General features: G+C 49.8%; 25 protein-coding genes, 4 long non-coding RNA genes and 10 other non-coding genes across 76 annotated transcripts; 20 read left to right on the top strand and 19 right to left on the bottom strand.

Moving 5' to 3' along the window:
- The first annotated feature begins 2,563 nt into the window (after positions 1-2,563).
- On the top strand, positions 2,564-6,461 carry LOC102091607 (KLF transcription factor 17). Its single transcript, XM_065071613.1, has 3 exons — positions 2,564-3,066; positions 3,330-4,293; positions 5,101-6,461. Exons 1-3 carry the CDS (start codon positions 2,974-2,976, stop codon positions 5,274-5,276), a joined length of 1,233 nt encoding a protein of 410 aa, XP_064927685.1. The 5' UTR covers positions 2,564-2,973; the 3' UTR covers positions 5,277-6,461.
- Positions 6,462-12,624: 6,163 nt separating this feature from the next.
- DMAP1 (DNA methyltransferase 1 associated protein 1) lies at positions 12,625-42,663 on the top strand. 2 transcript variants are annotated; one of them, XM_065071612.1, is made up of 10 exons: positions 12,625-13,079; positions 13,416-13,572; positions 16,275-16,366; positions 16,972-17,167; positions 21,486-21,644; positions 22,758-22,925; positions 23,895-24,080; positions 26,963-27,034; positions 39,094-39,166; positions 41,268-42,663. In XM_065071612.1, the coding sequence occupies exons 2-10, from the start codon at positions 13,471-13,473 to the stop codon at positions 41,612-41,614; spliced, it is 1,395 nt and encodes a 464-aa protein (XP_064927684.1). In that variant the 5' UTR covers positions 12,625-13,079; positions 13,416-13,470; the 3' UTR covers positions 41,615-42,663. The 2 variants fall into 2 exon arrangements, with proteins under 2 accessions (XP_064927684.1, XP_021141334.1); XM_021285659.2 differs by lacking the exon at positions 12,625-13,079 and adding an exon at positions 13,100-13,227.
- Positions 42,664-46,809: 4,146 nt separating this feature from the next.
- Positions 46,810-181,777, bottom strand: ERI3 (ERI1 exoribonuclease family member 3). Of its 4 annotated transcripts, XM_065071619.1 has the most exons (8): positions 181,622-181,777; positions 171,951-172,225; positions 157,174-157,290; positions 150,032-150,091; positions 147,810-147,901; positions 127,291-127,363; positions 83,812-83,911; positions 46,810-48,433 (listed from the first exon to the last, which is right to left on the bottom strand). In XM_065071619.1, the coding sequence occupies exons 2-8, from the start codon at positions 172,200-172,202 to the stop codon at positions 48,351-48,353; spliced, it is 777 nt and encodes a 258-aa protein (XP_064927691.1). In that variant the 5' UTR covers positions 172,203-172,225; positions 181,622-181,777; the 3' UTR covers positions 46,810-48,350. The 4 variants fall into 4 exon arrangements, with proteins under 4 accessions (XP_064927691.1, XP_064927690.1, XP_064927688.1 ...); XM_065071618.1 differs by lacking the exon at positions 83,812-83,911 and having other exon boundaries at positions 181,622-181,755; XM_065071616.1 differs by lacking the exons at positions 46,810-48,433; positions 83,812-83,911 and adding an exon at positions 105,200-110,431 and having other exon boundaries at positions 181,622-181,755.
- Positions 133,840-147,802, bottom strand: LOC135580083 (uncharacterized). The gene is made up of 2 exons (XR_010474221.1): positions 138,796-147,802; positions 133,840-138,378 (listed from the first exon to the last, which is right to left on the bottom strand). It is a non-coding gene; the product is annotated as an uncharacterized LOC135580083 (long non-coding RNA).
- Positions 181,778-204,859: 23,082 nt separating the features above from the next.
- RNF220 (ring finger protein 220) lies at positions 204,860-429,909 on the top strand. Of its 7 annotated transcripts, none has more exons than XM_065071560.1 (16): positions 204,868-205,034; positions 210,429-211,169; positions 296,206-296,280; positions 343,737-343,866; positions 358,312-358,357; positions 367,168-367,263; positions 371,823-371,865; positions 379,883-380,004; positions 381,024-381,156; positions 398,104-398,200; positions 399,219-399,305; positions 401,047-401,102; positions 402,810-402,888; positions 416,809-416,917; positions 418,036-418,110; positions 427,002-429,909. In XM_065071560.1, exons 2-16 carry the CDS (start codon positions 210,545-210,547, stop codon positions 427,071-427,073), a joined length of 1,845 nt encoding a protein of 614 aa, XP_064927632.1. In that variant the 5' UTR covers positions 204,868-205,034; positions 210,429-210,544; the 3' UTR covers positions 427,074-429,909. The 7 variants fall into 7 exon arrangements, with proteins under 7 accessions (XP_064927637.1, XP_064927632.1, XP_064927634.1 ...); XM_065071562.1 differs by having other exon boundaries at positions 204,869-205,034; positions 379,883-379,926; XM_065071563.1 differs by lacking the exon at positions 296,206-296,280 and having other exon boundaries at positions 204,870-205,034; positions 379,883-379,926.
- LOC135580079 (uncharacterized) lies at positions 369,144-371,920 on the bottom strand. The gene is made up of 2 exons (XR_010474215.1): positions 371,780-371,920; positions 369,144-369,603 (listed from the first exon to the last, which is right to left on the bottom strand). It is a non-coding gene; the product is annotated as an uncharacterized LOC135580079 (long non-coding RNA).
- A 5,602-nt stretch (positions 429,910-435,511) lies between the features above and the next one.
- On the bottom strand, positions 435,512-439,788 carry TMEM53 (transmembrane protein 53). 4 transcript variants are annotated; one of them, XM_065071578.1, is made up of 3 exons: positions 439,755-439,788; positions 438,972-439,069; positions 435,512-437,286 (listed from the first exon to the last, which is right to left on the bottom strand). In XM_065071578.1, the coding sequence occupies exon 3, from the start codon at positions 437,248-437,250 to the stop codon at positions 436,624-436,626; it is 627 nt and encodes a 208-aa protein (XP_064927650.1). In that variant the 5' UTR covers positions 437,251-437,286; positions 438,972-439,069; positions 439,755-439,788; the 3' UTR covers positions 435,512-436,623. The 4 variants fall into 4 exon arrangements, with proteins under 4 accessions (XP_064927650.1, XP_064927648.1, XP_064927646.1 ...); XM_065071576.1 differs by having other exon boundaries at positions 439,750-439,784; XM_065071574.1 differs by having other exon boundaries at positions 439,672-439,781.
- ARMH1 (armadillo like helical domain containing 1) lies at positions 439,321-458,068 on the top strand. Of its 7 annotated transcripts, none has more exons than XM_065071569.1 (13): positions 439,321-439,455; positions 440,893-440,992; positions 443,275-443,492; positions 443,878-443,946; positions 444,466-444,632; positions 445,535-445,731; positions 445,878-445,962; positions 448,480-448,602; positions 449,142-449,214; positions 450,176-450,305; positions 451,152-451,229; positions 451,998-452,103; positions 456,089-457,589. In XM_065071569.1, the coding sequence occupies exons 3-13, from the start codon at positions 443,287-443,289 to the stop codon at positions 456,100-456,102; spliced, it is 1,248 nt and encodes a 415-aa protein (XP_064927641.1). In that variant the 5' UTR covers positions 439,321-439,455; positions 440,893-440,992; positions 443,275-443,286; the 3' UTR covers positions 456,103-457,589. The 7 variants fall into 7 exon arrangements, with proteins under 7 accessions (XP_064927641.1, XP_013227669.1, XP_021141326.1 ...); XM_013372215.3 differs by lacking the exon at positions 439,321-439,455 and adding an exon at positions 439,893-440,026 and having other exon boundaries at positions 456,089-458,068; XM_065071570.1 differs by lacking the exon at positions 439,321-439,455 and adding an exon at positions 440,528-440,659.
- On the top strand, positions 446,361-446,475 carry LOC135580155 (U5 spliceosomal RNA). Its single transcript, XR_010474435.1, has one exon. It is a non-coding gene; the product is annotated as a U5 spliceosomal RNA (small nuclear RNA).
- LOC135580176 (U5 spliceosomal RNA) lies at positions 447,502-447,616 on the top strand. Its single transcript, XR_010474456.1, has one exon. It is a non-coding gene; the product is annotated as a U5 spliceosomal RNA (small nuclear RNA).
- Positions 448,158-448,273, top strand: LOC135580179 (U5 spliceosomal RNA). Its single transcript, XR_010474459.1, has one exon. It is a non-coding gene; the product is annotated as a U5 spliceosomal RNA (small nuclear RNA).
- Positions 452,848-471,285, bottom strand: KIF2C (kinesin family member 2C). 2 transcript variants are annotated; one of them, XM_065071555.1, is made up of 22 exons: positions 471,094-471,285; positions 470,839-470,933; positions 469,531-469,635; positions 469,252-469,300; positions 467,508-467,555; positions 466,545-466,664; positions 465,704-465,808; positions 465,244-465,344; positions 464,882-464,977; positions 463,667-463,721; positions 463,418-463,580; positions 463,051-463,141; positions 461,365-461,428; positions 460,160-460,251; positions 459,782-459,924; positions 458,113-458,317; positions 457,570-457,680; positions 457,010-457,077; positions 455,376-455,478; positions 455,182-455,298; positions 454,694-454,820; positions 452,848-453,370 (listed from the first exon to the last, which is right to left on the bottom strand). In XM_065071555.1, exons 1-22 carry the CDS (start codon positions 471,155-471,157, stop codon positions 453,294-453,296), a joined length of 2,199 nt encoding a protein of 732 aa, XP_064927627.1. In that variant the 5' UTR covers positions 471,158-471,285; the 3' UTR covers positions 452,848-453,293. The 2 variants fall into 2 exon arrangements, with proteins under 2 accessions (XP_064927627.1, XP_064927628.1); XM_065071556.1 differs by lacking the exon at positions 467,508-467,555.
- An 863-nt stretch (positions 471,286-472,148) lies between these two features.
- LOC135580166 (U5 spliceosomal RNA) lies at positions 472,149-472,263 on the bottom strand. Its single transcript, XR_010474446.1, has one exon. It is a non-coding gene; the product is annotated as a U5 spliceosomal RNA (small nuclear RNA).
- A 776-nt stretch (positions 472,264-473,039) lies between these two features.
- Positions 473,040-473,154, bottom strand: LOC135580178 (U5 spliceosomal RNA). The gene has a single exon (XR_010474458.1). It is a non-coding gene; the product is annotated as a U5 spliceosomal RNA (small nuclear RNA).
- A 1,305-nt stretch (positions 473,155-474,459) lies between these two features.
- Positions 474,460-479,551, top strand: RPS8 (ribosomal protein S8). Its single transcript, XM_065071580.1, has 6 exons — positions 474,460-474,598; positions 475,432-475,538; positions 475,916-476,015; positions 477,389-477,564; positions 478,541-478,670; positions 479,393-479,551. The coding sequence occupies exons 1-6, from the start codon at positions 474,595-474,597 to the stop codon at positions 479,500-479,502; spliced, it is 627 nt and encodes a 208-aa protein (XP_064927652.1). The 5' UTR covers positions 474,460-474,594; the 3' UTR covers positions 479,503-479,551.
- Positions 475,281-475,365, top strand: LOC135580161 (small nucleolar RNA SNORD55/SNORD39). The gene has a single exon (XR_010474441.1). It is a non-coding gene; the product is annotated as a small nucleolar RNA SNORD55/SNORD39 (small nucleolar RNA).
- On the top strand, positions 475,721-475,824 carry LOC135580164 (small nucleolar RNA SNORD46). Its single transcript, XR_010474444.1, has one exon. It is a non-coding gene; the product is annotated as a small nucleolar RNA SNORD46 (small nucleolar RNA).
- On the top strand, positions 477,830-477,902 carry LOC135580162 (small nucleolar RNA SNORD38). Its single transcript, XR_010474442.1, has one exon. It is a non-coding gene; the product is annotated as a small nucleolar RNA SNORD38 (small nucleolar RNA).
- LOC135580163 (small nucleolar RNA SNORD38) lies at positions 479,109-479,180 on the top strand. Its single transcript, XR_010474443.1, has one exon. It is a non-coding gene; the product is annotated as a small nucleolar RNA SNORD38 (small nucleolar RNA).
- Positions 479,552-480,171: 620 nt separating the features above from the next.
- On the top strand, positions 480,172-480,302 carry LOC135580175 (small nucleolar RNA SNORA35). Its single transcript, XR_010474455.1, has one exon. It is a non-coding gene; the product is annotated as a small nucleolar RNA SNORA35 (small nucleolar RNA).
- A 2,396-nt stretch (positions 480,303-482,698) lies between these two features.
- BEST4 (bestrophin 4) lies at positions 482,699-486,869 on the bottom strand. Its single transcript, XM_005501134.3, has 9 exons — positions 486,607-486,869; positions 486,201-486,295; positions 485,450-485,683; positions 484,988-485,142; positions 484,822-484,899; positions 484,374-484,526; positions 484,022-484,102; positions 483,428-483,582; positions 482,699-483,116 (listed from the first exon to the last, which is right to left on the bottom strand). The coding sequence occupies exons 1-9, from the start codon at positions 486,756-486,758 to the stop codon at positions 482,699-482,701; spliced, it is 1,521 nt and encodes a 506-aa protein (XP_005501191.2). The 5' UTR covers positions 486,759-486,869.
- A 1,519-nt stretch (positions 486,870-488,388) lies between these two features.
- LOC110357782 (leucine-rich repeat-containing protein 24) lies at positions 488,389-491,408 on the bottom strand. 2 transcript variants are annotated; one of them, XM_065071567.1, is made up of 2 exons: positions 490,685-490,836; positions 488,389-490,412 (listed from the first exon to the last, which is right to left on the bottom strand). In XM_065071567.1, exons 1-2 carry the CDS (start codon positions 490,701-490,703, stop codon positions 489,196-489,198), a joined length of 1,236 nt encoding a protein of 411 aa, XP_064927639.1. In that variant the 5' UTR covers positions 490,704-490,836; the 3' UTR covers positions 488,389-489,195. The 2 variants fall into 2 exon arrangements, with proteins under 2 accessions (XP_064927639.1, XP_021141319.2); XM_021285644.2 differs by lacking the exon at positions 490,685-490,836 and adding an exon at positions 491,229-491,408 and having other exon boundaries at positions 488,959-490,412.
- A 3,787-nt stretch (positions 491,409-495,195) lies between these two features.
- On the top strand, positions 495,196-502,547 carry PLK3 (polo like kinase 3). 2 transcript variants are annotated; one of them, XM_065071557.1, is made up of 15 exons: positions 495,196-495,452; positions 496,242-496,349; positions 496,437-496,553; positions 496,995-497,124; positions 497,212-497,299; positions 497,854-497,949; positions 498,652-498,847; positions 499,103-499,229; positions 499,648-499,757; positions 499,837-499,954; positions 500,038-500,142; positions 500,345-500,507; positions 500,634-500,763; positions 501,001-501,111; positions 501,485-502,547. In XM_065071557.1, the coding sequence occupies exons 1-15, from the start codon at positions 495,294-495,296 to the stop codon at positions 501,677-501,679; spliced, it is 1,953 nt and encodes a 650-aa protein (XP_064927629.1). In that variant the 5' UTR covers positions 495,196-495,293; the 3' UTR covers positions 501,680-502,547. The 2 variants fall into 2 exon arrangements, with proteins under 2 accessions (XP_064927629.1, XP_064927630.1); XM_065071558.1 differs by having other exon boundaries at positions 495,197-495,452; positions 500,059-500,142.
- Positions 502,548-503,228: 681 nt separating this feature from the next.
- Positions 503,229-504,443, bottom strand: DYNLT4 (dynein light chain Tctex-type 4). The gene is made up of 2 exons (XM_065071579.1): positions 504,315-504,443; positions 503,229-504,046 (listed from the first exon to the last, which is right to left on the bottom strand). The coding sequence occupies exon 2, from the start codon at positions 504,035-504,037 to the stop codon at positions 503,369-503,371; it is 669 nt and encodes a 222-aa protein (XP_064927651.1). The 5' UTR covers positions 504,038-504,046; positions 504,315-504,443; the 3' UTR covers positions 503,229-503,368.
- A 1,359-nt stretch (positions 504,444-505,802) lies between these two features.
- On the top strand, positions 505,803-519,352 carry BTBD19 (BTB domain containing 19). The gene is made up of 8 exons (XM_005501131.3): positions 505,803-506,077; positions 508,008-508,245; positions 508,650-508,703; positions 510,242-510,301; positions 518,058-518,126; positions 518,439-518,570; positions 518,791-518,916; positions 519,037-519,352. Exons 1-8 carry the CDS (start codon positions 505,887-505,889, stop codon positions 519,169-519,171), a joined length of 1,005 nt encoding a protein of 334 aa, XP_005501188.2. The 5' UTR covers positions 505,803-505,886; the 3' UTR covers positions 519,172-519,352.
- A 537-nt stretch (positions 519,353-519,889) lies between these two features.
- On the bottom strand, positions 519,890-541,833 carry PTCH2 (patched 2). 3 transcript variants are annotated; one of them, XM_065071552.1, is made up of 24 exons: positions 541,626-541,827; positions 541,115-541,307; positions 530,872-531,061; positions 530,678-530,747; positions 530,342-530,433; positions 528,281-528,476; positions 528,052-528,173; positions 527,609-527,756; positions 527,245-527,376; positions 527,010-527,165; positions 526,787-526,879; positions 526,577-526,702; positions 526,379-526,497; positions 525,858-526,263; positions 525,463-525,775; positions 525,056-525,198; positions 524,785-524,965; positions 523,979-524,262; positions 523,252-523,389; positions 522,961-523,103; positions 522,591-522,690; positions 521,953-522,198; positions 521,408-521,812; positions 519,890-521,297 (listed from the first exon to the last, which is right to left on the bottom strand). In XM_065071552.1, exons 1-23 carry the CDS (start codon positions 541,695-541,697, stop codon positions 521,408-521,410), a joined length of 4,068 nt encoding a protein of 1,355 aa, XP_064927624.1. In that variant the 5' UTR covers positions 541,698-541,827; the 3' UTR covers positions 519,890-521,297. The 3 variants fall into 3 exon arrangements, with proteins under 3 accessions (XP_064927624.1, XP_064927625.1, XP_064927626.1); XM_065071553.1 differs by lacking the exon at positions 527,010-527,165 and having other exon boundaries at positions 521,077-521,297; XM_065071554.1 differs by lacking the exons at positions 519,890-521,297; positions 521,408-521,812; positions 521,953-522,198; ... (11 more) ...; positions 527,010-527,165; positions 527,245-527,376 and having other exon boundaries at positions 527,615-527,799; positions 541,626-541,833.
- A 9,189-nt stretch (positions 541,834-551,022) lies between these two features.
- On the bottom strand, positions 551,023-554,046 carry LOC135580078 (uncharacterized). Its single transcript, XR_010474214.1, has 2 exons — positions 552,814-554,046; positions 551,023-552,422 (listed from the first exon to the last, which is right to left on the bottom strand). It is a non-coding gene; the product is annotated as an uncharacterized LOC135580078 (long non-coding RNA).
- A 1,133-nt stretch (positions 554,047-555,179) lies between these two features.
- On the bottom strand, positions 555,180-653,154 carry EIF2B3 (eukaryotic translation initiation factor 2B subunit gamma). The gene is made up of 12 exons (XM_005501029.3): positions 652,965-653,154; positions 652,602-652,750; positions 650,293-650,432; positions 632,083-632,242; positions 626,422-626,533; positions 602,834-602,923; positions 585,617-585,747; positions 584,845-585,038; positions 580,661-580,738; positions 579,798-579,946; positions 566,766-566,869; positions 555,180-555,391 (listed from the first exon to the last, which is right to left on the bottom strand). Exons 2-12 carry the CDS (start codon positions 652,747-652,749, stop codon positions 555,339-555,341), a joined length of 1,359 nt encoding a protein of 452 aa, XP_005501086.1. The 5' UTR covers position 652,750; positions 652,965-653,154; the 3' UTR covers positions 555,180-555,338.
- A 415-nt stretch (positions 653,155-653,569) lies between these two features.
- Positions 653,570-663,313, bottom strand: LOC102089616 (E3 ubiquitin-protein ligase HECTD3-like). The gene is made up of 21 exons (XM_065071549.1): positions 662,815-663,313; positions 662,563-662,723; positions 661,907-661,999; positions 661,346-661,481; positions 660,929-661,044; positions 660,009-660,122; positions 658,848-658,930; positions 658,053-658,218; positions 657,389-657,470; positions 656,927-657,109; positions 656,782-656,831; positions 656,597-656,661; positions 656,222-656,325; positions 655,853-655,972; positions 655,635-655,724; positions 655,336-655,542; positions 654,950-655,079; positions 654,413-654,487; positions 654,062-654,143; positions 653,919-653,990; positions 653,570-653,746 (listed from the first exon to the last, which is right to left on the bottom strand). The coding sequence occupies exons 1-21, from the start codon at positions 663,136-663,138 to the stop codon at positions 653,662-653,664; spliced, it is 2,538 nt and encodes an 845-aa protein (XP_064927621.1). The 5' UTR covers positions 663,139-663,313; the 3' UTR covers positions 653,570-653,661.
- Positions 663,314-667,089: 3,776 nt separating this feature from the next.
- HECTD3 (HECT domain E3 ubiquitin protein ligase 3) lies at positions 667,090-677,159 on the bottom strand. 2 transcript variants are annotated; one of them, XM_065071546.1, is made up of 21 exons: positions 676,815-677,159; positions 676,561-676,721; positions 676,063-676,155; positions 675,654-675,789; positions 675,080-675,195; positions 674,676-674,789; positions 674,246-674,328; positions 673,719-673,884; positions 673,159-673,240; positions 672,065-672,247; positions 671,329-671,381; positions 670,934-670,998; positions 670,396-670,499; positions 669,951-670,070; positions 669,513-669,602; positions 668,946-669,152; positions 668,429-668,558; positions 668,060-668,134; positions 667,745-667,826; positions 667,552-667,623; positions 667,090-667,297 (listed from the first exon to the last, which is right to left on the bottom strand). In XM_065071546.1, exons 1-21 carry the CDS (start codon positions 677,136-677,138, stop codon positions 667,213-667,215), a joined length of 2,541 nt encoding a protein of 846 aa, XP_064927618.1. In that variant the 5' UTR covers positions 677,139-677,159; the 3' UTR covers positions 667,090-667,212. The 2 variants fall into 2 exon arrangements, with proteins under 2 accessions (XP_064927618.1, XP_013227650.2); XM_013372196.3 differs by having other exon boundaries at positions 676,561-677,159.
- A 108-nt stretch (positions 677,160-677,267) lies between these two features.
- UROD (uroporphyrinogen decarboxylase) lies at positions 677,268-680,784 on the top strand. 3 transcript variants are annotated; one of them, XM_005501028.4, is made up of 10 exons: positions 677,268-677,506; positions 678,248-678,360; positions 678,442-678,521; positions 678,709-678,771; positions 678,869-679,066; positions 679,307-679,468; positions 679,603-679,740; positions 679,885-679,985; positions 680,251-680,317; positions 680,506-680,784. In XM_005501028.4, exons 1-10 carry the CDS (start codon positions 677,268-677,270, stop codon positions 680,668-680,670), a joined length of 1,326 nt encoding a protein of 441 aa, XP_005501085.3. In that variant the 3' UTR covers positions 680,671-680,784. The 3 variants fall into 3 exon arrangements, with proteins under 3 accessions (XP_005501085.3, XP_064927619.1, XP_064927620.1); XM_065071547.1 differs by having other exon boundaries at positions 680,176-680,317; XM_065071548.1 differs by having other exon boundaries at positions 677,463-677,506; positions 678,131-678,360; positions 680,176-680,317.
- Positions 680,785-682,683: 1,899 nt separating this feature from the next.
- Positions 682,684-779,700, bottom strand: ZSWIM5 (zinc finger SWIM-type containing 5). The gene is made up of 14 exons (XM_065071545.1): positions 779,015-779,700; positions 711,911-712,267; positions 703,234-703,382; positions 702,434-702,584; positions 697,567-697,746; positions 695,102-695,278; positions 692,595-692,741; positions 691,506-691,643; positions 690,709-690,969; positions 690,163-690,298; positions 687,362-687,519; positions 684,936-685,099; positions 684,566-684,647; positions 682,684-684,219 (listed from the first exon to the last, which is right to left on the bottom strand). The coding sequence occupies exons 1-14, from the start codon at positions 779,679-779,681 to the stop codon at positions 683,357-683,359; spliced, it is 3,630 nt and encodes a 1,209-aa protein (XP_064927617.1). The 5' UTR covers positions 779,682-779,700; the 3' UTR covers positions 682,684-683,356.
- Positions 779,701-789,857: 10,157 nt separating this feature from the next.
- On the bottom strand, positions 789,858-793,153 carry LOC102086960 (selenoprotein Pb). Its single transcript, XM_065071542.1, is given in 6 exon segments — positions 789,858-790,669; positions 790,671-790,880; positions 791,527-791,662; positions 791,796-792,008; positions 792,115-792,344; positions 793,124-793,153. Coding segments are annotated over 5 exon segments (810 nt in total). The 5' UTR covers positions 792,330-792,344; positions 793,124-793,153; the 3' UTR covers positions 789,858-790,633.
- A 1,426-nt stretch (positions 793,154-794,579) lies between these two features.
- Positions 794,580-797,491, top strand: HPDL (4-hydroxyphenylpyruvate dioxygenase like). The gene is made up of 2 exons (XM_065071541.1): positions 794,580-794,735; positions 795,821-797,491. The coding sequence occupies exon 2, from the start codon at positions 795,832-795,834 to the stop codon at positions 797,014-797,016; it is 1,185 nt and encodes a 394-aa protein (XP_064927613.1). The 5' UTR covers positions 794,580-794,735; positions 795,821-795,831; the 3' UTR covers positions 797,017-797,491.
- Positions 797,492-798,031: 540 nt separating this feature from the next.
- MUTYH (mutY DNA glycosylase) lies at positions 798,032-804,664 on the bottom strand. Of its 10 annotated transcripts, none has more exons than XM_065071537.1 (17): positions 803,635-804,137; positions 803,288-803,421; positions 803,010-803,178; positions 802,510-802,549; positions 802,158-802,231; positions 801,981-802,022; positions 801,722-801,904; positions 801,518-801,631; positions 800,784-800,881; positions 800,355-800,499; positions 800,029-800,104; positions 799,769-799,954; positions 799,419-799,564; positions 799,058-799,210; positions 798,701-798,919; positions 798,478-798,624; positions 798,032-798,389 (listed from the first exon to the last, which is right to left on the bottom strand). In XM_065071537.1, the coding sequence occupies exons 3-16, from the start codon at positions 803,148-803,150 to the stop codon at positions 798,520-798,522; spliced, it is 1,722 nt and encodes a 573-aa protein (XP_064927609.1). In that variant the 5' UTR covers positions 803,151-803,178; positions 803,288-803,421; positions 803,635-804,137; the 3' UTR covers positions 798,032-798,389; positions 798,478-798,519. The 10 variants fall into 10 exon arrangements, with proteins under 10 accessions (XP_064927609.1, XP_064927607.1, XP_064927612.1 ...); XM_065071535.1 differs by having other exon boundaries at positions 803,642-804,137; XM_065071540.1 differs by having other exon boundaries at positions 798,869-798,919; positions 801,833-801,904; positions 803,642-804,105.
- On the top strand, positions 804,146-810,061 carry TOE1 (target of EGR1, exonuclease). Its single transcript, XM_065071544.1, has 7 exons — positions 804,146-804,372; positions 804,444-804,484; positions 804,631-804,727; positions 804,901-805,059; positions 805,371-805,630; positions 806,999-807,170; positions 808,063-810,061. Exons 1-7 carry the CDS (start codon positions 804,265-804,267, stop codon positions 808,852-808,854), a joined length of 1,629 nt encoding a protein of 542 aa, XP_064927616.1. The 5' UTR covers positions 804,146-804,264; the 3' UTR covers positions 808,855-810,061.
- A 135-nt stretch (positions 810,062-810,196) lies between these two features.
- TESK2 (testis associated actin remodelling kinase 2) lies at positions 810,197-879,592 on the bottom strand. Of its 2 annotated transcripts, none has more exons than XM_065071530.1 (11): positions 879,384-879,592; positions 871,144-871,447; positions 853,855-853,976; positions 848,046-848,094; positions 833,370-833,516; positions 824,414-824,496; positions 822,780-822,855; positions 821,098-821,181; positions 819,916-820,002; positions 817,205-817,340; positions 810,197-815,037 (listed from the first exon to the last, which is right to left on the bottom strand). In XM_065071530.1, the coding sequence occupies exons 2-11, from the start codon at positions 871,363-871,365 to the stop codon at positions 814,025-814,027; spliced, it is 2,019 nt and encodes a 672-aa protein (XP_064927602.1). In that variant the 5' UTR covers positions 871,366-871,447; positions 879,384-879,592; the 3' UTR covers positions 810,197-814,024. The 2 variants fall into 2 exon arrangements, with proteins under 2 accessions (XP_064927602.1, XP_021141307.1); XM_021285632.2 differs by lacking the exon at positions 879,384-879,592 and adding an exon at positions 857,380-857,483 and having other exon boundaries at positions 871,144-871,343.
- A 104-nt stretch (positions 879,593-879,696) lies between these two features.
- LOC135580077 (uncharacterized) lies at positions 879,697-881,141 on the top strand. Its single transcript, XR_010474213.1, has 2 exons — positions 879,697-880,366; positions 880,905-881,141. It is a non-coding gene; the product is annotated as an uncharacterized LOC135580077 (long non-coding RNA).
- Positions 881,142-888,286: 7,145 nt separating this feature from the next.
- Positions 888,287-903,766, top strand: LOC102086464 (mucin-2). The gene is made up of 5 exons (XM_065071521.1): positions 888,287-888,672; positions 898,553-899,023; positions 900,103-900,432; positions 900,597-900,763; positions 901,573-903,766. Exons 1-5 carry the CDS (start codon positions 888,606-888,608, stop codon positions 901,615-901,617), a joined length of 1,080 nt encoding a protein of 359 aa, XP_064927593.1. The 5' UTR covers positions 888,287-888,605; the 3' UTR covers positions 901,618-903,766.
- Positions 903,767-914,101: the final 10,335 nt, after the last annotated feature.

The raw sequence follows: 914,101 nt of genomic DNA, 5'->3' as shown, positions 1-914,101 counted from the left end.
CAGCCTGGCGTGTCCTGCTACATGGGTCCCCAAGGTACCTCCTCACGGTGCAGAGCTTTTGGCGCTTGGGTTTTGCCTCCCACCAAAGCTCTCTGGGCTATGATACTGTGGACAGTGTTAGAGGGGTTCCGCGGTTCCCACTGGAGATGGGGTGGATGTGCCCTAGATGAGGGGTCCTTGGGTTTGCTCCAGGCTCCCCACTCCAGCTGACGGAGTGTGGGAGGAAACACACTGCTGGTATTTTTCAGTCCCTGGTGAGTTGTGGAGTAGCCCCTGGGTCTCCTGGAGGTTCTGCCAGGCAATCTGGGCACTGACACTGTCTCCAGCAGTGCTGTGGGGCGTTGCACCCCTGCCTGTCCCCTGGGTGCTGCAGCAGCAGGCAGGGAGGAGACCAGGCTGGGGAGGCCAGGCTGGGTATGGCAGGAGAGTGGGGACGTCGCAGCCCTTCCTACCCTCTGTTTGCTCTCTTGCTGGGTTGCCGTTTGATCTCCTGGCATGACAGTGACTTTACAGCCTGCAGTAGTGTCACGGGAGATAATCCACGTTTCCTAAGTGGGCTTCTGTCAACAGTGGGCTGTGTGCGCACTCCCTGCTCCTGTTCATCTCCCTCTTGGCTTGGAGGAGGCTCCTGCTGGGGCAGGTCACCCGTGCTGTGGCCAAGGGGCTGACAGGGACCCCCCCGTGCCCACCCCATAGCTCAGAGAGGACAAATCCTTCCCGCATCCCCCTCTCCGGCTCCCTGTGAGGTCAATGCTGGCAGTCCTTGTGTTAGTGCGGTGCCTGGCGTGGTGTGGCACCCCTCCACGCCGGCCCTCCCACCACAGCATCAGTAATAAGAGTTTCCTGGGGAATATACCACATTTGCAAGAAATACTGGCTGCAAAAATGAACCTGATCTGCTGGCAATGCCTCTCTTAAAATAAACTAGCGTCACATGCGTACAGACACCAAAAATGCCTGGAAAAGGGGAAAACCAAGTGGAATTAGTGCTTGTCTCCTGTGGCATCTGCTCTCACTTATTTACAAAAGTTTGGGGCAGGAACCGCCTTGCTATTAATTATTATTTTGCCAAGAAACAAATAATGGAATTAAGCAGTGACTTAAATAAGCTACTCTGGGGACCAGGCTAAGAGAGATCTCAGGTGATGCCCGCATGCTTCTTGACTTTGCCACTTTGGAGGTGACTTTTTCCAAGGAAGGACTTTGCAGCCTGTGTGTTTTGACCTGCTGAGTGGAATTTATAAACGTGCTCCCTCACCGGCAGCCGGGCACGCGGGCCCCAGGCAGCGACCCAGCGTGTGCTCTGGAAACCAGGGCAGGGATTCTTGGTAAAAGAGGGAAGATTTGAATCGTTGTTGTTCCACTGGATTACTGAAATAATTTATTGCAATGCTCCACCCTTATAATTAAAGTGCGGTGATGAAAGCAACTGGTAGAGTAGCTTTGGATCCACAAGTAGCATGTGTGTGTGTGTATGCGTGCGTACCTCACCTTTGGTGTTTATATTTGGTTGGTTTTTTTTGGGTTTTTGGTTTTTTTTAAATCGACTCCTTACTTCTGAATAGCACAGGCAGCAGCCCCAGTTCTTAGAAAGGTATCTGGGGATGGAAAGCCCCAGAAAGCAGGGAGACAGGCTCCAGGAGATAAGGGCCATTGCTTCTTGACAAGCGCAACAGTAACAGGGCCATTCCCGGTACTGGCTGGATAGGGGCCAAGCAGAGAAGGTCTCTCTGTGTGCCGGACAGGGCAGAAGAGAGCCCCCAGGGAGGCCTACCCAGTGCCCTGGGTCTCAGTGTCACGTCCCAACTTGCCCACACAGAGAAGGGTATCTGAGTGTCTGTGGCAAGGTGGGACATTCCCGTCACTCTGTGTTCTCTGCCGTGGGAAGCCCTGGGGCAGATGCCACTGTCCCATGGGCTCCGCGGGGTGGGTAGAGTCAGCCAGTGAGCCGTGTCCCCCACAGCAGGACATTTGAGGACTTGGCCACAGTGCTGGCCCCCAGGCAGGGCAGGCAAACGTCCCACAGGGTCTGTGGGACAAGATGAAGCGATGCAGGCAGGCTGCCAGCCCCCCAGCAGGGTCTGCTGGGCAGTTATCTCTGGTCCACACGCACCCTGCGTGCGGCCAGATGGGAGCTGGTGTGCTCTGGGCTGCTGATTGCCTCACCAACAGCACCGCACAGGAGGACGCGGCCTCATGGGCGCCATTACGTGAAGTGAGCCCTACGGGGGTACCAGGGCTCAGTCACGCCGGCCCAGCCCCCGGCTCACGTGGGCACCCATTTCGATGGCACTTTTGCTCGCTGACACACTCCATGTCCCCCATGGTGATCACTGTGTCTGGCTCACTGGCTGACATGCTCTCAGCTGTAACCCCACACTAGACCTCCCTGGCACACTCCCACTTGCATTCATGCATGCTGGTGTGCAACACGGCCATTGCCCCAACCCCACTAGGGGCGGGGTTCTAGGGAACCCCCAGCTCTTGTATCTACAACTCCCTGACTTGCTTGCAGTGTGGGCCAAGGTGTTGGGGCACCACTGCCCCACTCATGTTGTGGGAACAGGCAGCAGGGACCCCAGGCTTTGCGATCCACAGGCGCACACTTGCTCCTTCTCCTGCCGTGGGGCAGGGCGGGAGTGGACCTACGCAACCCACGGTCGCAGCGTGGGGCAGGACGCGGGACCCCAGCCACGATCCCCCGGCCGAAGGAGCAACGTCGGAGCGGGGCGGCCGCGGACACACGCCCGCCGGGGCAGCCCCACGAGAGGGGGCGTGGCTCGGGCGATCGGAGAGCCAATAGAAAGCGACGGCGGTGAATATCAATGTCAGCCGGGCCAATAGGGGCGCAGCCATGCTGTTAACAGCTTAGGGGCGCGGGGCGGCGCAGAGTAGCGCTGCCGCCGCGGGGAGCGGAGCGGTGCCGGGCTCCGCGCTCCCCCAGCCCGCCCCGGTTCCCCCGCCCGGGCCGCCATGGCGGCGGCCGTGGACGAGAGCACCCTACCTTCCATCTCCACCTTCGCCAACCTGATGCCGCTGGAGGAGCGGCCCGCCGATATGCTCCATGTAAGCACCGGGCACCAGGGAGGGGGCGGCAAGGGGGTTACGCGGCAGGGCGTCCCGGGCTGAGGCTCAGCCTGACTGGTGAGGGCGGCCCTCCTCCCGCCGTCGGAAGGCGCTTCGGGGGCGGTGCAGCCCGAGCGGTGCCGACCCGTCGGACGGGTTGGGGGAAGCCGCCGCCCCGAGCGGGAGGCGCGGAGCGCGGTGCCCGAGCGGCGGGCGCCGCCGCAGCCGTCGTCCCGCCGGTCCTGACGCCCCTCTTCCCGCAGAGGATGCTGCAGCAGGACGGCGCCGCCACTGTCAAGCGGGAGGAGGACGACTTGGGCAAGTTCGTGGACTTAGACTTCATCCTGGCACACACCAGCAGCGGCGGGCAGGGGCCGCCCGGTCCCAACTATCCCCTACCCGAGACGCCCGAGAGCTGCGGCACCACGTATGACAGCGACGGCTCCTACCCCACACCGGGCAAGTTCCCGGCGCCTTACCCCGAGGGCCAGGGCCACAGCTACGTGGCCGAGCTGCTCACCCCGGACCTGCCCGGCCACTGCGACCTGCAGCGAAGGGAGTACACGGAGCTGAGGGTGCCCGGCGGCCCCCCGCCCCACCACCCACCCCTGCACCCGGCACTGGCCCGGCCGATGCCTCTGGACCCCGCGCAGCCCTTCGGGCACCGCATCAAGAAGGAGCAGCCAGAGGAACGCGCCTGCATGCTGGGGCTGCCTGCCGCCGAGTACCTGGGGCCGGGCGGCAGCGAGCACAAGCCACGTGTGGCGCCGGGTCCCGGGCCGGGACCAATGCCGGGGCCACCGCTGCCCTACCCGGGTTTCACCCATGGCCGCCTGGGCCCCCCCGAGGAGCCGCTGCCAGGCACCGACCCCCACCTCCTGCCTGAGCTGCCACCGCACTACCCTGTGGCCTCACACCGCTACGCGCCCCACTTCGCTCCCCCGCAGCCGCCGCCGCAGTTTCATGGACACTTCAGTGTTTTCAGGGAGCCCCTGAAGGGGCCGGGGCCGGGCCCGGCGGGGTTGCCTGGGCTGCTGGTCACGCCGCCCAACTCCCCTGTGCTGGAGTATTTCCCGGCCGGGGCTCCCCCCGAGGACTGCAAGCCAAAGCGGGGCCGCCGCTCGTGGGCGCGCAAGCGGACGGCCACGCACAACTGTGAATACCCGGGCTGCGGCAAGACCTACACCAAGAGCTCCCACCTCAAGGCGCACATGCGGACCCACACGGGTAAGGGTGCGCCGCAGGCGGGTGGGCGGCCACGCTGGGGGGATGCGCGAAGGGTCCCGGGCAGGGGGAACTGGGGCACCCGGTGAGACCCGCGAGCCCTCTCCGGTGTGGTTCCTGAGGGTGTGAAAAGGCACCGGGAGCACACGGCGAAGACCTCCGTGGTCAGTCTGGGGGTGCACGGAGGGTCTTCGGGAGGGTGCTACCCAGAGAGACCCTGGAGTCGGCACGGGGCCGGACGGAGAGGTCCTGTATGGGGCAGGGTGCAAGGGGCGGGATATCTTCGGGAGTGCTCAAAAGGACCCCCGTGGTGGGGCCAGGTGGTGGCACACTGGGACCAGGGCGCATAACGAGACTACACCCCTGGGCCCAGGGATGCCTCAAGAGGCAGGGCCTTGGGAGGGGACAAATGGAGCAGGGAGACAGACTGGAGGTGTATGGTGAGACCCTGTGACAGAGCTGGAATGGGGAACATCGTGTGGTCCCACAGTAGGGACAGGCAGGGGAGCATCCGCAGTTTGAAGTGGGGTAGGGGCTGCTATGGGGCAGCTGTGTCCAGAGGACAGGCCCAATGCAGGCCACATGGGACAGGAGAGCACAGGGGAAAGGACAGGAAGATGGGGGATAAAACGAAGGGTGGGTTCAGGCAAAGGTGTGCAGGGGATGGGTACACAGTGGGGCCCCCTTCTAAGGGTGGCAGGCAGGGGTGCCCACATGAAAAGGTGGGAGTGCTGGACAGGGGAGCACAGGATTGAAGGCATAGCAAGGATGGGGACCTACAAGCCCACTGACACCCCCTCTCCTCTGCAGGTGAGAAGCCCTACCACTGCACCTGGGAAGGCTGTGGCTGGAAATTTGCCCGCTCTGATGAGCTGACCCGCCACTACCGCAAGCACACAGGGCACCGGCCCTTCCAGTGCCACCTCTGCGAGCGGGCTTTCTCCCGTTCCGACCACCTTGCCCTCCACATGAAGCGGCACATGTGAGCGGCAGACCATGGCCGGACTCAGTGTCCCTGGAGCCAGCTCACGGTGTAAATAGCATCAGGCTAAGGACGGCACTGGGGAGCAGCCCGGCTGCCCAGCCTTCTCTGCTTGTAGTTGATAACTAGTTTTCTCCTCCTGCCCCTGCTGTGAGAGCTGGGCTCAGCCGAGTGGTGAAGAAGGGCTGCTGTGGGGTGTAGATGGGGAGCAAAGCTGCAAGAAGTGTCTCCCAGGCACCACCACTCCGCTCCCCACACCTGGAGGGTCCCCCCCAGCCAGGTAGCTGGCAGTGGGGCAAAGCTGGTGCAGCAGGTGTCTGTCCCCAGAGCTCCTGCTTTTTTTTGGCATCAGCTTAAAACATACCTCCCCATCATCTTGGCACCCCCATGGCTCCAGGGACTGTAGTAGCTGGTTTTGGTCAGTGACCTGCAGCCACTGGGTGCATGGGTCATGGTCTTGGGAAGTGGGTTGCTGGTCTTCTTGGTTGTGGCCGTCAGAACAAACTTTCGGACCCAGAAGTCCAGGCTGGATGGGGCAAGAGTGGGACCTGACTGTGGCTGGTGGCTATAAAGGTTTGCAGGGTTGGCAGCACAGTGTCGCCTTGTACAGGGAGTGGGGATGTGCCCGTCACCAGCTTATGACCTTGCTGGTCAGTCTTGTCCTGGTCAGTCCCACAGTTTTCTGCTCGGGAGCCTAAAATGGCTCTCCTGGCTCTCATCTGCTTTCATTTGTCCTGTTCTTTCCCTCAGGATGACACCAGGTACTGCTGCAGCTGCCTTCCCCATGCTGCTTTTTTAAATTTAGTGTATAAAGGACAGTGAGTCCAGCTATGAATGCCCAGGTCTCTGCTATACTTGAAACTTTTGTGGAGGGGAAAAAAAAAAAGAGAAAACAAAAGAAAATGAGTCTTTTTATGTGCAGCTTCTGCAAAGCAAGTTGTAAATTAAACAAAGCAGTAATATATAATGTTTCTTTTTTTTAATATATTTTTTTTCTTCCAGCTGGGAACATAGATGAGTCTCGGCTTTGGGAAGTGCACTGTTCCCGTCTGTGTATATTGTTAATTAACATTTCTCTGCTTGGGCACGTTAGGTCTCTCGCACTCTGAAATGTTACTTTTCTTTATATGCAAACTGTTGAAATATTGTGATCTGCTGTATAATAAATAAACAAGATGTAAACATGAAAGAGCCAGGAGAGTTTACTTTAAAGCTTTCTTCTAGGAGGAGAGGGTGAGGCTGGGCTTGCTTGTCAGTAAATATTTACATCAATGTTCATTTCTGCTTAAGTTAGCTGCGGAGGATCGATGGGGAACGCCCAAGCCTCGGCATCTGAGCAGCATCTCCTGTGCAACAGCTCTTGAGTCACCCCACTTCCCTGTGCCTCAGTTTCCCTAATCTGCAGATGGGGCAATTGCGGCACTGGGATGGTGTGACTGGTCCTGCGGTGAGTCACTGCGGAGGAGAATGGCAGCCGAAACCATACTGGGAGCCTCGCTGGTCCCGTCTTCCTGAGTGGTCCCTTTCTGTTGTGCCCTGCAGTGGGAGCTCTGTGGCACCAGCCTTGCGGTCACAACCGGGAGGTTGGTGGCAGCCAGCTGGCCACGTGTGATGTCCCCGCTGTCTTCCTGGGGGTGGCCCAGCAGCTTGGTGGGGTTCAGGTGCTGAGGTTTCCCTGCGTTAATAGCTGGTGACTCAGCACAAGCGTGCTGGCAGGTCCCGAGCTCAGCAAGCAGGTCTGGCTCCATCCCTCCCTCCCACGGCTGATTACCTGTGATGCACGCATCCCTCTGAAGGCTGAGGCTTGTCCAGACCTGACACCGTGCTGGCAGTGCAGGGAGCATGCTGTACTATGTGCGCTGCCCTGACCCAGGGTGGTGGTGGCTTCCTCCTGTGCTTGCTGCCGCAACCCCAGGCGGCCGGCCAGGGCTGGGGGTTGCCCTGGGGTTCCTTGCCCTGCAAGCGGAAACGTAGCTGTGCTGTGAACATGGGCTGGGCAGGGCTGGTCCCACTCATTCCTGGTGTCCTGCTTGCAGCTGTGCAGTCAAGCTGGAAAAAGAGACAGGAATGGCAGAGTGGGACTGATGTATCCCTGAGGGGTGGCTGGTGTTTTGGGGCCAAGTTGAGTGCTCTGGGGCCAACACCTAACCTTGGGGTCTGCCCTGAGTGGGTATGAAAGTGTGAGTGTCTCCAGGCAGGGTGACAGCAGTTTGGGATGTCATGTCTTGCCTGTGGGCTCAGGCATGGGACCATGGCACTGTGTCCACAGGTGTCACAGATCCACCAGGCTCAGTCACTTGTCCTTTCCACAGCCACCTCCACCCTCCACTTGCCCCACTTTTTGAGAGGTGCCTGTGTGGGGGTGGCTGTGCTGGGACACAAGTGACCTGTGATGGGGGTACCACGGTGTCTTGGTCCTGGGACCTTCAGTACCCAAAGGTGACATTCTGATGCCAGTGTCGTGGCCGAAGCAAAACTGCTGCCTCTTCCCCAGAGACTTGTTCAAAACGTCCCATGGAGGGAGAGGGAAAGGTGTGGGCTGTTTGAATTAGCGATGAGTCAGGCTGGCAAAGCCAGATGGGGAGAGAGTGCGTGCCTGCGTGTTTGTGTGCGTATAAGTAATCTTTGGCTTTGTGTTTTTATTATGATTATTATTTTTATTTCCAGGGGAACGATGAATTTCTCCAACCATCCTGTCCCACTGGAAAGGCTGGCTCTGCTGTCCTGTCCTCCCTAAGCATCCTGGGAGCCAGTGTGCCGGTCCGCGGCTGTTTTGAGGTTCGGCTCTGAGATCAGAGCACAAACCAGTTCTTCCTCACCTTTCATCATCGCTGTGCTAGGGCGGGAGCGAGGCCCAGCTCTGGCTGCTGCTGCCTTACATGGAGGAGAGTGCAGGGAAAGGCACTTTGGCTCTTTCTCCGGGCAGAGCTGCTCCAGGTTCATGCCCCTGGGCTCAGGGCAAGGTGCTCCTTCAGGCATCTGATGGGGCACGGCAGTCTCAGGGACCAGCACGGTTGGGAACCTTGCCTGAGCGAGGAGTGGCTGTAGTGGAAATGGCAATTACACTTAATTTGTTGTTAATAAAAACACCCTCTTCCAATTGCCAGATACACTCTCTGTTGGAGAACACCATCCCGTCCCCAGCAAAACCTGCCCTGCAAAGTGAAGAGGGCAGCAGGAAAACACCCTCAGCAGCACTGAGGAAGGCAGGGCTGGGGCACAATCCCTGCCTGGGGGATTGTGCCCATGGTTGGCTGGAAAGTACTTTGCCCTGGCCTGACAGGGACCCAAAACACACCAGTCAACCATGTGGGACTCCCTTTTGCAGGAGGGCATGCTCTGGAGAAGCCAGGCTGGTGCCTGAAGAGCTGATTTCCCCATGTACGACCTCTGGGTCTATGGCTGGTCCAGCCTGGGGCAGGTCCCCATGTCCTGGATCACACTCTGGGCTGCCGCAAGGATGGTGCGGAGGGAAAGCTGGCTGGCAGAACAATGCAGACCCCACTCCAGGTCACATACCTCCACCAGCCTGGCCTCCCTTTACCCCGTTGGTCACCTCCTAGCAAAAAGGCCCCTGGGAGCTGTGGTGATGGACGATGCAGAGGTTCCTAAGCCCTCCCTTCAAACCTTATTGTGCAGCCCCTTGTCTTTGGGGTGCAGCCAAACTGGCACAGCGGAGAGACAAGCGGGAAAGGGAAGGAGCGAGGCATGGAGAAACAGCTCCCAGCAGAGAGGTGAGTCACGGCCACAGCGTGGCCTTGCACCCTGTAGTAACCTGCCAGCAGGAGCAGCGCCCTGGGGGTTTCATGGCTGGAGAGGGTGGCAAAGAACAGCCCAGGTGGGTTCCTGTCCTATGGGGATGACCCAGCTCATGGGGATCCCCCAGCTCATGGGGATCCCCCATGCTGCAGCCCACAGGACTGCCCCAGGGACGCAGGGCTGTGGGGAGAAGGGGAGGTTGCAGGTCTGGGAGGGCTCCTTGCCCAGAGTTGACCCTGGGGTTGCTGTGGTCCATGTGAACAGCAGAGAGCTGGAGATGGAACACAGGTACTGGAGGTGGGATGGAGGATCTAGGGGTGCTTGGAGGGGCTGACACAGACCTTTCCTTGCTGCAATGTGAGGTGGGAGCTTGGCTCCCCTGGGCCAAGGTGTCCCTGCTGAAGGATGCTCTCAGGGCTGGTGTCCCCTCTTCCAGTGGGACAGTGGAAAGTGTTCCATCCCTGACATGGGGAGAAGGTCCATCAGGCAGCCCCCACATCAGCATTACGTGGGGTGGGCCAGGCACCATGATAACGGGGCTGTGGCTGTGGTTGTCACCGCACCCTTAGGAAACATTTGGCTTCAGGCACCTGAACCCATGGGGAAGCGATAACTCCCCGGCTCGCTTGCCCTGCCGGGACCCACACCTGGCGCTATCATGCCTTAGTCACACACCGAGAGTTTTTCCACTGCTGGGCCCCAGATAACCTCCTCCCACCCCACTGGCCACAGTGTTTGCACTTGTCCTCCTCCGCTGGTGCCAGGCTGGGAGACACGCACACCTTGAGCCCTGGGCTGGAGGCACGCACACCTCTGGCCTGGGGCCACCTTCGGCCATGCCTGGCAGCCGGGGCATGGGGAAAGGGCACAAGTAGCATCGTTCTCCCAGGACTCTGGGTCGTGCGGGCTGCTGGCTGGGAGGGGACTAGTGGTGCCCTCCTGCCAGGCTAAATGTGGGGGGACTTCCCTCCCTTAGCTGATGAGTGGCAGTGAGGTCACCCAGGCTTGGTATCCTGTGCGCACAGGATAGCAGGAGGTGGGTGATGGGGTTGCAGTGGCAGGACAGTGATGCTGGCTGTGTTCCTGACCACTGCCAAAGTCATAGGGCACAGGAGCTCTGAGCCCTCTGCCATTGCTGGCTTTTCCCAACCCACTGCATCCCCTGGGCTCTCTCTGTGCCCAGGAAGACAAGACCCCCATGCTCTGGGGAGGTGACAGACCTGGGCACATGTCCCCATGCAGGACTCCCAAGGATGGACCAGGTGTGTGCAGGCTGACCAAAGACTCCAGCCGTGCCCCTTTGCTCTTTGAAGGCTGTGCAAGCTTCAGGATGCAGGGTCTGCTGCCCAGAAACAATATGCCTTGGGTGCCTTTGAAGGCAGTGCTAATTGCTGTGCTGCTGATCATGTTAGCAGAAGCACCCAGCTAATGTGTTTGGATTTCAGGTCCATACAGCTCCTGGTGGGACACAGCCCCACAGTGACACCCATGCTCAGAGGTGTGGGGGAGGTGGGCTGTGAATAATGAAGCTCAGCTGCCCACAATCTCCACCTTTCATGAGGTTAAAAAGCTGCTAACCTGGGAAGAGGGACTCAAAACATTCCACCGGCTTGGTTTGTTGAAGATGAGCTGATCACCCTGCACTGGAGCATGCCTTGGGCTGAGTCCTGCTGGGAGTTTGGGTTGAGCAAGTCAGACCTAAAAGCAGGGGATATCAAAACTCAAGGACACCAAATGGCCATCTGTCTCTGGATTTTATTTCAAGACTGGTTGTGCTTTCTGTAAGCGCTGGTTATCAACGTGAACAGGCTGTGAATGACCTACCAGTGAGGGGCGAAGAGTGAGGTCCTCTTTGGTCTTACAAAGCTCTCCCTGGAGCAGCAGTGCCAGGCAGGCAAAGCAGAGGTGACAGTGTCAGCAACGGCAGAAGGTGGCAGTGCTGGGAAAGCCCTGTCTCCCTCTACAGACCCACCTTGGGGAAGCATGGACAACACCTCTGGGCCAGCATGGCAAGGGAGGAAGGGAAGATGCTACAAAATATGAGAACTGGCCAAATGTGCTCATGAGGATAGGGCTTGGGTGGACATGGCAGAGCTGACAGCAAACAGACAGGACAGGAGAAACATGGGGACCGGCTCTGTCCTTGTGGGAGGATGGTAAAAGCCATTCCTGGCAGTGTGGGAAGGGACAGAAAAAGGGTTACATGGTTCCTGGGAACAACAGATGACACTCCAAGGATGTTACCAGCCCCTGTTGGGGCACACTGGCTCTGGCTGGGTCCTGCTACAGAGGTGACATGCTGGTCGGTGCAGAATGGTGGTAACTGGAGCACAACCTGGCTGGTGCTGAGGGGCTGTGTGCCAGAGCCATCCCCAGCACAGTGAGCTTCAGCTCATCTTGGGGCTGCTGCACAGAAGAGATCCCTTTGGGGCACCCCTCTCCCAGACTATGTGAGGTGGCTGGCACATCCCCATGGATCTCTGTGCTGAAACCTTCTGCTTCAGACAAGCCTCCACCAGGCAGGCTTGCTCCTGCCCCGTTGCAGTGGGAAGGTGGTTTCTCCAGGTCCCTCCTGGCCCCACACCGCTGTTTCCCCTCCCTTCCCCATTCCCACCTCTCTTTCCTCCTCCAGGGAAGAGGAAACAGGGGAGTCCTATTATTAAACCTTTCGCTCCTGGCCGCCGTGGCCTCAGGTAAGCTCTGCGGCTGTGGAGTGCTTCAGGAGGGTTTCCTTGCCAAGCGTGAAGGCGAGAGGTGTACACTTTGTAAAACGAAGCCAGGACGGGCAGCCCAAACGTGCCCCATGGTGCGGCGCCCGCCTGGCCGGTGGCCAGCTGGCACGGCTCGCTCGCTGCCGGCGGGAGAGGGTGCGACAGACAGAGCGAGCGCCTCGGCACCCAGCGAGGAGATGGGAAAACTCACGAGTTCTGCGAGGGTCTGGCCCCGAGACCATGGGCACAGCAGGGCACGGCCACTGAGCTGCCCTACGGCACCGTGCCATGGGGTGGGGGCAGCCCGCCTTCCCCAGCCCTGCCCCGCAGCCCCGGTGTCCCCGGCTGAGTGCAGCGACCCGCCACCAAGGCCCCAGTGAAGAGAAGCTGCCAAATTAATGTGTACTGTATTTAAGTTATGAAAGACATACTTGTCATTAACCAATTGATGTGAGACAAATGCTTTCCGACCACCTGCAAAATGAGGGGATATTTTTCAAGTTTTAGGTCCTTCTGCATGACAAGCGGGAGACAGAAGATTAAGTTACACATTGTTCAGAAGCAGAGAGCTTAGTTTATATTTAACTAATAGTTAATAGATGTATTTTAAGTAAGAAACTAAACAATTACAATTAACATTATTTCTTAGTATAGATGTATGGCAAAATTTTCAAAAATGGTAATGCATATGTAATAATTATGTGAATATAAGCAACGCAAGAGCATCCAGTCTTTGGAGCGCTTACAGAGGATGATCCCCAGTGCTCCCCAGCACTGATAAAGTAAATGACACTTAACAGTATAATTGCTGTTAAGTTTATTTCTCCATTTCACCAGGGGAATGGGAATCCCCAGCTCGTTGCTCCGGATAACCGGGGGAGCGAGTCTGGGAGCACCCTGGGAGGCTGCGGGTGCCCTGCAGCCCCCCACTCCCGCACACGACCCCCGGCTGAGCTGCGGGGGTGTCCCGGGCCAGGCTCGGAGACATCCGTCGAGCCCAGGCCGGCTACGGCTGTGCTGCCACCTCCTGGTGCGGGAGCGAGTTCCGCCTGCAGCGGGCTCTTCGCCCGGCGTGGGGAAGGATGTACGGCGGCCTCGGGCGGGTCTGGATGCCGCTGCAGGGGACGTAACTCCGGCGGCGCCGGTCCCGGGACAGCCGAGACCTGCTGGGAGTGGGGCGCGAACCGGTGACTCGCCATCCGCATCCCCGCTCATCCCGCGGTGTGACCCCCAAAGGGCTCCGGGCGCTTCCGGGCGCCTCTCGGCGGGAGCGGAAGTGGCGCTGCCCGGGCCGCTGTGGTGGCCGCACCGTCCCGGTGGCTGCGGAGCCGGCGCGGGTGAGTGGGCGCGGGAGCGGCTGGACGCGGGGCTGCGGGGTCCCCGCGGCGACACCTCGTCCCGACCGTCCTCCTGCGGGATTCCCGGGACCTCGCCGTGGGTCTGCGGGCCGCGGGCTTCGCCTGGGTGGCCCCCGGGACCGGCCGGGTACAAGGCCCCGTTGTTGGGCCTGAGGGGGGGGCGGTTTGTGGTGTGTGTGTATATGTCGGTATACGTGTGTGTATCCGTGTATGTATGTCCATATACGCGTGTGTATGTACACATGCGTGTTTGCGTGTGTACGGGACAGCCCCCGCGGGACGTGCACGTTAACCCCGGCCCCTGTTTCCCCCCAGAGCTGGAGGGGACGGACGGGTCGGCGGCGGGCGAGGCCCTTGGGCAGGCGGAGAGATGGCGACGGGGGCAGACGTGCGGGACATCCTGGAGCTCGGCGGCGTGGAGTCGGAGAACACAGGCACCATCAACAAAAAGGATATCATCAACTCGGATAAGGTGAACTGCCATGCCCTAAGGGGCCGCTGCTTGTTTTCGAAGCATTGACTGACCTTACGTGTGGTGTTTGGGGTGAATATTGGAAAAATGATGGAATAAAACATGTTCATACGTTGGTTTATTTTGGGGCTTCCTGGAGGGCCCCACTCCCGGGCTCCTGATGTTCTTAGTTAACTGTGCTGTGGCATGTGGGATGATATTTAAGCTGCAGCTGTGCAAGTGGTGTCCTGGTGAACTAGGCCTGGTCCCAGGACATTTTCAGCTATCTGTAAAAATTTCTGTTTTGTGGAGTAAGAAAGAAGTGTGTTTATCATAATGTGACATAGTCCTGGTTTAGAATGAAAAAAAGTTTTGTGACTTGTTTGAACAGTAGGATGTTTTCAAATCATGAGAGCGAGTAGTGCCTGTGTGGGGAAGGTGTGTGCCTGGGCTTTGGGAGAACTGGAACTGTTTCCTGTGGAATGCGGGCAAGCTATGTTAAGGATATATGCCGTCACATGCTATGTTCTGTGTGGTAATATGCTACAGTATGTTGTTGGCTTTTATATTTTAAATTTGGGCTATGTCTTGGCTTTCCCATGCTTTGCAAGATGTTGGGAAGGTCAATTCACAAGTAGTTATGAGATGAGGAGTTGCTTGGAAATGAGGTGGGGGAGCTGAAGTCCCCAGGAGCATGCCAGTACAAAGATGGTCTGATTTGAAGTAAAACCTGTGTGTTGTTTTTTCACAAAAGACCAACACACAACCACCCCATCTCTGAAAGTACTTCCTGAGTGTCTTGGCTTGCCTCCACTGGTGTGTTTGTCTCTGAAGAGAAGCGCTGTGGTTTCATGACTGCCTTGCTAGAGACAGAACACACAGTACAACTGGTGTAATGAGAAACTGATGTGCTTCGGTGATTCAAAGGTTGAAATGTTAAAATCGCAGTTTTTCAGCTGTGTTGCTGGGTAGTGTGGCTGGTGAGCAGCCTGTTGCCTGGATTCAGCCTGTGACTTTGTGCTGCCAAGTGTTTGGAGTTGCAAGTTCCTTGGTTTAGATGCGTTTGTCTGTTAGCTGGCAGAGACCTGAAGGAGAACTGGTGGCTGGCTGTTTCTCTTTTGCAGCAGAGAATAATATGGGTTTCTCATCAAATTTACCTGTCTAATGGAAAGAGAGAATAAGGGGTGGTGGAGTAAGAGGTTTAGGGAGGAGTGTAGGAGGCCGCTTGCAGCCGTGAGTGAAACGTTCTGGATGTCTACAAAGTACAGAGATGAAATGAAACCAAAGGTTTGCATGGAGAGAGCAAAATTGCTAATAACAGTAGAACACTTGCTCAGGAAATAGATCTGTTCTCAATTAGAAAAGGAACAGATTGATGTCTTTAAATCACAAGAGAACCATGAAGTACTTTCCAGTCCATTAGTGACTGAGAATATTAAAATAAAAATTACTGGGCATAAAAGCATTTAATTCAGCAGGACCAAGTAATTTGTTCTCAACTCCTAAAAGAGCTGTCTGCTGTGATCTCTGACCTGCTGATATTAACTTTTAATAAATCGGAGAACTTTGGGGGAATTCCAGAAGCGTGTGTTCAAACAGGGTGTGTGGTGACCTGGGGGTAACTGCCTTGCTTGGCCTTACGTTGCTCCTGGGCAAAGTGGTGGACACACCAGGAGAAAGGTGTTTGATTAGGAGTGAAAAAGTGCTAATGTAATGGATGTCTGTCGCAAAGTTTTATGGAAAGTAGTTGTAGTCCAAACTGATTTTTTTTTTTAATGGGGTTTTGAATTTGCTTGCTAAAGTTGACGGTATAGATTTAGCGCAATTTATGACACAGTGTTAGTTTTACTGCTGCAAAATATTAGGATTTAAAAGTTGGTAGTGATATGGTAAACAAGTACTTAAAAGTAGTGACATGGCTAGTAGTTACAAAAATGGTACAGTTACAAATGCTCTGGACTACTCAGTAAGCTTGGCCCACTTAAACAAAGCTTCCTTGTTAATGTGGCTGTTCCTGTATTTACCTGAACCCAAAGCCGATTACTTTATAAACTTGTATATGTGATATGAGGTGGAACATGTCTTAGAAACCACCAGTTCTGACAGGGGTGTAGGGACCAGATTGCATTGTCTGCACTGAATTCCTACTATGGAGAAACTATGTAAAAAGAAATTATTTCCTGCATAAATGGGAGAGCAGAGGCAGGAATGAGGGTTTGCTTCTGTATGTCCTCAAGTGGTTTTGACATGAGGCTACTGCAAGGGCTTGATCACAACTGGTAAAAACTGAAGTTGCTGCAGAACAAAGTGACAAAAACTAAGAGAGGGTGGGAAGACATTTCTTACTATCTTCTCGAAAAGGTAAAGAATCACTTAATTAACCACATTAATATCTTCACTTGAGGACAGTGCTTACTTAGTAAAAAAAGGCTTAGTGGCCTTAGGCCCCTGAAAACTACAGCCAGATGTTCGTTCGGCTTGGAATTGAAGTGTGTGTTATCAGCAACAGCAAGTGTCTGAGTACTGGGGAGTGCTATCACTGAGAGTGGGCACGTTTTGTCTGTCTGTGTCTTCCACCAGGAACAGGCACTTTTTCTTAGAGAAATTCAAGGTGTCTAAAACCAGATAAAAGTGAAAACCATCACGGGGCGCCAGATTATGTAGTTTAATGGTCCCTCAGGGACTGCTACTTCTGAATCTAAAATGCAATTCTTTTGTTTCAGAAAAAATCCAAGAAGTCTTCAGAGACGTTGACATTTAAGAGACCGGAAGGAATGCACCGAGAAGTTTATGCGCTTCTCTACTCTGACAAAAAGTAAGAGCTTGTGGTCATCTGTGCAGGTTGCGGGGGAGCCTGGGCTTTTGGTGGCAAGGCAGCATCCTCTGGAAACCATGGGCAGTCTCGCTTCCCAGGTTGATTCCCCTTTGTGTTTGGCCCGTGCTTGTGCCTTTCCCTCTTAGACACTCATGGACAGTGTCTATCTTCTCTCTTTTAAATTTGAGGGGTTTGCTCTGTGCAGGATGTGAATGAGGTACAGGGACAACAGTCTAGTGCACACAAGGCAGTGTTCTTACCCTTCTGTATGTAATTCTCTTTTAATCGCAATGGGGAATAGCACCTGCTTTTATTTCTGCTGCAGCCTGTAGTTAGCTTGTTATGGACTGTACCCTTGCTCCCTTGTCTCCTGCATAGTTTGCTTTCCAGATGGTTCTATTCAAACCCATCCATGCTGTGTATTCTGTCCTCTGATGTGGGAAGGATTACACTCTGGGAAGTGCAAAGCCTGCAATAAACCTTAAACTCAGTTTTTTCCACCCTAAACATTGTGGAGACAGATCCCACTCTGAGTCTGAAATCTCTTTGGGTTTGTGCTGGGCTCCTTCTTGCTTCTTGTCAGCTGGTGCTTTTCTCTGTCTCAGGGATGCACCTCCGCTGCTGCCAAGTGATACAACTCAGGGTTATCGAACAGTCAAAGCAAAACTGGGGTCCAAGAAAGTCCGGCCTTGGAAGTGGATGCCCTTCACCAACCCAGCGAGAAAAGATGGAGCGATGTTCTACCATTGGAGGAGAGCAGCAGAGGAAGGGAAGGACTACCCTTTTGCCAGGTTCAATAAAGTAAGTGGGAGCACTTTCAAACAAAAGTGTGTAAATTGCAGCTGGAAATATCCTTTGGTCAGCTTCTTGAATGTCCAGACAGGAAGTCAATTCTTTCAGCAAGTGAAGGCTGATTTAGATTTGGCAATTGCATTTTAAATTGCAGCGCGGCCTGTAGCCATGTGGTGACAGACTGTGATGTTCTCCAAGTCATTCAGGCTAAGTGGGCTCACTCAGTTTGCAGTCAGAGCTTCCTGGAGCTTCCTGTGTTTCAGATCTGCAGTCACTGATTTGGTAAGGAGGCACTCTCCCATCTAATTCCATTCCTAACAACATCCCCCCCCTGATTACAGGCTCTGGGTAGTAAAAGATACTCTATTCTTGATGAGACGTTAAGTCATAAGTCTTGTTATTTTGCCCAACATGAGAGAAATTGCTTGAGCTTCGTGGCCAAAAAGCTGTCTTGCAGCCTCTTGGCCAGATTCCAGAACAGATGCTGAATTGCGTTGCATTCCCTCTGAAACTGCTGCTGTGGTATCAGTGTGTTGCAGTACCCTGTTCTTTGCGTCTTTTATTAAATTGTCACAATGTGTTGTTGTAATCTCCTGTCTTTTGTCCCAGATGTGTCTGCTTTGAGTGATTGGGACTTTCATGTGTATGCACAAAGAAAACTACATCAGGATTTATATTTTGAAGTTAGGACTGCCAGAGTTAGGAAAGGAGAGAGTTAGGGTGCCTCCATAATGTAACTTCCTTCATGATGCAAATCTGAAGGGGAAAAAGACCTGTGTGTGCTAACACGATTCCACAAAAGCTCTGCTTGTGTGTAAGTGTATACAACGTCTTAAGTTTGTAATCCACAGAGCATCAGCTCTAACAAAGCCTGGCTTCCTGCAGAGTTAAGTGGTTGGTTGACCTTATATGTTAGAAGGCTCAAGCTCTGACTGATGCTTTTCCTCTTGCTGGGACATTGGTAAGAGCCTCCTGTGGTATCTCCTCTCTGATGTCTGGGGTGGAAGTCTGAAGCGTGACTCATTCAAAGCACCTACCTCTCTGTCTGAGTGAACCTTTGGGAGTGTAATTGTCTCTAAGACTTTACTGCTGTTACAGTTTTTGGCTGAGTTCAGCTGAGTTTATCAGAGGGGACCACACATGGGTTGTAATTATATGATTCTTCTTTCCTTAACTTTATCATGTACTGTGAATTGACAGACAGAAGAGCCTTCAGCAAGGCTGCAACCTTTAGATTAGTGGTGCAGAGTGCTGCCATCTGCACATGTACGATGACGTAATATTAGGAGTAAGTTGTTACCCTTGTGGATCTGTGGTTGAGAGGCTAGTTTTGCACCGATGAGTAGTTTTGCAGATATTTGCTATGTCAGAGGAATTTTATTTACTTTTCCAGACTCTTCTGAGGCTTCCTTCTCACATACTTGATACCTCTACCCGAATCCCTTACTCCCATTGGCACAAGTCCATTTTCATGTGGTTTGTCCTGCTGGTTACTGGAGCTCTTTAACCTGTCTCCCGCATCACTGCCCGGTTGCTTTGCCTTTTCCCTCTGCTCCCAGTCTCCCCCACAAATCCCTCCTCTTTGTGAAATCCAAAATGTAAACTTTGATTTAACAGTGTACACTGAGCCTTGATCCCCGGTGTGAAATAGGAATATAAAAGCAGCTTCACTGGTGTCAGAGCAAAAGTCTGTCTCAGCTCATGTTCTGTTTCTGGCTACCATTAGCAAAGGCTTAGAGAAAGAGCATCAGAACGGGGCAAATATAGATAATTTTTTCTTAGTTTCTGCTGGCCTTTGACTTAAGGATTTCTTAACTTGGAATTTGCGTTTAATAATTCTTGCTGGGTACGTTCAGGGCAGAAAGCTGTTTCGTGAATATCCCAGTGAGTTGTGCGGGTTCATTTTGTATGGTGTGCAAATGTGCTTTCTTCTGTTCATTGTCAGCTGTTGCTTTGGTGTTTCATGTGGTGCCTCTGAGATCTTGTGTTACATGATGTAGTAAATTGTCCTTGCTATGTACTGTGTTTTCCATAATTTGACATACATCTGCCCTTCCACGCCCTGTGTCACCCTTGTTCTCAAATATCCTTTATTTTGAAATGGGTGGACTAGGGATTTGTATTTCACTTACAGAAGCATCGCCCATTTGTACACTGGCTGTGTGTCTTTTTTTTTTCCCTCATCATTTTTAATCTTTAGTTTGTCTTTTCACCAGTGCTGGACATTGTACTGATATTTTCACAGAACTGTTTTATGTCTCCAGAATCTTTCCTGAGCAGTTTCATCTAATTTAATACCCATCACTGTGTGAGTTTGTAGAATGAGATATAGGACTGAAAGGGGTTTTCTGGGCTGTTGAATCATTCTCTTGGTTCTTTCAGATCCTGAAGCAGCCAGTCCCTTTCATAAACTGATCAAGTTGCTTTTGAAAAGCACTTGGATTTTCCTGCCCCTGTGCTTCCTTGGAAAGCTGTTCCAGGCTGTCTCTGCTCCGTTTCTCATTTCCAGGTTAAATTTTCCATGTTAAATTGGCATTTATGTGCAAGCCAATTTCTTTGTCCTTATTTCAGTTGTTCTTTTCTTCCTTTGGTTATTCCTTTCATTCCACCTAGCATACTTGAAGCTTGCAGTCAGATTCCCTTTCAGACTTCCTTTGCCAGGCTCCTTTTTTTTCCAATCTGCTGTGGGAAGACAAGCTCCCCACCCCATTACTCATCCTTGTTGCTCTTCTCTGTACTTGTTCCATTTCAGTTCATCTTTCCTGAACATGGGTCAGTAGAGTTATAGTTGGCATCCCCAGCGAGGTCTTGTGGTGCAGCTGAAACCCTGCCAGTTTCTGCTGGAAATCCCTCTCTGGGGGTCATATTTGCATTTTCTGGGCTGTGTTGTACTTGAACTTATAGCCACCCCATGGTGGCTCAGGCTTCCCATCTGATGAATTCTCACCTTGTCATTTCTCAGCAGTTTGCACCTGAGCAGCCATGAAAGCAGCTGAGGAAGTGTTTGGGGGAGTGCTCTTTGCTCTTGTCTCATTCTGTTCTCTGACATGACATCTGCCGCCTTCCCTTCCATCCTCTGCAGAGGGCCCTGTTGGCTCTTTTTATATATGTAAGCTACTCTAGATTTTTTAAAATTTTTTTGTGCCCTACATAGGGCATCGTTACGGTGCCTGATAGGCTGGTGCTTCTGGTGGAAGTGGTACTTAAAGGTTGAGGTGCAGTATGTCCCCAGGAGATACGCTTCACCTTTATGCTTCTTTATCTCAGTGATGGACAAAAGGCAGGAGACCTAAAGAGGCTCTGGTTTGGAGGCTCAGAAACGCTCCTCTGGTCTGTATGGCGTTTATGAGAATTACATTTCTGGAGGATGTATAGGTGCTGAAGCACGTGTGCTGCTTACACACGCACCGTTTTCCTGTGGAGGCAGGACCTTCTCAGGCTGAGCAAATTTCAGTAGTGAAAGGGTGTAAAGGAGGAAAGCACGGGCTTGTTTGCACTTTTGCTTTACCATGTGCTAGGACTTCCCCTAATACAGTAAGTATTTTTACTTTTTCTTTAGTATTCATGTGACACTCACGTCCTGATCAGAGCCCTTGCAGAGCAATTCCAAACTGGGGACAGTGGAGTGAGTTTGGCCTTTTAGGCACCTGCAACAGTCTGAGAGTTGGACTGTCATGTGGGTCTCTGGCTCTGCTGGAGAAAGGGTGGATGAGGAAGGGAGGGACAAAGTTGTTTGCCAAGTTTGTGACCCTCAGTTATACAGCAGCCAGCCTTTCAGATCTTCACAGCAGTGTCTGCAGCAAACATGAAACAGCTGGGTTGTGTATCAAAGCAGGAGGTGTGCTAAAGGCTTCTTGCCTTTCCTGTTCATCCTGTATAAGAGATCATGTCCCAGTCCAAGTAAAGAGTTGACTGTCAGAGCAGTTTATGTCAACTTACAGGTGCTGCTGCATGGGAGGAATGCAGGGAGGTTGTCAGAACCTTGCTTTCACTATCAAGTCAGCTTGATGATTTTGAAACCTATTGTCAGGATCTACGTTGTTGACCTCTGTGTCAGCCACCTGAAATAGGTTTCAGCCTCCCAGGCGGTAGTTCCTGGGAGGCTCCCCAGAATGTCATGTCTGTGGCCCTAAGACCACATGTTGCTCCTTATCAAGTCCTTTACCTGCTCTGCTGTTTCTGCCAGGACCCATTGCTCAGGGTCCTGGCAGCTGCCTCTTGCCAGTGCGCTGCTCTTGTTCTTGGCTCAAGTATCTCAGCCCCTACCAGCTGGCACTGAGAAGGACGATGCTGCAAGAGCTACTGTGTTTTTCTTGTCTCTACATAGACAGTGCAGGTGCCTGTCTACTCGGAGCAGGAGTACCAGATGTATCTGCATGATGATGCGTGGACCAAAGCTGAGACAGACCACCTCTTTGACCTGGCTCGGCGTTTTGATCTGCGCTTTGTGGTGATTCATGACCGCTATGATCACCAGCAGTTCAAGGTGAGTCCCAGAGGCCAAGGTGCTGCTAGCAACCTGCTGCTATGGCATGTGCAGGGCTTGCTGTGCTGCAAATACCTAATTACCCTTTATATCAACTTAATTAGGGAAAAATAATGAATTATTGGCAGCAAGGACTATTGAATTTCCAGCACAGGGCATTGCTGCTCGCTTTGTTTGTAATTAAATCCACTGTGACTTGTGCTTATTCCCTGTTGTGTTTTATTAGAAAGTTAGGTTTGTCCCTGCCAGGAGAATAACTTGTTTCTCAAAGATAAGGCAGCTGGGGAGTTTGTTTAGCTGAGCATGATGGGCCTTGGGAGGAAGATCTCTTAATGGTCCCTGGGGATACAGATTTTTCCCTAATGCTGCTCCTGACTTGTCATCTGACCTGGTGCAGGTTTCTGTCCTTTCTGCTGGGAAGCAGGGACCATCAGTGGTCTGAAGATGTGACCCTGATGTCGTGATCTTAAATCTCCTGTAACTGCTGGTTCCGTGCCTCCTGGTGAAACAGGGGAGTGATGTGACTCCTACAGAACATCTCCAAATGCTGGGGGTTTTTGTTGCCCTCTGAAAGGCTCATGTGAAGAGCCTGTAGCAAAGTGGAATAACAGGAGTCTGCCCAGCTGGGCAGCCCAAACACCTTTGGTGCTTGGAGTGAGGGAACACAGCTCAGACTGTGTGTAACAATGGGCAGTTGATACCTTCTTGGTTGTGGCTTGAATAGCCATTGTCTGGAGCAGCTCAGAGGATATCTCCAGTACATTTGTCACAGTTTCCTGTTCACAGTTTTTTTTCCTCTCAAGACAACTCTCCTTGTATCCTTTTATCTGGGAGTGCTTCTTCTCTGCTGTATTGTCTGTACCCTCGCTGTAATGTTGGACCCTCTGGTGGGTGTGTTTAAAGCAGTAGCTATGAACCCATGGCAGTTAATTGATGCAGTTCACTGAGAGACTCCCACTTCCCTTTGGTTCTACTGGGACTGGCAAGGCTCCTCCTAAGCACTGTGTCTTATACACAACCTGACATCCTTCAGCCAGTGTTCCTTAGGTGGCTACTGCATGAGATTTTGCTTGGTTCTTTCATAATGTTGCTCTCCTGTAATGTCTTCTGCAGAAAAGATCAGTGGAGGACCTGAAGGAACGATATTACCACATCTGTGCCAAACTGGCTAACATTCGTGCTGCTCCGGGCACAGACCTGAAAATCCCAGTCTTCGATGCTGGCCATGAGAGGCGAAGGAAGGAACAACTGGAAAGGCTGTACAACAGGACACCAGAGCAGGTAACCTGGGCAAGAGAGCATCACTGCTCCAAAATATCTGTGGTAAGCTGAATCAGTAGGTGGATGAAATAGGCCAGAGGGTGGGAAAGAGAAGCACTGGCTAAGAGAAGAGCAACACTTAAGTACTGCTTTTGTTGTTGAGTTCACGTCCTTTTAAGGGATACAGAAGGACAATAACTGAGAAATCTGGCTCTACAGGAGGGAGGGCGAGTTGAGCAGTTATGGTCTCTGGCAACTGCCAACACCTTCTCTGTGACACTGTACTAGTCCTCTGAATAAAAACTAATTCTCAAGATCAGTGTCCTTATGGGTCCTTGAGACTCACGGGAAGTTAATTATTTCCTTAAGAGTAAAAATCTTGCCAGAGAACATCAAAGACTGTAAATCTGTATGTTTAGTTCTCCTTCTCTTTGTTGAAGCTGTGTGATGGTCCCAGGGGTTAGTGGTTAAGGAACTGTGGTCCCCAAAGGCTGGGGGAGAGCATCCTTTTCTCTGAGTAGTTCCCTCTAATGACAAGTTCACACATGTAATGACACTGCTTGTCCTTCCCACATTGACACGTGTGCTGATACCAGGCATAGCTGCTCTAGGTTCTATATGCTGTGTCTGGGGAGGGGAGCCAGTTTTTCACAGCACTGCATTTGCAACTACAGTCTATTTGGACTTTTTTACCTGTCTGTGCTCTTGACTCCCTTGTCTGAAGGAGGGATTGATCACTTGTGGATGCTGCTGAAGGGTTGTTGTCACACAGTAATTGCCAGTTTGTAGACTGGCCTTGCCATGGATGCAGGATAAGGCTGTGGAAGATAACGGGCTCCACAAATCCAAGTGCTCTGCAGGATATTAGGCAGGGGAGCTTCACGGCATTCCCAGGGTGGCCCAGGGCAGAGCTGATATCAGTAGATGGCCCCCTTGCCTTGCTAGGCCTCCACTGATGCTCTGATTGCCTTTCCGTGCTCTGGTCTGCAGGTGGCAGAAGAAGAATACCTCATCCAGGAGCTCCGCAAAATTGAAACCAGGAAGAAAGAGAGAGAAAAGAGAACCCAAGACCTGCAGAAACTCATCACAGCTGCTGACACCACCACTGAGCAGAGACGTGCGGAGCGCAAGGCTCCCAAGAAGAAACTGCCACAGAAAAAGGAGACAGAGAAGCCTGTAAAGATTTCCCTTTTTTACCCCCCCGCTTTGTGCTCTGGCTCCGCGTTTCCTTCAACAATCCTAGTGGGATCAGGCTCTCAGCTTTTCTGAGGGGAGTGGCTGCTGGCTGCCTTCTGGCAGATGCATTTTTGGTTAAGTCTTTGGGAAGGCAGAATGGTCTAAGGCAGCGATTGTCAGAGGCCTCTGGTGTGCTCTCTATCTCTCTCCCATTTGAAAAATACTGGTTTAAGTCCTGTTTCCCTTTCCATTCCCGAGAAATGGGATGAAATGGTACCAGCCATTCATGCGTCATGGCAGGGAGAAGCATCTGTCTCTCTGCTTCTCCCAAGTGTATTCTGCTACTGCTGTGCAGGGTTGTGCCATGAAACTGTTGTCTTTCAACTGCCTTCTTTTTCTAGTCCAGGTTTCCCTTTCCTTCCCCACTCCTGGGTTTCAGGAGTGTCTCCCAGGCTCAGTAGATGCCCCTCTCCTGATGCTCAGCCGTGATCAGAGCAGCCCTGCTGGGGGAAATCCTGTGTTCTGGAGCTTATTGCTTCGTATTTCTCCCTGAGCCAGGCTAAAGTCTAAGGAGCCCAGAACACAGGTTTCAATTCACATTTGACGTTACCTAAATGTCCCTTTCTGGAAAGAAGGCAGCATGGACTGAACTAAATTCAGCACCTTCAGTAGGAAATGACTGTTACAAAATCTCAGATATTTGCAGTGAGTTCCTGAGAATTCCTGTACCTCCACCTTGTGAAAAGAGAGCATTTGTGTCATTTTCCTCCAAAAGGGTCTTTGCAGAGAGGGGAGAGAGGCAGTGAATGCTAGACAATAATTGCTAGATGAAGTGTACCTACTGGCCACCACTTCCTTAAAATGCTTTTTAAAAAGACATATTATTCCTACTCCTAATGAATATAGTATCACTGGACACCATTCCCATGAGGGTTGATCTAGTAAAGCTCACCCGTGGCTGGCATATCTCCCTCTAAAGAAAGCAACTTGGCGGTGGTGTTGGTAGAGAAAAAAAGGGTGGTGATGGAGAATAGGGCTGGAAAAATGCTGAGGATGCCAAGGTGAGGGGGTCCAGCCCTGAATATTGCCCATGGGCTGGTGCCTGTCTGCAGGCACCTAGTGGATAGGCATGCCAGGGTGGGCAGAGAAGCAGTTTCTGTTGTTGCACTAGCATCGTTTCAACCATGACAGAGTCCATTAGGAGTCAATTACCAACTATAGCTGGGAAATGTTAAGAAAAAAATTGCATTTTAACTAAGAATTTGAATCGGGAGCTGCATCAGCATCATTTCAACAAAGGAAAATCATTTACCAAAGAGTCAATTGAGGTTGAAGCGTTTACAGCATGTACAGGCACGCAAGGCAAAAGAACCCATTTAATTGCTTATGCGCTGAGTGCAGGCAGAGTTGTCTTGGCTAAGCCAACGATGCTGATTTACCCTCTCTGCTTGAGTCAGAGTGTTCAGCAACAGGCTGGGGGGCAGAGTTTGAGGAGTCTGAAAGCAGCCTTCATCCAGAGGAAGCAGAGAGGATTGTTTTTTGATTGCAGCCTTCTTTGTCTCTAATAATCCAAGCAGGGAGGCTACATCCTACCAAAGATCAAAGTGAGCCTTACGAGTTCATGAGCCCTGTTGTTAGGTAGAGAATACTTTTTCTACCATGGTCATGTTTAAAAATCTCTTTCTGGGGCCTCTATTTATTGGACTGACCATAGATAACTGGAAAAAAATATCTTAATGCCTGGCCTGGCAGAGTGGTTTGCAAGGTGCCACCTCAAGACCAAGACATAGGGAGAGCTGATAGAGATGTGAGAGTCATTGGCAGGGAACTTGAGGAGTTGAGTCACTGTCCTTCAGCATCTCTTATGATCTTGGGGCAGCCCTGGTTGTCTCAGCCTTTTCTGGAACAAAGGGGAAGCTGTCGAGCCTCTCTGCAGAGAAATGAGGGAGCCGCAAGGTGAATGATGCCTACAAAGAAATCGTGAGATTTGAAGTGACTCTTCCTTTTGGAAAAGTGTGACTGAGCCTATGTTTTGCAGCGATTGTGGCTATTCGTGGATTGAAACATGACTGTCGCTGGCCCATTCAGAGGACCCCACACCATTCAGTGTGTGGGGCCCTACACATAGGCTGGTTTAATCATTTAGAAGTATGCGCACCTTGTGTGTTGCTCAGCAGCAGAGATTTTAAAGGGATTTCATTTAGATTTTTCCATTTTGTTGAAATGCAACTAAATGCTCTATTATTTAGCAGCAGCATTAGTAGTCTGCCTTCTTGTATTACTATGTTTAAAATGTGAAGTAGGAAGAAAGAAAACTTGTCTAACAATTGGACAAATGGCAAAACCTCTATAAACAGCAGGCCTCCTTGGAGGGGCTGAGTCCTTACATCCTCATTAGTGGGCTCATATCTGTATAGATCAGAGGTTTCTCACCTCATTCCTTAGAGGACTTGCAGTCAAAAGCCAAGATTTGGGGAGATTCTGGCCTGTTTTGATCAGTGAAATGGGCACGAGTTGCGTAAGGATATTATTGTGCAAATATGCATATGTTAGTATAAGGAATACCATTTAGGATTGGGGTTTGTGCTTATGTGGATGGATGTAAGGCTCTTTGTAGAGCAGTACATGAAACCAACCAAGCAAAAATGCTTGAGCTCTCCAAAGATGCCTTGAACTGCAGTATTTTCCTCAGTGAATTGCTTGGGATTTTCCCACTGAATCCCATTGCTTGGGATTTTCCTCTTGCCTCAGCTCTGACATGTGGCTGTGGCAGGTGGTTCTCGGTCATAGGAAACAGTGTTTCCCCTTCAGATAGTGTCTATATGAAATCTTGTGTTCCTTGTGTTTCCTGCATCAACACATCCTGTTTCGATCTCTTTCAGGCTGTTCCTGAGACTGCTGGCATCAAGTTTCCTGACTTCAAGTCTGCAGGTGTCACGCTGCGAAGCCAGAGGGTAGGCTGTTGTCCTGGTCCCTTGGGACCTCTGTTAATGTCTCTCAGCCTGCCTGTCTGTCTCCTCCTCTGTTCTCCTTTTATAGCTAAAGAAAGTCAAGTTCTTGCCTCTAAAATAAGAAAGGAATTCCATAAATGTGAAGACTCAGAAACTTGGAATGCTGGTTCTGTGAAAGCCTTGCAGGGGCACCTGGACGTGCTGGTGTTTGTTACTGGCGTGCCTGCTCTGCTGTTAGACACATGTGATGGGCCCAAATGGAGCTGTCTAGTCCAAACAGAGCATGCAGCCAAATGTAATGGGCCTTGTAGAGCATGTGTGTAAAGAGATGAGAGGTGCTTTTAAGAACTCGATGTTCAGTTTGTGACTTTGAAAAAAGAAGAGACACATAAATGCGTACAATTTTGAGCTTTCCTATTTCCCTTATCTTCAGAAAATATTTTGGGGAAAGGCCTCTTTGATCATTCTGCTGCACAGATATCCCTGAGAAAAGAATTTTCTTGCTGTTTCATCAGCAAAACTTGATGCCTGTCTCTTAGCGACAGGTTTTGGGATACTGGGTAAGTTAAACCTGCCTGGCAGACTGAATGTTTTCAGAAGGGTTTTGGTAGCAAAATCCTGTTTACCCAGTACAAGTGCCTTTATTTTTTTTAATTTTGTTTTTACCTAGCCAAATAAAATAATCCTTAGTTGCTTTATTGTAGCAAGGGTGAGGAAGTAGGTTCCTTGCCTGGCACCCTCGCTTGGCATGGTAATTTTCTAGGTCACTTTTAAAGACTGTTTTATGGGATGTTCTTTTGATGTCACAATAGTTTCAGGTCTTGCTGGGAACACCCTGGGACTCTAAACAGAAACGGGTTTGGGATCATGGTGCTTTGATGTATGGATGCATGTGCACTTTTGGGGTGGTGTGCCTCAGCAAGGTCACTGCTGGGGACCCCTTTAGTGTACAAGTGCCACCATCTGCAGGCTACCTGTGTGAGTGGGGGCTACAGCCCTGAGGAAGACTAAAATCCCAGCAAGTGACAGGCAAGATTGCAGGGCATGTGTTGAGATTTATGGAGACGTGGCAGATGTGTTCTCCAGTACCAAGATAAATAGAGTAATTTATGGAGATTGATTGGGATTTTGAAAACTAATAAGTGATGGTTGATCTTTTCTGTTTTTTTTCACCCCCCTGGAAACGAAGCTGAGCAATAACCTGTCAGTGACAGAACCATCTGGCAAAACCAGCAGCCTTTTTGTGTGCCATGCAGGCAATTCAAATCACAGCCTTCGTCAAAATAGGTGCTTCATGCTTCTCCCTGTTCTCTTTAATGCTCGTAAAATGCAGTGATAAGCTAAGGCATGGCAGTCTGATTCAGCAACTTTCAGCCTGCAGTATCCATGCTCCTGGATGACCTAGAGCAACTTTCTGTGCTCTGCTTGAAATTTTTAAGGACTTAATGCTGTTATTAGAAGTACTAATGGTTTGCAACTTGAAAAAGATTGCAAATGACTGATCTAGGCGAAAAAACAACACTGTGTTGCTTGGAAATGTGAAACTGCCTCAAATCCAGCAAAATTAATTCATTTGTGGCTTTTAGTCTGTCACCCGGCTTCCTTATTCAAGTCTTCCTTGTTTTTAAAACTGGAGCTAAGATAGTGACTTGCTTCACATATGGGTGATTGGCAGAATTAATTACATGAGGTCAATACAGGCCTTTTGAACTGGTAAGAGATACTGAAGGGCTAAATGGTATGGAGTTGACAATCCATGCTAATCCAAATTATTCTACTTGTGGGGTTTTTGTGGCAAACCCTCTACAGTGGTGTGGAATCGCCAAGGGTGGGAGCTGACTGGAACTCAGCGAGGAACTGGTATGCTGTGCTGGAAACTTGTACTCTGGCAACATCCAGTGTAAGATGTTTTGCCCTGAGCAAATTGGAAAATGATTTCTGAAGGCTTGTGACATCTTGCAGCAAGTTCTTTTGCCTGAGGACCTAAAGGGTTCCTCACCTAGAGGCTTCTATTGTCCTCTTTTATTCTGTACTTTGCTACCACACTTTACGCCTTCATAATTCAGCAAAGTTGGATTTTTGCACTGAGATCAGGGACTCAACCTCTGTCACGTGTGAAAAATGTACCGTATCATCCCCAGGATAATAGCACTTACTCTTTGATTAGAGATTATTTTTTTTCCTGAGGAATTACAATTAGTCTGAAAACTTGAGTTAATTTATAGAAATGAGTCCTTGAAGAAAAAGTTAGTTCCCAGTAGTTTTTATGACAATAGCTCTGGTTTTTCAAACTCCCCCTTTTGTTAGAGCTTACAGAACCTTATGCCCAGGCTGAATTTGAAGACCTTTTTCCCCACCCTAGGATTAATGGTCACTTACAGCCATTATTCTTCATAACCAAAAGTTTCTCCTTCAGCAGACGCTGAAGAGTAATCTTCTCCAGCAAGTTCCACAGGCTGCCTTCTATCACAATGGCTTCAGTCTCCCATTGTTCTCCATGGGGCCGTGCCACAGCCAGAGGCCGCAGCCCCTGTGCCCTTGCTCTGCAGGGATTTCCCCTCTGCCTCCTGACAGCACAGGCTGCAGGTTTCTCTGAGGCAGGAGGAAGATGAGCATTGTGAAAAGCTTCGTCTTAATTCGAGGCAGTGTGTTGCCTCCGTGCCGCTGAGAACAGGTGGCAGATGTTTTGGAAGGGGGTAAGCCTTTCGTGAGTTTCTCGAAAAGGAATTTTAGACCTTTGCTGTTAGTTAAACAGTGTTATGAAAATAACACCAGAATGTATTATTAATCCTAAGTGTTACTTCTAGAAAACCTCCTGTTATACCAGGTCTGCTCAGCTGGGAGGACAGACAGCCAAGGAGCCAGAGGAAATGAGAGATGAGTAGGGAATTTGTACAGGGAAAGGGGAGGAAGGGACTAAAGGGAAAGCAGGGAGCTATGAGGAAGGAAAGCTTTATTGAGGACCTGCCTGAAGGAAAGGAAAATAGGAGCTGTTGAACTTGAATCTTTTCCAGAACTTAGACAAACCAACACTAACCACATGTTTGTGATCTAGGCATCATGTTGCTTCTGTAGGGCAGAGCTGAGTTTGTTTTGAATTCATTGCAGTGTTTCTGTACCGTGTCATGTTCAGCTTTTAATTTTAACCTTTGACTTTGTTGTGTTCAGAGCACTTTACTTGGGCGCACCTTAACACCTCTTCAGTGTCTTTTAAGTTGCTCATCTACTCCCTCAGCCTTATCTGCAAATTCTAAGTTATGATTTCATTAAAGCTGTTGATTTTCTGCAACAGTGCCTTTAAGAAGGAAGGTGATGGATAGAAAAGGGTGGATGTTTGTCCCCCCTGCTGCATGTTGAGGTATAAGTCTGTGTCCTTGCTCTGTTGTCATGGGTTTGGAAACAAAGGAACTGGAAGAGAATTGAGTGAAGTCTTACCTGGTAACAAAGCAAAACTTCAGGATGAAAAGGAGTTTGTAGAGATCTCAATCTGCAAAAGGGACTGAGGGATGCTCCAGCTCAGCCTTTTGGAGCCAGTCACCTCCCCTCAGAAGAGGCTTCCAGCCAGCAGCCTGACTCCATCTGCTAACTGGGATCTGATGGACAATTTGCCAGTCAGACCAATTAAAAAAGAAATAGCGGAAGGAAAATTACAAGTACAGCTTTACTACCCATTGATTCAAATATTCACACTCACCAGCTCTTAAATATTTACTAGCCTGCTGAGCATTTTTTTAGCACTGATTAATGAGTAAGAATTTACTGTGATTGTGGGGGGAATGTGTGTGTGTGAGTTCTCTTCATTTGTTTTTTTTTCTTGGAGTAGGAACTGAGTGCTTTCTCCAGCTCCAAGGTGAGTGATGCTTCTAGAGGAAGATGGGCCTGTACATATCTGTTTAGACATATTTATTCTCCATATTTGGTCTGACCCACAATTAAATGGCCAAGCACGCCGCCTGTTTACTCTGCATCGGAGGCTGTTGGCTCCGTTCCTTCACTGTCATTAATGCAAACCCAGACCTCATCGGCTGTGAACACGTGAAACATCTGTCTGTCCTCCCGTGATCAATACTGTCCCTTCAGAGGTTCAGCTTTAGAAGGAGTTCCATAAAATATCAGTTATTTTTATTTGGATTTGATAAATTTAATTACTTGGAGCAATTAATAATTTATTTGCCTTGTATTGATTGCACTTCAAAGCATCCTGACATAAATCTGATGGAGATCAGCACACTCTTATTAGGAAGGAAAGTTTATGTTTCCAGATCTGAACATTCCATGGATTAGTTAGCTGAGATGAGCTTGTTGCTACTACTGGTAATTTTTCGTTAGTGAAGTTGCATGTTTTGCATTGTACAAGAGAGTGGGCGAGAGTCATTTCCGTGGGGAGCCTGAGGGAGGTGTGGAAGGGAAGTAGTAGTCTCTGTGAATGGAAGTTATGAACAAATGATGCAGGCTGGATCAAATTCATGCTGTGGCATTGCCATCTATTTGTTGTTACATGCCCTTTAATTAGGTCAGAGAGACTGCTGGTGCATTTCCTAATCAAACTCCTGCTTGTAAAGAATGAAATAAGACAAAAATATTGGAGTGTTTTTTTTAAAGGGAACAGTGAAGGATACAAAATCTTCAATGAACTGGACAGGGTGAATCTAACTCTTCCTCTGTTCTCATTCTTAGCTAAACTGACAAGCAGTTAATGTTACATTGCTGAAAGAAATGTATCCGTCACCCTTTTCATGGAGCTCTTTCGTGTGGGAGAGCATCTGGACCAAAGCCTTAGCAGGCTCTTGGGTATAAAGTAGCACTCTGGGTACAGTAATGGGGTCTTTTAAAATGAGTTGTAGTTCTGGAAAGGACACTCCATGTTGCTGTTTCTGTTGAATCATCCGGTAGCAAATAGCGTCTGTGCAGTATGAGGCTTTGGGGACCTTTGTCTGCCAGTCCTGGGCTGATTCAAGCAGCTTTTACTACCCATATCTGCTTGTAGTGACAGAGTCTTAGGTGTCATTCATCAGGTAATCTGGTTGTGTGTAACTTGTGCAGAGCACCATGTATATTACTTTTTTCTTTCATTAGCATAACCAACGTAATCCTCGGAGTGTAATTAGTCACTGTGGAGTTTTTTTTGTATTTAAGCGTGGTTTCAGTTCAATTTGAAAAGCAACATCAATTCAAGACTGTCTTCATGTTTTGCTGCAGTTTCTTGGGTTTGTGTCTGGCCTGGAAGTTTATAGAATGTTTTTGTAGTATGTGAAGCTGTCCTCAGAGTTCCCCTTCCTGTGGCTGATCTCAGGGCCCCCCCGTGACCATCACACGCTCTTTTGTGCTCGTCTTGTTCCAGTCGGATGCAGCTCAGGGGCTGCAGCCGTCTCTGTTTCCTGCAGCCGCCACTACAGGTCTCCCCTTGGTTTCCACACCTGCGGTGAGAGGCAGGGGTAGAATTATCTGGGCATCTGCAGATCTCCTGAAGCAAGTTTCTGTAGTGTCATCCTGGTAATGTGTTTTTAACATAAAGCACCCTCCAGTAAAAATGTCCTGTGCAGTCCGTCCTTCTGCACTGTGTATTTTACTGTTTTTCCCCTACACAAACACTTCCCATAGTCCTTTTGCATTTGTTTCATGGGTTTGCACTGTATTTTAAGCAAGATGGATTTAAGGGCATGGAAACTCAGGCTTGGTAAGTGGCAGATAATACTTTGCTTGCCAGAAGATGATCATCTTCTAAATGACTTGCAGTCCTGGCAAGGTGTGAATTCCTCTTGTCTTCTCAGGTGTTTTGTTCCTTGTCACAAGCTGCACGTCAAATTGGGAGAAAGCCGACTCTTTCCAGGGTATTAACCATCGTTTGTGTGGATTCCAAGTCGTTCTCATTTTAGGCCACTTGTGCATGGTCAAAGCAATCTCTCCCCACTTCCTGGGGGGAGAGAGTGGGAGAGTGGAAAAACAATGAAGACCTTGTTATCTGCACTGGTGAAAAGCTCATCATGCTGAGATATTGATGCTCCAGGACGCTGGATTCTTTAGGAAGTGTCTCTTAGCTTTACCCCTTGAATCAGTGCTAGAGATGCATAACGAGGCATTAGTGTTTATAGGACCAGTGAACTGCTCCTTTGCCATATGCCCGAGTGTGCTGTGCTTCTTCAGGATCTGCTGGCCTCCCTCATCCTTGGTAAAGCTTTCACTAGGTATATTCCTCTAACAAGTAAAACTGGTTTAATGTACTAGAAGGATTCAAGTAGAGAATTTATATTTTTGCACAATTGATATGGGAATTTGAGGGGTATGTCGAACTTCAGTAAAACAAAACCGAAATAACAATTTATATAAGGTAATATAGAAATGTTTTATTCTTAAAATTGTTTTATTTAGCATTAAGCATCATTGATGGAGCAAGTTGATGGTCACCCGACAACCCAAAGGGGTTGCTGTGTGTTTAATGTATTACGTGGTGTAGTAGGTATGGCATAGTAGGATGAGGCTTTAGTTTTATCTGTTCTAAATCTCAGTCTGGCAGACCAGCAGGCACTGGCGTAAGACATGGGATCTATGGCTGTAGGGAGAAGCATATATGTTAATTGATGCAGAGAATACTTGTGCAGTTTCAAACTCTTCTAACTTTTGCACATGTCCATGCAATTACCCATCTACCTTTCATTGTAGAACTTTAGTTCTGAGCAGTTAAGTACTTCAAGTTTCCGGAAATGCACATGTTCGTATATGAAATTGAATTTCTCTGTTGGGGCTTTTTCCAGAGCTCTAAGGCTAAAGTACTTAATATGGTTCTTTCCTTCCTTGAGTCTTACAACTGTGCAGAAGTGGAAGATCTCTGCTCCTGCAGAGCAGAGCCATGCAGCTGGGGAAAGGTCGACCTTCTTATCCCACCTTAAGCCAGAAAATGCAAAAGACATTATTCATCTGAAACTTTAGCGCTCCTTCCCGGAAACCCACTAAGCAATTCAGTACTAAAGATTTCCATGAAGAAAGTGCCTAATGAGAAAGTTTTCTTGCTGCTGAAGTCCACAAAGAGATGGTTTTCAATGTCAGTGAGCTGTGTATTATAACGCTGAACAACAAAACCAATGCCAGTGTGTAAAACCACAGTTTATAGTTGTACAAACACAGGTCAGATGTGTGGAGCTTTTAGGATTGACTGTTTTGAGACGGTCACATTGTTTAGGGTTGGGGAAGGGTGAGTTTAAGGAAAGGATTGTCTCAAAATTGAATTAAAATGAAGTGCAGCATCAGGGAGGGTACATGTGAAATATCCGGTTAACCATTGATTGATTTAAGAAACCTTGTATTTTGGTGAGAGACCAAACGAAAGGTTTCAGCATGAAAGTGGGAGGTTTTTTTAATGTGAGCATCAGAAGTGGAACATTTGTAAGAAAGCGATACGTTGAGAGCAGGACATTTAGGATGACCACATAGATATAATCACATGTGGGACCTGGCTGAATCTGTCTTTGTAGATCCTCGAGACCTCTGCCGTTCCCAGTGCAGGTCCCCATGGCAATCTCAACCTGCCAGGTGGTGATGCTAATAACAGGGGACTATATTCCAAGCTCTGCTATGACTTCATTACTCCACCAAAATATACTCAAATACATTTACAACTATGCTTAAAAGTATTAGCATAAATCATGAAAACAGAATGGCACACAAAAATAAACGAACCAAGTCTGTTTGGGGAGGCTTTATCTTCAGTTATTTCTCATCATGTTTGTTCATTTAATGAATTTTGCCAATTAGCAATTAATTTGCAGTAGGTCTCCTAGTCATTAGTGTGAATTAGCAAGGCTTTGTTGGCAGAATGTCTTGAACATTAAATACGAATCCTGTATCATTCAAAACCTCAAGGGTGCTCCGTGGTGAGACTGTCTATAGGAATTGAATGTCTCGGGGCCACCTCCAGTCTCTCAGCCCCTGCCCTGACAGGTGGGTGCTCTCTTTATCTATCTAAGCTTCACGGCCCAATTCCTGAGCAATGCCCTCCTATTTGAGGGGAGAGCAGACGGGGTTGGTACCAGTGTACCCCATGCCCAGAGAGGCCGTGTGTCCCAGGATCAGGCAGGGCTCTTCTCTCCATAGGTGGGCTCTGGCATTGTGGCTTTGTGGTGTTGATTCACACAATTTCCTGTGGCTCTTTATTTATTTTTCTCTTGGTACAAGCAGTTCGTGTGTTTAATGCAGGTTGTTTATAGCAAGGACAAAGGATTACAGTCCTTAAATCAAAAGCGACGTTGGTGTAATTATAAGCGCAGGCTGGTGTTGCGAAGAGGGCTGTAGGGAGAGGCTGTCAAAGGAGAAGAGCATCCAAAATATAGTAACCTCAAAAATCCCAGCTAATCAGTTTTCTGACTGCAGCAATCTGTTTCCCAGGTATTATTATTATATGGGGACTTTAAAGATAATAAATAACAATAATAGTCTAGTATAAGGAAGGAAAGAAAAGGGCAAATGCCATTCACCTCAGAAGCTGTGGTTGCTTACTGGAGTTCTCCAAGGAACATAATTTTCCTCAGCCCCTGCGGAGGACTCGATCTGTGACAACACTGAGAACATCCCAGGAGCCATGGTGCAAGCAACGAGATTGCCCTGAGTGGTGTTTTCATTAATGCAGAGATACAGCCTGCAGAAACCTCGCATCCCAGCACACACGCATCTTGGGCCAGAGATGTGCTGTAGGCTGAGACCTCTGGTCCCTGTGGACTGTGTTGTAGCTCAGGAATGAGGACAGGTGATACACTTCCAGCACTCTGGTGTGTTTCTGGATGTCTGCTTAAAAAGACCAAAACAAGGGCTTGCTGAAGTAAGCTTGGGCTTATCGGGGCTGTACAGGGCATGAAGGCTTCTCTCCTGCAACAAGACAGCCCAGCTAACGGACCCTGGCTAACAGATTATCAGCAGCATTTGAGTAATAGACTGCTCATTTAGTTTTAATACATTTTGCATAGAGAGCAATCAGCCTTCATCAGTCTTAGAGATGAATTGGCTTAGCCAGCTAAATTCTAAAGATATTAGTCCGACAGCAGCCACATAAATCATAACATTTTCTTAATGATGGTAAAATTAAAATATACTCTTGCTTTGAGAAACCAATGAAGCCTTCTTGTTTGCAGGCCAGATCCTCCTGCTTGAATTAAAAGGAAGCTTAATTGATGTGTTTTTAAACTAAACTCACAGCCCCACTCCTCCTGAGCATCTCTAGTGTTCTTTTCTTTGAAGTTGAATTAATTTGTCCTGCCTTTCCCTGCTCCATCCTCTAATCTTCAGGAGTGTCAGTGAAGACCTTGGCTCAGTGTTCATTGACCGGACTCCTGCGGGATGTGAGCAGGACACATACAACGTCACAGTTGAAGGCTTTTCCAGATTAATCGTTTGTGTTGCCAATATTTCCTTCAGCTAGTGGAAGCCTCCCAGGAGAAAAGCTATCACTAGTGCTCTTTTTGGATCCCCTGGGTCAGGTTGGTTTCTTGGAAATCCTCCCTGGTAGTCCTCTTGGTCCTTTGCTGGAGTCTTAATTGTGGTGGCAATATCTAACAAAAGGACCAGGTGCTTCTTAGCATATACTGTGAAAGGCCTGTTTCCCTGGCATGCTCTGCAGCATCTGTTCTCTGGTTTCTTAGCTGAAACGATGTGGTGGAGAAGGTGGGCTTTCCCAGCATGGGGGTGGTGGAGCTCCTGATGGGACACATGCAGCCATAGCTGAGTTAAGGGTGGTGCTTTCACCATTTGTATATGTACGTGCAGTGCTTCTGCCTTCAAAGGAATTAAGAAGTTCCAGGTGGTGTCTCTTCTTGTCATTTTGGTGTTGGGGCAGTGGACACTGTGGAAAAGATGGGCCTAATTTGGGAGACTTACGTTGGACTGTCTGTTTTGGGGAATTTCAGCCTGTGGCTTATGGTAGGTAAGGTGACCATGGGACCTTTTTGGTGAACTCACCTCAGAGACCAGTATCTAGTGGAGTGCCTCAGGGGTCAGTGCTGGGGCCAATATTATTCAATATATTCATTAACGATTTGGACGAGGGAATAGAGTGTACTATCAGCAAGTTTGCTGATGACACTAAGCTGGGAGGGGTGGCTGACACGCCAGAAGGCTGTGCTGCCATCCAGAGACCTGGACAGGCTGGAGAGTTGGGCGGGGAATAACCTGATGAAATTTAACAAGGGCAAGTGTAGAGTCCTGCATCTGGGCAGGAACAACCCCAGGTTCCAGTATAGGTTGGGAAATTACATATTAGAGAGCAGTGTAGGGGAAAGGGACCTGGGGGTCCTGGTGGACAACAGGATGACCATGAGCCAGCACTGTGCCCTTGTGGCCAGGAAGACCAATGGCATCCTGGGGTGTATTAGAAGGGGGGTGGCTAGTAGATCGAGAGAGGTCCTCCTTCCCCTCTACTCCGCCCTGGTGAGACCACATCTGGAATATTGTGTTCAGTTCTGGGCCCCTCAGTTCCAGAAGGACAGGGAACTGCTGGAGAGAGTCCAGCGTAGGGCAACCAAGATGATTAAGGGAGTGGAGCACCTCCCTTATGAAGAAAGGCTGAGGGAGCTGGGTCTCTTTAGTTTGGAGAAGAGGAGACTAAGGGGGGACCTTATTAATGTTTATAAATATATAAAGGGTGAGTGCCATGAGGATGGAGCCAGGCTCTTCTCGGTGGCAAACAATGATAGGACAAGGGGTAATGGGATCAAGCTGGAACACAAGAGGTTCCGCTTAAATTTGAGAAAAAACTTCTTCCCGGTGAGGGTGCCAGAGCCTGGCCCAGGCTGCCCAGGGAGGTTGTGGAGTCTCCTTCTCTGCAGACATTCAAAACCCGCCTGGATGTTCCTGTGCGACCTCACCTGGGCGTTCCTGCTCCAGCAGGGGGATTGGACTGGATGATCTTTTGAGGTCCCTTCCAATCCCAAACATACTGTGATACTGTGATACCAGTTTTAAGGTGGAGTAAAGAGTGGCTTTGTCTTCAGGTGATTCTCAGCCCAGTGTTGCTATCTCATGGTTGGTTTGGCCAAGGTTGGGGCCACTGGTCAGTTGGTGGCATGCAGGACGGCTGCAAGATGCTCTGGCCTCTTGGCTATTCGGTGGTCTGCTGGGCAGCTTGGGCTGGTGATGGTGATCCCTGGGTGGAGGTGTGAGCTCACCTTCCCAGGGCTGGACACAGAGGGACAGCCATAACTGTGTTTCACACTGAGGTATTGAGAATTATCTCTTTCCTGGTCTGTCTGCTGGCATTGCTGAGGAAGGAAAGCGCTTTCATTTGTTCTTGGATATATCCACAGGGCTCGGAAACCTGTTCTCCCTGCCATATTGTGCCAGCTGCGTTTGTGCTGCTTGTAATCTAATAAACGCTTGGTCTGAGCAGCTAGCACTCCTGCTAGAGCCCAAATGAATGCAGAGGAAGGACCCTGCTAAGTGTATGCATTCTTTCTCTCCTGGCCAGCCCCGATTCCCTTTCATAGCTCACATCTGATGCTTCCTCTCTCACCTAGCCCCTTAGCTCCGATGTAAATGTGTGTTCACACTTCCGCCAGTCAAGTAACTGTGCTCTCTCTGTCTCTCCCCTTTGTTATAAAGCCTGCTCTGTAAATGAATCCCACAGGTCTGGGGCTCAGCAGGTAAAAGGAGAAGTGAGTCTGTTAGCGCATGAGTCTAATCAGGCCAGCTAAAGCGAATAAAGTAGGGCAGCATTGCACATTAGCCGCTGTGTAAATGAGCCCTTTGATGGGCTGGGCACCGCAGGAGAGGGTTTGAAGCCAAGAAGAACTTTTGTTGTTAATTCAGTGACACATGGAAACTGTAAAACAGCGTGTCTTGCACACACACGAGAGAGAAAATAAAAGCCCTCACGACCGGGCTTTTCAATACCTGCCCTCGGACCTAGTCTGAAAACTTTCAGCCCCTGTCTCCCTCTCTTACCACTTGATTTTCCTTTCTCTCCCTTTCTTTTTTTGTTCCCCCTGCACTATAAAAAGAAAAGCTCTCTTGCCTTTTGAACTAGACGCCTGTGAGTGAGGGCTATCTCTGAGCTGTGTGGCTCTGTTACCTTTGTGTTCCAGATGAAACTGCCAAGCTCGGTGGGACAGAAGAAGATTAAAGCCCTGGAGCAGATGCTGATGGAACTCGGAGTAGGTGAGTAAAGGGGGCACGCGAGAGAGAAAGAGACACACAGAGCTAGCCTTTGTTCTCAAGATGGGCTATTTTTTCCCCTAGTAATACAGCCAGTTTCTTGAATAACAGTATGTGAATGGTTTTTAAAATATTTTATGTGTTTAAAAAAAAAAAAAGAAAAGAGAGAGGGTAAAAGCCAGAACAAGATGCACAGGGTTTTTTTTTCTTTCCTCCCAGTAGAAAAATGGTTTAAAAGAACCTTTGTTTCTCTCTTGTTTGGGCCTTTTTAACCATCAAGAGAGGCAGCACAGTATTAGGAAGGCAAATCTCAGCCTTGCCGGGAGAGGTACTTCTAAGTGTGTTAGTGACCACGGCACGTGCATTGTTCGGGGCTGCCCTGTCTTGCTTTCAAGCTTCGTTTCCTCTTAATTTACTGCGCACGGTGGCAAGTCCAAAATGCGTCTGGGACTGTTCATCCCCGCTTTATAGGTTGCATGCTGTGTGAAAATCTGGAGCATCTCTGCTGAAAGGCGAGTAAACACACATCCCTCACTCTTGAACTCCAGTGTCTTAGCAGCAGAGAGAAGGGTTCACTTACCACATACAGTACCCACTCACAGCTAGAGGGGAAGAAGTGCAGCCCGTGGCTAGCTGCTGCCCTCCATGCAGCGGGTACAATTTGCAGGTACTACAAGTCCCAGCGTGCAGTGCCCCTTGATTAGACACCTGATGGTCCCTCTTCCCCCCACTGGGGCTGAGGGGATTTAAAAAAAAAAAGAAGAAAAAAATAGCATTGTTGCTGATTTACAAGAGATTATTGAGCTTGGTCCCAGCACTGGTTTCTGTTAACTCTTGTTAGTGTTTTCGGCTGACAGGTTTATGGCTTGATATGTTGTCTCGGAGACTGTGTGCAGTTCTGAAGGCCTCCTGTGGCTAGTGAAAGCAGCTCAACCAGGGTGGTTTCCTCCTTCTGCTTAAAAACTAAGGGAGTTACTGTCTGTGCTTGCTAGGGAACCCACGGGGAAGGATGTGAGTGCTTCTTAGAGCTCACTTTTCGCAAGGATAAGGAGGGGTTCTTGACTCCCCACTCCTGCCTTACAAAATACCTCGAGGCCTTCATGGTGCTCCAACCCTGCTGTGCCTTGGAGTGCAGAAGCACCCCAGGGCTTTGTGTGGGTGAACACAGTGCTAGCAGGAAGGGGTCATCTGGGCAGCCCTGTGGAGAGGGGACCGCTGCTGTATATTGGGATAAACGTGCAGAACTTCATCCTTTTCTTCTCCAGAACGTGCAGCTCTTCCTGGCTCTGTGTGCACATGTGATGGGCTGCAGCAGAATGGGAAGGTGATCTGCCAGCCCTTGCTACAAGCAGTTCAGGTCTGCATTAAAACATGTCTGTAACACTGCAGCAGGGTAACTCTCTGCCTCAGTCCTACCCTGGGAGGAGCAACAGCAGAGGCAAGGGAGCTCAGCCTGCCCACCGCTTGTTGGTGAAGGTGTAGGGGACAGTGGGACCTCTTATATCCTCTGCAGCAGTGTGTGAGGACTTGTTCACAAGGCTGAGCTCTCTTTTTTAGGATGTGGTTGATCCCCAGGGTGTGCCTGGGGATCAGCTGAGGTCGCTTTCCCCTCTGTGCATCCCCTGGCACAGCTGAGCTGAACTGCCTGATAAAAGCTGCCCGTCTCCACACCGTGGCATCCCCGACGCCTCAGACATACTGTCCCCGGTAGCGGCACAGACCTTTACTTTCTAAAATGTATAATGTATTGCAGGATATTGAGAACACCTTGTTTGTCAACGACAGAGGCAATACGTTAATCTGGACTTGAGTAATGTCCTGGTCTTGAGTAGTCTGGTCTGATCTGCATCTTCCATTATCCTTCACTTGCCAAGTCCTGGACTTTGCAGGTTCACCCTTAGTCCTTGGCCAGAGCCCAAGGGGACAGCCTGGAAATTCAGGTCTCTGACCCTTAGGGATGGTGGTTGCTAATGAACCATGTGATGGGAGTGAGGGTCCCGGTGCACCTTTGTGGGAGTGAACTGGGCAGCCAGGACCTTTCGAGGGATCTTCTGTTGTGGAGTTGCAGGCCTGGGTGTTTAACAGCACACCTTTTTCTCCCTAGATCTCAACCCTATGCCCACGGAGGAGATCGTGCAGATGTTCAATGAGCTGCGGAGTGACCTGGTGCTGCTGTATGAGCTGAAGCAAGCCTTTGCTAACTGCGAGTACGAGCTGCAGATGTTACGGCACCGCTACGAGGCCCTGGCCAAAGCTGGTAGTATTGGCCCTCTCAGTGCAGAAGGCGCCCATCCAGATGGCCAGGCAGGGCTCGGCATCGAGGAGAGCAAGGGAGATGCCAAGGACCAGATCATTGATGTAGTAGGAGCACCACTGACCCCCAACTCGGTGAGAAGGAAGGTTGTGGGGGCAGAACAGGGAGCGCTCAGGTCTCCGACGCAGATGCCCTGACAAGCGCTGGGGATGCTGCCCTGCTCTCCCTCCAGGTGTGCGCGTCCAAGGGAGCACAGCATGCCTGTTCCCCCCAGGACCCAGTGCTGCTCTCTGGGCTCGTCTCCTGTGCTGGACAGTGTTCTTGGTGCTATAGGTGGGGTCAGCAGGGCTTTCTATATTCTGCATGCAGGCAGACAGCTTGATGTGGGGTGCCACCGTGGACCAAAGCAGCAAGGCTTTAGGTGATGAGAGCTTGCACGAGGGCAGCAAGAGTGATGCCAGTACAGCTGTGGGCCTGAGGCATTTTCATCTAGACACAGCCCCATAAGGGGTGCTCAGCAGAGGGAAGCAAGTGGGGAAGGCAGTCTTGAGATGATGAGCCATGAGCTGCCCAAGTCCTTGGAGTCAAGCAGTAGCCCTGCCTGGAGCAGGAGGCTTGGGGAGGAGAGAGGTGTTTGAAGAGCAAAGAGGCGTTCTTATTCCCTACTTCCAGTGCTGAGAAAGGAAAGCCAGACCTGGGATTCTCCCACTGCGAGCCTGTGACAATGTCCTGTGCATGTACCTCTGGGATGCGAATCACCAGCCTCTCCTCCCTGCCTGTCTGAGGGCTGGCCGCCCAGCCCCTCACCCCTGCCTCAGGGCCCAGGGTGTGCCTGGGGATCAGCTGAGGTCGCTTTCCCCTCTGTGCATCCCCTGGCACAGCTGAGCTGAACTGCCTGATAAAAGCTGCCCGTCTCCACACCGTGGCATCCCCGACGCCTCAGACATACTGTCCCCGGTAGCGGCACAGACCTTTACTTTCTAAAATGTATAATGTATTGCAGGATATTGAGAACACCTTGTTTGTCAACGACAGAGGCAATACGTTAATCTGGACTTGAGTAATGTCCTATTTGATTGTGACAATATGGAGTCCTAAGGAAGTGTTTTACTGAGACAGGTTCATGTTTGCAAAGGAGTCTTCTGATGTTTTTTTTTCCCCTACTGCATTCAATCTGAAATCTTCCCCCCTCCCTGCGGTCCAGAATGTCCTTGTTTGCCAACTTTTTGGGCTGATTCACAACACACTTGCTGTGCCTTGAGACTTTGCTTGTTGGGAAGGTGGGAGGGGTGGTGGTGGCCACGGCTGCAGGAGGAGGGAGCCCATGTGTGTGTTCCTGACCACATTGTTCCTCAGTGCTACCTCTTGGAATTGGAAACAAAGGGGTGGGCCCAGGCAGCACAGAAAGGGTTAAACTGACCTGGTCTCTGACATATTTGAAAGAAATATAATCAAGTTAATTCACTGCAAGGCAAATTCAGTACCTAAAGGGCCCCCATGTTAAATACAGCACTGACCTTTACCGGCTGATTACACAAAGACGACACAATTAGATTAGTCCAAGACAAAAGGTCAAGCACATTCACACTGTGGCCATTTTATGCTACCTTTCGAGTGGGGGAAATATTACATCCCCGCTGGAAGGGTATCTTGGAGAGGAGGGGAATGGAGCTGTTGTACCACGTTCTGCCTGGCTCAGGTATGTTTGGAGAGTTGGGCAGGCTCTGGCACTGTGCTTGCCCTGAACCATTCCTGTGGTCCTGGGCACTGTGGCGGTGGGAGAGACCAGCAGCCTGTGGCCCACAACCAGCTTTTTGAAGGCTGGGCTGTGCCGGGTGGAGGTTGTGTGCTGGGGATGCTCCCTGCCCTGCCCAGGGCTGGCAGGAGCAGCTCTGGTGCCTCTCACTCAGCCTCATGGCAAGAGTTGGCTTCTGGAAGCTCAGCGGGCTGGGGTCAGCCCTGAGAAGGGAGGTGGCTGGGCCACCTGCTGGCTGTTTGCCAAGTGGGGTGCGTGCGTGTGTCCGCACCCTGCACAGCGAAGACCCTGAGACGTTCCAGGCCCCGGTACGTGGGGACAGCGTGGGAGGCAGTGGGCCCAGGACACGGGGCTGAGAAGGCAGCCTGCCTGTGCAAGCACAGCGCTTTTCCCCCGTGTTAGAATTTCGGTAGCGCAAACAAGCAGCCCTCTGCAGCCACACACAAGAGCAGCGGTGCCTTTCCTCCCTCTCCTCCTGCAGCCCTGGCCATGGGCACTTGACGGTGACACCTTGTCCTTCCCCTCGCTTCAGTGGCTTAACCCTGCCACGCCAGCCTTGAGCTCCCTATTGCAAGTGTGTGCTTTGCCACTGGGCTGCTGGGAGTCCTTGGGGGAGTCATTTAATCTCCCTGCTTCAAATTCCTCTGAGTTGGACAATCCCTTTGTGCTGTCTAGCACTGCGCATCCATGGCACTCCACGTGTTGGATTAGGCCTGGATTAGTTCAGCCTCCAGACCAGCTGCTCCCCTGAAGCCAGATTTGTTTCCCTGGAGGGAAGTGTTTTGCTCCAGATGTTGGAGGGAGTGAGTGGCAAAGCCAGGAATAAAACTTGGAGTCCTGACTCCTGAGCCCTGCCTGGCATGCCTGGTTTTCTTTCCAGGGACTGGCATGAATGTGCAAAGGCGCACCAGGGTCCTGAGATACTGATTGTGGCAACAGCGGGCTGACACTGGCCCTGTGGCCAGCGCTGGGGACAGGGGGCACCTCAGCGGGGTGTTGTAGCCAGGTTAGGAGTGATGCCTGTCGCTCTGGGCAGCGGGAGGCCCAGCCCTGTGCTGCTCTGCTGTGTCCAGAGCGTCCCTCCTGCCCCGGCTGCCTGGCCGTCCGCTCCCGGGGGCTGCGGCGCCCCTCGCTGACCACTGAAGCCAAGCCAGGATCCCCCCGGTGCCGTCTGCCGCTGACCCCGGTGGGGACTTTACTCGGGGCCTTCGGGAGGTGAAAGGTGACCCGAACTCAGAACAAATTAGTTCCAAGCAGAAGTTCAGCCAGTTACTCCAGATTGGATCCTTTGATTTCCGCAACTCAGACTCCACTCAGTGATCTGTAATGAGTGACTCTCAGAAATCCTCACATTGCAGCACTTTGTTCCTGAGCTCACAAGTCAGCCCATTAATGGGTAAAGGAAAGGACCTTGAGTCTAAGAAGTCTCGGGTTCAGAGTCAGAATTATTTGACTTTTAAGCTTCCTTTATCTGAACTCCTGCTGACTTCTTGTTTTCTGAGCCTGTTTGAAAGCTAGAAGTTACATTGTTAAGATCAAACATTCTCTCTTTCCAGATGGAGTTACAATATCTGTCTTTTATATATATTTTAATATATATAGTGTATATATACCAGGGTGTATATATATTCCTCTCTCTTTTTTTTTAATTGTTCTTTCCATTAAAAGGAACTAGACTCGTAGGCTCTTGTAAATTATAATGTAAAACATTTTTTTTAACCAGACAGTTCCCAATTTTGCCCAAGGCAACTGGAATAGCTGCGCCACAGAAGGCAATAGGAAGGTGATTAATATGAATTTGTGACATATTTGAAAGATGGGTCTTTTGCCATATAAAGATTATCAAACACATGTGCTCTTCCCCATTAATTCCGTAGCTCTCCCAGGAAAGCCACAAAGCCCAGCTCCTTTGTTTCCAGAGTGGGGTTTTGTTTTTTTAAATGTACCTTTCGGTCCCCTTGATTACCATGTATTTGATTTTTTTATAGGGCATCTGTTCACGCTGCTGTGTGGGTTCTCTGGCCCTTTTATTTCCCCGTTAATCGGATCCCACGAAGGCAGCCGTGCCAGGGCCTCTGACAAAATCCGTGTGTGTGTTGTATTTAACTTTTAGCCATGCAAATTCCATGCTGTGTTTGCCGTCCGCCCGGTGCCCAGCGGGACCAGGGGCCGCCTTCCTGCCGGGGGAGGCAGCGGGGAGTCCCACCCTGCCGTGGCAGCACAGCCTGTGCGGAGGGGCAGGGACGCGCAGGCCTGGCTCATTTTGGGCCGGGGGACAGCTGGACTGCAGTCGCTGTGCCTGTGCAGCATGCGCTGCAGCGGCGGCCTCCGTCCCGCCCGCGGCACCTTGTGCGAAGCGGAGCCCATCTCGCCCCGTGCAGCGGGACCCCAGGGCTTTGGCACCACGTGTCCCTGCGGCACCCGGCACACGGGGTGGCTGGTGGCTCTGGTTGCTTGGGCCACCCGGCATGCAGAGCCCGGCTTTGGGTGCTGAACCGGCCAGAGTGCAGCGCCTGGCACTGATTCTCACTGCAGTGCAGCGATATTGCAAAGGACACATTCCATCTGGTGCAAATGGCCTCGTCTTTCCTAGGCTGGATTCAGCCTTGAAGTCTTGTCTGTGAAGGGTGAGGCTCGCCAGAGGCCTCCCACCTCAGGTGTGTCTGTGCCGGGGATGGCACCCTGGGTTCATGCACCGTCCACTGTGGGCACAGGTGGCCCCGGCTGCGTGTCCTGCGCTGGGCTGCTGCCCCCTGCCCACCCCGTGTCCCCTCCGCGCTGCCCTTCAAGTGTAACCAGCGATCGATCCGCCATGACGGCGTCCTCCGAGTCACGTTCTCGCCTGCAGGAGTAAAGGGCAAAGGCCAAGTTCTTAGTTTTCATAGAAAACTAATTAGACGACTCCATCGAAAATAGGTCAATAAAGCTGATCAGGGGCTGCACAGAGGGAACCATTAAAACCCCCTTGACCTTTGCTTGGAGCAAGTGGGCTGGGGCTGCCCCTTCCTTCCTGGAGCTGCCCACCCCATGCCAGTGGGACAGCTGTGTCCCTGTCACCCAGCCGCACCACAGTGCTGGGCATGGACCCTTGGGTGCCTGGACATGGTGGCCCTTCCTTTATGGCTCCTGCGCATCACGGTGTAGCACCCGTGCTGGCTCTGCTGCCCAGGGCAGAGCCAGGCTGGCTCCAGACCGTGGTGGAGATGCTCTAAGTGCAGGTACAGCGTGCCAGGCTGCAGGGCAGGGTGACAGATGCCAGTGGGATGTGGTGGTGGCTGTCACCCTGCACAGGGCTGAAGGCTGCGCTGGGGCACACCTGTGCATACAGCCCAGCTGGGACAAACTGGTGGCATCCTTGGGGCAGGGCCGTCCCGGGGCACAAGCAAACCTGAGGTGGTGACGAGACTGCTGAGCCCACCCACCGTGCCCATGGTGGAGAGCGGAGCAGTGCTCCCAGCAGCAGGGAACCCAGACAGGGCCAGAAAGCTTGCCTTTTGGGGAGCATGGACATGCTGGGGTGCCATACCCCAGCGAGAGCAGCCCTGCTGGTGGGGCACCCTGCTTCCATGTGCCCAGGCAGCACACGCGCGCCTCTGCCCCTGTACACACTCGCACATGCATGGGCACAGCCCGGGCTCCTTTACCCCCAAACTTTATTCATGTGGCACATTTACAGCAAGGATTGGAATAACTAGACAATGAAAATGCTGGGTTTGCATTATCGGTTGGTTTAACTGGAACACCACACACCATGCAGTCATGTACCGCCAAGTTCAGTGCCTGTATTGCCCTTCTGGCTGCCGTCACCGGCTTCGCTCCAGGCCATGCATGCACGGGCCCGGGGCTGCAGCCTCCCTGCAGGTCAGCGCCCGGACAAGGGCTCCATTCAGCAGGGCCCCAGGGCTGGGTGATACCTGGGGGATGTGTGCCCTCAGCCTGCCCCACGGCTGCCCCCCAACTGCCCTGTCCGGCCGGGAGCCCACCCAGCCGGAGGGGATGTGCTCGGCAACTCTCTCAGGCAACAAGCCAGCTGCTGCTGAGCGTCCGCGGGGACCTGCGAGGGGCACGGCAGGACCGTGGGCACCCGGGGGGGCTGAGCCTCAGCTCGGGAACCGAGGGAGGCTGGATAGGGTGGGAGGGGAGCGGGGTCAAGGGTCTGGGGCAATTTGCAGCTCCCCTGCTCGGGTACCTGTGGGCTGGGGGCCAGCGCACACTGGCACGTCCACCGCCGGCAATGGACGCGGCGCTGCGGCGGGACTGGCCCCGGTGGAGCTGGAATCGGTTGTTGGGGCCAGGGCAGTGCCGGGCTTCCCACCCAGCCCCGCAAGAGGCACGAGCAGACGGGACGGGGATGGGAACGGGGCTCCGCACAGACACTGTCACCTCCCTCCTGCCGCCCGCCCGCCGGGCCCCTGCCCCACTGAAGGGAGCCCTCCGGGGCCCCGCAGCCCGCGGTGGGGCTGCCAGGGGCTCTGCAGCGGAGAATACAGGCACTTCACCTTGAACATAAAGAGACGGAATCGCGTTTGTCACATACAGGAGTCAGAGAGGGGTTAGTGTTGACTCAAAAAGGGGAAAAGGCGCTCGGGGGAGAGGCGGGAGGGCTGGCGGGGAGGGCGAGGGGCCGTCTCGACACTGCTGAGCCTGCACCGGGCACACGCCGGCCTCGCCGCAACAGCCGTGGAGGCCTGAAAACATAAAACCAGAGAAAAGAAAGAAGGGCAGGCGGGGATGGCCCATGCCAGGGAGGAGATGGGGGATGCTCTGGCTACAGGGCGGGAGAGGGAGGACGGGGCGGGATGTGGAGGGAGGGACGGAAATGGGGAGCCAAAGAAAAAAAAGAACAAACTACGAGTCTAAAATGTGGTGCAAGCGCCCTACACGGCTGTCCGCTAGCATGGCATAATGTCCGGAGCAGCCCAGAGAGGGAGTCACATCAGGTCTACACAGATTTGCCTTCCCATATATACAACCTCTACTGGAGTTAACAGCTGAAATTGAGATTTTTGTTTCTTTTTTTGTTTCTTTTTTTTTTTTTTTTTTTTTTTTTTTACTTTTTTTTTTTTTTGTGTCGGTTCCTCTGGCCTCGGTTGCCGTTTTATTTTAATGCTGGAGCCCGTCCTCCCCGCCTCGCCGGCGCCGGGCACATGCAGCCCTTGCCTGGCTTGCCTTGGGGATCAAAAAGGTTTGGAGGTCTGCTTGAAGATGAAGCCTCTATGGGCCAGTGTCTTCATGATGTTGGCGATGTTCTTACAGTCGTCTGCGGAGAGAGCACAGAGGCGCTGGGTTAGAGCTGTGATCCAAGTAGAAGCTGCCGGATTAAGCCCCAAGCCCCACGCCGGGGCTGTGCCCGGAGCTGCAGGGGTCCCCCGCGTCCCCTATGGGGACGCGGGGGACCCCTGCAGCTCCGGGCACAGCCCATGCGTCCCCAGCAGTCCACACACTGTGTGCTACCTGTCTCTCTCTGCTTGCCACTTTGTTTTTGGCTTGTCCCCATCCTTCCAGAGCCAGCCCTCGGTGCTGCCCCGCTCTCACTGGCCCCAGGCTACCCAGTGACTAGTGGCCAGGTCACCAAATGCAGCCATTCCCAGTGTGCGGCCACCAGGACCGGCCAGCGGTTGCCACAGTGAGCGCTGGTGGGGCGGTGAGCGAGGGAGGGGGAAATGGCTCCGTCTGCTGTTATTTACCTGGGACTAAACACAGGCACCGTTTGCTAAAATAGAAGCCGGGCTTAAATTGATTCCTGGTGTCTATATTTCATGTTGAAAATTGGCTTGTAAATCCATGTTTTGATCTATGAGGGCCGTCTCCTTAAGAAAAAGCAAGAGTAAATGTGTAATTTCTCCCTTGACAGCACACGGCGCAGAGGCGATCCTTCTTCCCGCTCCCCTCCGTTTCGGGACAGCTCCACTCGTTCCGATTACCACTCTTTCTTCCTCGCCCCACGCCTTGATGTCTCCATTTCATTACCGCCCGCCCATTTATCAAGCTGTTACCGTAAGGGTGACTTTGCCCACTTGCGTGTGGCAGCGGGGCCCGGCTGACACGGGGAGAGGGTGCCCCGGGAGGGGGGGGCGCAGGCAGGGCCCCCCTCTCCTCACCGCCGCTGGATGGATGTTGTGGTGGAGGGAAGGCTGCATCATTACTGATGTGTAAATGATAAAGAAGCCTCCACATCCATCTCCCAACTGTAAATCCAGGGAGTGCTTTATAATCAAGCTACAGCGATAATAATGTGAAATTAGGTCTCTCTATCAACGGGAGGAGGCCTTTTAATCACGGCTTAAAGGGTGCAAACGCTGTTTATCATAATTGAACTGTATCCGGGCTAATTGTGGCCATATTTCACTGTCTAGGAGACAGCAGGCTGCCTGCTGACAGTGCCGCGTGCCGGATTGAGGGCCCCGCGCGGACGGGCAGCGCTGCCAGCGCCGGCCCGCTGGGATGGACGGGCTGCCCTGCTGCTCCCGGCCGCACCGCTGACCCGACGCTGTGGCCTGTCCCCCACGGCAGGCTGGCGGTACAGGGGCTTCCCCTGCGCGGCTCCCCTGGGCCGGCAGCGGGAGAGGTAACATCCCCACCAGAGCCACGCGCCTCCTGAGTGTCCCCCAGCTGCTCTCACGGCACCCCTTGGCCTCGCTGGCGTGCCAGGGGCATGGGGACAGCCCGGTGAGGAGAGGTGTCCCCAGCCCCACCGGCTGGCGTGGGGGTGAAGACAAGCGCGTCTCTGTGCCTCTGTCCCCTCTGCCGGCCCAGGTGGCACCAATGGCTCCGGAAGGGCCCCGAAGGTGACTAGTGTCCTGCTCAACCAAGCCACAGTGCCAGCTCCTGCTGCCACTGGTTCCCGTTCAGGCGAGCCCCTCCCTGTCCTTATGGCCCCGCGCGCTATCTGTGTGTGTCCCCTCCCATCCAGCTTCCAGCAGGACCTAATGGGGAAACAGTGGCTCAAACGCTGGGAAAATCAAGGTGGGGGGAGCGCAACTGTCTGTGGCCAAAGCACCCCCACCCACAGCCAACCCTGGCCTGGCCCCCCAGAAAAGTAACAGCAAAGTCAATCCTGGCCCCTGAGCTGCATCAGGCAGGTGGGCAGCTTGGGTTTGCAAGCGTCACAGGACACAGCCCCGGCCGCTGCCCTTCGCTGCTCGCAGGCATCCCGCTGCGCACCCCCCTGCCCGCAGCGCCGACAGCCGGGCCTTGGCTATCGCTCCGTGTTGCTGAAAGGGGGACTGTGCAGAGACCTGGGGAGCAGCCAAACTGGCAGCAACACCCCACAGCACCTCCGGGGACCCCAGAGCTGGTCCCTGGGGAGACCCTCTGGGACCAGCGGCTGCTTCCCAAATCCCCGCCCCCCCTCCCCAGAGCCCAGATGTGCTCTCACACCAGGTGCCGGCGCTGGGAGCAGCTCTGGTCCCCGGTGTCAGTGCCACCCACATGCCCGTGTTGGCATCACCGTCCTCGCTGTCCCAAACAATGCCACAGCCCCCTGGCAGCGGGAGCGCCAAGCTCGTTATAAGTCATTTAGTGAGACTTATTCCAAATCAACACTAAGGTAAACACGCTTATTATAATTATCCATGTAAAAAAAAAATCAACAACAGCAGAACAACTTTCTAATATGCAATTACAGCCATCTATTGATTTTACAATGTAATCCGCTCCGATTGATTTAATAACACAATTATAGGCTGGCTCTCGGGATATTAGAGTGGGAGATTTTCATAAACTCCGAAGCAAAAAACTAAGCGGCTTTTAAAACAACACAGTCAGATGGCTGTTTGGGGAATTATTAGCAATATGAAATCCTCTAAATCTGGCCGTCGTTACCTTGTGAAAGGAATTTCTATTACAAAAATGGCAATTGACAGCCTAAGAGAGCGCAAACGGGATTGCTTTGCTGCTCTTTCAGCGCTTAATCCATCGCAAAGGTGACCACGGGGTGGGGGTGAGGAGGGTCTGAGGCAGGTGGGGGGCACGGGCGGCCCTGCCCACCTTGCAGCCCCTGGCTGTCCCGGGGGGCACGTGGCTGTGTCAGGGCTGCCCCCGCACTCAGCCTGGCACCCCCTGGCCTTGTCCCGTCAGGGTGACCCTGCCCGTGGCCACGGAGGCTGGCGGGGTGCAGGGCCCCACTGTCCCCGCTTGCCCAAGCCCTGGACACCTCCAGGGGCTGCCCAGGTGTCCACCCACGTCCCCAAGCCCCGCCGGGGGACATGTGGCCGGGGTGAAGGTGGCTCCGCTGGTGCCGCACAGGCGCACGCACCCGCTCGCCTCGCGCTCGCTCCCTCAATGTATTCCCGACTTTATGGGCACATTTTTCTTGTCAAGCTGACAGGGTTGCTAAGTGGATTTCTCCCTGATATGCGGACGGATTATCACATTACTCCAATGTCCTACACAAACATATTACTTTATATTCAATAGCCCTAATGAATATAAACTGCTTTTTCTTTTTTGGGGATGGGGGGTAATCTATAGATTTTTAATGAGGGCACTATTAACTCCCTCCTCTTTAAAACAGACTTAGGTGCAGCCTCTGAGTAGAAAATCAATGGTGTTATTGTAGGAATATTGTATATTGATATTGTAATAATAAGATGCAATTGATTTAGGGGTGTTGTGCGGTGTGTGTGAAAGGGTCAGCCTGGGGTTATCCTGCCTCCTGCACACGGAGCGGTAGCTCTGTCCTGCCTCCTGCCCCTCGCCTTGTCCCGCCGCTTCCCAGCATCGCGGCAGCCCCGGGACGGCCGGAGTTGCTGGCCCCAGGGTGGCCGAGGCCCTCCTTGGCCAGGCTGCCATTGCAGCAGGGGTGAAGTGCCACCCCAGCCTCCCCTCACCCTGGCTGGCTTAGTCCTGCTGGGTTTTAACCCTTCCACCTGGTATTTCAGTGCTACCCGCTGCAACATCGCGCTGCCTCGACACCCACGTCCTGGTCCTCTCCGCGTCTTGCCAAGCTCTCGGCCGTGGTGACAGCCAGGGACGGCACACACACAGGGCAGCAGGACCTGTCTTTAATTCGAGCAGGCTGTTCAGCATCCCTGGCTGCCCTTGTCCTTGGGTGGCACAGTGCCACCACGCTCCTGTGCCAGGACGGAGGCAGAACCCCCCAGCCTGTGGCACTGGGCTCACCGCCCAGCACGTGCCCTCACTCCGGCTGCTGTGAACCCAGGACAAGCACAAGGATTTTTGGAGGCTATGCCGCAAGAACAGGTTGCCAGGAGAAGTGATACTCGCTCCAGGGAGCATCACCTCCACACTCCCTGAGACAACAGAGAGAAGGGAAGGGGCTGTGTCCCCACACGTGACGCCCTGTGGCATCCCCCCTGCACCCCATGGGACCAGCCCACCCGGTCGCCACCACCACAGAGCCGGGAGGGCCAAGCGTGGCCACCACCGCCGTGTGCTGGGCCAAGACTTCTGCGGAACGAGGAGGGAGCGTCTCAATCCCAGTGGCTGCCTGGGCAGCCTGCGGGTGGCTGGGGGGGCGCAGGGCCCCCCTCAGTGTGGTCATTTGGTGGCAGCCCCGCCGCACCTGTGCTACGGCCGGGAAGACGGATCACCCCCAGCCCGAGCTGAGCAGGTCCATATTTAAACTGTCCCCATGCTTTATGGGCTGTACAAGAACTGATGCTCGGGCGACGAGGGGCCATTTGTCAATGTTCTAATGGCAGATTACTGTTAATGAATAATACCACTGCTGCCTTTGTATAACAGCTCCCTGCAAAGCAGAAACGGGGCCGCCCGGCCACTGCCACCCTCCATCTCCCAGCTGCTGACGCCAGGTGACAGTAGGTGGCCTTGTGACCAGCAGGAGCCATATGGTCCCCCCACAGCCCAGCACTGCTCCTGCTGTCCCTGGCAATTGCAAATGGGAGCACTGGGTGCTGTGTCCTCCCCATCAGGCTGTACTGCGCTCCATGAGCGGGCACATCCCCAGGAGGGGACAACTATTGGGGGCAAGGGCTGGCAGTGCTGGCCTGGCACGTGGAACCAGGCTCTTGCAGCCCCTCGCCCTGTCCGTGCCGGAGTGGGGTGGGAGCTGTGGCTGGTCTGCGTCCGTCCCCACCATGACATGCTAGGCAAGGTGGGGACACCAGGATGCCCGGCTGCAGCGATGACAAGGACACAGTAGAGCCCAGAGCTCCAAGCCCAAAGGGTCCGTGGGGACACCAAGGACAGTTCCACCAGGCTGCTCGGAAATGAATGGCCTCATAATCCGGCACGGGGCGAGGGGCTCCGTGTGCCCCACACAGCCAGCAGGTATATTAGGTGGAGCTGACAGTGACGTGCGGAATATTAAGAATAACTTACCTCATTATCTGCAATTACGTTACTGCCACACACCTCATTTCTTCACAAAGAAAAGAAAATTAGTTTTATATTGACTTCATCCCAGTGCCTTCCCTGCCCGCCCCACCACAGAGCACCCGCATCGGCCCTGACGAGGGTCTGAAGACAATTAATACTTGTCCTTCCCAACCTGTTGCTGTCCCTGTCCCAGGGGGATGGGATGCTCGTCCCACCCCCCTGCACACCGGGTCAGTGAGGCCTCCAAGTCCAGCTCGCCCTGGCAGGGATGCTGGAGCAGGGAGCGCCTGTCTGTGGTTCCCAGGCCTGCGGGGAGGTGACACTGCCTGGTGTCCCCGGGAAGCAGCCAGGCAGACGAGTGCAGCAGAGGGGACCCATCCCGGCATTCAACCTGATGCCCTGGACACCTGCTGTGTCCCACCCGGGCTGGCCACTGTCACCTCATGGGTGACAGATGCTCCCTCCCGTCCTCCGCACTGGGAACCGCTCTTCTCATCACGCCCGCCACCTGTCCCCCTGCCAGAGCTGAGCGTCTGGGGACACAGCACCGCAAGACACCCAGCTGCTGAGACACCGCCAGCCTCGCAGGCTGCCCGATGGGCTGGCACAGGCGGTGTCACGCAGGGGGACCCCGAGACGCGGGGCACCCCGGCTGGAGGGGATGGCAGCTGTGGCTGAGCTGTCCTGCGCCATCCCCAACAGCTCCTGGAGCCCACGAGCCCGAAGGATGTGACATTGCTTGGACCGAGGGTGGCACAGGGTATAAAGAGCTGGCTTGTCCACCAGCCCCCGTGACCGTCCCCGCGCATCCAGCATCCTCGCAGGCCGGCAGCATCCCTGGGCAAACAAAGCGAGGGCGGCCGTCGCCCCGCTCCCAGCTGCGGCCGCTCGCTGGCTGGGAGGGGAGCGGCGTGCGTGGCAACACAGGGAAAAAAGCCAATTTCATCTTTATTAGAAGGAAATTTCTCTTTTAGTAATAAGCACACTTCAAATAATTAGCGTGTTTTACGTAATAATGAAATTATGGAAATGCAGGCCACTTATTCAAACAAGTCACCATTACCATATTTTTAAATATTAGACTTAATTAGAGTTTATCACTTCAGAGAAGTACGAGGAGTGGAGATTTTTTTTCCTTTACAAAAAAAATCCTCATAAAGTGTTTATTAAGAGCGGGTAAGAAGGGGATAATGATCTGTTTGGAAATTAAGGCAATCAAACATTTAATGCTCTGCACTCCTGTAGGCAAAAGCATTCAAATGAGTCAATTATACATCCATTATCCAGGCACGATTAAACAAGGCAGGATGGGGAATTTGTCCTCCGCATCATGGATTGTCGTGAGGACTTATGTCCACTTAAAGGCAGCTAATAAAACACTAAACTTTGGGAAAAAGCAGAAGGGAGGACGGAGAACAGGGAAACGGAGGGAAGAAGTGGCAGGTCAGTGGGGCCGCAGAGGGGTGAGGGTGGGAGGGGGCTAAGGATGGAGCTGTGTCTGCATTCCAGCCCTTCATAAATCAAAGTAATTAAGTTAACATGAAAATCAACTTCACCATCCCGTTAAATTACAGCATTTGCATATTAGGACTCAAATGAAGTAGGTAGCAGGAGAAGGGGGTGGGAGGAGAGGACAGAGTAGGGGGGGAGGTCAGGGGAGGAGGATGGAGGGGACCGTGCACCAAAAAGGGAACCATTTATTACGGTGAATAACTAATTTCAGAATTTATAGCGCTGGATTTTCGTTCCCGTGCCATTTATATTACAGAAGGAAATTAAGGGGCGGGCAGGAGGCTGGCTGGACATCTTTCTGCGTTATTGCTTGTCTGCCATTTGCAAATCATTATTAATTGTGGCCCGTGTCGCTGGTGCAGCAGGGCAGGGTGCCTGGACAGCCGGAGCAGACACACATATCTCTTCATCAGGACCCCAGCCGCTAGCCCTGGAGAGCCAATTACCCCTCCCTGATTGGTATCAGATAAGGAGGGAATTTTTACAAATTAGGGAATAAATAGAATTTCCACACGTGGAGCAGGGAGAGCTTGAGAGGCAGTAATGAAAAACGATACATCACCATCAGCCAGACAACCCTATTCATACGCCGATGCATTACGCTCACTACTCATAATCCCGCCGGGTGACAGACAGCCGCCGAGCCGGAGGGAGCGCATCCCGCTGGCCACCCGCTCCCCAGCTCGGCCTCCCAACACCACCGCCCTTATGGCTGCCCAGGGAGCTGCGTCTGCCCTCGGCCAGTGCTGCGGAACAGCCTCTGCCACGCTCGGCATCGCTCCGTCCTGGGGGGACACACCTCCTGGCGGGGTGACACCGCGCAGGAGCCGCCCCTGCTCTGCTGCCCGCAGGAAGAGCCCAGCAGGACGAGCCACCAAACTCGGCCATGAGTTTGGTGGTTAAAGTTGGCAGTCGGGCGCCCATCTGCCTCTGGCCTCACTCTCGCATCCCTGTGGGTAAAGCACATCTTCCCCCAAACTATCCAGCCCAAACTGTGCCCGCAAGAAGACTCGCCCTTCCCTTGGTGGCTCATGGCAGTATCCTCTTATTACAAGATCTCCACTTAATTTCTGGCAAGGAGGATTTGCCTTTTTGTACTATTCAGCCCCCAAATCAGCCCCGTGTCTCTCTGCTCTGCTGCTTGGCTGGCCCTGGGCCCCCCGCACCAGCAGGGTCCCTGTGTCACCATGTGAGTGGTGCGCGGGCTCGGGGACAGGGAAGGTGGTGCCAGCTCTGAGGAAGGACGGTCTCCTGTCCAGTTCTGCTCAATCAGGAACCGGGGCACCCCTGTTGCCCCACGAGCTGGCTGAGCAGGCAGCTCCAAACCAGCCCTCACCCAGGGCAGATCCAAGAGCCGCCAGCTGGTGTGTCTCCCAAGCCAAAACATCCACTTTCAGCTCCCCATGGCCGCACCGTCCTTTGCCCCAGGCTGTGACAGAGACGGATGGCCCTGGGGACACAGCTGGCACCCAGCTCACGGTGGCCTGGCATGTGGCTGGCCTTGGAAAGAGCAAATCCTGGAAGCTCGGGGACCCCGCTGACATTCCGGGAGCGCAGTTTGCGCTGTACTCCCCAGCGTCGGAGCCACGCGCCTCCGCACCCGTAATTAGCTCTCCCTTATGACAAGCACGTCACTAAACAAAATGCTCGGCAGGAGATCAATCTCGCCTGTAAGTCACGCAGCCTTTAATTTATTCAGCATACAATGTCGCTCCACCGCTGGCTTCCTGTAATTTATACCGTACACTGTCGTGTATTATTTAACTCGTCCGAGTGTTTTACAGCTCGCCTGAAAGTCGCTGTGCAAAATAAAGTCAGGGCTGGGGCACTGGCGAGGTGCAGGGAGGATACAGGCTGCCCCTTCACTCCAGGGCTGGCACAGGACCCCACGGCCTGGCTTGGGGACAAGGTGACGGTCACAAGTTCCTGCAGAACTTGCAGAATGTGGTGGGATGGCTCCTTCCTGGCCTCTCCAGCAGGACACGCACCAGCAGCGGCCAGGCCCTGAGAGCAGGAGGGAGGTCCTACCCCAAAACTGGGCTAAGGACTGGGGCTAGACTGGGCTAAGGACTTGGGCTAGACTGGGCTGATGGCTGGGGCTAGACTGGGCTGATGGCTGGTGCCACCGCTCCGAGCAGCTTGCCTAGAGCTTGTCTTTGGCCGTGCAGCTGGATGGAAACAGTTGATGTAGAGCTGGATATCCTCCGCAGGGAAGGTTAAAACCTCTGTTCAGTGTAAAGTTGCCATATCTAAGCACTTATGATCATGATATTTATGGCTAGTTTATTCCAGGCTGTTAAAGGCAGCAGTAGTTATCCACAGATAAAGGGAATTCAGCTCCCCTGATGCCTTTTCTCCCCGCGGCGCGGGCATGCGTGGCCAGAGCCGGGTGGTTGTGCTGTGTCACTCACCCGACGGTCCCTGCCAGGGCCAGCACTGGGGTTGGGCACGTGGATGCCCCGCATGGCAGGGACGATGGCCCTGGTTCTGCAGGGACAGGCACGGGAGATGCTGTCTCCCTGCCCCTGACTGATGCCACTGCCTGACAGGAGGTCCGGAGGCTGCAGGGAGCAATTTGTTCTGCCTTCTCGCTGGTCCTCAGCACTGGTGCAAGGTGTCCCTGCCCCCTATACCCCCTCCGCATGCTGCTGGGCCTCTGCATCCCCTGCCCTATTTTGGGTAGAAGGCCAAACTGCTGCCGGGTTTTGCAGGGCATTTTGAGGGCCACAAGCCTCCACCACCACACGGCTGTTGGCTCTGCTCCATGTCCAGCTCCTGACACCCAGTCCCACCACTGGGATTGGGACCCTCATTAGGGAGAAATTTCAAGGGAGAAATAAGAGAGTTTATAAAGCTGAGTTTCTCCTGCCTGTGAGTGACATGAGATGTCAGAGAAAGGAAATAAAAGGCAAGGAAGCAATTCCAGTGCTGTCAAGAGTGTGTGGCGAGTCCTAATGGAAAGTTCTCCTGCTCTTTAAAGCTTGGTCAGATGGCCTAGTTATTGCTTTAAAAGGACCCAGAATCAAACCATGGCGCCGCACTCGAAGCCTTCAAATAAAGCGAGCTGTGTTTCTGCGGGTCCAGCGAGGCAGAGGCAGGCGATTACACAGAGAAGGGCAGGTCTCTTTATCTTGGAGGGAGACCTACCTATTTTTAAACATTAGCTCCAAATCAGCAGCTCACCTCTTTGTCTCACACAAACCCTCTCTCGCCTTCTGGAGGAGAGATCAAACGCCAGCCCTACTACCATTGTTTCTCTCCCAGCGAGATGGATGCGGGACTGTAATCTTCCCACAAAGCCGCACACTTCAAAGGCATCAAAAGTGCTTATTAAAAGTCCTAGGAAACTAATTTAATAACATCCCAAAGGGCTGGAAAAATCAGCGCCAGCAGCTCAAAATATAACCTGGTGAGGGAGACTGGCCCCTGTCCATGGGCAGCTGCACATGGGGCTGCGGCGCTTCGGCATGGAGACCCAGCTCCCGAGTAGGAGCATGGGGAACCCTGCCCAATGGCACCACCAGGACTGTGTCCCCACCAAGGGCTCTGCTTGACTGGAAGGCACCCTTGCACGGTGGGGATAGAGTCTGTCTGTCCACCCTGGTTGCGTGGCTTGGTCTTACTGAGCTGGAGAGCCCTGCATCATCCCAGAGGCAGCTTTTCACACTCTCCTCTGAAACACGAAAAGCACCGGGCGGCCTTTGCCATCCATCTCGGTGGCTGCTGGAGGGGCGGCTTTGTGCAACGCTCACCCCGACTGCGGGGCTGGAGGGGCTGACACGAGGCAGACACACACCAGGGCGCTGCACGGTGTGCACACGCATGTCAGCCAGACCTACAAAATCATGTCAGAGAGACCCATGTGCCGTGTGTGAGACAGACACGCACGTCACCCGTGGGGACGGGCTGACACACGTGCCTTCCCGCTAACGCATACCTGCAGAGGGCACATGCTCAGAGCCGGAGCAGCACGAGGGCTGCGCTCCCCTGCGTCCCCCACACGTGGTCCTTGCTCCCAGCCCACGTCGGGTGACACATGGGACCCCAGAGCTCATGCCGTGTGAACGGTGCAGGCTCCTGTGGAATGGGGCAGAGGATGGAAATTAACGCTCCAGCCTCCGTCTCATCCTGCCCATTAGCGGGGCTGTTTTACTCCGGATCATTAAATATGTATATCTTATTACACGCCTTGTTACAGTATTGAGCTCTATTGACTGATAATAAATTCCAAGCATCATCCTGGTCATAAATTTATCTGGAGATGATGAAGACTCAATAATCTAGTCATGCAGATAATATGATAGGGCCTTAAAAAAGATCATTACATTATATGTCAAAATTAAAAGTGAAATACACTTTATTAACACTGTTTCCACACTCGGGGCCATTACTTGTTATATCCCCTCCTGCCCTCCCGCCGCCCCGCACACTGTCCCTTGGGTGAGCCCCGGAAAGCGAGACGAGGCAGAGCTGCCACAGCCCTACCCTGGCGGGAGCCTGGCAGAGGGACATGGCGGGGTGGCAGGTGGCACAGACGGTCCCACCGGGATGTTCCAGCTTGACCCCAAGGATGCAGGGCCCTGCGTTGCACAGCACCACTGTCCTGCCCATGGGGCAATGGCCTCTGAACACCTCCAGGTGTCACAAGAAGCTGTGGACAGCCCTCAGCAGGCCCTGACTGTCCATTAGGAGGAAGGGCAGCCTTGTCCCCAGCCTCCAGAAGGAAAAAGTGACAGCTTCAGGTCTCCTGAGAAAGCTGTCTTCCTGTCGGGGTTAACCCAACAGCTCCCACCCAGCAGCACCCCTCCCCCAGGTTCCGGCACACTGTGGAGCCAAGATTGGGGTCACTGCTCATGCCTGGACACGCTGTGGTGTGGCACAGACAGCTGGGGGGCAGAAATTGGGATGTGGGTATCCTCTCTGAGAGAGAAGCGCTCCCAGCAGGCTGCCGGTGCCAGCCTCCCAGAGCTGCCCCTCGGCAAGGCGGTGAGGGCCCAGCACTCCTGGCCACCCTCCCCGGGGACCCGGGCTTGTCCCCCTCCTCTGAAGCCATTCCTGTCCTTTAACAAGAAGGTCACAGCCATTTAAACTCCTCTGATGAGGGCAGGTGCCTTGTGCCCACCTGCCTGGCAGGGCCAGCCTGGCCATGCTCCTGCCTGCGGATCAATGGCACGTGGCAAGTTTGAAGTGTTCCCCCGGCCCCCCTTCCCTCTGCCACCTTCCTCTCCTGACACGCAAGGTGACGAGTGCCGGGTGGCCCGCGGATCGATGCCGCGACACGGATCGGCTGCCGGGAAAAACCAATCGTGGATCAGATGGAAACCGACTTCTTCTTGTATCTGCCCAGCTCTCGCCGGGATAGATTGGCTGGAGAAATCCGATGGCAAGAGGAGACAAAGGGGGAGGCAACGGGGAGAGAAGGAAAGGGCTGATAATGCTCCTGCTGCGGCCACTCTAATCTGTGACAGCCCGAGGATTTGCTGAAAACCATTATCACATTGCTCTCCCTTCTCTTGTCCCTGATAAAGCTCCGGCTAATCTGTTTGTTGCAGGTATCGAACGAATGCGTTTAGCGAAACCAGGAGAGTGTTTGTGCCTCCCTGCCCTAGGAGAATTTTTTCCCTGTACCTCTGGCCTTGCTGGGAGGCAAATGGGGAGCAGGGAGGGCAGGCATGGTTTTGGGTGCAGCCCTGCTGTGGGTGCCTATGCTGTAGGCAGAGCTGCCATGCCTGGCATGGGGGAAGCATCTCCGCCAACTGCTCTTTGTGAGTTTTGGGGAGCTTTTCTCTAGATACTGCATTTCATCTTCATAACGCAACAGGCGGAGGGTGGCGAGCAAAGCCCTGGGGCCAGCGGGCGATGCCGCAGTGGCCTGGAACATCCCAGCGCTCCCAGCCACGCTTCCCCAGCTGAGACAGGGGACACGGGGGTCTGTGCCGCAGGAATGGCTCCTGGGACCCCCGTCCATCAGAGCCTGGTTCGTGCCTGCCTGTCCCAGTGCTGACCTCGACCCTCCCCTTGCAAGAGGCTCTTTCTCCCGGGAGGAGAAATAATTCAGTGGCTGTGAAAGCCCAGACCCGGGGCTCCTGCAGCCGCCTGTTACAAACAGTTCTAGTGGAACATTAATTATAGTAATTTAGCTGTGGAACACTAACTGCAGCCAGTGCAATAGCATTCAGTACATTAGTGGCTATAACCCACTCCTTAAAAAAGACATTTGGCTACTGACAGCTGATAAAATGAGTTGTGAAGCATAACCAAAGGGAAAAAAAAAATCAGAAGCATGCTGGGAGCGAGCCGTGGGGCGGTGGGGAGGGGGGCAGCACCCCACGGGGGGCAAGGGGTCACAGGTGGGGGGGCAGGAGGTGGTGGGGGACCCCAGTGGGCATGCTCCTCTCCATCTCACCGCACACAGGCCGGTGGGCTCCCCGTGCCGCGGGCAGGGCTCGGCAAGGCGGGGGCCACGGGCCGCGTCTCGGCAGTATGTCAAACAGAAGGACATTTCCTTCTATCTCCCAGTCGCCGCCCCAGGGCACAATCCACCTACATTCAATCTTTACTCCACTACACATGTTTCCTTTCCAGCCTCGGATTATTTTTTATCATCAAATTACCGTGGCGATAAGATGGAGTAGATGTGATAGCGAGCAGAGCACCCACCCGCCCCTCTCCCCCCCCCGCCCAGCATCCCTCCTCCCTCCATCACCCACAGCCTCCTGGCTCTGAGCAGGCGGGGATTTATCCAAATGTCAGGGGGTGAGGAGAGACCCCCTGGCAGCTGGATTCGCTGGCTGGGACCAAACCGCAGCTGGCAGCAGCTGCCACACGGCCCAGGTGCCCACCAAGCTGGCCAGAAAACTTCTGGGGTGCCCTGACGTGGCGTGGGACCCCACTGGCAGCCATGCCGCGGCACAGCCGGAGCCCAGCACTGCTCCCCACTGCAGCACCCTGGCTCCCCCACGGCACCTGATGCGCCAGCCCAGCACCAGAGGTGTGACACCCCGGTGACAGCGGCAAGGACACAGGAAGCCCTGGAACAGAGATGTGCGGTGACAAGCCTGAGCAGCGCTGCCAGGCCCCGCTGTGATGAATCCTCCCCATCTCCTTGTTTACTCCAGTCTGCAACAAATGAGCCCCTGCCTGTCCGGGGATAGCTCATCCAGAGGAATGCTCTTTCAGGCCTCTCCCTCTAATCCCTATTAATTTAAATAATGCTCGGCCACTCTTCTCAAACTATTTATTATTTATCAGGTTTGTTTATTTGTAGCTAACAGGTAGCGCTCAGCATGCGTCCCCGGCACGGGGACAGGGGCCGTTCATCACAGCGGCTCCCCCGCCATCCACTATCCGTCAATTACCCCTGCTTCCTTTAATTAGTAATGAGGACTAATATCTCTGCCTGGGATGGTGGCTGGAGCGGAACTTCCCTCCGGTGGCATTCGAGCAGCACAAGGAAGGGAATGAAAAATAAATCCCTGCACCAGGCTGCTGCTGCTCCCAGATGAGCGGGGGTGCCTGCCAGCCCCCAAGCACCCCTTCCCAGGGGGGGCTGCTCCCCAGCAGCTCCCCAAGAGGCCCTGTACACCAGAGGCTGCTACTCCACAGGGCAGGGGATGTGATTCCAGCCGGGTCCTGATCCATGGGTGCCCTTTCCTGCTCAGCAGTGCCATCCCAAATCATGGGGGATTCCCCGCCGAGCTCCAGCTGCTGAGCTCTACACAGGTATTGGCAAGAGGAAGCCTAAATTAAATGCCCATTAGAGCCTCTGGCCTCACCTGGCGCTCCTGGGGAGCTCTGTATCAGAACATGCCATCCAGAGGCAGCCTAATAGTGAAGGCAGCACATGATATAAATGGAGCCCCTTTGATTTATTGACTGGGAGAAGTTTTTACACGATAGCCCATTAAGACGGACGGCTCTGTTTACAGCCAGGCCATCTAGCTATAGGGACCCTGAACTGGATGGTGTGTTTTGCTATTGCTCTTCAGGCAGACATCTCATTAAGGGGAACAGCATATGGAGCTCTCTGGATCTATACTTCACGAGTCCTGAGGGAGGCTTTTACCATTTTTAATAAGCGGGCAAGGTTAGCAAACCTGCAACGTGATGACCTCCCCTCCCCGTGCGATGGATCTCCCTGAAACACAGAGAGCTGGACTCACCGGGTGTGCACGGGACTCCATAAATCACCTCCCTGCTGTCAGCTGGGGAAACTGGCCATTGAGGAGGCAAGGGGGGTCCGGGCCAGGCAATGCCACTTTGTGAAATGGGGCGGCAGCACACGGGTGGCTCGGCCAGCAAAGGTGCTTTAAGGAGAGAGCGTTAACACGATAGCCGCAGTGCAGGAAATGAAACCCTCAGCTGGCTGTCGAGGGGGGATTATTCCATATTCAGTAACACGGGTGTTTAGGAGAACAAGTAATCTCTGGCAAAGACCTTTGACTCTTCTCCCATCTGATAAAGCCTACAGGCAAGCTGGCCCCTGCGGGACCTGCCGGAGCTGGATGCCGTGGGCTGGGGCTGCCGGGGCCGGACGGCAGGAGGAGGACAGGGAGGCGGGCATGTGGGGTGATCTGCTGAGGGATGGGGTGAATGTGCTGCAAACAGCTCACCCAGGACATCTTTCCAAAGCAAGAGGTTTGTGCCAGGCTTGGGTGCCCCTGCTGAGGCACCACTCACAGCCCCTGGTACAGCAGCACAGACAGACGGACTCAAGGCAGCGGGTAACACAAGCCTATGTGCAGAGCTCCCACCATCTCCTCCCAGACCCCGTACATGGCTGGGCACCCACTCACTCTCCGAAAACGGCAGTCTGGCTCTGACCCGTCAGCCAGCCCTTAAATGCCTGTTCTTCACTCCTGCTCTACCAGCTAAGCACTATAAGCATCACCAATCACTGGCATTTAACTTACACATCTAAAATCCACACCATGTAAACAACTGCCAGAAAAGCAGGAGACTGAAAATGCAGTTGTCTCCTTTCAAGAAGTCTGCCTGGCTCTGGCTGGGAAAGAAGGAAGAGAAGGACAAACAGACAGACACGGAGGCATATTTGGGTCTCTTTCCAGCAATTTTCTCACAAACAGTCTGAGCATCTTTGAAATGAAATTTTGTAGGCGATTAGCTCACAATGTGAACTTAATTGCTTTTGGTATTTAAAAAACCCCATTAAATTAAATGGCCGAGATATTGAGGTTTAAGCAATGGCTGCTTCCCATGCACAGTAACTACCAGCCTCATTACTGGGACGCCAATTCCAGCGGCGGAAGGCGCAGCAGACCCGTGCGACGTGACCGGTGCGGCTCGAGCGCTCCCTCCCAGCTCCCTGCCCGCGGCATCAGCAGCAGCAGCAGCGAGACGACGGCTCAGAGCACGGCTGGCACGGAGCGGCAGCCCAACAATGTCCTGAGCTCCTGTTTGCCCAAAGCACCCTTCTTGGACCAGACAAACAGACCTGGGCATCTGAAAGCCAAGGGAATATTGGCTTGATGCGAGAGGTCGGAGTGAGACAGTCCCACACTGCAGGGCACCAGATCACGGGGGTGACCTCCACCGAGTCGCTTTGGTCCCAGTTCCTCGGGGATCCCATGGCACTCACACTACCCACACCTGGAGAGCTCCCACAGGTGACTATGAAGTGATATGAGCTCAGCTGGAACCATTTATCCCCAGGGACAGCCCCAAAGCTGGCACCTTGCACCTCTTCATGTCAGTGATGTGCAGAGGAACTCTCCTCGCTACAGAGCTGGCAGCACTGCCCCGCTTTGCATTTAGCAATGTAATACAATAGAGCGGCCAAAGGTAGTGCTTTCACCTTACTTTACTTGTTTGTTTAAATTATTTACACTCCTCAGATGCAAGATTGCTCTCCAAAAGGAGCATCCTTTCGGCTGCTGCAGCTTTAAAATGACTTGCATCCATCACTCAATCGCTTTCAGGTCAAACACGCGCTCCCGACTTAATGACCACATTTCCGCAGCAACAAATCTGTCACTGCTGTTTGTTTAAAGCCAACAATCTGTAGGAGCACTGTGTGCAAGGATTGAATTAACTCAGCATCTGAATGACTGCAGTGCCAGATCATTCAAATTGCACCTTCCCTAAGATCTTCCAGCAATGTTAATTAACGTTCCTTGGGTGATGTGCAACATGCTGCAGTGCACAGGACTGCCAGAAAGAGCAAAGCCTGATCCCCACAGGCCCAGGGCCACAGGAACCAGGATCCCAGCTACCTCAGAGCCAGGAGCTCGTGGGGGGAATCTGTGTTGGGGGAAAAAAGGGGCTGGTGGGTCCCCTGTGCTCTGACACAACCTACCCTGATTTTCCCCACAGTTTAGCGATTCAGCTGAGATATTCCATGCTGGATGTCTGACTCACGCTGAGCTTTTTTCCCAGAAAATTCCAGCCCGAACTCTTAAATACAATGGCATCAACAAGAATGAAAAAAATGTCTCTATTTTCCTTGAATTCCAGCTACTTCTTGTTTGGGTTTGTTTTATTTTGTGCATGCCCAGATGTTTTGGAACAAAGCCTTCAAGTCTGTTGGGAAGGCAATTTTTGTGGCCAGAGGGTGTTTTGGATTTCCCATCGGAATCTTGCCAACTTTGGGCAAAGCCAGCCCTGTCTGTGGCCCTGGGCGGCCACACGTGTGCTGACCCCAGCCCTGGGCCAGTCCCCTGCTCCCAGCTGCTGCAACCCCCCAGCACCCGCTCCAGGCACCTGCGTGGGGAGCCAGGACCTGACTCTCTGGGCGCCAAATGACTTCCCCAGGAAGAGAGAGGGAGGAAACTGCTTCATTGGAACACCTGGGCCAGCAAGAGCTGGAGTCAGGGGGCAGGTGAAGCAGGAGGAAACAGTGATGGGGAGCTGGTGGGGCTGGTGGTGAGGGGAGCTGAGATGACACCAGATAAATAGGGGAAGGGACCGGGACAAGGAAATGAGGACAAAGAGCTGGGATGGGGATGGAAAGACTGAGCCTGGCCGGCAGTGCAGGGAAGGAAGGAGGAAATGGGATTAAATCCAACTCCCAAACCACTTAAGTCTCCTACTGCCATCCACAGCCCCTGGCTACTCCAGCCCTTGCCCACCAGAAACATCCTTGGCTCAATGTCCTCACCTCAGGCCCCCAGCCATGGTGCCTGTTTGGCTGGGTCAGCTGCAGCATTCACATCTCCATGGAGCAGAACTGGGGTCTGCTGGGGGGTCCTAACCTGAAGAGCTGGAGCCCTCCCCCAGCCTCCCCTCAGCCCGTTGCAGTTAATTGGGGTTCCGCTCTAATCTCTACCCACCATTGATTTCAATTCAGCTCCAATTTTCTTCTTTGACCTTCTCTCCTCCAGACTCTGCTCGCAAACAGAACACAAATCCTCAAATAGCCCCTTAGTTTTTCCCTGCAATATTCCAGAGTGCCCCAGTCCCAGGCTGGGGAAGGTGATGTCTGATGCCTGTTTGAGCTCATGCACAGAGACAGACACACAGACACCCTCCTGGGGCACACTGAGTCCAGCTCCAGCATGGAGAGGGAAGCAGTGATGCTCTGACACCATGCACACCACCACAAGAGAAAAGCACAACAAACGGACTTCCAAAGGGTTTCCTCCAGGACAGCTGCCTTTTTTCTAGGAGGGGGCCAAGGGGGCATGCAGTGTGCGCCTGACTGTGCCCAGGTCTCAGCTGCTGGATCTGCATCCAGCACCCATCCTGCTGGAGGGATCTTCTTCTGCCCAGATTAAAACTGGTCCTTCTATGCTGAGCCCAAGCCCTGTGTGGGCTGGGATGCTCCAAAGGCAAGTAGAAGGAGATGAGGTGGCCATGAGCTAGGGGAAGATCTCTCCTCCTCTGTGTCCCTGGGCCATGCATTGGGCACAGAGACCAGGAGCACCTCCTCCCAGCTCCCCGATGCCCCTGGTGCTCTGTGCCGTGATCTGGAAGGCGAGCCAGCCACTCAGAAGTGGTTAAAATCAGGTTGCAGTGTGCTGGCGCAGACAAGCAGGGGAGGAGAGGGCCCTAGACAGTGCCCGGGATTTGTCCCCTGGGCAGAGACACTGCCAACACCGCAGGGAAGGGGGGAAGAGCTGTCAGGGAGCAATGGGACAGGAAAGGCATTGTCCCGTAATACCCATCCCCCTTCCTGGTACCCTGAAATGGGTGGGGAACCTCCACCAAGGTTCCTTTTTCAAGAAAGCATGGATGCCAGAATTTCAGCCCTCCCGGGGCCCTTCTTTTCCTGGCAGCAATTCACTATGCAAAGAGGCTGGATATTTATAATTATGCTCAAAGTGGCCACTTTGAAAATCTATATGTCTCTAGGCTCCCTGTACATCATAATGTCAAGTCTGTGAATGGAGGCATCCATCAGAGGGCTCACATCACAGACCTCGGAGCTGTGATAAACACTCAGGAAATGCTCGCTGAACCCTGTGTCCCACTGCTGCCTTCTGGGGAAGAGACTTGGTCTTTGGGGAGTGCCCCCATGGGGACTCCTCCAGGAGGGATGCTCGTGAGATCAGAGATGGGGATGGGAGCAGAGTCTGGGTTCCTCTAGCCAGAGCCTTCCCTGCTGACCTTTGCTGTCCCCCAGGAAGGGGGGGCTTTCCTCCAGGTGAGGCCATCCAAGCCATCACCCCGTTTCCATGCCCTGCAAAAAGGCAGCTTCCACCTCTTGGTACCTGGGAAAGCCCAAGGGTTGGGAGATTGGTGAGCTCCAGGGACAGGGTACACTCCTCAAATGCCAGCTCCACTCTTGGCCATCAAATCCCCATCTCTTGGCCTCACCGATCCCAGGATGTCCTGAGTCTGACTGAGAAAGACCAGTCTAGGGACAGAGTGGGGGGTCTCAGCACCCATTCCCAGCAGGGAAACCGATGCAGGGGGGCTGAAGTCTCTTCTCCAGGACAGCAAACATCAGAGCTGATCCTGAAGCCATGTTCCAGCTTGCTGCCCCACCAAGTCCGCAGGGAGTTTCTACCACATCCCTCCCAGAGTGGGGACACAAAGTCCCCCCTTTGCATCACCCCCTTGAGAAGCGGGGCGGGCGCCCCGGCAGTGAGATGCCCACGGGAGACGGGAAACGCCGCTCTCTGCCGACAGCCTGGCGAGAGGACACGCAGGCTTCGCTAACGCTTTGCCCAGGCTGTTCTTAAAAATTTATTACTCCGTTGCAACATGAAAAATAAGACAGAGAAGTAATCATTAGTATAACTATAACTCCCCGTGCAATAGTCCCACTTGTAAATTGAGATTTATGATTGCAGCTGCCGATATTTTAGAGGCTGGTGCAGGCGGCGGTGGCACTACAGCCCAGATATGCGCTGCCCCGCCGCAGTTACAGTTTATCACAATCTGCAGAGATTATTGCAATGAATAATACACAACAGGCTGGCAGTGAAGAACTATTCCCGATCAAACGCTTCTGTAAACAACTGAATAAATAATATTGCTCAGCCCCTCTTTAGAGCCCTCGGAGGCCCAGGGAATCTCTCATTACTCAGCAGGAGCAGCAGTGGGGGGCTCGGAGATGCCACGAGGGAGGGATGTGGTGACTCTGGGCAGGTGCTGGACATCCCAGGCACTGGCATTTCCCATGCAGACAGCTCATCCTGCCATTTTTTGGCAGAAAAGGAGGCTGAGACACAGGAAAGACCTGCTCATGCTCCTGCAGCTCCATGTCCAGGGCTGCTACCGCTAGGAACAACCAATTTGGATAGACAGATGCGAGCCCAGACAGACAGTATTGCTGTTCTCTCTTCTGCTTGGCAAGGCTTTTGCTTGCTCCTGATATTACCAGGGTGAGTTGGCAGCAGGTAAAGAGCAGGTTAGGGGGCAGCCTGGCCTGCAGGCAGCCAGTCCCCATCCATGGCAAGGATAGGGCAGCTGAGGTTGAGCACACCGGGAGCGGGGTTGGTCCACACGCTTCCTGAAATGTCAGTAAATAATGCAACGTGACCAGGCTCGTGCGCCAGCAGCTGTAGAAATGGCATTTGTCACACAGCTCGGAAGGATAAAGTTCAGCTCCACCATGCCCCAGGTTCCCCAGTTGCAGCGAGCTCCGGCTCAGCCGCCTCACTGGGCTGCAGAGACCCCTGCCTGGGGGTGGGTATGGGGATTCACCCCTTCCCCAGCACCCACCACACAGAGGTGTTTTATTTACTCTCCAAACATCTATGCTCAAAATACAGTGAAGCAAGAAGGGACCTGAAAGGAGTTAATGGAGGGTTATAATCCTCCTCGGGCTACAAACCAGCCCTGCAGCGGCTCTCTGGTGTTTCAGAGCCTTTGCAATGAGCTTTCCATGGAGTGGGTGCCCATGTGCCACTGCCCAGACGCCCAAAAGCCAAGGCCATCCTACCTGCTCCAGGAGCAGCTCCCAGGGCTGTGCCCAGCTCCCAGGGCTCTACCCACATCTGGGTACCTGGGGAAGGACGAGAGAAGCAAAGCAGGAAAGTTTGCGCCCCTGCGTTGGCTGCTCTACGGCGCCTGTATGTGTGCAGGAATCAGCTCCAATTAATTCCCCCTCAGCTCGGCCCGCCTGCTTCATTACCTCCCCTTGATGAGAACCATCAGTGGGGCCTGTATGATTTTGCTAATTAGCCTCACTTCGTTTATCATTTCCATTTTCTCCCAGAGACGCTCGGCTTGCTGGGCGACAGCTTCATCTCCCGCTGAAACAATGCGGCCCCTTCTGTGCCTGTCTCACTTAGCGCTGTCACCACAGCCATTATGAAATTGGGGTTTCATTTACACACTAATTAAACATTACAGCTTGTTCACAATTACAACATGGGGATGAGGAGGTAACTAATTACTTAAGAAATGAGCTAACATTTATCTCCGATTCCTCTCCCCCAGCCCGCTGCCCTCCTCTCCAATCAAGATTAGAAATTGTTGTTTGACGGCGCAGCCCAGCAGGCCCCTGCCCGCTGCCACACGTGCCCTTCGGGGGGCTGTACCAAGACCCTGGCCCAGGAACAATCCATCAACCCCTAATTGCAGCTGGGATGACGGGGGACCATGGTGGTGGGGTGTGGTGCTGTGCCAAACGTGCAGTACAGGGACGAGTCAGGATTCCAGGGACACATCTGTCCCCACTGATGCGGCATCCCTTGGGCAGCCCAGCCATGGTGGCAGCAGGGACCGAGGGCATCACGGGCCCTGCACCTACTGGGCTCTGGCCCATCGGGTGAACACCTGGCTCTGCACAGGCCGGGGATGCCAGCACACCCTGCATGTCCCTGCTGATGGGCAACTCATCCTGGAAAGACATTTTCAGACTCACTGCAGCACGGGCAGCACATGGAGGGTGAAGGAAGGCTGCACCCAGAGCTACAGATGGGTTAGAGGACAGGGCAGTGGAGACGAGTGACAGCAACCAAGATTGTCGTGGGATGGATGAGAGGATACATGGTCGCCTGCAAGGCAGAAGCTGGCTGGTGGGGGAGAGAGGTCTGAGAGGCTGGGGACGCTGCTGCGGTGCTGGGCACTGGTGTGGTGCCTGGACACTGACACTGCTGCGGTGCTGGGCACTGGTGTGGTGCCTGGACACTGACACTGCTGCGGTGCTGGGCACTGGTGTGGCGCCTGGACACTGACACTGCTGCGGTGCTGGGCACTGGTGTGGCGCCTGGACACTGACACTGCTGCGGTGCTGGGCACTGGTGTGGTGCCTGGACACTGACACTGCTGCGGTGCTGGGCACTGGTGTGGTGCCTGGACACTGACACTGCTGCGGTGCTGGGCACTGGTGTGGTGACTGGACACTGACACTGCTGCGGTGCTGGGCACTGGTGTGGTGACTGGACACTGACACTGCTGCGGTGCTGGGCACTGGTGTGGTGCCTGGACACTGACACTGCTGTGGTGCTGGGCACTGGTGTGGTGCCTGGACACTGACACTGCTGCGGTGCTGGGCACTGGTGTGGTGCCTGGACACTGACACTGCTGCGGTGCTGGGCACTGGTGTGGTGACTGGACACTGACACTGCTGCGGTGCTGGGCACTGGTGTGGTGACTGGACACTGACACTGCTGTGGTGCTGGGCACTGGTGCGGCGCCTGGACACTCCCGCAGGCTCTGGGAAAAGGCAGTGCCACCGCAGGGCTTTTCAAACACAAGAGACTCCTCCATAAACAGCCCTAAGCACTGGAAACGCTCTCGGAAAAAAATACCTAGTTCAGCACCAGGCAATTAAGGTTCTTTTGCAACTCTTAACCTGCGATTCTGAGACAAAGAATTCGGCCTTGGCATAATTTGAACTGCTAATTGCTTTCCTGATCCGAAGTCAGAGAACTGAGCCGAAGCATAGGCACAAAAAAAATCACCTTCCTTGTCTGGGAGAAAATTCAGAGCCGCACTCCGGGGGGAAGGGGATGCTCTCCTCTTCCAAGCAGCTTAAAAAATAATGATCAGGAAACAGTTAAGCAAAAGGGGGGTGAACTGATGGTTTAAAAAAAAAAAAACTCACACCACTTTATAATAATAGTAACAACTCATTCCCATAGTTTTTATCCTTCCTGTCTTTAGCCCACAAAAAAAAAAAGAAACCCTGAGCTAAACTACTGACACTGGCTGGGAGCTTAGAACTGCCGCATCAAACAGAGCCCTTGAATCTCCTGAACATAATTGTGCTGCCCTCTAACCTCAACCTTCAATCAGTGCAGTGTAACTATCTCATTTTAGCCTACAGGACACACCCCTCTGCTAACTAGCAGCCATATTCTTCTCATTAGGAGACTGCTCTGGATGGGAGCGCAGAGGCAAAGCTGTTGCCTCTCTTTTCTGCTTCCTCTCTGCCTCTCTTGGCTGTTATACATGTACTTCTGGAGGGGGAGAGCACTAGCAGAGGGCTTTGTGGGTACTGGAGATGGCCCCGCTGCCAAGCCCTGAGTCCCCTGGGCATGCAAATAAAGCCAAATCGCCGGTTCTTGGTCAAAACCACACAGGCAGGACACACACAGTACCCGTCCCTGGTGCACTGTGCTCTGGGCCGCTGGTCCCGGGCAGCTGCAGCTGGTGACTGGAGTGGGTTTCTGAGCACGATGCTGCTGCTGTGCGCTCTGCAGAACCAGGGGCTGCGTGCTGCCCGCCACGGGCTCACCCCACACACAGAGCCCCCAGGAAGGGTCCCGGGGTGGCAGTGCAGGGGCACGGGTCCCCTGCTCACTGGGGACAATATTCAAGAAGCCATTGGAAAACGCCCTCAGACACATGGTGTGAATTTTGGGGTTGTCCTTTGCAGGGACAGCAGTTGGACTCCATGATCCTTGTGGGTCCTTTCCAACTCAGGGCATCCTATGACTCCATGGCATGCATGCCCAGGCCCCCTGCACATTACATGTCTACATGTAATTAACAGCAAGGCTAACTACAGCAGGAAAACTTAGCCAGGGCTGCTGGGTGTTCTCCATCATTGCGGGGTTTTGCATTGCGTCACCAGGTAGGGGTTTTTCCATGGTTAAAGACTGGGGGGAACAAGGTGGGATGCTCCTGCAGTCCACCCAGCTCAACAGCCCAGGCCCATGATTGCGCTGCATCTCTGGTCCACTACCTGGCCAAAAACAGATCAGAGCTCTCAAGCCCCTGCTTCATGCCTTCCCCTCAGAGACCTCTGAGCACGCAGGGCAGACAAGTCAGACCACGGCACTGGACACAGCAGCTCAGTCCCAGACATGTGGACCAGTGGGATCACCACTGGCAATGACCATGACCCTCTCCTCCTGCCTCCCATCCTGGTCCTGCACACGGGCAGCACCCAGTTCAGGGCCCAGGCTGCTCAGAGCTGCTCAGGCTCTCGCTGGGTTTGAAGAACCCACCCTCCAAGCTGGAGCAGGATTGCTCAGGACTCTCGGGGACAGAGGGAACACAACCGGAGCTTGGGCAGTTAATGGCACAGTCGGGATCAGCCTGTGCAGTGGCAGCTGCGGCTTTGGGAAGAACCTCATGCTATGGAGGACAAAAAGGAGAGCAGATCCCCTCTGATCCCACTGCAGACCCACAAAGCGAGCGAGGCCACGCTGGAAAAGGGCAGCAGTCTGGCTGGCGCAGCCCTCCCTTCCAGCCAGAGCCCCTTGTCCTGGGCTTTCAACACATTAGCAACTTGGGAGCCGGGGAATTACACCGATCTGTGTAAGGACAGGGAAAAAAAGCACCGAACAGATTTTTGATGGTTCATTGCCCATCTTCCCCACCCAGCAGCATCTTCCCCATCCAGGCCTCATCCCTGCATCCTCCGCTGAGTTATACCAGCTATTAACACACTCCAAGTTCATTATCTTAAACAGGCCACTCAGGACGCAGGGCAGCGATCCTTAAACCAATTAACGCGATCCTTTGATTTCAGGGGAGAACACAGAGGGGACTGTCAGTGTGACGAGGCGGGAGTTACGGGTCAGAGCCCCTCAGCGCTGAGGTGCCCTCAGCTCTGAACACGAGGTGGAGGCCGGCGGGCGGCTGCCAGACCCGGCTTCTGTCAGAGCCCTTCCCCACAGCCGCAGTTCTTCCTGGGCACTGGGGCGAGTGAAGGAAAGCAGCACCATGATGCTTAATGGGGCTCTGGATGCCAAAAGAGCGCCTGTCACGCCGTGCCTGGGTCGGGGCTGTCAGGAGGAGGGTGGTACCACGCTGCAGGGACGGCCATGGCACTGGTGATGCTCGGCCTGAGGCCCACGGACATCCTGGGGAGCCAAGGGCAGCATCACCCCACAGTCCAACACTTTCTTTCTTTCTTTGCTTGGCTGTTTTTTAAAGCAGAAGTTCTCTCTTAGCGAAGTCTTTCAGGGGAGGTGGAGAGAGAGTAGGAAGCCAAAGAGAATCGTCTTGCTAGTCAAAGCCTTTAACAACTATTTTTAATATCAGGCAGAGGAGCAGGATTTTGAAATGAAACAGCCGGTGCCTCTTTGATGGGCGAGCTACAGATCTTGAAACAAGGTCCATTCCCTCCTCCTTCACTAACTAACAGCCATATTTCTCTCATTAAAGACAATCTGGCCGTATTTTCAAACTTCTTAACAAGGCGATCACCGTAATTTGAGATTTCTATTATCCATGCTCCTATTACAGCAGTCTTTTAAGCAGCTAGCTTTTTTTTTGCTTTCTTTCCCTGACTTTATCTCTCCCCTCAAACTGCCATCAGTGGTAATGACGTGCAGGAAACAAGAGCGCCAAGAACCATCTCTTTTTTTCCCCCTTCTTTTTGGTGCTAGGTTGTGTGGGGCCAGCAATAAGAAATAAAATAAAAAGAGAAATGAAGTTTGGTTATCTCTTATCTGGAGTTTGGTTTTTAATCCGCCCAGAAGCACAAATGAAGCCAATGCGGTACCTTATCTCCCCCGCCGATCACGGACCCCCTCCCCAAAGACCCCCATGTCTCTCCCCTTCCCAAAGGCACCCAGCCACAGCCCCCTCCCTGCCCCATTAGTCCTTCACTGGGCTCTGCCAGATGGATGCAATTTGCATAATATCACCGGCGGAGGCTGGCAGATCAACCGGGGTCAGGCTCTGACATCTCCAGCACAGTCTATCTCCAAGTGCTAATTTGGACTGCATTGATCTCTCTTTCTGATTTCTTTGTCATTTACGTCTGCAACGGTTTGACAGGAGATACAGAGACAGACAAGGGGGGAAAAGAAAGAGGGGGGGGAAGAAGAGGAGAGAAACAAAGATTGTAGTTACAGATGTCTTTAAGGGAAAAAACAGATTAATCCAAGGACTCCTCTGAGGGTCGCAGCTTTGAAACATCCTAATTATCCTATTCTTATGAATTCCTGTACAGACTTAGAGGGGGGTCTTGTCAGGGAACTCGGGGGAATGCAAACTTGTTAAATTGCGGTGGAGTCTCTCCTGCTGGCTGCTACCCCTTCCCCTCCTGCACCTTGCCATCGTTTCTCATTAGGTGAAGCAGGGCAGCTGTAAACCCGGCATCCCTCACTGACACGGCCTTCCCTCCACACCTCTGCCACCACTCTCGTTAAAGGCCGCGCTTCAGTAAAACTTGGGCAGAAGCCTCTCCTCCTTGCAGAGGGGACCACGGTGCTCACAGCCACCAGCCCTGCACTGCCCAGGGAGCTGGGACAACGTGGGTGCCCGACCCCTGGGGACAAAGGCAAACCTGAGAGGGACAGCAGCATCCTTGTGGTCCCCAGGGATGCAGGTGCAGAAGGGCAGGTTTGAGAACACATTGCTGTTGCAGGACAGCATGATGTTACAAGACACCTTCTACCGGAGTTTGCTGTACAGTAGGGCAGGCAATTCGTGCTCTCAATTAAGATGATTATGTTCATTAACAGGAAACTCTTCCCATCCTCACAGGTCAGGGAAGATGCACTACCATTTAGCCTCATCTGGGACGCATCGCAGAGACACCAAGGCACCAAAAGAATCCATGGGGAAATCAAAATGTCACTCGGTGTTTTACGTCACTACTTTCTACAAAAAAAGCTCTCTAGAAAGTTAATGTTCTTCTAAGGCCTCTCACGTAACACGTGTCTCACTGTGTGTGAGGATGCCTCATGGTGCATGGGAAGCGCTGCTTGTTAGAAGGGCTGGAGAGCAAGTGCTAGCAAAGATGTTTTACCTGCACAGCACAACAGTGCAAGGGTTGTTTCAACAGTGTGGGGGGGAATATTTTGCAAGACTCAGTGACAGGACATATATCCAACAGTGGGATGGGTCCAAGGCAGTGCAAGAGTCTCTATAGTACAGATTAGTTCACGTCTGCATGATCCTGGGTTTGGGAATGGCCGATTGGTAAGATGGAGCACACATAATAGATTCACAGAACCGTTTATGTTGGAAAAGACCTTTAAGATCGTTGAGTCAAACTGTTAACCTAATACGGCCAACTCCACCACTAAATCATGTCCCCAAGAGCCACATCTACATGTTTTTTAAACACCTCCAGGGATGGTGACTCAAGCACTTCCCTGGGCAGCCTGTTCCAATGCCTGACAACTCTTTCTGCAAAGGAATTTTTCCTAATATCCAACCTAAACCTCTCCTGGTGCAACTTGAAGCCATTTCCTCTTGTCTCATCACTTGTTACCTGGGAAAAGAGATTGACACCCACCTCACTACAACCTCCTTTCAGGTAGTTGTAGACAGCGACAGTCTCCCCTCAGGCTCCTTTTCTCCAGGCTAAACAGCCCCAGTTCCCTCAGCTGCTCCTCATAAGACGTGTTCTCCAGACCCCTCACCAGCTTCGTTGACCTTCTCTGAACTCCCTCCAGCACCTCAATGTCTTTCCTGTAGTGAGGAGCCCAAAACTGAACATAAGATTTGAGATGGAACCTCACCAGTGCCCAGTACAGGGGAATGGTCACTGCCCTGGTCCTGCTGGCCACACTATTCCTGATACAAGCCAGGATGCTGGTGGCCTTTTTGGCCACCCTGGCACATGGTGCTGTCACCAGCACCCCCAGACCCTTTTCTGTCTGGCAGCTTTCAAGCCACTCTTCCCCGAGCCTGTAGTGCTGCCTGGGGCTGTTGTGACTCAAGTGCAGCACCCAGCACTTGGCCTTGTTGAACCTCATACAGTTTGCCTTGGCCCAACAATCCTGCTGGTCCAGATCCTTCAGTATGGCCCTCCTACCCTCAAGCAGATCAATGCTCCCACTCAACTTGGTGTCATCTGCAAACTTACTGAGGGTGCGCTGATCCCCTGGTCCAGATCTGCTCTTCTTCCCAAGAGAGACAGTCTAAAAGCAGAAGCCAGTGGAAGGGCGCTATGGCAGCAGCTATGCTGAAGGTCTGCTCCAGGACAATGCCAGTGGTGTCCTTCTGGGGAACAGCCACGTCTGGTGCTTGAGATGCACCTACCCCAATCTGCAGCTGGGTCCCCCAGGCACCGCGGCACTGCGAACGGCAGACAATCCAAAATCCTTCTTAAACCTTCAGCCTGCCACTGGTGCTGCAAACACCCCAACCAAATGGGCACCACCGCTGCCTGCCCTGGGGCTGGGAGGAGCACAAGCAGCACCTTGACTTCTCTCAGGCAGCCAAAGCTCTGCAGCGCATCTCACCCCCCCCACCAAAGGCCACTCTCTTTGGGGACCAGGAGCCCTCAGGCGAGGGGCAAGGTGTGAGGAACCCATCACACCCCTGGGATGGAGCAGGGTCGGGTGGGCGCGCGTGTCCCCACCCCAGTGGGTGCACAACCGACTTTCGGCAGGGTAGGACGGAGGGGTGAGTGCAGTCAACACAAACACTCAATCATCCTTCCTTTCTTTCTTCTGTGCCTCTTTTGTTAACTGCAGGAAACAGCTGAAAGACCTTGAGTTTCCCATTGTAGCATGTATGGGAACAGAGCTGCAGTGATCAGAACATACCCCCCGCTGCTCCTGGGGAAAAAGGGAGAGCAGAATCCTTTCTAAAAAGGGTTTACGATTAGAAGAGTGTTCTGTCACTCTGGCGCGCAGTAATCCACTGCGCCACCAAGTCCCTTCAGAGAGATGTCGAAAACTTAAATGACTGAAAGCAAAAGAGCCCTGGCTCAGGTTCCCAGGCAGCCAGACATCCTAATTATCTTTAGATCCACTCCCACATGGAGGGGAGAGAGCATACAAGAGTGAAAAAAAAAAAAAAAGGGGAAAAGAAAAGAAAAAGAAAGAGGAAAAAAAAGACTGTCACATTGCTTTTTTCTTTTTTTAAAAGCTCGTCTCCGCTCACTGCTTTTCCAGCTGTGACACCTCTCACGGTAGTTAATTAGAATCATGTCACCACGTTAATGTGCTCTGACTGGACTCTGACAGACGCGTGTCCTCTAACCGGCCACCCCTTCCTCCCCACCCCTCCTCAGGATGCACGGCCCGTACTTGTGACAGCACCCCTTGTCCCCTGCCTGCTGCCCTGTCCCCGCGTTCCGGGGTGCCCGGAGTGGCTGGTCGGTCCCTGCACCCTCCTCCCTGGGTGCCGGGACACGCTGCCTGGCCGCGACACCCGGCACGCAGCCATTCCACCTGTTCTGGATCCGCCTGACCTTTACAAGTGCTAATTCAAAATGACACTGCTCATTTGATGACATTTCTGTTCATTTTTACTTAAGTCTCTTTTAATTATTTAACTTGGAGACTTTCCCCTTCTGCCTTGGGCTGGGTCCGCTGTGTGCGGGGCAATGGCCCCGAGGCAGCCCTGTGCTCTGCTCTTGCTCTTGGCATCCCTTGGCAAAAAGACAGTGCGGTGCAAATGGCACTGTCCCCAGGCACAGCACCAGCTGGGTGCCACCGCTGCTGAGAAACGAAGAGCCAAAGAAGAACGGGGTGTGCCAGCTCTGGGTGAGTGCAGGGTCCCTCTCCAAGGCTTCTCCCGTTCCCTGGGAGGGCTGGGGAGGGTGAGACTGGCTCTGCCAGTCAGGGCCACTTGGGATCAGATAAAAAGTGGTCAAAAAAACGAAAGGGAGTTTCACAGAACGCTGTCACTGTCCCCTTGTTACCCCTTCCCCACTGCAGAGGAGGCAGGGGGACACCAAGGGTGACCACGGATCACACAGGTGCTGGGGGCTGCAGGCTTCCCTGCACCCCTGGGACAGCCAGCGAAACGAAAAAGGGGAAAGGGAAAACAGGCAAGAATGAGAGGAGGCTGAAATAAAGCCAGCAAGCTGCCAGAACCACAGGCTTCCAGGACCACAAGTTCCCTGCACTTTATAGGGCAAGGCGAAGCCTCATCAGCCCCTGCTGAGCTCCCGGGGGGAGAGCTGTGCTGACAGCCAAAGGCGCCTGTGACGGCGGGTGGCCTGTCCCCTGCCACCACGCTCGGCGAGCGCGGCCCTCGCCGCCCTCTCCTCAATGTCAGCGCGGAGAGCAGCCCGGGACCGAGCAGGCAGAGCGGTGCGGGGAGGGGACGGCTCCGGCGGGCAGGAGTCACCCCCGGCAGGCGCTGGCCCGGCTCCCCGCCGCGGTGGCAGCTCGCGGTAGTTAATTAGAATCGTGTCACTAAGTAAATGCGCTCTGACTGGACTCTGACAGCCGCTCACCTATGACACTGGGGGCCACGAGACAATCCACATCAAACTACTGCAGTGTGACCCTTTTAACACAAAGAGTAAACTCACTGCACATCGAGTTGAAGCTCATTAAAACTGTCTACTCTGCGAGCATCCCATTAACCTCGCTGTTAAAAAACACGCAATTCCTCTTCTTCTTTCCGAGGCCTAATTAATGCTCTGGATCAGGAACAATATCACATCCTAACCTTCCAAGATTTCCAATCAGTAAATGAAAAGCGGGAGATGGGGCTGGGAAGGCAGGGTGGCTTGCGGGGCTGCTCACCGCATGGGCCGCTGACCTGCCCATAGGGCTGGTCCATGGGGGAGCACAGCACAGGGACCACGGGCATGGGGGTGACGGTGAACCCGCGTTAGGAGGCTCACGGGATTACACCAGCTGGGGTAAAACAGCCCAGCAAGGGCATCGTGTTGAGACGGGCACTAATACAGGACCAGATCTGCTGGTCGCCTGGGATGGGTGCTGCGGGTTCGTTAGCAAGAGGCACAGCAGCCTGGCTGCCCTCTTCCCCCGAAACAGAAACAAACAAACAAACAAGGCATTGAGAACAAAACTGAAAAGCATAATAATCTGCGTGCTAAAGTCTAAACTTTAAAGAATCAATTAAATTCAATTAGATTAAAAAAAGACCAGTAGCAAGGGGTAACATGATGTTTTCAAGACAGTGAATGCACTGGAGGTGGAAGGAGAGATGACAAACCACAAACTAACTTTCCCAGCAGCAGCTACTTCTGCAGATTTGGAACCTTCTTCCTTTTTTCAGTGTATTTTCAGTTCTATAACTGGCTCGTTCAGAGCTGAGAAACAAAAAAGGACTAAAAACCAGAAGGTGTGCCTTTTATCTTTTCCTTAATCAGGGAAACAAACAAACCAACAAACTACCCTGGGAGAGCATGAGATGTGCTAATTCTAAAACCTTGAAAGGTGGTTTCAAGAAACGCTCCTTCAACTCACCCATTGCTTCTTGCTTTGGCTTCATGCACCAGGTGTTTTCAACTAAAAGCTATTCTGAAATTTCGTTTCCCTTCTGTATTGAGTATATGCAGTGCAAACAGGATTTTACTAATAAAAACTATTCAAATTACTGCTGCGGTAGTTTAGCATGGCTTTCTGATTTTCATCCAACAGCATCACAACTCAAACAATGAGTAACAATTTCATCACCACCTCCTTAATAACAAATAGTTATCCACCTTTTTTTCTAATGTAACAAATATCTAAAAACTAAGACTAAAGGCATATTATATTACATAACGGATCAAAATAAATGTAGCAAATACAGGACATTCAGTGAATAAAAGAATAACCAGATTTAATAATTGGGTGGTGGTAGGGAAAGCTGCACTTAGTAAATAGGTACTGATCAGTAAAACTTGACCTTTTTCAGGGAAACCGATGAAAACAAAACAAAACAAGAAATGCAAAAGATAGAAAAAAATCAATTACTGGATCCAGGTGCCCTGCTGCCGCATCTAAATCACAACTAAAGCCTGGGATTTTAATCCTTCTGATTTACATCAGTTTCTGAGACTCAGTGGAGAGACCCCAATGCAAGAACACGGCTCTGCTGGCGTGGAGCCTGTGAGCACCGGGCTTTGTGCGACAGAGACAAGACCCCATTACAAGCTGCAGCTCTCTTTTGGAAAGCAGCACCTCAAACATGTATTTTAACAACTGCAACGTGCACAAGTCCGTTAGATGAGTAACTTCTTGGCAAGACTCAACTTCATTTTGTTGAGGGCCAAGAAAACGCCACACAAAAAGAAGTTCTTCACTCCAAGATCCTACAGCCCCTGCTAGAGCTGACGCACATTTAATGCATGTTTGAGGAGAGATGGAAGACGCAGAAGAAAGTCCTCTCTGGTCCTCAGAGCCACATTCAGCACAGAGGGAATCCTTAGAGCTGAAATACCAACCCAAGGAAAGGAAGGAAGGAAGGAAGGGAGGAAAGAAGGGAGGAAGGGACAAAAGAAGGGAGGGAGGGAGTGGGGAGGAAGAAAGGAAGGAAGGAAGGAAGGAAGGAAGGAAGGAAGGAAGGAAGGAAGGAAGGAAGAATGAGGTTTCTCTCCCCCTTTGCACCCATCCCATCTTCCATGGATTTCCTGTACCCTCATTCTCTGGAACAGGACTTTCCTACCTCCTTATTCTGCCTGGCACTTCTCAGCAAGCTGAAATACTGACATTTCCCCTTTTCCTTCACCTTTCCCCTCCCAAGAAAACTGCACCAGACCTGCACCTGTCCCACCCCAAGGCAGCTGTATTTCAGTGTATGCAAAGACATTTTGGTGTGTTCAATGACACGAAACACTTTTCTAAGCCCTCGACAAGACGTGCAGCTCACTTGCTCGTGAGTAGAAACCAGATGAAAGCTAGAACGCGAGCCCTGTTCGGCAGCTTGCTGCTGGGTATGACCCGCTGTATGTCACGGGGATGTGGTTTGAGACACCACTGTGCTCTGAGAAAGGTGAAGTTCCCATCCAGATTTTGGCCTCGGCCGTGCAGGGTGTCGAGTGCCCTGAACTCCCTGGATTTTGAACAAGACAAAGGAAAGGATGAAGCATGGAGCGGAACTGGTCCCAGAGCATGTCAAGTGCAGGGATTTGGAGCAGATATCTGCTGAGCCAGTGAATCAGAGAGTGATTTGAAAACAAAGCAATACACAACCAATCAGGCGAGACAGCAAAATTCCTTGCAAATTGTTTGCAAAAACAAGGGGCCATCCACTGCAATTTTTCTGTCAGATTTGAAGGGAAATATCCATGCTGCACGTCCCTGCATAAGCAAGCAGAGGTTTCACAGGACTGTGTGAAACACCCTGGAGTGCTCCCCACGCTGTCGGGATAGGGGCCGTGCGGAGGCTCTGCTGCACAGCACGGTGCTTGTGAAACCCCTGTGGCTGGTGAACGTGTTGCCTTTGGTTTGCAGACTTTTGGACATCAGCAACCCACAACGGCCATGAAAATCAGAGGCTGACCCTGGTTACACCCACCTCAGGCTCCTTTCGGCAGGGAGGGAAGGGGAGGGGAGGGCAGCACCGGGCAGGGAAAGGGGTGGCTTCTCTCAGCCCTGGAGCAAGAGTAGTCGAGAGCATGAAGAAGGAGAGTGGTGAAGACTGCTCAGGTCACAGTGTGACCATCAGCAATTGTCCCAGTCCCAGTGGCTGATCTAGGAGGGGACAAGGCTGTATAGGAACGACACCTGCTCCAGGATGAGACAGCAGAGCTGGACCGAAGGACGCCAGTCCAGCCTATCTCTGCAGTGAGAAGCCCCTCCTTGGCCCCTGGCCTGAGGACCTCTTGGGCTTTCACTAGAGCCAACGCTTGATCCATGATTAGGACCTGAAAAGCCAGCAGGCTGGGAAATGAAGAGGCCAGGAGTCCATGAGGGTGGTGCCCTGACAAAATGCCAGGCAAGGCATGTTTCCAGACACCAGCATCGCCCGGGGCCTTCTCCCAGGAGGGAGAAATGGAGAAGCATTTGGCAGAAATGAAGTAGCTAAATTCTCCTAAAGGACTGGACCGGGAAGGGATGTGAACAGCATCTCTCTGAACTCCATCAGGCAGAGACACCTGTGCATAAACAAAATGAGGGAAGACGAGGCAAAACCCAACCCTGTATCCCCCAGGAGACCCTAGGAAAGCCCCAGGTCCCCAGAGCAGAACACACACACACAACTCCTGCAGTCCCCGCTCCCTCCCCGTGATCCTCTCAACATAGCACACAAGCAAGGCAAATCTGCTCCCAGGCAAGGAAGCAAATTTTAATGCTACCTCTGTCAATAATGCAACCAGATCCATAGTTCAAAAGGAGCTTGCTAATTAAAAGCTGGTGAGCTTTAAATAATTCATCTCCTTAACTTGGATTGATTGGAGAGTTTAATGGTTAAAGTCTTGAAACGATATTAAACAGCTTCCTCAAGGCCCAGGTAGCTGGTGACTTTTCCAAGTAAATCTTACCTCCTTTCAAACTTTAATGCTCACAAGTCACCATGGATGAAGGGCTGGGAGTCAGAGGGAACACCTGACTACTGGTCTCCAAGAGATGATCCAGCGCCCCACACAGACACACGACAGGCAAGAGAGATGCAGCCCTGAGTTACAGCCCTGCCTACAGCCCAGTAAACCTGAGCTGCTGCTCCAGTTCTGTGCCCCCAGCCTTAAGCAGCAGGCAGATACATGGCCTCAGTGTCCCGGGCCAGGTCTCCATCCTTGTATCACTTTGATCCCTGGTGTGGAGGAGCTAAGCGAAACACGAAGCTCTGCCACTGTGCATGGTAGTCTCAGGTGTTTATCTTCGGGCAGGCTGAGGGACCATGAAACTCATCACACATGTGAGCAAAGGGGATGACGATCCAATTCTCCAGATGGAGCCACACATCTTCACCCTGCAGCGTATCTCCAGACAGTGTCCGAGGCCTACTTTCCAAGGGCCAATGCAGCATCCAGAGCAGCTGGAGGACTGGCCTGACAGGGAGAACATCCCACCCAGCCCAGGGACCCCTGCCCTGCACTCCAGGCACTGCACAAGCCTTGGTGCTGCCCACATCCACCCCCAGCCCGAGTGCTGCCAGAGTGACCAAAGGGAGGAGCGGTTCCGCAGCCAGAGGGATGGGCAGGTGTATTTGGCACACTGGGATGTGCCAAGAACAGAGAGCTCATCCCAAGTCCCCACCCTGCCCTGACACATCTTCGTCCCTTCCACCAGCCAGAGGCCCCGCAGCCCTTTGGCAGGCTCTTGGCTCCCCAGCCTGGACCAGCTCTCGGAGCTGAGGCATGTCCCAGCGGCCTGGAGCACAGCCGTGGGGACAGGAAAGGCGCGGGGCGGCATCACTCACCTATCCCGCTGTGAGGCCTCCCTATGTGCTGTAGGTTCAGTCCTTTGTTCATGTCTAAGAGCCCGTTCTTTGGCCAACTCCCCATGGCAAAGCTGTATGCCTGGAAGAGAGAAGCAGAGGGTCAGAGCAGTTGCACAGCCCACGCGCAGACATTTTTTGGGGGAGAACCTCGTTGCCAGCTGTGCTTGCCTAGGCCTGGCTGCTCCCAGGGCTGGCGTGGGTCTGCGTTCGCTGTGTTCAGTGTGGACGTGGGCATCGCTCTCACAGCAGTTCTGGAGTCTCCCGCACAAAGCACCCTCACCCTGGTCTGTCCCACCTGATGCTTCTCAGAGAAGAGATGACAAGGGCCTGTCCCCAAACCCTGTACAGGTGACAACCCTCATGGGGTTTGCAGGGCACCGTGCCAGATTGGCATCACCTGAGGCCACCTTCGCCATGCTGGAGCAAGCGGGGAGCTGCGAGTTCCTCCCACTTGTTCCTGGGTTGCTCCAACATCATCCCCCCATTCCTGCTTCACCAAGGATGGAGTTGGCAGCACAAGTAAAGGGAATTTGGAAAGGAGTGCCAGTGACCAGGATGGCCAGGTCAGAAGCCCCCTTGCTGTCCAACAAGCACAGTTCTCCCAGCCTTCCCTCTCCTGTCCATCCAGTTGCCTCAGGGCTCTCCATCACTGGGAGAAACCCCACTGGGAGCCAGCACTGCCCGCCCCACCGCACAGAGCCCGCAGCCTGGCCGGAGGGGGCTGCTCCATCCCTGCCGCGTCCCCGGGCAGGGCTCCCAGCAAGAGCGAGGCAGCCGGCAACCCCAGCGGCACAAAAACCCACCAGACAACGCAAACGTGAAAGCAGCCAGGCCCCCATGTCACACGCACGGCTGTAATTACAGCCTGACAGCCACGTATCTTCTTTATCTTGAGGAATTAAGCTCAGCGCCGCATTGTGAGCAGTAAGAAGGGCGCGTGGGCTTAGCGTCGCTCATGCTGGCGCTATCTCTGCTGCCGTGAGGGCCATTGTCCCCAGATGAGATCAGGTCAATCCAGCAGCCCCTATCTCCCTCCTGCAGCGGGGATCATCGCTAACCGCGGCCACGGCGCGGCAGGGCACTGCCGACTCCCTCCGCAGGCTGCAAACGCCGGGGGAGATGCTTTCTGCAGTGGGAAATGGGTTGAATAGGGTGAGGGGAGCTTAGCGGTCCCCCTGCCACCCCACCACCCCCCGCCTGTCACCAGGACCTGCTGCTGGTCCCTCTGCCCCTGCTACCTGCTGCTCTGCCCAGCGTGGGCAGGATTGGCCCCCACCACTGGCATCCCCCTGGGAGCAACGGGGCTTCGGGGAGTTAATTTATTACTGGCCTACGCAACCATTCATGCTGCTTTGTTACTCCTGCCTTAGCAAAACAGAGGGCTCCACAGATAATTAATAGACAGCATTGCTAATCCTGTTGGGAGATGATTAGCAATTAAAACTCCTAATTAAGTCTATGCATAATTCACTGAACTTACACTTTGTGTACACAACGTTTCCTTTGCCTTCAACAAACATGCTCTGGGATCTCTATGGCCATGGCTGGGACACAGGCTGGCCAGCTGCGGGGCAGGGGGGAACTGGGGAGTTGGGGTGCAGGATGGGACCCCCCCACCCACCTGCTGGGTGGCTCTGGGGGATGGCGGCAGCAGCTCTGCATGTGGCTCCCTCTCCTGGACTCCGTCCCAAAGAGCAAGCCCAGGTGCACCACAGGAAGGTCCCCAAGCTCAGCACCAGCTGATCCAGGCCTGGTGTCAACGGCAGCGGGGGGCAACCCTGGGGAAGGGGTGTCCCCGCACACTTTGAGGGAGAACGCGAAGGATGGGGAGGGAGCAGGGCTGTCCCCGCACCGGAGCAAGGCAGGGTCTGAACTTCCACATCACAGGCTGCCTTCCCAGCCCTGACACATCCCTCGGATCCCAGACAGGAGCGATGGAGGGAGCACGGGGGAGGCTGGGAGGATCCCGGGAAAGCCCCGGGGGCAGCTCTGGAAAGCTCCTGGCAGCTGGGCACCAGTGCCAACCCCGCCTGCCCCCCCAGCCCCACAGCAGCAGCAGCGGTCAGTGTGTGCCCTGGCTCTGGGATCAGTACTGGGCCCATCTCTACATCACGTTTTGCTTTCCTAACCAAGGTCATTCAGAACAGCAGCAATACCTGAGCAAACTAGCTAAGCAGCCGGGGTGGAAGCTGGCCTGACCACTGAAGGTCAAGTGTGCACTTATGCATATTCAAAGCTGCCTGCTGGATCGATCGGGTTTTAATTGTTTTTCCTGGGGTTTTGGAAGGAAGTGCCAGGGGCATTGATCAGTCCCAGACGAGGCCGCTCACACTTGGGGGCTGGCAGGGACCGTCACTTTGCTGCATGCAGCGGGAAATGCAGGCAGAGGTGATGGCAGGGCAGGGGAGAGGCCAGGCAGCCCGCACGGGAGGAGGAGCCATTGCTGGGCTGCATTGGAAAACAAAGTTTTTCAATTAAAATTGGCAATTCTGAGCCGCCTGCCGGCAGCAGCCACGCAATCAAGAGCGAGGAGCTTTGCTGTTTAATATTTAAAGACAACGTTTAATCTTTAAACAGGAAAGTTCTTCTTCTGACTGTTAAAGCGAGGCGAGAAGTGCTGGAGGCTCCCCAGTGCAGGGCTCCCCAGCCCGCCGGGGTGGCTGTGGCCCCCAGATCACCACAGCCGCTGGGAAACTGGTGCCAACGCAGCCATCAGTAAACTGGTGCCATCGCAGCCACCAGCAAACCGGTGCCATCGCAGCCGCCGGCAAACCGGTGCCATCGCAGCCACGCTTCTGCTGGCCACTCCATCACTCCAGCCCCGCACGGCTACTGGCAGTGGCATAGATCCCTGCCCCTTCAGTGCTTATCCCTACAGCAAACCGTGACAAAGTCTGAGATGCCACTGTTTTGCTCACAAGCTGATGGATTTAAAAAAATGCCATAAAAGCCTTTTTGCCAGGAATCATGTTGATTTGTCCCTCCCTCTGCTTCAGTCGTGGTGTTGCAGGGACCGGGTTGCTCCCATCTAGGTCAGACACCAAAGCAGGGCCAGGACCCCTGGCATTTTATCTGCCTCTTAATTGATAAAAAACGCAGGCATCTTTTTAAAAAGCTATTTTAGAATGGTTTTGGTCAAAATTCTGATTTAGAAACAAACTCAATGCCTCTGATCTGCTAAAAAAAAAAAACTCAAACGAAGTTTGCAGAATAATTTTGAAGCAGCTTGAACACAATTATATCCATTCAAACCAGCTCTTAGAAAGGTCTCCCTTTTCTCCTGATTTTGTTTGTAATTCTATGAAGGCTACATTTACCTCCCTGCCAATGCTGCTCTGAAGTCAGATGATTATTAATTATATTTATTTACTTATACAATCCCATAGGCATACGCAGCAGTTCACAGGCAAATACTGCCCTGGGTCCCTGATGCAGGGATCTCGAATCAAAGGTAAGCAGAGGCTCCCGTGATAAATGCGAGCTAATGGCAGCAGATTGGGAACACACTGTGTTTCCATGCACAGAGCCAGCACCACAGATAATCCACACTCTTGTTAAAGGTGCCAGTATGAGGGGTCGGTCCTTAGGTAACCTGTACTTCACATAACCTGCAGAAAATGCAAAAAATAGAAGCGGGGAGCTACTAGGTGATAAGACAGTGTCCAGCAGCTTGGGGCAGGGAGATGCTGCGTGCGCAGAATTACAGCATTCGGGGCTGGCTTTATGATAGAGCAAAGAGTCTGAGATCATTCTCCTGTTGCACCGGGTCACAAATTTCCTGGTGGCCACGATGCATCTGTCTCAGTTTGTGAAGAGCCTTGAAACAAGAGCTCCATGGACCACTTTTAGGAGCACTGGGGCTCAAAGACGGTCCTCTCGGCTGAGACAGGAGCATACGGAGGGCACACCAGCGAGGCTGGGCAGGGCCATGGTGCTGTGTGCAGGGCAAGAAGGCGGGTAGCACCGAGTTTGCCCCATCTGCCCTTGCTGCAATCCCAGTGCAAACCAGCCCCTGCCCGGCAAAGGGGCCGGAGAGCTGGTAGTGCCAACACAGCCGGGTCCTGATGCTCTGCTCCCTGGAGCTCGTTTGGGCTACATACCGCGGTTTATCAGCAGCACAGCTGCAGAGAAGATGTTCCAGGGGGTCAGAAAATTCCCAGAACTAGAACTTGTCAAGCTGATGTATTGATCTAAGTGGACTGAATAATGCTTCATCATTTATTTATGGGGAAGTGCCCGGCACACTTCACAAAAAACAGTGTTTGGCAGTCACATTAAGGCAAGATTTAACATCCCCCATCATGTAAACAGGGCACCTGCACAGAGGCCAGGACACTCACTCCCACGGGGAGCCCCACAAATCCCTCCCACACGCACAGGGAGGGATGGGGCTGGTCCTCACCGAGCTGCTGGAGCTCTGCTAGGACAAGGTGACAACAACAACAGCGCCAGCCCCATCCTTCCCGAACATGCCGATGCTGTGACCTGCTCGGCTGGTCCCCAGCCCCTCTGCCCTCCACCAAAGCCGCTGGCGTTGCACCATAAGCAGGGCTCAGCACTCTGCAACAGCACACGCGTGTCCACAAACCACGGCAGCAAGAACTGCCAGGACCGGCACAGAGCCTCCCCCTGCCCTGCCCAGCCCGGCAACACTGTCGTTTTTCATGTCCCATCACGAGGTTTTAAATGTTTCACCTGCTAATTGTAATTTTAATATTAATACGGACACTTTCAGGCAAGGAAAAAATACTTCCTTTTTGAAAAAATCCTTCCAGGAGCAAAGGGGCTCAGTGGTTTGAGAAGATGCTGAAGAGTGGGTACTAAGGAATTAAAACAAATGGTGTTTTTTTCCTGAAAGTTTTCATTAAGAATTTAAAAAAAACATGCCTGAGAAAAACATGTTTTAAAACGGATAGAAAGAGATCCAAGGGATCTCCCCGCCTGCCCTTGGCTTTGGCAAGCGGGCTGTTCTCCCCCAGGCTCAGGCTGGGCATGGGAGCTGCCCATCGGAGCCAACCCCCCTGGCATTTCTGCAATGGAAAAATTACTGCGACAGCAAAGGCATCTTTCTCCTCCGGTCATACCAGCTGTGCACCACGTCCACCCAAAATAAGTGCTTCCCTCTAACGCCCCTCATCCTGTTGCTGCCATGATGGGGTGTCAATGTTTTGTATTATTTTGTATGGTGGGAAGTAAAAAAAAAAGAGGTCATGCCTACCAGCAATTTTAAACACAGCTTAAAATGTTTTCAGTGCCACACTGTAAGGTTTTGGGGCTGTGGGTGCCTTTGAGGCCAGTCCCACATGGCACCCAGGACACCGAGGACTCCAGCGTGGTCCCTTGACATCCTGTTTTAATTGCACATCACCTGAATCCCACCTCGAGGATGGCATGTGGAATGTTTCTTGCCGGGATTTCTCGCCATGCAGACTTTCTGGCACAACACAAGGCAAATCTAATGGCAAGCAAGGCTCGACCCCACCACCAAACCATTTAGCAGCGAGGCTGCTGGATCGGGGCTGAATGCAATTAAAGAAGAGGCAGGTAATGAATAAGCGGCTTGCCAAGCCCTGGCTGGCAGCGGTGGGGCTGCAGGGGAGGGATGGAGGAGGAAAGCTGGTCCAGCAGGACGGAGACACGGAGCCCAGGACGGCTCAGCGCCGGCGGTGCTGGATCCTGCCACCCCGCAGGCTGGCGGGAGGCAGGAGCTAAACCCAGGTGTAACGTGTCCCTTTTAAGCAGTTTAGTCAGAAGTGCTGCCGCATTCACGGCTTTTCAAGTATTTTTAAATCACTTACAAAGGCAGGATTAAACGATCAGGAATTCCATTTAATAGGACAAATAAAGAAATAACAATCTACTCCATCAGCCCTGCAAAAGGCAGGTTTGATTTAAGAAAAAAAATTAAAAAATAAGTATAAAAGAGGGAGAGAGAAAAGGAAAGGAGTGGGGAAAAAAAAGGGATAATGTGTGTTTACTCAAGCAAAGAAAAAAATATTTAAGTGATGTAGGGGAGAAGATTGCGGTAACTAGTGAAGAATAACATCGTCTGCTTTGCTGTCAAATCACACAAGAATTTCAGTAATAGATTCTCATTCTGACACTCAATTCAATTCGAAGGTGATCCTGCTTTATCCCAACACATCAAATATTAAACACTCGTATTAGCCAGGGTGCCGTCGCCTTTCCCGGCTTAGACGCGGCAGGAAGCTTTTCCCCCCTACTTTCTCTCACTTGCCATAATATTCTCAATGTTATCTAAACATGCCTTCATACACTGGGGTTCCTTATCAATCCCATTTGGGGAGGGAGGGGGGGGTGTACTTAAAACGGTATTAGTTTGGGGGGCTTTTATTATTATTATTTCCAAAGCTTTTCAATTTTGTGTGGAAAAAGCTTAGAAAAAAAAAGGCGGAGGGAGGGGAGGCGGCGAGAGAGGGAGCGCAGGAGCGAGAGAAAGTCTAAGAAAGGGAAAAGCAGCCAGCAGCTCTTGTTTGACTGATGCCTTTCAACAAGGGCAGTCTAGCTTGTCAAAGCCTGGGCTCGAGATGAATTGGCATATCTATTCAGCCTGCCTCTGGATGTCATGCAATACAGTTTCATATTCCCAGATAAGGCATGATAAGCAATTGCTGCCCTGACACCAACTCCATCCATCCCTGCCTTTCTGTCCACACGTATTACAGATCTCTGCTGCGCCGCTAATAAGAAGCATTTAATTTCTACAAACACAGTGGCAAGAGGGGCCCTCCAGACTGACCAGACACAGCATTAACACTGTTCACTTTTAATTACTTTTTATCGGTGCACCGAGCTCCCCAAACACTCCTGAGTGGCACCAAGTGCACAAAAACTTCAGCCTAACGTGGCACCCACCAAAGCCTCGGTTTAAACAATCTGTGCTATTAATTAAGGGGTGGAGGTGACAAGAGTAGAGGGTGTTTGTCCTCTGCCAAGCAAATCAGCAGTGCCACCAAGCAGGAGGTGGTTTGGCTGGGATTTGGACATGGGAGGATGCAGGAGAAGATGTGAGCGATGCTCTTTCCCAGAGACCGTCCCTCTCTGGAGCACAAATCCCACAAGAGCTGCTGGGGGAAGAAAGGGGCTGACACATCGAATGTGGGGACACTACGAATGGGTCTGCCCCACTCAGGTGGAAAGAAGTGCTGCCCTCGGAAATTCCTGCCATTGCCAGCACCCTGAAGTCGGAGGACGGGATCTGGATGCAATCCTGCCACATTACCAAAAAGGTGCTGAGACCCTGCCTGGTGCTCTGCCCTCTTCATGCAATGCCATGTGAAGGTTCTTCAGAGTACCAAGCCACCTTCTCACACGTCCTGGACAAGCAGGGAGCCCTCAGCACATGAGCCACCTTCCCAGCCCCAGCTGGCTTTGCCAAGCTGCCTTTGCCCAGCCAGTGTCCACCTCGGCCCATCTGTAAAGCTGGTTGTTAAAACACCCACAAGCAGTAAATTAAACACACAAAAATGTGAATGGTCTGGTTTTGGAAAGGTAAGATGTGGAGGACACAGCATAACTGTATGTGCTTTCTCCTTATTAAAAAAAGCAGCCCATGCCATCAGAGCTCTGTCCATAGGAGTACTGCAAAAGGGAAACTGAGGCACGCAGTGATCTCAAGCCTGGCCCTTCTTCCCACCCAAACACGTCTGAGCAGCCCCAGCCTGCCCAGGTCCCAGCAATAACCCCACTCAGCCATAGCCGTGCAAATGTGCTGTAAAAACTCCTCTTAACTTCAGGAAGGGCAGGATGGACCCTGCAGCCACCAAGAGCCCTTCTCTGGGGTGCATTTGGACACTGTGACCCCGCTGGGCAGCGGGGAGGTGGCCCGGCCACTGGGGAGGGTTCACACGAGCCCTGGCTTAGGCTGCAACAGGAACACGCCAGTGTGTCTGGCTCTGGAGTGTCAAAGTGCCAAGCGGTTTAGGCTTCACATTTCCCTGTGTTTGAACAAGAACAGTCTCTGCCTTGCTCCCAGGCTAGGGATTATCCTGGATAAAATGTTCTCGACTGCTGTGTGCTCTGCGGCTGGCGGTACACTGGGTTAATGCTGTGGAGACCTGGGTCCAAGCCCTGGGTTTGGTCACAAGCAGAACAAAGCTACAGGTCTGGGCCCCTGGAGGGCTGAGAAATAGAGCTGGAGCGTGCACAGGGCAGCGCTGGCCCGGGAGAGGGGACAAGCAGAGCCATAAAGTGCATAAAGCAGCTCAAAGATGGGGGCTGCTGGCAGGATTGGGGGTCTGGGTTTGGGGTCAGGCAGACGAGCAGAGCACTGCAGGGGTGGGAGCAAAGACAAGAGGCTGGAGGACACATGCCCAGTGCCTTTCCCAGTCTGGGACAAGTGGCCCTGCCCTCGCCTCAGCTGCAGGTCACATCTGTTTGAACAGGGCTGCCTTCTCATCGTGTCCTGGCATTTCTGGCTGCATCACGGGGCAACCGAGACCCAGGCTGGGTTACGGTGATGTCTGCAAGCAGTTCCCAACACAGAGGTACACAAGCTGCTCCTGATTAGTGCCTCAAAGGCAGACACACACAGAGACATGGCAGACAGCTACCAGGGAGTACCTGCATGTGACTGACTTACCCGTCCAGCCCTGGGAAGGATGGGCTTATGTCCTGTGGTGCTGTCCCCCAGGGACAGACCCTGCGGGGCCAAGTGAAGCAGGATTTCCCCAGCACAGCACCATGGCGGGCAGAGCGGGACAGTTGGGTATGACACCAAGGAAAACCCACAATCATACTTCACGGATGATTAACTGCAACCACGGTTGCCTTGCCACACAGACAAGAATGGACCAGTTCAATTTTGGCTGCTCCCGTGGAAACTGGAGGTTCAGGGGGAAGAGGAAGATGCTTCCAACCATGCTGGAAAACAGGCAAATGTTGGCACCACCCCAAAATCAGACCTACCATCAGCGCTTGGATACATGAGGACAGAAAACAGCACGATGGCCCCAGCAGATGTGCTGCAGAGCTGAGTCACTGAGGTTGCAGTGAGGTGGGTGCATCTCCCCCTCCTTGGGTTTAGCTGGAGATTAACAACCACCAAAGAGAGCTGTGGCTTTGCTGTGTTACACCACAAACTGGTAACGGTATCCACTGATCACCACCTTCTTCTCTTTCCAGGGCCACGAACAACGGCTGCGATGCTCAGATGCGTCCCACAGTCCCCCGAACCCACACTCCTTTAATCCAACCCCATGCCTTTCCCAAGCAAAAACCAGCGCTGGGCTCACTGTCAAAACCTTCAAGCCCTTCGGAAGGGGGTATTTTCCCCCCTCGATTTCTATTTTTACACACGCACACGTTTGCCGCTCCCTCGCTCGCTGTTTAATTTCCGTGTGAGAGGGAAGCAGGTGCCCGTGCTCCCGTGAGCTCTCCCTTCTCTAGGTTTTTTTTCCCTTCTTGGATCCTGCCCCATTAGTTTAGTGCCCAGCCATCTGCGACGTCTCCTGTAATGCTGTCCCCCTTGTGTACCAGGGAGCTTTTCCATTAGCGCCTTTAATATTCTGACACCTTAGCACAGGCTGCTATTACATTCAAACACTGATCGCCCTGTGAAATTACATCGCAGGGCTTGCTAAAATGGAATTGTGTATAATCAGGCTCCTCCATGCACTGTCAGTCCCATCACAAATACAACGTAAAGCAGGCTTATGGATGGGCTTAGCAGCTGCTACAAGTGTATTTTTTTTTAATAGATGAAGTATCCCTTATTTAAAGCATTTCCTTAAGTAAAAAAAAAAGCCAACAGTGAAAGACAAATCAACAGCTGCTACACTATGTTAACCATACCGCCGGTTTCTTAAAAACATGTTATTTACTAAGGTAGCTATCTGTTTATCTATAACTATATCAAACAGAGAAAGAGGATGAGATAAAGATAGTTAAACAGACAGCCGAGGAGATATCTGCCACTGGGAAATAATAGCTAAATAAAAAGTACCATTATTTACTCCAGAGAGGGGAGGAGGGAGAGCCGGCGCTTTGCTCCCCCGGCCAGCCTGCCCGCGCCCCAGCTCCAGCCCACCGATAAATCTGGGGGAAAACCAGCTCAGGACCCAAGTACCGCATCTCTGCATGGAGGCTGCGAGGGGGGGAAAGCGAGAGAGGGCAGGGGAGCCACGCTGGGAGCGGCTAAAATTAAGGCAAAATTGGCCATAGCAGAGGGTCAGGGTGTGTTCCGCAGGGGAGGCTTGTTTCTGCGTGGCTGGCACACACAGGACCAACTCCCTGGCTGGTTTGTTTTAATGCCAGCTAAGGAAGTGATGGATTAGGACAACGGTATTTCAGGGGGATGCAGGAAGCAGCAGGGACACAGAGGATGTGGCAGAGAAACGAGCTCCCGAGCTTCTGGGCTTGGAGTTCAAAATGCTGCCTCTTACCATGCCCTAAAGGTTATTCTGTCTGTCTGCTGTGAGATGCGACGGCACGTTGCCTGAAGGGAGATTTCCAGAGGCGCTGTGACCCTTCCGCTATCTCCTCCGAGAAGCCTCTGCAGGAATGATGAGATTGTAGCTCATTTCCACACACCTTGAAAGAGCCGGGTGGATCAAACGTGCTGGAAGCAGCAGCAGCAAATCCCCGGGACTCATCCTCCACCCCTGTCAGGGAACGTGCTCTCGCTGTAGCTGGCTGGAAAACCACATCCACCCCACCAAAAACATCAATGCTCTGACATTGCCTTTCATCCTAAACCAGGATGGAACAGCCAAAATATTGTCTTGTTTCACTGTGTGGGAGCAGTTCTGCTTGGGAAGCACAAAGTAAAACCCAGTGACAGGGCTGCTGCCCTTTGGAAAGGAGCAATCCATTCCTGTGTGAAACACTGATGTGACATTTTGACTTCAGTTTTTCCAGTGCAAAACAAAGCCATTTGTCCAGAGCAGACACACCGTTCCTTTGCACCACACACGGCAGGTCTCAGCACACGGTGCTCTGGACATTTTTGGAATGGGTAAGTTTGGTGACAGTTCGGCTGCTGTGCACAAACACACCAGAAAGGGGGAGCATGGGACCATGGAGGGCAGAGACCCACAGACAGGTTATAAAGAGAAAAGTGTAGGGAAGGTGCTGTACGACCACATGCCTGTTCACATTGCAAGTGCAAGACAAGGCAATTCGACCCTCTGGTTTTCACTGCTTGGTGTTGTCAAGGTTAGGAGCTTGCAAGGCGGCAGCAAGGGAGGGGTGCTGGGCAACCAGCAGCTTCACATCTCGGTTTCACAATCTGTTCCTAAAACTCAGGTCCTGAGGGATGGGAAAGAAATCAAAAGAATGATCCTCTAGGACCATCTCAACACTTCTATGCACTTGACTGCATGTCTTACCAGATAGATCTCTGCTCACATCATACAACTTCTTCCACACTCTCATGTCCACCATGCCTTCCCAGGACAGCCACATAACCTTCTCCAAAACTCACCTCTGGCACGTTGCAGAGAAACTGGCCCATATAGGACAGACCAGAGGGGCATGGATACATATGCCCCGCTCCCTCTTACCTCCTCCTCCCAGACAGCAGATTCTCAGGAGAAAAACTCAGTATTTCATATTTGGCACAGCACCAACCCAGTGGAGCTGTGAGGGCCTCTGAGTGTTACTGCTCTGCAAGAATCAAATAAAACGGTTTCTCAGCACTCCCAGAAGATGCAAAGCCGCTCAGTGGAGAGGCAGCTGGAAGAGCAAGAGAAAGGCAAGAGAATACAATGTACGAGGCATCAGGGAAAAGATCAATAAAGATTAGGAGGGCAGCAGCCATGTCCCTTGCCCGCATCGGAGGCTCTCATGGCTGCAGTGAGGGAACACCGAGGAAAGTTAACAAGGAGCTGCTGCGCCGGTGCCTGGGGATGATACCTGTCTAATCAAAGGGAGAGTTTACACTGGATCATCTAAGCAGCAGATCTTCCTCATGATTGTTGACTCAGGTCAGGGTTAAGACTGAGGAGGTTAAAGCTCTAAGAGCTCTGATGGATGCAAACACCAGGCAAGCAGGCGATGCACGTGTGCCAGCCAGCGCAGCGTGCCAGGGCAGCAGGCAGCTAAACTGAGGCTCCCTAATTTCGATGGAAGAGCAAACAGAAGGAGATGGTCCAAGGGGCCAGGCAGCACCTCATGAAAGAATGGATTTGGAGAGAGGTCAGGAAAGCAGAGAATATGGGGACCTGAGAGGAGGACATGGGAAGGTCCTGAGGAGAGGTCATTGAAGGAGGTGTGAGGCATGAACTGCAGCAGCTATGGCCAGGCAGGAGCTGGGTGCAGAACTGGCTACCTGGAATGGGAAGAGGGGACCAGCACTGTGTTATGGCGCTGAGACGGTCACAGGAGATCATGACATGGATGACAGAAAATTAAGGACCTCAACTCATGTCTCCCAGAGCAGTGAAAGGTACCTCCATGGCTCTTTGGTGCCACCAGGCTTACTGACCACCAGCCAGGCTGGGCTCCTGCAAAGACACAGGCAGCGACCACCCTCTCAGCCAGGATCTCCTTACCGGGCAAGCTGGGACACTCCGGCTATGGCTTTTAGCTGTGCCTGCAGTTCTGCCTGTAGCAAGGCACTGGGGAGGGCTGTGACACCCGGCCAGACAGGTGCCTTTGGGCCCCACTCCCTGTAGAAGGAGCTGTCATTGTCCCAGCTCTGGCTACAGCTGATGGAAACAAGAAAAGCAAGTGAGAAGAAAAGTCCCCCTGTGGGGAGCCGGTCTGCAGCACAGGGCTGAGATGTGACAAGGAGGTTCAGGGGCTGTGTAGAAAGTGCTTGGCCCTGGACTGCCTGGCTTTTCTGGCCACAGAGCCGTACCAGGCAGCCCCACTGCCACCTCCTGCCAACGCGCCAGCAAAGAGCGAGCGGCTGGTGTGGAGCAACGTGTCCCAATGAGCTCTCCATTGATCTAATTAGATCTCCACGGGGAAGACTGAAGCTGGAGAAACAACAGGACTGCCTCGTTGACCAGACACTCAACCTTTCCTGCCTGCAGCATTTTATTTTTCAGATTTTTAACTTGCAGTACCTTTTTTGTCTGGCTGAGCAACACCTGCCCTGCTTTGAGTGCCACCGCAGCTCCTCACCACCAAAGAACAATTATGTCTGCACACAAACAGGCGTTCAGCAACCGCGCACCGCATCCGAGCTCTCTGCTCCTGTGCTGGGGAACAGCTGCTGGGGTTGCAAATCAGAGGCATAAGGAGAGAGACAAGGAGCACCAGGACGCAGAGCTGATCGGGAGGACATGGCAGAGCGCACCAGGTCCCTCTCACTCCCCCCCGAGTGACAGCAAGCTGAGCGAGCGTGCCTGCCCTCCCCGCTGCCACCCCAGAGAGCTGGGAAACCGGCTTCAAACCCGCCCGCTCCTTGTAATGGGAGTCAGTCAGCGTGTGTGTTACGCTTGAGTTGATGGCTGGTGTTAAATTCAATGCCTTGAGTATTGATTTCCTTGCACATCCCGGACTTTGTTAAAGGGTTAGCCGTGAACCGAGATCAAAGGGAGGTTAACTCGTTTCTCATAAGTGGTAAAGCAGACCTCTAGCAAAACCGGGCGCCGGGCCTCCTCCACAGAGGATGCTCCGTGCATGTTGTTAGCTACCCCAGTCGCCTTGAAAGCCAGATAAAGCCACAAAGCTTCCTCAAAGAAGGGAGATAAAATGATCCCAACAACTTCCCACGGACCTCCAAGCTATTACGAGTGCACAATGGGGATGGGCAGTGTGGGCCAGTGTGCTCCTCCTCCCGGACCCGTCCTGTACCACGGGGAGCTGCTCCCTCGCTCGGCCATGGGAAAAGAGGGGAAAGGAAGTCTTTACCAGCTGCACCCCAAAGAGGCTGCCCCAAGGGGCTAGAGAGAGGAGAAGAGCCCTCCCCAGGAAGACCAGGGGAGGGAGAGGAGGACGGCACAGGGCCCTGAAGCACCGTCCAGCAGGGACATGGCACCTCCTCACCATGGCCAGGTGGAGAGGACACCTTCGCTTGAGCCAACACAGCCACATCAACCTGCATGGCACCCGCTTGCTCTGGTTTACTTCACTCCCTTCTTGGCCTTCCCTGCCCCACACAAGGTAATTTTGGCACCAAGATCAGCCGGTTTTGCCAAGGCAGTAAGAGTTAAGTGCAGAAATAACATGACACTAACAGTGTTTTAGCTTTATCTTTGTAATTTTTAAGGGATGGAGGCAGGGAAAGAGGTGTAGGAGACAATGTGGAATTGTTATCACTAGTATTAATGAATGCCCAGAGGCACCGAGCAAGAAACATCCATTTCAGATGAACATCTGTCAACAATAAGAGGTAAAATTTCAAAAGTAGCTAAGGTACTTTGGAGCCTGGATTGCACCAACTTCCCGGGAGGCTTGAGCACTCAAGTAATTTCTAACAACAGCACCCTTGGCCCCTAAGTCTTGTCACCAGCGCTATTTCTAAACCCCTCTCCTCTACCCCAGGAATTCCTGACAGCACAGTCCAGTTTTCCATCAGCCATGTTGTCCTTCACCCAGATTCAGCTGGTTTCAATGGCACTGTGCCTTTTGCTTTGGGGTGACACCATGATCAGTCCCTACCTCTCAGGAGCCACACAGCTTCAGCTGCAGAAAATGCAGCACGCTCTGCCCTCCCACCGCTAAAAAACCCAACCCAAAGCAACCCAGCAATGCTGACGGTGTAATTCCCCACATCCCACAGCATCTGTAGGGAATAAAGTCCCACCACAGCCCATCCTGGGGGCAAAACCCTCAGTGGGAGCTTTATTCCTGAGCACCTACAGTCACATCTGACTATGCGGTACCCCCTAGGGTGCTAAACAGGGACCCCCCACCCCTTCTCCCCTCTCCCAAACTCCTGCCACCCAGCATTCCCCCAGCTGCCAATTTGTTTTTAAGTGAAAGGTTTATACCAAAGTGCTTGGGGAATATCTGCTCAGTGCCCAGCATACCAAGTGCTGAAGATTTCACTTAAACTCTCAGCATCTGTGTATCTCAACTAAATTAAGCTATTTGCTATAAAAGAGCACAATGACAGTAATGGAATAATAACAGCATTAATAAAACACAACAATCCTCAAATGAGAAAGCAGACGCATCAGCTAGCTTCAACCAAGAGAAGAAGGCTATTTTAAAATCACACACAAAAACCATCTGGGGGTGGAGAAAACCAACAAAAGCTCTGAAACTCAGAGGTCAGACTGAAATTATGTTTTTAACCTCAAAAGAAAGATGCTTGCCAGAGCCTTCCCAGCCAGAGCGCTCCCACACTAGCTGCAAATGAATTTCTACAGCTCCCAGCAAAACAAGGGTTTGTAAAGGGAATGCCGCCGGCTCCACAGAAGGGGCGTGGGAGCACTTCTAGGAGGGAGGACACAGAATGGAAATCCTGACACAGAATGAGCCCTCAAGCCTCAGCCAGGTTTGTAACCCAGCTCCGGGGACAGACGCGCAGGAGCGGGCGGTGATGCCGTGCCGAACGCGTGAACACCAAGTGAGTAACACAGGGCCAGATGCTGGCGCGTCATTATGCAAACATCCAGATGTCTCCAGCTCACCATGCTGCCATTCCCCTCTTCGTTGGAAAAGTTGCCTTCATTCCATCCACAAATTCTTCCTTCTTCGTTTTGGATGAGGTTGAGATTAAACACAGCACCTTCAGTTTTAAAGTCACCTACACACTGTTCCACAGGGATAAAATAACCCTGGGGACCTGCAGTAGGGTTGGGGACAGGTGTACCCAAGTCCTAATCACAGTTCTGGGAGGTCAGATCCCCTTGCTGATCCTCTTTACAGGAGGAGCCTTAGCACCTGACGACCATCAGAGCAATCAATGCACATTAAGCACATCATGCTGTATCTCTGAGATCTTGCCACAGCCCCATCCTGCCCAAGACAACACCCCAAACTATCACTTGCTTTGGGGGGACATGGGAAGGTGGGTGGCAGCTTCCCTGGAAGGGGGAGAGATGGACAAAAAAAGAGTTCTTTTTGTTCACCAGCAGCTTCTTCTTCACCACCACAATGGGAAAGACCAGGAGGAGGTTTATGCCAGCAGCAGCTGGGGACTTTGTGCTTCACCTGCTGGCACATTTTGATAGCTCAAGCCTTGCCCCAGCCCCATGGGCAGAGAGCAGAGTCCCTCTCCTGGCCGGGCTCGGTTCGGCCTCTGCAGAGGGTACACGAGCGCTGCTCCTCTCCTGCCCCAGCTGCCCAGAGCCCACGTGGGGATCCTCCCCAGGATAACCCGGCAGACACAGATGTCCCCTCTTCTGACTGACATGGAAGGGAACACGACCCGGGTCACAGTGCAGGCAAGCTCACCGCTGCCGCCCTGCCCGCTGGGGCATGGCCAAACACAGGCAGTGGAGCGGGTCCTGACTCCAAAAATCAGGTGGGAGCAGCTGGCTAGTGTTCCACCAGCACAACGGGTACCATCTTGGGTCCACCTGCCTTTTAAAAGGGGGCCAAGAGGGGCTGGCAGGTCAGTAGTATAGTGTCCATAGTGCCCAGGCGCATGTTCTGCAAGATGGCTGGAAGCCTCCTGGGTACCGGTCCATAACACAAGTCCTCCTGCTCATCCCCCGAGCAGACAGTTTCAACTTGGCTGAACTGTCTCCTCCAGATGATCCACAAGGCAGCACCCCCCATTTACACCTTTCTGAATTCCTATGGATAAAAAGTCAAAGCAGCAGTTGGCTCAGACTTAAACACGCTGCAAGTTTCTTTGTTTTTGTTACAATTTACAATTCTGATGCCTTTTTTTCTTTTTTTAGCCATTTCTGCTCTGTCTCCCAGAGGTGCTGCTGTGATTGAATGAAACACGACCCCAGGCTCCAATAAGTGTATTTCAATTACATCTGTCACCGTGTAACAATGTAATGATATATCATGTGATATTAAATCCATGGTAATCATATCAGCGATTTTTTTAATAGTGCACTAATCACATTATTACATCTCAATAATTAACAACAGAAGGCCTAAAAACCTGGAAACAAAGCATAAAGCTCTGAGGGTCCCCAGCTTCTGCCCAGGAGAGGCCCAGAGGAGAGCAGGATAGTGAGGTGCTGCCAGGGCACAACAAGTAACAAGGGCACGGAAGTTTTGAACAAGCAGTGTTGTGCAGAACAGCTGGGTAAGACCAGGTTCTTTCCCAGTCCCAGCCTAAAGGAGGAGTATTTTGGAGCTGGGAATAGACACTTGCTACATCCCATCTTGCCCAGCACGGCTCCCTTCTCCTCTGCTGCTCCTGCACTGCCACCTTTCCTCCAGAAAACCAACCCCTCTGCTCTGGAAAGCCCCAGAAAAGCCCCACTGCAGAGGGAAGGATGGTGTCTGGAGAAGAGAGGACCAATCCTACCAACACATCCTTAGCAGGCTGCTGGAAGAATGACATTCTTTTGCTTCTCCCCTTGCACCAGCTAGAGATGGAGCTAAGGGAGCAACCCACCTCATGGAGACGCTGTGAGGCTTGAAGTCACTCTGATTCTGGCAGCAAAACCAATCTGTCAGGTTAAAACTGAAAACCACTGGGAATCCTTTGGAGGGACAAGAGTCCTCTGGGCCGCTGCCTCTGCTCCAAGCTCTCACCCATATGCCTGGAGCAAACTGGGGATGGACTCCAACGCACTGACATATACACCTACCTATGTGGAAGGGAGTCACCCACTTTTGTGCAAGCAGGCTGCTCCCCCCAGCTCCCAGCTGTATTTGATTCCTCATGGGATGAGGATGAAGCCGGCGCAGGGGCCGGGAGCTGTGGGCAGCAGTGGCTGGTGCAGAGTGCTGGGGCGTGGGGAGTCCCACGCCGCCGCGTCCCCGGCTGTGACAGCGCTTTCTTTCTTCAGCCTGGTCAATCTAGCAGTTTCCACATCACAAGCTGATCTGAAGAGAGCCTCATTACCTTGCCTTAAAGTTCCAGCCAAGCACTTAGCTCTTAAAGACAGGATTTAAGAAATATTTGACTGATCATTTCTCTCTTCATTTAGTTTGGCTGCTCTGAACCAGTTCAACCTGTGAAGTTGAAATAGCGAGAACGGGAGGAGATGTGTGTGTGGGCAGTCACACCGCAGTCCGCACACACCGTCCCAGCTCCCCCGACAGCTTTTCGCAAAGGGCCAGATCCTGGCTCAGTCTGGTCCACACAGCCTCTCCTGCGCCAGGAGTGCCCATGGGCATTTCCCAACACCAAAGGGGAGCCACCCATTCCTTTCCCCAGCGGGACAGGCATTTAGGGTGATCAATAACACCCTGGCATCCAGACAGCATCTTTATGTATGCTTGGAAGTGCCAAGTGCAGCATCCCAGACCTGGGAGCAAGGGATGGAGACAGAGATGAGCCTGCCAGGATTGACGGCACCATCATCCTCATATCTTCAACCAACCTGGACAGGACATTCCTGTGTCCTTCACCTCCCTGCATGCCCTCCTCCTGCTCCACTGTCCCTGGAGCTGTGGCACAGCCTGGCTGTGCTGCCTGCCCTCCTGCTCCCGCCCAGCACAGGTGCTCCCTGACACGCTCTCCCCTACCCGCACTGCCCTGCTCCCCGTCTGGGACCACAGCCTGCAGATGGGCCGTGGAGAGGCCTTGGGGAGACAAGGAGGCTCCCAGGGCCAAACGGGAGTTGCCGCAGCAAGCAGACTCTGCTAGTCATTTCGGGGTGATCCTGCTGAGGGGCAGGCAGAATGGACAGACGGACGCCTCGTTGGCCAAGACAGTGCAGCTGGACTTTCCCTCCTTCCCCCATCTCTTCCTTCTTTTTTTTTTTTCTTTTAATTTTGTCTCAGAAGCCATGATCCTTTAAAGATGTGCACGTCTCATTAGCTCTACCTTGACAATCATTACCGTTCCTGCAAAGGCAGGAGGAGAGCTCAGCCCGAGCGTGGGGGAGTCCATTACCTTGTAGTTAAAGGGACATTGACAACTCTGGGCTGCCTGTGGTCTGACTCCCCCATCGAAGCAGGGTGCCTCCTGGACACCGCCGTTCTCCCTCCTGTGCGGAGCAACAATCCCCTGCTCAATGCGGGTGAGACGCAAACCTTGTCGCGGCAGGTGGCCCAGACACCCAGTGCTCCCTGGCTGGGCTGCAGGACCGAGTCCATGACCACAGCCCCTGGGTGAGGAGCACTGAAGCACACAAACCTTCCCAACACGTTGCACGTGGCCTTCAAGAAACACACCTCACTCCAGCAAATGCATGTTCCCAGGCTGGACCACAAGATCCAAACCTAGCCACAGTAACAAGCAGCGAGCCCAAAATGTCCACAGCAGAAGCCATAGCACGGGCTGGGGGAAGCACCACCATGAGGGCCGCAGGACAAGGGCACAGCCTCCATGTATGGAAGCCCAGTGGCACGACAGCAACAGGGCAGGGAGCTCATGAACCAGCTCCAAAGGGCTACAACTACAGGTTTGATTCCAGCTTTCCTGGCTCTGTAGGGTGCGGTATGAACCACCACACACCCAAAGGATGAGGAAGGGTTCAAGTGGGTAAGCGTGGAGTGGGGCGACCCCAGGAAGGGACCCTACTTGCTACAGGTGCTTGTTCAGACAGCCCTGCTCTGCCCCATAGCTGGAGTCTGTTGCTCTGCCTGGCTGTCCCTAGAGCCTGCTTTGCCCCTTCAAGCTTGATAACAGGGGACCTGACTCATGTTAAGCAAGGGCAGGAGATTTCAGGGTAAAGACCCTAAAGCGACTTTCAGCTAAACACCCCCTGCCTTGTTCCAGCCCCAGGGGGCTTTGGAGCCCGGTGCAATCCTCAGGAGGCAAACGCAGGAGGGTGCAGCCCTACAGAGATGATCCTGCTTCCTTGTGCCTTCTAGGACGGGATCCCTGCCACAGCCACACTAACTCCCCGCTGCCCCCCGCAAAGCCACAGCAGGAGACAATAACGCGTGGCCGCGGCTCCGAGGAAGGATCCTACCTCCACACGAGGCTGTCCAAGAACTTGACAGGACTCTGTTTGAAAAAGATGTTGAAAGAAATGATCTCTTTAAGTGCGATGGGAGATATTTGTCTCTGATTTACCCTTGGCTTTTTGCTCTGGTTCAGGTAGGAGCGGTGTGGGATGGCTGGCAGATCTGAGAGCATGGCACGCCCCAGCGGGCAGAGCGAGCAGTGCGGAGGAAGGCGCCAGTCAGTTTGGAGTGCTCCCCATTTATCAAACTCACGCAGCCCGCCAGCAGAGCGAGTCTTTCTATCATTACAGCTCTCAAAATCCGATTCATACCACTAATCCTGCCTTCATTCTCCCAGATTAATAACATCTCTTTCAACCTTCACAGTGTGATAAATAGACAAAGAGAGAACAAAAGGAGAAACAGAAGTGAGAGAAAGAGCCAGAGCAACTCCACATAATAAAGAGAACCAAGAAAGGGGAAAGGAAAAAAAAAGGGAACAGAAAAGGGAAAGAAAGGAGCCGGCACACTTGACTCTGCCATTTACTTTAGCAGATTCTCCCCAAGAGCTCCCTGCGATCTTTAAAGAATGTAAAACATTGCTCAAAGGAAAGGCTCGTTAGCAACCCTGACCAGACCAGGTTTGCTGGAAATCTTTTCACTTCCAGCCTCTGCTCAGGTCAGTGCAGAAAATGAGTTTGTTGGTTTCTCGTCCTGTTCCTCCTCAGATTCCTGCAGCGGCAAAGCCTCCAGCACACACTGGCTCTTTCCTTTACTTGCACCAGCTTCTCAGAGGGGCACGGGGGATCTCGGCCAGTGTCTGCTCCAGGGGTGCCCCAGCAGCTCAGCAAGCCCCAGACATGCTGCCAGAGCAGCAGCTCCCTCGGGCTGGCACAGCAAGGGCTGCCCCAGAAGCCAGGATCAGGCATTGGGCTTGAGATGGGGATGAAGACCAAAACCATGACAGCAGCAGAGCAGATGTGGGGCCCCACGCCATCGGCCTGGCTGGAGGGCACCCAGGGGGCTGGGGGACAGGGGAAGCCTGCATGGACACAGCGGGGGTGTCACAAGCCCCGGCTCCCTGGGCTGCACCTCTGTCCACTGTCTTGTCCCCTGGCAGGGAGCTCCCATCCCTTCCCACGCCGCACAGCCTGCACCCACATTTGGGCCACCCAAGTCCTGCTGGTGACCATGGAGACTGGAGCTCCCCTGTAAGCTCGTGGAGCCCAGCCGTGACTGCTCCAAGCAAGGGGGTGGCAGCCACAGGCACCCCCTCCCAAGCACGCCTCTGCTTCCGTTTGTTTGGGAATAACTGAGCCCTAGAGGAAGCCAAGACCCCAGAAATCCAGCCCTGTGGGCTCTGGCACATGTGGATGGAGACGTTTAGCCATTTCCCACCCTCAGCCTTCACAGGAGCTGCACTGCTCAGCTTTCTCACTCTGCCACACTGTATTGAACACTCCATGCAATCTCCGAGTTATTTTAATAATTAAATGTTTATTGGCACATTTTTCCCATACTGCTTCCAGACTTGCCTGATTTTCTTTCCAGCGAGTGACTTCCCTTGGTTCAGTCCTTCCCTAGGATGCACAGCAGCAAAACGTTTCCTCTGCTCCCCCCACAACCAGCACCCCCACAGCCCATCCCCGTGGACTCCCGGCAGGTGCTGGGCACACGGAATAACCCCATGCCAAACCCAGATGAATGGCTGGGGCAGAGCGCTGGATTTCTGGCCAGGATGATGCTTTATTCTGGCTCTGTATTCACAGCCCCTGTGCAGAGGCTGGGCTAGGTTGTGGTTTTTTCTCTCTTCTTTTACACTGTTCCATATTACTCCAGGCTTTGAAGTACAGAGAAAAGCAACACTCAATGTGGTGTTTTCTTTTTTTTTTTAAAGCTACCTTTATCATAGCAAATCTTTTCCTTCTCCGCTGTGTCGCTGGAGATAGATATCAAGCAAAAAGAAAGTCTCTTCTTCTAACAATGGATTTCCCTTCCCTTCTGAACTTCAAATAGAAAACTCTTATCTACAGCCACAGTTGACCAGAAGAAGAAAAGAAAAGAAAACAGACATATGAACTGAACCCAGGCTCTCTTTCTATTTACTCAAAAAGGCTGTGCTGGGTTCTTCACGCAGCGATGCTCTGAACATGTTTATAGCACGTATTTACTCACTTCACTCGCTGTCCCCCCACCACAGAAACCCACGTCCAGAACAACTCTCCCCTGGTCCATGTACCTTCCGCCGTCTTTCCTTTGCTTGGCAGGCTCCACGCACCTGGGCCATCCAGCACAACAAAGCCTACACCTAGAGCTGGGGACAGCAAGAGCTCTTCCAACCCAGCTAAAAGTAACAGCAGCGATACCCCCAGCTCACAGAAAGCATCGCTTCTGTATAATGCAAGTTCTTCAAGTGGCAGGATGGATCACAGGTCAGACCTTGCTGGTTGTACTCGCACAAGATGGCTCGAACAGCTCTGAGACCAGCTGCTTCAGCCACCCATGACCTCCCCACACGCACACCCAAGGCAGCACCCGTGTACCAGCCAGCTCCTCTGTGTGTTCTAACAGCCCATCTTCTGGCCTTTGATGGAGCCGTGCCAAGGAGAAACATACAGAACCATGAAACTTCTCTCGCCCACTTCAGCCCCCTCCTGCTCGGGCTTTCCTCCTCTCCAGCTCCCCGATCTCTGCAGAGACACAGCCAAGTGCCAGCTGGGCTGAACACCCACCTCCTGACACTTGATGAGGTCCAGCTGCTGCCAAACCACCCTCAGCCCCCGCCCAGCCAACAGAAATGAAATTGTGAGCGCTGTGCTTAGCACGTGGTGTTTCTCCCAAAGTCATAGTGCCAGGATCAACATGCACACAGCAAGAAATCCAGAGAGGCAGCTGCTACTGCCTTCCCCACCTCCCAGTGCATCCTGCCGGGTGATGTGTGTTTCTTGAACCATTCTCGCTTTCAGCCATGACAGACATAGTCACACAAGCCTTGGGAAACCTGGATTTATGACCATGGAGCACCTCCTGGCCACATTCCTCCTTATCCTCTCAAACCCACCTTGAGTTCAAGCACAAATGAGGCAGCCAGACAGACAAACCATCCTCCCCACCACTTGTGACACCATGGGCTCTGCCACCAGAGACAGACACAGCTACCGCCATGTGTTCTCCCCCAGCCGAAGCGACTCTTGCTGCTGGAACTGGAGCCAGAGTCCCAAATCAACCAGGGCTGGAAACTTTCCAGATCATTTTCCATTAGAAATAAGAAGCTTCCTTAATCAAAAGCCAACTCTCATTCTCATTCAGAGAATTTGGAGCGCCAGGCCAAAGGGAGGATGAACTCCCACCTGAGACGTGGCCAGGAATCCTCTGCAGTCACGCGTGGGCACAACGTGCAAGTCCGAGCTCCGCTCCACTCAGACCAGACACAGTTTTGGTAACTCTGCCTGGTTCCGCAGCAGCCCCCAGCCAGGAGAGCCCAGCCTGCAGCCCCAGCTGGCCAGCAGGCTCTCCTGCAGTCCCACAGATCCTTCCAAGGAGCAGCATCATTCCCTTCATGTTAAACCGCACAAAAGCCCCCAGCGCTCTTCCCCCGGGGCAGTCCCAGTGTTGCAGAAGGTTCCTCGCTGTTAAGCTACAATGGGAAGATCCATCAGACAAAGCACCTTCTCTTCAAGCTGTCTGATGACAGATGTTCAGCCAACAGAGCGGTGGGATTGGCGGAGCACCGCAGAAGCGCTTTATAATTCCTGCTCCTCTCCTCCTTTCTCAGCATCTCCTGGGAGAGACATGATGATGGACGGTGACATAACTGATCAAGGTAATGTAAGTAATGACAGCTGACGTGATTCCTGGAACGTGCAGGCGCTGCTGGCCCGTGTGTTTTGCCGACTGCGGGCGGCACTGCCAGAGCTCGTGGAGGGAGAGGAGACCAGAGCATGGAGGCCTGGCTGGGGAACAGGGGAGGAAGAGCCCCAACATTCAGAGGCTGTTTCCAAACTGGCTGCAAATAACTCATTACATCAGCCTGCAGACTGAGCAGGAGCCAAGGGGAGGTGGGGAACACCTGTCTCATGCAGCAAACCCCTCCCGGGCTGGGCCTGCCCCAAACCTGGACACCACCGTATCTCTGGTGTCACCTTGGGCTGTAGTGTCCCCATTCCTTAGGAAGTGGCTTGCTGGGGCCTCATCCTCGATTTTCAGCAAAGCTTTTACTGCTGTGGCCCTGCCCCTGCTCCCTCCCACCATCACTGACTATCTGGAAATGGCAGCAATAAGTCAATAACCCAGAGCTCACCTCCCTGTGTGGCTGGCGCACAAGCAGCACCACAACGTCCGAACCCAAGGCAGTGGGGTGCAGCCACCCCAGGTTGCACACATGAGGCTCATGGAAGGAAAACACCGTGCAAGCTCATAGCTGCAGTCCTTTTTCAGAGCCTCGAAATTAGCAGGCAAATTTAACATGCAGAGAAGCGACCGATTAATAACCCAGCATTGACTTAAGAAGACATTGAATAATACATAGTGCTTGTACACGAAAGGGGAAAAAGTCAAGTCCTTCTGCTTGTCAAGTGTATCCGCCTTCCAAGCACCAACACTCGAGGAGAAGCCTCGCTGCCAGCAGCCACGGCTTTAAGCAGCTCTTCAGAAATGCCTTTTGCTAAGATGAATGGCAAAACTTCGTGCCAAGTTAGACAGGCATTTGAAGAGGTCCAAGTACAGTGTTGTTTTAAATGTAATTAGCACTGCCTGTTAATAAAGTCCCTTTAAACCTGCCAAGCAGAAGATGACGCTGAGCATTTGTAGCCCACAATGATGAGCCGTGCAGAAGCCCCATGTTGGCTAAGCTGATGGGTGAGAGGGGGTCTCCCCATGAGGCTGCCCCAGCTTCTCCTCCACCCTGTCTGCACTGCGATCCTCCCAGCAGCTCGGGCATGTCAAGGAAACATCAGACCCAAACAGAAAACAGACTGGCAGAAGCTCAACTGCAGGTGCTGGGCTCCACTGCACGATGATGGCAGCAGATGAAGCTATGAACAGACTGTTCCCTTCCACAGCTTGATTTCGGCTTCTGTTGTTAATGTTGGCTTTGGTGTGAGACACTGAGCAGCGGTATCAGCATCCCTGTGTGGTGCTGTCTACTTTGCTAAACGATGATGGCAGAAGAAAAATTTGCTCCCTTTTGGGAACATTCCAAACCAGAACTAGCAGAAAAATGGTGTTTACCTTGACAACAGCCACTGGTTTTGTATGGGGGCTACATACACCATGCCCATTGTGAGAGAGGGGTGGAGTACTGCAGAGCACGAGGGATTTGTGTATCATCAGTGAAATACTGTGAATCTCAAATGCTTTAATTTTTAAGATGGGGGAAAAACCTGAACAGCACCCCAGGCAGAGGCTCCCAACAGCCAGTCATCCTGACTCTCGCGGCTGAGTGACCCTCACAAAGATGCTGTGCGGACTTAATGCCTGAAAAGCAAATTGAAAATGGAAAGACTCACAAACAAGCCTTGTCGCTGAAGCTCAGGAACAGGAGACACGAGACTTAATTTCTATTCCGATCTCTGATATGGACTCACAGGAAAATCTTCTAACTCATCCGTGCCTCAGTATCCCCAGAATAATATCTGTTAGGCGTTATGAGCCTAGATTCATTCATGTCTTTAGAGAACTTTAGCATCTATAAGATCAAAGGACCATCACTACGGAGAGCATGAGCCATGTAAGACGTAAGGTCAGAAGGCATTTAAAAAAGCAAAACACAAGGGAAAACATTTGAGCAGGAAACAGGATTTGTCTTCCTCAGATGTAAACGAGCGCCAGCTAGAAGCAGAGCTCCAAATATATGAATTTTAGAAGCAAAAAGTGTTGCTACAAAGGGGACCAATAAAAAAATGCGATAAACAGACACAATTCTGATTTCACAGACACAAGTCTGATTTCCAGAGCAATAAGAGCAGAAACAGAGCCCAAAGAAAAGATCCGTATTAGCAACCAAATCCAATCATTCCCATAATAAAGAAGAGACATACGGACTGGTGCAGAACTGTTTCCAGAGAGAAGTTTGTCTCTCCCAATCCTTTCACATCCTGCAGTGGCTCAATGGAAGAATACTTAAGAAGTTGCAAGTTTGGTCATAATGTGTAAAGAGCCCCTGAAATGCAACATCATTTACTCTTCTGTGGTATTGCTCAGCAGAGCTAATAAATCTTGCATGAGCAGAGCTGATTCTAATTTTCTAATATGAAAAGGCATTTGGATTGAGAGAGAGGGGAAGATAAAAGTGATTGAATCTCCAATAGCCCAGCGTCAGTGACAAGAAACATCCTGCTACGGACCCCAAGGAAGAATGGCTCCCCCTCCTCCCCGAACCACCGGCACACTCACCCGCTCGCATATCCAATTCTCCCTGCTTTCTGCTCGCCACGTCTCAGTCTCCCCTATTGACAGGACGTGGTTTTAAACACAGTTACACAAGTTATCATTTCTGCCTTTTGATCAATCTGAATTTTCAGGACAATTACCCTCTTAATCAATGATTGCTATCAGCAGCCCCTTGGATTCTTCACCAAGGCAGTCGTGCCGCCGGGGCAGACGGCGTGTGCATATGCAATGAAGCTGCGGGGAGGCGCAAGTCCATCTTCCCCTGACGTAGTCGTCGGCTGAAAGGGTGGAGAGCTGTGAAGGCCACTTCAAGGAACACCTGACGTAAAAAATAAGTGGAGGGAATTAAAAGGGACGTTGTGCGAGGTACCTGTGGCACAGACGGGCTGGGGGGACCAGGGATCTGCCGAAAATATCACGAAGTTAAAAAATAAACCAACTAAAACAACAGATTTACCATCAAAACCATATATTTAAGGGCTATCTACAGCCAGCATTAATCGCTCCTAATGAAACTAATACAGTCCGTTTCCAATTAGCGAGTGAAACTGTTAGAAGAAGGAAGGGCGGAAAGGCAGCTTTTAACGACCTCTAAAGATGTGGTGTTTGGATTTGGGGTTTTCTGTATTTTTTTTTTCCATCAGAAATTATTTAATATCACCAAAACGCCTCTAGCGTTTACACACACAAAGCAAGCCTCCCGCCGCTCTTCCCTGCCGGGAGTATGTGTTTCAGTAATTGATGTTTGCACAGAACCTCAGCTCTTGGAGGACACGGCTCCTCCGAGGCAACTCTCACCACCACAGAAACAGGGCCCCAGATATTCAGATGTCACCTGAAAGCCCAAAGCAGCCAAAGCCCAATTGCAGGGGCCGTAGGTTGGCTGGGGAATGAGGCTTAGCACCCCTGCCCTTGCAAGACATGCAGGGCCACCTTACGGGCTTCCCCTGGGCACTGGACTCCTTGATACATCATTCTATCCAAAAAAATAGCTCGGCCGGACACAGGCACCCTTGTGTCTCTCTGAACAGCTCCTGCAGGCAGAGATGCTGTGTCTCCTCCCAGGACTGGAGCTCTCAGCGCCCCGCAGCTCTCAGGTGCTCAGAGGCTTTGGGACCTGGATGGCAAGAGGGAAATGCTGCTGGAAAGCAGTGTGTGGTGGCACTGAGTGGTGGCTTCACCATCTTGACCAGCAGATCGGGCTGGCTGGAAGCAGCAGAGGCGGCGCCAGGTGAGGCTGGGGGCCCAGCTGCCTCCGCAGGCTGCTGGCTGGAGGAGCGCTCCGAAAGCACAGTATTTCACCAGCTATTTTACATGGAGAATTGCCGATCAACGATATCCCCACTGTGTACTCCAGAGCAATAAAAATAAAAAAAACCCACAAGAAGAATTCTTTAGGCGGGTAATGGGCATTTTATTCCTTTTTATGACACTAAACATAGGCAGCTGGCATAATTACACCACAATAAAGGCATAATGTGCACCTAGCAGAACAAACTCATACTTTTTATAATTAGGCAGAGCAAACACAGTCTGGGATTCAGTCACACAGCTCCACTGTCTCCTGGATTTGCCAGACCCCTTGTCACCGCAGCACATCGGCCCCATTCCCACAGCTGGATTCAGCTGGATCCATGGGGAAGGCTGAGCAAGCAGAGCATCACCAGAGCTCTCCTGCACCAAAGGAATGGCCACGCAGCTCCACTGGTTAGAGCAGATCAAGAGCAGGGTACAAGGCACGGAGGTGCACGATGGGTCCGTGTTCAGCTCCTGAGGGGCAGCCGGAGGACGTCAGTCACCTCCCGATCGGCACTGACTGACCCCACAGGCAAGGCTGCAGCAGAACCAACTCCACGTGGCCAAATCATACTTGGTACGGCACACAGAGGCATGGCGACACCCCTATATAGCAAGGACCTTGGCCAAATGCAGTTGGTGGGACAATATCCAGAGGGAAGTTGGTCTCTTTGCCAAGAAGCAAGGACAGAAGAGAATGTCCCAGGGAGGCTGAAAGACCCTCACCTACAGAAAGGGCCAGCTTGGACCAGCTGGAGGCTAGCAATTAGCTCTTTGCAGGCTCCCATTAGTCCTGGTGGTCCTGCTAACCTGCAGACTTGCATCCTCCAAAACACACCAGCAGGCAGCAAGCGTGCTCCTGCAGGCACCCAGCAGGACAGCGCCTGCCCGAGCGAGGAGCACAGCCAAGGCGGAGATCCTAAATGATCTCTAAAATATTAACAGCATCAATCAGAGCCAGGCTGACAGAGGTTACAACACTGGGAGAGTGCAGAGAGTTGGCTTTTCTGTAGCTGGCACAAAACCATACGTTAAATACCCAGAGTTTGTTTAAAAAACCGTCTGCAGGACGCATGCAGGAGCAGCGCTGGCAGAGTGGTGCAACTGAGGTTTCATTTCCAGGCCACTGAAACTTGCTGGGGACGCTGACCACTGCACACAGAAGACAGAATGGCCCAGCTACACTCCGTCCTACACAGCTTAATGGAAGTTGCCGGCTTTAAGGTATATTGAGTGCAACGCAGACAAGCATCCTGGCTCAAAGAACATTGAGGGAGATGGAGTTGATCCATCAGCTATGAATGAGACCTGCATATTCATCTGTGGATAGGATGCCCAAGAAAACAACAAACAACATCATTATGGGCCTTTTCAACATGAGACTCAACACAAGGAAGGGAAGATGCATGTTGTCAGCAAATATAAGCATCTTGCCTTCATACCTACTGACACCCAGAAGGGGACTGCTGAGAACTGCTGAGCAAGTTTGGGAGGGCTACAGTGCAGCAATTCAGTTTGCTCGGGAGCTCTGATGGCCCATAGAGCTGGCACAACACTCATGTCAGAGCATCCATGGAGAAGACGGTCCTGGTCTGCAGGAGATAGTGCCCCGGCAACTGGGAGGACCAGCCACTCTGAGAGAGCCCCTGGCTGGGTTCATGTTTTGGGGTGACCAGAGCCTCCCTCCCCAGCAGGCCACAGGATAGGAGAAGTTTACACCCAAATGAGGGCAAAAAATGGGCTGTTTCTTAAAGAAAAGCAGACTTTCCAGGCAGTTCTTAGCAAGCCACTGTGATAGATCCAACCCATGGACTGCAGGCAAAGACCTCGACCAAGATAATGTGCAGGTGGAGAGTAAGAGGCAGGATGGAGCCTGAAGTGCTGTGCCAACATGGAGAAAGGGCGGCAGGAGACTTTTAATCCCAGCCCTGGAATCAACTTGCTTAGTAGCCCTGGGGTTCTGAGGGATTTAATTAATTAATTTAGTGAGTGTGAAGCACTGTAAGTTATTAATATGCAAATTGCACTACAGTATCTCCCATATCCCAGTTCTGCATCTCTTGCCGCTTTACAATGAGCCCATGAGAAGCAAAAGCCAAGCCATGGTATATCTCTGTGTAACAGGGCAGAGGCTGCACCCACACACTTTACAGCCAGGAGAGCAGCAGCAAAGTCTCATCCCTTTCAGCACAATAGTGCAACACACTCAGCACAGGGCACCCGGAACACCTCATACAAGGAAAGCTCTTTCCACTTACTGGCAAGCCAGTTGCTCCCATAAACCAGCCTGCTGCTGCTGGTGGAGGTGGCAGGCAATCACTCTCCCTCTTGTAGCCATGCCGGCATGGTAGGACAACGAGGACTAAACCACTTAATGTTTTAATCCCCAAGGCTAGAAAAATCTGATTAACCCCTCATCCCTCCCCAGAGAACTCCACAGGTCCCTTTTCATGCTCCTGTGTGGAGCTCCTGTCTTTTAAATGAAGGGGACACGGCTCCTTTCCCAGGAACCAGGCAGGTGTGCTGGTACCCACACAAAGCTCCAGCAGGAAGGCTGGGATGCAGGGATGCTCTGCCCCTCGGGACTCTGGGACAGTCCATCTTTCACACGTTGCACCTTCACCTCCCAGCTCCTCCTGGCCGGGAATGCAGCACACATTGCAGGATTATTGTAAAACGCGCCTTGCCTCTAATCCCTTCTCCTCTTGCCGTGCTCTGGTATTGACTGCGGGGAGTTGTGTCAGGCCCAGGGTCAGACTTGCCTCTCGCAATACCGGGGCATGCAGAAGGCTCCAGACTCTGAATGACCACAATACGTGTGGGACGGGATAACACAGGCTGCCCCACACCTTCACATAAGCAGCCATATGAGATCAGAGACCCCCCAGCTTCTGCCAACAGCACCAGTGTCCCACAGGCACAGCCGCAGTCCTGCGTGGGGCTGAAACGCCAGATCTGCGCCAGACAGATCCGCTTGCTGGGGGATCGAGGGCCTCATTCTGACCATCCTTACAGTTTCCCTGGTTTGCTCCAGGGCTGCCATGCCAAGTGCATGTTACATGGTAACCCTGGATGCAAGCGTGTGGCACACGAGCCGTGCTGCAGTCATACTGTACACACTGTTACCCCCAGCTACAGCAAACACCCCGCTGACAGGTCCCCGTCACACTATGACCAGCCATGCAGCAACTCCCTGCCTGTCCGGACCCCATCGTGGGGACCATGAGGCCACTTCAGCCTCCATAACCTTGACATCGCAGAAAGATTTCTTATCAAAAGCACAAGTTGCTTACGTTCCATTGTGGCTTATATTGCTTGCTTTCGAATGTTCTTTCTAAAACTTTGACATCCACAGCCCATAAACAGGTGGGACGAGGAGAGCCAGCATGGCTCCCTCCTCAACCTGCAAGCAGCAACCAGACTCATGGTGTAAAGGTCTGAGCAGGATGTTTAACCTCAGCAGCAGCACATACACAGCCAGATGGGAGCCAGGAGGCTCCTTGGTGCAGGGGACAGATGTTCGAATCCCCCAGCAAGGGGGGTGCAGGCACAGTGAGGTGCAGCCGAGCAATATGGCACTCGGCAGGGAGAGCAGCAGGCAGGGGCTGAGCAGCTGCCTCTGCGCCTTTCACCTGCAGGCTACGGCGATGTGTGTGTGGAAGAACCACGAATTAATGTAACAAGGTGGATGGATGATGGCAGAGCGATGGATGTGGTCTACCTTGACTTCAGTAAAGCCTTTGACACAGTCTCCCACAGCATCCTCACAGATCAGTTGAGGAGGTGTGGTCTGGACAATAGAGTAGTGAGGTGGGTTGCAAACTGGCTTAAGGAGAGAAGCCAGAGAGTGGTAGTCAATGGTGCGGAGTCTAGCTGGAGGCCAGTATCTAGTGGAGTGCCTCAGGGGTCAGTACTGGGGCCAATATTATTCAATATATTCATTAACGATTTAGACGAGGGAATAGAGTGCACTATCAGCAAGTTTGCTGATGACACTAAGCTGGGAGGGGTGGCTGACACTGGAAGCTGTGCTGCCATCAGAGACCTGGACAGGCTGGAGAGTTGGGCGGGGAATAACCTGATGAAATTTAACAAGGGAAAGTGTAGAGTCCTGCATCTGGGCAGGAACAACCCCAGGTTCCAGTATAGGTTGGGAAATTACATATTAGAGAGCAGTGTAGGGGAAAGGGACCTGGGGTTCCTGGTGGACAACAGGATGACCATGAGCCAGCACTGGGCCCTTGTGGCCAGGAAGGCCAATGGCATCCTGGGGTGCATTAGAAGGGGGGTGGCTAGTAGATCGAGAGAGGTTCTCCTTCCCCTCTACTCCGCCCTGGTGAGACCACATCTGGAATATTGTGTCCAGTTCTGGGCCCCTCAGTTCCAGAAGGACAGGGAACTGCTGGAGAGGGTCCAGCGTAGGGCAACCAAGATGATTAAGGGAGTGGAGCATCTCCCTTATGAAGAAAGGCTGAGGGAGCTGGGGCTCTTTAGTTTGGAGAAGAGGAGACTAAGGGGGGACCTCATTAATGTTTATAAGTATATAAAGGGTGAGTACCACGAGGATGGTGCCAGGCTCTTCTCAGTGGCAAACAATGATAGGACAAGGGGTAATGGGATCAAGCTGGAACACAAGAGGTTCCGCTTAAATTTGAGAAAAAACTTCTCCTCAGTGAGGGTGCCAGAGCCTGGCCCAGGCTGCCCAGGGGGGTTGTGGAGTCTCCTTCTCTGCAGACATTCAAAACCCGCCTGGACATGTTCCTGTGCGACCTCACCTGGGCGTTCCTGCTCCATGGGGGGATTGGACTAGATGATCTTTTGAGGTCCCTTCCAATCCCAAATATACTGTGATACTGTGATACTGTGAATGCCAACCTGCCTCCAACCACTTGCACAGACAAGGGTGCTTTCAGTAAAGAAACTATTGCAGTGCACTCAGCAAACCGCTGCTCACAATCCCATCTAGAAGACAAAGCTTTTGCACTAGTTAAAAAAAGCACAAAAGTGATAAATTCTACTCTCTGCTTCATCCAGTATCTGCAGGCTGTGTGGGGCCAAGTAAGATAATTGTGTTCCTCAGTTTCTCTTGAACCACCACCACCTTTCTGTCTTATTTCAGAGCACTCTGTACCACACGTGGCACCAGGAGTTGCTGGAGCCCGAAGGCACGGCCAAATAACAAAAGCTGCCTTGAGATTTCCCTGGTACAAACATCCTGATCTGACAGAACCAGGAGAGGACCAGAGACCGTACGTGGCACCCAAGGCAACGGCCCCTTCTTTCCCTGCTCGGGTACTCCGAGTTTCAGTGGTGCGTCCCAGGGAAAGCACGACAGCCTGTGTCCAAGTGCAAGGGCACAAAGGTGTCACAGCACACAGGCTATGACTATTAAAACCTCAAGAGCTTTCTTCATGCACAGAGCCTGTTCACTGATCTCCTTGCAGCAGGTAAGGACATGACCAACAGCTGTCCACCACAACCTCACAGAATAAACTTTTCCCTTTCTCTGAGCACTTTTATTCCTCCAAAACCAATTTCTGCTTAGTCTTGTCTAAGCTAATATGGCAGAACCCTCAGTCTTCCTCTGGAGGTCACATCTTCCAGCTTCTTCTGTTCCCTTTTGGGCTTTCTCCATCTGTGCCAGGCTCTCCCCAAGTGCAACATGCAAAACTCCTTTTCTCCAAAGGCTAAAACAAAGCTCCAAAGTGCCCTATTTAGGAAAATAGCTGAGATTTTAACATGCGCCTACTGCAATTATAATATGTATTAGCAAAAGAGTGTTAAGACAACCCCTGATGGTAAAGAAGTTAATCTGTGTGTGAGATGCCATGAGATGAACACATGCTAAAACACATACAGGATAGATACAGAAAGGAAGGACAGAAGGATGAAAGCTCCAGGAAGCGTTTGCTGTTACTAGAAACAAAATACTGATGGGTTGCCTTTGTAACGGAGCAGCTCTAAATGCTTTCGACATTGTCAGAATTGTCTTTACCCACCCAGCATGATCTAAACAGCAGAGAGTGAGGAATGGGCTGCATGTGCCCAGCCCAGAGCTTTCCGCTTGGCTTGAGTTTGCTCTTTCACACAGGTGTGGATTTCACGGCCAAAAGGAGTTACTAAACTAATCTGATATTTTGCAAGCCATGAAACTTAGCTACTTTCTGGTGAACCAAGAGCTTACATTAACCCTCTGAGGGGTCACAACTTTCCTGTCTGCTCCCAGAACAGTTCATACAGATGCATGCTCCACAGCAAGTTGTTCCTGTGCTTTTAGGATGCAATGAAAAAAACCCCACCAACGAAAGACAAAGGAGAGGAAAACACACAAAACCATTTGATTTAGGTGAACATGGACACTGCTCATTTCTGCCCTTCTGGGATGGGCATGTGTTATCGCTCAAGTCATCCAAAACCAGTGAAGCCTCCAGGCTACATCTAGAGCCCCTGTCAGCTGTAGCAAGACCAGCTCCTGAGACTGCAAGAAAAGGAAATAAAATGCGAGGCTGGGATCATTACTTTGAAACTATAAGCTCATGCCACTGAGCCAAAGCCTGTTATATCGACATGGGTCTGTGTCACCCCAGCAGCAGAGATCACTCTCCATCTCCGCTGGCTCGGCTCCCCTCCTCCCGGCACAGCTCGCAGCAGAGCGCCCCGCAACGCTCTGCCCAGTCTAACTACAGAAAAACTCCCAACGCTCTGCCCAGTCTAACTACAGAAAAACTCCCAACGCTCTGCCCAGTTTAACTACAGAAAAACTCCCAACGCTCTGCCCAGTTTAACTACAGAAAAACTCCCAACGCTCTGCCCAGTCTAACTACAGAAAAACTCCCAACGCTTCGCCCAGCAGGTTAAAGTTATAGGGCTGAGCTACTGCAGAGCAAGAAGTACCCTGCTGACTGCTCCACCACGCTTGGAAGCTGCCGGCAAAGCACAAAGCACCACTTGCGGAGGAGCAAATAGAAAAACCAAGTTTTCTTCCCTGGGGCAGGGAGCCCAGAGTGGGGTGTTGCTTCTTAAAGCCTCGAGTATTTAAAAGGCTTCTTTTGTTTTATGAGAAAGTGGATGCCCAAACCAACGCAATGGTTACTCTGCATTACGTGAGCATCCTACCTTGGCACACATTGCAAATCCACCACATCAACAACCCCTGGGTCCATCTGGCTATAAATTCTAGGGAAACTGAGGCAAAGAAGTCTGATGCACCAACCCATCCCGTATCACCTTCTGATGAGTCTGGGAGGAGAAAAGGGAAAAGTGCCAAGAACTTGCAGACTCTCACCCTCTCTTTCCAGCACAATCCCCCTGTATGTTGGTTTTCTTTGTAAAAGTGTTTTTACTCAGCATTCCTTGTTAGATAAGAAAGGGAGGACAGGTCCCTGTGCATCGGGACAGAGAGGGCTGCTCCTCTAAGGCCTCTCCTGGATGCCCTTTCCATTTGAGATGACTATCCTCGACTGTCTCCTTGTCTTCCTCCCTTTGATTTAAGAGTTCCTCTCCTGGCCCTGACAGTAAGGTATTTCTGTCCCACAGATTATAACTCACTCTGGGCTATTATTCAACTCCCAAGCCCTGGCCCTGCTGCATTTAGTCCAAACATAATATCCTTCATGCATATATTATCTGTCTCCCTATTATCTGGAATCATTTCGGAATTAAATTTCAGTCCTGCAATATTGGCTTGAAGAGCGGCTCGCTTTATGGGCTAGTCAAAGGTTAGAATACCAATCAAAATAACACTGCCGATGCAGAGAGACATTTTAATATTCCAAAACCCGGTAATTGTAAAAGGACATAATATTTTTTCCCTGATTACCCCAAAGGCAACACATGTTAACAAGGCGAGGGAGAGAGTGAAAGAAATTTCAGAGTTCAGACAGCTGCACGACAGATTTAAAGGAGAAGCGGTGGACGGCTGCCACGCTGCAGCCCCGGAGCAGAGGGCTCCCTGCCGCGCCAGCAGCGCCACGCTCCCCGGGACCCGTCCCCTCCGTCCCCAACCTCCTGGCGTTTGTGCCACCCACGCTCCCCCCGGTCACGACGGAGCCTTCGCGGGTGCTCTCAGCGCAGCGGAACGGAGCAGCCAGAGCTACGCTGAGACCAAGACTCGAAGATTATCACAGCAGAAGAAACCGCTGCGATCGGCTGGCCCGACCTGCACAGGACACGAGGCTTCCCCAAATTAATTCCTGTTTGAAGCAGAGCTGATCTTTTTAGGAAAAAAAAACCTTCCCTCCCGAGCTGGCGAATCTACCATAGTTGTTCCAATGGTCAATCACCCCCACGATTGCAGGTAAAAACCTGCATGTGATCTACCTTGCTTTGGTTTCCAGGCACTGGAACTGCTTCTGCTTTTGGCTGCTAAGCTGAAGAAACTTCTCGCCATGTTTTGGATCTCCCTTTAGGTACCTGAGGAGCACATCTGAGCCTCCCTTACCCTTCTCGCTGGTACTCTAAATGGCTCACAGGCTCTTCACTGCATGGCAGAGTGTTCCCATGGGTCTTGCAGTTCTCCTCCAGTGTTTCCAGAATCCTTTCTGATGCAGAGACAGGACCCAGCATCCCATACCAGCCAAGCCAGTCCCAAGGAAAGAGATGATCCAGCCCCTCTGCTCCTACTCACCACTGTCCATTTACAAATCCACCTCCTGGATGCAGTATCAGCACACTTTATCAAATATTATTGTTATGTTTTCTTTCACTGATAAAAGTGTTAAATACAAGAGGTCTGAGAAATAGATCTCTGTGGGACCCCACTATGAAGACATGCACTCCATGATGATTATCCATTTACAATTAAATGCTAGGAGCTGTCAGTTTGCTCGTTCTTAATCAATGTAATGTGTGCCATGTTGATTTTGTATCACTCTTGTTTCTTAATCAAAATGTCATAAGGTACCAAGTCAAATGCCTTCCAGAAGTATATTACATTGACATGGTTACCTTTATCAACCAAACATGTAGTCTCATAAAAAAAATATCAAGTTAGTTTGAAAAAGATCTAGTTTCCATAAATCCACATTGATTGGCATTATATTACCCTCTTTTCATTCTTTATTAATCAACTATGATATCTGGCTTTTCATTACTTTGCTCAGAATTAATGTCAAGCTGATAGGGCTATAATTACTTCATCGGTCATCCCATTTGCCCTTCTAAATTACTGGTACAACATTAGCTTTCTTCCAGTCCTCTAGAACTTGCCCCTGTTCAAAGACTTATTAACAGTCCAGAGCTTCACATGAGCTCTTTTAAAACTCCTGTCAACCAGCTGTGCCAAGTGCCAACCAAAAGCCACCACTTAACTTTATCAGAAAATTGTGTTGTAACAGCAAACCTCTCCCTAAGCCATAGGGCATCCTCTGCCTTTCTGTAAACACAGAGCAAAGTATTTATTAAACACAGCCAATTTTGCTGTTATAAGCAATTCCTTCCAACTATGAATCAATGCCATGGCATAGACACTTTTCTTTCCTAATCGTCATGGAAAAGACACTCTTACTCCCCTTAACCCTGGAGTCACGCTGCTCCCTGTGTTTCCCTTCACAGCCTCTCCCATTCCTGCCTTCTGATAGACTTCCCAAAGCCAAGAGCTCTGCAGCTGGGGTGAGGAGCCCCAGAAAGCCCAGCTCCCACTGAAGGAAGGGGAGACAGGGTCTCAGAGCACCCACCCATGCTGCAAACCAGCAAAGCACTGAGCACTGTGGGTATATGAGCAGCTCTTCCCAGTTGAGTGCCAACATCTTCATGTGCTTGATGCTTTGGCCATGAAGCACTCTGCCTGAGCACTCCTCCTCTGTCATTTCTAACCTTACTGGGCATTTTATATTCCTTATAGCCAGTAACTCAATAAGCAGGCAATAGGTAACAATCACAGTAAGTCCTCAAGAAGTTAGACCTCATGAAAGCAACTTCCAGGCATATGGGCCAAAAATAAACCATTTCTCAGTCACACCACTTCAACATTCTTAATCCTAAGCACTCAAGACACTTGAGCACCAAGCGTCTGGGAAGCACTCGGAGCTCCTCCTCCCACCTCAAAGGCAGAAGGAATTGCTAAAGCAGAGGAAAGACAAAAAGCTGTTAGCAAATCTTTGTTTGTTTAAGATGTGTTTATTTCTAGTTGCCAAATATTAACAAAAACATCCTATTACATGCTTCCTCTGTCAGATTTCACAATGTGAGTAGGTGACCTTAAAACATTTGTGCACGTGTATTAACAGTTTTTTTTTTCCAACTACCAGTATCTAGAGATCAATAAAGGCTGGGCCTGGCAAAGTCTGGCTTTGTGCTCAGCCATGGCACCTCCAGCATGGCCACGCTGGGCTCCCCAAGGCTCTGCCAGCTCCAGTTCATGATGCCCAGAGAAGGAAAGGTGCATTCCTCCACACACATCACTGAACCCTTGCCTTTCACAAAAACTCTCCTGGACTTCAGGTGGAGGCCAAAGTAGGACCAGTTTTCTGTCGCTTCTAAAGCAAGCACTGTATCTAAAGACATCAAAAGAAATCAAAGATGGTCTATCACACCAGGGTAAGTTGGGGAACGACCTATTAGAGAGCAGCGTAGGGGAAAGGGACCTGGGGGTCCTGGGGACAGCAGGGTGACCATGAGCCAGCACTGGGCCCTTGCGGCCAGGAAGGCCAATGGTACCTGGGGTGGGTTAGAAGGGGGGTGGTCAGTAGGTCAGAGAGGTTCTCCTGCCCCTCTGCTCTGCCCTGGGGAGACCACACCTGGAATATTGTGTCCAGCTGTGGCCCCTCAGTTCCAGCAGGACAGGGAACTGCTGGAGAGAGTCCAGCGCAGCCACCAAGATGCTGAAGGGAGTGGAGCATCTCCCGTGTGAGGAAAGGCTGAGGGAGCTGGGGCTCTGGAGCTGGACAAGAGGAGACTGAGGGGGGACTCATTCATGTTTACAGATATATAAAGGGTGAGTGTCAGGAGGATGGAGCCAGGCTCTTCTCGGTGACAACCAATGGTAGGACAAGGGGTAATGGGTTCAAACTGGAACACAAAAGGTTCCACTTAAACTTGAGAAGAAACTTCTCCTCAGTGAGGGTGACAGAGCCTGGCCCAGGCTGCCCAGGGAGGTTGTGGAGTCTCCTTCTGTGCAGACATTCCAACCCGCCTGGACACCTTCCTGTGTAACCTCATCTGGGTGTTCCTGCTCCATGGGGGGATTGCACTGCATGAGCTTTCCAGGTCCCTTCCAACCCCTGACAGTCTGGGATTCTGTGTGATTCTGAGAGCTGTCCTGAGAAAGGGGATACTCTGCGATGGGTATGAAGATAGTCTTTAAAAAAAATAATTGAAAAACAAGGAATAAAACAAACCCTTAGGGGATACATAAACCACTCATCTTTTAATCGCATAACACCCAGAGAAGAAATGGAAGACCAGGATAGTGTATACCGTATTAAAAATAGCTTCCGCAACCCAATTCTAGAGTCACAAAGCCCGCCAGTGCCTTTGTGCCAGCCCTCCAACAAGTTACACTGTGCTGGAAGAGACACAATTAAGCGAGAATATGACAGAGGCCTCAAGTCAAAAATAACACAAGGGAGAAGAGCTGGAAACACTTATTTGCACTTTCATGCAACGCAAGACCCAGGCCCAAGAAAATAATCCGATTGTAGGTTTAAAAAAACCAAAAGGACCTGCATCTTCACACAATATATGAGCAATCAGAGTATAATTAATGCATAATTAAATAGCAAAACTCATTGCTGCAGCATGCTGTAGAAACCAAAAGCATGAGCAGACTCAGAAAAGGACGTACAAGTTTCTGGTAGAAATATGTGGTAAAAACAGTGGGTAATAGATGCACTGGTCTGGAGGCAGCTGCCAACTCTCAATCCTTGAGGGGATAACTTCTGGGAACCAGAAAAAGCTGACTTGACTCACATCCTCCTTGTTATACCTGCAAGCACCAGCTACCAACCTCTGGCACTGGGGTGATCTGAGTTCGATCTCTGGTCTGGCCATTCTGACACTCTGATCATCCTTCTAATGTTTTTCTTGCCCAAGCTAATTGTAAGAAAATCTAGTGTAACTCCTTCTTCTATCTCCTCCCTCCACCAAACCACTCTCCTTCCATGGCGTGCTCCTGCTGCCCACCAGCTTTCCCATTCCCTGCTCCCAGCCAGCCTGCGATGGCAGGTACCGTGTCCTCAGCCCGACACAGCGCTGGCTCCATCCCCACGGGGTGAGGATCCATCACGGGACCGACCGTGCCGCTAGTTCACATGGAACCTGGAACGACAAACCACAGAGGTCCCTGAAAGAGCAAACGGAGCTCAAACAAGAGCTGATCCTTGTGTTAAAATTAGTGTCAATGCATTTATCCAGGCTACCTGAGGATACTCTTGGGGCAGCAGATCAGCTGTAGCTTGTTAGCTGCAGCAGTTTCCCTTTTCACATAAATCTTGACACACAGTCTCCTGCATGCTGCTTGTATTACTCCACTGGTGCCCCCCTCTACTGGCATGAAGCACTCTCTGCTATTTCCATCCTGTGCATCCAGCGATGCAGCTCAGGTTCTGCACCTCAGTCCTAATCCATGGGGCCTCTGCGGATTGACGTGACAGGTACATAAGGAAAACTGGCAGATGGGATGGTGGCTCTCTATCGAGATGGTTTAGGGGGATATCTGAAATGTTGCAGCATTCAAAGAAAGCCTCCTCTGCTTTCTGCTCCCCTCCCACAAGGCTGAGCTAATCGAAGTGAAGAACATGATAAACTCTCTGCCCCGAGTCAGCTCTATGCTGACAGTTCACTAGAGATACAAGATCGCTCAGTGACATTAAAAATGTCAGCAAACACCGATCAGGCTTGACGGAAGGGATGCATTAACAGGCTGGAGGGGCATAGGGCAAGGTAAAACTTCAGCAAATGCGGTCAAGTGCACAGGCAGCTTTTCTCCTTTTGTCCTCCACAGAAGGCTTTTTCACAGATCCCCAAACCCTGTGGCCACCATTGCAGCGGTCAGGTGTGGAGCTCAGCGCCACATGCAGGGCCAGATCAATCCAGAAATATTCCCTGCGGTGACACAAGCCTGGCAGCTAGCATGGGGCTGATTCCCCCCTTCAGCTTGTCCAAGAGGCAAGCCTTGGATACTCTGAAAGAAGCCTGGAGGCACAGGGTGCTCACCTCAACTGCTGCTGCAGAACAGCAGTGACAAGGGAAGGAGTTTATTGGAGAAGGAACCCTGGGAAAGACCATCTCACCACCTTGGAAAGAGGGACTGCTGAGCTCTGGAGCATCCTGCACCTTGGCAGAGGGAGCGCTGACAAGGATTGCTTCTTCAGATGATTCAAAATAAAGAGGAGCTGAAGCCGTGTGCTCATGGGCAGAGGGATCCTGGAAGATATTTTGCTGCTACTGCACTACTCACAAGTACACAAACAGGTCTGCTGCAGGTACACATCTTTCCATACGTAACCTCGCTCCTGTACTTGCAGCAGCAGTTCCCTCACTCCGTAGGGTCCTCTCGGTATCACTGCTCGCAAGCAGAGACCCAGAGGACAGATCGCAGATGCAGGTGGGGCCATCCTGGAGGAAACTGCTCTCAGTCACACATGCCATTTACACTCACATGAACTGTTTTCTTGACATCTGAAACATCCAAGTCTCTGCATTATCCACGACCTAGAAATTTAGTAGTTTCACACCACCACCCCCAACACCTTCACTTCATGGATGTGGTCAGAGGCAGATTCAGCCTAGGACATACTTTTAAGTCAGGAATGTGCCAGAGTGAGTGGAAAAGGGGCCATCTGAGCTATGCAGGGAAGAGCAGGGGGGCTAGACATTTGTCCATCCTGATTTGTCCCACACTGGGAGCTCACTCAAAAAAGACTGAGGTCTCACTGGGTCCAGCTGCTTGGCCAGAATTATTTATCTAAGCTGGAAATCATCTCTCGTGAAAACACGCAGGTGGCTCCCACACAAGAATGACTAGAGAGTGAGGCAGTGAGTGGCATGGAAAGATCTTCACCCTGCGGTGAGAGCAAGCCCCAGGGAAGACAGCTGTGCAGCCACAGGACAGGAGAGGTCCCTGCTCTCCTCTTCAACCTGGCTCACTTCCCAGAGGGACACAGGGACCCCGGAGCCAGCCTGCACGTCATAGGGCATCAGATATTGAAGAGTCAGAGAAACTGCAGATTTTTAAGGCATTAGAGGGGTTGGAAGAAGGTGAACATTTCTCCCACATGTCCCCTCCCCATGTGATCTGAGGAAGACCAGAGCCTTGCTTTCTGAGTAACACCTGTAGAAGAGGACAACCCCAACCCATGTGCCCCCATCCCACATGCTCAGACTCCAGCCCCTTCAGAGAGCTGGGCAGGGGAACACTCCACTGCACCAGCTTCCCTCCTCCTCCTCCCGCCTTCAGCTCTGTGCTTGGTGCTCCACGGATTCTCTCCAGCCCTCAGCTTTGTATCACAGTATTTGCTGAAACCCAATACACGATTGCCCACCTTGAAGAACAGCCACTTGCCTGGATGTCCAGGTTACGATGAATCCCAGCTCCTAACATGCTAATTTCAGGAGGCTCAAACTACGGGAAAGAGCCATAAGTCATTCATCCTGAGGACCAGAGGAGCACAGCTGGACCAACCTACTTCTTAGCAAACATCACAGAACACAGTGATTTGTTTTTTTAAAATATTATTATTCTGCAGCCATCAACCTGCTGGTTATGTAGCTGCTATCCATTCACCGGAAGTTTAGTGAACTTCAAACGGCGATCATTAATGGTCACTGAACTGCAGAATGCCCCAATGTGCTTTCAGATTTCATTTACCAAGGACCAGCAATCAGCCAAAAGATTTGCTCTGACAGCAGGGAAATACAAGACCCTTTGACAAGTTCAGCCGGGAATGTGCTGCCAGCATCCCTTGTTAAGTTCATGTTCTACCCTATTTGACGGAACAGATCATGCAAATTGTCCTTCTGCGGCTGCTCAGCCTGTCACTCATTCTTCCATTTAAAACAATAAATAAAAGAACAAAAGAAAAGCCCACAAGTACAACGAGCTGTTTACAAGCAAATTCCACTTACTGAGACCCCTAATTATCAGGAAAAGGTACAGAAATCCAAATACAACATTAAATTGGTTGGGGGAAGGGAATCTTACTCATCCAAAGGTTTAACCAGGAGGGCCACCTCAGTTTCTCATGTGCACAGACCCCAACCTCCCCCCTCACTCTGCTACTGCTCGTAATCACACTTGTTCTTTTCTTCCCACTTTGATTTGTGGCTTATGGCATCACCACATTCTCCTGTGCCAGGAGACCCTGTGGATGCACAGCAAGGTCTATAACCAGTCAGAGAAGCTGTGAAGCAACACCAGGTGCCACACAGTGAAGTCCGAGACATTTTGTTCTGCAAAGTGACCACCGGTCTCTTAGGCAGACATGCTGTTGAGACACCTCCCCTTCCTCACAACACAAAGGGAAATGCTGATTTTTATAATGGAATATTTCCACATTTATCAACCAGAAGTTGAGCTGAAGGGAACTGAGCTCCTAGAAGCCTTATATGGCTGTAAAACAAAACAGAGTCAGCAACACTGGGACCAACACAACCTTTGCTGTAGAGCAGCCTCACAGTGTCCCAATATTATGCAGAGACACCGCACTGTGCCCGCCACAATGGGATTCTCCCCAGCTGCAAAACGCATCCCATCAAGTACAGTAAGACTCTATTAGAGGAGATACAATAGGGAGCAGGAGGACTCGCTCAGCCCAGCTTCTGAGAAAATAACTCATTTCAATGCAAAACAGCAGTAGTTATTAGACACCTCCTTAAAGAGGAAAGGAGAAGGACAAGGGAGGGGGAGAGAGGGAGACGGGGACCATGGCAGTTTGCAGAAAGTACCTTTTTCAGATTAATCCACTGTTTGAAGTAATCAGCAACCGGCAACCCTAAGTACTGGCATTGTCCTGGTAACCTGTAAGAGAGAAGAGAGAGCAGGTTTGATTCAATCAGTGTCCTGACAACACAAACTCTGTTTTCTTAAGTGCATTTAGTTCTGAGATGGAAGAGGCCCTCAAGTCTGCTGTAACATGCTGCACATCAGAAAGACTGTAGCTCTTGGCAAAAAAATCTCTCAGAAGAGCAGAGCTTAGCTGAAGACTTGTATACATCCAGCCACACTCAGGCTGAACATTTGGAACGGGAGCTCTGTGTAAATGCAGCACACAGCTCTTCTCCACAGTGCCTAACACACGCAAACATGACAGGAGCATCCAGGCTGTCCTTGGCTAAATGAACTCATCACAAATCCCTGCAAAACCATCCTGCTCAGCCAGCAGCTTACAGGGCAGACAGAAGGACTGACAACTCACTTGTCATGCCCTGGTGCTTTTCCACTTGGCCTTCATGGTTAAAACACCAAGTGAGATGTGAGGGAGGGAAGGAAGCACCGATGCGCTCATTTTTGGGGGTTGTAGTGCTGCAGGACCAACGTTTGAGGGCTAAGAAAGGAGAGGCTGCTTTCCAAGCAGGTGCCTGGGAGAAGAGAGCAGTCACAACTCTGAAGACACAAGGTGCTGCATCTGTCTCATCCCGGGTTTGAGCACAGGCAGCCAGAGCTGTGAGCAGCGTATTTAACCTCTCCCTGCCCACAGCAAGCAGGGTTCACAAAACAAAACCACACCAGGAAGGGAGGTGGATGGCCTGAAGAGACAGCAGGACCCCAGCATCTGGAAAGCTGTTTCTCCCACGCTGTGCTGGCCCCGGTGTGTTGAAAGGGGAGCTACGATGGGCTCCTCTCTGTCAGCAGAAGGGGAAGGCTGAGTCGCGAAGCCGTGCGGCTCCAGCCGAGCCTGCGCAGGGAGATGAGTTATGTGAGTTTTCCCCGGCCGGTTTGATCTGATCAAGAGTAATTGATGGATCTTGTTCATTCACGTCCTGCTGAGCACGCCTGGGGCACTGGTCACAGGATCTTTAACTGAAGCAAAGGAACATCCCAAATAAATATGTCAACTAAATAAATGACTAAATTAGAGCTATTTGTGCATGTTAAACGCCACAACTCCAGAAATCAGCTTTTGCAAATGGAGGTGGGTGGCAAATTTCACAACTTCCTCAGGCCCTTGGGGGCTACTGGGGGAGGTTGTAGGGGAGGAGGGAAGAGCTGTGAGTGCCAGCATCAGCTGCTCAAACATCCCAACACAGACCATGTCCAGGGCAACGTCTTCTCCCACTCTCCATACAGGACAGAGTGAATAATCCAGACTGGACTTCAGACTCAGGCCTGAAATTCAGGAATAAACTCTGGTCAGATGTGGATACAGGCCAGGTACATCGCCTTGAGCTGGGGTGCGCCATCAGCACCCCATGTAGCAGTGGAGTGCTCAGTCCAGCTCCAAACCCTCTGGTGAACAGGGCAGCATCCCTTCAGACCTACAAGCGGATTTGTGAGCCCTGCTTAGGCCGAGAAAGGAAGAGACTCTCTGTGCCAAAACCAAATGCCTGGTCCTGAAAAGATTTAGGAGCAATAATTTAAGTCATACAAACACATTTGAATAAGGGTGTCCAGAGGAATCTCTTTGAAAGTAGGAAGCCTGTCAAAAGCACAAGCTTGCGAGCAGCGAGGCTGCGGCGATTTGCAGGGTAAGCAATGTGACTTGACAGCGCGGTCTCATCTCTGGGCACGGCTCATCTGATGCGAGCACCATCGCGCCGAAATGAAGCACCTGGAGTCACTCCTCGCAATTGCACAGCCGTCACATAAATAGCAGCCTAGTCCATGCATTTTACAGCCATTACACATATGTCCATGACATCCTGCAGTTAAACAGACCCCACCAACCCCAACCAGCATGCTAAGAAAGCTCTTTATCCAGGAAAACTGCTTTCTTCTGGTGCCCGAATCAAAAAAATCACAAGAAACATCTAAACTAAATCATCGGTCTGATACAGACACGTGATCAGCTCGACCTCTCTTTGGCTGCTCACATTTGGCTAGAAAGGATGATGACAGCAGTTTGCAAAAGGCATGTTACTAAAAGCTGGGTTTCTTCTCCCTGCCCAAGAGGTTTTCATTAGTACAGGTCTCAGCATAGCTCCAGTGAGAAGAATAATTATCACCTCACCTAACATTTGGATAAGGCCCAGGAGAAGCGAATGCAGCATCATTCTTGTTAGCCACAGGAATTGACAGCTAACCACCCAGTGCAATGAATGACATCTAAAGCGTTTCCATCCCTGTGGGATCAAAAGGTCCAGCAAACTGGACAGTCTGGTTCTACTTCCACTTCGAGACTGATGGCAGTGTGCCCTGGGCGCTGGACAGTGGGTCTTTAATTGGGGAAAATAAATGCTCCAAATAAATATGTCAACTAAATAAATGACCCATTTTTGCACACAAGGAACAACCCCAGAAGCTGCCTGTGAAGCCGTGTGACCTAAGGACATTCCCCCTCCCCCTCTGTGCTTCTGCTCCCCTCATTTCACGTTAGCACCAGAGACACTTCACCAGGTTTTCCAGGCACTAGAAGACCTATGCTCATGCTGTAACAAGGGTAGGCTGTCAGCAGCACGGTCCAAAGCAGCAGTCTACTCACTGAGCTGGAAGATGCATGTCTGGTGGCTCCAGACCAGCAGGGATACAGCCACCCAATGTCCTTCCCTCTGCTGAAGGACTGTCCTATGGGTCTGGTCCAGTCTGGGCTTCCAGCATTCCCAGCACAGGGAACGAGGGGCTCTCACTGCACAGAAACCAGGTCCCCAGGTAGCTATGGGAAGGAAAACACCCCTGGAGTTGTCTTTTCCCCAACTCCAAGCTTGTCACCTGCAGTAGTCCCTTGGTGACCAGACAGGACTTCTTCCAGCACCTTCTCCAGGCTGGGGTGTGCAAGGCACACCTGCAGCTTTCCTGGGGAACAGAAGTGCCAGGGCCTGTAAGGAAGCATCTCCATTTACCAGGGTCACCATTCATTTGAGCAGCTCATTTGGTAAACACGTTCTTATGCTCAGTATGGCTCCCTTGCTCTCACAAAATTCAGCCTTGATCATTGGGGCAGCTTTGTTTGAGGATTGGGATTTTGTTTGAGCTTGGGATTTGGCCCTCCCTCAGGTGAAGGAGAAGAGAAATGATGGTGCATTTCACTGTATTCAACATCCCATGATCCTTCCAGCTTTTGAACAAGGTCTCGCTGCCTCCCCAAACACTGAAGCTCCTAGTCCTTGCAGGCTGTCAAAACCACCTCCTCAGCCAAACATCACAGCTTCAAGTGTGACCACACTCGACAAAGAGAAACTTGAAAATGGCTGTGGGATTTTCCAGCCTTCGATGCAGCTCTGGTAAAGTCTGTCCTTCCAGCAGCAGGGATGTGAGCACACAAACTCGACCCGCTCTCAAAACACAGGTCCCCTTGGCACAGAAGAGCAAGTGACAGCAGGCAGCTCACTCTCCTCTGACGGGCAAGCAAGTCCACGTCCTCCTTGGACTGTGGTCAGCGGTGGCAGCTCTGCACCATTTTCAGAGAGCTCCATCACGCCAGGCTCTGATTTCCAGCCGGCCCAACTCCTCCACTTTGCAGGGTAAATGGGGCCTGGAGATGAAGGCGATGTAAATGGGAGATGAGGTGACATGGCTGCATTTCTCCCGTTGAAGCCGTCTCTCTCCAAGGCAGCAAGAAGCGCACAGCTCGGCGGTGATAAACGGCCTTGCTTTAGTTATCACTTTCCTTAAGTTAAGGAGAGCAGCCTAGTGATGGATGGGCTGGAATTCGGTTATCAGGGAAGGCTGTCAGCCAGAGTTGCCTATCTCCACACACATTTAGCAGGGCGTCATTATGCGATGGCATGGAGTTAAAATATGGCCAAGGGTATTGAAAGAAAAAGAACAGGATTAAAAAAAAAAAAAAAAGGCAAATTGAGCAACAATAAAAGAGCACGAGGCAAGAACGTTATCGTACTAGTGACACCTTTTATCTCAGTCTGGTTAGCTAGAGCAGGGCACAAATTGGTCCTTCCTCCACTATTGTATCCTCTTGTACAAACACAGGCAGATAAAATGTGTCACCAGTGCGATAGCATATCAATTTAACCCTAATTATCTAGGGGGTCAAACTAAGAAATAGGGGTTTCTCCTTTCAACAGGTTCCTCCATCTCTGCTCGGAGCCACCACATTAATATGGCAGGGGGAGGGGCAGCCGTAATTGATTTCTGTCACTCAGGTGGTCCTGGCATATAAAAAATTAATGCTTGATTCTCCCAACTAATCAAAGCTGGTTAATGTCCATCTGCTTCTGGGTTCAGGATGTCAGAAGACAAAGAAATTGGGCCACTTTCTACACACTGGGTGTATTGATATTGAGGCAGTTAAAAGAACAAGCCCCTCAATGGGAAAGATAAAGGGACATTAAATCTTGTTTTTTATAGACCTGGTCTCAGCCCTGGAGACCTTGAGTTGTAAGAGATGCAGAACATTTTAATTGTGTCCTGGCCAACCCCACTGCACCGGGCTGCAAACGAGAGGGCAGGCAGGCGGCTGCCCTGGAAATCCCTTGCTGGAGGAGGGCTGGAAAGCTGTTTGGATCCTGCAGCGCACAACAGCGACAAGGTGAGAGCCAAAGAGAGGAGCTGTCACACCACCTCAGCCTTGCACCCTAGTTCAAAGCCAGGCTGGTCAAGACGCGGCTCTGGATCACGCGGAGCAGAGCTGCTGCTCTGTTTTGATGTAGGGTGGGGTGTCTGCCAGGCAAAGAGGAAAGCTCAGGTGCCCTTTCCTAAGAGAGAAAACCCGTGAGGGAATAACATCCTGTGCTAAGGCGCCCGAAATACTTCAACAAAGAAGCAGCACCATGTGAGCAAAGCCACATCTGTCTGTACCAAAACTCGCGTGAGCTGGAGCCAAGCTAGAAATTTGAAGCAGTTTAGGTAAACCCATGCCCTCCCAAAGAGGCAGCCTTAGGTTGACCCAAACTTGGTTGAAACAGTATGTATCAGTGGCTTGGGGACATGAAGGGCTGAGACCCTGCTCCAAAGTGCTGGGGCTGCAGGAGCATCCCACAGAGGGGCAGAAAGCCTGTCTGGGCTCTGCAAAAACCACTGCGCCAGGCCAGGAGGCTCTGGCACCCCGCTCACACGATCCTCAGCTCCATAGACCAGCCAAGGGGCCAGAGGAGCCTGCCTGCCCCTGCTTCCTACAGGATGAACCCTTGCTGGGTGAGTGCATCCCACTCTCACCCAGCACACCCATGGCACTGTCACTCTCTGCCCCCGTCACTGCAGGCCAAACCATCCCAGCATGGCTGTCCTTAAAATTCACAAGTAATAGGTGTGGAAAGACAATACACTTGGAGAGGGTCTGAAAAGCCCTTGGGCTTTCACAGAAACCCTGAGACAGGTCCCATCTCCCTCCCTCTTCGCCTGCCTTCCACCCTCTCAGTTCTCTCAACCACCTCCAAACTTGTCACAGTGCAACAAGCCTACAAGCTGCACATCAGCTTTAAATATCAGCATGCGTGAAGCAGGGACATGAGAGCAGGGGAGAGGGAACAGACAGAGCAAGCCTCCATCGCCTGTCAGGAAACACTAATGAATTTCAACACCAGCAGCCATTGCCTCAGACGGGCTGGTGAGAGGAGGAGACAGAGTTACAGCAAGGAGCCTTTGCAGAACAGCCTGCCTTTTTTTCAAAGCCCCCTCTGTTAATAAATGTCACCGCTGAGCGGGCTGTAGCAGTTCTAGAACTGGCATGGGGTGGGTTGGGGGAGAGACAGGCGACTGACAGTGCTCACGATGCCTGGGCAGCACAGCCTTTTCTTCTGTTGCATCCCGAGGCAGAAGCCAGGCAAAGGAAGCAGGCAGGACACTGCTGTTAGCATGAAGCTGTCTTCCATCAAGCCCCAGTACCCACATAAAAACCTCCACAAGGAGCCACCAGTGCAACTCCAACACATCCAGTCCTGTTCACTGGGACAGATGGAGGCTGTACACGGAACGGTCTTTGGCATGGGCAGAGGGACACCGAGACGTCCGGCCACGCTGCCCGTGTTCTCGGCAGCAGCAAAGGGTTACAGAGCAGTCTGTCCCTTTGCTAACACAGATGCATTCCCGAGGCGGCGCAGGAAGAAGCATCCAACACAGGGCACCGCACGGCAACCGCACCGATGCACAACGTGAAGGTCAATGCAAGTCTTCTTTACAAATGTCAACCTGTCATCTCTGGATATTAATGAGGGCTGACCAGCAGCTAAAATGCATCCATGCTCCATTAGTAATAAGAGAGACACGATGCAGGAGAAGAGCACACACCATGGCGTGTAGAGGCACCAGTGGGTGTGCAGGGCCCGGGGAGGTGTGCTGATGCACGAGATAACCAGGGCCATTCCGGCTGCCCAGGAAGGGAAACAGTTGCCGCACAAACCCCTTCACTGGAGTGTGTGTTATCTTTTTCCATCAATCTTTAATTGGATTAGTGTAATGAGGCCAAAAAACCCGGGCTAAGCAGCGAGGCTAATACCTGGCACTTTCAGACCTCCTTTTTCTATGATGCTCTTTCTGGACAGTGCTGCCTTCTCTCTCCACCAGGCACATTCCTGCCCAGGAAGCTTAAAAGGCAATCTGCAAGCCTTAACGTTTGGGACTCACAGCAGCACTGGCTGAAATGCATGAACACCCATCACATGTTAACAGCCAGATCCCTCTTCTCTAAATTTTTGCTGGGTACTAAGAAATTTGGGAGAACCTCAACACTCATGCTTCCCAAGCAGCCAGCCTGCACATGGAAAAGGCTGTTACCCCAAACTGCAACCAGAGCAATGTGTACACTAGGAAAATAATTCTGCCACAAAACGCACACAGGGCAAGTGGCTCATCGTGACTTGCTCGTCTTGCAAAGCCCCGTGTGCCTTCCACTGCCATCAACCTTAATGAAACATGAAGGCATTTAACACCATGCGAGATCTGGCCCTTTTACGGGTATCTGTCTGTGCGTCAGCGAGATGCTGGCAGAGATGCTATCTCAACATTAAAAGCAAGGCTGTAACACAGCAGGTATGCAGCCTCCAACAGAAGATGTTCATCAGCAATTGCACACACATGATGCTACAATAAATCCATGTGCTACTGCTTAACAGCTTCTCTTAAAAAGATTCATAGCTCTATTTACTGAGCCTGATTCTGCTGCTATGCATGTGGGAGTAAATCTGGAGTAACTCTACCTGGAGTTAGTAATTAGCTAGTGCGAGCAGGATCAGAACTGAGCCTTTTGATTTTTAAATAGCTAGTTAATTACCATGCAGGAAACCAGAGCTTGCTGGCTCCACGGTTCAGCTGAGGTTAGGAGTGCAGCAAGCACAAGTTTTGCACTCATCCATACTGAGTCCTCCAGACCAGCAGAAGGGTAGAGCAAATGCTCTTTCTCACCAGCCCTTCCAGACAGGGAGGATGACTGGGTAGACTTCCCTTTGACATCAGAAGTGCATGACACTGCTCCCAAGGAAAGAGAAACTCAGTCTCCAAGGCTGAGGTGCCCCCCCCAGCCTTGGCAACCTGGCACTACAATAAAAACCCTTAAAACCAGATTTCTACATACAAGATTGTTATGACAGTCCATCTGCTTCCTAAATATGACATTATACAGCATCTTATGAATAGGAGTGTACAAAATTAGACACTGTGTACATCTACCACACAGGCACGTTCTCACCCAACGTGACCACATGAACTTCTAATCTGTCATTAGGAAAATCTCTTCACTGTGCAGGTGATAAAGCACTGGAACAGACTGGTGGGGGTGTTTCCTCCCCTGGAGACATTCAGACTCATCTGGAGAAGATCCTGAGCAACCTGATCTGAGTTTGAAGTTCGTTCTGTTTTAAGCAGGGGGCTGGATTAGAGATCTCTATTTACATATTTCTGTGATTCACGCTGCAGCAGAGCTTGGTTATACAGAACATGTCCTTTCTCCATCTATATGGTCTCTTACGAAGTTTTGCATACAGACACTAATTTTGTAATTGCCTTGTCCTTTGCATATTAGAAAGCATCCAGACTCCTGCTGCAGAATACTGTAACTACACACTGAGAGAGGGAATGTACCTGATGCAATGGATGCATCCACAACACTTCATGTCTAAGCTCCCTCAAAACCAAAACACATACAAAATCTAAGCTAAAATTAAACGCGCTCCTCTTCCCACCGTACAATTCCCATTGCAGAAGTATTTCTCCCCAGGAGACCAGAGCATGCAAGATCTAGAACTAGGTGCTGCTCTAGAACTAAGATATGTATGTCCCAGTCCTTCCTCAGACCTGCTGTAAGACAGGCAGGAGGAAACCTTGGCTATGCTGTGCTTTGCCTGTCCAGACCATTTAGCGTATAAACTCTTCAGGACAAGGGCTTCACTGCTATGAGTCATAAACTGCTTAGTGCCTAATGGTAAAGCCTATAGACGTTTAACATAATACAATCATGTCACTTAAAGGCCATTAGTCTCCAGTCTAAACAGCACTTTTCCAGTCACAAAGGGGACCTGCCAACTCAGGAAAGCAGGATAAGTAAGGGACGTGGGTGGCCGGTCGGGTCACTGGACTGGCAGACACCCGACGTGAAGCCCCAAGCAGGACAGAGCCCAGCAAAATGGCATGGGGAAAAGCCATGGCAGCTCTAGCAGTCAAAGAGCTTTATCTTTTGGGCTTTATTGAACTGCTTGAATTGGCTGAAAGTCCCTGCCTGCCAAGTGAAAAACCTCTCCACCTCCAGCCACAGCTGTACCGCTTGCGAAGTGGAACAGCAGCCCCCCAACCACACAGAGGGCCTCCAGCCTTCTGTATCACCTCTCTTCTCACCCACTGAAGCAGATCACTTATCTGCAAGAAAATATACTGTTCTCTCTTGTGACACTGTTTGAATCCCTCTTCTTTCTGTCTCTGCCCTCCTCTGGCACCACATCATCCAGGTCTACCCTCTCTTGACTGACTTCTGTGATTGCCTCTTCTTCCCTCTCCCCACTAAAGGGAAAAAAAAAATCCTGTAAGGAGCCAGTGGGATGGGGTAAACCCCCTCCCCATCCCCTCTGATGATACACAACCCAAAATTACATGTACAACAGTTCCCTGGGCTCCCAGCACAGCCTCCAGGCTGGCAGCAGTGGGGAGCCTGGCATGTCTTCTAACAGCGTCTGAGCACAGGTTTCTGTGTCGTTCCAAATTCCACCTGCTCAAGGGGAAAAAAGTTTGTCTTTTCCTTGGGGGGACGAGACCGCTCCCCACCTCCAAGCACAAGCTGCCATTAGTATTTATTCGCCAGAGAGAAGGAGCAACGAATCCTCCAGAGCAAAGGACAAGTGCAGCAATTAGGATGCAGGGGCTGCGGGAGCTGTTTAACAGCACGACCCGGAGGTCAGTGCCGCCGACTCCCAGCCCTGCATAAATATTGCATGAGCTGGGGAGAGGGGCTGTTGCAGCCACCCTCAGCGCCAGCCCTTCCCCCTCTGTGGCCACTCTGTGTCTAGCTAGATATGCCAGCAACATTATTTACAGATGTGACAGTTGGGAAAATCACTTGAGTAAGTAGGGGAATGGGAAAGAGGGCTGCTCGGTGCAGCGGGCACCTGGGAGTGGGCTCCCACCCGCCCCCTCTGCTGCCCCTTGCAGGGCACTGCTCCGCTCAGGCCATTGCCAGACAGCACAGCCCGTTCTCAAAGCGGAGGATGAAATACCACCACGAACAAGGAGGGGAGGCCATGAGCTCCCCTCCCAAAGGTTGCCCAGGGGTTTCACTATCAACGCTGCTGAAGGACACTTGAGCCAGCAGCTGCTTTCCGGCTTCCTATCAGTATCTCTGCTAGACCACCCCTTTGGAAGGAGCTTTATAGCAATATAATGAGAGGCTTTATAAAGAGCTTCCCCTCAGACTCTGCCTGTGTAGCTCTGCAGAAGGGTCCCTACTCTGACGCAGCCACAGTGGCCTCATCCCTTTGTTTGGTACCAACCACCTTCTTTACCCATGACCTGTCCACTGCTCTCTGATCATCTTCAGCTGCAGCTACAGCCACGCTGATCAGCACCATCCCTACTGCATCCTGGAAGGACCTCTTGTTCCTCTGCCCATTTTTTTGCTGGGGATGCCAGTCAACTGCTTGTTTACTCTACACAAATACAAACTTACTTTTGGGTTCACTGATACTGGGAGGCTCCTGAGGACAAGGACACAGGCCACCCTTCAACTGCACCAGTAGCCCATGAATTCCTATGGGCACACAGCTCCCAACTTTACTGCCAAGGGCAGCACACAGGGCTGTAAGATAAGAAATACACCGTGGATGTGCTTCTGCCAATGATACCCCTCCAGAAACCCCTCTGTTGCTCTGTGGCTGGTTGCTGAATCCAGGGAAGGTAGAAGCATGGTCTTAACCATTCTCGGCTTTCCTGAACTCAGTGTGCAATTAATGGGCTTAATTATTGATGGCAGAGGCAGGGAAGGGAGGAAAGACAGAAAAATCCAACGAGAAGGGAATGATGTGGGGGTGGCAGGCGCCAAAGGTCTCCGAAGATCTTCCCGCAGCCTAGCGCAGAGAAAGAGCCCCTAGCCGCTCCGCCGCTCCCACGGCCCTGCTCTAATGCTCCCTGACATGCCTCTGAAGACAGCGAGCTGTTTGCAGTCACCACCGTGATTTGTTAGTAATTATTTTCACAGTGTCACATTGCTGTCACTCTCTTAACAAAGAGACAGGCAGCCTGAGGCTGCCTGCGAGAAAGAACCAGCAGAGAAAAGGAATTGTCAGGCACCCAGGGATCCTCTTTGCTTTCCAGGTTTCACAACCAGAGTCCTTACCAGCTTCTGAAGAAACTTATGAGGAGAAGTGGCAAGTCAGAATCATCTCCCATCCTGGTCACAGCAAGAGGAATTAATTACTTAGCCCCCTCCTACTTTCGCCTTACCTGTAAATCCAGTGCAAAACCCAGGTCCTTAGAGCCCCTTAAGCCAGCGATTTGCTTCAGGCCTGCAGCAAACGCAAAAAAAACTTTGGCAGTTGATGACTTTCAGTGCTCTCCTTGCAAGCTCCAATTTCTTTTCACATGGTCTTGCCATTAGACTGCATTTCCCAAGCATGGCAATCCCAATGACAAAACCCTGCCTAAGCCTATCACCCTGGCACACATTAACCCTCCGGACTGGACACGTGTGCTCTCACTGCACCAGTCTCATTAATTCCAACATGCTCTTGTGCTTCATGTGGCAGTAACAGTTCACTTGGCAATGCCAGGGGACCCAGGATCTTCCTCACACCTGAATTACACAACCTAATGGCTTGGTGTCTCTGTTTTCTCATATGCAGCGCGGTGACTTCACAAGAACCTCCCCTTGAACCACCTCCCATCCATCCATCCATCCATCTATCCGTCCATCCATCTCATACCTGCTGTGCAACCGCAGCCACCCATCCTTTAACTGACTCATCAGTCCAAGGTAATCACTCCTTTTCCAGTAAGCGTGGAGCTTGCTTGGGCCCCCAAGGGATGGAAGCTATTTTGGTATCTGAAGTGTCACACAATATAAGGATATAGAGATGAAAGACTGAGACACCTGGCCAGCCAGCCCTTAAAGCACTCTTGATCTCTACACAGAACGCAAGTGGACTTCCTCCAGAGCAATTCAAAGTTTGAATTACTCCCAGCAGAAGCCTTCCTTCCCTGCACACTTACTGACGGCGTGCAAGGGTCAGTCCTGCAGCCACGGGGAGACTTAGGTATGAATTGACCCTCTTAGCACAGAGAGAGTTTGGAAATATTAAGCCTCACAGTCTAAGCAAAAGCCGCCTGCAATTAACTGCATGGAAGAGCACTGACTCAGAGGGCAGCTCCTTTTCAGGGGTCCTTTTAATAACCAAGAAATGGCACATACATGCTGTGAAGAATTAGGATCACCATTGGGAAGCTAAATGGTCCATAAAATGTAACAGCTCCCTTCAGAGCTGGGAGCACAGCGAGCAGGAGGAGAGGTCTTGGCAACCTCCCGCCAGCCTCCTCCCTCCGCTGGGTTTGCAGGGGACAGGGGTGACTCCAGGCAGGGACAAGGAGCTGCACGCAGTCGGTGCCCAGGCACCGCTGGCATGCTGGTCGGATGGTCAGACCTGAGAGCTGGCTCAACACTCCGATGGAAAAACTGAAGCAGGGAAATTCAAGATGACCAAGAGGCACCTATGGTAAAATGGCAAACGAAGAGTGTCCCAGAGCTGGGCAAAGGGAAGGAGCAAGCCCTGCTCAAATAGAGGCAGACAAAGCTAGTGGGACCAGATGTTTAACGTCCTTGTTGGTGACATGGACAGTGGGACGGAGAGCAACCTCAGCAAGTTTGCCAATGACACCAAGCTGTGTGGTGCAGCTGACATGCTGGAGAAACGGGATGCCATCCAGAGGGACCTTGACAGGCTTGAGCGGTGGGGCCGTGAAAACCTCCTGAAGTTCAACAAGGCCAAGTGCAAGGTCCTGCAAGTGGGCCAGGGCAATCCCAAGCACAAATACAGGCTGGGCAGAGAATGGATTGAGAGCAGCCCTGAGGAGAAGGACTTGGGGGTGTCAGTTGCTGAGGAGCTCAACATGACAAGGCAATGTGCACTTGTGGCTCAGAAAGCCAACTGTGTCCTGGGCTGCACCAAAAGAAGTGTGACCAGCAGGTCAAGGGAGGTGATTCTCCCCCTTTACTATGCTCTCATGAGATCCCACCTGCAGAACTGCATCCAGCCCTGGGGCCCCCACCATAAGAAGGACATGGACCTGTTGGAGAGGGTCCAGAGGAGGACCATAAAGATGACCAGAGGTCTGGTGCACCTCTCCTATGAATATAGGTTGAGAGAGTTGTGGGGGTTGCTAAGCCTGGAGAAGACTCCAGGAAGACCTTATAACAGCCTTCCAGTACCTAAAGGGGACCTACAGGAAAGATGGAGCTGGAGCAGGACTTTTTACAAGAGCACCCAGTAATAGGATAAAGGGTAATGGCGCTAAACTGAAAGAGGGTAAATTTAGATTAGATGTAATTAACAAATTCTTCACCACAAGGGTGGTGAGGTGCTGAAACAGGCTACCCAGAGAAGCTGTGGATGCCACATCCCTGGAAGTGTTCAAGGCCATACCAGATGGAGCTCTGAGCAAGCTGGTCTGGTGGAAGGTGTCCCTGCCCATGGCAGGGGGTTGGAACTAGATAAATCTTTAAGGTCCCTTCCAACCCATGATTCTTTGACCAAAGCAGGACAAAGTTCTGCGTAGCATGACCTGCCTGCACACAGCCCTGCCAGCACAAGGCACTGCTTCCTCAGTCTTCTTCCCCCAACTCCTCTGTTCTGCTCTTTCTTCTAGTACCACCTCCATGTGCCTCACATCTTTGCTAACACCTTGTCCAGAGCAATCTCTGAGCACACACCACCATCTCTGTGGTGCCAGGCTGAGGGCAGCACCCTGGCCAAACACACACGGAAAGGTGACTCGGATGTGGAACAGATTCAACTTGAAAAGTTAATCTGCAGCTGCAGCATCCTCCCGAGAGACCTGCACACACCCAGACATCCATTCCTCAGGATGACGAGACTTGCTGGACAAGGCACGTGAGAATATGCTGGAGGGAAAATACCAGGGATGACCTCAAGATGGCCCAGTAGGTCTTTGCCAGCCAGGAGCTTCAGAAGGAAAGGGACTGATCCCATCCAGGAAGATGGCTCCCAACAGAAAACGAACACGCAAACAAAATAAAATGCTTTCAAGTAAGCTACCGACTTCCACAAGGCTTGAACAGAGCAAGTGAAAGGGGCAGGAGGCTGCTCCCCGGCTGGCAGTACTCTTCAAGCAGAGGTCTCTCAGCAGAGCAGCCACAGGAGCGTCACTCCCAGCCAAGCCACTGGGAAGGAGCACTGGGACCAACACACAACTGCTTCGCTTCAGCTGGGAAGTAAGAAGAGTCAAGATCCAAAATGAGACAGCTGACATTTTAGCCCCATCAAGGAAAACTAGTGCTGTCTAATGCTAGAAAACTTAAGCTTTTTGCAGTAATAAAGAAAATTCACACTTGCGAAGCTAATCCTATTTTTCACACATGCCACAGACAACAAAATTCAGATGGCAAAAAGCCCTCTGGTGGTTTATCCTTTGTAGTCCCCAAGCCAACCAGCTTCTCAGTTCCCCAGGGCACGTGGTAACCACGATGCCAAGTTGCTGTTAGGGGTCTCTCTTACACAGGCAGAGGCCAGGGTGTGCTTTATACCAAATACCCATTACAGAGCCATTGATTTTGAAACCTTTTTGCCTGAATTTGCTATCAATGCTAGACACAGAATTCACCTTAGAAATGCCTACTGCAGAGGGAATTATGGCTCCTTACTGCATGAGCAGATGACACCAAGACCAACAGCTTGTATTCAGTTCAGTGTGACTGTTTCCAAATGTAGCTCGAGTTACGTCACTCCGGGATGGAAAAATCCACGTACTCCATTTATTACCCCATCCCAACAGCTCAGTGCTGGAAATAAAGCACTTGATGTAATGCCTGTCTCATTCCCCCCTACACTGTAATTGTATTCCAAATTTCTCCCCCATCTTTCAGGCTGCTTCCAACTTCTTTGGCCCTAATTCCCAGGCAGCAGAGCCCGTGGTCCCCAGAGCACCTCAAGCATCACAGCTCAATAAATCTGTGGCCACTGCAGCCTTGACTACGACAAATGTCTTTGCTATGACATGCCAAGCAAGTAGCAGACCTGAAGGTGACTGTCCATTGCATGATGATCCCCGTGGAAAGATTTCATGTCCAAAGCTCAACCCAAAGGCATTCCCAGAGTCACACATCTCGGACAACATAACGTGCAGAAGCGCATGCAACCAATAGATCTCAAACAAAGGCAAGAACAGAAGAAGGATAACAAAAGTCAAGTGCGCTACATTCATTTTAAATAAGCATGTTCAGAGGGGAATCTTAAAAAACAAAGTTTATTTTGCGTAAGTGGCATCATTTCCTTTAAAAACAAAAAGCTGGACTGCGGGGCTGCAGAAGTGAATGGGGTCAGTGCTACTCCCGGTAAGTGCTAAAGAAGAGCATGCTCACAAGGCTGCCTCGCTTAGCTCCGGCAAAGCACTTTAGGATGTAATTACATGAACAACTCCATCAGCAAAGCTGACTTGAAAGGTTCCTGACCCTGGATACTCAGTCCCGTTCCTGCGCTGTAGTTCACACCACCCTCTTCCTTCAGCCAGTGTAAACGTGAAGAGATACACCATAGGCTTGGTCAGCAAAACGCTCCCCACTCAAAGCAACAACAAGCTAATCCAAAGACCTTAGTCGGAAAGGAATTGTTTTTTTGTTGTTGTTGGTTTGTTTGAGGTTTTTTTGTTTTGTTTGTTTGTTATTTTAAAACACAGATTACTATGTTATCTTTCCATTACCAGCTCTTTCTTGTTACTCTCAAAGGCACCCTCTGAACATAACTTACCTCCTGCCACCCAACCATCCCACCCGGCGCCTTCTCCCGCCTCTCCCCACAGCTACCCAAGAGGTCCCACTCACTCCATTCAGGCAGAGATTACCAACCCCCTCCTGGTCCTGTGACAAAGAACAGCATGCACAAGGGACACTAACACCATCAATCCTTCTTCATTTATGACCCAAGGCTGATCTCAAGCCAAATCTCCAGGAAAGACCAACCCATAGCCACACTTGGAGATGGTGTGAGAAAGCAAGCATCCTCCCAGCCTGTGTAACGTGCAAAGAAAGAATTAAAACAGTAAGATAAAATTAAGCAATGGTATCATTTACTGCTCGGAATTTACTAATATGCAACCTAGGAAGAGCACGAAGGGCTATAAACATTTCAAGACACTTCACTGTGTTTTATCACTATATTAGAGAGTACTTGCCTTTTAACACTTATTTGAGAAAATAAAAAACTTCTGAGCAGTATTTTCCTGTAAAGACATAAATTAGCACATTCTGATCAGCCACAGCAAGTGCAGTACAAGCATCTTCAGATGTGTCAGAGGTATACAGACCAAAGCCTACATGCATTTTTAACTATGCTCAATTCATTTGCAGAATGATTCAAAACTGGAAGGAGAAGGATTAACTGATGCTCTTGACGTTAAGGTGCAGGTCTAAGAGATGCAGCACATGTGGTTTCAGCTCCTTTCCCTGCCTCTGCCTGTACCTGCACGGCCACAGGCACATCACTTAACCCCACCGTACCTCAGCTCTGTAGCTATGAACACGCAGTAAAAATGCTTCTTCAGTTGCCACGTTTAATTCACATTGTGCTTAAGAACAGGCAAACCGGTTCCACACACGGATGGAGGCAATTTGACATTTCAGAGGAGATAAACCACACTAAAGAGCTCACATTACAGGGGCTCAACCCTGGCAGACACCGAGTACCCTCTTTTCCACCACAACTGCCTCCTGCCGTCAGCAGCTCCCGCAGCCCATCAGAGCACATTCCCCTCACCACCCAACGCCGCATCAATGCAATCTGCTTAATCACCAGTGACAGTTCCATCCTAGGTGCAAGACGAGGTCCAAGCACTAAAGCAGACCACACCAGGTGTCTGAATTTGGCCCCAGAGCTGTTAAACTTGGAGGATAAGCTCCTTGCAACAGGCTAAAGGAATCCTCCCGCTGAGCACTCAGCGGCCCGAGGACCGTGTGCCTAACGAGGCTGTATCCCCACTCGTATTTTAGCTTGGCAGGTCTGGTGTTCCTTTCATCTTTTGCTTCAGGTAGCTCTCTTTAATTAATAACGTTTCTGTGTCGACACAGGGAACTTTCCACCCAGAATGAATGGCCCTCTCTCATTAGAACCACGACTTGTCATGATGTATTCAAGAGCAGGAGTGTGATTCATTCCCTTGTCTGGGAACGAGGGGTGTTGCTGGGGGGTGCGGGGGGAGAAGAATCTCTGTAATGAGTGACTGATATTTGCTGAAGTTGTCGGCTTGAACTGCCTTGTCAGGACAAGCCTTCAGAAAGGTGATGTTCTTACTCAAGAGGTTTTCCTCATTAAAGAAATTGCATCTTAACAAGAGGGAAGGGGAGGGGTGGCAGGAGAGAGCTGCTGTCTCCCCGACTCCAGCCTGGTTCACACACACCGAATGCTGAAAGCTGGTTGATCCAAGCGCAGCCAGCAGAAAATCAGCACTCCATTTCTGAGCCCTTTCACACAATGGTCTCTCTTCGGCAGCAACCAAACCCTCCACAGGGACTCTCCTGATGGTGCACCACACCCACGACAAAGCCTTTGGTGGCATGGCCAAAGAGCTTGACTCATCCTGAACCATAAGCCCTTGTCACATGCCTGGTGTCCTCTTCTGGGTACCCAGCTCCTCGTGACTCGTGCTCCCTGTTGTCAAAGGGAAGCCAGACAAACAGCTCTGAGAGCTTCTGAGGAAACTAGTTCAAGCCAAATCAAGTCTGCAGCCACAGAGTGTCTTGTTCCCTGAAGATTCCTGAGCCAAGAAGACGCTTCACACGTGCTTTAGCAGCTGAGCTTCCACCTTGAATCCTGCAGACTCAGGTAATGCTAGACACCATCAGCAGAGAGCAGTACCTTGAAAACTGCTGGCCCCCTGGTGCTTTTCTCTGAGCTAGGAGTGCTACACGCATTGTAGGTCTTGGCTTTGACAGGGCTATTTGCTCATCTTGTCCCGACATACACCACCAGTCTTGTAGATTCCTTCTCTTTGTTCCAGCCACTACCCCCATCCAGCTTGTTCACCCGCTGTGCCTCCCAGTGCCCTGGCAATTACAAGTGGAACCCGCTGGAAATGCCCACAGTAGACAGGCTTTTCCAGAAGACACCATGCCTCACCTCTTCAACAGCACATGCAGACAGAAGCCAAACTAAATGCCCAGGCCAACGCTGGCAAAGCCAGAAATAAGGCTGCATGGTTTCCCATCAACAGCTGAGCTAAAGACAACAGAGGACAGGAACACCAAACCACGTGGGACACCGGGTAAGAGGATCACAGCTTGCTTCACGAGCAGCTCTGCAAGCAGCTGTCATTACTAAGGAAGCTGAGAAAAGGAGCAGCAGAGTTAGGAATGGACCTGCCCCAAAAGCACTGCACTCACCTCATTGTCCTGAATCCCTCTGGAACCCAGTGGGGTTTTTTACCGCACAATGATGCTACTAGGACACTCCTCCAAACCTGGGCAAGCAGGACCACCTCCCTTCACAGTGGCCCAGTGCCTCCCGTTCCCAGCTTGTGATCTCACCAGCTACACCACAAGCCTTGTAGGGAAGCACGGAGCGATTCCCTGGAATACCTCCTAGATGTTCCACATCTCTGGGGGTCTGTCTTCCTGTCTGAGCAGCCCTGTTTCAGCTCTCTGCCTTTAAAAAGAGATGCTCAGTTCTGCTTTGCTAAACCCTATTTGGCAATGTGTCTAAACACACGCAAACTTAATTAGTTCAGGAGGGAGACTCGGCATTTGTGGTGACGGATAAAAGTAATGGGAAATGAGACAAGTCAGAGCTGGCAGGGAGTCCTCACTCAAGCCTCATTCACTGGCATGGCGCTAATCAGATGTGACGCTACACGCTGCTGCACCCACCCAGCAACGGAGCGGCGTGATGCGCTACTCACCGAGTGGCTGCAGCCAGACTCCCGCTATCCGTGTGGCTGGAAACACGACATGTATTTTCTGCTTTGCCCTGGAGATGCTTCGAGATTGAATTCTGAAGTTAATGGTTTAAAAAAATTTTTTAAAAGGAAGAAGGAGAAATGAACCACTCAGTGCAACCTCATGGCCAGGAGTGGAGTCTTCTTTTCCAGCTGACTAGTGAGGCACAATCCATGCGAGAGACCACTGCAAATGGTGAATTGAGTATCTCTGCTCCAGAACTGCTGCTGAGCTAGCTCACTTCACAGCCCCTATGGCTCACCAAAAATGGAGCTCATCTTTACCTCTATTTGCCCACTGTACAGCTCTGAAGCAAAAAAACAAACAAAAAACCATCCAGAAGGTTGTCCACTCCACACAGACACCAGGTTAGGATGTCATTATCTGGGAACCTCGTTATCTGCACAGATCTGCAGAGATAACTCTATTATCCGCACAGATAACTCTGCTCCTCACAACCATCACCAGAAGCAGTAAGCTGCACTCTCAGAACAGCAATACAGGAGTAAAGAACTGAGAAAAGAGAACAGATGAGAAACTGAAGTTTAGCACACCCCTGCAGCTGTCTTTGTGCTGATCTCTAATGAAAGTTTAAACCTGATATATAAAGAAAAATAAGCCTCACTCTTAATTTAAACCAGTAACACAGGAACCGGTAATACATACCAGCTCTGGCCATAGCCCCAGCAGAGAGCCAGATTTTGACTCAAACGCTCGCATACTACACTCCTGTCTGGAGCATGGCAAATTTCTCATCTCCACTAGCACTTGTGCTTCTGCTTTGGTCCTCATTTCTCAGTGTCTCACTAATCACACCAAGAAGAGGCAAGGAGCTGCCACTCTACAAAGACCACCCTGCAGGGAATAGCTGGTGCTGACTGCTCGCAGGCTGTGTGCAGTTTATTTAGGCTTCCGACTTGGGGAAACCAATGTCACATGGAAAACCAAGTAACACTACTAACGAGTTGCGGATGTCAGTTTAACGTTGCATGTGTCAAGCCCACGCTTTACCGATGTGATAACAACAAGTCTTTACCCAGTGGTAAAGCTGAAAGCTGGAGCAGTATTACAGGAATCAAAGTAAACTCAGCACAATATGACATGGATCTGCAAACAACTTATAGATTACACTAATCTAATTCTTAGACATTTAACTCAGGTTTTTTTAAATAACATGTCCACATTGGTGGTTTAGCTATTTTCATAACAAAATACTCCCACACACTGACACTTGCAGATCCCACCTGGTACTCTCCAAATACAGTCACCCAGCTGATAAAGACGACCTTAATGAAAAGAACACTGATGAAGCACGCCAGACTTGGCTTGTACTCTCTTTCAATGACTTCTCTGTGATTCACATCCAGTTGCTTTGCCAAGATGACAGAGAGAAAGCCTTGCATGCAAAAGTCAGGTAAGGACCGTTGCTTAATTCGGGTGCACAGAAACAAAGTTCCATGTATGCACTCAGAAATATCCATCCCTTTGGAAAGTATACCGGATAAAAGGGAAAACATCACAAAGCTCCAGTTTAAACCTCTCTTGGGGTTCTGAAAGGATTAATTTGCTACAGGGAACATCCTAGGCAGTGATCTCGTACTATGCGCAGCACCTACCTGTCTTCTTAAACAACCCTCCACTCTCGATTACGCACAGCAAACGATTTCCCTAAGAAACAAAGACTAGGGACAGTCAGAGACTTGTAAGGACAAAGACATACACACTACAGGCAAGCATGGAGCAATAAAGCCCAGAAAAATCTCCCTCCCCTTCCATACTCACATCACTTTCAAATCCCAGTCTCCGCAGGTCACAAAAATCGACTTGACGCTGGGATCTAAGAGGCCTTCCTTCGCCATCCACTCGTCAACCCTCTGAAAGGAAGGCAAGAAAAGGGGATGAGTTTTACAGAGACAGGCCGAGCCACAACAGTTAAACTCAGATAAGCTGCTTGCAATCAAGAGAGAAGAAAATTGTGATCTTATCCACCCTCTCCCTCTCTCTCTTCTCTCTTTGCTTGCCATCTCAACAACAGCACGTTTGGACCTTTGAAGATTTCTGATAGGAGACATCAGGCAACCAGAGCAGAGATGATGTTATCAGACACCGCAGCAGCTCTGCTCGTGGAGGGATGGAAGTTGTGCAGCGTTACCAGGACCATACAACTGTGCCGTCACCTGGCATTCCACCTCCGCTTTTCCTTTCCCTGTACCAAATGGACTCACAGCGAGTGTAACTTTCCTCACATGCTCCAGTTCACACAGCTCCATGGAATGTGGGAGAAATGGAAGGGCTGGGCACACACAGGCACTGTGCAGCAGTAACGACCAAAGCCACATGTCCCCTTCCTCTCTAGGCTGGGTCTCTTTGCTCCTTATAGCTCTGAGAAGGTGCTTGTTCAGGGTACAGTGGATTTAAGCGAATCCACTGTTCCTGATCAACTTCCCAAATGGACAGACGTTCTGCATCCAATTCAGAAATGGGACACGTTAACCTGAAGGATGCACATCCACCTCAGGGATTGACCAGAAGGAACTAACCTAGACTAAAACCCTTGCATAGACATTTGTTCCAGTTAGAACCAGCAAAGGACATGCCTAAAATCTTCTGGTGGCAGATGACAGGCAATCAGCTGCTATTATGCAGCCTTACTAGCAACATTTCCAGTCCCTCAGTAAGAAAAAATCCCTCCTCTTTTACCTTGCTCCACACCTTCAGTTCCTGAATACACTAGCATGCTCCAGAAGCTGCCTGACCTGAATCTCATTTTAACCTGGAAACATGCTGCTGTATGAATGCCTTCTCAGTCCAGATTAAAAAAAAGTCTACAGAAATGTTTCCACACTCTAAGAAGCTCCCACAGAAACAGAATGATCCATTTTCTGTAAAACTCCTGCAGTAATGCATGTTCACCCACCCGGGCAAGGCGGGTTCTCCCTCCTGGGGAAGCAGGCACAGGGACACGCACGGCTGCTACGCGCTCGGAGAGCACCAGGCAGAGCTGGGGGTTTGCACGGATGCAAGATGTCACCTTCACAGAGCACTGTCTTCAGCCTCGTGTCACCGCCACAACCTCTCTGGCAGAGGATGGCGCTTCTTTCTGCAACCGATAGTCCAACAGCCCTCTGGAGTAAAACTCCCCCCAGGCAGCACCCAGCCCCTCGGCCTACCCGGAGCTCCCAGCCAGCCCCGCACGGGCCTGCCCGAGCGAGGGACAGCGGTGGTATAACCTTTCTAAACGCCCTGATGCGCCCATGAAATGCTGTCTCCACGGAGGATTTTAAAGCCTCTAATTTGATTTCCTCAGATAAGCAATTGTTGCAATTATTCTGATTAGGAACAATTAGGTAACACAGCAGTGGAAATCCTGACAGAGGCAATGCATCGAACACCAACCTGCAGCCTGAGCAGGCTCTGCTTGAGGAGGTTTCCTTCACTATTTGACTACCAACAAAAGCTATTGATGGAGAAATACTTCCAAGCTAATTAAGCCCTAAATGCTGTAGGAATTCAACATTAAGCAGATGGCATTATTAGGGCTAAATCTGCATTTGCACATCCTCCAGATTAGATTTTAGAGGCATTTTCTTTCTATACTACATGTATTATTGAGCATTTAAATAGGTAGAAAAAATTAATTTAATAAAGTGCTGAGGGAGGGGAAAGAAAACGACGGCAGAAGCTCCTGGAGCAGTGGTCTCGAGCAATGTCTTGGTGCTTTAAAACTGGTTCAAGCAAGAATCGCCTCTTCCCCTATCTACTGGCAGGAGTTTGGATATCTTGTCAGCACCCTTGACATGAACAGCTGGAGATGACAGATCAATGGTTCAATACTCGCGGCAGCGTGTCACCAACGTGACAGCAAATGTTATTCTAATGAAGCTGTAATCATAGTCAAATTACGCGGTTCGATTCTCAGCAAGGGGAGGGCGCAAGGAAAGAGATGAAGAGGTGACGACAGGATCAGAGGTCAGAGTTTGGGAACTAAAGGTTACTCTGCTTACCTCAAGCACTTGCTGGAGGCTCGGCTGCCCATCCACCATGCCTTGAATAATCCCAGTCAGCTGAAACGAGAGACAAACAGAAAGCAGGCGTCAGAGCAGCACTTAAAAGATCATTAGAGAGGTCTCCTCTTCTGTCCATCTCGCTGTGACCAAAACATGCTCCTGTGACCCACACGGACATTGCTGAGGAACCAGCCACAGCAGAGTGACCCTGGCAGCTCCCCATGGGCAAGGGCACAGCTTCATCCCCAACACAGAAATGCAGGGGGGCTCCTACCCCCACTGTAAAACAGCAAACTCTCAGCAGAGAAGGATCCACTTGGGGAGCAGTGGTGCCCTCTGCTTCATGTGCTGTCACAATGTCCAAAATGCTGCCCTTGCTCAGCATGCACTTCACCAGTTTTGGTGTTGCCATGACTCACGCAGGCAGCGGTAACTACTGGGGTCTCTGGTTGTCCCCCTGCTATTGAGGTGACATCAAAACTGCACAGCGTTACATTAAGAGAACAGACCACTATGGGTAAGTGAGACTCAGAGCGGAGCCAGCCACCCTCCACATGCATGTTTTCCCATAGCCCACCGCAGCATCCATCTGCATTTCCAAACCGTATTTAAATCACCTGAATGAAATCTGAAGAAAACCACTTTCTTCCATCACCCTGGTCTACTCTGTTTTTCAGAAGGTTCTTTAGGAACAGGTCCTGCCAACAGATAGTCCTACTGACTGTACTGACTGCTGGCGTGTTCAAAGCTAGACACACACATAAAAAGACGCGGTCTCATGGGCCTCTGCCTGTGTCTGCCCAGGATGGCTCAAGGCACATGGAAAATAGATAATTTTTCTGTCTGCCTTCCAACTGACAAAACTGTCTTTTAACATATTGAATATTGGAGGTCAGCCGCTTGCCATCAACGCACCCAAGTAATTAAAAAAATCATTATTAAAACAAGTGCATGCTGCAGGATTTCACTTCGTATGGCACTCCCCTGAAGCCACGCATCTCACACGTTTTCATAAAACAAAGGTCAAACACAGCCCAGGAGCAAGTCCTGCTCCCTGCACAGGCACCCAGGCCCCCATAGCCACAGTGTTGTGCGAGTTGGTCCGAAGATGGAGCAGTATTTGCCTGAAGATCACCATCAAGAACTTAAGAGAACTGAGGCTTTGACAGAAAGAACGTGTGGACAATGATTTGGAGAGAGGCCCGAGGAGAAGCATTGTGTTGTACTGTTTTCTCCGATACGGGGGGCTGCTGCTAAAAGTGGCTGCTGTGTGGACTTTGCTTGCTGCTTCAGCTAAAACCAGCCCCAGCCTCCTGAAGGTTATTGTTATGAGGGTCTCTTCGACATAGGGACAATAGCTGCCATCCAGAAGATGTGTTCTCACCTGCAGTCTCAGCTACACGTGTCCCTCACCTGCTCCCCCAAACAATGGCCAATGAAAAGGAGCATGACCAGAAGCTCGCCAAGGGTCCTGAGATCACCCAATGGACCAGAGAAAGACCCCTGAATGCTGGACACGTAAGCGTTGGCAAAAGAAAGCGTGAATCTTTGGAGCCTGTGCAGTACGAGCCTGGGTTGCAAAATCAAGGCGGAGACTGGCCTGAAACAATGGGAGCAAGGGGGGGGTGAAGAAGCATAAAAGATGAGACCAGAATGGACACCGTTGAAGATCTTCCCACCAGAGGCTCCCAAACCATGACGGAGGACCAGCAGGACTCCACGGGACCCAGAGACCAGAGGGAGCTTCTGGAACTGGACCGGTGATAAATGCAACCTCATTTGTCATCTTTACCTTTACTTTTCCCCGTTTCTTTCCCCTTTCCTTTTCTTACTCTCTCTATCGCGTGCGGCTTTACGGGCAAATAAAGTAACACTGCTTGATTGAATTATAACCCCTTGGCATTTTGGTCACCTTAATTTTGCGCTCTGAGATCAAGGTAAAAGAACCATCACGAGTCCATCGCCGAATGGACCGTGACAAGTGTCCAGCTGAGAGGTGCTGGCAGCCCCCCCACCAAGCAGGAGTAACTCAGCCTGCTCATAAAACATAAGCCCTCCCACCAATTTATTAAATGTGTGGCAACTGAAAGAAACTCAATGGTTTCCACCTCTCTGTTTCTTTGGCTGCTTGGCTCATAGCACTGAACACGGAGGAAGGGGAAAAAAAGAGATTAAACTCCAATTAAACTGTAATTACATTTAATGAATACCAAATACCTGACTCACTGAATAAGCTGTAAGTGGAAAGATTATTTTCTCATGGTGACTTCCATGGAATGGTAATATATACCTTTTAGGGAAAGCATTTTAATTTTAAGAATGCAGAGTTCCTCTAGGTGGGTTTCTTAAGTTCATCAAGCTATTATGAGGTGGAATTTTAAGGAAGTGGAGGAACACAGACACTCTTTTATATTCCAGAAACTGTTTTTATATTAATCTGTATTTTAATTGGGTAACAGCTGCTACCTACAGACTTCCCATACTCTGACAGGCAAACAGATTTGAGAGATTAACACACTGCTCTTTAGAGCCATTTTTAAAGCTCACAGGCCTGGTCTTTTGCTTTTCTTGCCATCCTTCTCTCCATGCATTCACCTGGCAGAGGTGGACAGCTCACCTACCGCAAAGTGCTGGCTCTGCCTCTCAGGGGGCAGCTCAAATCAAACCTCTGGACGTGGCTGACAGATGGAAAGGATCATAGAATCATAGAATGGTTTGGGTTGGAAGGGACCTCCAAAGCTCATCCAGTCCAACCCTCTGCCATGAGCAGGGACATCTTCACCAGCTCAGGCTGCTCAGAGCCCTGTCCAGCCTGGCCTGGGATGTCTCCAGGGATGGGACATCTACCACCTCTCTGGCCAACCTGGGCCAGTGTTTCACCACCCTCATTATAAAAAAATTCTTCCTTATATTTAGTCTGAATCTCACCTCTTTTACTTTAAAACCATTATCCCTCATTCTGTTGCAACAGGCCTTGCTGAAAATTCTTATAAGCTCCCTTTAGGTTTTGAAAGGCTGTGATAAGGTCTCCCCAGAGCCTTCAGTTCTCCAGGCTGAACAACCCCGACCTCAGCCTGTCCTCACAGGAGAGGTGTTCCATCCCTCTGAGCATCTTGGTGGCCATTGGAGGACAGGATGAAATGGTCTCATCCACACAATTCCCATCAGGAGGAGGGAGGGACAGGAAGGTGGACACAGAGGTCCCAAAGAATCACTGCTTGATATTGCCCAAGAATCATTCCCTCCTTCCCTGGTAGGTGAAGCAAAATTACCAACCTATCCGCAGATGAACACATGGCCAAGCACACATGTGCACAAGATTCAAGCTGCAGAAATCACACACAGAAATATGAAGGGATATACCTGCTCCATGAGTATATTTCAATATAGGTCAGAGAGAGCTCAAAAGGGACTGGATTTCTACTCTCCCACCCTTTCTGTTATCAGTTACATCCATCTGTAACACCCAACCTAATGCATTGGGTGTCTGCAGCATCATCTGGTCTTGCAGCTTTGATAAAAGTATAAAAACATAAAACTGCACAATTGTAAAGTTTCACTGGCGATCCCAAGAAGCACATGGTACTTGGGAACATAAACAAGCTATAAGGCATTTATCTTTTTGTATTTTTATTGTCTGTTCCTTCAGGGGAAAAAAAAAAATCAATAAAAATTAATCATAAAAATAGAGCAAAGTACCATGAAAAAGCCTGTATAAGCACCTTCTGCATAACGGGAACCTTCACTCAGGCTCCTGGCATGAACTTGCTTGGGCATCAGATAAACTACTCACACCTTCCCAAAGGGTGTGATGAGCTTTATATACCTAACGACTGCTTTTAACCACTTGTGAGCATCTTCCACCTTCTCTGTCTAAAAGTTCAGTGCAGCCCTCATCGTAACCAACCCTACGACCTGTTGTCTTACAGAAGCAGGTCAAGAGAAAGGGAACTGGATGAGGTTAAAGACGCTCCTGGCCACTGGTGTGGGGAGTCAGAGGGACCTCCTGTAGCCAGGGGAGAGCACAGACACACCAAAAGCCAAGGGATGCCTTCAGAGTGACCACGAGCTCTCCTTTGCAGACACTCTTCCCGTGTTGTGTTTTCTTCTTCAAGAAGAAAGGAGGATGCGAGAGACCCCAATAATCCTCTCACACACAGTCTGTACCAAGCAGTCCTATTGCTTCCCAGCAAAGGCAGCAAGTGGAGGGGAAAAGGAAAAGCAACAGCACAGCAGCCAGGTCCTGTGTAATGTCAACACCACTGCCTTTCCTACAGAGTTTATCTGGGAAACCATCGTATTTCTACTCCAAGACAGTGTGCTGATTACCTAAGCACTTGTCTCTGGTGTACAATCTGATAATCAGGCCTGGTCTTTCTTTGTAGACAAAGAGGCCAATAAATCTCACCCTTGGTAAGCAGAGCTGCCTAGAGAAAGCCCTTTACTGGCATTTAGCAAAATGGGTATTTTTCTGAAAACATAAACCAGCTGAAAGTCAATGGCAAATGGTGGAGCTGTGCAGGCTGTGGACACGCAGCATGCCCTGGCTGCGTCCCTGGGGTCCCCGAGGGAAGCTGCACCAGTGGCGTGGGGCTGTTCCCCCACGCCGGCCCAGAAGGAGCCACCGACCCCACAGGTCTCTACGTAGCCACTACAACCTCTGCAAAAAAACAGCTGCAAATAGGAAAGAATATGTTTGCAACTGTTTAGTAAGGTACTCAGTATAACCAGCTCACCTGTGGCTCTTAGCGCTGGGTTTCAAAGCCCCAAATACAGGGCCCAGATACAAGCCATTACCCCTCCAGCACAATCGCGCTCCCTGGACCTCACAACCTCAGGTTGTGGAGTCTCCTTCCCTGGAGACATTCAAAACCCACCTGGACATGTTCCTGTGTGACCTCACCCAGGCGTTCCTGCTCCAGCAGGGGGATTGGACTAGATGATCTTTTGAGGTCCCTTCCAATCCCAAACATACTGTGATACTGTGATACCTCACAGCAGCCCCAGCAACACCCTGGGGGACCCCCGAGCTGTGAGACACACTGTGCACCCAGCAGCACAGCTACAGTGGGGGCTGCCCAGGGCTTCCAGGCTACAAGTAAAACCAGCTCCCTACTCCACACTGTTAATTACAGAGAACTTGCCAGACCTGGTGAGTTGGACCATTTTGTGCCACCAATACACACTGGTGGGGCTTCTGCGATCATTTTGCCTGCTGGCCTCAGCACTGCCCATTTTTATCCAACTCTGGCCACAAGACATCAGGCCAGAGTCAGCGGCAGAATCTGCAGCACAACACTGCAGCCAGGACACCCACGCCTGTCCTGGGGACTCCTGTAAATGCACGTCCAGCACACACACATGGCCTCACTTGCTGCAGGGCTCCAGGCACAAGACATGGACCTGCAGTGACACAAAGAGCTGCTCCAGGCTCCCGAGAGCAAGAGAAGGCAGAGACACCAGCAGCGTGGTGAGGGCGCATTAGATGGGCTGGATGTCTCTGTCACAAGGTTGGTGTCCAGAGAAGCTCTCGATGTCCTCAGGCTGCGGTGGACTGGAGGTTCCATTCAGCTGGGACAGCCACACAAACTCTGGAGCGACACCAGAGCTGCAGCCTTCAGCAGCGGAGGGAAGGACACAACAGAGAAATTTCCAGAAAAAGGAATTCTGGTGGGAGTTAATAAGTGAGGCTACTTCTCTCTAGCATTTAGATCACATGCAAAACGGACATTTTGGGCTCTACTCTAGAAGATGATGTTGCTGTTAGCAAAGATCAGGTACAAGCTGTGAGATTTATCACGTTTGTACAAGCACATATCCAGTCAGCCTCATGGGGATAAGGACAGCCAAAGTAGTTGTCCAGCCTTCTAGTATTAAGATTGCAAAACCATTTCCATTATAGCCCTCTGTTTTCACACATTTATGGCTTTCTGAAAGCCCCTCTCCTGGGAATAATGTTTTCTGTTCTTAGTCTTTTTTTTTCCCTGAAGTTTACATAAAATACCTTCAGCTGGTTTTTCGTTACAAGAGAATAAAAAAAAAAAAAAAAAGAAGTATTTGTTTTTACAATGTGGAAATATAGAAGGGGCTGGTCGGTCCTGGAGGGGACTCCACCTAACACAGAGGAGTCACTTTTCATCACATCAGTACCCATGGGACAAGCACTTTGAAGACCCAAGCCTGTAGCCACAGAGGTCAGGGAAAACCCACCATGGTGCTGATGATCCTGGATGAAACCAGGACAGAATAAAGGACTTGGGTACCTTGATTCTCCATATCCAGTTGCTTCAGTCACTAAGATGGGCAATATTAAAATAGTAGAATAACAGGAAAAAAGCCCAAAGCAAAAGGAGCTTAGAAACTGTTTCAATGGCTACAACAGGGAGGAAGAATGCACTTGCAGAAACAGTCAACCTTGTGTTCAATGAAGAAAACAGAATTAAAAACAAGCAAACAAACAACAAATAAACACAAAACAACAACCAAAAAACCCCCACAACCTCTGCCTCCCTATTTTGAACTATCAGGGATCGCATTTACCACCTTCATCCTCCCACCTGCAGCTGGAGAAATGCGGGCACAGCTTGAGAGCAGCTGTCCTCGGCAACGAGAGTAACCAAGTAACAAGAGGCCACTTCTCCAGCAATCATTTCAAGTGCCCCGCAAGCACGACATCAAAAAGAAAGTCTTAAAAATACAGATGTGAGTTACCCCACCGCTCTGAAGGACCCATCAAACCCCAATGGGCGAGTCATTTAGAGCCTCTGAACCATGCAGCAGTATAACACTTTTTCCTTTGGACCGCGGTCTCTCTGACCTTCCCCACCAAAGAGCACCATGGCAAAATCATACAGAGGCTACAGGATTTTGAGCATCAGCTAATGTAAGTGTTTTTATTTTGTGGTCACCCAGGAAGACATTGGTTACTTGCAAATGCAACTGATCGTAGTTAGCAGATCATAGATATTTATGAATCTAAACTGAGGTCTTCAAACGCTACTGCAATGACAAAAAATGACTCCCCTGGCATGACGTGCTGCCTTGCAGCCGCAGTGTGAAGAGGTGAACCCGACCCCTAGTGCAATGGAAACTGCTTCCCAAGGAGACTCTTGGAGCACCAGGGAACCTTTGCACTTTACCTCTGTACAGAAGGGCGTAAGCTGGGGATGCACCACAGGCTGAACATACATGTGAAAGGTGGATTCGATCTCCATCGTCCTGCCATTCAGCTTCAGGATAGGGAATTCGATGATTTCCTGAATAGGGCAAAAAGAAAAGCAGCTGTTCATTTGAAACAAACAAAAAATGAAGCTGGAAATGATCCCGCCTAGCAAGCTGGCTGTAAAAAGAGCAGCCTGACAGTCCCAAACAAAACCAAGTCTGACATGAAGCTCTGCACTAGGAGGGAGAAAGCGGTGTCGGAGCACAGAGCACATCCAATGCCACCGAGGAGGATGGCGCAGATGCTCACCGCGGTTGGGATGGGTTGCAGGGACATCCCTGTGCTCAGCGCCGCAACCACACACCTCGCTGCCCAAGCCCAGCCTAAGGAGTGTGATCTGGCACCACCATGTGCCAACACCACCCAGGGAACACAGAGACACCCTTGCAACAGGCTCACGTCTGTTTTAGCAGGGACACCCCAGGGGCTGTGCCCTCCCCAAAACCAGTCCCATGCTCTCCAGCTTGCTGTCCTTTCAGAGGACAACACCAGACACACCACAGGAGCTACTGCATGGAGCACCTGCTTCCCAGGAGAAGCTGAGGAGCACGGCTCTTCTCCAGAGCCACCAGGGAAGCCACCTCCTCAATCCATCCTTATGGGATGTGGCACCGGAGAAAGCCCTGCTTAATTTTCCTCTTTGTAGCCAATTTATGCTGATAGGGAAATAAAAATGTTCCTTCGTCAGAAGAATGTTCAATTATTTGAATAATCAGCAATCAAAAATTTACATGGACCTGTTAATAAAAAGTTTAAACAAATCCAGTTGCGATGGATTTCTCAATTATTAAAAAATATACATGAAATTAAAAAAGACGACCACTGAATAAAAGCGATAAAATCCTTTGTGTTCCCCCCCTCCTTCTCCCCTCCTTCCAGTTTAATGTAAGAGGAGAAGTGACAATTTGTTTGGTGTCTTTAAAGAATAATTTGTCTATGTTATTTAATAGAGATGCATGGCACCAAGGTTCTGGAGTGCAAATGAGCCCGCTGAGTGATATCCATGCAACAAGCCTCTCAAATCACTTCTGGAGAGAAACAGAGAGAGGGAGAGAGAATAAAAAAAATATTGCTTTTTAATATTCAAAAACAGTTTGCAAAATTTAATCAAAGCAGAGCAAAAGCTAACATTTTTACCACTTTGACATTTTTATTAGCGCTTTCATAAATTTTTAAAACATGAATGGAATTAGTTTAACAACAACCAAAAAAAAAAAAACTGCCTGAAAACATCTGGAAGAGACAAATAAGAAATAATAAAAAAAATAAAAAATCCAACTCCTGCGAGTAAAATTAGCATGTGGAAAATGCAGCCGCTGCGGAGGAACTAACACAGCTTTTGGACCCCGGCTGCAAACCCCACGACCTGCAGGCAGAAATTATCGTGAGGTCATATATATGAGCTGATGACATCACCAGCCCAGCGGGCAGAGGGAGGGCAAGAAGCTGGGTGGGTAAATGGAAACAACAAATGATTTAAATAAGCAGGACAAACACCCCATCGCGGTGGACAGAGCCCCTGGCCACAGCAGAGCAGCTCCCCGAGCAGCAGGCAAGCAGCCCGGCCCTGGGCATGCGGGGAGCACGTGTCGCTGGGATGGAAAGTTAAAGGAAAAAGAAGTGTTAACAGTCCTGGAGGGCCCAGGTGCAAACACCGAGCAGTCAAGCTGCAGAATACACAGGGCTTAACCATTTCCCCACGATCGGCTGTGCCGCGCTCGGTTCGGGCTGTGCAGGCGGAGGCAGAGATGGTTGGGCACATCCTTCCCCACCGCTGTGACATCCCACTGGGAGTCAGCAGGTTTCCCCAGGGAAAGAAATTAAACTCCACCCGTGGGCTGGAAAGGGAGGAAGACAGTGGCAAAACACCTGAGCATCCATCACCCAGAATGCGTCTTGTGCTAGAGCCAAACTCACCGGCCTCAGCCACCCAGGAAGACCCATAGAAACGTGAGAAACTCAGAGTATGGAACACTGGACACAGCTGATCTTCCCTCAAAAGGGCTACCCCAGACAGGCTCCAAGTGCTGCAAGTTTCTGTTCAGAAGGAAAATAGACTGCAAAGTTTGAAGCCAATAGACAGGATGTCGTAACAGAGCCAGGCTTAACCCCTGGATAGCACCACCCATCCTTCAAACCAGACTGGGGCAGCTCGTTACCCCCCAGGTCTGCAGCCCACCCAGGGGGTGACCGTGGAGGTGGACAAGCCCACGGTGGGGCAAGACGAGTGTTCCCCTTCCTGGAGAGGGACACGTGCTGGCTGGATATCACAGCAGGGCTGTGTTGAAACATGGAGATGGGTCCTAAGGGACCACGAACATCCTCAGGGGCCATCAAGTGGCTGGATGCAAAGCGAGACTGAAAGACAGCCCTGCCGCTGATCTGATACACAAAGGCGTCCCTTGCCTTCCAGAACCAAAGGCAAAAAGCACTTCCAGGAGGGCTGGATTAAGGCAGACAGAGGAAATAAAAAGCTGTACTAAAAAAATGTGGAAAATTTAACAATATCCAGAATTACCGCAGGTCTGTGGGAAGCGCATGGCCAGGAGCAGGGGTGGAACCCCAGGAGTGACTTGAGCATCTCAGGAGAAAGCGCAACCGCTCCTTTGGGCTTATTTGGTCAGTTTTTGAAGCAAGTGCTAAAGGACCCTTCCTAAAAGGCTGTTTATCTGCATGCTTCCTATAGCGGAGATTTTTCCAGTCTCTGGCAGTGTTTGCTCCACTGGTATCTAAGGCAACAGATACCAGCCCCATGAAATCAGCCCCACTCCTCACTAACGACGTTAGCCAGTCCTGCAATGAAATTTAACCTGTGACACCGCTGTACTTTTCATTTAAACTTTCATTTGGAGAGAAGCAGTGTTTGGAGACCCTGCAGTTTGTCCTGCTAATAAAGACAAGTGTTGGGACCTTTAAAGGTGCCATTCATCTTTTGCCTTTATTAAATTCAATTTTCTTAAGCCCATGATACATCATGAAATTAAGAGTTGACATTCCTGCAGAAATAAAAATATCTATCAAACATAAACAGAAAGGGGAGGGTGGAAAAAAAAAAAAGAGGCCTCTATTATGAAGAATTTATGGCTTAAAGTTGATCTGTTTCCACTTTTTTTTTCTTTTTACAAGCATATGGTTTGTTTTAGATATCCAAAATGTTATTACAGATCTAGAATTTCATTAGTAATTATTATGAAATGGTGAGCACTTAGACACACACACGCGGCCCCCCAGCAGCCGGTGACGCAGGAAGGCAGCCGGGCGCTCTCTCACGTTTCACAGCAGCCTGGTGAGCTCCACGCGCTCAGCTCCATCTCCACCACCAAGGACCTTCACTGCTTCTCCCCAGGTGGGAAAGGTGGAGGAGAGCAGCGCAAGGGAACTAAAACGGGAGGTTCACTGATACTTCCTTTCTTTTATCAGTCTGATCATCTGTAAATACAACCTTGAGATCCTCGCACCTTTCCAGCCACGTTCCAACTTCAGCGGTGGCTTGTGCCAGCAACACCTGGGGCTTCTAAGTCTCCTCTTGGTTTGTTTTTGGTTTTCTTTTTTCCCACCACATAGCTTTTCCTTATAGCACAACCAGAAGTTATGGATGTGCTGAAACAATGCTGTGGGTATCCAGAGGCTGCAACTAGCCACAAGCCACCAGAAGAACAAATCACAGAATCACAGAATGTCAGGGATTGGAAGGGACCTGGAAAGCTCATCCAGTGCAATCCCCCCATGGAGCAGGAACACCCAGATGAGGTTACACAGGAAGGTGTCCAGGTGGGTTGCAATGTCTGCACAGAAGGAGACTCCACAACCCCCTGGGCAGCCTGGGCCAGGCTCTGCCACCCTCACCATGAAGAAATTTCTTCTCAAGTTTAAGTGGAACCTTTTGTGTTCCAGTTTGTACCCATTACCCCTTGTCCTACCATTGGTTGTCACTGAGAAGAGCCTGGCTACATCCTCCTGACACTCCCCCTTTCCATATTGATCCCCATGAATGAGTCACCCCTCAGTCTCTTGTCCAGCTCCAGAGCCCCAGCTCCCTCAGCCTTTCCTCACACGGGAGATGCTCCACTCCCTTCAGCATCTTGGTGGCTGCGCTGGACTCTCTCCAGCAGTTCCCTGTCCTGCTGGAACTGAGGGGCCACAACTGGACACAATATTCCAGGTGTGGTCTCCCCAGGGCAGAGTAGAGGGGCAGGAGAACCTCTCTGACCTACTGACCACCCCCTTCTAACCCACCCCAGGTACCATTGGCTTCCTGGCCACAAGGGCCCAGTGCTGGCTCATGGTCACCCTGCTGTCCCCAGGACCCCCAGGTCCCTTTCCCCTACACTGCTCTATGTACCCATTTGAATTTTGCAAGCACTACAATTAGGTATTTTATTTAGCACTGCAAAGTAACTTGAAATGAAATCCAGGATTCGACCCATCAGAAATAAGCAAGCACCTTTTTATTTTCCTTTCATTGTCATGAAAAGTTGAACATGTTTTCTGTTGAGAAAATTCTGCACGTGGCTCCCAATTACAGGCATTTGCATTTATATTGTTGGAACACAGAGCTTCTAAAATCAATATTAACACGCTTAAAGAAAAAGACATCGGCACCCTGTCCCTCCCCTCAGCTGCGCCCCCAAACACAGGAACAATAGGAACCTAGAGAGCCGGCGGCTTGTACATATCTATTACCAGGTCCACCCTCTTTACAACAATCTTGCATTTATGATTTCACAGCGTTCCAAGCAAATCTGGGTGACTGCTTGCTCAGATTTTTTTGCCTTAATAAATAAAAATGTCCTCCCTCAAAAAAAAATACGAATATCGCAGGTGCAAACCTCCCATGCACTGAGCAGTGTCAGGAGGCTGCGGGGTAACTGCAGAATGGTTAGGGCCTTCCTTTTTAAGAGGGATTTGAAAAATTCATGAGGGCATGCGAAAGCAGCGCTATAAACCCAGCTTTTCCCTACCCAACCATCCTAAACAAAACTGCCCTTCCTTTAACTCCCAAGCAGGGATGCACAAATTCAGCCGGTCTTGATCCTCCGGCTAATAAAAGAAATGAATGAGCACACAACTATAGTCACTAAATAATATCCCGTGACAGACAAATCTTCTGGAGTTCAAAGAAAGCATCTGAAATTACACTAATTCCCACAGAGGAATCTTTTTGCTTATCCTGTTGGATCTAGGGAGCACTAACATCATTAGACGAAAAGAACACAGTGGCCAGCAAGAACTTCCCAGCTCTCAAAAACCTTTTAATCCACACACAAAGTGGACAGGGCACACTTGAGGACACTGATTTATGTATTTGAAGAAGCCTTTTCAGTTCAAAAACTACCAGAGAATAATTTATCCCTTATGCCCACCCCCATGTGAAGAAGTTTAATAAACACAAGAATAAAAGATGCCCATAAAGATCAGAGCTGACTGTTCAAAACGCAATAAACACAAGCAAAGGCCGTTGAGAGAAAGGGATTTTTTCTGATGAGGAAAAACATAAAACTTCCTACCAAAACACTCCTTTACACCTTCAAGAAAGGTACAGGCAGAGGAGGCAAAGGAGTGTCCATGGGGGGACGCAGCCTCAGCTCCAGCTCGTTTTGTTCAGGGATGCTTTTTTCCCCTCTCTTTTAAAGAAAAAAAACCCAACAAAACACTTTATGCACAAGGAGCTTATTTCTTAAACAAACACTCGTGTTTTTGATTTACACCACAGGCTGCTCCTAAATAATTTATGGCGGGTTAAATTTATTGCACAGCCCTGGCCGGCTGCAAATTCGAATTGCCAAATAATTAGATTTTAGGGCAATGCTTATAAATTATCCGCCGATTTGTCCGGACTTGTTTGTCAGTTGCTTTGTGCTTCGGGTCATCTTTGGCATTTCGCTGTTTGTGTTTTAATTGCTGATTTACACTTTGACAGATGAGAGTTGATGCCTCCAAGATCGGGGAGGGGGCGGGGGGTTGAAGAGCAGGAAGAATCAGAGCTTTTAAAGCCTTGTGATTTTCCTTTTTTTCCAAGGCAATTAAAATGGAAAAGGGACATAGTAAGGACAGCACTAGCCTAACAGATCTGCCTCCCCAGCTTCCATCCTCAGCCTTAATTATTATTGTAACTAAAGCCATTTCCAAGTGAGCAGCCTTGCACCGGCCCTCGGGGCAGGGGGGGAATGACCTCATAGGTCTTTTCCCCACTTCTAAATTTGTATTAAACTAACCAAACCAAGTACCATAAAGGCAACGCCTCTGCAGTGGGGGATAGCAGGACTTGAGCTGAATCGGGGCTATGCGGAGGTTCCAAGGGACCTACCTGCACACACAATCAGGACCCTCTCAGTGCTTCTGTCCCAGGTAAGTTACTCTGTGTACTGATTAACTCTGTCAAAAGGTCCTTGGGAAAGCACCTGACCCCCAAATTTATTTTTCCACCTCATATGTAGTACACACCCAACAATTTAATGCATTTAAACAACTGTTATATCCCAGAAAAGAGCGAAGGGAAATACACATCAAAATCAAACCACAAGAGAACTGGCGGGGATATGGAAAGATCATGAAACACTGACATAAGACGATGTAAAGATAAATTCTGCTGCCTGATCATTGAATAGCCAAGGTTTCTTCCTCTCGCTTCTCCTAGGTGAGCCTCACTGCCTGCCCCCAACACTCAGGCAACTGGAGCCCAATGTCAAAGCCTGGATTTCCTCAGAGATGAATTCTGAGTCGCATTCCAGGTTCTACACTGGCATCAAACCTGGCTCCTGTTTTCAGGTGCTTCCTTACAACTGCGAGGGTGAGGGACCATTTCTCTTTCTTTAATAGAAGCTGAAATTCCCATCTAATCACATGCCTCCAGGAGCCTGAGCTTTAAGAGAGACATCTAGTCCTTGCACCTGCCTGAGGGCAGCATCACCTCCCCCTAAATCATTTCTGACTTTGTCTAGGCTGTTTTTACAGACTCCAATAAGAGAGACTCACGCGCTCCCCAGGCACTCTATCCTCCCGTTTCATTAGTCTTATCATTGGAAAGTTTTTCCTAATGTCTAATCAGAATTTCCCTTGCTGTTGTTTAAATTCATGACTGCCCACAGCAGACACAAGCCAGAACATTGCCTTTCTTAATTTTGTAACAGAAGACCTCATCATACATACCTTTCTCTTCACTGCAATGAACACAACCCCAATGCCATCCAACCTGCGCTCACAGTTGTGTTTTGCAGACCCCTGGTTACACTCACTGTTTCTCTTTTGGATGCTCTTGAAATGGTCTCACGTTTGGTTTGGTCTATATTTTTGAAGTATGGATTTTAAAGCAAAACACTTCCCAAGCTGAGATCTCTTCTTACGGGGCCAAGAAAAGTAGGATCCACATGTCTTGCAAACGACATTTTCCCCCTAAACTTACCACTGTGGTCTTTCATAGCTGTCATTGTACTTGAAATCTCAACAGCTGGCTCACAACCCTTGTCCCGCCATCCTGAACAAAACTTTTGGTAGTGTTTTGCTCTCAGGCTGGTTCCTGCCTCTCAACATCAGCATCAGCTCACCTACCAAACCCCACAAAGCTATTTTGATCTTTCCAGCAGCATCCAGACATCACGAATAAGGCAGAACCTCTCTCCTCTTTCCACACCTGGAATGAGAAATATAGACCAACAGACGTCAACATTTCCACTTGTTTCTTCAAACACTACTAACACATAGTTATGCACTCCCAAAATCTCCACTGACAGAGCCAACAACACCAATTAAGGTTGACTCTTTGGGGAAGTTTTGTATTCACACCAGGTTACACACACATTCCCAAATATTACCTTTCTATTCCAAAATGACAACTGCACTATATTCTCTTTCACATCCATGCATTTCTACAGCGAGCAACCAGCCTGTGCAGTCCCCATTACAGAATTATCAAATCATTTCAAGACCCAACCTCTTCACCTGATATTGAGCAGCACAAACGATCAATGTTCCCAGCACTAAAACATCTGGGCTGGGTAGAAAGGGCACCTTAGTGCATGTAAATGAACAGCCAGGGTTTTACACACATCACAACTAGCTGCTGGTGACAACGCATTTCTGCTTGTCAGAGAAGAACTAAATAACGTAACGAAGAGCTATTTTGCCAGCTAACAAGTGCACAGACCAACAAAGACAATAGAGGGATGGTTGTCTGGCCAGCTTGGCACGAAGAGGAAGAAAAGCGTGAGACTTAGACAAGTCCTGTGCCCTTCTCACCAAGAAAGCTGAGCTGCACTTTCTTTCATGAGGAAGGTTTTGTTCAAAAGCAGGAAAAGATGACCCTAATGCAGCAAAGACCATTTTCCAGGAACAACGGCACTGAAAAGCAGTGTCCCGTGCGGCACTAAATAGATGCCACACCATGGAAGCATACTGCCTGTTTGTAACACATCATGCTGGGAGGGATGGAAAATACCCCCTGTGCCTCATAGGCTGTGAAACAGCAGCCAGCACGGACCGATTGCCGGTGACCACAGGGCCACACACACGGGCAGAGAACGTATAAACCTGTGACACGTTCCCTTCGCTTCAGAAATGCACGTGGTGTGAACATTTCCAACAGCACACGTTACCCTCATGAGCGGCTTTACGGAGAGGAGAAGAAACCTTTAAATACAATACAGTGGACTTGCACATTCCTGAGCCAGCCTGGATCTCTTCTTTTCAGGGTGATTGCCGCTCAACTGCTTTCTGCTGTAACAACAAGTCTACTTAACTTTGCAACTTGTCACCTAAACGATGTGTAATGTTTGTTCAGCTAAGGATACAGCGTTCAAACAGCGCAGGTGGGGAATCGCACGCCGGGACGCATAACTGATGTGGGGTCTCCGCACACTGCAAGGGAAAGGGCAATGAGACTGATTGCTTTAAAGTAGTCATCTCATCAGGCTGTCAATAACCAGCCAAAAGCTGAGCAGGTTGGGTCAGGTTAGAACTGCAGCAATTGGCCACCTGGGTGCCTTGGTATTTTAGGCTTGTTGCTATAATAATGCTGGGTTTATACCTTTAAATAAGAACTTGCTTTGAATCTTTTTTGCATACATCAGACAACTTGCCTGGTGGTCTTGTTGTGCTCTCCAGGAGATTTGGGTTCAGTAACTGTTGATGTTCTCTAGCTCGTCAGGTTTTAAATAAATACCGCTAATTCTGTTGCCTGAAGCCATAACCCGCCCTGTCAGATTCACATGGGTCACAGCAAATTGTCCCCATTTAATGGGAGAACAAGGGAGGTCTCCAAGGCAAAATGATCGCCAGGGGGAACACAGATTTTGGGGGTTACCCTGCACCTGGTGTCTCAGACCCTGCAGAAGCCTCTCTGAAACACTGATCTTCTCTCTACATCCTTTTTCAAACAAAGACGCTCTTCTCCATATCGGTCAAAATAAGATTTCACATCAGTCCAACAGAATTGCAACAAAGCACACAATACACAGAAATTACGATTAGAAAAGAACAGCATCTCTTTAATTTCGGATGCACCATGTACAATGTTGAGCTATGGATATTCATGTGCTCTTTGTGACATTTTTAACTGTTCAGAAGAACTAGCTACAAGGCCTCAAAAAGTTGTGGGGTTTATTTTTTCAAAAGATTGTTCAAAAACTTAACAAGAACAGAAAAACCCACCTGAAACAGCTTTTGGATGAAATATATCCTGCCAATCTAAGAATTCAAAGCATTCCAACATAAGAATGGCATAACAACCACCATAATTGGCAGAGATGATTTTTTATTTTACTTATTTTAGTAAAAATTAATTTAAAATACTTTAAGTGACAGTTTTGTGTGTATTTTTAACAGCATTCCTCTAGAAACAACACTGGAAGAAGCTGAACTGAGAACTAGGTATTTAAAACGACACCCAAGCCTAAGCTGCATGAAGACAGGTAATTGCAGATTAATATTCCACTGTTACACTTTTGCACAAGAGCACAGAGTTAAAGTTGCCATGGGAAACAAGCCTGAATTTCTTCACTTTTCAGCAGTACACGATCATCCTTAATAAAGGTTTTGGCAGGTGATTTCTAATGCACTGAGCTTAACAGCCACACAAAAACTGCGCAAGAAAGCTGCTACACGGGGATGTCTAGATAGAATAGGCAGGCACAGGCACATGTCCATTATCCATCTCTGGGTAGGATTGTGACAATCTCCACTACTTCGCAAGCCACCTTTATGTGTTCCCATCCTGGCCTTCAGCTAGAATTGCCTTGATACGCTGCGCGCCGCTTGAAGAGCATTGAAGGCAGCTGCTTCCCAGCACACCGCGGTCCCTCCGTAACCTCCTCCCACAGCACGTTTGTGATTTTGGGGACATATTCCTCCTAACAAGTCCTCTGAGCCCGGGCTACAGCTCCCAAGGCGGCTTCCCTATCTCCTTTCTACTCACCCTGAGCAAAGAGCTCGGCATCTGTTGCTACACCCTAAACTGGGTGGAAATCAACATCCATTCCCATTACGAGGTCAGTCTATAAATCACAGCAGCTCAGGAGCAGGGACACATCATTCAGCTGTCCCTGCCATGGGAACGAGACCACAGGTAGAGCAGCAGGGGCGGCGATGGGCAGCGATCACCGCAGCATCCAACTGCACCTGCCCGCCCCATCAGCCCCAACCGCAAGACAAAGGTCAAGGCAAAGTGCCTTCAACGCTCTTTTACACCAGCACTCACGGAAACACAAGCTGAACCCAATTTAACCGTGTTGTGCATTTATACTTCGTGTTGTCTTACAGAACGGCTGGTCCCAACTTGTGAACATGCTTTTTTGCCAATCAGGAAGTGTACTACGATCATCCAGATTTGTTTATACACTTAAATTAGTAACTGAACATATGCTTATTCATAGTCTCAGCGTTTACGTTTTTATGTTGAAATGATTAAGTTCTGTATTTATTATGTATATATTATTGTTTATTTGATAGAAATTATAACTAAATATTCCCCTAAAATAACAATCAAAACTCACGCTACACTAACTTGAAATATGTAGGATACACTAAAGAAAAATATCAAGATATTTTTGTATTTAAAATGTGCTGTTTAAGAGAACAAGGTAAATATTGTCCGTAAACATTTGATTCTTCTGCCTCTGGTCACAACCCTCATCAGCAATTAGCAGATCCGAACATTTCCAAACTCTCTGTAAGAGAAAGGTATGAAGAGGCAAATTTCTAATTCCCAACTGATTTATCAAATCTGAGTGAATCTGAGACACTGAACTCAACTACCTGGAAAAAATGAAATGGAAAAAAGCAGCTTCACCATTCCCAAAAGCTCATTTAGCAACTCAGCACCTCCGAGGTCCAGCTCCTTGTGCCAGGTCAGGGGTCCAATACTCTTTTATACTTTTAGGCAGCAAACACACAAAGTTTGAATTTTATTTCATCTTTGAACAGATCTGATTTCTACCTTCAGATTTTTTACATTAAAAAAAACATGATTGGTTTTCATCCACGCTGCAGTAGTTGAAGACAAGATACTTGGCTTGCGGACCGAAAGAGGCACACCCGCTCATTGCATTAATAAAATACGGTTACAGGCAGCTGCAGATCTGAGCCTGGGGAGCTCCTTAACACAGTCACTGAAAGCACTGACCACCATAAACACTGGTGAATACAAGGACAAAGGGACAAAAGAGCAAGACTCCCACTTATTAATGCATCTCCTCTTGTGTAGCTAAAGCACTATATATACCCAGCTCTACAGGCTGATAGCGTATAAAAGCAGCAGGCACTTAAAAACTCTTAGCAGACAGTAAAGGCAAAAAAAGTCAGAGTTAGAGCTGAAAAATGAAGCACACCACCACTGCCGTCGTCCGAGGTCCCCCAACCAAATGACAGCTCCCACCTGACCCCAACTGGGCTTTGGATCAAATCCCAAATGCACAAGGTAAGCTTTAAAGAGATGCTAGGGGACGGCCATAAACATCTCTTACTGCCAACCTCTACTGACCTTCGGCTGGCTAAAACACTGCACGACACAGACTGTGCCTCTATTCTTTCAGGTTTTTCTAACTATCCATCCAGAGCAATGCGGTTAAACCCCACACCTTTTTTTCTCTCTGGGATGATCTTATTACCCATAAATATACCCACAAAAACCAGAAGCTAAGCTGCTTCTTTTTATGCATATAAACACGCACTTTGATTTAGGGGTATTTCTGCTGAAAGCCATCAGGTCTGCAAGGATGCTGCCGTTTCTCTGCGGGTATAGGGCAGGGAACGCGAAGAAGTCCCTGTGCCCGACCCAGAAGTGGTGAAGCAAAGAGCAGCAGCCACATGCCGTTTGGCCAGTGGTCCTGGCCACTGGAGCCACGATGCAGCCAGCTTCCCAGGGGGACACCACTGTCCTTGACACCCCTCAGTTCCCATTGCAGAGGCCACACCACAAGACCTCGGAGGGAGATCAGGCAGTGTGAAAGAGAATGGAAATGCAGGAGTCTTCAGGGCTCACAAGCGAGTGTGAAGGACTTCCCCTGCAGAAGAGCATGAGTAAATGGGAGTGGGAGCAGATATAGCAGTCGCTTTAGTGTAGAAGACAGTTCTTTCATCAGTTCCTGGTAAGAAGCTGGAATATTTTGAAGAGCAGTTAGTGAGAAATGTGAAGTGTGCTGCACAGTGGCAAGTGCACTCTGCAAGGCTTTTAGGCTGATCTGGCTAAATTTACAGCTATGCCTGGATCACAGCTTAGCTCTGTATATGCAGCCTCCTCATTAAATAGCAATGCATTTGAATTTCATTGTATCTAGACTTCTATTTCGCAGGTACTAAAACAAAAGCAGAAAAAAAGTTTAGGATCACAGTGAAGATCACCACCCGACCATTCTTAGCTCCCAGGTCTGCCCTCAGACCAACCCTCCAAATCCTGTCTGGCACTGCTCCAGTGAAAGATCCTGCCACTAAAACCTTGCACAAAGCATTGCTGAAATACAGGTCACAGTTTGCTCACCATGACACGCAGCCCAGCAGTGAAGAGGACAAAAGCCATGCTGGTCAGCAAAAAGGCAAGATGTAGGCAGAGGCATCAACTAAAGTCTTATTTTATAAAGTTGCCTGATTCCGGCAGGCACCTTCAGCCTTTCCAGTTACCTGACTCCCATGCAGCAAAAGCCGTGCCTTTATTTGTCAAATTAATCTGTTTGTGAGGACGAAGGACTGACAGCCCTTTCCACACATGATATGATGCAGACAGGCACTGAACACAGCAGACTGGAAAAACAACACTGAAGAACATCCCCACCTTAAAGGTGCTATCTCACCGACAAAATATATAGCAGATCTGCATTGGCCCAGACCATTACTTTCCCTGGCAAGGACTTGGGGACAAAGCTCCTTGAAACAGTAGTAATCATATTCCACTCATGCTCCTTTTTACTGCCAGCTGTAAACTAGCTCCACATGCATCATGGTTTTGCATCAAAATGTGCACAGACCAAACCCATATCCAAAGGGACAAGGTAGATCCAATTTACAGCTTTGACAGGTCTGTGCACCCGAGGCGGAGCGTGCGAGAAATAGCCTGACATCTCACTTGGAGAGCAGTTAAGACCCGGCCAGCAGAACTGGATGCAGAGCCACAACCGCCTCCCACAAACACCCAGCAAAAGGGCAGGGAATTTGCTGTCCATTTCTCAGGAAACATGAGACACAGGCGGCCCTCGCCAAGGCGCTACCAGGGAGGAGAGGAGTCAGGTTTGATCCCAACCTGCAGCATCCCTTTGGCAGGACAAGCCCAAAGGAAATCACAGCTACACAGGGAAATGAACACATTGTTATCGAGTCTCTTCAGTAAAGAGGTACCACACTGAAAACCACTTAGCCTCTAGTATATTCCAAACAAAGCAAACAGAAGTTATTCTGACCTAATGTGTGTATTACTGGCAACACCAGTGAGAGGCCAATTCCTTGTTAGAGGATGGTAAGAATTCTGAGTTCAATACAGAGCCTCAGAAATTGTCTGTTCATTACCAACCCAATATTGGTCTCTTTCTTTTTAGCATGTTTTTTCTAATTTTAATGGAAAAACGAGGTTCATCCTCCTGACAACTGAAAAGATATTTACTAACATCCTCTGTGCTACTGTGAAGAACTGTCTGGATCTCTGTACATCTCAAGCAGCAGGCCACTGCAAAAATCTTTGAAGCTGAAATGCTCATATTTCATCACACTCCAGAGTGAACACTCAGGCAAGATAACTTCAGCAAGATCAGGTAGCTCCAAACTACTGTTCTTCCCTACTTCAAAACACCATTATGTTGGACATATTCATATAATCAAAGCTATTATTTTCCTAAAGCTGTTTGCTACCAACAGTCTTTTTCCTTGCAGAATCAAACAAGGCTGCCACAGGTACTTTACTAGTGCAGGTTCCCAGCCAAAAATTTTTTAGACCCTCTCCATCTCAGGCAGATGACAGGCATAGATGACTTAAATAAGTTTTCGGTAATATATTAATTGTCACTTCCTTGGTGGAAATCAGGCTCCTTCCTTCCATTCCCACCGAACAATCCTGGCATTGCTTCCAAGAGCAGGTGACTGGCAAGAGCCCTGGAGAGCAATGGAAAGGAGGTGGTACAAACCAGAGAAAATGAGTGAGCCAGTACCGTGTTTTTTCCTTCCACCTCACAACAGCAGTGGCACATTGCAAGTGGATAATTAACAGGATTGACTATTTACCTGAGGATGAATCTGTGGTTTATCACATGTAGCCTCAAAATCCAGCACTAAGAAGTAGTGATATCTCTGTGGAGGGAAGGATGACATTGCTGCCATGGAAGCTCCAAAGCCGTGGGACGCCAGTTTCCTGCTTACGATGGAGCTGTACCCTTTGAGAACACCAGGCGGGAGGAGGGAGCACACAGCTTGTCTTGCCCTTGGAAGTAAGTTTTGGGGAAACCTTGCTGCTCCAGTATGGAGGCGTGCTATCATTGAACATCCAGAGGCATCTGAAACTGAAGACAGACTCACGTTACTCATGCACACATACATCTCTGCTACCATCTCCTCACTGTCCTCTTCTGACAGGGATTTTCTCTGTGCTTCCCGGTCGAAGTTCCAGCATCGCGAACCTGAAATAACACTGTAACCTGCTCTAAGCACGACAGATGACATTTGGACTGAGCTCAAAGCATTCAGAATCACAGGCAACTGGAAAATAACCTCTGCAAATAGCTCTAAATTAAGAAATGTGAGACACACGACAGTCACGGCTCCAGGCACCAGATCACATCCCCCTGCTGAACCTCATCAAAGCAGAACACAACACAAACCACTTAAAACGGAGAAAATCTGATCTGAACCCCATCGAAATTTCTGAGTAGGCTTTTTGTCAATGCAACTTCTGATACATGGTAAGAATTAAATACAGCAATACACATACCAATATTATAACCTAGCCAAACAGCTTGGCCCTGAAACACCTGTTAGTCACACCGGAACTGCCCATTTCCATTACAAATGTACACGCCTGGTGGCTGGAAGGCTCCTCTGCAAGGAAGTTCTCATTTGCTCTGTGTACAAGGTTTCTCAGAGATGTGCCTCTAGTGCTACACTCAATTTCTTACTCCAGGTATTTCTCAGAAGAGGATATTGGCTCAACAAACCCACACATGAACTGCAGGGACTGCAAAATGCAAGCAGGGCTCTACAGGTTACAGTCTACCTCCCAAAGAAATACCTCACCCAGCTGTCACCCTCTGATACCTCTATTTAGCAAATGATATTTAATGAATTACATAATCCATGTGAGACTATCTGGATTTCCCCCCTACCCAGGTGGGGCAGCCTTGGAGCTGCTCACAGACACACAGTTCTTGGTTTGAGTTCAAGCCAAACTCATGGAGGTGCTACACAGCTGGGTACAGTGACTGATGGCAGAAAACAGGCAAATCACAACAAGCCAGCGTGATGATTACCCCCTCTAACTGTGTGTGTCTGTATGTATGTATATAAAAATATATACACACACCTCGCTACATAGACATGGAGATTTAAATCCATTCCCACAGCTGGTCCCACTGTTTGTGGCTCCAGGTAAGAGCTCCATCGCACCACCCGCCAGGTTCCTGAGCCCGGCACCCTGTGCTTGCTTTTCGCTCCACCGGGAAGGACGGGGAGCATCCGCCACAGGACATGGAGCCGAAACGGGCGAGACGTGGGGCTCGCCACCTGCGAACAAAGCTGCTGTTTGCACAAAAGACAGCGTTTGCTCTCCCCCATCCGTTAGTCCGGCAGGTAAATAATGCACGTGCCAAAACACACACTTAATGAGGTAAATAATATGCCTTGAATAACAGCTAAATCTGTATTTACCTGCGAGACCAGAGAAACTCGGTAGGACCAGATTAGGAGATAATTGCAGCTGAGGAGGTTGTGTGCTTCGGGTAAACACGCGTTTGGTAACCTTCCCTTCCCAAGGTTTTGAGTGAAAGGCAAAAATCAAAGGAGTTGAGATATTTATGATGGAGCCAGTGCCCATGCTGCCAATTCTGTGGCATAAATGCATCCCCACTTTATGGCTTTCACGTTTTGGGGAGCTGCTCACTTTATTAAAGCAGCATGCCAGGCAGCAGGTACTTGGAAAACTGAAAACTCAAGTTACAAAACCATAACAAAGAGCTCAACATTGTGTTTATCCTAAAGGGGCTCAGCTCTACCTATTGCTTTTCCACCTACAGCTTTTACTGTCATTAACAAACACATTACAGCCAAATATAAGTTAGTTATATTCAATTCTAACCTGCCCCAGATAAGAGAGATTTAAGGTATGTGTGCTTTAAATCTTCAAGCTACTGGCTATGAATCTAAAGGCCTGTCACAACAAATATAATATCTCCAAATAAAGCAGCTTTTAAGTTAGTTGTGATAAAACCTGGTCTTTAGCCTGCCGCATAAAGTATAATACACAGTTGGCGTGGGGGAGGTTTCAACCCCTATATCAAGTGCAGGCAATAAAACATACATTATCCATCCACACACAGCAAGTACTTCTCTAATGTATCTTAACTGGCAAGACGAGGGCATCAGACATGAACCCCAGGAGTCCTCAGGCTGTGCCGATGTCCCCGAGTCACTGAGCCCACGCGGCAAAGTTCAAGCGTTCACCTCGACAGGAGTCGGGCACGTCCCCGCGCCAGAGCCCAGCAGGGCTGTGCCACACAGATACCGTGGGACAGCAGCAAACGGCCAACATCTGGTGCCTGCCCACACTGACAGCTTCTGCGGGTGGTCCATGTCTAACAAGAGGACCAGGGTCCCACCCTGAGCACAGCCTCCCTCCCCACCACAGTTAGAGCTCCGAACAAAGGGGCGCGCGTGGGGCGTTACGTGCCAATTCCTCTACACAGACGGCATACAAATAAGAGCAACCCCACTGCAAACTCTGCACCTCCAGCCAAATTAAGTTTTAACTCCATGTTTACCCAGCCACTGCTCTAGGTGCCCTGGGAAGACCTTGCATCATCTTCTTTGGCAAGGTCAGAGTGCCTCGGAGCACAAGATAGCTGGTGAGCAAACACACTTCATTAGAAGTCATGCAGAGCATTTATAACAGCTATGACAATGCAAAGCACTAGTAATTATCCCATATTTTTTTCCAACAGACAACAATGCAAGCAACGCAGCTTCAAAAATTAGAAACCTGGCTCTACCCATATAAAACCACATGTTCAGTAATTCCATTTCCAAACCTACATAAAACACCACATATATGTTTCTTATGCACACAGGGTCAGATTATAATCTCAGACAGTGCAAGCTGTCACATCTGGCATTCAACCCTACTAGGTTAATACTTCATATCACAGAGCTCCAATTCATTACACAGATACGTATGAAACGTAATGGGACCATGAACTGAGGCCGGACCTCAGGAATGATTTTGACAGATTGTACACAGACCTAGGAAACCGTGACAGCACTTTACATTTGCAACACCCAATAACATGGGAAACAGCCACGTGTGTTGGGTTTCAGCTAGAAGATAAAGTTCATGTTACATGCTGTATAACAGCACGTACCACACGTGACATCAGCTATAATCAGCAGCTTTAAAAAATTATTAATAAAAACCTCTGGATATCAGCTGCGGGGAGGAGGAGAAGTTCAGGCTGACCATGGCTCTTGCTTATTAGTGGCCCCAGCACATGATGCTAAAGCTTGACAGTTTGATGGCCAGCAAGCACAGAAAGGCAGGAGAAAGGCAAGTGCCAGCAGTAGCCATCAGCTTGCCAGGGGCTCCACAGAACATGGAGCAGAGGATCCGCACCAGCGGCTGCCGGCTCCAGGCTTCCCACCGGGAAACCCGCTTTGGGACAACCAGGAGCAGCAAAGAACAGGATGGGAACTCCTGCCCCGTGAAGGACACCCATGAGAAAAGCCAGCAAGGCATTGCCAGTGCTCTCCCCCACCTGCAGGACATCCCCAAAACCACATACAGAATGTGTACCATGCAAGGGGCGGAGAATTCAAATTCATCAATGGAGAGAAAAATTAGCCTATGAACTTGAGCTTAATGAGGTCTTTGCACATTAACAATATTTACTTTTTACAACCACATCTGATTAAAAATCACCTGGCAGCAAAAGGCACAAATTTAGCAGCTTGCCTTTAACACAAAAACATTTGTCTTCACTGCCCAGCTTGATAAACTGATGCAGGAAAGACAACACCTAAATTCAGGTTGGAGGGGCAACCCAAGGAATTATATACTTTATGAGGGCCTCCATTTACATGTTAAACTACTTTGTGTTATTGAAGTATGGCCTTCCATTGTATTAAAAAATAAACAAACAAGCCCCACTAAAGGGCAAACTAAAATTAAAAAATAAAAGCAAGCTTTGGGAGTCATCTGCTTCAGTTTCTGCCCTGTGCAAAGCCTGGGTAGGGGCAGCTGTGACTCCTGGCCTCCGACGGACAACTGAACTCAAGGCTAGAGGGACCAAAACCAATCCAAAATGTAAGTCAGGTTTGTCTTATTTTATTAAATTATAGTGGCTTGCTTTATTAAGTTATAAATATAAAGAGTAAAAAGATAGGGTAATAAAAATGCTTTCTGTAGAACAAAATGGCATACATTTAGCAACACCTGGAACAGAGTATAACAAAACGCAAGACTTCCACTTTGGTAGCTGTTCAAATACATACTCAGAGGTCAAATGTGAGCCCATATTTCAGTTGTGTGAAGATATAACTGAAGAACAATAGAGATAACTCCATTTTTTTTTAAATCAACCTTAACCTAAACCCAAATATTTCATTAGACAAACTACAATCCAAAAATGACGGCACCTGGCTAGATCACAAGGCAGGAAACAAGAGACTATGAACAAAACCAGCTTATCAACTGGCACCATCCAAACTTACAAGAAAAAATAATACATAAAGTAAAACAAACAACAAAACACAAAGCTTTTAGAACTGTTTTAATAATGTAACATGATTTTAGACAGGTAAACTTGCTTCTTTAATTTGTTAAACTCGCAGTATCATCCCTTGAACATGAATCCAGTGCACTGGCATGGTTGTACTCCCTTCACTATTGGCTGGGTTTCTCTGTGGCTCTGCTAGACAACCAAGACTGTTTCGGAAAATCTGTAACATAACTTCCCCAAAGTTTTGCCACAGGATGCCTATATGCTGTCCCATCACTACTCAGCCCAGACACAACTTAGCATCAATCATTTGGTTTTTACAGCACTCCGCAATCACACCCAGCCTCTTCCCACTACAGACGAAGAGGACCCTGTTCTCGAGAACTTACAGTCTAAAATTAGGTACAATACAACAAGTGAGGGTAACAGCAGAGGCGAATGAGGGTTACAGGGACAAAGTCAGGCATCTGCTCATCCAGGAGGTACCTGCATCTCAGGAGTTCAATTTAAAAACATAATTCACTCTGTACAGGCATTATAGAAGAGATAAGTGAACATGAAAAGGGTTCACTAAAGGATGTAGGGCACTCAGGTTAAGGAAGGTCTCTCCCACTTCTTGAGCTCATTCTTCCTGCTGCATTCCTTGGCTGATGTGTCAAAGGCACCAGATATGTCAGCTACGTCAAGAGCACCAGAATCTCTTCCATTGTGACATCACAGACATGACAGCTTGTGAGATCACAATGAGCAAGGCCGAAGGCACTGATTACTTAGTGAAGCACTTGCTGGGGCTCTCGCACCCTACGGGACTGGAAACAAACACATCTCAGTTCACTTGACAACACAGTGAAACCCGCATGAGACACCACAGCAGCAGGATGCAAACTCATCCAAACACACCACCCAGAAACCATCCCAGAGACACACAGTACAATTCCACTCCAATCTTATTAGGCCGCCTCCACCATACAACCCACTTTAGTCAGCTCCTTGACTGGTCTCCTAAGACAGGCTTTGCTGTGTATTTTTAAACCTTCTCCAAGAGTAACTGCGTAGAGGCAAACGGGTCTAAGCTGGAGTCTGAGGAAGTTCCAGGCAGCAAAGGGACTGGTCACTTAGAAGAAACATAGAAGGAAATAAAAACTAAAACAAACAAGCAACAACAGAGATGCATATAGCAAGGGACTGGAAAGCCGCAGTGGAAGAGTAGATTTGGTATCAAGGAAAAGAACAGTTGCAGAGGATCAGACCAAGAACCCTCTAGGTCCAGTCTCCTGCCTCTGTGTGGGAGCCATAAGAAAATGCACCAGGATGAAGCCAAAAGGAGGCAGGTCTGTCCTTCCCTGTCAGTCCTACTCTCCTGCTGATTACCTTACACCAACTCCTGAGCTTCTCTGGCTTCTTACACCAGCTCCTGAGCTTCTCTGTGAGCCGATTCAGCCACAGGAACCTACAAAAGGGCTAATGCAGCCAGAATAAAACCCAATTAAAACAAGATAGTTTCCTGCTGGTTTAGTGAGACTAATCAGCTCAGGGCCAGGCTGGAGGAGTGCCAAAGCTCAGAGGAAGGGACAGGCCCACAGGGGCAGGAGGGAGATGAGCCTCTGGCAGCTGTTGGCTGGCTCAGCCACTCACCAAACCACGAACTCCAACCAGGGCACACACACTTGGGATGGCACTTTGCAAGAAATGGAGAAGGTATCTTGGCTCTAGCAGCATAAACACATAAAACTTGACATCAGAAAGCCCATCAGACCATCCAGTCTGAACCTCATGTAATGCTGGCCATAAAGTTTCCACTCCATTACTCCTGAATTGAGCCCAAAGGCTTGAACATCTTTCAGAAAAGCTTCTGGCCTTGGATTGCAGCATCAAGTATGGAGATTCCCCTCTGCCTTGAGATAGCTTGTTCCAATGGTCAATCCATTTGCTGTCAAAAAATAACGCATCTTAGTTTTCGTTCAAACTTCCCCAGCCTTGATCTTTGGAGCGAGTTCTGAAATATATGGCATTTCAGTGCCTTCAATCCACAGCGGAGCCCCTGGTGCCAGGACTAAAGAGATTTGTAGCTACTACACTTCTAGTCAGTAAAAGCTACTACTGCATATTGGCCTAATTTAGTGGAAAGGAGACATAGCAGGCCACCCTTTGTTTAATGGAATCTAGCATGCATAATTACTCAATTTTCATACACATGAACGCCACAGTTGTTCAAACCACTTATACAGCTGCACACCTTCATTATCTGAAAAACCAAGTTGAAAGTTAACACCTGAGAGTTCAAAAATGAACCTCAGTCTGGATTCAGCGAGACAACACTTGCATTGCTCAATACACTGTTCACTTTTGATCATCACAAACGAATTCTAGATGTGTTAAAGGCAGTACTCTGCCAAAACTCTGTCTTGGTAGACAGGCAAATGCTCCAAGCAGGGTTGCAGCTACCATGGGCATTATTCCCACACAACCCAGTCTCGATGAGACCAGAAAACCAGCCAGGGAAGATGTTGAATCTAATATTCAACCACAGAAAAAATAGCAACTGCAACAAACACAGCTGAAATTAAAAAAAAGTTTAAAAAGGGAGTGAAGTATCTTTACTTGCATAATGTATCTGGAGAGAATACAACTTCTCAGCTGGCATTTGGCCAGCACAGGTAACTTCTTTCAGGGGAGACAAAAGTTGCCAAATGGTATTTAGCAGCAACAGCCAGCACCTCTACTCTAGGTTATGCTTCGAGAGCCACAGCTTGTCCTCTTCTCCCCTCCCTCCCCTGCTTGCCATTACACCATGCTGGTATATTAGCTCAGCACTACCAGAGCAAAACACCGGGAACCTCTGGGACAATAATCTCCAGCATTAACACGTGCTTCAGATGCAAGGACAGGCTTGTGACAAATGCATAGCTGCTTAATAGCCCTTCAGCTTTCTCCTGTGAGCTCAGCCACAGCGGCTGGTCCTACACCATGTACCTGAACTTCTCCAGAACCGCGCTCTACAGTCTCATTGCCCTGTACTGGAGGTGGCTACAGGATCCAAAATAAAGGGGCAGAGTCAAGTGCAAAAGCTTCACACATTTAAGTTTCTTCCAGAATTCCATTTCCAAAATTTAAGAGAAGGAAAGAAGAAATAAATTAAAAAAGCGAAGGCTTCCCAAAGTTAACAGAGCCAAAACAAGATAAGCACCAAAACAACTGTAATTTGGCCTCCTAAAGGAATCAAACTTGAATATCTCTCAACTGCAGAGCAGAAACTTTAGGTCATATCAGTGTATATTCAATCCAAGGATATATTTATTTAGCATCAAACACACAAGCTTTTTTTTTAATGCTTTAATGAGTTTCTTCTTTTGGATTTTGGTAACACTGAAATCTATCTGGCTATACACAGCAACTTTTTTAATAAAAACAAACACACACAAACCAATTCATGTAGAGCAACCCGAAGTTTTAGAGGAACAAGAACCACTCGTTGAAACAAGACAAGCATTTAGTCCACACTCTGAATTAACACGAAAATTCAGCTGCAAAGGCCAGAATTCAGTACTGGAAAAAGGAAACAAAAATACCTGAAAGTTCCCAAGTCCACACACTGAAGAGTAACCAATCAGACTTATAACATATTCCTTAAGATCATTCATTCTTGGAAATAAAAGTTCAAACACCAACTTTAACATCAAGTGCTAAGAGATGCTACAATGTTGCGAAGAGCACCTACAGCATCAAATAAATTCAAATTAGCATTAAAAAAAAATATTAAGATCCTCAAACAACTGTCTAACAGCATCTGAGGGGACAAGTGCCTTTGAGATGTACCTGCCTGGAGCCCCGTGTACCTCACCTTTCCCACGGCACAGCGCAAGCATCAACCTATGAAAAACCTTGCTGGTCCCTTGCATCGCAGATGAAAGAATATTAAGAGTTCAGTGTAAGCAACAGCTGTCAATCCACCCATTTCTGAAACCAAGAGCTCAATAAGGAAAAGAGATGAGTAAAGGAGAAAAACAAATCTCAGACTTAGCAAACAGGACCAGCAATGACCATGTAAATCCACCAGACACGGGACTTGTAAGAGACAGAACATCAGCCATAAATGACAACACCTTTTCATACATCTCAGTTTAGAAGAAACACCTGTAACAGCACAGCAGCAAGAACAGAGCAAGAGAAGAAATTCCTACTGCCAGTCAGGAAACAAACAGATCCCGCACTTCTAAGCCTTCACAAGTTTACTTCAGTCTCAAGGTCTGAGACAGGTGATCAAGTCAATCTCACAGAAAGAAAAACAGGAAAAGAATAAATCAAAACTCCTACTCCCCCATCACCTCCAGCTGTGAACCTCCACATCCCAAACGGAATATGAAAAATCCCCGTTGCTGCGGCCCCTGCTCCTTGGTAGGTGTTTTTTCCTTTCCTCAAGTCTTAACAGCAACCGATCCCGCCCCGGCTGGGACCTGGGAAACCGCTGCCACCGCCACCCTCAAGACTCCCACCCAGGCAGAGCCCGGGAGCGGAGGGCCCGGCGGCCCCGGGCTCCAGCTGAGAGGAGCGGGGGCTCGGTGTGGAGCGGACGAGGCGCCGCCAGCCCGCCCGCCGCCCCTCATCCTCTCCTGGGGCCAGGGCCGCCCCCCGGCCCCAGCGGCCTCCCCACACCCCCGCCCCGCCCCGGCCCGCAGCCCGGCTCACGGCCGCACCGCCCCGGCCGCGGGCCGCCGCAGACCCCGCCGCCGCGAGGGGGGGCCAAGCCGCGGCCCCCCCTCCGGGCCCGGCATCCACCCCCCGCCCCGGGCCAGAGCGGCCCCACGCCTCCGCCAGGCCTGCCGGGCCCCCGCGCCGACCGGGCCCCGCCGCGGCCGTGCCGCCGCCCGCTGCCCCGCAGCGCCGCGTCCCCCCCCGCGGCAGGGGCCGCCCCGGCCCGGCCCTGCCCCCCCGCCCCGCACACACTCCGCACCACGAGTCCCCAACACCGCCACTCACCTCCGCGCACTCTGACCCTCGACCCCGCTCTGAGCGGCAGCGCCGCCGGCCAACCACAGCGCCTTTTGCCGCCGCCGGAGGCGGGGCTTCCTCCCCGCCGCGCCCCCTCGCGCGGGCGCACGCCGCACGCTGCGGCGCGGGGCACGTTGGGGCTTGTAGTTCGGCGCCGCCGCCCCGCCCCCTCGCCCGGCCCCGCCGCGTGGCCGCGCATCGACGGCCCCGCCGCCGGCGGTTGAGCTTCGGGAGAGCCCCAGCGGGGGCCGCTCCGGGCGTGCACACCGGACACCCCTCCCCCCAACCCGCTCGCCTGGTCGTGCCCCCCAGGGCCACCCCTTACCCCCATGTGTCCCCCAGCACCGCCTCCCCCTGTGTCCCGGGGTGCCCCTCTCTGTGCTCAGCCCCGGCGTCGCCGGCCTCCAGCAGAGCCAGCGGCGGCTGTGAGTGGGATGTCGTGGGCTTCCCGTTGGCTGCAGTGACACCAACCACATCCCCTGCGCCAAAGCAGCACTGCCCGTGGGCACAGGACTCACGGTGACCCTCTGCAGGGCCTCCCCCCGTGCCACCGCTGCCCACGGCCCCGCTGCGCTGCGTCCTGGACCGGGTTAATGCTCCTGGCACTGATAATTCCATGTTAGTCTGAGCAGTGCCCAGGCAGGGCTGCACCGGTAACCACAGCTGGTGTGGCCAGCGTTTCATCCCTCCATTCGACTTGGGTTGAGCCAAAGTCACATCCCTCAGCAAGCCTGGGGCCGTCTCTCCTCTCCATTGCTTGGGCATCAGTCATCAGTTGCCAGTTTCATGTTCGTGGAGCTCTCTGATCCTAAACCTGTGTCTGGACCTTGCACAGTCCTTGCTAGACACCCCTAAGCTGTGGCATCTCCTCCCCACGCAGGCGGCTGGCACCCTCACCGAGGACACTCACATCTCACCCGAAATGATACTGAATTTTTACCCTACAGCCCCATCCATAACCTTTGGAAAGTGCTGCTGCAACGGCAAGCACGCAAGCTGGGGCCGTTCCCTGCTTTGTTTCCTTCCTCACCCCCACGTTAACTCACACCTCCACATTTCAAGCCAATAGCTCCTTTGCACCATTCCTGATACTCCACACATGCATGAAGAGCAAAGTCTGAGTCACCAATTCACACAAATAGGACTTGGAAGGATCCCAGAGGGCACCTCACAGGCAGGAGCTGTCCTACCTCTCTGTCACCTTGCTGTCCTCTTCAAATCCTCTGCTCAGCCTTTCTCTGGCTCCATGCTTTCAAATATTGGACCAAGGCAAGCACCAGGGTGCAGAGATCACTGCTGCTCCACGCAAGGTGGACTGCTCACACTTTCCTGGCTGCCTGGACAGATCTGCCTGGTGCTCCTGCTTTTAATTGTGTTGCCAACTTCAGGCTGAATTCATCTTTTTGCTGTGTTTGTATCAAGCCCTGACCTTGGGAGGCCTGAATCATGAAAGTAGCATGTCAGTACTATAAAAATACCAACAGCAAACCATTTAATAATAGAAAGACTTCCCTTAAGCCCTCTTGGATTTGGCATCTCTCAGCTTCCCACCCACATAAACAAGGATAATGTGAAGTTTTACTTCTAAGCTTAGCTGTATCGCTGTGATTTGTCAAGCCTTTGGTGACTGATGTATGGTTTGCAAGGAGCCCAGGAGAGTGAATTGAGGGCCTTTGCACTGTGGTGTTCCTTGAGAAATCTCCCCCGCCCCTCCCTATCAGGGATGGAAACTGGCTGAGACATGCTTGAAATTAAGCTACAACACCGAAGCTTGAAATTTAGGGCTTGCATCCTGCCTGTGTTTCTAGGAGGATGAGAGAGGAGGCCTTTTCATTGCTGACCTCTGCATCTAGCAGTAAAAAGTAAAATCTTTCTCAGTCTAGACAAACAATGAATGGTTTATAGACATGCACGTGTCCTTTTTTCATCAGCCAAGCCTCTTGCTGTTCCCTAGGTTTGTCAGGCAGCACAGCAGGCAGAAGATTTCCTCCTGCCTGTTTTTTCTAGGAGGGGAACCCCTTTCCCCAGCTGAGCACCTGCAATAACCAGAGGTCACATCCTGGCTTCTACCAGCCTCGGTGACCCTTTGAGATCCATACAAGTTGTCCTCCAAAGACTGGGACAATGTGAATGCCTTCAGCAACTGCGCTTTCAAAGGGGTCTTTTTTTCTAGCACAGCTATCAGCTGCCAGGGAAGGCACCCAAAGCATTTTCCGGAAAGCCATGTTTTATTAAATACTGTCACTGTTTCTGTAGTATTCATATCTGAGCCTGTCTTATGTGAGTGTGCATGTCTCATATGAACACTGCAGGCCACTGAAAATGTCACCTACAGATTAAACAGGCTCACTCCGGGGTTCTCGAACAGTGAATGAGGGTGATCAATAGTTTTCCTGTAGCCTCCCCATCAGTGCACATGGCCCCTGTAGCATCCTCGCTGGGAACAGGTCCCCTCCCCAAGGGACTCGGTGGCAGAGCTTGGAAGTGCAAAGGTGGACAGTGGTCATGGGGCCCTGGGCAAACGTCGTGGTTTAACCCCAGGTAGAAATCAAAACCACAATAGCCACTTGCTCACTCCCTCTTACCCCCTGCCCCACCCCCCCAAAAGGGAAGAGAATCAAAAGGGAAGGGAGAAACTCGCAGATGGAGATAAAACCAGTTTAATAAAATAACAAAATAGTACTAATGTACTAATACGTATAAAATGGAAATAGAATATGAAATAAAAGCTACTCAATGCAATTCCTCACAAACTCTATCCACGCTGAGCAGCCAGTCCCAGGAAGAGAAAGAGCACCCTGGTCCCAAACAGCCAATCCCAGAGAGAGAGAAACAAAGCCAAAATAGCAGAAAGGCCCAGAGGCCAACTGCAGAATGGCAAAAGGCTGAACTGAAATAAACTCCTGGACAGAACTCAGCCGAAATGGAGCAAACTGGAACAGGTCCCACCATCAGCTGAACCCACCTCTCCTTCAATACAAAGCATGATGCTCATGGCACGGAATATTCTCATTGATCAACCTGGATGTCAGTCAAGGTCTGTCCCATCCATGCCCCCCGTCAGCTGCCCCTCACCTGCAGACAGACAGCCCAGACAACAGCCCAGACAACAGCTAAGATAACAGTAATTTCTTACATCCTCTTTGTTTCAACTCAAAACCACTGGAAACTTACTTGGAGAAAAACATTAATTCTGTCCTGGAATGTTATCTTCTTGTTCTCAAACTAAATCCAAGCAACAACCATGCTAGCTGCAAAAGAAGCTTCTAACTGCATGAAGAAAATTAACTGACTTTCGGTGAACCAGCACAGCAAGCAATGCTGAGAAACTGGGTCATGCATATGGGGAAAAGTGGCCAAAAGGACTGATAGTTGCTGATCAGAGTCACCTTATTTATTCCTGGTAGCACAGCCCGTGCCAGTCCCACCAACCCATTCATTGCCTTAGGACTGACAGAATCAGCCTTCTGTTAGTCCAAGAGCAAGTGTGTTAGAGGAGCAGCTTTGGTCTCTTTAATTGCTTGTCCTACTTTAGAGATTTTGGGATGGCTAGAAGCAGCCCAGATGAAACAGGGTCCACACTGGGGTGGTGTCTGGGCTGTCCTGGTTTACACAAAGGACTATCTTTGTACACGGGTTAGAAAAGGCAGCTTACAGCTCTGCCCCCCATTCCTACAGCTGTATCTCCTATACTGCTGCCAGCAAATGCAACAGCCTGATCTACAGTTACCTGTAAGTTTTATTTGGTTTAAGACCCCAAAAGTTTCTTAACAAAGCATCATTTCATCCAGAACAGATGTGCGGCCACCTCTTGGCTGGCAGATGAACAGGGCTTTATGAGAAGGCAGCAAACCAATGGGGCAAGACAAGGCAGAAAATACAGAATAACCCCCCCACAACCTCATGTGGCAGCTCCAGGGGATCCTCTGCGTGAATAAAGGGCTGAGCCCATCCTAGTCTGAGGTGAAGCACCAGGTTGCTGCCTGCTGCTGGTTCAGCACAGAGGAGGAAGGTCCCACCAAGTGCCTCCCCAGCCCAGCTCCCACTGCCTCCTTCCCAAGTGCCGCTGGAGCACAGCTCCTTTGAAAGCAATGGGATCCAACATGATTACAGCACAAAGAAACATCGCCTAATTTTAAAGGCGACTCCTTTAGTTCCGTTCGGCTGCTTATGCTGAATGCAACTTTTAAATGTCTTATAATACACATGACAAGTAGTCTTGTATCACTGTTTTCTACTTAACAAGTTAATAACGTGCCAACCCAAATCCTTCAGTTACTAATGCCACCGGTGGGACTCATTAACCAACGCGAACACATATTTAAGGGAATACTAATATTCACAATGTACTTTTTTATATTCATGTTGTCATTCTTGAAACCACCGCTCAGTTCATGTATTCTGCTGAAACATTTGTTTGCAGAGGATTTCTCTCTCCATTTTCCTCTAAACACATACACCATCGCTGGGGTATCATTCTGGTGAATGATATTAATGACAGCTTGTCATCATGGAAAGCTATTCCTAGCTGTCAATTAAAGGGTGTTTTGAAAGAAAGCAGCTCATTCAACCCCAGTGGGAACAAGTGTGTCTCATTGTTTGGCAGTGACCCCCTTGATGAATTTGGGAGCAGCAGCAACAGCAGCTCTGTGGGGTCAGGAGGTTTGCAGATGCAGCACAGGGCTCTTGGGTGACAACAACAGGAGATTTTAAAGGTGCTGATGTCCTTCGCAAAGGAAAGACAGAAGAGGATTTCAGATCCTAAAAGCAATCCACATGCAGCAGTATAGGCCAGGAAAGGGGTCCCAGGGATACTGAGCTGTTCCCCTCCATCTCGTAATATAATTTCATGTCCAACATCCAAGTAAATTTATCAACCTGCACTTTCAAATATATTTGTTTGCTTGCCTATGCTAACCCAAGTAGAAGGCTTTTTCAGGTCTTCTCTGCCTGGTAGATGGGAAACTTCCTCTAATTCCCAGATAAAATGAAGTTATAGCTAGATTACACTAATTTACTCTGTCAAAATGATTATTTGCTTTAACTCGTGCGTTTTGTTTTCCTCCCCGATGTATCTCACAACCCAGTCATCTTTGTCATCTTCGTTTTGCCGGACTAAACAGACTATTTTATGCTTGTGTCTCCTCACCATGTTGGCTTTCCATTTCCCACACCATCTTAGCAGACCTCCTCTGCACCTGCTCCAATTTCAATTAATTTCCTTGAGCATGAGCATCCAGACTGGTATGTGGTATTCCTGAGCTGGGCTCCAAGGCATTGTACAATATTTGTCACTTGACCCTATGAATATCACTCATATAAACATGATTTCTATATTTCTCCCCTCAACAGGGTGGTCCACTTTCAGGGCTTTCTTGTTCCTTTTATTTTCTTAAGCACTCCTTGCACAGTAATAAAAATGTACAGACTCAGTGGGGATCTGTTTTAACTTCAAATGTGCTGATTCAGTTCAAAAACCATTAATTCAGCCGGAATCAGGGCCATGGGGTGGAAATCCTTTTCCAGTTAAAACAGAGGTGAGGGGGACAGCCTTTGGCAGGCTAGGAAATAAAGTGCATTAGAAAAACATAGCAGGACATCAGAAAGTGGCTATTGACTGGGCTATATTAACAGAGGGCCAGGCAGTCTTGGACTCTGAAATGGATGGAACATTTCTGTAGAAAATCCGTTGGAGTCTGGATTTGGGCAAAGCTCTGGGGTTTGGTTTATGGAAGCGTTACATTTCTCTAGCCTGTGCTTTGCTGTTTTAGACACGATGGTCTCTGCTGGATCTCACATTGACTGAACATGCAAAGCACTGTACTAAGCTGGCCAGACAGGCTGGTGCTGCCTCCAAAAAGAGATCACCAACTATTCAAGGGCACAAGAGAATGCAGTGAAATGCAAAGCAAACACAAGCAGAACTGTGTCGTTTGGGCTGCACATCACCACGGTTCCCCTCTGCATGGGGCTGTGACCACCCCAGGCTCACTGTGCTTGGCACTGGATGTCAAACTACCAACGTAGGTGCTTCAGAAAGCAGGGGCACACCTGGGGAGGTGGCTTGGGTAAGGAAAAGTGCCCAGTGAATCCAGCTTTTGCCCTTTACCCCCACTTTCTATGTGGGATGAGCAGAAAAGCCACCTATGTCTGTCAAGAAGGCATCAGCACTGAAGCACAAAATAAAATGACCCCGCAGCCGAGCATTTCAACAAGATGTTTGAGTGAAGAAAAACGTAGGCTGAGCATCAGGAGGAATTTCCTGAGGCTATGATGCATTAAACTGCGGGATCACCTCCCGAGAGGAGCGGTGGGAACCATGTAACCAGCCACTTACAGCACCATAAAATGTCCCGCTGGTGCCAACCCGATTCTGGTTCAAGGCAGCCGCACTGAATCATCGACCATGTCTTTTCCAACTCTCGCTCCCAAAAATCAGACCCAAGAAGTACAAAGAAAGGAGGACAAACAGTGATGTCAATTTGCTAAGGAAATACAACCTTTTTTAAAATATGACTGTATGTCATAAAACCCTTGTGCTCACGCTGTATACTTCATCTTGATATTCCAATGCCATCCACAAAAATTTCAAGCTTAACCCTCACAGTTTATATTGTCACTATAAATGCCGGTAAAAAAATACTGTACAGTTGGGTGCAGTTTATTCTTTATATTTTAATGGCTATAGCAAAACTCCATTGCTAACTAGTAAAAAAAAAAATTAAAAAAAATAAAAAGTTGAATGTGTTTTACAGCTATGTCGTCATGGGAAAGCTGTATTTCAAAGTGAGGGCATCAACAGCAGTGAAATGGGACATTTTAAACATTTTTAATGGGACGTTAATAAAAAACACTTTGCCAAAAATCTCTTTGCCAGTATTTTAGCTAATGGGGTTGCAGTGTATAAGGGAAGGGGTCTGACGCCTGCACAGGCCACCCAATACTGAGCCGCTGCTCAAGTGTCTTGAACTCTACGTGTAAATGGAAAAAACATCTAAAATTAAACGTTTCTCCTGCAGGAACAAGTTGCTGATAAAGCAAATCCTCCCAGAGGACAAGCACACCTGCTGGAAGGTAGAGAGACGTTTTTATGTGTGGGATTTTAACTTGAGATAAAATACTTTTCACGGGCAGTCATATGGAAGACAGCTGGCCAAAAATAATAATAAAGGAATTTAGGTCCCTTGGGAAATTCCGAGGTTTCAAAAAATATGATTTTTGACCTAAGCTGGGACAAAAAGTTTAGCTCTGTGATTCTTTTCATTTAATGACATATTCTCAAATAAAAATAGTGTATTTCTTTTCACTCTACCACTTTGACATTTCTTTTATTATTGCATAATTCTAGAAGTCCAAACCATCCATTACACCACGCTGTTACGTTTCCTTATACCATACATTACATCGACAGGCAAAACCTCCACCCTTAAAATTCCTATTAAAGCAGCTAAATTTCTTCATGAAACTGGATATCAGAAACAACAAGGATCCCTGGCCCAAGCCTGGAAGGGATGACGCGATTAGACTACTGCTTCTCAAGCGTGCTTTTAAAAGATGGACATCACAGAATCACAGAATCAACTGGGTTGGAAAAGACCTCAGAGATCATCCAGTCCAACCCTTGGTCCAACTCCAGTCCATTGACTAGATCATGGCACTAAGTGCCGTGTCCAATCTCAGTTTAAAAACCTCCAGGGCCGGTGAGTCCAGCACCTCCCTGGGCAGCCATTCCAATGCCTGACCACTCTCTCTGCAAATAATTGCTTTCTAATCTCCAGCCTAAATTTCCCCTGGCAGAGTTGAAGCCCATGCCCCCTTGTCCTATTGCTGACTGCCTGGGGGAAGAGACCAATCCCCACCTGGCTAGAACTTCCCTTCAGGTAGTTATAGAGAGTGCTGAGCTCACCTCTAAGCCTCCTTTTCTCCAGACTAAACAAGCCCAGCTCCCTCAGCCTCTCCCCATAGGTCTTGTGTTCCAGTCCCTTCACCAGTCGTGTTGCTCTTCTCTGGACCCGCTCCAGCACTTCAATCTCTTTCCTGACCTGAGGGGCCCAGAACTGAACACAATACTCCAGGTGTGGCCTCACCAATGCAGAGCACAGGGGAAGGATCACTGCCCTTGTCCTGCTGACCACGCTAGTTTTGATACAGGACAGGACACCATTGGCCTTCTTGGCCACCTGGGCACACTGTTGGCTCATGTTGAGCTTCCTGTCCATTAGTCCCCCCAGGTCCCTTTCTGCCTGACTGCTCTCCAGCCACTCTGTGCCCAGCCTGGAGCACTGCAGGGGGTTGTTGTGACCAAAGTGCAGGACCCAGCACTTGGCCTTGTTGAACTTCATCCCATTGTGATTGGCCCATTTTTCCAGTCTATGCAGATCCCTCTGCAGAGCCCTCCTGCCTTCCAGCAGGTCGACTCTCCCTCCCAACTTGGTGTCATCAGCAAATTTGCTGATGATGGCCTCAATCCCCTCATCTAAATCATCAATAAAGATGTTAAACAGGACTGGACATAAGGGACTAGAGCAGCCAGGGAGAATAGAAGAGCCCAGCACAACCCAAACAAGCCCAGTGATTATGATTGTTGAAGAAACCAGACCGAGCTCCTAGGCTGAAGGATGGCAGGAAAATGGTCTGGCATGAGCACATTGTCACTGGTGGTTTGATTCTTGCTGTGGGCAGAGAAACGAAACCTTGTAAAGGAAAAATATTGTACCTGGAGAGCACCACCCCCTCAGCTCAGCAGACCCCATGTTTTTGGCCGAGCACTTGGGTATAAACACATAAAACAGGAGTAAAACAATACTGTTAGAAGGAAATGAGGAAAAAAACCCCATATGAACATTTTGGCTGATTTCTCAGCAAAAGCTTGGATGATGTTGATACATCCTGGGAAGTGTTTCCAGTTACTCAAATCAATGTTTTCTGGTAGAAAACTTGTCTGCTGGAAAAATTTTACCTGCTCTACCATGAAATCTCTTATGTTCATTATCGAGTTGTACTCAACTGTGATGCTCAGCGCTATACAAAACTTCCTAGATCCAAAAATCCTCTAAACTGCCTTGCAGAAAGTAAATAATGACTTGGCTAGCACTAGCCACTGCTGCTTCGAGAGTCCAGAGTTTAGAGTTTTTCCTAAATCCCCAACCAAAGCAGCTCTTTCCCCAAACTTAAGGTCTGTCCTTTCTCTCCAGAAACATACACCTCTAAAGGACAGCTAAATTCCCTGGAGGGTGGTGTGTAAGGGTTTCTCCCTGGTGTGAGGGGCTGAGAGTCAGACCCGTGCTCTCACATACCTTCTGTCTACACTGCTTTAATTTCCCCATCATCTCCCCTTCTGTTTATTCTATTTTCTACCTCTTTGTCTTTCCTCTCCAGTGTTTGGAGACCCTCTTTCCTTTTCCAGCCTCTCTCCCCTTCTCATCATTTCCTCCAGCTCACTCCTTGCTTCCTTTCTTTCTTCTTTCCTTCCTTCTCAGCTCTCTCCGTGGAGTTTCTATTCTCTCTTCCCTCCTCCTTCTCTTCCACCAGGACTTCCCCTTCTGTCACCAGAGGCACCTCATCTGCCAGGAGTAGGGAGAAGAAGGATGTGCCATGTCCAAACAAGCCCAAAACACAGACATTACACTTGCCTGGGTACCAGCTGCAGCTCCTGCATCTCCTGCTGCTTTCAGTCCGCAGGTCCCAGCTGTGTGGATGGCCATGTAGGGATGGGACCACATAAGGGGTCCTAGGAGGCAATGCAGAGGGGTCCAAAGGCTGGAGACCTTGGCCTCCACACTTGCAAGTGCCCTTTGAAACCCAAAAGAAAGAACCTGCAGGAGCAAGCAGTGGATCCTCACCCAGATCTACTGAAGCAGCTGAGCTTTGAAATATCAAAACTTCTTTCCTCCACCAGATTTTCTCTACTTACATTGGCTGCCATCAAAAAGCACAGCTGAGACCACCAAAATTCATCACACCTGGAGGCAGAGACACCTCCTCCAGCTGCAGAGGCCGGTGTAGTAATGTGCTACCTTATCTCTAGTGCCACTGACTTCCGTCTATTTAATTTTCCCTTTGATTTTAATATAGATTTATTGAAAACAACAGTTATCAAAACAAACTGCGCTGGCAAATTGGTGTTCGTCTGTAGCTGTACAAGCACCTATAAAGCTGCCAGCGTATGAAATAAATGGTGCTATATGGGAGGTCAGTTATTGCAATAGGAGTTCCCCAAGGATTTGCACTGGGCAGTTTAATATTTTTCTTATTACCCTCTTTTCTTTTCTACTATTTATGCCTCTCTGTTTAAATCTAAAACATACAGCCATCTGCCAAGACAAGCGTCTCTGATAAGATAATCTCTGGTAAACCTTTTCATGAGTGGGCTTCCCTCACAGTACTGGCAAATACTGATGTGTCGTGTTCAAAGGGCAGGCAAATGGGGACAGGGAGGCCAAGTTTTCTTCCCAAAAGGCTTCACCACCTAGGCCAGCTTTTTTCCCCCCCTGCTCCTGAAAGGGTTTGTCTTTACCTCATGGTCCTTGTTAAAAAAAAAAAGACTGATTGAAACCCTGCTTCTTGCCATGTTATTTGACCTCCATTCAAATTCCGTGGCAGTAACCCACCTTGCACAAATTGTACCTGGTGTCTGTGGGCTCCTCCCTACACACGGTGCTAAGAAAAATCAAATCCAATCACAGTCTAAACCCGTTCATCAGAAGAGATAAAAGGGCTTCTGTACCGATCTCCACATCAGGAGAACACAAATCAAATAACATAACTGTCAAATGAGGAGACGAGGTGTTTAAATGCCTATAGAAATAGGAACTCTAATTACGGAAACATCTATAATGTAACTAATATTATTTACATTACAGCGATGCTAATCCAGATGAGGGTTAATGTCCCTGCTCCTAAAACATTACAGTTTAAATAGACAAGAGCCAGTGAGGGGCTGGAGGGGAGCATCAGCATTCTCGTGTCTGCTGGAAGATGAGGGATGGAGGCGAACTGCTCATGATAGGAGAGGATGAAAGTGAGCCAAAATGTGCCATAATGAAGATGAGTTTAGATGCAGCCAGAGAGAGCAAGCGACTTGCTCAGCCTCACACAAGCTGCCTGGGGGGGTGGTGGAAAATGAATAGAAACCATGGATGGCTTATATGAGTCTCTTACTCAGAAAAACATTACTCGGCAGCAGGGATAGTGCTTGGATCTCACTGAGTCATGGGCGGTTGTGCACTGCGCTCCCCAAACACCCACTTTACTGGGAATGGGATCCTACTGCCACTTCTCAAAGCCAGGCTGGTTGGTTTTCAGAGCTGTCTGCTCTGGGTGGACCTTTGTCTCCGTGTGAGAGGCACCAGCCATCATTTGGGGGCTCCAGGGAACAAGGCATCTTGCTTTGGTTGACAGAGAAAGGGTCGAGCTGATGGAGACCAAGCAAAGCCCTCCATCCTCCAGGCCTTCAGACTAATTCACTGCTGTTGTGGTTTAACTCCAGTTGGCAACTAGGAATGTGCAGTCTCTTGCTCACCCCCTCCCAGGTGGGATGGGAGAGAGAATCTAAAGGGGAGAAAGGAAAAAAGCTTGTGGGCTGAGATAAGAACAGTTTAACAGGATGGCTGAGGAAGATAAACTAATAACAATAATAGAAAAGTATATAAAACAAGTGATGCACAACACAATTTCTCACTCCCGGCGACACCAATAGCCCATATTTGCCCTGCAGCCAACTCCAGTTTATATACTGAGCATGACACCATATGGTCACAATAGCCCTTTGGCGAGCTTGGGTCAGCTGTTCTGGCTTTGCTGTTCTCAGCTTCTTGTGCACCTGCAGCCTTCTTGCTGAAAGTCCTTAACTTTCTATAAACATTGCTTGGCAACAAACAAAACATCAGAATATCATCAACATTCTTCTCACAATAAATCGAAAACACAGCTACTAGGAAGAAAATTAACTCTATTCCAGCCCAAGCCAGGACAACTGCTCAGCTCATCAACATGCAGGCAACCCATCCCATGCTCGAAATTGAACCTTCTGGCCTTAAAGTCTACTGGCTGGAGGACCTCACCAGCTTCCCCAGGCCAAAAGCCCCCTCCTCCTTCTATCTGTACAAACTGGGGAAAAACATTAAATGTAAGTGCTTTGTCCTTTGTCCACTGTGTTCTCCAGCTTAGGTGGATCTCCCTCAACTTCTCAAAGTACTGGCGAGAGGACATATCCTCCTTCTTCTCCGTCATGTCCCTTCCCACACTCCTCTCAGTGCAAAATCTCAACACTTGCAGCTACTGGCCCTTTAGAGACCATTTGAGGTCCTTCCTGTCTGGCAAAGCTACCTTAATGCAACCTGGGGTTGGCTGTGACCTGTTCAGATCATATTCCATTTGATGTGAATTGCTGAAGTGGAGACAGAAAGAGCAAGTATGATCTTCTACAGATAAAGCTACCAAAATATCAAATACAGCTCTGATCTCTTCTAAAGGGGTCTCAAGAATTTCCCAGACCCTTCAGAATCTTGCTGTAAAGAATAACAGTCCCACACACCTAAAATGAGACTGAAATCTTCTGTGTTTGAACAGGAAGGATCCACACAATTTGGCACTGGAAGCAGCAGATTTTCCAAGGCTCCAGTAACAGTTCAGCACAAAAGGGAAAGCCAGCAGACGAGAAGCAGAGCATTAACAAGTCTGAATGACACGTGCAGCCAGATTGTCTGCTTCGCTGACAATTGATGCCTTCCCCATTACTGGGAAAATATTGTAAGCGTGCTTTCATAGCGCTCTGCAGCTTATTGCTACAAATAGCCAGTGTTTCTTGTCATGGCTTATGGCTTTTGTGAGCTGGTGTAAAATGGCTTGCTGCTTCCATGCCTGAGTTTGCTGGTGGAGACAGCCGATGCACATCCAGAGCCTGCCTCCCCAAGCATCTTGTGTGCTTTGGGATTCTGCAAAGTAGTAACTGTATTATAAATACAACTCTGGCCCAGCTAAAGAGACAGATCTTCGCTAGAGAACCTCAGTGTGACGTCTTACTGTTGAGGATCAAATATGAAACAGTGGGGAGGGATGTCCCACAAAAAAGATCATTTGAACTTATGCAGGAGAGTGCAAAGATCTTCACAGATGCTCCGGTAAATGGCACTATTGGAGAGCCCAAGGCTGAGGTATTTAAGTTATACAATTTATTCTCACTATCTCAGTGATGTTGGAAGAAGAGCAAGTGGTACGGAGGGCAAGACCAGCGGTAGGAGCCCCTGTGCAGTGGGAAGGTGCAGCTGAGCATCCCTTGGCAGCCTTGGACAGGCAGCAGAGAGCTGAAGGGCTGGATTCCATCAGACAAGGACTGGTGGCAATTCTCTCAGTTAAGGATCTGCTACAAAAATGGTTGATAAACAGAGTCCTAGAGCACTCCCTTTTTTCCTGTTAATATTCCTTCTTCACTCTCACTCTCTGTTTCTTTTTCTTCCACTCCTGAAGCAGCTCATAAGGAAAGACAAGCAGTTTGCCTCTCCTCACAGTGGAGATGTGACGCAAGCCTGTGGTTTCACGTCTTCACATCCCTCTTACATCCTCCACTTAAGGTTAGAAGCACCCTGTAAGGAAAACAGCTGTGGTGGGTAGGCAGAGCAGGGGATATGGGGAGAGGAAGGAACAAGAAGAATTGGAGGCTGATGCCGAGCATCACTGTGAATCATAGCAATTTCCTCTGATTCTGTTTTATCATTGGGGGTGGGAATGTAAAAGATGCAGAACCTGTGTGAACAAGGTCAAATTAAATCACATTTCCAAGCTGGGGAAATTACTTTTGCCTGCAGCAAGAGGGGTGCACAACACAAATGAAGGAGGGGATGTTCGTGCCACCAGGCAGGCTGTATCCAGCTAATGCAAGACAGAGGGAATTTATAATTAGCCCACTGAAATATATCCCTGCAGGATTTGGGGAGGGGGAGGGGGTGTCACACCAATTGAACATGTAAGAGAAAGACCAACTGAGATCTGATTTCAAACCTCTTCCTCCTTATGGAAGACAGCTCATCCTTATTTCAATGAACATGTGTTTGTGTCTAATGAGAGGTCATTACTCAATGGGCCCAGCAACCCGCGGACTCTGAAGACATAAGAGAGAGACCCTGAACATCTCCAGGACAATTCAAATCTGACTCATCTTCAAGAACATCAATCGGATAAAGACCCAGATGCTACTGAAGCTCAAGATTTTCTACAGAAGCACAGAAATTGTCAGGTCTGTTTAACATCTCTTGATCAAATCCTGTGACTGTTTCTCACTGACAAAGCATAAGGGTGGGAGAACAATGCTGTGCGGAGGTGGCTTGATGGACCGATAGAAGGATGGAGGGATGGAAAGGAGTCTCCTGAAAACCAGTTGAAGAACACATGACTGGAAGAAGTGGCATGTCACATACTTCACATACAACAGGGAAAAATTAATACAGGAATTAATCACTAGCTATGCATGATGCATTGCAGGCACGTGGGGATCAGTGTGTTCGCCTTATCTCATTGTCTCAGTGCCAACAAAGGAAAGTGGCTGAGATGAAGTGTGCAGGTGATGACTCTCAACTCTGAAATGCCTAATCTGGGGTGTTGTCATTGAGTTTTTGAATCCCAAGTATCCCTCACTCCCTTTGATTTTGACTAGAGTCAAAAACACAGGAGTCTGCTCACCTAATCCGTGTCTTGTCCCTGCTGGTAGTGGCATTACCAGAAGGCACAGCAAACATGCAAGAAACGTTGCAAGGGGAAACCACACCAGCAGGACAAGCCATTCCCTGGGCTGGTTTCCTCTTCAAGCCAGCTACTGGTCTACCCTGTAGTGAAAGGGTTTATGCCCCTTTCAAGATGTATAATTTTTATTTGCTGATAAAATTCAAGCTATTCTTGCTATCTGCAGAAGCACTCTATCATTTTGTGATTCTGCCTTACTGATCCCTTGGGGGGTTGAGGTCTACAGGAAAACTGCAAATGTGATGAGATGCTCCTCCAACAACAGAGGCAGGCAACTGAAGGGTTGGGAGATGTGGGGCACTGGGACTGGGTGATGGGATATGGGGCATTGGGCCTCTATGGCTTAAAAAGCTAGCTAAAGATAAAGCTGGGCCGAGATAAAAACACTTTGAGTGTATCCGTTTCTGAACGGGCTTGCATCTGACATAAAGCCAGCTTGTTGCATATATTTGTCTGTTTTAAATAATTTACTGCTAGAGCAATGTAAGCTGCATTAAAGGACAAGAGAGGAGCAAGAAAAAGGAATGGGAAATGCAGGTGAGAAATGACTCGTGAAAAAGACTGGTAGAAAGAAGATGTGTTTCTTGGAGGAAGATGGGTAATTTCCCAGGAGGGAAATGGTTAGAACCAGGCACAAAGTCCTGGAGTCTATTTCAGTATGAAACCCAAAATTACCCGAAGTTCTAAGAGGAGACTGTGAAAACGGTCTCTGAAACCAGGGTTTCTAATTAAGCTAAAGAAGAGCTGGAGCTTGGTAGCACATCACCCTCTTGGAAAGGGAAGGGAAAATCTTGAGGAGGAGTGAGGCTTGGATAGGTCTATAGTAGCACCCTCCCCAGTGTGTATGTCAGAGGCTGAAATCTCTGCTGGGGCAGCAGATGTGCTGGGGCTGAGCAGAAGGCAGGACGGGCAGGGGTAGGGACAGGCTCTCCTTGTGCCCTGGCTCTGCTGGAGCCATACTGCTGTGGGATCGGGACAAGGGACTTCAGCATGGAAGTCCTTGTCCTGACCCAAACCCCCAAGTAGGGACCAATGAGGCAGAAATCCCCGCTCCCCTGCCCTGGTGCAGGAGGGGTTTACTTTGCTGGGGGGGAGGTTTTGCACAGAGACTTCTGCAAAGGTCAGGGGGGATGGAGAAATGAAAGACGTTTCACTCTGCTGTTGTCTGAGCAGAGGCTGGTTTGTTATTGCAGCCTGGATTTTCTCCCCTTCAGATTTAACATCAAACTCCTATTAAACAGACAGATCAGTCTAAGGAAAGAAAGTATTTATTTATTTGGTTATTATTTTGTTGTTGTTGGGAGGAATACCATCTAGTTGGCATGACAACGGTGCTATGGGCCACCATAAACACTGGATCATTAGCACCAGTGTGTTGGGCTATTACATAGGCCTGGCCATCAGCACGGCTAAGGTGTGTGGGTTTATGGTGCAATCCCATTCGTATCGCAGCATGGGAATTATCACAGCAGTCACAGTATTGAGCACTGCAGCTGATGTCGAGGTCCAGCCTCACGCAGGACTAACTGCGTTGGCATAAAGCATTTTGCCTTGAAAGAAGGTGGGTACAAAGTATAGGCTTGTCTTAAGTCACCTATAGTATGTGAACTGGCTAATATCTAAAGCAGTTCCTGGACTGGACCACGTTGTAATATTCAGCATTTCAAACTCCTCAACAGCATCCCTCTGTGTTATGTAGTATCATGAGAAAATGCGTGTGCATATAAGGCACCAGTATATATTCTCATAAGAACAGCCAGTTCCTATTACTACAGATGTGCAAGGTGCTCAGCGTGGCGCTGAATTAGATCTGCAATCTGTACACTCCTGGGAAAGAGCAACTTGTCTTTCTTTTTACTCTAAAGCCCGATTTCAGCTTATATATCTGTAGCAGATATTAATAACAATCATGCTGCACTTGGCTGCTGTAAACTCTGACTGATGAGAGCAGCCCTAACTCACACGAGTTTCCAATTGATTTTATCCCATGTTAAGCTCTAACTAATCACACCAGAGAGCTGCCTTAGAAGCTCACTAGATCTGTCCTGCTCAGGTTTGCTTGCCTGGCTAAAAGATGAGAGTTGTTTCCAGTTCCCCATCTAATTGGGGTTCCCCACTGAACTGGGACCCCCGTGTCTCAGGTAGGTGCAGCCCCATGTCCTTCCAAGCTTTGCCCCTGCACCAGGCTGCACAGCCCCAAAAGCAAACCCAACACGTTCCTGCAGGTGCAGTCACAGCAAACACCAGGAAAGAAATAAGAAGAGCAGAGAGTCGCTCACACTGTGCAATTTCCATGGGCCAAAGCAGGAGCCACCGTTTGGAGCTGCTCTCGGACATGGCTCCAGTTTTACCCAGCTTCTGAGACACAGTTCAGCAGCTTTGCCTTAGTTTTACTTGATCCCATTAATGACAAAAATGACAATCACATATGCTTTGCCTTTATAGCTATTTCACGCTTTGACATGATCCCAGGCAAGTTACCTATGCTGTCAGCGTGATGGATGGTGCACAGAAGGGGGGTTGGACAGGTGTAGCTCTTGTCACAGGGAAATATTTTTCCACACCATTAGCCTGTGGAACTCATAGCAACAGGATATTGTTCAGAGAGGGATTCAAAAAAGCCCTGAAAAAAGAGTAGATGCTTGTACAGAAAATAAGTGTCCAGTGCTGTAACAGCAAATACGAGAAATAATCGATAGGAAAGGATGTTGCATGCTGCACATGCTTAAGTCACACAGCTATGGCTACTGGAGTTTTGGAGAGAACTTTTCTCAGGAGTGTCCCACAAGTGCCCCATTCAGAATCACGTAGGTTGGAAAAGACCTTAAAGATCATGTAGTCCAATTTAGGGCTCTGGGTGTCATATTCTAAGTCTGTGGGTCAGACCTCGGCTTTGGAAATGATAATATGGCTGATGTTCACCTGCTAGCAGTGTTCCTGAAATGGTTGATATAGCTACTTGTCAATCGTCTGCCGCCTGGTCTGCAACTTCTTTGTTGGAGAAGGAATTTTCCAAGAGGAAGGTCCTATAGGAAATAGTTCCGCAGGACAATGGTTTATAAAGAACACACACTTGCAAAATCCAGTTCATGGTCTCCACTCTGCTGCATAAATTTGGTGATAAGCAAGATTTAAAAGTATAGTGGCATCTTGCAGCATGTCCTGAGATGCAGAGCCAGGAAGTTCTGCTTGCTCTCCTGTGCTACTCAGCAGACTTTGGAAGAGATCTATGTCTTGGGGATAATGAAAATGGGACATGTTTATCTGTGGGACATAGAAAATTTTTCTAGGCTGAAGGAAATGTTCTCACTACTAGTCTTATGAGTCAACAAGTCATTTAAAGGGCTCTTTTCTCATTCCGAGAGGACTAGTCACTGAGAGTATGCCAGCTCTAAATTGCAAACTTCTGGCAGATAGCATGATTTCACCCCTGCCTCTGCCAGATCCTTCCTCTGCAAGAGAAAGGGGACTGGCAGAGGGTGGTTACAGATGGCTCTGAAGGTGAAGGGATCCATATTAGCTCTTCTGAGCTATGGGAAAATTGTTACACCAATCACTAGAGTAAAGCCCAGATCAGCTGCTAAGACCAGAATAATGCTCCCAAACGCATAGATCAATCTTTAGCTCAGGTGTCCTTCCTAACAGCACGAGAGAGTGAGACGTGGCTGACCATAGAGGCCTCAAGCTCCTGTCCTCCTGGAGTGTAGCCACCAACATAAACCAGGGCCATGGCTCTGATAAAACCAGGGGACAAAAACATTTGGACTGCAGGGGCTATTGTCACTGGCAGCACTTCCCAGCATCTTCTCCTGGGAGGGGAGGAGTGTCCCCTGTCCCGGCTGTGAGGGCAGGTGCTGGTGGCACGCCGCTGGGACACGCTGGCTCCAGCCAGCAGAGGGCATGGAGATGACACAGCCCAGCCGCCACCCACCCCTCTCTGGAAGCGAGAGTCGCCTTGAAGCCTAATTGCGACTAAAAGTTTATTGTTAATTAATGAATGAATCAACCATTCTCACCTCCTCCATTCATATTGCAGATGAAAGGCTGCGAGGGATGACCTGGGACTAGCGAAAGTGATGGTACCAGTGTCTTCACGATGTGGTTCCATACCTGGCAGGGTTTTGTCACTTTCTCTGGGTGGTGCTTTTCAGGGGACACACAGTGTCACAGCAGGGCAGTTCCCAACAAATGCAGCCACTGGCACAGCATCCCAGTGTGCTGCCAGCACACATGTGATGCCGTTTTGCCTCCCGCTTTCTGTAGCTGCTGCTATAATTTGTCGTATTTCTCAACCTTATTTTATAAAATAGCAGCTAGAGGACATGATGATGAGCGAGGGGTATCTTGCTTTAAGAACTGTGCGCTGGTATTGGAAGAACCCAGCAAGCTGACAAAGGCACTATTATTGGCAGAAATTACACATACACTTGACTTTATGTATTAATGGTAATCCCATTGAAATCTGTATGCATAAAGTGCATCTAATCAACTCTGTAGGTTCAGGATTGTATATATTAATTTAATTTAGACTTCGATATTTAAACCAGTATTTGCAATGAGAAGGTACAGCACTGCGATAGCCCATAACAATCTCAAATTTTGTTTTAATACTAAGAAATAAAAAGAAAAGAAATGGAGGTGTGGAGGTGTCCCCTATAACTCTTAGAGATGAGCAATATAAGCAATGCACACAAAGTTAAATCAGATGTGCAAAGTTATTTTAGGGTCCAAATTATACACGGAGGATATATTTTAGTGGAAATTTTTCCTGTGGGCCTCTGTGCATATCACAGCTCCACAGTGGCAGAGGAGTCCATGTTTATGGATCCATTTTCAGGATCAAAACCCTGATTAGTAATACAGATTAATGGTAATTACAAATATAAATAACTTGAGTGTATCTTCTCATTTTCCTCTGAAGACATTGCTCACAGAAGCTAGCTAAATGCCAGACTTGTTCCCTGAATCCAAACTGTATTAAGTTCTTGTGTAATGGTGCAGTAACATAAAGTTAAATAAAGCTGCATAGTTTTTTTTCAAGCCTCCAAACACGGAGCTTGATTCTCAGCTGGTATAAATTGGACACTGGTGCGGCATTTAGATCCTTTTTTTCCATATTAAGGAACTGAAAAAGTAAAAAAAAGCCAAGTTTTTTGGCTAAGAACAAAATAAAGAAGTTTATATTCGAGGGATTGTTTTTCATGCTGTTCTAAGTATTGACAATATGGCTTTATAATAAAAGCACCTTTTTTAAGACTAGAATTCTGTAATTCTGTTCACAAGCTGAATGTTTTCCTCAAGCTCCCTGGGTGACGAGGGTTGGTTTTTAATGTGGCTTCCTGGAGTGTATCAAAACTCCGATGTTATTTAAAATCTGCCTCATCTCTGCAAACCTACAGAATATTTACCTAAGTCCTCGGCTTAGTAAGTCCTAAGTCCTGCCAGTGTGCAGCGTGCTGCAGGTTGACTGCCTTGGAATGTGTGTGGTGCCAATTAAATCAGTGTCCCCACACAAATCAGCAGGACTTGTGTGTTGGGGCACATCTGTATGTGCAGCCTGGGGGGCAGCTCGTTTCCAAAGAAGTGTTAGAAATGATCAACCCCTCCAAAAATCACAACTTCAGTTAATCAAGGGCCAACTGCAAGATGTTATTCAGGAGCAGAATATATGCACAGTAATGTTTGCTGACAATTGTGAGAGACTTTTACCTGGAATATCTAAACGCCAGGTTTTATATGAAATAGAAAAGGGGCTCAGGAGTCTGAGCCCACGTTTGCCATCGTGCCGCGGCTGATCCAGGGGAGAAGGCAGCGCTCGCTGCCTGCCCTGCCAGCCTCCTCACTCGCGCGCACGGTGTGCAGCACAGCGGCCGCGGAGCAGATGCTTTGAAGGAGAAGCATCTTTTTGTTGAGTATCATCAGCCTCCATATGGCTGAGCCGCAGGTCAGAGCAGGAAACAGAGCTACTGATGGTTCTGTAAAGAAAGGATGTGAAGTTCCTTCTCCCAGGTGCTTTCCTGAGCTTGGGAGCTTGGAATACCACGATTTTTCATGTTGAAATTGAAGTGTGAAAATAAGAAAGCATGTTTGTTTGTTTGGTTTTTTCTAAATTTATTATAATTTCCAAAGAATTTGCTATTCATGAGGCATACAAGCACTCTAACTGCATATAACCTGCCTCTTAAATGTTGTAGAAAGGATGGGTGAGCTTCAGCCCTGCAGAGAAGCAAACTATTATGGTCTGCATGGTACACCCAGTTAAAGCCTGGGGCCGCGTTTCTTCCTATGGCTGTGGACATTTTTATAGGAGTTGGCACATTCAGCGATCCTGTGGAGTAACAAGCAAAACCAGCCTATATACTTCAGTGATGAGTCACTGCTTACACAAAAGTTGTTGGATGACACAAGCATGTAATCCCTTTCTCTTACTCTCACACACACATAGGATGTAGCCCAAGTGGTTGATGATGCTGACGGGGAGGACTCCTTTTCCCACATTATGTTGTATAGCCCAGTTATATTTTGCCAGTACACAGTTAGATAAGAACTAACAAATGCTTCCCAAATTCTAATTTTAAGAGCAACCTGAAATTATTTAGGACTTGAAGAAAAATCAAAACACTTCCCTCCTGGGTGAAATAAATAAGTCTCTTGGATCAGTCCCTCGTGTACTTCGCAAGAAACAATGAGACAAGCGGTTCATTTGAGCCTCCGTCTAATAATGGCTGTTCCAGTTCCTACGACTGGCACTTTGTACTTGGGACAATCGTGGGGCTGGCAGGGGGTCACCTGCAGCCGGGGTGGAGTGCGTGTGGGGGAAAGGTTTGTGCAGAGCTGTGTCGTGCATCCAGGAAACATTAAACAAGCAGTGTGTGTGCTGTGTGTTCATGCTGCAGATGGAGAAACACCAGGAGTGTGAAGTCTTTACTTTTCTCCCTGGCTCTGCTGCAGATGTCCAAGATGAATTTCGGGATGTCTTTAGATCTGCCCATCCATGGGCACTACTGAATGCCAAGACATGCAGTAGGGTGTGTGTAGGGAAGGCTACATGTTCCGAGGGGTGCCGGCTGCCCCAGGGAGGCTGTCGGGGTACGGGGCTGCTCCGGGGGGTTGCTGCCACCGGAGGGACACTGCAGCGTCCCACCACAATTTGGGAGACACCTGCACAGTGGAAAATATGACTGGTGCCAGGAACTAACGGCGGGTGGGCGACGCCAGTGCGGAGGGGCTGGAGGGAAGCGACGCCCCTGGAGGGGAGCAGCCCCCCGACGCCCCATTTGGGCAACTCCGGAGGCTGTGCCTGGCGACCGGCCGGCGGGTGGGCGCCCGGTCCTGGACTGCATTTCCCATACTGCCCGAGTGCCCTAATGTATGCAGTGCTCAGCCTGGCTCCGTGTGCGAGTGTGTGTGTCTGTGTGTGTGTGTGTGTGTGTGTGTGTGCAGCCGGGAGTCCCTCAGAGAGTGGAGGCTCATTCACTGATGAGAGCCGGCACTGAGAGGCAGCACTGCTCCTTCCCTCGCACCCCCGGCGCCTCCCGCTCTGCTACATGCGAGCCGCGGCCGCGCAGCGGGGCCAGCACGCCCGGGACTCCCCCGCACGCCGCCAGCTCAGCGCAGCGCCCGCCGGCAGCCCCACCGTGAGTACCGGCCACCGGGGCCGCCCGGCCACCCGCAAACTTTGCAGGGCAAGTTTCTCCCCCCCAACACCTCCACCCCAACCCCCCCACCCCCGCGCCCTTTCCCCTTTCCCTCTTCTCCCTCCCCAGCTCCGGGGAAGCCGGGCGGCTCGGCGGCGGCGGGGAGCCGCTCCGGCCGCGGGGAGGGCCGGGTGGGTGGGGATCGGCATGGTAATGCCGAGGGGAAAGGCAGATAAAAGGGCCCCCCCCGCCCCCTCGGCGAGCCCCGAGCTGCCCGGATCCTCCCCCCCGGTGGCTTTCCGGAGGGGACCGGTAGCCACCAGGGGGGATCAGGTGCCGGGGGCCGCCGCGGCAGCCCGGCGGGGGACGGCGCACGGCGGGGGGGACACGGCCGGACCCAGAGACCGGCACAGATCCCTCGCTCCGAAACAGCTATTATTTTTTTACACTTTTTTTTTTTAAATCCCCCTTATTTTTTCGGTGGGGCAGCCCGGCTCGTTATTTCCTCGCTTCCCTCCGCTGCGCCCAGGACCTCACTCTCCCTGCGGTCGCTCTGGGCAGCGACAATTTCATTTCCCAACGGCTGCAAAACAAAAACTTTTTTCCAAAGGAAATAAGCAGATCCACGCACCCACCCACCCAGGGTTTGTTTTGGTTTGTTTTGTTTTCTCTCTCTTTTTTTCTTCTCGAATACACAAACTAAGCCTTTTTATTTTGCAATAAAAGTATCTGCAAAAAAAACCCCGCCAGGGTTTCTGTGCGCTCAAGAAACACTGATCAGCCAGTAATTTTATTTACTCCGAAGCTTTCATTTTTGCGATCGTGCAGTCCCCGTGTGAACTTTAGTTTTAAGCCGTAACAAAAATGCGTGATTCCCGCTCGAAGACTGAATGATTTTTTTAAACGCACGTTGTTAAGTCGCCACTTAGCTTAATTTTGGATGAGGCTGAAGTTTGTCCAACATCCTCGCCCCTCCTCGGGTCCTTCATCCTTAAAAGATTGCCGCCCTTGCCCCCGACTGCTCTCAGGTAGGAACCAAATGCCTGGATCTCACATGCGGTGTTGTTCTGATTTTATTATTGCAGAAAAAGCAAAGGTAGAGAGGCGGTTTAAATTGTCAGCGTTATTCAACGAATGAGCTAAAATTACGCCACATGTGAATTGCGTAGCTTGGAAAGCCAGAAGAGGTGAAAGGAATTATCCCTGTTTTCACTTTAGGTCCTTTAGAAAACTTTCTGGATCATCCAGCGATGCGATCGAGAAATAGCAGGATTTTCTTTCTTTTAACCAACAACCCCAGCTCTAGACCAGGGAAGTCTGTAAATAGGTTGGAAGCATGGAAAATAATTCTTCACCTTCAGATCTAAATACATAAAAAACCATCTGGTTGACCACAATGAAATCATTAGGAACTGTCTACTTAAAGAGTTGTATTGAATGCTTATCCTTCCACACAGGAAATGTGTATGGTAAGTGATTGTTGCAATAAATCCAAACAACTCTGGTCATCCTCGCGTTTGATCATCTTTGTGACTCGGGGGGTTAAGGAGGAAGAAAAACTGGGGGAGAAAAGCCGAACTTAACGGGTTGTACGGACCGGACCGCCGGAGCCCCCGCCCGCCGCCCTCGCCGGGAGTGAATAATTCCCGCGGAGGCAGGAGCGGGGCAGCCCCGGCTGCGCCCCGATCGCCGCTTCCCGGCGGGGCGTGCGGGGCCGGACCCAGCCGAGCCGAGCCCGCAGACCCGACCCGCCGGGCCGCCAAACACCTGTTTAATTTGCCGGCGGGGAGCGCGGAGCGGCGAGGCTTGGCGGCTTCGGTAGGCTCTAGCCCGGGGCTCGCCCCCTTCTCATTTTATTTTATTTGGGTTTATTTAACACCCTCCGGGCGGTGGGGGAGAAACCAGGAGCGGGAGGTAAACGGCGTGGCCAGCGGGTACCAGCCCGGGTGGCTTCTTCCCGCTCCGAGGCGGGCGCTGCCGGAGGGGAGCGGGGCCGGTGCCCGGGGCCGGGGCGCGCCCGCTGTCCCCTGGCGCGGGGCTTCTCCCCGGGCGACGCCGCCGGCGATTTTCGCTCGGATTTCGCCAAGTTGGGAGCGGGGCCGAGGGGCGCAGACCGGGTAGCGAACCCCTTGGTAGGTCGTGCGGGTTTTTTTCTTCTTCTTTCTTTTTGTGTTTTTTTTTTTTTTTTTTTCCTTCTTTTTCTTTTTTCCTCTGCTAAATCCCCGGCGCCTCCTCCCTGCCCGCAGCCCTCCACGGGGAGCACCCTCTCCTCCCGGGGGCTTACCCCCCTATTTTTTCTCAAAACAATTGGGTTTTTTTTTTGGAAGAAGTTTGCAGCAAAACAAAAGCGGGGGCGCGGTGGGGGCGAGGGGGCAGAAGCCGGGTTGCCCTGCCCGGCGGAGCCGCCCGGGACCGGGATCCGCCGCTCCGGCTGGGTCCGCCGCTCCGGCTGGCCCCGCCGCCGGCTCCGGGACCGGGGTCCGCCGCTCCGCTGGCCCCGCCGCCCGCTCCTCCAACTCCCCGCTCTCCTATTTCCTACTTTTTTCTTTCATTTTTCCCTTAAACCGGTTTTCAGAGCAGCTGCCCGGGTGTGCGGCTGCACTTGGCATATTTCACACGTTGGAAAAAAAAATTAACTGTTTTTCCTTTGTATCTTAATCCAGTGATGAGAGCTCTCCTTTGTTGGCTTTCGAGCTTGCATTTGTTTTATTTATTATAAGGAAATCCAGTTTGGTTCAAATGTATAATCCATTTGAGCACTTAAATCCCCAAACAGCTGGCATTATTTTGTTTTATAATCTTTGGCTTTTCTGCGCGGAGCATATTTCTAAATTCCTACTTGACATTTATGGGGAAAAAACTTTTTAATGTAAATGGATATTGTGATTTTTTTCCCGGGTCTTTCCTAATTTACATGCATCATCAATTTTCCTGGGTTTCCTGTTGTTTTAAACTCCCCCCCCCTCCCCAGCTTGTTAATTATTTTTTTTCCCCAAGAAAACTTTGTTTCTGGAGGGAGAAAAATGTTAATTTGCCCCATTATTTTAATCTCTGGCATTTGGAAATGGTTGAGAGACCACAAAAATGCAACCTGTTGTAGAAACCAGAGTGGTGTGTTTTATATATTTTAATCGATAGCAGAGAGGTGCTTTAGTAATAGGAACTCTGAGTAACGTTTTAGTAAAAGATTTGCAGATCTGGTGGCTGCGTATGGGGTGTGCATGTGCTCGCATATGTGTGTGTTTCTTAGGCTGATTAGCAAGTGGGGTTCACATTTATAATCAGTGGTCACTGCTGTTTTCTCCACTTGCTGGGTGTTTGGTGCCTGCTCAACCCAGCTCTGTCATGGCTTCTACTTTTACCAGACTTTCCTCTTTACTAATTCAGCTCAGTGCTACAACCCTCGTAAGCAGAGGAACCAAAACTGAGGCAGAGATAACTGATTACAACTTGTTCCTTGGTGCGAGGTATTTTTTTTTATGGTTCAGAGCTAAAGGCTGTTGATTCAATTCGTCTTGCTCGTGGCGTGTTTAGCCTTGTTATTAGTAACATACACGATTACACAGGCAATTTGTGTACACTAAACCAGGGTAGCTCTAAAAAACGATATCTATGCATATAGGTAGCCACGAAAACACAAATAATAAAAACAGACTTTGTTTTCAGTCTGTCCATCTAACCTTTGTACTTGGTAGACAGTTTATGTAGCTTCATAGATTGATCTCCACTCCCCCTCCCTCTACTCCTTGTTTAGTTAATTCAACAAAGACTTTTTGCAATCTGTTTGGAGTTTGTCTGGTGCCGTGGAAAAGTAGCTGCTGATTTATTTGGTTGCTTTTCGATTTCTGTCTCTAGCCCGTCTTTTCTCCTCCTTTCAGCGGGGATGTCAGCTGTTATTACTTCCTATTGATCCCTTTGCAAAGTGAGAAGTGAACTAAAATTAATGTCAATTCCACTGCTCGGATCAATAGCTGGAGTTATTTTAATCTGGATTTGCGCGAGGTGCTAAATTAAAAAAAATCAGCATAGAGGCAGAAAAGTAGCAGCTCCTCAGTCCGCCTGTGCCCACCGCCTTCCCGGCACCCAAATGTGTCCTCCAGATGATTACCCTGCAATCCATATTTTTTTAATTAAGAAGGCCAGTTAGTTTTCTTATTTTTGGGTTCTGTATTTAAACCTATGACATTTTGACATTGGGAGTGTATTAACGATAGATTTTCATAATGACTGGTGTGCTGCAGTCCAATCTGTCCGTGTTGCTGGGGGTGGGAGGCGCTGGGCAAGAAGGGAGCAAGAGAGAACGAAAAAGGAAGTGGGAGCTGAAAAAGCATTAAATTTGGCTGGCTGAGATATTGTAATGTGTTGATTTATTCCCAGCGTAATGAAGTTTGCAAACGAATGAGCGGCCGTAGTGATTCACAGTATCCTACAGGAGTGTCAAGTGTTGCGGCCAGATTACTAATTTATGAAAGACATTTAACGTAATGGGGTGACAGCACAAGTAAAAATAGAAGAGGAGACAGAGGTGGTTGCCTTTTTTTTTATATTCCCTGGAAATCCATGTTTTCCCACGATTGCTCAGTTTCGCGTCCATCTTAATGATTGTTTGTTTCTGAGAATGGCGACTTTTTTGCATGCATCTCTTTAGATGCATAATCATATATGTGCGTGTGTGTATATATATATATATATAATATATTTACATGGTTGCATAAGCCCCAGCAACTCCAAATTTGCCAGTGGGTGCAGTTTCCTGACCTCCAGTTTCTCATATGCAGCTGCAGAGCGGGTGCACCCAGGATTGCGGCGGTGACCAGGGTGCCCTTGGCATCCCTCGCTCTCCCCCTCACCCTCTGCAGTGAGAACTTGACGGGAAAGTTATTTAAAATTTGGAAGAGAGCAAATCTGTTAATGCGAGATACATAATCTGGTAATTCAGCAATGATGTCTGTAAGGATGGGTGCCAAATGAGGAAGCAGAGAGATGATGTCCACTCATCTTGACAATTAATAACAGTCAGTGGAGTGGCTGGGTACAGGATGGGAGAGAGGAAATGTTATCACTGAACTGCATTAAAGCCACAGACTGGATTTCATACACTTTGTTAACCTAGGCTCCCTCATTCATGGAGTACAAAAGGCACTCCATTAGGGAGACACTCTCACTAAGTTTTATTTGAGATGTTTGACCCTCTGGATTTAAGAGGCACAATTTGTAACAGCTTTTTATTATTATATGATTTTTCTGGCCCTTTGAGCTCCAGCGGCTAGTATATTGTTTCAAAGTTATAGTCCTTGTATTTTAAGCTGGGTTGTGGGGCCTGAATGGCAGGCGACGGAAGCTTAAAAGAAAAGACATGAGATTGATTGGGGGAGAAAATAACAACAAAAAGCCGCAGCAAACTGGGGGAGACACAGAAAGGAGCGTTTTCCCTTCTGTCACCCCGGGAGGGGTTTGCTGTGTGGCTGCAGCCAACCTGGGAGGCTCAGCAAGATGCCAGGCAGAAATTTTGTTAACATTTCCCTCTAAATGTTAATGGCACATTCAGCGCAGTTTACAAATCTACTTAAGAGTGAGTGCATTAGGAACTAAAATTACTGATCCATTCTCTCTTGTCCCCGACCCGAAAGGCAGACGCTCGTGGAGATCAGATGGCAGAAGCACCCATTATGATTTTAAATATCGCCAGAGACGCCAGGCATTTTCCTGGGGAAATCTCCTCTCTTTTGGCTAACAGGGAGTGTGTGTGCACGCGTGGGTGCTTGTGTATTACAAACACACACCCGTACACAGTCACATTCCTACATTCCTACATTCCAATGGTGTGTGTATATATATGTGTATGATGGTATCAAGTACTGTGTCTGCAAGTACTACTCATATATACTCGGAGAGTGAGAGAAAATACGTGTCTGCTATGTAAGTCTTAAGCATAGTGTACAGTATAAACATGAACTCTGACTTATCTGGTAACTACGTGCAACGGGTATTTTTATGCTGGTTCCACATGCACACACCCCCCCAGGCAAATTAGTGGTGTGTGTATGTGTGGGCATTCTTAAGTTTATTGCAATTATATGTATGTGCCTCTTTTGCCATATAAAATTCCAATTATAATTTGGACCTACTATCTTAATTTGAGACTGAACCTTGTTTATTAGTGGGTTATTAAATCTGCATGTTATTATGTTTGGTCTGCCTTTCATTCATCTGCACTGGATGATAACCCTTTAACCTGGAGGGCCAGAGCCGATTCCACTAGTGTGTGAAGTTGTCTATTGATTTTCTTGAATGAGAACGGTGGCGCGTTGCCGGCCCGTGGGTTGTAACACATGTGGCCACCTTGATGCTGGAGCGTCCTGGGGAGAGGAGAGCAGAAAACTGACCATTTGTGTCTTCTTTTCTTTTCTGTTTCCTTGCAGTGTTCAGAGAGTGATGATGCTCCAGTAATTTTCCCTGCTCCATTCCCAGGCATCGCTTTGCTTTCCTTCCAGGGAAGATTGTTCCGCTTGTGATCCTGCTGAGGAAAGAGACTCCGATGGACTTACACCGGGCAGCGTTCAAGATGGAGAACTCACCCTACCTCCCCAACCCGCTGGCCTCCCCAGCACTGATGGTTCTCGCCTCCACCGCCGAAGCCAGCCGTGATGCTTCCATCCCCTGCCAGCAGCCGAGGCCTTTTGGGGTCCCTGTGTCAGCAGACAAGGACGTGCATATTCCCTTTACCAATGGCTCATATACTTTTGCCTCCATGTATCACCGGCAAGGTGGAGTGCCGGGCGCATTTGCAAACCGTGACTTTCCTCCGTCCTTGCTTCACCTCCACCCCCAGTTTGCACCCCCCAACCTGGACTGCACCCCAATCAGTATGTTGAACCACAGCGGCGTTGGGGCTTTCCGCCCTTTTGCATCTACTGAAGACCGGGAGAGCTACCAGTCAGCCTTTACACCGGCCAAGCGCCTGAAAAACTGCCATGACACTGACTCACCCCATCTGCGCTTCTCGGACGCTGATGGGAAGGAGTACGAGTTTGGCACGCAGCTCCCCTCCAGCTCCCCCGGCTCCCTCAAGGTTGACGACACAGGGAAGAAGATCTTTGCTGTTTCTGGCCTCATTTCTGACCGGGAGACATCATCCAGTCCTGAAGACCGAAGTGACAGATGTAAGTACCTCCGTCGACTTGTTGGTTCTTTAGTTGCGCCTGGTTGAGATACTCAACAGGTGATTGTCCCGCAGTGCTGCGGTTCTAGCTGAAGGCGGAGGAAAACCAGCCTTTCCTGCCTGCCCAGCTCAGCCACCCTGTGTTGCCTTGTCTCTTCTCAATAGACACTGACAGATTTTGAGGTGATGTGCTCTTGAAGGCAGCTTGTCATCCAGCACACAGCTGGAGACAATGTTGACCATGCAGAAAGCCGTCTGTGCCCCAGTGCGAGGCCATAGGTTCTGGCACATATATGTGTGTAAACAGGGGTGCAGCTGGAGTGTGTAGCCAGAAACTTTCCCAGAGCTCACAGCAAACATGCACCCCCTGCTTCTTCAGGTATTTTGTTCTGACCTTTTCTTCATGCACACTGTTCTTCCAGCAAATGCATCACTGTCAGGATTTGTGCCGCAGGTTTTGACAAAAGAAGCGTTTCCTCTGGTTAAATTATGAGTATTTCTGGCCACCGATCTCCCTCCTCAAGACATAAACCCGAATCTTTTATTACAATTCAATAAGCTGTTGCACCATGTGCTTTCTCTGAGCGTTTCCCCCTTTTGGTACCTGTTGAAAGGTGATGTGCCCTTTCGCAGCTTGGTGGTTGGACTGAAGGAAACCAGTCCACGTGCTCATGACTGTAACTCCCTGCTCCTCCATCACCGTGTCCCTTGTGGTGTTGCCCACAAAGAGGGGCAGAGCTGTTCTTTGGGAAGGGCAGCCTGCCAGGTTTGCTGGGCTGGGAGTTGAGCCACGATGGGGAGCGATTTGGGGGTGGCAGAGAGTGGTACCCTGAAGAAGGGCACTAACTTATGGTTAGAGTTTTCCTGTAAACCCAGATGCGTGGAACAAGTAGCGAGTGGTTTGCTTTTCACGGGAGCTCCTTTGTTCCGTTGAATTTTCTTCCTAGAAAGTAATTCTATTATTGTTGTTGTTATTATTATTACTACATTTTTTTGCAATGAAAACCTGCTGCACCGCTCATTCCTCTCCCTTTCAGACGTGATTTTTCTTCTCCCCTTTATGATGCCGACGAGAGTAATAGAGACATTGTGGCTCTCTCTCCCCTGTCGGCGCTGCTTCCTCAGGCTGTCTCCTTGAATTAGGCACTGTGCTAACTTACCGGCGCTAAAAGGCATCTGCCTAAACCCAGCGTACCTTTTCAATAAAAGTCGTCATAAAATCAACCTGCCTGTAAATCCATCGCTCTTTGGTTTTGAAATATGCTGCAAGTGCATCTTTTATGCTGGCATTCATGAGGGTAGGACGATTCCCGCTGAAGGCAGAAGCCGTGTATTCCTTGCACTACAAACGCGATCTCTTATCTGTCTCCCCCCTCTCCTTCTGATCCACCCCCGACCGTGCTACTTTTTGTGCCGCAAGCTCCTTTCATTGTTCAGCATCTCCTCTCCCTCCTTTTGGATCTGTAGGGGAAGCAGATTTAGGTGGGAGTACGTATGGATGTGTATGTGTGTAAGCTGGTAATATAATTATCCTGAGGGGGAGGCAGGTGAGATGACAAGGCTGAGAGACATCTTTGTCGATGCTCTTTCTCTTATCGATGTAACCTGGCTGTGGAAATGAAGCTTGCTCTAAAGAATATTCCAGGAGATAGCGGCGGAGAAGCAGGTCCGCTACCTAAATTAATTTAGAGCGTGTCAGCTGCTGTGGATCTCAGTAGCAAAATCCTGTCAGATACCCCATTTAAAGAAGCAAATCTGTTAAATGAATTAGACCACATGGAGCGCAGCTGCAGACAGACAGACACACACATCCACATCCACCGCCGTGCCTTGCCTTTGCCGCCAGCGTGTGCGGACCTGGGTCCTCTCCTTGGGAGCAATGTGGCTTTGCACAGCCCGTGTGAGAGGCGGGGATGGTGACACCCGGTGACACCCGGTGACACCCGGTGACACCTGGCTCCCGGCGCTGTGGCAGGGGACTTCTGGGCAAAGGAAGCAGAATAAAAACTTGCAGGCAGCTTTGAAAACTTGGGCAGAAGTGGAAGGTGTTTTGTTTTGTTGCTTTTCTTACCCGTGTTGTTTAATGTCTTTAAGATGCTTTGCTGCGTGGTAGAGCCGAGCAAACGCAACAGCCCTGGTATTTCATGGACATTAAAATTCTTCTGTAACTACCAGGACAGTGTGCACTAAATATGCCCGTTGGCTCTGTATCATGTTCCCATCACATATAGATACTGCACCATGGAAACTTCGCTCCATTAACACGGCAAGTTTATTTGGTGTGTGCATACGCACGTATGGGTGTGTTTGCTGGAGGCCGAGAGAGCGAGCGCCGGAGCTTTTTAAAGGATCCTGATGATCTGTGGTGTTGACCATCAGAAAATAAAAACTTCCGCAACGAGGAATTTGAGATATCACAGTTTGCAGATATAATCGTGATCCTGTCTTGCACTGACATTTGCATACAAATTTTTGGAGTTTCTAAATAGATGCATACTTTGGGTATATAGATGCATACTTTGGGGGGTGGTTGTCTCTGACAAGTTTTATGGATTCCTTGTGTAATTGTTATATATAACCCTTTGTAAAATCTGCCTGCTTGTCCTCCTGATGGAGAATCTGTTGCAGGTAGGTGGCTGTAGCTTCTAGGCAAAGAGCTAATAAGGCTTTTCTACAACTGTGAGCAAAAATGGTACCATTTTCTTAGATCAGCAATACCTTCACATGTCTAACAAGTGCTTTTTGGATTTGCAGAGCTCAGTCCTTTGGTTGTATTTTGCAGATTCCTGAAAGGGTTTGTGTTACGTGGAAAGTGAATTACTGTGATTTCTCTGCATATTCTTCTGTACCGCCACACATGAACCATTTTTGAAGGGCTCATTAAAATGTTTGTTTTACCCGGTTTCTTAAATGCTGATTTTCTAGGATTATTTTTTTTTTTAAGGTAATTCGATGCACTGGGTTTTAATATTCTTGAAAAAATAGATTTATGCTTGAGACACTTTGCAGCAAAATGAGAATCTAAGAAGGCATTTTAGTCTCAGGGAGTGTTTGGAAGTTGCTCTATTTAGTCATGTGTGTTATGGGAGCAAAGTCTTATCCTCTTTTCACCAGTGGAGGGTATTTGCAAAATTTAGTACAATTATTTGGAATGTGTGCTGGTTAGCACCCGGCTCTGTAAGACATGTATTTGTGCAGTAGAGATTTCTGTCTTTTGGGTAAACGGTTCCTTAGTTATAAAGCAGGGTGCTGTTTTCCAGCAGTACATGTTCTTGTATATTCTGGGAAGGGAGAACATCACTTTTGGGGTGCATCTGGGTGGGATTCTGCTCCTTGTTACTCAGGAAATTGGGCTGAGATGTCTGCTTTTGGCCAAGTTGTCTTGCTACGAAATGCAGGTCCTCAGGAGATCTGGAATGATGGAGTGTACAGGGAGAAGCAGACGTAATGTGTGCTGAATGGGCCCGTCCTCTACGGTGCTTACTGAGAAAAATAATGCCATTTGTTAGAGTTTAGGGGCTTCTTGTAAAGCACGTGTTAAAGATGCTGGGAGACATATTTTATGGGTTTCCTTTAATAAGCATACAATAGCTGAGATTCCTAGAAGGAGTGGAAATAAATGGCATGTTCCTTTCTGCAAAAGAGATCTATAGCCCTCTTTTAAAATCAGGAAAAAAAAAAACCCTCTGGTTTTGTTCTTTGCTTCTAATAAATTCTCTCCCAGTGGCCTTCTGTACCCAGTCACCGCGGCATCGCTTTCCCACAAAGTGACATGCAGAGGTCTATGACAAAGCTGGGATCTCTTGGCAAAGAGCTCGTCCTTGGCAGAGGGGACACCTCTGCTGTCCCTGCGAGGCCGCCCGTGTCCCCAGCCTCCCTCGTCCACAGATGATGGTTTCCTGTGGCTGCTCGGTCTTCATCATGTGTTGTCTGTGGCTTCTTGCGGCGCACAGCTTGATGTGTCAAGGTGACCTTCTACATCCTGACCTCTGCCTCTTCCGGCCTCAGTTTCCCTGTTGCTGCTGGTGGCTGTCACCCAGCTCCTGGGGATGAGCGATGGAGTTGGTGAGCACGCTGCAGTCCTCGCTCATCTCTTGGGACCGGTGGGTACAGAGAAGGTGGTTGTATTAACACTATTTTGATTATTATTTTTTATAATCATATTTAACCTTGGTTATCTGGACACAGTCAGTTTGTCCTGCAACCAGTTTCTCCCCTGCAAGAGAGTGTACACCGAGCTAGTGTGCTCTTTGTTCCACTCTAGGCTTTTAAAGAGCGTCTCTAGCATGGGGTTAGTTTTCCTTTTGAAACAACTGGTTCATTATTGGTCAAATGTAAATCGCACTTCAGGTGATGAGCATCAGGGCTATCTTGACCACAGCTTGAATTGCTGAATAATGTAGAGCTTTGGAAATCAGACCAAGGACTGTCTTTACAGACACCCCCTCCACCAGACATGTATGTTGGGCTTTGTGTTTATGAGCTGGGACCTATGTAGAGACCTTTGTGTGGGCACGTGTACTTGTACTGGTGGGGAAGAAGGTTTTTCTTCTGATATTTTGTGGCAGAACAATGGGTTGGAGGGGGAATGCACACGTACACGCACGCACACATCCATTGCTCACGACTTTTCCTGCCGGGGTGCACCACTTCCGAGGCCAGTAAAATTTGGGGTCTAATGTGAAGTGATGCGTTGTCGCTAATAATAATCAGCTGTGACCATGGGAAATTGCAAACTTAACATTGCTTATGAAATAAATCAAGTGGAACGTTTGCTTTCCGTCGTGTGGTGCTCTGCGTGATGTAGGAGTAGTGAAGGAGCAACAGTGGATTTTCTGAAGGGGTGGGCAGGCAGATGGGCAATAGCAGAGATGGGGGACATCCATCCATCCCTCTCACACCACCGAAAACACATCGTCCTTGTGGGGAGAGATGCACTGCATGGAGGGAGGTCTTGGAGTACGCAGCAATCGCCTCCTTTTTCTACTGTTTTGGCAACAACCTTCCTGCTCCCTCTGCAAACTGTTGCCGAGACTCCTTTCCGTGCTGTTCGGCTTAATTGTCTTGCCGGGATAAAGAAATGTTTGAACAGTTAAAGTGGGGAAGGGCTGGATGGGAGCAGCCCCTGCCGGCTGCGGGGCCATCTGGCCTGCCTTGGATCTGCCGGTCTCCAGTTTATATTTCTCTTTCTGTTATTTGGGGCTATCTGGCGCATTCGGAATACCTAATCACCATGGTGAGAGGAGGGACGGGGCTGCCTCCCCCGCCTCGCCACCCCCTCGGCCTCCCCTTCCCATCAATTGTCATGCAGAGCCCGGCCGGGCGGCTGTTCTGCATTTGCTGTCCTCGCCGGGCGCTCGGCAGAAGGATGGCTTGTAATTGATCGTTTCAGGGGGAGGGCTGGGGCTGTTTTCTCCTCCAAAATGTTCCCCCGTGCCGCCGCTGCTATCCGACCAGCTTTCACATCATCTCAGCCGTGCCAGCGATGTCGCATCCCCTTTATCGTCCTTTTTGGACTCCATGGGAGCTGGCGTCAGGGCTCATCCTCGGAGCAGCGAGCATCACCTAAATGTCACATTTATCCATCACCTGCTGGAGAGATAGGCACTGGCACTGTAAATATTTATCACTCCTCTTTTACCCTGTGTGTCTGAACGCTGGCATGAGCGTATTTATTGTACAATTGCAGGGCAAACTCCCCATCTAGCTCAGTATTTCCCATCAAAACCACAGTCCCCAAACCACTGGCCAAAGCTTGCTTTTCGAGAAGGATTTAATCACATTAAATCTTCGGCCCCATCGATCAGACTTGACTGCTGTCACAAAATCGCAGCAGGAGAAGAGAAGGCAGACTTGGTGGCTGCTGTGCGGGGCTGGGGAGCGGGAATCCTGACCTCAGGCACGGCTCGGAGTCGCGATTTCCCCATTCCCAACAGGGGAACAGCGATACCTCCCTCCCGGCGGCGTGTGCCGCTTTGATATCTTCTGACAGAAGACACCAGGCAAGGGCAAAGTATTAGTATTATTAATATAGTACAGTTAGTAGAATATTATGAACTATTATAAATCATTACCGCTAAACTGCAGTTATTAAAGGAAATGACCAAAGTGCACTTTGCGAGCCAGGATCTCTGACAGTTAAAACATTGTTTTATTATTTTACTTGCTAACTTGCAAAATTCAAGAGCTAGCAACAGTTTCCTGGTTGATCGGTGGCGATTGCGTAAGGAACTGGGAGAAGCAGGGGGAAAGGGGGGCACGTTTCAGGAGGGACAGAATAAGCATCAGTGCCTTCGTGATTTCTTTTTCTCTTTCTCCGATAATTTGAAGGTCTCAAAGGAAAGTGACATACTCAGGCATAGGCCTAATCCTGCTCTGTAGGAGTTACAGTGATCAAGGCAACAAGATCTCAGAGTTTCTGGAATTCCCCTTTGGAAAAAAGAAAAGTGAAGGTGTTTGTGAATTGTTGCTGGTTGTTATTTGCTTGGTATCATTTAGACAAGACCCATTAAACGCCAGCAGCAGATTCATTTTTCCCTCTTTGTTTGCCTTCCAAGGAGCAGAAAACAGACATAATTATATTTTACATGAGACTGTAAGATTTCCTCTCATCTCTTCTTTTTTTTTTTCTGGCTAATATCTGCAGCTATAAAATAAATTCCATTTGTGCATACATGGTGTTAGACTGAGGTAAATAACTGTCATCTAAAATCTGTCTAACCTTAATCTGCATCAGGAGCACTATAGAGAACTGTACCCATTTGTATCATATTAAGCTTTATTTTTATTATGGATTTCTAATGCAAATTCATAGTGGGGGCAAAGTTGTTTTCTTTTAATACCTTATTCCAAGAAAAGCAGCCATCGAAAGTAAATTGTGATTATTTTGATCCTGCGGTTCATGTCACTGTTGGTCTTCGATCATGTCATTTGGCTTGATAGCCTATGAATTTTTCACCTCTCTTCTCCAGGATGGAATTGTAGATTTGGGGACTTCTGAGAACATTTTTCAGCTATGCAAAGCAACTGAAATTCTTCAGGAATAGTGGATTTATATTTTGGAAATTTAACGTGAGAACAGATTCCTATGCGGTGTCATCTGAAAAAGGACATGAGTATTTTTTGTAGACCTACACATGTAATCTATGTACGTGTCTTTCTCCCCTTTTATGCAACCTCGCTGTTTTCCCACATGGCTCTGCTGGCCTGAGCGATCTCTGTGTATATAAACTCTCAGGTTACAGATATTCGACGCAAACTCATCATCCTGAATTCAGTTCTCTTAACATCTTAGTGCTGAAGTTATTCTCCTTTTGCTGCTAGAGCATTTGTTGGCCAGGTTGATCCTTCTCTGCGACCCAGCCCTCAAATCAGTGAAGGTGCTGAAGAAGTGCTGTGGATTTTGGAACTGTGTCTGTCTTCTTTGTCTTGTCTTTTAAAAAAACTTATAGTGGTTGCGATAAGCTGGGTGTTCTTTAGCCTTCGCTTTCTCCTCTCCTTCAACCATTTGCTGGCGTCTTGAATTGCAGCAGCACCCTGAGCAACAGAAAAGGGGAAAAAGCAATGTCAGGAAGGAGTGAGGCAAAGAGAGATTTATTGTCTTAAATGTGGGTAACATGGGGAGGGAGGTGACAGTGAAACTTCCCTTTGAGTTCAGGTGTGGGACACTTCCATGGTATTTTTTTGTCACTTGGGACATTGCTTCTAATCGGTATTGTTTTTAAATCTTCCTTTTTTGGTAGCCTGAGACAGAGATTTTCTTTCTCACCAAATTGCAGAGCAAGAATGTGTTTTGTACTTTTTCTTGTGAATACCAGGCTGTCCTGCAATGGGAAAAGGAAGGCACTAAATGTCTCTGGATACCCCTAAAAGGAAAAGCTGGAAACTGTGTCCTTGCTTTCTCCCAGCAGCACCGATTCCTGGTAACGGGCTCTCACCAGAATAACAACGTCAAGTTTTTAATTTGGTATGAAAACTGTGGTATAAAAACTAAACCAGAAAGTGCTGGGGCGTCAGTCTGCAGGTGAGCGGTGTGGCGCTGGGTAGAGACTTGCCCAATGCAATCCAGAATGAAAAGTGAAACTCAGGGGGCTGCCCTGATGACTGATTTCTTTCTACTGGGATTTTCGATACTTTGTTTCAAATTAAGATACCGTTAATTAAACGTGACTCAGCCTTTTCATCTGATTTTGATATTGTTTCACTGCGCTTTAAGGAACAACTTGGAAAGCCATTTATTATGTGAAATTCTCTATCCTGTAACATCCCTTGCTATAAGAAGGCATAGGATAATAATTCCTCATCGCAGAGAGCCTGCATTGGCTGTTTTGCCAGGATGGGAAAAGACCTGGTACCAGATTACCGCTCTGCTTTCTCCTCCATCCTTGCTTGCAATATTGAAGATTTCTTTAGGAGTTTTCTGTCCCGGTCCTCTCTGGGGGAAGACTCCACAAAATTCCCTTCTGGGAACCCCTGTCCGAGCCCCCACGCTGCAGCAGAGGTGATACGGGGTGTTTGTGAGTGAGTGGGGATAAAGAGCATCCAGGGTGCTGCACCTCAGGCTGGGTGAGTGAAAGCCTTATTGGGGTGGCCTGGCCATGCCACAGCAGAGCCACCCCACACCCAGGCCAACCTTTGGCCATAGGGAACCTAGAGGTTCTCTAGAGGGAACCTCATCTTGTTGCTGTTTGCAGTGTGGGTGATCCTTCAAGGCCCCGACAGCTGTGGATGGGTGAAAAGTGCCATCCTGGGTGCCAGGGCAGGTCAGAGGGATCCATGCAAAACACTACAGCAATGCACTTCCTTCTCTTGTTTATTCTCCTCCTTGTGAACCAGTTTCACTTCTCATTGCCAGCGCAATGTTGGAGGTGAGCCTCCAGCAAAGTTCTCAGCCAGGGTGACAGCCTTTTTCTCCTGAGCTCTTGCCTTCACCCTCCCCATGAAGGCAGTTCGACCTCTGGCCTTGTTTTATACTGGGGAGATGAAGGAGCAATCAGTGACCTGGGTAACCCTGCCTGGAGCGTGAGCAGAGGAACTTAACGGTCACAATCAAAAAGTTGCCAGTGTAAGTGGATTCATACATCAGGAGGTGCCCCTTCCACAGGAGAAGAGGAGAACAAGCAGCTAAACTAGGCAGTTTCTTTTTCTTCGCCCTCAGTTTTGCCCTTTGCTCAGTGCACAGCCCTGGACAGGACTGCTGGCACTTGCCACCATCTCTGCTGCTCCCTCCTTTCTGCATATTGGGGTTCATGCACAAAAATGTTGTTCTCAGAGTGTTCCTGGTTACATGGTGATCAGCAGTCTGCCTTTGCTCAAGATCGGGGGCTAATATGCTCAGGGAAGCTGTGTTGAAGGTGCCTGGAGATTCAACAGAGGGGGAAGCAGGGAGTCTGCAAACCAGAAATTAAATATCAACGAGAGATCTTTGAGAGAGTGTGAAGTAGAAAAGTGCTACAAGTTATTTCTGTTTTAATTTGACCAGTGTGGTGTGTCCAGTCCCGTCTTGGGTCCAGGACTGAAATAAGTATGATGATACTTGGATCAGGACTGGGATATACTGGAAAAAGTGAGCCATGAAAGTTTGTAGTTCTGTGTCTCCGTTAACCAGAAATAACGTTCCCACCATCTCATTATTTTCCCTCTTAAAATGAAAACAACACGTTAACTGTGGAAAAGGATTGTGCTAGAGCACGACAGAGCTGGGCAGAGAGAACTTGAATTGGCCTCGCTCGCATGTAACTTGGATACCATGGATGTTGTAGTCTGGGGAAGCTGTATTTAGTGTGGTCCGGATCAGGCCCCAGGTTTTTATGGCCTTAAACTGAAAAAAAAGCCTCACTTTTGGTCATCTCTTCAGGAACACTGTGAGCACCCAAGTCTGCCCTCGGGCACGTGCATCTCCCACCTGGGCGCCCACCCCATTAAGCGGGCATGCGCTGGCGAAGGCTGGGAAGGTTACAATGTCAATGAGAAACATCTGGGTCTGTGTTCTCCCAGATGTTGCCAGTTGTGTCTGGGTTGTTAGCTGCACCTGGGCAAAGAAGAAAAGGAAATCCCCGGGTGGTGTGATGGATTTTGCAGAGCCTGGGAGGAGAAGGCACTTAGACACCACTTGCTGATAGTCCCTCTGCTATGTACTCAGGTGGCTCACTGGCGTTTGGGTGATCCAGGACATACGTTTTTTGCACCTAAGGAAATGTGTCATGAACTTGTCACATACTGATACTTTTATTGCTCATTTCTAGCTTGACTGGTGTGGAGGTATTGAAGATGAAGGGTATGTTTATTGGCAGAGCAGAGGGTGCCTCCTCCTTGCAGCCACATGGAGCAGGAAAAGAAAAGGGCTGCCTGGGCAGAGCCTTGAGCGTAGGTTGTGCTTGTGCTGTGGACTCTATTGACTTTGGATAAGCAGAGCCATTCTTCATTGCCCATCTTTAAAGCCCGTGTTACAATATTCTTGTAGCACAGCTCTACACTGAGGGTGGTTGTGTTCATGTTTTGAAGGTGCTGCAGTCCTAGAGCAGTGGTTACAACCATGGTACCTGGATGGTTACACCAGGATTGACACAGTTGCGTGTGGGGAGTGATGGTGGCTTGTTTAATAAACATTATAATTGGGATTTATTCTGAAGAAACAGCTGCCAGATTTTTTTTTGTATGTGTGTGTGTGAAACATGGATGAACAGCTGAAAGCAGTGGCTGGGAAATACACAGAAAGAAATGGGGGGAAAAAAATTTGGAGTAAAGTAGATAAAAGTGAGAGATAAAAGAAATAATGCAGGGAAGGATGAGTAATCGACATTCTTGGAGTCATAGCGCAGGCTCTGGCTTCCTTCCTGAGCAGTAAAATAAAATTAAAAAAAAAAAGGTCTTTAGAACAACAAAACTCTGGACGCGCTGGTTTCCTTCCTGACAGGCCCAGCCTCGGTGGTGTTTCGATGAGTCCTCATTGGCAACCAGGGCTGATCTAAAGGCCAAAGGCAGAAAGACTGGGGGGAAGGGAGAGGGATTTAACTCTTTGAGCTCTGCTGGAAGACCAGAGATCTTCTGCTTTGTATGGGTTGCTTTGGCATCACTGGAGCATGAACGATGTTCTTTGCGGCTCAGGGTCTGAGGGTTGATGGGTGCATCTATCTGTCTGGGAGCATGGTCATAGTCAGGGTTCGTGTTAAAAACCAAAAGCAAGTGTTTTTAATCCTTATGGATAAAACTCCTTGGACTTGACATGGTGTGGCATGAAGCAACACCATGGATGAGCAACACACGAGTGGACCGGCTGATACGCCGCTGTTGCTGTGTCAGAGATGCTGATTTTACTCATAGCATCCAGTTTATAGCTCGGTGCTGCTCCAGCGTCTTTCACCAGCCTGTGTCCCATCTGAGAAGGAGCTGCTGGGTGCACGAGAGCCTGTTGTGCCCCAGAAGAATCTGGGCAGCTTGGAAGGAGCCAGGAACACAGGACAGGAGGCTGTGTGTGTGCTAGACAGGTTGAATGGTTTGGGCAAAGCTTGTTTTGCAGCTAACTCTCTGAGGCTCGCCGCTCTCCGCAGGGTTCCCCTCTCTGAAAGGTCGAAGCTACTTCTTAATTCTCAGCAGCTGACAAAATATTTATTTTCAGGTACTTAAAATATTATAATTTGAAGTGGAGTCCAGAGCCCTGGCTGGAGCTGAGCTTTTGTACTAACAGCTTCAGTGAAATGCCTTTTTCCTCCTACAACTTGCCAACAAATGCTTGGAAAATAATTGTGGGACAGTCATCCCTTTAGTGAGCAGATCAAGAAGATTTGAGACTTGCCAGAGACTTTCAAAGGACAGGCCAAAGGTTCAAGTTGTTGCCAGTTCTATTTGTCTTAGCCTTTATACTTACTTTTGTGTCATTAATTTCACCAAATGTCTGTGGGTAAAAGGCACCCAGCGGGCTGCTGCTTTCGCTGAGCTCTCAGGGTGTACTTGGACACCTCTCAGGAAATAAACCCACCTTTTTGTCTAGGGAGAGAGATTAAACCTGCCACAGCTGCAGCAGAAAGAGGCTTAACCACCAGCAAGCTTGTGATAACCTGACATGGAGACAGCTGCCCCAGGGAGCAGTACCCGGGAGCTGCTGGTGTCCTTTCTGCAGCCCTTTTCAAGCGGGTTTTGCAGGGAGATACACGTATGAATAATGCTCCCTCAGTGGTACGGTACTTGTCGGACCTGTAGAGACCTACAGAAATAAGGTGCCACACTTGAATTTTGTGGAAGGCACTGAAATGAGGGCTCAGCAAGAAGGAGAAGTGAGAGCAGAGGCTGGACTGAGGGGACCCCATCTCCCCGAGTTCTGTTCTTTGCCCTGCTCTTGGGTCCTCAGGATAATAATGGATTTCGGGGGATGCTGATTTTTCTGTTGATTTTGGTAGGCAAGGCATCTCTGAGCTGTTTGCAAGGGCTGCCCTTGCTAGAGGAAAACTCTGTTGGCACTGTCCCCTCCTGGGGGCTGTGCAGCAAAAAAAAGCAGGGAGGAGGCTGTTCTCTGAGCAGGATCCCTGCAGACAGAGATTCCCTGCCCTGTTCTTGTGCCACAAACCTCTTTTCTTGGTGCTCCCATCACCGCCTGCATCCTGACAGCTGCTTTCCTACCCTTTCTGCCCCAGTGCAGCCGGCCAAGCACATTAATTCTTCGGCAGAAGTGTTGTAATAATTAGGCAGCTCGTCGGAGGGTTTAGCAGTACTTAACCAGATGTGAAAAGACTCGTCCCGTGGTCCCCGCTCTCTCGCTGGGCTCCCGCCAGCTGCCTTTTCCCGCCTGCTCAGGTTGCCTAGAAAGGGCTGTAGGAGATCTCCCTGCTGCCCTGGCTCCTCTGGCCTCTCTTCTTATGCTAAACACTCATTTGTAAAGGAGAAGGAGGGAGGGTGGAAATCCTTGGGCTGTTTGGGAGAAGAGCAGCAAAGAATTAAAAGCAGACACCTGCAGTGCTCTGGCTTGAGACCTCCACCATTAACTCTTCCCAGGGCAACATCCCCTGGGCTTGTGGCCCATCTTTTGGTGCCTGGCAGGGCTGCATGATGGGATGCGAGGGCTGAAGGTGCTACCCAAGGCTTTTGATGGCTCCTTGTTACACATAATCTTCACCAAGTTACACATATATATATAAAATATGTTATTTATATCTCCATCTTCCCTGCCTCAGTTTCCCCCCCTGAGGGGACAATGCTGTTTCCCTGTCCACCGTGCTGTATAAGCGTTTATACACAAGGCAGTATTATTATCACTAACGCGGTTATAAAAACAGGTTGTAGTAAACTGTATTGTCTGCCTAATCCATATTAATGGAAAAAACTATTGGAGACAGGATATTGGCCTGGACGGCCCTTGGACTGAGTCATTCTGACAATTCTTACATTTCTATGGTAAAGTTTTATAAATACACACTGGCACCATATATTATGTTTTAAAAAAATCTTTGTACAACCTATAGGTTTATGGTTATAGAGAGAAAAGAGGTATTAAATCAGCAAGACCAAGGGAGCAGACAAGATATAAAAATGATACTGTATTATGCTAGAACTTATTGAAAATCCCAACGCATCTTTTTTGTGTAAATTGCAAATTCTTTCCTGTGTTCTGAATTTGTTTCTTAATGTGTGTCACGTACCAGAACAGTAGCATGGACACAGTTGCAAATATGGAGAGTGTTTTATTGTGAGTATTATACTGCATAGCGGAGTAGGGATGTTGAATATTGCAGTCAGTTCTATACAGCTGTAAATGGGCGCTACCCGCTGTTCTGTATACAGCGAGCTGCATATTTATTAGTAAATACCAGTCTAGGTAAAATAAAAATAAAACGGGAGCTTGTATTAAAGACTTCACTGTTTAAAACTAGTTTGTGCAAAGCTCCTGGGATCCCAGTGCAGGGAGCAGACCTGCCTTTTCCAGCATTAAGTCTTTTCCAGCTGATTTTTCTAGTTCTATGAATTTGAAAAGCCTCTGCTGAACTCCCCGGCTCATCAGTTTGTGGATTAATTCATCCGTGTTCCCAAGCAGGGTAAAGATTGGGTTTGAGACTGGAGAAATCGCAGGTCATCTCCTTGCCTGGTGTAGCTCCAGCTGAATGTATCAGAGCAGCTCTGATGGGTGAAATACCCAGGATGTGCGGTTCAGGGGGACACGCGAGGGCACGTACATCACACGCGTGTGCACAGAACACGCGGAGCTGCCGGCGCTCGGTGCCCGCAGCAGGAAGGCCGGGTTGCAGGCAGAAAGCAAACCCCGTGTTTTCAGGGGTGTTTGCAGGCTTTCCGACTGACAGACACGTCTCCGGAGATAAAGGCATCAGGGCAGAGCGTGGACTCCAAAATGAGCAATGGCTTCTGAAATACCCGAGTGTTTAACCTAGAGGGAGCTCTCTTACATGAAGAGTGAGCCTATTGGCGCAGCTTGCCTGAACAGCTTTCAGCGTTTGTATCTTTAGCAAACTTCTGCTTCCTGCATCCTTGCACTTCTGGGTCCCACATCGCCCTGTGCTGATGTACGGAGGGTTGGAGAAATCCCATGGTTAACTTCTGCACTCCCGGCTCTGCAGGGGCCACAGCAGGAGCCTCACTCAGTTTCCAGAGGTTGCTCCTTGTGGAGGTTGATGGAGATTACTTCCCCTGGTCCACAGACACATCTGGCTCTGACCCAGTGTGAGTCCTTCAAAGCCCATGGGTCCTGCTCCTGGTGGGTGCGGGAGCTCACCCTGGGGCTGGAGCAGAGCCCTGGCTCCTGGGGACTCCAGGACAGCCGGTCTCTGGATGCTGCAGAGGTGTGAACAATCTGACAGTGAAGCTCGTAGCCTTGTGTACCTCCTGCAGCAGGGCAGAGGGGATGTAGCTCTCCAGAGGCAGCAGTGGTAGCTCTGCACCTTCAGGCCACCCACTGATTTAACAGAGTGAAAGAGAAACTTGCTGAAGTGTTGGGGCAGAGGTCTTAGAGACCTGGTGGTGGCTGAGATGTCATTTAAAAGGGGGAATGAATTAAAGGAGGACTGAGCAATTCTTTCCTGGGTCCAGAAAGCTCCTATCTGGGAACAGCGGGCCCAAAGGAACAGTTTGATGGTGCTGGGGTCAAGCTGGAGGGATTGAGAGCAGTGATGCTGCCCTGTTATCCCACCCCATCCCACCCCACCCCATCCCACCCCATCCCACCCCATCCCACCCCATCCCACCCCATCCCACCCCACCCCATCCCATCCCCTGGCAGTCCAGCTCTCTGTGGCAGCTGTGTTTGCCCCTGCAAGTGGCAGGAGGGTGGCACTCTCTCTACCAGGGGGGCAATGGTGTCTTAGCTGGGGGGTTTCTCTCTCCAGGGCAGCTTCCCTGCTGTTTGCACTGTGCTGGTCCCGGGTGAAAAGAGAACCACCCCAAAAAGCAGAAAGGGGAGGTTTGTCCGGCCTGGATGTACCTGCGGGGAGCACAGCCGGGAGAAGCTGGGAGCTGAAATCCAGCCTGCCAGCCAGAGCAGGCTCTCCCAGTCACAGTCCAGACTTCTCTTGGGGCCTTCCTAAACTGCTTGGCACAGTCTGTGTCTGTCTGTCTATCTGTCTTCCTTCACATTCTAAGAGGCGTAACAATCCGGGGATGGAGGGGACTCCTCTCTCTTAAGCAGTTTATTTTACTAAGCTGGGCAGAGGGCTGGGGTGCAGGAGGAGGGCAGGGGTCCCTTGTGCTTGTCGAGCGCCGTGGTACCATCCGTGGCTTGGCTCCTTGCATGAGCATCCTTGGAGCACAAGGGAGGTGCCATGCAGGGGTGTCGCTGGCACCGGTGTCCCCAACCACTGCTCCTTGGACACTTCTCTGCTCTCTAGGCAAGGGCTGGATGTTGCTTAACTAACTTTTTGTCTCACTCGTGCCCCTGTTGACCTATCCTGCCCCTCCCCAGCTCTGTGGACCTACCGACTAACAGCCTGAAAGGAGGGCAAGGAAGCCTAGGAGCAGAAATCAGAAAGGCCAGAGTTTCCACAGGGGAAAGCAGAGAGATGGTGGTGAAGTCCCTCCAGAGAGCTTTTATAGCGGAGTTCATGGAGAGCTGAATTCAACCTTTCAAACATTTTGACCCTGGCACGCAGGGTTGGGGTGACCCTTCTGTAGCCCCGCTGTCTGGCAGTTGGGCTGCTTTAAAAGAGGGCTGCAGAGGGGCAAAGCCGGGAGAGAAGTTAAGGACAGATGGAGTAGGACAGCCCATGTTTTCCTGTGGGTGTTTGTCTTTTTGTTGGTTTTTTTGTTGTCGAACAGAAGGAGTTTAGGGAAGGAAAGGGCATGTGTGAGGGTAAGGAGCTGAATGGGGAAAGTGGTTAGAGGCAAGAAATGGAGAACTAAAGCACCTTTTTCATTATTTTTTAAAGAAAGGCTTTGTGCTAACTTTTTGTGTCTTCAGTTTGTAGTGCGGTCTGTGCGTTTTCTGGAGACGGCAAGAAGAATTGTGAGCAGTGGAGGCAGGAGAAGTTACTTTGATTCAAACTCTCAGTTTGGTTTGAAAAATGTAAGAGGAAAATAGGTGGGATTGGAATAAGCACTTTTCCTGGGGACAGCTTCTCTTTGTGTTTCAGACGATGCCTGTTACTTCCCCCATCTCACTGCCCTTGCTTTGCTAGCAAATTGTACCTGAGCTTTCATGCTTCCCTTTTCCAAGCTGGCACAAGTTGATCCTGGGAAGCAGACAACAACAAGGATCTCTCCCCTGGACTTCTAATGAGGTTAGGGGATGCTGCGAGAGAGACAGCGGGATGAGTACACACACCCGGCTTTGGGGTCTCAACAAACATTTCCGCACACTAATAGTGCCCGGGACCCCGCATCCCGTTCCTGTCTTTGAGAGGAGGAAGCTGCACTGTTGGGTACAACCCTCATGAAATTCAACTCCGTGAGGGCTTGTCCAAGTGTGGTTAGAAAAAACAGCCTGTTACTCTAATGGTTAGCTGTAAAGAAGTCTGTTAGCTCTAGGAAGCAATGAGAGAGCTCCAAGCACTGTCCTTCAGGGCTGCTTCCCAAATACTACAGTGGCAGACCAGTCCGTGCAAATCCTAAAGTAGCAGCTATTAAGTGTAAACTTTTGCAGCAAGGGGTCTACCCAAGATGCCCAAATTGTGCATTTAAAGGTGATGCCAGCGTTGTTTTGATGCCTGCCCTGTGGCTGTGGATGCAGGCTGGGTTGTGATTGTTGACTGAACTGCATTATCTCGAGGTCAGTCATTCTGTGTGCTGGATGAAGAAGTATTGCATGGGAGGAGCTGGTGCAAGGAGAGCCCTGCTTCCCCAGCTCTGCTGCAGCTCAGGCTGCTGCTCGGTGAGGAGGATCCCAGCTCTGCCCTCCTCCGTGGCTCAGCAGCCCAGAGTGCAACCACCATCCAGATTGTCTCTGCTGATCATGGAGGGACTGTAGTGCCATGGTGTTGCGCACACAGGCAACACAGTGAAATGCCCGTGGTAGGGACTGTGGAGGTCCCCATGCAGCAGAAATGCTGCATCTCCTCTTCCTCTCTCCCTTGTGCTCTGAAGTTCATGGCCCAGAAGATACCTGCTGTTTGAGAGTCTGGCCAGAGCAGCCTTTTTAATTCTACATCCAGGTTTCTTGAGAGCAAGTTCCCTGTGAGTCTCTGCTCTTTGCCCAACTCAAACAGCCCTCCTTGTGTGTTTGACCTTATACAGAAAGTTAGTTTTCCTTTTATGAGCCCCCAGGGGAGACAGGTGGCTCCCTGGGAGCAGAGCAGGTCCTGCATCCCATGCATGATGGTGCGGAGACAGCTTTAGGGAGCGCTAGTTTCTCATCAGTAATTCCCACCAGTCATCAGCTGCTTGGAGTGAAATGCTTTCACTCCTGAGGAATTCCTGGGAATCTGAAAGGGTTAAAAACTCCCTGGCACTTCTGAGTTGTACCTTGCACGATCTTCCTCTTTTCCTTACCCCTTCCCCTCATTCACCAGTCAAGAGAGAGCATTAGTCCAAGGTGCTGCAGGTATACAAAACCAGGCTGATTTATGTTAAATGAATTCGCAGTGCTCCGTGTTGTCACCAGTGACTGTCTCACTGCTCATGACACGGGGATGAGAAACAAACTGCTCTTCTGTCCCATGAGACACAGCCTTTATACCTAAAGATATTAACAGTGCAGAGAAAACCAGGAGCTGCAGCCTGCGGGGAAAATGGAAAGGACTTAATACCCATAGCTTGCAAAACACGAGCAGCTCAGAACATCGGTGGCAGGTGCTGGAGGTGGAGGGAATGTCTGTAAGAAATGGGAGCAGGGATGAAAGGCCTGGGGCTTGGGGGACATCGCTGTTGCAGCTTAAGACTGTTTTCAGAAGCAATCCTGGACCTTTTGTGGCTCAAATGTAATCTGCAGAGTCCTACACATATCTGCTGTGTGTCCCTAATAAAACCGTACTCCCAAAATGAGTAGGGGTTGGTAAGCGTGTCCCGAATGCACTGAGAAAGACAATTACGAGAAGAAAAGCTGTCTTCTCCCGGTGGCCTGGCACAGGTGATGGTGTGGCCGCGGGTGCAGGAGAGGCTGCAGGGGGCTTGTCCCCAGGTGACATGTCTGGGCTGTGGGTGACACAGTGGCTGGTGTGAGCAGTGAAACCCAACCGGGCCATGTCCAGCGGGGAGAGGAGGACCAGGGTTCAGGCATCCCTGGCAAATGGACTTCAGAAAGGCCTCCCTTTCTTTACGTAGATGTGTTTTCAGCTCTCAACTCAACTGTAAATTGAAAAGATCCTTGCCTGGTAAGTCAGGAGAGATGTGACTTTGGCTTGCGAACTTTGGGCTTGATTTAAAGGAGGGCAGCACTTCAAAAATAAATCCTTCTTCTCTTGCTTCCCTAAGATACATCCAGGTAGGGTGTGCTCAATGCTTCTTTAATGCTCCCGTTTAAAGAGATAATTTTGTCCAAAGCCAACCTTCTGTAGGAGCCTATAATTAGCAATTAAAGCATAAAAAATATTTCCATCAAGTGACTCCTAAATAAATGCTTGTCACTGCTGATCAGAGTTGGTTTATTTCCATGTGTGTTTTCCTTCCTTCTTTTTTTGTATAACTTACAGCCTTGTAAATGCTCAGCAGCTGTTAATATGATTCTGTCGATACGTTTACCATGGTGATTTGGCTATATTTGGCGAGCGTGTGAAGAAATCACTCACTGGTTAGAAGGAGGAAAGACAAGCTGTCGATATCAAGGGAGAAATGCTAATAACCCCGGTGACAAATCGTTCCGGGGAATCTCAAAGGGTTAAAGAAAAAGAGCAGCAGCACTTCCCGGAGAGAGGGGCCTTGGCGAGCGAAGGTGACTCATCAGGAGCTGCAGACACCAGCTGTCATCTCCAGCTCCTCCTGTGCTTAATCACTTCACTTTTCTAAAGAAATATTTTGTTCTAATTCAAACAGACCTGGGACTGTTTGTTTTTTATGAATTATTTACTGGTGAGGAGAACCTCTTGAGGTATCCATCTTCACTCAGAAATAAGTGGACTCGGAGCCTGCTGTAGCACTTTAAAGTGCACAGTCTCCTCTGTGATGAGCCTTTATATTGGTTTTTAACACCAACTTAAATCCAGAATAAAGCCCAGAAAGTCAGCTCCGGTGCTTGGATCCATATTGGAGGGAATGCATGTAGACTTTGGCCTCATCTAGTTGCTCTTTGAAGGACATCTCTGCTCATCAGTGTGGGGTGGAGATGCTCCAGCTGATCCTGTGACTGCCACCAGTTGTCCAGCATGGAGGTGGAGATGTGTCCCCACACCTCACATGCTCCTGGGTGTATTCCCGTAGCAAGCACACACTCATCATGCACAAAGCAAGCGCATGAAGGGGCCTGTGTGTGTGCCACTGACCCCTGCTTTGGGCATTGAGACCCTCCAGCTCCAGGTGATGTTTCTGCTACTTCATAAACCCTCGACCATATTCCACCTGGCAGTTCTTGGCTTCTGCTCTTTGTACATTTATAGTTCTTCCAGGGCCAACAGGAGCTCATATGATATTTTGCAGTCCCAAAAGGTCTGATCTAGCAGCCGTGGAAGTAAATAGATGGAAAAATTTGCACTGACTGGACTGGGCATCAGATTAGTCCCTAAATGTTAGTTGATCTGCTTTGGGGTTATGACAGACAAATATTGCCCCAAGATTACTGCTATAGGAATAATCGATCTGGCTGTCTTGGATATGTCTAGGCTGCCTGTCATCACTGTAATATCTAAGTGAGTGTTACCTCCCAGGAAGACTGTGCCTGACCAAATAAGTTGCCTTTCCTTTGTGTGGTCTGGGACCAGAGAGTGCAGTTTTCAGCGTATTTAAGATCATTTCTATTTGGCACTTATCTGCTCCACAGGATATTGCTACTTGACTGCCATGTCCTTATTGAGTTCTACTTATATTTCATTTATATTTATTTTTTAATTTATTTTTTAACTAACTAAATAACATGGTCCGTAAATAGATGCCTTGGTCCTCAAAACAATTTAGACAGACAAAGTGCCTTGAGTGTGATTTAGCTTGAGTGATGTAAGTCGTGTGCTTATACAAGCTTCGAAATGACAGGAAAGATAATCCCATCAGGCAGTCTGTAAAACCAAACAAGCCGCGAGAAGGGTTTTCTTCTATACAATTACACTTAGAGACACAGGATGAGAAAGAAGGGGATTCAGGACCTCGGGAGGCTGAAAGAGGCAGGTGATTCCATCCTAGACACTTATTTGCACTAAGGTCCCTTCATGCAAGCCACCACAGCCTGTGCAAGCTGGAAGGAGATGGGCACAGCCTCCTGGAAAGCAGCTCTGGTGCCCCCTCAGCACGGTTTGGCCAAAGGGCTTTGCACCGATGCCGGCTGCAGGCACCGGTGTGTTCAAGCTGCTGGGAATGGGACAGGAGCGAGCCGTGTCCTGCAGCCTTTTCTGCATCCCTCGGCTTACGTGCCATATTTTAGGGGCATATTTAAGCCTCATCTCAGGGCTGCTCTGTGTGAACCAGAATCCCGCAGCCTGCCAGCTGCCCCTCAGCAAAAGAGACAAAGGTGCCTGAAAGTCTCCTTTGTGCCTCATTTCTGCTCGGAGAATGGGAAGATCCCCTGGAAAATAGGACGCATGAAAGTCAGCAACATACTTGCTTTTAATTCCTCACTTTTTAATTTTTCCTTGCAGAAGACCCTTTTAGCAACACTTTTTGACACCCAAACCTCTTTTTCCTACCTCCTCCTCTTCTTTCCAGCCCACAGAATCTGCCGTATTCCCTCACTGCTCCCCTCCTGGTGCAAAGATAAGACATTTGGGGTAAGAAGTCAGCAGTGTATTCATTAGAGATACGTAAGTTAGCAGAATTGAGGACTTCTTTGGGATTTTTCCCACTTAGTATGAACTCTGGGATTCCGCTGTTTACAAAGCAGCGGCTGGTGTAGAGCACAAGGTACAACAACTGAGGTTTGCTTATGAGCCAGTTTCTTGCCTTTTTTCATGTGTGAAAAGTTCCTGACTCCGTGTTGATTTTCTTGAGATCATGTTTATTTAAATCAGGATAATAATCTTCCAAATATACCCTAAAATTATATAGCCATATAAATCCTGTCATAATATATTCAGTAAAACTGTCAGGTGATCATTCTTAATGTAAAATGAGACCTTTTCATTTTCATCCAGTCAGTTAGCACTAAATTAACTCCTTGGAACAGGCTCAGAGTCATTCGTTTGAGTAAATACCCCAGTTATTTATTGAATATACAGCATTGGTGTCTGTCTCGGGGCTGGGAGCGAGGTGGTCCTGTCGTTATCCCAGCTCCAACACCGGTCAGTCAGGATGCTTGAAAACTTCAGTAACACCCACACAAACATTTGTTTTGTTCTTAATCTCGGTGCAGCCATGAGCTGAGTCCCAATGACACGTTCAAGCCATGGGCCCAGCTGCAAGCAGGACTCCTGATCCGCTGCCCCAGCAGCAGCCCGGGAGCAGGAATTGTCCCACATTGGCTCGAACACTTGGGGACATGGGCAGGAACCATGTCCTGGCGTGCAGCTGAGGGTGCTCTGCAGGTGGGAGAGCTCTGACCTGCTGGACTGGCTTTGTCCTCCTTGGTCATCTCACCTCAGAGCACCATGTCTTAGAATCACAGAACAGTTTGAGTTGGAAGGGACCTTCAAAGGTCATCTTGTCCAACTCCCCCGCAATAGCAGAGTCTTCTAAACCTCCAGTCAGGAACACCAGTTCTGGGTACAGCAGGACCTCTGTCTCCTCCTCTGGGGATGGAAAGGTGTGGTGACAGCAGGTGTGGCAGAGGTTTGCTGTGGTGTTCACCATGCATGGCTGTTTGGAAGAGGCATTCAGACTCGAGTCCCAGAAGGACTATCACTGAGATAAAGACCCTCAAAGAGCTTCAGCCCTTCAGTAGGGTGAGTTGGTGGAGCACCTGGTCTGTCACAGCCTCCTCTCTATCCCCGGGGCCCCTCCTTTAGTCCTCTTCATTCCTCCTCTGGCTGCCAGCCCAGCGGGGAGCTTGAGTGTTCAGAAGATGACTGTCCCAGAGCCTGCCACAAAACATGATGGAAATTGAAACTGCCTCTGGGAGATTCCCTGGAGGGCTCAGATATCAGCACACACTATTTAAATGGTCAGTCCCATGATGGAGGGAGAGGTGAACTTCTTCCCCTGCATCCCTGAGAGGACGGTGAAAGTGCCTCCAGAGATGCTCTGGCATCCAGCCCGCAGCCTGGGAAGCTCAGATTGAGCCAGGGTCAGGGGAACATCTTCCTGCTCCTGGACCTAAAGACAGAGCCTTGCTTGCAGCCCTGCATTCAGCTTGCCAAACACAAAAGCTAAATAAAAACAAATGAATCAATGAATCAAATCCTGACTGTCCGGAACCGGGCTGCAAGGAGACACACTCATCCTGCTCTTCTGGGAGATCAAATTCACTACACAGATCAAAGAAGGAAGAGGAAAAGCTCTTCAAAAGTCAGGAAACAAAATTGCCTTGGCCTTCCTTTAAAGAAGGAAAGTTACTGGACCACAGCCTAAAAGAACCAGAAGAGAAAGCATCAAAGGGAAGCTCTTAGTCACATGTGGCTCTATGAAAGGTGAGGTCTGCGAGGTACTAGATGTCCAGTTTGAACTGACAAACTTCAGCTCCCAAAGAGCAGCCTCTCATCGCGCCTATAGGAGCTCTGCATCCCCCTCCTCTAGAAAAAAATGAGATTAGAGTAAGGGAAAAAAGAAATAAAAAGGCTCGCCAGGTTTATTCATAAATTCCTTATAGTCCTGTAGAAAATGGAGGGTTGTTCCCTTTCTATTTCTTTTTCTTAATGCTCATTTCAGTGATGAGGGTGGTCAGATCAGCCTCTCCTTAGGAGGATGGAAAAGAAATTCACCCTCATTTGAGGATAACATGTCAAGTGGGCATTGCAGGTTGAGCAGGAGGAAGACGTGGCAACTGTAAGTAAAGCAAGAAGCTCAGAGCTTAAACTGAAACCCTTCTGTCAGCTCTTGTTTTCTAGCATGGGGGTGACAAAGCAACGCAACAGGCTGTCTAGGGAGTGGGGAGCACTGATAGGTTGTAGGAGCAAATTAACCAGAATTATTTCAGGAATGTGTTAAATTTAGCTGTTTGTGCTTCTGGACAGAAAGAAGCAGATAACCTCTCGTTCACCCTTCCACTTCTGTGTGATTCTGTGATTCTCCAGGTATCAGGTTCCCACTGCTGTACAGACACAAGGTGTGGAGCTTTGGTTGCTTGCCTAGAAATGCACTCCAGTTTCTGTGGAAGCTCAGTACTGAGGTCATCTCTTGGGTAGGGAGATGATATAATAAAGAGGCACAGCAGGTTAAAGTGCAGGATCAGCAGCTGACAGCAAAAGTGGTTCCATGGTCAAATGGAAGAAGGGAGAAAGCAGTTCCCTCCATAGAAGAAAAGGAAAGAAGATGCAAAGGGGAAAGACGTGAACAAAAATTGTGCAGGGATGGGAAGCAGGGAGTGTAGCTAGAGAGATGGTCCTTAACTCTTTCAAGCCTAGGAGCTGCAGGAGTCCAGTGACTCCAGCTGCCTAGTGGGGTCACCTGTCCAGAGGACTCAACACCAAAGCCGTGGTGTGGCTGCCCATGGAGGATCAGCTGTCCATAGGTACCCAGGTCTCAGCAGAGAGGATGCCAGGGCTCAGTACAGTGGAATGCTGAAGCCTATTATCTCTGTTTTCTTAGTCTGGCTGACCCAGGGCGATTTTGATGCCTAACTGGGATTTCATGTAGTTTGTTTTAGTTTAGTACGACATTGTTTAGTGTTTAAAGGTTACCCGGGTTACAAATTTTACTGTTGTATTGATTGACTGGTCTTTTCTGTCTTGTTGCTGAAGATGAGAAGGAATTGAGAAAAATGCTCTCGATTCCCCCACCAAACTGGACTACTCTTCCTCACAGATGGCTGGCAGTTTCTTTCCAGCATCTTTGCCTGCTACCATCTTGCTGTGTGCAAACAGACACACACTGCACAGGCTTCTTCCAGCATTGTATGATATGCTTGAAACTCGCATTTGCCCATTGCTTTATGTTTCTGCCAGTGCAACTTCTGCTTATGGATTTGTGCAGCAAGGTTTTTTAAAAGTGAGCAATAACCAGCGTGATTCTTTTGAGCAAGGTGTTTGTTGTGGGAAAGCAGGTCCAAGACCACAGGAGGATGCTCTGCTTTACTGTAGCCCAAGTATGGCCATGCCAGCACCACTTCTGCTGCAGAGAGCAGAGCCGGGAGCAAATTTGTTAGTAGGTAGATGAGGTATGTTCATCCACTGAAAGGTGGTGTTTTAGTGATTGTGGTGATAAACAGCACTGTAACGGTGTCATATGGGCACCTCTACCCCTGTGCTGTAAGGTGCTGCTCAAGTAACTGTGCTGCAGAGCATGTCCCAATGGGAGCTGGTTTGGGGGCACGCAGTCCCTCCGGAGGTCCTGGTCCAAGGAGGCAGGTGGGCAGTAGGCATGAAGTTCTGCCTCTCGTCTTGCACTCTGTCCACAGAGCGCTGGAAAGCACAAATTCTGTTGAGACTTAAGTTATAATTTAAGGCTGTGAACATGTGCTCTGCTGGCGGCTATAAAGATTCAAATCATAAAGTTTTACAGTGGAACGGTTTCTGTAAAAGCATCGTTAGAAAGGGGGAATCGTGCCTTAAATTCTTATGACTTATGGGGCTGCCTGGTTTCTTCTGGTTTTAGTGGTGCTTGGCGTGACACTGGGTGGGGTCCCAAACTTCCCTTTCCATTTAAAGTCAGATCTTTCTTCCCCAGGGCCCTGCTGTTCCCGTGCCTTGAGGACTGGAGATGGTGTTGTTTTCTGTGCCCACCCCATCCACAGGCAGGTTTTGGGACCCCTAATGTGTGCAGAGCTTTTGGCCTGTTGGACTAGCAGGGAGAAAGATGATCTGGTGTGTGGCGCATAGTCATGGTGTGGAACCTGGGGAGCTCAGGCTGAGGTACAAGTATCTCGAGCATGTCGTTGAGCCCAACCAAATCATCCATGTAGGGTTAGGGTTGGCTTAGTCAGCCTGAGGCCTGTGAGGCTGTTGAATATCCTTCCAAAGGATGGACTAGCTTCCTCGTTCTTTCAGACTTTGAAACCAAACTTGCCTTTGTCATATTCTGTAACACCAGTTAGTGTCCAAAAGGAAGCACCACCACAGGTTGCTTCAAGTTTTTGCACCATGCAGGGTGCTGTTCTCCATCTGTTGGTGCTGTTCTCCATCTGTAATGTCCTTGCTCTGGTGGCATTGGAGGAGAGATCCAATTGCTTTCCAAAAGCCAGGACTTCCAGGTCTGGGCCTGGGAAGCAGTCTGACACAGATAGTGAAAATCTGCAGCTGCGGCGTGAAAGGCGAATGAATTAAAACATAATATGAATAATACAGTCAATACAGCAGCCATGAGTTGTTTATTTTTATGTTAAATTCAATGCATTTTTGTCGCCCTCATATTTTGAGTGATCAATAGGCCAAAGATTTTCATATTAACAATACTCAGCTGCATTGTAGAAGCGCAGGGAAGTGGGAGGTTTTGGCAGCTGGATAGACACGTAAGGTTTTTGTCACCTCTTTGGGACACATGGAGAGCAGTTTGAGTTTATGAATAAGCATCATAGATACACATATTTGCTGATAGATCAGCAGTGAAACTGTTAACAGTATTCCCATTTCAGTGGTTATCTCCAGCTCCCAGAATTAGCACCCCACTGGGGTGAGTGAGGCACAGCAGACCCCACCATGCAGGTATAGCAAGATCTTTACGGGGGTGGAACACACCGCTGGTGTGATTACACTTGGTTTCATCTTTCAGTTTTATTTATAAATTAAAGCAGAGGAACTTAATTAAAATTAAGATTGGTGGTGCAGGTGGTGCCTGTGCAATATTTAGGGCTGTGACCTGGGATGGAGGGCTGTGTTCTGCTGAGCGCTGCAGCTGGGCCACCATTGTGGTGCTCGCCTGGGTGAAACTAGGGGGGAATTTAGCTCAGCTGTAAGTCGTCTGGGTTTGAAATGGGGGACTTTTGTAGTCCTGAGTCTTGGGGTTTGATGTGATTCTGGCAAAGAGTTCTAACAGGACGTGGGGAGACAGGCACTTCCCAGGCTTCATCTGCAAAATGGAGGAGCAGACAGTTAGCTGAGGTGGTGTCCTACGGATGGAAAGAAGGCATTTAATCTGTTCCACTGGTGGTGGAAGTCACTTCCCAGCCTCGGCTGGCAGCTGGCAATATTGCCTTTAAAGCTGAGTGTCATGGGATTAGATTGAGTCCTGTGGCATTATGGCCAAGTCTTGTTCTGCTTTTGAATCCTCCCTTTGCCGAGCCCATAGATCAGCTCGGCCCGGGCTGCGCGGCGGCAGCAACCCGGCATTATTGAACCTGTCCTCCTCGCTCTCCCGGGCAGTCACACGTGCGTCTGGCCAGATTTGCAGGACTCAGCAACGGACAGCCCGGGCCTCACTTACTCAGAGGAGCAGATCGATAACAGAGGCGGGTGATAGATGAGAAGAGTTAGGGATGGATAATCTGCTGAATTTACATGACCCAGGGTGGTCCAGGGAAGGCTGCGGCTTTGCTGGGAGACTTTCAATAGGAGACAGAAGTTGCCTTAGTTTCCAGCTGCTGACTGCATTTTAAAAAACATTGCAGGGTCTGTTTGGGTGGGTGGAGGAAGCTGCCAATTGTGAGCAGAAAATAAAAAGCGGCATGTCCGCTGCCTGCCTTCAGGGCTGCATTCCCCCGGCTGCGGGAAAGGGAATGCGCCGTGCCATCCACCCATCTGCCTGCGCCGGCAGGTCCGTGTCACGGTGGAGACGCAGGGGAGAAGGAAACACTGGCAGGATGGGCAGGATATACCTGGAGATATTGTATAGATATGTGTTCGGTATAGATGTTAAATCGGCTGGGCTGGCTTGGTAAGAGGCAGAGTGTTTCAGTCCAAAAGCCTCTGTATTTCCAGGATGTTGTTAGCAAACACAGAATAAAAACAAACATCAGCAGGTAGAAAAGAAAAGCAAAAAGCAGCACTTCTAAATAACAATAATAATAATAATAATAATAATAATAATAATAATAATAATAATAATAATAAAGATTCCTGCTTTCCAGTCCTGTTGATGCTTGAGTGTGGAGTTCTAGGGTTTAATCCTATAAGATGTTGCTAAATGCCTTCTGCCATGAGAACAGAGCATATGCCAGCAGCCAGCTTTTGGGGAGGAAACTTCCCTTGAATTGCGGCTGCCCTGTAACTGTTTACAGTGGTGTCTTCCTTTTGTCTTCTTTCGTTTGATCTTTCACAGAAGCATCTGGTCTGGCCTTTGCTGGAGACACCACACTGGGCTGGAAGGGACCACAGGTCACTTCTTCTGCCCACAAGTGACAGCTCTGGTGCCCATAAAACTATAACCTTCCTGCTGGCTGGAGTGTGCTGCTGACAGACCGACACACTTTGATTTAAGTGGTTTAGCTTCTTCTATAAGGTGTCTATGTAATTTGATCTCAGATTTGGGTTTTGGTAAGAAACAATGTTTGTAAAACCTGAAAAGAAGAAAACCACAAACAGTAATTTGAAATAAATATGTACACCAGTCCTTTAAAAACCAACCTTCCTCCTTCCCTTTCGTCCATTCATCTTGGAGCTCAGGCATTGCAGCATTCAGCCCAAAACTTTGAAAGATAAGGCACGACAGAGCGACTAGAAGCAAAAGGGAGGACAGAAAGCTGTTTTCAATACGCAGACTGATAAAAGCACCCAATAGTAGAAAGGAAAATAGGTTTTCATGTTTCTCCCCAGTGCAACAATCACAGAAGTTTCTTTAAAAATATATAGAAATGTTATTTTTTAAAAAAATACGTATATTTTAATCAAAGCATGTTTCTTTATTATTTTACTGCATTAGACCTGGATCCTACAGTTAGATCCATTCTGGATGCAGCTGATTGAGAATCATTTTACTCCCTCTGGTTCGAGGAGTCCTTTACTGTCTGTAGAGTCTTTTCCTCTGCACATCCAGCTGCAGTGTTGATGTCATGGGATGAAATGGTCGTCTTCTGCTTGAAGATGCCTGTCCACAGCTGGAGCAAGTATTGTGGCATCTGGGACCTTCTTTGGGGAGCAGTGCTGGAAAAAAGGCAGGACACTGAGAGCTGCCTTGTGCATCAGTGCATGGGGCTGACGTGGATGTAAAATCGGTCATCACCTTTGTTTCTGTTTGCTGTTTCGTGGGATATTGTAAGTAATCAGCAACAGACCGTGGCTAAGGAGGGGTGGATTTCATGCCAAAGATCGTACGCTGCCAGGGGCTCTGACAGAGCGGGCATCAGAGAGATTTCACACCGAGCAGAAATTGCTGTTCTAATGTAAAAAGACTAAAGGGACCGATTTTAAGGGTTTTTCCCCTTTCTTTCCTTCCTTCCTCACCCCACTATGGCTCAAGGCTGGTGCTGCAGCAAACCCATGTTGCATTGGTGCTGGGGCAGCTCTCCTCTAACAATCCAGCTGTGTCAAAGTTTATTGCAAGGCGACAATACACCCTGCCGTTTTCTGGCATGAGAGAGAAAGATGCAGTGCACTCAAGTTGCCGTCTTAAAGAGGAATGTCCTCGGCAGGCAGGTGTGTAACAGTGAGGTCTGGTGGAAGGAGCCCAGAAGAAAGCTTGTGGGGAGACCAGGACTGAGCAGAGGCGCTGTTTGACCCCCATAAGGCAGAGGAGCACAGTTTGCTGGGTCCCAGGCTCAGCCTCAAGTTGGTTTTTCTACTGGACAATGGGCTGTTGAAAGCAGAGTAGTTTTGGAAAGGCAAAAACTATGTTTCAGACATAGCAGTGAAGGAGAGATGCTTTCACATATCTCCTTGTTCTCTATGCGTGTAATGTACATATACATCGGCATAGCAGTATACAAGCACAGCATGTGTGTCTTCCATAAAAATCACAGGCATGCACATATCCAGACACACGTACACGCACCTAAGCTGGGGCCTTTGTGCATTTGTGTTTATTGAATGGGCTTAATACAGGGCAAAGTTCCCTTTGCTTTTCACTTCCTGACATTTCAGGGAGAAATATGTCCTGATGTAGCCTCAGAAAAATAAGTGAGTGGTAACTTAAAGGAAAAAAAAAAAGCCAAAAAAGCCCAATGAACCAAAAAACCAACCACCCAGGATTGCTCCAGTTAAGGAATTAGCCTGCCTAGCCTCCGCAATAAAGCTCCTCTCCCTGTCAGTCCTGTGGCACCCTCCCTGCTCTGCGTTTTAATTCCAGCCTCTAATCTCAGGCGCTCCTGTGATAAATTAATTGTAATGATAGAGGCCCCAGTTACGAGGTCTGCACCGTTTGCTTGTAATCTGAGAGACAGGTTTAGGGCCTGCTTTATTTAAGATGCGAGGGTAATTACATGGGAGTTAGCATATGCAGGCAGGGAGATATGATTCATTCTCCCAGCGACGGCCATGACACAGCTGTTTGTCGGATAAAATAGAGGAACCGTGTTGTTACAAAATGTTCCCCTTATTATACCTCATTAAAAACAAGGCTGCGATAAGTCAGACCTGGCAATGAATAAAATGTATTGCCCCCTGTAAAAGCTGATAGGAGAGAAAGAGGGTCTTCCAAGCAGCCTCAGGTCATTTATTTATTTTTTGTTCTCTTTCACGCTCCTTTTTCTTTCTTTCCCTCTGCTTTTCTGCCTTGCACTGGCTGCTGGAGAGAAGAAAAGGAATGTTTTCTCTTGCTTTCTCTTCTTTCTGCCTTTCTTTGAACCTGCCTGTGCCCTCCCCTTGTGGGAGCAATCTCAGATAAGGCAGAGTCGGGCCAACGGCAATTAGCAAAGCCTCTTGCGGGGAACAAAAGAGGAGATTTGTTCCCATCGGCCTAACACGAGTTGTGGCTCTTCACCTTGCCTCAATGCAACAGGCTGAGAGGGACGGAAAGTTCCCCCTCCAGCCCTGGGGACAGGGCTTTCCCAACCAGGTTATTAAAAAAATATTTTTAAAAATTCAAAATAATATGAAAATGTTTTTTTTCTTTTTTTTCATTCTTTTTAAATAACCCGAGAAGCCTGATTCTCTCCCCTTTTTCATCTGTAGCAAACCAGCCAAAGTTTAAACAACAAAGCCAAAAAGTGGGGGAGAAGGCCACAAGTGACTTCTGAGAGCCCCGTCAGGGTGAGATGTATAGAAAGGGTCTCTCTGAACCGGCGTGCTGGAGCGGATGCGTAAATCCGTCACCTCTGAGAGTGCTGGGGTGCGGGGGTTCAAAGGATGGCTTTCACTCTTTCACCAGCGGTTTTCTCTTTGCTCACACTTTGAGCTGTCAGATTCTGGGCTGCAAGCACTCCTGCTTATTTATTTATTATTTTGCCACCATAAGGATACAATGGTGACTTTTAAAAACATTTATTTTATTATTTCAGTGAAGACAGAGTAGTTCTAAAGTAGTAGGAGCACTAAGAGGTCTTGCCCGCGTTGGAGGGCTGTCATTTGGGTGAGAGGCACCAACCAACTTGAGCAAAGCTCAAGGCAGACAGCTGTGGCCTTTTGGAGCTGTTTGTATGGGCTGCATTAAACCAAATGACGTGTGTCTTGGTTTTTCTAACTTCTTTTTTTTTAGCTCTGATCAATACGTTCAGCTGCCTCTTCTCAGACCATTTGCTTCTCTCTTGCGTATGTTGCTCTTTTCTTCCCACAATAGCTGAGATGAATGAATAAGGCTGATTGATAGATTGGCTAGTTTAGTTTTAACTTAAGCTATTGAGGGAGATTTATAAAAGCATCATAATTTCTCTCTGAATGGATATTTAAGTTATAAACACTGTAACGTTTGACTAACAAGATATCGAGCTGTATTTGATTTAAAAACTAGATACAATATCTTCAAATTAACTTTTTGAAGTACGAGACACAGCAAATTAGTCACTTTTTAGGTTTGTTCCTTTGGGAATAGGTCCTGTTTGTAAAAATGCATATCTGTTTTGCATCCAAAACACCCGATTTTTGGAAGGGTAGGTCATTGCTTACCTGGGTTCTTGGCCTCAGTGCTGTACCCAGGTGCTGTGCTGCCTCTTGGCTGGTGGTGGCTCATAGCAGTGGGCTCGGGAGTGATGGTGACAGCAGAAGGCAGTGCAGCACCATGGGGTATCACCACGCTATTAAACCAATCAGTGACTTACCCTGATAGAGCCGGTGTCCTGGGCAAAAAAGATCAGATCCCAGGGTGTCCTATTGCTGCTGATGGCTCGCCCCGTGCCAGCCGGCAGAGGCACAGGTAATGCCAGCTCGTGCCTCTGTCTGGTGGTAGTATTTTAGTGGAAAAAGTGATTTCTGGGTTAGGGGCAGTATCAGCTCATGGCTGTTGTGGTGGTACTTGGTGTTGGGGACCTGCTGAGCTTCACAAACTTGTTCTACCTGTGGGCTGATCAGCGCTGTGCACTTATGAAGAGCCTGTACTGCTCACATCTTCTTGCTCCAAGGACACAGGGTGTCAGGATGAGGACAAAGTATCCCAGAGAGATGTGCCCTCAGGCAAGAGTTTACAGCATTGCCGTGGATGGCAACCGTACTGCAAGTGTCAGGGTGACCAGGGCATTGTGAAGGCTGGTGTTGGAAGGCTGGGGAGAAGTCGAGTGCGACACAGGCAGACCTTGCACAGTTTTTCCCCAATCTCTGGGTTAATCACACTTCCCCAGACTGGCTTGCTTGTCCCCTCACCTCCTCTTCCCACTTCTGTATTGATCCCCTGCACCAATTCTCCTTTCTGAGTAGATCTTGTTTACACAGATGTAATGAAGTATCTTATTTCCAAATAAAATCCAAAACAAGCAGGAGTAATGGTTCGCAGATTCAACCACTCCCACACTGGTAATTTACTAAAATTAAAACTTAATTAAGCCAGGCTCACTTACAGGTTTTGCATAATTTAGTAGTCTGTCTTGGATAGCCACAGAGCTGTACAGGCAGGCAGCTGAGTCGGGAGCTGGGTCTGTCATCCAGCTCTGGAGTCAGGGCTGTTGTTTGGCCTTTTGTACACCTACTTCTTTTCACTTATAAGATCTCAGAGCAGTTTGGAGGACTGAGCTGGAATCACTGCCTCCCTTTTACTAAAGGGGAACGTGAGGCCCAGAGAAAAGCATCCACTGTCCAGGCTGGTGCTGTGAGTAGCAGAGGGGAAACTGATGTCTGCTCTTCCTCATCCCTGTCAACGCATCACATCAGCCATTCTCAAGATTCTAAAAAATGGCTTATCACACAGGAGTGGCATCTGGACTAGGATATGTCTCTGCTGAGGGATACAGCTTGCATTTTAAGGTCACATTTTGGGGGAGTATGTCACTTTTGAGCGCAGGACCACTTAGCATCACTTAAGGACAACAGCTTGGGAGTGTGTGCAGCCAGGTCACGGTGATGGTACCTGTGTGACTTGCTGTTAGGACTAGAAGGGCTCCTCTGCGGGAGAGCATGGAGCAGGGAGGGAAGAGAGGCAGCAGGAGCTGTATCGAAGGGAGAATGGAAAGGCTCGAGGTGTCGCAATAGAGCAGCAGCAGAGGTGCTGGGGAGTATGTAGGAGCAAAGTCCAAATCGATGTGCTGCTGTCAGTGTGTGTTAGACCGTACCACCTCCCCTTCCCTAGAGATGCCCTGTGAGAGCCTGCTGTTGGACTGGGAAGAAATCTTTGTACCCACAGTTATGTGGTCTCTTTTCTTTATTCCTTAAAGGAAGGGGACAAGTTTTATCACGGGATCCTCTGCTGCTTCTGAGAAAGCTTTGGAGAGACTTGGCAGCAGAAATTCCAAGCCCTCTTTGTGCTCCTGTCAAATAGCATCGATAGAAGCACCGTTATGGGAGGTTACTCCAGAAAAGCTGGTGGCTAATGTCTAAAACCCATGTCTTAGTGCAGTTTTGCTGTTCTACTGGGTGCAGGTACCCAGCTGCATCAGGCACACTTAAGCAGCCCTGCAGAGGAGTTTAGGCATTAGAGCCTGTATCTGATCTATCTCAGTTGTCCTGCTGGCCACATGGGGACAGCTGATGGGGACTGCCCAGATGGGTCAGCACCATGAGGCTTTGAAGCCCAACAGGGCTGTAGGAGCGTTGTGTCCTTTCTGAAACCTCTGAGACATGCTGCCTTAGCTGCAAGGGATGGATGAGTTAGTGGAGTTGGCTTCCTGCACAACCAGGTGTGAGTGGAGCTTACAGAGAAGACATCTCTCTCTGTAAGGGGAATACAGAATTAGGGAGGCTGCTTGAGAGTGAAACAGGGAGCAACCATTTAGCTGAAGATGTGCAGAGGGGAGCTCACCTCCAAGGGAGGACCCTGAAATGTCTCACTCAAAGGGAAGGGAGCTGCAGGACTCAATGTGTGGACCATCGGCACTGAATGGGACACTGGTATGGAGGGGAGGGACATCAGCTAGTGGCGAGGTTAAGGATCACCCAGAAGATGCCGGCTCAGGAGAAGGGGAGATAGCAACAAAAGCGGGGGGGTGGGATGTAAAACCAAAGGCCAGCCCTCCCCTCCCCCTCACCCCATAGAAACCCACGGGGGGCTAGAGAGGCAGGTGAGTAAATCACGCCGGCCAGCTCCATCACTGCCGGGCTCGTCTTTGTGCACCGCACAAAGGCCGGGAGTGTTTTATTTTTGGTGCGTGCGGGTGTGTTTTGGCGCGCAGGGCCCCCCGGCGGAGAGCGGGGAGCGGGGCCCCCCCAGCGCTGGGTGCCCCTTGTCGCTGGCCCGAACCCGCCCTGGCCAGACAATGCGGAGGGTGGGCTGGGGGAGGCTTTTGTCTCCCTGTTTTATACACTCTCTTTTCAAGGTGGGGAGGAGGGAGAGGGGCTGAAAAAGTTTTTGAATTTCAATCAGGTTTGGCTTTGAAAGCCTTTGGCTTTTGTTGCGGGGAGAGGAGGGGAGGTTTACATTTCAGCTGAGCCTGGTGGATGGGCGCTGGGGAGGCAAGGGAGGGGCGGGCAGTCGCTTTAATGACATCAGTTTGGCTTTAGGGCTAGGCATCCAAAAAAAAAGTGTCATCCCAGAGCCTGCTTATTTGTCAGGCACATGGAGAGGGTGTCGCGGAGGGACGGTGCTGAGGCTGCTTTCTCCGTAGCTGCGAGACAGGCATGTCCATCTGAAGTGCGGGGTGTGGAACACAAGGCTGCTTGAATGGCTTGTCCCCGTGAAGCACCGGCCACCCTCCGCCTAGCTTGTCCCCCCCCACCTCGGTGGCAGCTTTGACTTGCGTAAGCTGGTGAAGAATGGACCCACCCATGCCTAGAAATCCGCCTCCTCCCTCCCTTCCCACCCCTTCTCCCCTTTTCTGAGAGGTGTAATGGAGCAGATCTTACAGGGAGCAGCTGCCTCTGCTCCCATGCCTGCCTGCCCCCTGCTCTGCTTTATAACCTCGGGGTGAAAGGGGAGCATAGGGTGCCTGGTGCCCCCCAAGATGCAGGGCTCAATGGGGTGCCATGCAATTTCCAGTCTCGCAGCACTGTGACGGGGTGAGGGCAGCACACTGAGACCTCCATGAGCTGATCAATCTCTCCTTGCACCCTGTTCACCCCTTTCCCGGCACAGAGGATCACCCTCTCTGCATGGCCAGGCTTGGCCAGGGAGAGGTCTGGGGGAGAGGAGCATCACTCATTCCAGCTTGTCACCACCTGCAGCAATGTGTCATTTCTGCATGTGGTGATGCTGTGTGCTCGTGTCCCCCATCTGCCCGGTGGTAGGGAGGACCTGTACCAGCTTCCGTGGTTGTATCAGATGGTGCAGATGTCCCTCTTTTGTGTGTTTGACTCTCCCATTCAGCTGCAGAAGAGCTTATTTTCCTTTGTTTAGAGTAGACTTAAGAGAAACACAAACCTGCACTTCCAAGAGCCGATCTTAGCTCTCCTAATACGGGCCATCCAGATGCACACCTCTGATATTAAAAATCAAGCTCTGCTTTCTTCTCCTGGTTGCTGCAGTTCTGTGGGGGACAAATGTGGAGTAAAAGATGTGGAAGAGCTCATGGAAAGAGAAGGAATACGGTTTCACATTATTATTTTCTATTTTTGAGAGAAATCCTGAATTCTAGATCATAGGTCCAATTCTCAGGTCATAGAAAGAGTGAGACATTCCTGGTTTTAAGAAAAGAAACCAAACAGCCTTTGAGTTTAGATCAGAAACATTTTATGTCCCCGAAGCGTGTGTGCTGCCAGACCAATGTGCCCTTGGCAGTGAAGTAAGTTCTATCTCTTGTGCCTCCTTCAGAAGCAGAAGAGCAATGGGATAAGGGGGTGATAGAAGCACATCTTGGCTCTCATAGACAGAGATGTCTCCTATTCTAAAAATATAAAGAACCCATCTCTGCTCCTCAAAAATCAGAAGATCCAAAGCTTCAGTCCTGCTTCAGGGGCAACACGTTTTCCCAAGCCTTATTTCAGTATAAGCTGGGAGGAATTTCCACAACAAAAAGAATGGTTTGAAATGAGCCTCACTGCATCCTGAATTTTTCTTTTAAAGCTGGGCTTTTAATAAACAAATATGGGCAGCCAAATGAAAGCCCAGCAGGCAAGATCCCAGGAGAGCTCACCAGCAACGTGCCAGCGGCTGTGCGAGGGTACAGTCGGCCCAGGGCGAGGTGTCCTTCCATCTTTCCATGTTGTGTTTGTACATTTCTAAGAATACTTCCACTTTGCCCCTGGACAGTTCTTACTAAGTAAAAACAGGCAATATAAATCTTACTTCTTAGAGTATTCTTGTCATATGCCCTTTCTACCTGGTGTGGAGTTTTGTCTTTAAAACAGTATCAAAATTTATACTGATTGCCTTGAGAGATATAAAGCGGCTTCTCAGAGGCGCTGTGTTGCTCGGTGCAGAATGACATGATCGAATTTTTCATGCTTTCAGTCTCTGATGCAAGCCCAGCACCTTCAGCTGGTGTCTGGTATGGAGGTGTCCATGTTTACTGTGTCCATACTGAGCTGTAAGGGTCTGGTTTAGAAATCAGTCAGAAGAAAGTGTTGGTGGACAGGGAAGACCTGCCAACCTTTTCAGGAACTTTACTGAAACTCAAGGACATGCCTGCAAAGAAAGCAGTCTGCTTCTGCGTTGGGCAGATGTTGGTGGCAGCTGCAAGTGCTTTGGATCCCTGACCACGAGGAACTTTGGAAACGGCCCAGGGTTCTGGGGAAGATAGCGTACAGTGCCCTGCTTTCCATCTGTGTATCCATCACCACCTGTAGAACCAGGAGGTAGAGGGTAGGAGCCACTGGAGCACTGTAGAGCGAGTCAGTCCCCAGGGGGGTTGGCACAAGGGTGGTGTGGCTGTGTGGCTGTGTGGGGTGAAGGAGGTGCCTGCACCAGCCCAGGCTGCTGATGGTGGGCAGGTTGGCACGGCCAAACCCACTCACACCCACAGCATGACCTGTGTTGCTCAGAAAAAGGAGATTATTAAGAGAGGGAGGGGTTCAAAAGAGCAACAGGTTAGGGGAAAGCAGCTAGACCTTGAAAACAGAGATGGTGAGATGTTTGTGTGTGAAGCAACTCACTAGACCTTTGAGGGGAGATGCTGCTTCCTGATGGGGCTGTGTGGTCGTGTTGCTGAGAGGTGGAGGTCAAGGAGGATAAATTCTCTTTTTTGTACATTGACCTGGACCATGGACATAGGAGCTCCTCCCACGGCCCGTATTTACATTAGTATTTGATTTTTGTCTATTTACGTCTCAATTTGAGAGTGATGGGAGTGGATGTCTCCTCACAGGGGACTCACCTCTAGCCACACTTACACCCTGCGAGGCTGCAGAAGTTCCTGGTGCCAGCAGCATTATTATGCCAGTATTTATGCCAGCACAGCAGAGGCCACAAGCTGGCCCTGCCACCCTCCTTCTTCTCGTAGGAACCTTTTTGCTTTGTGGCTTGCCCGTAAGTCCCATGCAACTCCCTTTTGCTTTTCTCTTCTTTGAAAAAAAAACAACCCACAATCTAATTTTTACTCTCTGATGGATTCCAGGACCCGAGGTGCCACTTCAAAATAAAAATGCATCCTCCCTTCCCCAGGTCCTCTGCCTCCTGCAGCGCAGGTTAAGCCAGTGCCAGCTCTGGTCCCGGGAGATTCCCTGCAACCCCCACTTGCCTCGCTCCATCGCCGGCAGCTTTTTCATTATTTATTTAATGTCTTGTACCGTAAATAATGGTGACTTTATGGTTATTAGGAACGGGTTAAGGTACATGCGGGCAGCACCAGGCTGCCTTCAAAAGGAACAGGCCCGGCATAAAATGTTGCGATAATTGCTTTACTGCTGAGTGCTTGGTCTTTATTTTGTGTCCGATTTGTCTCTTAAGCCAGCGTAACATTCTCCCCGCTGCAGGAGAATGCAGAGAGCAAATTGAAGGTCTGAGCGTGAACAATGCAACATGGTGCACTGCTGGGTTTTTCTTTTCTTTCCTCTTTCTTCGTTCCTCTCTCGACCTCCCTCCAGTCATCTCTGCTCCCCCTCCCCCTACAGCCTCCTCTCCCTCTCGGCCGCTCGGGCTCTTCCACCTCTTGGCACCCTGTTTATGGCAGGTGAGATGGGAGGCGGGAAGCCGGCAGGTCTTCAGAAGCAAAGATAAAAAAATATAACGGTGGAAAGTACCTTCTTATAGGAAGCCAGGCATGTCCTCCAGCCTGAAATCCCAAGCACATGTCCCAACCCAAGAATAACGGTGACTTTTCTGTGGCACTAATGATACCTGCGCAGGCAGCAGCTGAGGATGCTCGTGGGTGCCCACACCTGCCAACAGCTGCCCGCACCCTGCATGTGCCGAGGAGGAGGGAGCAGGGAGCAGGTCCTGGAGGCAGGTGTGCTTTTAAAACACAGCTCCCAAGGTGCCAGGGCCTGGGGAATGTTTGTGTCGTCCCGCTGTACATGATAATTACCTTGTTAGGAGTAATTAAACATGGATTTGTGATCCTTCTAAGGTGGAGATTCCCTTTCCCTCCTCTTAATCATGAAAGGCAGCTGCAGTTGCACTGCAAACAATGGGAACATCCCGGAGCAGGGCAGCTGTGCTGGGTGCATCAGTCATCCCGGGGCCCTGGTGGTTGACCCGGCTCTTTTTGCACCTGTACACTCCTCCCCAGTGCGAAACCATCTGAATTGCTTGTTTCTGAGATTTATTTTCAGCAGAGGAAGGGAAGCCAAGTGCCAGCCGGGCTCCCACGTGGCACCGCAAGTCTGCACTGGGCTGCTCCTGTGACCTTGACAAAGCTGTTCAGTTTTCCCCAACCTCAGTTATCTGGGCTGTGAAATGGCACCGTTGCCCCCAAATCTGTCTGATTATGAGTCTCCATTTAGTAACTATCCAGAAAATGCTATACCAGAGGGACAGAGATCTGCTATAGAGCCTCCTGTCTCCCCTCTGTCTAGAGGCAGTGGAAACAAGGGTTGTAGTTTCTCATCTAATCTCTGGTTGTAGAAAAATCATTGCTTATTGACATGACTTTGTGGACTCCTCTGGAGTGCCCAGGCCTCCTTCATGTTGGAGAAACCTTGTCTGGTTGTAAAGTCAGAAGTTTCCTGGTCATGCAGTGTGTGCTGGGATGGGGTGGCTGGGATCTGGCCTGGTGCAGAGCAAGGTGAGCAGCCCTTTCTCTGTGCCCTGCTAGCAGTACTGGAGCCAAGGCAATATGTGTTTTACTAGGAGGAAACGGAGAAAGGGGGTTTGATTGTAAAGGAGTCCACAGCCTTCTCATGGATGCCTGGCCAGAAGTCTTCAGAATCTCTCTCATTTGAGATCAGACTTGTCTGGTTTGGCCTTTCTATATCTTATCTACCTGGTGTGGAAAATGCAACCAAAGATATCTCCCAGATGCATGTCATCTTTGAAAAAGCTTAGGTTTGATTTTTCCTCAGGAGTTAAGATTTGGCTGTTACCCCAAGCACAACAGCTACCTGCTGAGAAGTTGGTATGTGCAAAAATTCAACTTTTTGCTTTGCCCCCTGTTCCCACCTTAGCTAGAGATACGCTGCTTATCAGGAATTAAAAATGAGAGAGTTTTACTTTCCCTGGGCCTCTGGAAAATAGCTTGATTAGCAGAGCAAATTATTACACAAAAGAAGGTTTCATTTTTTTCTTTGCAAGGATCCAGTAGTTATTTCAATCAGAAAGTGCTAATCATCAATTTAAGCTTAAGAATCAATGGGTTGTAGCCGTGGCAAAAGCCAAATCAATGCTGAAAATCTGACCCATGGATAGGTTTGGTCCCCTTTCTCACACTCCCCACCTGCCTCCCTTCCCCCTCCCCTTGTCCCCTAGAGCAGCGACCGAGTAATTAATAAGGCATAAGGGAAAATATGAATGAATTGGGCTGAGTGAGAGAAGGACAAGCAGGAGGAAGGATTTGCTCTGTGTATCTGAACAGCTTTAATTAGCTGTTTCTTAGTCTCTTTGGTTTGGTGGCTTGTTAGGGTAATCCAGTTAAAGAGGCTGCCTTTCATCTCCCTTAGACTTTTCTCAGCAGAGAGGGCCGGGTGAGCTGCGCTGGAGCACGGGGTGGTGAGGGCGGGTGGAAGCCGAGGCCACCCCGAACCCCAGATGCGATTGTTCCTACAGGGCTGCCGCCTTGAAAAACAACTAAAACAACCCAACTCCGGTGCAGCCCTCTAGCTAGCCACGAAAGTCAGCGGTAAAATGGCCAATGTGCTTCTCTGGGCTTAATGTGTCCTGTTTTCTGACCCCGAAACGTTTTCTTTATGAAAGGATCAAGTTGGGAGCATTGTCCCAGCGCCTTGAAAAGAGCTGCACAGAATGCTCTTTTGTGTTAAGTTGCCTTTTTTTTTTTGAGCCACTGCCTGCTGTGTTTTTTTCCTCCCCCTCCCTTCTGCATGATGGGGGGAGAGGCTGGGACGGACAGTGATACAGACAGAGACTGTCTTGATGAACCATCTGTGCCACAGTGTAATCCAGTGGAGCTGAAAAATTAAACAGCATTTTCAATTAACTTTCTCTCTCTGGCTCTTTTTTCTTCTTCTTCGTCTTCTTGGGGACAAGTTTTATTTTAACCCCTTGGAAGCCGCTGGGACGGGGAGGATATTGGATGCAGGGGCAGTGTGGGCAGGGCACGTGTAAAAACACACACCTGGAATCAGGGCAGTGTCCATGGAGCCCAGTGTCCTGTCTCGGGTAGGACATGCTGGCTGACTCGGGAGATGGTTCAGAAAGGCACATTATTTTTGAATAAATGAGCCACAGGGGAACTTTTTCTTCCTCAGTGGAAAGAGTATGTACTTCTTTAAATGATGACAATGGCAGGTTCTGTTTACTCTTGTTGATATAACCTAGGATGTTTTCATTATACTGTTTAAGTGCTTGCTTTCCTCTCAGCGCTATCTTGTGGCAAGGTGTCCCAGGGGTTAACTCTGCTTTGTCTATAACTATTGCATCTTATCAATTATAAGGGTTTTTTTGCCATTCATCTTGACTTCTGCATTTAATTTCCTTCCTCCTCTACCCACGTAAAGGTGTAGTAGGTGTTATTTTATTAAAATGACTTCTATTCTACTCCCTGTTTTGTATATGTCCTTTGTGACCATTTTTATTTGTCCTACATAAGTTATTTTCATTTTCTTTGGGAAAAAGGTTGCTCCTGGCCTGGGATGGTGGCTGTGGTTTGCATGGACACCCCCGTCTGCAGCAGAGGTCTGGGGGCCAGTGTGGGACACAGTGTCCCTGCTGCTGGTGACTGATGCACGCGTGTGTCTCCCCCGTTGTGGTTACTGCGTCTTTGGGGGAGAATCCTACCTCTTCCCATTGATGACTCCAGCTGTCCCAGGTGCTCACTTTTGACCTCCTCTGTGAGAGGCATTTTAGAAAGGCCAAAAAACTTGCTGGCCAGTTGTCGAGCTGAGGCGCTCGGACAATTCCCACAGAGAAGAGAGTGTTTGCCTTGGCAGGAGGCTCCCTGTGTGGGGTGTGTTAAATCATGGCCCTCTGAATGCAGTCTGGAATCCTGGAACAGTTTCCAGTGGTGCGCCTGATACTGAAGCGGGGCTTTGCTCACCTGTAATCCTCACAGCCATCCTACAGCCTCTTTGACAAACATTAGCAATGTTTTGCCCTCCAGCCCTGTGGCTTAGCGGTTGCAATAATCCTCATCCTATTTTGCTCTTACAAGGTACTTTCACAGCTATAGGACTCCCAGTACTTCACAGGGGAGATAAACCTTGTTAGTACTTTATTTTGAAGGAAAATCAAGCATGAGAAATCAAAGGCAGTCACTAAAGCTATCACCAGGTGACCAGCATCATGGCTTAGTCTGGTCCCTGAGCTGCAAATCCAGGCTGCTCCCTGTTTCTGGTGGGGTCAAGCTGCTGGTGTTGAGGAGGACATCCAGCCCTGCCCTTCTCACATCCCTTCGCTTCTTGTCTCCCCTGGGTCTGGGAACCTGAATTCTCTTAATCCGTGTCCTGTGCACACACACAGACAGAGGCACCCAGGCTCTTGCTCCTTCAGCTCATCTCTCACCTCCTCTCTCAAGCAATTCAGCAACTTTCCTGAGTCCTCCCAGCTCCACACCTTCCTCCTCAGTAAGTTTTCTTCTTCCACCCTTGCAGTACAGCAGCAGCAACTTTTCCCCAGCAGTGACCTCAGGGAAAGACCCACAAGGATGTCCCCATGCTTGTTTTCCCTCCCGGTGCTTGTACAGGGCATACAGAGCTGGTAGAGAGGTGGGTGCAGAGCCTGGACCCAGTTTTTGTCCTTGGCTGTTGAATATTCCGGGTTGCCATCCACAGCCGTGTAGGAGGAGGGAAGACTTCTGCTTCCCATCTGAGCAAATTCAGGTGGTCCCTGGACCCCGGCTGCTCTGTCCCACTCTCTAGAAGCTGGGACAAGGGGGCAGTGGGTGACAGCAAAGCTGTGGCTTCACTGCAGCCTTTGCATCTCTGCTTCTGACCCATTTCTCACAGCTGGGTAAGGCCAGGGTAAGCAAAAAAAATGTCCCCCCTGAGCCAGTGTCCCCAATCTGCTGACTTCTGCAGCCAGGATGGGAGGTCACTGGAGCGTGTGGGTCCCTCCAAGCCCCCCACTGCAGCTGGAGGGTGTCATTCTGGGGATGTGCAAGCTAGCAGACAAGCAGGGACAGTTGCCGCTGGCAGCAGCACCCCGGTGCCCACTTGCCCTGCGTTCACCATGAGCCCTCCCCAGCCTGCAGCTCCCCAGGGAGAGCAGCCCATGGGCCTCCCCGTTCATACGGGCAGCCTCCCAGTTACCAGGGGCTGCTGCTGGCATGACAGGGGGGAAGAATACTCAGCAAATTGCTTTGCTGCACATCTTAAAGCAGCCCTTGATTTGATTTAAACAAAAACAAAAGGGGGCTTGGTGGAAAGCGGGGCGATTGGCGGGCGCAGGCCCTCTCCTGTGTCTTGCACACACAGGCTCGCATAAGTGACAGCTCAGTGGGCCGCTGTTGAGCGCTTTCATTGCGCTGGCTCAGCCTTTTGCTGGGGAAAGCCAAAGTGTCTGTCACTGTGTCCCCCCCTGGCCTCCCCACGCCTTTCTTTTGCTATTCCTTTTCTTTCCCTCCCCCTGGCTGCAGAGGAATGGGCGAGACCTTTGCATTCAAAGGGAGGATGGTTCTGTGAGGTCTCGCTGAGGGTGGAAATCGCTTTAGCAGAGATGATGTTTCTTTGTTTAGGGGCAAATTGTGCCCCTTCTCTGTGGCTTCAGAGTTGCCAGATGCTGTAATCTGCAGGGGGTCCCTGGAGAGGGGTGCGGGAGCCACGAGGGGATTCTAGTTTGGGAGGAGAACTGCTGGTTTTAGTGCTTCTCAATGGGAGGGAGGGATACAAGGGGGAACAGAGAAAGGTTTGGAAGATTTGTGGTTGGTGTCTGGGGAACTGCATGTGAGCAAGGGCACAGGGAAGAAGTGCAGCTGGGCGGAAAGGACATGTGCTCCTTCCTCACATCTAGAGGCTGTGAGCGCCATGTAGTTGCTGAGCAGTGGCTCTCCCTGGATGCTTTGGTCTGAGTTTCTGCTGTTAATTGATACTGCGTCGGGTTCCCATGGTGCTTCCACCTCCAGCCTGGACCAAAATGGAGCCCTAGGACTGAATTAACTGGCACCGAGGGAGACTGGGTATTGAATTTCAGTGTCTCCAGTTATTCATTTTATTGGAGCTGTTCTGACCATATCCAGCTCTCAGAGCAGGCTGGAGTAGATCCATTCCTTGGCTTTCACATGAACCATTCACAAAAAATCAAGGTAGTGGGATCGAGAAAGAGCAGTGAAGAGCATCAAGGAAGACACAGGGTGCTTGAACATGTGGCAATGGGCGCGATGGAGCAGAGCCTTTTGCTGCTGTGCCTGGAACTGGCAGCATTGTACCTGGGCCCTGAGTGTCCTGTGGACAAATGCAGACTCTGCACTCCCACTCCCAACATCCCAAGGAGAAACAGGACCTCAGAGCACCACCAGAGCTTATGAGGACATACCCAGTACCCCTCTTCTGATGTCCACTTATATGGTTATGGCCAGCTGTGGCCAAATGCGTTTGGGATGAGACATTCCCCTCAGCTCCTGGTCCAGGGCTGCTCCTGCTTTGACAAGAGAGCAGTTCCCTCAAGTGCCTGTCCCTCACCACCCTCCATGAGCTGACACCCTTGCTGAGCTTGCTCCCAGATATATTCATTGGTGGGTCTTGTGGGCTCTTATTCCTGAAGAGCATGACCATCTCAGACCCCCACATCTGCCTGTCCTTCCTGGGCACGATCCTGCAGTCTCTGTCTTGACAGCAGCAGATGTCAGGTCCATGTGTGTCAAAGAACGCTCTCATATCACTTCCAGGCTTGATGCCAGTTCTTCGGGTGGAGAGGGTGATTGGTATTTGGAAATGGACAGCATGGTTGCTTTAGCAGCAGATTTCTGTAATCCGTGGCATGAGCAACCTGATGCGTAACACGAATTTTGGCGTATGTGCCACTCACAACAGTCATTCTCCATTTCTCTATTTGCAGTGGCAGGGTCAGGCTTACCACAGGTCTGCTTTGGCAGAGGAGAATGGAAACAAATATCTCCCCAGTGAGGGATAAGGAGAGCGACTCGTTTGGGTGATCCCACAGAGTCCTGCCAGCCCTGGTTTCATACGCCTTGGCTGTGCTGAATACTTTCTCTGGGTCCTTTTGGCAACCTCACAGTTAAAAACTTTACCAGTTTCTTTCTCTCTCTTTTTCCCTTCCTTCCTTTTCAGAGTTGACAGGGGCAAAATAAAGGCTTTATTTTTTTTTAAACAATTTTGTTCCTTCTGGGAGTGATGGAGCGAGAGTGAGTGAAGATTATAGCTCTGTGTGCCGAAGACCTTCATAATGGGGGGAGAAGCAGTGACATAATGGGAACCTAATGGCAGTAATTGGCCCTGGTTTTGACAGGGCCTATATCACGGCTCAGGAAAAAAAGAGATGTTTAAAGTAAAAATTTACACAAAATTATACGGTTTGGGGGGTGAAAACGGCTGTTTGGTTTTTATCTCTCGTTTTTTCCCATTCCTCTGAGGACACTACCTCGCACTGTGTTTGTGTCTGTGTGTGTTTTCACGTCCATCACTTAATCAAAGTCAGAATGCGGATCCCTGAGCAAGAGACCCCTCTGCACGATGCCCAGGTTTTTAAAGCTCTGGGTCAAATGCTGAAAGCCAGCGGTGCTGAAATTTCCTTCAGGAGAGGTGGGATGTGGGGACCCCACTGGGATCTCTCCAAGGCTCGGCTGTGCCAAGGCTGGTGGCACAGAAAAGTGAGGAGCACGATGGGGCGCAGAAGCCAGAGCAGCAGAGAGGGGCTGTGGACAGGGGTATCTGTTTCTCCCTGCCGTCCACACCATCAAGCGAGATCCCTTCTATCTTTCTCCATCTCTCTTTGTTGGGGCTGTAAGAGCCCGTGCATGCAGAGGACAGTGAAGGGATGTATGTCCAGCAAGCCAGGGAAAGGGCATCACAGTGTCTGCAGGCTGCCCTGCTGTCCCCTTAGCCCTCAGCACACAGCCTTTCCTTTAACATTAGCTCCAGAGGGCAGAGGTCCGCAATATCTCACCCATCATCGAACTGTATGAACTTCCTTCCTTAAACATAGCCACAGGTCCCTCAGCCTTACTCAGCTCCTTGGTCATTGCCCATCACCTTGTCCTGCTGCACTCCAGATCATCTCTGCCCCTCTGTACCACTGTGGTCCCAGAGGACGACTGGGACCTGTGTTGAAGAAACAACACAGCCACGTCACCACCAGCCAGAGTAAAACACTAGTTTGTGCTCTGATTCCATCGCAGGCATGGATCACACTGCACATTTTGTGTTGCCATATTACAGTGCAAACTGAGGGCCAGCCCTACTGTCACCCAGGTCTTCCCTGCTGCTGCAGCTTCCCTTGCATGTTTTCTTGCTCAATACGTATTAGTCAGCTTGTTTTCCCTTGGAATAGTGGTGTGTGCTAATGAAATCACTCCAGGACTGCATTCTGAAGGCCCTTAGTCAGAAAGCGGCCACTGGCTTGGAGGTGTGACTGCACATAGGAGCTTGGAAGTGTGGCACCATGAACATTTGTATGTGTCTGTGTGATTTTATATACACTGCTTGGGACAGAGTCTCAAACTTCTATAAGACCCCACAGGAGCCCTCAAAAAGTGTGTGCATACTGTGCTGTAAGCGTGCTTATCACACGTGTGGTTGTGACAGCTCAATGACAAATTGCATCACTGCAATTTGGATCACAAAGCTGTTCTAGAAGATACTTAGATGTTTCTAGTGTGCTCTGAGTTACAAATTCCTCTGTCTTCAAGCTGTGTTTAGCAGAAAGGGCTGCTGGCCTTATAGAAGAAATGCTGTTGAATTGGGATGTATGTCCACGTTTATTGGTAGAAAAGGTCCTTATTCTTTCACTCTCCTAGTGCTAGGACCTTTAAGTGTGTCTAGTAAATAAGCTCAAGTGTCACCATGCTCATCACCAGGTAGAAGCTGGGCAATACTCTTCAAGGACCGACCCCAATAGTGCAGCTTGGATGCAGTTTGTACATTTATCTGATGAGAATGGTCAGAGGGGGCTCGGACAGATGTCTTGACCCCATTCTGACCAAACCAAACCGAGTAGATTTGCAGTAGTACAGTTTGAAAGAAACTAGGAGCTTAAAGCGAAAGTGAAAATGCCTGAGGGCTGTTGTTACACCTCTGTGTTAAGGGATCAATAGTCATTTGGACCAGATTGAGCAGAGAAACGACTAATCTCAGAAAGCGCATGTGTAGCTGTGTTGGAAGCAGTGTGCTGTGGTCTGTGAGGGTAACCTGGGCTCACTGGGCAGTTTGCAGAGCCAGGTGGCCCATCCTGGTGTCATGTTTTAGGAACAAGTAAGCGTATCTCTCCTTTAAGCCATGAGCAGTTGTCTGTTCTTCTATCTAGGCAGTTGAGAGTCATGACACAGAAGCTTCGTGCTTGTCCACCAAGCCCGCACGGATCACCTGCTGCTGTAGTCTGCCTGGAGAAGGCCTTTCCTAGGTCTCTGCTTCTTCAGCTGTCTCACCCCCTCACATCTCCCGGGGTGACAGAGAATATGCCTAAATCCAGTTTAGAGACGGGAACGCAAAGTCCTAACGCCTGTGTTGCTGGCTGGCCGTGGGGAAGGGAAATCCTTTTAACACTAAAGGCTGAGCACAGCCGTAACTCTTCTGTGCTTGCTTTGCTTTACTCTGGGGTGCCTCTCGGCCCAGCCTGCTGTCAAGCTCGTGTGTGTGTGTGAATGTGTGTGCACGCACCTGACTGACCTTAAACAAGTGTGCAAAACTCGTTTGCCTTCCCAGCTCAAAGGCAGCAGAGCTGCTGGGGACCTTGGGGGCAAGGGGAAGGCAACATCTGTTCAAAACCAAACAGTGCCTCCTGCTAAATGGCCTAGAAAGCTCCTGCGAGCAGGGTCCTGAGTGGCGACTCCAACGCTGGGAATGTTTTGTCTGGAGGAGCTGGGATCAGAGGTGGGTGTCTGTGGGGGCTCCCACATCCTGCGAATGAGCCACATCTGGGGAAGTCGTTTGGCTGGTGCTGATGATTCCCCAAGCGCTCTTGGCTTTAATGACTCGTGATGCCGCAAGAAGTGGCCCTGTAATGGCCATTCCATGCTTGGCCAAGGGGCGCGTGCTCTGCCCCCACACCAGCGTGTTTTCTCATTCCCACCAGGGACCAGCACCTTCCGCTCTCCAGCTGCCTCAGACAGGGCCACCTGGAGACTCCAGCACCCTTGGGAAGGGTCTGGGGGATTTGCAGGTTGCAGTAAGGTGTGCTGCTGGTTGTTATCCAAATGTTTGAACTCGCTCTGCTGTACCCATCACCAGTACTGGGCCAGTGTGAATTGTCCCAGCGTGAGGTGGATTCAGTGGTGCTGGCTAAGCTGTGCTGTGGATACAGACCCAGGAGTGTACATCAGAGCATGGCCCTGCTGCTTGTAATGGGAAGGAGAAGTGGAGCATCCTGACCCTGGAGCAACAGTCCTGTCTCTGTTGCTACCTGGAAGCTGGATTTTCAGTGAGGATGCTATGTTGCACTGCCTATAGGACGGGTGGCCAAGCCCCAGGATACCAGCACTGGGCTTGTCTGCTGTGACTTGTGTAGGACCAAGTACTACCCTCAAGAGCACCCCCAAGCATGGCCCTGTGCTCACAACCTTTCTTACTATGCAGCTGAGAGGCAGTGATGGCATTTGTCATCCTCGTTCCTGTCAGACCAGCACAGATCTCCATTCAGAAAGGTCCCTATTTTGGACCTTGCACCCATCTCACAGCTTGTGAAGACCTGGGCCATCCTGTCAGCCCAGCATCTGGTGAAGCCTGCCTCATTCCATTTTCAGCTCCATTCAGAAAGGTGAATTGACATGGGACTTGTTCTGGGAAGTGAACTAGTGATCTGTTTAATCCAGCTCCTTCTTTGCAATGGTGAATGGAGCTCAGTACTCCAGCAACAGTTTAAGTACTCTGCAGTTGTCAATGTGGGGTGCCAGCCCTTGTCCCACTCACTAATAGACTTTGGTTTAAGTTCCCTGGCTACATGACAAATCTAAGGCAAAGTTTCCTTGACTGAAAGTTGCCTCCTGTTGACTTGGTGGTGTCAAGTAGCCATGGGGCTCGTGTGGCTTTTCTACAGTCCCAGCACCATCATTAATCCTCCATGGGAGGGTTTTGGTGAGCCTCAACCTAGTTTCTGGTGGCACGTGTGCATGGTGCCAGGAATTCTGCTTTCCCTGCTCTTGTCAGCCTTGGCCCAGAAGCTGAAGCCTGTGAGGGGCTGAGGAGAATGAAGCTGGCACCATGCATAGCGTGCATCCTGGCTCTCCTGCAGCCTCTGAAACTGCTGCCGGCCCCACCATGGCCCCACATGGGCTCCCAATGGGCTGACCCTGCCACACTGCTGCGGTCTCAACCCCAGAGAGCAAAGTGCCACGGCTGGGCACCTGCAAGTCACTTCGTGTGCAGACACAGTGTTCTCCAGGCTCCAGCTCTGGTGAAGGGTGACAGAGAGACAGGGTCATTGCCTGGTGGCTCCTCCAGTGCCTCCATGGACTTTCTCCTTGGTTGTGCTGGTTTGAGGGTCTGCTGCAGCTTGCTCCCACCCTCGCTGTCTCAACAGCATCCAGATCTGACTGTTTCTGGACAGCAGACCTGAAAGTGTTGACCGTCCCCCTCTTTCTCCCCTTGTGCCCCTGCTGTAGGTCCTCTTCCTTTGGTGGGTTTGCTTGGTGCTTTCCTGTTTCCCACCCAGACCTTGGTGGAAGATTCATTTTCACGCCACACCAAACTCAAAGCCCATGACACCAACAGCAATGAGATTCACGTATGGATTCGGGCTACTCGCAGGGTCCGGTTCCTGCTCAGCTCCGGATCGTGGCATCCGGTACCCCATCCCGGTGGGAGCAGGGAATTCCGCCCCCCCATCTGTCCTGCCCTGCAAGCCCTCATAAAGCCGCAGGTGTGGGATGTTTGTTATTTAGTCTACAGCCTGGTATGTGACAGTTTCTTTTCTACTCCGAGTGGTTTCAGATAATTAGTACATTACGATTCCCCCACCTTGAGTGGGGGAGTGAGGAGGGGGCAGCCCACCCTCAGACTACTTGTAATTTCACATCCTGTGTTTTATGGACCCGAACTGTTCGGGGCGGGGAGCTGGATGGGGGGGATGAGAGAGCAAACAGCGAGTCCTTCCCCCACCTTCACCACCAACCAAACCCTGCGGTTGTTAGGGCAGCCAAACGTCATTTTGCAGAGATGCAACCAACTTAATTCAGAAATGTTTGTTTGTGCCTTCAAGCCCCCCTCCCTTTTTTTTTCCTTTTAAGGCTTGAATGCCTTAAAAAGGGAAGAATGAAAAACAAGATGCTCTTTCTCCCAGCCTGTCCATGCTCCCCTCTCTCCCTTTTTATTACACGCTTATCGCTTCTTTCCCTCCTGCTTTTGAAATTGATTTCCTTTCCTTTCTCCCCTATTCAGGGCCTAAACGCTGAATGTTCGATATTTCATTTGAGGCCGCTAATCGCATTACCACCCTTGACGTTTTACAGATATCATATTATGGGCGCAAATTTGGCAAATTATTAGCGTTGTAATGTATAGCTTGTCAAAGGTATTTAAGACACTAAGAGCCCTGGGCTTATCGGGGTTAGCAGAGAGCTCTCGTTGAGCTTTTGAAATGCAGAGAGCCGGTTATAAAACACACTGTGACTCTCTTTTCAGCTTGTAAAAAAGAGAGTGAGAGAGAGAGAAAGGAGGGGGAAAAATATCATCCGTCTATCAGGGGCTTCCAGGGCTGATAACAAGCAAAATTCTTCTCACTGGAAATGTGAGAAGCTTTTAAAACATTTCACAAGCTGTCTGGGAAAGAGGAAAAAATCTTTATTGAAAGGATGTAGCAATCTTTTTACTGAGGTCTATTTATCTCCCAGGAACAAGCTGTAAGTAGGAGTTCCCCTCCTGGTGACCAGAGTTTGGGGAGGGAAAGCAGGGTCCTCCAGTGCTCCTGCACCATCTCCTGCAGTGACTTCTCCTGGCCCAAAGTGGGATGCTGGTGGCTGGAAATGGGTCCCAGCAGCCCTCCTTCATCCCGCTTGGCTGGGATGCTCGTTGCCGTGTCCCATCAGGAGAGAAGCCCCTTCCTTGCTGCCCCAGTGCAGCTGGCAGAGCAGGACAGAACCAGTGCTGGCATTTGCTCCATGACCCTCTCCCAAGGGGGGGTGTTTCCTCTCTGATCAGTTTATTAAGATGGTTTTAAGTCCCTTTAAAGCCCTGTGGGGGATTTGTGCTTTTCCTCGGTGTTGAGAAGTGAGTGTGTGTGTTTCCCCATCTCTTTTCAGACCGAGGGAGGAGGGGACATGGCAGCTCTGGGTCACATTTTGCTCCCAATATTGTGATGCTAACAAGCTGCGGAGTTCGTCAAGGCGAAGTGAGGCTCTGGCAGGACTGGGGAGGGGGTAACGGGGTTGGCGTGATTCACTCCCCGCTGGCAGCAGAATGGATATCATGCGTCTTATTACAGAGTTAGACAGACAGAGCCCCACCACTGAGAGCTGTCAGTCCTGCCTCCGCTTGACAAAAACAAGCCATAAATAAGCAAATGCTTCACAGCAAGGGGGCTTGTGTGTGTGCGAAAGGGAGGGAGAATGGCTGTGTGTGAAATACGCATGGGGGGACTGCATTTGTAACCCCTGTTTGTAAGGGGGAAAATGGGTGGGATTTATGCTGCTGGGTCTCTACAGAAGAGAACGTGTGTCTTCCTAGTGCCTTGCTTAAGTGTTTGGAAACACAAACTTGTGTTCACCAGGCAGTGCACATCTGGGTGTAAGCATGCCAGCACGGGGGTGTATGCAAGCGCATTCACAGCAGTTTGTGTTTGTGAGGCTGCATCAGCAGGAGAAGTAGTTGTGGGGGTTTGTCCTGCAAAGCTCTTTCACTGGGAGGACACAGGGAGATGCTGAGACTGGTAGAAGCTTTAAAAGTACCTGTTGCATGTGCATGTGGGCCTGCCTGTGATGGGAAGATGTAAAGTGGCAGGTTCAGGGAGGTGTCACACTTTCCTGAGCACAGAGCGTCTCAGAATAGAGCTGAGCACGAAGATGAGTTGTGCACAGCCATGGCTGAAGTGACTGTCACACTAAGCAAGCTCTGCCAGCACCTGTGAAGACAGGAGGACTTGCAGCACTCAAGGGTAGGGAGCGTGTCTTGTTTGGGGCAGGAAGGATCCATGGTTGTGTCACAGCTTTTCTGAGAGAATGTCAGTGAAGGAACCTGAGCCTGTGCTCCCACATGTGCTCTGGGAAGGTTGTGGCGTGGATATGTCACCCGTGGATATGTTCCTCCTGGGCTGAAGCAGCGGTCAGCACATGGTGTCCTGTCTCTGCTGATGGGTGCAGGAGGTTTTCCTGGCAGCCCCATCCAGCCCCTTCCGCTGCGGGTGCTCAGCCTTCCATATCCTCCCAGCAGCTTTCAGCCTTTTCTCATTTTGTGGAGCCCTGGGGGTTTTCCAGCAGAGGTGTAGAGCCCACATGCAGAGCAGTATTTGATCCTCAGTTTGCTTTTCTTGTTCAGCATTCCTGGATAGCTAAGAAGTAAACCATGGACCCTCAGGGGCCACAGACCATGGGCTGCAAATCATTGCACTCACGTCTGTCGAAGAGTTTTGTAACTGCCCGTTGAAGGGCAGGGGATGGTGTCTAGTTAGAGCAGTGAATCACCTGGTTTTCATGATTGTCTCTGCAATACAGAGCTGCTCGGCACCTCCGTGCCATGCAGCAAGTTTTGGGACAGTGCTAAGGGCTGGAAGGGCTGTAACATTAACCACAGTGCAGGCAGCAGCACGGAGACCCGAGAGGTGATGGGCACTGCAGTTTTTCAGTGCTTGCAGGCTCCCAAAGCAGTGGTGGGGAGGAGAAGATGCAGCAGGATTTGGGGAAGGACTCTGGGTTGGGTTTGGCTCTTCTGAGGAATACTGTGGGCAAACATGCCAGGCAAGCCCTTTCCATGTCAAATGGAGCTACTTTTCCCTCTTGTATGGCTGGTCATGTTCCTCCTAACTCAGAAGAAGACAGTAGAAAAAAGGCACTGCCCTGTTCTCGATTGGTTTCCACTGGGTTGAAGTCCATCCTTAGGGCTTTGGTCCCACTTCCGTAATGGGCAGAAGTTTGTTTGATTTGAGCGGGGACGCCCAGGCTCCCTTCCTCTCTCAGCCTCCTAAGGATGCAGCATTCACCCTCTCTCTCACATGAAATGGCGCATCGGTAAGTGCTACTTAAGAAAACACATGTTCTCCCCCTTGAAAGCAGCCCCCCCACTCCCCCCTCACACCAACACCTTTCTTTATTCGACCCAAACCTCACCAAGGGGAATTTGCAACAACTGCGGTGATAAATCCGCCCGCAGATAATTGGCAAGAAAACAACACTTGTGCAGTATATAACGTTTTATGGTTGTTTCATGTACTTTATTATAATACTAATGAGCAGTTATATATCAGGAGCTAACTGCACGCCGGATTAGCTTGTTAGCATGATATGAAACGGCAGAGCAAATAGTCCAGTCCCCCTCACCCGCGCGCCCTCCCCCTACCTCTCGTTCCCATTTGCACTGAGTAATTAGTATGCAAATTAGACCCCGGGACCACACAAGTTCTAGTATATTACAAGGGCTTTATTATGCTCTTGTGAGTAGATGATGGAAGCGACCCATGACAGTGTTTATCTCACTACCTCTCTCTCTTTTTCTCTCTCACATACATTGGCAGAGAGTAAACACACACTGAGCTGGGCCCTGTACCATTATGACTCCCTGAAGATGCCACCAGCTTGCCTTTATCCCGACGACCAGAGTTAAGAGCCTCCTCTGGAAACACCATAACAATGATGTTAATAATAATAATAACCCTGATGATGATGGTGATGTTAAGAGCAGCCTTGGCTCTGGCAGTCATGGTGATGATTACAGGAGTAAGGAGAAGGCTCAGAGTGAGCCAGAATGAGCTCTTTGTCACCTGGGTTGAGCTGCAGAGGAATGAGGACTGGCCCTGGTTTCCAGCCCTGTAGGAATATTCTGCTTTCTTGTAGCACAGGATTACGGTGTGTTAACTGCTCTTGGTCTCCGATGCTCAGAGTGAAGCATCTTCAAAGTCTTTGATGATTTCCAAGGCACTGAGAGAGAATCTCAGCTGAAGTTTGCTTCTGTGTTCCTTTCCTCTTCTGTTTCCTGTGTATCATAATTTGTGTCCCACTTTCTCTTATTCATTTTATTTCTCATTGAGGTGGTCCCTGTCTTCCGACTGTGTATCTGATGGTGTACAGACCTCTCTGAATATAAGCACTTTTCACTAAAATTAGACTGTAAGACATTAGCAGCATGCCCTGTCTCTCCTGCCAGCAATACGCAGATGTGTACTGAGGCACTGACTGAAGTCAGTCTCCATGGTCCATTGGTTCACTGCTGGGATGGTGAACATGGTGCCATGGGGATGTATTCCTGCCCACAGCAGCTGAACCCACCATCTTAGGTGCCCAGTACTCTCTTGAGCTATTAGTAATCATTTCTGGTTGTCATAACCAAGGCTAATGCCAATCAGGTCACCCAGGTGACCTGGGTCTCATTCCCACCCCTGACCCAGCCTGCTCTCTTCTCTCCAGGTCTGAGATCTTCTCACTTAGTTGGGGTTGCCCTTTGGGTTGAAGCAATGAGTACTGAAGAGCTAGTAGGAGTGAAGGACTGAAAGGGATCTCAATGAAACCTCATCCCCACTGCGTGGGCTCTTGTGGCATGCAGTCACCTCCACAAGCGTGTTGAGCTCCATCTCAGAAACAGCAGTTTTTTGCCCAGAGGCTTTCCATTAGAAAGTGCTGTCTGTGGAACTCTTTGGCTTTGACCAAAATAAGATGTTCAGGTTGAGGAGGGAGTGGGGGGCAAGTTCTCTGTAGAAATTCAACCTCCTGCAGTTACCATAACGTTTCTGGTGGTGTCTGAGACTTTGTGGAACTTCAGGGGAAGCCAGCTGATGGGTCTGGGGTGTGGGCAGAGAGACCTGCATGGTGGCGCCTGCGGCGCAGGGCAAGCGTGGCAGGCATTGAGTGTTAGACCATCTTTAGGGAGCTGCCTTTTGCCAGTCTTCCTTGCCTTTGCTGCCAGTGTTCACTTTGGTTTGTTCCCATTTGCATCTGGCTTTTTCTCACCCTGAGAGCTGCCTGTCCTCAATGTTTGCTGCTCTGGAGGACAAAGAGAAAGGGAAAAACAGAGGGATGGTTTGCTTTTAGGGGAGATGTCTTCTCAGGGTTTAATCATGAAGAACTTTTTGCAAAAGGAGAGAGATCCTGAAATCCCAGAGCACAAAAAAAATTGGCTGCATTCGTCCTGAGCATAAGCGAGGGGCGGGGGGGTGGAAATCTGTAGAGGCGGCAGTTTTTGTAAAGCGCTGAAGTGCCCCACACATCACGCCCTGACAGGCCCTGATGTTAGCTCCCGGAATGGATCACAGGAGACTCATTAGAAAAAACAAATATTATCACACGCTGAAATGATTTATGGAGAAAAATGAAAAATTTTGTGTTGTTGCGTCCTCGCTCTCCCGCTCTCCTCTGCTTTCGCTCAGGGAAGTTATTTATGGCAGCGGGCCCTTAACAAGAGAAAGGCGAAGCGCCGAGCCGCTCGCTCCTGCAAACTGCCTGCATTTGATTTTTATTAGCAAGTTAAAACTTCCTTCTTTTCACCTCCCCCCTTCCCCTCGCGCGCCTTTATTATCCTGGACTAACTGAAATGCATTTTAATGCCTACTACTTGTGCTTTTAATAGTGATCCTATCGCCACCCCAGCAGCAAATAAAGTGACATTGACAGGGGGAGGAAGGCCTGACAGACAGCTGGGCAGACAGGAAGGAGTTACAGGCCCTCGTGTGCTCCCTCCTCGTCTGCTCGGCGCCGCTACCTTCCCAGTAACCCGAGAGGCGTTTTATTGTCAGAAGAGCAAATGCACACGAAACCCAGTCGCCGATGTATTTGCGGCCCCGATGCATTTACAGCCCCGGCAGCGCCGCCTGTGAGGCCGAGAGCGGGCAGTGCCCTGGGCCCGTGGGCTGGTGTCCCTGCCGAGGTTTCGGTGCAGCTTCCCCCAGGCTTCACAAGCGTCCCTGGGCAGGAGGCTCCATACCCCCAGCTCCACTGCCCAGGGGTTGCACAGCCCTACATCTTCCCAAGCAAGGCGGCTCGCCATGGCCTGGGTGGGAGGATAAAGCAGGGACTGATGCTTTTCCCCTCCAGGATGCAGCCTGGCCTCCTCTGAGGGAATTTTTCCTCACCTTGACCCGGCTGCACCCAGTGGAATAACCCTGGAGGGGCAGACCTGGGTAGTGCCCCCAGCCTGGGTGCTGGTGCAGGCACCACCCTGGTGCCACCATCCTCTCCGCTCGGTTGCTAAGTGTCCCCGTGGCCGCGGCTACTATGCCAGGACTGGGGCTACCCTGAATCTCTCTGTGTGGCTGGACAGCCCCTTTCTCCCCCTGACCAAGCATCCTTGAAGCGGCACGATAAGCTTTCCGGAGCGATGGTTATCGGCTGGCCTTTCCCTTCGCTCCCTCTTTGTGCAGGGTTTTCCACAGGAGTCTGGACCCAGGGACCTCCCAGCCCTGGCCGGCTGCCTCCCCGACAGTGGCCGGGGCTTTCAAGGGAGCGGGGAGCCCTGCAGGGGTTAATGCCCGCTGACACCTGCAGCTCCTCCACGGGGTGCTGCTGGCCGGAGGGGAGGCGTGCTGGGGGGGATCGTTGGTGGCGTTATTATGAAGAGCTCAGCAGGCCTGGGGCCTTCCATTGTCCGAGTGGCAAATAAATAAATAGAAGAAAGCAAGTCTTCCCTTTGGCTCGGCAACGGGAGGTTAACAGCTGGACATGACATGACAAATTGGGCGTTTTTTTTCCTGCGGGGGCGGTCCCAGCAGCTCAGTGTGAGGGGGAGCGATGGGGGAGAGGGCTGATGGAGGGGAGGGAGGGAGAAAGCAGCCGGGCAAGGGTCCCATCGGCTTGCAGAGGGGCTTTGACCCAGGCTGGCTGTCTCCCTCCCCACCAAGCTGAGTCCCCAGGATATGTTTTCTAACATATCGGTGGGGATTATTCCCCAGGAGGTAATCCACAATGCTGAAACATTCACCCTAACCCCACGCACCTGATTCCCATGCCAGCAGGTCCCCACAGCCAGCCCCCATGTTGTGTCCCCCCCGGCACAACTCCGCTCCAAAATCAGGCAGCACGGTGCTTTTTAACGGCCAATAAAACCCGGAATTCTCCAGCAGGAAAAGCAAGGAAATTAATCAGATCGTGGATCTGCTGTGAATTATGCGCTCACCTCCCATCTGCCCATTCAGCCGCCTCACCTTCCCCTCCCTGCCTGAAGCCCCTTTGGCTTGCTGCAGGAGGGAGCCTTTATGGCTATGCCTGGAGCTCTTGCCATTTGTCGTGGGCTTAATAGAAAATGTGTTAAACATACAGGAAATGACCCAAATGTTACCAATGGGTCTAGTTTGCTTGATTTGTTTCTCTTTTTTTGGGGGGGTGGCAGAGGGTAGTTGGTTTTGTTTGGAAATTGTGGGATGTAATGGCAGCCAGCCTGATCCCCATGACAGTCCTTCATGCACGTCTCTGCTCGAATGGTACCATTGACTGGACATGCTGATGGTGGCAGTGATGCTGGTCACACTGAATATCAGCCTCAACGCTTTTGTGAGCTGGGTTTTTTTCTAGGCTTCTCCCCAGGCCTTTCCACCAAACCCTGCCTACCTCCATGCTGAATGGCTGCCCCATTGCACGTTCCCTGCTGGGGTCCCTGGCCCCTTCCCTGCACTTTGCTGCCTGCTCCCGGTCCCAGCAAGTGGGCACCTTGAGCCAGGCCTGCCCCCACAGCTTTATTCCCAGCCTTGTGCCTCCCAGTATCTGCCAGGGTCTTGGTGCACCGAGGACGGACTGTTGCAGCTCTTTGGAGAGCCTCCATGTGCAAGCACTGTGCAGTCCAGAACTGCTCTGCAGCCCTTTCTATACAGTCTCTCTTTGCAATATGTTGACTTGCTGAAGGCTTTGGGTGGGCTGGAGTTTGCTACATATAGCCTGTGAAAGCCCAGTGTGGTTCAGGCACCTGATGCCGCTGAGATTCAGGTTTCAGAGTTCCTCTCATCACACAGATGTGGCTGGGGAAGAGCTGCTTGCTCTCTCCCACCTCACCTGATGTGTCTGGGACCAAAGGAAGGTTCTCTAAAGCAGCAGGCATGACTCAGGCTACCCAGCAGGTATGGCTAGGCTGTTTTTTTCTGTGTGGTGGACACCAGTGGAGCCATCGCCATGACTGTGGTGTGGACAGGCTCAAGGGAGTTGGAGCCATGGTGGGTGGTCAGGAGGGAGACTCTATAAACCCCATCAATCTCCTCCTCTGGCTCCCATACATCTGCTTGCAGAGGGAGGCGGAGGCAATAACCTGGCTATCCGCTCACGATGGACGCTTTGGGAGGTGGAAGGGGGAGGAAGGGGGGAAACGCCAACCCCGATCCCTTGGCAACTGGAGGCTGAAATATTAACTGGAAGAATGTACCCAAGACTTGGCCCCCACACTGGCCTGCTCCTGGGGGGGTGCAGGGAAGGGGCAGCCTGTTTGCACAGCCCAAGTGTCAACTAATTAATAGGACTTTATAGCAACATTTCCAGGGCAGCTGGCCCAGAAGCGGAGGGGAAGCGCCCTACATTTCCTGAATCCCAGCCGTGACCCAGTGCTCTTCTCTGCATCTTGGAGGGTCAGTAGATGCTTTGATTTGCCCTGGGGTCTGTGTGGCTGAAGCAGCCTCATCTGGTCACTGCATCGCTCCTGCCTGCACTGCCACCATGTAAAGGGGTGCCCATGGGTTTTTCTGGCACCCTCTTTGTTGTGTAGACACACTTCTCCTCCCAGAGTGTTGAAGTGCCTGTTGAATGACCCAGGTGTATGAACCTGACAATGTGTGTCCTACAGCAGTTCCCTGAGTGCCCATGCTCAGTGAAGGAGCAGCACGTTTCACATCCTGCTCTCTGTCCTCCAAGGTGCAGGTGTGGATGACTCCATTCCAGCCCATAATTTCTCATGTTATCTCAAATAACAAGAAAAGATGCTTCCTGAGGAGTGAATACCCTCCCAACAGTCTGTCTGCTGGATGGTCCCCTTGGAGCACGTGTGCTGCTTCCTCTTGTGTTGACATCAGCTCTGTAGACACCAGTGAGAGGTCTTGCTTATACATCTCTCCCGACACACAGCACGTTCCTTGTGGTCAGCTCCCCTCCTGTGCTTCACCTGGTCATGGCGGGGGGATCTTGTAGAGGCAGCCAGGATGGAGCTGTCCTGGGGCAGGGAATGGCACAAGCTGGGGGAGCACCCTTGGGTAGGGGACAGCCCAGCAGACCCCACCACAGAGAGCAGAGCTGGAGACCCCTGCTCCTAGCATCCCTGAATTTAGGGCCTACCTGACTGTGATCTTTGAGCAAACCAATAAATGAAGTGTAATAACCAAAACGGTGATTGTTTTCCTCACAGTAGCTGTGGAAATCTCTCCCAGGGGAGCACAGAGCTGCCAGCCTCGGGTGTTAGATCACAATCCCACTAACCTTCCTGTCCCCTGGGCAACAGTTTACTGCTGCTGCCCTCAGAGCTAGGCTCTATTTATTATATATACTGGGCTCTGTGTGTGGCGGTGTGTTCGTAAAGCCTGATTGAGCTGTAAGGAAAAGTGCACTCAGGGGGAAGGAGGAGACAAAATGCCTGATTTGGCCTGACCTAAATACAGGCTTATAACCTCTGTGGTGCTGCCAGAGGTTTTGAGGCGATCATCAGACGCAGCCCCAGCCACACAAAGGTGTTCCTTGATAGCCATCTTCTGCCGGGGACCGCAGTTGTCCTGTCCTTGTAACCACCCCTGAGGAGCCCAAAAGACTTCAGGAGTGCAGCAGGACCTGAGCAGCTCTCTGAGCTGGTGTCTTGCCCTTTGCCTGGATCTGCAAAGTCGAGCTTGAAGTCCATGCAGGTGCAGCTGGGAGCAGCCAGCAGATGGGACCTCAGCACAGCTGGGGGTGGTGAATCTGGAGCCTGCAAGGTGTTTTAGCCATCGGATGCTAACGAAGCATTTTGGGTTTGTTTGAGATGACACTTACATGTAGCCTGGACCAAAATCATCTGCAGGTGTTTGCCTTCAGATGACGGATGGACAGTCAGGTCATGGTGAAGAGGACAGTGCTCTGATCTCATGCTGGTGCAAGTCTTTGGCGCTGGGCTTGAAAAATGCAGTCAGGGTGTCAGAGATTAGCCATGCTGTCCAACATCCCTTTCATGAGCTGGAGACCTTTACAGTTACTGTGCTGCAGGGAGAGGATCCGCATCTGTCTGCAGAGGGGGTTGACTGGTTGTATGGACAAAACCTTGGCTGAAGGAGGAAGAGGGGTTTCTTCTGAGCAGCTGTACTGGCTCTTGTGTATATCTGTGCATAAGTATACACAAACCTGCCCAGCAGCGCTCAGCGGTGTGTCATAAGTCTTCCATTGCTCAACACTGGGAGCAAATCTTCTGAACTGGTATCAGTGGCCATCTGGTACAGACGGCTATCAGTAATGGCACAGCTGCTGCTCAATGCAGCGAGTAGTCATGGGGCCCAGTAGAGCCTTGGCCGGACATTCCCATTTCACTTCGCTTAGTTTAGTTGGTTTGATACAAGTGCGAACTGAGGCTGTGATAGAACAGGACAAGAGACAAGATAGATCGGGTCACATCATCTCCTGGGGGAAGGCACGGCCCAGGAAAGCCCCAAAGGACAAGCAAAACACCATCCCCAGCCCCCAAACCCCACTGTGAGTGGAACACTGGCTGTAAATACCTCCAGGCTCTGAAAGCAGCTGTCCTCAGATCAGGGCTTGGTGCTTCAGACTATCTTCAGACCATCTTCAGACCTAAATCCCAAAGCCACCCTCTTGGTATGGGCGGCAGTGGGGATGCACCCCAGCAGATGATGCCCTGCACACAGCCCGTCTGGCCATCATTTTTGCTGTGATGTCTGCGCTAGGTGAGAGCCCAGTACAGATTGATATGGGAGCTGGCAGACTGGGAATGGCAAGGCTGCCCCAGCCACTCAAGAAGTGGTACAGCACACACATAATTACTCTTTGTTGGGGTAACAGAGGGCTATAAGATCTTTCATTTTCCAGGAATCTGCCCCCACCCCCTACTTTTAGCTTTCCTATATAATATTCCATGCTGTAGCCTATAAATGCTGCTCTGAGCCCACAGCCTGATTGAATTTGGAAGCCTTTGTTTACAGATGTCTGGCTGTACAGGGGTATTTATTGAATTTTCCATGAAATGTTGCTCCTCTAATGCTGTAAAGCACAAGCTGCCCACATCAGAGGAGCTGCGTGTTAACGGATCGGGTTACTCAAAGATGCATTGCTCTCCCTCGCCATCCTTTCCCCTGCCAGAGGAGGAAGGTGGACGGTGGAGTCCACACACAGCCGGGCTTTCCAGGGGACTTTGCCCTGGAGAAGGGAAGGACCGATTGTCCTGCACCCTGGGGCTGGAAGGTGTGTTTGGTCCTGCAAGGCAGCAGCTCCATCCACATGCGATGCAGCCCAGCCACTGCTGGGGCCAGAGCAACTCGCTGCGGGTCACAGCAGCAGCCAGGTCTGCTGGTGGGACTGGATGTGGGTCTGACTTTGGGCTGTTATAATACTGCACTGGTTATCAGTGGCTCAGAAGAGACCTTGATGGCAGGTGTATGTCCTCAGGGCTTTTTTTTGCCTTCTTTTGAGGCTTGCGATGTTGGGGTACTCTCTCAATAGTGGATAATTTCGTGAGATGTGCCTTCAGTCACTGTGTAACCAGGGTCCATCTTTTCTTGTTCATCTCATCTGCTGGTGCCCCACAAGCAGAAGAATGCTGTCAGCAAAAGAAACAGGATTTTCTTCCTGGGAGATCTTTATGGAGCCCCTTGGAGCATCCTCTGACCTCAGTGTGTCATTTTTAACCTCTGTCTTGAGGGGGAAATGAGGTAGAGCCTGGTCTGTGGAGGATGTATCCGGGACCTGCCGTTCTTGCAGTGGTATCTGGAGGAATGTGTCTTCCTTCCTCATGGGGGAAAGTACAAAACCATCTTGCAAAACTCTGGGTCAGGAGCCCCAGGATCTCTGATGTAAAATAAATGATTCTCGGGAGAGAGCATGTGTTCACCATGTTAGAAAAACAAGCCCCCTGCAAACAGCACATACCAAACTCTGCCTGGAGGAAGGGACTTCAAGGGTGGACGGAGGGAGCAGTCCGAGCATCAGAGCACAGCCTGCCCCCCTCTCCCAGGCTGGATCTTCACACTGGTCCGAGGAGGAGGCAGGAGGGATGGGGGCTTGTTTTCTCAGATTTGATTGGTTTATTTATCCTTGGTCCAGGCTCCCATCTGGTCCAACTTCAAACACGGGCTGCCACAAAGTGTGGAAGCCACCAAGAGAGATTCTGCAAACAACGGTTGTGCAAAGTATATAAATATTTCGGGACATAAAAATGACTGTGTCTGAGGAGGGATCAATTCAGGCTGGGATGGAGGGTTCTCTGTCCTGCTTGAGATAAGTCCTGGAGCGTGGAAGTAGAAATATGTGCTTATCTAGAGTTACACGTGCATGTGCAAGGGCAGAACCAGGCCTGCTGAGTGCCGCTACTGCCAGAGGCTGCAAGGCAAGGAGAGGACAATGGGAAAGTCTGTCTGTCTGCTTCTGGTTTAATAGCATACAAAAATGTCTGTTGATTTGGGGGCCAGAATTGGATCTGGGGTTTGTAGTCCAGCATGGTCTGTCTTATAAGAGACCTTCAAAACATAGCAGCTGCATTTGAAAAGTTTGGTGCAAGTGCTGGATGTGAACTTTTAATTGAAGATAGAGGGAAAATGCGGTTCTGTTAGTGATGGCCTTTTGTGCTGCTTGAACAGCAACAAGTGCCTGGGCCGGTTTCCTTGTGCATCCTGGACTGATGCAGCCAGTGGCTTCAGAAGTGGCTGATGGATTGTAGATCAGATCAGCTCACAGATTACAGTTTGGATGGCATCCCTTCAGGGAAAAAGGCAGCAGCTGGCATTATGCCTGGCCTAAGGCAGTGTCTGTGTTGTTGATGCAGAAGAGGATGTGAAGGCCACTTGGAGGAATTTGTAGTCGATGCTGTAATGGAGGGAACTGCAAATACCACTGAGGGCAAAGAAATAGTCACGGTAGAAGGACAATGCATGCTTGGTGGGGGACACTCATGTTTGGGAACAGCAGGTAACGTTCCCAGATGTGCTTCTCAGTATTCACATAATGGCCTTGCTTGTGTGAAGCAATATGTAGTGCTGGCTGGATGAGGAGAGGGACAAGAAGGACACAGCCACCTCTATGGGCTCATTGCTGTCTTTGGAAACATTTTTGGGGGCTGGGTCTTATGTGGTTCACCAGGAGTGTGCCAGCCATGCTCTGTGCTGCAGCTCCCACAGGACTCAGCTGCCGATTGACCTCTGACCACAGGGACTGGAGCCAAACCACATGGGAGAGATCCCACCCGGCTAATTGTTGTCAGATCAGGCAATGAAGAACCCAAAAGCAGGTATTTCTTGAGTTGGGTCCCGTTCAGTCTTAAGCCCATGGGGACAGCGCACTTCCAGATCAATGGTTTTCAGTCTGGGTGGTTTATGTTCCCAGGATTCAGAGGTTTTAACCTCCAGTTTTGAGTATCTCTTAGCATCAGCACACCCAGATACACTGTAGGCAGCAGCATACATTTGTCCCTCTCTCAAAGGGAGCCAGGTACTCTTGGCAGCGTGTGGTAGGACCTGACTGCTAACCATGGACAGAAATGACCTCATGGTTGAGTGCTGTCCCTTCTTCTGCTATGGAGCTGCCTAGTTTGTGTCCCCTGCCTTGCTTCAAGAGGAACACAGCAGCCAGTGCCTGGTGGCATGGACTCAGCCAAGGGAACAAAATCTGCTCTACTCGGGCTTGGTTTCTATTACAGTCTGCATCAGGCAAGAGTCGGCAACAAGACAAAGCCAGCAGATTCCTTAGGAGCAGAGACGGGGTGCTGAGGTTCTCCCTTTGCCTCTTTCCCCTTTGGCAGGGACCAGGATCAGCCCCATGTGATGGCCAAACCCCACTGTCCTGCGGCAGAGGGCTGCCCCTCCAGCAGCCACAGCTCTCCTGCCCCACAGACACTGCTGGCTTCCCACACCGAGCCTCCCCAAAACTGGGTGTTAACTTGGAGGGCAGGGGGGAAGCCCTGGGGAAGTTCACTGGGAAGATCTCAGGGTTGAACTCAGCAGTCTGGGATGGAAAGTATCTAAAAACTGTCCTGGCCATGCAAAGCCCAGCCTGAGCCCTGGCCCAAGCTCCAGCAGCCGCTCTCTGCAGCAGCCCTCAGTTAAACCTGATCCCTTGCTTTAAGGGCCTGCCTGGCACTTAGTGAAGACCATAAATAGCGATTTATAAACGATCTTCACGCCGGTTCCTCTGCCGTTGCTCAGACATCAAAGTCTATAATTCACGCCCTCCCGCGTCCTGAGCCTTGCAAAACCAGAGCCTTTGATGTGAGCCTCCCCCTTCACTACCTGCCTGGCTGGGCTGTGGGCATGTGCGCCGCTTGCAGCAAGGCGCCAGGCCGCTCTGCGAGGCATTTTATAAGGTGTCTGCTGTCATTCAGCCTGTTCCTGAGCCTGTTATTCCCTTTGGCGGGGCTGTGTGGGACGGCTGCGAAACAATGAGAACGGACCAGGGGGAGCTTGCTGGGGGCAGCATCCAGAAAGCACCTGGTCTCTCCTTCCTCCCTTCCCCCCAGCACCTGCAAATTAATGGAAACTTCTCCTTCCAGTAGTGCCGCCTGTGCTGTTTAACAAGTCCAACTGCGTGCTCTGAGGGCTAAAAACCAGCCTTGCTTCTCAGGGTGGAGATGGCTGTCAAGACCCTTGTACCAGCCCTGCTGCTTTTAGGGCAGGGGCAAATGCTGGTGCAAGAGCTTTGTGGTGCAAAGGGGCCATGATTATGTTTAAGGTGAGGCTAAGAAGGAGTTCCTGGCTCTGCAAGCAGGGAGTCTCTGAAACAGTCTCCCAAGAGGGAACAAGGGGAAAGAAAATGCCCAGTTAGTTGTAAGATGAAGCTGGATCCGTTATAGGAGGTGGTGCTGGTGGCGGCCCCTCGGGGCTCCTCCACATGCCTGAGCTCACCACAAGCTACTCCTGGTTTGCAGCTATCCTCGAGGTGGACTCTGCAGTCCCACTGGCCTCTCTAGCCATTGTGCGACAGAGTTCAGCCTTGTCCTTTTTGTGAGTGAAGGTTCACAAAGGCTCACATGTACTGAGCTGCATGTGTCTCATGGACACCAAAAGTGCATGTGAGAGATAAAAGCTAGAGTTCTGCTGACGTCATTTTTTCATAGTTAAAACTTTGGTATTGTCTGAACATATGTATCTGTCCATGACCAGTGTAAATTCTCTGGTATTTTTAGTTTCTCTATATTATCTACTGCTTAAGTATAATTTGTAACAGAATCATTTGAATGGAAAGTCAAAAGCTGGAGACTGGACTTTTTACAAAGGCTTGGAGTGATAGGATAAGGTGTAATGGTTTTAAACTGAAAGAAGGATTTAGATTAGATATAAGGCAGAAATTCTTCACCATGAGGGTGTCGAGGTACCGGAACAGACAGCCCAGAGAAGCTGTAGATGCCCCATCCCTGGAAATATTCAAGGCCAGCTGGGATGGGGCTTTGAGCAACCTGGTCTAGTGGAAGGTGTCCTGGTGTCCCTGCCCATGGCAGGGGGTTGGAACTAGATCATCTTTAAGGTCCCTTCCAACCCAAACCATTCTATGGTTCTACGATTTTCTGTAAGATGGACAGTTTTCTTTTCCTCATACATATAAAACCGCAAAATGAAGGCTCCATGCTGTGATCGCACTGAGGTCTGGGGGAGCTGCTCAGGACAGGTGTCTTCACCAGCTTGGCAATCTCTTCCTCTTTCTTCTGCCTCTTTTTGCCTCTGTTTTTTAGCCCCTGGGGCTATGGAGAGTACTTTCAAGATATGAAACCAGTGCAGGCTCTGGGGAAGGCACACAGACCCCAGGTCACATCCCTCTTAAACCGAATGATCGCTCAAACACAACACACTTGACTGTGGTACCGAAGCACTGTGAGAAGCGACATAGAGAGGGGTATGGGACTGTACCCCTGCTCACCTTCATCTCTGCCAGTTCAGCCCCTCGTTTCCCACACGATGGCCTGCAGGGTCAGGGCGCCAGAGCTGGATATAAGTCACATGTAAAGCACAAATTAAACTCTGTCCATAAAAAAGCTGTCTGGTGTGGTGTGAAATACTGTGTCTTACAAGCCAGACGTTGCAAAGTTGATAGAGGCATTTGGGGTGTTGGGAGGATTTCAATGTATTTTGCAGCTGGGATGGTTGTGGATTTATTTATTTTATTCTATTTTAAGAGAATGTCTGTAGAAATGTATTGAGATAGTCTCACATGTGCTACAGGCTGGCAAGTGGAAGAAGGGGCATGAATCATGTCACTCGGCTCTGTATTTAATCATATCAAACTGGTTTGGTTCTCCAACAAGTCAACATATATTATCTGTGTAAAAAAGGCATTTTACAGGGCTGAGAGTCTAAATATCATTTATAAATATTTAATTCTACAAGTGATCTTTGCAAAAGAAAGATAGCTCTTCATTATCATACCTGTGTCTATTGAAATATCACCATTATTTATCATCCACTGTTGGTGCAGTGTCCCGCTTGGGACGGGAGGAGTTATTTTGCACTAGAGGCCACTGCAGGGCTGGCCCCATCTTTCTTCTCACTCAAGTCACCGTATGAAATGGGAGACATGGCCCTGGTGTGGATTCCCCAGCCCGATCCCCAACCATGCAGGAGGGTCACACCACAGAGCTGCTTGGGGACTCCTCGCTTAAGATTGAAGGAGCCTCATGCCACCAGCCTCCTTCTTAGCCTAAGCAACCAGAGCTGCCGAAATCCTGTTGGAGACCGTTTGTGGAGCCAATCTTGCTGTGAAAGTACCCTTATGATTACCAAAGTGAGCCATTCAAAGCAGTGTCTGTGCCACTGATACTGTCCCCGTCCCCATCCCTGTGGCTTTCTGCCTCTTTAATCTCTCTGACATTCAGCCCAGCTTTGCCCTGCTCTGTTTTGACTCCTGACAAGCCTTTCAATTTGCTCTCCTCTCTGAAGAGCTGAGAAGCCATTGATAGCTCTCCCCCTGAATTATTGAACCTCGGCATCAGGTTTCGAGCCCCGGGGAGCAGCCCCACACTCGCAGGGCTCTGAGACCTGCCATTGATCGGCAGGGCTCAGGTTCAGCCTGATGCTGGCACACACCTGTCCCCAGGCATCCATGGCTCCCTGTGTGCTTGCTTCTTGCTCTGCCATGGGAGGAGAACCCCATCTTTTAGGGCCACGGCTCAAGGGGTGGCATGCCGCCCCTACAGTGTGCATCCCACACCATTGTCCTCCCTGTATTTGACAGGGATGGGAGGAGCAGGAGCCATGAGTCCCTCCTGTAAAACTGAGGTAGCAGAGCTGTGCAAAGCACCAAGATCTTCTGTTGGAGCATAAGGCAGGGAAGGGGCAAAGAATTATTCTGCTTAGGGAGCGGTAACCTCTGACTTTGCTCTTCTTGGAGAGACAAACCTCCCTGGAGAAGACACAGTGACAGGGAGTATCTCACTCAAACCCTGCTGCCATCTTGCTCTGACTAGCGAGGACTTTCCTCTTGTCACTGCCCCACAGGCTGATCGGAAAACAGATACCCATTCACACAACAAATACCCTTCATGTTTTCATACACTGTTGTGAATTGTTTTCTAAAGGCCGTGGGAATGTGTCTTGACAGGCTACAGAAAACCCATAGCATTTTTCACTGTGTTTTCAAGAGGAACATTTTTCATCCTCCTTTTTCAGTGTCATCCTTACAGCCACCACACTGTGAAAGGGAGCGAGTATCCCTCACACACCATCCTGTGTCACCGTGCGTGTCCCCTGGCACTTCTGGGCAGTGCTGATTACCCAGGGGATGGCAGATAATTTCTCCATCCCTCCCTTACCCACTTAGGGCATTTTTAGCCGCAGGCCGCTCCGTGGTCCTTCTCTCAGAGGCTGGCAGAACGCAGGGGCATGGCAGGAGCCAGCCTGGGAGCCAGAGTGCAAATGCATTTCAGTAGTGGGGGGAAGAGGAAGGGCAAGTGTGGATTTTATTAAGTGATAACACATCTTCAAATCAGATTATGGAAAATTTTCGGGGGCACCATGTCATTGATTGGCTGGGCCAGAGTTGGCGAGGCTGTGTGAGAACATGTCAGAGCATGTGCAATCGGATCCCTGCCATTAACCTGATCAATAGCCACCGCGTGGGGGGAGTGGACCGGAGTGTGGACAAAACTGCATAAATATATACGCGAGAGCCAAGAAATCACATTACAGCCAAAGAATCCGAGCACAACATGGGTAACCCTTTCACCCCAGCACCCAGAGCAGGGGGAGCATTAACCCTTTCAGGGCAGCCCTCTGGCACTGGATCAGGGATGACCAGGTTGTGGCTTGGCATAGCGATCGGAAGCAGTGGTGCTTCTCATGCCCAGCCTGCTGGAACCAGATGTGTTTCTTTGGCTGCGAGAGATCCGATGGCACGTGCTCTCATGAGCATGAGATGTGATTGGCCACTGGGAGCACAAGGAGTATATGCAGAGTGTCCCTTCAGCAGTGTCCCCACCACACTTTGCAATGTGGTGCTTGTGGCACACCATGTGGGTGGGCTAGCGTTGGACATAGCACCTGTGTGATGCACAGGTAGAAGGAACTGGCAGAGGGCTGGAGAGCCACAGCAGAGCTGAGCCAAGTCCAGCCTGCAGGCCAGGTCTTCCTCCATCAAATCTCCACCATTTATTTGCTGTGCAGCCTGAGACTGGAAGCTGCAGACCTCTCTTCTGCACCGTCACATCCAGCACCCCCAGGTGCCTGCAAGCAGGCAGAGCTGGGGGCACCCAGTTTGTGGCAGCCTGAGGCCAGTGCGGGAGATGCAGGAAAGGAGAATGAACACTTCCAGTGGAACTGAGAGCAAAACTGGGGTGGGGGTTGTCTGAAACAGAGAGAGGCAGAAAGCTAACATCAAAGAGAGAAATAACACATTTGCGGAATCTTCTTCTCTGTTTCTTACAATCCTAAGAACTTGTAGGAATATGGGACCTTGTTGTCCTCTGAACCCATCTCTTTTACATCTCACATTTGGAATTTCTGGCCTAAAATATATGTTAGAGAAGCTCAAATCTCACTGCAGGAGCCTTCCCACTCTCACCTGCCACGCGATCCAGAGCCCCAGGATTTCTTGTCTCTCTCCACCAAGCCCCGCTTATCACATTTCCAGGCCCTCCCCAGCTGTGCCTGCCTTACCAGTCCTGTTTTGACACTTCTAATTAGCAGACATTTAACACCTTGTTTTGCTTGGACTCTGCCTTCAGCCAGACAACACACTGATGGCCTTTGACTTCTCCCCTGACCCCGGCTAACCTGGCAGCACAGAGCTCTTGGCATCTCTCTGAACACATCCTGTCCAATTTCCTCCTGCTGCCCTCTGGCCCTCGCTCCCCACGGCCCTCCCCAGCCCTGCCGGGGCGAAGGCACGACGAGATGCGGCACGCAGCCTTTCCCTTTGTAAGCGCTTTCCTGAGCGTGATTTAAAGCACTGAAGCAAGAAGTGGGGGGGGGGAAAGAAGACCTGTAATAAAGTCAGCACTCTGCTTATTAAGGGGAAAAGGCTGTGCTTTACTTATACTAACATTAATTAGATAGATATATAGGGAGCAAAGAGGCCTCTAGGAGATTTATGCAGAGGCCCTGAAGATGGATGTGAGGACTGACAGACAGACAGCAGCTCCCATAGAGTGCCAGGAAAAGGGTACCTGGGAAGCAGGGATGGGAAGCATGAGAGTCTTGGTGCGTGCTTCAGTGCAGCAAGTATGAGGGCAAATGGGGGTGTTGGGACCTGCCAAAAACACCTGGGGGTACTGGAAAGCTGGAAGGAGATGCAGATGGGGAGTGGGAGGTTTCAGAGAGCATCTTCCAAGAGGAGCATGTCTCCCTCTCCTGTTCCTCTCTGCGGTACAATCAGGCAGGTGTAGTGGCAGCCAAGGTCTTTAAGGCAATAGTTTGTCTTTCATGCTCTGGACCCCTGTGGTCACCTGAATGCCATTTTCAAATTGAGGAGACACTCAAAGCTGTTTATTTTCACTATGAGACTTTTCTTCCTCCATTCCCTTCCTTGCTGCATTAATCAAATATTTTCCTACTGCTCCCAGCACCAGACAGACAGCAGAGCAGAAAACTCATCATACTTTTTCATTATCACACTACAGAAGGATACTTTGTTAGCATCTGATCATAGCACATCCCTCCTTCTCCGTGCATTATGCCAAGGCAGGAGAGCAGTCCCTGCCCAGCTGCCCCAGCCCACAGCCGCACACAGTGGGGCATAACGTTGTGTATGCCACTAACGCAACAGGAGAGGTGACTGTCGTCTTGATCCTTCTGGGCCCGCCCTGGTGGCCACCTGGACCATACTTTCTTTTTTGTATTTCTGTGTGAGGGGGTGACCATAACCTGTGGAACCAGCAGGGATTGCTGAGCCAATGCCTTGCATGTGCTCCATGCCTTTCACCACCCTCCCTCCTTCCTCATCTGTCCCCCTGGGGACACTGCTGACTGGTCCTTTGCCACCAATACTTTAGCAAGGACAAGTCTGGAAGTGCCCTGTGATACCTTAGCAACTGCTGAACTTTCTGCTTCACCAAGGCAGTTGGTGTCCTTGGGCTTTCTTCTCTCTCTTCTAAGCACTTCTTTCACCTTCAAGGGCAAGACCTGACTTAAGCAGGAAGGGAAGCTTGACTGTGTGTCCTTGCAGCCTCGGTGGAGAGACCTCACTCATCCTTGCTCATCCAAGGACTGCCAGGTGCCCGCATGCTGCTGAGAGACTTCCCCAGCCTGGAGAGCTGGCTGTCTCATTAAATCTCTGTTCTCATCCGCTTTGCACAGGAGGAGCTTCCATGCAGGGAAGAGCCCAGGGCTGCTTGTGGGGGCTGCAACGGAGGTGGGAGTTCAGCTGAGGTCTCTTTGATCCGAAGTCTCGTGCTTCACCACAAGCCTGCCCTGCTCTGGGGTTAGGGCTTGTAAAAGGGTTGTGGCTGCTGCTGACAAGTGGAAGCTGAAGGCTCTGGGGTTTTTATTTGCCTTTGCTCCAACAGGCGCCTGCCAATGTCTGTGGGCTATGTCAGGGCCACTTGTCACCCTGTCTTCACTTTCTGATTTTGACTTCTCCATCCTGCCCAGGCGGTGCCCCCTCCCCTCTTTCCTCCACCCTGGGTTAAATATAGCAGCTAACTTTGGTGGTGATTAGTAATAAAATTTTAACAAGCATCCATATGAACGTCTTTCTGTCACTTTTATGAGGCCATTTACAGCAGGGAGATATAAGAGCACCTTAAATCTCCCCCTAACAGAAGGGGTCACGTCAGAAGGGTGTGAAGCAGAAGGTCCAGCGTCACCTGCCTGGTGCTGCTGTAGGTGCTCCTGGTCCCCACGATGGGACAGGTGACCCCATCTTTGTGCAGATGCTACTGGCTTGGCCAGCTGTTTTCCGGACAACTGGGTGACAAAGCAGAGGGGACGCTGTGGGCTGCCGGTGCCGCAGGTGCTGCCTGTCTGCAGAGGAGCATGGCACAGGGATGGGGCTGGAGCTGGGGCTGCGCATGGTGGCAGGAGGTCAGCTCAGGTCCCATGGCAGGGCAGCTGCCTCAGTGCTAAGGCATTGCACTCAGACAAATACACTCTGTTAGGAAAAAGTGTTCACATCATCCATTTTCCATCCACCTCCCAAGCGTGCTAACTGCAAAACAGGGAATGGTTCCCATTGCTTTTCCCAAGCCTAAATTTGGGGGCTGACGATACCCTGACACTATCTACCTTATTTAAGAAAGGCTTGTAAAAGCCATACACCCTTCCCTGTTTCCAACATGTTTGGCTGCACACCAAGGGCAGGGTCTGCTCCTGTGTCCAATGGTGCAGATCTCCCCTGTCTTCAACCCACCCCACCCGGTGTAACTGGGAACACGACTGAGTCCCTGGTCAGCAATATATATGTGTGAGCAGCCAAAGGGATCCTTTCCAGGAGTATGGTAGAAGGAATAAGCCTTTGTGTTTCCTGTGTAGTTACATGTCCCAGCTCTGCTCCTGTCTCTCAGCTTAATTTGTCAGCAGTGATATTGGAAAACTTTCTGCCTCTGGTTTCGTTCAGCATGGGCACTTTATCAGGTGAGGACAAGTCCCAGGTCCGGCCACGCTCTGTGCTGACCGCCATGGACAAGCACAGTTTCTGGAGCACTGATTACAGCCAGCAAAGTCAGTCTGTGAGACTGTACAGGATTTTGCCAGGTGATGTTTCACAGTGCAAAGGTGAGAGCTCTTCCTGCCCCGGGTCAGAGGCAGCAGCAAACTCTGGCACCTACTGATGGTCCCATGCACCCAGAGGAGGGGACCAGGGACGGGAAGAGGTGCAGTCCCTTCCCCAGGGTCACACTTTGGGTTGATGGCAAGGCCCAAAATAGAGCCCCTCTGTCCTGACAGCTGCCAAACCACAAGACTTCACAACTGCTCTGTGACACCCCTTTCGTGTGGGCGCTTGGCTTTCTGTGCCAGGAGCACGGATCAAACACAGTTTCACCACGTATTTTAATATTAAGACAAACCCCAAGACTTGTGGTCTGAGTTTTGGGCAGGAGTTTAGGTTGGTTCCTTTTTCTAGTTTTGTTTCTTCAAAAAAAGGAAACACACCTTTGAAAAGTGAAATCAGAAAATAAGGAAGAAAAATGTGTCCAAAATGAGGACTTGTTCATCGTGAGCACTGCCTGATCCCTAGAAGAGAAATGTGCTGCTTCTACATAAGCAATACAAGCTTTGCAGAGTTAATTTTACATAACTGATATATAACTAATATAAAATAGTTATGTAAACATACATAACTAGTTTTCTAACCTCATATACACTATCCATGCACTAACTATGCAAGGCAGGTATAAATATCACCCATGTGAAGGCAAGGGAGCACATGTGGCAGGGAGCAGACACCTTGCTCTAGGTCTAGAGCTGGGACTGTAATCACTGTTGCAAACCTGCTCCTTTTGAAGAGGCAAGACAGAGCTGTCAGCATCCAGCAACCTGGCAGAGCGGGCAGCAGGGGTGCTCAAACTCCTTTCAGTAAAACTATCTAGTCTGGCCAACGATAAAAGAGGGAAAGATTGGTATAGATGATTTTGATTTTCCGGTGAGGAGAGCAGAAGTTGTTGGCTAAGTCAGACTGGTTTTGCTCAGAAAAGGTGACTTTGAAAATTCAATTCTCAAGTCTTTTAGGATACGCTAGCTCTCTGGTTTTGTCTAAGCAGGAAAGTGATTCTGCATTGTTGCTGTTTCCTATGAAAAGCAAGGCTGTGTGAGTCAGCAGCCCGAGCAGACAGCGTCTCAAGGACTGCTCCCTGTGTCACTCTCAGGCTGTGGAATGAAGCAGAGGCAGAGCCCAGGACAGCTGCTGACAGCTGTGGGTGACAAGAGGTGGTCGCTGCTGCTGAGCCAAGATGATGCTGGCACGACGTGTGCTTGTTGGCAGCAGAGGGATGACCCTCTTGCTCCCACGCCGCTCTGTTGAGTTTCACTTGGAGCCCGGGCTGCCTCTCAGCTGGTATTTGGGTGTTTTTCCTGATGGTTTCCCCGGGTCAGATGAGACATCTGTATCCCTGGGAGCAGGAGGCACCCAATGCACTCTCTGCATCGCTTCATGTTACTGCTGAGGGAACCTTGGTACCCCAGATGAGGTCAGTGAGCAGGGATGTCCCACACATCCCTGGTGCCATAAATGACCTTCTCCATCCTCCACACACATACTTGCTGCTGTTCCATGGCCACATGTTCACCATGCATGTCAATGCAGTCATTGATAATGATTGGGATCCTGGGATCACCAAAGTGACCTGCTTGCAGAGGTGAGTTGCCTGACCTTGCAGAAGAAGGCAACTGGAGGCTGCTGGAAGGACGGGATGCAGGGGACGGTGCTGAGGGAAAGCGAGCGTGGAGCAGAGGGCAGGCGCTGGCAGTCCCCGTGGCAGTGGAATATAGGGGGAGCCCTGCTATGTGGGGTTAGAGCCTGCTCCGGCAGGAGGTCAAAAAGGCAAAGTTTCTTGGGAGGTGAATTATCAGTGGGAGCAATATCGGCAGGTCAAGCACATCGGTGCTGGGGTAATACAGTTAAGGTGCAAAGCCTTGGAGGGAGCCCGGCCGAGGAGCACAGCATTAAAGCAATGAGCCCAGCTTAATCTGCCCCAAGTGAGGGCAGTGGGGTCTTTAATATTGTGTCAGGCTCGCAGGCCCTTGTTGGCGGGTTATTCTTCACGGCAGCTAATGCCACTGGGCTAACTGAATTAGCCCCTCCTTCCGCGGGGTGAGCGTGGGGTTGCCGGGAGGGCGATCGTGCCTCGCAGCTGCAGGGAGAGCAAGTGATGGCCTGAAAATTCAATCAGGTGAGGAGCTGCCGCCATCCCCAAAGGACAGGGAGCAGCCGGGTTGGGGAGGAGAGCCCGGGACGGGGATGCCGGTGACTGGCTCCATGCTGTCCCTGGGCAGGGTGCCCTCCGGGGACTGCTCCTTGCTCTGGATGGCACCAAGTGCTGCCCTGCAGCCTGCAGCTCTGCATCCATCAGTGCTCCGGCATTGCCTGCATGGAGAGCCCATCTGTACCTCCGTGCTCATTTCCAGCTTGCTCACTGCTGGGTGCGGTGTTCCCTCACACAGCCACAGGGAATCACAGAACAGGGACAGGCTGGGACATGCAAAGTGTCTCCAGTGGAGCTGGGTGTCACCAGGGTCCAGCCTCCAACTCACTTGCAGCATTTGTGTTTGACTGGAGATTATTTTTTGCCAGCAAGAGACAGCCTGTCCCAAGGAATTGGCAAGTGGGTCTTTTTCCTGGCTTTGCTGTTGGGATGAGCTGCTCCCTTAACAAGTCACCAAGTGATTGCACTGTCCCCTTTGTAAAGCCCTGAGGGATGAGCAGGCAAGGAAGGCAGCTAGGGGTCTGGGTACAGGAATGGCTCACCACTCCCAGGAGCTATTTTCTGTCCTTTCAGTTAAGGAAAAACAAAAATTGGAGCCTTGCAGATGTTTGCTTGTTGACCTCCAAACCTGCCACTGCTTTTTTCTTTCCCATCCTCAGCAATTGCTGTATCCTTCACATCTAATTAAAAGTACACTCCCGGTGAATTATGCAGCACATCCTGAGTGGACAACTGTGTCCATGCCCACCGCTGCCTGGATGGTGCCAAATCCAGATGGGCTCATCTCTGTGCTGGGGCCCAGGGCAGCCCGTACCCGGGTGGTGGCACTTTGTCAGACCCAAGGGCAGGAGTGGCTGCAGGGCCCACAGAGGATGCTGTGGTCTCTGGGGCCCGGGGGGCAGACCCACAGCACAGGCTGCTCCCCTCTGTGGGGCACAGCCCGCCTCGCCCTGCCACACCAGCCCTTTCCCTGGCTGAAGCCACCGTCCCTTCGCTTCAGGGCTGATGCAGTTCCCTTTCCTTTCCCAGATGCCCCTTTGATCTTCAAACCTGTCCCATCTTCCTCCCCCCCCAGCCCCGCTTTCCTCACATGTTATAAATGGAGGCTTTGGCTGCCTTTAAATAGTCATATCTATCAGACAAGCTCATGTCAGCCATAAATTCTACAGTAATGATGATTTTCTAAGTGGGTCGACTAGAGCTATTTCCGCTTCAGCCTCAAGTTACTGCACATGTCCCCCCTCCAGGGGCCAGCAGCCTCATTTGTTGTCCCCCTAATTGTCATTTCTCCTGTGCACACTGGGGCAGAAGCTGGAAAGAAAACTGGCCCTGCCACTGGCCCCAGGCTGGGGCTCCTCTCTGCCCCCATGGGTCCTCCCTGGTCTTTCCACCTGGGAAGGGGCTTCACAGGAGGGGAGAGGGCTGGGGGCGGGGGGACACGGCACTAGCTGCCTGTAATGCAGGCAGGAGGAATAGCCGCAGAAGCCCACCATATGGATGCCCTTACTTCTCGCCACTCTCCCTCCCTTCCCCAGCTGCACGAATTAGGCCCCGACGTGTGAAAGCTGTAATTGCAGGTAATCCCCCCGCACTGCGCGTGGTTTGAATTTGGCAGGGCAGGAATGTGGAAGGGAGAAGGGGAATTACTGCCCAGACGTGCTGCAGGGCCAACATCTGCACGAGTCATCAGTTCACATCTGGCCACAGCAGCCTGTGTTTTTAGCCCTGCCAGTCACTTTTTAGCCCATTGGGTCTGCCTCATGCTCCCCCTAAGGGCAGGGCATGGACATCCTGGCACTAGGAACCTTATGCTGAGAGAGAAATTAACTCCCTTCACCTGATATTGCTGCTCACACTGGGGTGGTCAGACAGACTTGCTGTGCTTTAGTTTTTCCATTTGTAAAATAGATTGGGGCTGCCAGGACCACATTCTAAGGTACCTATCACTAGCTCCTCTGGAGAGGAGTGTGAGTGTGGCACCCTCTTCCAGGTTTGCCTGAGGCTGACACTGCTTTGCAGCATCCCCCAGTGAGATGCTGGAGCAAAGGAGCTGATTTCTGCTTCCATGTGCAGTTTGGATTGGTGAGTTTGGTCCCTGCCTACTTTTTGTTTCACCAAGCATGGTCCCAGAGCCACCAAACCCTGCAGATATCCTGCCTTAAGGTTCAGACCTGCAAGGCTGAGCACTTCTCCGTTCAGAGCCCCCCACGCAAAGCGAGGGATTTCATATTTGCAGAATCAGGTCTTTGCAGAGAGAAGCAAGGCAGGACGGGCAAAGAGAGACTCGTGTGCTGTCAGCACCAGAGGGTCTTTGTTGCCTTCTGGTGTCGTGAACCTTGGTCAATCTGCTTGCACTGGATAGGGATGGAAAGTCTCCATCACACAGACAAGATGTACTCTTGGTAATTCCTTGCATTTCCCTGCTGTGGCTGGCAAGCTGGTCCTGCACCCGGGGGAGGCTTCTGGGACCCAGGAGGCAGAAGAAAGAGCTGGGGAGACAGGAGAGCTCAGATCATGGAGAGGGGTTGCGGTTTTGGTGAGGGAGGCTGTTCAATCCAATACATGTTTTCTGTGGCTGGGCTCGATCTGATTTGCCAGCAAGAGGGTGGGACAAGAATCAGGGATGTTAGACAAACAGACAGGCAAGTGGTTGAAGATCCACCCTCTGCCGAGCTCTGGGATGAGGGCTGGCCCCAGGGAGCACTCAGGCAGCGCCGCGTCCCTGGGGCAGCAAACCCTGCTCTGTCCCCTTGATGGAAAAGACCTGCCAGAGCTTCTCGCCCCGACTCTTTGCCTCTGAGGTTTCTTTGGGAATGTGCATGGTCAGGGTGTAAATCCTTGCTGCCAGTGAACTGCCCTGTGCTGGGGAGGGGATGCTGGGGGGACTTTAACCAGCAGGCATTGGTGTTATGTCTCCTCCCAGTGAGCACACATCCCCTGTAAGAAGCCTGCTTGGGGCTGACTCAAGAGCAAAAGCATCTTCTGTTCAGTCCTTACACCCCTTCCTGCTCTCCCAGCCCCGGGAAAGCAGCCTGACCTTGCTCAGCAAGAAGGCAGACGCAGCCTCCTCCCCAGGCTTCCCAGATACCCCCCCCCGGCTTTCCGAGGGCAGTGCAGGTGTCAGAGACATTGTCTCTTTGGAAATTAATTTTCCTGTCGATTTCCTTATTTCTCTTAATTGATGAGGGGCAAGTCTTCGGCGTGTTGCCAGCGGCACCAGCCACAGCCTCCTGTAGGTATCCGTGGAGCCAAAAGCACTAGCACCGAGGGCTGGGGAGTGTAATGAACTCTCAGAGGGCTCGTTGCAGCTCAGCCCGTGCTCTAGATTAGCTGAGGAATCATCTGGCCCAGCTATTAACTGTCCCATTTAACATCATAAATTATTAACCTAATTTTGAGGAGGGTCGGTGACGGATCGCACTGATTTTGTTGGCTTTTCTGCAGCCTCTCGCGCAGCCTGACGGTGCGGGGTGAGCCATGGGGAGAGCCTGGGGGTCAGTGCCTCCAGAGAAGGAGAGAGACGGGGCAGCACAGCCTATCTGCCAGCAAAAAGGACCAGTTCTGCTTCCTCTTCCAGCCCAGTGAGAGCCCGAGCAGGGGGGATCCTCCAGTGGAAATGGGGGATGTAGGGGCTGCCCCTGGGGAAGCTCAAAGCCCCCCGCTCCCCAACACATCTGCACCCGTGTGCACGGGTGTCTGAGAGCTTCACTCTGTGCTGGGTACCAGCATGTCCTGCCCACCCTTGGTGCGAGTCATCACCAGAGGTGCCTTTTAGCTTGTTTAAGCATCTCTCAGGATGCTCTTTGGTTTGTACAGCAAAGGCCTGGCATAAGGAGGTTTTTCTTCCTACACTTGTTGTAGACTAGAGCTCATTCAAAAAAGTTGCCTTTCTTGGAAAAAGTTTTAAATAAAATAGGAGGAGGAAGTAGATTCTTTGGTATAAAAGTTTTAAACCATTCGGAGGTTTTTTTCAGCTGACTGAAGCGTAATGAAAATTTAAGGGATACCATATTTTCTTTCCCCTTTATCTTTCTTTAAGAAGAGAGATGTGTGCAAGAAGGAGGGGCCCAGAACTGCACTCAAACCAGAATTCTTTTTAATTGAGTGGAAAAATTTTGAAGCCATTTGGTCTGTTGAAAAGAAACAAACATGAAAACCTGAAGGAGGGCAAGCTCTGAAATCCTTGTAAAACGCCTCTTTCATTCTGGCGTCACAAAAAGGACTTTTTGTTTCCCCACTAGCAGCTGTGCTGCTCGGTGCTGCCTGTCTGTGGTGTGCAAACGCGTGGTCCCAGGCCGTGTCCCACAAAGGGGTGGCATTTGGGACCCAGTGTAGCCCCCAGACCTGCTCCCTTTGGTGTGTGAGGTTTAGGGGCTGTAGAACCAAGCCTTGCGTTTTCCTGGATGGAGGTGCTTGGGGTCAGGGTCAGCAGGCTGGTACAAAAGACCCCCAAACCCAACACAAGCACAAAGAAGTGGTTTTGGTTGTGGTGAGGCCATGGAAAGGTGTCAGAGTCTACATTAAATTGGCAAGAGCCTGTACCACTAACCTGCTCATCCCTGAGTACCCTCCTACCAACCAAAAGTGCTTATAGTGTGGATACTGTCCCCGCTTTCCCTTAGAGCAGGAGTGTCCAATATAAATGTGACTACTCCTGCATTTATACAGTCTTAAAATTACATTTGGCCCTTTGAAGGCAATCGCGAGGCTGATATGGCCCCCGTGAAAATGAGTTCGACCCCCCAGCTTTTAGAGAGTGAAATCAGGAGTCCTGAATTTGCAGACCAACAGCATCACTGCTCTCGTACTCGCCTTGCACGATGCAAGGCTTTACACACGTGAGGAATAGAGAGGACGTGAGGAATAGAGAGGGCGCGAGGAAACTGCCTTCTCCAGGGGCCTGAGCCTCGCCGTGCACACACAGGACGGATGCCCAGCACACAGATGTAAAATACAGCGCCCTGCAATAAAACATGCACTGCTAGTCTATATATTTTGCAATCCCTTTAGAGATTTTTTTTTCCTTTAAACCCCTCACCCCAGCTCCCTCCCTATTCTCCCCCCAAAAAATTATTATAAAGAATTATTGCCATTAGTACGTCTTTCCCAGTGAAAGGAGAAAATCGCCTCATTCATAATTTATACCCTCAATTACTATTAATAAAGAAATATTTCAGCAGAAAATCGCCTGGGAAAATTACACGTAACATTGCATTAACATTCTATTTGAACATTTTCATCACATTTGTTATAGAGTTAATAAGAGGGATATGCTCCCCTGACTTCTTCATGAAATTATGGGCTGCCTATGATAGTTTAATCTTTTAGACTTTATATAATATATTCACTTTACTAATTGAGCTATCCAAGGAGCAGTTAGGGATGTTCTTAAACGTGGAAGACAAAGTAATCAGGGCCGTGACTTCCTGACGAGAAGATCTTCTTCCGGAGATGAGGAGCCGCACATGTGAGGAGCGCACACGTACGTGGTTGTGCGCAGATGTGCCGCTCCATTAGCCCTTCCCTGAACGTCCTGCTGCTCTTGGGAGTGAACCTGAATGAAGGCTGGAGAGGAATTTTGGACTGGCGAAATATTCCCCAAAAGCTCCATTTATATTTCAGAGTGAAAAGGGGTCTGCTGAACACAAGCAAGCTGTTATTTCAGGAATAAGAAATGCCCTGCACAGGGGGTTCTCAGGAACAGTACTTTGTATTTTGAGATTTTAGGCTCAAATTCACCCCCCACCCACAATCATGCACAGACCATCTCCAAAACTCCGGAGAGAGAGCTGGGCTGGGGTGGACAACCCCTCTTCTGTTCTCCCTGGAACTTCTGCGTCACCAGGTAGAGCAATCAGGGGCAAGTGGTGCAGAAAGGTGTTCCCCCCCACAAGGTGAAAACAAACCTGAAATCAGGCCAGAGGCTCAAAATGTGGTAGGTGTGAGCAGTGAGGCATGAGGAGGCTTTTTGGAAGAGGGGCACCGTTCTGGTGCACCATGGAGGTGACACCAAGGGCATCGCTCTGGACAGTTTGCTTGTCTCCAAAAAACTTGAGCAACAAGAAAGCCTTGATAGCTCTGTCTTGTTCCTTCACCCACAGCCAGGGACCTCGCACAGCAACTGGGGCCTTGGTCCAAACTCAGTCTTGTATCCTTCCTTGTACAGAGGCAGTGCTGAACCCCTGATCAGGTTTGGGATCTGAACCCAGACCAGGGTCTGTCTGTGAGATCCTCCTCCCCTCTCCATGTGTACACAAAATGTCCCTTACCATGGAATGTGATCCAGAGCTCTTGGTTTCAAGCAGGAGGCTCCTCAAGGTGGCAGGCAGCGTTTTGGGCCAGGACCATGTGGAAGAGGGCTGCAACATCAGCGTGTCAGGAGGTTGCACATTCATTAAGCCTAAGTACATGCAGCTGTGAGCAGGTGCAAAGAGGGATCCATCACTGCTGAGCAATGGCCCTGCCACTGGAGATGGTGGTGAATCTCTGTGAGCTGCTGCTGACGGAGACTGAGGGAACACAGGACCAGCTGCTTTGTTTCACATCCACAGGGTGCTGGTGTCCCCTCTGCAGCCACTGAGACCGGGCACGAGGTAAGACTCAGGCTCATGGGTGGGGACCTGCAGGCACCTCTGAAACCACTTTTGTGATTGCCAGCCTCTGCAAACCGGTGGCTAATGCCAACAGCAAGCCAGAGGGTGAATGGAAAGCTTTCATGTGTTGGGATTCATTAGCTGGGACTCATTAAGCAACAAACAAGAGCCTGGATATTGCAAACTGAGTTCTGCTGAGTGCAGCTCCTGTGAGTGAGCCAGTCTGGGACCACAGGAGACCCTTGTGTTGTGGGGTGGCCAGGTGAGACCGCATGGCTCGCTGGGAAACCATGGCTGATGCATCCCACCAGAGATGGGAATTGGTGCAGGAAGAGTGCGAGGGGAGTGCTGGCAGTGCTGCCACATCCCCAGCCTTTTAAAGTATATTCACACCACCGCTGGGCCTAGCGAGCCTCAAGAGCCCTCGTGTGACATCCATTTGTGTCACTGGGAAGAGGAGGCTGAGCTCCTGACAGCTCTGTCCTCCCAGCCTCTGTGAGCCCATCAGGGGGGCAAGGGGAGGTACGTGACAACCTGATCCCATGGCCCTCCACTGCAATGCGAGGTGCAGGGAGCAAAGCACCACGTGTGGTTGCATGAGACGTGCGGCTCCATTCATGCCTTTGAGTGTGGGTGTCCCAGGCTGGTTTCTCATGGGGTGCACTACGCCCTCATGGCTGATGCTTTGTCCACCACTTTCAAGCCTTGCTGAGCAAGCAGCAGCCCAGGCAAACCCACATCTCCCTGTAGCCTCCCAGATGGACAGGAGGCCACAAGCTGCCCTTAGTGTAAACACATGAGGAGTGCAAGGTATTGGGCATCTTTCCAGGGACCACAGAGGTGGCCTGGGCACAGCAGAGGCCAAGGAAGGTGAGGCATGGACTGTCCACCCTGGGGATGGCCACTGCCTGGTCCTGGGCAGGATGGACCACATTGTAAACAGGGCTCCAGCTGGGATAAATTTAGCTCGTTGGTGTTGCAGCCCCAGCGCGGCGGGACACTGTGTCAGGGCATTGTCGGGAGGAGACAGAGAGAAAGAAGCTGAATAAACAAACACAGCTTGTCCTTTTTTTTTTTTTTTTTTTTTTGTCCCAGCGTTGTTATTTCAGCCGGACAATTGCCCTGCAGATTGAGGGAACAGGCTGGAGTTCAAGTGAATTTGGCTTCCAGCTCAACCCTTTCTACATTGTGTTTTCACATGGGAATGTATCCTGGCATATAGGGGGGCATGTCTATACCCATGGATGCTCCACACACATCTCTGGGCTGGCCCATAGGGATACAGGATGCTGTGGAGGCCGGGTGAGGCTGAGTAACTTGGAGCTGGCTGTCATGTAGGACTTTGCTTTCTCCACATGCACAGCCTGGAATAACATGAGTGGGCATCCAGGAGCACATGTGCAAGGTGATCTGTGCTCTGTATGCACCTGCACCTGCCTCCATGGGCAGGCGCAGCCCTGGAGCTGTCCCTCACGGCAGAGGGGACACTGTAGAGGTGAAAGTCTTTGCAGGATGTTAGAAATGGAGATCAGGACTCTGATGCTATTTTTCCCTAGTTCTGTCATGGAGTTTGGACAAGTCCTAATTCCCTGACAAAATCATTCATGATCTTGGGAGCAAAGGGCATGGTTCATCTCTGTCAGTCCTGCTCTGCGAGGACCTAAGTCTTTCCTAAAGGCTGTGTTTAGAAGCAGTCTAATTTTCATGTCTCAATTTTATTTTTCTCACATCTCTCTCTGACACACACATACACACACTTCTATTGGAAAAACGATTTTAATACCCATGGCACATTGTCCTGGTGTGATATAAAATCCAATGACATGTGGCATTTGGAAAAGGTCACTTCCCGCATCAGGATTCATTATCTTACCTCTGCATGGGAAGCCACAGGGTTGCCCCCACCTCCATGGACCCCTTGCCCCCTCCCCAGCTGTGGTGGGCAAGCAGGGCAAGGGGATGAGGCACTGGGTGGCTGTGTTGGGGACTTGGGCAGTGTCAGGGCAGTCCCTACAGTGAGGGTGCTTGTTTCTCACATTGATGTCCCTGCCCTTCCCAGTGCCTTTATTATCCCACCTGCTGTAGGGCAAGAGAAGTTCCAGGGATGTGCTGCTGGGCAGACTTGGGCTGCAAAGCCGGCTCTGCTAGATGCAGAGGGCTTAGGCGGTTTTCCCCTGCTTCCCCCTGCTTCTGCTCCCTCTCTGTTCCCTTTCAAGCAGGAGCTGGCTCTTGTGGTGCCCTTGGTCTGACTGTTGCAGAAGGGAGACACTCCCCTTCCCTGTTTCAGTTGTTCAGTTTTTTGTCTGGGTTGGTTGGGAAGTGCCCTTCTGTGTTAGTGTTCACCACCACCTAGACAGAACTGAGAAAAGAAAGTGCAGAGGATGTGCAAAGCCCAGCTCCTTGCAAGTTTCCCCACCAGACCTGGGCTCTCTGACTGCCACACACTCGGTGCCCCCAGCCCCTGGAGCACACCAGCAGCCCCCAGAAGGCTGGGTGCAGAAGCACTAGGGGGGCTCTGCCCTGTTTCTGCCCACACAGGGCAGCATCCTGGGCTAGAAAAGTGTCCCTGGTGCATGTTGCAGGTAAGGGACAGCAGGTCGGGAGCAGGGGATGCTCACAGCAGGGCAGGAGTGACAAGCTGTCCTGGGGCACGTGCATGCTTTTTCCTTTCCTTGGACTTGTTTCTGCTCAGGCTTCCCCAGAACCATCTTTGTTCAAGTATGTCCACCTCCCCACGGTGTTTCCAGCCCAACATGGAGCTATCCTCTGGAAGGGCAGGAGGGCACAGTAAGGACAAACCTGCTGTGAGGCTGCTCAGAGGTCCTCGGGGGACACAGTCCCTCGTGGGGTAGAGCATGGGCTGTCCCCCACCGAGTTGTCCCATGGTCAGGGGACTGGGAGCCAGGACTGCTTGGCCACAAACTACCTTGGGGCACTTTGGGCAAAATATAACCCGGTTCCCCACCCGCAGGGTATGAGGAGGTGAAAGTGGGTGCACGGGGCAGACAGGGGGCTCGGGGCTGTTGGAAGGGCAGGAGGTGGGGGGCAGGAGCAGAAGCAGGAACAGTTGTTCCTGGGGAGAGGAGGATTGTTTTTCAGCAGGGAGTGGGATTTGATGCCTGCTGAAGATGACTTCTCGGAGTGCTGAGGGTGATGGTGAGTGTAGGCCCTTCCTACCATATAAACACCCATGAGTTATGGGTACCTCAGCCTCTAATTATGCAGTCAGCCCCAAATAGGCTGTGTCTAACGAGGCTGACAGACTAATATCTCAAGAGCCCTTAATGCGTTATCATCTCTTGCTGTATGACCTCATATTTATAACTGCTCTGGTGGGAGGTTGAGAAATGTCCTTCTTGTCCCCCAGTTCCCTCCCCAACTTTCCCCCCCCTGGAGCAGCAGCTCTTCAGCCTCATCTGTTAGGATCAGGAGGAGAGAAGCGACTTCTCTCCATCCATCATGAGCGGAGTTCGCGCTATTAGATGATTTAAGACATTTTTTATAATATTTGGAAGAGGCTTTGAAATGTCTCTCAAACAGTGTGATTAATGCCCGCTTAACCCTCGCCTGGCCGGGATGGCGGGGGGGGTGGGGAGGCGGGTGCATCCTGGGGCAACATCTTGGTGGGGTCCCAGCCGTTGGGCACCCCGAGTCCTGACAAGGTGTGATTCATGAGCGCGGGGCACCTGCAGGAAGCTCCGGCCTCCAGGCAGTTCCTAACGCACCGGGGACTCGGTGGTTTCTGAGGCTGCAACGGCCGGGGCAGGAGGAAGCGCTGCCCACCCCCTCCCCAGCGCTCACACAAGAGGCCCCAGGGCTGTGCCCCTTCGGGTCCGCAAGCCAGACAATCCCACACCAATGCTGTGGGTTTCAAGAGTGGGCAGGGAAAGGGGGTGAGCAGCCTGTGCCCATTCCCGGCTGTCCTGAGCTGGTGAGCTGTTTGCTGTCCCCATTTCCCCTTTTTCCTCTGCCTCTCCATATGGTTCACTCTCAGAGGCAAGTCTCCCCGAAAAAAAAAAAAAAAGAATTACAGGTATCTAGATGATCTGGTAGGAACCACCTTTAGGATGTTGCATCCTTGTTCAGAGTTTTCCATAAAGACCCATGGGGTTGGTGCACATGTTCACGCTAAAAGTCATGCTGGTGTTACCTTGGCCAGTACGTGCCAAAGGCCAAATTGCTGATGTTCGCTGCCTTTGGTTCTCGTGGGGGAGTGGAGATTTGGCCTCGGCTGGGGGAAGGATGCCCGCCTCCTTTGATCACAGGCGCAATGTTTCATAATCTCAATTTCTTGTCAATTGATTGCCAGATAGAAGCGACAACCAAAGAGGGCCCCAGGCGTCTGCAACTGCCACTCATCGTATGATTTTAACTCTCCCCCTCTGTAAGTTTGCATTATTTTCTTCTTGTTGTTGTTGTTATCTAAAGAAACCTCTCCTTTCTCTCCCTTCAAAAAGCCTCCTAGAAATCCCAATGCCCTTGTCAATTTGGTAGTCAATGTACAAATAGCTGAGAGGGGTTAATGCATGATTAATAGGTGTTTTATTAAAATGGTTAATCTGTCATTACAGAGTCCAAAAGATCAATAGATTTCTTATAATCATAGCTTAAAATCATCTTTAGCACCACTGCTTAGGGGCTTAAGACCCCAGGCAAGATGCTTAGGGGACTTGGGAGTCTCCTGTTAACTCCTTCTAAGCCTTCTGCCGTCTGAAGTGTGACCCAAGGTCTCCCGCAGCCGGAGAAAATCCAACGCAGGGCTGCATGTAATGTTACGCTTGCCATCCGCCTTGTTATTTATGGGTATTAAAATTGTCACACCTGAGCGACAGAAAAGGGAAATGGAAAGAGGGAGAAACTGGGAATGCAGCTGGATAAATGCTCTTTGTTATGACCGTCGGCAGTGCCCGAGCGGAGCGAGGCGGGGGCACGGCTGGGCTGTCTCTGAGCCGTTAGTGCCGTCACGAAGCAGTGAGTGTTGGCCAAGCATCGGGGCTGAAGCCATGTGCCTGGTGTGGGGCAGGGTGTCGGTGGCCAGGGAGGACCATCCCATGTCACCTGAGTCACATCTGTGTCCTCAGCCCCAGAGGCTGCTTTGCTGGCAGCTGTCTGACGTTGGGTCTGGTTGACCCAACCCTTTGGGGTGCCTGGTCCAAGCTACTTTTCGATAACTCTGGCGATACTGTGACAAATCACAGAGACACTGAACTGCCAACCCCCGGCACAAGGTCTCTACAGGAGGAGGTGCTGTTTAGACAGGCTGACACGGGAGTGGCTGAGCCAGCACAGGCAAGGGGAGAGCAGCCCTTCTCTGCCCCAACCACCCTGCAGCATCCTCTCCTCCACAGATCCCGAGGTCATGAAGGGGTCTGTGGTAGAGCCTGGCACCAGTGAGTAATCCCTGAGCGAGTTTGGCTGTGGACCTTGCTGGGCCATCCACGCAATGGAGACCCAGACCTGCTGCTCGGTGAGTGGAGCAGATGTTGGTGTGCTGGAACCAGCCCTTCTCACCTGAAGCCTGTCCCTGTGCCTTCATTTCTCCCTCCCAAAGACACATGTGTGTGGGATGGGCAGACTTTCCTGCAGCCCCCAGCACCACAAGCCCACCCAAGGTTGGAGACACTTGCCTGGAGGCTGGCTGGAATAACTCCTGCCTGATGAAAAGTCCCATCTCTGCCCCATCCAGGCGGTGGGTACGTGCCCTGTGTGGGGGTCCCAACCTGCCAGGAAGGTATCACTGCCTTCACCTCCCACCCCCACCAGAGCTCAGCATGGGGCTGGGAGGAGATTTTCCAGACTCCCTGGGTCCAGCTCTCTCCATCCTTGCCTCATTGCATATTTCTGGGCCATTATGTTCGACAGGGAGAATTTGTTTTTGTCCAGAGCAGATCCCCGGACAGTCTCAAGCCTCTAAGGATTTATCATCCTGAGCTTTTGTTTGTGGGTCTCCAGGACCCCCTGCCCCACAGCCGAACCCAGATGCTTCTCTGTCTCCTCCACAGAGCCTGCTGCCCCCCAGGAGCACTGACCCCTCTCTCCCTGCAATGATGCCCAGCCGTGCAGACTTTCCGGTCACACACATGCCTGCAAAGGCCACTGCTGGGGGCAGGATGCTGCGGTCACAGTGTCCGGGGACATGTCCCACCTACTGGGAAGGTGATAACTGTGGCTGCTTCTGGCTTTGCTCCCCAGGGCTGCCCAGAGAGGTGGCCCAGTGCAGGACAAGCTGGGCTGCCAGCACAGAAACCCCCTGGGATCCTTTGGTAACATTCAGTCTGTCCCAGAGCTGGTGGCAGGGGAGCCTGAGCTTGCCCCCTTACAGCCCCCACATTGCATCCCTGCTTCCAGCCCTGCTCCATGGCAGCTGAGCAGTTGGGAGGGTCAGGCAGAAACATGGTGTGAGCCCTGGCTTGTCTTGAAGGTCATCACCGATGTCCCCTGTGACTAAATAAAGCTGAAACAGCAATGGCTGCCTGTGCTGAGTGACAGCGGGGTGACATCGGAGGTGGCATGGGTGCCAGCGCTGCTGGCTGCGCTCCATTTAAGCAGATGTTCAGCTGCCTTGTGGTTGTGGTGGTGAGAATTGGGGGTCACTCTCAACAGGTTCAGGTCTATCAGGACAGAGCTCTTGGTTGGCATTGCAACTGGGATTACATTTCCAAATAGCCATTGCTGCTGCATCAGATGGCCGCCCCACTTGTCACCAGCCCCCTGCTCACTCTCCTCCTGTCTCAGAAGCCACCATGTCAGTGACAAAAAGCTGCTCTGGAGGCCAGTGGCGCGTGATGGAAAAGGAAAGGGGTGCAGGGCTGCTCCACCAAAGCGCCGCCCTGCAGCCCCGTCCCCTCCCTGGCCACCCACATTCCTCTGCAGCAGCGCCAGGAAGGGGGGACCAACCTTTGGCACGTTTATTGACACTCCCTGAGTTCATACTGCGGCTCTACAATCTTTTCCTGAGATTATTAAGAATTAATTGATCACTTTTATATTCCCCCCGATACCCAGTGCTGCTTCGCGCCAGGCGGCAGGAGGACGGAAGGGAGACAGGAGGAGGGCGGGGTGTGTGTAAAAAACACACTGATAAATGTTAATTACTCTTTTACAGCCCTTGTCAAATTCCAAAGCAAGTCATAAATTCATTAAACTCTAACGGATTAAGTACATGCAGCTTATTTAGTCACCATAAACAAGATCATTTGGATGTTGATTTTCCCCTTTTTATTGCTGCAGCAGAAAAAGGGAAAAAATCAGATGAGGGAAGCAGTTGGTGGTTACTATGGAGTCAGAAAAGTTTATTTCATATACGATTTTCTTGCTCCTTGGCAGCGCTCTATAGTACATCAGTCCTCAGGTTGTGCCTGGGCAGCATCTTGCCAAGGAACGTGGCATGTCCAAGAGCCATGTCTGTGCCCCAGGTGGCTGAGTGTTCATGTACAGCCCTGGGATGGAGGGGCCATGCTGCACAAAAGGTTTCCATGCCCTTTCCTTGGCCCAAGGCTGCCTTCTTAGTGCTGAGGCTCTTAAAGACCCAAGCAAGGTCTGGGTAAGCAGAGATGAGGTGCTCAAAGACATTTCAGTGGTGGTTTTGGGCTGGGCTGACTGCACTCCATTATGCCGGGAGGTCTCCAAGGGTAGATCGTCTCCAGCAAGGCTCAATCTAGCCCATGGGATGCAGGGGTCTGCTCTCAGCCGTGCTGCAAGGGGTTGTGCAGGAGGAGTCCACATAAAAGCAGCTCTGCTCATTCTGGGATGTTTCAGCCCACTGAAGTGCTGTCCTCGAGGTGCTGACTGTGCCCAAGAGAGTAGGACGTGTCCCCAGCCAAGCTAGGCCACAAGGGAGAGGAGGCAGGGAAGGGATGCTGCGCTGGCAGGGAGGGACAGGGCACCTTCAGCTGCTCTGAACATGGTGACATAGCCCAGGGTCTGCCAACCCGCTCAGCAAGCTTGCCATCCGCTACTTGCATGTGTTAATAATGCAGACTGACCTCCCGAGCTGCGGGAGCAGGGGAAGGAAAATGAGAGGAGGGTCAGGGAGATTAATTAATACTCAGGGCTCTAATTATGAGTTTCTTCAACACTGGGCTTCTAATGAGGAACAGGTGCTGAGGCAGCCTTGAGTCTCGCTGCCCCTCAGCTGGCCCTGCTGAGACATCTCCTGCCTCCTTGCAGGGGTGGTTTTACTGGGAGAGGGATGGAAATTAGCCCCCAGCCACCAGTATCTCCTGCAGCTCTGGAGCTCTGAGCTGTGTGGCCAAGAAGTTTCCGTGCTGCTGTGCAACCCCGTCCGTGCCTTGGGCTGAGCACCAGAGACCTGCTGCCAACCCCAGCACACGCTTTGGTCCAGCATGGGACAGGGACAGGAGGTGGCTTGGGGGACCAGAGGACCTTGATGGGTATCACAGCTTTGCCTCTGTGTAGTGTTTTCCCCAGGTCCAGCATTGGCAGGAGCCCTGACATTGTGGATGCTGGGGAGCCATCTCCAGCTGAGTGGTCCATGGTCAGCAGTGCAGGCCCAGGGATGCTGGCCCTGGGGCACGGCTGTGCTCCTTCAGCATCTCCCAGCCTCCGATGAGGCTGTGCTCATCAGGAGCTGCAGGCAGCATGCGCTGCAGGCAGCAGAGGGAACTCTAAACACCTCTCTGGAAGCTCACTCGCTGGCTTCTGCCAGAAAAATTTAGGGCTTTTCCTTCGGAGTCCTCAGCAGCACTTCATCTAAAGGAGGTGGCCTGGGCGCTGGCAGCGTGACTGCCCTTCTGCAGCCTCATCTGAGCCCATCTCTGCAATGGGCACAGCCCAGGAGAGGCTGAGCTGTGGGTACGTATGTGTCACCCTGCCCCTGCTCCTCTCTGCTTTTGGGGGGGCAGAGGGGGAGGGAGTTGCTGCTGAAGGTCTCAAATAGGACCGCAATAGGGTGCCAGCCTCCAGAGCTCCATTCCCAACAAATATTTCCCTCCCTAAAGCTTCACCATTTTCCTTGCGGTGAGCACACAGTGCACTGGTAAGTGTCAGCAGAAGCATCGCTGCCCACCAGATCCTTCCGTGATTCCCGCTGTGCAGAGGTGCCCTCTGGAGATCTCCCCGGGCTTCTGATCATGGAGAGGGGATCCAATCACGGACAGGGCATCCAGGGGTTAACGGAAGGAGTGTGTCCATACTGAGCAGTAGCTAACAGCCACTAGCTAATAACTTTATGGCTTCAAAGCAGGGCATTTATCATGCTGAAGTTTGTTTATGCACTGGTTATATGGCGCATTATACCAGCGGTGTGTTTGGCTGATAAATTCTCCGTGACAAGCGAGGCTACCAATGGGGACTCACGGAGTCCAAAAGACCAGTAGCTTTTTCCTGAACTGTGCTTTCTGAGATAAGGATGTTTTTTCCCTCTTTTGTTTTATAAGGAGGAAAGAAAAAAAATTGACAACCTGTAAACATTAAAAAAAAAAAAGAGGGAGATTTTTTTTCTGGGTAAGTTGCCTGAAGCCACAGTCCCCACTGGGGACAGTGGAGAAGGTCCTGGTGAGGACCAGGCGGGCTGTGTGTGAACACCTCCGTACTGGCAAGTGATGCATGTGGGCCCGTAATGGGAGACCTGTGCATATGCTGATTGGGCACTGACAGCTCTGGATGTTCCCAGGAATAATGTACCTCAGCCTCAACTGCCTTCAGGGAGGGTATTTTTCGGGTAGAAGTGTTAGAAGGCACTCTGGCAACCCTCTAGTTCTGTCCCACATTTCTAAAATGAGCCATAATAGTAGCATTCCTTACTGTTTCGATATTGTGTGTGTGTGTGATTTGTTCCTGAGTGCAGCACAGCTGCTACGTTCACCTGTACCCTCTCACTGCTGGGTTAAATTGCTTTAATCCTGCTAATAATAATGACCTTCACATTTCTGGCTTGCTCTATCACAGCAGCCAAGCCCACTTCGCAAACATTAACAAGCTCAGCCTCCCGACTCCGTGCAAACACAATGGGTCAGGATTATTTTTCCTGCTGCGGTGGTGGGGAAACTGAGGCATAGAGCAAAGAGCTGGTTGGTCTGAGCCTATCCATAGTGGCACTCTTTGCTTTAACCATTAGACCTCACCCAGTTCCCGTTTGGACCAGTGTAGGCTTTCTTAGGTCTCACTTGTGAAGCAAGACCTGGGACCACCTGGCTGGTGGGACACCTATAAGAAAGATGGGGGCAGACTTTTTAGCAGGGCCTGTTATGATAGGACAAGGGGTGATGGTTTTAAACTAAAGGAGGGAGATTCAGGCCAGACATGAGGAAGAAGTTTTTGCAAAGAGGGTGGTGAAACACTGGCCCAGGTTGCCCAGGGACGTGGTAGATGTCCCATCCCTGGAGACATCCCAGGCCAGGCTGGACGGGGCTCTGAGCACCCTGAGCTGGTGAAGATGTCCCTGCTCATGGCAGAGAGTTGGACTAGATGAGCTTTGGAGGTCCCTTCCAACTCAAACTATTCTATGATTCTGAGCAGCAGGGCAGACCCTGATGCTGAGACCTACCTCCTCAGTGTCCTCTATGAGGTTCATGTGGGAGCAGCCTTTGCTCCTGCTAAAGATTAGTACCCATGCTGCAGGATGCTGGTGGGGTGCTGCGATGTGCCAGCTCAGCCTGGTCCCTTCCCCCTGGGTCCATGTCCTCCGTCTTGCTGCAATAAGCAGAAAGCCTCCATCTGTGGTTTGGTCCTCGAGGGTGAGTGCCCAGCCAGCGGGTGTGTGGGCGCATACCTCCCTTGCATGCAAACTTGTTGTGTTATGTGCATCCATGGGTGCTCCCCGGGGAGCACATCTCAGTGCATTTACCTGTGCACACCCCAGTGTGCACATACGGGTGTGCACCAACACAGAATCATTAGGACACTGTGTGCACCTCTGTGTGCTGCGTTAGGATCCGTGCACAACTGCCCACCCATGTGGGCATCCCCAGCCGTGTTGCAGTCCCGGCCTGCACATCTCTGGCTACGTACCTGTTGAATCCCCATCTGCGTACCTGTGCCAGTGTGCGCGGCCCTGGCTGCGGATCCGCATCGGTGGCTGCGTGCAGTGGCCCCTGCAGGCTGTAAATACTGCCAGTGTGGCGGGGAGGTTGAGCGGTTTATGGCTCAAGGTCAGGCCCATGAATCATAAAAAGGTGTCGGAAGGAGCATTAACTCCTAGCCTTCGCTTGGTCTCTGTGTGGTTTCAGGCGGGGCCCCGGAGGCAGTGATTAAAGGGTGCACCTTCCCCTTTCAGTTTTACGGTAAAAGGAAAGCAGTAAATTAGAAGCCCACAGGCTGGGGCAGGCCAGGTCCCGCCAGCACAACAGCTACACAAGTACCTGCCGTGCGCCCTGAGACCCCACTTGCCATCTTTGCAACCCCCTGCCCATTCTGCATCCCCCTGCCCGTTCTGCACCCCCCACCGGCTCTGCACCCCCACCAGCATGGCCCCTACACAGACCCTTCCCACAGCAGCCCCTTCCCGAGGGGCAGGTCCAGCCGTGTGCCGGGCAGTGGCTGCACTCACAATGGGTACATCCCTCCATCCTTGCTTGGCTCACGGTTTGGGACAGCCAGGGGTGCTTGGCCCCTCTTGCCCCACGGAGCAGCAGCACCTCTTGCTCTGCACCTTTTTACAACTCCAGCTATAATTAACTCAAGTAATATAATTTTTTTGATCCAGATATATATAATTGGCGTCTAACGCCCCTGTTTTCTTGTGAATTGTCAGGACTATTAAGAGCTGAGTCTTGATTGAAGAGGTGAAGCAGATGTTTCTGCTGTCAAGGTTGGAGTGCTGGGGCAGAGGCAGAAAGCTCCAATAGGGATCTGGTCCCTGCCCCACATTGGACCTAAGGACAGGGAGCTGGGGCTGCGGAGAGCTGGGGTGACATCCAGCACTGCAAGGCTGACCCTGGCCCAGCTCTGCCATGGCAGGGAGGCTGCTTACAGGATCCTGCTCTTTCCTACTGCTCAGCTATAGGTAGTCTCCAGCACAGCAGCTTCAGGGCAAGCACTCAGTTTGTGGGGCATTGCTGAAGGTTTCATCCCACCAGTGTGCGCTTCAAACCCACCACCTCCTGAAGAAGGACTTTCAGGGATGGAGGTGGGAATGTACCCAGCCTGGCTGCAGTGTCATCCTCCTGATCCTGACTCAGCCGGCAGCTGCCTTGGAATCCCTGGTTTGTCCCTCCTGCCAGGCTGGTGACCAGGACATGGGACATGTGTGATAACAGCTTCCCCGAGCTGCTGCTGCTGCCGCCGGCCCTGACCAGGTGCTATGTGAAGGGCTGGGCGTGTTTGGCCATTGCCAGGCTGATTCCCTCCCGGTCACCCTCCGGACCTGCCCGCTGGACCTGGGGGCTGCAGGTCAGGCTGCCACCACCTGCCTGGTACCTGCAATAGCAGGAGTCCGGGGGCAGGCCAGGAGCTGGAGCACATCTGCCCTGGGGACACTGCACATCTGTCCAGGTACTGCAGCCCTCCAGACCCCTGTCAGGCAGCAGGGAGGCTGGGGCTGGGCTGAATGAAAAGCCCAAGCATATGCTGTGCCCCTGTCCTTGGGCTGGGTTGAGCGTTATATGTCTCTGAGAAGGGGAGAGAGGGAGGGAGACCATCAGCTTGCCAGGAGGGAAAATACTTCTCCTTGCCCTAAAAAAAAGTGCTTTTTCCCCCTGGGGAACGACATTGCAGAGCCCTGGAATTGACGGGCCTGCCAGAGCTGATGGATGGTGCTGGAGGAGGGAGCGAAGCGGGTCAGCAGAGCAGAAACCAGCAGGCACAAAGAGAGAGCATCCCTGCTAAGCAAGGCAGGCGGTGACACCCTGTGCCGGGGCTGAGCCCACAACAGCCCCCTCTCTGTTGGGCTGGAGAGTCGGCACAGCTGGGGTACCTGGGGTGCCATCCTGCGATGCCCCCGGGAGCACTCCAACTGCACCCACCAACAAGAAGGTCCTTTCTTCGTCTCTGCACAAGCCCTGATTGTTCAGATGCTTTCCCTGCCACTGCCTTGTGCTTCTGCTCTGTCCAGAGACAGTTCTGGGAGGAAAGGGAGGACTGGCAACATCTGCACAGCCAGAGCTGCTGGGTCTTCAAGGTTTCTGAAGGGGCTGAGGCTCCTTAGGCATCTCCAGGCCAGGACATCTGAGTCCTCTCAGCAGCTCTGCTGTGCGAGCCCACAACCTGCCTGTGCCTCAGTTTCCCCACCAGCAGCAGAGGTTCCGCTCTGCCTTTCCAGGTGTGCTGCAAAGCATGGGTGTGTGCATTTGAGCCAAGGCACCCCGAGATCTAGGGAACTGCGGTTCCAACTGCGCAGGGCAGCCCCAGTGCAGGCAGTTGTGCTGTCAGCTCCTCTGCACAGCATCCTGCTGTCCATCCTGGAGCTGAGAGGGGCAAAACTGAAAGGGGGAAGCCTGGGCTAGTGTGGGTCTCTGAGGACTGCTCCAAGCAGAGACCTGGCTGTGTTTTGAGACTGGTGGGAGGAACTGGATATTTGTAAATGGTGGAGGCAGTGGCTGCAGGGAGAGACTGGGCAGCTGTGCAAAAGCAGCCCTAACCTCACCGAAACTTGTGTGCAGACTGCTTCCTCATGAGAGACGCCCAGACAGCCTCCTGGCAGAGAGGTGACAGCAGCTTGCAGTGACACCAGGGGGATGCTGGCTGTTGTGGTGTGAGCTGGGCTCACAGACACCCACTCCAGCCTAGGAACCTCAGGCTCTGCCTGCAGGAAGTGTCTCCTTCCCAAGTCACTGTCCCCACCAGGCACATGCAGGAGGGCAGGAGCTGTCCCCATCAGCCATGGCTGGGAGGGTTGGATCTGTGGGGAAGTGGTTGGAGCGGAGGCAGGCTGTGCTGAGCTGTAGACAGTGGCAGCTCTTTGGAGGCCTGGAGTAAAACAAGGGTGCAGTGACCACCAGATCCAGGACTGCAGGCTGCTCCCTATCTCTCTTGTGGGATCAGCAGCCTGGGGACACGGAGCACGTGGTAGAAAGGAGCCCAGACGTCCTTGCTCCCGTTTGTACTCCATCTGCAGTGGAAGGATACTCCTGAAGCTTCTAGGCTGGAGGGATGTATCTCCAGAGGGATCTGAACCCCAAACTGTTGTCTTTGTTCTCCTACAAGCCCTGCTGCCGAGTCCCGCTGCAGTGCTGGCTGCTGCTCCAGCAGCTGCGAGGAGAAGTGCGGGGAAGGGGCTCAGCTTCAGATCGATGCTGAGCACTGTGATAAGAATCTCTTATCACCCTTGTCATTGTAATGGCTGGGACTGACATGCTGGGCTGAGTAAGGGCCAGATTTCTGCACAGCCGGAGGTGAGGAGGAGACGGGGCACAGCAGGGAGGCAGCAGTGGCTCTGGGATGGTGTCCCAGCACTTCCAGCACCTGCTTGCTCTCTACAGTGATAATCAGAACCAGCTCTCCCTTCCCTTCCCAGCCTTGGGGCTGCTCCATCTCGTTCCCCAGCTCCTGACAAGGAAGAGGAGGTCCCGGAGGCAGGAGTGAAATGCAGTGAAGTAACGGGTCCTGCAGACCCAGACCATGCCTGGGGGTGATGGGCATACACAGAAGAGCAGCCCAGAGGGATGGGCATTGCCAAGAGGGTCCAGGAGTGAGAGGAAAAACTGGGTAGCGCCTGATCCCACCTCTGCAGATATCTTCAGCCACTTCCCACTGCCCCCGGGCCAGCTCAGTCCCAGCGCTTTGCAGGGGTGCAGCACAGGGACAGGACAGGCACACAGGAGCCAACAGAGCAGACAGGGATCCAAGGAGGGTTCCAGGCCTTTGGGAATTCCCTCTGTTTCCATTACTATCCAAAAGCAGCTTTTCCAATGGGTAAGGAAAAGGGATCCAGTAAGCTTACGTGTTCTGGGCAGTATTAGACTGGACAGTGGCAGCATTGAGTGCCCTCATCTGTAACAGCTCCTCCAGAGCCCTGCAGCATCCTCTGCCTTTAAACCCTCATTCTTCTCCCCTATGTTTTATTAACAACTGTTGATTGGGATTCCAAGATCATCCAGCCATGCAGAGACACAGATAAAATCTTAAGGTTGCTGCAGTCTCCTGCATCTCTGGACCCACCAATCTCTCTATCTACAATCTCTCTCCTGCTAAGCTTTCCTGTGGCAGACAAGCCCAAGAAGGTTAAACGGGGTCCTGTAGCAAGGCCACTGCTTCAATAACCATGTGGCTGGGGGATGTGTTAGCTTTCTGCCCTCTCCCCCATTCCCCTTTGCTGCGGCTGTGTGGGATGTCCTGCTGCCCTATGGCCCTGGTGCACCACAGAGCTGGGGTCTTGCACAGCAAGGGCTTTATCAGACCAACAGTTGTTCTCCTGGAGAGGATGACTCTGAAGCTACATGCTGTTTTTTCCCCATCATGGACCAGACCCAGGTTTCATCGCTACTCCCAGCTTGGTGGCCAGGGAGCCAGTGGGCAGGGGTACTGGTGCAGTGCCATGCAACCCCCCACTCCAGAGAGGCACCTTGGGACTCACCTGTTTAATTCCGGGAGCAGCACTGTCAGGTTGAGAGAAATTGGCCCTGCCGGAGGATTTATTAATTTCTCCTTCCCTCTGCCTCCTGCCGGGGGCTGCGCGAAGATCCCGCGCCACACAGTCATCTCACTAAAGCCAAGGGGGGCTTAGCACTTAAATGGTTTTCACGCTGCTGTGGAGTTTAGTGCTTGTCAACAAGTCCGAGGTCTTGCCAAAGAGCCTTGAAAAACAGAGCAGCGGGTGTCAGTGCTGGGAAAGGGGGGAGCACATACACCAGGTCTCCAAACAGCACCGCGCACATGGAAACATCTCATACCCAGCTCTGTGTATCCCCTCCAGTGGAGAGACAAATTTGGCTGTCTCACACTCCAGCAAGAGGTATATTTGGCCAAGACCTAAGTTTAAACCTCATGGAAATACCTTCATTAAGCCTCACTAATGTGAAAAAGTAGAGCTCACCCATGTTTTTTAAGCTTTTGTGGGCTCTTGCAGAAATACACATATGCTGCAAATGTATTTTGTGCTCCATATTCATCAGGCCACTTTTACTGCTGGGTTGAGCCCAAAGCTGGTGGGGCTGAGTGCTGTTGCAGTAACGTTCTGGCTCTGCAGATGGGGATAGCAGAGCTCAGAAACCAAACCCAGCTCCAGATGCCACTTCAAAAGCTTGCCCTGCCTGGGGAGGTTGAGGAAGGCACCCTCACCTTCTCCTCCACCCTAGCCTGCCCCCATGAGACCTTAAACTCCTCTTCTTTACTTTTGAGGAGCTGAATTTACCAGGGATTTAATTTGCTGGAATAGTTCAGCTCAGGCTCTGGGACACAGATCTGGCACAGTGCGGAGCTGCAAGATACGCTGCAAGGATGAGCCAGCAGCGCTGAGGTCTGGAGGTCACTCATGCTGTGGTTCCCCGAGAAGCCACCCCACGCCTTGGTGGCAGCGTGGGGGGGCAGGAGGCACGCATGACAGGGGATGCTGCCCCCACCCTGGGCATGCTGCAGCAATAGCAGCCCCCAAGACACCTGCTCCCGTGGGATCTGCTGCTGCCGGTGGGTCACCTGAGTCAAGTGTTTGAGCAGAATTCAGAGGAGAGCTGGGTAGTTTTATGGGCAGTAATAGTATTTACAGTCCTGCTGGCTGGGGCACTGATCCAGAGGGAAAGGAGCCCCCTCCTCAGCAAAAACTGGATTGCAACACTAGCCCGTCTCCAGCTTTCCCAAGGGCAAGACTGGCCCATCCTTTTTTTGAAGCATCCTTGGTTGAGCAATGCCCCTTGAAACCATGGGTCAGTCCCACAGCACAGCCAGCATTCCTGTGCTGGTGATGTCCTCACCTGGTGTAAACTCACACTTCTCCTTGGATTAAGCCCTTCATCTTCACGAGAAGTGCCAGAAATGGCCTTTCTTCACCCTACTCCTTGGCATTGTCCTGCTATCTGCACTAACCACCTTTCTTGGCAGCTCCTCTGCCCGATGGGCAGGGATGGCAGGCAGCCCTGTGCACAACCCCACATTGTTTTCCCATCACCTGCCACAAGCCCCATATGCTTTCATTTAGTCAACATAGGGGAAAGCTGTAAAACATATGTCTGCTTCTCAAGGAGAGAGAAAAGAAAAACGACTCCAGCAGTCTGGTCCAGTTAATGGTTTGAGCTCTTGACTCCACTGTTGGCTTTGCAGGGACTTTGTTCCACGTTCTGTGTTAGCCAGACCCCTTTTCTAGCTGGCCCAAGGTGTGCCTATGGGGGGAAGGATGCCCCCAGCAGCTTGTGGAGCATGGTGGGGCTGTGCTGCCCCCCGAGAGCAGGCAGGCAGGAGCACTTTCCACCCCATCCTCTGTGGGCTCCTCCCAGCACAGCTCCCCATCCATCCCATACATTTACCTAACGCTAATGAGACGTATTGATTGGAATGATGGGATTTGTAAAGGTCGCAGGGTTAAAGTACATAAAACCAGCCTTTCTGGAGCTGCAATATCAGGGCCGATGGGTCTGGTGGGAGAGATTAAAGGCCTCGTGCTGCAAGAATGGAGAGAGCTGACAGCAATTACATTTCAGATGTGTGCATAGTTATAACCCTCACCTCCGCAAGACAGGCAACCACATCCCCACTACTGCAGAGCAGGTCTCCAACCCCCCTGCCTGCTTTTCAAAAGCAGGATTTCAATAGAGCAAATCAGGAAATGCAAGCATGAGAGAAAGGGGGTAAGAGAGAGGCTGGTGATCCCTTTGGAGAGGTGGTGCCCAGCCCCATCCTTGCAGCTGGGCTTGAGCCCCTGTTTTGGGATTCCTAGCTGAGCTGTTATAGCATCACTGAGCTAAAATCACTGGTGGAATCTAAACTCTAAAACCACTGTGGTATCTTTTGTTAGAGCAGGACTCCCACTACTGGTAATGAGCTGGCAGGTCATTAGAGCTCTGTCTGTCCCCTGGAAAGGATCTTCTTTCCTCAGCAGTTCACGCTTGAGGAGACCAGATCCCCAGAACCACAAATGCACTTGGCTGGAGGTTTGGCCCAGGTCAGGTCTTGCCATAGGAGGGAAATGGATCGGAACATCACTACATCACTTTTTCTAGAGGCATTTCTCAGCCACATCTGTGGACAGCTGGGAGCTCAGTCCCCTGCGCTCCACTCTGATGTCTGCTGGAGCTATCTCACTGCATCATCCCTCCTTGCAGTCCCTTCTCTGCACTGTGGTCCTAAACAGAGAAGAGCAAGCACAGCCAGGACAGTTGTGCCACCTGAATGTTATGTGCTTTTAACACCATGTGCTCCTGCACCAGTTCTGAGGTGCAGGGGAATAAATGTGTGTCTTGGTGGTTTTCCTGAGTCTCCAGAGAGAACAAGTAGACAGAGATACCAGCTAGGCTGAGAGATGCACTCATTTTAAGAAATTATTAGTGTCAACAATATCACTACACACAGAAACAGCTAAATTAGCTTCATGGCAAAGTCCTGTTAGCCCAGGCTTAAAGCTCAGCTCCAGCCACAAGGAAGCCTGGCACAAGCGCTTTTTAGCCCCAGCTCATCTTGACTTCACATCAACCACTGTGGCAGAATTAACACCAGAGATACATGGGACACAGGAAACCCAGTAGGGGCTGCCCTTCCCCCGGGGTGAACCCCAGGGTGGAACCCAGCAGGGAAAAGGAGCTGTTTGCCAAGCAAAGGAAGAGGGACATCGCGCACCTGTAACTGTCCCAGGCTTAGAGCCTTTCTGTGGTGACAAGGCAGGGCTTAGAACACAACATGAAGTGCTCACAATCTTAACAGCCCCTGCAGAGCAGTTGTGTGCAGGGACTTTCACCTGCTGCCCATCCACACATGCAGGAGCTTTAAATCCTCCCCAGAGCCCCATCAAAGAGGCTGTACTGGGAAGCAGAAGCATCCCCAGCACTGCAGCTCAATCTCAGACACCCACCCAGGCAGCTCAGTCTTTATTTATCCCTCCCGTGCACTCCCTTTCCCTCTCTCATATGGTAATGAGTGGTTTGCACTGGGAACTAAATGAAGTTGATTGCCCACTGGTGTCTGCCATTAGTGGTAATTAGTTAAAACATCAGAGTATAAACAGTAAATTGGCTCTAATAATTAATACTAGCACTCAAGCATATGAGAGACACAGAGACTGGGAGAGAAGCAGTGGTAAGCTTGTAAAATCAGCTGGGGCTGCTTTAATTAAAAAAGAAGGAATGTAAGTAACACAGTATTGGAAAAAGGACAAAAGCCATCAGGATCTTGCTTGTTAGGAGTGCAGTCGTGTCTCCCCTGGAGCACAGCAGGGCACAGGGCTCGCCTGGAGCCTCAGGTACCCGCCACGGTGAGATGCAGAGGCTGCTGCATCCCCCAGGTGCTGGGACACCACTGATGTGATGGGATTTAGCCTTGTCCCTAGTGTCCCAGGGTGACAGGGAGGACTGCAACACATGGATCTGCTGCTGCAGATGTGAGGTGAGATGGGCAGATGGGTGGGATAATCCCACGGGATTTCTCGGTGTTGATCTGCTCAGATGGAAGGGGCTGCCTCATTTGGCTGCTCCCTGCTTAATACCCGCACCATCTTCTCTCTTCTCCAGTGGCAAGCTCGACCTGAGGTGTCCTTTGGAAAGAAGGAGCCAGAAAGTGGTGGGTGGGTAGTGCTGGGGAAGGGTGGGCTTACTCTTAGAATAACAGTTTTTCTGCAGGTTTTGCCAGCCTGTATCCTTCCCCTTCTTCCAGCCACCTTCTTTCTCTCCATGCACCTTCTCCCAGCCAGCAGCTGCAGGGTGTTCCCATAGCCCTGCCTCAGCAGAAAGCCCCCTGCCCACTGAGTGCCTTGCATGCACACTTCTCCTTCAAAATAATAATAAAATACAGTGTAAAGCAGTGATACTGTTGGTGCTGGGGTGGCTCTGAGCAGCCCAGGCTCCCAGTGACGAGACACAGGATGTCTCTCCCCATAAAGGCACAGCCCTGGGCTCAGGCAGAGGTGGCAGAGAGGTGGCGTTGGGGAGGCAGGGGATGCTGCATGTATATCACTATTAATCATCCCTGCGTACGTTAACCATGCTAATGTCGTAAGTGACAATAGCCCATCTCAGCTCATGATTTAGGGTCTGTGAACGGAAGCTGGGCTCCTGGGACTAAATGCGTGAATCCTCCGCTGGTACTAAACCTTCTAATAAATCTAACGCACACCAAAAAGCCCTGGGCACTAAATCCCAGAATCCGGTAATTGAAACCCTTGCAGCTCTCAGAAAAAAAGGTATCCAGTGAGTGGAAGTGAGTGTATGTTTTTACAGAATATATATCCTATCCACACCTGATTATCTCCAGCAGAGACAAAGGAAACCTGGTGCCTCCTCGTAAAGCACCTCGTTCCACAGACTTTAAATAATACCTTTGCAAACAAGACCCAAGCAGCCCTGTGCTGCTCTGCAGACCTGAGTGGGCAGGGGCGAGGAGCCTCAGCCCCTGGCTGCATCCCACTGCTGCCCCAGCTGTGGGCAAATGCCATCAGGGCCGTGTTGGTCCATCCATCTGCTGCCATGGGGGTGGCAATCTGGCACACTTGGGTACCAGCCTGGCCTGGCTCATGTGTGCCTTTGCAGCAGAGTATTAATGACAGCAGAGAAGCATCCCTGAGCTGTCCCTGCCCTATGAGTGGCAGGGACAGAGGATGGGCAGGATGTGCCCATGGGGCTCAGCATCCCAGCTGATGTGGGGCGCTGTAAGACAGGGGAAGGTGTTTCCCCACCAACTGGGTCTTCAGTGCAGGGTGCAGCCGGACAAGCAGAAGCTTGTATGTGGGGCTGGTCCCCACCTCCCAGGGCAGGCGTTTGCAGGAACAAATATGTTTGTGTTGTGGCAGTGAAGGAGTCAGCATCCTTCCCACAGCTTGTGTGCTTCTGGTAGCCAGTGCTGAGGCTGTTTATTGCATTGTTTACTTGCAAAAAGCTCACGTTCCTGTTTTATTCCGCTTTTAATCTCTGTTACAGACCACTCTGTAATGCTTTGGCAGGGGACTTAATAAATATAGTCATTTGGATAATGAATGGTGATGATACAGGCGAGCTTGAGGGAGGTTGCAGAGGAGAGATGCTGCGCAGGGCACCTGGCTGCTGTTGGGAGGCAGGAGGCTCATGCCCTGCCTGCAGTCGCCCCTCCACAAGGTCCCGCAGCCTCGGCTGTGGCTGGGACACAGGGGCTGCCCAGCTCTGTCCCGGTTCAGCATCCTTTGTTGTGTTAAGACGGCTGGGACAAGTCTCTGGTGGGGATCCAGGCAGACCCCCAGTGTCCTACCTGGTGGTGACCACGAGCATGTCACCTGCCAGGACCAGGGTTTGCCCTGTGTCCCTGTACCCTGGGGACCTGGGAGTGTCCCAGGCATGCCGCAGCACTTCTGCACGACGGCTTCCAGCAGGAGATTGCTCAGAAATGAAACTGGGATTTTTTTATGCCCTCTTTCCCTACCTTTCCCTTAATGGCTGCCTAACTGTCCCTCTATGTGACCACGGATCACCCTCGCAGCCCCTCTTGCTGTTTCTCACCCCCCAGAGCCCTGCATCCCTACCACCACACCATGTGCGTGCCAGCACACTGGCACAGCCATTTTCGGGTGATGCGGTGCCAGGCTGCAAGTGAGCAAGGATGGATGCCCAGTACAGGCACCGTCCCACATCTCCCATCCCATCCTGGACCACTGGGACCATCCCCCTGGGGACAACTGTGGGATTTCCATCGCCTTTCCCCTTCCTCCCCCCCAAACCTGGGGAGAGCCTCAGCACCCTCATTTCTCAGGTCACCGCTTGGCTAATGGTCTATTAATTTGTTCAGTTGTCCCCTGTGAGGCAAACTCAATTTCTGCCTGAGATTCCTCCCCGACTGTCGACACAGTGATGGATAGGACGAGCGGCTGTCACCGCCGTCCCCAGCGCCCGCTCGGCACACCGGGCACCCGTGCCGGGCCTCTGCCTGCACGTCGGCGCGGCTCCGGTGGGGCCAATCCTCTGCCTCTTGCCCAAGGATCTGTCTCTGGCAATGAAAAATGACAGAAATATTTAAGGACAAATAAGGTTTACAAACCCAATTTAAAATTATTACGGGAGGCCCCGGCTGCAGATGGGCCCAAGCTGATTCGCGGCGGCAATCAAATCGAATTTCCTTATCGTTGTATTATTTTAGGGCGTTATCTGGCCCCATAATGCAGTTATAAATTCAATTTCATCTGTGAGCGTTCATTGTTTACTGTCGCCTGTTTGCCGGGGAAAATGTAAACACTTCACAGCCCTCGGCTGCAAAATTAATTTCTGGCAGAAAAAGGGAAAGGGGGGAAAAAAGTGGAGGGTGCCAAAAAGAAATAAGGAGAGAAAACAAGGTGATGGCAAGAGCACTGCTGGGCCGGCCAGGACCGCGGCACCAGGACCGCGGCACCAGCCGCGCTGCTTGTGCTGGTCACTTGCCCAGGCTGGTGCTGTGCATGGGACAGCACTGGATGGGGACGTGTGGGGACAGGCGGGGATGGGTACCCGGGTGGCATCGGCGGCTCTGACCTCTCCTGCCCAATGCCACGTTTCTCTCCCTGTGCAAAAGGAGGAAAAAAAACCCAACAAAAACCAAAAAACACAGTGACCTGCTGGGGCTGCCAAGGGAAAGTTGAAGGTCTCCCATTAATTCCAGACTAAAAATGACAAATTCATCTTCTACGACAATTAAATGAAGTCAGTAATTGATGCTAATTGATCTTCAGCCGAGAGGGCTCTTACTGCTTTGCCGCGCTCTCCCCAGCGCTCTGGTGCTTTCTCCCCTTTCCCGCTCCTCCTCCCCACAGCCCCCTGGTCACAGGGACGTCCCCAGGGCCCCGATGTCCCCCGAGCCTGCCCAGCCCCACCAGCCCCACGGATCTTCTTGGAGTTTGCATTTCTTGGTTTTTTGGAGGCAGGTACCAGGCCTGGCTGTGTTAGCGACAAAGGATTTATAGCCTACAGCTGTGTAGGTTTCCACTTAATTTTTATAAGCCTAGCATAAGAGCCAGCAGGGGGTAAAGCACACTTGGATTTTCTCTACTTAAAATATTACAATGTTAGCACTTTTGCTTGAGCCCTGAAAAGGAGGCGGTGGGGGGGCTGGATGCGTGTATATGTTTGGAGGGGTTTTTTGGTGGTGTTTCTTTTCTTTTTGCCTTTTTTTTTTTTTCCTTTTCTTTTTTATGAGAGCCCTTTAATCTCAAGCCAATATGTCAAAATCAAATTAAGCCTTGGAAGGGGAGCGGGCTCAGCGTGCCAAGCTCACTCGCTGGGTTGTAAATGTACAATTGTTTCTGGGAGCTGTTATTAAAGTGAGGTGACTGCTGCCCATTAAGGGACCCTGACGTCACGTCCTCCAGCCGCGCTCGGGGAGCAGCACCAAGAGGAGGGGGACGCTGCTCAGCCATGGGGAGGGGACAGACCCAACGGTGTCCCCTGGGCCATAGTGGAGGGAGGGTGACACCAGCTCTGGTGTGGATGGGCTGCATGGTGGCCGCAGCAAAGGAAGCCCTGGGGACCCTTGTGGACCCCCGAGGACTCATGGGGACATGGCTTGTATTTCTGCACAGAAGGGCAGGTTGAGACACATCTGAGGCGGTGGGTTTGGGGCTTGCAGTAGCGTTTGGGGTTTGGAGAGGCTGCTCAGCCAGGACTTCCCTGGCCCTTCTGGAGAAGTAAAAAGGGGAAATAATGTTGGTTGCGGGTTTATTGTTTGAGGGTTTTTTTCAGTTTTCTGATGAAAAAATCCACGTTTGCTTTGGTTAAGAAGCCCATTTCTTGCCCAAGCAAAACCCTTTTAGCGGTGCGGTGGGGCCATCTGAGAGGTGTCCTGCAGAGCCCCTGCAAGGTGTGGGACAGCATCGGTGACTTTGGGAAGCCAGCGCTCTTTTTCAGTTCATGGTAGAGAGGACAAGCCTTGTCCCTAGGGGTTACTGAAGCCCTCTCATGCAGCGGCAGGATTTGGGGTGCTCTGCTGTGGGGGTATGCTCTGCAGGGACTCATGCAAGGGTCTTACTGTGAAGAGATGCTGCCGTTAGCACTGTGATGAGTGTTTTAAATGCACATTGCTGCTGAGCTTCACTGCAAGCAAATAACAGCAATGACAACACTGTGAAGTATCACCACCATTCCTCACTCAAGACAATTTATATTCGTCTATAATTCTGATATCTAACATTATATTTAGACTGTGCAGGTCTTCAAGGTGGTCACTTACCACCTTTTGATTCATGCAGTGGAACTGAAATGGGTTGGAGAAGCATGGGAGCTGTGTTGGTACACTGAGGTCTGCTCACTGACCTCTCCCATCCCATCCAACTTCAGCTCCTACAGACACTGAAGCAGGTGGTCCCTGCTCCATATCCCTAAATCCCTGATTTCAGTGCATTGAGACGGGCAGCCTGTTGGGACCCATCTGGGATGTGATGTGATGTTACCATGAACGCTGGGGAAGGACCCGGCATGAAGACAGCGAGGAGACCTCACGTCCTCCTCTTGGCCATGCCGTGCTGGGCAGAGAGAGACAAACTATCAGCTCGGGTAATTAGCCCTGGTGAGAAGCAGTGCTAATGAGACGGAGCATAGCATTGCGCTAACGGGGCTGTCGTGCTTCCCGGACAGGAGATGTGAGCTCTGTGCAGCACTGGGCTGTCCTGAGTGGATGTCCCACCTCATTTGGAGCTTGCTGAGAGACATCCAGCAGGATGCTGTGACGGGGTGTCAGACCCATGGACAGGCAGCCCCCGGCGTCCCCACGGATGTAGGCAGCAGGTCTCAGTGTCGGCCGGGCGCTCATGGCAGGCTGCTTTCACCCATCTTGCTGGGTCATTGCTGGGAAGCAACAGCACGGTTAGTTCTGTTCTCTGGCCTTTATGGGTCCCACTAAATCCTGTGTAATATACTGTAAATAAAATTTATAGCTGAAATCGGTGGTTTACAGGGGCAAAGCAAAGTCCAGCTGCAGAGCTACAAACAAATGCGATGTATGCAAAGGGGAGACGGCACCGGTCCCTCCTGCCGAGCCCCAATCCATTTCTTGGGCGTGTTTTGCTGGGTCTTAGGGATAGCATAGCTTACACCAGCTGGCTCTGGACATGCTCATCACCCGCACATGGTGCCTGGCTCCCAGCATCTCCTCCCTGTAAGCATTTGAGACTCAAAGTCAATTGCAAAGTGAAAATAAATTGCTTTCCTCAAGTCACACAGGGAACCAGTGGTGAAGGCAGAGGTAGTTGTCACACATGGGGAAACTGAGGCAAGAGGGTACATGCTTCAGCACCATGTAACAAGGCTCTGCCTGAGCCAGGAGGAAGACTGGGAGCCCTGTGTCACCTTCCTTATGTCTCTGCTGTTGATGCCTGACACGGCGTGCAGGGACTAGACCCTGTGCACAGAGCCATGGAAACCCCAGTTTGTCAGAGGCCCCCAAAATGCCCCCCTCACCCCTTATCCCAGGACTCCACCGCTGGAGCGGCCGGTGGGCAGAGCTGCGCCTGCGGGATTGCTCCGGGTTGCTCAGCGATTCCCATACGCGCTGTGCTCGCTGTTTTCCGGGAACCCAGCGGCCTGAGCAGAGATAAATAAGTGATACAGACATCTCTGCGCTAAACACACATGACGCGCTCCCTCTCGCTCCCCCCCTCACCACACACACAGTTCTATTAATCCTGACAAATTATGACGTACAGACGTGTAATGCAAACTGATTCATCATACATTCAAATCTGCTGTGCGGGAGCAGCGGGAGGGCAGAGGCAGACAAGTGTATTACACGGATAATGTATTTGACGTATTAATAAAACCAGCCGCATTGCTCAATCTGGAGGGGGGGGGGGGATGCCGATACATCATGACAGATCACATATTGATGGAATCCAGATGTTGGGAATCATAGTCTTGGGGCCTTTCTTGTATTGACTAAAGGTAAAAAATGCAGGCTGTCAGCACATTAAATCTCTGCTCCGCTCATGGAGGCGGGGGGGGTGATTATTTATTTCTGGAGGATGAGGAAGCTGCTCCCATGGTCTCCCATCCCATCAGCCCACCTGCAAGGGAGGGTCAGAGAAAGAGGTTTGAACCCTCCTGCTATTTGGTTGCCGATCAACTGCAATGATCAGCTGGAGCACATGTTAATAGGGTCCCATCAGCTTGAAATCCTGGTCTCAACCCCTCAGCTGATGTAAATCAGCATCAAAGTGATCCCCATTGAGCACCTGGCCTCTGTTTTTTAGCCAGTGAAGCAGTTAAAGCAATTCCTTTGGCTTTACCATGGATGCTGCTGCTTTCTGTGTTTGCTCCTTTTGGACAGTAATGCAGCTCAGCTCTGTCTCCTTTTTTGTCATTGTTCTGCACCAGTCGTCAGCGTTTTGTGTGAATGCTGCAGGTAAATGGGAATGTTACATATATACTTATATGAATGTGTATCTGTAACATATTTTTAGTATTTTTCAGCAAAAGAGATTTGGTTACTCTTGCTTTCATGGGTAAGGGCCAATAGCAACTTCAACTTTGATTTTACCTTACCAGGTCCTTTTAAAATGAAAGCCTCTTTTTTTCTGGTCTGTTTGGATTGAATGCTTTTTGAGGGCTGCTTGCATTCTTGGAGCCTGATTGACTTTGGCTTGTGTGTGACAAGGCATTTTGCACACACTAACATTATTTCTTGGGTGTGCAACAAGGGTACACAAATATATGAACATACTGGCTTGGCATTGTGCTACTCACCTTTCCCTTGAGCATCTTCTTGTTACAGTGGGTTTAACCTACTGCTCAGTGCACAGCGAGATGATGTGACACTGAGAAGATGATAGAGTTTTATGCTAACACCTTTTCCAGGGTTATTGCCATCCTGGAGAAAGTGTTGTGCTCTGTATTTTTGGGCCCTGCCCCTGCAATCTTGCGTTACCTGTAGAGGAGAGGGACCAGGAGGTGGTTGGGACACAGATAGTCGTTGCCTGGGAGGCCAGGGCAGCTCAAAGGAGTGGTGTGGGATTTCTGCAGAGAGAAAGGAATGCTTGAGCACTAGGAAGAGTTTAAATGGCCAAGGCACAGTTTCCTTGGATTCAGACCACTGAAACTGATATATAGGAGCCTGTATAACTACATGCTCAGACAGAGAGAAAAAAAACCCCTCTCTATAGGAACTATAGAACAAGACACATACATATAACTCTATATAACATAGACCTATTATATAGAACTAATATAGAGGAGCCTATAGAACTATTTGTATGTCATTTTTTCCTTCTATCAGAATGGACCAAAAAGCAGGAATTTAGGGAAATATAAAAGCAGACAGTGACATCTTGGTGTTTCCCCAGTGGGTGCATGCCATGGGTCTGTGCCCGGTGGAGGGGGTTGCTGAGAGGTCTTTGGTGGATAGACGTGCAGATCACAGAATGTCAGGGGCTGGAAGGGCCCTGGAAAGCTCATCCAGTGCAATCCCCCCATGGAGCAGGAACACCCAGATGAGGTTACACAGGAAGGTGTCCAGGCGGGTTGGAATGTCTGCACAGAAGGAGACTCCACAACCCCCCTGGGCAGCCTGGGCCAGGCTCTGCCACCCTCACCGGGAACAAGTTTCTTCTAAAATTCAAGTGGAACCTTTTGTGTTCCAGTTTGAACCCATTACCCCTTGTCCTACCATTGGTTGTCACCGAGAACAGCCTGGCTCCATCCTCCTGACACTCACCCTTTATATATTTGCAAACATTAATGAGGCCATCCTGGCATCTCGTCTGCTGCAGAGCATTCCTGAAATCCTCTGCTCTTAGGGAGGGTAGCCCAAACTGGAACTATGCTGAGTAATTAGCCTCAATGAGCCTTCCAGAATACATCCTGAGCATCCCCGACTGGCTGGCAGAGGGGCAGGGATTAGCACACAGTGGGTTTGCCAAGTGGGAGCAATCCTGCCCTATGCTCTGGGGCCAGGGCAACATTGCCATCCCTCTGCAGGTCTGCAGTCTCACAAGAGATGTGATTGAACAGGGAGCCAGCGCTGCCCATTGATGACCGCAGTCCTACTCGCCATCCCAAGGGTGAGCAAGACCCGTCCGGCCCCAGCTTTGAGCGTGCACAGCGGTGCTGCTGCCCTCGGGCACGGCCAGGGCACGGGGCTGGTGGCCGGGGGGAGACTCTGTCCCTTGCTCGGCCACCAGCTCCCTCTCGAGCTGTGGGTGACCTGTGCCATGCAGGGCTTTCAAAAGTGAGGCCACAAGTTCCTCAGAGTCCCAAAGTGCTTTTAAAACTCCTTCTTTAACCTCTGGAAGCTTGTTCCTTGCATGTGAAATGGAGACAATAAACAGCTGGGATGAAAGGGCAGCTTTTCTCTGCTAAGATAAAGGGGTTTGCTCTTTACCTGGGACTCATTTGGTACAAGTGGACGGGTCTGGAGGCTGGACTGCTGGCAGGGAGAGCACACCAGCCCTGGAAAGTAGCAAGGTCGTTTTTCAAGTTGGAGAAAAGCGGCTTAGAGGAAATATAAATTGCACTGAGTGAGCAGGACTTGAAAGCAGGGAGGGCTCCTCAGATGGGGAGCCAGAGAAAATGATGGAGGGAACGTAAGAATGACAAAGCATGTCGTTCCAGTGGAGTGCAAGACGATTTGCTTTAGCTCATTAAATACCGCAATAAAATATTAATAGTTATTGTCCCTCTATTTTTTGTAATTATCCTTGCAAAGAAGGATCTGCTGCAAGTCACTAATGTATTCCCAGCAGCGGGTTGCTTTTTAATATGGCGATGGCAGTCAGGGGTGAGGAGGCGGGAGTGGAATGAAAGCGTTTATGTGTGGCCAGAAAATAGTTGTATGATCAGGGTCATTAAGGAACCAGCGCTGTCTACAGACGGAGAGACATGAGGAGGGGAAGGGGAGGCTGTGGGGAGAGGAAGAGGGTGCAGGTCAACCCAGGAGCACTCCAGAAGGGGTAAGATTTGAGGACAGACTGGTGTCTGCATCCCACCTAACCCTAAGGAAGAAATTCCTGCTGTGGCTGCCCAGCCCGATGCTCCTGGGTGTTTGCTGGTGAACGTGGTGATTTCCCCATCTGGTCACTCTCACGTGGCTATGAAAGGCCTTAGAAGTGCCAAGATCCTGCTGCAAGTGCTCTGGAGATGGCCCAGACACATGGGAAGTGGACCTCAGGGTGCTGTGTGTTGTGCCGGGAAGGTCCCATCTGTCACAGCTCTCTGCTCATTAGCTGCGCTGCTGCCTTCCAGTTCCCCCATTCCTGTGCCTGTCCCACCTGGCTTTCCTGTGGTCAGTGCCATAGCTTGTGCTGTCACCTACGGGTTCCTCTGTGCAGCCTTTGAAGCTCTGGAAGCTCTCCAGGGATTCTCTTTCTCCTCCTGCTGAGGTGCACCTGGATCCAAAGAGGCTGTCACCCTTCCCTTAGCATCACTGCTGTGCCCCTCTGCCATGGCCTCTGGGCTGCAGAGGGTGGGTGAGGGGCTTCTATCAGTACCTGCTGCTGCAGTGCCGAGGCTCAGCAAGCCTGGTCCTCTCCACATGGCCAGAAGGGCTGGAGGTGTGATGGCGTGCCACCTCACAGCCTTGTCCTTTTCACGCCATGCTCCTGCCAGCTCTTCTTGGACCTCAGCATCTCTCAAGTGGTCAAAGAATCCCTTCCCAGGAGTTTCACCTGAATGGGCACACTGTGAGGCAGTCCCTGGGGTGGCTGAGGACCCAGATGATAACTGGTGGGCCAGACACCATCTTCCTGGCCAAGAAGTACCACACTAGATCCAGGGATTTGTCCCAGGAGAAGTTGCAGGGAAGCATCAGTCTCTTCCCATTCCGCTGCCATCTCAGGCTGTTCCCTCCTCCTGCTGCATCCCCAGCTCAGGAGCAGGGATGTGCCTGCCAGCTCCTGTCTGAAACCAACAGGGGGTCACTGGCACACAGCTGGAATGTGGCACCACCCTGGAGCAAGCAATGCAGATGTTGTGGCCATGACAGGTTCTGGCAGAAAGCTTAAAAAAGTGAGGTGGGATGTCTCCTGCCAGCAGCAAAGATCACCTCTAAGGCTTGAAGCTTTTGTAGCAGCATCAACATCCCATTCCCTGTGTTCAAGCCAGGTGAGATCTTACTCTCTTTCCTCCAGCTGTGTTTTCCTGCTACTTCAGCAAAGTGGCATGCACAGAGGTATTTTGCTGAGCTTGGGCAAAGCTACCAGCTTAAATGTGGCATTTGTGGGGGAGCCAGAGCTTTTGCAGCCTGGGGCAGCCCATGGTAGGTGAGCAAAGATTGAGCCCCAGCAAAGCACTCCTGGCACTTGAGACCAACCTTGCGATCACCACGATGTGGCTGGAAAAAGCTTGGCCAGATAGGACAGAAAACACTGCTGGCAGAGGAGGAGAGAGCAGGGATCCCACAGGGATCCTTTCCCCCAGGCAGGGAAAGCCCAGGAATGCAGGTGCTGGTGGCAGCAGCAGCGGGGCCGTGCCATGAGCCCACCTCAGGCAGCAAAGTCTGTCCTGGTGATCTGTCTGTCCGTCCAGGCGGCCCAGGGGCAGGGGCAGCCGTGTCTGTGATGCTGCCTGCTGTGGCAGTGCTGCTCGGGCTTCCCACGCCGGAGGGGGGACGGGGGCTCCGGCCCCGTTCAGATCCCATCAGCCGGCCCTTGGAAGAGAAACGGTGCTGACAGGTATCTAAGCGAGGCAGAATTAAGGGAAATGATAATAAATGTAGATGGTCAGGCGGAGGAATGAAATGATCCATCTTTTGCATGTTAGTCAAGAGGTGCTCGCAGGCTTCCCCCCGCCCTGCTCCCATTCAATCAGGGCCTGTCAGACCTCCAGCAGGCTGGCATTTTTGTGAAGAATCTCTCGGCTAAAAATTGTTGTCATTCCTATTTCCTTGTTATCAGTCGGCGGCACCTCGGCGGAGCCCGGAGATTAACGCAGAATCGCCGGGCGAGCATCCATTCCCGAGGAGCCCTATCCATTACGCCGAGCTCGGTGGGTCCCTCCCGCCTCACCTCCCACATTCATCATCTTTAACGCTGACAGCCCGGCACAGGCCTTTCAAATTTATCTCGCCGCGTCCCGGGCAGGCTCTATCCGTCAAACTGCGTGAGAGGAGCGAGCGGAGCACCGTCTCCTCTCTCCTGTTTGTCGGGGAGGGAGAGGGGGGGAACAACCTGCCCGTGTGAGGGACTCGGTAAAAGATTGGTCCGAGATACACAATTAATCATGGCTCGCATCAATTTGCTTGATTTACTCCCCGGAGGGAGAAGGGGCGTAAACACGGCGTGTGCAGAGGCAGTGTGGAAACATAATGTGTCTGTCTATAGGAAAAACATTAACACATCATCCCCGTTGTGGGTGATTGATGGGGGAACAGGAGAGGGACAGCCCGCAGCTGGCAGGGTGACAGAGAGCCAGGAGCTTGCCAGAGAGACGGACCCAATGGAGATGAACCTCAGGGGCCACCAGTCAGGGCAGGTGGCACCTGGCACGTCCAGCCTGCCCTGTGCTTCTCTCCCGGTGCTGTCCCCAAGCTGTCAGCCCGGTCCCAGCACCTTCCCTTGTACCGCGACCCCCTGGGTGGGAAGGGAGGTGGGAAGGGAGCTGCCAGTTGTGCAAGGCAGGAGCTTCAGGGTATGGATGTATGAAATGTCGCATCCTCAGGGTGATGCAGAATCCAAAGCAAAACTGCTTTTGCACATAAAAATTTCCAAGGCATATTTCATGTTTGCCAACTTGTCCGTCCTAAATGTTTGGCAGCGCAGCTTGCTCTGCCTTGCCTTCCCTCAATTCCTCCTTAAATAACTCTTGCTGCCTGTCCCTGGAAGTGGGTGTGTTTCAGGATGAGATCCAAATGTGCGGAACGTGCTTGTGAAGCCCTGTGGTAGCCTTCGAGGAAGGACACGCCGTAGCAATGAAAGATGCTGTTATTATTAGATCCCAAGCACTGGGTTGTGCCATCCCTTGATGGCTCTGGTGGAGAGAAGAGGCTGACTTTTATGGAGAAAGTTACTGCTGTATTTACAATCCAAACCTCCTCGTAACCAGCCACAGGGTGGAGGAGGAAATGCGGAGAGAGTGTGTGATGATTTAATGTGTCCTTCTCGCGTGCCTTTCAGCTAAGGAGTCTCCCCCCTCCTTCAACCCTCACTCGGCTGCGCTCTGGCTCAATGATAGCACCCACATGGACAAGGGGAGCAGCAGGAGAGGTTTAACATAGGTCAAAACAGGGGAGCAGGAACCTGGGGACCTATATCCCAGACCTGCATCTTCCTTGGTAAAGTCTTCATGGAAATAAATGACCTTGCTGGGCCAAGCACAGCGTTTCCCACTAGCCTTTGGAGAGGTGATGGTGTTTGGAAGGGGAGATGGGGACTTGTGAGACCTCACTGCCACCAGCAGGGACACCTGCACCTGATATTTGTAGGGAATAACTTAGCTGATAGGCGTAGCTCAGTGTGAGGGTTGTGTGGGATGAGCCCATTTCCACATATATATTTCTTAACACATCCAAGGCTGGGTTTAAAAGCTGGTCTAACAGCTTTTTCACTGCCTCCCTGTGTGGGGTTTACTTTACCTGCACCCCAGTGTTTCCACCTGGGATGAAGGGACACTAACACAGGGAAATCCACCATCCATGGAGCACTGGACAGTGCTTTGTAAGCCAGAAATGCATGAGACAGATGTCATCTGCCTTAAATGAAACCTGCGGTGGTGCGGGCATGATTTGAGCATCCAAACAGACTGTTCACTAGTTGCCCTCCTGTTCACAGGTGCTTGGGTCCTCTGTCTGTCCGTCTGGCCAGCTATCAGTGTAGTGCTTCAGACTGCTCTTGTTTCTAATTCATAGAGTATGAATTAAACGCTTGAGAATTAGCACCGCAGCTGGGGGTTGCTCCCATCCCCAGGAAAACCCCTGACCCCTCTCTGTGCTGTGCAGCATCACCGGCCCCCGCACACCCGACACCCCCAGCCCTTCACCCTCCTTGGGGCAGATCCTGTCCCTCCAGCACCCAGGCTGAGCTCAGCCAGGTCCATGACCCACAATTTCGGGGTTGCTTGAGGTTTAAATTTATCAGTTTAGCTTAGTTTTGTGCTCCGCTGATTTAGTTGTGTCTTAAGAGGGTTTTTTGTTTCATTTTATCTTGTGGAAATTACCCATAATCTTGTAGTGCCTGTTTAATATATATATATATATATATGTATGTATATGCTGGATTTTACAGCCCGTTTTTATCACCTTTTTATTATCTCGGGTCAAAAGCTTTACTGGGTTGCATTCAGGGAATTATGCAAACTAAGAGAAAATACCATAGCAAAACTATAGATTTTCTCATTAAACTCTGCTTGGACATGTAGTTATTGTAGTAAAACTCTAGTAACTATTACAGGCCCTAATATAAAATTATAGTTTGACACCTCAGCGGGATTGGCCTTGCACTGTGGTTAAATTAACCCTTTCTGTCCCTTGCCTGGTCAGAATAAAGGCTTTTACTTCCCTCCAGCAAGCATTTGGAGAAGCAGTGATGCTCAAGCGAGGAAGGATCCTGCAGGTAGATAAAGTCCAGCAAGGAAGTAGGAGTTTGATGGAGTTTGCAGCCTCCTTTGTCACCCCAGAAATTGCTTCGTTCCCACCATTCAAGGATTGTGCACTTCTCCCGGCTTTGTGTGCAGTGGATTTAAGGAGCCAGAAGCATATTCAGTGACTTAATTATCTCAGACCTGATTTTCTTCTCGATTACACTCGCGTAAATCTGAAGCGATTCCATTCAAGTGGATGGTGTTAGTCCACCCTTGTAAAAAATAAAGTCGGACAAAATATCATCCATGCACTTTAGCAAATTCCCACATCTCTCCCAGTAACTCTGCAGTGATTGAGGGAGGTTTTTGGGAACTGCTGGTGCAGTGACAGGAGCTGTGTCTAAAACAACTTGGATGGTCCAACGGAGATGGAGACTATTTCCTTCTGATTGTCTGATTAACATTTAAAGCCATGTTGATAATAACCTGGAGTAGCGTGACAGTTCAGCAACTTCATTCGAGGGAAACACTTAATCATATTTATTATGTAAACACAGCTTGCCATGCCCCCATTAAATTATTAATAGTACCATTAACATATTTACATATAAATCTTATAGCAATTGATGGAAACGACATCAAGAACCTTGCGTTAGCTCCCTTTTTATAATGGGTTCTGTCTTGCAAATACCCATTTATTAAAGAGACAAAATATTAATTTTTTGTTAAATGTTCATGTCAAAAATGTCACCTTTGCAGTTTTGCAAATTGCCATTTATGCAAAACCTACTGACTTGGTATTTTCCTGTCTTAAAAAATGGCCTGTTTAAAAATATTGCTTCAAGAGGAGCAATTAGGGAGAATCAGAGTAAAGATATTTCAGTGATGTGGGGTTTTTTAATTTTCATTAGTGATCAGGTTGGTAAGCACAAATACTGGAGGGGTTTTTCCATCACCTCACCTGTGGAGGAGCCCTAAAATGTGCCCAATCCTGCTGCCTGGGGGTTAACCTCTGAAAACATGCAGTTTGCTGGGCACCAAGCACCCAGTGACTCCCCTCTTTTTTTCTGTATTTTCCATGAAAATAAGTGAGGTCTCCTTCAAACAGAATCCCAGAATGTCAGGGGTTGGAAGGGACCTGGAAAGCTCACCCAGTGCAATCCCCCCATGGAGCAGGAACACCCAGATGAGGTTACACAGGAAGGTGTCCAGGCGGGTTGGAATGTCTGCACAGAAGGAGACTCCACAACACCCCTGGGCAGCCTGGGCCAGTGTCTCTCATCCTCTCTCTTCAGAACACGAGTGGGAAACTGAGGGAAATAGGTGGCACCATGGGAGAAGGAGAAAGGTAGGGAGTATGAAGGCAGGATTTACCAGATAGGATAAAGAAAACAGAATGGAAGGTAGGTTAGTTGGTCTTCTGTTTCTCCTCCAAATTCTGTGTATTTTCTAACCAGCCCATCCCTGTGACCTCAGTAATGTTTACAGATATCTAAAGGGTGAGTCTCAGGAGGATGTAGCCAGGCTCTTCTTGGTGACAACCAATGGTAGGACAAGGGGTAATGGGTACAAACTGGAACACAAGAGGTTCCGCTTAAATTTGAGAAGAAACTTGTTCCCAGTGAGGGTGGCAGAGCCTGGCCCAGGCTGCCCAGGGGGGTTGTGGAGTCTCCTTCTGTGCAGACATTCCAACCCGCCTGGACACCTTCCTGTGTAACCTCATCTGGGTGTTCCTGCTCCATGGGGGGATTGCACTGGATGAGCTTTCCAGGTCCCTTCCAATCCCAAACATTCTGTGATTAATAGTCCTAAATAGGCTGTATACTGTAATTCCTTAATACCTTCCAGATAGCAGTATCCCCAGGTAATTCAGTCTCAGAACTGCCAGTTTTCACAAGTTTATCATAAGACTCTCAGGATCTTTTTCTTTCCTCCTTAAAGCTTCAGTCTCTGTAATCAAGTGGTGATACAAGAATCTCAGGTTTTTTTTAAATAAATAGCAAAGGCGTGTTTCAGTCCCTGCGGTCAGGGCAGAATGCTTGAATATGTGCTGTGAACAGGGTCCTTAAAGTCTGGAGACCAGAAGGCAGAGAAGATGATGATCACAGGGTTGTGGAGTTGCAGAATAATTTAGGTTGAAACGCAGGTCATCCTACACTTGATTTCTGATGCATCTTATAGTTAAATGGCAGTTTTCATTAGAATTTTTAGTAATAAAGTTAATAAAATGTAGCTCATAGTTTTGTGTGAGCTGTGTATACTATACATCTCCATATTGTGAAGGATAAATCTCTGCTGGAAGCCTGGCAGCCCCTTGCCCCTCCGGCACACCCAGAGATGTGGCAGATGTCCCACACCAGCATCTCCAAGCTGAGAAGAGGGGAGGAAAACCAGTTCACTGGGAAGGAGCCATAAGTGCCTGAACTGGGATCCACTGGGAAGCCAGCACGGGGCTCCTGTTCCAGCTCCACTTAGAACGCACGACCTCAGCAAGTCGTGTCTACCTCCCACACCCCCCTTCTTCCCACCCCAATATAGGGGTGAATGTGATATTTTCATTTCCAGAGAAGTATTTAAGAATTAGACCTTGTTATGATAATGCAGAAGCTGGGGAAAGACAGAGGAGGCATTACACAGGATTTTTTCCCTTTCTCAATTAAATTAATGTTCTCCTAACCCATCGTGCCCAGCCCTCATGTGTGCTGTTACAATTGTCTCTAAAAACTCTGTCTGATTTTTCAAGCAATTTCTCATGAAACAGGCACTTTCAGAAAAATCATAAGAAAGCAATCGTTTCAAATTGGTCATTTGGGACTCAAATTACTAATCTAATACATTTTTTATTGAGGGTTCCTGAAAGGTTCCATAAAACACAGTCTCTGAAGCTGCCCAAACTTGCCAGCCTCCCAGTTTGACAAATCGAACCCAACAATCCGCTTTGCAGCTCAGGTTTAGGGCTTGCGAAGCCGCCACTGAAATAGTGGAATTTATATTTCTCCATCAATAGTGCCTATCTTGTCAGATTTTTAAATTCCCTGGGGTGTTATGCTGACTTTTTTTCCCTGTGCTGGATTTTTGCTGCAATATTGGGGATATCTGGGGGGGGGTTGACTTGAAATCTGTTGCTGATCATCAGCTCTGGCACTGCAGGGAGGAGCGAGCGGGAGGACAGAAGTTGAGTCAGGCAAGGACATGGGGAGCCAGAGACTGAATTTTGTATTATTTATACTCTATTTAGTATTTCTATTATTATTTTGTTGTATTATTTATAATATTTATGTTTTTCTTGAGGCTGTGCTTAGATGGGGCCCCTATAGCAGCAAAGCACTGTGCACAGTCCCAGTCCCATTGAGCTTGAGGGCTGAACAGAGAAGGGACCCAAAATACAGGGCAGACAAGGAATTTTGATCCTCTTGGTAGAAATGAGGGCTCAAAGCATAGGAAAGTGAGTGGGACCAAACAGGCAGTCTCTGGCCCAAAGTCCATGTGTCATGTCATGGCCGCAAGACCATACTCACCTCTTTGCAGCAGTATTTTGGGAAGCAGGGATAGTGCTGACCCACTTCCCAGTGCCCACTCATGGTTACGAAGCATCAGCCTCCCCACGCACAAGGCATTAATCAAATACATGTTATTCATTATTTTGGCAGATGCTGAGGGCTGGCTGAGTGCCGCCTTGAGGTAGGACCAAAAAAACTGCGCCTTTCTGATCAGGTTTAATAAAACCCAAACTACAACTCCATGGGTTGACAGCCAGCTCCTTCCTGATGCTGGAGAGGCAGCGCCCAGCAAGGAAAATCAAGCAGTGTGAGGCCAACGCTTGCCAAGAGCCCGACCAAAATTGCTTTTTCCCTTTAATATCTGGTGGCGATTTTTCTTTTGCGAGATCTGCTGGTCAGGAACGAAGCAGAAATGTGGTTTTGGGGAGGATTTTTCTAGCAGTGCCTACTTCTTAGTCCAGCCAGCCCTAGAGGCTGGAGGGGAGAGGGAAGGAGTGGGGCAGACTGAGAGAGAGGCATGAAAGTTTGGGAAGGCGAGGGGTACATCTGCCTGCAGCTCAGCACCCTCTATATGGCTCACAGAGCAGAGATGGGTCTGGTGCAGAACTGACGCTCTCGACTTGGTCCTGGTGTCCTCTGGCTGTGCGGCTCCTCGGGGCTGAGGCGGCCGGCTGTGTGCTGACATGTTCCTCTCTAACGCCCCTGATGGGGCCTGTTCCTGTTTATTGGGTTAGCGTTTAGTTTTCTGCTGCCGTTATGGTTTTGCTATGGGGATAACGCTCAACATGTAGTCAAAAAGTAGACCTGGAGTAGTTTTCAAGCCAAACACAGCCAGTTTAGACAACAACTGGGGCTGCACTGCAGGGGGGAGCCATTCTCAGCCATGGTGCCCACACAGGGGTGATGGGGATGGGCTGGAGGAGCTCTGGTCCACAGCTCCCATGCAGTTTTACACCCTCATGCAGGCAGGGTTGCACAGCTTCCTGCCCATCCACGGCCCTACGAGCAGACTGGAGTTTATTATTGTGCTGTTTCTTTAAAAAAATATATATATCCATTTATTAAAATTAATAAGCAATGTGACATTTCAGAGAAAAACTCTCTTCCCATTTCAAAGAAAACTTCTAAGACAAACTCCAGACTGAAGTAGATTCAAAGGGGACAATTTATAAACCAAGCAGAAAGGAAGGTGAAGCAAGAGCTACCCTTTAATCTTGGCTGCGGCTGCACCATCAGCATCTCCCGCCAGTGCTGCCCAGGCTGGGGTGATGGAGCCAGTTCATCCTGGCTCCACCAGCACCACGTCTGGCATAGCTGCACCCCTTACAGGGGATACAGGTATTTTTATTCCAGATGGGGAAACCAATGTACAGGAATGAGCTCCCAGCTGTGTGTTTCTTTTTGCCCTGCTCAACCTTTTTTTAGGCACTTGTGAGCTGCTAGACGCTCACATGTGTCCATCAGAGGGGCTGCATGACCCACAGGGATGCATTTTCCAAACTCAGTCCTGTCTTTTCTCTGTGGATCGGCATATTCGACTGCACAGAGCGGGTCACCCCCACCAAAAGCTGTGAGAGACCAGCCTGCTCTGCCTCTGTCCCTGTTGGCTAGGAAAGCCACCAGCACTGGTCCCTCGCAGAGGGATGGAGAGGTGTCAGGCCACCATTTCAGCACAAAGTCCCTGCACAGAGACGCATGGGACCCACAGCAGGTTGGGGACATCACTCCTCGCTCTGCTGAGCTGCAGGTGTAGCTCTGCCAAGCCCCAGGTCCTCCCTGCCTCCCTTCCTTGAACTCCCTCCAGCCGCTCGATGGCTTCATGGGGCGCGTGTGCTATTTCTCCTCTTTGCTCTCATACACCCGTCCCCAGGCGGGGCCGTTCCCCCTCCCTCAGCTGTGTGCCATGGCCACCTGCCACGGGACAGCCGCCCCAGGACAGTGTCTGATGAGCTGTTTGCTTTAGCAGGAGGGAAGCGCAGCCACGGTGCGGAGCCGCGGGCGGCCGTGACGGCACGTCTCCCGGCCCGCCGTGCGACAGACTTGGATGCCGAGAGGCGCAGAGGTGCCAAGTGCTGATCTGGCTTTAGCGCCGTTGAAGTCCGTGAAGTTTGGATTTACACCCGTGGAGGCGGGATGGGAATTTAGCCTGAGGTCTCAGTGCTGTTGTAAAGCTGAAGGAGCCTTCAGACCCACCACCAGGCCTTTAATTGGGGTGGGGGGTGTGGTGGAGGAGAGGAGGGGTGAGGCTTGGCGTAAAGGGAAGGCAGCCCTGGTCTTCTTGGCCTTCTGGAGAAAAAGCGATGGCTGCAGCAACTGTGGCCATCGTGGGAGGGAATAGCGAAGGTCTGGGCACATCAGGACCCAGAAAGAGCGAGAAACCAGGACTTTCAATCCCTTCCCCACACTCCTCCACATCCCCTTCATGTAGCAAAGGCACATTTCCTTGTGCATCAGCCAAGGCACCCTGGGGCATGGGGACAAGGGTGTCCCTGTCCCCAGAAGCTGTGCCTGCGCATGTCAGGACCATGTGTGAAATACCAGATCGCAGCAGCAGATGAATAGGCTGAAGCATCAGGATGTGTCCCCGCGGTGTGCTGAGCATCCCTCTCTGGGGAGGGGAGGCTCTCAGGGCAGATTTCACCTTGTGCGAAGGGGTCAGCGAAAGACTCGTGTGCCACTTAAATCCCACTTAAGCACTCTGCACTGGGGGGAAATTAACTCTCTCCACAGAATAAGCCATCAAGAAAAACTGATGTAAAAATCTACGCTGGGCCACAGCCGAGCCACACTTCTATTAGCAAGTAAAAAAATATTTCCCATCCTTAGAGTTAAATGAGCCAATAGTTCAATCACGGAGTGAAAAGTGGCAATAGAGACGGGGATGCTGAGTGCTCAGGTATTGGCAATCTATGCAAGGAATTACAACAAGCAGGACTCGCCTGTTTGCCGTGTTTAGGAGCAGTGTTATTCAACAACCTATTTGCAAATGCCATCTTCCAAAGCCCTTCTTTCCCCCTCGTTAAAGTTGCAGTGATAATAGGGTGATTACAGTGCAATAAGCTAAATGAAATCCATTAGTGGGCATCACGGCCGTTTTTAGATCTAAAAAAAATATATCAAAGCTGTTTAAGTTTACTTATTATGCACATTAAAGGCAGGCAACCGGGTTTGATCACAGACAGCACCACCCTGCCCGCCTCCTGTCCCTGCATCTTGTCCCCCCTCTATTCATTAGTGGTCACAGCTGTGCAGTTGGCCAATTACTTGGGAATAATAAGTACATTTTGCAGTAAATTAAATATTAATTAGACCTTGGCAGGTTGTTTTGTTTTTTTCTTTTCTATTTCTTACTTCTCTCCCTCCACCTGAAAATGGCAAAAGGGATGTGACACTGTCATCACCTGTGTTGGCATGTGGGTGACAGCGGGGAGGCTCTCCTCCGGCCCTGTGCTCCGTCTCCTTCACGGTGGCTTATAGCGAGGTCTTCCCCGCTCTTCCTAGAGTGTTTGGTGCTGCTGGGCCAGGATCTGTGAACCCATCCCCAGCGCTGACATTACCTCCTTCTTTACCCTTTTCTGGTTCATAAGTGGCAGACTCCAGGCAGGGTCCTCTGGTCAAGGACTCCAGGGACAGAGTGACCTGGTCTGGCTTTGCCTGGTCCCATGGAAGTCACACCACCTTGAACAAGCGCAGACCCTGGGGAAAAAGCCATGCAAATGGTGTTCAGGTGAAGTCGAGACCAGATCCCAAGTGAGGATCAGCTGGGAAGTGCAGTTCCTCAAGCTAAGCAAGGTGGGCTAGTTTTGATGTTGCTGACATATTAGCATATGTTAAGGTTTAAAGAATGAACACAGTGGAAAGGAAAAGTGGATGAAAAGAGCAGCTAAGCTCTGTATGGGAGGGATGAGAGCCTGGCGTGGAGGGAACGCCTGTCCTTGCTCTGGAGCTCCCCAGGAGCACTGCAGAGCCTGGCACGGGAGCCCCTGGGAGCCCTCGGCAGTCAGGGCGGAAGGGGAAGATGCTCTGGTTGCTCACCCATTCCCTGCCAGCTAATTCTGGCTGGAGCTGGTGTCCTCATCACCTGGGCTTTGCCTTCCTGGGGTGCAGCATCACCTTCGCTCCATACAGCCACACATGAGCCTGGAAACAAGGAGATGGGAGTCTCAGCATCCCACCCACCACCTGTCCTTCCTCCCTGGCACTGATGTTGGTGTGAGAGAGGACAGAGTTTTCTATGCTCTCTGTTCTTGCTAACCTGTTACCAAGAGTATCTAGGGCAGGAGTGAGCTACATTAGCAAAGCCAGAGTAATCTGTGCATGTCAGCAGATCCCAAGGTAAAAGGCTCAACTTGTCTAGCTCTTGGATTTATACTTTACTAACAGCTCTGCAGGCTGCCTTGTGATGCACCATGCACCAGTTTGCCCCTGGGTGCTCTTGAGTGCAATTAAGTTGTTTTGATTTTCTTAAATGTAGTTTGACAGTATGCAGGTTAGGTTTGTATTTTATTTACAGCTTTTACTTAGGGACCAATAAAACCCCAGCTGGCTAATGTGAGATCTAAAACTTGTATCTCACTCTTTGCCTTGGATATCTTTTCTATGGTAAACTATTTATTTGCGTTTCATCTTGTACAAGCTCCTCTTTCCATGCTGAGAAGCTGAGAGCTCCAGGGGCTCTTTGAAGACTATTTGCTATAGGATAGCAACTGGAATTCTCTTTAAACATCCGCGCCTGCTTTGTCCTACAGCTGGCCCCTTGGTGTCAACACGCAGTTTTGTGCAAGTTTCCTGTGCAAAGCTAACATTTGCACGCTCCCCTGGCAATTGCGCTTCCAGATTCCTCTTGTTCAAGCATATCCCATCGTTTATTCTTGCAAGCGTGAGCAGCAGTTACTCCATGTGCCAAATTAAAGGCGGCATCAAGGCCTCTTTAAAAAGGAAGATTTGGCCAGGTTATGAATTACCACTGTGCTGCTCGGGTAGGAGGAACGTGCTGCGTGACCTGGGTGGCTGATCAAAATGGTCGGTGTGTGGATTGCAAGTACTTGGCCCCCCTTATCTCTGAGCCTTCAGGTTCTCATCACACAGTTAAAATGCCACAAACTCTTCTTGGAAAAGGTTATTTGACGGCAGGATGAGGCACACACATGCAAAATCCCAGTGCATTTCAATGTCATGCGGTCAGACATCTCCACCTCTGAGCATCCCTTGGACATTGACCCTGGTGTGCCAGCGGAGCACGTGTGAAGGGTGAGGTGGCATCAGGCTAGCGACACAAATCACGCTAAAAATGCCAAATAGCTGCGTTTACATGCATTCGCAACCCAAGGGTCGTGCTCTTGCCATAAAAAGGAAGATGAACCCCAGCGAGATGGGAGCGATGTTCCTGAGGATGCCTCTGGGAGGGAAAGATCAAGAACTGATGCTTGTAATGGCCTTGGCTGCTAAAACAGTCAAAATAATAATGGAGTGGGGAGGATGCTGGAGGGGCCAGATGCAGCCCAGGGAGACGTGTGATGGGTGCCCGTCATGTGCCGGTGTGCCTGCCCGGTGACACGCTGGTGTGCCCATTCTCCCTGGGATGCCACAGGCCGTCAGTGTGCATATCCAAGCATCCAGCCCCCTTTTAAATCCCAGCAGAGACTTCTGTTCTGTGGGTGGAAACAGCCAGGACAAGCTCTAGGAAAACAGAGAAGTGAAAATGTTTTCTTTCACTCTCTCTGTTTTCCATTCTGCCCTTCCTTCGCCATCTCATGGCTCTCTAAATTCACAGGAGCTCTTCCTCAAGGTGAAATGAAGGCTCCAGGCTGCGTTTGGTGGTGCTGGCGGGGGGGGTGAGGGTCAGGGAGGGTTAAGCAGGGAGGGGGCAGTGCAACAAGGCGGCCTGATCTAGTGATTAAACAAAGGGATTCAGCCAACATGTGTAAAATTAAGTGATCAAGAGTTGATTACAGAGTGCATTGATTGTGTACTGATGGATTAAACAGAGTCGTGCTCGGGATGCGATTTTCCGAGCTGGGCACGGAGAGCGCAGGCAATCGACGTGTTGGCCAGAAGGACCCGCTTCTCCCAAGCCCTGGCTTTTATACATTCTCCGGATAAATCTGCAGAGAGGCCCGTGGAATTATAATCGATTATCCATTTCTCAAAGTCACTTAAGGGCCCTGAGCTACAAGCTAAAGTGCCGGTGCTGCGAAGAGGCATTGGGTATGCGCCGGCATGTGCAGGTGCTGGCGCGAGGGGAAAATGTGGCAATGACCCTGCGTGCTGCAAGCTGATGAATCTATTTTCTTGTAGGAAATAGTTTTGACAGTTCAATATCTGTGTTTTCGATATGTGCCCCACACACCCCCAAGGGAGGAGAGCAGAGGAGCCGCAAAGTGGGGGGAGGGAGTGGGTGGGAGGCAGGGAAAGACTCTACCCCATCACCCCTTCAAATTATAGGTGTATCAGTATATCACCAACTTAACAGGCTGCCCTCCAAGTCAAGGGCATGGAGCAGCGTGGCTGCCTGCGAGCAGCTGCTGTGGGTGCAGAATGGGGCTGGAGCCCCTCTCAGGGTGCCTCGCTGGGTTGAGGGGGGACCCACAGCAAGACCCCAGCCTGCTGGCAGTGGGGTGGTCCCCAGGATCTTGTTTCACTGCCACTGGTGAAGGCAGAGACCTGTTTCCAGGCTGATCCTGTTTCTCAGGATGCATTCAGACCCTTCACCAAGGACCCAGAGGAGCAGAAGGATGGGGGTCAGACCCCAAAAGTGCCTGGGACATCAGACTCCAGCTCTCTTATGAGCTCCCAGCCAGACACAGGGATGTTACTGTGAAACACTTACCTTCTCCAGTTCCCACTGCCATTATTTTTTGGCAGCTAAAGAAGGTATTTTGCGCCAGGTCTTCCCATCCCAAGAGCTGATGCATAGCATGGATAATCAAGGCACACTTTGGCAATGCAGCTGTACAGCTCCTCCTCTTCACCCTCTCCCACCCTGCCAGCAGGAACCCCAGCTGGTGGGACTGGTACAGCAAGGTCAAAACCCGACCCTTGTAACAGCAAATGGCCAGAAGCCTGTCAGTGAATGTCACCCAACTGCCACACCTGGGTGCATAGCCCCAGGCATGCTGGGTGGCTGAGGAAGAGGAGGGATGGTGATGAGGCAGAGCTGTTCCCTGCACCCAGTCCAGCCATGGCTACACACACGGTGTCAGCAGCAAGAGAGCGCAGGAGCGTTTCTGCTGTGCTATGTTCACTGAAGCCAGGGACCCCACTGATGCTTGGAAGACCCACCTGCTCGCCAGGACTTGTGTGTTTTGGAGATGAGGCGGTGGGTTGGAGGAGGCTCCACTTTCACTGCCAGGGCAGAGGATGGATGGCAGCAGGAAGGTCCAGCTCTGTGGTCCTGAGCTTGCCCAGACTTACACCAGCACATGTCAGAGAAGCGGGAGCAGAGAAGGAACCATCTGCCTCTGTCCATGGTCCCCACTGTCCAGGTTTGGTCCATCTCCAGCGCAGGGCAGGTCACGGCCGGGCACCGATGTGCTATCCCAGGGGAAGCTGGCATGGGCAGCCTGCCAGGCCACGAGCCACCAGGGAGGAGGACAGGGACAGGGATGGGGGAAGCGCAACCCCTTGGCTTGCTCCCAGCATTTCTCCATTTTTATCTTGTGAAGCCCAGGGAGGGGTTTCTGCTCCACTTTGTGGAGCCACGTTGAGTCCCAGAGCAGCACTGTGGGGAGACGGGACTGCAACCTGTCCCAGCGCTCCTCGTCCCCTCTCCTTTCCAGGTCCCTGTCACAGTCTCCCTTTCCAGCTCTCCTGCTGGCCTATGTCCCTCTCATCGAGGATTCATTGTCTTGTCAGCCTCTAGTTAGCCAGCATGCGTGCGAATCATAAATTACCCCACCCGGGCCTCTGCTATGCTTCAGCACAGACAAAAAAATTGCACTCCATCACCGTGTCTCCCGGCTTTTAGTGGTATTGATCAATGCTGCTCCTTTCCCGCCCCCCCCGCTTTTCATTTTAACCGAGCCGGTTAAGTGCAGTATCTTATTTTGTGCTGGGACAAATGAAAAGAATATTAGCAAGGGCTGAAATATATCTCTTTTTTATCTCTCTGCTACTTTTTTATTGAATCTTTCTGAGTAGGTGGCTTTCCGCAGGATGACAGCCTCATGACAGGCTCCTCATTAGAGCCGAGACAGTAATTGTGATGCATTTCCCTGCGCGGCCTTTTCACTTCTCCCCCCCTCTCCTGCCTTTCCTCCTCTCTCCTTTTCCCCTGATTTGTAAAGTGATTGGATGTACAGACTCACTCCGTTTCTTAAATTATTGCCCAGCTCAATCCGTCTTCCTCTGCCCCACGCCGGGCAGCCATGATCCCCACAGATGGAGACCTGGGGCCAGGATCGCGAGCGGTGGGTTTGGAAGCTTGGAGGGGCTGCTGGGCTGCCAGCTCCCATCAGGAACGTGGTGCCAGGCCCAAAGGGATGTGTGACAGCTTTTGAAAAGCCCAGGGTGCTGCTTGAACACGTATGTTTACCAAGCAACCCATCAGACCACCCCAGCTGCCACTAGCTGCGTGGCAGCAGCCCTGTGTTGGTTTACACCACTTCTCAAGTATCCAGCTTGCCCAGGTAGGCAGCCACAAGAACAACTCTTTTCTTTGGATAGAAATTAATTTTTTAACAAGCTTTCCCGCCTCAGATCCCACCGTAGTTTTTAGCCTCAGGAGAAGCAGGTGTATTTGCTAAGCTGCTTGGCAGCTGGGCACCCACCCTGGGAGCAGTGGTGGGGATCAGGCCCTTGGTAGGGATGTGGGGGGCTGAGTTTGGCTCTTCACTTTATCCCAGTTTGGTCATGAGGTTGTAAAGGTCCTTTGGTCCATCTGTGCCTCTGTGTGTTTTATACACCTCAGCTGTGTAAAACCAGCTGTCACCCACCCCCGTGCTCCTCTCTGTTGGGTTCAAGGCAGGAATGGCCCCATGCTGTGTTCAGCACAATTTGAGTCCAGTTTTTGCTGGTGCCTCACAACAGCTTTGTGCTGTGACACAGGAGGGGAGAAGTGACTCCAAAGCCTTTTCCTACATGAAAAGGCCCTTTTCAAGACCTCTGTTCCCTCACTGCTTGCATAGACCTCCAAAACACATATGTTCCAGTGAAGGACAGGTCTGCTTGACACAGGGTGATTCCTCAGTGATCTGGATGTGCTCGCTGCACTGTGGGGTGTTTGCAGAGTTAGGTTGTGCTGTGGATGTGGTTTCGGCCAGATGTTGGACCCAGCTGGCATCTGGCTCTTCCCTGCCCTGTGCAGGGCAAGTGCAGGAGGGGCCAGAATCCAGGGTGCATGGCCCCAGATAAGCAAGCCGAGGTCTGCATCCCACACAGCCAGATCTGCATGCCGCATAGCCCAGGTCTGCATCCCGCACAGCCAGGCAGGAGCCTGAGGGAGGGGAAGGGCCTGCTGGAAGGAGTGGGACATGCCCCAATCTCAGGTCATCACCCCATGCAGGTTTTTGGGGGCCACGTACCTTTTGGCCTCAGATAAAACCAGCAAGATCCAAGGCAGTGCCCGGCAGGCAGGATGCAGCTCCACTGGGAGCACCCCAGGAGACGGGAGAGCAATGAGCAATGTTATTCCTGTTCCATCACTTTATTACCAAATACTTTTTTGCCCCTGCTGTTATTCTGGGGTGCTCTGCACTGATATATGAACCATCTCTGTCTTCCTCTCCCCACTGTTGTCATCCTCCCCCAGCATCCCCTTGGCTGCCACTTACTGTCAGGCTCTGCGAGCCTCATCGGCTGCGGTGCGGGCTCGCCGGGAAAAGAGCAAGCATTTGGCTATTTCCAAGCTAATATGGGGCTTTCTTTGAATTATTGTTTTTTGAGCTGGAAGGAGCGGAGGCTTGTCACACGAGATATCTGCTATCAGTACACAAATAACAGCAAGCCCATCATTGAATGGAAAATAATCGCCGCGGAAACTGAGTTGCGGGGGAGCCGGGAGGGATTATTACAGGCGCTGGCACTGGCGATGCTGTCAAGGAGCCTGTGTCAGCACTTCCATTACCACCCACCTGGTTTCAGCGCAGCCCCCGAAGTGGCGCGCGGGGCCGCGGGGCCCCAGCATGGGGTCATTTCTATTCAGAAGAGTTTCAGATCAACTGGCTTTGATAGGGTTTAAATGATGGAGTGTTTAAGAGGAAGAGAGAGGAAATAGGAGGGTGAGATGGAAGGAGGCATCTCAGAGGAGGAGGAGTTTGGTACTCAGACAAGTGGAAAACAGTTTGAGATAGAAGGAATCAGGAGTTGGGAGAGAAGAGCTGGTCCTCCTGTGGCAAGTTTCAGATGGCCACGAGGAACGACGGCATGGAGAGAAGATGCCCCAAAACCCAGACGGATGCCCTGAGGTCTGCCTGGCGAAGGGGTGTTAGGCAAGGGCAAGTGCAACCCCAGTGGGGAACATGTCCCCATCAGTGCTCCCTGCCCGCTGCCACCGCCTGTGCCACCTGCAGGAGGCACTTGGCTGTGCAGTAAGCTATCAGTGGAGCTCAGCAATTGAATTATGAACAATTTATTCCATACATTTGGCAGCTTACTGAGCTCCTGGGCAGAGCAAGCCCTCACACCTTGTAAACTTCGCTCTTTCAGAGTGACTTGGGAGCATCTCTTACTCTGTGCTGCGTAGTGACAAGGTGCTGTATACGTCATGGCTGCTGGCAGGTTGGGTCCCTTTTATCCCACTTAAATACTGTCCAAAACAGCATTTCATATTCTCCTTGTGAGGGGAAAACTTTCCCTTCCAAGTGACCCAGTCCTGACCTGCAAACACCTCGCAGTGCTGTCAGCCCCCCGTGCCAGGGCACAGAGGTGGGGTGGGAGCGGGGATGGCTTCATCCCCTCACATCTGTTCAGTGCCACATTCACATCCCTGGTACCTGAGCCCAGAGCGTAGCTCCCGTTAGCAACTGCTTCTTGGCAAATTAGGCCGGACTCAGGAGAATTATGTTGGATCCGTATCTGTGTAACTGAGGGCAGGACCTGGCCCCTCAATCCCCATCAGGACCAGGAGGTTTCAGTTCGGTCCCCGCCTGGGCTGGGATCTGTTTGCAAACACCCTCTGATGGAGCCCGTGGACACATTCCTCCACGCAGGAGTGTGTCTGCGCATCGAGCCCTCTGCTTTCAGAGCAGGAAATATTCGGTTTCAACACTTGGAATTAAACATTTCCACAGAGCCCAGGAGACCATGCAAACAGCGGGAGCACAGAGGCTCTGCCTTTTCATCTCTCTGGCACTGGCGAGCAGGGGGTCGGCAGCGGTGAAAGCACGGCAGAGCTGCGGAGGGTAAACACTGGAGCTGAGCCTACCGAGTAACCAGAGAGTGAAGGGGAGAGAGAGGGGCAAAGAAAACAAAAACACAGCTGCCAAAAAAACAAAAGCCTGAAAAGAGCTATTCAGGGTCTCCCAGGAGCAGGTTTGGCACAGGGCAGGGATGGAAGAGCAGGGAGCAGTCGCTGCTGGGGCAGGCACAGGTCCAGCCTGCTTAGAGTTTGGACCCTTTGTTTTATCCTGGGCAAATCAATACCCTCTGCTGGGTAAGCACCTACACCCCAATGCAGTCCAGCTGGACCCCGCTGCAGTCCAGCCACACACACAGTGTGCCATCCTTTGCTTTTTCATGGGTACCAGGATGCCTCTGCTCCAGAGGGGAGAGGTGGGATGTACGCAGCTCCCTGCACCTTTGCATTCACAACTGGCACCTGAGGACTCGTGATGCCCATCCTCTACTTCCCTGTGACCCAGCATCCCACACCACAGAGCCCAGCGTGAGACACCACAGCGTGGGCGTGTGCTGGGCTCTGGGGCACACAGCAGATGTGTCCACCTCTGATTTGGGGAGACATATCCCTCCAGCAGCCTCGGTGGCACTGCAGGCATGCAGCGGGGTTCGCAGACCTGGGGAGGTTTGCGTAGGTGTCCTGCTGGCACAGGAGATGATCCCTCCCTTCCACTTGTCATTCGTGCTTAGCCCCACTCCTGCAAAAGTACAGTTGTCACCCCCTTGGGCCAGGAGCTGGGGTTCCTTCTGTCTCCAGCTTTGCAATCTGCACACTGGGGACTTGGCTGCATGTCTGGGTCTCTGTTCTCCTGCTCCTCTGGAAGCCCTCGCTTCGGTGTGAGCACCAACCTCCCACACTTACTGGAACCAGGGGATCTTCCCCTGCTGTCGCAGGAATGCGGGGTGACAGCTGTCACATCCTTCCTTGGCATGACTTCATCGTTGGTGTAGCTGCTGGGTAAGGCCACTGCTGCTCATTTCTGCTGCTGGCCTGGGATGTGGTCGGGAGTGGCCACAGAAGGCTCCTTCCCACAGCCCAAGATCCCTCTCTATTGCCCCAGCTGTTGAAATGCAAAGTCACCTCTGCTTAAGGACAAGCACCCCACGGAATAACCCTGAAGAGCATGCAGGGAGCAAGGACCTGGGCATGCAGGAGCTTAAAAAAACATCAGCTGGGTGCAACAGAGCTGGTCCCCAGGAAGGACAGCAACTGCACCTCCTGGTCCGAGGCTGCTGCGGTCCAGCGTTCTCCATCACCTCCCCCTGCAAACAGATACCCCTGGCCTCCCTGGAGAGTATCACCCCAGGGATGCTCAGCCTTCAGTTCACCCTCCAGTGCTGTCGAGAGCATCCCTGTCCCACCAGCCCAAGCCGTGGGTGGCAGGCAGGGGGGACCCGCAGGCCCCACAGCAGTGGCCTGTGCTGGGAGCAGGGAAGCGGCGCGGTAGGGCGGAGGGCAGCCTGTTTACCCGTCCATCTGCACACCCCACAGCAGGGATCCAGCAGGATTTCCCGTCCACTCAAAGGCTGCCTGTTTATTTTAGGAGGGAGACGCAGACAGCTCCATTGTTTTGCTGCGAAGTTGGGGTTATAAATAGCAGGTGGTCGGGGACGCTCCTGGGCTATTTTGGGCCCCCGCTACACAAAAGTGGAAAAGCTCCAAGAGGAAGGTGGAATTACTGAAATTCCGACCTTTCCCGCAAGGGTCAGTAGGAGCTGGTTGTTTGGGTTTGGGTTGGGTTCTGGGCATTATTTAAACATGAGGTAAGGAGGAGAGAGGAGGATGTTCCCAGTTGCATGAGCTGCTTGCTGTATCCTCCTCTCTGCCAGGAAAGACTGGGCAGCAGGCATGGGGAGCCGAGGTGCCTGGGGGGCTGTTGGGAGCAGCTCAAGTCCAGAGGAGAGACTGGCTGGGTTTTCCTTCTGGCTCTGCAAATGGAAGAGTTCCCAGTGGATGGAGAAGCTGGGGAGACAGGAGATGCCCCATAGCACTGGCCTGCTCTGACTTGCCCCCCATGCCTCAGTTTCCCCCATCTCCTATAGGGAGGCTGAAGAAAAAGGCAGGCAGTGACCCGGGGACAGCCCTGCTCATGCCAGGCACATACACTGTGTCCTGCTGGAAGGCAACGATGAGCCAAGGTGACTCTTAAACTTATTTCAGACCTTTCCTCTCGTTAAATGCCTGTGCCAGGCGGTTATACAGTGAACAGCAGGGACCCAGTAAAGCCACTCACACCAGTGTTTGATACTTTGAGAAGGTCTATTCCTTTAATGGGTATTCATTTAACTGGGCTCTGCCATCATTAGGAGTCATAAAATGGCACCTTTTGGCTCCCAATTGGAAGGCCACAGCGCACGCAGCCCCCTTGTATCCAGCACTGGCTGCTTTATTGTGCATAACTGCCTCCCACTCAAATTTAACCAATTTGATCCATGTCTAATACATAAATAAATAATCCAGCAGGAGGGTTCACGTTAGATGACAACAGGCAGCTATAAAGCATGTTTCTCCCCGCCACAGCCATCTGAGCCGGGCTCCGCACGCCCTCTCATGAGCAGAGCTGCTAATACAGCTGGGAGAGGGGGGCCTGGAGACCCGTGCACTCCTCTGTTTTATTGAAACTTCATTGTTTGCTTTAGAGTTTTATTTTATGTTAAATAGACGCTGTATATTCCTTACAGAGGGGGCAATAAAGTTTCCAGGCTGGAGGAAATTGGCTTTGGAGCAGGGAGTGAACCAGAGAGATGTGACTGGGTAGTGGAACAGCGGGGAAGATTTGGGGTGAGGAGGGTGTGAGGCAGGGCCCCACTTCCAGGGTGGCCCCAGGGGCTCAGCCCAGCTGGGGATCGGGGACTGCAGGCACCCCCAAATCTCGCCCAGGGATGATGCAGTCCCAGAGGACTCGTGGTGAGGAAAATGTGGGGTCCGGAGCTGTCGGTGGTGCAGGGAGTGCAAGGGGACAGGATGGGGACAGGATGAGCAGTCCCCGGTCACCAGCAGGGTGGCCCTGCCAAGCATCCAGAGCTGCTCCCTGCCCTCCTCATCCCAGCACTGTGGTGTCTCCTCTCCTACCAACCATTGTGTGCCCACGGAGAATTGCTCTGCCCTTTGGGGAGGGCCATCCTGACCCACCTAACTTCAGGAATGCCAAGAAGGATAAAGAAAGCTCTTAATTTACTGGTTTTAATTAATAGGAACAGGTAGTGCTGTGTCATCCGTCTGCCCTGAGTCACAGCGCCTGCACTACAAACTGGGGAACCCAAGGTTGCGCAGGGTCACTCCTCATGTGGCTGTTGCTGCTCTCCCTGTACGATGGGAGGTCCCCTGGCCAGGGCTGGGATGCTGTCATGATAGTTGCTGACCCACTGCAGAACAGAGCAGTCCCTGCCCCAAGGAACATGGGATGGGGAGAGAAAAGGGTCTATACCAGGAGAAAATGCCCTGGTTTCAGACCTCAGCTAGGACAGGGAGCAGGGCAGAGTACAGGAGGTGCTGGTGGCAGCTGATCAAAGCTAAAGCTTTCTCCCCTCTTTTCCTTCCACAGGCAAAAAGAAAGCGACTTTGTTTGACAGCCAGGCTCCAATCTGCCCCATCTGCCAGGTTCTCCTTCGCCCCGGGGAGTTGCAGGAGCACATGGAGCAGGAGCTGGAGAAGCTCACCCAGCTGAACATCAGGTAAGCAGCTCCCTGGAGTCCACCAGCATCCCCAGTTAGCCAGCTGAGGCACCTGCAGATGGCAGAGGAGATGCTGGTACCCACAGCTACCAGATATGAGAGATCTAGTACTAGTAAGCAAGGCAGAAACGTTTCCCTGGGGATCACCGCAATGGTAAAGCCAGGCAGAGATGCCACCCAGCAGGCACAGACACTCCTTTCCCTGGGAACATGTGTTTGGGTGAGCAACATTCCCATTGCTCATGTCCCATGATGGAGCAGCAACGGTGTGCACTGCCCCTCAGTTGCCTTCAGCTCCCTTCTGCTTTCCCCAGCACAGAAAAGTCACCTGTTTAAAAAAAATTAATAATAATTGCATTTTAACTGCTAGCAGTTATTTAGGAAATGGCTGCAGCCAAGAGTTGGCAGATCCCTGCCCCTGCCTTAATAAAACTCAGCAGCCTTGGAAAAGAGCGTGTTTATTTCAATTATTAATGAATTCCCCGGTCATTAAAAGGTGAGGAAAGGAATCACGCTGCCGACTAGAAGCAAAGTTACGTCACCAGGTGGTAGGAGAGGAGGGAGAGCGCGTGTGTCGGTGTGGGTGTGTGTGCCAGGGCAAGGGGTGACCAGGGCTGTGCATAGTGCAGAGGATGCAGAATCCATCCCTGTCCAGTGTGGATCTGCTTTGCAACTGAGCAATAGCTGATGCAGATGAAGGGAGAGGGAGAGAGCTTTAACTAGAGAAACAGAGACCTCCCAGATGGGTCCCAGTGGGCTGAGATCTCCCAAATTTGGCACCTGCAGCCTCAGGCTGAGACCCACATCCCCCTCGCGTTGCAGAGGAAGATGGAGAAGGGGGGGCGAGCAGGGAACAGGCAGCCCATTTATCCCCCACGACACCCAGTCCCCTTGCGAGTGTAATTTATGGTGTAATTTGGGCTGCATCCAACTTAATAAAGGGCCACTGCAAATTAGTGAACAGGTTTAAATGAACAGAAGCAATTAGTGCTCGGAGGAGCCCATCAAAGAAGTTGGGCCAATATCAGAGCGAAACTGAAACCGCAAGCCAGGAGCGGAGGCTGGCTGGCGCGAGGCGGTGATGGGAAGGTGGCGTTTAATGGGAAAGGAAAGGAAACCCTAAATCATAAAGTGTGACAAGGGCCATTGTGGGCCAGCTGACAAATGAAAAAGAATGGCATTATTCCTTTAAATAACAGCAGCAGTTAGAGAGGAGACAGCTCTCCCTGGCTTGCCCTCGCTTCCCTGGCCCGCTCCGCTCGGCCACGCAGACGGCGAAGAAGAATCAGAGGTCTTTATTAATTATTAAATAACGACTCCCTCCGTAGCGTGATAGATAACGTTCAATCTAGTCGATGGATTCAGGCGATGGAGGATAATCTGTAACACAGCAGCTCTGCACAGGGATGGTCTCTCCCAGCCTTGGAGGGGAGCGACACAGGGGCCAGCAGGCAGCAGCAGGCAGGGCAGGCAGCAATGGCAGGCAGCAATGGCAGGCAGCGGGACGTGAGCGTGTTGAGCTCCTGTGCACTGCCCAGCTCCAGCGGGGTGGCTCGGTCTAGCGGGTGGCCCCTTCTCCCATTCCCCCACCTTTCCCGCCTGGGGGAGCCGGGAGCAAGAACACATCAACAAGAGGAGAGAGAAACTAATAATGATCTCAAATAACCCAATAAACATAAAAATAAAATGTAGGCCTATAAACGTGACGGGCACCGGCCACCCTGGCCTCTCCCTGCCAATACCGACTCGTTACCGAAATGGCTGAGCAGCTGTTACTTATCAGTCTGATGGGGAGAAGCGAAGCAGGGGGCTGCTTTCCAGGGGCCTTTTTTTTTTTTTAATTTAAAGAGGATGCAGCCAATCGTGGCTTGTGCTGTTAAGTTTTAATAAACCTTAATGATTTGCAACAAAAGCATAAATTTCCAACGCTCGGGGTTAGGAAGGCAGATCCCCTCCTTCCCGCTGAGCCTGCAGCACCGGAGACTTGGTGGGCACTGCATCAGCTCCCACCGCAGCACTGGGCTCCCCGTGTGCCGGGATATCCCCCACGGGACCACAGCTGCAGGGCCATGTGGTGGGGTGAGCCTGCCCAGATGCTGCCGTAGGGTCAGATCCAGAGGAGGGGAGAGGCTGGTGGAGAAGCAAGGTAGAGGGGTTGCCCCGCACCATCGCCTCTGATGGGTGTTGAGTGCTCACATGGGCTTTTGGGCATCACCAGAGCTCGGCAGTGCTTGGAAGGAGGGCAGGGGAAGGGAAGGAGGAAAACAGATTCCTCCAGGTGACCGCCGGAGCTTTTTGAGGCTGAGATATGAGGGAGCTGTAGGAGCCAGCTGGATGCTGCTGCACATGATCCCTGCTCTCCAGGAACCTGGGGTTGCATCCTACCCACACCAGTGCATCCCCTCACTCATCTGGCGTGGATGGGGTTTGCTCCCCCAGTGATAGCTCTTCTCCCCCATGGCCAGTGCCAGTGTGACTGTCCTGGCCCCAGGGCAAGGACATCTCAAGGTCTATCCAGCTGCAGCATCACAGAGCGAGGGCAGGAGGAGACATGCTGAGTTGCGGGGCAGCACCCACCCGTGCCAAGGGGCTGTGTGTGTCCAAGGGATGGACACCAGCCACTGGACTGGTGAAGAACATCACTCAGGAGGATCCAACCCTAGTGCAGGGTCAAGCTTTTCCTTGAAAAAGCAGATTTGAGTGGGAATGCGGGACCTGAGTTTCTAGCTCTGCTGCCTTCTTGGTGCCTCCGGTCTCCCAAAGCACAGGGAGAGACCGGCCCGTGTGCGTCCCATGGCTCCTCCACCCCGCACGGGTCCGGCTGAGCCCTGCGCACAGCTCTGCACGGCAGGACAAGGCTCTCTGAATGCAAATTTCATTTCTGAGCCACTGGCGCTGTTTCAAGAGCCGGCAGCCTCCGAGCCCTTCTCGGTGTTACATATGTAACAGCCTCATTGAACTTGACATGTCAAATTCAGGCCATTTGTGCAAAATCTCCCTTTAATAATACCGTTTCATTTCGCTCAAATGAGACTTGAATGCATGTAAAATGGAAAAGGATATTTAAGCGCTAACATTAGGCAGATGTCTTGCCAGAGGCCGATTGAATATATGAGATTTTGAAGTGCTTAACACGTTTTCGGTGCTCCCTTTTAGAATATGTCACCTGGCTTTCTTTTTTCTCCCTGTCCTTTCTTTTTTTCCCCCCACCTCTTTAAGTGAAGGGTATAAATTGAAAGAAAACAAAACTACAAGCTTTGGCTTTATGGGGTTTAACTCTTGCCAGGCAAGACTGTTGGTATTCCTCCTCCAAAGAGAAATTACCTAGGAGCTCCCCTTGGCAGAGCACAAGCACAAAGCAGCGGAGAGCGGGAGGTGGGCGAGCGGCAGCCCCGTGGCGCGGTACAGGGGGATTCTCTCCCTGTGCTGCATGTACAGCTCAGGGAGCAAAAGGTGCTGATCCCCAGATGAGCAGCAAAGTGCCACCAAGGTAAAAATAACAAATAATAACAGCGACCCTCTGTGTACACCAATGCCCTGTTCCCCTAGCCAGGCTGGTCCTTGCAGAATACATGAATATTCTTGGCTTGTGTGCATGAAGCTAATCCATGCGCTAGATGCAAGTCTTCCGTTCTCACTCGATTTATATTCACCTGTTTTACACCTCATCCGTGTTACACACTTGCAATAAAGCACATTGAAACGTGAGGCTCTTTCTGGAGTTATCAACGGCCCCAGCTCCAAGCTTCAGCTGGTGCTTCGGCTGCAGGCACATTTTGGGGAGTACAGGCAGGCACAACGTTCGAGAGCAGCACCCATGGGTGTCCCTCAGGATAGGCACACACACACATCCCCGTGGGCATATGAGCGCATTGCTGCGTATGTCACTGCAGGTAGATACTGTAAGCAGAGGTGGTGGCACACCGGGGGGACCCTTAAACCCTGTCTGCTGCTCCCCAGGCAGTGATCGAAGAGGACAACCTGCTGAAAGGGGATAACGGGGGAGGCTGGGTGGAAAAGGGGCAAGTTGGGGGCTGTAGTTTCAGTTTGATGTGGGAGGAAAGATGAATTTAGGGACAAAAGAGGGGGAAAGGAGGCAGTGGGAGCTGTGGAACGCACCTCAGCTGATGGTCCCCCATGGGTCCGTGGTGCTTTCTGAGCCTTTGGCTGGTGTTTGGGGAAGAGGTATTTATTGGCCATTTAAAAAACCTTAGGAAGTCACATTATAAATATCACATTGCTGAGTCAAGCACTTGAAGGTTGGGAAATGTGCCTTTTAAGATGCTCTGTTCTTGAAAATGCAGTGCTCTTTTTAAAATCTTTATTTGGCAGAGGGTGTTTTTATTTCCCTGTGTGACAGCGAGCAGATTATTCCCTGCTTTACCAGCCCAAACCTATGCTTCACAGCTGTGATTTCACCTCCCCAAAAGGATGAGGTGTATCATTAGAGCTGGGGAATGGTCCAGAGGGTGGAGAAGTGAATTGCACCATACCCTTTTGCAGCTAAAGGATGGTGTGAGCTCAGATAGGACTATCTCAGCTCTTTCCCCTTGTTTAAATGGGTTTCTAAGCTTAGCAGATGTAGCCAGCAGTACCCTCGTGCCATGTTGTGATACTGCCCGTGCTACGGGGCTGGGGACAGTGGTGCAACCGCTGCCTGGGGTGCTCGGCAGGTGCCTCTGGGAATGGATGCGTTTGGGTGGGTGGATGGGGGTAACGCTGCTCTCACAGTGCCCCATGGCTGTGCAAACTCTTCCCTTTTTGATTTCTCTTCCTTTCTTTATTCTGCATTGAATACTTGTGTCTTAAAGCTCATGCCCACCTGTCGGCTGTTCCCAGCCTGGGATAGCAACTCTCATTGCTCCTTACCACCATGCCAGGGGCACAGGGAGCCATACCTGCACACCCAGTATCTCAGGAGCTCCTGATTCCCCACAGTGACCTTTCTGGTGTGTCTGGGAATAATTTCTCTTCTGATTGTCTGAGTACGAAGCATTTCCCGGAACACAGAGGGCACTGGGGTCTCTCACCTTGGTGCAAATGCAAAGTGCTGCAGGCTGTTTTCCGGTGACCTCAGAGATGCTGTCACAAAGAGGGAACCGAATAGTGCCAGGGCAGAGCAAGATGCAGTGGGAAGGCCTGTTTCAAAGCAGGTTAAATACCCAGATGGGGTATCTAGCCTGTCTCTTGGAACTAGCTTAGTTTCATGTCAGAGTAAAGGAGCAAACCATGGGACTAGAGCAGCTCCCAGTGCACCTCTGCCCAGGCTTAAATCTTCCTCCGGTGTCCCTCGGAACCTTCCTCTCCCTCATTTGCCCATGTGCTCTTTTCCTCTCACTCTTTTTAATCCTCGCTCCCTTGGCAGCTGAGGTGGAAGCAGAAAGTGCTGCCTCAGTTCCTGGCACCACATTGAGCATCCTCACCCTGCTGGGTGGGGCTTCAGCTCAAGGTTTCTTTATGCAGAGAGGCACGGTGGTAGCTCTCCTTGGGGGACAGAGGCAGCTCTGGGCCTGGTGGGATAAGAAATAAGGAGGAAGCTGGCAGAATAGCTAAAACATGAAGGTTTTGGGACCCTGGGAGATGACCTGGTCATTCCAGCCAGGGTCAGTGTCCTTGAGGGAAGTCTCCAGCCATCTGGAGACACATTCTGGATTTCACGTCCTTTCACAGGTTGTTTTCCCCGTGTTTTGTGGTCTTTCTGATAAAGTCATCCCATGCTAACCCCTCGGAGTCTGCAACAGAGACTCCTGCTGATGGATGAGGAGAGAAGCCACCATCCTGTGGTCCATGCACACCCAAATTATAGCTGCTTTCTGTGTTACTCCTGGTCAGGATAAGGACCCAGAGCAAGTTATGAGACGTAGCTCAGACCCCTCTCCTGCTCAGGGAGCCCTGTGTTTAAATACAGCTGCTCCTCACACTGCCCCAGGCAAGGGTTTGCTTCATTTCAGTGGGATCTGCTGAGCATTGTGTTGTCCCAAGGGGCCCTTGGAGAAGACCTTCCCAGCACAAGCAGCTGCTCTGGGAAGGGCGAGCAGCCGCAGCAGGATAAATAGAGTGTGTAAAACCCAAATTAGCTCTGTTGTCATGTGTCACATCAGGGTCACGGCTCTCGCCTCAGGTCTCCTCGATTTATGCCTGAAGACTTTAACTTGATGGCCAGGTACTTCCCCAGACTTCTTGTGCAGCAAACACTGCGGGTCCCCCAGCCTCTGAATGGGTGAGATTAGAGATGTTTCTGAGCAAGGAGGGTTTCTTTTTCAAAGATCCATCAAAATACATGCTGATTCCTTTCCTTGCATGCAGTAGACATCTGAGAGCGCTCCAGAGAGGGCAAGGAGCACAGGCCAACAAGTGAGCTTGCAGCTGGGGAAGAGCAGGCATTGCAACCTCCTGCTCCTCAACTTCTCTCCTTTTTCTTCCTTCTTTTTCCTTCTTCTTTTTCCACCTTCTTTTCCTTTCTTCCCTTTCTCCCCCTCTCCTTCCCCCTCCCTCCTTCTCTCCCCACCCCCCGGTATCAAGGCGACATCTCCAAGCCAAGTACTTTTAATTTCGCCCGTGGCCCTTGCTGACACGGTGGATATGCACAGCAAGTTAAATTCCCGCCTGATCAATAAAGCAGAAGCAGTGTGTCCGACTGGTCGATATTTTTTTATCTGTCTTCAGCCCAGTCCTGCTGATGACAGCCCCCTGCGCTTCAGCAAAGGCACTCAAGGGCATCGGGCTTTGGCAACACAGCTCTTTTTTTATTTAAATTCAAAAAAAAGCCCCAGATGCCTACAAAAAAAAAAAAAGAAAAGAAGTTCACGGAGTTTGGCCTTTGCTTAATAACATTTTATGATTTATCTTAATTTTTAATTGAAAAAAATTTGCGAATTAATTGATTTCTGGGACTTGCCAATTAACATTGTAATTGGGTGCATGATAAATTTCGAGGGAGCATCATTTTTCTCCCTCTCCTCCTTGTCACTGAGAAGGGGAATCGCGAGGGCAGCTGCTTCCTACCCGTACGGCCCCCGCTCCTTCCCGAGGTGCCGCTGCCCTCCTCCCCCCTTGCCACTGTATCTTAAAGAAGGAACAAGAAAGCTAATAAAGTCGTGTTATTAGAGTCTTGCCAGAGGTGACCCCTCAAGGCATAAATCCAGGCTGGGGAGATGGTGGGGACAGGTAATCCTAAGTGCCTGATGGTGCTTTGCGAGGTGGGACTGGGTACGTGCCCTGCAGCACCATCTCCCCAGGCCATGGGGAGGGCAGCCAACACACTCAGGGTCCTGGGGGCTCTCCCAGAGGGTGCTGGCACCCCTAAGGTGTTCAACAGAGCAGTTCACTACCTGTGATGTCTCCCCAATGCTCTCCCCAGGTGCAAGTCCTGACATGCATGAGCCTCCAAGCCCAGATGCTCCAAGGGGAGACCCAACCCCAGCACTGAGGTCCTAATCCCAAACACCCAGGGTTTGCACCACAGCCAACGTCCTCCAGCAAAACCAGGCTGCTGGGGCAGGGCTGGTGCTTGAGAGCTGCTGCTTTGCTCTGGGGGCTGGAGCACCATGGGGGGGTCATTCACATCTTGCTCTGCTCTACCCTGAGCCCCCTGGGCAATGGTTTCTGTCCCACAGCAGCAGCAGGGCATCCTATGCCACCCCATGGCAGAGGGGTTCTGCATGACTCTGTGGTCAGGGGTTTCTGGATTCAAGGCACAGACACATCTCCAGGTGTGTGGGAAGCGGCATCACCTGAAGCTTATTCCAGCAGTGTGATTTCTGGCAGATTTAAATTAAACACACTCCACCACCAGAGAAATCCACCTGTAAGTGTCAGCTTTTCGGTGACACCTGAACAGGGCCACCTGCCACTCTGGGGCAGCTAACAGGGTCACATCCCCGCATGGGGTGTGGAGAAGCAGGAGAGATGGCTGCTGCCAAAATGAGGAGTGATGAAACCACATTGTGCTGGGGCAGGGAGAGAAAACAAGCCACACCTGGGAGGGCTGGGTTGGAGAGTGGAAATACCAAGTAAATTAAAGAGTGCCTGGTGTCTCTAGTGCTTCTCCTACTCAGTTCACCTGCTTATGTGGGCCACCTCATGGCAGCCAGTTGGGGTGTCCCATGGATCATGTAAAGCCCATGAGCCTGGAGGGGCTTTGCTGTGCATTCTGCAGCCCCTGCTACACCTCAGTGTGTGCAGGGGATGAAGAATGCCAGCCTGGGAGAAGGGTCCCAGGCTTCCTCAGCAGAGCCGTGGATGTCTCCACTGGCCAGGACACCAGAAAGGCCAGGAGCAGCCCAGCTCCATGTCTGTCAATGGCAGGGAACCATGGGGGACAGAGGGAAATTTATGAGGAAAGGAGTCTGTTTATTATCTAGCAAATGTGGTGCTGCTGATACCGTGGATTTATCCTCTTTCATCCCCCCTCTGATTTGTGTCCCTGCCCCTCGCTGTGGCAGATTAATCACAGACAGAAATGGAAGAGAGACCCTCCAGCTTCCTCCCATGCACTCAGGTGGTGGGAACGGCAGCAGCCTGGACCCTTCATCCACGGCTTCTCCAGCAGAGATAGCACCAGCCGTGCAGCTGCCTATCCTGCTTAGAGACGCCCGGTTCCTCTCCTCCTGTGGCAGACCCCAGGGCAGGCAGAGCAGCTGGGTGCTGCCTGTAATCCATGAATGAGAGCTCTTCTCAGGGGTCAGACTTCCAGGGTAGCACAGCAGGTGAGAAAAGTTGTGGGTCGTGTATCCCCTCGCTCATGCAATGCCTTGAAAACGCTGTGAATGCTCCTTGAAGTCCCTTTGCACCCGTGGTACCCGACAGCCCATTCCCTGACTCCAGGTCTGGGGTTTGGGACCTCAGAAGGCAAAACCCTCCTCTGCCACAACTGCGGGAGCCCTGGGAAGGGATGCATGGAAACCCAAGGGTGAGAAATAAATCTTCGGTCAGTTATTTGCCCTTAAGCAATGCATGCCTTCTACAGAACCTCTTCTGAACTGCCACGTGAGCTGGGAATAATTAAACAGTCATTACAGCCACTGTAGCAAAGAGCCCCCCAGATCAATCTCATGCATGACCTTTCCCTCCGACTTTCCTCTTTATTTTTTCAGCCACCTTCTTCTCAAATAGTGAGAGAGAAATGAAACAACTCATCCACCCCAGCCTCCTGCTTCTCCCTCAACATGTGGACCATCGCATCCTCATCCAGACATCTGTCACCTGCTCTGAGTGGGGCTCCTGGCAGGGACTTGGGGCACCAGAGCTGATAAAGAAAAATCCACTGGGGAGAAAGAGCCAGGGGTGCACATAGGACAGAGCAAATAGACTGTAGGTGCAGAGCATTTCTAGTCCTGATTCCAGCATCTTTGTCAATTTTTAGCACCACTGAGCCTTTTTCCCCTTCATGGGATGCAGGAGGTCTTCTAAGCAGCACTTGGAGCAGGTGCTGCTAGTGGAACCACAGCACGCTAAAAACCCCAGGGTGCATCCCCTGCTGACACGGATCATGCTCGTCCACACCAGGGGCTGTCACCTCAGCTAGGTGAGGATCTGGCTTCATGTAGCTTAAGAAAAAAACAGAAATCAAACTCCCATTTCCTTATTTAGGCTTTAAGTGACACTTCCACTTATTTAAACCGGCATTCACAAAAATCCAATTCTCTCTCTACCCAGCGACTGCTTATTTACGGCTGGTGGTCCCATCCGCACAGCCCTGCGGGTGGCTTCTGCTGGGGCTCCCATCCCAGGGCTGTGTGTTTGTGTGTTTGAGCTGCAAGTCCTGCAGCTGAAAATAAATTGTTTCTACTGGTATTTTTTATAAGAAATACATCAGTTAGCCCCAGCCTGTAGAAACCTTTTGGCTTTGTGGGATCTCATGCGGGAACTGCATGTGCTCTGGCTGGTGCCTGTTAAATCCAGATTGCTGCTGAGCTGGAGGACAGCACAGCAGTAGCCCTCTTACCACCTCCTTAAACCTCTTCTGACTGCAATGTCGTTAAGGGATGAGCACAAACAACTGTATCTGCCCAAGCTCAAGGAACTACTTCTCTTGCAGTTGTTATTAATTAGGTGAGGCGAGTGTGGCTGGGGCCAGAAGCCATGCCAAGTACTGAGCTCAGCCTTTCCTTGATGGATGCTCTTCATAAGCCCTGACTTGCTCTGAGTGGGGGAATCTGCAGAAATCTGTTTTGAACATGTTTGAGGAACCCACGTGGCTGTGGTGGGCTGAAGCACATCATTGGGGCTGTTTCTGGCCCTACTGCTGCTGCACTGAGACTTCAGGTAAATCCCATCACTGCTCTGTGGCCAAATTTCCCCTCTAAGTGCATCTCTCTCCTTTGGTCTCTTTGTGCTGGCAAACACTCAAACTGCAGCTACAGTTACAGCAGAGCTTCCTAAGCCTTGCTCCAGGGTGCTGTGGCGATGCCCTGATGCTTGCAGGGTCAGTGCATGTGCTATGGTAAATGTGGAGGAGGAGAATTCCTGCCCTGCTCCCCTGGGGCAGCTGCCTGGCAGCAAGAGTCCTGCCTGCTTCTGCTGGGCTCTGGGCAGGGCTTCTGCTTGGCTTTGGCACCCAGAAAATGTCTCTTTTCTTTTGGAGGAAAGCTGAGATTCCTGCAGTGGCTTGCAAGAGCAAAGGCTTAAAGGAAAGGGAGAAGTACCACCTTGCCAGTGGTAAAACACAATCAGATCACTTGTCCCACATCTCATGCCTTGGGTTCTTCACATGGGAGGCAGCAGCTTCTGTCCATGAGGATGATAAGGGACCATTCTCTGCATATTGCATTTTCTTTCCTTTGTATGACAAGAACACCCCAAAAAGCAAGATCATAACAAAACAACAACAAAATCTGAAGGTTATTGTGTGTGACAGCAACGTGGCAGAGGTAGAGAAACCGCAAGGCTGTGAGTAAAGGGGGCACACGTTCCATGTGCTGAGCTGCCCTTTGGGATATCACAGCCCAAGCGCTGGGTCTGAACAGCCCCTCGAGGCTCGCCCAGGGATAACGAGGGGATTCCCTGTTAGATCTGGGGATGCTCCTAACCAAATCCCTGCCTAGCCTTAATACACACCTGCATATCTGTGGTGTAGTCTGTGTCTTGCTTTCATTGTGGCTGAGAGTTAATGTTCCTCTTAAAGCTGATTTGCCCTAATATAGAGGAGCACTGGGTCCCCAGCAAGCGCCCTGGGGCACGTGGGGACCTGGCCATGCAGCTCCCATTAGTGTCAACAGGTGACATGGCTGCAGAGGCCTCCAGCAGCACCAGGGCTGGGACCGTATTTTGTCCCTGCAGACATGCAGGGCACTCGAGCACGTGGGGATGCACGAATGCACAGCCAGAACTGGTGCCACAGCCCTGAGAAAGGGAACCAGCGTGGAAACAGCCTTGTATCACTTGGAAATGCAAACCCATCGGGAGAGAGAGAAGGAGGCTGCCCAAATTGCTGGGTCTTTCCAGGGCGTTTCTTGTCTCATTTGGTACTTTTGGGGAGGTTGCCTAAAAGGGAAAGAAGTTATTTTGCTGTAATGAACTAGATAAACAATTCCCCAAATAGATTAAAACTAACTGTAACTTATAAAAGCGGGTAGTAATTATATTTTATTAGCTAGCAAAACACCATTTTTTTATTTCGTAGGATAATTCTGTGTAAATCACCTTAATTAGAAGTGTCAGACGAGCCCGTGAATATTGTACTTAGTAACTAATTTCCTATGTACAGGTTATAATTTAAAACACATGGATCACTCGCGGAGTGGAAATATGCTAGCCATGAAATAATGTGGGGAGTGTTGGGGTTATTACTATGTAAATGTGTAATCATTTCAGACCACTACAGCCTGGCTGGGTGATTAAAGAGAATCCCAAGGTCTCCAAAGATTGTGCTCTCCGCAAGGGCCTAGAGCGAAAAAACTTTAAAAGGCACCGAAAAGTGTTTGAACTTTAAAGGTCTTGATTTCCCTTTTACCATTTTTAATTTGTCTGCAGTGTTTATGGAGGGGAAGGTTTCTCTTTGCTGACGGCCTTTCAATTCTCAGCCTGATTCCAGCATCCTTAAGAGCCGTGGGGGGCTGCAGCCGCTGCAATTTGGGGGATTGTTTAGTGGGGTGGAGGAAAGCACCCTTAAATGGCAGAGTCTTGGGACACGGGCAACAAGGGCTTGTGCCCACTCCAGACCCATCTTTGGAAATAAATAAAACCAAATTGCAAACTCTTATTAGCAATAGATTGGGGTTAAATTGCAAGGAGGGGGGTGGTTCTTAATAATCCTGCAAATGAAGAATAAAATAACTTGGCAGAGTTTGTCTAATGCAGTTCCCTTCCCCATCAGCCCCAATAGCAGAGGGCTTGGCCTTTTGGTTGACCAGAGACTCTCATCCTGAAAAATGCAGTTTCCTGGTGCTAACACCATTTTTGGGAGGAATTAATGAGATTCTTCCTCTTTCCCTCAAAAAGGAATAATTTTAAACACCTTTAACAAGAAAAGGGAGGAAATTAGTTTGTTTATATGATTGTTTGGGGTTTTTTTAACTTGGTGTGTGGATTATAAAGGAAAAAAAACACATTGTTTCACCCTTTGAGTGACTGAGAAATTCAAGGTAGTGCTGGAGGTGGTGGGGGGGTGAAAATCCTTCCATCGCGTGTGTTCGGGCGCAGGCAGGAGCTGGTGCCAGGGCTGCGTCTCTGGGGGAGCAGGGACTGACTCTGCTCCCCTCCATCTCGCGAGAGCTGGGGGTGCAGAGCCAGGCGATGGGGCATGTGGGCATCCTGCACCCCCAGGGAAGCACCCAGCAGCGCATCCCAGTGGGGACGGGGGGCTGCGAGGGAGACGATGTCCCAGCCCCTTGATCCGTGATTCTCCAGTAACTGCAGCCACTTGCTCCAGGAGCAGAGCTGTGGCATTCAGGGTGACATGATGGCGATGGACATCTGCATGTTGGCCCCCATTTTGGGGTGGGAGGCAAGGGTGGTGGCACTAGAAGAGGAGGGAGGCCATAGCCCCAGGAGAAAACACCTTCCTCCATCCCTGCTCATTTCATAACACCCAGCCATCTGCCAAATCAAGGCAGATTAAAGCCAGCCAAATTCAATTTCTCCCCGCTGCCACTGCAGCTCGGCATCTGGGGCTAAAGTGTCCCCGACAAAGCGAACATGACAGGCACATTGCTTTTTTGTCACATCTAGTACCGTGTTGATCTTCTAAAAGTCTCATAAAAATTTATTGATGTCTCCCATATTGCTGTGATTGAGAAGAAAGGAGCGCGGGTGTGCGGAGCCGGGCGCGCGCGCGCGGGCGGGTGTGCGTGTGTATATTAATGTTTCTGAAGTAGATCTGATTTGATATGTCTTGTTCTATTGTCAGCATCTGTTTAGCGAGGCTTTTTAATACTTTCTGGCTGCCGATCACTCATCCTTAGCCTGGGATGCAGGCTTGCATACAAATTTTGTTATTAAACACAATTCTATTCCCCCCGCCCTTCCCCAACCTCCGCCTCCCCCCGCTAACCTCCCCCCTCCACCCACCCATCCATCATCTCCCCGGGGCGATGGGGAGCCGGGAGCCAGCCGCCCCACCGCCATGCACTTACAAGCACAGGCACTGGGCTTGGCAACATATTTCAAGAGCCTTTTGCCTGCTGCAGGTGCTTTGCATTGACAAATCGAATCATGGGGAAATAATTTATTTCCTAATGCTGTTTGCAGCATGTTAGCAGGAGAATTTACATGAGAGAGATTACTTTAATAACCAAAAAATTACAGTGCAGGCCTCCCCGCCATGTCGGCTTTGATATGTAATTGTTTCAAGTTTAACCTGTCTGGAGGGGGGAAGGTGTTATTAAATCTATAGCATCTCCCGCTGGCGAGGGCAGGCGAGGAGGAGCGCCGTGGCAGGGACCTCTTTCCCTTCTAAATGGGGAACAAGCTGAATTAACAAATCACTCCAGCCTCCGGCAGAGCCGCTGCCTCCACAGCGTGGCTGGAGCTGAGTGAGGGGATCTTCTTCCCCTTGCTCTTACACCACTTTAATCTCCTTCTTTTTCCTCACCTCCTTTTTTTTTTTTCTATTGTGCCTGACCCTATGCAGGGCTCGCCACCTCCGCTCCCCTGTCCCTGGCTTTTTTCCCCGTGTCCCTGCACCCTTGGTCCCTGCTTTTCCCAGGGCTGGGAGGGGAGCTGTGCAGGCTCCTGAGCAGGGGGAGATTTGGGATTTGACTCTGCATTGTGTGTCTGGATTTGGGAGCTTCCACTCTTAAGACCATTCTATTCCAACTGGAGAAACCGCTGGCCCTGCCCTCCTTTCCATGCCCCTCCAGTCAGGGCGAGGAGGTTCTTGTTAGTTGGGGAAGGGGGAGCCATGCACTTTGCTATTTGACCTCCGTGAGATCCCTCAAAGCACTCCCCCTCTTGCCCACCACAGAGGTTTTGTGACTCTGACCCCATTCTCTTCTCTCTTGGCAGCAAGAGCTCCATCCTGAAGGATGCCATGGCAGCAGGCACCCCCAAGGTAAGTGGGCACAACTCGGCACGCTATCCCCCCGCGAAAGGGATGCTACTCACACCCCCTCGCCTTCCCAGCCCACTCTCTGTCCTGCTACTCAGTGTCCCCCAGGAAGGTGACGGTGCTTTGGGGGAAGCTGCTGCTCCCATGCACCTGCAGAGCTGTAGCGGTCAAGTCCCCACACAGAGCTCTCTCCTTCCCTGTGCAGCCAAAGGATGGCAGAGCTGAAGGACCTGGCGGGCTCTGGGACTCCAGATTGTGTCTAATGACAGCTAATGAGAGCTGATCACATGCAGGCTGAGCTCAGTCTGGGAAATCAGGTGCGGGAGTTCCTGGAGCCAGAGCCATATGCCACTCTTGGAAGAGGGGAATGGAACTGTCTCAGGGGGAGTGAAGCACACCCAAGGAGGAGCCCAAATCACTAAAAGACCCCACCTCAGTCACACCCCCCTTCCCAGGACCCACCTCCCGTCCCCTTGACTCAGAATGCAAAAATCCATCACGGCATCACTGCAAGGGTCATTATTTACTCATTAGTATTACTGTTAGCTGGACAGAAGGACCAGAGCTTGGGCAGGTAAGTGGGTGGCAGGGAACACCCAGCTGTGCAGCTGGCCATTGCACCTCCCAAATAAACCCCAAATTTTCCCAAACCCTCCAAGGGAAGATAAAGATCGCAGCAGTACTCTGTAGTGCACCACACCTTTGGCATTCCCATGGTCTGTGTAACTATCTCTGTCTCCTGTGCCCTGTCCTGGGGGGAGAGGGGAGACCTGGCTACTTCTCCCATGAAAAACAAGCAGAGCGGAAAGCAATCTCCAAACCCACCCACCCATCACTGAAAATCCACAGCTGCCATGGTATGTCTCGAAGGAGCTGGAAAGGGCACTCACAAAATGAAAGCAGCTGAACTCTGCAAGCTTCCTCTTCCCTCCTCATCAGGTCTGAGTGTAGATAACTCAACAGTCCCAAACACAACGCCTGTGAGGGAGAAGGATGGCTAGGAAGACAGATTAGGTCTTTGGAGGGAAACGCCGCAAAGTGACTGACAGAGACCAGATAAAGAAGAAGGTCCATCTCACGGCAGGGCCCGGCTTTTGAAGTTTCCATTGACAAAGAATCCCATTTGCCTTGAGCGAGGGGATTAAACTGGGACTGGAGCGTCATTCTCTGTAAAAGAGATCAATCGTCCCCTGTCACCACATGGATCTTTTCCCTTTGCCCGTCACATCTGGGGCTAAGAACATTAACTTCAAGAAGCCAGGAGAGCAGGGAGGGAGAGGGTGAAATCAGGAAATCTTTCATTCCCTTCTCAGAGAGCTTGAAAGCCTCTCAGCCCAGGAGGATTTGTTATTTCTAGGTGGCTTTTGCTGGGAGACAAGTCCTGTGTGGCACAGGAAGGCACAGCACTGTCACCTTCACCTGAGCTTGGTATTAAAGGCCCCTTTGTAACCAGGTGGGACTGAGGAAGAGGGTGGTAGGGAGATGAAGGCTGCTTTTTCCCTTTGTGTCCACAGAGTGTTTGCAACGTGGGGTGGGAACAACAGCATTTCCTGGCTGGTTCTTCTCTTGGTGCCAACAAAAGGTCCAGCAGCTCAGCAGTGGGAGAAAGGGGCTGCACCTCCCCATCCCCTGGCAGCACAGGCAATGGCTGGTTCCACTCAGAGACATGGGAACTGAGGTGGTGTGCAGCCTGGACATGTTACTTTTGTGGTTACCAGTGACTTCAATACAACTTTAGGACTCATTTAGGACTCTTGCATATAGTATCATTACCATTGCTGCTTCTGTGCTGGCCTGAGGCTCCTCCTGGGGTGCAGCTGGGACAGGGGATTTAACCCACCCATGCACTTTCTCCTGGCTCTGCTCCCATCCCTTCCCCACTGTTACCCTGGCAAACATCTCTCCTGGCAATAAAAGCCCAGATGTAAACGCATGTTCCATGCTTGCCGTTTTCCTGCCCCTGAAGAGCTGTCACTCACTGCACTGGGTCAATTTTCATGGCGATATGTCAAAGAAAATCCAATCACTCAACATGGGATGTGATGAATGCAGGATTATTGTATCAGGTTCTTCTATTATTGGAGCCGATGTAGGCAATGATGGCCAAGCAACATCTGTGAGCTGGGGGGCTCAGATCAACACGTCTTCTGGGTGCCTGGAGTCCCTCCCTGCAAAGGCAGATTGGGGGGCAGCACTGAGCCCCAAACAGCCCCGCAGCATTCCAGATCCTCATCTGCTTTCCATGAGAGACCAAGCCAGATCAATCCTGCCATGCCAGTGCGGACAAGCCACTTGGAAAATCAGCTGACAAACCTGCATGGTGAGCCTCAGGATGAGACTTCTATCCAACCCTGACTGACACTTACTTAGGAAAGCTGGTGACAGTAAGCTGGGCTCGGGCAGCCTCTGGCCATTCTGGCATCATTCCATGTTTCATGCTCTTCCCTTACCCTTCCCCTCTTGCCTTGACTGCCTCTTGCGAGGAGTTGTGCAGGAATGGAGCACACATTGAGTTGAACCCATATTGTTGAGGTGCATGAGAAGCCTAAGTCAGACCGTTCCTGTTCTTCCTTAAACAGCCAGCAGTAATTCTGAGAGTTGGCGTCCTCCAGTCCTCCCAGCTACCTAAGAGCACTTCTTTGCCACGGCCTGTCTGGCCCGTGGCTCTTCTTCCATGGGCTATCATCTAGGTGGGATATCATCTCTGCCCAGAGAGATCTCAGCCCCTAACTTTCAGGATATTAGCTTCAGATTGTTACCTGTCACCTAATGGCATCTGCTGAATTTTCTTATATCCTTTCTGAAAGTGCTGGTACTGACCGCTGAAGGGAAGAGGCTGGGCTCTGTGCAGCATCCCAGCTCTTGTGCTGGGTTTGACACCCCTTTTCCACTGCTGCTTCCTGATACACGACTGACAATTGCCTTTCCCACTAACGATCCAGTGCGTGCAGACAAACCCTTGAAGTGAATGGCCAGGAACAAAATCCATCTCCCGCGCCCAGCAGATGCTCATGGCAGGTTTGTTTAGGGGTGCACCCAGCTCCTCGGAGGGTGCCCACGGGCAGATGGCCAGCACACTGCTCCGAGACCTCCGGTGGAGCTGGGAACCGAGCCACAGTGCTGGAGCCCTTCAATTCCCCCACCCACTCCCATGCTTTTACAGCTTCACCAAGCAGTTTAGGAGAGAATTACAGCACCTAGAGGGAAATTTGACCACTAAAACCCTCCAAGGAAAAAGAGCTTTGAAGCAAGCAAGCTTTGGAGCCTTAAACCTTGACAGAATGTCTGTATTAAGCCCTTTCCAGCTGCCTGGCTCGAGATGAAATTTCTAGCGCAATCATTTAACGTCTCCATATTGTGCCTGGTGGTAGGAACAGGGGATGGGTGTTAGGGCCCTGGGGTTGTATCTCCTTCTCCTGTGTCACTGACTCACTCCAAGGCTTGGAGAAGTCACTCACCATATCTGTGCCCCCTCCCTCTGTAGCTCTGATTTACAAGGAAAGATTAAAAAAGCTAAATCTGAGCATTGTGGCAAAGCTGGGGACATGAGAACAGCCCACAGATATGTGAAGGAGGGGAAATCACCTAGGATGAGTATTGGCTGCCCATGTTTCCCACCAGTTTGGGGTGATGAATACCAGAACCCCTCCAAGAAAATCTCTGCCAAGTTTTATTCCATAAAATAAATTACCCCATGAACAAACAAAGCCCCTCACTCCCCTTGGGCCAAACAGCTGTGCCCTCCCATTAGTTCGGGGGAAACCGCTGTGTTCGGCAGGCAGAGGGGAGAGGGACGTGGTCCCAGAGGGGAGCTGGGCAGGCTGGCAGAGCCCAGCAGACCTTTGCCAGACCTCTTTCCTCCTCCATCCCCAGTGTGCCAATGGGCAGTTCTGGAAGAGGGCTCTTTCCCCATTGTGTAGCTGATGTCTCACTCAAGAGGACCCAGAGCTTGATTGCAATCCCAGGTGTGACCGTAACATACACAGAAATAAATCACTAGCTCACATTTCTGTAAGCTTATTCTACTTGCGGACCACTGGAATCTTTCAGCAAAGGCCAGAAGCTGCCGATACCATTATTTCTGTTCACCATTCACACCCTTCTCACATTTAAGCTTTTCATCCCCAGCTCCATCCCACCTTTATCTCTGCCAGCTAAAAGCCACCAGATAATTTTACCTCTAACTTTCCCAGGAGCAAATGTGGACCCACCAAAAGCTTCTAGGAAACTCAGCTCTAATAGTAGCATCTTTGTGTCAGGGATCCTCCATCAATAACATAAAAAATGGCTAGTAGAGGTAAGGGGGGAAATCACAGCAAGGCCTGGTATCACTCATTGCTTTCGGGTTACAGTTCCCAAGTGATAACAGCTATTAGCAACACTTTGACGGCTTCCCTACCGTGGAGGGGAGGGCAGGAGACAGAAAACATGTCAAGCCATCACCTCCATGTTAAGTGATAAGTACCTATTTAGACGGCAGAGTTAAAGCTGAATGCATCAAGCAGGGAACACTTTGTGCCAAAATAAAAAAAAAAAAAAAATAAAAAAAAATTAAAAGGCTATATAGATACATAAAAAGCAGGGTTAGGGTATTTGTTCTGCTGACAGCAGCTGTGATGGATTGTTTAAGAAAAATAGACTCCCTGTGTTTTTCCAGGGCTATCAGAAAGCAGGAGCCCAGCACTTTAATACTGTCAAATGACTGGCCTTGAGAGGCAGCAGCATGTCAGCAGCAGCGGCTGGGCAGTCCCCACGCTGACACCTGCCCTGGCTGCTGGCAAGCGGCAGCGCTCGGGGCCAGGGGCGGCATGTGCCGGCAATTTCCAACCATTTCCTCGGGCCGGCAGCTGCACCCTGACCACCGTCCCCTCCACTCGCTCTGCCCCAGGTCCTGCTGGAGCGCCCTGTGGGTTGGGAGCCAGCGGTGTTTTGGCATGTGTGCCCTTGCGGCATCGCCTCAGAGCTGCCCGTGGCCCCTCTGCCCAAGCAGGGAGGAGCAGGTCCAGAGCGCGATGCATGGGGATGGCAGTTGCTGGCACACGGGCTGCGCGATGCACATTTCATTCATGCCAAACTTGCCTGTGTATTTATATACATAAACTATATGTTGTTCCTAATTGCAACAAGGCTGCTGAAACATTTGCAGATGCTGCAACCCAGCACTGCAAAATTGCACACTCCGTGGAGGGTGTCGGGAGCTCCCAAGGTGTGAACCTTGCAGCAAGAGCAAGGTTGCATGGCCTCTGCTTCCTCTGGTGCTGCATCCCCAGGGAGAGCTCAGATCCACGGACACAGGAGGGAGAAGCCATACACCCAGACATGCCTTTTCCCCTGCGCTATAAGGGGTGGGAAGGAAACACCAAGCGGGGCCATGGCTGCCCGACACGGCAGGAGGGGCAGGAGGAAGGAGAGAGTACAGGGCTCGGGCAAGATTGATGGCCTCGTTGCCATTAAGAAAAAAATTAGCCGGTGGCGGCTATCATATTAAAGGGTGAAGAAGCCGTGAATTATTTTCTTAAAGATCTTATCACTTACAATGATAATTTTACCTTCCAAAAGGCCACTTTTAATGAGGCAAGCCAGGCAAAAAGTCATGATTTAATGCCAGATTTTTTTTTTCCAAACACATTTTACTGCTTTTTTGTCCATGTTTAAAAAGCGCCGGTGACCTTTTTTTATTTAGCTTGCCCCAGGTGTAATGCTCAGGCTGATCCTCTCAGGGTTTATAACCTCCGCAGAGAGTGCCTTTACCCAATGGAGAGATGATTTAAAGGGGAGGGAGAAATATGAGGCTGCATGGCTGCTCACACAAGGCCCTTGCTCCGTCTTTAACGCTGGGAGCTGTGGTTTGCCAGGGATGGGTGGACCAGGGAAGGAGGAGGTTGGTTTTACCCTGATAGCCCGAGTCAGATGCACCCTGAAAGGAAACTGGGCTGAACGGCCACCCAGGCAGGGATGAGCTGGCTGGTGGCCTTTCCCCAGGAGGAAAAGGGACATCTCAGCACAAAGGCTTGTTCCCACCATGCCAAAGCGGCTGACTCACAAGTTATGAAGCATCTCCACACAGCCATACATCACACCTGTCTGCACACAGAGCACCCAGTGCCATGTTTTTGGGGTGGGAAGCCAGAATTTGGGTCTGCCCTGCAGTGTGGGCATGCAGGAGGGCTGGGAGGGCATGTGTGAAGCTGCCTTTTCCCTGCACAGCCATGCTGAGAGAGGGATGTGGATCCCACTGCTGTCCCTTCCCCACTTGGCGGGACCCAGGTGGGAGTGAGCGGTGTGGATACAGGGGGCAGCAGCAACTCAGCTTGGCACGCTGTGGCCAGGCATCCTCACCATTTAGCCATTGGAAAGCAGCCCCAACACAATGATTTAAGAAAAAGAGGCCAAAATCAGGATGGCAGAGAGGCTGGCCTAATGTAGAAATGGAAGTCACCCTGATGGCAAGTGCTTTTCCTAATCCCGCAGCCCCTGAGCCCGCACCCCCGGCTGCCCCCACGCCTGCCTGACCGGCAAAGTGTGGCACGGCGCATGGGAATGAGAAAAACAAATGAAGTCAAGTTTCCTAAGAGTGAAGGGGAAGTGTGACTTGGCATCTCTAACGCTGTGTTTAACATGCCGGCAAGGTATTTAGAATTGAAGTGCTTGCACACAATTTAAAAATAGACAGTTTATTAATCTAAACTGCAAGTGTATGTAGAAGAGGCCTCGAGATTGACATCTTTGGGATTAGTTTAGCCCTGCGTTTTTCCAGAGGTCATCGCCATGGTGCTCAGGAGGTTTGTGGAATAAATGGGGCCGGCGTTCTTCCCGGGACCACACGCTAAAAACTAATACATAACATTTAATTTACTGTCTCCATAGCTAGCCCAACCATTTTTCACATAATAATATTGGATTAGAGCTACCAGAAGCTGAGGGGGGAGCTGGAGGCGGGGAGGGTTTGTCTGTCTGTCGCCAAGGAATGGGGAGATGGGTATTTTTTCCCCTTCTCTAGAATACATTGGAAGACAAGACGGATTTAACTCTCCCAGCTCCAGGGTGCTTGGCTTGTTAGAGGAGGAGAGGGGTATTATCACTGCTGCAGTCAGGGCTGTTGTTCTGAGTCCCCTAAAGGCTTTGAGCCCCCACCCCTATGTTTTACAGGACACGTTCAATCTTGCTTCTTCAAAAATGGTCCTTGTTCTGCCTTTAAAAAATTAACTAAACAACAGCAGTAGCTCAGCCTGCACTGTGCTTCACCTTGTTATCAGAGGGCTTCTCTAGAAATAAATGGGCTGCTCAACAAAACCCATCACCAGTTGAGTTCAGCCAACACGTGAGGCAGGAGAGCCCCTCTGGGAAGCAGAGACCGGTTTCTTGGGGCAGCCATTGCTGGGTACCCCAGCCCAATGGCTCCCACCGGCCCACCCAGCACCCAGCATCCCCATCGGGCTGAGCTGATGAGCCTGCCAACCCCGAGACGCGGCCAGCACAGCCCCTGGCATAGGCAGACAGGACCATGCCTGGGGAGATAACTGTGCACCCCAGCAGGTAACTCCCCGTGAGCCCTTTTGGGACATCACACCTCTGCCTGGCCAATACAGCTGTGCTTAAGGTAGAGACTTGCAGTGCAGACAAGGATGTGGGTCTTGCCTTCACAGCAGGGCTGGCAGCTCATGCCTGTGGGGTCGAACCCAGCATCCCAAATCCTCCTCCCTCTGTGCACACACCCACCGCGCTGCTGTGCTGTTTTCACTGGGAGAGCTGTCCAAGCCCGGGGGATCGCATCCTGCTGACTGACCCGATTTGTATGCTGAGTCATTTTTCCACTTGCTCATATCTTTCCAAAAAATGCACATTTTTTTCACGTTTCATTTCAGCCCAGAGGCAAATGTTTCTGGAATACTTGCCTTTCTCCAAGGTATTACGCTTTTTAATAATGTTGTCACCACACTTGACCTGTCCAATTCAGATGATATCTACACTTCCCTTCGCAAACATACACATCTCCAAGCACTCATTTATTGTCAGATCTTGCCAGCTGATTCTCAGAAACAAACATCTGGAGAGCTGCCTTCCCAGCGTACATTTTTTACAATGTATTGGGCTATATTTAGCCTAGTTTAGCTAATTTATATTTTAAATTTGAATTTAAAATTGCATTTTTCCCTTAAACTCTTCTAATAATAAAGTTCACTTGTAACTCAGTGTACATTTTTTAGATGCTGTTGAGCTCCCACAGTAATTTTCCCGCTAGAGTTCACTCTGTGTAGAATTTAGACTTACCTACTATTGACTTGAAGTTTATCAGTGATTTCTTAGGTCTCAAATATCACTGATCTTTTTAACCTTCTAAAAGGCCCTTTTTTTTTCTGTGCTGCTTATTAAAATAAATAGCATCATTACAGAAGCAAGAGGCAGTTGCGATGCAAAGGTGCCGAGAGCTTTAGTGCAGCTTACAAAGCTCTTTGAGAGATTTAGTGGCACATAGGAGGGTGGATGAGGACACGGTAGCACTGCTGCACATCACGACACCTTCGCTTCACCATGTGAATTCCTGCTGTGATCCTCACGCATCATTTCCAGCAAGGACCGATTCTGTCTCCATCCGCCAGACCTGGGGATAAAGTGACCATCCCTTTGTTGCCTGATGCATTTGCACTTTGCCAAACCCTCCAGCCCAGTCCCATTGTGGGGCAGGGTCCCATGGGAAGTGCAGAGCCAGCCCCACCACCCGGCAGACACTCTCTGTGGCTCTGAGCACCGCTGAACAAGGGGGCAGAGAGCTCGACAACGCTCACAGCATGAATTTCTCCTTTCTCTTGCAGTCAATTTTGTTGTCTGCCTCGATCAAGCGGGAAGGAGATTCTCCGACGGCATCACCCCACTCCTCAGATGACATCCATCACTCGGACAGATACCAGGTAAGCAGGTGGATGCCGCCACTGGTCTCAGCCTCAGGCAGGCGGCCAGCTCACCCCAGTGCCCACAGCTCTCAGTGTGTGAGAGCCCAGCTCCGCGCTGCACCCCACAGCCCCAGCTCCTCTTTCCACAGCACGGGGACACAAGCACTTGGTCCCTCAGACAGCTACAAAGCCAGCTTTTTGTCTGCAGAGTCCTCCCAGCTCCTGCTTTAAACAACAGCAGTGCAAAGCTGCTTTAAATCTTTGTAGAGGTTTCTGTTGCGTTGTATTCATATTCTCAGTCGTTGCCATAGTTATGTTTGTCATTACTTACCCCATGCCACCGGCAAACTTTCAAAGAGGTTTTTTTTAAAAAACAGTGAATTATGTCAGCCTGCAGCAGGCCAAAATTCTCAATTTCACTGGTGTGCTGCTGCCCAGCAAACTGACTTGTGACTCGCACCCAAAACAGAAATGGCTTTGGACCATCCACAGCCACGCCAGCCTGTTTTATAAAACACCCTCTGGCTGTACCAGCGTGGCATGTGCCCATCACCCTGTGTCCTGCAGTGCTCTGCAGCGATAGCCGGTGCCCAGGGTCAGGTCTGCATTGGCCACTTGTGTGTGCCAGGTCTGTGGTTGGATGCACAGAGGGAGAGGCCGGTGACCAGCACTGGGATCTGACCAAGCAGCCTCAAATAAATCATGTGTTAGTGGTCCAATTTGTAGCAAATTTGTGTGTTTGTTGCCCATTATTCTCTGTTTTGCCCTATTTATTCGTTATATTATCAAATACGGGCCAGATCCTCCGTTGTTTGCTACATATTCCCATGTAGCCTTCAGTTATAACTTGGTGTCACGTCACAGTCACTTTACTCTTTTATGAACGATGAGACTTGGTGCAAAGTAAGTGAAGCAAAACCCTGCAGAAGATACAGAAATGCCCGATTCAGGTAATCTCGCTGTCTTTCCTGCCTGTTTATTAAGGCTAATAAATAAATCATGTTCTTTCTGAAAGGGAATGCAGAAGACTTTTGCCATGGCCCCCTTTGTTGGAGAACACCCCTCCCTTCTCACTCCTCCAGACTTCAGTCTCTGTGAAATTGGAGGTCCCTTGCAGTCCTTCTTCTTATAAATTTTTATTATGTCATACTTGAGGACAAATATTCTCAGCAGAAGCCCCCTCTATGTGCTGAGTCTAGCTAGTCTCTAATGTGTTTTAAGTTTGTGAGTGGATTTTATGGAGGGTTGCAGCCCTTAATGCAAATGTGTAATGGGAGTTGTAAGTCTGCACTGCAGGGAGAAAAGACCTTTGGGGCCTGATTTTCATTTACGCTTGTGCTGGCTGTGTTATGCTGCTCTAGCAGCGTAAAGAGACCTCAGAGTGGGTGCCAGCGTTGTGTAAAGCCTCAGTGTATCCTTAATAAAGCCACAATATGAGGGAAAATTCAGTCTTCCTGGCTCACCAAGCGAAATGCTCAGGAAGCAGAGCAGAAACTCTCATGGAGGTGACTTTAAGGGCTGCAAAATTTAGCTTTCCATATGCAGAGGTGTGCTGGAATTATTGATGTCCCTTGTGTTATTTGTGATCTAATCGTGAGTATACACTGTGTTGGTAACATGCTAGAACGTGAGTTATTGGCAGAATTCTGTGGCTTGGTTTTCTTAGTCCTCATGCTTATTTACCATGGGGATCTTTAGGGAAGAAGGAGATTTATGAATCAGAGGGCTGCAGCCTTGCAGAGCGCTGGGGCTGTTTGCATTGCTCCCTGCGCTGAGAGGGACCCTCAGCAGAGGCAACGGGGTAACTCCAGGACGTGGGGAGGGGGATCCCTTTGCCTCCCCTCTGCCAAGCCCGGTTGACGGAGCTTCCTACATAGCCACTGATCAGACTGAGGCGGTGGTGTTAAGCACCATTCTTTATTTTATCAGCACTGGGGAACACTGGAAATCATCCTCCATAAGTGCTCCAAAGACTGGATGCTCTTGCGTTGCTTATATTCACATAATTATTACATATGCATTACAATTTTTGAAAATTTTGACATACATCTATACTAAGAAATAATTCATGATGTTAGCTATAATTGTTTAATTTCTTACAATACACCTATTAATTATTAGTTAAATATAAACTAAGCACTCTGCTTCTAAACAATGTTATTACTCAATCTTCTGTGTCCCTCTTGCCATGCAGAAGGATCTAAGACTTGAAAAATATCCCCTCGTTTTGCAGGTGGTCAGACAGCATTTATCTCATGTCAGTGGCAGCTGGTGTAGTGCAGGAACTTGTGATCTGGTCAGTGGTGGGTGCTCCTCTTAGATACAGTGTGTTCTGTCAGCTGCTGCTTTTCCTGCGCTCTGAGTAAAAATAAAACCCTTTTAGTTAGATTTAGATACAACCCTGAATGCCCTGAGGAAAAATCAACAGCAAATTATAAGTCATTCACTGTACTGCAAAGATAACATCTCAGGCTTAGAGGGAGACTACCTTGTGTGGCTCAACTGAGCCGACGGAATATTTGCGACCAAATAACGTGTGGAGTCAGTGTAAGTGAGAGTCTAAAATCCTCGTCCAGGGAAGGCTCAGCTCCCTGCCCTGAGCTCGGTGCTGAACAGGCCTCCTGGAGGGCAGCTTAATTAATTAGAAGGGTAAAACCAACAATCAGCAGCTTTGATTTTGTAAGTCAGCACATGTATGAAAATACAGCTGCGTTTCAGCCTGAGCGCCCGGGTTTTTTGGAGCGCAGGAAGGAGAAGAGGGGGAACGGGCTGGTCAGGGGGCTGGAGGCAGCTTGGGGGGCTCCACAGTGGGGCTGGGGCCTCTGGGCCCCTATTGGACACGTGCCTTTGGGGTCCTAATTTGCCAAGTGCCCTAGGGCCCTAGAGGCCCCCAGAATCCCAGAATGTCAGGGGTTGGAAGGGACCTGGAAAGCTCATCCAGTGCAATCCCCCCATGGAGCAGGAACACCCAGATGAGGTTACACAGGAAGGTGTCCAGGCGGGTTGGAATGTCTGCACAGAAGGAGACTCCACAACCCCCCTGGGCAGCCTGGGCCAGGCTCTGCCACCCTCACTGAGAAGAAGTTTCTTCTCAAATTTAAGTGGAACATCTTGTGTTTCAGTTTGAGCCCATTACCCCTTGTCCTATCATTGGTTGTCACCGAGAAGAGCCTGGCTACATCCTCCTGACACTCATCCTTCATATATTTGTAAACATTAATGAGATCACCGCTCAGTCTCCTCCTCTCCAGCTCCAGAGCCCCAGCTCCCTCAGCCTTTCCTCACACGGGAGATGCTCCACTCCCTTCAGCATCTTGGTGGCTGCGCTGGACTCTCTCCAGCAGTTCCCTGTCCTGCTGGAACTGAGGGGCCACAACTGGACACAATATTCCAGGTGTGGTCTCCCCAGGGCAGAGCAGAGGGGCAGGAGAACCTCTCTGACCTACTGACCACCCCCTTCTAACCCACCCCAGGTACCATTGGCCTTCCTGGCCACAAGGGCCCAGTGCTGGCTCATGGTCACCCTGCTGTCCCCAGGACCCCCAGGTCCCTTTCCCCTACACTGCTCTCCAACAGGTCATTCCCCAACTTATACTGGAACCTGGGTTGTTCCTGCCCAGATACAAGACTCTACACTTGCCCTTGTTATATTTCATTACATTTTCCCCGTCCAGCTCTCCAGCCTGTCCAGGTCTCTGATGGCAGCACAGCTTCCAGTGTCAGCCACTCCTCCCAGCTCGGTGTCACCAGCAAACTTGTGACAGTCACTCTATTCCCTCGTCCAAATCATTTATGAATATATTGAATAATGCTAATTGGGCAAGGAAAGTTGGGGAGCGGGTGCCCCGATTTGTGATTGGCCGGCACCTCTGCATTACAGTTGGGCCCAGGGCCCTGATTGGCTAGTGCTGTCGGGCCTAAAGAATGCCAAATCCCTATTGGGCAGCATAACTTGGATTTTGGTAGCTTCTGGGTAATGATTGGCCACCTGCCCCTGGTGTCCAGTTTCCCCTGGGCTCTGATTGGTCCTGGGCCTTCGGGTTTCTGGTTTCTCATTGGCGCTTCTGTTCCCCCTACTCTCTGATTGGCCAGATGGCTCAGTGCTCCAGCCGCTCCTGGGCTCTGATTGGCCGGGACTCGCTGGGCCCTGCTGCCGCCTGTCGGTTGCCATGGGAACTTCCTCCTCGCGCGCCTTTCCCCGCCGGTTTCCTGGCGAACTTTCACCCGCTCGGCGGCGGGTCACATGACCGGGGCCAACATGGCGGCGGCCGCTGGGGGCTGATCGGCGGCGCCTGCCGGGCCGCGCCGTATCCGCCCGCATCCCGGGCCGCGCGGGGGGGTCCGCCCCGGGACCCGCCGCCCCGCTGCCCCCCGCGGCTATGCAGAGCGGCAGGAGGGGGCCCGGCGGCGGGGGCCGGGAAGAGGTGGGTGCTGGGCGGGGGGGGGGGCCGGTGCGTTGTCCCGGTGATGCGCGGGGCGGGCCGTGCGGGGCCTTGTTTACTGGGGAAGGGGGCGAGTTGTTTACACCGCTCACCTGCCGGCCCTGACACTTCTCCGCTCTTGTCTCCCCTCTGCAGACCTTCCTGCGGGTGCGAGCGAACCGGCAGACACGGCTGAACGGTGAGTGCGGCCGCGGGCAGCCCCGCCCCGCCGGGCCTCGCTTCCTGCGCCCGGGAAACTTCCCGGAGTTGGGCCGAGTTCTGTGAACCGCCCCCCCCCACGTCCACAGGCCGGGACCCGCGACCAGCCCCCCCGGGGCCTCGTCTTTAGCGCGGGGTGAACCCCCCGCGCTCCCCTCCCGCTGCCGGGGGGGGCGGTTGTGGCCCCTGGGCTCCCCCCACCCGGTTTGTAAGTAGGCCCCCAATCCCGTGTTTTCAACCCTGGGCCGCTGCGCTTCCAAAGTCTCATGTGGCACAATCTTGCAGTAAACTTTTAAACCAGCAGTCCGAGCGTTCGCACGTCTGACGTCACGTGTTGTTTGGGTTCGGTTTGTTTTCCTCTCAGCCCCGCAGATGCTGGCGTGTTGATTTTATTCTTGTATTTCTAACAACACATAAGCAAGTATTTCTAGTGAAATGCGGCTTGGTATTTAAAAAGCAAATAGATCAGAGGCCGCTTTATTTCAGAGAGAGAAAGTCCCATCTCTGTTTGTAAATCAGAAAAAAAAAAAGCTGAAAGTTGCTTTTTTTTTTTTTAGCTCAAGCTGAAGAAGTTGAAACTCTTTTCCCAAACTTCAGAAAAGTCAGAACTTGCTATTTAAGTACTAACAGTATTCTGTTATCTGGTTTTGTATTGCTAAAGCTCGTCTAGTATGTGCCATTTAGTGAAAATTTAGTTGTTCAGGCTATCAGACTTGTTAATTTTGAGTTTCCTGCTACGATAGTTGAAGATAACACCAGCGACATCGTGCTGATGCAATTTATTTAGAAGAAGATAAAGATACTATAACAAAATAGCAAAGTCTTTAGAGTGTACTGATATCAAAATAGTTTAATTGAAGTGCTACATGTTTAGCATAGCCTTAAGCAAATGGAAGCATTACTAAGTTTCTGACCCAGTAACTTGAAGTTGTACATAACTGAATTCAGAGCTAGCTTGGAGATTTTTCAATATCAACCCCGAGGCCCATAAACCTGTGGTGACCTCTTGGAAGTCTGTTAAGTCGCACAACAAAGAGATGAGTTGCTTCGCGTCAGTTCCAGGTAACTGCTGGCAGGTGTGTTTGCGCTCACGTCTGTGCTCCGGTATGAGTGCAGGGAGCCGCCAGCGCTGGCAGATGAGCCCTTTTCCTGACACGCAGGCTTCAGGGGGCTGAAATGCTCTGAGGTGTTGCTCTGCAGTGACTTCTTGTGTGTGTGTATGTGACAGAGGTCTCTGGAGTCAGTGGTGTCAAACTGTTTCTTTATCATGTTTTAATAGCTGGGGCTAAGCTCCCACCTTCTCTCTTTTTTCAGGCCAACAATGTGCAGTTTTAAATAAATTTTAAATAAATTTTAAATTTTAAATAAATAATTTTTAAGAGGTTTGAGCCAGTCTTGTGGGGCTCTTGGGCTCCTTCGGTATGAATGGAAGTTCTGGATGGCAGCGTGCTCTGCTGAACTGGCTCACTAGTGCTTTATGCGTTTGGCTTGAGCCCGACGAGGGCTGCAGCACGGTCTGTGTAGGCTGTGATCTAGGAAATCCTCCTGGCCCCTGTTTTTGGATGTTTTTGTGAGCCTGGGCTCATCATCTAAAGGAAGGCTGCTACTTTTGTACAGTGTTTGCGTTGTTTTTGCCGAACCTTTGACTCATTTTGTATATACCTTTTGGGGTACAGTGAGCAGAACTAACAGCCATATTCCAAAAATGAGGATTTTTGGTTCATTTATGTAATGCCCTTATAACGCTGATATTTCCTGTCCATTCTGCTGTACACCCTAACAATAGTAGGTCCAGACGTTGGGGAGCTGGATGCAGAAACACCAGCTGAAATGCTTTGGCTTTGCATCACAAGGTCAAACCAGATCAGAACTGGTTCCTTCTGACCTTAGCTTTTTATGACTCTGATTCCTGCTGTTCCCAGAACAAACCTGTAGTGATGCCTGGTTCAGTCCTGCGCTGTTAGATTAGTGTCCAGACGGATGGTTGGGTAGGTTATATATTACTCCTTTCTATGCATGTGACTTTATATTCCTGACCACTGAACTCACCCTGCTTTCTTATTTCCTTCTCCACATTTGTTTGCAGTAAAATAACTTTGTGGTATTCGTAAGCTTTGCCACATTATTATTAAACGGTTATTTAAGCAGTGTTGTTCCAGATGGAGAACACTTGCGTGCTTTGGGGAAAAAATGCTTATTTGTCTATATCTTTTGTTTTAATGAGCTTCTAATCAATCACACAACTTTATACCTTGCTCTGTGAGAATGGTTTCCTTATTGCCTTTAGTTTAAATTGACAGAAATTATTATACGTAGGACTTGTCCAAAGTCATCTGGCTTTTTGCTTCATGCTCTTATTCACACACTGAAGAAAATTAAGATGTAGAAAATGCAGTCTATCTGTCAAAGAAAAATCTATTTCATTTGTTTTTATTATATTTTAAGTGTACTTCTCCATATCATTGTAACCAGTTTATCTTGGTATCTCCGTCAAGCTTCTTACCAGCCGAGTTCCAGAATCACATCTGAAAACTCCTCCCATAAAAAGAGGCCCACGATGTTTGTGCTTTTCCCTCACAGCCCCTGACTCAGATCTCAGCTGCCCAGATTTTTTGTGCCCGAGTCCTGTCAGATCTCCTTGATGTGTTCCACCCTGTCGCGGTCACTTGGGAAGGTGCAACAAGAGCCAAGGAAAGAGAACATAGAGAGGGAGATGTATTCTGAGAGCTGCTGTTGGCCTGGCTGCAGCACGATTAGGTCCTGATAGTTACACAGTTCACAGATACCTGACAGTCCAGAATTTTAATTCCTTAAGTCAAACCTTTGACTTAAATTGAGCTGTAAGAAAGGTGAATGCATTTGCAAGCTTTGGAGCAGGAGATTAATGTTCTGCCTGTTAGACTCGGTTGGGTGTTTGTATCAGAACTTCCCTGTTAGCCTCAGCGAGTTAATCCCACACCTCTCACCTGTGCTAAATCCACTTTGTGGGGGTTGTGTCCTTGTGAACCCTGGAGTACGAGGTGCCGATTCCCGTTGAATCCATGTGATAAATAAGGCATTTCTCCCATTTGCTTTATTTTCAGTGTTGCCAAACTGGAAACTTTAAGCCACCCTCTAAATTGATGCTTATGGAGTTTAGCAGCGCGGAGCAGGTTAGGTAGTCATTCAAAATTAGAGGCACAAAGTTACAGGTTAGTGTATCAGAACATGGATTCAGCAGGTTAAGTGTGTGCCAGCCTTGGAGAGCAGTGTCGTATTGAAGGTTGTTGAAAATCATCAGTGGGGAAGTTTGGCCACGCAAATGTGAAAGCCCCACTGAGACCCTTCTGTGAATTTGGCCCTTAATGTTCTCACTCAGGCAGATGAGCAGCAAATTGTACGTAAGCTCTGAAACAGATTCATTCTTGACCATCTGTTTTCTTGCTTTATCTTGTTCTTGAGATGGCTGTTTGTGCTCTGCCATGCTTTGTTCCCTTGGATCAGATGCTCTTGGATAAGAAGCTTTTTGTGATAGGTCTAACAAAGCATAACCACTCCTCAAGACTCCTCTGGTAGATTGGCAGAGAGCAGGTGTTGACTCTTGTGCATGAATATCTTTGCAAACACCTCTAAATTTGAATAAAAACTGGCATTCTCCGTACAGCTGTAAAGCAGGTCCTTACAAAGCTCCTGTGCGCCTGCCTGAGAAGCTGATTCCTGTATCACTGGTGACTATAAACCTCCTCTCTGGGCAGACCTCCGTGGAGGTGGTCACTGTGCAGTCTGTTGTTGAACCACCACCAGTATGTTGTGTGCTTTTGTAGCTGATGGGTGGGGGAGGAATAAAGCTAGATGAATTTCACTGGAAAGAAGACAAAAATGCTTCCACTTAATTTGATTGGCCTGCCATTGCAGGAGCTGCTAATGATGTCTGCATGGGACTCTGGGGACCACTCAAACTGGTGGAGGGAATCATAAGAGATATTGCTAGTAACTTAATCATCTCCTTTGATGCTGCGGTAGAGGCTTGTGTAGTGTCCAGTGCTAGATGCTATGTAAGAGCACTTCTGAGGTGATTAGCGCCCTGTCCTGAAGGTGAATTTTTGCTTGGGGAGGGGAGTACCAGTGAAAACTAAAACCCATTAGCTTTTCTCTCAGGAAGTTTTGCTGGGCTAGAGAATAATATGATCTTTAGGCATTAATATGGCTTAGCCTTGATGGGAAGGGCCCTTTGTGAGAAAAATCGTCAATCTCTTCTGCCTGTAAGGCAGCGGTGTCTGTGGACAGGGGTGGGCTGGCGCCTTCTCTCTGTGCCCGTGGAGGGGCAGGGGCCAGTGCACCCTCAGCAGCAGAGGCTTTGTCAAGTGCAGTTTGGCTTCTCCTCTAGTGCAAGCAGCTTCTCACCTTGCATAGTCCCGAAAGACCCGATATTGGGAAAGCAAAGAGCAGCTCTCTTAGCCAGCACGGCTCCTAAGTTAAGTCAGAGACCATAACTGAGACCCTGGCCCTTGCAGAGGGTCCCAGTTCTTGCTCATGTCCACGTGCTGCTTTCTCGTTTGTGTGCTGTGGCCACTGAAACTCCCAGGGTGCCCGATGGTTTCGTGTTGCCCGAGGGAGAACATGCATATGTAGCAGGAACAGTATGTAGGGTAATGTACATCTGTTAAAAGTGAGGCCTCAAGGGTGCCGGAAGCCCTCTGATGGCCTAATAATAATTATTAATGCTAATAAAAATTAGTAACCTCCTCACCTCCTGGCTGAAGGCTGGAATAATAACTACAGTGTCTTTGTTCAATCATATATAAGAATGGGTCAGTCTTGTGCAAAAACCTCCTTTCCCAAGCTCCATCCTGTTCTTGCATCCAGTCCTCTGCTGGCTGCAGTTTTATTTTCCTGAATTACAAGAGGGAATGGCTGCGTTTTCCCTCTCCATGCTCCTGCGACAGGAGCAAAGGGGAGAGAGGGATTAGTGAGCTAATTAGAAATGATCGCATCTATCAACACTAATTAACAATCCTGTGGTCTCACTCGCCTGTTCTTTTGAGCTGCTCCCCTTCGGGACAGCTCCACAATCACCCCCTGCCTTTGGGGCCGCTCCGTCCCTTCCGCGCTGATTGGAAGTGATGGCCGGGCTGCGTGTCCTGTCGTGCGGGGACAGCGCTGCTCGGGATGGGCTTTCCAGGCTGCAGCGTTCCCTTTCTGTTCCTGCTGTCACCAGGAGCACCTTAGGCCTCCGTGGGCACAACACTGCCGCTGCTAATGACCACAGAATGAAAATGGCAGGGGGATTTGTTTTCAACACCTCTTTCCTCCAGTGGCTTTTTCACTTGTGGCACTGGAAGTTAAAGGGCTGTGTCTCTGCGGAGCTGAGTGAGCCGAGAGGGGGCCTGTCTGCTGAGCCTTGTGTGGAGCTGGAGCAGAGCAAAGTTCTGGTCCCAGCTCTGCAGTAACATTTCAACAGTAGAGCAGGTGCTTGTTCTGGCAAAAGAGTCCCAAGAATTTATCAGTGCAAGACCTAAAACGAGTTGTCTTATTTTTATCCATATTACAGTGCATGGACTGGAGTATAGCAGTAAAAAAGTTAAAAATACTAATAAACTTGCCAAGCAGGCTGACTTAGCTGAACTGATTTGCCACAGGGAGTCCTGCCAGAATAATTAAACTGCTCCTTCTCTACATTTCCCTGTTTAAAAACAAGATGAGGGGAGGGAAAGATGTGTCTGCAATCAGGATAGAGAAAGCTTTGTTCCTGTGTGTTTCTCTGGTCAGGTAAGCGTTTGCTGGAGAATGCTCAAGTCATGTCTGATTCCAGCCTTCCCCCATACTTTGTGCTGGCTCTGCAGAGCTACTGAGGCACGGAAAGAGCATCCTGAACTTATGCGAAGGAGCCATACTGAGGGATATAGATGTTCACTAAACCTGAACTTCAGAAGAATCTCATGCACTGAAGTACAAACCAGAAAGAGCATGGCTTAACTCCTGACCGCTTCTGGTAACAGGGCTGGATGATGTTGAAGAGGCAGGAGATGTTTGGGATTCAGAAAGGGGAGAGGAAACACAGAGGACATTTTGGGGGGTCACTGTTTTATTTAAAAGTGGAACATAATTAATCTGGGTGCAGTGACATTAGCAATAACACTTCACGATGTTTGCTTCTGTGTTGACTGTAAGTCAAGTGGTTTACCTTCTGGAGTAGAAGCCTGAAGTGTGGGTAAAAATAACAGATTTAAGCAGACAAATTAGAAAGGAAACTATTAAAATAGACCACCAGCAATACTGAAGTACCTGAAGTGTACGGAGAGGCGGGTGAGCTGTGGAGCTGTCAGTGTGGTGTACCCAACACGAGAGATTGTGGAGCTTCACCAGATGAAATCCTGACGAATGATGAAAGTGCTGTGTGTTTACTCGAGAGTCTCTGTTGTTCGAAGGGCCAGGTATCGAAAACACTCTTATTTTAGTCGCAGGTTGCTGTCTCTTGCTCTAGGAATGTCACATTTGCAGGATCCTTTTCATGATGTAGGAGTGAAGATTGATTTTGCGGGGAATTTTCCCACAAATCTGTCTCATTCAATGAGGAAAAGCAATGCCCAGAGAATAATTTGAAGCCTTCTTAATCCTGGAGTATCATATAGTGTAGGGGATGACACATACCCCTAATTCTGGATTATGGGAACGTATATCTTAACCCAGAGAGTCCTGAGTCTGGAGAAGCCAACAAGAAAGGGTCTTTCAGGTCTATGTTGGTGTATTCAGCTGAAACTTTATAATTCGCTTGGTGATATGTGTGCACTAAATTGTGCACTGTAGAAAACAATTGACAGCAACTTTCCCATACCCTGGTCCTTCTCTTTGTGGCATTCCAGCAGCTTGCTCTGGCTCCTTGGCTGCGGGGAGCTCTTGATCCCACAGGATTCAGGCACGAAGGCTTTCGGAATGTGCTGCAGTGCTCACAATGTCAGTAACGATTTCTGGCTAACGCGGCTTTTTGGTGGTGTCATCTCTCATTATCACATAGGCTTTCCTTGGGCTCTTCCTTGTCTCTCATTCAGAATTTTGACCTTCCTTATTAATTAAACAGCAACTATCCTGCAGCCAGTGATTGAGTTATTCAGTAATACCTGCCTAAAGCCATCATAATAAAGGACAGAAATTCTTTTTAATGCAAATCATTTGGTTCCAGATGTTTTGATCACATTAAACGATGGCTCAAATTAACCAGAGATTGGATTAAGCAACAGGCTACGTTGGCTGCTTTTTCTAATCATGATGATTCCCAACATGTTTGTTCCCTGGAGTGTGCCTTCAAGAACGCTGTGTGCCCCCCGTTTTCCTTACGTGAAAATAGTGAAATAAAAATAACGGAGCAAGCCTGAAGCTCTCTAGCATAGGTGCTGCGTTTTTCACAGCAAACATCTTTCCTCTCCACAAATGTTACTTGCTACTCGAATGCTGCTCTAACTGGTTCATGATGTCCTGGGAAGGAATTATTCGGTGTGTACAGAAGACACTGTGGTCCTGGAAGTGACTGTTACGTACCTTGTCCAAGGCTTTTTAGGCGCGACATCGTCCTTCTACAGTCAGAGTTCCTGTAGAAGAAATAGATGTGCTAGTGAATAGGTCTTGGACTTAGAAGGCAAAATCTAGAACTGGATTCAGTGGCTTTATCACTCAACTTTGAAAACAGTTTCAAGCTTCCAAAAGAAAGTATTTAACCATTTGAATAATTTGCCTGGGGATGTGCAGCAGATATTCCTTCCCCTAGTTATTAAATTGTGAGTAATTGCCTTTCTGAAATCAGGGTGTACTTAGCCACAGGTTACACATTTAATCTGGAAAGTTACAGTCTCTGTACTGCTCACAGAGGTAAGAACAGGGACTTGTAACAGGATTTTCCGGTGCGAAATCTTACCATTTTTGTCAAGGGTTTATTATTTGGAGCTGAGCAAATAGAGAAAAGAGTGGGTCTACAAACTTGACATGTCTTCCTTTTTTTTTCTTTCCCCGGTTTCTCCATGCAGCTCGGATTGGAAAAATGAAACGGAGGAAGCAAGACGAAGGGCAGGTATGTCCCCTCTGCAGCCGACCTCTGTCAGGATCCGAGGAGGAGATGAGTAGGCATGTGGAACAATGCCTTGCAAAGGTAGAGGCGCAGCAGGATCACCAGCTGCCATTCCCTTCTCCCTCTTCCCAGCTTTGTCTGCAGTTGACCTAACATGGGGCAAAAACTAACATTGCTGAGCTTGTAGGCAACGCTAACTGTCTCCCTACGATCTGTAGTCACTTCTCTTTGTCTTGGAAGATGGATTCCTCTGGGTTTTTCTCCTGTGTTCCATTAGTAACTTTTTTACTTCATGCACTCTTTTGCTGTTACTGAAGTCTAAGTTGCAGGCTGTAAACATAGAGCTGTTGGAGATTAGGAAGCCTTGTGTAAGACTTCATGCTTCCTGTGTAGCACAGCAAGAAGAATTCTTTCTGATCTCCGCCTTTGACGTTACAATTATTTTTGTTGGGTTCTTTTGTAACAGACTGGCATTTGTAAATGTTGCATGAGCATCTTACTCCAGGAAGCGCATTTGAGCAGAACCATTCTCTTGCTGTTCATCCCAAAGACAGCGAAGAGGAAGGAGGAACAAGCCCTAGGGGAGGGAGAGAGTTGTGTCATAGGGCTTTCTGTGCTTGTTTCTCAGGAAAAACCCACAGTAGAGGTGATGATAACAAATCTTGTTGCCTCAAGAAGTGCATGGTGTAAAGAGAGGTGTCTTTTGGTCAGTGCTCCCTAAAAAAAAGTGTGCTCTAGGAGAACATTCCTGACAGGGATACAAGGCATCTGTGGTTTACATGATAGGGGAATTGCACGTTGAAGTGCAGACCAGCATTGCTACAGGAAGCAGAGCTTAGATTTCCATGTGTAATAATAATAATAATAATAATGAGCCTTGCAACTTGTTTTGATCTTAAGGTTGTCAAGTTTTTCCAACACCCATTTACTTCTCGATTTAGATCCCTGGGAACAGGGGTGGGGGTAGATGCTGCTGTCCTCTCTGTACTTAGCTGTCCTGGGAACGGTCCAGCTTTTCCTCTCTATCCTCCCCCGAGTTATTAGCCTCAAAGAGCTATTTCATGCAACTCAACACTCTGCCCCTGCTTTACCCTGTGCAGAGAGAAGGTTCATGCATGACTGAGGATGACTCTGTGGACATCGAGAACGAGAATGGCAACCGCTTTGAAGAGTACGAATGGTGCGGGCAGAAGAGGATACGGGCTACTACTCTCCTGGAGGGAGGATTTCGAGGTGCGCCAGTGATTTGGGTACCCTTGTAAATCATTCTGCAGTGGAAGTTGATCATAGTCTATCTTTAAAGGGAGGGACCTAGAGATTTGTCTTTCACAAAGGCTGGGATGGACTTTCAGCCTTTGCTAGAATGTAAAGTGATTTCAGATTCTGTCTCTTGAATGATGAGAGTCAGAATTTGTGCAAATCTTGAACAAAGGTGTAGTGTTATTTCTCGCTCGAGAAATGTGGCTGAAGAGGGAGTGAGTCAGAATGGGGAGCTCATTTGGGGAAAATAGCTGCTTATACGTTACACATAGTAAGAAATACATGGAAATATGCGAAGAGAGGGAAATAGAAATGAAATTGTAAAAATTACCAGCCTGGAGTGACGAAAGCTGGTGTATCAGCCTCTGGTGATGTATTGAAGGTGACAGCAAGTCGCTTTAGCACCTGCATAAAATATTAAAGGGCCAGTTGTGCATTTATCACTCCATCCCTTTTAAGGTTGATAAATGAGAATCCAGGAACCTGCTCTGCACCTGCAGCACTGCAAGCCCTTAGGGCTTCCAGACAAACACATTTTATTTTTCCTCCTTCTTTTGCTCCTTTCTCAGTGACGGGGAAATCGGTTACTGAGGAGAGAGTGAGTTATGGCAAAATTTGACCTCTCGTGAGCCTTATTGGTGAATGTAATTTTAGCTAGAAAGCTGGCCCCTTTCTCACACTCAGCCCTTTGGCCTCGAAGAGGAGGATTTACTAAACTGTTCGTTGGCATGAACCTCTGGCACTAAGGAGAGTCTCTCGCAAGCAATCCACGTAGCGCATGCCTAGTCAGAGGAGTAATGCTGGCTCCCTCTGTTCAATAAAGAGGATGGGATGCGATCTCTTCCTATATCAGCTTGGATTTTAATTTAAAATATCTCAAGGGGAAAGGCTACTATGTAAGGGAGTTGGACTTAAAAGCCAGCCATGTGCTCACTGACAGCCTGGCATTCCTGATCCGCTCTTACCTTCCTCTGAAATTAAATTGCAGCTAGGTTGTAGCGGAGCAGGTGATCAGGAGCAAAGAGGTGAAGGAGCAACTTCTTTGGGTTTTAAAGACCACCTAGTGAGGCTCACACTGTTATCTCCTGTGTCTGCAGTCTTGCCTACCTTAACTCTTTTTGTACCCACGTGCAAATTGAGTCTGTACATGATTCCAGGTAGAGGTCTGATGAGACCATGCAGGGCCTTAGGCTATTGTTTACGTGGTGTAGTTACTACAATCCATAGTGGGGAAGCCTGGGACGTCTGTGTGCCTCTGTCGTTGTCACTGCTAGTCCTGATGAGAAAAAGCTGCTCAGCTGATTTCTGCCCCTTTTTTTGTGCATGCATAATTTCACAGAATCACAGAATCGACTGGGTTGGAAAAGACCTCAGAGATCATCCAGTCCAACCCTTGGTCCAACTCCAGTCCATTGACTAGATCATGGCACTAAGTGCCATGTCCAATCTCAGTTTAAAAACCTCCAGGGCCGGTGAGTCCAGCACCTCCCTGGGCAGCCATTCCAATGCCTGACCACTCTCTCTGTAAAGAATTGCTTTCTAATCTCCAGCCTCAATTTCCCCTGGCAGAGTTGAAGCCCATGGCCCCTTGTCCTATTGCTGACTGCCTGGGGGAAGAGCCCAATCCCCACCTGGCTAGAACTTCCCTTCAGGTAGTTCTAGAGAGTGCTGAGCTCACCTCTAAGCCTCCTCTTCTCCAGACTAAACAAGCCCAGCTCCCTCAGCCTCTCCCCATAGGGCTTGTGTTCAAGTCCATTCCCCAGTCTTGTTGCTCTTCTCTGGACCCGCTCCAGCACTTCAATCTCTTTCCTGAACTGAGGGGCCCACCAAACACCTGAGTTTGCGGACAGCACAACCTTCTCCTTCCTTTGGTGTGGACATTGTGCCGTCTCCACCTGGCTGACATTCCTGGTTGGTTTTGAGTTAACTCACTGACGTGTGGTCTGAGCCTCTCATGCTGCTTTAGTCTTGTGGAGACTGTATTTTGAATGAGGCTTCAGGGGGACAAAATGTATGTAATTGATCTGATAAGGTTGTGTAAATGCAAAGTACTCCTTGTTGCATTTTTTTTTCTTAAGAAATTTTCAAATGTGTTAGTTTGTGTTATGTAAATGAACTGCTTTCCTTCATCAGAGGTTAGACAGATTCTAGCAACAGTCAGGGCTTTGACATCTGATATTAGGCTGCACAGGCATGGACAGTTTCTTCTGTGTTTCTTATTTAGAAATAGCTATGCTTCCATCAGGAATTTCAGGGTCCTTCTTTCCTTTTTGAGACCTTCCTGACACCTTCAGGAGTGTTCAGTTGCATGAACAGATCCAGCAAAGGAACACAAGACTAGGAGAACAGTAGAGCCCAACCAGATGCAGTTCTAAAACTTGCCATAATTACCCTGATGGGAAGGCTTTTGAATTAGGCTGCACCCTGTGTGGTGCTGCATGAAAGGTGTCTGTGCTCACAAGCACAGGAACCTCCCTGTAGCATCTCTAGTGAGGAGCATCCTCTGCAGCTTTTGGTGACAGAGCCACTGCTGAAGTGACTCCACCTGGCACATGCGTTTCTCCCTGGAGCACACATCTGCTGGCAGCTGGATTCAGCAGCTGCCATGCTCCTGTGGAGAGGTGTCCCCTTCCATAAAAGAGATAAACTTTTTGCCACCAACTTTATACCTAGTGTTTTGAGATGACCAGATAAATCTGCCTGCTCTGTGCAAGAAGTTTCTGTGGAATTTGGGAAGCCAGAGCAAAGGTGGAATGATATCCCATGGTTGGCTGATTGTATTTCTTTTTAAGCAAGTTAGGCTTTTTCATGCTCCCTTTTGTGGTTCTTGTCTGTGGCTGCTGGCACTCGGAGGTCTCCATCGGTCAGACCTGCTCTGTGCACTCTCAGGTAACCTCATGGTGACTGTCTTTTCCCTCTTTCTGCCAGTGTTGGCTCTTGCCTTGTTTTAGGGACAGAATTCTTAATTTACAGCCCTGAAGCACAGCATAACGTTGTGGAGATGCTTTCTAATGCTTAAAGCTGCTTTGTCTGGAGTTGGCAAGGCCCTCATTAACCCCCGTCACCCGAGGCTTTGTGTTTGGCTCTGTTCCCTTTGCTGAGAAGTAGCAGCGATGTGGAAATCGAAGGCCTTTTATAATGCCAGACAGCCTTTGCCAGGCTACAGGGATGTCACCAGTGTCTAAAGAGATGACATGGGGAGATACATAAAACCGGAGGGGAAAATAGATGTCTGTATGTCTCATTAATTTTGGTTTTAATGGTGTGTTGCTTTGAGGAGATGTCACAGGCAGGTGAAGGGGGAGCAGGACGCTGTGGCCAGCGTGTATTGCATGAGTCCGTCAGACCATTGGGCAGCATTACAGAAGTGGCTCAAACTTAACACAGGTCCCGACTGCTTCTTTTTATCATTTTGGGTTAATGGACCAAGTTCATATCACTCTCAAGCTGAGGAAATTCTTTGCTAATTCTATGACGGATCCCGCCAGGTTCTCAGGTGGGAGGAGGCTGGGAGATCTTGGGCTTTTTCTTCTTGAAAACAGAAAGGTCAGAGAAATGAACAGCCCAGCTCAGGTTTTCTGGAAGGTGGTCTAATACTTGGGAGCTGTCACAGGCTGAAACACTCACCTGTGTCGTCCCTAGGATGAAGCTTTCTTGCTTCCACAGCGCTGTGGGAACGACTTGCTCCTCTCATCTGTCTTAGGTGGAAGTTTTTGTCTTTTGTGTTGGTGCTGCAGCTGCAAACCCCTATTCGGGTCTAGTGCGGCAGAGCCAAAACACACCTTGGCCACCACAGCTTGGCATACTTGATGCAGCAGGTGGAAAGAACAGGAGATGGCAGCAAGTAGGAGTGTGACATCACTGAGAAGTGCTGGCATCAGTATGTTGTCTCTGAAGCTATTGGGTCTGGTGAAGGCATTCAGTTGGGAATTATTTGGTACTTCCAGGTGTCCTCCTGGCTTCTTAAAGCATCATTTGCTATCATGTCATTTGCTTTTCCAAAATTGGAGGAATGCAGGGTGTAAATGAAGATTATCAGCAGTTATTAATATATAGGATTTGGAATAACTTTGTTTCAGCAGAGGTCCTGCTTGAAGTAGGGGTTTTTAGCAGGAGAGCTCTTGCTTTTCTTTGGGATGGGTGCAGAAGGTTACCAACATGAAATACCAAGCACTGTTTAAATCAAGCTTGTGCTTCCAAGTGAAAAGCTGTACAGATGTAATAATCAAATATTTCCCTATCTCAGAACAGTGTCACAAGACTCTAATTTCTCTAAAAATACCTGAACATTCGGTAACCTTCTATCCCCACATCTCTGGATCATCCCTTTCTGAAGTTCTTTGTTACAGGGGCTTATTTCGTGCCGTCTTTGTCTAATGAATTTCTGTGTTTAGGAAGCCAACAAGGCTTCACAAGTGAAAGCATCAAGTGGCTCCCTGTCTGATGGTTTGGTTTTGTTTTTTTCACCACTCAGCGTATCTGTAGCAATTCTTCTGTTCCCTCTCCAGAATGGATGCGCGTTACCCTCGGTGTTTACACTGTAAGGTTATCCCTTTAAAGAATTCCTGAGGGAAGTTCAAAAGGGTTTTTTTTCTTTGAAAGATTCAGTGACTCTTTTTGTGTGTGTGTCTCTTACTTGAAAGAAGGGAAAGGGAGGGGGAGAGTGAAAAAAAGTGCTTTATCTGAAAAGAATCGCATCAGCTTCGCACTGATAGAAGCCGCTGTCATCTCTTAAACGGCTTAGCACAGTCAAAAGGCAAGAGGACTTAAAACAGTGTCTTACACAGGGATCGATGGGTGGAACACATAACTCGTAACTGAAAAAAAAAAAGCAGCATAGGGGGAGAGATAACGGTAATGATTGCATTGAGGGAAGCTTGAGGGAGGCTTGTTCTTTGTAACACAGCTTCAAAGGTGTCTGGACCGGTGCCTAAGCAAACTGTCCTGTGAAGTCGCTGCCTCTGTAGGTCTAGGGAAGGCGGGGGGGTGCCGCTCGCACCCTTCTGTTTCTTAGCAGATGGGACAAAGATTAGTAAATGCCAGGTTGGCGGCTCCCTTCTGCTGCCTCACGTTTGAGGAGAGGTTTTTGTCACTTCATCTCTCGCAGTCTGTTTTGGGAAGGTGGCTTGTCCAGGAGAGGGGAAGGGGGCGAGCAGCTGATGGGGCGGTTGGGGAGATGGGGCGCGGGGACGGGATGTCAGTTTATCGATCGCGCCTCGGTCAGGAGAGCTGCAGGCGCAGTGCTCTGAGCACGAGCGGCAGCGTGCTTAATGTGATTGAAAGGCAGTTAAAATGGCGGTGACCTTTTCAGGGGGAATTAGATTGCCTGCCAAGAGTGGTTAGAGGGAGTGATAACGCCAGCTTGAGGAAGCTGTCCAGTCTGCTTCAAAGAGAGAGAGAGACGGAGACAGGGAAAGCAAGCTAGCAGCAAGTACCATTTAAAGCATGAACCGCGCGATCTGATAGAACAGAGATTGCTGTCCTCTTTAGATATGAAAGAATTGAAGAATTGTAGTTTAGTTCTTCCACCCGCCCCGTCTTCTTCTCCCTTCCGGCTCCCCCACCAAAAAGCCTTCCTCCAGGCACAGTAGCAAGCTGGTCACCAGTGCTCTTCTGGGCTTCTTTTACTTCTGCAGATCAGTTGCATCAAAAATAACACAGAAGAGAGAAAGACTTTGAAAATGTTAAAATGGTAGGCAGGGCATTTTCAGGAAAAGATACTTTCTGAGAAAGATCGACATGACAAGGATCTGTCTGATAGATTGCAAAGAAGGAGATCACTGAACTCCGAAGTTTCTCTTTATTTCTCCATGCTGCCCTCCTCCCAGGCCAGCAAAGGGCCTGTATCCATTCGTTAGTGTCTTATCAAGGGAAAAGAACAGTACAACTTAGCATGTGCATAGGGGGACTTGGTAAAGCCTTATGAGCTGTAACAAACTACAGTTATCCTTGGGTGCCCATTTGCATTGGATCTCATGTCATGTACAATTAATGCAGCTGCCTGGAAAGTGAGACTATATTCAAATGACTGAAAGTTTCCAGCAGCTGGCTGCAGTCCCACTGTCGGCTTTCTGTCTCTGCAGAATCAAGATATGCTTCAGTTGGAGCAGCAGATCTTGTAGGCCAGCCTTTGTCTAGCATGGGTCAGTTGCCCAAGAAAGAATCACACACAGAATCACAGAATGTCAGGGATTGGAAGGGCCCTGGAAAGCTCATCCAGTGCAATCCCCCCATGGAGCAGGAACACCCAGATGAGGTTACACAGGAAGGTGTCCAGGCGGGTTGGAATGTCTGCACAGGAGACTCCACAACCCCCCTGGGCAGCCTGGGCCAGGCTCTGCCACCCTCACTGGGAAGAAGTTTCTTCTCAAATTTAAGTGGAACCTCCTGTGTTCCAATTTGAACCCATTACCCCTTGTCCTATCATTGGTTGTCACTGAGAAGAGCCTGGCTCCATCCTCCTGACACTCACCCTTTATATATCTGTAAACATGAATGAGTCACCCCTCAGTCTCCTCTTGTCCAGCTCCAGAGCCCCAGCTCCCTCAGCCTTTCCTCACACGGGAGATGCTCCACTCCCTTCAGCATCTTTGTTGCCCTGCGCTGGACTCTCTCCAGCAGTTCCCTGTCCTGCTGGAACTGAGGGGCCACAACTGAAGCATTGGGGCAATAGCTGTGTGCTCCTCCAATTTGTTCTGCTTCTCAATACATAAAACATTAGAAACATTCTGTCAAATGAGAAGTCCTGTCTTCAAAATCTACGTAGATCCTTTTCAGTTCTCCTGCCTCAGCAGCAGGTGTTTGTGTGCACAGTGACTTTGCTCGTGCCTGGTAACTGCCTGGCTTAAAGCTCCAAACAGAGGAGGAAAACTCAGTTGTGCTTCTCAGTGCAATTTCACAATCAAAGTCTACAACAAAACTCCGCAAAATCTGCGTTTGACATGTATGTGGAAACTGAAGCATGGAGAAGCATCTTCTCTAATGTTACAAAGATGTTAGGAAAGCTGGAGACAGAGCTTAAAAGTCTTGCTCTAGAATCTCACCCAGAAGCCAGCTGTGGCCTCTTTCAGATAAAATATAGTGAGACATACAGGAAAGCTTCAAGAGGCAAGGAAACTTTCCATTTTTCCACACCAGTATGTTCAGGCTGGGCTGCATTTAAGATCAGACTAGTAAGAGGGTATAAAATGACCTACTCAAATTTAGCAAAAGAATTTGACCTGAACAGTAAAAGTGTGATTTCTTCTAAGAGACTGTGTGGGAAATAGAAGATGTTGCTGGCATATTCAGGCCTTTTGGAAGAATGGTCTAGTAACTAGAATCATCTTCCCCGTTTCTGCGTAGAAGAGTCAGAATTCATTCATTTGTCTTACCCTGGCAGGCTAAAGCAAACTTCAGCTTGGATGCAACACCAGTATGTGGTAAGAGTATAGGGAATCTGTGCCATAATGAAATTCTTAATCTTCCTCCCGCTTAGCAAGAGCTCAGTTCAGTGCCTTTCTCTGCCACATCCAGTGTCAGCGTCCCTCGTTGCCAAGTCTCTAGGGTGAGTGCATCTATACCTCTGAGCATCCTTCCCAGCCTCTCCATTGTGGTATTTTAGCCTTCCTGTATTTGGTTTGCTACCTTCAGCTGGTCACTCATACCTGCTGTAAGCTTCCAAGTGGGCGAGATGCATACATCTCATGTTTCGCAAGTGCTTGTTCTGTGCCTTATTCCCCCTTTAGAGGGCTGCTGCATCCCAGAGCACTCGTATGCCTTACCTCAGCTCTTGTGTAAAACAGTGGTAATCCTGGTAATTCCTCCGTCGCTGAAGGATGATGCTTTGTACTGGTCTGGTGGAGCAGCCCAGCCACTCCTTAATGCTCGCACCTCTCTCCTTTGAGAGCAAGTCCTTGTCCGTAAGGTAATACTTGACCTAAAAATGCCAGCAGATCTGTTTACATAGTGGTGTATACAATAATCAGATGGGCTGTACCTGACGATTTCTCCAGAGTTTGTGTCCACTTGTAGAGTTTGAGGGATTGTGTGGCTAAAAAATGTCTCTTGGGTATTGTGCTGTATATTAATATCAGAATTTGACTTTAGTGAGCAGGAAAAGCAGATGAGAATAGTATGAGATTTAAAAAGAAAACAATTCAGAATTCCTACCTTACATACAAAAGCCAGCATGACCCACCATGTAACTGATGCTCAATATCATCTGTGTTTAAAGTCATATAATGCTTCAAGAAACAGAGTTTTCTTCATTTTGGAACACAAAGCAATCAATGGGACTCAGCAAAGTCAAAAACACTTTAACTGAAAAAAATAAATTGGTGCTTATAGCTGTGAAAAGTCATGATTGTTGGTAAGTACATTTTTGTTAACTTGAACACATGCAAAAATGTAAGAAGCTAATTTTTGTGCTCAAACTGCCAGAACGCATTAGCTGAAAGGAGCACAATCAACTAAACCTTGCTGTTTGATTTACTTAATGCCGACAGCTACTCTCACCAGGAAAAGATTTTCTGTGGGAAGAAGGGGAATTCTCTCCGTTTGACAGTATCATGTGTTGTACTTGGAGGAGGAGAAGGGATCTCTTGTCACCCAGCAACAGAGGAAGGAGGAAAAGAAATTAATTAAAAAGCAAACAGAAAAAGCAGCTGTAACAGCGTGAAAATTGGCAGGGGGAGTACGGGAGCAGGTAGAGCACCTGAAACTGCTCAATTTTTTAAAATTGACTGGGTTTCAAGTTGACAGCATCCCTTTAAACTTCAATTTTCCTACATCTCAGACATGCAGCGTAAGATCTTCCACTCCCGTCTGCTGCACTTGCTTAGCTGCTCTCCGCAATGTATTCTTCTAGTACCCTGTCTGCTTTGGGTTTGAAAGTCCCACGCTTTAAGACAGTCATTTTAGTTCCTCAAATATCTTCAGTTTTGCTAGAACTGCAACATACTACTTGGACACTCAGGTCAAACTCCAGCCTTAAGCACCTGAGAGTTGAGTGACATGATTTTAATAGCATTTTAGAATACAGTTGTTAAGTCAGGGGCAGTGAGGTTTTTTCTAAAGGAAAAGGGAACGCGGGTCTCAATGGCTCTAAACAGCTCCTGTCTCTGCGTGTCGTCTCTTACACTCGGCGGTGAAACGCGTTATCGAGTAGTGCCCGGAAAGTGGCTAACTGCGTTTGACACACGCCAACTCCCTGCCTCCACACTGGATAATTGCATTGTCAACTGTTCAGCAAAGTGGCAGGTGACACTGCAGCCGGATTGATTGTCCTCGTATGGAGGCTCCCAGGACTGTCAGCCACCCAATCGATAGAGTTTACACAAGACACCGTGACTGCATCTGTAACTAATTTCAGTTTGAACCTCGCAAGATGCGGCTGTCCCTGTTGCCTGGGCTCTCTTCTTCTTTGCTTGCATCTTTTCCCCGGACGAGGAAGTTGCTTTCCTGCTGAAAGCCCAGCTTTATTTCTTGTTTTGGAGCTGGAAGTGAAGAAATCAATGATGTGTTTTGTGGTTTCAGAGTTGAGGGCATTACAGCACATGGCTAACTAGCAGCTCCAGTTTTTCAATCAATAGGCTGATCAATTGATTAAATTAGCACTGATTTTTCTTTCTTCTTTGCAGCCTAGAAAAGAATTAGTTTGGGGGGGAAGAACATATGGGTTTGGCCCATGAAATGTAGCCCTTGGTTTTTCCAGTCCTTGGCTGCCTTTCTCCCACAAATACAATCTCTGGTTCATCATTATTTAAAGCAAACTGCATCGAGCGCTGTTGCTGGCGGTGGCCGGCTGTGCGCAGGGGTGTCACTCTCAGCTGTTCCCCAGCCTTGCTGCTTCATGCTCGGCTGCCTTAGAAAAGTCATCCTCCAAGCTCTGCTGTGCTGCTTTATTATTGGCAAAGTTGCGACATTCCTGTGATCCCTGTCAGTGGTGCTTATTGATCCGGTGATGTGAATCTGCTTAGTGATTCAAGATTACTTTAATTCTCCCTCTTCCTTTTTTTGTTTGTTTCCACCCTCTCCCCAGGGGAACAAAAGCTTTCAGATCCACCTTTCCCTGACTGTGGAAAACGAGCCGTAGCTGCAAAGCCCGTGGCTGTTGCTGCTGCTTTTGTACTTCAGCTCTGGGTTTTGAAGAGCAGCCTTTGAGACAGATGTGAGACTGTTTACCCCTTAGTGCACCACACCGGCCTGAGGTTCTGGGATGTGCAAACAGCCACACCACATCAGACCTTTGGTCCAAGCGTGGTTTATTTTCCCTTTGCAGCCACAATCTGCAGCTGGTGTGTAACAGGGAGGCGTAAAAGAAGTCTCTGGAATACTCTTCGTTGCCACGAGGGGTGGGGAAGCATCTTCCCTGAGCCTTGCGGCAGCTGGCTCTTATCCTGTAGAGCGGAGCTCGCCCGCCCTTTGTTCAGCACGCTGCTGTGAAATGATGTTAATGGTCGTAAAATTATATGACCCTTTCTTTAAAGGCAGCTGTTCCTCTGATCTGTTAGCAAAGATCGCAGTGAGCGTCCGAGACGCTGGTAAGCAGTCAGCGCTCTGGCAGCCCATTTGTGCCTCCATGGGAGCTAATAGGCAGCATCAGATGGATGCGTCTGCTATTTCAGGTGCGCGCTGTAATGACACAGTTGGGTGTCAGTTTTCCAGGTAAATCACTGTTTTTCTTGAAATGGATCTGGCTCCAGAGAAATGAAACCCTCATCCTGCAAGCGGCTTTTCATGGCCTCTGAACGTCATTTTTCCAGCAACAGGCTGGGAAAGTCACCAGAATAACTATTCTATATCCGTTTGTGCTAGGAAGAAATGGAGACAATCCCACTATCCAAAAATATGGCTGGGGAAGTGTTATGGATCTGCAGAAAGACCGCTGTTCAGGATGGCTTCATCTCTGCCTTCCTCCTGTTCTCAAGAATCTCTGATGGCTTTCTCTCTCTTTCCAACTGCCTTTTAAAATCAAATGGTATCTGTGCCATCTCGTCCCCTTAGTACTAGTTTGGGTACTTCAGCAGCTGATGAAATAAACCCAGTTTAGAGCCATTCTCAGGAAGTGTGTGTGAGGCCTGGCCGTGTGTCTGCATAAACTACTTTTATTGCCTTCGTTGTTTTTACTCTCCAAGAAGCCAACGAGTGACATTTCGTTAAGAAAATAGAGTGAATGTGCTGGAAAGGGAGGCTGTGCAGAAGGGGGTTACTGCAAGCAGTGTAATTAGCAAAGGCTACAGTTTTGGAGATTTACAGGAGGCTTTTCTTCTTTCCTGAATGCGTGTAGATTACCTGCAGGCAGAATGAATGCCTCTTCCCAGCCAAAACAGGCCCCAGTATTGCTGCGTGCCATGGAGATAGATTTGGATTTAGATTTAGACCCACTTACCGAACTTGCACAAAATTCTGGATTTCTAGAGTATTTCTGATATAGATTTGATGTACCCCCACCTTCCTTGGGGGTCAAGCAGCAGAAACACTAGTTATACAGATGAGTTTTATCCTCTGCATGAGCAGCATCTCGTAGCTGCATTCATAATAAGTATGCTAATAATACTGGCATAATAAATACATATCAATATATAACACATAAAACGTAATTAACATATATAATAGTACTAACATCTTAGTTTTGTTCTTCAGTCTTACTTGGAGTGATAATTAAATGTATACAGAACAGCTGTCCCCTAAAACTGAGTTATCTGCCTAGATAGTAGTTGAGGAGGAGAGATGGGGCACAGCGGGTCTGTGTTTTCCTGCCTGTGCTGATGAAATTTGGCTGTGGTTGGTTGGGTCTGCCCTGGTTCGCTTGTCTGACCTGCCTGTTCCTGAGACTGGTGGCCGTGTGAGCAGGAGCCAGCTCTGCTGCAGCACCTGAACCAGCATATGTTGTGACTTTGACCATCTGCCACTGAGCGTGATGGAGAAGAGGAGGGACTTGGATGCGAGGCCCTTTTATCTGTTCTGTGAATCTGCTGATATATCATGTTAATGACTCTCGATCTTAGCTTGAACCACTGTTCGCTTGAGAGGTGTTGAGATGACCGGTCACCGGGGGATTGCACAAAGCAAGTGAGATTTAAGAAGCAGCGCAGAGGTCAGAGAGGATGCTTAGGCATAGGGGTCGGCTTAGGAGAAACCCAAGTTATAGAATGAGGGTGAAAAATGTTTCAGATTTGTCTCCAGCCATTATCAGTAGGCACACGGAAGAACGTGGGAGGTGTTTTCCCATCTTTTTCAAGCTCAGCTGATTCCTGCAGCCTGGCAGTGGCCAGGAGGCATGATTCTTTCCTGCTTTTCAGAGCTCTGCCTTGCTGTTTCAGAAACATTGCTGCTTCTGTAGAGTACCTAAATTTTTCAGAAACTAGCTTGAATTGGTGCTCAGGCAGGCTGCTCCGAGGCCAGCCCAAGGAAAGCTGTGTACAGAGTGCTGGAGGGTGGCGGGCGCTCTAGGTAAGTGATCTTGATAGGTACACTCTGATTGATGGGGAAGTTTGTCTCCCAAACTGTCACAGGGTTTATAGAGGTGCCACTCAATACCAGTGCTGGAATTGCTTGTCAGAGCACCTGGCTACAAGAGCAATGGGGATTGGAGACAGAGCTGTAACTTTGTTTTTTCTCTGCTTAATGGCCCCAGCATCTGACCTGCCTGCTCACTCCTGTTTGTCTGGACCTTAAGGAGGCAGCTGGGATTAAGACTGTCAGAGAATTGTTCTGCTTTAGCGCCGGGAGGCTAATTGTATCATGACAAGTAGTTGCCTCCTACCAAATGCACAGTGAGAGCAAAAAATTCTTCAACAATGAAAAGGAAAGACATAGAAGAGTCTGTATTTTGGTTTGTTTTTTTATCTGAAAGCAGCATTTTCAAATTCACATGTGGTATTATGTTCTTCAGGCCTTAGGTGACTCTCCTTGTAGGACTCACAGCTGCTCCTGTGAATAACAGTCTCAGGATTGTGAACTCCTAGGTCAGAGTCACAACTTAACACTCCCTCGTCAGATTTCCCTTGATTAACACGTTGGGCTAAAGTTCTGGTCCTGAGCATTGACCTCTGGGTGGTGGCATTGGCGCAAGAGCTCCGCTCCAGGCAGCGTTGCTGACGGCCGTGAATTACTGCGCGACCTTCAGAAGCCAAACCGTGCTGGAGGAACCCTTCCCCATTCCCAGCGCCTGCTATTGCATTGCACATCGCCCAAGTGTAGTGGAGGTGGTCTTCTGGAAGCTCCCGTTCTCCTCTAGCATGTCCAAATCAACATCGTCACAAAGGTCATTTTATTCTGCTCAATGCCCTCTGTGCTCCATTTCATATTTTCCTTGCTCCTGGATGGCAGCGTACGCTGCTGACAGGAGCTGGAAGTTGTGAGCCCTCTTCACACTTGGGCTGAGTTAGTGAGAAGCAGGTGTGATCCTATCAGGCCTTCCTTGCATTTAGTGGTCCTCTTAATCCATTTATAACAGCACTTGTCCAGAAATCTGGTTTGAATGAGCCTGAGATGAATGAATAATGTCAAGCAGTTCAGACGTCAAATATTTGAACAGCTGCGTGGGTGTTTTCACTGGCTTTGTGCACAGAAGCAACCTCAGGAAGTTAGACAAGGAAGGTCAGGTCGAAATTGTGGCACCAAACCTCGGCCTGCCGGAGCCGGCCTCAAAATCCAGCCCTGCTGCAGATGAAAGGGCGCTGGGATGCTGGTGCCTCCACAGGTGATGCTGGGCCGAGCCTAGCGTCCTGTTCTTTTGTGTTCTCTTGCATGCAGTGGCAGTACGGTGGGATCTACAGACCTTTTCATTCACATCGGAAACATATGTTGTGGTTTTTATTTTTCTCTTTTTTTTTTTTTTTTTCTTTAAAGCAGCCTCTGAAGTCCTAAAACTGATAGCGCAGCTTATATTCAGCATCTTTCCTGGGTACACGGAGGTTACTTCAGCATACAGTTTCTGAATCCTCCTATTTTTTTACCATTTTGCAATGGATTGCACTTGGTCATGTTCCAAAAACAAACAAGAAAAACCCACTGAAATCCATATTTGGTGAAAATCTGAGAGCTGGATCACCTTATTACAGTGTCCTTTAGGCCCTGGCCTGGGAGTCCTTGTTTGATCAGAAAAGAACATTTGCCCTTCTCCTGCCCCTCATCTTAACCTATGAACCTCTCTGCTGTGCCCTCCCCTCTGACTGACATGCTGTATCAGATCATCCCAGTGTGTATCCATCATCCTAATACACAATGTCCGAACGCTTCCTCTGTACCCTCCCTGTGTAGGGGGATAGTACTCTGTTGGGAATGCACTGGTTCCTGTTATAGAGCTCGATTCAGCAAAACATCTGCGGAGTATTTTCCTTACAGACTTACAAGGGATTTTCTTAAGTACAAAGGTTTTGAGAGCAAGGACAGCAGGATTCTGAAGTCAAGGTGACTTAATATTTGTAAATTGTATCACAGTAAGCAGATCTTCTTTCCTTAAGCTCTAACCATAAACCTGGAAACAAAATTGATGGAAAGGTGCATGTTTGCTGTGTGCTTGGCATCCCTGCAGAGAGAGGGATGCATGGAGCAGTCCCACTTGCATTGACTCTTTCGGACACTTTCAGCCCCCCCCCCCCAGGCACTAGCTCCCAGTATTCATTGTCTGGCTAACATTCACATCACCTCTGGGACTGCCCAAGTCATAGTTCCAGCTTTGCATGATTTGTGTTTCCCGCAGCTACAAGAAAAATGAAGACCTGTGTGTCCAAAGTTTATGGCCTTTGAGAAGTGATGGGCTAAAGCAATGCCAGGTGCAGGGGATGGTGTTACTGCAGGTTAAATGCCAAACTTGTAAATTACCCGCCCTGTTGCCCGCTGTGACTTCTAAGGCAGCTTTGAAAGACTATCCAGCTTCTTTGACAGGTCTCTCTTACTCCTCTAAATCTTCTCCCAAACGTTGTGATGAACTGAAGGTTTCAAGATTTACTAGGGGAGCCATTGCAGCAAGAGAAGGCAGCTCGTGACATGTGTACAGCCAGTACGTGGGACACTTTTTAAGGGGTCTGCTGGAAGAGGGCCGCCCCGGTGACACCCCAGAGCTGACCCACGAGCAAGGAGGGCTCCTGCGGTACCTGCTGCGGGCGGTGCGTGCTGCATTGTCGATGCTGGTTTTGTTACCTCTGCTGAAAATTAAGGCTGGCAATTACTTTGAAGTAAAAGGTAGTTTACGCTTGTAGGGAAAGGTTAGTCTTAAAATCGTTGTCATGCTACGGTTATCACTCGTTAAGGACCTTCTTTATATTCAGGGAAGAGAAATATCAAATCCATATAAACAAATTTTATTAGGGGTTTAATGAATCAGCGAGACCATCGGTTTCTAGAGAGCGACAGTAAAGAACTGTGTCTGCATGGTGTCCTTGGAAATGAGACCACCTTGCCCCGGTCTCTGCATGGATGCAGAGTGGTAGAAATACAGCTCACTCCTCTGGTCTGGGAAAGGGCAAGTTTGCTGCTGACAGCACAAGCTTGTGAGAGCCCAGTGGGATGAGCAGACTGAGGCATCTGCAGCACTAAAGGGCTACCCTCACGCTTGGGAATGTCCTTGTTCTTCAGACGTGCACCTCCTATTCACTGCTTCTACATTAATTTTAACTCATCCTCTGCGCGTAGAACTGCGTTCACAGTGCGGAAATGTCCCACTTTGGGGGCATTTGTGCAAAGTCAAGACTACCTCTGCCTGACTCGTTCAGTGTTTGCCAGTGGGATGCGCTCCCTGGTGTGGCCGCTTTGGTCACCAGCCACCTGGATGTGCGAGGTCCGTTGGGCTGCAGCAGCAGGTACCCTCGGTGAGCCAGGTGTCCATGTCTGCTGTCTGGAGAGTGGGATGATGCCAAGTGAAAACACCTACTGGAGGCAGCCAGAGTGAGCTGATTTGTATCTATGTGGCCTGTGTCTCCAAACAGCTTAGATCTGCTGCAGAATTGAACACAACCGATCTTGCACCACCCTAAGATTCAAGAGATCTTTGCTTAATTTCCAGTCTTGTGGGAGAGAGCGTGTCCAGTGTTAGATCACGTAAAGGGTATATGTCTTCCCTAGTTTCCGGTAATAAATCTTAGGCAGCAAATACCATGTTAAGGTTCATCTTTGCCTGCATGCAGATTTGGTTACGTTCAGCAGTAACACAGTCAACAAAATGCTTAAGAACCAAAATAAATGTATGTATTATTAGAAAGTGGTTCAGTCTCGGCTGTAACTGTTCACTGTCTCTTCCTGCTGGAACTGGGACTGGGCTTGTGCCTGATCCACCTTTGTTGGAAGCACATGACTCTTGTCGGCTTGTACTGGAGTTTGCTTAGAGAAGTAATGCTTGCCTATGGCTATTAGTGACTGTGGAGCCTCACCTTTTCCTAGAAAGAGGTTTGCTTTTCTTGCACGTTTTGTATTGTAAAAAGCTAAGCCATGACTAAATGCATTTAGGGAAAAAACAAAGGACATTTCTAATTGTATTTCAGCCTTTGCCTGCCCTGTGTTCCTGAAGTAAGGACTAATTCAGAATGTTCCCGGGGCCTTCCCTTGCCTGCTACTAATGTAGTTTAAAGGTGTTAACCACTTTTGTGAAAAATTAGTCCTCTCTATTTTGCCTCAGGTTTTTTTGCTGTCTTTGAGAGACGCTTGCAGTGCTTTCAAGTTTCAAATAACTGGTGTGGAGAGCAAAAGTTCAAGAATGTTTCATTTTTAGTGTTGAGGGGCATTTCAGAGCATAAAATCCAGCATCCATTTGTGTGAGTGTTTCCTGTGCAGTCTGCAGAAAATTGCCCTTGTGTAGTCTTTAGAGATGGTACCTTTTATGAGGCTGTTAAGAGTAAAGAACAGCCTGTAGACTGGTGCTGTCCCACCATCCTTTAGAAATCTCCACCGCTTTGTCTCCTATTCAGACACTTATCCACATGTTTTATTTTCTTCCAGGTTCTGGGTTTATCATGTGCAGCGGCAAGGAGAATCCAGACAGTGACGCTGACCTGGATGTGGATGGGGACGACACACTCGAATACGGGAAACCACAGTATCGTTTTTGAAAGGCTGTGACTGAGAGGGAGCGTTGGAGTTACATCTTCAGCTGGCTTTCTTATAGCGCTGTCCTGGGCGGTGGTGGATAATCTGTGTCCAGCCCTACTGGAAATGGCACCGTTTCACCAGTTCCCATGTTACGTGAACTAGGAGGGATTTTCAGTTGCTGCCTTTGAGAACCTTCTGTTGATGCAGCACTACTTCAGACCTGATGGGTGAAGTCTGTAGGAGACATTGCAGGAGAGCAAAGTTAGTGTTTATTTACTCTGTTTCCAAAGCAATCTCCTGTCTCCATCCAGGTTTCTTCCATATGGATGGCTTTTCCTGTTTCATGGGTAGGAATTGAGTTTATTTTCTGCAAGACACTCCTTTGTTTTCAGGCAGCAAACATTTCAAGCATTATCCACCTGCCACTCTGAGAGACTGAATGTTTTTCCTTTCATTAGACAGTTAATGGGTAGAACTATCGTTTAGGGCAGTTGTTGAGAACATCTGGGGCTGGGAGCGAGGCTCTTTGGACACAGCTGTGGGCAGACTGCTGCCCCGCAGCAGCTGTGCAGCTGTCAGGGAGGAATTCCTGCCGGGGTATTAGGCAGACATTGACTTGGGTGCAATGGGGGGGAATAGAGACCTATAGAATTAGATTTTATTGAAATCTGTACCAGCCTTTAAGACTGAAAGCCCAGCCGTTAGTTGGAAAAAGATCTCTGTACTTCAAACAGAAACAGCAGAATTGTGCAGGTAAGGCTTGCAGAGCTTGAGGAGCTGGTTTTCCCCTTCGAAGAGGCTGTGGCATCATGTTGCTATCAGAAGACTTTTCTGTTTCTTTCCATCTAAAACAAAACTCAAGTCCAGGATTTAAAAGTGAGGCCCTCCATGGATACCAGCCCCTCTTTTGAGGTGTTTCCAGGTAGAATGAATTTGTTCTGTATCCCAGATAGTGTCTCAGCCATCTCAAAAGCCTTTCCACTGTCTGCAGCAAGGCTGTACGTTCCTTAACCCCATGTGCTCAGGTACACAGAGGCAGACGTTATCCCTTGCACTGGGGAAGAGCCAGGTGAAGCCAAAGAGAGGGAGGCGCTCCGAGGTGCTGTTTTAAAGTAAGTACTGTGCCTTTCTAATTTGCTTTCATTACTTCTGGGGAATCTCAATTTGTGGAAGACACCTGTTCACTTCAGCGCAAGGGTCACAATGAGAGAGACTTACAAAGAAGTGGAGTGTGATGGGTGGGTCTCCATTTCTACCCGTCCAGCCTCATAAAACCTCCCTGCGCGCTCTCCTTCCCCTCACCGCCCCACCGCCCAGCCAGTGCCGTCCTTTCCCTGAACAGCGCTGGACAGAAGGTGAATTCTGGTGATGGGGAAACTGTGCTATACTAAGGCCTTTTGCATCATCTTGCTTCATGATGAAACGCGGCCTCTTAATAGCAGTATAACATGATGCCATCCAAATCTTGCTCAGCACACTAGGATTCTGACACCTGCGATGTGATTTCATTGCATGCCGTTACATGTTGTGGGGTACACAAACTAATCCTTCTGCCTTTGGCTCTGGGGCTGGCACAGGTCAGGGCAGGATGCGTGCTCTGCCCACATGCATATGTGGAGAATGCAGGCAGACAGCGTTCAGGGCACTTGGGGAAGCATTTCAGGCAAATAAAATGAGTCTTAACAGGAAACTAGGATTGCTTTCTAAGCCCTCTGCCCTGCATAAAACAGGGCTTAAATTACCCCTCTATCTCTTTCACTGGGTGATCCTGTGAGGTCAAGGTTGAAATGATTGATAGAGCAGTGAAATGAAGTTTTCTTACTGCTTAGCCTGTCACAAACACTAGTTCAAAATTAGGTTCCACTCCATAGAAAAGTGGCATTTGCCACACTGGATCCAAACCATTGGTCTGTTCAGTGTTTTGCTAACCGTGCTAGTCCATAGGCAAGGCCTCAAAGATGCTGAAGCTCCTTCACAGCCAGGAGAGCAGTGCTGTAACAGGAAGATATCAGGATCTCCTTTATCAGTGGCTGTGTCCACTTGGTGCTTGGTGAGACAACTGAGGACCTGAGGCCAGGAGACCCAGTTCCTTCATGTGGCTGCACCTAACACACTGTTTTGCTTTTTGGGTGAGGTCCTTGCCTGTCTCCTAGACTAGTTTACCCATCTCTAAAACAGGAGAGGTGATGTTGCTTGTAAAAGCACTCTGAAATTCTGGCAAGTTGCTGTAGAAATGCAGTAGGGTAGCTGATGCTGTGAGCTTGCGTTACCTTTTCAGTGCAACTGTCTTAACACCTAGAGCTAAAATGTTCTACAGTCAGAGGTGTGCAGCCTGCTCAGAAGGTTCCTTTCTCTCACAGGCTCTGTTACTGGCTTGCAAGTGAATGGACAAGGTTAGGGGTTGTCTGTATTTCAATGCTGCTGTTCTTCAAATGGGAAGATGGAAAAGATGGGGCTTAGGAAGGTGTAAAGTTACTCTTAAAAGCAGAAGCTGTTGCAACAGAGAGGATTTCTGTTCACCAGCAAGGTTTCAGTCTTTGAAATTGTGTATTCCAAAATGAGCCTTAGGTCACAGGTGCTGTTTGAATCCCAAACCTTCACTCGGTACCGCAGCCGCCATGTGATCCAGCAGAGCTCACAGCTGGAAGAGCAGATTGGCAGAACACTGGTGCAGATGTGGACTGGCTCAAAATCACCTCCTGCAGCCCGCCAACTGCTCACATTTGGTGCCTAGACTGATGTATAGAATTATTGAGAAAGAGGCGGTGGGTGGATTGGTGGGAGGAAGAGCTTCTGCTGAGCAGCAAAACTTTCCACATTCAACCTTTAGCATTCTGCTTTCTTCTCTTCTAGTGGTGGCACACCCAGCACTCGAATAACACCGGAGTTTTCCAAATGGGCAAGTGATGGTGAGTGTCAAACATGTAAATTATTAATTTGTTTGCGACAGGAGGGCAGATAGATAGATTCCATATTTTCTAATTGCCAGTAATGAGGCAAATGATTGTTACAAGTGCTCTTGCACAGTACCAGCAGATACACATGCACATAGTATCGCACTATCTTTTGAAACTTTACAGCACAGTTCACTGTAGTCAGTGGTATCTGGGGGAGTTTCCAAAAATGCAACCTTAACTGGTATGGTGAGAAGAGAGAGGGGTTGGATTGACTTGCTGTCATGCCACTAAAAGACAAAGTGCTGTATCACAGAGGGAGCCATCAGAGCTTGACTATGCAATGGTGGGTTTCACCTGCTGGTGGTTTAAACTACCTAGGCACCTCTTGCCTTTGGGTTTTGTTTTCCCCCCAGCCGATAAGATTTTCCCTTCTTTAAAAGGGTGTGCTAGAGACTTTTACCATGGTCTGCTGGGTAGGTCTTATCCTTGTTGGCCTCTGTATGGCAAGAAAGTCCTGCAGCTCTGAAACCTGCACCTTTTGAATGGGAACTCTAGGATCTGTCCTACTTCATGACCTGCAGCTGAGACTCTAGAGCAAACAAGTGAATGTGAAATCACACCTTTTCATCCATTATTTGAAAGCTCATAGCAATAATGGGGGTTGGGGGCTGTTAAACCCATTCGACTGCTGTTGTTTTTATTTAATGCCAGCAGCACTGGAAGTGTAAGCAACAACCTAGTGGAAATATGAGAATAATAGAACCTGACGCTTTCCAGCTGTACATGCCAAATCCGTTTCCATAGCTGGGCAGTGCTGCCGCAGCTCCCTTAGGAAGGGAACTGAAGCTCAGCGACCTGAAGAGATGTGTCCCAATGATTTTGTTCCCTGTTCTGTTACTGTAATGCTTTGGGCATTTGAAAGCACCTACAAGACATTACTCCCTTCCAGTGGGAGGGGGGGTGGGCAGAACCAGTTTTGCCAAGGGCATGATGATTAAATGGAGAACATAGGATATCTATCGCATGCGTTTTCTTCTGTGGGATAGGCAATCACATTTATTTCCTGTGATGTCAGAGCGCTTGCTTGTAGGTGCGTTCAGGTTCAGTACCTACAGCCACAGAGGGGACAAGGGAGCAGCCCTGGTGGCACTTGCTGTGAGCAGTTTTATTCATACCTGAGCCGTGATGCTGAACCTACAGCCCAGGAGTGGCCCTAGGACAGTTATCTGGCTCATCTCTGACTGGTACCTCACATCCCCTCCAGTGCCGAGAGGAGCCATGGGAGAGCTGTGAGCAGACTGTTCTGTCGTACCTAGTTACTGCCTTATATTTTTCTCCCTGTCTGTGCCTGAGAGGTCTCAGAAAAAGGGAGAAACTGAGAGCAGGGTCTGGGCTCAGTGGGTTTGCTCCAGATCCGCCTTTCTAGAAGTGCACTATGGCAAGGCAGCTGCATCAAACCTTTCTGAATTGAACAACGGGAACATCTGCAAGGGTCAGTCAGTATCTTTAGCCCCAAATAATAGAAGCGTGCTGTACAGAGAGAGGGCCTCCCTGCCAGACAGGGACATGTATTAATAGCATTGATCCCTTTTCTCTCTTTCCGAGAAATGACATGAAAATGACTCATCATGGTCCTCTGCTTCACTAACTGTAACTCGCTCAGACGATTTCATTGCAGCGATCAAATGTTCTCTTACTAATTCGTTCTTCCCTCAACAGAAATGCCCTCAACAAGTAACGGTGAAAGCAGTAAACAGGAGACCATGCAGAAGACCTGCAAGAACAGTGACATTGAAAAGTGAGTGTTAAGTGGATAGCTTTTGTTTTCCTTGTTTTTGGAACCGTAGTGTCCCGTCTGGCCTTCCCAGGAGCAGTGTTAGTCTTAGGGTAGGCATATTTGAAGCTTTTACCACTAAGAAAGGAAGCCGTGCTCCAGCGTGAAGCCTGGGCTTGGACCTAATGATGTCCTGACTCGCTGTGTCCACAGAGGGCCTGTGCGGAGTTCTCCCGCAGGTATCTGTATGGGCAGGTACTCAGTGACAAGGAACTAAGAGCATCTTCCAAGTGGCCTCTCCACTCCAAATTACCTTATTTTAAAATACATAAGTAAATATATCTATACTTTCCACCGTATTCTAGGTTTTAAACAGATGGAACTTACATTTTGGGAATTAGGTCCATTGATAGTTGGGGATGGAGAAAAAATCTGGTGGTAGCGTTAAGCTGACTTTATGGAAAGTTATTTTTAGTGTAGTTTGTTCTCTTCCTGCCCCTGGTCCTGACCTGAGAGGTGGTGTCCCAGGCACATTTTTGGATCTCCTGACAGATTGGACTGGCTGGCAAAGCGTATGTTTGCAGTCAGGGTTAACTGAGGAAACTCGTGACTGCAGAGGAAACTTTAACCCCGATCTGCAGTCTCGGTACTTTCCTTTTTACAAGGCTTTTCATTGGCCTGTCCCAAACGTGGGCTGGCTGCTGTTCGGTGCTTCTCAGTGAGCAGAATTTGACCAAGGACCACTGAGTTTGGGAGCTCGCACAGCAGTGCAGGAGCAGCTTTGTCCTTAGAGTGAGCCAACTGTTACATGCTGTCTTGGTAGCAAGGACTCGTCCCTTCTGCCCTAATCTGTCAGCCTCCGTCTCAGCCACTGCTTGGTTTCCCTTTGGGCCTCCTGCCTGTCAGCCAAGCAGCCCTCGCCCTCCCAGATCCACTCCTATTGAAAATCTTTAAACTGCAGGAGCTGAAAGGATTTGACATTTTCCAGAACACTTGAGCTCAAGTGATAAAATTGACATAGCTTTTAATAATCTGATCAAAGAGGCTTTAGGTAGCACCTTTTGAAGGATCCCAGAATCCTTTCCAAACAACGCTTGTGCTAACGCCGCTATGAAGTGGGGGGAGCATGCATGTGTGTGTGTGCATGTGCGTGTATACGCACACACACCTTGCTCTGCTGCGCTTAAACTTCCGTTCTACAAAAGGCATGAAAAGTCAGCAAAACCTGATAGAAATTATGGGAAAAGCCTTAAGTGTCTTGCTGAGTCTTTCCAATAATGCTGATTTTTTGAAAGTAGCAGGGAGAGTTTTTTATTTCAGGTGCTTTATTTCACCAAGGTTCAGAAAGCAAGATGGTTTCAAGTGGAGAATTCCTTGCTGCTTTTTTTTTTTTCATCTCCTTTCGTTTGAGATTTGTGTGTGATAAATAGTTTCTGTCCTGCCATTTAAGGAGTCTGAATGCTCTGTGTGCTTGTCTGTGTAGAGGGATTCTGTTAAATTAATTGATAACAGGGATCAGAGCTAGAAGCCTACAGGAAAGGAGGGGGAAGGGTTTCACACTGTCTGGCTGCTTCCCACTCCACCGCTGAGCCATGATATATGGCGACCCAGCCCAACAGGCTAAATTGATTCATCTCTAGTTCCTGTTTCTTAATCTGAAGCTAAATTGGTTTCATTTTTCTTGGTTTGGGCGGCGCTTATAGGAAGTTTTTGGCAGCATCACTTTATTCCATTGTTTGTAACTTTAATTTTTACCTTTAAATCTGAGCGCTATTGATTGACATGTTAAACCCTGTGTAGCGTCTGATTAGCATTTTTTCAAGTGTCCAGAAGCACATGGCTTACCACCTGTGTCAGCCGCGCTCTCCGTTTAGAGCAGCAGCTAATAGAGTTAGCAGTGATCCGCGTATTGATCCTTCTCTCCTAAGAATGACGTTCCTTCACTCTCCCCTTGTCCAAAAATAAGCCTAGGCAAGGGGAGCGGTGTGATTTTGTTTGTTTTTTAATCCGTTAATACAGTACAGCAAGCAGTCCACTTTTTGGCACACAGCTGAAGGTGTTTGCTTGAGGGGGTTAATTTAATCTAACGTAGGGTTTTGTGGAAGAGTCTCTTGCGTGTAGAATGACTGGGTGGGCTTTGGGGTGAGTCTGTGTTTGTCGCCAGCTCCTTATGCTGTGTTGGAACTTCAAATGGGAGCCACAGGTAATGAGAGACATGGTGCTGGTCCCACCTCCCCTTCCCAGCACTGCGGGTGTCTCAGCCCTGCTGAGCTTGTCTAATCTCAACAAACGAGGTGTCACCCTGGGGTGCTGGGGGCTCATGAGGAGAGGTGAAGGAGCGTTGCACTGGCTGAGCTGCTGGACACCCCAGCCATCACGAAAGCAGAGCTCAACCAGCGGATGCTGCTTTACCTTGACTCCAGGTGCAGCTTTGCTTGGAGAGAGCAGCCGGTCCGTGATTGCCCAGGCATCTTCCCCAACTCCTCTGTCAACGTGGTGCTCTCAGCCAAAGCACCGTCACACACAGAAAATGTCAGAAAGCGTCTTCTCCGCAAAAAGTCTTCCTCCCCGCTCCCTCCCAAGATGCTGCCTGCGAGGGTCTGGTGCCATTTTGAAACTGAGGTTCCCCGGGGTTAAAAGCCAGCATCTTAATTCAGAGTGCCAATGTTCAATTTTGCTTTCTGCCACCAGACTAGATTGCAGGCCAGCGAGAGAGTCTGGGTTAGTGGCCCACTGGGTCACCTCCCATTTGTTTTCCTCAATTTTGTGTTGTCATAAATTCATTCCAGCCCGTTGTGGTTGATCAGTTTATCTCCGCCGGGGCAGGGAGCGCTGCGAGCATGATATATGGCACAGAGCATTGTAGCCAGCCTCTCCATGAATCACTCCAGCTGTTTGGTGTCAGCCCCAAAGCAAACAGGACCCAGCCGCTGAGCGTTGACTACGATGAGCTCAGTATGGGAAGAGACATGACGTATGAATGTTTATTTAATAATTCTCTAATATTTCCAGCGGAGTGTGGCTGCGCCTTTTGGGGGGGCGAAAGGCGGGGGGAGGTTGAAGAGGGAAACTCTAATCTGTTGGGGTGGGTCATAAATCAGGCAGACAACATCATTAATCAGGGATGGGACAGAAGTGGAAGGAGGTGGGACCGGAGCTGCCATCCTCGGTGGGAAGGGGGCTGTGCTCTTTTTTTTCGTAAAACAAATCTCGTTTCTGATTCCGCTTGGCCCCTGCCGCGCTGCCCGCATAATAGCAAACCCGGACAAGTGAGTACGCTACCTCTGCTATAAACCTTGCGATACAAGCCTGCCAAGCATTAAATCCCTTTATAATTATCTTCTTTATATAACACTTCATGCTCATCATGCTTCATTGGATGAGATGCTTGTTGGGTTAAAAAGAGGGTTTTAGAGACAAAAAGCAATTGTATTTGTCTTATTTTTCTCCTCTTTCCTCCCCTTCCCTCCCACCTCACCTCTTTCCAATCCAGTTGTTCCGAAAGCATCAGCTCCAGAGGGGCTCTGGCGCGGTAGCACAGGAGGGAGCATCAGTTAAAATGAAATAAAGTTTAGGTTGGGGTCCTTGTGCACAGTCAAGTGTATGAGAGCGGCCGGGGGGGTCTCGGTGTCTGTCGCAGGGACCCTCCTCCCGGGCAGACAGGTCAAGACAGGAGCAGAGCGTGTGTGAAGCCAGAGGATTAGCAGAGGCCTGAAAGGGAAGGAGCCACACTTAAGCTGGTGTGTCGGAGGGAAGCAGAAGCTGTTGTGAATTCACACCAGAGGATAAGCGCTCCCCAGCCCTTCTCCAGGGCGTCACATCATTAACAGGCTTTGGTGGGAGATGCGAATGTCGTATCGCAAAGACAGAATTAAAAAATTATCTTGAGTCATAAATGAACTAACCCTTTGTGCTCTGCCAAGGGAGTATGATGTGCCTGGTGGGTCCGGTCCTAGATCAGCCCGTGAAAACTTGAGAAGGAAGCTGAACTGAAGTGTGGGATTGTCAAAGCCAGGCTGAGAAAGTGCTTCTGGGCTGAATGCTGCTTGTGTCCAGATCTCTTGTCTTTATTAGGTTTTAGTCCTTCCTTTCAGTAATTCAGTAGTATGTAATATGTGCTTGGTATATGTGTCGTAGTTCGATGTTGGAAGGGTACATGGATAGTGGCTCCATTTCTTCATGACGTGAGACTTTGGCTTCATCCTCCGCGTTGTGGCGGCGCAGAGCAGCCTGCTGGGCTGCGGTTCTTTATTCTGCTCCCCCTTGCAACTGTACCGTAGAAATCGCGCGTGCCAGCGATGGTCTCAGACGTTATTATCACCGCGCCAGCTGAAATCGTATCAGCGTCGTGGTTCATCCCAGGCTGGCCGTTAACGCAGCTCGGCGAGGCGGGCGGGCTGTACAGGCTCAGACCCGCGGGAGACGGAATCCCTGCAGCTGTGTCCAGAGGTTTGGTCTAATTCTCATGCCTTGGGGCAGTTTTCTATGGATATATATTTGACATCTTCATATGGGAAGGGACTCTTTTGTCTGTTGAACCTGTGATGTTTTAGAGCTGACGTGGCTGCCAGTTTCAGGGGCATTAGCATCCCTGTCCCGTAACTGGTGAAAACCTCAGGAAGGACTTTTATTCCTGTGTTAGGGGCACAGTTTAGGCATCTTACCCTTTGTGTCTCTTCGCCTGCCCCTTCTTTTCTTTCCTTTTTTTTTCTTTTCTTTTTTTTTTTCTTAGTTTCAGAAATGCTGTTAACTTTAATTTGTAGAGTTGCTTCCTGGGAGTGAAAAATCGATGGGGGGCTATCGCAGTGTGAAATTCGACTGTCACTATTGAGCTATAGAGTTAGCAAGATGTCTTAGAAGGTAAAAAATAAATCGTGGCCCAGCAAGTGCTCAGCTGTGCTATTTCAAAGGGGATATGAGGCTGATGGTCCGTTAGAGGGTACTTCAGTTAGATGGATGATGATTCCCTGTGAAATATTGGAGTTATTCCATAGGTAAAAGAAACTTTAGCTTGTAAAACACCAATAGCTGCCTTCTAGCAGACGAATTCTGCCCTTAGATTTGTGAGCGGCTTGTCAGAGTGAGGACTCGTCCCTGAAATTAGCCTGTTGTGTTTAACAATGTCTCTGGTGGAGCATTGTAGATCCTGCTGTGTTCCTTCTGAAAGTATTTTGAGGATGTGACTGTTTATTCACATCCTTACCCATGCTGCAAGAATTAAGAGGCAGGGACTGATTTATATATATATTTTTTTTTAATAGGAAATGTTGGTTACGGTGCCCAGATACTCTAAAGAGAAAAGTAACAATTATTTTTACATAGGCTGCGTTCCCTGCTTGGGTGGAAATGTGCCTTTGAAGAGCAGAAGAGGGCTCATGTTGTGCCCCATCGGCTGCTGTCGTGTGTCGGTGGAAGGGCAGCCCTGGCTGCACACGCTGCTGGGAAGGGGCTACTGCTTCCTTTGGTACTTTTTGACATCTGTGGCAGGACTCACCAAGTGTTTGTGCTGTGCCAGCTGCTCTGTGACAACAGGATTATTGTAATTACAGCTCTTGGTAGTTTATGCATTTCTTAGGCTGTAGTTAGTAAGTATAAATATGAAGTATTATCAAAAAGAAGACCCAGTTGGTACTACTTCTCATTAACTTGTGCCTGAGACAACTGTAGAGTCTGTCATTATTTCTGCAATACCGCTGACGGGAGCTTCCTTCTGCAAGGAGGAGTTTTAAGCCACGTCTGGTTGGAGCTTGGTAAAGATTTCCCAAAGAACTTAATGACAGAAGGATTTGTTTTGCTCTCATATCTCCTCTGCCTCTGTGACACAGAACCCAGTGCTGCCTTTACAGCAGTGGTGCAATAGCAAGTAATGTAATTAATGTGGCTTAATATCCATGTTGATTTTTTGCCCTCACTTCAGCAACGATGCTGGTCCTAACCTTATTTGCTCTCCACCACTGCAAGCCCTTCATCCTATTTCTCCATTAACTTCTCCTTTCTTCCTTCTTGGTGGTTCCCATCCTCAAGAAGCTGCTGTTCCCCACTCAGTTGCATAAGCGTTCCCGCTTTTCCCTTGGATAGCCGGCTCATGACCTCGGCATTGCTGGTTTCCTCTTCCAGCTCTGGGGCCACAGTTGGTTATGTGATACAAATGTGCCGTGGCCTCCTTTAATAGCCTCATGTTTCTTTTTGAAGGCATGATTACCTTAAATGATGCTAATTCTGATCCTTTCTTTCCCCGTAAAGGAAACAGCGACTCTGTAAAAGTTGTAGGGCGCAGCAGCAGTTGTAGGAAGCTGTCTGGAGGATGCGTTATCCTGCTGCCCTTGGGTGCCTCCAATCAGCGGTCATGAATGGGAGATCTGGAAAGCAGATCACCTCCATGGTAAAGCCCTTAAAAGGCTGCAGATGAATCCAAATGCTGCTGTAGTAACATAGATATTTCCTGTTTATTTCGGCTGTTTGGATGCGCGCCATGGGAGTAGAAGGCATTTCATTGTGCACAGAGGCTGGCCGCAAGACTCAGCTGCGTGTCCAATCTTCTGAACACCTTTCAACCCTAGGAATTTGCTATTCCTTTTTCACTTCAGGGATATTTTATAATTTTGTGCCCTGCTCATCCAACCAAAGCTACCAATAATCCCAGACCACCTTCAGGCCACAGTTAAGATGACGCGTTACAGCTGCCATAAGTCTTCCAGTAGAAAAATATACCTGCCCAGCTATACGTGGAGCTTGGTCATAATCCAAACGTGTTTACTCGTGGATGGAGGCACGTTTTGGTAGGTTGGAACCTCTGAGCCGTGTGCCTCAGCAGAGAGAGGAGCTACATTTTCCATTTACACTGCCTGCCTTTTGTGACCCCGGCTTGTATTAAGGTAGAGACCATGATGCACCTTCACAGATCTGTTAGGAATACAACTGGGCTCACCACACATTTGAAAAGTGGCCTGAGATATTAACACATTATATGTGCAGTTATTTCTATTTAGGAACTTTGCTTAGAGAATAATTTTCTAACTCAGTGCTGCCTCAACAAATCCTTGATGCAGCAAAACACTCTTCCGTAGCGTGGCTTTTTGCTTTATCGCCAAAGCTGCTCCTCCGGTAAAGCAGTGGGATTGCATTTATATTCTCTTTGGTACAGGGGACATAGTCTCTAAATCTAAATCAGAATGACCCACACATTCTTTCTCCCAGCTTTCATGTCGAACCATAATTGCTCAAATGGCACATTTAGAATTTTGGCGCAAGCTCAGACATTCACTCGCCGCCTTTTTAAATCAGTCCCAGTGGCAAGCGGATGCTGCGTCGCCCTACAAATGCATCTAAACACGCTGACTCCGAGGCTCCTTCCATTCTGAACGATCAGCGGTGCCATCTGTCTCTGTTTTGATTGGGGCTGGGCACATGTGTCCCAGCGAAACATGGGCCAAAAAAAAGAGAGAGAGAAAGAGCCGGTGCCTGAATTTACTTCCCGCTTCTGTAAAGACATTGTTGGGTTCTGTGTTATGGAGGCGGAGGAGATAGGAAAGCATAATGAATTCTTCTGTCATTAAATTCTTTGGGGAATCTCTACCCAAGTCCCTACTAAATGCGGCTTAAAATGCTTTCTTGCAGCGGTAAGCTCCCCTCAGTGCTATTGCAACGGTGCATGCAAGTGTAAGAGAAATAATTCCTCTGTGGGCAAAAAAAAAAAGAGACAACATTTTTGGTTTGCATCAAGATGAAATTAGTCAGCAGCAAACTCTGAATTTGGCAAGCAGATGCTGGTATTAACAAGTTGTGCAAGCAAGTATAAAATAGAGGCGCTCATGACTGAGAGAGCCTCGGCGTCGGGTGTGTGTGCCCTTGCATGCACCCCGCTCCAAATTCACAACTTAGAACACGGAAATTAGAATGAGGAACATTGCATTATTCATAACTTGGCAACCAGAAGCCAGGGCACTTTGCCAAAATAAACTATTCTCTATAATTACAGGTGAAGCAACATTCTTTAATATCTTACAATACAAAAACATACATTAATCAAGGAAAGAGGGCTTTTTTTTTTTTCCTAGAGGACAATAAATTAGCATCCTTGCCAATTTCCTCAATACATGTGACAATGTTTTACAGGATTATAAGTCAGCCTTTCTAAAGGAGGTTAGTCTAAAAACAAATAAACCCAATAAATGAGATTTTTAGCTAAATAAAGGGGAAGCCAGCTCCTAAAACACTGACGTGTTTTTAGCACTGATGTGCTTTTAGCACTGGTGTTCGCACAGACCGAGAGTCTAAGCTTCACTTGGTGCGTTTTGACACGGCTTTGCTGGGCAGTTTCTGCTGCTGGTTGAAATCTTACTTATCAGTTTAAGTGTTTTGCTTGTTAGTAGCAAGCTTTTTTTCAGCTTTATGTTATATTCTTGCACTCCAGTGAGCACAAAAGGCATTTGTATCTGTATATCTCCTACTAACTTCAGTGCTGCTCGTCTGCCAAAGTATTATTAACTATAGCCCTTGATGCAGGTGATGCTTGGCTAAATTGAATGAGGAGGCGGATTCTTTCACCAGGTTGAAAACAAAAGAAATTCTTGTCCCAGAAGACTTAGGGTTGGTTTGAGGGTTTGAAACTCGGATAGCAAGGGAGTTGTGTTGGAGACAACGAGAGCCGAGACAGCCCCGTCGTGTTGTGCCGCTCCACAGCACTGCCGGTGTCACAGCGGCTACACACAGCGCGTTACGGGCTAATAAAACACGATCTCTACTCTGAAAAAGTTGCCCTCTCACCCAAACGTAAATTGGCTATGAGAGATGGCTCGCAATTAAATCATTGTGCACTGATTTTGGGATCGTTTTCTCAAGTCTTAAAGATTCGCATCCCACAAAGCGAGGACCGCAGGAGGCTTCCTCTTCAGCGTGGTAGTGGTTATGGTGATTGTCGTTTGCGGCCATGGTTGGGTATAGCCAGGAGCAATTTCTCTGCTCCTGGAATCTTACTTTAGCTTGATTCTGCCTTCAAAACATCGACCAGTCTGTTTCTAATATTTATGATATGTAAGCTGCTGGTGACCTGACCTGTGCCCCGCTGCAGGGAAATGGCATGTATGTTCTGCTGGGATCGGGTTCTCCGCCTCGGACAAGGGAAGATAAAGGCTTTGTTTAAAAATAAAGACATCACTCTTGGGTTTGTCAGTGGTACTGTACGTTTTCCCCTTTGCCACTCGGTGTTTACAGGCATACAAAACCAAAAATAAATGTATGAGGAAGAGAGAAGGTCAGAATATCAAGTGTTAAAAGTAGCCCATGAAATTTTATTGGTGGTGCATTTAATCAGTGCTAAGCGTTTTTTACAAGGTACACACAAACAGCAGAATTGTAAAGATTTATGGAATGCTGTGTACAGTGTGGCCATTTATGAAGAAAGGAGAATTTATATCCAGTTGAAATAAACCGAAGGGAAATGTTTTATGGAGACTCCTCAACAATGGGGTACATCAAGTGAGATCTGGGTAAAGGGGAGGGTGGAGCATTCGCAGAGACTCACTGATCTTTGACGTGTTTTTCTGCTTCTTCAGCAGCCAACGCTTTGCATCTTCCCGTGGCTCTCAAGCAGGCAGGATGCTGGATGCAGTGATGCTGTGCTGCTTTGTTTTTTTCTGTACAATGGGAAAGAAACACAAGCGAACAGCTGGTACTGGTGTCTCTGGTACGAGGCTCTCGCTCTTGGGCTTGTTCTGTTCCAACAGTTTCTCGAGCAGCCCTTAATATCCAGCTGGGAAGGGTTAACTGAAGCCAATCGCTTTGACATCAGCGGTTTTTTTTGTTTCCTTTTTGGTCCAGTATTTTGTTGATGATAAAGCACAGACTTAGTCAATTGAGAGATTCCAGAGCTGCAGAATCAGAGATAATTTAATTAACAGAATTGCTTGTGATTGCCCACTGGGACAGCGGGTAGGAATTGCTCGATTTAATTTGGAGAAACAAAGATCACACGCATGCTAATGTTTGACAAATAACCAGTGTTTGGGTTAAAGTTTTTTTGCAAAGAGGGGGGCAGCCGCTTCCCAGGGGAGATTTCCCAGGAGGTGACTCCGGAGTAACAGCTCAAAGCTACAGATAGGTCCTTTTTCCTCTTCCATGGTATTTTTTTGCCTTTCCTCTAGCCTATTATCTGAACAAAGCAAGGATTTGCTCAGGGATAGAAAGTTTGTTCCTATTTTCAGTGCTCAGAGGAAAACGCTATGAACAGTAGAAAAACGTGCGTTAAGCACCGGGGCTGAAAACCCTCCCGTGCTGTCTGCCCGGTCTCATGGACCTGCACCCTGGTACCAGCATCCTCAGCCGTGACTGCCCGGTTGTTGACGAGTTAACCACAAAGCCCAGAGAGAAGCACAGGACCCGCCGTCCTCCACGAGGAGCCCTCCTTTGCTCTTGTATAAACGTTCTTGCTCAGGCTTTGCTGTTTGGGGTGATGTAGGTCCACAGCGAGCAGAGCATTGATGTGCCCTCTTTGGGGGGACCATTCAAGTGTTGGTGAGGCCGCTCATACCCATGTGGCCGGGGAAGCGCCAGCACTGGAGCTCAAGGCATTGCTCGTGGTGTGCTCAGCAGATCCCTCTGAAGGCTGATAAATTAGTATCCAGACACATCAAACCCAAGCGCTGAGGTGCAAAAGTGCTAAAAGAGCCCCTCACTATCCAGCATGAGGTCTAGGGTGAGCAGGGCTATGGAAACCAATTCCTTCTTCCCTGTAATTCCCTCTGCCTCCCTTGGCAGGGCAGCCTTGCACAGCCTCACTGTGTCCGTGGAGTTTGGCTTTCCGACCCCCCGCTCCACCCCAGCGCTCCCTGTGAAAACACGGCCCAGGCGGCTCCAGCTGTGTCCGGGCAAGCGCACACGGGGTGTGCACGCAAGAGGGAAGCCTGAGGGAGTTCCCAAGATTGCTGCTGCAGGAAGAGTCGCTCCTAAGTGATGCTTATCTTTAGGATACAAGCAGTAGGTTGACGGTAAAATGTCACTAAATGGAATGGCATGTGTCCCAAGTGTGCTGGCCACCACGGGAGCCAGACACATGGGAAGTGACTCTCGTCTTTATTCCATCCCTGGAGGTAGTTCCAGCTTCCTTTATTTACTAATGTTCTCCCTATTTCCCTTGACTTCATTTCCTTCGGCTTTTCGGAAGCAACCATGCAATTATCGCTCACTTTGGGTTGACCCTTGGCCACCACGTCCCTGGTTGCTGCTGTTCCGGGAGGCTTTCCTGAACTCTCAAGTGCAAAATACTCACTTGTGGCCAAAATTGCTCTCATGTGAGGTAGAAGCTGTGTCCTTGGCACTGTACCGTGTGTCAGGGTTTGTCCTGAGAGCACGTCTGGTGAGGAGAACATGGAATTTAAAGTCTGTCTCAGCTGATCTTTGATCAGCGCTGGGAGATGCTGCAGTGGCTAAAGCTCCCTCTCTTACCAATGCACCCCAGTCTTGTTAATAAATGTATATTTAACAATGTCTGGAGCATATGAAGTGATAATAACTAAATCAATACCTCCCACATTGATTGTCCAGGATCCCTACAGCGTGACGCACGCAGCGGTGCGGTAATTTTCCAGCTAACTAGCACCCTGATCTACAGCCCTCCTATTGATTGGCCATTGTATCAGGCAGCCTCTGAGCGTTATTGCTTATACCTCTATTCAGCCTCCTTTTCTGATTCATTCGTTTATTACTGGACAGGTGCGATTATCTCAGAGACTTTCCGAAATTGGCCGATGGGGGTCAGCCATTTAGACTTCTATAAACAAGCCATTTTCTATCTCCTCTGCTTGTTGTAGTGGCAAATTTTTCCTTCTCAAGCCTTGACTGTTATTGGGCTGAGACTGGGGATGAATCTGCCTTTGCTTGGATCTCCTCAAGGATTTCACTTTTCCTTGCTGAGTCGCTTGCCCTTCAGAGGAGGACTGATAGCTCCATGGATAGTAATGGAAGAATTTAGCAAGAGGTGGGGTTCTGCTTGCCACTGGCTTTGGGCGGGAGCCACACTCGCTGCCTTTACACCTCCAGTGCCCTTATGTGTGCAGGAAGGAGAAACGGATTCCAGAAAGTCAAGGTCCAGCGTCATCTCCTTGATGGGCCAGACTGGAAGGGAAACAATTTTCTCATCCCGTAATAATCTTCAAGCTATAAATAAATAATTCTGTTTCTTCCTTGGACAAAACTAACACCTTTCTAGACTGTCTTTGAAAACAGTAGCAACTCTTCCTTGAGGGTAAGAACCCAAGCTGGGATACGGTAATAATTTATACCAGTGAGTAGGAACAAGTGGGTGTTTCACAGTGGGGAGCACCGTCTCCTACTGAAGCTCTTTCATTTTGCTCCAAAGAATCTTTATTGATGCCAAGTCTTGAATCCACAGTGTCCCTGTCCCCAGGCAGTCCTCACCCACTAAGCTAACATGGGACATGTGTATTTCTTTGCCTTTTTTTTCAGTTTTAAAGTTGTTACCACTTCCTAGTAACTGTCATTTGCAATGAATCCCCTCTGATGAAGGTCTCTCCGCCGTTAGCTCGTGCAGAGAGTGTCTGATCTGCACAAAGGTAGGAGTGAAGTTGGAGGAGCTTTATAACACCGGTACTTAACCATATGCGCTCCTGCAGCTCCAGTTTCTTCTGAAGTGTCATAATCACTCAAGATCTTTTTGACTGGCTCTGTTTCCGGAGCCTTGGGGAAAGGCAGCAGAATCACCTCGTGGGAGATACCGCAAGTCCCTCCCTGCGTGCTGGTGACAAGTGACTAATGAACAAAAGAGCGAGTGTGTGCGTGCAGCGGGAGTGCTGAGATTGCAGCTCACTTTATGGCTTGTGGTAATTTCCACCAGGCCCACGGTTTAGCCACCTGTTGATAAATCGTCCTCTAAAAAGGTAGAACACGTAGGTGCCACGGCGGGTTATGTTGTGATTGATGCAGCTTCTGGTGACGAGGTGCTCTTCAGGTTCTGAGCTGGAGTCTGCTTAGACAGGCCTGAAATTCACTGACATACATGAAAATTGCTGGCTTGTTTGGGGTTTTTTTTGCAAGAATGAAAGCCTTAATGCAATACTCTAAACCTTTTCCGGAGGATGCTTGAGGGCCCCTCCCTGTGTCTGCACTGTGTAGAAATTGGATTTTGCAGCATGCTGGGGTGACATATCCTTGTCTATAATGCTCCCTGCATCTCATTGGCGAAGCGTTGCTGTCTGCCCTTGCTTTTGGGTTGGCAAGTTGCTCGTTTCACGAGCCTCACAGAACCATGAAAACACACTTGCCTGCCCTCAGCACAGCGCCTCTGTGACAAAAGAGATAATGCTGCCCATCAAAAATGACCCTAGGAAATGGGAAAGCAGAGATTGTAAAGCTGCTTTTATAGCCACCCTCTTGGCACAGTGTCTGTTGCTTTTGGTTTCTCCTTGCTTTCAGTATTAGAAGCCAACAAGCCAAGGGTTTCTTTAATGTAAAAGCATTGTGTTGATCCTGTGTAATGAGCTGCTTTTGTGTTTCACAAGGTTAATGGCCAGCAAAGGCCATTCTCCAAGGGGAAGAACAGCTCCTGTTGCCCACAGAAAGTTATCTCGCTGGCTTTAGAGCAACGTACAGAACCTTTTCCGAAGCAGTTGGTCCTAAGGAACCTCTTAAGGGAAATAAAGAAAGAGAGAGAAAGCAAAAACCAAACAAATCTGTTATTTAAATGCCCGTGTCTTGCAGAAACCTGCTCTGTATTAAGTTGGCGACTCCAGCCCCGTTGTATTCTGTCGTGGTGTGTTTAGTAGGATACTAAATGCTGGGCTTTTCAGGAACTCCTCTTCGCCACAAGTTGGATGTTTTAGTTCAAATGCTGCCATTTCCCGTGTGGCACCTGTTGCGGGATCGTTTTTTCCCTGAAGTCTTAGCAATCTTGTGTGCTCAGTGATGCTCACTCTCCATCATCTTTTGCAGAATTACAGAAGACTCTGCAGTGACAACATTTGAAGCATTAAAGGCTCGTGTCCGTGAGTTAGAAAGGCAGCTTTCCCGTGGGGACCGCTATAAATGTCTCATTTGCATGGTGAGTAGCATTCCACTTGTGGTAATGAATCAGAAATGCTTTGGTGTCTTTGCTGAGGAGGGGAGAAGCTTTTCTTCTTTTGGGGCTGGAGTCGGGGAACTCTTCTTTGTCCCTATACACCAATTAGCCTTCCAGAAACCTACTAGGTTTTTTAGCAGTTGAAATTTCTGCATGCATTACATCGTTGCACTGATATTTGTAGCTGTTCAACTGTATCAGGCAAGGTAGCCCCAATTTTGGAAGACTTTCTGCTTTCCTATAGAAAACTCCCAGATACCAGCATCCTCTTCTTGCATCTGTGGATTTATGTACATAGGAAGGAGCAGACTCTGTGACCCACTGTATGGTTTGGGAACAGGAATGTTGCCTGAGCATTTAGAAGTTGTGGATGTCCTGCTTGCTCAGTGGTGATGCTGTGGCCTCCGTAAGGAAGGGCAGCAGCTCCCTCTGATGGTCTGAGCCTGCAAAGTGTTGCATCTCCGGTTAGGTTTTTATTCTACTGATAGCAGGAGAAAACTCTGCTTAGCAGAGGCTTCTTCTGCAACTTCAGCTGATGCACGATGCTCTCACCGCTTGGAGGTGTGGGAGTGCAGTGCCCGTCTCTCATCTCACAGAAGGGCCGACAGCTTGCTGCTGATTTCCAGAGGTTTATTAGCAATGATAGAAAATACTCAAGAGAAGGCACGTCTGCTGAAATAGCAGCAGCATTCTTGGTCTGTAGTTAAGCTGTTCCTGCAGAGCTAAGAGTAGTGATAAGGGTTAATCTTACCCTCTCACTGGTTTTTGTATGATGCGGTGACCATTCTGATGAGGATAATGGCAGGTGGCCACAACAACTTCAGATGCTCTTGCGATAACTGTGCTGAGCCAGGTCACCACTTGAGTGGATTATGGGCTTCCAACAGGAACCCTGGGAAGCCAGAAAAATGGACTGCAGGAGGCTTTCTGCCTCTACTGCGCTAACATTACAAAAATACAAACTTAAATATTATACAAACTTATTTTTTGCAATACAAAATACAAGACAGTGTTACAAAGAAAGGCATTGTGATGGGGTTGGGAGCAAACGATCCGTAGATCCCTGCTGTGGAAATAACCTGTGTGCTTCTTCTCCTCAGGACTCCTACACAATGCCCCTGACTTCCATTCAGTGCTGGCACGTGCACTGTGAAGAATGCTGGCTGCGGACTCTGGTGAGGCTCTTGGCTCCTTTCTTCTTGACTTAACAGACTTTTGACTTAACAGACAAGTATCCTCTGGGATACTTGATTTAAATCACCACGGGGAAACTTGCTTTTTGCTTTCTTTTAAACAATCTGAGTGTTGTGCATGCAGACTTCCCAAGCCTTGCTGTTTAACACCCCACTCCAACATTGACTTGAGTGAGTTTCATTTGAGTGACTCAAGTGCAGTGTTGTCCCTTGCTTGCTCTGCTGCTACTGGGGGGACAGACGTTGCTTGTGTAAGAGCCAGGGACAACCTTGCCTTACAGTAATTTCCTGTGGGGCATCCATGCAGAGAGGTAAAGCTGTGAGAATGGAGGCCAAATCCCCTGAGTTTTCATGGAATGAGTGGCTTCTGAGAAACCTAATATTGCCCTGAAGCAAAGGGAATCATCTCCAGGATAGATGATATGGAAAGGAGCTTTTATGAATATGAATCTATATTTTTCAGATTATTTGAAATAGCACTGAGCAGTTTTCAAGCGTATGCCATTCTGTTCGGAAGATTGGGGACTACCTTGAATATTGAATAGGTGAACCCAGTGCAGTAGTAATTTATACATGTATTAAAGGACATTGGGTTAAAATTTAATGTGTTATTAAATGAACTGTTTTCCTTGCCTTTGTTAAAACTGTGGGCTTTATAATCAGCCTTTAATGTCCCCTGTGCAGCTGATTTTCAAGCTTTCATTTTGCTCACTTTGCGGAGTGAAAAATAGTCAGTTGTGCTTTCTAGTTCTCCTGTTAGCAAGATGATACCGTGTTGGGTTGCAAAAAATGTAAGGGAATGCCACTCCTAAAATCTGTTCCTGTAAGGCATTACAAAATCTACTTGAACACGTTGTGTGCTTGGAATTACGATGAAGCCAATCGTGCTCCTTTAAATCCTGCCTTTTAAAAGTCTTGTCCAAGAAAAGTTACCAGGACGGTGAAGTGCCTGTGGGCTTGAGTACTAATAGCAACTCAATAACTTGACTATCCCTTGGGCTGTATTTTATAGCTCTTCAGCTACACCCCGTCACTCTTTAGGTTATACAAGCTTTTGTAAACATTTTAGCAGCGTGTTATAAAAGACACATATGTGGGTACGTAGCTGTGAGGTGTTTGGATGAATGTGTGCTCTGCCACCTTTGCTAAGTGAAGAGTAATTTTGTCCTTCAGCGGTGCTGCAGGCAGAGGATGAAACACTAATTTCTTTATCATTATTTTTAATCCGAAGTCTTTGGCTTCTCCCCAGCAGCCTCAAGTTGTCTTGTAAACCTGTGGCATCGATTTCAGACTGTTCTTAGGCTCAGCAGCAACTTGGTTTGACTTCAGTCAGGCCCCTTTGTTTCATGTACAGCGGTCACGGCTGCTCGTGAGAAGTGGGAAACCCCACTCCGGGTGCTCAGGGGTTGGCGTTTACCCTTGCAGAGCGGGACGCTTCTCCCCACTCAATATCCACGAGGAACTGGGGATGGAGCTGGCCATGTGCTGGCACACAGCTCTTCTGCCGACCAGGCAGGCGGGGTGTGAGTGGTCCAGCAAGACATCATGTTAGGACTTGGCACTTGCACAGGGGAAGCAATTAATAAATGGCTACTCATGTGTTCCCCAGTCCTAGCCTCTCCCTGCAGCCCCCAATTTATTAAACCAGGCCTTTTCACAAGGCATGCTTGCACTCCCTCTCCCGTCTCAAAAAAAATCTCCCAGCCTGCGTTCGCATGTTTCTAATGTAACCATTAAAATGTAGCCCGAAGACAGCAATAAAAACCCTGGAACGCCTTGGTGCTTTTGTGTCTTGATCAAAGTCAATGTGTGTAATCTCGTTAAGACTGCCCTCCTTCCCCCCTCCTTTTTTATGAATTTAATGGCATACAGCAGCTGGGCTCAGTGTTTAATGCTCACCAACCTGCATTGTTCTAATTAAGGTATCTCCTTTTATTTCGGGCACAAAAGAGACTCTTGTTTTTTTTTAACAAGCGAGGAGCTGTGGGATAGTGTGTGTAATAATCGCCGCCGTTGCCTTGCCCGGGTCCGGAGCTGGCTCCCGGCGGGGCGGGAGGAGGGAGCCCGCGCGTGTAGCACACATGGAAAGACTCGGCTTGGGGAGAGGGGCAACATTTTTCTTCTGTTGTGCAATAAACAATTTGTTGGAGTTAACAGGAGTTGGGGCGGGTGCGTTGTGTCGGGCTTCCGGCCCCTTTTGAACGTTCTGGAGATCTGCCATCCCTGCTGGTGAGAAGTCCCCTTTCTCCCGTGTGTCTGTGGTTTGTATGCTCAGCCCAGATCTAATATTGAATTAGAGTCTGAGAGAGAGAGAGGGGGGACCGTGCATTGAGCAGGGCCCTGGAACTGTGCGGTTCTAAACCTCTGCAGGGTGTTGAAGACGGGGTGAAATTGGATGCTCACGTCTGCCTATGGACCAGAGGAGGTGAAGTATTTCTTAAAAGGTTTAAGGTTTAGACATTTTCTAGCATATGCTACAATTATCTGAGCATTGCTAGTACCCTGTGACTTCAGTGTTTTCTAGGGCACTGATGGGGTTTGGATCTTTAAAGTGCTCAGGCTTTCTGAAAATATAATTTTTGGACTTTTGGCTCTTGATGTGCAATTACAAACTATGACTGTTCTGTTGCTAAGAGAGAGAAGACATTTTTAACCACCAATTCTACAAATGGCTGCTGGACTCTCTGGCTTAGGTATTGCTGTACTGGAGCCCAGGGCATTGAGCCAGCTCCAAGTTCTGGGGATGAAACATCCACCGGAGCAGATTCCACCTCTGTCTGCTGTCGCTGTATTGAACTAATGTGAAGGAAAGACTGGGGTCACAGAAGGGACACTGGAGATGGTTTAAGAGAACCGAGATCGTGGTGCTCACTGAGTTAGCCAGTGCTTCAGCTCCAACAGAAGCTGCTTGCTTAGATGGTCCTTTACCATCCCTGGTGGTCCTTCGCCACTCTTGGAGGTTTGTGGGAGCAGGTTTGATGTGTGTCCATCAGCAGGAATTCAGATTGAGGTGATCTTGCTGGGGAAATAGGTCGATGAGTTCTAGACATCCCTCAGAGCTGCGGTGCCGTGATCTCCCAAACCTTGGGATCCATCCTTACAAAGTAAATGACGTTAAAAGCCAAGTCAGGTGTGTGTTGCCAGTGGATGGAGCTGTTGGTGGGTGCAGGAATGCAGGGGCTGAAACAGGACGGGTTTATTTGAGCAGGTGCAGTTTGCTGAGTGTCCCCCATCACCTGTACAGCCAGATCCAGCATTTCCTATGTGTATTTGCTGACCCCAGGCTTGTACTTGCCTGTCTTGGTCTTATTTAAAAATGACAATTGCAAGAGCAGGGAAAAAAATCACTTTTAAAAAGCCTTCTTCATCACAGAAAATGCTCCAAGGGAATCCATTGATAGATATGTATGCTCTGCAGTTGACACATTTATATCTGTGGCGTCACTTTCTCTAGGCTATAATACTGTATATCCCATGCTGACTGGAATATTTTGGTAAGAAACAGTGCAGATACAGGGCAATCCTTCTGGGTGCTTCCAGCAACATAGGAACCTCCTGAGTCAGCAGCTCCATGGAGGGAACTGCTGGAGAGGGTCCAGCGTAGGGCAACCAAGATGATTAAGGGAGTGGAGCACCTCCCTTGTGAAGAAAGGCTGAGGGAGCTGGGGCTCTTTAGTTTGGAGAAGAGGAGACTAAGGGGAACCTCATTAATGTTTATAAATATATAAAGGGTGAGTGCCATGAGGATGGAGCCAGGCTCTTCTCGGTGGCAAACAATGATAGGACAAGGGGTAATGGGATCAAGCTGGAACACAAGAGGTTCTGCTTAAATTTGAGAAAAAACTTCTTCCCGGTGAGGGTGACAGACACCGGCCCAGGCTGCCCATTGGGGTTGTGGAGTCTCCTTCTCTGGAGACATTCCAACCCATCTGGACATGTTCCTGTGCAACCTCACTTAGGTGTTCCTGCTCCAGCGGGGGGATTGGACTAGATGATCTTTTGAGGTCCATTCCAATCCCAAACATACTGTGATACTGTGATGCTGAACTTTGTCCTTCGTAATATTCCAATCTGCCATGAGGTTGTCCAGTTGTGTCATTACCATATTTCACTTTTGGCCTCCAACAGCCTGTGGTGGTGAGCTCCCCCTCTGAGGAGGTGCTGTGGGAAAGGATGCTCTCCCCATTGCGTTAACCCCATTGCCTGGAGGTTCCCCACAACTGCAGTGGTGAGCAGCTGCTGCTCTGGGGATCAGCGTTGGCAGAGTTCTCCCGAGTTCTCCCGAGTTGCCACTTCGTGTGCAGGCGTGAGGAAAAGGGGCTCTCATCTGGTTTGAGAATTAGATCTTGGAGAGAAGCTGGTTCTTGGTTTGGGTCCCTCCTGTCACCTCTCTGCCTTGGCTTTCCTTCCTATAAAACAGGGAAGTTTGAGCCCAGGTTTGACGGTATCTCCGTGTAGGCAAAGTTGTTCTGTGTGTGTGTGTCTCTTTATTCTCTGACCCTGGCGGCTTATTCTGCTTGGAAATTACCCATTTTTAGACCCATGGGACAGCAGGAAGTGCCTAAATCCTTCCTTTTGAGTTTTCTTGCTTTAGCCAATTTATAGCAGACGTCACGCTATTTTTTTTTAAGAGGAAACTTTAAGACAAAATACCCCAATCCTTCCTGGCACCATGCGAGCCCTAACGACTTCTCAACATCTCAGCTCTTGTTAATGTCTTTTTCAAACTGCTACCCCGAGTGATTAGCCTGTATTGTGGATCAATCACTTGCCAAATTTTAATTAAGAAAGGAGGAGAAAAAATAAACTCCATCCTGGTTCCAGCCCCTTCTTTTTTTGCTTTCTAACAGCCCCGGAGCAAACTTCTTGCAGCAGAGTTTTATAAACCCCTCAAAACTGGGGTTTATGATGGAAAAGCTGAGGTGGCCTTTACTCTAGCACACGCGGCTATAACACATCAAGGCTTTTCCATGGAGCTATGATGAAAGGAGCAAAAGGACCTGGAAAAAAAAGAAAGAAAGAAATGGCTGACAGGTGGGACTTATTATTCCACAGCATTTTTATTTCAAGGGAAAAGTTTAGTAACCCCAGCTGGCAGGTGAGCAGTGGGGGAGCAGATGCTTTTTCATTGTGCCTGTGCCAACATGTGTGTGTGTACAAGCTTATGCGCCTCTCGACAAGAGAGGAGAGCTTAAATGCTAGTGCCAATAAATGTTGCACACCTACACCGAAAAGTCAGATGTAAGGAACAAGACGCTGGGGAATTTCAGTCTAAAAAGAAAAAAAATCAGGACTGTGGAGGATGACAGTTTTATTAAAAAATAAAAATAAATAATTTTTTAAAAAGGCTTCCCCAAGGGTCCAAAGTCATTATTTTTGCTTGAACTGTTCAATACCAAGAACAGGTAATAGGGAGACCCAGAGACCTGGTGTGCCACGTGCCAGGAGGCTGTTGTTCCGCCCTGCAGAGCTCTAGATGAGCTGCCCTTCCCTCCTGCAGCTGAAGCAGCATCCACCACTGCCCTCAGTCCATCTTTTTTGCACAAAATGGGTCAAGCTCCACGTGGCTGGGTTCTGCCTTCTTGGCATGGTTGAAAACTTGGCCCCGGCTGCCCACGTGCAGCTCTCAGCCTTAGGTGGGGAGAGTGATTCCCCCAAAAGCCACCATTGTGTGGTACAGAAAGCAGATCTCTGGGACGGAGACCTGGGGTCTGGCAGGATAAATCCACCCATCTTCCCTTTCCCTGTGGTGTGAAGGAATTGCGAACCCGACCTTGCTTTGCCACTGAAGAAGGGGACAAAGCTGCAGTGGGTTTCATCAGGCTTGTTCTGCCATCCTGTGGGCTGAGCGCAGGGGACTCGTGCTTACAGTGAGCACCTACGCGGCCTTTGGAGAGACCTGGGCAGAGCGGCTTCCCAGGAACGTGTCCTTCCAAAATTAACCAGGTTGAGCTGCCCAGTCTTGGCTAGCAAAGTTGCCCTTGCTGAGGGTCACGCACATCTGCCCGCAGCTGTCTCAGTCCGCCTCCAAATCCCAGAATAGAGCACGAGATGCAAGGGAGTAAGATGGCAGCAGCTGAGGTTTGCTTTTAGCAGAAATGAACTCAGGGGAGTTCAGTGCTCCTCCCCCCCCACGTACAGCCAAATGTCTCCAGCCTCAGCAGAGCTAAAGGAAAGGAACTGCTGAAATGCTGTTCGGCATTGCACAGGAGCACTGAGGAACAGGGGGACATGGGTTTACGTGGCAGCAAGCGTTGTACTTCATCTTTCACCGCAGGCTGAGGCGTTTGATGGGTCGGGGGACTGGTCTTGTAGAAGGTCGTTCTCCCTGATCCCTTGTCCAGAGAGGCAGAAGCTCCAGCTGCTTGTTTGGATGCTTTCCTGCCACTTGCTGTGCCTCGCTTGGGAAGGAGAGCATGGGCACAGATGTGTACAGCAGTCACATCTGGAATGCCTGAAGTCCCCAGGCACACTTCTGCTTGTCAGGGCGCACAGGAGAGCTCCAAGGGGCAGCTGCCAGCTGCTGCTCCTTTAACAACATACTGCGAATTAATTCCTCAGCACCTCCCTGCCGCTCCCCTGGGACCCTCCAGCTACAAAGACGATGCCAAGAGGCCAACCAGATGCAACAGGTGCCTCTTAGGACTGTGGAGATGCAGGACTGAGCAGGCGCTCGGCTGAAACAGACTGTTGCATGGCATTTGCGTCGAAATTAGCAAGCCCCCCCTTAGCAGCGCTGCTATGTAGCCCAGCCCACGATGGCTTTAGAGGTGGCAGAAAGGACAGATATTTAGATTTTTCTCTCCTACAGGTTGTAGCTGCTGCAGGAAGTTTTTACTGGGACATACAGAGTTAAAGCTTGAGCTTTTCTAATGCTGTAGACCCAAAGCTCTGGTCTTGAGCACCAGTGAAGAGGCGTGTTTTATCAACAGGCTCTGCTGAAGTCCACTGCAGTCAGTTTTCGATTTCATCAGGGTTTTACGCGTTTCTTTCCAGTTGTGGTTTGTGGTTGCTCTTCCCAGAATCCAGTATGCCAGGTCCACTCTGTGAAGATCGGTGCACGGGGCTGCCCGATGCAGTGCACAGGCACAGAGAGATGGTCCCTGCCCCGAAAACCTAAACAGGCACGGTAGTTAGTGTGGGGATAAAATGGGTCCTGAGCAGCTAGAAGGACGTGCCCACAGGCATCGGTACCAGAACTAGAGCCACCATCCAGACCACCAGTGGTCTGTCCCACTACCAGTGTGTCACTCACCCTGAGCGTGAGGTCCAAGGTGTCTTGGGTGTCTGTGATGTGTTTCGTTCAACTCTAGTTCAGCGGGACTTTGTGTGTGGCTGGTTTAGATCTCAGGTGCAAGCTCCCGCGGTTTCTCAGCCACTCGCAGCACGGGGTATCAAATGGGAGCCTGGTTGCTCACAAGTCCAAAGCTCGGGGAGCAGCAAATGTGCAGAGTCCATGTCTGCCAGCAATAATGTGCACGGGGAGCAGGGAGGGGCTGGTTTGAAGCTGATCTGCACGGGTTTTCAGTAGTACGCAAGACTGCAGAGCAGACATGACCTGCGGCTCTTTGGAGTGACATCCCCGTGAATTGCACCCGTGTACATTTTCTGTACCTGAGACACTCTGCTCCAGATTCTCCTTAGTCCAGGAGCTTCCAGGGGAGAAAGCCCTTGTCCTCCTCACCTTGTGACAGGTGTTGTCACAGAGCAGGAAGGACCCTTCCTAAGGACGCTTGCCTTTTGTAAGCAGCGGTGCCGGCTCCTCTGCTAGGGATGTCCCCAGATGCAGGTAGCAGTGTGGCAGGTCACTGTCCTGCCCTGTCGCTCAGTCCGCGTCCTGCCAGCTGCCCTGCTTGTGCTGCAGGTACTGAAACAAGCCCTGCGGAGGGAGAGCGGCCTCAGTCCTGCCAGCCAGCCCCACGCAAGCCGGCAGGCTCCCACGTGGCACGTTGCATCTCTGACAGCAGCGAGCAAAACTCGGGGTGCTCGGACAGAGCCTGTGCTCAGTTCTGTGCAGCGGGAGCTCGTGTTGAGTCTGCGGTCGGTGTCGAAAGCCAGGGCATCCCAATTTCCTACGCTGCTGCTGCTGTTAGACAGGAGGCTGCCTCGGAGCAGAGACATCTTTCTGTCATTTTTCCCATCAACTGACTGTCACATCTGCCAATCTAATGATGACCGGCTTAGGCTGACCCCGATTCTGAGGCTTATTAACACCCTCTTGCTGTCAGGCTCGGTGACAGATGGCACATCAGCCCTTGTTTTATTTCATGTTCTGTTCATGTTGGCCACCCTTTACCTCTCCCCAGTTCACAGTTTACCAGTTTCCGCTCACATTGGCAGAACAGACTCGGCTCTGCATCTTTGGGAGCTCAGGACGGGGGTTCCTTCATTCCAGCAGCCCTGGGGCTTTCATGGGATGTCCGAGGCCATCCCGCATCCTGCTGCCCTGAAAGGGACGGTCCAACCCACCATGAACCAGTTCAGTCAGCTGAAAACTGCGCTGGTTCTGGTGGGGCCGCTGTTGTGCCTGCACGGTGACCTGACCTGCATGCTTGCAGGCGGCTATGAGGCGCTGATCTTTTATTAGGGTCCTACAGAGGAGAGACGTAGGGCTAGAGACAGCCTGTCATCGCTTCTTGGAGATGTTACAGCGTGTGGGTATGAAGGGCCTTTAGTTCACGCTGCCTTTCCAGCGCAACGATGGAAGCAGCAGCACAATAATTGCTGAAGCAGCCCTTGTATCTTGAAAAATACACAAATACACGCTGATTTTTTTTTTTTTCAAAGTATTTAAGCCCTTTTCTCCCCTCAACCCCCTTTCTTTAATGCCTTCTTCGCTCTCTCACGCTGTCCGTCTCATCTGCTGGTTGCAGGGTGCCAAGAAGCTCTGTCCTCAGTGTAACACCATCACATCTCCCGGAGACCTTCGGCGCATCTACTTATGAAGGACCCAGCAGGAGGGCAGGACCCGGGTACTCGGCTCAGCTCATCACACCAAGGGGGAGAAGAACGACGGCAACAAAAAGCAAACAAACAAAGACGTTTTAAAATGTAAAGGAAAAACCAACAAAGCAGAGACTCCAGATATGGACTCGAGGATACAGGAGCGATGGGGGAGCCGCGGCTCCCAGGTCCCGCGCGTTGAGACCTCGTTCAGCAGCTGCAGCGGGCAAAACCAAACCCTTTGTTGTGAAGCCCCCTTTTTTAAAACCAGTATTCCCCATCCAGCCATTCCCTGGAGCTGGCTTAGCATCGCGATGGCTCGCGAGCCCTCCTTTGGACTGTGTTGTTGACCACTCTGCTCCCAGGAGACTGGGGAAGGGACCCTTGACAGGAAGATGTTAAATAACCTGTAACTTGTGTTCTTTGTTCAGCTTTTTGGGTTTGTTTTTATTTGTTTCGGTTTGGTTTTCGGGTTGGTTCTGTTTTGGTTTTTTGTGGTGTTCTAGTGAGAAAAAAGGTTTAAACTAAAAAAAAAAACCATACCCAGGCAGAAATGAAGCACATGTAATATAGATTATATATGTTTACAATGTTGTGTATAAATGGGATAGACTCAAACATTACATACTAATAAGTTTCCCTTTCTTTTTTTTGGGTTGTATTTTTTTTAAAGAAGAAAAAAAAATGAGCAGAGAACATTAAACCCATATTTTTCTTGGTTCAGCAAAGTTTTGGCATTAAAGTCATTAGTTTAAAAAAAGTATATATATACATATATATAATATAAATGGTTTAATGTTCTGTGGTGTATATTTCCTCATTCAGATATGAAGTTAACAGCTTTTAGTAATGGCTGTAGCATTGCCCATAACTTACAGAACTTATGGGGAGTAGAGGAGGTGGATTTTTGTCATTAGTTGTAGCTAATGGGGCTATTTATAATAGAATCGTTATCCCTGGAAAGACACGGCTTTTAACTCCTCGCCAGGGGGACCAGGCGGGGCGGGGGGATCTGCCGCAGCCCCCTTTGCCTCTCCCAGCTGGGGAAGGGGCAATCGGTGCGGAGCTGGAGGGCGGCAGCTGGACGGAGTTGCTGTCAGCCCAGCTCGAGGGACCGGCTGGGCCCCTCCTGCTTCCTCCAAAGGCGCAGCCCCTGCCTTGCTTTGCTTTGCCTTGCTTTGCTTTGCTTTGCTTTGCTTTGCTTTCCTCCCTCCAGGCAGCAGTTGCTGGCCGAGGACACCTGAGCTGCTCCCGCTGCGGGCCGGGTGGCAGGAAGCAGCGGCACAGGGAGCAATGGCAGGGGACGGCGTGTCCCTGCTGGTGGCTTTGCCCGGTTGGGCTCGGATGGTTCCCTGTGCCAGCCCTGCCCTGCGCTGGCTTCCCGGAGCCCACGCTTTGCAAAAGGGGTTTTGGCGCTAGGGCAGAGCCAGCCAGCCCTGTGTCGTCCCCACAGCCACCCCCAGGGATGCCCGCAGGATGCGGTGAGCGGAGATGCTTCTATCCAGAGCCAGAGGTTCCCCGCTGCCCCAGCTTCTTCCACGCGGTCCCTCATGCTTGTCTCTGTCTTCTATATCCTCAGTCTTAACCAAAGCTGCCATCTGGCCTGTTTTTTTTATTGTTTGTTTATTTTCAGGACCCAAGAAACAAATGCTGATCCATTTCCCAAGGTGAGCGCGCACCCCATGTCCTGAGTTCTCCAAGCCCCAAACTGTGCAGCCCTGCCCCAGCTCCCCAAAACCAGAGAACAGGGAGATGGGGAAGCTCATCTCCTCTTGTTCCCACAGGGTCATTCCAGGCAGATCCCACCTCACAGCACAACGCGGCTGGGGCATTTTAAGACAATCTGGAAACAGCAGTGGATGAGGGGTTTGGAGCTGGGACTCCAGCAACCCTGGGTTGCTGGGGCGTCACTGGAGAGGGCAGGGCTGGGGCGGCAGGATGCCTCAGGAGTGACAGTCCCACCACCACCTCTCTGCCCTGAGCTTGATGCTGTTTTGCAGCAAGCAGCTGCTGCCCTTGGCGTCTCTGGTGATTTCAGAGGGATCCCACTGCGCCTAAACAAACATCGAAGGAGCTGTATTTCGTAAACATGTCGGAAAAAGGCAGCAATTCTTACCTGTGAGTTTCCTGGGTCTCCAAGTTCTCAGCAGCGTGGTGCCCTCTGACAGGGGAGAGCTGCACCCCCCTGCTCGGGCCACATCCCTGCAGAGCTCCTGGGGACCAGAGGAAGCTGAGGCGCCCCAGGAGGGTCCTGTCTCCCCAGGGATGGGAAGGGGCTGCAGCAATGGGCTGTCAGCGCTGGGTCTCCCTGCGGCCGGGCACCGCCGGGGCAGGGGAAGGGCCGCACGTAGAGCTTGGCGCTGGGTTTGGAAAGGGGGAGAACTGGGAGGCGGTGGGGGGGACATGGCTGGGCCGCCTGGGTGTCAGCTCTGGGATCTCAGTGGATTTGGAGAGGGTGCAGCGGGCGGCTCTGAGATGCAGCCAGGAGGGGGAGCGGGCAGGACCCCCCACCCCAGCCCTTCCTTGGAAATAGGCCCAGGAGGGAGCCGGGTTTCTGGTGGGTGTTGTGGACCAGCCACGTGCTCTGTTTACCTGTGTGTAAAACGATATGTAACTACTCATTGGTTCTTTGTTTTGGGGTTTATGTTCCGTTTAGTTTAATTGTAAAGCCATCCCCTGTTTTCAAGGCGGAGGCTGCAGGGGGAAGGCTGGGGAGAGAGGCATCCCGGGCTGTAACACACATCTGGCGCTTCCCCTCCTCTGTAACGAGTTTAAATGATTTAAAAAAGAAAAAAAAGGGAAAAAAAAAAAGGAAAAAAAAAAGGAAAAAAAATAGAACTCTTGAAGTTACCTATCTTTGCCCAAAGAATCCCAGTTGCACAAAGCGATATTCCGGTGTGTCAATGATTGTGTGTCGGTGTATATTATACAAAGAGGTACTTGTCACTCCCGTTTGTAAACTACATTTGACATTAATTAAACAAGTATAAATCTTCTTGGGTGCTTCCTGCCTTTCTGTGTTTCCCTTCACAGGCGAGAGGCAGCAGAGAGACACCCCGCCCCCCAATAAGCCTGGATGTTGGTAGTGTCCCAAAGGGGAGCCCTGGTCCTATTTGGGGTGCAGGGACAGATGCAGGGATGCAATAATGCATCTCTGCCCCGCCGTGGATGGGGTCCCGCAACTTGTCCCCCGCACTTAGAGCCAGGAGGGCAGGGCAAAGGGCACATCTCAGGGGTCCCCCCCCCGATAATGAAGTCTCATCAGCTGCATTAGTTGGGGCAGGAGGCGCCCAGCCCCAACAGATCTATACGTCCTGCATTAGGGACAACCGGCACGGTGTAGGGTTACCCCCGACAGCAGTGACCAGGAGGCCGCTGGGGCGGGGGGGTGGAGGTCGGGTTCCCCCCGGCATGGGGCTGGCGCCGACGCTTTTGGTTTACAAATATTTTGCAGACGAGTTGATGGGGTGTATTCAAACCCCTCCCCATGCTGCATCCCCTGGGGATGGGGTGCTGGAGGCCCCTTGGGCTGATGGAGAAGGGGGGCACTGGGATGTCAGGGACCTGTTTCCATCTGTGGTGGGAAGAGGGCTGGATTTGGGCCCTTCTTTGGCTGGCAAGGAACTGTAGGGCATCTCAGGCACTTGCCAGTCCGCTTTCAGCCCAAAGGAGGCCTGAGGCCAGGGTGAGGGGCAAGAACCATCCCACTCTCCCCCTCCGCCCGCCCTGCAGCAGGCTGCTAATATTTTATTTAAAATATCTTTAGGAAGCGGAGGGCTGTGATGTATCGGATGTATTGAGAAAATGCTAATGTGTAATAGCGTGTGTCAGGGGCCTCGTTCATCACCCCGCGCCGCCTTCTGGGGGATCCATATCTAATTAACAGTAATGAATGAGGGAGCCCACCTAATGACAGCCCGCCAGTTTGTTATGGAAATGAGGCAATCCCATTAGGCAAAACACTTAATTAAACAAACTGCTCGGAGTGGAGGCTGAAGCAAGATGGGCCCAGGCCCTTTGGGGTACTAGGGCCCCTGATACCCGTCTGCCCACACGCCAGGTGGGGGGCACAGGGGCTGCTGCAGCCCCACAGAGCCAGGAACCCGTGGTCAACTCCAGCTGGGGGAGCCAAGAGGGACCCACTGGGGGGTCTGGGCTGGGGAGGGGGCAGCAGAGCAGTTCTCATCCCCATCTCGTCCCCCCAGCACATCGATGGGTGCAAGGCGGCAGAGGCCAAACACAGATTTCCAATCAAATGCGTGTACTTGGCTCCTGCTCTATTGACACTGAAGCAAGAAGGGCTCAAGGTTAATTCCTTATCAATACCCTATTGTCAGCTCATTCATCACCCGGGGAGGGCAAGGGCTGCCCAAGCTCTCCCCGCCCCAGCCCCCATGAGTTTGGGAGGGTGACCAAAGGATGCTGTGCACCCCTCTGCCCGCCCCAGCCCTCTCCAGGCAGCCTTTCTCCAGCCAGGAGATGGGATGGTATGCAGCCATGTGAGGATGGGAACCCAAGTTCAAAGGGAAGGGGATGGTGGGATGCTGGGCAGGCAGAGCGAGCAGCTGCCCAGTGAGCCCCTGCCTCCCGTGCCCAGGGCTGGATGGAGCTGTGCATATGGCTGTTGAGGGGTGCCCGAGGAAAGCAGGTACATTGGGGGGCCCAAATAGTGGCTGTGGCCGCTGGCTGTGCTATCCCCTTTCCTAACTGCCCCCCCAAGCCCCAGCCCTGTGCGCCAGGTGGTGCTGCCAGCCTTTCCGGAGAGCAGCACCAAGTTCAGCTCCCTCCCCAGGGCTGGGGAGCTACAAAAGAACCCAAGAGAGCTCCACAGACCTAATTCACCAGGGTTTCCAGCAGTTTGACCGTGGTCTGTCCAACTACAATATTGCACAGAGTCGCTTAAAAAATCAACAGCCCACTCTGGGTGATGGAGGGGAAGTGGTACGACCTGCCCTGCCAATGCAGGGCGGGCAGTAAAGCTATTCCTGCCATTAGATTTTCAGTTTCAGCATCCAAAGCTGAGAAATAGGATCTAGTATGACTTCCAGGGGCAGGCAGCTCTAAGGCTAGACGTTGTTCCATATTAACTCACCATTTCTTTTTCTTGGCCCTGCAGTTTCTTCTTGCCGGTCTTCTTCCTCTCCTCAAGAAGAGGCTTTTTGCAGGAGATGCTCTCAGACACGCCGAAGCGCTGAGCTGCACTGCTGGGTTCTCCTCCAGCATCTGCCGCTGCTCTCTCCACGCAGGAAAGCGGGGACCTGCTGCCATCTCGTGGAGTCCCGCTCCCTCCCGGGTCACAGCGTCCCAGCTGCCCGGCCACCGCTGCCCCCCGGAGCCTGGCACAGCCACCCACTGCCACTTCCACCTCCACCACCTCCGCAGGGCGACGGATACCAGCCTTACGCCTCCCCACTTCTATTTTTAGGAAGCAGAACATGGGCCTGGGTTGCTCATTTCCATTTCAAGCCATCCGCACTTTTCCATTAGTGGCAGAGCCTCGCACATATGCCTGTGACTTCCCACCACGCACAAAGATGCGACACAATTTGCTGTCCCAACACACAAAAGGCAACAGCAGACTTGGTTTAAAACACCTTTACTAGGTGCAGACACAGTTTAGGCTTCACCCAGGGGCTTGGTTTCACTTACTCATGCTCCAAAACACAACCCCTGGCTGGGCTGGATGGTGCCCTTGGGCTGCCCAGGTCCCCACCGCGGTGTCTCGCAGCGCTGCAGGGCATCAGGGCTGCACGGGCACCGTCCCACCCACCGCCCGCCAGCAGCAGCCCAGCACCCCCAGCGCAGCACACGACCACCCTGACCACCAACCAAACCCTTCCTGCAACACCACTGCTGGCTGGGGAGAGAAGGGAGTGATTAAGGGAGTGGAGCATCTCCCGTGTGAGGAAAGGCTGAGGGAGCTGGGGCTCTGCAGCTGGACAAGAGGAGACTGAGGGGGGACTCATTCATGTTTACAGATATATAAAGGGTGTCAGGAGGATGGAGCCAGGCTCTTCTCGGTGACAACCCATGATAGGACAAGGGGTAATGGGTACAAACTGGAACACAAGAGGTTTCACTTAAATTTGAGAAGAAACTTCTTCATGGTGAGGGTGGCAGAGCCTGGCCCAGGCTGCCCAGGGGGGTTGTGGAGTCTCCTTCTCTGCAGACATTCCAACCCGCCTGGACACCTTCCTGTGTAACCTCATCTGGGTGTTCCTGCTCCATGGGGGGATTGCACTGGGTGAGCTTTCCAGGGCCCCTCCAACCCCTGACATGCTGTGATTCTGTGAAGGCAGCACAGGGCGGCACGGCAGCAGCCAGCTCCCCCGCAGGAAACACTCACAAACAGTTCTTGTTGCTGAGGGAGGGTTAATTTGTGCTCTTGCAAAATGAGCCTAGCTGGGAGCACGCAATGGCCGCAGCTGGTCCCTGGGCACCCTCCTCTCCCTCAGCCGGTGGGTTTCACCCACAGGGGCTGGACTGTAGGAAAACGAGCTCCGGGCTCCCCCAGCAGAGATCGCTGGTGCCACATCCCACTCCCTGCCCATGAGATGAGCAGAGATGCTGCATTTCTCCTCTCAAAGACTGGATCTGCAATACCCCTCCTGCAGCCCGCCTCAGAGATTTACTTGGATTTGCCATGATATCCCAACCTTTGGCTTTCGGTGTTCAGGCTGAAGCTCTTTAGGAACACGGGCTGCACCAAACTGTGACAGTTTAGCAAGGATTAAGGGTTTGAGGCAGGGTTTTTTTTAAATCCAGTAGTGCTTGGATCAGTTCTTGGCTGTGTGCCTTCAGGCTCCAAGTTATTAACCTGCTGTTTCAAATAACAAGCACTAGAAATAAAGAGGGCAGAAAGGGGCAGGAGGGAGGGTAAGCATACATGCTGTATAGGAAAAAAGAGGGCAATGTATCACATGATATAATAATCATCATTAAAACTTGCTGTGACATGGAAAACAAAACTTACCCAGAAGATGGGTGCTGATGACTGTAAATCACTGGCTTTCTCAAGGTCCTCGCTGCTCTTAGAGCAGCATGTACACCAATCAGCCCTGAATTTCAAGTCAGTTTTGCAGCAGTGGAAATGCCCATGAGCTGGTTCCTGCTTGCAAAGCCCAGGGCAATGCGGAGCCCCAGCAGCCACGGGGACTGCGCTGGGGCAGCAGCAATCCCGTGGTGGGGAGGTGGATGGGGATTGAGGGTGTAGCTGACACCTGTGAGGTTCTTCCCGGAGGGAGCTTTGCTGTCCCATTGCACAGGGACATCAGGTTTAGCTCCAGCTCCTGCCAGCAACACTTCACAACAGCCCGAGTCCTTAAACACAAGTCCAGCACCCAGGGCAATAAACAGGAACAGCAGATTCCCAGCCCAGCACAACTGTATTAATTCAGAGGTGAGCATTATGGAGTGCTTAACTGTTCTGTAAACACCAAACCTGCAGAAACCAGCATGAGGGCAAGTGCTAGTTAAATAACCTTTATCACCGCTGCTGCCTATGAGTTTTTGCAGTGCCACAAACAGGCTGGATGCTCAGAAGACACAGCCCAGCTCCCCAGGAAGGCGAACAGATCGCAGGTCAGGAGATACAGCACTGACAGCACAAACCAGGAGCCTGCTTTAAAAAGCTGGCAGATCTCTGATGGGATTGCTGGGGACAGGGGACTCTGCCTGGATTTCACAGGTTCAACCCCTAGGAACAAGAGTTTCTCCATGAAAAGCAGCAGGCTGGTGGGTACCTTACCGCAGGGAACCCTCACAGCTCATCTGCACAACAGAAGCTGAAACTGAGATCACACCTACAGAAGACTGGACCCCGAGCAATGAGGCCTCCTGCGCCTGGAACCAGGTTTCACTTTAAAAATGAACACAAACAAGGCCATCAGCCCCGTTTCTGTTAAGTCTCACCTATCCCATATACCTCACCCTTTAAAAGAACGCCCAATGTTGGGCAATTCTTTGCTTTAAATAAGCGTTGCCACGCCAGCCTGCTAAAAACAGTTGTTCAGCCACTGACCACAACGCACCTTGTGCTGCCATTTCTGGTTCTCATTTTAAACTCACGAATTATTGCAGTGCTTCCCAAGAGACCCCTCTCTCTCTCTGCATTTCAAATCAGAACAGCAAGTGCTTTGTAATTGTGGGTGACAGCACCCCAGGGGCGGGCGAGGCGAGCACAGCAGCCCACAAAACATCTGTCAAAATCTGACTTTTGTGTTCCTGCCTCTCAAGGGCACCTCCACGTTCCAACAGACCCACAGGTCTCCAGAGCCGGTTCCTGGGAATCTGTGGCTGGGAATGTAGTTGGCTAATCCTATCCATCACATTATTAATTAGCTTGCAATGCTGTGGCATGGCATAAACAAGTCATTAGCACGCTCTCCTTTGTCTCCATCCCCACTTCTCCCCAAATAAACAAGACCAAACATAGCTGAAGTGCAGTGCAACAAGCTACTTTTTCACTAGGTGGAGGGAATTAATTTCTTGTATTACTAGTACATGCTGCATGGACAGCAGAGACCAATCATCTAAAGAGAACATTATGGGGAAAAATGTTGAATTTCATAGCCATTTGTGGGTTGGAGGTGATTTCAGAAATACCCGGTATAAATCATAGCTCCAAGAGACAGTTTCATTTTTCTCTGCAGGTCCACCTTGCTATTTCTGGGGTCTTTCAGGTTACAGCTGTGCCAGTTTCCCTGCATTTCCAGAAGCACAATATCGGCTGCTCAAAGACACACGATAATAAAAGAGCAGTTCTCCAAGAAAACAAAACTACTTGGGAGAACACACAAAAGACTGGAAGGAAGAGAAACAAAACACAAGACACATTCAAAAAGGTTAAGTTAAATCCTCTGGTTGAAGAGCACAACAGTTACTACAAACATTTGAGCTCCCGCTAAGTATCACAGCTTTGACTGCTCAGTCTCAGCTCTTTAATGGAACCAGATGACAACCTGGTCATACTGCCCGGCACAAGCCTTTTCCAGGTCTTACATTCAGCTTCTGGGCCTGATCTCCAAACGAGGAGAATAACAAGAGCTGGCATGCACCGAGAGAAGAGAAAAGTCCTGCAGAGCGGCTTCTGTTTGCTCACTGCAAGATAAAAGAAACAGCAGAGAGGAAAACAACAAAGACATTGAAGAGCTGTATTGTAAAATCAGTACACGGCAACAGAACACACATATTGGACATCAGGGACAAAGAGACAACGTGAAAAACAGAGAACACCACGAGACAGGAAGAAACAACACTCGAGGTGAAATTCTGGTCTGTGACACCTTGGTACAGCACATCATCAGCTTCAAGCATGCCACATTTCACCTTCAGTACTTTAAATTAATAATTAATCCATATCTACTTTCTGCTATGACATGGCTGGCCCAAAGGCCAGCCTGGAGGATTTCAGACTTGCAGGTGGCAAAATAAAAAAACACTTTAAAAAAAGCTAAGAAGTCTCCGCTTTCCTCCTTCCAAAGACACAAAGGAGGTGATTTTTCCCATATGAGCTGAGCAAAGCAGATGCAAACACTGGAGGTCATTACGCCGCTAATGAGGTGAGGCCCTGAGACAGTCAGAGAGGAAAGTTGTACAGAGGTTGCGGTAATAGGTGGGATACGCCCGCATGTGGCTGACGTGAGCTGAATCCAAGAAGTCTACGGCTTTCACAGAGACCCCGAGCTGCTGCCGCGTGTCTGCCATGTGCTTCACGTCACTGGCCTTGATGATGGCGTCAGCTTGGGAATAGAGGTAAAGCTCGGGCCACCGCGAGGGCGCATTCAGCAGGGCATCGTAGTGGCTCTCGTGGATGAAGCTGGTCAACGGGTACAGCAGGATCCGCAGCAGCACAGCTGTAGTAGCAAAAGCAAGTAAGAGGAAATACTTGAGGAACACATTTGTGGACACCAAGACAGTTGCCAAAGCACGAAGGGCTCCTATCAAGTTTCTTCTGCCAGGGGCACTATCAAAAACGGCGCCCGCTACTTTGAGGTTCTTGAAAGGCTTGTCAGTGTGGAGCATCTCAGTGATGTAACGGTACAGCATGAAACCACCATTGCTAAAAACGTGAAAAAGAACCGGTCTGTTTTCAATCTTGTAGTCAAAGACCAGCTCCAGGAGCCGCTTGGCTTGTGTCTGGAGGGATCTGATGCCAAAGGTCTCAGAGAAGAATATCATCCTCCATGGAGCCGTGTAGCGGATGACGGTGCACCCCTAAGAACAGAAAGAGACCCCACACACATTTAGGCTGTGCTGTAAATTACACAGAGTGGGCAAGTATCGGTACAGAGAACATGAAAATTTGGGACAGGCTTTCAACAGAAACCACAGGGCCAGGAGAAACTCTTTAGTGTCGGTAGCAAGGTATGATTAACATAATCCTATTCATACCAATAACAGTACACGGTATTATGAAAAGTTTCTGCAGCAGCGGAGGGCCTGGATTTGATGATGCTTGAGATCCTTTCAAATCCTGTACTAACTGGCACATTCCACTGGGGCATTGCCACCCACACTTTTATGAGCGTTAATCTTCTTCCAGGAAGATAAAACCATCATCCCTGATTCACGAACCTTCCATATCCATCATTTTGGTGAGACAGTCCTGCTCTGGCACACATCTGGTCCATGACATCAAAACAAAGGTAACAAGGAGGAGGAACTTCTCCATGTTCCTGGCCCATGCTCGTTTGCAGCTGTCTCCAAGACTCACCCACAAACAGCACTGACATGATTTTCACAGGTGTTTCTGAACCTCTCTAGCCACATCAATGAAGAGTACTGGTTTAGAAATTCAGAACACCTGAACAACTGCCTCTACAGTTAAGGCCTTACATTTAGGTGTAAATTGGAAAACAGGTTCTCAGATGATATCTGCCTTCTAAATAAAGCAGACGGAACTACATTTATAAATGTGGCTGTAGCCACTTCCTCATTAGGGAGCTAACAAACCCCTTTCTCTCCTTCCCCATTCCTACCATCTTTCTGACAGGAAAGTATTTTTCACGAAAGCTGGCACGCTGCCACGTAATGTGCTCCTCATCTGACCAGCAGCATCTCTTAGTCACAACAGTCACTTAACAATTCTTCCCTAAACCAAGCCAATTCATGACTCTTGCACTGGATTAGACATTAAGAATAGACTTGTTAATGTACAGACTTTGCTACCTATAGATGAAACAGATTTGGATAAATACAAGATCCTCGTATGCTGACCAAAAACAAGTCTCCTGTTTCACTGGGTCGCAATACCACAAGCTGGGGTTATTCAAGTGAAAAAACAGATATCATAACTTAGAGAAGAAGGAATTGGACAGGCCTTTCTAGTTCAAAGACAAGGCGTTGCTAATGAGGAGGTGTGACTACCATAGGATGCCTGTTCCATGGACAGAATAAAATGAATTTGGATTACAACATTCAGATGAGTCGTGTTCACAGGAGAGGAAAGCCAAAGGAACGACGGATGCTGACGTGCTCTGTCATTCCCAGCCTGGCCTTGCCAAGCCTGTGCTATGGCCTCTTAGAGAGCAGTAAACACATAATCTTTCCTCACAGGTTTACCTGTCTGGCAACCTAAGACAGTTCATGTCATTCATGAATAATCTCACAGCTTTAAAAGCCTTAAAATACTCCAGAGACTCACACAATGGCAGCGAGTTTCTTCAAAGAAGTATTTTTGTCTCAGCTGCACGCACAAGGATGACATCAGCAACTGTTAGATAATGCTGGCTGGGCTCCAAGGGACAAGGAGCTTTCAATGACAAGAGAACTTGCCACTCACTCCCAATGATTCCTCGGACCAAAAGATGCTTTAGAACGATTTCACCAACATGCAAAAAGGAGGCAGATTCTCAGAGCGCTCTATGACAGCGTCATTAAAATATAAATAAGCTACTCACCTTCTGACTGTAAATTGCACTGTATTTGGCCAGGTATTTGTCCTTGCAGCCTGCCCAACCTAGAAGGATCACCACAGGCTCTCTCTCTGTACTGCTTTCTGAAACAAATCACAAGTTTTAAAATAATTGTCCTCCAGTCTACCAGAATCAGAACACATGGCAACTTGCCTGGTTAATAACGATTAAGGGCAATGATGAGGCGTGTATCAGCTTAATATCCCAGTGACCTCTGAACACCAGCTTAATGTCCCAGTGAGCTCTGAGCACCGCCTGGTCCCAGTTTCGCAAGGTGGGCGTGCTCAGTAGGACAGCAGTTTCAGTTCCCACAGCTGCCCAGCTCTCCGCTGACGGGCAGCCAGCGCTGTGCGGATCACCCGGGGACACCGGCTCCTCCTCACCCCTCCCGGGAGCTGGGGAGGCATCGGAGACTCCTGCCTCCCTCCAGGACAGAGGGGAAAGAGAAGTGTCCTCCAGGAACCACCTGGTACGGCACAAGTGTCTGCACGGCTCCCTGCCCCCGGTCCCGAGGCCAAGCCCCTGTCCCCCACCCTCCGGGGTCCCCCAGGCCCGGTCTCTCTCTCTCTCTCTCTCCCCCTCTCCACCCTCAGGGCTCCCTCAGTCTCTCCTGTCACCGGGGTCCTCCAAACCCAGTTCCACCTCCCCGCCACCCTCGGGCCCCCCAGAGCCGCTGGCCCCGCACCACAGGCCGCCCCCGGCGCCAGCTCCACCGCCGCCTCCAGCCCCCGGGCCCCCATCGCCGCGCACTCCCGCCTCACACCCCACCGGCGCTTCCGCTCTCCCCACCGGAAGCTCCGCCCCGCTGCACCTCTCATAGCCAATGAGAAGGAAAAGCGCGCACCCTCCTCGCTCTCCGTCTCCTTCCCGCCACGCCTCCCGCTTCCTTAGCAACGCGCCCGGAGCACCGGTGTCGGGCTGTTCGCCCCGCCCACTGGTGGTGAAAACTGGCCCATTGGGCCAGGGGTGTAAAGGCGGGTGGCGATTGGTTCTTCTGAGGTGTCCCTCAATCTGCGGGGTATCCGCCCCCTCGGGGAGAGGTGAGAGGGAGTGGGGCTGAGGCGGGCGCTGCTGTGGGGGATTGTAGGGCCCGCGGGGGTCGGAGTGAGGAGAATTGTAGGGCCTGGAGTGGGGGTCGCAGTCAGAGGGGCTGAGGGGGCTTGTTGGTCCCGAGGTGGGTGTTTGGGTCAGGGGGTGCAGACATGGGGGCTAGGGAGGGCATGGGGGTCAGGGACTGTGTGAAGGACTGTGTGGCCTGGGGTGGGTTTTGGGGGGTGGGAGAGCACAGGGCCTGTGGCTGGACTGGATCAGGCCTGGTGGGATGGTTGGGCCTTGGGCAGGGAATGTTGAGGCTGCAGGGGGCTGTGGGGGTTAGGGTGGATGTAGGGGGCAGTGCAGGGCCCAGCTGGGGGCGAGTCGGGCACAGGGTTTGGGGTTGTGGCGGTGGTTGACAGTGGTGCTGGGGTTGGGAGGTAGGACGTGTTAGGTGAGAGAGGGGCCAGTGGAACTGGGGGTTGGTAGGGGCCGGGTAGAAGACGTGGGGTACACTGGGCTGTGAGGAGGGTTGTGGGAGACTTGGGGTATGCCAGGAAAGGGTGAAACCTGCTGGGTAAACAGAAGCCCTGAAGTTTTCTCTGAGGCTGGGCACGGCCTTGATGTTGCAAGATGCAAAGGTAACGCCAAATCACCGTCACACTGTCCTTCCATGAGCTCAAGGCCATCAGTCCCTGGCACCTCACATTTGGGCTGACCCAGCACCAGCCTGCCTTTTGGTCTCAATCTGATGACTTAGCAGCACTCTGGATGTAAAGGACCACTGAATTGCCAGAGCCAGTTCCTAAATTACTTGTGTTTCTATTGGCAGGAAAAAAGCACTGCCCTGACCCAGTCTTGTTTCGATTATTAGGTCCAGTGGAGTGGCGTGGCAGCCCAGTGCTGTTGAGAGCAGAGTTTGAAGCCAACAAACAGGAGTTATGTGCTGATGTTAGCAGTGGCAAACGACTCAGGCAAGTAATTTAACTTCCCTGTGTCTGTATGTTCCCATATGTAAAATGGTCATAATAAAAATATTCATGTACATTTTCAGGTAGTTTGCAATGTCAGTTTAAAGACTACTATGTCAGCAGATGCTGTTATTATAGCAGCAGGGACAGACATCACTTTATCCTCAGAAGCCTCATGCGATCATTGTTTCAAAGCCTTCTTTTTTTTTGCCATTGATTCATAGGCAAGCCCTTTGTATCACTAAAATCCTCACGTCCAGAGGCTGGTGCTAGTATTTCTGAACAGCGGAGTGTTACTGCAGCTTTATAATAAAAATAGATAGCATTACACCAGCAGCATCTCAAACATAAATATGGAAACATTAATTTAGAATCAATTTTGGGATGTTTCAGACTGTAAAGTTCTTTTAACTAGATCTCTGCTGAGGACAGAGGAGCACTTTATGGGACTGTAAATTTCATGCAAACAGTCTCTGTGAAATACAGATTCCCCCTACACACTAGCTGTTCTCTCAGTATCAATCATATGCCTTGCAAGTAATGTTTCACAAATATTCTGTAAATCACAGGAAAATGCTCGCAATAATGTGAAATATGACTTTCACTTGACTGTTTCACCAGAGGCCCCTAACAGGCCATTCTCCTGTCAGCACTAACATTTGTTATGGTTAATAACATTTTCAATCACAACTATTTTGGGAAAATGGATTTATTTTAAACCTGCTTCCCTGCTAAGGAGATCCTGAAAACGCCCTGCCAAGGACACAGACTCCTTACAGAGCACAGACCGTTAATTCCCAAATGAAATTTCATCTCAATTCTCAAACATTGTTTCTTAGCCCGCTTTTTGAATACTTTGTTTGTTTTCAGTCACCGAGGTGCACCTTCACCTGTTGGTCATTGTTTTCAGTCTAGTTCAGATACTAGCAACAGAAAGTTACATTTGAGCATGTATCTTGGGGGTACTCTGTACCTGATTTGGAAATTTGCTCCAGATTCTTGGAGAAAAGGCTTAAGAACTTTCTAGATAGGAAATTGGTAATTTTGGCAACTTGTATTGCATTGAAAGAAACTTCTTATTCTGAAACCCAAAGATTTTGTATAATTTTAACTTTTTTTTAATTCTCTTAAATCGCACTTTAAATAAACTGCAAAATGGTGGTTTTCTTATGGAAGAAGTCCAAGAACTATACTAGACAAGGCGTGAATTCCTTTCTTATCCTCAGGCGTGTTGTAACAAGTTAGGGGAAGACAACGCAGCTGTGTTAATGCAGCTGTCTGTGACCTGGTCCCTCTTTCTGCACCTGTGTATGTGCACAGACACTGACATTTAACTGCCACGCTCCTCAAGATTGGTCAGTATCTTTAAACCAAACTCACACATTTCAGTGGAATTCTCATCTACCTGAATGGAGAGCTTAGACCTCTGACATTTCATCCCCCTGCTAAGTGCACCTTCACATTTGTAAAGCTGGAATAGGGATATCATACTGAGCCAAAAGTGTGCCAAAGATATTTGGCAAAATATTGCTTTATTTAACACCTGTGTGAAGGGATAGGAGGAGATGCAGGCAGGGGATGTTTCTGGAGCTTCTGTCTTCTTGCCTACATTTCCTATCATTTCAGGTTTTCTTAGATTGTCTAAAAACATGCCATAGAAATTACATAAGAAAAAAACAGAGCAAATGACCATCATGCCAAAGGGTCCCAAAGCGCTTTCCCACTGCTGAGGCCAAGCACATCATCCTGGAGTGGATGTGGGCCCAATCCAAGTGATTGTCGCTGCATCACGTGAGGCAGGGCAGGCTGCACTGCTGTGTTAACAGGCACTTACAGTCCCCTTGACCCTGTCACTCCCCATAAATCCATACCAATTTGTGCTCTCATTTTACCCTATTTATTCTCTGGCAGGTCAGATATGAGATGCAGTGTTCATATCATGAGACTAGTGAGAAACCAAGACTGGGGAAATGGGTAACATCAAAATGACTTTATTAACAGACCAGAGAAGAGAGCTCCTGTGGTGAAGCCACCTGCTCTGGAAAATAATATCAAGTCTGTTGCAGATTCATTGTGCAGCTTCAGACATACCAGGAACTCTCCTTTTGCATTAGTTCTCCTATCTATGAAATAAATATAAAGGAAAATTAGATTAAATGAATGGCTAGTAAGTGGTTTAGTATTATTTGCCAAAGATTTAAAATGTGATTTTGGTGGTAATTCTTTAGTAAAAACTTTTTCTATCTTCAAAGCCCTTTTTTAACTTCTTTCTCACTTTTTTCTAGGCTCAATACACCATGACGTCTGTTAATGAGCAGGAAGCCATCAGGAAGCTCATGGTTTTCTTGCAGGAATGGGATAGTGCCCACAAAGTTGCTCGAAGCCAAATCCTGGACAACTTCATTAAAAGCAATGACAAGAAGACAGAACCAGACCTGGAGCTGGAGTTCTCCCAGGGAGCCAGCTTGTTTCTGGCTCGCCTAACAGTGTGGCTCAGGATGACGTATCTATTTCCTTGGACAGCTGGAGGTGGCCTGTGGTAGTGGGATGGAGAGGAAGGGAAAGTTCTCTACCACAAATTTGCTTAAAGAATAAGCTTCTGTATGGAAACATCTATATCCAGCTGTGTTCTTCAAGGTGTTTTGTTTTGTTTTTAAATGGCTATCTAAAGATAGAACTGAAGGGAGTGTCATGTCACCTTTCTCTCAGGGACCCAGAATTAGTGTTTTTTCTCATATTGGGATAAGCGTGCTGTCTCTGCATGCCTATGAGAGGAAGGTCCATGCTCTCTCACAGAGCAAGTACTCACTTCAGACCACCACGTTGCCAAAGGCAGCCTGGGGGACACAACAGTGGTCAGTAAATCTCTCCTTAGCCTTGTCAAACAGCTACACATACAGCACATGCCTCAGCAAGCTGCTCAGGTCCATTGGCATCTTCCTATCTGCTGCAGGCGGGTGAGTATCCACTGTCACTGTGTGAGAGGTGCTGTGGGGAAAGCACATGAGGGTGAGGGGGTGAAGAGATGAAGAAAATAACAGGTCCTTGGCTATCTTTTGGGAGGGCTGTGTAAGCACTCCGGGCAAGGCAGACCCCAGTGAGGCCTGTGATAGCAATTTCAAATGCTCTCAAAACCAAATCCACTGCTTGTGCATTTCTCCATAGCCACTGTGTCACTGGCACAATGTGGAAGGAGCGTGGTGAGAGCCTGGGTGCGCAGACGCGGCTTTCTGTGCCTGTGGATCAATATCTGAAATGAGCACAGGAGCTGGTCATCTACTGGCAGCAAATTGGGCTGCTGGTGGGCACCTGCCTCTCTGCCCCAGGCTGCGCTGCTTCGTCTTCACTACCTGGGCTCCAGCCACCCACTGCTGCAAGGTAGGAGGTGACAGTTCCTGGGAGCACGGCATGCTGACAAAGGAAGATGGGCTCCAAGGCAGGTGACACTTTTGGCTTTGTTCCCCCTATCCTTGCAGATGCAGATACCTTATGGAATTTCTGCAGATGGGCGGTCTCTTGGTTCTCCTGGAAATACTAGGGCTGAACCACCCGAGTGAAGAGGACAAAAGAGAGTCTGTAAAGCTGCTGCAGCTGATAGCGGACCTTGGCAGGATGTACAAGGAGCTCATTTGCGAAAACTACGGTAGGCAGCGTGTCTATCCGTGCTTTTTCCTAGATGAGGTGAGAATGTTCTCCCTGACCTCTGCCCCCCCCGGGCTCCTTGCCACACTGAGTCACTCCCTTCCCTCCACTTGCTGGATGGCAGAATGCCACAGCGTTTGCCTGGATGGAAGGAGTTCAGTCTCCATTATTGTTGAGCGGTTGCATTTCATCTCCTCAGTTTTTAATGAGCTCGCTTTCTTTACAGTTATTTCTTTTGATGCAATATTGCTGTCCTGCTGGTTGCAACTGCTCCAGTTAAACCACAAAATAGTTTCCATTCTTCCCTGCAGCATTCACCTGCTGCAAACTTTCCCAGACTTCCCCTCTGGCAGTGGGAAGGTTTTGTGGCTTGTGTGTTTTTAAAGAGCATTACAATTTTTTTTCTTGTTCGTTGGGAGTTTTTTGTTTGGTTGTTTTTGGTCGGTTGGTAGGTTTGGTTTAATTGGTTTGTTTGGTTGGTTTGGTTTGGTTTTTCTCCTGTGCAGTGGAAACCAAACCTTGCTGTTCTGTAGTTCAGGTTATGTTGTGAGAAGCTACAGGGTGACACCTGCCTCACAGCTCCTCCAAGGGAGATGAAGCGGCAGGATCAGCAGGGGGATCCTTAGCAGCACGGTCGGCATCCCAGTGCCAGATCCTCTGCTTGTGTAGAAGCCCAAAGAAGGGCCTTGGCAACCTACTGCAGCTGAGAATTTTGCCAGCTGGTTTCCAGTTAGTCTTGTGGCTCCTGACAAGGACAAATAATGTTTTTCCTGGCTTCTGTTCTTCAAACCGTGCTTCAAGTGGTACATGTTGCTGGATTCTCTTGGGGTGTCAGTGAAATAGCTGAGATGGGTGACCCAGACTCGTCCATGTGAGTGACTTGGCATCTCTTTCTCTGCACAGGAGTGCAATCCCTTGCCAAGTTTTTAGCTACTTCCAACTCAGCAGAGGCTCAAAAAGAAGTGCAGGTTCTGCTGGACTGTTTGGGGCACGAGAATCCCAAGTACCAGAACCAAGTCTGCAAAGGCCTCATTGCTGTGTTGCCGTGTGCCTCCCCTGGAGCCCAGCAACTGGCTCTGCAGACACTTGGGAACATGCAGGTGGGTAGTGGGCCTCGCCAGGGGTGAAAGACAGCTTCTGTTTCTGGCCTTTCTGCCCTGGCAGGAGAGGGGACAGTCTCCTTGGTGTTGGGTGCCTGGAATACAGTGTGAAGGCTGTCCCCGTCACTCTGCCCTTTTCCCCCCAGGATGTGGTGGGAGAGGCGCCCACAGTCCTTGTGGAGCCCGTGCTGGGAGTGCTGCGCTCGGTGCACCCGGAGGTCCAGTGTGCAGGTAGGATTCAGGTTGCAACCCTGGGCAGTGGCCGAAGGGCTCCGCGGGCGGCCGTACCAGGGGGTGGCCGCCGGCAAACCTGGGCAAGTGTGGCAGGAACGTGTGGAAGAGCCTTGGGGACTGAATGCTGGGGACTGGGAGAGTCATTAGCATGAGGTCATTAGCATTCCTCTTATTTGCATACCCAGAGTGCACTGCGAACCAGCGGCCAGCCCCAGTGGCGGTGTCCGCCGCCGCAGCTCTCGCGGGGCCGCTCGGTTCGGCCGCGGCGCCGTGCCCGTGTGCGCTGCCGGGGACGCCGGTCCGGGTGGCGGGTACCGGGCGAGAGCGGCGGGGGTCGCCGTGCGCTAAGGGGGGTCAGCCGGGGGCGGGGAACTGTGCGGGGAGGAGTGGAAGTCATACTCTGGTTTCTCTTCAGATCGTATAAATCTTTCGCCTTTTACTAAAGATTTCCGTGGAGAGGAACAAGTACGAGTGTTGATTAATTTTTTGAGGCTCCATTTCGGTGGAGCTATCCTTTCATTGGTTAAAAATAGAACTGAATGCGACCTAGTGAAAAATACAAAGTGTTTCAGTGCTTTTTCGCTATAAAAAGCACACAGAGCCTTAGGAGCACTGTTTAGAGGAGGGATAAGGAATCTACGGACAAACGGTCCCCGACTCTCGTGCGCACGGCGGAGCGGGGCCCGGCCCCCGCTTTCCGCATCGCCGATCCGGTGCTCGGGCCTCTCCGGAGCGTCCACCCCCCCCGGGGACGGCGGCTGCATTACCATTGTCTGCTCAAGAGGTGAGCGAGGCTTCGTACAGCCTCTTCACCCCGCCCAGGCGATGCAGCGGGGCCGCTGCCTGCCCCGCCAGCGCTTCGGGCTCCGGAAGAAGCCGTCAGCCGGGGACCTACCCCGGCAACGACAAGCCCGCCACCGCAGCCCTGGCCCCGGCGCTCCAGTCCCCCCCGGGCCGCCGCTCCAGTGGTGTTGTCGCCGCAGGGCTCATGGGCGGTCCCCGTCGTTACCGCGCAGGGCTCAGCGCCATGCGCGGGGCCCGGCTGCCTCCCGCCTCCGTCCGTTCGTAGTGGCGGTGCAGGCGTACCGCGGTCTCTCCCGAAGCCGATCTTCCGCTTCTGCGCGGCGCTGGGTGACAACCTGAGCCGAGCGCCTTGCGGTCCTCGCACGCTTCCGCTCGCTGCCCCAGGCCACGCCCAGCCGCCGTCCCCGCCTCTCGCTCCGGCCCGTGCGGCCCCGCCCGGCGCTGCGTCCCCTCCCGCCGGGGGCGGGGCGGGCCAGGCCGTCTCCATAACTTATCCCGTCAGCAGGGTTCTCATCAGCATACCCAGGATGCAGTGCGGGACAGCGGGGTGCTGGCCCCGGTAAACCGTGCCGCCCCGGGCCTGCGTGCCCGCTGGGCTCGGGTCGAACCGCGGGTGTCGGTAGCCGCGACAAGCCGATGTCGGGCTGGGCTGGCACGGGTAGGCCTGCGGGTCGCCGTGTCCTATGTAGCAGCAGCCGAGGGTGGGTAGCTGTGCGGGGAGAGGAGCCGGGTATACTCTGGTTTCTCTTCAGATCGTATAAATCTTTCGCCTTTTACTAAAGATTTCCGTGGAGAGGAACAAGTACGAGTGTCGATTAATTTTTTGAGGCTCCATTTCGGTGGAGCTATCCCTTCATTGGTTAAAAAATAGACTTGAAAAACAGAGAACTGTAGCAAGTGCAGACTTGCGGTTCTGGTCACGGTGTAGTGTTGAAAAGGAAAAGCGGAGGGTCGCCCGTGCTCCAGATTTGGGGTCAGAGGCGATCCTTTGGGAAACAAGGTTTGGGGTTAGCAACGGCAGCGGAGGCCGCTCTCAGGTACCGCCGCCGCCTCATTAGCGTGCGTTCATTAGCGTGCGTTCATTAGCGTGCGTTCATTAGCGTGCGTTCATTAGCGTGCGTTCATTAGCGTGCGTTCATTAGCGTGCGTTCGTTACCGGCCGGCTGTTTTGCATACCCAGGGTGCACCGCGGCAGCACGGCACCGCCACGGCTCCGCTTTCCGCCGCCGCGGCCGCAACCGGAGGCGGGTCCGAGCTATTGGGCTCTGTGGAGCTCGTTCCCCGCGGCGGGGCTGGGCCGGGGGCGGCGTAGCCGGGAGGGCTGGGTTCTGTCGCCGTGACTGCGGGGCGTGGGGCGGGCGGGCGGTGTGATGGGAGTGAAGAGACACGTACTCCGGTTTCTCTTCAGATCGCATAAATCTTTCGCCTTTTACTAAAGATTTCCGTGGAGAGGAACAAGCACGAGTGTCGATTAATTTTTTTGAGGCTCCATTTCAGTGGAGCTACTTTTTCATTTGTCAAAAACAGAATGGTGTTCGCATAGTTAATAACACTGCTGCGTGTGGACTGGTCACACTTCGGGGTGACTGCTGGCGTCTCTTGCCTGTGGGGCTCTCCTGGTGACAGGCATGTGCTTAAGTCCCTGCTTTTCTCCACAAACGCATCCAAAGCGTGATCCCCGGTGCTGACAGCAGCTCTCTTCTCCTCCAGCCATCCAGCTGCTGAAGACCCTCATGGCCCACAAGATCCGGACCGCCCTGCTAGAAGGCCTGGTTGCATTGCTGACGCCACCCAGGCAGGAAGCATTTGCCGGCTGCATTGACACTGACAAAGGTAAAAGAGTTGACCAAGAATACACAGCAGGCCTGCAAGGGCAACCAGGGGGTGTTTCTCCCAAGGTCCCCCATCTCCTGCAGGGCTCAGCCATCGTGCTGATTTGCAAGGGAGGAGGTGCAGGGGGCTGCCCCTTGAGGCGAGGGGCACAGCAGCAAGAGCTGCCCTGGTCAAGGCAGTGCTTACTTGCAGCACTAATGCTGGTGTGCATGTCTCCAGAGACCCGCCGAGATCTGCTGTCTGCTGTGTGATGACGATGAACAGTCCCAGCCCCAGGTGCTTCCTCCCTGACTTAGCACAGCAGGCTGCAGTGGCCCATGCTCTGTGAGCTGTGCCTGCGCTGCTGTGAGCATCATTCATACAGGTTGTTGCACTGTACTATGTACAATACATAGCCACAGGATTTCCCTAAGGTGTATTTCCCGAAAAAAACAGCATCCTCCTTTTATGCTAACAGTGTAACTCCACCTCCACTCCCTTCTTACATCTTAGAAGTGTTTCAAAGCATCATTCTCACTTTCCTCATTTTCCAAATGCAGACCCCACCTCTCTTTGCCCGAGGAAACCCGTGCTGGTGTATATTCAGCAGGCAGCTGCTGCAAAAGCCGTTGGGTAAGAAACTCTGGAGCAAAATGCACAGGAGCATAAAAGAGGCCTTAGAGTACAGTGGCTTCTTTTGGGTAGGAAAGGACTGGGATGTGTTCCTCCCAGGGACTGTTCACCCACCCACCTCTGGCACTGCTCTCTGGCTGGGCACTCCAGCTCTGGTGAGTATCCAGTACTCGGCTGTGCAGAGATGGGATGTGTTCAAGAACGAGGCAGGGTCTCTGCCTTGCAGATCACAGTGCTCAGACCTCAGACAACTGACACTGGAGCTGGCTTGAAGTTTTATTTACAGGGAGCTGTGGAATCCCGTCTGCTCTGGCCCTGCGTGCTGTCACAGTGTCCCCTTTATGGCTGGGCCTGGGAGCAGTGTTTGTGACCTGCCATAGTGCAGGGCTGAAGGGTGCTGTGTTGTTCAAGGCCACTGTGTTCTCCACACAAGGAGCCACAGCAAGCAGTGAAACACCCTTGTTTAACATAAGCCACCCAACAGGAGAGTCTAGTGCCTATAATTGACTGCAGAATCCTTAATTAAATGCAGCCATTTGTGCTAGTATGAATTTCCTGCAGTGTCCACAAGATAGTGCTATGAGAACACTTTTCCTGCAAAAGCAGCCGACAGAACACCCTTGGTGGGTAAGGAGCCATACTGGAGTGTCTTCCTCACGGAAGTAATGGTGGTAAAGTCCTGGGTTCTTTATGATCATACGAGAACCTTGCTAGACTTCAACACACACCAGGAAGGTCCTGGTAATCATTAATCAATTGTTTATCAGCAAGCCCACTTGTTAAATAATTGCTAATCCATACACAACCAAACATTTATTGTTTAAGATTCTTCTGTCTGTCGGTGCCACTAGGGCAGGAACACATCATTTTCTACTGGGGTCGCACCGAGAGGCCCATCCTCAATTTGATTTGAGCTTCTTTCCCCATGCAGAGTAGGGACTGATCACCTATCTCATTGCAGTGAATTAGCCAAGGAGTCAGCAGAAGTTGCTAATGAGCTGATCCAGCTGCGAGTGGTACATGGCCTGATGGTTGCTGCAGGAAACCTGGACCATATGGCCAGCCAGAGACATGCCAGCATCTCCCTGCAGGTGAGTATGGTGGTACATGGAGGTGGACATTGTAGCACAGGGTCTGCTCCCAAAGCACCTGAGCAGAAAGGCTCCCTACACTGTGGGGATTTTGCTAAACACAGCACACACAGGCTTATTCACAAGAGCAGGAGCGACACTTCTTTCTGGAAAGATCTGTCTTTTTCCCCTGTCTGCCTCCCTCCTGCCACCCACCACGAATATATTCCTGGGAAGCCAATGTTGGCCCTCACACCTCTATTCTAGCCCCAGACTTGCTGTGAGCAGCAAGCACGGACAGAGCTAAGGGGCTAACCAAGACAATTTGCGTGGAGCAAGACACTAGCACAGAATTATAAACAGGCTATTTGTCCTGCTGGTGCTGGGTAAAGCATTTTGGCCTGTGTCAGCACAGCTCTGCCTATATAATAGCCATAGGGAAGTACCATGCTGTCAGTAGAGTGATGTCCAAGAACCAGGCTGCTCAGGGGCAAAAATGGTTTACAAATGTACCTAGTAATGCAGAGGGTCAGGGCCCACTTCCTGAGAGCAGGCACCAACCACAGAGCAGGTGAACTCCCTGGCAACTACTGCACTGAAACACCCTCCCTCCTCTTGTCAATGGAAGTGGGAACTGGTGCTATGGGAGGGCAGGGAGGAGCAAGGTAAGGTTTGAGCAGAGACCCACAAGTTCCTTCGCTGTGTTCATGAAGTGCCACCAGTAGCACCAGTGTGCAAAGAGGTGGCCCAGCGACTTACTGGTGAGTGACACAGGTTATCTAGAGCCACACCATCCACGCAGCTCTACCCTATAGATGCACACTCACACACCTTCTCCCTTGACACCAACTCTCTGTTCTGTTGCAGTATTTTGTCCACACATTTCCCTTTGTGGAGGAGGGTGTGAAGAAGGCACTAGGACACACACTGTTCCAGCAGTTTATGGTAAACATGCCTCCCTTATGGGGTTTAAGTGGCCCTAGGACCTTGGACTGTTTTGCAGGGCTGTAGGGACAGGATTTCTCTTCACAAGAAATCCAGTCTTGGATGAGAGCCCAGAAATAAACCAAGCCACCCTTTGGGAAGTGTTCACCTTCGGTCTCAGTGTTCAGGAATATAATTGCTCTGACTTGACCCTGAGACAGCACAAGGAGAGACTTCAGACTACTGCTTCTTCTGAGACAGAGGGAACTTGCTGTCGGAAGTGTGACCTCAAGGGTCAGTGAGGCAAGAAGTGACTTGAGCTCCTCCAAACCCAGTCCCTCCTTACTCTAGCTCCTGGGGTAGACATACAGCATAGTGAGCAATGTTGAGTCCAGGAAGAGGAGGTGGAACAACCAAGGGGTAATATTTTGTTCTTTGTACCCAGGCCCACCCTTACTCACCCCAAGACACCACTGGGCAAGGCTGGATAATCCAAGTGGATCCCCATCTGAAGTGGAGCAGGAGTGCCTTGCTTTAGTCCAAACTCAATAAGGCATAACAGACCTTTTATTTACATGTGCCATCTTAATGCAACAGAGGCAGAGCTCAGGTACAAGTCAGCTTTAACAGTTCAGAGGCCCTTAAAATGCTCAGCCCTACACTGCTTCCAGTATCTAAACTGCTCAGGGGGAGGATCCTGTCTGGGTTGAAGCATTCCTTCCCTAGCTGCTTGTCAGTGATGCTTTTCCACATCCCACTAACACCATAACTCCTTTATTGCCTTTTCAGGACAGTGCTGAGACCTGGTACACAAAAATAAATCCATTCCAGGCTAAGGAACTGGCCTGCAATACAGTAGACATCCCTGGAGACATGACAAGGATGCAGCCCACAGGTGGGTGCAGACCCAAGGGTGCAGTCACTAAATTACACCATTTCATACCTTGTTTTCAGGGGTAAAAGGCAGTTCAGAAAGCAGGAGAGCAAGGCAGGGGGGTTGGGTAGGGAAAGAGGGAGTAATGGTAGAAAGATCCCTTTGTAATCTGGTGTTTATATAGCTGCATCCTGTGCTGCTGGACCCCGAGCTTGCAGGGCTGTTTTATCCTTTCAGAGATAAACCTTGGGGGAAGCTGAATAAACAGGAAACAGAGGGCAGCAGCACATGCCTCTTCCCAGAGGACAGGTTGTGTGGGGCCACTTAGACCCAGGCTGCACACAACAGCCATGGCAGCACCTTGCTGCATCTCAGCTAGTGTCAGCTTTGCCCTTCTGCCCTCAAATACAGATTGCAGTTGTCTCTGAACATGTGTATTTTGTATGGCATGTTAGCTATGGAAAATATGTGGAAAAGGAAGCAAAGTAAGATCCTGGGGCTGTCTTTTCCAGTGGTACAAGGGAGTCTCACTTGATGCCATAAGAACTGGGCCATTCACTACACGCTCAGCTGCAGGACAAGTACCCTCAAACCTAGCTTCCCCTTGCTAGGCAAGTTCTACCCAGCAGGATCTCAAAATTAAGAGAAAATTTATTGAATTATTTTAAACATTATAATAAACTTCATTGAAGAAATCAGCCTCTCTCTATAACACCAGTCAGTCCAAAAATCAACAAGAAATATATTTTATAAGATAGAAGATAATTAAATCCAGGAACATTTATTTATCAAGCAAACTTCTTAAAATACTGATTTTTTCCAAGTACATATAGCCCATTTTCTTTCTGGAAAAGCCAGACTTGGAACAGTTTTGCAATACTTCAAGCACATCTTGAAAAGTTATATATACACTAGAAAAACTATACAAATAAGTAATTCTAGTAGAAGAGACCATTGCCACTAGCAAAGGTCCAGATGCTAGACACATCTGGCAGACTCTCTGCACCCCCCTCCCCAAGCCTTGCAGGGGATGTTTCTAGCACTGAGTTCCCTGATACCAGGCCATGAAGAGAGGCAGGCTGCTCTGTTCACTGCCCTCAGGCACACATGACACACCAACATTCTACCACATTTAAAACAGGATTTACACAAACCACCAAACATGCAAGACATACAGAAGTCTGCTTGTGAACCAGGTTTTGCTGTATTTACTAAGGCCTCTGCCGGCTCATCTGCTTGCTGGCTTGCTCCTCCAGTTGCATGGCAGCCACCAGGGCATCAAAAGTTTCTGTAAAGCAAGACAGGAGTGATAAGGACTGACCTGGAAGCAGAATTCCCCAGCCCAGCTGTTCTCTCAGCAGGGGCCACAAATGGAAGTGAACTAAGCAAGAACTGCTCAGCCAACATCAAATTCTGCCTGGTCCCACAAAGTTCTTCAGCTGTACCTGTTCATTTTTGCTTCACAGTTTCAAGCCTGCAGTTTGCAGTTCAAACTAGATGCCACTCATCCAAGCACCACACAGGGCCAGGTTTCCCCAGCCTATAAGGCATAGAGGGTAGTGGGACATTCACTCTTGTTGCCTTGTCACCGCTTCCCCCGTGGTGAATGGAGGGGAAAAAGCTCTTGGGCTGCATTTGAGATAGGACAGTCAGGGGTATTTAAAAGAATTTCACTACTTCTTCAGGTTAACAGTTCACTTTGATGCCACAATTTTCAGCCTCACTTTGAAAAAAATTAAAAGATAATTTAAAAAAAAAAATGCAAAACACACCTCTCACAGCCCTGTTTTTGAGGCAAAGACCATGCTAACTGTAATGGCTCAAGTGGCATTGAAGCAGTGCTGAAAAGTAGCAGTCAGCAGTGTAGCTTCACCTGGCCTAGTCAGGCAATCTGCATACCCAACACTGTTGCCATGTCTCAGCCAAGTTCCTTGTATCTGCCTTGCTGCCTCTCTACCACTGCTCAACCAGCACGGCCCAAAGGCAGGCAGTGCTCAGGAAAAGGCAGCTGACATCCTCCTGCAAAGAGCTGCAAAGTCTCCACACTGGGTCAGAACTGAACAGCTGGAGGGAATCTGTTACATGTTTTGTAATGCCCTATGCTAAGGCAAAGGCACACCAAATGCAGGTGCTGGCAGACACGGCATCTCAGTCTATGCCCGGCAAATGCTTTTTATGAAGTAGATGGGTATGGATATCCATGAAAAACAGGAGTGGAAACAGCAGACATACCCCTAGGAATCCCTACAACATGGCATTTGGATGTATTTCTCAAATTCTGGTTTTTAGCCAAGGCAAAAGGTAAACGATATAACAAAGTAGCCAAACAGATTTCAGCTCATCTGTTCTCAGTGGATACTACATTCTGCTCAAGGGAAGGCAGTTTTTTATAGCAGTGGAAGTTACTAGCCAAAATTTTACTTTGGAAAGTACAGACAATAGGACATTTCAGATCTGTCCCTATGATCACTTAGGAAAGTGATCTGAATTGTAAGCTATACAGCTTTTTTTTGAGCACTGGGTGCTCAAACCCCCACACGTATGCTGGTATTACTGTCAGGTCTTAGAGAAAACATTAGTGACAGTGCTAGTCAGACAGGCACTAACCTACCTTTGACACTGAGGAAGTTTCTTGAACCCTCCTCTAAAAAGTACTTAGTTCTGCTCACAAAGGTCTCAAGATTGTAGTCTGGTTGCTCCGTGATTCCCAAGAGGTAGTCAAGTTCAGTTACTGTTCTCTATAATTAGAAGGGTAACAGTAGTGAGAAATTCCTTTCTGGAAAATAAATTTCTTTCTTCAAAGCTGTCACATCAATCAAGGTAGCTGAGCTTCTACAGACCAGTACCAGCCAGTGCTCATTAGCAGCAAGTAGAGGTTGCTGGCTCAAGGGGAAGGGGGACCAGCTTGCCACAAGCACTTAAATGCCCCAGTTCAACCAGTTGGGCTGGAACCACAGGAAAAAGCAGTGAGGAAGTAGTACCACTGTAGAACATCTTGCATTCCAGCCCACAGCCTACCCAGCAGCACTTGGCTCAGACAAACAAGCTGCTATCAACATGTAGAAGGCAGCTTGTGCTGGACTTGCCTCTTCCACATACCTGTCTCATTTCTCTAAGCTGTTCCACAATCTTCTCCTCCCGTTCACTAATTTGAGTCATAGCCTCACGATAATTGAACAAGTGGGGAGAGATATCTTCCTCCTCATCCTTGGAGAGCTGCAAGAAATAGCCCAAGTAAGAACAGCAACTCATTCCCAGCTTCAAGATCTGTTCAGCCCACTGCACACACGTACACTGTATTGAAGACCTGAGCCTTCTCCACTCATCCCTGTTTCCTCGATCTCCATCTGATTCTGTGTTTCTCCACCTCCATTATGAGGGCTGAGCTCTTTCACTCTGCAACAAGAAGATTTGTTACTCAGACTCTTCTTCTAGTACTTTCTGGACCATAGCATCACAAAGCAGCTATGGCAATCAGTGCTCAGCAAGAAACATTTGGTTGCACTTTAAAAAGTTGCACATGATCACCCTAGAGTGCTGTGGGTGGGAAAGCTGAGAGGTATTTGTCTCCATGCCCAATTTAGGACCTCTCTGGAGAGATAAGTTCAAGTATACAATGCTAATTGCCAGCAACACCTTTCACAGAAGATATCTTCCACATTTCAGCTTAGTCTGTCATGACCAACTAAGAGAAATTAGTATAGAAAGAAAAGGAATAAGCTTGATTTTTTTTTCCAGAGACCCATTGTGCCAAAACAGGTCTATAATAAGGATAAAAGTCATGGCTGATGACATGTCGCTAGAGTTAGATGTCAGACACCAGCTGGGCATTTAATTCCTGTTACCAGTGTCAGCTTCATATTTACAGTGTTTCAGCCTAATACCCCCTTTCTTATAGCTTGAACTTGCATTGTGCACTGGCTAAGAACCCAGTGGGCCCAACTCAAGACTAGAATCTTACTGAACCACACTAAGTCAGATGTTGTGCTTTGTCCTGTACTTTCAGGTGAGCAGGAGTGACCTTCCACCAGAACTCGAAAAAGCAACTTCAATCTAGAACCAAATCTCAGAATCTGTCAAGATTCAGTGTTCCTGAATGCTTACAACAAGAATTATCATACATCCTTTCAAAGAACGGAACACTTTCCAGGAAGAAACCAAGCAGCCTTTTGTGAGCTAAAGGAAAGCTACCAAGCCTGAAATGTGCAAGTGTCATCTTGTTAACACAGGACAAAATTGTTAATTTTCTTTTTACTTGTCACCTCACTGGATCAGTACAGAGACACATAAAGCAGGGGCTGGGAGGGACTCACTGCTCTCTCAGAGGGCTTCCAGGGTACAGCAACACCCCAGTGAAACATGGGGCTCAGTCCCTGCAAATGTACCTTGCCCTGCAGGTACCCAAGGTCAACCACAGCCCCCTCAAAACACTCCCACCATCTGCTTAGTGACATTTGAGTTCTCCAGGTCCTTCAGATTTCACCCAAGGTCTCCCAGGTGCCACACACTTTTAGTTCATATCAGAATCCATCAAGAACAAGTCTTTTGTGCCGTTGCGGGGCCGTGTCAGGGATACGCTCAGCACACCACTTACAGATATGACCCAAAGTACTACAAAAAGTAAAGGGTATGGAGGTAACAATTCAGGACAGGGTTAACTGCCTATAAAAAACAGGGCAGTCTGTAGTCTGGCATGGGAGACTCCCCTGAGGAGGAGACAGTCATGCTTTAATACAATTTCTGTTATGTCTGACAGAGAGAACACCTAGGTTCGTTTCATAAGAGCTTTAAAATAATTTGCTCCTAAAAAACAACCTCCAAATTGCCACTACAGACAATGACAACAAGAGAACTTTTGGTCAGAATAAAGGCAGCCAAAACACCTCCTGCAACATAAATAGAATGCCCAGGTCAGAAAGGCCATTACCTGTCAGCGTATCTCAGTGTGTTTAAGGTGTACTCGCATGAACTCATGCCTGGAGAAATCATTGCTATCTGCAAACAGAACAGAAGACCTCAGTGACTCCCACATCTGACTTTTGCTCATGTTAATGGTCCTACAGATCTCGCCAGGCAGCTGGGGCAAAGGATCAGAGTTGAGACATTCTGTCAAGTCTATTTTTCTCTACAGCTTCTGTTGGACAGCCCAGTGGCCATATATCCAGCTTTCCACTGACTTTATGTACACCCACTATGCTGCACCCTCCTCAGGAAGCAAAGTCCTTTGGGAGCACGCCAGGCTCTACTGCAGGTTCACTGTATGAAAGTGACTTTTCCAGCCCTGCTCCTGCTGGGGCTGGGCAAAGATCACAGGTTCTGACCTCTGTCACCAGGAGTGGGCAGAGGAGGAAAGCTGTATAACTATTTTGCAGAGAACTGAAGCTTTCTGACTTCAAAGTCCCCTCACTCTAGAGGAAGAACATGCAGCTGTTTAGTCAAATTGCAGAGCACATAACCAGCATGTGCTTGTGCCATGTGTATACTCACCATACAGGTTCTTGAGTTTATTCCTATGAATGAGTCTCTTAACACCTGGGTCAGCTTGCTCTCCCGGAAAGGGGTATGGGATTTGTTCTGCCCTAAAGCCCGAATACATTCCTGAGGAAAGACAAGTCCTGTGAATGTAATATCTGCATTTTTTCATCAACCAGCAATTGCTGGTAACTGCAGAGGCTAGAGAATGGTAATCTCTATTGATCTGCAAGTCTCATAGCCTTTTAAATATACTCCAGTTATTTTACTGTTACAGGACAGCTGCTATATCTGTCACATGTAAAAACAAAAAAACAAAAAAACCAACCGGAATGACACTTTAAATGGCTGTACCAGTGCCTGGCCTCACAAGACAGCACTGCTTTCCTGGAAACATTCTAAGTGGATACATACACGATTTGCAGGGTTGTTATCATACTAAACTAGGATCTGTTTGGCTGTTCTTTTTCCTTATACTGGAAATAAACAAAAGAGATAACCCTGAAGTTGAACAGAATCCATGTGTTTATGAACACTGCTCCTGGGGCTATAGCTCACCTTCAAAGCTAGCAAGCTCTTATTGATTTCTGCACCTTCCATTCGTGTCTGCCGATCAGCACTAGATGTGTCTGCACCCCTCTCATTTCCTGCCAGATCCACAAAGGAGAATTTGCCAAGCTGTTTTCCTCTTCGGCGTAGTAGGATTTGGAAGCAGGCATGTGACCGTGAAGAACAAGCGTTTGCAAAAGTCTGCCCAGATGTCCTAGAGCAAAGATGCAAACAGGAGTTAGAACCGTGATCACAGAAGATGCAACAGGTACCAACAGTGCCAGACAAGACCTGCAGCCATTCAATTAAGTTGCTTAACCTCCCAGGTTTTATCTCACACATCAGTACCTCAAGTCCGCATGAATTATAGAATTACCTCTGATATACGAGCACAGGACTGCTGTGAGAAACTGAACCTGGGACAACTGTGAGTTGTTGAGACTTAAGGCTATTTAAACTGCCTGGCTCAATTCAGCCTATGCTGGAGCACCTTTCCAATGGCTAATGCCTTACACATTATTTGGAGCCAGGAGACACACCTTCAGCATTGCATCTCCCCACCTCATAGCAGGCCACATGTCATTCTCCTAATGAATCTGCCATTACACAGTAAGCTCAGCCAAGCTCCCACTAAACAGGAGTAGCTGTGCTATCAGGTTACAATTGTAGTAAATCCTCTTCTCCAGCCAAGCTGTTTTGGCGCTTTATCTCTGCTGTGCAACTGCACCTGCCCCATCACTGCAAAACAGATTGGAGTCTTGTAAAAACCTCCCTGTGATCTTCACCATCATTGATTCCCTGAGGAGGCTGGCAGGTTCTCTGTCCCACCTGTGTCCCTTCTGCTGGGTGAAAGGGAAGGAGGTTGTCCTGAAGTGAGGCAGAAGTCTGAAATGTTAAACAGTTTTTGGTTGAATTGTCAACCAAAAAGCATGCACAGCAGAGTGCTGAATGAGCTTTCAGGATGTGCATATACTGCATATGCAGTATAATACAGAAGCCAAGGAGTTCTCATTTGCCTACTAATGTTTTCACAGCAGTTGCAACTTAACTGAGACAGGTAAGACTTGGTAATACAGATTTTGGCTCCTAATTAAAGGCACCACTACAATGGTGGAGTTGCCCTGACCACAGCCTTCCTGTTAGCACAATGAGCCAAGCCTACAGCTGTCCCTTAGCACCTGCTCTCAAGGGTTCTTCAGACAAGATCCCCAAAAGACATGCAGTATTTTTGTTGCCATTGGAGTAGCTCATCTGGCCTGCAGTTAAGACAAGGAATTTTTGCAAACTGTAGGTTGATGTCAGCTGCTCTTCATTGATCTTACAAGCCCACAGGGAGCTACTTGTGCTCCTGTAAACTATCGGATCCTTCTAGAAAGCAGCTAGACTGTTCAGTTTAGCTGTGGCACCAGGGCAGCCATCTCTTCATGTGAATACTTGCCCTCTTCTCAAATTACCTAAGGACATGGGAACCATGAATCCTGACCTCTATGGAAGGCAGGCTAAACCCATCCCCACCAGCCCTTTATTCCATAACCACCCTCTTGTTTTCATGCAGAGGTTCTGCTCAGTGCCTGCATATTACTGGGAACAAGCAGCTCCCATTTAAGTCTCAAAGCACCAGCTACAGACACTACAACAACAGGACATGGCTCTTCGTATTGGGTTTAAGGCACCAAACCTGCAGGCACTGCCCATCTCGATCATTCTGATGACATCCTCAGCAGAGCTGACTTTTTTCTCTTGGAGACCAACCACCTGGACCTGCTGCTTGCCATCCTCCAGGACTCGAAGCTTTGCCTTCTTATTCAAGAGGTCAAACACCTATATTCAGGCAACAAGATCAAGGTAAATCTGAACAAAATCTACTTGTATTTGGCACTGTATTTATAGAAAGCTATACACAGAAACAGCACCATTAACATACCCTTCCAATTCAATTGCAAACACACCAAGAACAATAGGCTATCTAGAACTACAAAAAACAGTAGGTTTTACACAGGTACTTGTGAAACGTTCAGCCAAAGAGGTCAGGTCAATATTTAAAAAACAGTCTTACCTTTCCATTGTATATTTCAAAGAAAGTCACATAGACTTCCAGGTTCTGATTCCTGTACTTGGGTTGGTTTAGAAGAAGGAAGACATCTTGTGCTGGTGAAGAAAGGCAGGAGTTCAGTTTTAGTTGCTGCTTGATCTACTTTCAAATATTGCTTAGCCATAAGGCAGCATCTAGCAGCTGGATGACAGTCAGCTAAACAAATGCTAGTGGAACAATTAGTGCTGTGCTACCATCTGGAAAAGAGTTTCAGCAGCATTCTCATCCAGGGACTGGAAACATGGGGATTCAGAGGTTTCTACCACTGATGTCACCTGCAGACAGCAATCCTGACTGATCTGAGGGAACACTGGGATCTGCTGTTGTTTTGGACAGGCCTGAAAAATTCACATTCGTGTTTCAAGCACTTCTTGCAGAAAGCCTGTAAAACACACATCCCTGAACATCTGCATTGCTGCTCTTTGGAGACCATATACCAGATCAGTTAACCTTTAGGCTAGATTCAGTGCAGCACCTCACAATTAGCTTCCACACACTGAAATTGAGCTGGAAAGCAAAGACTTTGCTTCAGGGCCAGTCATTACTAATTTTCAGAGACTAGCAAACAGTTGCTTCTAGTTTCAACTGCTGTGCTACACAGGTTAATTTCACAATATGCCTTTCTAAAGGGAAGGTAGAAGAGGCCAGAGTTCACAAGGCTTTGTGGGCATTATATCAATGAGGGGCTTCTAAACACCTGTCTGCTGAAGTCATTTTATATGCACCAGGGTTTTTTTGCATCTAATGCGTACAGGAAGAAATAACATTCATATGCTTTCTGTATACAAGCTTTATATTAGAAATAGCTATGGTTGTGTTACATTCAAGTCAGGTATTTCCAAGCAGCATCCTTAGTTTGAGACAAAAGCAAATCAGAAGAATCACAGGTAAATGGTTCAGCCCAGCAAATGCCAAATTACTAAATACATCATCTCTTTGCCTCAAAACCAAGTGACTTTTAGTGAGTTAAGTGTGGATCTAGAAATGTACAGACTGGGAATAAACTATTTTGTACCTTCTGCAAACACGGGTATTTATTATTGAAAACACAAATACCTTATGTATCTTTCATTGGAAACATTTTAAATAACCATACAAAACCAGATCTTATCTATTTAAGAAAAACAAGCATTACTTTGATTTTCCTATCTACAGAAAAATCAACTTACATGCAAAAGCATATATGCCCTTTGAGGCATTCTGTGCCCTCCCAGAGAAGTCTCCACCCATAGTCTGTGAAAAGAAAAGAGGTAAGGTGTGGTACAAACAAGTCAGGCTACCTGATTTTAGTCCTAAGAACATACTAGGAAATTACTATATATATATATATGTGCTCCAATGTCAGCAAGATGATTAGAACAGTGCAATACAGGATAAAATGAGTTTCTGCTTCCCTATCAGTTAAGAATCTGGACTTTGCAAAGCAACAGCTGAATGCCTGCAAGGCTCTGCAGTGCAGAGTCAAAGCAGTTGTTCCTCGAAGGGGAAATGCACAGTCTTGACAGAGCAACCAAATCGCCCCACTCAGAAGAAATAGACTCATTTTTTAGGACATCAGTTGAGTAACGTTTTCACCGCAACTTCCAAAAGCTCATGTGTGATATCAAAACGCATCAAACCTCTAGGTAAGAATACCTTTAACTCCTTTGACCAAGATGCCTTTAATCTCAAAGTTTTCAGTTGGTATTATTCTGGTGACTTGCTCTACCACTTTTCTATGAAACAGAGTCAATTATTTAAAACACAATTCAAGCCCATGACACATTCTCAGTGTACCAGAGTTTAATACGCAGCACTCCAGTCTCAGGGTAGAGCTACTGGCCTTGCACTAGTTCTGCACCCTAGGATCAAGGAGGGAAAATAACTTAATTGCCTACGATTTTAGTGCCTCACAGTTGCGTTCCTGCCACGACGCTTGGATGAGCAGTTTTGTCTGCCCATTCCAGTGCAGTGGATGAAGCCTACATCAAAACTTCTGTGAAGTTCCAAACTTCCTTCTGGATTACTGGAGAGATCTACAGCTTGCTATATAGCACTAATGATAGGAGATCCTAGCCTAAAACTTGCCTCTGACACTGAAGTTAGAGCAACTGTCTGATTACTCAAACTGGCAGCCTAGCCTAGTCCAGTCTGGATCACTGTGGTTTGAGGAAAAGGCTTCCTGCAGAGCAAGACAGCAGATTCAACTCCACTATCATGCTGTGAGGGAACAGATTTTCCCACTTTCTTCCCTATAGTTTCCAGAAGAAGAAAGTTAAGGAAGAAAAAGTTGTTGAAAATCTAGAGCGGATCACCTTTGAGGCAGAAAACAGTCTTCCCATCTCTTGAAACTGTAACTGCAAGGATTGGTTAGAAAGTGAACACACTAATTTGCCCACTTCACAAACAATACCAGATCACTTAAATGTTTATGTGCAACAAGAGGCTTATTCTTATATAATCTGAAGTCTTTGGAATGCATCCAAGCTCAAAACACAGCACATACAATAGCCTTTGCCTCAGATGTAGACTAACAGCCCCACTTTGCAGACTGGAGTTTGGCAGCAACAGCCATTTGGGGCAAGGAGTAGCCCTGACTAACGCTATCGTGTCAGGGCATCACAAGTCTTCAAAGAGGCAGCTGTGGGGTGGGGGTCTTCCTACAATTTTCTTCACAGCCCCCCAAATAGGTAAAACTACAGAAAAATAATAGTTAAACACTATAGAAAAACAGGATTAACAACTGACAAAGTATTAGCTTGAAGACAGTAAAACCAAGATCCAAACTCCTTATACAATCCTACGCATTATCAAGATCAAGGAGCGATAAGTACTGTAGATAAAGCCAGAAAATTTGAAGCCTTGGAGAAACTTACATGTGTCTTGCCACTGCCTGTCTGGCCATACGCAAAGCATGTCGCCTTGCCACCCTCAAAGATGGTCTCTACAAGAGGTCTAGCAGTGAACCTGGATATTCAGAAAGTAAAAGACAGTTAAGGCAAGGATTTCACACCCTGCTTCATCAATTTTTCTTAAAAAAAAAATGGGGGGCACAAATAAGAGCAAATCCTTCAGAAACCAGCAAGGCTATACCAGAATTAAGCTTTAGACTTTTCAGTTCTTTGGTTTCCTTCAAAAAGAATCTTAATATTTCTTTCAGGTAGCAGTTTCTTTAAGCCAGGATGCCATCTAGCTATAGCTGCTTTATCTTGAAAGTCACTCCCAAAGAGAAGCAAGCATTACCTGTACACCATCTCATTAGAAGAGAATTCATCAAATGAAAAGTCGAATCTAAATGCTTGGGTGTCAAGGTATTTTGTGAGGTCCACTTTCTGCTTCGGCTCATGCATCAGCAGTACACACTTGCTCGGAATAGTAATCACATCACATTCCTTTCTCAGAAGTTCTGTTGACAGAAAAGACCCTCAGTTTTAACGAGAGTAAGCAATGTCAAACTGCTCCAAGACAGATGTGCTTTGTCAGTACACTCACCTTGTTTATTGAGAGGGCGCTTCCTCACACAGACACAAATCCTATGTTCTTCTGTCTAAAAGAAAAGTAACAAGTAATAATTGTTTCTCAATTACACCCACACCTTCTTAGTGTAACAAAGACCCAATGCTCCCTCACATCTTTTCTATATGCTGATCAGAGTTGCCTCTGATACTGATCAGACCCAGCTCACACAGGGATGTAAACCTTAATGTCTATTCAGTGCAAAATAAATGCTACAAACAATCAACCTTTCCAAAGTATGCTCCAACATATCAGATGGAAATGCTGCTGTGCTGCAGGAAGTGTCCCATATATTTTGGGTCAGAATTAGTGATGAGTTCGGTCCTTGGCCAGGTTTCCAGCAAAATCTGCAATATCAGTTTTGCAGCTACAATCACATCCAGGTAAATTATTCTTTTAACTTATCCTATATGTATTTTTTGACCCACAGTTCTTTACTTCTACAGTGAGTTTAGTGTTTATGCAGCACAGCTACATATCAGTTGAGTTTGGGAAAGCAAGTATCCCATCAGTTGAGGCAGAAATCAGATGACAACCTCTTCTGTCACGCAGCGATACAGACAAGCAGCTGGCCCTCACCCCCATGGGATGCAGGCACACAATCCACCTTGTGTTCTAACCTAGTTCCTGGTTTGAACTTAAATGCTGTCATTTTTCACTGACCATAACAAGGCTTTTGCTTGTTCTCAGGTATTAATCAATGCTTCCTCCATAATTGCTGAAGTTCTCAACCAAGCCTGTTTATTCTAGTTTTTGACATCTACATTTGGCCCTCCACTTTTTGACGTAGTTTAAAATGACTTAATGCATGGCTTACATAAAATAACACTTTCTGTCACAGGACAATATTCTGCTTTAACTTATACCTAATACCTACAACAGGCTAAGCAGCTATGTAACAGGCTTCCATTCAGAAGCTCTGAAAAATAGATGTTGCCACACAAATCACTGCATGATAATTGTCAAAGCACAAGCTCTTTACTAGTGACACATGCAAAGTAATGCAAGGCATCTCAGCCCTAATTAGGGGAGGCAAATGACCTCACAAATAACCAGGTGCCTCAAGACCACAATGTGCTCAGAGGATTTCCAAGGTGCAGTGATGCACTAAATCACTCATATGCTAAAATCTTCAGTTCAACAGAAAGATCTGTCTACAGGCTGCAGTTAGTAGCCTCAGTATCTACTTACTGGGTCAGTTATAGACATTGGCTGGTAGTTTAAAGTTTCTCTGAATTCCTTGATCATCCGTGCAAACTCCCAGTTAGGACAGCTGCTGTCAAACTCCTGCATGGAAAAACCATGGACATGAAGGTAATTAACATGTTACAGCAAAAAAGCTCCAGAGCACACTAAACAATCAGTCGTACATAATTACAAATGAATATTTCACTTAAAAGCTACAAGATTTGGTACTTGCTTAAACTAGACTCAACCCATCCTTATGTACAGCTTTGTAAGAACAAAGCCTGTCCAAGATGTTCTAGTTTCAACTGTTGTGATTCACTATCCTATAGTATTTCCCTTTACTGGTGTACTGCAGAGTACTCCACCTGTGCACGTTTTGTCCTGTTTTCACTAATTTGGGCTCTCTTTTCTTCTCTCTTGTTTTTAATTTTCTCCATCTCTTTCACAGTGTTAGTTCTTCTTCGAACTAGATAAAACAAAAACATTTCCTTTTATTAGATTTTTATAGTGGGTTTTAAGCAAATACATCAGCTTTTCCAGAATAACATACACAGGAAAATCTTCAGAAGGATGGTCATTAATTTTGCTGTGCTTCTTTCCCAAACCAGATCTACCTAGCACAGAAACTGCCTCGCAAGCCTCATTACCACTCTAAAGTAAAGGCAACATTTCTGAGAAGATACTGCTATAACAGAATTATGCATTTGTAATAAAAAATACTCGAGATATTCAGTCTCGCTGCCAAAGCCACCGTTTCAAAGCTTTTGTCTCGGAGTGATGCATTGCTGACTGCTGAGTCAATTCTTACCCACTGCTCCCAGGTACCTGGGCTCACTGTAGCAGCAGGCAGATGATCCTCTGTATTTCCGTTTACATTTGGCAGTAAGGCTTCTGGAGCACAGCTCAGCCTGTTAGTCTTTGCTCGGCCAGCTGCAGGAAGAAGCCAGACCAAACCCAATAATTAGAGCCCAAAGATCAAGATTAATTATGTAATTTGTAAAGCCCCACAGACCACATTCCTCAACTCTGCTTCTGGCTCAGGAGACAGAACTAGCTAAAAACTGTGGTAAGCGTGCAAACAATCTTTTAAATTCTCCGCCAATCACTACATTTTATTCAAAGCTACAAATCAAGGCCACACCAACTAGACAAGAATTAAGAATCGAGCATCTGGTTTCGATGTCTTTGCAGAATTTAATACACCTGGCATGCCCTCAACTATTCATAGAGTAAGTCTGGTAAAGAAAAATAACTACAATTTCATAATTCAAGTAAGCTCAAGTTCTTGTTTTACTCAACCAGCATAGCTAAAAGTACTACTAGTTACAAAGCACATTGTCAGCAGCATTAAGGCACTTCTCTTCCTACTCTAGCCCTGTGAATACCGCTTTGTGCCTTTAAGCAGATACCACATCCACCCACAGAACCGCAGCTCTGGTTAACAAAGCACATCATTGTTCAACAACATTGTTTCCAGGGTCCTTTGAGAACCCCTTCAGGTAGGAGCCCTCAATATCTACCTAGTGGCAGACCTCTAGTTGTCTCTTATTTTGCATAGGAAGGGGTAGAGATCGCTCCTCCCCTGGGATTTGCAGCTTAGCTAGCGAAATGCATGCAAAGCATCTTGCTTCATAGCAAGAATTCACTGGGCTCTCTCTCAGCTCACCAGGAACTGATGAATTGTTTCTGGTTTGTATAGAAGTGCAGGGATCCACCCTCATCTCATTTTCCTGGAGGCTGCACTGTGATTCTGCGATAACACACATCCTGGTACGGCCACGCACAGCTTTGGAAACACAAATTCAAGGTCAGCATCATGCCTCAGACACTCAAGATATTTGCAAGTAAATCAAGTGCTTACAAAATACAGAACAGTGGGGAGCAAAGTTAAAAGAACAATTTCCAGATCGCTGATGCATTAGCAAAGTGCAGGACAAAGCAATGCAGGTGGGTGAAAAGTGATCATGGACTAAACCACCACAAAAACAGCAAACAGTTAATTCCAGATTTGCAGTTCCAGTGAATTTCAGATACCACTAAGAATTCACTAATGCAGCATTTCCAGAACATTAATACATAGGAAGGAGGAAGTTACAAGTCAGGGAACTGGGAGATCCTCTGAAGCTTCACACTTGCAGCACTGTGTGAATTACTGGTCTATGGTGACAGCAGAACTGCAGTTGAGCAACTGGTCATGGGCAGTGTCATGCCCATCACAGCACCTGTGCACAGTGTGTGTGGCACACACTTGATAACACTAAATTCAGTTAAGAGACTCTGCATAATCACAACAGTAAATCTTTGGAAAGGGGCCTTTTGTAGGCAGTCTCCATTGTCACATGCCAAGCTATTTCTTTCATTCATTGAGACCAAGTCCCTCACAAAGCTGCCTGAGGAAGGGACTGAAACATGCACCTCACTAGATTCGTAAAGAAAGCAAATCTGATACGAAAAAACATAGGAATCTGATTTGAAAGCTAGAACTACCTTTACCTCTAGCGTTCACAATAACTCATCCAGAATTAATCGCACCAGATCTGTTTCAGACCAAGGACAAATTTTAACTCCAGATCAAATGCCTTAGAACCACACCCGTGACATTCAGCAATCATATCTGTTAGCTCTTTACCTGGAGTCTTCTGCTCAGGTGCAGAGACATTAGGTTTCACTGCTGCAACTTTAGGAATAAAAAGAATCAGTTTAATTATACTTAGATATGGCATTTTATTCCATTTGCTTTTGTCACACATGCCCAAACCTGATCTCATCACAAACTCAGCAGCACTTGTTCTATAAATTATAGTGCTCCTGGACACGGACACCAACTGAAGAATTTGCTGCATCTAAATGGTTTTGATTCAAGTGATTCTTGTACATTAGAATATTCAGCACCCTCTAAAATTCTTACTGAATCAGAGGATGGAGGCAAGATCTGTTTCTTAATTCTGAAAGAACTGCTTCTGCTTCTCTCACTTCCCTGAATGAAGTGGAGACAGACACCTCCTGATCTTCTTTAATTTGTTTAGTCTAAAAACAAGAACCTGAAGCCAATGTTACCCTCCTAATCAGCACAGTGCAGAGTTTGCAACAGGACAGATACTGACACTCATGGGGTTTAGCTAGCTAAACCAGATAATATTTGAGGAATACTGAAAACACTGCTTCTCTCCTGTACTCTGAGCAGGTCTTCAGGGACAAGATTGTGCCAGTAGGAAAGGCAACATATTTCAGATTTGCAATTAGATTTTATACTTCAGGAAAGCCATGACCTTTGTGAGGGCATTTCTCCATCAATCAGTGACTGGATTAAAATACCTTTATTTTTCCCACTGGCCTCCAGGTCCATTAACTGACTTGTCCAGAGACAGTTATAACTTTACGCATCTTTTTACTTGCCAGTTCACAAAATTTATGGAGAGTTCTCTGGATTTGAGGAAGACTGGCATGGTCTAGTACAGAACAACTTTTGACATATTAAGCTTCTTTGGCTGCTCCTGACTCTTTGATGCCAAGGGATTTGTACTGTTGTCTTCTGGTACCAGCTTCCCTGTCTTGCATTACACACAGCAAGAGAGGTCAGACAAGCCCAGCTGTTTCATTTACAGCTCTGTTTTATGGAAAAGCACAAGTTCTGGTTAACTACGTGCTTTAAGAGAATCATTTAATTAGCAGCCTCAGCATCATGCAAGTTGTGGTGCCACTTGCAATTCTAAAATCCGAAAGAATCAACTAAAACTGAAAAGAGGCAGAAGACATGGGAGTCTTCTAACTCATGATACCTCAAGAAAAACAATTTGTTAGCAATCCCACACTGACATCTCTATCTTCTTCTGGCTTTGTTCAAAACATAATACTGACATACAGTCACTGAGCACCACACCAGCTGGCTCCTTGGCTGCCTGCTCTGAAATATCTCCAAGGACATGTTGCCTAGGGGGACTGTTTGAGGAGGAGACATGCATTTGTCACCACTATTTCTTGCCCTTTCCACTCTCATTTTGACACTTCTAGTCTTAACAACTGCCACTTGCCTTTTGTTATTTGTGGCAGTTGTGAAACTCCATACGAACTTTAAAATTCACTGCAACATTAACTGCCTAGTGACATTTAAAGCAGTATGAAGGAACAGCTACGGCAAAGCTGTAGAAAAGGGCAACACATAACAAACCTCAGCTTGAAGGAAAAGGATAGCAATGTGTTAGCAAAGTTTCTGCACTCAGGAGGCCAAACTGTTGGTATGAATCAGTGTGGTCTTTATTGGCATTGCCTGAATAAGCAGTCTTATGATGCTTATTCAGCTATAATATTACGGCTGCAACAAAAGACCACGACTGTTTCACAGGGATATAACAGACAAAAGAACATTTTCTCACCTCCCCGTGGAGCGGGAATTTTTGAAAGGGTTGTTCTACGCTTCTGTTTCTGAAAAACAGTGAATGCTGTAAATGATCAGGAATAAGCTGGAAACAGTTAGCACAGCATCTCAAGACAACACTGATACAACAAGGATTTCTGATCAAAGCCTAACTATGAGACTGAAAAGACAAGTTAGAGACCCCAAACTTTAAGACTGGATGTATTATTTATAACAAGATCTATGCTGTTGACACTTTAGTACCTTAGGAAAGACTAAATCACTTTAAAGCACTTACCTGAACAGTTATATTCTCCTGCAAAGGAAGGTTCTCTTTCACATCTGCAGCAGGTATTTCTTCTAATAACTCAGGATTTATTGTTATCACATCATCAATTTCAACCTACAAGAACAAAAGGATTTTACAGAGTGCAATATTGCTGCTACCACTTAACAGCTTTTGTTTTTAACCTTGACTTCCAGTACAAGCAAACAAACCTCACCCACTGCTTGACAAATGTTAAGTTAAAATCTCCTGGAAGGGCAAGACAGTAGTTTCTATTCCATTTCAGTAGTCTCATATGTCCAAATATGACACAAGAAATGTGCTAGTTAAGCCATTTACCCTCATCTGCCAAACACCGCACAGCTCTGCAGGTGCCATAGAGCACTTCTGAAGAGACAGGCAAAGCACATTTGGCATCAACTGCTTTAATCTCTGACTGCTAATCTTAGTAAATCTCAGCTGCTCTGTGACTTCTGTGCTAGGAGAGCATTAAGCAGTTACCTTGTGATTGAGTTTACTGAAATAAACTCCAACGAGCTGCTTAGGCTTTGGGAAATGAAGGATTCAGCGTTTAATCCACAAGTCAGTTCACCTGCATTTCCACTTGCTATTGCAAGTTATTATATTTCACCTAGGGCCAGCTCCTGCCTGACACTCCTGTGAAGTCATAATCATAATCCTGCCAGAGATTTAAGATCCAGTTTCAAAGTACCAGTCAACAGTAACTTTAACTAAATTCTAGAGTATAGGTTTCCAGAGAAATAGGTAGAACAGTGTGTTTGCTCAGTTACCAAAGGAGATTTTGTTAAGTGTCAGAATTTCAGCCACATCAACCTGAAGTGCCCCAGGCTCCATTTCCTTGCCCCTTCCCCCAAAAATCTCACACCATATGTATTTTATACTGGTGTAGAGAGTCCAGAAACCAAACTCAGCCCTCTTAACATGACACCTTGCAAGTGGCACATTGACTCTCAGGACAGCCTGAAGACCACGGTTAAAGACACAAAAAGCCGACAGGCAACTCCCCATAGCTGGGAAAACTGGGACTTCGGGGCATTCGAATTCAGCAGCCAACAGTGTAAGCGAGATGCCCAGCACGCCCTTGTTCAACCGGAGAGGTTAGGAGCCCGGTTTCGGTGCCGCTGCAGCCCCGGCGTGCCCGGCGCTCACACCGACCCCCGGCGCTGCGCCCGACACAGCGTTAAAACCGAACACGCGTCACTTTGTTTCCCGGAGGAAGCACCGGCAGCGCGGCCGCAAAGCCCGGGAGGCGGCGGAAGGGGAGCGGGACCGGGGCACGGGCAAGGGGCCGGCACTCACCTCCTTGCCCTTGACGTCGCCGCCATCGCACCACTCCACGGACACGGAGCACCGGTCCACGTTCACCGTCTTCACCGTCGCCTTCTGAATCAAGCCTAGAAGAGGCCGGCATTGAACCCCGGCCCGGCCACCGGGTGTTGCCCCGCGGCGCCGGGACCCCCACGGTACCGCCCCGCCGCTACCGAGTGGCGCTACGGGAGGCGGCGGCCGGGACCCCCGCAGACATTCCACTCCGCTCCCCTCCCCACTCCTCACCGTTACTCCGCTGGATCTTAATGACGCTGCCGGGACAGACGAGGCGGTAGACGCGGGAGTCCATGGCCCGGGCACGAGCAGCGCGGGTGGCCCCGCAGCGGCGGCCACACAACCCGGCCCGGCAGCGAACCACAGGCCCGGCCAACCGCCACCAATTTAAACCCCGCGCGCCGGCGTGCCGCGGGGCCTACCGGGAAACACCGGCGGGGGGGGGGGGGGGACTACAACTCCCAGCGTGCTCTGCGCCTACAGCTCCCGGCGTGCCCTACGGCTCCCAGGAGGCGGGGAAGGCGCGCTGCGGCCCGGGGCATGCCGGGAGTTGTAGTTCGGTGCCAGGTGACGGTGGCTGGGGCAGGGCGGGACTGGCGGCGGCCCCGGCCCGCGGGGGCTGCGGGAGAGCCCGGCCGCGACGAGGTGCGGGAATGCCGGAATATCCACCGCTGCCGTGCGGCTGAGTTGCGGGGGAAGCTGGCATGGGTGCACAGCGGCAACAACGTGCGCTGATGTGTGGGGAAACAAGATGCGCGGTTCCAGCCACCGGGATGATAAAGGAGGATCAATACTAACAGGGCAATCTGGACGGTCAAAGAAATAATGCTAACATGACTAGATCACAGCAAAATATAAAGGGCCTTGGATAGATTGTGCTGAAGTACGTTTCTCGTAACGGTAAAGAGTTATAGCCCAGATTCATAAGAATGGTATCTGGGGCTGGATGACCGCCCCAAGTGCATGGGATGTGCGAATGTCCTTGGGCCCGGTCTGTGAATGAGGGGGAATGTAACTAAAACAAACATAAGTGTGGCGTGGTTTTAACAACAATTATTGGAAAAACATCTTATATAACATCTTAGTCTAAGCCTGTATCTGTAAGTCTTATAAACTGTCGATGGCTACTAAAGAAGGCAGCAGCCCGACACAGCTGACACAGGTCTGCGCTCCTTCCTGATGCTCTGCCTGTGCGAGCATCTTCACATCTTAGTATGGGTCGCACCGATGTGCTTTCACACCTGTTATCTAGATAACATGTTCTATTTTTTAACCAATAAAGGGATAGCTCCACCGAAATGGAGCCTCAAAAAATTAATCGACACTCGTACTTGTTCCTCTCCACGGAAATCTTTAGTAAAAGGCGAAAGATTTATACGATCTGAAGAGAAACCAGAGTATACTGTCGCTCCCACGCCCGCCACACGCCCCGCCTGTCCCACGCCCCAGCAGTCACGGCGACGGACCCCGGCCCCACCGCTCCCGGCACCGCCGCCCCCGGCCCGACCCCACCGTGGGGAAAAAGCCGCGCAAATCGCAGCAGCTCGGACCGGCGGCGGAGAGCGGAGCCGTGACGGTGCCCGTGCTGCCGCGGGGCACCCTGGGTATGCAAAACAGCCGCACGCTAATGAACGCACGCTAATGAGGCGGCGGCACCGGAGAGCGGAGCGCGTCAGCGCTGCCGTCGGTCCCGGGGCCGGTCCCGCGGCTGATCGCCTCCCCCCGGCTCCCTGTCGGGGTTTAACCCCAACCCGCAACCGAGCACCACACGGCTGCTCCATCATCGCCCACCCCCCGTGGGACGGGCGGAGAATCGGAACCGTAAAAGTGAGAAAGTCGTAGGTCGAGATATAAAGTGTTTAATAATTGCACCGAAACAGTATCAATCTGCTACAAATTTGTAACAAAAAGAGATACAAAAGCGAAAAGAAAATAGAACCTAAGGCAATGTGACACAAATGGAAACAATTGCTCAGCACCGACCGATGCCAAGCCATCCCTCAGCAGCGGCCCCCCCCGAGTTTTATTGCTGGGTATGACGTCATATGGCATGGAACACCCCCGGGGACAGCTGTCCCCATTTCCACTGTATCGCCACAGCGTTGTCACACTGTTACTTCCCATACCTCCCAGTATTTTCTGCCTTTTTTAGATCTGTTTTTAACCAATAAAGGGATAGCTCCACCGAAGTGGAGCCTCAAAAAATTGATCGACACTCGTACTTGTTCCTCTCCACGGAAATCTTTAGTAAAAGGCGAAAGATTTATACGATCTGAAGAGAAACCAGAGTATAACGATTCCTCTCCCCGCGGACACACCGCCCTCCTATTGTCCCCACGGAGCACACGGCGACCCCCGTCATCCTCGCCCGCTCGATCCTCTGCAGCCCCGACGCCGCTCCCCGGTAGCGCACACGGTCACGACCCCTCACCGGAGCCAAGCTGCCCCGCCGGAGCGGCGGGAACCTCTACGGGGGCAGCGCCGCCGGGCCGCGCTGCACCCTGGGTATGCAAATCAGCCAAAACACTAGGAAGTCGCACGCTGATGCGGCTCCCCCGGCCCGCCCCGCCGAGCAACGGCCACCGTCCGGGGGACGCGGGGCCTGGGCGACCGTCCGGCCCCGCGGCGGAATGCGGGCCCTGGGCCCTGCCCAGAGGCGCTGGTGAGGAGACCCCCGGGGCAGGATTCACAGAATCACAGAATATTGGGGACTGGAAGGGACCTGGAAAGCTCACCCAGTGCAATCCCCCCATGGAGCAGGAACACCCAGATGAGGTTACACAGGAAGGTGTCCAGGCGGGTTGGAATGTCTGCACAGAAGGAGACTCCACAACCCCCTGGGCAGCCTGGGCCAGGCTCTGCCACCCTCACCGGGAAGAAGTTTCTTCTCACATTTAAGTGGAACCTCTTGTGTTCCAGTTTGAACCCATTACCCCTTGTCCTATCATTGGTTGTCACCGAGAAGAGCCTGGCTACATCCTCCTGACACTCACCCTTTATATATCTGTAAACATTAATGAGTTACTCCTCAGTCTCCTCCTCTCCAGCTCCAGAGCCCCAGCTCCCTCAGCCTTTCCTCACACGGGAGATGCTCCACTCCCTTCAGCATCTTGGTGGCTGCGCTGGACTCTCTCCAGCAGTTTCGTGTCCTGCTGGAACTGAGGGGCCACAGCTGGACACAATATTCCAGGTGTGGTCTCCCCAGGGCAGAGCAGAGGGGCAGGAGAACCTCTCTGACCTACTGACCACCCCCTTCTAATCCACCCCAGGTACCACTGGCCTTCCTGGCCACAAGGGCCCAGTGCTGGCTCATGCTCATCCTGTTGTCCCCAGGACCCCCAGGTCCCTTTCCCCTACACTGGTCTCTAATAGGTCATTCCCCAACTTATACTGGGACCTGGGGTCGTTCCTACCCAGATACAAGACTCTACACTTGCCCTTGTTATATTTCATTAGGACGGATCTGGGCCAGGTGACCCCCCGACAATGCTCCTCTCCCTCTGCGGGCTGGAGTCGAGGGCTGTCGGTGCCCGGGCAGAGCAGCCGCAGCGCTGACACACGTAAGACTCGGCCCCGGCCATCGCCCCCCGCGTCCCCTCGCCGCCGCCGCGTCGCCAGGCAACGGCGCACGCCCCGCGCTGGCGGTGCGGTGACGTCACTTCCTCGCGAGAGCTCGTCGCGCCAAACCGCCCCGTGAGCCTTGGCCACGCCTCTTTGTGCCAGTGCAGCACCATGGGTGAGTGGGGCAGCCGCCGGGCCTGGCCACTATCCGCCGCCATCCGCTCGCCACGCCGCCGCTGTCTGCTCCTGCACCTTACCGGGTGGCAGCGGGGGGTGCCGCCAGTCTGCATCGCCCGCCATTGGGGGCAGCCGCGACGGCTCCGAGCTGCTGGCGGGGGGAGGGTGTCCAGGCCCAACATGGCGACCGGGTTGGGGTGGTGGGGTGGCGGATGACCTCGCCTTCCTGCAGGCCCCGAGCGCTGAGCTCGCTCTCGGCATCTTCCGCAGAGACCCCTGCGGATGAGGTGGGACGCCTTCGTAGGGGACCCAGCAGGGGCGGGGGGTGGTCTTGTGAAAGATGTAGCTGGTGATCAGGGGCGTGTAGGGGAGGTGGGGTGTGCTGGGGAGGTGGTCCCTATAGGGGACCCAGCAGGCTGGGTAGAAGCAGGGTTTGGTTGGGGTGTCAAATAATGTCTCAGTATGCAGGTGGGGTGGGGGACTCCTCTGGAGGACCTACCAGACCCAGCTGATCGTGTAGGGTGTCTGCTATAGGGTGACTGCAGCTTAGGATGGGACACTTCTTATTGGTTCCCCAGCACATGGGGTAAATTGGGATGCTGCTCCCAAAGAGACAGCCATCAGACGGGGTGGAGGTGGCCTGTCTGCCTCGTACAGTTCTGGAAGGAAGGAGCTGGATCTGAGTATCAATGATGAAGCTTCTCTGACTGCTGCATAAGGCTGAGTGCACTGTGCGGATACCAACCTTGGAGAGCTGAGGACTCAGAACCGTGATCTGTTGTGGTCAGGTGGGCTCTGTGCCATCCTCTGACCACCCTGATCTCCATTCAGGTATCTCCAGGGACAACTGGCATAAGCGTCGCAAGACTGGGGGCAAGAGGAAGCCCTACCATAAGAAGAGGAAGTATGAGCTGGGGCGGCCTCCTGCCAACACTAAGGTGGGTGATTTGGGGAGGGTGGTCAGTGGTTGTGTTTTCAGACTTGGGTTGCTGGTCTTGTGCTTTCAGAGACTTAAATATATGCTGTGTTTTGTGAGTGGTTAAATATCTGTCACTACTTTAAAAGGTGGCATTTTCACCTGTGCCTATGGGAAGGAGTGATAATTTTTGCAATAAGAGGCAATTGGAGTGATGAAACTTTCACCTTAGGTAGATGCAACAGGCTGTTTTGGTCACTTACTGCATCTGCCGGTGCTGGGGTTTGTCATAGTTACACTGACCATGTTGCCTTTGAGCTTAGAACTTGGCTGGTCTCCTGCATGCGCTGTGCAGAGTTCCAGCACCAACAGCACCCTGGTGTTTGTGTCTGACCGCAGATTGGCCCACGCCGAATTCATACAGTGAGAGTTCGTGGTGGAAACAAGAAGTACCGTGCTCTTCGCTTGGATGTTGGCAACTTCTCCTGGGGTTCAGAATGTAAGTGCATTGTAAGCCTGAAGTGTTTGAAAGGAAAAGTATTTTACAGCTGTGCTGATCTCCAGTGCTGCTACAGAGTAGAGGAGTGGTGATACAAGCTTAGATGTGTAGGCTGGGTTTGAGTTTGCTGTGCTGGGTCTGAAGGAGCACGCATAGTGATGATAACTTTGACCTTATGTGGCCTTAGGAGACTTGAATGTCTGCTAAGTTCACAGTGATTGGAGTGTCATAGTTACACTGAGTGACATGCTCACGTTACCTTTGACTGGGGTGGGGGAACTACAGAGGCACAAAAAAGCCGTAAATGTGGGTTATTCTTCATAAAAGCAACCTTTTTTTGTTTATTGATGAGCACTTAACTAATAGTTAAATGATCCTGTACAAGAGAGGAAGGTCTTGAGGATTTTTCTGAGAAGGGGTGGCCCTAGGGCAGTGTGACACTAACAAGCGCAGTTTACTTCCTGCTCCTGCTTTGCTAAGCAAGAAGCACAGAAGCAAGAGGAGAATCTGTTTTAAACCCTTGAGCAAGGTGGGGTTTTTTTGAATTACAAGTTGAAAACCATATAACTTGAGCCTAGGCCTGGTCAGTGTTACTCAGTATGATGCTAAAACTAGCAGTTAGTTCAGTGACCAGTGTGGTATGTGGGAGAAAGGATTTGTCTTCTCGATCATCGCAGAGCATTGTATGTACTATGGTAAGTGCTGTCATTCATAAGCAGTGTTACAGAAGTGAAAGGACTGTGCGAACCTTGCAGAACAAGGATGAGGTACGTGAGCAAAGAGAAAAAACCTGTCTTGCGTCTGGCCTTTGCATACGTGGAGGGCTGGCACCTGCTAAACAGTCAAATCTAGTAGCTAATCCTGAATGCTTCAGGTGAGTCTTGAAGGCTGAAAACACCAGATTCTCCTCTTGATTTAGTCATGAGCTCTCAACCTATAAAAAAGATTTCTAGTACGTATTGCAGAGCTGTCCTGCTCGACACAGCTTAATTCAGTAATTCTGGGAAGCGTGTAACAGGATTGAGCCCTGCATGCAGTATGAGTTGGCGTCTGCTGAGGCATCTTCAGTAAAAATTTATTTTTTAACGTTACTCAGTCTGATCTGAGATTAGTTCCGGTGAGGCCACAGATTCCAGTCTTTCATCTGGGATGAATCATTTTCCGGGTGAAGGCTTCTGTCCTAGCAGCAGAAAGTTGGACTGATGAAAATCAGATGCATTTTTTAGTTCCGTTTAAGTCAGTGCATGGAAGTTGGAGGATACTTGGTTGTGCGATAAGCATGAGGTGGTTTTGGTGTATGTGTGAGACGCTGTGGACTGTATATTCAGTTGTCTGGTCCCTGTAGGTTTGAACTCATACTCTTCCTTTGAAAGGCTGCACTCGCAAGACCAGAATCATCGATGTTGTCTACAATGCTTCTAACAATGAACTGGTGAGGACAAAGACCCTGGTGAAGAATTGCATCGTTCTAGTTGACAGCACCCCGTACCGGCAGTGGTATGAAGCCCACTATGCCTTGCCCCTTGGACGCAAGAAGGGTGCCAAACTGGTATGTCTGGTGTTGTCATTGTCATTTTGATTCATTGCAGAGAGTGGAGTCTGCCCTGCTAGAGACACTTAACCATCGGGAGTGCGCAGTGCCTGCCAGAATAGCACTGGGTACCCGTCAGTGAGCACGGTGGTTGTCTGGGCTGCGTTCCTGACGGTTCCTGAGACAAGTCTGGCTCTGTTAATGGAGAGTTCAGCGCCATGGAGCTCTCTCTGAGGCATTGCACCCATTTGTGCACAAGGACCTGCAGGTCAATTTCTTTGGTCTTCTAATGATGATACCTTTGTCCAGTTCTGCTACTGAAGGGAGAGCGATGACATTTTATGATGCTGAGGAAGACTTTGCAGGTCAGGTCCTTGTGCTGGGGAATGATTGCTGAGAAGCTTGTGAATTGCTAACTAAATTTCAGCTTGCTTTTAAGTGTTTTTAAACTATCAAGACCCATTGCCTTTAATTTTGCTCAAAATGAAAACCCCAGGCTGCTAGAAGGTATTTAAATCCCTCTGTGTAGCACTTGGCTTAACATTGTCTCATTGCATTAAAACCAAAGCAGTTATAGCTGAGCACTATGCGGGTCTGAAGCACAGGGAGAGCTTCTAACCTGTCTGCCAGGACTTGCACCACACCCAAGTGCTTCATGATGTCTGGAGAGAGAAAGAATATTCACCTTTTGGAGGAGAATTAATTCATCAAGGAAACCTTTGCAGTTTCCTTTGTCTTAAGAACGCCCTTCCCTAGGGCACTCTGCTTTGTTGTCAGCGGTGACTCCAGTTAACAACGTTGCATTTCTTGGCCTCAAAAGTAAAACGCAGCACCTGACTCTGTGCCGCTAAAGTATTTGTACCTTTGGAAGGTTTTACTTGGGAAACACAGTACAGTGCTGAGAATACAAGTGTCTCATGATTAGTGGAGACCACCTGCTCTAGCAGAAGGTGGCCATATGCTTGAGCTTGTCTTTGCTTGTGGTCTTTTTTAGACTCCTGAAGAGGAGGAAATCTTGAACAAGAAGCGTTCAAAGAAGATCCAGAAAAAATATGATGAGCGGAAGAAGCATGCCAAGATAGCAAGTATTCTTGAGGAGCAGTTCCAGCAAGGAAAGTTACTTGGTGAGTCCTTGGCAGCATTAATGTGGGTGGAGATAAGGAGTCAGGGCACAAATGAGGTGCCAGAGTAGATCTTATACTTGCTCTTGGGATCATTTAAAGTTCTACTTGCTGAGATAAATCCAACTGCAGGATGAAAGCGGTGGGGTGTTCTGCATACCTGCGGGCATATCTTCTGGGTCTTAAAGTAGCTTGTTGTTTTATCTTTGGAGATACCCCACTTCTGACAGGAAGGGGAAGCCTGTTTCTGGAGCTTGAATTGCTACATGTCCCAGCCAGGCTCCTGGACTTGGTCGTTCCTGGTTGGCCTTTGAGAGAAATTATGGGGCTTGAGACTTGCAAAATGAGCAAAGGCCCGTGGGCCGCACTGTGTGTCAGAAAAATGTCCTACAAACGTGTAAGAGCTTTGACCAGTTCTGAAATAGTTCAGTTTTCTGAAGTCTTCTGATGATGAGACCTTTGTCCAGTTCTGCTACTGAATCTGAGCGATGACAGTTTGGAGATCTGAAGAGGACTTCATCAGGGACTCAGTCCAGCAGAGCAGGTCCAAGAGCACCGTACCTGTGGGGGAGGTACTGAAACCAGCAGTAAACTGGTGTATCTGTTCCTGATAACTTGCTCATCCAGGCTTTTGCAGGGAGGCTGCATGGAGTGTTTTCTTTCACTTTGTGTATGTACTGGGGTAGCGAGTTATTAAACTTTAACTGGATGACTTCTCCTTGCAGCCTGCATTGCCTCCAGACCTGGACAGTGTGGCCGAGCTGATGGCTATGTGTTGGAAGGCAAGGAATTGGAGTTCTACTTGAGGAAGATCAAGGCCAGAAAAGGCAAATGAATAAAAACTACTCTGCTGAGAGAACTAATAAAACCAAGATTCTACTACAGTTAAGGGGTTGTGTGCTTGTTTGTGTGTGTGTGTGTGTGTGTGTGTGTGTGTGTGTGAGGGGGATGCTCACGTAGCTCCTTCTGCTTGTAAAGTGAGAGGAAGGATCTCTCCTGGAATCCCTGAGCAGTTTTGTGTCTTCAGGCAAGCTGACCCTGTGTGCCCTTGACTAAAACATCTCCCTGGGTTCTAGGACAGTAATTCAATGCACCAAGTGGGTTTGGTAAAGAGACTTGGCTCAAGCGGAAAATTTCCAGTACTGGTAACCTGCTTGCTGGGGGAAGGTGGAAATGTCCATGTCCCCTGGAATTCTGACTTCCTGGGAGCTGCTGGGGTCTGGCTGGGCACGTATCCCCATTTTCCTGTGATGGAAGGTGCTCTGCTGCCCCAGGAGAGGGCTGTCCAGGGAGCAGCACTGCTTTTCCTAGACTGCATTTGTGCTAAATCTGTGTCTCCTAGACCTCCAGCCTCTGCAGCCGGTATCTGCTGCCTCTCTTTTCCAGATCACGTGTGCTCACACCCTCTGGTTCAGGCCAGCAGCCCCTTTTGCTGTTGCTTGGCATTTCTCACCTGGTTGTATGATGGTCCTCAGAGTCTGGTATCTTCTTTTAACCGACTTGGCTGCACTGCTTCAGTGACCAGCTGGTCTTCCCCTGGCCTCCTTGGTCTTGTAGCAGTGCAAGAGAAATTCCTTCTAGCAGAAGGGCCAGGCTCTTGTCATGGTCTGTCCCTTTCGAAAGCTGGATACAAGCTCCAGCTTTCTGCCCTGTCACTTGCGGTGGGATTGGAAAGCTGTGGTGAACAAAAAGCTTTTTTCTGGGTGTGGTGTATGAGATGTCATTCCTTGGATCTCAGCATCTATTAGTAGCTGCCAGATGCTTTGTGCAGGTATTAGGGGGAAGTTAGGAGCCCACCTAAGGGCTGGTCCCAGGGCAATGGGGCAGCCAGACTCACCCACCTCATGCCTGCCAAGTGGACACACTGCACACTTTACCCCACATATATTTTTTAAAAAGCCTCATTTATGCATGGGAATACCCGGGTGCAAGGCAGACTGCCGACAGCCACAGCTTCACAACTTTTAGCTCAGGACTGAAGGAGATTGTTCCCGAACACTTTTTAAAGTTTTCCTGTGATGTGCCTTGGCTGCCGTGTGTGGCAGCAGGAGGTGCTGGCGGGCCCGGGTGCCCTGGGCAGTACAGGTTCATCCTGCCTGGCTGGGAGAGAGCCAAGGATGGGTCTGTGCCATGGAAGAAGAGACACACCAACCGCATCAGAAATCAGTCCCTGTTACCCAGGTGGCCCCAACAGGGCGCTTATAGTTGTGCTGTGGGGGGTGTGCAGGGGGTCTGTGCTCACGCGGGCCCTGAGCCCAGGCGGGTGCACAGGGGCTGCGCTTCCGGAGTCCCTGGCAGTGGGACCTGGGCTGGGTGGGATGTTTGCATAAGCACATTCCTTCTCCATAGTGATCTGGGGTAAACTTTCCCTGCTCTCCAGCAACGCCTGCTTTCCAGAGAGGTGAGGCAGACGCGATAAATAAAGGACGCTTGGCAGGGTTACGTCACGGCTGCTTCCTCTGAGTGTTTCTTCCCCCTCACCCTCCGCAGAGTGCAAACAGTATCCAGGGTGTTTCTGAGGGACTTAGTCCAGATGGAGAAACTGAGGCTTATGGAGCAAGTGCCAACTTGCTGTCAGAGCAGGAGCTATAAACCTGGCCCTCGATGAGCAGGCTTATGGCTAATTCATCAATGCACGCTGCTTATTGAGTTATTGCTCTAAAAAATGCAGCTCCCAAGGGCAACGGCCCATGGGAATGAAAGCAACACCTATTGCTCAGCAGAGCTGTGCTGGAGGTGTGACATGGGAACGGGACGGTGGCAGCTGGCCAAGGACGTGTGGCACCTGGTTCCCACGGTGACATGGGCTTGGGACCTTGTGCAGCTTGGCCATAGGATGTATAGTGTCTGGTCTGGCCTCGGCATAGCCCCGTGGGTGTGCGTGGGGATTTACCTGCCTGGGTATAGGCAAGTTTGCCACACACTGAGCCAGAGAGAGATGGGCAGGCGCGGGGGTTAAGCACAGCTTTAGTCTGGGTAGATTTATGAGATGCCAAAGCCTGATTTAAGGACCTTACCAGCTTCTGCAGGTATGTGCCAAGGGCTGAATTTTAAAAAAGCTACTTTTCATACAATGAACAGTCAGGAGTGTAACCAAGGTGAGGTCACTCGTCACCTGAGCGCTGCTCCTTGCTGTTGAGTGGCTTTCTCAGCTCCACACAGTATTAACTTCAAGATATTTTCAGAGAACATGGTCCAGCCCAGAAAGTGACCTTGTGGTTACACTTTAATGGGTCCAGCAGTGGCGTGGAGCATAGTGGACAAGGAGCAGGGCTGGCTTGTGGGGAGACAGGAACTTTAAAGGAAAAGTGGCTTTGGGGAAGGGCAGCTTGCAGGAAAGGGAATTTTTTAACAGCTCTGCTAATATTCTCAGAGGAAACACATCTGAGTGTGGCAGTCTGACAGGGCTTAAACCATCTTTCTCTTTTGTTTATTTTCTATCTGTATCACTTGGTCTAATGCCCCACAACCATCACTGGTGTCAGTCCTGGGGGCTGTGCCCTTTTTCCCCCAGGAGAACATGCACACTCCTTGACAGAATCCAAATTCACTCACCTTTTGGATAAATGTGATGTCCCTGCTGTCTTACTGCTGGGGATGATTTGCACCGACAAGAAAGAACCTCAAAGCTGAGGTTGGCAATAACTTTATTAATATTGAGGGGACATCTCCATCAAGGTCTTGTTTTTCTGCAAGACTAATGCTCCCTTGCTTGGAGTCTGGGCTGTCCCCTGCACTGGGCAATGGGAGCAGGGAGTGAGCCCTCCAAGGTGCAAGTCAGTGGCATCATTGCACAGATGGGTTGAATCCTGCAGGTTTGGGGCTGGCAGCTAGTGTTGAGGGCTATCTGCCCAATCCCAAACCAACCAGGATCTTCCCATCAACCTGGGGACATGGCTTGGGGCTGATCCAGGTCTTGGTTCTGGACAGGGGTCCAAGAGCCAGTGTCCAGGGACAGGAAGCTTCGTGGCTGCTGGTGGTGGTGCCTTGAGGTGGGGGCATTTATTCCCAACTATTATTTTGGGGCAGCCTCAGGGCTCCCAGTCCTCCGGCTGGTCAGCCATGATGCTCTCGCTGCATGGTGCCTTCACCTGGATCAGCGGCAGCTCCTTCCTCTGTGTTTTGGAGGCCTCCGGTGCCTGGGTCCCCCCCAGGTGGCAACCGGTTGTGGTGGACTCACCAGCCCGGCTCTCCTCATCCTCCATCTCCTCCTCCTCGATGCAGGCCACAGACTTGGGGTTCTCAGAGCGGTTGGGGTAAGGGGAGGGGAAGCCGCCATCCACCCGGGGATGCCGCGAGTGGGAGTGGGCTCGGCTGCCCTGGCCAAGGTTTTTGATGCTGATGGCAGGGGATGCGGCAGCAAAGAAGCGGCTGAGCAAAGGTGTGTGGATGCGCGGCATGCTCGGTGAGGCCTCTGCTGGCTGCATCTGCTCTGTGTCCTCGCACATGCTGGGGGAGCACAGCGCGGTGATGAGGATGGGCTGCCATCCTCTGCAGGGATGCCCAGCACCACTCACCGCCCCCATCCCAATGCGTTTGCAAGCAGGGAGCAGCTCTAGGAGGCCACATCACTGTCCCAGCAGCTCATCCATTGCCCAGCGCAGCCTCTGAGCCGCAGAGGGGCTGGACAACGTGCTCCCGGGGGGGGGTTGCTGTTTGTTCGCTTTAATTGGGCCTGAGGGGGATGAGCCTGGTTGTGCTATTGCCACCCTGAAACACTCGCCCTCTTCTCCATCCCCAGGGCTGTGCTGTGCACTCACCGCATGTCGAAGGTGGAGCCCAGGAACGAGGGCTTCAAGGTCTCTGCAGCCGTGGCCGTGGTGTAGGGGGGCTGAGCCGTGGCCTCATTCCAGTATTTGTCCTTCACAGCGGGGGGCAGGTTCTGGTACATGTCATCCACGGAGAGCAGAGACACCTGGGCACGGCAGAGGCAGGGGACAAGGGGTGGCTTTGCGGGGACATGAGCAGGACCTGTGTTTTCAGATGCCATTTCCAATGCCAACCTGGCAGGGGTGGGCCTGGGCTCTGCAAGGGGACAGGGAGGGTCTGGACACATCCCCTGGCTGCATTTTGGGTTTTCCCCTTTTGGACGCTTTTCTCAGAGGTGACAGGCTGAGCAGTGCTGCCACGCTGCTGAGTGTCCCTTAAGGGGTGCTGACCCTGCGGTGGGGGGCAAACTCATGGAAGGACAGGGGTGGAGGGACAAGATGCAGTCCTGCTTTCTTGCATGGGAATCTATTTTGGACAAGGACTTGTGTGGCCAGGAGCAGGGCTGGGAGCTGGCAGGGGGTAGAGATGTCCCTGTGTTCTGATTGCAGCAGCCCCACACAGCATCAGTCTGGGGCAGGACCCACCTGCAGGTTCCTGTCTATCAGCTTGTTGGTCTCAAAGTCATCATCGTCTTCTCCAAAAGGGTTAATGATCTGCTCTGCAACCTGGAGAGGGAGGGCGCCAGGTGAAACAGGACAGGAACACCTTTCCGCAGGGCTCTCCATCCCTAAGTCCACCCATGAGGCACATGAGGCAGACTTGGAGCTTTATGGTGCCCTGTTGTGATGGCTGGGCCCAGAGGACGTGTCCCCAAGGGCAGTCAGCAGTGTCATGGCTGGTACCATGCCCTGGGCCAGCCACCCCTGGCCCAGTGGGTGCTCAGGGCCACCTGGCCACCCCCAGCCCAAAAAGGCCAGCTGCCTGACCATGTCTCACCTTCAGCCAGCCGGCATAGAAGAAGAACTGGAGGAGGGTTGAGAGAGGGATATACATGTCCAGGTCCCCCTCCTGCCCTGGCTCCAGCGGCTCCAGGAACTGCCGCCCGATGAGGCAGAAGGCAAAGAAGGAGTAGACAGCGATGGTGACCACCTGCCAGGAGGCAGCAAGGATGTGAGAGGCTTGGCCAGTCACTGATGCTCTTGTGGGCTTTAAGTTAAACCCCACTGCCCTGCCCAGGCTCCTGCACATCCCTGTGGGGCTGTCAACCAACAGCTGTGCTGGATGCAGCACCAGATTCAATGGGGGACTAAAGTGTTTTTAGGAAAATGGGTAAAGTGCTCCCCGTTGGGGTGCAGGGAGGAGGCTATGGGGCTTCTCTGCCATTGTGGGGTGGAAGGAACTGGGATCTGGCCTCGGGGGGCCCATGGGGTTTGTGGGTACCCACCTGTGTGTACACCAGGGGGATGCTGATCCAGTCGTAATGGAACAACATGCTGCACTTGGCCCGGTAGAGGTTCAGCTCCTGGGCAGAGGGGACAGGGACAGGTGACCCCAGCTTTGCACAACACACCCCGCAGCGCCTGGTCTCTGAGCACCCAGCGCCAACTCACGTCCATGAGCAGGCGAAGGGCCACGTCGTCGCGGATGCGGCCGTCCCGCCTGGCCTGGGCTGCCAGGTTGGTGAACCACACGCAGGGGATCCAGTACTTGTTGAAGTCGGAGTGGAGGCTCTCAAAATTCTTGCGCTCGTCCTGCGTCATGAAGCCTGAGGTGGGGCAGAGGCTCAGCACCATGGCCCCCACGTCGGTGCTAGAGAGCTCTTTTGGGGACACGCAGGGTTTTCTAGGTGACACTACAGCCCCAGGAGGTGTGCTGTGGGCAGAGGGGACATGGGGCTCTTTGGGGGTGAACATCCATGCAAGGAGGCTACCTTGTGTGCAGGGCAATTTGGGGCAGGGATGCCTGGAAGGATCCCAGCCCCCAGCACACCCTCCTAGTGACAGGGACACATCCATGGCCCCCAGCTCTCACCCCACATTGCAAGCCATCGCCCCCAGGGTTTAGCTCCTCACCTGCTTCCACCACATGATCCATGGTGGGGAAGCGCTTGAGCACCCTGGTGCTGACGGAGCGCAGGATGAGGACCGCTGACAGGTTGGCGTAGCGGATGAGTGTGCGCCGCAGGATCCGGCCCCTCTCGTCCTTGCCATGGACGTTGCTGGAGATGACGCACATGAGCTGGTCGGGCAGGGGGATGCTGGTGTACTGGGCCCACCATCGGTTCACAATCAGGGTGACATAAAAACCTGCACCAAGAGAGAGCACGTGGGGGGCTCGGAGTGGCTGGGCAGTGGGTTGAGGTGAGGATGAGCACATGCCAGGAGAGCTGTCACATTTCCAGGGGTGACAGATTTCACTATGGCTGGGAGATAAAGCACAAGTTGTTCTTCCCCTTGGGCTGCCCTCCCCAGGGTTGTAGGTGGGGATGTCCCCAGCTCTTCCCTGCCCTGGGCATAGCTGGCACAGGACCGCACAGCCACCTCTTGTAGATAAGGTGCCCCTTTCCAGGGCATGGGGAGGGTGCAGAGTGAGCCACGGGAAATCACAGCCTCCCACTGGCATCCCCACGGCCAGGGAGCTGCACTCAGCTGGTTTGGGAGCCAAGTGCCATCCCTGGGGTACCAGACCCCTCCATCTCCCATCCATCAGTGCCTGATGGATGTTTTGGCGTGGGGTCAGGATGGGCAGGGGGGCAACCTCAAGCACCCAGTGCGTGGGGGAGCAGAGGACTCAGACTCCAGGGTTCAGGGAAGGGACATGTACCTAGGACGAAGGACAAGGGGATGAGGTCTGTGGAGCGGTTGCAGTATTGAGCCACTTTGGTATAGAGACGCTTCTGCTCCTCGGTCAGCAGCCGCCTGCAGTGGACACGCGGCAGTGTCAGGGATATGCAGCAGTGTCAGGGACATGCAGTGGGGTCAGGAAAATGCAGCAGGGTCAGAAGCAAGCAGTAGTGCTGGAGCACTGCCTTGCACTTCCACAAAAAACCATCTCCTGATTCCCCTTCTCCTCGCCCTCCCCTGCCCACAGCCACCCTCTCTGGGGGAGTCCCCTTGGCTTCTCCTCTCCCTACAGGAACCCCAGTCCATGACTGATGGGGCATCTCCACATGTCCCAGAGGGTCAGCAGGGAGGGACACAACTGGCAGTGACATGCTGACCCCACTCACCGGTAAACAAGGCTGAGCACAGCATACAGCACCATGAAGACTATGAACTCCTTGTACAGCAGCTTGTAGATGCTGCCTTTCCAGCGGAAGAGCAGCTTGGAGAAGCCCCCGAAATGGGAGTTGGCAACTTTCAGCGTGTAGGAGATCGTCATCGCAGCTCAGCCTCACACCTCAATGGAAAATCCTTCTCTCGCTGGCTGCTGGCTTAATTGGGGAGAACTGGGTTTCCCGCCACCGTCCAGGCTGCAGGACCTGGGGATACACGCTCAGTCCCACACCGAGCACTGTGGCCCATCAGCAGGATCCCCCACACCACCGCCCTGCCCTCCCCACACCAGCCACAGCCACTGCCTGCTCCCTGCCTGCACCCACCTGTCCCACCAGCGCCTCTTCCCCCTAAATACCCCAGCGTGGGCCCATGTGGCCAAGCCCTCCCTATGATGGATTGGGGCTGTTAGGGGCAGGGAACAGGGAACTCCGGGTTGGTCACACCTCCCTGCCACCGGCCACAGCCGGAGGTTTTGGTGGGGGCTGTGGGTGTCGAAGCCGGGGTTGGGCAGGACCCAGAGGGGTGGTTTGAGTCGTTCTTTGCAGCCATGGTGGCTGAATTGAGGCTCTGTGAGAAGAAGGGGAAAGGATGGAGGGTTGCATCCCTGCCAGCCCTGGGAACAGGATCCCAGGGTGTGCAGGCAGAGCTGGCACTCAGTGGGGGCTGCGGGATATTTCTGGAGCATCGCTGCAAAACATTCCCATCGCGGCCTGCGTCCTCGCTGCCAGCAACAGGCAGCGCCTGAGGCCATGGGTCAGGCTGCAGCCCCTGGGGACAGCTGCTGATCCCTGCCTGTCCTGCCTCTGCACTGTGGCAGCTTCTGGTCCCTCCACATCCCTAGGGGAGACTTGGGGACAGTATGAGCTGGGGTACACAGGGATGCCCTGGCTGCACGACCTGGCAGGGGGTGATGGAGGCTGGCACCGGGCCACTTTCCCAGGGCCCAGGAGGAAGCATGAAAGGGAAAATTCCAGTGGGACATAAAGCAGTGGGAAACATCAGTGAGTGACAGTGCAGGGAAACCATCTTGTCCCTGTTCCTGACCCGTGCTGGGGCTGGGGCAGAGCACTGCTGGGGCCCGTAGCTTGTCCCGCTGTGGGCTGCCGGAGCCCACGCCGTGCTTTGCAGGAAACGCCGCTTCCTTCGCCGGCCGGAGCGCCGCGTCCTGCCCTGCCCAGCTCCCTCCCTTCCTGCCCGGGCATAGCGCCCAGCCCAGGCCCAGGACGGCTCCAGTGCGGAGTGGGGTGGCTGCTGGGGTTTCCAGCCTGGAAAATGTCCCCCTGGGCAGGGGGGTCAGGACTCAAGGGCTCCTGCATTCCCCCATCCCTGGAGAAGGGCTGGAACACCTGTGGGTGAGATTCACCAGGGGAGTGCCTGTAGAGCGGGGTGATTTACAGCACCCCAAACCTTTGCCCTGTTTCCAGGAGCCCCACAGGTCCCTGCCCTGGCTGGGAACCGCAGTGTTTATAGCAGGCTGATATCTTTCCCAGGCAGGCTGTAAATCACAATGCAAGGCAGAGGCTCCATTCACCACCCACCAGTGCCCAGCTCTGCTCTATCTGGCTGGTAAAGTGGTCCCAGGCCTGATGGATGAGACCCACACTGGGGCATCAACCAGGGCACAGGAGGGGAGATGGGGTAGGAGTGAAGCCCCCCATCCCCGCACCCTGTGCTGTCCCATCAGTTGGCTCCCCACCATTCCAAACCATGCACACACAGGGGTGGAGTCGCACTACCAGAAGTAAAATGATTTATTTCTTATTGAGAGCTTGATCTTACAGGGTTTTGTAGCACATCAGGTAGGGGAGGCTGCAAGGGACGCCATCCAGTGCCTCCCCATGGGTGTCTGTGCCTTGCACACCTGCTCACACCCACCCGTGCACAGTCCTCACACACATGTGTGCATGCACAATCATGTGTGCAGCAGCACACATGCACTCGCTCTTTCAATTCCCCATGCCATGCGGTGGAACACAATGGGATGTGTGGTGGGGAGAAGGCAGGGCCAACTCAGCCTCCCACTGCCAAGCCCAGGGCACCCCATCCGCATGCAGCCCCCTGAAGACCACACAGCCAGAGCCAGCCCTGTTTCACGTGCCCAGACCCTGTTCTCTGGGGGCTGGGGAGCAGCAGCTCTGTGCCAGATGCCATCTGGCTCCAGCAAGAGAGGATGGACACCCTGGTCAGTGGGTCTGGCACACACAGTATTGTCACCAGGTCCCCAAAACCAGCTCCCACCTCCTCTCCACATCCTTCTTCAGACACTGCCAATCCATGTGTCCCCAAACACTGCCAGGCTGCAGCATGGTCCCCAGTGCCCAAAGGACCCTTACACCCCTTGTCCAGCTGCAGCATGTGGCAAGTGAGCGATGCATGTGGTAGCGCAGGGGAAAGGATGGGAATTTGGGGGTGCAGCTTTGCAAACAGCCACTGCAAGCCGCAGCAGGACAGCTCGTGCCTCTCCTGCTCTGCCAGCTCTGGCTACTGCCTGGCTTCTGCCACCCTCCTGGAGTGCCCCCGATACAGCCTGAGTCCTGGCGTCAGTGCAGGTCGATGTTCTCATACTCCAGGTTGTCTGAGTCCTCCAGCTCAATGCCGGGTACCAAGTTGTAATAGTTGGTTGACTGACTCATGTACATCTTCTCCCGGTCAGCAGAGTCCTTCAGCACTTCGCTCACGCTGACAGCGTCCACCTCTGGCTCGCTGCCCCCCAGCTCCTCTGCCCTTGGTGTTGGGGTGTCCTGCTGCCTGCTCAGCTCTGTGCCCTGCTGCCTTTCATGAACCGGCACTTGGGAACTGCTAGGGGATCCCACTCGGATCTCCACCTCCTCGTAGAGGTCCCTGCTGCTTTCCAGCAAGTCCATGGAGGGCTGGAGCAGGACCTTCTTCTCAATCCCAGAGGGGGCAGCAGGCAGCTCATAGGGGACATAGTGGTGGGGCTCTGCAGGCACCGGTGCATTGCCCCTCTCGGCCATGGCTGGGTGGCTTTGGGACCTGCTCTGGATGCTGTAGTTGGTCTTTCTCTTCTGCCTGCAGAAGCACCAGGTGACACTAGCAAGGATGAGGAGAGGGGGCAGGCAGATGAAGAGGGCAATGAGGCTGTGCGAGTGACACAGCTCATCCCGGGAGATGCTCTGGAGATCCACACCATGATACCGCTCTGGTGCGTGGCAGATAACCTCAGTGGCCAGGCTGGGCCAACCCTCCAGGTTGCTGAGCAAAGCACAGCTGCAGTGCCAGCTGTTGTTGGAGAGCTGGAGATGGAGCAGAGATGGCTTCAGGAGGCTGGCGGGAAGAAAGGTCAGGGCGTTGAAGCCCAGGTAGACCTCCTGGATCTGGGTCGATGCTTTCAGGAAGGACCTGGGCAGCTCCTGGAGCTGGTTGCTGTCCAGATGAAGGACCCTCAAACTAGGGGCATCTTCCAGAAAGCTTCCCGGGAGACTTTCTAGCAGGTTGTGACTTAAGTCCAATATCTCCAAGGCAGGGGGGATTCCCTGTGCATTTCTGATGGCTGTGATGCTGCAGTGTGAGAGGTAAAGCTCCCGCAGCCCCCGCACCCCTACCAGTACTTCCCAGTCCAGGTGGGTGATATTGGAGCTGGTGAAGTTGAGGCAGCAGCTCTCGGGAAGCGGAGCCTCCCGAAAAGCCTGGAAGTCCATGGGCTCCGTGCAGTTGCAGCTTTGCGCTGCTGGGTCGAGGGCAAAGCTGGCAGCAAGCAGGAGGCTTCCCCACATAGACACAGTCCCCAGCCCAGCGCCTGCGGAGAGAGTAGAAGGGACAGGTGACACCCCTATGGGACCAGGTCTCCGCTTGCTCCAGCCCACCACGGCGGGGGGTGAACCCCGCTTCACCCCCACCTCTGCAAGAGCCCTGGGTCCCCCCAGCCCCCGCCTCCCAGGGCTCCCGCCCCCGCCAGCCCGGGGCCGTCTCACACCGAACGTCCCGCCGCTACGGCCGGGTGCCCGCGGGCAGCGATCGAGCCCCGGGGCTGCGCTCGTACCCCCCCCAGGGTGCCGGGCCCGGCCTCACCTGCCGCCGCCCGCCCCATCCTCCGGGGCAGCTCCGCGCCCCGCCGCGCTCCCCGTCGGGCGCGGCCGCCGGCTCCGCCTCGCTGCGGGGCGGCCCCGCCGCCGCCGCCCGCCCCGGCCCGGGCCCGCCTCGCCCCGCGCCCGCTGCACCCCCTGTGGGTCGTGGGCTCCCTTCAGCCCCCTGTGCCTCGTCCCCTCGCTGGGGTCCCGTCAGCCACGGACCCTCCAGCTGCACTGTGAGGAGACATCCCCTAAAATATGCTTGTCCCCAGCCCCTACATTATATCCGCCCTCTGGTCCACCTTCCTCTGCACCACCCCCCCATAAACACCCATCCCCTCCTCATTCCTCCCCTCTCCATCCCCCAGAAGCCTTGTCACTTCCCAGCCTCAATCTCCACCTCCATCTGCCCCCCCACAAGACGTATCTCCCTCCAGCCCCCTCCATACTCCAGCATCAGCCCCTCAAGCCCCTGGAGAGGCACTAGGCTGGCCTGGGCTGAATTGCCCCCCAGCCTGGGATGTGGGGAGAGCTCTGGTTCCCACCTCCATGCATGTTGTGACTCCCAGCCCCACTGGGGAGAGGATCCAGAGTGAACATACTTGCAAGATGCTTCTCTTTCCATCACTGTACCCTTTATGACTTGCTTCCATCCCGCACAAGTCCTGGGCTAGGAAGATGGAGCAGAGTCAGGCAGAAGCAGTACAGCCCACAGGAGAAACAGTGCTGGAGAGGGGAGTTGTGTTTCCACACCCTGAAAGTGCATGTGTGCTCACCATAGTGTGAAATGTCTAAACCAAGGCATGTGGCATGGTACCGACAGCACTTTGCCTTAGCACTGGTGGGAGGTGGCTGAGATGGGACCTGACCCAAGTGCCAGTGTGGTTCTGTGGTGTTGGAGCCCAGTGGGATGACTGCAGTGGGACACAGCTCTAGTGGCTGTTCTTCAGCCTGGTTTGGGGTGCAGAGTGCCAGGACACCCTATTTGCTGCATATCTGGGGTGCCTCAGAGGCCTGGGAAGCTCAACACAACAATAATAAAAGCTCCGGATTGTTTCAGGCTTCCTTGGGCAACCCATGCTATCCTGAGGGATGCAGCAGTGTTTGAGAAGGTTTCAAGAGTTTCTTCCCTTGATTTCACCCCTTGCTCATGGTTTAAAACTGGCACCTCGGCTACTGCTCTCACATCTCAGCTCAGGGATGATCCATCCCCCAGTGGGAGAGCAGCAGCTTCCCTTGCCACAGACTCATTGCTCATGTCCTGTGTGCCCTGCTTCGGTCTCTCCCAGACCCTCAAACCCTGGCAGAGGGTGGATTTCTGCCCGTCCTGCTGTGGGCATTGACTCGTGAGCAGTGGGTTTGGGGTGCCGGCAGCTCGCACTGTGCACCAAATGCTGCAGCAACAAACCCTGCACCAGGAATTTCTGCTGGGGAACAGAGATGGGATGAGATGGGATGAAGAGGGGATGGCAGCAGGGCCCACTTAATCCTGGCTGCTGGAGTAGAACGCAGGAAATGGCCGATCAGGCCCTTGCGGAAAGGGAGGTACCAGCAATGCACTGGCCTGGAGGGCTGACATTTGCCTCCCAGAGATGCCCTGAACACAGTTACACAGCCCCGGGCTGACACCCAGGGCTTGAGCCTGCTAACACCCTGCTTAGGGTAAAGCCTCCCTGGCTCTCCCCTCTCCATGGCAGCAGCTGATCCAAGAGCCCCATCACAGGAAATCTCAGAGGGCCCCTTGGGCTTCTTGGGCTGGATCTGGCCTCCTAGAGGGGATCTTCCAGCACTGGCATTTTATATACCATCCCAGGTTCAAGCGCTTCCTTGGCAGACCCTTAGGATCCAGGTCCTTTTATCTCTTCCTCTGGGGAGCTCTGCCCAGATTTGCAGCTTCCCCTCTGCACATCCCCAGACAGCCCCTGGGGTGGGTTGGCACCTCTGGTGCTGGACCTGGTGCTGGTGCTCCCTTCCCTGGCCCAGCTGAGGGACCAGCCGCCTTCTCCCTCCTCCTCCTTGGCAGCTGCACCCTTGTGCTTTGCAGGATCTCACTGGGTGAGAGTGCCTATGGAGGGGAAACCCTGCTCCCAAGGGTCTCAGGGCTGTCACCCCCACCCTGACGAGCTGCCCTGCATCCCAGGCTGTGAGGGTGGGGGATCACTCTGGGGCCAGGCCAGGTCTGAGTATGATGGGGGACGGAGATCCCCCAGCCTCTCTGGGCTCGTGTAGTATTTTACCGTGCTCACAGGGGAAAAAAGTTTCCTAGTATCTAGATGGAATTTCCCTCGATGTAACTTGCACCAGTTGCCAGTCCCCGTTTCTCTGTACACCTCCCCAAAGCGCCTAGCTCACTTTTCCTGTAACTCCATCTAAATAGCTGTAGGCAGCCAGGAGATCACCCCAGAGCTGCCCCTTCCCCAGGCTGAGCACGTTGTTGATGTTAAACCACATTTCCTCCCACTGCCCCAGCTCAGTGATGGGAAAACCCCCAGCTCCAGTGCTTTGCATCACCACAGACCCAAGCTGCAGGTGGAACTGGGCTTGCTCCCGGGCTCCATCCCTCTTGGAAGTGTCCCAGTCCTGGTGGGGTGTTGGCTGTGGGGTCTGTCTGCACCTCCAAACCCATCCTGAGGGCTTTCCTGGAGCCAGCGGGGAGCGGAAGCAGAGCCACCGGCAGCTCGATCCTCTCTGGTCCCTGCTGTGCCTCTGTAGGGGACCCTGGGGCAAGCCCTGTGCAGATTGTCCCGCCACCCCCAGGCGGGTCCCCTGGGACCTCCCTGCACCCCTGGGTGCCTCCACCCACAGGCTACCTCCAGACGCTGACTCAGCTCTGCCTGGGGAGCTCCCGGAAGCCTCAAGCTGGGGCCTCTGTCAGAAAAGCAGCATTGCCCATGATGTCGCCCACGCCCCGGGGAGCCCTGGGGCCCTGGTGGAAACAGGCAGTTTTTCCCCAAGGGGCAGCAGCCTCCTGGCCTGCTACCAGAGCCTGTTTGCTGCTGGGTGGTGGGTTTGCACACATTTCCTCTGCCAAAGCTGGAAACCTGAGAAAAATGCAGACAGGGCCGGGTTGTTTCTTCTCTCCCTACAGGCAGGTTTGCTTTCCTGCAGAAGAAAAGAAGGTTAATTCCCCCTACAGGGGATGTGCTGTGAAGATTGGGGCTGCTTGGCTGGGAGTACTCATGCAAAAGCTTCAGCATATTCAGGAGCATCTTGAGCATCAGAGTCCTGAGTTGCCCTGGGGAAGTGTAATGCAGGGTGGGGAAACTGAGGCACAGAGCAAAAGACGTGCACACCGTCACCCCGTGTGCAGTGTGGAGCAGGGGAAGGGCAGCAGGATCTGCTTTTGAGGGGCTTGTGCAATGCTGCTGCTCCAGGCTTGTGGGGGGCTGTGGGTTTGTGGCCACGTCTGCCAGCTCCCATGCCTGTGGAGAGATGTCCCGTATTCTTCCAAGACCTGTTTCGGGTGACACAAAGCCGTGTGCTCCTTCTGGCCATTAGAGAGCAGCACCGCTGTGACACACTGCCCAGACACTGCCACACGCCACAGCTGGCACAGCCACCGCTACCTTGCACTGCCACCCTGCACCGCCAGAGCCCCCAGGGAGCCCAGGGCTGGGTGCCCAGTTGCTGAGGGGCAAAGATGGACACCCCCAGTGGGACAGTCCTGCAGGTCCCCAGTCCTGGACTGGCTACCGTGGGCAGCCATAGGGGACTGATCTCTTGGGGCTGTTTGAGGGCCACTGGGACACAGGGCTGGGCTGAAGCTGGTGCAAAGGGTGGCCAAGGGGCACCCACCCAGGGGAAAGCCCAGCCAGGGAGCCCACCTGCATCTTCCACTGTCCCCTACGTCCCAGCACTACACCTGGGGTGGGCTGTGATCGCCCTATTCCTGCACCCTGGCACAGAGAGAAGGAGCCCGGGAGGGTACCTGCCCACATCCAGGTTTGGCATGGAGGGACCAGCAAACACATTGGCTTTGAAATTCCATTCTGGTCACAGCCTTGCCGTGGGATGTAGGTAAGCAGTACCTGGTCCCCAGGGGGTCGTGTGACACAAGCTGGTCACCCGTATGAGGGGAGGTGTCCTGTGAGTGGCTGTGGTGGGTGTGTATTTACAGATGCGTATGGGGAGGGGGCTCTGTGTGCCCCGGGAGGGAGCTGAGGAGGGGTCTCTGCATGTCTGTGGGATCTCAGTGTATCTATAGGGGATCCCTGTGTCTAGGGGAGTTGCCTGCCTCATGGGGATCCCTGTGTCTAGGGGGTCATAGATCTCTTGGGGGTCCATGTGTCCGGGGGCGGGCTGTATGTGTCTGGGGGGGGACTGTGCAGGGAAGGCAGCAGGGCCATAGCTGGACCCCGGGTCACCGCCGGCCAAGGGGTGCCGGTAGATACATAGGACCGCGCCTCCCTCTCCACCGTGCGGCGGCCGCTTTAAGGGCAGCGAGGGGCCGCCCGGGGGCGGGGCTCCGTGGATGACGTCAGCGCGCCCATTGATAAAGCCGGCGGGATTCCCGGGGCGGCGGCAGCAGCTCGCGGCGGCGGGGCCACGTGCGCGGGGCCCGGCGGTGGCGGAGCAGCCCCGCGGAGCCGCCTCCTTCTCCCGCGCCCGCCATGGAGCCCGCCGGCCTCTTCCCCCCGTTCCCCGCCGCCTGCCTCCCCGCACAGCCCGCGCCCGCCCCGCCGCCCGCGCCCCGCGCGGCCGAGACCACCCGCATCATCACCGACCCCATCTCCGGCCGCTCCTATTGCAAGGGGCGCCTGCTGGGAAAGGTAGGGGGGGGCGGGGGGGTGCCGGCCGGGACGTGCCGGGTTGAGCGGGGCTGGGAGCCGGGAGCCACAGCCCGGGTAGGGGCGGGGGGCTGCGCGTCTGCTCGATATCCTCCCCTCGGGATGCCTGGGGCTGGATGCGGCCCCTCGGTTGCCGCACGCCGCCCCCACCTTCCCCGCCTCTCCTGGCGGGCCCGCAGCAGCGCTTGAAGCGGTGAATCACCCGGGCTGGCTGCATGCCTCGCCGGCTATCGGAGTCGCATCGGTTTCGGGGCGCCCCGCGGGGTGTGCGTGGGCCGGCGGGTGCCCCGGTTCCCAGGGGCGCCGGCCTGCGCCGGTTCGCTGCACGCAACTTTTCCTCCCGCTGCCAGCGGCGTGTGTAGGAGGTGAGTGCCGGTTCCCAGCCCGGCCCGGGCGGGCTCGGCGGCTGAGTGTGCAGATTGGAAGCTGACATCATGGCAGGAAAAACCTGTCTCCATGGGGCTGCCTTTCCGAGGCCTTCTGTTGCTGGGTTCCCTGCCCTGTGTAGGACTCTCCAGGCTGAACTGTCGTGTGGAAAGATGCAGAGTTTGGCCATGATGGGAGGAAAAACGCCCTGGAGGCTTTACAGGAACTGGGGGAAGAAAATCACTGGTTCGGAGCATCATAGTTCAGATCTTAGTGGGCGATGCAGCAGGAGGGAGCGTGTGACGCTCACCAAGCTGTGCTGCAAGGGATGGAGGAGGAGGCTTGTCAGCAGGCAGGGGCAAAGAGCTGTGTCTCACTCATCCATAACCACCTCTTTCCTTACAGGGTGGGTTTGCACGATGCTATGAAATGACAGACCTCTCCAGCAACAAAACCTATGCTGTGAAGGTCATTCCTCACAGCCGGGTGGCTAAACCCCACCAGCGGGAGAAGGTGGGTGCTGTTGGGGCTGACAGGGTGCTGGGCTGGAGGAGTGCAGCAGGGGCCCTGTGCTCACCTGGGATGACTGTTCCCTTTCAGATCACCAATGAGATCGAGCTGCACCGGGACTTGCACCACAAGCACATTGTCAAGTTCTCCCACTACTTTGAGGACATGGAGAGCATCTACATCTTCCTTGAGCACTGTAGTAGGAAGGTGAGCACTGGTGTGGCCTCCCTGCCAGAGGATGCCCCAAACAGAGCTGTGGCTGGTTGGAGCTGGCCTTATCTGAGGTTCTTTGTTAGCATACTCTCCTGGGCTACCTTGCTACCTGCTGTGTCACACCCTCTGAGCTCAGCCATAACCCCTGTCGTTTTGCATGACACTGTGGACACTGCTGACTGCCTTCCTACTTGGGCTGCCTGCTCAGATTAGCTCCTGGTGGGGCCACCATAAATCCAGTGGTTCTCCTGGCTTTGGAGCAGTGTTGGCCTTGTGTGGGGAGTCTGCTGAGGTCATGGCTGTGGAAGAAGGATTATTTGTGGATGTGTAACTTCTGGAAGAACTGGCTTTGACCCTGGCTGCCCCCTGCCTGCTCAGCAGGGTTGCCTGTTCTCTCTGCCTGCCATCACCAAGCTGTCTTCTCTCCCTCTGCAGTCCCTGGCCCACATCTGGAAGGCCCGCCATACTCTGCTGGAACCAGAAGTACGCTATTACCTCAAACAGATCATCTCAGGATTGAAATACCTTCACCTCAAGGGCATCCTGCACAGAGACCTCAAGCTAGGTGAGTGCTGTGGTTGTGGCAGGGTGCTGCATGGGGGGCAATCTGCCCCAGAGGGACTTGTGGTGACACATCTCCCTTGACTTGCAGGCAACTTTTTCATCAATGAAAACATGGAGCTGAAAGTGGGGGACTTTGGGCTAGCTGCTTGCCAGGATATCTCTGACCAGAAGAAAAAGTAAGTCTGAGGTTTCCCTATTCCAGAGCCCTCTGAGGTTTCATTCTTCCTCTTCCTTCTGTGGCTTCCTGGGTGGGTGAGAGGGATGAGTGGTCTCTCATGTCCTGGGGCAGCCTTAGGGCACCTTCCTGGGGTGGGGGAAGTGATTCTTGCCCCAGCTGCAGACAAGGAGAGTGGGCTGGGGGCTTTGTGGCTCCTTCAGGAGTGAATTCGCAGCCGTCAGGGGGAACAATGTGCTGACTATTGCTATTGTGCCTGCCCGGCTGCCCTTGCCGGCTGCATGGACTGGGACACAAAGGCTCTGTTCCCCCTCAGCTCCAGGACAAGCTCTTCCCAACAGCTCCACAGGAGCAGCAGCTGCTCCTGGTCTCTGGGAGGAGGTGGGGGTGGTGAGTCTCTATGGGGCTTCTTGTAGATTGAGGGGGCTTTGGGCTACAAAGACCAAAACAGGGAGAGAGAGGATGGGCTGCAAGCTAAATCCCAGGGCTTGAATAGGGGAAGGTTGTCTGCAAGGGGATGCAGAGCATGCACTGACCTGGCACTCTGCCCCACAGAACAATATGTGGGACCCCCAACTACTTGGCTCCAGAAGTGTTGCTGAGGCAGGGCCATGGGCCGGAATCAGATGTGTGGTCTCTGGGCTGTGTCATGTAAGTCTGTGCTGCTGGGTGGGGAGGGGTCTGGGCAGCCCTGCCTGTGCGGGGTGGGGGAGCAGCCCTGATGAGGAAGTCCTCTTGTGCTTTGCCTGGTGGCTTTGCAGTGGTTTACAAAAGGCTGGGGGAGGGGAGCGAGCAGCTGGATCCTGCCCAGCCCTGCCATGGGCTGGGTGCTGCAGCCATCCTGGGATGCTGTTCAGGGGCTGCATGAGTGGAAACTGTGAAGGGCAGGCACTCTCATGCCGCGCTCAGCTTTGGTTCAAAGCAGGCTCGACTGCCCTGTGAACCTTATCTGAGGTTCACAGATAAACAACGGAAAATCTCGGTGGCTGATGGCAGCTGCTGCTCTCTTTGCATGGGGACCAATCGCTGTGCTGCTTTGGTGTGTCCAGCCTCTCTCAGGGCTGCTGCCAGCAAGTTTCCTGTGCTGCTGTGTGCCCCAGCAGCCGTGCAGGGGGTGGGAGTGGTGGCAACAGGGTGACCTTCTCCTGCCAGCCCTTCCCCAGGGTTCCTCGCCTGTTGCTCTAAACAGTTGCTAGGAGGAAGCGTGGCCGGATGTGAGCGCGGCTGCCCAGGCTGGAAGCGGTGCTCCCAGCCAGGTGTGGCCGGCCAAATACCAATAACTTCCTTGCTTTAAGTGCTTCTGAGTCACAAACCTGGTGGGCATGTGACAGTGGCATGTGTGTCCTCTCCCAGGTACACCCTGCTGTGTGGGAACCCTCCCTTCGAGACCTCTGACCTCAAGGAGACCTACAGGTGTATCAAGCAGGTGGAGTACACCCTCCCTGCCTTCCTCTCCTTGCCGGCCAAGCACCTCATTGCTGGCATCCTCAGACGCAACCCCCAGGATCGTCTCACCCTTGAGGAGATCTTGGACCATGAGTTCTTCAAGGTGAGTGGGCAGGAGTCTGGCCTTGACTTTTCTCTGGGTGGGATGAGGCTTTTTGGGTTGTGCACGGTCCTGTCTGTCAAAGGGAGGAGCTAATGTCCTGCTGTTTCCCATATTGATGCCAGTTGTGGGACCAAGGCTTGATGGAAACATAAGCTGGCTGTCAGGAGGGCTCTGACTGTGGTTGTCCCAGGGCAGCTGCTCTGCCTGGAGCACGTGGACTATGGATACCAAACCTCTGCCTTGACCTCTCTGCAGGGCTACACGCCTGAGAAGCTCCCTCCCAGCAGCTGTGTGATGGCTCCAGAGCTGAGTCCCCCCAACCCAGCAAAGAGTCTGTTTGCTAAAGTCACCAAGACACTCTTCGGGAAGAAGAAACCTAAGGGTAAGTCCATGCAGGAGCCTCTAAGTGACCCTTCCTCCAGGGAGAAATGGGTCTCACCTCCTGGAGATGCCTCCTGATGGGTTTCCATGAGCCCCCTACCCAAGGCCAGCACAAGCTGGGCTTGCATTTGTCCTCCTGGTGCTGATGGCCTGGCATGGGTGTGTGCCTGGAGAGCGGATGCTGTGCTGCAACCCACAGGGGCAGTTCCTCCTGGAAGCCCTATGTCACATGAGAACTGGGAAGTGAAAGTGGGAGGCAGCTGCCTGACACCATCCTCACGCGGGCAGGGCCTGACTGTCTGCTCTGCTCACCGGGGGCATGGGAGCAGATGAGGGACAGCTGAGCTACTGGGAGGGGTGGCCTAGATGTCTCCATCCCCTGTGGTCAGTGGTGTGTTCATCGCTTGCTCTCTTCTCAGCCAAGAAAGGCTCTCTGGAGGACAAGGATGACATCTCCAAGCTGGTTACTGGGCTGATGAAGACCTCGATCTGCAGGCAGATGAGTTATAAAACTGTGGAAGGGAATGAGGTGAGAACATCCCTGAGCCCAGGTGCACCTTGCTCTGGTGGAGCAGATGGGATGATGCTAAAGCCAGGTCTCTCTGCAGGCCACCCGTGTATCGTGCCGCAGTGCCAGCTCCAGCCCTGTGGAGACAGTGATGGAGGAGACATCTCACAAGTCTGTGTCCCCCTCCATCCGGGGGACGATGGCCAGCAGCTGTGAGGGTGAGCAATACCTGGCCAGACCACCCCAGCCTGCCCCAAGCTTCCTGTCTTGCCCTGGCTGATAGCGGGTCCACCTGACTCAGCCTGTCATCTTCTCTCCACAGCCTTTGAAGACTGCATCACCACCTCTGCCATCATCGAGTCGGCTGTCCGACTCCTGCGGACCTGCCTCTCCTCCATGCCCCCAGGTAAACTGGTCAGACTGCTCTGGGATGGGACATGATGCTGTGCACCGCACCCCCTTCCTAATGGGATGAAGGCACAGTTGCTATTTAGGGTACCTTAAATGCTGCCAGAGCCTGTTGTGGGGCAGGGGGTTTGCTCCCACTTGGGGCAGTGATGTGGGCAGGGTGGCTGCCTGCTCTGCTCACCCTCTCTCCTCTCCATCAGCGGAGAAAAATCCAGCTTCCCTGGCCCGTCACGAACACTTTGTTTGGGTGAGCAAGTGGGTGGATTACTCCAACAAATATGGCTTTGGCTACCAGCTCTCCAACCGCAGCATTGGGGTCCTCTTCAACAACGGCACACACATGATACTTTCCCCCAACCACAGGTAAGCAGTGGGGAAGGGGCTGGTGTCTGGGGAAGCTCCTTGGGTGGGAAGGGGTAGGGGAGAGGCTGTACCAGGAGTGGATTTGGTGCTGGATGGCCCCAAAGCTCATTATCTCTTTCCTCCCAGGACTGTGCATTACAACCAAACAAACAGCAAGCACCTTGTGTTCTCTGTGGCCGCCATCCCCGAACAGTTGCAGGGACAGATGAGTGTCTTGCGCTACTTTGCATCCTACATGGAGCAGCATCTCATGAAGGTGGGTGGTGTGGCCCTGGGGTGGGCTGGGATCATGATGGGTAGGCTGGATGTTGGGTCACAGTTTGACCACATTGCTTGGGATTGTGTGACTCCCTGCTCACAGGCTGTGGCCAGGTGGACACCCATAGAGTTGTGTCCTGGGAGTAGGGACCCTGGTGGGGATGTGTCCAGATTTGGCTGTGTGCATGCTGGTGGCAGAGCTCCCCAGTGGCTTACACAGACCTTTCTCTCCAAGGGAGGTGACTTGCCCAGCATAGATGACCTCGGACAGCCAGCCCTACTCCTCCTGCAGTGGTTTAAGACTGACCAAGCCTTGCTCATGCTGTTCAGCAGTGGCACCCTCCAGGTATGTGTGGGGCACAACGGAGATGCCCAGACCCCTATGGGGAGGAGGCCAACTGAAGACTCCTTTGTTAGACCTTGTTTGCCACAATCCAAATGTGAGGTCCAGCTGTAAAAACAGCTGTGGGTGCAGGATGCTGCTCCAGTGCCTGGTCACAGCTTGTCTAGCCCATGGGGGCCACGATGCTTGTCAGACACTACCATGTGCCCTGGTGCTGAGACTGGTGCTGGCACATTCCTGCCATGGGGAATGGAGCAGGGATGCTCCCGGGCAGGTCAGGGAGGAGGAACGGGTTGAGGCAGGAAGCGTGGTTCCCTCCCAGCTCCCAGCATGCTGTGGGAAGTGTGGGTTAAACCAAGCCCAATCTGTCTCCTAGGTGAACTTCTACAATGACCATACAAAGGTGATAATTAGCAAGCCTGACCACTCCTGCCTCGTCACCTACATCAACCGGGAACGCAACTCCTACACCTACAAGCTGTGCAGCATCCAGGAGCTAGGCTGCTCTCCTGAGCTCCACCACCGCCTCAGATACATCCTCAAGCTTCTCCAGGAACAGGCTGAGGCCTAGTATGGGACCTCAGGGGGTCTTCTCTGAATGCAGAGGTCTCCCCTGCCCTCCCACAGGATGGGAGGTATGTTGTGGTGCTGGCTGCCCACCTGGGCACCCTTTATCCTGGTGCTCAGCTGGACTCTGGACTAAAACATGTGGATGTGGTTACAGCAGCAGGTCTGGATGTCCTTGTTGCTCCCTGGCTCTGGGCAATTGCTGTCTTCCCACTAGCAGCTCCTGCTCTGGTGGTGCTGGTCTTGGTGGGGTGGACTGGGGGGGTCACAGGGAGGTGGTGGGTGAGTGCCCTGCAGCCAGGTTTGGGGCTGGCTGTGCCTCATTTGTGGCCTGGTGCTCCTGGCTGGCAGCTGCCTGCAGCAAGGGCTCAGATTGACCTGATGAGGGTGATGCACCGGTGGCACAGACCCTGTTTTGTGGCTTGGTGAGGACCAGCACAGCCTTGACCTCAAGGTTTGGCTGCTGTGGGGTAGAAAAAACCCCTTGCCAGGGGTTGACAGGGGTGAAGGGTGCTGCCTGCCCTGCCAGGAGCTGTGGAGGCTGGTGTGCGCCCTTCTACCATGGCTACACTAAGGAGGGGGCTGTGCTGGGCCCAGCTGTGACCTTTCTGCTACAAAATTGTGAATTGTCTGGTACAACTTGAGGTTTGATAATGGGGAGGTGGGTGGGAATGGGACCTGAGGGCTTGCCTGGAGAAGCCCTTGTCTCGCTGGGACCTGGGGAGGTTTCCTGTTTCTAGGCAATCTCTGCCATGTGGGACTATTTATGTATCTTATTTATATGGAATTATTTATTTTCCTGTTGGTCTGTTCATGTGCAGCTCCCCTGTCCCTGACTCACCTCAATAAAAAATGTTTTGTGTAAGGGCAAACTTTGTCCACCTTGCTTGGAGCTGGGGCATTGGTCACCTTCATCTTTGCTCTGGGGATGCTTGTTCCTGTCAGGCAAGAGCCCTCTTAGCACTGGCTGTTGCTGGGGGACAAGGTCAGGGAGGCAGGATGGGGCTGAAGAGCCCATGTGCTTCCTCCACTGCCCTTTCTGGGGCTGGCAGGAAGGGCAGAATTAGTTCTTACTGATGCCTGTGGAGCCCTGGAGCTGTCTCAGCTTCTCATTACTGTTGCCAAACTCTTAGGCTCAAGTGTCTCTGCACTTGGACCAAACCTGCTTCTGCTGAGTGGGAGAAGGCAGGGGCTGTGGCCCATGAGCTGGGTGGTTTGCCTGGGTCCTTGCCCTATGACACCTGGTGTGATGGGATAGGACCTGGGAATGAAGCCAGGAAAGAGGAGGGACTTGATCTGCTCCCTGAGCTTTGAAGGTGATCTGTCATCTTCCTTGATGCTGGTGTAATCAATCTGCCTGGGAGCAGCTTGTGCTGTGGGAAGCAGGCTGGGCTGCTTCCCTGTAGCTTGGCCTTGGGCAGCTGCCTGCTCCAGGGTAAAGCAGCCTTTTGGGGTTGTGTCTGCTGCAGACCGGGTCTTTTTGGAAACCATGGTAGTGGAAGCTCCAGTGCGGGTGTGAACCCAGGCTGGGGCTGTAGTGAGCATCAGTGGCACCAAGGTGCGTCTGTGTCTTGCTCCTTGCACATACCATGGCTGAAAACTCCAGGTATGAGCCACAGCTGGAGCAAACCTCTTTATTTCAGCTGCTCTCCCCCTGCAGCCCTACAAGGCTGGCTGGAGGGAGGTGCAGGTGCTACTCGAGGTAGACCCCATGCACTGTGGCCACAGCAAAGAGGGAAGTATTGGAGAAGGTGGTGGAGGCAAAGTTGTCGCTTTCGGGGTCCCACAGTGCCCGACTGGCCACCAGCAGGCTCTGTTGGCCCCTCTGGCCCAGCAGTACCTGGCAGACCAGCTTGTAGCGGGGTGGCACCACCTCCTTCACCCGGCCCCGCAGCAGCTCGGCCAGGCTCTGGGCTAGCAGGGCACTGCCCTGGGGGCTGTAGACTGTGGTCCCCAGGGTGCTGGCCAGGACCGTATCCAGCACCTGCTGCACCCGCCCAGCATCAAACTTGCAGCCTTCATCTGGCCGCATCCTGTAAGTGTTTTCAAGGCGGGTCTTGAGGATGGGCTGGAAAAGGGGGAGCCCAGAGAAGCTCACACGGCTGTGGAGCATCCAGGGTCCAACGGAGGGGCGCCTGCCCCCCGGGGCTGCCCCCAGTGAGCTGCGGCGGCTGGCCAGGGGTGCCGGGAGGGTGCTGAGGATGGAGCTGCGGCGGGAGGACAGAAAGGGTGGCTTGCCTTCTTCAGTGCCCTGGGCTGGGACTGGGGGCTGGGACCCACGGCGAGTGGCCCGGAGTGGAGGGGCTTCAGCGCAATCTGCAGCCATCGCCTGGGCTTTCTCTGGGGACAGCTGCTCAGCCATAGGGGTGGCCTAGAAGGGAGATATGGCTCTGGGTGTCAGGGAGGCCTTTCTGTCCTCTGCAAATCCCACACCTCCTGGCATATGCATCCCTGCAGGGCTGGATGCAGAGGTCCTGCAGGGACTGTAGCAGCTGCCTTTGCCTCTCCCCAGCAGCCTTGGCCAGCTGAGGCTCAGCCAGCGCAGCCATGTGTGGTTCATCCAGCCTTTCCCCCAGGCGAGCACCTCTTTCCCCTTCAGCCTCCCCAACCATCCTGCCTGCATCTGGTCCCACACTTACCCCTAGCCCCACTCTTGCCTGGCTGGGGTAACCCAGGAGACTTGTCTCTGGCCAATATGTCCCAGCTGCCCAGGACCAGCCTTGGTCCTGCAGGTCTCAGTGAGCAGGGTAAAGCCTGTTGTGCTCCTGGAATGTTGCTATGTGACACTGAAGCACTTCAGAGCTGCTCTGGGGCGCAGCTCCTGTAACTCCTTGTTTCCTGGTCCCTGAACAGCCCTGTTCTCCATTCACCCCTGCTCTGTTCATATTTCCAGCTGCAGCCAGCATGGAGATATGGGACTGTGCATGTGCCCTCCAAGTTCAGCCACTCCCTCTTGTCAGCCCCCAAAAAAGCACTTGTGAGTGTCAAATGTGCAAAGGAAGAGAAAGGGGTAGAGAAAAGCCTTTGGGCTCCCTCCTTTACACGCCTCTGGGCTGCAGTAGGGCTGGGACCCCAAAGGGCTTGATTTTTACCCAAAGGTTTGTATCCTTTGGGTGCTTATTGCCCTACACCACCTTTCTCAGGGCAAAGGGAGAGTGTGAGAGGCCTGGTACCCATTGAGCACAGCCCTGCTATGGGCTGGGGACCCTCCTGCTGCAGTGCTGTGACCTAAGGGCAGCTTTGCTGGGGGATCCCAGCCCCGAAAGGGGTTTCTCTCTGCTGGTGGCGCCCAGCCCAGCTGGTACGCTTTGGCTACCCTGTCAATGTGCCTTTGTCTGGGCTGGCTGCTGAGCTATTTGAGGAAAGTGGAGATGGCTTTTGTTTCTATCTCCCGTCAGAGGTATTTATAGCCTGCTGCTGACTGGTGCTGCCAAGCCTGCCGGCAGCTGGACCCTGCTCCCTCGGGAGCCACTGTAGGCTGCAGGTCCTGCTCCTCCCTCTCCCTCCCACCATTTTTAACAAGCTATGCTGGTTTTGTGTGGGTTAAACGATGACACAAGCAAAGGCGGTTCCCTCCACGGGCACCCTCCCTGCTTGGGGCCAGCCAAGCTTGGGAGAAAGGGGACCGGGCATCTCCTGGCAGAGCATTTGATTCGGGCTTGGGAGAGGCTGGTTATGGTTTTTTTCTGCCTGCAATTGCTTGCGCCCTAAGTAGATGTGAGAGCTGCAGGGCTCTGGCCTGGAGCACTGGCAGGAGAGATGGCTTTTGCCATTTCAGGGGACAGATCACCCTGATGGGCTCGAGTTTGCTCCACTGCTGGGGCTGGGGACCAAACCATGCCCAATGGCTTTGTGTGGGGGCTGTACACGTGGAGGTGGGGGTGATCTTTGTGCGTTCAACCTGTGCATGTGCTGTCTTTTCTAAAATCCTAGCTGTCTGCATCCCTTTAGCCCCATCTGCCTCTGTAGCAATGCCATGGGGTGGGGGGACAGGTCCCTGTGCTGGGGGTGTGCTGTGAGCTGTGGCAGGGTGATACCAATTGAACTGAGATGCAGGCCTGCCTCCCTGTTCGGTTCCTATCTGGCAAATGCCCAGAATGAGCAGTCTCAGCAGCAAGGGTGGGCTTTCCAGATCGCCGTTCCTGCTCTACCTCCGGCTGCCTCCCCAGCAGCCCCTGGCGCTGCCTGCCAGGTTTCCCTAGCAATGAGCCATGTCGTACAGCGCGGCGGCCTCCTCCCCGCGGCCTCCCCACGCCGGCCAGCCTCCCGCCTGCCTGCGCCGCCTTCCTCCACCGCCCTCCCCGAGGCAGCCCATGGCCGAACCCTGCTCAGCGCAGCTGCAGGGCGAAGCGGCCGCCTTCACCGCTGCTCTCCGCACCCTGGTCAACAACCCCCAGTTCAGGTGAGGGGCCGGGAGAGGGCTGCCATGCACCCTCACTGTGCCAAAGACCCCAGCACCCTCTCCCTGCTGCATTCCCATGGCCCCGAGCACTGCCAGGGGGGTTTAGGGACACGGGGCAATGCGGGGAGCCTTGGGCAGCTGACAGGACGGGCAGGGTGAGCGCACACCCCAGGACACCCCGCATGGCTTCTGCAACACTCCCCCCACCTCTGCACTGCAGAGAGAGCCCAGGGCCACACGGGTGCATCCCCCTGGGATGGCCACTGCCTCTCTGGAGGAGGGAAGGTCCCTTTGGGCACGTTGACGCTTTTTGTCCCAGGTGTCGTGCCACTGGAACAGGGTGGTGTTCCGAGCTAAATCCTGTGCTGGGGCTACTGCCCTTGCAAGGAGTCGGGGTACTGCAGCTGCTGTGCTCCCCAGGGGCAGCCAACTGTGCTCATCTCCTTTCCACCCCAGCTTCACCCATGCTTGCTTTCAACATCTCCAGCATCCCTGCACCCTGGAGGGAAGGTGGCAGCCCAGCTGGCCCCGCTTGCTGTGCACAGTATCCCTGACACCTCCTCATGGAGACATGTGAAGCTGTTACCTCAGCTACCCTCTGCCTACACAGCACCTTCTACCTGGCAGCTGGGTGGCTGTGTGGTCCTCTTCTCACACTTAATGCTGAGGCCTGACACAAATGTCAATGCTCTCTGAGGAAATCCCCAACTGTGCTGAAATTTTGGCCACTCAGAAGAGAAATCCCACTGACAACTACTCAGTCACAGCTCCAGGCACTGAGGAAGCATCTGCCAGAGCCTGGCCATCGCCAGACCACATCCTGCTGCTCACAGCATGTCCCCCACACCCTTTGTCCTGCATCCCTCAGCCCACATTGAGCAACCTTCATCCTGCGACCTGAAATGTGCACTCTGCATCCATCAGCTTCATCTCGCATTCTTCCTCTGGCAAGTCTTCATTCTACATCCTGCAATCTGCCTCCACATCTTGCATCCTTCATTCTGCATCCCACATCCTGCAGCCTTCATCCCACATCCATTCTGCGTCCTTGCAGACTGCATGCCAGCCCTTGCATCCTATAACTGCAGCCTGCACCCCACATCTCACAGCCTGCACCCTGCTTGCCCCACTTGGCCTGTGGACCATAGCTATGGAGCAGTTCATTTTATTCTTCCTTGTAGTACCAGTCATGGAGGATCTGTTGGACTCTGCTCACACTGCCCAGCACACCCTAGCTGTGTGTATCCTGATACACATGTGGGATGGCCCTGGTGCTTTTCCCTCTGGTGGGCACATCGTCTGTTGGACAATCTGAGGGCTGGGTGGTGGGTTTGTGCACAGCTTTGTGGCAGCTAGGATTTGGGTGGCATGTCTTCTGCTCACTGCCCTGCAGGGATGGGGGAAGAGAGGAGGAGCGGATGAGGGGCTGGAGGGGCCATGGCTGCGCAACACACGTGAGCTGGAGACTCCCTGCCCTTTGCCTGCTCCCTTTCCCCTGGTCCTGCCTCCCTTTCTCAGGACCATGGGGCTGAGGAACTGTGATGGGGTGGCTGTGGGAGACCAGTGCCCCAATGTGCATTGCAGGCTGAGCTGTTCCATAGGTGCAGAGAGGATCAGTGTCAGCCTTGCAGGCAGTGATGCCAGACGCATCATGTCCTTAAGCCTATGAGTCAGTGCCCGTGAGTCAAGGAGGCTGAACCTGGTGGCAGTCATGCTTTCCCTGACTTTTCTGTACCAAAAGAGAAAGCCACTTTCTCCAGCTGTCCAAGGCCTTTCCCTGCCCTGCGCTAGCACCAATGGCTGTCTGTGTCTTTCAGAGGACCCACTGCTGGCACTGCTTCACTGTGATGGACACCTAAATAGTCCCTGCCTGTGTGCCCTGTCCCAGCCCCAGGGCACACCATCCCTCACTGTCCCCTCTCCCCCACAGTGACGTGACGTTCGTGGTGGGCCGGGAGAAGCAGAAGGTGTTTGCACACCGCTGTGTCCTGGCGTGCCGCTGCCAAGCTTTTCGGGGGATGCTCAGCCAGGGACTGACAGGCAGCAAGGACGCTACCAGTAACATCCCGCCCCAGGGCCCCTTCATTCTGGGCAACGTGCAGCCTGAGGTCTTCCTGGCTGTCATCGAGTTCCTCTATACCAACAGCATCAACCTCAACAGCCAGATCGTGAGTGGGGACAGGATTGTGGGTGTGGGAGGGACAAGGCAGGGATGCGGGTGTAGGGGGTGTTTCGCAGCTCCTGGGGTGCCAAAGGTGGAGGGGATTCTCTGCAAGACGCTTTCTGGCTGGCTAACGGTGCAATGAGTGTGTGGGGTCTCAGCCCAGCACAGTCTAGAGCGCCTTGTTCCACACATTTGCCCCAGCCTTGGGACAGCTGGCTGTGCACAGCATGGATGCTGTGAACAGGGACAGCAGAGCAGGACACCTTCGTACACCCTCATGCGGCAGCCCCTTCCTTCCCCCCGCAATGCCCCACGTGGGAGCTCCCACAGAGGCAGGACGACACTTGCCCTTGGCCCCCAGGCTGCCATGCTTGTCCATGATGCTCACAAAGTCTCGCTTGCCTGCAGGTGCTGGAGGTGCTGACCTCATCAGTGGAGTATGGCCTGCAGGACCTGTGCAAGGTATGGCCCTGTTTAGACTGGGGGTGCTCACCAAGTGGCCCTGTGCTGAGGAGCACCCCAAGATGGTCCCTGCGTGACTGGTGGTTGGAGGTGGTTCTGAGGACAGCAGCGTGGTGCATCACCCAGGTCCATCACAGGCTCAGCCCCTGCTTCTTGATCCCAGAGGGTCTCTCCAGTGGGATCCCCCTTGAGGGGGTGCAGCACCACCCGAGAGCCCCACAGGGACTGGGGAATCCCAGGGAAGGACGTAGGGTCTCATGTAGGCAATGGGCAGCAGGAAAGCCCCGATGCCATCACCCGTGTCCTCTGGTCACCTGGCAGGATGATGCGTTAGGGAAAGCCCCAGTCCTGGGGAGCACTCAGCATCCCAGCTGTGTGCTGCCAAGGGGATGCGTTTTGGGAAGGCAGCAGAGAGCAAAAAGGAGGCGTGAGGACTGGAGGAGAAGGGGGCAGGGAGCTGGAGCAGCTCAGCGTTCGGGAGGGTGACTGGGCCACGTCATCAGAGTGATTCCTGAATCACAGCTCGGCCGATCGCGTGACCCGTCATCTCATGCTTGGATTTCCCCTCCCTCCTCACTGTGCCGGGGAAGGACCTTGCTGAGGAGCTGAGGAACCACGAGCTGTTATGCACCAGGGTGGCAGGACAGGACCTGCCCTATCACCCTTTTAGGACAAGTTCAGCTGAACCCCAGATGTGTCACGTGGCTGTCAAACAGCTGTCTGGGCATGGAAAGAACATAAGGAGTGTTGCATAAAAGAAACACAGTGCTCTGGCCACAGAAGTCCCACCCCACCATCCAGCAAATGCATCCTCGGAGGAGGACCTGCAGTGGGGAGAACCATAGAGGAAGGGTGGCAGGGGGGAAAGGGGCTGTCCAAGAACAGCAGGGGAATCCCATGGCTCTGTGGTAGCTGCAGGGTGACCTCGTGTCCCTCCTGCCAGTGACTCAGGGCCCTTCTGCTCCAGCTGACAGCTTCTCCCTGCATGTCACATCCCCTTGGGCTTCCCCAGGGGCTGTGACCTTTTTGCATGGTAGGCAGCTGAGATGGGCAGAATAGAGGTCCTGCTCCACAACAGATGTGCCTATTGGGCCGCATCCCACCTGCATCTCCCACGTTTGGGCTGCAGCTGGACATGTTGGTCCCCCAGCAGTCACAGGCAGAGAGCAGATGGCAGGCAGGGCTGGGCAAAACTGGGGTCCCAAGTGCACTGCAGCTGGCACTGGGGCTGACCCCATTACAGGACATGGCTGGTGACTGTGGCCAGAATTATGTGAGCCCTCCTGGGGCTGTGAGGTCAGCTGGGGTTTGGTCACATCATGCTTGCTTCATGGCTGAATCAGTGCCCAGGCTTCCTGCCTACATGCTATGCTGCGAACTCCCAACCCACAGTCTGTAACTGTCTTACAAATTTCTGGGGGACTGGAGGTGCCTCCACCCCATGTCCTGGGGGTTCAGGGGATGCTGAGAGTCATCATGAAGGGGGATGACAGGACTTGGTCCCTGCTCTGCTCACTCTCTCCCCATTTGCCTTCCAGCTCTGTGTCAAGTTCATCAAGGACACGCTGAGCGTGGAGCAGGTCTGCGAGGCCCTGCAGGTGAGTGTGATCCCAGTGCGGCCACAGAGGGTTAAAACAACCCATCTGATTTTGGGACAGGAGCTAGCCCGACCCTCCTGCTCTTGGCTGGATGATGGGACAGGATTTTCCACCCACCCCTGCCGGCTCCTGGGCACATCTCTGCAAGGGCCACCAGGGTCACCATAGCCTGGCAGGGAAATGTCCTGGTGCTGTGTTGCCCTGAACAGGGCTGGCCAGAGCCTCCCAGTGCCAGCGCCTTGCCATCATTCATTTGAAACTGGGAGGCACTGCATTTCTAGGAGCTCTCATGGTTTTGAGGCCAGTCCCAAAACCACTGCTGAGAGTTGGGGCACCTAAAAATACCTGGGGGGTTGGTGGTGTCTCAAGGGTCCTGACACACTGCCTGGTGGGACCAAGGATGCCCCCCAGAGAAGGGGGAGTTGTTTCATCTCCTACTGTCTGCAGTGGTGCTCTCAGGGTGAGATGCCATCACTGGAGCAGAGAAGCTCTCACTGAACACGGTGCCAGACCACTGCGGTGTAAACAGAGCTAAAACTGGCCTGGAGGAAACAAACAGAAAACCCCAAAACCCCAGAACAAAACAAGCCTGAAGAAAACATCTCTCCTTCCCTCCCCACTTGCGTCAAAGCTGGTCCCCTGCTGTGGTGCAGGGGGAGGTGATGCTCGCCCTGCCTGCGCTGGTCCCGAACACCCTGCACCCGGGGGCGGCCAATGTGTGAGGACAGGGACATGTCCTCCTGGTGCCCAGATGGGCAGTGCCAACCCTGGGGTGAGCATTGCTGCCTAGGGCTGGGGAGGATGAGAGCACCCCAAATTCTTCCTGTAGTGGGAGGCTCTAAGCTGGCTCTGTGTCCAGGCAAGGAGCACATGGGATGGGTGTCCTCATATTCCCACAGGGTTGTTGTCCCAAAACATGGTTCTTTAACCAATATGCATACAAGTCAAATTTAGCACACAGAGACCAAATAGCATTTTATTACAGAGCTGTGCAAGTCTGGATGCTGAAATAAAGCCAGCTTGCTGGCAAGAAAAGTAAAAGGCATTATATAAAAAAATCTTATCACTGTGTTCACACCCTAAAGAGCCAACTGGTTACACATTTGCATATTGCATTACATCATCCTTTCAGTCTATACTGAGTAACGTTCAGCTAAAGGATACTTTATCCAACAGTCCTGAGATATGTGTTAAAGCAAGACTCAGCTAATTGTTTGAGCTTCAGAAGTTAAGCTGCCAGGTCAGTAGTGACCACAGTTCATGATTAGGTGTTTTGCAAGCCACTCTTATCTTCATTTTATAAGCAGACCAAACTAAAACTGAGGTCCTTTACAATTAGTTGCTACAGAATAAGTTGCTCCTGTGCCTCTTAAAAAAATCTATAGTTTCATTTCCCAGCTTTATTGGAAGCAGGGATCTGGTGGGGAAGCCTCTAAATTCACCCCCAGTGTTCTTCATTCAGCATTTCAGCTCTTTAGCAGCAGAACATCTGCTGGGGGGGGGAAGGTCCCCCTCTCTTTGCCCCTTTAGCAGTGGGCTTTCCAATTTTTTTCTCTTTTGTAAGAAAACAACTCTGTTCTTAAAAGATCTTCACAGGAGAGCTTCTCACTGCAGTTTAGATACAGGCAAGACCACACAGGTGGTGTAATCACTAGTATGGAGTGGGAGCCGAGTTTATCCTGCAGCCAAGGGATTCGTGCAGCACAACGCAGGCCTCAAGTTTAAGTTGGAGCTGCACAGCACAGGTTTCTTTTTTGACCTTTTCTTTCTTCTTTTCTTTCTTTTTCTTTTTCTTTTTTTTCTTTTTATTTTTTTTTTCTATTTCATTCCTTCTGTTGTACAATTTGTGTGCAATTCCAGTTAATTGCAATTAATTGGAGGGTGTTGGTTTGAAGCAGACAAGAGGAAATGGTCTTAAGCTGCACCAGAGGAGGTTCAGATTGGATATTAGGAAAAAATTATTCACAGAAAGGGTTGTCAGGCATTGGAACAGGCTGCCCAGGGCAGTGGTGGAGTCACCATCCCTCGAGGGGTTTAAAAGACATATAGACAATGTTCTTAGGGACATGGTTAGTACTAGAGTCAGGTTATGCTGGGACTCAATGATTCTGAGGGTTTCTTCCAACCAAAATGCCTCTATGAATTGAGCAACAGTCATTGCTTCAGCTCCATCTACTTTCTGCAATTTCTTATGGATGTCAATTAACAACATAATAAACATCAATCTATTATTTTCATTTTCTGGATCTGAATCAGTTCATATTCTATAAGCTTTTAAATACAACCTCTGCCAATTTCACAGCCACCAGAGCATTTAGTTTGCTTTTTCATATCTCCTGCTAGAGCATAAATTCCACGAGAATCAGAGTTTAAAAACTTAGGTTTTGTTGTGTTTTTTTTTTATTCTCAAAATTATTGCATAATAATAAGAACAAATTAACATATAGTACTGTACTTCATCTCATTTTTTGAAACTTCCAACATTATTTGTAACATAGTAGTATAACTTAGAATCCCGTATTCAGACCTTTTTTCCTCATTATCCAATTCATACAAAAAGCACAATTGAGTATAATATCATTTCAAACTTTATTTCATCAGACGATTTCCACCCCAAATTTACTCTAATGTGTAAGGATGCATCTTAAGGAGGAGCAAGATGGTATTTCAGTAGAAGAACTGGTTCCCATTCCCCAAACGGATTTCTTTTGGTACCAAATACAAATATGCAAACAAATACTGAGCCTGCCTACACTCAGCTCAAGTTTGTCAACTCCTCCACCTCTACGTGCAGCAGGTCTCTCCAAACATGGTCCTCAATGGAGCCGACTTACCTGGAAACTTATTCCAGATACCAAGTGCATGCAACCAAATTCAGAGATGCAAACCAAATACTGATCTCAGATAGGCAAACCAAATACGAAGTTCAAAAACACCCCAACACCAAGTTCAACTATGCAAACCGATCACAATTACAGTTATTCAAGACAATATCTTGACTTTAGTGTTGCACCTTTGAGCCGCTTACTGCTCAGCCAGGGAGAAGAACCGCTGGAGTCCCCAATCAACAGGTCGGGATGCACTGGGATCCAGTCGGTTCCACTCCCGGCTGGGTCAGTGAGCTGGACCAACAAGGCTCTTATCAGCGTCCCATCTGGGGTGCCACATCTGTTGTCCCAAGACGTGGTTCTCTACCCAGTGTACACACATATGAGCCAAATTTAGCACACGGCGACGAGATACTGTTTTATTACAGAGTTGCGCAAGTCTGGATGCTGGAATAAAGCCAGCGTGCCAGGCAGAAAAGTAAAAGGCGTTATATACAAAATCTTATCACTGTGTTCACACCCTGAAGAACCAATTGGTTAGACATTTGCATATTGCATTACATCATCCTTTTAGTCTATACTGAGCAACATTCAGCTAAAGGACACTTTATCGGTCAGTATTAAGATACGTGTTAAAGCAAGACAATTAATTGTTTGGGCTTCAGAAGTTAAGCTGCCAGGTCACTAGTGACCTTAGATCGTGATTAGGTGTTTTGCAAGCCACTCTTATCTTAGTTCTAAGAGCAGACCAAACTAAAACTGAAAGGATTTCTGTATCTTTAAGTTTGCAATTGTAGACAGAATTCATCCTTTCAAGTGATTACAACAATTCCCCCCCTTTCAAACTTACTTGTATACATCTATACATCTGTTTTCTAGACACTTTTAGAGACTGCAACACAACACTTATCACACATTGCTTCATAGCATACAAATATAAGAACTGCTAATACGATCATTACAATCAAATTCTAAATCCACGTCCATCAATCAGGAATCCAGGACATCAGTCAAGAATCCATGACATCAATCATGTCCAAATTTCTTGAAATCTCTAAGAGGTATTGTTTTTCTGTACCTCACATAAAGACTATAGTATGTTTCCCAATCTCCTCTAATTCAGTCCTGATTCTTTGAGACTGATCAACATTCAGATTAAGTGTTTTCCCCAAAGTAGTCCCAAATTATATTATTGGGAAGGAGTATTCCTAATATAGGAAGCCCTTTATTTTAATGTTCCAGGAATGTCTGCATACTCAGCAACTGGTCCTGTCATCTACATGCATGGTGTTATGGATCATCATAAAATGTACATTTTGCATCCCTGGATTCTCCTGATTTAACAGTCTGTGAACTTACTATAACATATAACAGGCAAATACTTCGGTAACTGTAATGCATGTTTAAGCAGGTATCTACAAAGAAAACAGGCTAATACTCATGCTACAATCAATAGTAATACATCTTGAATACCATTAAATTCTGTATTAAATTCTAGTTCAGTCCAAGTGCAGTTCATTAAGTTTTCTTCTGTTTTTGTGCTAAAGGAGTGATTTCTTCTGATTTCTATCCAGCCTCTGTACTTTCATTTAATCTGGTGCAGTGGATTCCAGAATTGATTCCCTCATGTTCCACAGCTGTGTTAGTTACCAGCAATACCTTACAGGGCCAAAGGTTCGTCCTTCCAGGTCTAAAGAGAGACTTGATCTGCAGGTCAGAAGGGAGGTACAGTCACAGAAGGCGCAGAAGGGAGGTACAGACGCACCCAATGCCACAATGCTTTCTCCTGGATCTACTTATGGAACGATGAGAAAGGATTTATCAAAGACAACAGCTATTCCATGCGTGTTTGATCCCCCAAAATACGCATTTGATCAGCTTTCCTGTTGGTTTCACTGAATAGGGTGTCCCTTACAATATTTCAAAAGGACTTTTTCTCTTACTCTTGAGGGATTGCAAATTCTCAGTAAAGCAATTGGCAATGCATATATCCATTTTACAGGAGTTTCCTAACACCATTTAGCTAATTGGCTTATTACAAATTGGTTCATTCTTTCTACCTTCCCACTAGATTGAGGTCTCCAAGTGGTATACAAATCCCATCTTACCCCCAGGAGAGTAGAAATGGCCTGTACTTTTGCTATAAAATGTGGGCCTCAATCTGACAAGATCCCATCTGGAACCCCAAACTTTGGTAGGATTTTGCTCCGTAATTTCTTTGCTACTTCCCAGCTTTCTTGGTCCATCATGGGGAAGCTTCAGGCCACCCAGAAAAGGTGTCTACTAATATAAAAATATATTCGTAATTACTATGCTTTGTTAATTCAGAAAAATCAATTTGCCAATATTCTCCTGGAAAATTCCCTCTTTTTACTTCCCCAGGTGGAGGCTTTCATCCTATCCTACAATTAATTTTACAACATATCACACCTTTTTTTCACTATTTGATGGGCACATCTCTGCATATCTTTCAGCATTTGCTATCATAGCACCTGCTCTCACATGTGATACAAATACAGAATCACAGAATCAACTGGGTTGGAAAAGACCTCAGAGATCATCCAGTCCAACCCTTGGTCCAACTCCAGTCCGTTTACTAGATCATGGCACTAAGTGCCATGTCCAATCTCAGTTTAAAAACCTCCAGGGACGGCGAGTCCACTACCTCCCTGGGCAGCCATTCCAATGCCTGACCACTCTCTCTGTAAAGAATTTCTTTCTAATATCCAGCCTAAATTTCCCCTGGTAGAGTTGAAGCCCATGCCCCCTTGTCCTGTTGCTAACTGCCTGGGAGAAGAGACCAATCCCCACCTGGCTGTAACTTCCATTCAGGTAGTTCTAGAGAGTGCTGAGCTCAGCTCTAAGCCTCCTCTTCTCCAGACTAAACAAGCCCAGCTCCCTCAGCCTCTCCCCATAGGTCTTATGTTCAAGTCCCTTCCCCAGTCTTGTTGCTCTTCTCTGGACCCGCTCCAGCACTTCAATCTCTTTCCTGAACTGAGGGGCCCAGAACTGAACACAATATTCCAGGTGTGGCCTCACCAATGCAGAGCACAGGGGAAGGATCACTGCCCTTGTCCTGCTGACCACGCTATTTTTGATACAGGACAGGATACCGTTGGCCTTCTTGGCCACCTGGGCACACTGTTGGCTCATGTTGAGCTTCCTGTCAATTAGTACCCCCAGGTCCCTTTCTGTCTGACTGCTCTCCAGCCACTCTGCGCCCAGCCTGGAGCGCTGCAGGGGGTTGTTGTGACCAAAGTGCAGCACCCGGCACTTGGCCTTATTGAACTTCATCCCATTGGAATCAGCCCATTTTTCCTGTCTATCCAGATCCCTCTGCAGAGCCCTCCTGCCTTCCAGCAGGTCGACACTCCCTCCCAACTTGGTGTCATCAGCAAATTTGCTGATGATGGTCTCAATCCCCTCATCTAAATCATCAATAAAGATGTTAAACAGGACTGGACCCAACACTGACCCCAGGGGAACACCACTAGTGACTGGCCGCCAGCTGGATGCAGCCCCATTCACCAGCACTCTCTGGGCCCGGCCCTCCAGCCAGTTCTTAACCCAGTGTAGAGTACACTTGTCCAAGCCATGGGCTACCAGCTTTTGCAAGAGTATATTATGGGAGACAGTGTCAAAGGCCTTGCTGAAGTCCAGATAGACCACATCCACGGCTTTCCCCTCATCCACCAGCTGGGTCACCTGATCATAAAAGGAGATCAGGTTGGTCAGACAGGACCTGCCCCTCCTAAACCCATGCTGGCTGGGTCTGATCCCTTGTCCATCCTGAAGGTGCTGTGTGATTCCATTCAGGATGATCTGCTCCATAACCCTGCCAGGCACCGAGGTCAGGTGCAGTGATCTGCTGTCCCAAAGTTAGTTTCCTTGCCTCTTGAATCAACAACATGGTCACAGATTCCTGCCAAGCTTCTAATTCTTTCACCAATATGTTACCAAAGCAGGACAGTTCTTAAATCCTTGTGGCAAAGGGGTCCAGCAAAGATGTGTCTTTCTTCCAGTGGTAGGTCTTTCCCCTTCAAAGGTGAAAAGCTTCTGGCTCTCTGAATCCGATGGGACAAAGAAAAAAACATCTTGCAAGTCTAAAACAATGAAATAAACATTATCTCCTGCTAAAGAGTGTATGCGTTTGGCATTTCCAGGTGCACATTCATCACACTGATTAATCTCGTACCAACCGGTATTCTATTGAATGCCCCTTCTTTACTGACAAAGCAGGAGTATTATGTTCTGATCGGCATTCCCGCAAAAGTCTATAGAGCATAAACTTGTTTGTGAAAGTCTTTTAGACCCATTTAACTTCCATTTTCATTAGATACTGTTTTTTTCCTTAACAGCTCGAAGTTCTGTTTCAGTTCTGCCTTTATCAGCTTTCCCAGGCACTTCAGCTGCCCATACTAGCGGAAATACAGCATCCCAAATTTCCTTGGAAATGTCTTGCTCACTTCACTGTTCTGATTGTAGCAAGTAGACTTGCACCTTCCAAGCATTTTTCTTGTGGGAAAGGTGAAAAGCTCTCTGAGGTTAGCAACCTCAGGCAGGATTCATTCTTTTAAGAGATGACAACAGTGTGGCCTTGTGAGAGCAGTGCCAGGGCTCCTCGCCCACCTGGGGCTGCGTGACATCCCCAAGCAGCAGTGGAAAATCAGATGCTGATTTTGGGGCTGCCTGCTGCCATTGTGGGCAGTAGAGCCACTAAACCTTTTGCCATAGGGCAGGACAGGAAAGGAGGCAACCTTCGTGCCCCTTCCCCACAGCACTTGTACTGTGGCACTCCCGCACTGGGATTGTCAACTCACCTGTGTCTCTGATTGTCCCTCGGGGCTGTGTCCTGTGCCTCTGTAGGGCTCTGGGTGGGGGTTCCTCCTGCCCCGAAGACCCTTGCATGTGTCTGTGTTGTCCCACAGGCTGCAGTGACCTACGGGCTGGCAGACCTCCAGCAGCACTGCCTGGCATTCATCGAAGGCTGCACTGCGGTATGGCTGTGGGGAGCATGGCATGGGGAGCACTGGGGGACACAGCATGGGGCAGGAGAGTGGGTTCATTAAGAATGAGGTGGCTGGAGTCTTGGACAGGGGAGAAAAGGGACCGAATGTTTGGGGAGAAGATGCTGGATGCCAGGTAAAGGCTGGCTGGGTGGTACTGGGGTGCCAAAGTTGGGGGTCCAGGTGGGGGAATGATGGACAGTCAGGTAGGGATGGCACCAGGATGGGTCTAATGGCCCATGGATGTTGGGGGCCAGTGTGGGGTCCCGGTACCAGCACCCTGGTGCTGTGGTGTGTTGGCAGGAGGTGGTGCGGACACGGGGCTTCCACGAGCTCTCCGACACGGTGCTGGCACAGGTGCTGCGCAGTGACCGCCTGGCTGTGGATGAGCTGGACCTGGTGCAGGCTGTGCGGGAGTGGGCGCACGTCAGTTCGGTGAGTGATGGGTGGGGGAGATCGGTCCTGGCTGACACCCCCAGGCAAAGCCACCCCGGGGTGCTCAGACTCCACCAGCCCAGGCAGGGAACTCAGGCACCCTGTCCCTGAGCACAAGACTGTGTGATGGGCACACTGTGTGATGGGCGTCTGGGTTCCCCCTCCCGCAAGCACCCCTGGTGCCCAGGACATCACCAGCCCCATCTGTCACATCCCATAGGCCGTCTTGGAGCGCCCAGTGCCTGAGGTGGCCGCTCTGCCCGTGCGGGAGCTGCGCCTGCCCTTGCTGGCACCCAGCGAGCTGGCGACGCTGGAGAGCCACAACCAGCGGGATCTGCTCATCCCGGTGAGTTGCTGTTGCCCCTCGGGGTACCCTGGCTGCCCTCCAGGGTTGGAGGATGCTCCAGGGCTAAGGGGGATGACAAGGGCCATGCTGATGGCAACATGCTGGTCCCTATCCCCACAGGTGGAGAGCATTGCAGCAGCCTGGCGGTCCCACGCGCTGAAGAAGGTCAGTGGAGTACCCTCCCACCTCTACCGGCCCCGGTGTGGCACAAAGCCCCGTGACCACCACCGTCACCTGGACCCGCACAGCAAGTAGGAGACAGGAGCCAATGTCCTCCCAGCCTGACCTGGGGGCTCCAGCAGCAGCAGCGTCCCTTGCTGAGTGCTCCGCAGCGGGGCAGGCTGCAGGGCTGGGCACTGCTGGAGGTGCCATCATGACTGAGAGCATCAGTAAATCCCTTTGCCCCATGACACGGCTTTGGGGCCAGGGCAGGATGCCCAGGTCACCCCAAAAAGGGGTGCAGGGACTGGGGAGGGTTGGAGCTGGGCCATGGTGTAGCTGCGAGGACATCTCAGCAGTGACTCCAGGGGTGGCGGGATTGCAGGGGTCCCTTGTGGGATGGGGACACAGGGTGAGCTCCCCCTTTCCCAGGGCCGGTGCTGCCCCCGAGCCGGTCCTTGTGCTGGGGCCCTTCCCCAGGGCCGTGCTGCCCCCGCCCGGCAGCGGGGCTGTGCTGCAAGCAGCAGCGGGCGCTGGCACCAGCGGTGGGGAAGGGGCTGGGCGGGATGGGGAGCCTGGGACTTCGGGGAGGGGACACCCCAGCATCTGTGCACCGACCCAGCAGCACTGCACCAACGTCAATGACCCCCCAACCCTCCGTCCTGTGCCACACACACTTACACCCCCCTCCACCGCGTGCACCCCCATCCCTTCCCACACACCTCATTGCATGTGTGTACACAGCTGGGTCTGCCTCAAGCATCCCCCCCGCCTCAGCTGTGCCCCCCCAAGAAAAAGGGCCGGATACAGCAGATAATTTATATATAATATATATATTTACTCTTTAAAAATAAACCTTCGGTCCCCACTACCGCCTGTACAAACTACAAAAATAAACCTTTGCTCTCTTTGATATAAATAACTTAGATGGCGTGTTGGGAGGGGGCTGCCCACCATGCCCACGCCTGGCATGGGGACGGGGCCCCCAGGCCACCCCAACTCAGCGGCAGTGTCTGGGGGCCCAGGGGGTGGGAGCTGGGGCCACAGGCACAGCAAACACCGCTGGAGTTAAAGTGCTGGGTAGCGGCGCAGACGGTGCCTGGGATGGGGATGGGGACAGGGGTTGGCCTCATGGACAACCCTTTTGCATGGGGACACCGGGAGAAATTTGCTGCCCCAGCGAGATGTGCCTGGTGGCACCACAGGTGCCCACGTCAGCGTGCCCTGTCCTGGCCCTGCACCAGCATGTGCTGTCACCAGGGCAGAGCATAAACGTTGCACGAGGGGCCATGGGACAGCTCCAGAGCTCAGCACAGCAAGGACTAACCTAAAGACCCCCCCCAAACCCTGCCTGTGCAGTGGGAGCAACAGGCTCCCCGGCTCCATGGTGCATCCCCTACCTCCAGCCCCCCGGTGCTTGCCGGTGGGGAAACTGAGGCACAGAGTAGCGTGTCCAAGGGGGTGAGCTGCCCATGGTCACCCAAAACCCCATGGAGCAGGGACATGAACCAGGTCTGTGACCCGGCCCCAGGCTCCCGCTGCCTCTGGCAGGCAGCTCTGCACCGGCAACAGATCTACCCCCTCACTGCCTGCACCCGGGGTAGCTGGGCGAGGCCACAGGCTGAGAAATAAATCTTTTAAAATAAGCTTAAAAATATATATATCTCTATAGATAGTTTCCCTTTGCAATAAATAAAGGTGGGGGGGGCCTGCCTCAGGCCTTGCCCATGGCACCCCAGGACACGGCTGGCTTTGGGGCTGTCCCCTTATCGGGATGGGGGCACCAGGGCACCCTGTTGGGGAACCCCAGTTTGTGGTCTGGGTGGGGGGGACCCAGGAGGAGGTGACAGGGAGCAGCCAGTGACCCCATGGGGGAGTTGGCAGGGCACTGAGTTTGTCGCACCAGCAGCTCCAGAAACAGAGGGAGGGGAGTTAGTGCTTCCATTTCTGGGCGTGGAACAAGCCCAAGGCAGGGTAACCCCAAACCCTGGGAGGGTGGACATGGCACCATTGGCACAGCGTGGCCTGCACACAGCTTGCATAGAAGTGCCAGCCTGCCCTGCTGAGTCCCTTTACAGGGGGTACAGGGGGCCGGTCCTCCTCGGCCAAGACTGGGGGGCATCACCGCTCTGGCGATTAGCAGCACGATGCGGGCAACCCCGCTCTGCACCCTCCTGTGCCCACTGGGCACTGGGGAGATGCTCTGCCCAGGAACCAGCAATCTGCAAGGAGAGAGAATTGGGGGGTCATCTGGGTCCCTCCAAATCCACCCTGTGCCCCCATGCCAGCATGCAGAAGCCCAAGGGTAGGATGCCCGTGTCCCCAAGCTCACCTAGCGTCGGGCACCTGCCCCATGGTGTCCCAGGCTCTGCATCTCGAAGGCATTGGGCATGGCGGTGCTGGCGGTGCTGGGCTCTTCCAGGCAATCCTGCTCACCACTGGCAAAGCCCTCGGGGCCAAAGCTGGGGTAGGAGCCGGGCAGTGTGGGGTGCAGGGCCACTGTCACTGAAGCAGTGGCCGTGACGGTGGTGTAACTGCCGGCAGGACCCTGCAGGTGGGTGCTGTAGGCAGGCAGGGCTGCAGGGGGGACTGGCCGGGCAGCCGGCGGGCAGGGCTGTGGGTAGTCTCGGGGTGGCACAGGGCACGGCTCCCCAAAGGGCAGAGGGGCCGAGGGCTGTGGGCCAGGAGCCTCCTTCTTCCCCTGGACCTCCAGGCTGTCCTTGTAGGGCTTCAGCACCTGGGGGAGAAATGGCATGTGAGGGGCCCCAGCCATGCTGAGCATCCCACCAGGGTCACAGGGGACCCACGAGCCCCCATCCCCTGACTCTATCCGCCACCACTCTCTCAGGGGATGCCACAGCGGGCAGAGACACTCACGGTGATGTGGGGAAAGCTGGGGTCCTTGCCGGCCTCCAGCAGGATGTGTGCTGGGGTCTGGGGCACAATGAAGGGTCCCCGGGGGGTGCCTGACCCCATGGCCTCTGCATAGCGCTCTGTGTCCGAGGGGTTGGGGAAGGTGGCGGGCCAGGCTGGGGTGCGCCGGATGTACAGCCCCCCAGGGCCCAGGCATGGCGGCACCGGCTCCGGAGGGGACAGACGGGGGCTGTTATCCACGAGGGATGCCTGGAGAGAGAGGGGACAGTGTCAGAGGGACCAGAAACATGCAGGGATGGAGAAGGGGGTGGCAGGAAGTATGGGGTGATGTGACGATGGGGCGAGGATTGTGTGGGGTGATGGATATGAGGTGAGGCAGAGATGGGGTCAGATGGGTCAGGGAGGGATGGGGGGAGTCCAGTGCGGAGTGAGGTAGGAGAGGGGTCAGGCAGGTATGAAGCAAAGAAAGCATGGGGTAAAGCAGGGACGGTACAGGGTAAGGGATGGGCTGAGGTGGGTATGGGGAGATGTTGGGAATGGGCAAAGCGAGCATGGATATAGGGTGAGGGGGAGTGGGGGCTGAAGAGAGGTGGGTACAGGGTAGGGAGGGGCAAGGACAGGCAGGATGGGGTCTCTCATACCTCAGGAGGTGGCCCGATGACGGAGAGCAGGACGGGCAGCAGCACCAGCCCGTTCAGCAGCCCCAGCAGCGTCAGGATTGTGAGCACCGCAAAGAAGTACCTGAGGGGGCCGCAGGCAGAGGGGATGAGTGGGAATGACCCTCATGAATCCTGTCCCACCCCGAATATGGCCTGCCACATCACACACCCCAGCCCTGCCGTCTCTCCCCAGCCTCCATCCAAGACAAGGTGGGTGTCCCCAGCAAAACACATCCTCGTCAGCTGCTCCACATCCCCACTGCCAGCCAGGGAGGCTGCCATGATCACCAGCCCACACTGCCAAAGCTTTTGAAGGGCAGCAAGCAGCTGGTTTACTCCCTCCAGCACTTACCTCATGATGAAGTCAAACTCGGAGCCAGCCAACATGAGGACACCCAGGAGGGTGGAGACGGCACCGTCCATCACAGGTGCAAAGGTGTGCTCCAGCGCTGCGGCTGAGCGCACATTCCTGCTCCCAGCGGCCGTCAGAAAGCCCTGCATGGGGTAGGGATGTCATGTGGGACTTGTCCCCATGTGCCACCCGTGACATGACCACCCACCAGCACATGGCCAAGGGGGTGAGGGTGCCAGGGAATGGGAACTGGCGTGGCCCACGGCTGGGCAGGGGTCTGCCTGCACTCACCAGGGCTACGTGGACAGTGAACTCCACACCGATGCCCACCGAGGCGATGAGGATGACCACAGGGATGGCGCTCAGCTTGATGCCCATCAGCCCCATGATGCCAAACAGCTCCACTGCCATCATGGCCAGGATGGAGACCTGGAGGCAGTGTGATCAGTGAGGGGTGGCTCTGACCAGCTGTCCCATCTGCCTGGTCTGCCTGGCATGCCCAAACCTACCCCTCCATATAGGGCAGCCTCACACCATTCCCCCTTTTCCCTCTATTTGTGGTGCCCCTCTGTTCCATCTACTGGAAGTGGCCCTCACCCTCCTTCTGCATGGATATCCCCAAATCCCTGCCCACTACATGTGTTCCCTTCATGAGGGGTGTCCCTGATCCCTCCATCCAGGCTCTTCACTCACTGCCACCTCCATATGGGTGTTCCTCCTACCCTCTTCTGCCTGGACGTCCCCAAACCCCTGGTGCCTCCACATATGTTCCCTTCATAAGCCATGTCCCTGATCCCTCCATATGGGTGTCTCCCACCCACTGCCACCTCCATACAAGTAAGTGTCCCTTCCACCCAGCGTGTGCCCCTGCCCACCCCATTGCCCTGATCCCATGAAGCAAGTATCTAGGACCACCCAGCAGGATGGAAACAGGGCTGGATGTCCCAGTTCCCACCCTTTGGGAGGGCAGCATGGTCAGATGTCCCCCCCATACCCATGTGTCAGGAGGCGTACTCACGATGATGCCGGCTGTCCAGGGGTTGAGCAGCAGCAGGGCGCAGACAAGGAAGGTGCAGGCCAGCAGGATGCTGATGGCCAGCAGGAACCAGTGGCGCAGGCCGATGTACTGCTCCCAGAAGAGGAAGGGGTAGCCGCTGGGGTAGCTCAGCACCCCATGGCGCTGGGCAGCCTCTCTGCAGATGGCCCGTACGCTCTCGATCGCCTCCACGAAGTCAGCTGTGCGACGCAGCCCACTCAGGTAGAAAGGGAACTGGGCGAACTCCAGCGGCTGGGCTGCTGGGACTGGGGAGGAGAGTATGGGTAGTATGGGGGTACGGGCAGTATGGGGATATGAGCAGCACAGGGACACCCCATCCACACCAGTCTTAGCATAGCCCGGGCAGCCCAATGCCTGTCTGGGTACCATGGGGCTGGGGAGCACACAAGGAGCAGACTGGAGGCAAGGAGGAGGGGGTTTCTCTGCCAGCAGGATGCTTTTGGGGAGCAGGGGAGCTTGTGTGGCAGAGGGGGAACAGGGTGCAGATGCTCCTTTGCAGTGAGATGCTCATGGCCTGGAGCACAGGGATGTTACTGCACCAGGATGGTGAAGGGCAGGGGGAGGTGCAGTGGGATGCTCATGATGTGGGATGCAGGAGGACACAGGGCAGTTTCTGTACCGCAGGATGCTGACAGAATGAGGGATGTAGGGGGGTTTATCTTCAGGGGGATGCTTGTGGGGCAGGAAAGGTGCATGGAGCAGGATTCTCTGCAGGGCACTGCTGGGGGGCAGGCAGGGGATGTGGGGAGCCCACTGTGCTCACTCACTTCGCAGGTTCTCGCCCGTGGTGTCGTACTTGTCATGGATCCACTCAGGTGGCGGGGGATAGAAGTTGGCCTGGGAGGCAGCAAAGCCCAGGGGGTCATTGCTGGCCCACACCGTCAAGCAGATGTAGAAGGTGTCGGGGGGAATGATGCCATTTTCATCCACCAGACGCCGCGTGGTCAGCTACGGCGAGAAGAGCAGGAGCAATCATGAGCAGGGCGGCAGGCACAGCATCATCCCCAGACTGGTCATCCCAGCCCCGTCCCCCTGTACCTGGTTGAAGTTGAAAGGTTCCTTCTTGTTGCCAGTCTGGATGAGGAGCTTGTAGGCCAGCGCTCCATCCTCAGAGCCGTTGCGGTAGCTGTCATGGGTAATGCGCCCCGCTTGCCAGTCCCTGTCGAATGTGGCCTGGAGCCCTAGGGACACAGCATGGGGGGTGAGTGTCCCTTGGAGCACATCACTCTGCATGGCAACCTGTGTGCCCCGGGGAGCATGGTGACAGCAGGATGGGCACAATGAAACCCCAGGGCTCAGCTTGGCATTGCTGGGCACCTTGGGAACAGGACCACTCTCCCCAGGGTGCCACACACAAGGGAAGGAATTCCCAAGCCAGCAGGGAGAGTGTGAGCTGGGGAGGTCCCTGGGCAGGGGAGGGTGTGGAGAAGAGGGATGTCCCTCACCTCGTAGCCAGTCCTGGAAGTAGTGGAGCCACATCTTGGGCAGGTCACGGTTGCCCTCCCGCACCACGTACTTGACGGTGCTGAAGGCCTGGTGCAGGTTGAGCAGGGCAGCCTGGGCGCCCGGGTAGTGGAAACCACCCTTGGTGACGATGAACATGTTGTAGAAGGAGAAGTACTTGAACTGGGCTGAGATGAAGGCATGCGCCTTGGTGTCTCGCGGCACGATGTCTGTCAGGTAGAGCCCGTCGTGCACCATGGTGGTGCCATAGAGGCTCAGCCCTAGCAGCGCCAGGAACAGCACCGCCACCACCGCCTGCGGGGAGAGTGGGGGTGAGGCAGGGTCCTGTGCCACCCACCCACCTTGGGTGGCACCGCTGGGGCTGTCCCCACCTCACCTTGGTCCGGGTCCGCAGGAGCAGCGGGGCATACTTCTCCCGGGCGAAGTCAGCAAGGCTCCAGCGGCAGAAGGGCAGGGGAACACACTCCCGCCCGCCCTTGGTCTCGTCCAACTGGGCCAGCAGGTCCCGGGTAGAGCTGGATGGGGCAAAGACCTGCGAGCCTAGGGGGTCGGTGGGGGGCAGGAGGACGGTGGGTGAGGTGCACACTTGGGAGGTGGGTGGCAGGACAGTGACGACATGGTGGCCTGAGGGGTCGCAGCGGGTGAAGGCTTGCACAGTGGTGGTGATCTGGGTGCTGGTGGCCATGCCAGGGTGCCCATAAGGGGATGGGTGGCAGGCGTGGTTGTCGTTGGCGTCAGCGAGTTCCTGGGGTTGGATCTGGATGACCCGTGAGGAGCAAGGGCTGCAGGGAGAGAGGAAAGAAGGAGAAGATGTTGAGGGAGAGGAGCAGAGTCACCTCATGCTTCTGGGGGGGACCTATGGGGTCAGCCCCACCCAGGACAGCCCAGTGCCGGTACCTGTAGAAGCAACAGAGGATATCAAGCCGGCGTTTCTCCCGGCGGTGCAGGTCCAGGCTCAGGATGGCAGGGAAGACGAATAGCACCATGGCAAAGTTGAACACGACAACCACAGCAGCCTGTGGGCAGGGAGATATATCAGAGTCGGGTCTGGTCACCCCTTCCCACTGTCCCCTTGGAGAGGGAGCCCAGCCGAACCTGGAGGGAGAAGGCACGCAGGGCAGGGATGGGCACGAGGGCTGCCATGAAGAAGGCGATCATGTTGCTGATGGAGGTCAGAGCCACGCTGGTCCCCGTGCGCTTCAGGCACTCGCCTGTCCGCTCCTGCGGGGACAGAGGGGGTGACGAGAGGGGTTGCGGGGAGGTGAGAAGGGGCTGGGCAGCCCCTGGGCAGGGCTCGGTGCTCACCTTGAAGGGGATGTGCTGGCTGGTCTCAGTGAAAGCATGAGCCAACAGGAACATGTCATCTACACCGATGCCAAGGGCCAGGAAGGGCAGGACCTGACAGAGAGCAGCCGGTGTCAGTGAGGAGACACAGCCACTGCCCAGGAGGGGACCCAGCCACCTGGCCACCTTGCAGTCCCCAGGGTGCCACAGCCCCATGGTACCTGGCTCTTTCCCCAGCACATACCTGGGTGGTGGCTGCATTGAAGGAGATGCCCAGCAGCGAGCAAAGCCCCAGGCCAGAGGCCACAGAGAGAGCCACAAGCAGGACCCCGGCCAGGCCCACAGCCCCTTGGGACTTGGAGCAGTCCCATCGCAGCATGGTGACGCAGGCGTAGGCCAGCTGGAAGAGTGCAGCGGGTTAGCAGGGACAGGGAGGCAAGAAAGGGACGGTGGGGGATGGAGGGAGGGGACGTACACACCATGAGGAGGTAGCCCCCGGCCACCCGGATGGCACTGACGTCAGAGAAGGACTTCATGATGTCGTTGAGTGTGGTGGTGGAGAAAGCGTGGACACTCTGCGTGGCGTTGGCTGGGATGGAGTCCTGTGCCAGCTGACAGAAAAGCACCCTGTTAGAGCAGTCAGGACCCTCCAGCTTCCCAGTACATCCTCCCCAGAGCCACCCAGGGTGTCAGCATCGCCACTGAGGGTCCCTGGAGACCCAAGACCACAAGGCAGTGGTGCCAGGACCTGTGGCCACATAAAAACCTGGAGGCTGGGGATGTGCAGCCATGTGTAGGCTCAGCCCTGCCCAGCCACACACAAGGTCTATCACCAGTGCCTACCTCTACAAATTTCCTCTGCCAGGCCTCCAGGATGGCAGCCGCCTTCTCCTCACTCCAGCTGATGTCGTGGATCTCGTAGTCATCCTTGAAGTGCTCAAAGAGCTGCCGAGGGCTCATGAGGAGGAACATGGTCTGCAGGGCCTCAGCGCTGGGGAACAGGCACACACCTTGCTGGAACCAGCTGCAGTACCCTGGGATGTGGGAATGGGTCTGTCCCCCACCCTGGACTCCCAGGAGAGGGCCCATGCATCCTGCTCTCTGTCCCCGCCTTGCTCCAAAGCACTGCCCCACTTGCCAGCACCATGCACTCAAACAGCCCCACAGCCCCTCTTGCAGCCAGGGAGGGTTCTCACGGGCACTGGATGAGGATGAAGGAACCCTGCCCCAAACCATCGCGGGGGGAAGTGCCGCAGCTGGGGATACCCGCACTGCGGCGGACTCACCGTAACAGCTTGCCCTGGGAGTCTTTGGTCGTGCCGCCTAAAATCAGCTCCTCCTGCCAGCGCATGAACTTCCTGGAGAAGCCATGGCAGCCTCCTGAGAGCTCAGCTGGGATATCGGGGCTCTGAGGGCAGAGGGGTCAAGACATCAGGGATGCAGGACCATGGGGCAGGTAGGAGAGAGAGCAGCAAGCCCCCACACCCCTCCTGGACCCCAAGGGCTGTGACCTACTTGCTGACTCTGCTTGTTGGGGGCACTGGGGGGGCACTGGGGGTCTCGAGGGTCCAGGCAGGGCCGCTCCATGTAAGCCTGCCCCACTTCTGCCTTGTCCAGCAGCTCTTTGAAGCCTTCAAGGGATGTGAATTGCCCTAGCTCCTCCATCAGCTGCAGAGGGTCCAGGTTGCTCCACTGAATGTCTGGGCGGCCTCTGGGGAGAAAGCAGAACTGAGGTGATGTGGGATGCCGAAATCCACATGTAGTACCACCAACATCACTGCCACCCCCTCCCATGGGTCTCAGGGGGTGCCCTGGAAGGCAGGGCATGAGGATGTAGAGCAGCAGCATCAGTCCCTACCCCTTCCCAGGGCTGCCTCCAGCATCCCCCATGCCCTGCACAGCACAGCGGGCCGTGCCCTGAGTCAAGTAGCGTGCCTGATCCTGTTAGGCTGGGACAAAGCGGGGGGAGCCCGCCCCACCGCCTGGCCCCGCTTTGTGTGAGCAGTCAGGCCGATTACTGCCTGCAGGCTAACATCTTGATAGAGGGGAGCAGGCTCGCAAGGGCACCTGGCAGCCCCTCCAGCCTCTCCTGCCATCTCCCCCCGGATTGGAGGTTTTGGGGCTCAGCAGAGGTTCTGAGGGCTCAGGACAATGCTGGGAGGTGGCCATGGATCAGGTCCTCGGAGGTCTAGTGGGACCCCATGGGAACTGGGTACCAAGGAACAGGGGCTTTTCCATTGCCCGTGGATGCTCTGTTCCCTCCATCCCAGGCTGGCGTGCCGGGGGCCAGCTCCCAGCCTCGGCTTCTTTTTTAAAACAGAAAGGACACACACAAAAAAGCCAATAACCCAGCCCAGTGCTCCAAAGGGGAAGAAAAAGCCTCAAGCGAATGTGGGCTCTGGGGAGAAATGCAGCCTAATAATTCATGAAGGCTGGCTGGGCCGGAGCCGGCCGCTCCAGATTCCCACATACCAACCAGAGCTGCTACTGCTTCCAAAGAGAGCCCCTTTTATCTGTTTTCGCTTGCTTCACTGAGCCAGGGCAAATCCTTTTGTCTTTCCATAGATTGCTGCTCTTTGTTCTCCCAGCTCCCGCCCTGCTCACCCCTTGGAGTTAAAAAGGGGGACGAGTCCCCATGGGCCGGCTGGTGCTTGGCCAGGGTGCCCACCTGGGCACTCGCTCACCCAGCTGTAAGGAGAGATGGGTCCCACCACTGCTGTGGGTTACATCCTGCCTGCCATCTACCCCAGCACCAGGATGCTACCATCCCCAATGGATGATGCCACCAGCATCCCACTCAGCACAGTCACCCCTGCCCCGCTCACTCCCACTCCCGGCTGCTCCCCAAGCTGGGATGGGGAGAACCTGAGGTCTTGGGGGTACAAAGCTGGTCCCCGAGTCCTGGCTGGGGATGCTGTGTCCCCTTCCCCCTCCTTCCGTCCGGCAGCAGCCTGAATAAGGCCACTCTTTCATCTGTTTGGCAAGGGGCAGCTTTCAGAGCAGCATTAGCATGAGAAAGCGCGGGGCTGCGTTTGCTGACAATGCACAAGCTGCCCCGGCTCTCCCGGACAAACACACGCGTAAACAGAAGGAATGTTTGGGGGGGGCTCCCCCAACCCAGCCCGGGGTCCTCAGCCCCACCACTGCGGTGGCAGGGAGCTGGCTGGGAGTCACCCACCACGCACCCTGGGGACTCTGCACCCTCTGTGTCCCTGAGCACAGCTCAGGAGTGCAGCTGACTCCTCGCCATCGTGGCACCCACAAAGTGCCGGGGCGGGGAGCAGCCCCCAGGGACCTGCCTGCAGCACGGCCTCTGTTCCCACGTCCCCATCCTTGTCTGGTGTCACTGAGGCCAGGTGGACAAGGACAGGGACCTGTCCCAGGGTGTTGACCCAACAGGACAAGCAACAGTGGTGGGACCATCCTAGGGCTGAGCAGGACAAGCAATAGCACTGTGAACCTCAGGGCAGCAGCACCCAGCTGCACGGGGAGGACAAGCACAGCCCCTTGGTAGCCCCCCCAGCCCCCGCTCCCAGCCACAGTCCCCCGCACCCCAGGATGGCTCCCCACACTCACGGGAGGTAGGCTGAGCCTCCCTGTAGCTTGGAGCCTTCCCAAAAGCAGTCCAGAGGTGTCAGGATCACACAGGGGAACAGCTTTTCTATCATCTGTGGGAGAAGCAGATGTGAGAGGTCAGCAGGGATGGGTGAGGCTCCCCCTGCTCCCTCCCACCCCCAGCCCTGCTGGGCTGCCCAAACCTGCATCCTCCTACATGGAGCTTATGGTGCCTTTGCAGCACCTGAGGCTGGTAACCCCATTCCCACCACAGCCCATCCACTGCCTGTTTCTTGGGGGATGAATCTCCTGTGGGGGGGTTTCCCTGGGAGTCATGCCATGCCCACCACCACTTACCCTCTCGATCATGCCGTTCTCAATGATGGGGACACCTGACTTGTAGCAGATCTTATTCAAATCCCATGATCTGGAAAGGCAGAAGGAGGAGTTGAGGATGGGCATCATCCCATGGGGAACAGAGCAAGGGATGTGGGGGACACACAGGACACAGTGGGGGTCCCTGTCCCACCCTCGTGCAGAGCTGGACTCACTTTCCATACAGTGAGACTTGGACTTTGCTGGCGGCCAGGGCCGCCTCGAGGTGGAGCTGCAGGGCCTCCTGCGTCAGGATGTTTTCCCCATCCCGCTTCGGGGTCTGGATCAACATTTGGGAGGTGTAGACGGACTCCTCACCCAGCTTCTCCTTGGTGTAGCGCAGCTCCTGGCTCACCCGGCTGCCCGCTGCAGAGGGGACAGTAAAGTGCGCTGTCAGCACGAAGGTCAGCAGAGACCTCACCCTACCAACCCATCCTGCCCATCAGGATGCCCAGGGAAGGGGACAGGCAGGAGCACGGTCCCGCAGCACCACATGGTGCCACATTAACCCCGGGTGGCTTCTTGCCATAGGGTTCCCCAACTGCTGCATTCTCTGTGTGCTCACACTGAGAGGACCCAAGCTTGGAGCACCCCAGCCCACACCAGCCCAGGCATCCCTCTTCCCATCAACACGGATATTTCCAGCTCCAGATTTGGCTTTGCTTTCCCTGGAAAAACCCCACAGATGGAAAGCTGGTGAAGTGGATGGGACACATCCTGCCCACTCCCACCTTCAGCGGGTGCCACAGATGCCCAGCACAAACTGACCCTGATGCAGCAGTCAAAACTAGGGACACCCCATCCCATTCCTGCCCAGCTGCTCCCTGGCACCCTGAGGCAGGCAGCATTTTGGTCAGGGGATGGATATAGGGATAGGTGGGCATCCCCAAAACCCTGCAGGTGCAGGCTGTCCCAGGAGGGCTTGGGGACAGGGGACAGACACAGTGCTGGGGAGATCCACAGAACCCCTTTCCTCCCACCAAGGCTTGAGGATCTGTCCCCGCCAGCAGCAAGAGAGTTCTGAGTGTGGCAGGGCCACAGTTTCTGGGAGAAGCTGCTGACTTTATTTACAGATGCCTCGGTACAGAAGAGAAATCCACCCCCAGCAGTGCAGCTGGGGCTGAGCTCAAACCCTGCGTGGCCTTTTGCGTGGCAAGCACTGTTCCAGGGACCCGCACCCCCACCGAGCAAAGGGCTCCCATCCCTCCCAACACAGCAAAGAGTGGACACCACAGCATGCAGGAGGGTGGGAGGCTGAGCCTGAGACCCCTAAGCACAACACACAGCTGCCACCATGCCAGCTCCCTGCCAGGGGTGGATGCTGCATGCAGCCCCCACCCCTGTGCCACCCACCAGAGATGCCCCAGGGTGCCTAGGGTCAGGGCACATCTCAAGGCAGCGCTGCTGGTGGGGTTGAAGCCATCTCCTGCCCAGCCCTGGGTGCTGGGAGAAGGAGCGGGTCAGGATTCATCCATGCCGGGACGCTCCCTCAGCAAAAGGCGGGGGCCCCGGCAGGCCTGGCCCCCCGCCAGCACCGAGGAGGCCAGAGGGAGACCACAAATAAGGAGCAGAATCTTCCCTTTTAATGACTTATTATATGGTTTTGTGTTTTTTGAGTGTTTTTTTCCCTGCTTTTTGAGAAGGGGGGGGCAAGCGTCTGTATTGTTCCTGGCTGGGCTGTGGAGCAGCTGGTGTCCATCAGATGCCAGTTGGGATGAAGGTTGTGCCAGGGCCAGGGAGGGGGGGACATGGCCACAGCCTTAGTGTGTGTGTCAAAGGGGATGGTGGCGCCCGGGGCGAGGGGACGAGGACACAGGGAGGGTGGGTGTCCCTGCAGGGGGGTAGGGACAGGACAAGCCATCCCCTTCCCAGCAGGCTGGGAGGTCGGGCAGGAGGTGCACTGAGTTGCTCTGATCTCAGCTGCACCACCCACGCTGAACCCAGGCGGGTGGTGGGATACAGCGATGGGGGGGTGCCCGGCATCACTGCTGCTCCCGGGGGACACATCCTGCTGTGCCCCACGGGCATCTCCGCCCAGCACAGCCACGGGAGGAGCTGCACATCTGCAAGTGTGGTGGAGTGGGGTGGGGAACCCCCCAAAAAATTAAAGAAAAAAAAAAGATAAAATAAAAAGCCATCCCTTGTAATTAGTGTTAATTTGGAACAGGGCACTGCGAGCCGTCAGCAAGCTTCAAAGGCCGTGAGGAAGCCTCAAATTCCAACACCCTAATTAACCAAAGAGCAACATGAAAAGACAAGGCAGCGCACACAGGGCTGCCAAGGACACTTCAAACGGGCGCGCGCCCGCCGGCCGGCCTGGGGATGGGAGCAGAGTGAGACGCCCCATGCCGCACGCAGCCCCCCAGCCCGCGGAGAGGGACGGGGGGGCACCCCGATACCAACAATGAGCACATTAATGAGGAACTGTATGTAAATTTTTTTTTTTTTTTTTTTTTTTTTAATTCCAATTAACAAAGAGAGCCCTTGGCTTTTTCATGCAAAGGGCCCTCTGGTTCCAATCAGGCGACCCAGTCCTGCTTATTAACAGCCTGCTCCACTCTCTGGTGGGGGGCTGCCTTTCCCCCCCATCTCTGATTCCCTTCCCAGGCTAAGGGAACCCCTCCCCAGGCCCCAACAAAACCTCACAGCAGGGACTGGAGTGAGGACAGTCCCCAGGGGCATCCATGCCTTGCATGAGCATCCTCTCTGGAGGGGGGCACCGCTTCTGGGTACCACTGGCTGAGGGTTTCATGCTTGGGGGTGTCAGGGGGTCCAGGCACAAAGCAGTGTGTGGGCTGGAGGGTGAACGGTACTCCATATCCACCCACACCCCAAAAAAAACAGGGTGCACAGCAAGATCCCACCGTGCCCAAGCAGGGAGTGCATGGTTGCCAGGGAGGGGACAGGGTCCCCAACAGCAAGGGCGGCTGTGTGTACAGCTCTCTCCCGTCCACAGGCCACACCGGGGGAGCCCTCCCCATAATTACAGCATCCGCCACAAAATTACAGAGCAGGGCGGGAGCCTCCCTGCCCCCTTCCTGGCCACCCTGCCTGAGCTGCCCACCGCCCCCCCCCACGACACCGCTCCCCAAACCCTCCTGGCACAGGACCCACAGCCACAGCCCCAGGGCTGCAGCCGCTCACTGTCACCCAGTGGCACCAGCTTGCGCCCTCAGCTGCTGGGATCACAGCACCCTGTGCCAGCACCCCCACATCCTCCAGCCATGGGCAGCCTCAGGCTGAGGGGGGAGGTAAAGGTGTTGCCCCTGCTCCCAGCCAGGAGAGAGCCCCTGCATTGCCCTCCTGCCCAGGAAGGGGTCTCACCCAAGGTCACTCTACATCCCTCCGCAGACTCTCAGCACCACTCACTCTTGGTTCAGACAGTCTGGGGGCAAAGGAGCCCATTTTGGGTCCTGCTGCCCCCCAACACAGCTGTAAGCCACTCAGCACAGGGCTCACACCTCACAGCCACCCCACCTGGCATGACAGCAAGGGACAACCCGCTGTGCCCATCCAGGGCAGGAGGTGGCCAAGCCCCACGGGAGTCCTGTCCCCAAGTGCCCACGGGTGAGGGGCAGCGTGCCCAGACAGTGCTGGGAGGGCAGTTGGTCAGGGCGGGCTGCCAGCCCCACAGCGAGCTGTCCCCGCCTGGCGAGGAAAAAGGGGCTGGAGGTAAGGGGGGCCATGGGAGGTGCTGGGGGGTCACAGAGAGGCACAAGTGTCCACCCAGGAGATGCAGGCTGCTGCAGGGACCACTCTGTGTGTCCCCAGAGCAGGTGGAAGCTATGGTCAACAGCAATGCCACTGCTCCGCAGGTGGGACCCTGCAGTTGTCACCACTTGGGTGACCCAGGTAGGACCAAGTGTCAGGGAGGAAGCACACCTGGGTACGTCTCAGCTTGGCCTCCAAAAAACAGGCATTGTCCTCAAGCCTGGGATAACAGGATGTGGTGACAAACATGATGAGTCCTAGATTCAGCTGGTGCACGGGGGACACTGCAGCCCTGTGCCAGGGCCACACCAGCCCTGACCCCAGGTCCAGCCGTGCTCCCCAGCAAGGGAAGAGCTGGGAGCAGTAATGGGGGAGGTGTCTCCTGGGGAGCAGCCCCCTTTCCACAGCACAACATCCCAATGCCAGGACTAGAAACCCCCGCTCAAGTCCACATGTGGGAGGAGGGCAAGGTCATGCTGAGACTCATGATGAAAAGTCACCTGCAGGGGGAACCCCCTCTACAGCACTCCCCCCCCTGCCCTGCAACAAGGTGCACCCATGGGGCCAAACACCAGACCTCCAAGCCACCCCACAGCACAGACAGAGCAGATCACACTGGCAGATATGCCCACTTCTGGGTGATTAAAGCCCTCAGGGGCATCCAAGAGATGCCAGCGCTGTCCCACATCCCATGCACCATCCCACATCCCGGTGGGAGGGGGTCCCGATGCGCTGCCCCAAGCATCCCTCACAGCCTGCCGCTTCCCCGTGCCGAGCAGCGCGCAAGCTGGAGGCCACCTTCAAAGTGTTGTGGGGCGGATTAGCTGGATTAGGGAGGCAGTGAAAGGACCCATGCTGCTCCGGAGGAAGTCTCGCCCAGGGCACGCTGAAAGAGCCATTTTTACCTGTCCCGGCTGCTACCGCCGGCCTCGCCAAAAGCCCCACGGCCCCATCCTGTCAAAACACGTCCTCCCAGGCCCATTCACCCCACAGCACAGTGCCAGCCCCGGAGAAGCGGGGGGGGTAGGTGGGTGGCAGATGGGTGTCACCAGCACCACCGAGAGATGAACAAGGGCTCGCTACTGTCCCGGCACCTCCAGCCAAACCCCAGACCCACCAAATGGGCTCCCATCATTCAACTAAGTCAAGAGGGGCAGCAGAAAAGGGGGATGCCTTCAAAAAGCCAGCAGCGGAGGGCTGAAAACACCCATTTGGGGATGGCTCCCCAGCTGTCGGCCCCAGCCAAACCCTTTTGTTTAACAGCAAAGCTAAATTAATGTCTTTATTACCCCAAATCGTGGGGCAACAGTTCCCAGCACAGGGAGGGGGGGCAGCCAGAGCTCACACCGCCCCAGCCAGCAATGAGGGGACAGTGCGACACCCAAAAAAGTAGGGGGGGAAGAAAAAGGGGGGAGAGGGGATTCAGTTGGGAACTATTCACTGCTAAGACTCCTGTCAGCATTGACATAAATTTCCACTGGTGTTGGCATTTAGGCATTTGCCATTTCCATATGTATAGGGCTGCCTGTACTAATTATGCTAATCACCCCCTCTGTTGGCTGCTGTGAAAAATGGCCACATTAGGCACTCCACTGCTTGCTAATGTCACTTAATGTGTGGTTGAAACATACATTCATCCCCCTCTGAATGGTGAAATTTTTCCACATTGCTGGCTTCATTCAGGCAAGAAATGAATTTTTTGAACTCAGACCACTTTTCCAGGCCCGAGGGAGAGGCAGATAATAAAACCCTCTTCTCGGGCCCTGGCGCTGCCCCCTCCCAGCCACCAAATAACATCTAAAATGAAGAAAAAAAGCCCCCTCCCTAAGTCCATGGATATGTCTAAGTTTAAAGAAAAAAACCCTCACTTTCTAGGAATTCAAGAAATATACATAAAGTTGAAAAGCAAAGCAAAATGGATAGGGGCAGATAAGCCACAGCCATCTGTAAAGAGTCCTTCAGTCTTTTTGGGTTAATTAGCAAAATTTTCCAGCCCCAAAAAGCTGACTGAGCTGTCAAGGAAGGGAAAAGGAAAAGCAAGAGGTTTCACGCTCGCCTCCCGAAGATAAATAAATAAAGGCGAACTGCCTGTGCCCCATCTTTGGGCAGGCAGGGGCTGCTGGGCGAGCCCCCCTGAGAAGAAAGGTCCTTTCAGAGCCAGCCGCGGCTGGGAGGGAGAAGGTGCTTTGGAGCGGAGGGCAGAGCCATGCAGGCAGGATTTTGGGATAACGGGGACATTGCTGCATGGGGTATCGAGGTCCTGGCTGCCCCTCACTCCTCCAAGCCCCAAAGGATGGGGGCACAGGGTCCCCAAGGACGCCCAGACCCTGCAAACAGAGAGGACTGCAGGGTCCTGAAGGAAAAATACCATCAGGCTGGGTAGGAGGGTCATCAGGACAATGCTGGGGACCCTGGGCAGCCCCGTCCCTCCCCATGTGTCCCACACCTATGCCACTGCACCCCAAGAGGAGCGGGGACCCTGTTCCCCACAGGACGCCCATCTGGGGACAGAGCGGGGACGTGGCAGGCTGGGAGCCGCCCCTTGGGCGCGAAGCCGGCTCAGGCCAGATCCTGGCAGGCGTCTTGCTGCTCCCACTGCATGGACGAGCTGCCACGGGAGCCCCCCACGCTGCCAGTGCCAGCCCCACGCAGACCCTCAGACCAGCTTCGCCTGCTCCTTTCTCAGCCCGCAGCACTGATGCCTCACCCCACAAAACCCACCCGCTGGCAGCAACAAGACCACCCACCTCTCCCCGTGCCCACCCAGGAATGGCCATGGGACCCTGCTCCCCCCACGGCTGCTGCCCCACACCCCTCCATGGGTCCCACTGCACACAGTGGAGACTGGGCTAGGAAGAGGGTCCAGATGGACAGTCTCCCGAGAGCAGATGCAGGGTGGAGAGGGCACCGAATATCCATCCTTGGGTTTTTGTTGTGGCTTTCCCATCCCTGATTCTCCTCTCTCTGCAATGATGGAGCCAGCCAGGGTCTCCTCTCCTGATTGCCCCTGCCATCGGGGGAGCCCCTGGGCTGCACCCCAGTCCTGGGTGCCAGGGAGGGGATGCCCCTTACCAAGTCCTGTTGCAGAGGTCAAGGAAGGATGAAAGCTATTGCCAAAAGTTACTGCCACAGGGGCTGAGGGTGTCTCTGCTTCATGTCCCAAACAGGGAACGAGGCAGCAAATTCCCCTTGCCCCCATACCACACATCCCATTTTAATCCCACCAGCACATCTGGGGTGTTCCTGACCCCTCTAGGAAAGGGATGGGGTCTCCTCTGGGGAGATTCAGCAGCTCTTTGAGAGCACGACGGCTGCGCAGGACACTCGGCTGTTCCGGTTAGGAATTAACCCGGCCTTCCTTTGAACCAGCCCTCGGTGCTATAAATCAGGCAGACCCATTCACCACCCAGGGCTCTGCCTGCCCAGAGCTCACCGCCCCGGTCCCTTGGCCCTGCGAACACCCTGGGAGAGCCGGGAACAGCTGCCAGGTGTCTAGAGGTAACTCAACACTCACCACTAGCCAGAATTTCAAAGCCTCTGAGTGGCTAATTGCTTTGGAGGAGCCTAATTGAACATTTCCACAGTCGAGTCCAATTTATGGGGTGACACGGGCTCCTTCCATCTCCCAAAAAGGGATGAGAGTCAGGCATAACGCCCAGGGCGCCACCAGCAGCCCCAGCCAGATCCAGCCCATGCGACAGCCTCTGAAATGAAACAGGGAGCCCTGTGCTTTCCCACGGTGGCCAGGGTCAGAGCTCAGTCTCAGGAGGACCTGTCAGGGGATCTGCCATCCGCACAGCCCCAACGCTGACCCCAGCCATGGGGCCAAAGCAGCGCTGCCCCCCTGCTCCCCTGGTGGCAGACGGCAGCTTGGTGCCCACATAGGAAGCAGCTCTCTTCCTTTCCCTGCCCAACAGACCCCCAGTTCCCAGAGGGCTGAGCTCAGCCTGCAGCAGGGGCAGCCCAGCTCGGTGTCATGCTCCGCTCCCATGGGGCTGAGACCTCACCTGGCTGAGGTGGTTTGGCTTGGAGCATCACCAACCCACATCTCACAGCCTGGCTAGGCAGATGTGAGCCAGCACAGACCAGCTTCAGCAGGGTTATCAGAGGCTCCCCAGGACCCTCAACCACTCAGGCCCTGAGCTGGGGGACCAGCTGGGACAACAAGATCAGGTCCCCACACACATAACCTGCCCCTTAAACACCCCACAGCACTGCCTCAGGGCTGGGATGGACCACACTCCTGCAAACATCTCCCCACACAGAAACAGATTGGGAAGGAAACAAGGTCTTCCAGCATCCTGGGGATCCCAAAGCTTTGGGGCCAGGCTGATCAGGGCATCCAGATTTGCCAGCCTGAAGGCAAGGACTGTGCTGCCTCGACTTGTCACAGCAGTACCAGCCCCCCTGCCACATCCAGGGATGGGAGAAAGTAGTGGCTGAGAGAAGCCAGAAGCAGCTTAAAGCACTCAGGATCAAACCACAGAGTCTGGGAAACCACATCCTGCTCCCCAGTGGGAACCCAGGCCCTTCTGCCCCCAGTAACACACATCTCCACACCAGAATGGGTGATCCAGAGATCAAGGAGGGCTGGGTACACCCGAGGACACCAAGGGATGCTTTGATCTCGCTAGAAAATGCAGAAGCAGAAGCCAACTGAGAGGCAAGGATCCACAGATAATTATGGGGGAGGTAGGCAACCCCACAGCTGATACACGAGACTGAAAGAGCTGCTGCACGAGACTGAAAGAGCTGCTGCAGGGATCCACATCCTGACCCACACATGCCTGTCAGGGACCCGCAGGACTAAAGCCACCCCAGCCACCTTGTCCTTGGTGGCCACAGGTAGTGCCAATGCCTGAAGGCAGCCTCCTTGAGCACGCTGCAGTCATGCCACCCAGGAGCAAGGCATGGAGGGGTCTGCCCCAAATGGGGAAGAGCCCTCCCAGGAAGGCCAATGGCCCCAAGCAGCATCCCACAGAGCACCCCCAGCATTGCACGCCATTCCTGGGGCTGTGTGTACCCATCATCTGAGAAAGCACAGGACACCCCAGGTCAGTGGTGTTTCACTGTGGGGTTTAAAAAATAAAAATTAAAAAAAGAATCCAGCTCTTGACACCAAAGAAGCTGTCCCAGTCATGAGAAACAGCCAGGTCCTCAAAGAGGCCCCGGCACCCAGGCTGTAGCCACACCACAATGCGGGGGAATACCCCCCAACAGCAGCCGCAGTACCTCCTGGCCATACTCATGCGAGCAGGGAAGCACAGTGGGATGCAGAGCATGTGTGCGAGAAAAGCCAGGTGTTTGGGCACTTCCAGTTGTCCCCAGGTTTGGCCCCTTCCCCGTCCCACTCTCCACCCCGACGTGCCACAAGTCCTGTTCCCTCCCAACAGGAACAACCACAGCCACTTCCCTGGCTCCGGTTGCATGAAACGCCAACTCCTTGCAACCCCAAAAGCACAATAAAAATCCAGTAGAGCCAAAGCCACGACCTGGAGCAAGGAAACCACCAAGGGAGCGTGTCCCTCCTCCGGCAGCCACCACTCCAGCACCAGCCTGAGCGGGAGGTATCACCGGATTTCTGCTATGTGGTGCAGAGGAAAGGGGTGATGCAGACAAGACCTGGGGAGGACAAACACCCCTCAGGAGTGAGGAGCAGGTGGGAGAGCCTGGCGTTCCTGGGTAGGGGTGCGTGCATGCATCTGTGTGCGAGCAGCAAGGGAGCACAGCGCCTTTTTTTTTTAATTTAAAAAAAAAAAAAAAAAAAGGGGGTGGGAGAGCAAAGTTGCTTCTATTGTTGAACCAAATCCAAGAGTAGCTGAGGACCACACAGGGAGCGGGGCGTGGGGGAGGAGGCAACGCTCCCGCACAAAGATGGCTGACACCCCTCCGCTGAGCAACATCTGCCCCTGCACAGCACTCCGCCGGGGACCCCAGGCTGGGAGACCCCCCCCCCCCCCAGCCAGGGCCTGGCAGGGATGAGGGGCTGCAATGCGGGGTGCTGCCCCCCCGGGCGCCTCAAAGCAGGAAAGAGGTGCAGGGAAAGCGAATCCCAGCGCCGGGGAGTGAAGCCGCAGGGAGAGGGGAGAGAAAAATCCACGCTGGAGTTATTAATAACAAAGGAGGGGGATCAACCGCTTCCACTCGGAAACGGGGATTTGCTCCTGCCTGACCCTGCCTGCTCCTCCGTCCCCGCCGGGTAGGGGTCCCTGAACCGGGACCGGTGGCCCCGCGGCACTGGCCCTGCCCCGGCACACGGCTGCGACCGGCCCCGGCGGCTCTTCCCGCGGGGAAGGGGCCCGGCGGCGGGGGAGCGGCACCGCGGCAAGCGGGTGCCCATGCGTGGGGTGAACTCAGCCGGCGGCGACCCCCGTTCCCGCCCGTGCGGGGACGCGACGGCACCTTCGAGCAAGGGACCCCTCGGGGACACGCGTGGGAGTCCTTCAGCGACTGAGCACACCGCACCCGCGCAAGACGTCGCTCGAGCGACCGCGCAGATGGGACCGCCACTCGCGGGCATCCACGACCCCGTCCTCCGCGGCCCCGCACGCAGGAATCCCGGCGGTATCATCCTCCTCCCGCCCTGCTCCCGCGCTGTCACCTGCCTCCGGGACGGCCCCGCACCTCCGCACCCCGCGGGAGGGACAAAGCCGGGTCCAGGAGAGGGACCGTTCCCACGGGCGGCTGAGCCCGTGGAATCGCGCTTACCTTCCACCCAGAGGTGCTCGATGTCGGTCTCGATGGAGGCCACCCGCAGCCCCACGGCCAGCGCCCCGAACACCAGCAGCCCCACGAAGAGGACCTTCCCGCAGTGCCGCTGGATCCGGCAGCCCAGGGCGAAGAGCAGCGCCTGAAAGCGGGCCCGCAGCCACAGCGGGGCCCGTTGGCTCACGGCCCTACCCTGGGGAGAGGGCGAGGATCAGGCTGGGAGCGGATAAGGGGAGCCCCGGCCTGGGAGGGAGCCCGCAGCGGCCCGGGATGCCCGCGGCGGCGGCCACGCTCCTTGGGCTGCGGAGCGGGACCGGGACCCCTCCGGCACCCGCGATGCCGGGGGTCCTCGGCCGGGGAGAGAGCGGCTCTCCAAGCCGAGAGACACGGGGTACCACTCCCGCTTCGCGCTTCCCCGGCCCATCCCGCGCTCCTCCGCCCTCCCTTCGCGCAGCCCGAGCCCCCCCCAGCCAGGAGCCCCCCGCGGGAGCGGGCGATGTTCGCCGCTTACCTCGGGCAGCGGCTTGCGGCGGGCGGCGCGGAGCGGTGGCGGCGGCGCGGAGCGGCGGGGCTCGGCCGGCATGGCGGGGCGGCTGGCGGAGCTGGGCACCCCCCGTTATGTGGGGCCGAGCACGGCGGCCCCCATGCGCGCGGCGGGGCCGGTGGTGCCGGTGGCGGAGCAGCGCGGTGCCGGTGCGGAGGGCTGTGTGCCGCCGGCCGCCCGCCGCGCCTCTAAAGGGGAGGCGGGGGCGGGGGGCGCCGGGGCCGCGCCGCCGCCGCCGCTCCCATTGGCCGCCGCCGCCGCGGCAGCGCCCATCGCCGCTGCTAGGCAACGGCGCGCCCGCCGCCGGCGGCCACACACGGCGGCACCCCCCCGCCCGCCCCCCCGCACCGCACGGCCCGGCCCGGCCCCGCCGCGGGGGGGAGCGCGGCGGCGGCACTGGGGGGCGGCCCGGTCCGGCCCGCCCGCGGGCAACGGCACCCCCCGCGCCCAGGGCTATCCCCCCCCGCCCCGTCCCGGGACAGGCAGCCCCACCACAGACACCCCTAGGCATGGGCAGAACACCCCCCAGGCGCGCGGCAGGGGTGGGCACCCCACACTGTCACTCCTGGTGGTGGGCATCCCCCACAGCGAACCCCAAAGGATGGGGAACCCCCCATAGCAAACCCCACCAGCAGGGCATCCCCACACAGCCAGCCCCAAGGAGGATGGGTATCCCCCTTCAAGCACCCCTCAAGAGTGGGCAGCTCCCCCCTAGCTATCCCCTGAGGATGAGGACCCCAAAAGCAGGGCATCCTCCCACAGTACCCCCCAGCAATGAGCACCCTTCTCCCATACCTACCCCCTGGAGCTGCCCCAAGGGATGGGCATCCCCACCAAAAGCACCCCAAGGGCTGGGTGTGCACCCATAGCCTCTCTCCGAGGCTGGGCAATCCTGCGTTGCTACCCTTCTTGATCCAGACATTCCTCCATAGCCCCCGAAAGGGCCAGGCATCCCCTCCAGGGCGAGGCATCTCCCCAAACCACTTCTCAAGGGACAGGCAGCCCTCCCAAAAGGCTGGATGTCCCCCTATGCCCACCCTGCAAGGGCTGGGCAGCTCCCCATAGCCACCCCAAAGGACAGTCAGCCCCTACCAGAGTCTGCACATCTCCCCTATAGCCACACCAAGGGATGCGCATCCTCCCTTCAGGGGCCAGGTGTCCTCTCCCATAGGACAGGTACCCCCCCCCAATGCCTTTTCCCAAGAACAAACCATACCCCCAAGAGCAGGGTGTCCTCCCACCCCCACTGCCAGTTGCCTTCCCCAAGGGCCAGATATTCCCCCAGGGCCATGGTTTGGGGCAGGAAGACACCCCACTCTTTGCGTGTGCTCACAAGTGTTGCCCCATCCCCTGGCATGAGGAGTCGAGCCCAACACCTCAGAGCTGGAGACAGGGGGGCACAGAACCCCCATCCATGGGGCAGAAAGCTGCCAAAAGGGCAAAGCATAATGCCGCCAATAATTTGCAGGGTGATTAGGATTATTTCTCTGATCACTTTTTAAACCCTTCTCAGGTCTTCATTGGACAGACCTGGAGCTGCTCCCACTGGGAACGGTGCCCCAAGGAACTGCTGACGGCACTCAGAGGGGTCAGTAAACCCTCATGGAGCAGCACCCACCCCACAAGTATCCCCATCCCTGCTGCCCACCCTGCGCCCCTGGAGCAACAACGGTGATGCTCATCCTGGTGTCTCCTTACTGGCCAAAAGATGGGGGAAACCCCCATAGATAAATCAGGTTCCTCAGGCAGCTCCTCTGCACCCCTCAGCTACATCCCCCACCAGCCCGACCCGCTGCCGCTGAGCTCTCCTGGGCCTTAGCAGCACGTAAAGGGTTTCTCCCTCGTCCGGCGATAGGCCTGTAGCGTCTGGCGTGTCCCCAAATACAGAAGGGAAACGGCTATTCAGCACTTCTGCTGCCTGATTGCTGTTAACAGCTCCACCATTCCTCTTCCTCGGTGGACCCACACTACCATTGGGCAGCTGCTGCTTTTTACAAACTTAACTTTAAAAACCTAAGTTGTCTTCCTCTCTGGCACTGTTGGTTCCCCACATTCACCATCCACTTCCTATCTGTCACCATCAGTTTCCACCTGAGGTTTTTGCGCTGGTACCCAGCAGACAGGGAAACGGCATCAATGTCAATGGCCTTGGAAAAGCCAATGGAGACCCCCCTTGGTGTCTGCTGGGCCCTGGTGCTGAGCTGGATTTGCACCATCCTCAGGCACTGATGGTTACCCTGGGACCTGGGCTCCAAGTGATGCGGGACCGGCTTCCCCAGACCCATCTTGGCTGGCCTACACTGGCTCTTGTGCCACATGAGCATCATGCAGGGCTGGCCATGGCAGGATTATCCCCGGCACCCCTGCCTGCTTTGCACCACACACCCCTGTCCCGCTGCCCAAACGTTGCCTCTGTGGGTCCCAGTGACCAGCTGCCCCTCCAGGACACACATGGCCCCAGCAGCAGCTGGCACTGCACGATGTGCACCCCAAGCGAGAGGATGTGGGGCTCAGTGGGCGAGGGCCAGTTTGGGGATCCCAAACTCTGCAAGGCTGGGTGACAACCCCAGCAACAGGGTGGGATCGTGCCATGCCCATGGGGATCAAAAACCCAACTGGAAAACACCTGTGGGCAGGACAGGGCTCAGCCTGTCCTTGCCCTGACGCCACAGCAAAGGGCCACAGCAATGCCTTGGTGCTGCAGCGGGTCTGCTCTGAGCCGGGGGCTTTGGGTCTCCCTGTAGAATCCTTATTTCCCCCAGAGCCACCTGGGAGGGGACTCAGAGCTCCACAGGCCACCAGCCTTGGGGGAGCGGGATGGGGAGCAGGGGATCAGCTCATGCGCAGGGAAACTTTGCTTGCTGCTTCTTGCTGACCGGCTGTTTTATATCAAGGCGGGAGGGGGGATTTGCTGTTCTAGATGGTATTTTAATGGGCAGGCAGGCAGCTGGAGCCTGGGAGAAGCCTGCTTTACATTGTTTGGGGTTGTAACAAATAAATTCAATTAAAGGCAAATGGCTCCGTGCAGCCCCCACCCTGCGCAATGTCTCTGCAGCACCGGTGGCTGAGAGAGCTGTGGGTATGACACAGGAGCCCAGGGCTTTGCCCCCTCACCGAGGCCCACCCAGGGGTCCTGCCCACCCTCGTCCCTCGCCCCTGCTACGGGGAGATGCTGGGATGAGCCAGCGGGATGCAGTGGGAGCCAGGGAGGCCGGAGCACCGCACCCATCCAGTGCCCGGAGAGGGGATGGTGTGGCCTGGGAGCCCACCCTGTCCCCTGTTCCTGTACTGTACGTCCCACCCCATCAAGTAAAGGGGACGGGAACATCCCCACGGGCAGGAGCCACGCCACGGCGGGCACTCCTTTGGGACAGGCAGCCCGGGACAAGGGCCTCAGCAGGCAGCGGCATCCTCTGGGCAAGCGGAGGCCGGGCAGGGGCTGGGGTGTGGAGCCAGGCTTTGCACGGCCGCAATGCAGCCCCAGAGCCCCGCGGCCGGGGGGGAAAGCAGAGGGGACTTGGCGGGGACATGCCAGAACCTCGGCACGCTGTAAACAGCCGCCACCGCAAAAGCAACTCCTCTGCCGGGAGCCAGTACCGGGCGTTTGTTAGTTGGAAACCAGATGGTGCCTTTGCCAGGCGCCGGCACAGCCCGCCTGGCTGCAGCCCCGAGCCAGGCACAGGCTCCCAGGGACCCCCGGGCTGCAGAGCACCCAGTGCTGGGACCCCAGAGGGGTGGCTGGAGAGATGGAGGTGCAGGGAGGGCCCCTGGATGGACGGGCGGTGTCAGGGTGCTCCCAGCCCCAGCTGTCCCCGGGTGTGTCCCCATGGATGTTGTTGTGTCCTGAGAGACAATGTGTCCCAAGGAATGTGGAAAGGAGGCAGCATCCACCAGAGGGGATTACAGATGGGGTATTAACATCCCTTCAAACCCTCGCGTGTGTCACACTGTGTCTCAGTTTCCCTGCGCCTCCCCAGCAGCAGGAGGCTGAAAGTGGGGGGAGAGGCTGGTCCACAAGTCGGAGTCCAGCAAGTCCCCCCCAAAAAGGGCTGAGATATCAGAGAAGGGATAAAGCCCCATCTCTGAGGACAGCAAAAGCCCCAGGGAGATAGCAAAAGCGTTCCTGCCACATCCTACCTGGGGTAATTCTCCATGGGACACGGCACAGGGGATGTGGCCAGTGAGCCCTCAGCCCAGCACTGCCAGCAGGACCTGGGGGTCTGGGCTCTTCCCCAGCCCCTGGCAGTCCTGGGGGCAGGTGCACCAAGGGGGCATGGATTGATCCATCCCAGCCATGGGATTTTGGGGGGGCCACAGCAAAGCAGACAAACAGACAGGGCTGGGGAGGGGCTGGGGGGGAAGGACGGCATTCCTGGCAGCCGTGGGGGGGTCCCGCGGTGTTTACAGAGCTTAAAAACCGCCTAAGCCCCGCAAGGCCATGGCGCACAATAGCGTGTGGACGTGGTGACACCGGCCGTCCCCACACCACCTTGGAAGACAGAGGGCCCTGCCACCCACCGCCAGCACTGGGATTAATTATGATAATGTAGTTCTTTCCCCCTTTGTCACCCTAATGAATGGGCCCCTTTAGGATTTTAAGGCCTTTGTTTGGTGCCTCTTTACTGCGGTATTGTAGGATGGGGACTAGCAGGTGGCAGGTCCCCAAACAGCCCCTTTTGTCTCCTTTGGGGGCTGTTTTGTGGTGGGGTTGGGGAGAGGGGTTGCAAGGATGCAGGGAAGGGGGGGTCTGCAAGGGGGCTCCTGGACAGAGCCACAGCACTCGCCCCATTGCTGCTGGGCCGTGCCACCCCATGCTGTGCATCATGGCATGGGGAACCATGGTCCCCGGCCGTGCCCCAAGCCACCCACACCCTGGCCCACTCAGTGGGCAGATGCTGGGAGCCACCGTCTGAGCCTCTGCCTTGATCTTTTACTGTCTGGGCAAATCGATTACCCGGCAGAAAAGTCCTTAAATCCCACCATAAAACCCGTTTAGCAGCCGCTGTGGCGCTCGCGGGGCCATGGGCAAACCTCACCCGCTGCCAGCACGAAGCCAGGAGCGATTCGCTGCGGGGAGGGTGGGTAATCGCTGCTGGGGACGGTCGGGCTGCAGCCACAGCTGTGCAGCATCTCCCCACTGAAGCTGAGGATGCGGGCTTCCCGGGGTCCTGGCTGTGCTCAGCCCCTCCCGAGATACCCACGAATCCCTACTCCTCTGCACCAGCCCGTCCCCATCCTCAGCCCCTGGATACGGGAGCAGCTGGGGATGTGCCAGCACTGGGGATGGCACTGGGGACCAGGCTGGGACAGAGCTGGCACAGAGGGGTGCCGAGCAGGGACAAGGCAGGACATGGAGGTACCTGGATGGTGATGTCCTGTGGCACATGGGTTTCTGTGCCCCACTGCAGAGCCATTGGCCGTGCTCAGAAACGAGCCTGGTGCCACCAGAGCGGCGATGAGGGAACCTTGCTCCCTCCCATATAGCCACATACCTTTAATACTGTGGGGACAATGCCAGCACAGGGACAACTCTAGTGCAGGACCAAGGGACCTGGAGATGGTCAGCATCTCCCTGATTGCAGGTTGGGCTGGCAGATGCATTCAGGATGCTCAGGAGCACCAGAGACACAGGATGGTTCTGCCTGGCAGCACCAGGGATCCCTCTGCCCCATGGTACCTTCCCCAGGGCACAGGAGACCCTGACAGCCCCGTCCCCCCAGGGTAGAGGGGCTCCCCAGGGAGAGGGCAGATCCTGGCAGGGCAGTGCCGGGGGCTACGAACCGGTGAGCAGTGGGGTGGTAAAACGGTGACAAGTAATTGGTGTCCCGGACGGTCCTTTCATGCCGACGCCGTTTTATGGGTGAGGAAATTGCTTGTGAGTCAGGAACACAGGAGACAAATTTAGGAAGTGCTCTCTGAATGTGCCGGGGTCAGGCGCCGAGGCCGAGCGCTTGAAACCTGGGTGGCCTCGGCGCTCGCCCTGCGCCCCCCCCAGCTCCTCGGCATGGGAAAGCAGACCTTTTATCTTATCACTGCTCTTCCGCCGCCCCGGCCTCCCCTGCGCAGCCCCCTCCCGGCACAGCCGCTCGCGCCGCAGACACAATGCGCGGCGGACAGCCCTGCACCCACCACCCTCCAGGAGCACCCGGCACGGGGGGCTGCTCCCACCCACCCGCCTGCCAGGGGGCTCAGTGTCCCCCGCATTGTCCCACGTCCCCTCACCCCATGGTGCCTTGTTGGTTGGGGCCCCCCATCAGGGACCAGCCCTGGCACAAGCTGCTGTGACCCCGGGGACGTGGCGATGGGGAAACACTGATCCAAAGGTGTCCGTACGCCATGGAGCGAGTGGTGCCCACAGCCGCTTCCCATCCCCGTTGGCGAAGGCGCCGGGGCAGGCAGACCCCTGTGCCGCAGAGTTGCACCCCACACCTCCTCCCTCCCCACCCTGGCCTTCCCCGTGTCCCTTCGCACGCCGGGGAGCAGGTTCTCCCTTTTGTTCGTTTGCTACGGTTTTAATTGAGAGGAAAGGCCATGGCCCCATTAAAGCGCGCCCGGATGCCGGCGATGGCTACCTTGAGCGTGCAGCCCCCTTCCCCACCCGCTGCCGAGCGCACCGCATCGGGCGGTTTGGATGTATTTTTCTTGATTGCTGGCCAAGCACTCTCTCTCCTGCAAAGCAGCATGTTTCTCATTTTCTGTAGGTTTAACTCCAAATTAATTTGTAAGTGATCTAGGTTTCTTGTTCCCCGAAAGATACCTAATAGCGGGGGGGAGCTCCTGCCAACCGAAACGTCTCAGCGGGGTAAAGGAAAAGCAGGAAAAAGAAACCCAGGAACTGTGACCCCTGGTGGGTATTTAACAAGGTGTCAGGACGAGGGAATTTTGGAGCCAGCTAAGTGGATGTGACACTGGACCCGCGAGTCAGGACCAGCTGTGGGGATGTTCCTGCCATGGTGGTGGCTGCTGTTGCCAGGTCTCCTCCTGACCCAGCTCTTGGGGGATCACGACTGGGGAGGGATGCTCAGCCCCTCGCTGCCTGTGCTGGTGGGTGCTGTGAGCCCCAGGGTGCAAGGAAAGTGGGGCCAAGAGGAGATGCTTGGGGAGGTGGAGAGCCACCCCCAGCACAAGCCACTGGAGATGCCCTCGCTGGGGGACGGAGGGAGCGTATTCGTGCCTGGTGAAGGTCACTGAAACACCAGCACCTGCAGGTCGGCAGGGGAGGCCCTGCGGGGTGGGAGTCCGGGAGGCCGGTGTGTGGCAGGAGGGGGCCAGCGAGCCTTCCGGGCACCCCTGCCACATGGGAAGCGGGCACAGTTTAATTGGGCAGGCGGCCGCTCGGCGGGGCCGGCTGCTGGCAGGCGGACACAAGCTCTTTTGTCTCCACTCTCGCTCCCGGCACCGGCTGGGGCTGGCAGGGCCCAGAGCGGTTCAGCCACCGAGGGCTGAGCTCGCCACCGGGGCAAGCAGCCAAACCCACCCCGGCTCCTCGGGCTGTCACAGGCCCTCGCTGCACGCGAGGAAGCACCCAGGTGCCTGGCAAGGACTCCCGGCTGATGAGGGGTTAGGAAAGTTGTGGCAATCCCCAGCAGAGAGCCCCGCAGCCCTCCCGGTGCCCCCTTCTTGCCAGCAGAGCCAGCGGGAACAGGTGAGATCCTCGCCCTCCCCGCTGGCCGGGGTGCCTGGGGACCGGCTGCATTGCCAGTGTCCCGTAGCAGCAAGGCTGTGAAAGCACCTGGGCTTTCTCCCTCCGAAGCAAGATCTGAAAGGAGGGATCTGTGGCAAAAGCAGCCACTGCTTTTGGATCCCAGCTCTTCTTGCATCCCCCCATCCCTCAGCTCTGCTCAGATTCCATCTGCAGAGCAGGTTCATCAGCCAGGGGGCTGCACATGTCCCCCCTTCCCCGGCACCCTCCGAGCATGGTGGCTCTCCAAGCCCTTGCAGGATGTCTGTGAGGATGGACATTGGCAGGTTTGGTGCCGGCTGGGGAAGAAGGGGCTGACTGACCCTCACCACATGCATCCTCTGCCTGCCCAGTCTCAGGGGAGCAGCACAGTGAGGATGCCAGAAGCCTCTTCTCTCACCTCAAGGTGACTCTCACCTCAAGCCTCCCTCACCACAAGGTGACTATGAAGATTGGAAAGAACGTCGTGGTGGGAGCAGGAGCCATTTCCAGGTGACGCAGGAGGCCGCCTGGCCACCACCCAGAGGGAGCCATCCTTCCCGGCAGAGCAGCCGCAGCTCCCCGCACAGAAAGCAGAGCTGGGACCACTGGGTGCGCCGAAGCCAGCGGCGGATCAGCAGCGGCCACAAGCAGAGTGCGGCCAAATCCCTTCTTCCCGGCATCCGGCACCAACCACCCCCTTTGCAGAAAGGCCCAAGCAGGGGGAGACGCTGCCGTTGCTCAATGACCTCGCGAGGGCCCAGGTCTCAGTTCCTTCCCTGTGAACGGCTGGGCAGTGTAGCTGAGTGCTGCCAACCCGAAGAGCGGGCACTGTCACGGTGGCACAGCCTGGCCGGGTCTGGCTCCTGGAGTCTCCCAACAAACACCTCATGGGGAATTCCCGATGTTCCCTGCCCAGGAGCAGGGCTGGCTGCTTTGGGGAAATCCTGGTACTGGGGTGAAAACCAGAGCATAAAGCGGCTGCGGGACGTTTACTCATCAGCCATCTCAAATGTTCCCACCATGGCCACTGGCTACTCCTCACCGTCCCTTCCAGCTCTCCCAGTGCCAGCAGGCGGCTGCACCGTGGCCCCAGCACAGGTGTCAGCACCGGGGACCAGGGTCCTGGGGGACAGCAGTTGGTCACCACCTCCCCTGCCCGGGGCGACCTGCCACGGGGTTAAACTCCCCAGGGAAAGGAGGGAGGAAGATAGCAAAAACAATCAGAAGAATTTGTTTCATGCTGCCTGGATCCTTCCCCGCACGCAGCAGTGTTTTTGGACGGCCAATTTATAATCAGCAGTGTGGAATGTTGTAAATTAAATATTTTTAAACAACTTTGCTCTCTCTCTGGTTAAACATTTCAGAGATCGCTCTTTCTTGTCTGTCTCTTGCTGGGTGGTCCCTCCATTCGCCCGTACATCTTCCTCAAACACAATTAACCATTTAGATGTTGCACAAAGGAATAGCTTATGCATACAACACCAGTCGCTCGCTGCTCCGGCACGGGGGGAGGGAGGCAAATAAGAAGGCAGCTTCTTTTATTTTCTACTAAAAACAAAAACAAGAAAATCCCTTTTTCCTTCCCAAACTATCCCATTTTTCCTTGAATTGTAAAGGCACCCATCCAAGCTCATCAGCTGTCTTGGTGCTCAGTCCAACAATCCCCTCACGTCCCCCCTCTCCTGAAATTCAACATTAGCATTTTAAAAGCCTTAAACACACAAGTTTATTTAGACTCAAGCTCTCCCAAGCTCTTGCTTTCTGTATTTATATACACACGTATTTTAACGTATATAAAATGTCTGTCTATAGGGCCTGGAAGGAAGTTCTCGTCTGCCGGCCCGTCTGGGAGGCACAGGCGCGGCTGTGGACCTTGGCTCCCGGGAGATGCAGTGAAAACCAACAGGATCCAGAAATCAGCTGCCCGGCTGAGAGCGAGCGAGCCTCGGTGGGATGGGATGGGATGGGATGGGATGGGATGGGATGGGATGGGATGGGATGGGATGGGATGGCTGCTGCAGGGATGCTCAGGGGTTTGCTGAGTGCTGGACCCACGTCCATGGGGACACTTCCATGTCCCCAAACTAATCCTGTGGGTTGTCTGGTGAGAAAGGCCTCATGCCCTGTGCTTGCCTTGTGGCAGCAGGGGGGCTGGGATGGGGCATGGTGGACAACCTGTAATGCCAGTGGACCCAGCCGTGATTGCACACCGCAATCTTCAGTCCTTTAAAACAGGTGACCGAAGGCCACGGGAACTGCAGGAGGGTGGCAGTGATGGCCACTGTGGTGTTCTGGGACCAGCGGTAGCAGGGCAGCGGGTGACACCATGCTCTGTGCGGTTGTCCCACCATTGCTGCCAGTGCAGGCGATTCCTCTGCGAGACCCACCTGGGGCTGGATCTGACACTGCCCTTAATAAGGCACCACAGCAGGACCAGAGCAACCACTGGCCTCACTGCAGATTTGGGGCAGTGTGGAGGCAGCAAAGCACCTCCTGAACACACCGGTGTTCCCCAGACCTGAAGGGTTTAATAAGGAAAATTCTGTTCTCTTGAAACAAGAAGGTCCCACCAGCAAAGTCCAAAGGATGGGCAGGGCATGGTGAAAACCACTCTTCCCAGGCAGCCAAAGGAGGGAAAGTGGGGCAGAGAAGCCAGCAAAGAAGCCAGCAAGAGCAACATAGCTCTGCATAAAAACCTTGGAGACTGGAGGCAGTAAAAGACTGGTGAGTCCCCATGATGCCCAGCTCCAGATGTTTGGGGACAGGCCTACTGCTAGGACTGCACACATTGCATCAGCTTGGTGGATGATGGGGGAGACAGACAGCGGACTTGAAGCCATACGACCGCTCAGCCTGGCACTCCGCTCCCCTTCCTGCCCGTGAGCCAAAAAACTGTCCCAAAAGCGAGATCAAAACCTGGTGCAAAGAAGGTTTTGTGCTCCTTTGAACAGCGCGGTGGTGGGAAGCCCGCTGGCTGCTGCTCGTGTCCCCTTTGCATGGCTCCACACCACGGCTGCCAGGAAGGTGGGAGCCATCCACTTCAGGTGGACCGCAGAAGGGACCAGATGAGCTGCTCCTTCCTCAAAGAGCACAAGGGTCACCTGCAAAAGCAAACACAAAGCTGAGGGAGGAGAGCTGCAGCTCTTGGTATCTGTAACAGCCCAACAAATGCTTTTCCCAAATCTGCATCTTCCAAATGAGCTTGGCTGCAAACATCTGGGGAAGCACCTCACCGTAGGGCTGCTGCAAGTGGTGCCCACCTCTCACAGAAACCAGGGCAAGGGGGCAGAGCTTAGGGTGCCCCTGGAGTCTTGGGGCTCCTCAGGGCTCGCTAACACACAGGGCACTGGCTAGAGCCTGTGCTTGACTGCTACAGGCAGAGCAGTGGTGAAGGTGTCACTGTCATGGTGTCCTAGGGGTGCAGGGACCCACAGGAGGAAGCATGGGCAGCTGTGTGCACACACGCTGCCACTGGGCTCTGCACCCACCAACCTGCTGCCCTGGTCACAGAAGCCTTTTAGGAGCTGCTGGCGGGACACCGCTCAGTGCCACCCAGGGGTGCTGCTGGCTGGGGACACAGCCAGCCTCTGCTCCACCGCGTGCAGACGCAGCACGTGACGTGTCGCCAAGAGCCTTCTTGCATCAACCCCAGCTGTGCATCTGCCAAGGAAGAGTCCAGGACAAGCCTGTCCGGGAAGCTGGGAAGCTCTGTCTTTTAGGAGAAACATTGCCTGTAAAGCACCTTGGTGTGAACAGCACGGTGATGGGCATGGGCTGCAACACTCAGCTGCCAGGGCACGACAGAGCAGAGAAGTGAGGAGACTTGCTCTCTGAAAGGTGACCGATCCTTAAAGCTGGTGAGCAGCCCGTACCTGTAACACCGTCCTGAAGGTCTGTATGACCTAGGGCCAAACAGTCCCATCCAAAAGCACCTGGGAACAGAATTTCATTTCCTTGGTCGCCTCCCACGTTTTCTTGAAGACTGTAATGTTTATCACTCGGTGTACGAAGGTGCCTGACTCAACCCATCATCTGCTCACCTGATGATGACAGTGGTGCGGAGACCAGGTGAGATGAGGAAGGGTTAACCTCTCAGTGCCCGCCTTGGGATTCCTGAAGGCCCTATTATCCTGAGTTATTTTTCATAATTACTGCCACACACGTAGACTACATCAAGAGTGAATCTTCACTTTGATAATTTGTGCTGCGAAATCTCACTTTGGGATCTACTTTTATCTCACACCAAACACCTGCAGGTCGTAAAAGGCAAAAAGGAAAAGAAAACGCCTCAAATCCCGGCCAGGTTTTCAAGTGTCAGAGAACACTAAATTAATGCTAAATTCTAACCGACACAGTAAAGAGCCCCCCACCCTCTTCTTAAATTAGCTAAACAAAAGGACTGAGACATTAACATATAATTAAGGAACAGAGAGGTAAAGCTGTAGCTAAGTAAGGGGATGCAGACCTTTCAGAAGTTAAGATGTATCCTTAAAACAGAGAGGGAGAAGGCTTTGTGTTTAAGCAAAAGGACTGGGAATCAAAGTCCCTGTGGACTTCTCAGCTTCGCCACAGCCTTCTGCTAAAATGCAAAGCCAGGTAATTACGCTCCATTCTGCTTCTGTTTCTCCACACCCAAAATGGATGCCTCGCTCCCTTGCCGCACACGGAGACAAGAACTCTCTTTAATTAACCTTTGTAAAGCCTCTGCGATCCTTGGATAAAAAGGCTTCGTACCTTAGGAACATGTTTGCGCACATACGCGAGGGAAAACCTCCAGCACGGAGCCGGGGCTGAACTGCAGCGCGTTTCTTCTTTCCGCAGCTTGTGAAGGGCCTTGAAGCCCATCCGTACCCGTTCTTTCCAATCTGGTCCTTTAGAGGAGGGATTTTGTTTCTGAAACTCAGGGAATGTCTGGATTATAATCTCTCTCCTGGCAAATTAGCTAGGAAACAGTAATTTTTCCTCAGGTGCCCATGAAGCACACATTTAAAATTTATCACCTCAGTTAATGAAATATCATCCCAGCCAGTTGCTGTAAGCACCTCTGGATGTCAAACTGCCAGGGGCAGATAAATGCCCCATTGAATCCTACTACATTCTAATAAACAGCTTTTAGGTAGGAACTTGTGTCCAATTTATAAACGTTAAAGAACAGCTTGTGTTTCAATCCCATCCAGGTGCTTTACAACTCTGGCACAACCCCTCACCACGAGGCTGTGTGTTTCACATTAGCGCACTCAACCCATCTCACAGACGTAGGTATCGTCATCCATAGGTCATCTGGATGTGGGGAGGGACCTCCTGCCTGGGATTAGGAACAACGAAAGATCCATCAAAATAAAGCAGAGAGTACCCAGCGCTTACGCCCCACTCCCTCCACATCCCCCTTGTCCCTCCAGCTCTTGGGCAGGATTTCAAAGTAATGGACCAAACTGGAAATGGGGACCAAACTCCTCAACTGCATTACAGAAGAGAAGAGGCACAGTTTAAACATTTCTGTGCTATGGGGCAGCACCGTGAGAGAGACCAAGGAGGAGGCTGATGAAGCTGCAGAGAGCAGCCCACGTTACCGCTGCGTTTCGCTGCCCGCCTGCTGCGATGGATGATGAGATGCACCAGCAGCATCCCAAGTGGTTTCTCCCAGGCTCGGGAACGGTGGCACAGGACTGCAGGGACGTGGTTTACATGGCAGGGAGGGCGGCTAAGTCATTCTTCGGAGTGGGCACAGTCTGTGTGGTCCCCGCTCTCCCTTCTGCTGGAAAAGCACAGTGCGTTTGTCGGGCACGCAGGAACCGATATTACCCGGCACAAACCCGCGTGCATCCCAATGAGGGGGGAGGGGACGACGGACACACCGCTCTGTAAATACTTCTTTATTAAGACATAAATACAAAGCTGAACAGGAAAGGAGCAATGACGCGGTAAACCGTGCCAGTACTGTATGGATGATCTTGCTACGTTTGAACATCTGGTTCTGCTGCTGGCTTCCATAAACTCATCTTTAAAACCTACTTGGGTTATATCTCCATCAGCTGTTCGGTGCCCACAATGACTTCATTAACATGTTTGGCTGAAAAGAGAGAGGGAGGAAAAGAGGAGGAATTGAGTTTTGTGGCAGTGCTTCAGACCTTGCATTTTTCAAATCTGCAACTTTAAAACAAATGAGAAAAGCAGATTCTTGGGAACTCAAACATGGATTTGCTGCCTTTCTTTGGTCTCCAGCGTCTCTCGGACAGCATGGCAAAAGCCTAAACAACTGACTAAACATTAGGAGGTTTCTCTAATGAGTTTTCACATGTATGTGTCACTACTAAACAAGAGAGGCCCGACGGAAGTCACAGCTGCTGCTGACAGGTGTACACCCAGGTCAGGCAAAGAACCGACACCCAACATGCAGATCTGGCATAGAATTAAAGATCAGTAATCCACCCCAGCCCTAAAAGTGCCAGGTACCCTCAAACCGCACAGAGGCTGGGGAGGACGGGGGCTGTTCAGCACCTGGGGCAGCATGAGATCCTCTCAGCAACCCCACCTCAGCCCTGGAAGCTTAAAAAAGGGCTTTTATTTAAAATTTAAACCTGACTTCTCCCTCCTGGATGGAGCTTCTCCAAGAGTATCTACATAAAGGTCTCTGAGCACAGATATCCCTGAGGGTAACAGTGGACAGCCCTCCTCGGACTCCCATGGAGCAAACTTGTTGGAGGGGCAACTTCTACAAGGCCGCTCCTTTGCCTGTTCCCAGGAGCTCTGCACAGCCCCAGTGGACACATTAACGGGCCAGTCCCTGCCCCAGCACTGTTAATGCGCTGTACTGAAAGAGCCTTCCCTTTAAAATGCAAAAGCAGCTTGTCAGGGAAGGACTGCAAATAAAGGATCTAAAGCCAAAATAATAAAAACACGCAACTGAAAGCCCAGCGCCTAAAAACCCCAAGCATGCGGCCTCAGCGCGTGACACAAAGCTGGTGTGCTCAAAGTGGGTGTCCTCCGGGTAGCGCGGGGGGAGGCGGTGAATCTAAATTGCTCTCTGGGAGCTGGACACATATTCAGGTGGGGCTCAGGTGGTTTGAACCATGCCCCGAGGCTCCCGTCTCCCCTTCTGCACACCAGGAATAACAACGGGCTCCGGAGCCGGGGATAAAGCATGGAGGCCTGGGAGGCGCTGGGAAGCACCTCATACAGCAGCGGGGTGGATAGCCAAGGATGGTGGAAATAATCGGTTATGTTTTATTTACCCACCTAAAACTCCTCCCACCAGGGGAGGGAATTTTGCAAGACTGCGGCACAACAATGAACATGCCACCTTTGGCTAAGTGAAGAAATTCCTGGCAATCTCCAAACTGGTTGGGCTAACAGGATGCTTCTCTTGGTTTAAAACTCAAGACATTACCTTTGCACCATGCAAACCATTGCTCCAGAAAAGGTTTGATCACAAAATGCTCTATAAATGTCAAGGAATTTCGGACCGCAGCAAGATAATTTCCCACTACAACCCCAACCCCGCAATCATACGGATCCTGCTGTCTCCTCAGCCTGGGTGACAGAGTTGGGTTACACACACGACCGCCTTTCAGAGACCCTTTGTGGAAACAAAAATATGGAGATCAAGGAGCTGCTTCTCACCTTCAGCATCAGTTCAAGCCATTTAGTTCTTTGCTCAGGGTATTTAGAGGCAACTGATGATTAATCCTGAAGACTCATGCTAACATCTTGGAGCTTGGAATGTGAAGCCCAATCTCAAGCACTTTGGGCAGGATAAGCAGAGGTGGATGCAGTGCTCAGGAGAATAAGGGACTGACTGTACCAGTGCCAGGTGCAAGCATGATGTAGGTAGCACCACACAACCTCTCCAGCACAGCCCTGCCAATAGCCCCAAGTCCAGCCTCCAGCACCTCTCTCCTCCCGTCCTGGACCCCACACAGCTTTGCCAAGGTACCTCAAATCCAACCCGCAGCACTTCTCGCTGTAACATTCCTCACCCCCAACAACTTTCCCAATATATCTCAAACAGGCCCTGTAGCAACTCCTGTGACTCCATTCCTGAACCTCCTCCAAGCAGACTACCTATCAGGTTGATTTCTGTGATGTGAATAAGACCCTGGCTACCATCCAGGGCGAGTAATTACGTTATGCCTCTGCAGATTAAACATGCCTTCATCTAGGCTTATAAAGAGCCATGTCAATTTATGGTTCTATATATAGGTTATCTGTAGCAATACTTCTTAATAGGGAACTTCTTGCTTCATTTCAAACAGAATCCTGCGCTGTCCTAAACATGCAGAGCTGGGATAGGTCCTGTCACATACTTCGTTGCAGAGGTGGTACCAACTATTTGTATTTTGCACTGACATGCTTGTAGCTACCTTATGATATCTTGCATTTTACACTGGATGAGTTCAAAATGGTTTTTTGAGAGTGGGGAAACTGAGGCAGCAGTGAGTTCAGGGAGTTTAAGCAGCCAAAGCCACATGGGCAATCAGAGCATGCATCCTCTCATTTCCCATCCCTCTGCCTGTTTCGCCTCCTCCTCGATCCGTGTGGCCCAGATTCTCTGAGGCGGTCACACACGACCTGACCCGCATGTCACAGCTACTTCAGAGACTCGCATGAAATCACCAAACTCATTTCTCCCTGTACAGGCTAAAAGAAAACACATGAATGTGCCTGCCTCAAATCCGCGAGAAAGTTTTTAAGCGATAAAGGGAATGGTTTTGCTAGAAACAAAGCCCGATTCCGCACCCCGAGGGGATGCGATAGGCTGATAAGGATTCACCCCAGTTCCCTCTTCCCTTCCCAAAGCTCTCCTTGCGGAGGGAATTCAGACTCCACTGTGCCCGAGAGCCGAGCTGTGGATAGCGTCTCATTATCAGCCGTGGCTGCCAGTTGCCAGTGGCTCTGGCTGGTACCAGCAAGCTCAGTTCATGCAGAAACTCTGCCTGAAACTGGGGGAGGAAGGAGAAGTACCTCACATGCTTAACTGTTCAGCTCCCTTCTCATCCCCAGCTCCCCATTAGGGATTTCTTACCAGCCTGCCTTTTATCTGACACTGGCAGGGTTACAGATGCATTCAGCCCACAGAGAAACAGGGATCAGAGAAAGGACTTTCAGAAAGTCTTAAGACTTGGACTCTGCAACCTTAAATCATGTTCAACTAGATCCTCTCAGATTGGGAGCATCTGGCGCTAAGCAAATCCAGAGCTGATCAACACATTCAAACCTCCTGATTAGCACTTTGCTTCAACTTGCTGACGCAGCCCAGCCTGAAGTCAGCCTGGGTGCTTGAACCGCGTGTCCACGGAGATTTCACTGAGCATAAATCAAAAACCTGTCACTTTTTATATATGCATTCCTGCTTTGGAAGACATTTGTTTACACATACTGTACACTAGCCCCTTAAAAACATACACACAAGGCAAGAAGAGCTAGAGAGCGAGCTGGGGAGCAGAGCAGCTTTTGGTGCTTGGCTAAAAACAAATTGTAATGCAAATAAACAGAGGGGAGGAAATGACTGGGCAGCCCAACGCAAACCCCACCAGCAGCCGGGGACCCAGCGCTCCCCAGCCTTCCTGGCAGGTTCCTGCCAAGCTGCTCGCAGAAAGGGGATGCCGGAGCATTCCTTTAAAAGCCATGTGAAAGCATCTCCTTGTTGTTTGCTCAATTAGCCCCAGACAGATTGCTGCTGCTGCTGCTGGTGGCAACGCTGGGTTGTAAAGGAGGAGGGGAAGGAGGGGAAAAAAAAAAGAGAGAGGGAAAAAAAAAAGGTTAGGGCCTAGGCCCAGGACCACCACGAAGTTCCAGCCCTCAGGGGCTCCAGAAAACGTTCAGTTTACTCACTCAATTACATACACTGTTTTATAAACCCTTTAAAATAAAATAGAAAACAGTCCCTGGCACAGAATTACTGCTCTATTATACAGCAGTGATGAAAGCCACTGCTGTGTATTTGCTCTCTTTAAAGCAAGAGATAGTTTAACTTAAAAAACTAGGCAGGGGGGAGGGGTGGCTGCAGAAACGCATGCACGAAAACACGCTGTGGGTGGTTCCTACCACATTCACCCAGGACAGAAAGGATCAGAGAGTGGGAGAGAAGAGCAACTTGTCTCTGCAGTGATGGTTGGCCCTGGAAAAGCAGCTAGGTTGGGGGGGAGAGGAACTAAAGGGGCTTTAGGGGATGGGAAGCAGCTGAAGCCTGACTTTGGGAGGCTGGAGGGTGTTTTAAATTACATGTAGAGATAAAGAAGGGAAGCAGGTGATGTGGGCTGATTTGTTTGTGTTTACAGAGCAGTGGGGCTTTCCAGCTAAGGCCTGCTCTCTCCCCAGCCAGGCTTTACTTACTGGAGACCGGGGGTGACCATGGTCTGGCACCAAAGGCCAGGAGCGTCTCACAGACTTCTCCCAAGCGCCACGTCGTCCCTGCTGCGCAGCCAGCAGCGGAGCCCGAGGCTGTCCCGGAGCGATGCTCCCCGTGAGCAGGGCGCCCCTGCCCAGGGCTGGGGTGTGCAGCTCTCCCCAGGGTGAAGGGGCTGATGATGGCTTCAGGTGGATCAGCTCCGGCCTGCACCTGGGGTCTCCAGCCCATGGAACAGGCGGGCAGCAGAGATCTCACTCCTTCCTCACACCCATTCCCGGCAACTGCCAGTGCCCAGTGCTGGTTCTCATAGTTCAAACGGTATTATCCCTTTTGCCCTCAAACTTGAGAATAGACATGTTTTGCGAGTGTAAAGGTAAAGGCAACACTGAATTCAGTGCCTGAAGAGAGATAAATTTACTGTGGCTTGGAGCAGATGGATGAGAGGAGTGAAGAAACTGGAAAGAGAGCTGCATGGGAAAGTGATCAGTCAGGGTCTTAGGAAAAGCGTTAGTCGAGGGAAAAGGAGACAAAGAGCTGGGGATGTGCCCAAGATAGCAAGTTCCTTGGGGAGGGGGACGCACCTGGAGCCCTAGTGTTGGGGCAGAGTCTCAGCAAAGTGTCTGAGAAGGGACTGGCTTGTACCAATTGATGTGCTGCCATGGGGTATCAACACCTCTTAGCAAATGCAAGCGGGGATCTCAGAAAAGTCAGTCTGAAAGACTCTGTCCACGCCTCCTGCCAAGATGGCAGAGATGCCCTATCTGCCCGGACAGTGCTGCCCACCGCGCTGGATGCAAGCAGAGGTCCCTTTCCTTTCTCAGCATCCATTGGGCTGTTCTTCCTGGCTCTTTCACGTGGCTGAGCTCTAGCAGAGCACAAGTGGTGATTTTCTCTGCGTGGAGCATGTAAAAATATTTCCACAAGGTTACGAACTGCTGCCTTATGGGGTAGACTTCACAATCCACACGCTGCGCATGTGGCAGCTCATTTAACCCACTCATGCGGGAAGCCTGAACTTCCCCGGCCAGCAATGACAGTGTGCACAAGTGTGACAGTCCCCAGCGGCAGAGGGGAGGACAAAGTGTCACCGGGTAGATATTCAAGGGAAGTTTTATGCCATTGCTAAGGCCATAACTCATAAATCATTTTTATACAACTTTGAAAAGAGGCTTATTAGGATCAGTTAGAAATGTAGTCACTGCATAGTCACTGAAACAAAAATGATAACTATTTAAGAGATGTCTGTTTTAACTGCCAACTAAGATCTTTGTCAGGGACACTCAGTAGTTAAAACTACTTCAGGGAACAAATCATATGGACCTCTCGGTTTTGCTATGAATTTACACCATTCCTACATCATCTCCAGCTCATCTTGCACCTCAATGCACAATATACATGTGTGCACTGTTTAGTCTGTGTCTGTTCTTTGTGAGCTTTCATAACTCCCATCTGCACCGCAGCACGCTTTCTGATCCCGACCTTGTGTCGTGCTAAGTGTTTTCAGTTCCTGAAGACTTCACCAGGAGGTACTCAGCATCTTGCAGGAGCAGATGCTCGCCCCTACTTGCATGCAGCGAGAGCATCAGAAAGTCCCTCAGTTCCTTCCTGTCCCTGTCCTGCTAAATCCTGGCTGGGGCAAAGTGTCCTCACAAGCAGTCACCCATTTGTATGAGGAGGTTTCATGAACTGTACCTGCCTTCAGAGGACGACATTAGAGAAAAATGTGCTCTTTGGCCCTCACTAAAATCAAACAATCTTACTCTGTTTCATTGAGAAGTCCTAGAACTCCAAGCTTGGAACAGGACTTGGAAAATGATCGCAAACGGGAGCCAGTCCTTACTGGATATGTGCCTTTTTCTGTTCTTGTGAGAAACCACACAGTTTTGGCTATGTGATAAGCCTCTGGAAAAAACCAAAATCTTAGTTTGCACATGTTCTCAGGAGGGCAGCCACAAGCTCCAGAGACTCTGTCTGCAGCGAGTACTCCCGACCACGGCAGCGCAGGAGGAAGGCAGGGCTTCCCCTACACCCCATCGGCACAACTGCTTCCCTCCCTGCCCAGAATGATCCTGCCCGGGCACGAGAGCGGTGCAGAAGGGGATGCGGTCTGACTCAAAGCAGTCTGCGGGCAAGTGCCAGATGGGAAATAGAGTGTGGGACTGTTAGCCAAAAGGACTGGAAATCACAGCTACGGTCAGACCAGAGAAGTCAGGTGGGTGTCTGGGAATAACCAAGGAAGAGAGAAAGACAAGAATCTCCATGGGAGAAAGACTAGATTAAAAAGCAAAGACAAGGCTAGAAATGGGATGAGGCTGGTCTTAGGACAAAGCCACAGCGGGAGTTGTGAAGCAGGAGTCAGGATTGGGTAGGACACAGCTGATGTAGTTGGGTCCCAATGGCTGTTGCTGGGAGCAGGAGCAGTAAAGCCAACAGTAACTACTCCTCCCAGCACCAAGAGTGGATCCCATGAGCATCCCTGAAACCTGCTGGCAAAGAGTTTCTCTTGCCCCGTTGCAGATTCTGCTCTCCTTAAGGAAGATGACCCACTGCTATCAGTTCCCATCAACTGAAGCAGCAGAAAGCTGTACAATGGAATTCAAGTGTCTGACACTGCTAAGGATCCATGCAAGGGCCACCATAATCCCACATAATAAAACTGGGGTTTCTGTTGTTGTTGTTCTGTTTTGTTTTGGTTTTTTTAGTGGACTGAACCTTCCCTCCCAACATTTACAAAGAAAATGCTAAGGCTACCCTGTCAAGTCTGTAATAGCTACGAAATGCCACATGTAACATACAACTTCAGCACTTAAGCTGGCCAGTCCAAATGAATGGGCATGTGATTGGAATCCCCCTGTCTCTCAGATCTCTGTAAAGCAGGAGGAAAAACCAACTACATTCATACTGAGGAGGCAAAAATGAGGTTGTTCATGGTTGTGAAGCATTAAGATGACAAATGTTGCAGAAAAGCCATAGAAAGGAAGGATCTTGCCTCTTGTGTAGTGCACAGTAATTAAAGTTTCAGACACTAACTGAAAAAATACAGGAAAATGAGGAAGATGGAAAATCCCTGCATTCAGCAAGCACTACTTATTCTGGGTGTTGACTGTGTCAGGGCACCAAGGAAAATAAAATTCTATGGTGGCATAAAAACTGCAGAGGAATAAGCACAGTGAAGTTTTAGTCTGCAACCTGGTCACAGAGGTGATGCTGCTACTAAGTAGGTACCAGGACACCAAGCTAAGATTACATCAGCATCATGAATGCTGCCATTTTCTCCCTTTCTGAACACGTGCTCTGTGGCAACAACATGTGCTCTGTGGCAACAACACTGCTCTAATGCACTTTTTGGGTATGCAATGATTCAAGCTGATCCGAACAACACTGGCTCCGTAACTCCCAATGTGCATAAATCATCCCTGCCCCAACAAGTTTTACATCAATTTTGCTAATTTTCCTATGTGTGTGTCTTCATCATCTCTGTTCTTGGTGTTGCTCTGAAGAAAGGTTAGGCCACCTTACTGTACACACCTCTTCCTAGCTAACCTATAGCAGATGTATAACACACTCCCTGCTGAATCCGGGCTGGAAAGCCCTATGGGAACTGCACTCACTGACTCTAGGGCTCATCTGACTCCTCGACTGGCCCATCACCAGCACCATCTCCCGAGTCCCACTTCAATGAGCGCATGCTGCTTTTGAGCTCCTCTTTAAGAACAGGTTCATCGAAAAGGCGGGAGCATGATCCTAATAACTGTCTTTGAAACAGTGATTGAATGCCCTGTGCAATTAAGTTCTTTCAGAACTGCTGCCTGCCATTTCCTATCCCCTTAATAATGGTACCAACATGTTTTTCAAACTACTACCTGTGTGAGGTAGCTTTCACAAAGCCCATCTGTTAATTCTCTCCTAGCAAATTCCTTAAATTAAAGTATCAAAGAGGAAGGAAAGTGGATGCTTCCTAAGCTTGGTAATAAAAGCAGTAGGAAGAGAATAGTATGGCTCTCAGGAGGCATGGCTTGCAAATCCAGAAGTTTAATAAAACTCCATACCTTGACTTTAACAGAGGCACTTAAAAGTTCCATCTCTGGCGGGTGTTGTGCCAGTGCTGAAGTCGACTCAGGACTGGAATGTCATTGCTGACAGTCACCTGTCCCCTCCTGCGTCTCTAACTTTCTTTTCAGTTTGAAACTACTAGGCTGCATCTGATTTACCCCCGTAATCAGTGTTGGAGTATTCCCTCTATTTAGGTGTCCAGAGCTTTGCCAAGCCCATTATTAAGCGATGAGGGCTCCCACCGCGTCCCCAGGGAGATTATCCCACAGTTTACCAGACCACATCGTTAGGAAAACGTTCCGGATAGCCAACCTAAATTGTGTTTAATTCAGTCCCATTACTCCCAGCTGTACCATTTGGACCACCCTAAATATGCCCACATTCTTCCACAGAAGGAAAAGGATGAGAGCTGGTTTGAGTTACATTTGCCTGTCATTTGTGGTAGCTGTTCTGCTGCCATCCTCCTTGCATGGGACTGGAGTTCATTTTATGAAAGGAGGTCAGTGCACCACGGGCTCAAAGAGCTCTTGTACCCCGAGCTGCTGGGGCAGCGTGGCCAGGACTCACCTGGCACAGCAGGGAGCAACAGCCAGTTCTGCACCAAAGGCAACTGTGGGGTTTCTGTGAGGCTGTGTAGGATGATGCAGGGATATTTCTACCTTTGATGAGTCCTGGCTGATGCTTTGGGATAAGCGGCTGCTGTATTCTTTTTTTTATGTTTATGGGAAGGTGAACGCAGCTTCGCTGAGGACGTTTCTAACATGGAACTCCCAGACTAGGGTCAACAGCCAGCTGCTACCGCTTACGTCTGCTGAAGTGTGATCAGCTTGCAACAAAAGGTGGCTCCAACCCAAGAGAACTAGGTTTTTTCTTTTTCTAACCTGGCCGTGGAGGCTCGAGCTGGAAAAAGGAAAAGTTACCAAACAGAACAACACAGCCAAAGTCTTGATGAAAGGGGGAATATGGAAACAGACTTACAGGGCCACACCAAAAGCTTGGCACAAGATACAGGAAGTCTTGGGCAGGGGAAAGGAAGTCATGGCATGCTTTCACAGCGAGAAAGAGAGGGCCCAGTTTACTGTGGGACCAGCCAAGGTCAGAAGAGACATGCTGGGCTGGAAAGACTCCGCAGTTCAGGAAATAAGTCATGAACTTCGCAGACAGATCCCAGACCACCGAGGAGAACCTGACCCCCAGCCCAAAGAAATTCCAGAATGGTTAGGAAACTGAGGCAGGGAAATGAACTGAGGCTTTATTATTTTTTCTTGCTCGGCATAATGGTGTATTCATAATCTACCTGAACGTGTCTCTGCTAACGTCAATCATACGTTTCTGAACAGTTTAACGAGAGGGTCCATAGACTCATTAAGAAGTGGCTTTAAGCTTCGGAGAGGTGAGCAGCAGACTCTACAAGAGCAGGCAAATGAACCATGGGTTACAACTCTCCCTGCAAATACATGGACAGAACCTGAAAAATATTCAGACATGGATGACAAGGACAATCAAGAAGAAAGGATAGTTTATATACTAGAATCAACCAGACTGGGATCTGCGCCCTGCAAGAGACTACTGAAGCAGATGTGAGGTCAACGGATGATATTTCTGTTTGATATAACCTGCTAAAGCACTCAAATAGATTCCTATTTCCTATAATATTTGCTAAATCTACACCAAATCTCGTCATAGTTCATGCTGCAGGTTAACGACCAAACGCGACCCGATCCAGCTCTCCCAGTGATTCATAGCGATGAGCAGATGTGGCAACTCAGGGACATGGTGGACTTGGCAGTGTTAAGTTTACAGTTGGACTCGATGACCTTAAAGGTCTTTTCCAACCTAAACAATTCCATGATTTTATGTTCAGGGGAGGACACAGATAGAACATCATGAATAGCGCAAATCTTCAGTGATAGGGGGACAATGAACCCCACAAGGGCTCTTGATTCAGACTGATGTGACGGGCAAAGCCACGACTAGGCACAGACTCTGGTACCCGGGGACCAAGACCACATCACTGGGTGTTTACAGCATCCCAGACTTGCAACTGCAAGACAGATTGATACTTTGTTTTCACAGATCTTTTTTACTTTTAGTTTCAGTTTAAAGGAAAATTTGTCATATGTGTAGCTGACAATAGGTTACGCTATACTATGGTAAATGCAAACCCTGCTCTGTATCAGGACACTTACAATTGGGAATCCACCCATAAAGACAACGTGAGCAAACAAATCCTGATGTGATTAAATAACCTCACATGGAGCCTGCAAAGGAACTCACTTTTGTCCGCAGTCCACACCCTGGAGCAGGGATCTGCCAAACCCCAACCATAAATATTCATTAAAAAGCCCTCTGCTTGGGGTGCAGTCACTGAAAAGCCGTTTCCTGCCCATTATCTCTTCAGGCAGGAAATCACCAGTTCCACTCAGGCGGTCACCCCCGAGCCCTCCCCACGCACCCTTGCACTGGATGGCTTTCCTTTGCCCAAATGAGATCCGCGTAGCTGTAACCTCTCTGAAGCCCCAAAATGTCATTTCATAGCAGTCAAGCAGATCTGAACGTGGCTGCCTTGGTACGCAGCACCAAGCACAGCCGCTCCCTGTATGATACTCCACCACGAGCACGCTGGCACTGCGCACTGGTAGCACCTACCAAGGGAAGGATGTCTGTCCGATCAATATTTGACTGCATCGCCCCGATACTGCCAAAGATTGCTAGTCAAAACAATGGCTCCTTCTGCTGAGGACAACTTCAGGCTGATCTAATTGTGGTCTCTGGGAAAAGACTGTCTCAGCACCCAATCTTGTTCTTTATAACAACAATAACAACAGAGCTTTTCTGCCAACTTCAGAGAAGCAAGTCCCTGAACTAGTCTCATGCCAAGAAGCTGTACTTTCCACAAAAAACAAATCCTAATATTATAGGATACCACGCTGTAGAACTGCTACTGTTTACGGGCACTTTATAAAGAAGCAGGAGTAAAATCTTGAGCAGGATATTCTAAAAATTATTACAAACATACTGCAAATACCGCTCCTCTACTTACCTTTGGTTTCCAGCCTCTGATCGCTTCCAATCAAACAGTCTTTGATATCTGCGCCTTTCTCTATCACAGCATTATGACAAATAACACTGCCCTGAAGACAGCACCTACAACATAAAGCAAGAAATTAATTTAAAATGACAGGTAGGAAACAAAGGTATTCACTGGAAGATCTAATGAGCCCGTGACATGATCCTGTAGGTAGGTTCAGTGCTGCTCTTTTCTCAAAACCTCCACTGTTCTTCTCCAGCTCCTCACACCCCGTTGCTGGAAAAACTGAAATGCCAGCTGTCAGAATGGGTTCGCAAGAAGAGTTTTCCAGTTTTACCTCCGGTTAGAACAGCTTTTCTCTACATTTGCTTAACAGAATAAATACTGCCAGAGGATTTCATTGACAGGACGTTTGCCTGGGACGTGGGACCTGGATCAAGTCTCGTATTTTCCACAGACAGTCTGGGTAAGTGCCGGGGTGGCTTCTCTGCTCAGCATCCCAGTCAAAGGGAGGAGCAGCAGCCCAGTCCTTCCCTGCAAATTTTGCTGAGAAGTTTCATACATTCCAGCTTGCCAGGCACCAAGAAAGGGTGGCAAGAAGGGGCAGATCAGTATCTCAGCTGGTTGGCTTTGTTCGTGTTACCTTCAAGCACCCAAACATGATTATTCTGCAGTACTAAACCAATGAAACCCACATTGAACCTGCTCTACCTGCTTTGGATATCTTCACACTCACGTAAACTTTGACACCACAAAGTCTAAAATGCTACACGGGATGGAACTTTTGCTAAAGTCACCTTCTTCCAAAATTTATTTGAATCCACAATAACCAGCTTTCAAATCTGCTGATCTGATTGTCCAGAGTTCAGAGTCCAAGTTCTGGCTTCGTAACTCTGTGCTGAGAGATGCCAAGCGAGTTACTGCACTGGTCTGAGCCCTTCCATGCAGTAAAATGGAAGTTATGGCTCTTTACTAGTATCCCTGACGTGTCCTGAAATGCTGTTGACTGAGCATCATGTGTAGTGTTAAGTGGTATTAAATGCGATGTCTTTCAAACTACAGAGAAGAAAAATAGCTACAACGCAAATGATTTGTTTCCTCATATTCACATGTGCAAACATAGGTAGAAGTCATTGAAAGATAGAAAATTTGAAGGCACCCAGCTAAGAAGTGCCTAAAAACACTAAATCTAACACACATCAAAACCAGCTGATTTGGAAGAAGTTATAAGCAAAACGTACAACCCAGAGAGACACAGGTAATCTGCTCCCCCGTATTAATCCTCCTGTGAACCATGGCGCTTCATGTCTTCTCCCCAGCATTTCTGCTAATATTAATTACACAAACTGTGGATATTCCTGCTATCCTCAGCCAAACAGCTGATCTCTGTCTAAAGTTTTTGGCTTCAGTGACTTTCTGCACGGCAAGTTCCACAGTTTAATGATCTGCAGCCATTCACCGCCTTGGTCACAGGCATCACCACTACTCGCTGTGTTTCACTGCACCATCCGGGTGGCTTGTGGACAGAATTCTTACCCCGGAGCCTCAACTAACAGCATAGAGGAGTTCTGGTATCAGGTCAGAGCCCTGAGCCTAAATTCTGTATGGAATGGGGAGCAAGCCAGCTGTGGTCCTCGGGAGAAGAGAGAAACATCAATCCTCACTCCAGACCGCCGATCCTAAAATTAATTCCTCGTATTTTCCTGCTCACACATCACTATTATCTAGTACACAGAATGTGCTATTAAACATATTATGGTTCTGGTGCTTGTGTGAGTTAGAGCAGAAACCATCTGCCCCACAAAACCGACATTAATTCTGCAGGAATAAAAGCAATAAAACTGGACCTCAGCCGCAGCGGCCAGCAGTTACGACCCCCCTCGAACAGTCCATCCCTTCTGAACAATTATTCTTTTAATTCGCCTAAACTCCCCCTCGTCTGACCTATAAGGAGGCAATATGAGCAATTATGCTACAAGTAACCAGCTCAGGTTGCCTTGGCAAGGTTTTCACTAACATGTTAACAAGATAAAAAGCGGCAAGGATACACAGCAGACCCCCGCCTGCCTTTGCTCTCCCACTGTCACGATCTGCTTCCTTTCCAAAAGCTTCACGTGCCCGCGCAGAGGCTCAGGCCATCGTCTTGTACAACGGCCGTGGCCGAGAGCGAGAGCAACTCTGCGCTTGCAGCCGGGCCAGGGGAGGAATGGGTGGCAGGAGGCTCCGCTGCCATCCTGACCCGGTTTTCGGCAGGACTAGCGAAGGTGATGGGAGAGGTTGCTCGTTTCCCACTGAAATGGCTCCCATCCAAAATACCTCCTCCTCCACCGCTTCGAGCCAGTCAGATGAGAGCTTTGCAAACTTTTAGGTTCCCACCATCTATCACTTGTGAGCACGAGAGCAGCCGTGAGCACACGACACCTCTTGGCGTTATCCTCACGCAGGAGGATATTCCCCAACAGAGAGGGGATTTAAGCTGGGCTGGAGAATACTGATGTGTGTTCAGAGCCTACTTGGGATAGCTTTTCAACTCCAGGAGAAGGAATAGCATTGTAACCAAGAAACTGCTGATGACATTAACATCAAAGGTGGGGGGGGTCCTGCCAAACCAACTGCTGGGAGGGACAGGCCAGGGAACCGAGATGAACTTGTCCGTGCCAGGTGCTCACAAAGCAACCAACCCTTCCCCAGTGCCAGCGGAAAACAAGCCCCAAGAACGCCGCCGCTCCAGGATTTTCTTAAAACTTATAAACCCGACCAACTGCAGAAGTTTAAAAACCATACTCGACGCTCAGATTACTCCAATCACACAAACCAGCAGCGAATCCGGCTTTTATTGCTCAAGTGGAACAAAACTTCAAGAGATAAAAACACAATTTGTGGGTGTTCCCTTCACCCGCTGACAGATGTAACACAGCCATTTTGAAACCACTTGTAAATGCCTTTTATTTTTTTTTAAAAAAAGTATGCTATAAGGCCTGCCAAGAGAAGTATTTTGTGTGTTTATTTAATTTTTACTATTTTTTTAAGTTGAAGAGTAAGGAATAAATTTCTATTCTCTTACAGGCTGAATATCACATCTCACGGCACTCACGGCTCCTGCCTTGCTTAACAATTAGGAGCAATTAGCCCTCAAAGGTGCTCCAACAGCACCCAGCCTAATCGACACTGTTGTGTGCGCGCACACGAGAACATTTGATGTACTGCTTTATAATGCAAACCATATTTATTTTTCTTCCCGAAAATGTAGTATATTTTTAAACTTTTCAGCACGGTGAAAACGGATATCGTCTGACCTTAAAATCCAAAGAGCATGTTCAAACCCACAAGAGGAACTAATTTGGGGCATTTGATTTATGGCTGAAATTTCAATTTGAATTTGTTTTAAGTGTAATCACAAACTGAAAGTCTGGCGGCTGGGTGTTTGTCAGAAAATAAATACAAATATTCAGCGTGCGTCTGCATTCTAGAGAGAGCGTTTTACAAGCCCGGTCCTGCAGTAGGAACAGATGTAGCGAAGATGTTAATTTGTTGTACAGGTACAACGTGCAAATGGAAGCGTGTGAGGGAGAGCGTGCTGGACGCCTGTGCGTGCGTCCATGCGGGTCTGTTCCGCGCCTGCATCCGAGACACAGAGAGGCTGACTTTGGGGTGGGTTTTTTTTGAAAGTGAGAGAACAAGAGCAAAAGGCGTAGTGGCCAAGGAGGCATGGGGGGATTACAAGGATTTAGGTCTTTAAACTGCAGACCACCTAACAAGATCACTCTGAAATGCCACTAATTTCAGTTAAGGCCACAGACCTCCCTTCCTCTGCCCTCCCTCTCTTCCCCCATTGTAAACAACTAATCCCAGCAGAAAACAACAGAGAGCAAAATGTACACACATTCTGCAACATTCCAGGTCCTTCTTTATCTTTTATTTATTTTTCTAAAAGGTCAGCCTATGTATGGAGGGAGGGGAGAGGGGAAGAAAGCCAAAAAACCTCAAGTCCATCTCTTGTGTGGGCTTGAAGGAAGCTGGGAGAAAGCGAAGTCCAAGAGCATACAATATGGAGCTTTTATAGCACAGCAATTCCTGGACTCGGCTCACTTTCCCCTCCCTCTATTTGTGGCAAAGTCACATAGCTTTAAACCAGAGGACAGGGTGGTCGATTACATCTGAAAGAAATGTAAAGAATTGAGAAAGAATTCAATCTCCTGTCGAAATTATAAATAAGGAAGTATTAGTCCCAGAGACAGGCTGATTTACGCAGCCCTGGAACTGCTGACTTTCAGCCTGAGTATCAGTCTATAAATCAAACTCTTAAATCAAGTGTGTCAATCGCTGCAGCGCTGCGATACTTGGGAAAAGCAAGGCACCTACCACTGAAAGCAGGAAGACTGCCAGGGGACTGAGGTACCGTACCCTTCTTAATTTTCTCGAGTGTAAATCTGAGATCAAACATCCTTTGGGGGAACGGGAAATCAAAATACGCAGCGCTCAGCACACCAGGAGCAGGCTGCAGGAGTCCAAGACACAACCCCCTAATTACAGGCTACCCACTGATTATTTAGGACTCTGTGATTAAAGTGATGAACACTCCTGGGAGAAAGGGGCTTAAGTAACTGAGGTCAAGACCTCAACTGCAGCTCTCGCCCTAGTTGTGCAAGCTTAGGAAGGTATGAATGTCACAGGTTTGCCTTACAGCAAATCTCCTGAAATGCCAATGGAAGTTATCCAGGTCTGCTAGTTTAATCCAATTGTGCCAAAAACCCGACATAATCTCTGTTGGGCAGCAAAGCAAATGAGGTGTCTAAAATGCAACACTTAAAACTATACGCTCACGAGGAAGAAAGAGCCCGGAGCACAAAGCCTGGGACAGCCTGTTGGTGCTGCTCCGCCATGCCAAGAAGTTGGGTCTCTCGCTTCTTCAGATGAGCTACGAAATGGAGAGACTAATTCAGGAGTTAAAAGCAAAGGGTGACATGCCTCGGCAGCTACTTTGCTGACTGAGGGGTAACAGCTGTGGATTCCCCTGGGAGCAACATCCCATTCTGCCCTGACCAAGATGATAACAGCCACAACAGGCACCTTAATAACGCTGAGAGGTGGCGCGGAGGCAGGTAGAGCTCTAAAACCTACCAGCAACCCCTCAAGGAAGCCCCCGTTAGCTAGAAAGTCGGTGGCTTGGACAGGCGATCACAGGAGTGAGGCACAAAGACCACAGGAAAACAGAGAAGAGGCAAAACCACCACCAGGCAACTGACAAACCCCAAATGCCTTCACCAACACGCTTTACACACCAAAACATTTTTACGCTGACACACTTTTACACACTAACAAGCGAACTCAGGGCACTGTGAATCTCACATTATACACTCAAGTAAATACCAAAGACTGCAATAGATGCCAGCAGTACGTGCTATAATTTATAGATACATTTCAAAGCAAGCATTCTTAAGTGAATTTGGGCTTTGATCTCCTGTTTTTCCCCTTGGGGGTAACAAAAACATTCTACCAACCCCCCTAAATTCTTCACCCGTCTCTGAGGGTGTTTTCGCTAAGAAACTTGTTTCATGTCTCTTTTCTAGCCAAGCTCATCACTGTGGTATGGCTCCTTTACACTTCTTCCCCACACCCTAAACATTTTGCATTACATATTGTATATACTTGCCAGCACTCGTATTTTCCAGTGAAAGTTCAACTGACCTTAAAGGTTTGCCTCAAACCTACCTTAACGTGTTTTATTATGTGAAACATAGGCTGCCAGGGGAGGTCGCCTGGAAGGTTGTGCCTCACCTCTGAAACTTCAGTTAAATCCATCTGATCTTGGAACAAACAAATTGGTGGCCTTTTATGTAGCTGCGAGCTTGGTTTTGCACACTTCAGCAAAAGTGCGCTGCAAGGAGCTTTACACCAGGAAACCCCACACGCAGGAATGCTGAGCTCCCTCTGGATTCTCTTTTGCAGAATGGGAGGGCCACATCCTGCATGATTTTACAGACACTCAGCTGATGCTCGGGAAAAGCTATAGATGTCTATGTGAAGGTAACAAAGCAGAGAAATTATATATACACTCTCATCTCTGGGTTTGCTTTAGTTTCTTGCTAGCTGGCACAGTCAGGCTGAGCAGGGAAGATGGCACACACAGTAGAAAGACACTTTCTGTGGGGTTTTTCAATTCAGGGTTGAGAGCTGTAGCCCTCCATTGGACATTATCGGTTAAATCAGCTTCTGTATCATATGGGCTAGGCTGATGGAGAAGAAGGATTCTCTAAATGTCACCCTTACAGAGTCTGCCTTCTTAGAGCCAAGCTGAACTCGTTCAACCCCTTAGCAACTTACAGGCATGATTCTGGCACAATGTGATAACTTCTTCCTTTTCCATACCCAGGTTAGGGAAGATTTTCAAGAGCATCAGAGATACTTACACCAAGATTCCTACCACAATCCAACAGCAACCAGTTGCTTGTGAAAAATCCCCATACTCTTCAATCAGACCCATGTCTAATGTCTAAGCAGGAGGCAGAAGCTTATTTATAGTTCTGACGTGTGACGTAGCCCCGGCCACCTGAAGCAGCAGACCAGAAGAATGAGAAGAGCAGTTTTAAAATGTCACTTCTCAGAGACGATCTGTGTGTCAAGTTCAACAGTCGATGTACAAGACGTTTGGTAAACTGGGAAGAGCTCCCTGCGCTCTCAGGGAAACATCTGCATCTGAGATTAAAGAACAGGTGATTGATTTAAGACAGATTGAGGTACCAGGAAGCTCTTTTGGAGGAGCTGCTAGTAATAATGGTCCAGACATTCACAAGATAATAGGTACTAGATGAGAAATATCCTAAATACATTAGATACAGCAGAATTTGACTTCAGTTGAAAGTAACTGAAAGTAGCCCTGCAAGTAGCTCAACCGCTTCCTGCTCACTGCTTTCCTAGTTCGCCCTTTCTTCTTCAATTTATCATCCTGAAAGCAAATTCTGCCAGCCAGAGGTTGTCTCTATTCAGTACCTTATACAGAACATGCATTGAATTAAATAGTAGAATGAAAATGATGGTTCTTGAGCAAAAACTTTTATAGTTTAAAAGCAAGAGGTGTGACAAAAAGGACAAAATATAATGAATACATAATCAAGAGAAATAACAGCCCTTTTTCCATGCAAGGACTACACATAGCTTTCTTCATACATTCATGTTTATCGACATCCATTATATACTTGATCCATATAGTTAAGCTAAGCATGTGCTTTTTCTGAATCAGGTTCTCACTTTACATGTGCTTTCTGCAATATCTATTCTACACTAATTCTTATTTCTAGGGGGAGCATAGGGCAGGGGGGTGAGACAAAGTGTCGAGAAGACCAGAGCCATCTTAAACAACGGTTCAAGATACAAAATGTTTGGGAATCCCAGCATAAGCAAATCTTTATTTGCAGCTTTGCAAGCCATGGTGCTGGAAGCAACTTCATCTCTTCATTCCTTCTCACAAGGGAATTTACTGTAAAATATATTTTACAATTTCAACAAATGTTGCCTTGACAATAGGATCATTCTTTTGTACTGCCATTATCCAAGGGGAAAAAACCCACTTATGTGCTGAACCCCAATAAACGCTCAATTCCATCCTGGTTTTAATTAGGACGTTCTTAAAACCGCTGACTGTTTCTACATCAGGTGCTGATTTGGCGCTATTGAGGAAACAACCAATAAACTTCACAATCAATCTGCAGTTAGTAGTCAATCCAGCTCGGCTTGCTTGTTGTTTTCTTCCTTTGCACATTTTCTCATCGAAAGTAGCAATAAATTGGAGACACGTGGTAAACTAGAGTAGCATTTAACCAGTCACACGTGGTCTGTCTCTAGTCCCCTTACTGAGAAACATTACAGCGTCTGTGCCATCTACTTTCACACAGCCAGCCAGAACACCTTTAAGAAAATCCAACACATAACTTACTATCTTCACATGGTTGAACAAGGAGGACGTTCATTTTGGCTGACATAACATTTTTGGTGCCAGTCCTTCCTCCACAAATCTGGATACTTTAGTCCTTCATACAAACTTTTAATCCAGCCTTTTCTTTCTGCCCAGGGAGGCAGAACTCCCCAGGGTTCACCACATCTCCCCCTGGCACTTGTCTCTCTTTCCCTCTGTCCTCAATATTCACGTCACCTCCCCGCGGTTTTCACAACCCGCAGTGCTCGGTGTCACCTCCCTTGCATTCCGAGTTCCCTGATGCTGACAGGCTCTGCTGTTTGCTGGCATCATGTGCAGCCTGACCTGAAACAAATCTGCCTGTCTTTTTAACCCCTTCCCCTTCCAAAAGCATCACATGGGGAATTTCAGCACTTCTTTTGGGTTCTTTTGTTTTTAGGTAGTTCCAACAACTTTACAAACACAACAAGAACACAAGGTTATTGTTCAACAGCTCCTGCCCCTGCACACACACCCACAAGAACCTCAGTCACATCTGCAATCCCAGTCTTACAGTTCCTGAACCCAGACTGGCGCGGCTTAACTAAGCACGGCTTACTGTGGACTTGATACTTATCCAAGCTTCTTGTACTTGCCTCCTCAACTAACCTCTAAGTAGTCCAAAGATGAAGGGTTTTTTCCCCTACTGTAGTCCCATCTCTTGAATCTTTCCCACGGAAACATTCATTTTCCATGACCGAGGAAGAAGGATATACCGCACACATCACAAAATGGCCAGTCTCCTTTCAGTAAGTGTATACACTGAGATGGTTTTACTAACAAACAAGAGATTTCGAAATCTTTATCTGCAGGGATGGAATAAAGGATTCAACAGGCTTTTCCTGTTAATATTATTTGTAATGCTCAGAGCACTTCAGCACAAGGTCCTGTACGACCAGAGCAATTAGACGTTCCTTCTGCCAGAAATTAAAAAACTAAGTAAAACTACAAGATGGGTAAAAATGAAGCAAATGTTTGGAAAACAAACAAATAAACAAACAAAAAAACCCCACCACCAAACCCAACAAAATAATAACAAAAATACCCAAGAAAATAGTAATAAAAATACCCAACCAAACAACAAACCCCACAAATAACAAACCCCAAACAAACCCAACAACAACAAAAACCAACCAACCACCAACACAACCAAACCAGCCACCAACACAACCAAACCAGCCACCAACTGCCATAACAAAAGCCCAAACAGGAACCTGGAAGTAAATTCACCCATCCCTATGTAGGTCTCATTTCAAGGAAGCGAAGTGTTTCTATATACCAAATGAAACACAGTTATGTCACTCAGGTCAGCATAATTCATTGCCAGCCTGCGTGCAAGTCCCAACAGCAGTGATTTCTGTTCTACGAAGAGATCAGGGTGGAGTTAGAATCATAGGATCATTTGAGTTGGAAGGGACCTCCAAAGCTCATCCAGTCCAACCCTCTGCAATGAGCAGGGACATCTTCACCAGCTCAGGCTGCTCAGAGCCCTGTCCAGCCCGGTCTGGGATGTCTCCAGGGATGGGACATCTACCACCTCTCTGGGCAACCTGGGCCAGTGTTTCACCACCCTCATTGTAAGTAACTTCTTCCTTACATCTAGTCTATATCTCCCCACTTTTAGTTTAAAACCATTGCCCCTTGTTATAGCACAACAGGCCCCCATCTTTCTTATAAGCCCCCTTTAAGTACTAAAAGTCTGCAATAAGTTCTTCCTGGAGGCCTCTGTTCTCCAGGCTCAACAACCTCAAGTCAAGACTCAGGCAAAAAAGTTGCTGGGCACCTCAGCCTTTTCTTTGTTTGTTGTCACCAGTTTTCCAGTCTTGCTCATCAGGGGGGACAAATCTATCAGAGACATGACTTTTCGTTTGCAAATGGCACAGTCACCCTTCGGAACAAGTTTCGGTCAGCGTGCCAGTGTTACAGCTTGCTCCTGGGGACAGCAATGCAGGGACTCCGTTGTACGGCACCACCTCTAACGCAAACAGAACAAACACAAGGGGCTGCCCCAAGCTACTGCACAGACTGAGCACACGTGCAGCTATGGCAGGAGCGTTCAGATACACAAAGTTTTCAAGCAACCTATAATTTCAGCTCGATTAGTAGATTTTCTCCAACTATGTAACTCAGTGTGGTCATTTGTCACCGAGCTCTGGGGAGCCATACAGAGGGAAACAGGCACTGATCCCTGCTGCGGCCGGTCACCTGTGCGGGCAGCATCTCTCAGCACTTGTGCTGGTGTATAAATTACGTCCCTCCCAGCTTGGTCAAGTAAGTCCATCATTCAGTACACATGTAATCTTCGCTATTTTATTGTCTTATTGATGGAAGAATTAGCTGCACAGTGGGAAACACATTAAGAAAGGACTACCAATTATTTTGCACATGTTACTAACTTCTTTAATTCCCTGTAATCTCTTCTAAGGGAGGGGAGGGATTCATATCTTCTCAAACCACTTCACAGGAGACAAATATAACGTAACAGAAGCCCTGTACACCAGGGAAAAGAAAAAACCCTGCTACTGGTCCTCCAGAGTATCAAACGCACCAGCCATTGCTGGAGAACGGATCGTAATTTGCAAACAGTATGTAATGGCTCTGCCCAAGCCAACCCTGGATCCATTCAGGTGGGAAGGTCATCATCATCCAGGTCATAACCTCAGTTTCTCCGATACTGAGCCAACCGCAGCCTAACAGGAGCCTTGTTTTGTTCTAAGCACCTTGTGATGTTCCCATCTGCCCAGGAAGAATCTATTTATCTGTTTCAGAAGCTGGTATCAAATGCGGTGAGGTTATTCGAAACCTTTTTCTGGTTTGGAGATGTAATCTGTGGATCTTGAAGCCGCAGGAACAATCCACAGAATCCTCAAATCACATTACAGGGGAACCATCGAGAGATAAAACAATGAAAATGTATATTCTTTAAGTGACACAGTTTTTATCCACTTCTCAGTGCAATACCAGGACTTTATAATATGCAATAATTCAGAGGGTGTGAAAATTGGCTTACTTGTTAGACATCTGCTATGCAAGAAAAAATTAGATCTGTCAAGGCACTTTATATGCTCACTTTGACTCATCAGCCAACATATACTGCCTTTCCAACTAAAGTCCAAGATGTTTTCTGAAGTTGGTGATGAGATAAACCCCGAGTTATTTTAGAGACACTTGGGAGGAGAGATGTTTGTGAAGATAAGTTGTCCATTGTGAGCAGTTTAAAGCAAAACCACATATAATTCATCCACCTGTTGCAAACGGATCCATCGACACATATAAGAATCATTAGTGTTTTAACAAAAATCTATCAGATTTAATAAAAGTCATCAAAGAGGGTCAAAGTACATAGAATTCTTCACTGAGTGACAAGTAAGACTTCTTTCAGCAAAACCTGGCAGCTAGAATATTCCTGTATCTTTCTACCTGTGTGTGCGTGACTTCATACTCATAAGCTTAAGATTTACCATGATACGATAAGAAATACTTTTATCAGCTGGGTATCTGTACACAATACGAATTACAATATGCTTTGAAATAAAGCTCCATGGTCAAAAACATTAATTCTGGCTAGAGAGGAATAATTACAAACTTGCTTCCAGTGCCTCAGTGTGCAGTAACCATTGAGCACCTAAAGGGGATAAATCCTCAGGGATACGAGGTTTTTCACTCTATCTGGTTACGTTGTTTTCACCAAGAGTGACTAGGGATGACACTGTTCTCCAGAAATTCACAAAAATGTTACCTCAAAAGTTAGTTTATCCCTCTTAAAAAATAATAATAAATCATCATCTTTATGATGCTTGTGAAGTTTTGTGGAATTTGACTCCGAGCTTGATTTAGAAGTGAACAATACTATATACCAGAGCAGACAAACACAAGCTGATTCGGGACTCTTCATAAAAATAGCACTATTTATACACTTGGCTGCCTCTGTGATTTAATGGTAGAGCCACTCACCTCATACACAAAACCACACCATTACCACTGTGGCATCAATTCATTAATCAAAATGACAGAGGGACTCACGATCAAATGAGAGAGGTTCCGGTACTTCTTGTGACAGCAGTGCCTGTGATACAGCCATACCGGATCCATTTGTGATTGAACTGGAAACCAGCTATTTTCTATGCTCAACGCAATCCTGATTTATTATGTGCTTCAAGTTACTGTGGATTTCTATTAAAGACAAACACTTGGCAGTAAGGTACCATACGTACCTGTAATTTAGTTATGTAACAGCAGTATCCTCCATAGACCCCACATCCTTTGGGGTTTTTTGTTTTTAAGATATGCAACTTTCAGAGCCAACTTGGCATTTTTTAGGAGCTTGGCCTTTTTCCTGAGGCCCTAAGCAAACCTCAAGCCATGAAGGAGCAGGGAATTAATACAGGCCTGCACAGACTCCATCAGCAGTTTCCTCTCCACTGACACCCCCAGGAAGCCAGCATGTACGGGAAGATGGGGGCATGCAGACAGCAACAACTACAGAAAGGCCACTTGTCCCACATTTGGAAATGAACAGCTCAAGGCTACCGATTTAGTGTCTCTAATGCACGGGAAACCTTGACTAGCTGGCAGATTTCCTCTTTGAAAAGCTTATTCACTTATCCTATTACTCAGCATACACAATGGTAAAGCTGCGAGATGACAAAAAAGGGTCAAAGAAAATGACATTTTAGGTGAAGCTGTAATCTTCAAAGATGATAACATGTGTAGCTAGTAAGTGTACCACTTCAAAATATGCTTTGTGTCCCAAGTATTTTAGGTATATTCATAGACCCAGCCACTAAAATAAAACTTGGATGACACACAAGCTCACACAGACTCAACTACTTACACATTCTGAAGATGATATGATTTCCTCTAAAAAGAAGACATTTATATTCCAAGGCTGCAGACACCTCATTAATTCATCTCGCTTGTGCATTTGTAGCATGTTTATAGAGTCTTATTTCTGACTCAGTCTTTAGAAACACACCCCCGGTACCAACTGTTCTGGCTGAGGATTGCTTACAGGACAAAAATTACTGATTCAGAATCTACCTAGAAAAAGAAGCCGCAGGTTTAGAGGACCAAGATACAAAGAGGTGACATACCCTTCCTCAATTGTAACAGAATTCATGATGATGCAGTTTATTATCTTAACTTTGTCTTTTATGGTACACATGCTGCCGATGATGGAGTGTTTAATGGATGTCTTCTCTCCCACTTGTGTGGATGACCCAATGATGCTGTCTGATCCAACCTAGGGAAGGAAAGAACAGAAACTGACCAAAGTACCCGGATCTCTCCAATGTGTGTTCTCCATACCTGTGTTCCAAACAGCACATCTCAATCACTCTTCAGTAAAGTGTACCCTGCTCTACCCTTAGGGATGCTTGGCTGAGCAAAGACCTAAAAATCTGGGGCCCAACCCATAGGCAGAGAGTTGCACAGTCTTCCTGAGGTCCATTAGCTTGGTAAAACTGCATTAGCTGGTCCATCTCTGTAGGCCTTATGCAGTGAGGTAACCACAGTAAGAACAGTCCCGCTGGTACTCACTGGTTTCATGAAGGTTTGCCCAGTGAGACCTGAAAAGGAGGCTGGAAGCTGGTATTCAACCAAAATGCTTTAAAAAGAAGCAGAGCTAAAATACTGACCCCTTTCTGAGTTTGGTGCCCTTTGGGAGGCAAACTGCCCACCTATCATGAACTGCCATTAGGGAACAAGAGACTGTGGTGTCTGGCTTGGGAATAAGATAGAATTTTTACCAAACATTTTTAAAGACACAGACTGAAAATCAGGAACCCATGAGCGACCCTACGCAGAGACTCTGGGCTGTATCATTCATGTTTTAATTCTGTACTTCAGAACTCAGTTTCACTTCCAACAGTGAGACTGAATTTTAGGAAGCAGTTCTTGAAGAAAAGGGCATGCGGACTGTATTGAAAGAGCAGAGACAGGGAAAGGGAACACTTACCATGCCTCTGTCAGTGATCTGTGCAGACCCATGAACCAGTGGCTCTTCGAGACCCAGCTGAAGCAATAATTTGGGAACCTGGAAGGAAAAACCCACATCACAAGTTAATGTGACAATGCTGTACCCACATGTTATCTAAACAGCTCAAAGATGGCTTTGGTTTCCATTGCAGCTATGAGTATACCATAAACATTTTAACTTCTAGGAAAATGTATGTTGCTGCATTTTGTATCTGCAACCAGATACATGCGTGATTTATCATCTTCCCCTTTTGTAAAGGAGGCAGGTACACTTGCACTGCAGGGTACTGCGTGTCTCCTCTCATCTCGGCTTCTCACCTCATCGGCGAGCACAGTGGCTCCAGCTGAACACTGGGACATCCTGCACATTACTACCGTGTCCAGCATCTGCCATCGCAAAGTGCAGTTCAATGTGTTTTACACCGTTCAGTAATGCAAGAGAGAGAAGCAAGTAATCTAAAACATAAATCAGTAAACTGGGATAAAAAGATAACTACGATCAGCCCTCTCGATTAGGTAGCAGGCAAGGTACAGGCAACAAGAAAGTATTTCAGAGGTTTAAGGAAAAAGAAACTCAAGTTGATCAAGTGGCTATTCCAGATGGTAGGAAGCTGAAGAAGAAAAGGCACTTGACAGAGAGAAGGCAGGTGTTAGATAAGCAGACAAAGCAGCGATGGTAATAGAGAGAGACATAGCCCATGAGGTAGCCAAGAACAAATCCATAGAGAGCAATTCTGAACCGGCTCCTGAAAAGAAAGGGGAGCCAGCACTGTAGAAGGATGGGCTATCACTCCATCATTCCTCCTTTTCTGGGTGAAAGAGCAGCCTGAGGCATTCTGCATCTCCTGGCGTCAGGCTGGGGCCAAGGTCGCACACCACAGAAGAGGCGATGACAGCACAGATGGGGATTTCAGGGGAGGTGGGAGTCTCACTGCAACACACAGACATGGGGCTGTGCAGAGTTACTGGAGTGGTGATGCAATGTGTGATGCATCGCGGCAGGACAGAGAAGGCAGTCACAGAAACACGGGGGATAGAGAAGGGGACAAAGCGACGCAGGAGCGCCCACAGGTCTGCGTCGTGACAAATCGCAGGCCTGGGTGAGAGGCAGCGTGTGCCAGGGCTGGTGTGGAGCTGCACACACGGCGCTGGCAGCCAGGACGTGTGCACTGACTGTCCACCTCGGAGGTCAACGGGAGCCTCAGCACAGCGATGGTGTAACTGGGTTTGCCCGAGGGGAGGAAGCGGCACCCATTAAGTCTCTCTTTTCTCTACCCAGGCACCTATTTTTACAAAACTCTTAAGAAGGTTTATCTTTGAGATCTCTATTGCTCTGTTAAATTTGGCTGAGAGCTGCCAGCAATTTCCAAAGCTGCTGTGAAGGAGTTGCCATACAGTATGATTGTGTAAAATGACTTCCTTAGAAAGCTGGGATAACAAGAGCTGATGGCTAGGGAGGAGTGAACCTCAAGAAGCAGATCCCACAGATCTGAAGAAGTTGGGATCAGATCAGAAAAATATATCTCAAGATCTCAAATGAGATGATACCTGCAGGAAGTTGTTTGGATGTTCATAATATGACCAGCCCGTTTCCCTTCCAGCATACAAGAATGGATAAATAGTGCTGTTTTTCACATGATAAGAGTTTTCACAGTTGATGCTTCATTCAGATGAGTGAGATGAGCTCGGATGAGCTCACACCTCTGAGCTATCATTTCAGGCCGCCTCTTATTCCCAGCAGACATTTCCACATCTGTAGCTCTTTACATCTTGAAGACGGTCCTTCCCACTAGTGTTTTCTTTGTTTTTTAAACAAGAGCAGGTACGATTCTTCAGTCCAAGGTGCAGGCACGACAGAAAACTACCCACTTACCAAAACACCACAAACTACGCCACTCCGTCTGCATAATGCTGGTGAAGAGACGTTGTCCTCACTTTACACACAGCTGGGCAGCCACAACCGATAGATCCAAGAGAGGAATACACACCAAAGGATACCTACAGCGTAGGCTGGAAAGATTCCTACTGCTCAGTGTTGCTCTGTGGGAGGGGAAAGAAATGAGGAAAGGCTCTTGCCCTCCTCAGTGGAAAGGTGGTGTGGTGAAATAAATAAAGGATTCTGTTGGCCAGAGCAAAGCCCTTATTAGAATCAGTCCATGGTAATGCAGCCTGAGGGGTGACCCAAGAACGCTACCAGCTCAAGCAGTTTGCTCTAAAAAGGAAGGTTAGATAGGGGGCAGGAGTCAGAGGGAGTGCCTGGGTCAAGGGAAGATTTAAGATGTGTTTGGATTTAATTCATCTTACAAAGAAACTATTTCCTGCTATTGAAGATAACTCTCTCCTGAACCCACCTGCCCACACACAGGCTGCAGGCATCCATAAACCCAGCTGGAAGTGAAATGATGTGAGTAAAGTGCTTCCTCGCCAGAAGGGCAATGGGTTAGGATGCCATTCCTTCCCATGGCTACTGGACTGGACTGCTACTGCTCCATGAGCCTGTCCTCTTGGACACCAAAGTTACAGGTCCCGGCTTTGCAGCCAGGGAATCAGAATCTGGCCTGTGAAGACCAAGAAAAGAGCAAACAAGACACCAAAAGTCTTCCTTAGAGACCAACAAAAAAAGTTCTTTTTTTAAAAAAAAGCAGATACAATTAAATGTGTATCTTTTATGAGGATTAGCAAGAGAAACAAAATGCAGTGGCACTGCAAAAAGGAACTCCTTTCTCACAACCCCTCATTAAGCTCCATTTTATGTTTTACCTCCACATAGTTTCCTTAGAAATTTTACCATTCTGGAAAAGTTCAAAATTCAAAGAAAATCCTTTCCAACGTTGAAGGCCCCAATGTGATTTCAAAGCACTAATTCTATGTACCACCCAGGAGCAAACACATTTCCTGAACCGACCAAAATGTAGAACATTTAGGTTAGAAAAAAAACAAAAAAAAAAACCCCAACAAAAACAACACAAGAAAACCCACACGGAGCCTGACTGGCTCAACTCAATAACTTTTTACTGAAGTGGCTGCTGCCAAATGTACACGCACACTTCCCCTAGCAAGCGGTGTTCTCCTTTAACCCTTTGGGCACACTTGTTCCTGATACTCCTGGGGGAAGTTTTCCCTTTCTGACACCGGTGCTGCCTCCCTCCTCTCTTCCTCATGCCCGAACTCCAAAACAAATCGCTTTATTGCTGTGCTCCTCTACAAGCACCAAGGAAAAGGAGCTCCAGTGTGTGAACTCACTCTGCCACGCTGCAATTTTAATTTGCATAAATTCATCCATTCATTTTGGAAAAGGAAATCAACGCAATCTAAGAGCAAAGGCTCCTAATACAGGATTCCCAATACGACTTTATCGTGCTCCCAACCCCACCTCCAGAAATGCTGAGTCTTTCGTCCCTGCGCTTCACATTCAAAATGAGAGGAATTTGTCCACTCCTGAAAGCAGGAAGTTTATCACCATCGGAGTGATGTGAGAACTTGTACATTGCATCAGCCAGTGTAGTTAAAAAAGAAATCATATTAAAAGCTTTTAATCATCAGCTCATTAGCTAGTACAGGAGTTCTCTAATCCTCCTCTGTGATCTTTCACTTTATGAATTCTCAGTAGCGTGGAAGCTGCAGCAGGGCAACGTTTCACCTCTGTGTTTACCTGGAGTGCAACTGCAGCGAAACCTGCTCATAGAATAATTATTTCATAATGGAACGCATTAGCCAATTTGAATGTTTGGGTACTTTAAGTCTTCCTGCAAACCATTAATAACTTTAGTCATTATCACTTAGATAAACATCTGCTAAGAAGAGTCCAGTCAGAACCGATCTTGCCTTTAGGACATGGAGGACATTGATAAGATGAGCTATCAAAGCTACTTCCAGCCTTATTTTCCATACTTATTGGCTCTTTGGCTGCAAGTCCTGCCCCCCCCAAAAACCAGAAGAGTGTGTGGGATGGGGGTTTTCTCAGCTAAAAGTAAATTAGTGACAGAAGTGTTTCCCGGCCTCACGTCCTTATCCAGCAACCAGCAGGATGATGTGCTTAGATAACGTGGCACCGGTTCAGTTCCCACACACCCCTCAGCTGTATCGCAGGGACCCCCCCCGGAGGGTAAAGTGTCCCAAAAACTGCTTCTGTATTCCCACGCGGCAGTTCTATGTTATTCTCACCTGTCGGTTAGCTTCAATATACAACCCAAGAGTATTCACTCGGTAGCACAGTCCCTCTTTCATTATATGGACATAGCAGCGCACTTTTCCTTCGTGGAGAGTTTCATTCATATCTCCTCTGTGATCATTCCAACAAGAGTTATCTGGAGCAGGTTTCAGCAAGCTATTATCTTCCTTTATGAAACTATAAATGTCTGGAGAACACACACATGCATGAAGTTAGACAGGATTTAATGAAATACTTTCTGAAGAGGAATACTATTAAAATACTGTTGGTGAAGGGAAATCTTTGCCTCACATCATCTGAATGGCAGATTTTATCACATGTAGTGAGTAAGTGCTTATTTTTATTCTGCAGGTGGGAATCAAGGGATCAGGACAGATGGAATATTTTGCCCAAGGTCACACAAGGAGACAGCAGAAGAGAGATCCTGTCCAGTTCCCAGTGCAGGGTGGTTAAGCCTTAGTCTGTTGCCCTATGCAACTTTAGGAACTTCCTCCTAAAATTACGGTTTCAAAAGTGCATTTACCTACGCTGTATTCCAGAAGAAAAAATACACAACCCCTAGCTGATTTGCTTTTGACTTACACCAAAATAAGGGAGGACGAAAATATTTATATAACACACAATACTATTTGAAAAATAAGTGTAAAACAACCAATCACCAACAAACAAATCTCCAAACTAATGTTCCAGGCTAATTTTGTACTCTACCCAATAACCCAGCCGTAGCGTATAAAGCCTGATCAAATCTTTGATACTTGTACTGACCTAGGGATGCTTGTTCCTTTTTCTTTTGGTCTTCTTCTTTGTTGTCTACTCCTTGCTGCAATGACGTTGGAGAAGAGAACTGTTTCCTAACCAGATGTGGAATCAGTTCACTCCGGAGAGATGAGATTGTCCTGCGGAAGGAGACGTACACATTAAGTGCATGAATGCTAAGACCTACACGCCTTCGTTTTCTTTGCGTCCCATTATCAGACATTTTGCCCATTTTTCATGAGGATGAATCAAAATCCCGGGTACTCCAAGACATCTGGCACTGAGACAATGTCCACTAGACAAGTGCTTCCTTAATGCATTAAAATATAAAGGAAGATTCAAACTAAGGAAACAGCTTCACCTTCAGAATTAATTCCCCTATATTTTAACAGAGACGCCTATAGTTTCATACGGCATCAACAATTCATGCTTGTGTGCAGATGGAATGCAAAAAGTACCAACATTGTAATGACAACAACTGAAATCCACTTTATGTGGCTTAAAAATTGTATCAATTGACAGGAAAAGAGAAAATAAAATGCCTACAGAGGAAAAAAACCAAAGCAGCTCCTTTTCTTTGTGATACAAAAAAACCCCAAATCAATACCTTTTACAGTTGAAATGCACGAGATGCAGTTTTAAAATACCTTTCTTGTTGTTGTTTCATTATTTTAACAGTCTGCATTTAGTTAGTGAATTGTGGATTATTTAAAGTAGTGCTTGGGAAAATGATGCGGAAAATGAACTCAAGCTTGGCACAGGTAAGAGGAAGTGCTAAACTTCAGAGGAAGGATTGGGACAACTAACACAGAGAGCTTGGCTAGAGGAACTCAACAAGTGATAACCCACAAAGAAAGAGGAGTTATTTATTTAGCATGGAAGACAGTAAAACTAGGAATTAACTATAGGTTAAATTAAAATAGGAAAGTACTAGAATGAGTCTCCTGAAAGTGATTTTAGTTGGCTACATCTCTAGCAAAGGGGGATCTTAGTTCAAACTTTGAGAAACATAAAGCTCATAAACTGGTCCGGCTCCTGTTCAGGTCAATGATAATGAAACAGGAAAAGGACCAAGCCAGTCTTTCCTCTCTCTGACTTTGATGGGAAGATTCAGATGTGATCGCCAGTTCAGCCCTATGACCAAATACGGTGTTTTCCTTCTTCTTGACAAACTTTTCCCTCAGTCCTCAGCTGTAATTTGTGTCACATCCTCTGTCCTGCGGTGGGATGATCTAACCCACCCCACATCCCAAATTTTGCTTCTATGTTTTATTACGGAAAAGATCTATTCTTTGATCTCTCCTCCTTGAAAATACGATTGTAATCACCTTCAGATAGCTGTATTTCAGGAACCAGCGGAGCTAAACACTTCATTCTTTAACCACCGAATTTCTCGTCCCGCTAACCGCTCGCAGGCGCGCTCCGCACACGTGGGGCTCTGCAGATGGGCAGTTTACTGCCTCGCAGTGTTTGCCTGCAGCTGTGCCATTCAGCAATGATTTCCTGCTTGGGTTTTATACTCCATCCAAAACCGACAATCCTGTGTTTCCCTCAGAGGCTGGCCATGGCATTTATAAGATATATTACCTATAAAATATCCAAGTATTTGGCAGCCTTAAATAGTCTGATGCAGAGGACAACACAACACGGTAGGAAATGAAAGCAGTGGAAAGGGGGAAAGACAAAGTTTTGCCTGGTTTTTGATGGTTTACTCTTTCTTGGCCAAACTGCTGAAGCTTTGCTGCAGTTCTCTGAAGCGCTAGTCACATTCCTTCAGCAAAGGTGGGGTGGATCTCTGGGTCATCCATAAGATGGGGCTCAGAAACACACTCTTCTCATTGGAAAAGGTAAAACAGGAAGGTTTGCCTTTGCTTGCCGTTTAAGCAGAATTCATGCACAACATCAAGACAATTTGCCTTTGGAAAGTATTAAAAAATAAGCAGTAAGCACTCAATGACAAGAATCTGGGAATTTTTTGTGACGGATCTTGCAAACGTGGATATACGAAGTGATAGCGTGAGAATATTATTTAACTGTCAACAGCCGGGGAAACCAAACATCTGGCTGGGAGTAGGAAAGGAATTTAAATCAAAGGAGGGATAGGACTGAAGACCCTTCATCAAGAGAGAAAAAACTAGCAGGCGTTTGGAAGAACCAACCAGCCTGTAATTTAGACTCAGCAGAAAACAAACCAAAAAGGTTTCTGGTCTAGTGTGTTAAAAATTCTTACAATCAAATCTTGAACTACACATGCCTGTAGTAAGAAGAAATAAGTCTAAGACTATACACTGAAGAAAGTACTCTTTCTTCTTATCTTTGGGTTTTAAAAATAGGCATCACCCTGATTTCTAAGCTTGTTATTTTCACTAGCACAAAGAAGTAAGAATGAAATACTCACTGAAATCAACGTAAGGAAAAATCTGGTATGACCAGGAGAAGGAGGGTGGGCAGGAGAGCAGGGCACACAAAATACTGGCAGAAATCCAGTTCTAAGCCGAATCTGAGTAATCACGCTATGACACCTCACAGAAAAATCCAGACGGTAGAGAGGATAAATATGAACCTGCTTTTGAGAACCATTTGCCAAAATAAACACGCTTTCATAAATTCCAGCTCAAGCAATGAACCTTCTTCGTGATCCTTCATTTCCCAAAATTTGATTTTTGAAGTGATATCTGGTTTTACCTCAACAGAATGTAGGAGGTTTTCCATTAAACAGCCAAAGATTGAGAAGTGCTGTTAAACTGCTGTTTGTATGGGAAGGGAAGAGTAATCCCTGGAGCACCTTATGTGGCTTTGGTCCCATTAGAACAACGAGAGATAGCAGCAATTTTGAAAGGGGTCGATTTTGATTTTAAGCATATAAAAATTAGAGTTATATCTGGGGTGGAATCCTCCATTCACACAGCAGGTCACCACGAAGGAGATGTGGGTAACAGACAGGGCATACGTGGGGGCCATGAAGACAGCAGGGCAGTTGAAATTCATGATGCACGTGCAAGAAACAGCTGGGAATTCAAAAGAGAAAATAGGTGAAAATACCCTAGATCTTTAATTTTCATACTTAAACACAGCTACGCAGAAGTTTTCTGTGAGATTTAACCACAAATGGAATTAGAACAGTCTGTGATATGGCAGAATTCAGTTTGTATCTATGTATATTATATTCTAATGTATTAAATTACATTACAGCCCACAGAGGGCCAACTTTTACTTGTTGCTGAAATGCAACTGCCTCTGGGATGAAGGGAAGCTTATTGGAACTTCAATAAGAAATGAAGAACAATGGAGCCAACTGAAATACAAGAAGAGTTTTGGGGAAAAAAACCCAAATGTTGACCACCTAAGCTTAAAGAATATACAAATTTCACAATTATGCTTGAACTGGCTGTGATTTCTGCTCTTAGACATAAGTGTTTCTGTCTTTCATAAGACACAGAAATAACGGCGCTGACCAATGCTGGTAAAGAAAAAATGTAATGAAATATTTTATAATAATAGAAGAGTCTCTTTAAGTCTATGTTTAGGTGACCTTGCGAAAGTCTCGGTACCAGGAGGTGCTGTTTGGCTTGACCCACAGCAGGAATGGAGCATCCACAGCTTTTGTTTCCTCACTGGCTCCAGACACCCTGAGCACAACTGTCACTTCCATTTACTGGCTGTCACTCATTTTCATTTTCCATGTTTAATGTTAAACCCCATAAAACAGTATTAATGAGTATTAGCATTTTAATATCCTCCCTGTTTTATTAATCTGTGATGAAGCATGAAATCGACCATTGCTGTCAGCACCCACCTGTGAAATCTGCTGTTACCCTCCACAGGCCGGTTGCAGGGGGTCTCCCTTGCTATCATTATTAGCACAATCAGCTACATCTACAGGTATAGATAGTATTTGTGATTCCCCACTCCAAATAAGATTATTAGCCCTTCTATCCCTACTTTTGCCCCTCTTTTTTTCCTTCACCAGGCTAATGTTAGTTCTTGTATGACCACGCAAGCACATGAGCTCTGATCTCAGCTCTGATCTTACCTCCATGGCCGTCAACACAGGCTCGAGAGATCACATCAAAAGGAGAACATGAGGCTGTATTTCAGACTGGTGCTCGTAATTACCGTTCAAAATGCATACATAAATACAACTAAACAAATCCTGAGGCACTTATAGTTTGGGCCAAAAAGAAATTGCATGTTTATGCAGAACAATAAAGATGTGAGGAAAAGGGGGGGGGGAAAAGAAAAAAACAAGGGTGTGTTGGAAGAAAGAGAAAAGTTAATTCTGAACCCTGTAGGTACATAGTTCATGGTTCTCATCGCTTAAAGGATAAAGCCAAATAACATTTAAAAATTCCATGTAAGCTGGGGGCTCTCTTGTTGAATCTCAGCGTTATTTTCTCCTGATCCTTTGATGGAGATTAAAAATTTCCATGTGAATACAAAGAAAGAAACAACAGTTACTCTGAGATTTTTTTCCCCGAGCGTTTAATGCTCCAAACCAGAGCAGGCAGCCTCCATTCCCATCTCCTCCCCCTCCTGCAAGGGAAAAGAAGTCAACTCACTTTGAAGAAAAGACAAAACAGGGTCAGGGCAAGGGGGATTAGGGAAATGATATTTATATCATGGACCAAATTAAAATGTCAATGCGAGAGGCAGGCAAACAGCCCTTGCCATATATATACACCAGGCATGTTTCCTCAAGGAAACAGGAAAGAGATTTGAAAAGAGTTAATGCAGTCCTGAGTTAATACCACCTGCCTCCGACTCAACACCACTTAAAAGACAGTGTTTGGGTCCATTTCCCACAATGCGGTTTTAACAAGCACAATGGAAAAACCAATTACAGGCCTTTTCCCCTTCTCCTCTCTGATTCACTGCTAAAAATGCTGGAATTTCTGAGACATGCTAAGAATGCGGAGAAAGGAGACAAGGACTGTGTACAAAAGGAAAAAGTATCAAATGATAAATTTATAGGGTGTGCCACATCCCTGTAGAAGGTTAATTCTGCCCTTCTATCTCTCAATGATCTTTTGCCTTTGTTTGGTGTACCCACGACTAATTATAATAAAGGAAAACTCCAAAGTAACCAGGCAAGCCAATAAACTACTAGGCAATTACTTGTGCCTAATTCAAGAACCCCCAACACCAATCATAACATCAAACAGATGTTATTTCTCGCTGTGTTCCATTTGTCCTCTTCTACTCTCAACACTTCTGTCACAAAAATAGTAAACGCAGTTCTTGTTCCCCCCAATTTCATAACAATTAATTTATTTGTCAGTGTGCCTTATTATTTTTGGAGCTAAAAGCCCACAGAGAATGCAAGGAAACTGAGAAACATTCTACCAAAAGGTAGTTCCACATGACGGCACTTGCGCTTCATTTGTCTTTCCGTACTATTTTCTAACCAAAACCTTCAAGTCTGATGGCATCTTACTCCCACATTCGTAAGAGCAAGCATGACAATATTTGAGAAGCCACTGCAGAGCACGCCGGCATAACCACACAGCTCTGCTTGGCAGGCTCAGCTTTATGAATGACTTTGCAAAGTTGCCAAATCACCACCAAAATCCCCGCGATCTGGATGATGGGAGAGCAGAAGACAACATGCAAATGACAGTCACAGGCACCATAATGCAGAGAGGATCCAGATCAAAGTATGGAAGGGATGGTATGGATGCAAACCACATAAAAAGCTGTTCTCATGTTCCACCACGTCTGGATGCACTTAAAGGAGCAGGGATCTAACTTCCACTTCTGCCAAAAACCCCTTTGGGAAAGAAGGCAGCTTTTTGAAAAATTGACCACAGAAATTAAAACTCCTCAATTACATACTCAAATCCTTTGAAAGCGTGTGCGCACTCAGCTCGGGTCATCTAAGCAACCCTAACTCTGCCCACTCGCCAACAGCCAGGAACGCCTCGCAGCTCCCGACTGGTGCAGCTCTTGCATGGGAATGCCAGCAAGTTTAGACATTTTTAGAACTTCTCTCTGACCAAAAGTCTCCAAGGCTGTTGGAGGCCACCCAGGGTGTTTGGCAGGTTGTACACACTGCTGAGGAATGGAGCTCATTCATTCCCAGACAGCATCCCATTCTTCTAAAACAAGCGCACCTGCACCAAATGTGATTCCTTGCCAGGACTCATCTTTCCCCATCCCCTCCAACCTCCGCCGTTGCAGCCATCTGCGCCTCAGTTACCAACTCTTTGCTAAATGCCTTTGAAATTAGGCTCCTTTTCTGAAAAGTGCATCAAACAGAGGAATTCTGATAATGTGCCTAAACAAACACATGCATATGATGTACTTGATAAAGTCGATGCGTATTCATAAAACTGATGAACTGTGTAAACTTTAGGAGCACAAGTATATGTTCAGATAGATTTGAACGCTTCAGACTTGTCTATATAAAACATGTGCCCAAAAATGTAGACATGGCTGTAGCTTCATGTGGATAAGCTCTGTCACCCTGCTCTACTGAGGCTGCATTAAAGGCATCGTATATGTCCACATCATTTTGCTCTGTTCCTCCAAGCAGATACCGTGCTTGGTGGTCTGCGATCAAATGGACTCATTCTCAGTTTGACTTAACAACACAGCCATTCTTCTGGGAGATAAACTGGGAGCTCTGGTGTGTAATTCAGTCCTGCTTCCACCCGTACGAGTCCCATTTCTACATCCTTCTCCCAGCAGTCACTCTACCTTAATTCCTGTCCTCACTGTTGATACTAATTCTTGCTCTCCATAGGGCAACTCCCTCTCCTCACTGTGGCATTTTCAACACGTTCTACTGCCCTGTGATAAAAATAAACTTCTTTTTTTGTGACTTACCCCTTTCTTGAAGAACTTCAAGATTAATGGTTTTGGTCAATGAATTCCATCCCTCTTCATGAGTCTACTTCTATTCACAACGTTCTTTCCAGTTGATATTCATCCAGAAATGTCTTTTGTAAATGCTCTGGGTGCTACAGTCCATCTCTGCACCTTTGATTTAGGGAACTGTCACTCCTCCTCCAGATCCAGGTCTTCAACTTCTTCAAAACCAGTAACTTAACTAGACAGCACTTAGCATTTCTCACAGACTGTTCTAGGTCTGTTTAAAATGTTATATCCCCTTTTAAAAACTGTTTTTCACTTTATGTTAAGTGAAGCAAGTTGTAGTTCCTCCACTTTGATTCAAGACTGTGTTCTAAGATCAGCCCTTACCTCATACTCCAGCTACTTAAAATGGAACTTAAAATGTTGTTTTCTGTTGATGATTCACTGCTTTAATGAAGATACCTCTTAGCTACTTTAGCCCTATCATCATTAGTAGCATTTATTTTCCCTTTTATATACAGAAAGTTAAGTCTCCCATCACTGAAATTCAATGCAATAATTTAAGCAGCAACAGCGCCATAGACATCTTTATTATTGTTCAGGTTTCATTTACCTGGCTAAGGCAGGATGAAGTTTGACATTGAACTAACACCTAGACCACAAAAACTATGAGAAGTGCAATAGTAGGGAAACAACCACTATTTTCTCTCTTACTCACAAGTTGAATTTTTGAGAATAAGCAGAAGAGAAAATAGCGGAGAATTAGGATTTGCATTGCAAGAGAATTATGCCATGTTATCACATATAAAGACTGTATTCTCACAGAAAAATGTCCAGCAAGGTAAGGTATTAATTTCACCCCAAGTACTATCTTACATCCAAATAGTGCTGTGTGGAAGAAAATGTACGGCATTGATGAAAGAATGCTTAGAATGATACTGTCCAAGTGGCAATGATTTACGGGAAAAAACAAAACCAACAAGTATAGATGGATAAAAGAATCATCGTTCCTCTTTGGTTCAAAATCCACGTCTCATATGAAGACAGAAGTCAGTTTGACCGAAGGCTACCCAAGGAAATCGCAACTGCACGAAACAGTGGAAAAATCGTTAACCATTTTTAATGTTTATTATCAGATCAGAGCAAGCCCGGCTGAGGCCACCACGAGGGCCAGGAGCACATGAGGAGAAGCTGGGGGAGCTGGTTTGTTCATCCCAGAGAAGAGGAGGCTGCAGGGGGATCTGGTTACAGTTTTCCGCAACCAAAAGTAAAGTGATATAGAAGACAGCCAGACTTTTCCAAGAGGTGCGCAGCAAAAGGGCAAGAGGCAATGGACACAAGCTGCAACAAGGAAAATTCCAGTTGGGACACAGAGAAAACAACTTTTCAGTGAGTAGTAGAGCCCTGGGACAAGGCCCGGCCTCCATCCTTCGAGATATAAAAACTCAACTGCAAAAGGAACCCCTGAGCAACACAAAAGTCAGCCCTACTTTGAGCAGGAGTTGGACTACAGACTGCAAGAGGTTCCTTCCCAACCTAAACTTTTCTATCATTCTACAATATTTGCATTGACATTTGTAGGACCTTTTTATGTCCTCCCTACATTCATTTTGCATAGGGAATCCAAAGGGTCATTACCTAATGTTGTAACTCACAGTTAGAGAAGAAAATTAACAAATTCTAACATTTACTTTATAAAAACTTGCACTAGGAGCAGCTTGTATGGACAGAATGTGCATGCACTGTGCTGCGACCTTCGAGTATGTCAAGTATGTGGCCACTATGGCATATCGTGGTCTCACAAAGAAAGATTTACAGTTATTCATGAAGTTAATCAGCTCCAGTTCAGCACATCCAGAGATACACTGGCTCCCAGGTAATCTGCTAACAGGAAAAGGCGTTTTATTTATTACAGAATTGATTTGCTGAAAATCATAATTTGTTTAACTCTAGTTTGGATCACCAGGGTTTTTTCCTCCTGAGGTTTTCAGGAGTGAGCTTGATTGGCACCATGGAAAGATGACAACAGTAATGATACTCTGGAGGAGGTGGACACCAACAAATTTCAAGTCTTGGCATTTCTAGTAAGGAGCAGAGAAAGCTCCAACAGCTGGATATGTTTGACAAGGAAAGGAAATAGGGAAGATAAATTGCCATTTCACATTCTACTAGACTAAATGCACTAAGGAGGAGCTTGGGTTGGTTGGGTTGGACTTTTTTTTCTCCTTTTTCTTTTCCTTGTTTGGAAAGCTACAATTTATTTGCCCTGTCTTCACACAGTATACTTCCTGCAGGAGCTATTTGTTTATTTACCCATTTTAATCACAAGGAAAGCATTCATTATAAAATGTCTCTTTCCAGCAAAGGAGAAACCTTCCAGCCACACGGCTGACACATGTTAACTCGCAGGTATTCACAGAGCAGGTTCTGTTTTAAGCCATCTTTCAGGCAGCCACACAAAGACCACCAAAGCTGGGTGTTCAGCTCTGCCAGACCTCCCCCAGCCAGCAGCCCTTGCCAGGAAACACAGGTGACAGCCTGAATGATAAAAAGGCATTTAGAGGGGAAAAGGAAAAAAATGTACTGGTTTAGTCTGGGTAACACCTTAATATAAACCTGCAGGGGCCTTTGTGTACAGCATAGCACACAGCCATCCGAGCGGGAGCTTCGGAGCCAGTCACTCGCACCTCCAGTTTGCAAAGATCTCCTACTGCCCCTGCCTGTTATCGGGAGGAGAAGGGTGGCTCCACCGCAGCTCTTCTCATGGCCACAGACCTCGGAATACAGAGAACCAAGACAGCAAATCCTCCTCTCCCCTCCGAGCGCTGGCCCAGTGGAGGTTTTCTGGACAGAGCGGGGGGAGCCAAGAAGAGAAGCTGCGCTGGGATTGCAGCTGAAGCAGTTTGGAAAGGCAGAGCGCTATGACCTCACACGATTTGCTCTTATTTATTTCAGCAGTCCAGAAAAAAAAAGAAACCCTCAGTGTTTAACTTTGCAAACAAATCATACTGACTTTGGCTATAAAGCTTACTGCAAATTTGCTCAGTTCAGGGTTTCTCTACTGGTGAATTTTGGCAGGCAGCTCTCCAGCCAGCGCTGGAAGAAGCGCAGAAGAGCTGATTTGTGTCCTTAGCTCCGGCTCAGCCGCGCTCCCCGAGAGCAGCTCCCCAGGGAAAGTGGATTTTCCCGGTGGCAAGCGAGACATTAGCACTGTGTTCCCAGGCACTGCAAACGCTTACTCAGACCTTCCCAAGCAACCACAGCGCTGCTGTTTATCATTCTTGCCTCCCCAGCACCGCGCACCGTTCCTCCCGGCCACAAAGAGCTGCCCAGCTCCCAGGTGGCTGTTGGACGGAAACGGGGGGTTTTTCTACACCCAACAATTTAGAAGTCCTAGATTCAGGACAAAAGGGTGATTTGCAAAACACATTACTAAACACAATAAAAATTTACCTTGCTTTTAGGAGGAAGCAGGAGGGAAGGACAGCACAAAAGCATGTAAAATGTTCCGATGTAGAAGAGGAAGATGTTTGCTGTCAACTTTGTTTTAGAGATAGACTTTTGAAATGAAGTCCAAAGATCTCCTTGAGTTAGAAAACGCGATTGCCACTCTGCTACATAGCAGAGAAACCAGAACATCTGAGCAAACACACAGTGGCCTTCAGAAAAACCAAGACGAGTGGCTTTCAGAGGTGGCGCAACCAGGGTGCATAAAGATAAATTACCCTGCATTTCCTATAGCAAGTTTCTGTTTTCATATGTTTGTAAACTTTGCCGAGCTTTAACCATTTCGGCTGAAGTTATCCATGCCAGGTGTTTGCCTCAAGCGGATTTATTTTGGACAGCTTCATCAAAAATGTCTCAGTTATTTCCAAGAAAGAAATTATGGAAAAATACTTTGTTTTGTCCATGTTAAAAATATTTCAGCTGCTCTGCTGAAAAGCTCTTGCACTTCCATGCTCGCAATTTGGCACAAGGTTGTCTTTTCGTCAGGGCATTACATTTGTAAACATAAAAAGTGCCCATACTACATCAAGTAAAGTCTGAAAAACCACTGTTTGCACATGTTTGGAAGAGACCTGTTTTGCAACTAAATTTTTTGAGTCCTCTGACATTGGGCATGCTCCATTCTCTCTCTCTTTCTGCAAGGTAACTGGGCTACTCATGCACTACTCCACAGAGTAACAGAGTATGCTCCAGGCCAAGGCTCAAAGAATATCCAGCTCAGCCTTTGTAAGTCTAGAGCATCTCATCTCCTCCTTGTGGTTGACCTGAAAGGTGATAAATCTACGTTGATAACAGCTACTCCATTAGCAAGAGTCACAGTAGCCTCACTGATTCATTCTAAAAGTGCCACACATATAAATACATATATACACACACTTAATATCAGGGTAACAGTTTGGGCACTCAAACTAAGGAAACCTAGAACTATATTGCATATACAACCTTAATTAAGACCTCGTGTGTGCACATTATGACACAGTCCTTAAAAACACACCTACCTTTTCCTCTCTCCCCAGTCTCAATCTCTTCTTCACCCAATGTAAAGATGGACTGTGCCCTGGGGGTGAATCAAGGTTGTGTAATGAGGCAGAAGAACGCCCGCCTCATTTGTTGGAACACGTGTGTTAAATGTCCAAGGCAGAGGGCTGCGAGGGGAGAAAAGAACTGCTAAAGTTTAAGGCAAATGAATGATGCCTGAAGAATTGATTTTTTTTTTTAATTCTCTTCCGACAGAGGAGTTTACAGATGTTGCTGAATGCAGAACACAAATTGATTTCTGCAGGTTGCCACTGATTGCCTTTGGTTTGATCAGTGTCACCCTGTGACAGCCCTCATCAATGGAAAAGATTCTTTCAACATTAAGAGCTCTCTATATAACATCAAGGACTGAAAACTGGCATGATTAAGACAAAGATGCTTTAAACTCCACCTCTTGTGTGCCTTAGTTTCCCCCTTTCAGAATGAGAAAGATGACTGCTTCACTAATCAGAGTGCTGGAAAGACAGTTAACGAAGTGTGTGCAGAGCATTGTAATATCAGTAATGACACCAAAAATCCAAAAGGAAAGTATTCACCTTATCTCCAGGATAGGGTTTAAACAGCAAGCAACAAGTAAGGCTGGTGGCCTTCACCTGAGCTACAGAAGTTACATACAATACTGCACAGTATCTCCTCCAGTGAGCATCTCAGGCAACAAATGAAGCAATGCTCACAGAGCAAAAATACCAGAGTAATGGAAACAAAGACTGTACCATAACATGTGGCACGTACAGAAGGAAAAGGTTGCACAGGGAGCCTCAGCTGTGGCACTTCCTAACTGCCAACTGCTTAACTTTGCAAAGTTAGTATTTTCAAATGTAGCTTTTCATGTGCCCAACCTATAAGCAAGGTTTGATTAGAACGTTCATGACAAGCTCTGCACTGATGGAATTTGATAAGAGTTATTTTTGGGAGGTAATTTAATAAGTAGGACCACATATTGTTTTGGTTTAAACAGCCTTAATCTGGCTTCACATTTTCTGGTCTACCTCAATGAGAGGTGGAAATGGAAGCCTCCATGCAGCTACTGGTTTCAGCTGTGTTATATGTTACACATATAACAAACGTTGTCATCTAAACCTGCTCCACTGACTGTGGGCACAATGATATTAATACATACATATATTATAAATGCATATTACATATGCTTTTAAGTGTATACACAGGATACACAGAGAAACACACAACTTCAGCACTTAAATTTCCAAAGCAAGTTTGAATTTTCTGCGTTAAAACTTTACCGGGGAAGGGGTTGCTTTGTATCTATCTCCCTCCTCGCCTTCCCCCAAACCAGGTATCTTATTTCACCAGGCTACAGCTTTAGAAAAATTCTGGAAAAGCAGAACACAAACTACCATGCAATTTCACTTCAATCACATTTGTTCTGCGAGCAGCTTTGCTGGGATTGTCAGCAAGCGAACTATCAGCACTCAGTAAAGAAACGTCAGTGCATGGCTGAGCGACACACCAGGCTCACAAAGCACAGGCCTCCATCCTGCCCTCCGCTACAGACGAAGTTCGCGGGGGAAAAGGAATAAGGACTCTCTTCTTCCATCTGCCCTGAATGCAGCAGTGAGGCTGGATTCCAACCTAGCACTCAGGAGAGTGCCAAAAAAAGGGACTGGCTACTGTGCTGGCTGCCACCCCAGGGCCCCGGGGGTGTGAGGCCCGCCAGCTGTGGGGTGGAGTCGTGCCCCCAGCCAGCTACAGCCTCTGCTTCTGTGTCGGCTGCTGTGGCTCCGCTCGTGGAAGGATCCTTTTAAGAAAAGCAATATTGTGCAGTTCATCATGCGGTGCAGGTGTTCACCTTCAGCGCTGGCACAGCAGCTCCTGCAAGAGGCGCAGCCCCGCTGCCCCACGCCACAAACCACAGCACCTATAACATCCTCAGGTTAGCTTTATCCTGAAAAAAGAAATGTTTAGGAAAGAAAAACTCTCGCCTGAATACACAGAGATCAGATTTTTAACTGACCTCCCTCCCATGCAAATATGTGCTACAATTTGGCCAGTCGGTACATCTGCCAAACCAAGACGAACCTCAGCAACTCTAACTTAATTGATGCAGAGAGGAACCTGGGGAAGAACCAAAGGTCTCTGCAGAAAAAAAAACCCCAAGACCAGTTATAATCAGCTGAAAATTCACAGAATCACAGAATGTTCAGGATTGGAAGGGAACTCAAAAGCTCATCCAGTGCAATCCCCGCACCGGAGCAGGAACACCCACATGAGGTTACACAGGAATTCAGCCCAAACAAGGTGCTGCTTCTTCACATTGAGGTCACAGTCCCTGTTCAGACAGGATAAATCCAGTTGGCAGCAGGGTATGGCCCATGACCCATTGTGAATCTAGTGGGAACAAACCCAGAAGTTGCCAGCACCAGGTACCCACTGGAGATGCGGGGATAAAGATGTCCGTCCATCCGTCCGTCCGTCCATCCGTCCATGCCAGAGCAGAGCTCCGGGTGCTCGTGCTGGCACCCCTGGCAGAGGCTGCCAGTGCATCAGAGCTGATTAAAGAGCACTCATAATCAACCTGCCCCAGTGATGCAGGAGCATGGAGAGAAGGGAAGGAGTAAATTCCAGCCACAGGGAATAACAAACTGCTAGGGGCAAGAGCTTCTTCAGCTGTTCCCCAAGTCACTGGAACCAGGAGCACTTGCCCTTGGTAAATTTGGACAGATTGGGACTGTCAAATCCTTGAACACTCAATTTCACCATGATGCAGTATTGAACTAGTGGACACGAGACAGATGGAGACGGGGATTTAAACTGCCAAAATGCACTTTTTCCTCCTGGGAGAGGAAAGAGAATGCAGTTTCATTCCCCAAGTTTAAACAACATTAGAGGTGTGATATTTTTGTCTGGAAATACATGTTTGAGGGGGTTCTAATAAACAGAAGATTTACTCTAACTTTTATTCAAAGGCACTAGCAACCTCTGCTTTTTAAAACTCACAGATTTGTTTGGTTTGCTATAATGAAATAAAACTTCAGGCAGAAGAATCTACTATTCAGACCTTTAAAAATAGTTCATAAAAATATATTAAAGGACTACAAACCAAGTTACAGACCACCAAACAGTATTTTGACCTCTCCTAACATACCCATAGTACAATCTCCCTGCTGCCAAACGAACACTGATTATTCTCCAAACAATCCCACCCAGAAGAGGAAGAAAGTACACAGAAGAATTAAGGGATCTGTAGCCAAGCTGGTGAAAAAACCTTGGTATCACAACTCTATTCTGGAGCTGAACAAGAAATTCAGCCTTTTTCCATAGGCGTCATATAAAGCTATCCCAAATCCTAGAGCAAGTTTGGCTATTTTATGTTCTTTTTTCCCCTGTTTTCATATTAGTTGCTCGTGACTTTGGACTTTACATACAACGCACGCTGACCCTTACAGGTGCAGCTGTACACAAACTGCATTCACTTGGTTTTGCTACATCTTCGCAGCTAAGCTGTGACTCCACTGGGCTTTTATCCCATTTGAAGCAACAGATCCCACATACATAACCACATTAGTTTTCACGTTTCTTTGACCTGGAAGTAATAATAATTTTCCTCTGCAAAAGAGTGAGCTATAGTCAGCTGCACGATCTGAATTTTTTACTGCTGGGTAACATCTTTTCTGCTTTTGTATGTCAAAATAAAATTTGAAAAAAATGTAAATGGTTCCCTGAGCTACAAACAACGAAAAAAGGTGTTCTGCCTGCCATCAAACCGCGCTGTTAAAATATTAACACAATGTAAATATTGTAATATTGAGGAAGTACACTGTGTCAGTACTTCCTGGCACCGCACAAGAGCTTCACTGTTCACTTCAGTCCCTGCTGTTCGTTTTAAACACACACAACTTAAACAAGGCATCTGAGCTTCTCCAGCCCCAGCGCGGAATTGCAGAGAGGCAAAAATCGTACTGTAGGTAAGACTAAAAAACAAAGTATTAAAAAGAATCCTTAAACCCAAACAATTGTGTAGACGTCGGTACTTTTGAGGCAAAACTATTCCACGGGGTCTCTAAAAAGTCCTGGCATATTGCTGCCAAACATGGAAAGATCTTTGGCTATGCACTGTCCTCCCCTTCCTCAGAGAAGAAAAACAAGCTGCAAATGCCCACCAATGCCAGAAGCCTGAAAGCCCAAGCTATTCCTCATGGCAAAAGTCCCATTCCCCAGATTTTCCAGTTACGCACATAACTTGCAAGTGAGTCTCTCTTCTCAGTTGACTGAATAAGCAGCATGTGTGTAATAAAGAGAATGAAGCAGCAACCTGCCATTAGTAAGCAGGGATCGGGTCTTGCAAATGCTGTCTAGCTGCTGGAACTATGTATGTGCCACAGGAGCAAGAGAAGAAGAATCAGAGCAGGATTTCACCCTGCTTGCTTTGGTTAATATAAGGTAAAATCCCATCTCTGACAAAGCCAACATCTCACCGGTTTCAGCAGAAGTTGCATAAAGCCTTGAAATCTGAACTTACCAATATTTATACGTCGAGGCCTCATTGTGTCAGGCATCGCGGCATGTCTGAAAAGCCTGTCCTTGTCCCACAGACCTAATGATCTAAATTCAAACCAGCATGGAATACCAGGGAAAAAACCCCAAATGTGTGAAATGTCTAACACCAGCAAAACTGGATGGCTAATATTTCAAGAAATGAGTTCTACTTGTTGTATTATGACAAAAGAAAGGCATAAACACCACTTCAAGCTACCACAGGAAACAGAAGAAGTCCAAACTGTCATCAAGTATCTATAGTACACTCAATAAACGGCTTATTCCAGATTTAAATCATCTGCTGCTCCTGAAGGTTTCTCACCTTTTCGACATGTTCCCATACACCAATGGGAGCTAAAATGACTTATAAAACTCCCCCACGTTGCAGTCACAGCATTGGATAAGCTTTATTCTTACGCATGGCAAGAAATTGCCGTGGGGGTTAACACGTATTTTCCACTTTTTTAACTCAAGAGCTTCGATCATGTATCCAACTGCATCGCCAGATTGTAGATGGTCGAGGCGACCATAAATTCCCCCACCTCTCCAAGTTTTTTCACATCGGTTTATGTGCCAAGGAAAAGCACTATGAACACACCACTTCGTCAGCCCCTTTATTTTTCATCTTACTTAAAAGGGTAGGAAGACTCTTGAGAACCCAGCGAGCATTCAATATATGTAACAGGCACGAGAGCGCTACAAAAAGTCAAGGAACAGGACGTCATTCCAAAACTGAGCTACTTACTGTGAGGGGGGGTTGTTCATTTGTTTGTTTTTTAAAGATAAACAGTGGGTTTTTTTGGTCTGTTTCATGAAATATTATAGCTAAGATCCTTCTCTACTTCCATAAATGGATGTTTTTCTTAGTCTCAGTGGGTGGTCTCTGAGTTTTGACAGAGGAACATCACAAGCTAAAAACAGAGGATGCTACAGAGATAGCCCACCTGCAGTGGTGGTGGATGTGAAGGGGGAGAAAAAAGGTGATTGCAAAGGCCAAAACAGACTGTGGTGGGGGAAATCAAAGGTCAGAAATGTATTCACAGCCCTAACAATGGGGGAGCCCTGCTGAAATGAACAGCCAAAAAGCACAGATACATTAGGGAAACATGGGATGCAGACGAGAGGCGAAAAGTTTAGCTTTTACTTACGCTGCTATTAGATATTTCTTTTTAAAAAAGATCTGAATAAGAAGTTCAGCCATAATGCCTGGCATTCTTTTTCATGTAGCTAAAGCGTTTTGAAAACTCTTTTCTTTCACATTTCTATTTTATGGCAGCCCACTTAATGAAGCAAACCTTCCTTTAAAAGCTTTGGTCTGAACCACATGTCAATGCAAACACCTGCTACTACCTTGTGTATTGCTTGGTTTCTTACCTGTTTTCTACAAGGAAATCTACCACATATTTCTTCAGACAGTAGAGATGAGCATCCATCAGCCCCGTTCTGATGTGCATTCTGGGGTGCCTGGAAAAGACAAAAAGAGGAACATCACAGAGTTTTGCACGGCCATTTACAAGAGCTTAACTTTGCAATTAAATCAGTGGACAGTGAAAAGTGTGCGAAGGCAGATCTGTTCCTTTCCATCTGCTCCTGGATTAACAGAGGAGAACAGTGCAGGCTGCCATTACTGGACTGTCTATAAACTTACACCTGCTGGCCCTGGGCTGATTTGCTGCGAAAGAAAACACCTTCTCCAAGGAGTCATTACTCCTGCTACATCTCCTTATGTAAGTGGAAATTGCACATTACTGGGCAGTATGCCAAAGTAATGGGCCCAGAGTGCTAAAAGTTACAGTGGGTAATGTCAGGGTACAATAATTCAAAGCTCCTGGCTAAGTGCCTGCCTTAATATGCAAGGCTGTGCATGTTCTGCTCGCAAACACACCAGCATTACTGTAATTTTTCCAACACTTCCTGCAGGGGAATAGGGAAAGGAGATGGGGTCTGCTCACCTTTCCTGCACTACACATGACAAATGACTGCCACAGCTAATTACAAAGTGTTTGCCTATCCAGCCCAGTAAGATGGAAAAGATCAGTAAAACTCCCGCTCATCAGTAGCCAAACAACGGCAAACAGGGAAGTCTTCACTTTCAGACCAGTGGCAGGTTAATGTTTCAGCGACTCAGAAATCTCCAATAGCTTCAGCAGTTTAAGAACAACGGTTTATAAGAGAAAGACTCATCAATTGCTTCTATTACTTCTCTTCATGCATTCTGTGTTCTCAGAGAGTGGAAACTCTTTTTGGAACATGTCTCAAAACAGCAAGATATTTTATGCCAATATTAGTTTCCCTTCCACACACCTGTAGCCTCATTTAAGAGCGTTGTGGCTTTCTGAGCACTCACCACCAGCTCTCAGGACGCAAGAATACTCAGCGTGCAAATGAAAAATGACAAAACACAAAACCAGCTGGGGATGACACAGGGCTGCAACTGCACCCACAGTGCAGAGGCTGTTGAGAGAAATTTCAATCCACATATGAAATTATCCGCTTTCATTTTTCTTCCTTGGATGCCTGGATTTCATAGTGAAGTTTGACTGAACATAACTTACCAGTATATTCCATCCGACCTTTGTTTGCTTATTCCAGAAGATGCTAAAGTCAGACGTTTGCGATCATGATCACTTTTATTATCTAGTTAGCTCAGCAGGAGGATCACTCGCAACTACATGTGTGTAGAAAACCAATACCACACCACCAGCACACCAAACATTTACTAACAACAAAGCTACTGAGAATATCAGGTGTTCTAATACGCATTTTTTCAGTGTATTTCTTAACTCATGCATTGAACTCCCAAAGTGTTCAAGTTTTTAAATCTAGGTGGCATTTCTCAAGCATGCTATTCAATTCAAGTTAAGCATATTAACTATAACAAAATTATTTAACTCGCACTTGTAAAGGAAAGCTCCTATAATAGTAGCACGAGTCTTTGCAGTAAAGTATGTGGTACTAAAAAATGATATATGCACTTTCAGTAGATTGCTTCATTAACAAAACATGAGCTCACCTAGCAATGCTCCAGTACTGATGTTATCAGTGGCCCAGATGTTGCTGTGGAAGTCAGCCCAAACAGCAATGCTCCCTATGCAAAGAGGATAGGGAATCCACTAATTTTAATGAGGTCTTGCAGTTGGAAGTCGGCAGACTCCCTCCTGCTCTGCATCCCGAGGATGGTTTCCACATTTTGTGTATTTATGAGAGAATTTTCATATCTTCTCTGAGAAAAAGGGCTCTCTTGTATTTACATAATGAATATAATAGTTTATTGAAATGGGTGAAAGAAACAAATGGAAAGAAATGAAGCAATGAGGAAAGCTGGGAAAATGAACAAAACAATGGAACAAGGCAAGAAACATGTAAAAAAAATGGAAATGGATCCAAAATGGGAAGAAGAGGGAAAAATAGGAGGAAAAATCCCAAGTCTTAATTAGAAGATGACAAACAGATCGCAGTTTCATTAATGCCAGAATGCCAGGTTCTTCTCTTCCTATTCAAGATCTGGCACAACCTCCCTTAAACACAAGACAGGGGAAGGCTGCATGGGCTGGACATCAAGCATCGGAGTGTAAAACAGGAACTCAAAAGATGCTGGTTCTGTCGCCAGTGTCTGTGTGGCTTTCACACATCCAGTCTCCCCACCTGCAAACTGGATGTCGAGGGTTAAGATTGCGGGGTGACAATAAAACCCTGGCAGATGTATTGTTAACCCCCTCTCCCCCCCCACTTCCCCCTTTTTGCCCCTCCCTCTCCCCCCTTTCCACTAAGGAGAGGCGATTGGGAGGAAAAGAAGGGCAGAGAGAAGAGAGTTGGAAAAAATTAAAGATGTTTTACTAATGCTACTAATAGGAATAGAGAAAATAATACAAAATATACAAAACCAATCTTGAAAGTCTCAGCAACTGCAGAGCCGGCAACCAAAGTCCTGGACTGGACTCTGCAGCCAATCGGAGCTGGATTCAGTCTCTCACTAGGCCTCAGTTCACAGGGACGACTAGCAAGGTCCTCTTCTAATGTTGGCCATAAGCAGAAGGGAAAAGGGACAAAGGGACGAGATCCTCGTGATCTCCCACTTTATATGAAGTATTCACGTGAATGGGATGTTATACACAGTTGGTCAGTTTCTTGCTCACTTGTTTCTCGTCGCCCCTCTCCCGAGATGTCCATCTGTGCTTATCAATAAGTTTGCATTCCATTGCTAGGTTTACCAAAACATGTGTCTGGTTCTCCAGGAAAATGCAGCTAATATGAAGGCTTTAGCTGACAGGCAAATTCACTAAAAGAGAAACTTGTTTTTAGCAAAACCAGGACACTGGAATAACACTATTTAGCTCCACCGCAGGGTACTGAGGATTTGTGCGCTGGTTTGTATCTGTGTGCAAGTATTGCACCAAGGTTTTCTATAGCTAAGCAACTCTGCTATAAAGTTATACAAAATCAGTGCAAGCGGACAGACTGCAGCACAGCGCTGTCCTCGCTGCAGCTCCATCACACACACAAAAAACCCCACAAACCCAGCCAAACAAGATGTACTGAAACGCCACTCTGAGTTAGCTTCAATGTAGAATATACTAACAATAACGGAACACCATGCTGGACAAGAGGGAGGTCCCCCAATGAAAATCCTCTGAAATACAGACCACCTAAGTGATTTGCAACAGAATAGTCCCATAGATTAATATTATAATCACAGCTTCAAAGGTCAAACAGGCAAGTTTGGGCACATGCATAAACAAAGCTGCCATTTCTGTAAACCGGGCTCAAGGAGAGAATAGCCACACTAAACCAGACTGATAAGAGCACTATCATAACAAGCCACTAAAGATGATGCTAATTTTCATTGACTAGTGCTTAAACCAGTTTATCTTCAGGTAGAAGTAAAGGAGCCAAATAATCTAACAGATAACAGCAAACTCCATCACCATTTCAAATGAGCATCTGGTTACTAATATTGAAAGCCACACTCCCTTCTCATGCCTCTGATCTCCCAGTCCATCTTTACAACTAATCTTTACAACATATGAAAAATGAGCCCGTCGTCGTGAGGAACAGCTGATACAGAGAGAATCGAATAACAAACAATGCAAGTACCGAGAGCTGACACACCTAGGCTTATCGCTCTGAGGGAGATAATACAGAAGGCTTTTAATTATATCATCAAAGCAAGGGAGAAGGTACTAGGAGGGGCTGGCTGCAGATGGCTGAGTGTTAATGAGCGCCGGGTTGGGTGGTTTATCAAAAGAAAAAGACTGGATATATATCTGAGAGGGTCACCATTGAGATGAAAGTTGTAACAGCCATTGCCAGAGCTCTTTAATAAGCGAGGAACGTCAAATGCGAACCCTCTAAGAATCATACCAATTACTAAATGAACTTCGGTTCAATCTAGCAAATGTAATCAAGCTCAAGTCATTAAAATACATGGTAAAACTCCCATTGGCGCTGCCACTATAGCGTCTATTATTGTCTGTGCTCCCATGCAAGGGAGGGGGCTGCTCCCAGTTGTAAGCTCTATGTGTTATGTTAAGTGATGGCAGATTTTAGCCTTAATGATGAGGCACCCAGGGCTCCCTGGCAGAAAGTCGACAATGAGGAGGCTCAGAGAGATCTGTGGAGAAGTCACGGAAAGATCAGCAATTAAAAGAGCAATTTCAAAGAACGCAATTTAATGTGTAAAATTAGCTTTTATTAGCACGTAATTCCACAAAATCCTGACTCGGGATGAGAGTGCATAAAGGTCTGCAAGAGTCCTTAGAAAGGTCTGCGCCCGTAATTCCTGACAGGCCATTGTGAAATAATAAGCAGTACTAACAGGATTGATGCATGCTTCGTACGTGGCACTGCTTTGAAAGTGGAGCCCGGAGCTTTTCTCTCCCCGATAACCTCTCTCAGGACTTCCTCCCTCAGGGAAATCAACCACTGATAGAGCAAACTTCCCTTGTTTAAAGGCAAAAAGATGGACAACTGTTTAAACTGTAAACTAATTAAGAGAGATTACCACCAAGAGCTGGAGGTTCAAACCAGCCCTGCACTCCCACTGACAGTGTGATAATGCCAGGCTGGGGTCAAAATCATAAATCTGAAGGGAGCACACACAAAGCTTAAAGCCAAAAAGCCTCTCTACTAAGCATGGGATATTGCCACATTAACCTCACCACCTCACAAATAAACTAGCTGAGAAAGAGAAATCCCATGGCCTCTTTGCCTTTAACTTCATGCAGCTGTTGACGGAAAATATGAAGGTCTTTAACTAAGCTCAAGGAGCGGAGGCTGTCCGTACCCAAACGCTAATCCGAGCAACGACACAACAAAAATCCAAACATCATACCTGCCATTAACCTGGCTCCTGAACCAATATCTGAATTACATCCACCATGGGCTTATGGGATATTAATTCATCTTCCTCTCCATCCCTCCAAAATAAGTAAACAAATAACAGCATGCCAAGTGTAAACTATGCATTCCACACTCATTTTCTATTTCATCACATACAGCTCAGATAGTCTATTGCATTCTTCCTATCTCCCACACTATGTGCTGGACTATTCTCATGTGCAGAATTGTGCCATCCAGTCCAAACACAGCGCTGACCCCCGACTGTCTGCATGGAGCTGGTGCTCTCATGTTGATACAAAGCCAGCGTACAGATCAACATGAAGTCTCACAGCAAAAAGCTGCCAGACCACCTTTAATGTCTCCAGCATTCCTACTTTTAAAGGAAAAAAAAAAAAGTTTAAAAAAATTCCCTAAATCGCATCGCTCATTTACGGGACAGCTCTTGGCTGTAAACTCACTCGTAATAAAAGACCACTGTTACGTTGGCTCTTTGAAAATCCCAGACACCTTATGACCTTAATTTTTTACGCCGTGCTTTTGGCCAGAAAGCTCCCAAAGCACTCGGCCAAGTGAACGTCCCCCAGGCCGGATCCCCGGCCCCTCTGCCCACCGGTGAAATGCTGCCACCTCCGGGCTGAACCGCGGCGGCGGCGGCCGGACCCCCCGGCTCCGGGGCCTCCCTCCCGGCGCCCCCGCCGGCGGGTTTGCGAGGGGGGGCAGAGCTTAGTGCGAGGGGAGGATGCTGCTTCTGGGGGGGGAACGCTTGGTTCAGTTCTGGCTGTGAGGAGAGCGCCGGTGGTGCGAGGGAGCCGGCACGGAGAGGAACGGGGCACACAACAGCGATCGCCCGGGATTTCAAACAGCGAGGTGTGACCCTGGCCCCTGTTTCCCAGCTCAGAGCCACCCCCGCACTGGTTCCCTTCCTCTAGTTTTCACAGACAGGAGGGTAGGACGTGCTTTGGCCCCTTGAGGAGCTGGCGCGGGAGGACGTGCCACATTCGCAGCTTCTCTGGTAACCACCCGTGGATCCATCCTTGCGGCTTCTAAAAGACACTGCACCAGGAATGGGAAGTGCTCTCCAAGCAAGAATGTTTTATTGATCTAATGACCTAAGTTGCTTGTAAGCCTTCCGAATAATAAATATTCTTCATTTAAAACCTTCACCGCTTGCTATTTTTCTTTGTTGTGTTGTATTATTAATATACCCATGAGACTATAATACAAACTATGAGCCTACTTTTGACAAAAACATGCTGAAAACTTTTTGGTAAAGGAACCAACTTTCATCGAAAGCCAAAGATTAAATCATTTTCTCTAGTATAAAGAGTACAGGTTAGCAGTCAGAACTTGGGATTAATATTAGTTCAAGGTCAGTAATGGTTTAAATAAGCCTGTGTAACCTCCCGTAAAAAAGTCATTATCTTGGCGACCACACAATGCTTTAACATTAACATATCTCTGTTGACTTCGATGCTGAACAGCGAGGGTGCTGATGGCTGCACGGCCAACTCATCCCATGACCTTATATAAAACGTTTTCCTTAGTCCTGCTTCAGTTTCCCCATACGAGCACCAGAACAACAGTCATTTCTTGCCCACCCCAAGCCCAAGGAGTTCTCCTTGGGGATGATCACTGGGTGCAAGCGCATCCCCCGGAGCACACCAGCCACAGCTGCTGGGGAAAGCACTTCCCTAAACTTGGTTCTAAGGGTCTTCTCTGCCATAGCGAGTGCTAACAGCTCTAGGAAATAACACAGGGGCCAGGCTCCCCACAAGCTCCCTGCCCCTTTCTCTCTTTCCCTGTTCTCCACTGAAAATACAGAGAAAAAGCAAATATTTCATACTAGCCACTTTTATGCTAGCCTCACGTCTGCTGGAATACCTCAACTGCTATGTAGAAACTCGGAAAGCAAAAGAGAGAGACCGAAATGATAATAAGTCCGGAGTTTGGTGTGAACAGAAGAGAATACACTGCAATGGAGGGCGGGAACTGCCACAGACATTATTAATAGGTTTTACCCTTGAGCTCTGGCAGCTACTTGTTCTATACACAGAGGAAAAGGATTAATCAAGCCTTGCACGTAAAGGTTCTTTCTGTGGTGTGCCAAAATATTTAAAGCAGTATATACAAAGTGTAAGCCTTATTATTATACACATTCAATGTAATCATCTTATGCTACAGTTAAGGCCAGGATGACAATAAAGTAGATTATTGTGCACTATAACCAATTCAATTCCAACACAACAGGACATGGCTTAGTCACTTGGTTCAGATCTGGTATTTGAGCTTATTTTTCTTATGCTGGGCTAAACTGTGATCTAAGAGATTTAATCAAGCTTTGGGAAATGCTTTCTTTACTAAAGGAGGAGAAAGAACTAAAAGTCTGCACCTGGCAACGCTAATCACTTCCAATTTTCAGCCCATTTCGCTTCTTGCTTTGTGGAAATTCACCTTAGTAAATAATCGTTCCCTAAAATCGCTGGTGCTGAAAGGATGACAGAGCACAAGAGGAACAAGTTTTAAGCAAACAACTGAAGCTGGAGGATTGTACAGAGGCTACTGAAGAACAGCAGCTCCTGCTGATCCCTCCTACGCCAGTTCCCAAAGGGCTAAGCAGCAGACATATGATATATTTTCTTAAATCAAATAATTACAGTAAATGCATGGGAAACAGTGAAACTGAATACTAGGTCAAAGCTGTAGGTCACTAGCAATATATAGCTTAAACACAGCAAGGCTGCCACAATTTCTTTATGTTACTGGCCTAGACTCAAAGGCAAACAAAACAGCGACCGGCTCATCACAGCTTTGCTCGATAAGGCTCCAAAGACCTTCTGTGCCTCCCGGGTGAGGTGGGTTTTACTAGTGCCTCAAACTCGAAATCTATGGCCTGCAAAGTCTGGGGATTTAAGGTAATCATACACCTTCAGACTACTAAACATGGGCAAAAAGTTCAAAAGACATATATTATTTATCAGCTAATATTTTGACAGTATCAAATAAGAACTTCATTAAAACAAAGCCCTAAAGTTAGAAAAGGTAGTATTCTTTTTGCAGAGTGAAAGCAGAATTTAAATCCAGAGCAGAATTAAAGTCAGACTGAAGCCACTTGCAGACATCTCTCTACTTTTCAACTCAAAAGAACTTTACGATTAATTCCTTTAATAGCTAACTGACATTTTACAAAACACCATTAGAACTATTATGAGATGATGAATGTAAGTATTGAGGGGAAAAAAAAGTCAAAAAGACACGGAAAAAAAGCTCTTATTACCACAAGAAGAACATCCACCCAAAGTCCGAATTTGCATTTTTAAAACAATTACAGTGGTTACAACCACATTGGATGAGTTTCTGGTTAAACCAGATTACTCATGATTAAAAATTTCCAGATTTGTTAATAGCTATAACAGAAGTTGCTGCTTCATGTTACTGTAAAGAACTGAGCTTAACAGCTGAAATGGTTTCAGGAAGATGCTGAGGTTGGAGCACTAGGGCATTAAACCCAACTGAACTGAACCGCACTGAGGACAGAGCTGGATTGCCAAGACTCTTTCCCATCTTCTACCCACTCCTAGAACCTGCGTAACAGCTTAACGATGGGCTGGAGCAATTTCACTCCTTTCCAACAGTGATAATGCAGCAACTAGAATATTGCAGAAGAAAATCCTGGTGAATTGAATGCAGCGAGATGGCACCTTAAATAGCAGGTTAACTTCCTTCCCTGGGATGGTCACTGCTGACCGAGAAATTTCATGCAAACGAGTGCACGTGTGTCAACTCAACACTGTAGGTGAGAGCTGCCTTTATCATAAGTAGGAGACAGTCACTGTTCATTAAAATAAACCCAAACAAACACCACATGTTTGAAGGAAAAGCTGTCTGGAAAGCTAATAAGACAATATTTATCTGTGAATTTTCACAATTTAAACATATATATATATATTTTTGTTTTTAGCTGAAGTTACAAAGTCCAGTTTTTGGTCAAAATGAGCAAGTATGTTATGGCTGCGAAAAGGACACATGAACACACTACTTGTCTGGAGACAGCGTGGCTCCCCCCGGCAATGGAACAGGTAGGGGAGATGTCTTTAATCTAGACTGCACTGGTTCCCAATAGCAAAAGCAGTAGTAGAGAACCATTTTTGCCACTGATCACAAGCTGGCATTGAAAAGCAAGAGAGAAGCCAGCAACTACATCCTCTGTTGCTTTTCGGTGCAGCGAATTAAACCTCTGAGCCTAGAAGCAATAAACCGGCTATGGCAACTAACAGAGCTCAGATGCCTCCATAATTTGCTCTTGTAACGGAACGGCAACAAATCCAATCCTTTTCCTTTGCAAGGCTGAACCCATGGTAGGACAATTTCATCTTGAAACACTTAGCCTAACAGAAATCAAAAAGAAAATGGGTAGTGGATGACCTGCAGATTATCATTTACAGTTTTACAGCAACCTCAAATACTGGTTAAACAAAATAACTTCTGTTCCCTTCTTGCTTGGAAGAGACTGGGACTATTTCGTCTGTGGTTGTGGACTGTTGCGGTATTATCCAACTGCATAAACGAAACTAGTGTCAAAATGAAGTTTTAAATGACTTGAGGTTTATAGGAATTAAAGAAGGAAAAATTAAATTTGAAACTCTGCTTGTTTACTAGAACTAATTAAATATGCCAGATTTCTGGGCAAGCTTCCTAGCCTGTGGCTACTACGTTACTGGCTTGTAAAACAGTCAGCAAGTACGTGAGTACAAAGCACAAATACAATAACAGAGATTTCGTGTACAGTCCTGCCCTTAGTTTATAAAGAAAAAATGTATTAGAAACAATCTGTAACTTTAAAGCCTTGTGCTAACCTTCTAGACTACATTAGTAATAAAAAGGGCTAAGCCTATAATGGTTGCTTTTGCAGAGAACACAACCAAAATGAACAGGAATCCTTGAAAGACAAGTTGACTTCTAAAAATCCCATACTTCTGGGCCCTGCTCTCAGAATAATTTGCTATTAAAAATTAAAGGGAGGTTTTGCACTTCAGCAGAATTGGGTCTGATTATTCACACCACAGAAGCTGCAGTCCCCACTAATAGTACCTTTTATATATTATATCGGAATTCACTAGAAAATAGGTGGGTTTTTTTTTTTTCCAAAGAGCTGGAATTTCACGTTAAATGGGAGCAAGGGCCATATCCATAATCGTACAGTCCATTTAGACTCTAAGCTCTTCAGACAGGTGCTACCTTTGCATTCTACGTTGTATAGGAACCAGTACAATGAGTTCATAGTCTATGAGGAAGCTATAAACCAACTAAGGAAGAACAATCTCAGGTAAATGGAGCCTCTGGAGACTGCCCATCTCAGCATAGGGATGGAATGAAACAGAATAAAGGCAGCGGTGCCTCCATCACCTCCAGGTATGTAAGGGCAGGAGGAGGGACATTAAGATCCCGTGGCCTAAATGCTGCTCTTTGCATATCCTTCTTGAAGGAAAAGCTCCCAATTTACTTTCCATAGCTGAAGCAGCCATTTCTACAAGAGCAGCATATATAACTGTTAATGAAGAAACACTCTTTGCTGCCTTGAATGGTTTAAAATGCCCAGCCTTTCACAGCAACTCAAATTAACGTGTGTTCCCACCTTCCAGTAGCCTCGCTCGGCTTTAAGGAAACCGGGAATTATACTTCAATAAAAACTCAGCCACGCAAATATTCTTCTATAAAAAGAGGCATAAACATATAACTTTCCAACTTCCAGAATCACGTTCATGAGGCAAAGGGAAACGATATAAAAATAACTGGGTTTTTGTTTACATCTCAGATTTACGAGACCAATTCCAGAAACTAAGTTCTTCCACGCAGGCACTGATTTAATTAGCCTGCATAGCACATTTTATTTGTATTTGGACTTTGACGTACATTGATAGAAAATAAACAAAAGTACAACAGATCCACACAAAATAATTTGCTAAGCTTTTTCTATGTCCAGGTGCAAGTAAGAATTCTCAAACACACTTTAATGGGCTTTTCCTTACATGCAAATGATCCTTTTTTAATCTCTACAAGCTATATATGTTTTCAATTAAATACATGACTGGATCAATTGCAGACCAGCCAAAAATCAAATACACACTGAAGCCCTGAAGGAATTTCTGGAAGTATGAACCATATAGCACAATAGTTCTGGCAAGGAAGGACAATCACCTCTCCTTTTGAAATGAAAGTATAAGCAACAGCACTATATAAAAATATGCTAATTCAGCAATGAAATAACTACATTAATGAACAGTACTCAAAAATCATAAAAAACATGTAACTGGTGAAAATATCAGCCAAGCAAGTAAGCACAAAATGATCAATTAACAGCAGAGCACTTGTATCTTTTTAATAACTGTTAATCTCAGTGTTGGGTCTTACTACTCAACCAGCTGAGAAAATGAGTTCCTCAGAGATGTGAGCCCGGGATTCTCTTCAGGACACGAACAGTGGCAGTGAGGGTGTCATTTTTGCTTAAGGTATCAAACAGGACTATTGAGAATGGGTTCTCATACAGTTTTTTCACTGTATTTTGATCCACACCAGTACAGTCTTTCTCTAGTTGTCCTTCCTCATGTTAGATTGAAAAGCTAAAGCATCTCATAATTTAACTGTTAGTGTAAATAAGAAGATATTATCCACTTGTAGAGATAACACACAAGTTCAAGACAGTGCCTACCTGCAAGGAATACTTCCAAAGCTCAGCAATGTCTCCCCTCCCTATAACTCCACCTAATTCTCCGTATCCGTGGCTCTACTCAGCCTGCAGCAAGCAGGGATCAAGAATTTAGACCAGTAAACTTGTGTTTCAAATCAGATCAGCCCTTACAAAGATGTGGCCCCAACATCTTTCACCTGCACGCACTGCAGTGGTCCTTGACTCCTCCCCCACATGCAGAGCTCACGTTTGATTGTGGCCTAAAACCACCCCAGAGCGGCACAACACCTCCCGCTCATCCCCAGCACGTCAACTGTTCAGCTTTCGCTTCTTCACCACACAGCAACTTTTCAGGCACCAAACAATGATGAAAAACACTCATCGCGTACATGTCAGCATAGCTAGAAACCTTAGGAAACAGCAGTATCCTAAGATATCTAAGATACTTCCATTGAGACTTGAATTAACATTTACAGCCAGTTTTCTTATTGTCATTGTAGGAAGAGCTGAAATCAGCAATAGTGACGCAGGCACGTGGCAGGTGGAAGACTGAAGCCTTCCAGAAGTCTTCAACAGAACCTGTGAGTCACCTCCACATGGAACTCAACATGTTTTCCCTTAGGAAAATTAAGAAGTCAATGGAGAGAAAGAGTGTCAAGCAAAACTAGCCTTTACACCATTGTGCTGCAGTGTGCCGTGAGCTCTCTGTCACTTGAAAACTCACGCTCAGGACTGAATGCTTCTTTGAGAGATGCACAAGTTCTCATCCTTGCATCCGCTGCCTTCAAGATGGAAAATCAATCAGTCGTGACTTGAAAACACAGAAATGAAGGAAGAGATAAAGCGACAGATCTCTTTGTAACCGATTGCTCAGCTGTTCCACTCTTGTGTTTGGCATTTCTGCTGTTCGTGGCATTCCTGACTTACACGTTCATTCCGTCTTCATTTACGCATGTGACCTTTATGAGGCCACTACTTAGCAGGGCAGTATCACCTTGTTTTATTACCAGAACTCATCATTAACTCTTTCTCTTCACGCATAAAATTTTAATTAAAAAAGTGAAGCAGCAGATCACACATAGCATCCCAAATCAACTTTGATCTTTTAAAGCAGATCACTTATAGGAAATCATTGCCACGCTTTTAAAATATATGGGAAAAATGAAAGCAGTTAGTCCATGGAGCGATCACTTTCTAAAGGGAATTACTTTTCTACTGTGGAAAGTTTGCTATTTGAAGAACTATGAAAGATTAAGCCTGGTTTGATACTTGCATTTTGTTGGAACCAGAAACTGCTGATCAAAGCTGTACACACGGGTGACAAAACCACCGCTCTTATCTCAGAATTTAAAAGCTGCCATCAGGTGGCCAACCTGGCAGCGGAAAGCAGCAAACACACGCAAAAATTAAGAAATATAAACATCAGTTTTCCCCCCCCTTACCCAAAGTCACATGGAGCCCAGCTAGTACTGTTTGTACACCGGACCTGGCTCGTAGCGAGTGCCGCTGGCAGGTCCCGGGGCCCCGCGGGGTTCCCGGCCCGGCGCTGCTCCCCAGCCCGGCGCTGGCAGCGGCTCAGCCGCCCGTGTTAGCTCAGGTGCGCGGCTGAGCTGTGCCAGAGCCGAGCCAGCATTTGGAAATCCAGCTCTGCGCACGCCTAGCCACAGATTTCATCGTGTACCCTTCAGGAGTTGTGCTCGTTAATGCAAAAGAAGATGTATTTTCTTTTTTCACTGTGTGTCCAGTGCTTTTATATGAAAAACTGGAGAATGAGCACATTGAAGGGAAATGAGAGACAGCGGAGTGATAAGAATAGCAGCACATAACGTAACACACAATAAACCACGCAATAATACATTTAAATACTACTGATGTCTGACATGCAGAAATGCAAGGGCTGGAACTGAAAATCTCGGAGCTACCCTGTCATGGGGTACATCTAAACCAAACCAATGCAAGAGACGTATTCCTTAAATCTGAAAATCTACCATTTTCTCAAAGGTTAAGATAGGGAAAATAGGTATACACACGATCTGTAGCTCATGCCGTACACAGTGTTGTATCAGCTGCTTCCTGCAGGTCGTTTTAACAAGTACTATTCTGATTCTAAATGCAGGAAAGCCAACAGTTAACACCCTCTACTCAGAGCAGCATTTCACATTTACAGTACTGACGCAAACATTCATGAGTTATGCCCCTATGAGACAGCCGAGTAATATTGCATTCATTTAAAAAAGCAAAGAAAGTACGAGAGACAAACATGAAGTGGACTTCTCAAGGCCACAAAGCCAACTAGAGAAGTGAGATCTCCTAGTATATTAATTACAAGACATTCTTAATGCAAACAGGTGATAGCACATCAATTCACACGCTAACTTTTACCCTTTCCAGCACCAGATGGAAAGTAAAACATAGGTCAGACAACTTTTCTGCAAACTCTTTAAGTCAACAGTTGTCCAGAACATGAGAAGTAGTTTTTTATGCCAGCCACGAGGTTAACCCTGTCACATATGTAAGCCTGGAATCTATATAACACCCATAGTATCATAATTCCTCCTTTTCAGTTGACAACCATCAAGGGCATAGCAAAAAATGCCGAAGTCCACTGTTTTTCAGGTTGCTTCCTTCATATAGTAAGTCAGAAAACACCCAGAATCCTGCATTCTAGAGCTACCCTGTCATGGGGTACATCTACACCAAACCAATGCAAGAAACGTATTCCTTAAATCTGAAAATCTACCATTTTCTCAAAGGTTAAGATACAGAAAAACATACCAGCAAGCACTAATTTGTCTCACTGAGCTATCCCCTCGATAGCCAGAAGCTACTTTCAACTATACCGACTTAACAAAGGAATCTAAATTGTATAAATCAACGTCTCGATTAACATTTTGTTTAGGAAGAGTTACGGAAGAGAAACAGAATGTAATCATTTGCTAGCACACTGGCTCCAGAGGTCTGGGAGCAAGTGCAAGAAGAATGGAGTTGAATGTGGGAAGGGTCCATTATTCTTTCAATAGCGTCTGGTGCTGCAAAATATGTGCTTGCATACTTTCCTACTTGAAAAGCTTAAGTCTTCAGTAGCTCCTTGGTCTGGGAAAATGGCAGGCACCCAAATGCTAACCCAGGGATCTAGGAAGGAGATCTACCTGAACAACAATATTTTTCAAGTGGCCTTAAAAGTGAAAAATGGCCATAAAGAGAAGCCTCATTCCCAAGGGGTTTTATTCCTTGTGCCTGGCTGCTGTTCATCAGGTGCCATTCCCCGCACACATCCCCAGCACGTTCAAATGCAAGAATGGAGAGAGGGCCTCTCTGAAAATAATCACACTTGCTGAAAGACCTGCCCTGCATAAATACCTCTAACAATAGTACAAACAGAAATCAGCCTTCTTGCCCAATGCTTTAGTTGAAATTTATGGCACCGCTGGCCGTGATTCTGTTATTACTATTCTACCTGGCTAAGGCTCAAAGTTGCAGGAGTGGGAATTCCAGAGGTATTTTCAAAAATGCTGTAGCTCATTATGGGGGGAAAAAACAACAAAACACACTAGTTCTAGAAATGCTGTAGCCACACATTAGTGAACAAAGCTATATATTACATGTATATGCATACATGTATCAACACCTGTACCGCAGGGATGGGACAGAGAAGTTAGGGACACATGGCCTCTGAAATGATATTTAATACTACACCTTGGGAATAATAAAGCAAAGGAGAAAGAATAAAATCAAAGGGAATGCTGAAAGACAGTCTCTTGTGTTCTTGTAAATACCACCAGCCGCTAGAAGATTTATATGCAGAAAATCTAGCAGTTGAACTTGAATTTCCCTTGCTTTCCTAATGGTTTGCTTTGGAGTTTTAATTAAACGTCGATCAGCCAATTATTTTCAGTCCGAAGGCCCTAAATTATTCCCTTTTAAAATCTCTCTGTATTGACTGACCCAGATTTTTCCAAATCTTGAGCTTCCACTAACCTCAATTGTGAATACCACCTCCCACGTGTTTTTATAAAAGGTTAAAGGAATTCAAGATAATCATCCAACAGCTATTGCCGACCAATATACAGGTATGTGGGTACATATAAGTTTTACTTAGAATGAGTAATTGTGCAAGATATAGCGTTTTGCATTGCCAGTTGACATACCAAGGTCCTTGCTTAATTCCTAACAGAATATTTCATATTTGGTGATTCAGGAAGCAGAAAGTCCTATAAGAAATCTCTAAGACAAGTGTATAAGAAGTTTTACTGTGTGTGAAATGAATCTCTATCTAATCTTCTCTAGCTGGGGAAACGGCGCAACGAATCTGATGGAGAAGGCAGGACTTAAAGCCAGTGAAAATTCGGAATGGTCAAAGCAGAAACGTAGAGGACGTGCTGCCCTTAGGAACAGATCTCTGCTATTTACTCGATCTACTGGAAGAACTCCCGGGGAGCAAGTCTTAGCAAGAGAAAGGAAAGTTTGCTATGCTCTTCATTTCCTGTGTAATTCCAGAAACTGCCAGCACAATGCTGTTCGGGAGAACCACACAACAGCTATTCAAGAGGGAATTCAGCATTGTATTCAGAATGAATGGAAACATTTTGAAAGATATATATTTGCTGTGAGTCAAGTAGAACACAAACCCAATAAGGATCATGGGCACACATATACCTTCAACCAGCTAACTGTATGTTTCTATTAATGACTTTCACAATATTCTTAGCAGTGCTAAACATCATTCAGGTTAGAGTTCACAGTAGCCATGAAGTAAGTGCAATAAATCAGCACTACAAATATTATGCAACTACAGTCCAACTGATCCCGAGTGTAGCTAATTTGAATGGAGAGGCTATCACTTTTATGTATCCCTGCAAGTTAAGTGATTTGGGATCTCCATGACCAGGATGAAGGAAAGGCTCTTCAGGTTTCTAGGATAAACCAGATGAATAGCTCCTTGCAAAAATCCCAAGGGTATTTCCCTCCAGCCCGCTGCAAAAATCTTCTGCTAAGCATGCCGATTTAAAGGAAAAGAATAAATAAAATCAGTATTACAGAACAGTAAGGGAACTACAAGTTCTGGCCGGGCTCAGGAGCCAGGATCTCAGCCCCGAGCAGAATCAGACCTTTTAAGTGAAGAGGAACAGTCACATGCCTCATTTCACCCTTACTTTGCTTTAAACCAGGCTGCTTCCTCCCCCTCCATATTCCACATTGGCTGATAAATTCCCCAACGGCGGGTGTTAACTAACTCCGCATTCCAGTCTGCTCTGCGTCATGGAGTTCCACATCCCGCTGATGAGGAACACATGGCGGACATGTGGTAGGGGAGAGCCTGACAGTGCGCACACAGGCAGGGATAACTCCTCTGACCTTTGTGTGCCATCCCAAGCACACAATAAGGAGCCTGTGCCCCTCTGTCACACACTGGTCATTCTGGGATTGCTGGACACAAGGTGAAACCCTCACGTTTCAACAGGCAGCTCTACTGAATACACACCAGGGCTGAAAACTTATGTTAAAAGCAAATAACTGATCATTCTATGCCTTGTCCCTAACCAGACTATTCAGAGGAACTTTTTGATCATATAGGTTACATCTGGATCAACTCCGGTAAATATTTCACAAAAACAACTGGTGATGGCTGCATTTCCCATCAACTCTGCAGGATAAGCTAACGCTCAGCGTTGCTAAAAACTACACAGTGGCAGTTGTATTAAAATATTAAGACATCTTTCTAAAACGAACAGATCATTTGTCATCTTTTCAAGACCTAAGCCTGGCTTAGAGTAACAATGAGAGAGATTTAACTTCAGCATTGTCCAACCTGATGACTCACGCAGAGCACTGCACTTCCCAAGTCACACGGACTCGGGGGTGTCCAAGCCATACAGTCACATCTCCCTCCTCCAAAACCCCCAAAAAGCACAACTGAACCACGGGCTGAGTGCTGCTCTGAGACCGCCGCAGACACACAGACAAATGACTGATGACGATCCATGCAACGTACATTTACTGACAATTAGAAACCAAACGCTGAGCCTCGCGCTCTCTGCTTTTAGTCTTATGTGTACTGTAACACTGGCAAGAACCTTGCAGTAAAATTAAATCCGCTGCCAATATGTCTTTCTATAGCTACAGACAACAGAAGTCGTTGCTGATATTCCAGATTCTAAGATTCATGACCTCTTACCTGTACAAGCTGTCAGCACAGTGTGACCTTTCTTTTATAAACAGGACCTGGATATGTTGTACATTCCTTTCAACAGCCCCCAAAATGAATCAAATAACATGGCAGCAGCAAAACACAATAAAATCCTGTAGAAGCAACAGTATTAAAATCAGTAGCAGCAGTATGTTCTTTAAAATATAAAGTCAATGTCTCATGAACTGCTTGGATAGTACGTTCACATTTCTGGTACAGGCATAACCTATAAAAGCACCAAATTAAAATGTTTTCCTTATATTTGGCTACATTCATTTTAGAAACAATAAGTAACTTAAAAACCACCACCACCACCAAACCAACCTCTATTTCTGAAGTTGAAGGCTACAATCACCCCAAACATACTTACAGAAAAAGCAGAGCAAGTTGAGCAAAGTTTAAATGTATAATAAAAAGGGCAAACTTTCTGATAAAATTAGTGCCTTTCAGTTACAGCAACTACTCTTAGCAAACTGGGAAACTTCTAAACAGATATGTAAGACCTCCAAGGGCATGTTGAGAACATCTACTCCCAACTCATGGCTCAAACAACAAGTCACAGGCCACTATCTTCTTCTGAAATGTTCAGCAAAATCCTCTTTTGTAAAGAAATATGATTAAAGCTATACCAACACTTTAAAAGTGTGGTTATAGTCTGAGAAGTTAGTGTGTAAAAATCACACCCTCTTATTCAATAGACCTGGTTCCCCTGTTTTGATTCAAAGTCAGATCTGCTTGCTTTACTGGCTAAAATAACTTTTTACAACTTTCTAAATTCCTACTGCTACTGTGAAACCAATTCAGTTCTGGAAAGGGGAAACACATTCTCTTCTGGCTTGTGCATCTGCAAAAGGATTATTATCTAAATCAACACATACAATTTATATTTTTGTGATGGAGGAGCCAAAACGAACATGACTTATTTTCTGGATGCTAGTCAGAAAATTTAATTTCTGTTTATGCAAAGAGCAGATCTGGACTAACAGGAAAGCCAGGAAGATCTACAGAGCACTCTCGAAAAGTCACATGTTGGAGAAAAAAGAAACATCCAACATCTTTCCATGACATTCCTCAAAATATCACTCAAATGAAAAGGAAACTTGTTAACAAACGTTTGCTAATAGTGAAAACCACCGATTTTCCCAACACAGGAGCACCACCAAAGCCAATACATGTATATTCATCTCGTAAACATCTGAGCCCAGCAGAGAGTTTTTGCTCCTGGTCTTCCCTGAGTTGCTCCTCCGGATTTTCCGACTGAGTTGGGTTATCGCACCCCTCCCTTCCCTACCAGTGGCACTGCTGGCGGGGAACGCTCCCGAAAGCACAAAGTAAGAAGAACCAAATCATAAAAGTCCTGCTGTTTAATCTCTTAAAAGTAATGCGACTCATTTTGACGCAGGTGGCTTATGAAGTATTCAGTCACATATCCAGCTAGGGGCAAGCTGGAGGTGGCAGCCCCCCTCATCAGCACAGCTGGATCTGGAAGAGAACATCTGCCCATCATCTGCTTTAGGATGCTTCACACAGTGGAGCATCTGCCTATACCTGTGTCATTCCCTTTCTGGTGCAAGTACATTTTAAAAGGAAAACAAATGAACAAACCCACCCCCGCAGGAGTGGCGGCGTATTTCAGAGGTGCCAGTTTCCCAAGGAGGGCAGTTTCAGAGAACAGAAACACTACGGAAGTTGCACGGTGTTTATATATGATCCACTCCTTTAAAACAAATTATCAGCAGAAGTGAAAAAAAAAAGGCAATATCCCTAGGCAACTGAAAGGAAATCAAGTGTATCAAAGTTATTCCTGAACTCCCATTACCCAGGCACTTGGCAATGCTGACTTTTAAATTTATACTACACCATTCATTTTTACTCTCATGATGCAAGGGGAAAAGGAAGAAAAAACTCCCTCATCTTACCCCCCTCTTTCTATTAAAATATCTTAAAAACAGATCTGTATTGTTACCTCAAGGTTACTAATGTTAGTTCTGTATATATTTATAGATGAGGTACTCCTTTCTGTCTGAAGCACATGAGGTAATAAGTAGCTGGAATTGTCATGGTGATTTATTAACATATTCTGTAGGAGAAGCCCTGCACCTGCGTCTGTGCAGAGAGAACACCCACGAAGGCTGAACTCACCCTTACACAGCCCACAAGATCTTAAAAGGAAATGCTCCAAATTTAGACCTGCTCCAACAGGTGTCTTTTACTGTCTCACTTTGCATGACCATAAATATCAGAGGTGGAGCAAAAAGCTCCCCATCCATTGTAATTCTGCTTTGAAAACAAATACCTTTGCTCCTTCTGAAAGCAAAGGCAGCAGCTATGGAATTCTCATCATTTCCTCACTCCTTCATCCTGCCAAGACCCAAGTCAGAGAGATGTCACCGGCAAAATCAGGCTCCAGGGATGAGCACATACCTTGATTTTTTTCTCTTCAAAGGGCCCTAAGCTGGCTCTGAAACTTCCCCGAACTGTATTTCTTTCATTCTAGTATCTCATCTTGCAACTATTTGCCAAAGTGAATGACATGCACAGGCTGTTCATGGGTTTTTATAAGCTCTCAGTACCTGAACAGGGAATCATTTCCCTGAAAATGCTTCCCCCAGCAGCATTAGTCTCTCTAGGCACCGCCGACACATTTTGTCCCCTGGCCCATCCTGATGCACAGCAAAATGTGGCTGGATGGGTGGATTTGATGCTGTTTTGCACTTGTTTACTGCTACCTGTGGGACTTGTCATCAGGGTGATTAACAGCACAGGAAAAAGAAAGGACAATTTTAACAGCTGAATGGAAAGTTTTGCCACATTTGTTCTGGCAAGCAAAAGATCCAAATCCAGACTCCTTTCTGTGGTGTAACGCAGAGAGGCATTCCCAAAACCAAAATAGCTGTCGACAACTCACAAACCCCCCCATACAAATCAAGACGACAAATCTGGAAGAGAAATCCTAACCAAACTGAGAGCAAGAGGTTACACCATGAACTTGGAAATCCTATTAAAATGTTTCATTCTGTAACAGTTTCATTATTAACAAATGCCTGAGTCAAGAGCGAATAAATATTTAATACTCAACAGGTACTCGGGAGAATGTGTGTTTTCCCCTGTCCCTCCCCACCAGCTGCTCTTTTATGGCAGGAAAGTGAAGAGCGTGAAATCCAGTGATAGGAAGAAGGCAAAGGTCAGGAAAAAGGTTTTTCTTCAGGGACTTAAATTAGTGTTCTATAGCTTTGGATGTTTTGTCAACACAACTTCTCTCCTATGAGGAGGGGAAGCCAACGGTCCTTTGAACAATTTCTGTATGGGATCTAGATTTTACCAGTAACGAGATTCCGAGCTTTAAAGCAAAGTTCGTCTTCACTCTTCCCATTCCTTTCACCACTCCCTCCCTGTTCCTCCTTCTACTCCCCTCCTTAAAAAGGGAGAGAAAAAAGAAAACAGCAAAAGAAAAGGATCAAGCACTAAAGGAGTTCTAGAGTTCATGTAACAAGACCACCATAGCCCTTCAAAGGGACCATTAAAAGCAAAACAAACAAAAGCAACACCCTCAAGATGTCTATTGTATTTCACAGAGGAACAAATGAGTGTACTGGAAATTCTCCCATCTTGCCATAAAGTCTGTTATTTCATCAAAACAAAGCCCAGAGATCAAGAAACAGAACATGGTAGCTGAAAGTCAGTCACTTCAAGTGATCCATGAAGAAAAACGAGATTGGGCTTGCTCTTTTTTTTTCCCTCCTCGCTTTACTATGATGTATTAAAAAAAGAAAGACTTCAAAGATCGTTTTAAGCGTCGCTTTTGTTTCTCACATAAGAAAATCAGGGCTTGAGCAGGTCTAGACAACACAGTGGTTAAAACATCATTAGCTGCCAGCACTTTGTCTTCCTAGAGCTCCCACAGTTGTTGCTACCCTGGAATTGCCTCATTTGAAAATATCTGACAATTTCCATATAGTATTTTGCTTCCCTCAGAGCTTCTCCAGGGTGGGAGCTGTGAAACAGAGCGCGGGAGCACCCACAGCAGGCAGTTCCAGATGTCAGAGGCTCACCCAGGTGGATACTGGCCTAACGATTCTTTCTACCTGATGCTTCAAAGCTTTTTTCCTCCCTCCTTTTAAATACTTAGCAGATCTTTTCGTGTTTCTGTGGGCTTTACTTGGAGGGTGGTTAACACTTTACATTAGCTTTGATGGTTGTGCATATGGAAATAAAAGAAACATACAGATTTTGATCCCATCTGTATATCACTAACACTACATTTACCAAATCCCAAACAGTTATACCTAAGAAGATCTGCTGGAGACAATGTAACTGAACAGGTGTTCCTGAAGGCAAAGTTTAGCCTGCAGGATAAAGCCTGATTAATTTAGCTATAGGGTAACAGGAATGAGAATCCTCTGGTTAGATGAACCTGTAAAATCAGAGGTCAACTAAGATCACACGTTACAGCAATTTCTTAGTTGTTGTATTATAGCCACCCACTAGTGTCAGGAGAAAGCCATAAAGACAAGCCCAAGACTAACTATAGATAAAATATTCCTCCCTAGCCCAAAACAGACCTGTTACGTCTTTGTTTGCACAAAACCACAGAATGCAACGGTGCTGAATTTCCTACAGCATGCAGATCAGCTGCTGTGTAAGTACAGAAGGCTTTCCTGCAGCTTGGCCCCCGCCACGGTGAAGAAAATCCCAGGAGAGAGCCAGTGGGAACACACTGGGACAGGCTCTTTCCATCACAACAGTTAACAGGGCTCACTCACGACCACCCTCTGTCTCGGGTAATCCTAAAACTTGGGCAGAAGAGCCATCGTCTTTCCCGGGCACACAGCACCTCCCCTGAGTTTGGTAGTGGGATGTTCAAGGGAAGGTTACACCTGGCTGCGGCCACAGCACCAGCAGAGGCAGGTCCACAGAAGAGGTTATCTGGGAGCAGACATCAGATGTCCACATGCTTGACTTACAAGGTCCACAGAGATGAATTTCCCAGCTCAGCTGGCTGCCCCACAGGTGTCTAATCGCACAGAGGTGAAAGTCAGACTGTCAGCCTGGGACAGATGACAAGGGGTGGCCTCTCAAGGAGCCAGCAGAGCTTTACACAGAATGTGTTAGACAAGGTGTGTTGGAGAACACACAAAAAAAATCACTGTACAGAAGAGCATAAGGAGCAGCAAGCCATCTTTCCTTCTTCGACTAATGGACACAAATTATGCTGTGCAGGAAGCTCAGCTAGGCTGGTGTATTTAATAAATTCATCCAAGTCCTCAGTGCAGTTTAATGGTGGATATAACATGGATTCTCCAATCAATCTTTTTGGGCCTGGAAAGCTGAGGTTTTGTGCCTTATATGCATAAGAGTGTCATGAAAACCTGAGAGCCCCTCTCAGATGCTCTGTAAACCCATTTTGACTCGGCCAATGAGACTAGCATTCCAGTGCTGGACATAGATCTACCACTTCTCGATCTAACCTGTACCTGAACTACAGCAATACTGGCTTCATTTCAAGGAGAGTTACCTTTTCACCCATTCATTTTCCTTCCCTGGAATTTTTCACAATAAAGATATCAGACAAGCTTATCATCTGGTTGTAATGATGTAATGGATAATAATATATGACTCCCTGAATATTGCAAAAGCTGCTTTTTCTTCTTCCCTTCTTATCCTACTTTATCTTCAACCATCACTCCTAGTCCAGTGTTATTTGCCCCACTACAAGTTCAGTATCTATCACAAGGACTCAAGTAAGCTTACTTCTGAAGGATGGATCTTTTAATGACAAGTTCTTCATCCAAGTCAGCTTCATTAGCCATGAAGAGCAATCTTTTTCCCGTGTCATCCACTCCAATGAAGTCGCGCTGCTCCACTGAAGTAGAAAATCAAACACAATCATTATACAACCCTGTCTTAATGCAGGCTGCAAAGACAAACGGGACCACCGACCACCCCCGAAGTATGAAGTACTGGGTTTCAGACTAATCCAGCAAATCAATGAATTTGCAAAATTTATCCACGATATTTATTAACTTCTTTTCAGTCAGGGTAGCTGATATATATCTTGACGTTCAAAACACTGGCCCTGCAAGCTTTCTGCCTCCTTTTTATGAAGATGCCAACTACAGGTCCTGACTTGCAACACTCCATCTTGAGCTATGCCTTCCTTCTCTCTCTCTTCATTTAAAAAACAAAAAACCAAAGCTGCTACCTGAATTTACACAACAAATCCAAAGCAAGCAGAGAGTTCTCAAAAATCCAGCTGCTTCTTCTTCATCATAAATCACTCCACGTTAGAATTTGGAGGTCTGGAGAGGATTATGGTTTCAGTTAAGGCATAACTATCTCGCAACTGATCTCCTGTTATATTTCAGATAAGTACTCATAGCAATAGAAAACCTAAATCACATATACAAACACACATAAAAGTATAGATTCTAAGACTCCTACTGTTGACGTTTCTGGGTGGCTCAACTTGGCTTAAATATCTATTTAGAAAACTGCCAAGCAAAAGAATACCTAGTAGTCACACTATTATTGTGGCAATTCCCATCTCCTGCAATCAGCGACTGTGCGTTAACAGTGACTTTGGTCAATGTAAAGCATTTATTTTTGAGCAGTTTTCCACAACATCTGAATACAGTGGTGGCAGCTTCCTCTAACTTGTACTTTGTAGTATGAGCCATCACTCTGGTGGCAACCATACACTGATCTTTACAGGAACACAGGCTGTACAGGAATGCCATGGTACAGTTCTAGCAAAAACCTCTCTTCTCCCACTAAATACTAGTATTTTAAGCCAAACTGGAAAATATTCAATCTCTTAAGTTCTAAGCCTGTAACCACACTGGAGTAACAGCATGCTCTGTAAGCAGTTAATTCTTTAAGTTAATTCTCAGCCAAACTATTTTTAACCCTATTTTCCCCAGTTCGGCCCCATCCCTTATTTTTCTTTTATTGTTCCTTCAGAGTTACCATAGCAATAACCACGACCAAAATACAGTAAATCCAGACAGCTGTTGAAAGTTCTGCTACTGGCAGCCTCTGATCCAAGTGATCAACATACCCTCTTCAGAAATCCCCTTTTCCCTTCTCGGAAATCAATCATACAGCAAAGAAGTTCAAAAATAGGCCTGAATGTGTAACACTATGACAAATTAAGTATAATACAATTAGGCTAAAGCTCACTTGCTGAAAAACTCAGAAATAAGTCTTGAAAGCAGCGCTGATCCTCATGCTAAGGGAAGCGATGAAGTTTGAGGATAGGAGGTAACCACCCATCACCACGGCCACCTCACTGGGGTCTCCTGACCAGCTACAAACACAACAGTGACCCATTTTCACCGTCAAGGTACCAACACTTCTCTCAAAGCTCAGTTCATGGCTCCCCATCTCCTGCCCGTTCCGACACATAATGTATTGCAGTGCTACAGCAAAGCTCTATGCAATAAGGGATAAAGAAAACTTGATGACAACAGGACCAGGTACATGATTGCCACCAAACTGGTTTCTCTTGCTTGTGTGGATGAACGAAGAAACAGTGAAACCATGTGAGAACATTCTGTTTTTGTGGTGGATACTAGCTCAGGTTTTTTCCTGCACGCTGGCAATAAGTAGTGTTACATTTATAATTCAGAGATGATAAAATGTATTACTAAAATCAATTACCCAGAGCTACAAGCATGCTGTTTCAAATCACACTGGCATTACTTAGTGAGGAAAAATAAATGGAAGGACAAATACATAACTAGTTTATAAAATCCCTGCAAGGGAAGTATGAGAAAAATGTTAAAGCTGAAGTGATGGTAACCAAAAAATTGTTTAAATTATAAAAATTGAATTCAGGATGTGTTTTGCCTCCTCACAAGAGATAAATAAGGATTTGACACAGCTATTGCAATTTACTGCCTTAGAAGTTAGGACCCCATCAATTCTGAGAGCTTTAATGACCTAAAGAAATCATGACATCACGAGAGAATGGAAGTTGAGCAATTCGGTGATGAGAAGAAATAGTTTTCAGTCAGATTTTCTAAAATGCTTTTCAATCAAACGTAATTAATTGACATTTGGGAAAAAGACACCTTTGTTAAAGATTCAGTATCCCCACCCTTTCAATTAAAGGGAGAGAATTCACACGATGCAGCCTGCAAGACCACCAAGACGTCTTCTGGCAAATACAGGGAATACCAGTGATGACATGCCTGCTGCTTTCAAGACAAGAAAAACAAGCAGGAAAGAGTCACCATCCCCATCTTTTCTGCCTTTCTTTAAACAAAGAAGTGTTCAGATGCTCTTTTCCATCTAATCCCTTGTAGGTCATCTTTAAGCACATGGTTCCATTCTGGGTGTTTGAATTCCTGACACACTCTGTTTATTTGGGTTACTACCAGTCACTAACACACTTTTTTATTGCCATGCCTCAATTAAAGAAGCCAATGAGCTTACTGTCATCCATATCTGACCGCCCAAGTATGAAAGCTAATGAACTTCACCCTCTAACTTGCAGCTGAGTTATATTAAGCATTTCATGAAACCACCAGTATGAATTTATAGCTGCATAACACTGCAATTCATGTTAATTTTAAAAAATGTTCCTTATATCATAGTTCTTGAATGTTTAATAATAACCCCAAAAGCAATGACTTTGCATTGGATTCCATGGCATGTGCAAGATAAAAGTCTTGTTGCTCCTTCTCCACAAATTATTGAATTTGTGGGACCAGTGAAACAATAAGTAAAGCTGCAAGTATTTCTAGTGGCTTGTCAGGGCTAAGGATCCATTTCCTAATACTAACACTTGAACAATACAGTACAAGTATACAGAAACATGGAACTGTCATGATTTAGATAGTGCCACGCACTACGGGAATCTGCCTGACACATTCCATGTTAATATCTTGCCTTCGGTTGCTTACAAACTTCATCAAATTGTAACTGTTTGGGATGAAACTTCCAATGGTGTCTGCCTTAAAAGGAACATTTGGAAAACTTCAGCAAAAACAGTTCCGCTTCTTTTATCCTCAACTGAAACAATTAGGTGGCACTTCCCTTTGAAAGCTCTGGTATTCCAGTTCTTCAGAGAAGCAGCATGACCGTCAGTAAGCGCTGCTGACCTGTGTATCAGGACTGTACTTTTTACCATCTGACTCCAATATAAATCTTTGAAAAACTGCAGTTTCACGTGCTCTTTCAACACTTCTATTTCTGCTGCAAAAATGTCTGCATATTTCATTCTTAAGGAAAGGTTGTTTCAATTCCTCAGCTCCTAGAACTGATCAAACAGCAGGTGCCAGCTACGGTCTTCTGTACCATCGGGTGGTAGGAGCAAAGCACACAAGCAATGAGGCTCCACAGCCCCATGCTGTGATAACTGCTCCAGAGGAAAGAGCTTGTTGTGGTTTTGCAACATGTTTTTTAAAAGGAAATAAAACTTAGAAGCTTACAAGGGTGAGGGGAAAGAACAGGAAAACAACAAGGACTCTGCAAAACAAACTGGAAGGGAGGGAGAGAAAACAGTGCCTGAAAACTGGTGGAAATTGGGACTGTGCATGAAAGGACACTCAGAAGAGAACAGGTGACTATGGGCAGATAAATGAACCAGGTCAAGATAAGAAGTTGGAAGTAGAACAGGGGATGGGACTGGTATAAAAGAAAAGAGTAATATATAACAAAGAGAAGCTGGACTCTTGGCAAGGCTACTTGAAGGAAGAGACTAAGCAAACAGAACAAGAATGAAGGCTGGTGGTGGCAAGAAGTATGCATGGAAAAAGAGACAGGGATGAGTTGACAGCACCAGGATGCATTCAGTCAAGTAGGCAAAAAAGGCAGGAGGGTGCGTGCTCCCTAAAATGTAGTGCTCCGCTCCAGCACCTGGAGAAGAACCCCAAACGCCTCACACTTGGCACTACCCTGCTTTTAGTAAATGACTGAAAAAGGTCTGGAAGGGTCCACGTCTGACCCCAGGCAGTTCATAGAAAACAACTTCCTAGTGCTGCCCAGGACAGCTCAAGCAGCCTCCAGTGAGAGGCCTGAGCACCCAGCTCCGCAGAAGAACGCTGTTGGTGTCAAAACACTTCCACGTCACGGAATTCTAATGTTTCTGAGTTGGGTCTTTTACAGATCTGAGAACTCATACACAAATTCTAACACGTAGGAAGATTAATGCTACAAAGTCAAGCTCACAAACATTAAAAACCAAGCAAATTAAGAATGCATGTGCAACCTAATGTGTTTACACTTGCCAAGAGTCTTCAGACGATCTTGTTTATCCTCATAAACCTCCTTGCCCCCCACTGTGTGCTCAGAGCTCACATACTGGGCAGCTCTATGATGTTTAGCCATAGACCTATTAGTTTATAACTCCTGAGTGCTCAACTCTGGCTGTAGTCACGCTCTTGACAATGTTTTATGTGTCATTATCACTTAGATAATGACCCCCTTTTGAAAAACAGGGGCTTTTAGAGCTGTTTGAGAGCCCGAGTCCTAAATGCTTTCAGCCCTACTACTGTTATTTTGCTCCAGAAAAATCTTTTCATGCAGAGCCTAAGCAGCTTTCTTTTAAAAAACACATTTCCTCCACTTTCAGACACACCCGTAGTCCAACTGTTGGCTTGTATTTCACTCTGCTCTCAAACAGTTTGAAGCCATGCTTTCGTATTCGTTTTACTGTAATGCCTCTGAGCTTTAATCATGGACCCACTACGCTGGCAATAATCAAGCCTCAGCAATTTAACAGGTATCATTAAAAGAAAGAGAGAGGTTTGGTATGGGAACAACTATATGGTACTTAGTACTTTTAGCATATAAGTAAAATGGGGATAATAGCCCTGCCCTGCCTTACAGCAGTGTTGTGAGAACAGATACATTAAAGATTACTAGGCACTAACTAAGATTTTATGGTAAGAGGGACAAGATAAGCATCTAACCAAGTCCTTGAAATCAGTGGGAGTTTCGCCCAGCAAAAAAGCTCCTGGATGTGATCTCAGAACAGTAATTCAGCACATGAGAGGGGAGAATTTCTAGAAGTATTTGTTACCCATCTAGTGCTGCTCCTCAGTCAATGGTAAAATTCCCAGCTATAATCCGGCTGATGCTTAGCGCTCTTGAAAAACCTAACGGTTTTAATGTTCATATGCAACAAAAATTTAGGGCTGGATCCAAAACTCACTGAAGTCACCTGGAGCTTTTCCCTTAACTCTTGTGGGCTTTGGACCACAGCCTGCAAGATTACACGTGTCTAATACTTAATTCCGAGCTGGAAAAAAAGCGAGTCACACCCCCACCAGGGAATCCGAGGAAAAATAGGTATCTGTACCTTTTTTATTTCTTTCACTCTGCGACTGATAACTAAACGTATCATACATACTAGTGGTTCCTCTATAATTTATTAACAAATAAATATATGTACTCCTATCTACATACCTGGCTTTTTTTTCCCTTTCTGTCCTGGTACCACTTCCGTGGGTTCATGCGTTTTCTTCATCAACATGGAGAGAGTAGCATCGTGTGTCCGAAAGAGATCCACAACTTCGTACAAATCAACATCTGTGATCAGATCGCAGCTCAACACCAAGACATCGGTCTGCCAAAGAAGAACAAACAACCCAAACCCTTCAGAGATACAAATGGCCACACATGCATTAGTATTTGATGACATAACAAATACACCCGGGTTTTTTGTTGGTTGTGTTGTGTGGTTTGCTTTTTTTGTTTTGCTTTAAAAAACACAGGGCCTGCCATACTTTGACAAATATAGTTACTGGGTTTTACTAGTTCACTTTTCTTGAGTCGCGCTGTTATTAGTTATTTGGTTAATGTTTATCCAGCTCTGGACCATAAAGAATACAGAATCACAGAATCGACTGGGTTGGAAAAGACCTCAGAGATCATCAAGTCCAACCCTTGGTCCAACTCCAGTCCGTTGACTAGATCATGGCACTAAGTGCCATGTCCAATCTCAGTTTAAAAACCTCCAGCGAGTCCAGCACCTCCCTGGGCAGCCATTCCAATGCCTGACCACTCTCTCTGTAAAGAATTTCTTTCTAATATCCAGCCTAAATTTCCCCTGGTAGAGTTGAAGCCCATGCCCCCTTGTCCTATTGCTGACTGCCTGGGAGAAGAGCCCAATCCCCACCTGGCTAGAACTTCCCTTCAGGTAGTTCTAGAGAGTGCTGAGCTCAGCTCTAAGCCTCCTCTTCTCCAGACTAAACAACCCCAGCTCCCTCAGCCTCTCCCCATAGGTCTTACGTTCAAGTCCCTTCACCAGTCATGTTGCTCTTCTCTGGACAAATACGTGACCATCTGAACTGCCACCACCTGCTCCTAAGGGAAGGAACCAGGACACAGAAGCCACGGCTTTCCAGACTGCCATGAAACTCTGTAGCATTTACAACAGCTACTTTTAGTTACATAATGATGTCGAAAGGAAATCTTTCTGAAGAAATCTTTTTAGCTGACGTGGCATCTGGCTACAAACCACTGGAAAAGATATTTAAACTATGTTATTTTATCAGGGGAAAAAGAAGCAAAGACTATTTAAGGATGTGATTTGCTCAGTAATTGCACTGCGATGGTGGGCTCAGTTTAGAGATACATTTCCTAAAACCAGCAATATTAGGAAAAACAAAAAGTTAGGTCCTATTTAGGTTCTATTTAATAACAGGCTTGTATTTAATTTTAATCTCAAAGGATTCCAAAGTGCCTTACAAAGTATTTCACAGTACTGCTGCATATATCACAGAAACATTGTCACATATTGAGTGAGACACAGCAGCTTCATTAACCACGCACACTATCAATATACTCCGGCTAAAAACTCTCAATTAGAAACAATTGTCTGTATTTCACGTGGGTTGTGCCAAAAATCTACCAGTTCAGCAATTATCTTCATTTAAACTAATCCTAACATAATATTTGCACAGCGTGGCTTACAGAAAAGTAGCAAGTTTGCACTTTATTTTTTGTTAATGATCAACCCTCTAAAGGTGTCTCAAGGAGATGGTGTTTCTTGACATTTAACATTTTCAGGTTCTGTGCTACCATTTACCACTGCAGGCCTCCCTGCAGAGCATGACACGGCCTCCTCGATTTGTCTTTAAAAACCATTATTTAATGAGAATGGCACTAGAAAATACTTGGTAATACCTGAGTTGATTAACTCAGGGAGGATCAGTCATTCTACTTTTACTTTTGAAAACCACCTCGGTTCAAAGCGAACTAGTTCAGCACCGACCTTTTATTACAGAAAGGTTTATTATATAAAGGTTTGATTTACAGACTTTAATACTAGGAGATTCCACATTGTAGGTGAGGTCTGGTATTCACATTATTTGACAGGTTCTCCTACACACGCTGGGCAGTTTCATGTGTTTACCAATAAGTCGTTGGAATTCATCACGTCACAAACTCTTAGAGCTGCTGATTTGCCATGCTGTGCAAAAGGTCGAGCTCTTCAATTTTCACTTGATTTATTCCCCTTTTTACACATTTTGAAAATATGTATTTTATATTATGGTTTTGCCCAGGAGAAGTGATTTAAATATCACTCTCTAAGGCAAACGACACGCACACATTGGAAGGAAAGAAAACAAACCCACTAAAGCAAGCTGCCCAGCACACTGCAGCAGTAGCTCCAACATTCCAGTGTGGACAAGGAAAGTAAGAAAACCTATTTCAGCTTGGCATGGAAGTAAATATCTCTCTTCATAACTGTAAATAGTGAAGAAACACATATTAACTATCTTGGAAAATCCTGCAAAATTGTCAGATATTCTGGTTTTACAAGAGCACAAATGAGTTACGATATTTGTAGAAAAGGCCAAAAGGCATCCAAGACCCATATACATAGAGCTGTACTTTTCAAACTCAGTTTGCAGAAGGAAGAGATCTCCAGCTTCAAATCTCAATGCATTCACTCCAGTGGTGAAAATAACTAATGAGACAGACACAGCAATGGACTTACCCTAAGGAACAAGTATCTTGACTTGTAAACCAAACCTTTTAATTATTTCACGTTTTACTAGAAGTTTTAATCTGTCACTACAGCAAAAACCCAACAAGCATTTCATAGTTGCGAACAAGCTCCTGGGTTTTTTCTCCTCACTATAGGACAAGCTTTTTGCAAAAACTGAATGCAAGACCCCTGAGGAGTATACGGGAACAGAACCCCCAAATGTCTGGTTGCCATCTGTTCTACCCATTTACTCTCCCAATATGTAAATAAACGTCAGTGAGCGCAGGGACCAGTGAAACACACACTTGCTCTGTAAACCCCACATTTCTGTCTCTCCTCCTGATGAGCAGAGCAGCGGCCTCAGAAGCACGCTGAGAATACACCATGAAAGGCTCTTTTGGGACCTGACAGCCTCCCCTTTGAAACACCACCCCCCTCATAAATAAAGCCCTCACTGTCTAATGGATGCACTTTTTTCCAGTGTACAACTCCTGAACGAATAAACTACTGGCTGAATGAAAAAATAAACCATCCTAGAGCCCTAGCAGAAGCGTGTGTTTTTCTTTACGTTTTTAGGGTGGGTGTAGAAGAAAGAAAATAAATGGTAGAGCTTGTGGGGTTTTTTACATATATATTACACATGCCAAATAAATACAGCGCACCTTTCCCAGTGAGCCACTGATACAAAGAGAAGTATGTACTCACTACATGCCCTAGTGTGCTAACAAGGGGTATGTGAACATACTTGACTTCATGAATTATGCAAACACCTAGGTACACACACACACACACCTCTTAATGAAATACATGTAACAATGATTACATCAACCCCAAACTATTATACAAACAGGCGATAAGAATCAACATGAACTGATTAAAAAAAACCCCCAGCAAGCACACACCCCAAGCAGAACCACTGCAAAGGAAGGCAAATGCACACACAAACGCACCCTCAACACCCATTACAACCACGGGAAGGACACAGCAAGGGTCTTAACTCAGGAAGGACCGTCTAATGGACAGGGCATGGAACAAATGCTTGGAATTTCTGGCATTTTCCTACTCTGCCAAACTTGGCGTGTACCATTTTGTTTACCGCTTTTATGACACCGAGGAGCCCTTGTCACAGATCAGGGCTCTACCACAGAAGCTGCTGTATGGACCAGGTGAAAATACCATCAAGCAGAACAAAAAGCGAAGAGCAAATGCCTTTGGGTAGGGGGACAGAAGGAAACACCGCAGTGTTATGCAGGTGTAGGGAGAGCGGCCCCAGCTTGCTGGTAGAACACCTCACATTTTTGTGAGCATCACAAAAGCCACAGAAAAGGAGAAGACGACACTCCTTGGAAGGGTCACCTGGGTCTCAGTAATTTCATTTAAACTCAGATTTGCAATTTACGCACTCTCAAGTTCAGAATTTAGGCTCAGCTGCTGATCAGTAGAGAAAAATGAGGTCCTGCAGAGATCATCCCACCTATGATCTGAGCTTCAAGATGTTTCTCTGTCCCTGCTGACCATGGATGGAGCGCTGGGCTTCCAGTGCAGCCATCGCTGAACACAGACTGGTCTGCCTCGTATGGAAACACAGCACTTGGTGCCACCAAATCTCTGCTCTCCCTTTCTAACCCTGGTTAATGGTGCTTCACCATTAAATATCTCCAAACTGTGAAATGCTCAGGTATTATGAGATAACTTACATATTCAATCCGGATAAATACAACAGTGTAATACAAAACATCAAGAGATTTATATGAAATAGAGGAAAAAAAAAAACAGTAAAGAAAAAACCCCTCAAAACCAACATGTCAACAATTATATTAAACCCAGTACAATATGGAAAATCTACACAAAAACATGACCAAAAAGCAGAATGTTTCAAGAACTCAGTTCAAGACAACCAATTTAAAAATAGAAAACATGTTTTCAATGGAACTAATTCATGCCACAGATCAAAAGATGGATGCAATTATATGGTGTAATATACCAGCATAAATAAAAAGCCTTGGACTTTCTCACACCCTGTGTACAAAGGCAATGCTAAAAACTCTTTTATATTCAGCAATTATTGCTGGATCCCTTCTGTTCAAACAGGAGATATCAAGGTTACCACAAATAGCTGGCAGCAAATGATGATTTTTTTTTAGTGGTATTCACTGTGCTTTTTCTATCAAGTTATAGACAAGGGCAGGACCTCGTAGCCTAAACTGCTGAGGGCCTCAAAACCTGCAGACTAGAAAATGAGAAAACATGTGTTGCAAGGAAATCTCTAATTTGAACAAAATCAGCCTCAAGAGAAAGAGGAAAACAAATGTCAGATTGCATTATAAACAGAAAAGAAGCAAAATATCCACCAGCAGTAGAACAAGCTCCTAGAACTGAAGACAGACAAAACACTGAAGTTAAATGCCCAAAGTTCGCAATGGCACAGTATTACAGATGAGACTTTGACAGGAAAAGAAAACAAAAATAAAATCAAGAGATTAGATAGACTCTGTTCCTACACTCAGCCTAAGTTAACACAAGCACAAAGAGGGAACTTTGCATCACTTCCTGCAGTGTCGCCATACAACAGGGGAGAGAGGAACAAGTTATAATTACTGCTGGAATTAAGACCAAGAGTTTTATACACAATAGCCTGGAACTTCACCCACATGTTGCATTAACAGTGGGGTTTGTGTGTAATGGTTTTATTATTTTAAAGAGTGGAAAGAGAAAGAACAGTTTGGCTGTGGGCAAGCGTTTTGATTGCTTGTTAGCATGCTCCAAGCAAAGCCAAAGACACCTCCTAGCTATTGCATTACTCACCACTCCTCAGATTAGAAACTCACATCCAAGGCTTTAGAGAATCCCTTTTTATCTCCATCTCCATTAAGAGTCCTCCAATTTCCACACCTGTGACCTCTTTGAAGCTCTATAGCTGCTGTTGTAACTGGAGCAGGGAACCTCATTTATTTTTTGATGTCTGTAGGTTCTTGTTAGCTACCAACTGAAATGGCTGCCTTTGGCTGGGAATTCCCACTCTGCTTTTGTAATGTCCTTGACAGCAAGATTCAGAAGAAAATCATGATTTAATACTTTGTTAGCAGACATGAAGCATTTACCTACTGTGCCCTCACCCTGCAGCAGCAAGTTTGCTGTAGACCAGCACCCTCCTGACTCTTCTAAGGACAGAGGGCAGTGGAGGCACAGAATGTCCCTCAATCTGAAATCCAGCAGCAAACTCCCCTCATTAAAAGATGGAATAAACTTATTTTTTTGAGACAGTAACGTGAAAGAGGCTTCTGTCTTTCTTAACATAAAAAAAAAATAAAAGAAAAAAAGAAAACAGAAAAGTCTAATGTGGGAGCCAAGGGAGTCTCTTCTAATTTCTTGGATGGCCCTGAATTCATCAGGTGAGGATATCTTAAGGCAATGTGAATGTCTTCACATACATAACCTGTCAGCATCACTGTTTATCTTCTCAAAGAAAGCTGGAAGAAAGGTGCCAGAAGCTGGGGAGGAGACTTAACCCTAGTAGCATCATATGGCTCATTCTATGTGTTGTATCAGATGGGATCATACAATGAAAACACCATTTTAGGTTATCTTTGTATCTCAAGAGCTACCATCCAAAATCAATATTTTTTAATTTACATACATATAAGCTAGGAACAAGAAAGATATTCAGGCCTGGAAGGCATCCTGTCTCCTCCCAGGAGGAAGTCTCATTACCTGTTGCTCAAACTGACACATGGGGTGGAAAAGGGTAATTTACACTTATCAGCAACCAAAAGCAGAAGCTTAGAGATGAACACAAGTTCATAAGCTTATTAAGAATGTTTTCAAAGCAAGACTTTGATCTTATGACACTGAACAGTAAACTTTCTGGTCTGGAACATAAGTTTTGCAAACCACATTCTCCTATGGTTCTGACTAATGCAATTTTGCCCTACTCACACACTACTCCAAAGATCATTTTCCCAGCTTCCTCCTCCAACCCCATCACCCTGCTTCCCTGGTTCCATTTTCTGTCACATCGAGCACAAGTTGTTTACCCTCCTTTTAACAGCCTATCCCTTCAACTCACCCTTCACTTACCAAGTCTGCTTCTGCCTTACATCAATAAAGGATGCCAGCTCTATTACCTACTTGTGTCTTCCAAAGGATGTAGTTTTAGGCTCTGCTCTTTTAATTAATTAATTAATCAATCAATCTGGTAGACTTATACTTACAGAAAACTGACAATTATCAGGCTATCAGTGTGCTGGAGCACCAGACTGATATACTGACGCACACTAACCTGCCTTGTTAGGGTCTCTCATTTGTTTGAGGTCAGGCACCATCTCCTGAGTCTACGCCCAGACCCCAGGCATGCCCCAGAGGAGAATGGTTCACCCCCGTCTAAAGGCATCCGGAAAGTGCGCACCACTCAAGAGAATCACGTGTGCAAGAGCTCAGGGGAGCACCCCATAACCCAAACTCTGAATTCACCAGTTCACGGAGGGTGAGCCTGGCAAGCTGAATTCTCCCCTGGCTCAACGCGCTGCACAAACAGGTCCTTTCTTCATAGGCAGGAGAACTCCAGAAGCAAATGGCACTCTCCTCGTCACTCCCATTCCTGGAAGGCAGGTTTCCAGGACTACCTGGATGGCAGCACTACCAGACCTGCTGTGCAGCTGATCTTGGACTCTGCCTCACATGAACAGAAAGGAGAACGCTACAGTCGGGCTCCAATCTCAACGGCAGCAGCACAGCAGGCTTGCTGCCAAAGCCCAGAGCTCAAGTCCAGGCTTAACACTTAATGTAAGCAGAGCCTTAGGCAGTCAGGTGCTGTAGTCATCCAAACAATAATAATAAAAAGTAGTCCTAATGGAGCTCAACCGGCTCAACTTATTGAAGAGAAAGAAGCTCTTTGCCCACAGTCTGCAATTACCTAAAGAGCAGAAGATCTCAGCAACACAACAAAAAGCAGGCATGACTCAATTCAGTGGCTAGAAATCAGTGTTCAATGTAGAAATAAAAGGCAAAGTGTTTTAAGGAGAATAAATACGATCTGGAATAAAATATCAAAGGATATAAAAGACTCTTCACGTACTAGAATGTATGAATAAAGACTTACTATCTTTCAGAGACACATTCACTATGTTGTCCATAAGTTTGGGGGCTAACAGCCCTAATTACCAGGTGCAAATTCCCTTACAGCCTAGAGGATCATAATAGTTCCTTGCAGTCTCAAACCAGACTATAAATGAAAAGCAAGACATACAGAGCATGTGTCTTCAGGAATCAGCCTGCACTAGTATAAGCATGATCTTTAAAAGAAAAGAAAACAAACAAACATGCAACTCTTTCCAAGGTCAAGCCAAGTCATTACACAAACCCCAGTTTCAACTCTGCTCCAACAGAAAACCCAAGCGCTAATCTGCTGTGCAAAGCACAGGCTCAACAGAACCAGAACTGTCAAAGACAGCTCAGTGGCACTGCCACCTCACACCAGCCCCACTGAACCGAGTGTCCACACGCGTGAAACCTGATTAGCTTTGTTCTAGTGGTTTTCCCTGTAAAACATAACAGAACATGCCAAAAATGCAAAATTAAATGCCAACATCCTACAAGTCCACTGATCTTCACCACGGCTTTCAACAATGCTGAGCAAAGGGATCGGCTCTGGGACATCCTGTGCTCTTCACAGCACCACATTCTATTACTAACGTTACACTACTGTACCAGGCTGCAAAACCCAGGAAAAACTCTCTCTAGCACAGTAACTTTACAGGCTGACATTTGGCATCTACTCCCTCCCACACTCCCCCATACCTGGAACTACGTACTTAGGTCAACACACACAATTACATTTGATCTAAGCAATTTCATTTTCTGTTTCAAAGGATGAATACTCACAAAGGACTGTCACCTGTGACAGTGTAACCATGACAGCTGTACAGCCCAAAATTGCCAAAAATGCCTCAGCCTCCAGCGAGGGAAGGGCTACCAAGATCCAAACATGGAGAAAATAGAAAAGTTGAAATCATGCAGGCCAGAAACAAAGCTAAAAGGCTTCAGACAGCAGGGAACTAATGTTATTCCAAAAAAATGCGCAAATAATCAGACCTCCTTGCAGGTCTTACCCTACATGAAGCCAGGGAGACCTTGACTCTCATGAGGAGAGGCCACGGACATTACCAACTACAAGCCAAAAACTATTAAAACATCAGACTAGATGGTAACTTAACATTCAAAACAAGACATTATTGAGGAACACCAAAGAGATCCCTACCCAGCTCCTGCTCCACGGAGTCCAGGGTGATGCTGCCATCAGTGATGTCTTCACACCACCCTTCACACCCTCTGCCAGGCATAGGGACAGTTTTGTTTTTCATGCTCACACACACCACAGGCCTTTGGCCTCTCCAGTGACAACACCAAGGAAAGGTGGCAGCTGGAGGACACTGACTTTTTATGCCCCCACACTCTTTAACACTTTACACTCTCTTTGGAAATAAGCTGCACAAATTCACTTCACACAGACTGCAATTCTTTGAACATTCATCATAGAACGATTTTGAAAACTATCAACTCGAGTTTGACTTAATGCAAACGGCTTCCTATGCCTGAAAAAAGGGGATGATGATGATAATGGACACTTAACTCTTCTTTGCCTTCATGTGCCCATGAAAATGTTGCTAAAGGAAAAAGTGCAAAATGTTTTCCGAGATTACCTTCACTAAACTTGAAATTTTCCCTCAACACACAGCACAGCAAGTTATTTACACAAGACTCATATACTTCAAATAAGGAAAATGAAAGATGATTTACAAAATCATTTTATTAAAAAAAAAAAAAAGAAAATTAGTAGTAGCTAACACAAAACAGGAAAATATTTTTACCAGGGTGTTTTTAAACAAATTATATCAACTATAAACATGCGCAAAGAGCTTACTATGTCTGCAGTTAGAACAGGCTGAATTTGTGTAATTCATCAGAAGCCACATAGGGTCTACATGAAAACATATACTGTAATCCAGGAGTAATGCTGACAATCAGCTATTACATGGAAACAAGAGGTATTGGTTAACATAACGAGCACAGGCCTCAAGCTGCCACCAGCATGAAAAGGATAAGGACACACAGTGGGAGATGCAAGAGCTAAAACTGATCAGTATCTCAGGTCTGTCAACAACTCTTCTTGCAGAACACCTGAGGTCTTCACGTGGTTTTCTGCCTGCGTCTATAATGGAAGGCATCCTCTCTAGCCAACAACTTGCAGAATAGCAAATGCCCTAATAAGCACTCCTGATCCTAAGCTTCAGAGCTAATTGCCTTATTCAAACTTCCGGTGTTTTAATCCCGATACATAGTAAAGCCTGGCAGCAAAATGATTAATTTAATTAGCTACATTCTTCTAAAGCTGACTAACTTAAAAAAAATATCAAAAACCAGCAGCCAACAACTGCTGAATTCTCTAACTCTTACCCTGCCAGAAAAAATAAAGCTCAGAGCAAAGCCTTGAACACATTCATCACACACACAGGCAGGCAGCGCTGTATCTTTCCAGCAACATCACCAGCCCCAGCGCCTGCCAGCAGAGCTGCTGCCTACCCAGGCAATCAGCTGGGCCTTGCAAATGGACCTTGGGCGTGCAATCCACAATTCATTTTGCCTAGTGCCTCAGTTGTGGCAGCTTTCAATCAGAGGCAAGGAAGGAAACAAGAAGCTACAGACCCTGTGAGCTGCCATCCGATACATCTGCTTTCCCCATGCATTACTAACATTGTGAAGGGGCAAGACAGCAGCTTTTATTTGCATTTTAAACACTCAAGTAAACAGTATTTTCCACCACATCTGCTGAAAAAAAATGATGAAATTAATTTTATTGTTTCCAAATAGATGAACAGAATATTTAATTAAGTCTTTCACAGACAGACCTTGTCTCTTACTAATGAATTTCACTTGGGTTTTTTTTGATTTCCACTGTCAGTACAAAAAAATACAAAACTATATATTACAAAGACAGAAGTTTTTCTTTCCATGCTCACCAAACTCTACTCAGCTGCACCAAAAAGACTGAGATTCCACCTTCCAGCCATTACAGCAAGCTTACTTACATCATGTGTTTGGAGAGGAGGTTTTTCAACAGAGGAAGCGAAGCGCCCAGCCATGCCGTCCAAGACTCCACGGATCAGTGACCCTCAGCAGCACACAGACCACCACCCTGACATCACACTTTCCATAACACGGCTCCCAAAGATGCACATACCAAGAGAACCTGGAGTTTCGATCTTTGTTTATTTGTTCAAAGAAAGTTGGTTTTTCTTTTTCTTTTTGGTAGCTTTTTAAGGTTTGTTTTTGCTTTGCTTTTTAAGAGCTGTATTGCTTTCAAATCTTACTTTTTAAAACTGAGAAAACGAGGTGGACCACCTGAGACGAAACATTTCATATGCAAGCACTCACCAGTGATAGCAGAAGACATGCTGATTAAGTCACACCATATTAGTCAGGGCTTCCATTAACACAACTAAGGGCTCATCAAGGAAGGAAAATGTGAAATTGTTCCATTGCTGTTACTCTGCTGGAACACTACATTTTAATCACTGGCTGGAGTATTGCTGAGTGACACAAGGGAGAGAAATGCTTAACAGAAGATGAAAATAATACAGACTCGGTGAAGACAAATGCTTGATCCAGGCACCCACAATCCACCTCCCACTTCAGCCCAAAACACAGATTCATGATTTAACCAGGTTTGTCAACCTGCTGCCAGGAGAGGACCCAGCCTGGGAGGCAGCACCAGCCAGCAGCTGCCTGCGTCTGGTAAAATTGGGCACAAACAACAAAATGGTCAAATATTAGAGATGCCTAAATTTCAGAGGAACTCATTTGTAAAATACAGTGACACTCCCTGCCTTCTCCCCTCCCCGTCCCCCCATCGATAATTTACAACCCACAAAAAGGTCTGCAGCAGTTTGATGAATGGTACAAGCAGCAGGTCACAAAAATAGAGTTCTCCAAGAGGTTTCCCAATGCAGAATTTAGCCTCCTGCCATTCTAGGTATCACATTACTCAGTTTCTTTTTTAAAAAGCACCAAACAAAACAATCAACAACAACAAAAGAAAACAAGCCACACAACAAAAGCAGCTTCTCCAGTATAAAGTTAGAGGATTTTTGTCTTGATTACTCCTTCTGGAAGACTGTTTCGAAACCTTTTTCTGCTCTGATTAAAGCCATGCTACAAGTTTCAGCCTATGCTTTCCCCCAGCAAATTTAAACCAAATCGTATTCCGCTCTGAACACTTTATCTCCTTGTCTAGTGTTTGTTCTGCATTTGAGTTCCACACCTGTGCAGTGTTTCAAGCAAAAAGTCTTCCCGTTGCCTTAAGCAACAGTCTTAATTTCTCATCTCTCTCAAAAAAAAACAACCACCCAACAAACAAACAAAAACCCAACCAAACACTTTACCTGACATAATACATTCTAGTCTTGCATTTACCTTTCCCACCTCCATCACAGCGGCTGCTCACCTACACCCTATTTCAGCTAGTACATTCCGAGAGGTTGCTATTTACTCTTAGGCTCCTAGATCCTATCACAATTTCTTGCTACTAAGCTCCAAAATCCTGAGTTCTGTGTTACCAACCAAAGTCTTGACACTATTACTGGCTATAACATGGCAGGTCATGGCACATATATTTTGCATACTGGTCCTGTGAATAATCTCCTAAACTGCAAGAAAAGGCCTTTAGGAATAGTAGCAGAAGTCAAATAAATGAAGACATAAATCTGGACTGAAGAAGTCACAGAGCAACATGTTGGAAAGAATAACCCCACTAAAAATCCCCAATGGACATACCAGAAGACTTTACATTATGACTTGAAACAAATGTGTCCACTAGCACCAGCTACAGAAGAAAAGCCTCCCTAAATGAGTCAGGGATTTTTATAACATAAAATTTCAAAAGACATCAAATAAGTTAACTTTTAAGAAGGCAGGCTACTACCCACAATTCTGAAAAATAAATACATAAAGAAAAATCACCACTGAAAGATGAGCTGCCTATAAAATAAAACTGCATCACCTCCTACCATGGCATGCAGCACACAGCACCCACGTCTCTTCTCTTGCTATTATAGAAAGCAAATCACATATCGGCACCGCAACTGTCAAGAGTCTTACTAATTTCCCTATTATTCTGATGGAACTCATCTGAATGCTCTAGCCAGTGCTGCTTACCAACAACAACCAGAAACAAGGACTAGTGATATAGGAGAAAGCCATTATACATGATTTTAAAAGAAGAAAACCCACACCTCTTACAGAGAGCCCGTTCCACACTGCTCTGGGCAGTTGGGAAGCTTCAAATGCTAAATAAAAGTAAATAAGAACAGGAAGATGGAGGTTACCAAATTACACCTTAGCACCTGCTCTCACACCTGTAACACGAGCCTTAGTTTACAGCAGCACACTGAACACACTGTTTAACTAAAAATGTCAAACGCTGCTCTCATTTAAAAAATCCTTAATCCTGAAGGACCGTGTGTGAAGAAAAATAAAGACAAATCCAGAGGAAGTTTAGTTTTCCCATCATCTGTGGAAGAGATATTCAGTTGTTCATGCTCAGGGCTACATTAAGCCATCCTGACATCCAAATTGTTTATTCATTTGGAAGTTTACCCTTTAGAGAATCTGAATCTTAAGAAAATGAATTATTTCTCTACCCTTACAAACTGTACAGGCTCCTAAGTAAAGTGTGCAAAGGCTGTGTGCCTCCCATGCCTGTGATGGAGGAAACACGACCAGTAACAGCCTAAGTGATTGCTAAAGTAGGAAAGATATCTTAAAACAGTAGAATTAGATAGCAACAGGAAAAAAAATGGATGCGGAATATCAGATTTCATGGAGAGAGTTTGATTTACATTTTGCACGAAAATAGTTTTTTTACACCTATGCCAACTGATTTTTTTTTTATTATTTCAAGCACTGCCTGACAGGTCAGGAATATTCTTAAATATGAATAATAGATTAAGACAATAGCAACGTGACTCCAGCCAAAGCAGAAAACTAACACATATGCCCTTCAGAAGCCAAAAGAAAGCATAGACTGTGCCCTAAAGGGCTTACAGTCTGTGTTTACTGATGTACATTGGATGAGGTGGAATCTACCTCTTAGACTTAGAGAGTGCTGACTTTAATTATTTTATTACTTTTATTATTTAAGCCGTGAAAATAATTTTCTGAAGTTTCAAAGTAATTATTAACAATGATTCTTGAAAACAGACATAAGCATACAGCAATATTTTAAAAGCTCAACACAAAGATATTGGATTTAATAAATTGTACTGTTCTATAGACTTGGAATCTAAAGATATAGCTGCTTGATTCATCGCTTGTTACAATCCATCAAAGTTGCTTGGTTTATCAAAGCTCTTCGTTGTCTTCAAGAGGTTTAGTGAAAGGTTTTTTCCACTACTTTGCATGGCTTTTCAAACACTGACAGGCACCCAGTCGAAAAAATTCATGGTAGTGCCTCTTTTTGTGTCCTGTAAGTCTTGCTGGACTTGTCTCACTTCCACGCTGCAGGTAAGGCAATAACTCAAAAAGTACTGAAGTTTTCACTAAGTAAATCACTTGAGAATTACACTGTTATAATTGCAAGTGGGAACAATCGAAAGAAAATTTAAGTCAGAAGGCATTTAAAATAAATACATAAAATCTCTGTTCCTGTAATGAGTTTCCTTAGCTGCAGACGCAGAGCTCCATTTTCCAAAAGACCTTAAATTCCTCTCTACGCCACGCTCTTGCCAAGACCCCATCTGGAATAAGTGAGCTCTCTTCACGACCAGGGAAGGTCATCAATCCAAACCCCTATGCATGGAAGGCTGGCTTGTCTCTCTGTTTAGGCTGGATCACGAGGCGACAGAGACCTGTCTCACCAGCACAGACCACGAGGTGACAGAAACCTGTAAACACCCCTATGGTAGCAGAGTTGCAGTTTCACCAAGAGCGTTATTGTACCATCAACTCTGAGTCTACGTAGCCTGTGTTCTACCATTTCCGATCCTATACATAAATGAGAAAAGAATTAAGCCTTTGCAGCTTCACTTTCGTATTTTAAAGAGCCATTCATTACCAGTCCTGCAAAAGATGAGCAGAAAACTGGGAACTTAATGAGCCAAAAGAACAAAACTGACAGTGATATTAAAAGTATATCAAGGAATGAAGACTGGACATTAAAATGATAGCCATGGAAACTGCCATAAGGCACACAGACTACAGCAGGATGCTGAAATCACCAGCATTCTAGGGAAATGCTGGGATTGTCCACTGGAGAGTAATTAAAGGATCTGATCAATAGCTGTCACATCCCTGTATGAAACAAAATATTTAAGAAATAAACGAGTAACTCCTATACCCACTTTTTGCTTTTTGACAACATAAATGCTGGACTTAGTGCAAAACATTGATAAGTGTTAGATTACCCAAACAAAAAATAATATGAACATGGGCAATAAATATCCTTATCAGTTTCTACTTCATATGCTGCAAAATGATTTTTCAGTTACTCACATTTAGACCAACACATTCCCAAATTGAGGACCTTCTTAAAGTCATCATCCAGCACACACTGAAAAAACTACAACATTCATAATTCAGAAACTGGACTGCAGCTCTACTGAAGTTTCTATTTTGGTAGTTTCCATTTAAAACAGCTTTAAATTATGTTTAATTTCCTGTCCTGCTGGCTTTTTCAAGGTGAAGAAACATAGTATGCGATATGCACACAGTATAGGAAGATATCTTATGCACGAAGCCATGAGAGGTTTGAGCCAGATGTCCAGTTTCCAGGACTGTCATGAATCTCTTTAATGATCCTAGGTAAATTACTTCATCTTGTTAAGCCTCAGTTCTCAGTTGTAGAGTTGTGAAGACAAACCGTTTAATGGTGTTAGCTATTCCGAACCCAGAATCGAATGTTTAAATAAAAACAAATCAAACAACCCAATACACAAGTCAGTTAAAGCACTACTGGTAACGAATAGGCCAGACCAACACCCAGGCCTAGGAACCAAGAAAGTGGAAGTTAGGGGACCAAGCCCTCTGTTGTTCATTACTTCTCGAGCAGGTGCCTCTAGGAATTAAGTTTAGCATAACAACTTTATTGCGTGAAGGATCCAAGAAAAAGATACATTCAGACTTGTAATGAACATAAAACCCTAATGAAGCTGCTACCTTGTCAATCAGGTGTAGGCTGCCACAGCCAAAAATAACAACAGTTCCAGCAGAGAAAAGAGCACACACCTACTGTATCAACTCCTGAAGATGTCAAAAAAATCCTCTGTGTTTAGAGTGGGCAAACAGCAAACAAAAACTTGAACAGGCTTCCTTTGCTGTCATGTATTTCTGAACAACCAGGTAAGAGTAAGACTGGTAGAGTCAGTTGCTTGTGAACCAAGACAGTCAGTCTTACCTGCCTCCAAAAAAGCCAGCACCAAAAAGCAATGAAACAACAACGCAAACTACCTTCCCTCAGTACTACAGGCTTTGCAAGTACGTATTCTCATGCTGCTACTGCATGCAATTCTGTACATCTGATATTGACAACAATATTTAAAGTATCAAGCTTCGTTAAGCAAGGTGCAACACAACGAAAAGGCACAGCAAGCAGCAATGCTGTGCTGGTGGAACTCCCTACATCAGATGTCAGAGAAGGCAACAAATGACGAGATTTTATGCTTTAGACTGGTTCAATATTTATAAACATCCCAGAATTTGTGATCAGCAGTTCAACTAGCCTTAGTTGTACTTCTTACTGTGCATTTATAATCTTGGCTTTATTTCATGTCACTTGCATTGTACACAGGCAAGGTGTCCATATTGTGCTACATTACCTCATTTTTATTGAGCATACTTGCTCTTCTGTCTGTGGGCAATTAACTCGATTTGCAACAAACAGAAGTTTCAGCAACCAGTTTAAACTCCTCATCAGACTTTTGGCATGGGTTACAAAAAGCCTGCCAGCAAACTATGGCCACAAGCAGCAGCTGTTTTCACCAGAGAAACACATTCTTCAGCGAGATACCTCTCCGGCTACACCGTCAATGTAGCCAATATACAGCAGCTTTTCAGCCACCTCTCCAGGGTAGTTCTCTCACAGGAGAGGGCATACCCTGTAAGACATGTACCAGTGGCATGCATTGACTAGAGGAATGACTCCAAAATACACAGTGCGGCAATCTGCTCAAGAACTTGGTATAGGTTTATTTCAAATAAGAGACCACTTTGTCCTCTCTGACCAAGCAAGAAAGACATGGAATAAAAAGGGCAGGAGCAATTGCTGCCATGCATACACAGCAGCTGACTGAGGAGAAGCTGGGTGTTTTTCAACTTTTCTAAGCCTTTTTTTTCTGAAAAATAAATCAAAGATCAGACTGCTGGCTCTGAAGACACAGTCTATTTTCTTACCCCACATGCTCTACTGTTGTCTCTCAGGCCTCCCCCTAAGTAAACTTGCCTGGATTACCAAAGAGAGGGACAGTCAGACTAATGGCTCTGATCAGGAAATAAAACTGTTAAGGCTGGGGTCACAATTTGCAGAGCACAAATATTTCCTTACTTGCACACGCATATTTAAAAAATACTGCCAAACTGAGTTACGATCGATTGCAGTTCTCCACATGACAGGAACATTTAGTTAAGTTAACCTGATTTTGCTGATTTGTTTTTCCTCTTTATATCTTCTCTTTGCCCCCTAAATTATTCTAGTTTGTGCATTAATCCCATACAGAATCTCTCTGATTGCACCACCCAGACACCCATATTTGCCTGAAAGTTTCATTCTGTCTCAACTGGAGTCTTTCTCTTGGGACCACACAGTCTGTTATACTGCAGTCTATTACCTTCAAAAAGAGACAAAAGACACCTCAGGACTTAAATGGTCCATTGATGTTCTGTTGTAACCTTTATTTAAACAGCCAGTTTGGCTAAGATAGCCTAAACAGACAGGGAACAAATAAGAATTCAGTGTAAGACAACAACAAAACAAAAATTCCATCCCAGATCACGGTAAGAGCTCCAAGTAGCATTTCTGCCTTACATGGGAGTGTTTTAATTGTGCAGCTGGAAATTAAAATTCTGTAAACTGGCATTTTTATTAGAATAGCAGCCCCCTTTATCACAGTTGGGCACTGTTTATCGAAGAGCTTAGCACATGACCAAGTCAGCGAAAGCACAGGAAAAGCATAAAACTGAAGCACAGAGCAAGTCACTTGCCTAACGGTGCCGGCAAGCCTGTGACAGGGCCAAGAACCAAACACAAGCTTCCTTACGTATCAGTGCATTGCCTAAGCAAGGATGACAACGAACATTTGTGCAGAACTACTTCCCTCAGCACTGGGTGGACAACAGCTATCACACATTGTACCAAAAATTGTATGAACAAATACAACCTTGTAATTAATCTGCCAGAAAGCTAACACTGACTAACAAGCAGCCAGTGCCCAGCCTGGATCTCCTCCAGCCTTTCTAGCTGTCAATCCTAGCCTAGAGTCTTCGTTTGAGTTTCCCCATGAGATGACCTTTCCAAAATTCAACTCTTCTGAAGATCAGGACATTCAGTTACCCACAATATCATTACACGGGACAGGTCTTAAATCACAGGGAAAAAAAGTAATCAAAAAATGTCTTCCAATAAAAGACAGTAATACCTTAATTTTCTGGTGAATATGCCTCAGTGAATCTGCTGTACCCATGTCCATGTTGTCACTGATGCACACAAAATCCAGCTTCATTTTTGTGTCCAAGTTTAACATCTTTTGGATTTCCTTCCTTGTAATCACAATGACCTCTGGGACAGAGGAAAGTGGGATGAAAGTATGCAAAAAAATACACCATCTTAATCACAAACACAATACATTCACTTTTTATTTAGAAAGTCAGCAGTGGCATGAAAGCATATTTTCCAAAATTAACAATGTGAGAACAGAAGGTCTGCAAAGACAAGACTGAGAAAACAAAACAGCGTGAAACCTTTTGCCCTGGCCACAAGACCTGGAAGGAAAAGCAGGAGTCAAACCCTGAAATTAAAATATCTCACCCTGCAAAAAAACCCAACACCATAACATTGTTCGCCACGTGCAATTTTAACAGAGAAGTGTGGGAAATAACACAGCCCTCAGCCTAGGAAGCTCCTGTGGTAAGATGAAAACATGCTAATAATAAATCTGCATCAATCAAAACTGAACTCATCCCAAAAAAAGAGGAAGGAACTGTAAACAAGAGAATCATGTAGCAGTTTGGTACCAGAGATACGGGAGGGCTCCCCTCCCACTCCTATACTGGATGCCAACTTGGATTCAAAACAAGTTGAAGAAACTAGAGAAAGAGATTGAAAGCACATCTTAAATTGGGGAAAGTGACCAATGGAGAAGGAAGTGGTGTCAGGTGGAAGTCATAAGCCCACACTTCAGCATAAACCTGGTGAGCTGGCCAAACGTCTCCTAATATTTATTAGTAGAGATGAAGGATTTGCAGTTGGAACAGAAGGGACGCAGTGAGTCAGACTGTGGAACACCTACTTACTCATATGAGTAAGTATAAGGAACTAAAGCCTCATGTAATACTTACAATTAGGATCCAGGAAGAGAATTCATGCCACTGAAGTATTAACACAGAAACATACAGATTGATCGGGGGCAGAAGCAAGAGAGGGGTACAGGAAAGTGGCAGCTTCCTTACTAAAGTTGCATATACAACCCTGTACATCCAAATTTTCATAGGGGGCAGATGAGCTGAAGAGCTGTGTGTGAGAAATTATAAAGATCTGACCATAACACCATCTACCAGTGGTTAAAAGCATAAAGTGGAAATTATTATTTCTGAATAGTTATAAAGAGCCAAACAATGCACAAGACTGGTCACAGACAAGCTTTTAGCTACACCTATATCCACATCACAGAATAAAAGCATGATCCTAGCAAAAAAAGATGGGAGAACAGTCAAAGAAAGTAGACATTCAGAAAGCAGACTTCAGCTAACAACAGGCAAAAAGTAATTCCAAGGGAAAAAAAGTTCTTAAGGATTTCTTCATTAAGCAAAATAAAGGCAAAGTCATAAGTTTGCTCTTTCTTTTGTTCCTTCACACTGAAACAGTAAGAGGTTGACATGGATAACCATGAGCTGATCTCTACATCTCTACAGAAAAAATAAGTAGTCGGGAAAAAGGCCATATTCTTGAGATGCAGTATAGAATATTCACACAGGAGAAAGAAAAACAGAGAAGAAGACAGACAAAGGACAAATACAAACATGAAAAAACAGAGGCAAGAAAGGTGTCAGAAAAAAAGCTTTGTAAGTAGCAGGTGCAACGCTATGGAAAAGTTTGGTTCACCACTCAAAAGGTAAACGAAAACCTAATCCCAGAAAATACTAAAGAACCTCACCATGTACTAAATACCACTTTAGCCCTCCCATGAAACAAGGCCCACAGGTGAGCACTACAGGTCTGCTACTTCCCCCACCCTGTTCTGTCCAAAACCCAGCACCTGGCTCCATGCTGCAATGACAAGGCCTACATGCCTCAGACAGAGCAAGTAACCCCAAACTTCAGGCCAGCCTGAAACAACAAACCAAGAGATACCCCAAGAGACGCGACACGCTTCTCACACTGCTCTCATTAATGATTCAGAGAAACAAATGAATGAGGGACTCCCAGTTAACAACAGTGGGAAAGACACCAAAGTTGGGAAAAGCACTGGTGAGGGGAGAAGAGGTGGAAGGGGTCGCTGGCACCACAGACTAGAGTTAAGGACAATATGTGACACGGGCAAACAGCCACAGGTCCAGTGCAGAGAACTCCTGCGATGGCATCCACCCCCATGAACAGGGCACCTGCGACAAGGCATTAGAACAAGATGGGGTGACAAAGAGGAGTGATGAAGGTGACGACGGGAAGCCCGCAGAGGCCAGGATGAGCGTGTCGTCCCCACTCCCGCCCCAGGACACCGCCGGGCCTCACCTTCGAAGCCGGCGCGTTCCAGGAGGTTCAGCGGGTACCAGAGCAGGGGCCGGTTACCCACCGGGAGCAGCGGCTTCGGGATGCTGGAGGTCAGGTCCGTCATACGGGAACCTCCTCCCGCTGCCATCACCACGGCCTGGAACTCCATGCTGCAGAGGGAGTACAGGGGCAAGGCCTCACTCAACCATGGCAGAACCGGGCAGGCCCGGGCCAGGCCGAGCCGAGCCGGGCTAAGACCGGCTCAGCTCAGCTTCGCCCAACTTCAGCTGCCAGCGCTTCTCAGAGGCGTGCGTCGGCTCCCCGCCTCCCCCGCGCCCCGCACAGCCCGTGGGGAGGCGCCGGGCCCCCCCGCCTCGCCGTTACCTCCGCTCTGGCGGCCACCGGCTCCCAGCGCCTCACTGACAGGACGGCAATGGCGGCGCCGGCGCGCAACACGCATGCGCGCGGAGAACCGAGTGGGTCGATCGCGGACTGCGGCGGCAGAGCGCCGATACGCTCGATTCCCCTCTTCGTCTCGCTGCGACCGGCTCCTCCCGGCCAGTGCAGCGAGAGGAACGCCGAGGGAAGGATCCCGGGCTGCAGAGCGCCGAGTCATGGATCCCTGCCCGGCCGCGGGAGGGGCTCGGCGGCACAGCGCCCCCAGGCGGCCGGAGGAGGCGCTGCAGGCAGGGGGTGCTGGGGCGCTGCAGACGGGGTGCGGGGAGCAGAGTGCAGGCTGTGGGATGCATTGGGGGCAGGTTGCGGGGTGCATGGCGGGGGGGCAGTTTGCAGCCATGTTCTCCATGCACAGCATGTCCACGGAGGGCACAGCACCCACACTCCCTGTGCGCAAGCCCTGCTTGCCACTCTGCAGCACCCCATGCTGCCGCAGCACCCAGCAGAGAGCTCCGTGCTGGCCCGCCCGGCTGCAGCACTAGCCACATATGCTCCAGTCCCAGCCCTTGAGAAGCACAGACAGAAACAGAACCTGGGGTAGGATGGCAGGATCCGGCCCTGCAGATTTATTGAATCCAGGGGCCCTGGGGGGGGCAGCTCCCATGGCACGAGGCACCTGGGGATCTCATTCATCCCAGGGGTTCTTGTCGGTGTCGATGGACACACAGTTGTACACGGCAAACCGCAGCAGCTCCTCGCAGACTTTGGCCCTGGTGGGGGGACACTGGGTCACAGGTGTGACGGGCACCAAGAGCTACACCATTCCCTCCCCATGCCCACCAGGATGTCCCCTGGGGCAGGACCTAGGGAGACTGGGAGGGGACCCCGAGGCTGGCCCCATGGAAGGGGGAACATCCATGTCCCATCCCCAGCTCAACTCACGAGGAATAGTTGGGCAAGAAGAAGGTGCAGGAGCATGTGGAGGCCTGTGGCATCAGGTCCAATGCATCCAAGCTTGGGAAAAAGGAGGGAGAGTCAGACCCTGGCACCACACAGGGACCCCAGCCTGGACAGGTTGCACTCACTTTGTCTTTTCAGGGAAGACAGTGATCTGAACCGGGAGGCGGCTCCGGCCAGTGACGAACTTGAGGAAGCAGCTGAGATCCTCTGAGGGGAAGGACAGGGCTCAGGGACAGGGACAAGACCATCCCAGTGACTGCTGTCATAGCAAGGTCTGCCCTTGCAGTAGCAGCCTGGGAGCACAGGGCAAAGCTAAGGGATGCTCTCAGTATCCCAGGAAGGGTCAGGCAGGATGACCCCAGCTGAATCCCAGGGAAGCACTTGTGAACATCACCGGGGTGCAGGGCAGTGGGTACCCTGTCCCCTGGCCCACCCCACTGCACATGAAGAGTAGGGAAAGGCTTGGGGTTGCTCACCACTGGTGAAGTTGTTGAGTGCCTCCAAGAAGGTCTGGACACGGGTGTCATTGGAGGGAAAGTCCTCAAACGTGACTGCAATGAGGAACACACAAAAGCTTAGGACTTCCCAACAAAGCAAACTAACATGGGACACATCCCTCCTGCCCTTCTGTGAGAGCTCAGAGCTGAGTCAGGAGAGGAGGAGACCCTCTACTCTCCATGAACCCCTGTGAACACTCAGAATGCCTAGAGGGGCCAGCACCCTGCACAAAGGCGGGTGGAGAAATGGGGGTCCTGGTTTGCAGGGTGCCCACTCACCTCTGCCCACAGAGGCTGAGGACCAGAGAGACCAGAGTGGGGACCAGTGGGGGTTGCAGCTGAACCTAAAGCATCCCTATCCAGGGTCCCTCTGGCTCAGGCACCCCCAGGCTCCTGAGCACCCCACAACCAGGACTCAGTATGGAGCAGAATGTATGCACAGAATGAGCATCATCAAGGGTGCCTTCTGCCCATGCGGGGGGCTGGGAGCAGCTTTGGGCTGGTCCTGGTACTTACTGAACTTCCGCAGTTCGGCCACTGTGATCTCGGGGTCCCCACAGATCTTCTTCTCCAGCTGCTGCCAGGTGAGCAGGTCTAGTACAGGCTGTGGCACCACTTGGAGCAGCCCAGCACGTATGGCTGCAATCTGGGCAGGGGACAGCAGGGGTCCCACATCACTGCGGTGGGTCTGAGCCCAGGGCAACCAGACAGAGAACTGAGGACAGGGACTGCAGGACACTAAAGGGGATCCCTAGGGCTCACGGACATCCTGGGCAGAGGATGCATGGAGGAACGGCCTAGCTGGAGCTGGTATTTGGGACACGTTTTTGCAGCCACCAATGCCACAGATACTAGGAGGGCTTGACACAGAAGCCGAGTCCCCTTGGAAGCAGTGCAGTTACCTGCTCCTTGCTCTCCTCCAGCCGAGCCCTCTGCACCAGGCTGATAAACTCCTTGCGGTCCTCGTAGCGCACCACGGTGCTGCTGCCATTGGGGATCAGCTCCACTGTGCGCTGGTCGCTCAGCACCGTTGTGTAGGTCAGTTCTCTGCTGAACATGAACTCAAAGGCTTCCCTGTCCGACCCCTCCAGCACCTCTAGCAGCTTCACCTGCAAACCCAACAGGCAAAAGCCATCACGGTGGAGCCGGAGCAGCCACGGGAGAGCATAGTACAGCCCTGCCAGCCCCTGGCCATGCTCACCAGCTCCGAGTCCACGGCAGCAAAGTCCTTGCTCCAGGTGACCTCCTCCCCTGCCAGCTGCTTCCACACCAATGCTGGCAGAGACAGAACCTGCCGAAGGGAGTGGAGACGCGTGTCCTCCCCATGCCTCTCCTTCACCCAAGAGCAGCCTCTCTGCCCAACACACGGTGGCTCCCCCTGAGCCCCATCACTGGCCAGAAAGGCTCTGCCAAGCTCACCAGAAGCTCCTTGCTCCTCAGGGCTGCTCCCATCAGCTGCCCGATCCACTCGTATTTGGGGAAGTCCTTGCAGGAGGGGTTGGGGACGTACATGCCCCTGGTGTCGCTGCTGCTGTTACCCTGCAGGACAGAGACTTAGGACCCATGGCCACAGGTGGTCACTCCATGCAGCCTTCCTCTCCATCACCCTTTGGCCTGCCTCTCCCATCCTTTACACCCCTCCAGAAGACCTTCACCACCCAGGTACAAGCACAGCCTTCCCAGCCAATAGTCCTGCAAGCGTTAAGATAGGACTAACACCCAAAAAGCCCCCAGGCTCTGCTGTATGCCCCCCTAGAGCTGTGACAGGCACACAGTGGGGTGCCAAACCTGGTTGGATGTGCGCACGAAGAAGGGCAGGGGCACAGGGACATTGTCCAAGCTGGGACACAGCTCCTCTGATATGTCTGACAGGCTGTCCCGAAAACCACCGCCTGCAATGGTGGCAGAGGCTGGTTAATACCTGACATGTCTGGGGTCAGATGCTGAGCTGCAGGATCCAGCCAAGCCACTCTGTGGGGTAGGAGCAGCGCTGGGGGCACAGAAGAGATGCAGAGATCACCCCAAGTGTGCAGAGCAGGACTGCCTCCCACAGAGCAGCTGGGACAGCATCTGCACCCCACTGCAGCAGGCAGCCCACTGAGCTGCACCCCAACACAAGAAAACCCAGGTGAGAAGCCTGGGGCAGAAGGGGAGAGCTCTCACCATTGTCCATGATCCCCTCGGTGACAAAATCACACTCCCACCACTGGTTGTAGCTCAGGGGCCACCTGCAAGGAAGCGATAGCCCCATATACATCCTTCCTCTGAGAGAGCCAGCAGCACCTGGTGTGCCCTGGCAACCCACTCCAGGGAGGTGACGCCCCACAAATGTGATGCTAAAGACCTACCTGTAGTCCAGGAGCTGATTGTTCTTGGAAGATCTGAGGCCTTCGTACAGCTGGAGAGGAGCAGAGCAGAAAGGGGATAAGACGCAGCGGGGGCAAGCGATGCTGCCTTGGCAGGTACCCGGCGTGGGGCACGGTGTGGCCGTACCTGGGTGAACACGGTGTTCCTGCAGCTGGGGTCCAGCGCGGGGTTGGCACGGTGCTCCCGGGCCAGGTGCCGGTTGATGCACAGCTTCGGAGGGACGTTAGGGGGGGTGGTCTCCGAGGACTGAAGACAGTGGGCAATGAGGGCTGGACTCTGCTTGGACAGTAGCAGGAATGGCTTCACACTCTAGCAAGGGATAAGCAGGCATGATCAGAGGCCTGATCCTGCCACCATGTGCCAAATTTCCCCTTCCCCAAGCACAGCCCCCGGCGATGTCCCCTTGGCGATGCTTAGCTCCTCCAGCTCTCTGGCAATGCCCAGCTCAGCAGCTCTCAGCATGAGCCCTGGGCTGGTCTGTCCTCATCAGTTCAAAGGGGACATGCCACATGCCCTGGGATAACCAGCCTAGCCTGTGACAAGATGCTCCTACTGACACCATCACAGGTGACACTGGCAAACACTCACCCTGAATGCATTGAAGGTGCTGAAGCTCTCCTCCGGGTAGGGGATCACATAACACAGGACACTGTCCAGGAGCTGGACAAACCTGGAGAAAGGAGAGGAGCAGAGTGAGGATGCAAGGGGGTTGACGGACATGCAAAACTCAATACATTCATAGCATTTCATTGCAGACAGCCCCAGGCACACGTCGAGCCTGGGCACCATATTCCCTGCTCATGGGTCTCCTCCAGACCATGGAGAGACACCTGCACACTAAGGGGAGCCCCAACCAGCACACTAAGGGGAGCACCCAACCAGCACCCTCTGACCAAGCTCTTTATTTTGTTACCCCCAAGAAAAAGCTGCAAACAAGGGCAGCCCAGCCCACGCTGCAGCTCTGCGGTGAATTGCCGCACAGGGTCTCTCTGTGCAGCCAGTGCTGACCCCAGCCCAGGGCTGCAAGCAGTGGGGGACTCCACATCATGCAGGTCACTCTTTCCCCATGCTACCCAGACATTGGAAGCAGCCACGTTCGGATGGGGAGCAGCAAGCCCAAGTCCCTGCCGTGCACAGGAAAAGCGCTGGCAGACTTCAGGCAAGACATGTGCAACCCCCTGCTAGAGACCAGGGCACGGTACTTCCCGGGGCCTGAGCTTGCTGCAGGGACAGTGCCACCCCCATGCTGTACCTCTGAATGACCACAGCCCGCCGGTACAACACGTCAGCATCCACCCCTTCCAGGAGCGGGTAGCGCACCAGCCGGGCTGGCTGGAACATGTCGGCATTGAGGATCAGGTCCCACTCCCAGAAGGACCTGATTTTAATTCCTCGCAGGCGGACGTTGCAGCCTTGGTCTGCCAAGAAAGGACAGAGATGCTGCGTGCATGGTGGCTGCTGTGTGGTTGGCACAGCTCAGATGCTGCAGCTGGGGGACAAGGAGCACCCAGTGCCTGCGGCATCCCAAACAGAATCATAGAATCACAGAATCATTTTGGTTGGAAGACATCCTCAAGACCATCAAGTCCAACCACTAACCTAACTCTAGCACTAAACCACATCCCTAAGAATCTCATTTATACATCTTTTAAACCCCTCCAGGATGGTGACTCAACCACTTCCCTGAGCAGCCCGTTCCAATGCCTGACAACCTTTTGTGGGAAAAAAATGTTGCTAATATCCAATCTAAACCTCACCTGGCACAAGGTGAGGCCAGTTTCCTCTTCTCCTATTGCTTGTTGGGAGAAGAGACCAACACTCTCCATGCTACAACCTCCTTTCAGGTAGCTGTAGAGAGCAATAAGGTCTCCCCTTGGCCTCCTTTTCTCCAAGCTAAACAGATCATGTTTGAATCAGGCTCATTTGACAGCTTTTCTTCCAACAGACCCCAAAAAGCAGCTAGTGCATCAGGAAAAGCCGCAGGTGCTGGTAATGGCTCCAGCTTCAGGGCTGAGCTGGCAGTCCCGGTCCCTCAGCACCAGCTCACCTTGGCACTCCAGGATGCGGATCTCCAGCACCGGGAGGTGAATAGTCATGTCACGGAGGATGCAGACATCATCGAATCTGTTCCTGCACACAGCATGGAGGGAGATGGCAGAGCCGTGAGGCACAGACGCTGGTGAGATAGCCACCAAGGTACAGGCTACTACAGCCCCCCAGCCATGACCTGTGGCGAAAGCCCCCCCACCTCACCGGGACTGTGGCAGGAGGGGACAAAGCAGAGACGAGAGGCTGTCAGAGGCACAGAAATGTCCTGAAACAGGTGGAAGCCACATCCAAAGAGACAGAAAAGAGCATAAATTCAAAGCAGAACAGAAAAGCAAGATGGCCAAAAGCACAGCACTGTTCCTGGTGGGTCCTGGCACACCTCGCACTGGCAGAACCATCCTTCAAGCCAAGCTGGCCACACAAGATTGATGTGTTTTGAAAGAAACAGGAATTTGTAGAGATTTTTAGAGATTTGTAGAGATGATTTGGTAAGTGATTCACTTGTATTTCCAAAGCCTTTGGCAAGGTCACACAGAAGACCTATGGAGAAAAACCACTGCGACTGCCCAGATGCAGAGAGGAGTTGGCTCCTGCCACCAGGAAAATGGCCTCAGCGGTCTTGCAGGTGCTGCTTTAAAGACAAATCTCACTGCTCAGCCAAAAAAAAAATGCAAACAGGCAAGTTTTGGGGAAGGAGGAGGAGATCTTGGCACCCTTCTGTAAACAGCTGCCTGTCTTGAGAAGGATGCTGCAGAGCCAGAGCAAAGACACGGAGCTGAAGCACCCCAGGACTTCTCAGCTACAGCGCAGCGGGGATGCTCAGGAAGGAGACAGCAGCAATGTGTGCTCCTAGAGCCGAGAAGGAGGAGGAGAAGGGTGAAAGACCCCAAAAGTCACCAGGCAGAAGGAAGTCCAGCTGCCGCAGCACAGGTGAGGAGCAGAAGTGAAGATGAAGGTGCCTGGCTGGCATGTGGAGGCAGGGGCCACCATACCTGCGGGGACAGACGTAACCTGCATCCAGTGACCAGTGGGAAGCCACTGTCACCACTGAGTCACTCAAGACTGACCCCAGCTCTTTCCTCAGCATCTGTCAGGATGCAGAGAGAACTTGTCTTTTTGACTCAAGCCGGACCCACGCTGCTCCTCACTCATTACTTACTCACTAATAAGGACGGTTCTCAGGTGCTCCAGCCTGTTTGGTGCCCCACCATACACAGCAACCTGCCTGGGCATGAAGGAGGTCAACTGCCCATCCAGCATCAGCCACAGCTTCCTGGGGACGAGAAGAGCCTTTTTGTCCTGCTCTAAGCTGAGATAATTTTCTTTCTAGTAGCTGTGGTTTGGATTTATTGTGTGAAGAATGCTGATAATACACTGATGTTTTGGTTGTTGTTAGGTAGTCAAGGACTTTTCAGCTTCCCATGGTCTACCAGGTGCACAAGAAGCTGGGAGGCAGGAAAACCAGGACAGCTGACCCAAGCTGGCCAAAGGGGTATCCCTTACCATGACCTCACACTCAGTATATAAACCGGAATTGGCCAAGGGGCAAATACTACCGCCTGGGAACAAATGGGCCATCAGTGTCATGAGCAGTGAGCAATTAATTGCACTGTTCATTGCTTGTTCTGTATATTCTGTACGTTCTCTATATTCTGTTGTATATTCTGTATATTATTTCTCTTTTTTCCTCTTCCTTTGCTGTCTATTAAACTGTTCTCATCTTGACCGATAAGTGTTGGGTTTTTTTTTTTCCTTTCTAATTTTCTTCCCCATCCCACTTGGGCACAGGAATGAGCAAGTGGCTGCATGGTCCTAGTTGCAAGCTGAGGTTAAACCAGACAGTTGTCTTCCCTTTCTGAGCTGCCTGGTCATGGAGATGCCCCTGGAGATGTCCTATGGCTGAGGGCAGGGCTACACCCTTGTAGGGGTGCATCTGGCAGCAGCTGTCCCACACCGTGACCCCAAGCCCTCAGCTACAGCCCAGAAAAAGCTGCTTTCAAGAGGAAGATGGTGCTTTGCCCAACACCCTGCCTGTCCTTGGCACAGCTGCTGATAAGAGCGGACACCCCAAGGTCTCACTTAATGATGGTGCCTTTCTTCATGTTGAGCCGCACCCAGTGCCGCCCTGGAAGGCCATGGCTCTGCCAGAAGGTCTCTGTCTGGTTGTCGGTCAGATGGGCTGCATTGAATTCCTCCTGCAAAAGTGCAGTGAGTGGAGGGAGGGAGCTAAGCAACCTTGAGCACATCATGGCCACCCCCAGGATGGGTCCCATGGCACCAGAGAAGGTCAGGACTGGGCCAATCCCTCGGTTCACTGGGCTGCAGGTGGATGGTGGCTCCCGACAGGGGTAGCCCCAGACCCCTGCTAGAGCAGTGAAATGTCATCACCGTCCCCTGCCCCTCAGACAGCCACTGCTGGCTGCTCCTCCCTGCAGCTGCAACGATGCTCAGGTGTCTCATGCTGATTTTAAGCCATGGAGGATCCCCAGTACGCACCACCTGTGAGGAGACCTCGACACTGATGAGGTGGTCCTTGATGCAGTCCTCACACAGCAGCTTCCTCTCACTGTGATCATACAGGAACCGCCCCAGCTCCATGTCGTGCTCGTAGCTCCAGCCTGGGGGCACGGACCTGCAGGGGGGGTCCATGTTAACAGGACAGGGACACCAAGCTGCACCCCAAACCTGCCCAACAGTACTGTGCAGGTGCCCCAGCTCAGATCAGCCACCGCATCTCATGGTCACCACATTGGGATGGCACCAGACAGCTGTCCCTGCTGCAGGCTGATGGTTCAGCTCTATCTCACCACAACAATGGGTGTTTATGGCCACCCCAGCCCAGCAGAAATAGCACCATGTGGTTGCTCCAGTGCTCCACAGAGCAAAGGCCATCTTTGCTTGAGCAGCATTAAACAGTGTTAGTGTAAAAGGCGCCTTATGGCACCCATTCTACCCACTCCCGACCTTGAAGCCAGCCCTGACCACGCAGGTAGGTCCAGGCCTTGTCCATCTGCCCCTCAGGGTGTTGCAGTACTGCTCTAGGAAACACATTCATACCGTAACTTCTGCATCGCAGCCTCGTCCTGCTCTACAAGTCTGCGCTTCTCTCCCAGGCGCAGGGAGTATGTCAGGTCCACCACTTGTTCCCAGCTGGAGCAGCACCGGTGGAGGAGTCACATAAGGAAAAATATGGGTCAGTGCTCAGCATGCTCAACCATTACTGCCTTAGCCTGGAGTGGAGGCAGCAGCAGTAGGGACCAAGGACGACACCCAGGAGCTGCAGAAACAGCTGCAGGAGGGATGAGACCGTCTCTGCACCTGGGTGTAGGCTGGGGCAGAGCATGGGAATCCAGCCCTGCACATGGTCTTCCATCATGAAAATCAAATATGAGCTCTCTCATCACTGCATTACCTCTGTGACATCGCTCAGCCCAGATACAATTGCATTAGAAACCCCTTGGCATCATCTTTACCCTCCACAGATGTTGTCACAAGCAAGCAGGATTAGCCTAGGAGTGGGCAGCCCCCTGCCTGCAGGTGGCTTGGCAGGGATGTGTCCCACCTGCACTGGAGGGAGTGAGGGGGGCGATGCTGGATGTGCCCAATAGATTTGGGATGATTGGGTCACACGTCTTCTGTAAGTTCCAAACACAGGCACCTTCCAGTGCCCACAGCCCAGTCCCTGTCTGGGGTGCAGCGGGCTGGGGCTTTACCTGACTGCAGGTTTATAATCAACCCCGAGTGTCTGGTGCTGCCACTGGATCTTCTCCATGGACTCAACCGGGACCAACTTGTCTCCTCCCTCTCCAAACCTCTGTGCCAGGATCCAGCCCTCAGCCAGGTCATGGCAGCTCGTGTACGCCTCCAGCTGCTCCTGAAAGCACATCCCGGTTTACCACCGCCGCCGGGACCCGCCATCCCCGCGCGGTTCCCGGCTGCGCGGAGGAGGCACATCCCGCCGTTACCTTGCTGAGCTTGACCCAGAGCCCGGCGCCGTTGCAGTACTCCTCGCCGGTGGCGCGGAGGCAGCCGCCCTTCCGCACCTCGATGGTGGCCCGGGCCGCCCGCTTGCCGCCCCGCGCCGGCCCGGGGCTGTCCCACACGCTGAGCAGGCTGCGGGCGGCGGCGCTGGCGGCGGCGGGGTCCTTGCAGATCTTGTACTGCACCTCCCGCGGCACGTAGCAGAGCGCGGCGGGCAGCGCCTGGGCGCGGCGGAAGCACTCGCTGCACTGCAGCAGGAACCGCAGCCGGCCCAGCACCTGGTGCGGCGCCTCCCCGCCCGCACGCATCGCGCACCGGGCACTGGCTCGGTGCCGCCCCGGCAGTGCCGTTCCGCTGCTCCCCGGGCTGTCCCGGCGCTGCGCTCCCGGTGGCACCCCCGGCGGTGCCCGCCCCGGTGTGTCCGCGGTGCCCGTTCGCCTCCAGCGGTGCCACCGCACCCGCCTCCGACCGCGCCCCGCCCGGCCCGGCCCTCCGGAGCTGCCCCGCCGAGAGCAGCCCCAGCTCCCGGGCTGCCGCTTCCTCCTCGGGCAGGTGTCGCTCTGCGTGGGTGTGGTGCTGCCATCACCCTCCTTGGCCAAGATGCAAATCTGTTATACCCACCCCGGTTCCCATCAGTATCTGCCCCGGTTCACCTGCATCCCCTCACCCTGCGGCTTAGGACTCTGCTCCCTCCTGGCCTCAAATGTCCTTGTTCCTGCCTGCAGAAAAGAGGGGCGGGGGGTTTCCTGCAGGGGCTACAGGACACAGGGCTACACCTCCAGCACGGCTAGGGAGAAGAGGGGAGTGGGCATCCTGCTAGGGTGAAAGCCAGCTCCTGGCTCACTGGGGGATGTATTCCTGTCCCAGGCAGGCTTGCAGTGAATGGGGAGGCTCTGAGCAACGATGAGGGAGGATGATGGGCTTCCCTTCCCAACAGCAGCTTTATCCCAGCCAGCCATGGCATCCTGGCAGCTGGAGTGAGGCCACGACACCCCAGAATACTGGCAGTGTGTCACCCCACATCATACCTGCCTGTTGCATACCATGGCAAGGTGGTGGCAGAGAGCAACTCAGCTCCACCCCACGCTACCTGAATTTCTCCATGTTGGGCACTGAGAGCTGCATTTAAGAAAGATGGAAAACAACCAGGCTGGCAGAGCTCAAAGGTCTCCACATCCCTCCTGGCAGGTCAGAGTCCAGCTCCATCCCTGCTTGCAAAGGCACAGTGCAAAGTGAGGTCTGACAGCTGTCACCCCAGCAGCGTTATTTGCCAACCAGGTGTGCCCATGCCTCACCACAGGGATGGAACACCGGCCTCGCCAGGAGCAAAGTGCCCTGAACCACGGTGTGAGAGAAATACAAGTCACCCTATAAAACTGATTGCAGAGCTGCTGCAAAGGTTTGAGCCAGTTAATACTGTGAGCAACTTTCATGACAGTGCTTTGTGTGCAAAGGGTATCACAGGGCCAATTTCTGCTTCACCTCCAGTTCCCTCTCACAACACATCTCCCCCACTGTTAACCAACAGAAGGATGCAGGAACCACAGCCAGACAAGACAAAGCATCAGGAAGGCCAAGAGTAGTTAGTTCGGTCACTTTATTTCAGATCCTATCTGAGGTAGGGACAGACAGATCCTGTCAAACTATTTATAGCTTGCCATATTAGTGAAATAACAAAATCTTTATTTGAAGTTAGCCAACACAGTTGTTCCACCCAATTTTTTATGCTTGTGGCACTTTTATAAGAGCACGTGCACTTGAATTTTTTTCTTTATCGGTTAGTTAAATAACATGCTGTTTTTTCAGATGTTCCTCACTGTTTTCTATTTTATTCTTCCCATCTTCTGTCATCTTCTTTACTTCATGATACAGAATTTCTGGGAAGAACAAGAACAGCTACACTACACATGCTTTATCAACCACCTGAAGCTATTCTATGACAATTCAGCAAGCTGAAGTCAGGAGAGAGCGAGTGGTTACACAGAACCATCACAGCACCAGCCACTCCCCCAGCTCTTCCCTACCCACCCTGTAAAGCTGCAGCTCTGGCACACACAGATGCTTCCTCTCCTCAGCAGCACAGAGACACCAGCACCCTCCCCAGAATGACACTGGCTTGAAAATCAGCCTTAACTGACTTGAAACTGGTTGACAGGGTGGGGACATGCAGCCTCTGGTTCCCAGTGCACAGGAGGGCTCCTTTGCCCCGGGGTTATGTGCAGCAGGAGTGCTGGGCAGGGACCATGGGCTTGGGTCTTGTCAAACATAGTAGGAGACAGCTCCTACCCACAGCTTGAGAGATCAGAGGAGAAAGAACGTGACCCAGCATTGGAATAATACCTAATTTGTGCCCCTGAGATCAGCCAGCGCTCATCCAGGTCGACCTTTTTCACAATTTGCTGGGCTGTCACAGCAGAAATTCAGTTTGCGATTGGCTTCAAAACACCACAGATGAGACAGAGCACTGAGCAGAGAGATCCCGGCAAGTTACCAGCTCTCTGTTCCCGGCTCACCTTTGCACAGCAACCTCAGCAGCATGATCTGTGGGTTATCTTGGTGTTCCTTGCTCAGCAGCCACCTTTGTCCAGACCCTCTGCCCGTGATCTCAGCCGAGACGTCACTGCAGCAAGGGACTCTTCCTGCAACTGGAAGGGCTTTCACAGGTCTCTACACCCGGTATAACACTGCGGCAGAGCTCAATTCTGAGATAACTCCAGGATTTACAAAAAACCTCCTCCGGCAGATGGGACTTCACACCCACCAAGCTGAGCACGAAAGGCTTTGCTGCAGAGAAGGGCTGACAGAAACAGCTTCCCTGCTCACCCTATACTCCTTCCACTCACCATGATGCTGGAGATGGTAGCAGATGCTCTCTCCTGGTCCTACATCCCTTTTAGTACAACCCCCCTCAGCAAGTCTGAGAATACAGCAGTTTCAAAGGAAACTGGTGAAGGGAAGGACTTCATTTACAACTGGAGGCCATTTCTGGATGACAGACTCCTTCAACAGAGGAGAAAAAGGCATGAAGCGTTAAGAGAAGATAAATCTTGACTCGCAGCATTAGCTCCACTCCAGTGAAGCCCAATACAGTGTCTCTTAGCAGTGGTGGTCCAACAGACCACACGGGCTGAAGATGGAGCTGGGGGTGTAAAAGCACACTGACATCTGGTAGCTCACAGTCGTCAGCAATGACTGGTCCTGCCCAGGGCTGGGAAGATCAAGGAACAGTTCCAATGGTCTTGAAGCTGTAAAGCTTTCATTGCCCGCTCCCCACTCACACACTGTGTGTCCATGTGCTCAAGGAGCTTCAACCCTTGGTACCCACAGTCTCTCCAGTGCCCTGAGGCAAAGGCTTTCCCTGTCTACCAGAGACCTCCACCTCCCTCCCCACAGCAACAGGGAGCAAAGCCTGGTGCTGCCGTGCCTGCTATTGCTCTAACCCCCCCGGTCTGGGGCACGAGCTTGGCCCTGTTTGTGCATCTCCATGAGAACTAGAACAGATTAGCTGTAATACTGGCTTTTAGGGGAAAAAAAAAAACAAGGCTCAAAGAGCCTGGGAGAACAGCTGCTAGGCCACCAGCATGCCAGATGCAGAACTGGAAGGTTTCAGAACAGGAGGAAAGCAGACAGTTCCCACCTCCTGTGGGGGGGCAGCTCCCCCAGCAGACCCTGCTGTGCAAGGGGTGCAGGGAAACACGGGTGGTCACAGGAACTGTGGTTTTGTGAGATGTAAAAGCATGGAAGCACTGTCCTGACAGAACCCGCAGTCATGCTGTGCAGGTCTGCCGTGACACCTGGTGGCCAGAGGCCACCCCTGCAGCACCTGCCAGCAGACTACCCCGCTTCTTTTTAAGGCTAAATTAAAGATCTCATTTCCATGACCTTAGATGAGAGCAGAAACAGGGCAAGAGAATGGGGTCAGGACACTCCAGCTAGGACACACAGAATCTTTGAGCATTCCTGTGGTTTCAGCAGCAGCTCACAGTTCTGTCCCATGCTGTAACCTGCCATGCAGCTTTGTAGCCCTATTGCCCTTCTGTTTGGATTAGAGCACAGCCTGGGAGAAGTGAGAGTGAATTGTGGAGCTGCAACAGAGACACATGAAAAAGAAACTCATTACAAAAGCCTACCAGACCTTTCTGATATTTTTGGGGCTGAGCCAGCGTTTCATTATTGTAATCACATTTACACTCCAAGCTAGCTCCCACCCTCCCGAAGACCCAAACCTCCATGTCCAAAGAGGTGCTGGTGACCACTCCTGGGAGCCAGGCTTCACACCTGTATGTTTATTATATATACACATCCTGGGGGGGACACATGAACTCCTCCCGCTGCACGGTTTTGTCAAATGATTGTCCATGCTGCTCGGTCAGGCTGCAACATCACTCTTCCCACGGGCTCATATCTGTGTCAATGGCCACGCAGTTATAGGCGGCATAGCGCAACTTCTCTTCACATATCTTGGCTCTAGGAATGGCAAGAGAAAGGGGGAAAAAAAGACAAGGAGAAGTTGCCATTGCTGCATTTGTCAGCCGAGAGGACAAGATGCTTTCTGAGATGGATGTTATGCTTCAACAGCTGCTCACAGAGAGGATCACAGCAGACACAAGGTACAGCTGGGGGCACATACATGTGGCAAAACGATGGGGCCCTATGGGTCAGCACCAAGGTTAAGAAGAGACACAACAGTCTCCAAGATGCAAGGAAGCACCAAAACTTACGTGGCATAGTTGGGCAAGAAGAGGGTGCTGGAGCAGGTAGACGACTCTGGCAAAGCATCTGTTGTCTCAGAGCTTGGGGAGAAGGTGACAAAGTGGTCAGAACCAGCAGGCCAGCGAGGCAGGGGAGACCAGACCACACATTCCTTTGGTGTGCGATCTGTCTGCCTTGCAGGCTGCAGAAGAATGGACTCACCCCATCTTGTCTGGATAGATGTAGATTCGTGCTGGAAGGCGACTTCTGCCAGTGACAAATCTGAGAAAGCGGCTGCGATCCTCTGTGAAGGAAAAGCAAGGACATCAGCAGGCCCTAAAGAGATGCAAGATGCAGTACAGACACCTCCAGGTATCCCCAGCACTAGCGAGCAACTCCTTTGGCACACCTTCTTGCTTCTTCAGCTCCCATCTGTTCCCCAGGCAGCAACGAGGGTAGTTTCACTCTCCCAGTTACCAGCCAGCATGCAGGGGCTGTCATGGCACAGAATATGCAGAGACGGAGCAAATCACTCACCATTTGTGAAGTTGTTGAGCGCTTCCCAGAAGTACTGAACACGGGTGTCCAATGGCTCAAAGTCCTCAAACCGGGCTGGCGGAAAGGACACAGAAAAGGAGTTTATATTTAGATCCACATCTCAGCTCCATAGAGGCTCAGATACTGGCAGCCTAGGGATGCCCCAGCCTCTACTCTGAGGCCAGATAAGGAGACAAGGGGCACCCCTGCCCAAATAAGCACCCAGCTAAAGACAAGAAGCATACAGGTACACATTCTAACTGAAATAAAGGCCAATATCTGCCTCCCACACCTCTCCTTGTCCCAGCACGGAGAGAAGACAGTCATCTTGTTTTCCAGGGAGAGTTTTCAGTAGAGCCCTTCACTTACTGAGCTTCTTCAGAGCATCAACTGTGACTTCAGGGTCTCCGCAGACTTTTTTTTCCAGCTCCTGCCAGGTGAGGAGGTCAAGAACAGCTTGGGGCACCACCTTCAGCAGCCCAGCCTGCATGGCCATGATCTGAAAAGGAGACAAGGCACAGAAGTAGCATGTTGTGTCCGTTTCCTTGGGCCGTGGTTGAGCCTATGGACTGGACACAAGCCATGTGGCTGCTCAACAAATGCTCCAAGGAACCCAAAGTGGGGAACAGGATCCCACAACGATGCACCCCAGTTCACACAGGAAGCTGACGTCAGAGCTGGGAATAAACCCCCATGCTTCCCATGTTGCTACAAGCCACTTTGCTTTTCAACAACTCCATGGGCTCCAGGACTTCATCAAAAAGGACTGCCTACTGTTGCAGTAATAAGCACAGGAACGCTGACCACAATGCATTTTACCAGAAACAGACTGGGGGGGTACATCTCTGTGAACTCAATGACCACTGATGCTACAGGACAGCATTACCTGCTCCTTACTCTCCTCCAGCCGAGCCCTCTGCACCAGGCGGATGAACTCCTTGCGGTCCTCATAGCGCACCACAGTGTTGCTGCCATTGGGGATCAGCTCCACCATGCGCTGGTCGCTCAGCACCGTCGTGTAGGTCAGCTCATTCCCAAATTTGAACTCGAAGGTGTCTTTGTCCATGACTTCCATCATGTCCAGTAGCTTCACCTGCCCCAGGCCCCAACTTGTTAGAGAGATACCCAGTGGGCAGTGGTGTGCTCAAGCCCCCATGTCTTCCCTTCCCAGACAAGGGCTGGAGTGACTGCAACAGCAGCACAGCATGGGATATGCTGCCCTACAAAGCTGTTTATCAGACCTCAGGGCATTGCATGCTTGAAGCACTAGTCAGCATGGCTGCATCCCTATATTAGCTACAGGATGCATTAAATGCTGAGAGTGCCCTTTTTGTGTGTGTTTCTTTGACACATCACAGGAGGAAGCAAGTACAAATGAGGACAGGGACACAAATCACCACCTTGCTGAGTGCCACAAGGAATAGGATAGGCACAGCCACCCAGTCCCTCTCACCAGCACGGAGTCCACAGCAGGGAAGTCTTTGCTCCAGCTGACCTCCTCCCCTGTTAATTGTTTCCATACAAAACCAGGAAGATCCAGGACCTGAAGGAGAACAGAGATTTTGCTGAGCCTGCACAAAAGGAGACATCCCCAAAGATGAAGATAGGGCTCAAGAGTGCAGACACAAAGGAGCTTCCCTGCTCCCCCTGTCCACATGCAGCCCATCATAGCTCAGCAGAGACCAGACACCCTCTCCCAAGTTCCCAGCAGTATCTCTCAAAACCCAGGCTGTAAGCTCTCCTAAACCCTCAGCCCCAAATCCTGCCAAACACATTTGTCCCAGTGTGTGATCACAGAGCCCTCCCATGCTCCTGTTAGACAGGCTGCAGAAGGGGTCTGACAATTCCGTTTGAGAAAAACCTCCATGCAGGGATGGGGTTGAAAGCTCACCAGAAACTCCTTGCCCCTCAGAGCTGCTCCCATGATCTGTCCGATCCACTCATACTTCGGGAAGTCTTTACAGGAGGGATTGGGGACGTACATGTCCCTGGCTTCTCCAGTGCCATTACCCTGTGAGGCAAAACTCCAAGTCATGATCTCAGCACAGCATGAAGCACCACAAACTCAGTTCCTGCAGTGCCTCTGGGCACTTCTCACAACAAAAGTGGGATAAACCTCCCATACTCCTTGGCAATATTCCTAGTGAGAGACACATTTTCAGGCATTTGTCAGCATATCCTAAAATGAGATGCCACAAAGCAATCCACCCAACCCTACATGAGGAAAAGCTTTGGACTAGTGACACTAGGGACGTCCCTGGCATGCAGGGGGACAGGGATAGCACTGCACTGCGAGACACAGCAAGATCTTCCTCAAACACCTCAACCCACAGCACCTGGTTTGATGTGCGCACAAAGAAGGGCAGAGGCACAGGGGTGTCTGCCGAGCTGGGACACAGCTCCTCTGACATGTCCGCCAGGCTGTCCCGAAAACCACCACCTGCAACCCCAAAAGAAAAGCATTTTTAGTGATGTGAACTCCCTGTGTGCCGATCCTTAGAATTATGAAGCAAAGATGGGGAATTCCGGCCCAACTTGCCCCAGGGCCGAGCAGAAGACTCCTCTCAGAGCCTTATGGCACCAAAGGAAACAAAGATGGGAGAAGTAACATCCCTGCCTGGCCTGCAGCAGAGTCAGAGGGAGCATTTGCACTGTCAAAGCTCCTGTTAGCAACTCATGAAGGTCTGGTCCCCATCCCAGTAAGCAGTACTCCTTCCCAGCGCATGGCCATGGGTAGTAGGACAAGGCAACCTGCCTTCCCTCTCTCCTCTACAGTCAGTAACACTGAGAGTAAACGAGAGCCCCTGTAGCAACAGTCATCCCATCAACGCCCAGCTCTGCTCCAGAGCAGCCCTTGCCTCACACAGCCCCTACCTTGGTCGATGATGCCCTCTGCGATGAATTTGCACTCCCACCACTGGTCATAGCGCAACGGCCACCTGCAGAGAACCAGGCACTGCCTGAGGAACTGCTCAAAGCCAGGGAGATGCTGGGGAGGCAGCAGGCACAGCATGGACACCAGGGGACCAGGGTGGACCAGCCTGGACTCAGGAGGGGACAAGATCTCAATCTCCAGAGACAGCTGCATCCTCAGTAGGAAGGTGACACCTTGGGGAACAGGCCCCAGTCCCAGAGCTGAGCTGGCTCCTGCCCCAGTAAACCCTCTCCAGAGCAGAGGACACACACAGGCTTCACAAACACTCTGCTGTGACAGAGGACACAGCTCCCACGGCTGCATTATCCCCCTCCCTCCCTCAGACACTGCTTACCTGTAATCTAAAGACTTTTCAAACTTTTCCGAGGGTTTCAGTCCTTCATACACCTGCAACAAGCAAAGAAGATCAAGGCTGGTTTTCCTTCCACAGGGGAACTGGTGCCAGGTAAAGGCAGGAAAATGGAAGAAATCTGTTTTGCCTCAAACCTTTAAATACTGACTAAAGATGGTCTAGGAGACTAAATGGTCTAGGAGCCCTTAGCTTTTGGAAAGGGAACATAAATTACAGTGTTAGCCACTATGGAGCTTTCTGACCTCAAAGGTACACTGAACACATATTAAACCTCACAGCAGTCTAGGCTGTTTGTGCACACACAGAGCAAGAGATCTTTTGGAGACGGGGGGAGAATGATAACAAGATCAGCACTGCTGTAAAACCACAATACAGGACCATATGCAGCTGCATTATTATTGTCACACAACAACTCTTTGCTGCCCTTTAGTGTAATGAGATTGTTATGCTCTGCATTAGCAACATGCCACAGAGAACATCCAGGATAGAGCAGAGACTTCAACTCAGAGATCCCAAATCCCTCCTAGATGTTATTCCTGGATATGGGATCATCAGCACATGTAACTGTAGAGCCTATGAGTCACGCAAAGAGGCCTTGAGGACTCGGGTATCTCCAGCTCCATGTTGTCCCTTCCACCCACCTCTATGTGGTTAATTTTGCTCTGGGGGGAGTGGGGTATCGCAGAACCAGCAGGGACCCTTCCAGAAGGGACAATACCTGGGTGAAGACAGCATTCTTGCAGCTAGGGTCCAGGGCAGGGTTGTCTCGGTGCTCCATAGCCAGGCGCCGGTTAATATAGAGTCGTGGGATGAAGTTGGGCTTGCTGGTCTCCGAGTCCTTCAGACACTGGGTAATGAGAGCTGTGCGCCTCTTGGACAGCAGCAAGAACTGCTTGATGTGCTGCCAACAGGTATGTTCGAAACATCAGAAGTGCCTAGTGTCCAAAACATGTCACCCGCTTCCTACTGAAGCCACTGCACTGCCAGGTCTCCCACCTTCCCAAGGCCACTGCCATCCACACACAGCCTCAACAATATTTGCTCTGCCTGATCCACTGCCTCTGAAAGACTTCACTTTCTGGTTTAAGCGAGATACTGAGCCAAACGTGCTCTCCATCAACCATCATCTGATGCGCACACTCCAGCGTTCCTTGGACTCTCCTTCGCTCTCAACAGAGCATTGGTCTTGCTATTCCTTCTATTTGTAATCAAACAAGAATCTTCAAACGCTTTGGGTCTTATGCTGAGCTGGCACAGGAATTACAGTGCTATTCAACACCAGGCCTGGAAACACAGAACGGGTCTAGCCCAGCAATGCCCAGCACATTTCAGGAGAGGATGTAAGGAAATCAAACTGGAAGAACAAGCTTGTCTTATGCGAAAGATGAAAATCAGAAGCTTATTAAAGCCAGAAAGAAGTTACTGGTAAAAGCCTTGCTGTTTGGACACAGCCAGCTTCAAAACTGCTGGCAGTAAGTGCAGGAACAGAGTGTCCTGGGCAGAGAACTCAGAGGGGATGTGTGTCCAGCTCACATGCCCAGGGCTGCTATGGTCCAAGTCCTTTTCAAGGTGAAGTGCTTTGGTGTGATTTTACTTGCTACCCCATAGTTACATGTTTCCACACCAGTGTTTTAGCAGGAAACCAGTCTCCAAACAATATCGCCTTTCACAGCTTTAAGGACCTGAGCTCAGCCAGGTATTTTCCTTGAGCTGCTTTAAAGGTAACGAGCACTGACTGCCTCCTCTGCCACAGCCCAAGTGCAATCGCTCTGTCAGACTGAGGCCCCACAAGACACAGAGGGAACTGCTCACCTTCAGTTTGCTGAACGTGCCCACAGTGTGGTCCCAGGCTGGCACCAAGTGATGCAAGACACTGTCCAGGATCTTGATGAACCTAAATCCCAAAGGAGAAGGTATGGCAACACAGGAGGGACAGGGATCTGCATGAGCATATTCCAGACCAGGCACCCCTGGACACAAGCAGAAAAGCAACAACTGATCCAAACCCAACCCAGGCTGGTCTTTTATATCACAGGGTCTTTGGTACTTAATTCCCACTCCATGGGCACTGTTGTGACCACTCACCCCTTGCAATGGACTCTGCATGCACCTGCCCCACACAGATGTTCTGCACTTGCAGCACCCAAAACACTCGGAACTTGAGCTAGAAGATTCCTTTTAAAGTGCTGGGTAGCTACCCCAGAGAGCCCACTTTGCTCCCAAATGACTCTGCTGTTTTCTCCACGGTCAGGGATGCCTGTCCTGAGATGACTTACACAGCTTTACAGCTTCCAGCCATACTCGTGCTGGAGATGACACCAATCCCTGCAGGCAATGCCACCCCATTATCTGTCCCCACCTCCACACAGTACCTTTGAATAAGCACGGCCCGTCGATACAGCAGGTCAGGGTCTGTCCCTTCTAGGCGAGGGTAGCGCACTAAATTGGGCAGTTGGAACATGTCAGCACTAAGCCCCAGGTCCCTCTGCCGGGAGGATTTGATTTTGATGCCTCGGAGGCGAACGTCAATCCCATCATCTGTCAAGGGAGACCAGAAATGATATGCTAGGACCATGAGAAAGCAAGCCTTCCAGTGTGGTAAGTCCGTAAGTGAAAGCATTAGGAATGTGACCAGCTCCACCAACTCTGGGGCTGGGCACTGAGAGCTGGAAATTCCACTGGGAAGAAGAAGCAGACTTATAAGAGAAAAAACACCCAAACAGTTGAAAGTTGAAAAAAATGGGATGAAAGTAGAGACCTTGAGCACCTCCATCACCCTGGAGGTTCCCATATTGTCTGAAAACAGCCCGCAGGATCAAGTACAATCCATGGGAACAAACTCTTCTTGTACAGTATCTTCCAGGTGCATTACGGAGGTGGCCATAACACCCAGCCCTACCTCTGCATTCCACAATCCGGATCTCGATGACAGGCAGGTGTGTTGTCATGTCCTCAAGGACGCACACATCCCCAATGTAGCTCCTACAAAAACAGGACAGACAATGGCTGCAGAACTGTTCCCTTGCCCACCCTGCCAAAAATCACTTGGCCACTTTTAAGGGAAGAGGGTCTGCATCCTTCAGAACTACAGCAAGAAGCCAGACCCACTTGCCTACAATGTAGCCCATGCTAAATGCCTGAACCTGCTGGTGCCTCAGGTCTGGATGACCTGCTCCTGATGGGTCCCAAAATCATACCAGGAGAGCCTTGATGGTTGTGCTATCTGCTATTGTAGGCAGAGTGAACCCACAGCTCAGAGATGGAAAATGCCTGTCCCAAGGCTCCGGGCTCTTTAAGCCATACTGCCCTCCCCACCTCCATCCACTCACTCATCAATGCTGACATCGTTCAGTTTCTTCAGATTGTCCCCCTCACCCCCGTACACGGCGACCCGCTTGGGCATGAAGTTCTCATCGGTGGTATCCACTGTCAGCAGGAGCTTCCTGCAAAAGGAAGCATGAAATAAGGAGAAAGTAGCTCTGCATCTGAACATGCACTGCTGCTCCCCCTCACAGCTTGGCCATGCTTGTATCAAGCATACGCAGACACTGCTGGGACCGCCAGGTATCTGTGATGATGCTGGCTAAGACCCCTTCAAGCCCAGAGCCAGAGCAAGGGCCAAGGGGCAGGGAGGGCTGGGCAAATTTGGGCCGCAATGGACTCCTGCAGAGAGTGGGGGCTGCAGGGCCCACCCCACCCGTGAACCAGTGCACAGCAGAGAGGTGACACTCACTTGACAATGGTGCCTTTCTTCATGTTGAGCCGCACCCAGTGCTGGCCCTGGGACCCGTCACTCTCCCAGTACGTGTCGGCATGGCTGTCAGTCAAGCATGACACATTGAAGTCCTCCTGCAAGAGGGCAGTGAATGACAGGAAAATCAGATGAGGGTAGGTCTAACTTCCCCTTAGTGGCTACTCTCATAATGAATCCCAGAGCCAGAGGGCGTCAAACCGGCCCGTTCCCTTTGCTGTGCTGTAGGTAGACATAGGGAATACAGAGTGCACAGTACACTGGGGCTGATCCTTCGTGGTGCTCTGAGGTCATACACACAGTGCAGAATACCCAACCCTTCCTAAAATCAGCTCAGTGTCTAATATTAGCATTTGCTTTTCAGACTGCAGCTGCTCCAGGGGCCACACTACACAATACATTGCACGACGCTCCCCCCCGAGACCAGGTTTCTCTCCCACATCCTCAAACACAGTCCAGCCCAGAGCATCACACCAAGCACCACCCACACTCCCCAGTCCCATGGCACAGCAAGGCTGGCCCAGCCTTCTCCCTTTATCCCCCCCGTGCGACTCACCGTGTAGGATGAGACATCGATGCTGTCCACGTACTGCTTGACACTGCCCAAGTTCTCATCCTCCTTCCCAATGTGATCATACAGGAAATGCACCAGGTCTTCGTCACATTCATAAGTCCACGTTGGGGGCACAAACCTACCAAAGAAAAACGGTTAACGGGTCTAGAGAGTCAGGGACAGACAGGTTAATGGGTCAGGAAAGGCAGGTCCATGCCCAGCTTGCCTTAGTCTTGCTCTGTTTCCTGCATTGTGCAGGCTTATCTAGGACAAGTCTGCACTGAGCAGAGCTGATCCTCGCTGCCTGTCACCCCACTCCTCCCCCCAGTCTACAGCAGACGGCTGTCTGAGCAGCCCAGGAGAGGCAGTGGCTTGCACCTAACCACAGCAGAAGTTGGGGAACAGCACGTACCGAAGCTTCTCTACTGCGGCCTCATCCTGCTCCAGGGGTTTGGGCTTCGCTCCGAGGCGCAGGGAGTATGTCAGATCCACCACTTGCTCCCATCTGAAACAACCCAGGGAAGGGGAGAGTGAGAAAATCACAGGAAAAGGAGATGGTAGTCAAGGAAGGGGAAGATTGGGGTTTAAAGCCCCACTGTGCTCCATCCTCCATCACCTCCAGCATCATCCACCACCCTTTCCGTTCTGACCAGCTCTGCTTCTTCCAGCCCACACCCCACTGGGCAGGTGATGAGCGCAGTGACCAAGCAAAACCCAGATAACCCCACACCTGGTGTCCCCATTGTCCCGCTGACACGGAAGAAGCGGCCAAGCGGGCTGGGGGTCAGCGCAGCAGAAGCCCAGGCGGGGCGAAGGGCCGGGGTGAATGGGCGTGGGAACCCCCCGCTCCCTGCCGTGCAAGGGGGAGCCGGGGAGGGCGACCCGGGGGGAGCGAGCGGTGGCCCCGCACCTGATGACGGGTTTATAGTCCACCCCAAAGAGCTGCTGCTGCCGCTGGATCCGCTCCGTGGACTCCACCGGCACCAGCCGGTCCCCGCCGTCGGCGTGTTTGCAGACCAGCACCCAGCCCTCCTCCAGCTCGCAGCCGCTCCGGTACTCCTCCAGCTGCTCCTGCGGGACAGCGGGCCCGGTCAGCGGCCGGCCCGGGGCCCTGGGCGGGCAGCACAGGCCGCCGCGGCCTCCCGGCGCCCCCCGCGCCGTTACCTTGCTGAGCTTGACCCAGAGCCCGGCGCCGTTGCAGTACTCCTCGCCGGTGGCGCGGAGGCAGCCGCCCTTCCGCACCTCGATGGTGGCCCGGGCCGCCCGCTTGCCGCCCCGCGCCGGCCCCGGGCTGTCCCACACGCTGAGCAGGCTGCGGGCGGCGGCGCTGGCGGCGGCGGGGTCCTTGCAGATCTTGTACTGCACCTCCCGCGGCACGTAGCAGAGCGCGGCGGGCAGCGCCTGGGCGCGGCGGAAGCACTCGCTGCACTGCAGCAGGAACCGCAGCCGGCCCAGCACCTGGTGCGGCGCCTCCCCGCCCGCACGCATCGCGCACCGGGCACGGTGGGCAGCGGCCGAACCCCGAGACCGGGGGGGTCGCTACTCGCGGGTTTACGGCAAACCCCGCCCGCTGACAAGGCAAGATGGCGGCGCCCAATGGGGCGGACGTAGGGCAAGATGGCGGCGCCCGTGCCGTGTACGGAGGACCGGGGCGCAGAGCAAGATGGCGGCGTACGGAGCAGCGGGGATGGGACGGGATGGCGGCATACGGAGAGGGTGGGGCAAGATGGAGGCGTACGGAAAGGCGGGACTTACGGCAAGATGGCAGCGCCGGGGGCGGGCCGGGGCGGGGCGTCGGGAGGCAGCCGAGGGGCCGGGAAGCGGCGCAGGAGGATGGAGGACGGCGAGAGGCTCCTGTGAGTAACCGGGGCCGCGGTGATCCCAGAGGGGTGAGCGGGAATACGCACCGGGGCCTGCAGTGGGGACAGCGGTGTGGACCTGGCGATGCGGTTCTGGCACCAGGGTCACTGGGCTGGCGCTGGGGGAGCTGATCCCGCACTGTTGTGGCACTGTGACCGCTCACCGGGATGGATCAGCGGGGCCGCTGGTGTGGCAGCGCAGTCCCTGCCGGCTCCGGGGACTTCGTCCCTGCGGCCGCTGCCGCCGCAGCAGGACGGTGCCGTTCGGCCCTGGGCAGGCCGGGCTCCAGCAGCGCCCGGGCGGTCACACCGGGCGGGGTGGTTGGGGACATGTGATTGCCACCTCGGCGAGTGCCTGGGCCTCCGGGGGCTGCACGGCACCGATAGGGACCGGGGACACCGGCGGAGGGGGTGCCCACCCCCACACCCCGCTGGCCCCGAATCTCTCCGGGCGGGAGCAACTGTTGCTCCTGATAACTTAATCTCGTGGGGCCCTGGGCCCGGCATCGCCTGTCCCCGCGGAGGGCTCTGTGGTCCTGTGCAGGAAGAGGCACTGACCATGATGGGGATCATTTGTCACGTTTGTCACAGCCGGACACGAGCCCTTTTCTGTGGTCACAGGCCATGCAGCGGGGACAGGCCACCAGCCCTGGCATCCCCCAGCCCCAGCCCCAGGGATCTGTCAGGGCACCCAGCCCCACCATGAGTGACAACCCATCTCTGCTCCTTCGTCCGCAGCCCCAAGGGCTTCCCCAAGCTGAAGAACGACACGTTCCTGCGAGCAGCACGCGGGGAGGAGACGGAGCACACCCCGGTGTGGTGTATGCGGCAGGCAGGACGCTACCTGCCCGGTGAGCAGGGGGATGTGTGTGGGAGGGACAGCGAGGGGGGCCCAGCACTCACCCCATCACACTCTCACTGGTCCCTTGCAGAGTTTCGGGAGACCCGGGCAGCGCAGGATTTCTTTGCCACTTGCCGGAGCCCCAAGTTGTGCTGTGAGCTGACGCTGCAGGTGAGTGTCACCTGGAGGGGGTCTGTGTGTCTGTGCCCATGTGGGGACTGAGAGAAATGGTGGGTCTGGCCACCCTGGGTGGCCCCAGGTGCAGGCATTGAGGCCCCCAGCACGCCATTTGCTTGCCAAGCCCTCCATGGGGAGGAGGTCCAAGCCCCTCACTGACATTGCTTCTTCCCTTCCACAGCCACTCAGACGATTCCCCCTGGATGCTGCCATCATCTTCTCTGACATCTTGGTGGTGCCCCAGGTGAGAGCCACAGCTGGCGATGGGGGGCAGCAGCTGGGAATGGGCCTGGATCCAGGGCCACCCCATTCCTGCTTCTTCCATTCGCCCCTGTCCCCAGGCGCTGGGCATGGAAGTTGTCATGGTCCCTGGCAAAGGGCCCACATTCACAGAGCCCATAAAGGAGGTGGAAGATCTGCTGAAACTGCGACAGAAGGTGGATGTGGCTGCGGAGCTTGGTTATGTCTTCCAGGCCATCACGCTGACACGACACAGCCTGGAGGGCAAGGTGCCCCTCATCGGCTTCTCTGGTGCTCCTGTAAGTGATGTGGCTTCCCAGCTGCATTTCTCTGCTCTTTCCTCTGGGGTGGCACCAACCATGATGCCCCCAGAGCTGTGGGTGCCATAAGGCTGCAGGGGTGATAAACATTCAGTGCAGGAGCATTTGTGCTCCAGGCTCTAGGATGCTCGCAAGTCTTACCTTCAGCATTGTGACTGGCCCCTCGCATCTTTTCCCGTCTTCATCACCTCCCTCACTCCACTTCTCTACTTCGCACAGTGGACACTCATGTCGTACATGATTGAAGGCGGTGGCTCCACCACAATGGCCAAGGCCAAGAGCTGGCTCTACCGTCACCCCGAGGCAAGCCACCGACTGCTGCGGCTGCTGGCTGATGTTGTCACTGACTACCTGGTGGGGCAGGTGGCTGCCGGAGCGCAGGTGTGTCCTGGGACATAGGACAGGTCCAGGCAGGAGGGCAGGGATGGGGGACAGGGTGCAGAGGTGGTCTAGCTTCTGGGAGGAGAAGGAGGAGGGACCAAGGTGCAGCTCTCCCTGCTCTGTGTCCCTGGCAGGCGCTCCAGGTGTTTGAGTCCCATGCGGGACACCTGGGCCCAGAGCAGTTTGAGGACTTTGCCCTGCCATACATCCGCAACATCGCCCGGGCTGTCAAGAGCAAGCTGAAGGAGGAGGCACTGCCCCTGGTGCCCATGGTGAGTCAGGGCTGCCTGGGTTGACCCTGGCCTGGGGGCACTTCTGGTGACAGGTCCATTCCCTGGTACCTGCCTCCCCCAGTCCAGCCTGCGAAGAGGGGCCTGACCCAGAGCAGCGTTACTGCCCGTCCATTCCCTCCCCAGATCATCTTTGCGAAGGACGCACACTATGCGCTGCGTGACCTGGCCAACGCCGGCTACGAGGTGGTCGGTCTCGACTGGACCATCCGGCCGCAGGAAGCTCGGTAAGAGAGTCTGGCACAGCACTCGGGTGCCTGGGCAGCACCCCAGCCCGGGTACGCTGACCCCTTCCTCCACCCTGAGCCATCCCAGGCCTGGAGATTTCTGCTCCAGAGATGGGAACAGTTGGGCCCCCATGCTACGTGGAGCTCACAGCAACCAGGGGCTGCACTGAGGGACCCATGTGCCCTGCAGCGCAACTGCAGGCACCTGGCTGTCCCCAGCCTCTGCACCACGTACAACTACTCACCTGCTTCCTCCCTGCTGCAGTGCACAGACAGGGAAAGATGTCACCCTGCAAGGGAACCTGGATCCCTGTGCTCTCTATGCACCCAAGGTGAGTCGTGGCCATTGTCAGCAATGGCGACTAGTTCCAGCTTGCATTAAAGGCCTCTTGCCTCAGTTTCTCTACCTGCACTGCCAGTTTGTGTCCCAGCAGCCCCCGCCAGGCTGGCTGTGCAGTGTTGGGGATGGAGTACCCTGGGCGGGATGGGATTGACACATGGTTTTCCACTGTGCCTACAGGAGAAGATTGGTGAGCTGGTGAAGAAGATGTTGGAGGGTTTCGGGACCCAACGCTACATTGCCAACCTGGGCCATGGCCTCTACCCCGACATGAACCCTGAGCACGTGGGTGCTTTCGTGGAGGCCGTGCATGCTCATTCCCGCCACATCAACAAGCACAGCTGAGCCTGGGGACTTGGGGACAGGACTCTGGTTTGGGCACAGTCTCTCCAAGTAGCACAATGTCACAGGGGCTTGCTCCTGGTTGGACTGCAGCATTAAACCTGCACCATCTCCACAGCAGCCGTGTGGCTCTGGCTGGGGGGACAGGGAATTGGACAGCCCTGAAGGGGCAGTGGTGACAGCCTGGCAGTGGGCATGTGAGGTCAGGGGGAGCCCCTGAGCCCTGTCCTGCAGGTTAGGATGGGGAAAAGGGGATGCCAGCGACATGGGGGGATGCCTGTTCCTGCCAGGCTGCAGATCATTGTGCCAAGGGCTTGTGAGAGGGGATGTGAGCCCAGAGCACAACGGGTGTCTCCTGGTGCTACAGATGTGCTCAGCCCGCTGTGGGAGATGTGCTGCCTGAGGCCGGGGAGCTGGGGGCTCACAGCCCACCACTGCCACAGGCTCAGCGTGAGCTGTGCCACAGTCCTGCTCAGGTGGAAGCAGAAAACAGGGCATCCCCAAGTGCGCGGGAGACCCAGCAGGACTCACCTGGGGGTCATTGGCAGTAGCCATCCAGGCACTAGCACAAGCAGCACTCTGCCACACTGTTTGGGATGGTGGCAGAGACAGCATGGCCCTAGCAGCATCATCACCCTCCTCCAGCTCCTAGAACCTCTTTGGAACCATCCCACTGGTCCTGGAGGTCTTCCCCCTCACACACACCTTCACCATCTCCTCTGATTAATCCTTGGGACCAAGTCTGCCTGTGGCACAGCAAACCCTGCAGCAAGCAGCCCGAGGTGCTGGCAGGACCCGGGAACCCCGGACCACACCATTGCGCTACAGAATCCCGCAGCACGGACACTCGCTGCAGTCAGGCTGGCTGTAGGATGGATCAAGACATGGACACCAATGCTGCTCCAGCCAGCAGAAATGGGGCAGTGCCACCAGGGTGGGCCAGGACTTGCTTACGCTGAGCCTGGCAGGGGATCGCACCCTGAAACAGCCACTGTTCTGTCCCCCTTGCACAGGTGCTGGGTGCCACGGGGGGCTGCAATGCTGGCTCCCTCCAGAGCTGCCCCCATGGTGCTGGGCTGCCCAGTAAGCACGGTAACCCCTCTGACCTAAAAGCAAGGCAGTAGAGATACAGGTAGTAACGTTCATCCCTTTTATTATTAAACATCAGATGAAGAGGTCGCACACACACATACACGCACGCACGCAAAAGGGGAAAAAAAAAAAAAGGAAGGAAAAAAAGAGAGAAACAGACTGGTTGAAGACCGCTATTTTGGTGGCGACAGAGACCGAGTACAATTGGTTTCCTGGCCGGAGCGCGGACACAAGTCACTTTCCAAACAATTAAACCAGACAGCAGATAACTAGCCCACATTCTCTAACTACAAGTCATTGTCCAGCCCGGCCCCGGCTCCCCCAGCCCCCCTGACCCACTGGCAAAGAAATGAACCAAAACCGCAGAGCTGCCAGCCCCGCCACAGAGTCTGTCCCCAGCGCAGGGCGCAGCGGGCAGGGCCGAGCGCTGGCCGCACCAGGAGCCGGGACACAGACGGGTGCTGGGGGTCGCGGGGCTGCGCCTGCCCCTTCCCCCCCTCCCCAGAGCCAGCAGCCCCGGTGCCCCCCGCCTGCCTGGGCACCCCATACCCCTGTGCCCGCTGGGCTCGTGTCCTCCATCGCCAGCGTCCGTGTGTGTCTGAGCGAGCGTCGCCCCGAGTTCCTTCCTCCCGTCATCCTCAAGCGCTGGGCTGCCGCTCCTCCCTCTGTCCATCCGTCCATCCATCTGTCCGTCCCAGGGCTGTGAGTCGAGTGGATGTTCGCCTCCCCCCACAACCTTCTCGCTGCCAACGATGCCATGGGAACCTGAGAAATGTTTGCGTGCCTCCTCCTCCTTTTGTCTGTGGTTTTGTTTTGTGTTTTTTAAATAATAGTTATAATAATAATAATAATAATAATAGCAATAATAAAAATAATCGCCCCAGCCCACGACAATTTCAAGTATCCCCCAAATAAAAGACAGAATTATAAATAATTATAACTTTACAATTTAATAATTGACACATATACTATAGTATTTACAGTATCATAAATGCTTTTTTTTGTGTTACTTTTAGTAAGCAATCCCTGAGAACAGTTACTTTAACTTGTTTTTATTGAAGTATCTTCACAAATAGAGGAGTTTGCATGTCTCGGGCGGGCGGGAGAAGCGCTCTGCAAAGCCATTGCTTTTGGTGACGCATGAGGTTCTAGTGTTGCGGGTTTCTTTGCTCGCTCTGCTTTTCTTTTTATTTTTTTTTTTTTTTTAATTTTATTTTTTTTAAATTCCTCATATGATTTTAAAGATTTTTGCACTTTCCAACCTTCGGGTCCCTCCAGCGACTGCTTCCTTCAGGAAAGAGGTATTAGATTTCCAGGTTAGGTTTTGGTATTGGCAAGGGAGGGCAGGGGGCTGAGCGAACCATCCTTTTTCCCTGTGGTTGCCTTTTGGTTTGTGCCCAAGGAATCTCTGGATCCTCTCAGCGTGTGAAACGGTTAAATCCAAGAAAGGAAAAAAAAATAAGAAAGAAAACAAACAAACAAATAAAGAAACAGAAGACCAGAACAGAGCAGCCTCTGCTGATGGGGGGAAGGTGATCTCCGCTTTCCTTCTTCTCTCCCAAGTCCCTGTGCCAGTGAGCGTGGCCGCGGCCGGGGCTCACCCAAACCGTTCCCGCACCAGCAGCATCAGTTTTTTCTTGCCTTTGTAGATTTGTTTGAGATTGTCAATGAACTGGGCAAACTGTATGTGCCCGTCCTGCGCCAGGAGGAAGGTCTCCCTGGCCTTGCTGAGGAACTCGATGAACTCCCCGTAGTGCCGCGGGCTGATGTGGGTGAGCCGGGAGTGGGTGGTGTTGATGTAGGCGCTTATCGTCGCGTCCAGCAGCTGCCGCAGGGGGGCTTTGTCGGTGGACATCAGCTTCCCCGAGTTCCTGCGGCCGGGGATGCCGGCCAGCCCTGGGGCCGTCATGGTGCAGCGGCGAAGGATGTCCGAGAGCACCGTGGCACAGTGCACGCTCTTCACCACCAGTGGGATGATGGCCGCCAGCTCGTTTTTGCCCAGGGAGTGGCTCAAGGCGCAGGCCCAGAGCACGTCGTTGATGGCTGGGTGCGTGTCCTGGTTGTAGGCCAAGTTGAGATGCGTCATGGCCAACGAGGCCAGTTTGAAGGCCCGCAGCGGGTAGCCCCGGTGCTCCATGTAGCGGGCGATGGTGAAGAGCTGCGTGTAGGTCATGCCGGTAGAGGCAGCGTCAATGACGATCTGGTAGGCGGTCTCGAAGGCGATGTGGTCCTTCTCGCAGAGGGTCAGGGCAGACAGGGCGCAGTTCTGCGGGTCCTTCATGGCGCACTGCAGGGCCAGGGTGCGAGCGCAGCTGGCCAGCTCTTCCCGCTGTGGGTAGTCCAGGCTTAGGCGCAGGATGGTGTTGTGGGACATCACCGTAGCCGCCACGATGCTGGTGGCTTCCGTGGGGGTGAACAGTGAGTACCAGCTCTGCAGGATGCTCACCAGGGCTCTCACCCCTGCAAGAAAATACCGGGGTCATAGCACAGCCCGAGCTCAGCTCGGATCATGGGGTTCCTCTGAGTCCCTGGTGCCTGGAGCCAGGGCAAAGGGGCACAGGCAGAGGCCACCCTGCTCGGCCATGCTGCAGGGCACAGCAAACACTGTTGGCCTGGCCTGAGGGTACGGGGGACCTGTCCCAGTCCCAAACCCAGCCAGCATTGTGGCTACATCCAGTTACTCAGGAAGAAATGGGAGACTCAGGAGAGCTCAGATGCCCAGGGCTATGAATGACCCTGGGCTGTTTGTGCCCACCCCACTCCCACTAGATGGGGGCCAGATCCCCCAGCACGATGAGGCACTCACCCACTTCGGTAGCACACGTCACCAGCCACCTCACCATCTCCCGCCGCCGCCAGTTGAGGGTGGACAGGGTCATGCGCATCACCTGCAAGGCAAACCTAGGGTGACCGGCCGCCCCACAGGGCTCCACTGCTGCCACCCAACACCATGGGGCTCCCCAAAAGTCCCCTGACCCAACTGGCTACTGGGTCCCCATGAGGCTCCCTGGCACTGCCTTGCCTCCATCCAAACCTCAGCAAGCACAGAAGCCTCCCAAGGCTTAGCTTCCCTGCTCAGGGCCATCCTTCCACGAGGGACCACGTGCTTGGAAGACCACCGTGCTGCAGCATGAGGGGCAGAAGGGCCGCAAGCACCCTCCCACGCCATCCTGTACCTGGAGCCCCAGCTCCAGTGCCACGTTGAGCAGCGTTGTGTCTGAGTTGCTGTCAGCTGGTGTGGCAATCTTGAACGCGTCTTGGGCCAGCTTGAAGATCAAGGAGGAGGAGTGGATGTTCTTCTGGATGGCCTCCAGCACCGTGCGTAGGCGCAGCATGTCCCCTGGGTACAGGAAAGGACAGTCAGATGGTTTGTCCTCCCCTCAGCTCACCCCTGAGCCCCATCTTCTGCCTGCACTGTGCGGTGAACAGCCCCTTCAGCATGGTCAGCCCCTCTGACATCCACATGGAGGGATGCACAGAGGTGCCGGATCAGGCCCTACAGACTAACAGAAAAACGGGGTGTTCTCACCAGGAGGTGACAGATCCTACAGCGCCCATCCTTGCTCAACACCATCCTCTCAGGGGGAAAACAAACAACCCTGAGCGACCCCATACAAGTCCTGGAGTGTTAGCAGACATCTCCAGGCACCTGGATGTTCTACCTGGGCTCAAGTTTGACAGCTGTAAAGCAGCCTCCTCCTGACAAAGAAGGGGTTTGGGAAGATGCTTAGTGCTCAACAACTGCAGAAAGCTCAGTCTTCATTTAGTAATGTCAAAAAGAAGAAGAAAAGCTGTTTGCTGCACACATACTGTCTTGCCCAGTAAATCCCTTCCCAACACAAGGCTGGCAAAGGCCAGGCCAGGGTCACTGAGGCTCACTGCAAAGGCTCAGTCCTGGATGCCCCAGGTGAGGCACACAGCTCTCACAACTCAGTCTGAGATATCCTCAAAGAAGGGGGTTCCTGGCACAACACCCAGTGATGCTGTGGGTCTCCTGCCACAGGAGGCCATGGGTGCTAGTAGGATGCTGTGATGGCATCGGGAGATGGGGCAGGATCTTGGAAGAGGGACCCATCAAGGGTCTTTGACATCATGATACTGCATCTGGCTTGGGAAATCCTCCTGTCAGCCCCTGTAGGACAAAGGGTGGGAGAGGGACCATTGGCATGGGTGCAGATCAGAGATGCCAATGTGCCCCATCATGTCCCTCTGCCTTGTTCCAGGTTGATGTTTCTACTCCGATAGTCGTAAACTGAGCACATCAACCTCACACAAAGCAAACCAAATAATGCACAGCAGTGTGGAAAGCCTGGCACTGCACCTGGGAATGCAGAGACATCTCGGGTGACTAATAGCTCAAGATATCTCCTGCCACCCACAGCAGCTGCTGGCACCACCACCAAATCCAAGCCTCCCTAAAACAGCTTGCGGGGGCACAGGCGAGAAAGGCTGTGAGGACACAGGATCACATCGGGACATGCTGCGGTGGGGGAACACCCGTTGAAGGGGACAGTGGGAAAAACATACATAATCCAACAGCCCTGAACCCCCAGCATGAAAACCTCATTCTCATTAAAGGCTGGAAGGGAGAAGAAACTAAGGATAAGCCATGTACCAACTCGCGGGTCAGGGCACTGCAAGGCAGGGGCAGGAAACCATCAGTCCTGGAAACGTAGCCAAAAGGAGGGGAGCTGGAAGGAGAGAAGAGGCTGCCAAGGCAGAGAGGCTGGAGCTTTCTGATGGTTCATTTACCTTCCACCTCACCGGGGAAGCGACACTGTCCCCATCAGGCTGGCAGCACTGGGGGCTGGAGGTGGGACAGCAGCGGCAGCACCAACTGCTCAGCTCACCTGCCTCCACGGGGCACAAGGCACTATCCCGGTGGGGTTGGTTTCTGGACAGAATGACGTTTAATGAAAAGCCCATGCTCGCCTTCATCATTGTGCCTGAGCAGGAACTGAAGAGGCCTGAGAGACCAGCGAGGATTGTTTTACAAGCCCCGCTATGGCTGGGACCCCAGTGTCCCACTCAGCACAGCTGTCCCCATGTTCAGCCCTGCCAAAAGCTACATGTGGTTTGGTGCACAGGGAGGTCTCCTCCCTCCTACAGCCTTTGCAAGATCATTACTACAGGGCAGGAAGAGACAAAGCAGAGGTAAAAGGATAAGCAGTTTCAAAATAAACCATGGCATGAACCCACGACATGTCTGGCAGGGTGAGCTGAACTGGCAGCTGACCATGCTGCAGGGCAAACATAGTCTAGTGTCACCCAGGGGCAGTACCCAGGATCAGCAGTGCTGTGGTTTGCATTTCTGCAGGGCTGCCGGCACCTCCTGGGAGCCTCGTGTCCCATGCTGCTGAACCACAAGCCTTGTGACCCTCTGGGACACGAGCCCTGGAGATCCCAGACTCCAGTGGGCTGCTCCACAGCCAGCTCGCCGTGCCCTGCCCGCAGCGGGCTGCCAGTGGGGCACCCAGCCGGTCTCTTCCAGGGCTCAAGGGAGCAGAAGCAGGCACTCCCACTTTTCTCCAAGAAAATCCCTTTGATGCGCTTGTGCAGCATCGTTCCATCACCCCTGTCCCAGAGCTGCCTCCACACCAACCTTTGGCTGCTGTGAGCATGGTGGAGGCCAGCTCGCACTGCTGCGACTCCAGGTGCCCCAGGGTGAACCAGCGTGGGTATCTGCTGGGGACCACTGAGACCAGGTGGTGGGGGTGAGTCACATCGCCAGATGGTGCCGTGGTCTCCAGGACGGGCAACCTGAAGGACAAACAGGAGGAGGCAGCGTCAGACACCAGTCCAGCCCTGGCTTTGTCCCCTCTCCCCGAGGCGAGGCAGGGGCTGCCAGCAGACAGCAGCCCGCAGCAATGCCTTTGAAAGCATCCTGCTGCTGTGCACGTGTGGGGGCTCCCGAGGCTGTGTGCTCAACACATGGGCAGGGAGATCAATCTCAGACTGACTTGAAAGGAAAAGAATGATCTGTGAAGTGATTTATAAACTTGTAAGGAAAAGCACAAGTCTCAGAAAAAAAAAAAAAAAAGAAGCAAAATCCCTCCCCACTCCCTTTCATGTCAGAGCACCCAGCAGAACTCCTGGCTTTATCATCTGGTTCTTCTTAAAACGCCTGGTCATGATCAGAAGCAGAGGCACATTTCCCCCAGGTCCCCACAGCTGGGTTGGGTTACCTGCTTTTGCAGGGATATCTAAAAGCCTGGAAAACCTGTGGGAGAAGGAAGCCTAAGAAAAGGCAGCAGGAGTCTCAGGTCACCAGCCACGGTGGCAAAACCATGTTGTCTCTTAAACCCCTGAGTTGGTGCTGGTGTCACCAACTTGAAGGCCAGCTGAGGTGTGCAGGAGGGAAGCTGTCCCCCTGGACATGGAGAGCAACCAACCGCCTCTGCTCTCCTCACTTGCAGGCCTGGGGTACCCATGGTGCAGCAGAACCCCAGCCTTCTCAGCTCAGGTCTGAGACACCCCAGCGCAGGGAGTCCCAGCGGCGAGCAGGGGACAGGCAGTAACAGATGATGAGGGAGCAACGTGCACCCTTAGGACACTCAGTCCTGTTCCTGTTCTGTAACTGAAATTCTTAGGTCTGGTGAGGCATGGTGTCCCCACACACTGTGCAGGCCCTTGGCTGCTCATTAAGCCTGTCTGTCCTCCCAAGAAGCTCTTCCTAGGATGAGGAGACTTCAAAATTTCCCCCAGTGCTGGGAAGAAATGGCCCATTTCACCAAGGAAATGCTGCAAGAAGGATGATGCTCTGGGCTGGGATTTCAACGGTGTTAGAGGGAGAGGGCACTGGGATGCTCTGGGGTTGATGGCCGACATTCCAGCCTTTTCGAGACCCATCCCGTCCCTGCCAAAAAACTGCGGTACATGGGCTGATGTCTGAGGTGTGTCATGCACTGGGGAGGGAGATGGGGCGGCTCTGGGCACCTGCTGTGTCCCCAGTCTCTGTGACAGAGCTGGACTTTAATGGAGAACAGAACACGACTGTGCTCTCCCCCCAGCTCTGCAACATCCTGAAGCCCAGAGCAAATTGTCTGTCTGTCTGTGCCGGGAAAACAGCCCTTCCCGTGGGCAGGGAGGGCGGCAGGGTGCCCGAGGCCTGGCAGATGGAAGGCAGATGACAGCACCATGCCAGCCTGGGACCTGCTCCAGCAGAGGATGCCTGTCACTAGAACAGGCAGGTAGCGGTTCAGTGCAGGACTGGACCAGCAGACGTTATCAGACTCATGCAAATCACTTGGAAAGGGGCTTGTAAACCAGGAATCACCCAAACAAAGAGCAGGAGCCTCTTGAGCTGGGACCAGTACTGTTCAATATATTCATCAGAGACTTGGATGAGGGAATAGAGTGCACTGTCAGCAAGTTTGCTGGTGATACAAAACTGGGAGGGGTGGCTGACACTGGAAGCTGTGCTGCCATCCAGAGACCTGGACAGGCTGGAGAGCTGGGTGGGGAAAATTTAATGAAATAGAACAAGGGCAAGTGTAGAGTCTTGAATCTGGGCACGAACAACCCAGGTTCCAGTATAAGTTGGGGAATGACCTGTTGGAGAGCAGTGTAGGTGAAAGGGACCTGGGGGTCCTGGGGACAGCAGGGTGACCATGAGCCAGCACTGGGCCCTTGTGGCCAGGAAGCCAATGGTACCTGGGGTGGGTTAGAAGGGGGTGGTCAGTAGGTCAGAGAGGTTCTCCTGCCCCTCTGCTCTGCCCTGGGGAGACCACATCTGGAATATTGTGTCCAGTTGTGGCCCCTCAGTTCCAGCAGGACAGGGAACTGCTGGAGAGAGTCCAGCGCAGCCACCAAGATGCTGAAGGGAGTGGAGCATCTCCCGTGTGAGGAAAGGCTGAGGGAGCTGGGGCTCTGGAGCTGGACAAGAGGAGACTGAGGGGTGACTCATTAATGTTTATAAATATGTGAAGGGTGAGTGTCAGGAGGATGGAGCCAGGCTCTTCTCGGTGACAACCAATGATAGGACAAGGGGTAATGGGTACAAACTGGAACACAAGAGGTTCCACTTAAATATGAGAAGAAACTTCTTCCCGGTGAGGGTGGCAGAGCCTGGCCCAGGCTGCCCAGGGGGGTTGTGGAGTCTCCTTCTCTGCAGACATTCCAACCCGCCTGGACACCTTCCTGTGTAACCTCATCTGGGTGTTCCTGCTCCATGGGGGGATTGGACTAGATGATCTCTCAAGGTCCATTCCAATCCCTGACATTCTGTGAGCTGCTGCTGTGCCTGCGTGGCCCTACACACTGCACATGATCTCAGGGATGACAAACTCCAGGCCTGTCTCCACTCCCATCCCTGCTTTTGGGTTACAAAGCACCCCAGCTTCCCAGCAGAGCACAGAAGAGCAGCAAAACTAGGAGCAGAGACAGAATAAAACATGCACCAACCTCATGGCCCGCAAAGCCAGCTTGTACGCCAGGTCTGCATCGTGGGGCAACAGCGCAGAGAACAAGTATTTGGCAAAGGTGTGCATGGGGACACTCTCACGGTGGATGACTTCTCCCAAACCGCTGAAGGGACCACCTAGGCAGAAGCAGAGCCTGTCAGCCATCATTAGCACAGCAGGACCTGCAGCTGGGGTTTGTACCACCCCAAAGCTTTGAAGATCTGCTCACAGCAGCTCCCTAGTGTGTTACCCAAGTTGGATCCTGGGCAACTGGCTTTTCTTTCATTTTCTAAAAACCTTTTCTGGTCAAAATCCCTCAAAAACTGAGGCCAGATGCTTAGCACCCATCTCTGTAATGCCTCTGAGGTGGTCTTGCTGCAGGGATGTCAGCAAACCCTTGCTTTGCTAGAGGTTTGGGCAGAGCAGCCATCCTACAGACTCAGCACCACCTCACCCTCAGAGGAAGCAGCCTTGGAAAGGGCACCCTGGAGATGTCACCAACACACAGCTAAGACACAGAAGCCAGCTAGATGGACCGAGCCCCAACCTTCCAGCAGCAAGATGCACTGCTTCCGCAGGGTCTGCACCAGCACCGGGTCCAGCTCCAGGTCCTGCAGCCGGGCGATGATCTGCTCCTCATTGCGGCACACCTTGTCCTGGGCATAGAGACCTTCAGGCATCACTCTCTGCTGGCCCATTCCCATCAGGGCCACCTCTAAGGCCAAGGACAGGTAGGACTCGCCACTGTCTTGGCTGCCAGTCGCGACGGGCACATGTTGATATACTGGGGGTTTGGAGTCCCCGGTGTCTGGAAGAAGGGGAAGAGATGCAGAAGCGTTAGAAGAGTCTTCCTAGGTGGTAGAACCACAGCAGAGACAAAAACCTCTCAACTCCAGAAGCAAGACCCACACTTCACTTGCTGCCTGCCTTCAGTCACCCAGAAAAGATGGATGAAAGCTCCCTGCAGGAGATGTGGGATTCACCCTCCTTCCTGCTGTCACTAGGAGATGCCGGAGACCTGAAACCCGTACACCATGGTGCACAGCAGACGCCAGACCTTTCCCGCAGGCTGGCATCCCTCAGCCCAGCTCTGCTAAGTCACTCTCCTGAGCTGCTCTGGCTGAAAACCAGAAAAACTGGGTTGGGAAACCTCACTGGGAAAACTCGGGGCACTAACTGCTCCCGCCCTGCACTGCAGCGCTGTCCTGGCTGCTCCTGCAAGGGTGGAGAGCGGGAAGATTTGGAGCCCAGGAGTCCCAAGCCCCAGACCTGCACCCATGGTTGTCCCGCCAGGCTCAGTTCAGCTGCAGCACCGGGAAGGGAGCCAGGAGAAGTGCTCGGTACCTGAAATTTCAAGGCAATTTTCCTCTTCTAATCTACAAGCTTCGGTCAGGGTGAGAAAGAGGCAGCCGATGGGGTTCAGAGGATGGCCCACCCAGCCCTCCAAGTTGGTGATGGTTGTTGCTCCTCGCTGCAGCAGCTCTGCAAAAATGGAACAGAAAAACCATAAAAGTGAGGAATTTAAAGACAGGTTCTGCACCCAGAGAGGTCTCTGAGACCAGAGGCCTTTTCTTACCCTTGTGGACACGGGAACGTCCAGAGCCAATTCTGGCACAGTGGTTCACAAGAGCAAGGAGCAGCTCAGAGCAGCCACAGACATCAGAGGGAGCAGGCACCCAACAAAAAGAGGTGTCCCTCAGGCCACATAAGATGCAGCAGCTCATTCTCTGTTCCAGGAGGACACGTGGGACTGCAGAGTCCCAAGACAGGGTCTATAAAGTCAGACCTGCAGCTTATGGACTCATTTGCAACGGCAGCCTGAATGTTTTGGAAACACAGACAGAAATCTCTCCGGAGATGACAGACGCCCAAGTAAGCCTTAAAAGCTCCATCTTTTGAGGATCTCAAGCTGGTTGAGCTAGCGAGGTCCAGAAGTCACCGACCACCAGCAGCGCTGCAGTAACTGACCCCGGCTCCCTGCCAACTGCACTTGCAAAAGCAGAAGCACCGGGCTTTCCTCCTGGTACAATTTATTCAGCAAATGCAAGGTGGAGGTAGCACACACACCAAGTTACTGCAGCTCTGCAGACACCCAGCTCCTCTTTAACGCAGGCATCGCTTGCCTGTGCAGTCCTGACAGTCAACCAGACACGGCGACAGCAGGAACAAGAACATCCCTGCTGTAGCAGCCTGAACGAAGCACGTGGCACCTCTGTATTTAGCATGTGGGTACCAATGCCATTTGGCTCAAACAATCAGATGCATCAATTTGTCTTTCTAGGGTGTGAGTAACCCCATACAGCGCTGCCCACCACCAACCTCCGCTGCTCTGGATGGAGCAGCACTACTCTGCGAGGTGGAGAAGGCTTCCTCGGCCAGCTGGGACACCCCACCAGGCCTTGTGAGACACTCCTCCCATAGCTCTACTCATACCTTTCTTCTGATGCTTATATATTTCCAGCTGCCTTTGCTGCTGCAGTCGCAGGGTGTTGATTATGGCAACAGTCAGCCGGAGAGCTTCTCTGGGGTAGCCGTGGGAGCGCAGGGCGTCCACCCGAGCGCAGGCTGTCGGGACGTGTTCTGCAAGGCAAGGACAGACGCAGGGGCTCGGCTGAGCACAGAAATTCACGGGATGGTACTGATGGGGGGAGAGAACCTGACAGCATCAAACTTCACAGCATTTTCTTCTACTGATCCCCCCAAGCCCCAGCTGAACTCCTGTTCCTTGTCTTGAATTCATCCCTGTCTCCCTGCTGCAGGCAGGGATGCCAACCAGGAACACTGATGGGACTCCTGCCACTTTCAACCCACAGCAGCCACATCGGTACCTAAATCCCCACCTTCGCAAACTCTATCTAATGGGAGCATTTCCAACACATCATTGCTGCAATATGACAGCTCCAAGCACAGGCTGTTACAACCCCGCCACTCATTTCTCCCCAGATCTGCACGGCTTATGGTGATTTCTCTCTCTCACTGCTGTGCACTCCATGGCTTCTTAGCACCTCCTCCAACAACTCCCCCTGCTCTCATCACACCAGCAATGATACATGGGGGGGACTGTGCATTCAGCATTGTGCTGGGGGCACTGGCAGATTGGGGGTGATGTTTTGAATGGCTTCCTTAATGTTTCTGTGGAGCGAGCTCTGCAGACATCCCATCTCTTCTGTAGCTCTCCTGCCTGGTGATTATTATTAGGAACAGTTGCATGAACTCCCCTCTGCCCCCCCCCGCCAAACTCACAGTTGCTTAGGAATTCATCTGCTCCTGCTGCTCATTGCTCACCTGAAATCACAAGCAACTGTGGAGAGGATTATTACTGAGTGAGAAATTAGCAGGAGCAGATGACATGACACACTGCATAACAAGCAGCGAAAATCCCATTTTCTTGCAAAATGTCCTACTACGCCAGTGGGGGGCGGTGGGAAAGGCAACCATAGAAGATCTAAAATTATGGAAGAGGGCTAATTTCTATTCCTGGAAGAGCTCAGAAAGCTTTAGAAATGCAGACAACCACCTCCGCAAATGAGGTTTCCATGTCCCAAAGGTCACCCGCAAGGAATACAAAAGCAAGAGGTTTCAGAACAAACACATCTGTAAAAAAGCATCTTGTTGCTCCCTCTATTCATTTGCTAAATGGATGAAATATTCAGCTTCTCGCTGAATTCATCACTGAAGTTGCTGACAAATCACACTCCTCTCCCAGCACTGCATCCCTGAGGGGGTGCCAAGAAAGCGCAAAATCCAAAAATCACAGCAAATACATCAGAAAAACAACATGTACCAACCAGCTGGGCCAAAGGGCTCACCAGAACCCACATGATGGCAGAGACAGGGAAGCTGTGGCCACCACATCCCTGCTAGATGGAGTCCATGGAAGCATTAACCCACCACCGCTGCCTATGGCTGTGCGGGCAAGAGACGTGCTGCCTGCAGCTAAACAAAACTCTTCCCAGAGTAGAAATGTCTTCTCCAGCTCCAGCTAAGCTAGCAGAGGTCTACCAGCAGTCGTCACATAGGCCCTTTTTAACTTATCTCCTGGCCTTAATAGCAACTTAGTGCCCGCTGCTCCACAAACCACATCTCTGGATGACTTTAAATATCCTCTTCCCATTTGGCTGGGTGACAGCAGACCCCAGTGCCTGGAGTGGACGTGGATGACAGTGCAGTGGTGGGTTGTGATGTTTTCCGTGTCCACAGATTCACCTTTTAGGCTGTGAGAATAAGGCATCTATCCTCGTGGTTGTGTGGAGGGCTTGTGTTTCCCATTTTTGGGGACAACCTGAGGTCTGACAGCGACACCAGGCACCCCCAAGCCCTTCACCTCACTTGTTCTCATCCCAGACACATAGTTGTCAAGGGTCTGCAGATCTACCCAGGGTCATGACTTCTCAGTAGAGAAGTTGTGTGCCTTGAGATACATGGACTAAAGGTCTACAGAACAGCTACAGTGTACTGGGTTTGACTGGTCCAGTATGCCTTATGCTCATACAAGGCTTAACTGTACTATCTGCTAATTGCCTTTAAGGGCAAGAGCAGAGAAGAAAAAGTCCAGAAGATACGGCTGTCCTCCCCATCCAACTTTCAAGGGACCTTAAGTGTCCCCCTGTACTGGGAACAGTGAGAGCCTGCACTGGGGACGGCCAAGCACTGGCAGGATGAAAGAAGACATGACAAGCCTGCAAGCTGCCCAAGGGCAACCCAGACTGTAATGATGTGGGACTTGCTCTAAGGACTATTGCTGGGGTGTGGGATGGCATCAAGTCCTTGTGTCCACCCTGCTCCTCAGGCTAAGGGCCAGGGGTGCACTTTCAACCTAGGATGCAGAAGCTTGCAAGGACCCAGAGTGGCAAAGCTTCTTCGATGCCTTGGGCGGCTCTTCTCCATCAGCAACCCCACCCACCACGGCCGCGCACGGGGCTGCGGGTTTGGATGCTCACCTAGCCACAGGGGCTGGCCCTGGGAGTTGAAGAGGAGGCTCTCGCCCTCCCGCTGGTAAGAGGGAGACATGTAGAAGTCACTGCTAATGATGCGCTGCAGGTGGCTGTCCTGCCAGTGGAGGTCACAGCCCTCGATCGCCCGGGTGAACACAGTTCGTCTGGGCCTGGCCAGTGAGTCTGCAAAGAGAAAAAACATCAGTGCCTTGGTGGGACATGGGCAGCCTGTTCCTACCCCCACACATGACCTCCCTAGGCAGAGCAATGTCCTTACAATGAGAGCAAAGCCCTACCTGGTGCCACTCCAGCCATTTCTGTTCTGAGCACAGGGGCTCTGGCTCCTGCGCTGCAGCAGATTTGCCTTCAGACACCTCTGCTGCCTGTCCCGTGTGATGGAGACTGCCTTCTCCTCAGACAGCACTGCTAAGGAACTTGCTAGAACACCCACCTTGACCAGAGAGGTGAGATAAGAGGCAGAGACCGCCCTGCCTGTAGCTTTCTGACAATAATCCACTGTAACACATGGGTCTGATGCCTTGAAACATGGCAGTGCATTCCCAGCCCTGTGACAGCCAGCATGCAGGCAGCTGCCAGAAGAAAGGACTGGGCTTCCTCAGCATTACAGCCCCATAAGCACCATGAGCTCTCCTTTCCACCCCAAAGTAAAGCCCCGGCTTCACTGAACCACAGCTGCTTAAATCAGCAGCACCTGAAACCGCTAAGGGAAGCACACAAGTGTGTCTCATCTGCCTGTGGGCAATGGGGGAACCACCGTCTTCCAGCAACCTCTGCAGGGTGTGTGAGAGGGCTGGAAGGGAGGAGATGGCATCATCTGGAGCCCCTCCGCTGCTCTGAAGCAATGTCTGTGCTCCTCTTCAGAGATGCTCTGTAACTTCACTGACATTTTTGAAGCTAGCGAATGCCAGACAAGCATTTCGCTCTGTCCAGACAGATCAGACAAGTGGTTTGTTGGGAGAAGAAGGCCTGTCTGGAGCAATCCTGCCTCACTCCAGCCATGCCAGATCATGAGAGCCAAACACAGCCAGTGGGCTGCAAAACGGGAAGCCCGAAATGGGATGCAACACTGAATGTTAGGTCCTGCAACCCACAAGACAGGCTGAGTTTAATGCATTCAAAAGGGGAAAACAAAAGGCGCTGCTCAAAGCTGATCCAGGGAGGCTGGATAAACACGCTCCGGAAACGATGGCAACAAGCAATTAGTCTGAATGCTGCAGGCACCCCGAGGTGGAGGGAAATTAAACAGGTGTTTGTACGTACACAACCAAGCCTGCTCACTTTACCAGGAAGGATTTCAGGAATCAGCTGTTCTCATTTCAGTAATAAAAGAGACTGGCAACAATCTGCAGCAGTATTTGCATATGCACAAACATTAACCCCAGGACACCTCCAGGATCTGAGTTGCTTTCAGTCCCCTGCTTGGAGAGGAAGGAACATGGGGACAAGGGGATGTGCCCCGTATGTCTAAAAAAAGTGACCTGCTCAGCCCTGGCAACCTGCCCTGAGTGCTGGAGTGAATCCTCAGTGGAGCTGGGAACACCAGGGGAGTCCCAGGCTGGCACAGGACACAGAGCAAGTCCGGTTTAAATTAAGTCACTCCCCAAGGGTGCACATGGAGAGCTGGCTGGGGCGCACGGTTCTGGCCGTGGCTGGGGCGGGCTGGCAGGACGGCTGCCCTCCCAAACCGCTGCTGGGGGACAAATCCCACCCAGAAGAGTGACGTTTCCTTTGCAGCATGGCTGCTTTCCCCCTTTCCTCTTCCCACCTTGGCTGCTCGTAACACACCAAAGAACAATTCCAGCACAGCAGATGGAGGCATGTTAAGAGCAGTAACTTTCAGTTAATGTCTACTTCAGGCAAAAAGAAAGGGGAAAAAGTACTTAAGTTTAAAGGGATCAAACGCTTTGTCAGGGGTTAAGAAAATACTTTAGCACTAAGGAACAACCTCACAACTACGTTGCTCCATCCGTGCTCTGCACTTGAACTGCATTTAACATCCTTTGCTAATGACTTACCTAAGACCTGAACTGAAGACCAGAAACAAGGCCCAAGGGCTGGGAGAGGCTACAACTCCTCACTGCCACTTCCCAGCCCGGGCTCCTGAAGTCAGCGATGCTCCCATTCAGGCAGCCCCAGTTTTCTGTAGAACTGCACATCTAACCCTGCAGACACCACAGGGGTCCAAACTCCCCCACGCTCCAATTGCTTTAAAATAGCCTTTGAAAGTCATTTGATGCTTAAAATACTGGTGACTTCATCTTGGGTGAAGAGCCCAACATTTCCAAGCCTATCTAAAATCAAAGGCTGTAGAGAGAAACGTTTTGTATTCCCATGCATCCCCAAGATACCATCAGCAGGCGAACTGAGGTCTCTCAACTTTGAGGTGAGTTCTGATCCTGACTCAACCCCTGTGGCCAACAGCTGCATTTGCACCCCCTGCCCAGACTCACCTTGGCTGTGACTGGAGCTCTGCGTAAGCGCGTTGGTGATGTTGGGAAGCTCGTTACCATAATTGCCGTCTTCCAGGGGACACACGTCCATCTCGCCCCACTTGCGCAGCTGCCGGAGCCAGCAGGATTTCTCCTCCAGCTTGCAGTGCGGGTTTAACACCACGCACACCCACAGCGCCCCTAGACACAGCCAAGAAATCAAGTAAGTGCCACCATCGTACCCACAGGGCAAAGCTCTTCTGCTGCCGCTCTTGTCGTGAGAGCCTGCAAGGTTTCATCGGCGTCCGTAAACTCATTTCAGCACAATGCACGGGCCCATGAGGGGGATTTAAACAGCTTTTAAATAAAAGTAAAACTCCTCTGTAATGAAGCTAAATTATAATCTCATGAGATGGGGGACAGTGGGGAGGAGGGAAGGAGAGAGCGGCTGTGTATGAATTTGTGAGTGCTTCTGTCTGCCAGGACAAATCTAGTGTTTGAACTACACATCAAAGCACGCTTAAAAACATCCTGGCAAGCTGCAGAGTCTGTATCTCCAAAGACTAACCTGATTTTGATCCTACCCACGTTCCAAGTGCTTTAAAGCCCGCTCCGAATGCTATATCATCTGCCATTGTTCTTCAGGCCATTTGCATTCAGCTATTTAGAAAAGGAGATTTGGTGTATTTTCTTCCCTTTTTTTTTTCCTCCTTTTTTTTCTTTTAAGCCCCACTAGTCCCCAGACTGCAGAGGAACCAGCAGAGGAACATGAGCTTGGTTTCACATCTCACAGGCAAGAAGCCCTCCAAGACCTGAGCACTCCAGATCTCCCAAGCAGAGAAGAGAGACCAGTAGGCTGGGAATGCTGACACCCTCCAAGTCGACCAGAGGATCTTATAGACCTGATGATGCTGTGTGCTGCACAAGAGGCAGAACCAGGCCTAAGGACACAGCCCTGTGCTGATGAGCCAGACAGCCCCGAGCGAGGCTGTGGCTTCAATACAGGCAGCCGGAGCAGCTGGTCCCTTTTCCAGGCAGCGTGAGGCAAAACCAGGCTGAGCAGTGAGGTCCTGACCATGCTCCGGTGTCTCCCCATTCCTCTGCGTTATAGCTGAGCTTTGGTGGTGCTTTTGGGGTGCATCTCCCAGCACCCATCCTCTGCCACTTGGGACCTGCAGACATTAATAAGGTGCAGAGGCTGTGCACGTCCAGCTCCTTGGAGTGGCTTGGCAAGAAAGATGTCACAGTGTCACAACACAGATGGTGGCAGCAGCAACACTTCCAGGAACAGGCATGGGAAAAGCAACCCCAGGCACTGAAGATCAGCAGATATTCAAAACAGCCCTTGCCCACTCCACCTCCACCTGCATCTCAGCTCTGCTGCTCTTAGAAAACGCCACCGACCCCCCTCTCCTTTCTGATGATCAGCAGCAGGGATAAGACTTTTGAGCTACAATGTCATGTGCAAGAGAAGAGCTGACTCCTTAGGCGCATTCGGGGTCCACCCTCCCATGCCACTTGCTCCCAGGCTCCCACAGGCTCCATGGACACGACGTCTTTGCCAAAATCAGGTCCCAGCTCCAGAAAATGAGTCTTCCTTAAGGCTCTGGTTACTGTCCCTCAGCTAAGCAGCGGGTGCCTGCCCACGTCAAGCCCGAGGGCATAAAACTTCCCCCATCCTCAGACAGGCATGAGCTAAACCCTGCACTCCTGCTGTTGGGCATCTCGGGGGTCCAACTGGTTCGGGCATCCTCTTCCCACCACGACTCCCACCTGTTGTTACTGCCCCTCTTCATCCGTTCCAGGGCTTCTAGGGCAAAAAGCAGCATCTGTCTATTTTGGCTCACACCTCCAAGTAGGGTGGCTCGGCTAACAGGCAGTAACAAAGCTCGGTGCCCCGTTATCCCCAGAGACGGGATGTGCCTGCTGGATTTTTGGCTCCCACAGCTTGGCTAAGATACAATCCTCAGAAGCCTCATGACTTCGCAGCCTATTTTTGGGAACCCTCCGAGGCGTCCTTTGCTTGTCAAAACACCATGCCCCTGGGCTCTCCTGCAGAAGGGAAGATGTGGCCAGGAAATAGTGACAAGGAGGGAAGAGATATTTGCATCTGTCTGGGCTGCGATAGTTATCTAGGAAATGGAAAAGAGGGGTTTTTCTGTGCCCTTTGGTCAAGTGACATCAGCTGACAGCACAAGCGACTGCTGTCCTGAGCCGAAACGCCGCACCAGGTCAGACTGTGTCTGCTCACATGCTGCAGAAACCTTCATCTGAACTTTCTGATAGCAGGAGGTTAAGTGGGGAACAAAGCAGCAGATCATGATTAAGCTAAGCCTCTAAACAAAAATGCTTTTTGATGACGGAGCTGGGTGCAGGGGACAGAGGAGGCTGGAGCCTTCCCAGCCCAGCGGTCCTGCCTGCTGGCCCCAGAGAGGACAGGCGCTCCGATCCCGCGCCCAAGTTTCCAAACCATCAAAGAAATTCTCCTGTTTCCCACAGGGTCGCTCCCCAGCTTAATCTGCTGAAATTCCCCACTGTAAACAAGTGGCCGAGATAAATAAACCCGTCTCCAGGCAGATTAAGGTCAGGCTGCACTTCAGCTGGTTTTTCGTCTATTTTTTGTAATTAGGCTTTAATCATAAGTACTAAAGCGCCAGGGCAAATACTCCCACGCTGCAGAGCTCTCCATCCAGCAGGTCCTTCCTTTGGCTCCCCAGCAGACGGGGCAATAGATGTTCAGTTAGCAGCACATGCACAAGCTAACGATGCCCTTTTAATTTATTTATTTTATTTAACTCTTAAATCCTGCAAAATCCTTTACATTTTCCCCAGCATAAATCCACAATCTTCTTTAAGGCTGATCTTCTTCCAGTCCCACGCAAGTCTGTGATGCAGTGTTTTCTAAAATCAATGATTAATTATTAAGCACGTGCCCAAAATAACTCCTGCCAGGTCTGTTTTTCTCTTCTGCATGGCAGGAGAACACAGTCTGCGCTGGGGCTTCCCACAGCAGTTGGCACACCAGGTCCCTCATCCCTCCCTTTGGCACCAGCAGTATTGCTGGGCGGGTTCAGCATCCGCAGCCCATGGGTGGTTGGACAACGTGTCTTCACCGTCCCACGCACCCTGGCTACCATTGCCTGCCCGGTGATGGCTTGGGACATCTCTCCACATTGCTGATGTTTGTTACTGGTGACCACCACCACTGCAGCTCTGGTCCCTCCACGCCCGAGCCAAATCCAAAAGGCTTCTCTAAAATTGGGGGAATAATCCCTGCTCTGAGTATAGTCCATGCTCATCCTGCCCTGGACCTGCTTCTTGGACCACCACTGTGTCCTCTGCAGAAGCTTCTCTTCAACATGGAGATGCCCAAATCCTCCCATATGACGTGCCCATGCTAGGCGAACGGCTCACTCTGACGTGCGTTGGCTGGCACCGTGTTCCACCTGCTGTCACCCTGATCCAGCCTTGGTAGGGCCCCGATGTTCCCAAACCACCTTGCCATCTGCTGATGGGGACACGCTGTCAGTTCCTCCTGCTCTGCCAACCAAAACTACAGGCACTGTCCTGGCCCTTGCGTGGTTAAGCCAGGACTGAAACGCAACCACTCCTGCCTTGTGAGTGCAGGAAGCGAGGGAGGGCTCTTGGCTTGGATAGCAGGTTTGAAGTCTGGCCAAATAATCTGTAATTCTGGGTAAACTTCCTCCTCCACCCAGGCCGACCTAGACACACATCCATCCACGTTTCACCAATGTGTTTGCTTTCTTCCATACGGAAATTCTGGCTTGGTGGATTTGGCCACTTCTCTGGGATCCCTGCATATCCAGCCACCCAGCTGCACATCCCAAAATCCTGGAAATATCTTCTTGGCAAGCAAGCACAGATGAGCTGTTCAGATGATTATTTCCATCTAGGAAACTTCACACAGAAGCGAGACGTCCCACCCCTGCCCAGCCCTTGTCGGTGCTGTTTGGCCAGGCTCTCCAGTCTCATGGCTATGTTTGCATTTGTTGGACACTAGGTACAAAAGCCTGTGACCCCAGCTGCAGTTTCAGGTACTCCAGACCATGGACCACCCTCGGTGTTCTTCCAGGTCCACAGCATCCCTTTGGTCCCAGCCTGTGAGCCCTTGTCCTCACACAGCATCTCTCACCAGCAGGCTGCAGAGAAGCCCAAATTCACTCATCATGAAACTATGGTACAAACCAAACTATTCACCCAAGATCCCAGATGTCCAGGAGAACCCAGAACTGCTGGGTTAACTCCACCACACCACCAACCTTCCTGGGACCACGTCATCTAAATGTTTTATTCTGATGATATTATGGTGTCAGCCAGCTGAGCTGGTGTCTAAGGTGCTTAGCTAGAATTACCCAGAACTGCATTTCCCTCAAAGCCAGGCTCTGCGCTGGCCATCCTGCCCCCCTCACCCTGGAAACATGCACCAAAGCACGCAGAAGTCTGTTAGACGGGATGAGATTTGAGAACCTGCCATTCCCCTCTGGATCACGGTTCCTCCAGGAATGGCGCTTCCACATCCCCAGGCTGCAGCCAGGCCCTGGGGCTCACCAGCCGGCATCCTCCCTTGCAAAGGCTGCGGGGCAGCACACCAGACACCAGGCTGCTGCAAGTATGGGACCAGCCACGCTCTGCACACCCATCATCCTGGACTCCTTTGCGGCAGAGGGGCTGGTTTAAGGTGTTGAACTGCTGGCGACTCATTCGGCTGTCCCACCAGCGTTTCCCCAGCAGTGGACAGAGCAAGCTCCTGACATCTCTCATGGCCTCAGCTCCCAAACAAGAACCCCAAAAGCCTCTGAGACAATGTCTGCTGGCCTGGCTGACCAGGCAACCCTGCTGCTGCTCTCTGCAAGGTGGTAACCCTTACCCAGCTCATCCCAGAGCTGCCGGCACTTCTCGGTTATGCCCGTCCCCTGCTGCCTCCAGAGGGAGAGCCGAGGATCAGCCATGAACTGCTCCGTTATCAACGTCAGCATCCTGGCGCCATTGGAGTCCCTCATGCGCAGCATCTCCCGAACCTGGAAACGGCAGAGAGAGAAGGCCCTTTGTGAGACAAAACACAGTCCCCTGGAGGCGTTTAATACTTGGTCACCTGGCTGGCAACCCACAGCTGCCTCAGTCTGGGTGTCAAGAGTGTAAAGAGATACATACATATATATATATATGTGTGTGTGTGTGTGTATAATGTGTAGTTATACAATATAACACTCATGCAATGGCTGTGACCTGGCTGGTTGGAGTCCAGCTGAGTAACGGCCACAGCCTAGGCTGTGAAGAGGACCAAGCAATTAAGGACATGAAAACAAGGCCCTTCTGCAAAGAAACTGAAGAGCCTCTATGCTGCTGCCACCTCTCCATGGCCTTGGTAGGCTCTGCAGGGTCGGCTTTACCCCCACCGTGCTGACAGGAAGAAGGGGAAAAGCCCTCCCTTGCACAGAACCACAGCAAACCCATCGTGTGGGAGGAAGGGACCTGCCAGGAGAGCGGGTGAGACAACCCAGGCCTGACCCAGAGCCTGGATTACAACCGCCTGCTCCACAACCAGGCGAGAAGGCACTGGAGCAGAGATTCCCAGCTGTGACGGGCACACCGCCAGGGCAGCCAGCGAGCTGCCGGCTACGTGATGCACTGAGCAGAGAGCGGAGAGACCAATCGGCTCCTTCTCACCTTGGCAAACATGGAGTTGAGCTGCTTCCCCGAGCCGTAGTACCCTCCCTGAGATAGGAACAGCTTCACCTGCTCTCGGACTTGCTCCTCATCCAGGTGCCAGCAGTTCTCATCATCAATGCTGGCCCCAGCAGTGGGGTCAGGAGCACCTGGGGGGACAGGGAGGAGGAGAAAAGAAACAACCGTGTTTATAGCAGCAGGGTCAGCAGTCTCAGCAGCAAGAAGTGGACCCACCTCTATTTTATCAGCTCAGGTGAGGGAAAACCAACCAGTTCCCTAGCAGTGAGTCCCAGCTGACGGCATCATGCTGTCCTTCCAGGGTGGTGGCAGCAGCCATCAGAAGGGATCCTGACCACAGGGCTAACGCCCAGCCCCTCTCCCCCTGCATCCCATGTGCAGGGAGGCTGAGGAAGAGCAGGGACTTGCCTTGAAGCCTCAGGGGTGCAGACAGGGCAGCTGTGTAGCCTGCAGCACTCCCAGCTCCTAGGATCGCCTGGGGTGCTCCTCCTCCAGCTTCATACTACTGGTCTGTTTAAGCATCAGTAAGCTCCATTTCTTTCAAGCCCTTCCCCACATTAGGAACAGTCTAACAGAGGTACCAGTGCACAGGGCCTCCAGGTTAAATGCCTGGTCCTGCCCCTTATTTGCTTTAGGACAGGGGAAATGTCCCTGTGCATCAGTGTATCTGCCTGGGAGACCCTCCACTGGAAAGAGCAAAGGATAAATAATCCATCTAAGAGCAAACTGCAACCAGAGCGGGGCCTTTGGCAGACACATACGTGTGTTCACAGGCTGTATTTAATCTTCCATAGAACAGGAAAAAACCCAGAAACAACAAAAAACCCCACACAAGTGCTTTAAACAACAGCATGGATTCTCCTCCCCTTGCCTTATCCCTTTCAACTCCCACTTGGCCCGGAGCACTGCCCTACCTCCCAGCAATGCCCCGGCCTCCCAAGCTCCCAAAGTAGGCAGCAGCGTGGCTCCAGCAAGCAGCCAGGACTACAAAAGGGAACAGAAACTCAGCTTTTCAGCTCCCCTTTTGAGTCCTGCTCTGCAGAAACTCCTCACGGAAAACCAGATGCAAGGAGGGACTGGCACAGCTGAAGGATCCTCTTTGGTCCTCTTCTCCCATCCCATCTCCCTCCGGAGCAAGGAAGGGTTTCAGTGTGGAGATGCTGCACGGACAGCTAAGGGATGCTGTAGCTGATGTTCCACATTAAATCCTAACGATATCTTTCCCACTTGGCTGGGGAGCAGACATCACTTTCACACAGAGACAGCTCGGGATGCTGTGCATGGCCCAGCTCTCCATGTTGCTGAACCAGGAGCTCAAATGCAATTCATAAAAAAAAATCAGGCTCCAGGATGCCTGCTCAGCGGGGTGACTGTCTCTTCTCTGCTTGCAAGTGAGAGGACATCAACCCGAGGGGTTTTGCTCCTCTGGCAAAGGCTGAGGATGCTCTTGACCCGATAAGATACAGCTATTTGTATTTAATGTCCTTTACAAAATTCCTTTAATTTCTGCTAACAGTTGCTGCCCGAAAGCTGTTCCAGCAAGCTCTGGGCACAGCCTGCACCGTGCTGAAGGGAGAAGATGCTGCTGCTCCCTCTGCAGAATAATTTATAGTTGACAGAACCACATAATTGGGACAGAAGCTAAAGCAGCAGAAAGGAAATCACAGCCCCTGGATGAGCACGAGGGCTTTCGCCTACAGCCCCACGCGTGCCCTGATCCCGCTCCCCCGCGCTGATGGCCAAGCCCTGCCGTAGGTCACAAGGGACCACCAGTCCGGGGACAGTCCTTCCTGGCCGTCTCAGCTTTTCCGTGCCTTTTCCTTCCCTCCCCCAACCCCGTCCTTATCTCAGATAAAGAGCAGACAAGCCAGCGATTATCCCCTATCAGGAACCAATGACTAATCTGTCTACCACAAGTGCTTATCCGGCCCCACCGCTGAGGTATCCCAGACACTCACGCTCTTCATCCTCCTCCTCACCATCCCACCCACAGCTCCCCAGACCAGTCGTGTCATGTCAGCTGCTTCTATAGGGCCACCTGGCTGCATCCATAGGGACCAGGAGGGCACAGACACCTCGGGTGTCGCATCCCACCTAAGTTCAGCCCACCCTTGGTCCCTCACTGAGGCTGCTGTGACCGACAAAGGTGGAGGAGTCAGCAAGACTCAAGAAGTGGCTGCATTTTTGTGGGGTTCCCGGGACTACCCTCAGCACTCGCTGCTCACATACAACGTTAGCGACAGAAAGCCCAAGCGGCGAGGAAAGCAGCATGAAGCTAAATAAAACCTCCTCCTCCCACGCAACACATTGAGCGTTTCACACGTTGGGGTTCGGGCTGCAGCCAAATTAGCAACGCACCTCCCGCGCCTCCAAATAAAACCCAAATTTGCTTGTAAACATATCTCACTCTCCTATAAAAGATTCAGAGAGAGGGTTGTAATAGCAGATTCTTACACGTGCAACGCAACCCACCAGATAACGGGCTGCCCAATTACGCTGGGGAGCTGGATAAACATTTAAGATCAAACAACGGGATTTGTGCTGGGTTTAAATATTAATGGCTGGATTTGTCCACTTCCCCTTGCCAAGATTTACACCGTGGTGGCTTCGGCAGCAGCACGCCGTGACGCAGCCCATGAGCAATTCCATGTCCCCACTCCAAAGGAGCGGAGAACGGCATGTAAAGCAGCCCAGCGCCTGTTTCTCATGTAGCAGTGTTCCTGCTCCAAAAAGCCCCGTTTTAGATGTGCTGGATCTTGGTCCTGCCGGATTCAGATGTAAGGAAACGTCACCACACATCTTGAGAGGAAAAAGGGTTTCACTAGCCCATTTACACCGGCTGTGGAAATAGAGATAAAAATGCAATCCATTGTACTCCAAGCAGGACCCCCCTTCACTGCAGGCTCAGGGTTTAACTGTTTGACAGCCAGGTGAGACTTCTCCAGGCGGATACAAAGATTGAGAAATAAGGACTGGAAACATCTACAAATCAGAAAACAGGCATGGAAAATTCTTGCTTAGAAATGAGCCGAATAACACAAAAAAAACCCTATAAGGGGCTCCTGAACTGGAAAGCAGCAGGTTTACAGGGCTGAAGAGGCTGTGGGACCTTGTGGCTCATGCCAAGGCATCAGCACATCCCAGACCCAAACTCATGAACCCAAGAAGGGGAGATAAATCAGTCAAGCAGCATGGGAAGTACTCCCAGAGCGTCTCACCCGGAGCATGAGTGGCAACACAAAGAAAAAGGGATAAATTATTATTTTTAACCAGTTCCTGGAGCTGATAAACTCATGGTAAAAGCAACCTAAGGATGCAGGTGGCCAACCCAGCAACTCCTTTGCGGTCACTGTGGCTGACTGTGCCCAGTCCCCACTGGCAACCTGAGGTCTGGCCGTGGTGGCCGCGGTGCCGGGGTCGGCTGTGCCGGGAGCAGGGCTGGTGTGGTGGTGGCCGTTCGCAAGGGCCATCCCATGACTGCACATGGTGGTGCGGCTGAACGCTTCCGGGCTGCCTTGCCAGCGTCCGGACAGAAAACAGACACGAAGGAACAGCTCAGGGGGGAGAACGTGGACAAATAAACAGCAGAAATCCTAGGAGAGAAAATAACCAGGCACCAGAAAGGAAATTAACTCTAACGAGGGATTAAAAATAGCAGCAAAGCAAGGAGACAGGCTCTGCCAAGGCTCCTGGTTCATTTTCAAGGGGAGGCAGGTTGGATGAAGCCTCCGGGCTTGAAGAATCAAACCCATCTGACAGTGATGGGGCAAGTCAAAGCGGATTGACTCCCAGCATGGTGGCCAGGAGCTCTCTGGTCCAGTGGGTACCAGCATCGGGTCCAGCTGCCTTTGGAAGCCCCTTGTCAAGCACCACACATGTGCTGTGGGGTCATTCAGCAAGCCCAGCGGCTCTGCAAGACAAAGGGGAAGAGTCACTGGCAGGGACTTTCTTTCTAGCACTCAGGTGTGTTATTTTCCCTTAAATTCACATCAGCTCAGCAACCAGGAACATGAATCCCCTGGAGGCCTGACCTTCTCCTCCTCCCCAGTGGGAAGGCAGAATTTCTAATAGATTTAGCAGTGCTGCTCTCCAGATGCTGTCATGGGATGGCCTCAAAGTTAAAGACCGCCTGAGGACCCCTCAAACATCAGCCCTGGCTCTGTGTGACAGGACAAGCAAGCAGGGACTTCTGCATGGTTCACATGGCCACTGACTTGCTGTGCACAAGCAGCAAGACGGGCCAACATGTGAAGGACAGTATTAGCCCAGGAACTGAAGGAATTGCTCAAGGTGGTCATGAATACATCTGGGACAAAAGTGAGATGAGGTAGAGGTCTCCTTACAGTTTTGCATGAGCAGATCTGGTTTTCCCAAGCCAATACTTGAGGCACCATTCCCACTAAGAGCTTTCTGAGGGTCCTCTCCTCCAAGGAAGCTCCTGAGACCTTGCAGGCCCCTTGGTGATTCTCCACAGGCTTGTCCTTGGGAGGGAGCTGCCCCTGCACTGTGAGACAGTGGAGGTTTCTGTGGCTTTTCCCCCTTCTAGCTGAGAGGAGCATCCCAACCCTTTCAATGGCATCAGCTGAACACCACACTGTCACCCACTGGCATTTCCCCAGGACAGACAGATCACCCCGATCACATCTCCTGGGCCAGGGGCAGCAGCTCTCCCTGCCGTGCCCAAGCACCACTTGAGCAGGGTGAGTTACCGAGCTGCTGGCACCAGGTCTGCCAAAACCTCCTGCTCCTCACCCAAGGAAGTGGGAGACTTCCCTGATGACACATGAACAAGCCCCCTCTAAACCCCAAGTCTTCAGAGCCCACAGGCACTATCAGTCCTCAAAGCTGTGTCTCTTGTCTTTAAGCCTGTAATTTAAGATTTTAATGACGACTGTCTCTGGCCCTGCAGTGGTCTCCATCAGCCTCCTCTCCGTCCTTGGCCACAGACTTCTTTTGCCCTTAAGAAGAATCCAGCATTTGCCTCCAAAGTCCAGACATCCCGAACAGGCTCAAAGGACTTACCCGAAACAGCAGCTTTCCTTTTGTACCCCCCGCACTGATCCTGTCTTCCTCTTAAAATAAATCCAAATCGTTCTCAACAAGCATGAACCAAAACACAAGAGGAGATGAATGCCCCCTCCGAAGTCTGCTGGTTGACTGGGACCCTGGGCACTCGCTGCTGCTGCATGTTGGATCCACACTGTGAGAGCAGGAAACCCAGTGCTGCTGTCAGGACTCACTGGTGCCTCTGACTCCCCCCTCCCCTGTGTTGCTTGCTTTTGACCCCAGAATCTCCCCCTCTGCCTACAATTTGCATTTCGGTTCTTTTCTCCAGCCTTGCCCTCTCCAGCACCTCCTGGGCCTCTCTGCAATACCTTACTGCACCAAAGCAATAGCTCTCTGTTCCTCATTCACACCTCAGAAGGACATATTCTTCCCATGGATCAGGGCGGCAGAGCATGGACCCCTCAATGGCAAAGCTGCTCCTATGTTTGGCACGTCCCACCATGGCTGGTGGCCCTGAGCCACTTTGTCAACTTGTATTTCTCCAAAGCCAGACTGGCCCCGCAGCAAACCAACGTGAGTCCTGTCTGTGAAGAACGGAGGGAGCAGGGTGACAAGGTGGCCACCACCAGATGCTCCTCACTCCATCAAAGACCTGTTTGCTAGATCCAAGCTACAGGTCCTGGCTGCCCCCAGCAGTCACCCCACCAAGCAGTCAAGCAGTCGCCCGTCACATTTGCTGGCGCAACGACAGCTGCTCCGTGATGGACAGCCACACCGCTGACTCTGTCCCCAGGAAGCAGGAACACACTTGGTGAGGGGACACAGCAGCACTGAAACCCACACCAGTCTCCTCGCTCCAGCTGCCACTTCAGATGCCGAGCGTGGAGGCGCCAGACATGCGAGATGCTCTCGCTGCCCTTTGCAGCCAGTGACCAGCGCAGAAACGTGACCGCCGGAGGTCAAGCGCAGCGCAGAGCGGCACGCACACCTCAGCACTCTGCTCGGATTGAATCCTTCGAGAACGCGCCAGCGCCTTGGCTGCGCTCCGAGACTCCATCATTACTGGAGAGTTTGCATTTCCTTCTAGGAAGGCAGCCGGGAAGATCGGCATGCGGCGCACGGCCCGCGGCTACAGACTCCTGCAAGGAACAAAGCTCTGAGCCCCCAGACAAGCACCAAACAATGGCCTGTAATTTTCTTTGCCATTCAGGCTCTGCAGGGGGAGAAGGAGCAGCCCTGAAAGCCTGATTTTACAAAACCAAATGATCGCTTAGCACAAGGGGCATTACTAGAGCCTAGGGTGCTCCTAAGGTGCAGAATCATCTCCATCCCATGCACTCACCATCATCACAGAAAGAGCAGCCCTTCGGGTGACCAGAGGAAGGTGGGGAAGACCCTGCGCTAATCTGAAGCTCAACAGACCTCTCCTCGGAAGAAACGAGGGAAAAGAAAGGATTTCTGCAGAAGCTCTTCTTGCTCCAAGAGCCTCAGGTGTCCAGCGCACACAGTGCGTTACCATTTGGGCTGCAACTCTGGGCTGCCAAAAGCCAGCTTGGCCTCAACCCAGAGGTGACCAAAGGTGTGGTGACCCCAAGGGCCTGAACTAGATGCAGCCCAGAAACTCACAAGTAAGGCCATAAAGCTCTATGTAAAGCAAATTCCAGGATCAAGGACCCACTATGAATGTGTGAACCACAGCTGGGCAGGGCAAGATGGAGGGAAAATTTCAACCAGAGCTCGCGAGGAGCAGCCGGATTGCTGTCACATCAGCAGCCCACGCGCCTGCAGCCCTTCCTCGCCCTGGGCTCTGCGCTCAAGCAGCTCCATGATGAAGCTGCACTGTGGCTGTGCTTCACTGGCAGGACGGGGAAGGAAAAGCTTGCCACACCATCCAGGATTGAGAGCTGAGCCCCTGGACAACATCACTCTGAACTTGAATGTGAGGATTTTTGAGCCTTTTCACAGGGTGCAACACCCTTCAAAGATCATCTTAGATCATCTTTAGATCATCTCAACATCTTACATCCTCCCCCAGGATGAGACGAGGCTCCTCTCCTGCTTGCAGAGGCATTTACTCGCTTGTGACCCTGGCTGGGCAGCCACATGGGTGTTGGGTAGGTGCCACCTTCTGCTGGGTAAGTCCATGCATCTCTGCCAGTTCAAAAATCACACGCTGGAGTGTGTGAATTTGCACGAGTCTGAATGGACAGAGAATTTTTGCTTTGTTTTTTAAAACCACTTGTAAAAACAAGAGGCAGATATTGAACCGGAGCCAACATCTGTATCTTTGTCAGACTCTCAATCACCAGCCTTTTGCTGACTCTGGAGCAATAAATATTCAGAGCCTTAAAAGCTTTTCTTCAATCTGCTTAGGAGAAAGCAGCCTCAAACAATGGCCAAGAAGGGATCTTACCCAACCTCAGCTTCAGTGGATCAGCTCAGGGAAGGAGCGGGCCTCACCAGATTCTTGCAGAACCACAGCTCCTCATTCTTTTCTAACGCCAAAAAATGAGGAAACCCACCCCCAGCCGGTAATTTAGAGCACAACCACACATGCAGCAGATGTGGCCCAGCAAAGGAGACAAAAGCCTCTTCCCAAGGTAGAAGCAAAACGACCAGCAAGAGGGAGGGGAAAATGTCTAAGATCAGAGCTGCCATCACAGCGGAGACGGACCCCCGGCCTCACCTCTACATGTGGATTCAACCAGTTCAGATCCTATTTTAGGTTGCATATGGGGCTTCTTGTCTTCTTGGAGCATTTAACAAGCATGTGTTAATCCCCCAACGCCCTTCTGTGGCAGATAAGTGTTTATTATCTCTGCTCTACAGCTGGTGGGACAGGCGTCGTGGGGAGCGGCTCACTGTTGCAGACCCTGGGCAACCTCAGCTCCTGGGCTCCTCAGAAAGACACAGAGGGAGCACCTGGCTTGGGCTGATGACAAGAGCCTCAGTGCAACTCCCCAGGGAGCCTGGGCTACCTTCTGGGCCAGTGGGCAGCCGGAGTGGGGCAGGGATGGGCACCGTCCCCTAGCCCAGCTGGTGCTTTAGAGGGAAAGAAGTCAAAAGCATCTTCCAAACACAAAGCCCCAGGACACACCTCTGCTGCCTTTGTGCCGTAGGTCAGGACAGCGGTGCTCATTTATTATGGGCAAATTAACACCCATGGAGATTAAAGCTTTATCTCCCACCAGCTCAGCCACATCTAACTTAGCAACGTGCAGGGCTGGGCTGACACCATGTCCCCACACAGGAGCCACACGCCCACTGCACCTCCTGCTCCCCAGGGTCTCAGCACCACATCCTTCTGTGTTGGGGACTGAATGTGCTCCCTTCCTCCACCCTTGGCTTCTCCATCCCCCTCTGAGCTGTGGCTTATGCACAACCAGCCTGTCTGCTCCGCCTTTTCTCGCCTGTTGAAGCCAAAATTTGACAGATAAACACCTAAAGAACAGAGGGCGGAACAGGGACATCTAGCCAGCATCAATGCGGTCCCAACACCCATGGATTAACATCTATTTGACACTGCCACCTCTCTCTGTGCAGCAACAAACATGGCAAAATGAAGGTCACCACATCAGTGTGAAACCACCAGTCCAACCTCAAACAGAAAGTGAATCAGTGCCAAACCACCCAGGGAAGAGGGAGGAATTACCATGCACTTGGTTGATCTCTGAGTTGGATGACAGGATCTCATCAGCCAACTTCTGGGCGGTGGGCAGCACCTCGGTGTGGTGCGCCGTGATCAAATACTGAACAAACTTCTGCAGCTGGTCCCTGTTCATCTGGAAAAGGGTCTCTGAGATGGGAAGACGGAGTTTCACCTGGTCCGGCTTGCGGATCCTGTACAGTGAAAGCGCCACAACATGGGCACAGTAAAAAATGTCCTTGTTCCCGCAGCCGCATGTCACTGAGGTGATTTTGCAGCGGTCGAAGCTGATGGCCACCTTGTAGGTCATCTCTGGTTCTGTCGCAGTTGCCGGTTCCGTTACCGTCCCGCTGAGGTGGAAACCTGGAGAGGGAAAGGAGAAGAGGGAAAGGACACGTTAGTTTCCCTCTGACCATGACTGCCATCACTACATCAAGGAGCACACCACCCAACGTGTGACATCCTGGAGGCTCACACTCAGCAGCACCAAGCCCATGTACAAACACCCTCCTGCATCAACACACACATACAGCCAGACTCTTCAGTGAGTTTATTTAACAGCCAAACCCTCAAGGGGCGAGCAAAGCCGCTCGGTTCCCACTTGTTTAAAAGCCTCTCAGACTGCTTCTCTCCTGGGACTCATCTTCATCCACGCCTCCCTCTCACTGAATTTCCAACTCACGTGAGTAAGGGCTGGCAGAAAAAGGCCAGGTTTTCTTTTCTTTGATGAGGCAGGCAAAAAAACCCACAAATTAAATGCAACACAACTCCCAGCTTCATTCCCTCAAGCATGCAGAGTGTTCCAGGGCAGCTGTGAGCTCTTCCACGCAGCGGGAACGGGGAGCAACGTGCAGCCTGAACCACAGGCTGGAGGGGGAAACTCTTCCTCGAGCTCTATGGTATCTGCTGCTCCCCTACAAGCTCTTGAGCTTTCCCTGAAATACTGTGGCCACGACGCCAGCCGCTCATCGGCACGATCCGCGTGTCGAGCTGCAGGGACGGCCCAAACCGCTCACACAAACGTCACGGTGCTCCTGACAGCCCCTGCCACACGCGGCGAGCGAGGGATAAAGTCAACAAGAGAAGACTGGGTGCCCATCAACCTCAAGCTGAAAGACCAGGGAGCCCTTCCCAGGAGCTGGTTGCCAAGGTGGTCCAACACCAACACTTTGCGCTTGCCCAGCCACCTGGAAAAGGGACATTTTCATTTCCCCCATCTGCCTGCCTCATGGCTTCAAGAAGAATGTGGCCACACCAGGAGGTTAATTAATGTGCTCAGGAGCACTGGGTGCCCCGAGGTCACAGCCTGGCATGGCAACTGGGATTTGGTGCCCTGTGCCACCCGCCCCTCCCCTGTTTCCCAAAGAGGATGCTCACTTTTCTCTGTGCCACTGCAACCACATTAAGCCCATGTTTGTACCGAGGTCCCTGCGGAGGCTGCCATCCCCCCGGAGAAGGCAGCAGACAGCTGAGAGCCCTACAATTAGTGACAGAAAAGGAAAAGGGGTGGGGGGTGAAGATTAAAATACATTAACTACATCAAACCCTTGTGCATTTGCCAGCTCTCACAAAGGTTTTCCGAGACACATTCTACCAGAGGTTTTTAATAAATGGCATCAAAACCAGCTATTCACTGCCAGTCTCTTTAAAGCCACGCCAAAAACCACATTCAAATCTGATTAAGCGTCAAGGAGGTCTGCTTTCACTTTAGTGCAGGGGATGGGGACACGGACCTGTTCATCCAAAACCCACCCCACACGGCCAGTGGAGAGGGAGGGAAGGGACGGGCAGCCCCGCGCTGCCCTCTCGCTCGCACGCTGCCGGGAGTGGAAATGTGGCTGCCGAGGTGCCGGGCTCGGCGCCGTGGGAGCAGCATGGCCAGGGGGTAACGAGCACCCCCGCTCCACTCAAGTCTGTCCCTCGGCAGCCAAACTACATAAATCCTGAGGATAAACTCCAAAGTGTTTATGTTTTACCACTTCTCTGGTCTGTAATGCTTGGCAGGCGGCTCCGACTCGCTGCCAGTTTCTCCCTAGTTTACTTTTTGAACGAGTTATAAGGATTGGAAAGCACGTTCCTGAGCAAGAATGTATGTATATACACATACATACACCCATAGGCACATACACAAATATACATAAAACCCTTTAAGACAAATTACTAGCCATAAACACTGCCTTGAAACACTTATTTTAGCAGGATCATGGGCCAGACCCCAATTGGGGCTAACTGGTATAACGCTGGCGGAACTCATTTAACTAAACAGCCTGTTTTGGACAGGTGTAAGTCTGAAAATACATCAACGGTGGTCTGAACTTGCCCCTCTGAGAGGGGGAACTCACCCAGATGCTTCCCAGGCTGCTCTCAGGCGTCCTAAAAGCTGTGCTCCCCATACCCAGCCAGAATCGGTCCTTGAAACCCATAGCCAGGTTCTGCAGGTCCAACAAGACCATTCAGCATGTTAGCAGCTGCCAAGTTCATCTGGCACTCGGGGCCTAAGTCAAGCCTTGGTTTAGATTTTCACCCTGGTGGTAGCAGGTCTGCTTAAGATAAACTCGCAACTCTATACAAAACATTTATCAAAAGCTTAGTCAGAAATTAAACATGGCGAGAGGAAGAAGGAGAGAAGCTGGCAGGAACTGCAGCATTATTTGGGGCTATTTACACTAACAGGAGGCGAGCCTGCAGCTACCACACTGCACCCTGCTCTGTGGCCAGGTCCGCACCCCAGCACCCATGGGTGGGAGATGGAGACGGCTTCACCAGCTCAGCAGTGATGGGTATCACCGTCCCAGAGAAGAGCGGTGGTTAAAAGGTACGCTACGGTTACCCCATCATCCATTGAAGCACTCATGCCTGGTCCCCACAAAACTCTGATGCTACAACTACCAAAAGGCTACAGGTCACTCTGAAGGAGGACAGGTGTCACTGTACCCTCCTCAGTGTTCACTTTATGTCCCAAGAAGCACGTGGGGCAGGTGATACCAGCACTGCAGCAGAGAGAAACACCACCCTGGCTGCAGACTCAGGGTCTGGCTAGCACTGAGAGCAAAATGAAACACTTTCCTCCAAGTTTCCCCTGCATATTTCAATTTAAGACATTCCTATAGCTAAGTGCTTATCTAGGATTTCATCTTCTGTTCCTTAATATAAGCTAACTTGGTGTTTGATTTGCTGCCAGCAAAGTCACAGTGCCAGGGCTTGAAAACGACAGAAAATAATTAAATAACATATTTGTAACTATAGACTCGTTACACCCATCAGAGCCCAGCTTTGTCCCAAGAACAACGTCGCCCCCAGAACAGCCTCCCCTACTTTAACCAGGGATGCTTTCCAGTGGATGCCTCTGATCCAGGTTGCCAAGGGAGCCAAATGCTCACACCTGCCCCAGAAAGAACACAGAAAGGTGCCACAAATCACAGGCACACATGGCATGATGAGCACATCTTCCTAATACCACTTACCCATCAAACAGAGACAAAACACTGGAGGAAGAACCTTGCATTAGTGCGGCAGGATGGTGTGCCTCTGATTTAAATTAAAATAGACCCTAGAAATGTCGTCTTGGAGTTCGTGAGCTCCACATCAGTGGCACTTCTAAAGTCATCAGCTGGGCAACACTGTTCTTTTTGGAGCTGATAAACTCCATGGGCTGAGAGGAGCACAGATTCATAGAACACCCCTGGGCTCTGAAGGATCAAGCCTTTAGCAGGAGCTCCAGCACAGGAGATTGTCCTATTAAGACAAGACCACTAAAGCCTCAACAGAACTATCTTTAACCAAGTTGGAGAATTCATTGATCTCTAAACCTACTCAAGCAAAAGGAGCTTTGCAAACCCTTCCGGTTCTGTAAGAAAGAGCAGCTTGTCTTTCAGCTGGGCATTTTTAACCCAGGTCTCCAAAGCCACCTGTCAGGAGAGACTACCAGCCTGTCCCGCAGCTCCAACACACCGACAGGCCAGCTCTGGAGACCTCTAGTCTTGGGTCCTCCAACAAACCATAGAAGGTAAAGCCCATTTCCAAGCTGATTACATCAAAATACCTAAAGTTTGGAGACAGGCAGACCACAGGTGCAAATTTAAAGCCTGGAAACATGCAAAACCCAGGTGTAGCCCCTTCCTTTCTTATAACTGTGTCATGAGGAGCCCTCCAACACCCATGAAGAGGAGGAGGAGGAAGAGGAGTACCCCATATCTAAAACACTGTCTGGGAACTGGAGAACTCAGCTCTGCTCCCTCCGCTCCGGCAGCTGCTGCTCACGCTGTCCCCCACATTTCGCACCGCAGCCCCGGCAGGAGTCACAGTTGTCATCTGCAAAGTTGTGCCATTTGGAAACATTAGCTCGCTCTTCCCAGGTGCAACACTTGCTTGCCTTTCATGGAGCGCTACAGCAATCCTGCCGGGGAGGCCGCCTTCACACCAGAGCAGCCAGCTCTACACCCTAGCCTGGAGACAGTCGCCTTCACACCAGAGCAGCCATCTCTACACCCTAGCCTGGAGACAGTCGCCTTCACACCAGAGCAGCCAGCTCTACACCCTAGCCTGGAGACAGTCGCCTTCACACCAGAGCAGCCATCTACATCCCAGCCCAGAGACCATCTGAAGTTGCTGCACAAGAGGATGAGGACCAGTAATGCATGGGTAATGGAGGCAGTGTTTCTTCACATCACTGTGGCTCCTCTGCCTTCTGTGTAGGCTTTTCCCAGTCTTTGTGGAAACCTCAAAGTGGGGCAAGGAACAGCTCTGCAGAAGGAAATGCGCAACCACGTCCATCCCCCTGGGCAAGGGCCACTGGTGGGATGCAGCCTCGAGCAACCTCCTAGTAACAGGCTGGTATTTTGGGCAGGTTCCATTAGGAGCAACATGATGGAAAGCCCATCCACACAGGTTCCCAAAGGCACCAGCTGCACTCCCCGGCATCCCACCTGGAGAGGGGTGGCTGCAGGGGACAGCAACTCAGCTCCTCGCTGCTCTTGTGCCCCACGCTCAGCTCCCAGGACCCCATCTCTAGTCATACCAACCCCATTTCCAATCCGTGTTTGGGCTGCTCTGCCTTCCTGTGGGCAGGAGCTCTGCAAAACCGAATGGGAACAAACACGTGGATATTTCTGGGGCTCAGCAGATGCAGCCGAGGTAAACTTGAACCCTCAGCTCAAGTCGTATACACTAGGTTAACATGACCCAAATATATATACATATATTTTTTTAATTTCCAAACCACAGTGGAAAGGTATTTTAAACTAAAGCAATTCCAAGCTCTTTAGTGATTAAACGGACTGCAGCTCCAGCTCCTAGTGGAAAAACCATTTGTTTTTCCACTGTGTGAAAGCCATAACTAGCAATGAATAATAATTACTGCACCAAGTGTTATTTATAAGCCATTCTCGGTCACATTTCCATGCCTCAAAACAGCAGCTTTCCAAACACGAACTTAAAATCGGTCAATATTTGTAACATAGACAACACCCGTGGGAGGAAGGTGTCGGTGCTCACGCAGTGGGAAGTGGAGGTTAGTAAAATCTCCCAAAGCTTTCCAGCCTCTAGATCAATTCCTCCAGCTGGCTGATGCTGACAATTGCTTAGTCCCTGACCTTGCAGTTGGAAAGGAGATGGGCTCATGAACTCATTTGCACATGACAATGCTCCAGCAAAGTGAATCATCTGCCTCCGATAGTAACGGAGAGTACGGCGCGCCCCAGCCCTCCCGGGCTCCATTCAACCAGCGCAGAGCTGGCCTTTTGTGCTGCCAGTGCAAGAAAGACTCCGCTGAAGATGTGTGCAATTAAACCCACTTTTCTTGTTGCTCTTTTGATTCAGCGCGGCTCAATGAGAGGCACCCTAGGCAGGTGTTGTCACACACAGATAAAATGTGCCTTTTCAGAGCACTGGCAGACAAAAAGAAAGAGGGTAATGCTGAATCAATTGCCATTTCTCCCTTGCAAAATAGAGAATCCAGGCTTCCAGAGAGTCAATGAGCAGAGCTGGTATGAGTTTACATCCTCCCTCCTCCCCAGAGCAGTTTCCTTTTGTGACCGCAAGCAAAGGTGTTGCCTTTGAGCGAGACCTTGGCAGGGATGGAGGACGCAGGCGCTGGCCGGCCGGGACGATGCTGCTCCAGCACAAGGCAGCCGCTCTTTCTCAGCTCTACACTTTTCCCCCCATTCAGCCCTCCTCCCCAGTCCCCACCATGCTCCTGTACTTTCCCAGCCATCACCACCCTGGAAAAGCACCTCTGGCCTTTGCAGAGCTAACAAAGGCCATTAGAAGCCGCCGGGAAGGAGCCGTGCCCGCGGCTGAGCCGATGCTGGAGGAGCTGTAACAAAGGGATACGGCCGAGTTAGAGAGGATGCGCCGTGCCGCCAAGAGTCCCCTCACACGCCTACGGCCTCGCACACCAACTACCACAGGTTTAGGAGAAATACTGTCCCTCAGGGTAGGCCGGGGAAAAAGTAGGAGCTGCAGCTGTAAACAGAGGAGATGCAAGCGGGGCTGTTTGTGCTGGAGGGAGCCGTAAGCTCCTCTGAGCAGCTGAGTAAGCTGGAGGGACGCTCTCTCTGCCATCTGCTCTGATCCCACAACACCCCCTGCAAATGAAGAGTCAATCCGCTGGTTTCTATCCCTGTTAACCTCTAATCAGCCACAAGGACCGGCCTCTGCCTTGCTCTTTATCCGAGCCAGCTAATGCGTGAAGCACTCCGCGCTTCCCATCTGCTCCAGCATTAGTAGAGTTAAAGGACAAAGCCGTTTCCCTATCCCGAGCATTCACTTACACAGATGCCCTTGTATTAACTCAATTTCCCAGTGATTTCCATTATTACCCTTATGAGATTTCTGGTGTTTGTTTATCTAGAAGCCTGAAATGGAGTATTTTTTCCTCCCCCTCGCCAGCTCAGGGGGTGGCTGCACCAACCCTGTGCTCCAGATGACTGGTCCCGATCTGTGACATTCCCCCAAAATATTCAAAACTGTTCCCCCATTTTCTCCCCGACCCAGAGTGCTCTTTGTTGCCCATCCGAACCTGAAGACCCGGGTTTATTTGATCTTTGTTGCCAGCCCCAAAGCCAAGACCACCCCTCCCCACATCACCTTCCACATCCTTCCGCCGCCTGCCAGCAAATGGGCTTTTAATCTACCCAGATGCACAACCCTTGATCCAAAGACATATGGTTTGGGGGAAGAAGGAAAAAATACAACCAGTTTTAAAGCTCAGACTGATTTCCTCTGCTAAGGTAAACCCCTGCAAGCTGAATTCTTCCACTAGCAGTTCAGATTTAACACAAACCAACCCGAATGCCATTTTTTCAGCAGCGTAAGCAATAGAAAGGGCTTTGACGAGGAAACGTTCACCGCATCTTTGCTAACATGTGCTGCCCACATAATAACTGGTGGCAAAATGCTGTCAAGTCTCTGCTCTTTACTGCTACAGTATATCTCATGGTAAGCTTGAATACAAAGAGCTCTCTTAAAACCATGAGAAATCAGAAGGATGAGAATGTGCAGTGCATTTTTCGGCAGAAGCGGTAAATGCACCATCTCTACATCAAGGAAGAGAAGCAACATGTCTCTGTGACCATCCCAAAAGCATCCCTCTTCTCTCTGCCTTCAAGAGCAGCTGTGTCTGAACGAGGAGCAATGCAGTTCTTTGTTATAGATCAGGTGTTTTCTAAGATGCAGGGTTGTTTTCAAGCATGAAAGAAAATATCCACAGGGAGGAAATGCACTTTTTGGTGGAGTTTCCGGGCTCGTGCATCCCATCAGCCGAGGCTGCGCAGAGCAGAGCCAGCCCCGTGCTGTCACCACCCCGCCTGCCCCAAGGAAACCAACGGGAGATGCCAAAACTCACATGCGAGGCTGAGCGGGGGGTCATCTCCCAGCTCCAAGGGAGCCATCCAGGCTTCCAACAGCTGAGAAGCTGGCTTCTTGTACAGGTTTTAATTAGGAAATGCCTCTTATCCCTTCATGCAAGCGTCACTATGGTGGGATCACTGACCTTCAACGCACTCGAAAGCCAGCGGAGCAGTGCTCTTCCCTCCATCCTCTTTTCTATGTGGCAATTCACATAACTCTTAGCCTCACAAAAACATCATCCTGACCCCTAAAAGCAAAGTGCATCCCATGCCAGAGCCCTTAAGCTGTTGCCCCCAAGTTAAGGGCTCATCCCTGGGCACCCTCTGGTTGGGGAAGAAGTCGCTCCAGCGCCATGGACATCCTTTCCTCCCTATGTAACTGCTCTCCTTGCCAACTCGCTTTTCTGAGATGTGGCCTCCCTTCTGCATCGGCAGCTTTTCCAGGTCTTACCCTCAGGCTGGGGAGCAGCCTCCAAATACCCAAAGATAAATTGCACTCAATGCACATTTTGCCACTTAAAGCTGCCTCCGGAGTGGGCCACCTCCAAACCAAAACCCAAACTCAACCCAGCAATATGGAAAATCAAAAGCAAAACCAAGCCTTGGAGCATCCTGATTTATTTGCATGGGGCAGGACCAGCCGCCAGCTTAACAAGAACCAGAATCAAAGCAGGGCATCGCGCAGCAATGGAGGGAAGCAGGACACCACCCCGGCTCCTCCCCAAGACACCAGACCTTAAAATAGCAGCTCTACAATTTATAGGGAAGTTATTAGTGATAATTTTCCTGGCTCTCAGAAGCCTTCTGAGGGAGTGAGGCAGCCTAGATTCAGTACGAAAATCTGCTCCAAATTCTTCCCAAAAAAGACATTTTTTCCACTAAGAATAGCTCTGTTTTTTTTTAAGGGAAGAAAAAGTCTGACTTTCTAAGTTATTGGCAATGTTGTTAAATGAACATTATATTTACAAAACATTTCAGTAGCATTTGTGGTAATGGCCTCGGTAATAGATTTGCTGAAAAGGTCAATTAACTTCCTTCCCAAAACCTCGCTTTTAAGCACAGAAAAGGGCTCTGCATTGAAACTACTCCCCCAAAGAGGAGAAAAGACCTCTGAGATGACACCTTTTGGTATTTCTCCTCTCCATCCTCCACTTGGGAGCTGGGCCCAGACCCCCAGAGCAGGCACCAGGACGGCACCGCTCTCCTGCCAACTTTCACAGCTCCCATTTATAATAAATTCACCCTTTTTCTTCTGTTTTTGCCATTGAATTTTACTAAGGAGACCACAGCCAAACAATTTCTATATTCTAGAAGTATTATTACACTTAAACAGTTTAGCTCACTTCAGTAGCTTCACAAAGACTTAGTGGTTTCCTTCCCCTTCTACCCCCAAATCAGTAAAGCCTGAAATTTGGAGCTTATTAGGGTTCCTCCATATAGGGAAATTAACTACTCATTGCAGAATGAATTATTCAGCAATTGCTATTCCAGCTCAGCCTCCTCTGTGGACATTTTATTCCAGAATCATTTTGGGAAACTTTGTGAGTGTATTAATTATTCCTGAAGGAAGGGACTTTAATTCCAAGACAGGGAGTCATTCAAATAAATGCTGCACACCAGTGGCTGGTTGGCCACCAGCCCTCGGTGACAACCCTGACCAGAGCAATCCCAGAAGAGGAGGTGAGGGGTGGTGTCAAGCTTGGGGAGGTTGATGCTGAATTTCCATGTCCAACAAAAACTGAAGTGAAGGAGGAAGGGTACACACCTTGATTTTGTGTGGAAAAAATGTTTTTCCAGCTTGCTTTCAACCCAGAAGTTACAAAGTAAGAGGAAACGTTTAGTGAGAGAGGTTGGAGGACTTTGCATCCTGAGGTGTAACATCTGCCCCACATCACTGAGTAAAGCAAATGATTCCTGTCCCTGGGATCTCGGCACAGAGCTGGGAAAGGATAAGCTACATGGGGACATTAAGCAGGACCACACTGTGGAGGAGGGAACGCTTGCTGTCATGTTGTGCTTCCAATATCTCCATCTTGGCTCTGCACTCTTCCTGCAATAGTCCTGCCTGCACACCAGGGTCCCCCATCCCCTGTTGGTCCCTCATAGGAGGGATGTCAGCGGTTATGCACATCCCTGGGGGGGTCGCAAGGCTTCCATCCATCGTATGTATGAAGTCTGTTGAGGGTATCTGAGAATCACCAACTCTGACAGTGGAGAAACCTGCAAAGCATCCCAATGCGCTCTGGCAGCTCCCAAGCACAATGCAACCTGTGAGTGGATGGGTTTTCTACCTCTTCAACAAGGACCGGGTTTTGCTGGATATCCTCCAGTCCTACCAAACTATACATCACACCCAAACTTACTCAGACAATTCCATGGAGCCCAGAGGCTGTGCCAGAGCAGATGGACTCCTTGCCATGGCCATTCTGCCAAGCCCCACAAATGGTACCACAAAAGGGATCCCTGACACACTGTCCACTGCCACCACCCACAAAAATCAACACTGTTTAGAGTGTAACATCAAGGCATCTATAAGAAAAATCAAAGAGGGACAAGACAAACCCAAGCAAGGCAACCACATGCAAGTTCTCAGTGGCCAGTATCTCCTCCGTGGTGAGACCCCTGAGTGAAGTTTGGGGTCACAGCTGACGAGCAGTGAAATCACCCAAAAACGCTCTGCAGAACAGTCATCATGCTTTAAATAACACTTAAAAACCCCTTTTGATCACATTAGCTTTCACATGACCCTTCTGAGACGTCAGGAAGGCAGCGGGAGGTCTGTGGAGCAGAGACATCCCCAGCAGCTCTCCGCGCTTGAAAGGAAGGCAGTTGGGAGACAGATGCCTGACAAAGATGCTCCACTCTCCTGCATCAGCAGTTTTCACTGGTTTTAGCATGCAGGCATTTCACAAGAAGCAGATTCCCATGTGGTGATTTAAGCCCCTCAGCACTGCCCACCCTAGTTCCTCTGGCCATGTGTTGTCCCCAGCATCTCCCGGCTGCACGTCACAAACCTCTGCTTGAGTGAAGAGCCTGCAACTGGAAAGCTGTCCTTAAGGATCCACCACACACGGGAAAACACGAGTCCTCCTGCTTCTCAAGTTCCAGACAGCACCACGGCTTCACAGCCTCCAGAAACACAAAGGCCCACAAAGGCTGATAGCCATGGAGATGCGAGCCATCGCTTCGCTGGGTCGGGAGGGGTGTACGGGCTGCCTCCGCGAAACTCGTGTTTCTGATTAAAAACTTCACAGATTTTCTTTTCTTTTCTGGAAAAATATTGTTATTCAATCCACAGCCTATACTGCAGGCTCTTCCATTTGCTTTTGGTGCAGTGCAAACATCTAAAATGACACCACGTAATGACAAGATCTGTCATCGGGATGGCTGGGGCTACAGTAGAAAGAAAAACAAGGGAGAGATCCATTCCCTCTCCCTGGAATTCATCACAGTTAAAACAAAAGGAAACCTATATTGTGCAGTTAACGCCAAATACACAGGACCAAAGGGGAAAAGCGTGACGTGAGGCATTTAGTGGTGGTTTTCTCCCATTATGGAGCATGAGGTCCTACTTGGTGGTGGATGGAGAGTGTCCAACTCCTCTAACCACAGACCTATTTGAGTAATGAAGTCCCTTGGGGAAGGAAGGGGAAAAAGAAGGATGGGGAAAAAGAAGGATGGGGAAAAAGAAGGATGGGGAAAAAGAAGGATGGGGAAAAAGAAGGATGGGGAAAAAGAATGGAAAAGGGCTGCAATATCCCAGCCAACTATCTACCGGCTGGCTGAAATACAACCTGAAAGCCCCAGCAGAGTGAAAGCTCACCCCGGCAGCCTCCCACAGCTCCCAGTTTGCCTCGATGCTCAGTGGTGAGAGCCAGGCAGGGCTCCCTGGCAGCAGAAACCATGTGTGCCAGAGAGTTATCAGCAGATTTATCTCAACTTGAAATTGGAAGCAACCAAAAACACAATGAGCTTAGCATAACTGGACAGAAACTGAGTAAAAAGCAAAACCAGATGAGCGACTGGGGAGTTGACTCCTCTCTTCCCTTTGAAAAGCGAAGCTGGTAATTTGAGAGAAGGCAGTTTTACCCACAGTCTCAGCAAAGGGTTTTAGGAATCGCCCTAATCAGCACATAACGCAAGTGTTACATGGTATTAGACCAGGAAGCAGCAGAGGAAATCTTTCGCTAACCCTTGAAAGAGGGTCCACAGACACCCCCAGAAAAGGGGGAGCATCCTCACACCGTGGGTGACACATCCTGGCTTGGGGGTGTCTCACCCATCCAGCAAGCAGAGCTGCTGGGGATCTCCCCGCCGCCTTCCCCACCCCGTGTTGAGCCAGGAGCGGGGAAACTGAGGCAGCAGGGTCCGGTAGCAAAGGCGAGTGCCAAGGGACAGCCGGCTGTGAAGCACAGAGCGAGGGATGCGAGGAGCCCACGCGCCACCGCAGCCTCGCTGGGAAGGAAACCTCAGCCCTGCCCTCCCCCCAGGTGACATCCTTTGGCTCAACGTGGAATATTTGCAAGGTTTTGGGTAAAATCCAGCAGCCGCCAGGCTGAGGATGGCGCGTAATTGCAGACTAAATTGCGGTAATGAGAGGGGTCAGGGCCGATGCTGGGAAAGTCGCCCTCATTGAGACGACACCTGAAATTGGGTCCATGTGGGTAGATTCCATCCTGCCCCTGCGATGAGGATAACACACGTGCCAAACTAAAATGATCACAGCTTTCGGCAGCCTCTCTCTCTAAAGAGCAATTGCCATTCCTTATTAATTATCTTCCTTAAGATAAACAAGAATTTTTTTTAATCTGAAATAGGGAGAGCATAGGGCAGAGGGACAGGACGTTGCCGCTTGTCTTTAAAAAGTAAATACTTCTATATGCTGGATCACGCTTTCCACTTGCTGTTTCCCTTAGGAGTCAAATTCCACACTGTGTTTCCTCCACAAGAGATGGAAACCTCACAAGCTTCTACAGCAGCTTGAGGGCTCAGCCGCCTTCAGAAGGAGAATGCACCAAATCTGGGACCTAGCAGGTGAAATGTAAATAAAAATAGAAATTTTGAAATAAAACCTAAGTGCGTCTTGGTGATGAACAGATCTGAAAACGCAGTCTACAGGCTGCTCTCATGGATCATGACCTCAACATCTTACACAAGAGGTGTATTCTTCTAAAATCAATTCAGTTCCTTGTTTGGGGAAACCAGTCTGTTAAACCTAGAGATGAACCCATCATGGATGGAAAGACAAGCACTTCTCGGGAGAGCTGAAAGCAGGCTGGCTCCATCCAGCTAACAAGCAAGTGATGCTTGCAGGTACAAGACACATCAGCACTTTCTTGCATCCTTGACACTGAGGAGAAATGGTTGGAAGGACAAGGAGGAGCAGAGATCCCATCACGCTCATGATGCACATTTGCAAAGGCAAAACATAATCTCTGGATCTTCCACCCATGCAACTCCAACAGCCTTGCTTTCATACATCCCTCCTTGTTTCTCCAACCAAAAGGAAAGGATAAAAATGGCTGTCAGCAGTAAAACATGAGTTATCAATCATATCAGTACACCGGACCAAAGTAGAGGCAAATTACATTCCCAGTATACTCAGAATCTGTGCAGGCAGGAGTGAGTGAGAGGTAAGAGGGAAAGAAAACCTGGAGCAGATAATCAGGACACCTAAATACAAGCAGCAACTCTGCAGTCCTGGCTGCCTTCAGTCCTGTTGGTTTACTAGAAATCAACCTGATTTTTAAGTGAGCGACAGCGTTGAGGAGCCTCTGGGGCAGTCGCAAGCACTCTACCCCATGGGACCTCCAGGATGCCACAAAGCCCTTATCCCTCAGCCTTCACCTTAAGATAGGTATGAAAAGCCATGCTGTCCTCAGCATCTCCAATCATGTAAGTGGTAAGGAATTCAACTTCAAGAGCTCTGTGCCACCAAGAGAAGTTGCTGGATTTAGGCAATTGGTATGAAGTGTGCTGGGGGAAGACAACACCAGACCTGTAGGTCTAAGTAAACTAAAGAAAAAAGAAATGAAACACAGACCCATTGCTACATCAATCCCATCATAGGCTCTGTTAAGCTCAGCCAGCCTCAAGTGCTGTTCCCATCTCTTACTGTCCCCTGGACGGCACCAGCCCCAGGGGCTGCCCCAGGCACACCTTTGCAATCCCCATGCCAAACACCTGGAAAATGCTATCGTAGCTCAACACCCCTGGAAGATGCACCAGTTGCCATTTGCAGGCTGTCCTACAGTGAGTCAACAGCCATAACAGTGTGGCTGAGGCTGGTATGAGTGGCAAAGCCATGGCTGGGTGGCCCAGCCTCCCGCCACGCTCCACCTTCCAGTCCACTGCCCACCCAGCCTGCGTTCTGCTCCTTTGCACCCAGGGATCTCCATGGCAGAGGCTGCTGAACCCAGCTACTGCCATTGAAGATGTCAATTAAACTCACCTTGAAACTTTCAGCCACCTGCATCTGCACCAACTGGATATTTAATCTGACATTTTTGCACATCCACTTTGTCTGAAGCCAACAGATCCATCTGCCTCAAATACAGGAGATGTCTTTTTAACACTCCAAAGCTAATGTAAAAAATCCCCTCTGGTGGAAGGACAACACTGGATCAGAGAAATTTTATTAGCCCTTAACCATGCAAAGTTGGAAGCTCATCCCCTCTTTAATTCTAATACTCCAACTCTGTTAAACATTAACCGTATAAATAACCAAATACTTCACATGACAGAGCCATACTTCCAATCTGGGGCCAATAACACAGAGGATAATGAAGGGTGTAGTCTTCTAGGCTGAAGGATTTCCAGTGCTCTCCAAAGAGCAGAACAAAGACAGCCCCTTCCCCCTCCACTGCCTTCAAAGCAAAAGCTTTGATTCGCTCGGCGAGACCACATCAAGCCGGAGCACAGGCATGCGAGCAGCATGTATCTCATCGCCCCCTCCCCACTCCAGAGACACAGGCGAAACCACCAGCCATTGTGTGGTCCCAGCTCTGTGAAACAACTCAGGTCCCCACTTCAAACACCCACCTCTCCCCAGCGGGCAGCCTCCGAGCATCCTTCACTCCGCACCGCCGGGGAGGTGACGTGGCAGCAACCCAGCCCGTGTCACTCCCAGACACGGTCCCTTCCACCAACCCCCTGGCGCTTCTCCAAGACGAGCGTTTTCCTGGCGAATGGTTCTTGGGTGAGACTGGAGCTCCAGCTCTCTGAACACCCATAGTCTCCTGCCCGGCTCACAGGGGCTGGAGACCCAACGCTGCTGAGAACAACCCCGGTTTCCATTGCTTGTAATGAGGATCGCAACCGCCTGGGACCTCTCACCCTCTTTGGGCTTTGGTTTCCCTGACTGCAAAGCTGGGATAATGTCCCTTCTAGGCCTCACTGAGGTATTTTAAGGAGCAGGTTGAAGTTATTTGGCTCGTTAGAAAACAACCAGTGCATTCACAAAATGCTGCAGAAAGAAAGCTCTATAAAGGAAAAAAGCCTGTCTGAAAGAAGTAAAAATGAAAAGGTGCATTAAAAATACATAAATCTGATGCTGGCCGTCCCATCTTCCAAGGTCAAGCTAAGGTAATTTTTTGGAATATGTAATCATCTGAAATCCAGCACTTCCCCGGTTTAGATTGATGCTCTGACTTTAATGCTGACTGAAAATCTCCAAGTCATGTTTTACAATCAAAGTAATAGGAGCCAAATGGAGAAATGTTCAACCCGCAGCCCTGCCTAAAACTGCACCTTCAGTACTTCTGACCAGACTTCAGAAAATTAGTATTGGCTTTGCCAGAACCCAGGAGAGCAATTCTGCATTAATTATCACTCTCGCTCTACAGATAGACACACAAAAAATAAAGACAATCGCAAGGCATGTTCAGAACTGACGATCAAGCACCAGGGTTCAGGACAAACATTTTCTCCTTCAAATGTTATTCAACCATCCAACTTCTGACTGTACCTACGCTGCACGGTAAAGCACAGACTCACCAAAACCTATATGATTTCTGTCCTTTTCTGTTCAGCTTCAGCACACAGCACCTCAGCTGTACAAAAGATGACCCGAGGTCAAGCAGGGGATGTGTTGCCCAAACTATAGTGAGCATGAAGCCCTCCTGGATGAGGCATGAAATCTTTTGGGGCGTTTGCTGGCACACCAGTCCCAACCCATCCTCTGCACAACCTCTGCTCCTGCAGATGGTCCATACAGCCATGAGGGCAAGTGGATCAGACCAAAGGGTGGGCTTGCCTCCCAAGCAGGGCAGTCATACCAAGACTTGCATCTTCAAAGGAATCAGCAGGACTCCCCACTAGGAGCTGCAAGGGAAGAAAAGACCCATCTCCACCACTGTGCACTGCAGACCCAGCTGCGTGGCTGAGTGGTGCTGCGTATGGTCCACTGTGCCACCTGTATATCATTAATTACACCAAAGCAGTGCCATCTGGAGTTGTACCGTGCTGGTACAGGAACCTGTTTCAGCAGCAAGTTTCCCCACTTACCCCGGCAGGACCCCAATTTATGTCCTTTTCCCGCTGAATGGGGAGAGTGCAGTTGGGATGTACAGGCACAGAGAAGGGCTCTTGGTTTCTAACACATCACACATGGGGTGGGGGAACCCACATGTTGCACCCCCAGGAAATGTTTCTTCTGCTCAGCCCATCATTTCCAGTTTGCTTCTCTCAGCACCCTCATGAAGCACATACAGCATGTATGAGAGCATGTGACACCCCTTCGGGGGTCCCCAGCCCACCAGCACTGACTGGAGTAGCTCAGGCTTATGCCCAGCTCATTGCACACACATGCACAAATACCTTGAGAGTGTACAGAGAAACGTGAACAGGAGAACGGTCCCAGATCCTTGGGACTTGGTCCCTTCAGCAAGCCACACTGGAAAGGGCTGAGCATCACTTCACAGCATCTGCAAGCAGGTTATAGCAAGTAATTCAAATGTCACTCAAATTACTGGTGCAGCACCAAGGGAACAACCCTACGTGAGCGTTGGACACGAGTTTGAGTCCCTCCTGGCTCCCCCACCCACGCTGACACGCTTCACAGGCAAACTGCCCACGCCAACAACAAGCAAACGTGCTCCAGGGCCGATTCCCACCGCATCTCCCACCCTGATTTGAAACAGGAGGTAGCTGGTTTCCCTGCCGAATGTAGCGCATTGCCACCCGCACTGAACAGGCTTAGTCTAAAACACAACCCGCTGCCTTTCCAAGCCAAGGGGGACATGTTCTCCCAGTCTGCAAAGAGTAATTTCAGAAACCCCTAATGTAAAACTATTGCTCTCCCTTCCCCTGATGTAGCAAAGACACAGAAAGCACCGCAGCTTCCCAAGAGCTGCTTTTTCTGCCAGCTCCTTCAGTGAAACGGAGCTGCTTACAGCTCTATTCCATCTGCACAGCAAAGTCTTCTAACCAAGTCACACCACACAGGGACATGGGCATGTCAGGGACATTTCCAGAGGACAGTGGCCATTGATAAAAGTCACTGCTGAACAGATTTCCTATTGGAAAGGCTAAATCTGTTTTAATGGATCGTCATTCCCCTACACGCTTATCCACAAAGGGAAAGATTGGTTTTACGGTCAAACAGAAGCAGCAAATTCACCCAACCAACCATGTCCCAGCCTTTGGTGCCATGACTGCCAAACCCAACACAGCAGCACAGTCTCCCCGCCGGTACCTGTCACACCGCCCTCATTTCCTGCGGTAAATGTGTAGAGAAAGAGCCCAGGGCACGATGGAAGACAGACAGTGGTCCTTTGGAAGAGGAATAAGCCCTGCCTTGTGGGGCTGGTGGAAAAGCCTTGCCGGGGTGTGTCTAACAGCAAGAGAGCTCACACCAAGGGCTCTGCGGAAGCACCTGCACAGGCCTTCCTTGCATGTATGCTTCTCTGGACACCATCACTCACCTTGGATGCACGACACTCAGCTACCTGCCCAGCAGCTCACAAGAAGCCCCAAAGCAGGGCACTGCACACCTCGACATGCAGGGACCGGGGCTGGAGGCACGGCAGAGAGCCGGGATGCTGCGGTGGAGCTGCTGCCGCCAACATCCTCCTACGCCATCCACCGCCGCGCCAGTACCACCAGCAACAGAAGGCCAGACCTGGGAGGTGAAGCCAAGAACTGCAGCAGGAGAAGGGTGGATGCAGAGACAGGAGAGCCAAGGGCTCTTCACCTCCCACGCAGCTGTGGAACCACAGCCAGAGAGCCCCTTTTTGACTTGTGGTTCCTCATGCTGACAGAGAATTCAAAGCTGATTTTTACTCCTGATCTGCAGATCCTGAAGAGGAGGAAAATAAGAAAAAAGAAGAGGGGAAAAAAAAGGCAGGCCATCTGCTCAAGGTCCCTGCAGCAGAGGAAAGGGCTGCCCATGGTGATTCCCCAGGCAGAGCCCTAGTACGACTTTCAGGTTGACTTGGCCATTTGATTTCTTTAGTGCAACTGAGGATCCAGATGTTTTATAACACATACTATCGAGTGCGTACATGCGAGGAAACTAACTCTGATTTGAATATCCCTGAGAGCTCATTGCTCTTATTAAACACACTCTGCAGAGCTATTGCTCCATGCAGCATTAGACAGTACAAGATGTTCTGGTAGACTACAAAAATTGGCCCATAAAAAATAAACACTTCTGCCTCACTAAGGGCATCTGGAAATGACCCAGAGAGCTTGTCTATTTTCATTGGTAGCTTTTTTGTACAACAGAAGAAAGAATTTGATTGTGAATTTAGAGCAAATGTTCGTCAAACGCTTACAAGGAAACCTTCTTGAAAACACCGACAAGCACGTCAGCCACCCAGCTCCCCACGGCCCCATTTCATTCAGGCTCTCCCCCACAAACTCTCCTTCCTGCTGCCTCTCAGTACATCACATCCTTGACGAAAGAAACACATCCCAAACACAGGATCCACTCGCTCTCACTTCCCCAAGCATCCAACCCCTCATATCTGGTAGGCAGCAGCATGGAGGCAGCCTTTTACCGTGATGCTCCTTTGATAGCAAAAGGAAAGGCAAGACCACTAACACCTTTCAAAGCTGATCCATTGCTACCTTTGCCCTCCCCATAGCTATACATTTCTGCTCTGGCAGCTGGATGCATCAATTCAAATCCAAAAAGCAGGTTCCTCCTTGGCACTTAGGGCTGCAGATGTGAAGCCTGCCTACATATGCTGGCGTGACCACGGTCATTTCTGGACCTTCAGCACATTTGCAATGGTGTCCTTCCACATTGCGGGATGTCCTGCCACGTTGCCATTGTGGGACACGAGCGAGTCGGGAAGCAGAAGGTCCAAGAGAACTCAACTGACCCACTCACTCTGCTGCAGACGTGAACCAGGAGCACTCCCATCCACCAGTGATGAGGTCCCAGATGACCAGACAAGAATAAACAATGAAGAGACGGCATCTTCTTCAACAGCCTCTTGTCCGGAGACATGTTGCTTGTGACTGCTATCTCAATGCTCTCCCAATTCCCGCTCCAAGCCCAGCAGAGTGAAAACAGGAATGGTAGAGTCCCCCATCCGAGATCCTACCCAGAGACTGCTCTGCTGGCTGCTTCCTTCTCAGCAAAACACTCCAAACATGAACAAAAACAAACTCTAGCATCATGATGCTTCCCACAAGGCAGACTCCAGCCTCTCCAGCCAGGCCCAACTGCAGACACTACAGAAGTGTATTTATTTTAAAGTGACTGTTTGAGCTGGAGTTTGCAAGAGGAACGATCCATTTTTTGAAAGTGCTTGCACTTATTGTAAAAGCTGATTTTAGCAACAGTTACACATTTCAGGCTCTGTGTAGAGGATCCATCTGCTGATCTCCCAAACGTGGCGCAAGCACCTCTGCAGACCCCTGCAAGCGCCGCACTGGAGACACGGCACCCGGCGAAGGGCCATTACTGCAGCTGCACAATTAGGAAACGGCAGAATGACACAAACTGACCTGGCGTGCCCCTGTTGCACAATGCCACCCCATGCTTTTCCCCAGCCCTGGAAGTTCTCCCTCCTCAGGTCTCTATCCCAATCTTCTGCCCCTGTCTGGAGCATCTCTATTTTCCTGTGTTCCCTGCCAGCCCCCGTCACAACTGCCTGCCCAGCTGGGATTAGGGACAAGCTCCTCGCTCCCTGTCTGCTCCCCTCTTGCAGATATTAGAGGAAAATCCTGCTGTGGTGCAGCAAGCCCCAGGGAGTCAGTGGCCGGGGATGGCCGGCGTCCAGCCCTGGCGCCCCGGGGAGCCCTGTGGGAAGGAGCCTTGTCCATTGTGAAGGGACTCGGGTAATTACCAGCCCCGGAATCAAAGCAGTCTCTGCTGAGTGCATGCAAATTCCAACTTTTCATCGGTTTGGCCACGTTTGCAGAGAGATGGCAAAGACATCTCGCAAAATGGGCACCTCCTCCCCCTTCCTCTTGCACTGAGCTTCAGAGCAAGCTCCAAGAAAAGCTCCTTGACTTCTTCAACAGGACAAAAAACAACGTACTTCTCCAAGCTGGCTCTCCATAATGGCAGGACAATTTTACGCTCCCCCTTTCTTTTTGTCCTCCTGAAATCAAACAGCTTGAGGTTGATATCCAGCACGGAAATTGAAAGCACGGATGGTTAAAACCCTGATAAAATTACAAGCAAAACTGAAAAGAGGGTCTTATCTCATGAACTGTTGGGCAAATCTTAATAAAGGCTGGTGCCACCAACCCTGCCTCCAGTAATCCCCATCCTCAGGCAAAGTGCTTCCAGACACCCGCTCGGCAGCACGACAGAGCCCATCTCAACTCGCTCCTCGCCTCTGCCGACACTGAAATTGAAGCAGACCGACAGCAGGATAATTTAGGGGAAAATTATATTTTCTATATAACTTTCATACGTGACTATATTTAGCAGATGGAGAAACGAAGCCAGTGTGTTCAGTAAATATATATTTTTATAGCCATAAAAATATAAATACATATGTATGTTCCAAGAAGATCTTAAAGTCTATTTTAAGATGCTCTTCACATGCAGATCATTAAAGCCTACAACATAGTTCCTTTGCCATATTATAATAAATGTGGAAAGCAAATACACACTTCTCAACTCTTGTAGGTCACGAGAGACCTAAAGATGATCTCGTTTCTCTTCTGGTCGTCCTCCTTAGTGCTGTTTCAAAGGGAGAAATTGGTTTCATATGTGGGCTGGCTGCACCTCGCAGCATCATTTTGCCTGCAAACCTAATTTAGTGAGCTGCCAAACTGCTGTAACGTAGGCAAGCATCAATTCCAGACCTCTAGAATCCATAGGGTCAGTGTTGGAAACTAATTCCTTGCCTGACAGACTGCTGGCCTTGCAAGAGCAGCAAACCCAGCGTCTTTCCACCTCTTGCATTCAGGAGGCATTAATCACACTTATATCGCTCCAGCTATTGGAATTTCTGATCTGGGCTGATTAATTTCCTCCCCGTGCCCATTTCAAGCTGCTCACGAGGTCCGGGATGTGTCTTTGGAGGGGATGCGGAGCTCCTCTTCCTGCTCCCCGCACATCCAAAGCCAGGAAAGGAAACGGGACACCTTTCTCCACCTTATTTCCTCAAGACTTCTGTCCCTGGGGAGTCAACAAGGTTTTAATCAGCACCTGGCATGATATCTATCAGATATGCTAATAAGGTACCTTACCTTAACAAACACCCTCAAGAGCAGACTCATCTATCTTAATTGGTAAACGCTTCATTAATAATGCAGCTGAGGAGTCTCAGAGCTAGAAATATAAATAGCAAGTTCTGATGCAAGGGGTTTTTTTGTGTTCTAGCAGTAAAGATGCAGAAGGTCTCTCGCCGTGCCCCGCTGCAGACAGAGGAGCCCTTTGCAGTCTGCACAAAAAGCCCCTTTTCTGTCTTTGGAGGGTTCAAGTTCAGAGCATCGCCTCCCAAAGGAGAAAGGCATTCCTGGGCTGGGAGGCACCCAGGAGGATGGGAATCCATCAAGTGCCATCACAGAGGTCAACGTGACAACGCTACCGAGACAGTGGCTTCCAGCCTGCTGATCAATGACAGGAAAAGCATTAAAACGCCTCTTCGGTTAAGTCACAAATTCCAGTCCTATGATTAACGCTGCTCTTAGCCAGGGAGCAAAGCAAAGGCCCAAACATCGCAACCAGAAGGGACGTCTGAAGAAAAGGATCTTGTGTGTCTGAGACTATATATTCTGCAATGAGATGACCCCAGGCCTACCATGTTAATCTCCAGTTTTCCATTTTAAGGACTTAGCCAAAACAAGGCAGGGGAGTATCTGAAACCCAGCTCTACTAATGAATTCCAGGGGTGTTGAAATAGTAGGCTCAGGTTCTCCTTTTTCTTATAAATTCATTCTGCAGACAAAAAGCCAGACAATTAAGGATTTTAAGCATACTCAGTCCAGCCAGAGACTTGATCTTCCTGATCTTAATCAAGCTCCTTGGAGCGATGGCCATTGTTTTGCACAAGACCATTTTTATTGGCCTTTTTTGTAAAGTTCTGGTTATCACTCCCTACAAAGTCTGAATGGGTCAGACTAGGGGGTTAAATCTAAACGTAGAAAAAGAACTGACTGGGATTTTTGGAGCTTGGATGCAACAATTGTTGGTAAATATCTTCTTCCTAATGACATTTGCAGGATTTAAATAAAAAGGAAGTGTTAGATCAAATCCCAGATAAACAGTTTTTGGAAAGAACTTAATATTGCAAGCGAGGAGGTTTCAGCCGCTTTTCTTGGGGAAAAATTGCCAAACTCATTTTGTTCCAGATTAAACTATCATGTACACATCTTAATTTTATCTAAGCAACCCTCCTCTGACCCTGTCTCTGACAACTCGCAAGTCTGTTTCTGCATTATTTATGGTGTCTTTCCACAGCAAATGGCTCTTCCAACTGGTCAGAGGATTCTTTCTGAAGTTTTTGAAGAGGTTCTAGCACAAGGCTTGGAGAATGAGGCTGCTCTACAAGTCCAAGCCACAAACAACCAGTGTGACTTCAGGTCTGGTGCTTAAAGCTCCTTTAGAAATGGCTCCTGGGCACAGGTGAAATCTCCCGATAAGAACAATAAGGCAAGTCGGAGATCACATTTCCAAAAAACGACAAACAGTCACACCTGGAAATGCTGCTTTTTTCCCCAAATCCTCTTCTAAAACCCATTTAGTGCTTGTGGGACAGTAAGAGCAAAAAACTTTTAACAGGGCACTTGTGTAAAAAGAGCAGCTCGGCAACACCTCCCGGGACAGCAAAGGCAAGATGGGATTTAGCAAAGGGGTCTGCATGGACACCACAGCCTTGTGCCCCTCTGCTGGTCACAGGCGGGGGGGTTCAGCGTTCCCCACCCCACCCACAGCCCCTGGCTGGAAGCGCTTCGTCCGAGACAAACCCGTCATTGTGCAGGACGCTCTGCAGCGCCAGCCCGGCAGGACATCAAGGACATTGGAAACTGATTTCTCCGGCCAGCCTGAGCTCCTGCCTCCCATCCCACTGATTAATAGTTCTCCGCAACAGTGGCTAATAGGATCCTCTTTGAAATCCAAATAAACAGCATTAGTGACCTCAGAGCCCTGCCTGCTAACTGGACATACTCCCTGCCTTTAACTCTCTCCGTCTTCCGTAGCACCTTCCTCTACCAAAGCTCCCTTCCCTCCCGTTTTCTTTTCGAACCCCTACACCCCTGTTCTGGCTGTTCCTCACCTGCCGCCCCAGCTATATCCCTACGTGCGGACATACAGCAGCATCGCCCCAACCCAGCACATCCCCCCTCATCCCCCCCTGCCTGGGGAAGGGTTCGGATCAGCTGCTGAAGCCCCATGATGTCCGTACCCACACAAACTCCAGGACAAGGAGTTAAAACAAACGCTCCCCTGACAGGGGGAATTGCAATTGAGTGTATCCCTGGGCTGATTCTCAGCAGCCAGCAATTTAAAGCTAAAATTCACCAGGCTCCCCCATCGCTCCCACACCTAGCTCAGCAGAAGCCTGTCTGTAAGGGACTAACATTTAGGCAACCAGCTCTGACTACAGTAAATCTCCTTCTTTCCTCCTCTTTTTTTTTTTTTTTAATCCATAACCACCAGCTTTAAAGCTTTAAATCAATATCCCCTCTTGCGATCTGCATTCAGTGAGGAATTATTCACATTGAGAGCTTTAAAAATTAAGCTAAACCCTGCAGGGCCCAGGCCAAACTTAAATCACAGCAAAGCTTTAAACACTGGATCAGGGACACAGCGTGAGCCGTGTCCTGGTCTTAGATGCAAACTAAATGTGGAAAACAAAGCAGCCGTCGCTGTGTTAAAAGAAAAAACCATAAACGGTCCATGCTGTGGCTTCTCCCAGGGACACAAGGGACAGGGCTTTCCTTCCACAACGAGAGGTCAGCCCATTCCAACCAAACTTCTCACAAAGGAAAGAAACTAATTGTCCCCGCAAAAGAAGGAGATTTATTGTCACCGTTTGAAGGAGAAAAGGGCATCTGATCCATCCACCCGTTTGGAATGCCGGCCAGAGGCGGCTTTTTCAGAGGGGCAATGAGGGCAGTGCCACGTGTCCCCTCTGCGGTGGCACCCACAGGAACAGCAGGTCCTCAGCATTGCTCGCCCACTGCTGCTCATCACCAGCGACAGCCACCCCAGCTGGGCAGAGAGTGTCATAAGCTGAGCCCAGAGGCCACACTATCCCTGCAGGTGCCAATTTTAAGAAGCAATTGAAGAGGAGGCAGGAGAAGAAAAACCCACAACCTAAACAAGCTCCTGCTTGTGTCCTCCAGAAGCACAAAGGCAGGAGCAGATGGACAGAAGAGCAAGAACTCATGATCTCACTGGTAAGAGGAGTTCTCACCTTTGAGATGGGATCTAACCTGCTCAATGACAGGGACAGATATTAGAGGGAAGACCTCCTGGTCCCCCATCTCTCCTCACACCACTGGGACATGGGGCTGCAAGCATCTGCCTCCATACAAAGACACCCCAATCCCACCCTGTCACCCACCTGATGCTGTGATGGTGGCAGAGGGTTGGGTACAACCAGTCCCGGAAACACCAGCTGGATTTGCACCGTCCCCACAGAGGTATCTAAGAGCACTGTGAAATCTCTCCCTCTTGCCTGCTTGAGGGACGGAATGAAGAAGTTCATCAGGACTGCACAAAGAGCAGCTCTGATCTCACAGCCACCAGCCCAATGTAAAACCAAACATGGACTGTGCAGCAAGCATCCTTGATCCCTCAGCCACCAGCCCAACCCAACGAGGACTGTAAAGGGCAAAGGGGCTGGAACAAGGCTAAGAAATGGGCACAAAGCAATGCAAATCAAGAGGGTCTCCTGGCCCCAAATGTCCTTGTCATCCTGCCACACCTTGGACTCTTATAGATATGAACAGCACAGGGACCTCTAGGCTGGAAACCACCCCAGCACAGGGGTTACACCTCATGTTCAACCCTCAGATGCCCACACGCAGCCACTTCTCCGGCTTTTAGTCACAGGGGTGACTGCCCGGGCCTTCGTATTTGTACAGTCCTTAGGAAATCCTTGGAAGAGAAGAGCAAAGCATTAGTATGAAATAATGGCTTTTGATTCCGCTCCACCTGAAAGCAGCAGTTCTTTGTTCGGCCCTGCGCCGTCTAAGCCAAGGGTTAAAATTTGACTGTCTGGGATGTAAGAAGGCCATTCCCTGCAGTGGGGGACAGACAGACTTGTGAGGATCTGAAGAACAAGATGTCTTTCCAGCCTGTTTGGACTCCAATAACCAGCTTTAGATCTAACAATAGGGGGCTGAAAACCCAAATGCCCCAAAGCCTGGAGGCAATCAGGACTGTTTAAGCATCCACAACTGACATTTCTAACACCACCTGAAATGTCTGTTTTCCTTTCTGTTTCAAAGCCTTATTTTCCAATAAGATTATGTGCAGGATAAATACCCTTATACGGTGACAGCAGGCACTGCACAAGAAAATTGGGGATAATGGTAAAAGCAAAGATTTACAGATACTTATCTCAGCATCTGCAAGAAGTATTAGCTTTGAATGCGGTGTTCAAACACAATGTCAATCACCAGAACCCAGAGAAACTGCAAACTTGCTTTGCTGAACTCGGCCCTAAAAGAAATTAAATAAAAATAAATAAATAAAACAGAACTATTGTGGTTTTTTTAGAAACTCTCTCTCAAATGGGAAGTAATAGCTTTATGCATAAAACGCCCGGCTGGTCCAGGCCGACAAAGCACAAGAACAAATGAGTGACCAAGAGGAATGATTTGGTGCATTGGGAGAGGTTTTGTCCGGGGCAAGGGGCACTCAAACATGAGGGACCCCACCGTGAAGCTTCAATGGTATGTGCTGTCACCATTCCCTCCATACCCCCAGCCTAGGAAGAGGACCCCAAGCTCGGGCTGTTGCGAGCAATCGCTGACCAACACCACCCAGGACAACACACCTACGTGCAAATTTGCCAGCCAGCAGCTGCCAAATGCACACAGAGGTCCTACATATTCCCACATAAATAATCCATATAGCAAGGAGGTCCCTGCAACACATTTGCCATGACACTGACCTAGGAGGAAAGGATGTGCAATCAGGTCCTTAAACTTTAATGAATCACCTCAAAAAGGAATACAACAGTCACCAGCTTAAAAATACTCTACCACTAGCAATTTGAATGGAGAAGAGATTGAAGAGAACGATGCCTCTTCAACAGTCCAGATCTTCTTACCTCTCAGAGGCCAACATGTACTGGCATCTCTGAAGACACAGCTGGACCTCCTTCAGCTGGCCAGCCGTGCCATGGAAGCACAGGATCCACTCCCATCATCAGCGCTGAACATCTTTCACACCCCCAAAGTCAACCGGGCACACAACCGATCCCCCAGATCAACAGCCCAACATCTGACAGTGAGACTCGGGCTACAGCCATAGATCATCAACAGAAAAAGCTAAGCTGCGATCTGAAATCTTATCTGGTCACTGCAGAAATGCAGCAGAGAAGGTCAAGTTTCCATCATTCAGCACAGAGACTCAGCGCCAGCGCATAAAGAAACACTAAAAAATATCACTGTTGAGTTAAGACAACTTTGGGGTTTATGCTTTGCAGCCAAATATCACTCGGCGGCCATTAAACAGATTTTTTAGCCATCAGTGGAACATTAGAAATTCCATGAATTTGAAGTTTATTATTTCCACGATACAGTTTATACTTTTTTCAGGATTTATACTCCTTGGCTTCACTCTTTCAGCTATAAATAAAACCATTTGCTAAGTTGGCTGATACACCGCAGCCCATGACTGGCACATTTATGCAAGCTGGCTGAAAAACAAGACGGTTCAAGGAATCGCCAGAAACACTAAATCCAGTTATTTCAAATCCATTTTGAAACATCTAATAAATCTGCAGGGATCACTTGATATACAGAACTGGCTAAACTCAAGTAGCTGTGCTTCTGCACGGCATCTCTGAGGTTTATGGAGTGGCTGATCCGCATTTTACAGCTTTCAATCTCATGTCCTTCACAGTCTATCACAAAATATTCATGTATTTGGATAGTCTTCAGAAAGGCAACCAGAGAAAGAAATGGCAAAAGAGATCCAGCAGAACGTTCCTGTAGTATTCCCCATGCCTTCCTACAAGAACCTGGAAATGGAAAGGAGACTCACAGCTTCCCATCTTGGTGGGACACACCTGCACCCTAAGCATCCCAAACAAGAGGATGTTCCATGTATCACTCAAGAGACTGATCTCCACTGCCTCAGACATCCTGGAAGATACTTTCCTCGATGAAGAAGTTACAGCAGCTTCTTAAGAGAGCGCCCTTTCGTCAGCTTTACACCTACAAAGAATCTATTTCACAGAGCTGCGTTGCCCCTAGGGCTTGTTCACACTGTCTCTTTCGTAGGCTCGAGACACGTCCTCATCACATGTTACAGCAGCAATGAGTGGTGAGAGGTGCTAGGAGGGGAAAAGCATCAAGTGGACCAGAGCGCTGTGACTTTGATATTGCCTGAGGTCAATGTATGCACAGGCTCATCACAAGCAAAATGCAGATCTGGAAGCTGCTCTGGTCCACCAACAAGCCCCAGTGAGATGGTGAGCCCATACAGCTACTCCCCAAGTCAAAGGGAGCTGGAGAGCTTTAAGCCTAACAAGGCTGGGCCAGTGGTAAATGATGCATTGGGCTACATTTACGCAGCTTTTGGGGTTGATGGAAATTCTGAAATCCACCCAACTCAGAGCTCCCTGGTTAGTGAGAGGCAAATGATGAAAGACCTGATCACAGGAGATAATAAATAAAGATATCCAACTCGATGCTTTTATCATAGCATTTGTAATCTGTGCCCTGGGAACTACTCGGAAACAGAAAGTAACTGTAGCCTCAGGATACGTCAACAGATCTTACCCCAGCACACAAGGGACCGAGGGCTTTGCTTCTCCAGTAAGATGAGTAAGCTAAAGGAGAAGGAAGGAGTCATCTCACTGTGAAAGGGCTGTGCAGGAAACCCTGAGCTAGAGGCTGAATATTCAACAGGAGCTTTTGTACGCCTACTTTCTGAGCAAAACAAAAACCTTGGAAAGCTGCTCAGGCAGGTGACAATCAGCATTGTAAAAGCAATGCAAGCCCTCCAGGAACAAACTCTGGGTGTGGTGCTGCCAGAGAGCAACTTGAACCCTGGGGAACTGCAAAACTTTGAGCCTTGATTAGGCCAAGAGAGATTGTGAGAGGACAAATCAGATGAGAGCCATGGTCCAGGGCTTCCCCCCCTGCCTCCCCTGCTCCAGAACATCCTGTGTCCAGGTAGGAGCTGATGTTCTCTTTGCCACCAGCCAAAGCCATACTTCTGAGTTTTGGTTTGGGGCTCTCTCACCTCCAAGACCAACAGCTTGGGTATGTCCCCTGCTAGCTGCCTGTTGGCTTTTCCTCACCTGAAAGCATAATTATTGCTCGGAAGGCCCTCCTCTCCCTTTCTATCTCCAGAACAGAAGCAATAGATAGCTTCCAGCAGCCATATTTCACCCATGGAAATGCCAACCACTTAGGGGTATACTACACTTGATAAAACCCGTGGAATGTTTTTATCACTCTGCCCTGTCTGGTTAACCACTGATGAGATCCCAGCCCTCAACAGCACATTGCTGTGTAATTCCCCTCCCTGCTGTCCCCAACTCTTCCAGGATAACGCTGCTGACCACCATGACAACGTGCAGCACCCAAGGCACAAGCCAACACTGGATACTTCCCCACCTCTGCTCCTGATGCTGGGAGCCAAAATAAATAAATAAATAAATAAATAAATAATTCCCTGCTCCTCCCTGGTGCAACCGCTCAGAAATTGCTGAGTTCAACCTTACTTATCGCTGGATGTAGCACAGTTTTGTTTTCTAATCCCCTACATCTGCATTTTGTACAAGCCCTTTTCTAAGGCTCTTAAGATTTTCTTTACGGTTTATGGCCCTGTTCGAGCAAGATGACGCATCTTTAAACTTTCCACTCAAAAGAAGCGCTGAGGGATGAAACCACTCAAAACCCAAGGAGCTGCTTTGGAAAACGGTCCCCACAGAAAATGGCCAGCAGGAGCTTTTTAAAGTCATTAACTTAAGATAAGCGATTATCTTTTCTGTTGGAAAGACTCCTCATTCCTGGTATCACGACAAAACATTGAACCATCTGAGAACTTTTCTTCTTAGCTTTGCTCAAAAGCCAGAATGATGACAAACAAGTACTGAGCTCACAGTAAAAAAAAGACCATTTCTGTTTTCTTACACAGAGAGCAGAACATGGTTTACCAGCACAGACATAACGCACAGCCCCTTCTCCTGTACCCCAACTCAAGAAATCCTTGTACATCTCCAATTTAGACGATCCGAGAGCAACTGAGATCCTTCGGGTTCAGGCTGCAGTCTCCTTACTGATACATCCTGACTGTCAGAAAGGTTTATCATAGTCTCTAGAAGCTCAAAGACACTTCAGGTCTAATGTCCCTGGATCCAAATGAGAAGAAAACCAGCCCAGCCAGGCTGGCAAAATTTTTTTTGGTGGAAAAGCCCAAGAGGAGCCAGGCAACACACACTCTAAAGAGAACAAGATCTAAGAGAGGAGATGCTGCTGCTGCCTGGCTGCCTATGGGGTTGACCTTTACATCCTCCCCCCTTACAAGAACCTCAGCTTCATAGCCACCATAGGTCCCTGGAGATCCCCATCACACCGCGGAGTATTGGCTCCAGTTCACCTGGGCTTTGGGGTCTGCAGGGTCAGGCCAGCACACGTACACCAATCCAAGAAGTGAGGACAATACACAGGGAACCATTTCACACCATGCCTTAAAGACATCAGCCCGCTTCTCCTCTTTGCCCCCGACGCCACGGGGAGCCTCTGATCCTAACCAGCTCCCTGAGCACCACCCCCAGGGCCTCACGGCAGGGCTCTCCACGGGGATTTGGGCTGCATTTCAAAGACAAAACATTGCCAGAATAGGAAAACCCTGGAAAAAAACACAACAAAACCACAAACAGCTCTACTGCTCTACACCAGGCCTGCAGGAAGCTGAGGATGCCACCAAACACCCAACTGATGGGGCCCCTCAACAAGGGTGCTAAGCCAGGAACCACATGGCCCTACAACCCCCAAGGAGCACATGCTGCCTCCCACATCAGACCTTTGAAGAATTATTTGCATAGAAGGCTGTGTTGAATTAAGGCAGCCAGAGATAGCGTTGTATCTCCAACGAGGAGCGTGCACATGGCTTCCCCTCATGGTGGAGACGACCTGAGCAGTGCTTCCATCAGCAGCACCAGGCTGGGGAAGAGCCACTGCACTGGTTGGGCATCACCTTCAATAGGAAGGTTTGGGCAGAACACGCAGAAGAGGGGAAAGACAAGTCTTACTTGGCCCAACAGGAGGCAGAAGGACCTGAGATGATGTCCCAGTCCAACACACAACCAGTGCTGGGAACCGAATCCAAAACCTTGTTCTACTCTGGCTGGTCTTGTAGAGCCAATGCTACCGGACCAATCCTCTGCAGCCTCAGCTGAGCTCTGAGAAAATGTCTGGAATATCTGTCAGGCCTTGGAGCTTCGTGTATCATCTGGAGAAGGCAGGACCCTCCACAGCGCAGGCAGATGCTACAGTCACTCCGATTCCAGAAGGAAACTTCTGCCGCTACACGTGCAACCATTTTTCTGCACTCTGCCTCAGTGCTGTTCCCACATTCACGAGACAAAAACACCACCACCACACACAGAAAACATTCCCTTTGGTTAGGTTACGTTAGCTGTTTTTACTGTAACATTCAAGCTAGACTCTGACTACCTGTGTAACCATAAAAGCTCATTATTGGCGTGACTGGCTTCACAGAATCACAGCATGTTCGGGATTGGAAGGGACCTGGAAAGCTCATCAGTACAATCCCCCCCGCTGGAGCAGGAACACCCAGATGAGGTTACACAGGAAGGTGTCCAGGCGGGTTGCAATGTCTGCAGAGAAGGAGACTCCACAACCCCCCTGGGCAGCCTGGGCCAGGCCCTGCCACCCTCACTGGGAACAAGTTTCTTCTCATATTTAAGCAAAACCTCCTGTGTTCCAGTTTGAACCCATTACCCCTTGTCCTACCATTGGTTGTCACTGAGAAGAGCCTGGTTCCATCCTCCTGACACTCCCCCTTTCCATATTGATCCCCAGGAATGAGTCCCCCCTCAGTCTCCTCTTGTCCAGCTCCAGAGCCCCAGCTCCCTCAGCCTTTCCTCACACGGGAGATGCTCCACTCCCTTCAGCATCTTGGTGGCTGCGCTGGACTCTCTGCAGCAGTTCCCTGTCCTGCTGGAACTGAGGGGATCCTAGGATCTTAATTAATCTCTATTAGATCTAAAGAGAAAAAAATAAAATGGAAGCTCTAAAAAGAAAAAAAATGCTTTTAGTCCCCACCAGCTGATTTCTTGCTCTCACCTGGATTTGGACACAGATGCACAGCCTCACCCGGGCTGTGGAGAACTTGCTCCCACCAGCAGCAGAAAAACAGTCCCAAGCCCCCCCAGCCATTGCTTCTCCTTCCCTGGGCGACCCCAGCACAGCACCACCATTTATTACAGACGGCTTCATCAACGATAACCAAACACGACACCCAGTCACCCTGATTTCGCTTACAGTCCAGCTGTCCTGCGGAAGGGACAAGCCATTCCACCGCCAGGCTAAGACGCAATCAAATATTTAAATGAATGTTTCTTCTCTACGCCAGCTACGCCTTCCTCCCGCCGGCGGCTACCAAGTGGCAGAGCAATCTCCTCGCATTACCCTGACAACCCGAGGATGGGTTACAGCCATCGCCAGGCTGCTGAATGGCCGAGTTTGGGCACTTGACATGCTACAATAGGATACGTTTGCCTTTTTTTCGGAAATGAGAGGCCGACATTGTGAAGCAGTTAAAGCCAGACATCCAAGCGAGGCCATCACCACACACGGGCTCAAAAGGCTTTGTCTGCCCTTCTAAGAGAAATTTCATAATATGCGAGGGTGAGCAGTCAGCAAAAGGCTTGGATCTCTTGACTTATAATCATCCCCGGTTTCCTCACAACGGCCCTGAATACATCTTTGATTGGTTATGTATGAGAGGAACCGTCCCCAGCGTGGTGCCAGACATGTGCGACACAGACCTGCATTGGACTCCTGAGCAGGAAGGAGACTTCAATTCAGCAGCCAGGCTCAACGGGGAGAAAATAAAAATAATAATAACAACGTAAAAATGTGGCAATTATTTCACCCCGAATGGTTTCGAGCTATTACTGGTTCCATAAGGGCTTGCCTGCAAATTAAAGGCTGAAACACTTGTGGTCCCCCCCCTACCCAGATGAGGCGAAGAGCCAATTCCCAGGCTATGGCTCTCATCCCCCAGAAAGGCATTTCCACCCAGTCCCTCGTTTCTCAACCCAAAGCCAAAGCCACCCTGCTCTTGGGGGAGTCCATCGCACCCCAGCAGGCTCCAGCATCCACCAGGACCCCATCCCCCCGGGGGAGAGGAGGGAAGCGGGACGCGGATCCGGTGCTCATGCACCGCGCGAGCGGCTTTCCCGTTGTTCTAGGCAAACAAAAGACGAGCGGCACAGTGGGCCCCGAGAAGGGTGCCTTCCCTTTAATGAACGTGATTTCAATCCCAGTGAATATTCATAAAATTACCCCGGCTCTAATTTGTATAAAATGACAGCCTGCAAACCAGGGATGATTGAAGAGGACCAAAATCATTTTGTTTGATTACAATCTCCCCTCCCTCCTCCCCCCCTCCCCACCTTCATTATCTTTTATGTCTATTTAAACTCTGGACACTGCATATTCATCTCAATTCTCCCTCCATCTCTCCTTCTGTTTGTGAGCTGCTGCTGCTTTTTTTCCCCCTCCCGTCTCTCCTCTTTTCATTGTAATTTTATTCCTGCTTCTGTAGTGCATTCAGGGATTTGAGGAGGTTTTCTGGGGGGTGGACTTCATTTTATATATAAAAAAAAAAAAAACTAGTGTGTTGTCTGGATAGAAAATTACATTTGCATGCTCAAGGGGCCTGAGGGCTTCTCTGTGGGCTTGGCAAAGATCCTACCTCGGGGGGGGGGGAGGGAGGTGGAAGATGCTGATTTGATTTCCTCCTCTTCCCACCCCTTCCCCCTTTCCTTTCCATATTATAAATGTCTGCCTGATTTTTCTTTTCTTTTTCTGCATGTGCAAACCACTTGAAGAACAATGGCACAGATTAGAGGCCTTCCTTAGGGCTGTTTGTGAATGCAGTTGTGGAGTTCAGCAAAGCAGAAACATTACATACAGTAATTGGACATTTAATTACTAATGAAGCTAGCAACTGAGTATTTTTTTTTCCGAGGGTCTGAAGCAATGTGACAGACCCTCCAACTGCAGGTTTAATTATAGTTGGAGATGGGCTTAATACTCCATCTTGCACTCTATTAGCCTCTTGAAAGTCCTTCTGCCTTTTATTTATAATTTTTATGCCCCTGCCCCCTCTGAGGAGGGAAACATCCCAAAGCCCAAGCCACTGGATGGGATGATGCTTCTGCTGCTGCTCTCGATTGCAGTGAAGCTGACGCCAGCCTTGGACAGGTTTCCTATGGAGCCAGCTCTCCTAGGAGCATGGGGGAAAGGGACCTATTTTGGTGGCCGAGAACATCCAGAACTAATCCCTCCTTGCAAGATTATGTCCCAGTTCTGGTTCAACCTGGTTTCTGACATCACAGCAGGTTTCAGTCCCTCTTTTTAAGAAGCCAAATACTCACATCATTTATCCCCACTTGGAAAGATTTCTTTTCCTCCTACTATCTAGCTTAAGTTTTCTTTTCCTTCCTCGCTTTCACCAAGTCACTGCATTCTCCAAAGCCCGTGGGCCAACTGGGAATGAAAGCCTTTGTGGAAGTCCCCATGCTGCACAGGAGCCAGAGCAAGCTTCAGGCAGCACTAAAGCAGTTTTGTCCCCTAAAAGCTTTGCTCCTCTAGGTTTATAATAGTGCAAAACACTGGGCTGGTTTTAAGAGGGACAGGTGATGGGTCTGGAGGGGAAATTAGGCTACGTTCACTTACATACCTGAGGTCCCAATCCTATCACTGGCAGCACATCTAAGAGGACCCCAAACCGACGAGCCAGTCTGCACCAGACCACAGTTTTCACCTCTGTCTGGTCTCTGACAGAGGCTAGCAACCCCTAGGAAGACACAGTGAGAGCTTCTCCCCTGCTTCTGGCAAGCAGCAGCTTCAGGACTTCCTGAGCTGGAAGCTGCATCTGGACCATATGGTTTAATAATGCCAAAAATCAGGGCTGGAATAGGGCTAACAAGCAAATTTGGAGCTTTTTGATCTCGTTCTGCCTCACCGAGTTTCATTCATTGTTGCTCCAATTTCCTTCTTCAGGGGAAAGGAGACTAAGTGCCAGGCAATCCCACCTCCTCCTGCAGAGTACTAAGCTCCAGGGAGCAGAACTTCCAGCTTCTGTTGATCAGAAAACCTTCTAATTGATTACAGATGAACGGCATGCAGCGAAACGGTTGGATTTTAAGAGCACAGAGAGCACTTTTGTAAAATGTCATATGCATATTGGGATTCTTCTTTCCTGGTTTTAATGACAAAGTGCAAATCTGGGTGGGGGGGGGGGGGGTGGAAATGGCAAAGTAACAGATGTGAGGACAAGAAAAATGTTCCTGATGAATAAGTCACCTATTTCTTCCTCCAGATTTTCCAGCACATCTCCTTACCCTTGTAAAATTGTATGCTCTCGAGGTTTGTTCACGCTAATGCTCATGTGTGTTACAGAGTGTATGACCCACACTCAAAAGGGGACCATAGATCCAAGTGGTCTGCACGGTCCTTACATGGCAGGGCCATCTCCTCCAGTCTCAGGGTACCAAGCCAGCAGGAAGGACTCATGTCTATGGGAATGTTGTGCCAATTTAGCTACATCCACTGCAAAATGGAACGGTCGGTTTCCCACTCACGTGGCTAATGATGGGATTCATCTCCTACCCACTAAACCAGCAGACAAGGCTCCTCTACCATCAACTGCAAGAAAATCCCCTACATACCCCAAGGACTGGGTCAGCATCACCTCCAGGCAGCATCGGTGTCTCCAGTGACTAACAGATCTTGGAGGACTATACTGAAAAAGACACAAAACTTTTAAATGGCAGACAGCAGGCAAGACGAATCCCTCCCAAACAGCATTTGCTTGGCTAATATATGTAATTTCCCCCCAGGATTTACCTTCTAAATGTGGGATTCAGCCAGTAAGCGTATCAAAAGTTCACTGGCACCGGTGAGAGGCCCTGCTGTTCTGTCTCTGACTTGGATCCCAGACAATTCGCCCCTGGCTGTTTTCAGAAGCAGATACCATGCTCCTTGGACCAGGAACAGGAGTCTACAGTGAGCCTTTTCCTAAACTTTGCCTAGTTCCTCAGCTTTGCCTGAACTCAAGACTTTTTTGTTGTTGTGTGGTCACTGGACAGCAGAGGATTTCAGGGGATGCAGCAACCTGGTCCTTGTTCACCTTCTTTGCACACAGAAGCAGTCAAACAAGAACTATTTCCATGTCCCTTGAGATGACTTTCAGCCTGTCCTTCACACAGAGATGCAGCTGATGGACTTGGTCACTGCTCTACTAAGTCCTTTTAGATCCTTTTTCACATCAAGCTTAACAATAGGGGACCACCGCAAAGTGGGGCAGTGCAGGACACAGTGAGACCCATTCCAGAAAGGGCAAACAGCCCATACAAGCCTACACAGATAGACAGGATCTCTGGCCAGATTTTGCTATCAGAAACTGAGTCAAGCACAGAGATCTTCTGGCCTGTGCTCCGCCCTCACCTCCTCCCAGCTACCTCAGCATGTGTCAGCCACTTTGTGTTTCAAAGGAACGCCAAATTTCACCCAGGGCCATTACCATGAACACCTCAAGCACCAGTTCACCGGCAGCGGTCTTGCCCTTTGCGACCTGACCATTGCCAGCTCAGTGCTACAGAAATGCTGGTGACCAGACCCCTCTGCTTTCCTGCAGGCCAGAAAAACATGGCCCGTTGACTAACCTCAGCACTTCCATCTTCTCAGAGACCTCGTGGCACCAAGAACACCTCCTCACAGTTGCCTGGACTCAAAAGCTCCAATCACACCCATCTCTTCTATCAACATCCAGCTGTATTTCAAGTTACTTTAAAGCAATAGCAGTGAATGCAAAACACAACCTAAATACAGATTATATGACAGAACGTAGCCCTGATATGGGCTACCTTTGACCAGCACAGCTCCAGGCACCCTCCACCATAAGAAATCATACTTTGCATGAGTCATTTGCAACTGCTGCTGTCCATCTGATAGCCCTTAAATGGGGTCTGCTTTAGAGAAAAGGCTGTACACCCTCCTGCTGAAATCTGGGCCTCTTCAAGATGTCTCAAGTCAGACATTGAACATTTAATTGCTTTTGAAGACCAAAGAGCCCCCCCTCCATTCTCCTCCCATGTGTTTATCTTCTGCAGAAGTCAGCTGCTGAGTTTGCAGGAGAAAGATCAAATAACAACAAAAAGAAGTTTTAAGTTGCACACCCACTGCCATTAATCATTTTTGCAACATCCTCCTTTCCCTTGCTGCCTTAAAAATGCCGATTTACAGACCCCAGCCAGCCTGTTTCCTACAAGCACAGGTACAGTACCCAAAGAAACAGCTTCTGTGGAGAAAACAGGCCAAGCGGTACAAGAAACTAGTCCCCTATTCAACACATCCACCAATGCCAGACAAAGGTGCCAGCACAAAAACAGGACATGGAGGGTCAATCCTGTCCAAAGTAGCTCCGAGGATGGAAGGGAAAGGAGAACGAGAGCCTCCTCCAGCCCTTGGGCCATGGAAGGTGCTGGTGGTGGGAGACAGCTGGCTCCTCCAGCAGTGCCAGCACCCATTTATGGTCTGGGTGCTGGAGCCTGAGCTCACCCTGCAAAAACTCGCTGAGGTTTTAGGACCATTCACATCCAGAGACAGAAGGCAGTTGCATTTTAAGTTTCCATCTTTGAGAGCCAACAGACCCTTCAAGCCACTTCAAAGAAGACACATCTGCCCAACAGTTGTCATATTTTCTAGCTCTCCTGTGGTCCAAGAAATCCGTCACCTTCCTATGTATTGCCAGATGCCCCAAACGCCCTCCAAATGCTGCTGGCAGACCAGACCAATGTTTCAAATCCTGCTCAGACCAGAGCCGAGACCAGAAGGGAGCCCAGTGTGCCCCACCACATCCAAACTGGCCTCCAAGGCCCCACTTGCTCCCATGGATTTTCAAGCTGAAACTCATCTTTGTTCGCAGTTCAGGGGGTTTGCAGTCAGGGGCAAGGCTGGGGTGGCAATGAGTTCTGCCCAAGGCTCACGTGCAGTGGAGGACAGGGGAAAAGCCGAGCTCAGAAACCCACGGCAAGAAGATTAAGTCTCCAGCAAGGCCAGAAACATCAAGCCAGCACCATGGCATTGCTCAACATGAGCTGGATAGGGGCAGTGCGGCCCTGCCTGTTACTCACCGCTGGGCTTGGAGCCGAGATGGGAATAAACACCCCAGGAGGTCCCCAAGATCCTGGCTCCTCCTGGGGAGCACAGTGCTCGCCCCCCTGTCCCAAACTGCTCCTGCTTCGAACCCCAGCAAAACCCCGTCAGAGACATCCAATGCTCACTGAGAACCCATGGTCGTGACGGAGAAGCACATTGCTCCCAAGCTGGACTCCGTTTCAACATCTAACTTGCTACAGCTGTTCACTTCAACCGCTAATAGCGTAAGCTGATTTTTGCAAAGAGCCTGTCTATGTAAACTGCGCCATTCCTCCAACATAAATAGTACAATCACGGCTTATAATTTCAGCAACTTGATGTTTTCTTGGCCAAGAGCAAGCCCAAAGAACTGGAGATGGAAACAGCTTCAGAAAGCCTGGCCAACCGTACAACATGGTCTGAAAAGGTCCCAAAGGGGCCAGTGCTCACAGCCACGTGCCTAAACTGGCACCCCTTCACTGCAGCTCACAAGCACACGTCCCACGGACAGCGGGCAGGCGACTGCTTCACACTGGGACACCCACTGAACCCTCCAACGTGCTTCTACATGCCCAGGGTTACCGAGGGAGATGTACTGCAAAGCTGGCAGAGAGACCAAACCAAGTGCAAAAACTACTTAAGAGTCACTAATATCCAAATCCAATCCTGCTTCTGGTAAAACCAGGTCCCTAAGTCTGCGTTTACTCGAACAAAACATTCTTCCTGCTGTAACACCTGGGAAAGACAGACGAGGAGAGCACGTTGGTGTGGAGGGGCTCTAGCCTCCACTGCCACCATCCTAGTGCCTCTTCATTTTGTCTCAGTCTCAAGAAGCCAAGACAGCTTGGTGACAGCCACTGGTGGTCCTGAGCTCATCTGGATGAAGCACAAGAAGCCGCACACTCCATTTACACAGAACCATTATCACAGACAGCATCTCCTGAAGGACACAACGATCTTCACACCTTCGAAACCCGGCAGCAAGGCTCCCCCGTGCTGCTCTCACACTGTATGTAAAGTAGCCTTTAAATCCATGTAGTGTCCTACTAAAGGAATGCTTTGTTCCCCGGTGCAGAAAGCATCCTTTGAGCTAGCTAGGTTTCAAAGCTCTCCACTCCTCACTGCAACCAGAGATAAATACATCAGGATGCAAGGAATTAATAACTTAAGACAACAACTTTGAGTTTAATAGAAAACGTTCCTCCCACCCCTCTCTCTGAAGAGGAGGATGGCTGTTAAACCTGTGCAAAACTTGCATTAATTCACCAACTGTTTCCATGGCAGAAACGGGTGACGCAGTGAATTTAGTGACTTCATTTCCTGAAGACACCAGATCTTGTTCTATACGAAAAATGCAGTTTAGTTCCACAAAGAGATGCTGGGCTTTAAGCTTCCATGGATATCTCTGGGAAAGCATGCACCTAAGCAGGAATCAGGAGAGCAAAGCTTTTGATGGACCTGCTGGTTAGTCTTTCACCCTGGCATCAGTACCCGGCATGATCTGCTGCTTGGATACAGCAGTACAGAAGTAGTTTGTCAGGAAAACCACCTCCTTGCTTCCTTCACTGCCCCACATTGGCTGCTCGTGCTTTGACACCAAAAGCAAGGAGATGTTAACACAGCTCAGAGGGGAGATGGCCAGAAGTCTCAGGAGATTAATCTGCCACACATGCAGAATGACCACCAGCAAGAGGCCAAGGAGACAACACAGACGTTAAACACAAGCAAGAAATCCGCGGCTTTATTTCCAGGGCAGACAGCGGCGAGGTGGAGTAGCCATTTTACACACCTGAGCAATGTTCAGCAGCCTGCTGACACTCACTTCCCTCCTCTCCCTACTGTGCAATTTGTTTTCACAGTTAATTACAAAGACAGATCAACATAAACCTGCAGAAATCAGGCAGCACCTTAACTATTTTTGGAATAAAAAGCACAGGACAGAAAGTGATCTCCTTTGATGCGTAGAGAAGATAGCCAAAATAAATGATCTTTTATTCTCCTCCATAATTTCTTTCCCTTTTGTTTTCATTTAACATCTTTCATCGTTTTAAAACAAGACCCGCTCTCATGAATTCTCTCCTAATTAGGTGTTCTAATTAAAATGAACCACACTCCATAAATTCACTTTGGTTTTGAAAGCTGGGTTTGAATCTGGAGGGCAAATAACTCTGATCTTAAAGTCGAAAGAAAATAAACAAAACGCCCCACATTCAACTGATTCAACCAAGTTTAAAAAAACAAATCCACCGCAAGACCTGGAGGGTAAATAGGAACATTCGCCCCCACTTACGTTGCCAGGATGACACCGGCAGGCAACATCACCTCTTCCCAAGCCCATACATCAGCTGGGATAATGGCAGGGTCTGTCCTAATACAAATATTTACTCTGATTTCTAGTTATGTAAATACCTGGAAGGCAAGGTGATGTTTATGGTTCACTAGCATCCATTTAACCAGTGTCCTGCTCGCCCTGCCTAGCACTTCTGTAGTACTGTACCGTAAATCCTCACATGCCCGTATAATTTGGGTATCAAGTTGAAGATCAAGCAGAGGGCACAATAAAGCAAAATTCTTCTTCATTGAATTTGTAGTTGCACAGACTTCTGCCCTGAGGTTAGAAGTATGGGCTCCAACAAGAATAAAGTCCCTGCAGCCACCAGCCACAGCTGTGCCTCTTATTGGGATAAAACGCCCCATCTCCTTCCCAAGAGACTGGAAGGCTGAGTTTAGCGCTGTGTACTTTTCCCACTGATTATTAACCAGGAGCCTTACACAGCCATGCGGTATGATAGTGCTAAGTATCAAACATGCAAACTCAAGACCACGTCTATTGTACACATGAAATGTTCAATAAGAAGAATTCAAAGAGAACCCACAACAAACTTTGGCCTCCACCTCACCTCCCAGTAAAGCCTCTAAAGCAGACTGGTGCCACCTCCATGGTATAAAGGAGACTTCACAGCAACAATTTTGTTTAGAAGATTCCTCTGCTGCTGCCGCTATGAGGACACAGCTCCACTGGCCTTGCACCCATGGGCCAGCCCCTGGTGCTCCCGTCCTGAAACACATCCCCAGTTACGTCAGGAGACGATGGGTGGCCAGAGATCAGCACCTCGCCAAAAGGCATTGCCTGGAAGACAAACTCTGCAAGAACACACTTCCCTCGCTCACTTCCAATTAGTTTCCTGGAAAGAAAAAGGATCAAACAGGCCAGTTTCTGACATATGAGCAGACCTGTGCATGACTGACAATATCCCAACAGCACGCAGTGGTGCGGACTCGCTCCTCTGCCCTCAAGTGTGATCCTTCCCTGTTTGCCAATGCTCCTCTACAAGTTCTGTGGAAATTTAGCATCACACACAGGCAAAGCTTCTCTCTCCAGTGTTTTTTTTTTTTAATTCCACCATCCAATTGGTTTGAGGACTTGTCCTCACAGGGACTTAATCATTAGGAAAGAAGACGTTCGGTGAGTATTGTAACACACGATCTATATCTTTGTAGGAGAAGGGTGCATTTTCTCATAGCTCAAAAAAATTGATTTTGGTTGCATAGGCTTTAGAGAAAAAAATTCTGCAACCAAGCCTTATTTTCATCCCAAACAGTGTTTCTTTTACCCTAACCCCAGAACATTATAGACACGTAACCTAAACACCACCAAGGGCACCGATGGTGAGGTAGGTACTTGGTGGCAAACAAGCACTAGTAATTTCTGCTTCCAATACAAATGTTGTTATGAATCCTGCACCAATTCGACGCTTCACCACAGCTTCACCAGCAGATTAAAATGGCTTTTGAGGGAAAAAAGCCTTACTTTAATCACAGATTTTCAAGATGACAGCTACACGGCAAAAATGAAACACATTCATGAAGCCCCACAGGAAAGATCAATGGTTTTAGGTTTCAGAGAGATTAGACTGTATATTTTTAAGTTCTGCAATATGAATTTGGTTTAGACAAAAAGAAGTGAGGGAGAAGCGTAATCTATAACACTTGTTCTTTCTGAGTTTAAAAGCCATTTATTATTTTGGAGATGCTTCTGCAGCACAATTCTCAAGTGACCAAGAATGTAATTTTTACGGCAGAATTAACCATTACAAGCAAAAAGCCAAGCTCCTGGCACCCTGAGAACTGGAACAATCTGATACTGGAAAGGAGCTGGTATCTTCCACTTCATTCCCACAACGGGCTTTGCCACCAGCAGTAAACGGCCACCATGAGCTCTAACGTGACTCACAAAGGCTCTCCACAAACAACCCTGGAGAACTCGGCTCCTTACAGCATGTAGCCCTTGATCTCTGCTACAGACTTGGAGAGGCCACGTCCCACTGGCACAGATCACTTCTCATCATGGGGTGCAATCAGGTGCCACAGCCCATCAGCTAAAACAAGGCTGAGATTCCCCTGCAGACCCGAGATGTTACATAAAGATATCCCCTAAAACTGGAGACTTTGTCGTCTTCTGAGCTTCTCCAATCTGAAGAATATATTGGCCCTGGGAGCCACTATTTACTTAAAGAACAATGATTTCAGAGAAACACACCTCGCTGCACTTCACATGTGCTGCATGCCTTCACCCTCTGTCCCCCTGGCTACACTGCCCGTGACCTTCCAGTGTTACTACAGAGCTTTTCTCCACACTACCCAGCTTGATCCAACACCATGGGAAGCTAAAGAGACGAGAGCACAACATCGTCAATGCTTTTCTGTTTGCAGATCTCCATGCATCTTCCTGGTGGAAACGCAACCCCACAGTATCAACATCAGCTTCCTGAAAACATGCTGGGTTTTCTTAGCCTGACTACTCCTGCAGACCCTTTGGGGTAATCCTCTAATCTCCAGGTCCTCAGAGCCACTGGGGCAGAAGAGACACAAAGATGGAGAAGGTGGAAAAGGAAGGTGCGAGGAAAACAAATAAGAACTTGGAAGAGAAGACGACAGAACATAACCACAAATATGCAAATGAAGAAGGAAGGATTGAGTCCCTGCCACATGAGCATCAGCAAAACATGTTTGCATTCCTCTGATACCTCCTGCCACTCAACAGCTGACAGGCCAAGCTTAAAAGGTACTGCAGAAGGTTGATGCTGGAGGTATCTGCAACTTCTTGCCTTCTAATATTCCTGCCAGGTGCGGGTTTTGTTTCTGTTAACACGCCACAGCAGGGATGCACAATTATAGGCAAGTTCTCAAAAATACCAGGAGATGAGTTTTTCCACTTAGCAATTGTACAGGCTCCATTTTTTCATCCAATGGCACAGAATGTAACTCCTGGTCGAAATCCATCGATTAAGGATTGTGGGGAATGGGCTGTCTCTCCCATCCTATTTACTCACCTGATGGGGAAAGAAAGAGCTCGGACACAGACACAGAATCAATGCTCTGTCGCTGTGAAGAAATTAGTCCCAACAGCACAGACATCCCAGTCCCAGTCCATCCCCTCAACTCTTTGGTGTCTGCAACTGATAACACACATCTGAACACCAAATGAGCATTAAATCAGAAAGGAGCTCAGTTTCTACAGCACCCCAAGCCCTGATAACCCCCATGACTTTCAGCAGGGCACCCTCGCAGAGTGGCAGGGCACAGAGCTACACCAATCCCACCAATTCATCCTTCATCATGCTGCTCGTGGGAGATTCACAGGAGCAAAGAGGCAAGTGCTAAGGAAAGCATATGGCCAGGTTCTCCCATCCCTGAGTCTCCCAAGATGCCAGGCAAGCAGGGAAATCAAAACAGATCATCTTGCAACACAGAGTCATGATTGCAAGAGCGAGGCTCAGCAGGGAACCCAAAGACCAATACCAAAAGGCAGAGAGATAGAAGGACAAACACTAATAGCCCATTCCCAAACAGAACAAGTTATTTAAGGAAATCCAGGAGGAGCTTTTTAACAAAAGAGTCAAAGAGAAGCCTTAGGAAATGTGGTCAGGAAAGGCAAAGGAGGACAGTTCTCTGAAGACTGAGTGTTCCTCTCCTTCTAAAGCCTTCAGTGGGGCAGAGCATCTTCCCTCTGCCTGCACTGCTGCAGCAGCAAGAAAAGGAGCACAGATCTGCATCGGTCACCCCACAGCCAGCTCTCCCAGGGAAGCAAGCTCCAGGACACCCTCCTCGGCACAGCAGGGACCTGTCCTGATGGACAAAATGGAGAAGGGCTTATTTGTTTTAGCTGCTGTGAAATGTCTGGATGCCAAAGCTGTTTGAAGAAAGGATGTGTCTCAGCTGGCTATTCAGTCAGCAAGGGTGAAACATCAGCTCTGCTTGGCCTCTTATCAGGTTTGATGCCCAGGCATCATCTAATTGTCACTCCAGTTTACGAGCTGATGATCTGTGTTAAGATAAGACTGGATTAATTTTTGGCAGCATGTCCAGAGCAGACAGGAGGCACAGACCTGAAGAAAACTAATTCAATCACCTGCCCTGTCTGAAGTGCCCTCCTGCCCACGGGCAGCAGCAGGTCTAGAGAAAGATAGAGGCCAAGGATCGTTAGGGATCCCAGTGGGTGATTCAACCCCAAAGATCACAAAAGCCAGACCACTTTGGAATAAATGTACTTGTTTAAAGTGCCAGTTGACTTCACAAGCTGATCTCCTTCCAAAGCAATCAAGGCTACTTGAGCACACTGTTCATCTGACCCTGGGGCCAACACCATGGTGAATGGTGGTTCCTTCCCACAGCAAGTAGACTTCTCACCCTACCTAGAAACATCCCTCCCACCCTCTAAATCACTAATTCCTACTGATGAATCACGAAATGGAGTTGAGATGGGTCCTTGAACCCTTGTGGGTCATTCAGATAGAAAAAGTCTTCCACAATCAACCACCTTGAGCCACTTTGGTTGGGATCCATCTTGTGTCACTCCAGACTCAAGTAAAGCCCTCTGTCCCAACAGCTCATCCACCCTCCCTCTCCAGTCAGAGCACCCCCAAAGTGCCCATGTCCTTCCTCAGCAAAGGGAACCAAGACAGAGACAAGTCTCCAGCCAGGTCTCACCTGAGACACACCACGAACCCACCATGGACATCCCCACGCACCTCCCACCCACTCCCATCACGCTGCCAATCTACTCCACACCAGCACACTGTGGGGCTCCCCAGCTCATAGCCACCCCACAAAACAGCAAGGGGGCACGACCTGCAGCTCCTTTCCCTAAGAAAACACGCTGAACTGTTGCAGCGGGTAAGGTCACAACCAAGAGAAGCATCTGCTGTCACTGCATTTGGAAACAGCAAAGCCATCAGAGTTCAAATTTAGAAATCAAGCAAATCAGACCACTGCATATCTGGTTTGGCTGAAATTAGACTTAAAAAAAACACCAAACACACACACAAACCTGTGACTGTACAGTGCCCCAGCACCCCCACTCCATCCCAAACTTAGCAGGCATTTTTCTACGTTACAATTTCCAAAGGCAGCTAATTAACCAAGACTCAGCAAACTCAGGTTAAAAAAAGCAGGCGATCCAGCTCCGTCAGGGAGGCAGATGGCACCGGCGCGTTTCAGACGCTGCAGGCTGCATCAGCAGTTTCTCCAGCCCATGGTGTCTGAGCAGGGGAGGGCTGCAGATTGGAGGCAGCACGGCAGCCCGTCTGCCAACGGGCCACGAACAGGTGACTCATCGCTGTGAAGAATTCTTCCCTGGCTCACGCCGCACAGCCTGGAAAGGCATCAGGTTCATTTATTAACTTGTTAGAAGTTTTCGCCCACCATGGGTTGGCCCTCACACAGCGGTCCCAGCCTCACAGGGACACAAGCTCATTACAGCCACAGTCTGGTGTTTCTTGGGGTGTCCAGAGCCCAGCATTTCACCACCCAGATCTGCTTCCCACCTCACCCACCGGGATGCAGGAAAAAGCCCTGTGGCTGCCACCAAGGATGAGATTCCCATGTGCCATGGGAAAACCTGTGCTGAATGTGAGAAGCAGCGAGATTGGTGCCTGTGCAGCCCAGCTGACTCTTCAAAATATATCAAAACTCCTTATGCCAGGAGGAACCCAGCCAGGTAGGCACAATTTCATTAAAATGACATCAGCTCACAAGGCAGGAGTCGGAGGTCCCTCTGGACACGCTGCCCAGTGGCTCAGATGTTGAACAGAGACTAGCAGAGGTCAAACTTGCTTGGCCTCCATCCACACATGCTCCTGCTTTCTTTCCTGCTGGCGTTAAGCAGATCTTCACTCCAGACAGCCTCGCATGTGCTTTTCCCGGTGCCCTGAGCTCTCACCAGCACCATAAGCCATCAGGAGCAGCATATGCTATTTGCAGTGTCCCTCTCAATCCTGTCCCACTCCCTCAGGACTTCGAGGCATCTCCCAGATGAGAAGGAACAGCTGCAAGGAACCACAGCGCATTGCTCTCCGTGCTGCAGGGGATGTTTTACACACACAGGGAATCCCAGCAAAAGCTCTCTTGGACCAGCTGTGGAAGGAAAAGCCACGTTGTGGAGAGGGGACTCTGTATTTGCAAAAGAGCACTCAGCCTTTGTACCTGAGCAAACCAGAGCCTACAAGACACACTTTGGTTTTTCAGACTGTCAATTAAAAATTTGCAGGTTCTCCCGCTGTCCACAGATACCATTGCTAAAACCCAAACCATCCACAGGCTTGTTGCCTGGCTCCGGGTCAGTTGTAGATCAGGGGCTGCACAGAGACATCCATCAGGAGAACCCATGTCACGTTCCCAAAGCATCTATCTGGAGCAATGAGGAGCAAGTGATCGGTTTCAGCTACAGCAAAACCACAGAAGTCCAAGTTCTCCAGATGCCACCACGGCCCAGATCCACTGCAGCAAATGCTCTCCCCACAGTTCTCCAGCCCACTTTGTACTAGGAATGCAGGCAAAGAATTGCAACCCAGGGAATTTGGGTGGCTGAGGGTGCTCCCATTCCCTTGACCAGGATGCAGGATGTATCTGCAGACATATCCCCAGCCCTGTGCAAGGTGAGGACACCCTGAGCGGTGGGATAACCTACCTGCTGTGCTTCCCAGCGCAGGGGACAACTTCCAGCTGAGATGGCAAGGGGACCCGTGCCCAGCACATCTGACCAAGTCCTGACTTCGCAGGCTGACAGGCTCTGGCCTCCTTATCTATAAGCTTCAAAAAGGTCCAAAAGATAACAAGGGACCAGCTGCCCTCTAAGCAGTATTAAAGCCTCTTCAAAACATCCGGCTGGTGCTGAGGGACTGATCGATGACAATCGATTCCTGCCCATCAGCATGATTTTGCAAGTGCCTGGTGCTCTCCTGAATGGGGCCATTAGCACCTACAATCTCAAATCAACAGCCCGTAATGAAGGGATTTTACCTATGTTAATAGCAGGGTGGATGATAAACAGCAATTTACTATCAATGTCCATCATGGTGAGGGAACCTCCATCTTGCCTCTGCAGAAGAGAGAAAAGACAGGCAGAGATGATGTTGGTACCCTGGGAGGCTGGTGATTTAGAGGGACAGGGAAGGAGCAGGCGCTGGGGTAGCACAGTTCCCCAGGAACGGCTCCCTGACACAGCCCTTTGACGCCCACAAAATTTGAGCAACAACAACAGGAGTCTCCCCCAATTGCACCATCTCCCTCCCTAGCAGATATTCTGGTGCCCAGTAGAAGGGTTGGGTTCACAATGATGCCATGTTCCCCAGGAGATCTACCAGGGGTGGGCTCCTCTCCCCTCCCGAGGCCACGCAGGCAGCAAGAGTTAACGTCACGGCTGGTTCCAGCTCCCTCTTCGTGGGTTTAATACGCCTAGAGCTGTCGCAAGGGTGTTAAACTCCCACTCTTCCAGTTCAAAGGCAGCTTTGTAGAGCTGAGCAGTCTTAAAATGCACAGCTTTTCAGAAGTGTGACCTTTTCACAAGGTTTCCAATCCAGTAAAGATTTGTTTCCTCCCTCTTCAAGCACGTAACTAATGGTAGTCATGAAACACCTCCCCCAACGGCAGCAGGCAGGCGGGCCAGGCTCCCCACCGGCCTGGAAATGTCATGACCGGTTCCCTTTGGTTATCACGACGGTGTTTCTGCAAAGGCTCAAGGACACGGAAAGTCACTGCACCATCATCAGGTCTTTACACACCTGGTCTTGCAGGCAGCTGCCCACCGCCTGCACCCCCTTGCCCTCTCCCCAGCATGGGGACCACTCTCCACATAGCCTTGCCAAAACTGAAGCTGTCCCTAAGCTTTATTGGTGCTACACTACAACCAAGGACCTCATTTCAAGTTGCACCCTTCTTCCAGGATGCCCAAGACATGACTAAAACAACGAACCCCATGACAGGAGGAAGGTGGTCTGTAGAGACATCCACACAGTCCCTACAGCTCAGGAGATATATGTTACCTTGAAATACCTGGGATTAGTACTTTAAGGCGGCAGGTCACATGCTCCTTAGGGCAGTAGTTAAGTGTCCCACAGAATGTCAGGGATTGGAAGGGACCTGGAAAGCTCATCCAGTGCAATCCCCCCATGGAGCAGGAACACCCAGATGAGGTTACACAGGAAGGTGTCCAGGCGGGTTGGAATGTCTGCACAGAAGGAGACTCCACAACCCCCCTGGGCAGCCTGGGCCAGGCTCTGCCACCCTCACCAGGAACAAGTTTCTTCTCAAATTTAAGTGGAATCTCTTGTGTTCCAGTTTGAACCCATTACCCCTTGTCCTACCATTGGTTGTCACCGAGAAGAGCCTGGCTCCATCCTCCTGACACTCACCCTTTATATATCTGTAAACATTAATGAGTCCCCCCTCAGTCTCCTCTTGTCCAGCTCCAGAGCCCCAGCTCCCTCAGCCTTTCCTCACACGGGAGATGCTCCACTCCCTTCAGCATCTTGGTGGCTGCGCTGGACTCTCTCCAGCAGTTCCCTGTCCTGCTGGAACTGAGGGGCCACAACTGGACACAATATTCCAGATGTGTCGTAGGAACTGGCCTCAAATCCATGACCAGAATTGAAGTCCAGCACAGTTATGCTGCTGAGAGTCACCAGAACTGACATGCCCAGTATTTCTGAGCTAACCAACCACCATCCCCAAAATGTACAAACTTCTAATCCAACAACACCGCTGACGTCTGCAAGGAACACATTATGTTTGTGCTGACAAAGTTTCTCCAAAAACAGGGCACAACATCACACAGACCAAGCTTCAAGTTTGGGTTAGGAGCTTCCCAGAAAAAATATGGGCCAACCAAGGGGGAACTCCAGCCTTTGACCAGACCCATAAACCTGCCACGCAGCTCCAAAGCAAGCCTTGGCTAACCTGTATTTAGGCATTTTCCCTACCAATTGTGTATTTACCGCATGGGTTTGTTTGGATATGTTTTGCTCACGACTTGCTCTTTGGAGCAACTCCAAATCTGCCTCCCTCTTAAGTTGTGCTACAATATAGTCATTCAAACTGATTGCAAACATCAGAAGCGAGGGTTGATTTCTGTATGCGCACTAATTCTAGACTAGGTCACCAAACTATTTTCATAGTTATGTCAGCACTGTCTAGACAAACCATTAAAAACAGGATGCAACGATCATCAGAAATGCAACATCAAGTTTGTGCCCAGAGATACTGTGGGAGCCACAAGGAAAGAAGCAGCCGCCAAATCGGCCCCGTTCACATAAGTTGGCCAGAGCTGGCTCAGTTGTCCATTTTTTCTTTAAGTGGAACTTTACCAAAGCTCACCAGAAAAATTTATATTTAACTGCAATTTAAAATGAATAAGCTGACATCAACAAACATGGAGAACAGCAGGATCTTTTGAAGGACTCTCAATGCAGTCACAAACCCATCCAAATCTGTGCTACCAGACACCCACACCTCGCCGCCAGCACCAGACCCTTGCTAAGAGGCAAACCAGCACATCACCACCTCCACAGCACCACGCAGAGCACCCGGTGGCACCAGTCCCAGCACGCACACGTGGACACAGCCCCGGGCGCTCACCCTCGCCAACCTCCACAGCCTCCCACCAAAACCTCACACCAAACCCACGGCCTCCGCACCCACGGGAGCTTCTTCCCAGCATCGCGCACCAGGAAGGCGGTTTCCTGTTCCTTGCTTGGCAGGGAACTCTTCCAAACTCCAAGAACACGAACCGTACTCTTGGCAGAAAGGGATGCGCCTATAAAAATCACCACTCTTGTCAAAACAGAAAAATAACGCGGGAGCCGATCTGTTCACATTAATCCGCTGCAGTCAATGAGGAGACAATTTCCCTGGAGAAAGTCATACATTAAAAGAAAAGAGGCAAAAAAAGGGAAAATAACAAGGGAAGAAAAAAGATTAATGTGACTTTGAAATATCACAAGCACTGTTTATCTTCCTCCTGCCACCACGGGTTTCTCATCTTTATTTTTAATACAAAGAGCCTTAAAATTCCCTGTGAATACAGTCCTGCCTCGGATGTGCAAACATAGGTGCATTGCATTAGAGCAAAAACATAAATATAGTACCGCCCGCTCTCAGTATACAACCTTAGCATTTTTAATTAATTCAATTAAAGAATCCTGTGATTGCTTTTCACTGGCATAACGTTCTAATGACACTCAGAGTAGATGGAGCTTCTCGGAGCTCCCACTTAGGCCGGCAACTGGGTGACACGCAAAGCTCAGTCCTCAGTACTTCTGTGCCTGCGTTAAAGCTGAATTCAAAATATTCCGCCCTGATAGAGATTTAGGAAGAGATACAGAGCTCAGGCTGTGTAAGGGTCATGACCAGAAATTCAAGTACATGTTCCATTTCCATGGCAGGACTAAAAGATTTTGCCGGTTAAAAAATAAAAATAAATAAGGTTCAATCTATGTAATATGAAGAAGACAGACACACTTAAAACTGAGGTGAATTGTGTGAACTCAGCCTTTTGCAATCCTGAAACAAATGAGCTCACCACACCGTTTATATTCTCATTTTCCTTTTACACATATCCCATAGATCATAAATATACATTAATAACTGTAACAGTCAAAGTTTACATTCAGCTGTAACATTTAGGATCAATACTCTTCAAATGACCTTTAATAGTAATGAGCTGCCATAACACTGTCTTGAGGACATTAAATTTTTATTAGAAATACTTTATTACAAATGTTCAAACCTGTCTCCGTGCACTTGTGCACCCATACAAATATTCTCCTGCTACTATATTTTTGCTTAACAGAAAAAAAGCAGGTCTTCCAAGGTTGTCAGAAAAATGCGTAGTATGGAGGCTTTAGATATTTCACATTTTCAGATGTGGGAGGGTTGTTTTCGTGTTGTTTTTTAATCAGAACCCATGCGCCAGGGGCTGGAAAACCATCCACTTTTCAAAGTGATAAATAGGGATTGTTCCCACGTGGCTTGAACAGGATGGACCGAGCTCCCAATTACCATAAGCCCTCAATTCGAGGGGGCGGAGGAGGTGGGAGAAGCTGATGCCCTGCGGAGGGGTGACCCGGGGCAGCATCACCTCCTGCCCCATCACAACAGCTCCTGCTCATACAGCTCCGACCACTGAAAAGTGAAAAATGGGGGGGAAAGTAACAACAACAACAAAAGGAAAACCACCAAGTCAAGATTCAGCCTCTCACCATTGCTTTTTTTTAATGACTAGTCAAGTTCAAAGTCAGATCATGTCCATGTCTCACTGCCTATTTCAATAATTAAAAATAATTCACAGGGTGGGGGGCTTGTAGCAATTAATTTCTTCACTTGCAGGTCCTGGACTCCCAACTACAGAGAAATCTGATTTTAGCAGAACAATGAAACCGAGCAGATGGAGGTGAAGTCAAACAAAGGAAACACAGGGGGAAAAAAAAGACAAATATTTCTCTGCCTTGTTATTAAATGCCACCTCTAAGAGTTGCAAATTAAACACATGCAAGGCAGCACGGTATACTGCAGTTAATATCCTTTGAAGAGCCTGCCTTGGCTCAACACAGACCCCAGGTTGCTACAAGGAGCCCAGCACAAGCACCTTCCCGCGTTTCAGTCTGAGCTTCTGGGAACGTTTCCTAAGAGTCAAGATTCCCAGTTTCGCCTCTCTCGTTCGTTCAGATCTAGAGCTTAGTTTCTAAAAAAGGATTTTGCGATTTCCAAATTGCTTTTTGATCGCAACATTGATCAAATTGGAGGGGGAACCCCTGTGAAAGCAGAAAACCTGATCAATCAATATTTGCACTCCTTAACCCCACGATTTCTAGGGAGACGGTCTGAAATCACAACAAAGACCTCTCCAGATCCTTTGGAGAGATGCTCCATTCTGGTGGCACTCCAGGCAGCACTCTCCTCCCCTCTCTCAGCAGAAGGCAAAACGCATCCCCCCACCTTCCCAAACCCCGTATCTGGGTCAGGGCCATGGCAGCCCCTCGCCACAACCCCCATTTCTCCGTCGGCTCATTAGAAAGGCTCCGGCGCATCATCTCTGCGGGCTTGCGGAGGGCTGATGCGCAACGGGTAATTCCCACTGCTTAATGACCTGAGACCAGCCGAGGCGGAGGCAAATGGGAGAGGGAATCTTCTCATTTGTTACCCATCCCCACATCCCGATAAAAAGAATGATTACACTTTTAAGTTCAAACAATTCCCTGCAGTTGTAGCCATGTCATATCTAGATTGTCTAATTTACATGCATATTCATAATCTCTGTGTATTTAATTAAATTCTTCAATCCCTGGAGTGTCTTTCCTAAACAATAGTAATTTATCTTGCACAGATAAGGGTGCCCTCGATTTATTCCACTCTGTAGCTAAAAGCATTTCCTTCTGATCAAGGCTAGGAAGCAAACTCGAACAGAGGGAATCTTAAATATATTTAAATTGCAAGATTAGGCAGCTTCACTTTCTTTCTCTCTCACCCCAAGTTACCCTTTTAAATAATAAACACTTTCTCCTGAGCTCCAAGGAAAACCTTTCACCCAACCTCCTGATAACAGCTGCATGCTCCAAATGCAAAAACCCTGCCCAAAACGCACGTCGCAAAGAGATCTCGCAGACTTCAGTGCCACGAGCTACCAAGCAGCAGAGGTTGCACCCAGCGTGGTCCATGGGGCATCCCCTGCGCACGTTTCACTGCTGGCTATGAACTCCTCCATTGCAACCCACAGCAATGGTAAAGTGGTAAAAAGTCATGGCCAGGAGGACAAAGAGCCCTTCGTATTTCCAGCAAATATCCCTACACTACGGGCTATTCCTCAATAGATAACCTCAGGCATCTCGGAGAGGGACAGAAAACACACCAGACCACCCTGAGATGAGACAGCCCTTCAGAGAGATGCCTCCTCCAGACCACTAACCCTGTTCAAATATTAGCATGGGGAATTTAACTCTGCCCACAATTAGAAAAGTGTTAAAATATTTAGCAAAGTCAAACTGCCTAGAAGATCACACTGGGGAAGAAGGAAAAGGGATTGGTGCTACATCCCGCTTCTTGATTACATAGTTCTCCCACCCCGTTTAATCTACAGCTCTTAATATCTTTGGTCCCCCCTCCCAAACCTCAGTCTACAGCTCAAGGATGGCATCAAAGTGGGGTGGAGAAGTGCTGGTTTCTCCAGAAGTCTCTTCGTCCCCACCAGCTCTGTGTCACTGCTGCCTCCCAGAGCGGTGCTGGCGGTCCCTGCCAGGGGACAGACACCCACCACCCACCCAGCAGGGATGCTACGCCCCAAAGGGACTGGGGGATAACCTGGGTGCTGCAGGATCTGTGAGACCAGGGCTGCCCTCGCAAGCCATCTCCTTCTGCATCCACATTGCAGCCAACGGCCAGTGCAGCCCTTTGGCTGGAGAAGCTGCTCGCAACCTGGGAAGCATCCCTCTGCTCCAGCCTCATTTCTTAATCTCCTCCCCAAGCATCTGCTGCTGACCACGAGGGAACCCAGACACTCTGTTCCCAACCAGCCCCTCCAAGCTTTTAGAGATGCTGTTACTATTTATGAAAATAGGGTCAGGATCCTGCTGTCAGCTTCTTCCTGAGCTGCAGCGTCAGCTATAGGAAAGCCCTCGGGAACGGGACTGCTGCGACTCAGTGATGGACGGGCTCCAAGTCACAGAAACTAACCCTGCTCTGGAGTAAAAGCAACCTCCTCCCACCTGGGTGTGCTGGCACCCACCTCCCCAGGCAACCCCACCTCCCAGTTTCACACACAGCCACATCCATCACATCCTCCTCCAAACCATCCCCGTGGCCACCAGACCCCTGCTTTGCACCACCACCACCGTATCGCGGCCATGGCTTAACAACTGCAGCCCTCCACAGCTGTGTCCAGCTGAAATAATGAAGAGTCCCTGCCCTTTACAGTTAGTTGCTATTTCCCTCGTTCAACAGTAGAAGCAGTGGACAAGGAGGGTGGTGGTCTCATTCAGCGTTGGAGCAGACCCAGCACCGTCCTGAAGGGGAAGATGCTGGTGCAGCCACACTGCCCCATAAATGCTGGGCTCAGCACCCGCAGAGCCCATGGGACAGCGAGGTGCTGTCTCCACCAGTAACGTGGACCTGCCCGCCAATAGATCCTGCCATTGCCAAATCCTCTTCCCCAGGAATTCGTAGCTGGATTCAGACATTCCCAGTCTGTGACTTATTTCAATGCTTTCGGCTCTCTGGAGTACAGGGACATCCTGTCTTAAACCTGCCGAGCCCCACGCCAAGAGGACATCTGCTGGGAAGGCGGCCCCTCCGGCTGACCCGGCCCTGGAGGGCTGCCTTCCCGTCTCTGCAACATCCCAAACATGCTCTTGCACCCACAAAGCAAAGCCAGTTCACAGCAGAGCCAGGAGCAAGGAAAGGCAAACCACAGCTTCCATTCCCACTTCAGAAGCTTTGCGAGATTTTTAGGCCTTGGAAACATTTTCTTCCTACTCAAGGCATTTTTAGGTTAATGGTTCATCAAACCTCACAGTCCAGGAAACCTTAGTGTGGCTGACCAGTGCGTGGGTATGGGGACGGGTGGGGGAAGATAGAAAACAAACCTCTTGGGCATCAGTCCTTCCCACAGCGCTTGAGCTGCAGGCTCTGGGCTGAGCTAGGAGCCACCAGAAACAAGCCAAAAACCAGGCAGGCAGGGGAAAATCTCACCACCCTTTGTGCCTCTTTTCGATACAGGGAAAGCCCATGGAAAGCACCACTCTACCATTCAGGATGCTCACCAAAACTGCATCCCCACGTGAGGAACAGCCGTGCTTGCTAAGCCCCTCTGCAAATCCCCAGAGGTGCTGGTGGCACCAGCAGTGCTGGGTGACAATGCTGTCAGCAGAGGGACACACGATGTCCAAACTCTCTGTCTGCCCCAGAGCAGATCTCCAGTGTAACACAACTCTGATTCCCTCTGCTGACTTCATTTGGTTTGGTCCTTTTTGTTCAAGCCTTATTTCACATGCAATACCCAACTGCAAAAGAACAAAGCATCGGTGTTTTTAGGAAGAGCCCTTGGTATCCAGAAGCTCATTCTTCTTGAAAAACTAGTGCTTTCAAGCAAAAACCCCAAATTTGGACAATTCCCATGAAGTCATTCCCCACACCACCTACCTTCTTTTCTATAGTGAAAGTTGAGGAGCGGAGCCATGGCAAGGAACATCTAATCATTCATCTTTATCCTGCCCAGTTTTTGTGAGTTTTTGTGATTTTCCAGGGCCTAGATAACAGCAAATTTTTATCACAACACACACAGAACAGCAACAGAGCAAAATTTCCCTCTGCCCCCTCTCCCAGCAAGAACAACACCAGTCAGAACACACTTCCAGTTGCCCCCGGGTGCCCCTCAGGGAGGGCAGCCCACCACGCATTACTGACAAATAACCTCCAGCTTAAGCAAGGCAATCTTTCCAACCACGTCACTGTGCTGAATCCTAGAGATAATGGATGTTTGCACTGTATGTTGCTGCAATTAAAGCAGAGAGTAATGCACCTGGAGATACCCGTTCTTTCAACACATCCCCAGCAATGTGGTGAGGAGGCCACCAGAAACCATGTTTTCCCAAATAACCAGTAATTCCACCCAGTACATCCCGCTTGCATGTGAACAGCCTGACCTTACCAATCACCTCCTCATCCTCCTCGGCCCTAAAGCGCAGAAAGCAAGGGCACATGCTGCTCTTCACCATCACCTGGTGAGCTGGTTGTCCTTGCACGGCAGAGGGCCATGGGCAGGTTTTAGCAGCGAGGTGCCATGTCCTGGCTCTGGAAGCAGCAACCTCGCGCACTCTTGAACCTCCAAAAAGTGTCTGCCAGCAAGCACACCTGATGGAGTGGGGTTAGCCAAATAACCTGAGTTTTATGTAGTGCAATGGGGTCTGTGGAGCTAAAGCAGACTGAGTCAAACTCAAGATCAGTAAGAGGTGGAGAGAACACTAACAAAGGGAGGCAACACACTTCCAGGCCACCTAGGAGGCTCTGGAAAAGAGCCACGGGACTAAGCTCCACTCTCCACCATTTCAGAAGGCACAGCTTAAAAGCATCCAAAATCCACTGCACGTTCTTGGTCACCCTCGCAAGCACCTGCTTTGCACCTGTTGGTGAGTAATATTTTCCACAGTGGAAAGCAATAGAAGCAGCACGCCAGAAGCCACCAAGCTCACCATCACTCTCGGTCACATGTTGGTCACAGCTCCTCTCCATCAAAACCTGCAGGAGCTTTTAAGGTCCAACCACATCATGAGCCAAAGGGGCAGAAGAGTCGCACTTCATCATCCCACTCACCACCTTTCCGAGCAGAAGGGATCTCCTCACTCTTTCCAGAATCTATCTCCTAATGCAACGGGTTGAGCAACACACCAGGAGCCACCACAAGGGGAGGTGGCTGGGACCACAGAGCTCTCTGTGTGCGCTAAAAGCACCTGTCAACAATGCCAGCTGACCCCAGAGACGGCCAACCTGCTGAGAGCCCCAGTCTCTCTGCCCAAGTCTTTGTAGAGCTCAGTCAACCTCAACAACTTCCCAACACACCCCAAAGACATTGCTGAACTAGAGTTTACAGATTGATCGTCCAACTTCCAGGCCAGATGCCCCTTATTTTGGCAAGTACACCAAATATGGCTAATCCATAGCTTATGGATCAAAAAAATGAAGGCTCAATGAGGACTCAAGAGGGAAAAGAGACTTCCCAACAGGAAAAAAAAAGACAACATAAGATTTATCTCGAACTGTAAATGACCCAGGGAACAAATTAAAAGAGAACACAAAATGCTCGCCCAGCTCCTTTTGCAATTCTTACAGCTGCTATTTTACAGTAAAGTTTCACCTACTTTGTATAATTAGATAAGTGTATACACACAGATTCATTTGAAAATTACCTGTACAGTTTTTAACCCCAAATAAAGTATTAACTGAAAAAAGCTGCAGAAAGAGCAACTACAGGAGAAGGAACAGCATCACCTCAGGCATAAAGGTCTCAGAGATGCTGCAGTGTAAACAGGCTCATTCAGGACCACAACACACTACAGCGAGGTCCAGGCAAAGCCCAGCACCTTTCCCAGAACAACCCCATCCTCATCCCGGACTGATCCCTCCTGCAAAACACAAACAGCCTTTTTGTCATTTTCTAGGAAAAGATGAAGCTTGCTTAGGGTTTCTTGATCCATAAAAGGGTTATTTCCCTAGAGATGGGAAACAGACAGATAGAAGGCCACTGATTACAGTGCCAAAAATCCAGAAGTCCAGATATAAGTACATACCTTAAGAAGCTCCAAGAGCAGCAGGTCCTGGACATGAACATGACCCAGATACCCAAGAGCCAGCAGACAACAGGAGTGGGAGAAGGGGGAGGGGAGACCAGTACATGGGCAAAGGGGATACCCTCAAGTTGCAATCACAGCCCCATAACTAACAGCTTCAGCATAAAGGAGATACCAAACACATTTAGGTCACGGTGCACCTCCTGAAACCCGAGAATCCATCCACCAAATGCCATCACACTTTGTAATGAGGCACTTAACACGTGCACAAGGAGGGAAGGAAATTGGCTTCATTTACATGGGAAGGACCAAACACCCCCTGCTTTACTAGGGGAGGAGAGAGCATCGCCACAGCACATTCCCCATAGGACCCATGCGGATCTGCCAGCGTCTCCACCAACCACGGGGACAATCAAGGCGATAAGCAATGCCAGACGTCCACTGGTCGAGCTAAGAGGATGAAGCATTTCTCTGGAAACAATCGGGTTGTCTAATAACAGGGCTGCAGCGGCTGCGTGAAAGGGAGGGAGGAGGAGCGGGCGGGGAGAAAGGGACTAGCTGGATATTTATCCCATCCTCATCTTTGTGTTATCAGTACCCCGGTATCAGCATTGTTCAAAATGGCTGCTTAGATGGTTGCCAGCAGCAACAACAGAATCGGTCCATCTGCTGGCATTCTCCCTAATCCATCTCAAACACTCGTCATCTTTTTAAATGCACACAGGGGAAAGAGGGGGGGGTGAAGTCCTCCTTGTACAAAGAAACAGAATCCTCCTATAACAGAGCCTTTTAACTAGATTTTATGCCACCCCTGTTTCCAGGACACACAGACAAAAGTTAATTTTATGATAAAAGAACCAGTGTAAGGTGCTTTTTTGTTATGAGATCAGAAAGCAAATGGAATTTGAATTGTCTGCAGTGGCATGTATCTGACAAAGATTAATTTAAACAGATATTGTCTCTGAAACCAAAGTCCATTGAACGGCTTCACAGCCTATCAACCATGCGAAAGCAGCTCCTTCAGCAGCACTGCTGACTCCACCACTTTCTTTAAAAATGGCTTAACCTATTTCTTGTAAGATAAAAGGTCATATATAGTTCTATTTTACAAACCCATAATAGCCAAAGCCACACCAAGAGAGAACAATCGGGAGAAAATAATAACGGGGGGGGATTTCCTCCCCCTTCACAGACAGATGCTCGACACTTGCTGGGTATTTTTCAAAGTGCGCCGGTAGCGAGCGGCTCCAGCGCCGCCGAAACGATTCAACATCCTTAGAATAGCATAAAAACCCCGGGGCTTCTGCAGGTCGCCGGTGCAGGACGGAGGAGCCCACCCCAGGACAGAGATGCTGCAGCAGGGCAGCTCCCCACAAACAGCGTGGGGAGGCGCGGGATGCTTCATCCGCAGGGAGATAAAGCCGTAAGGATGCGGGAGGAGCAGGCAGGACCCTGGGCCAAGCAGGAGGGGAGAAGCGCTGCTCCCCAGGCACTCGCTTGCCCCCCCTCCCCATCCCGTCCCCCCTCCAAACACTGGGGTATTATTTCTCCCTTTAATCACAAGAAACAGATCTGTGCATGCCACCGGCGGGCTGTGCGGATGGAGACAGCTGCTCAGACTTCAATGGGACACACACACAGTGAGGAGGGGGGGAAGCAGAAATCCAAATCCTGCAATTTCTTCCCTTTTTATTTCCAGTTTATACAGAGCACCGCAGGGAAAATGCTACCAGACAGTTTCAGAGCATTTGATACAGGAACGACCCAGCTTGGGGAAAAGAATGAAGGAGAAGCAAAATAAAAGATGACAGCCAAAAGCACTTTTAATATAGTTTCAGTACTTTCAAGAGAAAGCTTCTGTACACAAAGCAGCCAACGAACTGTTACCAAAATAAACACAACTGGCTTTAAAAAAAATTTTAAAATGTTCTGATGATAAAGAAAATCAAAAGAGATGAGAACTAGCGAGTAAGACAGAAAATACATTTATTTTTCATCCTCCAGACACACTTCTTTTAATTTGGCATCCAAAGCCGCTGTAGTTCATTAATGCAAATTTTATTTATCTCGGGCTCCCATTTGTTGCTCTGCCACCCCTCTGACAGGGCGCTCGTCTTCATCAAGGCAGCCGCACAGCCACAGCCAGGGCACAGCACGTGGCGCCTCCTGCCATCACCGCTTTAAAAAACCCCACATAACACCAATAACGAGTAATGGCTATTATTGGCATCCCGACCGGTCACCCACATGCCGGCATCAGCTGAAGGATGGGGGCCAGGGCTACTGGACGGCCTGTCCTGACCTTGTTGAAGTCCCAGACACCGAGTCCCCGGCGTTCCCACGGGGAATCCCTCCCCGCCGGCAGCTGCGGGACACGGGCACCGTCTCCAGGTGCAAGGACAGCAGCCAGGCAGATACCACGCTGCACCCCGCTGAGCGAACCTCAATGACGATTAGCAGCCCCCGGTCAAACGAGCTGGGTGGTGGAGGTGCAGACAGCTCATTACGGGCATCCGGCGATAAGCGGGGTGTCGCAAAGGGGACGCAGACCCCCCCTTCTCCCATCTGAACCCAGGGGCAACGGCAGCAGGACACTGGCAGATGACAAGCTGGCCAGCGTAACCGCATGCAACCATTCCGAGCTGGCATCCCAGCAGATCTGCCTCCTAAGCACATTTGTGGCTTTGTTTTTAATGATGTGAGAAACGCCAAAATAAAAAATCCCTGGCAACGCGCACCTAGAATGTGACAAGTAAAAAGCCCAGGATTTTATTAATTTGTGCATTACTTCAAATGTACCACTTTACAAGGACTAACCCCAATCCTGCGCAAAATCCTAAGCAGTAAGCTTGAGACAAAAAAGCAAATGCTCTTAAAACACGGTGCTAGAAAATCCATTTGGAGAGAAATGTGGTGGTGTTATGCACAGGTGAATCCCTGGCATTGAATCAAACACACCCGCCACACCAACCGGGTGGAGTTTATTCATATTTAAACATCAGGATTAAATGCCTTTGAAAAAAATGGCATTTCTGCTCCTGGGATATTTCATTGTAAAACCATGAAGATGCTTTCCCCCAGCATCCCCCAAGAAGTGGTTTTGCGGGACCCCTGTCTCTCCGTGAGATGTTAGCATGCCCCTTCCAAGCCCTGTTGCAAACAAGAAGTCAGGGGCCAAGTCTGTACGTCAGCCCCTACCCTTGTGAAAGCCAGGTCGGAAATTAAGCGGGTCTCAGTCCTGCTCTTCCAAGGCTGCAGGAGAGCATCATCAGGGCTTCGGTAGCTTTGCCAAGGGACAGGGAGAGCTCCCCACCACCACTGCGTGTCCTGGCTCCAGAACTGGCTCCATCTAAAAGGTAGACTTGTCCCACAGCAGTTATTAACATAGCCAAGGTTTGGTGTCTTTGGGTTTTTGTTTTCATTGGAAAACAGATCGATTTCTATTGATGCTGATGCCGGAGAAAGTCAAGACTCAGCAGATGCAGGAACCAGTTATTCAGAGGAGCCGCTTTCCTCCCCTCCTCTCATCCCCAGAAGACGAGGAATATGACAACCCCGTGACATAACCTCCTCAAGACAGCATCAAGTGTAAGGTAAGACATACTAGAAATTCATTTTAATACCCTGAAGACAGCTATTTCACGCTTCCAGCTCCTTCCGAAATGAAGTCGAAATAAAGCCAAAATAAAACCCTGCTAAACAAAGCCAGGAGAGAACCCCAGCACCATCCTTCCCAGGTCCCCAGCAAACCTTACCACAGCCCAACCAGCAAAAGCAAGCAGTGTGAAGAGATGGGGAGCAAAGGCTCCTTCCCCACCACCTTGCCCAGGACCTTACACAAGGTCTGCTCCCTTGAGAAGGCAAAGAGCTGCTGCTTTTCCCAAAATTCCCGCATAGCTCCTCACCTGCACAACCCACTCCATCCTCAAGGGAAAACTCACACGCTACTAAGCCCAAACCAACTGTGCTACCTAAATGCAAAACCCCTACAAATCAAGCATGAGCACAATGTTGGCCATGCCGTTCACCCACCCTGCGCTAACCCCAAACAGGAGCAGGTCTCCTGATGGGAAAGGGGAGCAGGATGTAACCCCAAAGGCACCAAAGACTCAGTGCCTGCCCCATGGTCCATCTCCAAGGCCAGGCTCACGCATACACCAAGGAAATACACAAACCCATGAACTCTCTCTTCCAGCCTCATGCTACCAAGATTGCTTTTTCTAATATATATATATATATATTTCCAAATAAAATTAAAAGCTGACACACCACAAGATATGATTGACAGCTGAATGTGACTTTACAGAGCTATTGGACAGACGAGCTCATTTAAGTTTTCCAAAAGTCCTATCTGAGGTTAGAGGGACTAATCATAAAGCATCTAACATCAAAGGGAGCATCGAATAACAGCAAAGCACATTCCCTCGCACAAAGCTCCAGAAACAAAGCACACAGACACATGTGGTTTATGTTACTGCCGTTTTAGCACAGTTAAATACTTCCTAAAGATTCCCTCTAGATGTGGGCAACATTAAGATCTGCTGTAAATGGCTCAGGTTGGAGGCAAAGAATGCCAGTGTCTCACCTGGGCTAAGCTTCCTAAGAACACAAGCAAGCCGAGAACAAACTCCTAGCGCCCAGGACTTGTCACACTTCCTGAAAGACACTTCAAACCTATTTATTCTTGAAGCCAAAACTCAATATTTAATTTCTTATGCTTTATTCTTCAGGTCTCCAGCCTCTTCAAGCATCACTTTGCCTCAAGCAATTAACCACCCAGTTAAAAAGACATCCCAGCTTCAGAAGGTCTGTTTATACTCTTTAAAAAAAAGACTCAAAGGCTAATAAATAAATCTGCTAAAAAAATAAAGAAAGTTATAATTCCAGCTGTCAAAGTTTTCCCAGCATGACCAGCAAGAAACTCTGGTGGTTTCCATCATCTCCAACCCCAGTTTCTGTAATACAGTCCAGAACATGCTCAAGAAATATCTCACCTATGAGAGTGCAGCAACAAACAGTTTTAATGCCTAATAATCCTTCCTTTCAACTATATACGTTCAGAAAAAAATAATTAGAAATGTTAAGGGCTTAATGTATATTTAAAATGTTCAACAGTTTCCATCATGATAGGGCTAATGAACCTCCGCCAGCCCGTTTATGTGGTTTAAAGTATTTTAATATTCATGGCAGGATAAAGTAATCTACCCCTAAAGAAAAATAGAGTGAAAATTAATTAGCAAATTGGAAACATGTTGTACAACAACAACCCCACCCAAAAACTAAGAGGATACAGGAAACCATGAACTCCTTTGGCAGCGCCCTGACAGGGGACACCAGGGTTCAACATGAAAAAACATACGTCTCATGACCTATGGTGTTCCTTCCAAACCTGCTCCCACTGGATACAGCCTTAAACCCAGACCCAGGAGGTGACTGATCTTTACACAAAACAAAAGCAGCCACAACCAGCCCTGGAGAGGCCCATCAAAGTGTTTTCCCCAAAATAAACAGCTCTATAATGCAGCGCAGCATCTAGAGTTTTAAAACCAACTGGATACAAATTCAGCCTCTGCCCCATACCACGTCACGGGGGAATGCTCACCTAAAAGGGAGCGCTTTTCAGAAACAAAAGAAAGTCAAAAACCTAAAAGTAGTTTTAGGAAAAAAAAATACTTTCTACCACATTAAAGAGCACAGGAACCCATCGGTATTTTTACCTCTGAAGCTGCATTTCAACAGGCATCATAAACACACACCAACAGGAGCTGAAAACCACAGCGTAACAAAAAGCTTCCAAATCACAACTCCTCCAATTAAAGCGCCAAAGGCATTTACAGGTATTATTTACAGGTATCAGGTCTAGCTTAACCTCTGCCCAGGCGCAAGGCTGCTGAAGCAGGGTCAGAAAATCCCCCGCCCCTGGACATCCAGCTTAACCATGGGACGGTCCCCAGGATCGCCTGCAAAGCATCAGATAAAATAGTCCAGATTAATTGCAGGCTTGAAAAAAACAGGCTCCCTGCAAGTGTTTACAAAGCCAGCGCGTTTTAAATCCCTGCTTCATTGTTACTCTAACAGCAAAAGTAAATTCTGCCTATGTACTTATGGCTGGACCGCATACCTCCCCATCAGGGCACAAAGGCTTATCTGTGGGTAAGGAGCCACAGGCTGCACACACCGTATAGGTTCCTAAGTGGTTGGTTACAACACAAAGAACAACACAAAGCTCGATGCTTTGGCGGGGGGAAAAAGGGAGAATTCCCACCTAAAATTGCCATGGACACTCGCCCACCCATCGACAGCCGCGACGACTCAAGGGCAAACCATATTATACCGCGCTGGGGAGCGAAGGCGAGAAACATGGATTTGTTCTGCCGGATCACAGCCTACTGTCAAAATCCACCAAAGGTCTTTTCTCTCTCCAAAAACCCAAGAGATAATGGTGTAAAAACTTCTGTTCATAAATATTTATGCGAGTGAACTTGTTAAAAATTAACCGCCGTCATTAAAGGTTTTGTATCCTTTAGGATTCCCGGCATGCAGTGCAGTTGCATGCTTTATATTAAGCCTGGCATTTCTGCATTCCTTTCCTGCATGCTTTTGTCATTTGTCTAAAAATTAAAAGAAAAAAAAAACCCACACACCACACACACACAAAGACAGGATCTGTACACATAATAATAAAGCAGTTTTTAAGAAGACAAAGATGCCTGTGTTCAACATCCAAGATCTTTCTTTGAGCAGAAAAAAAAAAAAAAAAAATCAATTTAATGACTCCAGTGAGATCAGGGTTTAAGCCTCATTTAAGTTTTACTAAGCATGAAGGAATTATTGGTTGATAATGTGGCATATATGGGGTTTTTTTTACTTGCCCGCTGTATAAAAAGCTGGGGAGCTCAAGAGCTGAAGCCTGAAGCACTCTGTCCCCACGAGTACAACCCTCACCCTTCCACACCACCTTCTATCTCCAGAAGGCCATTCCTCTTGGATTTTGGCTTTCGGTTTTTCAAAGAGATTTTTCCAACCACAGGGAGAAGGAATTTTACATCTGTACAACTCCTATTTTCTCGCAGGTCTGACTCAGAGACGCGGCTGCACCAACATCTGATCTTTATTAACAGTAAATCTCAACTGTGCAAACTTCAGGTCACGACGCCGGGAGCTGGCGGTGTCCTTTAAAGAGATCTTTAGAGGGGAACAGCGGATTAGATTTAGCGCTGGTGAGCATCAACTAAGCCAGGGTTGGGGGTTGAGTTTTTTCCAGTTAAGCCAACAACAAAGTGCCCATCTTAACTGCAAACACGCACACACAGCCACAAAGCGTTGGTGTCGCCGGTGGCGGGAGCTCTTCCACCTCACCTTCCAGCAGCATCCGCAGGATGGATGTGGAAAGTTGGCAGAGGACATCTCAGCTATGCCTCCCGTCTGCCCCGGATAAACACGCAGCCCTTCACAGCCTTTTGTTTGACGTAAATCTTCCTCCTCTGGCTCAGCGCTGCGAGGGGCTGCTGTGACAGGGCTGCTCCGGGGACAGACACAGAGGTGTCTGACCCCACGTCACCCACCCGCAGAGGAGCCACACTACAGCCGAGACCCAAACCCCCCGCCCCGAAGGCAAACTCCCACGGCGAGCATCCCGCACACCCCTTCTGAGCTGCAGAAATGCGATAAATCACCCACCGACTTTGCGGCGAGCGCTTCCAGAACATGCTGCTTCATCTAAAAAGCTGGCGGTTCGGAGGACAATGGGCGTGAGCTCCGATTTCAAAGCTGGGGAGATGGTTTAGACTCGTCAGGGGATATGAAACGCAAGAGCCGCGACCATCCTCCCTGTCCTCCGCCTCGCCCAAAGCAGCAGCGGGAAGCGCAGGGAGCGCGTGATGCTGGATGCCAGCGCTGGACGTCGCTTTGGGATGGGACCGCTCTGCGCATCCCGCACGCCCCCGACCCCAGCGCTCACCCAGATCCTTCACAGCACTGGCTAAAACCTCATCAGAGCCACATCTCAGAGATAAATAAATTAACAAAACTCATTAAAAAATAAAATTCCTTTGTACAGAACCAGCCCTGGTTTTAGGCAACCGTTACCTCCGTCTCCCACTCCCACACCAGCCGCCCACTGCATCCACACCTCGGTGGGCAGGTCAGTGAAGCACTGCCCACAGTAAGCTATTATTTCCCCCCTCCTCCTAATTTTAAAGTTCCTATGGAGCTACTCCCTCTCCTTCTAAAAAAAATATTTGGTTTTAAGTTTCAAAGTATTTTAAACAGACTTAAAATAATTAATCTTCTTAACGCAGCCCTTAGAAAACATTAATTCACCAAAAAAAAAAAAAAGGGTATAATCGTATGCTCAGAAAAAAAACCTTTTGTGCTTCAGGAATTTTCACTGCGTATCCTCAGAGGTGGAAGGAGAATTCTTCTGCTGTCTCCTATTTTCACGTCTCAAATGGAAAATGTTTTGATAATGCTCTTCTGAATGTAAACTGTACCAAATGGGATTTTTTTTAAAGCTGTTTCTTCCCCAAAAGGAAGGAGGGCTCTTTAAATAAACACGGCTGAACTCACCCTTTCTTACAACAAAAACCACCCTCCCTTCACTCATTCACGCCATACCCTGGCACAAAATGAATTTACATTTTGCATTTGCAAAACAAATTCCAGCCTAATGTCATTTTAATGGCAACGCGCATTTCAATCACTTCCAATAACAACCAGGAGCGGATTATTTTATGTAAAACACCACAATTTGCGTCTCTTTAAATATATACAGATATAAGGTGGCTTTTGGATGGGGACAAGTACTGGAAGGATAGGGGAAGAGGAACAACATTTCCTCTCCGCCAGTGCACACAAAAGCCACCTGTCCATGGAGAGAAAACACGATGCCATTATTCCCACCACCATTCCCACGGCCCCTTCATCACCAAACAGGAGGGAGAAGGCCGTGCATCCGTCCCCAAAAAGCACATCGCACCGGGCTGCCGGTGGTACCCACCAGCCCACCCAACTTGTCACCCCAAACCTCCCCTTCATTTTCCACCCACCAGTCCCACTAAGGGAGCCCACGCAGGGGGCTGGGAAGGGAAAAGCAGAGAGTAGATGCCCCTTCATAGCTTTCCCTAAGGGGGAAGAGACCCTGTTGGAGAAGACAAAGGCAAACGCTCAGAGCTGCTAGAGAGATGCATTATGTTTATAAACCCATCTCCCGGTGGAAGGGCCAGGACACCCGTGGGAGCATGGGTGTGGGTGCTCAGGGGTGAGAGGGACTCACACTGCGGGGCGGGGGGGCGAAGTGGGGGAGGCCGGCAGGGCTGCGTGCTCTCCATACAAATCCCCGACGGGCGCTTTAGGGGCGGGCTGGCTTTATTTTCCCACTCGGGCTGGAGGGACGGCGTCCACGCTGCGGGCTGCTGCCGGTGACAACTGGGCACACACACCTCACCGAAGCAGGGGGGCACCCCCAGCCCGCCCACCCCCCAAACCCATAGCCAGCATCTTCCCAGAGGGACACAAGGCGATCCTTGCCCCCGGGGCAGGATTTTCCTGTCAAACCACAACCGCGCCAGACAAAAGGCTGAAGTGTTCGGAGCGGATGGGGCGGGGGGGGGACGACACAGAAGCCCCCGGGGCCCCGTCGCGGCACTCACCGACTTGCAGCACGTTGTCCACCGCGCCGGTCTCCAGCAGGCGGATGCCGCGGCGGAAGGGCAGCCCCTCGCCCTGCGGCGCGGCGGGGGCGGCGGCGGGGGCGGCGGGCTGCGGCGGGCCGGCGGCGGGGCTCTCCTCGCCGGCTGGGGCGGGGGCAGCGGCGGCGGGTCCCCCCGCGGCGGCGCTGGCGGGGGATGCGGCGGCGGCGCGGCCGGGCTGGAAGCTGGAGTACATGCAGATCTGCCGCTCGCTGCGGGGGAAGCTCCAGTAGACGATGCGGCGCTGGACGGGCTCGGGGATGCGCTGGAAGCGGCCCTCCACCCGCTCGAAGGCCCAGCTCCCCGCCACCCGCTTGGCCGCCGCGTCCAGCAGCGACTCGGGCTGCAGCAGGCTGCCCGCCCCGCCGCCGCCGCCCGGCCCCGCGGCCGCCGTCCCCGCCGCCCCCGCCGTCCCTGCCGCCGCCGCGGGGCAGCAGCCGGGCAGAGCCGGAGGGGCCCCGCTGGCTCCCGCGCCCGGCCCCGCGCCGGCCCCCGCGGCGCCGGAACGGGGGTGAGCGGCCCCGGTGCCCCCCGCCGGGCAGGCCCGGGAGCACAAGCGCTTGGGGCCCGGGGCGCCGGCGGGCAGCGGCGGGCGGAGCAGCTCCTCTCCTTCTCCTCCCTCCGCCATGGCTGCGACCGACTGAGCCGGGCGAGGGGAGGAGAGTCGGGGAGGAGGAGAGGCGGGGGGGGGGACCGGGGGTGGAGACTGGAGGGGGTGGTCCCGCCGGCCGGGAGCCGGCCCCTGCCGGGGCGGGACGCTCCGCTGCCCCCTGCCCGTCCCCGGCGGCCGCCGGACCCCTGCTCCGACCGGCACCTGCCGGGGCGCCGGGGGCCGGCTGCGCGGGGCGGGGAGGGGGTGGCCCCGGGTCACCGACCCGCTTGCCCTCCGGGCTGTGTCTCCAGGCGGGGGTGGCGGACACGGACACGGGGGACTCTCTGTCCCCCGTGCCCGGAGGACGCGGAGGGGGAAAGCCCCGCGGCTGCCGGTCCCCACGGCGCTGGAGGGCGAGGGAGTGTCGGGACAGCCGAGTGCAAGGAGCTTGTGCTGAGTCAGAGACAGCGAAGGGACACGGCAGGGCTGGACATGGCACCGCTGCCCCGGAGACGGCCGGCGGGACCCCGGGACCTGCTGCAAGTCTGGGACCCGCGGCACCCGGCCTCAAAGCCCAGTCTAACCCACAAACCTAACACACGGTCTAACTCACAAATCACCTTCGGATTTATGCCAGGTAGCACAGCCCTCAGTGGGCATCAGGGTTTGCTTTTCCTTTTAAAGCTCTGTAGTGAAGATGCTCAGCCCACACGTCACTGCAGCATCCTTGGGAGCAGAGAGAATACCTGGTCTGTTGTCACACTTGGCCTTTGGCAGAGGAGATGAAGAAATGCAAGCAGTGCTGACTGCCAGGCAGCTCTGCTCTGCTCTTAGCTGGGGTTGCATTAAAGTGAGGTCCTTGAGCACATATTGCCTGAGTCAGCACCCCAAAATCCAGGGAGCTGACTCCTCACTGGCCTCTGCTTCAGTGAAGGGTGATGGCAGCACCCCTGGGACCAGCACAGCGTGGGGCTGATGGAGAGAGCACTGCTGCCCTGCCAGGGCTTTGCTGCCATGTCCAGCAGGACACTGTCCCAGGATTTTCCCCAGAAATATATTCCCGTTCTTTTGTCCTGCCTAATTTCAAGTGACAAACCTCTGAGGAAGAGCAGAGCTCACTGATCTCAGAATTCGGGTTTCTTACTCTGTTTTTCTCAGTGCTTTGAGAATTTAAACCCAATTCCTTCCTATCTGCAGTCCAGTCACATCTAGAGCACTACTGGTTACTCCCTTGTTGCAGAGATCTCCTATTTACTCTTACTGACAGAGCAGGAGTACATTTCCTGGAATAACAGGGTGATGCAATTAGGGAACAGGAAATAATTATGCACTTTTGCTATACCATGAGGTACCTCCAAGCCTAAGGTCTCCTTCTCAGGACCCGAAGGGAAGGAATCAGATCTCAGGCAGGTAATGAGAGCAGGCAGACCCACTGCAATGATAGATCTCCATTTTAGAGCATAAGCCACATGCTAATCAATGAAGGTCAGGAAGAGGTTTTCCTTGAAGGCTGAGGTGTTCCTTGCTGCTGCTGGTCTTGTTCAAGACAATCAGCACTAACCGGTGGCAGGACTTGGCCACCCTGTCACCGCAGCACCTACACACAGATTTGTTTGTGTTTTCCCCAGCAATCACATCCCCGTTTCTTTAACCCTGAAGGGTATTTTGCTCTCCGTAAGGGATGGTTGCAACACAGAGCACTGGCAAGCACAGCATTTTGCCCATCACCCCTGCTTGCTGCAACAGGACCTGGCGGGATGAGAAGGGCTTTGTCCAGCCCTGGCCCTCCCTGTGCACAGAGGGACCTCAAGGGTCCATCCCAACGCACCCTCCTGCCCCAAGGTAGGGCACACCTTCCTGGCAGAGACCAGTCCAGCAGCAGCTTGAGCTCTGATGATGATGGAGGCTGCAGGCTCTGGTGTTACAACAGCCCAACTGCCCAGGAGTTTCTGCTGGTACCTGTGTCTCCCTGCACCCACCAGCTCTGCTCAGACACAGCACCTCAGCTTGCCTGGTCCCTCTGTCACCGGTCTCTGCAGAGCTCACCTAGTGACAACCTTGAGTGTCCTTACTTACAATGTCCCCAGACGGTGCCAATAAAGAGGATTTTAGACTTCAGCTTGAGCAGGGATGTTATTCATTCCCAACAAGCTGACTTTTCATTGCATAAAACATATAATCCAGACTCAAATCAAAGCAAGGTCGGTGTAGTGGCTGGCCAGCCTGTCTCCGGGGGTTTAGCATGTTATTTCAAAGACAAATCAATCTATTTTTCTTCTCCCTCTTCATCTGAACATTTGTTGCTCCCTGTTTCCCCCTGTCCCTTTCATTACCGCCTTGAATTTCACAAGGGGGGAGCACTCCTCCTCCCAGAGAACACGGACAGACCTCTTCTCCCCAGGGTAGGATGTGAAATGTCAGCCTCCCGCCCAGCCCCTGATGCTGCTCATTCAGAGCCTGGAACCAGGTACATCAATAATTCACCTCACACTTTCCTGAGCCCGGCCATTTGCTGAGCTTCTACCACTGGCAGCCCTGGTTCCCCTCCTGGCTTAGAGGCTGTTTGGTTGGGATCTGTCCATGTTCAGACCCACTGACTCCAGCCATTCTGGTCTGAGCACTGGTGTTATTCACAAAGGGCTGATTATTCATGCTGGCCCCAGAAAAGCATTTTCTTTTGAGTCCTTGGCTAGAAAATTTACCGACCAAAAGGGCTGGAGCCTGCACAGCTCTACGCTGCAGATAGGCAGCAGTGTGATACAATATTGTGGGAAACTCTTTGGGGGGCAGCTCAGTCAGCAGTCCAGCTGGTGCAGGTGCTGTAGGGGAGGAAATCTGTTTGCCTCTTGCTAGAAACTAAATTCAAGAGCTCCAACAAAGAAAGAGGAAAAGGATGTTGCTGAGATGTTCTCTGCAGGTTTCCTGGCACCTGTGCTTTGTTTTGTGGCAGACAGGGTAAGTGCGGGTAGGTGCTATGTCTCAGCCCAAGGGGATGCCACCTTCTTGGCTGCTCCCACCTGCACACCTTCATGTAGCTGCTCTCCTCTCCCCAGCATGCCCAAACCCCACAGCCAGCAGAAAGACTGCCTTTCCCTGGGCATCTTCCCCTCCCTTGGATGCTCTCATGCCTCTGACATTGCTTTGACCCTGAAGTTGTGCCTCACTAACACAGGTAACGCTGGCTGAGCCTTGCAGAGATGACAGCAGAGCTTTGCAAGACCCATTGACACCGAGGAAGACCTCTGATAACAGAAGAAGATACACAAGAGCAGCAGAAGCTTTATGGCAAATTAACCAGGTGACCACCAAGCTCCTGCTCCGGCCACTCGGAGGATTTGCTGCTCCAACACAGCCAAAGCCACGTCTATCAGAGCCAAGCTCCCTGCTACAGCCACCAGCCCCAGGCACTCATTGGAAGTGTGGTGGTTTCTGCCTTTCTTGTGCTGCCGGTGCTGTCCAGAGCAGAGGCAGAAGGGAAAGGACACAGGGAGTAACGCAGCCTGCAGCTCCCCTGCCTCAGTGCACTCAGAAGCAGAGGGATCCATTGCCTGGGATATTTATTCCTGTGGATCTGACATATAGGAAGAGACAGAGAGCATTGCTTTATGAAATATCCGGCCTTGCAAGCAAGGGGAGACATACACTGGCTTGGTTGACTGTGGAGTTGAGTTCCATTTTCAGATTCTCCAGTGCATAGTAAGGTCTCCAACACTGTATAAGCTTGAGGTGGAGCTTTTTGCCATCAAGCTGTTCAAATCCCCCATGTATCCTCCACTAACTCATTAATACTGAGTTATTGTGGTGCTCCTCTTTCAGCAGGGACTCTAAGAAAGTTACTTTTCACTAGCCAGACAGTTTTTTATGAAACTTTCCCAAACTAACAGTCTCAGAGACCTCCTTCAGCTGTAACTGCAATTGCCTATGTACTCAAAAGAGAAATGCAGGGACAGAAGGTACCATCTTCCCTCTCCAAGCACAGGCTGAAATCAAAGGTCAGGTGCAGGATGGCTTTTCTCACCCCCACTTTGACATAGGAACAGCTCTGCTTGCCTGTATGTCCCTGTATCTGCTCAAGGATGTGCAAGTTTAAAGCAGTGTATGCTGCAGCTTCTCTGCCCTTTGTCTACTGCCAAGGGGAACAGCAATCCCTGAGAAAAACCTCAGGCCATGTTTGATCCAGGGTGCCTGCACCCAGCACCGTGCCATGCCGTCCCCAGGGCACCGCCCAACACAACACCTGCCATGCACCACAGGTGTGGGAGTTTGGACCTGGCAGGGCTGGGGGTCCTGGAGACCCCGGCAGGAGGTTGGGGGTGTGGGTGGGGGGAGCCGGCAGCCCCGCTGTGGGAATGGGGTCTGTGGGAAGTTGGGAAGCTCCTTCATACGGCTGGAGAGGGGACACCCAGCAGCAGAGGGGCAGGAGGAACAAGGAGTTGGTGCGGGGCAGCAGCAAGTAATGGATTAAAATGGAGCGAGGCTCTTGGGTACCAGGTGTCAGGATGGCATCGGGCAGACCCAGACTCCCCATCGCACCCAACTAGAGAGTTACAGATGTCAGGAGCTGCTGTTCCCTCTCTCCCACACACCGTCACATCTCTGGCTTGCCAGGGCTGCCTTCCCACAGCCTCCGTAAGATTAGCAAAGTGCTGAGCCTCTGCCTTGCCGCAGGGATTTCTGCACCCTTCCAGCAAACGCATTTGCTGTGCAGGCCAGCAATTAAGCATGAAGCAGCTACGGAGAGAAGACTTTTGGCTTCCAGGAGAAACAGTTGTCTCTTCCCTCCCCAGTGCAGACTCTAAAAGCACAGAGTGCTCCAGAAAGTTGCTCAGCTCCACGCCACAGAGCAGCATCCATCCTGGCCAGCCTGGCTGCCACGGTGCTGAGCTCAGCAGAATGATTGCCCCCTCTCAGCCACTGAACCTCCCTCCTCTTAATTAGAGATGCTAAAATAACTGGGGAATCATTTTGCAGGCTACAAGAGCATGAATAAATGATGGGAAAGTGAGGCATAAACAACACATGCCCGTTAGCCTTTTGCATCAGGTCTGCCCCCACTTTGGAGAAGCAAGCGGGTTGCAGGTCCAGGTGGTTGGGAAGCTGGAGTCAGGGCAGGGCTGGGACTCGTCCCTCATCCCTCTGTCACCCAGCACCCCGGTCCTTTTCCATGGGCAGAGAACCAACGATGGGTTACACAATGACCCCTTTGCGTCCTTCCAGCCTTATACCCTATGCATTTAACACACTTAGCAAATGGTAATTAAAATGCAGGTAAGTCTGGGTGAGGAATGGTCTTCTAGGGAAGGAGGGAGAAATTAAACCAGTGGGAAACAACACACTGAGCCAACTTCACGTTTTCAGGGAAAAAAAAGAAAAAGATCCGTAGTGGGGAGAAGACAACATACAGATTCTGCAAGCTAAGAAACAACAAAGAAGAGGCTGAAAGTGGGACAAATCCAGACTCAACAAGGAGCTACAAAATCTTAGTGATGGAGCATAATTAATGCTGGAACAAGAGAGCGGTGGAGCTCACGAAACCTGGAAACCGGCTCCCAGGGGGTGGGCAGCCCTGCCTGTCCCCACCACTGGCAATGGGTGCAAAAGGCACAGCTGATTGGCTGGGAGATTACAATGCCACATGGCTGATTGGCTGGGAGGTTACAATGCCACTTGGCTGATTGGCTGGGAGGTTACAATGCCACATGGCTGATTGGCTGGGAGATTACAATGCCACATGGCTGATTGGCTGGGAGATTACAATGCTGCTCAGCTGATTGGCTGGGAAACTACAGTGCCACAGGGCTGACTGGCTGGTTGGCCACATCGTTGGATGCTAATTGGCTGTGTGGCTTTATTACTGCGTGCTGATTGATTGGGTGTCTAGGGGAAAAAGAGAGAAAACAAGTAATGATAAACGTATAGTATTTCTCCTCATGCCTGGTGCTGCTGGTCTTTACAGCCACCCTCACCGTTGTGCCAGCCCCACCGAGCAGCGGTCCCTCAGATGCCACGGAGACCGTCACTGTCATCACTGCCACGTCCCGGGCCAGGCCACACTCAGCAGCAGGTGTCTGGAGCTGGAGTTCAGAACATGGAGCATCTGGTCTGGGTCATTCCTCAGCACCCGTTTCAATTCCAAAGCCATTTCCACAGGCACATCTGTGGTGGGGAGGGGAAAAAAACCTACAAGGCTCCAGCCTAGGACCTCTTCCATAGTAAAACCCAATAAACATCATTAACTCAGCTTGTCTTTTATGGCCTTAACAGGGCTCTTACAGGAGGAAGCTGCCCACCCGAGCTCAGGATCAGTGCCTTTTCAGTAGGTGTTAACAGTGCTCTCTCAAAGGCTGCTCCATGTGTTTGTCGTCTTCCTTCAGCTGCCTCACCAGGTCAGGAATAACCCCCATGACGGATGCTCACATACCTCAGCTCTCAGCAGCATGGAGATCCCATGTGGGGACCCACTTGTGAGGTCGGACCCCAGTGCTGCCCCCGGCATGGGTCAGTTGAGGTGCAGTAGGACGAGGGGAAGGTTGCCCCACACTGACCTTCCCTTTAACAGCCCGCTCACCCCAGGTCTCCTCCACAACAGAGTGTCCTCACACGTCATTCCATGCGTAGGAGCCAGTAGCAGCTTTGGTAGAGGCACCAGCAGTCGTGGCACAAGCCTGTTCTTCTTGAAGGCACCCAATGCAAGAGCAGGACATGGTGGCTCGGCGCTGTGAAGTGCTGTGATGCCTTGGGCGTCTGCTCCATGCTGCAATTCCACCTGTGTTGGGCTGGTGAGATGTGTCTCTCCTGGGGTGCTGATTGGGCTTTGCCTGTTCACACTGGGTTCCTTTCAACCCCCAGATCAAAACTGTAAATAGTAGAAGCAAACCGTTCCCTCTGTGCCATCATCTGTTGATGGTGAGCAAAGGCAGGGGCTGGAAACAAGCAGCACAGAGAAATGGCCATTTTGTTCTTGTGTGGCAATGGCTGGACCATGCTGGGTGGACAGAGAGAGGAGGTGAAGCCAAGCACAGCTGTGCCACAGTGGCACTGAGAGCACCTGTGCTGGGGTGAGAGCCTTGATGTCTCATGGGGCTGGACCTCTGGATCTGCCTCCCCCTCTGGACCCACCAGGAAGGAGGGAAGGAGCTGCGATGGGTCTGCTGCAGGGCAGCAAATGGCTGGGAGAGACTTGGAGGCCTTTGGAGGGAGAAGTTATGGAGGAAACAACAGGAGAGGCGAATATGTTGAGTGTACCTTCACCCAAAAGCCAGAGAGGTGCCTCCACCCTCTGCCCCTGGGGACTGCTTTGGGTGACTCTGCTCTCCTCCTGCCAGCAGACCAAAGACAGGGAATGCTGAGCAATGGGTCTTTGAAAACCCAGGGACTGGGGTCTGTCCTGCTGGTGGCCTCGTGCCCAGTCAGGGCTGGTGATGGAGATGGGGATGAATGAGGCCAATATCTAACGCGTCTCCACAGCCCCATCTTCACCAGCCTCCAGCACTGGTGGCCATGCACTGGTACACGAGTCACTGGGGCTGGCTCATTTCTGTGGCTGTTTCTCTGCTCTGTCCCATCTTCTTGAGCAATGGTACAACAAGGTGAATCTGGACCTACTCACCAGGGACATCAGCAAGTTGGCCAAAACTGGGGACAAGCTCTGCAGCCCTCGTTCCCCAGCTCCTAACACATGATGGAGACACGTGAGTCCTGTCCCCAGGCAGCAGCATTCATCCTCATTCCATAGGAGCAAGAGGGGCCCGGCTGGGCTGGACTCAGGGGTCAGAAATGCAGCCGCCTGCTTGTATTTTGCCTAACAACAGTGATCTCTCTGTATATTTTCATTCTGTTTTCCTAGGCTCAGCTGCCTCCTCAATGAAATGTTTCCAAAGCAGGCTGGCTTGGCGGCACGCCAGCCCTGGCTGCCAGATGAATGGGCGGAGGAGGAGGGACCCATTCCTCTTCTTGACACAGCATCGCTGCACAAGAGGCCTCTGTTGACATTAGGACTGGCTGTTCCCCCTCTCCTGAAAGGTTCTGCTGGCCCCTGGCCGGAGCAGCACACAGGGCCAAGGCAGCAGGCTGCGTGTGATGTGGGACGAGGGTCTGTCCTCCTCTGGGGTGGTGGCACAGTCACAGACACCAGGGTACCACGATGCAGCACTGCCAGGACCCGATGTCAGCCCCAGTTTCTTGCCTTGGACCCTCCCCTGCTGACCACCCCCCCAACAGCTGAGCATTCCTTGGGGCTCTCTGACTCCCCACATCACTCCCTGCAACATCCGCAATGTAAAGAGCCTGTTACCTCCCCCAAAACACCTCTCTTCCACACCACGCAGAGCAAAGCTCTCCCTCAGCACCTCTGGAGTGCAGACACCCACATGGGTTTTGAAGACCACCAGGTCTCCAGCACCTTTCAGGGGTAAGGAATGCCATGGAGACCCCAAACACAGCACCCCCAAGCCCTTCAGGCCTTTGAACAGCTATACATGGAGCAGCATGAGCTTGATCCTGAACCCTGGCCGTTACTCAGACATGCAGGATTACACCCAAACGGTGTCACAGCTCTTTCACATGCCTCTGTTTCTCTGCCCGAAGCAAAATCCAAACCCGAGCCTTTAGGGCTGGAAATTCATCTGCTGGGAGGCAGTGGTGCAGCACAGGGCCACGGGGCTACCCACCCAGCACCAGACCTGATCCCTCTACCTGCCATTGCTAATCCTAGGTCTGGTTGTCAGCAAGGGAATGCACATCAGTGTATGCCCCACTCATCGCAATGTCACCTACTTGCCAGGGACAGCTTTAGAAGCTGTGCAAGGAAAGGTTGTAGAATTTAATGAAAGGGCTGAGGAAGCACCAGAAGGCAAAAGAAAGTGATAAAAGTCATCGGCATCCCTCTAGTCTGCACCTCTCACCCCTGGCATCTGCTGGTGGCCAGCTGCTGCAAGCTGAGGACCAGAGGCTGGGTCAGAGCAGCACCCAGCAGCACGCCTCAGGGACACAAACTGGTCCCAGCAGCCATGGTGGGGACAGGGCTCTGCCTGGATCTGGTGGAAAAGAGGCCAACCGCACATCGATAAGATGAATTAGTTGTCTCAGCAGCACCAGCAAAATGAGCGAGAGGAGTGGAGCCCGTGAGGCCCGGCCTGCTTTGTTTCAATTACAGCAGCTGCCAGAAGAAAAAGATAACCTCAATATTGATGGCAGGAGCAGCAGACAGAGGTGCCCTTGTGGGCTGCTGGGAGCAGGTAGAGGAGGAAGGGGGAGAAGAAGGAGGGAGGAAGCAAGAGACATGGAGTAGGGGGAGGAGGGTCTCAACCAGCACACTGTGGGAGAGCCTGGCTGGGTCCCCTGGGCTGGTAAGAAAAACCCACCTGATCTCATTGCCCTTATCCTCATGAGCAACAGCTGTTCTTCATCCTTGCTCTTACCCCACTTGCTAGCCACAGCATCATCCCACAGAGACAGGGAGGAGGAGTTGATCTTCCCAGGACTTGGGGCACAAATTCAGCTCAGAGCATCATCAGCAGGACATGTACCACAGCATGGCATCACATAACACTGAGCAGAAAAACCACCTCTTGCTCCCCACTCAGGCTGTAGGGCCCAGACAGAAGATGGAGAATTCAGGGCAGGTGTGGGATGATGGATGGAGCTGGAGTGAAGTGCTACACGGCTGAGACAGGCATGGGGGTGACCCGGGGTGCAGACAGGCATGACTGCCTGCCAGGGATGCAGAACCCAGCTGCCTGAGGGCTGGGTGGCCCCAACACTGCATGCAATGGAGACCAGGCTGGGCAATGAGGACAAGATGCCCGAGATGATCTTGAACTGCATGTGGGAACTTCAGCCCCACAACAGCAGCTCAGGGAAGGCAACCCAACATTACACCTACAACGTGGAGATCAGGGTGCTGAGCCAAACTTCCTCCTGGCAGCACAGGGTTGATGTCCTGCACTGGGAGGGGACTAAGTCCTGGGTTCACATCTGGCAGGAGGTAACCAGAAGGTATGAAGACATAAGGGTCTCTTTGGTCTTCAACCCATTCACCTGCAAGATCTCTGCGCCAGGGAATGCAAATCACCACCGGCACTTGCTTTGTGAGGTCCACAGGCAGCCCCAAGTGCCTCCCTGTGTCCAGAGAAAAGTCCAGGGCCAGCCCAGTGCTGAGCGAGCCCCCCATTCCCTCTCGGGAAGAGGCACCAGAGACCAGGCTGAGCAGGGTTAGCTTCACAGAGGTTTTATTCGTACTCCAGACCTCCGCATCACCCTCCCATCTTGCTTCTCCCCCAGGAGAAAGCCCAGGATCCTCACCCCTGTCCTCCTAGGGCTGTGAGCCTTGGATACAGCCTCCAGGTCTCCAAAAGGGGACAAGGACACCATCTTGCGGCCACCCATCAGCACTGCACATACCCGTGTGCAAGGCCTGCAGGGTCCCCAGGGTGTGACAACTGTGGGGTACAGGGTTTGGACCATGGGCTGCTGCGACCTCCTACCACTGCAAATGCCCCCATCCCCTGGGATCACGTCCTATGGGGCACACGCTGTTCCTCCCCTCGGTCCCCTGCCAGGACACCCAGGGGTGCCAGGACACCCAGGGGTCCCAGGACGGGCAGAGCATGCTGGCAGTGCTGCTCCTGTCCCAGTTCTGGCCCCTCCACCCCTGCGCTGCCACTCCGTGCAGTGTCAGCCAGCAGTGACCGGGGACCTCCCGGTTTGCACAGCGGGCTTCATTGAGCGTGGAAAGGCAGGAGGCAGCAGCGGAAGGGTCAGAATCGAGCCCTGGGGCTGAAAAGGCAGCACCTTGGCGGGGTCTGAGAGGGATTTTCTTCCCTGGTCACAGCGTGGGAGTATGACCTGCACGGATGATGCTGGAGGGGGTAGTTATGCCAACGCTGCTCGTGACCAGCAGCCCAAAGCAAGTCCTTTTGTGCCTCTGGGAAGTGAGTTGGCATGATCTGCACACTACGGGATTCTTCTGCAAGGCTGTCCAGCCTGGCTTAGTGCTCATTTCCCTCCTTCTGTTTCTGCCCCTTGGTGATGTGGCTGGCTGCGGTCCCCGTGGTGGCGACGAGCATGGGCAGCAGGTTCATGGTCCCCACTCGGCTCTCTGGCTCTCTCGCTGCCAACCTTGTGGTGGTGGTGAGGATGGAGGGGGTTGTGCTGGTGGATGGGGGTCTCTGACTCCTTCCCCCCTTGTTCAGGAAGTGGGCTCAGGGTTACAGGGACCTCCATGGTAGCATTAGCCTGGGGAAAGCAACACAAGGGCTGGTGCAGTATGTGAACATACAGAGCCCCACAGCAAGCCTGTGAGCACACCCCTGAGCTGGGATGAAAGAAGAAAAGCATCCATCTACAGAAAGCTGTGTGGGTCAGAGCAAAGGCTCTCCAGCCCTAACGCAGGGAGGACAGGAGAGGCTGGAGCACATAGAGCACAAGCCTCTGTACATACATCTCTTGGCTCAAGCTGTCTGCGGTCCAGGGAGCAACTTCGCATTTAGTATTTTGGATTTAATTTTATGGATTTAATATTATGGATTTTTCTCTTAGGGCGTGACTAATCGCCTACTGAGTCCAGAGCTTTGTCCTTGTCTTTGCTGTGAGCTTGCCACCTCTGGGTTCATTGCCTGCCCCTTTCCTATATCAGAACAGCCAGCAACTCTAGTTAGCTTACCCAGACCTGGGCTCTGACCCCTTTAGTCCCCTCCTTCTCAACCTGAAAGCTCTAACCTATTTAACTGCTCTTCTTCCAAACCTTTCACCACCTTTCCTCTCAGCTGTGGCTGTCAGCCCAGAGCTCATCCCCAATGTGAAGATAAGGTTGTTTTTTCCCTGATGTGCAATGCCAGAGAAGACAAGGGACCCGGCTCTGGAGGGCATCCCTGCTCCTTACCTCCTGGGTGGTGTTGGGGTAGAGGGAGCAGTTGCCACAGAAGTCCTTGCTGTGGGTGAAGCGGATGGCCGACTCTACGTAGGGGAAGTGGAGGAAGCTGTAGGGCAGCTGGATGTGGAAAGCCAGGCGGCCACACCTGCGGGGAGAAGCCATGTCCCAGCTCGAGGCAGGTCTGGGGTCACCCAGCCCAGCCATGGGGGGCTTTGGGAAGCCCACCAGACACTCCATAACCCCACAGAAAAGCCTCAGCTGAGATGCAGGATGCTCACCGGTCATAGACAAGGAAGTCGTCCTGGTAACCCCCCAGGACCTGCCAGACGTCGGGTTCCTCTGGCTCCGGCTGGAAGACGGGGACCCCCGGGGGGGCCTGGCGCTCCAGCTCCCCGAACATGATACGGGAGAGTGGCGCCTTCTCATTAACAATCATGTAGTGGACATCGGCCATGCCCTGCCGGGCCAGCCTCTCCCGCAGGCCCCCGAGGCTGTGGGGAAGGAGGTGCTGGGAGGGGGCTGCCCAGGTCGGGGGGACCGTCATGCTGACCCCCAGCATGGCAGGGCTGGAGCTGGGGCAGGGGGAGCAGGGCTCACCTGCGGGCCTGCTGCAGGCAGAAGTGTCAGCTGGCCTTCAGCAGGGCCACCACCGTCACCTGCCCCACCGCCCCCACCATGGGGCTCGAGCCGTTGACGCTCCAGACTGGCGCCTCTCGGCAGAGCCGGCTGCTGTTGGCCACCCCCTCGGAGGCCGATGCCAGCCCCAGCCCCAGCCCCAGCCAGGCGGCCAGGGCCAGCACCCCCAGCCCCATCCTGGACACCCGGCCCTGGCAGGAGGAAACGTGGCATTAGTCTCCACTCTACCCCAGAGCTCAACCAAACAAGAACCTCCTCACCCCGCTGCAACCCCAAATCGCTCCCCCACACCCCCTTCTGGGGCAGTTTCATGCTGGTCCCAGCTGGTGGGCAGTTTCATGCTGGTCCCAGCAGAGCACTGGGAGCTGTGCCAGGCGGGGTGAGGAAAGGGGGATGAGGTGGGAGGATGAGATGCACCCTCGACACTGGCTTTTGCCGGCACCTGCTGCCACTGCCAGGTGCCCCAGTCTCCCCCAGCGGCAAGGCACCCACTCATGCCTTGTGGGGGAAGGTCCCACTCCCCCTATGGGAATTATCCACCTCCCCAACCCCAAAAGCCAGACCTAGCCATGGTCTGGGGTCTGTCTTTGCCCCATGTGTGGGCAGGGATGCAACCCCCACCATCCTGGCCGAGGGCAGGGAGTCAGTGGGACAAGGATGGTTTCACCTTCAAGTCACCTTGAGAGTCCTTAATGCCCACAAAGCATTTGAGGGGTACACAGAGCCTTTAACCCCCCCTGCCCCTAATATCTGCCAGAGGCCCCTTCTCCCACAGCCCCCTAACCCTGCCCACCCCAAGATACATTCTGTCCCTCCAGGATGCAGCACATTCAATGGGCAGGGGCAGGACACCGGGGATGATCCCGGGAGGGAGCAGGGAGCTGCAGAGTCTGGTCAGGATGGATGTACCCCTAAACCCCCAGCCCGCTCCCCCGCGAGAATGAGCCCTCAATACCGCACTTCTCCTCACTGCTGTCCTCCGGCCAGACCTTGCTCCCAGCCCCAGCAGCTCTTGGCAATGCCCCGCTGGCCCTGGTCTCCCTTTTATCTCCTGTCCACTCTCTCCGCCCCAGGGGGAGGAGAAGAACCCAGCTGGAGCAGCGGGGATTCCTCCCCAGCCACCACCGCCTGCCTTGGGGACAGCAACAAGGCAGGCACTGTCTTCCTTGGTGCCATGCAGCTTCAGGGTCCTGCTGCCGCAGCCCAGACCAAGCCGTGCTGGGGCAAAGCTGTGCCTGGTGCTGGGCTGGCACAGGGGGTGCCAGGCGGTGCCACGGGGGAAAGACGGGCATGACTGCTCAAAACCGCCCCACAGGCACAAGGGAGCCGGCAGCATTGCCAAGGGCACTGCTTGCACCAAAGGGTTGCAAGATCATGGAGTGACGTTGAACAGTGCCACCCATGCACAAGGCCCAGGAGGAGCCACCAGTGCAGCCTCTGTCAAAAAGATGGGTGCCTGCCCCACACCCCTGGGGTGCTGGAGCTCCCTGCCCCACAGGATGCCACCCCAGAGGCTGTGCTGTCCTGCCACGCAGTGCCACAGTGCCTCTTGGGCTATGCTTGGCCCCACGGCAAGTCCCTGGTGTCCAGCCCTGTGCCCCCTGCCTGGCCCTACAGCTGGGTGCGCTGTGGGGAGTCAGCGCTCCCTTGGGAAATCACAGCACTGGTGAATTCCTCCCCCCACACCGACCAAACAAGCGCAGCTCACCACTTCAGCCTCACGCGGACATCTCTGCAAATATTTGATCAGTTTATCGTACCTGGGATCTGTACAAAAACATGATAAGTCAGGGAAGAGCAGCAGACACAGACACAACAGGGGCAGCGACATGGTCCTGGACACATGAAGAGGGGGGATTAATCCAAAACCAGCCACGAGGAACAGGGAGAGAGGGGATCATTGTTGGGGGGCTGGAGGGGCTCAGGGATGTCAGGACAGGGGTTGGGATAGGGGAGCAGGTGTAGTTGTGCGGGGTCAGTCTGGAGCAGACGCATCCCCTGACCCACATTGGACCCTCCACAGGGCTGTCCCCCTGCCATTCACACACCGCTCCACCTCGGGTCCCCACGGGTTCCCTGGGCACCGTGACGCACCCAGCACTGAGCAGGGACACGTGTGCCCCGGCTGCATGCCCTGCCCGACGGGGTCAGCGCTGGTAGGAACGATCCAGCACAGAGAGGAGCCGGCTCATCACCTGTCCCAGGGGACCACGGGCCACCAGCTGGCAGCCAGTTCATCTCCCCCCTTTGCTCATCCCCGAGCCTGCGGTTATCAGCCTGGGCAGCTTTTTGTTGTGCAGACACAGCCCGGCACCGCCGGGGTCAACACAAACTTTCGGCCCCTGGCTTTGAACGTGCCGAAGCAGCCCCCGCCCCGCCCCGGCACGGCTGCGTGTGCCGGCCCGTCCGTGCCCGGGACAGCACCCGCCGGTTCCTCCCCGTGGGGGGCAGGTTGCTGTGCAGCATCCCCACCGCCGCCAACCCGCTTCCCTGTCCCGCTGCGGCCCGTTGCGTGCCGGGGAGGAGCGAACTCCAGGGCCGGCCCCCGTCCGGCATCCCCTTCGCCCGCAGCCTTGACCCCGGTGAGCCGCAGGCGGGGCCCGGTCCTGCGGGGGGTTGCAGGACTGGGGGGGCCGGGGGCGCAGCTGGGAGAGGGGGCGGCGGGAGCAGGGCGGGAGCTATGCTGGTCACACAGCGTGCAGCTGGGAAAGGAGGGAGGGAAGGAGGGACGGACGGAGGGAGGGAGCACCGGCCCCTGCCCATGTGCTCGCCGGCGCAGCGGCCCCAGCAAGGATTGCCCCCCTCCCTAGGCTGGTGTGGAGCAGCTGGGGGTCCCGACGGGGTGCCGCTGGGCCCCCTGCTCCCCAGCCCGGCAGATGGGGTGCCCGGGTGCTGGGGCTGCTCCCCAGCCTGGCAGAGCCCTGTGCCCACGCAGGTAGCACTCAGTGCACAGCCCGTTTGGTGGGGGCAGGTGGAAGCGGGTATTTAAGCAGGTCTCCCCCCCATCTCAAATGCATGTTCGTGTCCCATCTATTTCACCCTCCGTGTCTCTAGGGCAAGGTCACTGCCCTGAGCTCCACACTGTCCTTGCTGGGGAAGCGAAGGGCACATCAGTTCGCTGTGACCCCACTGGTCTCCCCTGCCATTTGTGGGACACCACTGACAAGCACTGGGGCTGCACAGGAGCCTTTTAGCTGTAACCAGCACATTGTTCTGTGTTTACCAGCCCAAAGTCCATGTTCCTGGTTGCTGGTACAGGACATACCCCCCTACAACCCTTGTCCCCACAGTCTTGCTTGCGCACACAGCACACCTCCCGCACCCGGGCTCCCCACTGACCTCCCTGTGGCACCCCCGAGGGACACGTGGCTCCAGAGGGGACCCACTGTGGCCAAGCCTCAGACCTTTCCTCTTCTGTGACCCCAGGTGCAGGGCAGCATAGCAAAGGGGTGGTGAGACACCTGGCATCCTCAGGCACCTCTTTGCAGCCAGTCCCGAATGTAGGTGCCCCTGCAAAGAGCCTATTGGCCTATGAGACCTGTTTATTTAAAATACATGCACTTGAGGAGTGCAAATTTACATGCCTGTATATGCGGGTGCACTCAGGCTCTGTACAAGGTGGGGGAATGGCTCCTGAACCCCCTGACCCCGTCCATCCTCCCCACAGCCTGCCCAGCCATGGCAGCCTCGCTGAGCCGCCCCTGCTTCATCTCCCTCCACCTGCCCTACAGGCAGCGCTGGGCCCAGGACCTGGCCAACACCTTCCGCTTCCAGCCGGTGGCCGTACGGGAGACGCCGCGGGTCCGGCAGCTGGCCTTGCAACGGGGATCCGCCGTCTTCCTCATCAACGAGCGCCTGGCTCCGGGGCCCACCGGCACCTCTCCCCACGATTTCCTCTACGACATCGACCCCCGGCCGACCTTGGGGACAGCCTCCAATGTCTGCTTCGAGGTGGATGATGTGCCGGGGCTTTGCAAGCATCTGCAGAGCCAGGGATGCTCCCTGCCAGTGCCCCCAACCGAGGTGAGGGATGATGGGGGCTCTGTCACCTATGGCGTGGCAAGCTCCACTGTGGGCAATGTCAGCCATACCCTTCTGGACCGATCCCGTTACCGGGGTCCCTTCCTGCCTGGCTTCCAGCCCATCCAAGAAGCCCCCTCGGCTGCAAGGGACGGCATTGAGATCACCCACTTCGACCACATCACATACGTCTGCCCACGGGGCGGCACCCGGGCCGCTCTGGACTGGTACCAGCGCTGCTTTGGCTTCCGCCGCTTCCTGCTGAACCCACAGGAGAGGCCGGCCGAGGGGTACGTGCTGGGTGGGCAGGGGGTGAGCATGCTGCTCCTGGCACTGCAGGACGCCCAGGACTCCCCGGCACGTGGCTGCAAGCTCGTCCTCGCCGAGTCCCTCTCAGAAGATGGTGCCAACCAAGTCGACACCTTCCTAGAGCAACACGGTGGGGCCGGGATCCAGCATGTCGGCCTCTGCACCACCGATATCATCACCACAACCAGGGCTTTGCAGCAGGGGGGCGTGCAGTTCTTCACACCCCCCATCACCTATTACAGCCAGGGGGGCAAAGCGGAGGAGATCCGGGCGGCTGGGCAGGACCCCCAGACACTGGCAGAGCTGGGCATCCTGCTGGACACCACGGCTCCGGGGGACAAGGGCCATCCTGGTGCTCATGGCACACAGAGCCCTTCCCAGGAGTATTTGATGCAGATCTTCACCCACCCCATCTTCTCCGAGGAGACCTTCTTCCTGGAGCTCATTGACCGCCGGGGAGCACCAGGCTTTGGGGAAGGCAATATACGGGCACTGTGGAAAGCTGTGCAGGTCTATATGGACCAGCAGCAGTAGCGGCAACAGCTCAATCCTCCTCCCTCAGCTCCCTGTCCTCCCCGGCCCAACCCTGGAGCAACATGCTGCTGCAGAGATCCCAGCCAGTGCCTGTGGTGTGGCACAGGTTGGCAGGGACCAAGGGAGGTCCCCAGGTGAACCCGGGGCCAACTTCAGCGTGACACCAGGTTACTTGGAGCCAGCTCTGGGATGGAGGGTGATTTCTCCCCCTCCCTGGGTTCCCAGTGAGTTACCAGCCTCATGTGAAGAACTTTCTGCCCCAATTTCATCTTAATCTAATGAGACTTATGCCTGCAGCATGGCTGAGGACACTGCTGTCAGAGCAACGCTCCCCGATGTAGGGGGATGAGGGGAGGGATAACCAGGGGCCACGGACACCACAGCTTGTCAACAGTTACCACACAGAGCACAGGCAGCCCCTGTGCAGGGCAAGTGAGGGCCTCTCGCTCATCTCAATTAAAGAATTAACCTGCAAGCACTGCTTCGATTTGCTTTTCTCCTATTTAAGACCCGCCAAGTGCCAGGTGAGGATGAAAGAGCCGTTTCCACCCCTCAGGGCAGGCTGTCCCCAGACCTGCAGTCCTTAAGCTGAGGCCACTGGCCCCTTTGCACACCCCCCAGGGCTGTCCCCTGTCCCCGCCAGCCCCAGGAACGGACACAAGACTGGGAAGGAGGAAAACCCTTGGCAATCCCTGGGAACAACCTCCTGAGCTTGTGCCTTTGCAAGGGTGTTACTGTGCATCATGGCCAGGAAAGCCACAGCACAAACACAGTGGGAAACAGCATGATGGAAATGGTAAAAAAGGGGGATAAAACCCTGCAAAAAGCCCAGAGGATATGGGTGCCTTATTTGGGGTCACCAGTAGTTAACGCTCATGGGTGCGTTAAACAAGAAATCCCTGCTGTCCTCAGCCCAGGTGTGCACATCCTGACAGCCATCCTCATCTTCAACCACAGGCTGCCCAACAGCCCCAGCTTAGCACAGTGTAACAGACAAAGTCACTTTAAAAACCCACACACTTTAGGAGATTTATTATTAGAAAGCCTGTGGCTCAGGTTCAGTAAAAAGAAGTGGATAAAAAGGGCTGTTGCAGGCCAGGAGGGTACAGCAGTATCCGCAGCCACTGGCCGGGCGACAAGCACAGGCCAGGGCATGCGGGCAGCTGGGGACAGGGCTGTGGGACCGATGCAGCCACAGCCGCTGGAGAGAAACCCCTGCTGCCAGGTCTGCAGCGCCAGAGCGGTGACTACATCAACCAAATCACCTCGGGAGGGCTCCAGCCGAGCAGGGAGGACAAGCCTGGCTCCAGGTCACGTCCAGGACTGCAGTTGCCACCTTAAGGCGCAAGTCCCACGAGGGAGCCAGTGGACTCCTGCAAGGGGCAAGACACCGTTAGAGGGCTGTGGCTGGGGACACAGCAGTACAGGGGACACCAGCCCCGTGCCCCAGGCAGGACTCACCACAGCCCAGGTCCCTGGTGGTCTCGGCTGTGGAAGGAGCTGTCACAGGGACGTGGGTGCCTGGAGGAAGGCACGGAGGGAGAGTTGTGTCCCGGGGCGGGTGCTGCTTGCTCCCTGCGGCTTTGCCCCCCGCTTCCGCTTGGAGGCCTGTGGGAGAGACACATTGAGGCCAAGCCAAACCCCAGAGACCCTCCAGGGATCACCTCTGAGGCAAGGGGGGTACCTGGTATTGGGGACATACAAGGGCAAAGCCACCCAGACTCAGCCCTGTCCCAGGCTTGGGATGGTCCACGGCCTGACCCCAAAGCCCATGGGTCTCCAGCACTGCACACCAGGGCCCACAGCAACGTGGGGCAGCTCCTGGGGCTGTGCACCCTCCAGCGATGCCCACCTTGCCATGGTCGCTATCCTTCCCATGCTGTTTCTCACATGCTTTCAGCACCTGAAGGAAGCACAAGAGAGCCCAGAGCTGAACTGCAGCCGGGTCCTGGAGCCAGGACAGCACACAGAGTTTGGGGGGATGCCTGAGGCCACAGGGAGGTGGAGGGAAGGGAGAATAAGGCCCAGGTCCCCTCGGTACCTTCTTCATGGCTGTGGACACGGCTGAGGTGTGGAACTCCTCCTCTGTCACCCAGCGGGATGGGGATAAGGCAGGGTCCAGGGTCACATCCCCATCTAGGGGCAGGGAGTAGACCACATACGTCTGGTGGATGTGAGAGAAGACGTGGATGACCTGCGGGGGGAAGGGAAGGCACAGGAATGGGCAGGCGCAGGGGATGCTCTGCTTGCCCAGCTGCCTCACGAGTGCACCGCGTCTGCCAGGGCTCTGAGAAGCAGGACAGGGCTTGGGAGGGGTGACAGAGGAAAGGGGGTCCCTCTTCCCCCCACGTTGTCCCCGAGCACAGGGGGCTCACAGTGTGTGCCTCCAGCTCCAGGCTCACCTCTCCGATAAGCCGCAGGTCTCCAGCTGCCACAGGCCGCCCCGTGCAGGCCTGGAGGTGATCTGCCAGCACCTCCCTCTGCTGCTCCTCCTGCAGACCCTGAGCCAGCGCCAGGCTGGGGAACTCCCAGAGCCCGGCCAGGAGACCTGCGGAGGGGGCGCGGTGGGGATGTGAGCTGGCAAGGGGCACATCTGGGGACACTGAGCCACACCGCAGCCCCAAGAGGCTTCGTTCCCCACCCCAGCAGCAAGCGCATCGCCAGTGCGTCCTTCTCTCCAGCTGCTCTGTCCCTCGTGCAGGTGGGAAGGGGACACGCGGTGCCTTCGCCCCCTCCCGTCCAGCCCCATTACCTGAGCTGGGTCTCTGCACAATGAGGTATTCCAGGGCGCCGTGGCAGCCCCTCCGCTCCAGCACACATGTGGCTGTTCGTGCCACCCGCGGCTGCTTCTTCGCTGCTTTCCGGGGGAAGTTGGTCACCCCCAGGCTGCTGTCCCACGGCTCTGTGGCTGGTGGGCACAAGGGACAGTCTCCAAAACCTGCAAACATCGATGTAACGGTCACCACGGGGCCCAAACCTGAAGACACAACAGAGATCCCCCCGGGCACCTACCACAATCCTCAACATCAGGTACTGGGGCAGGTTTTCCAAACAGCTTCTGAGAGGCAAAGGCCAGCTCCTTCTCCACCTGCAACAGGAGTGGGGACACGTTCATCCACCAGCCCACCTTGTCCCCATGCACGGTGACCCCTCGGGGCCGGCACCCGGTGAGGATGAAGGATGTGACACTTGGCCCAGCAGCTCGCCGCACTGGTCTGGGACAGGGATGGCTTGTAAGAAGCTTCAAAGGGGACCTAGGGTGACCTTCTGCCACCCCACTGGGACAGCCGGCAGCCCCCAGCAGGCAGGAAGGAGGCAGATTTTGGGGCTGTACTTACCCTGCGCCGTGCTCGGCAGTGCTGCCTCACAGGGCACTCCCCACACAGCGGGGCCTTGGGCACGCACACCGTTGCCCCCAGCTCCATCAGGGCTTGGTTAAAATCCCCTGGGCGGCTCCTGTCTACCAGGGCATTGGCCATATCCCTGGGAAAAACAGCAGTGAGCAGCGTGCGTCTCTGTGCAGGGAGGTCCTGACACCTTTGCCTGCCTCCTGCCTGCATGGGGGATGCTCCCACGCTGGCAGAGGCAGTACGGGTTCTTTTTCCATCACTCTCAGCAGCACCAGCTTCCTAAACACTCCTGCACCCCATCTCCCTCTCCCTTCGCAAGCTCAGCTCTCCACGGCTCCCAAGTGATCCTGCCCTCAGCCACCAGCTAACACAGCTGTGGTCGAGACAGCTCGGAGCAGGATGGAGTGTTCCGCTTACCAGAGCCGGTCGATGACGGCCGGGCTGCTGGAGTCGGCACCGATGCACCGCAGGCGGCACAGGACCCGGATCACATTCCCATCCACGACACCGGTAGCCTGGGAGCAGGAGCTGCAGTTACCACACCAGGAGGTGCCCGTGCCCCAAGCCGGGCAGGGAGCTGCAGCGCTCCCAGGACACGGGGACACACATGGGTCTGATCCACAGGCCAAGCTGGGCAGTGGGCAAGACACACCACAGGGAATCATAAAACAGTTTGGGTTGGAAAGGACCTTCAAAGCTCATCCAGTGCCACCCCTGCCACAAGCAGGGACATCTTCACCCCGCTCAGGTTGCTCAGAGCCCACTCCAGCCTGGCTTTGAATGTCTCCAGGGATGGAACATCTACCACCTCCCTGGGCAACCTGGGCCAGTGTTTTACCACCTTTATAATAAAAAAAACTTCTTTCTCATGCCTAGCCTGAATCTCCCCTCTTTCAGGTTAAAACCATCACCCCTTTTCCTGTTGTAACAGGCCCTGCTAAAAAGTCTGCCCCCATCTTTCCTACAGGCCTCTTTAAGGACTGAAAGGTCACAATAAGGTCTCCCCAGAGCCTTCTCTACTCCAGGCTGAACAAGCACAGCCCTGGGGAGCCCCCGGCTTGTGACACCAGCAGCAGGACCCTGCCAGGAGTGGGGTGCAGTGGCAAAGAGGGGAGACATGTCCCCATCAGCCACCGACACCCCGCTCTCACCTGCCCATAGGAGATGGACGCGATGGCTCCTGCTGTGTATCTGCCCACTCCCGGCAGCAGCTTCTGCAGCTCCTCAGCTGTCCTGGGCATCTGTCCCCCCAGCTCGGTCACCACCTGGCAGAGCAGGCTGAGATCAGGGGAGCAGTCAGGGTGCAGCATGCAACCCATTTTACCCACGCTGAGATGGGATCGCAGCCTCTGTACCCTTGTGGCAGCAGCACACAGCCCCAGCGAGGCAAGGCAGACGGGGGCCAGCACCGACCCACAGGCTGCAGAGGGATCCAGAAATGCCCCCACACCCCAGCACCAGGGCACCTTCCTCGCTGCCTCCTGCAGACGCTTCCCCCTCGAGTAGTAGCCGAGTCCTGCCCACAGCTCGTTCACCTCCTGCTCCGAGAGACACGGTGCCGTGTTAGATGAAGATCCACGAGAGCAGGGAGAGCACCAGCCCAGCAACACTCACCTCCAGGGACGCCTGAGCCAGAGCCTGCAGCGTCGGCCACTTCTGTGGTACAGAGGGAAGGGGACAAGTCAGGGACAAGCAGAGCTGTGCCCTGCAGCTGGAGATCTGCTACAGACAGGGCACAAGGTCTCGGAAAGGGGACGCCTGTGGACACAGGACTCTGTAAGGAGTAATCACCTGCATCCAGCGGTTGTAGTAGTCGATCACTGTAGCTACCTGTGTCTGCTGGAGCATGATCTCGGACACCCACACTGCCGGGTGCAGGGCAGGGATCAGAGCAGGGGCACCAACACCACCCGTGTCCCATACCGTGGCCACGCGAGCACCGGCTACAAGCACTGCAGCAGCACCCAGCCCATGGGACCCCTTCCCACCCCTCAGCTTCCCCACGTGCTGCCCCACAGGTGCTTGTTCCAAGGATGGCAACTGAAGCCGATGTTTCTTCGCACGGCCATATTGCACATCCACATTGGGGGTAACACGCAGCGGGGCACCCCCCGCACGCCGGGGCGCAGTCCCTGCCCCTCACCTGCGTACGCCCGTCTGTCGGCATCCGGCTCAGTTGCTGCCTGAAAGGGGAAGAAAATGGGGTGTGAGAAACAGGGTGACACAGGACCCCACTGTAGAGGGGACCTGCGTATAAAACAAAATTACTTGTGCTGTGTTTTAAACACTGTGTAGGAATCTGCATTAAAATACTTCCTCCAGGTTCAAAAAAGTCACGCCAGAGGAGCCGTCCCAGACCCGAACCCCTCTGCGTGGGAAGCAAATGCAAGTAGATTTAAACGCCACAGAGGGGCCGTGCAGCTCCCAGCACCACTCAGACAGATGTTGCAGTAAAACTGACACACCCCCCAGCACCCCCAACCAGCCGCTGCCAGGCCGAGCACACAGCAGGGGGCAGCTCTGCTAAAAACGCTTGGTGGGCTTAAAGCAAATAGACAGAAAACCTTTTCCATGGAGCACGTGCTGCAGGGTACCGCCAAGGCAGAACAAAACAAGCTTGAAATACAACTAGACCAAGTTTACCAGGGAAAAGTGCTCAGGCTCGGATGCTGTGTTTGAGAGGTGCAGTTTCACCCTGCGTCCCGCTTTATTCTTCGTACGGAGGGACTGGCTACAGACCACACACCACGGAACTGCCAGGACCAGCTGGGCGCACACTCCCATTTCCAACACCCTCTTCCACTTCCATGCACTAAGGATGCATCGCGTAGGGAAGGATGCAGCGGTCACCTCAGCAACACCCCCTTAAGGCAGACGGTGCGATTCCCGACTACAGCACCTCCTGCTGCCTCCCCGCTTACCAGCGTCCTCCAGGGAAGGTCCCGCTTGCTCTTGTCGTACCAAGCCAGCAGGTTCCCGCGCAAGGTGTCGATCTCGGACGGGTCGCTGAAGAGGTGCTGGGCGGGCGGCGGAGCGGGCACCGGAGCTGAGGTCCCTGCCAGGGTGGCGGCGCGGGGTCAGGGCACGGCCGGGGATGGAGAAGGGCTGCAGAGCCCGACTGCAGCACCGCCTGGCCAGAGGCGGAAGCCTGGCAGAGCCGCTGCCGTGTGGACAAGCACCGAGCCTTACGAGGACGCAGCGACTTCCCAGACCGGCGGCCCCGTACCCCGCAGAGAACGCCCCACGCTCCCCCCAGCCCTCCCGCTACCGAGCACCTCCGCGGGGCGACGCGCCCTTCCTGCTCTGCCCCGCGGGCCGCGCCGCCGTCCCGCCGCTGCGCCGGAGCCCCCTGGCAGCGGCTGCCCGCAGGTGGCTCATGGCCGGGCCGCTCCCGGTGGCGCTGGGACCCGGGGCGGCGGCGCCACGTGAGGCTTTCCCGGGAAAATGTTTCCCTTCCCGCGCCCCGCCCCCGCGCGGGGACAAATCAGACCGGGAAGCCCCGCCCATCTTCTGCGCGTCAGCCAATCGGAGCGAGGTGCGAGCTCGCTCCCTCCCGCCCTCAGGCCACCGGGGAAGGGCGGGACCTCCCGGCGCACCGAAGCCAATCAGCGCTCTGGGGGAGAAAATGAGGCTGTTCCCGCCCCTTCTCCCGCCGGTCTCAGCGGCCGCGCCCAAGGACCCGAATGGGTTGCCCTCACTAAACGCCCGTTTACTTAAAAAATAAATTTCAGCTGAAAACAGGTTTTAGAAAAGAGAAAAAATCCCGATAGCGCGGACAAGAGCCGGGTGCGCGCGCGCGGGCAGGCAGCGCGGGGCGCGGGGGCGCGCGGGGCGGCCGGCGGCAGCGGGCAGGCGGAGGGCAGCCGCGGCGGCGGAGGCCCCGAGAGCGGCGGCAAGCATGGCGCGGCGGGTGCCGGTGGTGGACGTGCAGAGCGACAACTTCACGGAGCTGTGGCCGTCCATGCTGCTGGCGCTGCGCTCCGCCACCTTCGTGGCCGTGGACACGGTGAGGCGGGGCGGGGGCGGCGGCGCCGAGCGGCGGCGCGGCCGGGCCCGCTAACGGGTGTCTCCCCGCAGGAGCTGAGCGGCCTCGGCGCCAGGAAGTCGCTGCTGAGCCCGTGAGTGCCCGGTCGGTGGGGGGGGTGGATTTACCGGCTGCGGCGCGTCCCTCCGGGGCCGGTTCCCCGGTTCCCCTGGCCCTGCGGGTGTAGCTCCCCGGGGGTGCCGGGGCAGGGCCCGTCAGCCGCGTTGTCTCGCCGCGCAGGTGCATCGAGGAGCGGTACAAAGCCGTGTGCAGCGCGGCTCGGACCCGCTCCGTGCTGTCCCTGGGCCTCGCGTGTTTCAAGCAGCTCCCGGACAAGGTACGTGCGGGGCGCGGAGCGGCCGTTTCCCCTTGTTCCCGCCTTCCGGGGAGGCAGCGGGGGCTGGGAGACCGGGTTCACCCCACCCGTGCTCCGTGGGCTTGCCGACGGCTTTTTGGGCAGCTCCCTGTGACTGGTGTCCCTGTGTCGCTGTGCTTGCTCCCCTTCCACAGGCCGAGAACACTTATCTCTGCCAGATCTACAACCTGACGCTCCTGTGCATGGAGGATTACGTGGTGGAACCGCAGTCGGTGCAGTTCCTGGTGCAGCACGGCTTCGACTTCAACAAGCAGTACTCCCAGGGGATTCCGTACCACAAGGGCAACGACAAGGTACAGAACGACTCTCCTTCAGACACCGCAGCGTGATCCGCTCCTTGGGGAGGGTGCTGGTGTCTGCCTTGCGCAGCTGCCGAGTGAAGACGGGCTCACACCGGCGTCTCGAGCGCAGCATTATCGTTTTCATCTCTCTGCTGGTTTAGATCCAGTCTGCCACTTGTTGTAGTTCCTTTTCCAGCTATTTTACCCTCCATTCAGAGCAACTCACAGCTGTAAGTGTTATGCTGCTACAGCAGGCTCTGAGGACTTCCCAGGGTGATGACAAGTGCTACATAAGGCTCATTGACTAATCCTTCCTGTTGCAGGGCAATGAGAACCAGAGCCGGAGCGTTCGGACTTTCTTTCTGGAGCTCATACGAGCGAAGAAGCCTCTCGTTCTCCACAACGGCTTGATCGATCTGGTCTTCCTGTACCAGTGCTTCTACGCGCACCTCCCAGACAGCCTCGGCACCTTCACTGCTGACCTCTCAGAAATGTTTCCAGCAGGAATATACGACACCAAATACGCTTCAGAGTTTGAGACTCGCTTTGTAGCGTCCTACCTGGAGTACGCTTACAAGAAATGGTGAGCAGTGTTCTGGTAGTTAAAGCTTATGGGAGTAAAGACAAAGGGAGTGTCAACGTTTTGTTTGTTTTTCAAGGCAAGGGGGATGGGTGTTTGTGTTATCCCCATGAGTGAAGAAAGGTGCTTTCCAGGTGACTCTTCCCTGTGGCTCCTCCCATTTCTACGACAGGTGCTGGGTGCATTTTGTAATAAGCCATATCTGTGTGGTGGGCGGCTGCCAAAAGAGGATTTCAGTCTTCTGCTGGCAGCAGTTTTGACTACTCGGTAACCTGATCTAACTGAGAAGTAATTGATTGGCTGTCTGGCCGTGGGCCAGCAGTGCCACAGGAGGAACACACACAGAAAAGACCCTTAACACTCAGAGAGCAGGTGCAAACACACTGTGCCTGCAGGGTCTGCTTGTTGTAACGGATGGGGCAGCTACAGGGCAAGCGGTCCGGTCCCTGCACCTCCTGACACCAACCGGCTGTGTCACACATCCCACATGTGACTCTTGTGTGCAGCAGCTACAGTTCCCATCGTGTTCCTTCTAAGTGTCCTGTCTTGTCTCCTGCCCCCAGCTCCTCGTGGACATCCTCTAGGCAGACACGGTAGAAGCAGACATGTCCATCTGCTTCACCTGTCGAGTCTGGCCTGTCATTCTGCACTCCACACACAATCTAAACAGGCCCCTGGCAGTGATACAGCCCATGGAATCTCCATTTAACTGAAGTCATGCTCTGTGCAGAGGAGAAATGGTATTTTTAGTGACTGTTTTGTATCAGGAAATGCCATTTTGACAGGTCTAAAAACACTCAGGATAGCTGTTCTCAAACATGAGTGTGCTTTGTTTTGACAGGATGAAAATATTATTTTAAACCAGCCTGTTAAATGTTTTAACTCACAATTCGAGTTACATAGCCTTCCCAAGGTTTTGGGCCTTTTAGCTCGCTGTTGGGACAACACAGTTCTTTTCCCATTAGATGGAAAATGTTTCTTTTTTGTCTACATTGCCCAGGTTTGACCTGTTTGGGTGGTGGCTGGTTGATATTCTACTCAATACTTCATTTTAGGGCATTTCTTCTTTGTCATTAACATTATGAGGCCTAAGACATATCGTAGTGCCCTGGATATTTAAAAACAAGCTATGGGTCTCCTCCTCCCGTAGCTTCACCTGACACTGCTGTTCCTGCCTGTGCGTTGGCTTAAGAGAAACCGACCCTTAAATCCGCACAGAAGCAGCTCCTTACCAAAACTGTTCTCCCCAGCAGGCTGTTGAGCTGCCTAGAGCACAAGAGCAGGAAAACAGGTTGAGCTGAGACTTGGTGGAGAGCAGCATGTTTGCAGCAGCTCCACACTGTGGTACCTTCTGTGCGTTGTTTGTTCCAGCAAGCGGGAGAACTGCAAGCTGAAGGACTCCAGCAGCCAGCACATCACCGTTGAGTTCTGCAACTACCCGGCCAACATGTCCCATTACATCGACTATCGCCACTGCTCCCTGGAAGAAGAATGCCACAACGTGGGAGGGGGAAATAAAGTACCTGTCTGTGAGAAATTTTCGGTAAGTAACGTGGATCCCAGCTTCCTTCCTAGCTCGGTGGGAAGAGCCACATGTGACCAGAGCTGGAAGCAGTAGGAAAGGTTACATTAGACACAGAGATTCAAAAAGAGATTTTCTGCCCCTAAATAGTGGGATGGTATGAGTTGCAGTACCCATTGCTGTCTTGGGAGGGTTGCAAGTTCTAAATTAATTTGGCTTATGCTCAGAGCATTAAATGTCACCTCTTCCTTCCCCCATATCTTGATGAGGTATAAAAATTATTACCTGTCTAGCGTGTCTGGGACTGTAGTACAGTGTGATCCGCAGCATCTTGAGTCCTGATGCTGCTACAGCAGTAAACAAAGAGCCCGTCTGGTCCGATTGTAACTGGTTACAGATGCTTCGGGGAGAAAAGGAGCTCTTCCAGATGTTGCAGAACAACATAGGTTGGGGAAAACTCTGGAAGTTTCTCATCCAACCACCATCTCAATGTTGCTCAGGGTGTTATTTGGTGAATTTTGAAAATCTCTAAGGACAGAGATTACAAAGCCCCTCTGAACACCTGTTCCAGTGCTTGACCAGTCATTGTGAAAAAAGCTTTCCTATCTCTAGTCAGAATTGCCCAACTGTTACCACTTCACCTTTCCCTGTGCTCCCCTAAGAAGAGTTTAGCCAACAGCAACTAGATATCCCGATGCCCTTCGCCTTGTTTTCTCCAGGCAGATAAGCCCACCTTCCTTGGCCTCTGCTGCATCTTGTCAGCTCCCTGCTGCAGTTGTCAATGCCTCTCTTGTGTGCTGTGGGGCTGTGACTGGACATGGTGCTCCTGAACAGCCCCACAAGCCCTCCATAGGGGTGATAAGATGTTCTAACCACAAGGCTGGTGGCTACAGACTTCTTTTTTTCTCCCTAGGCTTATGGCTGGTGTCCAAAAGGGGTGAAGTGTCCACAGTCTCATAATATTGACCTCATAATTGATGAGGACGACAAGCTTTGGGAGGAGAAGCGGAAGAAACGGAAGCACAGATGGAAGAAACGGAAGAACACAGGAGAGCCTGCAAAGGCGCTTGAACAGGAAGGCTCAGGGAAAGAAATGGATCTAGCGCAGAATGGGGAAGAGGGACCCCCAGCAAAACAGAGCTGCTGTGAGCCTGCAGCTGCTACAGAGGTGGCACCCAACCGTGAGGACAGGCACCTGGAGGAGAAGTCCATGGACATGGAACCAGAGGCCAGCTCAGACACCAGCGCACAACAGGAAGAGGATCTGGAGAGTGCTGAAGGAACTGCTGCCCAGGCAGCAGCTGCTGCGAGCCCTCCTGCCCAGGGAAATGCCTCCAACAGCAACCAGGTGGAGGGGCAGTCAGAGGCTCCCCCTGGGGTGGGCTCAGCCCACCACCCAGACACCCCTGAGACTGAAGCAGCGTGTGCTGCAGAAAAGGAAAAGGAAAGCCCTGGTCCGCCCTCGCAGGGGGGCACACACCGAGCTGGCTTTGATGCGTTCATGACTGGCTACATCATGGCTTATGTCTGGATGCTCAAGAAAGAGAAAAACCCAGATGCTGATGCAGGGCCCTGGTTGCCAGACTGCCACAATAAACTGTACCTCAGTGGGAAATCAGTGCCGCTTCAAATAGTGAAGAGTTTGTTTTCTAAATCTTCTAAAGCTCACAGCCAGAAGATGAAGTTGGCCTGGGGCAGTGGATAGAGCCAGAGGACTCCTCATTTAACCCAGCTTTTGTTCTCCCTTAAGTTTTGAAGTTCTTCCATCAAGAACTAATCAGAAGGGGAGCAAGTTCCTTACTCTGGTTTTTGGTTTAACTTCTGACGGATTAAATTGCTCTCAGTTGGTGTTCCCCCTGTTGTTCCTTAGCAGCATGCTAGGCTGGGAAGGCAGGAAAAATGCACCTCTCCAGCTGCAGCCAGGGCTGCAAGCTTCAGTTTAGTGCTCTGCACTCAGAGGGGGTTGTGATAAAACAACAGGTGCTAGCTGCTTTAGCACAGGTTTCACTTACTGCAGATGAAGGGGCTAATCACTTGGTAACAAGGAGACAGAGCCTAGAGCTTCCCACTTCAACTTCTCAGTATATTGGAGCCCCAGCCTCCTCCCAGACCTTGTCCTTATCCTCACTGCACTGCAGCCTTACCACACACTGCCACTGAACTTGTGGTTTAGGGGGGGACAGACGTCTTCCAAGGGAGCATGTACTACGGTTAAAGTCTGCCTACAAAAATACGTCTGAAAGCTGTAAGCGGTTGACCCATACAAACCAGCTTGAGAGAAAATGCTGTCATCACTGCAGGAAGATGTGATGCTTCTGCCAGGTACCAGATGAGAAATCAGGCTAGCTCTGCAGGCAAAGCATACGGTTTTATGAATGTTTAGTCAAGTGCTACTGCTTTCTGTCACTGCTGGTACAGTAATCCCCTCTAATTATTTCTTGTCTTTCTAAGGAAATCAAGAAGGAAAAAAGTTGTGTGTTTTTTCTTGTTTGGTTGTTTTTTTGGGGGGAAGGCGGTTTAAAGAGACACCTGGGAGAGCTATCCCACTTTATATTTGTACTTAACCTTCATCTTGGTTACAGCAGACCTTTGCTCCTAGGAGAGGGGAAGGAGAAAGCTGCTCCTCCCAAACGTACCAGCTGATTGCAGTGCAGGGTAACCGCACACAGAACCGAGTCACAGCAGGTCTTCAGGCTTCTCAGTAAGCGGAGATGCAGTGGGACTTCAAGCCAGATGTGGCTCTGTTAACCTGCACTGTTGCCTGTGCCGCTGCAGCTGTTCCGTGGGGCTGGGACAGGGGCCCCAAAGGTACTGCCCATGCTGCAGAGCAGAAAAAGTGCTCGAGTCTCATGGATTTAATAGCGTAACAGCAGTAAAATGCAGGAGAGAAATAAACAGAACTGTCATCCTTATTGAGAGTTATAATTCAGCACCGACTAACAATGAATATGATCTCAAGCCCGGTATTAGTGTAGTCCATAGCTTAAGTAGGCATTTGAGCCAGCTTTTTAATGCAGAGTTGTCCTTTTAATCACAAGACTCAGGCCTTGATTTTATTTTTATTTTGAAAGCAAGTTGGGAAAGTTTACAAAACCTGACCAAGAAAAAATTATGAAAATATTTAACTGAATTCATCTTTGGTTACTTCTTATTGCAGTTCCAATAAAACATACACCATTTCTATAGTTCAAAAAAGTCAGAAGGTCAATCAACATAAAAACAAGACGTGCTTTCTTTACATATTCATAAATATCCACAATATTAGAAAAGTTGTTTTGCAAAGATTTTCTTTTTTCTGGCAGTGTTAACTTAACTATTATACACAGGCTACAAACTTCTTCCTAAGCCTTTAATTACAAGTTGAGCTATTTACAGACTGCAAAATATTAAGACATAAAACTCCTTCATAAATACGAAAATAGATCATCTCGCAAAGATCTTTATACTTAATCAAATATCTGGCTGCCCCTCCTCCCAAAAGAAAGGTTATTTGTTTTGCATAGAAATGTAGTGACATGCAATATAAACAATAGCATTAAGTGCAAACAGGAATTATTCAAGTGTCTTTAGTTGTACTGGCAAAAAATACCAACGTTCTGTTACACAAAATACATCAATGCCTCTCCATTAAGTATAAGTCTGCTATAGCCCCTTGTCTGCACTGCTTTTGAGGGGCAGCAATTCACACGCACTCTTAGTTGCATTTTATCAACCTGCAACCTGAACAAAAATAGCTTATAACAGACATTTAAATGAATTCAACATAGAAAGATTTAAAGTTAATTAAACATACCTTTGATCTCTTCAGGGAACCTAGCAATGTGTAGAAAGTGTTTTAAAAGAGCAAGAACCGCTCCCATAAGAAAGTCAAAAATCATGATAAAATCCAATCACAATAAAACTTTGTCACATCACTATAAAACAAAGAGTTCACTGACCACGTGTTCATGTTCGTCAGTAGCTATTCAAAAATGGCCCCAGTAGAAAAGCACCCTCAGGTAGGCAGAAAACCTAGGAGTATTTACTAGGTACGACCTACATTCAGCTTCACACAACCAAAGGGACGAGACCTAGCGAGTGCCAACCGCATCCAGACCCTTGGAAACGCTGGGTTTTAGCAAGCGCTGAGCTATTTTAGAACGGCCTTTTGCCCCAGTTCCATACACATGCCTCTCTTCCCATGCAGACCGTGAATCTAGAAAAGGCCTGAGCCGCTATTCCTTGGCATTTCTCTTTCTGACATCTCCACCTCAGTACAAAGAGCTAGTAAAGTCGATAGGTGTGCCCTATGCACGTCAGCTGGCTGTGCTTAGAGTGGACATTTAAGAAAATAAAACTTCAGTCATGCTGGTTTGTAAGCTATTCAGAGCAGGGAAACATTTTAAAAGACAGTGGTGTACGAAAACAGCTGAGGTCACTGTAATAGGTGCCATAGAGGTACCCAAGCCTGACTGCACAGGCTTTGCAGTCAGTGTCAGATGGCAACAGGCTTCACGAGGAGGTGTCAGCGCTGGCAACCGGGGCTCCCGCGAGCCCCCAGGCGGGCAGGGGCGCGTGTGCCCACACAGGCTGCAGGCAGCCGCGCCGTGCCGGACGGCTTCCTCACCGCTGGTGATCCACAGGTAAACTATTCCTTAGTATTGCTTGTTTGTCTGAAGTCACACACCCAAACGCATCTTGTGACAACAGAAGCTGGTGCTGCTGGTTTCCCTCCTGAAGGATTACAATTGTATAAAAGATAAAAAGAGAAAGAGTGAAGAGGGGCGGGGAAGCAGGCACTAGGCAGGCAACTGCTCACAACTGAGTTCACTGACTGTTCCCTGTCCTCAAAGGAAATCACACACACAGCGCCAGCCACAGAAGCTGCTCTTGCACTCTGCAGACAGGTTATACAAGACAGATGACTCTAAAGATCGGCTCCTTCAAGGGGCAGAGGTGTGGGCCAACAGGGGCCATCTTGGTGAGGATGGCAATTTCTCTTACGAACGGCTAACAGCTGACTGAGCTGGCATAGACTGTGCAAAGTAACTCTGCAATACTAGGTTTCTCATAACTAAATGAGCCACTGCAAAGGGATAACTGCTGCTCAGGTTAACGCATTTCACAAGAGGAAGTCATACTTACAACTCGCAGAATAGTCACCTACACCTCTGGAAAGACAGGCATCTCAGCCAAGAAAGGACTAGGGCTTTCTCCTTTTTGATAGGAAAAGAGTAGGAATAGTCTTGCTTCCATCAGAGAAGAGTTTACACTTTGCATCCTTACGAGAGAGCAGGAAGAGAGTGTAACAGGCTACCTGGGTGAAATTCTGGTCTTCCCTGCATCACCATCTGCTCAGCAGGCATGCAATGCATACCTCACTTAGGAATGATAATACAGGTTAAAAAAAAATCCCATGTTGTTGGGACAGAAGCAGAAAAGGGCAGGCTGGGGCACAGCCATCATCACAGATTAAGCTTTCCCATACATTACACCCCAGAGTGGGGAACTCTGATGCTGGTTCCAGCAAGCAGCATTAAAGCTCATGCAACTGCTTCTTTCATGTGTTCCTGCTGATAGAGGGGAAAAACAAAACAAAACAAAAATCAGCCTGTTCAGTGCCAGTAGAAGCCAATTAAGACAACAGCCTCCTTCTGTAGAAGAAAAAAAAGTTAATTTGGGACAAGCTAATTTTCTTCAGTTTGACAATGCAAAGCTCTCCCATGAGTCTGCTGTCTGTCCTCCAAGAGCACTTGTGTGGCTGCACCGCTGCTGGCCGCTTCCCCTGAGCCGGGGATTCCTGTCCTCTAGCACGCAGTCTGGTTTGAAATAAGGAGCCCTCACTACTGCAGTGATATCAGCGAGATGGGATGTCGCACCAGAGAGGGAGGTGAATGTGACCTTTCTAGCTTAGTGGGAATAGTCAACTATGATCTAGATATGGTATTTAACTAACTCTTCTGCAGCAACAGATCATGATGTCCATTCAGCTCTTCAGAGATAAGATCCTACACCCCTGAAAGCTGGTGCGTTCACTGGCAGTTCCTCCAGAAGCTCAGATATGACAATGCCTGGAATATGGTTCTCCTCTTGTGCCCTGGGCAAATCCTCCTCCTAGTTGAGGTGCATGAAAGGTGTGCAAGAAGGGGAGCAGCGATTAACACATCCTGCTTTCCTGCACTAATGTATTACACATCATTACCAAATCCCACGGGAAAACGAAACACCAGGGAACAGATTTGTCTTGTTAATTGCAAAGTATTTGTCATGTGATTCAGCTTGCAGATTGCAACCAGCATGAGGGGTTTTCTTTTTGCTGCTTTTGAAAGAAGAGCTTGTTTAATGCTGCCACAGCATTCACAGCAGCTCTGGGACCAGAGAACACTCCTATCTGCTCAGCATAGCTCTGAAAGATCTCTGTGCCCATTTCTAAAATAGAGGCTCTGACTTATGTGCTGCTGCAGAATATTAATGCAAGATCTGCAGTGGTTTAGAGCAGCTGGTCAGTCAGAGGAAGAGGGAAAACCTAAGGGTCGCTCTTTCTACCCAACATGGAGCTTAAGGCCTTGAAATGCTTCATGTTGGAACCCTGGTCAAACTGTTTACACGGTGGCTGCCTGCTGCCTCTCGGAAGGGCTGCAGGGCCCACAAGGCCGTTCTGGCTGGAGCAGTTCCCCCTCCTAATGCAAAACAGGAAAGGGAATAAGCACAGTTTGAAATAAAGTTGAAATAATCAGTCTCTCCAGACACTGTCTGCAGCTATCAGTTTGACAGCCAGTTTCTACCATCTGCGGAGCCTCTTTCAAATGTGAAGCCCAGCACTATAGAGAAAACACGAGTTTAAGCAACTGGGAACAAGTGTTCCCTCATGGACACATTCAGTTTGAGCCCTCTCTTCATATGTCACAAGCTGACTGCGTGGTGCCACTTGCTGAGATGTTGGAGGACATCTGAGACGACGGGGCAGGACTGTCCCCATCCTGCTCCCTGAAGGGCCATGCCTCTCTCTTCAGCTCAGTGCAAGGACTAACGCTGAACATAGGCTTTGTAGACTCTAGTGGAGTATTTTTCAGGTGGTCATCTTCCACCTCCATCTCCTCAGAAGGGAGACAACCCACGAACACTTGTGAGGAGCCATGTCCCTCAGAGTTCACTGAATTCTCAACTGGGAGCTTTTTGTAAGACAGCGGCTCAGGCTGGGCCAGCACTAATGGTTGATCGCTGGCTGGATCTCTGCACGTGTTCTCAATAGGGCAAAACCCATTTTCCTCCTGGGCCACTGGCCCATCTGAACAGTCCATATCCTCTTCTTGTCCTGGTACAGAAAGAAATTCTGACCTGTGAGGCTTGGCTTGAAAGGGGGGAATCTCTGACACACCATATTTACTGCTACTCAGGAGTTTTTGCCGAACCTCTGTGCTTAGCTGGGTTGGGTCGCACCTGCTGACAGTTGAAGACAGTCCCCCAAACAGGCCATACTCCTTGTGCGGCAATTCGGGAGAGAGTGGAAGCGATCTGCACCTCCTCCCAGGGAGAAGGGAAAATTCTTGCCAGTCTGTGCTGTATGCCTGCCGGAACTGGGACTGGCTGCCTTTCAGGCCTCCACCTGCCTCTGGAGAATGCAAATCAAACACAAGGGAGATCACAGACTTGCTTGGCATGTCAAAGAATTTGATTTTCCCTCCCTTGAGGTCCTCTCGGGCACTGAAGGGATTAACTTTCCGGCCTAACCCTTTATTTGGTGTATAGTAGGGGTCCTGCACGTTTATCTTCCTGGAAGGCTTGCGGGAGAAGATATCCGACTGGCTGCGTGACAGCCAGATATTCCGACGCGGACGGGGTGACTTGGGTGGGATCTTGTCATCCAGGGAACTCAAACGTTTTACTCCTGGTCCTTTTTCAATTGAGCCTGAGTAGAAGAAAAGAAATACTCTTAGCTTAAAGGAGCTATGTGCCTGCATGTCTGCTCACTACAGTTGTCATGAAGGGTCTGTAAAAGAAAAAGCTGCATTTCTGATGCTCCAAAGTATCTTCCATAAGCATGTTTCCTCATTCCTTACAAGGTCCTGCAAAAACAAGGACACCTTTCCCTCCTCCTCTGTGTATTATTGGTTTCCAGTGTAGAGATTGAGCAGCCCTGTCCACAGGACCTTTTAATGGTAAGGCAGTCAAAACTACATTCAAAATATTATCTGCTCTTTATTCATGCCTCAGGCTAATGAATAGTCATCTTGAAGACTTAAGGAAATGCAAATTCAGTTAATGCCATCTTACTTCCCTAGGCAGTGAAACCGGATTGCATATCCCTTTATGATCAAATTTGCCACCCACATTATGGGGGATGATGCTAATTTGGCAAGACGGTATTGTCTTCAGAAAAAAAATTTAAAAAGGAAAGAAAACTAGAAAAATTTGGTAGGAATGAAGAAATCTTTCCCTCCTCTACCCAAACCCTGTATTTTAGGGACCTTTCAAACCTCTTTGCTGCCAGTACACTGACACAGCAGAGATGGCACTGGGTGGTCTTAGAACAGAACAATCTGCATGCTGCTAGAGTTACCATCCTGGCCTCCAGCAGAGGTTGCCCAAGATCTCGTTATAATACTGACCATAAGGAAGAGCGAGTGAAAAACAGTTGCCAAAGGAATTGGAACTTTTTCACCCTGGGGGAAAAGTCTAAAACCAAAATAAATGCCCCTCCTGATAGCATGAAGAGTTTAAATAATTTCATCCCAGTCTTCATTCATTACATTATCCAATATAGAAACTAGGAGTATATAACAGTTTGACTCTAATGAATAAGAGTTTAAAAGCTGTACATATGTGTGTGCATATATTTTTTGTGCACACACACATATAGATATATAAATAAAAGCTATTTTGCTAGGACAGCATGAGAAAATTGTAGTGTTTCAGGAAAAGATGGTAACTCCCTGAGCATTTGGAACGTGCATCTGCCATTGGCTCTCCTGGCGCCTCTGAAGAGCCGTGGTAGAGTAACAGCAAACAGATAGAAAGAAATGATATCTCCTTTTGATTACTATTTCCATAATAAGCACACACACATTTCCGCTTTTCCCTTTAAATACTGCCCTAGTCTAGACTGTAGTCACTCCACCTAGGGAAGGCTACGCAAGACAGAGAATAGCACGTAACACTTCTTCTCCAAGAAGAAGCAAATCTGACACGTACTCCAAAGGGAGAATGCCAGGAAAAGAAAAAAAGAAAGAAAACCCAACACCAACCACCCCCACACAGCAAAAAAATAACAAGCAAAAAAAATCTTCCTTTTTAACTTGCACTTCTTTTAAATGCTTTCTAGGTATGGGAAAACCACCACATGCGTGCACCCCATGTGGTTTGCAATACAGAACTTATTTCAATCTACAACCATGTTACAGATAGATATATATGTATATATACTGTGTATTTATGTATACACAATGAGAAAGTATTTTCACTGTACTCTAAGTTTCCAATGCCAGAAGCCTATAAAAGATACCCAAGCCAGAATATGCAGCAGCCTGAGAACTGCGTGCAGTTCTGCTCCCCACACCAGGTGGCACTAGATGGCTTTAAAGAAAGCCCTTCAAGGCCGGCATTCCCAAGCAGATCTGGGATTCATCTTTTCCAGTCTTTCAGAGTATTTTATAATACTCTTGCATCTTCTCTGCTCTTCCTCCTGAAGAAATTTAAGAAGCTTCTAAGTGTTACATGTAATATACACCAAAGAAATTATGTATAAGCACTAAGTATGGCAGGGCCAAAGCAAGAGTTGATGGATTTTCATTTACTATTAGCAAGTTAAAAAACACATTCCTGAATGAACTCTACATTTCCCCTCGAGAACTTGTGGGCAGAATCTTTAGAGGCACTTCAAGAAACAGCTATTCTTTCCCAGAGGACAAGTGCAAAGTACACAGCATTGTTCCAAAATAATTTTCAGACTATGAGTAGAATCATTCATAAGCTGTAAATAATACCATATACGGCTGAAATCCCAGTCCTTGAAATACGAAGCATTGCACCTTCCTGCTATTAGCCTGCAGCCATGTTTATACAGTACAGACACTTACCTTTGGGTTTCCTTTCACTGTTGTCAAGGTTCAGAAACTTTCTCTCTCTCTCTGAGTCCTCATTTCTCAGGCGGTTTAAAATCCCCTCCAGTGTTTTGACAATATCAGTAAATGAAGGACGCAACTTTGGATCCATCTGTGAATGCACACAAACCAAATAAGTTCATGTGGGTTTGCCCATGTTATTCTACTTACACAGTGGACAGACAGAGGGACAATCTGAAGAATCTGAAGGAATTGAGGAACTTCAAGACAGTTTTAAGAAGTGCATTGCTGTGACCAAAAAAAAAAAATAAGTAAAGCAGAAGAAAACTAGTTTTCTGTCCCAGTTTCTCTCTAGTATACCTCTCGTATTTAATTATTGGGTTGTAAACATTCTATAAGGAGGCATTTAAACTTCAAAAGGTTTGAAGCTGTTAGATTCAGAGCCTGAGAGAGGGGTTGGTTGGTTTGTTTGTTTAAACAGCTTTCAGAGTTCAAAGATTTCTTTCCGGTCTCCAGTTATCAGTTAGAGATTATATATCAATGTAATTCCAAATGCGCCTGAAGCAATAACTCTTTAAAAGTTTGCAACACTTCCATCATCTCCTTGTGGCTTTAATTAAAACCCACCTAAATGGCATTGCCGATATTAAAGTTTAAAATGTTGTAATCCTTCTACCATCTGTTAATTAGCCTTACTACTCACTGTACTGGTCTGTCTTGTAAGGAAGCAACATTGGTTATATAATTTGATAAAGTAATGCAACAGAAAAAAATTCCATCTTTGCCAAAGTAAAATATCCACCCCCAGTCATCAGTAGGTACTCAGTTTGTATTTATCAGTATGTATCTACTTATTCACCCTAGTAGAAATGGATCCCTAAAAGTCCAACACTAAATTGTACTAGAGGGCAAGCAGCTTAATTTAAGTAGTAACTGAGAAGGTATTTAATCATTTTGAACATTGGCCCTGTATGTATGTTGCAGGTTTAACTACTGTAGGTAGTAATGTCTAATTCAGCAGCTAAAGGTTAATGTCACTACACTATTAAAAAGAGATTCCGCTTGACCTGATTCCTGTTTCCAGCCCTCTAAAGGCTTTTTCAGAGCAGGCAAGCCCAGACAGATCTCACCTTTAGAACAAAGGGAACAGTGGTGCTTTGTATACAACAAACCCCAAAGAACTCCCCGATACTGCCTTACAGGTCCTACAAGAGAGAGATTTCTGAAGAGAACTGGTACAATCAGCAATGCCAGAACATCATCTAGCAACGCAGAGCGAAGAGCTAAAAATTCATATATACAGTAATTTAAAAAAACAAAACAGAAATCACACTTGAAGAGCTCAAGAGTAGCAAGAAAGTTGTTCTAATGCAGCATCTGGGTGCAGTACGATCTCTGGAGTCTACAGGTGGGAGCTGAGATTTCCAAAGTCAAATCCTACCTCTAGCCAAACCCTTTAGTGCTTACAGAGTCAAAACACTCCATAAACATGAGTCAGTTGTACCACTGTCCTGGTGAAGCAAGCTCCACTGTACTAAGGTGAAATCAGAGGAGTAAAATAGCTTGTCCAGAGCAAGTGTTCAGAATTAAACATTTTTAGAATTAATTTACACTACCTTGTGCCAAGAGCAGCAGTCACCCCCACCTCCTCACCCTTATACTGCTCTCCCCTTGGATGAACATGGGCATTTGTACTAATACAAAGTAAAAGGAGAGCTTGAGGCAAAAATAAGCATCAAGAGCACGGAGAGATGAGACTGCTTCTTTCAGCAGCAGTGTTGACAAGACAAAGAAGCCGGAAAAATCAGTAACAGACAGAAATAAAAAGCCTGTTCTGAAAATTTTCTTACAAACACTCACTCGGATGCAGTGCTGGTATTGGCTCCAGTATGGCCTGGTTGTGGGGTCCGGGCAAAGTTTCGGGCAATAAACTTGCCTCAGTTTAAGTTGTGCAAACTGGACATTGCCAACTTCAGCTGAATTTGGTGGAAGCTCAGGCTGTCTTGCTTTGTATAAACCAGTTTACTATACCAAGGTACTAGCAACCTCTGTTATGGAATAACCCACAAAAGAGATCTGCTCCCCTGGAATTTTCACACTGAGGAGCCAGGCAGGTATCCAGCATTACCACAATTTGTACTTGAATAATAGGTAGAAAAATTACTCTATACAGCGCACTGCTTATATAGCCTTAATGATACTAAAACATCTGGGTCCAGGTTTGTTTTTTGGAACACAGGCTAAGGATCTGGAGGTTTATTTCACTTTCCAAAAGGCAGCATATAGAAAGTTTAGAGTAGTTTAGTGCCTGCTCTTGATTTGCTTGTCCCCTCTGTTGGCGAGAACAACCCAGAATTCTTTCGTCACAGCTCAGTAGGTCTGTACACAATAACAGCTGGATTTTGTCAGCCTGAGGGCCAGCCAGAGTCAATAGCATACAACTGGTTATGATCAGCCTGAGCAGCCTGCAAGAAGCTGTTTAGTGCGCCAGACCTGTTTGTTTGGCATGACAGAACACAGAATTGCAAAAACACAAGATGGACCTTTTTTGCAAGGGGAATGGTTATAAAAACCACAAGTGGCTTTCTGGGTTATCAGAATGTACGCTACTTTTATAGGTAGGTTCTTCAAGTCTCTTCTGTAAATACTTTAAGCTCTGTCTTCAACAGCCAGGAGGATTTAGAGCACTCCAGTTTAGGCCTCTCCCTTTCAAGTAAGATACTCACATTACAGCAGTTGAAGGCCAACTGGAGGAAGTCAGGGGGACAGTCTCCCACCATGTGCTGGAAGGCATCATAATCTAATCCAAAATTCTGTACAAACAAAAACACATCATAAAGATATAAATGAGGTCTGCTACCTGGCCAAAAGTTTTGTCTTTCCAGGGTGTCCCTACATGGAGTTATCAGGAATAACCATGAACAGCATCTCTCAGCAGCCACATCAGAATTCTGAGAAAACTTCACAACTGCAGCATTCCCAATGGGGATTACTTGATACAAGATACCTGTCAGAGAATGAGCTGACTTCAAAGCCCATCCTTCTTCCTGAGCTCAACTGCAACCCACTGCACTTGAAATGTTGCCTGTGTGGATCGGAAGCAATATCCTATACTATGATATCTCACCACAGCGACTTGCACAGTGTAAGCCAACAGCCTGCTGTAAAACCAGAGGCCTCACTAGGATGAAAATTTACTAATTAAAATGTTTAATTTTTCAGTGGATGGCAGACTGGTGCTACAAATTATCCAATTCCTTAAACGCACTTCTATAAAATCCAAAGGGCAGGGCAACAAAATTATCTCCTATTTACTGCAGTTCAAGACCTAACCAATTTTGCATTTACAGAACTGTAGGGGAATGGGCAATCTGGAAGCCTCCCCATAGAGGGCCAAAAGCTGCCCTGCAGATGGGACTCAACCAAAAGGCAACTGAAGAAAGAAGCATCTTGTTTGATTAGTCAGTTCTAGCTCAGATCCACGGTGCTTAGCACAGTCTATGCAGAAATAAGGGTGAGCTTATTTTAGCTGCTGCTAACGTTGCTGCTGCCCCGTTCACAAGGAGAGGCTGCTTAGCGGATGCCGTGTGCCTAAAGTGCTCTGCTTGGAATCTGGGGAGAAGTCTACGTGAGCTGTCACTCTACAACAGGAATGTCACTGCAACGCTCTCCATGTTCTGTCAGTCAGAGGCAGAAAGGATTCCCCATGAGGACTGCAGCTGTGTGAAAGTGTCTTCGATGGCGCTTCTTACAATAACAGCACAGAAGAACAAAAGCCTTTTACAGGCTATTTTTAATGTAACACCTATTCATCGTATCTTTGGCAGCAGCACCAGAACTTCTAAAGGGCAGCCATTATCATGGCAAACTTACCTCCTCCCACCAATGTTATAAACACAACCACTTACCTCTGTGCGAGGGAGATAGTCTGGATCTGCCTGTATTCTTGCTATAATCTCACACAGAATTATACCGTAGGAGAACACATCCGCCTGAGAGAGAAAAAAAATGAATAGCCACATGGTTCAGCTATGAATACTCAGCGTTCTTATCTGCCAATGAGTTTCTCCTTGCCCCAAATGGTTATCGTGAAACTAGACCAACACCACAGCCTTACAACACTAAGCAAATGCATTATAGCTAACATATTCCACATGAAGAAACACATGCTCACAGTAAAGCATTCTTGGTGTGTAAATAATAATAACTTTAAAATTATTTCAAGAAAAAAAAAATCCACCAAATCACTCTTAATTCAGTAGTGTAAAAAAAAAAAAGCCTCCCTTGCATAAAGAATGGTGAAGTTGCATTAGATATCTTACAGATGGGAGTAATTGACAACATAGCCAAAAACATGACATGCCTATATATCACTGTGGTTAGAAAAATGGGTCTAGAATACATGTGATTACAGCTTATCTAGAACATTAATGCTGTTTTTAATAAAAATTACATTTTTCTTTTCTCACAGTTCAGTACCTCTGGATAAAACAGTGTCTTTTCCAAAGCTTGACATATGCAGTAACACTATATATCGGCATCAATTTCCACTGAAATTTCTATGACATTTAGTAATCATTTATCTGACTACCCCTGGAGCTGCACAGTTCCTCAGATTTCCACCCACCTGACTTTATCACACGATAAAATTTAGGAAAAGATGGAATATAAGTCTACAGAGCAGAAGCTGGCACCCCTCACCCATTAGGTACCAGGCAGGCTTATATGTCACCTTTCATACTGATGAGGTATGAGACCTGCTGCTTCTTCAGTCTTCCATGCCCCAAGGTTAGTGAAGAATGTGGCACCATAGATTTGGGTACTTTCTTATTAATTTGGGTCAATTGGAACTCTTAAAGCTTTGAAATGGTAATTATTACATTAATTACTGAGGTAGGTACTGCTTTCCTGAAAGTTAAGAATATCACCAATTAAACTATTGAGCACTAGCGATAAAAAGGTACAGGACTTTAGCACAGAAAATCTGCACTTGCAGGGCTGAAGCAGACAATGTTACACATGAGAGAGAAAACCCTGTGTGAACAAGAGCTTGACTGATAACACTGTTTCTAATATCCAGTGTGATCTGATGCTCCTCTGAAAAAAGTATATATACCAATGCCACAAATAGGAAAACTTAGAAATACCTTTGGAGAACACTTTTACCCAGGTATCTTAACTTGAGAAATGTTGATTTTTAATTTTTTTAAAAATTTAAATACTCGTACAAGTTTACATATAGACCTTTTACTTGTACCCATATTTCGTTGATGTACGGTCAGGGAAGAAACCTCACTATATTTCTCACAAGACTTGGTTGTGTTAGGTCAACAAGCCATTAACACATTTCTGCACGTGGGGCGTTTCAGAATGGAAATAGCATTATGCTAAAGGTAATTCTATAAGAAGCCACATCATGAATTTAAAATATTAGTTATTCAGCTCACATTCTCCCTTAGTCTGAATGAGCTGAGCACAGTAACGTCAAAAATGAAAATAACAATTATTTTAATATTATGGAAGTTCTAAATCTTGAAGCTATTGAAGAGAAACATCTGACAACTAAAGTCCATTTATATCATGTACCCACCTTTTCATTGTAAGGTTCATCTCTGAGAACTTCTGGTGCCATCCAGAAGGGTGAACCCACCACCGGTAACTTCTCACTATATAGATATAAGATAGATGGCAAGGAAGGGAGGGAAGAGAGAACCACCATTAATTAAATAATCTGATTCAGGCATTACTACTAACTTTCCAAAACTCCAGCTATCTGCAGAAACTTTCACCAGAGTGGGTTCCATAACATACTCTATTTTACACTGGTTTTCTACTGGAGTCACTGGAACATTCAATAGCAGAAGGGGAGGGTGAAAGAAAGCTTCAAGCAATTACCCATATTTTATTTCTGGTTTTTAAGTGCCTGGCCACTTTAAAAAACAACTATTGGAAGGTCACAGGTGTTCAATACTTTTGGTTTCCAAACTCTTGGCAGAGTGGGCTCCATCTCTACATAAAAAGGCTTGTGGACATCAGTTTGGGGCTACATGTCAAGTTCTCCATTCACACAGCAAGACATGCAGGTATCCATCCCTGCATGTATATTGATAAGCAGCTCTGCAAGTATTCAGCACAGCCTGCTTGCAAACTATTAAAACTAAAAAGTCAAGACTGACTAGATGAATCGTTTAATAGAGAAAAACTAAAAGTAATCAGAATAGAGCAGATTTGAAAAATGTGCAATGTTTCCATATGGCTGAACACTGCCGCTTTAAGGAAGGTTCCAGCCTGCCTCATGGCTAACCTTGAAGGAGCACCTAGTAAAAATGAGGCCTCTGAAGGCCTCAGATGGCCCAGCTTGCCAGCCAGCTGGCAACAACGAAACTGCATCTGAAAACGGACGTAAGACTAGACCAAACCAAACTGGTGGCTAATGCAACCATTTCATTACATGGTTTGTTTTAGTATCAAGCTACCTTAACCTTAGCTATGATTATACTCTCAAATTTCAAAGCATCACACTGAAGAAAATCCGACAGCAAATTTCACTGCCAGAATACTCTGAAATACACAAGTCAGTATACAGAGAGAACAATGAAATCCTTGTCCTTGATCTCCCTAACGGAGGGACGACAAAAGGACTATTTCAAATTGTGACAATAGCTTGTGACAGTCACCTATGCATTCCTCAAATGAATTACGATCATAATTCACCCTAGGGAAAGCTAAATGGTGAGCTACTGATAGACAGTAATTTTAATATCTCTTTGTTATAAACCTGGATCTTAACAACGCAGACATTAATGAGAGTAGTACTGGAACACCACTGAATACAGAAAGAAGCTAATTGAAGTTGTTTAGAACCTGAGGACATTTATTATAAAATTAACCTAGTCCAGAATGCTGGACAATATTTTTGTGTTTGCCTTTTTATTTAACCAAAATTCCCAAGCACCTGCTAGAAGATCAACTGAAAAGCTTGATTACATTCTCTACTCACTGGAGCATTTTTGACGAATAAATATCACCAATAAATCTATCAAAATGGACAGTAAATAATGCTGCAGCATTTTGGTCAACCAGCCTGCAGTTCTAGAGTGAAGACTGTGGATAATTTTTGCAAATTTATCAGAATGCAATCATGGCCTCAGGGACCAGGCTCACCAGAGCTTCTGACCTACAATGGCACTGCAGCTCTCACTCTATTTCCATTAGTTCACGTACCTGTGGTCAGGAATTTTCTCTGCTAAACCAAAGTCTCCCACTATTGCTGAGTATCCGTTCTCATCGTGTTTTATTAAGCAGTTCTGGAAAAAAAAAAGCAACAGAAGAGTTATTGTCCGGGCATGAAACGCATATACCAGTTGTTTTATTTATTTTTAATCTGGAACAAGACTACAAGATGCTGTTTGGAAGATGTTCGTTTATGAGAAGCTTTTGTCTGAAAGCAACGACACTTTTCCCCTGCCCTCCCCCTGCACAATCACATGTCTGTCAAGCTTAAGATGCTGCAAACAGCCTTACACTTAGTTAATAATCCACTTAAAAACCTGCTGAGGAAGCAGGCAGCCACGGGCTGCACATACCCAGCTCCGTTCCAGCAAGAATTAAGGTGATTTAGCTCCCTTACTGCTCAAGTATGCAATACAAGCTGTTCACTACGACACCTCAAGTTTTCTCTTTACAGATTTGCCTGTACCTGACCAGAATACAACATCAAAGCAGACCCTAAAATGCCTCTGTGTATTTTGTTACATCACCTACTGAAAAGGAGCTCAGTGCTTTGCAGTAGATTCTAATCAGAAAATACAAGATGTCACAAAGTTCTATGTACTTTTAGTTCCAAATAAAATTATTTATTCCACGGTATATCATAAAACATTATTTAAGGGAAAAGTCTAATAGGGAAAAGCTGTCAATCTTTTCCTTTCAAATGTGCCCTCCAGTGTCAGGAGGGAGGGCAATTTAAGGACACACACACAGATAATTCTGATCTGGCAGCATCGCCTAACAGGGTATCATTGATTTTGTTGTTGTTATTTATTTACAACTCTGAGAAGCATGCTTTGACCATTCCAGTACCACAGCTCTTCCCTTGTCACCGAATGAATCAACGGGTGACTTCCCTTAGTATTTTTCTGTCCCGCAATAGGTGAAGCAAGACAAAGAATTCCTTCCTTCCCACATGCCGTGCTCCGTGTCCTTCAGCAGGCAGCACAATAGCGGTGACAGGCAGCAAACCCACCGCCGGCTCCTGCGGAGCGGTACCCTGCATTAATTAGCTAACCAGCAGGAAACACTTTCTAGCTTTATTGTGCTTGGATGTACAAAAGCCCCTCGCTGACCCCAGAGCATTAGCTTGTCTGAATAATGGAGCTACCAAGAAAAGTGAGTCCCTTGTCTGAAAGATCAAGTTCAGGTCATCACTGTTGACATTATTCAGCGATGATTGTGGCTCAGGCCATGAAGTGAGTTTTCTTCTTGCCAATTAAAAGGTTAAGCAAGGCACTCCTGCCATCACATAAAGAAAATACAGGCCAGCCTCTTAAAACACATGATGGGCTCCTGAGATGCAAATTTTATTATACTTGAGGCATGCTAAATAAATAAGTACAGTTAGTTTGGGGATTCATAAACATGTACCAAGTTGAATCAACCACGCTTGCCCAAAGAGCAGCAAAGCTTCTCAGTTACGGGCTTTGTTATCTTTTCTCAAAGAGCACATTCATTCCGCTTGCCTCTGGTTAAACATTTGGTCACTGTAAGTGGACTTAAAACGGAGAAGGATAAATCTAACGCAAATGATTCAGACAAGTGGAATTTCATTGTGAACCACACAGAAACAAGTCCATGAGGACAACAGAGATTTCGCAGCGTACAAGAAAGCTGATACTATTTTAGGCAGCAAAATATCAGGTTATTTTCTGCCATAGATTTCTCAGCAATTAAAGAAGATTTGAAATTTGACATTTAAAAAAAACACCTGTGATTCATAAAAAAGTTTTAAAATCTAGATTTCCTTCTCACATTGACTTGGGCTATTTATGTTTTGTTCATTTTGAGTAGCAAGACTGCCGTAGTTCATTTCACCTTCTGGGTTTTGTGGATTAGGGTTATTCCCCAATAACCTCAGTCTCTAAAATTTCATCACAACATTTAAATACAGACTAAGAACTATTTTCAGCCTAACTAAAAATCTGTAGAAGCACTTCTACTGACCTCAAGACCTGCAATAATTTACAAGACTGCTTTGATACCAAAAGGAGGCTTAAACATCATCCTGACAGCAATTTTTCCTTCAACTTCTCACCAGTATACAGTCCCATCCCATTAGACAGCAATCCACCACCAACTGAAGATGAACACTCTTACCCCCTCAAGCCCCAGGCAGTTCCAGTTGTCAGGTGCAGCACTGAGCTATTATACAAGTAGATCGTTCCTAGATAAATCATAAATTAAACCAATAGCGCATCCAATCTAGCTGCCAAGTAATGCTACCTGACAGCTCCAAGCTCCTTCCCAACGAGCAGGAGCTGCCTGCAGCAAAGCTGGGCTCCCTTTCAGTCCAGGCCTTTGAGAAACCAAGCAGACGAGCAGCGTGGACATCCCACCGCTGAGGAGAGCGGAGGTCCTGCAGCAGAGCTCAATACAGCCCAACAAGGCGGAGGGGAAAGCCTTGGGCAACACTTGTACTATAAAGTACAGACCAGTTGTTCTGCCGTGGTGGGCTGCACAATGTTAAACGACAAAAAGAAGGAAGCTAAGCTATTCTCTCTCTCTGCGTACAAGAAGTGCTGAGTGTCAATTTAAATTCATTGGGATATGTATTCCAGTACGAGAGCGGCTTTTCTATTCACACTTAAATCAGCGATGGGCAGGTGACGTGCACCAGACAAAAAAATGCCAGCGTCACTACAAATGCTCACTGCTGTGAAACTAAACTGATTTAATTCTACTGGGGCAAATTTTTATGCAGCTAAGCACCAATTTCCTGGAACCAGAAAAGCTGGAAGCCTATTCCTACCAAAATCAGTAGCGCAACCTTTCTACATATACTAGCCATTACACAATACTGTACCAAAGCCACAGCACAGACAGTTTAGTTACCAGATTTCAGATGGAATTCATAAAAAGGTGACTTAATGCAGCTCACAGTGACTGGTAGTTCATATGCTCTCAATGAAAAATATTTCTAAGCATTCACATTCTACCACCAAGATAAATCAGGATCAAAAAATGGAGAAGGGTTCATTAAAGACTAAAAGGTTGAAAAGAGCTTTTACATTTAAGGTAGAGGTGGTATCTTGGTAGAAAAAGTACAATACAGTATACTGCACTGTTTCTTCTGACAAAGTGACACTTCTCAGTTTCTACAAAAATAAAAATACGGGCATCAACTTGGTATGAAGAAGTTTCATTAATGGATTTTGGCAGAGAAACACAAGAGTTGAAACCCCTCTCTAGTGCAAAGAGCCTCTCAAAAGCTGCCTGTGAGATGAAGTGCCAAGCAGCTTTGCAGCATGAGCTTTAAGAAAATGCTTTCGACTTACTATTGCACTACTTGTACAAGCTGCAAGGCAATAAAACATGACGACCTTTCCAGGCTTTCTCTTTGGACCTCTACAGACAGGGATGTTCTTTCCTTTGGCAGCTCACAGGCTCCAAGAGGGCAGCATTTGACTTTGGCTGGGCTCTTGAGGTTTTCTTTCCCCACCACAGGGACCCCATCAGCCCTTCCTGAGTCTCTTAACTGAAGCAAAGAGCTCTGTACATGAACCCTAAAGAGTTAACAGAGCTGTTTATGCAGAGACAGATGTGAAAGAACATAAAGCCCCCTTTGTGTATTACAGGAGCTTAACATCTGCTTTGCACAGCATAATGCTACGAAGACGAATGCAGTATTCTAGTCTCCCTTTTACACAAACAAAAATGAAAATAGGCTCGAGTTTCAGAGTTAAAAATAAGTTGCTTAGATGAAGAAACCTCATAGTTTTATTTTACAATATGACATACAAGCTAAACTCCTCAGAGATTTTATTGCACTCCAGAAAATACAGGAACGCTACTGCAGTGTCATTTGCAATCCTCCGATGACTGTGACCGAATTAAAATACTTAAAGGCCAATTGAGATGTATCAGCTATTTTTAAAGTGCTATCCCCTATGAGGAACACCATTGATGATTAAATGTACAAGAGAAAGTTTACAATATAGATACACTTTTTGAAACTAAAACAATTATGTTTAAGGGACAGGCTCCATATGGGTCCCAAAGTACCAGTAAAAGTTTAGTATTGCAGCTAGCATTAGAAATAATTGTCTGGAACAGCTAATTTTTTCACCGCAAGCTCTCCCCTGCAGTGCAAAATATCCAGGCAAGAGCTTACTCTGGCACAAAGGGGACCTTACCACTGCAGCAGCAAGCAGGAGACCCAGACAAAGGTTCTGTTCATTGCCTGTGTTTTATTTTGGCTTATTTTGTGTTAAACAAGCAAACAGCACACAAGGTAGGAAGTCAGGGTATGTCATTTTCGAGCCTAAAGGCAGTGAATTTATGTTACATCAGATAACCCACAGTAATTGCCTACACGCATGATTCTGTCCCATAGTAACTGAGACTACTTGTCTCTTGAAGACTGAGCCATTACACATTTACTGTGAAGCAAAAGCAGATGTTGGCAGGAATACACACATGTATGCATGCATGTATATACATATATATGCACACACACACATATATATACATACACATACCCAGAGATCAGAATTTCTTCATATATTTTATCATCAGTGGAGCTCACAACATTCTCTAAAACTGCTCACAGCTTAATATTGATTATAAGACCTTGTTTTCAATTGTACATCATTCTGCAATGACACCTCTGCCATGAATCTCAAGCTTCTAACCCTGCAAATGACGTTCATAATGTTTTTTTTTTTTTTTTAATTGTTAGGAAGTTGCACACAACATACATTATATAAAAAAAAAATTGCACAAAAGATAGGATGTAAAACTTCCTGTGATAACTTTTACATTCTTCCCCTTATGCATATGTATCCTTTAGTACATGATCACACAGTCTTCCACCTGGCACCCGTGTCTCTCAGTGCACTCACTGGATTCACACAGACAGGGAATTGAGGCTGGAGATAAAACACTTGGGCCACTATTTTCAGGACTTTGGGCAAAACAACCCCACCACACTGTGCTGGAAATGAAGGTCCTCTGGCTTGTAGTTAAGATCACTGCAATGTTACCCCAGCATCTGGATCCTGACTTTCCTCAGCATCACAGGAGGATTGTGTGACAAGCAAGCTAGTTTAACAAAATCTTTCAGAGACTGTTGCTTATCTTGTGCTTTCTCTGCCTCCAGGGGTCAAACCTGACTATCAGTGCTGCCTCTGAGGTCAGTGAGAATATGGTCTTGAACTTAAACATGTGTCAAATGCCAGATTCTTTAAACAAAAAATCTTTAAACACATACCAAATACTCACCAATATTCTTGCTTTTAACCTGTTCTGATAAGGCTGAGTTTATTCATCTCCCTCACCTCAGAGATACTCTAAGAACAAATTCACTGATATTAGGGCAGTCATTGTAAGCTGCCAAGGAAATCCACAGTGCTCCCAGAGCAGGGTTTTGAATGCAATGCGAATACAGTGTAAACCAGGTGGTGAAGAAACTCCCTGTGTAGCAGTAAGATATTCTGAGGGGTGAGGTACAAAAGGATTTTGCTATATTCTTTTTGCAGGCTGGACACTTCCTCCCTGTGCCTTCTCATTACTGTTATTTTAATGGTAGGTAACCACAGGCAGAATTGCAAAACCAAGTCATATTAAAAACACTTTATCACAACCTACTGGCTCCTACTGAAACACTTGCAATGTGTTACATTATGACTTCTATTTTAATGACTAAGTCTTGGAGTTAAAATTCATAACCAGATCTCCTTGAGAATCACTGAAAGACAAAGAAAATCCTCATGATTCCACGGTACAAATCTTCCTTGTGCACATTACAATGAACCCCAAATAAAAATGATTCACAGGGCATGCAGTGATATGGATAGGGGACAGGGAATGAGCCAACTAGACTGGTTGTCATAACCTATCTACAGCTTAATCTCTGCATTAATCTCTTTATGACAAGTCAAAAGTGAGGACACCACAGTTATTGGCTTATAAAATGTACAAGTCACCCTGCCCACAGACCTCCTACCTGCAGGGTGGGAACAGCCCATCTGACCCTTCTTATCTCCTGACAGATTCATGTTAGGCTGTTGCTGCCTATCAGGGCAGAGCAGCCTGATCAGCTACAGCACCCAGGCCCGGAGCCACAGGCTGAGCAGCTCTCGACAGGGGTGAGCACCGGCTGTCTGCGCTGAACACGCTTCTAAGCGGCGCTGCCTCTCTCTTTGACAGGAGGGCAGCAGTGGGATGTCAGGGCTGCCACATCGACTGGAGTGACCTACATCTCTGCCGCTCCTCCCTCTGGCTTTCCGCAGTGTCCACACTGTTCTGCTACTCTTCACATGGTGCAATTAGAAAGAGATCACCCTGCTGTGTACTAATTGTCAAACCCACTAATTTTTCAACCTTAGACTGGAACTATTCCTGAAGTTTTTAATGTATCCAGTACATAGACACATATAGTACTACTGGCAAAGCAAGACTCCTCTGCTGCCCTAACTGACAGAATAAACTTCATGTATTCACACTACCTGCTCCAGGAAGCTGTAGGAATTAGAAATTCACCAGAAAGAGAAGAAGAAAGGCAGAACTATGGCTCTAAATTAATCCCAAATAATTTTTATAGTAAAATTCCTATTAGAGGGATAATGTGCAGTGGGCTATTGTGTTAAGTGTAATAGGTAAAGCATGGAGACATTCCCGCACAGAAAGTCTGTTTTGTTCTGTTCATAATTCAGCCAAGGCCAGCAAGTTTCCTAGAAAAAATAACCCTCCCACCCTGCAAAAAAATCAGGGTCTGTTCTATCTCTGCAGATGTCTAAATCCTTGTTTTTGTATTAATTTGATTAATAAAGCCATCACATCCATTACTAAAGTTTACCAAAGAAAGAAGGACAACATAGAACGGTATTGAATCTGCCTTTGTTCAATCCAGATCACAGTTCTCTCCCATCAAATCTTCCTTCGGCTTGCTCACACATTGACTATGTACTAGTAAGAAAGAAGCCGACTCATCCCATCACCAGTACAAACCTGGTAAAATACAAGGCATCTCCTCACGTAGTAGCCAAAAGCCACAGTCTAAGAGTTGAAATGTTTTGGTAACAGGTTTTTGCTGTGGTTATTATCTTTTTTTGCTTTGGAGCAAAGCGACTTCTTTAAAACCTGGCTACCCAGCAGGGCAAACATTTTCCTAAAAGGAGAGTCATTTGCCCAACAGATTTCATTTTAAAGTATATTCCATCAATACAATAATACACTAATAAAATTCACAAGTACCTGGGCACTTAAGGCCAGGTGTTTCAACTGCTTCCCAGCCCAAACAGAACCAGCAAGTGCATACATGACCTCAAAAATATAACAAATTAAATTTAAAAAGACCACCCCAAAAGAAACCAGAAACTGGAAAATACAGAATAGAGGTGATGACAAACTTCTGTCCTGACAGCTTCCAACATGACCCACACAGACATCACAACTTCAGTGCTAAGAACCATCCGAATATGTCATAACTGCCAGTAAATTCTTAGGGTTTGGTTTGTTTGGTTAGTTTTAAATAACTCTTACTACTTCCTGTGGCCACCGATGGGTTTGCTGTTGCAGTGAAATCATGCACTCCTCCCAGCCGCTGCATTTTCTGAACAATTGACGTTCAACAATAGATGACACTGAAGCACCGGTGGGGCAGCTCCAGAGAATGACATACAATTATGTAAAGCTTGGAACAAAAGCATTCACAGAGGTCTCAGGAAATGAATTTTCGTATGACTAGCCAGCACAGTACGAGCTTTCTGAGCCTATCATGTCAAAGTGACATGACTCCAAGTCTGGTCATTTTTCATCAATTTGATACTCTTCTTTGTAGAATTCAGCACTTCTCACTTGAAAGGACACTCAAGGAAGTGATTTACCACTTCACTGAAATACTTCTTTTACCTACCAGTTGAACTATTTTTCTCCCACTTGGCTAAATGTACATTCTTTATCTGAAGCACTGAGGTAGCTTTGAAAAATACTAAAACTGGCTGTAAGACTAGAAATCACTTGAATTTGCAAACACACTGTGCTATGTTTTTATTTTTAAAAGCCATTCCTAATCTTTAAAAATAGTTCCTCCTAGGCTAAGATAACATTCTTCTGGATGTGACATTATGACATCTTCCTAAGAACTATTTTGGAGTACTTTCATGTTGCAAGTCGCCAGTGAGCTCACACCAGCTCATTAGCTCCAGACAACGGGACAGACAGGACAGCAAAGCCCTCAGCACAGGCTGCAACGGATGGCAAGACCCATTGTGAATACCGGGGCAATTTGTTTGCAGGGCTTAGTGCTCCTATGTCAATATTTCTAGCTGAGCTTGAATTAGCTAGCTACTTCAGCCAATAAAATGCACACAAGTTGTCACCAAAGCAGTTATTAATACATCCACTGAAAACTCTGCCATTGAAACCGCATTCTGGAGGCAATTTTGAAATCTCAAAATTTTAGGTTAAACGTTTTGCCCTTACTGGCTTTAGAAATGAAAGAAATATGTAGCAGGATTGTAGACAATACTTAATCCTGAGTTAGTAAGGAAAAGTCAGTCTTCCTACTGAAGATTTGCAAGACACACAGGGAAACAAAAACAATCAGGAGATTTTAAAGTGCATTTGTAATAACCTCCTCAATTTGGTTTCTTTATATGATTGACCTGTTCCAAATGTTAGATTGTTATGCTTAATTATTCAGGGATTTAAATACTTTACTGAACCATAATTCAGAACTAAAACACTCTGCAGCTGCTTTCTGAGAAATCCTAATCTGAATTCATTTAAGGAATGACCTTCTTTCAGGATAGTTATTTCTCAGTTCCCACACAAATTATCAACGTTTTCTAAGGAAAGTTTAAATCCTATAAACTGTATTTCAATTTGTTTCCAAAATGTCTTAGATTACACCTTATATAATAGCAGTTCCCTGCTGGAAGGAGAAGAAAGAAGCAACAAGTACCTTGGATGTAAGGTCTCTGTGGAAAATGCCTTTATAATGAAGATAACTGATCCCCATAGCAATGTCATACGCCAGTTTCACCCTCACCGTCCAGGGCAGATGCTGGTTACTGTCTAATAGCTGTTCCAGGTTACCACAGTTGATGTACTGAAAAGACAAAGCAACATTTGTAATTAATTATTGAGCTTCATATGTTGTTAGGAAAGTAAAATTCATCATTACACAAATGTCCTCAGCTCAGTTACACACTCAGAAAGTTCACAGATCAAAATAGGTTAAAAATGTTTCCCTTCACCACCTGTACCAATGCATTTATTTATGTTAAAGATGCATGCAACAGCCACCACCATGTTAACTCTATGGTATTTAAATACTGGTATTTAAACAGACCCTTCAGAAACACCTACAATACAATATCACCCTCTCATTTCAGTGTGAGGAAAGCAAGGGCAAAAAGGATGAAGAGCTGGCTCTCATACAGAGTAAGTCAACAAAGAGAGGGCTAAGTATCCAAGAGTAGGTCACAGAGCCTGATCACGTTCCCAGATATCAATTCCCTAACCTGAAGCAGCAGAGAAAAATATTACAACATGTTACTGTAAGTTACGTTTTTTCACTGCTGTATCTACAAGCCCTAATCAGCAACCTGATTCCCACTGTGTTCAGTACTACATCAACCCCATCAAACAGTAGCCCTCATGAAAAGGAACCTGCATTAAACATAAGATAAATGCTATGAGAGATAGTGAAACAAAGCAGAATGCAAATGATGCCAAGTAATATAACCCAGGGTTAAGACATGGCAGCTCCACTGCTCAAATAATCATTAGAGCAACACTGGGCTTACACTTTAAGTGTATAACATTTATACCATAACAGCAGCTACACCATGTTTGAGAAGCTTCTTGTTTCACTCCTAGTCCATGCCCTCACCAGCAACAGAGCAAAAAGACTATCTTGCTCTGGAAGGAAAACCTGGCAGCAACGCAGTGAATTCTCTCAAGAAAATCCAAGCAAAGCAGACACAATAATTTGCTCCCAAGCCTGGTCCAAGCATGTAATGCTGCAGCAGGCTGCACCAATTTTGCTCCCCTGTGCCAGACACCTCTCCAACACTCTAGGGCAACAAAGATGCTGAAGGGAGTGGAGCATCTCCCATGTGAGGAAAGGCTGAAAGAGCTGGGCCTCTTTAGTTTGGAGAAGAGAAGACTGAGGGGTGACCTTATTAACGTTTACAAATATATAAAGGGTGAGTGTCAGGAGGATGTAGCCAGGCTCTTCTCAGTGACAACCAACAGTAGGACAAGGGGCAATGGGTACAAACTGGAACACAAGAGGTTCCACTTAAATTTGAGAAGAAACTTGTTCCTGGTGAGGGTGGCAGAGCCTGGCCCAGGCTGCCCAGGGGGGTTGTGGAGTCTCCTTCTGTGCAGACATTCCAACCCGCCTGGACACCTTCCTGTGTAACCTCATCTGGGTGTTCCTGCTCCATGGGGGGATTGCACTGGATGAGCTTTCCAGGGCCCTTCCAACCCCTGACATTCTGGGATTCTGTGACTCTCTCAAGAGGCTTTGCACTTTCCTGTGTCACTTACCTGGACAAAACACGTGCCATCGTTATCACATTGAAATAAAAATCATAATTGCAGCTGTTATTTCAGAAACTTTGAACTTGCTTGTATTTTGTTAGGCTGCTTTGTGTCTTGGAGCTTGGGGCACAAGGTAAACATGAACCACACACCATGCAGTGTGGATGCAGCTGATCTGCTCAGACTACACTACAGCAGTGAAAAAGCACACATAAACCAGACTTTACTAGTAAGTCCGGGGGTCATGGCTCCTCCTGAACAGTCTACCAAAACCCAGTTTCTTCCCTACAGTCAGACCCTGTCTTTTTCTGAGCTCACCAGTGAATTCTGAAAACCTGTTCCAGCACATAGTTTCACTACCAACTATTTAATGAGGTTACATTGTTGAGGAAGATGAGGCACATGCCAATTTCAACTGTCGTAAATCTTACCAGAACAGCTCAAAGCATGTGGGGCTCCAGTGCTCGCTCGCTCTCAAGTTCTGTCAACTGCTGGACATGCCACACACAGACACTCGGGCAATAAGCAACCTCACCCTCAGCATTTGCTTGTGTACTTTTAAACATGAACCTTGGCCTGATCACAGTGCTGTGCATCCACCTTTTGTCCTTGAGCAACAGCTGAAGTAAAGGGTGAGTACAAGAGTTCTTTGTACTGAGATGTTCTTCAAAGATGATTAATTAGCTCAAATCTGAGCCAGATTTTAGATAGCAACTACCTTCTCATATCAAAGGAAGAAATCCCACAGAAGGTGCCTGGGTCTACAAAATGTTCCAATATTTAGCAGTTTCATGTTCTTTTGACTACTTCAAGATGCTGTTTCATATCTTTTGCATTAAACTAACAGCAGGAGAAAGAGTACAATGATACACAGGAAAGGATTTCAAAATAAGATACAGAGAAACAGAGCCCTTCCTTGTATTGACTATTTCTAGGCCAAACAGGCAAAAAGTATGTGTATTTTACAATTAGGCGAGGAAAGCTCTTTAACTCTAGAGAGGAATCTGACTAACATTTCAAAATGTACTGTACTGTTATTAAATAATAATTTTTTTTTAATCAAACTACTCTCTTTTATGCTGAAATTTAAAAAAAAAATACTCAGAAGTTTGTGCTTAGTTCATATCATTTTGCAAAACAAAATGCCTGCTGGCCCTTCTCCAAAACCAAGGCAAACAAGACTTACACAGCAATGATAAAAATCAAATGTTTAGGACTTCTATAGCCCAGGCACTGCAGCTGGGGGGAAGGGAATTCATCAGATGACTACACTGGAAACTAGAAATCGCAGGCTGGTGCAAGCCAGAGATCCAAATCAACCTGGCTCTTCTGCTCAGAGTTCGCATGTCAGGAGAGCGGAGCAGCTCTGGGACAGGTCACTCGGAGGCTGTGCCACCTCCACCCTTCAAGGTTTTTCAAGACCCACCAGGCAGAGCTGCAGCCAACCTGAGTCAGTGTTGGAAACAATGCTGCTTTGAGCTTTTCCAGCTTTGATCTTTCTTTCTCATTGCTTTTATCTGAACCCCTAGGAGAGCTAGATGACCTTCATAGAGCACTCAAGGAACAAAAAAGCTCAATAGAATTAGATTCTTTTTTAAAATCACAAGTTGGTAGCATGCTTAAGGAAAAAAAAAAAAAATTATTGATAAGATTTCTACATTAACTTCTTATATATTCCCAGCCTCCTTGGAACAGTGTGAGTAGCACTTCTCATCCAGTTACATTCAAATCTGAACAATATTGGCCAGCCTGGAACAGAAGGCACTAATGCACCTAGCTCAATAACCTTATTATAATGTGACACTTATTAAATATCTCAAAATATTTCACCTTTCTGACTGGGCAATAACAGACTGTCCATATAGCACTATCATGCTTGAATTCATTGGCAAGAGAATGCAAGTGGGAAGGTGTCGAGGGTTAAGATTGCAGGGTGACAATAAAACCCTGGCAGATGTATTGTTAATCCCCCCTCTTCCCCTCACACACTTCCCCCTCCCTCTCCCCCATTTCCACTAAGGAGAGGCAATTGGGAGGAAAAGAAGCACAGAGTGAAGAGAGTTGGAAAAAATTAAAGATGTTTTACTAATGCTACTAAGAAGAATAGAGAAAATAATACAAAATATACAAAACCAATCTTGAAAGTCTCAGCAACTGCAGAGCCGGCACCTGAAGTCCTGGACTGGACTCTGCAGCCAACCGGAGCTGGATTCAGTCTGTCACTAGGCCTCAGTTCGCAGGGACGACTAGCAAGGTCCTCTCCTAATGTCGGACGTGAGCAGAAGGGAAAAGGGCAAAAGGGAAAAGAGGGACGAGATCCTCGTGATCTCCCACTTTATATGAAGTATTCACGTGAATGGAATGTTATACACAGTTGGTCAGTTTCTTGGTCTCTTTCTTCTTGACGCCCCTCTCACGAGATGTCCATCTGTGCTTATCAATAAGTTTGCATTCCATTGCTAGGTTTACCAAAACATGTGTCTGGTGCTCCAGGAAAATGCAGTTAATATGAAGGCTTTAGCTGACAGGCAAATTCACTGAAAGAGATACTTGTTTTTAACAAAACCAGGACAGAAGGGAATCGTTGGCTTTCTATTTGGGTTAGGATTAAACCGTGCCATACCATGACAGTGACTGCTCCAGAAACAAACAAGCAACCCATAAGTGTATTGACATCCATACTGAATGAGTATTGACATCCATACTATGATTCTATGATACATACTGAAATGTGACAATAGCTAGCTATTATTTTGAGCATGCTCGTGCTTTCCTTTTCAATAAAGTAGCCCACTCATTTGACCCATTCTGGCCATGTTAGTTAAGTGCAACTAATGTATGTATTCCCCCAGCGCCCCTCCAGTCAAACTGGCTTGCGGCGTCACTCACCCATCTTAGCTGCAAGGACTGGATTCCAGCATGGACTGGGTGAAAACTGACAGACACGCAGGACACAGCCAGCATGAGCTGCAAAGGCCAGGATCAAACCTGACTCTGGCACATCCACAAAGCCCACGAGGCCCCTTATCCCAAACTGCCACCCGGCAAGTGCTTAGACCACTTTCAATAGAGATGTGAGTTATGGCTTTGGCTCTAATTTTCAGTGTACTCCTATGAAGCACAGCAGGTTAATCATCAAGTGAACAACTGAAATAAGATTTTCCTAGAGACATCTTCAAGGCTCTAGTTGATCTCAGATTTTAGCTGGCCAGCAGGTAATATTTGCCTGCAGAGTCCTGAATTGTCCCTAAGGCAAGAGTTCAGTGCGCTCTCAGTCACAGAAGTAATCCAATTCTTCCAGTCATTCAGGCTGATAATGCAAACAGCCAGCCCAATGGCCTATTTTTTTCAGAGCCCTTCAACAATGCCTTTTCAAAACAGACACAAAATTATAAACATTATTTCCCGATTGCCAGCGCAACTGAAAGAAAAATACTTGTTCTCAATCTCTTATTAGCACAAGCCAGCTCTGCGTGGTAAGTATATCCTAAAGGATGGTGAGCGCACCTCTTCCAAGGAGAATATGGATTTTAATTTGTCCCTGGAACATTCCAGTGCTGGTACAGTAAGGCTACAGCGCACACAACATCTCAAAGCATTATTCTCTGACAACAACAACAGCCATTGCATAAGCGTACAAGCAATTGGAGCAGAGATCTGGTCGGGCTACAACAATGAATGCAAAGGACACTACATTTCATAGAGACCTCACAGCTAAATGGAGCAGTGTTCAGACCTTTTCAGACTCTGTATCATCAGGTTGCAGTGAAACAGCTACCCATTCTTCCCACTGCTAGCTTTTTGTCATGTAACAGGACACCAACAGTCAGTTTATCTGGTTGCCAGCATCTGAAAGTAACTGCTTTAGGTTGTTTATTTTTGCATTTACTACAACTAAACACAGCAAACTGAACACTGGTTTAAAAGACCCTGGCATTTTAACCCACAAAAGTATTCTAAAAACAAATTATCCATGATAAGAGCTCATTCTTCTGTTGCTAGAACATAAGTCCAGCAAAACTGTATTTCTTACACCTCTCCTAAACCTTACAAAGAAAGACAGCAGTAGCTTCATTAAAGGACAAGTTACCCAGACGTTCAGCCAAGCATATGTGCTTTATGGATCAAAGAGACATGAAAAGGCTTCTGATATTACAGCGAAGTGCTTTCAAGAGACTAATGCTGAACTTGAGCTGTCAGATTTTAGCCTTCAAAATTCAAAATAATGTTATGAACACACTAATATGAGAATTAAAAGCTTTTAAAGAAAAGGTGCATCACTGACACAATTTCACCTGTTACTGTTCAAAAACAAAGATTCCAAGTAGTGTCAAGTCTGAGTGGGAAGACTGAAGGGAGTTGCAAAGAGTTTTCAATGCTACTTTGAAAACAAATCCTATTTCAATATGTATGTCTAATATAAATAAACCACCAGATACTGCACAGGAAAGTCAGAAGAAAGTTGGCCTGCTATTTGCTCGGCTTTTAATGTTCCTGCCTGCCATTTAAAAAAGCAACAAATAACCACAAGACACCCCTCTTCAGTAGCCCAAATGTTACCAAAGGCAATGCATTAAGTGGTTAAGAAAAGCAGCTGCAGAGACTGCATTTAAGATGACAGACAAAATGAGGTAAGTAAAGAATAAGAGCTCCTGGGACCCAAAATGCTGCAAGACAAACACTAAGACAGCAATGAATGAGCACACTGGAGAAACCCACTGAAGAAAACAGGCAGAGAAGCAGGAGGAAAGAGAAACTAGAATCACAGCTCTAGCACCTGGAGCGTGGAAAAGTAAAAGATGTCAGAGCAAAAGGCAAAGTCCAGCCTTGGACTCTAAAGGGAGACCTGAAAAGCAAAGTAACAACGCAGACATCTATGACAAATACATTGAAGCAGTGTCAAAAGAGATACAACTTGCATATTTGTTTCATTTCTAATGCTGGAAGTAAGAAGGTAACTCTGGTGCCAAATAAAATAAAGTTGAGGTCTCTTCACCCATTCGGATTTCTGCAAAGTTAAAACAATTAAACTACCCATTTCAAGGAGGACACAACCCAGCCTGCAGTTCTCGTATAACAGCCATATGTTGCACTTAGCACCCTCTAAGTGACTACTTTGAAGGCTTCTGGCTGCAAGACAACAAGCCAGTATCACCCTTCTGCTACAACTGGCACTATTAGCTACAGTGGGAGGATTGGACCCCAACCATTTTCATTAGCTTCAGCTGTTCAGAACTGGAAAAGAAAGACAGTATCAGTGTGTTCAAAACTACAATATGCAATACTACAAGTTGATACACTGACTAACAGATCAAATGGAATTGGTTTTGAAGTTAAAAAAAATATACAAAACCACCTCACTCAGGTACCTCTGAGCAGTAACCTTCCATTTCCATTACATATTTAACACATTGATTGCACCAAACAAAATAAAACATTAAAGCAGAACAAGCTGGATGTTTAATGTGGGCTGTATGGGTATATTTTTGGACAGCAGGTGAACTAATGTTGCCAGGAAGAAAAACACAAGCACTGAAAGAGTCAGAACACACAGGTGAAGCAGGCACATCTCAGAACAAAACTCAGACTGTTTCATGAGAGACCAGAAGGGCTCAAGTGGCTTGGAAAAACAGCCTGATTGAAAGGACAGAAGAAAAGCCAAAAGTGTTCCTCTTAAGGGCACTTTCCTGCTCCTCAGTTGCTGAAAACCAAGGGGAAAAGAGTCTGTAACCTACAGTCCATTTCTCTTCCACTTTTCAACCAACACAAACAATTCAGTTCTTTAATAAAAAAAAATTATGTACTTTCTTTAAAGGTGTTTAAAGCACTAAAATAATCAGCTGTTCACAGAGGAGAGGGCAAGCTTCCTTGTGCAACTGCCACGGGCTGCTTGCTCATCAGAACTCAGATCCAAAAGCCAACAAACACAACAGATCTACCTCGGTTTTTAATTCTGTGTCAGCTGCGGCATTGATCGATTCACTGGCTCCTCCTTCTAAAAAGGCATGTACAGGCATGGCTTATTTTATAAGGACAAACAAGAATTAACATGCACTAACTCAGGAAAGAGCTGTAACTAAAACCATTTGTTGCATTCCATACATTTAAGTGCTGGCATCAAAAAGAATATGGCAAGATTAGTCTTCCTTTAATTCTCTATATCCAACGGCTCTTACGGTCAGCATGATGAATTTACCCCTTTCCTGTCATTCCATTCAATCACAATCTAATGTTCACTTGCTTACCTGCTGCTAGAACTGGATTACTGTGATTAAGGCTTCAACTGCAGGCACATAGCAACAACGCACTACTGCAACCCATATTTATGAAGTAAGGTTTATGGACGCTCACTTAGTCATATTCAGGTTTGAAATCCTTCAGGAAATCAGCTTATTTTGTTGGAACCGGAAAACACTCCCAGTATATCTAGACACAAATTGACCTTGATAACCATTTTTCCTGTAATTATATTAGCAGAAAAAAAAAAAAAGCAAAGAAGGTCTAACACAAAACTTGCATTTATAACCTGAAGTCACAACCACTTGGATTCTAAGCAGAGCCTAGTTTCAGTGCAGATAAGAATCTGGGATACAGCGAGGTAGCAATGGCATAAATTAGCACACAGGCACAGAAGAGAAAGCACCTTGTTGCTGACACAGGCAAGAGAAACAGCACTTCTACAGTAACACTTCTGTCAAGAGCAGAAGGCTCTATCCATAATGACAGCATTTGAACACAGCACACACTCAGTTCTGCCTAGACACAAGCTGTAGCCCCTGACAAGGAGCCTCTTTAAGAAAAGGTCTTTCTCACCTTTCCCGCAAAGATACCAGCAGCAACAGCCCACGGATTATACGTCTCCAAGGTTCCAGATATATAACCTGTTTGCTTCACTTTTTGAAGTCTGTAAAACAGCTACAAGGATCTACTGGGTTGTCCTGGTTTTGTTAAAAACAAGTTTCTCTTTCAGTGAATTTGCCTGTCAGCTAAAGCCTTCCTATTAACTGCATTTTCCTGGAGAACCAGACACATGTTTTGGTAAACCTAGCAATGGAATGCAAACTTATTGATAAGCACGGATGGACATCTCGCGAGAGGGGCGACGAGAAACCCATGACCAAGAAACTGACCAACTGTGTATAACATTCCATTCATGTGAATACTTCATATAAAAGTGGGAGATCACTAGGATCTCGTCCCTTTTCCCTTTGTCCCTTTTCCCTTCTGCTTATGGCCGACATTAGGAGAGGACCTTGCTAGTCATCCCTGCAAACTGAGGCCTAGTGAGAGACTGAATCCAGCTCCGGTTGGCTGCAGAGTCCAGTCCAGGACTTCAGGTGCCGGCTCTGCAGTTGCTGAGACTTTCAAGATTGGTTTTGCATTCAAGATTGGTTGCATCTTCTCATTCTTATTAACCTAGACATATTTCCAGGATGTCAAAAGTAACAATAAAACAATTGCAGGGGTTACAGCTCAATAATGGGTTTACTTTTTGCTTCAGACAATGGCAATCGGTCCAATAGGCTCCCAATGAATGTCAAAACACTGATACTAAAAGTTTCACACACACACCCCCAAATAACCCCACACAATACACATGCACCCCCAGCTACGTGTGTGTGCCACACATGCAGGGAAGAGAGAGAAGCAACGAGACAACAGAGCTTGCTGTTTGCAGTTCAACGTTTATCTGCCTCTTATCTTTCTTCTATCCTGCAGACATTCTAAGGAGGAAGAAGAGGTTACCACTAGCAAGATATTTGGCAAGCCTTCCTCAGAACGCAAGATATTTAGATGCAACTCTCTCATATAAAATATAAATTAAAAAAGGTTCTTGTGCACTATTACAGGCTCTAAAGTGATGAAATGACCCACTCATTCTCCCACAAGAGGAGCAAAAAGGAATTAAATCCAACATATAGCCTGTGTAGCCAAGATCTAAAAAGAAAAAAGACTAGAATTCAGAAGCTTGCATGTCTAGAAGCTCTTCCTGAAATAACTGGTTGCTCATCACTTCTGATCTAGCATCTGCACGCATAAATATAGAACGTGCACCTCAAGCTCGGCTCACATTTTTGAAGTCTTGGCTTCTGTCTTTACATGTAGATTTCTTTAGTGTCTCTGATTATAGTACCTTCCACAGCTGAACTTTCTTCTCTGTGAGAACCCACCCTTCTCACCTAACCACACATTGCAAATGCATCTTGCAGCTTCCCCATGCCCTCAGCACAGTGCGGTGCTTATACAGCTTCCACTGCTTGTCTGCTTTTGGTAGAAGGAGAGTCTTTTGCTGTAGAGTTGTCCCGGATGTGTTTAATTTACCTGGTCACCACGAACCCACTGTAGGATTTTCCTTTAACTGATGTGCCAGCCCTTCCCCCATAAGGCCAGATTGCATCCTCCGTAAGCCAAGATTTTTGGCAGTTTTCTGTTTCCCACAACTAAGCTTTTTACTGCAGATTTTGAGAATCAGTTCCACCTTTCTGTAAAGTAAAGACCCATTTGAACCGCTCTTATTATTCTATTTCTGCACATGTACATGATAGCAAATCAATCTCTTTAAAAAGATGCATTTTGGGGAAATCGGTCAAATCATATCAGGTGTACAGCCACAGCAAAAACACACAAATTCAGTAATTAAAGCTTCCTCCTGTCCTCAGAATAAGTGTTGCAACCAGGTATGGCAGCATTTAACTACCTATCAAACCGAAGCTAAGTCTTAAAAAATCCTCTGTTCTTCACAGGTCTTCAGTGAGTGCAATCAGACTGTCAACTTTCATTTCTGAAAAATTAAACAGGCATCAGATGTAGGAAAAGAAGACTGAAAGATCACCTCACTTAGATAAGGTTCTTTCCATGCTTTCCAGGAACTGACTTTTGATATTGAAGCACTCAAAACTGCAAAGCTACAAACCAGACAGACCGAGCTGAAACTCCTGTGGAGGTCTATACCATTTCTGCTGGAGAAAGAACTAAAGGATCAAACTCACCACATATGCCACAACATCAGGCTGCAAGAATATGAACTGGAGATGGAATTTCAGCCAGAACACTAAATTTCCTGCCTCCTGTCACTGAAAGCCAGGCCCCCTTGTGTGATTTTAAATGGACTTTTTTGGTGTGTGCAGCACATCAAGCTGTGTTTAGGACTGAAGGTTTTTTTTTTTCCTTTTAACTAATTCACAAAAATATTTGGTTCCCAAGGAAAATAATGTAAACAAAGTAAAGAATATGTACTTTGTCTTAACTTCAGTGTCTCAGACACACTGCTTTTTTATGTTACCAACTAATTCACGACACCTTAAAATTATTGGATAAAGTTTAAAGAGTGTAACATTTTCCAAATAGCAACACTACCCTCCCTTGTCCATAAGCTTTTAAAACTCTTAGTTTGAACAGTCTAATTTGCTCATGTACCATGTTTAGAATTAATTTTGCATCTACTGGTGCATACATATGACTCAGGCTTAATTCTACCATTAACCAGCCTAACTTGAATCTCACTTGCAAGGTACAGAGATTAGTACCACAGTGCATTCAGCCACTTTATAAATGGAACTGAGAACCTAAGTGAACTGTTAGAGCAAAACTGAAACTGATGGCCCATACGCTTTGAAGAGTTCCAAAACTCAGACAAAATACGGCTCAAGTGTTGGCAAGTATTATAACTGCATTTCAAAACTATCAAAGATGTACAAGGAATCATTTTGCAAGCTACACAGGAACAATAAAAAGCACAAGGTCTACATGTGGCCCTGGACAAAGCTACTAAAAAACCTTATTTCAGATATGCACACACATATGAGTACGTAATATTCAATTTATTTTTTTTTAATGTCACAACAATTTAAGCAAAAGCTAAAAATGATTTTTGTAGCTACGGAAACAAACCACTAGCTACAGATTAGAGCTGAATACTGAGAAAGGAATACCCAGTTCCTGGTTTTACAGAAAATGAGCACAGCAGATCTGTGCCCATCAGTTCCAAGTTAGTAAGACAGTCTAACACTTGCCAGCTCATCTGGGTGCTGCGCCTATTAAAACATCTACTTCACTTGCCCTAAATGTTTCTTAACTCTGTGCTTGCAGGGACAGAGGTCCCTGCCAACCTGAGCCGTTCTGTGACTCTAAGGATAGATACTGAACTACTTCAGAAGAGGCATATGCCGCAGCTTCTGGCTTGAGCAGAACTTTGAAAACAATATTGGATTTTCAAAACTGATAAGACTGTGGATTTAGAACAAGGCCAAAGTCCTAGTGTAGTCTGTAATTAAACAATTCCACTCTTATTTTGAAAAAAACAAAGCAAACAGAAACTGTTTCTTGCCCAACAGTTTTAAAAACAAAAGCCACTTGAGAGAGGACAATTAAAACAATGTAAATTGCTGCCAAAAGGGAAAAACCCAAGGGTTACATACGATCAACACCTTTCTCAAGCAAAAACCTGTTCTGCGTGATCCACTGTGTTTATCCTCCCATATGTTCAAACATGCAAGAAACCAAACCTGTAACACTCTGCCTTCCAATGACAAAGTGATGTCTATTACTAATGTAGCCCCTTAACAGGCTTATAAAATCCTCAAGGCTCCTCTAAGACCATCTGTGGTTGTTGTCCTGTCTGTTAATAGCACAAGAGGCTATTAAGCACAAGTCGGCTAAATCTATTCACCAAACATTTGCCACAAGTTCTCAACTTCTTCTGTCATGGAAACATATACATTCAAATAAGCATGATTTCCCATCATGCCCTCAGAGATAAGCTGTAAGTGATGCTGTAGCCCTTTTGCTTCGGCATATCATCAACTATACTCTCAGAACACAAGTAGTGATAACTCAGCTCCTTACAGAACAGGTCCAGCACTGGCTAGTGCGATAGGATTCTCCTTGCAGTGACTCAAACACCTATTGAGCAACAGGCCCCTGAATCAATAGTTTCATCTCCAAAAAGTGAAAGTTCTCTGAGTACTAGTAGTGTCAGGCTAGTATCAATTACATTGAGCATGGGAAGCGAGGAGACCACCTTTTTGGACCACAAGCTGAAAAAAGCCACAGGATAGTGGCTGATTTGTTTCTCCTTCTGGGCTATATTTGAACTGATGATTCACCATGTCTGTCTTACTAATAATTCCTCATGCCAGCCATTTCAGCACCCGTCTCTGACTTCCAGAAGTCTCCAGAACTCAACTATTACTCTAAACACGCTTCAAGAGGAAAAATGCCACCACTGTTGCCAGAAAACACAACTAATTTTACCACTTGGAAGATACAGAGCTCTTAACTTTTAAAAGCTCTGTAAAAGCAAAGAATAACTACTGCATTGGACAAAATTGTGCATGGATTCCCTACAACATCAACTTATGATGCCCTTCGGTTGTGTTTTTTCCTACCGAAGGCATCAAATATCCACCTTGGTCCGCATAAGAAAACCAGCGATCACCACATGTATGTTTATAGTATGTCACTAAAGCTATTCTGTTTCTCCAAATTTTGCAGCAACCTTCTTCAGTCTAAAACTTTTCCTCTTTGGTCTCAAGATGTTTCAGGAATCTCTTCTGTTATTCTGAATTACAACTATAAAAAGTTAGTCTTTGAAGTCTTTCTTAGATTTATTTGCCTGCCAAGAACTCAAAAATAACTGAACAAAGCAAGCAGCTACAAAGTTAGTTCTCCGTGAGGAACCATCTGGGCTGGTTGCATTTTCTTGGCTTTCTGGGTGGGGAGGGATGTTTAAACGGCAAGCAACTGGGATGAAGAAAAAAAAGCACACACACCAAGAAAGATCTGACAAGATTTAGTAAAACAAAGCGTTATAAAGTCTCATCTCTTCTAGGACATGTTTAATGAATGGAAGGGGTTGAAGTCTCCTTGTTTAAACTGTTCAAGGGTTCAAAATAAATTGGCAATAAGGCCAGGAAAGCCTGCCTGAAGGACTTCATCAGCCAGCTAATGCCAAATCTTAGAAACGGCTCCTCTACTCTATCTTGAAATTTCAGAAAAAGTGCCTTTATCTTTGCTCTTACACTAGAAACACAGCCACTGCGAACTCGTGTGCATCTCTAATGGTAGCTAGAACTAAAATTGCAGAATCGTCACCCCAGGAGGTGAGGAAATTCACTGCCCACATATGTGCTGTTTTGACTCAAAGCTGCATATGAAAGTTACATAAAGTGATGTCTACACGTATCCTGATAATTGGCGTACAGCTACCCAACCTTCTAATTTATATTCTTGGCAAGCATTCCAGGAACCTCTTTTAATTGCTAATTAATAACACACTTGACTTTGAGGGTAGGAAAGGGTTAATCTTTTGATTGAGCAGTTCCTACAAAATAGAAGTAAATAAGCAACATTAACTCTACAAAACATGAGTTTCCCCTCAATCTGTACTCAAACTAAAACAGCAGGAAAAAGATTTTATTGATTTTGACTCAAAACAGGCAACATCACTCTCAACAACAGAATACTCCCTTGTTGTTTTTCCTGAGTAGTTTACACAGGGAATAACCACACAAGCCAGTAAAACTTGGTGGGAAGACTCACATGAACAGAAATCTCAGTTTCTCATTTGATACCTGAACCTTAGTGAGTATATATGGGCAACGGAATAATTCCTTTCTATGGGACTCGGATTGAGCTGTAATCTTGATGTTATTCCAAATAAAGAAGTGGTCAGGTGAGAATACACTAATATCACCCAACCGAAATGCCCCTCATTCACCTTTGAAATGTACACACAACCAGACTATAAATAAGAATGAACTGCCATGCAAGGTCACGGAAACAAGTAATGTTTAGGGGTAGCTCAATGGTAATTCACATCTCTCGTTTAGAATATTATCAGTGACATTTTACGTTCCTACTGTGATTTTTTTTCATCCCAATAAGCACTTCTGATGAGAAAAGACATTCAGGGGCTATGAGCAAAATACATTCTGAGGCCTGATTCTGCAGGCATCCACTGCATAGCAATCAACATGGGATTAACTCACTAGTCACCATAAAATTATCACTCAAGGGGAACAGCAGTTGCAGAATCTGGCCTAAGAAATGTTTTGTATTGAGTATGTATATTATGAAATAGTCTTACCTCAGTGAGTGCGTGCAGCTGTCCTTGATGCACACAGACACCCATAAACCTACAAGAAACAAGAAAAGAAAAGTGGTTTGGGCTTTCTTCACCAACTCTTTTTATTTACAGAAACGAAGATAAGAAGTACTGGATATACCAAGAAAGAAGGAAACATAAAAAGAAAAAATTCCACCTCATGGATACTGCATACCTCAAGGTTGACTATTTAAACATCTCAGCACAAAGCAAAATCACGTGCGTACACAACAATATTATTTGAATTGGCAGTTCCAAGAGGGCACAGGAGACAGCTCAAACTCAAGATGGAAAGTTACTAATTTAACTATAAGCAAAGGCCAGCGTGTAACGATTTATGCAGAAAGGAACAGTCTCCGAGTTCTGTTTTAAGGAAGTTTAAGCCAAGAAATCCACTGTTGGTCTGCAGAAATAGAAAATTACTTCCCTTTGCATTTTGCTGTTTAAGCATAAAGATGTTTCTTCCTATCCCATTCCTAAGCACTCAGGAATGAGGGCACATACATGTAGGACACTTCCCCTCCCCAACTCCCTATTTCCAGCACTTGGATCAAGGCAAATTTCAATAGTATTCGGTAAACACATATTTCACAAAAGTTACCTGTGTTTCACAAGGCCCAGACTCCTGCTGTTAATATAATAGCTGTTATCCTTGATTTTTCCAGAAAGCAATAAAGAATGCACCTTACATTTAACAAACCAGGAAAAACTGGAAGCTCATTTTCACCACCATAAAAGCTGAACTTTAAATTGATAAAATGCAAATTAACAGTAAGCATCTCCCATAAGAAAGTTCAGTAAGCCTTAGACTGTATGCACTCCAGAGCCCTCCCTGCACATTTCAAGTATCAGTTCTTTAGATTAAATAATTTTCAGTTTTACCATTTAGATGTTGGTCTCAACAGCAAAAACACACTTTTGTTTCCACAGCGTTCAGAAACTTCAACTTTGCAAGCAAGGGGTAGAAATGCATTATTTCACTACATGTGACAGAGGAATCTTGCGGAGAACAGTTTGAAGCAAAAGGACTTTTTATATCCTCAAATACTTCTGAATTTAAAACCAAAATGATGCAAGACGCATGTAGTACTAGTTCAGCTAAGCTGCTTTTGAAGAAATGAATGATCCTCACTGTTCTCTTGTCTAACAGCTGACTGGTAAATAACAAACAGCTGAAGAAAAATATAGGTAAGGACCTTTGCATAAGCTGAGCTGGGGAAATCTGTTTTATAACCAAAGAAGCAGCAGGACTTGCACTTGAACACCTGTTGTCAGCTCTCACCTCAAATAATATTCCCCAAACTAAATGTGCAAATTTTAGTTCAAGAGACAGTGAAAATCCAATTTGTCTTGTTTAATTAAGAACAATAGAGCACAACCAGGTATTCAGGGGAAAGGGAGGGAGGGTTCTTTTAGATATACCATCTAGTCAAAACATTGCTGTTTGAGTTTCACGCCATACAGCAATTGCATATGAACGATTTTGTAAACAAGTTGACAAATTAAGCTTCCTGAGACTAAGAAATCCAGACTCCTCCAGAGCAGAAAGCTGTTTATTCCATAATGCATTCTGAAAGTTTCCAGTGCTATCGGGCATGGTGTTAACAGCTTCATCCACAAGCAAAAGGGGAAAAGAAGCCAAGATATCAGCTCTCCTAGTAGACAACTTTTGAAAGGAACGTTTTCTCTTATGAAACATCCTAATGACACAAGGTTTACTCCATACTGCAGTACTTTCATTCAACAAAAACTGAGGCTAAGTAATTAAACTAGTAATATTTTCATCCATATATCAACTCTTCCTTTGTAAAGGTGTATCGCATTAAAATTAGGAATTCATTGTATTTGACTTAATTCGAAAATATGAAAGCAATTAAGAATTTATCTGGATTTTGGCAAAACTATATTTGTCTCATCTTCAGCAAACAGGAAAAACATCACTGTCACCCAAAGACTGGCAGAATGTCTTCTGCCAACCTGTTCTGGTCAAGAGAAGTCTCAATGGAAACACACTCATTACCTTTGTGAACTTCAGGCAGAAAACACACATTGGCTCAAGTTACCCAGAGTAAGAGTTAAAAAACCCTTACATGTTTAGGGTTTCTATTGGGAAGCAGACTTACATTTCTAACTTTAAATCAGAAATTAAAACCAAAACTCGATATCATGATCTCATGGAAAAGAGCTGTACGTAAAGAAACATTTATAAACCACACATATTTAGAAGTGGAAGAGAGAAACCAGATACACCGATAAAGACAGAATTAATGAGTTTACAAGCAACATACTGAAACCATTTAAACTTTGTGTTAAGAATCTCGGTTTTCATACTCTGGAAAATAGATTGATTGAACAGATCTCTAGTGATCCAAATTCCTGGAAAACTTCTTCACTGCTGTATCAAGGAATAATAAGCCTCTTGGTGAAGCCAAGCACTGCTACAAAACACTGTTGGCAAGCATTTTCACTAAGAGATAACACAGCTGCTACCAGGAAATACAATTACCAAGTAAGACTTAACATAAGATTTCAGTTTCTGAGCTTGCCCCAGATGAGATTCCAAGTTGTGTGGATAGGAAGCTGACATGCTGGCCCCGTACAGCTGCTATTATTCCTGTTGGCCAGACGCTCTGTCTCCAGAGCCAAAATGTGCTTGTAGGTGAACTTCAGCAGAATGTCTCGTCAGCCAAAGGTTACACTTCCTATAAGCATTTCTAGTTGGAAGAGGCTTCAATGAGCCACTCATCCACAAAACAGGAGACCATTCGCAGATTTAAGGAAGTTTATTTTCAAGGCAGTGTGTCTGGCCTTATCAGGAAAGCTGAAGCACTTCCGAAATCGTAACTAGTGGTTGGAAAAGTTTCCCCAGAAGCTGCAAATATGAAGGATTATATTTGAGTTCACCCTACTGAATACAGCGCTGCACACTTCCACCATAAAATGCTTTATAGTAACTGTCAGCAATGTTCAGATGTTGGAAGTCTCCTTCCATAAACCAGGTTATTCCTCAATCAATCTGGAATACCTCCCCTCCTACACAATAGGAAGAGAAGGTACTCTGGAAATTTCTCAGCCCATTACAGCAGTTACTCAAACTGCTTTCTGTTCAGTCTGACCGTAAAGGAGAAAATTCTGGACAGAAAGGCAGAGACTAAGACCTGTAGCCTCAGTCCGCAATCTGTGCCTCCTCAATAAATCAAGCAAAACTGATATCCAAATCATACAGCCACAGTGGACACCCAGACATTGCACACATGCTTCCCATTACAAGAACTTCACTGAGACATGTTCCTGTTCTGTGGATAAACCTGGAGCAGCTACAGTCCAACATAATAAATTGACGCCCTCTGAAATCTACTGCTTGTATGAGAAAATTCAGTCTTTCAATGATAACATTAAAAATAAGGAACAAACTAAACACACCAATGCAAAATTCTCTTATTTGAGCTCAGTAACACAAAGAGACACAAGACAGATGCTTATTTCATTGCACTGACTGTACTGGAGAAGGAAGAGCATGAGTGAGAATATTAAGTCTGCAACAAGACCTTCCTTAAATGTTTTAGGCACCATGCTAGATTAAAAATGTATTTTAAGTTTACTATACTTGCATTTTGATTCAAGACACAGAGGTAAGGAATTTCCTCTGTCCTTTCTGTAATATATTATACACAATGCATGTCTTCTGTTGTCCTGTGCACAGCATTTCTAAAATACTTCTTTTCCATAACCACATTACACAGAGAGAAGTAGAAGTATTTTCCTTTTCTGTTAAAGCACTGTTCAATACAGGACAAAGGATGTTAAAAGACAAAAGCCACCCTTCTGCTTATTGTAAGAAAGTCAATGACAAGTAACTTCACAAAACTAAAGGTTTGAAAGCAGAAAACTGCATTAAAAAAACCCAAAACACAACAACAACAAAAACCACTGAAAAAAACAGTCCTGGTATTGTGCTCCCAGAGTGCTAGATTTGTCTGAAAGGAGATAAAATTCTCCTTGAAAGAAGTCCATGTAATATGCACACTGCTTATTTGTGTGTGTGCACGCATAGACAAGAAGGCGGATTTAATCAATGAATCAATCTGCCTGCACGCTCACTGCCAAACACGCGGTGATACCTCCAAGCGCTCCCATGGGATCACTTGAGACATGAGCTAAGACTTTCTGTGCACAGAACAGTTTAAATGAAGTCCCCAAGGTACTGATTAAATAAAGAAACCCTTTTTTTCAGGCAAACAGTAGTGATAGCAAAGATTGAAATTCTATCTCAACATGAAGATACACTAATATAAGAGACAGCCCAGAAGATGGAGAAGCTGTGTTAGCATACCACTTCATTTGTGAAAATGAGAAACACACACCTGTAAGACATTACCAGAATGAAAAGGTATCGGATCTCTCAGGCTGCAGCCCTACAACTCAGCCTAGGACACAAGGATGGACATTTCTTGAGTTCTTTCCAGCCCTATTTTCTTACTTTGATTTGGGTAAAAACTCATGACTGTGGCAGCACATCAGCATTTAGAGAAGCAGCAAAACAGTGGAAAGCATCTATGAGCATACACCATAATCATGGTACCAGATCCAACCAAGCCTTGAACAGGACTGAGCTTTAAATGGGACACAAGCTAATAAGATGCGAAGAAATGCTTCAAACCTCTGGTTCCTCCAACCCCAGCAATTATAGTCTCACCACGTACCAGCCAACCTGTATTAAAGTGGCTACAGTAAACATCGCAGGGCACAAACCAGAAGGCCAGCTCAGTTTCCACTCCTGCTCTGCCCACCTCTTTTGAGGGAAGATGTGACAAAGCCAGCACATTCCACACACAGGGCAAGAAGTGCAGATCAGAGCAGAAAAGCAGTTTAGTCCTCCCTGCTTAGCTTGCATGTCAAGCATCAGAAAAGTTGCTTATAAAGGATTTTAGGAATCAGTACTACGTCAGTACTATTGAAGAGTTCGGTGAAGAAGAGAAAATGAAGTTACTTAAAAGTCTACTGTCTCTCCAAAACTTTTCAGAAAGAGCTCCACCACCTATCCCAGCTGTGAAACAGCAGTTTAGAAGAACTAGTTATTTGGTGCACTGTCATCACACCTTTAAACCTCTTAATATTACGGCTTCAGCTAATTATGTTAATTGCTTGTCACATTATTATAAAAGAGCCACCAAGACTGAAAAGATTCAAGGAATAATAAGATGCACATTGAAACATTTTAGATTCGTATCCAGTAATCTACGGCAAAACAAGAACTACCTTTTTTCTTTCAACAGCCAATAAAGCAGATTAGTTCAACTCTAGCTTCTTTTCTTCAGTCTCTCTTATCCCACCTTGCAATACTACAATACGAAAATGCTAAAAACTAGGAAACAGACCTAAAAAATATGAGGAAACTATGGCACTTTGCATTGTTCACCTGCAAGATTAGTAACCATAAGTTATTTGAGTAGTGCTAAAATTGCAATAATTTAAATTCATGAAGACAAGCTAAATTTTAATCTTTATATAATTTTGCTGATTCATCACAAATTTTTAATGTGACAACTTATTTTTATCTGAAATAAGTTATTTATTACTGGTAGACTCCATGTACCAAAATCATGTGGATTTTCAATGTGCTCAAGTCTTTTAATTCTTTTTCTTCCTCCTCCCCTTCTTCCATTAAATTAACAGCTGATCCTAATACATTCATAACAGATACAGTTATAATGAAATAATAATTTTAAAAAATAAATAAAAGCACTGATAAAGACAACCTCTCTCTATATGATTCATAAAAAATATATACCTTAAGATGTTTGGATGCGAGAGTCTATTCATAAGTTGAACCTCTTTGAGCATGTTGGCTCTGTTGCTGTTCAGTGTGTTCATCTTCAAAGCCATTACCTGGTCTGAAGTTCTGTGCCTTACCTGTAAGATACAAGCAAAAATGGTAAGGACATGAAATGCAAGACTGAAAAAACAGTAATAACGTAGTACAACTCACGGGTCCTTCATGACAAATTACTTGATCTGTACTCTGATTTCTGCAGCCTGTCACACGGATTACTTTCTATAAGCATACTATCCAAATGTGAAAAAGCATTCTGCTCTTCTCTTGTAACTGGTGATGACAGAAAGCTTGAGAAGTTGAGAAAAAAAAATCAGCTTCTTAGTATAAGTCAAGGAAGCCATTCACTCGTTCAGTGAGAGAAAGTTTCCAAGACTACAAAACTCACCTTCATTCCACCCATATCCCTCTTCCCACTGCAGTGGTCGGTGTCATTGTTCTACAGAATGTGTTATGAGAGGACCTGGCGGTTACAGCTACAGGGCAGATTTCAGAGGTATTCAATATTTACTTCTGAACCGGGACCACAAATCAGATTATACATTCAGTGGACAAAAAGCATTCATACCAACCCCTACAGCAAAGCAGAGAGATTACGGGACACAGTATCACTGATTCTAGGGTGTTCAGTGCTGGCTGCAGAGTGTCAGCATGACAAAGAGGATTTCTCTAGCGACTGTGTAGAACCAGCACACCATTCAGTTGCCTTCCTCAGTCAGAAACGCATGATTGTCACCATTTCTGACTTGATACTCTCAAACTAGCCCATCTGGCATCAGCGAACAAACCAATATTACATAGATATGTGCTATTAAAAATTTGTCACAATAGCGTAAGGCTTGCCTATCCTTCAAGTTTCCTTGCATTTGAGCATTGCTATATGCATATTATCAGTATTCACGGAAATTGTGTTCCTAATATTTTCTTCCTACATCAGTACCTGCAGCTCAAACAGAAAATGTGTACTTCCCAAGGAACCAAACAGCAACCACGGCAAATTCATTCTTGTTTATGGATATGAGCTTGGAAAAGTCTGTGGTGCAAGAATTTAAGACTCTCATCAACTTTCTAATTTAAAACAGAAATCTACATTACGATGTAGGTAGATATGGACTACCTACATCTTAAACAATGGCAGCCTGCCCCTTTTTATGCAGGGAGACCTTGCTCATCCTTCGCAATAAAAGGCTTCTTTAGCTGTGGTAACACAAGTTACAGAAGGAACAGCTCAACCCACGATAAGCAGATGCAAGAAGAAAGCTGGGTATGTTTTTTGGAGGTGACACTCACTGGTAGGTCTGAGGTAGCAAGTGATACCCATTTTCAAGTTTAATTTGCACACCATATCTGCAAGAACAAGTGGCATATTTCAGCTTAACATTCTCACCTAGACACAAAGCGCCGTGAATTCAGCACAGGGATATACTGGGAGGACCAAGTGTCACGTTTCCAAGTTGCCTATTCCTGTCCTAGTTTGAAGTATAGGGTAGCACTGGAAACATTGCAGTTAAGTGTGGTAAACAACATTGAGGGACTGAGTGAGTAGAAAAATAGCCACAGATGCTTTTTCTCCTGCTTCCTCCCCTGCACATGAGCTCCACAGATGACTCGCCCACAGTCACCCCGTAATCCCAGCACAAGAAGGATCAGAGAAAGGAGGTGAAGGATATAGAAACCAGCACTGAGAGCAGAAACCAACAGCAAGTTCATAAGCGTGGGACTCCTCCTTTCAGCAGCAATACTGGCTTTAAAATAAAACTGGTCAAACTACAGCTTTAGTACACTATAACAAGATAATCTAGAATCCTTCCACACACAACCTGTCTTGCCTGTTTGGCATGCTTATTGGTTTTAGGCAGGATGATTGCATGTTAAGTTGATGAGGTTTATTGTTACTTGCCAGGTTTCTTGTGTCTATTGTGTGCTTTCATTAATTTTTAATTTTATGCAGCTTTTGCATACCCAGCCAATTTGAATGAACAAGCTAAGTTGGACAAGTCAATGTCTATATACATATTTTTTAAACATCTATTTCAGTTACACATCAGTTTTATTAGCAGTAATGCTTTGGCTGAGGAACAAAAAGTTTTCTAAAATGCTTTCATTGACTTAAGAATGGAAGATTTTTTTCCCAACAATGCAAATTTAAATTACGAAAAAAAGGACAATTTAAAAGCTTTGAATCTTTACACAGCAGTTAAATCAGCACACTTCTTCTGGGAGGAGGGTTAGGAATCCTGGGTGTTGTGGTGGAGTAATTTGGGGTTTGCAGGGGAAAGGAAAGAATTTGAAGGAACTTAAGTCCTACAGGCAGCGAGATGATCTCAATAGAACTTCCTCAGAAACCAGTTTTCCACTAACACAGAACCTTTCAGGTCTGCCAACAGGGAATGAATAGAGGTCCAAGGTGAGCAGGAACGCAGATGGAATTTGGTCTTCAACAGTATTTGCCTTCTCATTAACTCTGCTAGCTACTTCTTGATTTCCTTTCCATTTCTATAATTGACTCAGTTCCGTGCCAAAATTTCAAGTCCTTTTGCCTCAACTCTGAGACAAAGGCAGAACCTATCACAGGACATTCCTCCTTGTTCTCTTTGCCTTCTCCTTGTTGTGACAGCTCTTGTTGAACTATGGAAGCCTCAGCAAAGAGGGTGGGTGAGTTTTGGGGGCACTGTGTGCAGCGTGCTGCCTGGATCTTCAGGTCTGATACTCAAGAGGAAGTGGCTGCCAACTGCTTCTCCAAGGTCTGTCCACAGTACCAACTCCACATCCAGCGAAAATTGAGACATTTTTACAAAGACAAAATTTCTCATCCTCTATTTCAGAAGGATATTCTGGAGTCTTTTCAGTCTTGACAGACAGAGCAAGGTTCTGTGGTGAGGTCTGAGGGGGAGGGGGTTTGTTTTATAAAATCATTTTCCCCATGCTTGGTAACAGCTCAGATTTCCAGCATGTGTAGCATATTCTGTCCATATAACTGGTGTCTAAACAGCACCCAACCCTGTGCTAAGCTTTGTTTCACTTAAAGGGACACTGTAAGGTAACGCCAGAGATTTCATTTGAACTTCTGTATATTATTCTGAGATTGGAGGATGTATTCCTGACAAATCTGGTAGAACAGCAAATTACCTAATCACCAAAGGAGAGGTGGGTAAACAGGGACTCATCCTCTCTTGCTAGCTACCCTTTAAGCAAGGAGGAAGAAGCAGAACTGAAGGTGAGAAGGCATGTTCAAGAGGACAATACCCAATATTATGAATAAAATCAAATACCGGTTTATATATTATGGAACACAATGCTAATTACTTAGAATATACACAGGACTAATTATGCTCCTCTGAAGCACTGTTGGCAAACAGTATTTCCATGGCAAGAATGACTGCCAACAAGGAACAGGCAGGTCCTGTTTTAAGGTCTTGGCCAAGCTCTGGATCATCTGCAAAGAAGGAGCTGTCAGATACACAACCCCCTGTCCCTACTTACCTGTCAGTCACACCCTAGACAAAACCTGGGTCTATTTTGGCATCCCTTGCTGAAACTCTGCCAAACCATTTTGTTTTAATCCTTCATCTCCTTTCAGGCCATCTCTGTGCAATGAAAGCATAGAAGAGACGTTTCAACCACCTGACCACTTCAAAAATGAAAATTCGTAAGTATTTTGGAAATATTGATGATCTGATTTAACATCAGTATACAAGGCAGTTTGACTCAGGCATGTCCCTGTATACCCAACATAAACAGGGATTCACTCGAGCAATTCAAACCTTTCACTGATGCAACTAGCAGACTGCTGCAAAGCTTTTAAAGCTGTTGACATTACTATTAATTAGGGTTCCTTGCATATCAGAGCAAGTAACCTTTCACTGATCTCTGGATGATCATGTCTCTGCTTAGAAATGGTCTGACAATCCTACAGCTGCTTTCCCATGCTGCTTTGCACATATTTCTGACTTCTCAATCTGCTTACCTATGTGTCTCCCTCTCTGAGGTCACAGCAACCACATATTGCCTTCCTGTTTTATTGCTGACAAGCAGTTAAACTGTCCCTTTGCACTCTGACTCTTCCAGTACCTTGACAGTACTTTGACCCAGCTCTGGCTGGCTGCATGGCCTGCCTGCTCACTGCATTTCCAAACCATGTTCTGATCCTGGACCTTACCCCTTCCTTCAGAAGAAGGTGAGAAGTAGAAGAAGTCATGGATCCAGGTACAGAATTTGTAATATATTTGAAGGAAATCTCATAACACTGACTGAGCAAGGCTCACATTCAAAAGAACAAGTCACTATAAAATGCTTTATAAAGTTCACATGAGGAGTATCCTGCAAAAATTGGTGGGTTTAATTTTCAAGCTTGCTGTCTAGCTACAAAATTCCTTATTATTAAAACCCCCTAAATACAGATAATTAAGTCATATAGATATGTCAGGGCTTTCTGAAAATCCAAACATTTATATTACTGCCTCTCTTCACCTGGACTGAAAGGGAAGGAACATGTAAGCAACAGCTGAAATCTAGCCTGATTTCATCTTCCACAATGCTTTTTTGACCTTTTCTATTAACTATACCTCCCCAGGTGTCCTTGCAAAGAACAATTTCCCAATATTGATGTTATAAATCTGCCAATACAACTTTCAGCTTTGCCCCAAGTTTTTCAGCTATATAATGATTATTTGGAAGTATTTTGTCACTGTTCTCTTCCAAAACAGCATTTAATTGCTTTCCAGTCTTTCCTTACCTTCCCCTCTTCTGGGATCCGGCCTTACAACTTAATTACATTTACAGATCTTATGCAGCCTAGCACATAAAATCATGTTGCGTCTCCAGCTCTAGCCACCAACCCTTTTCTCATTCTTTTAGACACCTCAGTCTTCATCTGACCATTTCAGCTTCATCTTCCCTGCCACATGTCTGAAGTGCCATTTTAAAAGCAGCCCTCCCTAGTAAAAATATATATGACCTTCCCTGAGTTTGCCTCCTATTTCTGAGCTCACTGTATTATCCACAAAAAGCCATCAAGCATCACACTCATATAGACATATATTCATGCCTCGAGTATGAATGTGTTAGAACGCCTAAACTCTATGTTTGGTTGACAGGAAGCTCCCTTTAATTGAGAAGACAAATCCATTCTTCAGCTCATATCACACTGTTTCTAAAACTGGAATCTTAAATGTATTTCTAAACATTAAGATGTACCCGCAATCAGATACACAATCACAGTAACGATGCCTACATCAAGTCGAAGACCTCATGTCACTAGGAAAACTTGCAGTGACAAATAGAAGCTTAAAGAAATACATCAGTCCGGATAATATTAAGCTGTTCTGTTGATGCTAGGGAGTCAGACGGGCTGTGGTTGTTTTCAGAGTAGTAGTATATAACGTCACTATACTAACTTCTTGCAGCAAGAGAGGAGCATGCCAAGTGTAACAAAACTTTGCCAAACAAAACTAGTCAGCATGTGTTACAAGCACTTTAGCACAGGGTCAGAAGATGTACAGAAACCAGGCACAAAACAAAACCCAAAACCTTTTAAAACCCTGACAGTAATTTTGACTCCACTAATTTCTATTAGTAAAAATAGTTACGAGAAATACACAGAAAAAGTTGAAGCCTTTACCATTTTCCCTTTAGTACAAAGGCTCGATAATGGTTATTTAACAAAGATCCTACTTCAATAACTTTAGCAACTTCTAGCATCACCAATTCAGCAAAGTAACAAGCTTTATTTCTACAGTGTATCCCACACCCACAGTCAAACAAGTTTCCTAATGTTTTGCCAAACTAAAGTGAATTTATAATTAGTGAGACAGCAGTACCGTTGATACTTTGTAAGCCCATCTGTGTGTGCCAAAAACCTCTCAATTTTTCTTCAGTAATTTGTTTTTCTTCATTGCCCACTGTAATGTAGAACCAGAGCCCAGAATACAGCATTCATTTATTTCAAACAAGCCATTTATTGATAGGAATCTGTGCATCTCTCTCAGCCATTAACTTGATCTCAATCAAATCATAAAGGCAAAAAGAAACTACAGTCTTATTTTGAAAGCACAAATTAATCAGAAGACTACTGTTCCACAGTTTGAGATAAGCTACAAACAGGCACAGCCCAGGTGGAGAAGTTGGCTTATTTTGTAGCCAGTTCAGCAGAATGTAACCATATAAATTTCCCTTTGCAATCCAGAAGAAGGAACATGGACCCACCTCTTAAGTAGTAGGCAAGAAAAAGCACAAGAGCCTTAAATTTTCTGTTATACCACAACCTGAGTATATAGGTCAAGTACGTACTTTACACCCGAGTCTAACGTTATAGTCAGGAAAGACATAATGCATCTGAAGTACATAGCTGGGAACTTATTCTTCATTTTTAATGTTAACTATCTCATCGGCTCATTGAACAGCCCTGGGCATGCTACTTCAGTTAGTCACTTTCATTCCCTCTTTAACAGTATCTATAAAGTGGAGGTGATATTGCTGTCTACCTGCCAGGGAAACTGGAAGTTTGACGTTTGCAAACGACTATTGTAACATCCAAAGTTAATACATAATCAGATACTGTATCTGTGTCCTTCTTTTCCTATTTAATTTTTAATACTTATGGTTAAATATTTCCTGTGTTACTATGGGTTTATCCTGTATGAAAGATGATGGTATTTACATAATCTGCAGATGCTTTTTGAGCAAAACCACTTCAGGTTGAGTTTTCCTGACATGTAATTGCACCTTCAGTCTTTTACAGTATATTAACAGTTTGGTACTGAGTACACAGACCCCCCCACTGTACCAATGATGCCATCAGCAGTATTCAAACATATTTGTTGGGTTTGTTTTCAAAGTCTGTATGGGAAGAAATCTGTGTTTGGGGCCGAAATGATTTCTTTACATTTCCTTTATAAGTTTTTCAAATAAATGTTACCATGCATGGGTAAGGAGTTCAATCTCACATTTCAGAAAAAAACCCACTGGCATACAATTATTGCTAGTATGATCGCAGTTCCAGCACTAGGACTTGACCACAACCACGAAAAAAGTAGAGAGCGGGGAGTAAAAAGGAGCTACATTTTGCTTACTCGAGGATACTTATGTTTTTATAAATTGCTACATTTAATAACTTTCAGGCTCTAGCCAAAACCAAATGTTCTATATAGTTTCTTGTTACTTAAGCCTTCATGCAACTGCTCTTCTTGAGAATTAAGTTCTCCCAGCAAAAAAAGTAGCTCATTAAATATACCATGCAATTTCTCATGTGCCTCCTCATTGCCAGTAAAGGCCAGGCAGCGCAAGAATTGGATTTGTAGGGTACAAACTGTCGTAAGTGACTCAGCAGTTACACATATCATCAACTACAGATTAGTTAAGAAAGCAACACATCTCTGTATCGATTACTCCAGCGGATGTTTCATAGCTCTGTGCTCTCCTCAACCCCTAATCCCACAAGGCCACCAAACAGAGGCCCCAGCACACAGAGCAGTACCCACTGTCACCCCAAAGCGCCCTGGGGCTGGGACAGGCACAGCAAGATGGGTCAGCAGCCATGGTGACCCCTGTTCACGTGCACAGGAGACTGGAGGCCCCATCATTTGAAGGGAGTCCCTATAATTTGGATATGGCCTCATCAGCTACAGGGAACAGGACATCTTTGATGATTCACATACAGAATTCCCAACAGCTCGAGCAGCAAAGACTAACAGAAGCTGTAACGTGCAGGTTTTGAAGGTCCTTTCTCTCATCATTACCAATGGCTGTTAGGAGGCTAGAGGAAGCACTCCCTATGGATGTGAGACTGTAAACAACATCTCTTTTCTGTTACTGCCACCAGTAATAATTTACACTTTTCATTCTTACACTTCCTACTAGTCAGTAACATATACATGTATATTACCATCACACATTCTCCAGACACAGGAAACAAAATCCATCACCAAGACACATTTAACTTGCCCCCCTCCCAATACCAGTAAATAAGTGTTGAAAGAGGTGTTTCACAATTATATAAGTGATGCACTCCTGTTCTCTAGGCGCAGTCGTGTTAATACTGGACACATGCCAGCAGTTATTTGACGAACAGTAAATCAGCACCTGTCTCTCAGTATCAGCTATGAATGAGCTTACACAAATGTGCATGTTTGCCAGCTGGCAAAACACAGAAAATCCCAGAGCTGCCAACCCAGCACATCTCCATCCAGAACAGAAAACTAAGCAGATCATTTAACTGTGCTTGAGAAATTATTATGGAAAACAAGACAAAAAGCCCACAAACACTTCTGTGCCAAGGGAACCTTGCCACCTGCTTTGCCCCTGGGAAACTGCACAATGATACTCGGATTGGCACAACTTTTCTTCCAGAAGAAAATCAAATGTCAAAAGGCCTCTGAACTACAGAAGTCACTGTACTAAACACTAAATCCAACCAGGGGGTTCTCTCCTATTGCAAGGTCCCACTTGTTCCAGTAGAGTGCCTTTCTTATTGTTGACAGAATGTGTGAGTATTTTCTCTAGTTGTGAAGACAAAGACTTACCTTGGACATTATCAGGTGCTCAACAAGTGTTAGAAGAGGTCAAGTTTCCAAAGAGGTGATAAGTACATTTCAAAATTGACAGCTTTGCACCGATGTACATTCAATTTTTTGACTGAGTATTCTTTTAGAGTCAAGTTTGTTTCAGCTTTTTACTAATGAAACAAATTCTTCACTTTCAGGGTATAATGATAGTTCAGCTACATCTTCCAAATATTTCTTTCTTCAGCAGAGAAGCTGGCTGACCAAACCAGAGAAAGTGAAACGTAGCGTGAGCAAAACTCTCTCATTTGTTAATTTGCTTCACTCAGTACAGTTTTAGACTTTACCTCTAGAGATGCTAAGTAGGACTGTAGGAAAAAGTATCATGGAAATATGATTTTGAAAATTTTCTTAAAATTTTTGAACACCACTACAAAAGGCAAGGCTTCATTAGACCTCCTACCTGGTGACAGCTTTTGAATCACTCCCAGTGTTCCCTCAGCTGATGTTATAAGGTGATTATAACAGGCATATCTTCAGACTTCTAGCCAGAAAATACATAAATAAAAATCAGGACTTATTTCAGATTAAAAACTAGCCTTCCATTCTAATGGTATTTCAAATCATCCTCAGTTCTGCTAAATGTAAGAATAACAGCGCCCTGCAAGTCAGACAGGTAATTCTGAATTTTAATGACACACACAAGTGGGGATGAAGTGTGTATTAATATTTTGCCCTGATTGTGCAGTCCATTAAGAATAATAACACAGATGAGGTTTTCAATTCCTATATTAGTGATCTGTTGGACTAAGGCCTATTTATTACTACTTCTCCCCACAGCCTATGCCCTATAATAAAAGCATTGGTTAATTAAGTGACAATGACTAGGCTGACAGCGACTTGGCATTCCAAAAACCAAAAAAATCATTAGCAAGAGGAAGACAACTGGTTTAGTGGTTACCATATAAATCATCTTAGCAGTTGGTAGAAGGGTTCCAAAAGGCTGATATTTCACACATCAGCATGAGACAAATCAAGCTTACAAGACTTCTCTTTTGACTAAGAAAGCAACAGAATCCTCAGGATTTATGCCTCATCTACATTCCAGAATGGTATTAAAAGGTATCAACAGTCCCACAAGTATCAAGGATACTATGTGATCTCGCCTCTAACGTCTTAGAATTTTTGAAGAACACCTACATTTGTTCATGCCCCTGATCGGGCTGCTAATTCCAGAGGCAATCAAAGAGGATCCTTTCCTTTCCTAGGGCAAACCTTACACTAAAGGTTGAAAATGACACATTAGAAAATGAAGTTATTTTGAAACTGAAGCAGTAAGGACAAAGAAATGTGTGAGACAGATTTGAGGTTTCCTGTGAAATTTCACATCATCAGCTGACTTCTTCAGTACTACCTTCAGAATATTTTTAACTTGAATACAAGAAATTCTACTTTATGAGTTATGCAGAAAGATATTTTTGTTGTGCTTGAAAATTCTAAATCAATAGTGTTACTATTTTATTCCTTAAGACAAAATGACAACCATTCTAAATAGAAAAGGTATGAGGAAAGCTTATATAGATGATGGAAAGCAAATCTTCCAGACACTTTCTCACTTCCTTGGTAGATTTTTACCATCTCTCTGCCAAGAGCTTCTGCTCTCCCAACTCAACCAGATGAAGGGGCTTTTCATGCACATCATCTTCACAGGAAGTCAGAGCAGCCCAATCTATTACTGGTTTTTCAGTCCAGCGTGGTTTATGATGCAACCTCTCTTTCTCAATAAAATTGATTCTTCAGAGATACCTGGGAGTTAATATCTTCCATTGCAGTAGCCTCTACTATCAGCTTTAAAGAACAGGTTAAGGAGATGTCTATGAAGAGCAACATACATACATGAACACAGAGACTTCTGTAAGACATCTAAGCTCATGCCACACCCCATTACATACAACTAGATTAAAGACTGGCTAATGATAGCTCAAGATACAGTTGTACATGACAAAGCAGCATGAGACAGGGAAGTCTTTCCCTGGGCTTCCAGAGGAACTGAGCTAGGCCTCCTGTTACTCAATATTCTGCATTCACTTCCAGAGCTCTGACAGAAATTGCTGTTCAGGAAAAATCCTAAAAAAAAACTAGTGCATTCTGAGCTATGATGGCCATTTCAAAAGGTGAAAGATGTTGGAGAAGGTGTTGGAAAGACTTAGAGCTATATTGCAAGAACCAGGCCCCACTCCCAGAGTGCAGGTGGGACAGCAGACACAGAAATTCAGACTACTTAACACACCTAAAGCATCAAAACATAACTTGATTATGTACACCAAGTTTTATAGGGAGGAAAAAAGAGGTACTAAAAAGATGCTGACTTAGTCAAAACAATACAAAGAACAACTGGGTGGGCTAGCAGGTCCAGACAGTTCACATTAGGTACAAATTTAAAACAGTGAGATAAAACACTGACCACTGGAATCTATGACACTGTCTTTGGGATCTTCAGTTCAGAACTGAATTAAATAACCAACAACAGGGGGCAGGGGGACATATGGGAGCAAAAACCAAACTGTGTTGTATGTGGTGCCAATAGATGCTGTAGAAAAAATACCAGTTACTGGTAAAATATAATGAACTTTGATTATGTAGCAGTGTGTGTACAGATGACCTAATAACTCTTCCAAGCCTTAACTGTTTGAGAAGTCCATAATGCCTTTCTTTTTAAACATATTGTTTAACCATGAGATATAATGGGCAAAGCATAACATGAAAACAGATATTCATGCCAACCAAGAGAGATTATTTTCTTCTATTCTCATAACCTTTGTGTCTGAAGCCCTATGAGTTAGTCCTTCCCTTACTCTATTGTACAGGTTTCACTCTGCACTGTTTATTCTAGTTAGCAAGTTCTGTCAAACCCAGGTCAGAGGCCAAAAGAAGAAAGTGACTACTGTTTAACATCAAACATTCCTGCACTGGACTCTTCCAGGCGTGTAAAATTACACAGACACACAGAGATATGTTAATCAAGCAGAATGGACATCAAGTCATAAAGCACAAAAAAGATAAGTCTCCATGAGTCACTTTGGGAAAGCTAGATCAGTAGTATCTCTCAGATCCACCACAGTCAGATGTTCCAGAGATCAAGCCCACCAGCATGACAATGTGTCTGAGATACATATTGTCATAAATGATACAAAACATGATACCAGATAGCATAAATTAGAGGCAACAGAACTACCAGTTTTATCCTAAGTACATTGCAAGTATTCGATAAAAAAATAATTATATGCAAGCCTTCCTCACATTACCCCTAAGCACAACTCCACATCAGCCCTGTTTCTGCTTTTACATTAAACAGATGGAGGCTGCTTATCTTTAAGGCACCTTGAAGACACTAAATAAATATGAGAAACAGGATCTCAGCCTCAGGCACAGTATGTATTTAAACAGGCGCACCTTCTCTGATCACTCAGCACTTCTGAAACTCAAAGCACATAAGTTTGACCACACAAAATAAAGACCAACAACCAATTAATGAATTAAGGACCATCATTCCAGGGTATTCCAATAAGAGGCCTTAAAGCATAAGCACATACAGCATGAATATCCTGAGGATACTGACCCATTTGCATCCAACACTCATCTTGCTAAGCCAACCAAAAGCACACTGGCCTCTCTTTGTATTCAGACTTGGCATTGAACCTGGATAGTACTGGTTTCACAGGCAAGGGAGTCCACACATCACAACACAGTACTGACATATTGCCAGCATTTGTTTCTCAGGAGTATCTGTATCTTGTTTTTCACATGGCTTCGATGCATCTTATAAGGCATCTTCATAAATAAGCCAGACACATGTGATCTAGAAGGAACTATTATAAAGTAGCAATGTAAAACAATAATCAAAGGAGTAGCTAGTGGTTCACAGGTAAATTGGTAAGACTATCAAGCAGGACACTGGAGGAGCCTGCCTGAAGTCAAACCAGGGAGCAAAGGAGGCCCAAGTACTTCTGAGACAGAATTAGAATTCAAAGTGATCTTGAAAAATTAAGAAATGCTTGAAGGGGGACAACGGTCACAGGAAAAAAAAAAGCAAGCATTTAAGCCAGCAGGGATTAGTAGGTAAAATTTGCATCCCAAGTAGAAAAACAGGAAAACTGTGTAGCCAGAAGTTCTGCAGAAAAGAACTCAAATTATAGGGGATCATAAATTGAGTGCTTAACACTTGGTGCTTCCAGTAGTTATGCTGAAATGGGAGGGCTGATTTTCATCTCAAGATATTTTTTGGCCACACCCATGCTCAGGTGCTTAGTATTTCAGCTCTAAAAGGTAGTTTACTTTGCATCAAGTCTTACATGATACATCATATATTCATAGACTTGTCTTTTCCCATCCACCATTAAACAAATATTTAACTGATTTTTTAAAGTATTTCATTAAGTGATTTTTAAGGTGTTATGCATCTTTTCCACTGCTCACATAAATAAACTTCCCACATGTATGCTTAAGATACAAACTATACTGACATATTGCCTAGAATATTTAGTGAGATTAGGTTGTTTTTTTCTCTGATGACTAATTTCAAATAGTGAATCTCTTTACTCCTACAGGTTAAAGATGCAGTTCGAGGTGGTCAAGGCTGTGGCCTCGTTGACTTGATTTCTGTCTTCAAATCTGATCTCTGCGTGTCCCAAAGAGAATCTTTGGAAGGCTGCACTAGCTTCAGCGGTTTTGTCAGAGCATGTTCCCTGACAAACACAAATTCTTTTTTCTCCCTGTTACACAAATGTCAACACTCCAGCTATTGGGAAGGAGGGAGCTTTCAACAGTCACATCCATCATTACAGTAGCAGTGAGGTGTCTCTGCACTGCAGAACTTATCAGTGACCCAAATATAAATTGTTCTCCTCCTCTTGAATTATCTTCTGACAGTACCACTAATCAGATGGCCAGGTGTATTTAAAACAGCACAAGAACTGTTTGCAGTGAAAGAACTATTTCAGCATCCAGAACTGCCCAAGACAAACCCATTAATACTTCCTTGGGTATCCAAACACTTCACCATTCCTCAACAGCCAAAACCCTCAAATTCCCCATTGACTACACCTATAGAGCAACACAACCTTCCCAACACATACAGAGGACACTGAATTTGCACAATTCTATATTAGATCAACGATCCTTATTTTCATGTATACATGAATGATAAACCACAAAAAGCCCATTTTTAACATTCAGCTGAAGCACTGAGGTATTTCCAGTCTCTCTCAAAAGTTCAGCCAGAGAATGCAGAGCCAACAAGAACACCTGAAGGAATTCTCTAGCAACTTGAATATTTAGTAGTGACTCTGAATCTGAAGGTATATTTGAATAGAAAAAAATATTGGATTTTAGCCTGACTGCTGTTCCAACACACATTTTACAACAAATAGTATCTATTTCCCAATATGGTATTTAGTTTCAGTATGATGCTTATCTCCCCCACAATTACTTTTAGTTTCATCAGCCCTTACCGGTCTTCCCAGCTCAGAATTTAAAGGTTTGGGATCATGGCTGAGCACTGGTTATTTACATAAACAATCTTTGCCTAGTTCAATCTTAAAAGTAAACCTCAATGTTCTGCACTTGCAATTGAAAATCAGAACAGGCACTAGTCAGTCAGATGCTTCAAACTACATTGCTAATAGTCTGACAAAGTTCAGTTTTTCTAGACTAGTTGCTATACTAATTAGTATTCAGGCAAACATGAATTTAAATTGTTATAGTGCTGGTTAACAAAAATAAAAATGCTACTTTAATACTTCCTGCTGAATAAGCCACAAAGTTGAATTTGTATATGAATAAAGGTGCACTAGAAATGCTAGAAGATCATTCATAGCACATATGACCATTAAATATACATCTGAGCTGCAATGTACTCCTATGCCCAAGTTAATAGAAGGCAACTCCTTTTTAAATATAGTCTATCACAGTGGATAGGAGTTCCCATAGAAAAGGATGGAGAGGAAGAAATCACTGAAAACAATTGTCAGTTACACAGCAAAAGAAAATCCCAAAGCATCAAAACAGCCCAAGCATTCTTTACGAAAACACTTGAGTGAACCCAGTATACGACACTCACAAAACAATAGACAAATATATAATTGAAAAAAATCTCTGGTGACATGGTGGTTTTGGAGGCACCTTTGCCAATTTGAAGGGAAGGTTTCATTGCTCTTGTAAAATTACTTACGCAGCAAGTCTAGAACTGTCCTGTATTCTTCTCGAGTTCAATTGTTTAGCTGGGAGCCTACGGATCAGGCCAAACTTTAACTGTGTCAAACCATGAGGCTCTCCAGCCTGGAAGCACATCAAGGTTCTTGCATGAAATCTGATCATCAGCACAGCAGGATTAATTACTGAAGGGGTCATGCAGATAAACTAGCAGAACAGAAACCTTCTTAAATGAGCATGGAACTGCATCTAAGATAAGGTCCTAATGCATTCTCACCCCTTTGTGCCAAAACTGAAGCGAGACCTTGTTTGAAACTGAGGTGAAAGAAAAGGTTTTATCGCTCATTGTGTCCCTGCAGGAGGTCCGTGGTTGTTTCTGGGAAAACAGACACTAGTACTCAGACTACTACCATGCTCTCCTAGAGTAATGGCACTACTGATTGCAGACTGACACCGTGTGATGTCTAGTTTAGCTTACCAAAAAGGGGAATGGCAGGGGAAGCTTTTTAAAGAGTTAGCAGACTTAATGCACAGGAAGGTAAACCAGGAATCAAGGATTTCTCTCAATCAACGTAAATTCTGAAACAGACGTTTACCTCTGTATGCCACTACCTGGCTAAACCAAGTGCTCTCCTAAAATAAGGTATTCTTAATAAATCAATCACTACAAGTGCTGGAAATATACTTTTAGCCACTTTCTTCCCGCATCTACTTTTGTATGATCAATGATCTATAATGCTGAGTATATGAGCACCTTGCCTCAGGGCACGTCTCCATGATGTTCCTCACCAATACACGGTAGAATACCGTAGCTATTTCATACAGTCAGTCTGTTCACAAAGCATGCAGCTATTCTGCTACAACACCTTTTGAAGTCCAAACATAAATATGATTGACAATATTGCTATAGGATAGATTCATAATCTAAGCACTGGGAAATGCAAGTATGAAAGAAGCCAAGATCCTAAATTTACAGAATAGGAAAAGACACAATATCTAATCAACAACACTGAGATAAACGTAAGACAAAACTACTCCAAAACACGAATTCTGAAATTCACACAAACAAACCAAGGTCTGTTATTCCCACTACTTAGAGATGACAGAAGTCTATTGGTACCCTTACACACTTCACAGTAGCTTTGCTGTAAAAGCTATAAAGATGAGTTCCAGTGACAGACACAACTTAAAAATCAGTTCAATCCACGTTAAGAAATATCTGGATATAAAGATAGGTGGTACAAAATGAATTACAGAAAGCTTTTCCAAACAGGAAAATAAGAAGAAAACCAAACAAAAACCACTTTGTTCTCAATTTGTATAGAAACTGGCTTTATAAAGAGCTGACCTGTACCATGTCTACTACACATCCCAAATAAAATTTGCCATGTCTGCCCATTTGGAGGAATTAAAAACTTGTGTTAGTCAGAATTAAATTTCATATATCTAGCTAAACAGAAAAAATTCTGCGGTGTGACTTGCCTTTCGACAAGAAAAGAGATATATATGGAGATCTGAATGCCTTTGAGTATTAAAGCATCATCATAATAACCTGCATTTTCTAATTCACATTTCTATTTACATCAATAAAGCTGAATAAAAGGGTTTTTTTGTTTAAATTCATAAAGAAAACACCACACAGTGTCACGGAATGGACATAATATATTGTGAGATAAAGTTTATTTCCATTTCAAGTGAAATGCCAGAAATTTGGGGAGTGACTTGGTTTAAACTCAGGAACTGGGACAAGGAAACAAATTATTTTTGCAGTGCATGAAAGCCTGGAAGTCAACTCAATGTCCCATTCCTCTAGGACAAACCTTACCAGAACAGCAGAAATATCACCAGTGCTAAAAAAACTGGGGTTGCCTGTATGGTTTCACAAACTGCTTTACAAAGTTCTTATCCACTTCCCAGATTCAGAGCAGCAAGTCACTGGCAACATCAGATTTTCTCATTCATACTATTTATGTCAAACCAGTCTCTGATTATTTGAGTTAGAGGCACGGCATAGCAAGCAGGAAAAGAAACAAATAACACCTAATCGCATTGTAGCTTCAGTGCAATAAATTTTGTGGTTTCAAATTCAGTAGTCATATGTACATCTCCTAACACACACATATCTAGTGTTGGGAGGCAGACTACTAAAAAGTGAGTGCAATCCCACAAAACTAATCTAGCTAAATTAAAGACATTCACACTTATTTATGAAAAAACCAACAGCCATTAGTGTTTAATACACCCATGAATGCAAAAATACATGGCAGAGACCAAATGATAAACCAACCTAAGGGCTTTTTTTAGCTTTTCCTGTTTCTCCTAAATAGCCTCTGCAACTGCCCAAATAAATTACAAGTAAAAAACATAGTTTAAAGAGTGACACTCACTCACTCACCCTGAGTAAATCAAATACAAGAACAAACAGTTGACTTCTGTGAAAAGTACTTTTGCAAAAAGTACTTCTGCTTATACTCTGGTACATTCTCAGCAGCAACTATGAAGCAATCAACATGAATAGAGGAAAAAACTAAACACACACCTTGAACACCTCCGAGAAGAAACCAGAGCCAATCTTCTCACATGTGAAGTCATCGAGACGGGTAAGTCTGGAAAAGGCACTTATCAGGGCTCTGTATGAAGAGGTACAAACTCTTCCTATCTGGGATGCAGTCCCGTCTCCTCCAGGGCCACCATCAAAGTCTTCAGCGCGCTCCAAGCGAGGTGGAAATCCTGCTATTGAATTCCGCTTACTTCGGTCCATTTTGAAAACAAGGTTTTACTTTGCTAAGGGAAGGCTTCTCACATTTCGGGTAATTTGCTGTGTTCTCTACTCTTGTTGGATCCTAAAATACAAGAAATTGAGATTATCATTATTCTAAACATACCTAATAAGTTTGACAGGACTCCAACACAGCTTATACCAGTTTAAAGGAATAACAACAACAACAAAAAAGCAGGAGATATCCAAGGAGAGGCACAAAACCAAACACACACAAAAAACCCCAAAACAAACAAAAAAACCCCACAACACAAACAAATGCACACACCACACCACACACAAGCCCATAGTATCATAAATAGAGACAGACAACCTAACAAACTTTTCCTTTAGATTCATGGCAAGGATCTGTCTATTCCAAGATGAATAGGTTTGGAACTCTAAATGTAAATGGTAACAACTTCCATTCCCTCCCCACCCCCTTTCTTTTTTACTCAAGTTCTGGTTGCTAAAGCCATCAACTAAGCAGGAGGAAACCCACAAAATGTAACGTTCTATTCTGCTTCAGCAGCAGTTGGTGACCAATTTGCTGTTGCAAGAAATGACTTCACATTAGAGACTGAACAAAGGATCCCTAACTATAGAAAACAGTTCGACTTTCAGTTAGCATAAGGAAAATTATTAGTTGTCAATAACAGTAGCTGGAGGCTGGAGCACCTAAACCTTCGTTTTTAAAGCTTCCACCTACAAGTGTTCCAAGACCAGTTCCTTAACTGGTAGGAACACACGTTTAAATCCACTACAGATCTAGCCCCTAAATTTATAAAAACCTCAACAATCCTGCCACAAAACCAAAGAATTCTTATAAGAAACTGCTGGAACAGTTCTTCTCCCTAAGATACTTTTAAAGCTATATTAATTTCAGTTCAACCAAACACAGGAAATAAGCTACATTTGCCAAGTACGAGAGGAGAAAAAAAAAAAAAAGGGAAAAGAGAGGGAAAAAAAAAAACAACAACAGTAAGGGATTTTTATTTATTTATTTATATTTTAAATTTTTAAGAGGATGATGAAGTAATCAGGATGACTCTGGAGCCCATCAAATGCAGCTTGGACTGGCAAACCTGACAGGTGGCCTACTTGGTTTTTTTCTTTAAACCTTAGACTCAATAGGTTATTCATCTTTTCCACACTTAACTGTTCACTTACAGCACTTGGGTGAGCCTCCACAAAACCTGAACAAAGTGAGCAGTCACAAAAAGGACAGACTTCTCTCTTCCCCCCCCCCGCCCCACTCTGAGAGCAAATGAAAAACTGGAGGGAGGGGAAGGAAATAATAAAATTTAAAAAAAAAAAAAAGGTAGACAAAATAATAGCAAAGCAGAGAACAGACCAGGCAATTATACTTCTATTTAAACCTGAACAATACACTAAATTTGAAAAGCATCTCAAAAACAGAGGCACACCAGCTGTCCTCTGAATATACAGCAGTGCTGCTATACCCATGTTTTGTATGCAGTGCATCTTCCAGAGATGCTCTGTGCCAACACATCAGAAAAACATCAGTCCTTCCCTGCCTTCAGAAGTAAGCTCTGTTGAACTGCATGCAATTAATTTGAGGTCATCCTCTCAAAAAAGCAAACAAACAAACAAAAAACCCTCATATTTTTCTAGGTGTTTATTTCAATCACCTTAACACTAACCCTGTCTAAATGGGAGTCAGGAGGAGGTGGGTGTAAGAGAATCTTACCAGTGATTAAGAAAATAGAATCTCCATCAAATCCCATGTCATGTTATTCCTACAGAATTTTATACGCAGACTCCCATATGCACGAGCTTACTGCACTTTTCAGATGATAGTACCATACAGTCTAATGTTGTGGTGTGGCCAGTTGCCACACAGAAGATCAGGATCCAATTTCTGACCTCATATTCTTGCCCCATGAGCCTTGAAGGTCTGGAAATGATACAGAAGCACCATGGGAAGACACAGCCTGTTATAGCTCCCTAGTTAAGAAAAATAGCCCAGAGAACCTCCCCAGCTATAGAGAAGATGCCCAGGAATTTCCAAGGCACATTTAAATAATTCCTTTTGATCTGAAAGGGACAAACTAACATTTGGTTACTTTCTAGGAGATAAAGAAAGAACTGTCTGTGGAAGGAAGACAGACAGGAAACCATGGTGTTAACAACTCATTTTCTGGAACAGGAGATGCAGGTAACTTTGAAGACTGACCAGAAAACCTGCTGTAATTGAAGAAACCATTTTTTAGAACTTATTTGCATCAGAGTAATACCCACATGCACTAGACGCTTTCCCAGGAAGGGCACAAGCATTTGCCCCATAAATGCACAGTCTGACACTCCAGTATCACAGTAACACCAGATTAAGCGTACTCTGGAGCTTGTAAACACCCCTGCTACATCTAGTGAAACAACACGTCCACACCGCAGCCCAGCAAACTAAAGCAACTTGTAAATCAGGACTATAAGTTTAAGTTCTCAGGCATAGCAATGTATATACAAAAAGAAAATAGAAAGATTGCTGTTATATTAACTAGAGGAAGATACCAAGTTATGTAAGCAATCTTAAAGAGGAGGAAAAGCCTAACTCCGTCCTAAGTACCCAAATACCATTAACAAAATATCAGCTCTCAACATAGTCTCTCAATCTATTAAAAAATAAAGAAACCCTCATACATACACATCCTTTTGATCAAAATCACATGGTGAACTTTGCAAAACTCTATACAAATCCCACAATGAAAGACGAGATTCAAAGTACTTCACACAACATAAACCCCAAAAGGTTTTGCCATCTGGATTCCCAAGTAACTCATTCCTTCATTTTTGCCTGCTGGAGTTTGCCTTATTTCCAGACAGCTACACAAAATCCTTGGAAATTATTAGGATAGAGCTCCATTTGTCTCCTTTTCCGCCCAGGATTGCACACACAGAATTAGAGGAAAATTTCAAGTGGGCACAATTCCAAGTGGGCCTCCTGTCATTTTGGCCAATTACACTAATGATCACATTCTCAATGAAATCAACCAAGGTTTAATTGACTGTCAAGTCAGTCTGAGGTACTTTAATTTACTACCTTGTGTGGTTAATTAAAGTGCACTGAACAGAATCCAAGACTATCCTGCAAATCCTGCAACCAGCTAAAAGGTTGTTGGGTGGGTTTTTTTCATAATAAAGTTCAGCTTAAAAACTCTTCAGTTGTGCTCAACAGACAGTTAAAAAGAAAAAGACACTAAACACTAAAAAACATGTCCCAATAAATTCTTTGCTTTCAGAACATTTTTTCTGACACCCTTACACAAGAAAAACACATCACATTCTGCCAAGACAAAAACCATTTAGAAATATACCTCTTGAAATGCATACCTGCCCTACTCACACATTTACTACATTACTGAAAAGCACAATTACAGAATGTTTCGTGCCCTACCACATCTTAATTTCTTAGTGTAACAAAACAAACCTTGAAAAAGAAAAAAAATTACCCATGTTAATATTATTTCAGGATCACTTTCACCACTGCATGAATGCATGGATTTTTTTACTCATAGAATTTACGATAAATACAAATACTATCTGCATTTATTTGGTTAATTAGATGTTTGGCTTTCGAAACCAATACCTAAGCTTGCAAATATTTAAAGATGAAAACCCCACAACAGCACGTCAAGTTATACCCCACCCATCAATGTAAAACTAAGAGGTGAAATTTTAGGCTTCATAGATATAAAAATGGGTGAAGTTTCACGGGGTATAAAAGATGATCTTTAAAAACAAACATACAAACCAATCAACCCAAACCAAACATTTCAATTCATTACTAAGGCTTTTACTGACCCCTGTATCTTTATAACATGCATATTTGCACACAAATGTCAACCTCGCAATTTCCTAAAAGATGGCCTTAACAACAACAGCCTTTTTTAGACACAGAAGACTGTCGCTAGGCATGCAGCCTGGAAAGCAATAAATCTGGTGGATGCATGTTATTAATTTGAAAAGGTTTTCTGAAGAACAAGATGCCAAAGCTTTGACATAAGTAATTTGCCAAGAGTTAACTATTTAAACTCATAGTATGATGTAGCTTCAAAGCCCAGCACCACAAAAACATGAAGGAATTACGCTGGCAAGTGTCACTCAACAAAATAATAACTGAGGGGAGCAGAGGGAAGCATTCACTGTAGTATTGTGCAAATTTTAGAAAGGCTTCAGAGGAACGTAAAGAGCAAAATCTTCCAGAGACTGAATTGACTTTGAGGTCATTAGCCTGGAGGAGAAAAAAAAAGAAGTTTGGAAGTAAAACACTCAAACTAAACAGGTAAAGAGATCCAGGCATTCCACAGTTTTGTTCTCAACTGCTGTCATCTATCATCTGCTTTCCTAACAGAACAAAAGTTCCTTGGTTTATCCACAACTTAGCTTCTTGTCTTTGATAGAAGGATAATATCAAATATTTATAGGCAAGGTGGTTACAAGTATCAGAACTTGCACTATGTTTGGCCCAGCTCATCCTGAAGCTGAAGTCTTTTAACTACTTTTACAGCATTAAGTCTCAGGGTCCAATTTAAATTCTTAATTGGAACACTACATATGAATGTCAAAATCTCAACATTTTCTATTTTCATTTAGGTAACATCTTGCTTTAATTTCACCTCCCCTGTAGGGGATAATTCCAAGCTCTGGCCAGTACTGTCATAACAAAAGCTTCCCACAAGGAGGGCTGACATTCCTCAGAAGAGACCTGCGTTAGCCCTAATACACCACTCCAAAAACTGGAAGTCTGCTAAACTGCATTGTGGTTTTATAGTGCAAACAAACTTCCACAAGAGGCTAAGTTGAAACAAACAGTTCATTTATTTTGTGACTGAAGCCAAGTCTGAAACCAGTAAAAGAGACTAGCCATTAATTTACTGCAGAGCTCAGGATTCAGGGCCAAGGTTGTAGGTTTAAAAATATTTGCATCAAGCATAGGCATAAACTCTGGCACACACTTAGAAGGCAAATATCACTTGGGGGGGGTGGGGAACCACACAAACAAACAGAAAAATCACTTGATCCGTATGCCCATAGTATAATTACCAACAGTTTCGTGGGTTCAACTATAACAGAAAACTAAACCTCTACAGAGGGACCTCACAAAATCCATTTGTCTCCTAGCCTGGTTTTAGTCAGTGCAATACACAGTGTAGACAGACTCTAGCCTAGTTACAGAGCATGGTTAGAGTTAAATAATCACTCAAGTAGACCATGTACACTACACAGCTGCTGCTTCAAATGGATAATTTTAATATATTATGTTTGGCTAACAAAACAGAGCTCAGTAAAGACACTGAGAAGCAGCTCATGCCTTCCAGGTGTCAGCAGGCTGACGTTTGCTTAGCTCTTGAGGAAAACAAAGGGAATCAAAGCCTTCCAATACCAACAGGTATTGTAACATCTCAATAATCAAGGAATTCCCCCTTCAGCGCCTCTGCCAGGTTTATGGCTGAAGACTGACAGCTCTATTAACACTGGGAGGATTCACATGAGATGGCACACCACTTTCTGCTGTTTCAATGCAGCCACTGAGACAATCCAGCACAGCAAAGGCAAGAAAAGAGAACAAGAATGCTCAAAAGAGGGATGAAAGTAAGGTGAGCAGCCTGACTTTCATACCTGACAGACCTCTCTTGAATACAATCTTACATTCATACATCATCACACGGGACAGACAATATTTGTATTTTCCAGCTGAAAGTGTCATCTCAGCAAATACTTAAAACGCATTTTGTAATCTAACCTTAAAACACAGCTGAAACACCAGTTATGGTGAAACACCCAGTACCATGTTTCCTTCAGGTACCAGCTCCACGAATGGACAGTAACACAGCCTTGGCTATTTATGAATTTTTGAAGTGAGAACAGGGCTTCCCAAATCTGTTGTTGTTAAGGAATTGGAGACATTGGAGTTTGCTGGTGTTTACATATCAATCTGAAGCACCCTGGGTACCACGGAGAAACACGTAACTCAGTTTGTGAGCCACAGACCTGGAATGTACCAAGTCAGCCTTCAAAAGCAAAGTTACCTCAACTAAGTCCACTCTGGGTTGCCAGAGCTATTACAGTCCTCCAGTTCAACCAGTAGGACAAACATATCCAAAAGTGGCTTGGCCACTACCAGAAATGCGCTCAACTTAGGAAAAAGTGACAGGGCCATATGAAAAGAAGCTTACTATCCAAGTCAGAAGGAGGCCTTGGCAACAGACAACAGATGGAGCCAGTGTGATACAGCTGCTGATTATTAGACGTACTTACTGATAAACACACAACTTCAAGTGAATATGTTAGGGAATTAACAAGCAGGAAAAGGGCATTAAAAAAAAGTCATGAACATTGACCTTGTTTGATCTTGAGTAGAAGAGTACTTATTTTTTGTGTCGGGCTGCAAGGTACCATGCCGCAGGGATATAATAAGCAGCTTTGCCATTGTGCAAATGCATGGTTCTCAGCTAGAGGAAGAATACAGAAAGGGAACCTATGATGCAAGCGAACCACAAGCTTCATTCTTTTCTGCAGCAGAGGCAGAAGCAACAGTCCTCTCCTTTAATCCTGCATTTCTTTCATGAATTTGTGAAACCACTTGCATAAATAATTACAATGGCAAAAGCAAACGTATAGAATTGTAGGGTACAACTAGGTTACAGGAGGCCTATACCACCAGAATATCCCATTTAGACCAAATGTGTCCTTCCACAGCCGCAAAAATACTAAGTACTGAAGCAAAGATTCCTGTTTCTATTTCCTGCTGTGCTCCCACTGACAGCTGTTTATCCTAATGAAACAGCACAAAAATTCCAAGTAAAAAAAAAACCACACACTTGCCACCAGGTACAGGGAACACATCCCTTTGCCTTCGGTTCAAGCTACTCATGTTTTACATGCAACACGAAGACAAACCAAAACGGACAATGGAATTACACAGCCATGTCTAAAGCTGTACCATATACTTCTGCAAGACTCAGAAAATGACATTTTTATTGGCCTATCAGGATATGGTATGCAACAATAATTTCCAAAGATGATGACTAAATGGAAAGGTTTATGGCTAGTCCACTGGGCATATCAGTTTCTCATAAAAAAGTCTTATCTTAGGTTGTAAATTCCACTGTCTAATTAAGTCCATGGAACTGTAAGTCTGTTGATCTTGCAGACAATAAAATATACTAGAACTCTGATCTCTACTTAAAAAAAAAAGTCATTTCAGTTGAAGCATAAAGGCTTCTCATAAATTAGCCTAAACATTAGCTGCAAGTCTCCTTTGGGGGGACAGAAAGAAAGGCATAAACTTAAATAAGATTCAATTCAGTACTCTCAAAATTTTAGATTTCAGCTATCAACTTTCATATCTATCAGAATATATAAACGGAAAGTCCTCCATACTTAATGCAAATACGGTTCCCACCCTCAAAGGAATGCAACATTAAGGGCGATCATCTGCATTTATACAGCACCTTTCATCTGAAAGCCATAAAGCAAACATATATGCACATACACCTGAACAGTCGAGCCTGTCATTAAAACATGATTCATGTATTTTTACAGGGTAGCACTTAAAATAGCAAAGCCGGAGCCAAAGCTTTCGCACTTCTTGGCAAAGTGACCATTTTCGAGGCAATCCTCATGTGGCTGGGCAGCGCTCCCAGCCGTGCTCAGGCAGACCCTTGCCCCCGGATCAGGGCACGGGTTTCTGCAGCCGGCTTTCCCCGCAGCGCTCAGGCGCCCTGCAGCCCCTGCTCCCCCTCACCCCCGGGGCGAACGCAGCAACCCCGCACACCTGCTCACCGAAACACATCGCTCAGCTCCCCGCGCTGCCGGGGGCGCGGAGCAGCGGGACCCCGCCGGCCGCCCCTTCCCCTCCGCTGACAGGCTGCCCTTCCCGGCGCGCTCCCGCCTCCCGCCCCGCCGCCTCCCGCACGGGCCTCCCCGGGGCCGCGCGGGCTCCCCCCGCCCCGCTCTCCGCTCGCGCCCCGCTCAGCCCCTCGCGCGCCGGCCGTTACCTGAGCGGCGGCGCCAGCAGGGCCTGCGGGCGGCGCGGGCTCTCATGGCCGCATACCCCACCGGCAGCCAAGCCCCGGCCCCTCAGCAGCGCGGCGAGGGTCTGCCCCGCCGCTGCGGCAAGCGAGGGGGCCCCATGTGAGGAGAGAGCCCAGCTGCGGGACCCGGGGCCGTGATCACCGCGGCTCCTCCTCCTCCCGCAGCCCCCGCCTCCTCCTCCTCACGCGTCCGCCCCCCCGCGGCGAGCGCCGCCGCCGAGCCGCCCACAGCACCGCCCCTCCCTAACAGCCAATCGTTGCGGGACAGGGCTAGATGGACGGCACCCCTCGGCCAATGGATTAAGGGAAATCAAGCGGAGGGACTCGCAGGTAGTCCACGAGAGTACTCCTTTTTAATTGGTCATGAGCCACTTGAGAGGCAGGCCGATCGTCCAACCAAAAGAGCAACAACAGCTCCCAAAACAAGAGCGGGAGCCAGTGAGAAGAAAGAGAGAGGGGCGTTGCTATGGGCGCCTCGCTTTCACTGGTCAGGCTTTGAGGACGGGTTATAAGTAAGCGAGTTAGCCAGTAAGACTGTGGCACACGCGGTGACGGACGGGCGGAGCAGCCAATCCCCGTGTGTTTATAGGCAGCGCTGGGCGGGAAGCTGTCAGCGGGACGGGCACCGCGACGGGTCCGGGAAGCGCAGGGATCGTTGTCCTCTCGTACTGCGGGTCCCGCCGGCTCTTCGCCCTAAAACCGGAGCAGCGCCGCAGCCAGTGCCGACAGCAACGCTCACCCCTCCGCTCGGGCAGCCGTTGACAGCCGGCAGGGGAGCACCCGGCTTCAGAGCGACCGTACCTGGGCTCCGTGGCAGCGCCGCTGCTGTTCTCACCTCCGCTCTGCCCCACAGGACTCACCCCTCTCCTCCTCACTCCAGCTCTCACGACTTCAGCATTTAACTCAAACTCGTCCTTGATTTTCCAGCCGCCTGCACCCCACTCGAGGTTTCGGTCACAGCGGGGGGCACAGAGCCCCTGCTCAGCCCCTGCCTGCAGCCCGCTCAGCGCAACCCAAATATCCTGAGCTTCTGGCTTCCCAGCTGTAATAAGTCTGTGATTTTTCGCATACAAACTATTTTTTTCAAATTATGGCTTATCCACATGCAGGCAGTTTGAAAAGTATAGAAAAAGGATACCTTTTTTCCTGCTAGGACACACTGCCAGACTTCAAATATCCATTCCAAAGCACGGCAGGACTAGAACATCTCATTAAATGGTGCTGAGGGGAGCTGGGGTTTGTTTTACATTGGCAAGGGACCGATTTTTTTCCCTGACCTCATCCTTGGCAGTGGTTGAGCTATTTTTACTGAACCTCTTTAAGAAACAAAGTTAATTTGCTGTAGAGTCTTGGACAGAATAACTGAATCCCAGTTAAAACAGCAGAAGGGTCTTGGACAGGAATGCATTGCTCAACCTTGCCTTGCCGTATTAGTAATATGTTTTCTCACTATCCTTCGTCACTGTTTACATCTAATCTTTACAGCTCAATCCAAAATGTGTTCGAGGGAATTTCATGTTGGAAACATCAGCACCAGCTCTACAAATAATATTGAATGAAGATTTACAGTTGGATTAAAATCTCCAGTCTGCAGTATATTGATTAATTTAGTCTCAGAATTTCACCCAATTCTACAGCAAAACTTTGAAAATTTACCTGGAAAAAAAATATATACAATAATGTCTGCACTGGTAAAAGATTAAAAGTATTTTGCATGGGAAATAAGTTGTCCTGTTTTCTTATTTTTCTGTCTGGATTCCCTTCACAGGGAATTTTCCCACACTCCCAAATGCTAAATATCAACCATATGCAAACGTCTATTCTAATGACAGCTCAAACGCAGGGTGCAACAAAGCTTTTGTAATTAAGCCATTAAACATTATTGTAGCCGTCATATTTTAAGCAGTGACAAAGCAGACAGAACTACTCCGATCCGTCAGTGTCCTGCTTGCTGACACTCAAGCAGAACTGAGCTCCAGAATGGGGCTTTTCATCAAGTTTTGTGGGGTTTCTTTGGTAAAACTTATCTTTTAAAGTTAAACTTCAATGCTTTGCATTTTGCTGGGATTTATCCAAGCAAGTTGAAAAGCCTTTGCAAAGCCGACTCTGAAACATCCCCGTGGTCGTTCACTGTGCCGGGGTGCAGTGATTTTGCGGTCTGGTAGCGCCCTGAAGACACCCCCAGTGCCTTCCCATTTCATCTCGCCATTTCCCCAGTATCCCCCGTCCCTGCTGCTTTGGCAGCCGTTAGTTGGCTTCGATGTGACATCTGGTGGCAGCTTTTTGTTAGTTCTCTTTTTGGGAGCTAATCCCAGCACTGAAGCGACTGAATTCTCTTTCCCCAGTGCCCCATTAGAAATTTCACCTCTTTTCCACTTCAAAACAAGATACACGTTGTCTCTGCCTTTATCCTGCAAATAAATGTCTTACTGGTAATATCCATGAGTGAGTGTTTATCCCATGGGCTGGTGCAAATATGGGATTCAAATATGCCAGTGTGGTTTGGTAAAGTTACATCTCAAATGGAAACACTTGTATAGTACTTCCTATAACATCGCATGAGGTCCTGTGATGTATGTCAGAGATGATCCCTTTTTTGAGAGGGAAATAAGGTAGTTTTATCATCCCTCCTGTGGCTTTATCTTGAAGGCAAGGCCTTAGTTTGTAAAGTGGACAAAACAATGTGTTTTGCTGGCGACCATGTGTGCATGTGTGTCAAGAGCAGCACCTTGGTCTGAGAAAGTCCCCCGTCACTCCTCACAGCCAGCACAAGGACCCCCAGCAAATCTGCGGCCTTAATACCTGCAGAAGATGAGCGGCTTTTGTAGTCTTCCCCTGTCTCCCGGAGAGAAGAAAATGAATATTGTATTAGAAGACTCATGAAAGGGACTCATCAAAGCCAAAGTCTTGCAGATGTCACAGCGTACTTAGTTCTGTCTCTGTCTTGCACCCCAGAAGGGTCACACAGCCTGTGAGACCGCAGGCAGCTCTGCTCACGGCGGGTATCCCCCTCCTGCGGCTGCCCCCGCGCTGCTGCCCCACGCAAACATCAGCCACTCCAAAACACTCCTCTCTGCTCTTGGACTGACTCTCTTCCCCAGACAGATAGCTTTGGCTTTTTAAACATAACCGGTTTGGCAAAAGAGCAGCCAAGGGTTAACTCACGGGGTGGCAATAAAAATAGACATAAGAGAAGTTGGGTGAGAGCAGGCAGGAGGGGGAATTCTTTCCCCCAGGCTTTGGAAATGCCCTGGAGAAGGGAAGTTCAGGAGATTTCTCCTTCCCAAGGAGAAATACTGCAATGTAGCCATGTAACTTCTGCCTCCGCTGTAGCAGAGCAGCTGTTTTCCCCGACAGAGAGGTTTTGTGAGCTCCAAAGTGAGACTGACTGTCTAATGGGGATGTCTAAATGGGGATGTCTTTCTGCCTTCCCAGGGGAACAAGACAGTGGTTTGACTTCACAGCACTGTGATGAGATTGGGCATCTTAGTGATTTAACCCACGGAATACTTCATGTAATAAAACCCAACAAGGACAAACATCCCTTTTAGATAGGACTGGTCAAATTCTGCTCTGATTTACACCCATGGAGGTCTGGAGTCTTGTCACGGGAGCTAGAGGAGAGGGTCTGGGTGGGACTGCCTGGAATTTACCCTTGTCTAATGACAATGCTGTCCCTTTTCTAGCCGTTGTCCTTGGTGGACATTTAACAGGACAGCCATGAAAAGTGATCCCTTTAGGCTTTTTAGTCACACACTAAACCACTTAGATTTCAAAAAGCATCTTAACAGGCTCCCCTGGAGACGCATCCTCCCACCCGTGCCTCCCTCGGCCAGCCTTGCAAGTGGCCTTTGCAGCCCAAGGTGAGGTTTGCTCACCGGTGAGCGGGCATGTCCCACTTCTCTGAGCAGAATGCGGCACAGCTGGGGCTGCGCTTGGACCTTGTGCTCCCTCTCATGTCATGACCATCCTCCTGGCAGCAGGGAGGGCTCTGTGGGGGCTGCCTGCACACTGTCCTCCAGACGAGGGTTTACATGCATGGTGATGAAGAACGAGATTAACAATTCTGTCTCACCACCGGTGCGGGCAAGGCAACCAGCGTGTCCCTGAGCACAAAGCCATGCTGTCACATCAGTTCAAACCTGGCATCACATGTCTCCATACAAGACCTGGCAACTATGGGTTCGCCTGAGCATCTTCCATGTTCCTCTTCCAGGAGGCTGGGCAGAGCCCAGGAGGAGGCTGGCAGCAGCACCAGGCACCCTGCCTGGGGAACCAGAGAGGGCTTGAGCTGGGGCAGATGGATATTCCCATTTAGACAGCTGCCCTGCTGTGACCAGCGCTGTGGTCTTGTGCTCTCCTGCCTTCTCATCACAACCATCTGCTGTCCTGGCGTCAGCTCAGAGCCTGTCCACGCTGACACGGTGCGTGGCACGGCTGGAGCCAAGCTCCTTGTGGTACCACAGGCATGGAGCAGCACATTGCAGGCCAGCTTGCTCCGGCCTGCCCCACCATGCTCCCAGCCACGAGGCTGTGCAAGCACCAGGGTGGCGAGCGAGCACTGACCCTGTGTCACTGCTCCTGGGTGGCTTCAGCCCCAGGGAGAGCCCATCAGACCGTGCTCCAGCCATGCGCCCTGAGGAGATGAGGAGCAAAGGGTGAGACCCCAGGGCAGGCCCGAGGCACATCTCCCCCAGCAGCCTCTGAGTTTTTGGGTTGTCTGATGCCAAAATACCGATTTTGTGGGGGAAAACCTTAGATATCTGACAAAGATGTATTCCCAGTAACAGCCACCAGAGTGCAGAAACATTGGTACTAGCTTGGACCATGGTGGATGCCCAAAGAGACCACACAGTCCTGTTAAGCATCCAGGCCACCAGCCCACGTGGACATCAGTCCCACCTCTCCTGCCCCACGCCAAGGCCCAAAAGGGTTCCTGCATTGCCTGGTGCACCGTCCTCACTCCCAAGCTAAGCCAGCTCCTCTCGGGGATTAAAGCACAGCTTTTCGCCTCCAAGGGCTTTGCAGCAGCCTCCCCTCCTCTTGTTACACTCCTCACACTTGCTGCCCTTATGTCTGCAATTACAACAGTGCAGAGACCCATTCTGGCACTGAAAACAGACACATCAGCCACAGCAGAGCTCTTCAGCTTGTCCCCCCAGCCACCCTTGGCTTGGGTACCCTCAGCTCTGCCCCCATCCCTCCAGCCTGGGCTTTGTGCAGAGCTTCGAGCGCCCAGCTGCCACCGGGTCCCTGCTCAGCTGTGTGGGAGATCCTGATCCCAGATCATTGTGACCCCAGATACATTCAGGTCTCCCAGCTCCTTCATTTCTTCCAGCTCCCCCAGCCAGCAAAGCCCCGGTGTTTATTATTCTTTTCCCAGATTAGTTCTCTGCATCCAATGCTTTGCTGTCTCATCTGCTTTTTTTCTTCGGTTTTGTTTTTCCTGTCTTCCTTTGCTAGGCCACAAAGCTGTGAATGGCCCTTGGAAAGAAAGATGAGTCAGGACAGATATGCAGGGGGAAGACAAGCTCCCAGCCTTGAAGTCAGGTTCACCGCCTGCGTCACTGGTGTTAAAAATAGATGAATGGCAGTGCTCTTTGCATTGGGAGAGCAACGGTGGAGATGTAATATCCTGGGCTGCTGAGCAAATGCTCCCTCTCTCTGCCTGCAAGTCACCCTGTAGCATCTTCTGCCCTTTGATAAAGTCTTTTTTCTTGGCTCTGACTTGTGAGATTTAATTTGCCTTTCATAAAAAAATTTTTAAATGTTTCAACATTAGGGAGGAGGGGAATGACTCACTTTGGATTAGCACTTCTGCTCCTGTCGGTTCGCTACCGGCTCTCTTGCGAATTAAAAATCCCTTCAAGTGCTGAGTCGTCCCGCTTTGAGAGCAGCCCCTTGCCCCGTCCCACAGTGAAGTGCTTCTGGAAGATGAGAGAGCAGCTGTCTGGGGATGATATATTGGCCTGTCTACCCCAAGACCAACTCCAATCCTGCCCAGCCCTCCTGAAACAGCAGGTTTGCAGGGTGGTACGGGGCAGGCTGGGATCTGCTGGGCTCTCCGAAGGGCAGGGTGAGATGTGTGCCAGCGGTGCTCCCGGTGCCCAGTGGCAAAGGGCAGAGGACAGAGAGGGTGACGCACAGAAATTGAACAATTTGTGTGAGCCCAGAGCCCAGGTGAAGCAGCCACATGCCAGCAGTGCTGGCCACGGCTGCCATCGCTCTGCCCAGGGCTCCAGCTGCTGCAACCACTCACCTCCGGGCTGTGTGGAAGAGGTGATTGCTCTTCAGATCCCACTGGGGCCGCGCTGGTGTGACAGTGGCAGTGGGACCAAAGCTGTGCTGCTGCTCTGCTCACTCAGGGGCACACTCAGCCTGTGTTGTAGCCCAGGCAGGACACAGATGAGCACTGAGCTTCAGTGTCTCTCCCAGGGCCAACATTTCCCTCCCTGCTACCTGTGCCCTTACTTCCCCTCAGCCCTTTTGTTGCCACTATTTTCCACTCACTTGTTTTCTATTATCTGCTTCTTCCTATTAAATTAGCATAATCAACATTATCATCTCTGGTCTGCTCCGTGCTCTGGCTGCCGGCCAGAAATGAAAGGACAGGAGCTAAATAAAGCCACTGCAAGAGAGAGCGTGACACTGGCTGAGGTTAATTCCATGTTTTTCAAGCACAAAACTTTCTTTCAGAAGTTATTCTAAGTCCTCAACTCCCATTGCTACCCAGACCTGTCTGGTCTACATGCTGCTTAGGTTTGCAAGGATGTTTTCAGTCCTCCTCACAAACAGCCCAGGACAACTACCCCTGAGCAAGTCAGAGCCCTTGTATAGCCCACATGGACATAGGGGGCTGCTGTCTGCTACCTGAGGGGAGTATTCTTGCTCACTCCATGAGAAAGTAGCTGTGCACCAGTGGGATGTTAAAGCGCCCCTTGCTTTTGCTCCCTTCTCCAGGGCAGGAAAGCGGCAGTGTCACCACAAAGACACCATCATGCCGTTGCGGTCTCTTTTCTTGCTCCCAACTGCCCCTTCCGTGCTATGGAGAGCCAAAATTGCCTCATTAGTGTGTTAAGCGTAATCCTAATGAGTGCAGAGATCAGCTAAAGTAATAGCAGTGACCTGCAGGGCGGCTCATCTGCCCAGGTTTATCATGCTGCTCACAAACCCCTTGGGGAGTGCCAGCCCAATTCTCTCCCTGTCCCCCAGCTGTTGAAGATACCCCGTGCCACGTCTATACGCTTAATTAAAGCAGAGGGACCAGGTAACCTTGGCAACGGAGAGCTGCTGTCTGTAAGCCAGCTGAGATGGATATCATTTCAGCATCTCCAGAGACCAAAGGACAGACGTGAGTCAGAAGCTTACAGGCATCAGACACGCTCAAGAACCGAGGTCGCAGCCAGAAGCACCAATGTCCCGTGGAGCCCATGTCCTCCCCAGGGGTGGGTGCCAAGGGTGTCGAAATGCCCTGGTCCCTCGTTGGTGAGATTTGGCAGGCTCTGAGGTGCCGGGTCAGGTGGTGCTCACTGTGGCACCAAGAGCCCAATCCTGTCTGGCACAAAGGAGGCTTTGCTCTGCCGGGCAGCCCAGTGGCATCTAGGGGAGAGCAGAAGACTCTCATCACTTAGAAAATGTTGTAAATGTGTTTAAAATAATTCCATTTTGAACTGGGAAATTTGTATAAGCCAAATTACTTCTGCCTTAACAGGATGCCAGAAATGATACATCTGGTTTGGGGGGGTGATAAGTGGCAAGCAGCTACAAACATATTTGCAATGAGAGGCTGAGATTTATTTTAAAGAGATGGTAAAAGGCATGATCGGTTCTGCATCAGATAGACCCTCTTTTCTTATACCTGCCTCTGAACTGCGGGCAGGATGTACCCAGGAGCCCAACACTGAAGACAAAAGGCAAGACCTCTTGGGGAACAAAAATATCCATTTCCATCTTCCTCCTCTGTCCTGTGGTGGTGCAGACACAGCTATCCGGTTGGAGAAGGGGACCCACAGCCCCACCTCTGTCAAAGCAGCCTAAGAGGGGGTCAGCAAGGACCACGCCATTACGTGGGACCCTTGGATTCCTCTGAGGTCCCATGTTCTTTGCACCTTATGGGCAAACCTTTCTAAATCAGAGAAATCCTAAATCTTCCTGCTGTTCCTGTAAGAGCTGGTGGGGCAGGACAGGAGGGCTCACACCAGCTGCACCACATGAGGCTGCAGTCAGAGAGGAAACACCATGACAAGGAATTTGCAAGGAGGTTTTTGGTCCTTCCAGAGAGCAGCCTTGGTGCAGGGTGCCTGGCTGGGCACCAGGCCAGCACCAGCTTCATAATGGGGTTTCTTCTTCAGAAATGCCAACTAGAAGAGTGTGGCCAGACTTTCTGAAGGATGGCTGCTGGCTTAACCCTCACAATGCCTGGATGGATCCCACCAGCCCCCAGGAGGCTGGAAGGGATGTGGGACCAGGGGCTGCCCCATGGGCAGCAGAGTGCCCTGGAAAAAGAGCTGTGGCACCTGGCTCAGGCCTGGCCATGGCAGCATCCAGGGCTGCTCAGAACAGCTCTGCATCCAGCTGTGCCCATAGACCCTGGTACCATGAAACAGTGCTGGGGCCCCAGAGTGATGCCCCATGTTGGGCTTGGCTGCTGTCCCCATCCCTGTATGGGGCAAAAGTGGGGTGCCAGGCTGAGCTGGGGGTGCCACGCAGGACCAGACCAAGAGATGGTGAGGGCCTGGGCTGGGGTCACTTGGACCAGCACGTGGTGCAGGACTGGGCTGGGGATGCCCAGCACACGGAAGGACCGGGCCGGGGGTGCCCTACACAAACCAGGGGTGACCGGTTCGAGGATGCCGGGGCCAGCGAGGGACTGGACCAAGAGCGTCCTGCCCCAACCGGGAATGCTGGGGACCAACAGATGATGCCGGGGGCGGTGCCGAACTAGAGCGAGAGTGCCGGAGACCAACCAGGACCGGACCGGGGGTGCTCTGCTCGAGTGCTGGGTACCGAACCGGGAGGGGCGTGGGCGGTGCGGGGCCGGACGGGGCTGCGGAGGGTGCTGGTGGTGCGGGGGCTGGCGGCGCTCCCCGCCCCGCGCCTCCGGGGCTGGGGCCGGACCACGTGCCGCCCGCCCCGCCCCGGCGCCGCCCCGGTGCCGCCGGCGGAACCAGCGCGGATCGGCCCAGCATGGAGGGGACGCGGCGCACCCTGCTCCGCCTCGCTGCCGCCTGCTGCCTGCTCTGCGCCCTGCCAGGTACCGGGGGCGGCCGCCCGAGGGGCACCGGGAGGGGTGGGGACGGCCCGGGAGGTCCCCCCGCGGCGGAGAGCGCAGCATCGGGGGCAGCCGTCGGGGCAGCGCCGGGGCGCGGGCGCCTCCGTCCGCTGGTGGGGCTGGGGTAGGAGGGTCTGGGGAGCCCTCCCTGAGGACGGAAGCCTCCAGGGAGCAGCGCCCCGGCCCGGATCCCCAAACTCGGGCGAAGTGCCCGCGGCCCCGGGCGCCGTCGCCCCGGCGGGCGCGCAGGTCTGGTCGCCCAGAGATGCTCGGGAGTGCCCGGGCGAGCCCCGCGCTCAAGGCAGCGGCGAGGCCGCCCGCCCCGGCCTTGCCCATACAAGGCAGCTGCAGGCTCTGCTCCCCCGCCGGCGGAGCCGGGCCGGGTTCACCTCCCCAGCCCAATGGGGAGCCCGAGGGGACGCGCGGGGAGCGGAGCAGTGAGCCCGGGGGCACTCGCAGCATCCAGCCCTGCGAGGCCCGTGTCTCCAGCCCTGCAGCTCTTGGGTGCCTACAAGCCGCTGCTGAGTTTCCCACCGAGGGGACCGCGGACAAAGCCCGAGCTCTGCCGCCTCCCTGCAGGCACAGGGCGCCCATCCCGTCGCGCTGTGGGAGAGGAGGCGATGCCAGCGCGTGGGACAGAGCAGGAGCCAGACCCCGGCCCCGGGCAGCCTCTCCCACGCTGTGTTTCAGCTCGGCTCCACGCGCAACATGTCCCCACGTGCGCAGGCACAGTCTGCAGCAGGGCGCTGACAGCCCCGTCTGCCGAGACCCGCCGCATGGCTGGGAGCGTGCCTCGAGTTGGGGGGCTGTCGCCATCCCCCGTGACCCTGGCAGTGACAACGTCTGAGCTGGCATTTAGGGGCTTGCCTGGGGCTCAGGAAGTAAACATGTTCCCTCTTTGTGGCTGAGAAAACCCCTTGGACACACTCTGGTCAGATCACAGCACAGTGACAGCAGCAGTAAGAGACAGAGGGGTGATGCAAAGACACTGGGTTTGTAACAATTGGGGCTGGCAAAACCCCAGCATAGGTGCCCACAGGGCTAAGCCCCCACAGCAAGAGCAGCACTGAGGTTTCGGATGTGGTTTAGGTGGGTTTGAAGCTAAGCATAGGGACACAGCCCCACACCAGCCCCCTGTTTGTGGGCAAAACCTTGGGTAACGCTGTGCTTCCCGTGCGAGTGTGGCTGCGCTGTGGTGGGGAGGTGACCCACCGCTGGCAGAGGAACAGCTCACCAGGGGAACAGCTCAGGATTTCCATCACTCAGGGGAGGAGGAGGAGCTCGGGGCTGCCACTGGCTTCACTGGCCCCATTTCCTGCCCCCAGCACGCTGGGGTTCCCTCGGATGCTCCCTGCCCCAGCTGGCTCATAGGAGCCCTCACATTACAAAGTCCAAGACTGAAACTGCTGGGACATGCCAGAGTTAAAGTTGCACTGGATTTTTCCTTACATGTTTCATTCTTAGCATCCCAATACCGAAGTCTTTTCACAGCCTCAGGAAAATGCATCTATGCAGCCTTGTCCTCATGGATTTTTGGTCCACTAGCTAAGCCCAGCCACAGCTGAGAGAGCAAATACTTTGTGAAAATAGGTGGCATGGAAGAGAGAAAAAACTGCCCCAGAACAAGCACAACCCTTAGTGAGACACCAGAGAATCCCAGCAGGACAGTGGTGGGGGAAGGAAAGGTTCACCTGGAGACTGGCCCTGAAGTCAGCAGTCCCCAAGCCTGTCCAAAACCAGGCTTGTCCCAACCCCGCAAGCTGATCTCTCTGTTCCCAGCACAGATCCTGTTTGCCCCCCCGTCCGGCAGTGCCTGCTCCCACTCCCCAGCCAGGTTTGCTGTGGGGCCGCAGAGGGGCTCTGCCCACCCCAGCCTCTCAATGCAGCCTTTCTTCACTGCCTGCGGAAATCCACTTCCTCCAGCACTGTTAGCCTTACAAATAAAACCCCGGAGTAATTTTGGTCTGGGCAGTTTGCTGCCTTCCCCTCCTGTGCTGAGCTGCCTCACAAGCTACGGGGATGGTGCAGGACCAGGAGCAGCGCGAGCATGTGAAGCCCCATCTGTCGGGACCCGGGGCCATGCACACAGGCGGGCAGCGTGTCCACTTGCAGAGGCCCCCAGCTGATTTGCCATGACTCTTTTCCCCTTCTTTGCCCAGGGCGAGGGGCAGCACGTGGCCCCAGCCCCACCGTGGCTGGACAGCCCTGGCTCTGCTGCACCCAGAGCGGAGCCACAGCTCGGTCCTCTCTTCATGGTGGTACCTCCAGCTGTGTGGGGTAAATAGCGACCCTGCACCCCCTGCCCAGCCCCATCGTGTCGTGCCATTGGTTTTTGATGCCATTTTTGCACATGCTCTTCCCCCAGGTGCCTGGTGGATCTTGGCTCCCTGCTGCCCTTCCAAGGCCTGACCCGTTGGGCAGCACTTACCTCCTCCAGCTCCCTTGGCCACATCCCTCTGGGCAAAGGGGAGGGGGGACAATCCAAAGCATAGAGGCCCCTCTCCGTCCTTTCTTTCCACCGAGACCTTCTTGATGGGCAGAGTGTGCTCTTGCTGCAGGGGTTTCCATCAGCCTGCCTTGCAGTGATGCTGGCTGCCTTCTTCCCTAAAACGCTCGGTGGGGCAGCTCTCGTAAGTCTGAGCGCTGCTGGAGTCTGGGGCCACATCCAGGCACACACTCGCCCTGCATGATCCAAACTGTGGCTCCTCAGGGCAGAGCGTGTCCTCCACGGCCCATTAAACCAGTAGCCACACAGCTGGAAGGTCCTGGGGCTGCTGGGGCCTGGGCAGATTTCCTCATGTCCAGTCCCCCCCCTGCTCACACCACACCATGCTGGAGACCAGGCTCCCTGCTGACATGGGGGCTGCTATTAAGGCAACAGGCTAATTAATTTTCTCCTAACGATGTGTTTCCTCTACTGCAGCTGTGACTCCCAAGGTAAGCTGGCTGATGCCAGAGCTCCCTGCTGTTGCTGTATTATTTGGGTTATGCAGCCCCAGAGAAGGGCAGGTTTCCCAGGCTTCAGGTGCCGTGCGTGTCCCCAGCAGCCTCTGGGCAAAGGGACCTTCATCACGGCTCAAATCCTCCACCAAGGAACAAAGCAAACAATGTGGGGAGCCTCCTGGGCACCTTCTTGCCATGCAGGATTCTTTGTAGCTGCATGGGGCCAGTGGAAAATAACTGGCTGGTGTGACAGTGGTGGCTGAGCAAGGCAGACTGCTCTCCCCTTTTACCTTGCCACGGGAATTCGGGATATGCCCCACTTCCATCTAAATGGGGGATCAGTGATGGGGCTTCACGCACCTGTGGGAAAGCCCAGTTGTTTGCATCTCTCCCCACCCCGGCTGGGTGGGAAGGGCTCCCGTGGCAGGGCCAGGCAGAGCGTGCCACCCGGGGTGCTGCGTCCTGCAGGCAGGCGCTTGGGCTGGCACTGTCCCCCTCCCCATCTCCGGCTCTGGCACCGCGGCCCGCTCTGGGCACGTCTGTGCTGCATTTTGGCTTTTTCTAGTACTGAAGAACCTGTGCTCAGCATTTGTGGTGCCATTTCCAGGGCTGCTCATCTCTGCTCTCACAACTCTGGCTCTGCTAGGCCACCATCAGCTGGTTGTCCCAATCCCAAATGCTGAGCCACCAGACAAGGTGGTAGCTCTGGCACGCTCCTGGCTCCTCTTTTTGCTCCCCAAGGGGTCAGGTTTGAGGCCAGGCATCTGCAGGTGCCCTGGGCAAGCGTCCTCCTGCCTGCCCGGGCAGGCTGGGCGCTGGGCTGTCGCTCCCCAGTGCTGCGCTCACTCAGAACCTCATATCTAATCTGAGCCCTGTCTCGTGCTCGGCTCGTGGCCACCTGCCTATCGGGCTGGAAGGAGCTTCTTGGTCAGGAGACCCGGTTTCTATTCCTGTCCCTTACTGCAGCCCTTGCTTTGCAGCGTGCCTGGCCTGGCAGCTCTCCAGTGCCACGCTGGGCACCCAGCACCCCCAGTTCGGTTCTCCCCCGCAGTTTTGCTACTTGTGCAACAGGGCACAGCTCAGCTTGCAGAAGCCATGAGGGGTGCAGTGAATTAACTTGCTGCTGTGCAAGAGATTCGCTGTGGTCCCCAAACAGGCTGAGAGGTCCAATCCATCCCTGCACCCCATGCCCAGACTCCTTGCAGCAGGTGGAGCCCGTTCAGCCTCCCTCTGCCAGGACGGAGATGGGGACAGTCCTGACACCAGCCCTGGCAGGGAGAGCGCTGGAGTCTGCAGCAAACGCAGCCCAGTGGCCTCCTGACTCCATTGAGGTCCTGCAAGGCATCAAACTGGAGCTGAGCTTACAGAGCAGTTGCCCTTCATACCGGATCTGCGTCCCTGTGCTCACTTCGTTGCAATGACATTGTTTGCACTACAGCATCCCTGAGTGCACCTGGCACCTACCTGGGGGGCTCCAGAAATCTCCTCTGCCACTTGCATTTTTTTTAATTCCAAGCTTTGAGTTAAGACGACATCAGGCTCAGCTGGGATCTAATGAGCAGCTCCTCCAGTTCTGCTTTTAAATGAAATTAGGAGCCTTGGTTTTAAATCCCACTATATGGTTTTATTTGCATTTATACTCAGGCTCTGTTTCCTTGAAGAGGTTGTTTAATTACCGTTGGTTGGTAACCATAAAAATGTAATAACTGGCAACAAAAGATAATTTCTACACCTAATGCAGTACTTTGCTAAGCAAGAGGATATAATATAATTGCGTAAATACATGTAAGTTGCAGCTTATGCTGTTACCTTTTAAACATACTAATTTTGCATTTTACTAGGTTGTTTGTGACTTGAGCTGTTACATATGCTTAAATGAAAACTGAATTCAGTTAGTGCACAAAAATAGCATTTTAGAAGGGTTTGGGTGCCTTTTCAATGAATCAGAGCAGTGGTTTGACATGCATTCTGTAGGAAGCTGATGTAAGTGAGGTGCTATCTGCAGGCAGTGACAGCCTGCACAGGAGGATACACCCGCACCAGGGAGTCCTGATCCACAGGCACTTCCAAAATCCTGGTGGATCTTTTTGTCTATGTGCTCAGCTCTCCCCTGGGTCTCTGTGCGCCTCCTCTGGGGGTGACTGCAGCCTGCACCCCGCTGCCCTGCTCTCCCTCGAGCCCTGACAACCAGCCTCCGATGCCTTCTTTACCTTACACAGCCTTCCTACAGCTCACCCTAAGAAGGATTTTAGAAATGGTGATAAAGCCTATGGATTGAATTTGGGTTTGTGTTGGCCCTCGGGGAGCTCAGGCTGCTGTTCCTGGCTGAGACAGGAAGGAGGGTGCAGAGGATGCTGCTGGGACTGGGGCAGGAGGGTTGTGGCAAGAGCTTGTCCGCAGGTTGGTCCAGCTGCTCTGTCTCGCTGCCTTGTTTTATTCTGAGAAACAAATAGATGGTGGAGTGGCTGCTGTGGCAGAGGATGGCGGAGATGTCCCCGCTCTGCATGGCTGCCCTGACACAGCAGCGGTGCTCTGTGCTGCTTGTGCAAATCTTCCTCAGCCCCTCGCTTGGCCCCAGCCCTGAAACTTGGGCAGGGAGCGCAAAGCAGGAACGGCCCCATCTCCTGCAGAGCTGGCTTCCTTCACGCCTCTCCGTTATGGCATATTTATACCACGTCTGCTCTGGAGCTGATGGGAGCTCCGGCTGATGTGTGGAGGTCCCTCGGTGCTGTCACGCAGTGCTGGAGAGGGGCTGAAGCTGTGGGCTGGTGCTCAAACCCTCCGTTCCCTCGCAGAGCAGGGAGAGTTTCCCACCCTTGTCCAAGGCAGGGGCTTCTCAGCTGGCCGCATCCTTCCTCCCTTGGGGCCGCTCTCTTCCTTTGCCCCTCTCGTTTCCCAGGCAGAGGTCACTGCAGTCAGCACTGTCTGATGGGAGCTGCCGCTCCAAATCCACCAGCCCTGCCCTGATGTGGGCTGGGATTGCTGGTTCTCACCACACGCGGGCTGAGCCCGGTGGTTAGCACAGATGTGGGGCAGGAGCAGGGCTGTAGCCAGGGGACCACCAGCCAGCTCTGCTTTAGCAGGCGCTGCAGCGTAACCAAAGCAAACCCCCCCTTGGCTCCCCATCAGGGAAACAGAGATACTGCTATTATCAGAGCTCTTGCTTCCAGCTGGTCCTGCTTCCAAACTTGCAGTACCTAGTTGTTTTATTATGGATCCAAAGGTGACTGACTGCACCTTCACCAGCTGTCTTGAGGTGCTGCAACTGTCAGGCCTGGGAGGATCCCAAAACAAGTGAAGCATCCACACCAACTCCTTCCCTTTCCACCCAAGACAAGAGGTGCCTGGTTCCCACCTGTCTCCAGGAGGCGATGAGGGTGATGTCGTGGGCAGTGCAGCCGCAGCCTCCCTGGCACATGGTGCAGGAAGCAGAGCTCCTCCAGGAAGACGCCAGAGTAACGAGCTCTGACCTGCGTCTCTATAAGTAACTGATAAACAGCTAAAAACATCATCAGTCAGTGACGGGAGCAGCAGTGACTGCGCTGGGGATTTTCCGACCTGCTGGGCAGTGAGGATCCAGAGCAAACCGCAGCGGCTGGTCCACGTGGGGTTTGCTGGGTCTCGTCCAGCACAGCCAGCGCAGCAGCTTCACGGCAGAGCCGGGCTCTCCTCATGCTCTGCAGGGTTCGCACCAGAGCTGGGTGGGAACAGGTTGCCTGGTTAGGTGATAAGACTGTGGGAAACAAAGTTGTGGCATTGCAGAAATGGTGTAGCAAATGTTAATGCAAGACCCTAGAGGAGAGTATTTTTATTTTAAAACAAAACTGAAGTAAAACTCCTTTGCATTTGCACTCTTTAACACACACATGCTCACAAGTACCAAGTTGCGCCTGTCGGGTATGTCCCCAGGTGCTTTGCTCGGTGACTGTGCTGGCTTTGGATGTGCCCTCGCCCCCTAGGAGCTGACAGACGGTGATGGTGACCTTTTGTCTCTCTGTCCCCGAGTGATCAGGATTTACTCACTATGCTTTGTTTCCTTGTCCATCTTAAGGCTCTTGCCTTGTTCTCTATCTTCCCACCATCATCTCTTAATGGCTTGAGTCTTTGGTTTAGCTTGTTTTAAGCTCTCCCTTTTTCCAGGCTCTCCTTTGTCTCCTGAGCTGGGTGTGCTGTGATGTGCTGGATGATCTGCTATCCAGGTGCCATCAACTCCTGCCGTGCTCAAAGGCGCCTGAGCGGGACCCTGCTGCCCCAGCGGTTCCCCTTCCTGCGCCATGCCTGCCCGTTTTAACATCTCTTTTGCAGTTCTCTACAAACCAGGTTTTAAACACCACAGCACTGTGTTAGGCCAGACCCAGGCTGGCTGCTGCTACAGCACAAGCTGCAGAGGTCCTGCCACCTTCCTGTGGGATGCAGGGCTGGAGCAACCCATCTGCCCGGGTACTGCTGCCTTGGCGGTCGCGGACAGTGGGAAGGAGCCATGTGGCTACTTAGGGAGAGAAGAGCTTAGGGAAATAACTCCTACAGCTAAATCTCCCTCTTGCAGACAGCGGGGAGCTGTGTGTGGAGCCGTCCTTATTTGCAGGGTGGGGGGAGCTGCTTGTCCCCACAAACCCTCCTGTCCCGCAGCACCTCCTGGCAGCCATGCGGGTTCCTGACCCTGGTGAGGTGCCCTGGTGTGGAGAGCGCAGACTTGCCCGCCCTCCCCTGGCTTTCTTTTTATAGCCAGAAGCTGGCAGGACTTTTTCAAACTTGCGCAGACCTTTGTGCAAAACAGCTCTCCCCAAATCTTTCCTCCACGTGCCCCCAGTCTCAGTTTGCCGCCCCACGGGAGGCTGTCCCAGCCACAGGCCAGCTATTCAAAGCAGCACGTAGCCCGGCACGCCGCTGGCCGGGCACCTGGCCACCACCTTTCCTGTTTACCCCATGGTGACAACGCAGCTCTGTGTGCGGCTCTTGCTGCGTAGGAGCAGGTAGCCGGGTGTTTACAGAGCGAGCATCTGCCAATGCCCAACCGGTCAAGAAACCAGTTTCTGGCATAGCACTATTTGTAGTTTTGCTTTCTCTGAGAGACTGCAAATAATAAAGTGTAGACATTAACACCTCATGAATACATTTAGCTTTCCATTTAGCTATAGCTTTATTCAGCATGACTGTAGATAAGGGCAGCAGCAAACAATCAAAGCTTAAAGAACAGTTTTTAAAAGTACCAAGGCCTCATATTTGTTCTGAAACTGTTTTAATTTCAGGGAACACAGGCTCTGGGGCTGCTGGGATCCCACCCAGCAGGCAGCACGCTGAATAGCAATACTGGGTTTGGGGCTGGAAACTGTCACATGAAGAGCTGTGAGCTTTGGCGCCTGATCCTGGGAAACGCAGCGCTCAGCTCTTTTCCTTGCAGGTGTTACTGGTGTAAGCATATCCCATGCCTTAGCTCCATTTCAGAGAGCAGCTTGCCTTGTTTAGAGGTGCGTTGTGCCAAAGACAGCTGGATCCAGGCAAGGCCAAGGGGAGCATCACTTCACGTTGAAGTTGCCCCAGCTGGGGGTCCCCTTGAGGGCTCGTTCTCCGAATGTGCGGAGCGGGGCTGTGCATCCGCTTGTGCATCCCCCACAGGAGCCCTCCCGGGACAGGGGCCCGGGCCGGGGGAGCACAGCGCCGTCAGGCTGCTGCCAGGCTTGGAATCTCCAGCCGGTCGGGGTACTGCAATGGTCTCCTGAGGGAGGCGCGTCCTGTCTTTTTTTAGGGCTCGTTAAGTGCTGTGACTGGAGAAGGGCTCTGATAACTGTGTCTGTTCTGAAGAGCTTTTAAAAACTGCTGAGATTTCCCCAAAGCCTTCATATGAGAATGGGCTGCTTTGCTGATGGATGAATGTTTCTTGGTTATGGCATCTGCCTCAAATGCTTCTCCATTGTGCAGAGAGTGAGCGTGAAGATGGGTTTTTTTCAGTACCTTGATTTTTTTCTGTAGTTGCCTCATCACACCTCTGTGGCTTGGGTAGAAACTTGAACAGAAATCATCAAAATACTGACCATGTGATGTTTTTAAATTGGCTGGAGAGTCCATCCTGATATGGCTACATTTTTCTGTTTGGTTCTTTTTTCCTGTTTACCCCCCAAAAACCCCTCACAGGATCCGTGTTTATGAACAGGCGGTGTAAGAGCCTTGTGGTTTTCCTCCTCCCGCCTGCTGTCACACCGTCTAGCGGCTGCGGATCCACAGGGGATCCCTCCTCCCTGCAGGTTCCTGCTGGAGAAGCCCTGTTTGCTGTAATGAGAGACTGAGTAGGTCCCCATTTCTGTGACAACAGTCGCACTTTGTGGTGGTGACGTGTTCATAAATACCTCGTGAAGGCAGCTCCCAGAGCTCCCTATGAGCTGTAGTGCTCTCTTGCTACCCATTTCACCTTTCCCTCTAGCAGCAAGCCCACACTACTACTAAGATGACTAGCAATATACGCTTTATCCTTGCCAGACACAGACATTTTAAAGATCACTTTTCTATACTTAATCGGGCCAGGGGATCTAGTTCCCGTTTTTCCCCACTTATACTTTTTCTACACCATTTCTGCCTCTTTCCCAATAAGCCAAGGAAGATTTATCTTATCTTCCGGTCTCAGGTGGTACTTTAAAATGAAAAAAACCCTCTAAAAAGCTTTGAGGTGCTCTAGTGTAGAGAGTTATTGATACTGACCCCAGAGAACAGGAGCACAGGGTTTGACAGGGAGGAGGGTAACGACAGGTCCCCTAGAGCAGGTCCCTGCTTCAGGGAGACCAGGAGGACAGAGGAGCTATTTGAATCCCTTCCCCAAGTGTGAACCTGTGCTGGATTTGGAGGTAAGGGGACGGAGATGGTCAATGTTTCCCCTCTCAGTGTGGCATCTCTGAAAAACTCATCATTTCTTAACTCTGTTCCATAGGACACAGCCAGACGACAGCAGAGACCTTGGGGGCACCATCACCTTTTCTTAGCACAGTACTAACCTCGCATCAGCCAAAGGAAGCCTCTGACTTCAGCCCAGTGACTACCGCTGTTCCCGACACAAGCCTGGATAAAAACTTGACTGCTGCAACGCTCAATGCCACTGGAGCCCACACGATGGAGATGGAGGATGCCCCCGTCCCTACCACCCCCATGGTGGGCACCAAGGCTGAGGGACTGCAGGCTTCCAGCACTGCCAGCCCCGCGGACGTCACGGTTTCACAGCATGAGCACCACAACATGAGCTTGTCAGTCAACAGTAGCACTGAAATCCTCCCCACCACCCCGACTGCCAGCACTCTGGAAGACAACCAGCCCCACCACGAAGTCACAGAGCCCTTCAGCACAACGGAAGAAATGGATGACGCCAGCAGTGCAACCCCCACGCTTCCTCTCAGCAGTGCGCCGGGTGAGGTTTTGCCTTTACTGCCTGTGCAGAAAGTCCTGCCCCAAGGGTGCCCAACCTGGAAGCTTCTGTGAACTCTCAGGGGAACTGGAGAGAGGGAGAAAAGCGGAATGAGCCATTAAGCATGTCCAGTTCAGTGGGACTGACTTGCAGAGGTGCTGCTAGTTCAGCATCCTCTTTGTAAACCCCATTAATTATGGTATTAATTGTGCTGGCGGCTTGCTGATGAGGACGTTGATTGTGTGCAGGGAAGTGTTTAATATTCCTCATCTGAAACACTGTGCTTCAGCAGTGCTGCCCAACTGAGCTCTTCCCGCACCAGGGCTGGGAGCTCAACAGGAGCCTTCCCTGCTGCCTGCAGAATGGGGCAGCGCACCCTCACTTGACACAAAGCATGGAGATGGGCAGGCACGAGCATCAGCGCATCCATCCCTGGGCAGCCATGGGAACCCCTACCGCACCTTCAGATCCCTCTGGGCAGCATGGCAACAGGTTATAGGGGGTCTCTGATCCCAGTCTCACCCACCTTGGGGCCTGCCAGGCTGTCACACGCCCCTGATGCAAGGCAGATGTTGATTGACCATCAGTTTGCATGGTGTTGATGCACAACTGCATCCCGGCTTGTGTCATGGGGCCCTGCTGTTCTGTGATACAGGGACACAGCCTCAGGGGATGCTGCTACCCAGTCCCTGGGCAGCCCCTTTGTGCTCCCAGTGAGGAGGGATGAGACCTTTCCTGGTCTCTTGCTCTGGGATTATCCCCAGTTCTGTGCAGAGCTGTTTGTGGATTCTCTGCTTGTCCTTTGTCCCCAGAGGACAGGACTTGTGGGCCCAGCTGAGACTGGCTGACATGGCGGATTGGCACATATGAAAACCAAGAGGACTCTCTGCACTGTGGTTTATGGCATGGCCCAGCTTGGCTGTGCTATAAGATCTGCTTGCTTTCCAAAGGGTTGTCAATAACCTGCTTTGCCTGTAGTCCCAGTAGTTTTCCTTACAGCCTTGCTTCCATCTCATCCGGTCCCACAGAACTGTGCACTTGCGCTTTATCCTTTGAAATAACTGCTTGTTCCTATTTTGCAGCAACAACTAACAGCTCTCACCTGGGGCCTTTTGATGGGCAGACTGTGGGGCCCACAGCAGCAGGGTCTGAAACCAGGCCCGGAACGAGCCCTGCGGGTGCCACAGAGGAGAGCACCGTGGAGCCCAGAACCTCGTCTGCTCCCATCTCCGCTGCAGGGACCACGTCCTCCGCTGCCGCCTCCAGTACCATGACAGTGACACCCCATCTGACCAGCTCCATTTCTACCAGCACAGCTGCCATCCCCACCAGCACATCCACACTGGAGCAGCCGTTAGAGCCCATGCATGAGAAAGCTTCTGTGTTGGATGTTGGTGATGATGAAAATCCAGGTAAATGCTCTGGTTTTGTCCCTGCTCTCACAAAACATGGCAAAGGGTTGGGGCTACCTCAAATTGCCTCTCAGTTGTACTGAGCAGAACCAGAAAAGACAAGGCTTTGCTACTCCAGCCCTTGAAGGCTCTCCTTTGGCCTCACTCCCTTGGTATCCTTGCAGAGCTACCCAGTTCTCCTTCGGCCGATACAACGAGGGCTGATCCCTTGGTAATCACCGTGATCTCTGTCTTCATTGTCATGGTGGGCATCCTAGGCCTGGTCGGCTTCTTGAGATACCGCCAACACAACAGCCGCATGGAATTCCGGCGCCTGCAGGACCTGCCCATGGTGAGTAACGCCCTCAGCCCAGCCTGGCATGGTCCGGCTTGCTGCTGGCTGCTTTGCAGTTACCCAAAGCATTGCTAATGTAGTAGAAGGGGATTTGCAGCAGCAAGAATGCTCATCACAACTCCTGTTCCCTCTTAGGTCCCTCTCCTTCCATCCAGGGTTTGAATCAAGACAGCAAGTCTCAAGGTTGGCCACTAAAGAAGGTCTCTGCCTTCCCCTCACTCTGCAGGGGAATGCTAAGAGGTTAAATAGAGAGAGGAAGGGAAGTTCCATCCAAACTTCCCCTGAAATGACACCTTCCTAGCCTCTCCTCCTGTACTTTGACATATTTGCTTTGTGACTATGACAAAGCAGATTCTGTGCTCTGTTCCTGAGGAGGCTGTCCATCTGTCTGCATCTGACCCCTCGGGGATGTAAAAAGATATGAGGGTTTCAGAGGCTGGATTAGCTCTGGGGAAGCTGCACCTAACTCACTGTGCTATTTGGGACAGAGGAGTACCGATTCCCTTCTGCAGCTACCAAGCAAGCTGATGCTGTTTCAAGCTGAGTGGAGTTTTCCACATTCCTGCAGCAGACAGGCTCTTCCTACATTCACCTCTTCTTTCCAAAAGCTGGAGCATGAGGGGAGAGTGACAGTCCAGAGATCCAGGAATTGCACAGGGACAGCATTCAGGTGGATTGCTGGGCAGATGGCCACACAGTGACAGTGTGGATGAGAAGGCTGTGCTGCCTGCACGGCACTCTTCCAGACTGGCGCTGGATGCCGTCGTGCAGATGTCTCATTAAAGCACGCTCTTCTCTGCTTCTAGGATGACATGATGGAGGACACCCCTCTCTCACTCTACAGCTACTAGGCAACCAGCCTGGCCGGCTGAACTTCCCAGAGGAGAAGGCCTTGAGGACTTGGTCCCAGATGATCTGCTGAGGAATGAGGGGCTGTGATTTGCACACAACTGAAAGATCCTTTTCAGATGGCTTTTGGTTTTAGATATTTTAAATAGTTCAGTGTTGAAGTTTCTATGCTGGGAATCACAGTCCAAGTCTGGCCCTTTTCTCCAGGCTCTCCTCAAAACAATGCCCCAAAGACGTGCCTCCTCCTTTTAGTATGGTGACCAATTAGCCAAGACAACCTTTGCCTTCATGTTCTGCATGGATCTGTTCTGTCCACCTTGGCCGCTGCTGCTTTCAAAGGAGGCGGGCAAGTGATCCATACAAGAGCTGTTAACACTGGTCGTGTCAGCACAGTGCTAGCAAAGGGCACTGCTGTTTTCTGAGGGAGCCAAGGATGTGGAAATCAGTCATCTTGGGCCCCCTCTCGTTCTGTATTTTTAAGGTTGTTTGGTTTGGTTTTCTTGCACTTTTTTTGTTCCTGTTTCAGCTTTAGCCCCAGGATTGGCACTGCCCATCCTGAAACACCTACCAGGAGGATGTCAGACTGCTCTGCTTCCTTCCTACATGTGTATCTTTTCTCTTTAACCAGGGAAGACTGTTTTGTGGCCACTGGAGAAGTGCCCTTGCTACTTGATGTTGCTTTGAAGTTTCTGGGAGGAAAATGAACATAATTTTAACTTAACAAATCTCAATAGAACCTAGTCTATTGCCAATTAGACACACTAATTTGGCCTCACCAAAATTAGGAAACTGTGTCTCACGTACTTGATGCTTTCAGCATACGCGTAAACTCCTTGCCCAGGCTCAGTAAATGTTTTGGGCCATTTCCCTGCCTGGATCGACACGCGCCTTTCCTCAGGTACCTCCCATTTTGCTGCTAGCATCTGATTGCTGAAAGTTGTTGTACAAAACTGGTACTGCATTCTTCCTCCTCTGCTATGCAAGGTCGAAGCTCCTTTTCCTTCTGATGTTGGTCTTTGAGCTAGTTGTCACAAGAACAGATCCTGGATGTAGGTGCCTTCTTCCCTTTCCCTTTCTAAGTGTTAGGCTGATTAGATTCTGCACTTTCGCCTCAAAATATCACTGCTGTAGACTACATCCAAGGCTCTTGAAGCCCCTCAAGGAAACCCACAGACCAGAGCCTCTGAGTGTGAGTCAGGATCTTTTGGTGCACTCGCCTCAGAAAGACCAGTGTGCATGACATGAAAGTCTTCGTGTCATTAACTCCTGCTCCTGTTTCCTAATTCGCATTTGACTGCTGGTAAAGCGAAACACATGCCTTCTCTCGAGTGTTTGATTTTGGACTAAGCCAGTTGCTCCCTCAGGATATATCAAGGGCTACAGATTATCTACCACATTGCTCTTACAAGCCTCAGTCTCTCCTTTCAGTAGCAACACTCACTGACCCACAAAGGACAGATACCAGGCCTTACTAGCAAAATTACCTTTTTTTCCCGGTGTTGTTCTTGCTTGTCTTAGCAGGGAAAGGGGAATTTGCTCATCAGCAGGGCTCAAATTATCTGCAAAGCCCAGAGATGGAGGAGAACTGGTCTGGGTCAAATAGATGAAGTGGATAATGCAGCAGTTCCTCCTTCCCGCGTTATCTTCTGAAACGGCTGACAAATGGCTGCAGCGCAGTTTGGGTTCAGCTGTTGGCTTTGGCCTTGCATCTGTTTACTGTAAGGATGCCCAGCAAAACAGGGAAGAAGGGTTGGTTCTCTCCTACTATTATTGCATGGAAACTAAAGGGCAATTGTCACAACTCCAGAGCTTCTGTATCAAGCATTGTCTGCACAGAGCAATCTCCCTAGCTACAGACTTGTTTTCCCAGCCGGAGGGCAGGGTGCTACTGGTTTTTGGCACAAAGGGAGGCAAGTTAGTGGTGGAAAATAGAACTCCATCCTGGCTGGAACTGGTGCAGGCTGGCATAGCTGGAAAGTGTCTCTGCACACAACTGAAAGGGCAGGGGCTGGTTGTTCTGGTTTCCCATGCGTCACTGTCCAGGGGAAAGGGGTGAGCAAGAAAACTCACCCAACACCAAAGTGCAACTTTCTTTGTAAAATATGTTAATAGTGGATTTTTTTTTTCTGCAATAAAGTTACAAATGCCAAAGGTGTTCTAGTCCTCATATTTTCATTGGACACATCTAACTGAAAAGCTTTTGTAGATCACAATGAATCCTGTGATAAACAGCAGCTGTTTGGGGCAGGAAGACTCACAGAGCTGACACCAGTGAATGCCAGACAGCTGTAAACCACAGCTCTATGGGCTCAGAAGGACACCAGCCCCTGTTTGTGTTGCTTCTTGTCAGGGTCATTCCCTGTCTGGGTTGACTGAGATTAATTTCTATATGGTTAAATCAGATTAAATGTCTTAGAGAACCACACTAGACCAAATAATCTAACATAGACCTTTAAGGACTCTCTTTCCTTTGCCTCTGAAGATATCCTTATTGTCATCTGTTGTCAAGTGTAACCTCGAACAGCCAGCCTCTTCCAAACCTAAGTAGCATCTTCTGTCATGCTGCTTTCTATAGTACAGAAGACAAAGCAAACTGAAAGGCACGTACTTCTTTTTGTTTAGCTTTATAGCTGTTTTGAACTCTTCCCTTTGGAGCTCAGACCCACAGGGAGGTAAGTGCTCCTGGTTGGGTTCAAAAGCCCGGCTCTTGCTACAGAGCTGATTAGAGTCTCTCCTGAGTGAACAGTCTCTCCCAGCTGGTACAGTACTTGGGCAAAATCATCCACCTCATGTCATAGACAGTTTGTGTTACAAGACTTTCTACTGCAAAAGCAAAATATGGTGAGTGAAAATAATTGGTCATTTGGCTTATGCTGTTCTTGAAAGAGTTCCCACAAGGAATCTAGAAAAGCAAATCCCTAGAAGATCTAGAGCAAAGGGAGAGCAAGTAAAGACTTCTAAGCCTAGCAAAGTGCTTGCTGAGTAATCTGAAGACTTGGGGGCGAACTCTAAACCCTGCGGACATTTCAGTCCTGTCTCAACACACAACCATGCAAAACAGAAGAACTAAGTAACAGAACAAACACGCTTCAACTAAGCCAGTTTTCTCAGGTCTGAAGTCAGCACTGTTCTGGTGGTTTATGTTGGAGTTCCCTGTCTGTGTTCTGCCTTCTTACCACCAACCCCACTTGGAGCTGATTCATTCTCTGCAGAACAAACTGTTGAGCTGCCTCCTTAGAGATGTAGCACAAAGCAGAACTGCGTTGGAGAGGCAGCAGCAGGACAGGCTTGTGCAGGCAGCCGCCCTCCGGAGGCACCAAACTGCCTCTGCCCAGCCAGGTGATGCAGCCTCTGAGGTGGCCAGGTTTGGAGATGGACCATGGGCCAGTTGTGTGGGCTCCATCTTTCCCAGGCAGCAAAGCACACTGAAAGAACCAGAAAACAACCGCTGCCAATTTCAGCACGTCCCCTTGAACACAACCCTTGCTTTTGATGAGACTTAGTTTTAATGCCTCCTAGGCTAAAGCACAATTACATTATTAATTAGCAGGGGAACAAGAATCAAATTACTTATGTTTAAAGCTAAAAAAAGAGGGAAAGAGATAAAAGAAAAGCAGAGTTTAAGATGCACCTGCCTTCTCTGCCCTCCCTTCCTCCTCTCTGCAGACTCATGTTTTGAAGGAAAGGGGATTTGAGCAGCTGAAAAGCGAGAGTGTTAGGGCTGCTGCGCCAAGGGCAGGGCTACCTGTGCTACGTGCCAGTTCTCTGCCCACACAGTTGTCCTTCATGGCTCAGTGCCCAGAGTTTACCTTTAGACACTGTGTTCTCACCATCATGTCACACTGCAAGTCTGTAAATAAGGCTACAGACAGTGTTCAGAGACAGAGAAGCTGCCATGAGGAGCACTGGAGTGGAGAAGGCAGTGTGTGGAACTTGTAAGACCAACAAGCCCATGAGGCTCTCCCATGGATAACAGTCCCCTGTGCTTGCTATCGCTAAAGCAGAACAGAAGAGACCTCGCACTGATCCAGGCAGCAGGAGCGCAGAAGCAAGGCAGGGTAAAGAGCAGTAAACTTTCAGTAATGAAGGCTACGAAATGATGCATAACCTGGGAAGCTTTTAGCCAGTAGCCAAATGATGTTCTTCTCATACCCAGGGGAGAACTGAAAACGCCTCTTGTCATTTCCCAGACACCTTGGAAGGAAACAGGAGACCGCACACCTCCGCATTATTTATACTCAGTTTTCTGTGACAACATTAAATTCAGTAGAAGTGTGGATTTGTCATGGCAGAAGGGGAAGAGTTTTTCCAAATGCACGTCCTGAACCTCTGCCAGGGATGCTCCCATCTAATTGCTACCTCTGCTTTACTGAAGTGGGAGAGAGATCTTCTCTCCACTCCTCCCTTCTGTCTCCCATAAAGAGAAAATAAACCATTCCCTTCCTGTCCATAAAACAATCAAATCTGTGGTACTACTGATATGTAGCTAAGTGATAAGCAAAGCTGGAAGACCATGATTGCTAATACAAAAGTCTCCATCAGTATTAGGCCACTAAAACCATTTGTGTTTGGTTTGGTTTTTTGGTTTGGTTTGGCTTGGTTTTTGTTTTTACACCCCCCAGAACTTTGTAAGATAATCAAGGTCTCCAAACTTCTACATCTATCTACATTTGAATGAAGACTCTTCCCCACTCTAATGTTGCCAGGCATGTGTTTCCTCATAGATCTGAGAAAAATTGACCTTTACCCAAAGCACAACTTCAAAACAGTCTCAGAAGGTAGAGCACGTCAACCTGTCCAGAATGGGACCTTCTAATTGTGTCTGGTGATACATAGCTCTCAAACTAGATCCCCACCATAGCCAATTCTGCAATGTTACTAAGCTTTTATAAGTAATCATTAACTGTTACATAAATAGGGTTCTAGACAGTGTCGAACTTGATCGATCTGTGCATTTTAAAAACAAAGGGATCGATGTATTCATCTGCTTGACAGCCTGCACAGCCTTCCTTGTGCTTTTTCCCACTTCCTGTCTAATAACCATACTTAAAAGACATACTCAACACAGATCTGCCTCCCGTGCACCAGCAGTTTAACAATGGGTAGCCTCAGTTCCTCTGTAATAGTTTTTCTTTTGAAAGACCCATCAGCCAAATAACTCCCTGAACCACAAAACCAGCGTGATCTTGATCAGACGGACAGTGGTCACAGCTGCAAGAAAATAACTATGTGTTTGTTCCTACTGTTCAGCTCCCTCTCTGTTTACAGGTAGACCCAAGCCCCCACCCACTGTTCAAATAAAGAGCTAAGCTACCCAAGGTATCCTCCCAGTCGTAAAACAAGTCTCCCTGTGATGAACTGCCCAGAATTAATATATCCCTGCAGCAGAAGCCTTTTGCTAGCACGCTTTGAACTATAATGGAACATCTGTTGACAATCTCCCGCAGGGGAACTTCTCCCCTCCCCTGTTTTAATCCTCTCTTCTTCAGAAGTAGTCTTGCTCTGAAATTAGACACATCAGTTGCACAGGATGACTCTCACAAGCACTATGGTGTTTCCTTTCGCACTGGTCTTTCTTGGGAGCTGTAGGAAGAGGGATGAGCAGTCAGCCTTGTTCAGTATTTTCTTGAAAATGTGCTGTTATGTCCAAATTCCAAAAGCTTTCAATGCTAAATTACAGGTTCTGCTTAGAACAAGGCAAGGCTCACGGGTTCTGAAACATGCCTTTCAGACAGATTTAGGCACTCGTTTGATTCTGGCTGAGAAGGGTTTTACTGGGGGAAACTGCAAAATTAGCAAAGTTTTCCTTTGTGCTAATCCTGGCTCTGCTTTTGGATCACACAGGCAGATCAAGCCACTAACGTAGCACCGCTTCAATTCCCCTACTGATAAGCATGGGGGCAGGATAAAAAATTGCACTTACTTTTTAAAAAGGATCTCAATATTTGCAGGTGGAAGGCAATCTTCCACAATACTCTTTGTGGCTGGCTAACAGAAAGGGAACCTGTTTTCGAAAAAGGCTGAGAGAAGCATGGGGAAAACAACTCCTGTCCTTACACAGAATTTAACCTGGTGGTGCACACTGAGTGACACAGAATTGGTCTCTCTCTTTTCACTGTTTCTTGGATTCATCAAGGCACTTTCAGGCTCAATCCGACACAAGCCACTCAACAGGGTTTTGTATCCCAGCTGTGATCTGCCAATCGCTATTCACACATTCAGATCCACTCTAAGCAGCAGAGTTAAACTCTGGGAAGCAGCTGTTCCCTGGAGAGGAAAAACCATTATAACTCATCTCAGACTGATCTTCAAAGCAAAAGCCTCAGTTCATGCAACTGAATGAGATGAAGGTCACAAGAGCAGCCCCCGCCCCTGCGTCCTGTCTTGATTTGTGCTCGAGCTCCCACTTGGTGACTCCTACTGCTACTCCCAGCACCACCAGTCTCTGCCTGCTTTTCAAACCAGTCCTAACCAAGCTCTGCTGGGCCCCCTTTACAGCATCCCTGACCCTGTGCCATGTCCCAAGGTCCTTCGTGAGGACTGAGAAGCAGGCAGCAAAGAGAATGCCACAGATCTATCTCCTGCACGATCCCATCTGCTAGGCTACAAAGCCTTTATGATCAAATAGGCATAGTCCTCTTTCCCCATACTCTAAGGCTTTCTGAACTCAGTGTTGTTCATTCATCTCCTCTCCTTCAGCCACTAGCAATTCTAAAATTAGGTTCTCCAGGGGAAAATGGAGTAAAAAAAAAAAAGTTAAACCACATTAGGAAATTTCACAAGGCTATTTTTGCTACTACGGCACTTTATTCTCATAAACTAACACAACAGCCTCCCCTTTATGGGAGTCATGGAAGCTACTTTTCAAAAAACCCAGATTTGTTAGCCTGTTTTGAGCCACAGAAGAGGAAGCAATTTACCAACACTTGTCAAGCCAGCTACTCCATATTGGGTCTTGTCAGGATATTATCTATGGTGAGTCCATATCTGTTCTGTTCTTGTAATGTATAGAGTCTCCCTAGATGGCACAACCTAAGCCCAGCTATATATCCCAGAGCTTAAGCTAGTCAGCGGTTTAAACAATATCCAACATAACCCAAAACTTGCAATATATTTGGGGAAAAAAACACTTGAAGGCATTAGTAGAGACAACACACAAAATTATCAATTTGTTCTGGTCCACCAAGGGAGAGCTCAGAAGACAAGATCATACAGCCCATCCCACGGGAGAGGCTGAAGCAAAGGGCTACAGCTCGGAACTCTCTGACACGGAGGAAAGTCCCCATTGTAGACAAGCACCACAGCATCTCTCCCTCCGCAAGCCGGCTGGCAACTGCAAAAGCTGATGGATGCACTGCAAATCAGGCTCTCCATCAGGGCCTGTCCCAGCGCTGAAGGCAGAGAACACACAGCCCTGTGTTGTAAACGTATAAGGTGGAGGTCTAAGCAAGAGCGCCTGAGATGACAGCCAACAGGCCCCAGGTGGAGCGTGGGACTGGGCAGGTCTGTGAATGATTTATCCAAACGGCTGTTTCCCTTCCTTGAGTCGCCTCCCTTGGGTCAGCCCCACACCTCAGAGCTTCCAGTTCTGGTAAATCCAGGTAACAAACAAGTCAAGAAGAGCTTGCCTGCCTAGGGAAGCCAATATCCTTTCCATCTTTTATTTGTTCGCTACAGTGGAGGGCATGTTTTAGTTAACATTAAAGGCCACGTGGCTTTAGTTCGGGCAGACAGGTCACTGCTGGGGCCATCCACTCCAGCTATTTCTAGCCTCTGGCACTGCTCTCCTCCAGCTCAAAACACAGCGTGGAGGTATCTTTACAATCTCTACCAACAGAACAAGGAATTAACCTTCCCCATACTCCTTACTCCACATGTGAACCCTAAGAACAAACAATAGCACTGCTGGTTCGGTGTGGACTGCAATCTGCGTCAAACTCTTAACACAAAAACATCCTCATTCATCTTTTGCTGAAACAGAGAAATACCAACAAGCATCCCCACAAGCTACATAAGCTCAAATAAAAATAGGTATCCATATAAGTGAATCATGGTCCCAAGTGTCCTAGCAAGCTGCCAGCACAGCCACTGGGTGCCCCTAGTGCAGTATTGGTCAGGGTTTCTGATGCTACTACAATATAGATATTTACTACTAATACTAAGCAACATGTAATTAGGTTCTTCTTATTAAATGAGGGGTACTTTGATCAGTAAAGCTCTATATAGGAGTCTCTACCTGGCTGGTGCCTCAGAATAAATGTTATGGAGAAAAACTTAACCCTTTGATGGTACATGAAGACTCCTTAGGCATTGTCCTAACAGCAGCCTGACATGTTACGGCTGCACCTACAAAGCAGTTAATTGTAGCAGGTTTGCTAGTAAAGTCTGAATCAGCAGGATTAGTAAATTGGAAAAGCAGAACACAGGGCAGTTTAATATGCCTTACAGCCTCCATTCACAAGAATCTTAAGCATCTTACTAAAGTAGGGCATGAATTTTTTCTTTTAAAGGAACATTAGCCCTTTGTTCCTGATTTCCTTTAATGCTAAGTGTTAACGCAAACACAAGGGAGTTTTATATCCTAAAAGCAAGGCATAAATCCAAAAGGATAAAAAGGCTGAGAGACGCACTTTCTTGAAGTGAGCAATTTTCACCTTCCTAATCTCACTGGCTGTGTGTCAGCATCAAAACAAAAACGGAGCCACATTAAAAAGTGGGATCTTGGCGCTGTCAGAGGAAGCGATAAGTATCATAATTGCCCCTCACATGCAGCTTTCCATTACCCTGACACTAGACAGGGAGGGAGGATGAAAGAACAGACAGGTACACACATGTTACTTCTGTCCTGGCATAGTAATAGTGCTCTCAAAGCAAAGTTTTAACTGTGGTCCAAGTGCTAGGCCACTATTCCAAATTGTACTGCCTTCCTGCCTTTAGGTGCCCACCAGTGAAACTGGGCACAGCAAATTATCAGTATGACCTCTGGAATGCCCTGAACAGGAGACATAAATAGGTTCTACAGACCTCTACTGTCTGCACTACTGCGGAAAACCCAGCCAGACTCTTCAGATCCCGAGGGCGCAGGAACCAGCCGCACTTACCTTCAGGCACCTTGATCTCTGCCGTGCTGGGGAGCTCATCAGAGGTGAAGCCCCTGAGGCTGAACTCTGAGGTGGAAACCTCACCCAAAGACGGACAAAACCACTCTGCCTCTCTCATCAAGTTCTTGCTTCTCTCTAGAAGAAACAAAGCGGGCAGCAGGTTAGGTCAAAAGTTCAAGGATGAACTTGCTGAGCCTAAGACTCCACTGTCTACCTTTGTGACACCTCTTATCACGTGGAGAAATGTGGTTTCTGACAATGTCACACCCCAGAGCAGCAGAAGGCAGTTCTGCTGAGCAATTCAATTGCATTTTCAGCAGATGAATGATCTGGTAGCAGAACCTCTGCCTCCCCACCTGGCCCTGTTCACATTGTTATCTCAGTTGTGCCAGCACAACTTTTTCCTGCAGCAGCACTGTGAAGCACACCGCTTTGGGAAAAAACAAAGCGGAACACACACAATGATGCTCTTGTTAGAAGCAGCTCGGCTCCCTGATCGGATTTACAGCACACCAACAATTGCAGTGGCAGAAATTCAGAAGGCAATGTGCTGTGAGGCCAGTGCAGGAAAAAGCAGAGGGGTGGGCATATTTGAAGTTGATGTTGACAGCACAGACACAGACTCATGAAATCACAGCTTTACAATAGGTGGGAGAGTGACATGATAAGGGAAGGCCTTAGGCTTCTATAGAAATAAATAGGGAATCTATATTTAATTATAGGAGAACTGCAATGAAGTTCCGTTATTGAAAACATCTCACCAAGTTGATACAATATTCTTTATGAAAGAAAACCTAATAATAGGGCTACGTTGACCTCCACACTCAGTGTTCACCAATACTTCTCCACTAATTAATATGCTTATGGTCAAGAGAGAGAAATATCAGAAAAACAGACAAGGAATTAAGATAACCTTCAACTCCATTTCAGTTACCAAATTGCCATTTGTGTGACTATCCCTCCCAGGTTCCTACCTAAATAGTTCTTTAACAGGGTCACAAAAAGGTTTCAAGAACTGTGGAAGGAAAGCAGAAGCAAGTAATTTATGTTATAAGCAGTAAAATGTTGTGTCTTGGTGATACTTATTTACTGTTCTGGAGAACACAGAGAATGAAAGATCCTTACTGTACGAATACTCATGAGGACACCAAATCACGCTGTAGCCCGTATGCCATCAGCAGTAGCCTGAGGGAGATGAGTGGGAGTGTTCTGTTTTTCCTAATAACTTAAAAATCAAACCAAACACAAACAAAAACACACCCCACCCAAACCAAAAGCACAGCGGGGACACAGACACCCCACCGAGACACTGCTGTCTTCTCCCAGAAGAGTGATCCTTATTCTCTGGATGCTGTTTTACTTCAGCACAAAGCTGTACGGGGAAGCGAGCGCTGGGAACAGTGACATGAATCCTCAGCTAAACCTGTGGCAGTTCAGACATCTGGTGGTTGTACAAGGGCAGCTGGGGTTAGACAGAGGACACAACTAAACAGAGCCAGAAAGATCTAAGGATCCTCAACAAGGAAGCTCCGACGTCACTCATTTCTCTCCAGGGAGCAGGTCAGAGCCGCTGGGTATGAGTGGGGAAGAGACGGGGCCAAGCTAGCGGAGATTTGAGGCACGAGCAAAGCTGGTTCCCACCGGCCGAGCATGGCGAGAAAGGAAAGTGAGGGCAGCTGGGAAAGAATTAGAGCTTAGGCAGTTCAAATGAGCACCTCTTCTTGGAGACACTGAGTATTATTTCCAGTCATTTCAGCAAAATGCAAGTAAGGTACTGTTGAACTAACAACCAGCAGAGCATGTGGAGCACGCTATTGTCCTGACAGAGGGTTCGGGTGGATGACAACAACACTCCTGATTAAACCAGGCAGATGGGATGGTCAGAGCCTGGCGGCTCAGCTCCAAGGACAGCTGGGAAGGGAACAGCAGGTACCCATTCTCAACGCCCACAGGGAATAAGCTGAAGGTGCTGACTCTCAGGATACAAATGTGTCAGTAAGAGAGGCTGCCATTTCACCCCTTCACCAGCTGTGTCAGGAGGACTGAACACCTTGTCTGCCTTTAGCCAGAGGTTGTCTCCAGGAGAGGGCAGACACTTAAGCCATACCCACTTCACGCTTTGCCAGTTCAGTGTTTAAACACAAGACCGCGCCTCAGAAAGCTGACGAATCTACTACCTCCAGCATCAGTAATGTCAGTACCATACGAGCCATGGAGGTGAACTGTGCCCCACGAGACAAATACTCTATACAGGCAAGTAAAAAGGACAGATGGCAATCAACAGCAAGGTGAGAGATCAGTCCCCAGGATCTCCGAGCTTTCCAATGAAAGTGAGCTGCAACAGCTGTCCTGTCGGAGCTCTGAACACCCACCAGCCAGCAGCACCCTCCTGCGACACGTTCCTGCAGCTCCCAGGCATTTACTCCCCTTAAAACCCAAGAGCTGCACTTGCTCCTGCAGCAGCTCTCATGTGGCATGGACAGCCCTGGGCGTCCCCCCAACTCCCTGCAGGTGTATCTCCTCTACCTCATGTGGCCAAGGTTCGGCTGGGTGCTCCACATTTCCATCCTGAGTTTGTCTTTGTCTGGTTGTGCTTTGGGGCTGCTCAGCAGATCCAGCGCATGAGAAAGATGGGACAATCACAACCACGTATTTCCCAGAGGCAGCTTCTGTCCCACCACACCACCATTAAACCCTGCACAAAAATCATGTCCAGATAAGGCCAGAGCAACTGAGAAAAAGTAGATAGCTGGACACATAACACGTCACCATCAGTGAACATATTTCCAGCACTAAAGGCAACGGTCTGTTTCTTTATATTCTTCTGGATCACAATGACACGCTACCTGCCATCATCTGTAATCTCTTCTTCATGCTACTCCTCCTCAGGAGGAGATGAAGTTTTGCTACAGGTAGAATAGCAGTGTTTTGGCCACAGAAGAAGAGGTGGAATTTGCCTTTCCTAAAATCCAGGGTCCTGACTTTACTCTTTGCCTGTCTCACATCTGTCAGGACTGCGAACTTCACAAGCGTGTTATGTTATCACTGCAGCCCAGGCTGCCTCCAGTCTTGATGTCACCGATTAGCTCACTTGCGTTGGTGACCATCAGGTTCAGTGTTGCACCGCCCCGGTAGGGCTGTCCATTACCTGGACTAGGAAATCATCCTCAATGCACTGGACTGCGTACAGCTCGCTGTGCTACTTTTCCAGCAGATCCATGTAGGAGGCTCCTGTAACCATCAGTGCTTCAGTTCCAGCGCCTTTATCTTCAGCACCTTCTAGCGTATTGATCTGCTCCTGCTGGAGCTCTTGCTTGTGCTCTGGTCAGTTCACAGACTGAGTGATTCAATTATCTGAGTAGATGGGGAAAAACAGATTTTGTAT

This window comes from Columba livia, chromosome 8 (genome assembly GCF_036013475.1).
Source record: "Columba livia isolate bColLiv1 breed racing homer chromosome 8, bColLiv1.pat.W.v2, whole genome shotgun sequence".
NCBI lineage: Eukaryota > Metazoa > Chordata > Aves > Columbiformes > Columbidae > Columba > Columba livia.
The sequence above is the reverse complement of the archived record's forward strand: the minus strand, read 5'-3'. Positions and strand labels throughout refer to the sequence as shown.

Coding starts and splice junctions, on each gene's coding strand:
- DYNLT4 (XM_065071579.1), bottom strand. CDS start 504,037: ATGGCTGAGCAGCTGTCCCCAGAGAAAGCCCAGGCGATGGCTGCAGAT.
- PLK3 (XM_065071557.1), top strand. CDS start 495,294: ATGGAGCCCGCCGGCCTCTTCCCCCCGTTCCCCGCCGCCTGCCTCCCC. Junction 498,848..499,102: donor TGGACCATGAGTTCTTCAAG/GTGAGTGGGCAG, acceptor ACCTCTCTGCAG/GGCTACACGCCTGAGAAGCT. Junction 500,143..500,344: donor CCTCTCCTCCATGCCCCCAG/GTAAACTGGTCA, acceptor CCTCTCCATCAG/CGGAGAAAAATCCAGCTTCC.
- LOC110357782 (XM_021285644.2), bottom strand. CDS start 491,283: ATGTTCACTCTGGATCCTCTCCCCAGTGGGGCTGGGAGTCACAACATG. Junction 490,413..491,228: donor GAGTCACAACATGCATGGAG/GTGGGAACCAGA, acceptor CTCTCTCCGCAG/GCGCTGGGCTGGGGACTGTG.
- HECTD3 (XM_013372196.3), bottom strand. CDS start 677,138: ATGCGTGCGGGCGGGGAGGCGCCGCACCAGGTGCTGGGCCGGCTGCGG. Junction 675,790..676,062: donor GCCGCAGTAGAGAAGCTTCG/GTACGTGCTGTT, acceptor TTTCTTTGGTAG/GTTTGTGCCCCCAACGTGGA. Junction 668,559..668,945: donor TGGAGGAGAGTAAGGAGCAG/GTAATGCTGTCC, acceptor TCTCCTTTTCAG/ATCATGGCCATGCAGGCTGG.
- LOC102086464 (XM_065071521.1), top strand. CDS start 888,606: ATGGAGGGGACGCGGCGCACCCTGCTCCGCCTCGCTGCCGCCTGCTGC. Junction 900,433..900,596: donor TGGTGATGATGAAAATCCAG/GTAAATGCTCTG, acceptor GTATCCTTGCAG/AGCTACCCAGTTCTCCTTCG. Junction 900,764..901,572: donor GCCTGCAGGACCTGCCCATG/GTGAGTAACGCC, acceptor CTCTGCTTCTAG/GATGACATGATGGAGGACAC.
- BTBD19 (XM_005501131.3), top strand. CDS start 505,887: ATGTCGTACAGCGCGGCGGCCTCCTCCCCGCGGCCTCCCCACGCCGGC. Junction 506,078..508,007: donor GTCAACAACCCCCAGTTCAG/GTGAGGGGCCGG, acceptor TCTCCCCCACAG/TGACGTGACGTTCGTGGTGG. Junction 508,704..510,241: donor GCCTGCAGGACCTGTGCAAG/GTATGGCCCTGT, acceptor TTTGCCTTCCAG/CTCTGTGTCAAGTTCATCAA.
- LOC102089616 (XM_065071549.1), bottom strand. CDS start 663,138: ATGCGTGCGGGCGGGGAGGCGCCGCACCAGGTGCTGGGCCGGCTGCGG. Junction 660,123..660,928: donor AAGAAAGGCACCATCATTAA/GTGAGACCTTGG, acceptor TCTCGTCCCCAG/GAAGCTGTGGCTGATGCTGG. Junction 655,725..655,852: donor TGAGGAGCAAGGAGCTTCTG/GTGAGCTTGGCA, acceptor TCCCTTCGGCAG/GTTCTGTCTCTGCCAGCATT.
- EIF2B3 (XM_005501029.3), bottom strand. CDS start 652,749: ATGGAGTTCCAGGCCGTGGTGATGGCAGCGGGAGGAGGTTCCCGTATG. Junction 632,243..650,292: donor ATATTCACCAGAAAATTAAG/GTATTACTGTCT, acceptor CTTCTTTGGCAG/ACCGATGTCTTGGTGTTGAG. Junction 626,534..632,082: donor GAAAGGGAAAAAAAAGCCAG/GTATGTAGATAG, acceptor TTTCTACTTCAG/TGGAGCAGCGCGACTTCATT.
- TOE1 (XM_065071544.1), top strand. CDS start 804,265: ATGGCGCGGCGGGTGCCGGTGGTGGACGTGCAGAGCGACAACTTCACG. Junction 804,373..804,443: donor CCTTCGTGGCCGTGGACACG/GTGAGGCGGGGC, acceptor GTCTCCCCGCAG/GAGCTGAGCGGCCTCGGCGC. Junction 805,060..805,370: donor ACCACAAGGGCAACGACAAG/GTACAGAACGAC, acceptor TTCCTGTTGCAG/GGCAATGAGAACCAGAGCCG.
- ARMH1 (XM_013372215.3), top strand. CDS start 443,287: ATGACGTCTGTTAATGAGCAGGAAGCCATCAGGAAGCTCATGGTTTTC. Junction 444,633..445,534: donor GCTCATTTGCGAAAACTACG/GTAGGCAGCGTG, acceptor TTCTCTGCACAG/GAGTGCAATCCCTTGCCAAG. Junction 445,963..448,479: donor CCCGGAGGTCCAGTGTGCAG/GTAGGATTCAGG, acceptor CTTCTCCTCCAG/CCATCCAGCTGCTGAAGACC.
- UROD (XM_065071547.1), top strand. CDS start 677,268: ATGGCGGCGCCCGTGCCGTGTACGGAGGACCGGGGCGCAGAGCAAGAT. Junction 679,469..679,602: donor AGGTGGCTGCCGGAGCGCAG/GTGTGTCCTGGG, acceptor TGTCCCTGGCAG/GCGCTCCAGGTGTTTGAGTC. Junction 679,741..679,884: donor CACTGCCCCTGGTGCCCATG/GTGAGTCAGGGC, acceptor TTCCCTCCCCAG/ATCATCTTTGCGAAGGACGC.
- RNF220 (XM_065071560.1), top strand. CDS start 210,545: ATGGACTTACACCGGGCAGCGTTCAAGATGGAGAACTCACCCTACCTC. Junction 343,867..358,311: donor CTCACCCAGCTGAACATCAG/GTAAGCAGCTCC, acceptor CTCTCTTGGCAG/CAAGAGCTCCATCCTGAAGG. Junction 402,889..416,808: donor AAGAACAGTGACATTGAAAA/GTGAGTGTTAAG, acceptor CATCTTTTGCAG/AATTACAGAAGACTCTGCAG.
- BEST4 (XM_005501134.3), bottom strand. CDS start 486,758: ATGACGATCTCCTACACGCTGAAAGTTGCCAACTCCCATTTCGGGGGC. Junction 486,296..486,606: donor GTGCTCAGCCTTGTTTACCG/GTGAGTGGGGTC, acceptor TGTCCACTGCAG/GCGGCTGCTGACCGAGGAGC. Junction 485,684..486,200: donor CCCCTTGTCCTTCGTCCTAG/GTACATGTCCCT, acceptor CTCTTGGTGCAG/GTTTTTATGTCACCCTGATT.
- TMEM53 (XM_065071574.1), bottom strand. CDS start 439,726: ATGGGGGCCCGGGGGCTGGAGGCGGCGGTGGAGCTGGCGCCGGGGGCG. Junction 439,070..439,671: donor GGCGCCGGGGGCGGCCTGTG/GTGCGGGGCCAG, acceptor GATTTGTTTCAG/AAAGCAGTACAGAGAGAGAG. Junction 437,287..438,971: donor GTGCAATTTACAGTCAGAAG/GTGAGTAGCTTA, acceptor TTCTGTTCTTAG/GGGTGCACCGTCATCCGCTA.
- RPS8 (XM_065071580.1), top strand. Junction 475,539..475,915: donor GGCCTCCTGCCAACACTAAG/GTGGGTGATTTG, acceptor GTCTGACCGCAG/ATTGGCCCACGCCGAATTCA. Junction 477,565..478,540: donor GCAAGAAGGGTGCCAAACTG/GTATGTCTGGTG, acceptor GGTCTTTTTTAG/ACTCCTGAAGAGGAGGAAAT.
- DMAP1 (XM_065071612.1), top strand. CDS start 13,471: ATGGCGACGGGGGCAGACGTGCGGGACATCCTGGAGCTCGGCGGCGTG. Junction 21,645..22,757: donor ATGATCACCAGCAGTTCAAG/GTGAGTCCCAGA, acceptor TGTCTTCTGCAG/AAAAGATCAGTGGAGGACCT. Junction 27,035..39,093: donor TCACGCTGCGAAGCCAGAGG/GTAGGCTGTTGT, acceptor TTTGTGTTCCAG/ATGAAACTGCCAAGCTCGGT.
- LOC102091607 (XM_065071613.1), top strand. CDS start 2,974: ATGGCGGCGGCCGTGGACGAGAGCACCCTACCTTCCATCTCCACCTTC. Junction 3,067..3,329: donor GGCCCGCCGATATGCTCCAT/GTAAGCACCGGG, acceptor CTCTTCCCGCAG/AGGATGCTGCAGCAGGACGG. Junction 4,294..5,100: donor GCACATGCGGACCCACACGG/GTAAGGGTGCGC, acceptor TCTCCTCTGCAG/GTGAGAAGCCCTACCACTGC.
- ERI3 (XM_065071619.1), bottom strand. CDS start 172,202: ATGATAGCACGCCTCCATACTGGAGCAGCAAGGTTTCCCCAAAACTTA. Junction 157,291..171,950: donor AACCACAGATTCATCCTCAG/GTAAATAGTCAA, acceptor TGCCCTATTCAG/GAAATCATCGAATTCCCTAT. Junction 127,364..147,809: donor GACTGGGATTTGAAAGTGAT/GTGAGTATGGAA, acceptor TCTCTCTTACAG/GTTACCAGGACAATGCCAGT.
- KIF2C (XM_065071555.1), bottom strand. CDS start 471,157: ATGGACTCCCGCGTCTACCGCCTCGTCTGTCCCGGCAGCGTCATTAAG. Junction 464,978..465,243: donor ACAGGACAAAACGTGCACAG/GTGGAGTACTCT, acceptor TTTTCCATGCAG/GAGTTTGACAGCAGCTGTCC. Junction 463,722..464,881: donor CAATGTCTATAACTGACCCA/GTAAGTAGATAC, acceptor CTTTTCTTTTAG/ACAGAAGAACATAGGATTTG.
- MUTYH (XM_065071531.1), bottom strand. CDS start 803,873: ATGGGCGGGGCTTCCCGGTCTGATTTGTCCCCGCGCGGGGGCGGGGCG. Junction 802,232..802,509: donor CGACAGACGGGCGTACGCAG/GTGAGGGGCAGG, acceptor TGCACCCGGCAG/TGTGGGTGTCCGAGATCATG. Junction 800,882..801,517: donor CGTCCATCTCCTATGGGCAG/GTGAGAGCGGGG, acceptor TCCTGCTCCCAG/GCTACCGGTGTCGTGGATGG.
- HPDL (XM_065071541.1), top strand. CDS start 795,832: ATGGCAGCCTCGCTGAGCCGCCCCTGCTTCATCTCCCTCCACCTGCCC.
- TESK2 (XM_065071530.1), bottom strand. CDS start 871,365: ATGGACCGAAGTAAGCGGAATTCAATAGCAGGATTTCCACCTCGCTTG. Junction 833,517..848,045: donor AGCTGCACGCACTCACTGAG/GTAAGACTATTT, acceptor TTGTCTTTTCAG/TACATCAACTGTGGTAACCT. Junction 817,341..819,915: donor TGGCCTTCAACTGCTGTAAT/GTGAGTATCTTA, acceptor GTGCATTCACAG/ATGGATCCAAAGTTGCGTCC.
- PTCH2 (XM_065071552.1), bottom strand. CDS start 541,697: ATGCCGGCCGAGCCCCGCCGCTCCGCGCCGCCGCCACCGCTCCGCGCC. Junction 530,748..530,871: donor CAAGTCTCACTGTATGGAAA/GTGAGTCCAGCT, acceptor CTGCCTTTCCAG/ATCATGGGATTTGAATAAGA. Junction 526,264..526,378: donor ATCCTCTGTTGCTTCTACAG/GTACCGGCACTG, acceptor CTCTCCCTGCAG/CCCTTGCTCCTCACGGGTCA.
- ZSWIM5 (XM_065071545.1), bottom strand. CDS start 779,681: ATGGCGGAGGGAGGAGAAGGAGAGGAGCTGCTCCGCCCGCCGCTGCCC. Junction 687,520..690,162: donor CTGGCTTTGCGGGCCATGAG/GTTGGTGCATGT, acceptor TTTGTCCTTCAG/GTTGCCCGTCCTGGAGACCA. Junction 685,100..687,361: donor CATGCTCACAGCAGCCAAAG/GTTGGTGTGGAG, acceptor TCCTGTACCCAG/GGGACATGCTGCGCCTACGC.